We start from the raw sequence: 1,036,826 nt of genomic DNA, 5'->3' as shown, positions 1-1,036,826 counted from the left end.
TCTATTAGTGGTAGTGTGGGTGAGCTGCCCTAGGCCTAACACAGAGTGTAAGACATTTAGTGCACAACAGTGATCAAGAATTGCCACACAACTCAAGAAGTAGATCCAGACCAATTTTAGAAAATTATACTTTGTATTTTTTTTTGAGACCAAGATCTTTGTGATAAGGTAAGTATGTTTTTTTTTAAAACAAATTTCATTTGTCCGAACGCACAAGTAATGCATAGCCCGACACCCAGAGTCTGCTGCAAACATTAGTAGATCAACAATAGCTTTGTCAGACTTTTACAGAGAACGCAAACACCCACCCCCGTCCCTCCCCCCAGTTGCGCTGCTCCCATCACTGAATTACTATAGAATATCCAAAACAATGACATATTAAGTCCACCGAACCACCACATGAGCATAGCCAAAAATCCATCTGTCAGATTGTCGGGAGGGTGGCCCTCTCAGGTGGGGTGGTCCAAGTCCAGCCCACGGTAGTCGGCCCACCTTCTTCCAGATCTTAAAGTGCTTACGGGGGCACCCCCTGGCCATAAATATAGGTTGCTCTAGTCCCATACAAAAGTCCATGCCGTTCCTCCAGGCGGCCAACGGTGGGGCTCGGGGAGTCTTCAAAGCTTTGACAATGTCTCGTTTGGCCAATGTAAGGCCTAGTAGTAACAAGTGGCGCTTATATCAGTTGTCCCCGACCCCCTCCATAACATGCAGCAAAGCCAATTTTGGGTCCCGGGGATGCTCCCAAGCCAACCCCTCAGACAAGCACCCAAAAACCCCGTTCCAGAATCTATGTAGCGCTGAGCACCCCCAGGTAGTGTGTAGAAGTGTACCCCCTCTGATCCGCACCGGAGACAGTCGGGGGAACGAATCATGCCCACCCTCCATAAGCGCTCTCGGGTAAAATAGGTGCGATGTAGGCACTTAAATTGTATCAGTCGCAGGCGCATGGAGATTGCTGCCTCCCTAGGACTCGCCAGAGCCTATGCCCAATCCTCTTCCTCTAAGTCCCCCACATCCCCCTCCCACGCGGACTTAAGTCTTTGCAAGTCAAAGGAACAATGGTGAACCAATGTCTGATATATACGTGAGATTTTCTTATCCGGCAAGTCCCCCATGAACAGCTTGGCCTCCAGCGGACTAAATTCGCGAAGTTGCTCAAGGTCAGTCAGGTATGGCGTCAGTGTATGTCGAAACTGGAGGTATTTAAAAAACTGGGAAAGGGGCATCCCGAATTAGTCTTTTAAGTTCTGCAAGGACTTCAGGGAGCTGCCCGACATCACGTCACCTAGGGAGGAGATTCCTATTGCATCCCACCCCCGAAAGCCCTGAAACGCATCCAGGTGGGGCAAGCGACCATTGCGCCAGAGAGGGGTTTCTTGAGTAAGCACATTCCACCATCCCATTCTACGCAGTGTTTGCCTCCAGAGGTAGAATACTACCTGCGTGGCAGATGGAAGGCACCGCCGAAGCGATGCAGAGTACAGCAGTGTATGGACGGACGCCAAGCCCATAAAGTACCGCTTGACCTTGTAGGCCGGGTCACTCCTATTGCCGTACCACCATTCGTTTAAAACCAACAGGTGTGCCGCTTGGTAATAAGAGAGCACATCTGATGTGGCTAGCCCCCGTTTAGGAAGATAAGAAGCACATCCGCAATGCCACACGAGCAATCCCCCCCCCTCCCACAGAAACCCACCCAGTGCCGAGTTGACTTGTTGGAACCAGAGGGGCGGCATCCGATGCGGGTGATTTTGTAGTTGATACACTAGGCGGGGGAGCGCCATCATCTTAAAGATAGCGGACCTGCCATAGATGGTCAATGGCATACGGGACCACAAGGTAAGTACGTTTTTAATTAAAAAATACTTTGCGCTTTGAAAAATCGACATAATATTTTCAGGAGAGTTCAATGTTATCCAATGGAGAAAACAGTGTTGCGTTTAATCAGGTAAGTACGCAAATTACAGTTCCAGTCTGCGGAACCAAAGGTCAGCACTGGACAAGGAGTAAGTAAGTACCAACACTGCACCGCCAGCGGCACAGGAGTGGCCGGGTGCAGAGGTAAAAATTGGAGTTCAACCCAATGTGTTTCATTGGAGACAGTTGGTCCTTGGAGCCAAGAGGGCTTGCAGGTAAGTGTAACAGTTGCAGGGGCCAAGCTTTGGGTGTTAGGACCAGCACAGGGGGGGACACAAAGTGCCATCTAACATACACCACCAGCGGCACATGGGATACAGGTGCAGGGTGCAAACACAGTGTCTGGAGCCCAATGCAAGCAAATGGAGTTTCTTCTTTTTACAAACAGGAGGTAAACGTTGAACCGGAGGGTCCAGGCAGAACACCAGTGACAGCACAGGTAAGTTGAGGTGTTAGGAGACATAGCGGCACCACTGGTCAAACTCACCAAAGCCCAGGGGTTGCAGGTTCAGGGGTGCCTTTAGATGTCGAGAATCCTCTTACTGGGCCGGTCGCAGTGGGGGGGCCCTTAGATTCACTCTGCAGGTGCCTTCGTGGGGGTCTGAAGAGGTTGGACAATGCTGGATTCTGAGTCCTGGTCACTGGGGAGACTTCGCTGGGCAGTTGAGCCACTCAGACTCAGGCTGTGGGTGTTGGGGGCAGAGTGGGAAAGATTGCGGATCAGCCTGGATCCAGAGTCTTTGTTACTGTTTTTCTTCTGGACAGGTCCGCTGTCCACGGGAGATTGGAGTCTTTGTTGAATGCAGCAATCCTCCCATGGGTTTCAGAGGTCGCTGCCTGCAAGACAAGGTGCAGGTTCGTCTAAGCTGGAGACAGGCTGGTAGGGCTGGGTCCAAGGCAGTCATCGTCTTCAGTCTTCTGTTGCAGAGTGTCTTCTTCCTTTGTAGTTCCTCACAGATCAGGTTTCTAGGTCTGGTGGAGCCATCTAAATACTACATTTAGAAGGCATTTTAGGGAGTAGTAGATAGGGTCAATGAGCACCTTACTTGGGGTGACTAAACCCTCTATTATGCAACCCTGCTGTGGGAGGAGGCATAGACCTAACCCTGATTGGAGGGATCTCCTCATCTTCACGATGGTGGGGATTTGTGCGTCACCTCGCATCCCCCACCTTAGGTGAGCACCCCTCCTATTCTTGTGAGTTTTTTTCCACCAGTTTTGTCACCCAAAGTGGGAGTGTAAACCAGGGGCTGACATCTGCTTTCAGCAGCAGAGGCTGGTGGTTGCATTACAAAGGTGGCAGGCCTTTGAAACTTCCCTCTTCGAGCACAGGCCCATCCTGGGGAAGGAGGTGTGGCACTTACAATATTAGGATATGGACCCCAATATTGTAGGGGTATATCTGTTCATGCAGATATGCCCTCACCTGTGGTATAGTGCACCCTGCCTTAGGGCTGTGAGACCTGCTAGGGGGGTGACTTACCTATACCTTCAGGCAGTGTTAGCTGACATGGCACCTATGCAGGGTGCCATGCCGACTTTTTCTCCCTTACAGGGGTATGCAAGCTTCAAGGGCAGTGGCATAATCCCAGTGAGAGGAGGGGGGGGGTCCCAGGGGACCCTCTTCAGCTCTCAGGCCCTAGGTACTCAGGGTACCATTTACTAGGGACACAACAGGGGTATGAGTACCAATTTAGGATTTGTTTTTTGGGAAAGAAGCAGTGGCACAGAGAATCTGGTTGGCAGGGACCCTGTGCACTACAATCAAAACCACATCAAACCCAAGCAAAAAGTGGGGGCTAACCATGCAAAAAGAGGCTCTTTCTCACACTAAGGATCATAATCCCCAAAGTATTTAGATGTGTGACCCTCTACGTTTTATGCGCTTTTGAAATACATGCTTTAAAACACTATACATACTTTTTTAAAATATATATTTTTGTGCGAAAGGTAAATTTTTTTCTACCATTCAAAAATAGTGCTCATTTACTTTCTTTTATAATGAAAAGGGCACCATAGGTTGTGTGGGGGAGGTAGGCTAGCTGCCATTCCTGAAAAAGAAATGAGAAAAGATATGATGTGAGGCCGGCACAAAGAATACTGTTCATAACTGCTGAGACTAAAATATGCTCAATGGCTCCACATTCAGTTTGTTTAAACTCACAGCACAGTCTTTCCGTGTTCCTTCAGTCCAGGGCCAGACTGGGAACCACAACCTGCCCTGGCAAAGTGCTCGGTCGGCACCCGTCTCCCCACTCGGGGGAGTTGGAGGTGCCGCCGAGCTCTTTGCCGGGGCCAGGTTTTCGGCCGATTTTGGTACAGGGCCGATTCTGCAGCTATGCTGCAAAAATGGCCCCCAGGGGCCCAAAATAAGGCCCCACCAGTGCGGGCGCACTGGGGGATTACCTGGTGCACTCTATGGCCAGCCGTATGTCAGGTGTGTCCTCATTAGTATGCGCATCACTCCTACTAGGAACTGAAAACAGACTCGGGGGTACAGCACAGAAACTTTTTCATTCTTTTTAATTTCTTTTGAAAACAGTAAGCTCATTGCTGAATACCACTATAGTATCAATATGAAAACATTTCAACAGGGATCTGTTTCACATTTGTGCGGGAGGCACTCAATAGCAGACATACTTTCTGTATTTTTCAGCTTTTAACCATAAAAACAAGCAGCGAAGTGCATTGCTTTCTGTCTGCATTTACGTATAATAATCTGTAAAAGCGGAGAACTGTGAACCTTAATTATAATTTAAAATTCAGATGTACTCCTGTACTTGGTGGGAAGCAATGGACTCTGACACGTGGACCAGGATGTCGACTTCCTTCATGCCTTGTATCTAGTTTTTAAAAAATCGCAACCACCTTGCACTATGGTCCATTTGCAACATAGATTCACAGGGGCTATTGTTAAACGGGGTAAGGTTACTCTCTAATGTGCAGTGTTTGGGTGGATGTTGCAGTGGTGCTGTTGTCCTTATACAACTCTATATATAAAATGTTTCAATAGTAGGGCCGTTGTTTAACATGTTCCTAGTCCCTTAATAGATGTTTTGTTTGTATCTCTTGTGGATGCTCTGAAGAACATAACTAAAGGTAGCACATTAGGTGGGATGAAAAAACTTGAGTGATTTTGCACAGCAATGACTAAAACTTTGTGAAAAATGATATTGGCAGAAGAAAAAATGTTCTAGGGCAATGATAAGTGATTTCTCCTTCAAGGATCAAGGTAGGTTTCAGCAGATAATGTGAGGTGTTGTCTTAAAGTGTGATCTCTGACAATGCGACGGATGAGGGTGAAATGGTCGCATCAGAATGGCTTAGTGCAGTTCTACAGGTGCAAATTTTAATGTGTGTTGCATCTGCTAGTGTATTGCTGCCCGGGCAACACATTCTATATGGTTTCATCCTCAGTTATGGCACATTGTTTTCAGTAATGTACTGGCAATAGAGTTATCTTCTTAATGAAGTGGTCCTATCCTGCAGTCAAGGTTGTGGGAATAGCTCCAGCCATGTGTTGGTCACTGAAAATTCAGTAATTTGGTCCTCCTCTGCAGGTAGTGGATGCACTAGTCATCTTAGGGTGCTGTGTTTTTTTTTTTACAATTACCAGCAAGGAGCTGTATGTTAGCTCTCGGTGGCTTGCTCTTACCCTACAGGAAAGACTGAAATACTTACCTTTAGGTCGTGTGTTGCTGACCTACAGGTGAGAGCTGTATGATGATGCCGCGCAGGAATGCACTACTTGGACTGAAGTGGGTAGCTGCAGATAATACAGTGCTGAATTACAGGCAGGACATGTAATGATTATCTCATCAGCTGCTGTGGTTGTGTCCTCAAGATGAGGTCTGGAGTGGTAATCTGTGTCAGTCCTCTGAGGTCTTTCAGGCAAGGGGTGTTGTGGTGTTCTCTTGGGGATGCAGTATTGTCCTAGAGCTGAAGGCTAGATGTTATTTTTCTAGCAAAGAAGGGTTATCTTACTCTAACAGAGGCAATTTTGACAGTGAGGTGTTGTTGTATAGACAAACGCCTGATCTGTTATCTCCAAGTGATAGAGTGGTGCATCAGAAGCTAAGGCTTGAGTGGTTAGGTCCACTGTTCATACTTTGTTGTCTTATAAAGAAGTGCTTACGTTTTTATTTCTTTTAGCAATGCTCTGCTGTCTTGAAGCCAGAGCTGAAGAGGTTACTTCTCGGCTATGGACCTTTGTTCTACAGAAGAGGATTGACTTGTTATTTCCTCTTGACAGATGGTGCTGCCTCACAGAAGACTGAGCCTCAATGAGTACTTTCTGGTGATAAGGTGTGTGCCACGGGCAATTGATGTCTTGCTTCAGAGCATGGTGTTCAAGTGGTACCTCTGGTGAAGCAGTTTCTCTGGTAGAGAAAGGTTGAAGCGGGTGGTATGCAAATAGCTAACCCCCTCAAATCTTTGGTTCTGTATTAAGTATATAAAATATTTGCCTTCTTTGTGAAATAACTCTGCCTGATGTTTGTTCTTACAGACACACATTTGATGGTTTTTCAAGCCTGTTTGGCCTCCCTCAGTGTCTTATTCCTTCATCTCTAGAATCTCTGCAATGAACCTTTTGTTGGCATGCTGATTGAGCATGATATTGGCTCACACCAGCATGCTGATGATGACACATAACTCTACGTCTGTATGCCAGATTTCACCCCTATGCTCAAACCCCACTTCTTTGACACTGAAAAGTGAACCTTCATTCTTTTCTTAAACTGAACTTGCAAATATTCAAGCACTGTCTCATGGTTAGAAGTATGCTTCCCCTGTTCTCAGAAAGGTCCTCCCTGGTAAATCTACTACTCCAGAAAGAACTCATCAACGAAAACTGCCAGCTGAACACTGTAAGGAAAGCAAACACCTACAAACTGCTAGAGTGAGACTAAAGTGTCACCTAAACCTTGAGTTATACAACCTTTCAACTACTTCTGTTCAGATTAAAAATATATATTTGGTACAATACCAAAAGTGAGAGTACACAGGAGCACCTCTTCCCTGATCTTCTCAAATCCTCATCTTATCAATAAATTACTCTATTAAGTCAGATGCTAGACTAGACCTCAGAGCCCAGAAGTTTCAATATTGCATACCTACTCACAGAGGTCTATGCTGGCTCTCAGTTGAAGCGCATGGGGGCATTCCTACTGCTGCAAATTGCTATAGTCAAATCAGAGAAGCCCGCTGTAGGAGAGTAGGGTCTGCTTCCTACGATCACCCCCATTTTTTGCTGTGATTCTCTGGTTTTTCGACTTTAGTGTGGCTGTGGGCCTGCTAATCAGACCCATAGCCCAGCTGTTCTCTCTCTAAATTGATACCATGTACTTTAGACCCAGATTGGTTACTGGGTCACTCTTGTGATCCCCTGTAAAGTGTACCATAAGTACCCAGGGCATAGGTGTACCCTAGCCCTACCAGGGGCTGCAGCATGTATTGTGCCACCCCTGGTTTGCCTTCCAAACTGACACCGCAGGTCTGTTCACACAGCCTGGGTAAGGTGGTGTAATCACTCCTTACTTAGATATAGTATACCTGTATCTACTTTATATATAGACACATATTCACCTATAAGTCACTCCTATGGTAGGCCTCGACAATCCTGGAGGCAAAGTGCTTGGTTTTATGTGAGAGGGTGCCCTAGCATGAGCTGACCCCCTCTGTAGCTTTCGGAACCATCTCCTTATAGCTGTTCTATGATATAGCCATACCATATACTCTTAAGTGCATTATAATCCTCGCGGTTAATGCTAACTTTGGTTTGGCTTTTAACAAAACATGTTGTGTAGGGTGTCAAACACTTTGGAATACTACCCCCCCCTAGCCAATTCTGGTGGCGGGGGTAGCATTCCACCCTTCTAGAGGGAAAAGACATGTATGTTACTGCTTTACCCGGTTAAAGTTAGACAGAGCCCCAGCATCACAAAATGGATGCTGCTGCCACAGACACAATTCTGACCTCCTGCTGCTGGACGAAACTCCAGCAGGGGAGACTTGGACAATAGGTTTCCTGTCCAGGGAGGTACCAGCACTTTCCCAGACAGGCAGATGTGTATTGAGACAGGGAGGGCTGCATCAGCAGATGCTTTTTAAGGCACTGCCTGGGGAACACAAGGTGCTCCATGCATAGCCCGGTTCAAACCAGTTGCCGGGGCACTCCAGCCCCAGCTCTGGTGCAAAACTGGACAAAGGGAAAGGGGTGTAACCACCCCCTTCTCAGGTCCACCCATAGGAGGGACCTAGGCAGGTAATCCAGCTCCTTAGCTTAGTATAAGTATAGGAGCTGTGTCCCCAGGACTTCAGATTATCCTGGAAAGAAACTTTGATACAGAACTCTTGGACCTTCAACTTTCTATTCTGACTAGAAGATGGAAAACATCCCCCTTGTGGTCAAGGAGTGACCACCCTGTGCAAACAGGCCCCACCAGTAACTTTCAATAACAAGAGGAGCTTAGAGGGAATATTACGGGTATTAATGGGAAAGGCCCTCCACTCATCAAAAACAATCAAAAAGATTCCCAAAACCCGGGACTCATGTTAGTAGTTATCTAGCAGGCATGCAACTTTGATCCGCCTAAATTCTCAAAAGTAGAATTTGGGAAAAACACCCGATATTATTTCTATATTAAGGTGTTTGTTGTCTCTAATGCCTTACCGTCCTAAAACAGACATTCTAGTCTGTCATTATCACTGATTGTGGGGGGTTCATAAATTTTCAACTCGGCGCAACCAAAAATGTCAGCCCTGTTTAGGACCATACACAGACCCACACATGTACCAAAATAATAAGTGAAAAAATGTGTGGCGGAGAGGAAGGCACCTCACGGGCGAACACCCTCGGGGCAATCTGGTCAGATGTTTACCAGAGACTTGGCCCCTTTCTCATCATAGGCGGCCGTTCCTATTCCAGAATTTTGGTGAATAAGTGAGAGAAAAGAAAAGAGAGAAGGTGCATATCAAGGAGATTTAGAGCGTGGCTCCTTGGAAAAACAAAACAGAGTGAAGGATAAAATCAACAACCACACCACTTAAACTACTTTTATTTATGAATCGGATGTGCGAAGTTGAAATAAAAAGGAGGGTAGCTTGAAGTTGCATACCACTACCTGTGACCAACATGTTTCACTGCCCAGAAACCTTTATGGCAGATTCATCAGGGTCAATACTCTGTTACTGCACCCCCTTCCAACATTTTTTAAACAGGAAGCCTTATTCAGCTATGCTCCCTCGTACCAGCTGAACACAGGGTACTCCGCCGAACAGTCGGTTGTCACATCAACCGTACAAAAGAGGAACATGGGCGTTGTATGGGATGATACAACGCCCATGTTCCTCTTTTGTACGGTTGATGTGACAACCGACTGTTCGGCGGAGTACCCTGTGTTCAGCTGGTACGAGGGAGCATAGCTGAATAAGGCTTCCTGTTTAAAAAATGTTGGAAGGGGGTGCAGTAACAGAGTATTGACCCTGATGAATCTGCCATAAAGGTTTCTGGGCAGTGAAACATGTTGGTCACAGGTAGTGGTATGCAACTTTAAGCTACCCTCCTTTTTATTTCGACTTTGCACACCCGATTCATAAATAAAAGTAGTTTAAGTGGTGTGGTTGTTGATTTTATCCTTCACTCTGTTTTGTTTTTCCAAGGAGCCACGCTCTAAATCTCCTTGATATGCACCTTCTCTCTTTTCTTTTCTCTCACTTATTCACCAAAATTCTGGAATAGGAACGGCCGCCTATGATGAGAAAGGGGCCAAGTCTCTGGTAAACATCTGACCAGATTGCCCCGAGGGTGTTCGCCCGTGAGGTGCCTTCCTCTCCGCCACACATTTTTTCACTTATTATTTTGGTACATGTGTGGGTCTGTGTATGGTCCTAAACAGGGCTGACATTTTTGGTTGCGCCGAGTTGAAAATTTATGAACCCCCCACAATCAGTGATAATGACAGACTAGAATGTCTGTTTTAGGACGGTAAGGCATTAGAGACAACAAACACCTTAATATAGAAATAATATCGGGTGTTTTTCCCAAATTCTACTTTTGAGAATTTAGGCGGATCAAAGTCGCATGCCTGCTAGATAATTACTAACATGAGTCCCGGGTTTTGGGAACCACCAGTAACTTGCCAGTCTGCTTTGTCGGTGCTCCCGCCGGAACCCGAAGACTCAGTGACACAAGAACTGGATTCTCAGACTTCTCTAACTCTGATCCATATTCACAGTAAAGCTGAGACCCATGGCGGACACAAGAGACGTGGGACGGGACACCCTGGACATCCTGCGTCGACTCCTGAGGTAACTCACAGTTGTGCATTGGGGTACGAGAAGCCCCAGACCCGAGCACCATTTACACCGAAGCTCAGCCCTCCACACTCCATGAGTGCCGCGTGGGGCCCGCTCTTGCTTTTCAGCTTGATGTGTCTTCCCGGTTCCTTGCCCATTGGCTAGTGAGCCTCCTAAAGGCTTTTCTTTTAAACTAATATGCTTTCCTGATTGTTCCAGGCTTGCTCCAGCTTCCCTTCAAAGGAGAAGCACCACAGACCTTGCTGGTTTGCAACAGAGCCAAACTTGTCATCCTGTGTGGGTTGCGTTTTCCAAGGCTTGTTGGGTCCAATCCGGATACCGACGCCGCAGTCTCCAAGATCCTTTGTGGGACAGCTTAAATCCAGCGCCTGGTCATCGTCGATGCCTCCTGGACCTCGTGGCTGAAGAGACAAACTCACCTTCTTCACCTTCAAGCACGCAGCATCGCCTGGTTCCTTCCTGGTTCCTTCCTGGTCACCGGCTAGTGACCCAGACTCTGTCCCCTCTGCTTTCAGGTTCTTCACATCACCAATCCACCCTTGGATCCACCCGGACACTATTTCTCTGGTCGCCTGCAGCACTTCTTTGCAGATCTCCATAGAAAACGATGACGAAACCCGACACTTAAAGACACCTATACACCCGGCTTCCCTGGATTAGGTAACACGAGTACTCCGGTGCTCCCATGGGTCTTGACTCTTGAAGTGTCCTAGTTTAAAAGATTTCCACCCTAGTCCATCCGGAAGTGTCCTTAAACAGTAACTTTGTAACTTCTTCGTTTTCCATTATAAGTCAATGGTAACTTGCGACTGTGTTTAGACACTGCAAACGTGTACCGTAGGCCTCCTACTTCCTAACCTTTGGTTGTTTAGTGTAGTCCCAGCGATTCTACAGGCCCAAGGCCTACTTTCTAACTCTCACGTGTTTCTCATACCACTTTCTTAGTATATGGTTCGTGAGGCCCCTAGGGCATAACTGTATATGTGCAACTTATCGTATGCTAATTGAGTAACTTGTGATGTACTTTGACCTCTGACTTCATAAAGAATGCAGAGGGGTTGTGTTTGAAATAAATTAATATATATTTGATATATACCTTGTGTGGTGTCCTTTCATTTAGTATTCAAGGTATTATAATTGGTAAAACAGCTTGCTTCACATGCTCTCTGAAGTCTTATCCTATGACTGCTGGTCCATGCTACCACTAGGATAGCTTGTCTATAAGGTTGACTTTACAACCACCATCAATAAGGGTCAATTTGACAGGTGCAGGGTGCCCACTAGAATAGTGGACATCATATGCCAAGCTAACTTCTCACATTGGTGTGCAACGGATGGGATAAGAGCTTGCTGTTGTTTTACCATATAATCATAAGATATAATTTGAAAGATCACATTAAGGTACCTGTAGGTACATATAAATCAAGTTCTTATAATACATACGTTCTGCTGAACTTAGCAGTTGTAGGTGTAAAGGGCTTAGCACACCCTGACTACAACTCCTAGAGAGGTTCTAGTAGGAAAACATTTAGTGTAGGTAGGTTCACACACCACACCTCACTAGAAAATGTCCTTGGATGCAGGGCTTAGTGGGCCTCTGCCAGAAGCTGACCCTCCCAGGGTACCTTCTAAATATGACACATTCACTTTTCATGAATTGAGAATCCTGTGTACAGCCAGAAGGCTGGGACAAGGACAGAGTCCAACCTTTAACCACCTGGTAGATATTTTAGTGGAGTATGATGTAGAAAAGGCATCCAACCCAGTTCAAATAGGTAGTAGAGAGGGGGGCCAGCCCTCAACAGAAGATCCCACTGGTGAGAACCCAGAGGATTCTGATGATGATGTGGTTGCTAACCAGGTAGAAGTCATGGGACTGAACCAGGTTAACCTAGGACTACATGGGGCTGGAGAGGGAAGGATCTAAAACAGACCCCCAAGTAGGCCTAATATTGAAAACAGTAGACCCAGATCACTTTCCAGTGCATTTGACCATTCTGATTCATCAGTGGGGTCTGTTCCCTCTGCTCTGAGGAGAATGCCTTCACCTCAGAGAAGGGAGCATAAGGCTAGGATGAGGAAATACAAGCTTAAAATCAAGAGTCAAGAAGTTTCCCTTGCAAAGAGACCCTGGCTTTTGAGAGAGAGATAAAATTGTAAGGATTAGAATCCACTGGTGGCAGCATAATTTCTAGGACTAGGGAAAGGTCTCATGACCATAAAAACCCGAACAAAATTGTCCCTCCATACAAGTGTGGGGATGACATCTACAAGTGGATAACTGCTTTGGAGAGGGCCTGCAAAGTACAGCAGGTACCCCAGAGGCAGCAATTGTGTGGCTCTCCTTTGCAGACAAAGGCAGAGGTAAGCTCCTGACAGTTAGTGAACAGGTTCTGCCAACTACACTGAAGAGTGCTCTTATAGATGGGTTAAGCTTAACCACTGAGCAGTACAGGTTTCTATTCAGAGATACCCTGAAGGTACAGAATCAGGACTGAAATGACTTTGTAGATTGTGCTACTAAGGCTCTAGAAGGATGGTTACTGGGCAGTAAGGTCAATGACTGTACAGGTTTATATAATTTGATTATGAGAGAACAAATTCTTAACAACTGTCAGAACCAGTTATTGCATCAGCACCTGGTTGACTCTGATCTGACCTCTCCCCAAAAATTGGGAAAGAAGGCAGACAAATGGGTCAGAACCAGGGTGAAGCAGAAGGTACAGAACCAAGGTGGTGATCAGAAGAAGCAAGACTAAAAGGGTGGGGAGAAAGCAAAAGACCAGAAGTCTTCTCAAGGTCCCCAAAAAGCTTCTATTGGTGGGGGGCCCCAACAATCAAAAAAGAAAGAAGGTCCTAAGAAACCATGGTGCAAAGTATGTAAAGTAAATACTCACTGGACCAGTGATTGCACCAAGAAGGAGGAAGCTCCAGCCACCATTGCCCCTAAGGCACCGGTTTCCCCTAGTACAGCTAATAGTGGTGGTTCTCAACAGAAGGGTGTAGTAGGGTTAACCATGGGAACTGAGGTGGATTCTGGCCAAGTCAGAATACCAACCCAAGCTGTTCTTGTCTGTGATGTGGACATGGCTATGTCCTCTACTGTGAGCCCCAGTAACTTGGGCAAGTACAGACAGACTCCTTTAATTAATAACAAAGTGGCTCAGGCCTACACTGACACATGTGCTAGTGTCACAATTAAGCATGGGCGGAAAATCCGTTTCGCTCGTGGATTTTGCGGATTTTCGGTAAATTCGCAGTCCGCGAGATTCGCGAATCTCCCGCAAATCCGCGAGCAGCGGATTTTATGGCTTGCTCGCACTGTTCGCGTGAGTTCGCGGCTTCCCAGTACAACTTCGCGCCCCGCGAATAAGCGCAAAATTGCAGAAATACGATCTTAGCAAAACTGAAACTACTTACCAGGTTCAAAAGTTCAGGCTCATCATTAGTAGCCATTTCCTGTAGTGCTTCCTGAGGGGCCCCTCCAGAGTTCAGTTGCCAGTTGCAACTATTATGTGACCCTGCTCTGAACCTCAGAATAGTTACACATATGCCACAAAGGTCCTGAATTACAGCTAAGGGAGACAAGCAGGAGCCAGGCTGGAAGTTCAAATCCATTAATCAGCCCCTAATTCATTATTGTCAGTTGGGGCAGGGCAGGTATTGTAACTAATTTTGCAACAATGAAAGCACTTAGCAAGTGCAAAAGATCACTAATCAGGAAGCACTAAGGAAGCAGGTGCCAGCTAAAAAAATATTCCGTGACACATTAATCAGCCCCAAATTAATTCAGGTCACTTGAGGCAGGGAAGGTGTGCTTGCGTTGCCACAATAATGTACACTGACTGGACAACCAGAGGGTGCTGTGATGAAACAGAGGGTGGCATGGGTGGGCCAGAGGGTGGCATGAGTAGTCAGAGAGTGGCAGTGGTGACAGAGAGTGGCAGTGATGAAGAAGAGTGTCCCAAACACGCTGGACACGTAGAAACAACAAGTTCGCGAAACTTGCGACCCGACAGGTAAGTTCGCGTTTGCGAAATTGTACAAAACCCTCGCGAACTGGCAGAAACCCGCGCGAACACACAAAAAAAAAAAATCCGCAAATTCGCGAGAATTCGCGGATTTTGCGAATTGCGAGTTCGCAAATCCGCAAAATTCGCGAACGCGAGATTCGCAAAATTCGCTTTGTGGACCCCGGACAGATAATACTAGGTGACAATTACCTAGTGACCAATGCAATCAATGTCAGTACCACCCATAGTATGGCAATTGTTAATTTCTCCTGAGGAGGGGTAACTGGCCTCAAAAAAGTGGTTGTTAGTTCAGACCTCCCTGCAGAATGTTTGCTTGGCAATGACCTAGAATCTTCAGCCGGGTCTGAAGTGGAGTATAGGACTCACGCATAAATGTTAGGTATATCAGCACATGTCCTTGCTGTGACCAATTCACAGGTCGAAAATTGCAACACTGAACAGGCCCTGGATCCTGAAATAATGGACCAGTTGCCTACCAGGAGGAGAAGTAGTAGGGTTAAGGCAGTGCCTTCCCCCTTGCCCATGGAAGAGGATCAGCCTTCTCAGGAAGCTGATTGTGAGACCCAGGAGGAAACTGTCCTAGAAGATCTTGAGCCTGATCAGGTTGAGTTTCTTGGGACAGGGGGACCCTCCAGGGCAGATCTGAGGCAGGCGCAGTGGGACTGCCCTTCTCTTGAACCCCCTCAGACAGCAAGCTGCTGCTGAGGCTGCTGGGAATGCTAATGGGACCCACAAAGTCTATTGGGATGGTGGGTTCCTGTATTCAGAGGCTAGAGACCCCAAGCCTGGTGCTTCCAGGAGGTTGGTCATACCTTTGGCATTCAGAGGCTTCCTTCTAACACTAGCCCATGATATTCCCCTTGCAGGACATCTTGGCCAGAACAAGACTTGGGACAGGTTTGTCCCTAACTTTCACTGACCCCACCTGTCAGAAGACACCAAGGTGTTTTGTCGGTCCTGTGTCACCTGCCAAGCCAGTGGCATATCAGGCGGCACCACAAAGGCCCCCCTAATACCACTACCTATGGTGGGGGTTCCCTTTGAAAGAGTAGGGATTGACATTGTTGGACCAATGGATCCCCAAACAGCCTCTGGGCACAGGTTTATTCTGGTGGTAGTGGATCATGCCGCCAGATACCCAGAAGCTATTCCCCTAAGGACCACAACAGCACCTGTTGTGGCAAGAACCCTCCTGGGAGTTTTCTCAAGAGTGGGTTTTCTGAAGGATGTTGTCTCAGACAGAGGTGCAAACGTTATGTCTGGATATTTGACTGCTATGTGGAAGGAATGTGGAGGGAACTACAAGTTCACCACACCCTATCATCCACAGTACAATGGTCTGGTGGAGAGATTCAACAAGACCTTAAAGGGCATGATTAAGGGTCTCCCTGAGAAGCTTAAGCGGAGATGGGACATCCTGCTGCCCTGTATTTTGTTTGCTTACAGAGAGGTCCCACAGAAGGGGGTTGGCTACAGCCCTTTTGAACTTCTGTTTGGGCATCCTTTAAGATGACCCCTTTGTCTAGTGATGGAGGGATGGGAGTTACCTCTCAAACCTCCCAAACAGGACATTGTGGACTATGTACTTGGTCTCCACTCCAGGATGGCTGAGTACATGAAAAAGGCATCCAAAAACCTTGAGGCTGGTCAGGAATTGCAAAAGGCCTGTCATGACCAAAATGCTGTGCTGACTGTTTACCAGCCAGGACAGAAAGTATGGGTGTTGGAGCCAGTGGCCTCAGCAGCTCTCTAAGACAAGTGGAGTGGACCCCACACTATTGTTGAACAGAAAGGAGAAGTCACCTATTTGGTTGACCTTTGAACTCCCAGGAGCCCCCACAGGGTGCATCATGTCAACAGATTGAAACCATATGTTGACAGGGCAGACATGGGCTTGCTCATGGCTACAGATGAGGGACAGGAGGAGGAGAGTGACTCTCTCCCAGACCTGCTTTCCCAGAACCCTGATGATGGTTCAGTTGATGGTGTAGCCTTGGCAGGCAGCCTCACTGACCAACAGCAGCAGGACTGTAGACAAGTTCTACGGTCCTACAGACATATGTTTTCTCTGACTCCAAGTCATACCACCTGGTGCACTCATTAAGTAGACACTGGGGACAGTCTGTTTGTTAAAAGTAAGATTTACAGGCAACCTGATCATGTCAGGGACTGTATCAGGACAGAGGTCCAAAAGATGTTGGAGTTGGGAGTCATTGGGCCCTCAGAGAGCCCTGGGCCCAATCCAGTAATCCTGGTGCCTAAACCTCACGCCCAAGAAGGTAAGAGAGAGATGAGGTTTTGCATGGATTACAGAGGGCTCAATGCTGTCACTAGGACAGCTGCCCACCCAATACCAAGGGCAGATGAACTCATTGACAGATTGGCATCTGCCATGTTTTTGAGTACATTTGACTTGACAGCTGGCTACTGGCAGATCAGACTAGCTGATGATGCAAAAGCCAAGACAGCATTTTCAACCCCAGGAGGACATTATCAATTTGTGGTAATGCCCTTTGGTCTGAAAAATGCTCCTGCCACATTCCAAAGGTTGGTGAACCAAGTCCTCTCAGGTCTGGATGACAACTGTGCAGCTTATCTAGATGATATTGCTGTCTTTAGCTCCACTTGGGAAGATCACCTGATCCACCTGAAGAATGTTTTGGAGGCCCTGCAAAAGGCAGGCCTAACTGTCAAGGCTACCAAGTGCCAGATAGGGCAGAGCAAGGTTGTATACCTGGGCCACCTTGTAGGTGGAGGTCAGGTTCAACCATTGGAGAGCAAGATCCAGAGCATAAAGGACTGGACTTCTCCCACCATCCAGACACAGGTCGGAGCTTTCTTGGGCCTGACTGGGTACTACCGAAAATTTGTCAAGGGGTAGGGTTCCACTGTGACACCCCTTAATGACTTAACTTCTAAGAAAATGCCAAAGAAAGTTCAGTGGACAGTAAGCTGTCAAAAGGCATTTGATGACCTGAAGCAGGCCATGTGCACTGCACCTATTCTGCAAAGTCCAGACTACTCCAAATAATTCATTGTTCATACAGATGCTTCTGAGTTGGGGGTGGGAGCTGTTCTTTCACAACTGAATAAAGATGGTCAAGACCAGCCAGTAGCTTTTATTAGCAGAAGGCTGACCCCTAGAGAGAAACGTTGGTCAGCTATTGAGAGGGAGGCCTTTGCTGTGGTTTGGGCACTGAAGAAGCTGAGGCCATACTTGTTTGGTACTCACTTCAAGATTCAGACAGACCATAAGCCCCTCTTGTGGCTAAATCAGATGAAGGGTGAAAATCCCAAACTGCTTAGGTGGTCCATTTCCCTACAGGGGATGGACTTCACAGTCGAACATTGACCTGAGACTGACCATGCCAATGCAGATGGACTCTCCAGATATTTCCACTTAGAACATGAGGACTCAACTGGTCAAGGTTAGTTTAATGTCCCTACGTTTGGGGGGGGGGGGGGGGGGGGGGGGTTGTGTAGGAGAGTAGGGTCTGCTTCCTATGGTCACCCCCACGTTTTTTGCTGTGATTCTCTGATTTTGCGACTTTACTGTCTCTGTGGGCCTGCTAATCAGACCCACAGCCCAGCTGTGCTCTCTCTAAATTGATTACATGTACTTTAGGTACATACCAGATTGGTTACTGGGTCACTCTTGTGAGCCCCTGTATAGTGTACCATAAGTGCCCAGGGCATAGGTGTACCCTAGGCCTACCAGGGGCTGCAGCATGTATTGTGCCACCCCTGGTTTGCCTTCCAAACTGACACCACAGGTCTGTTCACACAGCCTGGGTAAGGTGGTGTAATCACGCCTTACTTAGATATAGTATACCTATATCTACCTTATATATAGACAAATATGCACCTCCAAGTCACTCCTATGGTAGGCCATGACAATCCTGGAGGCAGAGTGCTTGGTTTTATGTGAGAGGGTGCCCTAGCATGAGCTGAGCCCCTCTGCAGCTTTCGTAACCATCTCCTTATAGCTGTTCTATGATATAGCCATACCATATACTCTTAAGTGCATTATAATCCTCGCAGTTAATGCTAACTTTGGTTTGGATTTATCAAAACATGTTGTGTAGGGTGTCAAACACTTTGAAATACTACCCCCTCCCCGCCAATTCTGGCGGCGGGGGTAGCATTCCACCCTTCTAGAGGGAAAATACATGTATGTTACTGCTTCACCCGGTTAAAGTTAGACAGAGCCCCAGCATCACAAAATGGATGCTGCTGCCACAGACACAAGTCTGACCTCCTGCTGCTGGACGAAACTCCGACAGGGGAGGCCTGGACAATAGGTTTCCTGTCAAGGGAGGTGCCAGCAACTCACCAGACAGGCAGATGTGTATTGGGACAGGGAGGGCTGCATCAGCAGATGCTATTTGAGACACTGCCTGGGGCACACAAGGTGCTCCATGCATAGCCCAGTTCAAACCAGTTGCTGGGGCACTCCAGCCCTAGCTCTGGCGCAAAACTGGACAAAGGGAAAGGGGTGTAACCACCACCTTGTCAGGTCCACCCATAGGAGGGACCAAGGCAGGTAATCCAGCCCCTTAGCTTGGTATAAGTATAAGAGCAGTGTCCCCAGGACTTCAGATTATCCTGGAAAGAAACTTTGATACAGAACTCTTGGACCTTCGACTTTCTATTCTGACTAGAAGACGGAAGACATCTCCCTTGTGGTCAAGGAGTGACTACCCTGTACAAACAGGCACCACCAGTAACATGCCAGTCTGCTTTGTCGATGCTCCCGCCGGAAACTGAAGACTCAGTGACACAGGAACCGGATTCTCAGACTTCTCTATCTCCGACCCACTTCCACAGCAAAGCTGAGACTTGTGGCAGACACAAGAGACGTGGGACTGGACACTCTGGACATCCTGCATTTTGCTAACTGCATCGACTCCTGAGGTAACTCGCAGTTGTGCATTGGGGTACAAGAAGCCCAAGACCCGAGCACCATTGCACTGAAGCTCAGCCCTCCCTGCTCTGCGAGTGCCGCTTGGGGTCCGCTCTTGCATTTCAGCATGACACGTCTTCTCAGTTCCTTACCCATTGGCTAGTGAGCTCCCTGAAGGCTCGTCTTTTGAACTAAACTACTTTCCTGGTTGCTCAAAGATTGCTTCAGCTTCCCTTCAAAGGAGAAGCACCACAGACCTTGCTGGTCTGCAAAAGAGCCAATCTTGGCATCCTGCGTGGGTTGCATTTGCCGAGGCTTGTTGGGTCCAATCCGGATACCGCCACCGCAGTCAACTAGATCCTTTGTGGGAAAACTCAAATCCAGTGCCTGGTCATTGTAAATGCCTCCTGGACTTCGTGGCTGAAGAGACAAACTCACCATCTTCACCTTCAAGCACGCAACATCGCCTGGTTCCTTCCTGGTTCCTTCCTGATCACCGGCTAGTGACCCAGACTCTGTCCCCTCTGCTTTCAGGTTCTTCACATCACCGATCCACCCTTGGATCCACCCGGACACTTTTCCTCTGCACTTCTTTGCAGATCTCCATAGAAATGTGACGATGAAACCCGACACAAAAAGACACCTATGCACCCGGCTTCCCTGGGTGAGGTAACACGAGTACTCCAGTACTCCCATGGGTCTTGACTCTCGAAGTGTCCTAGATTAAAAGGGTTCCATCCTAGTCCATCCGGAAGTGTCCTTAAACAGTAACTCTGTAACTTCTTTGTTTTCCTTTATAAATCAATGGTAACTTGCGACTGTGTTTAGACACTGCACGCATCTCCTGTGGGCCTCCTACTTCCTAACCTTTGATTGTTTAGTGTAGTCCCAGCGATTCTACAGGACCTAGGCCTGCTTTCTAACTCTCACGTGGTTCTCATACCACTTTCTTAGTATATGGTTTGTAAGGCCCCTACGGCATAACTGTGTATGTGCAACTTATCGTATGCTAATTGAGTAACTTGTGATGTGCTTTCACCTCTGACCTCATAAAGAGTGCAGAGAGGTTGTGTTAGAAATAAATACATATATATTTTTGATATATACCTTGTGTGGTGTCCTTTTATTTGTTATTCAAGGAATTATAATTGGTAAAACAGCTTGCTTCACATGCTCTCTGAAGTCTTAGCCTATGACTGCTGGTCCATGCTACCACTAGGATAGCTTGTCTATAAGGTTGACATTACAACCACCATCAATCAGGGTCAATTAGACTGGTGCAAGGTGCCCACTAGAATAGTGGACATCATATGCCAGGCTAACTTCTCACACCTGCTGTCTGTTGTGGACAACGTGGATCACACTCTTATTGGACAGCCTCACAACCACTGACCTGCTCCTATTTCACACTCTATTTAAAAAAAGATACTGTTCCTTTAAATTTGCCAGTTTCTCCCTGCAATCCAAAATCTGGCTGGTAAAGGCAGGACTCGATGTTCAAGCTCCACCTAAACCTATTTACGTTTCGCACCTGCAATAGGATTTGCTGGCAAGGAATTATGTCAGTGTGTGGTCGAATACCAAAGAGAAGGTTAAGCCGCAGATGCACTCCTGTAGCAAAGTACGCTAGAGACTAGTACGGGCATGATGTGAAATTGAGATGACTGTGCCTCGGAGCCCATTCCCATATACTAAATGTCATGGATGCACTCAAAACTGTTTTTTCAGATGTGGGGTGCTCTGGTGCAGGACCTGACAGGAACCCAAACATTTTATAAAATGTTGGGTTTGCAAGGGTAACTCATTGGTGAACTGCGAGCTAAGCCCAGTCCTGGAAAAGAATAAATATCCATATTAGCAGCCCCATACCGTACCGATTAAATGTAGTGAGTCCCACTACTTCCAGGAGAGACAGGAGGTGTGCGGTGGTATGGGGGGTAGGAAAACTTATATTTGTGCAGGAAGTTTGTTTTCCTTCAGGCTTCTTATTGCGTTGGATAGCTGGGGATCCCTCGAGCCATCCATCTCTATTGGCAGCTACCTGTGTTTCAGCCTACCAGGGTTTTTCCTGTGTGATTCATATCACCACTATAGTCTTGGGAGGACCAAGGTGAGATAATAGACCCGGGCCAAAGACACACATCATTAAGATTGGTGAGGGCGTTCAGAGAAAAGATAGAGCCATGCAGAGATAGGGCGAAGGAAGTTATATGGTCAAGTGATCAGAAGAAACTGGCCGAAGAGGAGGTGCATAAGTAAGACCATTGCCTTCATATATGTGCAGTCACAAAAATGCCGAGGGTAATGGTAGTGATATCATGCACACATATGGGCTTCTCTATGACATCATAGAGTTGAGCCCTTGCCCTACTGGCAGGGTCGGACTCGGACAGAAAATAGGCCTGGGCACCAAAATAAAAATGCCCCTCTTTAGCCAATCTGATGTCTAAAAAGTGGTACAGATTTGCAAATCGGCGCAGTTTTAAACTTGTAGGGACACAATGAAGAGGTATTTCCAGTGTAAAGGAGACTGCATGCATTTAAGCTTGCTGCGGGTAATGGCAACAGTAAAAGCCGGCTCACAAGGGGAATAAAATGGGCCCACAAACAGCCCAAAAACTGTGTTGATGATCACTGAGACCTGTGGTAGAAAGCACAGATAGAAGCTACTGTCCCTTGCTTCTATTTGACAAGAATTGAAAAGAAAGAAGGATCTTAGATGACACTGCTCCAGATCAGGGGGCACGTCGACGGTGGACGTGACTCCCTCCAGCATTTACAAACGGCATATCGCTCCTCGTTAGCTAGAAAGAGGAGGGGACATGTTCCTTTCAACGCGACCTTGTGCCCTAGCACAATAGCTGTCCACATGTGTAATAAATTAATATTATTATATTCACTTCAAATTGCCGCTCCGGGTTGCTTTTAAGCCTCTACTCCCCGACACATTGACTATAGCTCTTAGAAGGGTACAGAAGGAACGTGGTGTCTTTTTATCCATAGCCCATTCACACATACATTTCAGTGGTAGATGAAACTGTGTCTCACACCGACGATTTGCTGTAGATTATTAAAGTGTATTAATGGACTGAGAGGGACGATTTGGTTGTAAATTGATTTATGTTAAAATACTACCAATAAACAAAAGTGTCTTTCGTGGGGAAAAGGATGACTCATTCTTCTATAATAATAGAAATGCCCTTTTTGTAGAGTTGTTATACAAAGTACCTTACATAGAACATTTTATATACAGTTATTAACAAATCTAAGTTAGTGCATATTACATTCACCTTGGGAGGAGAAAGGCTGAGTTGACACCATGTTGTAATTGAACAAATAGAAAGAAACAGTGAATAAGATGTACAGAGTTGTAGAGGCATATTCCTATATATTCCATGCAAGTCTATTTAAATGTGGCCTAATGTAAACAAAGTATTTGGAACAAATGTGCTACTAAACATACATTCACACATTTATCACTACAGTGCTAATGTTAAAGTCCATCTTATTAGCATAGTATGCACAAAATAATTTGATAAATATAGTCTAATGCCTCTAATTCCATTATACAACTACCTAATAGAAGAAAATACTGCTGCCCATACTCACAAGGCTTATATAATGAGATTCAATCTCACTGCATAAATGTATTCCTTGTGCTCTGGTTATGATTAAGCATCTTTGATTATAACTTATACACATGAAAAAAATCCAGTGGCATAGACAGATATTCAGATAGGCTGGGATTCATATGTTATTTATTACCATTGTTGAGGCAGCGGAAAGAGTATTATGACTCCCTTGAGGCTTTGCCTCTCATTAGTCAAGGCCCTTCCTCACACTCAACAGCAGTGAAAAATTGCATATTATACTCTGCTCATCTGCATATATACTATCTAATCGACTACATAGTGGGTTTCTTGGGAGACACAAATATTAGACTAAAATACATGTTTCCATTAAAATCAGCCATACATTAATGCTGTGACGTCTCTTCCTAAAATGGTGTAAATTATTTACACAATTCTTTTTTTCTGGTCTTGTACCTTGCTTTAGCCAGTAATAGTGTGTTCTCTAGTCCAGGTCAGACTGGATGACTTGTACATGTAGCGTCCTCCACAGCCCGGGTGCATGTAACAGCCCAAGCCACACACGGAGCTCTGGTTTGCACATCTTTATTCTTAAGCATGCAACCATTAACTGAACATGCTGCGTAACAAACTTTATTGACCACACCCAGCAACACCCACCAGATTATGTAATACTTGTAAGGAGGCTTCCGAGGACCACTAGAGTCTTCATGCACATAAACACAGGGCACAACAGCGCAGCTTGGGGGAAAGGGGAGAACGAAACATCAGGTGCTAAAATTCGAAGATTGGTAATCACCTCTTAGTAATTACTGAACTGCCATGTACAAGAGGGAAGCTGGTTAATGATTATGGAACAATCACTGAGGATCCTACCCATAGTCACATGGTTGTAAGGGCTTGTGGTGCTTGGGTTTCAGCTTCCAACAGTAACTTATGATAAGTGCAGAAGGGTTGGGCCAGGACCTTTCTCTCTGTTTATTGGTTGAACGTGCATGAGTCTCCTGCCTTGCCAGGCACCTTCTCTCCCAAAGACAAGGTGCGGAGGAGAAATCAGTATTTCTAAAGAGGAACGGATTTAAGTGTCAAAGACATAAACTGCAACTCAAGGTAATCTAATTTCTTATACTCTTAGCATCCAGGCATTATAAATATTCAAAGCAGAACATTTACCTTACTTATAGAAAACAACCCTTTTTAAATGCACCAAATAAGTGTATTCTTTAAAATTTTAAATGTCATTTTGACTCATTCATAATACTAACTCCTCAATATGTTGAAAATATGCATGTGATATATATATTATTAAAATAACTTGAATGCGCTTTTCATGTTGCCATTTTTGGAAAATATCTAGTTTATTGTATCTATTTTTTATACTTCTCAAATAGTCAGGAGACCTCTTCACTATACAAAATAAAACAAAACATGATTTATGTTCTTAGATTTCCTTCCTTCTTTCCACTTGTTTTCATCTCTCTCCTATCAGTTCATATTGCTTCAGTTTCAATAACAACTTAGTCTGTTGACACCCTTTGAAGGGGTCTAAGAAACAATTGTATTGTAGCAGTGGTATATGTGGGGTAATGAAGTGCTAATGTGGGGTGCAGAAGGGCATAGGCTCATGTATAGCAAGCGAATAGGCCATGTTATAACGCATGCGTTTAGAACTCATGCCATTACAACAAGGTCATTGCAACAACCACGTTGATACGTCGCATATCATTACAACGCAAGTCATTACAACAACTTGCTATAGGGGGGCTCTGGATGTTGGAAAAGTATAATTTACTATTCCAACTCCAGTCTGTGCAACAGAATGGAAGGTGTTGGATTTAAAATCCAACACCTTCTTCATCCTACAGCAAGTCGTTGTAATGGCTTGCGTTGTAATGGCATGCGATGTAACAATCTAGTCGTTGTAATGACCCCGTTGTAATTGCATGCATTGTTTCACATGCAGGGTAAATGATGTTTCTCATAGCAAGCTATCCCCTGTATGATGTATGGTTAATAGGGTGTTATTTTCATGCAGTGCATGATGACCACGAGGGGCGGTTATTATGTAATGGGACAAAGAGCATAGCAGTGTGACAGATGATGGTATGTAAGAGACAGATACGCAGATTATAATTGTGATAAACATTAACCGTCTTAGCCACAGGGGTAGCGGTATGCTGTGTGCCTGTGCATCAAAAAGGGGTGTTATCAGAAAGTGGCCAGTATTCCATTTTGTGTCATGAGTCAGGCAAAGATACTGTTGAATGGGTAAAAGGGTGACAAAAAATCAAAATCAGTAATTGGTGACATAAGCAGTAGCAGTGCACCATTTGAATTTATATTGATTTATTTAAAGGCTGGATTACCAACTACAGCTGGATAAATACACCACATGAAGGAGGAAGGAAATGGAAAAGCGGTCCAGCAGGCTGGCAACTTGAGCAGGACCTACTTAACCTTTACAAGGACATGATTCCACCTGGTCCTGTCAGGCTGATGAAATTCAAAATGTTGATTTGGGGTCCACATCCTAAGTCCCCCTCAAGTTCCTGAAGGCTCCCAACAGTGGACACGCCACAGTCATGTTGTGGTACAGACTAATTGAGACTACCCCATGCAACTTTACGCCTGGTCTCATTGTCTCGGCCTAGATTCACTAATCCTGGGCAGTTGGCCACATCCTGCTGACCCTTCACAGTGCAAACATATGACCTGCAATCTGGCTTTATTGGCATTAGAAGATGAAAGTACTCTGAGCCTTGTGGGCCAGGAAAGTCAAGCTACCCCCACCACATTATGGCTAGTCACAATGTCTTGGGATTGCCTTACTGAATAGGCAATTAGTCGCATCCTGCTGGCATTTCCCATTGTGAAGATATGACCCTTTCTTGGCATTAGACGATGACAGTATGCTAAGCCCTGACAGCCACAAAAATCACTCTATCGTCTGGCCCTTTAAGGCTGTTTGCAGTTTTTTAGGCTGGGCTTGCTGAATGCTAGGGAATTGGCGTCGCCCTCCTGACCCTTCCCATTGCAAGATATGACCCGCAGTCTCTTTTCATCTGTATTACCAAATGAAAGTATGCCAAGTCTTGCCAGCCAGGAAAATCAATAATGCATTTTACAAGGCTGGTCGCCGTGGCTCTGGCTGGCCTGGCTGATTACAGGGTACTTGATTCCATCCTCCTGCCCTACAAGATTGCAGAGATGTCGCTCACAACCTGCCATTACCAGCATTTGAAGTTGAAGTGCTTTGAGCCCTGTCAACTAGTTACTTACATTCTTCTAACTTTGATCATAGATATCTTGATGACAGAGGTGCCCTTTGGCATAGTTGTTGGGGCTTTGCCCCTCAGGCCTGCCCTTTAGGAGAGGAGCCTTTTGTGTCAGTGAGTCCTGACATGTGATTTGTATGGTTGGGTTTGTGATGCATCAAAAACTACTTTAGCGGTGCCAGTCATGGTGCCGGTCTTTTTCACCTCTCTCCTCTCTCCTCTCTCCTCTTCCCTCACTCCTCTTCCCTCACTCCTTCTACCTTTTCCTTGTCCTCTCATTCTCTTTCCCACTCCTGGTCCATTCCTCCCTTTCTGCAGCTTTGCTGTCTCTACCCACCTCCACCTCCATCTCCCTCTCCTACACTGTCTCTTAATCTTTTTTTAAGATCCCTGCTCTCCTCATTAATCCGCCACAACAACACTAACCTCGGAGAAACATTGGCCAGAATTATAGCTCTTCCCGCGGATGCAGATGATGCAGCGCCCCCCTCCGCCCCCCCTTTCTCCGGCTTCTAATATCTTCATAATCACCAGCGTCTTGTCCTCATGTATTTCTAATAAGGATCATATTTCCCTCAGAGATGCTTCCGTGGAGCACTCCCTCACCGCCTGCGCTTTGTATTCATTTCCTCCGGCTTCGCCGCGGCTCAGACCCAACCACCCGAGTTTTTTTGCCTTTCTTGTGGAAAATTTGGAAACCTCTGTCTTGTTCTGAAAAAATCCCACAGACTGGAGCTCTCAGCCTTTGGAGTGAACACTGCAGAGTGACTCCCAGTATTCTGAGCCAGCGCTGGGCCGGACTGGTAACACAAAGCGGCCCTGACAATTTTGTCACCTCAGCCCCGGTCGGGCGGGGCGCATGTGTGAAGCTCTGCTACTACTTTTGTTACTGGGGGGCGATGTGTCAGCACTGCTGCAAAACCAGCCCTCACCGCTGCAAAGTCGGCCCTGGCCTTACAGCCTCTCTGGGAAAAGCCCGTTGCCCGCTATGACCAGTCCTGCCATGAGGACAAGGCCAGACTGGGAACCGAAACCAAAAGATGTCGGCCAGACCCTGGTGGGGGGTTTGGAGGCTCAGGGAGGGCGGGTAAGGGGGGTGCTGCTAGTGGAAAGCTTTGTCCCACTTTTCGCTTTTGTTGCCTGGCCGATATGCTGCAAAACCGGCCCCCGGTAACAAAGATGGCCCCCACCCTGGTGACCCACCAGGGAAACGCCATTTACCTACTACAGCCGTCCTGCCCTGCCTGAGGACCGTGCACAAGCCTATCATTGTATATTATCCACCCCACTTACCGGTTAACTGTGGAATCTCCCAGACATTTAATTTACGCCTTCATCCAGGGGCGGATTGGCATGGCGGGCATTCAGGAATGGGCCGAAGGGCCGGTGCCTCAGTGCCCTCTGTGGGTCTTTTTTTTCTCCCCTGTCCCAGTTCACAGAGAGTGGACTAGGAAAGGGGAGAAAAAAACCGGCCCACAGAGTGCACGGAGACAGAGACCGAAAAAATGAAAGCAGCCTCGCTGTGCGGCCAGACAGCGATTGTCAGCTTTGGGCTCTCCTTCACCCCTACCCTGCCAAGCAATCAAGCTGAGGCTGGGCTGGGGAGAGGTGATTGTTTGCAATAATCGGCCTCCCTGGGGGCCAGGTGTTTCTCAGGCCTTTGAGCCATTTGCACCTCGGCCCCCTGGCGCCCATGCAGCCCAGAAACGGCGTTAGTCTTAACACCTCGCCCACAGCCCTTCACATTCAGGGCATAGTGGGCGAGGAAGAATGGGTCTTGCTGTGGGGGCCCGGTGATGTTTGGAATTTTTTTGTTTTATTTATTTATGCGATTTTATATAGCGCGGACTTTACCCGAAGGTGTCAGAGCGCTTCACACTAGGAACAGCAATAATGCATGAGGAGAAAATTATAAGTGGACAAATTACAAAAGCAAACGTTAAGTTACATGAATCAAAAGTGACAATAGTGAGCAACCAAAATACAAGAGGAGCAAACGATACATTACAGGAGGAAAAAGAGATATGTGTGCAGGTTACAAAAGCGTACAAAATAAAAGTAGAGGTATAATACTGCAATTAATGGCAGACACTCCAGCACAAGAACAAACGTTACGTAGGCAATGGTGGCACTTGTGCAAGCATCTAAAGCAAACAAAAAGTGAGAGGTAGCAAACAGTGTGTTACAAGAGAAAAGTGACTTGTGCAAGTTACAAAAGGGTACCATACACAGGTACAAGGGTAATACTACAGTAAATGGTAAATACTCAAACTGCCAGAACACACTGGGAAGGCACTTCCCATGCACCAGCTTCACCTCAGCCTCCCCCTGGCTACCTGGCTACCTTGGATGACCCAGAAAGCTGTGTTTTGTGCACCCCTGCCAGGACATTTTCCCAAGGCCTGGAGGGTTGATTAATTTACTAATTGCAGGGGCCTTACCTCTGTTCATGTGCTCCTGAGCTGAAGGTCTGGGGAGGGCTGAGTAGGTTAGTAATAGCAGGGGCTTTGCTGCTTTTCAGGTGCTCCTGTGCTGGAGGGCTGGAATAATTTTGTGACAAAAAGGGGCCTTGCTATTTTTTTTAGTTGCTCAGCATGTAGGCCATTGTCAGTCACCTTGGCCCTGTGTCGTGTGCAAGAACAGTATCCTCCCACTTTCATTCCTTGTCTGTGCAAATGGTGTTTCATGAAAGGGCACGCCCCTTGAATGTGGGCCACGCCCCTTGAATGTGGGCCACGCCCCTTAAATATGGGCCATGCCTCTTGAATGTGGGCCACTTTTTTCGTCAGTGCCCGGGCCGAATTGTGATCCCAATCCGACCCTGCCTTCATCCACTCTTGGCAGAGGACAGTCACTCACAGCAATGCACTCCTAACATTGATAATACCTTTAGGACAGCAGGCTACTCTCCATCACTGCTTAGAAATGGCCTGCTTAAAACGACCAGAAATATTTGTCACTCATCTAATCTCCTCTGCTACCACTCCTCCTCAGCTACAAAATGAAAGTAGTGCGAGAGGTCAGTTGTCTGCGATTTTTGGACATGAACCTAGAGCTGGAAAGTAGGGGGATCGCGCCGGATCCTGTTCACAGCAGCTTTTTCTGGCCAGGTCAGGGATCCGGCTGACCCAGCAAAAAGATGCAGAATTTGTCCAGGTCTCATTTTCTGACACCAGGACACATTTCAGCAAATTCCGCATGTTGTCTGCATTCCATTTGGAGCAGCAATGTGCATGGGGCGCGGGGGCTTTTTTATTTAAACTTCTAGCTGGGTCCAAAACAAAGGCCTGATTTAAAGGGCTACCAGTCCTCTTTTTGTTTGAGTATAACAACTGTACGTGAGCTATCTGGAGCCTACACCTAGACACCAAAGCAATGGAAGAAAACCAATGCGCACAGCATATTATTACTTCACGAGTCGTTAAGAGAAACTATGATTGGGGGCAGGTTGTTAACTGTTCAACTCCGGAAGTGCTTGCTCTGAAAGAATGCAAGATTTATCTATTGGCGTAATTACACGAATATTGATGTGAATGGAACCTACTATTTTTTATTACATTTTTTTATAGTGCCACTCATAACAGCGTAGGGTGACAGAGCACTTTACATCACACACAACAGCACAACAAATCATACACATGTGTAAATCAATATACAGGTAATGTTACAAAAGATAATGAGAGTTATAATTTATATAGTGCAGGAATCACATATCATCCATACTTGTAGACATTACATGTTAAGAGTGATCGTTCGGGAGAAACCGAAAGTCGAGATTATAAAACCTAACACAGTGATTGTGGTTGTCTATACTAATAAGACATTATTACTTCCCTAAATAACACTTCTTTGCAATCTTAGAATAACAGCAGATTGAGAAAATATCAATAGGGATCTTAATCCATGACTTGTACAGTTCGCATGCTGCTTCTTTATGCTGGTGAATAGAACACTGTGCTATATTAGAAGGCTTGCACAAGGCTGCATCTAACAACAATTCACCAGTTGAGCGTCTGCAGTACATATCCTGATGCAGAAAAGCTCCTACATATCTCTTCACTCTGTTATTAGGAAGAGTACTCCCAAGACGTCACCAAAACCAACTGCTAGAGGGAAATCACTGGAGTGCACTTTCTAAATCAGGATATACACTGCAGACGCTCAAGGCACCGGAGATGAGTAACTGGTGAATTGTTTGATACAGCCTTATAGGAACACTAGATTAACTCTGATGAAGTCTGCAGCTTAACTTGCAGCTCAGATGAAACACGTATTGGCAGAGACAGTGAAATGTTTAAACTTCTATTTGAATAGAATAAAGGCTGTTCTGAATCTTCTGTCTTCAAGAAGGCAATGTTGGACATTTTTGGCACACTTCCAGCACCCTCTGGCGCCCCACTGTGGGGTCTACGTTGACTCAGGGGCTGATGCTCATACTGACTTCACACCCAGCGCTGAGACTTGAGCCGGTCCCACACTCGTCGATCCTGGCGCTGACACCACAGATGCCGGAGGAAGAACCGATTGTTCTTTCGGACTCTGAAGCTAATTTAACGCAACCTTGGCCAAGGTCGCAGTCTTCTTTTTTTGGGGGGGTTTTAATTTTTTTGTATTTTACATTGCCCAATGTACACAGCTTGGTCGTGCCTACAACCCTGGGGCCGGCAGCGTGGAATATCAATTATCCAAGAGCAAGTACACAGCTTTCATGCCGACATCCCAGGGGAACGGCAGCGAATTTATCTTAAACAAAAATCTACGTTAGATCATATAAGGCATCAATGATATCAACCTTTACAGTCTCGTGTATAGTATTTGCAAAGAAACAATTAGAACTTATAATACCCCCCCATCCCCGCCCATTTGCCAACACCATACCCGACTGTCTAGCCCTCAATTCCGCGTTGTAGGCTGTGCCTCGTGTAACATCTGTCCCTTACATCCGGTGCCTGCCGTACTGCTCCTCACCCTGCAGCTTGAAGCAGCATCCGAACACACCTATTTGTCCACCATCCTGATATTTCCCGCATCTGGTCTGCAGCCCAATGAGGCAGTTCACTTAGCAGTGTCTCCACAGTGATCAGCACCTCCAGACTCCAACCAATTCATGTAAGGTTCCCATATGTCTAAAGGCCTTGACCTGCTGGACATCAATTCCCAGTATCGGGTCAACTGATCCTTACAATATGTGACAGCATGCAGCCAACCAGCAACCGCCGGGGGCTGTGGTCTCTTCTAGTGTATCGCCATTTGCCGTTTGGCCAGTAGTAACAGCATGTATACCAATTTACAAGAACCTTTTGGGACTTCCAAGACAAATCCCAGTAATGTGACCAACGGTGTGAGTGGTACCTGTACAGTGGTAATGTCCCCAATGTGTCTGACTATCTCCAGCCAAAACTGCGCTATTGGTCTACAGGACCACGCCAGATGTAATAATGTAGTGTTCTGAGAACCACACCTCCAGCATGTGGTGTCTGGGTATAGTCTTATACGGTGTAGTTGCACCGGCATGCGATACACCCTGTGTATGAAGTTAAAGTATATCAGCCGTAGCCTATAGTTCGGTGATAGATGCTCCAATTGTGAGCAACAATATTCCCACTGTTTGTCTGTAATTTACGATTCAGAATCCCGTTCCCAGTCTGCCTTTGCGGTGTACGACATTATGGGAGATGTAGCTTGTGTGATGCTGTATATACGTGTTATCAATTTCTTGGGAGAGGGGTTAGACAATATATTCTCCAATGCCAGAAGAGCTAGTGGTTCCTGAGGATAGTCCATGTACCGTGCTCTTCAAGCCGCACTGAGCTGATAATACAGAAGTATGTCTGAAACCGAAGGCGTCTGCTCTTTGCACATTTGCTGTAGTGATAAGAATGTAGCTTCCGGGTATAAGTCACTGCCCTTTAGCAGGTCATGTGCTTTCGCCCATAAAGTAGTTGCCTTATCCATCAGCGGTGTCAGCAGTGGATTGCCCCTATAGGCATAGCTGGAGCATATAATTCCTGCAAGCCCGCCCTTCTTGCTATTCCCCGCCATGCTCACCATGTCGCCTCGACAGTGTCAATTTTCTGATGAGGTCTTTTGTAGTGTTGGTACAACGCCGCATTTAATGGAAGCAGGGCAACCTTGTCTATTTCTATCACCACAAGCGGCTGATATGGAGTTGGGTGTTGCCAGAAATAGAGATATTGCGCCTGCGCACTGTATGCATAAAGCTCAAAATCAGGGGCACCCACCCCCCTAGACTAAAAGGCATCATCAGCAAGTTCCATGAGACACAAGGTTGCCTGTCCGGTCATACAAGTTCAAGTATGACAGTCCGGAGGCGCCTGAAAAAATGTACGGTGAGCGGCATTGGAATGTTCACAAATAAGTATAATAATTTTGGTAACAGAACCATTTTTGTAATTGCTATACGCTCTAGTAAGGAGAGCGGCAAGTGTTTCCATCTTTGCACTGTGGTTTCCATCCAATCAATAACCCTACCGTAATTTGCTGTCTATAGTTCCTGCAGAGACCTACTTATAATAATGCCCAAATACTGTGTCTCGCTTCCCGCCCACTGTATGGGATATTCCGTGTCACATGGGATAGTCTCATCTGTGAGTGCTAGGATCATATATTTTGCCCAGTTCATTTGGATCCCGTCAGGCCACCATATCTAATCAATTCTCTCATTACAACGTCAAAATTGTCCTTAGGGTTGATTACATAAATTGTCATGTCGTCAGCATACATTGAGATCAAAAGCCCTCTGGACGTGAAGCCTATGCTCCTATGCGTGTGGTGTTGGCGGAGTCTGGCCGCTAAAGGTTCAGTAGCAATATCGAAGAGTAATGGTGACAAAGAGCAGCCCTGTTTCATACCACGCGTGATGACAAAGGAGTCCGACACCTGCCCATTTATCCGCACCCTCACCATCTGGTTCGTATAGAGAAGTTGAATTTGTTTAATGAATACGGGGCTAAGCCCCATGCGGGACAGCAGGGTGAAGAGGAACTTCCATTCCAATGAATCAAAAGCCTTGGTGGCATCCAACAGTGCCGCCACGGCCTGCACATTGGGAGCCAGGTAATGTAGGAGTCCGAACAACGTGAGCAGATTATGAGCAGTCGACCGACCCGGTGTAAACCCGGATTGATCTGGGAGTGCGATCTGTGGTAGCATCGGCTGCAGCCTATTAGCCAGGAGCTTGGCGTATATCTTAGCATCCAGATTTATTAACGACAGCGGTCTGTAGGAATCAGGTGGAGTGGGATCTTTATCAGGCTTGAGCAGAGCGATAATCGTGGCTTCTCTCAGGGTAGGGGGAAGTGTACCTGTGCCCATTGCTTCCGGATACATATGCAATAATCTGGGAGCGAGAATGTCAACGTTTTCCTTATAAAAGGCAGCTGTCAACCCATCTGCTCCGGGGGCCTTATCAGACGGCATGCTACTGATGACTTGTCGTACATCTACCACTGTGATTGGCAATTCCATATACTCACAGGCCTCAGTGTTAAACCACGCCAGCGCTACCGTATCTAGTCAGTTATGTCTGCTAACGACGGGTCCGTGCAGGACGTGTACAGGCGCTGATAGTAGTTGGACATGGTGGCAAGAATGTTCCCTCCCCTCGCCATCTGTGATGGTATGGTGTTTTTTCCACTGGAGTCCTCTACGTATCAGGACTGCCACCCCCCTGGAGTATGTCGAGTAACCTGCCTCCGCTATCTCTCCCCACCTAGTGTTCCTGCCGCCGTAGCCAGTAAGTGTGTTTCTTGGAGTAGACAGATTTATTGGAGTAGACAGATATCAAGTCAGCGTCTCAAGAGATGAGAGTGAACCAGTCTCGTTTTTCTACGATCATTCAGAAACCCTTATGTTCCACCAAATAAATTTGAGTGATGTCATTCGTGCGTCCCGTGTACTAGAGCCCATCGTACCAAGTGCATAACTGTGCGAATATGGCAGTGTTACTCATTCCCATTTTGTTTGTGCTTACCTGTGCAGTGTGTGGCAGATTTAGCAAGCAAAACATAACTTCCGCCCCACACCAACCCCCCAAACAGGTTGTGACATCATCCCCCCCATCCCCCATAAACTGTAACCTAACAGTCCACAGTAGTGAACCCGTGGGATTCATCGCATGGAGGTACATGAGGTCGATGGTAGTACTCCCCTGCACTCATGGCAGGGTGGCCGAACTAACAGCATACCGCCAAGGACGGCAAACCCATTCTCTCAAACAGAACCACTAGTTTCCAGTCCAGTATGTCATTTGTATATGGTGTACATATCATTTGGATCTTTCCAAGCCTTAAAGTGTCCGATTACAGTGAAGTTCCAATAGTGTACAGCCAGAGTGCGGGACGCATGCATTACTTATCTGAACATCCTGAAATCCGGTGTGGGAGTATCAGTCATTATCTCTCAGGTTGTTGTCAGTCTGTGAGGCACTGGTTGCCGCCCACTGTTTTTGCTTCTTCACCAGCTGTTTTGCGTAAGACAATGCTGCTTTCGTGTCCGTAAAAAGATTGGCTTGCTAGGACCTTGAACTCTCAATTTCGCAGGATATATCAAAGCATATTTGGTTCCAATCTGCTGAAAAATCTTTTTCGCAGGAAGAAACTCCCTGCGAGCCGCCTGAACCTGCTGCATATAATCAGGGTACAATGCAATGTTGTTACCTTTATATTGTATCTCACCCCTGTCCCTCGCCAGCCGGAGTATCATGTCACGGTCCCTGTAGTTAAGCACCCTGGCAAGTATAGGTCGTGCCGGTGCACCCGCCTGGGTCTTGGTCCCAAAGTGCGGTTTCGCGTTCTACCAAGAACATCGTGGAGAGTTCTTATCCAAATAGGACCGACATCTTCGTTTCAACGTATCTCTCCATGTTTTGGATGTCCGTTGCCTCTGCAAACCCCGTTATACGTATGTTATTCCTCCTCGACCTGGCCTCCAAATCCTCATTCTTTTGTTTGATAGCGTACAGTACTCCATCCATTTCTCACAGCTTCTTGTCCATATCTGTTTGCCCCTCTTCTGTCTCTGTTACTCTTTTTTCCAGAATGCTAAGGCGGCCCTCCTGCTTCTCTACTCACTGTGTAATTCTATCCATTCGTTCTGCCAGTGAGTCCATTTTCGTGTCGATCCCTTGGAGGCTAGATTTTAGATCTTTAAACATCGCCAGCATATCCTCCTCAGGTGGCTGTGTCGTGACGGGCTCCTCGCTTTGTTCCAGCTGGGTGGCATCGCCTTCCGCCGTCCTCTTACTTTTCTTGTCGAAAGTGATCTTGGGCTGACGTGTGTCTGGCCTCCCCATTGTGTCGCCCCTCGCACGGCGCAGTGGTAGTGACTGTACAGGTCCCTCCACTCTTTTTGTTGTACACATGTACCAGGTATGCCTCCCAAAAGGGTGGTATTCGACTCGTGGTCTTCGACTCGGGGCTACTTCTCATTACCACTCTATTATGCCCTGATAGTACTTCGCTACACACGTGGGCATGCAGGAACTATAGCCCTGCAATCTCGGCAGTAAGTGTGCCCCTCTACAACTACATGATGTAGCTCGCAGGCAGCTCAGCACACTGCATGACAGATCCCAGTCATCGCACCGTGGTGTCAGATACCCCCCGGCGACGCCAGGCAGTACTTCTGTTGCTTGAACACTCACCCTGCAGTCCCACTGCAAATGGCGACAATCACCTCTTCCCCCTGGACCACCGTAAGCCGCAGATCCTCTCCCGTCATACACTTTGTATGTCCAGCCACCAGGGTGCGGGTAAACAGTCAGTCCTCCCCAATTATGTTTCAGAGGTCTCCAATGTTGTGCACACCCATATGATTTTCATCTTAATTTCACCTCTTCTACCTGCTGTGCGGAGGCTCCGCTCTCTCCCAGCAGTCCACTACATGCCCAATGGTGAGAACGCCACCATCTGCCAGCAATCAAGTCTCAACTGTATGTGTGCCTGCAGCCGCCATGTTGGATAGATCGCTCCACATCAGCAGTCGTCTGCACACATGCCACAGTTCCAAGAGGGCCCCTGCTGCCCTGCCAAAGTGGGGGCCTCCACTAAGCACCCAGCACATTCCACAAGTCCAGCGCGTTCTGTCTCTCGCGACGAGGCACAGAGGGGCAGTGCAAGGCAGATCCCTTGCGTCACAGACACCCGGCCTGCACTCTCAAGATGGCGGCTGTGCAATCTCTCTACTCCCCTGCTCGCGTCCCGCTCGGGGTGCTCGGTATCTTAATGTGTCTCCGCAGTCACCGGGGCCGAGTTGAGTACTTTCCTCAGTGTTGGTCGCACAGCGCTGCTTTGTTATGTTATGCACGGTGCCCCAGTATGCTGAGTGTCGACAGTCCCCGAGCTCCGACTCTCTTATCTTCCGCCAGCACCGTCTATGCCGTACTGTGCTCCACATCTCGAGCAATGCTTCGTTCTCCTCCAGAGCCCCTTATGTCCACCCGGTAAGTCTGCCTCCATCTCCGCATCTCATCAGAGCGGTAAGAGAATTGTCCATTTGCCGTACCTCGGCCCCCGTAGAGCACTCTCTCAGGCTGGCTCGTCTACGCAAGGCTGCGGCTTCCTCCTGTGTCTGTGTCTGTGGTGTTGGGCCTCAGTCACCGCCCGGCCGCTGTCCCAGTCTCCGGGCTGCCACAGCTGCCAAAAACACTCTCACTGTTTCACCTCCTCACCAGGCAGCCGACGGTCACAAGTTGGGTCGCTGTTCCTCGGGGTATAAACGGATTAATTAAGGATTTATGGAGTCGGCCGGCAGAGCCGCTCTAATGTGCGGCCATTCCGCAGCTCAGTGAAGCCACGCCCCCAAAAAGTCGCACTCTTCTTAGCCTCAAAAGAGGAAGAAATACTCCATTGTTTGGATCCAAAAGAGCTTTGAGTCTTTACATCAATTGCACCAAGGGCCATTGGGTAGATGATCAGCGCTTTCTGGGGTTCACAGGACCAAAGAAGGGTAAGGCAGTGCAGAAAAGAACAATTTCAAGGTGGATAGTCCTCTGCATCAAAATAGTCTATGCATGGGCCAAGAAGCAGCATTCAAATGGTGTGCATACTCATTCCACTAGTGCCGAGGCTGCTATTACTGCGTTAACATGTCAAGTGCCTGTCCTGGACATTTGTCAGGCTGTAACGTGGGTGTCAGTTCATGGAGCACTACTGCCTTGATAGCCACCTCAACCTGGATGGAGTTTTTGCTCATTCAGTTCAGCAGGACTTTTAGGTTTAATTAATTCCATTGCCCCACCAGCTTTGGAAGTAGTACTCTGGAATTTAATCACAAGATGAGGAATCTGCATTTATCCATCAGAAGAACAAGTTATTCACCATCAGTAATGCTCTTTCTGGTGGTTATTTTATGAAACCGAGGAATCCTTACTGACCCTCCCAATTTTTCGTTCTATGGAATAGACTCTCTTCTTCATCTTTTAAAGGTCCCAGTTTAGTGATATTCACTCCGTAGAACCTGATAAGCCAATGGCTCCCTGTCCAATGGTGCAGACAGCATCCAGAAATAAATTGATGTCAGCATGTAGAGGTGGAGATTATATGGGGCTTTGTTTTCACTTCTGGGACGGGACGGATTCAGCGCAGCTGCACAACACCCCCTACTGATGTGTGAGGGAGATGCTGTAAAAAAAAACTCCAAATCCAACCTGGTGCCTGGGAGTATTTATAAGGTGAGGAACCTGCCGTTAAATAGAATATCTACGAGAAAAAGTTACTTACTTTTGATAACGCTCTTTCTTTGGCAAAGTTTAATGAATCCGTGTAAAACTTCCCAAAACAAAAAGTTCACCCAGCTCTACATCTTCCTGGAAAGTTTCTTTTTTTTTTAATACCTTAATTTCCCATGTCAATTCCCACAGGAAACTTTTCTCTTTGATACAGAAAAAACGACTGAATGTAATTTTACCAAATTTGACTAAAAGCTAGAACTTTACTTGGAAAGTATGTTTTTTGTTATTTGGTGTAGCTCCATTATGCTGCTCTCGAGAATTCTGAGTTTAAAAAAGTTTTCGAACTGGGCTTGAAAGGGTTCAAAACTTTAGTACATCTGGATGTGTAGTCTAGCAGGAGTCCTGTGGTACGAAATTTACTGAATAGGTACCTCACATTGGAGGGAAGAGCCATATATATTTTGTACAAAGCAGTCTGGTTGGCTTGTAGCAACTCGGATGAAAATGTTGCATTCGCCATTACAGGACTCTCTGACTCAATCCATGTGCCCCAAAAATGTTATAAGAGTAGAATATAATGGGGCAGAGCAGGGACCCCCAGATCTCTGGGTATTTGTGAGAGGGACCCAGAGGGACCCACCCACTCCCGCGGCAAAATGTAATTCTTTTTTGTGTCACGGGTACCACAGCCACCCATGAGGTGCTACGGAACTCCTTCAGGAGCCTATCATTAAGCTTCACCCTCATCCTACCGCATTACTGTGGAAGTTTTCCCAGGGAAGTTTGCATGATAACACGGTACCATGGGGACGAAGCTTGAATGCCAGTACCAAGGGTGTACCCTGGTACCTGTGAAAAAATGAAATGTGGGTTAGGTGTTCACTGGGGCTGGACTTCTGCGGGGAGTTGAGCGCAGGTCCCGCCCAGAGACCAGACCCTAGATACAACTTCCGCTATGTCCTGCTAAAAGTGAGGTGTTAGCTGCCTGGAGGGGATTTTGGCACACAACTCTGGTCAGGGCTTGCGGCCTACCCTCTGCTACAGCCAGCTGAAGGCAAAGCACAGAAGGGGTTGCCTGCCCGCAGGTCGGTCGGACACAGGGCTCTGTTGGAGGCCAGACACTGTATCAAACCTCCTGCTGCGAATAGCCAAAGGTTGTCCACAGCGGGTTTGGATGCTTGCAGTTATGCTCAGGTCAGGCCCTGCGACAGACCCCTCCACCCAACCCCCCCCCCCCCCCCCTCCTCCCCAACAAGACTAAATGGGTGTTTGATGCCTGCGAGGGTATTTGGAGTCCGTGAGGGATGTACACAGGCTCTGGCTGTCCTCAGCAGGGGTTGGGTGCTCAGTGGAGATTGGCTACAGTGCCAGGCCCGGGGCAAGGCTCCTGTGTCTACCCCCCTTCTGTGCATGTCCAGAAGCCATGGCAGTAAAAGTAATTATGGCCCAATAATTTCTCCCTTATTGCCAAGATTCTTTTTGCAGGTTTGGCTAAACAGTTCGAGTCTTGCTGTTTTCGGTGAAGGGCAGAAGAAATGAATCTGAGGCTGGAGCCCCAGTTGGCCCAACCCACGTGACACTACTGTTTATAAACAGTGCATACGGCATGTAACTCAATGTGACAATGGCTTGAAGTCCTCATACTTATTTCATTGAAGTAAATATTGCTGTACTAGAGCTCAGCTCACTTTCCAAGATGGCAACCCTTAAATGTTCATGGCTATCACTAAGCATGCTTGTATCGGTGGCCTGCTGGTATGCATGGCCAAAAATCTTTATGGCAAATAGGTGTGTGTGGGGGCGTGACCGGAAGAGATGAAAGAATAGTATAGTAATGTAATTTGCAACCTTACCACAGTCCTTCAATGCCATTGCAGTTAGTTTCCTCCAGTTCGACTTTACGCAAAAAAAAAACCATAATTGAATGAGTAACTCACCATGGCAGCAGTCAACTCAAAAGTCAATGCCGTTCATACCATAACACACTTCACATCACTCCCTCATTCTGCAAAGATGTTGTGTTTTGAATAATCATAGACAAATCATGTCACATATTGATGGGATTCTGCCCTGGCCGACTCAGCTTGGCAGCGCTAAATTTGAAAATAAATTAGTGCAGGGGCCAAATGTTTTTTAAGGTGCCCATGTTGTGGTTGCTGAATAGCAAAACTGCCTTCCCTTGAGTCCTACTCATCGTATATCTGCTACTTCCCTGTACTTCCTGTTTATTTATCTCCGGTTATTTTTCATACTTTTGCTACTTTTTCCTATCTTTCTCTTTCTCTTCCTCCTTCTTTCTCACTGTCATAAACTATATTTAACCCTGTAATGAAATGTCATGATTAACAAAAAAAAAAACCCCACTCCTTCAGAAAGAGAGTCAATGAGCAGCATCTGCAAAGGTAGACATTAAGGGCCATGTGTACATGGCTTTTTCTCAGGCACGAAAAGCCCGATTTGCAGAATCCGCTTGTTTGCGATTGGTAAAAAGCCATTTTCTATGTACCATACACTATTTTGTGATCAGTAACCTATTATCGAATCACAAAATGGGTTAGCGATAAAGTATTAGGATGGTGTGTGCTAGGGGTGTCCCTTCCTAATAGCGACTCACAGTGGAATTGTTGGACTTGGCCCTTTTCTCCCAAAATGTTTTGCTTTTCACTCCCCTGTTTGAGGATGTCTCCCCCATGGTAGAAAGTTGTATAGGCCATGTGTGGTGTGAGATGTCCTAGTAAATGTAATGCAATGGTGTGCGCACTTGTTAAACCCCCATTGTACTAATGTAACATGCTGCTGTTAAAATGGATGCCATGGCTGTGTGTGGTGCCACCTGACTGTGGTAGGTTAGCAGTCTAGATGTTCGGTTCCCAGCCATCCCAGCTTTTGGAGGGAAAGCCTGGCACCCAGGGTGCTCTACTCCTCCAGCTGAGCCAGTTAGAACCAGTTCCCCAGAGGCTTCTAGAAGCTTCTGCCACTGTCTGGGAGGTAGGGTGAGGGGCGCATAAATAGGGGGGCTGTGCCACCATGTGCTAAGAAAGAGCAGGGACATGAACGTGAGGAGACATGCTGCCAGGGGGTACCGCCACTTGGGCCTGTGTGCTGGACCCTGCATCCAACTGAAACCCCTCTGCTGTCCACAGGGCTAGGGAAAGCCCCAATGCAGGAGTCAAGGCTGCTGTACAGGAGGAGTGCCACGCTACAGTGGAGGATGGTTTTTAAAGCCTACTGCCCTGTCCTGATGAGTGCCCACTAACTGCGGACCTTGCCCAATAGTGCCTGCTGCTCTGCTACCTGGCCCCTGAAGAAGGAAGAAGCGCCATTTTAGGTCCTGGCGGCTGCTGGGAGGACCTTGCGCCTCGCAAGCGCCATATCTAAAAGTGCCAGGAGAAGAGGAGTGTCTGTCCTCTGCAGTGCTGGGCTGAGAAAGCGCTCTACCCCCATGGACTGTGCCTTCCAGCACATGGTGAGCGCTGTAACTTACTCCCCTGAGAAGAAGAAGGAGGCGAGGAGCGTGGGCGCTTCGCTATTATGTGGGACCTGGACTGTACTGCAGTGCTGGGCTACAAGAGCGCTATATTTTGAGTGACTGGGCTCTGCTTGTGAGTGCGGCCAGCCCAGCTGCCTGCTGCTCGGCTCCGATCTAGCGCCCTTTTCCATGGCCCCCAGGAGGTGAGTCCTAGGGAGCTGGGGGAGTTGAAGACATCGCGGGAGCCTACCCCGCAGTTTAGTGCCCCTTTCGCGGGTGCCTACTCCGCTTCATGAATAATTTATAAGCGGGTGCCCACCCCGCATAATTGCCACCTGGAATCACCGCCGCAACCCGGGATTAACTCAGGGCCGCCGCGCTGCCCACGGTGACCCGGAAGAAGAAGGAGCTGCCCGGGAGGTCAGGCTGGGCTTCCGTGAGCTGGTGGGAGCCCGCGCCATTGCTGATTCAAGAACCGGAGCAGGAGCCCAACCCGCCGGTTCGTGCCCAGGAGGATGCCGTCTGGAGTTGCCCGAGCCCCGCATCCAAGACCCGGGTCCCAGGAGGGGGCCCGGGCGAAGTTGGGCGAGACGCTGACGCGGGTGGGGCTCTCACGTGATGAGGAGAGCCCCACGGCTGGCAAGCAAGAAAAGCCCGGAGCCGTCCTGACCTTGGAGGGCGGAAGCCTACCCCGCCTCCGCCCGCGGAGGCAAACAGTCAGTGGTTTGCATGGCTCCCAAGGGGAAGGGAGAGCCCCGCGTGCAGGTCGAGGAGTTGGGTGTGGAGGAGCTGCTGCCAGCAGCAAGAGAAGCCCGGAACCCCCGCAGGAATCCCCGTGAGTGGGGCGGAGTTGGGGGACTGCCTGTGGCCCCCGAGGCACAGGAAGAGGCCTTTTGAGGAGCTGGGGGTGGAGAGGGCAATGGCGCACACTGTCAGTGCCCGCCCCCCTTGCGCCAATGTGACTTTATTGCTGCCCCAGCTGACAGTGGGCAGCTGCAACGTGCAGCAATACTTATTGAAGCCCCGGTGGGGCCCCACCACCGACAGGGCCACAGTGCCCCGGGGGCTACACAGCGATGTCGCAGTGGCGGGTCGCTGCAGCGGGTCGCTGCAGCGATTGAGGAATTTTTGAGCCTCGGGTCCCTAAAGGGGACCCCCACAGACCAGAACTTTGTGGACCCCCTAATTTTTTATGGGAGAGGCCCAGAGGGAGAGGGGAATCTAACGTGACCGGAAATGTTGTTACTCCGGCTTTTACCCTAATGATTGGTTTAGCCTGTTGTAATGTCATGCTCTTCGGCTTATGTGTAGGCCCTATGCTAATGGGAGTAGGCCTAAGGCAGGAGGTGATTTTGGCCCCCCTATGCATGATGCCTGTTATGGTTCAAAGTGTTGATTATGCTTTTGGGTCTCGTGAAGACACCCTAGGTTCCCCTGGTTGTGCCCTGCTACGGTGATTAGGCCAGGGCTATGATGAATAGGCCTTAATGCTGTTTGCCCCCCCACTGCTTACTTCGCAGGCGAATGCGCCCTATGTTAATGTGTGTAGCCCCAGGGTGATGCATCTACACTAATGTGTCTAATGGGTTTTTCCTAAGGTTGATGCCCCTGAGCTCCCAGGATTTTGCCTAATGCAGGGTTGGACTTATGATAGGACTCAGTCCCCTGCTCATGATTTGATGCCTAATGCATTCATGCTCGCATGTTTATGCCTACGCCTACTACGGTTCTGAGGCCAGCAATGTTTCCTAAATGTTTACGCACTTGCTAGGTGTGACGCCCTGCTGCTGACATACCTCCAGCCCATCTGAATGCATCATGTGCCTGTAAACACTGCTTTTGGGTTAATGGAAATGTTGCCCCTGTTAACCTGTTCAGGTCTAATGTTACCACTGTTAATGGAGTCCGCCTAATGTTTATGCCTGCTATCTTCATTACAGGATTGAGACTGTTGAATTTACCTTTTTCATTTGTACTTCGCCCTTTCCTTCACCCGAACTGTACCAGCGATGGTTCTGGCAACGGCCCGCTGTGTGCTGCCCTGTAAATAGTCCCCGAGCAACACATTACCCAGTGCCGGCTGGCACCGTTTACATGCCACTGTGATTACGTTTTACTGTGTTGATCTTATAATACACATATTCTTTTTCATCTAATCTGGTGGGTCTCTTTTTGTGGTAAGTCTTGTGTGTCGTCTGTGTGTACTGCGTGGATGCTTCACACATGTCCTCTGGAGTTTGGCCCGCCCGCTCTGCACTATGCTACCCCACTTCTAACATTGTTGGTGAGCGGTGGGATAGGTCTTGTGTTTGCGCAGTACCGCAGAGGCAACGGGTCACACTGCAAACTGAGCAGTTAAAAGTAATCACAGTTTTTTGTGAGGAATATTGTTTTTCTGGTTATTGCTTCCTCCTGAAAAGTGATCTTTGAATTGTGTCCCCCTGTTGCACTGTGGGTGGTGTGTCCCGGGTGTACCTTGCCAGGATGGGGTTAATCTATGATGAGGATTGCCTCATGGAGTACACAGAGCAGGAAGTGATAGACTTCTGCAAAGAGAGTGGGATACCCCCAGAAGGCAACACTCGCAGAAGTTATTTCTCTATGAGGCACTCAAGATGGGGGAACCCTTAGAGCCCTGTGGGGACCTTTCCGATTACCCCTCCGCATATTTAAAGGGTGGATTTAGCGCTGGGATACCTCCGGGTGACTACGCGCTTTATAAAAATAAATAATAATAATAATAATAATAATTTGGTGGAGACCAGGAGGAGGACTCTGAGAGTGAGGGTCCCTGGTCCATAACACTGGAGGGTGGTGACTCTGAGGAGGAGGAAGAAGTTGATTGGGCGGAGACGCCAGTAGCGAATGATGACGCCATAGTCAGGGTGTCCCGTGCTGGGTCCAGTCCCGGGGGCACTGCCCCATCTCTTTCCCTGTCCCTGTCCCCAGAAGAGTAGGTAGATAGGAGGGAGGAAAGGGAACATCAGCTGGCGCTGGAGAAGCTCAGATTGGAGCATGCCAAGGAGTTAGCGCAGCTGAGGGGGGAGTAGAAGAGGCTAGAGACCAAGAAGGTCCTAGCGCAGGAGAGGATGGCGGAGGCAGAGAGGTCCTTCGCTAGGAGAGACTAGCTCAGGTGGGTAGGTTGTCCCCTGAGAGTGGTTTTTGTGGTCTGGATTCACCAGTGAGGGTGGGATCCAGTGGGGGCAGCGAGAGTATGTCCAGGGCAGGAAGTCTCACTCCCAGAGCCCGGGAGATGGAGCCTGATTCCCAGGAAGAGGGGGGAGGTTTGGAATTCAGGGGCAGGGGAAAACTGTAGCACCAGTCCTGGGAGGAGTTTGCGGAGGGGTGTTGGACTGTATTGGAGGATTGGGTGGTGAGTAGCACAGTGGAGGATTGAGAAGGGCTAAGCCAGGTAGTTATCATGGAGCACATGCTAAGGAATTGTTTCCCAAGGTTGCGCCACCACCTGTTGCAGTGTGGGTTCTCAGACCCCAGGGAACTTGCACGGGAGGCAGCCCTTTGGGTGAGTGCCAGAGAGTCTGAGAGGACATTGGAGAGTGATCCTGAAGGGAATGGTGAAGGGATCTCCCGACCCAGGGAGGTGGGAGAGATGCAGAATAGCCCAGCTAGGTCCCAGGGAAGTGAGAGGGTTGTAGGGCCTCACATCCTATCTACAGGAAGGAGGTGTCCCGAGGTGCCCCAACCGCAGTCTCAGGGCCTGGAGAGTTTCAGAAGCAGACCCCAGGTTGGGAGTCTAGGCTGTCCTGATAAGCCATCCATTGAAGGGACGCCCCTTGTGTCAGGAAAACCCGGAGCATCTGTAATCGGAGCTCCAGAGGTTTGAGGGTCTGCTCAGTTGCAGGGTTTAGATCCTGGACTGGGGTGCCAGCATCAGCGGCTGCCTCATCTGGAGGGAGGGGCACTTGTAACCAAGGTCCCTACTGGTTTGACTTCCAGGGGTACTTCTCCAGGTGGGAGGGTGCGGAACTCTAGAAGGGGTGCAGAGGGAGGAAGGTCTCGCCTCTGGCACCGACTCAGCCACAGGGCGTAGATCCTGGGTTGGGAGGCCAGGGACAGGTACTGCCTGACCTGGTAGGTGGGACATCTGTAAGCAGTGTCCCCCCAGAATTGTCTTCCAGGGGTACTACTCCAGTTAGGAGGGTGCGGGACTCTGGGAGGGGGTGCAAGGGGAGGACCTTTCCGATTACCCCTCCGCATATTTAAAGGGTGGATTTAGCGCTGGGATACCTCCGGGTGACTACGCGCTTTATAAAAATAAATAATAATAATAATAATAATAATTTGGTGGAGACCAGGAGGAGGACTCTGAGAGTGAGGGTCCCTGGTCCATAACACTGGAGGGTGGTGACTCTGAGGAGGAGGAAGAAGTTGATTGGGCGGAGACGCCAGTAGCGAATGATGACGCCATAGTCAGGGTGTCCCGTGCTGGGTCCAGTCCCGGGGGCACTGCCCCATCTCTTTCCCTGTCCCTGTCCCCAGAAGAGTAGGTAGATAGGAGGGAGGAAAGGGAACATCAGCTGGCGCGGGAGAAGCTCAGATTGGAGCATGCCAAGGAGTTAGCGCAGCTGAGGGGGGAGTAGAAGAGGCTAGAGACCAAGAAGGTCCTAGCGCAGGAGAGGATGGCGGAGGCAGAGAGGTCCTTCGCTAGGAGAGACTAGCTCAGGTGGGTAGGTTGTCCCCTGAGAGTGGTTTTTGTGGTCTGGATTCACCAGTGAGGGTGGGATCCAGTGGGGGCAGCGAGAGTATGTCCAGGGCAGGAAGTCTCACTCCCAGAGCCCGGGAGATGGAGCCTGATTCCCAGGAAGAGGGGGGAGGTTTGGAATTCAGGGGCAGGGGAAAACTGTAGCACCAGTCCTGGGAGGAGTTTGCGGAGGGGTGTTGGACTGTATTGGAGGATTGGGTGGTGAGTAGCACAGTGGAGGATTGAGAAGGGCTAAGCCAGGTAGTTATCATGGAGCACATGCTAAGGAATTGTTTCCCAAGGTTGCGCCACCACCTGTTGCAGTGTGGGTTCTCAGACCCCAGGGAACTTGCACGGGAGGCAGCCCTTTGGGTGAGTGCCAGAGAGTCTGAGAGGACATTGGAGAGTGATCCTGAAGGGAATGGTGAAGGGATCTTCCGACCCAGGGAGGTGGGAGAGATGCAGAATAGCCCAGCTAGGTCCCAGGGAAGTGAGAGGGTTGTAGGGCCTCACATCCTATCTACAGGAAGGAGGTGTCCCGAGGTGCCCCAACCGCAGTCTCAGGGCCTGGAGAGTTTCAGAAGCAGACCCCAGGTTGGGAGTCTAGGCTGTCCTGATAAGCCATCCATTGAAGGGACGCCCCTTGTGTCAGGAAAACCCGGAGCATCTGTAATCGGAGCTCCAGAGGTTTGAGGGTCTGCTCAGTTGCAGGGTTTAGATCCTGGACTGGGGTGCCAGCATCAGCGGCTGCCTCATCTGGAGGGAGGGGCACTTGTAACCAAGGTCCCTACTGGTTTGACTTCCAGGGGTACTTCTCCAGGTGGGAGGGTGCGGAACTCTAGAAGGGGTGCAGAGGGAGGAAGGTCTCGCCTCTGGCACCGACTCAGCCACAGGGCGTAGATCCTGGGTTGGGAGGCCAGGGACAGGTACTGCCTGACCTGGTGGGTGGGACATCTGTAAGCAGTGTCCCCCCAGAATTGTCTTCCAGGGGTACTACTCCAGTTAGGAGGGTGCGGGACTCTGGGAGGGGGTGCAAGGGGAGGACCTTTCCGATTACCCCTCCGCATATTTAAAGGGTGGATTTAGCGCTGGGATACCTCCGGGTGACTACGCGCTTTATAAAAATAAATAATAATAATAATAATAATAATTTGGTGGAGACCAGGAGGAGGACTCTGAGAGTGAGGGTCCCTGGTCCATAACACTGGAGGGTGGTGACTCTGAGGAGGAGGAAGAAGTTGATTGGGCGGAGACGCCAGTAGCGAATGATGACGCCATAGTCAGGGTGTCCCGTGCTGGGTCCAGTCCCGGGGGCACTGCCCCATCTCTTTCCCTGTCCCTGTCCCCAGAAGAGTAGGTAGATAGGAGGGAGGAAAGGGAACATCAGCTGGCGCGGGAGAAGCTCAGATTGGAGCATGCCAAGGAGTTAGCGCAGCTGAGGGGGGAGTAGAAGAGGCTAGAGACCAAGAAGGTCCTAGCGCAGGAGAGGATGGCGGAGGCAGAGAGGTCCTTCGCTAGGAGAGACTAGCTCAGGTGGGTAGGTTGTCCCCTGAGAGTGGTTTTTGTGGTCTGGATTCACCAGTGAGGGTGGGATCCAGTGGGGGCAGCGAGAGTATGTCCAGGGCAGGAAGTCTCACTCCCAGAGCCCGGGAGATGGAGCCTGATTCCCAGGAAGAGGGGGGAGGTTTGGAATTCAGGGGCAGGGGAAAACTGTAGCACCAGTCCTGGGAGGAGTTTGCGGAGGGGTGTTGGACTGTATTGGAGGATTGGGTGGTGAGTAGCACAGTGGAGGATTGAGAAGGGCTAAGCCAGGTAGTTATCATGGAGCACATGCTAAGGAATTGTTTCCCAAGGTTGCGCCACCACCTGTTGCAGTGTGGGTTCTCAGACCCCAGGGAACTTGCACGGGAGGCAGCCCTTTGGGTGAGTGCCAGAGAGTCTGAGAGGACATTGGAGAGTGATCCTGAAGGGAATGGTGAAGGGATCTTCCGACCCAGGGAGGTGGGAGAGATGCAGAATAGCCCAGCTAGGTCCCAGGGAAGTGAGAGGGTTGTAGGGCCTCACATCCTATCTACAGGAAGGAGGTGTCCCGAGGTGCCCCAACCGCAGTCTCAGGGCCTGGAGAGTTTCAGAAGCAGACCCCAGGTTGGGAGTCTAGGCTGTCCTGATAAGCCATCCATTGAAGGGACGCCCCTTGTGTCAGGAAAACCCGGAGCATCTGTAATCGGAGCTCCAGAGGTTTGAGGGTCTGCTCAGTTGCAGGGTTTAGATCCTGGACTGGGGTGCCAGCATCAGCGGCTGCCTCATCTGGAGGGAGGGGCACTTGTAACCAAGGTCCCTACTGGTTTGACTTCCAGGGGTACTTCTCCAGGTGGGAGGGTGCGGAACTCTAGAAGGGGTGCAGAGGGAGGAAGGTCTCGCCTCTGGCACCGACTCAGCCACAGGGCGTAGATCCTGGGTTGGGAGGCCAGGGACAGGTACTGCCTGACCTGGTGGGTGGGACATCTGTAAGCAGTGTCCCCCCAGAATTGTCTTCCAGGGGTACTACTCCAGTTAGGAGGGTGTGGGACTCTGGGAGGGGGTGCAAGGGGAGGGAGGACTCGCCCCTGTAATCAGTTCAACCTAAGGGTTTAGACTCTAGGTTGGGGAATCAGTTGCTGGGTCAAGGCCCTGGACTGGGGAGAGAGTGGTCTGAGAGTGCCCCACGTAGGAGGAGAGGGTGGAACCCCAGAAGGAGAGGTAGGGGGAGGAGAGCCTTGTCCCTGGTGGCTGGTCAGCCTGAGGGTGCAGACCCCAGTTGGGAGGACCAATGGCAGTTTGGAGCCGCAAGGATGGAGAAGGGAAGTGGTCAACGGGTACTACAGGCCTGGGGCTAAAGCCCCCCACTCTGTGAGAGAGCAAGGGCCAGAGACATCTATATGGCCTAGGGGCTGGTCCTGGCCACAACCAGCTAGAGAACACCTGTGGGGTGGGTTGGTTGGTCAAGGGTGGGGTTGAGGGAGGGAACCATCGGGTTCCGGAATAGCGAAGAACCTGCAGATGCCCCTGCAGTAGAACGTAAGTCAGAGGGTCTGGTGACTCATCAGGCACAGCAATTCAGAACAGCAGGCAAAAAATATATCTAACTCACTTTAAGTATAAATACTGTTATGTTACAATAGAAAGATGGCTGACTCCAAACAAAAACACCTGCAGAGATTGTAGCACACATGTGATTCTACCGTTACTCTTCCCTTCCTTATCTCTTTACAGACAAACTCAAAATATGTGTGTCTATAAAGCATTAGAGCAAAAATGTTAACACCTTGCTAATATTATTTGCGGTCTCTTTGGATTTGGGGTCAGACACAACAAAACAGTAGCAGTTGTGATGATATAGTATTTTCTGGCAAGCAAAGGGACCACACAATTGGGGTCCAAGGGTTGGGTTGTTGAAGCCCCAGCATATGCGTTCGGCACAAGTCTAATGTTATTACCAAACAGGCATCTACAGCCACAGCATCACACACCGTAGCATTTCTGAAAACGTTTTGGGTCAAAGACGACCACTGCAACTTCCAGCCAGAGTGCTGTTGCCCACAGTAGCTGTGGTAGGAACTGTGTTTAACCTATTGAGGGAACGTTTGCCACTATCGACACAGCCAGGAAGTTCTAGTGATGCCAAACACCCATAAGATTCTTAATTCACATTGCTGAAACCAGAATGAGTACGACACTGCCATGCGATCAGGGAGTCCACAAGCAGGTCACTGTCCAGTGTCACTTTCTAGCTACCCCATGCCTGTGCCTTCAAAGTGAGAAGCTGCCACCCTTCAGTTCATTTCCTCAGCATACCGGAATGACCTAAGCGAGATTCACCACAGGGCAGTCCCATTATGTCACGAGAAATATAAGTGGCAGCTTACGAAGGCTACTAATGCTTTGCAGAAAATGATCTGCTAAGAATAGCATGATATTGTCAACACCAAACAAATCTTCAGTAACAGCCATCGGTTTATCATTGATGAATTTCAATATAGTACAATAAATCCGTACCTGCCAAAAAGAACCATGAATGAGCATATAGCTGAGATCACAACATAACCTTTGTTGCAGTGTTGCACATAGGGCTGGATTACGAGTCTGGCATTCCACGTACGGCCAGACTCTCGCGGACCCTACAGTAGTGGTCTTCCGACTGCTATATCACAATTAGAGCAGTCAGACCGCCATTGCCCGGCTGCAGCCATCAGGGAATTGCCATTCCTTGGCAGTGGTGCAGCGGTATAGAGTCTTTAATATGCTTGGTGGGACCGACGTGGTCCCGCCACGCATATTACGAGTTTCCTCTCCACCATGGCTTTCATGGAGGTTCCTCCTCCATAAAAACTGTGGTGGAGACGAAAAAAAGGGCGCCCGACTGGTCCCCCTATTGCCTCAGGGCCATGGGGTGCATTCAGGGGGGCTGCATGCACCCCAGTTCCTGCACGGCATGGACTATACAGGACATACCGTGCAGGAACTGTTTTTGGCGTTCCCATTTATGGTGCCCATTTTCTGAGGCACCGCTGTGGGAACGTATAAAAAAAGCCCACCAGACACGAGAAAAACTCATAATGTGGTGGGCGGCCTGACCACTGGTTTGGGAGTGCAGCGGTGGGGCGGAACCAACGCCACACCACCAAACTCGTAATCAGGCCCCTAATGTATTGTATTTACAGATATTCTGTGGTATTTCTTGTAATGTTTCCGCAGTGTAGTGTTCTTAATTCATGTGTACTGATAATTACGGAAGCAATGGATCCCCGTACATAGCGGTAAAGTAAGCAGCTATTTTAGATCATATGCAGGGACGGATAAAGAATGACTCATGAAATACGGGTGGAGGAGGAGAGTTTCTTCTTTGTTGGGATTAAAGACTGGAGGGGACAAAGTGCTCCTTGTGGAGGTTATCTTCTGAACTGTTTGAGTGGTGAGGCACCTCTGAAATGTGCAGGAATGCTGGCCTAGATCGAAACACAAACAAAATACTTGTCACCTGTTTTTTTTAGGTACGGCTCGGTATTAATAATAAGCCTTTTTTTTATATACAATAATTAGCCACCAGCGTCCACTATACACAATTTCTGCCTTTCATATTGCCTCAGGAATGGGGTGTAGCTCTTTCACCATGGTAATGTTGCTTCTGATGTTTCATTTGTGTAGTGCCAGCCCTTCTTCACTCAGATCATCCGAACCATTCATTACACTGCCTAAGGCTGATATGGTTTAATGATTCTTGTATGTTTTGCACATCCGATAGTGAAGATTTCTATTACGGACCTTTCCCCTTTGCTATCTGCATCGAAATGTAAACATTGTCTTTAAAAATGTCTGAAAGGAACAAAGTAAATCAAAATAAATTACATTGTTACTTGAAAACAAACGTTTTTCCCCAGATATTCATACAGTGAAAATACAGAGAGTGCTTTAAACTAATAAACTAAAACCAGGTCAAATGTTAAAATTGTGAGTAGGATTTTTAATGTTATCGATCCATTTGCATAGCAAGGGCATAGCTATCAATTGTACAGCAGGCGAAATGTCACCAGGGCCAGGTGTAAGATAGAACCACTAGTCAAGTCAAATAAGCTTTATTCGATTTCTTCAGAGGAAACCATAAAAGCAGAATATATATAAATGGAACCATTAATCACCAATTATGTCTGCCTTTCACTACTTCAATGGGGAAGGGCAAGGGTCCATTTCCCTTGCTTGCATTTGGGCCCACGCTACTCTTTCTATGCCACTGTGAATAGCTGTGGCCCATATCACGTTGTACACTTTCACCAACTTTGTAGATTACAGAATGACGCTTCCGAAGTTGGAAGCTTTATATTTACATTATAACACAGCATGTAAAATGCAGCTGCCTTTAACAAATGGACTGGCTGAAGATGCTACACATGACATGGATATCAACCAGAAAGGGAGGGAGCGAGAGCATGCCACTGGCTTTTCCTCCCATACACAAAAGATGCAGAATGGTGACCCTCACCTAGTGTAGGCATTTACATCTCACAAGCTCCTTGAGATCAGAGACTAAGGGCCAGATATAGGTAAATATCATTTACCGATTCTAAAATACCGAATTTTACCGATTCGGTATTTTAGAATCTGTAAATGATATGTAGCTAAGGATTCGATAATTTTACTAAATCGGTAACATTCGGTAAAGACCGATTCGGTGTTTACCGATTCTGTATTCCCCATTCATTCCTATGGGCCTGGAGGCCCATAGGAATGAATGAGAATTACTGATTCGGTAAATACCGAATCAGTAATAGGGGGTAGACTTACAAGGGTGGCAGGGTGTCACATTGACACACAGTTCCACCCCTGTATAGTGCATGGGTGCACATGTGGCACACATACATGCCCTAAGGGCATGTATGTCTGCCACACGGCACTGTTAAAAAAGCACAAAATTGCTTTTTTAACGGTTTTCGTTATTTACCACCAACTTGTAGTTGGTGGTAAATAACGAATCCTTAAATGTGAAAAGCACAGGCCAGATGTAGGTAAAATAGATTTACCGATTTTTAATTACCGAATTTTACCGATTCGGTAATTAAAAATCGGTAAATCTAAGGGGTGGATATGTAGGTATTACCAGATGTGGAAATACCGAATCTGTAACATTCGGTATTTACCGATTCTGTAAATACAGAATCGGTATTTGAAGCCCATAGGAATCAATGGGAAATACAGATTCTGTATTTACAGAACCGGTAAATACCGAATTTTGCAAGGGTGCAGGGGATGCCACTTTGACACCCTCTGGCACCCCACAAATAGGCATGTGCGCCATGTGGCACACAGACATGCCCCTGTCACATGGCTAGGTGTGCATGCACACATGTGCATGCACACCTGAATTCGGTATTTTACCACACAATAGGATTGTGTGGTAAAATACCGATTTTGTAGGGCCTTTGGGACTCAGAAGAGTCCCACCTACATCTGAGATTTACCGAATCGGTAAAAATACCGATTCAGTATTTTACAGAATCAGTAAATTTACCGATTCTGTAAATTTACCGATTCTGTAAAATTGTGCCCCTACATGCCAATTCTTGAATACCGGTCGGTAACGGCCGAAAATACCGATTTTCGGCCGTTACCGACCGACCTACATCTGGCCCTTGGTATGTTAAGAATTCGGTAATTTACCGATTCCTTAAGTTACCGATTCGGTAAAATACCGAATCCTACAATCATGCCACCTACATTCCAAATACCAAATACCGGTCGGTAACGGACGAAATTCGGTCATTTCGGCCGTTACCGACCGGTATTGGGCGACCTACATCTGGCCCTAAATTGGTTAATTGGGTACCAGCCCTTCTGCATTTTCAGTTCTTTATGGTCCCTTAGTTAATACCTTACCAAAAAGAAGGTACATCATTATTTAAGGAATATCCTTCACAAAATCTGTAAGACAGTGGTAAAGTAAAACCAAATCAAAAACATTTAATCCTTTTCAAGAGCTCCTCAGGAAGCCTTCTGTGGGCCTCAGTAATGACAATAGTGATGAGGGACCTGATAATGAGGCATGCCTCTGCAGTGGGTTAGGGTCATTGTCTGTTTCAGGGAGGAACTCAACCAACAGATATAAGAATCATTATATGTAAGTGTAAGGCATATTGGTGTCCTGATTTCTGCTTGATGCCACATACACGTCATGGGCCTCTTGCACTTTGCAGGTGTGCATATGTACCTCGTTGTAAGAGCTGTGCATGTCTATAGGTGTTCCCATGTATGTTATTAATTTTTATGGGTGTCCCTGTAAACAGGCTGCTTCAAAATGTGTATCTACTCAGGAATAGCATCCCATAAAACATCAAAATTCACTTACATATCTTTAAAAATATCTGGCATAGAATATATTTTGTTTGCATTCTGATACTTGCAGTCCAACATCTAGAATGGAACGATAAAAGTGAAAGGATTTAAAATAAAAACTGCCCTTGATGAGTTACTCATTCCATGGTACAGCCGCCTGCTCCTTTCCATCGCTATGTCCCCAACTACCACTCATCGTACACACCTATTGTGCACCACCCAGTTCTGTCTGCTGATGTCACCCTGTTCTCATGTCCTACACAGATATATATGTGCCTCTCAACTTTACAGAAGCCAGTGCTCTTGTGACGCACAACAACCTGGGCGCTCCTCACGCGCCATACCCACTGCCGTCTGCGGCACATCATTCAATGACTGCAGAAGGGATATCACACCCTGTTCATCTAGGGTCCATTACTCAGTGCTCTCTGGCAGTGCACATCATTCTGTGCCTCTCTAGGTAGCATCAGCCCATATCCCTTGTTTCAGAAGACTGCTGGCCTATCTGTTTATATGACAGAATGTCTATTTGTCTGTTAGTATGTGTCTCTCTGCTGGACAATGTGGGAATGGATTTTAGTAGACTTGGTTGTCTGTTGTGCATGTTTATGTGCTCTATGTGTGCAGTGTATCCATATATTGTGTTCTGAATGCATACATTATAAAAAGGCCAAACGTATTGGTTTTTTCAGCTACTTTTTCTTTCTTAAAACTTTTTGATTTTCAGTCAAGCGAGGTCTTGACTATATTACACTTGTTGCTTGAGGTCATGAATATTTTGGCTAGGTAGTCTCACGCTCTGAGCCGAATGGTGCTACTGCTGGTCATTGGTCTTTTAGTCCTGGCCACTAGAACGCCTCCACTCTGTGGCATATCTGAGGGATGGGGTACTGAGGGCCTAATAAGGCTTGGGAAAGGGGGACACATGGTCCCCTCCCTGTTAAAATAAATAAGGTACTGGGGGATGGTGTCCCCAGGGCCTAATGAGGTTTTTGGTGGGAGCCACATGGCCCCCTCCCCTTTATAATATATATATATCCCTGGGGGATGTGGTTTCCAGGGCCATAATAGGTTCGGGAAAGGGGGGGCCACGTGCCCCTGTCCCCTTTAAAAAAAAGGCCCTGGGGGATGGGGTCCCCAGGGCCAGACCCTGTGGCTACCTCCCTGTTGTGCACGGCCGGAAGACATATGCTGTGGGGGTTAGCTGCATGCGGGTGCTTGGCTGATCGGCCTGGCTGCAGGCTCAGGTATGATAATTAAATGTTACTTTACGTTAATAAACCCTAGAAATTCACAGGAAAACCAATTTTTAAAGTAGCAATATAGTTAGGTGTAATGTTCAGTAACAATGTTATATATATATTCACTGAAAAAACCATAGGTTTCACACCAGTTATAGTTAGGAATTAGCATTTAAAAAACCTATTAAATTCACTGAAAAAACCATAGGTTTCACACCAGTTATAGTTAGCTGGAAATTTTACTGATATAAAACCATTGAAATTCCCACGTTATAGTTAGATGGACTCACTATAACTTGCGCGTGCAATGCACTGCTGATGACATCACATATTACATCACTCATGACATGGTCAGTGACATCACTCATGACATCACTGATGACACCATCCAGTGAATGTGTGTCTTTCTGAAAAATAAATATATTTTATATATGTATATGTAAAAGTTGATGGAAGAATAAATGTTTAAATAAGTGTCTAAATGGATGGTTTTTAAAAATTGATTGGTTATAAGACATCATCAGCAGTGCATTGCACGCGCAAGTTATAGTGAGTCCATCTAACTATAACGTGGGAATTTCAATGGTTTTATATCAGTAAAATTTCCAGCTAACTATAACTGGTGTGAAACCTATGGTTTTTTCAGTGAATTTAATAGGTTTTTTAAATGCTAATTCCTAACTATAACTGGTGTGAAACCTATGGTTTTTTCAGTGAATTTCATAGGTTTTTTAAATGCTAATTCCTTTGTATATCGAGTTTCTAACCTTTTTTTTTTTTTTACAATTTGCTGTTTTTTTTAAAGTATTCATTTTTTTTTATATAATTTTTTTCTTTTGCGCTCTGGGTGCGCGCTCCGGGAAGCTTTCAGCTAAGCTCTCCGGTAAGCTTTTCGGTGAGCTCATCTGAAAGCGCACCCAGAGCGCAACTGTCGTTCGTGAAAAAAAATATGAATGAAAAGTTAATAATAATGCAAAACATTTCATACCATACAAATAAAATTAGTTTTTTTTAATAAGGAAAATGATTATGCATTTCTGTAAAAGTTTGATGACGTCACTTCGGCGCGCAACGTAAGTGCCCTCGGAAGCGCCTACGTTCGCGGCGCATAAACGCACGCAAAAGCGCCTAGGATCGCGCCACGTTTGCGCCCCGGAAGCGCCTACGATCGCGCTGCGTAAACGCACCGGAAGTGCTCCGAAGCGCGCAGCGTAAACGCGTCGGGTCATGTGACCCTAAAATAACACTTTTCATTGGTTGCTAACAGTTTTTTTTACAATGAATGAAATCCCCACCCATTTCCTTCACTTCTTCTTTCACTTTTGTGACTGAAAGACCTGCCTTTTTTGCTGTTGCATATTTCTTGGATAATCATGGCTGCCAGACCATCCAGCAGTGAAGATGACTCCAATGATTTCATTGATGAAGAGCCTCCTCAGCCGAAGGTCAAAGAGCATTTCATCTGGAAATTTTTTAAGTTTCCAGCAGACCAGAAAAAGGTGAATGCACCAAAAGTAGAGTGCAGGATCTGCAAACAGGTCCTGTCACGGGGTAACCCCCCAAAAAAGTATTCTTTTGGCAACTTCACCATGATTCGCCATGTGGAGAGGAGGCACCCCCAGAATTTTGCCCGGGAAAGTGTCAGGGCTCTGGCACAAGAGGTTCCCAGATATGGGGCCTCTACATCAACAGGAGGAGCAACTTCTTCTGGGAGAGAGCAATCGCAGGAGCAGGTGGCAAACATACAACCTGCATTTAACCATGGGGTCGTCAAATGCAGATACTGCAATCAACTCCTCACCTATGGGGAGCAAAGTGTCCTGCTCATGGTTCGAGCATTGGAGAACCATCGCTGCCCTTCCCACCCCTAATTTTTTTCTTTTCTTTTTGCTCCTGTTGAGCAGTTTCCATTCCCTGTTTTTGTTCCTGTTCAGTTAAAAGAAGAAAACCAAAAGTTCTTTTCAGAACTACCTCCAATTCTCATCAAAGAGCTATATTCTTAAAAAAATGAAGAGTAAGTGAAATATAGTGCATTGATAATTGAAAGGAGAATGAGTAAGAAAGAACAGAAAGGTATGAGAGGTGAAAGGAAGTGAAGTAGGAGGAATGAAAGAAGGTGAGTGTTAGAAAAGAAAGTTATGACACAGTGAATAAACTGGAGGCCTCATTTCTGAAAAGTGACGCATCGCTACGTGAAAACAGCGATGCGTCACTTTTCTGGACGCATTCCTTATGACATTCCAGATATGTCATATTTAATATATGACTAATCAATTCGCAAGGAGTTACAGATATGTCAGTATTTCTGACGTATCTGTAAACACAAAAGTAACGCATTGCTGGAGTGCGTCACAAAAGTGACGCAACTCCAGTAATGTGTCCTTTCACATGGAAAAAGCACCATGTGAAAGGTTTGCTGTGAAGCAGGCACAAGATTTTGGCGCAACAGCATCCTAAAAGTGACGCACTGCGTCATTATTACCAAGCTTTTTGCAGGGGAACACCCCCTCTGCATGCATTATACCTGACACTATTTTTAAAAAGTGACGAATCTAGGTACATGGGTCACTTTTTAAAACTCTGCTCCACATTATATCTGCATCAGGTATAATGTATGCAGAGGGGACAATCCCTCGCAAAAAGCTTGGTAATAACGACGTACTGAAATCTATGAGATTTCTCTGCGTCACTTTTAGGATGCTGTTGCGTCAAAATCTTGCGCCTGCCTCGCGTCACTTTCATGTTTACAGATATGTGAGAAATACTGACGTATCTGTAACTCCTTGCAACATGATTCGTCATACATTAAATATGACACATCTGGAATGTCATAAGGAGTGCGCACAGAAAAGTGACGCATCACACCAGCAGTGTAATAAAATGTGCCTCGTTGCACTATATTTAAAGGATGCAACAGCATCCTAAAAGTGACGCAGTGAAATCTCAAACATTTCACTGCGTCGCTATTACAAAGCTTTTTGCGGGGGAACACCCCCTCTGCATGCATTATACCTCACGCAGATATAATGTGGCGCTTGATTTTAAGAAGGGACCCATCTACCTAGATACGTCACTTTTTAAATATAACGCAACGAGGCACATTTTTTTACACCACTGGTGCGATGCGTCACTTTTCTGTGCGCACTCCTTATGACATTCCAAGTAACGCATTGCTGGAGTGCGTCACAAAAGTGACGCAACTCCAGTAATGTGTCCTTTCACATGGAAAAAGCACCATGTGAAAGGTCTTGCGTCAGTCTAACACCTGCTGTAAAGCAGGCACAAGATTTTGACGCAACAGTATCCTAAAAGTGACGCAGTGAAATCTCAAAGATTTCACTGCGTCGCTATTACAAAGCTTTTTGCGGGAGAACACCCCCTCTGCATGCATTATACCTGACGCTATTTTTAAAAAGTGACGCATCTAGGTACATGGGTCACTTTTTAAAACTCTGGGCCACATTATATCTGCGTCAGGTATAATGTATGCAAAGGGGGCATTTCCCCGCAAAAAGCTTGGTAATAACGACGTACTGAAATCTATAAGATTTCTCTGCGTCACTTTTAGGATGCTGTTGCGTCAAAATCTTGCACCTGCCTCGCATCACTTTTATGTTTACAGATATGTCAGAAATACTGATGTATCTGTAACTCCTTGCAACATGATTCGTCATACATTAAATATGACACATCTGGAATGTCATAAGGAGTGCGCACAGAAAAGTGACGCATCACAACAGCAGTGTAAAAAAATGTGCCTCGTTGCACTATATTTAAAAGGTGACGCATCTAGATAGATGCGTCACTTTTTAAATATTGCATAACAATGCGCATTTTTTTACACCGCTGGTGCGTCACAAAAATTGACGCACAGGAGGCGCAAAACTAGCAGCGCAAGGCCTTCATAAATATGGTCCTGGATTTTCCCCGTTCTTCGCCGGTGCGCGTACCATGCGCTTCCCCCGCGCAAAACGAAAAAGAAAATAAAAAATTTAATGCCCTGCAGGACCCTATTTTAGCCCCTACATCAAACCTAGGGGGTCAGAGGGGGTCTACTCTTCCCCCTTATGGTCATTTGCCCCTTTTTTTTTCAAACCCCTTGTGTCTCGATTTTACCGAGACACAAGATGGCGGCCGCTCCAGACTGTTTAGAATGTTTACAGACACCCAAGAGCCAATCAGCTTCCTGCGCGCAAGTCGCGTGTCGCGCCAGGAGCGCACTCCGGTGCGCGCACCGGAGAGCGCCTATAGATATATATATTTTTTTGAACCTAAATTACTCAAAATCCACTGCAGCACATATCTTGAGACATAGCAAAGGCACATCGGGCTACCAGTCCCTTCAATTTTGCCAAGTTTGCTGGAAATCCATTCAGCCGTTCGGGCTAAAAGTGAAATCGACCGCCCTATGGAAATTTACATGGGGAAAACGCGTTTTGGGACCCCCCTTTTATCTCGGCCGCCTCTTGACGTATCCCCCCCAAACTTTCAAGGAAGGACCCGAGCTCGACAAGGCCATTTTCAGGAAATTTTCAGGCAGATTCGTCAACCGGTGCCAAAGTTATTCCAAATAGAATTTTGAGATTTAACATTGAAAAAAATCCTAACTATAACTACCTACTGGCGACCGCCAGTAGGTAATATATATATATATATATATATATATATATATATATATATATATATATATATATATATATATATATATATATATATATATATATATATATATATATTATAGTTAGGTGAAATGTTCAATACCAACAAAACATTTTACACTCTAAAAACCACTGAAATTCACCTGTTATAGTTATCTCGAGTAACTATACATGCACTGCTATTTACCCCACATATTATATCACTAATGGCATCGTCAATAACATCATTGATAATATCACTGCAACATTTATAGTGAAATTACTAATGCGAAAATTGTGCATGGCAGAGTCAGGAATTATAGTCACCTTAGGGCACTTGTTATAATTACTTGAGATAACTTTACCTATAACTGTTGAATTTCAGTGTTTTTTTAAAGTTTAAAATGTTTTGTTGTTACTGAACATTTCACCTAACTATATATATAAAATGTTTTGTTGTTACTGAACATTTCACCTAAATATATATATATATATATATATATATATATATATATATATATATATATTCACTGAAAAAACCATAGGTTATAGACCCTATATAGTTAGGAATTAGCATTTACAAAACCTTGAAAATTCACTGAAAAAACCATGGGTTATAGACCCTATATAGTTAGGAATTAGCATTTACAAAACCTTATTTTATTCACACAAAACCATTGAAATTCCATATATAGTTAGTTGCACTAACTATATATCGCGCACCCGCAATCCACTGCTGATGATGTCACATATTACATCATTCATGACATGGTCAGTGACATCACTGATGACATCACTGATGACAACTCAAATGACATCACTGACAACATCACTGATAATATCATTCATGTAATAATACAATGAACCTCTTCAGACTCTAATATAACCTTAGATACAATCAGTGTAAAAAGACACTCACAGATTGTCACTCATCCATGGAGTTACTCATACATCTAGTCAGTCATGCAAAGAATCAATCACACCTCCATTTCCTCAACTATACAGTTATACACACCTTACTAATTCAAACATATTCTAACACATATTTAATCTCCTATACGATCCCTGATACAAGTTCACAATGATCCATACAGCCACTCACACATTCACTGGCTCTTATGCACGGTTATATATGTCAACTCTCACATGTACTGTGTTTTACATATGTACTTACTTTGACATGTTGCACTGAGGTATCCATTCACTCACCAATACACTCATGCACACAGTCAACCGCCCATGCATCTGTTTCCACATGCACTTTTGAACCCATACATCTAGTGAATCAACTGCTCACACATCTATGCACAGAGTCATACACCTCCCAGCCACTCACACACATACTTAGAATCCCATACAAATACTTGGGCAACCAATGAATATCCCATATAGTTACTCATATAGCTACTGATTAACACATTCAGCAGTTTACAGAACAACAGACATAATGATGCACAAATTAAGACAGTTTAGTCACTAACCCATGCACTCAGTGAGACACATTTAATCACTCACTCATACAGTCAGTCATGCACCTGCTAAATTCTTCATCCAGACACTTAGACATCCACTCATTCTTCAATATGTAAAACATATTTTAACTTTACAGAAACATACAGTCATTAGATAATGTCATCAGTGATGTCATTTGAGTTGTCATCAGTGATGTCATCAGTGATGTCACTGACCATGTCATGAATGATGTAATATGTGACATCATCAGCAGTGGATTGCGGGTGCGCGATATATAGTTAGTGCAACTAACTATATATGGAATTTCAATGGTTTTGTGTGAATAAAATAAGGTTTTGTAAATGCTAATTCCTAACTATATAGGGTCTATAACCCATGGTTTTTTCAGTGAATTTTCAAGGTTTTGTAAATGCTAATTCCTAACTATACATGGTCTATAACCTATGGTTTTTTCAGTGAATTTCAATGGTTTTTTAATAGCAAATATCAAAAGCTTTAAAATGTCAAGTACGTGGTAGGTAAAAACATTTTCGTGTCTATGCACGCTGATGTGCTTTGAACGCTGCACCCCCCGCTCCCTCCCCCCCTCTTTTCTTTTAGGAGTATTCTCTCTTTGCAGCTAGTGAAGGGTAGTTAACGCAGGCCTTTGCCCCCGTTGTAATCCGTCGTGCCTGCTTCCCTCTCCATTTGATTTATTGTTATCCAAGCATTTACTGTTTTAGAATTGGTTCTCTTTGGTTCATTCTCTATTTACAAACAAGCACAGAGTCGCAATACTCTGTTTAGTCTTTGCAGATAGTGAAAAATCGTTAGAAACAACAAAAGGAATCAAGCAAAATCAGTAGGCCACTAATGGGATCTCTTTTTGACCTCGCTAAAATAGAAACATTAGGAACAACCCCTCATGAGAAATATGAAACTAGTGAGAGGAACTGAGCTCGACGCCATGATGGCTGCAAGACAGCTCGGCTCCGCCGCCCACCCCGCCCAAAACAACGACAAACCCTTTGCAAATATTATAAATATATACAACACACCAGCAAAGTAACAGGGTAAAACGTTTTATTAAATAACTATTTACATGGCAGCCTGCTGTAACATCGATCCAAATGCATGCTGCCGTTCCCGGGATTTATCCCCGACTGTTCTGCGGCCTACGAGATGGAGAGGCCAGGGTGTTGACTAGGCGGGGCCTCCGGCCGCAACCACAGCGCCAACGATCGCTGCTAACAGCCACTGATCTGAAGAACCGCTGCCTGCGATGCTTCCCTGAGCCGCTTGACGGAGGCCCCCAAGGGGCGGTGTGGTGGCGCGGACTCGGAGGGGGCGCTTGACTCCTGCCCCCTCCCCAAGTCTTGTTGCCCTGGTGTGGCCTGAGATCGCCCCCGACATAGGCGGTCGGCTCCCGGGGTCAGGCGGAACTTGTTGCCTTTTGGTGACTCTTCCATTCTGGACCTTGTCCCACAATCCGTTTGACCTGAAGACACGTCCTGCGGTGCCCTGGTCCAACCATCACATATACCTGCGCCAGGACACGGCGTGGGGTGCACCCGCCATCTGGATGAATTACACCCACTCATGCAGTACAGCGACAGGTGGCTGCCACGGAGCTCAGGAAATGGCGGTCGGCTCCACAGACTTGGGCCTGGCCTGCAAGGATGGCTCTGGGCAACCCTGGAACTCGGACGCTTGACTGCTAGGGCATGGGCCCCATTCCCAAAAGCGTCCCCTCAGCCTTGAAGATTCTACAAGAGTCACCGGGGCCCCCGACTCCCGCAGACTTACGGTGGGGAGCGACTGCCATGATTGCTTGCGGAATGGCCACGACGGAGTCACGAGATGGTGGTGCTCTCATGCTGACGCCAGCTTCAGTCTGAAACATCCAGAAACACTGTAGACTACCAATTCGATCAGTTCCGGTGGAGCCCCAACGTGACCCGGTAGAGAAGAACTTACCCTCCCCTCTTTGACTGATGGTTCTTGTTGCCTGTCCCTTCTGTCATATGACGCGCCGCGTTAGCGCACCCGGAAGTGCTCCGGTGCGCGAGGCGCGAAAAGCAGCTACCCGGAAGCGGTCCGGGGCGCGGCGCGGAGCGCGTAACGTAAGCATAACAGGTCATGTGACTTGTTAATAAAACTTTTCATTGGTTCATTTCACTTTTGGGTTCCTAATGATGTAAGGCTAGGTCATGTGACCTAAAAATAACACTTTTCATTGGTTCGGACTGGGAGGGGGCGCTTAGCTCCTGCCCCCTCCCCAAGTCTCTCTCGGCCAGCTGAGTTGCGCCTGCTCTTGCTATTACAGCATCTCACCCGCCATCCGGCTAAATTTCACCCACTCTTGCGATACAGCGACTCTTCCATTCTGGACCTTGTCCCACAATCCGTTTGACCTGAAGACACGTCCTGCGGTGCCCTCGCAATGCGGCCTGGTCCCTGAATGTGTGCAGGGGGACGGTATTTCTCACTCGGCCAGCAGAGTTGCGCCCACTCTTGCGGCCTACGACATGGAGAGGCCGGGGCGTTGACTAGGTGGGGCCTCCGGCCGGAACCACAGCGCCAACGATCACTGCTAAAGGAGGGGAGCCTTGCCGGTGAGAGCCACTGATCTGAAGAACGGCAGCCTGCGGTGCCTCCCTGAACCGCTTGACGGAGGCCCCCCAGGGGCGGTGTGGTGGCGCGGACTGGGAGGGGGCGCTTAGCTCCTGCTTCCTCCCCAAGTCTCTCTCGGCCAGCTGAGTTGCGATTGCTCTTGCGGCCTACGACATGGAGAGGCCGGGGCGTTGACTAGGCGGAGCCTCCGGCCGCAACCACAGCGCCAACGATCGCTGCTAAAGGAGGGGAGCCTTGCCGGTGAGAGCCACTGATCTGAAGAACGGCTGCCTGCGGTGCCTCCCTGAACCGCTTAACGGAGGCCCCCAAGGGGCGGTGTGGTGGCGCGGACTGGGAGGGGGCGCTTGGCTCCTGCCCCCTCCCCAAGTCTCTCTCGGCCAGCTGAGTTGCGCCTGCTCTTGCTATTACAGCGTCTCACCCGCCATCCGGCTAAATTTCACCCACTCTTGCGATACAGCGACTCTTCCATTCTGGACCTTGTCTCCACAGAGGTACATCACCTTACACAGACATGCACTCTGATCTCCTTGGTCTCAGTCAAGCATCAATAGTAAGATTTTCATAGGTGAGTGTAAGTGGGGGCTGTTTGAGGACCTGACTGACTGCATTGGAAAGCAATGTGATGTGGTGCCTCCCTGAACCGCTTGACGGAGGCCCCCGAGAGGTGGTGTGGTGGCGCGGACTGGGAGGGGGCGCTTGGCTCCTGCCCCCACCCCAAGTCTTGTTGCCCTGGTGTGGCCTGAGATCGCCCCCGACATGGGCGGCCGGCTCCCAGGGTCCGGCGGAACTTTTTGCCTTTTGGTGACTCTTCCATTCTGGACCTTGTTCCACAATCCGTTTGACCTGAAGACACGTCCTGCGGCCTGGTCCCTGAATGTGTGCAAGGGGGCGGTATTGATTGGATCAAGATGGCGGCTTCACACAAAGCTGACTCAAGTGTTGCAGGTGATGCTATGCAAACAAAAACTGGTTTTCAGTTTGTACATTCTTCAGGATTTTTCCATCCAAGGCTGGTTGAGAGTTTGTAGAACGATGGCTTCAGATTTTTAACATACTACTCTTCAACATTCTTCATAAATGTAACAATGTTAGACTCATTAGGAGAACGGCCGTTTATCTTTCCTTTCAAAATGCTGCCAACAATATTTTCTGAATGGAAGACACCATCTTGTAGCATAAAAGGCTGCGTCAAGGGTGGTATTGCCCAGAATGTCTTGTTTTCTAGTGCTCGTAATGACGAAGCCAGAACTGCCGAAAAGGATTCTGGTCCTACCGCTACTTACTGGAGACATTGAACTATACTCTGGACCTGCCTGGCCTCGACCAAAATGGCGCCAGTATGGGAGCGACTTGCAACTCCTTATGACGTTCTAGTTACTTAGCCTTGACATTATGGGGGATGTATGCGGTCTTTGTGCACATGGCGGGCGGGGAAGGGTACTGACTGGGAATACGGACAACCCTATTGGTGTCGATTTTTCATTACTAATTATTGTATTAATAAAGCTTCGAAGTAATGTTACCCATGATACTCGCCCATGGTGTGCGTATAGACGATTTTATTGTAACTGATCCTGTTATACTTTCAATAAAAAAATCAACCTTCACTGATCCTACAACTGTTTGTCACGTTTAGTTTTTTCAAATAAATGGCTCGCTTGTTACATACTCCTATACCCCTGGCTTTTGAAAGACACCATCTTGTACAATAAAGGGCTGCGTCAACGGTGGTATTGCCCAGAATGTCTTGTTTTCTAGTGCTCGTAATGACGAAGCCAGAACTGCCGAAAAGGATTCTGGTCCTGCCGCTACTTACTGGAGACATTGAACTATACTCTGAACCTGCCTGGCCTCGACCAAAATGGCGCCAGTATGGGAGCGACTTGCAACTCCTTATGACGTTCTAGTTACTTAGCCTTGATGTTATGGGGGATGTATGCGGTCTTTGTGCGCAAGGCGGGCGGGGAAGGGTACTGACTGGGAATACGGACAACCCTATTGATGTCGATTTTTCATTATTGATTATTGTATTAATAAAGCTTCGAAGTAATGTTACCCATGATACTCGCCCATGGTGTGCGTATGAAGGATTTTATTGTAACTGATCCTGTTATACTTTCAATTAAAAAATCAACCTTCACTGATCCTACAACTGTTTGTCACGTTTAGTTTTTTCAATTAAATGGCTCGCTTGTTACATACTCCTATACCCCTGGCTTTTGAAAGACACCATCTTGTACAATAAAGGGTTGCGTCAAGGGTGATACTGCCCAGAATGTCTTGTTTTCTAGTGCTCGTAATGACGAAGCGAAAACAGCCGAAAGGGATTCTGGTCTTGCCGCTACTTATTGGAGACATTGAACTATACTCTGAACCTGCCTGACCTCGACCAAAATGGCGCCAGTATGGGAGCGACTTGCAACTCCTTATGACGTTCTAGTTACTTAGCCTTGACGTTATGGGGGATGTATGCGGTCTTTGTGCACATGGCGGGCGGGGAAGGGTACTAACTGGGAATACGGACAACACTATTGATAACGCAAAAAAAACGATTTATTTTTTTATTTTTTTATTTTTTTGCCCCGCGGGGCCCTTTTAAAGCCTCCACATCAAACCTAGGGGGTCAGGGAGGATCTACTATGCCCCCTTATGGTCATTTTCCCCTTCGTTTTGGCCTCCTCTTGTCTCTCGATTCTACCGAGAGACAAGATGGCGGCCGCTCCGGACTGTTTAGAATGTTGACAGACACCGAAGAGCCAATCAGCTTCGCTTCGCAAAGTTCCGTTACGCGAAAAGTACGCGAACCGGAGCGCTACCCGGGACGCTGTTACAGATATATATATTTTTTTGAACGTTCATTTATCAAAATCCACTGGAGCACATATATTGAGACCTAGCAAAGGCACATTGGGCTAACAGTCCCTACAATTTTGCCAAGTTTCATGCAAATCCATTCAGCCGTTCGAGCTAAAAGTGAGGCCAACCGCCCTATGGAAATTTCCATGGGAAAAACGTGTTTTGGGACCCCCCTTTTTTCTCGGCCCCCCCTTGAGGAACACCCCCCAAATGTTCAGGGGCTGCTCAGAAACAAAATGTGCCATTTTCCTGAAAATTTCAGCCAATTCCGTCCACAAACGCCAAAGTTATTAGACATAGAATTTTCAAAAATCCCATAGAGAAAAAATCCTAACTATATATACCTACTGGCGACCGCCAGTAGGTAATATATATATATATATATATATATATATATATATATATACTAAAGAAAAGCGACCCGTCTACTGAAGTCCAGGACCCGTTGACAGATGGCGAGCAAACACCGAGCGGATCACTCGGTAATCAATTCCACACAACACTCCTTCACAGGAAAGCTCGCACTCAGGATAAATTTCACCGCAGTTTATTCAAGCAAAGTAACGCGTTTCAGCAGCAAAAGCTGTCTTGTTCACACCTTTTTTTTTTACGCGTTTCAACAGCAAAAGCTGTCTTGTTCACACACTTGCATATTGGAACAGGAGGTCCATGCATAGGTATACAACATAAAAGAAGGACTAAAAGTTTGCTAACTGGTGTACAAGGCCTAATGTGGCGGCCATCTTTGAATGGTATATATATATATAAGTGGTGATACCAAATTGAATATGTACATAGTCATTGTGTATAAAAAACCATTTCGCATATGTACACACATATATACATATATTTACAGATAAGGATAACAGATTCTTTCGACATAGTGCCTAAGTATTGTTAGGAATCCTATTAGCTGCTTATTGTTATGTATATATATAAGGATACACAATATACATATATACATTATTTACAGGAAATTACTAATATCACGTCTATTCATATACCTGCCAAGATGATCGTGACTAATATTAACTGTATTCGGCATGGTGCCGTAATTCATCTAGAATATCCTTGTGATCTAGACCAGTAAATTAAAGGTGTCCCACAGATTATATAAAAATTATATATTCAATATACAGCCGCCACGTTACATAGACAATACCTAAAAACGCATCCTGTATCAATAAAGAGAAGATAATGTGAGGAGACAATTATAATCCATGCAAAAAATAACCATAAAAGTGCAGATTCTTATCTGTTAGACAGGACCCTCGGAAAGAAAGGAATAGGTTGTCAGGGATGAATACAACAATCCACTATTCAAGTAACCTGTCCTTTCTTCCTATAAGTGAAAAAATAAAATACATTTACAATGAAATTCAGAAAAGCACAAACAAGTTGCAGATTAGATACAGTATATTGGCAATTAACAGATCAAATCAGATGTAGGTGACCAAGACCAAACATTAATCTTTTAGATGGTAGGCAAGTTCTTCATCCAGATTGTGCCCTTTTGGATGTTTGGTCTCAAGATTAATTATCCACTTCGATTCACGTTTACGAAGGGCAAGAGCTCTATTCCCACCCCTTGGACCCAAGTGGACTTGTTCCAAAGCAAAGAAACTTAACAAGTTCCTGTTGGAACCATGACAAAGTTCGAAATGTCTCGCTATGGGGTAATGGGGGTCTTTGTTGTTTATCGCCCGCATATGTTCAAGAACTCTTTTTTTGGTCATAAGGGTAGTACTTCCCACATATTTCATTTTACATGGGCACACCAGTACATATACACAGAAGGTGGAACTGCAAGTTAGAAATTGTTCAATATTTTTGGGGGTATCGAAACCAGGGATGGATTTTTTTTTTACCATACTGCTGGTACGACAGGCTTTACAATGCCCACAGGGGTAGAAGCCTTTGAGTTGATGATCATTTATTGTTCTTCTAGATGTGATATCATTGCGGACAATGATATCTCTTATGCTTCTGTTCTAGAAAGTGTTCCTTCAAAGGTCATATATATCTGTGGACAGTATACATCAGATAATTCTGAGAAAGGTGACAGACTTATATAAACATGTTTATTTTGTCATAGTTTTTATTTTCATTTACTTAGGTTTTTTTTCATTTCAATTTCTCAAATACAAATTACATAATTCATCATAAATACATTTTTACAGACTCAAGAAAATTTTTTTGTTTTTTTTTAAAACACACATTATTCATAACACACCAAAAATACAAAAAGGAATTATTTATACACTGAAGAAATTAGTTAATTTTTAAGAAGGCCACCTGATATTCAAGGACACAACTCAATTCACAAACAAACACACATGCATACCACACTTACACTACCAAAAGGGGAAAAAAGGGAAGAAAACTACATATAAACTGACAAGTTCACAGGTTGTCAGGTTTTTAGGGTCTCAGAAAGACTTAGGACCCCCGCACATGATTGGTCGACGCGCGTTTCGGTGGATAACCACCTTCCTCAGGACCTTTTTTTCTCTTGTGGGTTCAAAGATATCAGGGGACCTACAAGAAGTTTATTTACAAAGAAAAACAAGAGGAAAAATATCTGTCACCAACACTTCTTGTAATTGATTTATAAATACAACAGTTTACAAATACAACATAAAACATTGCCTAGATCCAACATGGCTACAACCCACATGCCCGACAGGTTTTGGAGACATCAGAGTCACTGACTCCGGAAGATGAGGATAATTAATTTATTATAATGAGAAGCCATAAGGGACTTGACAGTTCCAGTTATTTAGGAATAGAGAACAAGAATTGCTCTTTTTGGTTGGGGACCTTCTATATTAGTTTAAAGTACAGAAGTTGCTATCATGTGAACCACGACATAGTACTACTCACAAGAAAGGCTAGGCCAATATGGATTCCTTGCGTGCGCAGTTGATAGATTTTCAGATTCAATATTTGTTAAAAAAACACCTGCATGGAAAGGACGATATTTCATGTTTTATCATTTGATACTCAATGTGCACTATACATAATACCCAATAGGCTATCATTCTTACCACTTTTCAATGTGAAACAGGGTTCAATTACTTCCACCTGTTCAGAGACGATTATTTGTTCTCCAGGGAGTCAGTTAAAAAACTGTAAAGCAAGAAAAGTGTCCATATATAGTATTTGGTTTCTCCTTTCAACGTATACATACACTATTTAAGCGAGATATAATAAGCCTAAATGGCGTAATATGTGGAGATATACCTTTAAATGGCTGATGATGCCCTCAATAGTATAAAATGTAGCAGTAAGATGTGTTCTCAGTGGTTGCGGTCTACATAGGTAGAGAGAGGGCACACAAGAACCACTATTAATCAGATTTATTGCACTTATGGTCTCACAATTTCTGCAAATGGATAGTCATAAAGTGGACTTACGTCTCGTTATTTGCATAGACGCAGGAAACATTCCTTTATATGGCTAATGATCTGTTGCCAGTTACTGGACCGGGAATGGTGAAAAATGCTTTTCTCAGCTCATTACACTGCATCCATCTAATAGCTAGAAAAATTAGAGACATTTGTACAGACTGAAGCGATATGGTGGATTTAAGCCACTTAATTGTTCATAGTCTCTCCTAATTTTGCAAGGGAGAGTCAATGTAGTTTAAATGTTAAGATTGGACAATCAAAGATAGATAACAGGGTTTTTAATTACAGCGCGGTGGAGTCTAAGCATTGGATACTTTACCGTATTTTTTATCAAAAGAGACCCCAGGGAGTGTAAACGCTACGGTAGGACAATTAGAGATAGGTAGCAAGGTTGATGACTCATACTAAGCATTGGATACTTTACCGTATTTTTTATCAAAAGAGACCCCAGGGAGTGTAAACGCTACGGTAGGACAATTAGAGATAGGTAGCAGGGTTGATGACTCATACGTAGTGGAGTCCAAGCGTAGAGATCAGGCAGTCTATTCGCGATAGTCTAAGGACTACTAATGGTATAAAGTTACTGACATCGCAGGCGCAGCAAGGGTTCCGGTCGGACTAGCAACTACAACCGCGTCCCAGACAGTGACATACCTGGACATGTGGGGTCTCGGGATGTATTCGGGTCTTCCTCGGTCCTCGGCGGAAAGCGACTTGCAGTGTTTCTAATCCGGTTTATAATGCCGTCCCATTGTCTCGCGAGAGGACGATCGTTCAGTGCAAGTTGACATAAACGATGGACTCGCATTTCGAAGTGCCACTAACATAAAAAACGGACGTAGAGCTGTTAATCCGGCAAAACAGAAAACAGGAAGAAATACTAATTCTTTTTAGTTTGTTTTGATCGAGCAGAGACGGGGGCTTTGCAGACATTTTTTCTTCTATTATGAAACATTAGACCATCACCAATGTTCTAATGTTTATATGGTCAATTGAGAATGGGTGATAAAGGCCATGCTGGAAACTCTGAAAAAGGGAGTATTCGAACCTTCATTGATTGATCAGTTTCGCCTAAAAGAACATAATGGCTGTGATAGTAACTGATTATTACGTTGGAACCTAAATTCAAACCTAAATAGAAAAAAATCCTTTTAACAATTTTTAATTAAAGGAAATGGACCAGTCGTGTTTATATGATCCATTGAGAGTGTGTGATAGAGATCAAGGAAATTAATAGGAACATACCACTGGGTCCGCCACTGAAATCTTATTATAGGCCTAAGTTGAATGTCACGTTGAAAGGACAATTGGCATGTGATTTAGGCATGATACTACAGGGTAATAATGTGTGCATAGTAACACCAAGGGTCTAGTAAGACCCAGAGCAGCCAGAGGACTTGGTTTATATAAAATAATCAGGAAAAGGTCTCATTGGCTAAGTACTGGATATGAATGAGGTGCGCATGAGTTTATTTTGTAACATACCATGAGATTTCCTCATTCAGTCCATGTTTCACAGTGTCAAGATGGAATATCCAAAATGTTTCTCGCTTCTTGCGAGTCACCTCATTAGGTTGACCTACTTTGGTGATTACTTTCTCTAGTATCGACCATTTAATGTCTTGTTCAGAATGGTTGTTATCCAAACAATGTTGGACTAGGGGTGCCAACAATTTTTTCGTCTTAATGGCAGACTTGTGTTCGCTGAAACGGACGCGAAATTCACGACCCGTTTCTCCCACATAGGCCAAGCCACAACTGCAAAAAAGAATGTAGACAATATTGCTGCTACGGCAGTTTGTCAGATGGCGTAAATTAATCTTTCTGTCATTATAGGTTATGGTATCTGAGGTGATCGCTGTGTTACATGCGTGGCAAGAGCCACATCTGTGATTACCTAGGACTACCGGTAAGCCAGTGATAGAGCGCTGATTATCTGATTGGACATTTTTGGTCTGTCTAGTATGTACTAGCATGTCCCTGAGGTTTCTATTTCTTCTATAGGCTACCAATGGTAATGGTAGAGGGGACTTGTTTTCATCACAGTTTAGGATTCTCCAATTTTTGTTGATGATATTCCTGATTTTGAAATTAAGGGTGGAGTGATTGATTACGCATGTAATCCTATTTTGTTTCATCCTTTTGGTGCCTTGAAGTAATGCTGACCTGTCAAAATATTTGGCTCTTTTATAAGCATGTCGCACAAGGCGATGGGGATATCCTCTTTTGAGAAGTCTATCTTGGAGGGCATCTCCATGTTTATGAAAAGATTTTATGTCTGTACAGTTGCGACGAATGCGCAAGAATTCCCCGAAGGGGATAGATTCCCTTTGACAGTTGGGATGGTAGCTGTCAAATTTTAGAATAGTATTCTTGGCTGTGTCTTTTCTGAACAGGCTTACTGACAGTTGGCCATTGGTGTTCTCAATGCTAATATCTAAGAAATCCACTTTCTGTTTGTTGGAGTTCACTGTGAATTTCAGATTCGTGTCACTGGCATTCAACCAAAGAATAAAAGATTGTAAAAGATCTTCCGGGCCATTCCAGACAAAAAAAATATCGTCTATGAAACGTTTCCAATAGGAAACGTTTTCAAAGAATGGGGCCAGTTCGTTGTAGATGTTCTTAAGCTCCCATTCTCCCATAAAGGTATTAGCTACACTAGGGGCACAAGAAGCCCCCATTGATGTCCCTTTAATCTGTTTGTACAGGCGGCCATTACACTCAAAGAAGTTGTTCAATAAGACGACCTCCAGACATTGTAGGATAAACATGTCTGGGCGGTCCGACGGATATCTCTGTAAGAGGTCTGAGACTGCCTGTAACGCTCGGCATTGAGGGATATTTGTGTATAATGCCTCAATGTCGAGCGTCACTAGGATGTCTGAGTTGGAATTAAATGGTAAGCCCTCTATTTTGTTGATTATGTCCCCAGTATCTCGGATATAAGAGGTATATTTCTGGGTCAGGGGACAGAGGAATCTATCCACATACTTGGACAGTGGTTCCGTACAGGACCCGATGGTCGATATGATAGGTCGCATAGGTGGATTTATTTCTGATTTATGAGTTTTAGGCAGGCCATACAGAGCCGAGGTCACAGGGGAAGATTTATTCAAAAAAACATATTCCTCATCACAGATGAGCCCATCTGCGAGTGCCACACAAGTTAGTTCTTGAATATGTTTGTTTAGTCTTTCTAATTCTTTTCGTTGAGCTGGTCTATAGTGGTCTGTCACTGATAGCATCTCTGACATTTTTTCATCATAGGTGACTCTATCGAATACAGTGATCCCCCCACCTTTATCACAAGGTTTAATAATGATTGAAGGATTAACTTTCAAATCATTAAGGGATGCGATTTCTAGGCTTGATAGATTAGTTTTGGGTTTGTATGGGTTTCTCACAATTTTAGCAATATCTTGAAGAACGGTTTGTTCGAATATACCTACGTCAGCACTGACCATGTCCAATGTTGGGGTAAAGGTCGATGGAGGTTTGCATCCTGAGAGATTATTATCCTCCTCCTGTTGAGGTCGGTCTGAAAAGAATTTATTTAATCTAACCTTCCGGAAGAAGGAAAACAAATCTTGGTGTAATTTAAATTTGTTCAAATAAGTACTTGGGACAAAAGATAGTCCTTTGCTTAGAATTTGTATATCCTCAGGTTTGAGTGGTATGGAGGACAAGTTATAGATGGGTAGATTCTCTTCTGTCATGGAAGTAGGATCATTTGTATTGCCTACCACCAGTACTGCTGATTGCGTGTCCTCACATACTGTTGTGGAGGTTGAGGGCTCATTTGAGCTTGCGCTTGGTCTTGCCATCGTACATTCCTCCCTCTGTACTGGCCCCGGGGTAAAAAACCCCTTCCATTAAATGGGCGTTGGGTGGATCTACCTCTAAATGGTCTGGGGTTGTATTGCCCATTGTTCATTTCCTGATAATTATCTCCATCCGATCCCGAAGAACCAGAGTCTGAGAAGTTGGTGTATCTCCTCCCAGGATGGCTATTAAAGCTAGAATTGTAGTTACTTTGGGCTCCTTCTTGATAGTAATTGGGGGTAAGATAAGGATAGATCTTTTCCTTTGTGAACCACCTAACATCCTTTCTCAGTTTCTCTGTCTTTTTGTTAGTTATGTAAGCTTCAAAGTCCTTCATCTCAGTTTGTATTTTTTCTAGGCTAATCTTAGCCTCATCCACCGCTGTGGATGAGTTTAATTTAGTCTCTAAGTCATTGATTTCCTGTAGGAGTGTGGATGCTATATCTTTAGCTGTTTCTATTATCAGCATCATCCAGTCCCTGGAGCAGCGGTTAGAAATAAGGGACCACCGCTCCAGGAACTTTCTGATGTCGACAAACAGAGCTGGGGCATTCCGTACTCTCAATCCTGTGGGGATCACTCCTGCCTTAAGGTACTCAAACATATAAAATGCATGCGATTCTATCCGTTTTAGTTTTTTCCGCATGTTAAGGAGATTTTGCCAATCGCTATTACCTAATTGGTGCGAGGGGGCAGGTACATTGTCCCCCGTAACCTTACCCATCAGAGCATTAAAGTCATCATCAGAAAATCCAAAGGTTTGGAAATTATCCATTATGAGATACTTTACAGAGATCTATTTCTGTTTAAACAGATACAATATTACAATCTCCTTATGAGTTACCCTGAAATCAATTACCCTGAAATCAATCAATGGAGGTTGTTTTCCAGAACAGTTCTATAGACGGAGGGAAGAAAAGGTAGTTCTTATTAAGTTAGGGGAATGCCAATCAAATGTCTCAAGGTGAGACAACCCCTATCATCAAAAAAGGGCTAATTTGGCGGGCATGTGAGGGAAGCCAGTGGTTAACCAAACAATGTAAAATCTTACACATCGACAACAAAACACAACATAAAATTACTAATGAAAGTTACTTCTATTAACAAAGAAGAAAATCCCACGGTTAAAAAACCGCGAATGCTACAGCATGAAGAATGGGACCCCCTCAAAAAAATAATTTGCGACCAAGGAACAGAGGGGAAAAGAGAAATTTGTTCTAGAAAGTGTTCCTTCAAAGGTCATATATATCTGTGGACAGTATACATCAGATAATTCTGAGAAAGGTGACAGACTTATATAAACATGTTTATTTTGTCATAGTTTTTATTTTCATTTACTTAGGTTTTTTTTCATTTCAATTTCTCAAATACAAATTACATAATTCATCATAAATACATTTTTACAGACTCAAGAAAATTTTTTTTGGTTTTTTTTAAAACACACATTATTCATAACACACCAAAAATACAAAAAGGAATTATTTATACACTGAAGAAATTAGTTAATTTTTAAGAAGGCCACCTGATATTCAAGGACACAACTCAATTCACAAACAAACACACATGCATACCACACTTACACTACCAAAAGGGGAAAAAAGGGAAGAAAACTACATATAAACTGACAAGTTCACAGGTTGTCAGGTTTTTAGGGTCTCAGAAAGACTTAGGACCCCCGCACATGATTGGTCGACGCGCGTTTCGGTGGATAACCACCTTCCTCAGGACCTTTTTTTCTCTTGTGGGTTCAAAGATATCAGGGGACCTACAAGAAGTTTATTTACAAAGAAAAACAAGAGGAAAAATATCTGTCACCAACACTTCTTGTAATTGATTTATAAATACAACAGTTTACAAATACAACATAAAACATTGCCTAGATCCAACATGGCTACAACCCACATGCCCGACAGGTTTTGGAGACATCAGAGTCACTGACTCCGGAAGATGAGGATAATTAATTTATTATAATGAGAAGCCATAAGGGACTTGACAGTTCCAGTTATTTAGGAATAGAGAACAAGAATTGCTCTTTTTGGTTGGGGACCTTCTATATTAGTTTAAAGTACAGAAGTTGCTATCATGTGAACCACGACATAGTACTACTCACAAGAAAGGCTAGGCCAATATGGATTCCTTGCGTGCGCAGTTGATAGATTTTCAGATTCAATATTTGTTAAAAAAACACCTGCATGGAAAGGACGATATTTCATGTTTTATCATTTGATACTCAATGTGCACTATACATAATACCCAATAGGCTATCATTCTTACCACTTTTCAATGTGAAACAGGGTTCAATTACTTCCACCTGTTCAGAGACGATTATTTGTTCTCCAGGGAGTCAGTTAAAAAACTGTAAAGCAAGAAAAGTGTCCATATATAGTATTTGGTTTCTCCTTTCAACGTATACATACACTATTTAAGCGAGATATAATAAGCCTAAATGGCGTAATATGTGGAGATATACCTTTAAATGGCTGATGATGCCCTCAATAGTATAAAATGTAGCAGTAAGATGTGTTCTCAGTGGTTGCGGTCTACATAGGTAGAGAGAGGGCACACAAGAACCACTATTAATCAGATTTATTGCACTTATGGTCTCACAAGTTCTGCAAATGGATAGTCATAAAGTGGACTTACGTCTCGTTATTTGCATAGACGCAGGAAACATTCCTTTATATGGCTAATGATCTGTTGCCAGTTACTGGACCGGGAATGGTGAAAAATGCTTTTCTCAGCTCATTACACTGCATCCATCTAATAGCTAGAAAAATTAGAGACATTTGTACAGACTGAAGCGATATGGTGGATTTAAGCCACTTAATTGTTCATAGTCTCTCCTAATTTTGCAAGGGAGAGTCAATGTAGTTTAAATGTTAAGATTGGACAATCAAAGATAGATAACAGGGTTTTTAATTACAGCGCGGTGGAGTCTAAGCATTGGATACTTTACCGTATTTTTTATCAAAAGAGACCCCAGGGAGTGTAAACGCTACGGTAGGACAATTAGAGATAGGTAGCAAGGTTGATGACTCATACTAAGCATTGGATACTTTACCGTATTTTTTATCAAAAGAGACCCCAGGGAGTGTAAACGCTACGGTAGGACAATTAGAGATAGGTAGCAGGGTTGATGACTCATACGTAGTGGAGTCCAAGCGTAGAGATCAGGCAGTCTATTTGCGATAGTCTAAGGACTACTAATGGTATAAAGTTACTGACATCGCAGGCGCAGCAAGGGTTCCGGTCGGACTAGCAACTACAACCGCGTCCCAGACAGTGACATACCTGGACATGTGGGGTCTCGGGATGTATTCGGGTCTTCCTCGGTCCTCGGCGGAAAGCGACTTGCAGTGTTTCTAATCCGGTTTATAATGCCGTCCCATTGTCTCGCGAGAGGACGATCGTTCAGTGCAAGTTGACATAAACGATGGACTCGCATTTCGAAGTGCCACTAACATAAAAAACGGACGTAGAGCTGTTAATCCGGCAAAACAGAAAACAGGAAGAAATACTAATTCTTTTTAGTTTGTTTTGATCGAGCAGAGACGGGGGCTTTGCAGACATTTTTTCTTCTATTATGAAACATTAGACCATCACCAATGTTCTAATGTTTATATGGTCAATTGAGAATGGGTGATAAAGGCCATGCTGGAAACTCTGAAAAAGGGAGTATTCGAACCTTCATTGATTGATCAGTTTCGCCTAAAAGAACATAATGGCTGTGATAGTAACTGATTATTACGTTGGAACCTAAATTCAAACCTAAATAGAAAAAAATCCTTTTAACAATTTTTAATTAAAGGAAATGGACCAGTCGTGTTTATATGATCCATTGAGAGTGTGTGATAGAGATCAAGGAAATTAATAGGAACATACCACTGGGTCCGCCACTGAAATCTTATTATAGGCCTAAGTTGAATGTCACGTTGAAAGGACAATTGGCATGTGATTTAGGCATGATACTACAGGGTAATAATGTGTGCATAGTAACACCAAGGGTCTAGTAAGACCCAGAGCAGCCAGAGAACTTGGTTTATATAAAATAATCAGGAAAAGGTCTCATTGGCTAAGTACTGGATATGAATGAGGTGCGCATGAGTTTATTTTGTAACATACCATGAGATTTCCTCATTCAGTCCATGTTTCACAGTGTCAAGATGGAATATCCAAAATGTTTCTCGCTTCTTGCGAGTCACCTCATTAGGTTGACCTACTTTGGTGATTACTTTCTCTAGTATCGACCATTTAATGTCTTGTTCAGAATGGTTGTTATCCAAACAATGTTGGACTAGGGGTGCCAACAATTTTTTCGTCTTAATGGCAGACTTGTGTTCGCTGAAACGGACGCGAAATTCACGACCCGTTTCTCCCACATAGGCCAAGCCACAACTGCAAAAAAGAATGTAGACAATATTGCTGCTACGGCAGTTTGTCAGATGGCGTAAATTAATCTTTCTGTCATTATAGGTTATGGTATCTGAGGTGATCGCTGTGTTACATGCGTGGCAAGAGCCACATCTGTGATTACCTAGGACTACCGGTAAGCCAGTGATAGAGCGCTGATTATCTGATTGGACATTTTTGGTCTGTCTAGTATGTACTAGCATGTCCCTGAGGTTTCTATTTCTTCTATAGGCTACCAATGGTAATGGTAGAGGGGACTTGTTTTCATCACAGTTTAGGATTCTCCAATTTTTGTTGATGATATTCCTGATTTTGAAATTAAGGGTGGAGTGATTGATTACGCATGTAATCCTATTTTGTTTCATCCTTTTGGTGCCTTGAAGTAATGCTGACCTGTCAAAATATTTGGCTCTTTTATAAGCATGTCGCACAAGGCGATGGGGATATCCTCTTTTGAGAAGTCTATCTTGGAGGGCATCTCCATGTTTATGAAAAGATTTTATGTCTGTACAGTTGCGACGAATGCGCAAGAATTCCCCGAAGGGGATAGATTCCCTTTGACAGTTGGGATGGTAGCTGTCAAATTTTAGAATAGTATTCTTGGCTGTGTCTTTTCTGAACAGGCTTACTGACAGTTGGCCATTGGTGTTCTCAATGCTAATATCTAAGAAATCCACTTTCTGTTTGTTGGAGTTCACTGTGAATTTCAGATTCGTGTCACTGGCATTCAACCAAAGAATAAAAGATTGTAAAAGATCTTCCGGGCCATTCCAGACAAAAAAAATATCGTCTATGAAACGTTTCCAATAGGAAACGTTTTCAAAGAATGGGGCCAGTTCGTTGTAGATGTTCTTAAGCTCCCATTCTCCCATAAAGGTATTAGCTACACTAGGGGCACAAGAAGCCCCCATTGATGTCCCTTTAATCTGTTTGTACAGGCGGCCATTACACTCAAAGAAGTTGTTCAATAAGACGACCTCCAGACATTGTAGGATAAACATGTCTGGGCGGTCCGACGGATATCTCTGTAAGAGGTCTGAGACTGCCTGTAACGCTCGGCATTGAGGGATATTTGTGTATAATGCCTCAATGTCGAGCGTCACTAGGATGTCTGAGTTGGAATTAAATGGTAAGCCCTCTATTTTGTTGATTATGTCCCCAGTATCTCGGATATAAGAGGTATATTTCTGGGTCAGGGGACAGAGGAATCTATCCACATACTTGGACAGTGGTTCCGTACAGGACCCGATGGTCGATATGATAGGTCGCATAGGTGGATTTATTTCTGATTTATGAGTTTTAGGCAGGCCATACAGAGCCGAGGTCACAGGGGAAGATTTATTCAAAAAAACATATTCCTCATCACAGATGAGCCCATCTGCGAGTGCCACACAAGTTAGTTCTTGAATATGTTTGTTTAGTCTTTCTAATTCTTTTTGTTGAGCTGGTCTATAGTGGTCTGTCACTGATAGCATCTCTGACATTTTTTCATCATAGGTGACTCTATCGAATACAGTGATCCCCCCACCTTTATCACAAGGTTTAATAATGATTGAAGGATTAACTTTCAAATCATTAAGGGATGCGATTTCTAGGCTTGATAGATTAGTTTTGGGTTTGTATGGGTTTCTCACAATTTTAGCAATATCTTGAAGAACGGTTTGTTCGAATATACCTACGTCAGCACTGACCATGTCCAATGTTGGGGTAAAGGTCGATGGAGGTTTGCATCCTGAGAGATTATTATCCTCCTCCTGTTGAGGTCGGTCTGAAAAGAATTTATTTAATCTAACCTTCCGGAAGAAGGAAAACAAATCTTGGTGTAATTTAAATTTGTTCAAATAAGTACTTGGGACAAAAGATAGTCCTTTGCTTAGAATTTGTATATCCTCAGGTTTGAGTGGTATGGAGGACAAGTTATAGATGGGTAGATTCTCTTCTGTCATGGAAGTAGGATCATTTGTATTGCCTACCACCAGTACTGCTGATTGCGTGTCCTCACATACTGTTGTGGAGGTTGAGGGCTCATTTGAGCTTGCGCTTGGTCTTGCCATCGTACATTCCTCCCTCTGTACTGGCCCCGGGGTAAAAAACCCCTTCCATTAAATGGGCGTTGGGTGGATCTACCTCTAAATGGTCTGGGGTTGTATTGCCCATTGTTCATTTCCTGATAATTATCTCCATCCGATCCCGAAGAACCAGAGTCTGAGAAGTTGGTGTATCTCCTCCCAGGATGGCTATTAAAGCTAGAATTGTAGTTACTTTGGGCTCCTTCTTGATAGTAATTGGGGGTAAGATAAGGATAGATCTTTTCCTTTGTGAACCACCTAACATCCTTTCTCAGTTTCTCTGTCTTTTTGTTAGTTATGTAAGCTTCAAAGTCCTTCATCTCAGTTTGTATTTTTTCTAGGCTAATCTTAGCCTCATCCACCGCTGTGGATGAGTTTAATTTAGTCTCTAAGTCATTGATTTCCTGTAGGAGTGTGGATGCTATATCTTTAGCTGTTTCTATTATCAGCATCATCCAGTCCCTGGAGCAGCGGTTAGAAATAAGGGACCACCGCTCCAGGAACTTTCTGATGTCGACAAACAGAGCTGGGGCATTCCGTACTCTCAATCCTGTGGGGATCACTCCTGCCTTAAGGTACTCAAACATATAAAATGCATGCGATTCTATCCGTTTTAGTTTTTTCCGCATGTTAAGGAGATTTTGCCAATCGCTATTACCTAATTGGTGCGAGGGGGCAGGTACATTGTCCCCCGTAACCTTACCCATCAGAGCATTAAAGTCATCATCAGAAAATCCAAAGGTTTGGAAATTATCCATTATGAGATACTTTACAGAGATCTATTTCTGTTTAAACAGATACAATATTACAATCTCCTTATGAGTTACCCTGAAATCAATTACCCTGAAATCAATCAATGGAGGTTGTTTTACAGAACAGTTCTATAGACGGAGGGAAGAAAAGGTAGTTCTTATTAAGTTAGGGGAATGCCAATCAAATGTCTCAAGGTGAGACAACCCCTATCATCAAAAAAGGGCTAATTTGGCGGGCATGTGAGGGAAGCCAGTGGTTAACCAAACAATGTAAAATCTTACACATCGACAACAAAACACAACATAAAATTACTAATGAAAGTTACTTCTATTAACAAAGAAGAAAATCCCACGGTTAAAAAACCGCGAATGCTACAGCATGAAGAATGGGACCCCCTCAAAAAAATAATTTGCGACCAAGGAACAGAGGGGAAAAGAGAAATTTGTTCTAGAAAGTGTTCCTTCAAAGGTCATATATATCTGTGGACAGTATACATCAGATAATTCTGAGAAAGGTGACAGACTTATATAAACATGTTTATTTTGTCATAGTTTTTATTTTCATTTACTTAGGTTTTTTTTCATTTCAATTTCTCAAATACAAATTACATAATTCATCATAAATACATTTTTACAGACTCAAGAAAATTTTTTTGGTTTTTTTTAAAACACACATTATTCATAACACACCAAAAATACAAAAAGGAATTATTTATACACTGAAGAAATTAGTTAATTTTTAAGAAGGCCACCTGATATTCAAGGACACAACTCAATTCACAAACAAACACACATGCATACCACACTTACACTACCAAAAGGGGAAAAAAGGGAAGAAAACTACATATAAACTGACAAGTTCACAGGTTGTCAGGTTTTTAGGGTCTCAGAAAGACTTAGGACCCCCGCACATGATTGGTCGACGCGCGTTTCGGTGGATAACCACCTTCCTCAGGACCTTTTTTTCTCTTGTGGGTTCAAAGATATCAGGGGACCTACAAGAAGTTTATTTACAAAGAAAAACAAGAGGAAAAATATCTGTCACCAACACTTCTTGTAATTGATTTATAAATACAACAGTTTACAAATACAACATAAAACATTGCCTAGATCCAACATGGCTACAACCCACATGCCCGACAGGTTTTGGAGACATCAGAGTCACTGACTCCGGAAGATGAGGATAATTAATTTATTATAATGAGAAGCCATAAGGGACTTGACAGTTCCAGTTATTTAGGAATAGAGAACAAGAATTGCTCTTTTTGGTTGGGGACCTTCTATATTAGTTTAAAGTACAGAAGTTGCTATCATGTGAACCACGACATAGTACTACTCACAAGAAAGGCTAGGCCAATATGGATTCCTTGCGTGCGCAGTTGATAGATTTTCAGATTCAATATTTGTTAAAAAAACACCTGCATGGAAAGGACGATATTTCATGTTTTATCATTTGATACTCAATGTGCACTATACATAATACCCAATAGGCTATCATTCTTACCACTTTTCAATGTGAAACAGGGTTCAATTACTTCCACCTGTTCAGAGACGATTATTTGTTCTCCAGGGAGTCAGTTAAAAAACTGTAAAGCAAGAAAAGTGTCCATATATAGTATTTGGTTTCTCCTTTCAACGTATACATACACTATTTAAGCTTCTGCCTTTTCTATAGGTAATTTGGGGCCTGCGTGGTATACTGGGACCGATGATGGGGTCACTAATCAGTACATCCCATTTGTCAGCTAGTATTTTAGAGATTTCATTCGAATTACTGCTGAAGGTGAATATTGCCCTTAAAGTACCTTCAGAATCCTGGTTCTTCTCTTGAGTGTTAGTGTCATCCTTCGAATTCAATAATGAATCTCGCTCTACACTCAAGACTCTTTCTTTTGCTTTATTGAGTACCCATTCAGGGTAACCCCTCTCTCTAAATCTGGACATCATGATGTCCATCTCATTATTAAAAGCAGGAACGGAACTACAGTTTCTTTTCGCCCTCAGCAACTCCCCGTATGGAATACTCCACTTGAGAGTGTCCGGATTGCTGCTGAGGGCGTGAAGAAGAGTATTACCAGCTGTAGTTTTTCTGTAGAGACTAGTGGTCAGGACATGTTGTTCGGCTGTAAGCATGGGCGAATTTTGCGAATTCGCGATCCGCAAAATTCGCGGATTTGTGCGAATTTGCGGATTTTTGTTTTTTTGCGTGTTCGCGGGGTTTTTTGCGTGTTTGCGGGGATTTTTGCGTCTTCGGGAGCCGCTTGCATAGCGAAGTTACCCATGCAGTCGTTTATGGGAGAGGGAGAGAGAGATAGATAGATAGATAGATAGATAGATAGATAGATAGATAGATAGATAGATGGATAGATAGATAGAAAGAGAGGGAAAGAGAGAGGGAGAGAGAGAACGAGAGAAAGAAAGAGAGGCCGGATCTCTGAAGGGCCAGATTCCTGAGTTGCCCCTACAGAACATACAGCTTTTTATTTTTAGCAAAATGCATATGAAAATTGTGCTGTAAAGGTCTCTTTTAGTTTAACCCCTCCTGACAACTCAAAATGGGTGTATTTGCCATCCTCTCCCTTCTTCCTGTTTTTTATATCTGTAAGTGCTTCCTGATGAGGTTTAATTCCTTGGACAGGTGCCTCGTTGCCTACTTGTAACTATTCTCTGAAATTGCTTCAAGGGTCAGAGCAGGGTCAGAGAATAGTTGCAAGTAGGCAACGAGGTGCCAGGAAGCAATTAGCAGCAGGTGTCCAAGTTGAAGTTAATTTGTTTGTAACCCTTTTGTAAAAGGTTACAAAGAAATTAGGTTCAACTTTTGCACCTGCTGCTGTAACCCTTGCTTGGCTGAAAATTCGTCCCCGCTGATTCGCGGATTTTACCGCGATTTCGCGGGATTCGCGGATCGCGAAATCGCGGAAAATCCGCAAATTCGCCCACGAAACGGATTTTATGCCCACCCTTATTCGGCTGTTATTCAGAGATCTAAAAACTCTATAGTAGTACCACTAATCTGACGCGTCAATCTGATGTTTTGATTATTGGTGTTCAGAATGTTAATGAATTCCTTAGCCATTGTTTCACCACCTGTCCAAATGACAAACAAATCATCGATATGTGAACAAGACAGCTTTTGCTGTTGAAACGCGTTACTTTGCTTGAATAAACTGCGGTGAAATTTATCCTGAGTGCGAGCTTTCCTGTGAAGGATTGTTGTGTGGAATGAATATATATATATATATATATATATATATATATATATGAAAAAAGCAGTCCCTCTTGTGAAAGAAAGGCAGGAACCTCAGCGGGGTAAGGCAAAACAATTTATTCCCAATTTGATGGCGTATATATATTATATATACACACACACACAAACACACATATCTATACATATATGCTACTTACACATTATAATGAAATAAGCCTGAGTAGTGAAGTGCTTTCAGAAGGGTTTCAGGTAAACAGCATGTAGATCCTTGTAGCAATGACTGAGTAGCATGGCCCAGGATCAGACTCAGCTGGAAGCCGAGCCTGCTCCCTGTGGTTAGCAAGTTGCTCCATGGTACCCTTGAATCTTGAATGCATTACTGCTGAATCATTCTCAAAAATGTCCCTTCTGATTGAGTCTTTCAGATAAGTACCATTTAACAATTGAAACCCCACGGAAATGACTTCACTGCTCAGACTCATTTCATTCCCGTTCTGATAACCGCCTTTATTTCATAGCTGGGTCAAAGCGCTGTTGAAGATATCAAATACAAAGACACTTGTAGATTTGTTTTGTTGCGGAACGCAAACAGTAATATGACTGGACAATGAGTGTTTTTCCTCTAAATCAATGCAGTCTATAACCATAATTTTGAGCACTTTTTTTACAGCATTTGTTCACAATCACCTGTGCTGTCTGTCCACTGTTGTACTGAGCACCTACTGGATCCGTTTTCATGATTGTGTTTCTTTTTCTGACCAAGGTATTCCTGAATGAAATAATACTCATACTTAGCTCCTTGCTCCTGTATATCAAGCGTATGTTTAGTGTATTTGATATACCATCTAAATGATTACCAATCTCTTTAATTAGACACCTCTTTGAGGTGGGTTGTTAGTTACATCAGTATGCCTCGGTCTCACTAGGGTTTAGCTCCTTTTGATAACATCCTTAATTACTGTGGACAGAAATTGGCCGTATTCTCCTGATTACTTACCGACAATCTTCAATACTCCAAGCCCTAGTCTTCCTGATCATAGGCTCTGTTAATAATGCCCGACAGCCTGCCTTGCATCCGTTCATTTTGCTTTCTGTGTTGGTGTCTGTCTGGACCCAGTGCTGCATCTTCTCATTCCTGGTTGATGTTGGCAATTGACATCTGATAAATGGGTTGTTAGAATCTTATGGCTGTAGAAAGGCAGGAAGGTCCTTGGATGCTTGTTTCCAGTCCAGAGAGGACCTGGCCTGGCAGTTTGCGCTGGACTGTTCCATGTGACACAGGGTCAGGACTGATTTGCATATGGCTGGGTTCAAACTGGAATGGTGTGGGAAGCAAGAAAACGATGGAGGCCCGATCTCTGTTCTGGGGTGAATGTAAGACATTGTTCTGCATGCTGTCCATCAATTGTTCTTTTTGAAAGGCGGGAAATGCTACATCCTTAAAGTGGATAAAGCAAATAACGTCCTTCCTTGTTAAGGAAGAGTGGTTTGTCTGTATCAGGGTAAGGACTCACATAACCTAGGTACGGTCTGGACGAGGAAGACAGATAAAGGTGCTAATGTCTCGTTGTACACAGACATTATGTAGAGAAACAACAAAGTCATCACTCTAAAACATGTCATGTTTTCATATGTCTCTGAAGGAAGATGAAGGGTGTCAGGACAGTCAGTTTTCCTTGATAAAGTCATAAACGTTTTTGTTGTTCCTAAATCTCTGTTTCAAGGGTAACATTATTTAATGCGCTTCTCTCTAAATATTGTTCGAGTTCCACGATTTCAGAAACTGGCTGGTTAGGTGGGGTCGTGGCTTACTCCTTTATAAACTGACTTTCTTTCTTACAGCGATGACGTTGTAGCCTCTTTCTGACACCTTCAAATCCATGCAGGAATACATATCATGATATCACCAATCAGAGATCAATGAGGGGGTGTCCTGTATTTTGTGGAGGCAGGATTTGGTGTTTTCATATCACATTCTCTGAGAACATGATAATGTAATCTCCTCAATGTGATGCATTAAAAGTCTCTTCATTCTTGTGCGATAGTGACAGACTCCGATTCAAAATGGAAGTATGTTGTCACTGGGGTGGGGCGGTCACACCCCTCTCACTCTCGCTCTCTCTGATCCCCTCTTTCTTATTCTGCCCACAGATAATCGCCTTCGATGAGCTCAGGACTGACTTCAAGAGCCCGATAGACCAGGGAAACCCAGCAAGAGCGGTGAGTGTACCCCAATGTCGATGTGGGGGAGGGGGCAGGGAGTTTCTATCACTGGTTGATGTCTTAAATGAAGGGGTCTGCGTCATGAGGCGAGTCAGTCACACGTCAGGAAGCTAGACACTACATTCTCCGACAAACTAGAATGGCCTTTCCTTTTATGGGACAAGCGGCATGTGGGGAGCTTACACCAAGCCCATGGAGAGGAGCATAACACGAGGGGGGGGGGGGTACGATGGCCCCCAGTTCCAACCCCAACCCCATAAAAGCGGCACAAAGAAGGGCTTCCAACTAAAAACTTTTGAAAAGAATGGTACAATTTGAAGAGATTGCTGAACAGGCATTGCTTTTTTGGTTTCTTTAACTCTTCATGTTCGAAATTTTTTATAGTTCTTTCGTGACAATTTCTGAGGAACAGGGGTGGTAAATGATGAATTTTGAAATACAATTCCAGATATTGAAAACAACTCACTAGAATGTAAATACTATATTCCAGGTGGTTTGAGCTCTCTTTCACTAGGAATGTTGAAGGCACTGACTACCAAATGTAGCGTTAGTCACACTGGTGAAAACTGGATAAACTTTAAGTGCAAATGTACTTTGAATTGAAATATGGAGCTTAATGAACGTGGAAGGGCCAGTGTTGCATTTTAGGCTTGCATGAACATGAGGGCACTCATAGCAGAAGCTGCAGCCTCTGGTCACAGAGGTGAGCATGAAGGGTCTCCTTGATAATTCCGTCTCTGAAACCTTGCGGTCTTTCCTACCTCTGCCTCTCTATGTCATGGCCTAAAACTGTCAACATACTGATTTTGCCTTGCACACCCTTAGTGTTTCGCATCAGTGTGCACCCGAAGGAGATGCTGCGTTCGTATAAGGCAATCTAATTTCCCTCAACTTCGTCATGCCATTGTCCGGTCTGTTATGGCCGCCTGTTTTGCTAGCCTCTTTTACTGTGGCAGATGAAACCCCCCCCCCAGTGTACTCAAAGAAGTGGCAGACACCACACCTAGAACCAATGAGTGTGCTGCTTCCCCATGTGTGACAGGACCAGTGTTTCTTTCCCTTCTTCAGAGCCACACACCGTCAGAACCATAAATGCCTCTGATCCTATGCACGCTCCTCTCTTATTCTACATATTTAAACCACTGCCCCTTGAATCCCATAAAAAGCACCAAACCCCATCCTACCTGCCAGCCTGACCTTCTCGAACTAGAGGTCACGGGTGTCCTCAGTCAAACACCTGCTAGTCAAACACCTGCTGCTCAACCACCTATTTGGTAGGAGAAAAATGCATCACTCGCCTGAGCTGCAGCCAGGTGGGGTGATATATTTTTCTCCTACCAAATAGGTAAGCGAATCTATGGATGTGGGTAATGGGATATTAAACCATACTCATATGGCATATGGTACTAAATGTTTTATGTGGTTTGACAACGTAGTAATGTTTGTCTCTTTCCTTTTCCTGTGGTTCTCTGTGTTTCCTGTTTCGGGCGCAACGTTTTCTTCAGTGTATTGGAGAATACTGAGTATGACTTGAAGCATACCGGTGATATAATTTCCACTATTATTGCAGTAGCTTTTATATACTGGTCCTGATGAAAGCAGTGGCGGATCCTTTTGTCACATATGCTGAAACATTGACCCCTTCTGCAAACAGATATTTAGTTAAATCTGTTGCAGCACTATATTGTTTTTAACGTTGGGAGAACTGAGAGAAACCATTAAAATTAGATATCTTCTACTCACTTCTATCCAATTTTATATTATTTCACTATTGTTCACCAGATCTTCTTGCACTACAATTGAGCTACCCCTGTTCACTAATATTATTTCCGGTATCACCTCCCCAAAAAAATACACATTTGTGTTATTTGTCTGTCACATTAACATCTGGTGACGGACGTCACTCTCCTGGGTTAGGGAGAGCCCAAATGATGACTAGGGCGGTACCGAGCAGGAACTGATGGGTACTTTTTCCTAAACTCATGGAATGTAGTTTTTTTTTGTTACACGTTTTGTGGTACACATTTGCACTACCACTTTTTCTTTGTCATCTCTAGTTGTGCCACATATTTGTATACACGCCTGAACCACTCTTTCTCTTTGACCCTCAGACACTCTTTGTTGTTATGACATCCTCTATTGCTTCCACCATCAAAATTAGGAAATTAATAGGTGCCAGTACTGACCTTACTTACAGAGTATTCATTCACATTTGTGATCACAAAATTAAATTACCGTGCTCACCATCTATTTTCGTCAAATGGAAACAAACACGCTTGTGTAAGTTCTCGTAACAGTAAAACATCAAAATGTATGCTATATTAGCATTTTTACAAAATGGTAACCCACCTCACTTATAACATAACATCAAACATCATGTTGCGTAAGTACTAGGTTTGAAGGTTGAAGGTTTTATTAAATTAGCACAGTTAATTAAAATCATTGCTATAGAGTGTCAACATAGCACAATTATCACGTTAAAAGCAAAAACTAAGAAAATCATCAAGGTTTAAGTTCCTATACATATAACTAAAAACGCAATCTTGTAGTTACCATTGTAATCACATAACAGGATTCCAAAGCCTAAAATAAAATAAATTAGTACAGGAATACTAGGCCAGGGGTCGGATAAAGTCTGCAATAAGTTTTTGGGGGGGAGTAACTGGAAGAGCAGGGGCCAAGGAGGGTAAAAAAAGATTGTCCAGGAGTCTCACATATTTTCCAGTCCTTACAAGCACTTGAGTGTCTAAGGAAGTAAAGCAAAGGGCCGATGCCTCCCAACATGTCCTGATGCCCCATTTTAAATATAAGGGTTTTAAAAGAAGTCTTCTGGGAGCGTCAAGGGTGGGACAACAGCACAGAAGATGCAACCATGATTCGGACCTGTAGTTGCACAGTCTGCAGGCCCCCTCCTCACTTGTTGGAGCCCATCGGTTGAAGGCAGTGGAGCGCAGACCTAGGAGACGCATGAACATTATGTTCTTCCGAGCCACTGCGTTCAGATTTTCCAGGAGGTAAGATTGAGGTACTCCAGGGCGGTATGAGATATTCAGGGGAAGTAAGACAGTTGATGTTTTAAGAGCCTGGGAGTTCGTCCAGTGGGAAATTTTTCTGACCTGCTTATTGATAACCTTCTTCCAGACTGTGTATGGAATAGTGTCTGGGTTAGTAATGAGTTATCAATGTCTAGCGATTTTATGGCTTTTATGATTTGATGATTCCTTGGATTCCCAGGGCTGGCAAGAGTTTCTTTTAACCGGGCTTTTAGGGTGTTGTCTGCGGCTTTTAGTGTTCTTATAAAGTATTTTAGGGTATCAGCCTCACAAAAAATAGATTGTCTTTGAAGGCCCAGCTCCAATCGTAGTCTTGCCCTGTGGATGAAATTGAGAAGATTTTTTTATAAATGGAAACTTGGGCGTGGTCGAGACTGGCAGAGCATGCGCCAGTGAAGGCCTGATGCCCATAGTTTAAGGCGGGAGAAGAGTGGCTTTAATCACCTTCAGAATGGGTTCTGCAGAAGGACTACTCAGGGACTGGTTAAGTCAGATCAGAGAGTATGTTATTGCTCCAGCTCTCTTTTTCAAGGCGGCTAGGTGAGCTGATGGTCAAGAGGACTTGCTAAACCAGACTCCCAGGTAATTATATTTTGATGTTGTTTTGATCTTTGCGGGCCCAATGTTCCACCTTAAATTTTTCTTGTTCTTGCAACAGACGAATATCAAAACCTTTGTCTCTTCCTGGTTGATTTTTTGGCCGTTAGCAATATTATAGTTGTGGAGCGTGCTTAAAGCTCGTTGAAGGCCAGATTTTGCCTGGTCCATTATAACAATATCGTCGGCATATTGCAAAATGTGCAGGTTCATTTTTTCAAGGCCCAGTTTTGGCGGAAGGAGATTGCTTTTCTCCAGGAATGTTCCCAGGTCAGCGTTGTAAAGGTTGAACAGGAGGGGGGCGAGAACGCAACCTTGCTTTAGACCGTCTGAGGTTGGAATTTTTGCATAGACTGTCTTTGGGACAGTTCTAACTCGCACTCATGTGTTCTTATGCAAGGAGATAAGGGCTCCTAACAGACTCTGAGGGATCCCCCACTTGTCTAATTTCCTCCATAAGGTGTTACGAGACACTTTATCAAAGGCAGTGTTGTAGTCTATAAAGCAGCAATAAAGTGGTAGATGATTTTTTTGTGCTGCTAGTTAACTCAGGATAGCTAGAGTGGTGATGTTGTCTATTGTAATGGCCGAATATCGAAACCCAGTTTGAAAATATGGTAGAATGTTGTTTTCTGCTACCCATTTTTCTAGCGACATGAGAAGACACCAGGAATATACCTTGGCCTCAAGATCTAATAGGGCAATGAGTCGATAATTAGCTGGAAGAGAGGGATCTCCTTTCTTAAATATTGGGCATAAGATCGAGCCTGTCCATGAGTCTGGTAACCGATAGGTAATAAACGCATTGTTGTATAAGGGGACCAAAAGCTTGGCCCACTCTTCCAGCGCACATTTGAATACCACAGATGGAAGGCCGTAGGGCCCGGGAGCACCATCGTTTTTCATGGCTTTAAAATACTTGGAGACCTCGGCGGGAGTAGTCAGCTCATGGATTTCTATCTGCGTAGTATCGGCACAGTCTCTAAATTCGCTCACCACAGGGTCCAGTGTGTCACAGCAGTATTGTTGAATCACATGCTGGGCCCAATCTTCTTCACGGACCGCATTCCCTCTGTTCTTATTGGAGGAACGAAGCTTGTTTATATGGTTCCAAAACTGGGACAGGTTTTTTCCCTTTAACAGGGCAAATATTTTTTGCCACTCATTCTGTTCTTTTTGTCTCTTAGCTTACCATGATGATTTTTTAAAGGCTTTGCGCAGTGAGGCCATATTCTTAGCAGAGTGCGCAGTGCCTTTCGATTTGTGCAGGCGCACAGCCCTCCTTAGGTCTCTTCTTTGGATGGCTAACACCGGGTCAAAAGTCTGCTTCGGGCGGGCCCGTGGGGTCTGCGGTGAGCTTCAGGGCCTGTTATGAGGTCTCGTAGTTTGACAATGGTGTTGTCCTACCAGTGATGGAAGTTTGTGGGGGCATTGTGCGTGGAGTTTGGAGTTGCTCCCATAAGCCAGGAGCCCACCTTATCAGAACCCGTGGCGTCCAATTTAATTCGTCTGACTAGAGTGTGGAGTTCGACCTGCATTGAGTGGCCCACTTCAGTTATTTCGGCAGCGACAGGCACTTGCAGGTCCATTGTTACAGTTAAAGGATTATGGTCGCTCTCGGTATGAGTGGGGGTTTCCATCATGATTAATTCATTCACCAGAGATGGTGATAAAAAAAATATAGTCAATGGTCGAAAGATTCTTAAATGTTGGCGGCAGATGAGCACCAGGATTCTGTTCCAATGTGATTTGCTTTGCAGAACTTAAGTTGTAATTGGTTAAAAAAGTAGTCATGGCTTCTTGCTCTTTAGTTTTGGTGACTGAATGGGTGTTGGGAACCAGGTCTCTGATGTTGAAATCCCCTAGTAACAGTACTTCTGCAGAGGCGAATTCCAATAAAAGTTCTTCCAGATGTTTGACCAATAAGGCTGTTGCCATTGATTTTGAAGTTTTAGCTATGTTGTGGTAACAGTTAATTAAGAGCAAGGAAAAGGCCCTGATTAAGGTTGAAAGGCCGGTAATAAATACAGTCTGCCCTGCCGTTAAGTTATGGGAGTAGCTGCGATCTTGCACCTGTGTTTGATGAAAATGGAGAGCCCCCCAGAAGGTCTTCCATAGGAATTGGGCTGGGAGGCTGATTGAAAAAGTTCGCAATAGCCGTGGAGAGGCGATGGAGATAGAGACCAAGTCTCTTGAAAACAAATGATGTCACTTTTATTCAAAAATTCCACAGCTGATTTGGATGAGAAGGTTGACTTTAACCCAGCCACATTCCAAGAAGAAATGGTCAGTTTGGAGTCTGACCATTTAGCTTCCCCATTAGGAGGAGTGCTGCTGGGAGCATGCGGTTGAAGGCTCTCGATCGGAGTACCCATAGCGGCTGTGAGTAGTGTGAGAAACAGGGCAACTGGATTTACAGCTCACCAGACGTTGATTGTTATTACATGAGATGTTTATGAGGTTATCCGCTTTCGAAGCATCTGGAAGCCAAACATGGGTTGCACCCCGAGTCCCCTTCAGTACGCTGATGTACGGCCTCACTAGGTTATCCTGAAGAAGAACGTGGGGATATTTTTGTTGTAGAGGAACCCACAGTTCTATGCCCCAGTTTTAAAAAAGGCTGGCTTCCCCAAGGATTGCATCCCTTAGGGATTCTCGAGACCACGTTGTAACAGTTGCTTCTGAACCCCTTTTTGCCTGGTATTGAGGCAAATTTGACCGATGTAAGATCTGAAGAAGTGACCCCAGAAAGCGCCGGAACGTGGTTGAATAAGCGGATGAGGTTGTTTCTATTGAGGATGTCATGCGGGCCCTTGTGTACATAGTGAGGAAAAAAAACAAGTTCTGCATCTTTTTCCGGACTTTGGTGTTTCTATCTCCCAGCTGTTTCAAGTAGAGGTGCGGGGGCCTTAAGATTTTGGGGTCGAACTTCAGATGGATGATTGTTCCCCACCGGTTGGCTTTGCCCTCCCGAGACGTGTATCAATTGGAACTGAGAAGGCCTCTGCATTTGTATAGGGTGATCCCAAAGAGTTTTGGTTGGGTCACCTGACGAGTGACACAGAGAAGGGCCCGTCGGTACACCTTCTGTTGTAATTTGGAAGTCTACGTTGGTTTTTTTTTGCATTTTCAGGGCCTTTGTTTGCGCTGTTCCATGTGTTTGGGACTTCCCTTTGGGGCTGTGCTATGTTGTCTTGACTGCCCAGGCTTTGGTCTTGAGAGGCTGTGCCTTTAGTTTTTTTTGGCAAAGATTCATGCATCGCGATTGTAGAGTATAGTTCAGTGATACCGGATGCCGGGGGCGTTCCCTTACGATTCAGAAAAGGGGGTGGTGATAAACAGAGTGTCTGAAATAAGCAGACCACTCTTACCCAGTCCAAAGATCAGGGCTTGATCCATCACCGTTATTTATCTCACTGCACAATCCCAGCTCAGAACCTGGCTATATGCAAATCAGTCTGTCCCTGGCCCAGTGCATCATGGGAACAGGGCAGACTAAACTACCAAGCCAATTCTTCACCAGAAAGGAAACAAGCTACCGGGGACCGGTTTCTGGCATTTCAGCCTTCTTCGGCCCGGCTTGCTTGAATCCTGATGGTGCAGTGAGAAAGGGACTCATGTCTGAGTATACCCTGCCACACCTATAGTGGCCAAAAACGATTCAGAAAAGGCGGTGGTGATGAACAGAGTGTCTGAATTAAGCAGACCACTCTTACCCAGTCCAAAGATCAGGGCTTGATCCATCACCGTTATTTATCTCACTGCACCATCCCAGCTCAGAACCTGGCTATATGCAAATCAGTCTGTCTCTGGCCCAGTGCATCATGGGAACAGGGCAGACTAAACTACCAAGCCAATTCTTCACCAGAAAGGAGACAAGCTACCGGGGACCGGTTTCTGGCATTTCAGCCTTCTTCGGCCCGGCTTGCTTGAATCCTGATGGTGCAGTGTACATAGTGAGGAAACAAACAAGTTCTGCATCTTTTTCCGGACTTTGGTGTTTCTATCTCCCAGCTGTTTCAAGTAGAGGTGCGGGGGCCTTAAGATGTTGGGGTCGAACTTCAGATGGATGATTGTTCCCCACCGGTTGGCTTTGCCCTCCCGAGACGTGTATCAATTGGAACTGAGAAGGCCTCTGCATTTGTATAGGGTGATCCCAAAGAGTTTTGGTTGGGTCACCTGACGAGTGACACAGAGAATGGCCCGTCGGTACACCTTCTGTTGTAATTTGGAAGTCTACGTTGTTTTTTTTTTTCATTTTCAGGGCCTTTGTTTGAGCTGTTCCATGTGTTTGGGACTTCCCTTTGGGGCTGTGCTATGTTGTCTTGACTGCCCAGGCTTTGGTCTTGAGAGGCTGTGCCTTTAGTTTTTTTTGGCAAAGATTCATGCATCGCGATTGTAGATTATAGTTCAGTGATACCGGATGCCGGGGGCGTTCCCTTGGGCACTTCCTGTGCTAATGGCTGGAGATTATCAGTGGCGTCATTATTGTCCATGAGAATCATTCTTGTCTCCGGGGTTTTCGTTTTAGGTTTTGAGGCCTGGTTAAAAATGGGGAAATAGGAGAGCCCCCTCGCTTCAGAAGCTGGCATACTAGATGCCCCTGACCCGTCGTGCCCCGCTCTCCTTTTCGCAAAACGTTGTTTTTTTAATTGTTTTTTAAGTTTCTTTCTCTCCCTCCTAGACAGTGGAGGTTTCGTGGGAAGATTAGATGGCAAGTAGGCCATGTTTAAATGGGCTGTGTCAGTGAGATCAGACTGCGTAATCGCTGATGGTATAGGCATTAGACTGCTGATGTTAGTGTACTCCGAGCCAGCTTTGGGATTGCTTGGGCTGGTCGCCAATGACAAGCAAGGCAAAGTTTTTGAGGTCTAATTCCAAGGAAGGGGAGATATTTCTTCTCGCTGATGATGGGCCATCCAATGTTGCAGTATAGAAGGACTCTTCAGAGGAAAAAACGGTTGAGTCTCTTGAGTGGATTTAGGTTTCCCGTTTCTATTGGTGTTGAACTTCGCGCTGTCCAAAAGCGCGCCCAGAATTTCTGGAAGGGATGAGAGTTTGTTGATTAATTGACAGCAGGAACAAGAGTTCGAACTATCGGGAGGCCCTACAGATCTTTCGAGAGAGCATAGCCTGGAGCCCAGGTCAGACAGTGCTGAAGCCAAAGTTTGAATTAAGTCAATCTGTAGTTCCATTTTCTGAGATTGCCATAACAAAGCTCTTGCAATTGAGTCTTGCTTTACGTGAAGGGACGTCAACGAGACTGAGATAGGACTTATAGATCCTGAGGGGGTAGACACAGGTGGGTTCTTGTCTTCTAGCACAGTGCTGAAGGAGTTGTAGTGAGGGTTGAAGCCCGGTGTGTGGGCTAGGAAGTCCTCGATTCGGGCTTCTAGGGATGCCAAAAATCGATCGGATAGGTTTTTAGATGACAGGGGCCTTTCATACTTTGGGCTCTTCCTTCGAGATGAGGAGTCACTGGACTCAATTTGATGTGCACCCGGACTGCATCGTAATGCGTTGCTGCCGGGTCTTTGCAGCTTTCTTGAAGGTTTAAAGGAGCGGGTAGGATGTTGCCATGAACTTGGGCTTGAACTTGTAATTTGGTTACATTAGTTGTTACAATAGTTTTTGTAGAGTCTGAGCCAGGGTCTGATGCCGAAAGGTTTCCAGCGCCAGTGGGATGAACTCTTAATGGGTCAATGAAAGTGTCCTGGATCGTGATGACATCATCCTGGAAAAGCCTATACGGCTGGTGATTCTCATGTGGAACGTGAGCCTCGGGCGAGCATAAGCGAGGACTCTCAGAAAGTGATCTTTTGATATAACCAGGGCTGGGAGAAGAGAGCTTATCATGGTCCTGGGTTTCCATATCACACTGTGGTGTCGGAGTAGGGGCAGAGCCAGTTTGAGGAGCAGGTTTACTGAAAAACTCACTAATCCGTGCTTGTGACAGTTGGCCACCTGGGTATGACACTTTATCTTGGGTTGCCGGCTACTGTTGTAGAGCATCCCCAGGGGAAACGATTCGAAGGGAAGTACCCTTTCTCCGGGGAAGTTTCCTAAGTGGCATAGTGACTTGCCCCTCCATGAAGCTCCCGCAGGGTATTACTTACAAATTAGCGAGTTGGAGCTCGGAGCTTGCACACTCCCTATCAGCAGCCCCACTGCGCGCTGTCCAGTGATTGCTTACGCCAGTGAGGGTGGCAAACTAACAGTAGATTGTAAGTAGCCCGTCTGTATAAAGTGGTAGTGGTAGTGGAAGGCACTTTCCGCCACCGGGGGCTCTAGGGGCAATTATGACGTTTTACAAGGCCTTCCTCTCTCCTCCTCACCTCTTTGCTGATAGGTGAGCAGAGCTAGGTGAGCGAGGCCACTCCTTACTCCTTGTTGCCCAACAGTCTTCACATGGATGGGTTCAGACAATGGAAGATACTCTTTTTCCCCTCGTTGCCACCCAACTGGGCATCTCTTGTGTGCTGAAGGCGGTGTGGAAGCGGTTATCCCCCTCTGATGGTGTCCGGTCCAGTTCAGTCCAGTCCGGGTCTGCCGGGGGTCGTCCGTAGGAGCGTGGCTCTAATCCCTGCTCTGCTACCACTCTACACCACTCAACCTACACGCTACATGGGCGTGAGGGAGGAAGTGGAGAAGGTGGGCGCACCTTCGCTGGGGCAGCTGTGCGCGGTATAAGTAAAAATAACATAACATAACCTGAGGGAATAAGAGCGGGGGAGCAGAAATCTGCGCGGCTTGACCCGGCGCAACCTCCCTCAACTTGACCCCAGCAACCCTGGTGTGGTGGAGAGAGAAACTACAGGGACCACATTCCACCACAAGCGAATCCACAACAGTCCAGAAGAGTCTATCGAGCTCGCTGACTGGAGTGCACTTTAATATTCCCCGATGCCGCACTTCCTTGAGCATGTGTCCCCGAAGACAAAACCGTCCCAGGCGAATATCCACTTTCTGGTACATGCCGTTCAGTGCCTCTGTGCTCACTTTGCGTGTCTGCCCCGTGAGCAGCAGACCATGAGCGGTGGAAACGGGCACTCCGACACCTCGGCACTCCGGGCGGCAGGCAGGCAGGTACTATGAGCAGCCTCAACCACGGGCAGAACAGGCAGCAACTGGCGACAGTCAGACAAGCTGCGAGCCGCAAACAGCAGCGGCGACAGCGCACCTCGGAACTCTGGGCGGCAGACAGGCAGTCCAGGCAGACAGGCAGACAGGCAGGCAGGCAGGCAGTCCAGGTTGCCCTAGCCACGGCAGAACCGCCGAGAGCAGGCAGCCAAACCGCAAGACACGAGCCGCGAACAGCAGCGGCGGCGGGAGCACAGCAATCCGCCCGCATCCAGGTCCGTCGACACCAGGTGCGTTCTGGCAGCAGTGTCCCCAATGGCGGGAAGAACCGCTAAGAAACAGGCAGCCAAACCGCAAGACACAGGCCGTGAACGGCCGCGGCGGCGGGAGCACAGTAGTCTTTTCAGCCTCTGGACTCCAGCGACAGTAGGTACGGGAGGCACCAGGCAAGTTTTTGGAGGGAGTTCATTACTTCCTCACTGCCCCCGGCGTTCCGATCGGCTCGGCTCTGCTCTGTCCTCCCCCTGGGCTCAGTAACCTCTCTCCAGGTAAAGTGGCCACTTGGGTAAGTACTACACAACACAAGACCTGTATACATAAAATAACACAAAACAAAGCAAGAAAACAACAACAAAATGTCCCATTTCTGAAATTCCGAACCCAATTGGGGCTAATGTCTCTTCAATATAAATTAATAGGGCCATGGCCAGAAGGTGCAAGCAGCGGATTGTATTCAAACAGTCTCAAAACGGATCTATCATATACATCATTCAACTCAAATATTCCCTGTAGGTCAGTAGTCTTTTTTAACTGCTCTCCCTGGTCTAGAACACTGTCGACAGCATTTCGAGCCCTACACAACTTTCTGGGTTGTCCCCCGGACTCAGAACTGCTGGCCAATTCACTCTAATTGTGTGTAATCCAATCAGTGCATATCTACATCTTTGTTTCTGCGTGTTGGTTTTCAGGGGATCACAACACACTTTTCGGTTCCGCATATATTATATATTTATCCTTTACACTCAACTTGTTGAAAACAAATTGGTCTGCCGCCTTCGTAGCTTTAAAATGTCCGCAGATGTAGAGTGAATTGCCCGGCTATTCTGGGGAGAATCCAGAAATGTGTGCAGGGTTCGAAACGGTAGAGTCCAGATTGTTTATTTAAATCAATTCCTGTGAAATAAATGAGGCATTTTAACAATACGTATGGAATCATCCTCGAGAAAGAAATATTCTATTCAATAGAAAGCCTTCAATTCTGGATCTCCACGCATGCGCGTACAGAGCGCCCAGATGTATTGAGGCTACACACTAATGAAAACCAATGCGCTTGCTACGTGATGCCTGTCAATATGTACTTGTCCACATCATGATGATCTGTCCCTCGCCGTCCAAATACTTGTCTGGCTCTGTCCCTCGTTAGATAACTGCTTGTCCGACTCTACTTAGCACCGACTCACGTCGAAAGATGTCGGTTCACACACGGCTGGTAAATGGTTCACCGGTGAGCGCGGGTTCCTGTTCTTTGGGGTGGTTCCTCTCTGCTCGTTGCAACGTATAATGAGGCAAGTTGGTGTGAAGGCAAGACTTTGCTGTAAGTATTTACATGCAAAGAACCAACAAAGCTGCTCGCCGGCAACTTGCCTGCAACGTCTCCAGCTCCCCTTCGCATTATAACATTCTATAGAATGTCACCTCATCAAGAACCCTCACAAGGAACATGATCAGCTGGCACAGTGTTCTAGTTGATCACACTGACCAGAACACTATAAACTTCCTTATTCTTCTCGATACAATCAGCCCTGGCAGCGATGAGTCTTACCTAATTCCACTGATACCCAAGAGTTCGCAACCTTCAAGCTTTGATCACGGAACATATGTCATCTTACTGTCTGTTACCATTATTACAACACAATGGAGGCAAGGAAGCAAATGGAAATAGAATATCAGGTGCAGTGGGTGCTGGAGATAGATTATCTCCAAGTGTAGAAGTAGCCAAGCATGGGTGACAAGAGCAAGGCCATACTGGAAACCTAAATCAGCACTGGCAAAGATATTCAAACCAGCTGTCCTACCTTCCCCATCCAGTAAATCAACACTGGCAAAGATATTCAAACCAGCAGTCCTACCTTCCCCATCCAGTAGCAAGCTACGATATGATGGAACGGAAGAGTCATGACATCAAAGGGCACCCTGATAGGAAAATACCAGAGAAAGATTTCCAGTCCAGCCTTGGGTGGGAGAACTCTCCGGTGTCAGACTCCTGTTATACAGTCAGATATTTATGGTTACAATTTGATGAAGATGAAAAGAAAATATGAGAGACATCCATGTAGAGGTAGAAACAAAGCCAAATAAGAGATGCGCTCAGGCACTCTGCACCATGAGATGTGCAGGTGTTAGTTGGCGACAGGACGAGTAGTAGTACTGACGATAACAATTTATTCAACCGCTGCCTTTAAAATGCATAGAGAATTGTAGACAGGAGTACAAATGGCATTCAGCTGGAAAAAATATAATGGCAAACCTGTGTCACCTATGGTAACCTGATTTTTGCAAGGTGAGGTAGTAAACACTGTGAAATGCTACCAAGGTGTCAAGAGGGATTTGGAGGAGAAACAATTATTTGTGATGTACAATTGTACAATTGATACCAGCAAAATATTTGAAAGGGCTTTGTCTGTGGTGTGAAACTCCTGGAAACCAGATTGTGTATGACAAGATACTGAGAGAGACCTTTAAGTACAATATGAGTCGGTGACTTGAATAAAAACTAGATTAGAGAAACTGTGCAGTAGTTAGTGTGGAGTTTAGTGTGTTTGTATTTTATGTATATATATATAGTGGCATATTTAAAGCATTATTGATGGGAAACTGATTAGAGGTGTAGATTAAAAAGTAAGGGCAGGGAGAACAGATCTCTGAATGTGAGAACCAGAGTAATGATAATGTGGGTGCTGAATGGGCTGGAAGAAACTCAGGACAAACTGGCGAACTTCGGTGTAAGACTACCTCTGTTGGGGCATGGAGCAGGAGCGGCTCATATCGGGGAAAATAGGTGGGGCGGGGAGAGAGATGGGGTGAGGAACGGGGTATGATGGGCACAAGCAGAAAAAAAGTTAAACCAATACGTACCTGCTGCCCTGCTGCCTTCCAGCATTGCATGGCGCTCTCGTGCTCCTCTTCACTGCAGGCAGGCACAGGCTCCCAGCCTACCCTGCGGCCAATCCTGAAGCTGCTCTCATGCGAGAGCAGCTTTAGGATTGACCTGAGTGCCGATGATGTGGGCTCCAGGACAGACTGTAAGTCTGTGCCTGCTCTCTCCGGGTTGGAGAGAGCTTTACTGCGCATGTGGGTTTGACCGGCCTGGGATGGCCGGCCAAACCTACATGTGCAGAGAAGGCAGTGCTCAACACTCCCCCTCCAGCCTGTCACCAGCCTGGCCCCACCTTCAAGTCTCAGAATAAGCTGAATAAAATGATACTAAAACGAGTTTTAAACCCGCCTTATTATCGTTGTACTTTTCAAATTTTTGAAAGTGCTAGCGGGGGCGATGCTCCTCCGCCATAGTGGAGGAGCTGGCCCTGGCATGGAGGGCAAGGGGACATCTTGAACCAGAATAGAAGTGGACAGGAGAAGCTCAGTGACGCTAGAACAATATTCTGACTGGAATTGGTGGCTTGGGGATCAACCCACTATAATTAAAAAGGGTTTCGAAAAATCATCGTGTTACTGAACGAACCAGTGCAGAAAATTAACAAAAAACTTAATGGAGTGGCTGTGTTGGTGGGAGAAAAGATGGTGGGAAAGATGGTAATTCAAGACCTTTTTACAAAAATGTGGTTCAGAGGTGCATAATGATTCTTAAATATCGGTATAAGCAGTTTTAATGTTGGAATTTGGAAAGAGAGTGAGACACTGTCATCAAAAGAAGGTGTGGTCATGAGGTCAATTATGTTATGGTGCAAATAAGTGGGGGTATATTAACTATTTGTAAAATAAAAAGTGCTGGAAGAGAAGTTAAGTTTGTCAAGTAGACGGATATTTAATCAGGGGGATGTTGTGTTCACTGAAGATGATGAAGTGGTCGGGAAGGTAGAAAATTAAGGAAATCGTAAAAGGGCTTCAAAGAATTAGCAAATGTCCTTGGGGCATAATAGCATAAAGAACAATCGATGGACAGAATGCTGATCAATGTCAAACATTTACCCCAGTATAGAGATCTGGACCTAAATCCCTAGTTTTTTGCTCCCCATGCCATTCCAGTGGGGCATAATAGAACACAATGGTGTTTACAATGGTTGGAACAGGGATAGTGATAGGTATGTATTCCAGAGAGGCGAAGAGAGAGAGGGAAAAGAGAGAGAGAGTGTATATTTTGAGGTCGTTATAACTGATTAAGTAAGGTTTAGATCGGTTCAGTATGTATATGTTAAGTATGCTAGGAAAGTAGGCACTGCTGCTGCCTGTAGCATGCTTGCTATGTGGGAAATGGGGATTGTTATACAGGCCATGCCTAATGTGTGTGTGAGGTACAATTACCCAGCTTCTACTGGACTGTCAATTACCAGCACGTATGAATGGAGCCTGCATTGTTTCTTTGGCATTTCATCTTCAGTGTCAGCAGGCGCGGTTCGTCCATTGGGGCGTGGGGGTGTAGCCCCCCCTGCCCGGAGCCGCCCGCAGCTCCCTCGACGTTTGTGACAATCATGTCAATGAATCAACATGACGGCAGACCGCCCTGCCTGGCGGTCTGGCATCATGTTGATTGATTGACATGATTGTACAGGCGGCAACACAAGTGCGCATGAGTGGGGACGGAGGGTCAATTTTTACCCGTGCCCACGCATGCGCACTTGTGTTTTTGCGGCGTTGCGCATGCCCATTAGGATCCCTAATGGACGTGCTGCAGGCGAGAAGGTACCTGTGCCCCTGGCGCCAGGATTGGCCAGGGGCGCTGTGAGCCTGTGACGTGTGGGGAGCAGAGCCCAGAGGTGATGCAGACCGGGACCAGCAGCAAGGTAAGAGTGTGTGTTTTTCTTTTATTTTAAAGTGTTTGGTGCGAGCGTGCGTGTATGCATGAATGTTTGGTGGAGAGTGTTGCGAATGGATGTGTTTGTGTGTATGCGTGTGTGAATACATTTCTTTGAGTGTTGTGTACGTGGGTGGGGGGATGGGGGGGGTCGCCGCCGGCCTGAGTGGCCTGGGGCCCGCACTCGCAAATCAGTTTGCGGCCCACCACTTTAAAATGTCACCAGCCGCCCCTGAGTGTCAGGAAAGCTTACATTGTCCATGCGCTTCCTTACATATTTGTGAAACAAGGCATTAGTGCTCTTGCTTTGTTATACCAGTTGAGTGTGAAAACCAAGCTTGTTCCACTACCTCTCCTGTAGCTTTTGTTCCTGTGCATGTGCATTTGGAGTACCAGAATATTGTTGTCTGAATATGTTCAGAGTTAAAAATTGTGTCTTAAATATGGGCTCCAAATATCGCCCCATTAAAATTCATAACAGAAATTTTACACCCAATGGGACGATATTTCCATAAATGATATTTAGCAAACCATGTTTATGTCACACAGCGTTTCTGTATACAATAGCTATACAATAACACACAATCATGGGTTTTGACTGCAAATGTATGGTACTCAAAAAATATTGCAACCCAATGTGGAGTGGCAAAATATTGTGAAGAACATCTACGTAAGTATAGATTTCCTGTAGTTAACACTGAATCAAAGGACTATGTCTCATCAGGGAATATATATGTTAAGTGTTGTAAATCTTGACCCTACTCCAATAGGAGAATTCCAGGCCGATCTGCCAGACCAGGTCCTCCCTGAACCAGAATACAAGCAACCCAGGAACTGTTTTGCACTGATTTTGCTAAGAATATTTTTACGAGTGTCTTCCTGGTTTTGGCTCTGTGTGGCCTCTTACTCTGGGAGGGGTTGAGGAAGATTCATTATTGCAGAGAGTGAAACTGGTTCCAGGAAGGCACTGGTCAAACTCATAACACAGGCTATATTGCAGAACAGAGGTCAAACAGTTATTCAAAGGGTTGGTGCAGGGGCTTGTGATGAGATAGAAAAGAAGACAAGGAGACAGTATGGAAGATGATGGATGGGGGCAAATGCAGAAGAAATTAAGAAAAACAGAAGGGTGTAATGCCAGAGTGGATACAATGGGGTTGGGGGAAGGGCCGCCAAGGAGGCGGGATGTTAAGGAGGGAAAGAATGGCGGAGTGAGACGGGGATATGACGTAGAGAGAATAAAAGAAGAGGGGAGCCATGGTGAGAAAATGAATAAGGAGATAGAAAAGAAAGATTAGAAAGAAATAGAGAAAATGAGAAGAGATAGGAAGAGGGATTGGAAAGGAAGAAAAACAACTGGATAGGAAAGGAGGAAAGTAGGAAGGACAGAAATAATAGGAAGATGGAGAGGAAAGAAGATATGGGAGGTGAGGCAGAGGGTAAATGTGGGGGTAGAGAGAAAAGGGGGCATGTATGGAAAGGATGAGCTATGGAAGTGAGATAGGAAAAGGAAGATGCGAATAAACAATAAAGGGCGGGCCAATTAATAAAAAGAGAGAGAAACATAGAAGGGGCGAAAAGAAAGAAATAAGGAAAGGATGATAAAGCAACCAAAAGGGGATAGGTAGACAAAGAGGTGACAGACAAGGAGATTGGAGACAAGACAACAAATGAGAGAGAAGCATAGCCAAGATATAGATTTGATAGAGCAAGGTTGGAATGAGAGGGAACAGGGGATTATAGAGACTTTGTGGAAGGGAACAGGGGATTATAGAAACTTTGTGGGAGAGAGGAGTAGTACGTAGATTAAAAAGAGGAGAAACAATGAGGGAGAAGTTAAGTAGAACAGAAATTTAGAAAGAAAAGTGGGGAGTGCAAGAAGGAGCAAGGAGATAGTAAAAACTAAAAAAAATGAGTAAGGAGATATGGACAAGCCAGAAGATTGAGTGGAAGAGGATAGGGATAAGAAAAGGTGCGAGGAGGATATAGAGTGGCAAGGAGAGAGCAAATGGAGAGGAATTCTAGGTAGAATGATTAGGGCACCAGATGCAGTGGCACCCATGCCCAGGGGTACAAGGAGTCCTCTGTGCCCCATGAATGGGTGTCTTTTAATACCAACCCAGAGGTTAGGGGAAAATGAGTTCATTTATTTCAGGTTTGGATTAGCACTCATGACACCTTTTGGTAGCTTGCACATTGCATATGCTTGCATATTAAGTTGTTTCTTATCTTGAGTGCACACAGCCTTAGCTGAAATGCACGAAGAACCTTTGTTGTCGCACATAGAGGAAAATAATTAGAGGGACCATTGGAGGTAGGTCCAAAGACCACATTCTGAGTCACTCGTGCCGGTCATCGGCACAATCCCGGACTTCTTTGGGTAAGTACTACAAAAAGAAGTCCAAGAAGTCGACGCACTCTTCAAATTCTCCACGCCAATCTAAGTCATTGGACGAGGCATGAGAAAGATGGCACAAATCAAGGCCCCATTCCCATGGCATCCCCATGAAGCCTGGGCCTGTATCCACACCGTACCTTCACTAGTTTTCCGGCGGTGGGTGTTTGGGTGGCACGAGCCCTCTAGAGCACCTTTGTGCCCCCCAGGTCCAAGAGGGGCCCAAATGCACAATTAGAGGAGCACACCGACTTAGAGTATTAGAACTTTTTTTTGCTATAACAGAAATCCATTAGCAATGAGCCCCCACTACCTTAGTGTGTGTTATACACTTATAGTCAATGTTAATATTGCATGTGAGACAATGTGAACATTATTTTCTCAAAGAAAGAAGGAAGAGCTCTCCATGTTCTTTTTTCTTTTCCATTTTTATTCGTGTGTCACAAAAACATAGTACAAAAGACTTGACACAACTAGAACACTGTCGTGTTTATATCTAGGACCCTAATTCAATATTCCCGATTTATGCCCTTGTGAGGTTATAATCAATAATATCCTGATAAAGGCATAAGAATCAGATCCATATTCAGTAATAGCCCATGCAGTCCAAAGCACAGCACGGCTACTCCCATCGACTCCTAGAAAGCACAACGCGTTCTTTAAACAAACCAAGCCTCCAGCAGCCCGGGAAATCCCCCCTGCTTTTGTTTTGATTTGAACAAGAACTCCTGAAGTCCAGAAAGAACTATTAGTTCTTAGTGACGTCTTATGTCCAACCTTATGTCAAACCTGGCACCTTCCAGGTATAAAATACCAACAGTTGCCTTAAGCAAACACACGGTGGTTTGGAGCAGAGCGGCCATCTGTTTGCCCGAGAGCCCAGCTGATGCAAGAGCCCACGGAAGCCGCCCCTCCCGTTTCACGCACTGAGAGAGACACTGTCTTTTTCTCCAGCCGAGAAAATCCAGCTCCGGAGTTTCCAGCCTACCCTTGCGGGTTGCTGGGATATCGAGTCCTGAGGAAAGAGATACCAGACCTCCCACATTCTATTACCAAGGTACGGAGCTGACTAAACCCTTAAGAGAATTCTTGATGCAGATTCTTGGCAAAATAATCTTAACCAACTTAACTTAAACTGCTACTTACTCATCCCTTCCCAAGTATTAGGCTTAGGTCAGGTACACCGGGGTAGGCTTAGTTAGAAGCACCAGTTGAGTACGTTAGTCAATGTATTTATGTATGTATATATTTTATCCATTTTAAAGAATCATATGGCTAAGAAACCATATCAATGCTTTTACAGTATTATTTCATAATACTACTTTTACTGTACGTACTTTACTTTATGATAAGTATTGCAATTGTGGCAATTAATTTCTCTTGCATGAGAAAGAAGACTGCTCAATAAATACCACCTTTTATTGAAAACGCCCGTCTCTCTATTTCTCTGCATTCTGGTGAAACTAGGTATGCACTGCTGACTGAGTGAAATAGCTGTCTATTGTTTTCACACGACTCTAGAGATACACTCTTATTCTGAGGGAGCAAAGTTGTCATGTTTATGCGGTTGTCAGAAACTGAATCCCTTCTTGTCTGAGCCAGGGAAGCGTATCCCTCCTTATTCATTCAAGAAAGTTTCCAGTGACCTCTGAGCTAGCTGGCGCAAACCTAAATTAAGTTTAACATAGTCAGTAGAGACCTAGATGACCTCAGTCCTACGTCTACACTGCTGTTTATGTTATTCCAATGCGCAGAGCCTATTGGGAAAATAGGAACTACACTACAACACAGCCTACGCGTTTCATCCCTGTTTCACAGTACTTCTTCGGGGAAAACTTATCAGACATATATGGTCCAAACTCACAGCAAAACAATAAGTCACTCACTCCAGGGTTCAACTACTTTCCATTGCAACACAACACAATCTAATTTACCACATATTGAAAACATGTTTTGTCCAAACGAGTTATTTAACCCCTTGGGCGCGGCCGCGATTCTGCGCCTGTGCGGCGTTCGATTTTGCGCCTGTGCAGCATTTTCCGTAGTGGGAGGGTTCATGAAGGCCCCCAGCCGTCATCAGCACACGCCCACCGCGGTGCATGACGGACGGGCCGTCATCAGCACCCAAGGGGTTAAATCAAATGCTCTTCACTGTAGTCGATTAGTGTATTCCCTTTTCCACTTTCAATTTGTCATGTTGGAAAAACCACAATCTTCGTTTTATCAGTAGAAGGGCCACAAATGTACGCCGGTCCTTACTTCGCTACTCCTAATCAGCGTTTCTGTGCTCCCTGTACGAGCAGGAAAAAGACCACCACTGTTTTTCACACCCACTAGAGTGGAGGTCTTTTTTGTGCTTGTACAGGAAGCACTGAACCACTGATTAGGCGTAACGAGGTAAGGACTGGTGAAAATTCGTGGCCCTTCTACTTATAAAACGAAGACTGTGGTTTTTCCAACATGACAAATTGAAAGTGGAAAACAGGATCATACAGTCAATAACTAGTGTTATCACCATATATAATATTGCAAAGTGAACACAATAAAAGATCAGGAGCTAAATGTTTCAATGAAGCTTGTGTTAGAACCCAAAAAAGACAGCCAACACATGTTTCGTCACACAAGTGACTTCTTCAAGGCTAATGCATCGGTCATGTAGTCACGATCCTCTAGATCAACAAGTGATGAGTTGATGAGTGATGAGTTGATGAATATCAATGAATCGATGAATGTCAATAAATATAAAGCCAGAGTAATGTAGAACATCCAAATGTCGTCAAAGGTATCCAACTGTTCCAACCGCAGAGGACCAAATTCCCAAGTGGTCAATAGTCAAAGAACGTTGTCAATGAAAAATATTATCCCATTGCAGTCAAAGTAGGGGAATAAGAGTTTACATCTTGCTGTCATGAGTTTCTATTGGCTAGTACCGCCAAGTAGACCCATGATAAGTCCCCTCTGTCCTGCGTGTTGTGTCCAAGTATTGTTCTCCACATACTAGAAGCAACTCTTGACAGCAAGACGTATACTTCTATTCCCCAGGGTTCCACATTCTCGATAGTGGGAAGGCTCTACTAGAGTTAAGGAGACATCTGGACAGTATCTATTACTGACTTTGCTTTTTGGTTATTGACCGGCTAACACTTGGTCCTCTGCGCTTGAAAACGTATGATACCTTTATTTTTTATTTATTTGGGTTTTATATAGCGCTGGCTAGACCCGGCGATATCAGAGCGCTTTACATAAAGTTCCACAAAAATACAACAGTTACAAGTTACATCCGTTACAAGAAAAAATTTCAAGAGAGTCAGAAGAGGACATAAATGGAGATTAGAAGGATAAGGGGTGAAGGGTAAGGGGTTGAGGTAAGGGGTAGGAGGGAGAAAGGATGGAGATAGGATGAATGGGGAGACGAAGAAGAGTCTGTCCAAAGTCCGGCTGGGTAGATGACGGCCAAGGGGAAAGCCCACAGCCCATCTCCTCTAAAGCTATCAGGTAGCTCCACCGGCCATCAGTCAAGCAGCTAGGTCTCAATCAGAAAACAATTAGAGAGCAAAGAAGAGGGAACAATGGAGCATAAAGGAGAAAGTGGGTGCAGTAAAGAGGTATGAAGGAGAGTACGAAGGAGAGACGAAGTAAGGTCTGCCCAATGTCCGGCTGGGTAGGTGACGGCCGAAGGGGGTAGTCCACAGCCCATCTCCTCTATAGCTATCAAGTAGCTCCACCGGACATCGGCCAGAAAGCTAGATCTCAACGGTCAGAGGCAGGTTCACAGATTCGGTATCCTGAAGGGTAGGCCGGATGGGGGGTGCGTTTGAGGTCTGGATGAAGTCAGTTTTTTTTTCTCAGAGGAGTAGCTTGACGTAATAGGGAACACTGTGGTAGCCATCTTGGATTGAGGCAGTCCCAATGATTTTAACCAAGAGATCCAAGCTCCCACAGAAAGGAGATCTGCTGCGCTACTGCCCATGAGGATAACACCTCATTAGAGACGTGCCCCTGGCCATCAGCCTTTCCGTGCCGTTAGTACAGAAGGATCGGGCGCGTCTCACTCACCGGGTTACTAGAGTCAGGAACGCTGGTCAGCCTTGGCATTTGCACACTCCTCTCATGGCAGTACACACACCTTCCAGGGGACACCACTACTGCATTGCTGGGCACCACCGGGAAACATAATGCACTCCTCCTCTTTATTAGGCCGCCATATTAGGGTCAGGCATTATCCACATCTAAATCACTAAGAAGCTGGACCCCACAATGAAGCGCTTTACATGAGACACTTGCGTCGCAACCACGAGTGAAAGACGCATAGCTGTCCCTTACATCACATCCGAAGTCGGAACTCCGATTCTCGCAATGGATTCATAGCCGCCATTTTAGGGTCCGACATCAACACGAAACAAACACCTCAAAGTGGTAAACTTGGCTGGATCATTTTAAATACCTTAATTGTTTGGTCAAATCCTCCTGAATTGGGTGTCTGAAAGGGCAAACAGAAACCTTGTTGGCTTTTAACTATGTCTGTAAAGTCGTTTCTCGCAATCCGTTATTTTGTCTCTTCCTCAAACCATACTTGGTTAGATTTCTGCCAAAATTTGTGCTGAAAGCTAATCAGGGCCAAAACGGGTCCAAATGACTCTCATTGCGCAAATGCTGTTGTTACAGGGCCAACCAGAGTGTACACCGGGCAAGATCCAGGAAACCCCAGTTGGAGTTGTGCAGGGTGAGTACGCCAGGGGAAGCTCCGCAGTGGGCGATGTGTGCACTTCAACATGTGACCCAGGGAGCCAAGAGCTCCGATGTATCTGATTGCAGGGTCGCAGTGCCTCAGGAACTTGCACCCACCTCAGGTCTAGTGTTCCCTGTCCGGGCCACCACTGCTAGGGCCCTGTCACAGCGCTCCCTCAATGCTGGGCTCACGGGCGACAGCAGGGATCGGAGCACACCGGCGACGCCTCCAGAGATGGAATCTAGGCGGCTGCAACGCAGGCCACAGGATCGCTGTGCAAAGCTCCAGGCCCGCGCCAGAGACCTCCACAACCGGCTTGCACTTTCATCCCCAGAAAACGATCAAAGCTTCCCAATCGAGTCACCGAGGCATGCTGACTGCCTGCCAGTACCAATCCACCCCCTACAAGGACAGTGTAAAGCGGGGAAAGGCCATTCCTAGGTGCTAGAGAGCCAGGCAGGGACAGAGCTCATAGCAGGCACGTCTGCCCATGCCGCCATCTTTGATGACACTTGCATGGTCAACCTACTTTGGCTGCAATGGGATAATATTTTTCACTAACAACGTTCTTTGATTATTGACTATTTGTCGGCTGCCTTTTCCATATTCTAATAGAAGCTTCATTGAAACAGTTGGCTCCAGATCTATTATTGTGTTAACTTTGCAATATTATATATAGTGATAACACCAGTTATTGACTGTATGATGAGTGCTTTGGTGCATCAATTTCTCATTTTTTATGAAATATTAATACGTAAGCATCACAATTCTCAGTTACGTCTCTGAACACACATATAAATTGCAATCGTTGCAGGGATATTTTTAAGTATGCAATACTCCCCTTTTACCCATCTCTGCATTCCTGCAGTTGCCGGGCCAACCCTCCCTGTTCAAGTCACCTGTTGTGACATGCTTCCTGAAAGGGCTGCAACACAAATTTCCTCCCACACCTTTCATTAACCTCCACTGGGACCTTAATTTAGTTTTTACATTTCTGATGAGACCTTGTACACCTGCCCCCTTCGACTGCTCACCTTCAACACAGTCTTTCTCATTGCTCTTATATCTGCCAGAAGGTTAGTGAGTTACAAGCACTCTGTCAACCCTCCACAAACTACCTTCTTCCTGGACATCTTGTCTTGTCCTTAGAACCTGTGCCTCTTTCCTACCCAAGGTTGTGACATTTTTTCACTTTGGACAGAACATCAGGCTGCCAGCTTTCTTTACCCTAGCGCACCCTTCCAAAGAAGAGGAGGGACGCCAACTTCTGGATTCAAAAAGAGCTTTATAGTTCCACATTGATTGTACTAAAGATATCCGGGTAGACTATCAACTCTTAGTGGATTTTCTGGATTGAAGAAAGGCAAAGCAGTCCAAAAGAGAACCATTTCCAGGTGGATTATCCTTTGCATTAAAATCTGCTAAACACTGGCCCAAAAACAACACCCTCAGAGTTTCGAGGGCTCATTCCACTAGAGCTAAGGTTGCGACCACAGCATTAGCTTGCTGCGTACCAGTCCTGGACAGCTGTAAAGCAGCTACATAGGCATCAGTGCACATATTTGCCAAACACTAATGTCTAGACAGTCCGATCCGGAATGATGGGCATTTCACCAGTTTGGTCTTCCAGGACTTTTTAGTATAAACACTCCGCAGACCCACCTCCGGGGAGACATTGCTTTCGTATCTATTCTAAGGTAAAACATCTGCAGCTAGAAATCTCTATCAGAAGAACAAGTTACTTACCTTCTGTAATGCCTTATCTGGTAGAGACTCTATCTAGCCACAGATTCCTTACAACGCAGCCCATCCTCCCCTTACTACAAACAGTGATTTCCATCTTAAGAGGTCTTTGAGGATCTCACCCTGGCACACTGGTTAAATACCAATGTATGACTCAGAGCTTCTGGGGTGGAGCCTGTATAGGTACCGCACACATCACTTCCGCCGTGGACGAATTCGACAACACCATGTGGAGCCAAACAATGCAAGGGGACTGCTAAAAAAAAGTATACAGATCCAGTCTGCCACTTGGGGAATGTTTTTTTATTTTTATTTTTTTTAACTTTATTTTTAAATTTTTACTGTGCATAACAATACACAAAAATAAACATAATTACAAAACAATAAAACAATTGAAATGGATACATACCCATACTATAAGGGTCCTGTAATAACCTAAAGGAAAAACCAGAGAGGGAAGGATGAGAGCAGAAAAAAAAAACACAGGGAGAAAAAGAGAAAGAAAAAAAGACAAAGAAGAAAAGGACATACTCTATCTTTGCTTCCAAATAGACATAGTTCCCAAATTCGTAAGTCCAGTTTCTTCCCCTTTTTGCCCTTCCTTGCATACACTCCCTTTTTTAAGTTATATACAGAAAGCAACCTAGCCAACCACTGGTGGAATGTTGGTGGGACTTTATCGAGCCCTGCTGTTGCAATGCACATACGAAGGACCGACATAGCCCTAAAAATGAAATATCCTGAGGAGGCATACATATTCTCACTATTCACCCCTAGCGATATAATGGACGGTGTCAGAGAAATTTTTATTTCCAAAGATTGGTCTAAAAATGATTCTATAGCATTATGCAACAGCTTTAAATGGGGACAAGTAGCAAAAATATGAACTATTTCAGCATCTTTACTAACACAGCGGGCATTTAATGCCCGTTGACCCTCCACACTATGCAATCCTTGCAGGCATATAATATAGGGAGTAAATTGTCCTGTAATGTTGGGCCTGCAGCGACACAGAGCATAATATAGTTTGTTCTAGCTCCGACGACTATAGGAAGCAGTCTTGTCCTATCTCAAACTTCTCCGCCCACTTATTTTGATATTTAGCTAAGTCATCCTCTCTTAATGCAATCAGCTCCGCATAGAATCTATGGATTGTACAATAACATCCAAGATTTTATTTTTCTGAAGCCTGGCAGACCCCCTTTTTATCTGCGAAAAAGCTCCTAACTTGTAAATATTTTAAAAAGTTCCTTGTGTCAATACCAAAAACCCCCTATATATCTGAAAAAAAAAATCCCACTTGTGCCCATCAGATCCCCTAACTTCCTAACTCCACGTCGCCCCCAATCAGCAAAAACAGCATCCGCAAATATTTCGCCAGGCAAGGTGCGATTTCCCACTAAGCTGGTGTTGGCAGAAAACCTACCCTGTCCAGTCTTTTTCTCAAATGAAGCCCAAATCTTATACACAGCCCACAGAGTCTTAAACTTAGTACGTTTAAAGTAGCTAGGATCTGTATACTTTAAAAAACAGTTCTCCGACTCCCCACCAAGCAATAACAAGTACAAGTCTATAGACCCTAATTCAGCCTCAGGGTCAAACACCGCTTCTCCTAGCATCCCAACTATACCCTGAAGGGCGGCCGCCCAATAATATAGTTTGAAATCAGGGACGGCCCAGCCCCCTCTATCCCTAGGTAATGGTATAAAACATAGAGCCCTTCTAGTTTTTGCATGTGCCCAGATAAACATGTTAATCATCTAATCTAACATCTTAAACCATTTAGCCTCAAATGTAAGTGGAATAGCTCTAAAAGGATAAAGGAGCTTAGGTAGCACAAACATTTTGATTATGTTGCAACATCCTAGTATGGTTAAGTGGAGGTTATGCATTCTATCCAGGTCTTTTTTAGCTTCCGTCAGGATGGGTTCAATATTCTTATTCACAATATTGTCCAAATCCGCCGAGATATTAATTCCGAGATACACCCCAGAGTCCACTACTCATGTATCGCTACACACCGCCCCCTCGTTCTTAATGATCTGCATCTTAGATGCATTTAGAGCATATCCTGACACACGGCTATAGCATCAGAAGGGCTAGGGGTAATAATGGCAACGTCATCGGCGTACACCAGTATTTTGATCTCTATACCATGAGCTTTAATAGGGAGTATCTATTTATTTGCTTCTAGCTTGCGCAGTAAGTGGTATATATAAAGTGCAAAAAGTAACGGCGAGCAAGGGCAACCCTGCCTCGTGCCCCTTTTAATTTGTAAAGATGCCGCATAACCCCCGTTTACACGGATTCGAGCATTAGGTGCTATATACAGCACCCGGATAGCCTTAATAAATCCCTCTCCGATGCCAAACCATGCTAATGTCGACCAGCGATAGTCCCAGGAGACCCGATCAAATGCCTTTTCACCATCCAATAACATTACTGCCATAGGATCTCCTGGGACTTCTGTGGCATCAAACAGAGTGATAACCCTCCTCACATGTTACGTAGTGCCTCTTCCTGGAATAAACCCATGCTAAGTGGGGCTGATAATACTGCTAATAACTTTACAAAGTCTAAGAGCCAATGCCTTCGAGAAATTTTTTACATATAATGGGGTGACCCTGTAACCCTCAGAACCTGGATGGGTAATAAACAAAGTAATAATGGTTCCGTCGGACAGAAATACACACTGTTTTAGTATTTCAATGAAAGCAAATTTTACTCAAATACTTTCACATGTGAAAACAGAATACTTCAGCATGAACGGAAAGTGAAGGAGGCGACCCGCACGAGGTAGAAATACAAAGGAGCAAGTTTACAACTATCTGTATCATTACAGAGGTGAACATCTAGCCGGCCTGATTAAGACGGACCGACAATACGATTCAGGAAGAGACCAGGACTCCAAACGTCGACGCAATCCTCTCTTTTGGCGTGAACAAACTATTCAAAATCCTGTAGGATCCAAGATTTATTTGATGTGTCTACAGGATGATTGTACATGTATAGTTGTTTAACCCAAATGTATATGAAGTAACACATTTTAGTATTACTTTAGCACAAAGTTTTCGTGCCTTATATATTTTAAAATGTTTGTTAGGGACAGAGATTGAAGTATTCTGTTTTCACATGTGAAAGTATTTGAGTAAAATTTGCTTTCATTTTTTCCTTATGGTCAGCGTGTTTTGTTTGTGAATGTATTGGCACACTTGTCTTGATATCCTGGTTAGGTACGAGACTTAAAGGAAGGAAACATTGAAATACTAAAACAGTGTGTATTTCTGTCCGACGGAGCCATTATTACTTTGTTTATTTTCGAGAAAATTTTAGCATCGGAATTCATCAAAGTTATTGGCCTATAAGACCCTGGTTCTCTAGGTGGTTTCACCTTCTTCAGGATCACCACTATGTCTGCGCCAGCCCATGAGTTCGGAACCGAGGCCCCTAATTGAGCCTGCTGCACTGTATGTATTAAATCTGGAGAGATCAGTCTGAAATATTTTATAAAATTCAAGAGGAATCTGATCCGGCCCCGCAGCTTTAGCCGAAGGGAGACTATTCAGAGCTGCCAGGATTTCTTCTGAAGTCAATGGCGCATCCAGCTCCTCCCTATCTTCCTCAGATAGGGACAAAACTGGAACATCCCTAAAGTACTCTTGGATTTCCGAGAGATCCCTCGGTTGATCTTCATTATAAAGTCTTGCATAAAACTGCCTAAAAACCTTGTGGATCCCACAAGAGTCTCAGTATCCCGCCCGTATCGTCCAGAATTTCTTTAACCTCCCCTAAAGCCACTTTCTGCCTTGTTCGGACCGCTAATTTGTGCCCAACTTGCTCACTTAATTCATAGCATTGTTCCCTTTTTGCGGAGTAAATGGAGGCTGCCTTACTAGCTATACTCTCCTCAGCTTCTGCCTTAGCACCTGCAACTTTACGAAGTATCTGTTCCAAGGGTGCCCCTGAGATTGTTGCTTAAACTAATTCCTCTTCAGCGTCCACTACTGCTTTAATCAATTTGTTAACCCTCAGCTGCTCCTGCCTCTGTCTATATAAACTAAAACTCAATGTCTCCCCATGGATACCCACCTGAAAGGCATCCCAAGTTACCCCCGAGGAGGTACTACCTCTATTAATTTCCCAAAACGCCATGTGGAGCCAAACAATGCAAGGGGACTGCTCAGAAAAAAGTATACAGATCCAGCCTGACACCTTGGGAATATTTTAAGGTAAGGAGTCTGTGGCTAGATAGAGTCTCTACCAGATAAGGTGTTACTGAAGATAAGTAACTTGTTCATTACTGCCTGCACCATACCATTTGCATGTTAGACAATCATACACTACTGCTACTTGTGCTCTGCCAATTCTTTGTGAGGAGAGCATGCCCTGCTGCTGTCCATCCTGCACGTTTTTTTTATATATGAAGCATGCTGGCATATTTGCTTTAGGAGCCCACAGACGGTAGGCCAGGTGGCCATTTAGCATCAAGCTAAGATTGCCTCAGATTTAGATGTTCCTTTTCTGGCATCTGAATAAGCGATAATTATGACTAAAAGTTCCAAAAGCTGGAAGTGGTGTAGCCTTCACTAAACTTAGGGGAGTATCTGTCTTTCCATGCTGTTATCTGTGGTGTGTGTGTGTGTGTGTGTGTGTGTGTGTGTGTGTGTGTGTGTGTGTTTGTGTGTGGGTGTGTGTGTGTGTGTTTGTGTGTGTGTGCGTGTGTGTGTGTGTGACATGCATGACAGCTGCACGTGAGGGAAAGCTAGCATCCATTGTATAAAAGAATCTGCTTGCGGGAAGGAAATGTGAAATGTCTCTGTCCACACTGTACCAATGTTGTGTGTGTTCATGTGAAGAAAGCTTGGACAGTGCGTCAATAGAGCTTGCACGGGTGCTGTACATATGGTACCAGATCTGTGTGAGACAGATGTGCCCTGTTGATGCCTGTGTTACACTGAATTCAAATGTGAGGAAAACTTTCAATGAGACTGGCCATAAGGACCTTTTTGTGTGCATTAATGTAGCGCTCTCTACTGTGGTCAGTGCTGTATCTGCAAGAAGCTTTCAATAACACTACCATGCTGTGCCTCCAGTGTATGCAGGGCCAGCTTTAGGGCAGTGTGACTGCTGCGGCTGCACTGGGTGCTGACCTGTATCAGGGGGCAAGGACCTCAGGTGTTTAACAATGACTTATGATTGGAGAGATGAGAGGTACTTTTTCCGGTGGTTGTGAGAGAATACGAGGAGGCGTCATATGGTGTGGGGTCGCCAAAAATCATTGTCGCACAGGGCGCCAGCAGCGCTAACGCCGGTCCTGCGTGTATGTATGAGAAGCCTGCACCAATGCTTCGTATGCAGAACCTGTTCTTTGGTGAGGAAAGGATACACTTTTGCTGCACCTGCTCTGCACGTACCGTGTGCAGGTCTTTCTTGAACTGCTGCTTGTGGTATACAGCACCGTGTGTCTGAGAGAGTGGAGCTTGCTGTGTCCCCACACATGCTGTACTGTTCTTTACAGGCGCGCAACACCCATTGAACTCACCGGGCTTCAGCCCCCCCCCCCCCCCCCCCCCCCCCCCCGTCGTGTGTGGCAGCCCGGGATGAGACAGATCCCGGGCACACACAGAGCCGCACCCGAACGTTTAACCGGTCTTTAAAAGACAATTTGAATGTTAATTAGGCCTTGCTGTTGTTTCACCCCTTATTGGAGGCCCTGCAGCTCCACTCTGCCTACTGATCAAAGGTTCAACCCCCCCCCCCGAAATTTTTTCTTAGCCCCCCCCCCCCCCCCCCCCCCCCCGAAATTTGGCTCTAGTTGCGCCTCTGGTTCTTTATGTGATGGAAGCTTGTGCTGATGCGACCTGTGACTACCAGTTCTCTGTGTGCGGGAAGTTTGCCCTCTTCCTCCATATGCATACCCGTTCAAGGCGCATAAGGAACAAGTGCACATTCTAGTTCCTGTGCCTATTATGTCAGAGTTAAGCCTGTACAGTTGATGCCTGTGCAACACTGTGTGTGTGTGTGTGATGAAGAAAGCCTGCAGTCCTTTGTTTGCCGCGCCCGCTCTCGGTAAGCAAGCTAGCCCGATCCGAGTTGAACGCTCTCCTGGCAGGCGAGCGAATACCAAGATTAGAGACTGCCGCTGCGCTAGATTTGAGAAAAAAATATATGGTAATTGCGCGACCATCTTAGAAATAGAAATTGTTAGTCAGCTCCCTGCCTCCCCGTCCCCCCGCCTGCTCGCACAACAATTGCCGGAGCAGGGAGCCCGCTGTCCGCGGGGGCGAGTTTCGGAGGCCCCGCTGGCACATCTCGCTCTCTGCCACTCGCCCTCCCTCCACAGAGCCCGGCTGCACAATGGCAGCGCCACCAGCTCAACGCCGCCACAAAGGCCGCGGCGCGCGTGGGCGCCGCTCCGACGTCCTTTCCTATAATTTCGTGTTCCCGTTTTGCCTCCGCTGATGATTTGACGCGCACGCCGCCGCCCGCCCCTTTGCGAGCATGCCAGAGGACACCCAACCAGATGTACTCCGTGCTCCCTGCAGCCAGCACCAGCATTGCTTCTCGAGTGATGTCTCAAACACATACATAGGTTACTTGCTAGAGTCACAGCGCGTGAATCCCGAACCGAAGCGACCGGCATTTTAGGCTTCACTATTCTTGCCTTGCACATGTGGCTGCAGCCTATCTTGTCTTTTTGGACAGCAGCATGTTCTACGCTGGGATTTTTATTCCAAACTGGTGGCACCTGTATGAGAGTTTGAAGTGGTGGGTAGCAAAGGCCTGATCAGGGCTTTAAGTGGACCGGGTCCTGCCGGTGCTCAGCACTGGCAGTTCTAAAAAAGTGCTTAGATGGATCTCTATCGGGCTCACCATTTTTGCTCTCAGGGTGAAAAAAAAATCTTAACTCTGCAGTAGTACTACCCTTCACTACCCTTGAGGTAACTTCAAAGAGACTCGTTATGGGCTTTTCACAGTTTCATCATTTCAGAAGGGAAGCATTTGCAATATTATATACAACGAAGCCATAGTTTTTGCTTAGTTATCTTACCCAAATAACAACCATTGGCAAAGCCAATATCCCTGACTTTGGTGTAGGTGTAATGTTACTTGTTGTTGCAATGACAGAAGCAGCAAAATACCAGTTGGGCGTCTCACTATGCTAAGTACAGATTTTTACCTTGTGTGTTTTAAACCATGCCCTAAATTACATCGACCACGCCGCTTTGAGAGACCACTAGGTTTTTTATTAAACTTAAAGCTCTGCTTGCTCTGAAACGTACACTTGATCCATCCTCCTCTCTTCCCCATGATGACTTTCCTGTGGGTCCCCGACAAGTCATTGGGTACAGGACAGTTTCTGTGGTAGTTACTTCGCTTGCACCTCCTATCCCAGGCAGCACTGCACTACAGTCTATATAATTTATTCCAGTATTCAATCTGTGCAGGTGATTGCCTGTGGTTGCTACAGGCACTCATTGTTGGTACCAGGACATTTTTCTCCATCAGAGTTTAACCCAGAGCAAGAGAGAACTGCAGCGAGGTGAGAACATGAAGTAAGTGAAAGATCAGAAAACAATGCCAACGGGAGAAAACGCAGATGAAAAAGAACTTGAAAAAGTGAGTTTGCGACAGAGACAGAGTGGTGGAAGAATGTGGTCTGACTAGACAGGACTAGTCAGCCATAGCATCTGTCAAAAATGATATAAAGGAGCTCCAGTGGAGTGATCTTAAAATAAACCTTCGATCGCAGTTCCAATTTTATTTAATTTGTCAAATTAAGCAGCATGTAACTCTCGAAGGTCAGTTATATCATTCAGCCGTAGCTCGGTAAAAGACATTTACAGTTCAGGAATGGTATGACAGAATACTTTCACACAATGAAGTCAATATCCAGTCATCACAGCAGCTGCTTTTCTGTTTTTTTTTAAACAAATATACCTTTATTCGAAGTAGGTAAAGGAGGACAGATCAACTGATAATCACCATAACAAACCATTACGCTTTAGCTGCTTCTGGTGCCCAGATATGACTCAGAAACAGTATTAAAGTGCATATGCAGTAAGGTGTGATATTATAAGTAACTGAGAATATGGACAGTTACATTCTGTGGTTGTGGATTATGAATTCTTAGCAAGTTCCAGAATTGTTAGGATTGAAGTTCTAATTCCGGTACAATATCTCCGCGAAGTGCCGTCAAACCTAACCTAGATGAACAGACTTGGCGGGAGCATTTTGAAACACTATATGCCAAAGAATCTGGAGATGATTTTCTCTATAGTTGTGATCCATCAGATGTTGGTCCTGTGGTTAATCAGGATTCATTTCCCATTACTGAAAGATTCATGGACTTGAGTATTAGTATAAAAAGAGTACAGGCCGCAATAATAAGAATAGCCCCAGGGAAAGCTCCAGGTCTGGACAAGATCCCTGGAGTTTTCTTTAGGTCTGAACCTGATATCTGGGCCCCTTACTTTTGGATAATTTTTAACTCAATTTTGCAAGGTATGAAGATCCCACCCAGCTGACTGGGTGCGGAAATTATTCCAATTTTTAAAAAGGGCTCCCCACTCCTTCCAACTAACTGTAGACCCATAAGTCTAATAGATATTTCTCAGAAAATATTTTCACGGGTCTTGCTCCTCAGATTGCAGTCTTGGATGGAGGGGGAGGGGGTACTGTCGGTCCTGCAGGCTGGGTTCAGGGAAAAATTGTCGATCCTGGACCAAGTACTGAGGCTACAATTGCTGTACTTGAAGACTGTAAGCCTGCAGGGGGCAGTCTCTTCCTGATCTTTGTAGATCTGAGATCTGCATTTGATCTAGTACCCAGGGAGAAACTATGGTTAGTTTTGGGTGAGATGGGGGTCCCGGCATATTTAATTCAAATTTTTAAGCGCTTACATGAATGCAATTACGCGCAAATTTGGTATGGTAAGGATGGCAATCTTGGAACCAAAAGATGTACAAAGTTCCCCAAGGGGGTAGTATTAGGGTGACTAGATGGTCTCTCTCTCTCTCTGAGTGAATGTGTATCCAAGTGTCAGGGAAAAAGTGTCCCTTGTCGGAACTAGGGATGCCTCACACAACTTACTAGCTTCATGACTGCTGTCATTTTGCCAGGAGGTTGTCTCGTCTCATCATCGGCTTCCTGCTCCAGCGTCAGGCCGGCGCTACAATGCCTGACGGGTAGCACTGAGTGCTACGCTTTTGTGGAGTTCTTTTGTTCCTGGCCGTAGATCGAGTGTGTGTGAGGGGCCTAAGTAGGTGGAGTAGTGAGCGTGAGGGGGTGTGTGTTTAAGAAAGGTTAGTATAGTCCACTAAGACACCTTTATTCGTGTGGCTAACTACCTTATTAAAATTGGTGAAGGGAGGGGTACCGGGACTCAAAAACGAAGGAGATTGGTCTCGTTCAACCCTCGCCTATGATCAGGTCGACATGTTTCATGCCCTATCGGCAATTCTTCAGGACCTTGGTTGTGCTCATAAACTCATATTCAGCCCGGGACGGGCTAGGGAGTGTGTATTATACAACCTGAGGGGTCAAAGACCGAAGCAGGTAGGTGTCCTGCGTAGGAATCCACCCCTCAGTCTCTTAATGCTGGTCCCCACAGTCTGTCTCGTGGGACCTGCGCTGTGAGATAAGTATCTTAGCAGCGCGGTGACTCTGCCTCTCGACACCTAAACCCACATACCGGCGTGTCGCTCGGCGCGTAGAACAGCTGGCGGAGTTCAGCGGTGTCTAAGACTAAGACAGGACACGTACACTGGACCCCCCATAAATATTGTCCTTTTTAAAGTCCCTCCCTGTTGTACAAGGATGGCAATCTCACAGCATAGGTAAACCAAGTGGGTTGCTGAACTGTTCCTTACAAAAAAGGGGAATTAAGTGTATCTGGCGTGACCGGAGGTGTAGATGAAACACCTTTGGGCATCCATTTTGTTGGATGTATTTTCCTCACACACCCATATGGGTGTCATGCTTCATCATAGGCGTTGCTCCTCGTCGGGGAGGCGGTGCAATCCCCGACGGGCTCACCTCTGAGAGGGGCTCTTTGGCGGAGATCTTTTGTATCCAACTGCCTTATGGTGAAGTGCGGGTGTGTGGGTTGATTAGCTAGTTGCCTAGGGGAGTGATTTAAAATGTAGTGGGGGGTACCGGAAACTACTTTATTCTGGGGGTCCCCCACTGCAATTAAAAACGTGAATCTAACTCGCTAGGTGCCAATCAGTTAGGTAAAGTGGCCCTAGATGAGATTAGAGAAGGATTTGGTCGACATGTTTCTCGCGTGTGGCCGTTTGCCCGCGATTCATCAGGACCTATAAGTGATAGAAACTACATTCAATCAACAACATGCTAGTGTCATGTGTGTAGTGTGGGTGTAGTTTACCTCTGTGGCTTTATCCTATGCCTAAACGGGGAATAAACAGCACCCATACCCATTAACCGCAGCGTACGCCAGGGGTGCGTGCTCGCGCCAAATTTATTTAGCCTCTACATTAATGGTCTGATCGATGCCCTGCTTGCGGAAAAAGACTTGGATGCCCCCAACTTAGCCTCCCGTAGTATCTCAGCAATGATGTTTGCTGATGACACTCTATTGGTTTCTAAATCGCCCATGGGAATTCAGAGGGTTTTGGAGTTGTTCTGTAGAGCCGGAGGTTTAGAAATAAATCTACATAAAAAAAATGCATAGCTTTTAATTGCCCAAAAAGCACACGCCCTAACTTGCCCCTAAATGGCAAACCCCTTGAGAGTGTCGTCATTTGTTTATTTAGGCATTACAATCTCTGAGACTATGGAATGGGGGGCACACATTACAAAATTTACGCTAAAACTAGCACAATCTTCAGTGGCATCATGAAGGTTTTTAACAAGTCTAGCAAACAACCATTAGCCCAGCCATTGAAATCTATAGGGCTCAGGCGAGAGGTGGGGTTCTATATGGTGCAGAGCTTTGGGGTGACCTTAATTTGAATAAGCGAACACAGGTGGAGAACCATTACCTAAGACAGCTATTTAGATTGCCACGTAGCACCCCGCTAGTTCAGCTAAATTTTGATACGGGCATAATTCTAATAGCAGAAGTAGCAAGCCTTAAACCCATAATGTACTGGAGACATTTATGGATCACACCCGAACTTACACCCTATCAGGAGGAATTACTAGATGTATCGAGGATACGAGGTGCTGTAAAAATTCCTGTGGTTGGCATATATTAAATCCTTGTTAATTAGTATGAGTCTAGGGGATTGCTGGTCCGAACCCAAATCAGCCTGTCTGTTAATATCTAAGTACCAAATGAAGGCTTGACAAAGAGTATAGACTATCTCAACTCCACACCTCTTCCAGAATCAGGAAATTTACAAACGGGTTTCTGGAATTAAAAGCCAACCCTTGCTTTGAGCCTGCACTGGATCTTATAAATCCACCAGCAGCCAGGAAGCTCTATCTACAATATAGACATGGGGTTCTCCCAATGTGCTGCTTTACATCCAAGTGGAGTGATCACCAAACAATTCAATGTCCTGCATGTGATTACCATGAGGAATCTGAGCTCCATATCTTTTTCAGCTGCCCAGGCAAGGAGACGCTGGCAGTACAGATGTGCAGGAACCTTGGCAATAGGTGCTGTCTCGAAGCTTTCAGGATATTGAAAACAGATACCAGCATCCCAATAGTATATTCGGTTGCTGTTTTTTGTTTTCAATGTGGTGCACTAGAAGGGGTTATCTTAAATCACGAAATGTCCCATTGGATGCCCTATGATGATGCACATATCTAGTATAAGCAATTCCCCTATTGTAAATCATTTCATGTATAGCATAATTATTTTTAATTGTAAAGTTTTTATACTTGTTGTTTCTCTTTCAGCTAATTTATCTACACATTGCACTATGCACTTTCCGAAACTGATTGTGTAAGACTTGCCGTATCCCAAATCTCAAAGTACCTAAACTAATTCCACTATGAGAATATGTGTAAAATTTTAACTGGTTTTAGCTTTTTTATTAATTATGACTTACAGTATGATGTAACAGCATGATGTAGCTTTATCTTTTATGTAAATGTCTGTTTTGGGTTATACTTTTTTGGTCATATTGACCTAAATAAAGTTTCTTTGAACTTGAGCTGTAGCAGAGTTTCTCGATGTCTAAAGGTGCCAGGCAGAATGTTTCAAATGTAACAAGTGTTCTGGGAGATGGCTCTACTTAGGGGTCTCCGGCCTATTCTACATTGAGAGCTGCTTCCAATCAGTGAAAATAGTTCTGAGCTAATAATGACTTTAATAGTTGTCACGCACAACAACAGAAAAAATCACAATGGCGGACCCACCTTGGAGGATTACTAGTAGTGACCACTAAGATGTGTGGCACAATAAAGAGTGATTCCAAAATGCCATATCCAGAAGATAGATTAATGCAATAGGTATATATATACACAACTTGACGAAGCCCCAAGGCGAAACGCGTCGTTGCTGTTGGTTTCCTTATTAAATCTTTTGTGAAACCTCCCCTGAGTGTGCTACCTTCCTTTGGGATTGACTTTCCTGGGATTTTTGGAGCTTATATATATATATATATATATATATATATATATATATATATATATATATATATATATATATATATATATATATATATATATATATACTACTATTATAAAGAGAGAACACGAACCTTTTGGCAAGGTAAACTCGGGAACCACAGTGCCAATCCACACACCCAATACATTGTTGTAATCCTCAGGGTGTGCAGATGGACATAGGCTATAAAAAAAAAAAAAAAAAACGTACATTTAAAAATATAACTTAAAAAGAAAGTAGTGCCCTAAAAGTAGCTCTGGCCGCGACGTTGACGGCCACGACGTAGCGCTGGCCTCAACGTACGTGATGAGGATGAGGAGCGGCGGTGAAGTGAGGAGCTCGGGGAGGAGCGGCGGCTCAGGTAAGGCTCTGGGACACAGGACGGGAGGGAGCCGGAGGTTGGCCCGGAACAACTGCGGTAAGGCTCAGGCTCAGGGTCTGGGGGCAGCATTTCAGGCTTGCGTGCACTCCCGCCCCGGCCCCCACCCGCCACGACATTGTCCGGGACACAGACAATGTCGTGGTGGGCGGGGGCTGGGGCGGGAGTGAACGCAAGCCTGAAATACTGCCCCCAGCCCCCTTCTGCCCCGGGCAACGCTGGGGCGGGCTGCTTATATATATATATATATATATATATATATATATATATATATATATATATATATATATATTCAATGAAAAAACCATAGGTTATAGACCATATATAGTTAGGAATTCGCATTTACAAAACCTTATTTTACTCGCATAAAACCATTGAAATTCCATATATAGTTAGTTGCGCTAACTATATATCGCGCACCCGCAATCCACTGCTGATGATGTCACATATTACATCATTCATGACATGGTCAGTGACATCACTGATGACATCACTGATGACATCTCAAATGACATCACTGATGACATCACTGATGACATCTCATTTGACATTACTGATCACATCACTGATGATATCATTCATGTGATAATACGATGAACCTCTTCAGACTCTAATATAACCTTAGATACAATCAGTGTAAACAGACACTCACAGACTGTCACTCATCCATGGAGTTACTCACACACCTAGTCAGTCATGCAAAGAATCAATCACACCTCCATTTCCTCAACTATACAGTTATACAAACTTTACTTATTCAAACATATACTAACACATATTTACTCTCTTATACAATCCCTGATACAAGTTCACAATGATCCATACAGCCACTCACACATTCACTGGCTCTTATGCACAGTTATTTATATATGTCAACTCTCACATGTACTGTGTTTTACATATGTACTTACTTTGACATGTAGCACTGAGATATCCATTCACTCACCAATACACTCATGCACACAGTCAACCGCCCATACAGCTGTTACCACATGCACTTTTGAAACCATACCTCTAGTGAATCAACTGCTCACACATCTATGCACAGAGTCATACACCTCCCAGCCACCCACACACACACTCAGTCTCCCATACAAATACTAAGGTAACCAATCAATAACCCATATAGTTACTCATATAGCTACTTATCAACACATGCAACAGTTTACAGAACAACAGACATAATGATGCACAAATTAAGACAGTTTAGTCACTAACCCATGCACTCAGTGAGACACATTTAATCACTCACTCATACAGTCAGTCATGCACCTACTAAATCCTTCATCCAGACACTTATACATCCACTCATTCTTCAATATGTAAGACATATTTTAACTTCACAGAAACATACAGTCACTGGATGTTGTCATCAGTGATGTCATTTGAGATGTCATCAGTGATGTCATCAGTGATGTCACTGACCATGTCATGAATGATGTAATATGTGACATCATCAGCAGTGGATTGCGGGTGCGCGATATATAGTTAGCGCAACTAACTATATATGGAATTTCAATGGTTTTATGCGAGTAAAATAAGGTTTTGTAAATGCGAATTCCTAACTATATATGGTCTATAACCTATGGTTTTTTCATTGAATTTCAATGGTTTTTTAAATGCAAATTTCTAACTATATATGGTCTATAACCTATGGTTTTTTCAGTGAATTTCATTGGTTTTTTTTAAAAGCTAACATCTGTAGCTGTAAAATGTATTATTCTTTAAATCCCAAAATATATTTAGATGTTTATTGATAATTTTTTTTTTAATATTTTTTTTCTTCGCTTCTAGTTCGCGAACCGGGAAGCTTTCCGTTAGCTCATCTTGATGCCGCGATCTAGTCCGCGAACCGGTCAACGTTACGTTAGCGGAACAGTGACGCGCCGCGGAAGCGCGACGTATCACGTTATCGCGTAATGCGTCTAATGACGCGCCGCGTTAGCGCTCCCGGAAGTGCTCCGGACCGCGAACCGGAAGCGATCTGGGACGCGGCGCGCGCCGCGTAACGTAAGCGGAACAGGTCATGTGACTTGTTTATCAAACTTCTCATTGGTTCATTTCACTTTTGGTTTCCAAATGATGTATGACTAGGTCATGTGACCTAAAAATAACACTTTTCATTGGCTCAGAACTTTTGTTTTCCCCAAATCAAGTAAACCCCTCCTTATTTCCTCACTCTGACTTTCATCTTGGTGAGAGAAAGACCATTTATCTGAAGATCCACAATGGCTTCCATTGTTGCTGCAGCTGGTGCACCCCCACCACCACCTCCACCTCCCCATAAGAAGAGAGGACCACCCAGTCAAATTATGACTAACAGAGAGGAGGAAGATGAGGAAGAAGAAGAAGAGGAGAGAGAGGGACAACAATTTGTTGATGAGTTGCCCCGGGTTTCTAAACGAAAAACCAGTTTCATCTGGCAGTTTTTCACCATCCCTCCTGGAACCAAGAAAGTGAATGCAAAATATGCCACCTGCCTCATCTGTGACCACAGATTGTCGAGAGGCACAGAAAAGAAGTACAGTATGGGGAACTATACAATGCACCGTCACATGAGCAGGTGGCATCCCTTGAACTACAGCCGGGCTGAGTTGAGGGATCTTGAAGACAATCCGACGGCAACTCCTGTGGCAAGATCTACATCCACATTGTCTTTGACGGGAAGAGAGGCACAAGAGACTGTGCCAAACATCCAACGTAACTTCCAGCACATGAAGGTGTCTTGTATTTACTGTGGTGCTATGCTGTCATATGGCAACATGAGTGTCAACCTCATGAACATTGCATATGAAAATCATAAGTGCCCTAATGCACCCAAAAAGTAATTTTCTTTTTTTTTGCTCCAGTTGAGCCGTTTTGAAAGCCTGTTTTTTGTTGTCTCCCCTCCTTAAAAAACACAAAAAAAACATAAAACAGTTCTAAAAATACAAAAAAATCAAAAAATGTTCAAAAAATTACAAAAAAAACATAAAACAACAAAAACAAAAAAAAACAGTTCTTTTCAGAACTACCTCCCCTTTCAAACAAAATTGCTAGAATGTTTATCACTCTGGCAAGCTCTATTTCTTTTGGTTCGCTTCAAGTTCGCTGACCGGTTCGCGAACTTTAAGCGAACTAAAAAAAATATTTTTTTAAAAAAAAAGAAGAGTTAGTATAAGGGAAGTAAACAGAGAATAATGTAAAAAGAAAGACAGCTAGAGAGAGTAAATGAGAGATACTGTCAATGACATCATCAGCAGTGCATTGCGGGTAAAAAGAGTGGAAAACATTTACCTTATAATTCTTGTTACCTTTTTTAAATATTTTTTCATACTTTCAATCTGTAAAACAAAGAACAAACATTTCAAAAAATATTAAAACATGTATTTAAAAATTAGAAAAGACAAGGGAAAAGGTTCAAAAACAAACAGTTTTTCAACAACTTTGACATTTACAGAAGTCTCTGCTTCTCTACGTTCCCTACACAATCCTAAAGATATATATTCGAAAGAAACTGTATCTTGATATTGCTGAACTGAGGCCTATTTTGAAACATGATGTTTCTTGCACTGCTAATGTCTCACAATAGTGATGCAATAGCAGCGCAAAAAAGATGTAAAGTCATAATAAAATTGTGTCTAACATTGTAAATGATTGTTTTAGGATGCAAATAAGATGTGTGCTTTCAAGAGCTTTCTTTGAGGTGAGGCCTCTTTTTTTTATAAAAAAAAAACACTACCCAGAAGTACAGCACTCTAAGCATTAAAATTGATATTTACAGAACTCACCTTACCCATATGTACCACACATTTCTAAATGTATATCATAAGGACAAAAAGCATAACATTAATTATACATGTTAAATGGTTTATTTTTGCTGTTCTCAGAATGTATCAAATTTCACTTAAATCAGTGACTTGAAGGTATTCATCATGTAACAGCGGGGAAAAAAAAACACAATCAAAATGACTGTGTTTAAAAAACCCATACAACCTAAGAAATCTGATTTCAAAACTTCTTAAAATTAACTTACTTTCAATGACGTCGAAGGATCTCCTATAAACAGCATCCACTCTGTTGTGCTTTAAATATTTTCAGCCCGCCACTTTCTGAAAGAAAACCTCCATCGATACGTGAAATATGTTACATAGAAAAAAAACTTCTCTCATTATATCACATGTTTCCACTAGGCCAAATCATGTTGCCGCGATTCGCAAATCTTGTAATTCTTCCAATCAAATCCCGACATTTTCTATTTTCGCAACTTTCAAAAATAAAATATTTGAGATTATTTTCACAATCCTGGACTACTAATATCTTACTCTTCTTTGTCAGTCATGTTCTCCTTTTCCTATGACACTGATACTGCTTACTATGAAGCAGACTTACTTGCATTAGGTTTATATAGTTGAATTTTTAATCGAGACAGCATTGCAGACTTACATTCCCTCTACTTAAAATTTTGGTTTTAAAAACACCAGGTAAGAATTTTTAAGGTCAAACGGCAATTTTTTTTTGAACGTTACAACAGAATCATTACAGAATGACCAGCCGTTTCCAGACTTTAAGTAAGCTGTATAATGTCCTGATGTTGTTGATGGACCATCGTGATAGATAATTGCTACAGTAACAAAAGTCCTCCCTGATATTGACAGCTGAGAAGCCACAAAATTTTTTATTAAAGTTGACAATTTTGTTCCATCAGGCCTACATCGTTGCATCATTAAAATGACATACTGGCCATATCTACGTATAAATAATGTTGACATCATATCACATTTACATTGGCTACACTCCATGTTGTGATCCGCTGCATTTACTAGCTTATTAAAGGAGACTGATTTACTGTCTGGCAAAGTTAAATATATAAATCTTTCTGAGTCTACACTAGTAGTACTTGATACCATACAGTTCTCGCAGTCATGCTGCCATTGATAAGAAAGCCCAAACAGGTGATCTACATCTACACCCTCAACTTGCAATATATCAAGCATATACATTAAAAACTCCTGACAATCTTGCTGATTATTTTCAGAGAAGTCTGTTTGACCTGAACATTCATCTAACAGATAACGAACTTCAGACACACTTTCTACTTTTGTTCGATCACTGCTACATTTCTCGAAAACAGAATTCAACAAACAGCATAAAATTTGTTCAGAATTCAACAGAATCTGTTCTTTTAAACTCTCTAGTGAAAAGAGAACATTAACCACTACATTTGCATAGCAGTTGACACCAGAACTGTTTTCAAATTGAAAACCGACAACATCTTCAACAGAATCCACTTTCTTTCTGCTAACAATTTTCGGTTCATTGACTTTTAGTCTTTTTGCAACAACCTCCCTACTATTACTGCTATTTCTACGTTTGCGGCCTACCACACGTTTCTCAAACAAAGGATATTGAGGCAAATGTGGCGCATACTCTCTTCTTAACCTATTGTATTCCTTAACACAATCTAGATCCGCACAAATGTTTGTGACATCACAGTCAATCAAGTACAATCCCGATAAAGTTCTAACTCGTGACAATGCCACATATGCCATACCCTCCTTGAACACAGAACTGCCAATATTCACCAATGCACAGTCTACACTTAAACCTTGCGATTTATGGATTGTCACCGCATATGCCAAGCAAACAGGAAACTGTTTACGGCGAACATATAAATCTTTAACAAGCAAAAACCTAGCAGAACAACGACCAATTTGCTGTACTTCCTCAATGCCATCAAATTTAATTTTTAAAAATTCTATTCCATCTCTATTTCTGTATTTCTCAAAATCAACAACATTACCCATTGATCCATTTACCAGACCTCTTTCTACATGTAAATTCCTTCTCAAAATAATTCGGCAATTTAAACACACATTCAAAGTCTTTTCAAAACCCGCTGTTTTAGATATAGTCTTCTCTAATGAATCCAATTTTGATTTCAAATTGTCTGACAAAATAATTGTTGATCCCATATGCTCTAATTTGTCGATAGCTTCAAGTTTCACAATCTCTTGCTTTTCTAAATTCAACATTTTGTTGTTGAAGATGGCACATTCTGCAAGAGTTGGCATGAGACATATCCCGGATTTCTTCTCAGTAATTTTCTGAAAAATATTCTCAGGCACAATATCTTGTTTGGGATACAAATTTGACAGTAACCGTGCATTTAAAGCTTCTTTCCCATGCTCGGTCACTTTTCCAATTCTAATATCTTGTAGAATATTCTTGTAATCTTCATCCTTTGCCTGACGCATATTTTGATGCAGTTCTGCATAATTGAAGTTTAACCATATATTGACGTTGCCAATGCTCCCTAGGCACTTCCTGGTATCTTCATGCGTGAGTATTTTGAACACAGGTTGACCTTTTACTGGTGTCAGCTGTAGAAGATCTCCGAAAACAATAATGTGTTTCCCACCAAATAAGACATCATATTCAGTTTTAAGTACTTCTTGCATTCTCAAATGCACAAAGGCAAGCATGACATTGGAAACCATGCTTACTTCGTCAATGATAAGTAGTTTCATTTTCCTCAAAACTCTTGAAACTTCACAGCAAGCATCTCCAGATAACTTGTTGTATTGTAATTTGTTGTCATGCTCCACCGGCAGCATCAATAGACGATGCAAAGTAATACCTTTAATATTATGTGCTGCCAGTCCAGTAGGAGCGGTGACAACACAAGACAGCGATGACTCAGTCCTTTCCTGCAAATAACAAGAGATTGCTTTAATGAGGAAACTTTTTCCAGTTCCCGCTTCTCCACTCACGTACAGTCGGACAGGCTTCAACGACGTACACGAGCACTCTTTCTTCTCATGACTTAATCCGTGCTCAATTTCCTTGGTAACTTCATCATATATTTTCCTCTGCTCAACGTTGAGTTGTTTTTCCAAGTCTTGTAAGTTAACTGAATCCTCCTGAGCATGTGCCATGGCTCTTTCTACTTCATTCATAGCAGTGGCAGCTTCATTTTCGATAATAGGTCCTCCAAGTGGATCTTGACTCAATGAAACAGAACTCTGACTGTCCTGAGAACTGTCTCTGGCAATCTCGGCTGCAATCGTTGCTTCCTGCTCAATTTCCAAAGTTAGCATTTCTTGATATTTAGAAAAAGCAGGACATTCTATGGACTCCTTGGCTGCATTGAAAGAGTCTTCGTAACAGAGGAAATCTCCAAGCAGTTCCTCTTCTGCACGCCAAGGCTTGAAAAGTTGCAAAAGTGCTAAATAGAAAAACTCCTTTTTTTCTGGAGATTCGCCACTTAATTTTCGATGGTTTACTAATTGGCATTTTCTTTGCTTGACCAGGCATCCCTCACTTCCAATTACAGCATACACTCCTTTCTCAATATCTTCTTTGATGTTCCTCTTGAATATATAATTTTGGAGAACCTCATATAGACAAATATTCTCAAGGTGACTGCTTCGATTTGGATAATATGTATCCAACATGTTGGTCTTCAAAATGTCGGTACTGTTTGGTTCCTTTTCTGCCAAATACTCAATTTCCCGAACAGGTTTTAGAACTCGATTTCGCGTTGCAGCAAGACCAAGACTCGCCCAAACGAGACTCCTGGATTTGGCATAGAGACTTGCTGAAGACAATCGATCAGAACATTCGTAAGCTCCGATTTCTCGATGCGACAACATCTTCAGACTGAAACTGTACAACTTCTTGCTGAGGCTCTTTTCATGGGAAATGTCCTCCCACATATCCTTCAGTTCGGTCTTTTCTTTTTTGGTGATGTAAGATGTCACATACCGAGCCACAGCCATACAGTTGTCAGCCACAAACTGTATATCCATGTTGGCATTCCACATGGACAAAATCACTGGGTTGTAGTCATTGATGTACTTGGACTCTTCGTTCCTTTTCAAATTGTATGTATTCTTGGGTGATTTCCTCGTCACATTATGTCGCAGCGAAGACATCAAACTGTTCACTCTTCCTTTAGAAATCACCGGTCGTGGAAAGTTGAAACGACATTTGGTGTAGAACTTGTCCTTGTTTCTGAATTTACGACGACAGTACTTTCCACAACGATGGCTTTGGAAACGTAGAACTTGTTCTCTTAGACTTTTCTTCTCCGTTGCGTTTGGAACAGCACACGTAGAATACTGTTCGATGAAATTCATCACTAAGTCATCCGGATCTGTTCCAAATTTAGGTGCATCCTTGATCCACAGCAACATATGTATATGAGGGGCACCTCTTGCTTGGTACTCCTTTCTCCAGAAGAAATCCAACACCTCTCCAAGAGGTGGATTCTTTTTATTTGTGATGAAAGACATCATAGCTTCAAATCTATGATTGAAGTACCTGCATACATTCACAGGATCCAAAGAACACAGTTCTCCAGGTGTCTTGAATTCAATGTTTTCAATATTTCCATTTGCCTCTCGTAGAAATTCAAGTAAGTCATCCCAGCCATACTCGGCACAGCTCAGAGTGAGGAACCATGTCGGAGTTCCTAAGTTCCTCAGCATACATTTTAAGTCACCATGACGACGGTACCAGTACTCATTAGTACCACGCTGACACGCCATGAGATTAATTAAGTGAGAATCCAAAATACTGTCTTGGACATTGACTTTATGCATAAAGTCACTTGCCGAGATGTTTCGCATCTGTATACCACTTTTTAAGATGTGGTTCACTGCATATGACAGTCCAGACAGATCGCTTTCAAACAGGAGATGAAACAAATAGGGAATGCATTGCCGAAACCTAGGATCTTCTGCATACAATCGTAAAGTCCGGTATTCAGACGCAGGAATTTCACGAGGTCGCTCATCATATCTTCCTCCTTGACCTGTGGGAAATAGCTGTGGGAAACACCGAGCTTCCAAACTTTCCTCCCAAACACTAATGGGACTCCCTTTGGCTTGTTTCATTTGAAACAACTCAATAGCATTCCCCATCACTTCCTTGGAATGCAAAGGATGAACACTATAATGTTCATATATTTCTTCACTTTTAGAGGCCTCTACTTTCTCAATTTGGCCAGCACACAAATCGCTATCCTCTTCATCACTTACTTCCTCTTCTGCAACATATACATTCTTATAGTACTTATTATTTTTCTTCAAATACACTGTTGCCTTTTTGACTTTCCTAACATCCACTAAATCTTGCCATATTTTCTTATTCTTTGTCGGAACCCCATTAACCAAGATAACCAGAGGTTCCTCTTCCACTTTTTCTATTCCAATTGTGTTAATGTTTTTGTTCAAATCTAGAGGCAAATAAACAACTCTTCCCTTTAATCCTCTCTGTAAATCTGCTGGAGGCAATTTCCCTGTCTTTGGCTCCATTCTTACAATAGCCTGAAAGGGATGGATACTTTGAATCAAAATAGATTCATAAGTATTTAAATCCTTCAATTCAGAAGGAATCTCAACCAATTCCAGATTATTATGAACTGCCCTAGCAGGCATCTGGTTTTGGTTTAATTTATTACAACAATAAGTACACACACGTTGATCCGATCCCAAATCAAAATAATTTTCTACCATCAAGTATGTGGCTAAATCCTTCCATTCACTATTATTTTCCCTTTCACTTTTTGCATATAAATCCACTACCTTAGTCTGATTCTTATAATAAGTGCGTCGACAACATACACAAGTGAAATTAGGCCTCTCACTTGATTTCATCTGAAACGTGGCAATTTCCTTCTGAAAATTATCTGTACTGGAAACCTGTACATTATCTTCCACATTACCCTCTACTTCAGGGTCAATTTGAACATTCTCATCTTTACTACCAAAGTAACAAAACTCAATTTCTTCACAAAGATTCTTCACATCTATTTCAGAACCATGCAAAAGAGCAGCACATAACTGTTTAAGCATAATTGCTGGACTCTTAGCATAATACAACATTCTCACTAATTTTCTCACTTTATTATGATGCACTGCTAGCATCCTGAAATGATGAAAAACACTCTGGCATACTCTCCTGGAAAGACAAGCCAGTGAATGACCACGCAAACCTGTCATTTGTCTCACTCTGCAAGGATCTAAATCTTGCAACAACTTCATTTTCTGCTTCAAACTTTTCTTATTAAATGTCCGTATAAAATCACATAGCAAATTGATGGAAACCTGTCGCACACTGCAAATAGAACTACACTTCCAAATGTACACAGGACCCTTAGGACGTCTTCCTAAAACCTCATCACTTAGCGCCTCTTCTGTCTCTGTTGTCACAAGTAGTTCTTTTTCAACTGGACAACCATCCTTCACTTCATAAGCTCGACCACTGATGTCAACTGCATGCACCAAATCATTATCCTGAAAATAAGTCTCCTCATTAAAAAATGCCTCAGAACTTGAACTATGCATCCATTCTCCAGAAAAAACTTCACAAAAGTTAGTACGATTTACTACTCTCTTCCATCTACTTTTTGTTTTGAAATCAGAAATTACCTTGCTTAGTTTCCTAATTCTATTGATTACCAAAATAAACAACTTTCGCTTGATTTCAAAAGCATGATCAATAATTTTCTCTACATTTTTCTTCTTCCTATAAAATGCCGCTTTCTGTTGGCCTTTCTTTTTAATATTTTTCAATAAATTAACTAATATCCTATTACGGAACATTCGTTGTCGAATGTCCCTAAACTGTTGTTTCCTTCTACTATCATGCACAGAGTTATCTCTTCCTCTACCAGTAACATTTGTGATGGGTCTCTCCTTTCCATTTAAATTACTTCTCTTTTTGTTAAGAGACACATTTTTTTGAGCAAAATTTTTTCTACTACAAATATTTCTTAAGAATGATTTCGTGCTCTTACCCGGACCTTTCTTGGTGTTTTGACAAGTATTTGGGGAAGAGGACTGCTGCAATAAAACATCATCCTGCTGTCTTTGACGTTTTCTAGCCTTTCGTATTCGACTTCTGGAAGGCATTTTCCAAACTATGAAAGAATCTGCAGTTGAATCTGTGAAAAAATATAATATAAAATGTTATTAACCACTATTACCAAACAGTAAATAAATAACAGTCATCTAAAACTTAATGCTGTACTAATTATTTAACATAGCAAATATTTTCCACCAGCACTGCATCACAAAAATGACACTCAATGGTACAAAACAGGCATACAACACTCATAAATCACTCCCTAATATTTTAAATCATTAATTCAGGATGACGATAAGATGTAGCCTATCTAAAGGTTTGTTTAGGCCCAGATCTTTGGACTGGGGTGAATGTGTGTCATTGATCCACATTCAGTCCATCACCTGTTTTGTTTATTTGAGGTGAGGCCAACACATGGTTGCAGATAAGATTTTCACTGAAAAAAAACCAAGGTAAAAAAACATGTGAAGGCCTACCAATGAAGTAAATCATTAAATGAAAACCAATACATTTCTGGAAATATGCACTACTAGTGCTTCATAAGATGTTTTGGATCATATTTATAAGTTATTTGAGTATCTAGTATGCTATTTTACATTCTTCATGGTGCAAATTTATTGTAAATACGCTCCCACCTGCGGTTGGCAAATTTAGATTTTGATTATGGGAGTTAGATAGGCATGTTAATAATTTCCCAAAAATGGTATATAACCCCAAACAACCTTTGAAGCAAATGCTCTTAGCCATGTTATCCACCTCCCATTGGATAACATGGCTAAGAAATGCTTGCAAATGTGATAAAAAAAGGCCTGCAATGCATGAATAACGCAGAAAAATCAGCGATATTCATGCATTTTCCAACAAATGCTCTTAGCCATGTTATCCACTTCCTATTAAATAACATGGCTAAGAACTGCTCAGGGCACCATGAGGAACGCTTTCCATTTAAAAAGGGAAAAATAACATCAAAGACACTAAAATGCCTTCTAAATATGAACCCAAACAACCTATGAAGCAATGTGAAAAAAAACTGCCGCAATGCATGAATATAGCAGAAAAATCAGCGATATTCATGCATTTTCCAGCAAATGCTCTTAGCCATGTTATCCACTTCCAATTAAATAACATGGCTAAGAACTGCTCAGGGCCCCATGAGGAACGCTTTCCATTTAAAAAGGGAAAAATAACATCAAAGACACTAAAATACCTTCTAAATATGAACCCAAACAACCTATGAAGCAATGTGAAAAAAACGGCCACAATGCATGAATATAGCAGAAAAATCAGCGATATTCATGCATTTTCCAGCAAATGCTCTTAGCCATGTGATCCACTTCCTATTAAATAACATGGCTAAGAACTGCTCAGGGCCCCATGAGGAACGCTTTCCATTTAAAAAGGGAAAAATAACATCAAAGACACTAAAATGCCTTCTAAATATGAACCCAAACAACCTATGAAGCAATGTGAAAAAAAACGGCCACAATGCATGAATATAGCAGAAAAATCAGCGATATTCATGCATTTCCCAGCAAATGCTCTTAGCCATGTTATCCACTTCCTATTAAATAACATGGCTAAGAACTGCTCAGGGCCCCATGAGGAACGCTTTCCATTTAAAAAGGGAAAAATAACTTCAAAGACACTAAAATGCCTTCTAAATATGACCCCAAACAACCTATGAAGCTCTAACAGTACATATCCTGAAATTTAATTCATTTCAAAATTCGTTTTTAAACACAGCATATAAATCAATTGTATACCTGCATTCATGAAGAAATGACTAAAAATGTCCTTGAGACACATGAAAGTGTTTTCTGGAATGCCCTAGCACCATTTTTGGGACACTATTAACATGGCTAGGTAACTCCCATAATCAAAATCTAAATTTGCCAAGCACAAGTGGGAGCGTATTTACAAGACACTTGTCCCATGAGGAACACTTTACATTTTAAAAGGCGAACACAACATCTTAGACACTCAAATACCTTATAAATATGGCCCAAAACAACCTATGAAGCTCTAGCAGTACATATCTAGAAATGTAATTGATTTCTTAAATCGTTTTTAAAAGCAACATATCTGTTTCAGCTTACATAACAGACCATGAAATGGCCTCCATGTATTACAATATCTTGTGTAACTGCATGCCAGAATGTTACACCAAATATGCAATTATAATTTCTCTTTGAAACTAATTCTATTAGTATATCACTAGAGACAAAACCACATTTTAAAAACACAGCTTTCTTCATCATTTTCTCCTTAAATCATACTATTCTCTATCTAAATTAAATAAATCTTTTCTCACCTTAGCAAATATTTTTTGAGTTTTGAAAACAGTCTCAGAAATACACCAAATTGTCTTCAGCAGAAGAAAAAGGATGCACTCCAAAGGCTGCAGCTATTGAAAGCACAGAAATACAGATATTCTTTTCACATATCTCTCATATTAGCCAATCATACCTCTTCCCTCACTTTTTTCAAATCAAAACCCTTCCCCCCTCTGCCCTGTCTGCCTTGTTTCCATAGCAACCACCTCCTGGAAGACCTCTCATGTTTGCAAATTCACACAACAATGTTTCAATTGAACTCTGAACTCTCAGTGCACCTGCGTATCCAGTGCAATCTTTCATTAAATGTTTCTTCCTTGACCATTCAAATTACATCTTTCAAAGAACACATCCATGCACCCTAACTTTCTGTTTTCAGAAATGGAAATGCACCAATCACTGCTAATGAATCATTAGCATTGTAAATCCACAGTTTTTTTTCTTTAGAAACTCCTACTGTTTCAACTGCCCTTTCATTACCACACTTCATCTGACTGCAGAACAACCTTCTTCCACCATGTTTAACGTCTGGATTGTTGGACATAGTTACATCCACTGGGCTCAAAGGTATACTGAGAGCAGAAATTTACACAACCTCAATTTACAAGATGTGGAAATTAAGTGGTTGGGCCAAAGAGGATTAAAATGTCACCAATTGATACCATTGGTGAAAACCTTTATGCATTTGCCAAAACCTGACCTGTTAATAGTGCACTGTGGAGGTAATGATTTGGGCACTTTGACAGGGGTAGGTCTGGAAATGCTTTTAAAGGACACCTTGGAGCAATTAATGGCACTTTTTCCTCAAACTGCCTTGGTATATTCCAATATATGCCAAAGACAGAAATGGAGGTGGTCCAACCAATTTTGTCCACAAATTGAGAAAGCAAGGAAGCATGTAAACAAATCTGTTTCAGCTTACATGAGAGACCATGGAATGGGCTCTCTGTACAACAATAACTTGCGTTACTACATGCAAGATATCTACAGAGGAGATGGAGTTCACTTCTCAGATGAGGGCAACAGAATTTTCATTCTGAATTTAAGACTCTGCATTGGTACCTACTTATAAGTACCTAAATGTACCATAAACCCAAAAGCTCTTCTCAGAGCTACCCTACATCTGATCACTCACAATTATTATTTTTCTCTAACTTTTTTCACTAATTTTCCACAAAATTCGCTCCCCGGAGCGCTACCCGGTTCGCTAACCGAAAGCTAACCTCGCGGAATTTTTTTAAAAAAAAATTTTTTTCCGCACATATAAGCCTCCTCAGCCACGCTCAGAAAACCTAGGGGGTCAAGATAAGTCTACCATGACCCCTTCTACCCATTCTAAACATTATTTGCCCTCCATCTTGTATCTTAATGCGAACGAAACACAAAATGGTGGACTCCCGTGACGCTTAAGGTTCGCTAACCGGGCAGCTTCCCGGAAAGCGGTCCTAAAAAAAGGCGGGAAAGTAATTTACAGAATAACGACTAGAAACACTCTCACCAAATATAGATTAGCTCATACTACATAACAATCCCTTCCATTCTCACAAATTTCATTGAAATTCCATTTAGCCATTTAGCCTGTAGACCTCTCCAAGTACCGTGAGGTAAATTACTTCACAAAACACATCTGAATTGTTGGAATTGACAACCAATGAAAATGTTACTTTCATTTTCTACTTTTATTACCTGACATTTGATTGGTTATATACCTGTATATATATAAAGGGAGAGAAGGAAACACAGCCATTTTGACTACTACTTCTTGTTGTACCTCCTATTTCAAAAGCTTCAAAAAACTTCAACTTCTTTGTGAAGGTAAGTTATAATTTAATATATTGTGCACTATGACTTAATATAGTAGACTTTTTCTGCTACATATACACTATCCCTCTGTAGTAGTAGTGTCTTGGTTAAATCACATACACTTTTTTTTAGTCCTATTTCCACTCTCATACTATACACTGCCAAAAGATAAATTCACTGATAAAAACTGCCTATCTAAAATTAATCCCAACAGTGCCCTATCTCTACTAATATATATTTTTTTAATCCAAATTTCAGGCAAAATGGAAGGCGAGCAGCAAGTTTCATTTTCGATTGAACTGAAGGAGAGCAGCCAAGACAAACTTGATGACTTTATGGATGACAGTAGAGACCACGAACTTCTACAATGTGTTGAAGCAGTAGACAACTTGCTTCAAAATGAAAAACAATTACACCCTATAATAAATTATGACATTTCTGACAATGAAATGTTAGAAAATTTAATAAAGTATGAAACACAATCATAATAAAAAAAATAAATAAATAAAGAAAACAAAAAAAAACAAGAAAAACAACAAACAATTAACATACAGTATTAGAAAAGTCTTTCATTCTTTTATCCATAAAGTTCGCTGCCCAGAAAGCTATCCGGTTCGCGAACTTGGCGCTTACCACGCAAAAAAAAATTTTTTTTTTTGGACCCTCCTAGGCCCTTTTAAAACCTCCACATAAAACCTAGGGGGTCAACGAGGATCTACTATGCCCCCTTATGGTAATTTCCCCCTTTGTTTTGGCCTCCTCTTGTCTCTCGATCCTACCGAGAGACAAGATGGCGGCCGCTCCGGACTGTTTAGAATGTTGACAGACACCGGAGGGCCAATCAGCTTCTCATCGCAAAGTTCCGTTACGCGAAAGGTTCGCTAACCGGATAGCTGCCCGGAGCGCTGTTACAGATATATATCTTGATTTAAACGTTAATTTCTCAAAATCCACTGAAGCACATATATTGAGACCTAGCAAAGGCACATCGGGCTAACAGTCCCTACAATTTTGCCAAGTTTCGTGAAAATCCATTCAGCCGTTCGGGCTAAAAGTGAGTCCAACCGCCCTATGGAAATTAACATGGGAAAAAGGCGTTTTGGGACCCCCCTTTTTTCTCGGCCCCCCCTCCACAAAACCCCCCCAAATTTTCAAGGTCTGCTCAGAAACAAAATGTGCCATTTTCCTGAAAATTTCAGCCAATTCCGTCCACGAACGCAAAAGTTATTAGGCATAGAATTTTCAGAAATCCCATAGGGAAAAAATCCTAACTATATATACCTACTGGCGACCGCCAGTAGGTAATATATATATATATATATATATATGTATATATATATATATATATATATATATATATGTATATATGTATATTCACTGAAAAAACCATGGGTTATAGACCATATATAGTTAGGAATTAGCATTTACAAAACCTTATTTTACTCACACAAAACCATTGAAATTCGCATATATAGTTAGTTGCACTAACTATATATCGCACACCCGCAATCCACTGCAGATGATGTCACATATTACATCATTCATGACATGGTCAGTGACATCACTGATGACATCACTGATGACAACTCAAATGACATCACTGATGACATTATCCAATGACTGTATGTTTCTGTAAAGTTAAAATATGTCTTACATATTGAAGAATGAGTGGATGTATAAGTGTCTGGATGAAGAATTTAGTAGGTGCATGACTGACTGTATGAGAGAGTGATTAAATGTGTCTCACTGAGTGCATGGGTTAGTGACTAAACTGTCTTAATTTTTGCATCATTATGTCTGTTGTTCTGTAAACTGCTGAATGTGTTAATCAGTAGCTATATGAGTAACTATATGGGATATTCATTGGTTGCCCAAGTCTTTGTATGGGAGACTGAGTATGTGTGTGAGCGGCTGGGAGGTGTATGACTCTGTGCATAGATGTGTGAGCAGTTGATTCACTAGATGTATGGGTTCAAAAGTGCATGAGGAAACAGCTGCAGGGGCGGTTGACTGTGTGCATGAGTGTATTGGTGAGTGAATGGATATCTCAGTGCAACATGTCAAAGTAAGTACATATGTAAAACACAGTACACGTGAGAGTTGATATATATAACCGTGCATAAGAGCCAATAAATGTGTGAGTGGTTGTATGGATCATTGTGAACTTGTATCAGGGATCGTATAGGAGAGTAAATATGTGTTAGAATATGTTTGAATTAGTAAGGTGTGTATAACTGTATAGTTTAGGAAATGGAGGTGTGATTGATTCTTTGCATGACTGACTAGATGTATGAGTAACTCCATGGATGAGTGACAATCTGTGAGTGTCTGTTTACACTGATTGTATCTAAGGTTATATTAGAGTCTGAAGAGGTTCATCGTATTATCACATGAAGGATATTATCAGTGATGTTGTCAGTGATGTCATTTGAGTTGTCATCAGTGATGTCATCAGTGATGTCACTGACCATGTCATGAATGATGTAATATGTGACATCATCTGCAGTGGATTGCGGGTGCGCAATATATAGTTAGTGCAACTAACTATATATGCGAATTTCAATGGTTTTGTGTGAGTAAAATAAGGTTTTGTAAATGCTAATTCCTAACTATATATGGTCTATAACCCATGGTTTTTTCAGTGAATTTTCAAGGTTTTGTAAATGCTAATTCCTAACTATATATGGTCTATAACCTATGGTTTTTTCAGTGAATTTCAATGGTTTTTTAATAGCAAATATCAAAAGCTTTAAAATGTCAAGTACGTGGTAGGTAAAAACATTTTCGTGTCTATGCACGCTGATGTGCTTTGAACGCTGCCCCCTCCCCCCCTCTTTTCTTTTAGGAGTATTCTCTCTTTGCAGATAGAGAAGGGTAGGTAACGCAGGCCTTTGCCCCCGTTGTAATCCGTTGTGCCTGCTTCCCTCTCCATTTGATTGATTGTTATCCAAGCATTTACTGTTTTAGAATTGGTTCTCTTTGGTTCATTCTCTATTTACAAACAAGCACAGAGTCGCAATACTCTGTTTAATCTTTGCAGATAGTGAAAAATCGTTAGAAACAACAAAAGGAATCAAGCAAAATCAGTAGGCCACTAATGGGATCTCTTTTTGACCTCGCTAAAATAGAAACATTAGGAACAACCCCTCATGAGAAATATGAAACTAGTGAGAGGAACTGAGCTCGACGCCATGATGGCTGCAAGACAGCTCGGCTCCGCCGTCCACCCCGCCCAAAACAACGACAAACCCTATGCAAATATTATAAATATATACAACACACCAGCAAAGTAACAGGGTAAAACATTTTATTAAATAACTATTTACATGGCAGCCTGCTGCAACATCGATCCAAACAAGCCTTTGTATTTGGGGCTCAAAATCAACAAGTAACAGGGTAAAACGTTTTATTAAATAACTATTTACATGGCAGCCTGCTGCAACATCGATCCAAACAAGCCTTTGTATTTGGGGCTCAAAATCAACCATCAATAGTAAGATTTTCATAGGTGAGTGTAGGTTCATGGTTTTCCATCCACAGACTAAAAGCCTGGAGTGGGAGTGAAAGAACAATAACTAGGTAAGAAGGAAGGCAGAGGCTGTGGGAAGGACTCTGGATATGGTATGTTGCTTGGTCCCTGAGATGCTTCGATGTCACTGCCTTGCACAAATGGCATAAGTCCTGGAAGTTGGGTGCCATAGTTGAGGGTTCCGAGCAGCGCTTGTAACACTGTCTGAAGCTTATTTGCACCTGCTGCAGCTTCACTATTCTCAAAGTAAGTGGGGGCTGTTTGTGGACCTGACTGCATTGGAAAACAATGTGATGCGGTGCCTCCCTGAACCGCTTGACGGAGGCCCCAGAGGGGCGGTGTGATGGCGCGGACTCGGAGGGGATGCTTGGCTTCTGCCTCCTCCCCAAGTCTTGTTGCCCTGGTGTGGCCTAAGATCGCCCCCGACATAGGCGGCCGGCTCCCGGGGTCAGGCGGAACTTTTTGCCTTTTAGTGACTCTTCCATTCTGGACCTTGTCCCACAATCCGTTTGACCTGAAGACACGCCCTGCGGTGCCCTGGTCCGACCATCACACATACCTGTGCCAGGAGACGGCGTGGGGTGCACTAGAAGGGAGAGGCGGCGCGAACGAGCCTCCCCCACCTCCCCAGGTGGAGGTTTCTCAGCTACACCCTAGCGCTTCACTCGATAGGCTGACTTGCGCCCGCTCTTGCGACACAGTGCCTCGCTCGGCCAGCGGAATTGCGCCTGCTCTTGCTATTACAACGTCTCACTAGCCATCCAACGGAATTGCACCCAATCTTGCGGTACAGCGACAGACGGCCGCTACGGAGCTCACGAAATGGCGGTCGGCTCCACAGACTTGGGCCTGGCCTGCAAGGATGGCTCTGGGCAACCGTGGAACTCGGACGCTTCACTGCTAGGGCATGGGCCCCATTCCCAAAAGAGTCCCCTCAGCCTTGAAGATTCTACAACAGTCACCGGGACCCCCGACTCCCGCAGACTTCCGGTGGGGAGCGACGGCCATGATTGCTCGCAGAATGGCCACGACGTAGCCACGGGGTGCTCTCATGCTGACGCCAGCTTCAGTCTGAAACATCCAGAAACACTGTAGACTAACAATTTGATCAGTTCCGGGGGAGCCCCAACGTGACCCGGTAGAGAAGAACTTGCCCTGCCCTCTTTGACTGATGGTTCTTGTTGCCTGTCCCTTCTGTTGTCATTTAACAGAACTTTTTGGACTGCTGAAAGGGGTTGTGTTCCGACCGCTGGTTGGTGGAGACATTTTGAATATATTCTGGACCTGCGTTGTCGCGTAATGCGTCATATGACGCGCCGCGTTAGCGCACCCGGAAGTGCTCCGGTACGCGAGGCGCAGCTTCCCGAAAGCGATCCAGGGCGCGGCGCGCAGCGCGTAACGTAAGCATAACAGGTCACGTGACTTGTTAATAAAATTTTTCATTGGTTCATTTTACTTTTGGTTTCCTAATGATGGAAGGCTTGGTCATATGACCTAAAAATAACACTTTTCATTGGTTTAGAGCATTTTTTTTCCCAAATGATGAAAGCCCCACCTTTTCTTTTCTCACTCTGACTTGTAAAGAAAAGGACCCAAATGCATTTACAGTTTATCACTAACAATGTTCCAGGCTAATGTATTTTCCCGGGAAATTTACAACTGTCCTGCAAGTAAAATATTCCTATTTCAAGAAAAAGGGCGTTTCTTCGTCCCATGAGGGAGCCGTTAAACAAAAGAGGCTCGACCTGCTGTCTTAGTCGCTGATAGGCATGAATATCGGATTCTTATCGATCACTTTATGTTGCAGGAGTGGAAAACACAACAGCCCTTGACCATTTATCTTTACTGCTTTCCTGCGTATTTTACCTTTTAACCGTCATGTAATCGGGCTGCTTTATTTCACTTGCCTTTTACTGATTCGAAAACAGTGGCTATTATTCAAAACTTTACCAATCTAGGTACTACTACCATGTTTTGTTTTAAAAACCTTTATTGTGAAAATGTCAGTATACAAATACATGCCTATAACCACGTGGGCCGGCCACGGAGCAAACTGTAATCGTATATGATGAGGGGACATTTACACTGTAGAAGAACGTAACGGGCGGGCCATTAGGTTGCAAGAACTAAGGTGTCTAACAGTTGCGGAATCGGTGGACGTACATTTTATAATTAAAGTACGACGGGGCCAGTTACAATAAAATTATCTAGATATACATTTGCGGGCAAGTACCATGGGTGACGTTAATTCGAACTTTCAATAGTACAGTAATCAATAACACATCAGAACTTAATCTCAATAGGGATGTCCAAATGTTCAATCAGTACTCGTCCCCGCCCGCCATGTGCTTCAAAACTGCATACGTATCTCGTGATATCAAGGCTGGGCAACCAGTACACAACAAGGAGTTACGAGTCCCATTTATACCAGCGCCATTTTGGGCGAGGCCGGGCAGGTCCAGGATATAGTCAAAATGTCTCCACCAACCAGCGGTCGGACCAGAACCCCTTTCGGCAGTCCAAAAATGTTCCGTTAAATGACAACAGAAGAGATAGGCAACAAGAACAATCAGTCAAAAGAGGGGACGCTTTCGGGAATGGGGCCCATGCCCTAGCAGGCAAGCGTCCGAGTTCCAAGGTGTCCCAGGGCCATTTTAGTGGACCAGGCCCAAATCCAAAGAGCCAGCCGCCATTTTGAGAGTCCTGTTGCAGCCGCCTATCGCTGCACCGCAAGAGTGGGCGCAATTCAGCTGGATGGTGGGCGAGACGCTGTAGCCGCAAGAGCGGGCGCAACTCAGCTGGATGGCGGGTGAGGCACTGTGCCGCAAGAGCGGGCGCAATGCAGCTGGATGGCGGGTGAGGCACTGTGCCGCAAGAGCGGGCGGAACTCAGCTGGATGGAGGGTGAGGCACTGTGCCGCAAGACCGGGCGGAACTCAGCTGGATGGAGGGTGAGGCACTGTGCCGCAAGAGCGGGCGCAATTCAGCTTGATGGTGGGTGAGGCACTGTGCCGCAAGAGCGGGCGGAACTCAGCTGGATGGAGGGTGAGGCACTGTGCCGCAAGAGCGGGCGGAACTCAGCTGGATGGCGGGTGAGGCACTGTGCCGCAAGAGCGGGCGAAACTCAGCTGGATGGCGGGTGAGGCACTGTAGCCGCAAGTGCGGGCGCAACTCAGCTGGATAGCGAGTGAAACGCCAAGGGGCGCCCCACTGCAGCTGAGGAGCCTCCACCTGGGGAGGCGGGAGAGGCCCGTTTGCGCCGCCTCCCCCCCCCCGGGGAACCCCACGCCGTCTTTCGGCGCAGCATTGTAGGATGGCCACACCAGTGCAACTTGCTGGACACCACCTCAGTGCCATCTGGATCTCGGCGCGTTGTGCTGCCTTCAGCCTATTAGCACATCGGTCCGCTACTGACGCCGCCTCACAGGCCAACGGATTTTGTAGGCTTTTTATAGCCCAAAGCCGCATAACAGGTCATGTGACTTGTTTATTAAACTTTTCATTGGTTCATTTTACTTTTGGTTTCCTAATGATGAAATGCTTGATCATATGACCTAAAAATAACACTTTTCATTGGATTGGAACATTTTTTTTCCCAAATGATGAAAGCCCCACCTTTTTTTTTCTCACTCGGCAGTCCAAAAAGGTTCCGTTAGATGACAACAGAGGGGGACAGGCAACAAGAACCATCAATCAAAAGAGGGGAGGGCAAGTTCTTCCCTACCGGGTCACGTTGGGGCTCCACCGGAAGTCATCGAATTGGTAGTCTACAGTGTTTCTGGATGTTTCAGACTGAAGCTGGCGTCAGCATGAGAGCACCACCATCTCGTGGCTCCATCGTGGCCATTCCGCAAGCAATCATGACAGCCGCTCCCCACCGGAAGCCTGCGGGAGTCGGGGGCCCCGATGACTTTTGTAGAATCTTCAAGGCTGAGGGGACGCTTTCGGGAATGGGGCCCATGCCCTAGCAGGCAAATTTCCGAGTTCAAATGTGTCCCAGGGCCATTTTAGTGGACCAGGCCCAAATCCGAAGAGCCGGCCGCCATTTTGAGAGTCCTGTGGCAGCCGCCTATCGCTGCACCACAATAGTGGGCGCAACTCAGCTGGATGGCGGGTGAGGCACTGTAATAGCAAGAGCAGGCGCAATTCAGCTGGCCGAGCGAGGCACTGTGTCGCAAGAGCGGGCGCAACTCAGTCGGATGCCAAGGGGCGCCCCACTGCAGCTGAGGAGCCTCCACCTGGGGAGGCGGGGGAGGCCCGTTTGCGCCGCCCCCCCCCCCCCCGGGGCGCCCCACGCCGTTTTTCGGCGCAGCATTGTAGGATGGCCAGACCAGTGCGGCAACTTGCTGGACACCACATCGGTGCCGTCCTGATCTCGGCGCGTTGTGCTTTCTTCGGCCTATTCGCACAACGGTCCGCTACTGACGCCACCTCACAGGCCGACGGATTTTGCCGACTAAAAGACAGACCAAAGCAGCCCATTGTTGCTTTGAGATGGATGTTGCAGCAGGCTGCCATGTAAATAGTTGTTTAAAATGTTTTTTTTTAATGTGTTTACTTTGTTGGAGCGTTGTATATATTTATAAGTTATTAAAGTGTTATAATCCTACTACCTTGTTGGAGTGCTATATATTTTTAATGTGACACATAATTGTGAAGACTTTGATGTACAAAAAGGCATCCCTGGAATCTTCCGCTTCAGGCTCAGTCCCACACACCCTTACAGTGAGAATCCCCTCCCCAATCACAATACAGGATTGTTATCAGATAGTAGGAACGCGTGTGGTGTGACGGATCCCATGGGGTGGGGGCCTTGATCTACTGTAACTCCTTTGAAGAGGGGTGATTCTTTACAGTTAGGGCCATAAACTACATCCGCAGGGCTAGGTGATAGCCTGGGACCGGCCTGTACAATCGGACACAGAGGAAGAGGAGTGTCAGAGGGTGCGGTAGTGAATAGGGTGAAAGGGAGGTGTTGAGCGGGCACAGGGTGTGATTCTCAGGGAAGAGCAGCGCAGATGGGGGAGGTTTATGGCCCATGCATGAGAGAGAGAGCGTGGGTGACCAGTGCGTGGGGGAGATGCTTGCGAGGGTGGGGAGCCATGCTGAGGATCGGCGGCGTGCAGAGAGTGGGTCTGGTCAAGGCATCTAAAATGGCTGCCGTGCACGACAAAAGTGTGGCATTGGAAAAAAGGCAAGACGGCGCAAACAATGTTGATCAATACGGATTAATTTATGACAATTATTTTTAACAATATATTTACTCGCAGTGACAAAATGGCGGTCAACACTTCCTGATTTCCTTCGAATCGAACGTTAACAGATGTCACGCAGCAAAAAAAATTAAAATCCGCTCACGCGCAGCCGCTGGAAGACATGTATCAACATATATGAGCATCCTCAGCCACCCTCAGAAAACATAGGGGGTCAGGATACTTCTCCCGTACCCCCTTATACCCATTTCCCACATTGTTTTTCCTCCATCTTGTAATTTAATTGAAACGAAACACAAAATGGCGAATTCCCGTTCCGCTACCGGTTCGCGACCCGGTTCGCGAACCGGGAAGCACTTCTACCGCGAAAAATCAAATTTTTTTAATTTGCCCCACGGGACCCTTTAATAACCCCAACATCATTCCTAGGGGGTCAAGAGGGGTCTACCTTGCCCCCTTTCATTAAATTCCCCCTTCGTTTTTCTCCTCCTCTTGTCTCTCGATCCTACCGAGAGACAAGATGGCGGCCGGTCCGGACTGTTTAGAATGTTGACAGACACCGGAGAGCCAATCAGCTTCGCTTCGCAAAGTTCCGTTACGCGAAAAGTACGCAAACCGGAGCGCTAACCGGGACGCTGTCACAGATATATCTGTTTTTTAAAACGTTAATTTCTCAAAATCCACTGGAGCACATATATTGAGACCTAGCAAAGGCACATCGGGCTAACAGTCCCTACAATTTTGCCAAGTTTCGTGCAAATCCATTCAGCCGTTCGAGCTAAAAGTGAGGCCAACCACCGTATGGAAATATGAATGGGAAAAACGCGTTTTGGGACCCCCCTTTTTTCTCGGCCCCCCCTTGACGAAACACCCCCAAACGTTCAGGGGCTGCTCAGAAACAAAATGTGCAATTTTCCTGAAAATTTCAGCCGATTCCGTCCACAAACGCCAAAGTTATTAGACATAGAATTTTCAAAAGTCCCATAGAGAAAAAATCCTAACTATATATACCTACTGGCGACCGCCAGTAGGTAATATATGTATATGTATGTATGTAATGTATGTATGTAATGTATGTATGTAATGTATGTATGTGTATATATATATATATATATATATATATAATATATATATATATATATACATATTGCAATGCTCCAAGTTTCTGCCTATACGTCAGAGCACTCGTTAGCAGGTGCTGGAAAATGCGACAGCAGGCTCGCGTATATTGTAATGCTCCAAGGAAAAACACCAGCACGCGCGGGGGTAAATCCGCATTCGGATTTATTCGTCAAAAAAATGACAACACAAACGCGTTTCAGGGGTAAGCCTTCATCAGTGTGAGGCGACTGCCATACACAAACCTCATTATATTCACGTCATGATCACATGCATGGTCACATGGGTGATGTCACACGAGAGCGCCATCTTTAAGTATGGGCGAATTTTGCGAATCTCGCGTTCGCGAATTTTGCGGATTTGCGAACTCGCAATCCGCAAAATCCGCGAATTCCCGCGAATTTGCGGATTTTTTTTTATGTTCGCACGGGTTTCTGCAAGTTCACGAGGGTTTTGTACAATTTCGCAAATTGCGAAATTGTACAAAACGCGTGCGAACTTGCAGAAACCCGTGCGAACACAATGTGCCCAGTAGGGTATGTGCCTCGTCTTGTGTGAATAAAAGGTCAGAGAAAGATCAGTTCAGCAGATGAAGAGAAAGAAGCTCCTGGTCACGGGTATTGCGCTTGTGAAAGTCAAGGATGCAAAGCCTATCCAGCATCACAGCTGATTTTCCACTGTAGATTTGGGAAGAAGGCACACCTGTCCAGCCTCGACGACGCTCACGATTGTTTTTGGGCTAATGAATGAGTCACTGAATTTGAGCATCAACTAGTTCGAGCGTCCATGTGTGTGTTACTATGCAATCATCCCGAAGGGCGCAGGGGTCCCTTGAGTCCTGTGTGAGCTGTAACTATTTTACAATGGCGCCAGCAAGCTGCCAGCGCCGTTGTAAAATAGTTACAAAGTTAGCTTGCACAGGAAGCACTTAGATAAAATAAAGCAGCACCTGCTTCGTTTTATCTAGTGGTTCCTGTGCAAGCTAACTTTGTAACTATTTTACAACGGCGCTGGCAGCTTGCTGGCGCCATTGTAAAATAGTTGCATGAGTGGGGGTTCAACTTTTGAACCCGTTACGTTCGCACATTTTTTTTGCGGATTTTGCGGGAAATCCGCAAAATTCGCGGATTGCGGATTTCCCAAAAATCTGCAAAATCCGCGAGCGTAACGGATTTCCCGCTCACACTTAGCCATCTTACTGTCAGGCAAACCGCTGTGGTCGGCAAGTTGTCAATAAAGCATTGTAAGACAGATAAATATATAATAGTGAATGAATCAGCTTTCATCAAGTAAGTGGAGCCCACAGAAAAGAAAATGGAATGTCGTGTAAATATGCACCTTCACACAAGATGACAGTTAAAGTCATCACTGCCTGCATGCCAATCGGGCAAGGTACCGATCTAAGTATTCAAATTAGCACATTTACATATTTACACAGTCAGGGCAGTTCAATTAATCACTGTCTTTAATTAAATTAGCTGGACAAAAGAGGGAAAATGCATTGGCTCCCATCAGTTAGTTGGTTAACATACAATTGCAATTACGTGGGGCAACTCATGTAAAAAATCAATGTAAAAAAATCAACAGAGTGTATAAGTACATGTACCAGCTAGCTATATTGAGACTAGCTGTCGAAATGTAGCCCTGAATGGGCAAGAGTTGCTAAGTATGAATGTAAAAAAATAATAAGAATAATGTAAAAAAAATTCCAACTAAGGAGCGCATACGCCAGTGCCCAAAGAAAGACGGACACGTATATACTGTTATGTGCAAAAACCAAATTGTGGCTCACCCCTAGTTACACCACCCAAAGTCTGAAGATCCTATATACATATTTACAAGTGTACCCTAAGTTCCTCCCCCACATTCAATCCTGTTGGGACTTTAGTAGCCAGATCTATAATAAACCGAGACTCTAACCTTCTGAGACGTCTTTCCTTGTCACCGCCCCGTGAGTCTCGAGCCACATGGTCCAGGCAGAAATATTTATGCAATTTGCGATTGCTGTTATGGTACATCTGGAAATGTTGTGTAACCGGATAATTGCTGTCGTTATTCTGAATGGCTCTCTGGTGTTCTAATATCTGTATTTTTGCAGCATGTATGTTACTGCCCACGTACCTAAGGCCACATGGGCAGCCTAGACAATACACTACGAAGGTCGTGTTGCAGTTCATGAATTTTGAAATACGTACAGGATCTTTACGTCCTGGGATCATGTAAGATGTAGTTTTACTACTGTCAGCACACGCCTTGCATTTACTGCATGGAAAAAATCCTGATAACCTCTGAATACCTTTTTGGATAGGTGGCAGGGGCTTGTGACCACATGGTCTTTAACCCCTTCCACGCTGATGACGAGCTGGGCTCGTCATGGCGTAGCCTCCTCGCACGCTGATGACGAGCCCAGCTCGTCACATAACATGCGTTTTAAAAAATCTCAGCGTACGAGCGGAATTCCGCTAGCGCACATGAGGTTAAGAGATCTGGTTCTTCTAAAAGTTAGAGAGGGATGTGAGGGGATATCGCGGCCGATAACTACATCAGATTTTAAAATACTCCAATTAGACTGGATGATTTTCTTGATGCTTTTCGCTGCATTAGAGTAGTTGGTGATCAGCCTAAAGTTATTTAAACTTCTGGTTGCTCTCTGTTTTGGGGCGTCTATTAGCAAATCTGTTCTGCTCTTGCATTCAGTTTTCTTCCACGCCTCCCTCAGTATCTTCTCCTGATACCCTCTCTCACGAAACCTCGCTATACTCTTAGTGGCTGCCTGTTGATAGTCTTCTTGTCTGGTACTATTGCGTTTGATACGTAATAGATCCCCATAAGAGATGCTATTTTTCGGATTTTCTGGGTGGCTGCTCCGTGCATGAAGCACTGAATTTCCCGCCGTGGGTTTTCTAAAAAGTGCTGTTTGTATCTTGTCGTCTGCCACAAATGAATGAATGAATGAAGGGAAACTTGTACCGCGCAACTTAGCCCAAGGGCATCAAGACGCCAATGTGGTCATACAGTCTAAAATTCTCCTAGTGCACAATTACGGGTAGGCCTCTACAAAAAAACACGTTTTTAATGCTTTACGGAAAAGCACAAGAGAGGGTTGTCCTGCCAGTTCAGGGGGAAGAGAATTCCAGAGCCTATGCACCAGGGTAGAGAAGGCTCTACCACTCCACCTTGCTTTTTCAAATCTAGGCACTGAAAGACGGTTTTTGTTAGATGAGCGGAGAGCTCTGCTGGGGGAGTAAGAGTGTAGGAGGGACCTGATACCCTCAGGGCCAGAGCCATACACAGCCTCATGGGCAAGACAGAGGATCTTGAAGGAGATCCTAGACTGGATAGGCAGCCAATGCAGGTTCTTCCTGGCCAAAGAAGCTGAAGAAAGTCTAGGAAGATTGAGGACCATCTTGGCCGCCACATTTTGCACTATCTGCAAGCGCTGGATGAGGCTCTTATTAACACCTTGGCTGCTAGGTGTTTTCCCCCCCTGTGCTGGAAATTGCTCTTAGTATGTATTCATGACAAGCTCAGCTCGTCATCAGCACAGCTCAACTGTGCATCATGACGAGCTGAGCTCGTCATCAGCATCGAAAGGGTTAATACCCAAATAGAGCGCATTGCAGTAATCCAGTCTCGAAGAAACGAGTGCCACGGTGACTTGCTTCCGGCCATCAGGGGAGAGGTAGTGGGCGATCTTTCCGAGGATCCTGATGATACTAAACACAAGAGGTATCAGGCTGTTCCTAAATGGGGCAAGGGTTTTGTGTTGGTGACACCCTTGCGTCGTGGATAAACGCGTGGGTATCCAATTTGTTGGATATAATGGCCTCACACACCCTTGCAGGTGTCATGCTTCATCATCGGCAATGCTCCTTGTTGGGTCGGCGGTGCAATACCCAACGGGCAACACCTCAAAGAGGGGCTCTTTGGCGGAGATCTTTTTCCAACTGCCGTATGGGTGAAGTGTGAGTGAGGGGCCAGTATTGTGTAGACGTAGGGAGAGTTAAAATTGGGGTAAAGGGTACCAGGATCAAGTTTATTCTAGCGGTCCCTTATTCCACATTAAAAATGAGAAATAGAATAGGCTCGGAGGGAATTAATGTCCCCTGGTACGAGACTAGACTAATGAGAATATCAATAGGTCGACATGTTTCTCGCTGTTTGTCCTCTGACTAGCGATTCCTCAGGACCAAAATGAACAAAAAGTTTGTGGTTCATTAAAACTATCTACAAAGTGCCTTTACCTTGCTATAGAACATTATTTCAAATAGTATAAAGGGTCAAAAGTACCTGTGTTGTGCTGTATTTGCCTATCTTGGTGGGGGTGAGCTACAACAACAGCACCCGGCAGGTAGAGCTACGGGTTCAACCTCTTAGTTTTCAGGTTGTATTCTCCCGTGCCTCCGCGGGTGGACCTACCCCTCTCTGCCGGGGACCATCTTGGCCGCCTCATTTTGCACTATCTGCAAGCGCTGGATGAGGCTCTTATTAATACCCAAATAGAGCGCATTGCAGTAATCCAGTCTCGAAGAAACAAGTGCCACGGTGACTTGCTTCTGGGCATCAGGGGAGAGGTAGTGGGCGATCTTTCTGAGGATCCTGATGTTACCATAGCAGGTGGAGACAGTCCTGCTAACCTGACGGTCAAAGGAGAGTGAGGTATCTATCAGAACCCCCAGGTTCCTGGCGGAATGAGAGGGAAGGGGACAGTCCCCAAGGGACACAGGCCACCAGTCGCTTGACCAGACGTCCTGGTTGCCCCCAAAGATTAGGACCTCTGTCTTCTCTCCGTTTAACTTCAGGAAGTTCTGAATCATCCATTGGGATACTGCCTCCATGCAGTTCCTGAAGTTCTGGGCAGAGCCATTCAAAGACCCTCACATCTAAATAGGTGACCTCAGTAGCGCTGATATAGCCCTCACATCTAAATAGGTGACCTCAGTAGCGCTGATATAGCTTGTGAACTCTAGATTCAGACTGTTGTTATGAAGATGATCTATGTATTCCATAGCTGATTCTTTGCTGCCTCGCCAGATAATAAAAAGATCATTTATATACCATCTCCAACTGATTGTTCTGTCAACCCAATGGTCACATGAGTCCGCCCATGCGGCCTGCTTCTCCCACCAGGTATCCCTAGTTGCCACTGGTTTCTGCGATTGAGTGTTTCTCAAATTCCTTCTAGGGGCATCGTATTTGGGGTCAAAAGTTAGGATTCGTCCTTGTTCGTAATCCCTGGCATCCCGCTCAAATTTTTGTTGTTTTCGCTGTCTAATCTTATTTTCGTAACCCTCCAATCGTTTCTTCATTTGCATATGCAACTCATCGTGCGTTGATTTGTCACCCTCTTCACTGAGTTTTTTTTCAAGTTCACTTATTTCATCCAGTGTCTTTTTTCTGTCATTACAGGCAAATTAGACTAGGATCCCTAGCATTCCCTTTGATGACACTGCAGTGTATTCATCACATTCATCTAGGAGTGTGGGATCAGGGCTCTTGTACGCTGGAACAGTATATATTCTAAGGCCCCTTGGCACTCGGTTGACGTCAATGTAGTGCTGCAGGGAAGTGGCCTCCCACCACTTTCTAGTTTCCCTCTCGTACAGTTTTTCCATATGCAAATATTTAAATGTTATGCCTTGTTGGGGTTGTCCTAGGGTCACTCCATTTCCTGCGGGACGAGACCCTGGTCTCGTCTTGAAAATGTCTGAGGCCGCATCGCCGCGGTCTGCCTCGCAGTACATTTGATTCTTTGGTTTTAGAAATGTGTTGTGCGCTCTCCCCTCGCGATACTCCTTATTGCCAATCAAGTTCTTGATTAGTGTCCCGTTGTCAGAAAGAGTGTAAAGTTCTTACCGCACGTCTCACGCGGTGTCAGAATCAGTCCTCGAGAATCCGTCTCACTTACTGGACAGCCTTCCTCTGTGCAAGGTGTGGTGCGTGGGCTCCTCCAATATTGCAATGCTCCAAGTTTCTGCCGATACGTCAGTGCACTCGTTAGCAGGTGCTGGAAAACGTGTCAGCAGGCTCGCATATATCGTAATGCTCCAGGGAAAAAGACCAGCACTCACACTCGCGGAGGGGGGGTGGGGTGGGGGTGGGGGGTAAATCCGCATTTGGATTTATTCGGCACAAAAATGACATCACAAACGCGTTTCAGCGGTACGCCTTCATCAGTGTGAGGTGACCGCCATACACAAACCTCATTATCACCATCCCTGCTGATGATATCCTTCTCCTGTGCTGGGTCATAATGAAAACGGGCGGGGTCATGACAAGCTCAGCTTGTCATGAGCACACGAGCAGTGTACCTCATGACGAGCTGAGCTCGTCATGAGCACCGAAGGGGTTAAATTATATGACCACATGCATGGTCACATGGGCGATGTCACAACAGAGCACCATCTTACTGTCAGGCAAGCCGCTGTAGTCAGAAAGTTGTCAATAAAGCATTGAAAAGACTGATAAATATATAAACAGTGAATGAATCAGCTTTCACCAGGTAAGTGGAGCCCACAGAAAATAAAATTGAATATGGTGTAAATATCTACCTTCACACAAGAGGACAGTTAAATTCATCACTGCCTGGTACCGATATAAGTATTCAAATTAGCATATTTACAAATTGTGCCAATGCTACCCACCATAATGCTAAGGACCCCCACATCATATTAGATATGGACATTACTATCCAAAGTTTGGCCTCTCTTATGTGATAAATGGCCGCATTTAGACCAGACTCACATTTTGAAAAATAGCTGCCCATATTCCATATGTAGTCCAAGAATGTCCAAAGTGGGTCAGCATTCACTATTATTATGCCAGCCAACATATGATACAAAGAGACCTTCATCCCTTATTTTTTGGGCTCCAGACACAGTTGGTATTCACTAACACCAGGAGTTGCTTCCAGATAGATACATTGTCTTTCAAAGAGAGACACAATGCCAGGCACATACATAACACATACACAAATCCACACACATGCATATACACAGAAACATTTAAGCAAATACACATACATAGATGCACAGATGAACACAGCCACCCACCTTCTGAAACAAACATGGCCATCAGATGTCTCCTGTCTCAATCCAGCCTTTGCTCTCCTTGGCTACAGGGTTGCTAACTATTATTCCTACATACTTCCACTCTGTCTCTGGCAGTGCAACTCTCCAATGACTCCACGCTGGCTTTGCTGGCACTTCTGTTTTTAACCCACTTGTCACACTAATTGTATAACTGATAAAGTGGCACTTGCAATGTGTTTCAATTTAAAAAAATCAATGTTGTAGTAATATTGTTGAGTGCCGGAGTACATCTGTCCGTCTAAAGTTTAGCACAGCAATCTTTTCGGAGAACCTTGCATCAACACCCAAGGTAGTGGGGTGTTTTTGTTACCCTGATTGTCACCTAAACTAATTCTTTTTCATACTTGGAATTTGCCAACACACTGCCCACCTTTACACTTCTTTGTTCTTCTGATGTGCGGCTGCCTGTGCCCACCACTACTAATTTATAATGTTCCAGATAGGACTCTAAGGTCTAGTACAGCCAGGAATCTGGTGGTACCATCCTACAAATTCTCCTCCTGGCGAGGTAGGAGCTTTGTGATTTACACCACTCGGACTGGAATCTTTTTCCCTGGAAAAATAATCAGCCTCTTCCCTTTTGAGTTTTTGCAAGCTCTTGAAGACATGACTTCTTACAAAATCCTAATTTTGGTATTCATAGTTCCTTGTTCCATAGTGCAGAGATGGCTCAGGGTATGTATTCACGCTTCACAAAACTCAAATCAAATCAAATAAGAACCATATGCCTGCCCCACCATACAAACACCCATAGGCAAAACAGAGGACAGGGTCTCTCATTACCGTCTCACACACTGTTGGGATCAACATCTTGCATCCTTCCTAGTCTTAGAGTCCTAGATGCCCTTCAAGACTGGCAGCATGTTAACAGCTTCAAGCTTTGGGTCACTCAGGCAGCAATGGAGACAGGGAATGAGTGGCACTGAGGTAGATCTCCATTGTCCGTTGTCGCAGGAGCGACATGGACCCATTGACGATGCAGACTCTTCCCATTATCCTGCTCACAACAGGATATTGGGTCCAGTCCATGCCAGGCACAGGATGGAGGCTGGGGTGCATTTACTCTTTTTTTAGTGCCTCTCGGACATTAGGCGGAAGCACTTCTGCTCCCCAGGCACTTGTTGAAATGTGGGGCTTTAACTCATGACTCTCCTACCTCTTTAGCACCTTGATACGCATTATGAATATGTGATTGAAGCAGCTTTGAGGCTATGCGCACACACACACACACATGCACATGTGCCCATGCACACACACTGGCCCCCAGTGGCGCAACAAAACTTGAGGGGTCCACCCGCAGAGAACATGGAGGCCCCTCCTACACCCAGTCAGGAGCTCTCATGCCAGGGGTCTGCCACTCATGCAGAGTTCCAGAGCCCCCCGCTTGGCAGGGGCTAATGTTACACCACTGACACACACACACAGTGGCAGCAATATACTAATTCTGTTTCTGCAGTCAACAAACGAGACAGAGCGAGGTAATCAGTAGTAGCTAGGGTAATCCAGGCAGGGTGTTTCACCTATAACTAGTCAGTATTTTTAGAGCAAATATAACACTTTTTAAAAGTGTCTCCAAGTCTTGGAACATTTGCCAGCTATGGAATACAGATGTCAGGGGCAGTAAGTGTTATATAATTACAATATTTTTAATGCTTAGACCCTCCTGCCTATTCATAAATAGTTTTCTACTTCTGTGACGACATGATGTGTGTTGTTTATGGCTTGCCAGCTGAGCATTAGGGATTTTTATTTGCTGGGGAAATCCAAAAGAGGGTGATAATTCATCTGAAACAGTGATGGGGAATCCCTAGGGTGGTCTACCCTGTGATTTGATACCTTTTTTATTGGCACGACTGTGATGAATATTACATTTGTAGTATACAATTTACCCATCCACTTTTCCTTCACGTTACTGGCATCCATTAGGTCCGTGTATACTGTCCCACGTAGTGTCATTATTTGTTTTACGGTATGTATTTGTAAGGAGCACATTCACCCGTGGGTCTCTTGCCGCTGCATAGAGGATGTTTAATGTTACCCAACTCAATGGTACTACACTTTTAGGAGGTAGCAATAATCAGGAAAAACACAATAATCCCCACAAAAAAACTGTGATTACTTTTAACTGCTCAGTTTGCAGTGTAACCCGTTGACGCTGCGGTACTGCACAAACACAAGTCCTATCCCACCGCTCGCCAACAATGTTAGAAATGGGGTAGCACGGTGCAGAGCGGGCGGGCCAAACTCCAAGGGACATGTGTGAAGCATCCATGCGGCACACTCCAAAAAGAGACACAACACAAGATTAGGTGAAAACAGTGAGTATATTATAAGATAAACACTTTGGAACGTAATCACAGTTCAAATAACCTGCTCCAGCCAGCACTAGGTGGGGACTATTTGCAGGGCAGCGCCAATCAGGCCGCTGTCAGGACCATTATTAGTATAGTTCGGGTGAAGGGAAGGGTGAAGGACAAATGAAAATGGTAAATTCAACAGTTTCAGTGCTGAAAGAAAAACATCATGGTATCATGATACACAGTAGCATAGGGGAATAAAGGTTTCATTCCATCAGCATTAAAGAACCATTACCATGAAACATGAACCTGTGGGCATAACCACAAAATAAGCAGGGCCATCCTGGGGCACCTAGAACACCCTGCCTCAACCTTAGGCACAATCTGGGGTGTGAGTCACCTCTGGCATTTGCCTATGAAAATACAACAACATGAACCCATGGGGCATTTCACGTGGAGCCAAAAGGCTGGGAACACACCTAGCATGGGGCATTGATGTAGAAGCACTAAGCGCTATCAGTAAGCCTAACATGTGAGCACAACATCAGGTCACTACAGGCAGAGTCCTTTGGACATGGGGCCTCAAACATCCCCAGTAGTACGTGCCTGGTAGGCCCCAACTGTGACCACTGCCACTGGCCAGCAGGGCAGTGACTTAAAGTCCAGTCAATGCCAGTGAAGTGGAAGCCCCTCTCCCGGGGCTCTGGGACTAGAAATATGACAAAAGAGTCTGGCCCGTCGGGGTTCCTCTTGGAAACTCAGAAGTTCCAGGAATGGCCAGTCATTGCAGCTGGGATGCCAGAACCGCATGGGCGAGTGGGGAGCCCCGCACTTGGACTCCAAAGGGACAAATGCCCCCACACATGGCAGCGACCGGCATGGCGGCGCCGCTGTGAAAGGGAGCCCAGAACTGGCACTGCTGGCTTCCCCCGGGGCCCTAGGCACTGGCAATATGCCTCGGACGGCCCAGACACTCTCTTACACAGCCCCACTCACCAGAACTCCTGCGGGGGTTGCCTGGACTAAGGGCTGCAGGTGCGGCAACATGCGGGGCTCTCTGCACTACACGAGAGCCCCGCCCACAGCAGCGCTTTGCCGGACTTCACCCGGGCCTCTCCTGGGACCTGGGACTTGGGCAAGGAGCCTGCAAGGCTCCGGACATCTTCGTCAGGCCTCGGGGCTCTCCTCACCCGCAAGAGCCCCGCCTGGACTCCGGCCGCCTATCTCCTGACGACAGGGCCCCCTCGCCTTACTGAGCCCTGCAGGTGGTGCGCTGTTCTTCTATCAGGGCACTGGCCGGTGGGGTGGGCTTCTCCACGGGGCTCCCTCGACACCACGGGAGTCCCGCCACCACTCCCTATACCTCCGGCTTCCTCTTCCCGGTCTGCGGCCATGCCCCCAACCAGGCGCACTTCAGCCTGGCTTCCGGGTTGCTGCGAGCAGCGCAGCGGCCGGGGGATTCCTCTGCAACCACGGGTCGCGGCGGTGACAGCGAGGGGGGGGGGTTCTTGGCTCCTCAATGAGGGGTACTCTCCCTCCAATGTAGTATAAACACCACGGGGTAGGCTCCCGTTAATCAACGCACAAGCGCCGCCATTACACGGGGTAGGCTCCCGTTAACCCAGTATCCAAACCGCAGGGTAGGCTCCCGCTGGTTTCCAAGTATGCAGAGGCAGCGCACACGCGGGGTAGGCACCCACTTTGATTTAAATGGCCACCAGGGTGCCAGAATCTAGCGCTGTAGCGCTTAGAAGGCCCAGCGCAGTGTGGACATGCAGCGCTCAGGAGACAACAGTCCTTCCCTTTACACACAGCACTTTGGACGCAGCAGTCCTGGGCCCAATAGCGTGTAGGGGGCACAGCGCTTCGGGGGCTCAGCACCTCAGGTGGGCAGACAGGTCTTCCAGGCACATATCCGGCAGCAACTCTTTCCCGTCCTGGGCAAGCAGCGCTTAGACCTCAGCTCCTCTTCCGCTGGCACATCAAATGCAGCACTCATCCAGGGCTACCCGGCACAGCGTCGCAGATTGGGGTTGAAGCGCTCCTCACCTCGTTCTGGGTGCAGTCACAGGTGCTCCTTGGCAATCAGTTAAATCGCTCTTCTCTTCCAGGTGCTTTTATGTGTAGTGCTCGCGTGGCGCACGGTTACACCAGCAGGCTCAGAGACCTAAGATGGCGCTCCTTCCTTCTTCAGGGGCCAGGTAACAGAGCAGCAAGCACTACTGGGCAAGGTCGGCAGTCGGTGGGTACTCATCAAGACAGGGCGGTAGGCTGTACAAACCATCCTCCACTGTAGCGTGGCACTCCTCCTGTACAGCAGCCTGTACTCCTGCAGTGGGGCCTCCAATAGCCCTGTGGACAGTGGAGGGGTTTCAGTTGGGTGCAGGGTCCAGCCCACAGGCCCAAGTGGCGGTGCCCCCTGACAGCAGGTTCCCTCATATTCAGTCCAGGCTCTGACTGAGCACATGGTGGCACAGACCCTTATTTATGCGCCCCTCACCCCACCTATCAGGCAGTGCCAGAAGCTTCTAGAAGCCTCTGGGGAACTGGTTCTAACTGGCTCAGGGGGAGGAGTAGAGCACCCTGGGTGCCAGGATTTCCCTCCAAACGCTGGGATGGCTAGGAATCGAACATCTAGACCGCTAACCCACCACAGTCAGATGGCACAACACACAGCCATGGCATCCATTTTAAACACAGCATGTTACCAGGGTACATTCTTACAATGGGGGGTTATCAAGTGCCCACACCATTGCATTACATTTACTAGGGCATCTCACATCACACAGGGCCTATACCACTCTCTACCATGGGGGAGACATTCTCAAACAGGGGGGTGAAAAGCAAAATGTTTTGGGAAAATCGGCCAAGTCCAACAGTACTGCTCTGAGAGATGTGCTCCTGTACACTTTCTCGCGGTGGGTATGAATATAGTAGTCAAACCCATTTGGTATATCCTGGGGGGATTCCAAACTTATTGAGTGTGGCTAACATGTACTTTTCTCCCAGTTTAGGGTACCTGACACAGGTCAAGGGAAATGCATCCCACCGTTTGGAGTTCATTAGGGGTGGCATACAGTATATGGTACATTCTCCTTTTGTTCAAGAACATGCAGCGGCCAGTTATGAAGCCACATTGGTCTGTGTGTATACGTTTTGGTACTAACGGGAGTAGACGACGGGCTAGTATTTTACTTAATATATATTTTTTTTTTAAATAAAATTTTTATTGAAGTACTTGACATTATCCATCATAACAAATAATACACATAATACACAATGGACAAAAAAAGAACATTGACACTATAACAGAACCCATATAATGAAACTAAGCATAATAATACAGGCATCAAAGAAAAAGAAACATACTTAAACTTTTCTTTATGTATTAACAAACATATCCACTAATCAAAATATGATACCCATATTTTTGAAAAATGTTTCAACCCCCCAATCCTTTGTGCGTATACATATTCACTTTTCCTGACTCTTTTAATTTTTTGAAACCACTCATCTACAGTAGGAACTGTTTCTGACCTCCAATACTGAAGTAGCAATGATGTTGCCACTGCAATTACGATATAAACAAGTTTAGCTAGCGATTCAGACAATTTAAGTTCTAGATCAAAAACATATAATATTAAATTAACATAGCAGGGAACGAGAATCTTTAAATAATTTTGAAGCAAATCAAAAATTTCCTGCCAAAATATCCTAATTTTAGGACAGTGGACCATAATATGTGACCAGTTAGCAAGATCCTGTTGCCTACATCTAAAACAGACAGATGGAGTATTGAGATACATTTTCGAAATGACCGCTGGAGTGAGATATAAGAGCAATTTACTAAAGAAAAGCATTCTTCGCCAATTGGCGCCTCTCAAAACAGTAACATTAAATGTATTTATGGTTTTCCAAGTATTCGGAGTCAACTCTGAATTTTCGTGTTTCTGCCATTTCCTCATTGCTTTAGGATTTAAGTCTTCCTCCCTCCTTTGCGCTAAGCAGCGTCTCCACTCTCCGGGGTTCTTAGAGCATGAGTGCAAAAATAGATCTTTAGTCAGGTGAGAAGATTGACTGATCAGTGCTAGATCAATTTGTTCCAGGGATTTGAGAATTAATTTATACGAATTTATGAGTAAAAAATTCCCTGGAATTAAACTTGTCATCTCATTCAAAGATATCCATGATCCATTTTTCACGAAATTTATCAACATTGAAAACCCTGCTCTACCCCAGTTAGCAACAGTTTCAGACCCAATTTTGATACCTAAAAAGGAAAAAGCGCTACTTAGTGAAGTTGTTAAATTCATGAGAGAGAGTGAATATCTTTTAAGCATGGCACCACGTTTTAAAAAGAAACAAATCAGAACCTTATAACGCACAAATTTGGGTGATTTAAGGACCTGCAGTGGAGAGGGGATTTTAATTTCTTGACAAATTAGATCAACATTTTTTTTTATAAATAATGTCTGGTCAATGACTGGTTGTTTAAATCTTGACAGATACTGTGCAAAGTATGCATTATAGTAGTCTTTGAGATTCGGTAAAGCCAGACCTCCTTGTTCCGTATCTGCATACAGTGTATTGATTGCAATTCGGGGGGTCTTTTTTGCCCAAACAAAAGCTGAAAATAAGGACTCTACTTTTGAAAAAAATGAACCAGGCAGAGAACAAGAAATCGTAGAAAACAGAAAATTAAATAGAGGAAGCACTCTGCCCAAAATGGATAGTGGCAGTACGTAGCGTGCAAACATGTTGCGGACCTTTTGAATAAGGGGATCATAATTCAATGAGTACAGATCTATTACTGAGGCAGAAAAAAAGACCCTCAGATAACTCTTTGGTCTATTATTGATACATCTGTGTATATCGGGATGAAGTTCGGGATCTATACCTCCACAGACCAAGATCTCGGTTTTCTTTTAATTGATTCAATATCCCCCCGAGAGCCTCAAATTCTTTGAAAATGAAAAGAGCCTGTGTTTGAGAATGCAGCTCAGGTTTAATCAGTAACATTATATCGTCCGCATATAATTTAATCTTGGCCATGGAGGTTATGGGAGGAGAAATATCTACGCAGTTCCTGATTGCCACAGCTAAAGGCTCAATAAAAAAAGCAAAAAGGGCAGGTGACAATGGGCAACCTTGCTGATGCCTCACTGAACTAAAATCGAGCCCACACTAACTGCATTAACAATAATATTAGCTTTTGCACCCCTATATAAATTCTGAATTAAATTGATAATTTGTGATGGAATCCCAAAACGCTGTAAGATATAAAAAAGTGTCTCCCAAACCACCAAATCAAAAGCTTTTTCCGCGTCCAGAAGTAAAATTAAAGCAGGAATTTCTCGAGTTTAAAAATAACCTAAGGCTTCAATCAAATAATGTGTATTAGTGAAAAGTTGTCGACCTACAATAAATCCATTCTGGTCTGGATGAATCAATTCTGCAGAAACATTATTAAAACTAGTTGAAAGTAATTTTGTAACAATTTTATAATCTGAATTCAGCAATGTGATTGGCCTATAAGAATTAGGATCCTTGGGTTCCTTCCCCTCTTAAGAAAACTGACCACCGTTCCGTCTTGAAAAGAAGCTGGAATTGGACCGCCCTCCAACATAGATTTTAATATTAGCAAAAAAAACTCCAAGAGGGAATTAAAAAAAACAGGAAAAACTCGGCAGGGAGTTCATCCAGACCGCAGGCCTTACCACGAGGAAGACTTTTTACCACCAGCTCTATTTCTTCCCTGGAAAAAGGGGTGATCATTGTCCGTTGATCTACTTGGGAGAGAGTCGGAAGAGGATAATTATTTAAAAAGTAATTTAGCCTTTGTTGATCTATGTTATGTAACGTGTTATAAATATTCTCATAATGGGAAGGCATTATTACCCCTATCTCTCCTGAGTCTGAAGTTTCCTTGTGAGTAATTGGGGATTTTAAGGAGTAAAGTTACTATGTTCATACATTTTTTGTGATTGCCTGCAGAACATTTCCTCACTTTTTGCGAAATAATGCGCACTAAGCTCCCGTTTAGCAGCATTTAATTGGTTCTGAACGCTACCAGATGGATTATAATATCTTTGTTCTATTAACGCCTGTATTTTTTGCTGCAGCAAATTTTTCGTATTCCCAGTAATGGAAGATTCCATTGCATCTTTTCCTATAATGACCCCCCAAATAAAGGCCTTCAAGGAGTCCCAAACAACGTGAAGAGGGGCGGTGTCAATATTACGTGCAATAAATTCTTCTATCTCTAATTTTAGAGATGTTACTCAAGATTCGTCGGAGAGATATATCTTATTAAAAACCCATCGTTTGGAAGTTCTCTTACTTTCCCCCCCAAAAAATTCAATGATTAACATGGCATGGTCGGAAAAAGCATTTTGTAAAATCTTCTGGTGCAAAAAAGGTAATTTTGTAGAGGCAAGAAAAAAATCAATACGAGAAGATGATTTAAATCTTCCCGACCAGCAAATATACTCTTTTTTTAAGGAATTCTGTACCCGCCATGGATCACAGAGATGGAGTATCTTCGATTTATTAACAATAGAACTAAACGACTTAGGTTTAGTCTGTTTTTTTATATCCGTAGTGGAGTCTAATTTTAGATTCATGAGAATATTAAAATCATCCCCGATAACAATATCCCCTCCCACCATTAATAAGGACTGAAACAGACCTTCATAGATAAGAAAATCATTTAGAGGAGCATACAGACTAACAAAAGTCAGAGGTAATTGTCTGTTTTCCAATTTACATGTGGCACAACACCAACGGCCTTGGCCTCCCTCCTCTGTTTGAATTATTTCAGCGTGCAAATTTTTGTTTAAAAAAAGTGCGACACTTCTCTGAGACTCAGAGAATAGGGAGAAACTGCGGTATGAGGCCCAAGCTTTGAACATAGTAAAATCATTAACTTTTGAGACTGGAATATGGATTTCCTGTAACAATATTACTGCAGGATTCTCAGTCATAATCCATGTTTATATTGCACACATTTTCTTCTTATTGTTTAAGCCATTCACATTGAAAGAAACGAGTTTCAACCCAATTCTAGAAGACATTTAACCTTAACAACCAGCTTTTATTCCCTATTAAACCAATCAAAAAGCCCCTGCACTCTGCATCTGCCAAAAATAAAAAACATTCTTTGTCCTCTGTGCCTAGCAAAAGAGAAATGTACAACATCAAGGACTTCATTTTTGTTCTTTCAACCACCCAACACCCGTTAAACCAACCCCTTGACCACTCCCCACTTGTGGCTCTTCTCCTACTCTATTTTCCCTCCCCCACGCCACAAGACTCTAACCCTTAGCATTGAGGTGTTGTGTTATTACACCCCTTCTGCCGTCCCCTTGATTCTCCTCCTCCTCTAGGACAGATAAAAAGAAAAAAAGAACATGATGATGATGATTAACGATAGAGTGATGGAATTTCCCAGCTTATCTAACCATCTTCCATCTCCTTAAGCAGCTCCTCCTGGGCTTCCTCAACATCCGACAGCATATAAAATTTACCCTTAATCACAACTCTTAACTTCGATTGCTGAGCGATCATAGCCTGAGCCCCCTTAGCCTTAAATAGGTGCAAAATCTTTACGAACTCCTTCCTTCGCCTAGCTGCTGTGGCGGACATGTCCGAAAAAATTCAACATTTCACAGTAGCATTTACTGGGAACTGCCTCTGTTTGATAGCTTTTGAGAGGATTTGTTCTTTAACCCTGACATCCGCAAAGTTTAATAAAATAGTGCGAGGAAGAGTGGAGTTTGGGAGTAGATGTGCCGAAACCCGGTGGGCTCTAGTAATGGTTAGATCACCTTTAAATTCGGGAATCACGCCCTGCTGAAGAAATTATACAACCCAGAGAAGCATATCAGATCCCTTGATTCCTTCTGGAACCCCCACTATTCGAAGATTCGATCTTCGATTATAGTTTTCTATATCATCAAGTTTAGCCTCCATTCCCTTAGTTATCTTGAATACACTTTTGGCCTCCTTTTTGGCCTCCGTCATTTGGTCCTCCAAATTAGAGATCCTCTCCTCGACTTCCGATAGACGAGCGGGAAGAGTGGATACTAGTTCTTCAATTTTATCCATTTTATCCAGTCTCTGATGTATAGAGGCCAGTTCCATATTTTGAGACCTCTTCACCTCCCTTATCTCGTCTAAAATTAAGTTTAGCATATCTTTAACGGACATTTTTATTTCGCCCACAGTCTCAGTGTCCATATCTAGAACAGGACTAAGAGAGTCCACATCATTTCCAGACTTAACATCCTGTGTTACCGAAGAGCAGACTGTGCTCACTGGTTCCTCCGTACTTTGATCTTTAGTGGCTGAGCTTTGCATTCCATGTGGAGGGGTGCTTACAGAGATAGTATTAGGTGCTAGTTTCATCTTTGAGTTGTCTACAGGGACAGTACCATCCGGAATATCTAAAGACTGAATCAAAGTATTAGGAGTACTAGGAGGAGACACAGTTAATTTCTTATCAAACAATGGGAATTGCTTTGAGGGCTGGGGAGGCCCGGGTGTCTTAGTCTTAATATCCATATTTACATTGTGGTGAGTGAATTGATTAGGTGACACCTCTCGAATTGTGAGTTTCCCAATTTCAATTATCCCAAAATTAACTCCTGGGCTGGGTTGAACAGGACGTTCTGTCAGTGATTCCTCCAGTTCATCTGAGCTAGCCGAGGAATGTACAGAATTTTCCTTCCTGGAGTCCCCTTTCTCTGCTAATTTTGCAGCTGCTTCTTTAGCCTGCTGTTGCCGAGCCCACGCCTTACAACGAGCAGTTAAAAGCTTGCCCATACAATATAGAACCGAGCCCAGATTCAGATTCAGACGACTTTGCGATAAAAATGTACTTTTTCCACAGCCATGACTCCTGCAGTTATCACTCCTTTGACATGTTCGAATGGAAAGAACCAAGTAAATCCATAAATGTTTTTTCCTGTTCCTTTACTTTTCCTACGGCCGTAACGGCCGTCTGCCCAGTAAGCCGTTGCATCCTGCATGTTTGGATAGTTGGTTTTAATATCGCTTTATGTTCGAAAAGGAACTCGAGCTACAAGCGATACATTTCTTAAAACGCAGGGCGCACGGCCCCGTGAAGCCGTGTAGTCGAAGTTGAGTTAAGTTTGGTAAGCCTGTTATCCGCCGTAATGCAGTTTTCCTCTCTCTGCCATATCAGATGTGAGCAGTAAGAAGCACGCGGAGATAGATCACTGCCAGGATTTTCCTCCCTCGATTGCCGATTGCTGCCGGTATCCTCATTCCGCAGCCCCAAAGCAGACGTGCAGAAAAAACAGCAAGCCGCTCACACGGAGCAAAAGCCAGAGCTGGAGCTGGAGCAGCCAAGATGCCAGCAGCTTTCCGCCATCATCCGCCTCGAGGAAGGGGGAGGAGTTAGGAGCACCGTTCCCAGGTGCTAGGTGGAGGCGTACCTAATATTTTGTACTCAGTATTTAATAGTGATAGAAGGGTCTGTATGTTGTAATATCTGTAGGGCCCCTGCCGGGCTTGAGTAGCGATGTCACGAGTGCTTGTGCTGTGGAGGGGGATAATTTGCCTTTTTGCAGCGCTGTTTGGTACATACGTAGCAATTTGGGGGCCAAGCTGGTTGCGAAAGTGGTGTAAAATTCCACAGGGAGTCCATTGAGGCCCGGTGTTTTAATACGAGGGAGTTCCCTAATAGCCTCCCTGATCTCTGTGTGTGTTATTGGTGCCTCCAGGTCCATCCTGTCCTCAGCCCCTACCTGAGGGATTGTGACACTATCAAGAAAATCAGTTACTCTCTGTGGATGTGGCGAATGGGCGGCTGTACACAAGACCTTATAATAGTTAAGGAGTGTGGTATTGATCTCCCACTGCATGGTAACATGGAGTTCTGTTGGGGAGTTAATTTCTAGTATGGAGTAAATGGCGGAGGTTGTTTGTGTAGACGTGCCAGTAGTGTACCTGGTTTGTCTGCTTCTGTGTGTCACTTCTGTGCATTTGTGCAGTGATCTATCACTCTTAGGGCCAGATGTAGGTGGGCGTTTGAGGCCATTTACCGAGCGGTAAATGGGTGACAGGTATGTAGGGGGCATTATTTTACCGAATCGGTAAAATTACCGATTCGGTAATTTTATCGATTCAGTAAAATAAAAAATCGGTAATTTTACCGATTCTGAGGCAGCCAGTTGTAGGTGGGACTCTTTAGAGTCCCAGAGGCCTTACCGAATCGGTATTTTACCATCAAATCCAATTTGATGGTAAAATACCGATTCCGGTGTGCATGCACATGTGTGCATGCACACCTATGCCATGTGACAGGCAGACCTGCCCTTAGGGCATGTATGCCTGCCACATGGCACCCGAGCCTGTTTTGGGGGTGCCATAGGGTGTCAAAGTGACACCCCCTGCACCCTTGTGAAAATCGGTATTTACCGATTCGGTAAATACCGAATCGGTAATGCCCATTCATTCCTATGGGCTTCAAAGCCCATAGGAATGAATGGGCATTACCGATTCGGTATTTACCGAATCGGTAAATACCGAATTCTTCCGAATCGGTATTCCAGCACATCTGGAATACCTACATATCCACCCCTTAGATTTACCGATTTTTAATTACCGAATCGGTAAAATTCGGTAATTAAAAATCGGTAAATCTATTTTACCTACATCTGGCCCTTAGTCTTTCTAGTAACTCAGCGTACTCAATGCATGCTTCCTGGAGTTTTAGTACCAGCCCTGGGTCTTGTGCTGCCTCCTGCTCTAGTCTACTTAGCCCTTCTTCGACCCCATTTAGGTCGTTGTTTATTGAGTGCCAGACCCCAACTGTCGTGCTAATGGAAGTCTTCCTAATTACTATATGAAATGCTTCCCATTGGGTTAGACTGGAGGATGCAGTGCCCAAATTCTCTTGGAAGTAGTTGTCTATAGTGGTAGCAATAATATCTCGGAACACACTGCCCTCCAAGAGACATGGGTCTAGTCTCCTATTTGGAACTGGTGAGGGGATCCAACCCCATATTAGGGTAAATTCTAGAGGATTATGGTCGGACAGCTTTATCCCCAGGTAGGTGGTGTGTGTTATCTGGGTTAAGAGCATATATGTGCAGGGTATACGATCTATATGTGTATGTAATAAGTGCAGTGGGAATAGAATGAGTATTCCCACATGCACCTATATTTACTACACCAGGCGTCTGACAGCACCATCCCTGGACCCAGGTTCAGAGGGCTTTGGCTTGACAGGCAGATGCTGCGCTTGGCAAGGGAGGGTGTGAGCGGTCAAGTAGGTTATCCAGCACTGCATTGAAATCCCCTCCTATTATCCATGGGTGGGTATATCATTCTGCTAGAGCTAAGTTGAGCTGTGTGAGCAATTTATCTTAGTCAATTGTGGTGCTGTAACTTAAGAACTCCCAATACTCGGTCCGACATCTAAACTTTGTCCGACCATACTATCTCGGTAAAACTTTGTAAAACTGTGCATTTGGTGTTGGGGGGGGGGACAGATAAAAAGAAAAAAAGAACATGATGATGATGATTAACGATAGAGTGATGGAATTTCCCAGCTTATCTAACCATCTTCCATCTCCTTAAGCAGCTCCTCCTGGGCTTCCTCAACATCCGACAGCATATAAAATTTACCCTTAATCACAACTCTTAACTTCGATTGCTGAGCGATCATAGCCTGAGCCCCCTTAGCCTTAAATAGGTGCAAAATCTTTACGAACTCCTTCCTTCGCCTAGCTGCTGTGGCGGACATGTCCGAAAAAATTCAACATTTCACAGTAGCATTTACTGGGAACTGCCTCTGTTTGATAGCTTTTGAGAGGATTTGTTCTTTAACCCTGACATCCGCAAAGTTTAATAAAATAGTGCGTGGAAGAGTGGAGTTTGGGAGTGGATGTGCCGAAACCCGGTGGGCTCTAGTAATGGTTAGATCACCTTTAAATTCGGGAATCACGCCCTGCTGAAGAAATTATACAACCCAGAGAAGCATATCAGATCCCTTGATTCCTTCTGGAACCCCCACTATTCGAAGATTCGATCTTCGATTATAGTTTTCTATATCATCAAGTTTAGCCTCCATTCCCTTAGTTATCTTGAATACACTTTTGGCCTCCTTTTTGCCCCCCGTCATTTGGTCCTCCAAATTAGAGATCCTCTCCTCGACTTCCGATAGACGAGCGGGAAGAGTGGATACTAGTTCTTCAATTTTATCCATTTTATCCAGTCTCTGATGTATAGAGGCCAGTTCCATATTTTGAGACCTCTTCACCTCCCTTATCTCGTCTAAAATTAAGTTTAGCATATCTTTAACGGACATTTTTATTTCGCCCACAGTCTCAGTGTCCATATCTAGAACAGGACTAAGAGAGTCCACATCATTTCCAGACTTAACATCCTGTGTTACCGAAGAGCAGACTGTGCTCACTGGTTCCTCCGCACTTTGATCTTTAGTGGCTGAGCTTTGCATTCCATGTGGAGGGGTGCTTACAGAGATAGTATTAGGTGCTAGTTTCATCTTTGAGTGGTCTACAGGGACAGTACCATCCGGAATATCTAAAGACTGAATCAAAGTATTAGGAGTACTAGGAGGAGACACAGTTAATTTCTTATCAAACAATGGGAATTGCTTTGAGGGCTGGGGAGGCCCGGGTGTCTTAGTCTTAATATCCATATTTACATTGTGGTGAGTGAATTGATTAGGTGACACCTCTCGAATTTTGAGTTTCCCAATTTCAATTATCCCAAAATTAACTCCTGGGCTGGGTTGAACAGGACGTTCTGTCAGTGATTCCTCCAGTTCATCTGAGCTAGCCGAGGAATGTACAGAATTTTCCTTCCTGGAGTCCCCTTTCTCTGCTAATTTTGCAGCTGCTTCTTTAGCCTGCTGTTGCCGAGCCCACGCCTTACAACGAGCAGTTGAAAGCTTGCCCATACAATATAGAACCGAGCCCAGATTCAGATTCAGATGACTTTGCGATAAAAATGTACTTTTTCCACAGCCATGACTCCTGCAGTTATCACTCCTTTGACATGTTCGAATGGAAAGAACCAAGTAAATCCATAAATGTTTTTTCCTGTTCCTTTACTTTTCCTACGGCCGTAACAGCCGTCTGCCCAGTAAGCCGTTGCATCCTGCATGTTTGGATAGTTGGTTTTAATATCGCTTTATGTTCGAAAAGGAACCCGAGCTACAAGCGATACATTTCTTAAAACGCAGGGCGCACGGCCCAGTGAAGCCGTGTAGTCGAAGTTGAGTTAAGTTTGGTAAGCCTGTTATCCGCCGTAATGCAGTTTTCCTCTCTCTGCCATATCAGATGTGAGCAGTAAGAAGCACGCGGAGATAGATCACTGCCAGGATTTTCCTCCCTCGATTGCCGATTGCCGCCGGTATCCTCATTCCGCAGCCCCAAAGCAGACGTGCAGAAAAAACAGCAAGCCGCTCACACGGAGCAAAAGCCAGAGCTGGAGCTGGAGCAGCCAAGATGCCAGCAGCTTTCCGCCATCATCCGCCTCGAGGAAGGGGGAGGAGTTAGGAGCACCGTTCCCAGGTGCTAGGTGGAGGCGTACCTAATATTTTGTACTCAGTATTTAATAGTGATAGAAGGGTCTGTATGTTGTAATATCTGTAGGGCCCCTGCCGGGCTTGAGTAGCGATGTCACGAGTGCTTGTGCTGTGGAGGGGGATAATTTGCCTTTTTGCAGCGCTGTTTGGTACATACGTAGCAATTTGGGGGCCAAGCTGGTTGCGAAAGTGGCGTAAAATTCCACAGGGAGTCCATTGAGGCCCGGTGTTTTAATACGAGGGAGTTCCCTAATAGCCTCCCTGATCTCTGTGTGTGTTATTGGTGCCTCCAGGTCCATCCTGTCCTCAGCCCCTACCTGAGGGATTGTGACACTATCAAGAAAATCAGTTACTGTCTGTGGATGTGGCGAATGGGCGGCTGTACACAAGACCTTATAATAGTTAAGGAGTGTGGTATTGATCTCCCACTGCATGGTAACATGGAGTTCTGTTGGGGAGTTAATTTCTAGTATGGAGTAAATGGCGGAGGTTGTTTGTGTAGACGTGCCAGTAGTGTACCTGGTTTGTCTGCTTCTGTGTGTCACTTCTGTGCATTTGTGCAGTGATCTATCACTCTTAGGGCCAGATGTAGGTGGCCGTTTGAGGCCATTTACCGAGCGGTAAATGGGTGACAGGTATGTAGGGGGCATTATTTTACCGAATCGGTAAAATTACCGATTCGGTAATTTTACCGATTCAGTAAAATAAAAAATCGGTAATTTTACCGATTCTGAGGCACCCAGTTGTAGGTGGGACTCTTTAGAGTCCCAGAGGCCTTACCGAATCGGTATTTTACCATCAAATCCAATTTGATGGTAAAATACCGATTCCGGTGTGCATGCACATGTGTGCATGCACACCTATGCCATGTGACAGGCAGACCTGCCCTTAGGGCATGTATGCCTGCCACATAGCACCCGAGCCTGTTTTGGGGGTGCCATAGGGTGTCAAAGTGACACCCCCTGCACCCTTGTGAAAATCGGTATTTACCGATTCGGTAAATACCGAATCGGTAATGCCCATTCATTCCTATGGGCTTCAAAGCCCATAGGAATGAATGGGCATTACCGATTCGGTATTTACCGAATCGGTAAATACCGAATTCTTCCGAATCGGTATTCCAGCACATCTGGAATACCTACATATCCACCCCTTAGATTTACCGATTTTTAATTACCGAATCGGTAAAATTCGGTAATTAAAAATCGGTAAATCTATTTTACCTACATCTGGCCCTTAGTCTTTCTAGTAACTCAGCGTACTCAATGCATGCTTCCTGGAGTTTTAGTACCAGCCCTGGGTCTTGTGCTGCCTCCTGCTCTAGTCTACTTAGCCCTTCTTCGACCCCATTTAGGTCGTTGTTTATTGAGTGCCAGACCCCAACTGTCGTGCTAATGGAAGTCTTCCTAATTACTATATGAAATGCTTCCCATTGGGTTAGACTGGAGGATGCAGTGCCCAAATTCTCTTGGAAGTAGTTGTCTATAGTGGTAGCAATAATATCTCGGAACACACTGCCCTCCAAGAGACATGGGTCTAGTCTCCTATTTGGAACTGGTGAGGGGATCCAACCCCATATTAGGGTAAATTCTAGAGGATTATGGTTGGACAGCTTTATCCCCAGGTAGGTGGTGTGTGTTATCTGGGTTAAGAGCATATATGTGCAGGGTATACGATCTATATGTGTATGTAATAAGTGCAGTGGGAATAGAATGAGTATTCCCACATGCACCTATATTTACTACACCAGGCGTCTGACAGCACCATCCCTGGACCCAGGTTCAGAGGGCTTTGGCTTGACAGGCAGATGCTGCGCTTGGCAAGGGAGGGTGTGAGCGGTCAAGTAGGTTATCCAGCACTGCATTGAAATCCCCTCCTATTATCCATGGGTGGGTATATCATTCTGCTAGAGCTAAGTTGAGCTGTGTGAGCAATTTATCTTAGTCAATTGTGGTGCTGTAACTTAAGAACTCCCAATACTCGGTCCGACATCTAAACTTTGTCCGACCATACTATCTCGGTAAAACTTTGTAAAACTGTGCATTTGGTGTTGGGGGGGGGGGACAGATAAAAAGAAAAAAAGAACATGATGATGATGATTAACGATAGAGTGATGGAATTTCCCAGCTTATCTAACCATCTTCCATCTCCTTAAGCAGCTCCTCCTGGGCTTCCTCAACATCCGACAGCATATAAAATTTACCCTTAATCACAACTCTTAACTTCGATTGCTGAGCGATCATAGCCTGAGCCCCCTTAGGCTTAAATAGGTGCAAAATCTTTACGAACTCCTTCCTTCGCCTAGCTGCTGTGGCGGACATGTCCGAAAAAATTCAACATTTCACAGTAGCATTTACTGGGAACTGCCTCTGTTTGATAGCTTTTGAGAGGATTTGTTCTTTAACCCTGACATCCGCAAAGTTTAATAAAATAGTGCGTGGAAGAGTGGAGTTTGGGAGTGGATGTGCCGAAACCCGGTGGGCTCTAGTAATGGTTAGATCACCTTTAAATTCGGGAATCACGCCCTGCTGAAGAAATTATACAACCCAGAGAAGCATATCAGATCCCTTGATTCCTTCTGGAACCCCCACTATTCGAAGATTCGATCTTCGATTATAGTTTTCTATATCATCAAGTTTAGCCTCCATTCCCTTAGTTATCTTGAATACACTTTTGGCCTCCTTTTTGCCCCCCGTCATTTGGTCCTCCAAATTAGAGATCCTCTCCTCGACTTCCGATAGACGAGCGGGAAGAGTGGATACTAGTTCTTCAATTTTATCCATTTTATCCAGTCTCTGATGTATAGAGGCCAGTTCCATATTTTGAGACCTCTTCACCTCCCTTATCTCGTCTAAAATTAAGTTTAGCATATCTTTAACGGACATTTTTATTTCGCCCACAGTCTCAGTGTCCATATCTAGAACAGGACTAAGAGAGTCCACATCATTTCCAGACTTAACATCCTGTGTTACCGAAGAGCAGACTGTGCTCACTGGTTCCTCCGTACTTTGATCTTTAGTGGCTGAGCTTTGCATTCCATGTGGAGGGGTGCTTACAGAGATAGTATTAGGTGCTAGTTTCATCTTTGAGTGGTCTACAGGGACAGTACCATCCGGAATATCTAAAGACTGAATCAAAGTATTAGGAGTACTAGGAGGAGACACAGTTAATTTCTTATCAAACAATGGGAATTGCTTTGAGGGCTGGGGAGGCCCGGGTGTCTTAGTCTTAATATCCATATTTACATTGTGGTGAGTGAATTGATTAGGTGACACCTCTCGAATTTTGAGTTTCCCAATTTCAATTATCCCAAAATTAACTCCTGGGCTGGGTTGAACAGGACGTTCTGTCAGTGATTCCTCCAGTTCATCTGAGCTAGCCGAGGAATGTACAGAATTTTCCTTCCTGGAGTCCCCTTTCTCTGCTAATTTTGCAGCTGCTTCTTTAGCCTGCTGTTGCCGAGCCCACGCCTTACAACGAGCAGTTAAAAGCTTGCCCATACAATATAGAACCGAGCCCAGATTCAGATTCAGACGACTTTGCGATAAAAATGTACTTTTTCCACAGCCATGACTCCTGCAGTTATCACTCCTTTGACATGTTCGAATGGAAAGAACCAAGTAAATCCATAAATGTTTTTTCCTGTTCCTTTACTTTTCCTACGGCCGTAACAGCCGTCTGCCCAGTAAGCCGTTGCATCCTGCATGTTTGGATAGTTGGTTTTAATATCGCTTTATGTTCGAAAAGGAACCCGAGCTACAAGCGATACATTTCTTAAAACGCCAGGGCGCACGGCCCAGTGAAGCCGTGTAGTCGAAGTTGAGTTAAGTTTGGTAAGCCTGTTATCCGCCGTAATGCAGTTTTCCTCTCTCTGCCATATCAGATGTGAGCAGTAAGAAGCACGCGGAGATAGATCACTGCCAGGATTTTCCTCCCTCGATTGCCGATTGCCGCCGGTATCCTCATTCCGCAGCCCCAAAGCAGACGTGCAGAAAAAACAGCAAGCCGCTCACACGGAGCAAAAGCCAGAGCTGGAGCTGGAGCAGCCAAGATGCCAGCAGCTTTCCGCCATCATCCGCCTCGAGGAAGGGGGAGGAGTTAGGAGCACCGTTCCCAGGTGCTAGGTGGAGGCGTACCTAATATTTTGTACTCAGTATTTAATAGTGATAGAAGGGTCTGTATGTTGTAATATCTGTAGGGCCCCTGCCGGGCTTGAGTAGCGATGTCACGAGTGCTTGTGCTGTGGAGGGGGATAATTTGCCTTTTTGCAGCGCTGTTTGGTACATACGTAGCAATTTGGGGGCCAAGCTGGTTGCGAAAGTGGCGTAAAATTCCACAGGGAGTCCATTGAGGCCCGGTGTTTTAATACGAGGGAGTTCCCTAATAGCCTCCCTGATCTCTGTGTGTGTTATTGGTGCCTCCAGGTCCATCCTGTCCTCAGCCCCTACCTGAGGGATTGTGACACTATCAAGAAAATCAGTTACTGTCTGTGGATGTGGCGAATGGGCGGCTGTACACAAGACCTTATAATAGTTAAGGAGTGTGGTATTGATCTCCCACTGCATGGTAACATGGAGTTCTGTTGGGGAGTTAATTTCTAGTATGGAGTAAATGGCGGAGGTTGTTTGTGTAGACGTGCCAGTAGTGTACCTGGTTTGTCTGCTTCTGTGTGTCACTTCTGTGCATTTGTGCAGTGATCTATCACTCTTAGGGCCAGATGTAGGTGGCCGTTTGAGGCCATTTACCGAGCGGTAAATGGGTGACAGGTATGTAGGGGGCATTATTTTACCGAATCGGTAAAATTACCGATTCGGTAATTTTACCGATTCAGTAAAATAAAAAATCGGTAATTTTACCGATTCTGAGGCACCCAGTTGTAGGTGGGACTCTTTAGAGTCCCAGAGGCCTTACCGAATCGGTATTTTACCATCAAATCCAATTTGATGGTAAAATACCGATTCCGGTGTGCATGCACATGTGTGCATGCACACCTATGCCATGTGACAGGCAGACCTGCCCTTAGGGCATGTATGCCTGCCACATAGCACCCGAGCCTGTTTTGGGGGTGCCATAGGGTGTCAAAGTGACACCCCCTGCACCCTTGTGAAAATCGGTATTTACCGATTCGGTAAATACCGAATCGGTAATGCCCATTCATTCCTATGGGCTTCAAAGCCCATAGGAATGAATGGGCATTACCGATTCGGTATTTACCGAATCGGTAAATACCGAATTCTTCCGAATCGGTATTCCAGCACATCTGGAATACCTACATATCCACCCCTTAGATTTACCGATTTTTAATTACCGAATCGGTAAAATTCGGTAATTAAAAATCGGTAAATCTATTTTACCTACATCTGGCCCTTAGTCTTTCTAGTAACTCAGCGTACTCAATGCATGCTTCCTGGAGTTTTAGTACCAGCCCTGGGTCTTGTGCTGCCTCCTGCTCTAGTCTACTTAGCCCTTCTTCGACCCCATTTAGGTCGTTGTTTATTGAGTGCCAGACCCCAACTGTCGTGCTAATGGAAGTCTTCCTAATTACTATATGAAATGCTTCCCATTGGGTTAGACTGGAGGATGCAGTGCCCAAATTCTCTTGGAAGTAGTTGTCTATAGTGGTAGCAATAATATCTCGGAACACACTGCCCTCCAAGAGACATGGGTCTAGTCTCCTATTTGGAACTGGTGAGGGGATCCAACCCCATATTAGGGTAAATTCTAGAGGATTATGGTCGGACAGCTTTATCCCCAGGTAGGTGGTGTGTGTTATCTGGGTTAAGAGCATATATGTGCAGGGTATACGATCTATATGTGTATGTAATAAGTGCAGTGGGAATAGAATGAGTATTCCCACATGCACCTATATTTACTACACCAGGCGTCTGACAGCACCATCCCTGGACCCAGGTTCAGAGGGCTTTGGCTTGACAGGCAGATGCTGCGCTTGGCAAGGGAGGGTGTGAGCGGTCAAGTAGGTTATCCAGCACTGCATTGAAATCCCCTCCTATTATCCATGGGTGGGTATATCATTCTGCTAGAGCTAAGTTGAGCTGTGTGAGCAATTTATCTTAGTCAATTGTGGTGCTGTAACTTAAGAACTCCCAATACTCGGTCCGACATCTAAACTTTGTCCGACCATACTATCTCGGTAAAACTTTGTAAAACTGTGCATTTGGTGTTGGGGGGGGGGGACAGATAAAAAGAAAAAAAGAACATGATGATGATGATTAACGATAGAGTGATGGAATTTCCCAGCTTATCTAACCATCTTCCATCTCCTTAAGCAGCTCCTCCTGGGCTTCCTCAACATCCGACAGCATATAAAATTTACCCTTAATCACAACTCTTAACTTCGATTGCTGAGCGATCATAGCCTGAGCCCCCTTAGGCTTAAATAGGTGCAAAATCTTTACGAACTCCTTCCTTCGCCTAGCTGCTGTGGCGGACATGTCCGAAAAAATTCAACATTTCACAGTAGCATTTACTGGGAACTGCCTCTGTTTGATAGCTTTTGAGAGGATTTGTTCTTTAACCCTGACATCCGCAAAGTTTAATAAAATAGTGCGTGGAAGAGTGGAGTTTGGGAGTGGATGTGCCGAAACCCGGTGGGCTCTAGTAATGGTTAGATCACCTTTAAATTCGGGAATCACGCCCTGCTGAAGAAATTATACAACCCAGAGAAGCATATCAGATCCCTTGATTCCTTCTGGAACCCCCACTATTCGAAGATTCGATCTTCGATTATAGTTTTCTATATCATCAAGTTTAGCCTCCATTCCCTTAGTTATCTTGAATACACTTTTGGCCTCCTTTTTGGCCTCCGTCATTTGGTCCTCCAAATTAGAGATCCTCTCCTCGACTTCCGATAGACGAGCGGGAAGAGTGGATACTAGTTCTTCAATTTTATCCATTTTATCCAGTCTCTGATGTATAGAGGCCAGTTCCATATTTTGAGACCTCTTCACCTCCCTTATCTCGTCTAAAATTAAGTTTAGCATATCTTTAACGGACATTTTTATTTCGCCCACAGTCTCAGTGTCCATATCTAGAACAGGACTAAGAGAGTCCACATCATTTCCAGACTTAACATCCTGTGTTACCGAAGAGCAGACTGTGCTCACTGGTTCCTCCGTACTTTGATCTTTAGTGGCTGAGCTTTGCATTCCATGTGGAGGGGTGCTTACAGAGATAGTATTAGGTGCTAGTTTCATCTTTGAGTTGTCTACAGGGACAGTACCATCCGGAATATCTAAAGACTGAATCAAAGTATTAGGAGTACTAGGAGGAGACACAGTTAATTTCTTATCAAACAATGGGAATTGCTTTGAGGGCTGGGGAGGCCCGGGTGTCTTAGTCTTAATATCCATATTTACATTGTGGTGAGTGAATTGATTAGGTGACACCTCTCGAATTTTGAGTTTCCCAATTTCAATTATCCCAAAATTAACTCCTGGGCTGGGTTGAACAGGACGTTCTGTCAGTGATTCCTCCAGTTCATCTGAGCTAGCCGAGGAATGTACAGAATTTTCCTTCCTGGAGTCCCCTTTCTCTGCTAATTTTGCAGCTGCTTCTTTAGCCTGCTGTTGCCGAGCCCACGCCTTACAACGAGCAGTTAAAAGCTTGCCCATACAATATAGAACCAAGCCCAGATTCAGATTCAGACGACTTTGCGATAAAAATGTACTTTTTCCACAGCCATGTCTCCTGCAGTTATCACTCCTTTGACATGTTCGAATGGAAAGAACCAAGTAAATCCATAAATGTTTTTTCCTGTTCCTTTACTTTTCCTACGGCCGTAACAGCCGTCTGCCCAATAAGCTGTTGCATCCTGCATGTTTGGATAGTTGGTTTTAATATCGCTTTATGTTCGAAAAGGAACCCGAGCTACAAGCGATACATTTCTTAAAACGCAGGGCGCACGGCCCCGTGAAGCCGTGTAGTCGAAGTTGAGTTAAGTTTGGTAAGCCTGTTATCCGCCGTAATGCAGTTTTCCTCTCTCTGCCATATCAGATGTGAGCAATAAGAAGCACGCGGAGATAGATCACTGCCAGGATTTTCCTCCCTCGATTGCCGATTGCCGCCGGTATCCTCATTCCGCAGCCCCAAAGCAGACGTGCAGAAAAAACAGCAAGCCGCTCACACGGAGCAAAAGCCAGAGCTGGAGCTGGAGCAGCCAAGATGCCAGCAGCTTTCCGCATTCATCCGCCTCGAGGAAGGGGGAGGAGTTAGGAGCACCGTTCCCAGGTGCTAGGTGGAGGCGTACCTAATATTTTGTACTCAGTATTTAATAGTGATAGAAGGGTCTGTATGTTGTAATATCTGTAGGGCCCCTGCCGGGCTTGAGTAGCGATGTCACGAGTGCTTGTGCTGTGGAGGGGGATAATTTGCCTTTTTGCAGCGCTGTTTGGTACATACGTAGCAATTTGGGGGCCAAGCTGGTTGCGAAAGTGGCGTAAAATTCCACAGGGAGTCCATTGAGGCCCGGTGTTTTAATACGAGGGAGTTCCCTAATAGCCTCCCTGATCTCTGTGTGTGTTATTGGTGCCTCCAGGTCCATCCTGTCCTCAGCCCCTACCTGAGGGATTGTGACACTATCAAGAAAATCAGTTACTCTCTGTGGATGTGGCGAATGGGCGGCTGTACACAAGACCTTATAATAGTTAAGGAGTGTGGTATTGATCTCCCACTGCATGGTAACATGGAGTTCTGTTGGGGAGTTAATTTCTAGTATGGAGTAAATGGCGGAGGTTGTTTGTGTAGACGTGCCAGTAGTGTACCTGGTTTGTCTGCTTCTGTGTGTCACTTCTGTGCATTTGTGCAGTGATCTATCACTCTTAGGGCCAGATGTAGGTGGCCGTTTGAGGCCATTTACCGAGCGGTAAATGGGTGACAGGTATGTAGGGGGCATTATTTTACCGAATCGGTAAAATTACCGATTCGGTAATTTTACCGATTCAGTAAAATAAAAAATCGGTAATTTTACCGATTCTGAGGCACCCAGTTGTAGGTGGGACTCTTTAGAGTCCCAGAGGCCTTACCGAATCGGTATTTTACCATCAAATCCAATTTGATGGTAAAATACCGATTCCGGTGTGCATGCACATGTGTGCATGCACACCTATGCCATGTGACAGGCAGACCTGCCCTTAGGGCATGTATGCCTGCCACATGGCACCCGAGCCTGTTTTGGGGGTGCCATAGGGTGTCAAAGTGACACCCCCTGCACCCTTGTGAAAATCGGTATTTACCGATTCGGTAAATACCGAATCGGTAATGCCCATTCATTCCAATGGGCTTCAAAGCCCATAGGAATGAATGGGCATTACCGATTCGGTATTTACCGAATCGGTAAATACCGAGTTCTTCCGAATCGGTATTCCAGCACATCTGGAATACCTACATATCCACCCCTTAGATTTACCGATTTTTAATTACCGAATCGGTAAAATTCGGTAATTAAAAATCGGTAAATCTATTTTACCTACATCTGGCCCTTAGTCTTTCTAGTAACTCAGCGTACTCAATGCATGCTTCCTGGAGTTTTAGTACCAGCCCTGGGTCTTGTGCTGCCTCCTGCTCTAGTCTACTTAGCCCTTCTTCGACCCCATTTAGGTCGTTGTTTATTGAGTGCCAGACCCCAACTGTCGTGCTAATGGAAGTCTTCCTAATTACTATATGAAATGCTTCCCATTGGGTTAGACTGGAGGATGCAGTGCCCAAATTCTCTTGGAAGTAGTTGTCTATAGTGGTAGCAATAATATCTCGGAACACACTGCCCTCCAAGAGACATGGGTCTAGTCTCCTATTTGGAACTGGTGAGGGGATCCAACCCCATATTAGGGTAAATTCTAGAGGATTATGGTCGGACAGCTTTATCCCCAGGTAGGTGGTGTGTGTTATCTGGGTTAAGAGCATATATGTGCAGGGTATACGATCTATATGTGTATGTAATAAGTGCAGTGGGAATAGAATGAGTATTCCCACATGCACCTATATTTACTACACCAGGCGTCTGACAGCACCATCCCTGGACCCAGGTTCAGAGGGCTTTGGCTTGACAGGCAGATGCTGCGCTTGGCAAGGGAGGGAGTGAGCGGTCAAGTAGGTTATCCAGCACTGCATTGAAATCCCCTCCTATTATCCATGGGTGGGTATATCATTCTGCTAGAGCTAAGTTGAGCTGTGTGAGCAATTTATCTTAGTCAATTGTGGTGCTGTAACTTAAGAACTCCCAATACTCGGTCCGACATCTAAACTTTGTCCGACCATACTATCTCGGTAAAACTTTGTAAAACTGTGCATTTGGTGTTGGGGTGATATCGTGCCAGCCTGTGGCTGCCACTTGCGATGAGTTTAGCAGTGGTATAGTGTACTTAAGGGGGGTGGGGTGGCTGCCGGGGCGGCCATTAAAGCCGCTTGTTTACCTCGGCATACAATATAATAATTGAACATGCTTCATCCATTCATCTGCTGAAACTCAATTGTGTCTGTCATTACCGTGACCTTTGAGGTTATTGTCAGAATTCGGCCTGTCTGTTTGGTTTTAAAAGAGTGTAAACGTATACCCATAGTGATTCTTCCTATTGTTTTTTATGCTGCCATGCACAAGTAGTGTGTGTTTTCCTGGACCTTATCCACTTGCGGCAGAGCTCTTCTCCCCCTGAGTGTTTATAGGCTGGTGGCATGCCTCAGCATTCTTTTGCTCTGCTTTACCTTTGCACAGTAGCGTTGTTGCTGACAGCACACCCTTTCCTTAAAGAGAGACTGAGTGCTAGTTTGCCTGCCTTGAAGCTGTTGGTACAAGTCTGCTGCTGTTGATGGCCATTTTGTAAATATGTGCCCCTCAGTGCAGGTGTTGTTGGCCGACAGCCAGTTGCTTGTCCATATTGCCAGGCACGAGGTATCAATTCGCTAGACTGCTGATGTGTTTTTGAGAAGTCAAGAAGTTGTTCTAAAAGGGATTTGCACATGAACACTTGTGCCCAGTGGAGCTGTCCTACACAGCAATAGAGGAGTCTGGCCTCTTGGCCGTCACCTACCCAGCCGGTCATCTGACATTGTTTTCCTCTTCTCCCCCTTCGTGTCTCCTTCACTCCCCCTACCTCTGTAATTCTTTGATTCAAACGATTGTAACTATGTAACCTGTAACTTGCTGATTCAACTGATATACCTATGTATCCTGTAACTTGCTGATCCTCATGTAAAGCGCTCTGATACCTCCGGGTCTAGCCAGCGCTATATAAAACTTTGCAAATAAATAAAATAAATAAATAATCTAATGTGGAGATATTACCATATGATTTGGGCCTTACTCAAAAAGAGTCAACATCTTGTGCAGAGTTTAAGAGATGTGCCTTAAGAAATTAATTTAAGATGTTGCCAGCAGTATCAGCTAATGAATTAGCCCGCTCTCATTTGCTAAATTATGGGTGTTGAAGTCGCCAACTATTGCTGTTTCACTGTTGGGGTAGTCGTGGAGTAGCTCTTCCAGGGTCCTACCAGTTCCCTCATCTTGCCAATCCTTGGTCTGTCTTTGCAGTTGAAGTACACATTTAGGAGCAAGATCGCTGTCATGTGCCTTTTAGGCCACAGGCCTGCAGTTGAGCAGCCTGTACTATATCTGTGTAAGATTAAGTTTTACTGCTGGTACTGCCAGCGCCAAGTGGACAAAGATTGATAAACCTCCGGATGGCCTTCAAAATATGTTGAACTATTTATCTGGGTGTTGAAATTCTGAGAAACCTGGAATTAACAGTGGTGACAATAACCAGGTTTCTTGTAGAAAAAGCAGTTTGCCAGTCTGCAGAAAATTAAATGCATCCCTGTTGTTTATAGCTCACTGCTATTTAAGATTACTGGGGTTTCTCAGACTGTCGACGGGAAGTGCTTCAAGTATGTGAGTACATGAAAGATACCAATGCTGGGGAACTGGTGTTACAGGTACATAACGAATTTCTTCTTGCACAAGTCATCTATTGTAATTATTCCTACTTCGTCCTAATGCTCCAAATGTTTAATCTTGAAATAACCCCTGCCTTACGGAGACCTTGCAAAGGTATAGCCAGGGCATACTGGACTACTCCCTGTGTCTTATTTTTCAATGCATTCCAGCAGTATAATAGGTCTTGGCTTTGATGCCTCTCTCTTTCTCACCCCTCCTTTACTACTACACTGCCTCAAATATGCCCTGTACTAGAAACACATCTATGTGAGGTACTGATTAAAGTTTTCGTTCCCATTCAGATCTTGTTCTCACTTTTGAAGGCTCTGCCCCATAAGGTGCCCTTCAAAGATTCCCTTTCGTTTTCCCCATTCTTGGCATAGCCTGAATAGTCAAAATCCACGTTTGCTTTGGCACAGTTTTCTTAAAGGGTCAACCCTGTGAAAAGGAAAAAACAACCCTGATCTTCAGACCCAATACCGAATCAGCAACACTCTCCACTAATGTCTATGTCTAAGTGGGGGTATTTATAACGCGTACTGTTACTCGACAGAGTGTCCTGGCGCTAGGCTGAAAAGTAGCAGTGTGGAAATAACCTAGGGGCAGGAGAACAAACATGTTTTCAGTTTTTTGCGAAACAAGGGTGTGGATTCAATGCTTCTCAAATGAAGCAGCATTTTGTTACAGTGAAAGCGTCCCAGGTAGGAGAGGGTCTTACCTCCTAACCTGGATTTTTTGACAAGGGGAACATTAGCCAACAGCAGGTCCGCAGAACACAGATTTCTACGAGGAGAGTAAAAGGAAATCCTACGTTTAGTATAGTTCGGATCTTCCTGGTATAGTGCCTTCTGTGTGACAAGCAAAGTTTTGAAAATTATTCTTTTCCTTACAAGGAGCCAATGCAGGCTCCTCAGAAGTTGTGACACCAGCGCGTTTCGGGGGAGCTCAAAGATGATGCGGGCTGCAGTCTGTCTAACAGAAAGCCAGGCATACCAAGGTAAAGACCATTCCCATAATCCAGCCTTGATAGAATCAAGGCCTGGACCACCTGTTGCCTAGGTGCGATGGATAAAAGGAACAAACATTTCAGTAAAGGCGCAGCAGGGAGAAGCTGGGCCAACCACTGCATTGACCTGGGCACGTAATAGCAGCTGATTATCCAATGTAATAAGGATTTGAGACTATTCCTTTGTTGGATGATTTCTGGTTAGTTTTTGAGACTTTGGGTGACGTCATTCATTTGATGGCTCTTTAATAGCCCTTTAATATTCTAGAAATCTGGTATAGTGTTTCAGGATATTTAAAAAATGGAGAAGTTTCAAGTGAAAAATGAGCTACATTTTCAACACTTTAAAGGTAAGATAAGGGTAAGATCAAGTTTTCCCTGGTCACACACATACATCACCTTTTATTCACATATTCCACCACCTACGCACAAAGGTGTAAAAAATTACAGCTAAGGGAAACCGTGAGAGCGATAATTGACTCGGAGTCCACACAAAAGAATGACGTACATTAGGTGTGAAAATCGGCTTGATCAGGAGTCTTGCTGTAATATTTCACAAGTGCATGCAGGGCTACATGAAGGTGGTCTCATATGGGAAGGTCATACATAGAAATTAAGTGTACTGTATGTACATTTTTTTTGTGCCTGGCAGCTGATTTTAAACATTCACTCAGCACTCAGGAAGATCAATTGATTTGTTCGAACACAGTTTTGGGACAAAGCAGTGTGGAACTTTGGAATTACAAAACATCCAAACATTCACCCATCCCTCGCACAAACCACAAAGATTACAAGCATCGACAAAGCCATCTGCATTGTTTTTTTTTTAATCAGTTAAAGTGTTTTTTCATATATTGTTGCATATTTGTGGTTTTGAGGAAAGGTGAGTCTTCCAATGTGAGAATGAATTATTTGATGGATTAATTAGTAAGCGCCTGATGATTGAATGGGTTGTGACTGAGTGCATAAATTAAGGTTTGGTCGAGGGCAAGGAGGGGGGTATTGAAGAGAGAGTGCACAGATTGTAGCAGTTTAAAACTGTGAAAGTGCCCAGTGTACTTCTGAACTCCAGAAAGGAGGGGGGATCAGTTTCCTTATAATCTAGTTCTATGTGTTCTGATGACACAGATTTGTTCCATCATAAAAAGGGCACAAGTCCTATAAAAAGAAGTAGGGTGACTGACGAAGTTTGGCAGTATGCAAATGACATCATAGGGCTTGCCATCACAGCACATGACATCACCATGCGTGACATTCCACGTGGTATCACAGTAAGTGACCTCACTGGAAGTGACATCACAGGAAGTGACCTCAGATACTAAGATTTCACACATATGTTATCACGTGTATCATGAGTACATTTAAGTGCATTACGATATTTAACAAATGAGATTTGGAGTTGGGGTTGTGCCAAAAAAGTGGTGCAATACTGACTCAAATTCTGGGCCTCAACTAATATATTTTTTTTAACCCTGCCACAAAAAAATTGGCAACAAGGAAACGCATGGTAGTAGATCTGTTCTGCTTAATTGGTTGCAAAGTCTGCATTTTAAAATATTTTATTAGGTTAAGGCATGTGCTGCAAAGTTGCCCAGTAAATCTCACGGAATAATAATAATGGTGAGATAACTCTGGAGCTGAACACATTTGTTGGAGAGATGTGTGTTTTGTGTGGATGTATGACGGTACCACGCGTACTTTTACAACGCGTACCGTTACCACGCTACTTTTACCACGCAAGTCGTTACAACGACTTGCCTGGAGGGGCGCTGGATAGTAAATTATTTAATTTACTATTCCAACTCCAGTCCCCGTGGACTCTAGGGAAAGGAGTTGGATAGTAAATTAAAGTATTTACTATCCTGGAGCGCCCCCCAGCGCATTTCGTTGTAACGACCTGCGTGCTAAAAGTAGCGTGGTAACGGTACCGCGTTGTAAAATATGCGTGGTAACCGTTGTATACCGTTTTGGGTAGTCCCAAATTTGAACCAAAGTAGTATAGACAATGTTGTCTCCTGCTAAACATAATCACCCACTATTCTTGGGACAGGGAGTTGAGACGGGGCATTTAGGGATTTTTGTACCTCTATTTTGTTGCTTCCTTCTTCGGGTTTGTTATTCATGATATCGTAACGCATATGGTGTACAATGTTGTGAGCATAAATGTACCACTCAATCATGCAATAGTACTCTGATCTGTGTATGTTATAACATACGCCAACTGAAAATGCTATACAACATGCTAACACAAAAATAGATGTCTCCTGCTAAGCACATCATGTAGCAGGCAGATCACAGATTTTTATTTTATGTAGGTAGGTAAGTGGATTACTTTTTTGAACAGAGATCCTTTTGTTACTTGTAGTTCATAAAGTGTAACCCTTCTTGTAGATCACAGTAAGCTATGAAAGGCATTTGACTCCTACGCCTTGTAAACCTGATTGTCTCATGTAACACATCTTGTACATTGATTTGCACACTTAAATGATTTATGTTGAATAGATAATGTGTATGTTATGTAAAGCACTCTAACACTCTTCATTGGGATGAGTAGTGCTATAGAAGAAATAAAATAGTGCTATTTAAATTATTTGTGTAAATACTGGGACAGACGAACCCATCGAACATTCTTACAGTGCATGAAAAGTGTATACACGGACTGAACAAAGTAAAAAGCATGCATCTCTTAAGTACCTGTGAAGAGATAACAAGCTGTGTGCTTTAGATTCGTCTCTGTGGAATTGGTATGTAAGTGTGAGGTTGCAGGCCACCTCCAGTTCGATTCTCAATCAAAAGGAGGCCTGATGGCCCCTTAAGTTCTGCCTTTATCTTAGGCACCACTGGACGTGAAAAAGAAGCCCCTCGTTACCTGCACATTGCTGCTGGGAATGGAAAGCAGACAATGTGCAGGAGCTGCTGAACGTGTTCTAGTGTCTGAAATGACACCAGAACAACATATTTCTGTAGGGCCCATATTCTTGGCTGTGAAAATAGTGGGTGGACGCTGTGTACAAGCCTGTACCCCTGACTCGTGCCCTGATCATAAATTAAACTAATATGTTACATTTATTGCACATTTTCCAAACTCTGTATGATGAGAATCCAGCATATGCAATTCTCAAGGGCAGCATTTTTTTGACCATCCTTCAGATTGTTGGAATAAAAAAAAATGTTTTTGTTTATTTTGGTTATTATTGAAGTACTGCCTTTCATTGTATTGCTCTGAGTGTTTGTGTGCACGTTTGCATGTGTTTCTGTTGGTGCTTGTGGGGTGAGTATTGTGGCCTTTAACATACATTTTCTGAGAATGTTAATGTCTGAATGTCTGTGAGACTTTGGTACAGTAAGCCAGAATAGAACAGGGCATTCAGTAGAGTAAATATTGAACAAGCATCTCCCATATACTAAACTTGGAGTACAGAATAAAGATCTGAGAACGCCACTCATTTACCAACATTCCACACTCTACTCAAATTTAGCATGCCGAACAGTGAGTAAAACAATACACTCAAAGGCACGCCTTCTTACTCTGAGTTAATATTCTTAAATGTGATTAATTTTAGTATTCGTCAACTGGTGTCATTAGGTGTGCTTTATAGTCTAAATACTCAATTAGCTTTATATTGTTCATTGCATTAGGTAGCAGCAATTTTATTTATTTATTTAATGAGTTTTATAAAGCGCTGGCTAGACCCGTAGGTATCAGAGCGCTTTACATTTGTGTATATAATGTTACAGAAAAAGATAACCATTACACATTACGTAAAAAATAAGCAACACATTGAAAGAGGAAAGAAAGGTGAGAGAAGTAGGGTGAGGGAAGTGTGAGGGGGAGGATGAGGGAAATACAACAGGAGAGACGAAGTGAAGTCTGCCCAAAGACCGACTGGGTAGGTGATGTCCGAGGAGGGAATACACAGCCCGTCTCCCCTTTAGCTTAGCAAGGTAGCTCCACCGGGCATCAGTCAAATATATAGGTCTCAAACTGGCGAGGGAGAGTTCACGTAAGAAAGTCCAGTGGATAAACAGTGTGGGAGCTGTGAGCAAGGACAGGTGAGGGCAAGGATCAATAGCTGGAAAGAAGAGAAGAGTAGAGCGGTAGGGTGAAGGGGGAGGAGGAAGATAAGGATAGAAGAGACGCAGGAGAGTTTGCCCAAAGACAGGCTTGGTATGTGACGGCCAAGAAGGGAATCCATAGCCCATCTCCCCTTTAGCTCGCAAGGTAGCCCCACCGGGCATCAGTCAAAATGGCTGGGTCTGAGCTGTGGATGGAGAGTTCACAGAGTCAAAGACTGAGGCGACCATCTTGAGGTCAGGCCGGGGGTGATGAGTCCTTGATATACGAATTCAGAGGATCCCCACAATTTTCTTTACTTCGGTCAAAAGGGGGTGCAGTCTAAGCCACAGCTTCTCTGTACAAGAAGATTTTGTGAATACTCTTCTTCCCTCAGAATTTAAAAACCACCAGTGGTAAGATTAGTTTTAATAGGGACATTGAACTCTGTAATTCCAAAAAGAGACTAGAGTTAATTTTAAGGACAAACATACCAAAAACCTCCCAAAAATATGTATACTGGAATTTACAGCATGGAACCAGAAGGCTTCTCACACTTTGTTGCATGAATCTTCTACCTTTAAACGATTTAGCGGCACACTGGTCCCCAAATCTGAGTAATGGAAAAATCTGTAATCTTTGCAATTTGAGTGTTCAGACCCTGGATCACATCTTGTTTGCATGTCCCACATTGACCTTGTGCCAGCGTCGCTGGCTTCGGCCAATGTTCTTACAAAATGGTGTCAAAAAAGTAACTTCTGCACGCGACTTCTTATTGTGTCCAAAAAATAAAGCGGTGTGTTTTAAACTTTTAATTATTTTAAGGAGTTCATGTGTATATTTTAATCCTGTTTTTGCTGCTGTTTGCCCAAAACGGAGTGGCTATGTTCTTGTCCCCTCCTCCTTTCTGCTGCTAGCTTAAAGTCTCAGATATAGCAAGATACTTGATTGCGTCTTTTTGCACATGTACTGATGCTATTGCATTACTCTCTGGCTAAGATAGGATATGCTTTATAAATTACGTTTGCTGCTAAATTCAAATAATCTGCTGAATATGAAATTTGCATTTTACTTAGTATTTTAACTTGTTGACTTATTCCCCCTAGTACATTTTTTGTCCTTTTTAGGATACATTTTGTCATTCTATTCTGTCTTATGTCCGTGGAACGATTGTTGCTATATTTACACTCTAATGTATTCATTTGTATGTATTTTATGTGGACCTCATATGAGTTCCAAATCTTAAAAAATATTTGAATTGAATTGAAATTGCTAAGCAGGGGATCGGCATGATAGCAGCGCCAGGGTCCGCATGTCTTTAGGGGGAGTGTTTGATGTCAAGTGATAACCACCAGAGGGAGAACCAGCTGCCATTGGCAGGACAGGCGGGGCGACTCTAGAGTCTTACTTATTTCTATAGTGCGTAATCCACACAGCCCCTGCATATAGCGTGTTGAGAGAAGCCCCCAACAGCGATTCAAAAATACTTCCCACTTCCTCTAATTTACTGCACCAAAAGGGATGTATGACGGTACAACGTGTGGTATTACCGCGGTACCGTTACAACGCAGGTTTTACAACGCAAGTCGTTACAACGACTTGCGTTGGAGGCGCTGGATAGTGAATAGCTTAATTTACTATTCCAACTCCAGTCCCCGTGGATAGTAGGGAAGGTGTTGGATAATAAATTAAACTATTCCCTATCCTAGAGCGCCCTCCAGCGAGAGTCGTTGTAACAACTTTCATTGTTAAACCTGCGTTGTAATGGTACAGCGCTGTAAGGGTTTCGTTGTAAAGGATGTTCCCCCACCGAAAGGAAGGAGGGAGCACCGGCCGCCTTTGGGCCGTTTGATGTCATGGATGTCCCGCTGTTACTCACTTACTGTCACAAACTCACTCCGCTGCCAGAATGAACTTCACAATCGGGCTACCGCTGTCCACCTGATTGCGCCGTCTTGTCTCGGAGGTACGCGCTCCAGTCTCGATGTTGGATCAAACTTTATGAGTAAGAGAAACTCACTAGGTTGTTTCAAACTGAATGAAAACTTGCTCGCAAGATCAGGCACATACATTTTTCCGCAATGTAAATGTGATCAATATTCTATACAGTGTTCCAAAACAATAGGCAAGCATATAATTTTAATCTCTTATTCAAGTATTTGCTTTACAGATGAAAAAAGGTTTTCTAACTCATTGCATTTTGTGATTTTAAGTCCCTACTTCAGGTAAATTCTTAGCATTATTCATTAATCAATTATAAACAATGAAAAAAATAATGCTTTTTACTTCATCACTTAAAATGACTAACAATATCATCAGTCCCCTGTAGATGGCTGTGATGGTGTTCAGACCTAATTCCATAGTTGCATTATAGCAGTCTCATGAAAAAATGTAGCAACTCTTAATTGGTTACCACCTCTGGGTAAGAGATTAGAAAATCTGAAAAACGTGTAATTAGAGTTGACTGATATTACTGTGTTTTTCTTCGAAATGTTCGTTATCTGTAGTGTTCTGATTTCCAAATCTGTTATTACTCCTAAATTAATCCTGTGTCATTTCACTTTATGCTTTGACATTCAAACCTTTTGTAAGCCACACAGGTCAAATATGGAACATATACCATCTGTTAACTCCCATATTCCATACCAAGAAAATGTGATTTTTCGATCTGCATAGCAGTTATGTAGAAAGTAAAGTTTTACAATATAACTGCATTTGGCACAGTCTAAACAAAGACATGTACTGTAACACTTTGAAGTCAATTTCAAGTTATAACAATACAATTAAATTACAATCAATTCAAAATGGATCGATTACATATTTTGGACATCTGATAAAAGATGAAAATAGAATGTTTAGGTGAAAGAAGCCAAAGTGGAAAGCTCATGAAAAAATCACGTGAAAAAATAATTAAAATGGCTCTGCAGAAAAATAGCCTAAAGTGCTGATACATTTCAATTTTCTACAGGATGATGAATTATGCCACACCTGGTTAGTGGACTGTAAGAACCTATGCTCAGGTGCTCACCAGCAAATGTCTTCTACTTAAAGAGAATAAAATGTGCTATGTTTCCATCAGTGGTAGAAACGAAGCCCTCCAACCATTCTTTTGACCCTATCCCCAGTGCCATTGCCATTGACTTCTATACCCATTCCCTCTCCTATTGGACCACTCTGATCAACCTCTCCCTCTGGCAAGGTTCCCTTCCTGCCTCCTTCAAAACTGGGCAGGTCACCCCTCTTCTTAAAAAACCCACTGCTGATGCGAATGACCTCAACAACCTCCGCCCCATCACTAACCTTCCCTTTCTTGCGAAGATCACAGAAAGATGTGTAGCAAAACAACTCTCCCGTCATATCAAGGACAATGATCTTCTTGACAACTGTCAGTCCGGCTTCATCCAAAACTGCAGCACTGAAACAGCCCTACTGCAAGTGGTTTATGACGCATTGAGGATACTCGATTCAGGGGGGTCCTGTCTTCTAATTCTCCTTGACCTTTCCGCAGCCTTTGACACCGTCAATCACAACACCCTCCTCAATATTCTTCAACAGAGAATGGGCATGGAGGGCACTGTGCTTAAATGGTTTGCGTCCTTCCTTTCTGGCAGATCCCAAATGATCAAAATAGCGAACAGTCTTTCACCTCCTGTGGCGGTAGGTCAAAGTGTTCCCCAAGGCTCAATACTTGCTCCCACATTGTTCAATCTCTATTTAGAACCACTGGGAAATCTCCTAAGTAAATCCGGGATTCACTATCATCTCTATGCTGACGACACTCAACTCTACCTCAAGATTCCCTCTACTCACGATCTCTCCATCCTAAGCTCCACTCTTGACTCCATTCAAAACTGGATGTCAACTCATCAACTGATTCTGAATCCCTCCAAAACCGAATTCCTCCTCATCTCCTCCTCACTATCTCCTCCCCCGGTTCAATCATGGATGGATCAGATGAATCTACTAAACAATAAACCCATCATTGTCGACAGCGCCAAATCCCTTGGTGTCATACTAGACAAAAAACTCAATCTAATTCCCCACATCAATTCCATTGCAAAATCTGCTCGATACCAACTGCACCTTCTTTGGGGAATCCGTCGCTTCTTCCCGGAGCGGGACCTTATAACCCTGGTGCAAGCACTGGTCCTCTCCAGACTCGACTACTGTAGTTCTCTTCTTACTGGCCTCCCCAAATCCCACTTGTCCCCACTTAAGTCTGTTTTCCACTCAGCAGCTCGTTTCATTTATGGGGCCAAAAGAAGCGATCACATCACACCGATGTTATCTACCCTCCGCTGGCTTCCCTTTGAGGCTAGAGCTATCTACAAGACCGCTTGTATCACACACAAAGCCCTGCACTCCTCCTCTCCTCACTACCTGGTGAAAAAACTGAAACTCTCTGGAGGCTCTAGACCTTCACGCAATGCGGAGAATCTACTGCTTGAACCTCCCACTTTCAAGAAGGAAAGAACGATGGCCCAATCCTTTTCAGGCAACGCAGTGAGAATCTGGAACTCATTCCCGCCTCAGCTCTGGACCACCGCCTCCTCCCAGGCCTTTAAAAGGGACCTCAAAGTTCTCCTCCTCCAGAGACACCACCAAAAGTAACTCACGTCCTCTCTTTTTTCTGAAGGAAGACCTCCCACTACTGAAAATTTCTACTTTCCATGACCATGGAAGTGCCTTCCCAGCGTGTTCTTGTGGTTAGAGTGTTTACCTTTTATTGCAGTATTATCCATGTACTTGGGCTTGGTACCCTCTTGCAACTTGCACTCACCACTTTGCCCCTGTAACACTCGGTTTGCTTCCTCTCACATGTTTTTTACCTTTGATACTTGCACAAGTGCCACCTTTGCCTACGTAACGTTTGTTCTTGTGCCTTAGTGTCTAGCATATATTGCAGTATTATTCCTCAAATTATACTTTGTTTTCTCTTGTAGCCTGCACACTTGTCACTTTTTCCTCCTGTGCACTTTTTACTACCTCATGTATTTTTGGTTGATCACAATTTTTACTACCTCATGTATTTTTGTTTGCTCACAATTATCACTTTACCGTATGTAACGTAACGTTTGTTTTTGCAATCTGTTGTTCGTGTAATGTTCTCAGTTTGTATCATTTCTGTTCCTATTGTGAAGCACTCTGACGCCTTCGGGTAAAGTCCGCGCTATATAAAATTGCATAAATAAATGAATAATAAGTAAAATAAATAAAATAACTCCTCCTCCTTCTCCAAGGCTTCTTTACAGGCATGGGTGCTCTTTCATGATGACTATTCCTAATCCTAGTGCCAATTATGGGAACAGTTGACAAAAATGTAGCATTTTGTGCTTCTTTTGGGATAGCAAACCAAGTTAGTGATCTTCCTTCTCTCAATATCTGTTCAAGAAGAAACTGCAGTGCATTAGTCAGGAGAGCTTTATCTCATCTAGTGCTGGTGACAAAGACATGGTCTCTGGTGTGGCCAGGGACGATTCTGCTGCTTTTGTGTCTAATCCCAATAGTCTGTAGCCATGCTTCTGGTTACAGGGTGCAATGGTACATGTTATCTGCTAGTAAGACTAATTAGTTCTCTAGATGCATTGGAGCAGCCCCGTGGTGTCCCGCAGCTTTACTAAGACCCTGGTCTGGGATTCAGCAGTGTTATCCTACCTAAGAGATTAAGGGCCACATATGTACAACCGTATGTAACGTAACGTTTGTTTTTGCAATCTGTTGTTCGTGTAATGTTCTCAGTTTGTATCATTTCTGTTCCTATTGTGAAGCACTCTGACGCCTTCGGGTAAAGTCCGCGCTATATAAAATTGCATAAATAAATGAATAATAAGTAAAATAAATAAAATAACTCCTCCTCCTTCTCCAAGGCTTCTTTACAGGCATGGGTGCTCTTTCATGATGACTATTCCTAATCCTAGTGCCAATTATGGGAACAGTTGACAAAAATGTAGCATTTTGTGCTTCTTTTGGGATAGCAAACCAAGTTAGTGATCTTCCTTCTCTCAATATCTGTTCAAGAAGAAACTGCAGTGCATTAGTCAGGAGAGCTTTATCTCATCTAGTGCTGGTGACAAAGACATGGTCTCTGGTGTGGCCAGGGACGATTCTGCTACTTTTGTGTCTAATCCCAATAGTCTGTAGCCATGCTTCTGGTTACAGGGTGCAATGGTACATGTTATCTGCTAGTAAGACTAATTAGTTCTCTAGATGCATTGGAGCAGCCCCGTGGTGTCCCGCAGCTTTACTAAGACCCTGGTCTGGGATTCAGCAGTGTTATCCTACCTAAGAGATTAAGGGCCACATATGTACAACCGTTTTTAGTGGTTGCAAATGGAGATTTGGGTCGTTTGCGACCACTAAAAAGGGTTGTAGCATGTATCAACCATATTGTGCGAGTCAGTAACCTGTTACCGACTCGCAAAATGGGGTTTGAGAGTTAGTATTAGGAAGGGAATTGCCAAGGGCATCCCTTCCTAACAGTGAGTCACAGGAAGATGTATGATTGATTTGCGACCGGAATGCACTTACTAAGCAATCGCAGGTTACCTTCTATTTCAAGTAGGGGGTAAGCCACTTGCAGATGGGAAGGGGTCACCAGGGATCCCTTCCTGTTTGTGATTGGCAGCGAAAACGTTTTTTAAGAGCAAGCAGTGGTCCCATGGAAAACATTTTTACTGAAACTTTTCATTTTTGCTTTTGAAACGCATCTAATTTTCCTTTAAGTAAAACGGGATGCATACAAAAAAAGTTGTTTTATTTAAAAAGCCGTTACAATTGAAGGGTTGACCCAATGGTACTGGGACCTGGGTGTCAAGTGTTACATAGATAAGGGTCCCAGACTATGTATCTTTTGTATATATAGAGAAATTCACAAAATCTTCATACATATTAGTCGTACCACGACTTTCAGAGAGATGTTATTTATTCACATCCTCGTTTTCATACATTCTATGTATAATGCATACTCAATATTTACACATGTGCCCGTAAAAGAAAGGAAAAAAGGGGGAAGGTGGGAGAAGGTTTGTGAGGATCAAGGTAGTGAATGGACAGTTATAGTAGTTGCATGTGATCAAACAACATTCAATTTGTTTGTATCACATGGGTACAAAGATTGTAACCCCAAACATTGATAGACATCCGTAAGGTCCTATCCCATATGCTCTAACACAGTATTAATACATTGTTGAAAATGGGTAGGTTTCATAGAAGAAAGTCAACGTTTCGACGCCTGTGTGGTGTAGGTTCTGTAGCACCTTACAGTGGGGTCTTCATCAGGACGTGGTGTGTGATAAGGGGGGCACCTAAATTGAAGAAGAATAATCGGTAAGCTAACCGTAAAGCTCACCTAACCTCCAAAAACCTCATGTATGTGATATTTACCATATAACTAAGAAGGTGGGAATTGATGAAAGGGCCGTCAGGCTCCTCTGTGGGTGAGCTAGGGTAACTGCCTATGAAAGGGAAAGAATGGTGTACTATTAACAGGGGTCCTACTACGGACAGGTTACAGACAATGAAACCCTATATATCATACTAACCCAACCAGGTAGCATTGTCACATTCATACATTAAGAGGTATGAGACATTAAAACAAAGAACTGATATGTCAGAATTGATGAGGGAAAACATAAAACATTATACCAAAAACTGGTATGTCAGAATTAAAGAAGGAGATCAGGTTAACCTGTTCGGGTTGAAGGAGGTAAAAATGCGTCAAACAACTAAATTAACAGAGTGCGCTGTTGTGCCATGACCCACCAGGATTAGGAACAGCGTGGGTCACACCCAACAGCGTTGTAAACAAATGTTAGTAAATCAATTGACGTCCAGGAGAAAACCAAATAGTTTGACACATTTGGGTTGACAACATGCTAAGAATCGTAAATGGCACCAATTCGGGTTAAAAACAACATCGCAATTAAGGAGAACAGTAAGTTGAGCCCATCCGGGATCAAAAACCAAAAATCAATTCAACGTGCTTGGACATGGACCAAATCGCGAGCTGAGTGCGTTTGATGTAAAGGAGCATGTAACAATGCCAGATACAAGAATATATAATTAGGAGGGGGCCTACTTCAAGACAATCCACAATTGCCTGTGTCTATGATTTCCGTAAAGCTCTGCGGGGTGGATCACAAGATTACAGCAGCCCGTGTTTAAATCTAGGGGCGAAAATCAAGTATGAGTGCCTTAGTTTGTGACACAGTCAAAAATTGGGTATCTGGGAGTGCTCTCATAGGGGTTCTTACCGCGGATGCTGCTCAACGTTTCCAGCGGCTCAGTCTAGGAACAGCCGCTGTGGTCAGCCGTCACGCTTAAATGGTGTACAAGCGCGCGCGCATGCACCAGCTGTATGCTGGTGCCGCGCAGCCACGGAAAAAAGACTAATGATTCCGGGCCCGAGTTTAGTCGGTGCTTAATACTTGGAGGAAGGATCCCTAAATAATAAGACTATCACGACCTGGTAGGAGTTGGTCTAGAAGGGTTATGGTGGTAACATTATTTAGTACAGATGAACCAGATCACAGAAAGGCTCATTATTACTATTGTAGAATTATACAATACGAGAAACATAGGTTGCACCCAATACATTGACACATAAATTAAAATTACAGTACATTTCTTCTGTGTGTTGATCTGTTGGAGAGATAAAACATGGAATCAGTGCACAGTATCAGAACAGTGTCATTGTACATTGGTGAGTGTAATTTAGCGCAGACAGGCTAACTGTGCGTAGCTCGCGTCATGCTCGTTGAGACCACTGTGGATAGTATCTAGCAGAGCCATCCATTTACTCTCCCTGAGATTAAGAATTGCAGATATATTACCTCCTCTCGGACCCAGGACAACCTTTTCGAGGACCACCCACTTCAGATCATTGGGTGTGTGTCTTTCTGTTTTACAATGGTCAACTAAGGGGGCCTCTGGACCTCACACCTGATCCTACTGTGATGTTGTAAAATGTGTGCCTTTATCTTCTGTTGAGTTTGGCCTATATATGCTAACCCACAGGGACATGTGATGCAATAGATGACACAGCTAGTATTGCAATTTGAGAAGGACTTGAGGTTTATCATGTGTTGTTTGTATGTGTATTGTTTTGTTTTCTGTGGTGGTTTTGCAGGCTTTGCACTGTCCACATCTGAAATGCCCTACCTTTGTAGGTAGGCTCCACATTGTTCTAAGTGTAGGCTGTTCCAGGGTGTCTAAGAAGGAACAAACCACGTGGTCTCTAATACTTTTTGCTCTTTTGAACGCATGCATAGGAGGGTCACGTTGGTTGATCTCATCAGATACTAATGTCCAATGTTTATTCACAATTTTGCGAATCATGTTGCTCTGAGTACAGACGGTGGTTACACATATCATCTTCTCCTGTTTGTCATCATCCTTATCTTGTGTAGTCAGCAGTGTCTCACGGGGACTGTACCAAACCCGCTTCTGTGCTTTCTTGATGAGTCTGCGGAGGTACCCTCTTTCGAGGAGTCTTGTGCTAAGGTCAATGGATTCTTGAAAGTAATCATCTTTTATGGTGCAGTTGCGCCGTATTCTGAAAAACTGTCCCACAGGCAGGTTATCCATCAGGGCACGAGGATGGTGGCTATTATATTGTAAAAGAGAGTTCCGCTCTGCTGGTTTTCGGTATAGTGTGGTCAGAAGTTGGTTATCCTTGTGGAAGATGGTGATTTCCCAAAAATCTACTTTCTCATTGTCAGACTGGAGAGTAAACTATATATCTGGGCTCTGTTTGTTGAGCCAGTGGTGGAATGCATCTAGTTCAACCTTTGTGCCCGTCCACAGCATCAGCACATCGTCAATGTAGCGTCGCCACCACATTATCTGGTCTCGGTATGGGTTACCGGCTTGTAGAACATATTTATGTTCAAAGTCGTCCACGTAAATTATCGCCAGGTCCGTTGCGAAGGCTGTCCCCATCCCGACGCCCTTGGTCTGAAGATAGAAGCTTCCTTGGAAAATTAAGAAATTTTTGGTCATGGCGATTGTCAATAGAGAGAGAATGAATTCCCTGGGTACGGCCATAGGTGCTGGTCGTCTGTCTAAGCCTGTTCTATAACCTTCAAAGCCTCTGTCTGCGGGATACTGGTGTAGAGTGAGACTATATCACAGGTAACCAGTAATTGAGTCATGGGGTCAAACCGTTGACCCTCCAGTAGGTTGATTTTCTAGATGGTGTCTCGTAGATAAGTCGTTGTCCCTTCTGCGATAGGTTTGAGGAAAAATTTGATATATTTGCACAGTGGTTCCAGGATGGACCCACACCCAGTTACTATGGGTCGTCCGGGGGTGCCTGCATGCTTTTGTGAATCTTCGGCAAGGTGTATATGGTTGGTAGACGGGGATCCGTCTGGTTCAGGTACCCAAATTCAAGATCACTCACAAAGCCAAGGTCTCTGCCTTTCTGGGTAACAGTCAGGATTTCTTCCGCCAGTTCTTTAGTAGGGTCCTTGCGCAGTTTCATGTAGCTAGTGCCATCCTCTAGTTGTTTAAAAATCTCAGCTTTGTATTTGTCAATGTCCTGTACCACAATGGCTCCTCCTTTGTCAGCAGGTTTTATCACAATTTGTTTGTTAGAGCATAAGGATGTGAGTGCTTTCCGTTCCTGATTTGTAACATTGATTTTAGTGTGTTTCAGTGTCTCTAATGTTTTATTCACCTCTTTGAGAACAATATGTTCCTAGGCCAAGATTTGATTGGTCATGGTGTTCGATGGTGGGACAAATGTGGAGGGTGTTCTGAGTCCAGTATTGGACGTTTTTGGTGTAGGGGGGGCCTGTTTTTGAAAAGATATTTCAGTCTAATCTTACGAAAAAACTTCATGAGTTCTATTTTGATTGTGAATCCTTCGCGCCGGACCTGGCGATAATTTACATGGACGACTTTGAACATAAATATGTTCTACAAGCCGGTAACCCATACCGAGACCAGATAATGTGGTTGCGACGCTACATCGACGATGTGCTGATGCTGTGGAGAGGCACAAAGGTTGAACTAGATACATTCCACCACTGGCTCAACGAACAGAGTCCAGTTATACAGTTTACTCTTCAGTCTGACAATGAAAAAGTTGATTTTTTGGATATCACCATCTTCCACGGGGATAACTAACTTGTGACCACACTATACCGAAAACCAGCAGAGCGGAACTCTCTCTTACCAATATATTAGCCACCATCCTCGTGCCCTGAGGGATAACCTGTCGGTGGGACTATTTTTCAGAAAACAGCGCAACTGCACCATAAAAGATGATTACTTTCAAGAATCCACTGACCTTAGCAAAAGACTACTCGAAAGAGGGTACCCCCGCAGACTCATCAAGAAAGCACAGAAGCGGTCTTGGTACAGTCCCCGTGAGACACTGCTGACTATACAAGACAAGGATGATGACAAACAGGAGAAGATGATGTGTAACCACCCTCTGTACTCAGAGCAACATGATTCGCAAAATTGTGAATAAACATTGGGCATTAGTATCTGATGAGATCAACCAACGTGACCCTCCCATGCATGCATTCAAAAGAGCAAAAAGTATTAGAGACCACGTGGTTTGTTCCTTCTTAGACACCCTGGAACAGCCTACACTTAGAAGAATGTGGAGCCTACCTACAATGGTAGGGCATTTCAGATGTGGACAGTGCAAAGCCTGCGAAACCACCACCCAAACAAAACAATACACATACAAACAACACATGATAAACCTCAAGTCCTTCTTAATTGCAATACTAGCTGCGTCATCTATTGCATCACATGTCCCTGTGGGTTAGCATATATAGGCCAAACTCAACAGAAGATAAAGGCACGCATTTTACAACATCACAGTAGGATCAGGTGTGAGGTCCAGGGGGCTCCCTTAGTTGACCATTGTAAAACTGAAAGACACACACCCAAATGATCTGAAGTGGGTGGTCCTCGAAAAGGTTGTCCTGGGTCCGAGAGGAGGTAATATATCTGCAATTCTTAATCTCAGGGAGAGTAAATGGATGGCTCTGCTAGATACTATCCACAGTGGCTCAACGAGCATGACGCGAGCTACGCACAGTTGGCCTGTCTGCGCTAAATGACACTCACCAATGTACAATGACACTGTTCTGATACTGTGCACTGTTTCCATGTTTTATCTCTCCAACAGATCAACACACAGAAGGAATGTACTGTAATTTAATTTATGTGTCAATGTATTGGGTGCCACCTATGTTTCTCGTATTGTATAATTCTACAATAGTAATAATGATCCTTTCTGTGATCTGGCTCATCTGTACTAAATAATGTTACCACCATAACCCTTCTGGACCAACTCCTACCAGGTCGTGATAGCCTTATTATTTAGGAATCCTTCCTCCAAGTATTAAGCACCGACTAAACTCAGGCCCGGAATCATTTGTCTTTTTTTCGTGGCTGCGGGGCACCAGATACCAGCTGCTGCATGCGCGCGCACTTGTACACCATTTAAGCGTGATGGCTGACCACAGCGAATGTTCCTAGACTGAGCCGCTGGAACCGTTGAGCAGCATCTGTGGTAAGATCCTCTATGAGAGCACTCCCAGATACCCAATTTCTGACTGTGTCACGAACTAAGGCACTCATACTTGATTTTCGCCCTTAGATTTAAACACGGGCTGCTGCAATCTTGTGATCCACCCCACAGAGCTTTACGGAAATCATAGACACAGGCAATTGCGGATTGTCTTGAGGTAGGCCCCCTCCTAATTATATATTCTTGTATCTGGCATTGTTACATGCTCCTTTAGATCAAACACACTCACCTCGTGATTTGGTCCATGTCCAAGCAGGTTGAATTAATTTTTGTTTTTCGATCCCGGATGGGCTCAACTTACTGTTCTCCTTAATTGCGATGTTGTTTTTAACCCGAATTGGTGCCATTTACGATTCTTAGCATGTTTTCAACCCAAATGTGTCAAACTATTCGGTTTTCTCCTGGACGTCAATTGATTTACTAACATTTGTTTACAACCCGGTTGGGTGTGACCCACGCTGTTCCTAACCCTGGTGGGTCATGGCACGACAGCGCACTCTGTTACTTAAGTTGTTTGACGCATTTTTACCTCCTTCAACCCGGACAGGTTGACCTGATCTCCTTCATTAATTCTGACATACCAGTTTTTGGTATAATGTTTTATGTTTTTCCTCATCAATTCTGACATATCAGTTCTTTGGTTTAATGTCTCATGCCTCTTAATGTATGAATTTGACAATGCTTCCCGGTTGGGTTAGTATGATGTATAGGGTTTCATTGTCTATAACCTGTCCGTAGTAGGACCCCTGTTAATAGTATACCATTCTTTCCCTTTCATAGGCACTTACCCTCGCTCACCCACACCCTGATGGCCCTTTCATCAATTCTCACCTTCTTAGTTATATGGTAAATATCACATACATGAGGTTTTTGGAGTTTAGGTGAGCTTTACGGTTAGCTTACCGATTCTTCTTCAATTTAGGTGCCCCCCATGTCACACACCACGTCCTGATGAAGACCCCTCTGTAAGGTGCTACCGAACCTACACCACACAGGGGTCGAAAGGTTGACTTTCTTCTATGAAACCTACCCATTTTTAACAATGTATTAATACTGTGTTAGAGCATATGGGATAGGACCTTACGGATGTTTATCAATGTTTGGGGTTACAATATTTGTACCCATGTGATACCAACCAATTGAATGTTGTTTGATCAATTGCAACTACTATAACTGTCCAATCACTACCTTGATCCTCACAAACCTTCTCCCACCTTCCCCCTTTTTTCCTTTCTTTTACGGGCACATGTGTAAATATTGAGTATACATTATACATAGAATGTATGAAAATGAGGATGTGAATAAATAACATCTCTCTGAAAGTCGTGGTACAAGTAATATGTATGAAGATTTTGTGAATTTCTCTGTATATACAAAATATACATAGTCTGGGACCCTTATCTATGTAAAAATTATTTTAAAAGTCAGCACAGACATGGGGGTCTGCTGTCCCCAGAAGGCCACCATCCCTCTGTTATTGCCTATTCCCATTTGGTTGTAAATTGCGACCAGCCTCATGAATGGTGATGAGGCAGGTCATTTGTGACCCCAATGGGAGTTGCAAAATGTGCTTTAGTACATTACTTTTTGCGGCTCGCAAATTGTGATTTCGCTAAAATTCACAAATTGCGAGTCACAAATGGAAATGGTCATACAGGTGGCCCTAAATTCCTCTGGTTTTACTATTTACTGACCACTTATCAGAACTGAAAGTGGGATTGTGCAAAGAGGATGTCTTTTTAAATAAGGTACTTGTACTATGTTGAAATTAACTCCGTGCTGCCAAAGTTCAGATAAGGGGTGCAGGGTTGACTGGCGGTCCAGCAAAAGTGAGCTGGTTTCCTCTGTCATAAACATACGAGTCCCATGACAAAGACCTGTTTAGCAGAGTCCCACAATTTTCTGTGAGTCATATAAGGTCTCTAAAGTATCAGATCTCACAGTTAAAGCAGGCACTCTCTCTAGTCGCACACAATAAGCAGCATGTACATATATTTGTGGGGAATCTTATGCCCACTATAGCAGATCTACAAGTTGGCAATCTCTGTAGTTTCATTTGGATTGTGCAGCCTATAATGGTGTCCTCTACACTGCAGAGAGAAAATTGGCCAGGCAGTTGTCCTCTGCTTTAGCCATTAACTCTCTCAAGGTAATTAGGCACAGCAATACAAGGCTTATTCAAGGCAACTCTTCGGACAGTACTTACTGTGTAAAAAACAGAAAAGTACTTTAATACTCATGAAGGAACTACATTAAATAGTGATTGACAAAGAAAACTATAAACCTAACCTCTTTTATAGCCAGTGTGTTTATTTGATTCTATGATGAATGTAATACCATGGGGATGTTTGTGATAACCAACCTGACTTCCTAGGACAGAGCCCTAGCTTACTGCAAAATGACTGGTTACATCAAAAGTGGGGAAGGTCCCTGCATCACTGAGAGTGCAGGTCTTTAGAGTCGGCACATGTCCTACTCTAGAACACACAACCCAAACAGTATCCGGCTTCACAATCTTATAAAAGTTATTGTTGAAACGGTTTAAGGTGCATCTTTCTGCATTTCAAATTAAAATGTATCTTTCTGTTTGCACCTCACTAATTGGAGTTTCATGCTCGGTGTACACATTTTTACAAGATTTTTTTCAAGATTTCAGTGCACATGCCATAATACTGCTCAGCTCAAAAGTAATGCCCACAACCCTTCCCAGAAGGGTTTGAAGAACCCATCCAAGCGAGGTCATCTTTAATGGTCACTTTAAGTGTATCAAGGGCAATGTCTGGTGCCTGCTGAATGGTGCCTGGGTACAATCTGCAAGCCTATTGGAAACATTCTGGAGCACGACAGATGGTTCTGGTGCCAGTACATCAAATCCCTGCTAAAGGACACAAGGATTTTAAAAAGCCTATATCTTGGAAACCACTGATCGCAGTTCAAATTTTAGAGTGCCTGGGGTGTTCACAAGTCCTCCTTCCAATCCAGTGTTGGAGACAACAGATTAGGAGTACAAATGTAAATATCAGCAGAAGTGTTTAAGGAATGTCTATGTGATTAGTGGTTCTGTACTTTGAGACATTTTTTCCAGCTAGCTCTGACTCCCCAGGCAAGAGTTTTGAGCCAAAGTGTTCTTAAGGGCTCCTTGAGGGTACTGGGTGGCACCAACTGCATTTTCTGCAGCCAAGACCATGCAATCTCACCAACAGATACAACAGGTTCTAACACTCCAAGGCCGTTCAGTGATGTTAATGAAGAAGTGGTGTGTATCCCCCCTAACAGTAGCTCAGCTAGGCATACTTGTGTCCTGCAGTGTCCTTAACCTCATTAGATTCCTTAGAGGTCTGCATATGCATTTAGTCTTCATAACCTGATGCAGGCGCGCAACATCCATTGGAATCAAAGGGCTTCAGCCCCCCCCCCCCCCCCCAAAGTCGTGAGTGGCAGCCTAGGCTCGGACAGCTCCCGGGCAAACACACAGCCGCACCCGAGCACTTCACTGGTCTTTAAAAGACCATGTGCATGTTAATGAGGCTTTGTTGTTGTTTTACCTCTTCCAAGAGCCCCTGCCTCTCCACTCAGTCTATTGCTTAAAGTTTCAGCCCCCCTGAAATTTTTTCTTAGCCCCACCCCGAAATAGCACTCTAGTTGCGCCTCTGACCTGATGAGTAGGTGTGCCTTCTTCAGAAGAGTGTTTTGCAGTGTTTTCTTGTGTAGCATGCTGTGCTCTTCTCATAGTCATCCAGCATCACCTCAATCGAGATGCAGGCCTGACTTGCCCTACTCTGATAGAGAGACAGCAACCAGGCAAGACTCTATCCCTAGATCATAGCCCTTCCCAACTATACTGGTGTGCAGCTGCGTCCTTGTTTGATGAGAGATATTGGTTCTAGTTAGTGGTTGAGATGGGTAATATTTATGGCAAGACATGGTCTATCAGCTTTTTTTTGGAACATTGGAATGTTGAGCGCTCCATTGAAGACAATGGAGTGCTTGGGCCTTTAACGCAGGAGCGGGCTTTAAATGACTGGTATAGCCCGCTACCTCGGGCTCTGGGCTATATTGCACTATTTGAATCTGTAGGATTCCTCCAATCAGTGAACGCCTGGACACTGCTTGACCAATGCATGTTATGTTATTTTTTGTTATGTTAAATGTTTTATAGAGCGCACTGCTACTCAAAAAGGGTCTCCTGGAGCTGATAGGGCAAGTAGGATAATGCCCTGAGTTATTTAAAAAGATGAGTTTTTATTTGCTTCCTAAAACGTATCAGATTTTTGTTTGATCTGAGCTGCACAGGGAGAGATCATGGGCAACAGGAGCTTCTCGTAGGCGGGTTTTAATGGTCCATATAGAGCCGGCAATGGGTTACAGACAGCAGGCAATATCTCATAGGGATGTAGAGGATGCAGGAAGAGATGGTGTAGCTGTGAGCACGTGGGCAGAGGCACTGCTTGTACATCAGAGTCTAAAGACCCCACTGAAGCATTGTAAACGGAGCCGGATTTAAGTGAATACAAAGGTGCAGGCTCCAAGATCTGTAGAGACTTTAGCAGCCTTTCACAGAGCTCTTCACTATGTTAGGTTGCCACACACATATGCACATTAGGAGTCAAAATGGACACCACCCTTCACTCTGGCAAACACTCATACTGCCTTCACACCCAACCACACATACCAAGATGTAAATATACTCCTTTCGGACATGTCACCCACTTACAAGTTAATGGCACACAGATAAGAACAATGCAATTTTACAATGAGGGAGAGACAATAGGCGTCCCTAATAACGGCAACAGGGAGAAAAACCTGTTCCTCCACAAATGATCATGAAGCCACCATTTCTAGTCCCATCAAATGCTATTAGAGAGGGCTGTTGCCATTCTCTAAAGGTGGAGTATATAAACATTGGGTGCTCCCTCCACCCCAAATCACAGCTCTGGTGTCTTAATTCATTAAACATCTGACACCTTCAGTGGACTCGCATTATTGCTAGAATGACTGAGTTAAAAAAAGAAAAGTCAGCAGAGCAACACAGGGCAGGGGAACACAGCTCTCTAGACCGATGGCGGGAATTTTCTAGTGCACCAGCTAGTCAACTTACTAGCATGCCACAAGAATTGCACAAGCTGCCCGAGAAACTGGGCACTGATTTTAGAGATCACCGCATCTATAAAGAGCGCTCTGAAAAGAATTTCCTGAGCCATACTGCACAGTGTGCCAATGCGCACAGATTTCACATAGCAAGATACTGTACTTCCCACTAGGACATAGGAGTTGGATTGGGTCCATCAGACCCAGCCTTCCTTTATCAAAATATGTCCCCATCACCAATAGAAGTGACAATGGTCTTTTCCTTAGACTTCACGCTAGCTGTCACTCCGGCAAGTTGGCTGTACACTTTCATATTTGGGTGGAGAATTTCAAGGGATTGAACTAGTTGCTGGAAAGTGATCCTATATGCCCTTAAGTGGTCTTCTAATAGCACCTCAACTCTGTCAAAGCCTCAGTATGACGTGCCCCTGGCAAGAGATCAATTGAAGGGCTGATGGACTTTCAGTACATCCCAGAAGATCCAGAAGAAGAAGGGGAATTTGTAATCTACTCACAGAACCAAGGCTTGTGATTGAGCTTTGGCACTAGGGACCTGAATGGAAGGTCTCAGCTTCATAGTCCTTATGAATGCTGCCTGATGCAGAACGCCAACAGAAACGCCACCAATGTTTAACTGGTCGTGAAAATAATGAAATTAAACTGTGCCAAGCTAGAAAATAGGCATACTTGAGATATAGACATGACTAGAACAGAAAGTAGGCGTTCTCCATTTTTGCACCCATGCTCTGAAAAACATTCCTATCAAGGGGAAAGCTGAATCGTTGCACTCTCTATGTAATTCATTACTATAGAAAACAACAATGAAAAACTCATAGGTAGTCCATCGCAGTAGATTTATTCTATTTTACCTTGTGGTGCAATGAACAGCGGACATATGTTTCCCTCTGGCAATTTGTTTTGCCTAGCAGCTTTCTCAAAGCTTTAAAAGTAGAAAAAAGAAATATATACTCTGAAAATGTGCCTTACCTTCTTTATTGTACAAGTGTCTTTCCTAATTACAAAGACTGCAGTGTGAGAAATCCCTCTGTTCAATTAATAGTCCTTACATCCCAGACTGCTGTTGTACAATGCCTCTCACCAAAGTGCGTTTCATTTGGTGGATTCTTAATTACGAAGACTTGAGTGAGAGAAACCTCTCAGTTTAATTACTAGCTCATATACCCCAGCTGGCAGCAGCAGTAAGCTGTAGTTGTGCAAAAGAAAGCGCTGTTTTACCTCACATTTATTGCAAATGAATGCCTTTTCAGCGAAACTGAGACCTGGCATGTGTCTCTCACCCCTTTCCCCACTCAGTTAAGGCTGAGTAAAAAGGTGTGTTTAGAGTCTGACAAACCTGTCAGAGAGCGTCTTATTAACGGGTGGTTTGTATAAGGCCCTGCCCTTCATCCCCTAAATCAGTACACACACACACGCACACACGCACGCGCACACACTCGCAGGCACACGCACACACACATACACTCCACACACACAGGCACGCATAGTGATTGGTATTTGACTATATAAAAAATTATTTTACACTAGCTATAAATCAGATGTGTTAGAATGATGGTAACTAGTATAACAGTTCGGCGACGTTTAAGCATTTCAGGGCAAATATGGCCCAGTTATATCTATACAATGAGCTGAGTGAAATATAAAATAGCAGCTTCGGTGAACACGCGCCTCGGCACGCTGGGGAAGAGAAATGAGAGGTCATTGACTTTAAACAGGACAAATGTATTTTGGCATCGTTTATAGAGGTTCTAAGATGTATTAGCATGGCATGGTAAGCGTTTAGAAGCTGAAAAAAGTTTCCTGCTTTTTAAACAAGTAGCACTGTCACAATTAGGATAAGGGGTGGACTTACTTAAACCCTTGGGGTGATCCGGTTATGTGGAACATGTGTGAATAATGAGGCACAATCTGTAAGAAGACATTTCTTCATACACAAGTTAGATGGATTTTCAGCGCTTTATAGAGAGGCCTATCGTCAACATTTTTATGTGTTGTTTCATGTTTATATTTAATGCACTGTTCAAATATTAGTGAAATGCTGGGTTGGCAATAATGGTTAAAAGAATATATATGTGCTTATATTTTTAGATGCCCCTGACGAAGGGAATCCATTCCCAAAATGCATTCGGTTTGTCAAAACATAATAAATCATGACATGGAACCCACCTCATGCTTCTGAGCCTTCTTGCGGTACAAAAGGGGGTGGTGATGGGCGGAGCATCTGAACCAATCAAACACTCACACCCAGTCAACAGATCTGGTTTTAATCCATCACCGTTCTTTAGCCCACTCTGACACCCCAGTTCAGACATGGCCATATGCAAATCAGTCTGACCCTGTGCCTCATGGGAACAGTCCAGCCCGAACTGCCAAGCCATGCTTTCCCTGGACTGGATTCAAGTTTCCTAGGACCGGTTTCTGGGATTACAGACGTCTTCAGCCAGGCTTGCTTGAATCCAGTGGCAAAGTGAGCAAGGGACTCACGTCTGAGCATACCCTGCCAACTTATGGCAAACAAAGGGGTACAAAAGGGGGTGGTGATGGACGGAGCATCTGAACCAATCAAACACTCACACCCAGTCAACAGATCTGGGTTTAATCCATCACCGTTCTTTAGCCCACTCTGCCACCCCAGTTCAGACATGGCCATAAGCAAATCAGTCTGACCCTGTGCCTCATGGGAACAGTCCAGCCCGAACTGCCAAGCCATGCCTTCCCTGGACCGGATTCAAGCTTCCTAGGACCGGTTTCTGGCATTACAGCCGTCTTCAGCCATGCTTGCTTGAATCCAGTGGCAAAGTGAGCAAGGGACTCACGTCTGGGCATACCCTGCCAACTTATGGAGAACAAAGTGGTACAAAAGGGGGTGGTGATGGGCGGAGCATCTGAACCAATCAAACACTCACACCCAGTCAACAGATCTGGGTTTAATCCATCACCGTTCTTTAGCCCACTGTGCCACCCCAGTTAAGACATTGCCATATGCAAATCAGTCCGACCCTGTGCCTCATGGGAACAGTCCAGCCCGAACTGCCAAGCCATGCCTTCCCTGGACCGGAAACAAGCTTCCGAGGACCGGTTTCTGGCATTACAGCCGTCTTCAGCCAGGCTGAGCCTTCTTGAACATTAACGTTTAACATGAATTGAATAAAATGAATTGAATGCAAGAAAGAAGGATGAAAATTAATGGTGAAAAAAAGGGAAAAAGTGGATTTAAACATATGAATTTAATTCAATTGCATTCAGGCAGTGATGTGGCTGTTCAGCTTGGTGGAACATATGAAGGTTCCTTCGTTTTCCAGTTATATTTATCACACATTCCTGCACTGCTAGCTTTACCTAAATTGGTTGTAAACAACCTACTAATTGAGCTTGTAAATGAGTTCTGATGACTTATTCATAAGAAAAGTCTTGCAATACTTCCCTGCATACCATATGACATCTTTAGGCACTCCATTGTTCACCCCCCTCCATCAACCAGCCTGTCTAGCCACATCCCTATACCAATAGCCTGTAGGCCTTTTCTAGGCATAGTGTTCAACGGAGCGCAGATTGGTGAGCTCATGCTCGCCCCCTGTATCATTATGCAGAATATTGAAACAATACATTTTGTTCCAAAGTGTGTGCAGAAGCTTACAGCGACTTTCCATCCTTCTTCCTAGAGGGCGGGACACACAAGGTCAGCCTTCTGCTATCTCTTCATCTGCCAGGCTCAAAAGCAACGCATGCACAAGCGAATGGACAGTTTCCTCTAGGTCTTGCTAGCCTGAATACAAAATTTTCTAGCTATTGCGTCAAGAATTTTAGATTCTATTAAGGACACGGAGGCGAGGATTATGCTTTCTCATTTTTTTACTGCACAAAACAGCAGCCAATGAAAAGTAAACTACAATAAGTAAAAACAACATTTCCCATGAGGCTTTGAACCACGCCTCCAGTAACAGTAACCAATCACAGTAGTCACAAGCATATAAGGAATAGAGACACTAATCTGGCCTCCTCTTTCTTTGCGCGAACAGTCTTGTCACAGTGAAACATAGTCTTTAACTCTCAACGGAGAGAACAGTTGCTTAGGAATTCTCAACGGAGAAAAGATCCAGAACCGCGAGGTCTCCTCTTCCACCAGGAAGGCAAAACAGCACCATCCACAAAGGGCAATTAACTCTTGTTGGAGTCATTTCCTGAAACAGAAAAGAAAGTTTTAAGAAAAGAAACCCCCGAACTATATTTCTCAGAGGGCGGGTACAAAGTTGTTATATACTACCATCTCAAACAACTTACAGTTATCAAACTGTCCCAACGGGTGGGATAATCCTCGCCTCCGTGTCCTTAATAGAATCTAAAATTCTTGTGGCGATAGCTAGAAAATTTTGTATTCTATGGCAGGACCGAAGGCTTCTGATTATGCTGGTTCAAAGCTCATCAATTAAGCTCATCAATCACAGCATCAGAAACATGAGGAATAGGATTATAGTAAAATACTTTAAACATTGAATCCGAAGACCAATCAGCTGCTTTTAGGATATCCTCCAAGCGAGAACCCAATAAATAGGCTTTAGAAGCCATCGCACCTCTAGCTGAGTGAGCACCATATGCAGATATATCAATGCCCGCCTCAGACATGATCCATCGAACCCATCTGGCTAAAGTAGCAGCAGCGACTGGCTTGAAGGGTTTTTGAAAACTGATCAACAGTTGACCTAAAGGATCTACCCTGTGTGCCATAGTACGTTCTTCATAACATTTGAGACACTGCAACACACATAATTTATTGTTATGAGGAAAAGCAGGGTACTCAACTGAGCGTGACATGGTCTTAGTCCGTCGTGTGATAACAAAGGAGACACCCTGAGGAGAAAACATCCTACCAGCTAAATCCAAAGCTCTAACATCCGAAACTCTGTGACATGAAATGAGGCACAATAGCATAGTGAGCTTGGCAGATAGCTGTTTCAACGACAAATCACCATTATTAGGCCAGGTTTCCAACAAATTAAGCACCTTTGTAACATCCCACATTGTGGAATACCTGGGCCGAGGAGGATTGGCCACACGCACACCTTTAAGCAACTTACACACCAAGGGATGCATCCCCACAGGCTTACCGTCGAAAAATTGCAGACCTGAAGTTATTAACCGAACTGTAAGCCAGGCCTGAGGCCGCACGTTCGGATAAAAAATTCAGTATTTCAGTTACATTTGATCCCACGGGATCCACCTGTTTTGAAAGGCACCAACCACCTACTTCTTCCAAGATGCAGAGTATTGTTTCCGGGTGGAAGGAGCCCACGCTTGCTGCATAAAGCCGAAAGCTTCTTGTGAAAGGCCTGCAAGGCATTCATGTCGCCTGAGAGCGTCCACACCATTAAAGTCAACTAGTTCTGCAGGGTTAAGGGATGGCACGCTCCCACTGGGTCCTGCAGAAGCGTCGGGAAGACTGGGAGCCGGAAGGGGAGATCCACAGATAACTCCAACGGTGTGGGAAACCACGACTGAGTCGACCAGAACGGAGTCACCAACACTATTGACGTCCTCTGCCGGCGCACTAACGCCGCTACTCTCGGAATCATCACAAACGGTGGAAACGCATAATTCCTCTGATGCCCCCAATGGTGAAGGAACGCATCCGTCCCCATCGCCATTGGGTCCGGTCTCCAGCTGTAGAATAGAGGAAGATGGGTGTTGAGGCGAGAGGCAAAAAGGTCTACCTGACAGGGGCCTCGCATAGTCATGATCTGAGAGAACAGTGATGGATGGAGTCTCCAATCGCTGAAGTCTCGGAGAAAACGGGAATTCCAGTCTGCCACCTGATTGAACTTGCCCGGAAGGTATTCCGCCACCACAGAGATCTTGCGATCCAGGCAGAAGTGCCAGAATTCCTTCGCAATGTGGACTAGCATTCGGGACTTTGTCCCCCCCAATCTGTTGATGTATCTCACCGCTGAGACATTGTCCATCCGAAGGAGAATACAGCAATTGCTCTTCAGCGGTGAGATAGACCTGATGGCAAAAGACCCTGCCAACAACTCTAGACAATTTATGTGTAAAGATAGCTCGTCTGCTGACCATCGTCCTCCTGTGGTAAATTCCCCACAGCGAGCGCCCCAGCCCCATCGGCTGGCGTCCGATTCGACGACCACATCCGGGGCTGCGCCGAAGATGGCTCGGCCATTCCAGGCCTACATGTGCTCCAGCCACCACTGGAGTTCCTCCCGTGCCTTGTCAAGTCAAGTCAAGTCAGAGTATTTATATAGCGCGCTACATACCCAGAGGGTCTCAAGGCGCTTGAAGGGTGGGGAATTACTTGTCGAATATCCAAGTTTTATTTTGTTTTCTGAATGCTAGGTGATTCTGAGTGAGACGAAGGTGAGTGGGAAGTGAGTTCCAGGTCTTAGCTGCCAGGTAGGAGAAGGATCTGCCTCCCATGGTGGTTTTGTTGATGCGAGGTACGGTAGCAAGGGCTTGGTTGGAGGATCGTAGCTGGCGGGGGGGGGGTGTAGAAGGAAAGTCGTGTGCTGAGGCAATCAGGTCCAAGTTCGTAGAGTGCTTTGTGTGCGTGGGTTAGGAGGCGGAAAGTAATCCTCTTATTGACGGGGAGCCAGTGAAGGTTTTTCAGGTGACTGGAGATGTGGTCTTTACGCGGGATGTCTAGTATGAGTCTTGCTGATGCGTTCTGGATGCGTTGAAGTTTTTTCAGGAGTTTTGCGGTGGTACCGGCGTATAGGGTGTTTCCATAGTCCAGGCGGCTTGTAACCAGTGCATGGGTGACCGTTTTTCTGGTTTCGGTGGGGATCCAGCGAAATGTTTTTTTGAGCATGCGAAGAATGTTGAAGCAGGATGATGAGACGGCGCTGACCTGTCTGTTCATAGAGAGTGAGGAGTCCAGGATGACGCCCAGGTTTCATGCGTGGTTGGTCGGGATGGGTGCTTTTCCAAGGGCCTCTGGCCACCAAGAGTCATCCCAGGCGGAGGGGGAGGTACCTAAGATAAGGACTTCTGTTTTGTCTGAGTTAAGTTTCAGACGGCTGTGCTTCATCCACTCGGCTACTTCTTTCATTCCTTCATGTAGGTTGGTTTTGGCGGTGTTAGGGTCTTTGGTGAGTGAGAGGATCAGTTGAGTGTCGTCAGCATAGGAGATGATGTTGAGGTTGTGTTGGCGGGCGATGGCCGCGAGGGGGCTCATGTATACGTTGAAGAGGGTGGGGCTGAGTGAGGATCCTTGTGGTACGCCGCAAATGACTTCAGTGGCCTCTGACTTGAATGGTGGGAGGCGGACTCTCTGGGTTCTTCTGGTGAGGAACGAGGTAATCCATTCCAGTGCTTTTCCTTGGATTCCGATGTTTCTCAGGCGCTGTAGAAGGGTGCTATGGCAGACTGTGTCGAAGGCTGCGGAGAGGTCAAGGAGGATGAGGGCGACTGTGTCTCCATTGTCCAGTAGAGTTCGAATGTCGTCTGTGGCTGCGATGAAGTCATGCTTGCGTTTTTTTAGAGCGCTTGCGAGGAGCAGCATCAGAGGAATCTGTGTCTGTATCAGTGTCAGTGGTGGTGTCTTTAAGGGAGGGGGGGACGGGACGGTAAGGATTTGTCACCAGTGGAGGATTCCTTGGATTTATAAATTTTCTCATAGGACTGGGCGTGGGGCCAGGACGGGTCAAGGGCCACCTTCTTAGGAGGGGGGACGTGAATGATCCTGTCCAGGAATGGAAACTGGCTTACCAGGGACCAACATCTCCAATTTTTTGGCTAGCGGAAGCAGGGCTGAGGAGAGAGCTTTATCAAGCTTAGCGTCCAGCTTCTTCTCAATGATATCCTCCATTGACTCCTCCTCGTAATACTCATCATTGCCCTGGTAATCGCACGCAGCACCCTCCTCTTCGCAGTACTCAGTATCTGCCATCTTCACCAAGGATTTGTAAAATCCCACTCCAAATCCCCAGAGGGAAGCAGAATTGCCAGCCCAAGCAAGGGCGTCAATCAGGGGAAGTGCCAGGCGCAGGAGCCGGAAATACCAAGATAAGTATCGAATAAAGTCCAAATCTAGGACTAATGGAGGGAGAGAACAACCCAAATCACAAATGAAAAGGGTTTTCAAAAATTACCCTGCTTCCCTGTCACTGGGAAGCTAGGGGTTAATGCACCAGACCTCCGGTAGTGAAATGGGTTGAAAAACGCTGCCCTTTCAGATCAAAAGACGGCCCTCGGCTCCTGGCCAAACTGCGTGTAGTGCCCTTTCAGCCGGGGCTAAAGCGTCATGCACGGCACAATCGAGGCTGCGCGCGCACACTGCTTGCGTGAGCCCCTGCAGACGCACGCCGGGCCTCGGCCGGGCTCCCGCATGCGTCGCCTTCCCCGAGGGGAGGGCCAAGTCCCTCTAGATCGCGACTGCCATCGAGCAGCGGCAGGCGCTGCGAGCAGCAAACCGGGACGGGAAGCCTACGAGCGCAACACACGTTCCATCGATAACTCTAGGGGCATGGAGCAGGCCGGAACAGCCGCGCTCCGAGATTGGAGGTGAGGGGGGGGGCAGGAAAGAGGAGCGGGCCAGACAGCACCGCACCGGGGACTCGGGAGAAGGGACGCCTGACAGCGGCGTGAACACTTGTCAAACCGGGCGCCACAGCGCGTTACAATTAGACAGTCAAAATGCAAAAGCAAGCAAAATCACATAAAGCAATGCCTAGCAATCACAAATAGAGTATATAAAGCATACGCCAGAGGCGAAATAGTTACTTTCAGTCATAAAAGCATATAAGAATAAGGAGCACTTATCTGGGCTGCGGAGCAGCAAAGAAAGAGGAGGCCAGATTAGTGTCTCTATTCCTTATATGCTTGTGACTACTGCGATTGGTTACTGTTACTGGAGGCGTGGTTCAAAGCCTCATGGGAAATGTTGTTTTTACTTATTGTAGTTTACTTTTCATTGGCTGCTGTTTTGTGCAGTAAAGAAATGAGAAAGCATAATCAGAAGCCTCCGGTCCTGCCATAGAATTAGAGAAAACACTGCAAACCAAGCACACGTTTTAACTGCAACAAATAAAAATCATAGTGAAAAGGACAGCTGTGGTGCAGATATTGCTTGTTCTCCCTACAATAGGCGAAGTTGTGTGGTCTTTTTTAACTGTGTTTACCAGCATAAACATTGCTGTGTACACCTGGATAATTCTCGTAGACAGTGAAACATACAGTAATAATGCAGTGTACAGTCAACATGTAAGGTTTGCCGAGTGCTGTTCCTGATGTGTGATGTTTGTAGCAAATGTTCACGAAAGGGCAAAAAATATAAGTATACCTCTAAATACCTCAGCATCCTGTTGCAGTACACTTCAGCATTTGGTGGCTCGTCAACTAATGCACCCAGGTTTATGGCTATGACCTTGCATCTTAGAGTTTCTGTAAAATACAACTCTATACACATTTTATTCCATAAGCAGAATATTAAAATGCCATCCTAAACGATAATTGCTCATCTATAGTCAATTATCCACCCATGTCGACATTAAACCTTACTGGTCCCATTCAATGCCGCTCTTTTGTGATATGTATCGCAAGTGTTTCAGTACCTGTACATGACAGAGTGAAGTTGTTGAGTATTAGCTGGCCGCCATGTTGGGTTGGGAGGATGGTATGTTGATATGGTGGGCATACAGCATTCACATATATTTGTATGTCATGAGAGTGGCCTGAAGCTATGTTGGTTTTGTGGATGAAATAATAGATTGACAGTGTTTTAGACATAAATGAAGGAATACTGAATTTACTTAGCATTTAAACTGTTTTCAAATTAGCTGTCCTACTTTTGTATGCTTTAAGTTGATTTCGTGGAGATGAATATTGTGTAAAGGTTTGTTAACAAAAGTAAAGAACAGATCATGATAGCTGTCATGAGCGGGGTCTGATGACAGAAAATTTAGGGCCCGATTCACAAAAGTAACCTGAGACAAAATCCTAACTTTAAGACTTTCGGTATTCACAAAGGGCATTTAGGAGTAGTAAAGTTAGGATTTTGTCACAGTTAAACTTAAGTTTTACTTAAATTAAACTTAAGACCAAAACTTAAGTTTAAATGAGACAAAATCCTAACTTTACTACTCCTAAATGCCATTTGTGAATACCGAAAGTCGTAAAGGTAGGATTTTGTCTCATATTACTTTTGTGAATTGGGCCCCTAGTGTCTGTAGCTGTATGTATGTATCACACAACCTAAGACAGCTCCTTAAGGAAAAGACCGTCTTCACAGGTCAGATGCAGCCCAAGGCGAGCTTCAACAACTCAAAGAGGACATTTGCGAAGCAGTGCCATTACATGGTTTTGATCAACAAGCATTGTCGATCCTCACGACGGATGCGAGCGACAGGGGATTAGGGGCAGTCTTCATGTGAAGAACAGAGGAAGGAACAACAACAACAGTTAGTTTTGCGTCAAGGTCCCTGACCCCGAAAGAAGAGAAGTTCAGTGTGGTGGAGAAAGAGATGCTAGAGGCAGCATGAACCATGGAGAAGTTCCGCCAATTCCTCTGGGGCTCTAGATTCCTACTCCAAACAGACCACAAGCTGTTAGTGAGGGTTGCTTACTCCCAGTGGGCATGCGAGCGCCACGCTCAGAATAGCCAAGGTGACACTAAAACTTCTGCACCACGTGTACGATGTGGAATACATCCTGAGATCAAAGAACAAAGTAGCGGACTACCTTAGTAGAGCGGCAGCTATGGAGGAAGCCCCCACAGAAGACGAAGATGAGTCCTACACAGTGGCCTTTACAGAGGATCATGAAAAGGTAATCAGCGCACAGGAGTGGAAAGCAGCATATGACATGGATGCCTGCCTCAAAGCTCTCAAACACCACACAGTCATGCGACAGCCAGAGAAGAGATACTTGGACGTTGATCCAAAGGAAATTCTATGAAGTTAGGGAAGAGCTATCTGTAGGGGACAAAGACACATTTATACTAAGGGGGGACAAAATCATTCCCCCAGCCAACGGACACAACGTCTACTCGCAATACTACCCGAAGGACATCTGTATATAGTAAAAACTAAACTGCGAGCCAAGCAGGCGTACTGGTGGCCAGCAATGGACAGTTGTGGGGAGAGGCATGTCAAAGAGTGCTCACAGTGCAGCAAGGCAGACAAGACGCAGAGCAGGCTACGACCTCCGCTGGGAAAGTTTACCACTCCTGCTAACCCGTGGGATGAGCTGTTGGTGGACATTTTGGGTCCCACCATCCTAGATGAGCAGAGCATACCTAAATACATCATCGTGCTAGTGGACCGGTATTCGAAATGGCCTAAACTCGAGATATGCGAAACAGTGGACACCGACGCAGTACTGGCATTCCTCACCAAGTCAAAGGGAAATCCCTGGGGTGCTCTCGTTACACTTCCATACCTTTATGGATACACACACAAACTTAAACAAGGAGGAATAGTCTATTGTACTACAGGGAATATATATTAATGTCCACAACCAAATAGAATCGTTCACAATCTATTTTTAATAAAAACCATATACATAAACATAAGCGCTTAGACAACACAGTTAAAATTTCAAAGAAACTAAAGCAAAGTAGACAACGAGATACTACAACAGGGTAATCACTAAAACATATCTCAATGTCCATTTTTTCCCAACTGAACAAATCCAGTTCTGAGAAGGAAACCCACTATCCTATGCCCGTTCGAGGAGAGTTTTATAATATTTTAAGGTAAGATGTCCAAAAGGGAAGTTAGATAAAACAGCCCTTACCTTGAATGAGGGAAATCATAAAGCAAATGTACTGTTTTCTGTTCATGTAGATATACAGTCAAGCTGTTCAAAAGATTGGAACAACAAGTAAAGACATCCCAATATAAGGAGCTCTTCTTGAAAAAGAGAGGTAAACAGAATGCTTAGCCACTATCTATGAGCATAGGCCCCGATAATAGATCAGTATGACTAATATACATTAATATCTCCTGATATACCTCACTAGGATTAAGAAGTATAAGACTGAAGAATTTTACTGAACGCCACACATGTCCCATCTTGAACCTTTTCCCACAGATATAAGGGGTAAGAATGTGCTCTGATTGTATCGCTTCCAGTGTGAACGTTGTATATAAGCTATTTGACTCATCCGTAGCAATTTCCACAATGAAATGGACTCGGAGGGAAGACAGAGTCTCATACAAATATCCGTAATGAGAAGCCTAGAATACAAGGCGAACTGATCATAATGCATATGTATAAGAAATTAGACAGTGTTGCCTAAGAGGCGGATATATACGTACCTGAAAATTGTAACATATATGTATAAGACAGACCATAGTAAGACATCACTGTAGAGTCTGTAAATGGAAATGCTTAAAACCATGAGAGGTAGACAATCCTTTCACAAAGCAAGTGAAGCCTTACCTTTCTTTCCATACTCTGCAGAGAAGGTGTAAGCCACCACTCTTTGAAGCGAGAAACCCCAGTTTAAGAAGTCCTGAAGAAGGTGCCACAGAATCACTTGTACCGCACCGAAACGCGTCGACGCATTTTGTAAACGCAGAGAATCCAACCAGGGCCCAGTAAACAATTGATGTACATGTATTGTTGTCACTGTTGTTTATATTGACAAAAGAAATAGAGGCCTTTGGATCCAAAGATAAACATTGGCAAAAACATCAAGAAGCCACAGTTAAACTAGGGGTTTATTTACTAATAGGTCCTTGTTCATTGCCTTTGCGTATGATGTATTGAGATGTCATATACATGTTTTCCTTTGTTTTTAAATTGTAAATTTTTGAGTTGTCATTTGCTATGAAATACTGTGATTAATTGTTTTTACTTCTTCTTTTCAAAGAATACTTCTTTGAAATTTTAACTGTGTTGTCTAAGCGCTTATGTTTATGTATATGGTTTTTATTAAAAATAGATTGTGAACGATTCTATTTGGTTGTGGACATTAATATATATTCCCTGTAGTACAATAGACTATTCCTCCTTGTTTAAGTTTGTGTGTGTATCCATGAAGGTATGGAAGTGTAACGAGCGCACCCCAGGGATTTCCCTTTGACTTGTTGTCTCTGTACCCTGTTCCCTGGTGAAAGCGGGGTACCCTCTCTTTAGATACCTGGCATTCCTCACCTCCACGTTCCTTTGAGAAGCAATTCCAGGAATCATCACCTGCGACAACGAACCGCAGTTCACATCTGACAAGTGGAATGCGTTACTGAACAGGAATGGTATACAGATAAAACACACCCCGGTATACCACCCAGACGGAAATGGTCTGGCCGAAATGTTTAATAGGGTGATTATGGGATCAGTGCAAGCAGCCATACGTGTAGGAAAAAACTGGAAGACAGAACTCAAAATCACGCATGGGCCTACCGCATCACCCCATCCAAGACGGGATACCGCCCCTTCAAGATACTGAGAGGACGATATCCCTTCACTCGGGATAATATAGCTTGAAAACAACGTACAGTGCAGAGCAAGTGGTCCCTGGTGGTAGTACGTCGGAACTTAGAGGAAGCACAGAAGATCTACACGGACCACTACAATGCCAGACATAATGTCAAAAAAACATCGCTGGAGAAGCGGGAGTGGGTCAGGGTCAAACTGTCCCAACAGAGGAAGAAAGACTACAGCAAATACAGTGGCCCCTTGCAAGTACGGAAAGTGTACAACTGTTCAGCTAAGCTGAGTGATGGAAAAATATGGTCACAAGACAGAATGACCAAGTGTAATAAAGTCATGAACTGGGGCAAAGAAGCGGACAAGACATCAGCAAGGAACCAAGGGTCAAATTACCTAACTCTCAGCACAAGCAGCTCTTTATAATTTTGTGCCACCCTGGAATACCACGACCTGCATGTTTGAGTATGATTACAGCAGCGGCTGCTACTGGATGGGGGTGGTGGGGTGCTGTGGGGGACAGGAGGGGGGAGGAATGTCATTTTAAAAAAAGGACTTACCTTTGACGGCTGGCAGGAAGCACCCGGGCAGAGAGGTTCCCCTGAGCCAATCACAACTCTGCAGCATTGTGATTGGTCTGAGCAGCATAGTGGATCGGCGCTCAGACTAGAACAGGGAGCCTGTGATGGTTCCTGACCAGGCTGTGTAATGCAGCCTGGTAGGAGCCTGCAAAGTGCGCGTGAACTGTTTGGTCGGAACAAGAGAGCCGGCCAAACAGTTCATGCGCACATAGGGAGTGAACACCATTCCTCCCCTGCTCTGGCAAGTCCCGCCCCACCACTGACTCCAATAGGGAAAATAAAATGATAATAACTGTACGCTATTATCATTTTATTTTTCCGTTTGAGCAGTGGGGCGACGTTCCTCCACCTTAGCGGAGGAGCCACCACTATATGATTACCATAAAAGGGGCCTTTCTCCAGGTGCCACTGCCGAACGTGCCCAGCGCCATTGTTTTCCAACCCACATCCACAGAATTACTCCGAATTTTTCTATTGACTGACATGAAATAAAAGATTCAAGGACTACATCGATCATAATGCTCAGGGGGCTCTCTGAGTGCAGCATTACTGAGGGTAAACCTGTGAAAGGCTCTGTGCTCCTTTTTCCGAGCACATCCACAATCTGGGATTTTCAAACTTGCAGCTTCCAGGACTGGCGGTGTGCAGTGAGGAGTTGCTTCCTTGCTGGAAGAGATATCTTTGTAATTTACAAATTATATTGTTCTACAGCACACAAAGTCAACACAACCTAGCAAGGTTGAGGTCATCTGAAGAGCTTTAATGGAAGCAAGAAATCATAATGTCAGTGGAAAGAGAACAGTTTAAATAAAGATATTACCTCGGAAAAGTGATCTGTATTTTACTGTAATAATGATGGTTGAAAATAAAATTAAAGATCCAATGGCAACATCTACTATAATGCTATGGGGTTCTACTGAAGTCAGCCTTGCTCCAGGCAAACACCAGTGAAAATATCTATGCTGCTTTGTCTGAGCAGAATCACAATCGGTGTTTGTGTATGCTAATATTTTTGCCCTTTGCCTAAGACTCCTCTATAGTTTAACAGCAGTCCATACTGAGAACAGTTACCACCTTGCTCGTTGTATTCACCATGTTACCAGTAGAGGGCTTTTGTGATAAAAATCACAGTTATGAGTTGTGTTAGTCCAATTGAAGTAAGCTAAACCTTCAATTCCCAGAATGCATTGTGCTGTCAAATGAAAGTTAGGAAATGGAAGCATAGTGTAGCTGGTGACATGGAAAGAGGAGGGAACTACAGTCATGAGGTTGGGCCAGCAGTACCTCTGTTGCCCCACTCTATTCTGGTTTCTCTGGTTGATGATGATGCCCTTGCGTGCAGTCCATTTGTAATAATAGCGCTGCTGCATCTCTCTTTGCTGACTCAAGGTGCTTCTTCTGCTTCTGAATGAGCTGTGTGGTCACAACTCATTCTTCACATTAGAACGTAAAGAGCTGTCTCGCCCATGTGGATTATAATGCAAGTTTTTTCAGACACTAGTCCCACTGTGTATGGTCCTTTTCTACTCTCTCCCTGTGGGCACTTTTGAGTCCCCTCCGTGCATAGCCAGCTAATGGTGTTTGAAATTGAGATTCTCATATTACCATGACTAGAGAATCTGGATTTCATTAAAGACTCGGAGGCTGACATTATGCAGTATACCTTTAATGCAGACCTCAAGCAGCCGCATACATCACAATAAACGGTTCTAAATAGAATAAAGGCAACAGATAGTGTTCATGACGCAACAACAATCAGCCTCTTTTAAATGCACAACAGATAAGCTCTATTGAAGAAACTTGAGATGTCCAACTTCGTAACAACTTCCATAAGAAGAAAACGATAACAAGATGAAGGAGATGAGAGGAATCCGTGGAAAGAGGTGTAACCAAGATGATCTGCCAAAAGGACCGCAACAGTCAGGCATTATCTGAAAAGATAAAGCAATTAGCCCAAAGGAAAAAACACAAAAGTACTTATAAACAAGATAAAAGACATAGCATAAAGAGCATTACAATAGAAAGTATTACACAATGCATTTCAAATTGAATGCCACCAGAGGTGGGAAGGGAGGGATAATGTCAGCCTCCGAGTCTTTAATGAAATCCAGATTCTCTAGTCATGGTAATATGAGAATCACAATTTCATCACAAGACCGGAGGCTACATTATTCATGTTGGAAGCTATCTAGAACAACATCAGACATGTGTTTTATATTGGTTTACAATAATGACTAGCAAAAGTACTAGCATTAGACCAATCTGCAGCTTTCAAGATGTCGTCTAACTTACCTCCAGACCAGAGGGATTTACTGGCCATAGCACCTCTAAGGGAGTGAGCTTGAAAGACATTCAAATCAATACCAGCCATGTTCATAGCAATCTTAATCCATCTAGCAATAGAAGAGGAGCTAATACCCTTGTGGGGTTTAACAAAGGAAATAAGTAACTGATTAACTCCTTGAGGACGGAGATCAGACATTCTGAGATCATATTCATTCATGCATCTAACAACGCAAAGATTGGGAAAGAGATCAAATCGAGGATAAAATATAGAGTCGGACATTGTCTTTTTCCTTCTATGGATGTCAAATTTGACGCCAAACATAGAGTAGGAATGATTGGTAATATCTAGAGCCTTGATGTCGGAAGCTCTTCTCCAAGAGACGAGGCATAAGAGCGTAGCTAGTTTAATAGAGCGATTCTTCCTGTTAAGAAAAGAATTGGCAGGCCAACTATTGAAGAGTTTGAGAATCAAATTAACTTCCCAAAGCGTTTCGTATCTGGCCTTAGGAGGTCTCCTTAGGCGAATGCTTTTCATAACTCTACAGATATGGAGTTTTTACCAATAGTCTTACCATTGACAAGGGTATGACCGGCAGAGATAGCAGATCTAAAACAGTTGATAGAACTGTAACTAAGTCCCCTTTCAAACTGTTCAACAAAGAAGTTGGTTATATCAACAATAGGGGCCTCCAAGGAATCCAGGTCCCTTTCCAAGCACCAACGTACCCAGAGTTTCCAGATTCTATTGTATCGGTAATGAGTACCTGGTGCCCAAGATTCCTTGAGGAGAGTCTAAGCCGTTTCCGAAAGGCCTGAGATTTCGTTAGATCTCCTGACACTCTCCAAGCAAGAAGGGATAAACTCTTGTTCTGGATTAGAGGATGAATCTGACCGTCTGCGTCTGTAAGGAGGTTCTCTATGGGAGGAATTAAGAAGGGAAGACTGCAAGTCAGTTCCAAAACGGTTGGAAACCACGCCTGGGAAGGCCAAAAGGGGTTTACTAGGAGAAGGAGACATTGTTCAAGACTCACTTTTTGAAGGACCCTCTGAATCATTGCAAAGGGTGGAAAAGCATATCCTCGGATTTCTTTCCAGGACTGAAGGAAGGCATTGACTGGCAGGACACCCGGTCGGGCATCCAGCTGAAATAATTGTGAAGCTGGGAGGTCAGCCTGCTTGCGAAGAGATCTACCTCCAGAGGACCCCAAATGTTGTTGACGGTGTTGAAAACAGAAAGATTAATTTTCCAATTGCTGAAGTCCACGAGGAACCTTGAGTTCCAATCCGCAGAGGAGTTCACGACTCCTGGAAGGTACTCCGCTTTGAGTGCAATTTTGTGTTCCAAACTGAACATCCAGAGTTTCTTTGCTAGATCTGAGAGGTCTGCAGATCTGGTACCTACTAAACGGTTGATATAAGCCACTGCCGACATATTGTCCATCTTTAAAAGGACTGATCTCCCTTGAAGCGAATGTCTGAAGCTCATCAAAGCGTAAAGACCGGCAGTTAGTTCTAGATAGTTTATATGGTAGAGAGATTCCTTTTGAGACCAGGATCCTATGGTGTTTTGATCTAGGTTACATGCCCCCCAGCCATGAAGGCTGGCATCTGATTCCAAGACATATTCTGGGGTTGATCCAAAAATAGCCTTGCCATTCCATGCCTCCAGGTTGTTCAGCCACCAAGGCAATTCTGAACGAGAATCTTGGTCTAGATTTCCTACTCAGGGGACTTGAAACCGTTGTCGGCTGAGGGAGAAGCCTCCCTCTTTTAGACACTTGACTGGGGATGAAGGAACATTGTGGTTTCCCATTGGACTAGGAGAGATATTCTGAAAGGGTGCATTGTAGGAGGACTCAGCTACATTTTTGGGGATCTCCTGAGGGATCACTTTCCTTCACAATGGATGTGCACCATTTGAATCCCCTCAGGACTACTGAGAAGGCTGGCAGCATGTATGGGTGGAATATCCAGAAACCATGAGCTTAGCTCTTGGAAGCCACTAGGTGCAAGTGCTCAAGTTTATATGGTGGAGAGATTCCTGTTGAGACCAGAATCCTCCGGTGTTTTGATCTAGGAGGCATGCCCCCCAGCCATGAAGGCTGGCATCTGATTCCAAGACATATTCTAGGGTTGATCCAAAAATAGCCTTGCCATTCCATGCCTCCAGGTTGTTCAGCCACCAAGGAAATTCTGAACAAGAATCTTGGTCTAGGGAGATATGATCTCCGTACCAAAGCCCCGATCTCAGGGCCTTCGCTTTGCTTCTTTGAAGAGCACGATAATTTAGTGGGACTGGGAAATATGGCCTGAATAGAGGAAGTGAGAAGACCTAGGAGTCTGGCCAAATCCCTGAGGGATAGGTCTTGACGACTGAGAACATATCTTATCTCCTTCTTTATCTTCGAAATTTTCTTTGAGGGAAGAAGGAGGAGACAGCGAACTGTGTCAACCGTGAAACCTAGAAATTCTAGAGATCTCGAGGGAGTCAGGGACGATTTTTCCTTGTGTATGATAAAACACAGACTCTCTATGAGATTCATTGTAAAGGTGAGATCTTTTTCCAGTTGAGAGCGATCTTGCGCCATAATGAGGATATCGTCCAGATAAATAATAAGACGAACGCCCCTTGATCTCAGATGAGCGACGACGGCTCTAATGACCTTGGTAAAACACCAAGGGGCGGAAGAGAGACCAAAAGAAAGAGCTTGGTATTGGTACAAATGACCTTTCCAGAGAAATTGAAGGAAGTGTTGATGGATTTCTGTCATCGGAATGGTAAAATAGGCCTTCTTCAGGTCTAGCTTGACTAGCCAGTCTCCTTCCAGTAGTAGGTCTCTAATAAGATGGATACCTTCCATTTTGAAGTGTCTGTATGTGAGAAATTTGTTCAGGTCCCGAAGGTTTATAACCGGTCTCCAACCTTTGTCTTTTTTCTCGACCAAGAAAAGATGGCTTATAAACCCCAGTTGTTCCAAGGGGACTTCTAGTATTGCACGTTTCTGGATCATTGATGAAATCTCTTCCTCTATGACACATTGTTGTTCTGGAGATAGAGGAATTTCCTTGGGAAAGGATTCCTGGGTAGGTGTATGAAAAAAATCTATTGTGAAACCCCTTATGGTATATAGGACCCAGCTGTCCTGAGTAATTAATTTCCAGTTTTCCAGAGAAAACTTGAGTCTCCCGCCCACCTTTAAGGAGGAAGAAGGTGAAGGAGGGAGGGTAACACTCACCTGAGGGATTGCTTTGATTATTGGATCCGCGTGATCTGAAGCCTCTGCTACGTTGACCTCTACCTCTCTGCGGGTAGAACTGTGGGTTGTTAAACTGTTGGTAGGCTCTGTTAAACCCACGTCCTCTAAAATTGGCCCTCTGATTATAACGGCCGGAAGGTTGGCCCCGTCTTTCGGCCCTTCCAAAAAGGTTATTGCCAAAGGTTGGCCCCGTCTTCCGGCCTTCCAAAAAGGTTATTGCCGGTGTTAAAAACCTTGCGCATATTCTGTTGCGCTTTGTCAAGGGCAGTGAATGTGGAAACATATTTCCCCAGAGACTTAATTCATTCTTCTCCAAAGAGAAGTCTGTGGTGGTTTTTCGAGAGTTCCTTATCAGCGATGTCACTGAGTTTGGGGTTGATCCTAGTGAGCACAACCCTGCGCCTTTCAGCATTAATGCTTGCATTCGCATTGCCCAAAAGTATAATGGCCCTCTGGCTCCATCCTCTTATCATCTCCGTATCAAGATGAGTGCCCTGGGCATGGCTCTCTTCAGCCGATTCAAAAATCCTAGTGAGGGGACCAAGGACGTCAAGGAGACGATCCTGGCACCCCTTAAATTATTTTTCCATTCCTTTTCTAGGGTTGCGCCCTAGTTTAAAAAGAAACTTTATCAAGTCGGGGTCTAGGTTTTGGGTGTAGCAAGCCTTGTCCCCAATGGCAGGTCTTGGGCATTCCGCTCTCAAAATATTTCGGTTTTCCCTTTCTAAAGGGATTCTGATCCATTTTTTTTATAAATCTTGCAAAATGCTCCTGAGGAGTCCATTCTGAACTCCGTGGGTGTTTGAGATTTTGAGGTGAGAGCATTTCTTCACCTAATGGGCCGAGGATTACGTCTTTTGAGGAGGTTGGAGCGTCCCAAATGAATCCGTGAAGTCTTGATCATCCTCGTTGAGGTCGAGGACATATTCATCAATAAAATCAGAATTATCTGAATTATCATTTCCATTGCTGTGGTGAGCATTTCCTTCAAGTGTGTCGCTTAGGACACCTGAATCTTTTGTGCTGCCAAGGACACACATAAATTTTGAGGTGCGAAGACCTCCGTCAGACCATGAGGTGCTCGGACCTCCTCTATTTCTTGAGGTGCTAAGACCTCCCATGCCCCCATTACTATGTTTGCTCTTCTTTAGTCTCTTTACCTCCCAAACCACTCTCATAATCTAGGGATTGTTGAGTGTTTTCATTTGGGCGTTTTGTAGACATAAATTGAGAGAGACTCTCTAACCTACAGGATTTCATCTCCATATGGAGCATCTTCTTGAATGAATCATTTTCCAGATTTGCTGTGGGGGCAGAAGCCTCATCTGATTCACTGGTTGACATTATAGTGAAGGAGGAGGAACCAGAGTGGACTAGGCAATGTCAGATATAAATAGATCCCCTTTTTTTGTAATAAACAATATATAGGAGAATCTGAGGGGGAGAAGAGCAAACTGTGTTAAAATATGCTCAAAACAAGGTGAAGCGTATGTAAAACGCAGGAGCCAAAAAATAACTGTTGATAATTTTCAAGTGCCGTGCTCGTGAATGCAGGGTCGCTATAGAAACGCTGATTGTGACCGGCGTAATGACAGCAGAAGGGAAAGAAAGAACCTAAGCAACGAGCACGCGTTGCGCTGTTCCCGCTAATGGCCATTCCACAAATGGCGCGTCGCGGACAAAAAGGTGCCGAGGCTCGAGCACCGAGGAGGCTGTAAGTAGGTTTTTCTCTGAAAACCTCCGTTTTGATCAAAAAACAAATATGGGCAGAGTGAAGAATAATTCCCCAGCGCGTACATCGCGCAACGAGGAGGAATGGAGGGGTATTAATACAAAGCTCGACATTTGTCGAGTACGCGTTGTTCCTTAACAAGGGGGATTAATGGATGAACACAAATACCTTGTGATCGCAAACAAAGTTAGTTGTAAAGTTTATGGACAAACGGATATACAAGGGATAAATCTCAGGAATAAATCTCCATAAATTGAAGACAAGTAAGGGAAAGGGTGTTGGAAGGGAGGGAGGTGAGAGATAAAACCGCACCAAAAGCACACCCTGTGGAGAAAAAAGTTTAAAACAGCATAATACATTAAAATTGAGAGAGAGAGAAAAAGATCAACTTATCTGCTCGGGAGCCGCATTTAAAAGAGGCTGATTGTTGTTACCTCATGAACACTATCTGTTGCCTTTATTCTATTTAGAACCTTTTATTGTGATGTATGCGGCTGCTTGGGGTCTGCATTAAAGGTATACTGCATAATGTAGCCTCCGGTCTTGTAATGAAATTGCTTCAGGCCCAGCAGTCTGGCAGTAGTGTTGCTGGACCTTTTCTTTTCTTTGTTGCTGGATTCTCTAGGCCAGGGATGTCCAGCCGGTATCTCCGGAGCTACTAGTGGCTTGCTATTACTCTGGAACCAGTTCAATAAAACGCAGCCCAGAACAGAATGTAAGTTACTGGATCTATAGGCCATTCTCAGTGGCCATTCCTTTTTGATTTCCTACTCAGGGAACTTGAAATCGTTGTCGGCTGAGGGAGAAGCCTCCCTCTTTTAGACACTTGACTGGGGATGAAGGGGCATTGTGGTTTCCCATTGGACTAGGAGAGATATTCTGAAAGTGTGCATTGTAGGAGGACTCAGCTACACTTTTGGGTATCTCCTGAGGGATCACTTTCCTTCACAATGGATGTGCACCATTTGAATCCCCTCAGGACTACTGAGAAGGCTGGCAGCATGTATGGGTGGAATATCCAGAAACCATGAGCTTAGCTCTTGGAAGCCACTAGGTGCAAGTGCTCAAGTTCTCACCTTCACTAGAGATGGCGGCACAGTTGGTCAGGATTATCTGATTATCTTCATAGGACCTTCGCTCAGCATCTCAGTGACTATCTTCTTCCTGCGTTGACACTATCAAGTCTGCTCATATTTTCTTTATCATGAGACTGTAGAGTCAGCACTGCTTATACTGGAGAGTAGTGTTTTTCATCCTGGCCCTGACTTATCATTCTATTTGCATTTCATATTCCATCCTATGGCCTGAACTTGTAGATGTTTTGTATGTGATTCAATATGTTCCCAATGACAACTCTACTGAAGTGGAAGTATTCTGGAACTTAAGATCACCGCACAACCATGTCCACGTTACTGGGTAGATGACTTGTCCACAGAGGTTTGAACATTGCTCAGTTATAAACAATGGTTACTGCCTTTAATAATTACCGGTGATGGATCCCTGTATAAAGGTGTTAGATTCAATCATCTAAGAAGAGCAAAGCAAAAGCTGATGGGTGTAACACTTGCAAAGATTCTGAGCAGCTGGCAGTCTCTCGGGCCACATTGCAGTCCATATTTATTCACCAGCTGTGCCACTTCGGACAGGGATCAACCATATGAAATCAATCTTGGCTGGAACAATTCAGACCAAACTTCCAGGCCAACCCCCAGGGGAATGGGGAGTTAAACAACCCCAGACTACATTTGGCCAAGTTAGGCCTCATCAGTGAGTTACAGTATAAACCCTGTAGCACATGTAGGTAAGCATAAATAATACAGTATAGATCTACATAATGACTGACAAACACAATGGGAGCGGCTTGTCTTATTCTAGGCCTGGTCAGAGGTAAGATATCTTGGTTGCAGAACCTATGATCGGTATAGGCCAGCATGCCCCTTGCGTGAGGGGAAATTGGTAGAAAGTACCACACAATACCTAGCTTGATAGGTTAAAGAGAGTTTCTGAAGCGCTCCCTCTGACTCATCTGGAAGCAGCCCTGTTGCTAGGAGCGCAGGATGGGATGGCTCACTTCTTCTTGAGAGAGGTTGAAGATCGGAGGGGTTGTCGTGCAATTGGCTAAGTCATCTGACATGTAAGCAGATTTTCCTTTCAGGTTGTTACTCCAGCCCTAGTTACTCATAATGTTGAGCTGGGTTTAGTACTCGAGGATTGTCCTGTCTTTAGGAATACAGAAATAGCTTAAAGGCAATTGAATGGGTATCTTCTCCTACACATTTAGACGTTATAATTTCCACGGCAACTTCTGGTCATCAGCTGTTAGGCTCGTGTGGAATGAAAAACAAGCATGGCGGACAAAATGAAGGGGTATATGTATGTGCTGTATTGTACTGCGATTTATACTGCTGACGAGGTAATGAAGCACTTTTCGGAGGATGTTGTTACTCTGCTGGGCCCAATATTAGTGGGTTAGTTTGACATCACAAAACTGGAAGTGGAGTTGATAGTGATGTTGGTTAAAGCCATAACATGATTGTAAGGCTTCACATGTATGTATATGGCATTTCTACAGTACTAAACTAGCTGAAAGGCAGTGAAGTGTTGTAAATTGATTCCACCAAGTAAGTGATGGGAGGATGGATGGGTCCTAAAAGCCTAAGTGGACTGTTATTTATTTGTGATGTAGTATATCTGCAGCTCTATCCTTCATTTACAGCAGTGCCAGAGACTCTTATTCCAGTGGTTACGGTTACTGGAGGAGGACAACTATGGCTGCCCCTCGTCCAGACACTAGTATCCATGCGACTCTTGAGGTCAGAATGACATGCTAGGAGGCAGACTGGCCACCCTGCATAATATGCATCAGAGAAAGCCTGCCGACTACCAGCGGGGTGGAGCGATGGCGGACAATTATGAGATGAAAACTAAATTGAAGGTTCTTTATTAGGAATACAAAAAACTGCCAATGAGCTTCTCCCCAGAACAAAAGAGGTGGAGGTTTGGATGAAAGAGGACTGCTCTAAATATGTTCCGTTAGGAATAGAAAATGGCTGCGAGAGATATGCTGTGTTTATGGTCTTCAAGAGCACAGGTGGTATGGACCAATTAGATTTTTGTGCCAAAGAGCCAGGTCTTCATGTCTTCATCTACCTTCCCGTCTATTAACCCATTTGTACCAAGGATATTACGGTAGATGTTGCCATTTAATTGCCCATTGAGTAGCCCTGTATCACTTATTGCTCATATACTCTACAAAAAGTGAAAGACAATGAATCCTTATACCAATCCTGGAGTCATCTCACTGTAGCTGTGAAAATGACTGTATCTTTGTACCAATGACTGAGCCCATCCAGTCCTACAGGTGAAACGTTCAGTAATACCAAAAAAGAATAGAACCAAGTGATTTTTTTCCGGTCATGACTCATTCTCCTAAAAGTATTAACTTGGGTCAAAAGCTCTGACGTTTCGTAAATGGTGCTTATGGAGATTCTACCTTTGAGTCACCGAATTACAGGTCCAAGGACCATCCTTTTCAGAATGCACTGGTCCTCACTCATCATGGTGGCATGCCTCATCATCAGATGGTGTCCATGTTGGGGGCAGGGGTACACATTACTCCATGGGCTTCAAGTGCAGTTCTTATTGGAGATCTTTTTGTTATAAAGAAGAAGGGACCTCAAGAGTGAGGTGTCTTAAGACCTCTTGCTTTTTAGACACAGTGAGTATGAATGGTTTAAAATGACCTCGAATTGTTATGTAAGCCTTGACTAACATCTGTTGTATCTCGCCTACAGTTGAAATTGCCTGTTTACCTGAATAGAAGCGAAGGTACTACAGCACTATAGGTGAAATTATATGAATCTCTCCACCAACAGCTACGTCTTAGGAGATCTAAAGGTTCATGGCTCTGTATTCCTCTACCAATACCTGATATAATCCAGGCTCTCAAGCGAAAGGTTTTGTGCCCCTAACCAATCAATTTCTAAAGGTGAAACACTCTGTATCTCTCTGCCAATCCATTGGTCCTCCCAAACTTACAAGTGAATGGGCCTGTAATCCTATACCAATTTATGTGCCTATATGACCCTAGAGCAGCGAATCCGATAATGAGGGTCGCAACCCACTGGTGGGTTGCCTGTCGATTTCTGTTGGCTAGCAAAAGATCAATAAAGACGCCTTTACATTTTGTATTTCAGTGACAGAGGTCAAATGTCAAGCTACATGATATGACAAATTGCAACTTATTTTTTAACATTGGAATTGGTGTTTACTTATCTTCTTCTGACTGCAAAGTGAGGCAACATTTTAAAGTAAATTATGTGGCAATCCTGCTTGGGTTCAGGGAGAGTGAAAGGAAACGCTGTAATATGTTGTTTTTTGTAACACACAACAACATTTAAATACCTGTAAAGGAACAGAACACATATTTCAGAATCTATCAGCATTTGGGGAAGAAAAAACGAAGCACCTTTGTTTGTAAATCTGAAATGTGATGAAACAAAGATTTTAATAGGACCAAAACAAATCAAGGCACTTTTACTTGGTGATGTCCAAATGATAAATGTCCACTGAAATCAGATTTCCACAAATTTTCATTTGTGTGCTGTATAACTTTATCAGTAAATCTAAATGTCTGTGCAAATTTAGTGGCCATTTCAATAGAAAATGTCCTGTCTGTAAATGATAGTTTGCTACCACACCATTATTTAGTAGTGTATTTGTGACAGTATGCTCCCGAATGCATCACCAGCTAAATACTACGTCCTTACCACTATCCTCCTGAATACATCTGATAAACTTTGTGTGAAGCTAGCATTCTCCTGTGATGTAACATTGATGTAAGCACCCCACTCTGAAAATTGCTCTAGCACCCCTGGTGCAAAGGTACTAAACTATGGGGAATATTCTCAAGAATATGTGATAATTAACGCAAAATTAGCTTAACGCAACTTTGCACATCGCAGTCTATCGCAACAAAATAACACTGTATTAATGTTGTATTCTCAACCCGGCAGCACCATGCTATAGTCTCACGATAACGTGCCAAATGACAGCGATAAAATTAACGCGACGCTGAAAAAACGTGAAACACGAATGCGAAAAATGTCACAATGTGGCTAACCCCAATACAAAAATCAGTGATAACCAGCGACAGACCTGATTAGTTTCTGGGGCGTGGCTTAGCAAAATGGCCGGCTAGACGCGTTTTCGTCCTGCTCCTGCCCTAATGTCCCCATAATCTTACAAAATCCTTGCACATTGATGTTTTCGCCGTAGCTCCTGAGGTGGGAAGCCCCCCTGGACCTCTGAGGTACCAAAGCTGAGTACGGGTTGTCCCCCGTGACTGAGGGGGACCCGGCGGCCCGCGGCAGACTTGCTACAACCCGCGGCCTGCAAATGGCGGCCGCCGCGCTGTGAAGCTGTTGAGCCGCACCGCTGATAGACGGGAGGCCTTGGGGGTCGGCGGTGTCACCGCGAGAGGAGACGAGGTGGCATGCGGTCCCCGGAGGGGACGTGAGGGCAATTGGCGGCAGCGAGGTGCGGCCGACGAGCGGGTCGCCGCGGACCTCGGCGTCAGCGTCTACGCAAGGCCGGTGAGGAGCGGCCTTCTCGCATACGAGCTGCCCTGGAACGCCGGAGGATCCGCAGAAGGTCAAGTGCCCGCTGAGACCGGGCTGCCTGGGTTCCGCTTTCTTTCCCCTCCGTGGGGACGGTTTGCCCTGGTGACGCTCCAGAAGTGGGGGTAATCGTATGGCGGCCTGCTGGCACACAGAGGGGGACGAGTGATGGAGCTGGGCCTACGAGCGGCTGGTGTGGCGAGATAACCCGTCGCCGCGGCTGCTGGTGCCTGAGGGCGGTGCCGAGACCCATAAGCTGCACTGGTATTGCTGTGGCTTGACCCCTCTATCCCTCCTTTGCAGTGCGATGCCCTAGAAGTCCCTACTTTGGTGACGGAGGGGACCGGCAGTCACCAGGTGCACAGCTGATCAGTGGCCTACATTACAGGAACCCTGTGGCTAGAACTGTTGGAACTTGCGTTGATACCACTGGAGCCGGCCTGAGAATCGTGCGGGGGCTACTCAGGAACCCGCAGTGCCCCCTTGGAGGAGTCCGGTAGATCACCCTCGAGCGTCCGCACTATTATGGGAAAAGACCGGCCGACAAGGGGAGCCCTTGCGAATAAGATCGTGCAGTACACGGTCCCGGGCCCTACAGCGGCGGAGCGCCCCAGGGCGGATCGGGGGATGGAGGCCCACCCAGATACAGCGGCCCGGGAAAAAGCTGATATCCTAGCAGCAATTCACGACTCCAGAGTGGCGTTGGAAACCAAGATGGACGGGATGGCCATGGACATCAACCATCTGCGCCTCGACCTCAGGAAGGTTGCGGACAGGGTCACCACCACGGACAGAGAAACCGAGGTCCGGCAGCTGAGGGAGACGGTCGCAGCTCTCCAAGTTCATACGGCCCAGTTGGAGGATCGGGCAGAAGATGCAGAAGGGCGGTCCCGGAGGAACAATCCCCGCTTCCTGGGATTTCCGGAGCAAACGGAGGGGCCGGAGGCGGACCTCTTCCTTGAAGACTGGATCGGCAAGGTCTTTCCGAATCTGCAACTGTCCAACCTGTTTGCAGTGGAGAAGGCTCACAGAACCCTGGGGCCACCGCCAAAGCCAGGACCTCCACCTAGGGCCATAATAGCCCGGTTCTTTAATTTTAGAGACCGGGACTAGATCCTTCAACACATTTGCAAGACAGGCCTGCCCAGATAAGACAACCATGACATCCATATTTTCCCAGATTATACGAGGAAGGTACAGGATCTCCGGAACGACTTCCTGCAGGTTAAGTGACGGATGCGAAGCCAGAACATCAAATATAGTTTACTCTTCCCGGCCAGGCTCCGAGTACAACACGGTGACAGGACACATTTCTTCGACCGTCCATCGGACGCGGAAGATTGGATGGACTCGCTGCGCCTGGCGGGCCACGACGACACACAGGGCTGGCAGGAGAAGAGACGTCGGAGTGGGCGACTGCGGATTCAATGACATGAAGAGGGAGATCAACCGCTGGGAGGACGCGCCATCGTAGAGAGTGGACGTATCACGGTGGGCCCGGATGGCACCCTCCAAGCGGAACTGGAGGCGATCCTGACCCAGAACGAGTTCTCCCCACTCTTTAGTACAAGGAAACACAGCAAGATTCAGGGGTGCCACCAGCCCGGCTGCGGGACCTGCACAAGACAATTGACTGGTAAACCCGGTGGTCCGAATGAAACACATGGGGTCTTTGACACTGTGAGTATCTTTACGCTCTGACCCGGGGGATCTGTACAGGCCCAAAGGTTTAGAGATGGGGCCGTTTCCCGGGGGGCTGGGGGGGACAGGGAGGGGGGGCTGGAAACCTGTTTCTTACAGTGGCTATACTGTTGTGCCAAGTTTAAAATTAAGTGGCCGCTGTAGGCTGCTGAGGCGGCCGGCTAGGCCATTGGCCGGGCAGGGCTGCGGGGTACCAGTCAGTTGGCTGAACATCCAATTACGGGGAGAAGGGACTCTTCTGGACTACTACACATTCAATTGCTGCGTTTACCTTTCTATTCACTAATTGCAAGTTGAGGGGAGGGGTCTGAGGGGGGAGTAGCTTTGGGGTGGGGTTCGAAGTCTCCTGACCAGGTTCGGATTAGGAGATGTGGTACTACCGCCTGTGGGTGGGGGGTGGGGGGTGTTGGGTTTCCTTGATTTGGTTGTGTAAGGGATGCTGCCGGGTCAAATTGCAACCTTGTTTTGGGATGTATAAGTTGTTCGCTTTTTGAAGGGTCACATCACACTGTGTGCCAGTTTGGCGCTACATTATCGAGAATTGCTAACTCATGACAGGTGATACACAAAGATACAAATTAATAACGTGGAATGTTAGGGGGCTCAATAATATGATTAAGCGAATCAGGGTGGCCACCTACCTCCGGCACTATGGGGTCAGCTTTGCATTGCTCCAGGAGACACACCTTTGGGGAGATTGTCTTAAGTATGTCCAGCGTAGATGGCGTGGGCAGTTTTTTGCCACATCTTACTCTGGGTTTGCCATAGGGACTTTGGTGTGGGTGGCTCCGGGGGTCCCCTTTAAGGCCATACACACCAAACTGGATCATGAGAGCAGGTTTGTGATAGTGGTGGGCACACTAGAAGGGCGTAGTGTATGCTTGGTGAATGCCTATGCTCCGAACAATGACGATGGGGAGTTTCAGGGTCGAGTCGACAGGTGGCCCCGAGTGGGCTGGGTATGCTCAGACGTGAGTCCCAGGCTCTCCACATCACTGGAGTCAAGCTATCCAGGCTGAAGAAGGCTGATAGCCAGAAACCGGTCCTTGGATGCTTGATTCCGGTCTAGGAAAGACATGGCTTTGTAGTTCTGGCTGGACTGTTCCCATAAGGCACAGGGTCAAGGCTGATTTGCATATAGCCATTGTCTGACCTAGGGTGGTGTGGAGTGCAAAAAACGATGGATTTAGGCCCAGATCTTTGTACTGGGGTGAATGTAAGACATTGTTCTCCATTCTGTCCATCAACTGTGTTTTTTACAGTTAGACTTAGACCCAGACACGGAGCTCCTTGTAGCAGGGGACTTCAACTGTGCATTTAATGGGGAACTAGATAGATGCCCCCCAAAGTCAGATGCCAAACCTAAGATGAGTGAAGCGATGAACCAGATGCTCCAGAGTTATGGCCTGATAGATGTATGGAGGCACCGAAACCCGGCCCATTGGATGTACTCGTGCTACATGCCTGCTGCCAACACCCATAGCAGATTGGACTACTTCTTTCTCCAGGGCACGGTAATTAATCGGGTAGAAGAGATCCAATATTTGGCACGCTACTTGTCCGACCACTCTCCGCTCCTGCTGACATATTTGGTGGGCGGACCACGGCCCAAGAACCCGCTTTAGAGACTCAACACGGAGGCTTTAGGTGATCCTACTTACAAAGAGGCTATTTTTCAGGGGCTCGAGACGTATCTGGAGGTGAACTGGGGCTCGGCTAGCACCAGGGCGACTGAATGGGACGCCATGAAAGTGGTAATTCGAGGGACTTGTCTGTCCACGGAGGTAGGGGATAAACGGGTGTTGGAACGGGAGCTCCGACAATATGAGAACCGTCTGGCGGTGATGGAGAAAGACTTTCCCACAGATAAGGAGAGAAGGCCTGAATGGACGGCCACACGACAGCAGCTGGGGGACACTTGGGCCTCGCTCAGTAAATTTAATAGAACGGCCAGCAGGCGGAGATGGTACTCAGAGGGCGACAAAGCTGGGAGGCTGCTGGCGCGTTTGAGAAGGGCGGAAACTCAACCCCACCCGATTCTGGCACTGAAGAATGAGCTGGGCCAGATGGTGTATACTCAACAGGCGATTAATTATGTATTCCGGTCCCATCTATGCAAAATACACTCAGAGTCTCAGCCTTCAGCGGGCCCAAGGACATGGAAATGTACCTTGAGGGGATACAACTGCCCGGTATTGATGCAGACAGCCAGGAGGAATTGGGGAGGCCACTCCGGGAGGAGGAACTGCGAGCCGCGATAGCCCATCTGCAGACAGCAAAATCCCCAGGGATGGACGGATTTGCGGCCGAACTCTATAAAGAGTTCAAGGGGGTTCTGGTCCCAAAACTCCTTGAAATTGCAATGGAGGCCTACGACCGGGGCTCGCTCCCAGACTCCATGCGTGCAGCGACGATAGTCATGATCCCCAAGCTGGGTAAAGATCCTCTTCTTCCCGGATCCTATAGGCCCATATCCATGCTAAATGTGAATTTAAAAATTATCAGCCAGGTGCTGGCCAGTAGACTCTTTCCCTACCTTAGGTGACTGGTCCATGACGACCAATCAGGGTTTATTCCGGGCTGGAATACGTTATGGAACATTCGTCACCTGGCCCACGTCATGCAAACCTTGGGGGGACATGCCAAACAAAACACACTGGTATTCCTTGATATCGAACAAGCATTCTACTCGATCCGCTGGGCCTACCTCTGGAAGGTGCTTGTAAAACTAGGACTAGGGGAAGGGTTTGTAAAGTGGATACAGCTGCTTTATACCCGGCGGCCTGTGCCCAGAGTCCGCACGGTTCGATGTGTGTCGGATGAAATACCCATATCGAGGGGAACGCGTCAGGGGTGCCCTCTCTCTCCCCTACTCTTTGCCCTGGCAATGGAACCACTGGCATGCCACCTCCGCACGGTGCTTGAGGGCCGGGGCATTGGAGTGGGGGATGTGGAGCATATGGTTTCCTTGTATGCGGACAACGCCTTGATGTATTTGAGTCAGCCGACGCAGTCGTTGCCGACCTTGATGGCCGCTCTATCGCAATTTACAGCTGCCTCTGGTCTTGCGGTGAATAAGGTAAAATCTCAGCTCTACGCGGTTGGAGAGCAGTCTGACTGGGAGGTGGTCCCGCGTCCGGAGATGGGACTCCCATGGGTGGACGATACACTTCGTTATCTGGGGATCTGGATTGGATGGAACTTGGCCACCTTCTTCCATCACAAAATGGGAAGGATAATCCGGGGCCTACGAGGGAGTATCACCTTCTGGAACACCCTTAAGCTCTTCTTAATGGGGAATATCACCCTAATCAAAATGGTGGTCCTCCCACGCTGTCTGTACACTATGCAAGGGTCCTTTTACGAGTTGCCGCACCGGGTCTTCCGGGAACTGGATTCCCTCCTAGTCCTCCTATTGTGGAACGGGAAGCGGTGCAGGGTGAGTCTGGAGGTCCTGACGCGTAGATGGGGCGCAGGGGGTTTAGAAGTCCCAGATCTGGAGCTTTATTACTTTGCATCACGACTGCAACATGCTATTGCATAGTTGGATGCGGACCCCTCTTGGGAGAGGTCCTTGCTGGCAGGAACCTACTGGAGTGGGCAGTTGGGAGCGCTGCTATGGCAGGTGGGGGGGCGGGGAGATCACAGCCCCCCGCTGGTGCGGTTGGCGGCCACGATATGGGATCGAGTGGTACGGCGCCTCATCTGCAACAAGCCGTTCGCCCCTGACGTGGATCTTTGGCTGATGCCATCCTTTGCCCGGATAGCACAGGTCATGTCAACAGACAAATGGACGGAGAGAAGTTGCCTGATGCTGGCTGATCTGTATCCAAATGATAAATGTATCACTTATCAGGAGGCGGTGACCTCCTTCGAGCTAGGTCCGGGGCAATTTCTCCAATACGCTAAACTAGCAGCGACTGCGCGGCAACTATGGCCCTCGTTTCCGGAGGCTTCAGTGCACACCCGTACTTTGGTCTCCAATTTGGCGATGGCGGCAGCCGTAAGCTTGTGACTCACCTCTACAGGGCACTACCGGAGGATAAAAGATTACGGCCCTTGACGATAGAAGATAAATGGCAGCGGGCGTGTCCGCAGGAGATTACCCACTGTGAGTGGGAAAAAATACATGAAAGTGTGCAGAAGGTGTCAGTGAGCAACCGCTTTAAACAAATTCAATATAATATTATACACATGACCTACCTCTCACCTAAACGGCGCCAGGCCATTGATAGTACCAGAGATTCCCACTGCCCGAGATGTCGCAGTCCAAGGGCAGATTTTATACACATGGTCTGGGCCTGCCCCGTACTCCAGTCATACTGGGTGTCGGTTCTGGAGGTTTTGGCGAAGGTGTCGGGGTTTATAGTAGACCTAGACCCACGTCCTTGCCTCCGGGGCTTAATCCCCCAGGATCCCAAATGGAGAGTAAGTAGGCGGTTCCTAATGTTAGGCCTGGTCACAGCCTGGCATCATATTGCAATCCATTGGTTGTCCCCACAGGGCCCAACGCTGCGGAAATGGAGAGCAGATCTGCAGGAATGGGCACTGGCAGAGGAAGAGCGCATGCAGCATACAAGAAGGGATGGAAAGCTACCTGAGTTCTTACAGGCTTGGGGGGTAATGTTTCAGGAGTTGGTAGGACAGGATACCCAATTGACACAGAGTGGTTCGGAATCAGTACCCATGGGACAGGGGGAGGCTCTAACTCAGGAAGAAGTGACAAACGGTGACCCACCATAGGGAGCACGTGACTAGGACCCTATTTTTATTATTTCTATGGACCCGGCAGCAGGGGAGAAAGTGTTGGTGGGGGTTGGGGAGGGACACGGTTGGGGGGTGAGGGGGGTTATTGTATAGTTCAGAAATGTTTAAATGAAAGTGTAACTACAAAAGTGGCAGACAAAGGAACCTTCGCCATCTTTGTTATTGTTATACAGCCTGCCGATTGCTGATATTGACATGCGAACTTTCTCGAAACATGAGGCGAATATGCTGTATGCTTGTACCTTACTTGATCTATTTTGTTGGAGATGTAAACCTGAAAATACCAAATAAATAAAAAAAAAAATTTTTAAACCAGCGACAGACCGACAATTCCCAGGCGTCATATGGGAAAATGCACAATGAAAGCAGAACAAAAAAAGGCAAAAAAAATAAACTGTGTGCACCATGGATGCACCCGGACCAAGTGCGGAGGACAACGCGAATCCCACAAGCCCAACAGACGACCAGCAAGGAACATCAGCGTCGGGGAAGGCCAAGGAGAAGAGGAAGAGGAAGACGTGGTTGAGTCCACAGGAAAAGAGGATCATCATCAGGGAGGTGATAGAACACTACCAGCAACTCTTCGTCACCTCCAACGTTTCATTGGCAATAAAGACGCAAATATGGCAGACTATCTTGGACCATGTGAATGCAGTTGCAGTGTTGAGGAGGACAATGGAAGAGGTCAAGAGGTGCTCGAATGATGTGAAGGGCAAAAAGAAACTTGATACCAACATGAAAGCAGCAACACTGATTGGAGGTGGGGGTCAGGGGCACACCAGGAGCTGGATGACATGGAGAAAATGGTGGCCAAAGTCGGGATACGGTGCCAGGAGTTGTGGATCCGGATACTGCTCAACATGACCCAACACAACATCAACAGGGTGAGTACTGACCGTGGACTGAGGGGACTGGTGGGACGGGGGGAGGTGGGTACAATGGCACACATGTACAATTAAGTAGAGCACACTGCACACCCACAATGACTCTGGATCATGTCCCTGCTTCCTGTGGCACACTGTAGCACACATACAAACACCAAGTAGGCCCCGTACCCCATGTCTCCAAGGGGGTGCCACCCCACACATCACCACTCTCATCACCAACACATGCACACGTGCGAAACTCAGCAAAGATGCGTATTAGTGAGCCACACTGACAATGCAAGTGACACTACATGACAATTCAGCCTGTGTGCAATGATGGTCAGGATGCGGAGGATGGTTGTCCTTTTGAGCTTGTAGTGGGTAAAGACACCCTCTGGTGTTAAGTCTGTGAGCCTGGCACGTTTTCTGAAGGTCCGCTGTCTTTGTCTGCGCTACCTCTGTGGTAGTCTTGGGGAGCAGGGGGGTCGGGCGGGCCTTGGGGTGATGGCGGTGGGTGTTGTGGCCCTCTTGGGTGTCCGAGCTGCATGATCAGTAGCACCATGGCATCCGTTGTTCTTCAGGTGTGGCTCAGGGCTGGGCTCCATTTTATGGTGCAGGTTGTCATCTGACTTAACACCAGGTAAGAGCAGGTGTTAAATCCCTGCTGCTAACGCGCCTTATCACATGCTTTGGGATCATATTGCCGATCTGGCTGGTCATTGAGAAAGTGGCAAAGTGGTGTTGTCACGACTTTTTGCACGGGAACGTCTACTCTGCATATCATTGGCGTTAGTTGCCGGTGTCATCTGTGGGGATGTTTTTTGCGGCTGCTATCGCAGGAAAACTGTTGATATCGGCTGTTGGCACCAGCTTGTGAATAGGGCGATAAATTTATCGCCACTTTGGCTGTGATAAAGTGCCGCTTACTCGGTGATAAGTCCATGAGAATGTCTCTAAATCCAGTTTTTCATGTTAGCTAATATAACTTGTATTAACACCATGATTGTTCAAGAGCATTGTGATTTTACTGAAAAGATGCCACAGGCCAGCACACCACTCTGAAAAGTTTTCTGCTCCAAGACAGTTCACCGTCTGTGACTTTTATGGGCAGATCAGTATCTATGACATAGTCCAATAAAAACACATTGAGGCGCATGGTCACTGATGTAACATTTACAAAAAAATGCTGTTAGAGAGGAACACCAAAAATTGCAAATAAGTATTGTTTTGGCAAATCACAGACATTTGAAAGCTTGTATACTATTACATTAAAGCATTTCCCCACCCCTACGTCAGTCGGTGAGTCGCAAAAGTTTGTTGTTCTACAGATTGGTCCCATACATGCAAAAATCCACCAGACAAAACTTAGAAATATCGGATATATCTGAATTCACAGAAAGTCATATGTGGTGAGCAATTCAACTCAGTCAAACACCCAAATCTTAAGAGTAAAAATACAAAGGATTGTAATAGAAATAGTTCTATTTTATGTGGACTGATTTGCAGAAATTGTCGATTCTTCGGTCTCTCAAAAGTAAACATCCATGAGATCATCTCCAGACTATATGCGTTTAGAAGGACCTTCTAGTCTAGTGAATAGGGGCCTCAATGTAGACATTACCTACAAGTCCAATGCAACGTATTTTAAAGCTGTAACCTTAATTTTGTAGTGTTGAATTTGTTTAGAGATAGTTCTGTTGATATATGAATTAAACAAGTGGGCTATCCATAACTTCATGAACGATTGATGGCAACAAACAGAACCTACAGCAGCAGCATTAGAATCCACCCTCTACAATGGGGACAATCGAACCCCGGTGCAGGAAGAGACGTAATGACCTATCTGTCATTTCGTCTGCATACCTTTCAGATATCCAAGCTGCGAAAACCGGCTTCGGCTTTGTGTATACAGGCATTGGTGAGGTATTGGTGAGACATCGCTCTAGCACTCCTAGGCACCAGCTGCCACTGCCCCTGAGGATGGAATTGAGTAAGTGAGTTAAAATAGAAGGTGGTCTGTATACCTGTGAAAAGGAGTAATTGGATATTTGGAACAACTCCTTGGGACTGTGGTGTATGTTGAAAAGAACTTACGTTGTTTTACAGAGATTTAGAGGAAGTGGATAAAAGTTTAGTCTTACAAGTCCCTACTGCCTAAGTCGACCTCCCAAAATGTCTTGAATGTCACGTTGTGCGCACATTTTTATAAACGAGTGCACACCTTGCATATAAAAAGCCTTGCGAGGTAACAGCGGGAAACTGGTTTGCAAAGAAGAGGTCTCGATGAGAGACCTTTTAGGGTTGAACCAGTCTCCTGGTGGTATTTCCTGAGACATTTTTATGTGAGATGTGTGCTCGCTAAAATAGTCACATGAGATACCTGTAAAGAACATTTTGCTATAAAGGCGTAATTTCACATCATATTGCATTTTTTTTGTTTTTAATTTTATTTAAATTGCAAAGTCATTACAGCCAGTCAAGCAATACATATGACAGAATAACATCTGTGCAAATGTTGTTTCTTATATCCAACAGTCATTCACATTATAAGCAATTTTGTAGTTACAACTTTATGTCTGCCATCTTTATGTTCCCTTTATGGATGCGATACCGACATTTGAGTGTTTGCCCCCCCTCCTGCTACCTACATCTCTGTACATGTGTTAGATGTCCATCCAGGGTGGCGTATTGATTACCCCTCCTTTCGCCAATTACATCAATCAATTCCTGTGCTGTTTTGGCCCTCTGGCTCTTCGTCTTCAACGGACTTCATCACCAGATATGTCTGATATGGCCCCCATACATTCTTGGGTCTACAATGGAACGGAATTAGTGGATTATAGTTGTCCGATAGTGTGGAACAGCAAGCTAGGTCTGTGTGCCAATCTGATAGCTTAGGTAGTGAACCACGCATCCACCGCATTACAATCTACGATTCGCTAATATTAGGCCAATAGCCGCCAGTTTGCGGTCTGACTTGGGTATCTCCTTATCATATCCTAGGAGAACAACCAGGTGGTCTCTGGTATTGGCATCTCCGGCATCTTTGCTAGAGCCATGAACACTTTCCTCCAGAAAGCACGAACTCCAGGGGACTCCCTTGCCAGGTGGGTGAAATTTGCGTCACCAGCCTTGCAACTCATGCAACTGTCGTCCTCCCTCAAACCGTATTTGTACAGACGAGCTGGTATATAGAATACCCTGTGAAGGTATTTATAGTGTACTAGCAGCCCGTCCCGACGTTGTCCGGGTATGAATTACTGCCGGCCAATAGTATATTGTTTTGTAGGATTTCGTTTTGATAGCATTTCTTTTCTGTGACAGGCCTCTGAAACGCTCCGATTCACAGTGCACTGCTGATGCACTGAAGAGTGCGCGTTCAGTAGTGTGTGAACTCGAGTTTCCCTACTTTATTTTTCCTTGCAATATTATATAGCGCAAAATCAACAACATGGCATGAGCACAATTTATATTACAGAACAACACATTAATTTGTGGTAGGCACGGGGAGACAAAGCGATTTGCCTGGAATCACAGGATGTTGAGCTGATGCCGAGATTCGAACATAGCTCCCCAGCTCTAAAGTTCTTAATTCTAAAACTTGTGGCGGGAGGTGTGTCTAAAAGTGTATGTCAGTGCTGGCCATTAATGAGACCTGTGCATTTTTCAAATGGGTGGTGAAAAAATATGAGTATCTTGCTGGAGATGTGGACCGCCGTGCCACCAATGTACTTGCCGGGGGAGGGTAAACACCCATTATTCCGCAACTTTCTTTCTTCATACCATCACTCCGCATATTTTCATTACAAAAGTGCCATGACTCCACAATGCCATTGTAACGCATGGCATTACATTTTATATGCTTTTACCACGCATACATTTACAACGAAATTAGTTGTAAATGCATGAATGGTAAAAACATGTTTTTTATGTAAAGTTTGGATAAGGTAGGTATGGATATAGGGGTATATGTTTTGGGGTACTGAGGTATATGTTTTGGGGTGTTTGGCTATTTTAAGGGTTCAGATATAGTTTTGGGTTATGGGGTACAGGGGTAGTTTTAGGGTTTAGGGATAGGTATGGGTTTTGGGGTACAGGGGTATTTTTATGGTTCAGGGCTAGGTTTGGGGTATATGGATATTTTTAGGGTTCAGGGCTAGGTTTGGGTTTTGGGGTACAGGGGTATTTTTAGGGTTCAGGCCTAGGTTTGGGTTTTGAGGTACAGGGGTATTTTAGGGTTCAAGGGTAGGTTTGTGTTTTGGGGTACAGGGTTATTTTTAGGGTTCAAGGGTAGGTTTGGGTTTTGGGGTACAGTGGTATTTTTAGGGTTCAGAGCTAGGTTTGGGGGTACAGGGGTATTTTTAGGGTTCAGGGGCAGGTTTGTGTTTTGAGGTACAGGGTATTTATAGGGTTCAAGGCTAAGTTTGGGTTTTGGGGTACAGGGGTATTTTTAGGGTTTAGGGATAGGTTTGGGTTTTGGGGTACAGGGTATATATATAGTGTTAAGATGGGTTAGTGTTTAAGGGTGTTGGGGTATTTTAAGGAGTAAGGGTGGGTTATCATTATGGGGTGCAGGGGTATTTAAAGGGAGCAGGGTGGGATTAGCACACAATATGAGACATGGCATGAAGGGCGGAACATACTACACGCCCCCAGCGTTTGACACGCCCCAAGCACACGCCCACAGCACAGCGCGGACACGCCCACAAGGGACTTCTTTTCTGGCACAGTTCTTTTACCTTTTATATGTATATGGTGGGCATCTGCATAGCCTATGTCCTTCTGCTGCAAATGCCCTTTCCAACGCTGTATTGGGTGTTGTGATTGGTGCTGTGTTCCTGAGATTACCCGCCTCAAAGGTTTAGGCTCTCTCTTTATTATATTAGTATAGATAGATTTACATGTGTCGCCCATTCTATGAGATAGACTTTCTGTCTGCAAAACAATGCGCCCACTGTGCCTCAGTGGTTTCTATGTCCAGCTCTTCATGCCACTTCTGCTGGGTTCATTTTTCAAATTTTTAGTGGAATTTTGGGAGCAAAAATGAAACTATTTCACCCACTACCTAAAATGTTTTAAAACGGTTGAAACTGTAAAAGTTTTAAACAAGGGGAATAATGGTTGTTTATCAGATTAAAAATATAATGGTTGTGAGGATTAATGCACTTTTAATGTGACAAATGTAATTGTTTTAAGTAAATGTAATGTAAAGTTTTCTTTTCAAACTATACTGTAAACAATATTTAAAAAGCTAGTGGCTTTCCCTCAGCCAATCCCCAAAGTCCATCCATTTGTAAAGGTGAAAAGCACGTTAACCCATGCCATTTCCTTAGTCCATCTTTCCCTTAATATAAAACGTACATTGTCTCGCTGCCAGCCCTCTGAGCTCATACGGGGTTTGGAACAGAAAGGGTCTGTGTACCTGTGTCAGTCCTCTGAACCCATTCAGCAAAAGAGGTGGGAGACTATGCATGTTATACTAACCTCGAGACCATTTAGTTATAGAGGTGGCAGTCTGCATGCACATGTATCCCTAGCCATAGGTGCATGAAGCCATGGAGGGGAGTCTATGGATCCCTGGACCAAGCTATTTTGCCTATCCAATCCCAATAGTCCACCCTGTTCAGAAGGTGGCAGGCTGTGTATCCCTGTGTCGGTCCTTTGATGCCATTCAGTTCTGTAGGTGACAAACTCTGTAGCAACATCCACCCAATTCAGAATAAGATGTTGTATATTGTTTCTTCCAGTTGTCTAAGCCCATCCTGTTTTAGAGGTGAGCAGTTCTGCATCTAATAATCTTTTACCAACGCTCAGTCCTAAAGGTGACAGACGCTGTACCAATATGTCAGTTATTTGTTGTCATCAAGACCTAGAGATATCAGGCCTAATGCCATTGCTCTGATGTCATCCAGCCCTACAGGCAAAGGGCTAAGTATTGTTGTACCAATCCATTGACGTCATGTAGTCCTAGAGTTGAAAGGTTTGGTGCACTTTTGCCAACCCTTTAACTTTATGTAGCCTTCAATGTGACAGTCTGTGTATACCTGCATCAGCAACACTCCTGTCTGTCCAGTTTAAGAACAGGCAGTTTCACCCTAATCCTCTTACCATCCGAGATCAACGAGGTCAAGAAAGTCCAACTCCTTGAAGGTGGATCTAGGAATGTAGCTCACTGTATTCTATAGGTTTTACAAACAACGGTGTAGGAGCACAATTTTTGGGAGTTCTTTGTGGCCCACAATCGAAAGGGTAGTGTGTTCCAGAATTTGATAGAGCCCAGAAGTCCCTCCATGGCTCCGCTAAAATTATTTGAGAGTTGAATAGTGTGTTCTAGCGCAATTTGTTCGCCCAGATACCTGAATGTATTTAGCTCCCACCGCAGACCCACATCGGGCAGTCCATCTCATGGACTTCTCGCCAGTCTGCCCAGTGGAATTGTCACTGTATTATATCAGTTAATTCTTACGCCACAAGTCGGCACAAAGCATTCCAGCTCCAGTGACAGGATCTGATGGGAGACACGGAGAGCCCTAAGGTAGATTAGTGTATGTCTACATACATAGAAACTATATGCATGACATAGCCGACCCTGACTTCCCAGCGTGCAGTACTTCGGGGAGGTGAATTTCTAAAACCAGACTGAGGCTCCAAAGCCAGACTGAACAGAAGTGGGGACATGGTACCTCTCTCTATCTTCCACCTAGCAGACACCACTTCACCCACACGTACCCTGGACACCGGTTTGGTGTATAGGAGTGTTAGCAAACTCCAGAAAAGGGCCCCAAAGCCCATTGCTCGTAGAACCTGACTCATATTTGACCATCTGACTGTGTCAAATGTTTTTTTTCTATGTTAAGCGCTATCAGGGCACGTCAATGTCCCTTGTTGAGTTCAGAACGCGTGTTAGTCGTTGAAGAGTTCATTGCTGTTGTACGACCAGAGATAAAACCGCACTGATCTTCATGTACCAGGACCACACAACCATCTTAAGTCTATTTACCAGTATATTAGGCAGCAATTTGGTATCCATATTTACCATGGAGAAGGGTCTATAGGAGCCCATCTCATCTGTGGGTCTATCTGGTTTAGGCAACATCACAATAACCACCTAATGCATTGATTCAGGAAGTTTCCCAACCTGCCCTGTTTCCTTAAAAACCTTTTAATAGTCTCTCTGCCAGGTGCTGGGAAAATGTCTGGTAGAATTCTGGAAAAACCCATCCAATCGTAGTCGTATCGTGCGGAATGTTCTTAGGTGCAACCATCACTTCTGATCATATTATTTCCACCTCAAACCCCTCCAGCTGCTCCTTTGTAAGGGCCACATATGCAGAAGAAACAATTGATGGACGGAATGCAGGACAATACAAACATTCAGCCCCAGTCACAAGAATCTGGGTTTAATCCATCATTCTAGGGAGGACCTGGCCTGGAAGTTCGGGCTGGACTGTTCCCATTGGGGCGCAGGGTCAAGACTGATTTGCATATGACTGGGTCCAAACTGGAATGACATGGTGAGCAAAAAAACTATGGTTTTAGGCCCAGATCTCTGTACTGGGGTGAATGTATGACATTGTTCTGCATTCTGTCCATCAATTGTTCTTTTTGCATTTGTCACCCCGAGTGGGACAGGTATGCCCAGACGTGAGTCTGGTCCTCTCCATGCCACTGGAGTCAAGCTATCCTAGCTGATATTGGCTAAAAGCCTGAAACCGGTCCTAGGATGCTTGTTTCCATTCCAGGGAAAACCTGGCCTGGCAGTTCGGGCTGGACTGTTCCTATTGAAACGCAGGGTCAAGACTGATTTGAATATGCCTGGTTCCAAACTGGAATGGCATGTTGAGAAAAGAAACAATGGTTTTAGGCACAGATCTCTGTACTGGGGTGAATGTATGACATTGTTCTGTATTATGTCCATTAATTGTTCTTTTGCCTTTGTAAGGGCCGGTAACTATCCTCCCTCCCCCCCAAGAGTTATCACTCAGAGAGCCAGGGCCTACCACCACCATGTCAAATGTCAAATGCTTTTATATAGCGCACTTATCACCAGAAAGGTCTCAAGGCGCTCTGCAAAAGAGAGGCATTAACCAACCAGAGTGAGGCACATACAAAGAAACTTTATTGGGGAAAGAGCCACGTTTTTAATCCCCTTCGAAACTCTAAGTGATTAGAGAGGGACAGAAGGTATGTAGGTAACTTGTTCCAGAGCTGGGGAGCCATATATGAAAAGGATCGACGTCCATTCCTGGACGTCCGTAACTCTAGGTTGGGACAGCAGAAACTTAGAGCTAGAGCGAAGCGCTCTGGACGGGGTATACCAGGCTAATTTTTTTGTTAGATAGGAGGGGCCGATGCCATGAAGGAGTTTATGAGTTAAACTCAAAATTTTAAAAAGGCATCTTTGGAGCACAGGGAGCCAATGTCATTTTTTACGAATAGGTTTGGAAGCAGACCTGGGAGGCAGACCCATGCACTAGCCTTGCTGCTGCATTCTGAATAGTTTGTAATTTAGTTAGTAGATTCTCGTTGATCGAGGCAAACATGGCATTTCCATAATCAAGCCTACTAATAATCCGTCCCTGAACCAGGGGCTTTCTGGCTTCGATTTGGAGCAAATGAAAAATTTTGCGCAGTTGTCGAAGAATGCCAAAACAAGTCCCGGCAACCTGGTTGATGTGAACCTTCATAGAGAGGTCCCGGTATAGCATGATCCCTAGGTCTCTTACAGCTTCTTTGGGCTCCGGGCAAGGCCCTAGATCAATCACCCAGGATCTGTGCATGTACCTCAAGAAGCCCGGAAGGCCTCCACCATTCCGACCCTAGTTGACACCTCCATACCATCCAACCTCGTAATGGACAGGACCTGTGCATGCAGTGTTCCCCTGCGGATCCACCACGCAAGAAGTCTCCCCAAATTATCTCCCTTCATATGGAGTAATTGCCTATACTTCCGGAGCATGAGCTTGGCTAAATCATCCCACACTTCCCACAGAGTTTTCTCAGCATCATATCATGCAATTGCAATGCAGAACAATGCTTGCATTAGAACTCACCCTCTTCTGTAGCTGCAATACTTGCTTTTCCCGCAGTAGTAGATAAAGTTTAATTTGTGTTTCATCCCAACCACCTTTTTCAGGCACACACCACTTTTTGCAAGTTTCCTATTCAATGGCTCTGGTGGCAGTAGAGCCCCAGTTGTTATCAAAATATATTATTACTTCTGTAATTTCAGCATAGATCGTATTACTGAGGACCTCTGGGCGGAGCCTCCACAGCAGAACTGGAGGTCAGGGAGGAACTCCAGGGTGCTCAACTATTAGCGGGACATGGTCCAAAACAAACCAATATTGATACTGGGCTAATTCGATTTGCCCTGGCAGAGGCATTTCAAACTGCTTTGTATCACGCACACGCAATACATGGACAGGATCATTTTCATCAGGAATAAAATTACCAAACACATTCAACAAAGGACCCTCCGCTCTAGATTGGGACCTCACCTCAAAATCCCACCATACAAGAAAAAAACATGGGTGGCACATCCTCCTCCGTTCAAGCAGTCAAACTATGGAACTCATTACCTCCAAACATAAGATTCACAGTAACTATCTTTTCTTCAGAAGACTACTCCAGAGTTGGCTCTTCCTTACATAACCACCATACTCAAACACAAATGTACAGCATATCCTTGTGTATATAAGCATTTAATTTAATTATATGTATGTATCCATATATGTGCATTTCTTTGCATAAATATGTATAACAATTAATCAGTGCAGTAGTCATTGTTTTTGTGTTTATATTGCGCAGCGTCATGGCGGCCACCTGAAACTGACGAAGGCGTACCGCCGAAACGCGTCTTGTTCTTGATTTTTGTGCGAAATAAATCCTACTTGGATTTAAACCCCCCTCGAGTGCGAATCAATTTCTTTCTGGTGTTTAGCATAAATATATATATATGTATATATATATATATTACCTACTGGCAGTCGCCAGTAGGTATATATAGTTAGGATTTTTTTCCTATAGGATTTCTGAAAATTCTATGTCGAATAACTTTGGCGTTTGTGGACGGAATTGGCTGAAATTGTCAGGAAAATGGCACATTTTGTTTCTGAGCAGCCCCTGAAAATTTGGGGGGGTTTCGTCAAGGGGGGGCCGAGAGAAAAGGGGGGTCCCAAAACACGTTTTTCCCATTCATTTTTTCATAGGGCGGTTGGACTCACTTTTAGCTCGAACGGCTGAATGGATTTACATGAAACTTGGCAAAATTGTAGATATGGTTTGCCCGACGTGCCTTTGCTATGTCTCAATATATGTGCTCCAGTGGATTTTGAGAAATTAACGTTTTAAAAAATATATATATCTGTGACAGCGTCCCGGTTAGCGCCCCGGTTCGCGTACCTGACGCGTAACGGAACTTCTCGAAGCGAAGCTGATTGGCTCTCTGGTGTCTGTCAACATTCTAAACAGTCCGGAGCGGCCGCCATCTTGTCTCGCGGTAGGATCGAGAGACAAGATGTGGTGAAAAGCGAAGGAGGAAATTAAGGAAAGGGGGCAAGGTAGACCCCTCCTGACCCCCTAGGATTGATGAGGGAGATATTAAAGTGCCCCGAGGGGCAAAAAATAAAAAGAAAAAAATTTTACAATTTTTTCGCGGTAGAGGCGCTTCCCGGTACGCGAACCGGGCAGCTAACCGGCAGTGTAACGGGAGTCCGCCATCTTGTGTTTTTGGAGCGTCCGGTTCGCGTACCGGGTAGCGTCTCGGTAAGCGTAACAAGGGGAAAACCAAGAGAAACACAAAAAATACATTTAAGGGAATAGATTTCCACTAAACTTGGCAAAATTGTAGGGACTGTTTGTTTGATGTGCCTTTGCAAGGCCTCAAGATATGTGCACGTATGGATTTTGTCTAATAAAGTTTTAAAAAAATATATATATCTGTAAGCGTGCTCCGGCGCGCTTATGTTACGGGTTTGTTTGCGCTGCAGAGCCGATACGTCACGGTTATGAGACGCGTCATGAGGCGTCTCACGTGGCTACGTGAAACGTCACGTAATAAAGAATATATTTTACAGCTATAGATATTAGCTTTTAAAAAACCAATGAAATTCACTGAAAAAACCATAGGTTATAGACCATATATAGTTAGGAATTTGCATTTACAAAACCTTGAAAATTCAATGAAAAAACCATAGGTTAGAGACCATATATAGTTAGCTGGACATTTTATTGATATAAAACCAATGAAATTCCATATATAGTTAGTTGCACTAACTATATATCGCGCACCCGCAATCCACTGCTGATGATGTCACATATTACATCATTCATGACATGGTCAGTGACATCACTGATGACATCACTGATGACATCTCAAATGACATCACTGATGACATTATCCAGTGACTGTTTTTAATGTAAAGTTTAAATATGTTTTACATATTGATGAATGAGTGGATGTATAAGTGTCTGGATGAAGGATTTAGTTGGTGCGTGACTGACTGAGTGAGTGAATAAATGTGTCTTACTGAATGCATGGGTTAGTGACTAAACTGTCTGAAAGTGTGCATCAGTATGTCTGTTGTTGTGCAAGCTGCTGCATGTGTTGATCAGTAGGTATATGAGTGGCTATATGGGTTATTGATGTGTTGCCCAAGTATTTGTATGGAAGACTGAGTGTGTGTGTGGCTGGCTGGGAGGTGTGTGACTCTGTGCAGATCAATGTGTACTTGTATCAGTGATTGCATAAGAGAGTAAGTATGTGTTAGTATATGTTTGAAAAAGTAAGGTGTTCTGTGTTTAACTGTATAGATGAGGAGATTAACGTGTGATCGATTCTTTACAGGACTGACTAGGTGTGTGAGTAACTCCATGGATCAGTGGCAGTGTGTGAGTGTCTGCATAGGTGTATGAGTGCATATGATAGTGTTGTAATGATGAGTGACTGTATGTATGAGTGATTGTATGGGTGAATGAGTGAATGTGTGTGTAGACGTAGGAATCAGTGAGTGCGTATGTAGTAACTGGTATTGGTGTGTCATGATGTCATCAGTGATGTCATTTGAGATGTCATCAGTGATGTCATCAGTGATGTCATTTGAGATGTCATCAGTGATGTCATCAGTGATGTCACTGACCATGTCATGAATGATGTAATATGTGACATCATCAGCAGTGGATTGCGGGTGCGCGATATATAGTTAGTGCAACTAACTATATATGGAATTTCATTGGTTTTATATCAATAAAATGTCCAGCTAACTATATATGGTCTCTAACCTATGGTTTTTTCAGTGAATTTTCAAGGTTTTGTAAATGCAAATTCCTAACTATATATGGTCTATAACCTATGGTTTTTTCAGTGAATATATATATATATATATATAAAGAACTTCGCCACCAATACAAGACTTTTCCAAAGCCAAATGACGATGAAGGGACCCAAAGTTTCTGGTGCCAATTTAAAATACTTTTATTGTGCTTTCCTTATGCCCAGCAAAATCCGCCATGACGCATTTTGCTTCCCAAACGAAGCTTGATATATATTTTCTATTGCGGACAAGGTTCCTCCTGGGAGATCCGCCCATTGTATGTTGGCGCGTTAAGGCCGGTAAAGCCACAGCCGGCAGTAAGTAACAGCGTTGATTCAAAAATCACAGCGCGCTCTCAGTTGCAGTTTAAACAGCAGAAGTTTTATTCCAATGTTACGCGTTTCGAGAGTAAACTCTCTTGATCACACATTGGGCGTTTGTGACTTGGTACTATTTATATGTGTCGGTACTTAGCATAGAAAGAGGACTTGCATACATAAGTCTCTCACGTACTGCAACTCAATGGCAGACATATTTGAATATGTACTACTGTCTGTGCAATACAGCAATGTTATCTTCACATATCACTGTAATTTAACACTGTCTAATCAATATACATAGACATTATCCATAATATCTAAAGTGAATGTAACGTAAAGGGAAAGGAGGAAAAAAGAAATGGAAGAAATGTTAATTTCTAACTCCTGTGAAAATTGTATATGTCAACCTCCCAATATATAAGCCTTCTCTGTGTTCCATTTAGTTCGGGTAATCACACAGAACTGACTGCAGTAATGAGGAATGTTACGCCAAATGTCTTCTAACTAGATAAGTCTCATGCGCTGCGATTGCTAGTACTCGTGCCAAAGTGGCATGATGAGAGACATGACGCATTACCTATTATCTGGATGAGTCTGTTACCCTGTCACATCCAATACTTGCGCCAAGTGGCATACCCTCTTCTTTCACAGCGTCCTTCGGTTGTCTGTAAGTATAATCTTACCAGCATACCTCGACATATGTAAAATTACAGATACCTTGTACCTAATCCAAGTTACTGGGTATCCCCATGCCATTGCAAGAGATGCGTACGGAAATATATGTACTTTCACCAAGTTACATCATACATGTTGCAAAGTACCTCACAAATAAGTGATTAACATAGTGAAAGTAGGTGAAAATAAGTGAAATATAGTGAAAAAAGTTCATATCTACTCTTCCTAAGATGCTTGCCCTGTGGTAGTGAAGAAAAGGGTAGGCGGCCCGTGAGGTGCTCGTGGAACTACAGTGGGCCCCTTCCTTCCCTCCTGCGAAAAAAGAAGATAAGAAAATAAATTCGATTAAAATAGAGTAGAGCATACACATACCCTATTGGAGATTTTAAAAAAAACAGGTTTATGCAGTTACAGTACATTCTTAAGCACCATGGATGTCAACACAGGTAGTGGATAGACCTCATGTATCTGGTTATTCTTCTATCAAGTGTGTTGCCATCTCCTCATCCTGATTGTGTCCCTTAGGCTGCTTTGTTTCAAGATCAAGAATCCATTTACATTCTTTCTTTCTGAGGGTGAGTTCTCTGTTGCCTCCCCTCTGACCCACGTGTACCTGTTCTATAGCAAAATACCTTAATAGACTGCTATTAGATAGATGAAACTCAGCAAAATGTCGAGCTACAGGATATTGGGGGTCTTCGTTAGTGATAGCTCTGAGATGTTCAAGAACCCTCTTTTTTGCCATCAAAGATGTACTCCCCACATATCTTTTGTTGCAGCGACACTCCAAGATGCAAATGACATATGTTGTGCTACACGCAAGGAACTGGGTTATTTTTCTTTTATTCTTGTTGTAGGGTATACTGAATTCCTGTACCATCCTACTGTTCTTACATGCCTTGCAATGGCCGCGCGGGTAAAACCCTTTATAGTTGTGATGGTTGCGGTCAGTGTTTTCAGTCACGTCACCATGCACTAGTATGTCCCTGAGACTTCTACTCTTGCAGTATGTGATTCTCGGTCTATCACTGATGCGAGAGCCTATGATCGAATCACTTTTTTTAAGGATGTTCCAATTATCATTAAGGATCTTCTGTATTTTCTGGGACCCCCTATTAAAAATAAGAAGAATTACTCTAGTATTCGGAGTCTCCATGCTGTTTTCCCTTGCTTTGACTTCTAGTGTTTTCTCATGTCATTTCCTTCATTTTGGACATAGCCCTATTTAAGACCCACTCTGGGTAACCTCTTTCCCTGAATCTTGTTATGTTTTTTTCTTCTTCTTGGTACCCGCTGTTGTCACTGCAGTTTCTTCTTGCTCTCAGCAGCTTCCCATACGGTATGCTCCATTTGAGCGTGTCTGGGTGGCTGCTGATAGCATGAAGAAGGCTGGTACCTGCTGTGTCTTTTCTGAAGAGTTTGGTCTGTAAGGTATTAGCAATAGCTTTTACCTTGACATCAAGGAATTCTATTTCTTACTTGTGACATTATTGGTCAGGATGATGTTGCAGTTGTTCTCATTACGAAGATTTATGAACTTGTGAGCTTCATGTTCACTGCCTTTCCATATTATAAAAAGGTTGTCAATGTAACATAACCATCTGACTAACTTTTTGAAGTGGGCTTTATATTTCACATCTTTCGGTATTTCTTCCTCCCACAGTCCCAGGAACAGATTGGCAAAACTAGGCGCGAAACTTGTCCCCATAGATGTTCCAATGGTTTGTTTGTACAGGTCCCCGTTAAACATAAAGATGTTATTCTGGAGGCACATGCCCATCATGTCAGTTAGCATTTTCGTGTGTTACAGTTACATTATGTTTCTTTCTCCTAGATAGTGAGTACCAGTTTGATCCCTTGTTTGTGTTCAATGATTGTGTATAATGAACACGCATCCAACGTTAAGAACATATAACTTTCTTCCCATACGATATTGTCAATTTTGCATACAAAGTCTTTAGTATCTTTATGTGGGACGGAAGCCGTGGCATATAGTCCTGTAAAAATTGGTCCACATATTTTGATATGTTTTCAAAAACACTTCCTATGGATGATACAATTGGCCTTCCCGGGGGTGCTAGTGGATTTTTGTGTACCTTCGGGAGAAAGTATATTATTGGGAGTTTCGGGTAATCCCTTTTGAGAAATAGATATTCCTCCCATGAAATAACTCCTTGTTGTTGCCACTCAGAGAGTTTCCCCCAAGTGGTCAAAATACTGTCATTGTAGGTTTTCGTATTGCTTTTACAATAGAATTTCTCATTGTTCAATTGTCTATTTTCTTTTTTGAGATACAATTCTTTGTCCTGTAACACAACATTCCCCCCTTTGTCTGCTGGAAGAATTATTATGTTTTTGTCATTAGCTAGGGATGAAATAATAGTTTTTTGTTTCATGATAAGGTTGAATGACTTGCACCTTCCTTTGGCATGTTGGTGTTTGCAATCTAACAATGATTTTGTAACCACTTCCTGACACTTGTCTATATTGTTGTGAGGGGGGAGGGATAAAAGACAGATTTAGGCCTGTAAGAAGTGCTGGCAGCTATATCAGTGGTAATATCGCGGATAATAGTGGTATCGTCTATGTCCTTATTATTAGTGCTTTCAGTATTAAGAACTAGATCTTGCATTGTTCTGAGAATATTCGCGTCTCCCACTATAAGTTTGGGTTGACCGATTGTGTTGCTAATCATGGTGTTCTGTCTCATGTTACTATTTTTAAGGGATGTATGTCATTACATCGCATTCTAATACCACGCATACCATTATAACGCGGGTATTACAACGTGATGTCAATGATATTGCATGCCATTACATCGCATACTTTTACCATGAGTATGCTTTCACCACGCATGCCATTACAACGCAAAGGCATGCGTGGTAAAGCTATACTTATGGTAAAAGTATGCAAGGTAAGTTACATCCCTATCCCTACACAGCAGACTACTCCCACCCTTACACTACCCCAAGCCAAAATCACTGCCACACTACTACACTACCCACACTACTCCCACCCTTACACTTCCCAAAACCACTACTACACTACCCACACTACTCCCACCCTTACACTACCCTAAACCCCAAAACACCACTACGCTACCCACACTACTCCCACCCTTAAACTACCCTAAACCCTAAAACACTGCTACGCTACCCACACTACTCCCACCCTTACACTACCCTAAACCCCAAAACACTACTACACTACCCACACTACTCCCACCCTTACACTACCCTAAACCCCAAAACACTACTACGCTACCCACACTACTAACACCCTTACACTACCCTAATCCCTAAAACACAACTACGCTACCCACACTACTCCCACCCCTACACTATCCTAAACCCTGAAACACTACTACCCTACCCACACTAATCCCACCCCTACACTACCCTAAACCCTAAAACACTACTATACTACCCAGACTACTCCCACCCCTACACTACCCTAAACCCTAAAACACTACTACGCTACCCACACTACTCCCACCCTTACACTACCCTAATCCCTAAAACACAACTACGCTACCCACACTACTCCCACCCCTACACTATCCTAAACCCTGAAACACTACTACGCTACCCACACTACTCCCACCCCTACACTATCCTAAACCCTAAAACACTACTATACTACCCAGACTACTCCCACCCCTACACTACCCTAAACCCTAAAACACTACTACGCTACCCACACTACTCCCACCACTACACTACCCTAAACCCTAAAACACTACTACGCTACCCATACTACTCCCACCCCTACACTACCCTAAACCCTAAAACACTACTACGCTACCCACACTACTCCCAACCCTACACTACCCTAAACCCCAAAACACTACTAGGCTACCCACACTACTCCCACCCTTACACTACCCTAAACCCCAAAACACTACTACGCTACCCACACTACTCCCACCCTCACACTACCCTAAACTCTAAAACACAACTACGCTACCCACACTACTCCCACCCTTACACTACCCTAAACCCTAAAACACTACTACGCTACCCACACTACTCCCACCCCTACCCTAAACCCTAAAACACTACTACGCTACCTACACTACTCCCACCCCTACATTACCCTAAACCCTAAAACACTACTACACTACCCACACTACTCCCACCCCTACATTACCCTAAACCCTAATACACTACAGTAAACAAACACTACAACACTACACTACCCTAAAACCAAAATCACTACACTACATAAACACTACACTACCCTCCCTAATAACCTACACTAAATAAACACAAAACCCCAACACACACTAAATCGTTTAAAAAAAAACACACGCAACACAAACATTACCACACTACTTGAGGTTAGAACATCTTAGAACACAGCCCAGCAGGCGGATTCATACAATGAGCGAACATAGCGTCTGGGTCTACATCCCGGAGGTCAACCCAGCGTAAGTGAGAAATCACCACCACCCCACCGGAACCATAGTGTCCGCTTTTAGAAGAGAGGAGTAAAAAGAACAGAAAAAACAAAACCCTCCCACCTACCCTAACCCCCAACCCGCCCAGTGTACCCCTACCCCCCTCCCACACCCTCCCCTCTCCGCATATGCGTATTCAAGTAACACTTGTCCCCATGGTTCAGTCTCCCTCTGCGTGACTGCATCTAGTGGATCCTCAGGTGCGCGTCGAAGCGCCTACAGGTTCCAAGGGAATAAGTTGTAGTATTTGCAAGTACTTCGGGCATGTCACTTCCCAAAGGTCCTTAGACAAGAGCTGGAAAAACGGTGCCCAAAGATTAGCGTATTCAGAACCTTTCCCATCCATACCCAGTGAAAGGAGCTCCATAGCAAGGGTGTGCCACAGCCGTTGAAACCAGTCCCGTATGTCAGGTATCGCCGGTGAGCCCCAGTGTGCCGCGCCACCAATAGAGCCAGGGCGATTTGTTTAGCCCTGAGGGAGCACAGAGGAAACAATTTAGGGTGCGGTAGCCCTAGCAGAGTATGTTCAGGAAGTCGGGCAGTGTGATCTGAAAAGCAGCATCCAGCTCATCGACAACTATTGCCCAATAGCGTTCCAGTTTCGGGCAGCGCCATAACAGATGAACTAGATTCCCAGACATCCCGCATCCCCTCCAACAAAGGCCAGTCTTAGCTTTGTCCCACATCATAACGCGCACTGGAGTGTATAACCAATAGGTCGCTGTTTTGCAGGCCAATTCAGTCCCTGTAGTGTTAGAGGTCGTGTGGTGCGCTCGGTAGAACACTTGCTCCCATTCCTTGGGTGACAGGGGACGACCTAGTTCCGTCTCCCACCGCACTTGCGCCTTCGTACGTTGCTTTCGATGGCCACACACAATCATCGCATAGAGTTCCGAAATAAGGCTGCGGTCATCTTTTTTACAAACCAGCCAACGTTCAAAAGCCGTTAGCAGCCTCGACATGAGGGCTATATTAGCCGGATGAGTCACCCAATGCGCCACTTGCGCATGATAGAACGCGTCCTCCGGGCCCAGCGGAAAGTAATCCGATCGCAGCGTCGGGAACGGAATCAGCCCTTCCAGATCAAAAAGCATGCCCACCCGTTTGCAACCCTTCTCCCGCCATCGGTGGAAAACTGGAGATGAACAGCCGGGGGGAAGGCAGGGTTATCTACTATTGGTGTCATTGGGGAGGGGAAGGAGGTCCAACCCTTGCGGAGAGCCAGCTGATCCCATGCTTTTAGTGTCGGAGACGTCACCGGGGAGGAGTACAGTCTCCACTCTCTGCTTTTATGTGGTAGCCAAAGCTCTCTCCAGATCTTACACCCAGCCACCGTGTGATCCATAAATAGCCAATGTTTACTGGACATGGGCCTATTCCATTCCACTATATATCTAAGACAGGATGCTTGGAAATAGGCAGATAGCAGAGGGAAACCCAAGCCACCCGCCGCTTTCGGGGAAGTGGTCACTGTGACCGCAAAGCGAGGTCTTTTGTTGTTCCATAAGAATTTGTTAAAGAGACTCAGCAGTCGTCTCAGCATGCCCGTTGGAGGGGTATATGGCAACATCTTAAAGAGGTAGAGTATGCGGGGGAGCACTGTCATTTTAATTGCGGCCAACCTGCCAAACCATGCCAACTTAAGGCGGGACCAATTGGATAGTCTTAGTAATCTGCTCAGCCAGCACAGAATAGTTGAGGGAAAGAGTTTTGGAGAGGGTCGGGGCTAATCGTATACCCAAATAAGTAATGTCCGAGTGTACCCATTGGAAGGCAATGTCTCTCTGTAAATCCACTACGTCATTATCCGGGATCGAGACATTGAGGATTTGCGATTTAGCGAAATTAACTTTAAACCCCGCCGCCAAGTGGAAGGCAAGAAGCTCAGTGGATAAGTACTGCAGGGAAGAGTGAGGGTCAGTCAGCGCTAGAATGACATTGTCCTCGTAGAGACTGATTTTATGGACATCAGCTCCAAAGTGAATACCCGAGATATTAGCGTGGGAACGAACGCGCTGGGCGAAGGGTTCCATATATAGCACGAACAGTAGCGTGGAGAGGGGACACCCATGTCGCGTTCCTCTAGTGATGAGAAATGGGGCAGATCCACACACATTCACCCTCACAACCGCTTTGGGCGCTGTGTAGAGGCACTGGACCCAACGTAAAAAGTTAGCACCAATGCCAAAGGCTTTCAGTACCTCAAACATGTAACCCTGGTCCACGAGGTCGAAGGCTTTCTCCGCGTCGATAGACAATAGGAAAGCCTGAGTCTTAGAGAGGTGGACCAGGTCCAACAGATGGAGCAGCCTCTTGGTGTTATCCCCCCATTGACTGGTCGGTATAAATCCTGCCTGATCAGGTTCAATCACTCCATCCATTAAAGGGCTAAGCCGCGCAGCCAAAACTCCTGCGAATAGCTTGGCATCAATGTTAAGGAGCGAGATCGGCCTGTAAGAGCCGCAGTCCGTCGGGTCCTTCCCAGGTTTGAGAATGACAGTTATGGCCACCTCAGTCATGGAGGGAGTGACCACCCCAGTGTCAAGGAAGGAATTGAAGAGACGGGTCAAAAAAGGAGCCAGCTCCCTACAGTAAGTCTTGTAGAATATAGCCGAGAACCTGTCTGGCCCTGGTGGCTTAGCTAGTTTGAGCCGGGAGATGGCCGATATAACCTCTTCTATGCGGATCTCCGAGTCCAACGCTTTGACCGACTCGGGATACAAGGGAGTGATGCTGGATGATGCTAGGTATTCCGTTATGTGTTCCTGCCTTGCCCCCTCTCTCGTATACAATGACTGATAAAAGTGGCAGAAGGTGTCGAGAATGGCAGCTTCATTGTTGTGGATCGTCGCTTAGCTATCTTTGATCTCAGTGATGGCATGGGACTGCGTTGGCGCGCGGAGCCTATGTGCAAGCATCTTACCCCCTTTAACTCCACAAAGATAGAATGTGTGACGCAGGCGCAGTAATGCATATGCCGCTCTATTCAAATCTAGATGTTTGAGCATTCGCTTCTTTGTCTCTAATTCTCTCCACACCCTTGGGGCCTGCGTCCTCTTATGAATTGCCTCTAAGCTGCGGACATCCCCCTCCAGCTCCTCGCATTTTTCCCTGTGCAACTTAGTATATGTGGCCGCAAGCGCTATGAAGTACCCCCTAACCACCAACTTCAGGGCCTCCCAGATTGACGCCAGTGAAGTGTCCCCCACCTGATTTTCGGCGAGGTAGTGAGTGATAGTGTCCCGGATCTTGGCTACCACATCATCCAAATGTAACATGGAGTCCCTAAGTCTCCAACTGGCCGACGGCGGTCGGGCGCCACCGAATGAGAACCTTTACTGATATAAGTGCATGGTCGGAGAGAGAGCATGGTGTAATGTCCGCATCATATAAGTGCGGTAGGAAAGCTGATGTGTCTAAGAAGTGGTCAAGGCGTGCAAACGTCTTATGTGCTGCTGAATAATAAGTGAAATCACGTTCCTGAGGGTGCTGAACGTGCCTCATATCGTGCAGCCCCCCCTCGGCCAGCCACAGGTTCCCGTCCTGCGACCAGGCGCCGGCTTGGTTCGAGCGCTGTTCGATCTGTCCACCCCCCCCTCCATTACAAGATTAAAGTCCCCCCACTAATATCAATGTATCCGGGGACGCCAGGACCTGCGCAAGGGCAGCACGTAAGAAGGGTTCCTGCTGGACATTCGGAGCATATAGAGACCCTATTGTGAAGGTCGCCTCACCCCACTGCACCCGCACCACCAAAAACCTCCCTCTAATATCTTCCACCTGGAACAGCACTTTAAAGTGCATATGACTACTGAACAACAACGCCACTCCATGCTTCTTGTTTGGGCCCAAGGACCAGAGCTGCAAGGGGTAGCGCTTGTCCTGCATGCGGCGGACGTCTTTAGCAAGCAGGTGAGTTTCTTGCAGGAGGCACACATCACTATCTGCATTTTCTAGAAGAGACAGGATTGCAGCACGCTTCACCAGACTATTTAACACCCGGACATTCAGGCTCACCACTCTCAATTCTCTAGTCATAGCATTTCATTCAGAGAAAGCAAGCTAGTATGCATGCGGTTTCCAGACCCATTGTGCATGATTGAAGCCGCACGGGTCATCGGAAGTCGCCCTCCCCACAACCAGACTGTGGGCTCATCGTCTCCAGGTTCCCAAGCATCCCATATGAGGAAGATGAATATGACCAACACCACACCGATTACTGACAAAACACCAACAAGAGACGACAAGCCAACCATGACCACTCCGGCCACCCTGGGAGACAAGACCAAACCTCAGGTACTATTGAGTTCCCCCCAGCTGATGCGGAGCCCCCCATTTCCCCCCCCCCCCACCCCACCTAGCCCCCCTCCCCCCTTCTCCCCAAAACAAGAAAAACCCCAGAGTGACTAAACACAACATAACTAGAGCAAGGAATTAGACAGAAGTCCGTTAAACAGGCCCCAAAGGCAGGGGAACAAGGCACCCACCAACCCCTTACCCAGTTCCTGATACAGGACATTTCCCTCAGCAAGGACACTCACAGGTGACACAGGTGATCCTCATCCGGTCCCTTACGGCGCCAAATCTAGTCCCTGAAACGCCCAGTTAGTGGCTTGAGGTTTCAGGTGTCCCCGAGAGCTTCTGATACCAACGCCACTGAAGCCACTGCGTCCCCCCTCTCTTTCAAGCTTGACGACCGGTCTGGTTTCAATGCTGGTGCCTGTTTGCCAACTATCTGCCATTCTGCAGAGCGGCGTATGGGTCTATTGGGAGAGCCGCCATCCTCCGTTGGGGTAGCTGGTCTGTCCAAACCCGGAATGGTATGGGCCACCTCCAGTGACCGAACGTGGACCAATTTAGACTTCCATTTAAACATAAGCCTGAACGGGTGCCCCCATTAGTAGGGGACCCCCTGCTCCCTCAGATAGTTTGTGACAGGCTTAAAGTCTCTCCGTTTGACCAAAGTAGAGGCCGCTAAGTCCTGGAACAGCATTGGGCGGTGCTCCCTAAATTGGAGGGGGACGAGATCACGTGCCCGCCTCAGGATCCTCTCTTTAAGTTGGAAATTATGAACACATATGAGGATGTCTGGAGGGGGGCCTTGGGTCCCTGCGATAGGCCCAGTCGGTGCACTCGGTCCATTTTAATCTCCTGCAGGTCCTCCTTATTCAAGATGTGCTTAAAAAGGGCCTCCACATATTCTCGCAGGTCTGTACCTTCGCTTTTCCACGGGACCGCCCTGATCCGGATGTTATTGCGCCGGGATCTCTAAATCCTCGGTGTGGGCCTGTAGGTCCAGATTCTGCTCCGTGATGCGGATCACATCCTGTTGCAGCTGAAGAATATCCTCCACTGTACCCAAATTGTGTTCCTCTAGAGTTGCGACTCGCTCCCCCACTCCGTCTACATCTCGCTGCAGTTCTCTCATGTCCGATGCAAGCTGGGAGCGTAGTTCTGTGATGTCCTCTTTAATGGCTGCAAACAGCTCCAGCATGAATGCTTTTGTCGCTGGAGCATCGTTGTCATCATGGCGCGGGGATTTGTCAGTGACCGGCGAGGCTGGGTGGAAAGGGATCTTCTGATTATTGTCCTTCGCCGGTTTATCTTTCTTTAGCCTGGCGGTCGCCATTTTGTCTCTTTAGATGGCACAGCAGGTATGCTCCGCAAATGGTGGGGGGGTGGAGGGAGCAGGCCCTCTGCAAGCTGGCAGCGCACCACCCGCCGAAATGCCGGTCGAGTAGGCTCTGGGGCCCAGTTATTAGTAGGGGTTGGGGGGCGCCAAAGTGCGCGTTAGCCGCGCAAGTCTGACTTCCGCTCTAATGGCCGCCTCCACCCGAATCTGAGGAAGAGTGTGTCACTGCCCAAGGCCTTCGGATCCCTACACCCTCCTCCAGGTCACACCGTCTGCCGACTCGCGGACCGAGGCCCTCTGTCTCCCCAGGGGGCCACCCTCGCCTCTCACCTTCCTCTTTGTAGCCAGTCCTGCGGCGCCACAAGGGAGCACTGACCCATAAAGGAGGGATCTCTACCTCCGTGGCCACTCAAAATCGCCAGCTCACTGTCCAAGGCACACCCAGCCAAGCCCTGCTGCCCCCTGCGCCTTCACTGCCTTCCACTCGGGTAGCCTGCAGACCGAGCCTGCCGCAGGGAGTCGCGCAGCTGGGCCGTCTTACTCGCCACCGTAGAGGACCGGGGCGATGCTTCTCACTCCCGTCCTGAGTTCCACTCCTCACTCGCACACCAGTCCGCGGCAGGCTGCAGACCCGCAGCGGCGGTCACCGGCCTGTAGATGACTCCCGAAGGCCCCACACTCTCTGCTCGCTCACCACTCCCGGATGCAGCAGTCTGGGGCGGGCACACGGAAGCTCTAAGGACGCAACGAGTCCCCGCCGGGCCCAGTCACCTCCAGCACCCCCGTCGCATGAGTCCAGCCGGTCCTCCGCTGCGGGCCGGGCGAGATTGCTTGCGGTCGCCTGGCTCGGGGACACCCGATGGCAGCCACTTGTGTTTCTATGGCAGCTGCTCCAGGACCACTGGGCCGCTCGAACTCCTCCGGGATCGCTCATTACTGGGGCCCGGTGGTACCCCCGGCGCGCCTCTTGTCTAGGCCGCACCACGCCGGACCTTCGCAATCAGGTCAACCACCAAAAGGAAGGTACCGGGCACTGCCGAGCAGCTCCCGGGGCCACAATACTGCAATTTCGGATGCGGATGGGCACTTAACAGGGCGCTAAACAAGGCTGAGAAATATGTGGCGCCGGAGGGACCGAAAACTGCGTCCTACTCCGCCGCCATCTTGGCCATGCCCCACCAGACTACTTTTAAACTACCCTAAACCCTACATAAGTAACCTCCACCCCATGCACAAACCCCCTTACCTCTCTCCTCTCCAGCGTCACCTACGGATCCTGCTTCCTCCTTCCTGCTTTCTTCACGTCAGTGTGAGGAAACAGCCTAAGTTTCCTCACAACGACGTGAGTAGCCGCCCCCGCCATTACACATTACATTGCATGCGTTGTAAAAGCACATGCGATGTAATGGTATACGTGGTTTTACCACGCTTTGTAACATCGCATGCGTTGTAATGCATGCAATGTTAAAGCAATGCGTGGTAAAACCCGCGTTGTAATGGCTGTTCCCCATTTTAAGTGTATGCCACTTAGTCAGTTTGAGTTTCCTAACAAATTTGAACATGTCAATTTAAGTGTTGAATAATTAAACAGTTCCGTAGGGTAAAAGGATAGGCCTAGGCATAACGTTTTCATTTCCAAAGAGGGGAGCTGGTGATTGGAAAGATTAACAATGGTCTTATTTACCATGATATTTTCATTCCTTGTTGTTGTCTCTTCCTGTAGCCACCACGTCTGGTTCCAATCTGCTCTGTTTTTTTTTCTTTTCTTGATTCTTTGTTTGCATCTTGCTCTTCTTTGTTTGCTGCGCCCCTCCCTCTTCCTCGGCCCCTTCCTCTTTCATGGTTTCCTCTCTCCTGCTGGGGTGGTGCTGGTGGAGGGGTTATTATTCTCCCCTATTGCCGCCCCATGTTCAGCACCCAGAACTTGTCTAAGAAAGTGGCACATTTAGTGATGACCTCCACTTCTGATGATGTGCTTGTGGTTTTAACAGAGGTGTCTGTATCCGAGTCACTGGCCACTGTGGATGGTATGGCAGCTGCTTCTATGTTCTTTGTATGTCGTGTTCCTTTTTCAGGGAGTTGAATATTATACAGGTGGTCGTATTTCCTGCTTTACGTCAGTATCCGATCCTTTTCATAGTCTATACAGTATCTGTGAAGCTTTCTTTGCTTTCTCAGTTTGAAATCATCCTCATGTTGAAGTAGTCTTATCTTTATCTTCATCCTCAATTTCCGTTATCTCCTTCAGTATTGTCTCCCTGTCTTCCCAGGCATATTTCACTAGTATGCACAGCATAGTACTTGAACTGTTGGAAGAATTTTTCAGACCATTCCTCCAACATCTGTGGATTCGACGATTCGTAGGATGGTGTAGTGTATATTCTCAGTCCTCGCTGCACCATATCTTGTCTACATAGTCTTGGAGGGAGATGGCCTCCAACCACTTTGATGTTTCAAATTTTTTCAATTTCTCATATTTCCTTAGTTTCATTATCAATGTTGTGTCTGTGCTTTATTTATTTTGAAAGTTTTATATAGCGCTAGCTTAACCCGTATTTATCAGAGCGCTTTACATACATCCTGTAAACAGAACAGACAGAAATTGCATTACGTAGAAGGCCGGCAGTAAGGAAGCAAACCAACGATCAAAAAAATATACAGCATGAAAAATTAGGTGGTTAACACAGTCCGGTCATCAACTATCCTTGAATGTCAGGAGAGAGGAGTAAACTCGGATATTGAAGACTAGGTTTGTTTACGTTGGCCAGGAAAGTATTTGTTAAGGAGATGGAGTTTCAGGTCCCTTTTGAAACAGGAGAAGGAGGGGTTGCATCTGAGGGCTCTAGGGAGAGCGTTCCATATCCTGGGAGCGTTACCAGAAAACAAACGGTATGGTGTGGTTTTCTCTTTCAGTTTCGGAGGAATAAGAAGGAGTGAGTTGGAGCTTCTCAGAGTTCTGGATTGACCTTCACTTACCAGTTTTTTGTTCAGGTAGTTAGGGGCCGGAGAATGAAGGGTTTTGTGTGTGATGCAGGCCAGCTTGTAAATATACCTCCCTTCCATGGGAAGCCAGTTGAGGGAGTTGAGAGCTGGAGTGATGTGTTCAAATCTTTTACTCCAGCTACGAGTCGAGCGGCCATGTTCAACACTGCCCTTAGTGGGGCTAGGTGAGCTTTAGGAGTCCCTGTTAGGTTGGCGTTCCTGTAGTCGATTTTAGAGGGAACTAGGGGTTGGACTACTGTCTTGAGGTCATCATGGGGAATAAAAGGTTTCAATTTCTTGAGGTGTTTTAGAGAGAAAAGAGCCTTTTTTGCACAGTTTTTGATGTGGGCCTCCATAGATAAGTTCTTGTCAAGGGTGATGCCTAGAGACTTAACTGAGTCGGATAGGACGATAGGGCAGTTTAGGGCGACCAGATTCTTAAGCCACCCTTGGATTGGGCGATGGTTGCTTTTTGGCGAGAATAGGATTAGTTCAGTTTTATCTGGGTTGAGCTTTAAGTGATTAGCGTTGAACCAAGATTGGATCTCGGTTAGAGTGGCATTGAGGTGTCGGATCTCGCTGGGAGATTTGATTTTGAAATAGATTTGGGTGTCGTCAGCGTAAAGTTGGTAATTCACTCCAGCTTTTTTCAAGATGATTCTGAGGTACTTCATGAAGAGATTGAACAGGAACGGGGAGAGGATCTAGCCTTGCGGGACCCCAAGTGTGACTTTTGTTGGCTTCAAAAGACAGGAGTTGGTTTTAATTTGTTGCGAGCGGTGTGGAAAGGAAGGAGGTGAACCATTTAATTACTGTGCCATTGAAGCCGGAGCGCTTCGACAAGGTCTCCAGAAGCGCTGGATGATTTACTGTGTCAAATGCTGCAGATAGGTCAATAAGGATGAGTAGGCAGGTATCACCTTCATCCAAAGCCTTGTGAATATCGTCAGAGACATTGAGCATAGTTTTTTCCGTGCAACAACCTTTCCTGAATCCTGATTGAAAGGTGTCGAGGAGGTTGAACTCAGCAATGTGTTTGTTGAGTTGGTGGAGAACGCATTTCTCCAATGTTTTTGCAAGGAATGGGAGGCTGGAGATAGGTCTGAGGTTGTTAAGATCATTAGGACCGGCCCCTGGTGTCTTGAGAATTGGTGTGCTTTGTCCAAGTTGAAGGGAGTCTGGGACATAGCCTGAGGTGAGAGAGGCGTTGATGATTTGTGTCCAGAAAGGGGAAATGGTGTGGTTGAGTTCCTTTATAATTGTGGATGGGATGGGGTTCATAGTGTGGGAGGAACGTTTTAGGTTAGAATATACTGAAGACCTCATTTTCCGACATTATCTCAGAGTAGGAACAAGGCGCATTGTTTTTTAGCTGGAGGCAGGTCTGATTGTCCTTGTTAAGAACTCTTTTTGAATGGTCAATGGTGGTTAAGGGGGGGCAGGTTAAGAGGAAAGGAGGGTTAGTGGTTTGGACGAAGGATTGATCAATTTTTGAGACTTTATTAGTGAAGAAGGTGGCAATTTCTTCACATCGCTCATTGGTGGCTTTGATTTCTTGAGAGGGAGTGCAGTTTGTTTGGCTTTTAACAATGTTGAAGAGTTGTCTCGGTCTGTTTTTTGCCAGATCTAGTTGGCTGCGGAAGAAAGACGCCTTTTCAGTGAAAATGTGTTTTTTGTATGCCTTTCTAGCAGATCTAATTTGCGCTAGGTGTAAGGTCAAGGGGATTAGTCTCCAAGACCTTTCAGTTTGTCTGAGTCGACACCTTTGCTCATTCATATCCACATTAAACCAGGGTTTCGATTTGGTTCGCCTCAATTGTTTGAGTTTGAGTGGAGCTAATAGGTCTAAAACCTCTGTCATTTTTGCATTAAAGTGTGTAGTGTGGTCATCGTCCATCCATGATGAGGTTTGGAGTTGAAGATGGGCATGAATCCTGGATTCAAGTTCAGAGAAAGGGACTTCTTTGATGTTTCTGGTCCATTGTTTAGTTTTGTCATCATGAATAGGTAGGTGGCTGACAAGTGCATCAATCTTGAACAGAATGAGGTGGTGGTCAGACCAGTCAATGGGAGAGATTGCTCTCAGAGAGACCGGTTCATTGTTGGTAATGATCGCATCCAGTGTTGCACCTTTGATGTGAGTTGGTTTATTGCAGAGTTGTTTGAGGTTATATAGTTCAAGTAGGATGGATAGGTTTTGGACAGTGGAGCCTACTGGGTCGTTCCAGTGGATATTGAGGTCACCCAGAAACACGTCTTTAGTGTCTGTGATGGAGAACCGTGATATTAGGTCTGTTCGTTCTTCGGGGAAAAGAGTGCTCTATCCAGGAGGATGATAGATGGTGTGGAATTTGATGGGTGAGGTGCCCTTGGCAGTGAGTTCGACATCCAGGTATTCAAACAATAGGTATTCTGCAGGTTTAAGTTTGGTAATCTGTATTCCAACTTTGTGAATGATGGCTAGTCCTCCCCCAGTTTTTATTGGTCTGTCTTGTCTGATGATGGTGTGCCCTGGAGGGGTGAGAATGTCAAGAATGGGGGTGGAGTGGACATTGAGACAGGATTTGGATGAGGAAAGCTATGTCAATTGCTTCAGTGAGAAGAGCTTCAGCAATGTCTGTTGTGTGTTGTACTGCTGATCTGCAGTTGAGGAGCATGCAAGAGAGAGGACGGGGAGCCTCAATGATGGGGGAGTTAGGTAGATAGAGGAGTATTAAGCAGGAGGTCTAGGCGATTGGACAGTTTTAGGGATTCTGTTAGTGCCAATAATAACAGGCATGGGGAGAGGGGCTGACTTCTGGCTCAAAGCGATGTAAGGGTGATTGATCTCGTCAGGATTCGGTAACGAAAAGGGTTGGCGATCTGGTTGGGTCGACGTGCCTGATTCGTTGAAGGTCTGGAGGGTCGAGGGGTGCTCTGTGGGGCCAAAGGAGAGGAATTGAGTGGGGTGGGAGCAAGTCTACCCGGGAAGAAGGAGCACTGTGGCTTGGTCCTGTTGAGAAGGTCTTGTTGTAAGTATAGGAAATCAGCCGCATGGTAGTTAATTTTCAGCTCCATTCTGTTCAGTTGCTGTGCTAAAGAGCTGAAAAAGTTTAAGATTTTAGGTAGGGGCTGAGAATGACTTGGGTCCATGGAGGGAGAGTGCGCAGGGGTCAGGGATTGGACGGAATCAGTGGGATTAGGAGAGGGGAGAGGTTGGACGCGGGCCGGATTAGTAGTGCTCCCATTCAAGGAGTTCAGAGGAGGAGTAGAGGGTCTGTTGTCCAAGTGAGGGGTGAGAGAGCTTCTAGGTAGGACGTCAGAGTTCCGGGGAAAGTCAATGAGCTTGGTGGTGGAGGCAGGTTGTGTATGTGAATGTGCAACGGCGGAAGGGGAGTGTGCAGTGATAATAGGGGGGAATGTGTCTGCTGGATTGGTGACGACGTTGGACATGGGGATGTCACGGGGGTTGTCAGTGAGGAAAGCGGTGGAGACCGGTTGTGCCTGTGGATGTGGGACATCAGAAGGGGAGTGTGCAGTGGTAGTAGGGGGGGAGTGACCACTGGATTGAAGATGACGTTGGACAAGGGGGAAGTAAGGGTTGGGAAAAAAGGGTCTGTGTTGGAGGAAGAGGTAGGCTGTGAGGAAGGGTTCAGATAATCAAGGGTCGAGCGGAGATTTCAGTTGCGGGAGGGCAGAGGCTAGAGTCTGAGCTGTCAGGATCTAGATCGGTCTTGTGGTGTTTGTTAATTGTGAGATTGTTGTTCCTGGTGTGATCAGTTGATGTAATAATGGTGGGTGTTTGGCAACGTAGAATAATGATAGGGGTAGTGTGATTGTAGTGAGTGAGGGTGAAAGTCCATGAGTTTAAGAGAGAATCTTTAGGGCAGGGAGATTGGATCAGTTTGACGTAATTAGCGGGGGGATGGCCAGTCCCCACCTACCATGAAAAGTTGCCCAGTCTTAACTGATCCGCAATCCTGTGTTAATGGATTAACCAAATTAAATTAAGTTATGTTAAGACGGACAGTATTCAGTAAGGTCTCATTCAGCAGTTAGATTGAAAAAGACTAGTGAAAAACTTCCCTTGCCAAGATGGCCACTACTCAAGGTTTGATTGGTCCTCTTTCTATTTCTATGAGGAAGGAACTGGTAAGGCCTCTTCTATGTCTCTGATTCGTCCAAAGAGGGAGCTTTAAAATGGCTGAGCAAGGAACAGACAGGGAAAAATGGTGCCTATCCAGAAGCCACCTATAGTGACAAAAATTCAGAACATCAAACAACAAACTACCACCTTCCTCCTCAAATATCCAAGGATCGGCTATTTATGTTGGCTAATGTTTCATGAAATGGCGGGATCCTGCAATCGGTCGAGTTAACCCCAAAGTTGGAGAGCAGGGCGAGGCTGTCATGACATGCAAGGGGTGTTAATCATGTGCCCATAGCCAAGGATAGATATTGTCAGCAAACCCAGAGACCAACAAAGATGTCTTGTCTCACTATGACCTGCTGCCTTTTCCCTGGAGCGCGTGCTAGCAGTGTTTGTGCTGCGATATGTTGTTGCACCTCCTCCTCCATGATGCCCTAATTAACAACCTGTGACCAAAAGCAGGCAATCCTTTCGTAAGTCTTTGCTTTGGCAGAGCTTTTTAGGATTGTGCAGTTGTAAGATTAAGCACCTTTTTGTCACTCTTACCGTTAGTTCTGTTTATTTATACACTGCAACCCCTCCAATAATGGAGGTTCCAGATGCCGCACATTTGTTGAGTGATGCACTTCTGTAAAAAGCCGGGGACTCTTCCAGTTCTCCGGATTGAGACCCGTAGTGTTTAGCTACAATAAGCACTATTGTGACAATTGCCCCAGTCCCAGTGGCGATCTCACATGCAGCTCCTGCCCATCCACAGTCAACCAAGACCCCCCCCCCCCCAGAAAAATTGCACCCCGGTGAGTCAGCGCGTGTAACCACGCCAGCCCCAGAATACACCCTCGGGTTGGGCTTACCTCTGGGACGATTCTCCGTGTTCGTGCACCAGAATGTCTCCGATGCGTCTCTGATTCTCGTAGTGAAGTTCGGCAGCCGGCAGAAATCCCTCTGTAAACTTTTTATTGCGGACAAGGCTCCTCCTGGGAGATCCGCCCGTTGTCTGTTGGCGCGTTAAGGCCAGTAGAGCCACAGCCGGCAGTAAGTAACAACGTTGATTCAAAAATCACAGCGCGCTCTCAGTTGCAGTTTAAACAGCAAAAGTTGTATGCCAATGTTACGCGTTTCGAGAGTAAACTCTCTTGATCACACATTGCGCGTTTGTGACTTGGTGCTATACATACGTGCCGGTACTTAGTATAGAAAGGAGACTAGCATACATAAGTCTTTCACATTCTGCAACTCAATGGCAGCCATATTTGAATATGTACTACTGTGTAATACAGCAATATTATCTTAACATATCACTGTAATTTAACACTGTCTAATCAATATACATGGACATTCTCCATAATATCAAAAGTGAATGTAACGTAAATATATATATATATATATATATATATATATATATATATATATATATATATATATATATATATATATATATATATATATATATATATTACCTACTGGCGGTCGCCAGTAGGTAGTTATAGTTAGGATTTTTTTCAATGTTAAATCTCAACATTCTATTTGGAATAACTTTGGCGCCGGTTGACGAATCTGCCTGAAAATTTCCTCAAAATGGCCTCGCGGCGTTCCGGTCCTTCCCTGAAAGTTTGGGGGGGATTCGTCAAGCGGGGGCCGAGATAAAAGGGGGGTCCCAAAACGCGTTTTCCCCATGTTAATTTCCATAGGGCGGTCGATTTCACTTTTAGCCCGAACGGCTGAATGGATTTCCACCAAACTTGGCAAAATTGTAGGGACTGGTAGCCCGATGTGCCTTTGCTATGTCTCAAGATATGTGCTCCAGTGGATTTTGAGTAATTAAGGTTCAAAAAAATATATATATCTATAGCAGCGCTCCGGTACGCGCACCGGTACGCGCACCGGGCGCGCCACGCGACTTGCGCAGAAAGCTGATTGGCTCTGGGGTGTCTGTAAACATTCTAAACAGTCCGGAGCGGCCGCCATCTTGTGTCTCGGTAGGATCGAGACACGAGAGGTGGCCAAAACAAAGAGGGAAATGACCATAAGGGGGAAGAGTAGACCCCCCCTTGACCCCCTAGGTTTGATGTGGGGGCCATAAAAGGGCCCCGCGGGGCAAAAAAAAAAAATTTTTTTTTTGATTTTCGCGGGGGGAGCGCCCGGTACGCGCACCGGGGAGCGTACCGGGGAGCTTACCATGGGGAAAAAGAATGACAGTTTTAAAAGTAGCTGTTTAGAAAAAAAATGTTTAGTTGTTTTTTTTATACATACACATACATATATATAAATGCATATGCACATATATATATGCATATATGTCTATATGTGTGCGTGTAGAGAGAGGTAGAGAGGTAGAGGTGTAGAGGTAGAGAGGTAGAGAGGTAGCGGTAGAGAGGTAGAGATTAGTAGAGAGAGAAGAAGAGAGAGGTAGAGAGGTAGAGAGTAGAGAGTGAGTAATAGAGAGTAGAGAGTGAGTAGTAGAGAGTAGTAGAGAGCAGTAGAGAGAGTAGCAGAGTGAGTAGTAGAGAGTAGTAGAGTGAATAGTAGAGTGAGTAGTAGAGAGTAGCAGAGAGTGAGTAGTAGAGAGTGAGTAGTAGAGAGTAGTAGAGAGTAAGTAGTAGAGTGAGTAGTAGAGAGCAGTAGAGAGTGAGTAGTAGAGAGTAGGAGAGAGTAAGTAGTAGAGAGTAGTGGAGAATATTCCAAAGTTTGGCACAGCACCACTTTCACAATGAGTCCAATCAAATCATATCACTTAGAGTACTTATTGAAGCGCTGAATCTTGGTGTATATTCAAATGCTTTTATTTTCCTTAAGTTTATGTACCACAGCCAGCCGAAACGTTTCGTTCTGTACAACAGAACTTCTTCAGGGCGTTCTTATTTCCTTCAAGTTATGTCGGTATCCCGTTGTCATATAACTAGATATTTCTTCCAAATGTTAGACAAGACATAAGTATATTCTTATTAAAAGTGACTAGGTATCAATTTTACCCACACAATTCGGGCAGACTTGAGTAATTTATAGCATCCTCAAAGTCAGTCTTTCAAAAATTCCAAAGTATAGGACATGATAATCCAAATCCAAATGTTTCTCAAGAAAAGTCATTTACAATCGTTCGGAATATCGGTGTTTGGGCAGATATGATCCAGGGACCCCCAGTATGCAAGGGGAATTAGTCCCCCCTCTGCAAACGCGCCAGTGGCCTGCATTGCAGAGAGGTGTAACAAGGGTGTGGCCTCATTATACTTCTCTGCAATGCAGCTCCCTCGCGCATACTGGAGGCTCCTGGTGGACTAGTTGACCCCAGGGACCCCCAGTATGCAAGGGGAATTAGTTCCCCCTCTGCAAACGCGGCAGTGGGCTTCGTTGCAGAGAGGTGTAACAAGGGGCATAGTCTCATTACACCTCTGCAATGCAGCCCCAGGCGCATACTGGAGGTTCCAGGTGGGCTAATTGGCCCCCAGGGCCCCCAGTATGCAAGGGGAATTAGTTTCCCCTCTTCAAACATGCACGGGGGCTGCGTTGCAGAGAGGTGTAAAAAGGGTTGTGGCTTCATTACACCTCTCTGCAATGCAGTCCCCTGGTGCATACTGGAGATTCCTGGTGGGCTTTCAGGTCTTATATAGTTAGGAATTAGCATTAAAAAAACCTTTGAAATTCACTGAAAAAACCATAGGTTTCACACCAGTTATAGTTAGGAATTAGCATTTAAAAAACCTTTGAAATTCACTGAAAAAACCATAGGTTTCACACCAGTTATAGTTAGGAATTAGCATTTAAAAAACCTATTAAATTCACTGACAAAACCAGTTATAGTTAGCTGGAAATTTTACTGACATAAAACCATTGAAATTCCCACGTTATAGTTAGTTGGACTCACTATAACTTGCGCGCCTGCAATGCACTGCTGATGACGTCACATATTACATCACTCATGACATGGTCAGTGACATCACTCATGACATCACTGATGACACCATCCTTGTGACAGAGTGACAGACCTAATTTCAGTGTAATGTAACGCTTGAAACACATATTCAAAAATAGAAACAAACATTTTCAAAAAAATGGAGATACCCAAACCAGTAACAACAACCAATTCAGTAATTCCACCATCTATATACTCATCCACTCATTCACCAACAGTTCTATATAGTCACTCATATATATACTCACTCATCATATGTAGTGATACACCTATACATACTGTTACACATCAGCAGTCATCCAAAAGTTACTCACACACATACTCACACATGCACATAAACTATTGAACATCCATTTATTTGCATATACATTTATACACACACTACCACCTTACTTCTAAGGAAACTTACACATACTTACTCTCTTAAACAATCACTTATAGAAACACATACTTATTTAAACAGGAACTCCTACAATCTCACACTATATATACTATACTCACTTATATACATCAATACTCACATATACTAGATTAAAACATATGTCGTTACTAATGAAGACACTAGTGAGACAGTCATTCACTCACTAACACACACATATACACACTCGTCCACCCATACAGTCCTGCACATATGCTGTCTTCAAAACACATACAAACAGTGAGTCAGTCACCAACCCCTGCAGCCACTTATACACAAAGAGAAACACTGATACAAACATTTAACTATTTAAACAATACTCGCTAATATATGTATTCACTAAGATTCACTTAATAAGCCAGTTAACCAACCAATTTTTTTTTTAAAAAACATCCATTTACACACTTTTTCAAACATTTATTCTTCCATCGACCTTTACAAATACATATATAAAACAAATTTATTTTTCAGAAAGACACACATTCACTGGATGGTGTCATCAGTGATGTCATGAGTGATGTCACTGACCATGTCATGAGTGATGTAATATGTGACGTCATCAGCAGTGCATTGCAGGCGCGCAAGTTATAGTGAGTCCAACTAACTATAACGTGGGAATTTCAATGGTTTTATGTCAGTAAAATTTCCAGCTAACTATAACTGGTTTTGTCAGTGAATTTAATAGGTTTTTTAAATGCTAATTCCTAACTATAACTGGTGTGAAACCTATGGTTTTTTCAGTGAATTTCAAAGGTTTTTTAAATGCTAATTCCTAACTATAACTGGTGTGAAACCTATGGTTTTTTCAGTGAATATATATATATATATATATTTATATATATATATATATATATGATGTAGTTCTGTCAGTCCTACATCTCCCAGAAAGCATCTTCTCTGGGTAAGTAATGCGTGGGGAATTATGGAAATATAAAGTCCATGTGGCTTCAGTGTGTTGCAGATCCCGGCGTGCTGAATTCAGTGTAATTGCAATCCTCAGACCTCCCTGTGTCCCCGCAAACGTTCCACCCTCCCAGGCACAAATCCGCCGGGTCGTGAGCTGATTTAATAGACCAAACTCCTCATGCAGTCATGAGCTGCCTGCTGACAGCGTCCCTTGGGACGCTGTCAGCAGGCAGCTCATGACTGCATGAGGAGTTCGGTCTATTAAACCAGCTCACGACCCGGCGGATTTGTGCCTGGGAGGGTGGAACGTTTGCGGGGATCCAGGGAGGTCTGAGGATTGCAATTACACTGAATTCAGCACGCCGGGATCTGCAATACACTGAAGCCTCATGTACTTTATATTTCCATAATTCCCCACGCATTACTTACCCAGAGAAGATGCTTACTGGGAGATGTAGGACTGACAGAACTACATCAGGTGAGCGATCACATGGTTGGGGAGGTGTGCCTTTCCAATTAAGGGAGGACTGCAGAGACATTTGAAAACGGCAGCGTGAATCAGTTTCAGTGTAGCAGCGGCATCTGAAGAAGACATTGAAGTCGAAATGCATTATGCCAAACTGCTTTCCAATTAAAGATCTTTGCCTGGATTCCCTGCGTGTGGCCCCTTCCTTCTGCTTGCTGGAGGTTTTGTGTGGAGATATATATATATATATATATATATATATATATATATATATATATATATATATATATATATATATATATATATATATATATATATATTCTTTAGGTCTGCTTTACAAATGTACATATTACTTATGGTTATATTATTCTATGTGTAACATCTATATAGATCACTGCATCGTTTTCATATAAGTTATTTGATTATATGCTTATGGTTCTCTGCTTATTTATCTATCGCAATATATAAATGTTATTATAAATACTTAGCTACAATTGCTTCACTATTAAATCATTGAAAAAAACACACACAAATAAATCATCTTAAAGTTCAGTGACACTTGAAAGTCTGGGTTTATTAAATACAACTTAAATCTTTTTATAGTAATTATATATTGATTACTTTACTCCTACTGTAAAAACAAAAAAATACATTTTAGTCTGTTCAATGCACTACCCTATGCTTTACCCTATACTTCTCTCAATATGCACTACCCTATGCTTTACCCTATACTTCTCTCAATATATCCTCTATCTCCACACTCTGACTCATCCCAAACCTCGTTCTACTACTGTGGTTTCCAGAATAACCCTTTCTAGAATCTTCCCTCCTCTATCCCTCGTTTCATCATTCCAAACATCATTTTACTACTATTGTCCCAAACAACCCTTTCTAAATGTCCTCCCTCATGCATCCCTTTATACTCATCTGAGACTTCATTTTACTGCTATCATCTCCTAATTCATTTCTAAAGACTCTTTCCTCCTCCTCTTTCCTTTACTCATCCCAGACTTCTTCCTACTACTATGATATCCCAATAAATATGTTCTAGACTTTTCCCTCTTCTATGCCTCCAATAACCTTTTCCATCCAGCTAACAGACTTACATGTCCACTGCTCAAATTAATTCATATTTCCCTATATTAATTCACCACTATTCCTTTCTGGGTATTGGAGTGGAGTGCTACTGGCTGAAAAGTGCTACGATGCCTCGTCTGGGGTAATAGGCGCTATATAAATACAATTACAATTTGACCTTATCTAGTCCTGGACTGGATGACCAGATTTGTGCCCCATGCCAACCCGCTGATACAGTCCAGTCCTGTAGGTTACATATGTCCTGTATTTCATGCCAGAGCCCAGCCTGTCTGAAGTTGAATGTCTGTCCCTCTACTGGACCCACAAGCCCATCCAGATGTAGAGTTGAAAGGCCCTGTCCTGGTCCCCTGAGCCATTCTAAGTGCTGAGGTGAATGGTTCTGTTCCTATGTCAGTCCCCAGAGCGCATCCTGTTCTGGAGGTGAATGGCCTTGTCTAGCACTGGTCCCCTCAACCACCATGTTCTTATGCCAGTCACTCATCCTATCCAGCTGTATTGGTAGCCGTGGCCTGTGTAGGTAAGAGCGGTGGGGCTGGTTGGGGAGGGTGGTATTTGACAGACGACCATGAGGGAAAATTCAATAAATAATTAATTTTCCCTTGCCGTCGCCTGTCGACATCTCTCACCACCCGGACCCACCTCTCATACATGCACGGTATGAGTGAATGGTCTAGTCCCAGTCCATTGAGCCCATGGCCCTGTTCTGTACCAGTCTCCTGGCCGAGGCTGTCTTCCTGTTTCACACATATCAGAGCTGTGAATGCTTAGCCTCGGTGCCTCTAAGGCAGAGCATGTCCTCTCAGTGCCATTTACTTCTCTGAGCAAGAGTCGCTTTGCATTTGAACCTCACACCACGGGTCTCGAGAACCAGAGCTGCATGTGAGAGAGCAGAGAACAGGCGCAGCGCCTTCCCGATGAGCTCCAGGCAGGCCGAGAACAGAGCTCGTGCCCCTGGCCCTCACTGCATTAAGCACATACTGGTTACAAGGCTGCACGACGTGCCTTCAAAATAGCAAGGCAGCAACCTTGAGCTGTCGCTGGTAGAGTCGGAAGAAAGAAATACGCTCCTAATATGCCACTCTCTTGGCAGAGCAAACGAAGTCCGACACAATAAATTCTGGGAGCTTTGTAGAATATCTTTTGGTGGCAAATCTTGGGTGTGTTCAACATTGTGCGATGCGAGGCTATGACTTTTGTTAGATTTCCCTTTTTCCTTTCCTCTCTTTCTCTCTCATATGCATGCATAATAACCTACACTTGAGGGTGACCGAACGTAATCTTCAATGAGGACTGTATTTGCTATTGTAAATCGAGGTCAACATAGATACTGATTTGTTTGTACAGACATCACAACAAATAGTTCCATGCTAATGCGCTTTTTTAAAGCACCCCTGGAGTATATTTACAAGTGAAGTGGTGGAGCGTGATGTTAGCCTTGTTGGCTCAACGCCATGCTCCACCGCTTCTGAAACGCAGGGATGTGCGATATTTACAAGAATACGGTGCAGCCCTGTGTTTCCCTCTGCCTGGCACGAATTACAGCTGCTTAGCTCCAGCGGAGACACTCTGGCACCATATTGTTGAAGGGAAGAATTGTTTATGTGTAGGAAGGCGTTACTTCCTGCACATAAACAATCTGAAATGGCGATGTGTAACTTTTGTGTGCTGCTTTGTGCAACACACATAAAAGTTGCAATTCATAAATTTTTTTTAAATCATTGTTTATGTGCAGGAACGGACACCTTCCTGCACATATACAATCAATGGACTTTTGTTGTTTCCAAGTGTGCTGCACAGTGAAGCACACATAGAAGCAGCAAAAACGAGGAGAAATAACATTTTTCTCCTCGTTTCGCCAGGGTAAGACCAGGTTTTTCCTGGTCTTAATTTTGGCACAGCACCATATTTACACCACCCTTGTAAATATGGGGCAGCATAAAATCAATGGTTGAGGCGGTAAAACGCCCACTATAACATCCATTGCCCGCCACTTTCACGCTGAGTATAGCTTGAAAGGGTGCCTTATTCACAAAGAAAGGGTGCCTTATTCACAAAGTGGCGTTAAGCCATGCTAAGTGACTTAATGCCGCCTTGTGAATATGGCGAAGCCCCTATCCTCACAAGTATATCCCTGAAAATGACGTTCCTGTGGCGATAGGGGCTTGTAAATATGCCCCTCATGTTATGCACCCAAACCCGATACAGGGATTTCCTTTGTAGTTGCATCTAGTCTAATAGGGACCACTTGTGAGTTGTAGGGTGCATGGGTACTGGAATTTCTGGTTTTGGAATCACTGATTCCAGTGGCGTTGCGAAACTTGAGCCCCCCTGCAAACTACATGTCGGGGCTCCCCACAGTCCAGACCCAGTAAGAACTGTAGGCCGCAGCCTGTGCACAGTGCCGTAGGGTCCCCCTGGAGCTCCAACGCCATCCCCCTGCACCACGGGGATGGGGGGCTATTGTTACACCACTGACTGATTCCAGACAGTGGTGAGACCCCTGCACTGGACAGTTAGTTATACCTTATTGTCTTCAGAATATTAAATAATCACAGAGTACGAATTACTGTGACCTCAGCTTGTTCTAAGTACACATCCCACCCATTTAAGCTCTAATTTTCGCATGAGGTAAATTGGAAAGTTGGGACCTAGACGGAAGGTGAGGAGGATGTCAGTGGGGAATGAAGACTGCGAGCCAGCAAAAAAGGAACCATAGGCAGGGGTGGGTTCCCAATCCGCATGACATTTTACTCGGCAGCTTTTCCAGGCGGGGAAATTGCGCCCAGTGATCCTGACGGGCAACCACCCCATCCTCACCCCTCAACCTACGCTTTTTTTGCTTCCTGGTCTTTCAAATTTGGTAAAACTATGTTTTATGTTATCGACACATGTTTCAGAATGCAAAATGCAGTCAGCTAAAAAGAGGGGTCTCTTGGAAGCTGCACGCACACCACCTCACCTACCTACTCAGCACGGTAAAAGTAAACACATCACTTCCGCACTGCATATACCGCGACTACAGGCAGGCGCCCGTTGTTGCCTTATGTGTCAGCCTTCTCTGTGGCCCAGTGACAGCCTCGCGCCTACAGTGCTGAAGACATTGCAGGCTGCCTGTAGCGAGCGGCGCGTGCAAAGAGCTGGGCAGCACCAAGGCGCGTGGCACGCGGCCGTACGTTCAGCACCTTTAAAGCACAGGACGGGGGGAGGCCCGGGATGTGTGCGAACAAGCTGTATGTTTAGCTCTCTGATTACCTCCAATTAGTGCAATTAAACTGTCAAATTATTTCAGGCAAGAGGAAAGAACAACTGAACTGAAGCGTGGGTCCCTGATCTCTTTCCTCTCTTTTTTTTTCCCTAGAGGGAGAGGTTGAAAAATGTGGAGCGGATCTGCTGCCTGCTGCGGAAGGTTAGTCTGACTGCGTTTGTCTCGCAGTCCGCGTCTCCTTCACTTCTTTGTTTATCTGTCGGAGCGCACTCTCCCCCCCCCCCCCCCCTTCTTCGTCTCAACCGTCTCACTTCTCTCTTATCTACGACCTTTCCATTGCTTCCTTTCTCTTCTACCTTGGCCCTATCTTCATAATTCCCCGCCTTTCCCTCGGCCGCTCTCTTTTCCTGGATAACCAGCTTTTTTTCTTTCTGTTTTAGAATTGTCCCTCACCCTCTCCTCCTTCTTTGCTTCACCTCTGCTTCTCTCCCTTCCTGTCTGTCCAATCTCTATTTCTCCCCCGCACATTACCCCGTTCTAGCTCTCCTCCACCCTCGACAGTAGGGTTTAACAAAATATTGGTGGAGGCCAGGTCACATGAGCAAACACATGTCGGGTATTATGGGGGTCGGGGTGGATGTGAGCAATCATGTTCCCAAAGGAGGCATTTAGACAAAAGATTTGAACCAATAATAGATTTGTGGAGGAACACCAATTTAGAAATTACAGACTGATGGTTGATGAATAATTCATTACAAATGGGGAGTGAGTGTGGCTAATCATCCGATTCTTTTACAGCGGACTAAAATAGCGCAGCGATTGAAGTGCAAACTGGTGGTGTAGAAGTAAAAGCATGCGCAAAAATATTATGCTTGAGACAATATGACTGCTATAAAATTAATGTATAATTTAGTAACAATCTGTAAAGCTCACTGTTCTGCTTCATATTTGTCCGCTCAGATGTAAATGCCTCCATTTTCTTAGACAGCCTCCTGCTCCATTTCTTACCCCTTCCGATTATTTCACCTATCTCTACTTCCTAAACCCCCCGCCCCCCAGATATTCATCCTATGTTATGCTTCCCTCCCGACCTCTCTCGTTTTGCTGACCTCTCTCACTTTCTTATATTTTCTCTCCATTGTTTATGATTCTGCTCTCCCGCCAAGAACAAGTGGCGCACTCTTGACATGATTGCATGTGATGGCAACCCTCGAGTTGCCCCCAGAGAGTAGTCCAGTGGGTTTCAAGGACAAAGAGGTGACGTTGAGCCATAGGGTTCGTGAAGTGGGTATAGCTGAGATGGGAGTTACCAATAGGCACGTGGAGGGCAGTATAGTAGAAAACAAAGCCCTCCAGTTCTAAATCCTTGTGTTCATGCACAAGTGCATCGTGTTAATACTCCAGTGGTGTTCCTGACGTGAGACTGCAGTGCCACTAGAAACTATTGCCAGTCCATACAGCCTTAGTTCTCGGCATCCTTGTAATTTCCAATCTGTTAAATACGTTCATTGGGTTTTGGTGCCATAACAAGGCCATTTGAGTAGGGTGCTGCTGCTGTCGCCGGTAAAGTGCTCACTTCATCCAGGGACTCTTCCAGTGCACTGACTGTCCACTAGGTGTGCAGCTCCCAAGGCCATGTGAGGCAGATCCAGTCTCATAGGATTTTTTGTTCATGCAATACCCAAGCACTAGAGTTAGGTGTCGCTACTCCACTGGGTTTTCTGTGCTCCTTCAACCATGGCCAGGACTTCTAAAAGCTGCAGACATCCTTCACTCACCCTTTGTAGGGTGACCAACCGTCCGTAAATTTCACGGACAGTCCGTAAATTGAACCTCACATCCGTGAGGATCCTTTTAACGGACCCCGTTAGTCCGTAATTTTGGCCATTACAGGGAGCAGCACTGCTCCCCTGTGAGAGGCCTCACCCCCCCCCGCCCTTGATGGGGGCGCCTCGCACTCCTCCTGGAGCACAAGAGCAGCCCCACCAGCCCATTGTATTGTATTGTATTGTAATTGCATTTATATAGCGCTTACTACCCCTGACGAGGCGTCAAAGCGCATTTTCGGCAGGAAGCACGCTACTCCGGGACCCATAGAGGATTAGTGTTGAATTAGTATATTGAAACATGCAAGTACTTTTTAAGTGGTGGATAAGGTTAGTCAGTTATTTGGATTTGGAATGATAGCAGAAGGATAGAGGAGGACAAAGGTTTGTATTAATTTATCACTTGATGACGCATTCAGGAAGCCTATAAAGGATTAGTGGTGAATTATTATGGTGAAATATGAGGTAATTTCAGTCTGTTACTTGGAGTGAGAAGGATAGCGGAGGGATAAAAGGGGAAGAATGATTTGCATTCATATAGCACCAAATGGGTGCTATATAATGGGTGCGATGGGTGTTGAATCGCTTTTCTGGCGAGTAGCACGCCACTCCGGAACCCATAAAGGATTAGTGTTGAAAATAGTATCGTATAAATATGAAGTAATTTGAGTAGAAGATATGTTATTCAGTTATTTGGGCAGTATGTTAGTATAGTTGAATATGGAATTTGAGAAGTGAACATGTTAGTCTGTTAATTTTGATTGAAAAGGATAGTGGAGGGATAAAAGAGTGAAGGATTTTTTTTGTAGGTCTTAGCAGTAGGAAGAGGCTTTTGATGAGTAAAAAGGAGTTTTGGATGGGAGGAGTCAGAGGGGAGAGTTTAGAAAGGTTTGTTTTAGGGGATCGGTGTAGTAAAAGGGTGTCATATGATGCAAGGAGGGATAGAGCAGGAGAGAGTCTAGAAAGGGTTATTTTGGCGATCATAGTAGTGGTATGGGGTTTGGGATAAATGAGAGAGTGAATGTAGAGGATATATTGATAGATGTATAGGATGAGAGATAGGGTAGTGCATTGGAAGGAGTAGAAGAAATAAGTTTGAGATGAGTCAGAAGGTTGGGCTAGAAGATAGATTTAGCGAGGTATAGGCTGAGAAATAGGCTAGTGCATTGGATATGCTAAATTAGAAGAAAGTGATAAATATATAGATCCAAAAGTACATTGAAAGTATATAACTACATAAAGGGAGTAAGTATATTTAGATTAAATATATTGATAGAGGCACAGGATGAGAAATAGGGTTTGTGAACACAAAAATGGTGGCTGGAGGTGCACTGTTTTAACACACAAGTCTTAGCACAGAGCAAAGGAGAAATTTGGAGGGAAAACAGATTTGTCACCAAGGAATGAGAGGGACAAACTACAGGGGTTGGACTGCAAATCCCACAATTCAACATGTTGAATGCAAGCAATCATGGGCAGGGAAAACCACACGTTTAAAACACAAAACAGGTGATAACATATGCAACCACAGGTAGGTAAAAACTGCAATTTTAAACTGTAACAACCACATGCAAAGACAGTAATCACAGAAAGGGATAATCGTTTTTTAAACAACTTTTGTTTTGGGAAGAGACAGCACTAGTCTGTCTCCTTACCACTTCCTGGACTCTGCTCACTGCCACCTGGGGCACAGGTATGCTGTCTGGGGTGTTACTGCATGCATTGGGCCTATTCCTGCCTCGTTCTAGGGCAGCGCATTTTGTTAGATGAAAGGAATGTGCAAACAAGCAAATGCTGCTACAGAATCCAGTTCATTCAAAGAAGCTGCGAAAAAAGTTGAAAAGAAGGGGCCCGGGCTAGAGTTCTTTCAGTCTCATCATTTTAGCAAAGTGCAGTTTCAGTATTATATTGAACAAAGCCATGATTGCTGCATTTTTATTTTATGAATCTAACAACCACTGACAAAGCCAATACTTCTGGCTTGTTGTAGGTGTAACGTTACTTGTTATTTATCTGGATACAATGACAGAAGAGGCAAAATACAAGTCCGGTGGCACACTATGCTAAACACATATTTTTAGCTTAGTTGTTTTAAGCCCCGCCCTTAATTACATCGAACACTCCCTTTTGAGAGGCGCCCCCCCCTTTTTTTCATCCCGCTTAAAGCCCTGGAAACAACACCATATCGCAGTCGCCTCACGTCCAGGCACTGTGCATCATGCATGACTCATGCCTTCCACTTTTTCAGATTGCCTATGTGCAGGGGCATAGTGAACCCTCCGCCACCCCACCCCTTGCTTTAGGAACTACAGCAAGGGTGACATTTTTGATGGGTCTCTTCTGTCTGGAACTCTGCAGGCGAAGGCTCAGCTCATTATTAATATGAAAAGGTTGGCGAGTGAGTAAGTGAACGGATTGGTGAATGGATGATTGAAAAGGTGAATAGATGGATAATGGGCCAAAGGATGGATGGTGAGTGAAAGGGTGGATGATCAGTGAGTGAAGGGGTGGATGCATGAGTGAAACGATGGATGAGTGATAGGGTCAATGGATGGATTCATGAGTGGATGAGTAGAAGGATGGGTGGATGGATGGAAGGAAGGATGGCTAAGTGAAAGAGTCAAAGGAGAGAAAAAGGGAGGATGGGTGGATGACTGAAAAGGTGAATTGGTGGAAGGATGAGTGACTGCATGGATGAGTAAGTGAAAGGATAGCTGGATGGGTGAAAGGGTAAATGGCTGGATGGAAGAGTAGATGGATTAGTGTACGGATGGATAGGGTGAAAAGGTGGATGGATGGATGAGTGAAAGTGTGGATGGAGGGATGGATGAGTGAAATGATGGCTGGAAGGATACACAATGGATAGGTTTGCAAATGGATGAATATATTTGGATATAAATGGGATTACTTATATACTATTGCACGACCTACTTTGATGTGTCTGTAAAACCTACCTTTTGTCCCGAATATTTGTCCTGAATTTTGACCCCCTGTCCTGAATTTTTGTCCTGAATTTTGACCCTTTGTCCTGAATTTTTACACTCACCATCCTGAATTTGCACCCATGACAGTTGGTCACCCTAACCCTTTGGTGTCTTTTTGGATCAAACACTAAAACCCTAGCAGGTCAAAAGACACAATTGTAACCATTTGTATCTTTTACATAACATTTGTTCTTACTTATGTCATTTCACTGGCTTGTTGTTTTTAGCCCTTTCGATGCTGATGACGAGCTGGGCTCGTCATGGTGCACAGTGGTCGTGTGCTGATGACGAGCCCAGCTCGTCATAAAACAATGAAATAGAACAATCTCCAGCACAGGAGGGGAATTGCCTTAGCAGCGAAGGTGTTAAAACCCAACCTAATGGTACTGAATGCAGACTGGATTGATTTTACAGTCAAGCACTGGACACTGTGAAGTTCAATCAAGTTTCTTTCTTGATTACCAGAGTAAAGGGTGCCTTCTCTCATTAACCATAGTACCTACCTTCTCTTAACATACTCATGAAAGGCAACAAAATGTCTTCTTAATAGGGTCCTAGTCAGGAGGAAAAAGCCACAATCTTGATAGCTTTTGATTGAAGATGATGAATTGACATTTGCATTGGAAAGCAAGGCAACACACCTACCCTGATATAGAATTAAAAAAGAGCCCATTAGATCTTTCAAGAGTGGAATCCAGGCAGCAATCCACCTAGAAAGTAGAGTAAACATCAAGAGAAAAAACAATTGTTGCAAAGCGGGCGATGAAAGTCAAAGGAACAAATGTGATGTGACACATCCACATTTTATCAACAGCGCCTTATATGGTCTGGAGAAGAATTTACATAACAAGAAACAGATAAACGCCATCTGGGATAGGGAACTTCAGGAGCCAATCTGGAAAAGCCTCCATCTCGGAAAGAATGATCATTTTGGGAGGGGGTACACTGCCGGCGGCGCGATCAGCGCTCTAGTTTATTGACGCTGGGCGAGCATAAAGACAGGCTCTTCCCAGGTGAGCGCCCTTAACATCTTGATTCATAGCGCTCTAGGAAGGACTTTGTGCTCACAGCATATTACTGCAACTCTGCTCTGTTTAATTCTTTTTTAATTGTCCCGTTTTTGCCTATTTTGTTTTGGTTCTTAGTTTACCTTTTTCCCCTGCTTTTACTTGAGGCCATCCGCAGACTTGCACGGCTGTCACGCTTACCTCCACTCTAATTGTGAGAACACCGCGTTATCGCGGGTCCCTTGCCCACTGTCTCGTTTGTGGTGGCCATTTTGGGAGGGGGTACACTGCCGGCGACGCGGTCAGCGCTCTAGTTTATTGACGCTGGGCGAACATAAAGCCAGCCATGCTGACGCGCAGCGTCATCACGCAGCGTCATCGCCGGAACGTCGCCGGAGTCTCGCCAGAGTTAAGCCCTTCTGTGCCCGTCCGGGCCCAGACGGGCATAGGGCGCATTACTCTGCCCAGCTCGACCGGACTCACGGATCCTACTCGCAGGTACTCCAGTAACACTTTACTTTCGCTACGCGTTCCTAGAGACCCTAGTTGCGGCTACCAATGGCAGACGGTGTCCCCTTTAAGAACGGCTCCTCAAGTTGCTCCGGTAGTTCGTCAAAAGATCGCATTCAAATTTCTATGGCTCTGCTTAATTGCAGGTCATTGCCCTGTCACGCCACGGAAATTAATTCGTTGATTCTGGACCACAGCTTAGACGCCTTGTTTCTTACTGAAACTTGGCTGACCTCTTGCTCAGGACCTGATATTGTCCAAGCCCTTCCTCCTGGATATCTTATGTTTCATTTAGATAGGCCGGTCGGGAGAGGGGGAGGAGTGGCCATTTTGTACAGAGATAAATTTACGTGTAAAGCCTTAGATAGCGGTATTGATAACTGTGAAGGCTGTCAATTCTCGCTACTTATCTCTCCCACCATTTCTATTGCGGGCCTTCTCGTCTATCGGCCTCCTGCAGCGATAGGGAATTTCACTGATTCTTTTCTCGAGTCGGTTATACAATTAGCCGCCGCGTCTTCCAACTTTATAGTCCTTGGGGACCTCAACCTGCATTTTGAAGATCAGAGCGATGCAGTGGCGAGAGACCTACGAGGCATGTTGGGAGCACTTGATCTGCAGCTCGTTAACATCGGAGCTACCCACAACAAGGGTCACCAGTTGGATGTGGCTTTCTCTAATTCAGAGAACCTACAGGCCCTGCCGCCCCTGGCGCTTCCTTGGACAGACCATTGCCTAGTCCCCCTTAGGTGGCAGTTGGAGAAGGGGAGAGATCCTGTACCCAGACGGTATACATTTGAGCGGCTATGGTCTAGGCTGCCAGTGGACAGCTGGGCGGTTGAGTTGGCGAGAACCTGTCCCCCCCCTGTCTCTGACCCAATTACAGCCGACCAGCACGTGGAAAATTGGCTGACTAGTTCCCTTGATCTAATAATACCGAAAAAGAAAAGGCCCACCAGGGAAAGAAGAACTGGTTCTGCTCCCTGGTACACTCCTGAACTTAGGTGTCTGAGAACAATCTGTAAAAGATTGGAACGGGCATGGAGGAGAGAGTGGAATGAAGAGAGCCGGCAAGACTATAAGGTAGCCATGAAGAAATACAAAGTCGCTTTGAAGGACGCTAAAATTAGCTACTTCAGTGACAGGATTGATAGGGCGAGTAACTCCTCAGGGGAATCCTTTAAAATCTTTAAGGATCTCCTGAAGGCTCCGGTCTCTCCAGTCGTGCATGGTAACCCTCAGGAAAAATGTGAGGAGTTGGCAGACTTCTTTCACTCTAAAATAGAGAAGATCTTGTCCTCTTTGCCGGTGACGTCACAGAATTTGGAGGTGGGTTTTGGCTCAGTAACATGCCCTTTTGAGCTGTCCTCCTTTGGCCCTTTTACGGAGGAAGAGTTGTAAAAGTCCTGAAAGTGATGAAGAGTGGGTCGCCTAGTGACCCGGTGTCTATGAAATGGCTCAAACAAGTGGCCAACATTCTTTCCACCCCGCTTACGGACCTTATCATTCTTTCCCTCTCTCAGGGTACGGTGCCCCAGAGTTGGAAAAAAGCAGTTGTTAAAGCACTGCTGAAAAAACCGGGCTTAGATCCTTCCAATTTGGCCAATTTAAGGCCCATTTCACTTTTGCTCGGGTTTTCCAAAATTGCAGAAAAATTGGTCAATCGCCAGCTCTCACACCATCTTGAATCCCATCGTTTGTTGGGAGACTCCCAGACTGGCTTTCGCCCTGGTCAGGGGACGGACACGGCCTTATTGGCAGTGGTGGAGGAAGCAAGGAGCATTCTTGATTCAGGGGGGTCAGTGGCAGTGATCCTCCTGGACTTGAGTGCTGCCTTTGACACCGTTAGTCATCAGGTGCTCCTCCAACGTCTGTCAGAGGTGGGCATTACGGGAATGGCCCTGAAGTGGCTTGAGTCCTTCCTCTCAGACCGTTTCTATCAAGTCTGGGAAGGGGCAGAGCAGTCAACCTCGTTCCCTCTTCAAGGTGGAGTCCCCCAGGGCTCATCTTTGAGCCCTACTTTATTTAATGTTTATATGACTCCACTTGAAAGAGTGGTCTCCCCTTCAGGTGTGAAGATCATCAGCTACGCTGATGATACTCAGCTGGTAGTAGGTCTCACCCAGTTGGCAGAACGACCTGAGGTTCTCCACGACTGTCTTGCCAATGTACATCGGTGGATGTCCCACTCTGCTTTGAAGCTCAATGGAGAAAAAACTGAGCTGATGTTGCTTGGCAAATCCAGGCCTTCACTCATAGCCAGTTGTTGGCCCTGGTCCTTGGGCGTTCCACCATCTCCTAAGAAGGAGATCAAGAGCTTAGGAGTATGGTTGGAAGAAGATCTGTCCTTGAGGACACACGCCAGGAAGACAGCGGGGATTTGTTTTGGCCTGCCGCGGTCAGCTCGCAAGGTGTTACCGTTGCTCCCTGATTCATCAAGGAAACTTCTGATCCATGGTCTTATTTTGTCTAGACTCAATTATGGGAACGCATTGTTCCTCGGTGCCCCGGAGTCGACTTTTAAGACCCTCCAACAGGTTCAGAATGCAGCCGCTAGACTGCTGATGATGGTCCCTAGGAGACAATCAGCTGCTCCGGCCTTGAGAGCTCTTCACTGGCTCCCTGTTAAGGAGCGGGTGAAATTCAAGTCCTTATGCACTGCACACAAAATCCTGCATGGTAGGGGCCCCTCCATTTTGATTAATATGGCACGCCCATATAAGTCCACACGGGCTCTTCACTCTGACCAAAAACACCTGCTTCAGTCAGCCAGAGTTAAAAGAGCTCGTTCGGGTGGCCGGCGTTTCTCGGTGCAAGTGGCGGCAGTGTGGAACTCTCTGCCCCTTAAGATACGCTTAGAGCCTAACATCCTGCACTTTAGGAAACTCCTTAAGACCCATCTGTTTCCGGTGTAGTGGCTGAGTTTGAGTCTTTTTCCTTCGCTGTGTCCAGCGCCGGGATGCCCCTGGGTAACTGAGCGCTTTATAAATTTCACAATAATAATAATAATAATTACATATAAGGTTAGCCACGCCTACATCTCCAGAGATATGGCATGTTGCAGGCATGAGAAAAAGACCCCCACATCTGCCATCCTTCTTCCTATGCAAGCTTCACTATCCAAATTCCGCCCTTCATGACTGGTACTTCAGGGAAGCCGCAGAACACTCCTCATGGCAACTGTGGCAGCGGATATACCAGTGCAGTCTGAGCGGTGAAGGCAGAGCCACCTCCAGTGCACTGAGAACAGGGATCAAAGATGGCTGCCTTACCAGCCACTAAGCAGCAAGCAGGAATGCACTGCATTCTCATAACTGTAGGTCGCTGCCTCTGATAAACTCCTGGCACTGATAAAACGCTTTGATGTTTAAGATATTGGTTATACTTGTATGAAGATCTGGGTTAGTATAAGTATGTTTTTGCATCATTATGCCACTCTCATATTATTTGCTGTATGTTTCTATCTTTAAAAACCCTGACTTGTCAAGTATAGAGAGATATACCCTCATCTTTCCCTCATGTATGTAGAAAACTGTTGCAATACTTTTTTATCATTTTATTTCTGTACAACAATCTTTGATGCTAAGCACCCCAGTGCCCCTTACTGGGCGTGGACCATGCTATTTTAAAAACTGGTGCACAGACAGAATATCAAGTTTAAAATGTCGACATCGAGTTTTAAATATTGTGATAGAGAAATATCGACAGGAAGAATATCGTGGTCAAGAATATCGACTTGCAGGTAAGAAATATTGTTTTTGGAAATATCAAAGTTGTTAATATCGTTTGCAAAAATATAGTTGTTTAAAATATCGACGTTTTAATGAATGTTATGTATTTAGTATTCATTTTAAAAGTATGCGATCCATTTTTTTGTATGAGAATTTGTTTTGTTTTTTAATATATGCGTTACATTTTTAGTCATTATTAATTTTATCTTGATTACATTTTGCGATTTTAAGTTCTGTAGCGGGTTGTGGGTTTAAAGGGGAAAAGGGTAGGAAGTAATTTAATTATAATAAATTAATCATTATTTTTTATGTATGTGTTTATTTAATTTAGACATAGGGGCCCATTAGGATGTCGGGCGGATCGCCACCGCCATGCAGGTGGTGGCGATCCGCCCGACATCCGTCACCGGCCGCCACCCATTTCCCCCGCCATATTACAATGGTGGGGGGACCGCGGCGGACGTAAACACTATCCGCCGCTTTTCCGCCCCGGTCGCCTTGCGGCCGGGCGGAAAAGGGTTCATATGGCTGGCGGTGTCTTTCAGAGACCACCAGCCATATTAGGATGGCCAGGATCAGGTGCCTTTCCATGGCGGCAATGCCGCCACGGAAAGTCATGCAGTCTTCACTTTGGGGGCCCTGTGGACCCCCATGGTGAAGGCGAAGGTGGCGGTGCACATGGGAGTTACCTGTGGTACCCCCCTGCATTTGCATACGCAATGCGGCAGGCACCGCGCGGTGCCTGCCGCTTTGTGTATGCAAATGAAACAAAAGCATTTATAGCATTGCGGCGCGTGCTGGTGGGAAAACCGCCCGCCGCAATGTTATAAATGCATGATGCACCCGTCACTGTGGTGGGCGCATCATAATATGCTAGGCGGGACCGCTCCACAGCTCGGGGGCGGTCTCGTTTTCCGCGAGGATGGCGGGTGGGCAAAGTCCGCCCGCCATCCTAATGGGGGCTATAGTGTTAATTGTGGGGATTAATTTATTATTAATTACTAATATTAATTAATTGGCAATTGTGTTAATTTTGTCATTTTTTAGGAGCGGTTTTTGGGTTTATAGGGGAATAGGGTGGGAAGTAATTTAATTATAATACACACATTAATATTTTTATTTATTAATATTTATTAATATTTATTAAATGTATATTTTTATAGTGTTAACTGTGGGAGTTACTGTATTATAAATATTAATTGGTTATTAATTATTATGAATTAATTAATTTGTAAATAATGTTGTTAATTGTGAATTTATTTTCTTAGGAGTGGGTGGTGGGGTTTATAGCCGAATAGGCTGTGAAGTAATTTATTTATGTGCGGGACTTATAGTGGTAAAGGGTGGGAAGTACATTCTTTTAAATTAATAAGTTGTTAATTGATATTAATTTATTATTGTAAAATTAGTTATGGAAATTGTGTAATGTTTTTAGGTGTGAGTTGTGGTGTTTATTGGAGTATAAGCTGGTGAGTAATTTTTGTTTGATTAATTAATAATTAGTTATGTTAATTTATCAATTGATAAATATTTATGGTGAGGGTTTATTGTTAATTTATGTGTGTTTTGTTTTTATAGGAGTAACGTTTGGGGAGTAAAATAATTTTTGTTTTACATTTTTTAAAATGAATAACATTTTTTTAATTGAAAATTAATTATGTTAATTATGAAGGTAGAGAAGAAAAAAATGTGATTTGTTAATTTTGTGGTGCTATAGGGTAGGAGATACAAAATATTATATTTATGGAATAAATAATGTTTTTGTTTATAAAAGCTTTCTATTAAAAATAGTTTTTTGTTTTTAAATTATTTCTGAAATGTATAATAATCTTTTTAATTATTTGTTAGATCTTATTAAAATTTTAATCTGTTTCTATCTTTTGTAATATTTAAAACTTTTATATGTTTTATTTTTTTGTTTTTAAAAACCTTTTGTGTTTTTGTTGTTAATTTGTTTTGAATTTTGAACTGATTTCGGTGCAAATATTAATTTTAACCCCTCTGCTATACAACACTTTCCCTACTGTTGTACAAACTGGAGTGGGAATAGTCATGTTTACCTCTACGCTATCCAGCACTTTCCATACTGTTGCACTCACTGGAGTGGGAATAGTACGCTTTACTCCTCCGCTATGCAACACTTTACCTACTGATGCACTCAATGGAGTGCAAAATGTAACTTTAAAGACTATTAAATATTTACATTTTAAATTTATAATATAATGGTTTTGTATTAGATTTTATTTATTTTATTTTATAAGTGTGTGTAAATATATATATGTATTTGTACATTTTTATATATCTATAACATTATAAAATAAATTAAAACTAATAGTTCATTGTTTTGTTTTAAAGGAAATATATATATTTTATATATGTATGTTTAAATATTTGTTAAATTACATTTATTTTTATTATATTTGTTAAAATGTATATTAAATCTAACTAATTTTTCAAGCTAATTTTAATATTTAATATATTTAACATTCATTTTTATTACATTTAAAAAATCGATATATTGCACATCTCTATTATTTACATCAATATTTTTGTTTGAATATTTTTGACTGATATTTTTGCATCAATATTTGTGTATGGGGGTATTTGGGGAATCGATATTCTATCAGTGAACCTTAAAAACGAATAAATGAATGCTAAATAAAAACGACCTTTAGTTGTGGAAACCTTTTCGAAACCTATCTGATGGTCCGACCACTCTCAGGACCTTCAGAAATGCATGCACCAGCTATCAGATGTTAAATTATTTTTGTTACTAGATCTCTTTTCCGTCTTTATTGTATTTTCTTGTTGCATTTGCAGTGTTCTGCTGCCTATGGATTATATCCATGCTGTATAAATACGTATATACACTGTATAAAGTACAGCGTGCCACAATAATCCACTCATTGAAAATAAGTGAAACAAATTTCCAAACAAAACATCACTATAAATTCCCATATGATTGAAAAGAAGGCTCCAGAACAATCCCACCACCTATCTTCAGTGGGATAAGAGGCAATTTTACTCCTGATTCCCTTAGCATTTCCTAATTTTCCGCTGGAAGTTGACCTGCAAGCTCCAATTCCTTCATGCAGATGAATCTCAACCGATCCGCTCAGTTAACACATATCTTGTAATTTCGCTGGGGCCAGTGGTATTTCGTCTATACCCTGCTCTTGTTTCCCTGCATGATCTTTACCCATCCACACAGGTAAGAACTACACAGGTAAGTATATCCAATGGGTATTCACATTTATCACACACCCGTAACCATAGAGTACTTTACATTAAAAAATAATATATTTTAAGTAATAGAAAAAAAAGGTTAACAAATTGGGTAAAGATATATGGCAGCAAGGGCAATTTTAGGGTATAGGGATAGGTAGAGATGACGTTAGGTAAGGATGATATTAGGGTTAAGGGTTTGGTAGAGGAAAAGAGGAGTAAGGGTGATTTCAGGGTGAATGGGGGGGGTGGAAGTAAATGGAGGTAACTGATTTTAGAGTTAAGGGGTGGGTAGTGGTAAAGAAGGTAACATTAATTTTAGGGCTAAGAGGTTGGTAGTGGAAAGGGAAAGTAGGGGTGATTTTAGGGTTAAGCAATGGATAGAGGTGATTTTAGAGATTAGGGTGGGTAGAGGTAAAGAGGTTAATGATTTTTTAGGGTTCAGGAGTGGGTAGAGGTAAAGGAAGTAAGGCTTTTGATTGGTTATGGGGCAGGGAGAAGTAAAGGGAGGTAAGCGTGATTATAAGGTGTTGGAGAGTAGAGGTAAATGGACGTAAGGGCAATTTGAGGGTTTAGGGGTGGGTAGAAGTAAAGAGAAGTATGATTATGGGGTTAAGGAGTGGGTAAATGTAAAGAGGAAATACCTATTTTAGGTTTCAGGGGTGAGCATTGGCAAAGGGTGGTAAGGGGGCTTTAGAGAAAAAGGGAATGTTTAGCCCTAGAACAGGGAAAAAAGTGTGTGTAGTGTGTGTATATATATATATATATATATATATATATATATATATATATATATATATATATATATATATATATTCAACAAGAACAGCGTTTCCACTCCTTCCTTTTTTATTTTTATTTTTTTATTTTTATTGAAGGTTCATTGCAATATACATCTTAAGCAATTGAGTAAACACAAATAGAGCATTAAAACCAGATATGTACATAAGACGACATAAATAGATAAATTATTCCAAATAGATAAAAGTTCAATTCATAATAATAATGATAAGTGGCTGGAATACAATTAGGGCAATTAAATACAGATACAATGTTAACATTTAGTCAAGCTCTGTTCATAAAATGGTTCTGTCTTCCCTCCAATTCAGAATAGGCGCCCATATACGTCTTCCCATCTCGCGTTTTTTAGCTCCTTTAAATTCATATAGACAGGACTCAATATTATGAATGCCAAGAAGTCTCGATAGCCACATTTGAAAGGAGGGGGCGTTTTCATCTTTCCAATTTGCAGTGATCAGTATTCGCATAACCGCTACTGACAGAAAGACAAGGGCTTCCTCATCTTTTTCAAGACCCAGTTTTGAATCCGTGCCTATTAATACCAATGTCGGGGATAGATCGATCTTATGACCTAGCAGCCCCTCCCAAAATTTGGTTATCTCCTCCTTAAGAGGGGCCAATCTAACACATGTGACAAACATATGAATTATGTCCGCTTGATGTTAGCCACATCTAGGGCAGCAATCGTCCTGCCTGACACCCCACTCAAATAATTTTGTCGGGGTATGATACAGCTTAAATATTGTCTTAAAGTGCTGAGCCCGTAGATTTGAGGTCCGAAAGAGCTTTTTATTCAGTTCTATAGAGAGATCAAGATCGACATCGGGGTTGTTCAATTTCCTGGCCCAACCGCTCTCCGTTTTCTCGATGTCATCTTGAATCTTATCTATTAGTAAATTATATATTGTTTTAACCTTTCTGCAGTCTCTGTCCAATACCTCCAGTACAGTAATATCTATTTTGGGCTTTAATTTAGGTCTTAGGCCTCGTAAAGTGCGGGCTATTTGTTCATATAAAAGCCAATGAGTACGTGGAATGTTATATAACTTTTGCAGGTCCTCAAACCCTCTGATCTTATCTCCCTCCATTACATCTTCAATACTCTTAACCCCCATTCGCTTCCATTCCTGGAGACTCCTATCTGACCTTAATTGTGGAAAAAGACATGAATTTGCCAGGAGGAGATATGAGTTTACTTTAGGGGCTTTAAAATGTTTCAAGATGGTTTTCCACAGAGACCAGGCCCCTAATAAGGTCTTAAAGCGTGCCTTTTTATAAAACCTGTGCTCAACTTCGCGGAGCAAAAGTCCCGTGGCGTTTTTTCCTAGCAACATTTCATAAAATGGGGATGGACCTTGAGTCCCAAGATTGAGGTTCCCCTCGACAGAGTTATTAATTTGGAGTAATATAGGCATTTGAATTAAAAGGCAAGACCAGTGGTATAGTCTAAGATTTGGAAGTGTCATACCACCCCTTTCCCTTGGCAATGACATGAGATTAGTAGAACGTCTGATCTTGCCATAATGCCATATGAATTTTATAAAGACGGATTCCAATTTGTTCAATATTTTATCCTCTATCAGAAGGGGAGTCGCCCTAAATAGGTACACGATTCAGAAAAGGGGGGTGGTGATGAACAGAGTGTCTGAATTGAGCAGACCACTCTTACCCAGTCCAAAGATCAGGGCTTGATCCATCACCGTTATTTATCTCACTGCCCCATCCCAGCTCAGAACCTGGCTATATGCAAATCAGTCTGTCCCTGGCCCAGTGCATCATGGGAACAGGGCAGACTAAACTACCAAGCCAATTCTTTACCAGAAAGGAGACAAGCTACCGGGGACCGGTTTCCTGCATTTCAGCCGTCTTCGGCCCGGCTTGCTTGAATCCTGATGGAGCAGTGAGAAAGGGACTCATGTCTGAGTATACCCTGCCACACCTATAGTGGCCAAAAACGATTCAGAAAAGGGGGTGGTGATGAACAGAGTGTCTGAATTGAGCAGACCACTCTTACCCAGTCCAAAGATCAGGGCTTGATCCATCACCGTTATTTATCTCACTGCCCCATCCCAGCTCAGAACCTGGCTATATGCAAATCAGTCTGTCCCTGGCCCAGTGCATCATGGGAACAGGGCAGACTAAACTACCAAGCCAATTCTTTACCAGAAAGGAGACAAGCTACCGGGGACCGGTTTCTGGCATTTCAGCCGTCTTCGGCCCGGCTTGCTTGAATCCTGATGGAGCAGTGAGAAAGGGACTCATGTCTGAGTATACCCTGCCACACCTATAGTGGCCAAAAACGATTCAGAAAAGGGGGTGGTGATGAACAGAGTGTCTGAATTGAGCAGACCACTCTTACCCAGTCCAAAGATCAGGGCTTGATCCATCACCGTTATTTATCTCACTGCCCCATCCCAGCTCAGAACCTGGCTATATGCAAATCAGTCTGTCCCTGGCCCAGTGCATCATGGGAACAGGGCAGACTAAACTACCGAGCCAATTCTTTACCAGAAAGGAGACAAGCTACCGGGGACCGGTTTCTGGCATTTCAGCCGTCTTCGGCCCGGCTTGCTTGAATCCTGATGGAGCAGTGAGAAAGGGACTCATGTCTGAGTATACCCTGCCACACCTATAGTGGCCAAAAACGATTCAGAAAAGGGGGTGGTGATGAACAGAGTGTCTGAATTGAGCAGACCACTCTTACCCAGTCCAAAGATCAGGGCTTGATCCATCACCGTTATTTATCTCACTGCCCCATCCCAGCTCAGAACCTGGCTATATGCAAATCAGTCTGTCCCTGGCCCAGTGCATCATGGGAACAGGGCAGACTAAACTACCAAGCCAATTCTTTACCAGAAAGGAGACAAGCTACCGGGGACTGGTTTCTGGCATTTCAGCCGTCTTCGGCCCGGCTTGCTTGAATCCTGATGGAGCAGTGAGAAAGGGACTCATGTCTGAGTATACCCTGCCACACCTATAGTGGCCAAAAACGATTCAGAAAAGGGGGTGGTGATGAACAGAGTGTCTGAATTGAGCAGACCACTCTTACCCAGTCCAAAGATCAGGGCTTGATCCATCACCGTTATTTATCTCACTGCCCCATCCCAGCTCAGAACCTGGCTATATGCAAATCAGTCTGTCCCTGGCCCAGTGCATCATGGGAACAGGGCAGACTAAACTACCAAGCCAATTCTTTACCAGAAAGAAGACAAGCTACCGGGGACCGGTTTCTGGCATTTCAGCCATCTTCGGCCTGGCTTGCTTGAATCCTGATGGAGCAGTGAGAAAGGGACTCATGTCGGAGTATACCCTGCCACACCTATAGTGGCCAAAAACGATTCAGAAAAGGGGGTGGTGATGAACAGAGTGTCTGAATTGAGCAGACCACTCTTACCCAGTCCAAAGATCAGGGCTTGATCCATCACCGTTATTTATCTCACTGCCCCATCCCAGCTCAGAACCTGGCTATATGCAAATCAGTCTGTCCCTGGCCCAGTGCATCATGGGAACAGGGCAGACTAAACTACCAAGCCAATTCTTTACCAGAAAGGAGACAAGCTACCGGGGACCGGTTTCTGGCATTTCAGCCGTCTTCGGCCCGGCTTGCTTGAATCCTGATGGAGCAGTGAGAAAGGGACTCATGTCTGAGTATACCCTGCCACACCTATAGTGGCCAAAAACGATTCAGAAAAGGGGTGGTGATGAACAGAGTGTCTGAATTGAGCAGACCACTCTTACCCAGTCCAAAGATCAGGGCTTGATCCATCACCGTTATTTATCTCACTGCCCCATCCCAGCTCAGAACCTGGCTATATGCAAATCAGTCTGTCCCTGGCCCAGTGCATCATGGGAACAGGGCAGACTAAACTACCAAGCCAATTCTTTACCAGAAAGGAGACAAGCTACCGGGGACCGGTTTCTGGCATTTCAGCCGTCTTCGGCCCGGCTTGCTTGAATCCTGATGGAGCAGTGAGAAAGGGACTCATGTCTGAGTATACCCTGCCACACCTATAGTGGCCAAAAACGATTCAGAAAAGGGGGTGGTGATGAACAGAGTGTCTGAATTGAGCAGACCACTCTTACCCAGTCCAAAGATCAGGGCTTGATCCATCACCGTTATTTATCTCACCACCCCTTGTTGTAAATATCTAAATAGGTACAGGACTTTTGGAAACATTGCCATCTTTATAGCGTTTACCCTACCGACCAGAGAGAGATGCAAAACATCAATTCTTCTCAGTTCTGTCTCTATGTTTTTAATTAATGGGAGATCATTTTCTTCTACTATTTTTTCCACCGATGCATTAATTTTTACCCCTAGATAGACCGCAAAATCCACAAAACGGGACTCAGACTTTACAATATTTTTTTAACAGATTATTTGAGTCTTGGATTCGTTTAGGAGGTACCCAGAGCTCAGTCCAAAGGTCTTTGCAATTTCTACCAAAATGGGTAAAGTCTGTTGGGGGTCCGTTGTAATTATGGCTAGGTCATCGGCATATGCTAAAAATTTATTTGTATATCCGTTAAAAATCACAGGGGGAATATTTGGGTTCTCTAGTGTTTTCTGGATGAGGGGATCGATATATTTAGAGAACAAAATAGGGGAGCAGGGACAGCCCTGACGTCTCCCTCTCTTTATAGAGAATATATTTGACTTTTCCCCATAGCCACGACTCTCGCGATCTGGTCCATATACATGGCTCTAAGTGCCCTGATGACTTTCGCCCCAAATCCTCTACCTGCCAATATCCCCCAGAGAAAGCCCCAATCAACACGATCAAAAGCTTTCTCTGCATCCAGCAGGATCATGACAATCTCCCCCCCCCCGTGGCAGTCTGGGCGTCAAACAGACTTATAGCTCTACAAGTATTGTCGGTTGTCCCCCGGCCAGGGACAAACCCGTGCTGCCACGGGGAGACGAGGTCGCCAATGATCCTGCCCAGCCGCTTAGCCCAGATCTTTGAGTAGAGCTTAGTGTCGGCATTAATCAGGGATATCGGCCGATATGAGCCAGGCTTCTCTGCCGGCTTGCCTTTCTTATGAAAAATTACAATGTTCGTTTCCTTCCATGAATCAGGCACAACACCGGAGTACAGGATACCATTAAATAGTACATGTAGTAAATGGTACAATCTCACGCTCTATGGCCTTGTACATTTCCAGGGGTATCTCGTCTGGGCCAGCAGCTTTGCCTCGAGCTAATTCCCGCAGGGCAGACAACACTTCAGCATAGGATATATCTTTATCGAGGTCCATTCTAGTTAACTCTTTCAAACACGGGCCGTTATCTGGGTAATTTTGCCCTTGCTTTTTCCCATTATTTCCCACATCATATAGTTCTTTATAAAAATTATGAAATACTTTTAAAACATCCTTGGTTTCTGTGTATGTGTTACCATTTTCGTCAATACGTGCAATGTGGTTTTTTGACTTTTCTTGTCTTAACCGAAGTGCGAGGGCTCTACCCGCTTGCTCTCCTGTTTCATACCTCTTTACTCTAGATGTTTGAAAGTCCCTTACTGCCCTTTGTGTTACTTCCTTCTGTATATTCGCTTTAATGGTCAGCAAGACATTATGGCTTTCATCACCATCTCCTCCAGTGGCGATAACTGCGATATGTTGTGCTTCCGCAATGGAGAGTTTACCCATAAGTTTCTCTACCTCCATCCTATCCTCCCTTCTGAGTCTTGAAGAGCAGCTAATCGTCTCACCTCTCAGCGCAGCTTTCAAAGCCTCCCAGACCCCATTCCGTGATGCACTGTACCTGTTTGCTGCAAAGTATTCTTCCGCCCACTTATTCATATGATCGACAAACCTATCATCTGCTAACAATCGTCTTTCAAAAGACCAAGAGGTTTTAGTTCTCTCCCCTCTTCCCAAGTCATAAATAAGCAGCAGGGGGTTGTGGTCAGAAAGCACTCTTGGGAGTTTGATGATCTCAACCTTCTCTATTTCTGTGTTAGATATCAGGATATAGTCTAATTTTGAATATTTCTGAGCCGGATTTGAGAAATATGTATATCCTGGGTTCTGGGGTTCTTTTGTTTGCCATACATCTAACAACCCGTGTGATCTAATGAGAACCTTGACAGATCTAAAAACTCTGGGTTTTCGTCCTTCATATGATGTACTATTACCCCAGTCTATGGAAATATTGAGGTCTCCTGTAACCACCAGGGGAGTAGGCCAGCCGGCCAACTCTGTTTCCAAATAGTCAAAGATTTCAGGATCATCATCATTTGACCCATAGATTACACAGATTGAGAAACCTAACTCCATTTCAACAATTGCCTATCTACCATTGCAGTCGGTTCTCACTTTTTTTGGCCTTGCCCAAGGTGGTTTTTGCTAGTATGGCAACTCCTCTAACCATTGACGATTGGGTTGAGCAAGCGACTAATTCAAAACCCCTTAAAAATAGTAGATTCCTCTTAGCCCACGGAAGGTGAGTTTCCTGGAGGCATAAAATATCTATTCTATGATATTTCACCAAGTATTCTAGTCGCTGTCTTTTCTTCAAGTCATTTAGACCAGCCACATTCAGTGTACAAATTCTAATGCTCGTCATCTATTTGGACACAATTACCTGCGATGAAAAACATACTGGATATTTCTTTTAACCTTATTTGCTCTCTTTGATCTATTTCCATATTGCAATATTTCCTTCTTTTCTTGATTTCCACCCCCCCACACCTCCTCCCCTCCACCCTCTCCCCTCCTAGCAACCTCCCCCCATCATCCCTCCGTCCTCCGTCCCCACCCCAAGCCCTTCACCCCCCGACCTCCCTACTCTGTGAGGCGCTCAGATCTGTCTGAGCGTGTGATGGAATGCGGTGCTTTCAATGAAAGTCTGCCATGACATACCAGCAAACCGTGACAAAACAATAGAGCTCAAAATAAGTGCTAATTAACACAAAACAAAAGTGACTATCAGTGACAACCAATATTCCCAGCACACAGCTAACCAGCTAGTCGGCCCATCGTCTTTAAACCAGTAAGACAAAGAGTATATTTCAGTCAAAATCAATGTCTTCTGTTAATTTCCGATAGAATCTAGATACTCCTTTGCCTTGATCTCAGAGGAGAAAAACAATGCTCTCCCTTCATTAATGATTTTTAATTGATTGCGCAGGGTTTATTAAGAATGCTTGCATCTTTTTGTCCTGAAAAGGTTTAATCAAGTTCCTTAAGCGCCAGTGTCTTTCTACCGTCGTATGGCAGAAATCAGGTCTCACGAAGAAAGAGAACCCCTCGCCATCACGTTTTGTGTTTGGTTTTGCCAAATCGGATATTGCTTGTCTTAGGTAAAAATTTCCCAAGAATATCAAAATCGCCCTGGGTTTATCCCCTGCTTTCATGCCCCTTTTGACTCTGAAGGGGGTGCGATGAACTCTCTGTACTTCTCTTGACCAGTCCCAATCCTTAAGTTCTGGAAAAGCCTGCTCGAGGAGTTTTAACACGAATAACCTTATGTCCGACCCTTCTGACCCCTCTGGAATTCCCAGGACTCTCAGGTTGTTTCTACGGAGCCTGTTCTCCATTGAATATCAACAACCTGAGAGCTTTGAGCATTAACTTTCGCCACAGCGACCTCGACCTCTGCTTCTGTAGAGACAATCCTGTCCTTCAAATTTGATACTCTATCTCCTGTGTTGGTGCAGGCCTTAGATAGTTTCCTGACAACCCCCCTCATTTTTCTCATAGCTGCCTGCGATTTGCGGCTTTCTTGGCGTGTCTCCTCTCTATGAGCTAGGATCTCTTGATGGATTGTCTCTTATAAAGATATCTGTGTTCTCTCAATGCTCGGGCTGTCCTGAGATGTTTTATGATCCCAACTAAGTTCACACCGTGGGTCTTTCTGGCCCTTAGTTGAATCTACTGCTGTCTTCCTTGCCGTTGCAGGGTGTTCTGATTCGAGATCACTGTCTGAATCCCCCAGGGAGCTGCAATCGCCCTCCTCGTCCTCCTCCTCCGACCATTCCAAGCCATCAGAGTCTGAGAAGAAAGCCTCATTTTGAGCTGCGTCCGTACCTGTCGCACCAATTTCAAACATCTCTCCCCCATCTGATGACCCCTGCTCCTTATCGCTGACTATCAGGCTGTCTTTATTATTTTGTATCAGTACCTGTAGTTTAGCCTGTTTTATCTCTTGTCTAGGGTGCTCAGATGTAGTCCCGTTGGACACAGCTTGATCCTTACTGAGGTTGCAGTGGTCTTCCCCTTCTTAGAGCCTCTCAGGAGCCACAGCTTCATTATCAGCTTCATTATCTAATTTCGAATTAGTGCTCTCACAGCTCATTTTTTGTGGTGTTTCAGATAGTTCTAAGGCAACATCTGTTTTTTTTTCAGGTAATTCAGGAGCCCCGCCTGCTGTCTCGAGCCCCTTCTCCTTACCAGCTTTTCTTAGCATTTCAGCTATTGAGACAGCAACTTGGCGGGTCCGGGTTTGCGGTTGCTTCTCCTTTGGGCTCTCCGGTGTTTGGTCTCCATTCACCTTGCTTGTGCCACCTTCCCAGGGGAGATTTTTCCTTTTTGCATTCGCTTTAGAACTTGCATTGATTTTCGGAGCCATACTTGCCTCGTAAACAGCCCTGGACCTCCGTCGTCTAAACAGTCCTTCAGACGCTGACCGCTTCGGGCGTTCCAAGCCTCTCTCCAACCTCGGCAGTGTTCTCCGAGTCGGGCTCCTCCCTCCCAGGAAGCCGCGGCGGCGTCTAGCACCGAGAGAGCCAAGAGAGAGAGCCAGCAGGGTATCCACCAGTTCCCGCAACACATGAATCGCCGAGCTGCGACACGACAGCGCGGCTAACATCCCCTCTGAAACACACCTCCAATTCACCAGATCCACGGGAATCGGCAGGAAAGGTGAGGGGCTGGTCGGGATTTCTCGGTTGTCATCTGGGGTCCCTTTCGCTCAATTCAGCCGGCAGCTTCATCTAAGCACCGCTTCAGCTCCGTCTAGGCAGCCACCATCTTGCCTCAGGCCAATACAGTGGAAGCTCATGTTAGGGGTGTGGAAAATCCTGTAAAACGTATAAACAGACATTGCATTCCAAATATGTATAACATCAAATATAGCACATGTGGATGCTGCAGGTGATTTAATTCACTACAGCCAAGATGCCCCACAGGCTTGTGTATTTGGAGTTCTATGTATATGGAATGCAATGTCTGTTATATTCCATTTGCAATTGTTCGCAATTAGAAGACGCCACATGCCACACATGACGTTTGCTTCACCCTTTTAATTCGGGAAACAACAGCCAACTGGAAGTGAGTCTTTCAGTTAAAACTTGCGCCAAATCGTGCCATACGCGTTTTGAGATTCCTTCTCTTCTTCATTGGCTTAGCATCTTGGGGGAAAGGAACAGTGAACACAGTTCTTACAGGTGTGGTTTATTCCGCTATTGCCTCAGTGGGCGTGTCTTACTGAGAATGCTGGATCTCGTAGTCCCGGTAAATCTCACTATATATATATATATATATATATATATATATATATATATATATTCACTGAAAAAACCATAGGTTATAGACCATATATAGTTGGGAATTAGCTTTTACAAAACCTTGAAAATTCACTGAAAAAACCACAGGTTATAGACCATATATAGTTAGGGATTAGCATTTACAAAACCTTAATTTACTCGCACAAAACCATTGAAATTCGCATATATAGTTAGTTGCACTAACTATATATCGCGCACCCGCAATCCACTGCTGATGATGTCACATATTACATAATTCATGACATGGTCAGTGACATCATTGATGACATCTCAAATGACATCACTGATGACATCACTGATGACATTATCCAGTGACTGTATGTTTCTGTAGAGTTAAAATATGTCTTACATATTGAAGAATGAGTGGATGTATAAGTGTCTGGATGAAGGATTTAGTAGGTGCATGACTGACTGTATGAGTGAGTGATTAGATGTGTCTCACTGAGTGCATGGGTTAGTGACTAAACTGTCTTAATTTGTACATCATTATGTCTGTTGTTCTGTAAACTGCTGCATGTGTTGATCAGTAGCTATATGAGTAACTATATGGGTTATTGATTGGTTGCCCAAGTATTTGTATGGGAGACTGAGTGTGTGTGTATGGGTGGCTGGGAGGTGTGTGACTCTGTGCATAGATGTGTGAACAGTTGATTCACTAGATGTATGTGTTCAAAAGTGCATGTGGAATTAGCTGTATGGGCGGTTGACTGTGTGCATGAGTGTATTGGTGAGTGAATTGATATCTCAGTGCTACATGTCAAAGTAAGTACATATGTAAAACACAGTACATGTGAGAGTTCATAAATAACTGTGCATAAGAGCCAGTGAATGTGTGAGTGGCTGTTTGGATCATTGTAAACTTGTATCAAGGATTGTATAAGAGAGTAAATATGTGTTAGTATATGTTTGAATAAGTAAGGTGTGTATAACTGTATAGTTGAGGAAATGGATGTGTGATTGATTTTTTGCATGACTGACTAGGTGTGTGAGTAACTCCATGGATGAGTGACAGTCTGTGAGTGTCGGTTTACACTGATTGTATCTAAGGTTATATTAGAGTCTGAAGAGGTTCATCGTATTATCACATGAATGATGTCATCAGTGATGTGATAAGTAATGTCAAATGAGATGTCATCAGTGATGTCATTTGAGATGTCATCAGTGATGTCATCAGTGATATCATCAGTGATGTCACTGACCATGTCATGAATGATGTAATATGTGACATCAGCAGTGGATTGCGGGTGCGCGATATATAGTTAGTGCAACTAACTATATATGCGAATTTCAATGGTTTTGTGCGAATAAATTAAGGTTTTGTAAATGCTAATCCCTAACTATATATGGTCTATAACCTATGGTTTTTTCAGTGAATTTTCAAGGTTTTGTAAATGCTAATTCCTAACTATATATGGTCTATAACCTATGGTTTTTTCAGTGAATTTCAATGGTTTTTTAATAGCAAATATCAAAAGCTGTAAAATGTGCTGCAATTTGCTCCGCGACCCGGTCTGCGAACCGCTAAACGTTCCGTTAGCGCAAGTACCGCGTTAGAAAGCAACATCGTGACGCGTCGCATAAGCGCGACGTATCACATTACTGCGTAATGCATCTTATGACGCTTCGCGTTAGCGCACCCGGAAGCGCTCTGGAACGCGAACCAAGGTGCGAAACGCAGAGCCCCGGAAACGATCCGAGGCGCGGCGCGGAGCGCGTAACGTAAGCATAACAGGTCATGTGACTAGTTTATAAAACTTTTCATTGGTTCATTTTACTTTTAGTTTCCTAATGATGGAAGGCTTGATCATATGACTTAAAATTAACACTTTTCATTGGTTTAGAACATTTTTTTTTCTCAAATGATGAAAGTCCCACCTTTTTTCCTCACTTTGACTTTCATTTTTATGAGAGAAAGACCTTTTTCTGCTTGTTCAGTCATGGCATCTGTAGTAGCTGCAGCTGGTGGACCCCCAGCACCACCACCACCTCCAAGGAAGAGAGGACCACCTCCTCAGGTCATCCTCCAACAAGCGGAGGAAGAAGAGGAAGAAGAGGAACAGGAGCAAGGGACAAGGGTTTTTTTAAAAGAACAGCCAAGGAGGTCCCATATAAAAGAAAGTTTTATTTGGCAATTTTTTTCATTTCCTCCACATGATAAAAAGGTAAATGCCCGGTACGTTACCTGCCTCATCTGCCACGATGTACTGTCCAGAGGAACCGAAAAAAATATAGTTATGGTAATTATACCATGCATCGCCATATGGAGAGGTGGCACCCGATAAATTACAGTGCTGCCCAAATACGAGATTTGGTGGATAACCCCCGACCTGCCAGTACATCCACCAATGAAGTGGCAGTGACGGAATCAGAGGCAAGGGAAACGGTCCCAAATCTTCAGAAGAACTTTGGCCAAATGAAAATAACATGTTTAACTTGCGGCAAATTAATTTCCTGTGGAGAGAGGAGTGTAACTCTAATCAATAGAGCTTATGAACATCATCAATGTACAAAACGTCCCAGAAACTAAATTTTCTTTTTTTTCTGTTGCTCCTGTTGAGCCCTTTCTAATGAATCATTTTTATCCCCCCCCCCAAAAAAACAAAAAAAAAATATAAAACAACAAAAAGAATAAAAAAAAGTTCTTTTCAGAACTACCTTCCCTTTATGAAAAATTGCTAGAATGTTTAGCAACCTCTATTTCTTTTGATTCGCTTCCCGGTTCGCGCGCCGGTACGCGAACCGGAAGCAAACTAAAAAATTTTTTTTTTTAAAAAAAAGAAGAGTAAGTAAGCAGAGAGTAATATTAAAAGAAAGACAAATAGAGGGAGTAACACACAGTTACTGTTGAAAGAGGGACTGAGAAAAGGAGTGGAAAGAGTAGTATAAGTAAGTAATAGAAAAAGAAATGAGGGAAGTAGCAAAGGCAGGAAACTGAAGGTTAAAGAAATGAAGCAGTGGAACTAATAAAAGTTAAATTCGATAGAGATGTAACGTAAAGAGTACTAAACACTTACCTTATAATTATTATTAATTTAGTCAATTGTAATTTTTATACTTTTAATCTGTGTAAGAAAGAACAAAATTTTTTAAATTAATAGAAGGTAGTAAAAAAAGAGTGAGCATGAGACAAGATGAATACATATTATAAATCACAATTCAAATTACAAAATTAATTATACATATTTAATGGTTTATTTTTGCTGTTCTCAGAATATATCAAATTTCACTGAAAACAGTGAGTTGAAGGTATTCATCATATAACAGCGGGGGAAAAAAACACAATCAAAATGATTGTGTTTAAAAAACCCAAATAATATAACTAATCAGAAATTAGAACTCCTCAAAAGTAACTTACTTTCTATGACGTCAAAGGATGTCCTATGAACAGCTTATACTCTGTTGTGCTGTTACTATTTTCTGCCCGCCACTTTCTGAAAGATAAACTCCATCGATTTAAGAAAAATGAGACATACAAAGCAATTTAAAACAGCACACTAAATTACAGCAACACCTAGAATCATTATAGTCCAGTTACCTACCCTAAATTCTCACTTCAGAAAACAAGTCAAAAGGCAACATTGCTTCATACTCAATTGGTAATGTTTGCTGAAAGACTAGCCTTTTTTATTTCAAATAAGCAGTGTAATATCCTGATGTTGTCAAAGGACCATATTAATATATAATAGCTGCAGTTGCAAATGTTCTTCCTGAAATCGATGACTGTGTAGCCAAAACATTTTTAATTAGACTTAACAACTTTTTTTCATCCAGTTTATGTAGTTGAAATTGTAAAATGACATTTCACTCATAAGTTTCCATAAATAATATGGACAGCATTGCAGACTTACATTTCCTCTACTCCTTGTTTTGATCTGCTGCTTGAATGAGCTTATAAACACAAACAGTTTTCGCTCTGTACTACACTTATCCACAAGGCCATATAGAGTAGGAGCCATTAGAACCTCTTGAAATTCCTCAGAACAAATCCCAAGATTCCTTTCCTAAAATTCTGGTTGTAAGAACACCAGGTAAGAATTTTCAAGGTGGAAAGGCAATCTTTTTTTGAAAGTTAAAACAGAATCATTGCAGAATGACCAGCCGTTTCCAGATTTTAAATAAGCTGTGTAATGTCCTGAAGTAGTTGAAGGACCGTCATGATATATAATTGCTGTAGTTACAAAAGTCCTTCCTGATATTGACAACTGCGAAGCCACAACATTATTAATTAAAGTTGTCAATTTAGTTCCATCAGGCCTACATCGTTGGAACATTAAAATGACATACTGGCCATAACTTCGTAAAATTAACGTGGACAGCATTGCAGACTTACATTGGCTACACTCCATGTTTTGATCGGCTGCCTTTACTAGCTTATTGAAGGATACTGATTTACTGTCAGGCAAAGTTAAATATATAAATCTTTCTGAGTCTACACTAGTAGTACTTGATAGCCTACAGTTCTCGCAATCATGCTGCCATTGATAAGAAAGGCCAAACAGATAATCTACATCTACACCTTCATCTTGCAATACATCAAGCATATACATTAAAAACTCCTGACAATCCTGCTGAATATTTTGAGAGAATTGTGTTTGACCTGAACATTCATCTAACTGATAACGAATTTCAGACACACTTTCTACTCTTGTTCTATCAGCGCTACATTTCTCTAACACAGAATTCAACAAACAGCATAAACTTTGTTCCGAATTGATCACAATCTGTTCTTTTAAAGTCTCTAGTGAAAAGAGAACATTAACCACTACATTAGCATAGCTGTTGACACCAGAACTATTTTCAAATTGAAAACCAACAACATCTTCAACAGAATTCATTTTCTTTCTGCTTACAATTTTTGGTTCATCGACTTTTGGTCTTTTTGCTACAACCTCCCTACTATTACTGATATCTCTTCGTTTCCGGCCTACCACACGTTTATCAAACAAAGGATATTGAGGCAAATGTGGTGCATACTCTCTTCTTATCCTATTGTATTCCTTAACACAATCTAGATCCGCACAAATGTTTGTGACATCACAGTCAATCAAGTACAATCCCGATAAAGTTCTGACTCGTGACAATGCTACATAAGCCATACCCTCTTTGAACACAGAACTGCCAATATTCACCAAAGCACTGTCTACACTTAAACCTTGCGATTTATGAATTGTCAACGCATATGCCAAGCAAACAGGAAACTGCTTATGGCGAACATATAAGTCTTTTACAAGCAAAAACCTAGCTGTGCAGCGACCAATTAGCTGTACTTCCTCAATGCCATCAAATTTAATTTTTAAAAATTCAATTCCATCTCTACTTCTGTATTTCTCAAAATCAACAACATTACCCATTGATCCATTTACCAGACCTCTTTCAACATGTAAATTTCTTCTCAAAATGATACGGCAATTTAAGCACACATTCAGAGTCTTTTCAAAACCCGCAGTTTTAGATATAGTCTTCTCTAATGAATCCAATTTAGATTTCAAATTCTCAGACAAAACAATTGTTGCACCCATATGCTCTATTCTGTCAATAGCTTCCAGTTTCACAATCTCTTGGTTCTCTAAATTCAACATTTTGTTGTTGAAGATGGAACATTCTGCAAGAGTTGGCATCAAACATATTCCAGATTTTTTCTCAGTAATTTTCTGAAAAATATCCTCTGGCAAAACGTCTTCTTCTGGATACAAATTTGACAGTAATCGTGCATGTAAAGCTTCTTTCCCACGCTCAGTCACTTTCCCGATTCTAACATCTTGTAGAATATTCTTGTAATCTTCATCCTTCGCCTGACGCATATTTTCACGCAGCTCAGCATAATTGAAGTTTAACCATATGTTAACGTTGCCAATGCTCCCTAGGCACTTCCTGGTATCTTCATGCGTAAGCAGTTTAAACACTGGTTGTCCTTTCACTGGTGTCAGCTGCAGAAGATCACCGAAAACAATGATGTGTTTGCCACCGAATAACACATCATACTCTGTTTTAAGAACTTCCTGCATTCTAAAATGCACAAAGGCAAGCATGACATTGGAAACCATGCTTACTTCGTCAATGATAAGAAATGTCATCTTCTTCAGAACTCTAGATACTTCACAACGAGCATCCCCAGATAACTTGTGGTATTGTAATTTGTTATCATGCTCCACTGGCAGCATCAGTAGCCGATGCAAAGTAATCCCTTTAATGTTATGTGCTGCCAGTCCAGTTGGAGCGGTGACAACACAAGATAGCGATGACTCAGTCCTTTTCTGCAGATAACATGAAATTGCTTTAATGAGAAAACTTTTTCCAGTTCCTGCTTCTCCACTCACGTACAGTCGGACAGGCTTCAATGACGTACATGAGCACTCTTTCTTCTCATGACTTAATCCATGATCAATTTGTTTAGTAACTTCGTCATATATTTTCCTCTGCTCAACGTTGAGTTGTCTTTCTAAATCTTCTAAGTTAACCGCATCCTTCTGAGCATGTGCCATGGCTCTTTCCACTTCAATCATAGCAGTGGCAGCTTCATTTTCGATAACTGGTTCTCCTAGTGGATCCTGACTCAATGAAACAGAACTCTGACTGTCCTGAGAACTGTCTCTAGCAATCTTAGCTGCAATTGTTGCTTCCTGCTCGATTTCTGCATTCAACATTTCTAGATATTTTAGAAAAACAGGATATTCTATGGACTCCTTGGCTGCATTAAAAGAGTCTTCGTAACAGAGGAAATCTCCAAGCAGTTCCTCTTCTGCACGCCAAGGCTTAAAAAGTTGCAAAAGAGCTAAATAGAAAAACTCTTTTCTTTCTGGAGATTCGCAATTCAATTTTCGATGATTTACCAAATGACATTTTCTTTGCTTGACCAGACATCCCTCACTTCCAATTACAGCATACACTCCTTTATCAATATCTTCTTTGATGTTCCTCTTGAAAATGTAATTTTGTAGAACATCATACAGACAAACATTCTCCAGGTGACTGCTTCTATTTGGATAATATGTATCCAACGTGTTGGTCTTCAGAATATCTGTACTGCCTGGCTCCTTCTCCGCCAAATACTCAATTACCCGTACAGGTTTCAGAACTCGATTACGCGTTGCAGCAAGACCAAGACTCGCCCAAATGATACTCCTAGATTTGGCATAGAGACTTGCTGAAGATAACCGGTCAGAACATTCGTAAGCTCCGATTTCTCGATGCGACAACATCTTCAGACTGAAACTGTACAACTTCTTACTGAGGCTCTTTTCATGGGAAATATCCTCCCACATATTCTTCAGTTCTGTCTTTTCTTTTTTGGTGATGTAAGACGTCACATACCGAGCCACAGCCATACAGTTGTCAGCCACAAACTGTATATCCATGTTAGCATTCCACATGGACAAAATCACTGGGTTGTAGTCGTTAATGTACTTGGACTCTTCGTTTCTTTTCAAATTGTATGTGTTTTTGGGTGATTTCTAAGCATGGGCGAATTTTGCGAATCTGGCGTTCGCGAATTTTGCGCATTTGCGAACTCGCAATCCGCAAAATCCGCAAAATCTCGCAAATTTCCGGATTTTTTTTTGTGTTCGCAAGGATTTCTGACAGTTCGCAAGGATTTCTGACAGTTCGCAAGGGTTTTGTAACAGTTCGCAATTGCGAACTTACATGTCAGCTCGCAACGGTCACGATTATGTTGTTTCTACGTCTGGTTCATCATCATAGGTTCCCAGCACCCTCTGTTTCACCCCTGCCACCCTCTGTTTTACCCATGCCACCCTCTGGTACATCAATGCCTTATGCCACCCTCTGGTTCATCATCACTGTAGATTATGGGGGGGGAAAAGCAAGCACACCTGCCTGCTTCAACTGACATGAATTAATTTGGGGTTGATTTATTAATGTGTCACTGTTTTAAAATTCCAGTCTGGCACCTGCTTCCTTATCTGTAATTTGCTTTCTGTTGCAGTGCAATTTTTTTTTCCAGGACCTTTGTGGCCTACTTGTAGCTATTCTATGAGCCTGCTGTGAGGGTCAGAGCAGGGTCATTCAATTGTTGCAACTAGCAACTGAATTCTGGAGGGGCCCTTGTCAGGAAGCACTACAGGGAACGGTTACTAATGATGAGTTTGAACTTTTGAACCTGCTTTCACTTTTGCAAAACTCGTTTTTCTGCAGAGCAGCATTACAGCAACTTTAATGCCCCACCAAGCTTATATGAGAAAGTTGATTTCTAATCCAAAAGTGATCCAAAGAAAATCAAAAGGCCTCAAAACTAAAAAAGTGCAGGCAAATGTCAACCTGAGGAGTTATTCTGATAAAAATAATCATTTTCAGAAGGTCTATGCTGCTTGCTAGTAGATTTCTTGTGCAGAATTGCAATTTTTGTAATTTCGCGTGTGCGAGATTGTTGCTGTCCGCCGCACCTACATGTTCGCAATTGCGAACTTACACCGCAAAGAAAAAAAATCCGCTGCGTGCGAATTTGCGGATTTTGCGGGAAATTCGCGAATCTCGCGGATTGCGAATTTACCGAAAATCCGCAAAATCCGCGAGCGTAACGGATTTTCCGCCCATGCTTAGTGATTTCCTCGTCACATTATGTCGCAGCGAAGACATCAAATTGTTCACTCTTCCTTTAGATATCCTGAGATGTTTTATGATCCCAACTAAGATCACACCGTGGGTCTTTCTGGCCCTTAGTTGAATCTACTGCTGTCTTCCTTGCCGTTGCAGGGTGTTCTGATTCGAGATCACTGTCTGAATCCCCCAGGGAGCTGCAATCGCCCTCCTCATCCTCCTCCTCCGACCATTCCAAGCCATCAGAGTCTGAGAAGAAAGCCTCATTTTGAGCTGCGTCCGTACCTGTCGCACCAATTTCAAACATCTCTCCCCCATCTGATGACCCCTGCTCCTTATCGCTGACTATCAGGCTGTCTTTATTATTTTGTATCAGTACCTGTAGTTTAGCCTGTTTTATCTCTTGTCTAGGGTGCTCAGATGTAGTCCCGTTGGACACAGCTTGATCCTTACTGAGGTTGCAGTGGTCTTCCCCTTCTTAGAGCCTCTCAGGAGCCACAGCTTCATTATCAGCTTCATTATCTAATTTCGAATTAGTGCTCTCACAGCTCATTTGTGGTGTTTCAGATAGTTCTAAGGCAACATCTGTTTTTTTTCAGGTAATTCAGGAGCCCCGCCTGCTGTCTCGAGCCCCTTCTCCTTACCAGCCTTTCTTAGCATTTCAGCTATTGAGACAGCAACTTGGCAGGTCCGGGTTACTGGTTGCTTCTCCTTTGGGCTCTCCGGTGTTTGGTCTCCATTCACCTTGCTTGTGCCACCTTCCCAGGGGAGATTTTTCCTTTTTGCATTAGCTTTAGAACTTGCATTGATTTTCGGAGCCATACTTGCCTCGTAAACAACCCTGGACCTCCGTCGTCTAAACAGTCCTTCAGACGCTGACCGCTTCGGGCGTTCCAAGCCTCTCTCCAACCTCGGCAGTGTTCTCCGATTTGGGCTCCTCCCTCCCAGGAAGCCGCGGCGGCGTCTAGCACCCAGAGAGCCAAGAGAGAGAGCCAGCAGGGTATCCACCAGTTACCGCAACACATGAATCGCCGAGCTGCGACACGACAGCGCGGCTAACATCCCCTCTGAAACACACCTCCAATTCACCAGATCCACGGGAATCGGCAGGAAAGGTGAGGGGCTGGTCGGGATTTCTCGGTTGTCATCTGGGGTCCCTTTCGCTCAATTCAGCCGGCAGCTTCATCTAAGCACCGCTTCAGCTCCGTCTAGGCAGCCACCATCTTGCCTCAGGCCAATACAGTGGAAGCTCATGTTAGGGGTGTGGAAAATCCTGTAAAACGTATAAACAGACATTGCATTCCAAATATGTATAACATCAAATATAGCACATGTGGATGCTGCAGGTGATTTAATTCACTACAGCCAAGATGCCCCACAGGCTTGTGTATTTGGAGTTCTATGTATATGGAATGCAATGTCTGTTATATTCCATTTGCAATTGTTCGCAATTAGAAGACGCCACATGCCACACATGACGTTTGCTTCACCCTTTTAATTCGGGAAACAACAGCCAACTGGAAGTGAGTCTTTCAGTTAAAACTTGCGCCAACTCGTGCCATACGCGTTTCGAGATTCCTTCTCTTCTTCATTGGCTTAGCATCTTGGGGGAAAGGAACAGTGAACACAGTTCTTACAGGTGTGGTTTATTCCGCTATTGCCTCAGTGGGCGTGTCTTACTGAGAATGCTGGATCTCGTAGTCCCGGTAAATCTCACTATATATTCACTGAAAAAACCATAGGTTATAGACCATATATAGTTGGGAATTAGCTTTTACAAAACCTTGAAAATTCACTGAAAAAACCATAGGTTATAGACCATATATAGTTAGGGATTAGCATTTACAAAACCTTAATTTACTCGCACAAAACCATTGAAATTCGCATATATAGTTAGTTGCACTAACTATATATCGCGCACCCGCAATCCATTGCTGATGATGTCACATATTACATCATTCATGACATGGTCAGTGACATCATTGATGACATCTCAAATGACATCACTGATGACATCACTGATGACATTATCCAGTGACTGTATGTTTCTGTAGAGTTAAAATATGTCTTACATATTGAAGAATGAGTGGATGTATAAGTGTCTGGATGAAGGATTTAGTAGGTGCATGACTGACTGTATGAGTGAGTGATTAGATGTGTCTCACTGAGTGCATGGGTTAGTGACTAAACTGTCTTAATTTGTACATCATTATGTCTGTTGTTCTGTAAACTGCTGCATGTGTTGATCAGTAGCTATATGAGTAACTATATGGGTTATTGATTGGTTGCCCAAGTATTTGTATGGGAGACTGAGTGTGTGTGTATGGGTGGCTGGGAGGTGTGTGACTCTGTGCATAGATGTGTGAACAGTTGACTCACTAGATGTATGTGTTCAAAAGTGCATGTGGAATTAGCTGTATGGGCGGTTGACTGTGTGCATGAGTGTATTGGTGAGTGAATTGATATCTCAGTGCTACATGTCAAAGTAAGTACATATGTAAAACACAGTACATGTGAGAGTTCATAAATAACTGTGCATAAGAGCCAGTGAATGTGTGAGTGGCTGTTTGGATCATTGTAAACTTGTATCAAGGATTGTATAAGAGAGTAAATATGTGTTAGTATATGTTTGAATAAGTAAGGTGTGTATAACTGTATAGTTGAGGAAATGGATGTGTGATTGATTTTTTGCATGACTGACTAGGTGTTTGAGTAACTCCATGGATGAGTGACAGTCTGTGAGTGTCGGTTTACACTGATTGTATCTAAGGTTATATTAGAGTCTGAAGAGGTTCATCGTATTATCACATGAATGATGTCATCAGTGATGTGATAAGTAATGTCAAATGAGATGTCATCAGTGATGTCATTTGAGATGTCCTCAGTGATGTAATCAGTGATATCATCAGTGATGTCACTGACCATGTCATGAATGATGTAATATGTGACATCAGCAGTGGATTGCGGGTGCGCGATATATAGTTAGTGCAACTAACTATATATGTGAATTTCAATGGTTTTGTGCGAATAAATTAAGGTTTTGTAAATGCTAATCCCTAACTATATATGGTCTATAACCTATGGTTTTTTCAGTGAATTTTCAAGGTTTTGTAAATGCTAATTCCTAACTATATATGGTCTATAACCTATGGTTTTTTCAGTGAATTTCAATGGTTTTTTAATAGCAAATATCAAAAGCTGTAAAATGTGCTGCAATTTGCTCCGCGACCCGGTCCGCGAACCGGTAAACGTTCCGTTAGCGCAAGTACCGCGTTAGAAAGCAACATCGTGACGCGTCGCATAAGCGCGACGTATCACATTACTGCGTAATGCATCTTATGACGCTTCGCGTTAGCGCACCCGGAAGCGCTCTGGAACGCGAACCAAGGTGCGAAACGCAGAGCCCCGGAAACGATCCGAGGCGCGGCGCGGAGCGCGTAACGTAAGCATAACAGGTCATGTGACTAGTTTATAAAACTTTTCATTGGTTCATTTTACTTTTAGTTTCCTAATGATGGAAGGCTTGATCATATGACTTAAAATTAACACTTTTCATTGGTTTAGAACTTTTTTTTTCTCAAATGATGAAAGTCCCACCTTTTTTCCTCACTCTGACTTTCATTTTTATGAGAGAAAGACCTTTTTCTGCTTGTTCAGTCATGGCATCTGTAGTAGCTGCAGCTGGTGGACCCCCAGCACCACCACCACCTCCAAGGAAGAGAGGACCACCTCCTCAGGTCATCCTCCAACAAGCGGAGGAAGAAGAGGAAGAAGAGGAACAGGAGCAAGGGACAAGGGTTTTTTTAAAAGAACAGCCAAGGAGGTCCCATATAAAAGAAAATTTTATTTGGCAATTTTTTTCATTTCCTCCACATGATAAAAAGGTAAATGCCCGGTACGTTACCTGCCTCATCTGCCACGATGTACTGTCCAGAGGAACCGAAAAAAAATATAGTTATGGTAATTATACCATGCATCGCCATATGGAGAGGTGGCACCCGATAAATTACAGTGCTGCCCAAATACGAGATTTGGTGGATAACCCCCGACCTGCCAGTACATCCACCAATGAAGTGGCAGTGACGGAATCAGAGGCAAGGGAAACGGTCCCAAATCTTCAGAAGAACTTTGGCCAAATGAAAATAACATGTTTAACTTGCGGCAAATTAATTTCCTGTGGAGAGAGGAGTGTAACTCTAATCAGTAGAGCTTATGAACATCATCAATGTACAAAACGTCCCAGAAACTAAATTTTCTTTTTTTTCTGTTGCTCCTGTTGAGCCCTTTCTAATGAATCATTTTTATTCCCCCCCCCAAAAAAACAAAAAAAATATAAAACAACAAAAAGAATAAAAAAAAGTTCTTTTCAGAACTACCTTCCCTTTATGAAAAATTGCTAGAATGTTTAGCAACCTCTATTTCTTTTGATTCGCTTCCCGGTTCGCGCGCCGGTACGCGAACCGGAAGCAAACAAAAAAATTTTTTTTTTTAAAAAAAAGAAGAGTAAGTAAGCAGAGAGTAATATTAAAAGAAAGACAAATAGAGGGAGTAACACACAGTTACTGTTGAAAGAGGGACCGAGAAAAGGAGTGGAAAGAGTAGTATAAGTAAGTAATAGAAAAAGAAATGAGGGAAGTAGCAAAGGCAGGAAACTGAAGGTTAAAGAAATGAAGCAGTGGAACTAATAAAAGTTAAATTTGATAGAGATGTAACGTAAAGAGTACTAAACACTTACCTTATAATTATTATTAATTTAGTCAATTGTAATTTTTATACTTTTAATCTGTGTAAGAAAGAACAACATTTTTTAAATTAATAGAAGGTAGTAAAAAAAGAGTGAGCATGAGACAAGATGAATACATATTATAAATCACAATTCAAATTACAAAATTAATTATACATATTTAATGGTTTATTTTTGCTGTTCTCAGAATATATCAAATTTCACTGAAAACAGTGAGTTGAAGGTATTCATCATATAACAGCGGGGGAAAAAAAAACACAATCAAAATGATTGTGTTTAAAAAACCCAAATAATATAACTAATCAGAAATTAGAACTCCTCAAAAGTAACTTACTTTCTATGACGTCAAAGGATGTCCTATGAACAGCTTATACTCTGTTGTGCTGTTACTATTTTCTGCCCGCCACTTTCTGAAAGATAAACTCCATCGATTTAAGAAAAATGAGACATACAAAGCAATTTAAAACAGCACACTAAATTACAGCAACACCTAGAATCATTATAGTCCAGTTACCTACCCTAAATTCTCACTTCAGAAAACAAGTCAAAAGGCAACATTGCTTCATACTCAATTGGTAATGTTTGCTGAAAGACTAGCCTTTTTTATTTCAAATAAGCAGTGTAATATCCTGATGTTGTCAAAGGACCATATTAATATATAATAGCTGCAGTTGCAAATGTTCTTCCTGAAATCGATGACTGTGTAGCCAAAACATTTTTAATTAGACTTAACAACTTTTTTTCATCCAGTTTATGTAGTTGAAATTGTAAAATGACATTTCACTCATAAGTTTCCATAAATAATATGGACAGCATTGCAGACTTACATTTCCTCTACTCCTTGTTTTGATCTGCTGCTTGAATGAGCTTATAAACACAAACAGTTTTCGCTCTGTACTACACTTATCCACAAGGCCATATGGAGTAGGAGCCATTAGAACCTCTTGAAATTCCTCAGAACAAATCCCAAGATTCCTTTCCTAAAATTCTGGTTGTAAGAACACCAGGTAAGAATTTTCAAGGTGGAAAGGCAATCTTTTTTTGAAAGTTAAAACAGAATCATTGCAGAATGACCAGCCGTTTCCAGATTTTAAATAAGCTGTGTAATGTCCTGAAGTAGTTGAAGGACCGTCATGATATATAATTGCTGTAGTTACAAAAGTCCTTCCTGATATTGACAACTGCGAAGCCACAACATTATTAATTAAAGTTGTCAATTTAGTTCCATCAGGCCTACATCGTTGGAACATTAAAATGACATACTGGCCATAACTTCGTAAAATTAACGTGGACAGCATTGCAGACTTACATTGGCTACACTCCATGTTTTGATCGGCTGCCTTTACTAGCTTATTGAAGGATACTGATTTACTGTCAGGCAAAGTTAAATATATAAATCTTTCTGAGTCTACACTAGTAGTACTTGATAGCCTACAGTTTTCGCAATCATGCTGCCATTGATAAGAAAGGCCAAACAGATAATCTACATCTACACCTTCATCTTGCAATACATCAAGCATATACATTAAAAACTCCTGACAATCCTGCTGAATATTTTGAGAGAATTGTGTTTGACCTGAACATTCATCTAACTGATAACGAATTTCAGACACACTTTCTACTCTTGTTCTATCAGAGCTACATTTCTCTAACACAGAATTCAACAAACAGCATAAACTTTGTTCCGAATTGATCACAATCTGTTCTTTTAAAGTCTCTAGTGAAAAGAGAACATTAACCACTACATTAGCATAGCTGTTGACACCAGAACTATTTTCAAATTGTAAACCAACAACATCTTCAACAGAATTCATTTTCTTTCTGCTTACAATTTTTGGTTCATCGACTTTTGGTCTTTTTGCTACAACCTCCCTACTATTACTGATATCTCTTCGTTTCCGGCCTACCACACGTTTATCAAACAAAGGATATTGAGGCAAATGTGGTGCATACTCTCTTCTTATCCTATTGTATTCCTTAACACAATCTAGATCCGCACAAATGTTTGTGACATCACAGTCAATCAAGTACAATCCCGATAAAGTTCTGACTCGTGACAATGCTACATAAGCCATACCCTCTTTGAACACAGAACTGCCAATATTCACCAAAGCAATGTCTACACTTAAACCTTGCGATTTATGAATTGTCAACGCATATGCCAAGCAAACAGGAAACTGCTTATGGCGAACATATAAGTCTTTTACAAGCAAAAACCTAGCTGTGCAACGACCAATTAGCTGTACTTCCTCAATGCCATCAAATTTAATTTTTAAAAATTCAATTCCATCTCTACTTCTGTATTTCTCAAAATCAACAACATTACCCATTGATCCATTTACCAGACCTCTTTCAACATGTAAATTTCTTCTCAAAATGATACGGCAATTTAAGCACACATTCAGAGTCTTTTCAAAACCCGCAGTTTTAGATATAGTCTTCTCTAATGAATCCAATTTAGATTTCAAATTCTCAGACAAAACAATTGTTGCACCCATATGCTCTATTCTGTCAATAGCTTCCAGTTTCACAATCTCTTGGTTCTCTAAATTCAACATTTTGTTGTTGAAGATGGAACATTCTGCAAGAGTTGGCATCAAACATATTCCAGATTTTTTCTCAGTTATTTTCTGAAAAATATCCTCTGGCAAAACGTCTTCTTCTGGATACAAATTTGACAGTAATCGTGCATGTAAAGCTTCTTTCCCACGCTCAGTCACTTTCCCGATTCTAACATCTTGTAGAATATTCTTGTAATCTTCATCCTTCGCCTGACGCATATTTTCACGCAGCTCAGCATAATTGAAGTTTAACCATATGTTAACGTTGCCAATGCTCCCTAGGCACTTCCTGGTATCTTCATGCGTAAGCAGTTTAAACACTGGTTGTCCTTTCACTGGTGTCAGCTGCAGAAGATCACCGAAAACAATGATGTGTTTGCCACCGAATAACACATCATACTCTGTTTTAAGAACTTCCTGCATTCTCAAATGCACAAAGGCAAGCATGACATTGGAAACCATGCTTACTTCGTCAATGATAATATGGCTGAGATACCCGCCACCCCCTCTCAACACAAATCCCCAAGGATGGGAAACCGGAAACAGTTCTGAAGTTTTTGGAAGTCGGGAGGGAGTGACCCTCCCGGGCCGTATTTTATTAAAATATGAAACAAAATTAAAACATTAAATCAACAGTTTCATATTATGTACAATTTCATTACCACATTGCGATGTCTGGCTAACCTTAACATATCCTCTAATACAAAGGTTCTCCTAGCCGAACTAGCATCGTACCAACATTTACTTAATTTTTGAAATTGTACATCCTAACGTTTAAGGGCCAACGTCAAGGTCGTAACCGGTGTCAAGATCCCTAACCCAGACATATCCCACTCACTTGTGAGGGGCGGCACGGAGGCATACCTCAAGTGCAACTACCAATTTCCCTTGACTTGACGGGGGCCCCAATAAAACTCGACGCCACTTAAAGGTCGTACGAGGACTCGTGTGAGGTATCTAGAAGGTAGCGTAGACCCCCTCCCAAACCCCACACAACTTACCACATCTGCCGTCGCAGACGACCTGGCCCCGGGAAATTCCCCAGGAGGGGGCTGTAACCCCTCCTACACATGAAGGGGCCTTGACCGCCTTCCCTTTCCTTTCGGCGACCCATCCTTAGAAGGGACCGCCTCCCCGTAGAGGGGCCAATGGCCACCTCCCCCGAGCGCCCCCATCCGTAATGGGTGACGCCCACTCATAGGGATCTTCCAATTAGTGCTCACCGATCATGACCTTACCGCCACAGGTCCGGATAGTTGACCGGCTATCCGGACCCCCCACCACACTCCTACCTAAAGGTCATGTTTTAACGTCTTCAACCAAGCTATGAAGTCTCCTATGAGTAACTCACTCATTCCCCATTCGAGACAAATGCACACCATCCCTCAAGTACATACTGTCATCATTAATACACCCATGGGAGATAGAATGCAGTGTATTGGACCGGAACAACCTACTCACTTTATTATTAATTTTTCTCACAGAATGATTCAATGCGGAAACAGAAAAAGCCCCCCGCCACACTTTTCGCGGGATGATATGGGACCATGCAATTATGCACCCTGGAACTCTCCTTGCTAACCAACTTACAGTGGAAAGCATCGCCTCCAGGAGAAGTCGTCTACCAGTGGTGACCAAATCATTGCCCCCAAGATGTACTATGACTACAGACGGCGGTGACCTCATCCGCCCTAGCAAACCCTCGAAGAATGATTGAAACTGGTCAATACAGAGACCGCCCTTTCCGTAGAAGGACACACTGTACCCGCATTCCCCGGCTACGTGCACCATGTCACCTGCCTTGAATACGTCCGCGGCACGCCTCACATATGAGTGGCCCACGACCCACACCTCCTTTTTCACAGTCGGTGATGTCTGACCGCTGGCCCAGTGTTGGGTCGACCGCATAGTCCGCCCCGCCTCGTAGGCTTGCGTAACTGAAAACCAAACATAAACAAGAAGCGTGAGTACATCATTACAGCTTCACCACATGTGCAAACGCACATACCATTTATACCAATTGGAGGACCAATGCCCCACCGTTTAACTTGTTCCACTTCAGAACCCTGGCTGTAGCCAACAAAAACAAGAAGCGTGAGTTCATCATTACCGCTTCACAACATGTGCAAACGCACATACCTTTTATAACAATTGGAGGACCAACGCCCCACCCGTTTAACTTGTTCCACACTCAGACCCCCGGCTGTAGCCTCTGTAGCAGCCCCTATCCGAAAGGAATGGGTCCCAAACTCGCCCGGGTTCAAGCCCGCAGCCGTAATCGACATCGCAAGCACCCGCTGAAACTGAAACCTTGTCAGTGGGGTGGCGTCAGCATGTCTCAACAAGGTCCCCCCCCATGATGCCACCCTTTGTGTTAAATAATCCTCTAAACACTTCACTGGGCATATGGACGACCCGGGAATCCTGCGTATAATTATGCAGTCACCCATCCCACTCTGATCGGTCTTGGACCTCACAAACGAGACAGTCATTGCCTCTCCCCTGATCTGAACGTGCTCTGCGCACAGTCCTCCCGTTACATCCTGCTTGTTCCTCGCCACTAATTCGCTTACTCGCATAGCCCCATGAAATGCCAGCGTAAAAGCGTCTCGGAATAACACTGTCTCAAACTGAGATGAACATGTTGTAGGGAGTCTGAATAGTAACTGGGCCAACCTATCCAAACCTATCGGGCGCCTCTCATCTACTCTGCGACCCTCAAGGCGTTGCCACCCACGTAGCGCTTTTTGTACAACGAAAGACGCTGTCGGGTCCTGGATCCCATGAGCCCTAGCAACAAAGGAAATGGCAGCCCGATGCCTCTGGGCCGTGGCCACCGATTTTCCTGCCAGATGTAATGACATCAGAAAGTTCACTACCCATTCCTCCTGGCCCCAAAGTTCCTCCCTAGCAGTCCCCAAAAAGGCTAAATAGGACCGGAACGCCCCTTCATATGCCTTTCTCGTCCTGGGTGCTAAACTCTCTCCCACGAGGTTACGAAGTTCGGGGCACCGAGAGACCAAAGAGCTTCGGGAAAGGGTGCTGGCTCCGGGTCCGCTGTGGGAAGACAACCCCAGAAAGCCTGCATACGAAAACGAGAAAGGGCATCAGCCGCCTGGTTCAATACCCCCGGGACATGTCTCGCTTTAAATAGCACATTCAATTGCATACACAGTAATACAATTTCCTTGAGCAGTCTCAAAATCCATTTACATCGTGCTGCCTGGCTATTGATACACTCTACCACGGTCATATTGTCTGACCAAAATACCACCGAGTGATCTCTGAACCCTTCGGGCCACGTTCTCAGGGCCACCAAAATGGGGAAAAGTTCCAGGAAGGCAATGTTACTTGTCAGTCCACTGTCATGCCACCATGCCGGCCATTTTTGTGCAGACCATCGAGTGCCGAAAATGGCACCAAAACCTATGCTCCCTGCCGAATCTGTCCACAGCCCCAGCTCCTCAGAGGACACAGCCGGCTTGTTCCAGACGACTCGACCATTGAAATCCGCCAGAAATGCCAACCAAATGCGCATGTCCTGGCGGACCTCTTCCGAGAGCCTTGTGCGATGATGGCCCTCCTTCAGTCCGACCATGGCTTGAGCGATCGAACGTGAAAAAGGGCGGGCCATCGGTATAACTCTTAGGGCAAAATTCAACTGCCCCACTAACTGCTGTAATTGATGCAGCGTAACCTTGGATCCCCTCAGACACATTTGCAGGGATGCCCTGAACTTTAACACTTTATCACTTGGTAAACGGAAACAACCTTCTCCGGAGTCTAACTCGATCCCCAGAAACTCGAGGCAAGTCGAAGGACCCACCGTCTTACCTGGTGCCAGTGGCACGCCAAACTGATTCATTAAAAGACAAAATGCAGCCAAAGCTTGCCCACATTCCGGATCCCCGGCTGCCCCCAAGAACAAAAAATCATCGAGATAATGCATCACATGTTGAAAACCCGTCTTCCTAGTGAAGACCCATTGTAGGAAACTACTGAATTGTTCGAAATAAGCACAAGAAATAGAGCATCCCATCGGCATACACCTATCCATGTAATACTGACCCTGAAACATGAAACCAAGTAGACGCTGATCGTCTGGATGTACCGGGAGCAACCGGAACGCTGACTCGATATCAGATTTTGCCATCAGCGCACCGGGCCCCAGGCGATTCAAAATGGCTACGGCCTCATCGAAGGATGCGTACCGCACCGAACACATTTCCGGGTCTATCGCTTCATTTACGGAAAGACCACGTGGGGCTGACAAATTATGTATCAGCCGAAACTCACCCGGGTCCTTCTTGGGGACCACTCCCAAAGGCGAACAGACAAAGTTAGCAACCGGGGGTACACTAAACGGACCGGCGACTCGACCTCGAGTAACCTCCTTCCGTATCTTTTCCTGTACCACGGTCGTATGCTGCAAGACCGATATCTGATTTTTGCATTTTTCCACACCCTGAAAGTCCCCCACTGGGATGCGGAAACCATATGAAAAACCGTTCCGCACCACCCCAGCGGAAGCACGATCCGGGTATTCGCTGAGCCAGGGAATCATTGCCAAGGTATCAATCGGGGTAGGTAAAGGCGCCCCTCGGACTATGCTAGACCTGTTTGGCACCTCCTCTACCCCCGTTATCACCCGTTTTGGCTCTGCACGTGGACTCAGGATGGGATGATTGCCCACACCCACTACATTCGTGTCTAAATTTGAACGACCCCTGGGGCCTAGTACATTTACCCCTGTTAAAGTTCCAACAAACCCCCTTTTTACCTGCATTACCATTACCGGTAGGCCTCGAGTGGTTGTCGGTACCCGTACCTGATCGAAAGGGCGTCCCCGCATACTGACGGGAGGATTCGCCCACGTTACTCCCCACTAATGGCAATTTCAACATACCGGACTCCTTCATGTTGGACCAGGACACAGAATCATAACAATCCCAAGTTAAATTCTTATCATGTTCTTTTGCTTTCCTGAAAAGATTATCATAGCAGAACCAATGATTACCTTCGTGTGATACAGAGTACCCCATGATCCGTGACTGATAAATCGGCAATTCGGGTAGCAATTCGGGCCTTCGATCTCCCAAGATCGACGTGAAAAACCCCCCACGCCTTGCCCCAATTGCCAATGTTTTCATTTACTTTAAAGGCGGCCATCTTTGCACGCCAAACACTCGGATGCATTAGGTCCTTCTGACTTTTAACATGCTCCATCTCATAATGATCGGTAAGCAACGAGAAGATGTTTACATATTCACCTGCCCATATCTTTTCTTTAATAGCTAAAGGGACATGAGAGGGTGCAGACTCTTCCCTTGCAATCGGCAATGGCCGCTTACCTGAACCGGACGCTGTCTCTGCGACTAAGACCGTCCCCTGTGGCTTCTCTACGGCCGCAGCCGGCGTGGATACCCTCGCTGCTTCTCGTGTTTCACGCAGTTGTTTCATCAACACCTGCGCCTCGACAGCCGTGGCGCCCTCGCTACCTTTACCCAACCACGCTGCTAATTGTGCTGCCAGTTCGGGCGGCATATCCTCCCCGGACACGGGGGTGACTACAACGGGAATCGGATTCCCTTCCACCGGCACGGGAGTGGGTGCTCCGAGCGGGACACTGGGACCCGGAATATCGCCCCCAGCTGCTCCTCTCCTAGGCCTCTTGCCTTATTCCTCCCGGGGCTGTTCCCTCCAAAGGACGTTTCGGCCCCCCTTCCTCGCTCTTATCCATTCGCCTCTTTAGGTCGGTCATCTCTTTCATGAGAACACGCAGCATCTGTTCGGTAGTCATTCGCTTTCCCGCCTTCTTCGGCATTCTCCAGCAGAGTATCTAGAAAACAAACAAGAGGATTACAACGCTCAAAATTGGCTCTTCGTTCCGTCTCGAGCTCACGTGCAGCGAGGAGGTGCAGCTTCAGAGCACAGGAACAAGAGGATTCTTTCCGGTCCTGATCCTCCTTTTATCCGTCTTCAGGGCGGGAGTAAACCCGCCCCTGCCTGCCCCGAGGGCGTGGCCAGCCGCGTCAGTGTCTAGGCCAACCCACTCTAGGGCGGGACAAGGCGCGCCCCGGCTACGCCGCTTTGGGCATACCAGCCGAGACTCGCCTCCCGCCCAAGATGGCTTCCCGGGGGGATCGTGGTACTCTGCCATACGTGCGGGGGGACCGATTGGTCGCCCCTTTCCAGAAATGTCATCTTCTTCAGAACTCTAGATACTTCACAACGAGCATCCCCAGATAACTTGTGGTATTGTAATTTGTTATCATGCTCCACTGGCAGCATCAGTAGCCGATGCAAAGTAATCCCTTTAATGTTATGTGCTGCCAGTCCAGTTGGAGCGGTGACAACACAAGATAGCGATGACTCAGTCCTTTTCTGCAGATAACATGAAATTGCTTTAATGAGAAAACTTTTTCCAGTTCCTGCTTCTCCACTCACGTACAGTCGGACAGGCTTCAATGACGTACATGAGCACTCTTTCTTCTCATGACTTAATCCATGATCAATTTGTTTGGTAACTTCGTCATATATTTTCCTCTGCTCAACGTTGAGTTGTCTTTCTAAATCTTCTAAGTTAACCGCATCCTTCTGAGCATGTGCCATGGCTCTTTCCACTTCAATCATAGCAGTGGCAGCTTCATTTTCGATAACTGGTTCTCCTAGTGGATCCTGACTCAATGAAACAGAACTCTGACTGTCCTGAGAACTGTCTCTAGCAATCTCAGCTGCAATTGTTGCTTCCTGCTCGATTTCTGCATTCAACATTTCTAGATATTTTAGAAAAACAGGATATTCTATGGACTCCTTGGCTGCATTAAAAGAGTCTTCATAACAGAGGAAATCTCCAAGCAGTTCCTCTTCTGCACGCCAAGGCTTAAAAAGTTGCAAAAGAGCTAAATAGAAAAACTCTTTTCTTTCTGGAGATTCGCAATTCAATTTTCGATGATTTACCAAATGACATTTTCTTTGCTTGACCAGACATCCCTCACTTCCAATTACAGCATACACTCCTTTATCAATATCTTCTTTGATGTTCCTCTTGAAAATGTAATTTTGTAGAACATCATACAGACAAACATTCTCCAGGTGACTGCTTCTATTTGGATAATATGTATCCAACGTGTTGGTCTTCAGAATATCTGTACTGCCTGGCTCCTTCTCCGCCAAATACTCAATTACCCGTACAGGTTTCAGAACTCGATTACGCGTTGCAGCAAGACCAAGACTCGCCCAAATGATACTCCTAGATTTGGCATAGAGACGTGCTGAAGATAACCGGTCAGAACATTCGTAAGCTCCGATTTCTCGATGCGACAACATCTTCAGACTGAAACTGTACAACTTCTTACTGAGGCTCTTTTCATGGGAAATATCCTCCCACATATTCTTCAGTTCTGTCTTTTCTTTTTTGGTGATGTAAGACGTCACATACCGAGCCACAGCCATACAGTTGTCAGCCACAAACTGTATATCCATGTTAGCATTCCACATGGACAAAATCACTGGGTTGTAGTCGTTAATGTACTTGGACTCTTCGTTTCTTTTCAAATTGTATGTGTTTTTGGGTGATTTCTAAGCATGGGCGAATTTTGCGAATCTGGCGTTCGCGAATTTTGCGCATTTGCGAACTCGCAATCCGCAAAATCCGCGAATTCTCGCAAATTTCTGGATTTTTTTTGTGTTCGCAAGGATTTCTGACAGTTCGCAAGGATTTCTGACAGTTCGCGAGGGTTTTGTAACAGTTCGCAATTGCGAACTTACATGTCAGCTCGCAACGGTCACGATTATGTTGTTTCTACGTCTGGTTCATCATCATAGGTTCCCAGCACCCTCTGTTTCACCCCTGCCACCCTCTGTTTTACCCATGCCACCCTCTGGTACATCAATGCCTTATGCCACCCTCTGGTTCATCATCACTGTAGATTATGGGGGGAAAAAGCAAGCACACCTGCCTGCTTCAACTGACATGAATTAATTTGGGGTTGATTTATTAATGTGTCACTGTTTTAAAATTCCAGTCTGGCACCTGCTTCCTTATCTGTAATTTGCTTTCTGTTGCAGTGCAATTTTTTTTTCCAGGACCTTTGTGGCCTACTTGTAGCTATTCTATGAGCCTGCTGTGAGGGTCAGAGCAGGGTCATACAATTGTTGCAACTAGCAACTGAACTGGGAATTTGCAGATTTTTTTTTTTGGTGTTCGCAAGGATTTCTGCCAGTTCGCAAGGATTTCTGACAGTTCGCGAGGGTTTTGTAACAGTTCGCAATTGCAAACTTACATGTCAGCTCGCAACGGTCACGATTATGTTGTTTCTACGTCTGGTTCATCATCACAGGTTCCCAGCACCCTCTGTTTCACCCCTGCCTCCTCTGTTTCACCCATGCCACCCTCTGGTACATCAATGCCTTATGCCACCCTCTGGTTCATCATCACTGTAGATTATGGGGGGGAAAAGCAAGCACCCCTGCCTGCTTCAACTGACATGAATTAATTTGGGGTTGATTTATTAATGTGTCACTGTTTTAAAATTCCAGTCTGGCACCTGCTTCCTTATCTGTAATTTGCTTTCTGTTGCAGTGCAATTTTTTTCCAGGACCTTTGTGGCCTACTTGTAGCTATTCTATGAGCCTGCTGTGAGGGTCAGAGCAGGGTCATTCAATTGTTGCAACTAGCAACTGAATTCTGGAGGGGCCCTTGTCAGGAAGCACTACAGGGAACGGTTACTAATGATGAGTTTGAACTTTTGAACCTGCTTTCACTTTTGCAAAACTCGTTTTTCTGCAGAGCAGCATTACAGCAACTTTAATGCCCCACCAAGCTTATATGAGAAAGTTGATTTCTAATCCAAAAGTGATCCAAAGAAAATCAAAAGGCCTCAAAACTAAAAAAGTGCAGGCAAATGTCAACCTGAGGAGTTCTTCTGATAAAAATAATCATTTTCAGAAGGTCTATGCTGCTTGCTAGTAGATTTCTTGTGCAGAATTGCAATTTTTGTAATTTCGCGAGTGCGAGATTGTTGCTGCCCGCCGCACCTACATGTTCGCAATTGCGAACTTACACCGCAAAGAAAAAAAATCCGCTGCGTGCGAATTTGCGGATTTTGCGGGAAATTCGCGAATCTCGCGGATTGCGAATTTACCGAAAATCCGCAAAATCCGCGAGCGTAACGGATTTTCCGCCCATGCTTAGTGATTTCCTCGTCACATTATGTCGCAGCGAAGACATCAAATTGTACACTCTTCCTTTAGATATCACCGACCGTGGAAATGCAAACTGACATTTGGTGTAGTACTTGTCCTTGTTTCTGAATTTACGACGACAGTACTTTCCACAACGATGGCTTTGAAACCGTAAAACTTGTTCTCTTAGACTTTTATCTTCGTTTGTCTTTGGAACAGCACATGTAGCATACTGTTCTATGAAACTCATCACTAAGTCATCCGGATCTGTTCCAAATTTGGGTGCATCTTTGATCCATAGCAGCATATGTATATGAGGAGCACCTCTTGCTTGATACTCCTTTCTCCAGAAGAAATCCAACACCTCTCCAAGAGGTGGATTTTTCTTGTTCGTGATGAAAGACATCATAGCTTCAAATCTATGATTGAAGTATCTGCATACATTCACTGGATCCAAAGAGCACAGTTCTCCGGGTGTCTTGAATTCGATATTTTCAATGTTTCCATTTGCCTCTCGTAGAAATTCAAGTAAGTCTTCCCAGCCATACTCAGCACAGCTGAGAGTGAGGAACCATGTGGGAGTTCCTCAGCATACATTTTAAGTCACCATGACGGCGGTACCAATACTCATTAGTACCACGCTGACAAGCCATGAGATTAATCAGGTGAGAATCCAAAATACTGTCTTGCACATTGACTTTATCTATAAAGTCCCTTGCCGAGATATTTCGCAGTTGTACACCACTTTTCAAGATGTGGTTCACTGCATAAGACAATCCAGAGAGATCACTTTCAAACAGTAGATGAAATAAATAGGGAATGCATTGACGAAACCTAGGATCTTCTGCATACAATCGTAAAGTCCGGTATTCTGAAGCAGGAATTTGAACAGGTCGCTCATCATATCGTCCTCCTCGACCTGTGGGAAATAACTGTGGGAAACACCGAGCTTCCAAACTTTCCTCCCAAACACTAATGGGACTCCCTTTGGCTTGTTTCATTTGAAACAACTCAATAGCATTCCCCATGACTTCCTTGGAATGCAAAGGATGAACACTATAATGTTCATATATTTCTTCATTTTTAGATGCTTCTACTTTCTCAATTTGTCCAGCACACAAATTGCTGTCCTCTTCTTCACTTACTTCCTCTTCTGCAACACATACATTCTTGTAGTACTCATTGTTTTTTTATCAAATACAATGTTGCCTTTTTGACTTTCCTAACATCCACTAAATCTTGCCAGATTTTCTTACTCTTTGTCGGAACCCCATTAACTATGATAACCAGAGGTTCCTCTTCCACTTTCTCTACTCCAATTGTATTAATGTTTTTCTTCAAATCTAAAGGCAAATAAACAACTCTTCCCTTTAATCCTCTCTGTAAATCTGATGGAGGCAATTTCACTGTTTTTGGCTCCATTCGTACAATAGCCTGGTAGGGATGGACACTTTGAATCAAAATAGATTCATAAGTATTTAAATCCTTCAATTCAGAAGGAATGTCAACTAATTCCAGATTATTATAAACCGCTCTAGCAGGCATCTGGTTTTAGTTTAATTTGTTATAACAATAAGTACACATATGTTGCTCAGCTCCCAAATCAAAACAATTTTCTACCATCAAGTATGTGGCAAAATCCTTCCATTCACTATTGTTTTCCATATCACTTTTTGCATATAAATCCACTAACTTAGTCTGATTCTTATAATAAGTCCGTCGACAACACACACAAGTGAAATTAGGCCTCTCACTTGATTTCACCATAAACGTGGAAATTTCCTTGTGAAAGTTATGTTTACTGAAAATCTGTACACTCTCTTCCACATTACCTTCTTCTAGTGGGTCAATTTCAACATTGTTCTCTTTACCAGCAAAGTAACAGAACTCAATTTCTTGACAAATAGTCTTCACATCTACTTCAGAACCATGCAAAAGAGCACTGCTTAATTGTTTACGCATAATTGCTGGACTCTTAGCATAATACAACATTCTAACTAATTTCCTCATTTTATTATGATGCACTGCTAGCATCCTGAAATGATGAAAACACTCTGGCATACTCTCCTGGAAAGACAAGCCAGTGAATGACCATGCAAACCTGTCACTTGTCTCACTCTACAAGGATCTAATTCTTGCAACAACTTTATTTTTTGTTTTAAACTTTTCTTATTAAATGTCCGTACAAATTCACAAAGCAAATCGATGGAATCCTGTCGCACACTGCAAATAGAACTACACTTCCAGGTGTACACTGGTCCCTTAGGATGTCTCCCTAAAACCTCATCACTTAACACCTCTTCTGCATCTGCAGACACGAGTTTTTCTTTTTCAACCGGACGACCATCTTTTACCTCATATGCTCGACCATTGCTGTCAACTGCATGCACCAAATCATTGTCCTGAAAATAACTCTCCTCATTAAAAAATGCCTCACTATTTGAACTATGCATCCATTCTCCTGAGAAAACTTCACAAAAATTACTTCGATTAACTACTCTCTTCCATCTACTATTTGATTTGAAAACATAAATTACCTTGTTTAGTTTCCTAATTCTATTAATTACCAAAATAAATAACTTTCGCTTAATTTCGAAAGCCTGATCAATAATTTTCTCTACATTTTTCTTTTTCTTAAAAAATGCCACTTTCTGTTCGCCTTTCTTAAATTGTTTTAGCAAATTGACAATTACCCTGTTGCGGAACATTCGCCTACGAATGTCCCTGAATGTATTTTCCCTTCTACTGCCATGCACAGAGTTATCTCCTGCTCTAGCAGAAACTTTTTTGACGGGCCTTTCCTTTCCATTTAAATTGGCTCTCTTTTTCTGGACTAAAACTTGTTCTGTAGTTATACTTTTGTTTCTACAAATGTTTCTAAGGAATGATTTCGTTCTCTTACCCGGAGCTTTCTTCGTGCGTTGACGTGATTTTAATGTAGAGGACTGCTGCAAGCATTTAGTAATCTGCTGTCTTTGACGTGTCGTAGCCTTTCGGATTCTATCCTTAGACGGCATTGTCTAATTTCTAAATAATCTGCAGTTGAATCTGTGGTAAAATATAATAAAAAATGTTATTAACCACTATTACCAAACAGTAAATCAATAACAGTAAGGATTTGATTCAGCAATGCCATAAAGATGATTCAGTGAAATCTTCTTAATTTTACTGTGATAGTTTTACAGGGCTTTCATGCAAATGACTGCCCACCCTGCAACAAAAAGCCCACATGAAACTTGACGCACATTAAATTGTGTACTTACCTGCAATAATCCATATGCCAGTGTTTAGGTCCCTCCACCCTGCCCCTCCCCCTCCCCACCTCCCTGCCCCACCGTAACTCCCTCCACGACCCGCGGCTGCTATCTTCCAACATGGTGCATCTTGAAAATCTCTCCTGCATTATAAAAGTGACGCAACAGCAGCACAAAATAGGCGCACAGCCATCATAAATCTGCCCCTAACACTTTAAATGATTGATTCAGGATGAAGATAAGGTGTGGACTATCTAGAAGTTTGTTTGAGGTGAGGCCTACTCAGGGTTGCAGATGAAATTTAGGCTTGTTGAAGAGTACAGAGGTGATAATACATGTACAGGCCTACCAATGAAGTGAATCATGTCCACTGCACTCTTGAACAAAGGCCAGACCTCCTCTATCTCCCTGTACACGCCTAAACCTCATCTGCACAATGTGATTCGTAATGTTAGGAAACACAAGTGATATAATTGAAAAACGTGCAAATATTTTTGCACATTTAACAATCACATCACCTGTATTTCTTCAGCTTACTTATCTCATTGTGCAGATGTACTCTACATCCTATGTAGAAGCACACCCTATCAATACTTAAATTACCCAAGCACACATGGGAGCGTATTTACAAGGACCTTGCTCCAGGGGAAATGTCTTAAATTAAAATTGGAAAAATTACATCAAAGGGACTCAAAGTCCTTGTAAATATGCCCCAAACAACCTATTAAACACTAGCAGTACATATCAAGAAACCTAATTGATTTCAAAAAACGTTTTTAAACCTTTTATGTAAAACAATTATATACCTACATTCATGGGGAACTGACTTAAAATGCCCTAATACACATGAAAACGTTTTTTTAAAGTCCTTGCACCTTTTTTTCAATCACTTTTAACATGGATATGTAACTCAAACAATCAAAATCAAAATTTACCAAGCACACATGGGGGCGTATTTACAAGGACCTTGCACCACGGGGAAAGTGACTACAAATGACCAAACACACATAGGGACGTATTTACAAGGCCCTTGAACCAGGGGGAAGGGACTTGATATGGCTAAGCACACATAGGGGTGTATTTACAAGGCCCTTGCACCACTTATGCATCACTTTTAACATGTACACTGTAGAGCAGCATGGGGCAATAACAACACAGATGCATCATGCATCTGTTCCGCAAAAGCGACGCATTGCAGGAGTCACATCGCAAGTAAATACATTCTCATAATTTTTAAAAGCATTCCTTTTCCTTAAAAATGATTTTCTGATCATAATTTGAAAACACAGCACAGCTCCTATGTACAACCACACCTTGTCAGTACTAATACTTTACATTATCTGCAATTACAATTGGTAAAAGAATGCAAAATCTTCTTTGAAAAAATAATGCAAACACTTGACACAAAACATCATTTTAAATGCACAGCTGGCTTTCTTATTTTCTCAAAAAAGCATACTAGTCTCTATCTAAAATAAAGAAACGATAACTCACCTTAACAAATGCTTTTTGAATTTCAAAACAGTCTCAGAAACACACCAATTTTTCTTTAGCAGAACAAAAGGTATGCACTCCAGAGGCTGGATCCAACAAAGGCACTGAAATGCTGATATTCATCACACATATCTCTCATGTCAGCCAATCAAAACTCTTCCCTCACTATTTTCAAATCAACACCCTTCCCCCCTCTGCCCTTTCTGCCCTTTTTCCATAGCAACTACCGCCTGCCAGACCTCTCATGTTTACAAGTTCACACAACAATGTTTCAAATGAACTCTGAACTCTCAGTACACCTGCTAATCCACTGCAATCTTTCATAACATCATTTTTTATTAACCATTCAAATTACATCTTTCAAAGAACACATCCATGCACCCTAACTTTCTGTTTTCAGCAATGGAAATCCACCAATCACTGCTAATGAATCATTAGCACTCAAACTCCACAGTTTTTTTCTTTACAAACTCCACTGTTTCAACTGCCATTTCATTCCCATACTTCATCTGACTGCAGCAGGACCTCCTCTCGCCATGTTTTCTGTCTGGATTCTAGGACATAGCTACATCCACTGGGCTCACAGGTATGCTGATAACAGAAATTTACAGAACCTCAATTTACAAAATGTGGAAATCAAATGGATTGGCCAAAGAGAATTGCAATGTCACCAATTGATACCATTGGTGAAAACCTTTTTACATTTGCCAAACCCTGACCTCATAATAGTGCACTGTGGAGGAAATGATTTGGGCACTTTGACTGGGGTAGGTCTGGAAATGCTCTTAAAAGACACCTTTGAGCAATTGATGGCACTTTTTCCTCAAACTGCCTTGGTATATTCCAATATATGCCAAAGACAAAAATGGAGGTGGTCCAATCAATTTTGTCCACAAATTGAGAAATCGAGGAAGCATGTAAATAAGTCTGTTTCAGCTTACATGAGAGACCATGGAAGGGGCTCCATCTACAACAATAACTTGCGTTATTACATGCAAGATATCTACAGAGGAGATGGTGTGCACTTCTCAGATGAGGGGAACAGAGTTTTCATACAAAATTTAAGACTGTGTATTGGTACCTACTTATAAGTACCTAGAACTTACACAGAACCCAAAAGCTCTTTTCAGAGCTACCTTAACTTTAATTACTCTTTTGAAATTTCGAATGTACCTTTTTTCACTAATTTTCACTTATGTTCGCTTCCCGGTTCGCTACCCGGTTCGCGTACCGGCCGCTAACAGCGCGAAAAATTCAAAAAATGTTTTCGACATATATGAGCCTCCTCAGCCACCCTCAGAAAACCTAGGGGGTCAGGATACGTCTACCGTGCCCCCTTCTACCCATTCTGAACATTATTTACCCTCCATCTTGTATCTCAATTCTACCAAAACACAAAATGGAGGACTCCCGTAACGCTGCAGGTTCGCGTACCGGGACACGCACTAACAAGCACTCGCTCAAAAAAGGTGGGAAAGTAATTTACAGAAAAACCACTGGAGACACTTTCACCAATTATACATTAGCTCATACTACATTCCAATCCCTACCATTTTCACAAATTTGGTTGAACCTCTCTAAATTCCCTGAGGTAAATTACTTCACAAAACACATATGAAGTGTTGGAATTGACAACCAATTAAAATGTTACTTTCATTTTCTACTATTATATCATGACATTTGATTGGTTATGTACCTGAATATATATAAAGAAAGAGAGAGAAACACAGCCATTTTGACTACTACTTCCTGAAGTACATTTCAAGAGCATTTTCACTGACAAATTAAACTTCTTTTTGAAAGGTAAGAAGTTATTTTAAAAATTTGAAATGAGAACTATGTTATGGTAATTTGTGAAAACGTTTTCAGATAGTTATATACTGTCCCTCTGTAAGAGTTAGAGATTGAGATAGGCTTCTCTGTTATAATTATGGATTGAGTTAGGCTTCTATGGTATAATTATGAATTTACTTAGTCTTCATCACAGGCACTTTGTAATAGTTCTACTTCCTGCCTGAATCCATACAGTGCCCAAAGATAACTTCACTGTTAAAAATTCACAAGTACCTGCCTAAACTTTAACCCAACAGTAACCTATCTCTACTGATATATTTTTATTTTTTATGCAATTTACAGCAAGAAAATGGAAGCACAACAGAAAGAAAATAATATTTCCTTTCAAATAAATATTGAAAGCAATCCAAATGAAGAAAAGGATGAAAATGACTTTTTGGATGACACATTAGACGAAGAATTAATTGAATGTGTAGAAGAATATGAATCATGGAATGAAAAGGAGGACATACCTGATGAATTGATGTTACAAATTCTTTTAGATTTGGAAAAATCTGAACAATAAATTAAAATTTTAAAATTAAAAATTGTTTGAGACATTATTCTTTTTTTTATATGTAAATTATGAAATAGTACCAAAAATAGATATAATATAAAGTGAGACTTAAAATATACTGTACAACTTTTTTGTGTTACATAGTAAGTTTGCTCATAGTTACTTCCTTTCTCCAACTATATTATCTCCAATGTGTATTTAACATCTCTTTATCATCTCCTGCCTCCATATTGTTTCGGCTTTCCAGACAGACTATGGTATGAATTCCATATACCACAATAACTTCTGAAACAACTTGCAAGATATCTACAAAGGAGACAGCGTTTATTTATTTTTAGACTCTGCATTGGTACCTACATGTTGCTACGTAAATAACAAAAAAAAAAAAAAACCCAACAAAACGAACAATCAATAAACATACAATATTTAAAAAGTCTATCATTCTTGTTTCCTTATAGTACGCTCCCCGGACCGCTTTCCGGTGCGCGTACCGGGCGCACCCCACGCAAAAAAAACTACATTTTTTTTTTTTGCCCCGCAGGGCCCTTTTAAAGCCTCCACATCAAACCTAGGGGGTCAGGGAGGATCTACTATGCCCCCTTATGGTCATTTGCCCCTTCATTTTGGCCTCCTCTTTTCTCTCGATCCTACCGAGAGACAAGATGGCGGCCGCTCCGGACTGTTTAGAATGTTGACAGACACCGGAGAGCCAATCAGCTTCGCTCCGCAAAGTTCCGTTACGCGAAAAGTACGCGAACCGGAGCGCTACCCGGGACGCTGTCACAGATATATCTGTTTTTTAAAACGTTAATTTCTCAAAATCCTTTGGAGCACATATATTGAGACCCAGCAAAGGCACATCGGGCTAACAGTCCCTACAATTTTGCCAAGTTTCGTGCAAATCCATTCAGCCGTTCGAGCTAAAAGTGAGGCCAAACGCCCTATGGAAAAATGAATGGGAAAAACGCGTTTTGGGACCCCCCTTTTTTCTTGGCCCCCCTTGATGAAACCCCCCCAAATTTTCAGGGGCTGCTCAGAAACAAAATGTGCCATTTTCCTGAAAATTTCAGCCGATTCCGTCCACAAACTTTATTAGACATAGAATTTTCAAAAGTCCCATAGAGAAAAAATCCTAACTATATATACCTACTGGCGACCGCCAGTAGGTAATATATATATATATATATATATATATGTATATATATATATATATATATATATATATATATATATATATATATATATATATATATATGGTTGAAAGGGCTCCCGACCAGAGTTGTTTCCTCCCAGGAACCACACAGACGACTCGCACACCAGGGTCAGTGTTCAAATTGCGTTTATTGGCGACGCGTTTCGACCAAACTGTCTTCTTCGAAAGCCAACCACATGTAAACACAATCACCATTTTATACACCTAACAGTGCTCCAGGAGATAGAGGAAACTGATGTAGGACTACATTGTAAGTCAAGACTACATTTTTAGGTGAACTACAAATGAGGTAAAAGACAGACTGTGTTGAAAAAAGGTCTCAAATAACAAGTATGGCCATGATTTCAGGTGAACAATAAAACACGAGGGAGGCATGGGTGGGACATGTTTACTGACCTAGCATTGTTACAGTCCCTACAACTACTGAAAAAACAAAGTGTAACAATGGGTCAACAGAAAAGTAAAGCAGCTATCTAGACAACTGTAAGTGTGTTTTTTAGAGAACACAATCCCAGAATCCAAAGTATTCTTAGTGAAAAGTTGTTCCCATCAGATACCCGTCCTGTACCGCCCTACATCACTTGGGATCCTTCACCAGAAGGAAGTGGAACGAACCACTTAGGATTAGGTGGATTGTGACCTAATCGAGGTGTGAAGGAATGTATGGTGTGTGAGTAGACTATTATGATGGTATCAGGGGGCATAAACAGAACAAAAAGCAGTGCATTAAGTGCTCGCTGTGGCGTGTGAAAGTGAGGAAGTTAATATTGGGTTGAAGGAGTGGAAAAAAAGTTTATTATGTTCCTACCCTCACCCAAGGTTAAAAGACAGTGCAAGTAGTGGTAACAAATAACTACTGAGATTTTAATTGGTCGACATGTTTCTGCAGTATTAGGTTCAAAGGATACCAGTCTGCTTCATCAGGACCTAGTTGTTAAGGAAGTGCTACTGCTCATCTTGAAGTGAATGTTGTGTTTAAAAAATCATGTCACCTGAAAAACACCGATGGAAAAGATCCAGTCAGTCAACAGTAGACAGACACACATGTAAATACAAAAAACATACAGTTAGTGGCGAAGGCTGCAAATGCACAGAGATAGTCTCGTGATATTTAAATAAATGCCAAACATGTCAAGGTCATGGGTTGTACCAATAATCAACTCGTTCAACCAGGTACCTAAATCCTGGGTTTATGCAAAGTTATGAACACTCACCCATGTTCTGGGGAATGGACTCTCCACCTCACCCGGCAACAGCTCAGGTACAAAAATGGAGCACCGCTCTAATGGATGTGAACAAAAAAGAAATGAAAGAGGAAGAGCTCGCTAGAACTCTGTCTGAAAAACACATTCCCTCTGCCATTGAGGGTTTATAGCTATGAATCCCAGTACATATTGTAATGTTTGTAGTAACTTGTATATATTCAACCATGGGCCAAAAGAAGTTCTTTTACATACTCTTAGTGTAGTTAGGTCAGAGTTGCTAAGCGCGAAGTAAGCGCGATCTTGTGCAGGGGTTTCTCAGTCGGGTGCATTATTATAGCGGTCTCAATCTCACCTGTTATGTAACGCACACTCCCAACATAGCCCCTGTGTCTATCCTGCCTCTGATGTTTCTTGCTGATACCCCCACCTTTAAGTATTCAGTATCGATAGCCAAGCGTGGTCACTCATAGGGTCAACACTCTCGCGATCTCACACATCAAGTGCCAAACATTGCCGACTTGTATTCGTGCCTGAAAAGAGTCCGAGCGTGATCTCTAATAAGCCCGGCTCCTTCACGTATAGCTACCGCCCTGCCCGCTTACCTGTCCGTCGGTACCCCGCGCCTTCCTCTAGGCTGACTGTGGGAGGTCATGACCAATGTGGGCATGACCACTAGAAAGGTGAAGACACGGATATCAGAGCATAAGAGCTCAATACGCTGTGGGAAACAAGCAACCCGCATGACAAAACATTTCTTGGAGGCACATCATGCACCCACAGATTTACAATGGACCGTGCTGGAACAGCCCTTGATCCCCAAACACATTACAGATGTCAGCGCATTTCTACATCGTAGAGAACAGAGATGGGTGCACAAACTCCAAACCGACATCACGGGTTTAAATGAAGATATCCCGTGGATGTCTCTATGAGTTATGGTACACAGAGTACAAATCCCATATTTATTATATATTGTGCAAAGCACTATTGGTGTATTCAGTCCACCCTTCGTTCCTACCAATTTTCCACCTAGGGGCTGAAACATACTCTGAATATTTCCAATAATTCTCTACCCAGGGGTTCGAGTGGAGCAAAACTGTAGGTCCCTATAAGCCATGCTGCACATAATACTAGTATCATGCACACCAGGTTCACTGTTCTACAAACACTTTGTGTGTACAACCAACATTCTGACCATCCGTACATTTTTCTATCACCTCTGTACCTAGGGGCTGCATTAGGTTAAAATTGGAGGTCTGTACCTAGGGGCTGTATAGTATGTAACACAGGAGGTCTGTTGTATTATTAATATTAAATCATATACCATCATCCTGCTAGTGCCAAGGCGCATTCTACATCAAACACAATAATATTTAATCAGGGTGGATAAATACACACTATTACCCTGCTACATATTGCAGTGCCTGGATATGTGCTCAAACTGTATCAAACGTGTACATTCTAGTATACAAAAGACGGCAAATCGCCGTAATACATTTCCGGACCACAGTTCCAATGGTGCCGATCGGCAGACTACATTTCCCATGGATCACAAGGACTGGAACGCGTTCAGAGACGCGCGTGCTTACGTTGCACGCAAATTGCCCTGCGGACCTATCAGAGCCATTTCAAATATCCCGCTTCCTGTTCAGTCGGTACCTCCCACAGTCAGCCTAGAGGAAGGCGCGGGGTACCGACGGACAGGTAAGCGGGCAGGGCGGTAGCTATACGTGAAGGAGCCGGGCTTATTAGAGATCACGCTCGGACTCTTTTCAGGCACGAATACAAGTCGGCAATGTTTGGCACTTGATGTGTGAGATCGCGAGAGTGTTGACCCTATGAGTGACCACGCTTGGCTATCGATACTGAATACTTAAAGGTGGGGGTATCAGCAAGAAACATCAGAGGCAGGATAGACACAGGGGCTATGTTGGGAGTGTGCGTTACATAACAGGTGAGATTGAGACCGCTATAATAATGCACCCGACTGAGAAACCCCTGCACAAGATCGCGCTTACTTCGCGCTTAGCAACTCTGACCTAACTACACTAAGAGTATGTAAAAGAACTTCTTTTGGCCCATGGTTGAATATATACAAGTTACTACAAACATTACAATATGTACTGGGATTCATAGCTATAAACCCTCAATGGCAGAGGGAATGTGTTTTTCAGACAGAGTTCTAGCGAGCTCTTCCTCTTTCATTTCTTTTTTGTTCACATCCATTAGAGCGGTGCTCCATTTTTGTACCTGAGCTGCTGCCGGGTGAGGTGGAGAGTCCATTCCCCAGAACATGGGTGAGTGTTCATAACTTTGCATAAACCCAGGATTTAGGTACCTGGTTGAACGAGTTGATTATTGGTACAACCCATGACCTTGACATGTTTGGCATTTATTTAAATATCACGAGACTATCTCTGTGCATTTGCAGCCTTCGCCACTAACTGTATGTTTTTTGTATTTACATGTGTGTCTGTCTACTGTTGACTGACTGGATCTTTTCCATCGGTGTTTTTCAGGTGACATGATTTTTTAAACACAACATTCACTTCAAGATGAGCAGTAGCACTTCCTTAACAACTAGGTCCTGATGAAGCAGACTGGTATCCTTTGAACCTAATACTGCAGAAACATGTCGACCAATTAAAATCTCAGTAGTTATTTGTTACCACTACTTGCACTGTCTTTTAACCTTGGGTGAGGGTAGGAACATAATAAACTTTTTTTCCACTCCTTCAACCCAATATTAACTTCCTCACTTTCACACGCCACAGCGAGCACTTAATGCACTGCTTTTTGTTCTGTTTATGCCCCCTGATACCATCATAATAGTCTACTCACACACCCTACATTCCTTCACACCTCGATTAGGTCACAATCCACCTAATCCTAAGTGGTTCGTTCCACTTCCTTCTGGTGAAGGATCCCAAGTGATGTAGGGCGGTACAGGACGGGTATCTGATGGGAACAACTTTTCACTAAGAATACTTTGGATTCTGGGATTGTGTTCTCTAAAAAACACACTTACAGTTGTCTAGATAGCTGCTTTACTTTTCTGTTGAGCCATTGTTACACTTTGTTTTTTCATGATTTCAGGTGCACATTTAAACAAGAATGAAATACTTTCAGCTTGAGATAAAATTAAAGTTTAAAATTAAACAGAAGCATGGACAATTATACAATTGTTCGATTTGTCATATTAAACAATGCACAGTTCATGTACATTTCAAATTCATGCCTGAAATTAAATAACACACGTGCACAGGAACATATATTTTTTAACAAGTTTTTAGAGACCAATTGTTACTATCACAGATGTCTGTCTAGTTTGTGCCAGCCCCAATTCAGGTAGAATAGTACTGAAATGGGAAATTGGGTGCGCGCGTCACGGCCAAGTGGCCAATTCTAGTTACTGCAGACCAATTTTATAAATGGTAGTCTAGGAAAGGGTTGAGATTTAAACAATTACAGTTCACAGTCCTCTAAGGAGGGGAGGGGGTTTTTCCACAATTAGTGACGGATTTCTCCAATGCCATGTAGGAGCCGTACTATAAGAAAACTAAAATCAATTTAAAGAAAATAAAAGGTGAGAGGGTGCCGAAATTCTTCTTTCAGCCCCGTGAACTATACAAAAAGTGAACCCTGTGCTGCCTGAGATTTGCCTAGCCAGACAAGCCATAATCAGACACATAGGTGTGATTGTGAAAAATAAAAGTTTGGGAATTTAAAGGAAGTGCCCATAAAGGAACAGGAAAGGTCATTTATCATGTTATCAGTGCATAATTGATCCCGTGTCTACCACAGGATGGATTCGGCAATGGTATTAGTTGAGATCTAATATTCAAAGTTGGAATGTGATGATGAAGTTAGCTCACCTACATCAGAGAGAGCCCTCTCTGCACAGGATTCATATGAGTGAGGGGAAAATGCAAACACAGAAAGCCCAGGTTGAGGGATCTGGGCAAAAGCACTGACTAGGACATGGGTTGAACTGGTGCAGTATAAAGGCAGATCTTCCGGCTTAACATAAGGTTTTTAGCCAATGTGCACGTACAGTTCCTCATCCTCGTTCAAACCAAAGGGGTTTCTCGAATCCAGGCGAATAATATATCGAGATTCCAGGACACGCAGTTGTTTGAGACGGTTACCCCCTCTGGGGTTCGCTGGGACCCTGTCAATACCAAAAAATGAAAATTGGTTAACATCGCTGTTGTGGACACGCAACCAATGTCGAGCAGTAGCATAGGACATATCAACATTCTTGATTGCTCTCATATGTTCAAGAATTCGCTTTTTTATCGGGAAAATGGTACTCCCAATGTAGAACTTTGAGCATGGACATACAATTACATATACACAATGATCAGTGTTACAGTTCATGAATTTACCTATATTCTCACTTTTTCCCGTGGGGAGAGGATAGGACTTAACATTCTTACTGGTAGCACAGGCCTTACACTTGCCACATTTGTAGAAACCTTTTTGTTCTTTTAACCAGTTCTTCTTCTTCACTGGGCCCTCAAAATAACTCTTAACCAGCATGTCTTTAAGAGATCGTGCCTTTCTGTAAGTAACCTGAGGTGAGCTGTTGACCAATTTTCCTATAGTGGGATCACTTTTGACAATGTGCCAATGCCTCTTCAAGATTTCTCGTACTCTTCCTGCTTCCACACTATATGTTGTTATCATCCTGACGTTACTCGATCCCGGGCTATTGGGATGTTTAGTTATTCTCTTGCTAAGAAGTGACTCCCTATTCCTGGCTTTCACTTTCTCCCTGGCTGTCAGTAATGCCTGGTCTGAGTATCCCCTGACTCTGAATCTCTGAATCATTGTGTCCTGTGCTCTCTCATAGTTATTATTGGAGCTGCAGTTTCTTTTGGCTCTTAAAAATTCTCCGTACGGAATGCTGTCCTTCAGGCTGCTAGGGTGGTGGCTTTTGGCATGTAAGATGCTGTTCCCGGAGGTGGGTTTCCTATACAAGTCTGTTTCAATCATCCCTTCCACTACTCTGACTGTGACATCCAAAAAGTCCATTTCTAGGGGATCTACCTTACTTGTGAATCTAAGATTCACATAATTTTTGTTGTTGTTCAGAAGGAATTTGTTTAAATCAGATCTTGTTCCATCCCATATCAAAAAGATGTCATCTATGTGCCTGGTGTAAAATACAATATGGCGGGTAACATCAACATTGTCCTCAGACCAAAAAATTTGTTCCTCCCACCATCCCATTAGCATACAGGCAACACTTGGAGCAAAACAACTCCCCATAGCAGTCCCAACTTCTTGCTTGTACCAGTTGTTTTCAAACAAGAAGAAATTATTTGTGAGGCAGAATTCCAGCATTTCAAGTAGCATTTCCGCTTGGTTAAGGTAGAATATTGATCGGTCTCTCATAAAGTGTCTGCAAGCTCTCAGACCATCAATGTGTTTAATGCATGTGTACAGAGAGACCACGTCAATCGTAACCATACAGAAACTGTCTTCCCATCTGATACCCTCAATCTTAGAAATAAAATCAGTGCTGTCTCTACAGTATGAGGGAAGGTTTAAAACATACGGGAAAAGGAAGGTGTCCAGAAAAATGGAAGTACTTTCAAGGAGACTGTCATTGGCTGATACAATTGGTCTCCCAGGTGGGTTAGTCTTGTCCTTGTGGACTTTAGGCAACATATAGAAACAGGGGGAGACAGGGTGTTGTACACGTAAGAATCTGAACTCTGATTCAGCTAGCAGGTCTCTACTTCTCCAGTCTTTTAGTTTCTCATGATAAGTAGAAATACTAGTCACATATTCTTCCCTGTTCGCTCTTCTATAGTTGCCTGATAGCTCCAGTTGTTTCCTAGCTTCCTGTTTATACAGATTAACATCCCATAAGACAACGTTGCCACCCTTGTCTGAGGGTTTGATTATGAAGCTATGGTCAGCATTGAGAGTTTTTAGAGCCTCCCTTTCTTCCGGTGTCAAATTGTGGGCATGTTTGTTCTTACTCTTTTCCCACAAACCAAGGAGATCCCTATTGACTATCTCATGAAAGGTCTCTAGGTTGTCATGGGGAGTGGTGGGGTGAAATGTGGATTTCGGTCTGTGGCCCGTTACACTACGTCCTCCTAGTGTTAGTCCCATCCTATCCAATACTTCCACATCATCCAAACCACTCACATCTTCTCCACATAACTCAAATGCACTTGCCAAGCTGTCAACATCCTGTATCTGTAAGACTTTAGACACCTGTGTGCTCCAAACAGTATCATTGCTCCTATGTTCTAAAGCACGTTTTTTCTTTAATGCAAACATTTTCATCAGTTTCAATTTTCGGACAAATAGAAAAACATCAATCCTGGTTTGGCTGTAATCGAAGTTGGCTATTGGGCAGAAAGTCAAGCCCAACTCCAAAACCGATTTTTCAGCCTCAGTCAATACGTGGGAGGAAATGCTAACAATAGTCAAATTGGGCTCACCCATCATTGGTGCTTGTTCTGTCGTTGCGTCTTCCCATACGACATTGCTCCTCTTGTGTTGCCCCCCGCGCCTTGTGGTTTTCCTCTTGCGTTTCCTCCTCTTCCTCTTCCGTACGTTCGATTTGGTGGTCTTGCTCTTAATGTCAGTGTTGACTGTAAAAAATCATACTCTTCCAAGGGTTTAAAGGAAAGAGCACTCCTTCCACTTGTGTCCAAAATCTCTTCAAGGTCCGAATAGGTTTCTGAACCATATTCAGATACAGTAACATTTCGTTGTTGCCCTGCCAGTTGTTTAAATTGTTTAATTGCCGCATCATATTTCTTTCCAAATGTAAGAATCCGCCCACTGGCATAATCTTGTATGTCTCTTAAGAACTTGGTCTTCTTCTTTTGTTTGATCTCATTTTCGTATTTCTCGAGCCTCTTCTCCATTTGTTCGATGGCTTTGGTTATTTCTTCTTTGGCATCATGTTTATCCAACTCAGCTTTCAATTTGGCAATGTCTGCAATGACCTGTTCCAGCTCCATAGCCGCATAATTTGACAGCAGGCCAAGCATGTTCTTGCAGGTCCCTGCCATTAATTCAGACCAGTCCGAAATCAGTTTAGGGTGGGGGTTCTGGTATGTGGGGGTAATCATGATTCTAAGGCCCCTTGGCACCCTCCCCACTTCTATATAATTGTTCAACGAGGTTAACTCCCACCATCTGTTGACTTCTTTTTTCAAGAGTTTCTCATACTGAAACAGCATCTGTTTTAATGTCTTATCCGGTGTTGTTGTTACTGTCTCATTGATGTTAGCTGGCCCCGTGTTCGCCGTTTCATCTTCACAGAATAGAGATCGTGCCTCATCCATCCTGCCTGCACGGCGATTCAATGTTATTGCACTCGCGTTTGTGCTCGTGTTCGTGCTATTCATGTCAGCATTTGTGTTCATTTCATTCCCCGTGGTGTTCTTGAGGGTCGCAGCTGCCGAAGCGGCCGCCGCCGCTTTCTGTGAGCCTCTCGTCATGGTGTCATTTCGAGGCGTCCCGTTCCTTTGCAGGCACCAATGCTTGTTACCGAACACAGATTAAAGCCCTGCCGCGCCGCCTTCCTCGAATGGTAGCGCGGTACCTCTGCCCGATTAATCCTTTTTAGAACTCCTCCGGTATCACGCGTGCAGTCCAGGTTCACAACCAGGAAGCGCTCGGCGCGTTAACCAGCCACTCCCGTAGCTCGTCTTCGCAGCCGCACCCCCGGTAACGGTCTCCGGTAGCAACAGTCGATTACCTAAGTCCAGATCAGGCGGTCGGAGCAAGTTTCGTGGCCAAAGGCCGGTTTGCCAGAAAGGGTTTCCGACTCTACTCGCTCTCGTCCTCTCGAGGTTGGTGCAAGTCCCGGGTGTCCGAAAACCCGGAAGTATGGTTGAAAGGGCTCCCGACCAGAGTTGTTTCCTCCCAGGAACCACACAGACGACTCGCACACCAGGGTCAGTGTTCAAATTGCGTTTATTGGCGATGCGTTTCGACCAAACGGTCTTCTTCGAAAGCCAACCACATGTAAACACAATCACCATTTTATACACCTAACAGTGCTCCAGGAGATAGAGGAAACTGAGGTAGGACTACATTGTAAGTCAAGACTACATTTTTAGGTGAACTACAAATGAGGTAAAAGACAGACTGTGTTGAAAAAAGGTCTCAAATAACAAGTATAGCCATGATTTCAGGTGCACATTTAAACACAAATGAAATACTTTCAGCTTGAGATAAAATTAAAGTTTAAAATTAAACAGAAGCATGGACAGTTATAGAATCGTTCGATTTGTCATATTAAACAATGCACAGTTCATGTACATTTCAAATTCATGCCTGAAATTAAATAACACATGTGCACAGGAACATATATTTTTTTACAAGTTTTTAGAGACCAATTGTTACTATCACAGATGTCTGTCTAGTTTGTGCCAGCCCCAATTCAGGTAGAATAGAACTGAAATGGGAAATTGGGTGCGCGCGTCACGGCCAAGTGGCCAATTCTAGTTACTGCAGACCAATTTTATAAATGGTAGTCTAGGAAAGGGTTGAGATTTAAACAATTACAGTTCACAGTCCTCTAAGGAGGGGAGGGGGTTTTTCCACAATTAGTGACGGATTTCTCCAATGCCATGTAGGAGCCGTACTATAAGAAAACTAAAATCAATTTAAAGAAAATAAAAGGTGAGAGGGTGCCGAAATTCTTCTTTCAGCCCCGTGAACTATACAAAAAGTGAACCCTGTGCTGCCTGAGATTTGCCTAGCCAGACAAGCCATAATCAGACACATAGGTGTGATTTTGAAAGTTTGTGGAATTTAAAGGAAGTGCCCATAAAGGAACAGGAAAGGTCATTTATCATGTTATTAGTGCATAATTGATCCCGTGTCTACCACAGGATGGATTCGGCAATGGTATTAGTTGAGATCTAATATTCAAAGCTGGAATGTGATGATGAAGTTAGCTCACCTACATCAGAGAGAGCCCTCTCTGCGCAGGATTCATATGAGTGAGGGGAAAATGCAAACACAGAAAGCCCAGGTTGAGGGATCTGGGCAAAAGCACTGACTAGGACATGGGTTGAACTGGTGCAGTATAAAGGCAGATCTTCCGGCTTAACATAAGGTTTTTAGCCAATGTGCACGTACAGTTCCTCATCCTCGTTCAAACCAAAGGGGTTTCTCGAATCCAGGCGAATAATATATCGAGATTCCAGGACACGCAGTTGTTTGAGAGGGTTACCCCCTCTGGGGTTCGCTGGGACCCTGCCAATACCAAAAAATGAAAATTGGTTAACATCGCTGTTGTGGACACGCAACCAATGTCGAGCAGTAGCATAGGACATATCAACATTCTTGATTGCTCTCATATGTTCAAGAATTCGCTTTTTTATCGGGAAAATGGTACTCCCAATGTAGAACTTTGAGCATGGACATACAATTACATATACACAATGATCAGTGTTACAGTTCATGAATTTACCTATATTCTCACTTTTTCCCGTGGGGAGAGGATAGGACTTAACATTCTTACTGGTAGCATAGGCCTTACACTTGCCACATTTGTAGAAACCTTTTTGTTCTTTTAACCAGTTCTTCTTCTTCACTGGGCCCTCAAAATAACTCTTAACCAGCATGTCTTTAAGAGATCGTGCCTTTCTGTAAGTAACCTGAGGTGAGCAGTTGACCAATTTTCCTATAGTGGGATCACTTTTGACAATGTGCCAATGCCTCTTCAAGATTTCTCGTACTCTTCCTGCTTCCACACTATATGTTGTTATCATCCTGACATTACTCGATCCCGGGCTATTGGGATGTTTAGTTATTCTCTTGCTAAGAAGTGACTCCCTATTCCTGGCTTTCACTTTCTGCCTGGCTGTCAGTAATGCCTGGTCTGAGTATCCCCTGACTCTGAATCTCTGAATCATTGTGTCCTGTGCTCTCTCATAGTTATCATTGGAGCTGCAGTTTCTTTTGGCTCTTAAAAATTCTCCGTACGGAATGCTGTCCTTCAGGCTGCTAGGGTGGTGGCTTTTGGCATGTAAGATGCTGTTCCCGGAGGTGGGTTTCCTATACAAGTCTGTTTCAATCATCCCTTCCACTACTCTGACTGTGACATCCAAAAAGTCCATTTCTAGGGGTTCTACCTTACTTGTGAATCTAAGATTCACATCATTTTTGTAGTTGTTCAGAAGGAATTTGTTTAAATCAGATCTTGTTCCATCCCATATCAAAAAGATGTCATCTATTTCCCTGGTGTAAAATACAATATGGCGGGTTCAGAACCCTATTCGGACCTTGAAGAGATTTTGGACACAAGTGGAAGGAGTGCTCTTTCCTTTAAACCCTTGGAAGAGTATGATTTTTTACAGTCAACACTGACATTAAGAGCAAGACCACCAAATCGAACGTACGGAAGAGGAAGAGGAGGAAACGCAAGAGGAAAACAACAAGGCGCGGGGGGCAGCAACACAAGAGGAGCAATGTCGTATGGGAAGACGCAACGACTGAACAAGCAACAATGATGGGTGAGCCCAATTTGACTATTAACATTTCCTCCCACGTATTGACTGAGGCTGAAAAATCGGTTTTGGAGTTGGGCTTGACTTTCTGCCCAACTGCCAACTTCGATTACAGCCAAACCAGGATTGATGTTTTTCTATTTGTCCGACAATTGAAACTGATGAAAATGTTTGCACTAAAGAAAAAACGTGCTTTAGAACATAGGAGCAATGATACTGTTTGGAGCACACAGGTGTCTAAAGTCTTACAGATACAGGATGTTGACAGCTTGGCGAGTGCATTTGAGTTATGTGGAGAAGATGTGAGTGGTTTGGATGATGTGGAAGTATTGGATAGGATGGGACTAACACTAGGAGGATGTAGTGTAACGGGCCACAGACCGAAATCCACATTTAACCCCACCACTCCCCATGACAACCTAGAGACCTTTCATGAGATAGTCAATAGGGATCTCCTTGGTTTGTGGGAAAAGAGTAAGAACAAACATGCCCACAATTTGACACCGGAACAAAGGGAGGCTCTAAAAACTCTCAATGCTGACCAAAGCTTCATAAACAAACCCTCAGACAAGGGTGGCAACGTTGTCTTATGGGATGTTAATCTGTATAAACAGGAAGCTAGGAAACAACTGGAGCTATCAGGCAACTATAGACGAGCGAACAGGGAAGAATATGTGACTAGTATTTCTACTTATCATGAGAAACAAAAAGACTGGAGAAGTAGAGACCTGCTAGCTGAATCAAAGTTCAGATTCTTACGTGTACAACACCCTGTCTCCCCCTGTTTCTATATGTTGCCTAAAGTCCACAAGGACAAGACTAACCCACCTGGGAGACCAATTGTATCGGCCAATGACAGTCTCCTTGAAAGTACTTCCATTTTTCTGGACACCTTCCTTTTCCCGTATGTTTTAAACCTTCCCTCATACTGTAGAGACAGCACTGATTTTATTTCTAAGATTGAGGGTATCAGATGGGAGGACAGTTTCTCCAGTATTAGGGGTGTCTTTCATAGATTCACATGCTTGAATATTCCCCGTCGTCGAAGTGGGAGTCCCACGGCACATAAATAGCAGTAATATATATGCATGTATACATGAGAAATATCATAAATAAAAAATACATACATATAATGCAATCGAAATGTAAACCTGAAAAAGTACCATGGAACAGAATAGGCCCATTGAAAAGCCCAAGGGAGAATTCACTTTAGTAACATATTAGAGTCATTATGTGTTGGTCCACATTCCAGCCAATCAGGCTGTAGCCTCCTCTAGAACCTTCTCCTCAGAAGCCCCAGTCCTCAGATTTTCTACCGCACGTCGTGTGAAGGGAGTCTCCCTGAGCTCTGCTCAGTTTTTTCCAGTTTCTACCTATTTTTCTTCAGGAATGTCTTCTACTAAGAAAACTTTGTTCAAGGCTTGTCCATCCTGTGGTAAATTGCGCCTTTTTCATGAGGACCCACACAGTAAGTGCATTTACTGTCTTTATCCGGACCACATTGCCTCTACCTGCAAGTTCTGTCGCACTTTTCCCCCTAAGACATTGAGGGATAGAGAGGCCCGTCTGCTTCTGTGGCTACGGAAGTTAAAAACATCTGAGAATGTGGTTTCCGATGCTGAGAGTATGTCATCTGGATTTTCAAAATCCTCTCAGAAGCGTGGGTCTGAGACTGAAGTTCCCTCTCCTTTTCTTAAAAAGAGTAAAAAGTTGGGTTCTTTCAAGGATGTCTCCCCACAAGACTTGCTTCAGGGCTCGCCTACGGGACCTGGCTCTCTGGCGTCTAGACCCAAGACTATGCCCTCCTCTTCAAAAATGGGCATTGGCTCGTCGACGGGCTCGTCGACGCGTCCGTCGACGTCTTCAGCGTCTACGAAGTCCGTTTTGGCAGTTTCAACGTCGACGACTACTTCTTCCATGTCGACCAGCTCTGCAACGACGACGACCATCTCGTCGACGAGCAGCCAAGAGGTGAGACCCATCTCGTCTATTATTATGATCTCGTCGATCAAACCGTCGATGAAGAAATCATCGTCGACGCGCCTCCCGTCGACGGTTCCTCCGTCGGCGAAGAGCAAGCCATTGTCGTCGACGCCTGCCCCGACGACCGGATCTTCCTCGTCGACGATTGTCCCGTCGACGATTACACCTCCGTCGACGGTGACCACCCCGTCGACGACTGCTCCGGCGCCACCTACTTCTCCGGCCTGTTAGGTTGTGAAACCAAAGGCAGATTCTGTTATCACTCAGGCGGCACAAAAAAGATCTTGGAATCCAGCCATACCCCTGACATCTCCGCCTGATCAGGATGGCCGTAAATTAGACTCAATTGGAAAGAAATTTACCACTATGGCAGCGACAACAGTGAGAGCATCCAACGCCTTAGCCATTCTAGGTCGCTACGACCATCAAATGTGGTCTGAGATCGCTGGTCTGATCCCTCAAATGCCCGACTCCATCCGGGATGAAGCGCAGGCCATCATTCTCGAAGGAGAAAAAATTTCAGCATAAATAATCGACTGTGCCCTCGATATATCCTCCACTGGTTTCCGACAACTAGCGGGTGCTGCAGTCTTGCGCCGTCAAGGCTGGCTGAAATCAACCACCTTCCGTCCAGAAGTCCAATCCAGAGTGTTAGATTTACCTTACGACGGTGAATCTTTGTTCGGTAAGCATGTTGATGATGCTTTGGAACTTATAAAAAAGGACACAGATACAGCAAAGTCCTTGACAACTCTTCAATATCGGAAAAGGCCATTTCGTGGAGCACGCGGTAGAGGAGGAGGAACCTCTACTTTTCGTGGAACAGGCCAATATCGAGGATACAATTACAACGACAACAGACAAAGAGGATCCTATCAGTCCCAAAATCGATCATCCACCTCCAGACCTTACCAGCGTAAGTCCAATTACAGAGGTGGTGCGAACACCAACAAAAAACAGTGAGACGACTGTGCATCTTGGAGGTCGAATCTCGAAGTTCTCCTGCAATTGGTCGCACATTACCAACAACCAGTGGGTCTTGGACGTTGTTTTAAAAGGACATACCCTGGAATTTACGAAATTCCCCCCCGCTCGCCCGCCTTCGGGTCCACCTTCTCCCCATTTCAAGGAACTGTTGGCCCAGGTGCAGCTTATGATCAGGAAAGGAGCCATAGAATTGGTACCGCAAGGTCAACGCGGCAGGGGGTTTTACTCCCGTTTCTTTCTAGTGAAGAAAAAATCAGGAGAGTGGCGCCCCATCTTAGATTTGAGAGCTCTAAACAAGTTAATCGCATCAAAGACTTTTCAGATGCTTACCCTACTTCAAATCTTGAATTTCCTCATTCCGGGAGAGTACTTTTCAACAATAGACCTTCAAGATGCATATTTCCATGTGCCTATTCATCCCAGGCACAGGAAATACCTCAGTTTTACAGTCGGCCAATTTCATTATCAATTCAAGGTCCTACCATTCGGCCTTCGATCAGCACCGAGGGTATTTACCAAGATCCTAGCCCCGGTGGCTGCCTACCTGCGTTTACAGGGCATCCAGTTCTATCCGTATCTGGACGACTGCCTGATAAAGGCCAGGACTTTTCAATTAACAAAACAGCACACACAAGTCTGCATATCCCTGTTCGAAATGTTAGGCTTCTCCATCAATTGCCTAAAGTCACACTTTCAACTATCTCAACAGCGAGATTTTCTAGGAGCCTCGCTCGATTCTCGGCTAGGGCAAGTGTTCGTTTCACAGGAGCGACAGAGCTGAATGTTACAGAAAGTTCAGTTCCTGCAGTCAAGGCAGTACGTTTCTGTCCGGACGTACAAATCATTCCTCGGCATGGCTTCTTCGTGCATTCAACTGATTCCCAACTGCAGATTGCACATGAGAGTCCTTCAAGAAGAACTAGACAGCCAGTGGAAGCAGGTATCGGGGTCGTTCGAAGACAAGATCCATCCAACGCCCCGCATTCAAAAAGCTTTGGAGTGGTGGGCTCATCCTCCAAGCATAGCGACAGGTCGTTCATTCAGGGACGAACCACCAGCACTTACACTAACGACAGACGCTTCCCTAGAAGGTTGGGGGGCTCATCTCGACGGGATGTCCGTGAAGGGAAAATGGACGGCGTCTCAGCGCACTTGGCACATAAATCGCTAAGAACTACTGGCGATTTTCTTGGCCTTGAAGTCCTTTCAGAGAGTAGTGCAGGGACAAACATTGCTGGTGAGGACGGACAATACCACCAGCATGCACTACATCAACAAACAGGGCGGCACAAGATCTCTCGGGCTGTCACAACTGGCACAGGAAATATTGGATTGGGCTCTCCAACGGCAAATACATCTCCAAGCTATCCATGTACCAGGTGTGGCCAATGTGCTGGCGGACTCGCTCAGCAGAGCCCTCTCGGACAACCACGAATGGGAACTCAACCAACCAACGTTGGATTTCATCTTCCGACAGTGGGGCCGACTACAGTTGGATCTCTTTGCAACTGTTCTCAACAGGAAGTGTCAACGGTTTGCGAGCCGGCATCCACACAAGGAGTCGAGCGGGAATGCCTTTTCAATAGACTGGTCGAACGACTTCATCTATGCATTCCCTCCACTGCCGCTCATTCCTCGTCTGTTACACAGAATGAGATTCCAACCGTGTCGAATAATCCTGATCGCACCCAAATGGCCGAGACGTCCTTGGTTCTCAGATCTTCTTCTGTTCTCTCTGACACATCCGATACAATTGCATCCTCTGCCACATCTTCTCACTATGCAACAAGGTCAAATATGCAATCCGGATCCAGCATATCTCCAACTTCATGCTTGGAACCTGAGTACAATGAATTTGCACACATGAATATCGACAAAGATTGTAGGGCAGTGCTAGCAAGTGCTCGCGCCCCATCTACCATCAAAACTTACCAGTTGAAGTGGAAGCGTTTCTGTGCTTGGTGCTCCACTAAAACACTGGATCCTATGTGTGCTCAGCCAGAACAAATCTTGCCGTTCTTTTTGTCACTAGCAAAATCAGGACTATCACACTCCACTCTAAAGGTTTTTCTAGCTGCAATCTCTTGTTTTCGCCATGATGGTGTAACATCTTTGTACTCCTCCAGGATAATAAGACAATTCTTCAAGGGCCTTTTTCGGATGTTCCCACCAATCCGCCGGCCCCCACCTTCTTGGCGACTAAACTTAGTCTTGTCTCAATTACTCTTGCCTCCATTCGAGCCCATCCATTCTTCCAATCTAAAATTCCTCACTTGGAAAGTGGCTCTGTTGCTTGCTCTGACCTCATCCAGGCGCGTCAGCGACATCCAAGCCTTTACTATACAGCCACCGTTTCTACAATTCTCCAACGAGGCTGTTACTTTGAGAACAAATCCCAGTTTTATTCCTAAGGTTCCCAGTGACTTCCATCTCAATGAACCTATTGTTCTTAAGACTTTCTTCCCTGCACCTCAATCTGCAGCGGAACGCTCTTTGCACACTCTGGATGTGAAGCGCTGCCTTAAATTTTACATTCAACGCACAGCTACTTTTAGAAAGACTGATCAATTGTTTGTAGCATATGGCCCAGTGTGCAAAGGACAACCTGTAACTAAACAGACTATAACCAGATGGATATCGTCTGCCATATCCTACTGTCATCAACGGGCTGGCAAGCCCCTTCCTGCTCCGGCTCGAGCGCATTCCACGAGGGCTGTGTCGACTTCTGCTGCCCTCTTTGCGGGGGTACCTCTGAGACACATCTGCAGAGCTGCTACTTGGTCTAGCAGCCATACTTTTACGAAGCACTACTGCCTGCAATCAACAGATGCCGCGGATGCGGCAGTAGGTCAAGCGGTGCTGCGGAATCTTTTCCGATAAAGGTGAGCCTCTGTTGCTACCCGCCTCCAGTCATAAAGGTTTTGTCATGTTTTGGTTTTTTTAAATTGCTTATTGAGTGATGTAATTTATCAAGACTTAATTGTTATATTCCTTTATGACTAATGTATGATTTACTGCTTTCTATTCTTATTAAAGCATGTGAATCTATGAAAGACACCCCTAATACTGGAGAAGAACAAAAGTTACTTACCTGTAAACTGTGGTTCTCCAGTATTGGTGTCTTTCATAGATTCACATGCGACCCTCCCATCCTCCCCTCAGAGGCTCTCTCTCTTCTCCTCAAGCATTTGTACTTACTTGTGCTACGAAAATCTGAGGCCTGGGGCTTCTGAGGAGAAGGTTCTAGAGGAGGCTACAGCCTGATTGGCTGGAATGTGGACCAACACATAATGACTCTAATATGTTACTAAAGTGAATTCTCCCTTGGGCTTTTCAATGGGCCTATTCTGTTCTATGGTACTTTTTCAGGTTTACATTTCTATTGCATTATATGTATGTATTTTTTATTTATGATATTTCTCATGTATACATGCATATATATTACTGCTATTTATGTACCGTGGGACTCCCACTTCGACGACGGGGAATATTCAAGCATGTGAATCTATGAAAGACACCAATACTGGAGAACCACAGTTTACAGGTAAGTAACTTTTGTTCTTCTGTATGGTTACGATTGACGTGGTCTCTCTGTACACGTGCATTAAACACATCGATGGTCTGAGAGCTTGCAGACACTTTATGAGAGACCGATCAATATTCTACCTTAACCAAACGGAAATGCTACTTGAAATGCTGGAATTCTGCCTCACAAATAATTTCTTCTTGTTTGAAAACAACTGGTACAAGCAAGAAGTTGGGACTGCTATGGGGAGTTGTTTTGCTCCAAGTTTTGCCTGTATGCTAATGGGATGGTGGGAGGAACAAATTCTTTGGTCTGAGGACAATGTTGATGTTACCCGCCATATTGTATTTTACACCAGATACATAGATGACATCTTTTTGATATGGGATGGAACAAGATCTGATTTAAACAAATTCCTTCTGAACAACAACAAAAAATGATGTGAATATTAGATTCACAAGTAAGGTAGATCCCCTAGAAATGGACTTTTTGGATGTCACAGTCAGAGTAGTGGAAGGGATGATTGAAACAGACTTGTATAGGAAACCCACCTCCGGGAACAGCATCTTACATGCCAAAAGCCACCACCCTAGCAGCCTGAAGGACAGCATTCCGCACGGAGAATTTTTAAGAGCCAAAAGAAACTGCAGCTCCAATGATAACTATGAGAGAGCACAGGACACAATGATTCAGAGATTCAGAGTCAGGGGATACTCAGACCAGGCATTACTGACAGCCAGGGAGAAAGTGAAAGCCAGGAATAGGGAGTCACTTCTTAGCAAGAGAATAACTAAACATCCCAATAGCCCGGGATCGAGTAACGTCAGGATGATAACAACATATAGTGTGGAAGCAGGAAGAGTACGAGAAATCTTGAAGAGGCATTGGCACATTGTCAAAAGTGATCCCACTATAGGAAAATTGGTCAACAGCTCACCTCAGGTTACTTACAGAAAGGCACGATCTCTTAAAGACATGCTGGTTAAGAGTTATTTTGAGGGCCCAGTGAAGAAGAAGAACTGGTTAAAAGAACAAAAAGGTTTCTACAAATGTGGCAAGTGTAAGGCCTGTGCTACCAGTAAGAATGTTAAGTCCTATCCTCTCCCCACGGGAAAAAGTGAGAATATAGGTAAATTCATGAACTGTAACACTGATCATTGTGTATATGTAATTGTATGTCCATGCTCAAAGTTCTACATTGGGAGTACCATTTTCCCGATAAAAAAGCGAATTCTTGAACATATGAGAGCAATCAAGAATGTTGATATGTCCTATGCTACTGCTCGACATTGGTTGCGTGTCCACATCAGCGATGTTAACCAATTTTAATTTTTTGGTATTGACAGGGTCCCAGCGAACCCCAGAGGGGGTAACCGTCACAAACAACTGCGTGTCCTGGAATCTCGATATATTATTCGCCTGGATTCGAGAAACCCCTTTGGTTTGAACGAGGATGAGGAACTGTACGTGCACATTGGCTAAAAACCTTATGTTAAGCCGGATGATCTGCCTTTATACTGCACCAGTTCAACCCATGTCCTAGTCAGTGCTTTTGCCCAGATCCCTCAACCTGGGCTTTCTGTGTTTGCATTTTCCCCTCACTCATATGAATCCTGCGAAGAGAGGGCTCTCTCTGATGTAGGTGAGCTAACTTCATCATCACATTCCAGCTTTGAATATTAGATCTCAACTAATACCATTGCCGAATCCATCCTGTGGTAGACACAGGATCAATTATGCACTAATAACATGATAAATGACCTTTCCTGTTCCTTTATGGGCACTTCCTTTAAATTCCACAAACTTTTATTTTTCACAATCACACCTATGTGTCTGATTATGGCTTGTCTGGCTACGCAAATCTCAGGCAGCACAGGGTTCACTTTTTGTATAGTTCACGGGGCTGAAAGAAGACTTTCGGCACCCTCTCACCTTTTATTTTCTTTAAATTGATTTTAGTTTTCTTATAGTACGGCTCCTACATGGCATTGGAGAAATCCGTCACTAATTGTGGAAAAACCCCCTCCCCTCCTTAGAGGACTGTGAACTGTAATTGTTTAAATCTCAACCCTTTCCTAGACTACCATTTATAAAATTGGTCTGCAGTAACTAGAATTGGCCACTTGGCCGTGACGCGCGCACCCAATTTCCCATTTCAGTTCTATGCTACCTGAATTGGGGCTGGCACAAACTAGACAGACATCTGTGATAGTAACAATTGGTCTCTAAAAACTTGTTAAAAAATATATGTTCCTGTGCACATGTGTTATTTAATTTCAGGCATGAATTTGAAATGTACATGAACTGTGCATTGTTTAATATGACAAATCGAACGATTGTATAATTGTCCATGCTTCTGTTTAATTTTCAACTTTAATTTTATCTCAAGCTGAAAGTATTTCATTTGTCTTTAAATGTGCACCTGAAATCATGGCTATACGTGTTATTTGAGACCTTTTTTCAACACAGTCTGTCTTTTACCTCATTTGTAGTTCACCTAAAAAATGTAGTCTTGACTTACAATGTAGTCCTACCTCAGTTTCCTCTATCTCCTGGAGCACTGTTAGGTGTATAAAATGGTGATTGTGTTTACATGTGGTTGGCTTTCGAAGAAGACCGTTTGGTCGAAACGCGTCGCCAATAAACGCAATTTGAACTCTGACCCTGGTGTGCGAGTCGTCTGTGTGGTTCCTGGGAGGAAACAACTCTGGTCGGGAGCCCTTTCAACCATACTTCCGGGTTTTCCGACACCCGGGACTTGCACCAACCTCGAGAGGACGAGAGCGAGTAGAGTCGGAAACCCTTTTTGGTATATATATATATATATATATATATATATATATATTACCTACTGGCGATAGCCAGTAGGTATATATAGTTAGGATTTTTTTCCTATGGGATTTTTGAAAATTCTATGTCGAATAACTTTGGCTTATGAGGACAGAATTGGCTGAAATTTTCAGGAAAATGGAACATTTTGTTTCTGAGCAGCCCCTGAAAATTTGGGGGGTTTTCGTCAAGGGGGGGCCGAGAAAAAAGGGGGGTCCCAAAACGTGTTTTTCCCATGCAATTTTCCATAGGGCGGTTGGCCTCACTTTTAGCCTGAACGGCTGAATGGATTTACACCAAACTTGGCAAAATTGTAGGGACTGGTAGCCCGATGTGCCTTTGCTATGTCTCAAGATATAGGCTCCAGTGGTTTTTACGAAAATTAACTTTGAAAAATATAAATTGGGCTACATTGGGCTATATATATGTTGGAGCCCAAATGTAGCCCAATGTAGCCCAATGTAGCCCAAAGATGGCCACCAGAGACAAAAAACCAAATGTAGCCCAAATATCAGCCAGATGTAGCCCAACTATAGCCCAATGACAGATTGTCCCAGAGTGTTCTAAAGAACAACTAGAGTGCTAACAGTCCCACTTATTACAAAGGTATGGCACACCTGAAGCCATCTTGATTGGAATAAAGTGGTAACTCTTAAAACATTTAATTTAAAAAGGAACAAAATGAGGGGGTTCATTTTGCCATAGAAAATATGATTAGCGAATATATGACGAAATCCCGCATACCATCAGTCCGCAAAAAAAATCCCGCATGTACTATTAGGCCGCAAATTAAAATAACGAAAACTTTTAGAACGAATATGCCTTTAGCATACACTAAACAACTAAACTACCCTAAACCCTAAAACACTACCCCCAGCATGACCCTACACTACACAAACAGTACAACACTACCCTAAACCCTAAAACACTACCCCCAGCATGACCCTACACTACACAAACACTACAACACTACCCTAAACCCTAAAACACTACCCCCAGCATGACCCTACACTACACAAACAATACAACACTACCCTAAACCCTAAAACGCTACCCCCAGCATGACCCTACACTACACAAACACTACAACACTACCCTAAACCCTAAAACACTACCCCCAGCATGACCCTACACTACGCAAACACTACAACACTACCCAAAACCCTAAAACACTACACCCCAGCATGACCCTACACTACGCAAACACTACAACACTACCCTAAACCCTAAAACACTACCCCCAGCATGACCCTACACTACACAAACACTACAACACAACCCTAAACCCTAAAACACTACCCCCAGCATGACCCTACACTACGCAAACACTACAACACAACCCTAAACCCTAAAACACTACCCCCAGCATGACCCTACACTACGCAAACACTACAACACTAACCTAAATCCTAAAACACTACCCCCAGCATGACCCTACACTACGCAAACACTACAACACTACCCTAAACCCTACAACACTACACCCCAGCATGACCCTACACTACGCAAACACTACAACACTACCCTAAACCCTAAAACACTACCCCCAGCAGGACCCTACACTACGCAAACACTACAACACTACCCAAAACCCTAAAACACTACACCCCAGCATGACCCTACACTACGCAAACACTACAACACTACCCTAAACCCTAAAACACTACCCCCAGCATGATCCTACACTACGCAAACACTACAACACTACCCTAAACCCTAAAACACTACCCCCAGCATGACCCTACACTACGCAAACACTACAACACTACCCTAAACCCTAAAACACTACCCCCAGCATGACCCTACACTACGCAAACACTACAACACTACCCTAAACCCTAAAACACTACCCCCAGCATGACCCTACACTACGCAAACACTACAACACTACCCTAAACCCTAAAACACTACCCTCAGCATGACCCTACACTACGCAAACACTACAACCATACCCATAACCCTAAAACACTACCCCCCAGCATGACCCTACACTACGCAAACACTACAACACTACCCAAAACCCTAAAACACTACCCCCAGCATGACCCTACACTACGCAAACACTACAACACTACCCTAAATCCTAAAACACTACCCCCAGCATGACCCTACACTACGCAAACACTACAACACTACCCAAAACCCTAAAACACTACACCCCAGCATGACCCTACACTACGCAAACACTACAACACTACCCTAAACCCTAAAACACTACCCCCAGCATGACCCTACACTACGCAAACACTACAACACTACCCAAAACCCTAAAACACTACACCCCAGCATGACCCTACACTACGCAAACACTACAACACTACCCTAAACCCTAAAACACTACCCCCAGCATGACCCTACACTACGCAAACACTACAACACTACCCTAAACCCTAAAACACTACCCCCAGCATGACCCTACACTACGCAAACACTACAACACTACCCTAAACCCTAAAACACTACCCCCAGCATGACCCTACACTACGCAAACACTACAACACTACCCTAAACCCTAAAACACTACCCCCAGCATGACCCTACACTACACAAACACTACAACACTACCCTAAACCCTAAAACACTACCCTCAGCATGACCCTACACTACCCAAAACCCTAAAACACTACCCAAAACCCTAAAACACTACCCCCAGCATGACCGTACACTACGCAAACACTACAACACTACCCAAAACCCTAAGACACTACCCCCCAGCATGACCCTACACTACGCAAACACTACAACACTACCCAAAACCCTAAAACACTACCCCCAGCATGACCCTACACTACGCAAACACTACAACACTACCCAAAACCCTAAAACACTACCCCCAGCATGACCCTACACTACGCAAACACTACAACACTACCCAAAACCCTAAAACACTACACCCCAGCATGACCCTACACTACACAAACACTACAACACTACCCAAAACCCTAAAACACTACACCCCAGCATGACCCTACACTACGCAAACACTACAACACTACCCAAAACCCTTAAACACTACCCCCAGCATGACCCTACACTACGCAAACACTACAACACTACCCAAAACCCTAAAACACTACACCCAGCATGACCCTACACTACGCAAACACTACAACACTACCCTAAACCCTAAAATACTACACCCCAGCATGACCCTACACTACGCAAACACTACAACACTACCCAAAACCCTAAAACACTACCCCCAGCATGACCCTACACTACGCAAACACTACAACACTATCCTAAACCCTAAAACACTACACCCAGCATGACCCTACACTACGCAAACACTACAACACTACCCTAAACCCTAAAACACTAGCCCCAGCATGACCCTACACTACGCAAACACTACAACACAACCCTAAACCCTAAAACACTACCCCCAGCATGACCCTACACTACGCAAACACTACAACACTACCCTGAACCCTAAAACACTACCCCCAGCATGACCCTACACTACGCAAACACTACAACACAACCCTAAACCCTAAAACACTACCCCCAGCATGACCCTACACTAAACAACCACCACAACTCTACACTACACTAACACAACACTACACTACACAACACTACACTACACTACACAATCACTAACCCACGAAAAAATTAACACAAACCCACTTACCTCTCTCGTCATCGTGGTTTTCACAACGCAAATGCATTTACCATACATGCCTTTAAAACGTAATTCTTTGTAAAGGCATGCGCGATAAATGCACATGCGTTTTGAAAAAATGCGGGATAATGGTATGCGAGCTCAATGACCTTGCGGGATAATGGTATGCGGACTGAAAGTCTGCGGGATAAAAAATGCGGGAAAATGGCTGCAAACCATGATTAGCAGCAGACTTCCCTGGTGAGCACTAGCTTTACTACAGTGATCTAATGAGCAACTAGAGTGCTAACATTCAGAATTTATGACACATGTGTGACACATCTGAATGCCTTCTTGATAGAACCAAAGTAAACAAGCATTGAAAATGCAATAGATCTCGCCCTCGTTTAAGTTAAAGCCATTCTGTTTGTAATGAGGTGGCTTTTTAGCTTTGCTTTTATTAGTGTTTTTAAAACTTTCATGTAAATAACATGCATATGTATGCATATATGTATATGTATGCATGCATTTATATTTATATAGATATGCAGATTACATATGTTTATATATGTATATTACCTACTGGCGATAGCCAGTGGGTATATATAGTTAGGATTTTTTCTCTATGGGATTTCTGAAAATTCTATGTCTAATAACTTTGGCGTTTGTGGACGGAATTGGCTGAAATTTTCAGGAAAATGGCACATTTTTTTTCTGAGCAGCCCCTGAAAATTTGGTGGGGTTCGTCAAGGGGGGGGCGAGAACAAAGGGGGGTCCCAAAACGCGTTTTTCCCATTCATTTTTCCATAGGGCGGTTGGACTCACTTTTAGCTCGAACGGCTGAATAGATTTACATGAAACTTGGCAAAATTGTAGATATGGTTTGCCCGACGTGCCTTTGCTATGTCTCAATATATGTGCTCCAGTGGATTTTGAGAAATTAACGTTTAAAAAAATATATATATCTGTGACAGCGCTCCGGTTAGCGCCCCGGTTCGCGTACCTGACGCGTAACGGAACTTCGCGAAGCGAATCTGATTGGCTCTCCGCTGTCTGTCAACATTCTAAACAAACCGGAGCGGCCGCCATCTTGTCTCTCGGTTCGATCGAGAGACAAGATGTGGTGAAAAACGAAGGGGGAAATGAAGGAAAGGGGGCAAGGTAGACCACTCCTGACCCCCTAGGATTGATGAGGGGGATATTAAAGTGCCCCGCGGGGCAAAAAATTTTGCGATTTTACGCCGTAGAGGCGCGTCCCGGTACGCGAACCGGGCAGCTCACCGGGCAGCTAACCGGGCAGCTAACCGGCAGCGTAGCTGTCAACATTGTAAACAGTCCGGAGCGGCCGCCATCTTGTCTCTCGGTAGGTTCGAGAGACAAGATGTGGTGAAAAAAGAAGGGGGAAATGAAGGAAAGGGGGCAAGGTAAACCCCTCCTGACCCCCTAGGATTTATGAGGGGGATATTAAAGTCCCCCGCGATTTTTCGCGGTAGAGGCGCTTCCCGGTACGCGAACCGGGCAGCTAACCGGCAGCGTAACGGGAGTCCGCCATCTTGTGTTTTTGGAGCGTCCGGTTCGCGTACCGGGTAGCGTCCCGGTAAGCGTAACAAGGGGAAAACCAAGAGAAACAGTAAAAAAAAAATTAAGGGAATAGATTTCCAGCAAACTTGGCAAAATTGTAGGGACTGTTTGTTTGATGTGCCTTTGCAAGGCCTCAAGATATGTGCACGTGTGGATTTTGTCTAATTAAGGTTAAAAAAAATATATATATCTGTAAGCGTGCTCCGGCACGCTTACGTTACGGGTTTTGTTTGCGCTGCAGAACCAATACGTCACGGTTATGCGACGCGTCATGAGGCGTCTCACGTGGCTACGTGATACGTCACGTAATAAAGAATATATTTTACAGCTATAGATATTAGCTTTTAAAAAACCAATGAAATTCACTGAAAAAACCATAGGTTATAGACCATATATAGTTAGGAATTTGCATTTACAAAACCTTGAAAATTCACTGAAAAAACCATAGGTTAGAGACCATATATAGTTAGCTGGACATTTTATTGACAAAAAACCAATGAAATTCCATATATAGTTAGTTGCACTAACTATATATCGCGCACCCGCAATCCACTGCTGATGATGTCACATATTACATCATTCATGACATGGTCAGTGACATCACTGATGACATCACTGATGACATCTCAAATGACATCACTGATGACATCACTGATGACATCTCAAATGACATCAGTGATGACATCATGACACACCAATACCAGTTACTACATACGCACTCACTGATTCCTACGTCTACACACACATTCACTCATTCACCCATACAATCACTCATACATACAGTCACTCATTATTACACTATCATATGCACTCATACACCTATGCAGACACTCACACACTGCCACTCATCCATGGAGTTACTCACACACCTAGTCAGTCCTGTAAAGAATCAATCACACTTCCATTTCCTCATCTATACAGTTAAACACAGAACACCATACTTCAGTGACATCACTGATGACATCACTGATGACATCTCAAATGACATCACTGATGACATCTCAAATGACATCACTGATGACATCATGACACACCAATACCAGTTACTACATACGCACTCACTGATTCCTACGTCTACACACACATTCACTCATTCACCCATACAATCACTCATACATACAGTCACTCATTATTACAACACTATCATATGCACTCATACACCTAGTCAGTCCTGTGAAGAATCAATCACACTTCGATTTCCTCATCTATACAGCTAAACACAGAACACCATACTTTTCACACATATACTAACACATACTTACTCTCTTATACAATCACTGATACAAGTACACATTGATATGCACAGAGTCACACACCTCCCAGCCAGCCACACACACACTCAGTCTTCCATACATCCACTCATTCTTCAATATGTAAAACATATTTAAACTTTACAAAAACACACAGACACTAGATGATGTCATCAGTGATGTCATTTGAGATGTCATCAGTGATGTCATCAGTGATGTCATTTGAGATGTCATCAGTGATGTCATCAGTGATGTCACTGACCATGTCATGAATGATGTAATATGTGACATCATCAGCAGTGGATTGCGGGTGCGCGATATATAGTTAGTGCAACTAACTATATATGGAATTTCATTGGTTTTTTGTCAATAAAATGTCCAGCTAACTATATATGGTCTCTAACCTATGGTTTTTTCAGTGAATTTTCAAGGTTTTGTAAATGCAAATTCCTAACTATATATGGTCTATAACCTATGGTTTTTTCAGTGAATATATATATATATATATATATATATATATATATATATATATATATATATATATATATATATATATATATATATATATATATATATATATATATATATATACCGAAAGCCTCTGGAACCCGCCCTGCTTTGCAAAACTGTGTATTCCAGGATGAAACAGAAAGATGGCACACAGGAATCTTTAGAAGAGCAGTTTATTAGGCTTGAACTGCTCCCTCTGTTTTCTCAAGCAATCATCATGCAAGGTGCATGTGTACCCCAAGTCAGACCTATGCGTTTCGGCCGTAGCCTTCTACTGGGTCATAGAGTTCAGTGACCAGAGTGTCTTTTAAAAGGACAGCTGCTCCCTTTCCCATCAACAGTCGAAAAAAACGTTGTATATGTCTAAAAGGGGAAAGACGCATTAACAATAATTCAAGAGTAGAATATAGCATGACTTCATTCATTGTTGGACAAAATAGCTGTGAAGTAAACAATTAAAACACACAATTTGAAGGTTTTAAACATCAAACAAGCAGATCACATGTGAGGGATACACACTGTTTCTATTCGTAGTTTCCTATAGCACATTGTGCAATATGGTTATATCACTTAGGCTTCTCACAGGATATGAGTCGAAGTTTTGATTGATTGGTAAGTCGACAAAAAGGGGCATCTATGTCTAAACGTCACCTCAAATTAAAGGTACAAGAACATAAAATTCTATATGACATATGGGTAAGACAATCACAGTGGATTACGGGATATATGATTATGCAATTACTGCTGATCTGACAATACGCTTCAAGAGTGACATTTACTTATAATGTATAAGGAGAAATGCTTTGTTAGAAATGTATAGGAAGAGATAAAGTGCAATGTGCGTCCTCTATATTGCACACAGAAAGTAAAACTGCTATGTGTTATTGCTATATTGCCCACACATGTGCAAGGTGCAATGTACTTCCCTTATGTGCATGTAAAGGTACAGTGTGCTCAGTCATCTTAAAATGCAAACAACGCCTCATATAATGATGGTAAATATTTGGCGAGAAGTTGTATCAATTCAAATATACGGGATGTAAAGCACAACATGATTACACATGGATATATAAAGTGCACCATATTACTTTTAAAGTGAGCATGTAGATCTAAACATAAAGTGCAATGTGCTTCTCCTGTAAAGTAAAAGCAGTACAAGGAGTATGAGGTGCTACATGCTACTCCTATGTTAAAACATATTGACTTCTATACTGCACTTAATTTATTTATTTATTTATAGTGTTTTGTATAGCGCGAACAAGACCCGTGGGTATCAGAGCGCTTAACAAGGAAAGAATTACATATAGACATTATAAAAGCAGTACTGCCAACAAGAGAATAATGAGCTGGAAAGCAATATACTGTATGGACGAGATTAAATATATATATTCAATGACTGTGCAATTAGCATTAAATGGCGAGCAAGGCTTGGCTTGTGTCATAGTAACCAACCATGCTCGTTGAGGTAGGGTTATGAGGCGTCCCAGTGCATATCAAGGATAGTAAGTATAAATAAATCAGGTGCGGTAGAGGATATATAGTATGATTGTGACATATAGTAAGAGGTTCCACATATATGGATAAATAAATCAAGTGAGAAAGAAGTTCTATAGTATGACTGTGAGATATAGTTAAAGTTCACACATATATGAGGTAGCAGCAATGTGTCAAGTCTCGGCTTGCGCACGGCATCATTTCAATATCCGATGATGATCTTCCAATTTTCCATGAAGAGGGCGGCCCTTAGGTAGCTAAATTGATCATCCCAGTGATCGGTAGGTTTCTCTAAGTAGGGTATTTACTCATCAAGTGGCTCTTCAGTTCTCGTTTGAATGTTGCTGTATTTTGAATCTTCCTGATGTTTGGAGGGAGTGAATTCCAGATTCTGGGGGCAGCTCCGGAGAATGCTCAGTTGTAGGTCTTTCTCTTGTGGAAAAAGGCTGGTCGTAAAAGCAAATCTTTTGCGCTTCTAGTTGTTCTGTTACCTCCTGAGAGCTTAAGTTTCTTGGCTAGGTATCTAGGCGTGTTGTAGTGTACCGCTTTATGCGTAATACAGGCCATCTTCATTTGAATTCTAGCCTCGTAAGGTAGCCAGTTTAGTGCTTTCAGGTGAGGAGATATGTGATTGAATTTCTTCGTTCCCGTAATGAGTCTCACCGCTGCGTTGAGGCAGGCTTTTAGTGGTGCTGTGGATGATTTTGGCAGGCCCGCTAATGTGGTGCAGCCGTATTCGATCCTCGAGATGACTAGTGATTGGATAGCCAGTTTTAGATCTGTCTCAGAGATAAAGGGTTTCAGTTTTCTTAAGTAATTCAAGTGGAAGCGGGCGCTCTTGGCCGACGAGTTAATATGGGTTTTCATGTCGAGGTTCTTATCTAGTGTAATTCCTAGTGATTTGGCTGAGTTAACTAGGGTCGGGGTGCAGTTTAGCGCTGTCACCAATTTAGTCCACTCTTTAACTTCAGATTGGCTCCTTGTTGGTGAGATTAGTAGGAATTCTGTTTTCTGGGCGTTTAGTTTCAGATGGTTCATTGTTAGCCATCGCAAAGCACTCTTTAGTGTCTTGTTCATTAAGCCAATGTCCTCAAGGGAGGCGATCTTTATGTATAATTGCGTGTCGTCCGCATACATATGATAGGATACCTGAGATTTTTGAAGGATCTCCGTGAGAGGTTCTACATATAAGTTGAATAGATCTGGTGATAGTGTTGAGCCTTGAGGGACCCCGACTGCGTTGGGGCTCGGGGAAGAGATTGCTTGGTTAACCAGGAATCGCTGAGACCTGTTCTGTAGGAATGAATTGAACCATTTCAGCACGTTTCCAGACAGACCCATCCTGTCATGTAGTCTAGTCATTAGCACTTCGTGCTTTACTGTATCAAATGCTGATGATAGGTCTAGGAGGATCAGTAGGCAAGATTGATTTCGGTCTAGGGCTTGTAGGGCGTCATCGACAATGTGCAGGATCGCAGTTTCAGTACTGTGCCCTGTTCTGAAACCTGATTGGCAATCATCCAGAAGCGAGAATTTAGCGATGTGTTGACTTAGTTGGCCCTGCATGCATTTCTCAATGAGTTTAGCCAGTAGAGGGATGTTGGTCACTGGTCGATAGTTGTTCGGGTCTGTAGCATCAGCTGTCGGTTTTTTGAGGATGGGCATCACCTGCCCTGTTTTTAGACAGTCCGGGAGGGTTCCTTGTGCCAGTGAGGTGTTTATTATCTCGGTCCAGATTGGAACTAGAGTGTGGCTGATTTCTCTTACACACTTTCCTGGTAAAGGGTCTTGAAAGTGGTTATTCGGTTTAAGTTCCGCCAGCGTTCTGGCGATCTTTTCCTGGTCGTATAGATCAAATGTGTCCCATTTTGCCTTATTTTTAGTTTGGAGCCTCTCTGGGGAGATATTGGTCTCGTTACTAGGTGGAGGCAATGTCTTAAGGTTAGTTGCTGCAATTGTGAGATCATCTTCAAGCAATTTAGATTTTTCCGTGAAAAATGAGGAGAATTCCTCGCAGCTTATGGGAGTTTTTGTATTCTCTAAAACCGTTTTGGCCAGTTTATTTGACTGTTGTTTTAAAATCTCGAAGAGTTTTCGTGGTCTGTTTATGGCACTGTCCAATTCATCTCTGATAAATTCTTTTTTGGAGTTGATTATTTTTTTGTTGTATTCTTTTCTTGTTTTTCTGAGTGCTTTCAGCTCGGGGGAGGAGGGATGTTGTCTCCACCTCCTTTCGGCCATTCTCAGTTTGCGCCTGTCCTCATTCAATGATTCATTAAACCAAGCATTTTTTGGTTTCTCTGATACCTTTTTCAGTTTTTGGGGCATGGTGTCATTGACGATATTACCGATCGAGGTTATGTAGTGATCCGTCAACTCATTGACATTTTGCTTATTGTTGGGTGGCTTCAGGTCTTTCTCACACCTTTTCACCAGTAGATCAATGTTAGCCTCTTTTGTGTCTCGGATCAGTTTCTTGAGCTTGCGTGGTTGCACGGTCCTGCCCTTTGTCATTGTAGGTATCGTGAATGTTATGATGTGATGGTCAGACCAGTCACATGGGTCTATAGCAAGGATAGATGTCTCATCCTTTCTTGAGATAATCCAGTCTAAGGTCGCTCCTTGTGAATGAGTGGGTTGGTTGCAAGCTTGTACAAGTTTTAGCTCATTGAGGAAGTCTTTAAGCGAGTTGACCAGTTTATCACCGCCGTCATTCCAATGGAGGTTAAAGTCACCTAGGAATATGTTATTGGCGTCCGAGTTAGAGTTGGTCGTTATGATCTCCATCAGTTGTTCTGTGAACTTTGTGTTCTCTCCTGGTGGGTGGTAGAATATATGCAGTTTGCAGCTTTGATTCTTTGGTGTTCTCACATTAATACCAAGGTATTCACAGGATTCTAAGGGGTCAGATTGGAAATGGCAGACCTCGATCTCCGACCGGTGAATGCAAGCTATGCCTCCTCCCACATTCCTTGGTCTGTCTAGCCTGACGATGTTATATTGTGGCGGTATTAAGAGATCCATGGTAGGAGATGATGATTCATTGAGCCATGTTTCCGTGAGGATGGCCAGATCAATTTCCTTATTGATGATGAGGGAGGCTATATCTGCTGCATGTTTAGTTGCCGAACGACAATTAAGTAGAAGGCAGTTCAGGGGTTTCTGTGATTTAACTAGTTTTCCATTATCCGATTCAGATGCAATAAGCTGAATATGTTGTAGATTTTGGTGAATTGCTTTCCTGTCATTCTTTCTGGCCCTTCTACTAGAGTCAATAGGTACTGTTTTGATATTCTCCTTACTACGGGCAGGTTGTTCATAAGACCTGAGTAAGGCCCGAGTTTCTTCATTCGACAAGGGCTTGGTCCTGTTAGGTCTATTGTTTCTAAGTACCAGATTCTGGATGTGTGAAACCTTGGTGTGTGTGCTAATCATCTTCTCCCAGATTTTTCCAATTGTCTGTGAGAATTTCAACGAGTTTTGCGCCAGATTACCAACGAGTTTCTGGAGCTCCTTGATTTCATTCCGTGTTCGGGATGAGTTCTTGTGTGAGGTAGACCTGGCCGGATGAGCATTGCAGTTTGCTCTTCTCTGCAACTGATCTGATCTCATTCCCACAAATCTTTTCTTGGTGAGGGATGTTTTTGTGTGTAGGGATCTGTGGGATTCCGGTCTCGTATTCGAGGGAGGATAGGGAAGGTCGATATCATCTACCTTGCTCATATCATTGGCTTCATAGAGAGATTCGCTTGGAGCTGGGGTACACTCTTCCAGCACGGTGGAGCTGTGCGATAGCGGCAACTGCTCTTTCCTTGGGACTTGATTATTCATTTTGTTTCCAAGGTTGGTGGCCATCGCTATCCTTTCTCTCTCAGTGTCTGGTGTTACCCTCGCATTTCCGGTTAAATCTTCGGTATTAACGGTTTGGTTGTTCTGGCCACCTGATTGATTGGTGTCTCTAGTATTGGAGTCGATGTTTTCAAGTGTGATATCTGGTAGTGTCAGGTTTTGTTGTAGGTTTGGTCCTTTTGAGTATTCCTTTAAGTTTTGGATAGTTAGCTCAAAGTTCTCGAGTTCTCTGTTGGTAGCTTGAATCAGCTCTTCCTTGTGGGTCAGGCTCTGCTCTTCATTAGCCGGATTGGAAGACCTCCCTGTTCTTTCAGTCTTATTCTCTAAGGTTACCATCTCAGTTTCCGTTATATCTCCAAAGCTGGGAGTTTGAGAGTTATGGCCCCCTGGTTGGATGATGTCTCTAGTTGTATTGACACTGTTGTCCCGCGTGACTTCATGCTGGGTCATGGGTAGTTGGTATCCTGGTCTCTCCAGGGTATCTTTTACTATTAGGAAAGTCTTCTCAAATTCCTCAAGGTCCCTATTGGCTGCTTGTATCAACACTATTCCCGTTTTATATAAAGTGATGCATAGTTCAGCATTGCAACTTCTTGATGGGGAAGTCATTATTTTTGTGCCATGAGGGATGTTTTTCATTTCTGTTATGACCAGCATTTCTGTGAGGGCATTGCGCCATTTCGCTGTTTTATTAGTGTGGAAAATCAAGTCATTCATTATGGTGCCTTTAACCATATCAAAGTATGGGTCGGCGAACAATATGTCCGGGTTTTTTCTCAATGTGTTATGTTTGAACTTTTTGGCAGCATTTTTGGATAGATTAGAAGGATATTTTATATTCTGTGTTTTAGGGCCTATCGTCACTCGGCCTCTTTCATCCATTTTCACTTTCCTGTAGTCAAATTATGTTGATTTGATCTGAGTTGATCCCTTGTCAGTGAACAGTGGTAATCACCATATTATTCCCAGTATTGGCAGATAGATCACGTATCAGAATTTCAAAATGTCGAAATTTCCCCTTTCAGTATTATTGTTGTTCTGTGGGGGAGGGCATTATCTTAGTTTCCACTTCTGTAGTAGGTCCACTTTCATTTTGTAATATATCCAGCCCCCTTTCAGTGATGGATTGATCTATCACAAGTTCTATTATATAAGATCTATCACAAGTAGCACCTGTTGATGCTTTGCTGGCGATGGGTACACAGCCCACTTTCTGTTTCTATGCTCCTGTGTTGATGTTTTGGTGGCGATGGGTACACAGTCCCCTTTCAATGTCTATGCCCTGTGTTGTTGATCATAGCTGGCGACGTGTTGATAATGTTGGACCATTTCCTTCTTCTATTTTGCCCGTGTTCTATGTTTGCTCCTCACAAAAGTCCTATTGTCAGACCCTCTCCGCTGTACCATCTGGGCTGAATCTCTTGTCATTGATTATGGGCAGTGACGAGAGGATCGTGTGAGAATGTCTTAAGCGGCCGCCATTTTAGAGTCAGGCATGCCGCTTTCTCACTCTTCTCTTGGTTCCCCCGGGTTATTTTCCTCGTCTGTATTAAGGGGAGTGGGGGGCCGCGCGATCGGACGGGGCTGTTCGTACCTTGTCTGTCGTTTGCCGAGTGTTGCTCCGCTCCTTCTCCGTGCCGTGACCAGATTGTGCTCGCAGTCCTCAGAGGTGCAGTCACATATACCTCTATTGCCCAGCGTCGGAGGTATGGTCGCAGAAGCCTCTTCTATACCAGCACCGGGCAGCTCAGGTTGACGTCGGATGGCTCCCAGTAATGATATGAAGTGCAGGGTGCTATTCCTGTAAAGTATAAGGAACATAAGTTGCCATGTGCTTCTCCTATGTATGAGTATCTAAACTTCTCTATTCCACTTATTGATGTAAAGTGCAATGTGCTATTCCTGTGAGGTACAAAGAAAGTGCCTCGTGCTTATCCTATATTCCATAAAAACTACTTAATTAAGACTTCATCCTACAGCTAAAAACAATGTCATCATATCAAGTATTGTCTAAAAGTTATGTGACAATCCTCTCCATATGTGTCTACAAATATGCAATTCTACTTCCTAAAGGGTACAGAGACAATATAGTGCAAAACCACAGTTTGCTAAACTTCATATCACAAAAGAAAGATGCTTCCTATCGATAGAATTGGTGTACCGCTTCCTTTAGCTTGAGACTGGATATCATGGATATATATATTTTGGCCCCCGGTACAATTGGTCTTCCACTCCGGTGGATTTGCCACTTTTTGCAGGTGACTGGATGACCTGGGTCCACCTCCTCACACTGGAAAAGACTGCTGCGGTGTTGCAGCTATCAGCTGCATGTCGGGCGAGGCACACTGTCGTCGAACCCCCGCAAAAGATGGACCCCTGTGTTTTTGGAGGTTGGTGCGGGCCTGAGGACTTGGGGGACTTTGCTTCGCGGCGCTGGACTGGAGTTCTTATCCAGCACGCTCGTTTAGCCCCATTTCAAGAATGCTGTGAGAATATTGCATCTTGGGACATGTAGGCGCCATAACACCAGGGGCGCCACACATACCGCAGGTGTTGGACTTTTTCACCTGGGGGCGGAGCGGCATACCAGTAATGAGAGGGGGCGGGATATTTATATCCGGACATACTCCCCTCTGCTCATTTGCACTACGGGCGCTGAAGAGGCAGGAGCCGAAATGCATATGCCTGGATATCTGTGCAGTTTTCCTTTGCCTACGCTGAGAATAAAGACCCCCTTGTATCCTCATTTGGGCCTCATCTCTTTTCTTAGGGAGGAGCTGTCTTGGATATATATATATCTGCAATACCTCGCAGCGCTCCACCTCACAAGCAAAAAAACAAGGCATGGACCACTTCTTTGTAGCTTACAATTTATTCACCCCAACAGCTAATCATGACGCGTTTCGGCCGTCCCTGCGGCCTTGGTCACATGATGATGCCAGAAACTCAGCCTCTTTTTAAAGTGCAAGTGCTCACATGTGCAAGTGGAAATAAAATATATATATATAGCAGCTCAACACAGTGCGAGGAGCCGGGAATCATTGTATCCCGACTCGCGGTCCGCCAAGCCTATGCAAGAGTGGGGGCCTGAGGGTGTCACAGGACACCATTCCCACACTGGACCAGCCACCGTTACAGCAATCATCTTTTCTCCCCGAGTAACTTAACATCAACCAGTTACCCCCGTGCACTGCCTTCCAACCCTGGTGAACTGTGGGTGATGTAGTCAGGATTCCAAGACTACAGAAGGTGTGCATAAAAACAACAGGGGGCGGAGCTCTCCGACCAATGAGGGAGCAGGAGGAGACACTTTAGGTGGAGATGGAATGGTGGCTCGTGTGTGGAGGCATCTGACGAGGCGAAGGGTCACCAAAATGCATAATGCCCAGTGTCCACATTAAAGGCTCCCAAAAGGATTTCTCTGTGTGGCTTCTTACTTCTTGGAAGTGAAGGGGTGTTTTTGGATGTTTTACACGCTGGCCAGTAGCATGTGGAAGAGGCCCTGTTCCGCTTAAGAGTCCGGAGCATTGCTGGTAACAGTTGTGGACTTAACCAAGGTTTTGGTAGCTCCGGCCCGCCTCGGACTGCGTGAGCTTGGAATAGGGCTGATTGCCAAGAGCAGCTCGACACGGTGAGAGGATCCGGGAATCATTGTATCCCGACTCGCGGTCCGCCAAGCCTATGCAAGAGAGGCTGGAACGACAGTGGGGGCCTGAGGGAGTCACAGGACACCATTCCTACATGGGACCAGCCATCGTTACAGCAACCATCTTTTCTCCCCGAGTAACTTAACATCAACCAGTTGCCGCCGTGCACTGCCTTCCACTCCTGGTGAACTGTGGTTGATGTAGTCAGGATTCCAAGACTACAGAAGGTGTGCATAAAAACAACAGGGGGCGGAGCTCGCCGACCAATGAGGGAGCAGGAGGAGACACTTTAGGTGGAGACGGAATGGTGGCTCGTGTGTGGAGGCATCTGACGAGGCGAAGGGTCGCCGAAATGCATAATGCCCAGTGTCCACATTAAAGGCTCCCTAAAGGATTCCTACGTGTGGCCTCTTACTTCTTGGAAGTGAAGGGGTGTTTTTGGGGAGATATATATATATATATATATATATATATATATATATATATGTATGTATGTGTGTTCTTATATAGCGCTCGACTTACCCTAGGGCATCTCGGCGCTTGCCTTGGGAACCCGTCCTGGCTTTTCCCTGTGAGATAACCCAAACTGGGCATCCCCAAGGTGAAAGCCAGGCATCCCGCCGCGGGGGGCCGTTGTGGAGATTAAGCAAGCTAATACCCAGAGTTGCAGAGTGTGAACCCGTGATTAGAGTAGGCACCGAAGCGAGAATAATCGAGTCCGTGGACAATTGGGCTCAAGACCCTGCCGCATCGGGAATCGAACCCTGGTCCGGGGTTTGACCTCTGCTTCAGGGTATGCAGCCTCTAACCAGTGAGCCACACTTCTCCACAATAAAATACAATGAAAGAGGTGGAAATAGACAACAGTGCTCACGTAGACTGGAGTCGAAATTTATAATCAGATATAAGACCATGACGCCTCTTGGACACAACAATGATGAAGAAATGGAAGTACACTTAGGATGACTTTACACTTAATATGAATTTAATCTGATTTGTGTTTGTTGTACCTGAGTGCCCTAGAGTTTGTCCCGAGATAATCTCATATGTTGATATAGATATATATGTGCCCGTATACAGAACTCTTTTTAGACTTTGTATAAATATCATGTTAGTGTGTTTTATAATTTAGTTTATGTTTATTATTTTTCAGGGAATGTGGAATCCTTGAGAAGGAAAACTTAATGCAGCTTACCACACGCTAATGGTTAAACAATGATACATGAACTTATGCCCACTTGGGCTGAATTGTATTGGCATGGAATTCGCTGAGAACTTGAAATGTATGGCGCAATGAAACAATTGAACATATGCCCACAGGGGCTGTACTGTAATTGCACAAAATTATTTTAGATTTTGGAAGTCATAGCGCGATGGAAATTGCGATTGCCCACATGGGCTTTATTCTTATCCAATGATGTTTTACCTTGAGTGAGCCGAAAGACACTGATATTTTGAAGAACTAAGTATAAATGAGAAATAGGATTGCCCACAGGGGCTTTATTTGCAAATCATGAATATTTAGGTAAATGCCATGAATATTAATCCTATCGAGTTCTTGGTTCCTTCCTTTTGTTGATTTGAACTCACATGGTACACATCAGCAGATTGTAAAACAAGTTGTTCCTCTAAAAGGTTAAGCGTCTATACAGCAATCGTACAATGAAATGCCAGTCTAAAGTTTATTTGATTTATGATTATTAGCCATGTGTAGTAAATGTGATTTGCATTGCACAAAACATTCCCTCACTACCGCTTTGTTTACTTAAATCGCGGTAGTCTTTTGTTTATGTTATTTTGTCACATGATCTTTAAATTAACCCAATGAAATTCACACAACTTGACTCGTGATCAAGGGAGACCTTCCCGAAACGCGTTGAGTTAATTCTGTTGTCAACTTTGCTTAAATAAATCCTTGGATGCTTATTTGGGCTCGTGTTTTTCATACTGGAGGAAAGAAGTGTGTGGAATCACGACTAGATTGAAGGGCTCCCCACCCAGCACGAGCCCCCATCGCAAATGAGGTTGGGTCAAGGCGGCTTTTCAGCGCTTGCGGAACCAAAATGGATTAATATAAATATATATATATATATATAAATATCAGCAACCAAAGAGATCCCATAGCCATGGGAGCGCGCTCCACAGTGTGTGCTCTGCCCAGGGGTCGGATCCTGACCCAGGTAATTTTTTGAAACAAAGGAGGCGGCACAGTCAGAGATCGATTTCAAGCCTTATTTATTGCAAGACTTCACCCCACCAACGCGTTTCGGCCTCACTCGGCCTTGCTCACGGTTGGCCAACCAAATAAGGCTTGAAATCGATCTCTGACTGTGCCGCCTCCTTTGTTTCAAAAAATATATATAAATATATATATATATATATTCACTGAAAAAAACCCATAGGTTATAGACCATATATAGTTAGGAATTAGCATTTACAAAACCTTATTTTACTCACACAAAACCATTGAAATTCGCATATATAGTTAGCTACACTAACTATATATCGCGCACCCGCAATCCACTGCTGATCATGTCACATATTACATCATTCATGACATGGTCAGTGACATCACTGATGACATCACTGATGACATCTCAAATGACATCACTGATGACATCACTGATGACAACATCCAGTGACTGTATGTTTCTGTAAAGTTAAAATATGTCTTACATATTGAAGAATGAGTGGATGTATAAGTGTCTGGATGAAGGATTCAGTAGGTGCATGACTGACTGTATGAGTGAGTGATTAAATGAGTCTCACTGAGTGCATGGGTTAGTGACTAAACTGTCTTAATTTGTGCATCATTATGTCTGTTGTTCTGTAAACTGCTGCATGTGTTGATCAGTAGCTATATGAGTAACTATATGGGTTATTGATTGGTTGCCCAAGTATTTGTATGGGAGACTGAGTGTGTGTGTGGGTGGCTGGGAGGTGTATGACTCTGTGCATAGATGTGTGAGCAGTTGATTCACTAGATGTATGGGTTCAAAAGTGCATGTGGAAACAACTGTATGGGCGGTTGACTGTGTGCATGAGTGTATTGGTGAGTGAATGGATATCTCAGTGCTACATGTCAAAGTAAGTACATATGTAAAACACAGTACATGTGAGAGTTGACATATATAAATAACTGTGCATAAGAGCCAGTGAATGTGTGAGTGGCTGTATGGATCATTGTGAACTTGTATCAGGGATTGTATAAGAGAATAAATATGTGTTAGTATATGTTTGAATAAGTAAGGTGTGTATAACTGTATAGTTGAGGAAATGGAGGTGTGATTGATTCTTTGCATGACTGACTAGGTGTGTGAGTAACTCCATGGATGAGTGACAGTCTGTGAGTGTCGGTTTACACTGAGTGTATCTAAGGTTATATTAGAGTCTGAAGAGGTTCATCGTATTATCACATGAATGATGTCATCAGTGATGTGATCAGTAATGTCAAATGAGATGTCATCAGTGATGTCATAAGTGATGTCATTTGAGATGTCATCAGTGATGTCATCAGTGATGTCACTGACCATGTCATGAATGATGTAATATGTGACATGATCAGCAGTGGATTGCGAGTGCGCAATATATAGTTAGTGCAACTAACTAAATATGCGGATTTCAATGGTTTTGTGTGAGCAAAATAAGGTTTTGTAAATGCTAATTCCTAACTATATATGGTCTATAACCTATGGTTTTTTTCAGTGAATTTTCAAGGTTTTGTAAATGCTAATTCCTAACTATATATGGTCTATAACCTATGGTTTTTTCAGTGATATATATATATATATATAACATTTCTATGGCAAAATGAAACCCCTCATTTTGTTGCTTTGCAAATTAAATGTTTTAAGTGTTAACACTTTATTCCAATCAAGATCACTTCAGGTGTGCCATACTTTTGTCATAAGTAAGACTGTTAACGCTCTAGTTGTTCTTTAGAACACTCTGGGACATTCTGTCACTGGGCTATAGTTGGGCTACATCTGGCTGATATTTGGGCTACATTTGGTTTTTTTGTCTCTGGTGGCCATCTTTTGGCTACATTGGGCTACATTTGGGCTCTAACATATATATAGCCCAATGTAGCCCAATATATATTTTTCAAAGTTAATTTTCGTAAAAACCACTGGAGCATATATCTTGAGACATAGCAAAGGCACATCGGGCTACCAGTCCCTACAATTTTGCCAAGTTTTGTGGAAATCCATTCAGCCGTTCGAGCTAAAATTGAGTCCAACCGCCCTATGGAAAACTCAATGTTAAAAACACGTTTTGGGACCCCCCTTTTTTCTCGGCCCCCGCTTGACGAAACCCCCCCAAACTTTCAGGGGACGCTCAGAAACAAAATGTGCCATTTTCCTGAAAATTTCAGCCAATTCCGTCCATCAACGCCAAAGTTATTCAACCTAGAATTTTCAGAAATCCCTATTCAAAAAAATCCTAACTATATATACCTACTGGCAACCGCCAGTAGGTAATATATATATATATATATATATATATGTATATTGAAAGAAAGAGTTGCCCCTAGGTGGACTCGCACTCGCAAAGAGGGATCTGCTCATCAATGTAGGCAGTTTCACAAAACACACAGCCCTTTACTTCTCCTGCCGCTCGACGCGTTTTTGGCTTGGACGCCCTTCCTCATGAGCAGGCTGTGTTCCATTGAAGGCAACCGAAGCACTGCCAGTAAATCCCCTCTTTTATTTCCATCATACGGCATCTCATAGCCACACAAAGCATTATGGGACTGGTAGTGTAAAGTACAACCCACGAGGGTCGCCGCCCCCACTGAAACAAACACAGTTTTTTCAAAGGGAAATTCAAGTGTCCTTTCTCAGCGCCTGCATAATTTTAAAAGCGCCTCCTGCTCCGTTCGTACTGTTCATGTAAACAGCACTAGCCCCGCTGCAAGTTCTGCAGTGGTGCTCGTCCATGACCGGGCAGGCCACATTAAATTGAAAGAAAGAGTTGCCCCAGGTGGACTCGCACTCGCAAAGAGGTATCTGCTCATCAATGCAGGCAGTTTGGCAAAACACACAGCCCTTTACTTCTCTTGCCGCTCAACGCGTTTCGGGCTTGGACACCCTTCCTCATGAGCATGCTGTGTTCCAATGAAAGCATACGAAGCACTGCCAGTAAATCCCATCTTTTATTTCCATCATACGGCATCTCATAGCCACACTAAGCATTATGGGACTGGTAGTGTAAAGTACAACCCATGTGGGTCGCCAACCCCACTGAAACAAACACAGTATTTTTCAAAGGGAAATTCAAGTGTCCTTTCTCACCGTCTGCATATTATGAAAAGCGCCTCCTGCTCCGTTCGTACTGTTCATGTAAACAGCACCAGCCCTGCTGCAAGTTCTGCAGTGGTGCTCGTCCGTGACCGGGCAGGCCACATTAAATTGAAAGAAAGAGTTGCCCCTAGGTGGACTCTCACTCGCAAAGAGGTATCCGCTCATCAATGCAGGCAGTTTCGCAAAACACACAGCCCTTTACTTCTCCTGCCGCTCGACGCCTTTCGGGCTTGGACGCCCTTTCTCATGAGAAGGCTGTGTTCCAATGAATTGCCAGTAAATCCCCTCTTTTATTTCCATCATGCGGCATCTCATAGCCACACAAAACATTATGGGACTGGTAGTGTAAAGTACAACCCACGTGGGTCGCCGCCCCCACTGAAACAAACACAGTTTTTTTCAAAGGTAAATTCAAGTGTCCTTTCTCACCGCCTGCATAATATTAAAAGCGCCTCCTGCTCCGTTCGTACAGTTCATGTAAACAGCACCAGCCCCACTGCTAGTTCTGTGGTGGTGCTCGTCGAAGCCCGAAACGCGTCGAGCGGCAGGAGAAGTAAAGGGCTTTGTGTTTTGCGTTTTGCGAAACTGCCTGCATTGATGAGCGGATACCTCTTTGCGAGTGCGAGCCCACCTAGGGGCAACTCTTTCTTTCAATATATATATATATATATAAATATATATATATATATATATATATTCACTGAAAAAACCATAGGTTTCACACCAGTTATAGTTAGGAATTAGCATTTAAAAAACCTATTAAATTCACTGAAAAAACCATAGGTTTCACACCAGTTATAGTTAGCTGGAAATTTTACTGATATAAAACCATTGAAATTCCCACGTTATAGTTAGATGGACTCACTATAACTTGCGCGTGCAATGCACTGCTGATGACATCACATATTACATCACTCATGACATGGTCAGTGACATCACTCATGACATCACTGATGACACCATCCAGTGAATGTGTGTCTTTCTGAAAAATAAATATATTTTATATATGTATATGTAAAAGTTGATGGAAGAATAAATGTTTAAATAAGTGTCTAAATGGATGGTTTTTAAAAATTGATTGGTTAACTGGCTTAATAAGACATCATCAGCAGTGCATTGCACGCGCAAGTTATAGTGAGTCCATCTAACTATAACGTGGGAATTTCAATGGTTTTATATCAGTAAAATTTCCAGCTAACTATAACTGGTGTGAAACCTATGGTTTTTTCAGTGAATTTAATAGGTTTTTTAAATGCTAATTCCTAACTATAACTGGTGTGAAACCTATGGTTTTTTCAGTGAATTTCATAGGTTTTTTAAATGCTAATTCCTAACTATAACTGGTGTGAAACCTATGGTTTTTTCAGTGAATTTCATAGGTTTTTTAAATGCTAATTCCTAACTATAACTGGTGTGAAACCTATGGTTTTTTCAGTGAATTTCAAAGTTATTTAAATGCTAATTCCTTTGTATATCGAGTTTCTAACCTTTTTTTTTTTTACAATTTGCTGTTTTTTTTTAAGTATTCATTTTTTTTATAATTTTTTTCTTTTGCGCTCTGGGTGCGCGCTCGGGGAAGCTTTCAGCTAAGCTCTCCTGTAAGCTTTTCCGTGCGCTCATCTGAAAGCGCACCCAGAGCGCAACTGTCGTTCGTGAAAAAAAAATATGAATGAAAAGTTAATAATAATGCAAAACATTTCGTACCATACAAATAAAATTTGTTTTTTTTAATATGGAAAATGATTATGCATTTCTATTAAAGATTGATGACGTCACTTCGGCGCGCAACGTACGTGCCCTCGGAAGCGCCTCCGTGCGCGGCGCCTAAACGCACGCAAAAGCGCCTACGATCGCGCCACGTTTGCGCCCCGGAAGCGCCTACGATCGCGCTGCGTAAACGCACCCGGAAGTGCACCTGAGCGCGCAACGTAAGCGCGTCGGGTCATGTGACCCTAAAATAACACTTTTCATTGGTTGCTAACAGTTTTTTTTTACAATGAATGAAATCCCCACCCATTTCCTTCACTTCTTCTTTCACTTTTGTGACTGAAAGACCTGCCTTTTTTGCTGCTCCATATTCCTGGATTCATCATGGCTGCCAGACCATCCAGCAGTGAAGATGACTCCAATGATTTCATTGATGAAGAGCCTCCTACCCCAAAGGTGAAGGAACATTTCATCTGGAAATTTTTTAAGTTTCCAGAAGGCCAGAAGAAGGTGAATGCACCAAAAGTAGAGTGCAGGATCTGCAAACATATCCTGTCACGGGGTAACCCCCTAAAAAAATACTCTTTTGGCAACTTCACCATGATTCGCCATGTGAAGAGCAGGCACCCCCAGAATTTTGCCCGGGAAAGTGTCAGGGCTCTGGCACAGGAGGTTCCCAGAGATGGGGCCTCTACATCAACAGGAGGAGCAACTTCTTCTGGAAGAGAACAATCTCAGGGGCAGGTAGCAAACATTCAACCTGCATTCAACCATGGGGTCGTCAGATGCAGATACTGCAATCAACTCCTCACCTATGGGGAGCAAAGTGTCCTGCTCATGGTTCGGGCATTAGAGAACCATCACTGCCCTTCCCACCCCTAATTTTTTTCTTTTCTTTTTGCTCCTGTTGAGCAGTTTCTATTCCCTGTTTTTGTTCCTCTTCAGTTAAAAGAAGAAAACCAAAAGTTCTTTTCAGAACTACCTCCAATTCTCATCAAAGAGCTATAATCTTAAAAAATGAAGAGTAAGTGAAATATAGTGCATTGATAATTGAAAGGAGAATGAGTAAGAAAGAACAGAAAGGTATGAGAGGTGAAAGGAAGTGAAGTAGGAGGACTGAAAGAAGGTGAGTGTTAGAAAAGAAAGTTATGACACAGTGAATAAACTGGAGGCCTCATTTCTGAAAAGTGACGCATCGCTACGTGAAAATAGCGATGCGTCACTTATCTGGACGCACTCCTTATGACATTCCAGATGTGTCATATTTAATGTATAACGAATCATATCGCAAGGAGTTACAGATACGTCAGTATTTCTGACATATCTGTAAACACAAAAGTAACGCATTGCAGGAGTGCGTCACAAAAGTGACGCAACTCCAGTAATGTGTCCTTTCACATGGAAAAAGCACCATGTGAAAGGTTTGCTGTGAAGCAGGCGCAAGATTTTGGCACAACTGCATCCTAAAAGTGACGCACTGCGTCATTATTACCACGCTTTTTGCAAGGAACACCCCCTCTGCATGCATTATACCTGACACTATTTTTTAAAAAGTGACGCATCTAGGTACATGGGTCACTTTTTAAAACTCTGCACCATATTGTATCTGCATCAGGTATAATGTATGCAGAGGGGGCAATCCCTCGCAAAAAGCTTGGTAATAACAACGTACTGAAATCTATGAGATTTCCCTGCGTCACTTTTAGGATGCTATTGCGTCAAAATTTTGCGCCGGCCTCGCATCACTTTTATGTTTACACATATGTCAGAAATACTGACGTATCTGTAACTCCTTGCAACATGATTCGTCATACATTAAATATGACACATCTGGAATGTCATAAGGACTGTGTACAGAAAAGTGACGCATCACACCAGCAGTGTAATAAAATGTGCCTCGTTGCACTATATTTAAAGGATGCAACAGCATCCTAAAAGTGACGCAGTGAAATCTCAAACATTTCACTGCGTCGCTATTACAAAGCTTTTTGTGGGGGAACACCCCCTCTGCATGCATTATACCTCACGCAGATATAATGTGGCGCTTGATTTTAAAAAGTGACCCATCTACCTAGATACCTCACTTTTTAAATATAACGCAACGCAACACATTTTTTTACACTACTGGTGCAATGCGTCACTTTTCTGTGCGCACTCCTTATGACATTCCAAGTAACGCATTGCTGGAGTGCGTCACAAAAGTGACGCAACTCCAGTAATGTGTCCTTTCAAATGGGGAAAGCAGCATATGAAAGGTCTTGCCTCAGTCTAACACCTGCTGTAAAGCAGGCACAAGATTTTGACGCAACAGCATCCTAAAACTGACGCAGTGAAATCTCAAAGATTTCACTGCGTCGCTATTACAAAGCTTTTTGCGGGAGAACACCCCCTCTGCATACATTATACCTGACGCTATTTTTAAAAAGTGACGCATCTAGGTACATGGGTCACTTTTTAAAACTCTGCGCCATATTGTATCTGCAACATGATTCGTCATACATTAAATATGACACATCTGGAATGTCATAAGGAGTGCGCACAGAAAAGTGACGCATAACACCAGCAGTGTAATAAAATGTACCTCGTTGCACTATATTTAAAAAGTGACGCATCTAGATAGATGCGTCACTTTTTAAATATTGCATAACAATGCGCATTTTTTTACACCGCTGGTGCGTCACAAAAATTGACGCACAGGAAGCGCAAAACTAACAGCGCAGGGCCTTCATAAATATGGTCCTGAATTTTCCCCGTGCTTCCGGTGCGCGTACCATGCGCTTCCCCCGCGCAAAACGAAAAAAATTTTTTAATGCCCTGCAGGACCCTATTTTAGTCCCTACATCAAACCTAGGGGGTCAGAGGGGGTCTACTCTTCCCCCTTATGGTCATTTGCCCCTTTTTTTTTCAAACCCCTTGTGTCTCGATTTTACCGAGACACAAGATGGCGGCCGCTCCGCACTGTTTAGAATGTTTACAGACAACTGAGATCCAATCAGCTTCCTGCGCGCAAGTCGCGTGTCGCGCCTGGAGCGCACTCCCGTGCGCGCACGGGAGAGCGCCTATAGATATATATATTTTTTTGAACCTAAATTACTCAAAATCCACTGGAGCACATATCTTGAGACATAGCAAAGGCACATCGGGCTACCAGTCCCTACAATTTTGCCAAGTTTGGTGGAAATCCATTCAGCCGTTCGGGCTAAAAGTGAAATCGACCGCCCTATGGAAATTAACATGGGGAAAACGCGTTTTGGGACCCCCCTTTTATCTCGGCCCCCGCTTGACGAATCCCCCCCAAACTTTCAGGGAAGGACCGGACCGCCATGAGACCATTTTCCTGAAAATTTCAGGCAGATTCGTCAACCGGCGCCAAAGTTATTCAAAATAGAATGTTGAGATTTAACATTGAAAATTATCCTAACTATAACTACCTACTGGCGACCGCCAGTAGGTAATATATATATATATATATATATATATATATATATATATACTAGCAGCCCGTCCCGACGTTGTCCGGGTATGAATTGCTGCCAACCGGTAGTATATTGTTTTGTAGGATTTCGTTTTGATAGCATTTCTTATCTGTGACAGGCCTGTGAAACGCTCCGATTCACAGTGCACTGCTGATGCACTTAAGAAGGCGCGTTCAGTAGTGTGTGAACTCGAGTTTCCCTACTTTATTTTTCCTTGCAATATTATGTAGCGCGAACTCGACAACATGGCATGAGCACAATTTACATTACAGAAGAACACATTCATTTGTGGTAGGCACGGGGAGACAAAGCGATTTGCCTGGAATCACAGGATGTTGAGCTGATGAAGTTCGCAATTCTAGAACTTGTGGCGGGAGGTGTGTCTAAAAGTGTATGTCGGTGCTGGCCATCAATGCGAGAGACCTATGCATTTTTCAAATGGGTGGTGAAAAAATATGAGTATGTTGCTGGAGATGTGGGCCGCCGTGCCACCAATGTACTTACCGGGGGAGGATAAACACCCATTATTCCGCATACCATCACTCCGCATACTTTCATTACGAAAGAACCATGACTCCGCAATGCCATTATAACGCATGGCATTACATTTTACCACGCATACATTTACAACGAAATTCGTTGTAAATGCATGAATGTTAAAAGCATGTTTTTTTAATGTTTGGATAAGGTAAGTATGGGTATAGGGGTATATGTTTTGGGGTACTGAGGTATATGTTTTCGGGTGTTTGGGTATTTTAAGGGTTCAGATATAGTTTTGGGTTATGGGGTACAGGGGTAGTTTTAGGGTTTAGGGATAGGTATGGGTTTTGGGGTACAGGGGTATTTTTAGGGTTCAGGGCTAGGTTTGTTTTTGGGGTATGGGGTATTTTTAGGGTTCAGGGGTAGGTTTGGGTTTTGGGGTACAAGGGTATTTAAAGGGTTCAGGGCTAGGTTTGTGATTTGGGGTACAGTGGTATTTTTAGGGTTCAGGGCTAGGTTTAGGTTTTGGGGTACAGGGGTATTTTAGGGTTCAGTGGTAGGTTTGGGTTTTGGGGTACATGGTTATTTTTAGGGTTCAGGGCTAGGTTTGGGTTTTGGGGTACAGGGGTATTTTTAGGGTTCAGGGGTAGGTTTGGGTTTTGGGGTACATGGGTATTTTAAGGGTTCAAGGCTAGGTTTGGGTTTTGGGATACAGGGGTATTTTAAGGTTCAGGGGTAGGTTTGGATTTTGGGGTACAGTGGTATTTTTAGGGTTCAGGGCTAGGTTTGGGTTTTGGGGTACAGGGATATTTTTAGGGTTCAGGGGTAGGTTTGGGTTTTGAGGTGCAGGGGTACTCTGTTTTAGGACTTTTGGAGATCAGTGGCAGCCAGCATGGCTCATGGGAGGCAGGCGGGGAGAGGGTGAGTTGGGGTGTGCGATGGTGTCAGGGGGATGGGGGCAAGGGGGGATTGAATAAAATAAAAACGTACCTTGAGGCCGGGTCCCGTGTCTCTGCTCCTGCTCTCCTGCCTCCAACTCCAGGAAGCTGGCTGCCAAGCTCTCTCCCCTAAGCCAATCACAATGCTGCAATACAGCAATGTAATGTGTCTGAGCACCGTGACACAGCCCTAAGCCACGGGCTGGAGGGGTGGGCATGTTCTCCATGCAGGCTGCATTACGGGGAAAGTGTGCATGACTGGTTTGGGCTAGAGGGTCGACCAAACAGTCATTGCTCACTTAGGAGTGGGAAAACCACTCCTCCCCTGCTCCAAGTGCAAAGTGGCCCCACCCAACTGCCCACCCGGCCGCAAAGCAGCAGGACACACAAAGCATAAGATGATAATAATTCTAAGTTATTATCATTTTATGTTTCTATTTCGCACTGCTTAAAAGCAGTGAGGCGGCGCTCCTCCGCCACAGTGGAGGAGCCGCCACTGTTAGAGATACTGCTGAGAGTAACATACTGTCATCTGTCGTATTGGGGTCCTTGAGTGCACTTTTTCAGATGCTGTAAATAAGACCCAGGTCAATATTATCCCAAAGGGATTTCTGTGATTGGTGGATGCTACTTCACATTCTCATCCTTGCAAGGACAGTAACTTCCTCCATCTGGGTAGATGGTGATGGATTGTATTAACTTTGGGAGTTTGCGTCCTGTTGCTAACTGGCTTCTGCAGAGCCGTACTTCTGTCGTGCAGTCCCATTTGGGAAACAAAGCTTCCAAAGGTGTTTTCACACATTGTGATGAGTCCAAATTAGTATCCCCCTCCTGCCACACAATCGCCATTGTCCTTTCTTCTTCTAAGTTATCTTCAAACAGTCCAACACGGAAACTCCACCAGCTGGGATTATTACTGAAGGGATTACACTTTCATAAGGCTCGTGCACTTTATCTGTCTATATGTAAATTAAAGCTGTGGCATATCTCTTAAATTCAATATTATCTGCTTCTACCTTCTGCTTTATGATTAGGTAATTCTTTGACAGGTTAGAGTGTCAGTGTCCCGAGCAGTTGTACAAGCTTGCACCAGCTGTGTTTGGACAAAAGTTCAACCGATGTGAACATTTTAGCCTCTTAAAGCAATAAAACAAATCCTGAGACATATCAAAGCTACGGTTGCCACCACCAGTATTTTGGTGGCCCGGCCATTACAAAAATAAGCAAAATCACAAAAAGCGTTTTTTTTTAGCCTTTATCTGTACTTAGGTCAAAAATCAAATATAAATATAAAGCGCTTTTAAATGTGTCTAGCCGCTCTGATGCGGTGCACATTTTGCCGCTGTACGGGCGAATTCTACGCATGCACAAATCGGATGGCCCCCAGCCCACCGTGACGTCAGACGGTCGGGTCGTCCAATGCACGAAAAAGGTTAAAGTTGCGATAATTGTTCATGACTAATAATTTCATTGAACAAAGACAGATAAATACCATTACAAATGGATACATGCAATTTTGTTTAAAGTCGTATTTAGTATCACGTCCTGCTATTACAGATCCTTAAAACAACAACACATTGGTGGTATTTTTTTCTTGGAAAGGTGGCAACCCTAATCATAGCTTGTATTTAAGACATCATAAATCAACTCAGAGACAACAAAAGGGCCAACATTCACAGAAGAGTACAAATGCGCCAATATCTATGCACGCTTAGCAGCCGAGTAATGTTTCAGGCAAAAAGTCAAACAAAAATGCAGAGATTCCTGCTCAGGAGCAGATATATCTGTCCCGGAACCCTTGAACTCATACAAAAGAGGTAGAGGATAGACATAATCTTCAAAAGACATCTGTAATGTCACTACTAGTCATAAGGTCGTGTCACCTAGTGTCATGTGGCTAGGTTAGTCCTGGGAAGAAACACTGCCATTTTACATGTACAAGTTTCTTAAATTTTCTTCTTTTCGACACAATGACTTTTGACGCACATTTTCTTGTGTGACAGTGCAAGATTAGTTTCTCTGAAACAACATTGCTTACAAATCCACTTCTTAAGTACACTATCATGAAACCTTGAACATTTAGTGCAAGGCCTAGACACACAATGTGCAATTGTTGTTTTTTGTTATTCATCCATACAGCGACGTAACTATCACAAAGACAATAAACAATGTCAGCCCAGCGGAAGCCTCAACATGGAAGCATGGATGATGTTATTATAAATACAAGCATTTCAGTTCCCAAGTTAGAGGAGCACGCTGCTATCATTGCTAGGTCATTGCTGTGTCAGAGTCTAAGCCCTGCTGATTCCGCTTTATCCTCCACGAGGAGGGATGTTCAACCTGTGAACAACACGGGGATCTACATACCTTACCTTCAGGTAACAAGGACTTAGATCATTCAGTAGGGGATTCTTGGCAGAATCATCAAAGGCAATTAGGTTAGGGAGGAGTGCACTATACCCAGTAATTATATGCCAGTATATGCACACTGTTTTAGCATGATAGTGGAATCATTCATTCTTTTTACTGTCCTCATATTGCTAATCACTTTTACCAGCTTCTGTCTGTTGAGTATTTCAGCACATATCTTCTATACAAGAATCACAATGGCTCCATAAATTTTGAAAACGCCACTTTGTGTATTTTTTGTGTACCTTTTTTGAGTGAGCACGAGTGATTGGGCGAAGAGGTTCTAGATCTGTTGCAAGATTCCTTGGGGAGTCAGGATTGTCATCTTCTGAGGTTGCCCAAACCATTTGTTACCTTAACAAGTTTAGGGGTACTTATTTTGGCTCTTGAACTAGCAGGTCTATCGGCCAACATATCCTGAGGGGGTACATGAAATCATCATATTTTTATTTCGGCAGCTTGCCATAAGAGCACATATACAAACAACAGGATTTTAAAGAAATCACATTTAAAAATTCAATTCTAATTGATAAAATACATACACAGCTAATAATGAAATGAGCAAATTCATAGTTTATTCAATAAAAAAGTTGGTCAATCTACACACAACGCTGGAGGGAGGGAGCGGCCAAGCACCAATCATAAGTGCAAATTGCTTCGCTGACTCCGCCACATGGTTAATAAAAACCGGGAGACTCAAAAAACAACAGATTGTTATGTGTCAGTTCTTAATACCCTAACGGCAGTCTTATAGTCTCTGGCCCCAAAGTTCTGACAAAAAGGAAAAATCCACTTTCTGATATATACATGATATTTAGGGCAAACAATAAGATCATGCTCATAGATTCTGGCACTTCAGTGCAAAAGGGGCAGGACAGATTGAAATAAGAACCTGGTTGTTGCCAATTGAAAGTTGCTGTATGTAGAGGCAGAGACCCAAACTGAAATTTCAAACAGTGTCTTTGCCAAAGGTGACTTGATCTAATCCAAATAACCTTTGCATTTGTAATCATCTTTAAATTCCAGGAAGGCAGCATTCATTGATCCCCCCCTCCCATGCCTAAGAAATCTACCATGTGCCACCAATAAGCTCCCTTGAGCACAGATTTTTGGAGTACACAAGCGCTCTGTGGGGCTGTCCATCGCTCATCATGGTCAGTTTCAATAAGGTGGCTTTTTAATGAACTGGAACCAGGATATCTTAGTAACACCTGGTAACCTCACCATTTCCTCAAAACCCAACTGGTATGTCGACGATTCAGAAGAGGCCCAAGTCTGACTCTAATACAGTAAGGGTCTAAGACCAATTTTTAGACCCAAAGATCGATGCCCCAACTCTAACCTCAATGGAGCAAGTGGAGTGTTAGTTGGGAGGTTAAATAAGAAGCAAAGGAACGTATTCTCCATAAGTTCCAATTCACCAACTTTAGCATGACCCCATAGTTCCCCCCCATATAAAGATGCACCAAGGGGGTTGCATGTCATAAATTTGTAGGACAGACGAGATTTGGCGAAAAGTGGAGCCTATTAAAGCTTCTAGAAACCCTCCTGTGTGTTGCTCCAATTGTAATCTGTTCTTTTGAATTTGCAATGTCCAACCACATTTTACTGTAAACAGAAAGCCCAAATACTCAAATATATGCACTCTCTCCAAAGGGGTTGCTTCTAACACAGGATTGGAACAAGATAACGGACAAGGGTTAAACACCATGAACTTCGTTTTTGTAATGTTAATTTCCATTCCTCTTTGCTTCCAGAAGACCTATAGCTGATGTAATAGGTTTTGTATACCCATTGGTGATTTGGAAACCAGCAGGGTGTCGGCAGCACACAAGCAGGGTGTCGGCAGCAAACCTCCCTGCTAACCAGTGTCAGGGTAGCATGACTGAAAGGCTCTAACTGGGCCACCAAATCATTGATCTACAATTTGAATAAGGTTGTAGCAAGGACACATTACTGCCTGACACCTCGGGTAACCGGGATAGATGGGCTTAGCTCCCCGAAAGACCCACACCTGAACTGTGCATAGTTGTTATCGTGAAGCTTGCAAATAACATCAGTAAGATACCTAGGGGCCCCAAGGTCAACCATAACCCTCCAAGGGGCTTCTCTTGGCACCAGATAAAAAGCGGATCTGACATCCACAAAAATCACACACAGGTGACCCCTCCCCAGTGTTTCGTATTTCCAATAAAGCAATTGCAATCAAAATACTTGATCAATGATTCTTGTTCCCGCTTTAAACCCAGTCTGCAAGTGAGTCAAGAGCCCCACATCATTCATCCAAGAATAATCTATCAAGTGCATAGAATGAGTCTGGCACCATCCCAAAGCTTATATTGTCCAAAAAACAAACAGTTCCTTTTTTTAATGAATAATTTTAATTGCCATTTAAAAAAAAAACAACAGTACAGTAACCTCTGAATATATATCCCATCAGGTATTGTTGAGCAGGATCTCATTATTCTAGAATGGTAGGTCAGGCTAGATTTGAGTCCATGCATGGTCGTCAATAGGCCATACCTTCGGTAAGGCAATCGCCCTGTAATTCAGCTCTATATTGTAAATGTTTCTATATGCCAGCCAATACTTTAAACTGGAGAACTGGGGTGTTATAATTGGGGGTACACCGTGTCTAATGTGTAATCATCTAAGAAGGGCTGTCTAATTACTATTGTCTGGCTAGGTCTCAGCTCGCGCCTACGCGGAGTGCAAAACATCTGAAACATCCTAGGGAGAATGTTGCCCCTGCCGTTCGGCCCCGGTCCCCAGGTCGGGCACGAATAAAAAACGAACTGTTCCTACTGAGAAAGTGTAAACTGTACGACATGACGCTGCCAACATTGGTAGAGTGGGTTCTTATTTAATGGATCACCTGAGTAGTTCTCTTGTGCATATTCAGAGACCCCTTCACACCTCCTAACTGGAGACATATTTGGTGGTCTGGCTATCCCCCTCAGATGTGTAGGTAACCGCTATGTATTAGCGGTAGGTTATTCAAAATTGAACTTTTTCAAAGGACTTTTCTCAGTGTGTTACCCTCTCTGATTACTTTTCAGAAATATGTCTGACGCAGAAGACCTAGCAGCACTTAACATTACTGAGAACTTCAGACATGCGGATACTCAGAAACTATTATAACATGGTCTCACACTTACAGGTTGAGATGAGATCTTTGTGGTTGAGGCTCAGGAAACACATAAGACAGAGATGTTCTGTTCATGGGTTATATTCCCAACAGCAGACAACAACAGCAAGGCTATTTCACATATACAAATAACATGAATTTCCAAACAACTACACACCATATGACGAAAGAGAAATACCTTTAACATACTAAGAAATTGGTTTGAGACTCCCTACCTCACCCAACAGAAAATGTTAGAATAGGTCCCCTTAGCAATCAGGGAGCAAGCAACCTGGCCAATCTTCTTCAGATACACATTGCATCCTGATGTTTATCATTTTTCAGCAATACAATTGTGTAGAGTCAACAAACATTTAGTGACAGCATATAGATGTTTGACACAGTTTGTTATGCGAACATTGACAATCCTGCGCAGACTGCTCAAGCTGCACAACCACAGACGGCTATACCGGGCATCAGCCCACAAATACTAAATGCAGTCAGGGGTAAGGTCCCCATCAGATTGGTGGAGATCCCATTCTGGAGAGCTAAAAAAACTAGTCAGCTTGAAGCGGTGTTTCCCCATACGGAATCACAGGAAAAACAGAAGATATTAAAAAATTGCTTGCTGATGAGTATGACTTCCCCTGTGGAAGATTGCATCACTTGGGGTACAGTTTTTGCTGCAGTATATACCAGAACACATGGTAACCCTTCAATAGCTGCTTTGCCAGAATGAGATCCAGAATGAGTAGAGCACCTGCCTAGGATTTAGGTATGAAACTGATAACCAATTTTGCCGCAGTATCCGTCATTATGTTAAGTAACATAAAAGGAGAAGCAGCAGCCTAGGCTATACACCAGCAGCTAAGAGATTTGGCTCCAGGACAACAGGAGTGTGAATTGGCTAAAAGTATTGAAGAAACCCATGCTAAGCTGGGTAGAGATAATTTGGGAGCCAGGTCCGGTAAACCACAACTAAAGAGTAATTCTGAAAAGAATAACTCTAAGCAAGCATCCAAGTCTTTCACAAAGAAAAAAGGACAAAACTAAGTTGCGGGTCAGTCTGCTCAACAGGAAGCCACTAAGAAATGCGCTAACCTGCGTAACCCTGTTAATATTAGACCGCCTGGCAGGTATCAGGATACTCATACATATTCATATTGTTACTTTCAAGAGTCATCTGATAAACATTTGGAGTGAGGTAGATGGTCAAAGCATTGATTAAAGGAGTACTTGAAACTAAAGAAGGACTCATACCACTCCTATTTGAATACAGCATTAAACAGGAAGATAAACCTAAAACGACAATGCTTCAATTTAAAAAGAAGAAGGTAGCTGGACTCAAAGTCAGGCATGCTGAGACTATTGCGGACACTGCTTCTGAGCGGGGAGTGTACTATGATCATGCTGGATAGCGTGTCAGAAGTCACAATAGTTCTCCAGAACCTAATGGATTGTCTGGCGGCAGTAGCGCTGAATTACATATCCAAGTGAAAACACCTGATACAAGCGTGAGTTTCCCACATAGCCTATGAGAGATGCTAATTCATCTAGAGGGGGGCATAGAAATACCCATCAGTGTTCTCTTTTGGGAGACCCTGTCATGCAGCTATGACCTTCTAGTGGCTGAAAAGGATTGGCCTCCAGAACTCGTCATGGTCTGGCCAAATGGAGGGCGACACAACAACCTCATAGGCAATTTCCCATAAAAAATTTAGGGTAAACAACAATTTTGGGAAAGTCTATAACAACTTAAATACCAGGGTGTAACAGAAAGTTGCACATCTTCAAGGAGTAATCCCTTGTTTCCCGTAATGACACTGATATCATCTAGTATTAGATTACAGACCTCTAAACCCAATTACTTGCACATTTGCAGTACAAACCACACACAGCGTGGCACTGATGAACAACATAGTGCACAAAAAACAAAACCACACTAGATATTTCGAATGTATTTTTTCCCCAAAATATAACACCTGAGAGCAGATATTTTACCACATTCGGCGTGCTGGGATCTTGAAAAACAGGTCTGTTGATTGCCACAGGGGTATAACAATAGCCACAGACCAGGGTGACAGAACTTCTACAAAATGTTGATAACCTGGGGCCAGACAATATCTTATATCGATGACATATATTTAACGGAGGATGAATGCTCTGTACACTTGAAAAGAGTAGATTGCATAATTGTGGGATTTTCTCATATGGGCAAACAATTTAATTTAAAAAACTCAAAGATTGCCCATCTCAGTGCCCTGTTTCTGGGATATGAGTTGTCAAGTGAAGGCAAAAGCTTGGCAACACACTTCTTAGAGAGTGTACAGCTGTATCTCCAACTACATTGAAGAAGTTACGATCCATATTCAGATTCCTACATTTTAGCAGAATTTACATTCCAGATTACGTAGAACAGGTTAAACCATTCTACAGCCTGATACATCCAGATTTCTCAAGCACACTCTGGACCACTGAACACACACAAATATTGTGTTCAGTACAAGCTGACAGGCTAGCTTTAAAACACATACACACACGTGTAAACAGAACAAACCTGGCGATCCGCATAGTTGCAGGGACATCAGGGTACACCTACATTACATTCAACGAGGGTTACACTGTAATGATTGCATATCAATCACATTTAGATACCAATGTTGAAATGCATTTTGCATTGACATAAACAAATACTGACAGCGGTATAGACTGCTGTGGTGAGGTAGAGTTCACAGGCTCAGGGAAGACTAATTATGGGCGTGACTCTGGTGCCGACCTTAGAGGCCATCACAAGAGCAAGCATACTAAACGCAAAAGCATTCCATCCACGCTGGCGAAAATGGACTAACCTACTCACTGCAACAGATGTAGACTCTACTCTACAAACACAAGCCTTTCTGCAGTACGAACAAGAATATCCACTTCTTAATTAAATAATGCTTCTAGATCCTTACGATTATAACATGGTTCTGCCCAGTCTGCCATAGGAATAAAGCCCAATATTCAGCAGCATGTGCTGCTGTGAAGAGGCACATGCAGGATGGAGAATTACTTTCCTGAAAAAGCTACATGCAGTCACTTGGTAACTGCACTGCGCAGTTGACTGAACTTTAGGCTCTAATACTGGCACTGGAGAATACAGAACCCAGATTCTCCAAACTCATAGTGTGTGATTCATATTCCTGTGTCCAGTCCTATAATGAATATTTACACTACTGGAGCCAGAATGGATACAGAGATTCAAAAGAGTGCACAATAAAGCCCAAGGGCCTAGATGTAGGTAATTTTATTTTATCACTTCTTAAATACCGAATTTTACCGATTCGGTATTTAAGAAGTGGTAAAATAGAGGGGGGGGATGTAGGTATTACAGAAATGCTTTAAAATCCTTTTTTGAAGGAAAAGCATTTTTGTTCGGGTCTGTCCACAGGTTGCTCAGGCCCATATTTTCTAAGAGCAATCTTACTTGTCTAAACCATGAGATTTTACCCAAGCCCAATGCAGATCTAACGTCCATAATTTCATTGGCAAAGAGTGCCAATTCAGGGGTTGTTCAAATTATCCTCCACAGGGCCACTGTTTTAAAACGTGCCACATCATCAATAGAGTGACAGCCTAGATCAATTAATAAGGGCTTCAAGGGACTAGATTGGGGAAGGCCTACAAGGTTTCTAAAAAATTTGTTTTGGACTCTGACTAGCGGTGATAAGTCCGCGGAAGCCCATAAGTCCACGCCGTACAAAATCGCTGAACTAATTTTAGCATTGTAGATTTTTATAGCTGGGCCTATCCTTTTTGTCAATGAAGATCTCTACTCCTTGATCAGGCACCCTGTTAACTGAGCAAACTTGAGGGCGTGTATATCAAGCTGCGGTTTCCAGCTGAGCCTGTTTTACAACACAACCCCTAGGTATGTCATGACTTTTAATTGCTCTAGATCACAGCAATTCATACTAACATGGCCCTGCTGCAGCCTATTTTTAGTTAGAACCAGAAATTTAGTTTTTGTAACGTTGACCTGCATGTCGTTGGATTGGCAGAAATCCTCAAACTTATCTAGGGCAGACTGGAGACCCATCTGAGTTTTTGATAAAATTAAGGTGTCATCCGCAAAAATAAGTAGCGGGAACTTGGTGCCACCTAAGGTGGGGGCATCGGTTGGAAATGCTGCAAAGTACTGCACGACCCTTTTGATGAATAACAAGAACAGGGTTGGTGAAAGTACGCACCCTTGGCGTACACCGCGGGACACCGGGAATCTCTCTGTAACCTGCCCTTGTTTGCCCCATCTGACCTGTGCAAAATTTGCTTCATAAAGTCTAATTACCATATCAAGAAGTTCTCGTGGCATTCCCATGTTTCCTAGAGCAACCCATAACTTAGCTCTCGGAACTAAGTCAAAGGCAGACTTTAGGTCTACGAACGCTGCATAAATAGTGCCACCACCCAAAATAACAACCTTCCAATAAATTAATATAAACCTAAACACCTGTTCGATCGTGCTGACACTGGATCTAAAGCCTGCTTGTAATTGGGATAAAACATTCTCTAGATACATCCAGGACTGGATCCTACCAAGCACCATCCTGGCGAGGATTTTCTGAATAGCATCTATTAAACTTATGGGGCGATAGTTCCCCGGAACAGAACGATCCCCCTTTTTAAATATGGGCAGGATTTCGGCACTCTGCCAAGAATCCGGGATCGAGGACCCCTTCACGATAGCATTGGTTAGAAAGGTGATATAGGGCACCCAGTTGGTTAAGTCAGATTTAAAAAGATCTGCCGGAATGCAGTCCATCCCTGAGGCTCTTCCACCTTGGACGATCCTAAGTGCATTCTCTACATCTTTTCTGTCAAACACCAGGGGGTGGCTGGGGGTCAATAACTTTGAAAAAAATTCATCACGGGCAAAAACTATTTCTGCTTCCGGACCCCTGAACTGGGCTTCAAAATATTCGACCCAATCTCCGACAGACATATAGTTTGCTGGGACTTGCGATTCCGCAGACTTTCCCCATTTGACTATCTGCCAAAACTTTGTCTGGTTTTTCAACCTGCTAGCCTCGAGTAGTTCCTGCCAGTGCTGGTCATCCCAATCCTTTTTAGCCTGTCTTTGGGTTTTCCTATAAGCAAGCCTTGCTCTCCTGATGTCCTCTGTGATTCGTGATTTTATGGCTATCACCAGACAGCCATAGGCCATGCGGCATGATTTGTTGTACCATGAGTTACCTGGTTTTTTGGATGGTAGCTCACTGGGTTTGCAGCGTTTAGAGAAATGGGATTTCAATTCCCTGAAAAGCTGCTCGTGAAGTGCAGTAGATTTTGCAATGATTTCATCTTGGTTTTTCTGTGCATGTAGGGCACACAGGGTGCTAGAAACCTCATAAGAAATCTTAACTAAGGTAGAAGGGTCATCAATTACCCTATCCCACCGAACCCTGCGCATATCGTTTGTAAGCAAGGCCTCCGCTGTGGCAATCTCGGTAGCTTTAACCCTCTCCGGGCCGTCATCAATTCTTAGGCTAAGTATAAGCGGGTTATGGTCACTCTCAGGACGAGCAGATATTATCATATCCTTAAGAAAGGACCAGTGCTCGACCTTTAATAAGATATAATCTATTCAACTTTTCTTAGTGCCATTATCGAACGTTACGCTACCAATTTTATCAGAGATAGAACATCCGTTTACAGCTCTTAGACCCCGCTCGAGGCAGAGACCCAACCACTGTAGGGCAGCCTCTGTCCACTTCTTTATTGGGTTTAGGTCAAGGTGGGGGATATTCCATTGTGCATCCTCCTCTGCTAAAATATCTTCCCCCTCAAGGTTTAAGGGTTCAAATGTGGAGTTGAAGTCCCCTGCCACAATCACAAGGCCTTCCAGCCCAACAGAATTAAAGAAGAAGAGATCCAGCTCATTTGTGATTCCCGAGATCCGCCCTCCCGGCTGACCTCTATCATAGATGTTAACAATGGTAATCTCCATTTGGTTGGGCCGAATCAGCTTTACCACAAGGATGTCAGGGTTATCCACCGTTATTTCGAAGGGATTATAACTAAGAGATTGCCGCACCCAGATTGTTAAGCCACCTGAGGTTCTACCTTTTTTGCCTTTAATGGCAGGTTTATAGAAATTTAGATACCCCTGACGGTAAATAGGGTCCAGAGCCCAACTTTCTTGAAAGATCAGGATATTGTGATCATCCACGAAATCCAACCCCTCTGCTATAGAGGTTTTACTCTTCAACCCTGCAATGTTCCAGGAGACAATTTTAAGCAGATGGGGATTATCCGATTTATACAGCTTTTTTTGTACAATCTCCATCGGATTTGGCCCTGTTACCCTGCTTCCCACAGTGGGCGCCCCACTGTCTGGGGGACCTGCAATCAACCTCTCCAAGCCTTGGCCATACCTCCAACCTCCCCTACTCATCTCCAATGCAGTTTCCCCAGAAAGCGCTGGGACTACCCCGGCGGAAAGACAGAAGCCTATACCACTACTAGCGCGTTCACCAACCAAAGTCGTACCTCCATCAAAGTGGGCCACCTCCCTGCTATGTCATCCATCTTCATGATCCCTGCCCAATAGCTGGGCCGCACTATTGCCAGTGGAGATTTTCTCGTGTCAATCCACCCCCTCTAGACCTATAAATGGCTCAAAACGATTTGCCAGAGAGAGAAAAGGCTCAACCCTGTCGAACGGATTGATATCATGGGGTCTCTTTGTCTGATTGTTATAAGTGTGGTTGGTTGGGCCTCGAGAAGGACGAGCATAGAAATAGTTGAGGCCCAGGGATTGGATATCTCCCATTCTACCAGTCCCAGCCTCATAACATATGCACTCAACCACCCATGGATCTCTAAAATTTCCGATTACGCAGTCACCCTCAATGTCCTTTACCCTGCAGCCGAGCCAACTCACCCTTCTGACGTTTAAAATCTCAGCGTTAGAGAAGGCTGGGCGTGTTCTGTTCCTAATAAGCCAGTGGGTGACCTTATTTTTCAGCTCCCTGTGTGATTCCTGTTTATCTACACTAATCCCGGGAACTTCTGCCAATATGACCGTATACGGTATGAACTCTGGGGGGAGGTTTATACAGGGCAGGCGCTGCTTTAAACCCTCGTTTCCCAAAGATGTTATCCTGTTTGACATCCTCTCTGCTACGTGCACATATTTTGCAGGCTGGTTTCCTGCTACCCTTCCTGCCCCTGAATCCCCCTCCCTAATTGTACACAATGATTCACTCTCTGCCGGCCACATCTCCGCACAAGGCAGGGATTTCTGGTTATCGGCCCTATCAGTTTGAACTGGCTGGGAAACCTTATCACTATCTCTAGGCCCTTGGGACTTGACCTCCGGGGGCTTTAAGATTAAAACCCTCCATACCCTTCACTGCTTTATTTAGTGTGATGGAATTCGCTAGAACTAACTTTTCAAGTTGCTCCAATTTTGTGTTTCAGTTTAGTTCTTTCCAGAAGGGGAAACATTAGCGATTTCACTCATTTTTCCTAGAAACCCCTCGTTTACAGTACATTGAGTAGATGAATGATTTAATTGGGGGATAGTCGTGGTCGGACTGGGGGGCTGTACTGGATGTGGTGGCGCAGGGTTTAAACTGTTTATTTTAAATATTTTTGCAGAGCCACCCTTTTGGGGACCACTTCCTCTTTTCCTTTTGCCTGATAAATGAGTGACCTTAGAATCTTTGCTTGCTAGTATAACAGGGTTTTGATTATTGTTTAGGAGGCTAGGTGGAGATGGCAATTTGGAATCCCTTCTCCGGGATCCTCTAGAGACAGTACTGTCAGAGGTTAAGTTTAGAGAAGTACATGCCACAGGGCTATCAAGCCCTACCAGCAGTAAGCTGGAACTAGGACTCAAGACACCTGGGGGATCTTTAGGTCTTGCTTGTTCCGGAGTGACCGCGGACCCAATGGTACCCAATGACGAACGCTTCCCCGTTAAGAGGTCTAGGGACAGGCGTTTCTCTGTTAGGGCTATTTCCTTTTCCAATACCGCAGCAGCCTTCGTAATAAATTGATCAATCGTCCCAGTTACCGCTCCCCCAGTGGTGAAGAGTGTAACTTTTCTTCCCTTCCCAGAATGTGACGCCATTTGGGATTACTACTTGATAAACACAGGGAGGAATACAAGCAATATACACAAGGTATTGACAAAAGAATGGATAAATGTGAACTACAGTGCAAAAAAACTCACTGAACGACCCACAACTTAAGGGGGGTAGCCCTGCCCGGCCTCAATCGTCCTCGGACAGCCTCAGACGGTCCCGCCCTTGTCCCGGGCTTCTCCCGCGCGCGTCCCGCGATGCGTGTCCCGCGATGCGTGTCAGTGGGCGTTCCTAAATACAAGCGGGAGTGGGCGGGAAGAGTCCAGCTGTATTTAATGATCTCTCACGCTGCGGCTGCTGGTCCTCGCAGTCCCGCACCCAGAGCAGGAGTACGCCTATGCCTCCAATTGACCCCGGCGAACTTCAAAGCAGATAGGAGAAATGACGTGATAGTTCCAACAGGTCGCCCACACACTACTGCTGTGAGCGGCTTCCGTGGAGCGGGGGACGCGAGCAGTTTTCAAGGGAAGCAGGTGGAAGCGGGCGGGAAGAGTCCAGCTGTGCCCAATGATCTCTCACGCTGAGGCTGCTGGTCCTCGCAGATCCGCACCCAGAGCAGGAGTACGCCTATGCCTCCAATTGACCCCGGCAAACTTCAAAGCAGATAGGAGAAATGCCGTGATAGTTCCAACAGGTCGCCCACACACTACTGCTGCGAGCGGCTCCCGCGGAGCGGGGGCCGCAAGCAGTTTTCAAGGGAAGCAGGCGGGAAGAGTCCAGCTGTGCCCAATGATCTCTCACGCTGCGGCTGCTGGTCCTCGCAGTCCCGCACCCAGAGCAGGAGTACGCCTATGCCTCCAATTGACCCCGACGAACTTCAAAGCAGGTAAGAGAAATGACGTGATAGTTCCAACAGGTCGCCCACACACTACTGCTGCGAGCGGCACCTCTTTAAATGACTTTGACACCCATAGTACTATCTCTGATGATTGGGATGTAGACACAGGGCATGAAAAAGAATCTAGGTCATGGTACTGTTTTTTCATCTGTTGAACTGTATGAAGGCACATCGAATTATGATGAAATGTTCTGTTTTCAACTTTACGGTCATCATTTTTTGCATACAGTAAGTACTCCAGGTGCTGTTTTAAATTACACACAATAGGAAAATTGTCCTACACTGCCACGGAGTAGTTCAAAAACATTTGCTCAGAATTTTGCTTACTTCTCTGGTTATGATACATTAGACCCAGTGTCTTATAATTATAAACTTACACAATCACCTGCAAAGAAAAATATGCTAGCAAACACCAAGCTGATTTATTCTGCTTCTTTTCTTTCCCAGCTGTCCACACAAGGGTTCGAAATTTAGTGGGTCACTTTTGATGTCAATTCAATTTGGGAGTCAAAAGGTTGGCAAGTTCAGGGGAACAAGGCTTTGCTTAGAGCAGAGGTCTTCAAACTTTTGTAGGTTGAGCCCCTCCAGCTGATTTTTCTAAGACGTTGCCCCCCTCCACCTGACAGAAATTTCTGGTTTTGACCGCCACGAGCACATTCCGGGCATATTGAACGAATAACATTCAATACAATAAGAGTGTTTAGTAAACTGCGGGTTTGTGAGTGGGTGGGTGTGGTGAAGTGACAGAGGCTTATTACACAGCTCAAAACACCACTTTCCAAGATAAAATGTGTGCAAATTGTTGCATGTTTTTCATACAAATAGCAATACACTTTGCAGAGTAGAGGACTAATGTGTTTATTTTGCATATTTAAATCGTCCTGCATTTCTTGAAGTATATAAAACAGAAGAGCTTTTCAAAATAAGGGGTATTTCATGCTATACAAAATACTACAGAAAATAACAAACAAAGGAGTTCTTTATTTGATTAAGGTGGAAAGAGCATATTTATTACATATGTAAAAAACATTGCCATTTACAATGCCAATTGCTCCAACTCCAACAAATGCAAGACATATTGCATTTCCAATGCTTGTTCTGTCTTCTCCCCCTTCCATTTCTGATCATTTCTTGATCTCCTTTTCCGTGCCTGCCACCGCCCTCACTCGGGTGAGAGAATCAATAGAGGCTACGCGGACTTCGCGCCCTTTCCATCTGCTTTCGGTGGATATGCTATCTGAGGCTCTCACCACTTTTCCATGTCCTCTTTTGGGCAATTTAGAAGAGAATCTTGCTCTCTTCCATAAATGGCTTATAGCCAGATTTGAGACCTTAATCCCCGAAAAAAAGCCTAAATCAGGTGAGCGAATTGCGTCGGCTCCGTGGTTCACTCCCCAGTTGAGGACGCAACGGCAGGGCTGTAAAAGGGCCGAGAGAGTCTGGAGGCGGGCTTATGATCCGACTGAAAAACTGACATTTCGAGCGATAACTAAAGCCTACCATCAGTCGATCTGGGAAGAAAAAAAGGCCTATTTTGAGCGCCGAATTGATGAGGCTGAAAATGTTTGCAAAGAAATTTTTAAAGTTGTTCAGGATTTTACTTCTCCAGCCATTTGTACTCCCTCTCACAATCACTCAGAACTATGGATAAAACAACTAGCCACCTTCTTTGTTAGTAAAGTCGCAACCATTCAAGCCTCTCTTTCTTATTCCTGCCCACAGTTGGTTTCGAGTCCCTCATCTTCTTCATCTCTTGTGGAGGGTCAAGGCCCTTTTCTTTCTGAATTTCCCCATCTGTGTCTTAATACTTCTCTCGATCTTTTGTCAGGTCTGAAATCTGGCTCTCCACTTGATCCGTGCCCGCCTAAACATCTGGGGAAAGTGGCACCTGCCTTAAATGCCTTGCTGAACCCCCTTTTGAACTCCTCCCTGTCTACAGGTGTGGTACCGCAGGCATGGAAGCGTGCCATGATCCTACCACTGCTCAAGAAACCTACCCTAGACCCCCTTATCCATGCCAACTACAGGCCTATCTCCCTTCTCCCCGCTCTGGCGAAAGTGGCCGAGAGATTCGTGCATCGGATGATTTCCAGTTTCATCAAAGGAAACGACCTGCTGCACGCAACGCAATCTGGTTTCCGTGCTAATTTTAGCACGGAGTCGGCTCTACTCGAGGTCACTGATGCCATCAGGGAAGTACTCGACTCTGGGGGAAGAGCCATGTTGGTTATGCTTGATTTGTCGGCGGCCTTCGACACCGTTCCTCATGATGGCCTCCTTGCAAGACTCTGGGAATGCGGCCTTCGAGGAACGGTGTGGAATTGGTTCAAATCTTTTCTGGCCGACCGCCGGCAAACAATCTGGGCGCCCCCTTTCTCCGCTGATATGGCTCCGCTAGAGGTGGGGGTCCCTCAGGGATCCATTCTCAGCCCCATGCTTTTTAACATCTTCATGGCCCCTCTGGCAGCAGTCGCGGAGTCCTTTGGCGCCCAGATCGTATCCTACGCCGATGACACCCAGCTCCTATTCACATGTGATAGGGGCGGGTCATTTGACGGCATACAGATCAGGGATTGCCTGGGTGCGGTCTTTGAGTGGTTTAGGTGCAATGGCTTAAAGTGCAATTCCGATAAGTCGGAACTGCTCTTTTTTGGATGCGCCCCTGAACCTAATTGGAAATCTTGGTGGCCACAAGATATGTTTCCCCCTGACAATGTGTCTTTCAAGGTCAAGAACTTGGGAGTGATTGTGGACAGTGAACTGTCCTTTGGGCCGCATATTTCATGCCTCTCAGGTAAATGCTTTGTCATTCTACGGATGCTGAGGAAATTTCTTCCTTCAGTGTCTTTTCAGCATAGGAAGATAATTGTCCAGGCCTTGATCGGATCTCGACTGGACTACGGAAACGTTCTTTTCTGGGGTCTACCGAAATATCTTTTGACCCGTTTGCAAGTAGTCCAGAACTCGGAGCCCGTGCCATCTATGGACTCCCGAGAAGAGCAGGTGCCACTGTCCTACTGAACACCCTACACTGGTTACCGATCGCAAAGAGAATTCTTTTCAAAAGCCTGACATTTGCTTTCAAAGCTCTACATCGCACAGGCCCCAAGTACATAGGGAAACGTCTTTCCCGGTATGTACCTAGCAGGACCTTGAGGTCATCCTGCTTGTCCAAGATGACAGTCCCGGCCATTAGGCGTGCAAGAATGGGAGGTCGGTCGTTCCGTTACCTAGCCCCGAAGGCTTGGAACGAACTACCACTTTCCCTAAGACAGGCTCCCAGTCTTCTTGCTTTTAGGAAAGACCTTAAAACGTGGCTTTTTACCAAATAATTATTTTCCTTTTTTCTGTCTGCATTTTAGTTGTTATGTTGTTGTTTTACCTGCCGATATTCTTCGCCAAAGCGCCGGGATGCTCCTCGGAGTCGCCGAGCGCTATAGAAGAAATAAATTAACATAACATAACATAACATTTCTTTCACACTTTCACCTCCCAGAATTTGGTACTGGCTTGAATGAACTGAGTTGAGGGTGAATCAGGTGATGGAGGCGGTGTGTGTATTCAGCCAGGCCTGCAGAATGAATATGAAAGCCCCCAAAAGTACCTCTGTTGTCACGTTTTACTCAGCAGCAGGGAAGATGATGAGGTAGGACATGACAGTAGGGAGCCAGGCAGGAAGATCTGAATTTAGAGCAGCTGAAGCTCATTATTTTCTAAACTTAAAAAGTTTTTCTCTTTCTGTTCAAATAATTTTAGCAAACTTACAGCCAGATTCATCATTGAAAAATCGGCTCGCAAAGGGCCAGATTCTCAAGGTTCTGAGAATCTGGCCCTTTGCGAGCGCAATTTTTGCATTTGGGATTCATCATCCCAAATGCAAAAATTGCAAAATTCGAAATCGCTAAATTGCGAGGAATTGCAATTAAGGAATCTCTATTTGAGATTCCTTAAATGCAATTCATGAACCATTTCTGAATTGCGAAATCGCTATTTTTGGCCGCTATTTACCGCGAAGTCTGACTTCATGGTAAATAGCGAAAACATTGAAAAAAGCACTTTAGTGCATTTTTCAAAGTTGTATGTTACACACACACATGTCCTTTGGACATGTGTGTGCGCAACATCAGTCTACATTTACATTTCAGGGGTGCTACAGGGTGTCCTTTGGACACCCCTGCACCCTCGAAATCGCAAACTCAAAAAGCGATTTGCTAATAGCGATTCGCACATTGATATGTCTACCCATTCATTCCTATGGGCCTTTAGGCCCATAGGAATGAATGGGGAGTTATTCCTTATTTGCGATTAGCAATTAGCTAATCGCAAATAAGGAAGCAGTAGGAATGACAAAATAATTTGCGATTTGTACATGAATCCTGTTTTGCGAGTCTGTAATAGCGATTCCTTAATAATCACTATTACTGACTCGCAAAACGGGACTTTGATGAATCTAGCTGTTAGTGTTACATATTTAGTGGTATTCATTTAAGTTTTAGTGATTTACTTTGCTTTCTGGTATTTGCATTTTTGTTTGTGCTCGCTATAAATGAGGTGTCTAGAGCAACATGATGCAAAAAGAACATGTTTTTAAAAAGTCAAAGTTGTAAATTGTTTGTAGTTTGTTCATCTTTTATATGAAGTTGTAGGCTACAGCTAGGACAAAGTCAGGGTGGGTTGGCGGGGTTCGGAGGGGGGGTTGAAATGTGATTCCGCCCAGTGATAGGACTGAGCAAAGGCCAGCCCTGTTTGGGGGTGATGTACCCTTCAGCAGGTGACAGTTGTGTGAGTCTGTGTTGCCTCCCCTCCCAACATGCCCCCTCCGGTTTGAATTACCGGTTGCCAGAGCTGTATCCCCTACTACAGAGCAGAGGGGCACTGGCCCTCTTGTGAGAGAACAAGCCTTACCAGTGATGTAGGAAATCCAGGCAATCCACCAGTTCAGCAGCCATAGTGGAAAAGCCACTGGGCCTGACACTGGCAACACAGAAGGCTGGGCTACAATGAAAGTATAATTAATGAATTAGGTCATCCCCTTCTGTCAGTTATTTATGCAGAACCACATATATAATATTTTACACTAATGCCATGAATAAACTTGGTGGGGGGGAGGGGGAGGGTTGCAATGAACCTACAGAGATGGGTACACGGAAATTATGAAAACTGTGAAGAAAGTAAGGAGAAAGACAAAGAGCGTGGGGCATACATGAAAGGAAACAGAAAGCAAGAAGGTGAGAAAAAGAAATAAGAGGGCAGAAAGCAAAAAGGAAAGGTAGAAAAGTGGAGAGTGAAGTAACCCTCTAACATACGCAGTGTAGGTAAACCTCCGCACAGTATGTAGTGTTTTTAGGTCTCCGTTCTGGGAAGAGCTAACTCTCCCAGGAGGGGGTTAATTCATAGAGCTGAAATGCTTCAGCTGCAGTGGGAGGCGAGGGGTCTCCTCTGCTAAAACTGAAAGCGTGGCTGTTTGTTTGCTTTCGGTTTTAGCAGAGGAGGCTCGTGCCTCCCACTGCAGCTGAAGCTGTCAGCTCTGTGAATTAACCCCTCCTTGGAGAGTTAACATGACAAAAGAACGGGCACCTCCTGCCCCATCGATTTCCCCTCCCTCCCCCTTCCACATACCAGAATCCTACAAGACGTCTTGTACGGACGGAGGGACTCAGGAACAAAGGTCAGATTGAAGTGGAGTGCGTGCCCCCCCTGGGAAGGTGTCGCGCCCCCCCGGGGGGGGGGGCGCCTCACAGATTGAAGAACACTGGCTTAGAGCATGCTGTATACCACAAAAAATGAATTTCCTGAACAAAACTGTGCCACAAGCCTTGGTTTAAGATAAAAGATTTGAACACACCTCGTATTCCAACATTCACACGTTTTGAAAACTGGCAGCAGTTTACAAAATACAAGAAGGAAATACGGGATATCATTCTGTGCAAAGGCATGTGCAGTTCATCAGACATCAATTGAAGTGAATGGTTAGTTTCGTTGTTAGGTACTAACAGATCTCAAGCTAGGTAACACTGAGGGCTTCAAGATCAGCAGGCCTGACCTGCATTACTTGCAGGCAGAACATTTAGGGGTGATGACAATTTACGATGTTGGGAAGTAGTGTCTTGATTGGCTAAAAACCTCAACATTGTCCCAGGTGAAACAATACTTGTCAATTATTTCTGATGACCTGGAACTGTGGGACGTCTTGCTAGTCACTTGAAAACCATGTCAAAAACGCTTCTTCTATGCAAAATACAATGAAATATGGAACGTTTATCAGAAGTAAGCTGCGGAAAGACTGTGCACGATTGACTGGGCTAATTTAGAAAAGACTATATTGTAGTTGAAAATTGCATAACAACCTTTTCCTCAAGAATGTACTCCCTGGGTAACATAGTGTCATCAGCAATAGACATTATCCAACATGACATGTCCGCATTTCAACATGGGCAATCACAACTTGGATCCATCCTGCTATCGAGTTGGACACCACAGACACTTTGTTCTGGTCGCGTAGCATGGTGACATATTAATGCCGCAAAACATTCTAAAAATTCCTTTTTAAATTTGATTTTGTTCATATTTACATTTTGTATTGTTTGACTTTCTGTATGCTTTGGTTTTCAATCTGTATGATTGCCTTTTTATTAATGTTATCAGCTTTTACATGAACATATGCTGTAGCATTGTTCTTTATAGCTTTCTTATTATTAGATATTTTTAATCGACTCATGTCTGAGGAATGGGTGTCACATGACTAGGTTAGGCCCGGGAAAAAACAAGGCTATTTTACATTTATTTTTTATCTTACATTTACACCTTTACACGTTTCTTAAGTTGCCTCCTTTTCAAAGCAATGATTTTTGACACACATTTGCTTGCATGACAGTGCAGGATTAGTTTCTTTGAAACAACATTGCTTACAATTCCACTTCGTTAGTACACTGTAATGATACCTTGAACATTTAGTAAAAAGCCTAGACACACATTGTGCGTTTGTTATTCGTCCATGAGGCGGCATGGCTATCACAAAGACAACAATGTCAGCCAGGTTGTAGCCGCGACGCGGTTCCATGTATTGTATTGTATTGTATTGTAATTGCATTTATATAGCGCTTACTACCCCATACGAGGCGTCAAAGCGCTTTTTCGGCGGGTAGCACGCTATTCCGGGATCCACAGGGGATTAGTGTTGAATTAGTGTAGTGAAACATGCAAGTACATTTTAAGTGGTGGATAGGTTAGTCAGTTATTTGGATTTGGAATGATAGCAGAAGGATAGAGTAGGACAAAGGTTAGTATTTATTTATTGCTCGCTTGTTGACGCATGCTATTCAGGGAGCCTATAAAGGATCAGTGGTGAATTAATATGGTGAAGTATGAGGTAATTTCAGTGGTGGATTTTAGTCTGTTACTTAGAGTGAGAAGGATAGCGGATGGATTAAAGGGGAAGAAAGATTTGCATTCATATAGCACTTGTTATCCCTGATGGGTGTTGAAGCTCTTTTTTGGCGAGTAGCACGCCACTCCGGAACGCATAAAGGATTAGTGTTGAAAATTAGTATAGTATAAATATGAAGTAATTTGAGTAGTAGATATGTTATTCAGTTATTTGATCAGTATATTAGTATAGTTGAAATATGGAATATGGAATTTGTGAAGTGAACATGTTAGTCTGTTAATTTTGATAGAAAAAGGATAGTGGAGAGATAAAAGAGTGAAGGATTATTATTTTATTTTTTTAAATGAGAAAAAGGGCAGCATTTCTGGCCCTAGTCCCGACCAGTCTCGAACAGGCCCAAACAGGCAACTACCCTTGTCCTCTCCACCCTTAACAGGCTCAAACAGGCAACTACCCTTGTCCTCTCCACCCTTAGCCTCGAAGCCCGGGCTGAGACGCCCTAAGCCTGGCATTTTATAACCCTAGTAATCAGGTGACCTCTTCAGCCAATGGGAACCCTAGCCCTAACACTATCCAATCACAACATTAGCCCTAACATCTGGATTCAATAGGAGACCAGGACCTTGCAGCCAATCTTAACCCTAGTCCAAGCACCCAATCAGTTCAAAAACCCTGATCTCTACGTCCAATAACGGCCTTAGCCCTACCACTAGTCCCAACCCAAGTCCAAGCAGCCAATGGTACAGGTAGCCCTAGTCCCTACTTCCAATAGAAAGCCTAACCTTACTCTTAGTCCCACAACTGGCCCAACAACCAATCACACCAGAAGCACTAAATAGCTACTTCCAATTAAAGGTCTAACCCTAGCCCTAGTCCCACCCTACTCCCAACAACCAATAAAATAGGAAGCCCTAGTCCCTACTTCCTATAGAAATCCGAACCCTAGCCCTAGTCCCAACCCTGCAATGATTGAATCTCAGACCGAGAAACCAATCAGAACCCTCAAATACCCAACCAATGAGGACATTAACCCTAATCCAATAGAAACACCAGATACAACCACCAATCAGTGTACACATGTGCCAACCACCAGCACACCATATAAGGTCCGAGCAACCTCAGACAAGGTTTGCTGGCCAGGGAGTTGGAAGCTGCTTGCTCCTGTTCAGAATCTCCTAGGAGACAGACAGGCTCAATCCATAACTTTGGACTTCAGCAGGTAAAGGCTTCACTAACTCGAAATCTAACAGTACTGTTTGAATAAAGTTTTACTCCCCCTGCTGGCCAAAAAACGAAGTGCACACGCCCCAGTAAATACAGTTTAAACAGCTCACAGAAGCACCCTCTGATGTAGAAAATCCCTGTTTTGCTGGGGGGTGGGGGGGGGGGGCGGCCGGGGGGGCTAGCCTCACTGGCTTGTGAACACAAAATGGTGGCTGGGGGTGCACTGTTTGAGCACACAGGCCTAAGCACAGAGAAAAGGAGAAATTTGAGGGAAAACAGATTTGTCACCAAGGAATGAGAGGGACAAACTACAGAGGTTGGACTGCAAATCCCACAATTCAACACACTAAATGAAGGCAATCATGGGCAGGGAAAACCACACATTTAAAACACAGCACAGGTGATAAAATATGAAATTACAGGCAGTCTAAAACTACAATTTTTAACTGTAACAACCACAGGCATAGACAGTAAACACAGAAAGTGAAAATCGTTTTTTAAACAACTTTTGTCTTGGGAGGAGACAGCACTAGTCTGTCTCCTTACCACTTCCTGGACTCTGCTCACTGCAATCTGGGGCACATGTGGGCTGCAACTCACAAGATGGAGGAGAATGATTTGGGGAGCACCCAGCAAGGCCTTCAGGGGCCTGGGCAGGTGTGAGAGGAGGGCTCAGACTTGCCTGGTAGCTGAATAGCCAATGGTCTGCTGGCCTGGGGGTGGGGTTTGGGCAGCTGCTTGCTCCTGTTCAGAATCTCCTAGGAGACAGACAGGCTCAATCCACACTTTGGACTTCAGCAGGTAAATGCGTCACTAACTCGAAATCTAACAGTACTGTTTGAATAAAGTTTTACTCCCCCTGCTGGCCAAAAAACGAAGTGCACAGCCCCCAGTAAATACAGTTTAAACAGCTCATAGAAGTACCCTCTGATGTAGAAAATCCCGGTTGCTGGGGGGGCAGGGGGGCTGGCCTCACTGGCTTGTGAACACAAAATGGTGGCTGGGGTTTGCACTGTTTGAGCACACATGCCTAAGCACAGAGAAAAGGAGAAATTTGGAGGGAAAACAGATTTGTCACCAAGGAATGAGAGGGACAAACTACAGAGGTTGGACTGCAAATCCCACAATTCAACACACTAATTGAAGGCAATCATGGGCAGGGAAAACCACACATTTAAAACACAACACAGGTGATAAAATATTCAATTACAGGCAGGCTAAAACTACAATTTTTAACTGTAACAACCACAAGCATAGGCAGTAAACACAGAAAGTGAAAATCTTTTTTTAAACAACTTTTTGTCTTGGGAAGAGACAGCACTAGTCTGTCTCCTTACCACTTCCTGGACTCTGCTCACTGCAATCTGCATTTCCATGCACAATTTAGAGGAGTACTCTGCTGTCATCGCGAGGTTGTCACTGTGTTGGAGTCTTAGTCCTGCTGATTCAGTTTTATTTTCCACAAGGAGGGATGTCCTACTTGAGACCATGTCGGGCCTATATACCTTGCCTTCAGGCAATGTGGACTTTGATCATCCAGTAGGGGATTCTTGGCAGAACACCCGCCCTAGGCAACTAGGTTAGGGAGCGCATAGTAGGAGTACACTATATACAGTACGTATATGCCAGCATATACTCACTTTTTAGCACAATGGTGGAATCATTCATTTATTCCACTGTTCTTATATTGCTTATCATTTCTATATGCTTCTGTCTATTAAATATTGCCATACATATATTTTATACAAGAATCACAAAGGCTCAATAAAAGCCCACTCTGCCACTAGTCAGCCGTTGTTAATGCCAGGACCAAAGGAGCCAGCAGCCACCGCGCACATCATCTGCGAGCGCCAGGAGGTGCTGTAAAAACCAATGTAGGCTCCCGCAGTGCGGAAAGCCCATTTTGCCACCAGCCAGCCGTTGTTGAGGCCAGGACCACAGGAGCCAGCAGCCACATCGCACCGCACACACCACGTGCAAGAGCCAGGAGGCACTGTAAAAATTAACGCGGGCTCCCGCAGCGCGGGAAGCCCACTCTGCCACCTGCCAGCTGTTGTTGAGGCCAGGACCACAAGAGCCAGCAGCCACTGCGCACCGTGCACGTCACTTGTAAGCGTCAGGAGGCGCTGTAAAAACTAGCATGGGCCCCCGCAGCGTGGGAAGCCCACTCTGCCACCAGCCAGCTGTTGTTGAGGCCAGGACAACATAAGCCAGCAGCCACCGTGCACATTACCTGCAAGCGCCAGGAGGCACTGTAAAAACCAACCCATGCTTCCGCAGCTCGGGACGGGCGGGGGCAGGGCAAGGCCACCCCCTTGGTTGTGGATTTCAGTGATTCCTGTGACAAAAAACTGTGAGTTGGTTTTCTCCTACTGCTCTTATCCGTTCCTGGAAACAAACTGGAATTAGCATTTTACTGAATTTGTGATAAAGGCTGGTCATACTAAATTAGTAATACCATCTATACGTTCATCTTAATTCAGCCCTTGAGTGTTATCAAAGCTGTTCTCTGTTCAAGCTGGTCCCACTGATTTGAGGAACATCTATAATAAGACGTGCTAGCTTCATCGTTTAGTACACAGGTGAGGGGTCAGTAGCAGACCCAGTGTGCTCGTTTAATACGATCCAGTTATTGAGTGGGTGGCACTAAATCATACTTTGCGTACAAAACTCAGTCTTACTTCACGCCTCTTACGCCCCTCTGTTCCTGCGAAGGAAGAGACTGGCTGAGACTCCCCTTTTTGTTTCCTTTGGCTTGGTTTGGTTTGCTTTCACTGGACTGTGCTCAAACTGGACTAGTCCTCTTTTTAATGACGAACTGTATGTTTATTGAGTATATATAGCGAGCCTATTGGAACAAAGGCTTCGGCTATTGCAATTGACATTTACGGATTACCTGTTCTTGATGCTAGTCTTTGCTTAATCTTTGCTTTGTCCTCTGGATCTACTGTTATCTATTGTTATCATGGGCAAAAGGAAATCCTGCGATGGCGATATGGGTGAGGGAAGAAAAAAATAGCTGAAAAGGGGTAAAAGGAAAAGTTTGGTTGTAACAAAAGAAGCAGTAAAGGGGGTGATGGATAGAATAAATAATCTATTGACTGAAAGTGAGGTCTTATTAGACCCCACCCAACATGATGCCACAACCGATAGCAGCGTTGAGCAGTGTGGAGGAGGTAGGCCCATCAGCAGGAGAATTCCTGATAAGTTTAAAAAGTAATCTAAAAGCCTTGATATCCAGGACTCCCCTAGCCTACTTCTTGCGAGTCCAACTGTAGTTAGATCACCCACTCACCCTGTATCAGATGTTATGGCCGCCTTTCCATGTTCAAATAGATTTGACATCTTGAAAGGGCAGCCAGAGACAGTGACTACTCCCCCAATTGTTCTCTCCCAAGATTGTAGGGAGGCCCTAGTGAGCATTTCGACCTATACCACTGATGATATAGTAGAACTAGGCGAGGTAAATTGCACAGTAAGAAGGCAAGGTACTAAAACCTGGCAATTTGACAGGCTCCCTTTGGAGCCATTACAAGGTCCGTCACAAAGTTCTGTTGTCACACAGCTAACTGTTAGTATGAATGAGATTCAGTCCCTTAGGGCCTCTGTTTGAAACTAAGCGGATTTCCTAAGCAAGGCCCATTCAGTTATCCAGCAGGTTAAAACCACGCTGAGAGAACAACCCCGAAATAATTTAAGCATAGCTGGGACACGAGTAGTAATAGCCAGCCAGACACCGAATGTCATGCTAAAGCTACGATTGGTATTATCAACCATGAAAAGAATGCCTCAACAAGCTACACTAACACTGGACCCATTCAACTAGATAGGGGTTCCAAAGCAAGACCCACAGACGAAAAGTTTAGACCTCAAGCTCCAGCACCTTCGTTCCCATCCAACTATGATCACCTAGGATCTACCAGTCTGTGGCTGCCTAAAGAACCCCCTATTAAAACAGGAAAGAAACATATAGTATACATGACTAATGTCCCTAAATGCACTGGTAACATACGCAGGGAAGATGTGGACTCTTTGCAACAAATATACACAGTGGATACGACATGTCAGGGGTTGTCATTCAGTAATTAGAGAAGACATTTTATGGCTATACGACACACGACACCCGAATTACCATTAGACTCTATTGCATTTACACTCCCCCATCGCTATTTGGTGGAAAACCTTGTCATTTTTTACATTTGTACTCAAAATCGTACTTGTTCCAGCATTCGCATTAAGCTTAATCCCCCAGAATCAGCCACACACCAGAGTTTGTCACCGCTTAGGGAGATAGATTGAAGGTATCTTTGTCTCGCTGACACTCCAATTTTACATGCTAGATTATCACCAGTCAGCGAGACTATTGTTATCTCTCCCATATTAGTTCAATCAAACCCAGCCTTGTATTACTTATCCCCTAAATACACAGTTTTCGAAGGAGGGAAGGAGGATGTAGTAATGCAAGTCCCAGTGCATAATGAGAAAATTGAGAAATCTCATACCTCTACTAGTATAAGCCTTCTGTCATGGAATATAGATGGATTAAAGTCAAGGGGCATACATTTGTAGACCAATATGATATATGTCTCTTTCAGGAAACAAGGCTAGTGGAGCCCCTTTTTCAGCTCGGGTACTTAAATAATCATATCATGGCAAGACGTGGAGATAAATGAAGGCCCTCAGGGGGCTCACAATTTGGGTCAGGCAGACCCTAAATCTGAAGATAACTGTGCTCCCAACTATATGTAATGATATTCTTGCTATTAGACTGACAGCGGGCCCCCATGGGAACATCGACATCTACAATATCTATGCCAGAGGGCTCAGTGAGGTAAAGAGATCAGAGACCATAACAATCCTTGATGAGCACGCAGACAATCTTTCTAAAGACTCCCAGGTGAAAGTGGTGGTGGACCTTATTTCAACTTTTGAGCCACTTGGTATTGAGGACCATGATTTGACAAAGGCGCAAGACGCACAATGGGGAAGCCCAAGCCTTGTGATGACACCTATAAAGAGGTGGACAGATATGGCAATTCAAATCAAAGCAACCTGCTTGGGAAGAGGTCTACGGGCTGCAAACGGAAGAACTCCCTCTGGTAGGCATGGGGCTAACACCTTTAACAATGGTCGACATACGAGTCTCATTGATTATATGTTAATTAACCTAAAGATGTGGCATACACTCTTTGACATGGAGGTGTGACCTCCTGGAGAGTAATCACAACCCACTGTGCTCAACTTTTAAATTATTGGTCCCTCAGGAAGATAGCTCCCATGATATCCAGCTCACTACCCGCGACCTGATGCCCACCAATGATATGAGGCGACTCAAGTGGGAAATGGTCCTGGAGAAGCCACATATCCTGGATGCTGTTGCCATGGAAGCGGAAGATGCAATATCTGATTTGGTGTATCTTTTATTCCACCACGCTCCCCTTGCGGCCGTAACCATATCCCACAACAAAATATTTTCCAATTTGCGACCTCTTTTTATTAAAGAGGGTAGAGCTACAAGTACATCCCAAATAAACTTGTGCCACTAGTTTAACAATGAATTTAAAAAGGCCAGGAGTAATCTTGTGGATGCGATTTAATCTAAAGAGCCCTTTAGCATGCAGATAGCAAGGGCAAAGTACAGGAAGGCCCAAGCCACAAAAAAAAGTAATGGGCTGAAAATAGGTGGCAGGACCTCAGAATGGAATGTGTTTAACAGCAATGCCCGTACGTTTAGGTCAGGGGTGAAATGGGGTAGGGATGATTCTCGACCACAGCCACAAAACCACGTAGCACAAGATCAATGGGTTAGCCATTTCCAATCACAATATGCTGCTGATCCTGCAGAGGCAAGCGTTCCAGCTTTTCCTCATACTTATTATACTTGTAAGCCTTTTACTGCTGTTGGCGTTAATGCAGCCTTTTGTGCAATCATGGAGGGCAAAGCACCAGGATCGATGGCCTCCAGGCTGACATCTTTCTCCACGATAGGACAAAATGGAATAGATATATTTTGCTACTTGCAAATGCTATTGCTTTTGGAGCGCCTATACCAGATTCCTAGAAGGGGGCTGAGATCATTCCTGTGTAGAAAAAAGGCGACAAAACCCTTCCAGGAAATTACAGGCCCATAAGTTTAATTGACTCCATACAAAAAAGTTATTGCACAACTGGTGTTAGGAAAGGTTCGGAAATGGATCAAGGACCAGGACATTCTTAATCCCTTATAGGCGGGCTTTTGAGAGCATGTTAGCGCGATAGACCAGGTATTTAGATTTAGATTAATACACTGCCGGACTATGGTCCTAGGCAAGTGCAGCATGTGTGCAGCCTTTGTTGACCGTAACACCTTAGCTGCTTGAGATGATCTTCTGCTGTGCTGGGGCATAATAGAAATGGGTGTGGTGATGACGAGCTCAGCTCGTCATGAGCACACGAGCACCGTGCCTCATGACAAGCTCAGCTCGTCATGAGCACAGAAGGGGTTAAGTCATCATTTGATCCGGTCTCTAGGAGCAAACTCTGGGCCGTACTCCAGGAGTTAGGGATGCCGCCTGAACTCCTATCCCTCATAGCTTGACTTCAGGAGGACAACTTTGCCCAAAAACATTGGGGAATGCAGGGAAATGTTCCCACACCCTTCCCTGTTGCGAAGGGTGTGCGCCAAGGTTGTGTCCTGCTACATATATAATTTTCGCTTTTTATAAATGGCATTGTTAAGTGTCTAACATCCATCCGCACTGACGCCCCAGTCTTTGCAGGCATTATAATTCCCATTTTGATGTTTGCCGATGATACGTTAATAATGTCTAAAACCCCGAGAGGTTTACAGTAAGCATTGCACCTTTTTGAAAAGTTCTGCATCATTCGGGGCTTGGAAACTAACTAACTAAAACTAAGTTCATGGCGTTCAATTCACATAGAGCCTTTAAAGGAGGTATACTTTTAGACAACCGACCATTGGAACAAGTCAAAGCCTTTACATACTTGGGAGAGACGATGCAAAAAGATATGCGATGGGGTTGCCAGATAGACGCTGCCACCCTGAAGCATCGACAGCTGTCAGGTATACTACAAAAAGAGTTCAATGCTTCCCTAACTAAGCCAATTATACCTGTTTTACAAATATACGATGTGAAAGTGGTGAGCTCAGTGTTATATGGGGCAGAACTCTGGGGTCTTGAGAATATGCCCCAGCTCACTATTGTTGAAAATTGCTTTTTACGTAATATCACTGCTCTCCCACAAAGCACCCCGATATTGCCATTGCTGCTTGACCTTGGCCATAAAGCTTTGGTTAATTTTGCCAGGTTGCATCCTATTCTGTATTGGGGCAGATTCTGGAGTACACCAGAACTGTTACCATACACTGAAGGCCTCAGGTATATAATTGAAGCAGATTCTTTCCACAAGATTAGATGGTTATGTGAAATAAAAGCATTGTTGACAAAAACGGGTATGCTAAATTTATGGGAAAACCCAACAAACATCCCATTCCCATCAAAGGAGAATGTAAAAGAAAGATACTGGGATTTGGTGTATCACAAAAGTCTCAACAAATGTGATAGCTCATCCCTAACAGGGACTTACTTGGCAGTGAAACCCCGGCCTAATTTAGAGAAGTACTGAGACATTATATCCAAACCCCATGAGCGGAAGCTGTACTTCCAATTTAGAGTGGGGGCACTGCTCATGACTTCTTTTATGGGGTAAATGGCCAAGACAGAGCGATAGTAAATGCCCATTTTGTGAGACGTGTGAAGAGTCCTATGCACATGTTCTTTTTGTGTGCCCAGCATACTTCACCACGCAAAGCGTGGCTAGCTCCAATTTGAAGATTGCTGGGCACTGGAATATGCAGTATTGCGTTGAGAATATTGCGTAATTACACTCTTCCTTGCATTGCAATAGCTGTAGCTAAGTACTTGAGTTGGAAGAGGGACATAAGATCATGCTCTCTCCCCACTATTTGATTTACAAATGGCTGGCATATATATATATATATATATATTTTTAACCAGCCATCAATTTTTTAATGCACTATTTAGGACGATCAAATATTTTACCCAATGTATTGTTCTTGTTGTTTAATCCGATTTTAACTGAGCATATGTTTGTTGTACATACATTACTCATTTTATAATATTTTTAAAATTGTATCTAAGTTTTGTGATAAAATGAGTTTCTATTTGATGTAACTTGCTTTTATGACATTAATTTGTCGAATAATGCTTATTGGATTGGAAAAGGCCCTTTGTGTATTTCTTGTGTACCTTTCTAAGTGATCATGAGTGACTGGGCAAAAAGGTTCTAGATCTGTTACCACGGTTCCTTGGGGAGTCAGGATTGTCATGTTCTGAGGTTGCCCAACCATTTGATACTTTGACAAGTATAGGGGTACTTATGGTGGATTCTGTGAGCTAACAGGTCTGTAGGCCCACATATCCTGAGGGGTGCATAGAATCAGTCTGGCACACTCCAAAGTTTATGCTGTCTAACAAACAAACAGTTCCTACTGAGAAAGTGTAAACCATATTGTCATGTCGTGTGGTGTAGTCTAGTGTTTGAGGATGGACCGGTGGGAGGAGCAGGAAAGGGAGGAGCAGGAACAGGAAAGGGGAAGTTCAGTTAAGAGTAGGATAGCTACGAATAAAGATGCATTGAAGACTACTCCTGGCTCCTGTCCTGTTTGGGGGGCATGACAATGGCGACGAGGGTGGGATTATTCTGAAACCCAAATCTGCCCAAAACCCCTGCCGTCCGTGAACGGCCCGAGACCTGAGAGCCTGCAGCCTGTGTCAGCGCCGAGTGCAAGAAGCGCGAAAACGAAACGCGCTACATGTCGAGCCTGAATGCTGCCTCAGAATTCAACGACCGATAACTAAAAGGAAAGGAGCTGCCTGCACTGTCGGAGGGCCGCCGAAGTGCCCCTAATTCGGGAGAAACGGCCAGCGAACACGGTGAGCCTGCAGCCTGTGTCAGCGTAGCGCGCGGGGGGCTCGGAACCAGGATCACCCCTTGCAGCGCGTGCGTATGCTGCCCAAAGCGCGAGGATCAGCGCTACTTCAAAGAAACCGTGCTCACCTGCAGCCTGTGTCGGCGTAGCGTGCGGGGGTCCGAAACCAGGATCACCCTGTGCAGCGCGCGCGTATGCTGCCCAAAGCGCGAATATCAGCGCTGCTTCGAAGAAACGGTGCCCGCCCTGAAAACCGGCGCGAATCAGCGCCACAGGCGAGGAGAACGCGTGAGGACAGCCAGGCATGAGCAGCAATGAGAGGGTGAGTCCTCGAACGCCTGAATGTCCGCGCAAAAATACACAAATTCCTGTCTAAACTTCAAGGGAGCACAATAAATGACATTTGAGAATGAAGCTTGCGATTAAGAAAGGAACTATTTGTGTCTCAAACGGCGGCCATATTAGAGTCAGGCGCCACCCATAGGACTCCATCAGAGTTATGGAGTCGGCCATCTTTAAGTCAGGCGAGCAGAGTCTGAGAAAGGAACACTGAAAAGAAAATAACTTGGAAACAAGCATTGATACACAGGATAAACAAGTACTAACAAATGCAATAAATAAGGTGAACAAACAACAAGCACCAGCCAATACAAGAGGCTGAACAAGCGAACAAACACATGCAAAGTATGAGGTATCGAAGCGAGTTTAACGGCAAGCAGAAGCCAACACAAATCGCGACCACAACAAACACAAGCAAATACGGACCCCGAACACAACAAGCACGAGCTAAGGCAAACTGCGAAGTAACCAACACAAGCAAATGCAAGCCGTAAATGCAACGAACACGAGCTGATGCAAATTCTGAGCATAGCAAGCACAACAATCACGAACAAAGAAGCATACCGCCAACGGGCGAGTGCCGACCAAGCTGATCTCAAGAAACCAAATCCGTCCAACTGAAGCTTGCGCATTCCACCATCATGCCAGTGAGGAAAGACACGCACAAACCCAACCCCTGCATCGGAATACCTCCCCCAGTGGCACAAACCAGCGACCACTGTTTAGGTCCCAAATGGTCAAGGTAGCTGGAGTCGTTGGACGAATTCCTCGTAATAACCGGTGAGCGGAGGGATAGCAGACGTCGACTACTATTGCTTCAGCTGGTGGGTCACGAAGGCCGACGCCTAATCAAAACATTTTCAGCAAAGGACACGGAGACATATAGAGGACTCAGAGAGACGCTGCTCGCTCATTTCTACACAAAGGAAGACGTGGATCATGAACGCATTGCTTTCAACGCAGCGCGGCAGGAACCATCAGAATCCTTACCAAGTTTCATTACCCGGCTGCAACGTCTAGTGAAATGCTGCCACTTCAACACTTTCACAAATGAAGATGCAATCCGACTGCGGGTGATTGAAGGCTGTTCAAAGCCCCACACCAAGCGCAAGATCATTCAAGGGCGGTTCTCGCTAAAAGAGATCATCAGGAGAGCCGGAGTTGGAGAGCGGGTCACAGCGAGAGAAGCATCCAAGGAATTCCACCAGAACGCAGGAAACAACAAGAGAAGAAAGGAGACATTCCCCATGCCCGTGAGGAACATCCAGGAGACAAACAAAACCCGAGAGAGGGAGGGCGAAAGCAGACAAGAAGCAAGATACCATGAGAGACAAAGTGACAGGGAAGCAGGAAACGAAAAGAGAAGAAAGGAGACATCCCCATTCCCCATGTCCGCGAGGAAAGCCCGGGAGACAAACAAAACCCGAGAGAGGGAGGGCGAAAGCAGACTAGTGGCAAGATATCATGAAAGACGAAGTGACAGCAGACCAGAAACAAGATACCATGAGAGACAAAGGGTCAAGGAACTCCCTGAGCCACCAACACAAAGGACAATGGATAAGGATGTACGAAAGACTAGGGCAACCAGGAACTATGACTCCGGAGACATACCAAGCAGTGACACAGACCACACAGAGGAGGCCGAAGACAATTTACTCAACGGTCGTGACGAAAATATCAAACACCGGCGAGGGGACAAGTCACGTTATATCCAGAAACTAACATACTACTCTGGAGAACCATCATGCAGAGACACAGACCACACAGAGGAGACCGACGACAGTCAACTCAACGGCTATGAGGAAAGGACCAAACACAGGCGAGGGGACAAGCCACGTCGCCTCCAGAAACCGAGATACACACACACTCGAACAACTCAAGACCAAACTAAGGAAGTAAATAAGTGGCTAGCAAACAACCCCGTCACGACAACAACACAAAAGACATTTCAAGAGATACACCCAAAGGAGTGTCTCCTCGACAGCATCAACTCCAAGAGCGTGTCATCGTCACTTCAAGAGATGCACCCAGAAAAGTGTCTCTTTGATAGCATTGACTCCAGGAGTGCGTCATCGAGCGATTCAGAGAGCATGTCTGGACGATCACCTAGATCAACGGAACCCTGGCGCCGACAACAGTCACGGTGTCCACCACCTGAAATCACAGTGGAAGCAAAGACCGTCTTGCCTATCCAAAGCAACGCACCTCAGGCCAACAACCCGCAATGCCTGAACTCCCCACAAAACAACATACCATGTCAACCCCAGGAACATCATGACGTGAAGAATATACTGTCACCACTGAAAGGGTCAGCAAGGCTTACGCAAAAGGGACACAGAAGAAACACGGATGCAGGCGATTGTACCCGCTGGGCGGGGAAAGACCACCCAGTCGGTCATCATCATCAGTCAGAAGGGAAACATGCACCTATGTTGTCGGATATGCCTGTCCATGGACAGGAGGACAGTGTTGCCCTTGACCGGAGAAGACAACGAGAAATAGAAGTGCATGCAGACGCTCGGAAGAAAACCAAAATAACGGACACGCAGGTAAGAGACCAATTGTCACTCAAGCAAGAATTACAAAAGAATACGGACAGCCGACATCTAGCGGAACCATGGACAGCCACATCACAAGAAGCGATACTCCTGTCAAGAATGCCGGAAAGACACAACGAAGTATCTCCAGCAGACTGCGCCCTGCTGATTGATATGCACGACTCGGAACAAGAGGACACCGGGCCAACAAATGAGTCCCGAGACCAAACCGGGTCAACCATGTCAGCCAGTGCCCTGCTGACCGGTATGCACGACTCGAAACAAGAGGACAGCACTGCCCCCGACTCAAAGAGACAGAAGTTAGCAAGATTTCGCACTGATGCTTGGAAGAAAACCAGAACATCGTCCACTCCTGAAGGAGACCGAGCGTCAGTCGAACGAGAACTACCAAGAAAGACAGATTGCCGCTATCGAGCTGAGTCACCAACTGTCGTCGCACACAAAACAGCCACGTTCGCGTCAGAATCTGCAAATGGGTGGATAACCCGGAAGACTACTGAAGCCCGCAACGAATCAGAGAACCAGAAGACCATACACAATACTCTGCACTTTCAAAAGCACACTCCCGCAGTCAAGGATACCCTTATCGAGGCAGCTGACAGCAGTTTAAACAAAACAGTGCCTCAATAGACTATACCTTGCTAGCGCCTGAGAAGCCTGGAACGGCAATGTGTCTACGACCCCTGCGGACTCCCGCAGATCTGTATGGGGACAGTCAAGAAACTATGAACAAGTTGAAGATGACTATTTTGTTAAGAAAGGGGGAGGTGTCATGTCGTGTGGTGTAGTCTAGTGTTTGAGGATGGACCGGTGGGAGGAGCAGGAAAGGGAGGAGCAGGAACAGGAAAGGGGAAGTTCAGTTAAGAGTAGGATAGCTACGAATAAAGATGCATTGAAGACTACTCCTGGCTCCTGTCCTGTTTGGGGGGCATGACACATATGACACTAGGTTTCTTCTAGCATGTGCAGGAAAAATTTTATGCACAGTAAACCTACACTACGCATCACCCCAAAAGGAGTCAAATAAATAACTAGTTATACCTGACTATATTCACACACACTATGCACCAATCTGATCTGTTGAACACACCATAAATGCCACTAACACCAAGATCCCTAACCCATTTTTGTTCCCTTGTAGTTCATGTCTTCTTGAAACCAGAGCCTTAGACTTTCTAAAACATGCACACAAGATGCAGACCATGCCACTCAAGTGGAAGAAGATACTCACTTAGGAATAGAAAAAACTGGTAGCTTAATGGATATTATACCACTATGGTCTACTTATCAGAAGTACAAGCAAGGCAGATGGTGGCCTCCCAATCTTTTTTTTTGTATTCTGTTTTTATTAACGAGCAAGGTTCAGGTCACCACAATACATCAAAGATTCATTGCAACATCACCGTTCTGATAATGAACTCGAAGCATGTCATATTACAGTACAGACAGTCGAAATTAGTTCATTAATAGCATTAGGGTCAAGGTGATAATGGTTCATCACCGGGGGAGAGGAGGCTCTCAAATATTACCATGATATACATTCCATTTATCACAGACCGCCAACCATTTTTGGGGGCAGCCACGTGCAACATAAACAGTTTTCTCCCTAAGCATATTCCAGTCCATGTCTGCTTTCCAGGCTCCTAGTGTAGGTGGCAGTGTTGCTCCCCATAACCTTTTTGCCACCATTTGTCCCAAAGCTGCCCATAGCTTGCCCCTGCTGTTAAGGTCTGTGGTCTCCCACACATTTAAAAGGCACCCCTTGGCTTCCGGCTGAATCACTACACACCATACAGTATTCATGCACTTGTGTACCTTTCTCCAGTACTCCTGAATCAACTTGTATTCCCATATGATATGCATGAAGGAGCCCTCAAGTCTGCACTGTCTCCTACATAGCCCCTCGTTAGCCCTGCCCATTTGCACCAGTCGGGAAACCAGAGATATATGTTCTGCGTAGAATGCTTAGTTGGACCAGACGCAGTCTAGATGAAATAGCCACTTCCCTGGGGGATGAAACTACCTCCTGTCCATTCCTCATCATCTAGTTCTAGCCCATCCCTTCCCCATTGTTCCCTCAATGAGACGAGGGGGTCCTGTGTATTGTTTATGACTTTTTTATACATGAGTGAGATTGGCCTCCCATTCTTGATTTATGGAGGCTGGATGGCCTTGTAGCTCTAATCATTGAATGTCAACCATGAGCCTTTTTTGAGAACAGAACATTTCAGTTGTCTATTTTGTCAACCGATTGTCAACTCATAGCTCTGAAAATTATGCCTGAAAATATGACGATCTAAACACACACCCTGTTGACATTACCATTCAAAATGTTAGCTTGCTAGGACCTAAGCCTGTTACACACACACTCTAAAAGTGCTCTCACTTTGGATTTTAGTCAGGGCTAGTTTGTATGTAACTTCTATGCAATACAAGGAAAATCCTGCCACACACACACAAAATCACAATTGAGCTATCACAAGTCAAGTGTCTTTGTGATGTTGTACATATATCCACCCTACTGCAACTTCATGGATCAAAACTGTCTAGATCTCATTCATCGCATGTGGGGTGGGAATAAGCCATATTCTTCTAATATCTCTACATCTGAGGCAGAACTGCAATACTTGGAGAGAATACCTTGCTCCTGATGCTATTACAGTGGCACACAACACTGCACACAGCATTGTATAGGATGAGGAGACTGGCATGTGTGGTAGGCCTTTTGTGTGAAGATAATAAATGTTAACTGCAAGACAGGCCTGAGTGTATTTAAACAAGACTTCAGTTAATATTAGAGAATGCATTACACAGGTATAGGGCCTAAAGAAGCATACTGTTTGAGAGGAAGAACTAATACATTTGTGCTCAATCACTGTCTTTTAATTTAGAAACCCCATGCTTTTTGATGCCATTCAAACTAGCAAGGCAGAGAAAGCAAAGATTTATTTGGTGCACGTGTGGTATACGTGGCTGCAATGGAAGATGATTTGGTAGAAATCCATCTTGGAAGGAAAAAGGCAACAGTAGGATTAGGTTCTGCAGAGGTGCTGTTATGTTTCATATAGGTACCTCAATATAGGCTCAGGTATTCACCTAACATTTCGCCTATATTCTCCCCTACCATTGCACTACATAACAGTTCTTGGGATTGACCTTTTACTAGTTACGGTACTGCTTAAAGGACATAGGGTTTTCCCTAAAAACTAGCCTCATCCATTATGGATGAGGATTCTTTGAAACTCAGCAGGACTACCATCTCCTGCATAAAAACTATGTATAAAGGTCATTCCTTCCGTCATCCTCAGTCTGGCATGACACAGTAAGGTAGAACCCCTGAGGGTAACACTTTGAGTATATAAAACCATATCTTGCTGGGATAGGCAGAGGAGAAAAGGACTTCCATGCTGACACACTGACGCGAGACGCTGAGGTTCCTGCATGCAGACATTCCAGGTTGCAGTGGTCTGACATCCCTCCTGGAGTGTCCACCTCGAGACCAAGACGGGTCCCACAGTCTCTTACTTCAGGTAACAGGGTTGACTTTATACTAGAGGGATTCTTAGCTGTACACCTGCATCGTAGGAGTACGCATTTAACTGTCATGTACTTTTATACCTGCCTGTATTCATCATTTTATCACTATGGTGGAAATCTACCATCCTTTTACTCTGTTGGTGCTTATAATCATTTATATCTGTTTCTGTCTAATGGTTGTTTCAGTACACCTATTTTACACTAGAATAACAATGGTTCAATAAATGTTTATTGAAAATGTACCCACCGCTTAGTCTGTGTAGCTCTCTTAGACAAAGTGAGCACGATTGACAGAGCGAAACGTACTGCACTGTTTCCAAGATCCCTGATGGGACAGAGTTGTCAAGTTCGATAGTTGCCAAGAACTATTCTCTCATTGGTAAGAGGGGTTTCTATTGGCACCAATCCCACAGTCTATATTGTCTGAACGTGCAGATCCTGTATAGGTTTATAAGAACTACACAACAGTGCATTGTTTAGTAACAAAGCAGGCGGAAAGTGTGAGTGTCTCCTTCTCACTCATATGACATCATTGGCTGTAAACGTGTATAAGGTACTGATGGAGAGGTGGGGTTAGACACAGGACCGGCTCCTGAGGTCGGATGCTGAAGGGCGGAATTCCTACTGCTGACTGACCCAATGACAGCATAATATATGTTGTAAAAATATACAAGACGTAGCACTATTTAGGCTTAATAAACTAATCCAACCATATATGCTGGACAGATAAAAAATTTAGGGCTTGATTTATAGTGCATTTTTACCTCAGGGTGGCAGAAAACATTATGGGGCACATTTACAAGGGAATGGCAGAGCGAGGTGTTAAGCACAAAATACTAACACCACTCTCTTCCATTCTGAAAACGAAGGGATTCGCTGTATTTACAAAAATAAGGCACAGCCCTGCGTTTTCCCTAGTGCTGGCGCTAAATTAAGCCTCATAGGAGCATCGCAGGCACTCTGGCAACATAGTGCAAGGGTGCCTGCTTTGTGAGGATGGTGGTTCATGTGCAGGGCGGTGTCCTTTCCTGCACATAAACAATCATAAATGGTGATTTGTAACTTCTATGTGTGCTGCACAATTGAGCGGGCAGACAAAGTGTTTGCAGGAGAGGGTACTCTGTCATATTTGGGCGGGGTACCCTGTCCGTATAGCTCTAAATCGGTCCCTTAGACACTTTAAACAGGGATTAGATTAACATTACAGTGCACTCACTGCAACTAAGGCCCACTGCAGATCCTCTACAACAAAACAAGTACTGCTAAAACGAGGATATTACAACCAGCTAGGTTGTAAAACCTTACTATTACAATGCATTTAGGGGTTTAAATCGTCATTGGTGGTGTTTAGGGGTAGTTAGAGGGTTAGGGATAAGTTTAGCTTTGGGGTAAGAAGGTTTTTTTTAGGGTTCAGGGATAAATAGTGTTTTGGATTAAAAGGGGTTTTCTAAGGTCCAGGGTAGAGTAATGTATACAATTATCAAGGAGATTTTAAGAATTAGGGATAGGGTAGCTAAAGGTTTTAGGTTAAAGAGATGGGTGGGGTTTAGGGGTTATAGGTCTTTTAGGGTAGTGATGGGTTTTTAGGTTTAATGGATGGGTGGGGTATAGTGGTATTAGGGGATTTTTGGTTTCTGGTATAGGTAGGCTATAGGGGTTATAAGGTTTTTTAGGCTTCAGGGACGGGTAGGTGATAGGTAGTAAGGGTTTGAACCTGTACGGTACCCTAACCCAAGACTTGTATTGTGTGGCCAGAGACATGGACAACAGGCCAATGGACACCAACTTTCATTATTTGAAACACGCCATTCACCACTCGCAAGCAATTCCTTTACAAACACACCTTCTTTTGATGTATGTGCACATTTCACCATCCATAATATGACCTCCAAGGTCTCAGTGCCACATTCAAATATGTTTGGTATAACCATTATGCTGTCTTTTGTCTCTTGTGCATTACTGTAACTTCATACACCAATATGTAATATGGGCGGTGATGCGTTGTAAAATCTATGGGTGGTACAAAAGAGGGTGGTGATGGACGGAGCATCTGAATCAATCAAACACTCGCACCCAGTCAAAAGATCTGGGTTTAATCCATCACCGTTCTTTAGCCCACTCTGCCATCCCAGTTCAGACATGGCTATATGCAAATCAGTCTGACCCTGTGCCTCATGGGAACAGTCCAGCCCGAACTGCCAAGCCATGTCTTCCCTGGACCGGAAACAAGCTTCCGAGGACCGGTTTCTGGCATTCCAGCCTTCATCAGCCCGGCTTGCTTGAATCCAGTGGCAAAGTGGGCAAGGGACTCACGTCTGAGCATGCCCTGCCACACTTATGGCAGCCAAAAGCGGTACAAAAGAGGGTGGTGATGGACGGATCATCTGAATCAATCAAACACTCACTCCCAGTCAAAAGATCTGGGTTTAATCCATCACCGTTCTTTAGCCCACTTTGCCACCCCAGTTCAGACTTGGCTATATGCAAATCAGTCTGACCCTGTGCCTCATGGGAACAGTCTAGCCTGAACTGCCAAGCCATGTCTTCCCTGGACCGGAAACAAGCTTCCGAGGACTGGTTTCTGGCATTCCAGCCGTCTTCAGCCCGGCTTGCTTGAAGCCAGTGGCATATGTTTGGTCTAACCATTATGCTGTCTTTTGTCTCTTTTGCATTACTGTAACTTCATACACCAATATGTAGTATGGGCGGTGATGTGTTGCAAAATCTATGGGTAGCACTGTCATGCCAATATCAACAGGTTTATTCATGCAGGTTGCATACAATGAGCACCAAATTTATTTTATTTATTTTTGTTAAAAAATAATCATCCATTATTAATAAGGTGTACAGTTCCATGCCACTGTAAACATAACCTATAGGAGGGGGTGGCAAATACTTGTTTTCCCTTTCCACACTGAAATTTACATATATTGAAATTCTGAGTCCAATGAGAATTTTGAAACTTGAATGGGTGAATGTAGCACACAAAAAGCCCAAAGAAAACAAAACCCAACAACGCCAAAGTGTGAGCCAAAATGTCCAAAAGGAAACACATTAGTCCTACAAACATGTCTCCAAACCAGATATTGTGGCTTCTAGGCTCTCCTGAATGGATGAGTTCGGTTTAAGGCCATCTTCTGGTCTGCCAGGGTAGTAACCAGAACCATCTCCTCATGATGGGGGTGGTAAAGTGGTTAGAACTCACAAACATAACTGGTGGATACGTATGAGGGGTCTGGTGGACAACATGAAAGCAGTCCAAGTGAACAGTAGAGAGCTCAACTCTCTGTGGTGTGCACCCTACCTATCAGGCAGGGCACTAAAGCCCTTTTTTAAGTGGCAGCCAGTTTGCTATAGACATTTTGGAGTCATTCAGAAAGTTGATCTAGGAATGTATTCCACCCATTGTTTATCATTGGCTTTGTGGTTTTTAACTCACATTTTCCGGCATTCTATCTGCTGGCTTTATTTGCTTTACACTGTCCAGCTCCAGTTCATCTCTCCAATTGGCCAAACCATGTTTATTGTACTCTTCTACACATTCGTTTTCTGTATGCAGGCCTTTAAATCTTCTCCTTTTCTTGTCACATTTAGTGTGCATTCAAAGATGGATGTCAAATGTCAGGCTGTGTCTTCCTGGGAGCTTGGTGTTTATTTTTGTATTTCTCTGACTTCAAAGTGAAAAGTTCTTTGAGATAATCATGCTGGCTACTGGAGGACGTCTGAGGAAGGTTGTACGATGTTATTTGTTTTTCTAGCTCACATCTAAATTTCAATGTCTGTGAATGAACTGCGATGATCAAATCCATACATTGGGTGATGTAATTTCCACACATTATCGTTTGTGCGCTGTATACTTTTATCAGTCACTCCATATGTATTTGCAAATGTAATTTTCATTTCAAATAAAGATGTGTTGTCTTTAATGGCAGTACACTGCCATACCATGCATACTTGACGTTACTCCACTCCATTCTGCTCTGCTCCACTCTACGCCATTCCACTCTACTCTGCAGCACTCCACACTTTGCCACTGCACTCCACACTGCGTCACTGCACTCTTAACTGCAACACTTCACTGTACACCTCTCTACTCTACACCACTCCACTGTACTCTACTCCACACTACTCTATTATGCTCCAGCCTGGATTCCGAGCTTCGTATAGCACGGAGTCAGCGCTTTTGGAGGTGTCAGAGGTTATCCGGGAATGTTTGGATGCCGGCGGGAGGGTGGCTCTGGTTATGCTGGACCTCTTAGCGGCATTCAATATGGTGCCCCACTCCTTGCTTCTTGACCGTCTCTCAGAGATTGATATAGTGGGGTCAGCCTTGGGCTGGATCAGGTCTTTCCTGATGGCCGTTCGCAGCAGGTCTGGCTTCCACCTTGTGCTCTGCTTCCCAGCCTATGGCCACTGGTGTCCTGCAGAGGTCATCCCTTAGCCCCCTCTTGTTTAACATCTATGTCACCCCACAGGTTTATTTAGCGGAGACATTAAGGGCTGAGTGATGGCCTACGCTGATGACACCCAGCTCCTATTCACCTGGGGAAAGGATGATGACTCAGCCTCCTCTGCTCAATATTGTCTTTCTCCTGATTTCCATTGGCTTGCTCATGGACAGCTTAAATGTAACAAGGAGAAATCTGAGATCCTTCTGTATGGCAAATTCCGGGCAAACTTTAGAGAGAAACTTTGGCCCACAGGCACCCCCATGCCTAGTACGAAGGTAGGCTGTGCTAAGAATCTGGGGGTATGGTTTGAGGAGAACCTGACCTTTTCAATATAGGTCAAGAAGCTGGCAGGGACCTGTTTTGGCATCCTAAAAACATTGAGGAAGTTTCTTCCTCTTCTCCCTAAGTCTCCTAAGGATCCTGTTGTCCGCGCTTTGATCCTCTCCTGCCTGGATTATGCTAATGCATTGTACGATGGCATCCCAAGCTATCTTTTGAATAAACTTCAGATAGTGCAAAACTCAGCTGCCAGGCTCCTGCTGGGCCTGTCCAGCAGGAGCAGTGTGCGCTCTCATTTGCGTGCTTTCCATTGGCTTCCGGTGGAGGCTCGATTAAAATTCTAAATTTTGACTATCGCCCACAGTGCTCTCTACTGCCAGGGGCCCACATATCTACAGAGGAGGTTTTCCTTTTATGTCCCAGGGAGACAGTTGCACTCCTCCTCACAACTGCTTGGTCAGACCTCCCGGTTCAATCGTAAAAGGCTTGACGGAAGCTCCATTGTTCGGAAAGCTGCTTTGGCATGGAACACCCTCCGACTGGCCCTACGTAGCATTCAAGATCATGTGACTTTTGAGAAAAAGCTCAAAACCTTTCTCTTTTAGTTATGTCTTTTGATGTTCGACCTCTTCTCTGACTCGCGCCGGGACACTCCTCTGAGTAGCTGTGCGCGTTATAAATTTAATAAGAATAATAATTGCACTCTTTGCCACTCTACTCTATTCCATTTCACTCTGCCACTTTACTGTGCATCACTCTACACCACTTCACTCTACACCAATGCACTCTACTCCACTGTACTATACACCACTGCACTCTATGACACTCTACTTTACAGCACTGCACTCTGTTCCACTGTACTCTATGCCACTGAACTCTATGCCACTCTACCACTCTACTGCACTCTATACCAACACACTCAATGCCACTACACTCCACACCACTCTATTCTACTGTACACCACTATACTCTGACACTGCACAATACGCCACTACACTCTATGCCTCTCTACTCTGCCCACTCTAGTCTATGCCATTGGGATGTATCCCACTATACTGTGCATCACTCTACTCTACAACACTTCAATCTAGGCCACTCTGAACCACTCTACCCCACTCCAATCTGCAAAACTGCACTCTATGCCACTAATCTATACCACTTCATTCTACCCTGCACCACTCCACCCTATGCCACTTTACTCTACTCTATGTCACTGGACTCTACACCACTCTACTCCACTCTGCAATACTCCACTCCATATTGTGTCTTTCTAAGCCACTTAATTCTGCACTAAATCACTCTATGGCACTGCACTCTACAGCACTGCACGTGACATTACTCTGCACCATTGCACTCTGTCACTGCACTTTATGCCACTCTATCCTACTCTGCATCACTGTATTTCATGCATCTGCCCTCTGCACCATTTTCTTCTGCACCACTATACACCAGTGCACTCTGTCACTGTACTCTATGCCACTGCACTCTACGACACTGATACACGCTATGCCAGTGCTACACTCTATGCCACTGCACGCTTCAACACACCACTCAATGACACTGCACTATGTCACTTTACTCTACATGACTAGACACTATGCTGCTACACTCTACAACACTGCACTCTGACACTCTACTCTTCTGAATTGCGCTCTATGCCACTGCACTCTACTTTACAGTAAAGTGCAGTAAACGCTACACCATTGCACCCTATGCCACTGCACTCTAAGCCATTCCACTCAACTCTGCAACTCTGTACTGTACCCCAATGCACTCTATGCCACTCAACTCTGTTTCACTCCGCTCTAGCCACTGCACTCTACCCTGCACCACTCCACTCTACTCTGCACCACTACACTCTATGCCTCTTAACTCTATGTCACTCTATTCTGTAGCACTGGTGTCTCTGCCACTGACCTCTACACTACTCTACTCTGCTTCATTCCACTCTACACCACTGTACTCACTGCCAATCTGCTCTAAGCCACTTTAATCTACTCTGCACCACAGCATTGTACGCCACTCTACTCTATACCACTGTACTCTACACCAATGCACACTACACTTTAATCAAAACCAATACTTTACTTTGTCACTGCACTCTATGCCAGTCTACTCTGTATCACGGCACTATACACCACTATACTCTCATCTACACCATTGCACTCTTTACCACTCCACTCTACGCCATTGCACTCTACGTCACTTTACGGTGCACCACTCTATGCCACTTCACTCCACACCAATGCACTCTACACCACTCTGCTATACTCCACTGCACTCTGTGACACTCTACTTTGCAGCACTGCACCCTCTGACACCAAACTGTATGCTGCAGTACTCTATGCCACACTTTTCTGTGCCACTGCACCAATCTACTGCATTTGACAGCTGTGCACACTACAGCAGTGCACTCTACACCACTCTAATCTACTGTACTCTGACACTGCATAATACGCCACTTCACTCTACGACTCTCTACTCTGCACCCCTCTAATCTATACAGTGTACTCTACCGCACTCTACTATGCACCACTGCACTCTTCACCACTGCACTCTACACCACTTCAGTCTCGGCCACTCCACTCAACTTTGCAGCACTGCACTGTACGCCAGTGCACTCTACGCCACTACTATATACCACTTCACTCTAACCTGCACCACCCACTCTACCCAACTTCACTCCACTCTAAGCCACTGAAATGTTATGCCACTGCACTGTACACCACTCCACTCTACACCGCTGAACTCTACACTGTGCCAATATACACCAATGCACTCTATGCTAATTCACTCTACACCACTTTACTCGAAATGAATGCACCCTACGCCACTGCACCTGCACCAACTACTTTGCACCACTGCAATTTACGCCACTATACTCTACAATATTTTACTCTATGCCACTGCACTCTACGACACTGCACACTACATCACTCTGCACTATTGTGCTCTACTTCACTGCACTCTATGCCACTCAGTCCTACTCTGCACCACTGTACTCTGTCGCTGTTCTCTACACCACTCTATGCCTCTGCACTCTACTCCCCTGCATTCTACTCTGTACGAATCCACTCTACTGTAGTCTACACCACTCCACTGTAGGCCATTACACTCTACGCAACTGCACCCTACACCACTCTACTCTATGCCACTGCACTCTTTGGCACTGCACGCTCCATCACTCTGCACCAATGAGCTCTATATCACTGCACTCTACGCCACTCTATCCTTCTCTGCACCACTGCACTCCATGTCACTGCTCTCTACACCACCCTACTCTGCCCCACTATACACCAGTGCACTCTGTCACTGCACTCTATACCACTGCAGTCTATGACAGTGCACTCTACGACACTGCTACACTCTGTGCCACTGCTACACTGTATGCCACTACACACTACACCACTACACTCAATGACACTGCACTCTAACACTCTACTCTACATGACTGCACTCTATGCTACTGCACTGTACGACACTTCACTCTGACACTCTACTCTTCAGGGTTGCCCTCTGTGCTACTGCACTCTAAGCCACTGCACTCTATTGTACAGTAGAGTGCAGTGCACTCTATGCCACTGTGCTCAACTCTGCACCTCTCTATTCAACGCCAATGTCCTCTATGCCACTCTACTCTGTTTCACTCTACTCTATGCCACGGTACTCTAAGCCAATCCACTCTAATCTACTCTTCACCATTGCATTCTAAACCACTCTGCTATATACCACTGCACTCTATACCACTTCGCTCTAGTCTGAAATAGCCTTCTCAATGCCATTACAGTCTATGCTGCTCTATTCCACTCTGCAGCACTCCCCTCTGTGCCTTTCCACACCACTCTGTTCTACACCGCTACAATCTATGCCATTCTGCATGATGCCAATCTACTTTGCACCACTGCACTGTTACCACTATATCATACTCTACGCTAAACCATTGCGCTCTGTCAATTTACTCCGCACCACTCTACACCACTGCACTCTATGCCATTCTACTCTACACCACTGAACCCTATGGCACCCTATTCTGCAGCACTGCACTCTCTCTCACTCAACTCCATGTCGATCTACTCAATGCTACTCTACTCTACACTACTTTACTCTATACCACTGCTCTCTACTCTGCACCTTTCTACTGCACTCTAAGACAATACACTCTGTCACTACACTCTATGTCACTTTAATCTACAGTGCACCACTGCATTCTATGACACTGTACTCTATGCCACTTCACTCTGAGCCTTTCTACTCTGAACACCACACTACTCTATGCCAGGGCACTCTACCCCATTCTACTATGCACACTGCACTCTTCACCACTCCAGTCTACACCACTCCGCTCAGCACCACTCTACTCTGTGCCACTACACTTTGAAACACAGCACTCTACGACAGTGCACTCTATGGCATTACTCTATACCATGGGTACTAACAAACTTTCTCTTGGGGGCCAAATTTCCAGTGTGGTTTGTGGCCAAGGGCCGCACCGGTGGGGCGGGGTCAGTGGGGCAGGGGGCCGGGCTAGAGCAAAAAAAAACCTGTGAACATGAGGTTGAACACAGGCCACTGCAGTGGATGCCTTCGTTCACTGAGCCACTAGACTCGGCATACACACACATCTTTCTCTCTCTCTCTGTCTCCCTCCCTCTCTCTATCTCTCCCTCCCTCTCTCTATCCCTCTCTCTCTCTCTCCCTCTCTCTCCGTCTCCCTCTGTCTTTCTCTGTCTCACTCACTCTGTCTGTCTCCCTCTCTCTCTCTCTGTCTATATCCCTCTGTCTCCCTCCCTCTCTCTCTCCCTCTGTCTCCCTCTGTCTGTCTCCATCTGTCTCCCTCTGTCTGTCTCCATCTGTTTCCCTCTGTCTGTCTGTCTCCCTCTGTCTGTCTACCTCCCTCTGTCTCCCTCTATCTGTCTTGCTCCCTCTGTCACCCTCCCCTTCCTCTGTATGTCTCCCTCTGTCTCCCTCTGTCTGTCGCCCTCTGTCTCCCTCTCTCTGTCTCCCTGTCTCCCTCCCTCTGTCTCCCGCTCTCTTACTTTCTGTCTGTCTCCCTCTGTATGTCTCCCTCTATCTCCGACCCTCTGTCTGTCTCCCACTGTCTGTCTCCCTCTGTATCTTTCCCTCTGTCACCCTCCCTCTGGCTCCCTCTCTCTCTGTCTTCCTCTCACTCTTCTCCCTCTGTCTCCCTCCCACTGTCTCCCTCCCTCTGTCTCCTTCTGTCTGTCTCTGTCTCGCTCCCTCTGTCTCCCTCCCTCTGTCTCCCTCTGCCTTCCTCTGTCTCCCTCTCTCTGCCTCCCTCTCTCTCTGCCTCCCTCTCTCTGTCTCCCTCTGTTTCCCTCTCCCTCTGTCTCCCGCCCTCTATCTGTCTCCCTCCCTCTGTCTCCCTCTATCTGTCTCCCTCCCTCTGTCTGTCTCCCTCCCTCTGTCGCCCTCCTCCCTCTATCTCCCAGTCTCCCTCCCTCTATCTCCCTCTGTCTGTCACCCTCTGTCTCTGTCCCTCTGTCTCCCTCCCTCTCTTTCTCCCTCTGTCTGTCTCCCTCTCTGTCTCTCTCCCTCTGTCTCCCTCTCTGTCTCCCTCTCTCTCCTTCTCCCTCTCACTCTGTCTCCCTCTCTCTCTGTCTCTGTCTGTCTCTGTCTCCCTCCCTCTGTCTCCCTACCTCTGTCTCCCTCCTTCTGTCTTCCTCCCTCTGTCTCCCTCTGTCTGTCACCCTCTGTCACCTCACCCCAGCTTCCCGGGCACACACACACACGAATACTTCACAGGTCTTTAAAAGACCATTTACTTGTTAATGAAGCTTTGTTGTGAATCGCCCGGCCCCCGTAGAGCAGAGTGTCTCGGTGGCACCACTGCGGTGTATGCTGACACTCTACATTTGTTTTTTAAAACACAGGTATAATGTCTGCAAGGTCCACGGACCCCCATGGATGGCTTGACCGGCTGCTGGCGGCCCGCGGGCTGTACTATGAGTCCCAGTTCTCTATACCATTCCACTCTGCCCCACTTCATTCTAATCTAATATAATTTCCACTCTGCAACACTGCACTCCATGACAGTCCACTCTGCAACAATGCAGTCTATGCCACGCTACTCTTCTCTGCCCCACTCCACTCTATGCCACTGAATTCAGTGCTGGACCACTCTGCTCTATGCCGCAGCGCATTACTAAAAAAAAATGCACCCTATGCCACTGCACCTATGCCAGCTACTTTGCACCATTGCACTTTATGCCACTATACAACATTCTACTCTATGCCACTGCATTCTACACCACTGCATGCTACGTCACTCTACACCATTGCAGTCTACAGTACTACATTCTACACCACTCTATTCTACTCTGCACCACTGTACTCCATGTCACTGCTCTCTACACTACTCTATGCCCCTGCACTCTACTCTGCACCACTCCACTCTGCACCACTCTATTCTACTGCAGTCTATGCCAGCCACTACACTGTAATGGGTGGAAAGTAAGGGCTGGGGAAGCAATGGTTTTCAATGAGCTTTTAGTTGTTTAAGCATACACATAAGGGGATTCAGTTGGGGGGTTTAGGGATGATAAGTTGATGTGGTTTTCAGTTGCTGTGATTTAATATCAAAGGCATGACACTGTTTGTTCATGTAGCTTTTTCTGATTTACTTTCAGTACCCCTGACGAAGAACTTTGTTCGAAATGCATTGGGTTGGTTTGACAACACCGGATTATGAAATGTTACAAGCACATGTCTGTGTTTAAGCTTGGATGGCAGCAAATGAAATTTGAAAATGCGAAATAAAACGAAAACATTCTAAATCACTATTGCTGTTTCCGGAGTGATTACAATAAGGATGGATGAATTATCGACTAATGTTGTGGATTAAAATAGACTACTGTGGATTACTTGGTTTAAAGTGGTGAATCATGTTTATTTTGAGAGGTCAGTATCCTCATTTTCATCAGTACAACAGCACGGTGGGCGGAGGACACCCGTTTTTGGCTTTATCTTTTATATGCTGTGTAGGACGTTCACAGCGCTGTGATGCACGCATACAATTGTCATTCTAGCAAATAATTAAATCTAAAGAAGAAAAGGTGTTGTTAGAACCGGCTGTCTCCAGTTGGCAGAGGTATGCACTTCTGACAAATAGGGACACTCCTTTTCAAGTCAGGGCAAGGGGATCACACCCTTCGATAACCCCTGCTCACCCCCTTGGTAGCTTGGCAGAGCAGAACAGGCTTATCTCAGAGGCTGTGCGTTAAGCAATTATGACCACATACAGTAACACAGTGAATACACTACAAATGGACACGACACCCTAGTATTATAAAAATAAGTATTTTTATATAAGGCTTAGCACAAGACCAACTAACGGCAAACACTGTACACAATCGGAATAAATACGTTGGGAAGGAAAAAGGATAGTTCAAAGGTAGTTTCTTCTTTAGCACAAAAAGTCTTTTAGTATCAAGCAAATCTTCTTCTTGGAAACACAGTTCTTAGCAACAGGGTAACTCACACGGGAGCTACACAACGTCGAGGCAAAGATAATCCACAGGTTCGGCGTCGACCGCGAGGAGCGCTACGTCGGGCCTGGAGTCACACGGACCCCCAACAACACAGTACCTTTAGGAAAACGAAGCACACGATGATCAGCGGCGTCGAGCAATCCGGCGTCACATCTTCGGTGTCGATCAGGCCTCAGCAGGCGTCGTCGATGATGCGGTTGCACAGAGTGAGCAGCGCTCACGGCGTCGAAGGGCACACGGTTGATGCGATCAGCAGCGGGGCAGACACGAGGTCCTCTGGAGTTAGAGCCGTACTCCCACTCACTGGCGTTGCTGCTGGCGTCGGTCGGGCCCAGCGTCCGGTCGTCGTGATTGCTGGTCCTTTCAGAGGTGCTGGATTCACACTTCCAGCAAATAGCACTTTTAGCAGATGAAGTCCTTTAGCCCTGTGACTTCAGCAGGAGACTGGCACTCTTCCAGTCCTTGGAGATTTTCTTAGCAAGCGTGAGAGTACACACACAGTTCCTCTCTCCTGGTTCCTTGGCAAAAATAAAGAAGCACTGCAGGATTCCCCCAACAACAGCACACTGGCAGAAGGGGTAGGCAGTCCTTTAGATCAGCAGGCCTCTTGTCCTTGGTTACAGGGTTCCTTGTCAGAAGTGATCTGATTTCCTAGTTCAGGGGTCCTTCTCTTATACCCCTTTTCGTCTTTGATCCCTTTGTCTATGCCGGGGATTTCCCAACATCCTGGGTCTGTGGTGGGTGGAGCTAGGCAGTAGCACCTGGCCTATTCATTGAGCCGGGCTGAGTCCTCAGACGCCCCGCAGGAGGTGGAGCCAGCATTGATACTGGCAGGGGCAGAGCGATCGCCCTCCTGGCAGGAGGTGGGGCTAGGATCGTCCATGCCAGGCACAGAGCCATCAGTCGCTTAGCAGGAGGTGGAGCCAGCATTGTATCAGGCAAGGCAGGCTATCAACAACTACTCTCCCCCTACTCTCAACTCAAATGTCCCACTCATCCCACACTGACTCATCCAGACCTGTGGAGCCACCCAGCTCCTGTCACACACACGCAAGACCAGCAGAAACCAGATATGGTTAGGCAAGAAAATAGACACTTTCTAAAAGTGCTATTTTCGAACCCAGAGTCCAAAAACCATCCACACCAACGGATGCGTAATTAAACCCCGAGTTCAGGGATACCAAACTCGACATTGCACCGTGCTCTCCGAGCCAGCTAGGATCATAGCATTAATAATCCTGGCGGCCCATTCTGAGCAATGGAGAGCAGGCTACCTCGCAATAGTGAAGCACGAAGATGGCGGTACTTCACTATCAGGACATGCCAACTTGGTCAGGCGTGTCCTACCTTACACTTACAATGCACCCTGCCCGCAGGCCTACCATAGGGGTGACTAACATGAAGTTAAGGGAAGGTTGGAGGGGCTGGCAAGTAGGTATACTTGCGCAGCCTGCGTGACAGTACAAGACTGCACGTGGGTCTCGCAATGACCGACCCGTAGACATTCTTTTACGAGGCCGCTCCTGTGGGTGGCACAACACGTGCTGCAAGCCCACGAGCGGCATTTGTATTTTCAAGCCCCGGCACTCCTTGTGCACCAGACTAGGGACTGACAGTAAACCAAATAAGCCAAACATGGATACAATAGATACATCAATTGAACATCGGGAGCACTTGCGCTATGGCACTGATCAGCAGTGACACGGCGCCCAAAGCATATACCAGCAAAACATCGAAAAACAGTAGAGGCAAACAGAAAAAAATGGAGGAGAGACTCAAGCCAATGATGTCAGGTCTAACACGTGTCCCCTCCAGCTGAAATGTGGGGAGAACTACCCTTAACCTAGGGAGTCCTCATCACTAAGGCGTAAAAATCTGGACAGACCATCAGCATTGGCGTGATCTGTACCAGGGCGGTGTTCCACCGTAAAGTCCATCCCCTGTAGAGAAATAGACCACCTCAACAGTTTTGTATTCTCACCCCTCATTTGCATCAACCATCTGAGGGGCCTGTGGTCTGTCTGAACCCGCAAGTGAGTCCCAAACAGGTAGGGTCTTAGCTTCTTCAGCGCCCAGACCACAGCAAATGCTTCTCTCTCTATCGCACTCCACCTTGTTTCCCTGGGAAGTAACCTCCTACTGATGAAGGCTACAGGCAAGTCTCGGCCCTCTTCATTCACCTGAGCTAGAACAGCCCCCACGCCATGCTCTGAAGCGTCCGTCTGAACAATGAATTCTTTCGAAAAGTCGGGTGCCTGGAGTATGGGTGCTGTACACATTGCAGTTTTCAGGGGGTCAAAGGCCGTTTGACAGGCATCAGTCCAGATCACGTTTCGTGGCTGCTTCCTGGAAGTCAGCGAAGTCAAGGGGTGCACAATGTTGCCGTAATCCTTGACAAACCTCCTGTAATAACCCGTGAGTCCTAAGAAGGCTCTCACCTGCGTTTGGGTTTTGGGCGGTGCCCAAGCCAGGATGGTATCAATCTTGGGTTGCAGGGGGGCCACCTTACCGCTCCCTACTTGGTGCCCCAAGTACACCACCGAACCCTGCCCAATCTGGCACTTACTGGCTTTGATTGTGAGGCCTGCTCCGCGCAGGGCCAACAACACTTCCTGGAGGTGGCGCAAGTGTTCCTCCCAGCTGGCGCTGAACACTGCGATGTCGTCCAGGTAGGCGGCACTGAATTCCTCCAGTCCAGCCAAGACCTGGTTGACCAACCTCTGGAAGGTGGCAGGGGCATTCTTCATCCCAAAGGGCATTACCCGGAACTGGTATAGCCCATCTGGTGTGGAGAATGCTGACCTCTCCTTTGCCCCATCAGTCAAGGCGATCTGCCAGTACCCCGACGTTAAATCAAACGTACTAAGGTACCGGGCAGCCCCCAACCGATCGATGAGCTCATCAGCTCTGGGGATGGGGTGCGCGTCAGTCTTCGTGACTGAATTGAGCCCTCGGTAGTCCACGCAGAACCGGAGTTCTGGTGAAGCACCAGGCGCTGCAGCCTTCGGGACCAAGACCACTGGGCTGGCCCAAGGACTGCTAGAGGACTCAATCACCCCTAACGCGAACATTTTGGAGACCTCCTCTTTAATGTACGCTCTGACCTTGTCAGTCACCCTGTAAGCCTTGTGCTTCACAGGAGGGCTGTCTCAGGTGTCAACGTCATGGACACACCAATGCGTGACACCCGGAACCAAGGAAAACAGATCCGGGAATTGTCCCAACAGGTGGCGACAATCCTGTTTCTGTTCAAGAGTCAGTGTGTCAGAGAGGACCACACCATCCACTGACCCGTCTTGCTCTTTAGCACACAGGAGGTCAGGAAGAGGCTCACTCTCCTCCTCCATTCCATCATCTGTAGCTAGGAGCATGCCCACTTCGGACCTTTCAAAGTGGGGCTTCAAACGGTTGACATGCAGGACCCGTAAGGGGTTCCTGGGAGATTTCAAGTCCACCAAGTAGGTGACATCGCTCTTCTTCTCCACAACCTTAAACGGTCCAGTCCACCTGTCCTTGAGCACACAAGGTTCCACAGGGGACATGACCCACACTTCCTGACCAGGCTGAAGCTCTACCAGAGTGGCATTCCGGTCGTACCATCGCTTCATCTCCTCCTGGCTGGCCTCCAGATTTGCCTGAGCAAGTTCTCTGAAGCGCCGAGTCTGGTTCCGAAAGGCCAGCATGTAGCTGTATACATCCTGGGGAGGTTTCCTGGGAGATTGCTCCCAGCCTTCCTTGACCAGACTCAAAGGTCCTCTTACCGGGAGACCGTATAAGAGCTCAAAGGGGCTGAACCCTAGAGACTTCTGCGGCACCTCACGGTAAGCAAACAACAGGCATGGCAAGAGGACGTCCCATTTCCGCCTCATTGGTTCTTCAAGACCAATAATCATGCCTTTCAGGGTCCGGTTGAATCTCTCGACCAGCCCATTTCCTTGAGGGTGGTAAGGAGTGGTGAACTTGTAGGTTACCCCACACTCCTTCCACAGAGACTTCATATAGTTCGAAATGAAGTTGGTGCCTCGGTCGGACACCACCTCTCTGGGGAACCCCATCCGGGAGAAAACACCCATCAGTGCCCGTCCCACCACGGGGGCCGTCACGGTTCTGAGAGGGATGGCTTCCGGGTACCTCGTGGCATGGTCCACCAAGACCAGGATGAACCTGTTGCCCAGGGCTGTCTTGGGGTCCAGGGGCCCAACAATGTCAATACCCACCCAGTCAAAGGGGGTGCTGACTACTGGAAAAGGTTGGAGGGGAGCCTTCTGCTTCCTTCCGCTTTTCCCACTTGCCTGGCAAGTGCGACAAGTCTTGCAATGGATGTCTACATCCCTACGCATCTGAGGCCAATAAAAATGGGTGACAAGCCTATCATAGGTCTTGTCCTGCCCCAGATGTCCAGCTAACGGAACGTCATGAGCCAAACCCAGTAGGAAGGCTCTGAAGCGCTGGGGTACCACCAGCACACGGGCTGACCCAGGCTCAGCAGCCTTAGGCTCGCTATACAGGAGGTCGTTCTCCCAGTACACAAAATGTGACCCTGACTGATCACCTGAGGATTGGGCTGAGGCCTGCTGCCTCATGCCCACAAGAGAAGGGCACACCTTCTGTTCCGCACAGAATTCCTCCCTGGAGGGACCACCATCCTGCTGCCAGTGGGTCAGCTCGGGCAGATCTCCCAGTTCGGCAATTTGTTCCCCTGTGGGCTCCAGGGCATCCCCCTCAGGGTCTACCTCCTCCTGGACCACGGGAACTACGGGGGCCGGTTTCCCGCGCCTCCTGCCTCTTCTCTTCACAGCTGGGGCCTGGGCCGTACTTTCAGGCTCCGGGACCCCATCAACACCCTTACTCGCTGTCATCGAACGAGTGGTTGCACACACCCACTCTGGCACACCCAACATTTTCAAGTGCGCCGCTCTCTCCACCTTAGCCCAAGGGGAGTCTTCTAAATCATTGCCCAGGAGACAATCGACAGGCATGGCGGGCCTCACAGCAACCTGAAGAGTACCTGAAACTCCCCCCCATTCAAAGGAAACCTAAGCTACCTCACACTCTTTCTGGGAGTTGTCGGCAGCTATCACGGGGTAGAATGCGTGGGGAACCACCTGCTCTCTGGACACTAAGTGACACTTGACAGCTGTAACACTCGCTCCGGTGTCTCTGAGAGCTTCCACTCTATGGCCATTAATGGTCACCCACTGCCTATATTTACTAGTGTTACTAGGCAGAGGGGGTGGAGGGACCATTTGCATGTCTCCTAGCGAGACCAGAGACATCTCTGCGGGACCCCTCCCACCATGGACAACCATCTCCTCCCCTCCCAAGGCTACACTCGCCAACTGACGAGGGGGTGCACGCGGCGGTGCATTCGAATCCTTTTTGGGACACTGGGGGTCATAAAACCGGTGGCCCACCTGCCCACAACCGTAGCAGGTTAGGGGGCCCCTATGAACAGGTTTACCCGTCGGGGCCCCTGGCTTCTTCTCAGGGGGAGGCTGGGAACCTTTCCCTTGGTTCCCTTGGGGATTACTTTGGGGCCCTTTCTGAGACTCCTTCTGTTTACCCTTGTCCCCCCCACTCTTCTGCTGGGGACCCTGCCCACCTTTGGCTGAGTCTCCCACTGGACCCTTGTGGACCCTGGTACTGACCCAGCGGTCCGCCTCCTCAGCAAGTTTTCTAGGGTTAGATATCTTGCTATCAATCAGGTGCTGGCGCAGCTCTGGAAAACAGTTATTAGACAAGTGCTCCCAAGCAAACAAATCATAAAGAGCTTCATAACTTTCCACTTTGCTGCCCTTTACCCAACCATCCATGGCTCTGCAAAAATAAGACACATATTCAACCCACGTCGTACCAGGCAACTTCTTACATTCTCTAAAAGCTTGTCTGTACTTCTCGGGGATTAAGCCATATCGTGACATTAAAGCATCTTTCATATGAGCATACGACATCCTATCCGCAACAGGCATGTCTAACAGGGTATCTCTTCCCTCATTCACAAAGCGACCCCACAACCCCGCTCCCCAATTCTTCTCAGGGACCTGGTGGGCCAACAATGCTAACTCATATGCTTTAAACCATTGACCAATATCTTCATTCTTATTGTAATCTTTGATCACATCTTTCGGGAAGTAAAACGTACTTTCTGCAGGCTCGGATGGAATGCTGCCACCAGAGGGATTCAACTCTAACTTTTTAGCTTGGATATCCAGTTCCCTCAACCTGGCTTCACGCTCCAAAGCTAACTTCTCTCGTTCAAACTCCAGCTTTTTGATCTCTAAATCAGCTTCCCTTCTACCTCTTGCATTTTCTAACTCCAACTGCCCATTTATTTTTAGCCTTGCCATCTCCATGTTGTAAGCTCGCTCTTTCGCCCTTTCTTCTCTTTCTTCAGGGGAAAGACCTTTGGAGGAAACACTGCTTCCGGGAGAGGGCATAGGTCCATTCACTGGCACCTCCTCATCCCCTTCCTCTGTGGGTACCACCACCGCATCAGAGGGATTTCTGGACTCCCACCAGGCCTGTAATGCTTTACGAAAATCCTCTTTTCTTGAGAGGCCGGTGGTAGGAACTTTAAACTGGTCGCAAAAGTGTTTCAGCTCATCTTTCTTGTATTTCTTTAGCTTACTCCTCTCGAACTCCTCCACAACAACAATAGCAGGGGCAGTGACTCCGTTGTCACTCATGGCTAAACTGGCAGTGTTAAAAAAATCAAGTTTCAGGAAAGCGGAGAACAAAAATAGGATTCTTCCGAATCAGATTGTGACTGCGCTATGGTCTGCTTTCACTATGTAGCGCACACTAATCACTGTACATGGGTCATAAATGCAAGGTCCAAATCCCACCGCTGCCACCAATGTTAGAACCGGCTGTCTCCAGTTGGCAGAGGTATGCACTTCTGACAAATAGGGACACTCCTTTTCTAGTCAGGGCAAGGGGATCACACCCTTCGATAACCCCTGCTCACCCCCTTGGTAGCTTGGCAGAGCAGAACAGGCTTATCTCAGAGGCTGTGCGTTAAGCAATTATGACCACATACAGTAACACAGTGAATACACTACAAATGGACACGACACCGTAGTATTATAAAAATAAGTATTTTTATATAAGGCTTAGCACAAGACCAACTAACGGCAACAACTGTACACAATCGGAATAAATACGTTGGGAAGGAAAAAGGATAGTTCAAAGGTAGTTTCTTCTTTAGCACAAAAAGTCTTTTAGTATCAAGCAAATCTTCTTCTTGGAAACACAGTTCTTAGCAACAGGGTAACTCACACAGGAGCTACACAACGTCGAGGCAAAGATAATCCACAGGTTCGGCGTCGACCGCGAGGAGCGCTACGTCGGGCCTGGAGTCACACGGACCCCCAACAACACAGTACCTTTAGGAAAACGAAGCACACGATGATCAGCGGCGTCGAGCAATCCGGCGTCGCGTCTTCGGTGTCGATCAGGCCTCAGCAGGCGTCGTCGATGATGCGGTTGCACAGAGTGGGCAGCGCTCACGGCGTCGAAGGGCACACGGTTGATGCGATCAGCAGCGGGGCAGACACGAGGTCCTCTGGAGTTAGAGCCGTACTCCCACTCACTGGCGTTGCTGCTGGCGTCGGTCGGGCCCAGCGTCCGGTCGTCGTGATTGCTGGTCCTTTCAGAGGTGCTGGATTCACACTTCCAGCAAATAGCACTTTTAGCAGATGAAGTCCTTTAGCCCTGTGACTTCAGCAGGAGACTGGCACTCTTCCAGTCCTTGGAGATTTTCTTAGCAAGCGTGAGAGTACACACACAGTTCCTCTCTCCTGGTTCCTTGGCAAAAATAAAGAAGCACTGCAGGATTCCCCCAACAACAGCACACTGGCAGAAGGGGTAGGCAGTCCTTTAGATCAGCAGGCCTCTTGTCCTTGGTTACAGGGTTCCTTGTCAGAAGTGATCTGATTTCCTAGTTCAGGGGTCCTTCTCTTATACCCCTTTTCGTCTTTGATCCCTTTGTCTATGCCGGGGATTTCCCAACATCCTGGGTCTGTGGTGGGTGGAGCTAGGCAGTAGCACCTAGCCTATTCATTGAGCCGGGCTGAGTCCTCAGACGCCCCGCAGGAGGTGGAGCCAGCATTGATACTGGCAGGGGCAGAGCTATCGCCCTCCTGGCAGGAGGTGGGGCTAGGATCGTCCATGGCAGGCACAGAGCCATCAGTCGCTTAGCAGGAGGTGGAGCCAGCATTGTATCAGGCAAGGCAGGCTATCAACAACTACTCTCCCCCTACTCTCAACTCAAATGTCCCACTCATCCCACACTGACTCATCCAGACCTGTGGAGCCACCCAGCTCCTGTCACACACACGCAAGACCAGCAGAAACCAGATATGGTTAGGCAAGAAAATAGACACTTTCTAAAAGTGCTATTTTCGAACCCAGAGTCCAGAAACCATCCACACCAACGGATGCGTAATTAAACCCCGAGTTCAGGGATACCAAACTCGACATTGCACCGTGCTCTCCGAGCCAGCTAGGATCATAGCATTAATAATCCCGGCGGCCCATTCTGAGCAATGGAGAGCAGGCTACCTCGCAATAGTGAAGCACGAAGATGGCGGTACTTCACTATCAGGACATGCCAACTTGGTCAGGCGTGTCCTACCTTACACTTACAATGCACCCTGCCCGCAGGCCTACCATAGGGGTGACTAACATGAAGTTAAGGGAAGGTTGGAGGGGCTGGCAAGTAGGTATACTTGCGCAGCCTGCGTGACAGTACAAGACTGCACGTGGGTCTTGCAATGACCGACCCGTAGACATTCTTTTACGAGGCCGCTCCTGTGGGTGGCACAACACGTGCTGCAAGCCCACGAGCGGCATTTGTATTTACAAGCCCCGGCACTCCTTGTGCACCAGACTAGGGACTGACAGTAAACCAAATAAGCCAAACATGGATACAATAGATACATCAATTGAACATCGGGAGCACTTGCGCTATGGCACTGATCAGCAGTGACACGGCGCCCAAAGCATATACCAGCAAAACATCGTAAAACAGTAGAGGCAAACAGAAAAAAATGGAGGAGAGACTCAAGCCAATGATGTCAGGTCTAACAGGTGTGCACTCACTACTCCACATTTACTTACAACTAAACACAAACAAAACGGAAGTACTCATCATGGGCCAAACCCAGACACCTGGAACGACACCTGGTGGGTCCCCGCCCTCGGAAGCCCGCCGACCCCCACGGACCACGCATGCAACATTGGAATCATCCTGGACTCAGAGCTCAAATGGACCGCCGGATCAACTCCGTCTCGTCCTCCTGCTTCCACACCCTCTGCCTCACCCTCTGCCTCCTACGTAAGACCTTCAAATGGATCCCCCTTGAACACAGAAAGACTGTCATTCACGCCCTGGTCACCAGCAGGCTCGACTACGGCAACGCACTCTATGCCGGAATAAATAAAAACCTCTCCCGCATACTACAGAACATCCAAAACGCCGCCGCAAGACTGGTCCTCAACCTGCCAAGCCACTGCCACATCTCCCAGCACCTGCGCACACTCCACTGCCTCCCCATCGAAGCTAGAGTCACCTTTGAGATGCTAACCCACGCTCACAAGGCCCCCCATGACACCGGACCAGCATACCTGAATAGCCGACTCAAATTCCACACACCCCAAAGGACCCTACGATCAGCCCAGCTCTCCTACACCGTGGTCCCCCGCACCAGAAAGACCAGATCAGGAGGCTGCTCCTTCTCCTTCCTCATGGCCAGTGCCTGGAACGACCTTCCGCTCCACCTCAGACAGATAACATCGGTCCCCATCTTCGCAAGAAACCTCAAAATCTGGCTCTTCGACAGACCCCCTTCTTGATGGACTGGAACCTGTAAACACCCCACACCCCCAGCGCCTTGAGACCCTTACGGGTCAGTAGTCGTGCTTAACAAACACAACCGATTGGATTTTGATTTGGTTGCTGAAGGACCCTGCTTTTGTCCTACCAGATTTCTGTCTCTATATTTGTTGTGGTTACACTACCTGCTTTAAACTTGATTTTACTGTTAGGTATGGGAGGATACTGGTATTACCATAGTATTCTCACACACCAGCCCTCAGAGCCTAAGTTTAGTGAGGGAGAAGACGTTAACCATCTTGAAAAGGCCCGAATAAAGACATTTTGGGCTTGATTAGAATAAGAAAAGCTGGAACTACTGAAAATGTGGGCAAGGTTGGCCCTGGTAACCTTTACCCTATTGGTTAGGGAGTGCCCAGGAGTTACCTTCATCCACTAGCTGGTGCTATGCATAAATGTGGCACTTCCACACACCAACTTCTGAACACTTTCTGGACCTGCGGAAGATCAGAAGGGGACTGGACCTGCTGTCTGTGACCTTAGAAGAGCCTTGAAAGATGAGACCTGCACCCTGTTGTGCTCAGGGCAAACAAGTGGACTCCGAGAATCAGTTGGCCGACCTCCTGTATGGCTACAGGGAGATGAGAAGCGGCAAGAGGCCTATCCAGAAATATACCCAGTGGTGACTGGACGGGACCCTACGGTTGTCCCTTGCTTGCACCCTGTGAGTCTCTATGTGGCTTCCATTAGGTCTTGGGGACTTTAGAAGTGTACTTCTTTGGTGGTTCTGGACTTAAAGGTCTAAGTCAGAAGGTAACATTTTTTACCAGGGCGAGCTTGGTTAATGTATCCAATCTGTAATCCATCGCAGTCAGCCTCAAACTGTCCCCTGGTCTAGGGCGACCATTGCCAATCATTATATACACACAAATGCCCCCTGATGGAGTAAACTCTTTAAATTTAGTCATTCACTTACAGGGCCAGCACAAATTCCCCCTGAAGGAGGAAAACTCTTTTAATGTAGTCTTTCACTTACAGGGCTTACTTATTGGCTGTAGCAGGCACTGGCCATTTTCCTGGTGGGCGGTTTTTATTAATCGGCCCGGTTTTGAGGCAGTGATGCAATATCCGCCCCCTGGAACACAAAAGCAGCCACAGTGCTTCTCACTAGCAATCCCCCTACCCCTCTCCACCGGGGCCGGTCCAACTGAATTGCCAGACCTCCACCATTTCTACAGAGTTTAGACAGGAAGTGCGTAATTGAACAGTTTCTCTCCTCTACTTAAGTTCAGTAACCCATCCATGTTTCTGTTCATGCTCATCTCGGGAAGAATATTCCATTGTACTACCACAGTTGTAAAGGGAAGAATCAAACTGCTACCATTTTGTTGCATATTGTCTTTGTGTTATAAATTCACTATTGTAAATCACTGCGTTGCACTCTCTCACTCCAGGCAGCCTCACTGGGTGAACCCCAAAGTGATATTTTGCCTTTCTTTCTTTAGCCTGGCTGTCCACTCAACAGCAATAGCACAGTGCCTCAAGCCTATCCATGAGGACTGCTTTTCAATACTAAACCTTCCTCAAAGGTCTGTGCTCTGCAAAAATTATTGTCAACAATGTTTCACCCACATACTGCAGCATCTAGATATCATAGTGGAGAAGTGTGGCTCACTGGTTAGAGCAGGCAGACCCTGAAGCAGAGGTCAGACCCGGGACCAGGGTTCGATTCCCGACGCGGGAGGGTGTTGAGCTCAAATGTCCACGGACTCGATAATTCTCGCTTCGGTGCCTGACCTAATCATGGGTTCACACTCTGCAACTCTGGGCATTAAGCTTGCTTAATCTCCACAACGGCCCCCCGCGGCGGGATGCCTGGCTTTCACCTTGGGGATGCCCTGTAGGGGCTATCTCACAGGGAAAAACCAGGACGGGTTCCCAAGGCAAGCGCGGAGATACCCCTTCGGGGGTCGATTCTGGCGCTATATAAGTAATGTAATAATAATGATAATAATAATAGTGTTAACTGGAACATAATGAGTAGGGATTCACACTGACATTCTCTTTGATCATAAAGAAGTGAGATACCACACAACCTCCTAGTTTTGAAGTTTCTAAATCCTCCTGTATTCAACTAAAGTGCAGGTCACTAACTAGTTATCTTCTTGCCTTCACTCCCCACTCAATGTCATTGTTGTCTGGTTTAGTCTGTTGAGAGGCTGTAGGTTGCCTGGCAATTGTCTGTAGGGGTGCGGAATACCCTATAGAATTAGCCCTACATTGATCGACAGAAGTCTGAGCTTTTACGGCACAGGTCTCCCTCAAACAAGGATAATTTCGTTTTCAGAGCTTTAGAAAGGATTACCTCCTTTACCTGAAAGGAATGACAATTCACCAGGATTTTGCTAGACTTATCCCTTTTCTGCCTAATTTTGAACAAGTCCATGTGCACCCTTATCCATGTGGTTTGGCTTTGCCCAGTAATACAAAGAGTTTGGGTGGAATCCTAGAACAGCTGAACAGAATAACAGGCTGGACCACAGCCCTAGATATACATACTTGCCTCCTTGGTCTGATCCCTAGGAACCCCAAACGCAACACCACCAGACGGTTCCTGATATTAGGCCTCACAATCGCCAAAAGGAGAATAGCGATTCACTGATTATCCCGACAGGGCCACAGGTGGATAAATGAAAAAGGACCTTAAAGGATGGACAATGGTTGAAGAAAACCGTATGAGGAAGACTAGACGAGATGCTAAGCTCCCAAAGGTACTGCTGGCATGGGGGGGCAATGATACGAGAGATAGACGACCTAGGACAGGGATTGTGACAGGCTCCTACTTAACTGGAGGAGGGAGAACCCCAAAATGAAATGGGTGACCACAACCAGAACACTTACGTAACAATATTAGAATACGGTATGATCGAGTTGGGGTTGCGATAGTACCTGGTGACACCGGTTACGTTAAGGGGGGGGTTTAAAGAGTTCTTTAGTTTATAAACGACGTAAATGTGATTTAAAACTGGGGCTGTCATGTCTTCCTCGTAATAACGACAGACTACTTCTTTATGTATCTAAGAGCTGTTTTCAACAGGTGCTCTCAGGTCCCCGTCCCTACTCTAACTGACTAGCCCATCCCCTGGATCCTCCTCTTCCCCCAGCCCACTAACTCCGCCCACCCAACTACTAGACCGCTCACAATACCACATCTCCCCCTTTCTTAACTAACAAAATGGAGTAACCAGTTAATTTTTTTTTTTTTTTTTTTTTTTGGCGTTTAAAACTGCTTTATTGATATGAGCACATAAGGATACACAGCTTGATGTGCCTACAACCCAGAGGCCGGCAGCGATAGGGGAGCAACATGACACAGCCTGTGAGCCGGCATCCCGGGGGCCCGGCGGCACATTACAAGGAAAAGGCTTCGTACAGCGCTGTCCGGCGGGGCAGGCCAAGGAAGGATGTACTGCAGCCAAACAGGTTTTGCGTGAGCAGGATGAGAATCTCGCTCCTAATGTTTTGTAACTAGTAGAACAAGAAAAAGAAAAAAAAAAAAAAAAAAGAAAACAAAAAAAAAAAAAACCCCAACTTTTTAACAAGGTTACGTGTGCGAAGTGATGCAGTACAGTGTGATTACAATGTATGATAGTGGTGTGGTGTGGTGGTGTCGCCAGGCGCTGGTGCGTATGGTGGTGAATGTCCAGAAGTCAGTGACCTAAGGCTTTGGCTGTCCATGGGGCGAAAGTGCAAAGCTGTTAGTGGAATGTAGGATAGCACCCTCCAGAGGAGGGGGGGGGACGTCCGGTGGCGCGCCGGAAGGGAAGATCGGTCAGAGGAGGGGGGAGGCGAGGGGGGCTGTACCGTGGAGACCAGTGCTATGCCTTCCACGGGGAGACTGCAGGGGCATAGGGATCCCATAGATGGAAGAAAAAACGTGTGTCATGTATCGCCGGGCAGCAATAAGACGGATAATAATGCTAATGGGATTGGGAGGTAGTGGGCCCATCGTCTGACGCCGTGTTATCATCCGAGCGCTGCAGCAGGTAGTGTACTAGTGGGTCCCAGATATTTCTAGGTCTGCTCGTGAGAGGCAATAATTCCGAAAAAGTGTTATGCTGATCTTGGCAATATGTCAAGTCAGTTAGCCAATCTTTGAACTTAGGCGCCCTGCCTCTGCCCCATCGGCAGGCGACACGGCGCTTGGCTAGAAGGAATGCTATATCGACGAATTTTCTGCTTCCCTTGGATATGTGTGTCGTGTATCCAAGGATGGCCACCAAGGGATCCGCGGGGATCTCCTCATCCACCATCTGCACAACGGCCTCGATGACTTGTCGCCAGTAGTCAGCAATTTGGGGGCAGGACCATGCTAAGTGGAGAAAGTCAGCGTGTTCTGCGCGACAGCGTTCACAGCGGTCATTATCGGCCAGCCCGAATCTGTGCTTCCGGGCCGGGGTGTAGTAGACCCTCTGCAAGTATTTATAGTGTATTATTTTCAATCTGCAACTGGCAGAGATGCGGGAGGTCAATGCGCAGCAGTATTGCCACTGATCATCCGAGATCTCTGTGTCCAGTTCCTCTGACCAGCGCAATCTGGCAGCAGAGTCCGATAGGGGGGCAGCTCCTCGACATTTGCGGTAGAGCCCAGAGACCAGATGGGCCCCATCTGGAGATTCTAGAAGATGGTGTAGCGGTGGCAAGGGCGCAGGTTCAGTAGGGTATTCCGGAAGGATGTCTCGCATCCCCGCACGCAACCGTATATAGTAAAACAGCTCGAGGGGCGAGTGGGCATGTGATTGGAAGAAGAGGTCCGCTGTTTTGAACATCCCGTTGTGGAACAAGTCACCCCAAGAGGAAATGTGCAGTTTGTTACAGAGCTGGCGAAACCCAACTTCCGACAGCAATGTAAGGTTTGGGTGGTAGGTCAGAGGAAGCTTAGGAGAATAGGGCATCGCACAGAGGAGTCGCTGGGCGATTCGTCGCCACGCGTCCAGGGTGCAGGAGACCGAGGTGTTCGCTGTAGAGATGGAAGTCTCGGGACAGTGCATCAGACCGTTCAACGGGAGGGGGTGTGCTATCCAATCCTCCACTGCTACGTGAGGCGTGAAGGGGGTGGGAGCCATCCAATGGTAGGCAAAATGCGCTTGCGCGCACAGGTAATATGTTTCGAAATCTGGTATGTCGAAGCCACCCTGGTCGTAGGGAAGGGTCAACGTGGTCCACTTCAGCCGGGGAGATTTGCCCCCCCAAAAAAGTCTGCGTAATTCGGCGCGAAGTGTCCTGAAGAAGAAGGCCCCCGGATAATATGGGATGTTTAGGAAAAAGTACAAAAAACGGGGTAATATCACCATTTTAATAAGGGAGGCCCTGCCAGCCATGGAGAGTGGCATCGTGATCCACCTGTCGACAGAAGCGGTCAATTTGGTTATAGCCACCCCATAGTTGGAGCGAAGCGTCTCATCTTTGTCCCGTGCGATGCGGATCCCCAAATAGCGAAGATCGTCTTTGCACCACACCAATGGATAATCTAACGAAAAATCAGCCACCGCGTCAGTTAGGGGAAAAAATTGTGACTTGGCCCAATTAATATGAACGCCTGATAGCCCCCCGAACAGGACGAATTCGCGGAGCAGGGGGTTGAGGTGTAGTTCCGGGAATTTGACATACAGTGTGATGTCATCCGCGTAGAGGGACAAAGTAACCAGTTAATTCATAGTTCCTCAATTAGTCATTTAGACCGTCGAACATCTCGTCGAGGCCGTTGGGAGCCTCCATCATAGGCAGTCTCACTCTCAGGCTGAGCGTCCACATTTGGAGGGTCTCTTATTTGGTCACAACTCTCACTGCATTCACCACTGGTTGGTTCAACTGTTCTAGTGAGAGCATCTCTCAGAGCTGGAGTACATCTTTGGAAATGGGATATATTCCTGGTAATTCTCCGGCTGTCTGATTCTGCAGTCACCAAGGTGCCCTTCTGGGGCGTAATGGTCAAAGGATCATCTCGGAATCGACAGTCCGTTTTCTTTTGTTGCTCTTGTTTTACCACAACAGTATCTCCTTCCTGCAGGGAGGAGGGTCTGGCTCGCCGGCGTCGATCAGCATATGATTTCATGATCTCTTTGTTCGCACCATCGGCAGCTCGGACTTCGGCATCAATGCGGGCAGGGGACACGGGTCTCAGCGCGCCTTCCCGTGTGGGAATTCTGGTCCGGATGGGTCGACCCAGCATTAATGCCGCTGGGCACTTGCACTTGGTGGCATGTGGGGTGGTTCTATAGGCGCTCAGCACTTCATTGAGAGCCACTTGGAGATCTCGCTTATTCAAAGTTGCTTGTTGAAAAGTCTTCTTGAGAGTGGCCATGAATCGTTCCACAGTACCGTTAGCCTGTGGCCACAACGGGGTGACTTTCCGGTGGTGGAAATTTAAATGCTTTGCAAAGTCCTCGAACTCCTGACTAGTGAATGGGGGACCATTGTCTGTTTTCAGTTCTTTAGGAACACCCCAGGCAGCAAACACCTCATCTAGCATTGCAATTGTGCTGGACGCACTGGTGGACGATACAAATTTAGAAATTGGGAATTGTGAATATTCGTCAATCACTACAAGGACATATTTGCCAGATTGCAGCGGGCCATAAAAGTCCATGGCCATTTCCTGCCACACTCCTTGAGGCAATTTATTCATTTGCAATGGCGGCGGCAGATCTCCAGACTTGACCAATTGACATTGAGGGCAATCCCTTAATGTGACAGAAATATATCAATGCTATTAAAACATTATATGTTAAACCAATTGCAAAAATATCTGCATTGGGAGGGCTCTCTGATCCTGTTAACATTCTCGTCAGGGCTGTCCCTGTTCTCCGTTATTGTTTGCTTTATACATTAACCCGTTTATCGAACAATTAAGCCAGAACCCTTTAATTCCTCCCTTTACTGTGTCTGATTTTTCTTTTTCTGTGTTCGCTTATGCGGATGATATAGCATTAGTAACTGATACACCAGAAACTGCCAGTTTAGAGATTGAAAGGATGGCGAAAGAATTTGGAACCATAACGGGGTACAAACTTAATGTATCTAAGACTCAGATTTTATGTTCAGAAGCTATAACTTGGGAGGATGAGAGAGTGGTGGGAGAGGCTATGTACTTGGGGATACGGATTAAAACAAATATGTCTGAATTGGTTGATGTAAATTGGAGCAATGTATACGATAAAGTTAAGGCTTCTTTGGAGAGATGGGATTGCTTATATCTGACTATTATTGGAAGGACTAACGTTATAAAAATGAATGTTTTGCCTAAAGTGCTTTATCTATTCCGCTCAATTCCTTTGGAATTTCCAAAACCCACGTTACAGGCCCTACAATCACTATGTGGCAAATTTATTTGGAGCCCCGGAAAACCTAGACGAGCTATGAAATATTTGACCCTATCTCCTGAAAGGGGAGGGTTAGGAGTACCTGATTTGTTTCTTTATTACACAGTATGTTTTTTGTTAAGAATGAAAGTGTTAAAAATAGGGGGATCTTTGGAATGTATATACAATCACCTTTCTATATTTGAGGTTTTGATGGGAGTACATGCGAGACAATTTTTTTTCAATGAAATTGATGGTAACTATTACAAAAGGACCCGATTTAAGGTACTGATTGGAGCTCATAAGACCTGGAAATGGTTGATTCGTACTATAGGTATGGGAAAGTTGTCGCATTATACTCCCTTTATTACATCAAGATTATTGCCTATAATATTTTCAGATGGTATAGCTTTGAAATGGCAAAAAAAGGGGGTGACATGTTTGGGGGATTTTTTCTCGATCAATGGTAAATGTAAATCATTTGTTGAAATGAGCGAAGAGTTTGGCCTACCCAGAAGTTACTTTTTTTAAATTTTTACAAATAAGGGATTACCTCACAAGACATAAACTAAGTTTGAAAAAGCACCAAGTAGTAGAGGAAATTGCACGACAGGTGAAGATTGGAATTCTCTATCGAATGCTTATGGAGGAGAAATCTGATGACTTGGAGAGAATAAGGGTAACATGGGTGGATTTATTGGGAGATAACTAGGATGATGTGGAAAATTTGATCTCGCTTTCTAAAGAAGTTTTGATGTCAGCTAATTTAAAAGCTACATTTTTCAAAACCTTATTTGATTTATATTATACACCATTACAAATGTCAAAATGAGGAGGAGGTTTTGATGGAAAATGTTTTTGATGCAAAGCTGATAATGCAGACAGTTTACATATTTTTTTTCCTGCCCTGTTCTAAGAGTGTTCATACAAGACAGTGAAAAGTTTTTGTCCTTAGTGCTTAATGTTTGTGTAATGATTACTCACTCTATGCTGGTGCTGGGGAAGATTCCCAATGATAATCGGTTTAATGGACTTTATCGTTTTCGTTACTTTATTTTTTTTACTACAACTGTAGCACGGTTATGTATTGCTACAGAGTGGCTTCAGGAAAAACCGCCACTATTTCAGCAGTGGCAAGCACGATTGTATAAACTGTATAAATTAGAGTGGGGTCTTTTTTCGGTTTCTGGGTCTAGGAGAAGGGAAAAAATGGGACGGAGAAATTGGGGGGCCTTTTCTGATTTTTATGAAGATTGAAAATGTTTATTTAATTTTATTGTTATTTTTTTAATTTAATTTAATTTTTAATTTAATAACGATTTCTAAAGCGCCTGGTGACCCAAGGGCATCCCCGCGCTGTAAATTTTGTAATCCTGTTGAGGGGGAGGGCGGGGAGGAGAGATACTTGTATGGGAACTCTATTTAGGAAATAGGTGGATCTTTAGTTTCTTGCGAAAGGCAAGGTAGTTGGGTTCAAGTCTGAGGGAGCGTGGAAGGGCGTTCCAACCAGCAGCCGCTTGAACGGAGAATTGTCGTCCTCCTGTGCGGGTCTTTTTAAATCTCGGTATACTGGCCAGGTTCTCATTCTGGGATCGTAGAGATCTGGTTGTAGTGTAGGGGGTGATCATTTTGCTGAGAATCGCGGGGCCAAGACCGTTGATCAGCTTATGTGTTGTGCACATCGCCTTAAATTGCACCCTGTGGCGCACAGGTTGCCAGTGCAGGGATTTGAGGGCCGGCTTGGCGGAAACTCTGGAGGGTAGGTTGGTAAGAAGGTGTGCCGCCGCGTTCTGTATCCGCTGAAGTTTTGTCAGGGTGGCCTCTGGGGCTCCTAAGTAGACCATATTACTGTAATCTAAGCGAGACAGTACTAGTCCCTGTACGAGTAGTTTCCTGGAAGTAGGTGGCAGTAAGGGGAGGATCTTGCGGGTTGTGCGTAGCAGCCCGAAACAGGTGCCCAAAGGTTTTGCTGCTTGCGTCTTCATAGACAGCTCTGGTTCGAGCCACACACCGAGTGTTTTGATTTCACGCTTCGGGGTCGGGATTTCCCCGAATACGTCGGGCCAGAGTGCTGGGGGAATGGTTGACCATTGCTTCCCTAGGAGCATCACCTCCGTCTTTGATCCATTAAGTTTTAATGATGAGTTATTCATCCAGTTGTGGCTTCCTATAAGACAGTTGGTCAGATTTTCTGGGTGGTCGATCAGTTGGGACAGGGAGACGACCAGCTGGGTGTCGTCGGCATAACTTACCATTTTTATATTAAATGGTGTCACCACGTCCTCAAGGGGGGCCATGTATGCGTTGAAAAGTGTCGGACTCAGGGAGGAGCCCTGAGGGACACCGTTTGTGAGTGGAAGGATGGATGATTTGTGATTGTTGTCCCACACTTGGAATGTGCGCCCTGTCAGAAATGATTCAATCCAACTGAGTGCCGTCCCGGTGAGTCCTGCATCCGCCAGTCTCCGAAGAAGGACACGATGATTGACTGTGTCGAAGGCTGCGCTTAGATCCAGGAGGATCACTGCCACTGATCCTCCTGAATCTAGTATGCGCCTTGCTTCTTCAATGACGGCAAGGAGTGCGGTGTCTGTACCATGGCATGGCCGAAATCCAGTTTGGGATTCCTTGAGTATTTTGTTGGTCTCAAAGAACTGAGATAATTGTGCGTTTACCAATTTCTCTGCTACTTTGCTGATACCCGGGAGGAGTGATATTGGTCGGTAATTCGACAAGTCTGCTGGGTCTAGCTGGTTTTTTTTTTTAAGTGCTTTCACCACAGCACTCTTCCAGCTATCGGGGACAGATCCGTGGGCGAGCGAACTGTTGATAAGTTCTGTGACGGTGGGCACTATGACTGAGGTTACGGTTTTAAGGAACCTGATCGGTGCTGGGTCCCGAGGTGATCCGCTTTTCATTTTTGTCAAAGTTCTTTCTACCTCTAGGCAAGTTACTGGTCGAAATGTCTGTAGCGCGGGGCGCAGCTTGCTTTTGGCCTGATCGAGGGATGAATGGCTTTCCATGTGACTGGGGGGGTGGGAGGGTGGAAGGGAAGCCAGGATTCGTGTGATTTTATCGTTAAAATAGTTGGCAAGTTCATTGCTTCGGTCAACTTTAGGGGTGGTGGAGGTGGTGGAGTTGGGGACCTTAAGCAGTTCCTTTACAATTAAGAAGGATTCCCTGGCTGAATTGGATGATTCCTGTATTCTTGTGTCATAGTGTGAGGCTTTGGCTTGTCTGATGGCCTCTTTATATTGTCTTACTGTGATCTGATAGGCTTCTTTATTGGCGTGCTGCCAGTTTTTTCTCCAGAGTCTATTTTAGAGAGTAAATTCGATTATGTGGGGTCTGTATTTATAGGATATATATTTGAATCATGTTATTCCCTTTCGTATTATGATGTATTTATGATTTATGAAATAGTTGTTTGATGCATTTTGTCGTGAACCAATAAAAAAATATAAAAAAAAAAAAAAAAGTCTTCTTGAGAGTGGCCATGAATCTTTCCACAGTGCCGTTAGCCTGTGGCCACAACGGGGTGACTTTCCGGTGGTGGAAATGTAAATGCTTTGCAAAGTCCTCGAACTCCTGACTAGTGAATGGGGGGCCATTGTCTGTTTTCAGTTCTTTAGGAACTCCCCAGGCAGCAAACACCTCATCTAGCATTGCAATTGTGCTGGACGCACTGGTGGACGATACAAATGTAGCAATTGGTAATCGTGAATATTCGTCAATCACTACAAGGACATATGTGCCAGATTGCAGCGGGCCGTAAAAGTCCATGGCCAATTCCTGCCACACTCCTTGAGGCAATTTAGTCATTTGCAGTGGCGGCGGCAGATCTCCAGACTTGACCAATTGACATTGAGGGCAATCCCTTAATGTGAGTTCGACCATGTGACCTAATAGAGGGAACCAGACTCTTTCTCTCAACGCCCTTTTAGTTGCTGCAATGCCACGGTGACCCTCATGCGCCAGATTGATGACTCCCTGGCGTAGTTTCTTGGGAATGACAATTCTCTGATTCCTTAACAGGAGTCCCTCGGAGGTGGATGCCAATTCCTCTTTGATGTGCTGAAATGCCTGCAGTTCTTGCCGAAGCTGTGGCTCACTCTCCTCTTCCTTATCAATGTCTCTCCACCGGTTGTTTCGCAGACAGCTCATAACGTTTTGCAGCGCTGCATCATCTCTAGTGGCTTTCAGAATGACCTCGAGGGGAACTGCCGGTGGCCTGGCCTGATCCACCACAAAATAAAGATACTCCTCAGCCATAGATGGCCCAGTGATCTAAGACCGCTGCGGATGGCGTGACATATAGTCAGCAGGATTGGAAGACTTCCCAGGCTTATGCACAATGGTATAGATGTAGTCTTGTAGTCTCAAACCCCACCATTCAATGCGAGGCGGCATCTTCGCTCGAGGGTTTCCAAATATCGTCACAAGGGCCTGGTGATCAGTCACCATCATGAAATGTTTGCCATATATGAAGACATGAAAATGTTCACATGCCCACACCACCACCAGGCTTTCTTTCTCTGGTTGTGAGTATGCCTTTTCTGGGTCTGTCAAACTGCGACTCGCATAAGCCACAATGTGTCTTTGATCAGTGTCGTTATCATATTGTGCAAGTATGGCACCTAGTCCCACCGGACTGGCATCCACAGTGATTTCTGTCTTGCGCTTGGGGTCAAAATATGCTAGGTTGGAGGCAGATTCTACTGCCTTTTTGATCTCACAGAAGGCTCGCTCACATTGGGGGGGTCCATTCAAACGGCTGACCCTGCTTGGTGAGGGTTCTAAGAGGATGTCTGATGGTAGCATAGTCTTTGATATACCTGGCACAATAACTGGCCATGCCCAGGAATGACCTGATGTCTCCAACGTCCTGTGGACTCTTGGCGTCATTCATGGCAGCTACTTTGTCGGGGTCAGGCTTCATCCCGGCTGCTGAAAAAATGTGCCTGAAGAACTTGAGTGTGGACAGGTGAAACTCACATTTCAATCGATTCAAGGTCAGGTTGGCTTCCAACAATGCATGGCAAACTCAATCTAGTGCCTTGTCATGTCTTGAGTGGTAGACCCATACACCAGTATATCATCATTGTAGTTCAGGGTGTTGGGTATATGGTGAATGGTTTGACGAATGGCCTCCTGAAATATTTCCGCTGCTGAGGATATGCCAAAACTCAATTGCTTGTAACGAAATAACCCCAGGTGTGTGACAAAGGTCGTGATATATCGCGACTTGTCATGCAATTCTAACTGCTGATAGCCTTTATTTAGATCAAGTTTGGAGAACACTTTTGCGCCGTTTAAGGCAGATATCATGTCACTCATATGGGGCCCTGGATGGTGCTCCCGTTCTTTGGCACTGTTAGGCACTCGCATGTCCACGCACAAGCACACTCTCTCGGGTGTCCCTTTCTTGGGAACTATCACTACCGGTGACACCCAGGGCGTGGGACCATGCATACGTTCAATGATGTCAGCTTTCAGTAACTCTTGCAGTTCATCTTCGACGGCCTGCTGGAGATGGAATGGCACCCTGCGAGGGTGTTGAGCAACAGGACGGACTTGTTCATTTATGTGAAGTTTAATCTGACACTTATTCATCTTCCCCAGGGCGGAGAACAACTTTGGAAATGTATGAATTATATCAGGATCATTGTTGACTTGATACAGAACTTCTACTAGGCGAAGGCGTTCAGCGGTCGGCAAGCTGAGAAGGCAGTCCACCTCTGGACCCTCAATAACATGTATGACAGCTGATATGGACTTAGTCTTATATTTAAGAGTCGTGGAGAATTGCCCAAGACAGTTCAATGGCTCTTTAGCCATCCATGTGCACACCCGGACATGTGCTGGGTTCACGGTGGGCATCGGTTTCATCTTTCTATACTGGAGATAATTTAGCGATGCTCCGCTGTCTAGCACAAACTTAGTGCTATGGTTTCCTACGAGGATATTGAGTCTGGGGTACTTTTTCAACTGGTCCGGGTTAGCCACCATGCTTGCATATTCATTGGTGTAATTAGGTTCCCAAGATGCTGACCGAAATTCTCGGGACGACGATCTGCAGACCCACTGAGATCGTCTTGACTCTCTACTAGAGTTTGGGGACTCAGGCAATGATTGAGTGTGATCTTTTGAGGTTCGCACGTGGTGACGCCTAGCGACCAGCCTGGACGTTCGAGCTGCACCATTCCTCATTTCACCTCGATGATCTCCACGCATAGCTTCAACTGGTCCTTGTGCTTGCACTTCCGACACTGCTGGTCCATCACAGGACAGGCGTCTGTATGTGGGAGCTCATAACCACAACGATAGCATTTCTTGGTATGATCCGCCCTTTTGTCTAGCCGACGGGTTTCCTGCTCTCTTTTCTCCGCACGCCCTGACTCCATCTTCTTGGCGTGCTCCTCGCCCTGATCGTGCACCCATGTCATCTCCTCAATTTCATCAAGTTTGTGACTTTTCTTTAACAGCTTCCTTCTTAGTGCTTCGGATTGACACAACTTTCAATGATTTAAAGCCGTACGGCATCTTCAGTGGAAAATGTGTAAAAATTGCAAAATTCTGATCGTCGGCGCAGTCGTGTTAAGTAAGTGCTCATCAGCTCTTCTTTGTCCTGTCGAGCCTGGTGAAACATGTATCTCTCGTAATCAACATTACGCTTGTGCAGGAACCTTTTGTTTAAGGCTTCAGGAACTTTGGCATACGTCCCGGTTTCAGCCGGGGCAGTTCTTTTATCACTTTGCTAATGTCTTTTCCAACTAAATTGCGCAATGCAATCAACTGGTCTTCATCCACCGTCACCTTGGACCCTTTGATGTAGTCCTCGAAGTCTTCAACCCACTCCTGCCACCGTGGACCCATGCTTCCACCAGCTATCAGAGTCAATGGCTCTGGGGGCCGCAGGTGGGTCATGCCCACCAGGATTGGCTTGGCTTCTCTTTGTGGTGAATTGTGCATTGACATGATGAATGATTTATCTAATGTTCCTGTTTCCTGTAACACTCTAGCTCTCTTGACCGCGTGTGGTCATTTGGATTGTCTTGTGCTTGTTCAAGAACTCTGTCGCTGCCTCTGGGCAGTCGTGTGATTCACTGTTCACAGTTTCAAGGGATGCCCTTATTCACGCTGAGCAATCATCTCATGTTATTCATGTTTTCATCAGTTCATTACCGTGTGACTTGGAATGTCTCGGGCTTGTCTTCATGCAACAGGGTCGCCTCATTCATGTGACTCGTCGGTACACTGTACTTGTGGCACTTTATGTCTGCAATTCTGTGCAACACTACAAACGCTCATGTCCTTCTTTATCTTGCCTCTTGGGGTGATGCGCTCTTGGTACAGTCCGTTATTCGATCACTACTGTGCTCGAATTTCTTTAACTGAATGGCGCACACTAATGCCTGACTCTAAGATGGCCGCTTCACTATTGACCAGGGAGGTCCTTCCCGTCTTACGTGACTTCAAAATGGCCGCTTGACTGAAAGTTTTCACTCTGCGATGTCCGACGACATGCACTCTTCACTCGCACGATGCGTTGCAACAGGGACTCACCGGTCGCCACCACAGTGCTGGCACAACGATCTCTCCAATCATCTGCTTGTCTCTCGCCGGCCACTCCGCTTCACCAGGTATGCTTGGGCCGCAATTCAAACTTTGGCTTTTCGCGCGCATGCCACTTCGCACGCTTTTGGGGTGAGGTTCTCTCGTGGCAGGCTATCTCATCTGTTCAGTACTTTTCCACGCATTCATCCTGATCTCACACTTCTTACGATTTCGTATCACGGTGGTACTGGGTGACTTCAGAGCTTGTCAGTAGGCCTCACACCATGCCGGGCCTCTTAGCTTCTCACCGCTTCAGGCGCGGACCTGCGCCAAATTCAAAACTTCACCAATGCTCGACTGCGCTTCTTCGCTGGGGCTCTACGCGAACTCCCGATCACGGAACAGATACGAAATGCTGGCCTCTCTTCTCTGTGCGGCAATTCTTCTTGGGGCACTTGCGTCGCAACAGCGATTTCCTTCCCAATTTCTAGGAACGAGACCGAATGTCATTTGTGGGTTCAGGGACAGCAAGCTGTGCATCCCACCCTCGTCGCCAGTTGTCGTGTCTTCCTCTTATAACACAGACTACATCTTTATGTATCTAAGAGCTTTATTCAACAGGTGCTCTCAGGTCCCCGTCCCTACTCTAACTGACTAGCCCATCCCCTGGATCCTCTTCTTCCCCCGAGCCCACTAACTCCGCCCACCCAACTACTAGACCGCTCACAATCCCACAGGGGCCGCTCAGGATGGTAAGCAGAAATCGACAAACAGAATGAGAACAGCTCATACAGGTTATCTCATTGTGAACCAGTGGACCCACCTTTCCTTCCTCAAGCGCCTTGAGACCCTCTGGGTATGTAGCGCGCTATATAAATCTTTTGACTTGACTTGACTATATGATGATGCAGTGCAAAATTGATGTACCATGTATACTCTTTGTTAAAATGATCAATAAAAAAATTACAAAAAAAGTCCCTGTGCACCCTTTAAACTTCCGCATCCAAATCTTCCTGACATGTTCCCCCAAATAACTTTTCCTTTATCAGCTTGATGACAGAAGCTTTAATGTCAGACCCTTCCACCCGTTTCGGAACACAATCTTAATGTTATTGCGATTTGCTTGGTTTTCAATCTCTCCATGGATGCTTGTGTTAATTTGTTCTGCCTTTTTAACTCCTTCAGTTCCTGAGAATTTGTACTCACATCTGCTGTCAGCTCTGCACTTGCGCCCTCTAGCACTATCGGTCTTGAGGTCAGCTCGTCTATCTTATTTGAGAGCTTTTGGCAAGTTTCACAAATCTCTCTCTGGTTCTTCTTTGAGGTTTCAAACTCTTTCCTGACCTCCTTGACAAGCTCTAATAGTATCTTTTCGGTCTCATTTTTGTACTCTGTGGATTGACCTGACTCTGGCTTTTCATTTTGGGATGATTTTGACAAGATAGGTGTTTGAATGTCTGCGCGCTCGGGACTGGGCTCAACTAATGGCGTGGGCACTCCCAGGTCAGTACCTTCGCCTCAGCATCTGCTTCTGCCTCTGGACTTCCGAGAACACTCTAGTCTGGCCCATCTAACCCGTCTGCTTGTTTTAGCAGCGCTAATCTATTAGTCACTCTCAATTAATACATTTTCTTATGCCCATGGTGCGCCAATGCAGTTGGTGCTTCAGAAGGGGTAGCAATATCCTTAGGGTAGTCCTTATGGTTGACCCCAGCAGTTGACTCCATACCACTACTCAGAAAAAGGAGCAGACGGAGGGAGTCGGTTTCTGGGGTATATTAAGCTTAAGGGGTTTGCTAGGGCGAAGCACTTCCAACCGCTATTTTTTGTACGCCGGCCTATATCACTTGTCCCCTTATTCAGGACGGGACCCCCTATTTCTCTTTCCTGCTCTTTTTATTAGAGGTTTGTGAGATCATCTGCGCAATGCTGCCTTGATTTTTGTTTAGGTTGCCAGAATATAGACATGGACGAGACCCTGTTCTAAGCTGGTATTTACCTTCAACTCTGTTTGCCTCCAGAGCCACTTCTGTCTTTTTGCTCCCCCAGCAGGACATATACCCTTCCTTGTTTTTGTACTTCAATTGATCCAATACTGTTTTTGCCCAAAACTCTTTAAGTTTCCCCCTCCTGTAGAACTGGGACTCACTGGTACACCAGAGCTCCTGCTACAACCAAAGTTCACTGGCAATGCTGTTCTGAAAAGACCCTCAGTCATGTCTGAGGTCGCACCACGCTGCTCAGCCAGCCTCTCTATGTCCCCAGATCGGGGTGCGAATATGCTGCTTCATGCTATAGCATTACAGGCACTGGTGCTAGTGCTGCTACTCTTCCCCCTGAAGGAGATCCTCTATGTTGTCGACACAGAATGAGGTCAGGCGCCAGGACCGTGTTCATCTGAACCCATTTTCAGTGATTCACAGAAGAAGAAAAGAGGTAAGTACTCCTCATTTTAACAATAGCTGGGTGAGAGGGGTTTCTATGAGGTATCTAGGTTTGTGGGTTTGAGCAGTGAGAGATGGGAGAGGCGGTGTTAGAAATAGGGGTCTCTAGTTGGCAGTAGCTGGCCACAGTCCAAGTAGGGACCCTTCTTCCTAAGTCAGAGTAAGGGGGCTACACCCTTTCATAACCCCTGCTTAACCCTGTGGTAACGTAGCACGAGCAGTTAGGCTTATCTCAGAGGCAGTGTGTAAAGCATTTATGATCATACACAGTAACACAGTGAAGGACACTACAAAGGGACACCACACAAGTAGTTATAAAAAATAAGTATATTTATATATAGACTTAACACAAGACCAATAACTGTCAAAAGCCACAATACTGGAAAAGGGGGTACTCTTGAAAAGTTGGAAAAAGAGTTCAAAGTGTTCAAACAGGGGATCAGTTCAAAGCAGCGGTCTCTGCGACCCTTTTACTTACAACGTACCTGGATTTTGTAGCAAAACCAACAAAATGTCGCAAAGGAGTTGTAGCAATAAATTTCCCCACACTAGGCCGGCGATGCGTTGAATCCTTGCCGCAAGGGAGGATGATGCGCTGCGCTGCAGGTGCGTGCGGGACAAAGCGACAGATTTCCTCACGCTAGGACAGCAATGCATTGAATCCTTGCCGCGAGGGAGGATGATGCGCTGATCCTGTTGCGTCTGCGATTTTTTTGCGATTAAAGAAAATGGCGCTCCGCGAGGGAGCGATGATCCTGGTGCAATGCGAGGAAAATGGCAGACGCTCGACGTCCGCGCTGCGATGATCTCGATGCGATGATCCGAGGTCAGCGAGCCTTCGAAAAGCCCGCAAACGTGCGATGCGATGATCTCTGGGGTTAGCGAGCACTTTGGGGCCCGCAAGCGTGCGATGCGATGATCTTTGGTTTGCGAGCGCTCGGCGGCAGTAGCGCGTGGATTTTTCTTTCGCTCTTCAGCTGCAGCGGCTCGCTAATGGCGTTTGCGTCGATTTCCAGCTCTCTCTTCTCTGTAGTAGAACTAGAGGCCCTGGAACTCACAGGGGCCTCACCTGCAGTAAGAAATCCTCGCTGGAAGGAATCAGGGGGCTGGTAGGGAGTCAGATGTGCCTGTGACTCCAGCAGGAGGCTAGCTCTCTTCTAGCCCTTGGGTGATTGCTTAGCAAAAATAAAAGTCTCTGAAAAGTCCTTTTCCCTCTTCTTCCAAGTCCAAGGGGAATTACTGCAGGCCAATCCAAGAAACAGCATACAAGCACAAGGAAAGACCTCTCCTGCAGATTCCTTCAGTAACACGGACAGAAGTTCCTCTTGACATCCAGGAGCAATACAAAAAATCAGGGGTTTGGGCATAGATATTTATACCCCAAAAGTCTTTGTTCTCAAATGTCTCTAGTCACTGAACCCAGCCAGAACCAGTTCTGCTCTGGCCTGGAGCACTTTGTTTACCAGGCTGCATCCTTCCTTTCAGAAAGAGGGGGTCTGCCATCAGACGCACAGTGGGAGGTGGAGCCAGCATTCACCTTGCCAGGCACAGCCCTATTCAGGACAAGGAGCTACCCCTCCCCAGTACTCAATGCAGATCTCTCTATTCAACCCAGGTCTGACTCAGCCTGCCTTGCCCCTCTAAACGCAGACAGCCAATACACATAACAGCAGAGCATACTGGTGGCTTAGGCGAGAAAATACCACTTTCTAAAAGTGGTATTTCAAACACAGAATATTAAAACCAACTTCCCTAAAAGATGCATTTTATTATTCTGAGCTCAGGCATACTAAATTCGAATTTCTACCATGTTCCCTGAGTCAGATAGGAATATAAGATGTAATAGCCAGTCTGCCCATTCTAGCCTAGGGAGAACAGGTAGCCTTGCAGCAGTGAAAAACAAAATGGAGGGGGATTCACTACCAGGACATGCTACACATATCAAGCCATATCCTACCTTACGCACACAAGGCGCCTACCATAGGGGTGACTGACATGAGGCTAAGGGAAGGGTCAGGGGCTGGGTAGTGTGGGCACTTCACAGCCAAGATGGCAGTTATGGACTGCGCGCAGACACTGCAGTGGCAGGTCTGAGGTACACTTTACAAGCTACTTCTGTGGTTGGCGCAAACCAGCGCTGCAGGCCCACCAGCAGCATTTGGGTTACCAGCCCTGGGCACGCACAGGCCACACTACTAGGGACTAACAGGTAAACCAAATAAGCCAATCAGGGATATACCAATTCACAGTCATATTTACACAGTGAGCATTTGCGCTGTGGCACTGAAGGGCAGTGACACAGCGCCCAGAGCATCTAATACCAGCAAAAACAGAGGAGACAAAAGCGAAAAATGGAAGGGAGACCCACGCCAATGGTGCCAGGTCTAACTAGCGGGAGACTCTTCTCCACGCCTACGGTGGAGGGTCAGTGTGCAGCCATGTTGCTCCCTAAAGTAAATGAGCCTTGAGATTTTAAAGCAGGCATTAGCATTCGTGGTTAAACTAATCACCACTGTGTAGTTATAGTAGGAAGAGATTGTGGTGGGAAATTGATTTTTAATGTTTTCTAATAACTGTGGCACTGTTTGACAAATCTACAGGAAGTTTTCCCCGAAAAAGTTTCTCCTCCTAAGCTCCTTCCTGGAAAGTTTTGGGGTGATCTGTTGAGCAGGTGCCGTGAATAAGAGGGGTGTCAAAGTGCGTTTCCCCATAGAAAATTGAGACACAACTACACCCAAAACGGCTAAATGAAATTACACCAAATTTGGCAGAAAGCCCGATCTTCACCCAGAACGGGTGCTTTTGTGATTTGATGTAAATCCCTTTAGTAGATTTTAAGTAGTTAAGGTTCAAAATGTATAGGTATCTAGAGATGCAGGATTTCCGCAGGGTTGGCAGATCAAAATATAAGATGTGATTGGCTTCCTCACATCTACAAAAATGTTTGGTTGATGAAGTCTTTCTTGAAGAAGTCTATGTAAAATGCAGGGGGGGGGGTTGCATTTCGGGACCCCCCCCTTTTTTTTCTGTCTCCACTTCATGGATCACCCCAAAACTTTACAAGAAGAGGCTGAGCTGAATAAAAATTTTTTGTGGGGGGGGAAAGTTTGTTGGAGAATCATCAAATGGGGCAAAATTGATTAGCAAACCAAAATTGTTTCTTTCTATGGAAAAACAGACTGACTTAGCTATAACTACCTAACGCTGACCACCGCTACCCCACTGGAAATATATATATATATATATATATATATATATATATATATATATATATATATATATATATATATATATATATATATATATATATTACCTACTGGCAGTCGCCAGTAGGTATATATAGTTAGGATTTTTTTCCTATGGGATTTCTGAAAATTCTATGTTGAATAACTTTGGCGTTTGTGGACGGAATTGTCTGAAATTTTCAGGAAAATGGCACATTTTGTTTCTGAGCAGCCCCTGAAAATTTGGGGGGGGGGTTTGTCAAGGGGGGGCCGAGAAAAAAGTGGGGTCCCAAAACGCGTTTTTTCCCATTCATTTTTCCATAGGGCGGTTGGAATCACTTTTAGCTCGAACGGCTGAATGGATTTACACGAAACTTGGCAAAATTGTAGATATGGTTTGCCCGACGTGCCTTTGCTATGTCTCAATATATGTGCTCCAGTGGATTTTGAGAAATTAACGTTTCAAAAAACAGATATATCTGTAACAGCGCTCCGGTTAGCGCTCCGGTTCGCGTACCTGGCGCGTAACGGAACTTCGCTAGGAGAAGCGGATTGGCTCCCCGGTGACTGTGAACATTCTAAACAGTCCGGAGCGGCCGCCATCTTGTGTCTCGGTAGGATCGAGACACAAGATGTGGCAAAAACAAAGGGGGAAATGAGCATAAGGGGGCGGAGTACATCCTCCCTGACCCCCTAGGTTTGATGAGGGGGCTTTAAAAGGGCCCGGCGGGGAAAAAAAATAAATTATTTTTGTTTTTTTGCGGGGGGAGCGCTCGGTACGCGCACCGGGAAGCGGTACGGGAAGCGTAATATTGGGAAAATAGGATGAAAGAATGTTCAAATATTGTATGTTTATTGATTGTTCTTTTTTTCATTTAAGCACCAACATGTAGGTACCAATGCAGAGTCTAAAAATAAAAATACACCGTTTTCTTTGTAAATATCTTGCATGTTGTTTCAGAAGTTATTGTGGTATATGGAATTCATAGCGTAGTCTGTCAGGAAAGCAGAAACACCATGGAGGCAGGAGATGATAAAGAGATGTTAAATACACATTGGAGATAATATAGTGGAAGAAAGGAAGTAACTATGAGCAAACTTACTATGTAACACAAAAAAGTTGCACAGTATATTTAAAGTCTGATTTTACATTATAATCAATTTGCTACTAGTTTACAAAATACATATAAAAATGAATAATGTCTCAAACAATTTTTGAATTATTAAATATAAATTTATTTTTCTGATTCGTTTTCAAAATTAAAAAGAACTTCTAATAATTCATTGTCAGAAATTTTCTCATTTCCAATTAGGAAATCTACTGTTTCTACACATTGCAGAAGTTCAAAGTCCTGTGATTCATCATAGAATTCAGAGTCAATTTCTGTATCTGTGTTGCTTTCTGCAATAATTTTGAAGTTATTTTTTTTCTCTCCTTCCATTTTTGTGCTGTAAAATGAATTTAAAAAATATATATCAGTACAGATAGGGCACTGTTGGGTTTAAGTACAGACAGGTAGTTTGGTTTTTTAAACAGTGATTTTATCTTTCGGCAGTGTATGGTATCAGACTGGAAGTAGAAATATAAAAAAATGTATGTGATAAAGCCTAAGTTAATTCTTAATTATACAAGACAAGCCTAACTCCATCCATAACTAAAACAGAGAAGTCTATCTTATTCTATAACTATTACAGAGGGATAATATATAACTATCAGAAAATGTTTTCCAAATTAACTTAAAGTGCAGAACATACTTCAGTTTTTAAAATAACATCTTACCTTTCAAAAAGAAGTTTAAGTTCTCAGTTGAAAGGCACTTGATATGTACTTCAGGAAGTAGTAGTCAAAATGGCTGTGTTTCTCTCTCTTTCTTTATATATATTCAGGTACATAACCAATCAAATGTCATGAAATAATAGAAGATATTGAAAGTAGCATTTTGATTGGTTGTCAATTCTAACACTTCATAAGTGTTTTTGTTAGGTAATTTACCTCAGGATATTTAGTCAGGCGTACAGCATAATTTTCTCAATGGAATTCCATCAAATTTGGGTAAATGGTAGGGACTGCTATGTAGTAGGGCCTATTCTATATTTGATGAAAGTGTCTGTAGTGGTTTTTCTGTAAATTACTTTCCTACCTTTTTTTATCGAGCGCTTACCGGTGCGCTACCCGGTACGCGAACCGGCAGCGTTACGGGAGTCCTCCATTTTGCGTATCGGTAGAATTGAGACATAAGATGGAGGACAAACAATGTTTGGAATGGGTAGAAGGGGGCACGGTAGACACTTTGTGACCCTCTAGGTTTTCTGAGGCGGGATTAGGACGCTGATATAAGCAAAAATAAAAAACATAAAATTTTGGAAAATTTCGCGGTGGGAGCGCCCGGTACGCGCACCGGTAAGCGAACCAGGGAGCGTACTTTGGTGGAAAAAAAAAATTAGAAAAAGATAAACGTTTTGAAAGATCAGAGGTAGGGTAGCTCTGAAAAGAGCTATTGGGTTCTGTGGCTAATTTAGGTACCTACAAGTAGGTTCCAATGCACACTTTTAAATAAAGGACGAATATTCTATTACCGTCATCGGAGAAGTGCACACCATCTCTTCTGCAGATGTCTTGAATGTTGGAACGCAAGTTATTGTTGTATATTAAACCCATTCCATAGTCTCTCATGTAAGCAGAAACAGATTTATTCACATGTTTCCGCGCTTTCTCAAATTGTGCTATATGAGTAACTATATCAGTTATTGATTGGTTGCCCAAGTATTTGTATGGGAGACTGGTGTGTGGGTGGCTGGGAGGTGTATGACTCTGTGCATAGATGTGTGAGCAGTTGATTCACTAGATGTATGGGTTCAAAAGTGCAGGTGGAAACAGCTGTATGGGCAGTTGACTGTGTGCATGAGTGTATTGGTGAGTGAATGGATATCTCAGTGCTACATGTCAAAGTAAGTACATATGTAAAACACAATACATGTGAGAGTTGACATATATAAATAACTGTGCATAAGAGCCAGTGAATGTGTGAGTGGCTGTATGGATCATTGTGAACTTCAATCAAGGATTGTATAAAAGAGTAAATATGTGTTAGTATATGTTTGAATAAGTAAGGTGTGTATAACTGTATAGTTGAGGAAATGGAGGTGTGATTGATTCTTTGCATGACTGACTAGGTGTGTGAGTAACTCCATGGATGAGTGACAGTCTGTGAGTGTCTGTTTACACTGAGTGTATGTAAGGTTATATTAGAGTCTGACGAGGTTCAACGTATTATCACATGAATGATATCATCAGTGATATGATTAGTAATGTCAAATGAGATGTCAAAAGTGATGTCATCAGTGATGTCATTTGAGATGTCATCAGTGATGTCATCAGTGATGTCACTGACCATGTCATGAATGATGTAATATGTGACATCATTAGCAGTGGATTGCGGGTGCGCGATATATAGTTAGTGGAACTAACTATATATGCGAATTTCAAGGGTTTTGTGTGAGTAAAATAAGGTTTTGTAAATGCTAATTCCTAACTATATATGGTCTATAACCTATGGTTTTTTTCAGTGAATATATATATATATATATATATATATACACATCACTGATGACATCATCCACTTAATATCTGATGCACCTCCTCACACCCTAATATAACCTTTCATACACCCACTCTAAAATACAGACTACCATTCTCGCAATCATAGGCACATCAATACCAGTTAGTACATACCCACTCCCTGATTCGTAGTCTACACAGATCCATTCACTCACCGACACAGTCACTCAGATATGCAGTCACTCATTAATACAGCCTCTGATATATGCACTCATACACCCATACAGACACTCACATACTGCCACTCATCCACAGAGATACTCACACGCCTAGTCAGTCACCCAAAAACTCAATCACACTGCCATTTACTCCCCAATACAGTTATACACACACCACCTCACTTACTCATACAGATATTAACACACATATACTCTCTTATACAATCACTGACACAAGCACACACTCATCCATACAGCCACTCTCACAATCACTCACTCTCATATAAAGTCACTTATATACTCCAACATTCACATATACTGACTTTCACATATGTAATTACACACACATTACCACTGAGACATCCCTTCACTCACCAACACAGCCTTACGCACACTCACTCACCCATACAGCCCCTCGCAGATGCACTCATGAACCCATACAACCACTGAATCACCCACTCACACATCCATGGAGGGAGTCACACATTCTCCACCCACCCACACAGACACTCAGGCACCCATACAGGTAATCAGACAACCAATCATTAACCCGTATAGACACCATGTAGATACTCACCAACCCATGGAGCCACTTACACACCAACTGACAGACTGATACAGACATTCACACAGATTAATCATTCACCCATGCATTCACTAAGACATGTTTAATCTAATTTAAACACTCAGTCACGCATCTACTAAATCATCCATTCAGACACTCATACACCCACTCATTCTTCAATATATCTTTGCGTATCTATAATTAACATTCTTAAACTTTAAAAAATCACTAAGTCTCTGAATGAAGACATCAGCGATGTCATCAGTGGTGTCACTGACTATGTCATAGGTGATGTAATATGTGCGTCATCAGCAGTGCATTGCGGGGGCGCAGGTTATAGTTAGCTGAACTAACTATAATGGCCGAATTTCTCTGGTTTTGTACGAGTGAAATGTCCAACTAACTCTAACGTCCCTGAAACCTGTGGCTTTTTCAGTGAATATATATATATATATATATATATATATATATATATATATATATATATATATATATTACCTACTGGCGGTCGCCAGTAGGTAGTTATAGTTAGGATTTTTTTCAATGTTAAATCTCAAAATTCTATTTGGAATAACTTTGGCACTGGTTGACGAATCTGCCTGAAAATTTCCTGAAAATGGCCTCGTCGAGCTCCGGTCCTTCCTTGAAAGTTTGGGGGGGATACGTCAAGCGGGGGCCGAGATAAAAGGGGGGTCCCAAAACGCGTTTTCCCCATGTTAATTTCCATAGGGCGGTCGATTTCACTTTTAACCCGAACGGCTGAATGGATTTCCACCAAATTTGGCAAAATTGTAGGGATTGGTAGCCTGATGTGCCTTTGCTATGTCTCAAGATATGTGCTGCAGTGGATTTTGAGTAATTTAGGTTCCCAAAAATATATATATCTATAGCAGCGCACCGGTGCGCGCACCAGGGAGCGCTCCGGGCACGTGACGCGAGGTGCGCATGGAAAGCTGATTGGCTCTCGGGTGTCTGTAAACATTCGTAACAGTCCAGAGCGGCCGCCATCTTGTGTCTCGGTAAAATCGAGACATAAGAGGTGGCTAAAACAAAGGGGGAACTGACCATAAGGCGTCAGGGATAGACCCCTTTGACCCCCTAGGTTTGATGTGGGGGCTATAAAAGGGCCCCGTGGGGCATTTAAAATATTTTTTTTTTTTCGTTTTGCGCGGGGGAAGCACCCGGTGCGCGCACCGGGGAGCGGCCCTGGGAGCGTACTATGATGAAAAAAGGTGACAGAGTTTTAAAAAAATGAAGTTTTTATTTAGAAATTGGAGGTAGTTCTAAAAAGAACTTTTTTTTTTCTTCTTTTTGTTGTTTTATATTTTTTTTGTGTTTTTTGAACTTTTTGAACTTTTTTTGGGTTTTCAAAACAGTTTTATATTTTTTTTGTATTTTTTTAGGGGGAGAAACAAAAAAAGGGAATTGAAACTGGCTCAACTGGAGCAAAAAAACAAAAAACCCAAAAAATTACTTCTTTTTGGGGCACTTGTGATTATCACCTGCAAGGACGATGAGCTTAACGCTTTTTTCGCCATAGGCGATAAGCTTGCCACATGCAGAACAAGTGATTTTAAAATCAGCAAATCTCGGCTGAATGCAAGGCATCACCTCGGATGTTTCTGGTTCCGAGGAAGTGGGTTGGTTTCTTTGGGAGGGGGTCCTTGATGACTGGGGGAGGTTACTGGCCAGTTCCCGGAACTCTGCACGAGAGTAGTTGATTGGGTGCTTTCTGGTCATGTGCCGAATCATGGTATAGTTACCAAATGAATATTTCTTGTTTGGGTTGCCCCGTGAAAGTTCATCATTGCAGATGAGGCAAGTCACCTTGGGCGCATTCACCTTTTTTTTCCCCTCTGGAATTGAAAAAAACTCCCATACAATGTGTGGTTTGGGTTTGTATGGGGTATTTTCTTCTGGCAGCCATCTTCTTCTCCCCTCCTCCTCTTCCTCTTCCTCCTCCTCCTGTTCTTGACCACCAATATAATTTGGAGCTGGTCCTCTTGGTGGTTGTGGTGGTGGTGGTGGGGCAGATGCACCAGCTGATGCTACTAATGAAGCCATTATTTGGAGCAAAAAAGTAGAGAGAGCAACAAACAGGTCTTCCTCAGTCAAAGGACAAAGTCAGAATAAGGAAAAAAGGTGGGGTCTTTCATCATTTAGAAAAAAAAACTGTCCTGAACCAATGAGAAGTGTTATTTTCAGGTCACAAGACCAGGGGCTTCATCATTATGAAACTAAAACTGTTATGAACCAATGAAAAAAAAGTGTTATTTTCTGGTCACATGACCCGACGCGCTTACGCTACGCGCCCCGGGGCGCGCCCCGGGTCGCGCCCCGGGTCGCGTTGCGTAAGCGCGTCGGATGTTTACGTTGCGCGATCGTATTCGCTCGAGTACTTCCGGGTGCACTTACGCCGTGCGTATCACGCGGTCGCGGCTACGCGATACGTCACGATCATGTTTTCGTTTGCGATATTGGCGCTCACGGGACGCTCCCCGGAGCGCGCCCCGGGGCGCTTTTCAGAAATACGCTTTTCGGGGCGCTCCCCGGGGCGCGCTCCGGGAGCGCCCCCCCCCCAAAAAAAAAAAAAAATGGGATAATTGTAGGGACAGGTAGCCCTATTCTGAAGTGGTTTGTAAAAAAATTAACTTTAGAAAAATATGTATTGTGCTACATTGGGCTTAATATATGATTGAGCCAAAATGTAGCCCAAATGTAGCCCAAAGTAGCCCAATGTAGCCCAAAGATGGCCACCAGAGACCAAAAATTGTAAATGTAGCCCAAATTTCAACTAGATGTAGCCCAACTGTAGCCCAATGACAGAATGTACCAGAGTGTTAAAAAGAACAACTAGAGTGCTAACAGTCTTATTTATAAAGTGAAACTTATAGTTAGGAATTAGCATTAAAAAAACCTATGAAATTCACTGAAAAAACCATAGGTTTCACACCAGTTATAGTTAGGAATTAGCATTTAAAAAACCTTTGAAATTCACTGAAAAAACCATAGGTTTCACACCGGTTATAGTTAGGAATTAGCATTTAAAAAACCTATTAAATTCACTGAAAAAACCATAGGTTTCACACCAGTTATAGTTAGCTGGAAATTTTACTGATATAAAACCATTGAAATTCCCACGTTATAGTTAGTCGGACTCACTATAACTTGCGCGTGCAATGCACTGCTGATGACATCACATATTACATCACTCATGACATGGTCAGTGACATCACTCATGACATCACTGATGACACCATCCAGTGAATATGTGTCTTTCTGATAAATAAATATTAGTGAGTTATGTTTAAATATTTAAATACATATATTAGTGTTTCACTTTGTGTATAAGTGGCTACATGTGTTGATAAGTAGCTACATGCGTATGTATATGGGTTATTTGATATTTTTATTAGTATCAGTATGAGTGTCTATATGGTTTGGTGGGGGTATTACTTAGCACATAGATGCATGAGTGACTGACTCTTTGTTTGTATGTGTTTTGAAGACAGCATATGTACAGGACTGTATGGGTGGATGAGTGTCTATATGTGTTTGTTAGTGAGTGAATGACTGTCTCACTAGTGTCTTTATCAGTAACTACATATGTTTTAATCTAGTATATATGAATATTGATGTATATAAGTGAGTATATGTGAGAGTAAGAGATTGTAAGATTTCCTGTTTAAATAAGTATGTGTTTCTATAAGTGATTGTTTAAGAGAATAAATATGTGTAATTTTCAATAGAAGTAAGGTGGAAGTGTGTGTATAACTCTATATTCAAATAAATGGTTGTTCAATAGTTTATTTGCACGTGTGAATATGTGTGTGAGTAACTTTTGGATGAATGTCGGCGTGTAACAGGATGTATAGGTGTATCTCTTCATATGATGAGTGAGTATATGTATGAGTGACTATATAGAACTGTTGGTGAATGAGTGGATGTGTATATAGATAGTGGAAGTACAGAATTGCTTGTTGTAACTGATATAGGTATGTCCATTTTTTAAAAATTTCAGTTTCTATTTTTGAATATGTGTCTCAAGGGTTACATTATAGTGAAAGGAGGTCTGTCACTATGTCACAAGGATGGTGTCATGAGTGATGTCACTGACCATGTCATGAGTGATGTAATATGTGATGTCATCAGCAGTGCATTGCACGCGCAAGTTATAGTGAGTCCGACTAACTATAACGTGGGAATTTCAATGGTTTTATATCAGTAAAATTTCCAGCTAACTATAACTGGTGTGAAACCTATGGTTTTTTCAGTGAATATATATATATATATATATCAAACCAAACAAGAGTATCCCCTTGAAAAGAGCCTCACACAGGTAGGTATTTTTTCAGCGTTTAATTGTTGGAAGCTGCAACATCCTGCTCGAAACAAACATCACAGATTGAAGTCCTTATGCCGACGCGTTTCGTGCGCTGTACGCACTTCTGCATGGGCAGACTGTGTGAAAGCGTTCAGCAGGCAACAGCAGCTCAAATACACTTGCTTCTTTCCCAAGTGGGTGGAGACAGTCGCGCTGCCTCCTGGAACACTGAGTGCTGTCGCATCAAACAACTGTGTATTGCTGAGTCGCTGACACTGATGACACAAGTATACAATCCCCAGTGGGTTGATGTGAGTTCCAAAACATGGAGGTTCCACCATCTGACTCCCAACACGCACCTCCTGCGCCTTACTGCTAGCGTCGGGTGGCGCCAGCAAGGACCGTACAAACGGCAGGGCTCCTTTCACGGCCGGACCAGCCGCAAATATCAAACCAAACAAGAGTGTCCCCTTGAAAAGAGCCTCACACAGGTAGGTATTTTTTCAGCGTTTAATTGTTGGAAGCTGCAACATCCTGCTCAAAACAAACATCACAGATTGAAGTCCTTAAGCCGACGAGTTTTGTGCGCTGTGCGCACTTCTTCATGGGCAGACTGTGTGTGAAAGCGTTTAGCAGGCAACAGCAGCTCAAATACACGTGCTTCTTTCCCAAGTGGGTGGAGACAGTCGCACTGCCTCTGGAACACTGAGTGCTGTCGCATCAAACAACGGTGTATTGCTGAGTCGCTGACACTGATGACACAAGTATACAATCCCCAGTGGGGACACTCTTGTTTTGTTTGATATATATATATATATATATATATATATATATATATATATATATATATATATATATATATATATATATATATATATATATATATATATATATATATATATATTCACCCAAAAATGCCTCTGATTCAAGGACGCTCACCATAGGAAGGAGATTTGCAAAACCTTTATTTTCTGAAGCTGCAAATCACGGCTGGCTTTTCAGTTCCCCAACGCGTTTCGGAGTCTCAAACTCCTTCCTCATGGGGCAGCAAATGACAAAGAAAACGGAAATGGCCACACCTTTATTTGTCCCATGCTGCATGTCTTCTCCAATGAAGCATGCTGGGAGATGTGGTCCCAATTCACCCCGAAGGTCGGGTCCGTCTTTGCCAAAATAAAGTTAATTTCTGCATGTTTTTTTTACAGCCCTCCAGTGGGCCCCAGGCGTGATGTGCAGCTTGCCAGTGTTAAATCCTTCCTGCGCCGCTTTAGCGATTGTGAGATCACAACCATGCAGTCCTACCACCACATTTCAAGTAGGTGGTGCATCCTCCGCGGCTGAGGCCGCCGCGATTGTATTCACCCAAAAATGCCTCTGATTCAAGGACGCTCACCATAGGAAGGAGATTTGCAAAACCTTTATTTTCTGAAGCTGCAAATCACGGCTGGCTTTTCAGTTCCCCAACGCGTTTCGGAGTCTCAAACTCCTTCCTCATGGGGCAGCAAATGACAAAGAAAACGGAAATGGCCACACCTTTATTTGTCCCATGCTGCATGTCTTCTCCAATGAAGCATGCTGGGAGATGTGGTCCCAATTCACCCCGAAGGTCGGGTCCGTCTTTGCCAAAATAAAGTTAATTTCTGCATGTTTTTTTTACAGCCCTCCAGTGGGCCCCAGGCGTGATGTGCAGCTTGCCAGTGTTAAATCCTTCCTGCGCCGCTTTAGCGATTGTGAGATCACAACCATGCAGTCCTACCACCACATTTCAAGTAGGTGGTGCATCCTCCGCGGCTGAGGCCGCCGCGATTGTATTCACCCAAAAATGCCTCTGATTCAAGGACGCTCACCATAGGAAGGAGATTTGCAAAACCTTTATTTTCTGAAGCTGCAAATCACGGCTGGCTTTTCAGTTCCCCAACGCGTTTCGGAGTCTCAAACTCCTTCCTCATGGGGCAGCAAATGACAAAGAAAACGGAAATGGCCACACCTTTATTTGTCCCATGCTGCATGTCTTCTCCAATGAAGCATGCTGGGAGATGTGGTCCCAATTCACCCCGAAGGTCGGGTCCGTCTTTGCCAAAATAAAGTTAATTTCTGCATGTTTTTTTTACAGCCCTCCAGTGGGCCCCAGGCGTGATGTGCAGCTTGCCAGTGTTAAATCCTTCCTGCGCCGCTTTAGCGATTGTGAGATCACAACCATGCAGTCCTACCACCACATTTCAAGTAGGTGGTGCATCCTCCGCGGCTGAGGCCGCCGCGATTGTATTCACCCAAAAATGCCTCTGATTCAAGGACGCTCACCATAGGAAGGAGATTTGCAAAACCTTTATTTTCTGAAGCTGCAAATCACGGCTGGCTTTTCAGTTCCCCAACGCGTTTCGGAGTCTCAAACTCCTTCCTCATGGGGCAGCAAATGACAAAGAAAACGGAAATGGCCACACCTTTATTTGTCCCATGCTGCATGTCTTCTCCAATGAAGCATGCTGGGAGATGTGGTCCCAATTCACCCCGAAGGTCGGGTCCGTCTTTGCCAAAATAAAGTTAATTTCTGCATGTTTTTTTTACAGCCCTCCAGTGGGCCCCAGGCGTGATGTGCAGCTTGCCAGTGTTAAATCCTTCCTGCGCCGCTTTAGCGATTGTGAGATCACAACCATGCAGTCCTACCACCACATTTCAAGTAGGTGGTGCATCCTCCGCGGCTGAGGCCGCCGCGATTGTATTCACCCAAAAATGCCTCTGATTCAAGGACGCTCACCATAGGAAGGAGATTTGCAAAACCTTTATTTTCTGAAGCTGCAAATCACGGCTGGCTTTTCAGTTCCCCAACGCGTTTCGGAGTCTCAAACTCCTTCCTCATGGGGCAGCAAATGACAAAGAAAACGGAAATGGCCACACCTTTATTTGTCCCATGCTGCATGTCTTCTCCAATGAAGCATGCTGGGAGATGTGGTCCCAATTCACCCCGAAGGTCGGGTCCGTCTTTGCCAAAATAAAGTTGTGGTGGTAGGACTGCATGGTTGTGATCTCACAATCGCTAAAGCGGCGCAGGAAGGATTTAACACTGGCAAGCTGCACATCACGCCTGGGGCCCACTGGAGGGCTGTAAAAAAAACATGCAGAAATTAACTTTATTTTGGCAAAGACGGACCCGACCTTCGGGGTGAATTGGGACCACATCTCCCAGCATGCTTCATTGGAGAAGACATGCAGCATGGGACAAATAAAGGTGTGGCCATTTCCGTTTTCTTTGTCATTTGCTGCCCCATGAGGAAGGAGTTTGAGACTCCGAAACGCGTTGGGGAACTGAAAAGCCAGCCGTGATTTGCAGCTTCAGAAAATAAAGGTTTTGCAAATCTCCTTCCTATGGTGAGCGTCCTTGAATCAGAGGCATTTTTGGGTGAATACAATCGCGGCGGCCTCAGCCGCGGAGGATGCACCACCTACTTGAAATGTGGTGGTAGGACTGCATGGTTGTGATCTCACAATCGCTAAAGCGGCGCAGGAAGGATTTAACACTGGCAAGCTGCACATCACGCCTGGGGCCCACTGGAGGGCTGTAAAAAAAACATGCAGAAATTAACTTTATTTTGGCAAAGACGGACCCGACCTTCGGGGTGAATTGGGACCACATCTCCCAGCATGCTTCATTGGAGAAGACATGCAGCATGGGACAAATAAAGGTGTGGCCATTTCCGTTTTCTTTGTCATTTGCTGCCCCATGAGGAAGGAGTTTGAGACTCCGAAACGCGTTGGGGAACTGAAAAGCCAGCCGTGATTTGCAGCTTCAGAAAATAAAGGTTTTGCAAATCTCCTTCCTATGGTGAGCGTCCTTGAATCAGAGGCATTTTTGGGTGAATACAATCGCGGCGGCCTCAGCCGCGGAGGATGCACCACCTACTTGAAATGTGGTGGTAGGACTGCATGGTTGTGATCTCACAATCGCTAAAGCGGCGCAGGAAGGATTTAACACTGGCAAGCTGCACATCACGCCTGGGGCCCACTGGAGGGCTGTAAAAAAAACATGCAGAAATTAACTTTATTTTGGCAAAGACGGACCCGACCTTCGGGGTGAATTGGGACCACATCTCCCAGCATGCTTCATTGGAGAAGACATGCAGCATGGGACAAATAAAGGTGTGGCCATTTCCGTTTTCTTTGTCATTTGCTGCCCCATGAGGAAGGAGTTTGAGACTCCGAAACGCGTTGGGGAACTGAAAAGCCAGCCGTGATTTGCAGCTTCAGAAAATAAAGGTTTTGCAAATCTCCTTCCTATGGTGAGCGTCCTTGAATCAGAGGCATTTTTGGGTGAATACAATCGCGGCGGCCTCAGCCGCGGAGGATGCACCACCTACTTGAAATGTGGTGGTAGGACTGCATGGTTGTGATCTCACAATCGCTAAAGCGGCGCAGGAAGGATTTAACACTGGCAAGCTGCACATCACGCCTGGGGCCCACTGGAGGGCTGTAAAAAAAACATGCAGAAATTAACTTTATTTTGGCAAAGACGGACCCGACCTTCGGGGTGAATTGGGACCACATCTCCCAGCATGCTTCATTGGAGAAGACATGCAGCATGGGACAAATAAAGGTGTGGCCATTTCCGTTTTCTTTGTCATTTGCTGCCCCATGAGGAAGGAGTTTGAGACTCCGAAACGCGTTGGGGAACTGAAAAGCCAGCCGTGATTTGCAGCTTCAGAAAATAAAGGTTTTGCAAATCTCCTTCCTATGGTGAGCGTCCTTGAATCAGAGGCATTTTTGGGTGAATACAATCGCGGCGGCCTCAGCCGCGGAGGATGCACCACCTACTTGAAATGTGGTGGTAGGACTGCATGGTTGTGATCTCACAATCGCTAAAGCGGCGCAGGAAGGATTTAACACTGGCAAGCTGCACATCACGCCTGGGGCCCACTGGAGGGCTGTAAAAAAAACATGCAGAAATTAACTTTATTTTGGCAAAGACGGACCCGACCTTCGGGGTGAATTGGGACCACATCTCCCAGCATGCTTCATTGGAGAAGACATGCAGCATGGGACAAATAAAGGTGTGGCCATTTCCGTTTTCTTTGTCATTTGCTGCCCCATGAGGAAGGAGTTTGAGACTCCGAAACGCGTTGGGGAACTGAAAAGCCAGCCGTGATTTGCAGCTTCAGAAAATAAAGGTTTTGCAAATCTCCTTCCTATGGTGAGCGTCCTTGAATCAGAGGCATTTTTGGGTGAATATATATATATATATATATATATATATATATATATATATATATATATAACCTACTGGCAGTCGCCAGTAGGTATATATAGTCAGGATTTTTTCTCTATGGGACTTTTGAAAATTCTATGTCTAATAACTTTGGCGTTTGTGGAAAGAATCGGCTGATATTTTCAGGGAAATGGCACATTCTGTTTCTGAGCAGCTCCTGAAAATTTGGGGGGGTTTCGTCAAGGGGGGGCGGAGAAAAAAGGGGGGTCCCAAAACGCATTTTTCCCATTTATTTTTCCATAGGGCATTTGGCCTCACTTTTAGCTCGAACGGCTGAATGGATTTGCACGAAACTTGGCAAAATTGTAGGGACTGTTAGCCCGATGTGCCTTTGCTGGGTCTCAATATATGTGCTCCAGTGGATTTTGAGAAATTAACGTTTTAAAAAACAGATATATCTGTGACAGCGTCCCGGGTAGCGCTCCGGTTCGCGAACTTTTCGCGTAACGGAACTTTGCGAAGCGAAGCTGATTGGCTCTCCGGTGTCTGTCAACATTCTAAACAGTCCGGAACGGCCGCCATCTTGTCTCTCGGTAGGATCGAGAGACAAGAGGAGGAGAAAAACGAAGGGGGAATTTAATGAAAGGGGGCAAGGTAGACCCTTCTTGACCCCCTAGGAATGATGTTGGGGTTATTAAAGGGTCCCATGGGGCAAATTAAAAAAAAATAGATTTTTTAGCGGTAGAAGCGTTTTTCGGTTCGCGAACCGGGTAGCGAACCGGGTCGCGAAACGGGAATTCGCCATTTTGTGTTTTGTTTTAATAAAATTACAAGATGGAGGAAAAACAATGTGAGAAATGGGTATAAGGGGGTACGGGAGACGTATCCTGACCCCCTATGTTTTCTGAGGGTGGCTGAGGATGCTCATATATGTTGATACATGTCTTCCAGCGGCTGCGTGTGATCGTTTTTTTTTTTTTTTTGCTGCGTGACGTCTGTTAACGTTCGATTCGAAGGAAATCAGGAAGTGTTGACCGCCATTTTGTCACTGCGAGTAAATATATTGTTAAAAATAATTGTTAAAAATTAATCCGTATTGACAAACATTGTCTGCGCCATCTTGCCTTTTTTCCAATGCCACACTTTTGTCGTGCACGGCAGCCATTTTAGATGCCTTGACCAGACCCACTCTCTGCACGCCGCCGATCCTCAGCATGGCTCCCCACCCTCGCAAGCATCTCCCCCACGCACTGGTCACCCCCGCTCACTCTCTCATGCATGGGCCATAAACCTCCCCCCATCTGCGCTGTTCTTCCCTGAGAATCACACCCTGTGCCCGCCCGACCCCTCCCTTTCACCCTATTCACTACCGCACCCTCTGACACTCCTCTTCCTCTGTGCCTGATTGTCCAGGCCGGTCCCAGGCTATCACCTAGCCCTGTGGATGTAGTTTATGGCCCCAACTGTAAAGAATCACCCCTCTTCAAAGGAGTTACAGTAGATCAAGGCCCCCACCCCATGAGATCCGTCACACCACACGCGTTCCTACTATCTGATAATGATCCTGTATTGTGATTGGGGAGGGGATTCTCACTGTGAGGGTGTGTGGGACCGAGCCTGAAGCGGAAGATTCCAGGAATGCCTTTTTGTACATCAAAGTCTTCACAATTATGTGTCACATTAAAAATATATAGCACTCCAACAAAGTAGTAGGATTATAACACTTTAATAACTTATAAATATATACAACGCTCCAACAAAGTAAACACGTTAAAAAATTTTTTTTAAACAAAGCAACAATGGGCTGCTGTGAGGTGGCGTCAGGAGCGGTCCGTTGTGCGAATAGGCCGAAGGCAGCACAACGCGCTGAGATCCGGACAGCACCCAGGTGATGTCCAGTAAGTTGCCGCACTGGTCTTGGCATCCTACAATGCTGCGCCGAAAAACGGCGTGGGGCGCCCCGGGGGGGGGGGAGGCGGCGCGAACGGGCCTCCCCAGGTGGAGGCTCCTCTGCTGCAGTGGGGCGCCCCTTTAGTGTTTCAGTTGCCATTCAGCTGTTTACCGCCCGCTTTTGCTGCACTGTGCCTCATCCGCCATTCAGCTGTTTACCGCCCGCTCTTGCGTCTACAGCGTCTCGCCCACCATCCAGTTGAGTTGCGCCCGCTCTTGCGGCTACAGCGTCTTGCCCACCATCCAGTTGAATTGCGCCCACTCTTGCGGTGCAGCGATAGGCGGCTGCCACAGGACTCTTAAAATGGCGGCCGGCTCTTCGGATTTGGGCCTGGTCCACTAAAATGGCCCTGGGACACATTTGAACTCGGACATTTGCCTGCTAGGGCTTGGCCCCCATTCTCGAAAGCGTCCCCTCAGCCTTGAAGATTCTACAAAAGTCATCGGGCCCCCCAACTCCCGCAGGCTTCCGGTGGGGAGCGGCTGCCATGATTGCTTGCGGAATGGCCTCGACGGAGCTACGAGATGGTGGTGCTCTCATGCTGACGCCAGCTTCAGTCTGAAACATCCAGAAACACTGTAGACTACCAATTCGATGACTTCCGGTGGAGCCCCAACGTGACCCGGTAAGGAAGAACTTGCCCTCTCCTCTTTTGACTGATGGTTCTTGTTGCCTGTCCCCTCTGTTGTCATCTAACGGAACCTTTTTGGATTGCCGAGTGAGAAAAAAAAAGGTGGGGCTTTCATCGTTTGGGAAAAAAAAATGTTTCAATCCAATGAAAAGTGTTATTTTTAGGTCATATGATCAAGCATTTCATCATTAGGAAACCAAAAGTAAAATGAACCAATGAAAAGTTTTATAAACAAGTCACATGACCTGTTATGCGGCTTTGGGCTATAAAAAGCCTACAAAATCGGTTGGCCTGTGAGGCGGCGTCAGTAGCGGACCGATGTGCGAATAGGCCGAAGGCAGCACAACGCGCCGAGATCCGGATGGCACCGAGGTGGTGTCCAGCAAGTTGCCGCACTGGTGTGGCCATCCTACAATGCTGCGCCGAAAGACGGCGTGGGGTGCCCGGGGGGGGGGGGGAGGCGGCGCGAACTGGCCTCTCCCGCCTCCCCAGGTGGAGGCACCTCATCTGCAGTGCGGCGCCCCTTACCGTTTCACTCGCCGTCCAGCAGAGTTGCGCCCGCACATGCTGCTACAGTAGGCTGAAGGCAGCACAACGCGCCGAAATCCGGATGGCACCGAGGTGGTGTCCAGCAAGTTTCACTGGTGTGGCCATCCTACAATGCTGCGCCAAAAGACGGCGTGGGGTGCCCGGGGGGGGGGGAGGCGGTGCAAACGGGCCTCTCCCGCCTCCCCAGGTGGAGGCACCTCATCTGCAGTGGGGCTCCCCTTAGCGTTTCCCTCGCCGTCCAGCAGAGTTCCGCCTGCTCTTGCGGCACAGTGCCTCATCCCCCATTCAGCTGAGTTCCGCCCGCTCTTGCGGTACAGTGTCTCGCCCGCCATCCAGCTGAGTTCCGCCCGCTCTTGCGGTACAGTGACTCACCCGCCATCCAGCTGAATTGCGCCCACTCTTGCGGTGCAGCGATAGCCGGCTGCAACAGGACTCTCAAAATGGTGTCCGGTTCTTTGGATTTGGGCCTGGTCCACTAAAATGGCCCTGGGACACCTAGGAACTCGGACGCTTGCCTGCTAGGGCATGGGCCCCATTCACGAAAGCGTCCCCTCTTTTGACTGATTGTTCTTGTTGCCTATCTCTTCTGTTGTCATTTAACGGAACCTTTTTGGACTGCCAAAAGGGGTTCTGGTCCGACCGCTGGTTGGTGGAGACATTTTGACTATATCCTGGACCTGCCCGGCCTCGCCCAAAATGGCGCCGGTATAAATGGGACTCGTAACTCCTTGTTGTGTACTGGTTGCCCAACCTTGATATCACGAGATACGTATGCAGTTTTGAAGCACATGGCGGGCGGGGACGAGTACTGATTGAACATTTGGACATCCCTTTTGATATTAAGTTCTGATGTGTTATTGATTACTGTACTATTGAAAGTTCGAATTAACGTCACCCATGGTACTTGCCCGCAAATGTATATCTAGATAATTTTATTGTAACTGGCCCTGTCGTACTTTAATTATAAAATGTACGTCCACCGATTCCGCAACTGTTAGACACCTTAGTTCTTGCAACCTAATGGGTCGCCCGTTACGCTCTTCTACAGTGTAAATGTCCCCTCATCATATACGATTCCAGTTTGCTCCATGGCCGGCCCACGTGGTTATAGGCCCGTATTTGCATACTGACATTTTCACAATAAAGGTTTTTAAAACAAAACATGGTAGTAGTACCTAGATTGGTAAAGTTTTGAATAATAGCCAATGTTTTTGAATCAGTAAAAGGCAAGTAAAATAAAGCAGCCCGATTACATGACGGTTAAAAGGTATAATACGCAGGAACGCAGTAAAGATAAATGGTCAAGGGCTGTTGTGTTTTCCACTCCTGCAACATAAAGTGATCGATAAGAATCCGATATTCATGCCTATCAGCGACTAAGACAGCAGGCCGAGCCTATTTTGTTCAACGGCTCCCTCATGGGACGAAGAAACGCCCTTTTTCTCGAAATAGGAATATTTTACTTGCAGGACAGTTGTAAATTTCCCGGGAAAATACATTAGCCTGGAACATTGTTAGTGATAAACTGTAAATGCATCTGGGTCCTTTGCTTTACAAGTCAGAGTGAGAAAAAAAAAGGTGGGGCTTTCATCATTTGGGAAAAAAAAATGTTCGAAAGCAATGAAAAGTGTTATTTTTAGGTCATATGACCAAGCCTTTCATCATTAGAATAACAAAAGTAAAATGAACCAATGAAAAGTTTTATTAACAAGTCACATGACCTGTTATGCTTACGTTATGCGCTGCGCGCCGCGCTCTGGATCGTTTCCGGGAAGCTGTGCCTCGCGCACCAGAGCACTTCCGGGTGCGCTAACGCGGCGCGTCATATGACGCATTACGCGACAACGCAGGTCCAGAATATAGTCAAAATGTCTCCACCAGCTAGCGGTCGGGACACAACCCCTTTCAGCAGTCCAAAAAGTTCTGTTAAATGACAACAGAAGGGACAGGCAACAAGAACCATCAGTCAAAGAGGGGAGGGCAAGTTCTTCTCTACCGGGTCACGTTGGGGCTCCACCGGAACTGATCGAATTGTCATTCTACAGTGTTTCTGGATGTTTCAGACTGAAGCTGGCGTCAGCATGAGAGCACCACCATCTCGTGGCTACGTCGTGGCCATTCCGCGAGCAATGATGGCAGTCGCTCCCCACCGGAAGTCTACGGGAGTCGGGGGTCCCGGTGACTGTTGTAGAATCTTCAAGGCTGAGGGGACTCTTTTGGGAATGGGGCCCATGCCCTAGCAGTCAAGTGTCCGAGTTCCACGGTTGCCCAGAGCCATCTTTGCAGGCCAGGCTCAAGTCTGTGGTGCCGACCGCCATTTCGTGAGCTCCGTAGCAGCCGCCTGTCACTGTACCACAAGATTGGGTGCAATTCCGTTGGATGGCAGGTGAGACGTTGTAATAGCAAAAGCAGGCGCAATTCAGCTGGCCGAGCGAGGCACTGTGTCGCAAGAGCGGGCGCAAGTCAGCTGGTCGAGTGAAGCGCTGGGGTGTAGCTGAGAAACCTCCACCTGGGGAGGTGGGGGAGGCTCGTTCGCGCCGCCTCTCCCTTCTACTGCACCCCACGCCGTCTCCTGGTGCAGGTATATGTGATGGTCGGACCAGGGCACGGCAGGACGTGTCTTCAGGTCAAACGGATTGTGGGACAAGGTGTGGAGCAGGCGCAATTATCTCGGGGGCCTCCGTCAAGCGGTTCAGGGAGGCACCGCATCACATTGTTTTCCAATGCAGTCATCTCCACAAACAGCCCCCATTTACTTTGAGAATAGTGAAGCTGCAGCAGGTGCAAATAAGCTTCAGACAGTGTTACAAGCGCTTCTCGGAACCCTCAACTATGGCACCCAACATCCAGGACTTATGCCATTTGTGCAAGGCAGTGACATCGAAGCATCTCAGGGACCAAGCAACATACCATATCCAGAGTCCTTCCCACAACCTCTGCCTTCCTTCTTACCTAGTTATTGTTCTTTCACTCCCACTCCAGGCTTTTAGTCTGTGGATGGAAAACCATGAACCTACACTCACCTATGAAATCTTACTATTGATGGTTGATTTTGAGCCCAAAATACAAAGGCTTGTTTGGATCGATGTTGCAGCAGGCTGCCATGTAAATAGATATTTAATAAAACGTTTTACCCTGTTACTTGTTGATTTTGAGCCCCAAATACAAAGGCTTGTTTGGATCGATGTTGCAGCAGGCTGCCATGTAAATAGTTATTTAATAAAACGTTTTACCCTGTTACTTTGCTGGTGTGTTCTATATATTTATAATATTTGCATAGTGTTTGTCGTTATTTTGGGTGGGGTGGGCGGCGGAGACGAGCTGTCTTGCAGCTATCATGGTGTAGAGCTCAGTTCCTCTCACTAGTTTCGTATTTGTCATGAGGAGTTGTTCATAATGTTTCTATTTTAGCGAGGTCAAAAAGAGATCCCATAAGTGGCCTACTGATTTTGCTTGATTCCTTTTTTTTTTTTTAACGATTTTTCACTATCTGCAAAGACTAAACAGTGTATTGCGACTCTGTGCTTGTTTGTAAATAGAGAATGAACCAAAGAGAACCAATTCCAAAACAATAAATGCTAGGATAACAGTCAATCAAATGGAGAGGGAAGCAGGCACGACGGATTACAACAGGGGCAAAGGCCTGTGATACCTACCCTTCACTATCTGCAAAGAGAGAATACTCCTAAAAGAAAAGAGGAGGGGGGGGGCAGCGTTCAAAGCACATCAGCGTGCATAAATACGAAAATGTTTTTACCTACCACGTACTTGACATTTTACAGCTTTTAATATTTGCTATTAAAAAACCATTGAAATTCACTGAAAAAACCATAGGGTATAGACCATATATAGTTAGGAATTAGCATTTACAAAACCTTGAAAATTCACTGAAAAAACCATGGGTTATAGACCATATATAGTTAGGAATTAGCATTTACAAAACCTTATTTTACTCACACAAAACCATTGAAATTTCATATATAGTTACTTGCACTAACTATATATCGCGCACCCGCAATCCACTGCTGATCATGTCACATATTACATCATTCATGACATGATCAGTGACATCACTGATGACATCACTGATGACATCACTGATGACATCACTGATGACATCTCAAATGACATCACTGATGACATCACTGATGACATCTCATTTGACTTTACTGATCACATCACTGATGACATCAATAATGTGATAATACGGTGAACCTCTTCAGACTCTAATATAATCTTAGAAACACTCAGAGTAAATAGACACTCACAGACTGTCACTCATCCATGGAGTTACTCACACACCTAGTCAGTCATGCAAAGAATCAATCACACTTCCATTTCCTCAACTATACAGTTATACACACCTTACTTATTCAAACATATACTAACACATATTTTACTCTCTTATACAATCCCTGATACAAGTTCACAATGATCCATACAGCCACTCACAAATTCACTGGCTCTTATGCACAGTTATTTATATATGTCAACTCTCACATGTACTGTGTTTTACATATGTACTTACTTTGACATGTAGCACTGAGATATCCATTCACTCACCAATACACTCATGCACACAGTCAACCGCCCATACAGCTGTTTCCACATGGACTTTTGAACCCATACATCTAGTGAATCAACTGCTCACACATCTATGCATAGTCATACACCTCCCAGCCACCCACACACACACACTCAGTCTCCCATACAAATACTTGGGCAACCAATCAATAACCCATATACTTAATCATAAAGCTACTGATCAACACATGTAGCAGTTTACAGAACAACAGATATAATGATGCACAAATTAAGACAGTTTAGTCACTAACCCATGCACTCAGTGAGACACATTTAATCACTCACTCATACAGTCAGTCATGCACCTACTAAATCCTTCATCCAGACACTTATACATCCACTCATTCTTCAATATGCAAGACATATTTTGACTTTTCAGAAACATACAGTCACTGAATGTTGTCATCAGTGATGTCATCAGTGATGTCATTTGAGATGTCATCAGTGATGTCATCAGTGATGTCATCAGTGATGTCACTGATCATGTCATGAATGATGTAATATGTGACATGATCAGCAGTGGATTGCGGGTGTGCGATATATAGTTAGTGCAACTAACTATATATGAAATATATATATATATATATATTCACTGAAAAAACCATAGGTTATAGTCCATATATAGTTAGGAATTAGCATTTACAAAACCTTGAAAATTCACTGAAAAAACCATGGGTTATAGTCCATATATAGTTAGGAATTAGCATTTACAAAACCTTATTTTACTCACACAAAACCATTGAAATTTCATATATAGTTAGTTGTAAAATTCTATGTCTAATAACTTTGGTGTTTGTGGACGGAATCGGCTGAAATTTTCAGGAAAATGGCACATTTTGTTTCTGAGCAGCCCCTGAAAATGTTTCCTCAAGGGGGGGCCGAGAAAAAAGGGGGGTCCCAAAACGCATTTTTAACATTGAGTTTTCCATAGGGCGGTTGGCTTCACTTTTAGCTCGAACGGCTGAATGGATTTGCACGAAACTTGGCAAAATTGTAGGGACTGTTAGCCCGATGTGCCTTTGCTGGGTCTCAAGATATGTGCTCCAGTGGATTTTGAGAAATTAACGTTTTAAAAAACAGATATATCTGTGACAGCGTCCCGGGTAGCGCTCCGGTTCGCGAACTTTTCGAGTAACGGAACTTTGTGAAGCGAAGCTGATTGGCTCTCCGGTGTCTGTCAACATTCTAAACAATCCGGAACGGCCGCCATCTTGTCTCTCGGTAGGATCGAGAGACAAGAGGAGGAGAAAAGCGAAGGGGGAATTTAATGAAAGGGGGCAAGGTAGACCCTTCTTGACCCCCTAGGAATGATGTTGGGGTTATTAGAGGGTCCCGTGGGGTCAATAAAAAAAATTAGATTTTTTGCGGTAGAATCGCTTCCCGGTTCGCGATCCGGGTAGCGAACCGGGTCGCGAAACAGGAATTCGCCATTTTGTGTTTCGTTTTAATTAAATTACAAGATGGAGGAAAAACAATGTGTGAAGTGGGTATAAGGGGGTATGGGAGACATATCCTGACCCCGGTATGTTTTCTGAGGGTGGCTGAGGATGCTCATATATGTTGATAGTTGTCTTCCAGCGGCTGCGCGTGAGCGTTTTTTTTGTTTGTTGTTGCTGCGTGACGTCTGTTAACGTTCGATTCGAAGGAAATCAGGAAGTGTTGACCGCCATTTTGACACTGCGAGTAAATATATTGTTAAAAAAAATTGTTATAAATTAATCCGGATTGATAAACATTGTCTGCGCCATCTTGCTTTTTTTCCAATGCCACACTTTTGTCGTGCACGGCAGCCATTTTAGATGCCTTGACCAGACCCACTCTCTGCACGCCGCCGATCCTCAGCATGGCTCCCCACCCTCGCAAGCATCTCCCCCACGCACTGGTCACCCCCGCTCTCTCTCTCATGCATGGGTCATAACCCTCCCCCCATCTGCGCTGCTCTTCCCTGAGAATCACACCCCGTGCCCGCCCGACACCTCCCTTTCACCCTATTCACTACCGCACCCTCTGACACTCCTCTTCCTCTGTGTCCGATCGTCCAGGACGGTGCCAGGCTAATACCTAGCCCTGCGGAAGTAGTTTATGGCCCCAACTGTAAAGAATCACCCCTCCTCAAAGGAATTACAGTAGATCAAGGCCCACCCCAATGAGATCCGTCACACCACACGCGTTCCTACTATCTGATAACGATCCTGTATTGTGATTGGGGAGGGGATTCTCACTGTGAGGGTGTGTGGGACCGAGCCTGAAGCGGAAGATTCCAGGGATGCCTTTTTGTACATCAAAGTCTTCACAATTATGTGTCACATTAAAAATATATAGCACTCCAACAAAGTAGTAGGATTATAACACTTTAATAACTTATAAATATATACAACGCTCCAACAAAGTAAACACGTAAAAAAAATTTTTTTAAACAAAGCAACAATGGGCTGCTGTGTGGTGGCGTCAGTAGCGGTCTGTTGTGCAAATAGTCCGAAGGCAGCACAACGCGCTGAGATCTGGACGGCACCCAGGTGATGTCCTTTACTTGCCGCACTGGTCTTGGCATCCTACAATGCTGCGCCGAAAAACGGCGTGGGGCGCCCGGGTGGGGGGGGGGGGGAAGGCGGCGTGAACGGGCCTCCCCAGGTCGAGGCTCCTCTGCTGCAATGGGGCACCCCTTTAGCGTTTCAGTTGCCATTCAGCGTTTTTCCGCCCGCTTTTGCTGCACTGTGCCTCATCCGCCATTCAGCTGTTTACCGCCCGCTCTTGCGGCTACAGCGTCTCGCCCACCATCCAGTTGAGTTGCACCCGCTCTTGCGGCTACAGAGTCTCGCCCACCATCTAGTTGAATTGCGCCCACTCTTGCGGTGCAGCGATAGGCGGCTGCCACAGGACTCTTAAAATGGCGACCGGCTCTTCGGATTTGGGCCTGGTCCACTAAAATGGCCCTGGGACACCTTGGAACTCGGACGCTTGTCTGCTAGGGTTTGGGCCCCATTCTCGAAAGTGTCCCCTCAGCTTTGAAGATTCTACAAAAGTCATGGGGGCCCCCGACTCCCGCAGGCTTCTGGTGGGGAGCGGCTGCCATGATTGCTTGCGGAATGGCCATGACGGAGCTACGAGATGGTGGTGCTCTCATGCTGACGCCAGCTTCAGTCTGAAACATCCAGAAACACTGTAGACTATCAATTCAATGACTTCCGGTGGAGCCTCAACGTGACCGGGTAGGGAAGAACTTGCCCTCCCCTCTTTTGACTGATGGTTCTTGTTGCCTGTCCCCTCTGTTGTCATCTAACGGAACCTTTTTGGATTGCCGAGTGAGAAAAAAAAAGGTGGGGCTTTCATCGTTTGGGAAAAAAAAATGTTTTAATCCAATGAAAAGTGTTATTTTTAGGTCATATGCTCAAGCATTTCATCATTAGGAAACCAAAAGTAAAATGAGCCAATGAAAAGTTTTATAAACAAGTCACATGACCTGTTATGCGGCTTTGGGCTATAAAAAGCCTACAAAATCCGTTGGCCTGTGAGGCGGCGTCAGTAGCGGACCGATGTGCGAATAGGCCGAAGGCAGCACAACGCTCCGAGATCCGGAGGTCACCGAGGTGGTGTCCAGCAAGTTGCTGCACTGGTGTGGCCATCCTACAATGCTGCGCTGAAAGACGGCATGGGGTGCCCGGGGGGGGGGGGGGGGAGGCGGCACGAACTGGCCTCTCTCGCCTCCCCAGGTGGAGGCACCTGATGTGCAGTGCGGTGCCCCTTACCGTTTCACTCGCCGTTCAGCAGTGTTGCACCCGCACTTGCTGCTACAGTAGGCCAAAGGCAGCACAACGCGCCGAGATCCGGATGGCACCGAGGTGGTGTCCAGCAAGTTTTACTGGTGTGGCCATCCTACAATGCTGTGCCGAAAGACGGCGTGGGGTGCCCGGCGGGGGGGGGGGAGGGGGCGTAAACGGGCCTCTCCCGCCTCCCCAGGTGAAGGCACCTCATCTGCAGTGGGGCGCCTCTTAGCGTTTCACTCGCCTTCCAGCTGAGTTCTGCCCGCTCTTGCGGCACAGTGCCTCGCCCTCCATCCAGCTGAGTTCCGCCCGCTCTTGCCGTACAGCGTCTCGCCCGCCATCCAGCTGAGTTTCGCCCGCTCTTGCGGTACAGTGACTCGAACGCGCCGAGATCCGGATGGCACCGAGGTGGTGTCCAGCAAGTTTCACTGGTGTGGCCATCCTACAATGCTGCGCCGAAAGACAGCGTGGGGTGCCCGGGGGGGGGGGGGGGGGGGGGAGGCGGCGCAAATGGGCCTCTCCCTCCTCCCCAGGTGGAGGCACCTCATCTGCAGTGGGGCGCCTCTTAGCGTTTCACTCGCCTTCCAGCTGAGTTCCGCCCGCTCTTGCGGTACAGTGACTCACCCGCCATCTAGCTGAATTGCGGCTACTCTTGTGGTGCAGCGATATCCGGCTGCAACAGGACTCTCAAAATGGTGGCCAGCTCTTTGGATTTGGGCCTGGTCCACTAAAATGGCCCTGGGACACCTTGGAACTCGGACGCTTGCCTGCTAGGGCATGGGCCCCATTCACGAAAGCGTCCCCTCTTTTGACTCATTGTTCTTGTTGCCTATTTCTTCTGTTGTCATTTAACTGAACCTTTTTGGACTGCCGAAAGGGGTTCTGGTCCGACCGCTGGTTGGTGGAGACATTTTGACTATATCCTGGACCTGCCCGGCCTCGCCCAAAATGGCGCCGGTATAAATGGGACTCGTAACTCCTTGTTGTGTACTGGTTGCCCAACCTTGATATCACGAGATACGTATGCAGTTTTGAAGCACATGGCGGGCGGGGACGAGAATTGATTGAACATTTGGACATCCCTATTGATATTAAGTTCTGATGTGTTATTGATTACTGTACTATTGAAAGTTCGAATTAACGTCACCCATGGTACTTGCCCGCAAATGTATATCTAGATAATTTTATTGTAACTGGCCCTGTCGTACTTTAATTATAAAATGTACGTCCACCGATTCCGCTACTGTTAGACACCTTAGTTCTTGCAACCTAATGGGTCGCCCGTTACGCTCTTCTACAGTGTAAATGTCCCTTTGTACTTTGCTGGTGTGTTGTATATATTTATAATATTTGCATAGTGTTTGTCGTTATTTTGGGTGGGGTGGGCGGCGGAGCCGAGCTGTCTTGCAGCCATCATGGTGTCGAGCTCAATTCCTCTCACTAGTTTCGTATTTGTCATGAGGGGTTGTTCATAATGTTTCTGTTTTAGCGAGGTCAAAAAGAGATCCCATTAGTGGCCTACTGATTTTGCTTGATTCCTTTTGTTTTTTAACGATTTTTCACTATCTGCAAAGACTAAACAGAGTATTGCGACTCTGTGCTTGTTTGTAAATAGAGAATGAACCAAAGAGAACCAATTCCAAAACAATAAATGCTAGGATAACAATCAATCAAATGGAGAGGGAAGCAGGCACAACGGATTACAACGGGGGCAAAGGCCTGTGTTACCTACCCTTCACTATCTGCAAAGAGAGAATACTCCTAAAAGAAAAGAGGAGGGGGGGGGGCAGCGTTCAAAGCACATCAGCGTGCATAAACACGAAAATGTTTTTACCTACCACGTACTTGACATTTTACAGCTTTTGATATTTGCTATTAAAAAACCATTGAAATTCACAGAAAAAACCATAGGTTATAGACCATATATAGTTAGGGATTAGCATTTACAAAACCTTGAAAATTCACTGAAAAAACCATAGGTTATAGACCGTATATAGTTAGGGATTAGCATTTACAAAACCTTAATTTACTCGCACAAAACCATTGAAATTCGCATATATAGTTAGTTGCACTAACTATATATCGCGCACCCGCAATCCACTGCTGATGATGTCACATATTACATCATTCATGACATGGTCAGTGACATCACTGATGACATCACTGATGACATCTCAAATGACATCACTGATGACATCACTGATGACATTATCCAGTGACTGTATGTTTCTGTAAAGTTAAAATATGTCTTACATATTGAAGAATGAGTGGATGTATAAGTGTCTGGATGAAGGATTTAGTAGGTGCATGACTCACTGTATGAGTGAGTGATTTAATGTGTCTCACTGAGTGCATGGGTTAGTGACTAAACTGTCTTAATTTGTGCATCATTATGTATGTTGTTCTGTAAACTGCTGCATGTGCTGATCAGTAGCTATATGAGTAACTATATGGGTTATTGATTGGTTGCCCAAGTATTTGTATGGGAGACTGAGTGTGTGTGTGTGTGTGGGTGGCTGGGAGGTGTGTGACTCTGTGCATAGATGTGTGAGTAGTTGATTCACTATATGTATGGGTTCAAAAGTGTATGTGGAAACAGCTGTATGGGCGGTTGACTGTCTGCATGAGTGTATTGGTGAGTGAATGGATTTCTCAGTGCTACATGTCAAAGTAAGTACATATGTAAAACACAGTACATGTGAGAGTTGACATATATGAATAACTGTGCATAAGAGCCAGTAAATGTGTGAGTGGCTGTATGGATCATTGTGAACATGTATCAGGGATTGTATAAGAGAGTAAATATGTGTTAGTATATGTTTGAATAAGTAAGGTGTGTATAACTGTATAGTTGAGAAAATGGAGGTGTGATTGATTCTTTTCATGACTGACTAGGTGTGTGAGTAACTCCATGGATAAGTGACAGTCTGTGAGTGTCTGTTTACACTGATTGTATCTAAGGTTATATTAGAGTCGGAAGAGGTTCATCGTATTATCACATGAATGATATCATCAGTGATGTGATCAGTAATGTCAAATGAGATGTCATCAGTGATGTCATTTGAGATGTCATCAGTGATGTCATCAGTGATGTCATTTGAGATGTCATCAGTGATGTCATCAGTGATGTCACTGACCATGTCATGAATGATGTAATATGTGACATCATCAGCAGTGGATTGCGGGTGCGCGATATATAGTTAGTGCAACTAACTATATATGCGAATTTCAATGGTTTTGTGCTAGTAAATTAAGGTTTTGTAAATGCTAATCCCTAACTATATATGGTCTATAACCTATGGTTTTTTCAGTGAATTTTCAAGGTTTTGTAAATGCTAATTCCTAACTATATATGGTCTATAACCTATGGTTTTTTCAGTGAATATATATATACATATCGACAAACCTGTCACTCCAATCTCTGAAAGAACCTGCACAGACTCCACTTGTATTTTTTGCTTTTACTGGGTAGGCCCCTCCTTGTGGAAACTACCATTATGTGCCTCTCCAGTTATATATCACAAAAATAGACGAGCATGCTGTTGTGATATATCAGTACAGTTAGCAATGACATTCCACTACCCCTAAAAGAGCGGGCCTCGTTCAAGCAACACTGGCTACTCTCCCATTGTGGCAGCCCTGAGCACCCCACACAGCTTGGAATTGCTCCCAAGGGGAAGATACTAAGAATACCTGACATTTACTCCTGGTATTAAGTGCCTGTGTTTTTTAAGATGAGCTAACACTGAAACTGGCCTTTGTTGTTGATGCTATGGTATTAATTTCAATTTCAATGAGTTTATCACCATTTGATGACTCAGTAGCCACATTTTTTTCAAATGCTGGATTTCTTTAACTATATTTTTTAACTTCCCTCCATTTTTGTGTGCTGCTTTGTGATATCTTTGTAGACCTCTTCTGGTGGAAAGGCTCATCAGATAAACACAAATACAAAATGTGCTTGTATTAGTTATATCCACACGGCCGTTTGCTTCATTACACGGTTGCATGAAAGTATGATCAGTTTTCGGTAGCCTTCTCCTCGTGACTTTAGATGGAAATAAAACTCGGAGCCAAATAGCGGTCCTTAGATTTAGTCGAGTGGCGACTAGGTTGTCCCAGAAACAAGCTTTAATTAGCCATTTGATGCAGTTGTGAAATTGAAAACTCACGAGTGGTGAAAATGGGCGTTTTTGGGAAATGAAGACGAAAGTGCGTGCCATTTGTCATTACGAGAGAATGGGCGAGCAAAAAAGGAAAGGTGCCAGAGGATGCGTGAGGGATTGCAGAGAGAGAAGAAATTGAGGGGGAAAGAGAGAGTGTTAAATAGAGTGCGTGCTCACTGGCTATGCACATATGAGAAGAATTGAAGCTGGGCTGATGGAGTTGTGTGACAGGTGGGTAAAGGGGGCAGTAACTGACAAATTTGGAGGAAAACTGCTGAAGAAAGGTGATGGTAGAAAATAGAGGAAGAGAGAGGGCAGCCGAGCAGTGATTGGCACCTGTACAGGGAGCCGCCAGCACCAACGCAGCTGCCTACGTATCATGCATAAGTGACTGCAGGCCAATGGGAGGGAAATCTGAATAAAACTCGCTTATCTGCTTCTTATTCCGCCTGTCTGAGTTCAGCACGCGCCAAATCTCTCTCCACCAACTCGTGCAACCCCTCCCTCGCTTGATTCTTTACATCGCCTTCTCTCGTTTCCTCATGCCTCCGCTATCTCCATTTTCTAAGTATTTATCTCTCCCATTTTTGTCTGTCTTTGTTTCTACTCTCTCTCTCTCATTGGCTGTTTGATGTTTTCCTCCCACCTCCTTTGCTTATCCCACCCCACTGTCTTCTTTCTTTCATGTCCTTTTCTCATCCTTTTTTCTCTCTTGACCTTTCCACTCTCCCTGAATTCAGCACTCTTTCTGTCTCTTAGCAGAGTGGAATACTGCAGTCTCAGCCACTAATGCCAGCTTCCTCCTCCGACCTACACTTTAGTATTCCGTGTTTTTAAATCTCATTTGCCTCGTCCGCGTATAACATTTTTGTTATAGTACCTATCTGTTATAGATGACCAGAAGCACAAACTTCCAATTCTCAATTTTCTTAAAAATACAATCCTCCTTCTTGACAATCTATGCAATTAAATTGAAGAGAGTAGTGGTAGTGGCCCAGTTGGATTATTGCTTTATTTATACAGTAGGCTTCCAAAAAAGCTAGTGCCTAGACTTCAACTAGACCACAATCTAGCATTAGGATTTTGGCTCAATCTTCAAAAAATGGAACAGCATATCACTTGCTATAAAACCTGTTTGCAGGCTTCCATTTAAGACATCAATAATCAAAAAAGAGTGTCTTAATGAGTAGGCTTGACCACAGTAGGGAGCAACAAACTTAAGGTACAGGAAAGACCTCACTGGGACGTTAAAGAAAGCCCTCACTCACCACCTAGTTCATGACATGCTTCATCATCAGGCTCCACCAAAGAGACAGAGTGTCTCTTTGGTGTGCTACAACGCCAGATCTACTGCGGAGCGGGATAGTGAGTTCAGGACGTGTTGTGCAAAAATAAACTAACGAGTGGTGAGGGTATTAAAATAGTCAGTAGTGTATCAAAAGTAAATTTTTATTCTATGATCACTAAAGACAGTATTTAAAATTTTATGTGTATGGAAGCAGTCCACATTAAGTTGAGTGGAAGATTCCTATGTATCAGTCGACATGTTTCTTGCCATAGAACGGTGTAATTTTACCCGGCAATTCTTCAGGACTATAAGTGTTCTATACCCTGGCGGTATGGACGCATTAAGGCCCACACTTACCTAGGGGCGTGTAAGTGAAAATGAACAAAAAAAGTTGTGAAAAAGTGCAAAAAATTAGGAAGAATAAATGTCTTCCTAATAACTCCTGGTTTAGGAGGCTTCAACTTTGCGGTTTCTGCACCTGGAATAGAAAAGATACAGACATACATATAGGACAGAACAGACATTTAGTACTGATACTGATTGCTACTGTAGGTCTATGGTGCTCCATTTAGTGGCATAGAGACGAATCTGGTTGAATAGCGCTATTGTTATCACCACCTTTTGTCCCTGGGTTCATAGCTGCTAATACGTGGGAAGTGCTGTGCACTATGCGTGATATGAGCTAAGTGTGACTGTGGATTTTAAAAGCAAGAAGTAAATCTTTAGATTAGCGATCAAGTTAATGGTCAGAGTTCGATCGCAAAAAGTAAATTAAAATGTGTCACTTTTCTGGTATTTAAATAAATCACCATGGGTCTCAGGAGGGGGGTGGGAGCGTATTCGGCACACCCTGCTCAATGTCGGAACAAAGGAATAGAGAAAACATGACATAACTGTAAATACAAGCAGTCATTAGTAGCAGGATCGGTACTTAGCTTAGCGGTCTATATATACTCACTGATGAAAACAAACGTTAAAGTAACATGATAATTAGGTGAAACCTTCAGTAACAAGTTAACGTTTTCATCTCTAAAAACCACAGAACTTAATCAGTTATGGTTACCTCAAGTAACTATAACTTGTGCCCTAAGGTAACTATAACTCGCGCCCCCGCCATGCACAGTTTTCTCATCAATAATATTACAGCAAATATTGCAGTGATATTATCAATGATGTGATAGATTATGTCATGGGTGATGTAACATAAGGAAATTAGCAGTGCATGGCAAGGTGTGAGTTATACCTACTTTAGGGCACGAGTTATAGTTACTTGAGATAACTATACCTATAACTGGTGTATTTCGGTAGTTTTTAGAGTTAAAATGTTACTTTGTTACTGAACATTTCACCTAACTATAATGTTATTTTAACATGTGTGGTTTGTCAGTGACTTACTAGGGTTTTTATAATGTAAAGTAGATCATATTTAATTACAATACGTTAATCAAACTCCCCACCACACACAGCCAGAAGCAATGTGCGGCAGGGAGTTGGCTGCGGCCATACCCCCCGCAAGCAGCAAACCCCATGCGGTGCACTCCCTTCACCCTTGCACAGTGGGGGGTTGCTTTTAAGGCCAGGCCTGCAGCCAACCCCGTAATGGCACCCAACATCACACTGCCCAGGTCCTTCTGTCATGCATGTGGGTAGTTGGACAAAGGTCCTGACCATGCCTACCTCCACATGCAGCTAACCCCACGCTACGCACAACCTTGGCGGTTGGGCCACAAGTCCTTGTCTGTGGCCTGGCCCTGTGGCCAACCCTGCTAAAGGCAGCCATCCCACACTTCACACAGCCTTTGGCTATAGGCTATAAAACCACAGGACCTGGCCCTGGGGACCCCATCCCCCGGCGCCCATCGTGATATTGAGGGGGAGGTGGCATGCGGCCCCTCTGACCAGGTCAATTTCAGCTTCGGAGACCCTATCCCTGGGGCCCGGCAACATTTTCAAAGGGAGGGCGACATGTAACTCCACCTCCCTGGGCTGATTTCGGCCCTTTAGGGACCCCACCACCTGGGGTTCAGCATTATTGTTGGGGGAGGGGCACGTGGCCCCCCTCCTCTGACTGATTTTGTCGCCTGGTACCCATATCCTGTGGGGCCCTGCATTAATATTAGTGTTTGGGGGGCACACAGCCCCTCTCCCCAGATGATTTTGGCCTCGGGCCCCATTCACCGTGGCCCAGCATTAATATTAGGGGGGTGGACAGGAGGCTCCCCAGGCCAGAGTACCCCATCATGTGAAGCCCGGCACAAGAAAAAGTAACTGCCTGGTGTCCACCCAGGGCACCCACCATAGTGTTGTTTGAGTGCGCGGGGGGAGCCCCACAGCCCATGTGGCCCCATCTGGCTCCCCACATCCAGCCGCGAGCCAGCATTGCTCCCGCCTGCAGGCAGGGAAACAGATGAAAAGTCTGCTCCCAGAGGGTTGGAACATTTTAAAATCTCCCGTCTCCAGGGAGTGGATTTCTTGTTTGCTTCTGCTTGGCAGGTGATTTGAAAATGTGTGCAGAGAAACAGCTATGTCCTGGGGGTGGACTCCTAGGGACATAGCATTTGAGCCTGCCCCACAAGATGGGGTCCCCGTGGCCTCTACAGCTCGGGGAGGGAAACGTGCGCTCTCCTTCCCCTTAAGACATACAACGCGGCCCAGGGATGTGGTCCCCAGGGCCCAAAGCAGACTAGGAAGGGGTGCCACGTGCCTCTTTCACCTTAAAACATGGCAGACCCCTGGGGATGGGGTTGCCTTGAGTAAACTTCGACCCAGGGAGGGAACCGCCTGCCTGCCTGTCCCTGGGCCCCGGGGAATGTGGTCTCGGGGGCCAAAATCGTTCAGAGGAGATAAGCCATATGCCCCCCTTTACAAATCAGGCCAGGCTTTGGGGGATGGGCTCCCGTGCTGAAAGCCACCCGGGAAGGGGGCCACATGCCCTCCCCTTTCACAATTGTTGCCTGGCCCTAGGCGATGGGTCCCTGGACCAAAAGTGGTCCGGGAGAGGGGCCTGGTGCCCCATTCCTCCAAAAGATGGAGCCAGGCCCCTGGGGATTTGGTCCCATGGGGTTTAAATTGGCCTAGGGAAGGGGGTCAGGCTCCCCTCCCAAAATTAAACATCTCTTCCTCCGGGACCTAACCCAACCCGGGGGCATAAAAAAGAAGTTCAGGAGGCAGCACTTGTTTTGTTTTTTGTAAATTTTGATGTATATTTGAGGATCCTCCGTAAATTTGCACCTACATTAAAAAGAAAATGTTTTTGGGGCCAGGTAGGGTCTTTTTTGACCCCACCACCAGGCCGAGGGGGCAGGGTATTCATACCCTGCTCCCTTGTGTCTTTTTAAGTGTTTGTTTTTATGACTCCCAAGTCCTTAGATGGCTGCCACAACTTCTTGGCAAATATTGTAATATTAGCAGGGTTTCTATCAGGGAGACATTTAATTGTTAGCTCTCTTTTGGTGCTAATGGCATTGTCTACTTCAATGTATTCAGGGTTGTCAGAACATTTATTGTAACAAATGAATTCAGGTAGAATCTCAGATAGGGTCAGGTGGGGTCATAGGCTGTTTGCATAGTCCGCTTGTATCCCACCCAAAAACATTTGTCCTTTCTCAAATACTATAATTGTTGAAAGCTTCCAAAACCTATGGAAACAGTTAAAAATCAAGAACCCAAAACCAATATGTCACTGTTACCGAGATGGCATTATCATATGTGTATTTTTATAGCTTGCTATTACCCATGAGGGTATCCAGGTGCTTCCAAGTGTGTGAGGCTAGCTCGCAGAGACTTACTTGAAAAGTGAGGACTTCAGCTTCTTGTGGTATTCAAGAAGAGATGGGGAGGCTCAAGTGTCGTGTGGAAGGTATTCTGTTTTAGGAGTGATGTTTGAAAGGCATGACCTCCTGATCTGCTTTAGTTTATGCATGCGTCTTATACTAGTGAAAGTCTGGGTGGGTGGATGAATCTGCAGGAGCAGCCAATGCAGGTAAGAGCAGTGGGACGGGGTGAGGGGGAACTTAACACACGAAGATGAGGGAACTACGCTTGAGGACTATTCTGGCTGGTGCGTTCTGGATAGTGTGTAGTCTTTTTTTGCATTGGTTGGTGATTGGTGTATAGAGGACGTTTCTGTAGTCCAGTTTGCTGGTGTTTAGGGTTTGGGTGATGGTCTTCCTAGTGTTTTTGGTATCCAATTGTATATCTTTTTCAGCATCCACAGGGTGTGAAGGCAGCATGGGGCAAAGGCATAAAATGATGCTGAGGTTTCTTTCTTCTGGGATGGGGGTGGGAGTGGGACCAAGATCTGTGGGTCACCAGGTGGAGTTCCACAGTGAGGCATCTTTTCCAAAAATCATCATTTCGGTCTTGTTTGTGTTCAGCTTGAGGCAGCTCGACTTCATCCAGGGGACCACATCTGTCATGCAGGAGTTTAAGTTGTTCCATGAGTTGGGTGTTTTGTCCGAAAGGGACAGTACCAGGTGTGGGTCATTTGAATAGGTCAGTATGCTGATGCTTTATGTACAGATGACGTCTACAAGTGAGTCATGGGTATACCTCAGACCGTTAGATGGCTCTGTACAGCAGCTATGGAAGATTGTTGATTAAAAAATATATATAAAAAAAATCTGCCATTGGAGTCATGTAGTTGTCGAAGGGGGTTGGACTGACCAAGGAGCCCAAGGGAACTCTGCAAATGAGCCTCCGGGCTTCTGAAGAGTGTTGAGCATGTTGACTGTTTGAGTTCTGCCCGTGAGAAAAGTAGAGATCCAATTGATGGCAGGTCTTTTGATGCCAGTTGTGTGAAATCTTCCTATTAAGGTTGGGGTTGAAGACTGTGTTGAAGTAGGATGAGAGCTGCGGTTCCTCCTCTGTCGAGAATGATCTAGATGCCATCTGTTGCTACACTGAGGGCCAACACTGTACTGTAGTTTGCTCTGGATCCTGATTCATGGTGTCAAGGAGCTGGTGGTTAGCGAGGTGGTTGGTGAGGCATCTGTTGATGGCTTATTCTAGGCCCTTGCTTACTCTGGTAGGAGGGATGGAGATCAATCAGTAGTTCTCAAGCTTGGCTGAAGGATTCTGTGGTAGAGCGTTGACTGCTGCATGCTTCCAGGCCTCAAGGAAGGTGACCGTATCGATAGAGGTATTAAAAATGGGGCAAAGAACTTTGCTGATAGGGGGTTTAACCTTTGTTCAGTGTGGTGTGGGCACACAGGGGAGAGTGGATAGTCTTCATGATTGTTCTGGTTTCATGTGTGGTAATGGCATTCCCTATGGACAGGATGTCACCTGTTTCTGATACTGGTAGACTTGTTGCAAGGTTGCTGGGGTCTGGTTGTGGTTCGAAGTTCCTGTATATGGCTGTGATTTTGCTGCAGAAAGTCATTGCACAGTTCTTGGGTTGGGGTGATTTTCTGGCAGTTGCTGCAGGTGTGGTGAAGTCCTTGATGATGGCAAGCTTTTCTTGCTGCTGTTGGTGCTGTCGTTGATGCGTTTGGCTAGTGCCTTCCTCTTGGTTTCCCAAATTTGCCAGTGGTAGCATCTCTGGGCAGATTTGAACACATCCTTGTCTGATTCTTGCTAGCTCTTCCTTCTCCACCTCCGTTCTAGTTGCATGCAGTGCAGTTTGGTCACCCTAAGGTCTTCCGTGTAACATCTGGTCTGCATTCCCGTTCTTGCTGATTGGCTTATTTTCTGAGGAGCTGGAGGATTGGCACAGGCGGTGATCCAGTTAAAGTTGTTGATGTTGCCCGATAGGCAGCCTGTGTGCTCTGATTTAATCCTGTAGAGGGCGGAAGTACAATTCACTTCAGGTAGGTTGTTCCAGCGTATGGGGCCAGGGACTCGTGTGGTAGTTGGTTGGGGATGTTGATTGTGAAACTGGCAATGGCATGGTCGGTCCAGGTAATCGATGTGGGTGAGCTCATTGTGATGTTGTTGAATGAGCTAAAAACGGGGTCCAGAATCTGTCTGGTGACATGAGAGGGGGTTGAGATTTGTTGGGTGAGTACAAGGTCCCCCCTAAAAAGAAGCTAACTGTTGGGGAAATGGGAGACAGCAATTTGCATTAATAGCTTTGGATGGTGTATGAGATACATAGCTTGTTCTTTGGGCTTGGTCACAGATTTTCTGTTGGTGCTGGCTCTCCCTGTCTTAATGGTGTTAGACCTGTAATATTTAGTGCACTTCTGATAGTGACTTGTCCTTTAATCGCTTTTACTTTCAGCCAGCAGGTCTGCTTTGGGTCTGCCCCATGGGCCATGCAGGGATTGACCAAGTCAGATATATAGTGAGGGTTTTAGTGTGCTGGATTATGGGTCTCCCCTGGGGTTGTGTTCTTCATGCAAAGATCATTACGATCTTTTGGTCAGAACTGTTTGAGTGGGAAGTGTTTTTGGTTGTCGCTGTGGGGAGTATAACTGTGGGGACAAGGTACATTTTACCCTTTGCCATGCTTCTGCCAGTTAATCTATTTGATTGGGTCTTAATGAGAACCCTCAACCCTATCATCCACAAATATTTTATGCACATCTGAACAAATTCCGCCTTTAAAAAACAGAAGTATTGGCAAAGTCAATAGGTCTGGCGTTTGCTGCCAACCTTTTGGCTTTGTCAATGCTTATTTTGTTTTCTGTAAACATTTATTTTTGAGTTGCCAGGGACTCACCAATCTGAAAAATAAACTTTGGCTAAAAGTAGTATTTGGCATCACAAAGCACACTGTAGTTGAGCAGCCCCTTGTAGTAAAGGGAACTACATTGTACACATTTGTGCTTTGTGAACGAGCAGAATGCCATCACTCACAGCGAGCCTAGGTAAAGACTGAAGGAGACTGTCTCAATATCCCATGCCGTACACTGTGATGGGCAACAAAAAAATGTGAGTGACACAACAACCCACCAATAGACGAAGAGGTCTGTCCGAAAGCCCCTATAAGTAATTATATTTTACATATAGGTTTAGTAAGATCAAAACGTCTTAGCGAACGACGGACCGAAAAAAGAAGGTCAGCGCCGAGCTGTTCAAGTGAAGTAGCACTACAGTGGGATTTCATGTCTCTGCTCCTCTAAAAGACAGAACATTATTTGATGTACCTGAAAAAAAAAAAGTAAAAACACTGGATTTCGTTGGATATTTAAGATATTGTATCCGGGCTTGATTTTTAATGCCGTGGTGAAAATAGTTTCTATAAAAATACTGTAATTTGGCATATCATTTCTTCTGCCAGTCTGAAGCCAGGTTTACAGCATGGCGCCTGAACTCACGAGTCTTTGAGTGAGCCTATTCTCCGGTCCTCACAAGATTTTTGTCATTTATTTGTAAGTCTTTGCTCCACGAAAGTGAACAGAATAAAGGATTTTTGAATGTCGAGGTGCCTTCTTTACAGCAGCCTGGCAGCTTTTTCTCATTTGACAGGTGTCACACTCAAAGAACAATGCTCCTTTTTTAGTCTTTGCCTGTTCAGCTCTCTGACAATCAGGCATGTCAAAGTTCCGTTTAGTTGCCAGTTTCATTTTTCAGAATATCTGGATATTTAAATGTACTTGTGGCACCAGCTTCAATTCTTCGATCACATGACTTCAGTTGATGAGATGTAAATATGTCAGATGTCCTATCAGCTCAATCATCTGATCTCAATGTAGGTACCCGACATGATACAAATCCTCGCCTCTGGATTAAATTAAAGCTGGTCAAATCGACAGAAATTTAATGGGGATAAAAGGACTGGTAAATACCAGAACATGCAGATTTTGGTGTGGAAAGTACCAAAATAAACTTGTTATTCTTAATTTTAAAGTGAAAAACCTTTAACTGGCGTTAATTATTGTATCAATAAATTCTCTGCCACTTTTCGTTTGAATTGGTATGCGTGGATATTTAAATATCACTATTGAATGATGCCCTGAAGTGACCTTGAAGTCACAGTGGTAGAACTTTTTCCCTTCATTGAAATATGTAACATTCACCAAGTCTTAAATGAAATGCCCTTGACTGGTAGTTATCACTGAGGGCCCGATTCTGATGCAGTTAGGAAAGCATTCCCACCTAGCGTCTGATTACGATGCAGTTAGGAAGGCCACCTAACAGCATTTGCTCCTTCCGAATCGGATTGGGAACGTGTCTTCCCGACCGAGGGCCAGATCACGATGCGGTTAGGGACATAGGCTCCCATAGAAGTCAATGGGAGTCCAATAAAATCGTATCTGGAAGCATCCGGATGCATCATACTCGGTTAGTCGGACTCTCCCAATCCGGGTCGGTCAGAAACCATTTCCAACCCGATTCAATCAGGAATATTTCCTAACCGCATCAGAATTGAGCCCTGAATGTACAAAAGTCATAGAATTTACAGTTGGTGAAAAAAAGCAATAAAATGCCTTATGGTAGTGTCACAGATTAATTTGTGCAAGACATTTTCTACTCAAGCCAGTCCCTTGTATGGGAAAATTACAGAAAAAAGCTTAATTGCTAAAACAATTACCTGAGAAAAGCAACATTAAGCTTGCATCAGCTAAAATTTTCGCAGGCCATCCTGAAATATCAAATACTCTAATTATGAGTATTTTGACAACACTGAAGTGCGCCTTTTTGATAGGCCCAAAAAAACTTTTAATATGAAGAATAAAGGAATAGTCTTCATAGCCATATGGTACATCAGTGGAATCTTGACAAGTACAGGTCAGCAAGTAAAGGTGAAGGGAGATCAGTTGCAGACTCTTTCTGCAGGTCTTTTGATCACTCCTTAGAAGACCTAGTGTCCACAGGGCAGTCCATTGCTCCAGGAGTTCCCTTTTACGTCTGCCTCTGGCACAGAATATTAGTCTCTTTCTGGCTGTTTGCTAGTAGATTCTCTTGTGCTTTGATTTTCTCAATATTGATCTGTGAGCAGTGATCTCCTATGTCTGTAGTGGTTCATTTCTTCTTTTTAAAAGAATCTGCTTTTCTTAAGCCATTTTTGTATTCTCAGGTTTTCTAGCTACGGCCAATTAAGGGTAGATTTAGAGTTTAGCAGAGAGGGTCCTCCATTGCAATAGAAGTGGAGTACCCTCTTTGACACACTTAAGGTCCTCCTGCCCACTTTAGAGGCAGGCAGACCTTCAATATGTTGATGACTGAGCCATCCTTAGGAGCTAATTTTTGAGTTTGGCTGGTGTAACGTATTCTGTCAGAATGAATGGGGATATTGTCCTTGCCATCCCAGAGGGACCTCCACCCGCCAATTGTAGAGCTGTCTGCCAGCCCAGCAGCAACTCTAAACATTGACACGAACCACTGACAGGGTGGTTTGTGCCAGTGTTTTAAATGTTTCACAGCAGAGCCGCGTATGGGGCAAAAAGGAGCATTCCTCCCCTGAGAACAGTAGCAGTACGGCACGATATTCCCCTACGTTGAGAGGCTCATGAGGCCCGTCAGATGGAGTAGACAAGTTTTGCAATTAGCAGAAACCATCGGCATCCGGATTGTAGGTACATTTTAGCCTGCACAACACTTCACTTTTCTGTAAATATTACAGTTTTTTTAGTAGATACATGTGAGTAAGGAGGGGATTTGTGCACCCCGTCCTCAAGAAGGAGGTCCTACTCCGAAACATGTTGACGCACACGGGAGGTGATGCACATTGTATTGCATAAACACCTCCATCTCACCTTTTTTAATAGTACGGGGGCCCATTAAATCTTTTGTGTCTACCCCACGAGCCAGGTTCTTTTTAAATCATCACTCACTTTATAACCCCACCACTCACACACATTTCCAATACCCTCACTCGCACCACACATAGTCATTGAAGTAAGTGCTCCCGCGTAGTCGTAGGTAGTAGCACACCGCATCCCGTAGAGGGGTGAGAAGACCCCAATGATGAAGCATGACACCAAGAGTCCTTTTGGTGTGAGAGGGGTATTTTACAAACACTGTGTGCTCCCCACGATTGTAGGGAACACCCTCCATTCACAGTTGGATTCCTATTGTTTTTTCATATCTAACTAGGGAGAACGAATCCATACGATAACTCTCTCTCTCCCCTTTTGTTATTTTCATGACGGATGGTTCTGTCAAACATGACGGTCGCCGATCAAGCATATAAAACATTTTTCCTTTTACAAACAAAATCTCCAAAAGCAGGAATTTGCTTTTGAAAAATGAATGTCGTTATTTTTTTCCCGCTCCATCACTATCAGGTTTTACCTGGCAATGACGGACAGCAAAAAACCCAAAACATAATGCCATCCACTCTAACTGAGTCAGATGGTGTTATGTGTTAACCACTGAAGGCCTGTACTACACCAGGCCATCGGAGGATTATGCCAGTGGTGAATCCAGAGTAGGTTGCTTAGTTGACACACTTAAATCTGCAGACTTTTAATCTGGCATTCAGACCTTGAGTTTGGCAGAGAGGGTACTCTGTTGCCTTTGCGACGGAGCACCCTTTGCACCAAACTCTGAATCAGCCCCTTAGTTTTCTGGTTTAGGCTGTATTCTCAGGTTCAGGTTTGCACTGTCCGTTCAGTGTTAGACACTGGCTGGTAAATTTACTATTTGTTACTTAACACAGTGCAGCAACCAACGTTGCTGCTTTGGCTGAAACAGAGAGAAGGACAGCACCATATCTACAAAGATATTGTGCTGCTGCTCTCCTCCCACGAGCTAGCACATTTTCTGGCTACCTAGTGCCAGGAACAAACCTCTGCACCATAGAGCAAAGGTGTCTGTCTGAATTTAGCATAGATTACTTGTTATCACGTAGGGACGGCATCTTCTCTGGGGATCCAGCTGAGCTTAGTGCCATCAGCCTGGTGTCTTAGGAGCGCTGCCAAAGTGGTTGTCTGTTGCAGGGAAACTTAAGATAAAGAAACAAGCACTGGCGTTGCCAATAGGTCTCGCAGTAGGAAAGTTGGAGCTATTGGTTTTGTAAATGACAAAGCCCTTTATGTTTTTAAAATGAAAACAAAAATAAAAGGCATTGTTATTTGCAATTGTCATAGCTCCAACTTTCCTACTGCGAGACCTATTGGCAACGCCAGTGCTTGTTTTATCTGGCACCCCTCACTATGGAATTCACTCACCACGCCACTTCAGCCTGAAACCATCTATAAAAACTTTCGCAAAGGTCTTAAAACGTGGTTATTTAACCAATAATGTTTTCTCTCTTTTTCTGCGTTGGTCCGAGGGCACCGGGAAACCTCCGGGTAGCTGTAATAATAATAATAATAATATGTTGTTTCAGTCTATGAGTAACCACGTCCTGACCTCTAGAATGCACTTATAAGGAAAAATTTCAGTTTTTACAGGCCTAATAAAGCTGTAAAGTACACGAAAGCAGAGAAACATGTTGGCCATTCATTGAACTGAGCACATCACTGCCACTAATTTTTAACTCTGTGCACAATTTAGAAGCCGTATAAGGCACCATGCTTGAAACGTTCTGAGTTGGTTTTCATTTTAGCTACAGAACAAACGTAAACCTCTTTCACAGGCTTACACATGGTTTACCAATACTGTCCTCTGACCAATCAGGGTAAGCTGTAGACAGAATGAACTTCTCTAGGGTGGAATATGAACTGAGTTGTTATAGGCAGGGACAACATTAGGAGCCAGTCGTAGGAATATACCTACCTTCCTTAGGAAAAGGAGGAAGCTGATGAAGGGATAAAGGGGCTTAGGATTAAAAGGTACCCACTTTATGAACTGCTGGGGTGTTTCTTCCATTCCATGCACCTAAAAACACTCAATCAAGTGGATACTCCAACCTGTGAAATTTAAGGTACAGGCGGCATCACTAGAACCGTCAAACAACGGAGAGCTTGCATGGTGATTGAGGCCCAGATACTCAAGAGTTTTGGATTTTATAATAGTTGGGGTGACCTCAAGCTCCCTCCCCACCACTAGGCGTTAACACATTTGCTTTAGACAGTGGCATGCCTGTGGTTCGACTGCATGTCTCCTGGTGCACAAATTACTAGCCCTGTTGCATAGTCTGCACGACCACTGAAAATAAAGAGAGGAAAGGAGAGAGAGAGAGAGAGAGAGAGAGAGAAAGAATGAGAGCGAAAGAATGAGATAGAGAGAAAGAGAGGTAGAGAGAGAGAAAGAGGTAGAGAGAAAGAGAGGGAGAGAAAGAGAGGGAGAGAGAAAGAGAGAGAGAAAGAAAGAGAGAGAGAAAAAGAAAGAGAGAGAAAAAGAAAGAAAGAGAGAGAAAGAAAGAGAGAGAAAGAGAGAGAGAGAGAGAAAGAAAGAGAGAGAAAGAGAAAGAGAGAAAGAAAGAGAGAAAGTGAAAGAAAGAAGGAAACAAAGAGAAAGTGAAAGAAAGAAGGAAGCAAAGAGAAAGAGAAAGAGAGAAAGAGAAAGAGAGAAAGAGAAATAGAAAGAGAAAGAGAAAGAGAGAGACTAGCCCTCTGCAGGTACATAAACAGCCCAGGCCTGCAAAGAGCAGTAACAGGCAAATGGCCAGCCATCACCCATGGGTTATTAAGGCAGACAGCAGCAATCTATCAGGACAACACTAGGGCATACATCTTGTGTCTAGCATGGAAACGATGCATTGCAAGGGGACAGGCTTAAGGTGCTGCAGAGACCTCCATGGCTAACGTGTTGAGAAATGGTTGTGCACGAGCTCACTAGAAAACACTTCGGGATGCTTCATTGAATCAAGCGGAAAACGAAAGCCGCCGGGAGAGCCTGGGTCGGGAATGCGAGCGAGGGGAGGCAGGCAGATTACGAGGGAAGCCGGATGGGGGCGGGAGAGCCTGGTGGGGGAGCGTGAGGGGGGAGGAGAGAGTGCGATGCGAGCAGCAGCAGGGAAGGCAATCAAGCGGAAAACGAAAGCCGCCGGGAGAGCCTGGGTCGGGAATGCGAGCGAGGGGAGGCAGGCAGATTACGAGGGAAGCCGGAAGAGAAAGAGAAAGAGAAAGAGAGAGACTAGCCCTCTGCAGGTACATAAACAGCCCAGGCCTGCAAAGAGCAGTAACAGGCAAATGGCCAGCCATCACCCATGGGTTATTAAGGCAGACAGCAGCAATCTATCAGGACAACACTAGGGCATACATCTTGTGTCTAGCATGGAAACGATGCATTGCAAGGGCACAGGCTTAAGGTGCTGCAGAGACCTCCATGGCTAACGTGTTGAGAAATGGTTGTGCACGAGCTCACTAGAAAACATTTCTGGATGCTTCATTGAATCAAGCGGAAAACGAAAGCCGCCGGGAGAGCCTGGGTCGGGAATGCGAGCGAGGGGAGGCAGGCAGATTACGAGGGAAGCCGGATGGGGGCGGGAGAGCCTGGTGGGGGAGCGTGAGGGGGGAGGAGAGAGTGCGATGCGAGCAGCAGCAGGGAAGGCAATCAAGCGGAAAACGAAAGCCGCCGGGAGAGCCTGGGTCGGGAATGCGAGCGAGGGGAGGCAGGCAGATTACGAGGGAAGCCGGATGGGGGCGGGAGAGCCTGGTGGGGGAGCGTGAATGCGCGAGGGGAGGCAGGCGGATTGGGAGGGAAGCCTGATGGGGGCGGGAGAGCCTGGTGGGTGGGCGTGAATGCGAGAGAGGGGAGGTGCTGGTGTGGGAGGGGGGAGATGCTGGTGTGGGAGGATTGCTGCTAGGAGAGGAGAAGCCGGTTGGCGTGAATGCGAGAGAGGGGAGGTGCTGGTGTGGGAGGGGGGAGTTGCTGGCGTGGGTGCAGTGCTGCTAGGGGAGGACTGGGCTGGGCTTGGATGCGATGCGCGTGCATGTACACGGGCACTGCATGAAAACCGCGGGGCTGAAAGCCCTTTGGTTTGAAGATGTTTTCGCCACATGAATTCTCGCTACGCTCGATGCTCTTGCGTGCATCGATAGGTCGCGAGACCTAAAAAGGCAAGGCTCCTCTTTGCACAGCAAACACAACTTTACTGTTGTGGAAGGTAGAGTAGTTATCTCCACACAGATAAACAGCTGGTTTCAATTTGCTTCTTCACAGGCAGCAACTTAAATACGCGACATGAACAATGCTTATTATAAAAGGTCAAATAATGAGTTACTTAGCAATTACATAGTGTTTGCAGAAAACATTGCGTCACCTGTGTCCCTAACCTATTTCCAACACATTCTCCACTGTAATTCTAACAACACTTAACAAACTGCTTATTACTTCTTTTGAATGCATGTGTGTTTGTGTGTCTGTTTTACCATTCTGCTCCTAAGACTTCCTATCAGATTCAGTGTACCCTTGGCTAATTCAATCTACAATTTATATTCTTCAATTATGTTTTCAGTTTACCAGGACAAGAGAATACGTGCCTTGTGTCGGGTGGCCATGAATTCCTCCAGGCTTACAAACAGAGGTTTTCCTTTAACTAAGACCTTGCCGGTCATGCACTCTATTTTCTAGTGAAGTCTTCACCTCTCTTGCATCAGCATGGGATTTGGGCTTGCACTGCTCTTTCACCATGTATCATTTTATATCACTTTCTGCTTCTGTAGCATAATTTCTTCATATTTCATTTCCTTTCTCAACATGTCTTACAATCAGCTCAGATGCAAGGATTTTGGAGACATTTCACTATTCAAGCTTTCCCTCTCCCTTAGTATTAAAGCCTTTTTTTGTGGTAATTTGTTGCAATATGGTGAGTTATTGAGGACATTTGTGGAAAGCATTGTTAAGAAGCTGCCTACTGCGGCCTTGACATAGCACATCATCAACATGTAAATAGTACAGCAAAGTCTTCATTATTGGTTCTAGGTCTCCTTGAGGTTCTTTGCCTCTTTTTGAGATACCTGGAAGGAAAGATTTGTAGTCTACACTGTACAGGGCCAGCGCTGTCCTGACCCTCTCATGATGATTGAATGGGCAGAGTGGAAGGGCCTTCCTTAGCATCATCAGTTGAATGTATGGATCTTTGACAACTCTGCCATCTTTAACTTGTGTCCACAGGGCCCTATATTCTGTGAATTTGGTTTTTCTGTGGCTGCAGAGTTTTTTGTGTAATTGTGAATTTACCACACTTGCCAGATAATCCACATAAAATGCGTAAATTGCAGATTACAATACAAAACAAAATCTAGCAACAATTCAAATATATCTAAAAAAAGAAACACCACTTATACTGCTGCAAAATGGCGGACCCTTTTCAAAAGTTACTATATGTTGGACTTTGCCGTCTCTGCAGCATCACCCCATCCCTTTTGGCTTCACCCTTCCTGTTTTCTGAACACGCTTCTGTTGGCTTTTAGGGCTCTGAGCACTTTAGTACTCCTAACAAGAGCTAAAGGGCTTATGATCTCCTCCTAAAACATGGTACAATTGGCTTACACCGGATTGGTATATTTAATTTACTTGAATATTCCTCGTATATGGTATCGCGGGTACCCAGGGCCAGTAAATTAAATGCTACTAGTTTGCAGCAGCACTTATAGTGCCACCCACTAAAAGTAGCCTTTTAAAACATGTCTCAGTATTGCCACTGCAGTTTTAAACTGCCAATTCGACCTAGCAAAATAAAAATGTTGCCAGGACTAAATCTTCCTTTTTAATGCATATAAGCTACTCCTTGGTTAGGCCCTAAACACCTCACAAGGCAGGGTCCATTTTATTTTAAGTTTGGGGTTTTAAGTTTTACATTTCCTGGAAGTGAAATCTTCCTAAACACATTTTCACTACTGTAAGGCCTATCTCCCATGGGATAATATTAGGTTACCTTATTAGCTGTAATAAGTGCTTTCTTTTGATTGTGGGCAGGTAGAAATGTAATGTTTGGACTTAAATGAATTGTAATTAAAAATACTCAATAATGCTAAAGTTGTATTTTAGATTACAATTTTGAAAATGGCACTTTTAGAAAGTTTGCAATTTCCTGCCCTAAACATTCTGAGACCTTACAGTAGTTTCCAGCTTCCTAGGCCTGTTAATTACTCCCCCATGAGGTATGCATGCACATTGGACCTAGACAGTGCACAATAGGACCTGGGAGTACCTGGGAGCGGCCAGCCTGCCAGGATGAGAGGAGCAGAGCGGTTCCATGCCCCATTTACATTTCAGTGCTGCATCCCGTACACTCATAAAGGAACTTGACACCAGCCTTTTGTCACCGTAGACCTCTTGGAGCCTGGGCAGGGGAAGAAAGGAGAAGAAAGGAACTTTCTGGAACCAGATGTGAGAGTGGACTAGAACTTAAACGAGTGGCATTCAGTATAAATATTGGACCTACTGAGCTACTTATCAGTACACTCCTGGACCTCTGCACATTACAGAAGAAGGACTGCCTTGTTCCCAAGAGAACCTTCCTGCTGCTTGAGGCCTGCCTTGTCCCCTAGAAGACTGTACTGCTGCTTGATGCCTGACTTGTTCCCCAGAGGACAGCCCTGCTGCTTGAAGCCTGCCTTTCTCTAGGAGAAGGAAGACAGGACCTGTTCTTTTCATCCCAGGCTAACCTGAGTGACTCCAAGGGTCAGTTGGCTAACCTCCTGTTTCGAGCTACAGGGACACAACAAGGTCCAGAGGTCTCCCTGAAACCGGCCAGCTGACCTGCTCCACCTGGCCTTGCCTGGCCCTGCAAATGGGCATACCTGGACCTGCAACTGGACCTGCCTGACCCCTCTAGCCTCTGCAGGAGTGAGTTCACGATCCCAAGAGGTGCCTCCTCAGGCCCGCTTGGCTGGCATCAGTTGAGCTCCTCCTGTAAAATCCTGAAGTTTTGAACTCTGTGCACCGGCCTTTGATAAGGTAACTTTTCTGCAGGACTAAACTGGTCTCTGTATCTGGCCCGCACTCCATTGTGGTCGGTCTGAGCTTGTAACTTTGTCCCAGTCTAGTGCGACCAGATACCCCCAGTTGGCACTTTCTGCTTCTTGGCGCTATTTTTTCTTAAACATTTAAAATGGCGTTTCTCTAGTTCTCCTGATTTCACTTTTCTGGTTTTGGTCTCATTTTATTTATTACATTTTACTCTGCTTTTCCAAATCTGTATGGATGTATTGTGTGTTGTGTTTTCACTTTATTACTGTTCATGTGCTGCATAAATACTTAACACAGTGACACTAAGTTAAGCATGACTGCTCTTGTGTGAAGCTACCAGAGAGTTAGCACAGGTTAATTCAGTGACTTTTGTGACTCACCATGACATGGATTGTTGTTGCTTGAAACGGATTTAATCCACCCTCAATCAAAAACTCAATTTCTTACTTCTTACTTCTCGTTTTAATCACTGTATTCAAACTGATACTGATAGGGTGAAACTTTTGCCAAAACAATATGAATGTTTGTTAAAATGATAAATAACAAAATAATTCTACCACAGAATACTGCATTATGCCACATATTTTGCCTTTTTTGCTTCATGTTTACTCAAACCTGCTGAATTATTTGGACCTCCATTGACACTGCCTTTATTGCGGTGTAATATATTGAATGTTTTAGATAGTGCTTCACATCTTATATAAGCTCACGAAGGCTTTTGTGACTAGGAATTGTCTTTAGGTCTTGCCTAATATAGGACTATTGTGAGACACAGTGTTAGTTTACAGTGGGCTTAAAGCCCGCCCATTGCTTACCATTGGTTGTCTTCATTGTCGCTCTCCTTTGCTTACTTCTTATTTGGCAGCTCCCATTTGCTTTCCTTTCTCATTTTGTGTTTGTTCCTCCACTGGAGTGTGGACATATTCATTGTTTAAGCAGTTTACAAGAGCTTGTGTTTTGCACTTGTAGAGGTACTTGTATAGCGCACGACTACCCGGAGGCCTCTCGGCGCTTGTACGAATACCACTGAGGAACCCTTCCTGGCCTTTCCCTGTGAAGTGCCCACTCCTGGGCACCCCCAAGGTGAAGCCAGGCATCCTAGTGTTGTTGGGGCCGTTGTGGAGATTAAGCAAGCTATTGCCCAGAGTTGCAGAGTGGGACTCATGATTAGAATAGGCACCGAGGCGAGAATTATCAGGTCCGAGGAAATTGAGCCCAAGATCCGCCAAGGCGGGAATTGAACCCTGCTCCCGGGCCAGACTTCTGCATCAGGGTCTGCCGCTCTAACCATGGAGCCCCACTTCTCCACTTATCTCTCTCATGTACGTCCCTCTCCATTGTCAGCTTGCTCTTCCAGCCCTTCCAGCCACCATCCGTGTTTAGCTTGCTGCCCTTTCCCCTCCCTCCTCCCTGTAGTGAACTTGCTTTCCCATTTCCTTCCAACAACACACCATATCTGATCTCCCTCTCTCTGTGTTGTCTTGTCACCCAAACCTCTCCACCATTGTTTTACATTGTTTAAAAAACATATGCGTTTAAAAACAATTATATTTGTTGCTAAGTTGCACAGGTCATTTCCAAAGCCAATAACTTTTGTAGGAAAGATTTATTGGTTTTGCCAATCCATGTTGTAAAAAGCTGTTTTTTATTCTGATGGTGGCAGTCTGCCCGTGAAAGTGGGCACCAAATCTTAACATACTGCTGTGTTGGAGCCACTGGGTGGTAGCTTGCCCGTAGGGTTCAGTTCAACTCAATAGTATTGTGTGAGATAGCGAGCATCACTAACATTTAGTGGCGTGTCGAATTTTAATATTGGCATAGTTTTACATTATTATGCGTTACTGCAAGTGTCCAAGTTGAGAATGTTACAGCTTTTTTGAAAGGCGACTAATTGCAGCTAGATTCTCTGGGCAAGAGTGAAAATAGATTAAAAAATAAGCATCGGCAAAGCCAATAGGTCTTGCCTATGTAAGAGCTACTTCCTTTGCTAATGTGTTTTAGCCATGGTGTACACCAGTGTGGCTACGGTTCAGCATGGCTAAAGGTTAGTGATGTAGAGGAGAGTGGTGTGGAGTGTTGCAGAGTAGAATGACCAAGAGTGGAGCGGATAGAGTGTTGTAGAGTGGAGTGGCATCGAGTGTTGTATTGGAATGGCATAGAGTGAAGTTGTGTACAGTGGTGTATAGTGGAGGCGAGTGGACTGGTGTAGAGTGCATTGGCATAGAGTGGTACAGAGTATAGGGGTGTAGGGTGCAGCAGCATAGAATTCAGCGGCATACAATGCATTGTTGTAGATTAGTATGTTACATAGAAGAAGGCAGTGGCGTAGAGTGCAGTGGTGAAGAGTGGATGGTGCAGAGTAGAGTAAAGTGGCATAGAGTTCAGTAAAATAGAGTGCAGTGGTGCAGAGTAGAGTGGCATAGAATGGCGCAGAATAGAATACAGTGCCATAGAGTGCAGTGGTATAGAGTAGAGTGCTGCTGAGTGCAGTGGCGTAGTGTGGAGTGATGCAGAGTAGAGTGGCATAGTGTGCAATGGGATAGAGTGCTTTGGCATAGAATGTATTAGTGCAGAGTAGAGTGGTGTAGAGTTCAGCTGCATAGAGTGCAGTGTTGAAGAGTACAGTGTTGAAGAGTGCAGTGGCGTTGAGTAGAGTGGTGTTGACTACAGTGCCACATAGTGCATTGGCATGGATTAGAGTGGTGCAGATTAGAGTGCAGTGCAGTGGCATAGAGTAGAATACAGTAGCATAGGGTGGACTGGTGTAGAGTGCATTGGAGTAGAGTATAGTGATGAAGAGTGCAGTGATGTTAGAGTGCAGCATCACAGAATACAGCTCCATACAATGCAGTGTCATTGAATGCTGTTGCAAAGATTAGAGTGGTGCATAGAAGAGTGCAGTGGTGCAGAGTGCAGTGGAGCAGAGTAGAGTGACGTACAGTGCAGTGGTGTGGAGTAGTGCATTGTAGAGTTGCAGATAATGCAGTGGCATAGAGTGGTGCAGTGGAGTGGCATGAGTGCAGCATCATAGAGTCGAGTGAGGCAGAGTACAGTGCATTGACACAGAGTGCAGAGTAGAGAGGCATAGAGCTTAGTGGCAGAGAGAGGCATAGAGTACAGTAGTCCAAAGTAGAGTGTATTGGCATAGAATGCGATGACATAGAGTGTATTGGCATGGAGTGCAATAGGGTAGAGTGCAGTGGTTTAGAGTGCAGTAGTTTAGAATAGAGTGGCGCAGAGTGGAGTAGAGTGGTGTAAATTGCAGTGGTGTAGAGTGGAGTAAAGTGCAGTGATGCAGAATGAAGTAGCGTGGCGTGGTGCAGAGTAGAGTGCAGTGGCATAGAGTGGTGCAGAGTAGAGTGGAGAATACATGGTGTGGTTGTACACTGCTATTCCAGACAATACATTTTCATTTGAAATGATCATTACATTTACACAGATATAGTTTTACTAATAAAACTATACAGCGCACAAACATATGTATGGAAATGGCATCACCTAGTGTATTGATTTTTTTATTGAAAAATAATTGTCGAACGAAAACATATGACATTGACATTATGCAGTGCATGCGCATTGATTTGTTTTGATCATAATAAAGAATTTGGTTCCAACGCAGTTCAGAATTAACAAAAAATTTGCTTAATTTTGTGTTCATTATTCTTATATATTCTGAAATTCATGCACAGTTCATTCAAATGTTTTTGTGTGCTAGAAAATAAAAACATTTCCTACCCCCAGTATTCAGCAAGATTGGCGCATACATATGCTCATGTTGATGTCCGAGAAAGAAAAGTAAACATCAAGCTTCCTCAGAAGACAGAGCCTGACATTTGACCCCTGTCTTTGAATGCACAGCAAATGTGAAACGATAAGCACAAGATTTACTGACCTGTTTATCGAAAGGCCACTCGTGGAAGATTACAAAGGAAGTTGGTGTGAAAAGGCTTAGCTCCATGGGAGGGATGAAGTAACCCTGGATAGGGCAAAGCAAATAAAGCCAGTAAATAGAAAGTCAGAAAATGTGAGCTGCAAACCACAAAGCCAATGGTAAGCAACGGGCTGTATGCATTCCCAGGAAAGCTTTCTGAATGTTTCCAAGATGTCTTTAGCAAACCAGACAGCTGTGCTTTCTGGTAAGCTTCGACCTAAAAAACAGTATGTGGTCAGTCTCGACACGGCTAGCGCTGGGCGAAAAAGCCATTCGGACTCACCCGTGCATGGCTCATCTGTTGCTAGCAACCATTCCACCTTCAGATAAGCCCAGACAGCTCCCTGTTTGTTAACAAATTATTTTTTCTTTCATCTGTCGCGCGACATGAAAATGAATGTGGTGTGCGCGGGAACCAGTCAGAGACTCATGTTTATTCATCGCTCCAACGACTGTGTCTTCCAAACACACTTGTCGCTTCTCGATCCTCTTTTTTTCTTCGTTTGCCTATTCTCTTTCTAGCTTTCTTCAGTTTTCTTTTCAGTGTTGCAGTTATTTCTGATTTTGTCTTTCTTTCTTTTTCACTAATTCATTCTACCGTTTTTTCTTCTCTTTCTCTTTTTCGTTGTCTTTTACTATTTCTCTTGATTTCTCTTCCTTGTCCCTTTTCCATCATGCCATTTTACATTCTTCCTTCAACTTTTGCTATTCACCTTCTTTAACATTTATATTTTCTTTCTTTTTCATTCTTTCTCTATAGTATCTTATTTCATTCACTGTGTACCACATGTTCTTGCTTTTTCACCTGTTCAAACTAATTTGGCTTTTCCACTGCCAGGGCTAAGACCCAGTACTAAGACCATGTACCAGTAGAGGGCAAGAGGAGGCAGGTATACTGGCTAGTAGGGCAAGGGGAGGGGTGGCAATGTCACGCTTGGAAAGCATTTTCAGACCAAATGTAGAGAAGCAAGACATTTTGAGGAACTTCTGAAATGCTACTGAACCATAAAGAACCAGACTCAGCAAGGAGAAAAACGAAATAATTCACCAGAAATGGAAGACTGGCCAATGGACTAGTTCAGTGCAACAGTCATAGAGAGGGACATCCTGCTAGAGAGAGCCTGTCCAGTCTAGGTAGAGCAGACAAACACAAAATGAACAAAAGGGTTGGGGGACTATTAGGACATTTTTTTGTAAACTAGGGCCCTACATGAGTTTGGTGGACGGGATCTCCTTCAAAATATGACGGATATCCTGCCCGCCTTTTTAGAAGTGCCTTAATTTATAATGCACTCGTAATACTGCAGTTGGAACATCTACCACGTTTGTGGCAGAGCATCCTGTAGTTTATTTTAGTTTAAATCAATTTTATTTGGCTATGAAATAGCCATAAAAGCGCACAATTTATACATACGACGCTGTGCAAATAGGTAAAAGCACCAAAATGCATAAACCAGTAGTAAGTATTAAAAGACCTAAAACCTGATAAGATTAACAGCAGATAATATCATAAATAATTCATCCAGATGTTGCATAGAAAATTAAGTCAACAAAACATAGGCGATCAGTAATTAGTAAGATCAGTCCTCTAACACTGTTTTCCTGGAGAATACCGCAGCTTGAAGAAACATAGCTACAACACAACAGGATTTATCATCAGTCAAGGTACGTTATACACAGTAAACCTGCGTACAGGACCGTATGTTTATTGATCTCATAAAAGGCATAGGAAATCTTTTTATATATGACACAGAAAACCACAGAAAAAGAAAGTGCATCATAGTTTGTTCGGACTTATTGTTACAAAGACATATCCTCCGAACAAGCTCATGCTAATGCCCATTGGGAAAACATAAAGGAAATTTTATTGTACCGGCCCTATAGCTGAACAATAAATACCGTACCCAATTCCTATCTGTGTTCCACAAATAGTCAGAGGGGATTCCCCTAAATAAAAAATGCAAGTATACTTTGACACTCATTTTCTTACTTTCTGCCCTCACTCGGTCTGTTGTGGCTGTCTCCATTAAAAGAACAGCACGGACCAGAGACTCAAAGAATAGGTGCGATAAAGGCCGCTTTATTGGATGCAGGTGCACCTTACACAATGAAAACCCTTGGCCTGTGCCGTTCAAAACTAGACCTCACTAAATATGTTATCTCCTGACAAACCCCCACCCCCTCCCCTAAACTGGTTCCCCCAATCCGCAAACAGTAAACAATTAGCAAAAGCGTAAATTTGCCTCTCCACCTGGCTAAATACTTTATTGTGCTTGACCTACCCCCGCTAATCCAAAACAGACCTCCTACACTTCCCCCATATATTAGGAAAAACCGCCACTCGAAAGACGTGCTAACAGCTTTCGACCCCCCCCCGGACCCTGGACATTCGGGTATCTGCGCACACCAATGGCCTGATCCAGAGCTTCCTTCAAATGTACCACCTACAACTCCATTCCGTACCAGCAGGTGTACCCCCATCCTCCCTGAAAAACTCCACTGCCCCGTACTAAGCTCCGGGCGCTCCATCCCTTTAAAAACCTTCTATCTTCCCAAAATCCTTAATTTCATTGTAGATTTTCTCTGGGTCCAATCTATGGCCACTTGCCTCTCAGCCCCCTTCCAAACCCGCCTGGGACCGAAACTCTGACCAATTGACATGACACCCCACCTACCTGTGCCGTATCTCTAACAGGTCCACCTTCACTTGTTTCACCAACGCTAACCCCTTGCACGGTACCAAGGCCGACACACTCTACCCTTTACCACTGCACACAAAACCGGCCATAACACATGCCAGCACCTGCCCCCTTCCTGAGCCACTGACAATGAAACAACCTGTCGTCCCATTCCAACTTCCGATTCTGGTGTTTGCCCCGGTCCCCCCTTTCTACTCGCTTTATAAATGAGGGTCTACCATTATAAACCTCCAGCACCGCCGCAGGTGGCTCAGCCCCTGCACCTGAAAAGACACGCATGTGAGAGGCGAGAAATGTCCTTCAAGTCATTGGTTCACCCCCCACAGCCTGACAGACGCCCGTCAACAGTCCAACCTCCAGGGCCCGAGGAATTCCTCAAACCTGATGCGCAGCCTCCATTGCTGCCCCACTCCGGAATAATGCCTTTGTAACGCCTTCGGGTCCTTACCCATACACCATAGGGCGTGCCGCAGGACCCCCAAACCTGTGTTTTTTCAATCGATATTTCCCCAGCTGGGGTTTGAACCTTTCCCAAAAAGCACTCATAGACCCTTTGAAACTGCACCTGTACCATCTGTTCTGCCGCATACACTCTGTCACCTCTTCCTCGATCAACCCCCCCGCCCAGCCTTCCAACAGCCGTGTCCCCCATTCCACCACCGACGGCGAATCGTCACCCCCGAAAGCCCCCTTCCATCAAATTCAACTTGAACCGCACCACCTGCTCCTGCTGAAGCCACCGATCCCCTGCCTCACTGCTCCCGACCGCCGCAATTCCACCCATGTCCGCTCATAGGCACCATGTAAATGCCCCAAGAACGCCTGCCCCAAGCAAATCCCCCTTTAGCCCTGCCGACAACCGTACTCGATGATAACGCAGCGTCAAACCGGACAGCGTCAGACCCAAAACGATGAGGTTGCCATCCTCTTATCCCCCCGGCAGGCGTGTTTCCATGGCCACGGAGTAGAGCTCTACACCAAGGAATGACAGCACCGAAACTGGGACCGTGCCCGGGGCGCCCCCAGGCAAGCCACAAGGCCCGTAAAACCGTCCAGCTCCGCTGGCAGCCTGTCGAAACCCAGTCGTCCCACCAGAAAGAAGTCATCCAATTAGTGCATCACTAACCAGAGCCTGTCCGCCAGGAAAAAGCCCACTGCAAAAGAACTGAATGGCTCCACACACACCCGAAATCGAACATCCCATGGGCAGTGCTGTCATCCCCCCATGCCAACATTGCTGCCCTCCGTCCTCTGGCAGGCGTGCTTCCATGACCCGGAGTCGAGCTATATACCAAGCAAGAACAGCACCGTACTGGGACAGTACGTCTTCTCTGCCGCCAGGGGCACCCCCAGGCAGCCACGAGGCCCGTAAAAAACTGACCAGCTGCCGCTGGCAGTCCGTCAAACCCGGCCGTCCCACCAGAAAGAAGTCATCCAGATCGTGTGTCACCGTCTCAGAGCCTGTCCGCCAGGAAGAAGCCCACTGCAACCAGGAACTGAATCATTCAAACAGCGCACGCGAGATCGAACGACCCATGGGCAATGCTTTGTCCCCCAAAATTGCCCCCCATCAAACCGGTTCCCCACCAACCGGTGATCCTCCGGATGACCCGGAAGCAGCCAGAATGCGACTGAACATTACACTTTGACATGAAAGCGCCTTCACCCACCGCTGCCGCGATATGCCGCGCCACGTCCATGTCTGCATGCGACCTCCCGATAGCTCTGCCGCAACAAAGTCCGCGACCGACTTACCCCCCGGCCCCTGACCGCTGCCGGCTCAACCGAGACTGACCGGGCTCCATATTGAGCACCACCCCGATGGGGGAAACAAGGAAACCAGGCAGAGGCGCCTCCAAAAAAGGTGTGGGCGCCCATCCAGACCCCGCTCTCCTCCTTAACTACTACCCCGCACGATCCCCGTGTTCGCATTGACGGCTTCAAATACTCCATCCCAAACGGCGACGAGCCTATGCCCAGAACTCTTGACCCCTTTTTTCCCCTCCCCGCACCCCACCCGGCACCCCTTCACATACCTTGCCATTCCCAGGTGCACCCCAGGACCCCCGGTATCCGCACCAACCAACAGCCGAGGCGTACACAAACCACTCCCCGCTCCACCATATCCTTACCTGGCGTCAAGGCCGTCGTCGTCACTGGATCCCGCCGCCTAACCAATGGAGCCGGGGGGGGGCATCACACTCTGCGCTCCTTGCCGTGGGCATACCTGAAACACACTACCAACACCGTTACTCTGCTCCCCCGCCACCCCGTCCCGCATCACCCCCCCACCTCAGTATCCACCACATGGTCCAATTGCACCAGGTCCTCCTGCCCAACATTGGGCTCATCCTTTCACTCGTCCCCCATTCCCCCCCTTTGGGGCTCCGTCATACCCAACCTCATCTGCTGCCGACAAAACCACATGGCGTCCCCCCGATCAAAGCTCTCTCTCCTCTCACAACCTCCTCCACTCCCCACACCTTTTCCATCCCCGGTACAATCAGATATGGACCAGAGAATCCATTAAACCATAAACCCATCATTGTCGACCGCGCAAAATCCCTTGGAGTCATACCCGACACAAAACTCAATCAACCCTCCCCCCAGTGCAAGACCTCGACAACCCTGGCCCCCTCGCTGGTCCTCTCCAGCTGGACTACAGCATTTTCCTCCATACTAGCCTCCCCAATCCCCCAGACACCCCTCAAGTCTTTTCCCCCTTCAGCATCTCGCCTCATTTATGGGGCCAAATGAAGGGACCACAGCACACCCATGTTATCCACCCCTCGCTGGCCCCTCTTCATCCGCGAAGGAACTGAAACTCTCCGGAGGCACTAGCCATCACGTTATGCAAACAATCCACAGCTTTGGCCTCCCACCTTCAAAAGGAAAGATTGCTGGCCTAATCCCTTCCAGACAACACAGTGAGGATCCAGACTAACTTTTGCCTCAGCTCCAAAAAGCCCACGCCTCCCAGACCTTCACTTCCTTCAAGACACCTCCAAAGCAATTCGCGCCCTCACCCTCACCTGCAGGCCCTTTAGTACAGAAACTTTTCGCACCCTCACCTGCAGGAGGACTCTTTAGTACAGAAAATGTTTGTATCCTCCACACCTATGGGAGTGCCCTCCCAGTGTGCGTGTCATGTGATACTGCCATTAAAGCAGTAATATCCTTTTACCTGCGATTGGTGCTCTAATACCTGTACACGGCACTGTTCCCTTGTAACACACTGTTGGCTACCTCTTCCAGTTGGGTGCTTTCGATACCTTCACCAGTGCCACCATGGCCGACGTAACTCCTGCCCTTGTGTTCGATCATCCTCCATTTATCGCAGTATTATACCTCAACTCGCACCTTGCCCATTTTCATAACCTGCGCACGTATTCCTTTAACGCCACCTCCTGCATTTTGTTTGCACACAATTGTCACTTTCAACATGTAATGTAACTTCGCTCTTGCCATTTGTACCCGTAATGCTCCTGTCTCACATCTGTTCCTATTGTGAAGTGCGCTGATACCCTCGGGCAAAGCCCGCGCTACAACAAAACGCATAACTAACTAAATCAATAAATAGTACTGTGCATCTGATCAACATTCTCTCGTCTCCGTCCCCGACCCCCCGGCAGCCGTCACAACACTTCAGGGGTGGGAGTGGCGGGGGCGCACCGCCCCGCTTCCCCTCGCGCTGCCAGGAATGGTCCCTCGTTGGAGCGTGTACGCCCGTACCAGGCAGAGCCAGCCCATCCCCTCGGTCGAGTGGAGCCGCATGCTGCTCTCCCGGGCGCCTATACCAGCCTCCCTGCAGCGCACAAGAGGTGGGTCCAGCATGCCGGGGAAAAACACCCTGCCCCCCAAAAACCCCTGCCCCCACCCGCCAAAAGCCCGCGCCGGTCGTGCTTCCAGCCCTCCCCCACACCTGCCCAGCCCCCGCTCCTCATTGCAGTGAGCCATCTATTTTGTCCCCAACACGGGCCTCCCCCCCCCCAAGCCACACCCTCCCCCGCAGGCTCTCGACATCCGACCCCCCCTGGTGCTGCACCCCCACCGGTCATTCCCTAATCCTAAATAAAATGCACAAGCAGGATCCGTCTTTGAAAGCCATGTCCTATTTGGCTGAATGACATATGGAGCTCCGAACACTGTCACTCCACTCCATCTATAATCATGGACCCCACCCCCTTTCTCCAAGCCGATCCCAAACCTCCCCACACCCTCTGCATCCCTACCTGGCCTCTCCACATGCAACCTCCCACGGTACCCCACCCCATCCGTGAGCCCCCCCCAATGCGGGGCCCCCTCCTGCTCACAGGAATGCCCATTGTAATCCGCCGCCGCCACCCATGCGGATCTCGCCCCGTCCCTCCCTCGCCCCGCAACCTGACCGCGGCGCGACTGCGCCGCCCTCCAAACCAGGACCTATGGTGCCCCCCCCCACCCACCTCATACCTGGGGCGTGCACGCTGCGGCACCACCGCCATGCCGGCCGTCGTGGCATTGCCCGCAGCATGCTGCAGCGGCCTCACTGCACCAGCGGGCCACACCAGTCCCAGCGGCCCGCCTCCTCCATACCCGCGGTCCGCCGATATGCGCCGACCGCCTCCACTCCTCACTCTATCGACACCACGACTCCCAGCCCCAAAACAGGCCTCCCCTGGACCACCTAAAACGACCGAACATGAAAATAATTAAAAATAATTATATCCGCCACACCCCCGCCCGGCTGCTGTTTCACAAGCCACCAAAATGGTGGCCTGTGACACAAAATGTCCGATTTTAATTAAACCCAGCCCAAAAGAAGCCCAAAATTAGCCCACCCCATCCCAAGGCTACCAACCAGCCCAAAACCAGCCCACGTACGGTGCTGGACTCTACCCCCCTACCCCCGGCCTCAAAACACCCGGGAGTGTGGTAGGCTTCCCGCTGGTCGGCCGCCCCCCCCAAAGCCCTATTATTATATTCTTTGTTAGTATGGCATCTTCCGAGCTCCAGGTGAATAGCCACGGGATGACCGGACGACTGTGAATATGGTTGCTCAAATAATCTATGCCCAATTCGCTGTGGCTGACACAATGGGAGGTAGACACAGGGGCTGATAATAACCTCCTACAGAAAAGATTCTCCTCCCTCTGGAGCCCCAAACACCCACTCCATAAATTGTTATGGGAACGCACTGTGCAGAGTATATTTGCAATAACGATTTCAAATGTTTTGCACCCTTTAGTGACGGCAAGCTGAGTAATGACCCGATTATTCTTGAAAAATTTGCTCTACACTGTGCAATATGAGTGGATCATGAGCGCGAATAGCTGAAGTTAATCCCGAAATAAGAAAAAGTGCCAGTGCTGTGCTAGTTAAAATGTTTGTGGTAAAAGTGATGGAGTGCAGTTTCGTACGCTTCTGCCCACATGTTATTAAAAGACTTGGTCAAATTTGTTGACAGATTAAGATTTGCCATAAAATGAACAAAGGAATGTGTTTAATGACACAAGGCTTTAGGAGTACGGGAAATTACAACTGCATCATCCGCATAGAGTAACGGAGGAAGGGGGTACCATAGACTAGAAGTAGATCAGGGGTACTTTCAGTAAGTACTACTCTAAGCTCATTATGTATACGATAAAATGTAATGGAGCTAATACGCACCCCTGACGGAACCTCCGTCCAATACTAAAGTCATCAGAAACCTCCCCCTTGCTCCCAAACTTCACCTGTGCCTTAGTGCCTGTATGAAGGGAAATTAGGAGTTATACTATAGATGGATCCATTTTAATTTAATAAGCAGAATAAGCAGATGCTATAGTTCTGCCCGGTTGACGCATTCAAAAGCCATTGACAGGTCCATGAAGGCAAGATGCAATGATGGCTGTTTGGCCACAATATACTCTCGCATCTCTTACTCCCTCACCGAACTCATGGATTTGTGCCCTTCCTATGCTCCGCTATGTACCAAATTTGATGTATCGCTCATAGGCTCGGCATCACACACACGGTGTTTACATTGCAATTCCCCGTCCATGCTTGTTAACCCCACGCTGCACATCAAAATCCGAGCTACTGAGGCTGACACGCATATTTCCATGGCACTGGTCAATGCGCGTTCCCTGAGTAAGCACTGCCAGGACATAGCCGACCTTATTAGTGATTTTAACTTAGATATCCTTTACATTACAGAGACTTGGTCCGACGAAGCATCTGCCCCTGACTATGTTACGGCAGTTCCCCCAGGTTACAGTGCCTATCGGCAGGACAGGCCCATAGGGAAAGGAGGTGGAATAGCCATCATAGCAAGAGACCAATACAAAACCCGCTGCTCGCCTATCCCTATTAATGCATGCGAAGCCATGCACTTTGATATTAATCTGGCCCCCACGTATAATTTCAAGGGAACACTGATATATAGACCCCCTGGTACTAGATCTGCGTTCCTCGCAAATCTTACCAATATCACCGAATCTATAGCGGCAGAAGAATTCACCACGATATTGGGTGATTTCAATTTTCATTTAGAGCTTCATAGTGATAGGGACACCACAACCCTCGTATCAGATCTAGACACGATGGGCCTCAGACAGTTGGTCACGACCCCTACCCACCAGGCACAGGCCACACGCTGGATGGAATCTTCACAAATGTCGAAGGACTGTCCATTACTTCTGTTCTCCCTATGACCTGGACAGACCATTCGGTCATCTTTAGCAAACTTACTATCAAAGGTCCGCAGAGGAAAAAAGTGATCCCTGCGATAAAGGGCACGTTCAAAGCTTGGAAGGACATTAACCCCAATGATTTAATGCTGCTTCTCAACACCTCAACCCCGGAACTATCCACTGACCCAACGATTGCCACTAATCAATTCCAAAAATGGTTGAGTGAAGCTTCAACTCAGTTGGCACCCACCAAATCAATTTCTAAAAACAGAAATACGCCCAAAGCTCAGTGGTACACGAAAGAATTAAAAGACCAAAAACAACTCACTAGGAACAAGGAACGACAATGGCGAAGAACCTATGACACCGAAAACAAGGACAATTATAAGAAAGCCCTGGCTACTTATAAATCAATGATAATAACAGCAAAAAAAGATTATTACACTCGCCACATAGAAGCTGCAAAAATTTCTAGCAAAAAGCTTTATCACGTCGCAAAAACTCTCGCGGGAAATGCCCCGGATCTCAATCCAGCCCCATCACAAACATTATGTGATGCCTTGTCAGACTTTTTCTTTACTAAAGTCAATGATATTTATCAAGCATTCAATCTTGACCAGGTCCATAGTAGTGCTTCCACTTCTTTGACCACTTCTTTGACTACTCCGACTAGTACCACTATGACCTCCTTCAATGCCCTCACCACTGATCAAGTTAAGAGCATTTTCAATACGATTAAAGCTGGATCAGCTCTGGATCCCTGCCCCGCCTCTGTACTTGCTACAGTACCAGACACAGTCATCCCCATCATAACCACCCTCTGTAACACTATTCTGGCATCCGGATCCTACCCCGACGCTCTGAAAAATACACTGATCAAACCTTTGCTTAAAAAACCTGGGCTAGATAAAAGCGAATTGAAGAATTACCGTCCCATTGCAAGTCTCCCTTTTCTAGCGAAGGTCATAGAAAAGGCTATGAACCAGCAGTTATCAGCCTATATAGAGAACAATCATCTGCTGGATGAAACACAGTTCGGCTTCCGCAAACACCATGGCACGGAAACCGCTCTCATCAAAGCAGCCGACGATATAAGAGTCATCCGTGACCAAGGAGGTACTGCTGTATTAGTCCTCCTTGACTTGTCAGCTGCTTTCGACACGGTCGACCACAAGATCTTGGTCGACCGTGTCGAGAGGATGGGCATTCAGCACACTGCTAGAGATCTTCTGGCCTCCTTCCTGGCCAACAGAACCCAGGCGGTTACACTGGGCCCCTTCCAGTCGGCCGACTTGTCGTTACCGTGTGGGGTCCCACAAGGCTCATCCCTGAGTCCGACACTATTTAATATATACGTGTCAGACCTCGCTAGTGTCATCAAAGCCTACGGGATGGGCCTGACCTCATACGCCGACGACACCCAGCTGGTCCTGGCCATAAAGGGCGATGGACAGAAGATGGCGGAGAGATTCCAAGATGGGATGACTGCTATTAGTGAGTGGATGGCAAGAAATTGCCTGAAACTCAACTCCGATAAAACGGAGGTGGTTATCTTCGGTAATCTCTCCCCAACCTGGTCGGCAACTTGGTGGCCAGCGGCCATGGGTACTCCTCCCTGCCCCACGGTCAAGGTTAGAAACTTAGGTGTCACCTTTGATAATCAACTCAACTTTATGGCCCATGCGAACAAGGTGGCTGCCAATGCTCATTATAAGCTACGAATGGTAAAGAAAATCACACCTTACCTTCCAGATTCAGCAGCAAAAACACTAGTTTCCTCGCTAGTGCTGTCTTCATTAGACTACTGCAACGGTCTGTTGCTCAATGCCCAGAGCAGAGTCATCAAAAAATTACAGACCGTGCAGAATGCCGCCGCTCGCGTACTTTCAAAAAAACCTAGATTTGCACCCATCTCGGACACGCTTAAACAATACCACTGGCTGTCCATTCACAACAGGGTCAAATTCAAATCTCTGTGTACGGTTTTTAAATCACTTCAGGATCTAGGACCCCGATTCCTCAAAACGCAACTGATTCCTTACAACCCCCCGAGAATGCTCAGATCCACCTCTCTTAACCAACTAGTGGTTCAACGCAGCCGTACAACTTCCTGGGGCGACCGCCGCTTCTCAATCGCAGCCCCTAGACTCTGGAACACCCTACCTATTCACATTAGAACCAGTCCCACTCTTCTTCAGTTCAGAAAAAAACTGAAGACATGGCTTTTCAATCAGTAACCCACATCTCCGTACTTCCTGTCTAGGGTGAGACTCTAATGCAATTTCAGCGCCGAGACGCCTAAGGGTAATTGTACGCGCTCTATAAATGGCATTAAATAAAATAAATAAATAAATAAATACTTCCCCGTAATCATCTCTACCTGTGTTGCGATAAATGTAAATTAACCTGGGAACTTTTGATTAGGGACATGCATAACATCATTATTCTAGAAATTCATAAACAGTATAGTCAGAGCCGCCTTATGTATAACTGCTTGAGTATCACAGTGCTTAATTAGTAAAAAAAATTAACAATTCTGGTGCTTAAAACTCTGCTCCGGTGCTGCTATTAAAAATTGGCTCGCCGAATACAAAGGCTGCATAGTCTTGATTTTACCTCAGGCCTCTTTAATTCACTACCTAACACTGTTGTCCCTTTACCTCTTTCGTGGGCCCAGCTTTCGTCCCTTGTGCTTGTTTCCCGTCTCTGGCTTACCCTTTCTTTCTCGTTTGTGTGTTTTTCACTCTCTTGCACTCTGTCAACATCTGAAAAGGAAAAAAAAGTCCTGGTGGGCCGCATAGGCAACCACCAGCTCAAATTAAGTGCTGCCTGTATGTCAAACTCTATTAAGTCCACAGTATCTCAGAGCCTTGAATAACCTTCTTACCTTCTAGATCTTTCCTTGTTTCTGAACAGGGGGGTGGGCAGATCTCATAAATCGCCCCATTGTTGGCCTCTTTTCACAATTAATGGGAGTGTTACACTAATGCGTGCACTTTTACAGCATTCTGAAACTGGCATTTACCAACCCAAATGGTATCAAATATAATTTTGGCTCTTTGTCAAATAATATAAATGTAGTTTTTGCACTGGTTTATGGTGCAAATTTCATTCAAATCAGTACTCGAAGTGGGGAAACAAAAATAGGGGAACTGTGGGCGGAGAATCAGAAAGCGGCAATAACCCGTGGATTGGGTCAGTGGGCGGAGTCAGACGTGTGGTCAGACAGAGCAAAACATCCCAATTTTTAATATTTGTTTGGCATTAAACTGACCAGTTGCAGCTTATGTTATTAATTCTACCAATGGATACACATGTTTAATTAAGGTTTAATAAGAGTTATTGACTTTAAAATACATTTGTAAAGTGGGATACATTTCCAATCACAGAATGTCCCAGATGCATTTAAAAATGGACTCACATGCGATTTGTCTCTGAGCCATGCAGTTTCTGTCATCAGCATGTGTCCTCCCTTTTTCTATAACAACCGTTCAAACATGAATGGCAAAATATCCTAGTTTGCAAATGTTTTCCACATAATTATGACTCAGCCATATTTGCCACATAATACATCATCTGCTGCATAATCTGACAAATTTAACAAAAAAATTATTTGTAGCTCAAACGGATTAAAAGTTACTAGGAAATGGGACTTGTGTTGCTGCGAAGTGGAGTGCTCTTTGCAAAGGTTGACTGGTCACCTTTCTCACTGCTGCATTTGTATGTCACTCTGGTACTAATGATGCAACATATTTGCAGAGGCTGTTAGTATGTGTAAAAATATAGTATCAGAAGATGTATAACATTACACTGCAGCCTTTTTTTTGCTGCATAATTTAGTCAACACTGCAACATAATTTTGCCCTCCGTTGCTGCATAATTCCAGTGCCCCCAAAGCGAGCAGCACATGTTTAAAGTGCTTGTGCATGAAGCAGAGAGACCATGAAGTGTGAGAACTTAGTATGGTTTTTGTGCAAATCCTGTATTGCCTATCAGTGGTGAGTTGCACTACTACTGCTAAAACAATGCCAATGGAGGTACCAATGGGTGAAGCGGGCTGGTCTCAAGGGTCCTGTGACCTCATTGACAGAGTCACAGTTTCTAGGGTGTGCTGCTTCGTAGGCCTGCCCGCAAGACTGGAGGTGAACTTCAGGATGGATTGTGGGCGATAGGCCTTTAAGGTTAATTCACACTTGACACCACTAGGGTGCACCTGCTGGTGCTAAGACACCAGGGCTTCTAAGGTCAAGTGGGGCCTTCTAAGGTGTAGCATGGGGTCAGTATTATAGGTAAGGGAAAAACAGATGAGGATTTGGATACATCCCAAATACAACCCAAATAGATTAAACTGTGAGTTTTTAATATACACCCTCAAAAGAGGAGAGAGGGTAGATATGTTACAATATCTACATAGAGATCCTCATGATTGTGACTTGCAAAAACTAAAAATGATTATAGTTTCTTGTGCTCAGAAACAGAAGGGAAGAAGGCATAGGGTATCTCATGCAAGGTAGTTTACAGATTAAGAGTGTACCCATGTACATCTAAGGCTCCTCAGAGCCTCTGGTGTAAATGTTGCTTACCTTCTAATATCAAACTACTAGATGTCAGTCAGTCAGTCAGTCAAAACAAACTTTATTTGGTTTGTTATAACCATAAAAGTACAATTTACCTCTTCTCTTACTAAAACAGGGAAAAATAAAAGCAACAGTAAATACATAGCACGGCGGTATCGATAAACATATTACATCTTAATATACGTATACTTTAACTATCATTTTTAAAATCGGAATGTTATAACAATTAATTTAAATAAAAACACTTAATTCATATCTATACAACATCTTCTTAATCATGCAGCACTATTTTAAACACTAATTGTTTCACATTTATTTGATGTCAAGGACTTATATTATTAGGTCTTACTCTGTGCAGCTGAGGAATACCTTAACTTTTTTCATATATTTCCCCAAAGCACAGGCTATATCTAAATTCTCAATTTCCATCAACAATTTAGCGGCTTGCATCCTATTTGTAATATTATAATTTAAAAAAATTGGACATAAAATCTTCTTTTGTAAATCTAAAAATCACATACAATCTAATAAAATGTGTATAATATTACAGGTAGTGCCTAAAGTGCAAGTGCAGATCCCGTTACAACTTATCATTTGATTTCGGGCTCCATTATTAGCGTAACATGGGTTTATTCCGATTCTCATTTTTAGGACTTCCCGCCTTAAGTTATGACTTGGTAGCCGGTCCACATACGGAAAGTGTTGGTCGAGCTCCCAGGCAGAAGTCATGTGGGCTACCGAGCTTTTTTGTGAAAGGTACTCCCGGTCATAAGTGCGGGACATACCGGTACCTTGGAGCCTTAGTTCTCTCGTACCTATTATTATATGATCTTGTAGCGGGCAGACCATCAGATCGAGCACCCTGTATGCATTCCTTATTGATGCTCTAGCCTCTTTTGCCCAGGGTAGGTCGCTCTTTGTAATTTCCTCTTTGGCCCACTGAGAGATTTTGAGGAGCTCATCTGTTCCCAATCGCTGCCAGAATCGTACAAGGGCCATACAGGCGATTATCGCCCACGAGGTAATTCCCAACTCAAGTGTGGCCACCTGTACCATAGAAGATTTGGGCAGTACAAATAGGCTTTTTAATATATTTCCCTCCTCTCTATCCCAGGAGGTCTTACTGCTTAAGTAAATAACTTTGGCTCCATACAAGAATTGAGGGGGCACCATTGCTTGATAGGCTTTCAGGACCGGTCTGTCCGACATTTCTCCGTAAGTATTGTTAAATCTTTTTAAACCTTTCACGGAAGTCAATGCCCTCATTTTTAGTGCTTGTAAATGAGTATGCCATTTCAGGGTACCAGAAAACCACATTCCTGGATATCTATAATCAGCTACCCTCTCAAGCAATACTGTGCCCAGGTACCAAGAGAACTTTGTTTTTCTCCTACCAAAACAAACAATTTTTGTTTTCTCCATATTTACTACTAGTTTTTTGGTAGTACAGTATTCTTTGAATCGATTTAATTTTCTTTGGAGCCCAATCTCCGTCTGATCCATGATTATCAGATCATCAGCATAGAGGACGCATGATATCTGGTTTCCTCCCAGTTTTGGGTTTGCCCCTCTAACCTCTCTCAACTTTAGAGGCAAGTCTGCTAAGAACAGAGAGAATAGTAGGGGGGCAAGTACACAACCCTGCCTTAAAACGTTCCCAATTTGGATTCTCCTCGTCAATCCTCCCTCCTTATCCAGGATTATCTGTGCCCAGTTTTCTGTATGCAGTTCTTGGATTAGAGCTAGCAGGTCACCCTGTATTTCATAGCCAACCAGTGATGACCACAGCTACTCCCGGTCCACCAGATCGAAACTGCACGGAAGTCCACGAAACAAGTGAATAATTTTCCCCCCTGATCGATCGACTTCCGTGCAATGGACCAAAGAGCGAAACAGTGGTCAACAGTTGAGTGGCCTTCTTTGAACCCTCCCTGTTCTGGTGGTACTATCTGTTTGTTGTCCACCCAGTCCTTTAGTGTACCCAAAATTACTTTAGAAAAGACCTTTTCGCCTATATCCAATAGGTTTATTAGGCGATAGTTTTTTGGGGAGTTTACATCACCTTTCTTATGTATTGGCCTGACAATTGCCCCTTTCCAATTATCTGGTAACTTGCCCGTGTTTAGGGTATTCCACTTCTACTGAAAGCACTTTTTGTCTATGTGGGGAACTGAGTACCTGGAGTTCTACCTGTAGAGGGTAATGATCACTACCCTCAAGCCTAAGAATTTCAAATTGTTTAATCAGATAAAAGTTCCAGGCCTGAATGAATGCATAATCTATTGGACACATTTGTTGTCCTATCTTGAAGGTACGATTCGCGGGCCGGTCTGCATCCTTCCTTCCATTTACGCAGACCATACCTATAGCCCCCAGCAGTTGCCCAAGCTCATTGTCTTGAGTTGAAATCTCACAACGGGGAAAATGTGCGATCTCTATCTACTAGATGTTGTGTAGAGACAGCCGCAATCATAAACCTAGTCGGCAGAAAAAAACAACACAGAGGACCAAGTGGAATAAATATAATTTGTGTTGGCTCTTTAGATATCATGTGTCAAAAGATACATAAACAGACCAATTTAGAACCGCTCTCTTATATATTACCTCTGTATCAAAGTATCCAGCTAAATTGGTATATGATATGTGATTAATAATAAGTCCATGTGCCAGAAAAGCTCACAATGCCATTTAGGACAGATATACTGAAGATAGAGCTGAAATTAAACTGAAAAATAAAAATGTGTTTAGGCGAAGGCCATGAACTCTGTGTAATGAACTGACTGTCACAGTGGTAGAAAAATTAGCTTGCTATATCTACCCGGGCAAGTGGAAAGATTGAAAAAAGAGGGATACAGACATCTCGAATAATCTTAACCAATAGGTGATAAAATAAGGGGCTCTTTATTGCATTGCTGATTTGTTCCCTGCCCTTGGAACCCTGATCTATCTGTTACCAGGGGGTCCTTATTTCTTTACACTGCCTAAAGGACTACTCTCATGGTGGTGAAAGGCTACTGCCTTTTCCATGAGCACAAGCGCAGTGGTAGCAGCATAATGTTTAGTGATCAGTAGTAGTGAAAAGGCCATTTTAGCTGTGTCACTGGAGTGAGGCCTAAAGCCCCACTCATCTAAAGTTCAGCAGCTGTGTGCTTAACTCATCCTTGGCCTACATTAAGTTAGTGTGTAGCGCTGTGCAGTGCATGTGTTTAGTTTGCATGTGCTGGATGTATGTGTGCCTATGAATGGTACAATACCTATAATATTGTGGTTCCTTTGTATGAGTCCCTGGGCAGACTGTAGGAGCATGGTGAGGTAGAGGAATACCTCAGACAGATTTGTGGATTGCTACAGTCCCATGAGCTGGTTGGTACATACACACTGGAGGAAGGAGAGTCATGTATTAAGTGCTGCTCAACGGGTGCTCTTTGATTCAGAGAGAGGTCACTGGAACGGAGATGAGGCTGATAAGAGATTCCTAAAGAGTAAGGCTGACATTCTGGGGTGACCTTTTGATACACATATCACTGTGGCTGACATCCAAGTATGAACTTTTTGTCACCCCCATGACCTCTGTTTTGGGGCTGACAGCTCTAGAGTCACTCCTGCTGTGTAGAGTTTGACATGCAAGCAATGATTAATTTGAGCTGGTGGTTGCCCATGCAGCCCACCAGGATGTATTTTTCCTCATGTTATGTTATGTTATGGTCATTTATTACGCGCACAGCTGCTCCAGCAAAGGAGCGTCCTGGCGCTCAGATATTGACAGCGAGCAAGAGAGAGAAAAACCTTCAAATGAGAAAGAAAGGGGAAGAGAAACATGGGAAAAGGGGCACAAGGGGTGACAGCAAAGACCGCAAGAGATAAAGTGGCAGCAGTGACAGGTAGAGGAAGAGCAGGTCAGAGGAGAAGGCACTTCAAATGGAAGCAGACACCCAACACAAACTTCAAAGACTCAGGCTTCAAATCACATTTGAAATGTACTATAACAAGGGGAGATCACGGCCCCCAAAATGATCAGCTGTCAAGCAGCCAGTCGGGCTGTGCGATGCGAAGAACGCTGCATTACTTCTGCCTGTGACCACGACTAGTGGTTAAGACCTGCTAGTCTCCCAGCTGCATGAGGGGCATCACCCAGCAAAAATCCAAGACCACCTGCCCCTAGAACGTGGAACGCCAGTGCCTGTCTGCTTGCTAACCCCAGTGTGCCCTGTGAGGAAGAGAAGATTGCTGGTGGGAGCGAGGTTCAGTGGGGGATCTTGGCAGGTGGATCCATGTAGCATGGTGTTTGGAGAGGACTGCTGTGCGGCTTGTGCCGTCGCCTCTCTGCGTCATGTAAGTCGAGGATCCGTAAGTCAGTGTGGGCTACCATGAAGTTGACCAAGACAATTGGGCTGTCCCCTAAATGCGGTAGGGAATCCGCAACCTTGTATGCCAGAGGGGGCCACTTTGAAGAGGACCTTGCCCTTTGACAAGGCAGACTCAGTGATTTAGGAAAAGCAATGCAACAGCGCGCTCGAGAGAGAGAGAACTAGCACCGCTCGCATGGCAGTTTCCTCTACAGCACTGCACATTTCAAGGCTTTGTAAGGGCTTACACCAGAGGCTACAACAAACACTGCCTCAGCAACAACTTATCTCCAGGCCAGCAGAGTATAGAGATCCATCCAGCAGATTCCAGTCCTCAGTAGCAGCAAACTACCTAGTCTCCTGCACCGCTGCCACTGCAAAACTCCTTTACTTCTCCCCTAGCTGTGCACTATCACCCTTTTGGTGGATTGATAAGTTATTAACTCCACAGGTGTCAAAGCATCACATTGGACCTATAAGTTCCTCAAATCATCCAATATGGTTACGTCTTACCCTTCCTTTCCTCCCTGTCAAACATACAACCTATACCACAATGGCTTCCGGGTGCCCACTTGTCTATTTTGCGAAGGGAAGTTTAAGCTCTCTTGGAGAAGGAAGCCATAGAGGGGTACCAGCATCACAGGTCAGGACTTGCAGCCATGCCTACTACTTTCTGGTGTTAAAGAAAGATGGAGGACTTTGTTCTCTTTTGAACCTTCACTCTCTGAACTTCTTCCACAAAAAGGACAAAGCCCAAGTTCTGTCTGCCCTGGAACCAAGTGACTGGACAGTGGCTTTGGATTTGCAGGATGCTTATTTCCACATTCACATCTAGCATTCTACAGGTGTTACCTGTCGTTTCAGGCAGGCCAGGAGCATTTCAGCTTGTAGTGCTTCCTTTTTTGCTTTGCAAGCACCCCTCAAGTGTCCATGAAAGTGACGGTGGTCTTTCTGTCCGTCTTGGGAGGATGGGAACACCATTGTTCCCAAACCTTGACGACTTGTTGATGAAGATGGGCTCACCTCAAACAGTTGTCAACCACCTCCAGATGATGGACAACCTATTCACATCGCTGGGAATTTCCATTAACTTGCTGTAATCACAACTGACTCCTTCACAGAAGCTTCCTCTTATTGGAGCCATTCTGTACACAGTGCTATTTCAGACCTTTCTTCCACCTCAACAAGTCCAAGATATCCGGGCTATGATCCTGATTTTTCAACCTTTGACCTGGGTGTCAGTGAGAGCTGCTCTGAGGCTTCTTGACCTCTTGACCTCCTGCATCTTGCTAGTGGACCACAACAGGTGACATGTGGGATCTACAGTGTGATCTGAAGGGACTGCACCAATGGAACCACTCAGATTCCATCCATGTGTTTGAGGAAAGTGCAGCAATTCTGCAGTGGACGCTGCTGAAGCACTGGTGGAACAGTGGTAGACCCTCTCCATACCCCACACAGCGATGACAGCTGTGACCGATGCATCTCTGCTAGATTGTGGAGGTCATCTGGGAGAGGTGGAGATCAGAGGACTCTAGTCTCTGATGGATATCCACATCAGCTTGGAGTTGCTGGCAATTCACATGACATTGAAATACTTCCTCCAGTCCATAAAGGGAGAACAGGTGAAAGTTCTCATGGGCGCCATGTGCAACTGGAACAAGCTGGGCAGAGGAGCGTCTCCTTGGTCTTTCAGAATCTGGCAGGATTTGTAAAAACCAGGGCACATGAGCTCAGCTGGTGTTGCCTAGGAGATAATGAATGGTGGTTGCACTCAGAGTGGCACAGGCCATCTTCAAGCTATGAGGGATCCCAAAAAGTTCTGACTCGTATGTTCACGCCAAAAAACCCTTATTGATGCCCCAGTAGGAGCTCAGTCTGGTTCTCACATTCATGATGTACACCTCATTCAAGTCTATCAACAGTTGCTGATGAACCTGCTCACATTGAAGATAATGTACCTCATTTTGATCACAGCTGTTCTTCATGTGGGTGTGCTGCAAGCACTCTCTGTCCAGCAGCTGTACACCACCACCTTCTTGGACAATCTAGTGTTAAGGGCTAAGGCAGCACTCCTCTTCAAGGTTTCATAACCTTTCCACATTGGGCAGTCTATCACCCTGCTAGTGGTTTTCACTTCACCTCATCCATTCAAGGAGGAAGAGAGTCAACATTGCCTAGATCGAAGAGAGCTCTGAGCTTTTTAATCAATCGCACCAAAAACCATCAGGTGGACTATCAACTCTGTGGGTTTTTCTGGGACTAAGAAGGGAAGAGCTGTACAGAAACAGGCCATCTTTAGATGGATGACCTGTTACAGGTCTCTGGAAGACTGGTGGGCTCATTCCACCAAAGCTGCTACCATTGTGTTGGTGCATGGAGTGCCTGTTCTGGACATTTGCTAGGCTGCAACATGGGCGTCAGTTCACATGTTCACAAAGCACCTCTGCCCGGATAGCACGGTCCGGAGGGAGGGACACTTTTCCCATTAGGTCCTACCGGAAATCCTGGTGTGGGTCATTTCACAGACCCACCATCTGGGGCTATACTGCTTTCATATCTATTCACAGGGTAAGAAATCTGCAGTTAGAAGTATCCATCAGAAGAGCAAGTTACTTGAGTTAATGCTCATTCTGGTGGATACGCGATCTGACTGTAGGTTCTGCACCGACTCGCCCTTCTCTCTGTTCTGTGGTATGGACTTTTTTGGTCCATACTAAAAAGGTTCCACATTGGAGATCTGTACACTGGCACAATTTAATCGCTAAAGGTTCTGCATCTTACAGCGTGGAGAGATATCAGCAAGAAACTGACATCAACATCACTTCCGGGGAGGGACAGAGCTGACTTGGGGTCACACAACGCCGCCTACTGGCACACAAGGGAGTTGCTGAGAAAAATCTGTAGATCCAGTCTAGCGCCTTGGGAAATTTCACAAGGTGAGGCATCAGCCAGTAGGTAAAATATCCACCAGAAAGTATCATGTTTGGTGAGTATAAATTAACAACTGATATTGGCACCTACAGACTAGACAAATGAGAGAGTGTGCTATATAGGTGTAATTCTTAATTATCTGAAAATACAGTATATCATCATACAACCATTGTTGAATATCTTTTGTGATGTTTTTAATCAAGTCCAGGCCCTGGGTGCACTCGACCTTATTTGTATGTGTCCTCATATTTATCACCATTGAGGAGAGAGATCTGAGTCTGTACCTGCCACATTAAGAAGCCTGACTCAGGATTAAGTAGCAGTCTAGCCAGGAGTAAACCTAAAGTGAGTGGCATAATCACAGGACTTAGCCAGGCATTTCGTATGTTTTTGTGAGGCTGGTCCTACAAAGTGAAGCAGGGCTGTTTATAGGTGTTGGATCTGCTTCCAAGTTTAAAAATGTACTATAGGGAAAAAGAAAACAGATCAACATATGGCACCAGCTAGTGGAATTAGTTGTCTGGCTATTAATAATGTTACATCATCGTTACTTAAAATTCTATAAATATGTTGCAGGATAGTTGTAGGAAAGTGCCCTTTGTTATGGGAACCCCCACACTTGTATCTCCAGTGCTGATGGTTATAACTCTAAAAGTGCACTGGAGACTCCTACCCAGGCTCCAATGCCTTTGCTCTCTTCCTAAAAATGATGTATGTGGATTGATAACTCCAACCGGCAAGTAATTTAACGCCTGTATAAGTCTCTGGTAAGTGGTAACAGTGGTACCCAGGGCATGGGAGTTAAAGGGGTCACCAGGCCCAGCTTCAGTGTATCATATTGTGGCTTGACAGGACAAATCAGGAGGAGCTGGGACCGTTGGTACAGTCGGTCCACGTGGGAACCTTACTGGCAAAACTGCTCTGTCCAGCGGTGATAATCCTAAGCCCGGGAGTGCTGTTGTCGTTGGCACTAAATGCTGGCACCTAAATGTATAGAGAACTGAAGGAGTACCCCTATATGCACCGAAGCATCCATTAGTGGTTCTTCATATGGGGAGCCCCTTCCCTTTTTTAGAGTCAGTCAATTGTCAGCCTGGTCGGATGCTTGGTTAGTGGCAGTTTGTGATTGTTAGCTGCAGGGCGTATTACTATCACTAGAGGACATGATTGATCATTACGACATGCCACCGGGCCAATTCCTTCTGTATGAGGCACTGACTCTAGCATTTTGGGTCCCGTGGGCTGTGGAGCCCGATGAACCCATGACTCATGCAGTCCTACAGTTGTTCGTCTCGTTGGGCGACACCAGACCACAAATAACATGGTTTTACCGATCTCGCTCGGCAATGGTTCATTTCGCCTTGCCCATTCTGCATGCTGTGTGAGAAAGGATCCTACAGCGCATTATAACGGACTCTGAACATTGAAAGTTATAGGCTTCTCCTAAAAAAATTATAGGAACATGAAGTTAAAATATACCCAATTTAATTTTGTCCACATAATATATATGACCCCACACAAAATTCAGGTGGTTTATGGAGGTAAGCTTCGCCCTTGTCCAAGATGGAGACACTTGGATGATGGATTTGTCCATATGGTTTGGTGTTATCCTCATTTTCATGCTTTTTGGGATGCAGTGATTGCCGCACTGAATTCTACACTTGGACGCTCACTTCTCTGCTTGCTAAAGACTTGTATTTTAGGGCTGCTTCTGAGACCAAGCACACGTAAAATGGACACGAGGTTTGTCGATATGGCCCTCGTGTTGGCTAAAAGGCGTGTAGCAATGGCTTGGAAATTGGTGATTGGCCCGTGGCTGAAACCTGGAGATCGGATGTGACCCATTGGGCAAGAGTGGAGGAGAGGGCTCTGTTTAGGGAGGAGGCCAGAGGGGTGCAGAGGTACACTATAGTTGACTTATGGACCGAGGTGCTGGTGGCTTGTGAGCACCCAAACTGTGACTTGGGAGGAGACCCATAGGCCAACTATAGTTCAACTGAGGAAGAGGAAGCGGATACACTGGGGGAACTTGACTGGAGAGATAGATGAGCACTGAATCGTTGGGGGGGTGGGCTGCTATCACTGTAGCTCTTCATCCTAATAGCCTGGTTGGGTGAGAGCGGATCCTACTGCCTTTTGTGTGGGACTGGAGATGGGATTCTGGCAAGTGCGGTCCCCTATTAATGTGCCGTTGGGGGCAACCTGGGAGATTGCCCCCACCCCTCCTCCCATCCACCCTCCCAGTTATCTGTGTTTTTCATAACCCTGTGCTGATGACTAGTAGCACTGACCCAGTTGGGTTATTTACTCGTGCTTGTTAGGTTCGTTTCTCCTTCTCTCTGCTTTTCTTTATTTGTTATAATATTGGCCACTTTTATGATCATTGCTGTTACCCTTTTCACTACACTACACAATGACACACTAGTCATAAAATCAAGGGGACAACTCCTGTAAATCTGGACATGAATGTTACTGATAGTTTATTGATGGAGGTTTATCTTTATTGCCAGTTGGACAATGTACTGATCTACCAAAGGTTGCTGTACTCTGTAACTGTTTGTACACTTGTGATGTATTTTCTAAAATGCAAATAGACAGAAGTTTAAAAAAATAGGGGTCACCAGGGCCTTGAAGCACTGATTCTGCCACTGTGAGTGACCCAAGTAAACAGATGACAACAGGCCTGCCATTGCAGACGGAGGGAACACTGTAGATTGCTCAAGCTTGACTTTGCCCTCACCATGAGTGGCAAGGTCACAGCACTATTTTTAATATATGTCAGTCACCCCTAAAGTAGGTTGCCTGAGTAGGCAGGGAGCATTATATTAAAGGTGTGGACATATAAGTGCAAGCTTGCATGTTCCCGTAGTAGCCTCCTTACTTAGGGGCTACTATAAGTGTTCAGGAGCCCTTAGGCTAACATGGGCTGGCACCCGGGTACTGAAATATGTCATGTTTGGTATGACGCAACTTGTGTCATGCACCCTGGTGGCTACCTTAGAAAATACCCACTTGGTTGCCCCAGTCTTTCCTGTGCCCTGGTTGACAGCCCCAACTTTTACCACTAAGACAGGATTCTGACCCCCTACCAAGAGGTGTGAACTCTCTCAGGAGGCAGAAACAAAGGCCTGTCTGGGCGGGAGGTGTCACCTCCCTCCCTGAAAAGATAGCTAGTGAAATGGCATATCATGGCAGTGAACTTCAAAGCACCTACCGCCTCTGATATGCAATCAGGATTCCTCCTAGAGGAGGATAAAGCCAACCCCCTCCCTCAGGCAAATTTGCTATCCTGGAAGGCTGGAAAATGAGATAGTCAGGAGGCATACACCCCCAGAAGGCTAGCCACACCGCCAGGGTCTGTACAGCCGAAGAAGGGTTCTGCCATTTTAAAAGTGGCAGACTAGAGGATTCTGCCTAGAAAAGATGCTACCTTCCACAGAAAGTGGTCACCTCAGGACCAGATTAGCCACTGGTGCTAGTAGCATATTGGCTACCAGCACCCACAGCCCTAATAACCTTAAATCTTGGATTTAAGGGGTTACCTGGCACCAGAACATCAGATCTGATTGACTTGCAATGAAAGAAAAAGAAGAGAACAGAGTCTGCGACTTGAGGACCTGCACAAAGCAAAGACGTGGTAATCTGCACCTGTGGCAACCACCCTCCAACTGCATTACTGCGACTCGCCCCGGACAAGAAACTAGTTCCAAAGGAAAGGTGAATCTCTCTGAGTGCCAAAAGCAACACCTGAACTCCATTACTAGTCCCTTGCAGCCCGCAGGTAAAGCATGCTCCCAGGACCAAAGAATCACAGGCCATTAAGCCCGTTGAGGGATCGCCCAAAAGTAAATAGCCTATCACATTGTGGGAAATGTAGTCCTGACCTCCAGCAAGTTTCAGGCAGCTACTTTTCCCCCCCGGACTCCAGGACATCGTAGTAACCCAAGGCAGAACTTGCGGCTACCAAGGCTTGCTGGTAGCCAGTCCGACTTCCAATACCTTTGTTTGACGTTGTGCCTTGGGGGAACCATGTAACACCTTTTAAGAAGAAGAGGGAGGAAGATTTCTACTCAGGTCTGACAAGTTCTAAGGGGTCAGTACTCCTTAGGAACAATTGCCCTCACATAACTAGGTAGGTATCATGCTTCATCATTGGGCTTTAGCTGAACATCGGGTCAGCGCAGCAATGCCCAACGGGCACCCTCACGTGTTACCGAAATAGGATGAGTTAACCTGCAATCAACACAGTGTTTGGAACTTTGTGTTTTATGTTTCATGTACTGTGTGTGGTACTTGTTTATTTGTTCCACCTTGTACCAATGGTAGTCACCTTAGAATTTGCATGCTTTGCAGTGCAATGCATGCATCTGGTTTCAACATTACGGGGATATAATAAGCATATATGTGCCTGATGAATGTTTAATGTAGATTTCTACACTACAGGTCATTTTTTAAGAACATTTTTTAATAACCCAGACAGAGGAACGTGTGACTGGGAGGCTACAGAGTATTTATTTACAGATACTACAATCACTGTGTAGATTAGGTTACATAGGTCCAGATGAATAGCTACTAGGTCATTAATATGACTACTTAAACCTTGAAACATGTTGTCCCAATAGCTATCTTAGATAAATAATTTTGGGAGATAGTGCCACTAATTCTAATATAGGCAGGAGGACTTGCTCATTAAATGTTTTTGGGAGAGTACCCCTTGCCCTATTTTTTATCTTGCACTTACACTTCTACACTAATCACTCCAATCTACACGAATACCCACTCACCTTGCCTTCACTGACGGCATTGAAAAGATCTCCAGTAAAGTGCCATTGGGCATTGCAGCGCCAGCCCAACAGGGGCAAAAGCCTGATGATGAAGCATGACACCTACCTTTGTATGTGAGGGACATTGTTCCTAGGAAGTCACGCTCCCTGTTGACCTCTTAAGACATGTCTGACCTGAGTAGAAATCTTCCCTCTGCTTCCTCTTAAAAGAAACTGCTCTTCCCACTCCTGCTTAAAAGGAACCCTTCGTCTGCATGATTGTTTTGGAGCATGTATGGTGGACCTCAATGTGCTCCTAGTCCCCTGTTTTGATGAAACCAAGCAGCATGTTCAACTCGCAACAACAGTGGCCCAGTGGTCGAGCTTTTGCATCTGTTTCCTCCCAAGCACTGTCTAAGTGGTAAAACCAGCAAACCAGTGGCTCCTACTTCAGCCCCAGACACAGCCAGGACAACTCTGTACCCAGGCCCTATGAGCTTTGTGAGTATGTCTCAGGGACCTCTGTCTCCTTTAAAAAATGAAAATAAAAGTTTCATTTTTCTGTTTTTAAATGCGTCCTATTTTCCTTTAAGGAAAACGTGCTGCATTTTTTAAACTTTAATACTGCTTTATTTAAAAAACTCTTCCCAGACATGGCGGTCTACTGACCCCAGCAGGACATCATCCCTGGGAGTGCTAGCCACTCCCAATGGGGATGCAAATTGCGCTTGCCTCATGAGTATTGATGAGGCATTCAATTTGCGACCCCCATTGGGAATCGCTAACAGAGTCTGTGACACAATTTGAGAGTACAAAATGTACGGGTCGGACATCTGGCCCTTAGTGTATTATGTAACCTTCACTAATCCTGAAATGGTGCCCACACCTTAGTTTACGCTTATGCGAAATGCCAGGTCAAATAATTATGATGCATTCCCAACAAAATTATAGTGCATGACAATGTAAACAACCAAGATGCAAGCAGCTGCTTTTTGCTGCACTTGTGTTTTTGGTGCATTCTTGCAGCGTGAAATGCATCGAAATTGGAAGCAAGAAGTCATTCAGCACTAAATGCTGGATTTTTACATGGAATTTCACACAATTTTCCCAAAATTTCAAGCAATTACTTTTGGCCATGGCCTTTTTTGCAGTGTTATCCCCAAACGTTTAGCTTCTTCCGCCTAGATTTTCCTGACCTGTTGTTGTTGGCTTTAGGACTCTGGGCACTTTACCACTGCTAATCAGTGCTAAAGGCATATGCTATCTGTGTAAATTGTGAACACGATTGGTTATCCATGATTGGCATATTTGATTTATAGGTAAGTCCCAAGTAAAGTGTATTGAGTGTGCCAGGGCCTGTAAATCAAATGCTACTATTGCACCTGCAGCACTGATTGTGCCACCAACATGAGTAGCCCTGAAGAGATATCTCAGACCTGCAATGCAGTGTCTGTGTGCAGTCGTGAACTGCCATATCGACCTGGCAAGTACTCCCACTTGCCGGGCCCTAACCTTCCCTTTTCTTACATGTAAAGCACTCCTATGGTAGGCCCAAGGTACACCCATGGGCAGGGTGCAGGGTATGTAAAAGATATGACTTGTACTGCTGTGAGTGACATGTCCTGATAGTGAAATACTGCCAATTTCGTTTTTCACTATTGAAAGGCTATATGCTAATAGGATAGAATCGGAGATATTTTGCAACATCTTATAAGTACTTTTCTCATAATCTTATAAGTATAACTTCCCATTGGGACAAGATAGAGGAATAGGGTTTAGGCTCTCTGAACTCAGATTTTAATAAGAAATATTTAAGTAAAGATGTTTTTTTAACTGTGTGTTTGACAATGTCACTTTTAGAAAGTTGGAATTTTCTTATTTAACCATTCTTTGTGCCTCTGCCTGTTTGTGTATTGGCTGTCTGGTTTTGGAGTGACGAGCAGGGGGTGTGCAGTCACTGTAGATAGCCACTGGGGAGTGAGGTGTGCCTGGCCCTTCCTGGATGACTATGAGCTGAGCTGAATGGGGCTTGGCTGCCTTTAGAGTAGTGGGAGGAGATTTCCTTGCACCTGAATAGAGGCTGTCTCCATTGCACAATCCTGCCTCCACCCCCTGTGGTCATACTGCACCAGTGAAGACAGACCTGGTTTTGAATAGGCTCGGATACCCTTGCACAAAGAGAACAAATACATTTTGTGGTATAAGTATTAGACCTAAACCCCCAGAACTTTAGATTACTTCTGGACTCAAGAGGAACCTTTGTTTCTGCCAAAGAAAGTACAGACTGGAACTTTGCTTTGAACCTGCTTGAAGAAGATCTCCAAGGGCTTCTGTGTACTGGCCTCCTGTTTTGAAGTCTCAGGAACACAAATACTTCACCCCGGCTCCCCTGAACTCTGCTGCTGATAGTTCTGACCTGCCAGGAGGTGCCTCTTCCAGTTCTGGGCCTCTGGGGGTTGTTCCTGCTGTTATGAGCTGGAAGATAGGAAGAACTGCAGAAGTTGACGCATTGCTCTTCTTGCAGCTGTTTATCCTGACGCAGCACCGCAGAGCGAGAAGAATCTTCACGCATTGCTGCGTCAATGCCAAACTGGCATAGCGCCTGTCGCTGCTGCAAGAACTGATGCATCTTGAGGGTCACGGCTGAAGAAACCGAAGCAGCGCCACTTCTCGCTGCCACATAGTTCACCGACGCATCCGGGATTTCCACACATTGTACCTGTGCTGCAGTTTTCCAGAAGCATCACCCATGGACCAGAACCATCTTGGAGTCAACGCATAACTTCCCCCTACAGACAGGATTCGAAGCATCACGTCTCCTGCGTGCAGCAATACTGTTGCATCACCTCCCCAAGGTCTCAGGAACCGACGCATCTCTTTGTTTCTCGGAGGCTGTTTGGCCTTGTGAACTTTGACGCATCTACAGGTACTTTGTGAGAAATCATGCTAGTTTTCTATGGACCCAGTTGCTTGAAACCTTTGAAAAGTCGTATTCTTAATAAATGTATGTTGGATTGTTGTTGTTTTGGTCTGTTGAGACTAGGTAAAGATACTTTATTTTTCTAAACTGGTGCGGTGTCCATTTGTGGTGCCATTGCTGTATTACTGTGTGTTTTGAGTACAAATACTTTGCACATTGCCTTTGGGATAAGTATGTCTGCTCGTGCCAAGCTACCCAGGAGGTCAGCAAGGGTTATCTAAAGTTTTTATCCCCCTTACCCTAACTAGAAGCAAGGGTCCCTATTTAGACAAAGGTACCTACCTCTACCAACTAGAGACCCCCATTTCTAATAATTACACAACAGCAAACTGCGCACACTTCAAACACCCTTAATTTAAGCTCCCTTGCATTTGTTTTGGGACAAGGCCAAAAGCATACACCAACCACTGTCCATGTGAAGGGGAGACTAACCTAAAGATGTGAATTAGCAAAATTCATCTGACAGAAATTAAACATATGTTCCCACACCTCACTTTGTGGCCAGTAATATAAAATACCAAACAGCACCACAAGGGGATTGACTTTCACCCCATCACCAATAATCTCCTTCAACAAGTAAAGTATATGTCAGAATTCAGTCTTGAAACCACTCTTTAAAAGGGGGTAATTACTAGATTATTCTGGCTGCAAGAAGCACCCACATATTTTAGAAAACGTATTCGTAATGCAGGAACAGGAATTGAAGAGTTAATGCATTGTCAGACAGCCTTCCACTTCCTGCATGGCCTTGTGGAAAATGTGGAAAATCATGCTGCAGTCTACGTTATTGACCTTTGAGAGGCAACCTCATTTAAAGTTAGGCATAATCTTTCGCTCATTGGTATCAAAGCTGGTTTTAATGTGCTAATAATTTTATTTTGTGCATTGCAACATTTATATACTTTTTATTTTATTGTATTGCAAAAAGTAAATAGAGCTCATTACCGCTATGTGGGACACTGTAGTACTAGCGAACTTGGGTAGCATGTTACGTCTTATAAAATGAGTGAATGGGGGGTGCTTTTATTCTTTTCGATCCTATATGGGGAGTGTTTCCATGTTGTGTGTGATGACCACCGTGATGCAGTTACATTGTCATGGGACGAAGCACTTAGCAGTATGATGAATAAACAGGTGTGAGACATAGGTATGTAGTTTGTGGTTTTTAGTAAGCTAGGAGCGTTGACCTGCTCTTCAGGGCCCTTTGCGTTATTTCTTATGATCATAGTCCACTAAGCTACTTCTTGCATGGGTTATACAATCTGAGATATTGGGTTTAAAGATTTATGGTTGGGAGCAAGCATGGTTGGAGAGAGAAATGGTGAGAAGATATGCTGGAACGGACTTTGATAGTATCATTCAATATCTGACTGTCATTGTGAGATGTAACAAAGCACTTATTTTATGTAGCTAATTGGGACTAAGCATGGGCGAATTTTGCGAATCTCGCGTTCGCGAATTTTGCGGATTTGCGAACTCGCAATCCGCAAAATCCGCGAATTCCCGCAAATTTGGGGATTTTTTTTTTTTTGTGTTCGCCCGTGTTTCTGCCAGTTCGCGAGGGTTTTTACAATTTCGCAATTTGCGAACTTACCTGTCGGGTCGCAAGTTTTGCGAACTTGTTGTTTCTACGTGTCCAGCCTGTTTGGGACACTCTTCTTCATCACTGCCACTCTCTGTCACCACTGCCACTCTCTGACTACTCATGCCACCCTCTGGCCCACCCATGCCACCCTCTGTTTCATCACCACACCCTCTGGTTGTCCAGTGTACATTATTTTCGGCAAAGCAAAGCACACCTTCCCTGCCTCAAGTGACCTGAATTAATTTGGGGCTGATTAATGTGTCACAGAATATTTTTTTAGCCAGCACCTGCTTCCTTAGTGCGCCCTGATTAGTGATCTTTTGCACTTGCTAAGTGCTTTCATTGTTGCAAAATTAGTTACAACACCTGCCCTGCCCCAACTGACAATAATGAATTAGGGGCTGATTAATGGATTTTAACTTTCAGCCTGGCTCCTGCTTGTCTCCCTTAGCTGTAATTCAGGACCTTTGTGGCATATGTGTAACTATTCTGAGGTTCAGAGCAGGGTCACATAATAGTTGCAACTGGCAACTGAACTCTGGAGGGCCCCCTCAGGAAGCACTACAGGAAATGGCTACTAATGATGAGCCTGAACTTTTGAACCTGGTAAGTAGTTTCAGTTTTGCTAAGATCGTATTTCTGCAATTTAGCACTTATTCGCGGGGCGCGAAGTTGTACTGGGAAGCCGCGAACTCACGCGAACAGTGCGAGCAGTGCGAGCAAAATCCGCTGCTCGCGGATTTGCGGATTTTGCGGGAGATTCGCGAATCTCGCGGATTGCGAATTTCCCGAAAATCCGCAAAATCCGCGAGCGAAACGGATTTTCCGCCCATGCTTAATTGGGACCTGCAGTGGTGGACTGGAAGAGAGCACTCCAATTGGCTTTTCTCTAGGCCATGTCTGTTCAGTTCGTAATGACTGGTTAATGGGCAGGTACAATATTGGTTGATGGACAAGCTGTGTAACAGATCTGGTGTATGAATGTAAGAAGATTAAGATGTATAAGGGAGTAATTATACAGTCTGTATGAACTACAATTGACTGTTATGATATTAATATTAGTGCTAACCAGCAGGGTCTTATACAGGGCCAGTGTAATTAGCCGATTCTGCTGTCAAAACTATTTTCACTTAATTATGCTTACATACTTATGCCTATTACATCTCCTGGGGTATAGGCCATCAACAACGACTCTCCAGCCACCTGTGCCCTGGCGTTTCTTTCAATCTGACTCCAAATGTAACCCATCTCCTTGTAGTTGGCTTCAAGGCCTCAGTGCCAGGTGTTTCTTGGCCTTCCTCTTCGTTTTCCCTTGAGGGTTCCTGGTCAGGACTTACCTGCTGGTGTTTGATGGGGGATTGTGGAGGTTGTGACCTATACAGCCCCAGTGTCTTTACATGATATCTTCATGAGCAGGTAGTTGGAAAGTCTGCTGCCATATGGTGTTGTTGCTGATGGTGTTTGGCCTGCAGAATTGGAGAATTTTCCTTGGATATTTGTTGATGAAGGTCTGGACTTTGTTGGCGGTGGTCACTGTTATACTCCAAATTTCTACTCCATACAGAAGTACCGATTTTACGTTGGTGTGAAAAAGGCTGAAAAATATGATCTTGCTTTGCAGTGTTAGGTCCTTGGAGCTCCTGAGCTTCTTTAGATGAATGAAGACAGCCCTTGCTTTGCCGGTTCTTGCCATGACGTCAGTGTTTGTGCTGCCCTGCTTGTTTAGGACACTGCCCAGGCAGGTGCAGGTCTCAACTTCTTCTAGTTCAGCGCCTGCAAGAGTGACTGTAGTTGTGCTGACAGTGTTAGTCTTCACTCAGGATCTAAGCATTTCTCCTGTGAATGTGGAGGCCAAGTTGTGCTGATGTGAATTCCACCTTGTCGGTCTTCTCTTGCATCTACAGATGGGTATGGGAGAGTAGGACCAGGTAATATGCAAAGTACAGGTAGTCGAGCTGCGTCCAAGATGTCCACTGGATCCCAGTTTTTCTTCTTCATCTGAATGTCTTCATGATCTAGTCTACGGCCAGCATGAAGAGAAAAGGTGAGCACAAACAAACCTGGCAGATTCCGGCCCTCACCTGGAACGCTTGCATAAGCTTTCCTCCACGGACTGTCTTGCAGGTCATTTCCTTGTAAGAGTTCCTGATGATTCTTATGAGTTTATGTGGCACACTGTCGTGGCAAAGGAGTTTCCAAAGGGTATCTCTGTCCAACACTGTCAAATACCTTCTCATAGTCGTTGAAGTTGACAACGAAGAAGGGTTTTCATTTCAAGAACTACTCAATGATCATGAAAAGTGTTGCAATCTTTTCTGTACAAGAGCTATCTTTGCGGAAGCTAGCTTTCTGATCTCACAACTGAGCATTGACTTGTTCTTTCATTCTGTTCAGGATGACTCTGTTGAACACTTCGCCTGGGGTTCATAGAAGGGTTATCTCTCTAGTTTGTGCAGTTACTCAGGTCACCTTTCTTGTGAATCTTGATGAGATATCTCTCCTTCCAGTCTGATGGCACCTTTTCCTTTTTCCAGATCCTTTCAAACATGGAGTAGAGCATGTCTACTGATGTTCCAATGTCTACCTTCAGTGTCTCTGCAGGAATGGTGTTGGGTACTGCTACCTTCCTATATCTCAGATGTTTCTTTGCTTGCCATATTTCTTCCTTGGTTGGTCTGCTGCAGTCGACTGGCAAGTCCTTGTCAGCTGGCTGTATGTCTGTTGGAGACTGAGGCACAGGATTTTTCAGCAGTTCTTCAAAGTGCTCCACTTATCTTCCTTGTTGGCTGTCACTACCGAAGATTGCGGTACATGTTGGCGGCATTGAGAGGAGGCAGCAGCAACATCCCTTTGAGTGCTTTGCATGAGTCAACGTGTACTGTGGTGTGCCCCAAATGGTCCTTCCTTGATTGTGGCCAGACTGGTGGGATGGCTGCCCTGATGAGCGCGAGGCCTATGCCAGACCTTGTTGAAGACATTGGGGGCAGGGCCCTCAAGCAGCAATGAATGGGTGAGCGGAGCTTAAGCATGAGAAACTGGCTGCAATGGGCGGTGAAAGGCCCCAACCTGACACAGGAACAGATACTGCGGTGAATAGGGGGCATTGTGGTTGAGGGGGGCATGGCAGCAGGGGTGGCAGCTGTAATTCTTGCCTTATGACTTTAGTGGGGGTCCTCGAGTGGACCCAGTGAATGGCTACTGGCAGACTGTGGCTTGGAACTTGTTAGGGCGGATATGGCTACACATGCTACCCCTTCTGGTATTTGCCATGTGGCAAGCAGACTGGGCCTCTCTGCATCACTGCTGTACACTGGATCACTGCATTTGCACTGCCGTGTGCATGAGGGTCGCATTGATGCAGAGGCGGCGAGGCATTGGGAAATGTTGTGGTGTTCCTGTGCTTAGACTTAACAAGGGTTGAGGTGCTTGGGACCGCTGTGCCACTGGTGGGACTGCTCCCCTCATCCGTAGGCCCCGTCCTCTTGTGGGGCCATGTTGTGGCTGATGTGAGGGTAGACTGAGGAATGGTATGGTATCCCAGCACAGACTTGATGAGAGGAGAAACAACTTCTGGTAGGCACACTAGTGGTTTAGTGGAAGCCTCCCCTGTCCCTCGACCCTAAATGACAAGGCAGTCAGTGAAATGTCTGCTCAGTATGGACTGCAGAGGACCAGAGCACTGAAAGACTGTTAGCCTAGACAGATCCATTCTACCTAAACAGCTGAGGCATAAAGGCTCAAGACAAGCTTGGGGTTTCCATAAACAAACATGTTGGACAAATTCACCACAGTACTCCTGCCACTGCTGAGCTTGACTGAATGGTAGTAAAGGGGGCTGCTGCCTCCACTGGCTTGATAATATAAGCAGTCCATGCCTCTGTGTGGGTGCTGGAGACAAAGACTGGGTAGGTGTGCCAAGATGTGACCCTCCTACGGCAGGACCGTAGGAATTTGTAGGCTGGGTGACGGAGACAGAAGACTACATTTTGGTGGTGTAAGATACAGTGAAAGACCTTAGGGCTATGGTTGCAAACGCTTCTGCCTCTACGGAAGAACTACAGTAGCAGATGGCAGAAGAAGTAGAAGTCTTTTCACGTAGAAACAACCTGTGTTTCTGGGGCTTCCCTGAAAGAGAGGAGGGAAGGGAGCCTGAGAGTTTCATGAAGTGGGCCCATGAGCCCCCCCTGCTGTTAGAGAAGCATGATTGTTTGCAGTGTGGGGTCTTATCTAGGGCTGAGGGGGTGGAATTGTTTGGGCATTGTGCCACATTGGTGTTTGGGGGTTGCTGGGGTGGCTGTTCAACTATGCTTCTTTCTGACAAGTTCTTTGCTTGCTGTAAGATGCAATACTCCTTGGGCAGGGATGATATTGTTGTGAAATACCATTGTGGCGGTTATGCAAAAGAGCCCTAAATGGGGATGAAGCAGATGGAGCTGACTGAATTTACGGTAAAGAGTTACTTAATTGTGGGTGGTTGGGGTTCTGGGAGTAGCCAACATCTTGGTTCAATGACTAATGGGTAGGTTGAACCCCTATTCCTATGACAGATGCTTCAGGTTTCGAAGTGTAAGGTTGAGTGAAGAGGGAAATATTGGGAGGAGGAGTTCTGTCTTATGTGCATGCTTACTCTATGCTGGCAGTGAGCTACTGGTACTAAAGGGTTCCAAAGATTTAATGGTAGAGATTTATCAAGCCAATGGTACTGCTATAGGAATTTGCCAATAGTTATAAAACCTACTGCTGTAGGGATTCGTACACTTTTATAAAAACCCTATATAGTAAGAAGACCTTTGCACGGCCTGTACAATTTGTGATGTCCTTTTCTAAACAACCTCTATCTGATTCAGAGACGGACTTGTTAAATGGCGAGATTGCATGTGAAGAGATTGCAATCAATGAAACCTGCCTGGCACTACTGAATCGCCAGTAGAATTATATAAAACGAACTTCTCTTTGTTGACTAAACATCTTCAAGAACTTTGCAGGTCTTCGTGGAGTATCAAATACTGTCTTAGAATGTTCAGTAGGCAATGTTAGTGGTGATACCCAAGGCAGGCTAAACAGGCAAAAACTGTGGTTTCTATAAGCAGATCTTGCTTAAATATTGAAGTTATAATTTTAGCAAAGATCTCTGCCGCCTGCCTTGCCAAAGTGGTCAGCTCTCTGGTAGAGAAAAGGTGCATTATGCCCAAACATGTGACAAGACATAGCATACATAGTCTGGACAATGCACTCTCACAGATTAAACATTTTGGGTTTCCAGCTTTCGTACTCCAGAGCGACTTTGAGAAGGACTTCGACCACTGTTATCGGACATATATGTTGGCCCTGCTAGAAAACTTGAGGGTGAGGCCCACATGCCATGCCATACACTAAGGTACTCTACATTGGCACGATTATTCATGTACAGGTCTGCTCCTTTTCCTGGTCTATTCCAACACTTAATAAAATATATTATAATATGGAAGGACACACTACAAGCTACAGGAATTGGTGTGTGGATGACTCAGGAAACCCTCTGTGGGTTGGCTCATTTTGCCAAGAGTTAATGGGTTGGAAGGCTACACTGGAAGGGACACACTGGGAGTCATGCTCTTACTGGACATCACACTCGAGACAAAGCTTAAGACATTTCTGCTATTGCAAGATGACATTGGCCTACTTACGACCTATCTACTTTTTGCTGTTTAAAATTTGGTAGCTCTAGAGGAGGTACCAGAGTTCTGCCTCTTGGAAGCCAAACTGACTTTGGCCCCATATCAGTTAGGAAATTATTGTGCATAGATATATATAACTAGCAGCCCGTCCCAACGTTGTCCAGGTATGAATTGCTGCCGGCCAGTAGTATATTGTTTTGTTGGATTTCGTTTTGATAGCATTTCTTATCTGTGACAGGCCTGTGAAACGCTCCGATTCACAGTGCACTGCTGATGCACTTAAGAGTGCGCGTTCAGTAGTGTGTGAACTTGAGTTTCCCTACTTTATTTTTCCTTGCAATATTATATAGCGCGAACTCAACAACATGGCATGAGCACAATTTACATTACAGAAGAACACATTCATTTGCAGTAGGCACGGGGAGACAAATCGATTTGCCTGGAATAACAGGATGTTGAGCTGATGCCGAGATTCGAACGTTGCTCCCCAGATCTAAAGTTCGCAATTCTAGAACTTGTGGCAGGAGGTGTGTCTCAAAGTGTATGTCGGTGCTGGCCATCAATGAGAGAGACCTGTGCATTTTTCAAATCGGTGGTGAAAAAATATGAGTCTGTTGCTGGAGATGTGGGCCGCCGTGCCACCAATGTACTTACCGGGGAGGGTAAACACCCATTATTCCGCAACTTTCTTTCCGCAAACCATCACTCCGCATACTTTCATTACGAAAGTACCTTGACTCTGCAATGCCATTAAAACGCATGGCATTACATTTTATATGCTTTTACAACGCATACGTTTACAACGAAATTTGTGGTAAATGCATGAATGGTAAAAGCATGTTTTTTTTAATGTTTGTATAAGGTAAGTATGGGTATAGGGGTATATGTTTTGGGGTACTGAGGTATATGTTTTGGGGTGTTTGGCTATTTTAAGGGTTCAGATATAGTTTTGGGTTATGGAGTAAAGGGGTAGTTTTAGGGTTTAGGGATAGGTATGGGTTTTGGGGTACAGGGGTATTTTTAGGGTTCAGGGCTAGGCTTGGGTTTTGGGGTATAGGGGTGTTTTTAGGGTTCAGGGGTAGGTTTGGGTTTTGGGGTACAGGGGTATTTTAAGGGTTCAGGGCTAGGTTTGGGGTACAGGGGTATTTTAAGGGTTCAGGGCTAGATTTGGGTTTTGGGGTACAGGGGTATTTTAGGGTTCAGGGGTAGGTTTGGGTTTTGGGATACAGGGTTATTTTTATGGTTCAGGGCTAGGTTTTGGATTTGGGGTACAGGGGTATTTTTAGGGTTCAGGGGTACATTTGGGTTTTGGGGTACAGGGGTATTTTAAGGGTTCAGGGCTAGGTTTGGGTTTTGGGGTAAATGGGTATTTTAGGGTTCAGGGGTGGGTTTTGGGTTTTGAGGTACAGGGGTATTTATAGGGTTCAGGGCTAGGTTTGGGTTTTGGGGTAAAGGGGTATTTTTAGGGTTTAGGGATAGGTTTGGGTTTTGGGGTACAGGGTATATTTATAGGGTTAAGATGGGTTAGTGTTTAAGGGTGTTGTGGTATTTTAAGGAGTAAGGGTGGGTTATGATTATGGGGTGCAGGGGTATTTAAAGGGAGCAGGGTGGACACCAGGAGCTGGAATGTACAGAACCAGGCAAGAAAAAAGAATGAAATATTGGGCACAACACTCGCTTTTTTTCCGTAATACCGCGCCCGCACAAACCCACGCCCCCAGCACACGCCCACAGCACACGATATGAGACATGGCATGAAGGGTGGAACGTACCACACGCCCCCAGCGTTTGTCACGCCCCCAGCACACACCCACAGCACAATGAAGACACGCCCACAAGAGACTACTTTGCTGGCACGGTTCTTTTACCTTTTAAATGTATATGGTGGGTGTCTGCATAGCCTATATCCTTCTGCTGCAACTGCCCTTTTCCAACGCTGTATTGGGTGTTGTGATTGGTGCTGTGGTTCCTGAGATTACCCGTCTCAAAGGTTTGGGCTCTCTCTTTATTATATTAGTATAGATTAGCCGTACACACTAGGCACCTTTTCTGCTCTAAGAGGGCAGTGGGAGGCGAATCTGGGTTCTTTAGAGGACTCTGACTACAAAAAGTGCTGATGACACTGAGAGAGAGATAGCAGTCTCTGCAAAGTAAAGACTGATAAAATGTTAATATTAACTTCCGGTGTATTACACTCTGGGGAAAGTATGGCGCATGGCAGGGGCTCATCCCCACATGTCTCAGATGTCAGGCTGGAACTGGTGATTTCCTACACTCAGTATGGGGGTGATGGGTGTTGCAGCAGTTTTGGTCCAAGGTTGCAAGACTTTTATCAGCAGTTATACATCAGGTCTTCACTCTCACTCCCAGACTTGCCCTATTGAACATCATAGACAAATCCAAATAAATAGATATACAAAAATGATGGTGGATTTGGTCTGTTTTTGGTGAAGCAAATCATTGATCAGACCAGGAGGGCTGCAGTGTCCCCCCAACCTAGGCAAAAAGAAAGAAGGAATGAACCACTGCTAGGCCCTTGAACTGCAGAATCTGATAGAGAATTCTTGCTGCAGATTGCTAACCTTAGAATTATCTTCAGGCGTCAGGCAGGGTCTGGAAATTTTTCATAAGTAGTACCCCTACTTGCTGGTAGGTGGCTTAGTTCTTCTCAAAGTGCCATTGTCCACAGCGGAAGTGATCCCAGCATGTTGCCATCCACTCTTTCCGCGCCAGTCAGCGCAGATCTGAAGAGAAGTACCCTCATTCATTTTTGCACTGCCTTTTTGCACAACCCAATCATCTTTCTTTTCGCGGAGCTCTAATAACTTTACTGTTCCCTTAAATTTGGCCTGACACTTCTTTTACCGTTACTGCAAGCTCTGGGATGCCCCCGGGTAGCCATGTGCTATATAAATACTACTCAGTTTCAATTTCAGTTTTTTCAACTTTGTTAACGTTTTTGGAGACATGCTTCTTGATGTGGGAGGGATGTCAACAAGGAAGGCTGTATTCAAGCCCTGCACTGACAAATGTCGGTGACAATAGGCATCCTGTCACAGGGGGTGTGACCACCTCCCAGATACGATTTAGTGTAATAGGGCTGAGTGGGTGTGCTTGCCAGCGCCTGAGAGTCTGCAAGAGGGACACATTTGGTGTCCCTGTGCATAGTCCAATTAAAACCAGTCATAGGAGCCATTGGCTCCTGCTCTGGTGCAAAACTGGACAAAGGTCATGGGAGTAACCTCCCCCTTGTCCAGACCCTCCCCTGGGAGGGTCCTCCGAATCTTTCCAACCCTTTCCTTAACGTATTTAATAACTTACATGGCCATAGGCCTCTAGATTCGTCATGGACAAGATTAAGAACTAAAACCAATTCATTTTGACCGTCTGGGCACTGTAGACTTCCATGGACTTCGTTTGGGCCTGACTTCATCTCCCTCTAAGTCTGCTGCCTCATCTGTGCCTGTGCACCATACAGGATCCTGGTAGGGCCTGTGAAGCATCCAAGACACCTGAAGATAATCTCCCATGGGTTCAAGGAGTTACTCCCTTGCAATCGCAGGCACCGTAACACTACTGACCGGTCTGCTGACCCCAAGCTCCTATAGACTCTGAAGGGTTCAACAAGACAGGTGGTGAGTTTCTATGTCCCTTGAGGCCTTTCTGCCCTCTCACCCAGTTTGAGGCCAGAATCCCTTGTGAGGCTGCAATATCGGAACCGCTGTGCACCGCGTACCATTGCAAGTGCAAATGCTTGTTGGCAATTCTGCAGCAAGTGCATTGTGGGTCCTGCGGAGGGTCAACTACATCTTCTTTGGGCTCCCCTGATTGCTCTGGGCTTGCCCTGACTCTCTGCTTGTGGTGAGTCTCCTGGACCTTGCTGGTCCTCTTCATGCAACTTCTTGACTTCCTGCGTGGGTTACTTTTGCCAAGGTTTGTTGATGCTCCCACCGAACAATGAGCCCTCAGCACTCAACATCCTTCATTGGACACCTCATATGCGTCTCCTGGTCTTCTACAGCATTGCCTTGTCCCCACAGCTGCAGAGTCAAGGTCCTCGACATTTATCCTGAAGCACTCGACATTGCTGTGCATTCAAGTGACCCAGACTCAGTCCCCTCTGCTTTCATGTATTCTTCATCAAGAATCCATGTTTGGATTCCCATGGACACTTTCTCCTCTTCCAGCAGCAGCACTTTCCTGAAGTCCTTCACTGGGTTCGACAGCGGTTTCCGACACCTCTTCACACCTTTGCACCCGGCTTCCCTTTGATAGGTAACTTGGATACCACGGTATCCATGGGTGGGGTGGCTCTCCAACCTTCTGTCTTCAACAGGGTTTCTTCAGGGTCCACTGAGAAGGGTCCTTAAACTTGAAAAATCCAACTGTGACTTACACGTAGAGTTGTACGGAGCCCACGGTTGTGTTCTCATACTGCACGTGCCCTACGTGGGGTCCCGATCTACTTACCTTGGGTGGTTCCTTGGGTACCCAGCGATTCTACAACCTCTCGACATTGCCCTGACTCGAGTCGTGGTTATTATACCACTTTTTAGGTTTCGACTGCAAAAAGCTGCGCAAGCAGCTTTTGCGCAGGAGAAATCTAATGATAACAGTATGTGGCTCGGGAATCCGCCATCTGTTCCATTGGCTATCTCCATAAATGGAGGCTAGCCATTGGAACAGAGAGGCGTCCGTAATGGCCGGACCAGATTCGGGGGCGTTCCCGAGAATTTTTGGCTTTTGGCTACGTCATGCTACGTCAGCCAAAAGCCGGGAAACGCCCCCGAATCTGGTCCGGCCGGGCCGCAAGCAAGCCGGGTAGTCCCGCTGCCGCTTGTTCTTTGCCAGGGGAAAAGTGCCCGGGAGAAAGGAGTGCGGCCGCCAGCGAGGCCCCGGTGCAGGAGAGCCCCGCCCGCGGCACCCGAGAAGAGAGCCCAGGCCCCGGCAGAGGAAGGACACCGCAAGCGCCCCCGCCACCTCCTGGGAGCAGTCCGGTGAGTTTTGAAGTTGATGAGCGTTAGGTATTGTATTGGGCTACTTTTAGTAGAAAGTCTGTTTGTTGTGGGCTTCTCTTGACGGGTGATTGGGCTTGTCACAGGTTTCACATCTGAAGCTCCAAAGCTCCAGGTAGGATGGCGCTGGCTCAAGCAAGGGAACCCGACCTTGTGTTGCGTTTCCTGCAGGAGGTGGAGGAGCGAGCCGAGGAGGTGCTGGCGGACAAACAGCAGGTGAAGAAGGGAGGGCGTGTGCATTTGGAGGAGAATGCAACTGTTTTATGGAAAGGGCATATCAAGCAAGACCCAGGATCTTGTTTTAATCACTGAGACAGTGCTTTGAATGGAAATAGAGAGTTCTGACAAGACCGGTGGAAAAAGCATCAAAGTCAGCCAATTGGGGATATTAAACAACAAAACAAGCAGAAGTTGCCAGTGGCGTTTTAATCCAGCCATAGTGACATGCGATCGAAATAAACAGCAGAGTTAAACGTAGCGGTTTTGGAAACTGTAAAGTATCACGAGAGCCGCGGCGGTGGGCGTTGTGGGCGTGTCCGCCGGCCGGAAGAAGTCATCCTTGGTGAGTGCATTCAGGATTAGGTGGTGGCAATGGATCGACGGGAGGGGGCGGGGTGGATGCTGCAGCTTGCGCGCTGCGTGATGGCAGTCTCGAGATCCGCCTGTTCTGTCACACTTTCCAGTAGTTGAATTAAGCCAAGGCCCTGCACTGGGAGGCTTCCTGCTCGACTTCGTACTTCGAAGGCAGGACGGGAACAGACTCCGCGAAAAGAGAAACTCTTCACTAGTGGGGCTTTCTTTGTGATCAAAGAGAGCACCCGGGGGTTCTGGGGCTTCCTGCGCAGCACTTACCTCTGTGCCGCGCGCCTGGACCGGCCTTTGTGCTTGTGGCTGCAGGGCCCAGCCGGAGGGTTTCCTGCTCAGCACTTCCCTCTGCCTCGCGGCACAAAGAGCCACGCTACTGCTGGAGGCCTCGGGCAAAGCCCAACTGGAAACATGTGTTAAACTCGTGCATCCCGCCTTCGCCCAGCCTGCTGCTCACCCCGCCGCCTCCATGGTCCAGCTGCGCTGTGTTTACTTCCGCCTCTTTTCCTCCCCCCTCGCCTATTTGTTTGTTGCTTTCCTATGGCCCGTTCTGCCACTTCCCGCCGCCTGCTTTCGTCATTTTCTTTTTACCCTACTGCATTTTCTAGAAACCCCCCTCCCTTTCTCCACCCTGCCCATCCATTTCTCTGCCACTCGCACCCGTTCTCTGTCGCAGTCCCTCATTTTCTTTGCTCTGCCCCTCTCGGCTCACCAGCCCTCCTTTACCTCCCCTTCTCTTTCTTGGTTTGTGTGGTCCTTTTCCTCTTATGCTCTAAAATCCTCGCCACCTTTCTATACCCATCTGCCCGTTACGTCACCAAGTTCTGTTTTGCTTGTTTTCTCTCCTCCTCATGTTAGTCCCATTTTCTTTCTCTCATGCCTCTCACTGCCTTCCCTTTTTCGCCCAGTTTCTCTCTCATCATTTCTAGCTTCTCTTGGTCCCTTCGCTCTCTGCCCCCACAGCCTCATCTCTCTCCTCTCGCCCGTGATAGCCCCTGGCCTTGAATAAAGACTTCACACCTGTTCGGAGCTGTGAAGCAAACATTTCTCTGGGGTTTGTGTTGTGGGAGGCATGTCAGACAGCACGGGTGCTGGGCCTCTCTCCCGAGAGCGACGCTTTGTGCCAAGCCGCACTAGGTCTGTGCCACGAGAGCAGGGGAAGCCGCAGAATAGCGAGCCAGCCTGCCCCAGACAGACCCGAGCAGCATGAGTGATGTGCCCTCCTTCCCACAGCTAGGCCAAGCTGCACGGAGCTGTACCCACGTGGCTGGGAGCTGTGCTTGGCTGAATAAGACGTGTCTGTTTCACAAGCACCATGACTCAGACGAAGAATTGAGCCTTGATAGGGGGTACCAGAACGGCGCCAACTTCCTGAGAGTTTTACCAAAATAGTTAAAAGTGTAGCCATGATATCCCAAAGGCAGGCTCGGATTGGGATCACAATTAGTCCCCGGATTTGCCCCAAAAACTTTGCCACCATCTGGTTAGTCTAATTAGCTTTATACAGTGTGAACACATCACAAAGGCACTGACTAGAGCAATGCCCTTAAGCACCAGTCACATTGAACATTTCAAATGTATTTTTACTTTAGGGAAGATAAAATGATTTATCCATAATCGCAGGATGTTGAGCTGATGCCAGGACTTGATCATAGTTCCAACGTTTGCAGCTCTGACCATAACGTGGAGTATGAGATTTTGTATGACTTTCAACATTCTCAGTTGATTTTAAAATGTTCTTTGGTAGGTCAATTGCCATCTGAAATGTGTTGACAGTGGTGAGGTTTCTTGGATTTTTCATACTTCATTTATACATTTCGTACTGTTGCTGCTTGCCTACCAGATAGCTTTTAGCTGTCTGTAGGCCAAAGACTTGTGTACCATGCCAGAAACCTACAGTGGGCTTACAGCTTTGCTATTGCGTACCATAGTTTGGCTTTGTTATTACTCTTGCTTGCTTCTTGATGGATGGCTTGTCTTCTTGTGTTTGTCCCTTCTCTGAAGCATTGCCTCTTTGCTCTTTTTACCACTCTTTTGATTGGCTACTGCTATTCTTCCGCTGCACACATGTAGGTAGCTAAATTGTTTCTTTAGCCCCTCCATGCTCTCTCCCTTATGTGCTTCTCCCCCCAAAGGCCTGCCACACATGCTTCGTGTTGCTCTCTACTCCCCCATCTTCTCTTTCCCTCATGTGCAACTGTTTCCATAATTCCAGCTTCATCATCTCTCTACTTGCTTTCACTCTGGTGTGCTATTCTTCGTGTCTATATATCACTACGTGTTCCTCTCTTCTTTCCAGCCCCACCATTTTATTTATTTTTTATTCAAACACCCGCCCCCTGGCTGCGCTTGCTTCCCTGCCCCCTCGCTGTGCTTGCTCTCCTAGGTGTGTGTGTGTCTCTGGGTGTGTGTGTGTGCGTTAGTAATTGCTGTCTGCTGAGCTCGTCCAGTAGGGTACAATATGTCTTACATTTGCGAGAGATTAAGCTGTTGGCAATGTAAATGACAATGCCATTTATTTATCTGTTTTCAAAACCAACACATAAATAAAATTTTTGACATTTACAATGCCAATAGCTCTAACTTTGGCAAAGGCGAAACCGTTGCATTGTAAATGCTTGTTTAGTATATAGTTCGGTCCCCCCCTGGGGCCAGTGTGTATTAGGCTATTTACTGTGATTTATTTGCTATAGTATTGTGTGCTTTATGTATATCTCCGTGTGGGAGATACTGGAACATACTAGAGAGTATTATATAATAAATACATATTTTTATAAATACCTAGTGTGGTTCTCTTTCATTTAGTCTATACTATAAGATTTCATTCTGGTAAAACAAGCTGCTTTATTCTGCTTCAAGTCTAAGCCTGAAGGCTGCTCTCCACAGCTACCACTTGGATAGCTTTCTAAGGTTGTCTGAGACCTCTTAAATCACCATAAGGGTTGGCTTGACAGGTGTAAGGTGCCCAATAACATTAGTGGACATCATATACCAGGGCAGCTTCTCTCAGTGATGCAGGACATTTTGGTGTGAAATTGTTTTGCAAACCCACCTCCGGTGAGGTAATGCTTGAATATCTATTCTGAATTAAGGAATCTGCAGCTGGAAGTCTCGATCAGATGAGCAAGATACTTACCTTCTCTAATGCCTTACCTGGTAGAGGTTCTATCTAGCAGCAAATTCCTTATCGACCTATCCATCCTCCCCGCTCTGCGAATGGATTTCTAGGAACAGGGCTGTTCCTATTTCAAGGCCCTAGTTTTAACCACCAGTGGTCAGTGTTCCTCATGGCCTTGCACTACAGGTGTGGAAAGTTGTGAAAAGAAACTGATGCCAGCTTGCTGGGGTGGCGCCTATATAGGCACCATGCTCGTCACTTCTGGCGCCGATGACGCCACGTGGTGCTGAGCAACACCACCTACCGGAGTGCACAGGTACTGCTCATGAAAAAGTTCCGGATCCAGTCTGATACCTGAGGATAATTCTAAGGTAAGGAATCTGCAGCTAGATAGTCTCTACCAGATAAGATGTTGCCAAAGGTAAGTAACTTGTTCTTTATGAGTTATGGGTATGCCCAAAGACATATGAGCGTGTTTGGGGATTTGCATGGAGTAATATGAAACATTGGACATGGATTGGAAGGGGGTGGGCCTAATATGAGGGGTCGCCCGTATGAATTTGCATGCTATCCTGAATCATGGGATTCACTCTCTGATTACATTTAGAAGTCTTAAAGGAAGATTGGTGATGGTTTTGATTTCAAACATGTAAACAAAAATAATTCCAACGTAAAAAACATTTTGCTAAAATGTTGCACAAGTTTGATACTGTTTGTCTGAGCAATACTTTAGTAAAATGTGTTTAATGCAATGTAAAACCATAGTGGTCAACTTGAAAAAAGATAAGTGCCCCAATTCCTAATGAAAGACACAAGTGCACAATCAGATATGTCAATGAATTCGTTCAGATTTAAAACTTTCAGGAATTCAAAACAGTTTACGTAAGTATGGGAACCATACTGCTAGCAAACTGTTGCGTATTCTATTTTCGCACTAGCAAATATACATGGTCACAGGTGATATCTCAGCAAGTACATTCAGCCTTTCATTCTTTCAAGGTCAATTACATGAGCACCATTCAGTTGGGAAACAAACATCTGTTATTTTAGCGCCGAGAGACCTTAGTTTGAATGTTTTCTTTACAAATTCATGTTATATTTTTGCTTATATGAAAATATACCGAGAAGTTGCAAAATCCCTTTTTGTTCACCCCCTTTTCTTTGCCATCCTCGAAAATATTCTCCTTCTACCCTTCTCGGGAGTAAACATTCAACATTGTTTAGTGTGGGAAGATAGTGGAAACGAATTTGTGAATGCCCTTCAACATTTAAGTTAGTGGATGTGCACACACAAACATGTTATTCCAGGCTTGGAAACACCACTTCCGACATACATTCCTGACCCTGCATAAGAGGACAGATGCTCCTGTAGTTAAGTTAGTCCAGAGTGAGTGCCTACCTTATCTTCAAGCATCATTTACAGTTTTATTGTCTAAGATATGCTGGCTTTTATTGAGTTATCTCTTCTTCCATTGAGCTTTGAAAGCCATAGCCTCCCTTTTATGGGTGCTACCTATATCCTATATCTTTCCTCTTCATGTATGATTTTATTATTGTCACTATGCTGCTCTATGTAAACTTGTAAAGCGCTCAGATACATGCAAGGGTCACGTTTGCGCTATATAAAACTAGAAATAAATAAATGTACTAAGAGGAGAAGAGTAGCTATGCAGTGCATAACCATGCAAAACTATGCACCAGTTTCAGACAGATGGGCCCCAACTTCTCAAGTCTACACACCACTCACAAGTCTGGGCAGCCTGCCAGACAACACTCCTGCTACATCTCACATAAAAGCAGTGACTCTACCCTGTTTGGAAGATGCTCTCACATATTTAATGCCGCCTTCCAAGAGGGTTGCTCTGAGCACAAGTGACTTGAAACACTTCCCTTCTGTTGCATGTTCACAGAGGGAGTCCCAGCCCATTTCAGCGAATGCCACACCTCGGGCAACAGAGACTCGGGCACAAAGTATGGAGAAAGGGACATGTAGCTTAGGTTGGAAAGGCGGTATACAATGCCCACACATTTTCATGAAGCAGAATGTAATGATAAATACCTTGGGTTCATGCACACAATGATTGCCATTTCTAAGTGCTGTAATTAACTGTTTCTGTTGATGTCCAATATAATGATACTCGGGTATTGCACTCAAAAGTATAGATTGAATCGCATCAGACGTGATCACCAATCGCTGAACTGACTGAACCACATTGACTAATTCACATTCCACGTCAGCCGCAGCGACTTCTCTTGCTTGCCTCAATGCGCAGTCATAACTCGCACACATACATTTTAGGAATGTAGCAAATGCATCCACAGTCCAGGGGTGTTTCAAACATAAATCAATACTACCTCGGGCATCAACAGACCAGGACCCCTCTCTCTCTCTCACTCTCTCTCTCTCTTACACAGACGAGTTAGACCCTGGGGGGAGGAGGCAAGTACTTCAGATTTCCCGTCAGTTGTCTTTTGTGATGTAAATGTCTTCTAAATCGTGATTTTGAAGCCTCCTGGGAAAGGATGGAAGTGTGAACAAAGGATTTAATAAAAATAATCAGCAATCCATTTACTGGAACATATTTTCAGAGCAGGAGCTCCTTGTGAGGTCAGCCGGGGTTGGAAGTGGTGCGTATCCTACAGCTACTCCTGAGGGAGCTTGGGAAGTGGGGCGGAGGATATAGGTCATCCTCTACTCCCTGATAGGGGGGCACTTAGGACAATGACTGCTCTCCTCGTGAAAGAGCCATGTTCCGCTCACTGGTCATCAGAATCACTGTGCCCATGTCCTGGGTATTTGGCCATGACTTTGCTCCTGCCGTTCTCTCTGCATGTTGAGTCGGTTTTCGGAGTAATTTCCTCCTACAGTTGTTTCCTACAGAATTTCCTACAGTTTTGAGGAGCACTTTCTGGGAGACTGCAGACTTTCATATCAGATTCCAGGGACCTGCCCAAGGTACGACAGGGCTATTACTGTGTATGATAATGTAGTCAGCAAGAGAGTCAAAGTTCATACAAGATCACATGGCCAGGTCCTCAGTGTGGGGAAACTCTGGCCTCCCGGGACAAGCTACATTGAAGAGATGATGGGTCTGATTTAGATATGAATAGTAACAGAATAGCATCTGATTGGTCGAGAAAGCTATACAACAAGTGGAGAATCTTCTGGTGGAATTTCCTCCAAAAGTCTGCTGAGACACTTGCTTCACCCTTTAGGCGACAGGATCCAGATCTACTTTCTCTGTGAGGAACCAGGCTCCACCATTTACAGCACCCTTGCTTTTTTCATACCATGTGCCCAGTGGCTGCGGCCTGTGCTCTGATGTCACAACAAGGTGACACTAACCTCTGTACAGAACACCAAAACTAAGTGACTGAATGAGAACAGAAGACTCTGCAGCTGGCAAACGTTGTTCTGGTCTCTGATGTCATAGCAGGGGGACACGTACCTCATTTCAAAACACGAAAAGTAAGTCCGTAAAGGAGAACATGAGACTCTGCAGCTGACATAGGCTGGCGTGCGCTCTGTGACAGAAAGGTGACTCTTGCCTCTTTACAGAGCTCCAAACGTAAATGCATACATGAGAATAAAAGACTCTGCAGCTAACAGACTAGGAAAGAGTCCCTGGAGCCGTCTCTCAAGTCCTGCTCCTTCTGCAGCCAGAAAATGCCTGTGTTCCTCTCTTTCACGCAGTTCTAATTCACAGTTTTTTCATCAGATGTGATGCTCTCTGCTCCCAACTTCCCCGTCTCTTCCCATTCTTCTTACTACATTATACTCTTGCTTACCCTGATGTTACATACTCTGTATTTCCCTAATTCCATTTTGGGGGTGTGTTTTGACAGCACAGACATGTTGCTAACAATATACATGGAGTGGTCTCTGAGTCAGCCCCTTTCAACCACTGGCGTTTGTCGACCTGGCTCGCTTCTTGATTGACTGAAGGCTTTGCCCAACATCTCTTGGCTAAGCCCATCGAGTAAACATCTCTCACCTAATGCTATTGGCTGTGCCCTTCTGTATTCACTCCAACACATGGGTACTCACAAGAATGTTCCCAGAGGCCAAAAAAGTTTAATCAGAGGTGTGACCAAAGGCAGCACTGATGCCAGAAGGGTAGTGGTTGAGGGACAGGTGTATGTGGGGGTGGTAAAAGGGGTGTAGAGTAAGTGAAGCATGTAGGTCTAGTGGCTGGATTGAAATCCACAATGTGGAACCAGACAATCTGGGCTCAATCCTAGCTGCCCACTTGACTACATTGTGTGATCCTAAGCAATTGGTTTATTTTCCTCTCCCTCCATTTACTTCATTATCACATAAAGGAAGACCTCGAAAATACATGACTTCAGGATCTGTGCTGTAAAAAAAACTCTCCTCTGCTTGATTTAATAAATTATTTATAATGTTCTTCATGTATAATAACCACTCCGGCCACCCAAGGGATGCACATAACATTTGCATGCCCCTTATTTTATTATTGGCATTGTTGTCAGGTGGCGGGGAAGTATCAATGTTTCTAAATCAATGTCTGTAAATTATCACTTTAAAGAATAATACTTCTAAATGTACTGATATAATCTGATTTACTAACGTGAAATGATTTGGCATCTTAATGAAATGCGCGTTTTGAATTTTGAGGAGACTTAATCATATTTTTACATGTTCGACGCAACATGTCTCCATAAATGAAGGTGTTCCTAAAGTTAAGCTGTGGAGGACACCCTAGTTACTTCCGTTGTTTAACTTCAATTAACCTTTAAATAAATGGTTGCCCGTTTATTGGACATAATGTTAATGCTGAGTCAGTAGACATTAGCCCAGCGCTGTTGTTAACCAGGGGTTGCAAAAACAACAGGTGATGGACCGAATGTGGATCAATGTCACACATTCAACCCAGTCAAAAGATCTGGGTCCTAATCCATCGTTTTTTTGCACTCCACACCACCCCGGGTTAGACAATGGCGATATGCAAATCAGCTCTGACCCTGTGCCCCATGGGAACAGTCCAGTCCGAACTACAAAAGCCATGTCCTTCCCAGAACGGAATCAAGCATCCGAGGACCGGACCGGTTTCGAGGTAACACCTCTCATCAGCCCGGCTAGCTTGACTCCAGTGGTGTGGAGTGCCTGGGACCCACGTCTGGGCATCCCCAGTACACTTATAGCAGCAATTGCAAAAACAACAGGTGATGGACCGAATGTGGATCAATGTCACACATTCAACCCAGTCAAAAGATCTGGGTCCTAATCCATCGTTTTTTTGCACTCCACACCACCCCGGGTTAGACAATGGCGATATGCAAATCAGCTCTGACCCTGTGCCCCATGGGAACAGTCCAGTCCAAACTACAAAAGCCATGTCCTTCCCAGAACGGAATCAAGCATCCGAGGACCGGACCGGTTTCGAGGTAACACCTCTCATCAGCCCGGCTAGCTTGACTCCAGTGGTGTGGAGTGCCTGGGACCCACGTCTGGGCATCCCCAGTACACTTATAGCAGCAATTGCAAAAAGTGTACTGGGGATGCCCAGACGTGGGTCCCAGGCACTCCACACCACTGGAGTCAAGCTAGCCGGGCTGATGAGAGGTGTTACCTCGAAACCGGTCCGGTCCTCGGATGCTTGATTCCGTTCTGGGAAGGACATGGCTTTTGTAGTTCGGACTGGACTGTTCCCATGGGGCACAGGGTCAGAGCTGATTTGCATATCGCCATTGTCTAACCCAGGGTGGTGTGGAGTGCAAAAAAACGATGGATTAGGACCCAGATCTTTTGACTGGGTTGAATGTGTGACATTGATCCTCATTCGGTCCATCACCTGTTGTTTTTGCAAACTCGCTATAATTGTTGTTAACCAGGGGGGCATGCGGCCCCCTGGATGTACATTGGGTATCACTGCTCCAGTGCTTGCACTGACTTGCAGAAAAGACTATTTTATAACTATAGTCCTCTCTGTCTGCTCCTGCCGGCTCCCTCTTACATTTTTAGGTCTCGCCTGTCAATGCGCATGCGCATTGAGCTTGCGAGACTATGGGGGCTTAAACAGACTTTAACCAACTTGCGATTCCTTGCAGTGCCCGTCAAATTGAAGCTCAATGCGCAAGCGCATTGACTTTAAAAGCGCGTGCACATGAAAGCGATAAGGCTCCCTCCCACGGCAATCCCCACCCGCAGCCGCCAGCACCTCCCCTCTCTCTCCGCACACAGCCAGGCTTGCATTTCTCCTCCCCCTCCCCAGCCGCCAGCCCCTCCCCTCTCTCTCCCAGCACACAGCCAGGCTCGCATTTCTCCACAGCCAGGCTGGCATTTCTCCTCCCCCTCCCCAGCCACCAGCTCCTCCCCTCTCTCTTTCCCTGCAGTTTCATGGCCGTGTCTCGTCTTAAACCCTTAAACCTGCACAACTCATTTTTTACACACTGAAACAGACTATTTTTTAAACAAAATTCGGCAGCCTTCGACATCTGTTCCCCAGCCCCCAGCCGCCAGCACCTCCCCTCTCTCTCCCCGGACACAGACAGGCTCGCAATTCTCCTCCCCCTCCCCAGACGCCAGCACCTCCCCTCTCCAGCACCTCACCTCTCTCTCCCTGCACACAGTCAGCTCGCATTTCTCCTCCCCCTCCATAGCCGCCAGCACCTCCCCTCTCTCTCCCTGCAGTTTCACGGCTGTGTCTCGTCTTAAACACTTAAACCTTGTCTCGTCTTAAACCTTTAAACCTGCACAACTCATTTTTTGCCCACTGAAACAGACTATTTTTTAAACAAAATTCACCAGCCTTCGACATCTGTTCACCAGCCCCCAAACGCCAGCACCTCACCTCTCTCTCCCCGGACACAGCCAGGCTTGCAATTCTCCTCCCCCTCCCCAGACGCCAGCACCTCCCCTCTCTCTCCCTGCACACAGCCAGGCTCACATTTCTCCTCCCCCTCCACAGCCGCCAGCACCTCCCCTCTCTCTCCCTGCAGTTTCACGGCCGTGTCTCGTCTTAATCCGCATTTGACATCTTCGCATTGAATACTAAAACATGTTGGAAGCATCATGTTCTTAAAAGAATTTGTATTAACGAACACACATTAATTAGCCTTGTACCGAAAACAAAAAATACACTACCCTAGATGTGTGGTAGTGAACGGCAGCGTTCAAATGCTGGTGAGCCCAACAAAATCAAAATACAATGGCAGCCCTCTATCTGTTTCGTGTGCCTTGATGGGGTGGGGGGCTGAGGGGGCTTTCAATGCGGCTTCCCTTTGCAGGCTCAGTTTGAAGCCCTGGTCTTAACTATGCAGCCTCGGCACTCAATACAAACGGAGTAGCAGCAGAAAGGAACAGGCTGCAACTTGCAAAAATCAACGACTCCAAGCGAGCATGCACAACTCAATTCGCCAGCCTTCGCCATCTGTTCACCAGCCCCCAGCCGCAAGCAACTCCCCCCTCTCTCCACGCACACAGCCAGGCTCCTATTTCTCCTCCCCCTCCCCAGACGCCTTCACACACTCAACACCCTCACACACCCTCAATCACCCTCACACCATCACTCAACATCACCCCCTCACCTTCACACCCCCTCACGCCCCCTCACCCTCACCCACAGTCACACACTCAACATTCAAACTCGCACACCCTCACTCACATTCACACCCTCACACCCTCACAACACTCACCCTCACTCACCCTCAAACTCTCACCCACACCTGTCACACTCTCACACCCCATTAGCCTCACCCTCTCATGTTCACACACCCTCACCCCTTCACCCTCACACACCCTTACCCCTTCACCCTCACAACCCTCACACCCTCACTCATACTCACTCCGTCACCCTCTCACCCTCTCACCCTCACACACCATCACATACCCTCACACCCCCTGACCCTAACATCCACTCACACTTACACCGTCCAAGTCCACCCCCCATTAGCCTCACCCCCTCATGTTCACACACCCTCACCCCTTCACCCTCACACACCCTCACCCCTTCACCCTCACAACCCTCACACCCTCACTCTTACTCACACCGTCACCCTCACTCACCCTCACACACCATCACACACCCTCACACCCCCTGACCCTCACATCCACTCACCCTCACACTCACACCGTCCAACTCCACCCTCACACCCTCACTCATACTCGCACCGTCACCCTCACTCACCCTCACACACCATCACACACCCTCACACCTCCTGACCCTCACATCCACTCAAATTCACACCGTCCAACTCCACCCTCCAACTCCACCCTCCAATATGACTGCGCATCACAACAACTCACACTCACACCCACTCACACCCTCACCCACCCTCACCCTCAGCCTCACACACCCTCACTCATCCTCACCCTCCCTCACACACCATCACTCAACAACACACCCTTCAACACCCTCACCCTCACACACTCAATCACCCTCACCCACTCACCATCATTCAACAACACCCCCTCACCCTCCCACCCCCTCACACCCCCTCACCCTCACACAGCCTCACCCTCACCCACAGTCACACACTCAACCTTCAAACTCGCACACCCTCACTCACCTTCACACCCTCACACCCTCACAACACTCACCCTCACTCACCCTCAAACTCTCACCCTCACTCACCCACACCTGTCACACTCTCACACCCCATTAGCCTCACCCCCTCATGTTCACACACCCTCACACACCCTCACCCCTTCACCCTCACAACCCTCACACCCTCATTCATACTCACTCCATCACCCTCACTCACCCTCACACACCATCACACACCCACACACCCCCTGACCCTCACATCCACTCACACTTACACCGTCCAAGTCCACCCCCCATTAGCCTCACCCCCTCATGTTCACACACCCTCACCCCTTCACCCTCACACACCCTCACCCCTTCACCCTCACAACCCTCACACCCTCACTCTTACTCACACCGTCACCCTCACTCACCCTCAAACTCTCACCCTCACTCACCCACACCTGTCACACTCTCACACCCCATTAGCCTCACCCCCTCATGTTCACACACCCTCACACACCCTCACCCCTTCACCCTCACAACCCTCACACCCTCATTCATACTCACTCCATCACCCTCACTCACCCTCACACACCATCACACACCCACACACCCCCTGACCCTCACATCCACTCACACTTACACCGTCCAAGTCCACCCCCCATTAGCCTCACCCCCTCATGTTCACACACCCTCACCCCTTCACCCTCACACACCCTCACCCCTTCACCCTCACAACCCTCACACCCTCACTCTTACTCACACCGTCACCCTCACTCACCCTCACACACCATCACACACCCTCACACCCCCTGACCCTCACATCCACTCACACCGTCCAACTCCACCCTCACAACCCTCACACCCTCATTCATACTCGCACCGTCACCCTCACTCACCCTCACACACCATCACACACCCTCACACCCCCTGACCCTCACATCCACTCACAATCACACCGTCCAACTCCACCCTCCAACTCCACCCTCCAATATGACTGCGCATCACAACAACTCACACTCACACCCACTCACACCCTCACCCACCCTCAGCCTCACACACCATCACTCATCCTCACCCTCCCTCACACACCATCACTCACCAACACACCCTCACCCACGACCCCTACACCCTCACCCTCACATACACTCAATCACCCTCACCCACTCACCATCACACACCATCACTCAACAACACCCCTCACCCTCCCACCCCCTCACACCCCCTCACCCTCACACACCCTCACCCTCACCCACAGTCACTCACTCAACCTTCAAACTCGCACACCCTCACTCACCTTCACACCCTCACAACACTCACCCTCACTCACCCTCAAACTCTCACTTTCACTCACCCACACCTATCATCACACACTCTCACATCCCATTACCCTCACCCCCTCATCTTCACACACCCTCACCCCATCACCCTCACACCCACACTCATACTCACACCGTCATCCTCACTCACCCTCACACACCATCACACACCCTCAAACCCCTGAACCTCACATCCAATCACCCTCACACCGTCCAAGTCCACCCTCACAACCCTCACACCCTCACTCATACTCACACCGTCACCTTCACTCACCCTCACACACCATCACACACCCTCACACCCCTGACCCTCACAACCACTCACCCTCACACTCACACCGTCCAAGTCCACCCTCCAAATCCACCCTACAACACCACCCTACAACTCCACCCTCCAAAATGACTGCGCATCTATGTTAATGCAAGCAAAGCTTTTGCAGTGCGGCTTTAATGTGTACCTTACCAAAAAAATGAAAACATTTTACATGTATAATATAAAAAACATTACTGATGTCTTTGTTTTTGTATTCAGCGCTAACAACAGCATCAATCAACATTACATAGGTCTCTTAGCTTCAAAAACAACGCTTCACAACATTAATACATTTGAAGTGTACAATATTCACGGAGAAAAAATAAACACTTATAGCCATCATCACAACAACTCTCACTCACACCCACTCACACCCTCACCCACCCTCACCCTCAGCCTCACACACCCTCACTCATCCTCAAACTCCCTCACACCCTCACACACCATCACTCACCAACACACCCTCACCCTCAACACCCTCACCCTCACACACCCTCACTCACCCTCACCCCCTCACCCACTCACCCTCACACACCATCACTCAACATCACCCCCTCACCCTCACACCCCCTCACACACCCTCACCCACCCTCACCCACAGTCACACACTCAACCTTAAAACTCGCACACACCCTCACTCACCTTCACACACTCACACATTCACAACACTCACCCTCACTCACCCACACCTAGCATCACACACACTCACACCCCATTACCTTCATCCCCTCATCTTCAGACACCCTCACTCCCTCACCCTCACAACCCTCACACCCTCACTCATACTCACACAGTCACCCTCACTCAGCCTTACACACCATCACACATCCTCACACCCCTTGACCCTCACATCCACTCACCCTCACACTCACACCGTCCAAGTCCACCCTCCAACTCCACCCTACAACACCACCCTACAACTCCACCCTACAACTACTACTCCACCCTCCAACTACTAATCCACCCTCCAACTCCAAACGTAAATAGCAGTAGGCAACATTTAATTCAATAACAAAACATCGGATTACACACTTGTAGGTATTCAAAAATGAAAACTTAATGCATCGCGAGGACAGTGCACCAATTAATACATAAAAACGCAGAAAAGGATTGTTAAATATAACATTTTTTACGAAGAAAAAAAACCCAAAGAAAATAGGGAAACATCTGAATACACAGCGAGTAATACACCAATTTAAAAGGGGACAAAGACATCTAAAGGACACAAATTCACAACATAAAGCAGTTACTAAAGTAAGGGGAAATAAATAAACCATTAAACAATGGTGGAAAGAATCCACAAAACAAACAAAGTGCGTAATCACAAGAGCACGAGACCTCACATCCTAATTGCAATTCTTCCATAAGTACAATAAAGTATTCCACTCAAAGTACACAACAAAAACAATACAATTTTTAAAGGTGGCTTCATACTTATACTTTGCCACAATTAATGCGCATCTGAAGTCGGAAATTTAAAAGGAGGTAAACATTGTCTCTAATGAGCAAACACAGACAAAATCACTTCACATCTATGTTAATGCAAGCCAAGCTTTTGCAGTGCGAATTGATGTGTACCTTACAAAAAAATGATACATTTTTACATGCATTATATAATAACCAATACTGATGTGTTTGTTTTTTGATTCAGCATTAACAGCATCAATCAACATTACACAGGTCTTGATTAGCTTCTAAAACAACGCTTCACAACATTAATACATTTGAAGTGTACAATAATCACGGAGAAAAAATGATCACTTATAGGCATCATCACAACCACTCACACCCTCACCCTCAGCCTCACACACCCTCACTCATCCTCACCCTACATCACACCCTCACACTCTCACAACCTCACACCCTCAATCACACTCATACCCTCACACACCATCACTCACCAACACACGCTCAGCCTCACTCACAACCTCAAACCCCCACACACTCACATCCACTCACCCTCACACTCACACCGTCCAAGTCCACCCTCCAACTACACCCTAAAACTACAATACCACACTACAACTCTACCCTCCAAATACAACTCCAGCCTCCAACTGTACACATAAATAGCGTTAAGCAACTATTTGATATATACGTAAAACGCGGATTACACACTTGCAGCTATTCCAAAATGCAAACTTAAAGCAACGCAAGGAGAGTGCAGCTATTAATACACAAATATGCAAACAGGGATTGGAAAATAAAACATTTCTTTCACAAAACGCATAAAATGCACACATTACATCACTGTGCATCCTATTAATACATTGATAGGGAAAATAAATTCAGCAAATACAAAAAGTTTCCTTTAATACATCGATTAGCTCAATAACATATAACCCGGCTACTTCAGCATCACAGGAAAAAAACAATGCAAACAAAACATACATAAATATAATAGAAACTAAATAGCACTTCAAAGTTCAAACAACAGCTCTTGTACATCAAATAACAAACACCAGCTAAAAATACATTACATTACAGTTTTCGAAAGCATATACATTACATATCGACGATTAAAAACAAGACTTTAATTTACATTACATAATAAACATTTACAAATATTACGATCGAAAACAAACAATGTCAACAGTTATAAAAATACACTCCTATTCATTCGTTAAGTTAAACATACTATAGATACTACATTACATTACATAAAAAAACACTTTGGAATAAATTCTTACCTGTCAAACGACGCAGCAACAGCACAGGAACTAGAACACGCCTTCCGCGCACCAACATTCTCGATCTTCTGGGGAATTCCACCGTTGACGTAAGCAAATCGGAACGCAACGTCAAAAACGTCACGCTCCGATTGGCTACAAATAAACGTCAAGGAAACGTAAACACTCACAACACAAAAAAAAACTAGAACGCTAACGTAGGGAACGTCAAAGTGACGCATTGTGTCGGCCATTTTAAAATTAATACAATTAATACGGGACTCCACAGACACCAAAAACACACAGAACACCACACATTACTTAAAACACACACACAGTTAAATTACATAAAAAAATACACATAAGGCAGGACAATTACAAAGGGAAGCTCTATCACGTTTTTTTTACACGACACATATTAAAAAAATATATATATTATTAACATACACACACTCATAACATCACCCTCACACCCCGAAACTCTCTCACACCTTCACACACCCTCAATCACCCTCACACAACATCACCCTCACACACCTTCAGCCTCACACCCACTCACTCACCCTCACCCTCACACACACTCACACACACTCACACACCCTCGCTCACCTCAAAGACTCACACCCCTCACAACAATCTCAGACTCACTACACCGGACAGCCTCACCCTCACACACTCACCCCCCCTCACACTCTCTCACCATCAACACCCCTCAGCCTCACACACCCTTACCCTCATCCCCTCACCCTCACACACCCTCAATCACCCTCACACCATCACCCTCACACACCCTAACTCTCACCCTCAACCACTCACACACTCACACTCCCTCGCTCACCCTCACCCTCACACACACTCACACCCCCTCACCCTCACACCCCATCACCCTCACACACCCTCACTCCCCTCACACACTCACACCCCTCACAACACTCTCACACTCACTACACCTCACACACTCACCCTCAAACACCCTCACACACACTCACCCACCCTCAGCCTTGCAAAATCTCAACATCAACACCCCTCACCCTCACACATCCTTACCCTCATCCCCTCGACCACATTCACCCTCAGTCACCCTCAAACACCCTAACTCTCAAACTCACCCACTCACACACCCTCACACTCCGTAACTCACCCTCACACACCCTCACCCTCACACCATCACACACCCACACACTCACACTCAATCATTCACCATCAAACACACACACTCACCCTCACACACCGTCACACAACCTCATCCTCACACCACCTCACTCACCCTCACCCACACTCATACCCCCTCACCCTCACAGCCCCTCACACACCCTCGCTACACTCACAACCTCACACCCCTCACAACACTCTCACACTCACTACACCGCACACCCTCACCCTCACAGACTCACCCTCTCTCAACATCAACCCCCTCAGGCTCACACACCCTTACACTCATTCGGTCACCCTCACACACCCTCAGTCACCCTCACCCTCACACACCCTCACTCCCACCCTCACCCACTCACACAACCTCACACTCCCTCACTCAGCCTCAGACACACTCACACTCACATGTCACACAACCACACCCTCACACCCTCTCACTCACACTCACTCACACTCACTCACACTCACTCACAATGACTCACACTCACCCTCACACACCCTCACCCTCACTCACCGTCACACACCCTCTGCCTAACAACACCTCTCTCACCCTCACTCACCCTCACACACACTCACACTCACACACCGTCACTCACCCAAAGCCTCACACCCCCTCACTCACCCTCACACTCACACACACACCCCCTCACCCTCAAACACCTTACACTCACACACCCACGCTCCCCTCACACCCATCAAAAGACTCTCACACTCACTACACCTCACACACTCTCAGCCGCAAACAACCTCACTCACCCTCACACGCTCACACACCCTCACCCTCACACCCCATCACCCTCACACACGCTCACTCCCCTCACACCCTCACACGCCTCACAACACTCTCACACTCACTACACCTCACACCCTCACCATCAAGCACCCTCCCACACACTCACCCACCCTCAGCTTTGCAACTTGTCACAATCAACACGCCTCACCCTCACACACCCTTACCATCATCCCCTCACCCTCATTCACACTCAATCAACATCACAACACCTAACTCTCAGACTCACCCACTCACACACAATCACACTCCCAAACTCACCCTCACACACCCTCACCCCGTCACACACCCACACACTCACACTCCCTCAATCAACATCAAACACCCTCACTCACCCTCACACACCAACACACACCGTCACACACACTCAGCCTCACAAACACTCACTCAACTTCACCATCACACACACTCACACCCCCTCACACTCACACTCCCTCACACTCACAACGCTCACGCTCACATCCCTCACCCTCACATCCCTCACCCTCACACCCCTCACCCTCACACCACTCAAGCCACAGATGGGTGTGCGATGGGGGGACGTTCAGCTTGCAGGGTTGTGCTTCTATCCCCTGCTGCACTCTCCTGCTCTCTAGAAATGTGGCATAACAACAAAAGCTGCCATCAAAGTCACGTCAATACAAATTATGTGGCATTCCAAATTCTATAGGTGTCACATTCACACAAATTAAAACTATTGGCATTGTAAATGACAAATCTATCAATGTAGCTATTTGGAAAAACTACACTAAAAAAAAAAAATCATTTACAAGACCAATAGCTCCTACTTTTCTAATGCGAGACCAATTGCATTTCCAATGCTTGTTTGCTTTAATAGACTAACACTCATGTGGTAGCTCATCAAACCAAGGTCTATTGCATTTGTGATGTAATTCAAAAGAAGTCCAAAGGTAGCCATGAAGTAAGTTTTAGGTAAGAGGTTTATTAAGCTTAGTTACAAGATAATAAGGAGGATGATGAGTTCAGCCCCACCAGGAGCAGCATCCTTGCTGCTCTGACAAACACTCCAACTGTCTCTCTCTCTACCACACCAGGCACTCCAGCATTCCACCACCTCATCATGCAGTCTAAAATTCAACACACATCACATTCATACTGGCTGAGCAGCAGGGAACAGTTAGCTAAGGGAAAGGATGCAGAGCAACAACACACATTACAACAGTTTGCCAGTGCTTGGTCTTGTTACTGCTCACCTTCTCCCTCTCATTTTGTTACTTGGGTGGTTTCCAGATTCCCTACTGGTTTCCATGGTGGGCATGGACGACACAGCCAAACATCTAAGACATCACAGATATACCATACAGGCAGGCATCACCATGCCAACAACAGTACACGTCTCAGATCACCCGCTAACACATATTAGACAGGGACATTGCAACCTTGTGTACAACACACCATAGATGAAATATGCAGACTAAGACACTGTGTCCACGCCATTACTCTCCGCTAGGACACATCCTGCACTAGCATAAAAGACAACACATTGAGACCGAGTTCCCAAAATATATCTAGCACAGCCAAAACACACCTTTAATTTGCAATAACATACCCCAATAAAACGCATTGTTACAAATTACCTAATACACTTCTGCTTTGCACCTGGGATGGCAGCCATTCTAAAAGATGCGCAGGTGATTTGGTATTACTGATAGTACATTGTCACACACAAAATTAGACTTGAATTATAGTTCTGCCTGCAAGGGTATGTTGACGCTCTAGTTAATAAATCAAGAGCATCATTTGCAGGAACAGGACTATCAGAGCCTCTCTTAGACTTAGTCCAAGGCTATTAATAAACTGCACATGACAAGAGTCCTAAAGTTATCACCTCCTGTGCTTATTTTAAAAATAAATTGTTACATTACTGAAAGCAAAATAGTTAATAAATCAAATAGATTATCAAGCTGACTGTAAGGTCAATCTCCAAAGAAAAGCTCAAACAGCTCTCAAGGCGTAGCAATAAATCTCAAGTTAAAGGTATTAGACACATTAAATATCTTTGCTGACAAAGTCTCAGAGATGATCTGCAGCGAGAAGTCTAAGCAAAAAAGTCTAAGATCTCAAAGCAAAGATTCGAAAGCAAAAAAGTCTGGCTCGTCTCCAAATAGCACATGCTTTTATAGTGGTTTATGTACAAGGCGCATGCATTTCATAAGGTGATATTTTGTAGAAGCAATATTTCACTTACAATAGCCAACCAAACTATTAGTTTGTATGACATTCCTGCAACACCTACTTCTTATAACTGCCTATTGGTTAGGGCAGTGCATAATTAATTGAGAATGGGAGCTCACGCATTATGAAACGTAGAAACACAATAGCTTGCTTTAACTACAGAGGGAAGCTTTGGGTAAGAAGCATTGACATTGTTACATTAATAAATCCGTTCTCCTTCCTTCCAGAACAAAACAGATTAGATTTATATACAGCGACCTGGCAGGGCCCGTATTTCTGTTGAATTTCTGAAAAGAAAGTAAGACCCCTGCACATAGAACGCTGCACATATAAAATAAACTGACAGTGGCGGCTCCTCCGCTAAAGTGGAGGAGAGTCACTCCTCCGCTCTTTGAGCAGGAAAAATAAAATGATAATAACGTAGTTATTATCATTTTATTTTTTGCAAGTTCGGGCTGGGTTAGGGCGTGGCAAGGCTGGAGGCACAGGGTGAGGAGTTGTTTGCACACTCCAAGTGGGCATGACTACTTGGCTGACCATCCTGGCTGGCCAAACAGTCATGTGCACTTTGCATGTTCCTCACCAGGCTGCATTACACAGCCTGATGGGAAAAGGCCCAGGCCCCAAGTCCCCATCTGAGCACAGATCCATGGTGCTCAGACCAATCACAATGCTGCATTGCAGCATTTTGATTGGCTTTGGGGAGCCAGTCACAATGTTGCATTGCAGCGTTGTAATTGGCAGTGGGGAACCTGGATGTTTCCTGGTACCGAAGAAGCAGGGGAGAGACATGGCCGGCGAACGAGGCAAGCAGTATTTAAAATAAATATTTTGGCCCTCCACCCTCATTCCCTGCCAGCCGCTACTGTAAACAGACACTTTTTTCGTTAGTAAATGTAAATGCTTTTAAGGCAGCAGTCTGCAGCCTAGACATGCTAAAAAGATGCATCTAGATTAATCATTCATTTCTAATAAATTGAAACTTTCACAGTTAACTTACACTTTGGTAATAAGTTTAAACTTGAAGTTTATGAATATCAAAAGCAGTAAATTTACTCTGATGTAATTACTATAAAGTGTAAGTTACATTTGTGAATCAGGCCTATCATTTCACATAACGCAGATCAGAGGATTTCCGTTACCCACCCAGCTATAGTTTTTGCATTTGGTCTCTCCCAGGCCAACATTGCTCTTGATCTCACTGGAATGAATTTCTGAACAACCTATGACCCACAAAGGCCTGCGGGAAGACATTCTGAGATAAACCTAACTACTGCCAATTGCCACTGCAGCATATCCCATCTCTTTTGGGAACGCGGACCTCAGGCAAACATACTTTGACCCAGTGTCCACTCATGACCATCTATATGTCTGAATTACACTTGTTAATTTTAAGAAGGTTAGGCCAGATAAACGTTTGTGACCAGGTGATCTAAGCCTTGATTGGGCCAAAACAAACCCTGGGCGTAGTACTATGCCACACTTGCGGAGCGTGCGTAGTTTGCGCTATTATCCACTACGCAAATTGCATGTAGCACAGTGTATAAACGCGTAGCATAGCGGGCATTTTTTGTTTGCTCTTGGTCCTCAACATCAAGTTGGCGACCGCGAGTGAGCAAAATCAACATCCCCGCGAGACTTTGTCCTCGTTCGCGATAGCAACATCAAATTGCCGATTGCGAACGTAGAAAACAAATCACCCAGCGAGATTCTCAACGCGGGGAGGTCAGGTTTCTCATTGCGAGTGGTCGTGTATGCTCGCGATTGCTCGTGATGAGAAACTACCAGTCTACGTTGAGAAAACTGCTGCTCGAGTACAAATCTACTCAAGCTTCAGAAAACGACTGCTTGCACTGTGCAAGATGCCGATTCAATGATTGCACAGTGTGGACAAGCATCAGGCTCTGTGCAATCAGTGCGAACAGCATTTCCCTACTGCACTACGCAGTTCACGTAGCTACGCGTAGCGTGCAAAGTGCACTTCGCGTAGCTACGCATAGTGCTACTACGCAAACTACGCCCAGGGTTAGCCAAAACCATGTTATGCTGCCAGCATTCTGTGCTTTGTGATCTGTTACCATAAGCTGGGAGTCAAAGAGAAAAGGCAACAAGTAAATAATCCAACCGGCAGAACCAGGCCCCAGCTGCTTGTTTTTTTCAATCTGGCATTACCAGTGTGTGCAGAAACCTTTAGGGGCTGGTTTTTAGGACAGTGGCCACTGCTCACACCTCTTTCTCTAGCTTATCCAGGTAACTACAGTGGACTTCAGGAGAGAGATGGGAAGAGAGATGAAAGATCAAAGAGGAAGGGTGCATGGCTGATTTTAATATTTTTGCCATTGCTGCCTTTGGTTCTTAGTCCCGCCCTGTGTAGAACCACCACTGCTCTTCAGCAGGTGAGAATGGCTAAAATCTGTAATCACTTTCTTGCAACTCAGACTCACTTCTTGTATGTGGGTACTGTCATATTTGAAATGGAGGAGTGAAATATATGCCTGGGATGTGTAGTGCGATAGAGCATGAAGATCTTGTTGTGGGAATTTGTATAGGCCTTTGCAAAGGAGAAGTGCTCTGTATCCAGCATATACCAGACTTTCTTAAACTACTCAGTTGTTGTTTCTTGCACTAACAAAAGGTACCACTGAATGCCCATACATTGATATTTGAGAGGAGCAGAGGAAGTGTCTTATTTAGAGTTTGGATGGAATTGGACTAAATACCCTCAAATAGCAGGATCAAACTTTAAATGTATATACGTACAATCCACTTGCTACATTCTCTCTGCTTACTGTGGAGCAAACTCAGCTGGTGAATTCTACTCTGGATTTAGAGTATCCTCCAGAAGGTTTGATTTCTCTTTGAACTCTATATGAGACTGTAAGGCTATAGTTACTCTACTGGTAAGCCCTTAATCTGTTGCAGTGGAATTTAACTACCACATAACAGCCATCTTGTAAAGTGCATTAAGAACATATTTAATGCTTTGTGCCTAGTTTAGAGTTGGGCAGTGATGGACAAATCCTCCGATTTCTGAAGAAACAAGTGGAATTGCCTCCAGAATACTATGCTTATAATTGAGGAATTCCACTGCTGGAATCTCCTCTGAATTTAGCACTTCCCATACAAAATCAAATAATTTTCAATTGGAAAGTGGACTGATAATTCTAGAGACCATAAGCATAATAAATGGCCTGCAGAACCAGCAGTGAGTGCCATCAAATTTGTAACCATAACTTACCTGTCTTTCAAACTTGTACCCTCCATCACAACGCTAAGTGCTGTATCCAAAGCCAAGATACGAAATCATTTCTGGTCAATCATACAGGACAGAAAAACACTTCCAACATAGGCTCATAAAGCAGACATCACCTTTCCATTAACTCACTATCCTACGGTGTAGCTTGCCACCTGTTCCAGAAGTAATCTTCAGCACCTAACACTAGGATATGAAGAGCAATATAAATAGTATAACAATATACTATTTAAAATTCAACGGCGATAAATCCGAGGTAATGCTATTTGGGATAAAACCCAACATCTGGTCACAGAAGTGGTGGCCGGACAGCCTGGGCGATTGCCCATTACCAGTGGATAAAGTTAAGAATCTGGGCTTCGTGCTTGACGATAACCTTACATTCCAAGCCCAGACAAACAAGCTGACTTCCTTGGTGTGTACACCTTGAAGCTGATAAAAAAGCTACTGCTGTTCATTCCCGTAGATACCCGCAAAACCTTGGCAACCATGCTGGCTCTTTCGAGGCTGGATTATGGGAACGCCTTGTATGCAGGGATGCAGAAGCAACTGATGCTAAAACGACAACGACTACAAAATGCGTCTGCTAGGCTGATTCTGGACATTTCTAAGTACGAACCAGTAGCCCACAGACTCAGGAGTCTGCATTGGCTTACAATGGAGAAAAGGGTGCGTTTCAAGTCAGCTTGCCTGGCCTACAAGGACCTTCCTGGGATTGGTTCCCACTTTCGAAAACAGAACCTAAAACAATATGAACCAACAAGGAACCTCAGATCTAGCAATGCGAAACTGATCAAAACCCCCAGCTTTAAACAACTGAGATGGGGGGGGGGGGGGGGGGAGAAGCTTCCTGTTGCAAGCAGTCAAGGCCTGGAACCAGCTGCCACTTTCAATAAAAAACAGTCCTTCACTTCTAGCTTTCAGGAAAGCCGTAAAAACCTGGCTCTTTTCGGCTTAGCCCTTTTCCATCATGGCAGGCCTAGACTTCATGCATCTGAGCCAGCGCCAAGATGCCCCAGGGCATTTGCGTGCTCTACAAGTCCTTAAATCAAATTAAATCAAATCATATACCATCCAATTCTAGATCTTGCTCTTAATCCTTTCCTCCAGTCGGCTGGTCTCCGCAGCACACCTAAAGAACTGATCCAAGGCCTCATAGTCTCTGGCAAATCTCTCCTCAGTCCCATGTAGCGGCTATTTCAAGGCGCACGTGCTAGCCACCAAAGTCCATGAATTCTACTCTACTTACGAAGGAGAGGAGGAGGACGTGGGCGTAAGAAGTGTTAGGTACATGGGGGATTTACCCCCCCCATAGTTTTGAGAGTGAGGGAGACAGAGGTGGAGGAACGAGGAGAAAAAGGAATTTTCCCGCTCATCCCCACCGTTCCTAGGGCCATTGGTATATGAAAGCTCTGCCTATAAATGTCCTGCTTTTGACTTGCTGATCTGCCGCCGCCTACACATCATCTTCAAAGCGTCCTGTTAAAGCTGCTTGTAGCCTGCACCTGTGTTAACAAAGGGAAAAGGGAGATAAACCTACATTTGTGGTCTCCGTCATGCCCAGGTTATTGAAGGTACCGGGATCTTCAATCACCACCCACTGGCTGGCTACCCATGATCATCTATCGCCCAGTTCCTTTTCAGCACTACCCTTCCTGGGACTTGAATTTGAGCCTGCAGGAGAAGATAGGAGTGCATGAGCCATAACAATTGGTGAGGTGATGCGGGAGCTTTTTGAATAACTCTAGTCTTCCTTTATTGAAAAGGAGCCCTGCAAAAAGAGGAGGAGGAACATCAGGCCGATTAATTAGAGAATTTGGCATCAACCTTCTGCAGTGCAAAGATCAAGCACCCATCTCTGACAAGATGTGACCGCAAGATCAGCACTCCTTACGAACATCTATGATGTATCTGAAGGACATTGTTAGTTACCATCTCAGCATGGACACTGCTGTTCTTCTTATCCGTTTTTTTTCTTCCTTTGTTTTTGGGGTAGAGTAACCCATAAAACCCTTTACCTCCTTTTACTACTATCCACCCTGAACCCTAAAACAACCCCTTACCCCCTTTATTCCTACACAACTCTGAACCCTAAAATCTCTTACCTACCTTTTCCTCTAGCCACCAATGAAACCTAAAACCCCCTTAACTTCCTTTACCTCTACACATCCCAAACCCTGAAAAATCCTAACCTGTCTTTACCTCTACCTCTCCCTGAATGCTAAAAACTTGAACCTCCCTTAATCTCTACCACCCCTGAACCCAAAAGCTCTTTGTCACTCTTTACCTTTTTCTTCCCCTGAACCTTAAAAACCCCTTACCTCTACGTACCCCTGAACCTTAAAAAGTCCTTTCCTCCCTTTACCTGCCACTAAACCTAACATCCCCTTGCCTCCCTTTACCATCCCCTCAATCCAAAACCCCCATACCTCCCTTTACCTGTAACCATCTCTGAACCCATGAACCTCCTTGGAACCATTTTATCTCTTTTCTACCCAGAACCTTAAAAACCCTTACCTCTCTTGACATCTACCTACACCTGAACCATAAAGATCGTTTACCTCTATCCACCTCTGAACCCTAGCAACCCTTTATCTCCCTTTACATCTGCCAATTCCTGAACCTTGAAATCCCTTACCTGTTTTACCTCTAGTTGCCTCTGAACAGTAGACACCCCTCACCTCCCTTTACCTGCCCAAGAACCCTAAAAATTTCTGATCTCCTATTTCTTTACCTACTCCTGAACCCTAAAATTGCCTTGGCACCCTTTACGCCTTTCCTCCCCTGAACCGTACAAACCTCTTACCTCCTTTTACCTCTACCCACCCCTGAACCTTAATAACCCCTTACCTCTACCCACCTTGAACCCTGAAAACGACTTACCTTCCTTTACCTCTACCCACCGTTAAAGCTGAAAACCGCCTTACTGCCCTTTCTCTCTACCCACCCCCAACCCTAAAAATCCATTCCCTCTATTTACCTCAACAAGCCCTAAACCATAAACACCCCTTACCTCCCTTTACCTCTTGCCACCCCTGAGCCTTTAAAAACCCTTACCTCTCTTTCCCTCTACCTGCCCCTGAATCCTAAAAAAAAAACTTACTTCCCTTGACCACCATCTGCCTGTAATCTCCAAAAGTCCTCAGTAAAAGATAGAGTTAATTGCTAAGGGGGAATAAGCACCCACCTCAAGTAATAATCACAGTTCTTGTCAGGATAAACGACTAAAGTCACTAACAAAACCTGAGCTTACCCCCTGGTATCTATGGCATAAAGCAGATGGACTTAACTTAAAGGCAATATTAAAGTATGTATGCAGTATTCAAATAATCATGAAGTTGACATGCAAAACAATAAAAGTCAAAAAATGTATTTGGAAAATATTGTACAATTTGATAAACATAAACATGACAAAAATCCTCCAAGGGGAACCAGTGATATTAATTTTTTAAGTTTTAAGTAGAAATAGCGCCAAGAAGCACAAAGTGCAAGTTATAGTCCATGATTGTGGTTGCCTGGGACCTAGGAGCAATTAGACGCTGACCATAACGGAGAACAGGTGGGAGCAGCAACCAGGTTTGTCCTGGTCAAAGATTTTACCTTCAAAAGTTTTTCAAGTCCAAATCTACACAGGACTATACTTCTAAATCCCCCAGGACCTCAGGGAAGGCACTTAGAGACCTACAGGTTAGCAAGCACAGACCAGTCCAGTTAGAGTTTTCACTGATAAGCTGGGCAGTTGCATGAAAGGCCTCGTGGAGCTTGTTGAATCCCTGTACCTTTAACAGGAGGTCAACCTCATGACTCTTGGAGTCTCCTTCTTTATTTTGGGTACAAGAGGGAGCAGGTCCACTCCTTTAGGTCTCTTCTCAGGTCTCAGACAGCAGGTTCAGTCTTCTTCTGATCGTCCACAGGTCAAGGAGTGTTCTGAACTGGGTGCTTGGAGATGCCACATTTATGCCTAGTTCAAGCTTGTGGGTGAGAATAACCCTTGGGGATGCACTAACCAACAGGGTAAAGTTTCCGGGATAACTTTGGGCATTTTCAAGACAGCTGTATGGTTCAGCCTCACTAAACTTGGGCTCTAAGGTCTAGGAGTGTTTCTCGGGCAGCTCTCCATCCCACTGGGGTTGGTGTCTGGCTGACCAGAAAGAATGTATGACCTTACAACGCATGCCTTTACAATGCAGTTTTTACATCGCAACATCCTTTACAACACATACATTTACATCGCATGCCACTACAACTCATTTTTTTAACTACATTTAGAACGCATTCCATTACATTGCATTATACCTTTACAATGCATACCATTACAACACATACTATTACATTGCAATTAAGGTAAGTGTTGGATAGTGTAGGGGTAAAAATTGCTTTTCTAACTCCAGGGGGTGCAACAGTAGGGTATGTGTTGGATAGTGTAGGGGTAAAAATTACTATTCTAACTCCAGTGGGTGCAACAGTAGGGTAAGTGTTAGATAGTGTAGGGGTACTATGGGTTGTAATGGTATGCGTTGTAATGACATGCGATGTAATGCCTGCATGTTAGTAACATGCGTTGTAGTGTCATGCGTTGTAGTGGCATGCAATGTAATGGCTGCGTTGTAGTGACATATGTTGTAAAGGATGTTGCGATGTAATGACTGCGTTGTAAATGTAGTGTGATGTAATGACTGCGTTGTAAAGGTTGTTTCCAGACCAAGAAAGACAAAAGGAGAGGTAGGCCCAGTTGTGAACAGCATCAGCCTATGACAGTGGAGACCCCTTTGAAGTGCACCACGGGTCTCTGACCCCAGGCCACCCTGTCATGGGGAGGGCCTCCTCACACCCAAGTCTCATTGTTCTTGTTCTGGGAGCAGTTCAAACCTCACCACAGGAGAACCATTGAGGTACCAGGTGACAGCTAAATACTTCCAGAAAGACATCTAGAGGCCAGAAGGCAGGCAAAAGGTAATTTTTCCATAATAGACAAAATCTGACTTTACCATTAAATTGGATTTTGCTTAACTATTACAAAAATTCTTTAAAATATTTATCTAGCTAGTACCAGTCTGATATTAGCATTATAAGGTGTTATAATGTAATCCTGTGTTTCCCTATGGAAGCAGCCAGCCTTGCTACAATGAAAATAGTTTTAGTCCTTTTTTATTGTAAGGACATGTGTAATATTAAACATCTACATGTCCTACTTTTAAATATCACACACCATACCCTTTGGGAAATGGGGCCTGCCTTTCGGGCAACTTATTAATGTTTCAAATGAAGGGTTTAATTTGACAGGCCAAATTGGCAGTTTAAAACCAAACGCCTGGGCTTCAATGGCAGGCATGGAGACATGCTTTACTCTGTCTCTGTAGTGGTTGGCACAATGAGTGCTGCAGCCGACTGATAACGTTTAAATTTCAGGCCTTAGGTACAATGTGGGTATCATATACTAGGGACTTGTAGTTACGTTAAATATGCCAATCAGGAGTATACTAATTTTACCATGCTGAAAGAATCAGCACAAGCACTTTACCTCTGGTTAGCAGGAGTTCTATAGTAAGTAAAAATAGGGCTCTGCAAAAAGGTTCAAAACAATTGGGGTGATCCTGCAGAAAGGGCAAATTGTCAACACCCCTACCTTCTTTTACCTCTATCATCCCTTTGACGCCTACAAAAACTTTTCCAACATTTATGACTACCCACCACTGAACCCTAAAAACCCATTTAAAACCATTACTATTGTGTGCCCTTACCCACCACTGAATTCTAAAAACAATTTTACTGCCCTTACTACCCTCTTCCTAAACCCACACCTGAACCCTAAGACCCCTTTACAACTAATAACACCCAAAACCCTTATAAACAGAAACAATTTTTTTTCACTTTTGATATCATTACTTTGCAGAATGTAAATAATTTGCAAATCACAATAAAACATATTTGCACCCTATGATTGATTACATGCCTGCATCTTTATTTTACTTCAAAATTATGTGAGTCTTCATCTTTAACAGAATATTTGGTTAACAGACGATATGCAATTCGCTTAGCATCAATCGAAAGTCCACAAGGCTGTCCCTATCATTGCCAGAATTTAAGGGCCATTTTTACAACTGAATGGAGAAGCGTGACATTAAGCAAACATTGCTAACACCACGCTTCTCCATTCTGAAAACTCTGGGATGTACTGTATTCATAAGAATGCGTCAAACCCCTGCATTTCCCCTAGCACTGGCGCTGAGTTTAGCTGCCTAGCGCCAATGCATGCACCCTTTCACCATAGTGCAAGGGTGTCTGCATTGGGGGAAATGATTGTTTGTGCTGGAAGGTTTCCCATTCAAGGCGTTCTGAAACATCCATGTGTGCTGCTTAATGCAACACACATAGAAGTTGCAAAACATAATTTTTTGTTTTGATGGTATTTTTGGGCAGATTTATATAGCGAAAACTCGACCCCAAGGTATTGGAGCGCTTTAAATGAGCACCAGTTATGTAACACAAGGAAGCATTCCTTTTTTTTAGGTCGAGGACCTAAAGGCTGCGCTTGCGCAGTCTTTGGTCGGAGATTTAATGTTTTTGAGTACAGGGCTTGAACCCGCCTCTCTCCTCCATCTCTCCTCTATTGGCTGGCTTCCTAAACGGAGGCCAGCCATTGGAGGAGAGGGACTTCACTCCAATCAAGCCCCGTCTCTTTCGGATTCGGGGGCGTGTTTTTGGCGTTCTTTCCACCTGTGACGTCATCCGTCACTCAGAAGCCAAGAACACGCCCCCGAATCCGAAAATTTTCGGAGCTTTGCGACCGCCATTTTTAAAAAAAATTTTTGGCAGGAACAGCCTCGCTGGCCCTGACTAATATCCAGCCGAAATCCTGCTCCTCCTCGCCGCTACGCTGAGCCTTTGGTGACTGCTGGGCTCTGGACAACGTTGGTGTCCTCCAAACACAGCGCTAAGGCTTCTTGGCCCGCAATCGGAGACTTTTCTGGCACGACGATCGGTGCGCGGTCTCCCAAAAAATGGCATCTCCTCACTCCTGATCCCTATCGGAGCCTAGACCAGCGACGCTCCTCTGAGTCCTGGGGCCGAAAAAGACGGCGGAGCCAACGGCCGCACACAGACTTGATGCCCGACTGTGCCATCAGTGGTCAATCCTGTTTTTTTTATCGTTGCGATTTTACAATAATGAATATCGCTGCCTGAGCCCATTGCTCCGTGGGGTTGTCTCCCGTGTTGGGAAGCACAATCCCTCACTGTAGGGTGAAGAGCAGCTCCACCCTGCTCCACTCTGCCCCTCCCTCAGGCTTGAGTGCTTACCGGCAGCAGGTTCTCCTCTGGCGAGAGGTATTTGAGGATGTTGCGGTGCAGCTCTCCCCTGCTCCCCCCTGCACCGCCTCCCTCGGGCTCGCGTGGTTACCGGCAGCAGGTTCTCCTCCGGCGAGAGGTATTTGAGGATGTTGCAGTACAGCGCCTCCAGGGATCGCTTCACCCCCTTCCTATCCAGGGGCAGCCGGGACCGCATCCGGCCCCGCAAAACGGGGACACCCGAGCCAACGCTGTGGACTCTGGGAAGGAGAGGTAAGTTTGTTTTTATCGCTGCCTGAGCCCATTGCTCCGTGGGGTTGTCTCCCTTGTTGGGAAGCAGAATCCCTCGCCGTAGGAGGGGTGCGTGTGGGGGTCATGTGGGGGAGGCAGAGGATTTCCTATCTCTCCATCCCAGAAACTGCCCTCAGGAAATGCAGCGCTATGGAAAGAGATCTGCCTGGAATCTGGCTGCTGGCGTGTGCCAACCATCCTGAAAACGTCTCTTTCCAAGTGGCATGCTGCGCGTCTCTGACAGGCAGCTGCAGCCCTGGCACGGAAGCCTCGAATTCATCCTCCGACCGCAGTCCTTTTCATATTTCTACTTGTGAAAATCCAATGTTGTTAGGTTCTGCTGTTTGTTGTAATCAGATGTTTAAATGTGCTAAGGGCTTGCGGTGTGACTCTGTCACCAGGCAACACCTTGGATATTCACCTCCTTTCTCCTGATAATGTCAGCCGAAGGGACTTTGTTTGCACATATTGGTTTATTAGGTGAATTAACATGATTTAACAAGTGCAATTCAACTGACTGAACAACCCCCGAGCAAGACATAAAGACACATTTTCATCCTTGCAGAGATTACATGTAGAGCTCTCCTGCAGGTGCAGAATGGATTTTGTAAATAATGAAAGAAAAACAACCTCACATAGCAGTGCGAAATACCGAATGAAATCGGCCAAATTAAAACACAGCAGCAGACCGTCACAAGCAGAAAGTAACACCTAGGTGTTTCACTTTGGCCAGGGTTTGGTTTCACACTGTTTATTTACAGAGGCAGAGCGCTGTCGCTCTTGTTTGATTTCCAGTACATTTGTTTTCAGTGTTTACTATGACTTATGACCGAATACAGTAGCACAGGGTGTCTAAATATTTGCCAACCCTGAACTGTTGAACTCCCTTCAGTTGGTGAAATGCCACTGACTGACTCGATCCCCCGTCTCACTCTCGCTGTCTCACTCTCTCAATGCTGGTTAATTCCATGTTTTACATTTAGAGTCCCCTTCATTGGGAAGGGTTTAGGTCTTAGGCTGTAAGTGTGAGGAATGCATTCTTTAGGTGTCTCTAACATTCTTATGTGATTTCAGATCAGAAATTGAAAGCGATTTCTGCTTAAAATCTCTGCAGACACAGGTAAATATTATTGAAAACAATTGAGTGGATGGACATTGACCCGAGAGGCGTGGACGGACCGTTGAGGCTAACTTGTAATTATTTTGAATCATCCGAAAGTGGAAATATATAACAAGCACGGGATGGGGTAATTAAAGTCAATTTGTTCATTGCTCGAGTTTCCAAAATAGCTGCTTCCTCTTGGAAATCCATCCTGCCGCCTCCCACGGGACACCGAGTCCACGGACCCGTGGAAGAGAGTGACGCGCCTGATGATGTCATCTTTGTTTTCGCCTTTCGTTTCTATATCTACGTGGCTAAAGCCTAGCCCCGCCATACATAGCACCGTTTTCTGCATCCAGATCTGGTGTTAAAGTTCCTATATAGTGAAAGACGTCACCCACGTCCTAGCAAAGGAAGAAAGTGCCCTATGTAAACCTGTATAACATAACATACTAAAATATAGCATAATATATGGGATAAAGTAGCCCCTGGCTGTGCTTGCTTCCCCTGCCCCCTCGCTGTGCTTTCTTCCCTGCCTCCTGGCTGTGCTTGCTTCCCTGGCTGTGCTTGCTCCCCTGGCTGTGCTTGCTTCCCTGCCCCCTCGCTGTGCTTGCTTCCCTGCCCCCTCGTTGTGCTTGATTCCCTGCCCCCTCGCTGTGTTTGCTCCCCTGCCCCCTTTGCTGTGCTTGCTCCCTTCCCCCATGGATATGCTTGCTCCCCTGGCTGTGCTTGCTCCCCTGCCCCCTGGTTCTCCTGCCCCCTCGCTGTGCTTGTTCTCCTGCCCCCTGGCTGTGCTTGCTCTCCTGCCCCCTCGCTGTGCTTGCTCTCCTGCCCCCTCGCTGTGCTTGCTCTCCTGTGTGTGTGTGTGGCTCTGGGTGTGTGTGTGGCTCTGGGTGTGTGTGTGGCTCTGGGTGTGTGTGTGGCTCTGTGTGGCTGTGTGTGTGGGTGTGGCTGTGTGTGTGTGTGGCTGTCTGTGTGTGTGGCTGTGTGTGTGTGGCTGTGTGTGGCTGTGTGTGTGTGTGTAGCTGTGTGTGTGTGGCTGTGTGTGTGTGGCTCTGTGTGGCTGTGTGTGGCTCTGTGTGTGTGTGGCTATGTGTGTGTGTGGCTATTTGTGTGTGTGGCTCTGTGTGTGTGTGGCTCTGTGTGTGTGGCTCTGTGTGTGTGTGTGGCTCTCTGTGTGTGTGGCTCGGTGTGTGTGTGTGGGTTGTGTGTGTGTGTGTGTGTGGGCGCTGTGTGTGTGTGTGTGGGCGCTGTGTGTGTGTGGGCTCTGTGTGAGTGTGGGCTCTGTGTGAGTGTGGGCTCTGTGTGTGTGGGCTCTGTGTGTGTGGGGGGCTCTGTGTGTGTGTTGGGGGCTCTGTGTGTGTAGGGGGCTCTGTGTGTGTGGGGGGGGCTCTGTTTGTGTGTGTAGGGCTCTGTGTGGGTGTAAATACAATAGGTCATGCATTTGCAAGCGATTAAGCTATTGGCATTGTAAATGACAATTCCATTTATTTAACGATTAAGCTATTGGCAATGTAAATGACAATGCCATTTATTTATGATTTTTTTTTAAAAAAAGTCATGAGCAATGCCAATAGCTCTACCTTTAATAATGCCGAGACCAGTGCATTGTAAATGCTTGGTTTTTTTTGGTAGGCACGGGGAGATTAAGTGATTTGCCCAGAATCACAGGACGCGGAGTCAACCCCGAGGCTCGAACCTTGGTTTCCCAGCTCCAAAGTCGCCAGCTCTAGCCATGAGACCACATCCTCTCTCTTGCACATACACAATCAATAGCAATTTGATGTTTCTATGTGTGCAGCACATGTGAAAACAGCAAAAACAAGGAGAAATAAAGCATTTCTCCTCATTGCGCCAGGGTAAAACCAAGTTTTCCCTGGTCGTAATTTTGGCGCTGCCTCCTATTTACGCCACCCTTGTACATAGGGAGCAGCGTCAAAATCAATGGGTGTTGCAGTGGAACGCCCACCGCGACACCCACCGCCCTCCCCTTTCAGGCTTACAGCGTCAAAGGGTGCCTTGTTTACAAGGCTGCGTTAAGCCACGTTATTTGACTTAACGCTGCCTTGTAAATAAGGCAAAGCCCCTATCGCTACCACAACGTCATACCACATGTGATGGCGATAAGGGCCTGTAAGGATTCTCCTGCACCTCTGGTCGTAGAGGAGGATTGCGAATGTTTCCGGGCGGTTTAGAGGGGGAGGTGGGGGAGTCTGGTCTGTCTTCATCGACAGCCTGCAGCCAGTTCTGGCACCATTAATGCCGGGTGACAGCTTGCTGGTTGGCTGAGCACTGAGCCGTCCCGATCCTGATGGCGACACCGACACCCCGCCAAAGTAATGAACGGGCTCGAGCTCCGACGGCAGATGGTGGTGCTAACGAGGGAGGCAGGGCCTTCCGCCACCCAAGAACGTGCGGAGGACACCACGTGATGACACAGAGGCCGGCTGTCAGTCATCCCATGAACCTGTTATATTCGAGGGTTTGAGGCGACTGTAGAGTCGCCACAACAGATAATTATTTGAAAATGTGTGCATTTAGATGGTCGGCAGAGCTTGTATCACAAGTGCACGACTGGAAACGCGGTCTGCTCTAAGTGATGGCGTTTGTAACGTGTATTGCTTGTATATCAGAAATAGAGCCTTGCTGGGGCCGAGGTTAGATGCTTGAGGCAGTTTTCTGCACAGGGTCTCTCTGCCTGGGTGTTTAAAAAAATGAGAGCATTATGCTGCGTATTAAACTGTAACTGTGCGCCTCTTGTTCCCAAATTGTGAATTAAATGTTAGGGTCCTTAATTATCAGTAAGTGTTATAAAAATATAGTTTTTTTGTATTTTCAAGCTTAATGTAAGCAACCGAACATAGAGTGCGAACTTTCAGCTCTGGTAGAATGGATGAATTGTTCAGTTCGAGCTGTTTGTTTTGCGTTAAGACAGAGTAGGGCTGGGGGCTCTCTGTTCTGACGGGGGACGAAAAGATAAAGGTTACCTGGCGTATACCCTGGTGTTGCGATCACGACGGAGTGGAATGGGAACCGCATGGTCATGGTAGCCCCTCGCACTTATTTCCTGGAGTTTGCAACTTGCGGGAGTGGTCTTTCACCGGTATCAAGGCTCTGTTCTCTTTGATTTCCACAGGCCTCTCCAACACATTCCACAAGGCCGCCAAAAAGCGTGGGTTTCATTTGGTCCTCTATTTTTTTTCTCACCTTTTTCTTATTTCTTCACGTGCCTCTTCGACGCCTCCTCAAGTCCTTTTTTTTAAGTAGTAAAAATTAGGAGGATAATGTAAAGGATTATGAGTGGATAAAGAAACCGCTTTAAGTGTAAGGACTGGAAGGCGGAGCCCAGGTCTAGAGAGTACACTTTGTTTCCTTAACACTGCTGAGTGCAGCGTACAAGTGTTACACCCACGCTTCCAAGCTATTTAGGTAGTTACAAAACAAAATGCCATTTTCAGTGCTCTCGGTGTAGTGTTTATTATCCTGCTGTTTGCCTTTCCTCTACCTTTACTTAACACATTAATCTGAATTAGGGTTCCTGTCTGCTGCTTTACCATATCTCTCGCATTTGCTTTGCTGCTGCTGTACTGCGTCCATTCTACCTCTTCCCCTCTTCTGTCTTCTCTTTCCACACGTCTTCCTTCCATTTATCCTCTTTTGCTTTGCACTGTATATTTCTCCTGTCGCTCAAATATTTCCCAACTGCTTATTTTCACAAACTTCCTCTCAACAGCCATGTTTCCAAACATGTTCCCGCTTCATTATCACCACTCAGTGGATGTCATTTAAGTGCCACCCTGGCCAAGGGTTAACATTTTGGTGAATAAACGTCTCCCTTTCACTGCTCCTCATGTATTTCTTCCCTCTACTTTCTGCTGCCTGTCTTAGTAACATTGATTTCCCTTCGCCTGTCCTGCCCTCCCCTCTTTTCACCCATTCTCTCTCTTTCACCCGCAGCTTGTGGTCCCTGAATATTCCATACATGGACTATTTTGCCTGATGTTCATGTGTGCAGCGGAATGGGTGACGTTAGGACTTAATATTCCCCTGCTCTTCTACCACCTCTGGAGGTAAGCTTAGCATGGCCTTTACTCGTGCTTGCATGTCCACCTTTACCTCTGCTTGCTGGAGGGACCTGTTTTCATTTTCAACTGTCACACATATCCCTGCGTCCTTCCACTTCCTTCACAGAACATGCATCTCACTAGGGTTGGTGTCCATTCTACACATTTTCACCGGATGCAAATGCAGCTGTCCTTACAAAACAGTCAAAGTACTGGGGACAGGGTTAGAACTAGACACTGACCCAATCTTCCTCCCCTGATCCCAAAACTCCTACTGAGTGCATGCTCTTGTTGTCAGCCTTGGTTTGCGTGGTCCGGTCCTGGAGTGCTTCTGTTCCTGAATCTTGTGCATTATGCAGACGAGGATGTGTTCATGTTCCTGATTATTTACTTTCACTGCTTGATGCTGGCTGCCATTTATTTGTTTGCACTATCACTGTTTCCATTGAGGGGTGAGAGGTGCCTTTCATTAACCTATGCATGTCAGAGTGTGAATGCCGGGTGCAGGGTCTGGGACAGAAAATAGGCCCAGGCACCAAAATAAAAGTGTCCCCTATTAACGAACCAGATAGGTAAAAAAGTGGCCCACATTTGCAAACCGGGCTAGTTTTAAACTTGTAACGTGGTCCGCTATGAGTATTTTGCACGGTATGGGAGACTGCATGCTATTGTCCTTGCTACAGGCAATGCTTGTGGTAATATCAGGGAAATCAACAGTAAAAACCCGACACAACTGAATATAAATCCGGCCCACAAACTGCCAAAAACAGGCCCACACGCTGATCTGTCAGACCAGCCCAACGGGCCCTGCCTGACTGCCCGATAGGCCAGACTGACCCTGGTTGGGTGTGGGTGTCTGCGCTGCTGGGAACATGGTTGGTGTACATGTTGTTATCTCTATGTAGCTATCCACCACTTGACTCCTCTCACATGAATGCCTACTAACTGCGACCTGTGTTGGCACACATAAACGTGCTCTTTGGAGACTATATCAACATATTTGAACCCTTCTATGCATTCTGAATGTACACTTGCCTACTGGTGGGGGTATACGTTTATAAATTTGCAATTCGGTCCTTTCCGCGTTTCCACGTTGGTGTCTGTTGCCATAAATGCCTTTGCCCCTTCCTCACACTGTGCCCAAATTCCCCTTTGGCTCAGAGAACCACAATGTGCATACTCCTGCATCCTCTTCCAGCCTGTGCATGTGATCCTAACCAGTCCCAGTATCCGTACATGGCTCAGCTTCTCTATTGCCCTGTGCTTCTACATCTGCTTTTCTAGGTCTGACCTGACCGCCCTACCCAAGGATTTCTCGCTGATGGATTGGTCACAGGCGTGTGGCTGGGTTCAGATATGGAATCCCGAGCAAGGATGGTGCCTTGAGAGGTTCCGTGCTTGCATTTGATTGTAAATATTTGAATCTGATATGTTGTATAATTGTGATCTGTTTAAAGAATTTTAAAGAACTGTACAAGGGAAAAAACAAACTGATGTTGGCTGCATGAGTTTCTCTTGAGGGAATGTAAATGCAAATCTGATGTAATCCATAAAAATAATTTGTCTTAAAGAATTATGCGGACAAGTCATGGGAAATCTTGAACAATGTTTGTGTTTGGCTTGAAAGTAAAGTAGCCACCCTCTATTTTGAATACGATCAACCTGTGAGCTGTTTCATCTTCATCTAATTGTTATGGAGATGGCCGAAAGTAACTGTGGTACAGGAGTGACCGCACTATAAGTCTAGCACACAAACATGCACCTCTTCGTCCTTCCATCTCCATTTCCACTCTAGATATAAGACTAATGACAGACATCTATACCCACTGTACCATCCTCCGTCTTAGTCACCGCTGGATATTTCTGCTCCTCTGCACCTCTCCAGACAAAGGCTCCCATCCTTCCATCCTAACTGAGCTCTGCATACTAGGCACTAGTCCCTGCATCTGCTATTATGCCCCCTCTTCGAGCACAGTGCTTCTGTTAACAAATACCTTCACCCCTCTACGTCTCACTGCATACGTCCTCTCACTAGGACCAATATTCACACATCCTGCTTCGATTAATTTAAACACGCACACCATATCTTCTTCCCTTGTATCTGTCCTAGAGCCAAACCTACCCACTAGGTCTATATCTATGTAGGCCTCAGTAGTTTAATTTCCTAAACAATCATGGTTACATTCATACCAACCTTTTCACATCTGGAGGTATGAGTATGTAGTGTCTTGATCTGTGTATTGCATGAGGGGGTGGTGTGTTGCGGTTGGGACTGAATGCTTGATTCCATCTTCATTTTGATGCTCGGAAAGTGGCTAGCATTGTCTGCGTGAGTGTGCACATATGAGCATGTATGGAGTATTGTCTGATGGAGTATTCTTGCAAAAGGTGATGAGCTGACTCTTTGAGGGTTGGGAAACTAGCCTCTTGTTACATACAATTTGTTTCTAATGGGCAAAATAGTTGATATCTTACATGAAGCATAATTGCAACCTGTAAAGAAAGAAGACATAAGTCTCATGTTTGGATGATTATGAGAGAGGGGTGCTGCATGCTGTTCTGTTTTTTTTAGTTGTGGTGTGTATTCATGCATTCCTCGACCCTTGCATCCATTCTTTAATCTTCTAGGTGTCCTGCCCATTCCCAAAATCCCATCTGTCCCCTCACCAGTAGGTACACATTCCCCTTAAAGGATTGTATTGAAGCAATGCTCTGTCCCTCCAGCCCATGAAAAGGTAAACCTGCTCCACCAAGCCTCTAACCACATAACCCACATGCCTCTCTGGAATTAGACCACCTCAATGGTGGAATGTATTCAAGCATCCTTCAGCCCTTCTGATTCCCTAAAGCTTGTATCCACACATACACCTACAGTCTTGTCTGTCTGTCTATGGCATTTTCAAACTGTGCTATCGAAAAAGCCACAATCTCCATTTTACAAATGCAACCTGACTCCTTCCTAGCCCAGTCAGATCTCTACTAGTCTTTGGAGTCATCAGCCTACCGGAAGTCTTCCTATAGAAAAGCATATTACTGACAGTAAAGGTGATGCTTATATGTCCAAAGACACTGATATCAAATTCAATAATGTAAAGGTGGTTCAGTTGGTGCTTAAATTTTCCTTCCATTTGTCTTTTTCTTTCTCCACTCTGTGCGTCTTTACCCATCTCTGGCCGCGTCTGCCTTGCACTTTTGGGCTATCCATTGAGATATTTCCACCGTCCGGCTGACGGCTCGGAGGTGATGTATGATCCTGTCTCCATCATGAATGCCGACATCCTCAACTACTGCCAGAAGGAGTCATGGTGCAAGCTAGCCTTTTATCTGCTCTCCTTCTTCTACTATCTGTACAGGTGAGTGTCCCACCACAACCCCAGCTTTGGAATCAGTGTCTTCTAATCCCTGTGTTCTCCAAACCTCAGGGTTCTCCCTTAGATGAGCTGCTACTGCCTGCATCTTGATTCCCAGACGACTAGAGTCTTCCCTTCCTACAATCCGTAACACTCTATTCCCCAGTAATTGTACTCACTGCGTATCCTAACACCAACTTCTCCTGCAGTCCTTGCAAGCCTCCCTCATTCCACCTGGAATCATCCCCATTAACTTATTTAAAAATAAGGATCTTTTTATATTATTATTGAAACATAAGTGAAATTTCGCGATCATTCACATCCATCTATTCCATTTAAGCCCAAGAAGCGGTTTTGGCACTATATCTCAGTGGTATTACAGATCTCATTCTTAGAGAATTTGCCTGTTTTTGATGCAGGATGATGTCCTTGCTGGTGTCATCTGTCCTGATTATTCAATGGTTTCTTTCCTTAATAATTACGTTTTCATCACTTCATCAGATCTTTGAAGACTAACAAACAGCAAATTTGAATCATATGACAAAAGAGACCTGATATAAACTGGAATCATATAAAGGATAAAGTACCCCCTGCTGTACATTATACGTACCCCCAGGCGTACAATATAAGGGTATTACAAGTCACAGAAGAGTTCCATAAGCATATAGAGGAATGAGGCCAAAAGGCTGAGTTCCGTCATAAGGTTGTGGAACTCCAAGGTGACTTACAGTATCCTTATCAACAAGGAGTACTTTATCCCATTGTCACACCATCACCTTTCCCAAAAAACACTTGAAACTTGGTGCACTGCTCTTTCATATGAAAGAGCAAGCATGCTTGCAAACATGTAGAATAAAAATAAAACCTGTAGTGCAAAGTTAAACACATCAACAAGCATTTGCAATGCAATAGGTCTCGCATTAGGAAAGTTTGAGCTATTGGTATTGTAAATGACACATTTTTTATTTATGTTTTGTTTTTGAAAATAGCGAAATTAATAGCTTTGTCATTTACAATGCCAATAGTTATAATTTTTGCAAATGTGACACCTATGGCATTTGTAATGCAATATGTGTTGTATTTACGTGACTTGCATGTATTGATATTACAAATAACAATGGCTTCTAATTTTTAAAAAATAATTAATACTTAAATAAAAGTTACTGTAATTTATAATGGCAATAGCTTAAACTTTTGAAATAACTTTGGTGAAGATTATGTTCAGTGTATTTTATTGTGATGAAAATCCAAGAACAGAAGTGAAATATTAAACTCCAGTGCCAACTTTAATCAGAGCCACTAGCTTTAAATCGTGGAAAAGGTGCACAACTTAAACTTGCATTCTTCTAAGTAAAAACGTGAGTACCACTGGTACCTGTTGGTAAAATTAGGTCAGACCTAAATGTGGGCCTCTCAGTTACTACCTATTTCCTTCCTCAGAACATCTCTTCTGTGCCAACACTTGGCCTGGAGGTGCAGGTGGCTGTTTAAGGGCCTCTTGTAATCAGTTCACCTCCGTCTATAGTACGACAGCTCGAAGGAAGGTTCCAGAAGTAGGTTGAAAGAGTAGATTATCGAGCAGAAGAGTGAAATAAAAGAGAGACCAAAATGATGGGCAGAAGATGAAATTAAGATAATGTTATAGAAAAGAGAGTGGAGATTGGGGGCGAGAGAGAAAAAGAGAAAAATCAGTATCAAATCACTGCCACCCGAAATGAGCAGGACGGATGAATCACAGAACCTGAACTGCCCCAGTAGCTTCCAGAATAGGTGTGATGCTGATTTGAGGGCAGGATGATGAGCAGGCACTGGTGAGTACTGTGAGGGGCTAATACAGAAGCTCAGTGAGAAGAGTTGAAAGATATGGGCATTATGAGCGAATGGGTCTGATATACAGCTTGGGAAGTGGACAGAAATGTGCAGCTTGAGGAGCCGGTGAGTATTATGGCGAGAGGAACTGTGGGCACAAGAAGGATCCTTCACTTGGAAGTAGTAACAATCTGGCACTTGTAGGTAGCATCAGCAGCCGGTACATGTGAGTAGTGAGAGGAACAGGCGCCGGTGGGTTGTGTGGCAGATGGCTCTGGAGGGACTGTGGGAAGTCCGGTCTGGTCAGTAGTGCTAGGCATGTGCAACGGTGAGCAGTATGAAGAGACTGCACCAGAGGCTAGCATGAAGAGCTGACCTTGGTGAACAGTGTGACGAGCTGTCGCAGGTGGGCAGTTAAAAATGCACAAGCACAGTGTTAGGAACCGGCAGTGGTTAGTATTGCGAGTAGTAGATTTTGGTCAGTTGCGAACGAAACTGACATTAGAGGGTAGTGTACGGCTCTGTCACTTGTGGGTAGCATCAGTCTCTGCACTGGTAGGCACTGGAAGTAGCACACAATAGTGAGCAGCTTGCTGAGCCGTCACCAGGTTGCAGGCTACAGAGCTGTCACAGGTGGACGGAAGGACTGGCACTAATGGGAAGTTAAAGAACTGGTGGTCAAGTGAGGAGCTCACACAGGTGGGCAGAGGGAGGGCCTAGCAGTGGCTGGAAGTATGAGGAGCAGGAAACGGACAGCAGTGTGAGGAGCTGGATCAAAAAGAAGAATGAGGTGAGGGTACTGGTAAGAAGAGTGAGTGGGTAGCACTGGCGAGCAGAGTGAGGAGCTGGCACTGGTGCAAAGTGTAAGAAGCTGGCAGTGATGTGCACACAGCAATACCACAGATAAACACTGAGGAGCTGACAGAGCTGGACGCAATGCTTCGCATTGCTTTTCTCCAGCTCGACCTAACAAAGACATTACCTAAAAAAATCATGCATCTGCAAAATCTGCATACATTTTGGACGGTGGGAATGGAACATGGTAAAAATGCATCGAGAGGAAAGACAAACCTGTGTCGGATAAAAAAAGACTACCAGGGGGCACTGTGAGAAAGAGCATAATTTGCATCCCGAAATGCAGCGTTGTGGCTCTCTGCATTTTCACAGATCGTCTTGTCCCGTGTTAGCCTGGTCTTAAAACCTATTTACGCTGACGTCTGGCTGTGAGATTGTTCTTTGAAGCACTCGCAGGGATTTTGAACGCACGTCTTGTCCCACCGTGGAATTATTTGCAGGTAGTTCGATAAAGGGGAAAAGGGCCTGCATGTGTTATGGCTGTCTCTCTAAAATAAAAATGCTTGCATTGCAAATCTTAGTTTTTATCATACAAATAATTTTAAATAATTCTGTCATGGAAAGATAAAATGCTACAACTCTCCATCCCACAAAAACAGGGGGTGCAGGAGGGATGGAGAGTTGTAGGATAATGGACTACCTGGGAAGCAGCCTCTTATGCTCAATAGGACAGTTGTATGCAGAGCTACAAGTTTACAAAATAGATGACAGAGAGAAATATAGTAATAAATGGAGAGAACAGGTAAAGGCACGACCGGAAGACCTACAAATTTCCTTAGATTTTGGTCGAACTATCTTATGCTCAGCTACACTCCAAACCCAACACTATAAAACAGTTTATTCACTATATTTCACACCGGCCAGAATAGCCAGCTGGGGAGGCTCTACTGGAATAACGTGTCCAAGGTGCAATTCAACACAGGCTAATATAACACATATGTTTGCAAACTGTCCGCAATTATACACTTTAAAATTGGCTATAGAAGAGTTTCTGGAGAAATCACTGGGAATAAAAACTAAATTAACTGAGGAGCTGATAATTCTGGGGGTAAGCTTAGTGGAAAATACAACTTATCCAGAATTCCTATTCATGGTTACAGCAGTATACAGGATAGTTGTCGCAAAGCGTGGAAGGAGAAATCAGCACCGTCGTTCCAGACTTGGGTAGCAAGACTACTATCTACATACAACTTAGAGAGGGCCATATATGACAGAAAAGGAAGGAAGGCAAAAGTTCTGGGGGGTAAGATATGGTCTCCCATTGAGCAATGGAAATGTAGGAAAATTATCTGTGGTAGTAATTGAGAAATTTGTTAGATCTATAAGATTAATAGATAAGATGTAGGATGTACTATACTTATATTTAGTGTTCTTTGTGTTTTAATTTTGCATTTTTTTCTTTTTTCATTTATTAATACAAATCTGTATTTGTTGTAAAAGATTGTGTAATGCTGTAAATACACCGGATATAAAAGAAAAAAGTGGGGGGGAAAAAAAAAACTTTTGAATAAAGATATTAAAAAAAAAAAAAAAAAGGAAAGATAAAATGCATAGCGGTAGAAAATAACAGGCCCCAATAAATTACCAGAGCAACTTCACACATCGAGGCCCGAAATCTAAGCTCTCTAGACCCCATGTGCATTTTTGTAAGGCGCCGTATTAGCATAGTTCACTTCAGGCAGTTTTACGCCCCCTCCCACGTGCCTCCAGCCAGCTGCCCTGTGAGGAGCGGCAGCGCCGCTTCCCACCTGCTCCGAGTCGCGACCTCCCTGTACAGTGGGGTATTCCCAGAAGCCCCCGGGACGGCATATGGCACATTGACCGGGTAGAAGGAACCATGGGATTTTGCATATATTGACCTACCTGCCAAAATAACATAAAATATTCCAAAAAGGCCTTGTGCACGAGTCCCTTGCTATTTGGGAAGCATATGTTTGCTGCAGACACTGCAATACGATTGAATTTGCCTCAGATTCATGATTTTAAAAAAATCGCCGCAAAACGAGACTACAAAAACAGAGCTAGCAGCATCCTTGGTGTATATTCCAGTTAGCCAGTTACACGTGGTTTTAAAGCAAACACGGGCACCAATTAGTGTTTGAATAATGGATTGAGTGTGCACTGCAGAAAAAACACAAGGAAAGTTCTACTGGTAAAAAATCAACAGCTAAAATAAAAACAAGTTTAATACACTGGGAGGGGGGAGGAGAAATGCGAGACACGGCCTGGCGGCCGTGAAAGTGAAAGTACCGCCGGCCGTGGGCAGTGAATAATTAGGGGAGGAGAAATGCCTGAGGCCGAGTGCACGCTGGGGGAAGCTTCAGGGGAAGCAACAGATGGCTGGCTTTGATGTGGTGATGCCAGGCAGGCAGGCGGATAGAAGCGCATGCAGGGGACACATGCACTTCTGGAAATCCGTATTTTTTGAGAGCTTAGTTTACCTCTTAGTTTAGCCCCAATAGGTTTCGAGTTATAAATAACTCGACCTAAAAACCTGTAAGATATTTGTTGAAAACAGATAATAGAAACAGTTCAATAAAAGTGAGTTTGAAAAAGAAAAGCCGCAGGAGCTTGGAATGTGTAAAAGCATGTAGAACAATTATAGCTTTTCTCCTAATGAGTGAAAAAATAAACCTATTCTCTGTTCTTTTCATTGTTATTAAAAAAGAGCAGAAGGAAGAAAAGCAACTTTCCATTTTCGTTGCTTTAAACAGCTGCTTCAGTAATTCTCTGTGACCTGACTGACCTGCCTTTCACCTCGGCTGCCGGCTCTGGCAGCAGGCATTGTGACATCACAATTTTGCTGTAGTAACTTATAATAGTTCTGACGTCTTTTGTTTATAATTGGCGACTGGTTGCATCACAAGTCACCGATTATAAAGAAATTAGAGACTACTGTTTATACAGGGATTACAGAATCCCATGTATTTTAATATAATTTTGTCGTGGATGGCTGTAATTCTACGTCAGGACTGGAGGCGAGGATTATGCTCTCTTCTTTCGCTTTAATACACCATTTCAAAACACAGCACCCATTTTAAACATGACAAAAACTACTTTCCCCATGAAGACAAGGGAAAACAAAACCGTTCACAAGTCCTTCTTTAGTCTTTGCAGCGTGGTCCCAACATAGTTCTCTGTTGCTGCTTGAACTCCCGCTTTCTTTGATGCTCAGCAGCCAGTTAAGAGGTATTTTCTATTTCTCTCAATTCTGAGGCTGTTAGAATGTTTATTCTGCAGTTTTAAAGGGGTTTGAAATGTATTGTTTGTTGCAGGTTGGCGCGCTCACATGTGCTTTCCTTTCAGATTCCCCCTCAGTCGCAGTAGTGCTTGGGACTCGGGTCCAATTGTGGATTGCAATGTGGTTATCTACCCACTAGATGGCGCTGCGGCCAGACCGTCTCTCTGTTTCCGTGCATCTCTCTCCCATTTCAGGAGCTGGATGTGTAGCGCCGGAGCATTTACATACATTTACATACAGCCTGCGACTTGCAGAGCCTTGTCCCTCTGATGCTCCAGGTAACGCCCAGCTGTGCGGTCGATCTGTATTCCTTAAATTTGCCTTTCTGACGCCATCCTGGGGGGTCCGTATTTTGTGTTGATCTTGCTGACGCCCAATGGGGTCTGTAATTGGTTCAGGCCACTGAAGGCCAGTGTTGGGACACAGTCCCGAGTAAGAAAGCCCTCCAGACAAATAAGGATATGTGTGCCCCTGCGACTCACGCCCTTTCGATAGTGTGCTTCTGTCCCACCCATAATAGTGCCTGGCCTCCCTCTCGGCATCTAATTTCACATGCTTGCGCGTACCTTAAAAGGGCTTCCTTAATCCTAGCCATCTTGGCTTTAGGCCCCTATCTTTAGCTCTGATGTTTCCATAGCATTGAGCAAAGCGCTCTTTAATGGTTTAGGTGCATGATGGACATGCATTGCTCTCAAGCAACCTATGAGGAGGAGGACTCGTCCTTTTTCCAATAGTCTTTTCATGAGGCAGTTGATACATCGATTAAGAGAGCAGTAAATGGGCTCATGGGTCCTATGTAACAGTGTCTCTCTGATAGGATTGCATAGGAGTGCACAAAACTTGCAGAAAATACCATGCTCGCCCCATAAAACCTCCCTTAGATGCCCCAAAGGAAGGGTCCCCACCCCCAAAGAAGAAATATGAGTAAGGTTTTTACTGAGAAGCATTTGAGCTTCTAAAATAAGTCTTTTTGGCTAAAAATGCCCCTCAGGAAGGTCCCGGCGAACCTTACTCCGTATACTTTGGATCAGCAGGATGGAGACTCTCCAAGGGACTCAGATGATGAGGTGAGCTCCTCAAGGTCTTGACGCCCTGCATCGGAACCCGCTCCTATGCTGGGGGATGATATTGATATGCTAGATCTAGATTATGTCATCTATTTGAGGTCGGCATTGTGGGCACCAGGAGTCAAGGTGACGAGGTTCGTGGCGGGGTATCTTGACAAGCCTTTAGAGAAGGATGCCCGCAATTTATTTGGACCCTAGAGGGAAAAGTGGCCCTCATCCCCCAACATTGACTCTAGGATGACCACCTTTTTGCTAAGTATATTATAGACCTTAAGAAGAGCCTACACAGGTCTTGGTGCTTGTGCCATGACCAACTATTGGACGATATAGGTCCTATGAGCAAAATCCTGGACATGGCGGAAGAGGCCAAAGTATCAGGAGAACTCATATCCCAATGTCCTCTCACACTGGGCACAGCGTGCTATCATGTTTATGGGAAAAGCAAACTGTGCATTATCTACAGAGCACCACCGCTCCTTGCTTATCAAAGTAGATCCCAAGCTGGGGGATCTTGCATCCTCGGAGGCAGATGCCATAGCCCAAGGGGGTTATTTGGGGATCCTTTTGTGAATGAGCTTGGTAATTTTGTTGACAAACGCAGTCCAACATAAAGTGTATAATAACCCCATGGACCACCCCTCCTACCCAACCCCTCTCAGGGGACAAGGCCCTGGCCATTACCAGAATAACGCACATTTTACCAACGTCCACCTGAGAAGAGGGCAACGCTTCTATGGTCATGGCGGATACAAGGGACAAGCCAGTGGCAACTCTGCAAACGGTAAGTGTCCTCCCTTCTGCTCAGACAAGAGTAGGCAGGGTGCTCGGCAGGTTTTCTCTGGGCCTTGGCTTTTATCACCTCTGATGCATGGGTCTTGCAGACAGTGCAGGGTTTCCACATAGAGATTTACTGTTGCCCTTAATAGGCTTCCTGCCCAGGGCCTATATACTTCTCTACCCGTGATTCAGTGCTTATAGATGAGGAGGTCCTAGCCCTCCTGCAAAAAGGGGCCATCTCTCAGGAAGTGGTCAACTCCAATGGGTTTCTGAGGTACATCTTTCTGGTCGACAAGACTGACAGGGACCATAGACTGGTTAACAATCTCAGGGACTTCAACGAGTGGCTGGTCTACCGTCATTTCAAAATGGAGGGTATTCATTTCCTCAGGGATGTGCTGCTCCCATCAGACTGGATGGTGCGCCTGGACCTGAAGGGCATATACATGTCTGTCCCTGTGTTTTCCGCCCCATTCTGCCTGTCGTTCGCACCTTGGTGCTTTACGAAGGTCCTCAAACTTGCGGTAGAGTTCCAAAGAGCTCAAGGAGTCTGGCTAAATGTTTACCTGGGCAACATGCTACTTCTGGCCCAATTCCCCAAGAAACCTGTCTCCTATCTTCAGAAAGTGATCAATCTCTTGCAAGGCCTGGGGTTTGAAATCAATGAAAAGTAGTTGCTTCTTTCCCCCACCCAAAGAGCGATCTTCGTAGGTTTCATCTTAGACTCCACTACGTCCTCTCTGAGCCTTCCTTCTCAGAAGATGGCAAAGATGAGACAGAACATTGCCAAATGCTAGCCAAGCCTCAAACGTTGCTCAGACAGAATGCCCACCTGGTGGGCTTTCTCTCTTCCTCGAGCCAGGCTATTTTTCTGGGACCTTTCCACTATCAGGTCCTACTGCGCCTAAACGTGCATCACATGAGAAAGGGTTATGTTATGTTAATAACTTTTATAAAGTGCAGCAATTACCCAAGGGCATCCGGGCGCTAGATTGTTTATCCTGAAGGCAAAGAGCAAGGAGGAAAGGATTTATTCAGTAAAAAGCCAGGTATTCAAACCCTTCCTGAAGTTCAAGAGATCAGTGGCGTTTCTAAAGTAAAACAGAAGGTCATTCCCGGCTTTCGCCGCGCAGGCAGCAAAGCTTCTGCCCCCCACAAAACTTTTTTCGTGTGCTGTACTTTGACCAGCTTAGCCCCCAGCGAAGCAAACTGTTATTTTCTGAATGTACCACTGGAACAGCCGGTGTAAGAAATCTGTGCCTGTGGCATGAAGAGCTTTGAAAACCATACAAAGTGATTTTTGGAACGCACTCGACTCCTTACCGGGAGCCAGTGCAATTTCCTTATTTCTTTGGACATGGGGGAGAATTTGGAAGTACCCATCAGAAGTCTCGCCACTGCAGTTTGCAGTAGCTCAAGTTTGTTCATACTTTTTTATTGAATATTCAGATACAGGCTGTTACAATAGTCCAGCCTCGAAAGTACCAGAGCTGTGACCATTGTTTGGCGACTACCCAGGGGTAGATATGGAAGTACTTTTCTAAGCGTTCTGAGCACATAAGCAGTTTTTGATGAAACTGCATTAACCTGATCCCCAAAGGGGAGTCTCTCATCCACGATTACTCCCAATTTCTTTACATTTTTTGAAGGCAATGGGAGAGAGCCCATCGAGTCAGGCTACTAGCTTGGTGTCCAAAAGTTGGTATCATTTCTAAACAGTAAAACTTCAGTTTTGCCTTAATTACGTTTCAGACAATTCTCTGGCATCCATCTCCCAACTGATTGCATGCAAGCTTGGACGCATTTATCTGTACCTGTTTTCTGGCCCGGTCACAGACACACCATAATTTGGGTATCATCTGCATAGGAATTGAGACCAAACACAGATGCTCTAATAATGGGGGCCAAGGATGAAACATAAACATTGAAAAGGATAGGGCTCAGGGAGGACTCCTGTGGGACTCCACAGGGTAATGAAAAGGGTTTGGAGTGGTATCCACCCAGCGCAATAGTTTGTCCTCTGCTGGATAAAAAGGAGCTCAACTAAGCCCAGTCTTTAGATTGGATCCCACATTCCTTTAACCGATCCATCAGTATACCATGATGGACTGTATCAAAGGCTGCAAACAGATCCAACAGGATCAGGGCTGCCCTCCCTCCCCGATCCATGGCCTCTCTAATCTCCTCTGTGGTCTTAATGAGAGCAGACTCAGTGCTGTGTCCCTCTCTGAAGCCATACTGGGAGGGGTCCAAGGCTTGTGTTGCAGCCAAGAAGGAGCTGAGTTGTGTATTCAAACATTTTTCAACCAACTTGGCTTGAAGCAGAAGACGCGTGATCGGGCGGAAATTGTTAGGGTCCTTAGGATCCAAGCTCGGTTTCTTTAAAAGGGGTAATATAGATGCCAATTTCCAGCAGGTAGGGAAATGCCTTGTTTTACAAATGCTCTTAAAAATAGAAGACAATGATAGAGCAATAGGACCCGGAGCCAATGTGGCCACTGCCACCGGGCAAAGATCATGGGGAGAACCTGATTTAGCTGCCAAGAGCAGTTTCTCAAAATTGTCCGGGGATACTGGTGAGAATGTGTCTAATGTATCAGAGGGGATTATGAAATTCGGTTTCTCGCTTGCCGAAGACAGCATGGCGGTCTTTTTGCCGCAAAAATGCTGAGAAGATAGTTTCCACTTTAGTCAGGAAGAACTTGGCTATCTACTCACACAGATCTTGACTTGATTCAACTATAGCTGGCATGGAGTGGCCAGGCTAGAAACAGTTCTAAATGATTCCTTTGCCAAATTTTTTGCTAGATCAATACAGGCCACATAGAACTCTTGTTTAGCTAAAAAGAGAAGCTGTTTATACTTCTGCAAACTTATTTTGTAGAGTTTTTTCTTCATCTTGATAGCCCTTCTTCCAACTTCCCCTAAACGTTCGCAAATGAGTGTGATTTCTCCAGCCTTCTGTGTACAATGGGGCGGACAGTTGTACTCTTTTAGGTAAGAGAGATTTTTTGGGGGCCAATTTATCACAAGCTTTCTCCAGCCATTTTGTATATGCCATGGCGGCCTCTTCCACTCCCCCTGGCACCTGTTTGGCCGTGGAAGTGAGAAGCTCCTGCAAATTAGTCCCCTCAATTTTATTCCAGGCTCTAGTTATTATTTGACCTTTCGGGTGAAGTCCATTTACAAGCCCAGTCCTAAATGTTAACTCAAATTGGACGGCAGCATAATCTGACCACACGAGAGGCAGGAGGTCTGTAAACTGTAGGCCAGGATGGTTAGAGAAAATACCATCCAAGGTATGCCATGCCACATGCGTTGGACCTAGAACCTGCCGCTTCAGGTCTGCGCTATTCATCATATCTGTTAGTCACTGTATCTGGATCAGAGGAGGTCTCAAGATGGAAGTTAAAGTCTCCCATGAATGTGTAGGCGTCTGTGCAAAGGCCTTCTTCCTACAGGTCACCAAATTAAGCTAAAAAGGTATTACTGGCTCCCGGTGGCATGTATAGGAGAGTGCCCTTAAAGGTATAATGGTTGGAGAGATTAAGATTGAAGGATAAGGCCTCACATGATGCAGATGGAACAGACTGAAATGTTGCCCTGGTTGAATTGTGATAGACCTCAGCCACTCCCCCCCTTTCCTGAGAGGCCTATTTAGCGTATAGCATGAGAATATGTTGGGACCAGAGGAGTCATCAATCCATGCCTCTGTGATAAAAGCCAACTTTATGTCCCACTCTTCAGTGTGCCTTGCGTATTTCATACTGTGCTCAAATAATGATCTCGTATTAAGTAGGAGACATTTAATTGGTTGGGTATCATACCCACGCCACCCTGACCTTTGATCCTTCAAAGATAAAGAGGGCTGATAAAGGCAAACACACTCTCGACCCCTTTCTGCCCCTCTAATTTCTAATAAATCCTTGTGGGGCAGGATTGGGGCTCACGCTTACTCAGTATTGTGGAGTCAGGCAGGGCTGTCATCTTGGGGGTAGACTAGATTCTTTCCTGACCTGGAGTTAAATTCGGGTGCAGACGCGAGCGCGTACCATTATGTCTCCTGAGGCTTGACCCGGGAGGTACTAAGGATTTTGCACAGTTTCGAATTTAAATTGCATGTTCCGATTTAATAGCACTTTGTTTTAACTGGTTTTAAAGTTACTGATTTTTACCTGATTTTTGCCTCATTTCAACAGCGCTTTACTCTTAATTAGTTCTGTACCTGGTCTGACATACTCTCAGATATGCCAGCTGACAGAGGAGGTCAGAGAAGAAATAGGAAGGAGTCTTACCCATATGGAGGCATGGAATAGGAGGGCAATCTTTGGTACCACTCCTGACTTGGTGATCGAATCGGATGCTAGCAGATCAGGCTGGGGCACCCGGTGTGGGGATTTCTCCACAGGAGGAAGTTATTCACCACAAGAGGACAGCTTACATATAATTTGTTTAGAACTCCTAGCAAGGTAATTCGCAGTTCAGTGTTGGATCAAGGATCGGGTGCATTCCTGTGTCCTTTTGAAAATGGACGTCTCAGAGGTGAGATATATCAATCATTTGGGAGGCATCATGTCCCGAGCCCTGGCGGACATGGCGAAGGATTACTGGGATTTTTATCTACAGAATCAGGTCTCTGTCACTGCAGAGTATTTCCCAGGCCAAGCAAACCAGATGATGGACTGGCACTCCCGACACCTCTAAAACTTGAGTCTATGGAAGTTGGACCCTCAGGTCTTCTGAGTGCTAGCACACAACTTGTCACCTTTTGTCAATTGACCTGTTTGCATCTCCCCTCGATCACCAGCTGCCACGGTTCTTCAGCTGGAGACCAGATCTGCAGGTGGCGGCGACAGACATTTTTCTCCAGGATTGGAGTTAGGAGCAGGGCTATGCTTTCCCCTCCTTTTCGATGATCACTCGGGTGTAGGCTCAGGTGTAATGGGTGGAGCTGGTCATGATAACGCCCATATGGAGGTCTCAAGTGTGGTTCCCAGTACTTCTGGAACTTTCCTGGTATTCCCTAATCCAACTCCCCCTGTTTCCTCACAGTCTATTGAGTCCGGATCTAGTCCTGCATCAACTGGTAATGGAGGGATCCTTGCAACTAAAGGCGTGGCAGATTACAGGCAATACTGGACGCTTTCTGGCCTTTTGCAACATGCTGAGTTCTTCCTTTACAGGGCTTAGGTGGACAGTACTGCCAAAGGATACCGCTCTCGCTGGACGAGATGGGTACGTTGGTGTGGGTGACGGGGTGTGATCCTGTGGGCACAGATGTGGTGCAGGTGCTAAATTTTCTGTCAAGCCTAGTGGAAGATGGGTTGGCATACCATTCAATTAATGCTTTCCGGTCTGCTTTTTCAGCGGGACATGCTTCCAACGACGGTGCCCCGGTGGGAGAACATCCTTTTGTTTGCTGGTTGCTTAGATGGATTTGCTACCCTCTCCCAACGGAACCACATCATTCAGTGCTTTAGGACATAAACTTAGCTCTGAACCTTTTCCTGTCATGGCAGCCAAATAGGTTTCTATCCCAGAAAGAACTCTCAGCTAAATTGGCAATGCTCCTTTGCCTTGTCTCTTGCAGGTGGGTTTCAGATGTGCAAACTTAGGTCATAATGGCCAGGGTATTTCCCCGCATGGGGTAGTTTTAACCACAAATAGATGTACCAAGTCAAACAGTCATACAATTTCTCATCCAACTTTCAGTGAATTTCCCAAGCTGTGTGAGGTTCAGTGTCACAAGGCATATGAGGAAGCGACTGATGAAGTACGCCCTTGGGCAAAAGACAACTTCTCATTGCATTAAGAAAGCCATACAAAATAGGGTCTTCCTGTCCACAAAACCCGATGGGTCCGTTGGGGGATGCAAGAGACTGTTAAAGATACCAAAGAGTACATTCTACAAGAGGAGAAATGGCTTTGAAGTATTTTTGTCTGGGGGCATGTGTAGAGGATGTAATGCGTGCAGCAGACTGGTCCTAGGACTCTACTTATAAGAGATTCTACTTGAATTTAAATTTAGTAGCTTTTAAATAGCATGCAGCTGCTCAGTGAGTGTCCCGGCACTTGACATGAAAATACAGTTGAGATGGGGCAGAATCCCATATGTGACCAAGTATCCCTAAAGTTTAAAAAGATATGTTTTTAGCGACTTTAAGCCGGTAGTGGAAGTGGCTCAATTTTTGGTGAGTAAGCTTAGAACTAGCATAATCCTCTCTTCCGGTCCTGACATAGAATGAAAATTTGCCTATTTCTTAAAGGTAAATTTCAATTCTGTTAAGGACATGGAGATGAGGAGTATCCCACCCGGTGATCAAGTCAGGCGCGGGCTCTCCCTGTTAGGAAGTAAGTTACTTGGTTTCATGCCAAAGGTAGCAATTGTAAAACCAAGAATTATTAAGGTTGATAAATTCTTCCTGTATCTGTATGCAGTAATTGTTATATTGCATTATTTGCAGCTATCCATGGATGGTTTGGAATGGTCACTGATGAGGACTATATTTTCACAGAGCGACGCATCTAAACAGGATGCGTGAGAATAAACGCATTGCATTATTCGCACAAAGAAATAGGGAGTACAAGCAGCGACATAGGACTGTGTTGGGACCACGCTGCAGAGACTAAAGACGGACTTATGAACTGTTATGTTTTCCCTGGTGTTCATGGGAAAAGTCATTTTTGTAATGCTTAATATGACTGGTGTGTTTTTAAATGGTGTACTAAAGTGAAGGAATAGAGCATAATCCTTGCCTCCTTGTCCTTAACAGAATTGAAACTTACCATCACAAAGTTAGGCAAATTGTCATTTAATTTCAACAGGCTCAAAGCTAATAACAAAACATGAATATTTTTCTGAATTATTTAATATTTTGAATATCTTGAATTGTCCTCAGTGCATGAAAATCCGCCCAAGTGGGCCAATAGTGCCAATAACTATACATCACTATATGCATACTTCTACTGGTACTATTGACCCACTTCTAATAGTACTATTGGACCACATGGGTGGAATTTAAAACACTGAGGAGAACATACATACATACACATACATACTTAAATATATGCAACCTAAAAATCTGGTAATGGGTTTTTCCACCAAGTGTTTTTGAAGATAAGGAGCTGAAACAACATTTCTTTTAGAATATGCAGACCACAAGTGGGTGCTTTCAAATAGACCCAGAACACTAATTATTAAAAAACAAAATCACAAGATATTTACCTATGAAAAAATGAATAACTTAGGCGTGCTTCAATTCTCATAATTGAACGGAAAAACATGTAAATAAGCAATATCTCAACCCTACATCAATGCAACCCACAACCATAAACTTCAACAGTCGTCGGACCAGAGGCAGCTCCTTCATTTGAGCGAAGTAGCGTTTCCCCACAAGCCCCAGAGCTGAAAAATAAAACGGTAAAAAAGTTAATTTATTACCGTTTTATTTTTCTGCAATCCGTCCTGAACTAAGTGTCAGGACGGGGTGAGGTCAGTGCTGCCGAGTGGCAGCAGTATGGAGCTGTGCGTTTTAAAATGCGTGTGTCTGTTTGGTCGACTGTCTTGCAATGGCGAGCCAGACATGCACATTTTAAAGTTCTCTAACCTTGCTGTCTTAGACAGCTAGGTTAGAGAAAGTGCAGGCCTTCAGTGCTCTTAGGAGCGCTGAGAGAGTCCACTCTATCTAATCCTGGTGCTGCTCTCATGCTGTGAAAGCCGTGCCAGCATTGGGTAGTGCAGTTTTCTGCATTGGGAGCTTCCTGAAAGACACCAGAGGGAGGAGGACGTCACGCTATAAAGGATGGTAAGTGATTTTATTTTTGATTTTTTTTTTGTGCCACCCCCTCCATTTGCCTTGCCCTACCACCCTAAGTACAAGCCAGCTACCACTCTTTGGACAAAGCATTTTCAGTTATACTCATAACAAAACATCATTGTCTACCCTTCAAAAACTCATACCACTCTAAATGTTGTAGAGCACCTAATAATGTTTCATTTTACATACATGAGGATCCTTGCAACAATAGTGCCTTGAAACAATAGAGTTTTTCTTTCTACAGTCCACATCCCGCATTCACATATTTGATGAAGCTCTCTTATGTGACAAATAAGAAAAATGAGGCTCTGAGAAAAAAGTATTTGTCTAAGATCACATAGTTTGGTCAAACAGGGAAGCCAGGATTGATCTTAGATATTCCAGTTTCACATTGTGCAGTTCTGCCACTAGACCAGCATCTCTTTCTAACATCAAATGTTAATGCTTACCCCTGATTCTTCCAGGGTGAGATTAGAACATGAATGACAGGCTTAATCCACATTTTATTTTTGGCATTTTACATAGTGTGAACCTTGTCCAAGGACATAAACTATATTACATGTTTGTTTTTCAGCTCAGGGAGATTTGATGGGGTAAATAGGATTCTGAACTGAGGTTGGGATTCTAACCTGGTTTCTCATGTTACTTGATCAGCAGCTGTAACCACTAGGGAACATCACCACCCATAAAAGCTCAGCTCGTTTTGAACTCGGGGCTCCAAGAAGACCTTAAGCCAAAGGTCTTCAAACTTTTTTACTCTGAACCCCCCTGAGCAAATTGTTTTGGGGTTGAGCCCCCCTCCAAAACTTGATGGTAAGGATTGGGGGAGCGGGAGGGACATGGCTGCGTGCAGGGAGCGTGGCTTATGGGATGATTTCAGGAATACTTTTTCTATAGCTTATGAACCGCACCAAATACGAGACTTATAAAACAGCAAATGCATCGAACAAAAAGAGATAACCCAAACAAACTTCACCCCATAATTGTGGTGTTGTGAACTCCTCACACTCTTTGATCTCAATGCAACTATACCTGCTGCACTAATGATAATTGCAGGCCTGAGTAGCAGGCTATCTCCTCTGACTCTTTTACCCGGGTGCCTGCATGCTGCACAAGGTCCGGCTCAGCCCCTACTTCGGTGGCCTCGACCCCTTCGGATGGCCGCAGCCCACGAGCCTGAAGTGTAAGTGGCACCGGACTTTGGGTTGTGTATCTGCTGAGGGTGGTGGGCGGGCGGATGTTTGTGAAGCATGGGTCTCTGAGAGAGAGTGTGGGCTGGCAAAAGATGAGGTCTGATATTGCCACCTGTGAGATGTGGGCAGGCATTAACACCCCTCTGCCTGAGGCACTTCTAGGGACTTAAGATTGGCTCCCTCCGATTCAGTGTGCATTGGCGACCAACACTACGCCCCCTACCGAGTGACATATATGGACTTGGATATATCTCTTTTGGACACTGAATCAAAGTGTGGGGCATGCTCCCATTCTAGGGTAACACAAAAGGACTGGGAATACTTCCTTTGGGAGCAGAATTTATATTCCAGGATGTTGCCCCTTCCACCCCATGCTTGCCGATATGGCCTACTACCTACTATGCCTTTGGGACATTGGAAAACATAAGCTGTAGTATTGCCCCCTGCTGCTCCCAGGTGACAAGATATGGACTCAGGCTACTCCCTATGTAAGGTGGGGTCATGCACTGCGCTCTTGTCGCCTCTCCAACCCGCGGCTAAGGATTTGAAGTGGGGTGACTCTATCTGGGAAGCTGGAGGTATGAGCTGGGGTATTGTACTGTATTCGGGCGAGGGTGTGGGCTGGCTCTATCTACCACAGTGTGCTCTGGTCACTTGACCCATGCTCGTTTAAAAGTAGCGCCCTTTAACTACTAGGTGTGCCCCATGCTCACTTTGAATGAAGTGGGATCAAAACAGATGGATTAATTCTTATTACTAGGACTATCTAGCCAGCCCTAGTACTACCCTGTTTGGTCTCCAGCTTTGACTTGGCTGGTGCATCCTGATTTCTATGCGGTGCATGTGGAATGTATTGTTTTGGCTTACCCTTTCTGCTGCCCGTGCATTCCCTTCCCTTGCTCTCGTTCTGCTATGAGCAGTGCGTCTGCCAGGCTGTAGGAGAGTAGGGTCTGCTTCCTATGGTCACCCCCACTTTTTGCTGTGATACTCTGGTTTTTCGACTTTAGTGTGGCTGTGGGCCTGCTAATCAGACCCAGAGCCCAGTTGTTCTCTCTCTAAATTGATGCCATGTACTTTAGGTACATACCTAATTGGGAATTGGGTCACCTTTGTGAGCCCTTATACAGTGTACCATAGGTACCCAGGGCATAGGCGCATCCAAGGCCTACCAGGGGCTGCAGCATGAATTAAGTCACCCCTGGCTGGCCATCTAAACTGATACCACAGGCTGATCACTCAGTTTGGGAAAAGTGGTGTAATCACCCCTTGCTTAGATATAGTATTCCTATATCTACCTTTATATATAGACACATATATACCTATAAGTCACTCCTTTGGCAGGCCTTGACAATCCTGAAGGCAGAGGGCTTGGATTTATGTGAGATGGTGCTCTAGCATGAGCTGAGCCCATCTGCAGCTTTCGAAATCATGTCCTTATAGTTGTTCTATGATATAGCCATACCATATACTCTTAAGTGCATTATAACCCTCACGGTTAATGCTAACTTTGGTTTGACTTTATCAAAACATGTTGTGTAAGGTGTCAAACACTTTGGAATACTACCCCCCCACCCAAGCCAGTCTTGGCGGCGGGGGTAGCATTCCACCCTTCTAGAGGGAGAAGACATGTAGATACTGCTTTACCCGGTTAAAGTTAAACAGAGCCTTCAGAATCACAAAATGGATGCTGCTGCCACAGACACGAGTCTGACCTCCTGCAGCTGGGCGAAACTCCGGCAAGGGAGGCCTGGACAATAGGTTTCCTGTCGAGGGAGGTGCTGCCACCTCCCCAGACAGCCTGTAGTGGATTGGGGCAGGGTGGCTTCAATGGAAAGATGCTTTTCCAGACACTGCCTGGGGCACACAAGGTGCTCCATGCATAGCCCAGTTCAAACCAGTTGCTGGGGCACTCCAGCCCCAGCTCTGGAGCGAAACTGGACAAAGAGAAAGGGGTGTAACCACCCCCTTCTCAGGTTCTACCCATAGGAGGGACCAAGCAGGTAATCCAGCCCCTTAGTTTAGTATAAAGATAGGAGCTATGTCTAGAGACATTAGATTATCCTGTAAAGAAACTCTGAAATGAAACTCTTGGACCTTCGACGTTCCATATCAACTGGAAGACTGAAGACATCTACCTTGTGGTCAAGGAGTGACCACCCTGTGCAAACAGGCACCACCAGTAACTTGCCGATTTGCTTTGTCGATGCTCCTGCTGGAACCTGAAGACTTAGCGACTCAGGAACTGGACTTCCAGACTTCTCCGACTCCGATCCACATCCACAGCAAAGCTGAGACCAGTGGCGGACACGAGAGACGTGGGACCGGACATCCTGGACTACTTGCTTTTTGTTAACCGTGCAGCTTCAGATGTACCCTCGAAGTTGTGCATTTGGGTTTGAGAAGCCGCAGACCCGAGCAGCATTTGCACCAAAGCTCAGCCCTCCACACTCCACGAGTGCCGCGTGGGGCCCGCTCCTGCATTTCAGCTTGACGCGTCTACCTGGTTGCTAGCCTGTTGGCTAGTGAGCCCTAAGAAGACAAACCTTTGAATCAACAATTCTTGCCTGGTTGCTCCAGTCTTTCTCCAGCTTCCCTGTGAAGGAGAAGCGCCCCAGACCTTGCTGGTCTGAATAGAAGCCCATCTTCACTTCCTGTGTGGGTTGCGGTTACCAAGGCTTGTTGGGTCCAATCCGGATACCGACACCGCAATCACCTAGATCCTTTATGGGACAGCTTGTATCCAGCGCCTGGTTGTCGTCTACACCTCCTGGTCCACGTGGCTGCAGAGACGAGCTTCACCTCTTCTTCTTGCATCTCAACATCGCCTGGTTCCTTCCTGGTTCCTTCCTGGTCACTGGCTAGTGACCCAGACTCTGTCTCCTCTGCTTTCAGGTTCTTCTCGACTCCGATCGACCCTTAGATCCACCCGGACACTTTCCTCCTGGTCGTCGGGAGCACTTTCTTGCAGCTCTCCATAGGATTCAGCGACGAAACCCGACACGAAAGAACATCTATGCACCCGACTTCCCTGGGTGAGGTAACTCGAGTACTCCGGTGCTCCTGTGGGTATTAACTATCCAAGTGTCCTAGTTTAACAGGGTTTTCCCGTAGTCCATCCGGAAGTGTCAGAAATCTACTACTTTGTAACTTTTACGTTCCCATTCTAACTCTCTGGTAACTCGCGTGTGTGTTTAGACACTGCACACGCATCCTGTGGGACTCCTACTTCCTAACCTTTGGTTCTCCAGTGTAACCACAGTGATTCCCTAGGCCCTAGACCTATTCACCTTTCCTGAAGTGGTTCTTATACCACTTACTTAGTATATGGTTCGTGAGGCCCCTAGGACAGAATTGTATTTGTGCAACTTATAGTATGCTTAATGAGTAACTTGTAACGTATCTCAAACTCTGACCTCATAAAGAGTGCAGCGGGGTTGTGTTTGTAATAAATACATATATATTTGATATATATATCTTGTGTAGTGTCCTTTCATTTGATATTCAAGGGATTATTAAAACAGCTGGCTTCACATCCTCTCTGAAGTTTTAGCCTAAGACTGCATTGTCCATGCTACCACTAGGATAGCTGGTCTATAAGGTTGACTTTACAACCATCACCATAAGGGTTGTTTGGACTGATACAGGGTGCCCACTAGAATAATGGACATCATATACCAGGCCATCTTCTCACATTGGTGTGCAGCGGTTGGGATAAGAGCTTGATGTTTGTTTTACCATATAATCTTAAGATATAATTTGAAAGATCACATTAAGGTACCTAGAGGTGTATATAAATCAAGTCTTAAATACTTAAGTTCTACTGAACTTAGTTGTTGTAGAGAAAAGGGCCTAGAACACCCTGACTACAACTCCAAGAGAGGTTTAGTAGGTAACACTTAGTGTAGGTAGGTGCACACTCCACACCTCACTAGAACATGTCTCTGAGAGGAGAACTGAGTGGATCCCTCCCAGCAGAAGTTGACCCTCCCAGGGCACCTTCTAGATATGACACCCTTATCTTTCATGAGCTGAGAAGCTTATGTACAACTAGAAAGTTGAGACAAGGGTCAAACCCTTCCCTCAAGCACCTGATGGAAATCCTAGAGGAGTATGATGCTAAGAAAGCAGCAAACCCAGGTCCTTCAGATAGTACAGGGGATGGTCATCCATCAACAGAAGATTTCCCCGATGAAAATCTAGGGGATGATGATAATGATGATGATGATGACACTGATCAGGTCCAAATAGCAGAACTTAACCAGTTCAACCTAAGCCTACATGGGAATGGAGAGGGCAGATACGCAGCCAGACCCCCAAGCAGGCTTAACAATGAACCCAGAAGAAGGAGATCCTTTTCCAGGGAATCTCACCACTCTGGTGACTCAATAGGGTCAAATGCCTCTGCTCTCAGGAGCATGACTTCCCCTCAGAGAAGAGAGCATGAAGCTAGGATGGAAGAAGTCAATCTTAGGATCTAAAGGCAAGAACTTGCCCTGGCTAAAGAGCCCCAGGCTTTCGCAAGAGAACAACAGTTAAGTGGGGTAGAACCCACTGGTGGCAGCAATATCCCTAGACCTAGGGAATTGGCAAAGTACCATAGAAACCTAAGTAAGATTGTCCCTCCCTAACAAAGTTAGGATGACATCCACAAATGGATAACTGCTTTGGAGAGGGCTTGCAAAGTACAGCAGGTACCCCAAAGTCAGTGGGCAGCAATCTTATGGCTCTCCTTTTCAGAAAAAGGTAGAGACAAGTTTCTCACAGTTAGTGATGAGGATGCTAACAACTACACTGTCCTGAAGAGTGCTCTGATAGATGGGTTTGGCTTAACCACTGAGCAATATAGGTTGTTGTTCAGAGACACCCAGAAGACACAGACTCAGGACTGGACTGACTTTGTATATTGTGCCACTAAGGCTCTGGAAGGCTGGTTACTGGGCAGTAAGGTCAACGACTATACAGGATTGTATGTGACCCTTTCACAGCCTATTGAGACGCCGTGGGTGCCTGCTCGCCCCCTTTGACTTGCCTTTAACTGCTTACCGCTCCCGCTGCGCGGGAGCCCCTTCGCTTCGTGGGAGGTCCATCAAACCCACCAACGCTGTTTGCCCTCGCCTGGTTGCCGAGCCTGTACTGCGTATATTAGCCATCTCTATAATGCCTGGAAAAAAAAGCAAACCCCAGTTAATAACACCATGGAGAATTATCTTGTCCAAATCGTGGCAAAAATTAATAGCGACAGGAGGTCTTCACTGGGACTAGATATATCCAACCATTCCCCTCCGGCAGATAAAGTGGCAGAGGACTCTTTTGTGCTATTAAATGGCAGCATCTCTGGTGTGGTACATGACTCTTTCCGGGATACAATCACCATCCAGCCCAGTGGTATAGTTGCTAACACTGAAGCAGATAGCGACAGTGAAGCAGTGACTGTGACACCTACTAATAATGAATTCACAATCCCTACTGCCGTCCCTATTCCAGCCCCGAGGGTTACCGGGGGCAAAAGAAAAGCCATACAAAAACGGGGGGGTTTAAGGTCTGCTAAGAACAAAGTTGCAACTCCACCAAGGAAAACATCTGAGGATGAGGAGGATGATCTGACTGGGGAAGCATATGTGACCCTTTCCAACGCTCAATTTAATAAACTTTGGAGCATGATGGACACAAAAATTAAAGGTATAGTTAAACCCCTGATTAGTAAAATCGACAAACTAACTGCTGAGGTCAGCAAGCTGGAAGGTTTACTTGAAAAAACCCTGGGGGAGGTAGGAAATCTCCCTGAAGTTATTATGTCCAGTGTACAGCCTTTGGTGAGTGAAATTCAATCATGTAAAATCAACGGAACTATTCCTATCGCTGTACCAAATCCTCCAATAGCACCTCTGATCAATCCTCCTGGAGGTACTTTTGGTGTTGCACCCACGGTCTTATTTAATGATGATTCTAATACTTTGAAAGAGTCTTTCGAGCTAGTAGTGGAAGCCTCACCACTAGTTCTCGTACTTGCAAATGTACCTCCACTAGCAACTCGTGAGGTCGAACCAACATCATCACTACTAAATAAATCTCTATCATGGCTCACTAACAATATGGCAATTTCTCCCTGGGGAAAGCAGCAACTATCTGAAGAACTTGTAAATGCAAGAAGGGTAGAGTGGATTGGGAACAGGGTAAAAAAATTCAAGGGGGATTGTGTTGTGCTCAATTTTTCCGACCCCGAGGTCTTGCCAAAGATCTTGCCTCATATCTTCCCTCCGTAGCGAAGATCCACCTCAATTGTGCCATTGACTTTGGACTTTTTCTATCCTCGGAAAGGTAGAGGCCCGAATTCTAGCACCTTAAGAACAAAATGGAATGTTGTGACCAAAAAGGGTAGCAAGAATGTCGGTTCTAATGAATGGGGTCTAGGTTTGGAAAACAGATTCTCTGCCCTTTCAAACTTAGACGCTTGTGATTGACAACCATTTAATCCCATGCCTATGTTGCAAATTCCTTTCAACGCATGTACAATTATGGAGTCCAGTCATTTAACAGTTGCTCAAAATGTGACAATCTACCCTGTGGCCATAGCAGGGCCAATTACTGTAAATACAAATGATAAAGGTACTGACGTTGTGAAGTTGAACGAGCCAGTTCCCAGTTCTAAACCAGCCACGACAAATTCTATGGGGAATATTTTGTCTTGGAATGTGGCAGGGCTTAGCTCCAAACTGGATTGTGGAGAATGGTTTGGGTTTGTCAGCCAGTACGACGTTTGTATTTTTCAAGAGACATGGGCTTGTGATCCTGTTTTTGGATTGGGGTATTTGAATTTTAACGTTCCAGCCACTAAGGGCCCTAAAGGGCGTCCGATGGGGGGACTCACCATATGGGTCCGACAGTCTCTTAAGGTTGTAGTAAAAACTGTGGAGCTCCACCAAAAAGATATACAGCTCATCAGACTTACGAGCGGCTCATCCATCTCTATTGACATTTATAATATATACGCCAGAGGTGGTTGTGCAGGAAAGTCAGAAGTCCTCCTGAATTTGCTCAATTTATTAGAGTCACATTCTTCTGGGAAGAACACAATAATTGCAGGTGACTTAAACCGCACATTTGAACCGCTAGATACTGGTGAGGCTTTCTTGGGTGCGGAGGAAGACAAACATTGGGATATTCCCGCACTTGATACAACTCCAGTAACTCGCTGGACCGAGGATATTTTATGTTTAAATGCAGTGTGCCTTGAACATGGTTTAAGAGCTCTGAATGGTCGGACAAAGTCAGATAGAGTACCAGCCATGACTTTTAATAACGGGAGAAACAAAAGTCGTATTGATTATGTCATTTGTAGCATGTCTCTTTGGTCATCTGTTATCGATATGGGTGTAAAGGAAAGGCTTGAGAGCGATCACAACCCTCTATGTGTCCTCCACAAATGGTGGTTGTCTGATGATATTGTTCCTAGTCTCTGTGTCGAACTCTCACCTCCGATGACCGTACCAACTAATGACATGCGTAGGCTGAGGTGGGCAAGTGTTAGGACAGATCAGCTGGTTTTAGAAAAAATAGGAGTGGCGACTGATAAGGCTATCATGGCCCTAGAGGGAGTGACTGGCTACTCCCCGAGCCAAGTTAATACTACTAAGGTTCACGAGGATCTCTTTTATGAAATCAAATGCCATTTCTTAAAACCGGTAAACAGAAAGAGGGTTTATGCTAATAGAGCTGCTAAATGGTACAACCATGACTGCAAGGTGGCACGAACTTCACTGGGAGCCGCAATTAAGAATAAAAATCTGGGGGTTATTAGATCAGCCAGGAAACATTATAAAAACTGTATAGCTAAAGCAAAAAGAGACTGGGATGAAGCCCATTGGAATAAGCTGAAATGTGCAAGTGATCGACACCATTCTAGATTATTTTGGCACATTGTTAAATGGGGTCATGAAAGGATTGAAGAGGCAAGTACCAACAATGTCCCCCAGGACGCCTGGGTCCAATTCTTTAGCGAGCAGTATGCTCCCAGGGACCAGACTGCAAATAGTAGGTGTCCGAACATTTTATTGGCAGAAGACAATATTTTCAAACAGAGTCAAATACTGTCTGCCCTTAAAACTGTCCAAAGTGGCCGCGCTCCTGGCATTGACGGGGTTCCAGCGGACGTTTTTCTAAACGACTCTGGAAGGTGGTGTAAATACATTTACCTGTTAATAAATAATATTGCCAGAGGTGCAGATATCCCGGCAACATGGAGGGGTGCTGTTATTATCCCGGTATATAAAAAGGGAGATCGTGCCCAGCCTTGTAACTACCGCCCAATCAGTTTAATAGATACTATTCAAAAAATTGTGGGGCGTGTGGTTGTCAACAGGTTGCTCGATTGGGCGGAGGACCACAACATTTTATCTCCCTTTCAGGCTGGATTTCGCAGGGCAACCAGCACTGTGGATCAAGTCTTTTGATTTCAACTGATCCAGTGGAGGACCGTGGTGCTAGGCGGAGGCAGCCTTTACGCGGCATTTGTTGATCTGCGGGCTGCCTTCGACCTGGTACCAAGGGCAAAACTGTGGGAAGTGCTCGAGGCTTTAGGGGTCCCAGGGGACTTGCTGTCTCTGATCATGCGATTGCACAATGGTAACTATGCCAAAATCCGATGGGGCGGATATGGTAATGACACAGCCGAATTTCCTGTTGAGCGCGGGGTTCGGCAGGGGTGCTCAATGGCCCCAACTTTGTTCACCCTTTTTATTAATGGTATTGTTCCCCGCATGCAATCTCAGGTAGTGGATGCTCCCTTTCTTGCAGGTGTAAAAGTTCCTATTTTAATGTTTGCCGATGATACGTTAATTTTATCCAAAACCCCAAGTGGTCTGCAGAAAGCTTTGGCAATATTTGATGAGTTCTGTGTAGACCACGGACTCGAGGTGAATGCTTCCAAAACAAAACTCATGGCTTTTAATCCGCATAGAAATTTTAAACCCAAAATTTCCATGAGTGGACGCATTCTTGAGGTCGTAAAATCATTTACCTACCTGGGGATCCTCATTTCTAATGATAATAGGTGGCACCAATACCTTAACATTGCTACCTTAAGGCACAAACAACTTGCTGGCACCATTATAAAGGAACATCGGAAATCACTGACTAAACCGATTAAACCACCCCTGATAATATATGAGGCTAAAGCAGTCGGGTCAGCTTTATATGGTGCTGAGCTATGGGGGCATGAAAATCTGCAGGAACTCCAAATATCAGAAAACACATTTTTAAGGACACTCACAGGTACCCCCCAGAGTAGTCCGTTATTGCCCCTACGTTATGAGCTTGGTAGGAGAGAAATTTCGGAAATGGCCAAACTACGCCCGATTTTATACTGGCGTAGGCTCTGGACCACGCCAGAGCTCTCCCACTAGGCGGATGGGTTCATTGACGTCATTAAAGCTGGGAAAAGGTTGCTCAAAGGAGTTTGCTTAGTACCAACAGCGGGCCCATGACCACCAGTTTCCTTGAAGTTAAAATGTACCCTATTTATGAAATGTATTGGGACTATATACTGAAGCCTATGGATAGGAAATTGCTTTTTCAACTAAGGGTTGGTTCCCTCCCTCTCCGTAATTTAACATCTAAATGGAAATCAGGAGGTGTAGCTACTTGCCCGGTCTGCGGGGAAGGAAATGAAACCCCTGGTCACTTTTTGTTCTCCTGTCCAGTATATTCCACCCCAAGGCGAGCCTGGTTGGCACCTATGTGCAGGAACCTAGGCACAAAAAGTAGCATGGTAGCGCTGCGTATTGTTCGATCTACTTCTGTGTCCTGGATCACAATTGCCACTGCAAAGTATCTGGGGTGGGCATGGGTAATAAGGCAGAGAATGCTAGTAGGGTAACTACTCTCTGCCGAGTTGTCCAGAGACTGCTAGGCTATTAACTATTCTCTGTAATTGTTTATTTAACTACTCAGAGATTGCTAGACTATTGTCTATTCTCTGTAATTGTTTATTTGGTCGCCCAGAGACTGCTAGACTGTTGTCTATTCTCTGTAACGGATTATCTAATGTATCATCGGTATGAAATTTTAATGAATTTTAGTTCAACGTTACTGCAGTCTTTTTTGTATTTCTTAATAGTAATGAACTTTACACCTGATTATGATGTGCAATAACTTTTTATATGTGTTATGTGCTTATGACTTTTTGCAATTTAATTGACTTTTTATGATATGTTTGTATGTCTGCTTTTATGAGTAACACTCGAATAAAGCACTTTTTGAATTGAAAATTGATTGATTGTATAATTTGAATATGAGAGAACAACTTCTTAATAATTGTCAGAACCAGTTATTGCAACAATACCTGATTGACTCTGATCTGACCTCTCCCCGAGAATTGGGAAAGAAGGCAGACAAATGGGTCAGAACTAGGGTGAGGCAGAAGGTCCAGAACAAGGTGGTGATCAGAAGAAGCAAGACCAAAAGGGTTGGGATCAGAAAGCAAAAGATCAGAAGTCTTGAACAGGTCCCCAAAAAGCTTCTAATGAGGGGGGTTCCAAGAAATCCAAGAAGAAAGAAGGTCCAAAGAAACCCTGGTGCAATTTTTGTAAAAGTAATACTCACTGGACCAGTGATTGCACCAAAAAGGAGACAGCTCCAGCCACCATTGCCCCTTAGGAAACTGTTCCCCCTAGTACAGATAATAGTGGTGGTTCTCAACAGAAGTGTGTAATAGGGTTAACCCTGGGAACTGAGATGAACTCTGGCCTAGTCAGAGTGCCAACTCAAGATGTCCTTGTCTGTGATGTGGACATGGCTCTACTGTGAGCCCCAGTAACCTGGGCAAGTACAGACAGACCCCTTTAATCAGTAATAAAGTGGCTCAGTCATACAGGGACACGTGTTCCAGTGTCACCACGGTGACGCCTAACTTTGTGGACCCTGGACAGATCATACTAGGTGATAATTACCTAGTGACCAATGCTAGCAATGTCACTACCACCCATAGTATGGCAATTGTTAATTTCTCCTGGGGAGGGGTAACTGTCCTCAGAAGAGTTGTTGTAAGTTCAGACCTCCCTGTAGAATGTCTGTTGGGCAATGATCTAGAATCTTTAGTCTGGTCTGAAGTGGAGTATAGGACTCATGCAGAGATGCTGGGCATATCAGCACATGTCCTTGCTGTGACCAGGCCACAGGCCAAAAAGTGCCAAACTGAACAGGCACTGGATCCTGAAACTATGGACCGGTTGCCTTTCAAGAAAAAAGAGCAGAAGGGTTAAGGTAGTGCCTTCCCCCTTGCCTCAGGATGATTATCAGTCTTCCCAGGAAGCTGAGTGTGAGACCCAAGAGGGAACTGTCCTAGAAGAGCTTGAGCCTGATCAAGTTGAGTTTCTTGGGACAAGGGGACCCTCAAGGGCAGACCTGAGGCAGGCACAATTGAACTGCTCCTCTCTTGAACCCCTCAGACAGCAAGCTGCTGTTGAGGCTGCTGGGAATGCTACAGGTACCCATAGAGTGTATTGGGATGAAGGGGTCCTTTATTCAGAGGCTAGAGACCCCAAGCCTGGTGCTTCCAGGAGGTTGGTCATACCTTTGGCATTCAGGGGCTTCCTTCTTATCTTAGCCCATGATATTCCCTTAGCAGGACATCTTGGCCAGAACAAGACTTGGGACAGGCTTGTCCCTCACTTTCACTGGCCCACATGTCAGAAGATACCAAGGAGTTTTATCGCTCCTGGGTCACCTGCCAAGCCAGTGGCAAATCAGGTAGCACCACAAAGGCACCCCTTATACCACTACCTGTGGTGGGGGTTCCCTTTGAAAGAGTTGGGATAGACATTGTTGGACCAATGGATCCCCAAACAGCATCTGGGCACAGGTTTATTCTGGTGGTAGTGGATCATGCCACCAGATACCCAGAAGCTATTCCCCTAAGGACCACAACAGCCCCTATTGTGGCAAGAGCCCTCCTGGGAGTTTTCTCAAGAGTGGGCTTTCCGAAGAAGGTTGTCTCAGACAGAGGTGCAAACTTTGTCTGGGTACCTAACTGCTATTTGGAAAGAGTGTGGAGTAAACTATAAGTTCACCACACCATACCATCCACAGTACAATGGTCTTGTTGAAAGATTTAACAAGACCTTAAAGGGCATGATCAAGGGTTTACCTGAAAAGCTTAGGCGAAGATGGGACATCCTTCTGCCCTGCCTTTTGTTTGCTTACAGAGAGGTCCCACAGAAGGGGGTTGGCTACAGCCCTTTGAACTTCTGTTTGGACATCCTGTAAGGGGACCCCTATATCTGATGAAGGAAGGTTGGTTGGTTGATATGCTTTATTTCGATACATAAAAATATCTTAAAAGCAATACATAGAATAGAAATTAAAAAAGATATACAACAAATATACATAGGTATACATCCTTGGGCTAAAAAGACAATAAAACATTGGAATATTTACAATTAAAAAGAATTGGTTTGAGTATATACAGTTAAAAAGGAATTAAATGGATACAGAAAGCCTATTTAATCGGATCAACCAAGATCATTTAAAAAATTTTGAAACGCCACATACTACAAGGGGGTTGGTATCTGTAAGTAAAATGCGAAGGGCCACTGAATGTTGGCGGGTGCCAAATGATCTGCAAACAGGTTTAAGCCAGCGCTTTCTTGGGTTACAGTAATCTGGACATTCAAAAAAGATATGAGCAACCGTCTCCACCCTCGTGGAACATATGGCACAATAGGGGGAGTGCTGGGAGGTAGATTTCCATCTCGATGTCAAATAGCCTACTGGTAGAGTACCCACCTTGAGCTTAAAGTACAGAGCCCTATCAAATGCGATGGAAATCAAATCAAGATAGGGTTCGTAAGCCATCCCGTCTTTAATTCGTAAGAAGGCTGCGGTGGAATTACAGTGGCGTGGGTTGCTAATAAGTTTGGAGGAGACCCAGTCCCAGTACAATTTCTTTAAGGTGGCTTTGGGAGGGGCGAGTAACCCATGCTTCGCCCAATCCCAACTCCCCCAAAAGACTTTTGATATCCCTCAACCACTTTATCTTATGCCAACCCCCCATAGCCATCACATCGGACAGGCCCTCAGCATATGAGGCAAGTTCTGGGACCCTCCACAAACGAGCCCATAACAACAGGGGCCGTAATTGTGCCTGATCTTCAATCGGTCTACATCCCAAGTCTAGTAACACAGGGACTGTGGGTGTGCTGAGCGGGAGAGCCATTAGATCTTTCAAAAATTTGCTCTCCGCTTTGGCTAATATCTCCAGATTATAAGTACCCCACAGCTCAGCCCCATATAGTGCAGCGGTGACCCCTCTAGCTTTATATATATCAATAACAGGGGCCATACAATGTTTAGGGGAAGAACAGTGTTCCCTAAGTAACACACCACCCACTCTTTTATGGCTAAGTAGCATTTTGTTAATGTGCGGGGACCAACTCATGGAGTCGCTAAGACGGATTCCCAGGTAGTCAAACTCTGCCACTTTCTCCAGTGGGCAGTTATTCAGCACCGGTGGACGCCCTAGTTTCCTGGGGGGATTCATGACCAAATATTTGGTTTTATCGATATTGATCACCAATCCCCTCAGGGAACAGAACTCCTGAAAGCGGTCGAGAAGCTTTTGCAGGCCTTGGGGGGGTCTTAGAAATGAGGAGGGTGTCGTCCGCAAAAAGCAGAGTAGCGATTCGGATGCCCGCCAGGGAGGGTGCATCAGCCGGTTCTTGTTGTAGATACTCCACCACCCCGTTCACATACAAGGAGAATAGAGTGGGGGCTAAAACACATCCCTGGCGGACTCCCCTGAATACCGGGATCCTATCTGTCTTCCCCCCCCCCTATGCCCCACCACACCTGTGCATAATTCCCTGAGTGTAGTTTGGTTAGGAGCATCAGTAAGTAGGGGGGCAACCCCATGTTTTGCAGGACCCTCCACAATTCCTCCCTAGGTACCAGGTCAAAGGCAGTCTTCAGGTCTATGAAGGCCAGATAAAGACTGCCCTTGTCCAGCACCACCACCTTCCAATGCAGGAGCATTAGTCTAAAGGCCTGTTCTATAGTTCCAGTTCCCGACCGGAAACCTGCCTGAAAGTCTGACAAGATCTTATTATCATCTACCCATTGGAGAAGCCTCCCCAGGATCGCCTTCCCTGCCACCTTCTGGGAGGAGTCTAAGAGGCTTATGGGCCTGTAGTTGGCAGGGCTGTCCCGACATCCCTTTTTGAAAATCGGGACAGTCTCCGCCCCTTTCCAGGAATCGGGTACATGACCTCCCCCCAGGATTGCGTTCAGTAGGGAGGCGATCAACTTACCCCATTCCTTGGGGAAGGCCCGTATCAAGTCGCCCGGGATCCCATCTGGTCCTGCAGCTTTTAGTGGGACCAGGGTCTTTATTAAAGTTTCGACCTCCCTAGCGGTGAAGGCATCGGGGAGGTCAACCATTGCTTCGACCACCGTGGAAGGAATGTCGCTGTTGCCCCCGCTAGGTAAGGAGTACAAGGCCTCGAAGTGGTTGTACCAACTCAAGGCTGGAATGTTACATGTAACCAACGTGGCTACCGGCCTATCCCTATTCCTGACCATGCTCCAGAAACCCCTAGCATCCCTTCCTATACTGGCTGCCAAAAGGTCCAACCAGAACTTTTCCTCCCACTCCTTCTTCGCTGCCTTCAATGTTTGATTATAATCCTTTCTTGCAAGCCTGGTAGCTACTTGGGATTTAGATTTAACTGCACCCACCAAGGCTTTTTTCATAGTCCTACATTTCTTTGTATACCAGCCCTGTTTGATGGGTGGTCGCTCCCTATTATTAGCTCCCATGCGCCCACCAGGAAGAGTAAATAAATTACTTAATTCTCTAGTTAGATTGCAGAAAGTCAACAACACCTCTTCAAAGACTTGGGAGGACAGGTCTAGTTTATTCGAAGCTGCAAGCAGGAGACACCCTACGGCTGCAACTTTCTCTGGGGATAGAGTAAATTTAGCCCACTTCAACCATCGACCACAGTTAGAGATATCGACTGCCTGGGGATTGGGGGCCATATGGGGGAGGGATTTCTTCCTTCCCGTAAGCCACAGGGGAGAAAGAACAAGCGAGAGGATATTGTGATCACTCTGAATGGCCGGAATAATCTCCATATCCCTCAGGTCACCCCATAAACGTACATCAAGCAGGATGTAATCTATTCTTGATGTGTGATTTGGCCTGTTGTAGGTGTGGGCCCCTTTTAAATCTGATTTAGACCTCCCATTGACTGCCCTCAAGTCAAATTCCATATTGAGGGAATTGATCTGTAAGGCCACTTGAGTCCACCTCTTAATGGGGGGCAAGGTCAGAGCTGGAATCCCCCGCCTTGAGTCCTCCTCTTCTGTGCCTAATACATCATCCGAGTCGAGGGGCTCAAACGTGCAGTTAAGGTCACCCACCACCATGATATGGGACCCAGGGGCGCACTGCCTAAGGAGATCCTCTAGAAGAGCAATGGTGGCCGATTGTGTACCACCCTTAGTTCCTCTGGCGTAGATGTTAAAGATGTCCAAAAGCAGGACACCCCTAGAGTCACTTAGGGTGATGTTGAGGAGGTCGGGAGAGTTAGTAGGATGCTCCTCCACCTTGCACTCTAGGGAAGTCTCAACCCAGATAAGGAGACCACCTGAAGGGCGTCCCTTCCCTGCCACCGGGGGAACAGCTGGGACAAAGTGGGTTGAGTAACCCACCTTGTGACAAGGCTCCCTGCACCAGGTTTCCAGGAAAATACAGATGGAATAACCCTCCACGAGGGTATTCCAATCCGGCAGGCCCAACTTCCTGTCAATACCCACGACGTTCCAGCTGCAAATCCTTAAAACTGGATCCGCCACAGCTCTCTCTGCGCGGGATACGGTGCCATCTCTACCCTCCAACTGAACCTGGCTTTCTATTTCACTGCCCCTGTTTGATCTCCCATGGGACGCGTTATCTCCAAGTACAGTAATAGGTGGCATTGGGCTGTCGACCAGGATGTTACCCACTGCTGGTACTTTTGGGGCTGTGCCAACTTTACCCATACTCTGTACCCGGGTAGCCACCCTATTGTGAATGTCGGTTCAATATCCAGGAGGGCTCCATTCCAAACCAGGCCATATAGCGCAGGGATGGAACTGAGGGCCCACTTGTTTACCAGAGTGAGATGAACCACTACTCCATCCCCTATCAGGATACGAACAAAGGAGATTGCAGCAGGCCTTGAATAGAAATAGGTCAGGTCTACTACGCCAATACTGGGACCGCCATTTGTGCCCCCGTGGTTGCAAATAACTTGTGCTACTCTACTGTCTTGGAAATTAACTATCACACAATCCCCTTCAAATTGCTTTTTGCCATACCCCACCCACCCTACTCTTCTTACTCCCAGGATCAGCCCATCAACACCCCTGGGAAGTGGTCTGTTGTTTTTTAACCAGTGTAGGGTTTTATTTTTAAGTGTTTAGTGGGATTCGTATTGTCCATCCTTCAGAATTGGAACATTTGTAAGGATGGCAACATAGGGATGACAATCAGGGGGCAGATTAACCGGGGGCCACTTTGGGGAGATTTTTAGCACAGGACCTTCCGGTTTGGTGGTCCCAGATGTACTAGTGGAAGCTGGGACCCCAGATATACTACTGGAAGTTTGGACGGGACGTACCCGACCAGGACCCTTACCAGAACCCTTACCTTCGATGTGCTCGTGTTATTGCTGGAGCCCTTTACTACCGTCGGCTTGGTCTTACTAGGCTTCGTCCCCTGGGCTACTGAAGGTGGGGGGATACTCGTGGGTGCATGGGCAGTCAGGGTAGTGCTCACAGGGCTCTCCACCACACAAACTGCAGGAGCATTTTCAGACGCCTGTAGAATTACTGTGTTTGCTGTGAGTGTTGTTGTGGCGGGAGTTGACTGCGGAGGGTCCGGGGTCACCCAGTTACCAGCTACCCCTCCCTGACCATGCTCCCTCATCCTAGAATGCAATTTTATAAGGGATTTCAGCGAGAAGAAGTTATCTAGGGTTGTCTGTTCAAACCTGTCCACCCTTTCCCCTAGCCCCCTTATTCTATCAACTATCGGAGACAGTAACGTGTTCATCATGTTTTCAATTTGCACCAGTGTTATCAGGTCATGGCTGGCACCTAGTTGGCAATTAGGAGGGGGGCTACACATGCTTCGTTGACTTTAGGACCGGGATGGTTGCCCCTTTTATCAGTATCGTTATTGCCCTCAACTAAACCCTCCACCATTGCATTCCCTGTACCCCTACATCCAAGCTTCTTCGATCTCTTATATACTTTGAAGAAACTACCTTTACGCGGACTAGCAATCCTTTTCCTTTTGATGCGAGAATGGTTCTTGGTTTCCAACACCGGTATGGCCAGTGGATAACCAGAACCACTAGGAGAGGATGCCGGGCGTGGTGAGGGTGCTGGAGCTTCCTGGGAACACAAGTCTAATCCACTACCATCTACTGGAGCGGGGATGGGTTGCGCTACCAGGTTCTCCAGCCTATCAAGAGGCAATTCGTAACTGGTCAGATGTAGGGGGGGTGGGGTAGAGGGGACCAGAGCTGCATACTGGTGACTTGACCTGGGCTAATAAGCCCAGAGAAGAGCGCTTTGGTGGAAGCTGTTCTTGGGAAAGGCGGCGCTCTGTCATTACAATCTCTTTCTCGATAACTGCAGCTACCCGTGTGATGAACTGGTCCATAGTTCCTATAATAGTACTAGGCCCCGCCTCTCCCCCTCCCCTCAGGATTTTCCCCGAGCGTGTGGACATTGGTAGTGACAATGGGGGTATAGCAACACACTAAGCCTGACAAAGTCCAACCCTTACAGCCGGGAGTAGCCTGCTACACGGGGGTGTACCAGCCCAGCCTTGGCCAGCCCCGGACTGCCACAGACTGCCCGCCCTTTGCTCGGGCTTCGCTCGGCGTCCCGCGAGTCATTGGACGAGCTGTTTCAAAAAGGGGCGTTGCAGGCAGGGGACGTGGCTATCAGGGGGCGCGTCCGCGATGTTCCTGGGTGTGCAGGGACTCCTGGGAAACAGAGTCCCTGCCGCGCACCACCCCTGTGGCTACTGCCGCGCTCCCACTCTCTCCACAGGGTCCACAAACACAGCCTGCCGCCTCCGACCTCGGTCCTCAGCGCGAAGCTCCAGGATGGCCGAATACATGAAAAAGGCTTCTAAAAACCTTGAGGCTAGCCAGGAACTACAAAAAGCCTGGCATGACCAAAAGGCTGTGCTGACTGTGTACCAGCCAGGAAAGAAAGTGTGGGTGTTGGAGCCAGTGGCCCCAGCAGCACTCCAAGACAAATGGTCTGGACCCCACACTGTTGTTGAGCAAAAGGGAGAGGTAACCTACTTGGTTGACCTAGGAACTCCCAGGAGCCCCCACAGGGTGCTTCATGTCAACAGACTGAAGGCATATGTTGACAGGGCTGACATGGGCTTGCTCATGGCTACAGATGAGGGAAAGGAGGAGGAGAGTGACCATCTCCCAGACCTGCTTTCTCAGAACCCAGATGATGGTTCAGTTGATGGTGTAGCCTTGGCAGGCAGCCTCACTGACCAGCAGCAACAGGACTGCAGACAAGTTCTCCAGTCCTATAGACATATGTTTTCACTGTCTCCAAGTCAGACAAACTGGTGCACCCATGAGGTGGACACTGGTGACAGTCTGCCTGTGAAGAGTAAAATCTACAGGCAACCTGACCATGTCAGGGACTTTATCAGGATAGAGGTCCAAAAGATGTTGGAGTTGGGAGTTATTGAGCCCTCAGAGAGCCCTTGGGCCAGTCCAGTAGTCCTTGTGCCTAAACCTCACACCCAAGATGGTAAGAGAGAGATGAGGTTTTGTGTGGACTACAGAGGTCTTAATGCTGTCACTAGGACAGATGCCCACCCAATACTCAGGGCAGATGAGCTCATTGACAGATTGTCTTCTGCCAAGTTTTTGAGCACATTTGACCTGACAGCAGGCTACTGGCAGATCAGGCTAGCTGATGATGCAAATGCCAAAACAGCATTTTCGACCCCAGGAGGTCATTAACAATTTGTGGTGATGCCCTTTGGCTGGAAGAATGCACCTGCCACTTTCCAAAGGTTGGTGAAGCAAGTCCTCTCAGGCCTTGATGACTATTGTGCAGCTTATCTTGATGATATTGCTGTCTTTAGCTCCACTTGGGAGGATCACCTAATCCACCTGAAGAATGTTTTGGAGGCCCTGCAGAAGGCAGGCCTACCTATCAAGGCTACTAAGTGCCAGATATGGCATAGTAAGGTTGTGTACCTAGGCCGCCTTGTAGGTGGAGGTCATGTTCAACCACTGGAGAGCAAGATCCAGACCATAAAGGACTGGACTCCTCCAACCACCCAGACACAGGTCAGAGCTTTCTCGGGCCTGTCTGGTTATTACAGAAAATTTGTTAATAACTATGGGTCCATTGTGACACCACTTAATGACTTAGCCTCAAAGAAAATGCCAAAAAAAGTTCAGTGGACAGTAAGCTGTCAAAAGGCATTTGATGACCTGAAGCAGGCCATGTGCTCTGCACCTATTCTGAAAAGTCCAGATTACTCCAAAGACTTCATTGTCCAAATCGATGCTTCTGAGTTGGGTGTGGGAGCTGTTCTTTCACAACTGAATAAAGATGGTCAAGACCAGCCCATTGCTTTTATTAGCAGAAGGCTGACCCCTAGAGAGAAACGTTGATCAGCTATTGAGAGGGAGGCCTTTGCTGTGGTTTGGGCCCTAAGAAGCTGAGGCCATACTTGTTTGGTACTCACTTCAAGATTCAGACAGACCATAAGCCCCTCTTGTGGCTAAATCAGATGAAGGGTGAAAATCCCAAACTACTCAGGTGGTCCATTTCCCTACAGGGTATGGACTTTACAGTGGAACATAGACCTGGAATTGACCATGGCAATGCAGATGGACACTCCAGATATTTCCACTTAGAACATGCAGACTCAACTGGTCAAGGTTAGTTTAATGTCCCTGCGTTTGGGGGGGGGGGGAGTTGTGTAGGAGAGAAGGGCTGCTTCCTCTGGTCACCCCCACTTTTTGCTATAATACTCTGTTTTTTTTATTTTAGTGTGGCTGTGGGCCTGCTAATCAGACTCACAGCCCAGCTCTTCTCTCTCTAAATTGATACCATGTACTTTAGGTACATACCTAATTGGGAATTGGGTCACCTTTGTGAGCACCTGTATAGTGTACCATAGGTACCCAGGGCATAGGTGCATCCAAGGCCGACCAGGGGCTGCAGCATGAATTATGCCACCACCCCTGACTGGCCATCCAAACTGACACCACAGGCTGATCACTCAGCTTGGGCAAGGTGGTGTAATCACCCCTTGCTTAGATATAGTATTCCTATATCTACCCTTATATGAAGACACATATATACCTATAAGTCACTCCTATGGCAGGCTCTGACAATCCTGAAGACAGAGTGCTTGGTTTTATGTGAGATGGTGCTCTAGCATGAGCTGAGCCCATCTGCAGCTTTCGGAACCATGTCCTTATAGCTGTTCTATGATATAGCCATATCATATACTCTTAAGTGCATTATAATCTTCGCGGTTAATACTAACTTTGGTTTGGCTTTATCCAAACATGTTGTGTAAGGTGTCAAACACTTTGGAATACTACCCCCCCCCGCCAGTCCTGGCAGCGGTGGTAGCATTTCACCCTTCTAGAGGGAGAAGACATGTAGTTACTGCTTTACCCGGTTAAAGTTAAACAGAGCCTCAGCATCACAAAATGGATGCTGCTGCCAAAGACCTCCTGCAGCTGGACAAAACTCCAGCAAGGGAGGCCTGGACAATAGGTTTCCTGTCGAGGGAGGTGCTGGCACCTCCCCAGACAGCCTGTACTGGATTGGGGCAGGGTGGGTTCAATGGAAAGATGCTTTTCCAGACACTGCCTGGGGCACACAAGGTGCTACATGCATAGCCCGGTTTAAACCAGTTGCTGGGGCACTCCAGCCCCAGCTCTGGTGCGAAACTGGAGAAAGAGAAAGGGGTGTAACCACCCCCTTCTCAGGTTCAATCCATAAAAGGGACCTAGCAGGTAATCCAGCCTCTTAGTTTAGTATAAAGATAGGAGCTGTGTCTAGAGACATTAGATTATCCTGGAAAGAAACTCTGAAGCAAAACTCTTGGACCTTCGACATTCCATATCGACTGGAAGACTGAAGACATCTCCCTTGTGGTCAAGGAGTGACCACCCTGTGCAAACAGGCACCACCAGTAACTTGTTGGTTTGCTTTGTTGACGCTCCCGTCGGAACCCGAAGACTTAGCGACTCAGGAACTGGACATCCAGACTTCTCCGACTCCGATCCGTATCCACAGCAAAGCTGAGACCCGTGGCGGACACGAGAGACGTGGGACCGGACATCCTGGAGTACTTGCTGTTTGCTAACCGTGCAGCTTCAGATGTACCCTCAAAGTTGTGCATTTGGGTTTGAGAAGCCCCAGACCCGAGCAGCATTTGCACCAAAGCTCAGCCCTTCACACTCCACGAGTGGCGCGTGGGGCCCGCTCCTGCATTTCAGCTCGACGCGTCTTCCTGGTTGCTAGCCTGTTGGCTAGTGAGCCCTACGAAGACGAACCTTTGAATCAACAATGCTTGCCTTGTTGCTCCAGTCTTGCTCCAGCTTCCCTGTGAAGGAGAAGCGCCCCAGAACTTGCTGGTTTGAACAGAAGCCCATCTTCACTTCCTGCGTGGGTTGCGGTTACCAAGGCTTGTTGGGTCCAATCTGGATACCAACACCGCAGTCACCTAGATCCTTCGTGGGACAGCTCGTATCCAGCGCCTGATTGTCGTTGACGCCTCTTGGTCCATGTGGCTGCAGAGACAAGCTTCATCTCTTCACCTGATTGCATCTCAACATCTCCTGGTTCCTTCCTGGTTCCTTCCTGGTCACTGGTACATGACCCAGCATCTGTCCCCTCTGCTTTCAGGTTCTTCTCGACTCCGATCCACCCTTGGATCCACCCAGACACTTTCCTCCTGGTCGCCTGCAGCACTTACATGCAGCTCTCCATTGGATTCAGCGACGAAACCGACATGAAAGAACACCTATGCACCCGGCTTCCCTGGGTGAGGTAACTCGAGTACTCCGGTGCTCCCGTGGGTATTAACTATCCAAGTGTCCTAGTTTAACAGGGTTTTCCCGTAGTCCATCCGGAAGTGTCCGAAATCTACTACTTTGTAACTTTTACGTTCCCATTCTAACTCTATGGTAACTCGCGTGTGTGTTTAGACCCTGCACACGCATCCTGTGGGACTCCTACTTCCTAACCTTTGATTGTCCAGTGTAGCCCCAGCGATTCCCTAGGCCCTAGGCCTAGTCACCTTTCCTGAAGTGGTTCTTATACCACTTACTTAGTATATGGTCCGTGAGGCCCCTAGGGCAGAATTGTATGTGTGCAACTTATAGTATGCTTAATGAGTAACTTGTCACGTATCTCAAACTCTGACCTCATTAAGAGTGCAGGGGGTTGTGTTAGTAATAAATACATATATATTTGACATACACCTTGTGTGGTGTCCTTTCATTTGATATTCAATGGATTATTATTGGTAAAACAGCTGGCTTCACTTGCTCTCTGAAGTTTTAGCCTAAGACTGCTTAGTCCATGCTACCACTGGGATAGCTGGTCTATAAGGTTATGTTATGTTATATTAATTTATTATGCACACAGATACTCCAGCCAAGGAGCGTCCCGGCGCAGAGACAAGGTTGACTTTACAACCATCACCATAAGGCTGGTTTGTACTGATACAGGGTGCCCACTAGAATAGTGGACATCATACACCAGGCCAACTTCTCACACAGACCTCCTTGGAGTCAGTGACTATTTACTTCTTAATTGTGTCCCAGTACCTCTGCTCAAGCTAGCTCATTGCACTGCCTTAGTGTGCGGGTTTCACAGTGTTGCCAATCATCGGCAGTGAGTGTTCTTTGACATTCTTACTTAAAAGCTTTGGGCTTTTGTCGGTTAGTGATTGTTCTGGCATGGAGGAGGAGATATGCAAAGCTTTCTGCGTCTTTTCTTTCTCTGCCTGCTTGCTTGCAGGGGTTGATGGCTATTAACATGGAGATTTGACCCTGAATAGAACCGAGGGGATGCAGCTTTTGAAAGAAGTCACTGCAGGGAAAATCTCGGTTCTGGGGGAGAGGGGCACCTCTGCAGTGATGCTGTTTTGTGTACCTTTGCCAGTCAGGGTTGTGAGTCTAGAGGAAGGGGACCCTGGCCAACAACATGAATGAATAATGCAGCGCTGCATCATATTTAGTTAGAATGTCTGCAGACCTGCGTCTCGCATAGTGTGAATGTGCAGCTTTATTGCCAGTGCTTATATGATATGTAAGGAATAGGCAGGGGGTACTGGAAAAAGAAAAAAACGAAGGCTCGATAAACAGTTTCTAATGGTATGCAAATAATCTTTAAAGACCCATGAAAAACGTGGGCGTGCTGGAGTCTTAATAAGACTTCAGACACTGCCCAGCCAGCCCCTAGCAGCACACCCATTGACCTCTGGCCCCACAGCACTCTGAGGGCTTCGGAGTTAATTAAGACAGCCTGGAAATGCAGCAAATAAACATTGCTGCACTTCCAGGCGTCTTCATTTACATGTACTTCCAGAGGCCTTTGCGCCCCCCTGGGAACCCATCCACGCCCCCCCCGCCCCCCAGGAGGGCGCGCCCAACAGTTTGAAGACCTGTGCCTTAAGCTGAGCCAGATACAGGCCTCTGGCTCAAGCCAGGCTTGAGCTTTTAATTGCTCTCCCACCTCTACACTTCACATCTCCTGCAAGTCTTAACCCTGAGGTTTTGTTTAAGAGAAAGGAAAGCTCAAGGTCCTTTGCTTGATTCGTAATACTTCCATGTCCAAACTGTGACTTACTCTTTCATGGTTTTGAGCTTTACTGTCTAGTCTGCAATCCGAGGTCTACTCTGCAGAACTTTCTGATCATTTGACCAGATACTGAGGGTTAAGCAGCAATCCTCTCCATTCTCCAAGAATCCCTACTCTGAATCACTGTACCAAAATATGTTAGATTAGAAGGAGACATACACAAATGTTGTGGCATTCTAAAGGCACATCTCTATAGCTCAGGTTATGAATAGACAAGAGAACAATCCAGCTTCATGCAACTTGCTCCTGTGACTCTTTCTGTTCTGTAGGCTCCAAGACTCTCGGCTCTCCTTATTCGTCTTGTCAAAAGTTGAAGACTGCCAAGTGAGCATCTTGAACTCTAGCCACACCATATATTTTCAAGGTCTCTTCATAGTGTCATCACATGAAGGCTCTTGTAATAAACATTGACCTGAACACATCAGTTTGACGTCTCTCATATTAGCGCATCTTCTTTGCTATCCACCAATGCCAAGTGCTCTGAGACACTCCCTCGGTTGAGGTGGAAGGGGTCAGGCATAAGTGACTGTAGTACATTATCGATCACCTCCACATTCACATGTGCACATTACGGTGGCTCGGTTCGCATGTGGCTTGTCCCTCTATCTAATTTTTAGGATCATTCTACAAGACTTCTAGAAGCAGGTTTCAGGAGGGCACTGGGTGGGGGTAAGGGCAAGAAATCTAAAAGCATGGTTGTAGGCACAATGTGAGGTTTGCATTTTGTGTCTGTGGCATCTGATGACAGCATTAAATCAATCTGTCCTAGCCTAGTTGCCCATAGGTGAGAGGATGAAATATATATGGGTATGCTGGTGTGTTGATGCAGGGCCGTTAAATCTAGCTCAACTGCAATTTTAACCAGTTTCATTGCTGAGCTGTCATGCCATATCTATTCTTGTAACCCAGGTAAACTGTCCAATAACCTGACTCCTGTCTCCTTTTATTAGGTAATCAAAAAGAAGAATGGACACTTGTTACCACTTTAACCATTGGTTAAAATTGGACACTCTCATAAACGCGGAGTTATTCATGCGGTGTATGTTTTTCTTCCGCCCCTCACACGCGTTATGGCATTTATCATCGAGTGCACCAATAACGTGCTGTATGCCTAGCCTCAACCCGAGGCAACCTCTGGCATTAGTGGCAGTGTCCAGAGATAAGGGAGGTAGGGCACCCAAAAAAATGTGAAGGAAGTTAAGAAACTAATACTACACCGGTGAAAGTTTTATTAAAAAAGGGAGGTGAAGTATTGCTAATAAAAATAGATTGCGGTATAATGGGAGACCGAGTTATTGGATCTCTTTATACCTTTTTGATAGCGTCAACATGTTTCTGCTCCATATCGCCCAGCCGGGTCTACGGAGCATTCGTCAGGACAAGTACACAGTACAAACAACAATTAAAAGAGGGTTTACTTGCACTATTTGTGTAGTAACGTTATATATCGAATTCTCGCTTTTTCAGGGATTTCTATGGAAAAAGAAATAATTCTGCATTTAGAAATTAATTCTCGTGGGTGCATCTATTGCATACAAACAAATCTCTCACCAATTTGTGAAAAAATGGCTTGAATTAAACTGAAAGCCACATTTTTAAAGAAAGAAGAAAAGGGTGAACTGGTATAGTGCTTGGAGGCAGAACGTAGTGTTTTTGGCTTTTTAGGAGAATCTATAGTTAATCGCTGCATGGTGCCTCGTATGTTTGCAAAGAACTGGCAATGTGGTTAGCTCAGTTTTACACACTCAAGGATGATGAAATAGGTGCAGCGTTCAATTTTAAAAGTATCACACGGAAGGTGTGGGTTTTACAAAACATGGCGTGCGCATATTAGAAAACGCAGCGGTCTTACCTAATGTGTTTGCTGAATAAAGCTCCAGTCAGGTGGCAACGGGACTCTCTGGTCCCAGACTGAAACGTAAAGATAGAAGGGGCCTTCAGGTGGAGTTCTTACCTCACGGTCATTACAAGTTTGCCTGGAAGCGGCCGCCATTCTTACCAGCGTGTGGGGAGTTCCCGGCGCTTGTGCTGTCTCTGCCCCCGGATGTTAGATGCCGGTTTCCTGTTCCAATTGTAGTTTGGGGATGTAATAGAGCAAGAGGACAGACTACCCATATGTTAGAGCAATCGGCAAGTTCAAATTAGAGAACCCCCATCGAATAATACAAATCTTAATGTTGGAAGGCAATATTCGTAAATAAATGAACATACCGCAGTTTACAATGTAAATTTGTAATTATTGATGTTTATTGCCAAAAGCAAGGAAAAAATCAAGGAAAGAGCGGCTTATCTGATTTTTTGGGGAGAGGTTATGACAACATCACAAATTAATGATTCATCAAGTATGGATGTTCTAGGTTATTTTACGAGAACTGGCACCAGGGAATATTATCATTGAGCCCAAAGAGGTGGGTTTTCAATCGATCTACCCATCGTTGCTCTTTTTCGAATAGGATCCGTGTGGCATTCCACGGTTTATCTGTTAACTTCTCAAGGACTGTCCACCTCATTTCTTCGCAATCATGGTTTTGGTCAACGAAGTGGGAACACAGTTTCGTGTTGTTCTTTTTTAATCGGATATTACTTTTGTGTTCCCCTATGCGGGTCTTGACTTTTCTACAAGTCATACCAATATATTTCTTTGCACATGGGCACTGGATCATATAGACCACATGGGTCGAGTTACAATTTGTATGTTGTTTTTGTGTCCAGGTGATGGAATCGGTAAGTTGTAGTGATTGTGTGATGGTTGTTAATTTGCACACTTGACAGGAGCCGCAAGGATAGTGTCCTGTGACTGGTGACATTTCTAGACTTCTTAGATCGGTGGGTTTGGTTTTGGGTGCGATTGGGCGGGTGTGGACAAGTAGGTCTTTTAAATTCTTTGTCCGTTTGTTTGCAAAGCGGGGCTTTGGCCAAGTTTGTTTTCCCGTACACAGAATAGACCAGTTTTTATTGATGAGTTTTTGCACATCATATGTCGCAGGACAGAAAGTTGTCACACATGTTAATAGATTTTGGTTGGGTTCTTTGTTGTTGATTTGAAGGAGGCAGTCCCTTGGCTGGTTTTTAGCTCTTTTGCAGCACTTTGTGATGGTTGCTGGGGTATAATCTCTTGATTGTAGTTTTCTGCACAGCTCCTTTGATTGTGTTTCGTAGTCCGTTTTTTTGCTACAATTTCTTTTGAGTCTCAAAAATTGGCTGTAAGGTAGATTGTCCCTGAGGGCTTTTGGGTGATAGCTTTTGTAGGATAAGAGGCTGTTTTTTGCTGTGGGTTTCGTGTATGTTTTGGTTTCCAGCTTTCCGTTTTCTACAAAGATCGTGAGATCTAGGAAATCCAAATGGGTTTTGCTCACGGTGTAGGTGAAGTTCAACCATTTATCCTTCTCGTTAAGCCAATTCATAAAGAGTTTTAGGTCTTGGTTGGTGTGCCAGATTAATAGAATGTCATCTATATAACGTTTCCAGTATAAAATACTGGAAACGTATGGGTTAGTCTCATTGAGGACAAAGTTGTTCTCAAACTGGCTCACGTAAAGACCCGCCACCGAGGGGGCAAAGGAACTGCCCATAGAAGTTCCATGGGATTGGAGGTATAAGTCACCGTTATATTCAAAAAAAATTTCCGTCAGTGCTAAACGACAGCACTCCAAGACAAAGTGTCTGGGTGTCTTGTGGGTCCACTCCTCCATATATAGTTGGTCTTCTAACATTTGGAGGGTTTCCTTCTGTGGGAGGCTGGTGTATAGTTGTTCCACATCCAGTCCTACCAGTACCATAGTGTCTGGGTCAAAAGTTTTGTTGGATAATTGGATGAGTAAGTCCCGGGTGTCTTTAAGGTAGGTGGGTGTCTTTTGTACCATGGGTTTTAAGTACTCATCAGCGAATTTAGATAGCGGTTCTAGTAGAGAACCAATCCCCGAAACTATGGGGCGTCCTGGAGGAGGGACTCTGTTTTTATGAGTCTTGGGAAGGGAGTAGAAGAACGGTATTTTTGGTTCTTTGGTTATCAAGTATTCTGCTTCTTTTTTGGATATCCAAGAGTTGATTTCAGCCTCATAGACCATTATTGAAATTGTATTCTGGAGTCTTGGGGTAGGGTCCGATAGTATACGTTGGTAGAATTTTGTATCTGCCAAGAGGTTTAGACATTGTTCGTCATATCCTTGTTTGCTTAGGATAACGATTCCTCCCCCTTTATCTGCAGGTTTCAAGATAATTTCTGTATTCTGTTGCAGTTCTGCTAAGGCTAGACGTTCTTTCTTAGACAAGTTTTGAAAGGTGTGTTTTTTGTTTTTGTCAAGGTCGTCTATGCCTTTTAGCAACGCTTGTTCAAAGGTCTGTATTTCTACAGGTATTGCACTATTAGGTGGATTGAATTTGGATTTGTTCCTTAAGGATGTGTCTCCCTCATTCTGGTATTCTGTGCCCATGAAATATGATTTCAGTTTTAGGGTTCTACAGAACTCAGAGAGTTCGCACTTAAGTTTGAAAGTGTCTAATGGGGGGGTAGGGACAAATCCAAGGCCTTTGTTCAAGACTCTGGTTTGGTCATCTGTTAAGACTACATTGGTCAAGTTGACGATCAGTTGTTCTTGCTCGTACTCGGTTTGGCCGTTGCCATGCTCCTCGTTTGTATGTTGCGTTGCTGGTCTTGCCAGTTTATGTTCTTTTTTCTTCCGCGGGATTGATTCTGGCCTCTCCCTAAAAAAGGCTGTTGAGGATGAGGGTTTTCATTTCCGGCAGGATGTTGATTTCCCATTTGTTGAGGCAATGGTTGCATGCTGTGATTATAGGGGTTCATCCAGCCTCCATATGGGGGGATGAACGGTTGAAAGTATGGCATTTGGTTCCCCTGATAGTAAGGTCTCTGCCATCTATTGCTTCTCCTGGGTCTCTGATTCCGGTAATTGTAACGCCCTCTTCTGGGTATGGAATCTTCGGATCCTGATTCTGAACCTTCTGAGGTGTTTCTATCTGAAGATTCGTTATCTGATCCTGTATTAGGGCCTGTGTATTCCTCTTTTGTGTATGGATGCATGCGTTCTTGGCTGAACTTTTTAAGATCTTTAGCGAGTTTTTGAAGTTTATTTTGCATGAGGTATTCGTGGGTGTCATTCATTTCTTTCGTTATCTCCTCCAACCTCTTTTGGTATATCGCTGGGTTGATTGCTTTTTTCAGTTCATCCTCGCATGCTTGTATCTGAATCAATAGAGCATCCGACAGTCTCTTTGCCGTTTTTACTATTAAAACCAGGTAATCTAAAGTACATTTCCAAGAAATTGATGACCAATCACGACGAAATGCTAAGTCGTGCAGGAAAATTCTCGGGGCATTATTAACCCATGTCTCCTTTTGTCTATCACAAAAATGCTCATTTTAAATTCTAGAGTCTCACCTGCGACTTTGATGTCCTTTATTGTCTCTGCTTACCTCTCAGGGGCTAACTTTAAGCATTGCGGCTGTGGCCTTGGTAGCAATGTAAACATGAACTCCCCAATTCACAATAATTCCTTATCCTCTTTATTTTAAATAATGGAGGAGCCCAGAACATGTCTGGCCTGTTGAATCTCGGACTTGCTGTTACAGTTGTCTGATGTGCCAGAGTACAAAAGAATTGCAAAAAATCATGAAAAGTCTAGAACCTGTAGAAGGGACAACCCACGAAATATGATCATATAGTTATTTCCAGGTCTTTTCATGTGCCAAGGTCACATATCTTTATCACCTCTTGTATACCACTTTATTGATTTATTAATAACGACCTACAACCAGTAGCTGTTGCTACTGGGTAGTAGTGGTGGGGTGGGTAGGGGTTGAAAAAAAAGAAAAAGGGAAAAGAAAAACACTTACAATCCCGGGGGCCGCCTCTCCTCCGTCCTCCTCATCGATGAAGCAGGAAGCACCCAGGCTCCCAACTCCCATAGCCAATCATGATGCTGCCTTACAGCAGTGTTGTGATTAGTCTGAGCCCCGTGGTTGGGTGCTCAGAGAGGGACTGGGAGGCTGGGCATGTTCTCCACCCAGGCTGTATAACACAGCCCCGGGGAGAACATGCCAAGTGCACATGACGGTTTGGCCGGCCGAAGACAGCCCGTTAAACTGTCATGCATACTTAAGAGAGTGCCACCACTCCTCCCTTAGGTTAATATATATTTACTATTCCTAACTCCACGTCTATATACACTATACTTATGATAGAGTATTAGGGTGATGTTGTAAATGCAATATTTTTTTAATTGGGATGTAACACCCAGATTGTAGTAAGGGAGTACCTTGTTACCATCCGAAACAGTTCTGGAAATTCAGAAGTAATGTTTTTAATAGATGCCAAAGATGCAAACAATCTGCATGGTGTACCATGCTTGTTTGTATTACTCAGTGTAACACCCCAAGTATGGCGGGTGTTCCCAGCCGTGGGTCCCATACTCACTGTGCCACTGAGACCAAGCTGCACCTGCCTGAAGAGGCCAAAGTATGCCAAAACTAGTCTTGGGTTGCTTGTGTTCTAGTTTTGAACTGATCTGGCTTTGTGTTATGGGCTGGTCTGTTTCTGTTGGAGTAGGACAATGGCTTATTGGCATATGGCTGGGTCTAATCAAAGGTGGCATGGTGGGCGAAAAAAGGAGATGGACTGGTGTTAGACTTGGCATCTTTTGGCATGTTTCCCCTGAGTTTTTGATTTCTGACCTCCTGGTTTTTACTCTGTTCTTGCTGGCGTAGTGTTTCTGAGCACTTTTCTCACTGCTGATCAGTGGTAAAGTGCAAGTGCACCTGTGGTAAATGATGTTATGGATTTTTGTTTCCATGATTGGATATTTGATTTACTTGTTAGTCCCTGGTAAAGTGCACTGAGTGTTTCAGGGCCCGTGAATCAAATGCTACTAGTGGGCCTGCAGCACTGACTGAGTCACCCACGTGAGTAGCCCTGAATAGTTAACTCAGACCCGCCATTGCGGAGTCTGCGCTCAATTTGTAACTGCCATGTCGACTTGGCCAATGCTTACACTTGCCAGACCCTCACCTTCCCTTTCCTAACATGTCACCCACCTCTAAGGTAGGAAAAGGTTCAAAAGGGGAGAGGGTGCATTGTATGTCAAAGGTAGGACATGCCTTGGTGTGTGTGGCATGTCCTGATAGCGATTTACAGCCAATTTTGTTTTTCGCTATTGCAAGGCTACCTGTTCTTCATAGGACAGAATGGGGAGTTTGTTTATAACATCTTACAAACATAACTGGCCCGGGGAATTAGGTAGGAAAATAAAGTTTAGTATGCCTGAACTCAGAATCTAAAGATTCATCTTTTAGTGAAGGTGATTTTTACCACTTTTAAAAAATAGGTATTTTCTTGCTTAGTCATCCTGTGTGCCTCTGCTGGAATGTAGATTGCCTGTCTGGGTTTTAGATGACAGAAGGCTGAGCAGCAGGAGTCGCTCCAGATAGTCTAGGTGGGTCAGGAAAGGGCTGAATAAACCTGGGCTACAATTGGAGAAGGGGGAGGAGATATCCTTACACCTCAAAGGTCCTGGTCTGCCTCTGACCATGCCATCTCCACCTCCTGCCAGTAAGTCACACCAGAGAAGGCAGAACTAGTTCTGGCTGGGCACAGACACTCTCTGCCTAAGAGATCAAAGGATTTTGGGATATAAATACTGTGGCCCGGACCCCTGAACTTTAGAACTCTTTTGGATCAAGAAGACTGCCAAGAAGAAGAGCTGGAGAAGCTGTGAGGAGGAACTACCGCTTTGCTGTGTGCTTTACTGTGTTGGCCTGCAGTGGCTGCTTCTGTCTTGGGCAGTGAAAGGACTGGACTGAACTTTCTGCAATCTACTTTTGTGAGTTTCTCCAAGGGCTTGAGGTAGAACTTGCCCCCTGTTCAAGAAGTCTCAGGAACAGCAAAGACTTCAAACTATTCTGCCCTCAGCACTGGGGACAGTGTGTTTTGTGCTGCAACAGAGGAAAAAGCAACCCAACGCCGTCTACGATGCTGCTGCTGACTCCGTGTCCTGGAGGCGCTGCAGAGGGCACCGCAGAAACGCCGCAATGCGACCCTGGTCTCACCGACGGCGCCTGCTAATGCTGGCACCGAGCCGCTGCTCGCACCCTGACCTGTGGACACGGCACTCTGCACCGCCTCCCTTCACGATGCCGCCATGGTATCCCCGACTATGCCGCTCCACGCCATAATCTACGCCGCTGCTTGCACCATGGTTCGAGGGCACTGCTCGTAAAGTTACACGACACACCGCCCTCATCCTGCATGTCACCAAATAAACATGGAACAGCAGTTATGTCAGTCAGTTTTGAAAATGAGTTGCTGACACTGGAAGCTGGGATTAGTTTGTCTCCAAAGGCATCTTACAAAAGCTTGAAGAGCAGATGCTGAAAAGTATAATAATGGAACGTGTACTCTCTTTTTGATGACTATAGCAGAACCTAAGAAAAATGCACAATAAACCATAACAGTTTGTTTTGATTTCAAAATCAGAATTTATAACTCTCAATTTAGGCCATTGAGCGCTCAGATGCTTGGTCTGCAATCTCTCATCTGATGGATCTATTTATGTTGACTGAAAGGTCAAGGGAGTTAGGAATAATAAAACAATTCATCTTTTGTGAAGCTCATTTGGCCACACAATAAGGACCAGGTGTCAGTGATTGAAGTTAAGTAGTTTTATTACCAACTAATAATCAGTCCGGTATACATGCATGTCAAGAGAATATTAAAAAGATACATGATTACTGCCTGCAAGTTGAAATATCACAATAGGTTCAGTCTCAGTAGGATAAGATATAAAATAATCACAGCAGTACAGAAACTGAGAATTAGAAATAGGTGACTGGGTGAAAAGAAACTCTGATTCTCTTTCCTAAACATGAATAAGTTCTAAGTCATCTAGTCAAGGTTCTAAGTTTAGTATAAGAATGGCTCACAGACTGGGGACTCAAGGAAATGCGGGACGGTGTCAGCTTAGTAAAGACTCCAGTAGCAGTCTTTCAGAAATAGAATAAGTGTTTAGCATGAATCTTCACACTTGTAGGAATAAAGGAAGCACAGAGGAATGTTGCCCTCTAAATCTAAAGGAATCTGCTCTAACTTCTAACCAAGTGAACATTTATTAACCCCTTTGATGCTCATGACGAGCTCAGCTCGTCATGAGGTACACCTCTCGTGTGCTCATGACGAGCTGAGCTCGTCATGCAAAAGGGCATTCTGAAAATTTCAGCGCAGGAGGGAAATCTGCTTAGCAGCCAAAGTTTAAAACCAATAAAATGTCAGAGACATGTTCCCCTTCACACTAAAGGAATCTGCTCTAACCTCTAACCAAGTGAACATTAATTAAAACCAATGGCATTTCAACAACAATTATATCTATTACCTCCCTACCAAGAACCAATCATTTAACTTTTCATGGTATGCATTTGCAACATCACCTGACTTTTCCATCCTACAGAACTTGAACAGTTATTGCGACCTTGAGCATTCCCCGTTCCTGATTCGTGATGAATGCGTTGGTTTCATCTGCTCATTAGGTCTTCACATTACTTGCCAAGATTTCTCTTCTCAGGCCTTACTATTAATAAACTAAAACATACAAAAATTCACCAGTCCTCCACCATTCATACCTCTGAAATCATCCAGTTTCCAACTCCCACTGTTACTTGTGTAGGTCAATAACATCTTACAAAAGCTGGTGGTGGAGCCTGTTCTTCTCTAATAATGAGGTACAGGTATTTATTCCAGGGACTTTTTTGCCAAGAAGAAAGACAAGAACGAATTCAGGCTCAATCTCAACCTCAAAACAGTCAACACAAGGATTCTGCGAGAAAAGTTCAGAATACTGGCATTACACCAAATTTATTCCCAATTACACCAGGGGGATTGGCTCTGTTCCATCAACCTTCAAGACGCTTACTTTCATGTACCAATAGCCAGAAAGCATTAAAAGTTCTTGAAGTTCGTATTGGAGAAACACAATTACCAGTACCTAGTACTTCCATTTGGCCTGAAGTCAGCACCCAGGACATTCTCCAAGTGCATGGAAGTAGTGGCTGCCCATCTCAGGAGACACACAATATCTGTCTACCCATACCTAGATGATTGGCGAATCAAGGTGCCCATGTATCAGGGAGCTCCGCATCATTACACTTGATCTTACGATCTCTTACAAAGGTTAGACCATCACATCAAGCACAAGTCAACCTCTGTCCAAGTTTAAACCTTACACTACATAGGAACCTCCATCTACACAATATGGACAAAAGTATGTCCTTCGGAAGAGAGATGCGTATCAATTCTTCAGAAGTGTTAGGGTCTCATGAAAGCTTCTCATCCAATGGTGAGAACAGCATCCTCCCTCCTCTGCTTGATCGCTCCACATGCGACTTCTACAGGAATATCTTCGATGGCTCCACATGCGACTTCTACAGGAATATCTTAAGGACCAGTGGGACCAACTGACGGACAATTGGGAAGACAGACTACAGCTATCCCTTCATGAGAAGCTGTCCCTGAAATGGTGGTATTCTTTAACCAATCTTCCTCGAGGTACCGCATTTTGTCATGAGATTCCTCCACAAACCATAGTCACGGATGCCTCACTACTGGGATGGGGTGCCCATTGGATCACCTCCAAATCCAGGGCAAGTGGTCGTAGAGGAAATTGACATACCATATCAATCTCCTTGAGTGAATCCAGTGCTGAAAGCGTTTCATCCATTTTTCAGATCCCGCTCCCTGCTTGTTCCAACAGACAATACCACAGCCATATACTACCTTAACATGCAGGGAGGAACGAGGTCCAGGACCTTGTCACAGGAGGCACAGTTAATCTGGAAATGGCTTTTAGCCAGAGACCTTACGAGCACGGCAACTCACCTTCCAGCAGTCCAAAATGCTCAAGCAGACTCCCTCAACTGACTCCTGCAAGAAAACCACGAGTGGGTCTTAAACAACGAGGTCCTCCAAAACAGCTTCCAAAAGTAGGGAACTCCAGCCATCAACTTGTTTGCCACTGCAGACAACAGCAACTCCCAAAGCTTCATATCGCGGATCTGCCATCCAGGGACTGAGGAATGCCCTATGGAATAACTGATCTGGCAAGTTTCTGTATCTTTTCCGCCAATTCCCCTGATCCCGGCAGTCCTCATCGAGTTGTCCCAATCCACAACCAAGGTGATACTCATAGCTCGGGAGCAGCCACGTCAATGATGGTTCATGGACCTCCTACACCGGTCCGTCAGTCCACTTCTAAAGTTGCCATGCAGACCAGACCTACTGATGAAATTCGGAGGCCAGATGGTACACCCCAATCTCTCCTCTTTGAATTAGCCAGCATGGCTCCTGAACTAGAACACTATGGATATTTGAATCTCCTGCAAAACTTCATGGAGATCCTCAAAGAAGCTAAGAGCCTTCCACACGTTCTGCATATGCCTTCAAATAGAAGAGATTTTGCATATGGTGTTCATCTAAGAACGAGGACCCTACCATTTGCCAGGAAGACGTCATTCTTCCATACTTACTCCATTTGTCAAAATCTGGCTTGCAATACTAGTCTATAAAGGTTCACCTGGCAGCTCTTACTGCCTACAGAATATGTCATTCACAAACCTCTTTTTTCATAATCCCCCTATTCCTGGATATCCTAGAGAGTTTAAAGAAGGTTTCTCCTCCGATCAGGTGCCCTTCCCCTCCATGGGAGCTTAATGTAGTCCTTTCAAGCTTTATGCAGAACCCCTTCAAACCTATGCACAAGGCATCTCTCCATCACTTATCTTGGAAAGCCGCTTTCCTTGTGGTGATAACATCTTCCCGAGAGGTTAGCAAGATCCAAGCAATCTGCTCTCATGAACCATACACTGTATTTAATTCTAGCAAAGTGGTCTTGAATACTCACCCAAAGCTCCTCCCTAAGGTTGTTTCGGACTTACATGTCAACCAGACAATCTCATTACCAACATTCTTTTGGAATCCCTCTACTTTTGCAGAAAGAACTCTCTGCTCCCTTGATGTTTTGAGAGTTCTAAAATTTCTGTCAAGACAAGACACAAGACAGTCAGGTCCGTACAGGGTTAGCTACCTACAAGCAATCCATTTCATTATGCATAGTTTCGTGTATTTTGTTGTGCTATCAAAAGGCTAACAAAACACTCTCAGCTAAACCTAAAGCACACTCTGCCAGGGGAAAAGCGGCTACGGCTGCTTTACTGTGCAATTTTCCTATTCCGGAAATTTGCAAGCAGCTATCGGGAAATCAGTACATTCATTCCCAAAGCCCTTCTGCCTATACTCTGCTCGAGAGCAGATGCTCATGTAGGGCAGGCTTTCCTCAAAAAACAATTTGTTTACATTTTCTGGTTGATACTCTGTCTCCTCAACCACACTATATGGGGATGGGATGGCTGCTCTATTCAGTTATTATGACTATACATGGAAATCCCTTAAAAGAGAAGGAATAGTTTCTTACCTGTAACTCCTGTTCTCTCATAGGGGAATTTCCATGAAAGTCATAAGCAACCCTCCCTCCTCCCCAGTGGAGGGGACAGAGGTATCCACATGATTTACATCTGATCACACATCGCCTTCAAAAAGAACTGAAGTAACTGCCACCTGCTGAACATGGTGGGATACTGGTGGTCTCCAGGTTCGTAAAGGCACAGTCTCTTTTTAGCCATATAATGGCAGCCTATGAGGCTACTCAGTCCTTCATCTCTATCATAACAAAGGCATTGTGAGGGAGATTTATGCTGTTTGCAAAAACATCTTGAAATTGTACACAAATACTTTGTGCTGACCCTTTTTTTCATCTTCATGGCAAAGATGTCGGCCATGATAGCCTATGTATATAGGCTACATTATCTATCTTTTTTAAGTGTCTTTGCAGGTCTTCATGAAGAAAGGTAAAATTCCACACTTTAGTAGATATATATTGAAAAAGTACTCCGGGTTCCCCTCATGTGGGCGGGACTAGTCAGTGATTGTGATTATCATGGAAATTCATATATTTAAACAACAGGAGAGAGAGGGTAAGTTTTACTCCACTCTTAGTCCCCCAGCGAAGTATTAAATAAACAACAAAAGAGTGCGATTGATAAACAAAGAGCCGGAAGGAAAATGAAAATCCCTCTAAGTTTTAAAAGAACCCTCACTCACCAACCTAGTTGGTGACATGGTTCATCATCGGGTTCCCACCAGAGAGGCTGAGTGCCTCCCTGGTGTGCTACTACAACTTTTTACAGCGGTTATTTTTCATTGATGTGAATGTGCAGAAAGTGTGTGCAACAAAGTGATTTAAAAAATGCCTGGGTTTGATCCAAAGAACTTTATTGGCGGAAAACCTGGCATTAATAAAAACAAATGTGGAGGATAATTAACTGGCTCTTTTTACCAGGCAATCTTAATCTCTCTTTTTCTTGCCTTCTCGGCCAACGGTGATCCGTCTCTAACGGCGTGACACAACGCTAGGTCCTTCATCAGGATCTGAGTCTGGCTCAGGTAACAGTTCAGGCCAAAACTTCTCAACTGTCAATTCATCAAGGCCCCCCTGAGGCTGAGGATGTTCTGTCACATGCTCTTGCCAAGTCTTAGCACTCTGTACACCTTCTTCTTCTTGTCTCTAAGTTGTGGGTTAGACTTCAGGCAGAGGTACTGCCACATCATCAAGAGGACACTCCAGTCGACTAGCGTAACGACTAGCGTAACTTTATTGGCGGAAAACCTGGCATTAATAAAAACAAATGTGGAGGATAATTAACTGGCTCTTTTTACCAGGCAATCTAAATCTCTCTTTTTCTTGCCTTCTCGGCCAACGGTCATCCGTCTCTACTCGGCGTGACACAACGCTAGGCCCTTCATCAGGATCTGAGTCTGGCTCAGGTAACAGTTCAGGCCAAAACTTCTCAACTGTCAATTCATCAAGGCCCCCCTAAGGCTGAGGATGTTCTATTACAGGCTCTTGCCAAGTCTTAGCACTCTGTACACCTTCTTCTTCTTGTCTCTAAGTTGTGGGTTAGACTTCAGGCAGAGGTACTGCCACATCATCAAGAGGACACTCCAGTCGACTAGCAAAACGTGCATGAATCTAGTTGGGACGACCCCCACACTTAACAGCAGTATTCGTCACTAGGAGTAACTGGAATGGCCCACAGCATCTGGGCACCAGCTACATTTTCCAAATGTGTTACTTCACCAGGACCCAGTCGCCAGGACTTCAGACATGGAGAAGCAGCAACAACTTAAACCTGTCAGACAAAGAATGGAAAACATCAAATAGTCCCTTGCAATAGTCGAGACCCGTTAATCTATAATGTTCACAAGCACATTTACATGCACTGCAGGCAGTCTCCTTGCTCTCCCCATGATTAACTCATGTGGGGATACTCTTGTTATTATGTCAGAAACACTACGAAGGCTCATGAGTACAATAGGCAAAGCGTCTTGCCACTTCAAAGATGTTGATGAACACCTCGGCCAGTCTGGCTTTCAATGTGTCATTCACCTGCTCCACTATGCCAGAAGCCTCTGGCCGATAACTGCAATGCAATCTCTGTTCCACTGTAATGTTGCACACAACATTTTTAGGACATCATTATTAAAATGAGTCCCTCAGTCTGACTCAAGCCAAAGATGCACACAGTCACTAGGACATATCTAAGCTTGTTGCACACAGACAGTTCGATAAAATCTCTCTTCATGCTGTTGAATAGTCTACTTGATCTTCCTATATGACTCAGTGCCACTGTTGTTCTTTTTCTTACATTAATCTTTTGACACACCGCACATCTGTGGCACAATTCTTCAGTCAAAGAGTTTTTGGTCTCTGTGCACACTTGCGAAGGATTTTTCTTAATTGTTAGTGATTCTTAGTTTAGCGCTACACGTTGTAACACGATGCCTATTCGTGTCTTTAATGTAGACGGATTATGCGGAGGTTGATCAACTTCCACTAACTGTGCGCTGAAGTTCAACTTGAAACTTTAATTGTTTCTTCTCCTGTTTTGGTTGATTATTGACAAAAGTTCATGACTCCATTTTTTTCTTGACTTTGAATTTTATTAATTAGATAATTTTCTTAATTCATTGTAGAACATTTAGCATTCAATGTCCTTGAGTAATCAAAATATATCCTTTATAACTCTGCCCAATGCATTTCGGGTCAGGTCATGTGACACTTCGTCAGGGGCCTGTGAAAAGACGAATACAGGACCATAACCTTCATGATAATATGAAAATAAACAGTTCTTGCATATACATACAATAAAGTGAATATTCAAATAACATTCCTGAAATTATGCTGATTAGGTCGTGAGTACACTGATGTAACTGATAAATGAGACAGAACATAGTTAAATAAGACAATGATATGGCGGTCCATAGTTAAAAAAGACAGTAAATGTAATGATAGTTGAAAAGTAAAGGGTAAAGGGTAAACTGGACTACAGGGCGGGAATTGCAAAAATAGGTACACGGGATGCAGAAATAGTACGCTTAAGTTTGAGGGACACTTACGCGAGTCGAGGGTCAAATTAAAACCAAGGCGGGGATTACAGAAATAGGTGCGCGGGATGCCGAAATAGTGCACATGGAGTTGGGCAGCACTTACGCGAGTCAGAAGAATATCAGCGATCACGCTCGTAACAGGCGGGTAAACCAAGTATGCTCTCATGGATACCGGACGGGTAAAGGAGGATTACTCGCGGTCATGTTTTAAAGGGCGAGCTAAGTTCCGATCACGTGATCGTGTTTTGACAATGGAAGTCGAAGAAAGACTTCTCAACAATATTATGTGCGGAATATCGAACATATGGGGAAAGGTATCGGACATGTAAAATAGATCTCAAATTAGACGGATGAACAGTGTGTACGCGAAAAGGATAAAATGAATTCCATGGGAAATGGGAAATAATCCCGGCGAGGAGTTACAAGAGAACATGTGAAAACTAAAAAAGGACTAAATAGGGAATAGAAATGAAAAGAGGCGAGAAGCAAAGTACTCGATATGTGGCTAGACAAGATTGAGTGCAAGGAAATACTATTGCTGTTCAAAACATAATAACTATAGACTCCATTGGGATCATGCAGATAACAGTATAAATAATGATGAAAATCAACAATAATATACATATGATCACAATTGTAAATGCCAGGGAGGCATCTGCCTCATAGGTCATTAAGTGTCAAGAGTTCCAGAGCGGGGGTTAGAATGGTCCTTAATGATGCCATTTATAGGAAACATGAATATTCTATCCGGTCATTCATCCCGGATGGCTGAAGACTGTTCAATTTCTTGATCCAAAAAAATTCGGCTCTTAGCCTTTGTTTTGTGGGGTCCATGTCACTGCGTTGTGGTATAGTCTCCAGTACCGTGAATCTCAGTTGAGAGATTTGGTGATTTGCTTCAGACCAGTGGTTGGCTATAGTTGATTTTTGGTTATGTAGTCGGATGTTTGATTTGTGTTCTGTTATCCGTACTTTAATTTTCCTTTCCGTTTGGCCTACATATATCTTGCCACATGGGCATTTGATAGCATAGACGGTATTAGTAGTGTCACAGGTACTGTTGTGTTTTAAGTCAATTTCATAGCCTTGAGTGGGATGTCTCAGTTTGTTGCCCACTATAACATTGTTACAGTGGGTGCAGTTGAAGCATTTACACATTCCTTTGAATTTTGATTTTTTCATTTTGTTAGGTATGGTTGTTAAAATTTCTTTTAGATTTTTTGATCTTTGAAATGCAAATGTGATGTTTTCATTGTACAAGTCTTTTAAGTCTGGTTCCATTTTAATTAGATTCCAGTGACTTTTGATGATCTTTTTGATTTTCATAGCTTCTGTAGAATATTTAAGCACACATACTGTTTTTTGTTCTGTTGTGTTCGACTTGGGTATAAAGAGTTTTTCTCTTGGGATAGCTTTGATTCTTTTCATAGATTCATGAAGAACAGTGGTGGGATATCCTCTTTCAAGGTATTTGTTAATTTGATCTTTCATAGAGATTTCCAATTGTTGTGAATCTGATGTGATACGTTTCAATCTGATTAGTTGTGATATAGGTAAATGTTTTTTCAGAGTGATAGGATGAAAACTTTGGAAATGTAGACTTGAATTCCTGTCAGTAGGCTTAATGTGGACTTGAGTGAAGAAGTTGAAGTCGGTCATGTTGACTTTTACATCCAAGAAAACAATGGATTCCTGATGAATGTTATGTGTGAATTTGATTCTTTCATATCTGGTGTTGATTATACTGATGTTGTTTTCAAGTGCCATTTTGTCACCTTGCCATAGGAGAAAAATATCATCTATGTATCTTCTAAATACTACTAGATTGTTCCTCCAGTCTGGATTGTTGAGAATGAAGTCTGTCTCGAATTTAGACATGAAGATACATGCGTATGCTGGGGCTCCCCCAAAGCCCATAGATGTTCCGTTACTTTGGTTGTAAAAACACTGTTGCCATTCAAAATAACTGTGGAATAGGGCGAATTGCATTAATTCCAAGAGGAATATTTTATGGCTTTCATCCATCTCATTTCTTTTGAGTAGGCTCCATTCCAGGGCTTCCATTCCTTTGTTGTGGGGGATCGAGGTATAGAGCGAGGTCACATCTATTGTACATAGCCAATATTCTTTTCCAGGTAGAAGAATCACTTCGTTGAGTATTTTTAGAAAATCGGTCATGTCTTTTATGTATGTGTTACCTTCTTGAACAATTGGTTGAAGAAACCAGTCAATGTATTGTCCTAACGGTTCGGAGATTGAGCCACAAGCAGAGACTATTGGTCTGAATGGTGGATTTTTCTTATCCTTGTGGATTTTAGGTAACATGTACAGTTTAGGTCTTCTAGGGTATTTTGTCTCCAGAAATTGATGGGTCTTTTTACTGATTATTTTCATGTCAAGTGCTTTGTCTGTTATCTGTTTCAATATGCTCTTGTATTCATCAGTTGGATCAGTATCAAGTGGCATGTATGTGTTGATGTCTTTCACGTGAGTGTTGACGCTTTCAATGTAAAAGTTGGTGTCCATTACTATTAGAGCTCCCCCTTTGTCGGCTCTTTGGAAGGTCAGTTCTTCCTTTTGACTCAAGTTTTTTAAGATGTTCCATTCACGAGGTGATAGATTCGTTCTCTTAGGTTTGGCAAATTTGATTTTTTGTAGATCAGTTAGTATTGATCGTTCAAAGGCTTCAATGGTTTTGTGGGTGATTGGTGCGCAAAATGTACTTTTTGGCTTAAATTCCTTGATTTGACTGTCAGGCTCTTGAAGTGGTATATTTTCATGATTTTTGAAGAAATAGCGTAATTTTAAATTCCTGAAAAATTTGAAGAGAGCTATTTCTGTTTCAGCTGAGTTAGATTGGTAGGTAGGAACAAATGACGTACCTTTGTTGAGAATTTTAGTTTCAGTTTCATTGAGTTGTATTTTAGAAATGTTAATGACTAAGTCACTTTCGTTTGGCTCCTGGTGACTCTTTTCATTCTTTCCTCTTCCGTTTCTTTTGCCTCTCCTTGTTTTGTGGCTTGTGGTGTTTCGTTTGCTGCTGGGCTTATATCTAAAAAAGCCGGTTTTTGAACTTGAGTTTGAGGTTTTTGTAGTTCTGCTGATTTTGAAGTGGATGGGATTGGTGTTTTTGATATTGGCTCTCTTGTTTTTGTGATGTCTGATTCTGACACTACGCTTTCTTGGGATGAGCCCACATTTGATTTTAGTTGTCCTTGTGGTTGCTGCCATTTGCGCTGATTATAAATTTCGGCCCACGTATATACCTCTTCTAATTTATAATCGATCGTGTCACGTCGATATTTTCGAATCTTTCTATCATTAACCTCTTTGGTGTATCTTTCAAGTTTTTTATTGATATCTTCCAGTAGTTGTTGTAAATCTTCCTGTTTGTTCAGTTCTCTTTTTATGCCTTCCAATTCCTCCTCTAGCTCTTTTAGGACTTTTGATAATTCTTCAATTATTAATAAGATTAGATCTAGGGAGCATTTATTTAGAATTTGATACCATCTTTCGATGAACTTTTTATTATTTTTACATAGCATCGGTTTAAGGGCTATTCGTAGTCCCCGAGGAATTCTTTGGTGCTTGTGATAGTGAATCAATGTTGTGGCGTGAAGCCTTTGGTTAATCTCCTTTTTGGATATGTATTCAAATTGGCGTAGTAATTGTGTTACCGTTGAAATTTGCGGTGAGAAGGCTCTGGTCTCCTGTATCAGTCCATAAATATCTTTTGCGGCTTCAGGCGTGAAAGCCAATGTTTCTGCTTTATTAGTAGTTATTTGGGCTATGTCATCAAGTTGCATTTTCAAATTTAAATGTCGGTGCTACAGAGAAAGGTTTAGGCAGTGGGTTCAAAATACAAAGAGTTTTTGGTCTCTGTGCACACTTGCGAAGGATTTTTCTTAATTGTTAGTGATTCTTAGTTTAGCGCTACACGTTGTAACGCGATGCCTATTCGTGTCTTTAATGTAGACGGATTATGCGGAGGTTGATCAACTTCCACTAACTGTGCGCTGAAGTTCAACTTGAAACTTTAATTGTTTCTTCTCCTGTTTTGGTTGATTACTGACAAAAGTTCATGACTCCATTTTTTTCTTGACTTTGAATTTTATTAATTAGATAATTTTCTTAATTCATTGTAGAACATTTAGCATTCAATGTCCTTGAGTAATCAAAATATATCCTTTATAACTCTGCCCAATGCATTTCGGGTCAGGTCATGTGACCCTTCGTCAGGGGCCTGTGAAAAGACGAATACAGGACCATAACCTTCATGATAATATGAAAATAAACAGTTCTTGCATATACATACAATAAAGTGAATATTCAAATAACATTCCTGAAATTATGCTGATTAGGTCGTGAGTACACTGATGTAACTGATAAATGAGACAGAACATAGTTAAATAAGACAATGATATGGCGATCCATAGTTAAAAAAGACAGTAAATGTAATGATAGTTGAAAAGTAAAGGGTAAAGGGTAAACTGGAATACAGGGCGGGAATTGCAAAAATAGGTACACGGGATGCAGAAATAGTACGCTTAAGTTTAAGGGACACTTACGCGAGTCGAGGGTCAAATTAAAACCAAGGTGGGGATTACAGAAATAGGTGCGCGGGATGCCGAAATAGTGCACATGGAGTTGGGCAGCACTTACGCGAGTCAGAAGAATATCAGCGATCACGCTCGTAACAGGCGGGTAAACCAAGTATGCTCTCATGGATACCGGACGGGTAAAGGAGGATTACTCGCGGTCATGTTTTAAAGGGCGAGCTAAGTTCCGATCACGTGATCGTGTTTTGACAATGGAAGTCGAAGAAAGACTTCTCACCAATATTATGTGCGGAATATCGAACATATGGGGAAAGGTATCGGACATGTAAAATAGATCTCAAATTAGACGGATGAACAGTGTGTACGCGAAAAGGATAAAATGAATTCCATGGGAAATGGGAAATGATCCCGGCGAGGAGTTACAAGAGAACATGTGAAAACTAAAAAAGGACTAAATAGGGAATAGAAATGAAAAGAGGCGAGAAGCAAAGTACTCGATATGTGGCTAGACAAGATTGAGTGCAAGGAAATACTATTGCTGTTCAAAACATAATAACTATAGACTCCATTGGGATCATGCAGATAACAGTATAAATAATGATGAAAATCAACAATAATATACATATGATCACAATTGTAAATGCCAGGGAGGCATCACCAAATCTCTCAACTGAGATTCACGGTACTGGAGACTATACCACAACGCAGTGACATGGACCCCACAAAACAAAGGCTAAGAGCCGAATTTTTTTGGATCAAGAAATTGAACAGTCTTCAGCCATCCGGGATGAATGACCGGATAGAATATTCATGTTTCCTATAAATGGCATCATTAAGGACCATTCTAACCCCCGCTCTGGAACTCTTGACACTTAATGACCTATGAGGCAGATGCCTCCCTGGCATTTACAATTGTGATCATATGTATATTATTGTTGATTTTCATCATTATTTATACTGTTATCTGCATGATCCCAATGGAGTCTATAGTTATTATGTTTTGAACAGCAATAGTATTTCCTTGCACTCAATCTTGTCTAGCCACATATCGAGTACTTTGCTTCTCGCCTCTTTTCATTTCTATTCCCTATTTAGTCCTTTTTTAGTTTTCACATGTTCTCTTGTAACTCCTCGCCGGGATCATTTCCCATTTCCCATGGAATTCATTTTATCCTTTTCGCGTACACACTGTTCATCCGTCTAATTTGAGATCTATTTTACATGTCCGATACCTTTCCCCATATGTTCGATATTCCGCACATAATATTGTTGAGAAGTCTTTCTTCGACTTCCATTGTCAAAACACGATCACGTGATCGGAACTTAGCTCGCCCTTTAAAACATGACCGCGAGTAATCCTCCTTTACCCGTCCGGTATCCATGAGAGCATACTTGGTTTACCCGCCTGTTACGAGCGTGATCGCTGATATTCTTCTGACTCGCGTAAGTGCTGCCCAACTCCATGTGCACTATTTCGGCATCCCGCGCACCTATTTCTGTAATCCCCGCCTTGGTTTTAATTTGACCCTCGACTCGCGTAAGTGTCCCTTAAACTTAAGCGTACTATTTCTGCATCCCGTGTACCTATTTTTGCAATTCCCGCCCTGTAGTCCAGTTTACCCTTTACCCTTTACTTTTCAACTATCATTACATTTACTGTCTTTTTTAACTATGGACCGCCATATCATTGTCTTATTTAACTATGTTCTGTCTCATTTATCAGTTACATCAGTGTACTCACGACCTAATCAGCATAATTTCAGGAATGTTATTTGAATATTCACTTTATTGTATGTATATGCAAGAACTGTTTATTTTCATATTATCATGAAGGTTATGGTCCTGTATTCGTCTTTTCACAGGCCCCTGACGAAGGGTCACATGACCTGACCCGAAATGCATTGGGCAGAGTTATAAAGGATATATTTTGATTACTCAAGGACATTGAATGCTAAATGTTCTACAATGAATTAAGAAAATTATCTAATTAATAAAATTCAAAGTCAAGAAAAAAATGGAGTCATGAACTTTTGTCAATAATCAACCAAAACAGGAGAAGAAACAATTAAAGTTTCAAGTTGAACTTCAGCGCACAGTTAGTGGAAGTTGATCAACCTCCGCATAATCCGTCTACATTAAAGACACGAATAGGCATCGCGTTACAACGTGTAGCGCTAAACTAAGAATCACTAACAATTAAGAAAAATCCTTCGCAAGTGTGCACAGAGACCAAAAACTCTTTGTATTTTGAACCCACTGCCTAAACCTTTCTCTGTAGCACCGACATTTAAATTTGAAAATGCAACTTGATGACATAGCCCAAATAACTACTAATAAAGCAGAAACATTGGCTTTCACGCCTGAAGCCGCAAAAGATATTTATGGACTGATACAGGAGACCAGAGCCTTCTCACCGCAAATTTCAACGGTAACACAATTACTACGCCAATTTGAATACATATCCAAAAAGGAGATTAACCAAAGGCTTCACGCCACAACATTGATTCACTATCACAAGCACCAAAGAATTCCTCGGGGACTACGAATAGCCCTTAAACCGATGCTATGTAAAAATAATAAAAAGTTCATCGAAAGATGGTATCAAATTCTAAATAAATGCTCCCTAGATCTAATCTTATTAATAATTGAAGAATTATCAAAAGTCCTAAAAGAGCTAGAGGAGGAATTGGAAGGCATAAAAAGAGAACTGAACAAACAGGAAGATTTACAACAACTACTGGAAGATATCAATAAAAAACTTGAAAGATACACCAAAGAGGTTAATGATAGAAAGATTCGAAAATATCGACGTGACACGATCGATTATAAATTAGAAGAGGTATATACGTGGGCCGAAATTTATAATCAGCGCAAATGGCAGCAACCACAAGGACAACTAAAATCAAATGTGGGCTCATCCCAAGAAAGCGTAGTGTCAGAATCAGACATCGCAAAAACAAGAGAGCCAATATCAAAAACACCAATCCCATCCACTTCAAAATCAGCAGAACTACAAAAACCTCAAACTCAAGTTCAAAAACCGGCTTTTTTAGATATAAGCCCAGCAGCAAACGAAACACCACAAGCCACAAAACAAGGAGAGGCAAAAGAAACGGAAGAGGAAAGAATGAAAAGAGTCACCAGGAGCCAAACGAAAGTGACTTAGTCATTAACATTTCTAAAATACAACTCAATGAAACTGAAACTAAAATTCTCAACAAAGGTACGTCATTTGTTCCTACCTACCAATCTAACTCAGCTGAAACAGAAATAGCTCTCTTCAAATTTTTCAGGAATTTAAAATTACGCTATTTCTTCAAAAATCATGAAAATATACCACTTCAAGAGCCTGACAGTCAAATCAAGGAATTTAAGCCAAAAAGTACATTTTGCGCACCAATCACCCACAAAACCATTGAAGCCTTTGAACGATCAATACTAACTGATCTACAAAAAATCAAATTTGCCAAACCTAAGAGAACGAATCTATCACCTCGTGAATGGAACATCTTAAAAAACTTGAGTCAAAAGGAAGAACTGACCTTCCAAAGAGCCGACAAAGGGGGAGCTCTAATAGTAATGGACACCAACTTTTACATTGAAAGCGTCAACACTCACGTGAAAGACATCAACACATACATGCCACTTGATACTGATCCAACTGATGAATACAAGAGCATATTGAAACAGATAACAGACAAAGCACTTGACATGAAAATAATCAGTAAAAAGACCCATCAATTTCTGGAGACAAAATACCCTAGAAGACCTAAACTGTACATGTTACCTAAAATCCACAAGGATAAGAAAAATCCACCATTCAGACCAATAGTCTCTGCTTGTGGCTCAATCTCCGAACCGTTAGGACAATACATTGACTGGTTTCTTCAACCAATTGTTCAAGAAGGTAACACATACATAAAAGACATGACCGATTTTCTAAAAATACTCAACGAAGTGATTCTTCTACCTGGAAAAGAATATTGGCTATGTACAATAGATGTGACCTCGCTCTATACCTCGATCCCCCACAACAAAGGAATGGAAGCCCTGGAATGGAGCCTACTCAAAAGAAATGAGATGGATGAAAGCCATAAAATATTCCTCTTGGAATTAATGCAATTCGCCCTATTCCACAGTTATTTTGAATGGCAACAGTGTTTTTACAACCAAAGTAACGGAACATCTATGGGCTTTGGGGGAGCCCCAGCATACGCATGTATCTTCATGTCTAAATTCGAGACAGACTTCATTCTCAACAATCCAGACTGGAGGAACAATCTAGTAGTATTTAGAAGATACATAGATGATATTTTTCTCCTATGGCAAGGTGACAAAATGGCACTTGAAAACAACATCAGTATAATCAACACCAGATATGAAAGAATCAAATTCACACATAACATTCATCAGGAATCCATTGTTTTCTTGGATGTAAAAGTCAACATGACCGACTTCAACTTCTTCACTCAAGTCCACATTAAGCCTACTGACAGGAATTCAAGTCTACATTTCCAAAGTTTTCATCCTATCACTCTGAAAAAACATTTACCTATATCACAACTAATCAGATTGAAACGTATCACATCAGATTCACAACAATTGGAAATCTCTATGAAAGATCAAATTAACAAATACCTTGAAAGAGGATATCCCACCACTGTTCTTGATGAATCTATGAAAAGAATCAAAGCTATCCCAAGAGAAAAACTCTTTATACCCAAGTCGAACACAACAGAACAAAAAACAGTATGTGTGCTTAAATATTCTACAGAAGCTATGAAAATCAAAAAGATCATCAAAAGTCACTGGAATCTAATTAAAATGGAACCAGACTTAAAAGACTTGTACAATGAAAACATCACATTTGCATTTCAAAGATCAAAAAATCTAAAAGAAATTTTAACAACCATACCTAACAAAATGAAAAAATCAAAATTCAAAGGAATGTGTAAATGCTTCAACTGCACCCACTGTAACAATGTTATAGTGGGCAACAAACTGAGACATCCCACTCAAGGCTATGAAATTGACTTAAAACACAACAGTACCTGTGACACTACTAATACCGTCTATGCTATCAAATGCCCATGTGGTAAGATATATGTAGGCCAAACGGAAAGGAAAATTAAAGTACGGATAACAGAACACAAATCAAACATCCGACTACATAACCAAAAATCAACTATAGCCAACCACTGGTCTGAAGCAAATCACCAAATCTCTCAACTGAGATTCACGGTACTGGAGACTATACCACAACGCAGTGACATGGACCCCACAAAACAAAGGCTAAGAGCCGAATTTTTTTGGATCAAGAAATTGAACAGTCTTCAGCCATCCGGGATGAATGACCGGATAGAATATTCATGTTTCCTATAAATGGCATCATTAAGGACCATTCTAACCCCCGCTCTGGAACTCTTGACACTTAATGACCTATGAGGCAGATGCCTCCCTGGCATTTACAATTGTGATCATATGTATATTATTGTTGATTTTCATCATTATTTATACTGTTATCTGCATGATCCCAATGGAGTCTATAGTTATTATGTTTTGAACAGCAATAGTATTTCCTTGCACTCAATCTTGTCTAGCCACATATCGAGTACTTTGCTTCTCGCCTCTTTTCACTTCTATTCCCTATTTAGTCCTTTTTTAGTTTTCACATGTTCTCTTGTAACTCCTCGCCGGGATCATTTCCCATTTCCCATGGAATTCATTTTATCCTTTTCGCGTACACACTGTTCATCCGTCTAATTTGAGATCTATTTTACATGTCCGATACCTTTCCCCATATGTTCGATATTCCGCACATAATATTGTTGAGAAGTCTTTCTTCGACTTCCATTGTCAAAACACGATCACGTGATCGGAACTTAGCTCGCCCTTTAAAACATGACCGCGAGTAATCCTCCTTTACCCGTCCGGTATCCATGAGAGCATACTTGGTTTACCCGCCTGTTACGAGCGTGATCGCTGATATTCTTCTGACTCGCGTAAGTGCTGCCCAACTCCATGTGCACTATTTCGGCATCCCGCGCAACTATTTCTGTAATCCCCGCCTTGGTTTTAATTTGACCCTCGACTCGCGTAAGTGTCCCTTAAACTTAAGCGTACTATTTCTGCATCCCGTGTACCTATTTTTGCAATTCCCGCCCTGTAGTCCAGTTTACCCTTTACCCTTTACTTTTCAACTATCATTACATTTACTGTCTTTTTTAACTATGGACCGCCGTATCATTGTCTTATTTAACTATGTTCTGTCTCATTTATCAGTTACATCAGTGTACTCACGACCTAATCAGCATAATTTCAGGAATGTTATTTGAATATTCACTTTATTGTATGTATATGCAAGAACTGTTTATTTTCATATTATCATGAAGGTTATGGTCCTGTATTCGTCTTTTCACAGGCCCCTGACGAAGGGTCACATGAACTGACCCGAAATGCATTGGGCAGAGTTATAAAGGATATATTTTGATTACTCAAGGACATTGAATGCTAAATGTTCTACAATGAATTAAGAAAATTATCTAATTAATAAAATTCAAAGTCAAGAAAAAAATGGAGTCATGAACTTTTGTCAATAATCAACCAAAACAGGAGAAGAAACAATTAAAGTTTCAAGTTGAACTTCAGCGCACAGTTAGTGGAAGTTGATCAACCTCCGCATAATCCGTCTACAATTCTTCAGTCACCCATCTAAATCGTTGGTTAAACCAGTGTTGTTTAAAAAAAACCTTAAATTGCATCCCTCCCACTATGCTTTGGTCCATGGAAATGTCTTGTCATTGGGGATAGCATGTTATCTGGCAACGCTGGCCTGCCATCTACAGGAACCTATATATCATCATCTTCACACATCCTGCTCTGATCCAACCCTGCTGTTCTGACACTTCCCCCTACAAACTCTTCACTTCCTCTCAGGTATCAGTTGTTGATGGCAAAAGGTTATAGTTGGTCTCACCTTCGGATTCATTTACATATTCATCATTGAATGTTCATGACCCATGAGCACAGTATCGTGAAATTACATCAGCGTACCGGTCGCCCACTGTCACATAATCATCACAACAGGGAGCATCATGGCACTTCACAACGGCACTTTGAGTAAGCAGCTGTAATGCCTCTAACAATCTCTTGACATGCTCTCCATTGTGAATGGGGGATCCTAAAGATGTCATAAATCCCCTCTGTGACCATAAATGACGGAAGTCATGAATGACACCAAAGCCATACTTGACTATCTGTAAATATAGTCACTCCCAGCTGTTCAGAGACACAGCAAGCTCTAGTAAGAACTATTAGTTCAGCCACTTTTGAAGAGAACACCCCTCGAAGCCAAAAGGCTTTGGCTACCCCTGAGACTGTGCAGCCAGCATTTGCAGCTATCAAATTTCCTTCATTATCTCTTAAACATGACCCATCCACAGACAGTATGTAATCAGATTCCATAAGTGGCTAACGTCATATATGTGGTCTCGGCTTGGTGCATAGTTCAGTGACATCAATACAATAATGCTGGCCCTCCCCCTCATCCTTTTTATTTTCCGGGAGAGGCATTAAGGTGGCAGGATTCAAAGTAGAACATCTATTAAGTGTCACGTTTCCTGCAGTCAATATGATCTGTTCGTACTTAATTAAGTGAATGTTGGTTAAGTTCTGTGTGCAAGTACAAGTCATCAAATTCTCAACCGAATGTGGCACAAGAACAGTTAGAGGATGTTCCATCACAATACTTTGACACCGTTCCATGCTGACACCAACTGCTGGCACTGCTTTATGGCACCCAGGCAGCCCTACAGCTACAGGATCAAGAGTAGCAGAAAAGTAAGCCATAGGTCATCTCGCATTTCCACGCATTTGTGTAAGCACTGAGAGAGCGTAGCCTTCTCTCTCACTGCAGAAAAGAGTAAAAGCTTTATGTGTAATTAGGCATTCCCAGTGCCAGGGCATGACAGAGACTGTCTCTCAGCTCTAAGAAGGCAATCAAGCAGTCATCATCCCATGGTATCGGATCAGATAGATCCTTGTCGGTCAGTCTATGTAAAGCCTTGATCACTAGGGAAAGGTTGGGTATCTACTGATGACAGTAGACCACCATTCCCAAAACCAGCTCTCTGGGTAGTTGGCGAGATTCTTTCCTATGACAACTTCCTTGCTCCCTCCTCAATGTGATGACAGATACAAAACTTCCTTCTGCAACTTACTCTATATACTTTGTCCCTTCTCACCTAAGTGGGTCAGCAATACAATGGTATCTTGTTTGCAAGCTTCCTGGGTATCTGACACAGCGTGTTGGTCATCTATGTACTGCACTAGGATTGAGTTACAGGGCATGGCTAGGGCCTCAAGATTCTTTTTTTAGGATCTGATTAAAAATTGAGGGAATCTCTGTATACCGTTGTGGGACTCAGCACCATTCCAAAGCACGGTTCTGGAACCGGAAGGTGAAGAGGTTCTGGCCGTCCTCATGCAAGGGAACAGAGAAGAAGGCCTGACACAAATGTTCACAGTGAACCACTCCCCCTCACAAGGAATTTGAAAGAAAATTACAGCTGGATTTGATACCACAGGACAGCAGGGAAAAATGATACTTTTAATCTTTCTTAGGTCCTGCATTATTTGGAATCCGCTAGGATTCTGCAAGCCCATAATGGATGAATTTCATAAACTCCCCATTATCTCCTTCAGAATGCCTTGTGGTATCATTGACTTAATCACTGGAGTAAGCCCAGCATTTTTTTTCAGGGGTCAGATTACACTGCAGGGTTCTTGGATACTCAACATTGTATTTTACTTTTATGCAAACAGGCTCAGCTCCCTTTATGAGACTAATATCTTTTCCAATCCAATCCAATCCAAAAATTCTTTATTTCGGCCATCAAGGCCATAAAAGATACAATAAAAAGATTAAATAGAAGCATTCAATCATTTCATTATTACAGGGGAGTATTTACAAGCCATAAAATCAGTAGATTGCATTATTTAAGTGATATCCGTAATAACAGTCTCATAATAATTACTGCCACATTCTCCAATTTTAGCGTTAACATTAGCTAGACATTAATTTGCGCCTATTCGTCCACATGGCTAGCAGATACTTAGAAACAGCAAATACGATAGAACTTAAGATACTGGTCTTCAAAATTCTAAAAGAATCTAAACAATTTTTAAAACCTAAATTTCTACATAATGGTACCAGCCAGTACTTCCTAGATTTGCTGTAAGTGGGACAAAAAAAAGCACATGGATTTCATCCTCAACACTACAGCTACATCCTGGACAGGACTTATCATCTAAGGCGGACCATTTACTTGTAAAAACTTTAAGAGGCAAAGTACCATACCTCCACTGAATAAAGAGCTTCCTTGCTGAAATGGGAAAGATAATGTCCATAAAATCCTCAACCCTATAGGAACTTTTGGAAGTTCGGTAAGGATGCCAACATTAGGAGCGCACACGGTTGAGTTCAGGCTGTTGACCTTAAACATCCTAGTCAGGGTTTTGCGCGATCGCTCAGAGAAGCCCCTCTCAGGGTCATCCCACATATCAACCAAACCCAGGCGCAGAAATTCACGTTTGACAAAACCCAACCAGGGTATTTTATCAGCGTTGTTAAGGCTCAATACATGCTTCAGCTCTTGCCTATAATTTAACAGTTCCGCGGTTGACCATAGCCTATGCCAAAACCTGAGTGGTTTCAGTGCTAGCTCGTCTTCTATAGGTAAAAGTCCCAGATCTCGTCTTAGGGGAAGAAGTGGGGTGCTTTGTGGGAGTATCAACAGCCGTCTGATAAAGTTTGTTTCCAATTTGATGATTTCAGAACTAGCTGAATGTCCCCACAGCTCTCCGCCATAAAGTGCTGCAGCTCTGGCTTGGGTTTTGTAAATCTCCAGAACTGGACTCACTGGCTTAAATGTTGATGAGTTTGAAACCTTCAGGATTCCACCCACCAATTGTGATAACTTAAGACAGGATTTTACTTGCTGTGGTCCCCAGGAAAGGTTCTCATGCAGTGTTACCCCAAGATATTGGAACGTCGTGACCCTTTCCAACCTTACCGACCTAGAGTCGGGTTTGGTTGCGTGGATGCCGTGGGATTAAATATCATGTACTTTGTTTTGGCGGCATTTATCTCAAGACCATGGTTTCTGCAGAAGTCCCTAAACCCATCCAGTATCCGTTGAATCCCCATAGGGGATTTGGAAAGCAGGAGGGTATCATCGGCAAACATAATTGCCGGGACCCACCTGCCTGCCATCCTTGGGGCATCATTGTTATGGACACTGTCAAGATGCGAGATTACACTGTTGACATAGAGGCAAAACAGGGTTGGTGCTAAGACACAACCCTGTCTCACTAATATCTTTTCCTGAAATGTCCCAGACCTCAGACTTCACCATATCCTTAAGGTCCGGTGGTAAGTCATCAGATGTCATTATGGGATACAACCCAACTTCTGGCCCTTGACTCGTCAATTTAAATTGTACATCTTCATTCTGGGTCTGGAATGCTTCTCCTTTTGCACAATAAATCACGTCCTAGTAAGCTCCCAGGACTCGATTAACACACTACAAACTTGTGATTATCCTCAAAGAAACCTATTTTAACAGGTACTTCTTCTGTTATGGGGTTTGTCATTTGCATATTTGCGAGCCTTACAACTTGGATTCTTTTTCCTGAGAGAGGTAAGTTTGGAATGCCCACTGTTCTTATAGTAGAGTGGGTAGCACCAGTATCTATCAAGAATGATGCGGGTGGCCATTCACCTCACCTTCTACAAATGGGCAACTCTGGTCTACCTCTAAGACTGCTCTAAGTATGCAGCCTTCCTCTCCCCTCAGGCACCGTCATTGTGACTGATCAAAGTCGTAGCCCTCAAGTGCATCAAACACAGGAAATTGTTAAAAAGCATTCTGATTTTGGAAGGAATTCTGATTAAAATTTGGGACTTGATTTGAGTTAAATCCGGGACCATATGCATTTTGCTGTGTCATCTGGCCTTATGGAACCTGCATCACTGGAGCTTGAGGTACATTATAACTTTACATTCCCAGTCTCGATACACCCTGTGACTGTATGATCTTATTACTCTGGGGATGTGTAACCCCTGAATTCTTAGCCTGGTTGTTCATCACCACTCTGTTGGGATTGAGATGACATTCCCACTTCCCATGTCCTAATTTATTGCAATAATGACAAAGATTCAATTTCTTCAGAGTTGCCACATCAATCCCAGTACTTGTGTCAATTGGAATATCTCAGCCTCAATGTTGTTGCGGGAACCCATTTCCACCTTGCACCATAGGGGCTCCCTGGTGATACACCACTTCCATAGTGCCAACATTCCCCAAAAAAGGTTCACTCCGACTTCCTCTATGTGCTGCTTTCATCCGTGCCACCACCAATTTGTTCTTCCATCTCATTTGTTTTATTTCCAATTCATCCTTACAATATTTTGTATATCATAAATTCTCATCAACCAGTTTTTTCTGTCAACAGATCAAATGATGTTGAATCATCTATCTGGTCTTAATTCACTCACAGAATGAGACACAAAATTTCCCATGTCTTTAGCTTCGAGAGTCTCAATTCCACTGTGCTGCTTAAACACCTGCAACAATTTCTCATAATAGGCATGCACTGACTGTTTGGACTCTTTGGTTGTCCTGTCAATCTTAACCCAATTAATGTCTTTAGCTGGTATTTTCCCTTTAAAACATTTTTTATCACTTTTTGATACTTTTTGATCACTAACAGAGATGGGGCATTTGATATCAGATGTCTCTGAGGTTCATTCCCCTGCCACTCTACAGCCACTTTACATTCTGCCCACAAATCACCTGGTACCACAATGTTGAAGAAGGTATTCAAATCCACCCACAAGACTTGTGAAATATTCACAAATTGGTAAACTAGTGTATACCATTCCACTGGCTTTTCTCTTGACCTTGGCAAACCATTTAGGAACGACACAAGATCACTACTACCCCAAGACACATGGACATAACCTCCACCAGGCATTTCCCTGAATGGCAAATTTGAAGCACCATCTCTATCCACTAAAGACGGGGTTGGCACTCCCTTTGTTTTCTTTTCATCTTTCTTCTTCGCCTATCTGCCTACCCACTTGACTAGCTCCCTCCATTTTCAGATACTACTATTTAATTCCTTAATTTGCATTTTCATTCCTGATGTTCTCTCACTGCAAATGTCATTCTCACCAATACATACACAATAACTTATCTGCAATGACTTAGGTCGGCTTAAATCTATATCATGAATTTGGGCCTATACATATAATTTATCATGAGCTTGTCCTGAGCATTTAGTGAGGTTTTTACACATGAATACAAATTTGTTCTCTTGGTAAGTGTCTAATCGAAGAAGATCAAGAGCTCCATGTATCATCTCATCCAGTTCTAACTTTTGTCTGACCACATTCACTGTATTTTCCCTCACCGGGGACTGAATTATTTTTGTCCCTAATCCTGAACTTTCACTTTCTCTTGAGAACCCATTGAAAAATCTAATCAAATCCAGTGGCGGTCGGTGACCCTCAACGGTGGAGGGGTGTGGAACGGATGGAGAGCCAAATGCAGTGACAGGCATTGTATTTAGGCTCAAAGGCTAAAGCTCTCCATCATGGCTTGTTAACAGATTTAAAACAAGCCATGACTGAGAGCTCGGGGCTTGAGGCTCAAGGCAATGTGGGTTTTTCACAGTGTCTGTCAGTGGACTAAAAAAAGATAAGAAAAGAAAAAGGCATTTACCTACGATTCTTTCTCCTTCTGTTTTCTTCTTGAATGCTATCAGTGTGATGGCACCTCATGGAGCCTCAGCCATCACCCTTCTACCAATTCTGCCAATGCTCTCATGCTGCAGAAGAGCAGCATGAGAACAGCACCAGGGTTGGCTGGAGTGGGCTGCCTCAACGCTCCTGCAGGCACTAAGTGCCTGTGACTGCTCTCCACCAGGCTGTCTAGGACAGCTAGTTGGAGAGGTTTTCACAGCGCAAGTCAGGCTGGCTTTCGCAAGACGGCCGGCCAACAAAACTTGCGCAGTGTAAACTGGTGGAGTGAGCACCACTCCATTGCTGCCAGTCAGCAGCAATGACCCGCTCACAAACACTGCTCGGGCTGAGAGCAGTGAAAAATAAAATGGTGCTTCATTATATTACCATTTAATTTTTCACCTTTGCTGCACTGGTAGCAGGGGGGGGGGGCTCTCCTTTGCCCTAATGAGGGGTGGGGCGAGGGGGGGGCTCAGTTGATGTAATTATCTAGTTTTCAGGAACCAATACCATTCTGTACAACAGAGGTATTAGAGACTATAATTTCCATAGGACTACCATTGATAACACGCTGAAGTGAATTCCAAATAGACATGTCAGAATTTAACGATCTTTGCATGGAATCTCCTATTGTAGTAAATCCTCCCTGATTCATGGTTGATGTTGTAGAGGTAACATAAGGGGTATTCACCTTAGTCAGGGCCTAAAGGGGGTACCGTTCCTGGGACCACTGAACCATTAGCTGATATATCTACTCCATTAGTGACTGTCAAAGTATGGGTCATAGTTCCTGTTGTCTCGGGTTTGTACAAAATAGGCCTGGGCTGAGCTTAGCGAAGAATAACTCAAAAACTCTGTGATATTCCATGAAGTTCTGCGTGCGAGCGGAGTATGATGACCTCAAGCAATTCACAGCAAAAGCATGCCTCTGTGCACCCCCTTCCTAACAGCCTGCAGCAGTGTAACACAATGACACCCCCACATACGCCACCCATTCCTAACAGCCTGCATCAGGATCGCTTGGTGACTAACTTTTGCATGCAAGGCCCATCTGCAACAAGCACTCCACCGCGCAAATATACTTTTAGTGAGCACTCCAGCTCCATGTGCAATACCCTGTTTCAGCAGATTCACACACTGCAAGACCAGTTACCCCCTCACCTTGCAGAGATATGCAGTGCCAGGACCAGCTCCCCCTGCCCCCCATACCTCTGAGTCAGAACTGGAAAGGCTTTTCTGGTTCCTTTCAGACTCGTGCACTAGCGAGGACATCACGTCAGCCAGGTCCTGCTTGACTGATGAGTCCTCGAGGTCTTCTCTTTTCCTCCTGCTTGCCCTCATCGTTGAGCGAGATCATCATCGTTGGCTCTCAGGTCTTCTCCCCCGCCACCATTCAGCTGCCCCCAGCAGCCATCCGAAAAGCAAAGAACCCTCCAAACAGAAAACAAACAGGGCAAATTTTCCCCCTTGACGTTACCCTGGCTTATTTTTGCAACAAACCCCCCTCTATAAGGAGCAGGCACTGGGAGGGGAGGTGGATAAAGCTTGATTGGATTCAGAAGGGAAAGGGAGGGGCTTGTACATCCTGACGCCTCCATAAAAATTGGAAGAGGGAGAGAGAGAATAGCGAAAATGATTGGGAAACTTAAAAATATTGAAATACAGTAGATGATTCAGAAAATCGCGTCTCTAAAAAATTTAACCGTTAGAATATGGCTGCAGCAGTTAAAAACATCAACATTAAAAGCAGTTCTGATGTGCTGACACATTTAGTCCTTGGTCATAGCTGTAAAGCCCAGCCTCCTCCAGAAGGCTGTGCTCACTAGTTTGACTCTGTCCACTTCTAATGTAGGGCCATCCATCATGCCGCTTACTTCCTCAGCACGGATTCCACGTTTTCATGATACGGCCCCAGGTGTTTGAAAAGGGTAGTAAAAGGACACCTCTCAAACTCATACCAGTATGCCCTGCAGGAATGGGTGGACTGGAAGGTGGACACAAAGAGGCACCAGCACGCTGCATGCACTTGTCCATGCTGCCCCACAGTTGTGCAATGGCACATTTAATCAGGCTAGCCTTAGCAATGTACTTTGACAAATCACATGGGCAGTATCTGCTAATTTATACCCTAGATAGAGGTCATAGTGATCGAACCATGGAAACATTGGTGCTCATTGAATTTAATCTGCCACTGCTGGAAGATACTGACAAACTCGTTTTAGTCACTATTAAATTTGGGGTGTGCACCTGAGCGGCGTGCCAGTAAACTTCGCCACGCCGTGTAGGCGGAGTTTTGACTGAACTTGAGTGTGGAATTGCAAAAAACACATGAACTCTCCCACAGAGTGGAGTTTACCACCCAGGCCTACAAATGAACTGCAGGACCAATAGTGACCAGAACCATATTGCATCTGGGGCATTGGCGTCCACAGAGGAAATAATCCCTGAACTCTCTTCTGTCAGGAGAGACTGACACGTATTTACTGGTGCAGTGGCTATTCCACAGTTCCAACTGGGACCTGCTTTATTCATTTCCTTGGGTTGGGGCACATTTTAACGGGAGGGTGGCATTTATAAAAACACATCTAGGAAGTCATTGCTAGAATATTTGTGACTGTGTTCACCTGCACTCCCTGGTTGCCTGTCTTTTCCTCCTTCTCCTTCCCTTTCTTTTCCCTTTTCTCAAGTTCTTCAACCGTTAATGCAGGGTACAGTCTAGTTCCCTCTACCATATCAGTTCTCCATCACAGTTGTTCTGCACCCCATCTAGCATCTGCACAGCTATGCACTGCTTTTCAGACTCTTCCCTGATATTTTCTCCCTTTTCCTAAAATGAGCTACGTGCTCACAGGCATTAAGTTCTTCAAACTGTTCTGGCCTAGAAAGCAGCCTAATTTCATACAATACCCATCTCAAGTTTACAATGATACTCAAGTTAAATGTGCCATAGCATGGAAATATCAATGCACCTTTTTTCTGTGTCTTCTTGTGCCATTGACTCAGCCAAATACATGTAAGAAGGCCCACATTTATGGCTTGGGGCACCTCCTACCCCTCTTGAACAGGTATTCTCACATCCCCCTAATCAGATTTCATATCACCTTAAAGAATTCCATTTTTCAACAGTAATGTCAACAATCTCAAGTAGATTTTTGTTTCAAACAATAAAATAATTTCACCTTCAATTCTCGTTTGGCGTCAACAACCAATAACAGCGTGGCACTAAGAACCACCGTTCAGTCTCAGCGCAGAACATTGTGACGTCCTTCTCACTCCTCGCAGCGGCTCACCCTCCTTTACAATTCCTAGTAAATGTTGCAATACAAGCACAACAACAGGCTCACCCTCCTTTACAATTCCCAGTGAATGTTGCAATACAAGCACAACAACAATGCCAAACAAATTCAAGAAACTTTGCTCCACTAAAGAATCAATAGTATACATTCACACAAGAAATGGTCCAGAGTGACACTTTCAGGCCTACTCAGACACACACTTGAGTGAAATCTCCACCAGCTAGGAATCACTCACATTAGTATAGTTTCACCCCTGCACAATGGGATCCACCACACCAACCACACCTTGCTCTTACACAGACATAAATGTCCCTATCCCAATTGTGCCATCGACGGTATCTAACAACTAGCATCACAAACACTTGACAATTAAAACACAGTGTTTTCTATACTGATAACTTGGTACTATCCCAAGCTCCTAGGCTACATCGAGCCTGATAACCCAGTCCACTTCTTTGCATGAAGCGCTTCCACATCCGCACAGCAACTTAAAACATCACCACATCACACCGCGCAGTCTCCTAAAAAAAATCCAAGCTAGTCAGAAACAATTGCAATGTGCGACCCTATTGATACTCACTCCTCTGCTCTTACAACTTTCTTCCAAACTGCTGGAACCCAGCAGATCCTCCAAATCTAGACATGGCTTTATGGTCTTGGACTGGGTTTGGCAAGTCCAGAATAGGATGCACTAACTCACTTTGCTTCAGTAACTAACCATCCAACAAGCTACCATCTGAGAGTGCATAGGTCGTTGGCTCACAATCTCTTTTCTGATTAATCTTTTTAAGTTGACTGAAAGGCCAAGGGAGTTATCAATAATAAAACAATTCAACTTTCATCAAACCCATTTGGCTACACAAAAAGAACCAGGAATTGGTGATTGAAGTTAAGTAGTTGTATTACAAATTAATAATCAGTCCAGTATATATGCATGTAAGAGAATAGTTAGGTTGAGTTAGGTTCAGCACCACGCGATAAACGTAAAACAATGTTTTAATTTGTTTTTAACTGCTTTTAGGATTGATGAACTGCATGAATACTGCAAAAACGTGATTGCATTGCACTAAAATCAAGGGCGGAGCAAGTTAAAAATGGCACTTGCACTTTACCATAGAGTGCGCTGGGGACTAAGAACCAGGATGTTTAGCGCTCTAGTTGCTCAGACACCGATCTCATTAAATGTCAGCAGGGCAGTGGGCGCGCAGTTGATTTAGGCGCTGCACTGCGACTAGATGTAAAATGCCATTTTAATTTGTTTTTAACTGCTTATAAAATTGGTGAACTGTATGAATACATTGAAAACGTGAGTGATTTGCACTGAAATCAAGGGGGGGGAACATGTGTAAAATTGCACTTGCATTTTACCATAGAGTACACTGGGAATTAAGAACCATAGACTTTTTTGGAAGGTCTCCATTGTAGTGGTTCAGACACCAATTCATTAAGTGCCAGCACAGCAGCGATCAACCTTTCCAAGGGAAATTCAATGTGGGGTTTATGACACAGGAGAAAATACCCAGCATGAGCCACAATGGACATCAGAGGGGATTTTTTAGGAAGCCCTCACTCACCACCCTGGGTGGTGACATGCTTCATCATCGGGCCCACCAGGAGAAGCCGAATGCCTCCCTGGTGTGCTACAACACCAGATTACTGCAGAGCTGGTTCTTTGTGGCAAGAGTGTCAAAAAGAAATGTGAGTTAAAAATGTCAGTGACTGTACCATATAAATAAAATGTATTCAATGGTCAGTTTGGCATGGATAAAATATATGTGGGAAAACTACCAGTTTATGACTTGGTTGTTTCCACTTAAAGTGGGGTCAACATGTTTCTGCTCTTATGTGTATGATTTACTGGGCTTTCGTCAGGACCATCAGTTTGTGTACTTCGGTGGTATGGGCACGCTAAGGCCCACCCTTACCTGAGGACGTGAAAGTTAAAAACAGGTGTAGATCCACGGGGTCCGGTAGCAGGAGACGGTAGGTGCACAACGGGTGACAGGCGTTGCGGGCGGTGTGCCATTGTCGCCTCCACCCCCTCCCGAGACCCATGGGGTGTGGATCTTGTAATTTACAAACTATACTGATACCTCTAACTTGAAGGTACCCCATCACTTATAGTTTGTTTTTTGCACTTATTTTTCTACACCTGTTTTTAACTTTCACGTCCTCAGTTAAGAGTGGGCCTTAGCGTCATACACATAAGGGCAGAAACATGTTGACCCCAATTTAAGTGGAAACAACCAAGTCATAAACTGGTAGTTTTCCCACATATATGACCATTGAATAAAATTTTTTTATATGGTACAGTCACTGAAATTTTTAACTCACATTTCTTTTTGACACTCTTGCCACAAAGAATCAGCTCTGCAGTAATCTGGTGTGGTAGCACACCAGGGAGGCATTCAGCTTCTCCTGGTGGGCCCGATGATGAAGCATGTCACCACCCAGGGTGGTGAGTCAGGGCTTCCTAAAAAATCCCCTCTGATGTCCATTGTGGCTCATGCTGGGTATGCTGGGTATTTTCTCCTTTTTCTCTGTGTTCTGTGTGCACTGAAAATATATTCTCCACAACACTCTTTAGTTGTTTAACAATATTGACCAGGGGGACCGGGAGTGCCCTTGACCCTCTCTCTCTTTTTGTTATTACGGGTTTTATGACACAGGCACGTATGCAGCCCGAACCACAAATGCATCTTAACCATGCATTCCTTTACAACGCATGCCTTTACCACGTATTTTCATTTTAAAGGCATGACTGATAAGGGGGTATGCATGGCTAAGGTCCCCACTACTCCAACCTCCCCCCAACCTAAGCCCTAAAATTCGAACCCCCACCTAACCACCCCTGTCCTGAGGCCTAAAACCTGCCTTGCCTTTAAAATTCATCTTCCCCCCTGCACTGAGGCCTAAAACCATGCCCCTTACCATATACTACCCTGACCCCTAAAAGTACCCTAACCCTTCAACTCCCCTGATTCCTAAAACCCTGCCTGAGTTAAATTACCTATCCCGATCACCTCCATCCTGAGCCTTAAAACTGCCACTCACTCCTAAAAACTCCCCTAACCCAGCCCTGAAAAGTACCCTGACCCCATCCCCCCGCCCTGAGTCCTAAAATCCTCCCCCTTTCCAAATCTACCCCAACCCCTTCCACTGCCCTGAGACCTAAAACATTGCCCCCAGTAAAAAGAAAAGTCCCTGATCACTTAAACCGAGGCCTCCTAAAAACACCCCAACTCACTCCTAAAAACTACCTCCCCAAAACCGGCCCAAGCCCCACTTACCTGTCCCCGTCCGGAGTTTACTGTTCTGACGCTTCGCCGCCCATCCTGAACACTAGAGTGCTATCTGCTTAAACCACGCATATGCGTGGTTAAGGCAGATGCGTTGTTGAGGCAAGCGTGGTTACGCTTGCGGTTTTCTAGCACGCCAGGGTCTGTCGCCATTGTTCTGGCCATTCCCCCTCAATGTGTATGATCTGTTCCTACATGCCTCCTAGAGCCCCTCCAACAGAGAACACCAGCTCCTCCAAGCCCTGCTGGAAAATGATCCTTCTACATTGTAGATTCCTGCCATGCCTTAAGTTGGAAATGTGTTCATTACTGTAAGAACAAAATCCTAACACTATCTTCTTGACCGAAACCTGGCTGTACGATGAGTCCGGACTAGATATTGTCCAGGCCCTACGCTCCAAGTACTATATTGCATGTGAAGACAGAGAAGATAGGAAGGGAGAAGGACACACAATCATATTAAAGGCAACTTGTATATGTATAACCAAGCCCCTCTCACTTCCCAATTGCAAAAGTATGACTTCTCCAGTATTAGGGTGTCTTTCATAGATTCACATGCTTGAATAATTCCCCGTCGTCTAAGTGGGAGTCCCACGGTAGATAAAATAGTAGTAGTATATATATATATATATATAAAACATCATAATTATACATATACATATAAATAAAATATATATAAATAGACATAAAGAAGAAATTTAAAAGTACCATAGAACAACATAGGCCCATAGAGGTCTAAAGGGAGAATTCACTTTAGTAACATATCCATGTCATTATAATGGTCCACATTCCAGCCAATCAGGCTGCAGCACCCTCTATAACCTTCTCCTCAGAAGCTCAAGCCTTCAGATTTTTTACTGCACGTTGTGTGAAGGGAGTCTCCCTGAGCTCTGCTCAGTTTCTTCAATCTTCAAACCTTTCATCTTCTTCAACAAAGAAATCTTTATTCAGGCCTTGTTCTAGTTGTGGAAAACTTTGCCTGTTCCATGAGGACCCTCATAAAAAGTGCATCTATTGTCTGTACCGGACCATGAGGAGAGGAACTGCAAGTTTTGCAGTACTTTTTCTTCTAAGACCCTAAAGGATAGAGAGGCCCGTCTCCTCCTTTGGCTACAGAGGTTAAAGACTTCAGACAATCCTATGTCTGATGTGGAGAGTGTTTCTTCCTACCATTCCAAGACCTCTCTTAAACGTGGGTCGGAGACTGAGATGCCTTCTCCTTTTCTAAAAAGGAAGAACTTTATGGATGCTCCAAAGTCTGTCTCCCCACGGGATCTGTCGGCCTCTACGCCTACGGGACCTGGTTCTCTGGCGTCGCAGTCCCAAGCTGTGCCCTCGTCGTCAAAAACGAGTGCCAGCTCGTGACGAGCTCATCGACGCGCCCGTCGACGATAAGATCCGTCGACGTTGTGACTACGATGATGACGACATGCTCTGTGTCGACGAAGACAACGACGACGACGACAACGTCCGCATCGTCGACGACGGACCAAGAGGTTAGGCCCATAACCTCCATTGTTAAGATCTCGTCTGCGGCGAAGAAATCTGTCTCGTCGACGACCTTGCCAAAGAAGCATTCGTCGACGAAGGCTTCGTCGACGCGTCACTCGCCGACGATACCATCTTCGTCGATGGTACCACCTTTGTCAACGGTACCACCTTTGTCGACGGTACCACCTTCGTCGATGGTCGCCTCATCCACGTCGAGTTCATCGTCGACGACCACCTCCTCGCCGACAGCTCCGTCGACGGAGAAGAAGACCTCGTCGACGACAGCCGCACCATCGACGGGAAAAGTCCAGGCTCCGTCGACGGCTTCCGGTTCTTCGTCGACGCCTTGTTCTACATCGGCGAATCCATCGACGACTGTTTCGACCACTAGCCCGTCGACGGGACCGTCGACGGGACACTATTCTCTGGCAACTGCAACTACCTTTACTGTTGTGACAGCTTCTATTGTAAAACTTCCCCCTCCGCTGGTTTTGAGTCCTCTTCAAGGTGGTTCTGGCTCCTCTGCTCAACTCTTTGCGTCTGCAGAGGAGGAATTTTTCAGATGGGTCTTATGTTGACGACACCTTTTGCCCTGCAGCAAGCCCTTCGGAGCTCAATATAAAATATCAGGACTATGAGGATGAGGACAATGATGACAGGGGTTCACTCTTCCCAGTTCATGATGACCAGTTGGATGTTGACCACAAGGTTCCTATGGCACAAATACCGGTGTCTTTGATATCAAACCTTCAGCACATGTTAGATGATTATAATCGTTGATTTCCTCCTTCTGCGCAGAATTCGCCTACTCCGCCTCCTCCACCACAAGAGCCACTTCCTGTTGCTCAGCCAAGAGCCCCAATTCTTCCTGATCCTGGTACTGATGAGGATGACGTCCGCAATGATACAGACCAGGACGACAACGCTGTCCTTACAGATTGGGACAACTATCGGGCCCAGACCCCGTCTCCTCCTCCTTCTGCTTCTCCCCTGGTTTCTCCCCCAGTGGACATTGGGGGTTTCCACAACTTAATGGTGAGAACCGCGAAGCGTTTTCATCTGCCCATGGACGTCAACAGCAAGACTGTTTCCTTTATGACTTCAAGGATCAACCTTTGAAGCAAGTGCATACCATCCCAATAATTGACTTTATATGGCAGGAGGGACTTAAACTTATGGAAAGGCCTAACTCCATCCCGGCCGTGCTTCCGCGCCTTGACAAAAAGTACAAGGCGCCTGCGGATTCACCTGCATGCCTTGTGTCACAACCGAAGGCTGACTCGGTCATTACGCAAGCCGCCCAAAAGAGGTCACGTAACCCGGCAACTCCGTTAACTTCGCCACCGGATCAGGAGGGTCGCCGCCTGGATGCAATTGGAAAGAAATTCACCACTATGGCTGCCACGACGGTCAGGGCGGCAAACTCCTTGGCTATCCTCGGACGATATGACCGTCAGATGTGGTCAGAGATCGCTGCTTTGGTTGACTTACTTCCGGAATCCTCCACGGCAGAAGCCCATAAGATCGTGCAAGAGGTAGAGAAAATCTCCTCTGAAATTATAGACTGTGCAATTGATATTTCCTCTACGTGTTTCAGACAGATCGCAGGTGCTGTAGTCTTAAGGAGGCAGGGCCGGCTTAAGGCTACGACTTTTCGGCCTGAAGTGCAGGCAAGAGTGCTCGACTTACCTTTTGATGGAGAGTCCCTCTTCGGCAAGCATGTGGACGACGCCTTAGAGTCCATAAAGAAAGACACGGACACTGCTCGTGCCCTGGGATCTCTCCAGTACCGGCAGCGGCCCTTTCGTGGAGCACGTGGCAGGGGTACTTCCTCCAATTTTCGTGGCTCCTCCCAGTACCGCTCCTATGGTGAAAACAAGCAGAGCTACTCCTATCACACCCAGAATAGGCAATTCGATTCCAGGCCTTATCGAAGGAAAAGCACCTACAGAGGAGGTGCTACCTCTAAAAAACAGTGACTTTCCACGGGTCAAGTGTTCTCCTGCTCTGAAAATTGGAGGTCGAATTTCCCAACACTTCTGCAATTGGTCAAAAATAACTTCAGATCGTTGGGTCTTGGATGTCATCTTAAAGGGCCACGCTCTCAAATTTCAAAAATTTCCTCTCATCCGCCCACCCTCTGGCCCTCCCCTTAGCACATTTGAAGGAACTGTTTGCGCAGGTCGCAATTATGATAAAGAAAGGGGCTGTTGAAGTGGTTCCTCGATAACAACAAGGCAAGGGCTTTTATTCCCGCTTTTTCCTTATCAGGAAAAAATCAGGAGAGTGGCACCCTATCCTAGACCTCCGAGCCCTCAACAAGTTCATCAAAACCTAAACATTTTGGATGCTGATCCCCAATTGCAGGCTACACATGCGAGTCCTCCAAGAGGAGTTGGACAAACAATGGCGGCAAGTCTCAGGGTCGTTCAACAACAAAGTTTGCCTGACCCCCGCATTCAGGGCACATTGGAATGGTGGGCTCACCTTCCAAACATCACCATCGGGCGGCCGTTCCAGGACACAGACCCCACGCTTACCCTTACGACGGACGCTTCCTTAGAGGGTTGGGGTGCACACCTCGAAGGGTTGTCAGTCAAGGGCAAATTGACGGCAGATCAATGCACATGGCACATAAATTGCCTGGAACTCTTGGCTATCTTCCTGCCCTAAAATCTTTCTGGCTGCTGGTGGAAGGGAAGTTGCTGCTGGTGCGTACGGACAACACCAAGCAAGGGGGTACGAGGTCTCTTCTGTTATCCAGACAGGCACAACAGATCTGGGTATGGGCGATTCATCATCAAGTCCAGCTAACAGCAGTTCACGTACCGGGTGCCTCCAACGCCCTTGCCGACTCTCTCAGCAGATCGGCTACGGACAATCACGAGTGGGAACTCCATCAACCGACTCTGGAGTATGTGTTTCTCTTGTGGGGCCAGCCGGAGCTGGATCTGTTTGCGTCTCCACTCAACCACAAATGGCTACTCTTCGCAAGTTGGCATCCCCACAGCGGATCGAGCGGGAATGCATTTTCAATCAACTGGTCGAGAGAATTTGCTTACGCTTTTCCGCCGATCCCTCTGATTCCACGCCTATTGCACAAGATGAGACGTCAGCCATGTCACATCCTGTTGATTGCGCCCAGGTGGCTGCGTCGCCCGTGGTTCACGGATCTTCTTCTGTTGTCCCAGTGCGATCTGATTCTTCTTCGTTCCCTGCCTCATCTTCTCACCATGAGCCAGGGTCAGATTTGCCATCCGGATCCGGCCTCTCTCCAGCTTCACGCTTGGAACCTGAGCACAATGAGTTTGCACATCTGAATATTGCTCCTGAGTGCAGAGAAGTGCTTGCTCATGCATGCGCTCCTTCCACAGTCAAGACCTATAAACTGAAATGGAAACGGTTTTGTGACTGGTGCCACAAGGAGAAGGTTGATCCTCTGCTCGCCACACCTGAGCAAATCCTGCCTTTTTTCCTCCTTTTGGCAAAGTCTGGACTTGCGCATTCCACTCTTAAAGTCTTCCTGGCCCCGATTTCCCGCTTTCGTCACGATGGTTCCACGTCACTGTACTCCTCTCGGATCATTCGTCAGTTCTTTAAGGGATTGTTCTGGATGTTTCCACCTATCCCGTGTCCACCACCTGCTTGGCGTTTGAATCTAGTCTTATCACAGCTCCTCCGACCTCCTTTCGAGCCTATTCAATCAGCGGAATTGAAATTCCTTACTAGGAAAGTTGCCCTCCTCATCGCACTTACATCCTCCAGGCGAGTGAGCGACATCCAAGCTTTCACCATTCAGCCTCCTTTTCTTCAATTCTCCAGGGACGCTGTTACACTTCGTACAAATCCTACATTTATTCCTAAGGTTCCTTCAGACCTCCACCTTAATGAACCTGTCATTCTCAAGACTTTTTTCCCAGACCCTCAGTTTCCTGCTGAGCGCTCTCTTCATTCTTTGGACTTGAAGCGCTGTCTCAAATTCTATATTTAACGCACTGCTGCTTTTCGTAAATCAGACCAGCTCTTTGTGGCCTTTGGACGGATGCGCAAGGGACATCCGGACACTAAACAATCTATTACTCGATGGATTTCTTCTGCCATCTCCTCCTGCCATCAATGGGCTGGCAAGCCTCTTTCTGCTCTGGTGCGAGCACACTCGACGAGGGCAGTTGCATCCTCTACCGCCCATTTTGCTGTAGTGCCTCTACATCAGATCTGCAGGGCGTGCAACGTGGTCCAGCAGGCACACGCTGAAGAGGCACTACAGTCTGGAGACAGCTAATGCTGCAGACACTTCTGTGGGTCAAGCGGTGCTAATAAATCTCTTCAGATGAAGGTGAGCCTCTGTTGCTTCCCGCCTCCTGTCATAAAAGGTTTTTTCATTGATATATATATATATGCAGTGTTCATATGTGCATTTATTTGCTTGCATTTGTTCTTATTGCCTTTTATGACTCTCATGTGTTGGCGTACTGCTTTCTATTCTTATTCAAGCATGTGAATCTATGAAAGACACCCTAATACTGGAGAAGAACAAAAGTTACTTACCTGTAAACTGTGGTTCTCCAGTATTGGATGCTTTCCATAGATTCATATGCGACCCACCCTTCCTCCCCTCAGAGGCTCTCTTCTCCTCATGCACTCTTGGCCACTTTGGTGCTACGAAAATCTGAGGGCTTGAGCTTCTGTGGAGAAGGTTCTAGAGGGTGCTGCTGCCTGATTGGCTGGAATGTGCACCATTAAAATGACATGGATATGTTACTAAAGTGAATTCTCCCTTTAGACCTCTATGGGCCTATGTTGTTCTATGGTACTTTTACATTTCTTCTTTATGTCTATTTATATATATTATATTTATATGTATATGTATATTTATGATGTTATATATATATATATATATATATATATATATATATATATATATATATATATATATATATATATATATATATATATATATTCACTGAAAAAACCATAGGTTATAGACCATATATAGTTAGGGATTAGCATTTAAAAAACCTTATTTTATTTGCACAAAACCATTGAAATTCCATATATAGTTAGTTGCACTAACTATATATCGCGGACCCGCAATCCACTGCTAATGATGTCACATATTACATCATTCATGACATGGTCAGTGACATCACTGATGACATCACTGATGACATCTCAAATGACATCACTGATGACATCACTGATGACATCTCAAATGACATCACTGATGACATCACTGACATCTCATTTGACATTACTGATTACATCACTGATGATATCATTTATGTGATAATACATCTTCAGACTCTAATATAACCTTAGATACACTCAGTGTAAACAGGCATTCACAGACTGTCACACATCCATGGAGTTACTCACACACCTAGTCAGTCATGCAAAGAATCAATCACATCTCCATTTCCTTAACTATACAGTTATACACACCTTACTTATTCAAACATATACTAACACATATTTACTCTCGTATACAATCCTTGATACAAGTTCACAATGATTCATACAGCCACTCTCACATTCACTGGCTCTTATGTTCAGTTATTTATATATGTCAACTCTCACATGGAGTGTGTTTTACATATGTACTTACTTTGACATGTAGAACTGAGATATCCATTCACTCACCAATATACTCATGCACACAGTCAACTGTCCATACAGCTGTTTCTACATGCACTTTTGAACCCATACACCTAGGGAATCAACTGCTCACACATCTATGCACAGAGTTATACACCTCCCAGCCACCCACACACATACTCAGTCTCCCATACAAATACTTGGGCAACCATTCAATAACCCATATAGTTACTGATATAGCTACTGATTTAAACATGCAGCAGTTTACAGAAGAACATAAATAATGATTGCCAAATTAAGACACTTTAATCACTAACCCATGCACTCAGTGAGACACATTTAATCATTCTCTCATACAGTCAGTCATGCACCTACTAAATCCTTCATCCAGACACTTATACATCCACTCATTCTTCAATATGTAAGACATATTTTAACTTTACAGAAACATACAGTCACTGGGTGTTGTCATCAGTGATGTCATCAGTGATGTCATTTGAGATGTCATCAGTGATGTCATCAGTGATGTCACTGACCATGTCATGAATGATGTAATATGTGACATCATTAGCAGTGGATTGCGGGTCCGCGATATATAGTTAGTGCAACTAACTATATATGGAATTTCAATGGTTTTGTGCAAATAAAATAAGGTTTTTTAAATGCTAATCCCTAACTATATATGGTCTATAACCTATGGTTTTTTCAGTGAATTTTCAAGGTTTTGTAAATGCAAATTCCTAACTATATATGGTCTATAACCTATGGTTTTTTCTGTGAATTTCATTGGTTTTTTAAAAGCTAATATCTATAGCTGTAAAATATATTCTTTATTAAGTGACGTATCACGTAGCCCGTGAGACGCCTCATGATGCATCGCATAACCGTGACGTATCGTCTCTGCAGCGCAAACCAAACCCAAAACGTAAGCGCGCCAGAACACGCTTAAAGATATATATATATTTTTTTAACCTTAATTAGACAAAATCCACACGTGCACATATCACAAACGTTCAAAAAACACAATATGTCGGACTCCCGTTACGCTGCCGGTTAGCTGCCTGGTTAACGTACCAGGAAGCACCTTTACCGCGAAAAATCGCAAATTTTTTTTTTTTCACCCCCCAGGGAACTTTAATAGCCCCCTCATCAATCCTAGGGGTTCAGGAGGGGTCTGCCTTACCCCTTTCATTCATTTACACCTTTTTTTTTCCACCTCTTGTCTCTCGATCCCACAGAGAGACAAGATGGCGGCCGCTCCAGACTGTTTACAATGATAACAGCCAATCAGCTTCTCCTCAGACTCCCGTTACACTGCCGGTTAGCTTCCCGGTTAGCTGCCCGGTTAGCTGCCCAGTTTGCGTACCAAGACGCGTCTCTACGGCGAAAAAATCAGATTTTTTTTTTGTTTTTTTTTTGGCCCCGCGTGGCTTTATAATATCCCCCTCATCAATCCTAGGGGGTCAGAAGGAGTCTACCTTGCCCTCTTTCCTTCATTTCCCCCTTTGTTTTGGCCTCCTCTTGTCTCTCGATCCTACCGAGAGACAAGATGGCGGCCGCTCCGGACTGTTTACAATATTGACAGCCAATCAGCTACTCCTCAGACTCCCGTTACACTGCCGGTTAGCTTCCCGGTTAGCTGCCCGGTTAGCTGCCCGGTTCGCGTACCAAGACGCGTCTCTACGGCGAAAAAATCGGATTTTTTTTTTTTTTTTTTTGGGTTACACTGCCGGTTAGCTTCCTGGTTAGCTGCCCGGTTAGCTGCCCGGTTCGCGAACCAAGACGCGTCTCTATGGCGAAAAAAATCGGAATTTTTTTTTTTTTTGGGGCCCGGCGTGGCTCTATAATATCTCCCTCATCAATCCTAGGGGGTCAGAAGGGGTCTACCTTGCCCCCTTTCCTTCATTTCCCCCTTTGTTTTGGCCTCCTCTTGTCTCTCGATCCTACCGAGAGACAAGATGGCGGCCGCTCCGGACTGTTTAGAATGTTGACAGACACCGGAGAGCCAATCAGCTTCGCTTCGCAAAGTTCCGATACGCGAAAAGTTCGCGAACCGGAGCGCTGCCCGGAGCGCTGTTACAGATATATATCTTGTTTTAAACGTTAATTTCTCAAAATCCACTGAAGCACATATATTGAGACCTAGCAAAGGCACATCGGGCTAACAGTCCCTACAATTTTGCCAAGTTTCGTGGAAATCCATTCAGCCGTTCGGGCTAAAAGTGAGGCCAACCGCCCTATGGAAATTAACATGGGAAAAACGTGTTTTGGGACCCCCCTTTTTTCTCAGCCCCCCCTTGACGAACCCCCCCCAAATTTCCAGGAGCTGCTCAGAAACAAAATGTGCCATTTTCCTGAAAATTTCAGCCAATTCCGTCCACAAACGCCAAAGTTATTAGGCATAGAATTTTCAAAAGTTCCATAGAGAAAAAATCCTAACTATATATACCTACTGGCTATCGCCAGTAGGTAATATATATATATATATATATATATATATATATATATATATATATATATTGCCAAAAGGTGTCCTGTGCTTAAAAGACGCCACTCCGCAAAGATAAGTTTCTTCGAACCTTTATTTTCAAACAGGCAGCTTCCTACAGAGTTCTTTAATGACGCCCTGACGCGTTTCGAGGCAGCAGCCTCTTCCTCAAAGGGCAAAGCAGTAAGTGTTCAGCTGCACGTTCCAACTTTTAATTCCCTTCTCTGCATGCCGCTCCCACAGGGTACTCTCACAGCATGCTGGGTGTTGTAGTGCTTTGTATGCTGAGCACTCACCTTCGTGTTGCTATTTCCAGTCTGTTTGTTGCTCTGTCTACTTTTTTGCTCTAAATAATGGCTTCATTAGTAGCATCAGCTGGTGCATCTGCCCCACCACCACCACCACAACAACCAAGAGGACCAGCTCCAAATTATATTGGTGGTCAAGAACAGGAGGAGGAAGAGGAAGAGGAAGAGGAGGAGGGGAGAAGAAGATGGCTGCCTGAAGAAAACACACCTTATAAACCCAAACCACACTTCATTTGGCAGTTTTTCTCAATTCCAGAGGGGAAAAAAAAGGTGAATGCGCCCAAAGTCACTTGCCTCATCTGCAATGATGAACTTTCACGGGGCAACCCAAATAAGAAATATTCTTTTGGTAACTATACCATGATTCGGCACATGACAAGAAAGCATCCAAACAACTACTCTCGTGCAGAGTTCCGGGAACTGGCCAGTAACCTCCCCCATTCATCAAGGACCCCCTCCCAAAGAAACCAACCCACTTCCTCGGAACCAGAAACATCCGAGGTGATGCCTTGCATTCAGCCGAGATTTGCTGATTTTAAAATTACTTGCACTGCTTGTGGCAAGCTTATCTCCTATGGGGAACAAAGTGTGAAACTCATCGTCCTTGCAGGTGATAATCACAAGTGCCCCAAAAAGAAGTAATTTTTGGGGTTTTTTGTTTTTTTGCTCCAGTTGAGCCAGTTTCAATTCCCTTTTTTTGTTTCTCCCCCCCAAAAAATACAAAAAAATATATAAAACTGTTTTGAAAAGCCAAAAAAAGTTCAAAAAGTTCAAAAAACACAAAAAAAATATAAAACAACAAAAAGAAGAAAAAAAAAAGTTCTTTTTAGAACTACCTCCAATTTCTAAATCAAAACTTCATTTTTTAAACACTCTGTCACCTTTTTTCATCATAGTGCGCTCCCAGGGCCGCTCCCCGGTGCGCGCACCGTGCGCTTCCCCCGCGCAAAACGAAAAAAAAAAAAATATTTTAAATGCCCCGCGGGGCCCTTTTATAGCCCCCACATCAAACCTAGGGGGTCAAAGGGGTCTATCCCTGACGCCTTATGGTCAGTTCCCACTTTGTTTTAGCCACCTCTTATGTCTCGATTTTACCGAGACACAAGATGGCGACCGCTCTGGACTGTTTCGAATGTTTACAGACACCCGAGAGCCAATCAGCTTTCCATGCGCACCTCGCGTGGCGCGCCTGGAGCGCTCTCCGGTGCGCGCACCGGTGCGCTGCTATAGATATATATATTTTTTTGAACCTAAATTACTCAAAATCCACTGGAGCACATATCTTGAGACATAGCAAAGGCACATCGGGCTACCAGTCCCTACAATTTTGCCAAGTTTGGTGTAAATCCATTCAGCCGTTCGGGCTAAAAGTGAAATCGACCGCCCTATGGAAATTAACATGGGGAAAACGCGTTTTGGGACCCCCCTTTTATCTCGGCCCCCGCTTGACGAATCCCCCCCAAACTTTCAAGGAAGGACCGGAGCTCGACGAGGCCATTTTCAGGAAATTTTCAGGCAGATTCGTCAACCGGTGCCAAAGTTATTCCAAATAGAATTTTGAGATTTAACATTGAAAAAAATCCTAACTATAACTACCTACTGGCGACCGCCAGTAGGTAATATATAATATATATATATATATACTACTACAATTTTATGTACCGTGGGACTCCCACTTCGACAACGGGGAATTATTCAAGCATGTGAATCTATGAAAGACACCAATACTGGAGAACCACATTTTGCAGGTAAGTAACTTTTGTTCATTCGTCATCTCCCTCTCTCACATATGCAATTCTCCGGAGACTTCATTTACAGATCTCCCGACCCCATCAACCAGTTCATCCAAATTTCACTGGATACCATTTCTAGCCTGTGAGTCAGGAAATCCCATACCACGGTTCTGGGAGATCCTAATTTACATCTTGATAAACCCACTGACACCCAGGCGACCAGTTTCCTGCAAGACCTAGCTGCTATTGAACTCACCCAAAGTACAGGGCCCCATGCATGCAAAGGGTTGTCTGCTGATACCATTTTCACTAACAACCACCAGTTACAGGTCTTGCAATGTACGCACTATCTGGTCCTACCACTTTCTTATCCCAATGGACCTCCCTATCCCCTGCCCAGTAAGGGGTATAAGGTTTGCCAGGCATCGTCTAATTGATGAATATGCATTAAATCAAGCATACTGGCCCTATTCATTAATGCATCTAAGCGTTCACACACGTTAATATTATTTAAGGCACACAGTAAATATAATGTCAAAATAAATGCAAAATTGGACAACAATAACGTGTAAAGGATGGAGCCAAAATTGCTCTATTCCACCATGTTGCTAAAAGTGTATTTCTGATCAACACAGGCCCTTCGGCAAATGCTAGGATCACTGTAGATGATGGAAAAGGGAACCCAGTTTAAACACTGTTATTAGTAATAACATTATTTTCCTCATCCTATTTCATGAAGGCTGAGCAGGCCCTGGGCCCACAATATGATAATCATGTTAATGTGGGCAGAGACAAAATAATTGCTTTTCAGTTTTGGATAGCATGTAACCAGAATATCGCCTGAAGTGTGCATTGTGTGCTGATATGGCGTGATACTGTAAAGTTATATGGGGAACAGTAAGTTTCTGATGCTACATTATTGTCTGTTGTGACAAGTACCAAGAAAAAGCAATTACAAGTTATTTAAAAAATGTGGATACCAAAATGTGCATGTCTAAATTTCATAAAAGTAAAAAAGTAGGGCATGAGGGAAGGCTAATGTGTGTCTGTGTGTTTTTGTTTCAAGCGCAGGCCAAGAAAAAGGGGGGTCCCAACCTTTGATTTCCCATTTAAATTTCCATAGGTAACTTTGCACGACATTACAGAAGAAAAGGCAGAACGGACTTAGACCAAATTTGACATAAAGTCTGCCTTATAGGCCACTCCAAGCCTGATTCAGTCATTACTCATGCAGCTCAACGGAGGTCAAAAAACACTTTTGCCCCACTTTCAGCTCCAGATAAAGAGGCCAGATGCTTAGACAATATTGGAAAACGTTTTTCTCCCATGTCAGCTTTAACGGTGTGGGCGTTTAACTCACTGGCGATATTTGGGCGCTACAACAGGCAGATGTGGTCAGACATTGCACCCTACCTAGAGACCCTGCCACAAGAATCTAAAGAGGAGGCGCGGAAAGTACTATTAGAAGGCGAAAGATCAGCTTCAGAAAATATTGATTGTGCAATAGACATCACTTCTACTGGTTTTCACCAACTGGCTGGGGCGGCGGTCCTAGGACGCCAGGGTCGGCTTAAGGCAACAACATTCCGGCCTCAGATCCAGACAAAAATTCTGGACATGCCCTATGATAGTCAACTCCTCTTTGGCACTCATATTGACGAAGCCCTTCAAGGAATAACGAAGGATACAGACACAGCCAGAGCTTTGGGGACCATTCAATATAAAAGTACCCCTTTTCGAGGCTCAAGAGGTAGAGGGCAATATTCCAACAGAGGAGGCTACCAACAGTATAGATCTTCCTACTCCTCCTCAAACCAACACTACAGGCCACAATTTCAGCAGAGGCAACAGGCACAGACTTCATACAACAAGTCTTCCTTTCGTGGAAGGGCCGGACGACAGAAAGATTCCGCCCAACGCCAATGACTTCTCTCTACCGCCAATCTCCATTTCCTCTCCGCCTTCCAAAATAGGGGGAAAAATATCCCACTATCTACAAAATTGGAAACAAATAACAACAGACCATTGGGTTCTCCAACTAGTGCAATTCGGACATTCGCTGGAGTTTGTGCAAACCTCTCCTCAAACACCTCCTCAACCTATGGTTCACAAGCATTTAACCCTTTTACTCCTGGAAATATCATCAATGCTCCAGAAGGGAGCGATAAAACGGGTTCCTGTTCGTCAAAGAGGACAGGGTTTTTACTCCGGATTCTTCTTGGTACGCAAAAAGGAAAAGAAATGGAGACCGATACTAGATTTGAGAAGTCTAAACAAATTCTTAAAGAAACAATCATTTCGCATGGTCACCATTCAGGAAGTCTTGCAACTTCTCAATGCAAATGACTACATGGTATCCTTGGATCTTCAAGATTTCTATTTTCATGTTCCTATCCACAGAAGGCACAAAAAGTTTCTGAGGTTCGCTGTGGCTGGCAGACATTATCAGTTCCGGGTCCTGCCATTCGGACTCAAGTCAGCCCAACCATATCCACAAAATGTCTCTCTCCAGTGGCTGCATACCTCAGACAGCAACATCACCAAGGGCCCGATGTAGGTAGCCAAATACCGGTCGGTAACGGCTGAAATTCGGCAATTTTGGCCCTTACCGACCGGTATAAAAGAATCGAGATGTATGTGACCAAAAATGTTCCGAATCGGTATTTCACGATTCGGAAAATACAGAATTCCCATTTCCCGAATCGGTAAATAAGAAATGGTAATTTCCCGAATCGGAACTTACCGATTCCTTATTTATCAAATCGGTAAATAAGAAATGGTAAAAATGGCATATCGAGATGTAGAAGACACAAAAAATACCGAATTTCATGAAAATCGGTATTTAAGAGTCGGTAATTACCATGGATTGAAAGCAGGTGGAAACCAGGTACAGGTTACAAAAGAAGGCCCCAAAATGCAACACTGCAACCACAATGGCGGCTTTCTATGTCATTATAAGGCGGCTACGGATACAGGCAGCAGGAGAGAGGGTCTGGCTAAGGGAGGAGCAGGTGTATAGGCAGAGGATCACCCTCTTCCAACTAACTGAACCTGAAATCCATTTACAAAAGGGGGTGGTGATGAACAGAGTGTCTGAATTGAGCAGACCACTCTTACCCAGTCCAAAGATCAGGGCTTGATCCATCACCGTTATTTATCTCACTGCCCCATCCCAGCTCAGAACCTGGCTATATGCAAATCAGTCTGTCCCTGGCCCAGTGCATCATGGGAACAGGGCAGACTAAACTACCAAGCCAATTCTTTACCAGAAAGGAGACAAGCTACCGGGGACCGGTTTCTGGCATTTCAGCCTCTTCGGCCCGGCTTGCTTGAATCCTGATGGAGCAGTGAGAAAGGGACTCATGTCTGAGTATACCCTGCCACACCTATAGTGGCCAAAATCGATTTACAAAAGGGGGTGGTGATGAACAGAGTGTCTGAATTGAGCAGACCACTCTTACCCAGTCCAAAGATCAGGGCTTGATCCATCACCGTTATTTATCTCACTGCCCCATCCCAGCTCAGAACCTGGCTATATGCAAATCAGTCTGTCCCTGGCCCAGTGCATCATGGGATCAGGATTCAAGCAAACCGGGCCGAAGACGGCTGTAATGCCAGAAACCGGTCCCCGGGAGCTTGTTTCCTTCCCAGTGTAAGAATTGGCTTTTGTAGTTTGGTTTGCCCTGTTCCCATCATGCACTGGGACAGGAACAGACTAATTTGCATACAGCCAGGTTCTGAAACTGGGATGGTGCAGTGAGCTAAAAAACGGTGTTGGATCTAGCCCTGATCTCTTGACTGGGTGAGAGCTTTCTGCTTAATTCAGAGACTCTGTCCCTCACCACCCCTTGTTGTAAATATTTTTGTCCACCCTAAGCGTGGAAGGGTATTCTCAGATGTGAGACCCTTGCTCATTGCACCATCAGGATTCAAGCAAACCGGGCCGAAGACGGCTGTAATGCCAGAAACCGGTCCCCGGGAGCTTGTTTCCTTCCCAGTGTAAGAATTGGCTTTTGTAGTTTGGTTTGCCCTGTTCCCATCATGCACTGGGACAGGAACAGACTAATTTGCATACAGCCAGGTTCTGAAACTGGGATGGTGCAGTGAGCTAAAAAACGGTGTTGGATCTAGCCCTGATCTCTTGACTGGGTGAGAGCTTTCTGCTTAATTCAGAGACTCTGTCCCTCACCACCCCTTGTTGTAAATATGAACCTGAAATCCTGCAAAGGTACAGACTCCACCCCAGAACCATCCTGGCCTTGATCAGGGACCTCCACCCATATCTGGAACACCCAACCCCAAGGCGACACGCCATCCCACCCCACGTGCAGGTGTTGTGCTGCCTACATCTTCTTGCTTCTGGGAGCTACCAGCATGTGATTGCTGCGATAGGTGGGGTGTCCCAGAGCTGCCTGTCACGTTTCTTTAGAAAATTCCTTGACGCCATGATGCAGAGGATACAACACTACATAGAGTTCCCTGACACACCTGCTGAACTAGCAAAGACAAAACCGATTTCTATCACCTTGCACAGTTCCTGCACATCATAGGCTGTATCGATGGGACGCACATCCCACTATGCCCACCTGTAACAACTGAACACATATATAGAAACCGGAAGTCTACGCATTCAATCAATGTGCAGGTGATCTGCAATGCTGCCAACATGATTACGGACATTGTAGCAAAATTTCCAGGGAGTACCCACGACTCCTACATATTCCAGAATAGTGGGATATACAGACGCCCGGTGGCTGGTGATTTTGGGGATGGATATCTGCTAGGTGAGTAAGTGTGATACACCCTGATAGTCAATGCAGAAGGATCAATCATGAGTATGTGACTAAACAAAATTTCATTTTCCACCCAGGTGACAATGCATATGCCCTGCGTTCATTTGTTCTCACACCCTACCTGAATCCATCCACCAGGAGCGAAAGGCGTTACAACGTGGCACACTGAACAACACGTTGCGTTGTGGAACGCACTTTTGGACTGCTGAAAAGCAGATTTAGGTGCCTCCATAAGAGTGGAGGTGCACGGCAGTACACGCCACTGATCTGTTGTAAAATAATTGCTACCTGCGCAATGCTGCATAATCTTGCCACCAAGGAGGGCACAGAGGTAGAACTCACATATCATGAGGACATGGATGATGGGACAGAACAAGCCGATGACAATGCAGCAGGTGCAGCACCAGCAACAGATGGCAGACTGAGATGCGCAGAAATCACAAACAGATATTTCTAATAGATTGGTGAAACACAGGCAGGTTTACTTCTTGGAGCACTCTGTTTAATTTACACTACCGGACTCCACATATTCAAGACCACATGAACAAAATAAAATCCACTTTTCACACTGGGTGGCCAAAGTTCACTTCACTGTGACCTATACTGTGTCATGGATGAAATGTTAATGTTTGCATTTACGCATGATGTTGTGGGAGCCAGGGGGCAGGGGGCCAACTTGCGCAGTGTTGCCAGGGTCATCAGCATGTAGCCTGGTGCTCCGGTGAACCTCATGGACAGGCGTGCTGGATCCACTCCTGCTTGTGGACTCCTCCGTGTCCACGACACCCGTGTCACCAGCAGTGGCTGTCTGCTGTGTCAGCAGTACCTCCATAGCAGAGGTCACCCTCCCCATCCCCCGGGACAAGTCAGTGCAGCAGTGCACAATAGCAGGGTGGTTGCAGTTGCCAGGCGGTTGATGGATTTATTCAGCTGTTTAAGTTCGTGCCTGTTCCTGCGCCTTTCCGTCTGGTCACTCTCCAGCCTGTCACAGAGGGAACCCATGCGCACACCCATGTCCCTCACCCCCTCTGCCATGGACTCCATTCCTTTGGCCATGGACTCCATTCCTAGGCCCATGGAGCATATCTCCCTATCAATGTTAGACATCCTGCTATTGAGGATGCGCACCTGTCTGTGCACTGCCATGATCCCTTTGGCCTGCATGCCCTGGAACCTTACCATGGTGCTTTCCAACCCGGCAAAGACCCCCTGCATTTCATGTCCCTCCTCTTGCTCACGTGCCCTACGACCACGGGCACTTGCACGCCCAGATCCTAATGATCCATGTTGCCCTGCGTTCCCAGGCAGTGCTGGAGTGCTAGGTGTCTGATCCCCACCTCTTCCTCATCAGAGCTCTCCAGGATCCTGAGTGGTGGAACGTCCTGCCTCCTTGGCCTCAATTGCACAGAGGACCCTGAGCTTGGTGTTGTGGCACCTGCAGGTACTGCCGTAGTCTGTATCTCAAACAGCAGGGGTGACTGTGGCTGTGCTGTGGTGTCTTCCTCCTTTGCTGGGGGTGCCTGCGTAGTGGAAGTGTCCTCAGGGACAGTGCTGGGTCCTGCTTTGTCTGTGGGCTTCTTCCTCGCAGCTGTCGCTGGTGCACTTGCCTCCCCTCCCTGCGCTGCGCGATGACTCTCCTGTGGGAAGACATGGACAATGATCATCTGTGTGTTTCCATTGGACAAATTCCTGTCGCACAGTTTCCTGAGCTGCAACTGCTTGTGTATGGGGAGTGTGGCATGGCATAAAGTATTCTGTATTGGCTGCTTTAATGAATGTTCCTATGACTACGACTACCATGATGCATTGCTGGTGAGTACTGACATGTGTTCTGGATTGTGCATGTGTAACCCACATTGGGGAAGGGCCCAGGGAATGGGTGGGGATTCATGTCCATGCATCTTACCTTTCTTTCTTGCAGCTCTGGCTGAGCTGTCAGCATCCCCAATCCTGTGTAAGCTTTCAGGCTCCATTGTGGATTCCACCATCTGCTCCAGTTCTGTGAGGCTTGGGGCACGGCTCTTCCCTCCACCTGTGGCTGCAGATTCTTTCCTCAGGTTTGCTATCTTCTTTTTCGCTGTGATCCTCAGATCATACCACCTTTTTTTAATGTCTTCTATTTCACGATGTGTGATCCCAAGGGCATTTACTTTGCTCTGGATGGCCAGCCAGGTGGTTCTTTTGACAGACTCTGCCACTTGCAGAGACTGTCTCCCAATAAGCTGGCTGTAATGCTGCACTACCTCCTCCACCAGCACCTGGAGCTCAGTTGTGCTGAATTTGATCTTCCTTTTTCGGTCAACACCATCCTTCTGGGCTTCCTGGGACTCCATGGTGATGCTCTGCTGGGCTCAGTGCAGCCTGCTCCTCTGTCTCCCCTCCAGCTCTCCAAACAGTTCTGTGGCTCTGCACCTGCATGAGTGTGGCCAACTCCAGGTACTGGGTGTGGTACTTGCATCTGATTGGTTGATTTCACATTGGCTTTGTTGTGGGGTGTGGTGGGTGTCCCTGATTGGTTGAGTGGCTCACATGTCTTCCATTCGAATTTTCGAGATCGGCTTTTACCGATTCGGTAAATACCGATTCGGTAATGTCCGATTCGGTAATTACCGATTCGGTATCTCCCATTCATTCCTATGGGCATGGAGGCCCATAGGGTTGAATGGGTGATACCGAATCGGTAAATACAGATTCGGACATTACCGATTCGGTATTTACCGAGTCAGGATTCCGACTGTTACCGAATCGGTAATTTTTTACCATTTTTTACCTACATACTGATTTCCAATTCATAAATACCGATTCGGTATCAATCGGTATTTATGAACCGCTAAAATGAAATTACCTACATCGGGCCCTAAGTCTTTCCTTATCTCGACGACTGGCTCGTCAAAGCACCCTCTCTCGACAGCTCAAGGAGATCTTCCAGAGCCTGTTGACGGCTTTTCAAACAATTGGGTCTCACCCTCAACCCAGACAAATCAGTCCTACATCCTTCTCAACCAATAACATTTCTGTGAGCTGTCCTGGACACGGTCCTGAAAAAAGCTTTCCCATCACAGGAGCGATAACATAAACTTCTACATTTGGCAGAATTCATAAGGAAAAGAAAATCTCTTTCAGTGCGCCTGTTCAAATCCCTTCTTGCAATGATGTCATCCTGCATTCTTCTAGTTCCCTACTGTCACCTCCGTATGCATCCTCTCCAGGAGTCTCTTTCCACTCAGTGGATTCAAGTCGACGGATCCTTCGACGACATCATACAAGTGACCCCTCAGATGGTCGTTGCTCTACCCTGGTGGACTCTTCCGTAAAATCTCTCTTGAGGCCTATCTTTCCTAACTCAAGCCTCTCCCCAAGTGATAACCACGGACGCATCTCTAGAAGGTTGGGGAGCCTTCCTTCAATAGCTTTAGATCAGTGGAAGGTGGTCATCTTCAGAACGAAAACTGCACATAAACCTCCTGCAGCTGAGAGCAGTTTATCTAGCCCTCCTGGCGTTCCTTCCCAGGATCAAAGGTTCTCTAGTGCTCATCAGAACAGACAATACTACGACGATGCACTACCTGAACAAACAGGGAGGAACTCTTTCACTATCACTCTCTTGAGAATCTAAAAAAATCCGGAACTGGTCGCTTCAGCACAAAATTTCCCTGAGAGTGAAGTACGTTCCAGGAAAAGACAATACACTGGCAGATTCGCTAAGCAGGCTACAGACAACCTACCACAAGTGGGAATTGAACCAGCATACTCTCAACAGCATCTTCTCTCAATGGGGCAAACCACTGTTGGATCTGTTTGCCACCCAGCACAATGCCAAATGCCGGCACTTCACAAGCTGGCATCCCCAACGGGGATCTCTGGGGAATGCATTTTCAATAACATGGTTCGACGTATTTGCCTACGCCTTTCCACTGATTCCCCTGATTCCCAGAGTCCTCAGGAAGATGAAGGCAGAGCCCTGCACGCTAATCCTAATAGCTCCAGCAGGCCTCGCCAGCATTGGTTCACGGTGCTCCATCTTTTCTCCCTGCAACCGCCAATCCCGTTGATGCCGTTTCCATCTCTCCTCACAATGGATCAGGAAGAAGTCCAGTACCCGGATCCAGCATCTCTCAAATTATCAGCCTGGCTACTGAGTTCCAAGAATTTCATGGTCTAAACCTTCCTCCAGACTGCAGAGCAGCTCTAGCTTGGGCTCGAGCTGACAGTACAAATAGGACCTATTCCTTCAAATGGAAGCAATTCTGTGTATGGTGTAGATCTGCTAAGGTGCATCCCCTCACTTCCTCTCCAGAAGAGATATTACCATACCTTTTCCATCTAGCAACTTCAGGTCTTGCTCCCTCTTCCATTAAAGTTCACCTGGCAGCAATATCCCATTTTAGGAGATCTTCTACGGGATCTTCTCTTTGGTCACATAGACTAATAAAACAATTTCTCAAAGGCCTATTCAGGACTTTCCCTCCTGTAAAATCCCCACCTCTAACTTTGGCAGCTCAATACAGTCCTTGCTCAACTTATGAGACATCCTTTTGAGCCGATACATAGAGCTGACCTCAAGTTTCTCTCCTGGAAGACTGCACTTCTTCTAGCCCTTGCATCCGCAAGACGAGTAAGTCAGGAACAATAGGGTAATTGGACTAATCCAAAATTTGTATCCAAAGTCCCGTCGGAATTTCACCCTAATGAACGTATTGTCTTAAAGACCTTCTTTCCAAATCCTCAAACAGCAGCCGAAAGATCTCTACAATCATTCTAAAATTCTACTTTGACAGGACAAAAGCGTTCCGCAAGTCCAACCAACTCTTGGTGGCATACAGTTTACCTAGAAAGGGTTTTCCACTTACTAAACAAAGTATTTCTAGATGGATCTCTGGTGCTATTGTCTTCTGTCACCAACAAGCAGGCCAACCTTTACAATCAAGAATTCGTGCCCATTCCACTAGGGCAGTTTCTACTTCTATGGCACTTTTTGCTAGTGTGCCTATTACAGACATTTGCAGAGTGGCAACATGGAAGATGCTGCATACATTTACCAAGCATTACTGCCTGGATATGACACTAATGAAGGATGCTGCAGTGGGACAGGCGGTGTTACATCATCTATTTCGATAGAGGTGAGCCTTCCTTCCTTCCCACCAACCTTTCTTATCTTTTTAGACACACAATTCCCTGTTATTTCTATGTTTTTTGCCATGCTTGCAATTTATTGCTTTCCATTTTCACATTGATATGTCTATTATATGGTGAATTTATGCATTCTGTACTAATAGAAATGTGCTTATCATTGATTTCTATTCTGATTCAGGCATGTGGATCTATGAAAGATACCCTAATACTGGATAGGAAATGCGTTACTTACCTGCAACTGCAGTTATCCATTATTGGTATCTTTCATAGATTCACATGCAACCCACCCGCCTCCCCTGGAAGGGCTCACCTAGGACTCTCAGTTGCACCTCTTCATAGCACTGTGCTAACGAAAATCTGAGGGACTAGAGCCCCTTCCAGGAAGGTTCCAGAGGGTGGTGATAGCTGATTGGCTGTTCTCTAAGAGTTTGGTCCTTATTACAAAAGGACCTGGATATGTTACTAATGTAAGGCCTTAGACCTATTACTCTCTATGTCTAATGGGACATTACTTTACTTATGTACCGGGGACTCCCATCCCGACTACAAGGAATGATTCAGGCATGTGAATCTATGAAAGATACCAATACTGGATAACTGTACAGGTAAGTAACGCATTTTGTATCGGTCAGTTTGTCTCGCAGGAGTTCTCCAGGATGCCTTGGTACCATAAAATTAAAAAGTAGGGTCTTCTGATTGTCCTGTGGAGTTATTTTGTTCTGTCATTATTTCTGATACACTGGTACCGAGTGATTTGATTGGCTGACTGCAACTGTGAGAAAAGCGTTGAGTCTGCCATTACAGGACTAGGGAGATTTGGTCCCTGATTATTGAAAACAAATTGAAAAGCCCCATAAAGGGAGCAGGGTGGGCACACCGTGACTGCCAGCAATTCTCAAAGAGACCCCCACACCCTTAATTCAAATAAGCAAAATATATGTCCACCAGTACCCAGCGCAACACTCGCTCTGATACTGTGGTAACCAAAAATATAAAAAAAAAATAAAAGCATCTGGTCAAAGACCAGACCCTTTGGCCAACTGCTATTGTGCAGACCATTGACTGTCTGCAACAGAGGTAGCCCGCCTGCAGTGGGTTGGGCACAGGGTCGATCCACCGCTGCACCCTGCTAAAGGCTGTACAAAATAGGGGGTTGAGCCCCCATGGGACGGGGGGGGGGGTGATTTGAGTGCAGCTCACAACGCATCATTGTGCATGGCCAAAAAACACGGTAGGCGTTGAGTACAGAGCCTGGCCTAAGGTGCAGAGAAGGATTGTCCACTCATGCAGGGGTTGGCTGCCTAGGCAGGGTTGTGCATAGCGCCTGATCAGATAGCATTTAGCAGTTACTTTACACATGGAAAGAATTCCTAATAGTCGGGATATTTCTTGAGTGTGACTTTATCTGCTGTACAAATTTTAGCCCTTGCATCTTGATTTTCATTAACTCCTTGCACCCTGGTTTTCTTTAACTATAGTTGTTAAACCAAATATAAGCCATATATGCATGCGCACAGAGTAGAACATGCCATTTATTACCAATGTTGAGGGAGGAGAAGAGCGCAGTGGATCGCTCAGGACTGCGCGTCTCATGAGGCTTTGCCTCTCGTGCTTCATGGCTCTCTCCACAATCGAAAGCGGCAATAAGTAGCATATTAACCTCTGCATATCTCCATGCGCACTATATATGTATACCTAATACTAATTAAAGTACATATTTTACTTAATAAAAGTAAATGATTAAGAAAAGGAATCAAAAATGTAAAAGAAATAATATAAACTTTGGCAAAATAAATATATGGGCATTTACCACATTGATATAATGGTAAACTGAAATAAATGAGCCAAACCGTAGCAATCTGAAACTATGGAGGTGGAAAAAATAACATAAAAGTAATAGCAATCTAATTGCCATTTAGAATACAAGAAATCCCGTCCACTATGCCACACTTCCCAATTGTATTTTAGAAACAGCTCTCAAAATGGATGTCCTTAAAAAATAATACATTTGGGACGAGCAACAGAATAAAATCGGAAGATTTACACATATATAATGTATTTCAAAAAATTTAACACACTGCATTTTTTCTGTTTACAGCAACCTACCTACACCAAACCTAAAATGTTACATTTTTATTCTTAGGGTGGGGGCTTCCGCCCGCTATGGGAGTGTTTGACGAGCTACACTGGTAATGGTGAGTGAACTCTGAGTTATTCTGAATTATCAGTTGATCATTATTTTGCATCATTGAGTCTCCTCTAACATTCCTTCACTTGATGCTAGACCCTATGCCTTATTTTCCCTTGTTGTGGGATATGGGGGTGAAGGTATTGTCTGAAGGCAAGGTTCTCTGTTTGAGGGCTCAACAGTCACTTTTGGAAAATGGTGCTTTGCTGCTCTCGGTGTGTGAGAGTGTTAGAGGTGTGGTAGGTACGTAAGAAATGAGATTCTGTGGTCAAACTTGGCGATACTGGTTGCTGGCTGGAAGAGGGGCATTTAATTGTAAGTTAGCAAAAGATAGTCTGTTCTATTTGAGAGGAAACTGTTTGGAAGGTTGGGGAGGAGGTGAAAGTTGTTTGGTGTGGAGAAAGCGATGATCCATTTAGTGTTTGAAAGAGAAGCTGCTGTGGTTGGGTATTGTGACTTAAGAGACTCTCTGATTGCATTGGGGCAGTAAATGCTGTGATTGGCCATTAGGAGAAGACACAGGATGTTCTGCTTGGTCATTAGGCCAGAGAATGCTCTGCTCGATTACTAGCAGAAGTAACACTCTGATTGGTTGTTAGGGCAAGGACCAGTATGTTTCGCCATTAGGATAGGGGTGTCTTGACCTGACCACTAGGACTGGAAATACCCTCCACTGAGAAGACTCTTATTGATCATTCGAACTGAGAGTGTTCTGATCCTCTAACTGGTCATTAGTACAGGAACCCCTCTGTTTAGGCATTAGGACTGGGAATTCTATGCTTTGGTATCAAGACTTGGAATGATCTGCTTGGTCATTGGGACTGGGAATCTTCTCCCTGGTCATCTAGGGTTGGAATGCTTTTGATGGTCATTAGAACTGAGAACGTGCTGATTGTGCATTAGGACTGAAAATGCTGTGCTTTATCATTGTGAAGGAAAATCCTCTGCTTCTTAAATAAGACATGGAGTACTCTGTGTGCTCATTAAGACTGGGAATGTACCGCTCAGTTATAAGGAACGAGAACCCTGAGCTATGTTGTTTAGAAGGGCAATTTTAGTTGGTCATCCTTAGGGGACTTAATTTAAGGATTCATAGTTAGACTTCTGTACTTGCGGAATAGTGAGAGAGCACTGGTGGGTAGGTAACTCACAAGGGGAAGAGAAATTGGGATAGGGATTCAGCAGTGCAGATCCTTTTAACATCGTAGTACTGGTGGACCGAAGTAGAAGGACTTTCAAGTTTGTTATAACCACAGAGGGCACTCAGCAGGTGCTACTTCATGATCAGAATTTTAGGCAAGCTGCTTAGATTGACTTACTGGGGAAATGTTGTATTAGATGTCTAAATGCTTTTCTATTCTGTTGTATTTTTTCCTTTATGCTCAATGACTACCTCTAATGATTATCTCTGTCTCTCTCCTTTCTTTCTGTTGAACAGTATGGTTTCCACACTGGTCCCTTTCTAAGAAACGCTGTGACCCGAACAAATGCCATACACCTCATTGCCACCCACCCAACCCCCAGCGAGACATCAGGAACTCAGCGTCCTTTGTCCCCTAATCAGAAAGGCAGGAGACATCGTTCAGCTCTTGATCAAGGAGGAGAAAGGATAAATGGTGTGAGATCTCCAATACCTGCTCCCTTCCTTGATGCTGTGGGTGCTGCTGGCTGCACACAACCCCTCCACCTTCTGAGCTCTGGGGTGTGGATCTGAACATTGAATCATTGGATGTGAGACACTTGCTGCCTTTCCCTGCCGCCGGCTTGCTGTGCTGTCCTCGGTGGTTGGGTTTCCCTTTTGCAAGATTTGTCCCTCAGGTGGTGAACTGATCCCTGCCTGGGATGATCACACTCCCTGTGGAGTGGGATAGAAATGAGCCAAGTCCAGCCTGCTCACCCCAACCGACATCCGTTCCTCCTCATCCATTGTTTTTCTACAGGAGGAAGAAGGAAGTGGACATTTTGCTTGACATGACCCACAGGAACTTGCCAGCATTTCATTGTGTTATCCATTGTTACCAAATCATGTTCCTTCTGTGAATAGTGCCAAATAGATCGCCGGTTTCAGAGGCAGAGCCATCATTTACCCCCATCAGGATTCTGACAACGAGAGCATCCACATTTCTGGGAGGGGATGTTACGGTTGGGCTTATCTTGGATAGGGCTAGGACTGCAATACTATGGCAAGAAGCTGATATTTCTTTTATAGCTTTTGGCAAAAATGGACATCTGTGAAAAGCTTCATGCTCAAGTTAGAGAAAGAGAATGACCTCCACCATATAAAAACACACATCTCAATATTGTATTAATCCCTGCCTCTTTACAATACCTGGTCAAAAAAACACAGATACACGATGAGCACTGGATTACCTCGAAGCAATACTTGGTTCTCTCATCCTTAGTTTTCAAAGAGAGAGATTGATGACCGAAGAGCAGAGTAAAAAAGTTAAAGGGGGAGAAACTGAAAAAGTGGAGGAAGAAAGAAAAGTGGAATGATATTGAACAAGGGAAGACAAATAGGGTTGTAAAGTGGTGAGTAAAACACAAGAATGGGTATTTGAGCAACAAAAACAGAAAAGTGGCAAGGAGAGAGGAAGAAGGAGGGCAACATATAGGAAGCAAAAGAAAGAGAAAAATACGAGGGAATGTGAGAGTGAGAAATTGGGAAAGATGAACGAAAAGTGTGAAGGAAAATAGTGGAGAAAGGGGCCTGAATGGGGGGCGCAAATAGATAAATGGACCAAATATATCAAACAAGGACTAAAAAAATAGAAAGAGAAATTGGAGAAGAAGCGACTGAGAGGGAATAAAACATTGGGCAGGAGAATTAGGAGTGGGATAGGTGAGAAAATGAGAAGGGAGATGGGGAAGGAGAACAAAGGCAATAAATAGTGAGATGACTGGAAACTAAGGGGTCCATTAGGATGGCGGACGGTTCACCACCGCCATGCAGGCGGTGGCGATTCGTCCGCCATCCTTGCCCGTCCGCCACCTTTCTTCCCCGCCATATTACAATGGCGGGGGACCGTTGTGGAGGGGAAGACCGTCCGCCGCTTTTCCACCTCGGTCGCAAAGGCCTGATATGATGGCGGTGTCTATCAGACACCGCCAGCCATATTAGGATGGCCTAGGAGGAATGCCTTTCCGTGGCGGCAATGCCGCCACGGAAAGGCATACGGTTCCTGCTTTGGGGGCCCCTTGTGGGCCCCCAGGGTGAAGGGGGGGGTGCACATGGGGGGGTACCTATGGTACCCCCCCTGCATTTTACAGCACAACATAGCACGCACAGCGCGGTGCCTGTCATGTTGTGCTGTGAAACGCACAAAAAGCATTTTTCACATTGCGGTGGCCGGTGCTTTAAGCATCGCCCGCCGCAATGTTAAAAATGCGGGATGCACCCTCCACTGTGGCGGGTGCATCCTAATTGGGGGCACGGTTCCTCCGCCCTTGTGGCGGACGGTACCGGCCCGGACAGGATGGCGGAATGACTTTGTCCGTCCGCCATCCTAATGGACCCCTAAATTCGCTAGGAAGAGAAAGAACCACGGGAATTAGAAAAGTAATGACGCAGTAGATGTGGATTTAGAGGAAAAGAAACGGAGGATTAGTGAACCAAAGAAAGGAAGGAGATCAGGGTGTGGACCTCGAGGATCAGAAAAGAAAGAAAAACAGGATGGTAGCGAGTGACGCCCGGATATGAAGTGCACACTGAAAATGAAGTAAATGGAGAAAAAGCAGAAGAAAAAAAACTCTGTCATATCTTTCAGAATGAGTTTGGATGGACTTTGAGAGACTTTAAATGATTGCTGAAGGAAGAATAACCCCGAAACAACATGGCCTGTTTGAGAGGGAGTGGCTTTCCTTCCCCCATCTACAGTATATCAGAATTCTGGCAAATACCCCATTCATTCTTTTAAAACCTGTTCACTACAGCATCCTAATTTTGGAGCACTTTCCCTGAATGTTTGGAATGGTCTTGTGTGTGACTTGTCAAGCTTTGTAGTACTCTCTAGCTCTTGCCACTAAAGGTTTACCAAATTGTTGCGCCTCAAAAAGGTTCATTATTTAGTTCGAGCAGGAACACATTGTATCAAGCGAGACTAGGACTGAAAGACAGCAGGCATATTATAACATAGAGCTATCATGATTCGTACGAACAGTAATGTCAAATTAGAATACAAACGAGTAGGAGGACTGCAACCAGAAAGGTATGCAAATAAAATCATTTTTAGAATAAATAACTCAAATATGTTTCTGAGGCCTAACTTTTCTTAGAGATAGGCTCTTAAAAACAGTATGTATGATTATACGTCAGCTCAGTGAGATACAAACTTGCTACTCTGTTCTTTCTATAATCTAAAGGTTTCATGTTCGAATCTCTGCAGAACCAATTTATTCTTTCTCAGTTAACAAATTGTGTGCCAGTGAATTTGGCACTCAGAATTCCTCTTTTTTAGCTTGTGACAAAACTGCTAGGAGCAGCAGCTGGGTAAGCAATCCTTCTGGTTAGGTAACGGGTTTAATCCAATTCCTACTATGCAGATGATTGCTCAAAATGGCGGCCGTTGGACAAGGCACCTTGCAATGGCAGTGCTCACTGTCCTAGGTTCGGGTAAAATTAGGTGAAGCATCTTCTTGTTTGGGAGGAGAATTCTTTTCCAGGGAGTGTCAGGGGCCAGTGGACACTCCTAGCTGCAAGATGCCTTGGTCATATGCTCGGCTTGATCATTTCTCCCTCCCCCCTGTAAGTAGCTGAACAATAATAATCTGTCCACTCCTGTAAGAGGAAAATATCACAATCGATCATCTGGGGTGCACGGCAACTGACACAATGAAGCCGAGCGGATGTTCAGTGCCCCTGCTTGGACTGTCCCACTTGGTTGGCACACACTACAGAATGTAGGTGTAGTTTACCATGGTACTCCTTCAGCTCACCTTTCATAGTCTGCATCCTTTTCCAACTATGCTCTGACAGACTGAGACAGTTGTGTATTTGTTTTATTTATTGGGTTTTATTGATCACAAAATAGGCCCTACTAGAAGTCCGAGCAGTAGGCAGACAACGAAGAAACAGATGATATATAAGCAGAGGTTTAGGCAGCATAGTGACAAGGGGCATTTTGTAAAATCATTAAGTAGTGACAAAAACACAACAATACTACTGTCTTGGATTCTAAACAATAAAGACATTGACAACTGTAGGGGAGGCATGTGGCCTGCGGTGGTTCACAGCCAGGGGACCATAACTAAAGGTTTCCAGTGTAATTATTTTGAGAAATTAAGATTTAATATCTCTGCTTCTATTTTCATTTAAGTTTAGGGTTTAGCTAATTGTGTTTTTTGTTAATATACTTTCGATTTACTATAATGCTATGAAAGAGTAAACACTGTCATTGTTAGAGTTTCTGTTTCAAACTAGTAACAATGAAACATTCCCAATGAGATTTGGGATAGTCGATTTCAGATTTTCAAAAATTCAAGAACTAATGGAGTGTGGATTAATCTGGATTAAGGATGTACCTCCTTTCCTACAACTCAACCCATTCCAGCCAGAAAATGAAAAAAAAACAAATGAAAAGGAAAGTGTTCTAAAAATGTGTTTTATCAGAGTGTCAGGTTCCTTCTAAGCGAAGAAATAGAGTATTGCTAATTTGGCAGAAGAAAGGCACATATGAATTCTGCAGTTGCTGCAGAAATTCCTTGTTTCTTTCTAAGGAGCTCTCGTATCTGCCCGTCATTAAATGCCTAGCACGTTTGAGGAGAAAGTGAGGTGGACTCCCCCTCAAACTTCAGTCTGCAGAGCTAGCCTGGGCACATACACTATAACTGTAGCATTGTTTTAGAAATGGCTGTGCCGGTATACGGTGGGGTGAAGCATTGATGGCCACCAATACCCAATGCTGCACATGCGTATTTGTGGTGGAAGTTTTAAATCTCTGTCAGTGGATTCACTACTGATGACAGTCCTAAAGTGGGATTACTTATGCCATAAGGGTGGTATGACTACACTAGAGCACTCTACGCGTATGGGGTATTGTACGACATAATGCACAAAGTAAAAGATGTTCCTCTGTCGCCCAATTCCAGATCAGGCAATAAATGTGCAGCACACATTGGCACTTGGAAGTTCTTTATCCAAAATGGTGGCACGATGTTTGAATCGAGAGGGAAAAGTCCATGCTGCATCTCTTCCATCCATCCAGTGAAAAAAAAAGTTACATTCAGTTCCCTTCTCCCAGGTCTGTATCACTGACAATCCTGGGTGAAGAGGGGTCCAGAATGTCCCTTTGTTTGATTAACTCTAGTCTAGTATTGAGACCTACTTTGGCCTCAATCATAAGGTGGTCCCTTTTAAATGTTGCTGTCCAAGCATAGCTGTAATGCACCAAGCAGTCTGTGTTGCATTTCTCTGCCACCCATTGTCGGTGGGAGAGGCTTGTGCCACAGCTATCAAGCTATCACCACAGAGATGATGCAACCACACACACACACACACACACATATATATATATATATATATATATATATATATATATATATATATATATATATATATATATATATATATATATATATATATATATATATATATATATATATATATATATATATTCGTTTTTTGAAACACAAAAGCCCTGAAATCATGTCAGCCTCTCCAGTTGGGAGTTGGTGTGGCCTATGGAGAGAGTAGTTGGTGGCCTAACACACTGGAACATTTCAAGCCCACCTGCCAGGCCGCCCCTGAAGTTATCCCTTGTTCTCTCCAGTCAGCAATGGGCAAGGAAGAAGACTAACTCCTTCATCCTCCCCCCTCTGCTTCCTCATGCCAGATCTTTGTTACTTTACATTCTGAGCCCTACACTATAATTCTTTCTGAACTTCAACTGAATGTAGGAAACTACCTTATTTATATATTTATAGAGTTCTTGATTGAGTTAAGGGAGCCTCCAGAAGCCATCGTGTTGGTACCCGTACAAAGAGGGCTGTATTTGGTCTTTGCATAATGCTCTTTTCCATACTCACAAGAAGATAAACAATTCCCATTGAGGGCATGGGATTACAGACCACTGTCTCCTAGAGCTGTGGCCTGAGCTTGAGGAAGAAGGGCAGACAGTCTTTGCTTCTATTGTTGCAAAGGCTGCTAGGGGCCAGGCTTGGTATGGTGCACACTCGAGCCACGAAGAAGCGCCTCCATTTGGTCTCTTCCCCTGCATGATCATTACTGTGTTGTGCTTCTATGATTGTATTGTGGGTCATCACAAAACTGCACTGGTGAACCTTTGAAAAAGATCTATATCCCTCCTTAAGGCACCAGGGGTTCATTTGTTGGGTCAGTTCCATCTTGGCAATATATCGAAAGCTAAAAATGTAGTGGCTAAAGATCTAACCTTAAACTGAAGAACCAAACTTTGACAGTACAACCTGCACTGTAAGTGGCAGAGTGAGCAATAAGTGTGCAAAACCATGTAGAAAGAGGGGACGATTAAACTGTGAGGGCAATACATTCTCACATAAGCTGCTAGATAAGGGTAGACACACAATCGTGCTACGCCATTACAGCAGCTGAAAACTTTTAAGGAACTTGTGAAATTTAAGAAAGGTACTTTTTGTTAGCATTTTTGCCCCCACATTGGAGTTTCCTTCACCTCCATTGATCACTGCACTCAGGTCTCATGCAGCATTGCCTTTGCCGTTGTGCCATCACCCTTGGGAGTTAAGTGGACCCAAGTTGGAAATAGTGGAGGAAGTGTTCCTTCTGGACACACTTCTTCCCACTTGAGCTTGAGCACCTTTTTTTTGCCAAAATGAATAGCAAGGTCCTGGGCAAACAAACACACTTTTTCTTCTCTCCTACATGTGGTGGCACCATTAATTGGATGTCTTGTTCAAACCGGAGACACAGAGACATTGCCTGTGGTGATTTCTCTTAATACAGGAAGATATATCACGACCAAGCCTTGAGAAACCTTTTTTTAGGTAGAGAGTAGGGAATAGAGAGCGGCTGGCCTGTTTGAGCATTCTGGCAGTACTGCAATATGTGTGAGTTGTACCATAACCAAAATTACAATTCCCATGAAGCCTTGTTTTTATTGCGTCTTTAGTACTCCTTCGCTCAGAGAGTCCTGTGTTTGGCCCACCAGACTGAAAGGACCTATACATGGTTGAGAAAGAAATGTTTTGTTTGCAAGGATCAGTCCATCCCTACAAGGACCAATATACTGTGCTGACGATCTGGCGGTAACCCTTCGAGTATGAGATACATTTCGCCTCATTGTGACCTATAGTGTGTTATTTGGTCGGAGTGTCAAAGTTTTTACTACCTGAGTGAAGTGACTTATAGCTTGTTTCCTACCTAGAATGTGTGGTATTGCCACATTTAACTCTGTTCACATTCTTGCCTTGTTCTCTACGGAAACTGGCAATAATACGGTAGTATTCGTAGTATTCAGAAGAATTTCCTGAAGATCACGAGAGAAAAACTTTGCAACCCTCTAGGTAGGATGCTTGTCAGTATGAGAAGCAGAAATGACAAGTTAAAAAAGAATACACCTCATCGCCTCACTTGTCTTAAAATGTATTCCATTCTATCGAAGCAAAAGGTCTTGGACACCTCTCTCAGCTAAAATGGTGGTAGCTGCTAGCTTCCCACACACTTCGATAATATACATTAAAGAAGCTTCCCCCAAATGGAGGAAGCCATGAGGAAATTATAGACATCATAGCTGGGATCTATAATTCTGGCCAATAATCTCACTTGGGGCCGCATTTACACTACTGTGCAATTTTCCCAGTGGCCGGCGGGCAAATTAGCTGCTTCCTTGGTCGGAAGTGCGTTCATGACCCTACTCTGCCCCAGTGGCCAAGTTCTACTCAGGAGGTCGTGTACAGTGGGGCTGGTTCAAACATTTTTGACAGTTCTCAATGGGAGCTCCCATTTCATAAAAGACATTTGCATAACCCTGACATAGTATACACCCACATGGGTCTTCTGTTAGCTTTCTCCAGAACAAAGTCAAACTGAACTTGATTGATGCGAACAAGAAGGTGCAGAAGCTATAACATATAGCGTCAGACGTTTGCTTTGACCCTCAGATATTAATCTGTGCTTTGTCTATTATTATTGATTTAATTGTCATTTTACTGTTATAAGACACAGAAATGTTCTTTCTTCTTTTTATCTTCTGCAAGAACATCTTGGAACGCTGGCTTTGTGTTTCTTACATCTTCCTTTTTGACCAACTCCACTCCTTGGCCATAACCAAGTTCTTTCTCCAGTCCAATAACAAGCTGTGAAGCAGCAGACAAACAAAACCTGGGAGGTAATTCAGGAAATTACAGCACTGCATCGTCATCACTGTGATAGTCTTCCCCAAGTTTTCCACAGTAGGACATTGACGTGTTTGGATCCGCTCCAGAATAAGCCATTCGGAAATATTGCCATGCCTGGAAGGAAGCAGCTTGTTGAGTGCCCATGAGAAGTCCTTTCAAAATGGATGCGTGACGCATGGCCCAGAGATGAAGGTTTATTATCTTTTCAAGGAAATAACAAAAACCTTTAAAAAATAAAGTCCAGATGGGTGAGACAATGAAGATAAAAAAATTGACTTGGAACAAACTCAGAAGAGTTTTGTGAGCAGGGGGTATTTGATGAAGACATTCTCAGGTGTGGACGGAACACACCATCCGTGCATTCTCTGGTGCTGTATACGCCTTTCCAGGATTCTGGCTACTGTAGAGTGACAGCATCACCGTCGCTTAAACGAGGCTGGAACTCTGAGGGTCTATCTGTGTTATTACATGTTATAAACACTGGAAGATGTGACAAGTCTGTAGGAGGAACTGATGTGGGTAGCCCACCGCATGGGGAACAGATCCTTACTGACTCCCACACCTACATGTCTGCTGTCCCTGGCAGGCAGAGAGCCGGGATTACTGTTGTGGTATATTAGGTTGAAAAGGGGCAGGGTCTTCAGTTAGCTGGTATTGCTACTTGCTAGAATTGTCACCAGGTGATAGCTTTTGGTAAGCGTAAGGTATGTCTTCTCTTTCAAACTTTTCCTCCTTTGCTTCAGCAGAACTTCCTTTCATTGCTTTCCTTCAGTTTTTCTCTCTTCCGTACTTTCATTCCTATTTTCCCCATCCTTCTTTATCTTATTCTTACTCCGTTTATACTTCTTGCTGGCTTTGTTGCTCATTTGTTATTCTGTGTTCTCATTTGCGTTCTCCCGCCCTTTTGTCCCAAGCTCTTAATTCCTATAATCTATAAATCCAGCCATTCTCTTCCCTCGTTTCGTTGTAATCCTTCTTTCTTTTTATCTATCCTCTCTTCCCGTCTCCATCTCTCTGTTCTGCTATCCTTACTCTGATCATTTTCTATTTTCCTTCTCCCGTCTTTTTTCCCCATTCCTTGTCCACCATTCCATCCTATCTCAAAATTCCACACTCTCACGCCCTTAGTCTTTTCATCAGTTCGCCTGTACTGTCTCTCTTTCTCCTCCAATGCTTCTCTTCTTTTGAGCTGTGATGGTATCTGTCCTATTTTGAAATGTTCTTCTTTTAAGTCTGTGACTTTCCATAACTTGCAGTAGGAAGAATTTTGTGCATAAACGTGTCTGATTTGTAATTCAATAAATAATTGCAATTATCTTGCCACCTGTCAGCATATTCTTTATAGCAGTGGTCGAAGTTGGGGAAAAAAAGTAGGGGAACTGTGGGCGGAACATAAGGAGGTGGGAATAACAGAGGATTGGGTCAGTGGGCGGAGTCAGAGGTGTGGCTAAAAAGAGCAAAACATACCAATTGTTTTTATTTTTGATTTCAAAGATTTTTTTTAAGAAATTTTTTTATCAGTACAAAAATAAAGTATTGCAAGGGTACTGACATTGTGATTGGCGCCTTTGTGGTTACATTAGGCTTACTTTGCATAGGCTTTGTTGAGATTTACATTTGTGCTCCTCATTGGAATGAGTAGGGCAAAGAGACAGGTAAAGAAGAGAGAGAAAAGTAAGAGAGGGGGGGCTTGGGGGGATCTAGTTGACCTCCTTTAGCCCAACTTGTTTCGTGTTCTTCTTGTTATGGTTGTGTGCCTATGGGGGTTTGTGTGACTCTAGATGTCTGTCTAAGGCTGCCCATATCTCCTTCTTCGCTGTGTGGTTTGGTGAAAGCTTTGCTGTGATGTTATCGGCTCTTCTAAGGAAGCTGACCCAGTTAATCCAGCTCCTGAATGTGGCTTTGGCTGTGTTCTTCCAATTTGCTAGAATGGTTTTAACTGCAGCTGTAAGTAGGAGGTCTACCAGGTCTCTATCCTCCCTGATGTGTAGATCTGGTGCCATGAAGGCTGTTACTACTCCGATAAGCCCTGGCTGTATGTCCTTGCCTACCACTGTGCTTATAAGGTCCCACTCACGGCAAACAAACACCCGGTAGGGAGCAACCCCATCTTAAAACACACCAAACAAGCACTACTGAGAGTAGACAGGTAGATGGGACAGACGACAGAGCATCAAAGGCACCAAGTGGGAATCAATTTGGTTCAACACCAGGGTACAATATAGAGGGAGAACGCTGAGCGAATCGCTCTGGAGCAAGAAAGGAATTACTCACCCCGCACAACTTGAAAAGAACGCCACTCCACTTCCATTCCTTACCCTCAAACAAACACACGACTTCCCAGACATAGAACTGTACAGGTTTCTCAAAATCAAAGCAGCCATAACGAAAGCGAACCTAGCGCATGCAACACCCACCATCATACAATACATGAGCAACCTCAATAGGGTTGGTCACCAGACAGCGCACATATACGGGCTGCTCCTCCCTAAAACGTCTAACCTAAACACCAAAGCAATGGTATTCTGGGAAACTTACCAATTTTTAATATGTTTAGTATGTTTGGCATTTCACTGACCAGTTACATCTTATAACGAACAATATTTAATACAACCAATAGATACACGTTTATTTGTGGTGTAATATATGTGTTAATGACATTAAGACAGCTCCAGCTGCCATGCATGGAGAGTGACAGAAATTAGAGATTGTCCCAAGCCACTTGTTCCTCCTGTTGAGACCTCAGAAGAAATCAGAGATAGCAGAACAGAAAAACAGTGAAGCTGCAAGGCAATGCAGGTAAGCAAAGACCTGCACACTGAACATGGGAGACCTTGTGTTGCTGCTGCACACCAATCAAAGTGGAGGGAAGTTCAAACCACATTTTGAACCCCAACCATGGAATATTTCAGATCAAAGGTACCATAGTAACGGCAACTCAAGGGGATGCCAATATACTTGCAGTATCTCCCACATCAAAAGAATCTTAGTACAAGCAGCACAGAATCATTTGCCTGCCACTATGCATAGAGAAATAACACCACAGTAGCTGAACAAGAAGGGTGAGGCCTATGTTTCCTTCTTTCTCTCGAGCTAAGAAAAGAGTTGGGGCAGTGGGGTTGAGAGAAACAGGGGTGATGAGAGATGGGTTAGAGATGAGGAAAAGAAAAAGTCAATTTAGAGAAGGGGACTTGAGGGATCGGAACAAGGAGGTAGTAAAGGCTGGAAACAAAGAAGGAGCCAGAGGAGAATGTGAGATTACTTTAGGGGGGTGGCACGAGAGATTGAAAAGCAAAGGAACCTGCAGGGTGGAATAAAAAGACTAAGAAATTGGGGATTAAATAGAAGAATGATGGGAGGGGGAGAACGAAGATAAAGCGGAAAAGTATAGAGAAGAGGTGATATACAAAGGGGAAAGGAAGTTGGAAGAAGGTGAGACAGTCTGGAAGAAAAGGGAAGAGAAAGTTGGCGAGACTAGAGGACAGACAAGGAGCTGGAAACAGAGACCAGGAAAGGAGAGATACAAGAGCGCAGGCAGCGCAATGGTTTTGCCTTTGTTAAAGTTAGAGCTATTGGCATTGCTCTTGACATTATTTTTATTTATGTTTTTTTTGTAACATAAATAAATGGCATTGTCATTTACAATAGCAGGGCACAGGGAAGGGGGGCGAGGAGAGACGAAGGAGAGCTGCGGGCTCAGGGAAGGGGGGGCGAGGAGAGACGGGGAGCTGCGGGCTCTTGTTGTAATGCTTGCATGGATGAGTTGGTGGATGCATGGATGGGTGCATGCATGGATGGGTGTATGGATGGGTGTATGGATAGATGCATGGATGGGTGGATGGATAGATGCATATATACAGCCAATCCCTCAACAATGTATGCAATCCACCAACCCATCCAACCAACAACCCATCCACCGATACATCATGCATACATTCATCCATCATGCATCTATCCACCCACTGTGTCCCACTCCGACCCCTCTAAATATAACTCATTTTTTCTGTATTTAGAGAGGACTGTATTCACTAGTATATGCAGTAGACCTTTCTATTCTAACATTCGTTTGTGACTCTTGCAGTACATCTATTCATATCCCTTCCATATATATATGGAAACATAACGAGTCTCTTCTTTGTGTGACTACATCTAGTACATTTCAATTGTTTTCCTGTTTGTATCTTTTACTTAACGCATGTAAATCAAAGTCCTTAGGTTTGGCAACTGGTTCTTATGTAAAGCGCTCTGACACCTTCGGGTAAAGTTTGCGCTACATAAAATCACATTAAATAAAACTTTACCCCACAAATCCAACCATCCATTTGTGCCTAGGCTTACATTGTATGGCCTCGAAGCACACAGAGAAGGGACAGTTTACTAAGTCGAGGCTTTGTAGGGTGCATGGCAGGGGACAGTTTTAGGCGCCAAGGGAGGGTAGGGAGCAGAGTCAGAGTACTTCACAGAGGTAGGGGGCAGTTTTTTCTGACATAAAAATGTCCAACTTGCTGCTTCGATTATATAAGCTGCTTTTAACCTCTGACCTTTAAAACAATTCATGTCCTACATTTCTGATCAAAACACATAGCCAGTGGTGACACTGCGATCAATTCACAACTTTATGTCAGTCTTCAAGAAAGTTTCATATAATACCAGTCTGGAATGTCAAACAACATCATTCTGATTGCAGGCTAGTCTTCAACACCTGGCTTGCCCTTGGCGGGCATAAGTCCACGATACAGGACAGAAAAAACTCAACCATCAGTCCCTTGGATCTTAAAAATACCTCTGTTTCACCTCCACCTCAGGCGAGGAAAGGGGGTATTCTGTGAAGTCCAGGACCCCTAGAATACTTCTAATGGACCATAGGAAAGAAGGCAGTAGTCTCCCTTCCCTGAAAGGGATTTTTTGAACTGACCATCCAGATTCATAAGTACTGTGCCAGAAAACCTAGGTGGCGGCCGATGGAGTAAAAACACAGTCCATCCTTTATAAAACACCACAGGCACACTCGTCTGATAGTGGTGCTCAACCAAAGCGTGGCATTCTCCTGAACTTCCAGTACTGGTACTCTGCCCGTGTACCCACTTCATACATACAGCACTTTGCGGGGTTCTTTGTGCTGGAAACAGCTCTCTGCTGGTGCACCACCATACCAAACCACAGAGCAGTCGTGCACTCTGTTGGGAAACAAGAACATCAATCTTGACCGGCACAACAACCTGCTTCAGCTGTAGTTAGACAGGCAATCCCAAGGTGTATAATCTTAGCCAGCAATTAATGCTTCAAGCTGCGCAAATCCCATTTCCAACATAGAGCAACACCCTTCAACATTCCATGTCATTCCAGTACTTACATCCACACAGCACCATACATACATCTTAAAACTACACAATCCGTTGTGTGTCGGGGTCGGATGCCCCGCACACAGCCCTACTCTACACACACTAACATGAGCTGCATCAATACCCACAGAAGATTGCCACAGCGCAGCCACCGCCCTGCATCTCTGGCGCTGCACAGATAAACAACTGTCGATATATGTGATACCAGTGCAGCAATCCCGGCTGCCGTATCATTAAAGACAGGCACGCATAATTTTATCATCTTCCTGCTACTATAATGCTTCCTATAATTGACAGATGTACCATTGCCGTTGCCACGTTTCACGTCTCTACCAGGACTGGTCCCACCAACAGGGTTTGGACCCCAAAAGCTTTACTGTCATCTTTCTGTCCACGAAATGGGTACCAAAGAGAAGGTGGGTGGCATTAATCTATGTAAGCATTTGGAGACAACTCAGCCTGCACTAGGAGTCATTGTGCGCTCGTAGCTCGCTGCATGCTTAACACCAACACCCAGCACTGCCAGTGCCCTCCCGTGGCTTCGATTATAGCTGAGGGTGAGACAGTTATACAGACTCCGGTTTCACCAGAGGGCCGGCAAATGTTTGTAAAGCAGCCCTGGACAACACAAACATGTGCAGACGCTCCCGATGTACCTGCTGCAAAGTGATACTGAATACATAGCAGCCTGTCCTGCGTTGCGGCCCAGGAGCAAGCCATGGGCTGAGCCCTGCTGAGGGCCGTCCTCCGGGTGACTGGCGGGAAGGAGTCCCCTTCGAAGCCACAAGCACCGGCACTTTAACGAGTGGAGTGTAAAAGCAGTGCGGCAGGCCACTCCATCCACCTGAGAGCCGGGCCTCCACTGGAAGCTGGCCTGAGTCGGGGCGAGGCTGCAGACGACGACAGCCGAGCTACGCCAGCCTGCAGCAATGAGGCGTGGGCACGGAGGGCTGCGAGCAGAGCGAGGAATGAGGGAGCAGCGTCTGGCAGGCAGGGTGACCGGGGCAATGCTTCTGTGTGTAACACATGGTTTTACCTGCAATGTGGCACAGAAAATGCAAAGTGTTCCGTTATTTTTAAAGGGCAATCGATCCTTTCATTCACAACTATAAGCTTTCCAAGTTAGCCATTGGGTGCCAGTGCCGGCAATGCCGGACCAGATTCGGGGGCGTTCCCGGCTTTTGGCGGACGTAGCGTGACGTCGCCAAAAGCCAAAAATTCCCAGGAACGCCCCCAAATCTGGTCCGGCATTGACGGACAGAGCCCTCTCCCAATGGCTAGCCTCCATTTATGGAGCTAGCCAATGGGAGAGTGGGGACGGACCATGCCCCACAGAGAGAAATCATCACGTTTTTCCTAACGCATGCGCACTTCGTACGCATCGGCTAGGCAAAACCTAAAAAGTGCCGGACCATTTACTTGCCTTAGGTCACATCTGAGCCTTTCCGCATATGAGGATATTGGGCACCCCATGGCATTTCGAGCACTCTTTGACCAGCAGTGCACTGGCCTTCTCTGTTGAAGATGGGGCAGGTTGGGGCTGGTGTGTTTCCCGCCTTTTCCAAAGATGCTGAATCCTAGGGTTGAACGTGAGTGACTGTACACATGATATGTGAGCCAGACTATGCGTTGTGTGGGCTGTCTCTCTATAGATACTGGAGACAGGCCTTGAAACTGGCTGAACAGCCAGAGCTGCTGACTCTGGATTTGGAGAACCAGGTTCGAGTCTCGGCGTCATCTCAATATCCTGTGATTCTGAGCAAATCGCGTAATCTCCCCGTGCCTACCAAAAATGAACGTGTCCTTGTGTAATGTAACTGATGCTCATGTAAAGCGCTCCAATACCTTCGGGTCGAGTTGGCGCTATATAAAACTGCAACAACAACAAGCATATCACTGTATACCACAGAGTTCTTTGGCCTTGCCACCAGAAGACGTGAAAGGCAACTTCAGTGGCACTTTCGGTCGACCTGGTATAAATAGTTTCCAGTGGAAACATCTGCAGCATCAGGACTTTCTAGGAGCCCCTGGGGGAGTACGGCCCATCTGTTCAGCGGAATGAAGACAAGACATGTTACCCTTTCAAGGAAAGGACCAAGCAAGGCCAATGTGTATCGCTGAATCTCTCATCCACCAAAGAAAGAATGACGTCAGAAACCGGCGACCTGTAATCCACAATAGAAAGGGACAGACACACAGACACACACCACCGCCCACCACTGACCCCGCACAGGGCTACCAGCGACGAGGTGAGAAGTGCAGAGATGAAGGAAACACACAATGGGAAGGGGCAGGGGGAGGGCAGGGGGGAGGGCCACGTCACTTCCCGAGGCCCCCGTAGACCTGCCACTCACAGGACCAGCACCCGGGGGTGGACTCGGGAACAGGCTGACTCGGAAAATGAGCCCACCTGGCACTGGGAAGTGAGCTCCAGGCACCATCTGTGCTCCAACCTAAAAGGTGGTGGATGGGAGCACATAGAGGGTAATCTGTGTGGGTATGGTCCTACAAAGCAATCTCGTGGGTGTAGGGGCGTCGCAAGCCACGAGGCCCTCGGCTTCATGGCTTATTGTCACAGGAGGCCTCGGTGACATTATAAGACCTTTGAAAAGATACACGTATGTATGTATACATATCTACATATATATTTATGCGCATGTGCAATGTACAGGCACATAGATACATGCACATCTGTGAACACATATCACGAACCTAAACCCACATATACGTGTACATTGATAACACACATTTAAAACAGCCAGATGTGCAGACAGATTGTATGTGCACGGCCTCCCGGCCCCCACTCACCCGCGTGTAGATGTGCTTCTTGGTCAGAGCCATCCTGCCGGCCCCCTGGGGGCTGTCCCACCCTCTCCGTGTGTCAGCCGCTCCCTTTGTGGGGCTGCTCCCGGCGCATCCCCTGACACCCCGGCAGGATGTGGCTGCGGGTACGAGCGGCCGGCCCGGCTGCGGTGCCTGGTGTCAGCGGGGGTGGGAGTGACCCCCGGAGCTCCCTCTACCTCTGCACGCTGGAGGGCTCCCCGATGCTGGGCCTAGCTGCCAATGTTTCAGATTGCTTTTGTGTGACATTTTCATAATCTCAGTGTAATTATGAGTGACATTCAACGACTATGAGTGACACTTTCTCACAAGCAAAATCAAGCAATAAATACGAGAGGAACATATACATATCAGAAAATACACCCATTTGAGCAACCAGAAACTCTAAAATATTTAAACTGCTGCAAAGCACCAGAGCCAGGTGTAGTGGCGACAGGTGTTCCAGGCTGCATTGGCCATGGAAGCAGTCAGAGCGAACCCCCAATCTGTGTACTCAGATGATTACAACAGGCACCCCAACCACCATGCTATCTTTCTCGGTTCAATCTCTTGTCCTGCGGGATAAATACACAGATCTTCACAGATGGCACATGAAGCCACTCCATTAACAGCAAGTAATCAAACCTGTAACTTGTAGTTTACACATAGGTTTTTCCAGCAAGCTCACTAAGTGTCTGTGCTCTGTCACCATGGTCGCACCCCTTCGGTCCCTGCAAGATGTATACACATTAAAGCAAATACCCTAAGGCTGCAGTATCTAAAACACTATAATTTGCAGTTTACACATAGATCACACCTCCTAAAACATACACAGTCCTTTACAGCAGGCACTCTGGTCACTTGAAACACATAACCTGCACACACATCTGCAGCTAGCACATGAACCACATGGGCTGTTTTATCGTGCAGATACCTTTCCCAGCGTTTGCCCCTCCTGTTGAGTTTGCTACTGTCCACTGGGGGCACTTGTTGGCTTCTCAATGCATGCCCACTGGGAGCCCCACAGAGAGTCCACATGTACAGATACCTTTATGGCAGGCCTCTGTAACTCAAAACCCAAGATTGGACAGATTTTGTTTTGATTTTTATAGCAACTATTTACAGGTTCAAAATCAGGCAGGAGGATGGGAAATTAATGAAATCCAAAGGCGCACCTGGGATGGACTTTGTTTCTGACCACCCACCTCCCAAAACCATTCCCTTCCATCTTCCAACCACCTCAAGTCCCTCCTCACCCAGTAACAGGACACAGACCTCTGTTCAAATATTGGTCTTGTATATATGCGTACAGTTACAAGCCACAGCATCAAGTTATTGCACAGCAGAGTTATTAAAGTGGGCCTTCAGCACTAATAACAGATTCTATGTTTGCATCAAATGTTGCGGTTTGATCGACCTCATGAAGATGAAAGGCTGCGCTCGGCTGCGAGAGAAATCTATGAGGAAAGGATAAACTCGTGCGCGCACCTCAGTCCACTGAGCCCCCGGCTGACTTCAACGTAAAGGTAGGTGAAAAGTGCTGTGAGCAGAAGGAACCACACAAACCCTCCTCAAAATACACAATATAGCAAGGCGTGAATAATGTGTGTAGATGAGATCAACCTCACCTTTTTTCTGCGTGTTAAAAACGTTTTCTAACTGCAAGTGCAGCCATACGTCTCCCTAAAATCGATTTGTCTGTGCACGAAGAAAGATAGCAAAATACACCAGAGCCTCTGAAATGCTGGGGACAGCGCTGCGCTAGAGCTGCTGAGCCCGGGCCGATGACAGGGAGGGAGAGCCGCGGGGTCCTAGCGCCTGGTACTTCCGTCCGAGGGACGGGGCATTCCAAAAAAGAGCAAGCACTTTGTGAGCTGGACTAAGAAGCGGAGAGAGACTAGGCTCCAGCAGTCGCCGCTATCATTTACAGTGCACCCCGTATGAGCAGCGCATGAGTAATGGAATCCCAGTGAATGAAAGGAAGAGCAGCTCGGCACCTCCTACACACAGGCACCCACAGTTTGACATCTGGCCATCTCTCAGCAGCTGCCTTGTCCCAGCTAGCGAAGTTTCATCACTGGTGTGTAAGCCTGTTGTGTGCTTGTTGATTCGTCATATTTTAGAATAGGTTATTGATTTGCAACGCACTTTGGAGTACGACAGCACTCCGTGCAGCGGTATGCACCACTTTGTGTGTGCGGTTTACCTTCCAGAGCGCTGCCCCATCCAGCTTTATTCACAGATATGGAGGGGACTATCTATATGAAGACAGTGTGGAGAGGACTATGTATATGGAGAATGGTATGGAGGGGACTGTATATGGAGATGGTATGGAGGGGACTATGTATGGAGATGGTGGGAGTCTGAGCGAAAGCACTGCATGCACTGGAGACAGCACAAAGGGCTGCGTGCTCTTCCCACGTTCCCCTTTAGCTTGCATGAATCTGCCTTCCTCCTCCCAGCCCCACTCTGGCAGAGATCCATGACCTCCAAACCCAGACCAGCACAAGAAGGTGAAGATCCCCCCCTCTTACTCTCCCCCTCACCCCACCCATCTGTCCCAACCCACCCCCATCTACCTACCCCCACCTCCCTGTCTCGCACATGATCTTCCCCTTTTGGTGCAGTTACCGACTGTGCTATGTGCATCCAGCACCACAAGGCATTCTGGAACTTGTAGATTTTGTTGTTTAAATTGTTGGGGTCAACAATAGCTGGCACTTGTGGCTGGGGGAGCAAGGGTGACGACAAGCAGTGGGAAGGATGGTCATTGTGGTGGGGGGTAGAACGTGCTTGCCAGTGATGAATAAAACAGTTAAGAAGATAGTAGAGTAACACATGTTGGATCATAATGTTTTTTTTCGAACTCGCCGCCGTCAATGCCAATAGAATAAGTGCACCAGAGAGCCGGGCCTCCACTGGAAGCTGGCCTGAGTCGGGGCGAGGCTGCAGACGACGACAGCCGAGCTACGCCAGCCTGCAGCAATGAGGCGTGGGCACGGAGGGCTGCGAGCAGAGTGAGGAATGAGGGAGCAGCGTCTGGCAGGCAGGGTGACCATGCCGGACCAGATTCGGGGGCGTTCCTGGCTTTTGGCTGACGTAGCGTGACGTCGCCAAAAGCCAAAAATTCTCGGGAGCGCCCCCGAATCTGGTCCGGCATTGATGGACAGAGGCCTCTCCCAATGGCTAGCCTCCATTTATGGAGCTAGCCAATGGGAGACTAGGGACGTTCCATGCCCCACATACTGTAATCAATAGGTTTTCGCCTAGCGAAACGATGCTTTCGCATCGTTTTCGCCAGTCAAAACCTAAAAAGAGGCACGATTCGAGTGACAGAAAGAGCAAGTTTCGGAGGGACAGAAAGCGAAAGTAAACTCAAGAGACAGGCTTGTAAAATAAACAGATTTTGTTTTTTAAATGAGGAGCCAGTGTTACAAAACTCAACTTTTCCTTCCCTGCTCACCACAGATTGCTGCAATCTCTGCCGCACAGACTCTGCTGGGCAAGAAGAGGGTCGGATATGTCTTTCAGTTTATGTTCTCAAACACGTTTATTGCTAATTTCTTCAAAATGTTTGAGTGCCATTAGTTAATGCATTGATGATCTTTACTGTACACAAATCCGTGACCTCTCTGGCACCGTATCTATGCCCTCCACATACGCGAGTTATACAGTTAGAGGGGGGGGGCTTGAAGAGAGATATGCGCATGCCACGCCTCTTGAAGACCCATGCTGAAGTGAAATCGCCCAATGCCTCACTTCGTGATCAGAGCCCAGGGCGGGGGTGGGAGGGTGTTTAGGAGGCCTGGTACTTCTCACTCACTTCACAGGCAGGGGGCCTCGTCACTAAATGAGGTGTAAATCACTGTAGCACCAAAGGAAGCCGTTTTTGCTGCTGATTGATTACTCCTACTGTGAAACGCTTCTCCTACAGTGTGGCCTCAGATACAGAGGGGAAGGGAGAGGAGGTCGTGGCGACTTCAGAGGCCTTCCTTAATCTGCATCACACAGGGCTGAACCATCACGCAATACTTTTTACATTTAGACCATCCCTGCCATCCTGGGACGCATTTTTAAAATAAAGAAGTAGGGGAACGGAATGAGTTACATTTAAAAAGTAGGGGCACGCCGTGCCCTTCCGATCTCGCCCACTTCCACCACTGCTTTATAGGGATATGAATGGGAACAGGGCGGAAGAAGTAGCTGTGAAGTTACTTCAGCTAATTAAAAATAATTTGATCACGCGTGGATGTTTCAGTTTGTGGGTTCTCTGAAACAAACCTTGTCAAAATCAATGCGCCTGTCTTTCACTGGGATTTACAAGCTGCACACATTTGCTTTGACAGTACTTGTGTGTAGCTGTTGTAAGCCCTCTAGTGTGCTAATGACCAGCTGTGGCTTGGCAGCAGACGAGGAAAAGAGCTGAAAGGCATGAAGGGTTGCCGGACGTGCACATGGCGTGAGCAGGATCTTGGTAGCATGGCAGAAAAGGCGTTAGACATGTTACTGTGTGAGCAGTGTCCTAGTGACAAGAGAGAGCAGTCACTGGGTGGACAGAAAGGATTCTGGTCTGGACTGATCCAGGATGTGACTGACATAAACCCATGGCTGCAGCATCCTGAGCCAAATAAGTCAGTGAATGATGGAGGCCGACACAAAGCCCACTTATGAGTACATTGTATTTCCGTTTAAAAATAAAAGGCCTTGGATTGTGCAGACCTAACAAGCATTGGCAATAGGTCTGCTAGAACTAAAAGTGACTCTTCAGTCAATGGCCAGTTTAGGCACTCAGTAAGTCGAAATACCTGCACTCTGTCAATCATCTTTGCACTCATGTATCTTCATCCCCCACTGCCTCATTATTGAATTTGCCCACTTACACATCTACAGTCAAATACACACACAAACTCAACAGGCATTCATGAGATTAACCGAAAAAAATAAAAGTAATTCAAGAAAACATGTTAATGCATATGTTAGCAAGAAAAAAAAGTATTGCATTGCTACTGCATAAAGTATATTGTTGTTTTAAAGTTCAAATGTGGCTTTCATGATTAGAAGCAACATGTTGGCTAGTTTGGAATGGCTAAGCAATGATACAGTATGTGCAATACTATTTCGAGTTGTTCATTCAGTAAACATCACACTGGGCAGCCATCTTGAAATGATATTTTGCTCATGGTACCATTCCAAGTGCACAAATCCAAGATGGTTCACTGATAGAAAATCGATGTAACAAACTGATGTTCTAAATATCGAAGAAAAAAAATATCGACTCCAAAAATATCAACTCAAATACTTTAACAGTTAAGTACAAAAATATCAAATCAAAAATATTGGGGTATAAAAAATATAGATGTAAAAAATATCGTTTTAAATATATTTATAAAATAAAAGAATATATAGTAAATATATTAATTATTATTATTATTTTGAACAAAAAAATTACATTTAATATTAATTTAAAAAATAAGCTCAATAAAAAATATAAACACAAAAATATAAAGATATACATATACATATATGTACTTAAAAATAATTTATTAAATATAATCTTTATTTAATTATTTAACTTTAAATTGTATGACAATAATATAAATATAAATATATCAATGATTTAAAAATATTAAAAAAATCTATAATAAATTAAAACATTAAACTATTAAAAAAAAGAAACTTACATTTCCCAATACAATAAGTGCCACAGTAGGTAAGGTGTTGGATAGCGGAATAATTAAATTTCCTATTTCAACTCCAGTGACTGCAACAGGAGGGAAAGTGTTGGATAGCTTAGGGGTAAAAATTACTATTCCCACTCAAGTGATAGCAACAGTAGGTAAAGTGTTGGATAGCAGAGGGGAAAAAATGACTATTCCCACTCCAAAGAGTGCAACAGTAGGAAAAGTGTTGGTTAGCGCAGGGGTAAGAATTACTATTGCCACTTCAAAGAGTGCAACAGTAGGGAAAGTGTTGGATAGTGGAGGGGTAAAAATTACTATTCCCACTCCAGTGAGTGCCAAAGTATGGTAAGTGTTGGATAACGGAGGAATTACATTTACTATTCCAGCTCCTGTGAGTGCAACAGTAGGGAAAATGTTGGATAGCGGAGGGGCAAAAAATACTGTTCTAACTCCAAAGAGTGCAACAGTAGGGAAAGTGTTGGATAGTGGAGGGGCAGAAATCACTGTTACCACTCCAGTGAGTGCAACAGTAGGGAAAGTGTTGGACAGCGGAAGAGTAAAAATTACTATTCCCTCTCCAGTGAGTGCAGATGTAGGAAAGTGTTGGATAGCAGAGAAACAAAAATTACTAATAACACTTAATCAATAAAATAACATAAATTACAGAATATTAATCATAAAAATAAACAATATTTTAAATATGTAAAATGTTATATTTTAAACATATAAAAGTAAAACATATTATAATATTAATTACATAGAACAAAAACCTACAAATAATATTTAAAATAAAATAATAAATACATTTATAAACAATAATGATTTAAAAGCAGCAAATAATACCAAACACAAAAGATTATTTAAAACAAATGTATTTTTTTATTTCCTACCCTATAACACCACACCAATAACAAAACACTTCAACATTTTGAAATAAAATATTTAACATAATTATTAATGAATTAAAAAATTTTTTTTAATAAAAAACATTAGAGTACACATTCTTTAACACTATAACACTATAAAATCCACAACACACACCTAAATTAAACTATAAAATAATAAAAAACAATTAAATATTATTTTAAAAAGAAAAACTAATACTATTAAAAACTAATAATTAAATATTTAAAAACGTATTTAATACCCTCCTTTTACCAATTTAAAGCTAAAAACAACACGCAAAAAAAACAATTAAACAAAATTAATATCAAATAATTGACATTAATTAACAACTATATAATAATTAATTAAACACAAAATACTTATTACCCTTTACTCCTATAAACACCACAACACACACCTAAAATTCATTACACAATGACCATAATTAATTACCAATTAACTAATTAAAATTAATTTACAACCAATTATTAATTAATGATAAATTACATTACCCATTTAATACTAAAACAACTCAATTGAACAAACAATATTAAATAAAAATATTCAATAAATTTACTATACTTAAATCCTCTATAAACCCACAACACGCTACGGAACTAAAAAGGCAAAATTCAAATAAAAAAATATTCTTAACTACTAAAAATAATCAATCAATTGTATATAATTAAATTACTTCCCACCCTATTCCCCTATAAACCCACAACCCCTAAGGAACAAAAAACGCAAAAATCAAATAATTTATTTTTCATGACTACTAAAAATTTTACACATATATTAAAAGTACAAACAATTCTTATACAAAAAATATACATCAAATGCATGTAAAATATATACTAAAACACATAACATTAATAAAAAAACCGATATTTTTGATAATTACGCTTTTAAACATCGATGTTACTTACCTAAATTCGATATTTTTGACCATGTGGATTTGTCAATCGATATTTCTGACCCACTATATTTTTTACACAATATTTGTGTACATTTATATTTTTGATTCAATATTCTGTCTCTACACCCTTCTAAACATGATGGCAATCTTTGCAGGCTGACACAAATAATGCACCGTGTACAATATCATTCAAAGATGGCTGCCCGTTTTGGAAGCAGAGACTGCTAGGATGCAGTGCACTACATATGAAATGAATGATAAGCATGTGAGATGGTAGCACTGTATGGGCATCTGCAGAATGCCCTAAAACCCGCCAAAATATAGAAAGGGGGGGAGGGAGAGATGAAAGTGGTCATAGGAAAGAGAAAATGGAAAACCTAAGACTGGTCCACACACTCTGACACTGAGGCACATTGATTTTCAGGTAGATAAGCATGTGTGATGAGGCAAAATGTTCCTCCATGTTGTATGCTGTTATCAAAATTGAAAGTGATTAACACTTGAAAAGACCAAGGGCAGAAGAAGGCTGACCCAGTGCTTAATTTGAGCCAGTGGTTTCAGGTGCCCGGCACCGGCCCTTAATTGCCAGAACCTGCACCTATGGCAGTCTGCCACGTGGTGGCGCTGTCTGCCTAATTTAGGTATGAGCACAACAACAGCTGTTTATTAATTCGATTTACATTTATAATGACTAATAACTGCTTGCCAAGCTATTCTTATACCTTGGATGCCTGGAATACTATGAATTGTCGCACATGTAAGATTGTGATAGTTGTTGTGTTGGCACTGTCATTGGGAGTGCTGGCAGGGGCAACTGATGATGCAAACTGTAGCGTCCTTCTGACAAGAGCCCTGGCACTTATTGTTTAAGAAATTAACCACTGGGCTGACCCGAACTCCCTCAATATAAGTGCACATCTGTATTGCAGAGACAGCAATAGTGCTTCCGTAATTATGATTAAGTCAGAGTTTCAATTCAAAAGGCATTTTTTGTTTTCTTAATAACGTTGGTGCCATTTGACAGATTATTACAAAACTTTCCAAAACAAAGTACATCCACTTTCTTCACAATAAGTTTCTTCATAGCAAGTTTTGTGCAGATCTGTTAGGAGGGGTCCTAAAAAGGTAGGAGTAATCAAAAGTGAAATTTCCAGTTTACTCAGGATTCTTTTCTCCCTCCTTGATATATAAAAAAATAGGTGGACCGAATTGCTACAACCCTGGCATGTAAGTTTAACTTTACCCAAATAAGTTCCTTTCCTTGGTTTGAAGAAGTTTCAGATAAATTAGCTTTGAAAAAGGGTTCTGTTCATCCGCTGAGGATTAGTGCATCCCATTAGAAAAAAAACAGACATACCATTGGGCAAGAGAGCTTTTTCTCTTCTGTTATGCATTGGGGAATCGTGAATCTGACTGCAGATTCCAAATTGCTGCATCCTAATTGGCTCCCCATCAAAGGAAATTTCTGTTGGGACTAACATTAGCCAATACCTGCGCGGGAAGCACCAACAAAAAGAAGGCATATGGGGTTAGGGTGAAGTTATCCCTACCCCCTAGTCCAATGTGGCGAAGCCCAAAAGGACCACCAGCAATACAGAAAATATACAAAAAAATACTTCCAGCATAGTATTCACAAATCCAGTTAAAATGGGAAAAAGTATTCAATTCACTGCTACTGTACTTGGCCATTGACTACATGTGATGGTTTGGGAGCAGTCCCTTCTGGTAATCCAGCTGTGCATGGACAAAAACAAAGAACAGCTGGGGTTGGCCGCTGTTGTTGCATTTTGGCCCTGTCTAATGTAGTGTAGTTCCTATATTCCCAATAGGCTCTGCGCATTGGAATAATATATCATATAGAATTGACGTAGGACTTAGGTCGACTAGGTCTCTATCGAATATATTAAACTTATTTGTGAGTGCCAGCTAGCTCAGAGGTCACTAGAAATTTTCTCAAATAAACAAGAAGGGATTCGTTTCTGACAACCGCATAAACATGACAACTTTGTTTCCCCAAGATAAAAACGTATTTTTCAGAGTTTTGGACACAATAGATAAATATTTCACTCAGTCAATTGCGCATTCTTCGTTTCACCAGAGGTGCAGAGAAATAGAGAGACGGGCGTTTTCAATAAAAGGTATTTATTGAACAATCTTCTTTCTCATGCAGAAGAAATGAACTGCTACAATCGTAATACTGGCTGTAAAGTATAATGCGTACAGCAAGAAGAGTATTATGAAATAATATTGTAAAAGCATGGTATGGTTTCTAAGCCATAAAATACATACATAAATAACAATGACTAAAAGTACTCAACTGGTGCTTCTAAAATACGCCTACCCCGGTGTACCTAACCTAAGTCTAGTACAAGGGAAGAAGTAAGTGATGTGTAGCATAGGTTTAGTAATTTTTGCCAAGAATCTATCCAAGATTTCTCTTATGGTCTAATCAGCCCCGTACCTTGGTTTAGAATGAAGGAGGTCTGGTATCTCTCTCTCTCAGGACTCGATTTCCCAACACCCTGCAAGGGGAGCTTGGAAACACTGGAGCTGGATTTCTCGGCAAGAGAAAAGACAGCGTCTCTCAGTGCGTCTGCTGGAGGGTCGGCTTCCTTCGGCACTTGCTACAGCGAGCTGTGCGGGGCAAGTAGATAGTCGAACTGCTCCAAACCACAGTGTGTTTGCTAGGGCAAGTGTGGGCATATTTATACCTTGAAGGTGCCGAGTTTGACGTAAAGTTGGACATAAAAACGTCATCAAAGGCTCGCAGTTCTTTGAAAACTCCATGAGTTCTTGGACAAATCAATATTCAAGCAAAGGGAAGTCCTTAACTGCTGAAGGCAAGTTTTTCAAGAAATCGTTGTGGATTTTCGGAACTAGTGGAAGTATCCATGCCGTATTTGGACTGCATGGGCTCTGTCTAAATATGGTTATGGTTTCTATGTCTATATAAGGACAAGGTTATTTATACCTATATGAGGGCATGAATCGGGAAAATTACACTAGGCTCTTAAAATGCTATACAACGCCCACTCCACTTTATTATGTTCGACATTACTAAATTATAAGCATTTAAAACATATCTAAAGCATGTGTTTACAATCCCATCCAAAATGCATTTTAAAAAGAGGTTGTACACGAAAATGAGCATTTGTACTGTACGCATTTGAAAGGAATGATTTCATTCCAAGCATATAGTATGATGTTGGAAACGCTATCCGAATGAATCACGAAATTACATTCATGAAATGGCTCTTAATCCAGAAGAAAGGTCGAGACCATTCCATGACAGAATATATGAACTATTTTGGTTTGTGGACAAGGTCAAATATTGTCTCTAGGAAGTATTCAAAGTATTCTTGTTCTCTAAGAATAGTTCTACTTTAAGCAGAGTACTTTGTGCCAAAAAAGGTCCGACTTTGGAAAAAAAATCTAATCAAATCGTAGAAAAATAGAGTTCCAAAGTTAGAAGTTTTGTTTTGAAAAGCGTAGGTCGATTTCAGAGTTGATACAACGCTGTGTGCTAACTTCAAAAGTTATTCTCGTTGTCGGGAGAAAACATTAAGGGCCAGATGTAGGTAGCCAAATACCGGTCGGTAACGGCCGAAAATACCGAATTTCGGCCGTTACCAACCGGTATTGGGCTATTGAGATGTAGGAGCCCATTAAAGACCGATTCGGTAAATACGAGTCGGTAATTTACCGAATCGGAGGATACCGAATCAGAATTTACCGAATCTGTATTTTCAGAAACGGAATTTACCAAATCAGTATTTTTCAAATCGGTATTTTCCAAATCGGTAAATAAGAAAGGCCAAAAAATGACTATTGAGATGTAGGTAAGTTCTAAAATACAGAATTTCATGAAATTCGGTATTTAAGAGTCTGTAATTACCATGAATTGAAAGCAGGTGGTAACCAGGGACAGGCCTCAAAATGCAAGTGTGTGACCAGAATGGCGGGATTCTACGCGATAGCAAGGCGACTACGGCTACAGGCAGCAGGAGAGAGGGTCTAGAGACGGGAGGAGCAAGTCTACAGACAGCGGATAACGCTCTTTCAACTCACTGAGCCAGATATCTTGCAAAGGTACAGGCTAGACCCCCAAACCATCCTGGACTTGATCAGGGACCTGCACCCACTCCTGGAGCACCCAACACCAAGGGCGCATGCCATCCCACCCCATGTGCAGGTGCTCTGCAGCCTACACCTGCTTGCTTCTGGGAGTTACCAGGGGTTGTTTGCTGCGGTAGGTGGGGTGTCCCAGAGCTGCCTGTCCCGTTTCTTCAGCAAGTTCCTAGAGGCCATGATTCAGAGAATGCATCATTATATTAGCTTCCCTGACACACATGTGGAACTGTTAAAGACAAAGACAGACTTTTACCAACTGACACACTTCCCACACATCATCGGCTGTATTGATGGCACCCACATCTCAATCTGCCCACCTGCTGCCACAGAGTTCATTTACCGCAACAGGAAGTCAACACACACCATCAATGTGAAGGTAATCTGTGATGCCAACAACATCATCACACACATTGTGGCCAAATTCCCGGGAAGCACCCACGACTCCTACATCTTTCAGAACAGTGGGATCTACACATGCCTGACAGCAGGGGAATTCGGAGAAGGTAACCTGCTAGGTAAAACACTGTGACACACCCTGATAGATATTGCAGATGTATGTGTTGTTGTGCATTTGATCAATGGCCCTATTATGTTCCAAAAGGTGACAGCGCATATGCCGTCTGCTCGTTTATCCTGACACCCTATCTGAACCCATCGACGCCAAGCCAGAGACGATACAACGTGGCACACAAATCCACTAGGAACGTTGTTGAGCGCACCTTTGAGCTCCTAAAATGCAGGTTCTGCTGCCTCCACAAAAGCGGAGGCACACGGCAGTACTCACCACTCATCTGCTGTAAGATCATTGCAACTTGCGCAATGTTGCACAACCTTGCTACTAAGAAGGGCACAGAGGTGCAATTGTGCGAATACCAGGACCATGATGATGAACATGCACTGCCGGACCCCAACACAGTAGGAGTTGCGTCAGCTACAGATGGCAGACAGAGACTGGCAGAGATCACACGCAACTATTTTTGAGTAAGTAATGAGACACAGACAGGTGGACTATGTATCCAACGTAGTTTAATTGTTGGCACTACGCAGGTACTCAAAGGCACAAATGTGCAACACAAATGTTATCCATTTGTAATGGAAGTCCTGGCTCACTTCCCCATTAAAAGTCATGGAGTGTGGGCAGCATAAGTCATTTTTGGGTAGGCCTACCGGTGCCAGATATAATTGGCTGGCTGTCCTCGCTGGGTGTGTGGGAAGCTTGTGCACCATGGAGCCTGCTACTCCTCCATGTCTCAGCAACAGGGGGGCTTGTCATGCTGCTCCTACTGGTGCTTTCAGGAACATCCAGTGCAGCAATATGTGCTGATTGTGCATACAACAGCACCTCTACAGCACTCGTCACCCTTGCAAGGCCCCTGGAAACCTCATTGCTGCTGTGTGCTAAGCCCGCTTGCATGTTGACACTTTGCCTGCACAGAAGGGAAGTTGCTGTGGCCAGGCAGTTAACAGCTTTGGTGTGTCGCTGTGCCTCCTGCCTGTCCTTCCTCCTTGTTGCTCTGTCCTGATCTAGTTTTGTGCACAAGAGAAGCACGGATTGCGACATGTCCTGCATCCCTGCAGCCATCTCCCTCATACCTGATGCCATCTCTTTGTTCTCATCAACCAGTGCAGTGATGCCCTTCCCAATGTATTCCATGTTTGCATTCAGGTGCCTCATCTGCCATTGCACCGACTGGATGGCCTTCCCCTGCATTCTTTGGATCTTGACCATGCTACTCTCCAGCCCACGGAAGACACTGGGACCCTCCACATGTTGTTCATCACTGCTGTGTCAGTTGGAATCCAAAGATGGATTCTGGTCAAAGAGTACCTGAAAGCAGAGGGAACAGAGTCTGGTTCACTCAGGACTGACCAGGGGCACTGTAGACAAATGTTCACCTATGTCGGATGCTTCAGGTGCATCGAGGGGTACTCTGCATCCACAGGGACCAAGAGAAGTCGAGGATGAACAGGAGCCAGGTACGTGCTGTCCAATGAAGGATGTCGAGTGCTAAGGGGTTGGAGTCCGGCAGGAGCACCAACAATCCTTGGCAACGGCAACCCACACAGAAGGTCAAAGAAGATTACGGTTCGGACCAAAGCAAGGGGAGTCAGGGCAGGCCTGGAGCAATGAGGGTAGTCCAAGAAAAGCAAAGTTGACCTTCAAGTGTACTCACAGGCCAGAGGCACAGGAGTGGACTGTACAACATGAAAAAGATGTCCCCAACTATCAATAAGAATAGGACATTAGAAGCAAAGTATCAAAAAATTCCACCCACAGAACAGCTCAACTGAATTTTTTATTTATTTTTCATTATTCAATGTTGAACCATTTTCCTTTAAAAAAAAAAAGAATCTTAGACAAAGCATATAAATAAATTCATTCAATGACAATACAACAAATACATCACGGTGAACCAACATTAGATGAATAATGCATAAGTATTCATAAAACAAGGAAAAAACAGCCCATAATTTGCAGTAAAGAAAGTAGAGGTCGACGTTCACACTATAAGTCCAACAACCAAGAAAACAAATTTAATAAATCCGAAACACATTCAATTACAAAAAAAGGAGAAAAACATCAGACATTACAAAGCACAAAAGAATAAGCAATTCACAACTATACCATACACAAAACACAGAAAAGAAGCTTGCTTCTGAGGGGTGGAATCATACCTCCCTCACCGGTTACTGGTGTGGGGGTATGATTCCACAATGTTTGACACAAAGACAATAGGGTTACTTTCAGCCGTTTTAGAGTTGGTCATCACGCGGTCGCATAATACCACTCTATATGTCTTAAATGGTTGCTTCACTAACAACCTGGGAGAATGGACTCCGTAGGCTGCAGGGGTGTCCTGCTCATGCAATGGCACCCTATCACTTAAAACCAAGCACCCTGCCTTCATGGATTGTCCAGACCTGCTATAGGAGCGACTTGTGGGTTTTAAGTGCAGTGACCCTTAGATATAGTAAACCTATATCTTAAGTAAGTGGTGCATGCACCATCTTACACAGGCTGCAATGGCAGGCCTGTAGTTCCATGTTGCATGAGTGGCATACTCCATGCTTCAGCCCATGGGAGCCCTCTGGGTGCCTATACACTAAATACATGGGTACCATATACTAGGGACTGACAAGGGTACACCAGTATCTATTCTGGAGTGCACCTAAGTACATAACATTACAGTTTAAGGAGAAAGCAGATAGACTGGGGTCCTGATTAGCAGGATCCCAGACTAGTCAAAAACCTGCTTAGCACCAGGCAAAAAGTGGGGGTGCACATGCAGAAGGATCCTACAATTCTACATTGAGGTAATGAGCATTGCATTTGGTGGACAAGTTATGGTTTGCATGGTTTCCATAGGCAAATCAAGCATTTGCTTAGAGTTCAAGCATTCACACAAAACAACCATCAGTCAGACAGTTTCTAAATGATTTCTGATGGATACTTTTAACCGCAAATTCCTGACCTATAAAATATTCCCCAGGCGCTAGAATGTATCCCAAACAATTTACAGCAGGCATTTATGCACCACTCTGTGCACTAACCTAAGTTCCTTTCTTTCCATGCCATCAAAAGTGGCTCCTGAACTCTGCTCCCTTTTCGTTAGTTGACGAACTTCAGTGTTCACAGTAATGATGCTCTCCCCAAAGACTGCAGAGTTTTCACTGCTCCATGACTGCCAGAAACAGATTTCAGCAATGGACCTGTAGTGCCTCTGTTGTTTGGACTCCCAAGTTGCGTGAAGAATGTGCCTTCGTCCACACAAAGGCAATCTGGGGCTGTGAAATGAAGGCACATGTTGCTAAATACCCAAAGAAGTCATGGACCTCGCGTAAGTTCCACTCTCACTCCAAGCTGAGGATGCGCACATGTTCCTGCTTCCGAGGCCGCTCCTACGACATGGTCCTCTTCACGGTCGAGATCACTCAAAAAGTCCACTCTCCAAAGAGAAATCAGGAGATCCTCAAAGTACTAAGCGATCTTACTCCTTATATCCGATCGTGTAGCCAATTCCTCAACCAGTCCCACCTTGACTCCAGTCCAACGTACCCAGTTTCCATACGCTGTGATTTAGACATAACTCTTTCTCTTCGGCAAAGCCTTACACAGAGGTCTCATTACATATTTGGCTTGGGCTTTGATCAGCCTGATAATGATGACCGTGATGATGGGGGAATGACCCCACACTGTGATGATGATAATATCTATTCGTGCTTGCAAAAGACCTTTGGGCTGGATACCTGCCCTGACACAGTGTTGGTTTTGCCACTCACTCTCCCAAAGGAGGAGAGTGCATTGTATGTCATTGTATTTAGGCCAAGAACGTGGGGTGCGTGAGGAGCACTCGCTTTTAGGAAAGTTAAACCTTCTTATTGGTTGGTGCTATGATTGTGAGGGTTGTCACTCCCGGATTCAACTGTGGTTAAGACTAGCCTGAGGGTTAGTCCAATCATGCACTGTTCACTCGGTGTTTTCCCACACCTATTCTATTTATAATTTCAAATTAATTCATAATACCATCAGTATTCATACTTTTTAATTTTCTTAATTTTCACCAAAATTCATTTTATGTACTGTGAGTCATTAATTCTTCATGATCATCTCAACACTGTAAATTATATATACATTAACATTTGTACATAACATTATTTTCCTTAATTCATATCAAAATCAATCAGCATTGACATTTAACAAGCCCGATTCATTTTGGTACCCTCCTGGTACCTTCCTTAGGGACAGTACTTATTTGGGATAATATGTGCGAAGTCTCCTTAGAGGTGCTTTGAGGTGGGTCTAAATGCTGTATGTAACGTTTGCTTGTGCGGGAACCTGAAAAGATGATGATCTACGTGTATCGTATATGTATATTCTCTCGACTTTTCTCACGAACGCCAAAGATCCCGGGATCTTTGGCGTTCATGAGAAAAGTCGAGAGAATATACATATACGATACACGTAGATCATCATCTTTTCAGGTTCCCGCACAAGCAAACGTTACATACAGCATTTCGACCCACCTCAAAGCACCTCTAGGGAGACTTCGCAGATATTATCCCAAATAAGTACTTCCCCTGAGGAAGGTACCATGAGGGTACCGAAATGCATCGAGCTTGTTAAATGTCAATGCTGATTGATTTTGACATGAATTAAGGAAAATAATGTTATGTACAAAATGTAAATGTATATGTAATTTACAGTGTTGAGATGATCATGAAGAATTAATGACTCACAGTAGATAAAATTAATTTTGGTGAAAATTAAGACAATTAAAAAGTATGAATACTGATGGTATTATGAATTAATTTGAAATTATAAATAGAATAGGCGTGGGAAAACACCGAGTGAACAGTACATGATTGGACTAACCCTCAGGATTGTATTTAGGCCTGCAGCTGAGGCCTTGCACCTGGAGTAGTCTTCAGTTGAAGTCAAAACACATTTCCTCAATGAGGATTTGCACCCTGGGCCAGCCTCATATGAGCCTTTGCTTCCCTCTAATGAAACCCTGGCTGACACCTTATTGCTACTTGGGAGAAGCCTTGGTCTAGCCCACCAATGAACAGGCAGATGGCCTGGTGCCACAGACCGGTACCGGGAAATCTGGACTTTCTTATGCAGCGCCTAACTTTCAGGAGTTTGGTTGTTCAGCTTCGACTAGCAAAGTCAACCCTAACTCACTACCCACAACCCCTTCAGACATGGAGTTGGAAAAGATTGAGGCCCTTGGGAAGCAGATTTTCTCTTTTGCCACCTTGCGTTAAGGTCAGTCAATGCAATATGTCTCCTAGGCAGTTATATGCACACCCTTCAGGACTTGGCCTGCAAGATCTTGGCGGCAATCCCAAAGGAGGATGCAGCTAAAATGTCATCAGGGAAGGCCTTGATACTACTGACTGCTTGGGGTGCGCAGTTGACACTGGTGTGGTACTCGATCGCCAAACACAGATATGATCCACTGGCTTTTTGGGGCATGCAAGTGTCTCTAATGGATGTTTCATTTGATGGGTGTCACCTTTTTGATGAAAAGGGTGATACTGCTCTTGAATGCTTTAGTGCAAGCAGAACCACAGCATATTCCTTGGACCATTCAACCCATGTCCATTATTTTTCTTAGCATCCTGACCCTTTCATAGCTATGCCATATTGCTGTCACATAGACACCACCAGGCCCTGCCACCACCTCAGCAGTCATCCAACAACGTTTGTGGCGGGGGACCTTGCTTGAGCAAACATCATATAGGTCACCAGGACCACCGTTCCACCCAATCCTCTGCCCCTGCAGCATCAACCTTCAAGCAGCTTTAGTTTGCCCATAGTGGCGCAAAGTCACCCTGCTGAAGGCAGATCATGTTGTGTTTTATCTAGGACCCTAATTCGATATTCCCGATTCTTGCCCTTATGTGGTTATAATCAATAATATCCTGATAAAGGCATAAGAATCATATCCATATTCAGTAATAGCCCATGCAGTCCACAGCACGGCTACTCCCATCGACTCCTAGAAAGCACAACGCGTTCTTTAAACAAACCAAGCCTCCAGCAGCCCGGGAAATCCCCCCCTGCTTTTATTTTGATTTTAACAAGAACTCCTGGAGTCTAGAAAGAACTGTTAGTTCTTAGTGACGTCTTATGTCCAACCTTACGTCAAACTCGGCACCTTTCAGGTATAAATATACCAACAGTTGCCTTAAGAAAACACACAGTGGTTTGGAGCAGAGCGGCCATCTACTTGCCCGAGAGCCCAGCTGATGCGAGAGCCCAGGGAAGCCGCCCCTCCCGTTTGACGCACTGAGAGAGACGCTGTCTTTTTCTCCAGCCGAGAAAATCCAGCTTCGGTGTTTCCAGCCTACCCTTGCAGGTTGCTGGGAGATTGAATCCTGAGGAAAGAGATACCAGACCTCCCACATTCTATTACCAAGGTACGGAGCTGACTAAACCCTTAAGAGAATTCTTGATGCAGATTCTTGGCAAAACAATCTTAACCAACTTAACTTAAACTGCTACTTACTTACTCCTTCCCAAGTATTAGGCTTAGGTCAGGTACACCGGGGTAGGCGTAGTTAGAAGCACCAGTTGAGTACGTTAGTCAATGTTTTTATGTATGTATATATTTTATCCATTTTAAAGTATCATATGGCTAAGAAACCATATCAATGCTTTTACAGTATTATTTCATAATACTACTTTTACTGTGCGCACTTTACTTTATGATAAGTATTGCAATTGTGGCAATTCATTTCTCTTGCATGAGAAAGAAGACTGCTCAATAAATAACACCTTTTATTGAAAACGCCTGTCTCTCTATTTCTCTGCACTCTGGTGAAACTAAGTATTCACAGTTGACTGAGTGAAATAACTGCCTATTGTTTTCACACAACTCTAGAGATACACTCTTATTCTGAGGGAGCAAAGTTGTCATGTTTATGCGGTTGTCAGAAACTGAAACCCTTCTTGTCTGAGTCAGGGAAGTTCATCCCTCCCTATTCATTCAAGAAAGTTTCTAGTGACCTCTGAGCTAGCTGGCGCAAACCTAAATTAAGTTTAACATAGTCAGTAGAGACCTAGATGACCTCAGTCCTACGTCTACACTGCTGTTTATGTTATTCAAATGCGCAGAGCCTATTGGGAAAATAGGAACTACACTACAATCAGACATTCTCTTTTAGGGTGGAAGGCCCTTATATCTGCACGATGGATCCTCCAGATCGCCCAGCAGGGCTATGCCCTTCCATTCTTTTCTGAATAACCTCATCTTCCTCCCACATTAGACTGACTTTTACAGGAGCACCTATCCATCGCTCACCAAGAGATGCTGGTTCTACTAGCCAAAGGGGCCATCAAGATGGTGCTGGCCCTGGAAGCCGTGACAGGTTGTTACTCCCTCAATATTGTTGTGCTGAAGAAGGACTGAGGCTTTTGCCCTATTTTGGATGTTTGCCCTCTGAATGTCTTCCTAAGGAAGAACAATTTCAAAATGCTCACTCTAGTCCACGTTCTGTCTGCCCTGGATCAGGGCAACCGTACGGTTGCTTTAAACCTACAGAACGCATATTTTCTTTATTTTTTTCATCTTTATTTTAGTAATCAGGATGATAGAAATGCATTCGTACAAGCAGGATTAGTTCTTCAATGCATGATAGATCGAAAAGAATACAAATACAAACACAACAATCTAAAAACCTGGAATTTTTATGCTATCGCTACCTTATTAGTTGCCATCCTTAGATTCAAGTCCCCCTAAAATGGGGCCCGAATTCCTACAGCTTTTTTGGTTGCGCCATTCCTTTGAGCATAAAGTTCCTCATGTTTCTTAAGCCGTTTAATTGTAACCACCCAGAGCTCAAATCCTGGAATAAGCATTGATTTCCGTCTCTGCAAGATCAATGATTTGGCTATTAATGACCCACTATAAAAAAAGTTGTTGTTGATGTAATGTTAATGAGCACTCAACGGGAGGAATCCCGAATAGTGCCCCTTGTAGATTTAGGTTGACTAATAATTGTAGTTTATGACTTAACCCCTCCTTAACCTTGCTCCAAAAAGTAAATATTTTTGGACACAGAAATATTCTATGGGCCCAAAGCCCACAGACTTGAACGCATCTAAAGCAGTTAGCCGACGCAGACGAGTACATTAAGTGGGTACGATGCGGGGTGTAATATAGAGCCCATTTCGAAGTAAAGCCATACGTTTATAATTGGCTCCAAGTATGACTTTATAAGCCATGAGATTGTACAGCTGCCAGCTTGGATAATACATCCTTCCTTCAAGAAGTGATGACAATGAGAAAAAGGCTACCCTGGCTGTAGACCCATGCATGTGTGAATATAACAGTTGATACCAATTCCCGACGCCTGCAAGCTTCATTCGGAAATGTGCTCTGCTAATATGATCTTTGGCGGTGTCAGCTACCTGAACATATATATGATAGAAGATGCTTATAATTTTGAAGGTAGGAGAATGACCACTCGACCATAACCTTGTCCCTCTTCTCAAATATCAATGCTCATGTTTTATTTTGCCCTCCCAAAAGAAAATGGCCCAAAACCCAGTATCCAGCCTTTTTCCATTTCCTGATGATCAATTTCGGAATGGATAGGCCTAATTTTTTTATTTCTGATAAAGGTACAGATTATTAGTCAGTAGAAAACAGCATTCAACCTGTAAATGTCGAAATCTCCTTACCAGCATATGTGGAGTTTTGTACCGCTTGGATAGTCTAGGGATTTTCAACAGGGACGGTGCAAGTCCACCCTGTTCATTCATTATATAATGGAGGTAGAAACAACTCACCAGGGGACCCCCTGACGCACAATTCAGCCAATCAAAAAAAGCTGCTTTGTAGTGATTCAGAATTCAGGGGAGTGCCAACACTCCGTGGACAACTGACATCTGTAGTGTCTGTACCTTTGTACAACGTTTTTTCCCCTTCCAGAAAAACCTGTGAAGAAGTTGATCTATTTCAAGAACAAATGCCTGCTTAACCAAAATAATATTATTGGAAAAAATAAAAATAAATAATGAGAGAATTGACATTTTAATAATGGCCACACGCCCAATAATGGATAGCAGCCAGTTCTACTACTTATTTAAAAGTCTGCAAACTTTACCAAGAGTGGTAGAATAGTTAAGTTTGAACAGATCAGCAGTGTCATTATGTATATAGATACCTAGATACTTTACGAGGCGAGATGCTGAAAAGTTTTGCTTTATTTCCAAAGGAAGAATCATGTGGGGCAATGGAACAGAAGCACCTCGGACTTGGCCTGATTAATCTTATAGCCCCCAGTTTCCGAGAACAGTTTGATTCTAAGAAAAGCGTTGTCAAATGTGGCATTTCCAGCCAAGTGCAAAATTATATTGTCGGCAAACAGCTTGAGCTTGGGAGCGTCGGGCAATGGAAGCCACATCTCAGGATCTTGCCTCAGGGCAGCAGCTATACGTTCGACAAACAGAACGAATAGTGCTAGTGACATTGGACACCCTTGCCTTGTGCCCCAAGAGATGGAAATAACTTCAGCTGACTGTGAAGTTACATTTTTTGTAGCTTTGGTGTAGAGATTCCGCACTAGTTTAACCATTTTAGGGGAGATACCAAACTGATGAATGAATCATAAAAAGGACGTCCCATTGTACACAGTCGAACACCTTTCCGGCTTATCTTTCTTTAAAAAAAACAATAACCAGCGCCTCTGTAAATTCCGCAGGAATCTCACCCCATTTAAAAAATCATTGAACAATATTGCTAAAACATTGACGATCTGCTGGGCAAAAGGTTTATAAAACTCAGATGGTATGCCATCGTTGTCTCAAGCTTTTGCATTCGGAAGCAGCTTTATAGCTTCTAGAATGCATACTTTCATGTGTTCATCCTGCAATTCCAAAGATGTTAACTGTGATACAAGGTCAGCCAGGAGCATTTTCAGTTCTATGTGCTTCTCTTCAGCCTTACAAGCACCCCTAGGGTGTTTACGAAAGTGATGGCAGTGGTTGTCGCCTGTCTTTTAAGGTTGGAAATACCAGTTTTACCCCACCCCGATCTTATGACAGGCTGTTGAAGGCAGGCTCATCATAGTCAGTCCTAGATCACCTACAAAATGACAGCCAACCTCCCGACATCATTGGAGTTCTCGATCAACAAGCCAAAGACACACCTGACTCCTTTACAGAGGCTTCCTTTTATAGGAGTAGTCCTAAATATGATGCAGTTCAGAGCCTTTCCTCCATCACAACAAGTCCAGGACATTCAGGCTGTAATCCCAATGTTTCTGTCTTGTTCTTGAATTTAGTTGGGAGCATTTCAGAGGCTTTTTAGCCTGCTGGCCTCATTCATCTTGCTTGTCCTTTCTACCAGGTGGCATATGCAGGTTTTTTATTGGAACCTGAAGTCCCAGTGGCCCCTCCAATGAAAGCTGTCAGATGTCATTCAGGTTTCAGAGAAGACTGCAAGAGATCTTCAGTGGTGGCTGCTATACTGCAAATTGACCACTCCCTCACTCGTCTCCAAAATTAGCTGACAATGATGATGGCTGTGTCTCTGCTGGGTTGGGGAAGTCATCTGGGAGAGATGGAGGCCAGAAGTCTCTAGTCTCTGGTGGATACCCAGCTCCACATAAATCAGTTGGAGTTGTGGAATTTGTACCTGCCATGGGAGGCCTTTCTGCCATCCATCAAGGGAAGGTTGGGACAGGTTGTCACAGAAAAAGCCATTGCCATGTAGTACTGCAACAGGTAGGGCAAAGTTGGGTCCTGGGTTCTTTGCAAAGAGCTGCTGTGCCTCTGGAGATGGCTGGATCATCAGAGCATCTCCCAGATCATAAATAACCTGATGGTTTTTTTAAAATTGTAAGTGTGTTTCGACCTGCACACCTTATTTATCAGGTTCAAAGTCAAAGTGTAATATGTGTAGAAATGAATTTTTTTCTTTTGGCGTGCAACTGCGTGTTGGGGTATAGCCCTGACCCCAGTGTAAGAATTGCCGAAGTGTGGACACGGAAAAAATCCGAACCTGCGCAGTGCACTGCATGTGTCCCTAAGGATTCAATTGTTTAATCTTCTTTTCTCACATTTTATGCATGCAGTCAATATTTTTGATAGGGATACATTTCAAAAATAGGTTTATATATCATTTTTGAATGTCACAAAGTATTTAAAACGAAAAGGTATTAGTAACAAACAAAATAAGTACAATCTCTGTATTCAAGATACTAATTATTTTGTTCGTTTCCAATACATTTTTGTTTTAAATACTTTGTGACATTCAAAGATGAAATATAAACCAACTTTTGAAATGTGGGAAAAGAAGATAAAACAATTGAAACCTTAGGGACACTTGCAGTGCACTGCACAGGTTTGGATTTTTCCGTGTCCTCACATAGGGTTTTTTAAAATGCCAGCGTGGACAAGTTTTGCCAGTGATGCCTAGCAGATCACAAATGGCAGTTGCATCCTGAGGTGGCACAGGACATCTGACCGCGGAGAGAGCCCTGGATACATCTATTAGTCACCGCCGAGAACGTGCAGTGTTAAATCTTCAGCACATTGGAGTTCGCAAGAGTGCTCCCCCTAGGAGACACATTCAGGCTAGAGTGGAGCACGGGACTCCTGTACTCCTTCCTGCCACTGCCTTTCCTGACCCAAGTTTTAAAGAAGATCGTGAATAACTGGATCCAAATCATCCCAGTGGCTCCGGATTGGGCATGAATATTTGTCCTTTGATCAGTGTACCAGAGGAGAGGGGCTTTTGTCAGAGTAGAAGGACTCCGTTCTGCACCTAAGCCTGCAAAATCGACACAGCTATGCATGGAGATTGAGCAGCAGAAGCTGACTATGTTCGACCTACCTCCTGCGGGTGTAGCTGTCATCCTTGCAGTTGGTAAACATCGTTTACACCGCATGCAATTACAACGCGGTTCTCACAACGACCGCATTGTAACAACACATGCCATTACTCTGCAAGTTGGAACAACAACTTGTGGAGGGGTCAGAAGGTGTTGGATTTAAAATCCAGAGACACAAACGGGCATTGGGTGAACAAACTACCCTGAGGGTAAGAGAGGTAACCGGAGTATATCCTCCCAGAAAAGTACAACACGAAAAAATACTCCAGTAGACCACGGATTGGTCGGTTGAGTGAGGTTTCAGAAACTATACCTGCGGTCTAAAAGGTAGGGAAGTAGGAGCTACTTGATGGTTAAAATATAAGGTTGTGTCTAACGCAACCGTGTGTGTTAGGGAAATAAACTCACTTATTTATATTACCCTCACACACCCTAGTGGTGACATGCTTCATCATCGGGTCACCCCGACCTCTACAAGTCGGGCTGGGCTCAACCACAGTATTGGGAAGCTCTTCTGATATATTCGAGGAGGGGGCTTAACATAAGATAAATTGAAATCACCTAAACAGATCCCCGGTGTCCCTTTATTTTGGGGTCTATCTAGGAAGTTAAAAAACTGTATAACAATTATTTATACAAGTGGGTCGTATCAGGATATTATGGTCCTATGACCCTAGTGCCAACATGTTTCAGTCCTCTGTGGCCGTAAAGGTCCTGGACTTTCTTCAGGGCAAGGAGGCCCCCTATGGGAGGTAAAGAAGGATGGGGTTCCCTATCATAACAATATAGTGAGGGCAGAGTAGCTGCTCCTCAAGTGTAAAATGTACTGTTTTGTGTGAGCTGCCAGGCTGCGTCCAGTTAGGGAAGTCGGCTTGCTTCACACAGGACCGGACAGCATGAGGGTGGTCTTGAATTGAAGATCTCACCCTTCAGTGTGCCTACATCGGTTCCGGTCCTCGGCTTGAGCAGATAGTTTCTTAAACCTCACTCAACCGACCAATCCGTGGTCTACTGGAGTATTTTTTCGTGTTCGATTTAAAATCCAACACCTTCTCTACTATTGCACAGACTGGAGTTGGAATAGTAAATTATACTATTCCAACAGCCAGGGCCCCACTAAAGCAAGTCGTTGTTCTGACTTGTGGAGTAATGGCATGCGTTGTTGCATGCGGAAAAAAAGCTTGCGTGGTAATTTAGCATATTCCTTGCAGGTAGGCATCTTTCTACAAAATCTATGTGTACAGGGTGCTGGGACACATTTGTGGCCTGGTGTGTAGTCTATAATACAAACCACCTACAAACCAAACTGTTGGATGTTTTGTGGCTTGTTTTATCTTTGGCCCAGCAAGGTCAGGCAGTGGGCAACAATGAAGGTTAGTTGTTGGTTCTTTTTGCCTATGTACATCTGCAGGACCAATCATCCTTGCTGAAATCACCTGTTGTGATGTGGTTCTTTAAAGGTTTGATGCACATATTCCCACTCAAACTGTTTGTTCTGCTTGTGTACCCCCTTTGATCCAATGCACAGCTGCATGTTGTATATTCTGACTCTCTAAACCATCTTCTTCTCTGCGATCAATTCAACTTGTCACATGAGATCCTTGTGCTTTCTGTGCAACTTCTCGAAACCGCCTTTTTTCCAGGGAAACTGATATGGAGGACCATGTTGGGCTTTTTGACTAAATGTGTGATGGTTTTTTATGGTGGTAAATCCATCACCCTCCAACGATTTTTGTTCTGCTTCACCCCTCGAAAGAGTAGGACACACTCCATTGGCTGACCCAAAGGAGCTCTAAGCTTTTTACATGGATCATACCAAAGACCATCAGGTTAACAATCTGCTTTTTCTGTGGTTCTCTGGGGCAAAGAAATGTAAGGTAATACATAAAAGGACTTTCTAAAGTAATGCTCCTATGCATTGGCTGTCTATTGGTCAAGTCTTTGGTAGGATTGAGGGCTCATACCAAGGCAAAGGCTTCCACCTCCGCTTTGGCATACAGAGTGCCTGTTCTTGATATTTATCAGGCTGCAACATGGGCATCAGTGCACATGTTCATGAAGCACTACAGCCTTGACAGTCAGCTTACTGACAGGATGGGCATTTCGCCCATTCAGTCCTGCAAGATTTTTTTGTCTGAGCCCACTTCGCAGACCCTCTATCTTGGAAGGTACTGCTTTGGTATCTATTCTTAATATGTGGAATCTGCAGTTAGGAGTATTGTTGTAAATAAATTAGGTAGGCAGCCGGACACATCTTCAGGTTAGTAAGATATATTTATTAAGTTACTCAGCAGAGCAGTACACCTCACAGCTGACCAGACCATCAATTGCCAAGGCTGGAATCTTCATATCACAGATAGAACACTCTTAGGTAATATGGGAGACTGGTAAGATAAGAAGACTAAGAAAGGACTACAGACACCAAGTAGTCATATTGAAGTTAGTATAAATATACAACAAGTAACCATCAGAAGAACAAGTTACTTACCATCAGTAACACTCTTTCTGGTGAGTACTGTAGAGTGCCTCATTTTGCCATCTCAAAAGTTCCTAAGTTTGAAATATGCACACTGGTACTGAAAGTTGTTTGCACTACACATCAGAGGACATGGAAAAAGTTAATTCAGATGTGGGCATTATTGGTTGGTGCCTATATGCGGCTCCATTTTGTCACTTCCGAGGCAGAACGAAGTTGACGTGGAGCTGCACAACGCCACCTAGTGGCGCATGGGAGCACAACTGTAAAAAACACTGGATCCTGTCTGGCGCCTGTGGAATATTCTACAGGTGAAGAATCTGTGATTGGATAGAATTTTTACAGGAAAGAGTGGCAAAATGTAAGCAACTTGTTCAATGTGTATACATTTACAAACAATATACATCTGCTTTTATTAGCCTAAAAAAGATTAATTAAAGGCAAATCTTCTGCTCCCTGGGTGTGTCAGAGCAACATTAAAACCATGGTAAACTCATGGTTCCACCACAGGAATGCCTAGACCTCAATGCTGCTCAATCTCACCCACCTTGCACTCACTCCAAAGAGGCTAAAAGTCACACCTGAGTACACAGGGGGAAAGGGAAATTGGGATAAAATACACATTACTGCGTAGCATTCTTCCTTGGACCTATCATGTATTTGTCTTATGTGTTCTAGTTCTGAAGAGAGTAAACAAACAAATGTACTACTTATTTTCCTGAACTGAGTCATATAATGCAATATTATGATTTATTTTTTAAATCTATGTAACACTGCAGATACATGTGCTAATCAATTCAAAATAGTTTACCTGAAATATATAATGGCAAATGGCTGTCTAAGATGTAATTCCTGTTAGTGTAATACTATATGTCTGCAACCTAATCCTTCAGCTACCTTAAATAATATTGAATACAGTTCATAGTATGTTCAAAAAGCCAAATCAATTATGTAGTTCAAAGTTTACCAAAGGAATGAGAGATTATCTCTCCAAGTCGAGAACGTTACTTTAGTTCATCTAAGTGTATGATGAACTATACCTCCTTTAAAGAAAAATTCCAAGTCCATTCGAAGCTCATAGTGGTACTCCAACAATATGAGATTCAGCAAGATAGTCGAAGTATGAATCAGTCTTTCAATTGAGGGAGGCGTGAGCAAACAACACATTCTTAATTAGTAAGCAAGATGCTTCCAGGTAGGTGCATTCATAGACTATAGTTCAAAGATGGCCGCCACACTCCAGTTCATGTTTGTTTTCATTTTACATAAAACATTCATTATGTGAGAGTCATATTGGTTTGGGAAGCTATATCAGAAGCTCACAATTTTGGCTTTCATCTGAAAGTAAAGTATGTTACTGAGACTGCATTAATTGGTAATTAAATGAAATTACATGAAAATAAGATTTTTAGAGCGCTCTAATACCCAGAGATGTCTAGGTGCTAGTGCTCAGAAATAGGAGCTGCCCTCAGTATAAAAAGAAGAGCTTAGCAGAATACCTAGTGATTGAAAAACATGTTGTTATGGCTTTCCTAAAGGCAAGCAAATCAACCTTTATCTTCAGATCCAGTGGCCTAGAATTCCACAGTTTGGAAGTGTAGGTCACAAAGCTCCTGCGACCCATTTGGATCTTTTAAAATTTGAGACAACTACATTAGGAGCAGAAAATGAGCGCAACATTTTAGTGGGAGAATAATGCTGAAAACGCTTCCTGAGGAATTCAAGGTTTGAGCCATGCAATGCTTTAAGGGGAAATGCAGAGAGCTTTAAAATCAATATGTTTCTTGGCAGGGAGCCAGTGAAGGTAGAACAAAGCCTGTGCAGCCGACTTACATTTGGGAATACCGAACAACAGGCGAGCTGCCGCATTTTGTAAAATATGTAATTTATTTAGGAATCTTTTCTGCACATTAGTGAATAGTGCATTGCGGTAATCCAATTTTCGAGATGATAAGGACAGAGACAAGCAATTTCTGCAATTCCTTAGAAATTAAAGGAAGAACTTTCCTTAACAGTTTCATCATACAGAAGGAGGGGGATGTAGTGGAATTAATGTGGTCTTCAAAAGACAACTTGTGTCAAGAAGCACCCCTAGATTTTTCACCTTCGTGGCAGGAGTGGCATGTGTACCAAGTTTGTGAGGCCACCATAACGGAGACCACAAGGGAGTATTTCTGCCAAATAGTGGAACCTCGGTTTTAGAGGCGTTCAACTTGAAACAGTCGTCATCAAACCACCTCCCGATTTGAGACATAAAGTTCTGGAATCTGGAGGCAGTTGTTTAGGGTTTACTGGCTACTGACACCACATTATGGGTGTCGTCGGTGTATAAGACCAATGAGAGAAGCCAAACGATTTTTATCAGTCTAGCCAGGGGAGATACATATAAATTAAAAAGCATCGGACTCAGTGATGAGCCTTGTGGGACCCCACATGACAGTGAAAAGGAAGAGATGAAAATCCTCTATGAAAACGAATAGATCTCTGTAAGTAAGAAAAGATTTTAGCAGAGACAGAACCCTGTCCCTGATACCTAGAGAGAAAATATGCTCAATACCTAAGGCATGGTTGAAAGAATCAAATGCCGCTGTAAGGTCTAATAAGATCAGGGTAGTATTTCCACTATCCTCAAGGGTCTATCTTAATTCTGCTAAAGCCATGAATTCTGTGTTATGTTGACTTCTGAAGCCAAATTGAGTTGAGTCTAAAAGATGGTTGTCATTGATAAATAGTGTTAATTCCAAATGAATGGCTTTCTCAAAAACATTTTCAGGGAAAGTAAGACGCACAATTGACTGATAGTTGTTGGGATCTGCAGCATCTAAGTTTGGTTTTTTTAGGAGAGAAAGAATGGAAGCTTTTTTCCACGCTTTTGGAAATTATCCAGTGCAAAACTTTCTATTGAAGATGCCCATAAGATGCATAGCTGTAATCTCCGGTACTGCATGCATGATCTTGGGCATGCCGGTATCCATGGGGGGACCCAGCTTCATTTTCCTTTGTAAGTCCTGAGTTTGTGCCAGCGTTAGTGGTGAAAACATGGAAAAAGTAGCTATGGTTAACCGTGGATTGAGAGGCAGCAGTATAGTTGGGATAGATATCTACACTACCATCCAAAAGAGTATCTCCACCGGGAGAGATATCCCGCGTTTCTCCTGCATCAATTTTACTGGTCAAGGCATCATTAGCCAGGGAGAGAGATGGTTCATTGTTGGCTGAAAATATGTTGTATACTGCTTTGACCTTGTCTTGAAAAAAAAAGCAAATGCATTACAAAAAGATTGGTTAACCGGTAGGCAAGATGGCCGACGCTGGATTGCTGTGAGCAGTCGCACTTTTTCCCTTCTCCAGCCTAAGGAAGAGTAGCAGAATGTATAGCTGGAATCCATGGTCTTCCTAGCCTCTTCTGAATGGCACTGATATGGCTGGTATATGATGAGCCAGAGCTTTTAAAGTTAAGCTACTCAGGGTTAATAGCTAAGCAAGTTTATTACTGCTATCGTGTTTTCAACTGTCTGAAGAAAAGCGCCAAAATCCTGATGAGTACAATCGCGCTAAGGATTAAAAGGAAAACCCTGTTACAGCAGGCTGAAGCTCAAGTGCAGGAGTCTTCGATGTCCACGATGCCCACAAAAATGACGAAAAGTGAAAGGCAAGAAAAACAAGAAATGCAGAGAGAAAAAGATAAGAAGGACAAGAAGACGCCGAGTGGACCGAGTGATTTAACAGTGAATACAACTGGGATGAGTAAAGCCTTGCGCAATCCCGGCGCTAATCTGGGTGCTATCCCCAAAACAGGGGTCGTGGTTGGAGGAAAAAAGAAATCCGATCTGAAATGCAGCAGCTCAGATGAGCACACTCTTCGCGCAAGCAATGTTACTAAAACCGGCAGACAACAAGACAAATGGAAAGGTAAAGATACATTGTTGCGGCAGCCTACCGTGACTGAAGCTTTCTCCCCGAGGCCTCTCCAGCGCATGGACGGTCTACAGGGCCCAAAAGAAAGACGGGGAAGTGCTAGCAGCAGCGGAATCAGCGGACTCATGGGACCCGAGGGAAACAGTGGAAAACCAGCTCAGGAGAGCGTCCTCGAGGACGCTGTCGACGCTACTGCAGAGGTTGCTAGGCAACGCCTGAATCACGGTCTCGGCGGCAAGACAGAGCTCGGTGAGGAGACCAGCGCTAATGACACACTCGTGATAGTGGCAGAGGGGCAAACACGACCAGAGAAGCTGCAGCAACCCGAAGGAAAAATGCAGCCAGAAGGTAATAATGTTGTTACTGTTGCTGAGACTGAGACTGAGACTGGGGAAAGAAAGATGCAGCCAGAGGGGAATAACGCTCTTACTGTTACTGTTACTGAGACTGAGACTGAGGCTGAGGCTGGAGAATCTATGGGAAATCAAGAAAGCCAAGGCACTCCCACGGCTGAATTTGGTAATGCAGACATGTTAGGTGCTCTGCTGGTGGTTGAAAATGAAATGAAGTTAGCGAGTTTGGAGCCCTTGAAAACATGGGGAAGCTCCCTCAGCCTGGCAAGCAAAAATGGTGCTGGTGATGGAGATGGTAAGCTCGAAGGTGGCTCGGCAGAGGGAGATTGTTTTTTCTCTTTGAATGAGGAGACAGATCCTGAACAAACAAGCACTGGTAGCTCAGAGGAGGGTGAACAATCAGATTCAGACTCAGACTTAAGTATTGACAAAGATACCACCCTTAGAAGGAAGTCCTTGCAGCTATCTAGACAGCTGGCAGGGGGGTTTGAGGAGGCCCAGAAAAAGTTATTATGGGATTACTCAGCGACATCGCATTCGTACCAGGAGGTGGATGATAATAACCTAGGTCCTGCCCCAGCAGGCTCAGACACAGTGCATCAGTTCCCAGTCGAACTTCTGTTTAATACTCTCAAGCAGATGCAAACGGAGGCAAGGGCAGAAAGCCGTAGAGCAAGACAGGACGCTAAAAAAATTCAAAATACAATGAGGAAAATGAACAAGCTCTATGATGAACTAGCCGAAAGAGTAACAGAGGCTGAAGAGCGGACAGGCAAGCTGGAAGATGAGATGGGCGATCTCAAATCCTTTAAGTCTGATCAAGAAAAACTTTCGGAGGACTTCCAATGGAAGTTGGAAGATTTTGAAAATCGCCAAAGAAGAAATAACATTAGACTTTTGGGTGTGGCAGAAGGGATTGAGGGGCAGGATACAAGGCGGTTTGTTGTGAACATGTTAAAAGGGGCTTTTCCAGAGTCAGATTGGCAGTGGGATAAAGAGGTACAGCGTGCCCATAGATATCCCTTTACACTGAAACAGGGGGCCAGGAAAGATGGACAGGGCTCCTATCCCAGAGCAATCCTGGTAAATGTAGGTAACTTCCTGTTGAGGGAAGAGATTATTGCCAAAGCTAGACCAGATAGCAAGAGGGTATTTGAGGGTACCGCATTCTTTGCAAGGCCCGATTTTTGTCATGTCACGGTGGAGAGGAGGTGGAGGCTCAGACAGCTGATCGCACCATTTCAGGCATTAGGGTCAGAGGCATACCTCCTTTTTCCTGCTAAATTGAAAGTTGTAACAAAGGGGAAAATAAGAGTGTTCACTTCCGAAATTAAAGCACAACAGTTCATTGAAGAGCTGAAGAATAGGAAGGGGGCTTAAGCTGATGACTAGGATATGATAGCTGGGGTTTCACTATAAGTACAGATTGGGTAAATGATAAGGGGAACCATGGACTCAGCTAGTGATGAGATTAGGCTGAGAGGGGAAGCGACTGACGCAATTCAAAAGCGGCCACACATAGGTCTGTTGACCTATTTGCCTGTGGAGGGGGGGGAGGGAGACCGGGGTGGGAACTGTGGAGAGAGGGGGGCGGGAGGGGGAGGGGGGGAAAAAGAAGTACAGTCGCACGATACACAATGTTTGACTCAGCACGATTACACATCCTACATATTCCAGAGTATGTGGTATATAAAAATTTCAGTTTTTCATATAAGGAAATTGTGGAAGTATGATGACGTGTAGAATCGCCTCAATTAATGTTTGTGGTCTTAACTGTGTTAATAAGAGGTTAAGGGTGGCAGCGCTGCTAAAATCTTTGAGATTGGACTTGGTGTGTTTACAAGAGACACATATTGAAGGTACAAGAGGCTATCTAATGGAACAGCTTGGCTATAGGTTATTGGCTAACACTAAACAAGGGACAAAAACAAGAGGAGTAGCAGTTTTGGGAAAGACTAGGGAGTTAACAGTTAAAAGAAAGAAAGAAGATCAGTGGGGAAGATGGGTCATACTTGAAATCTGTTTTAAAGGAAAGGTTTTTACACTGACATCAATCTATGGTTCTACTGAGGATGATCCGGATGTTTTACAATACTTGGATATTGAATTAGCTCAATGGCCAGAGCCAATAGTATGTTGCGGAGACTTAAACATACATGTTCCAGATGGCTCTTGCTTGCAGACGGGTGGACATTATGGGGGCAGGAAGAAGAAAGTATATAAGGCTCTAGTAGATTTGGTCACACATAATTCCCTGGTAGATCCTTGGATTAATTCACAACAACAGGTAGATGGTAGCACATTCTTCTCGGCCCCGCATAGGACTTTGGTTAGGTTGGATTACTTTTTAATTTCTAGGATAATACTCCAGGATGTCCATATTGAGAAACAACCTAGGATAATATCAGATCATAGTCCGTTGATTTTAACTCTTAAACTAGGACAGGGTCACAAAATTAGTTCACAATGGACATTCGAAAGATCATTACTAACAGATGACGCATACAGAGGTCACATGGAAAAATGGATAAAATTCTATTGGGAAATTAATAGAGGATCTGCCAGCTCAGGTATCGTCTGGGACGCTTTCAAGGCAGGAGTAAGGGGGGAGACAGTTAGTTTTGTCCTAGCAAGACAGAAGAAGGAGAGAGCGAGATTGGAGGAGGTAAGACTGAGATTGATAAAAGAGGAAGAAGGTCTTGCTTTGGCTTTAATACAGAATGTTCCAGTAGAATCACATTTGTATAGGATTATAGCTGTGAAAGCAGAAGCAGTAGAATGTATTGCAGAGAAAGAGGCAATTAATTATTTGTCCAAAAAGGAGAGCGTATATGAATTAAGCGAAAAGGTAGGACATATCTTGGCGGTCCGCACGAGACAGAGACTTGCTACTTCGGATATTAAAGAAATTAAGGATAGACAGGGTAACTTGGTAAGCGAGACAGAACAAGTGAGAGAGGTTTTTAGGGAGTACTACGCATCCCTCTATACCCCAGAGAAGGAAGAGAGCTTCACAGATATTGAGAGGTACTTAAGGGGAGTTGAGACCTGTAAATTATCTGAAAATGGAAGAGAAGAACTTGAGACAGCAATACAATTAGATGAGTTTAATACAGCATTGAATAGCCTACCATCAGGCAAAGCTGCAGGGCCGGACTTGATTCCGGTGGAATTTTATAAAGTATTTAAGGATGTATTGCTTAATGATATGTTCAATATTATGATTACAGCACAAAAAGGTGACGGGTCTCCCCCATCCTGGGGAGGGGCAGATATTATTGTAATCCTTAAAAAAGGGAAAGACCCAAAAAATATTTATTTATGATTCTTGTAGAGCGCACAGCTACCCCCGTCGGGGGTGTCCCGGCGCTAAGATACTGGATCTTATAGACCAATCACATTGATGAATGCTGACGTCAAGGTCTACTCTAAAATATTAGCCGCAAGGCTTTCAGGGGTTATTGAGAGTTTGGTAAGTCCCGTCCAACACGGCTTTATACCTGGTAAAGGGACAACGCAGCATACCAGGACGGTTCTAACTATGTTCGACGCTGCAGGTGGCCTGGGAGACCCTATGGCAGCACTCTTCTTAGACGCCGAGAAGGCATTCGATAGGGTCTCTTGGAAGTATTTATGGCAAACTATGAGGTGGTCGGGGATAGGCGAGGGTTTTATTAGGGCTATACAGGGGTTATATATTGATCCTATAGCCAGAATCAGAGTTAATCGAGGATATTCAGCAGATGTCATTATAGGAAGGGGGACAAGACAGGGGTGCCCATCATCCCCATTGTTATTTGCCCTGTATTTAGAACCATTGCTCCACAGACTAGAAGGCAATCCTTTGATCACGCCAATTAGATTGAATGGGTGCGTTGTCAAATCCCTAGCCTACGCAGACGATGTGGCAATTCTCACCTCTGACCCTCATATGTCAATTGGTCAAGTTGAACGGGAAGCGGAGTTATTTGGGCAAATCTCTGGGTATAGTCTTAATAAAGCAAAGACGCAGATTGTAGAAAATGGATATTCTAATTGTAATGATCCGCGTGTGGTTACTTCGGCAGTTTATTTAGGGGTGGCTATTTCGGCAGACATTGATAATGTTGTGGGAATTAATATCGCCCCCCTATTGGCAAAAGTTAAAAATGACCTGGAAAGGCTCAACAATTTACATTTGTCTCTTGTAGGAACTACAAATGTTATTAAAATGCTAATCCTTCCTAAGTTCCTTTATTTTTTCAGAGCCATCCCCCTTTTTTTTGAGAATAAGTGGTTTAACTCACTAGAGATTATTTTGAATAAATTTATATGGGCGCAAGGTAAGACGAGAAGGGCTTATAGATTTATGGCTTTGCCGAGAGAAAAAGGGGGGTGGGGAGTGCCTGACTTCAGGATGTATTATTTGGCTGCTGCCCTGCAGTATATGCAGGGGTTAATTGGGGGAGGCGGCAAGACACAAAAAGTTACAAGTATGTCGACAGAAATTTATAAGGCTGTTCTGAGTGAAGAAGCTGAAAATTGTTTTTTTAAATTGTACGGAGTATGGGTACTACAAAAGGACCAGGTTTAAAACACTAAATGCTGCTCTTAGAATCTGGAATGTTTTTTTAAAGAAATCAGGCCTTGGTAGGTTTAACAGATATGTCAGATTGTATAAGAATAGGTCATTACCCGCAGCAATTTTTGCTGATAGTACAATGGCTGGCTGGGCTGAAAGGGGAATTGGTCAGATTGGGGACCTCAGAGGGAGTGAAGCGATGTTACAGTTTTCAGATCTAGTGACGAAATTCGCCATTGATAGGAGATCCTTTTTTAAATATCTCCAGGTTAGGAGCTTTTTGGGTAATAAACAGGGAGGACCTGCAGGATTTCAGAGTAATGAAATTTTAGAGAAAATACAAATCTCTGCAGATTGTACAATTAGGAGCCTGTATGCATGCCTGGTGAAAGGAAAAGTAGATGATATGGAGAAATTTAGTAACAAATGGGCATCTAAACTGAGTATTCCAAAAGAATTGTTTCAAGAGTCACTTGAGCTTGCGCGTACGGTTCTATGTTCAGCACCTTTACAATCGCAGCATTATAAGACTTTGTACTTCTTATACTTTACCCCAGCTAGAATAGCTAAATGGGGAGGAACTACGGGCATCACTTGTTCAAGGTGCAATCATCCAGAGGCGGATATAATACATGTTTTTGCTACTTGTCCACAGCTGTACACACTGATTGAAAATGTTGAACGATTTTTAATTAGGTCACTGAAGCTACGTATAACCCTCACACCATCAATATTATTGTTGGGGATGGATCACGTTGGAGATATAATACATAAAGAATTTATCTTTGTGGCTGCTGCAGTTTATAGACTGACTATAGCTAGAGCATGGTTAGATAAAAACCCACCTATCATGCAAACCTGGTTGGCTAATTTGTTGGCAGCCTATAATTTGGAGAAGCCTATTTATTCCAGAAAAGGGATCAGAGGTAAAATGAGAGGATTAAGAATATGGGAACCCATAACTAGATGGAAAGAGAATATTGGGCCTCAGTAGGTCTATGGGTTATTCCTTTGTGTTTTTTTTTTGGCTTTTCGCTGTCGTGTTCCTATGTTTTACTTTACAGGCAAACAATATGAAATGTAATATACGAAATGTATAAATGTATAAATGTATGATGTGTAAATTGTGCAAATTATGGAAATAAAAATTTAAAAAAAAAAAAAAAAAAAAAAAAAAAAAAGATTGGTTAACCAAATTGTTTTATTCTCAGTTAGTTTTGAGAAGTTTCTTTACTGTTGCAAAATAATCATTGGGAGAATTCTTTGAGGATGCAATTTTAGCTGTAAAATAACAGAATTTGTCTTTGTGAATCGGTTCTTTGTATAATTGAATATTATGTTTGTACATTTATTTTTCCTTAGGATTAAAGTTAGTTTTCCACTTTATTTCATGTCTACGGCACTGCTGTTTTGGAGCCTAAGCTGTTCTGTAAACCAGGGTTCAGAAAGGGTCACTCAGAAACCGGTCCTAGGATGCTTGATTGCGGTCCAGGAAAGACATGGCTTGGAAGTTCGGGCTGGACTGTTCCCATGAGGCACAGGGTCAAGGCTGATTTGCATATGGTCATGTCTGAACTGGGGTGGTGTGGAGTGCAAAAAAACAATGGATTTAGGCCCAGATCTCTGTACTGGGGTGAATGTATGACATTGTTCTGCTTTCTGTCCATCAATTGTTGTTTTTGCATTTGTCACCCGAGTGGGATGGGTATGCTCAGACGTGAGTCCCATGCTCTCCACACCACTGGAGTCAAGCTATCCTGGCTGAAGAAGGCTGATAGCCAGAAACCGGTCCTAGGATGCTTGATTCCAGTCCAGGAAAGACATGGCTTGGCAGTTCGGGCAGGACTGTTCCCATGAGGCACAGGGTCAAGGCTGATTTGCATATGGCCATGTCTGAACTGGGGTGGTGAGGAGTGCAAAAAAACGATGGATTTAGGCCCAGATCTCTGTACTGGGGTGAATGTATGATATTGCTCTGCATTCTGCCCATCAATTGTTGTTTTTGCTCTCTGTGACTTTGGCATACTTTAAAGAAGTAAATTGAGAGTAGAGTCTAACCAGAGATGGTTGTTACTGGCCACATAGTCCAATTCATTGGAAACCACAGGCAGATTCTGGGCTACGACAGAGGTTTTTAGCATATAGGCACTAAGCTTGTGCCAGAGACAGCAGGTTCTACTACTTTGAGGCCTATTGATGTTTAAATCTCCTAACGGCCAGATAAGCTGAAACATAACCGCTAAGTGGTCTGACCAACCAAGTGCAAGAGAGGACTGTGTTTAGAGTTGGGGGTTATCCGAAAAAATACAATTGAGGAGATGGCTGGACACATGAGTAGGTCCCATAACCAGTTGAGCTAGGCACAGAATGGCCATTAAATCAAAAAGGTGAGCCGATTCCTTCTCTTGGGGATTTTCTAATTCGAAATTAAAATCCTCAAGAACCGTAAAGTCTGAGGAATTAAAATTCAGTTCCATTGATTGACCAATATTTTTAATAAAAGCAGCTCTGGGACCAGGAGGATGATAAATCAGTATTCCACTAAAAGAATGGTATTTATTTAATTCAGTTTTGAAAGACAGTGCTTCACAATCCTGAGTGACTGGGAGCACCGGAAATTTGATTTTTAGATGTTCTCAGTAAATGATGGCCAAGACACTACCCCTTTTTCCTTCATGGTCCAGCCTAAAGATAGAAAAACCAGCTAGGAACGCTGAGTTCAGGTCTAGGCCTGAAGCAGCGTCAGCCCAGGTCTTGGTAACAAAAGCAAGATCAAGAGATTGGAAATCCAGGAAATCAGCAAATTCTACACCTTTTTAACCAGAGATCTAACATTAATAAGAGTGCAATGCCAGCTGAGCACGCGTTTACCACGCGCCGCAGTTAGAGTGCTAGGAAAATGAAAAGCCTTGATTTTGGTAATAGTGAGACAGGACATGCAGGTTGGACAAGTTAGTACCTCATTGCACTCAAACAGATTCAAAATAGGGACCAAGCATTTCTTACCTAAATGACTTATGTCGAGCAGCTCATGTCTAGAGTGGTGAAGCCCACCATTCCCTTGGGTGCTAAAACTGTCAGGGAGGTTGGCACCGAACGGGGTCTGAGCGCAGACAGGCTTGCCTTAGGCGTGCCTTTTGCACGCGGATGTACTATCGTGCCGGCTTTGAAGCCTGGTGTCAATGGCGTGTGTCAGTGGGCATGGGTGGGAGCACTGTGCAGCGTGATAATTATAAAAATAGTGTGGTTAAAGAAAACAGGAAACAAATGGTCCAGCAACCCCCATTGTGCTCCTCAGGCTTCCTCGTGGAGTGCAGCTACTGATAAAGTAAGGAATAATAAAAATAAAAATGGGAAAGACTAAAAACACATTAAATTAATAAATAAGGTTCAGCCACTCTGTGCAAAATGGAGGCTATAGGAGAAAATGAGAGCCAGGCTTCTCTCACACAATGCAGCCTAGTGCTACATGGAAATTAAAATATACTTGATGTCCAATTAATAAAGCTTCCTACCTGAAGCTGCACAGACACACTACTGAGCCAGCTTTGAAGCAGGGCATCAAGGGGGTGTGTCAGGGAGCGTAGTCGGGAGCGCTGCGCAGCGCAACAATTTTAAAATAGTGCAGGGAAGGTAAAACAACAAACAAAGGGTCCAGGAACACCCCTCCCCTGTACTCCACAGGCTCCCCAGCGCAGTTCAGCTACTGGTAAAGTAAGGAAAAATAAAAATAAAAACATGAAACACTAAAACACATACAATGGTCAAATAAGGTGCAGCTACTCAGTGCAAGATGGCAACTATAGCATCAGAAGTAGGTCATGGTTGCTATTCCTGCTACTTCATGGTGCTTAAGAAGGATGGAGGCCTTTGGCCTATCCTAGACCTGCGCCCTCTCAATTCCTGAAAAAGGGGAAATTCAAAATACTCACACTTGATCAAGTCCTGTCTACCTTGGATCTGGGAGACTGGATGGTAGCGCTGGACTTGCAGGATGCATACTTCCACATACTGACCTGCCTGTTCGCAGGCGTTACCTGCGCTTCATGGTAGGACATGAGCACTTTCAGTTCACTGTGCTCTACTTTGGCCTTACCAGCACCCCTCGGGTGTTCACAAAAGTGATGGCCTTATCTACAGAGATCAGGGGTGCTAGTATTCCCTTATCTCGAGGACTGACTGTTGAAAGCAAGCTCACACCAGGCATTTGTCTCCCAACTGCAGACTACGATGAACATCATTCATTCACTGGTGTTCACAATAAACATGCCGAAGTGACACCTTACCCCTTCTCTTTCATCAGAGCTGTTCAGGACACGGTGTAGTTTCAGGCCTATCCTCCGTAAAGGCGAATCCAGGATATTCAGGCTATAATACTGATGTTTCAGCCTCTATCCTGGATTTCAGTGAGACTGACTCTGGGGTTACTGGGCCCCTTGGCCTCCCGCATGTAACACATGCCCGCTGGCATATGTGGGCTCTGCAGTTGGACCTGAAGTTCCAGTGGGCACAGCATCAGGGGAATCTCTCCAACATGGTCCAGATCTGGCACCAGTTGAGCCACCTCAACCTTCTCAGGTGCCGACCCACTGCTAACATCCTTGGCACCACCAGCGCTTACCGGTGGCGCCAACTCCATTCTCATGTTTTACTCTGACACAGAGTTGGACAGTCATCGTCTGATGCCAACTCCGGTGCCGACTGGCAGCATTCCATCCAAACTGGAGATTGTGCCCTATTCCTATGGACTAGAATTTGGGGAGTACTGGGAGGGGGCACTAGACCCTGATGCATACCAGCCCCTAGAGATCACTGAGAACAGCAAGTGAGGATTAGGCGGATGCCAGTTAGTGGACTGGATACGTCCCCAGATACTGGTTTGGTCTCTCCTCCTACCTTGGCAATTAAGGAGGGTGCCTGTTTCACAATGGTGGTGTGAAGGGTGCCTCAGGTCCTAGACCTTACACTGTCCTCAGTAGCAGACAGACAGTTTGACACAGATGCTTCAACCTGGAGTTTCCCCCACAAAACCGTTACTCCGATTTAATGAAGTCCTAACAGAAGTCCTACTCAGGCCTGGCCCAAGCCCTGACAGGGCCTCCTGTGAATAGGACATTTGCCTGCTGTCATCGCCCTTCCCTAGGGGACCCCAACTTCCTCACTCAGCCCCCCACTCCAGAGACTTGGTGGTCCAAACCACCTCCTCCATAGTAAATCTTGGCATATTCCCAACCACTCCACCGGATAGGGAACCGAAGATGCTGGATAACATGGGAATTAGGATGCTTTCTTCCACTAGCCTGCCAATGCAGTCGGTGAACACTGTGTGCCTTTTGGGCCATTACTCCCATTCACTTTGGGACTCGAATGCGCAGCAGGTGCAGCCTATGGTCTGAGAGAGCCATATTCTCCCAAGCTTTTGCTGATGGGAGAGACTCAGCTAAGTTCACCAAACACTGTGAGCTAGACACAACTGACTCCCTGGGCAGATCAGTTTCATTGTTGGTGGGCATTCGGCACCACTCGTGGTTGAGAATCACTTGCTTTTGGGGGGATTTCCCGGCCTTGCTCATGGACATGCTCTTTGATGTCTCCCGTCTCTTCAGAGACAAGGCAGATTCCACAGTAGCACACTTCCAGGACAGCAGAGCTACGGTCAGATCCCTAGGCCTTTCCATGGCCCCATGCCAACCCCAGTCCACCTTTCGCTCCTTTTGTAGTCACAGAAAGGGCTTCCAGACGCGTCTCTTCTCGCCAAGCCACCATGACACACAAACTTTCCAGCTCTTGCATGGCTGAGGACATGCTACCCACAAACATTGTAGGTCAGGTAGCCGGAGGTTGGGCCAGTCCACCACCACCCCCGGCAGCCGCAGCCTTCAAACCTCTTTAGTTTGCCCTACAGCCATCATGGGCATCCAGTGGGCAGCAGGGCACCTCATCACCTGCACCACTGGAGACCTATCACATCCTGCCACTGGGTTTTCCAGATTGTCCAAAGGAGCTACTCCCTTCTCTTTGTGACTATCACACTACTCGTTCTACCCACTTGCAAAAAGCTAACGGAGGACCACATCCCTATACTCCACCAGGAAGTGGTGGTTCTTTTGGCCAAGGAAGCCATAGAGAGGGCGCTGGCATAAGAAGTAGGCCGTGGTTCTATACCCGCTAATTCATGATGCCCAAGAAGGATGGAGGCCTTCGGCCTATCCTCCTCAACCATAGCCTCACATTCCACATACCTACCAGAGATCTCTGCTCCACCCAACTGGCCCTGACCACCATCCCACGTATCTGCAAGACCACAGCCAGAGGAAGATCCTTCTCCTACCTTGCAGCAAAGACCTGGAACATCCTGCCTCTCCACCTCAGGCAATCACAATCTGCCTCAATTCAGGAAAGAACTCAAGACCTGGATCTTCGACTAAACCACAATGCCTCGACAAACCAGCATATCCCCTCCCCCAGCGCCTTTAGACCGTTACGGATGAATGGCCCCACTTTACAAGCAAATGCTTGATCCTAGACCTTGCTCTCTCAATTCCTGAAAAGGAGAAATTTTACATGCTCACACTTGCTCAAGCCCTATCTGAATTGGACCCAGGAAACTATATGGCAGTGTTGGACTTGGAGGACGCATACTTTTACATCCCTGTCCAGCCTGCTCACAGGCATTACCTGCGGGTCATGGTAGGCCATGAGCACTTTCAGTTCACTGTGCTCCCTTTCGCCTTACCAGCACCGCTCGGGTGTTCAACAAGGCAATGGCTTTCATCTGCAAAGATCAGGGGTGCTATTCTTCCCTTATCTCAAGTTGTGACTGTTGAAGGCGAGTTCACCCCAGGCGGTTGTATCCCACCTTCAGACTATGATGGACCTCCTGCATTCACTGGTGTTCACTATAAACGTGCCAAAGTCACACCATTACCCCTTCTCAGATGCTCCCTTTCATTGGCGCTGTTCTGGACACAGTGCAGTTTCAGGCCTATCCTCCTGAATGCCAAATCCAGGATATCCATGCTATGATACTGATGTTTCAGCCTCCATCCTGTATTTCGGTGAGACTGACTCTGAGGATACTGGGCCCCTTGCCCTCCTGCTCCCTGTATCCTGCTTGAGACACAGGCCCTCTGGCATATGCATGGTCGGCAGTGAGATCTGAAGTTCCGGTGGGCACAGCATCAGGGAAATCTCTTTAACATGGTCCATATCTTGGAGGGCACTGCAAAAGAACTGCAGTGGTGGTTAATGAACTATGATTGGGTCAGCGGCAGACCCCTCTTCCTTCTCCAACCAGATCTGACAGTATTGACAGATGTGTCACTCCTAGGCTGTGGAGGCTATCTGGGAAAGGTAGAGATCAGAGGCCTCTGATCTCCTTTGGAATCCAAACTCCTCATCGACCTGTTGGAGCACCGGATGATCCAGCTATCATTAAAAGCCTTTCTACCCACTATCAAGGGAAGGCTAGAGCTGGTGTTCACGGTCAATACCACCGCCATGTGGTACTGCAAAAAAAAGGGCAGGGAGGGATTGTGGACCCTTTGTCAAGAGGCCTGTATCTCCTGACATGGTTAGAATGTCAGGGCATTTTCCTGGTGGTTCAACACATGGCGGGCTCTCTGAGCGCCAGGGTGTACAAACTCAGCCAATAATTCCTAGCAGATCATGAATGGCATCTTCTTCCAGAGGTGGTGCAAAGTCTCTTTCAGATGTTGGGGAGCCTTTGTTAGATCTGTTCGCCACCACCGAGAACACTTAATGTCAGCACTTCTAAGTGCTGGAGTTTCCAAGCTTGCTCTTGCTTGGAGACACTTTACATCTTGAGAGGAGCTCAGGCCTACTGTTCACCTTTCTGCCCATACCACTTCTCAAGAAGCTCAGAAATGACCGGGTCCAAGTCATCCCCGTGGCTCCGGACGGGGTTTAGAGAGTTTGGTATCTTGAGCTGTTGAGCATGGCCATCGGTCCTCCAATCAGATTGCCCCTTCGGAAGGATCTTCTGTCAAAGCAGCAGGTTTAATTCTCCACCCGAACATGTCAACGCTCCACCTTCACATGTGGAGATTGAGTGGCGGCAGTTTACAGCTTTCGACCTTCTACACAAAATCTGCAATATTATCTTAGCAGCCTGGCATCCCTTCACCAAGACGGCATACACCTGCTGTTGGAACAAGTTTGTGGCATGGTGTACAGCCAAACAGATTCATCCTTTACTGCACCCTTTTCCCAAGTTCTTCTGTTTATCCATACCCTGGCTAGCAGGGCTCTGCTTTGGGCACGTTAAAGGTTTTTTTCTGCCATTTCCACCTTCCTGCTGTAGCCAGATCAGCCTACCCTCTTCAAGTCCCCTTTTGTAAATAGGTTCATTAAAGGTTTCCAACATTTGTTAGCTCCAGCTCCCTTTGTTTTACATCAGTGGGACCTTAACTTAGTTCTTATCTTGCTAATGTGTGCTCCCTGTGAGATGGTTCATACCTACGCTCTTAGGCTTCTTAGGATCGGATTACATCTGCCTGGAGGATCAGTGAACTACAGGTATCATCTCAGCCTCCATACGTCTCCTTCTTCACAGACAAACTGGTCCATTGGACCCAAGCATCCTTCTTGCTGAAGATTATAACTCTGATCCATGTAGGCCAATTCATCACAATGCCTACTTTGTATACTCCGCCCTATCCCTCTAAGGAAGAAACGCGTGCAAGTCATAGGTCCATCCGGATCGGTGTCTTAATGGTTTTTTTAAAATCAGAAATCTCCTTGCGAGGATAATTCTAATAAACATTAATTGGGTCATTTTGGTTGATGATCTTTTGTAGGTTTGGGGCTAATTTGATCTTCCCTGGATCTTTTAGGGTCACAAGTTGGCTTCTTGCTTGGCTTGGATGTGTGCTCTCTAGGATCGGCTTGGCACTGTTGTTGGGCTGTGGCCTGCTCCTGAGTTGTGTGTCATAAGAGCAGTAGAATTAGGAGAGACTTCCTCTGACGCTGGTTTCCATTAATCTTCCCACTTATTTGCATCTAAATTGATTCTTTGTGTAAACTGTAGAAACTGAGATAGTTAGTTTGTTTGCTGCCTGATTTGGGAGAGTTGCTGTATACATGTAAAACATCTTGGCAAAGCCATAGGCAATACCTTTTGGCTATGCCAATGCTTGTTTCCTGTGGAGGAAAAGTAGAGAGCGTCAGATGATCCCAACCATCACACTCCACTTGTGTAGCAGTGGGCACTGCTACACAAGTGGAGTGTGGGGGGGAGGCAACGCAGCCTTGCCATGCACTCAGTATAAATACGGAGAATGTGATGATAATGGCGAGGTGGTGATGAAGCATTGGAGGCACAGAGAGGGAGTGATGCCCAGGACAAGCGTGATGTAATAGGTAGGGAATGGCAGCTGATAACTGCCACGCACACACTATGAGGGTTGGCAATCAGCAGTAGGTGGAGCGGAAAGGGAGGTTCGTGACAGGCTCCTGCTGGATAGAGCGAATGGAGCAGGGCTTCAGGTTTACAGGCTGCTGCATTCCAAGTAAGGGAAGGCTGCTTGAAACAGAGGGAGGCGTCAGAGCGTGAAAACTATAGCCAGGGTCAAGTTTGAGCCTTCCCAAGGCACTGAACTCTGCTCAGCACCAGCCTTACACTGAAATCCCCGTCAGAGAGCGGTTAATATGGCGTGGCCGATGCAATGCCAGTTGTTCTTCCCTTGGGCCAGTTGCTAGGGTGAAGGACGCCCCCTCTTAGCCCATATATTCTGACATCACCTATTAAGCCCCCGCACCCAGTACAAAAGGTTCCCATCAATCCTGCTCCCGCCTAAGGAATGCATAATGGGCGCAAACTACTAAGGACCATCTTCCCTATCAAATGATGCCTTCCTTATGGCTCAATTTAAGAGCAAGTTCACTGGGGACCTACTGAACAACATCACTGCACCTTGCTTGCTCTTCCCTCCACTCCATACTTTGACTTACCTGTGCTGCAGTTTACTCACATTTCAACAAAACTTGTGACAGATGGACAGTCGGCTAAGCAAAAACAAATAAGTTCCCACAGAGCCGACATCTGTTTCCCATGGTGGTGGAACACACGCATGTGCTCAGACTAAGGTACCACTGAGTGAGACCCAGTTCCAAGAGATGTGGATGACCCTCAGCCAAAGCTTAAAAGTAAAAAAAGTGAAGGATCACAGAATTTGTTCTAGGTGCCTTCTGATAATGCTGCTGAATGCCAGGGTTGCCGAACACCATGCTGCCTAGTCTTGGCACCGACACATGCCTCTTTTTTTGCGTTGTTTAAAAAAAATATTGCACAAAAAATATTGTTTGGACAAAATTTTGTGTCAAGAATATCATGAAAGCAAGTTTCTATAGGTAAGCAACGTTTTACTGTGTATAACTCGACATCTATGTACCTTGATAAAATACACATATATATATATATATATATTCACTGAAAAAACCATAGGTTAGAGACCATATATAGTTAGCTGGACATTTTATTGACATAAAACCAATGAAATTCCATATATAGTTAGTTGCACTAACTATATATCGCGCACCCGCAATCCACTGCTGATGATGTCACATATTACATCATTCATGACATGGTCAGTGACATCACTGATGACATCACTGATGACATCTCAAATGACATCACTGATGACATCACTGATGACATCTCAAATGACATCACTGATGACATCATCTAGTGTCTGTGTGTTTTTGTAAAGTTTAAATATGTTTTACATATTGAAGAATGAGTGGATGTATGGAAGACTGAGTGTGTGTGTGGCTGGCTGGGAGGTGTGTGACTCTGTGCATATCAATGTGTACTTGTATCAGTGATTGTATAAGAGAGTAAGTATGTGTTAGTATATGTGTGAAAAGTATGGTGTTCTGTGTTTAACTGTATAGATGAGGAAATCGAAGTGTGATTGATTCTTCACAGGACTGACTAGGTGTATGAGTGCATATGATAGTCTTGTAATAATGAGTGACTGTATGTATGAGTGATTGTATGGGTGAATGAGTGAATGTGTGTGTAGACGTAGGAATCAGTGAGTGCGTATGTAGTAACTGGTATTGGTGTGTCATGATGTCATCAGTGATGTCATTTGAGATGTCATCAGTGATGTCATTTGAGATGTCATCAGTGATGTCATCAGTGATGTCACTGAAGTATGGTGTTCTGTGTTTAACTGTATAGATGAGGAAATGGAAGTGTGATTGATTATTTACAGGACTGACTAGATGTGTGAGTAACTCTATGGATGAGTGGCAGTGTGTGAGTGTCTGCATAGGTGTATGAGTGCATATGATAGTGTTGTAATAATGAGTGACTGTATGTATGAGTGATTGTATGGGTGAATGAGTGAATGTGTGTGTAGACGTAGGAATCAGTGAGTGCGTATGTAGTAACTGGTATTGGTGTGTCATGATGTCATCAGTGATGTCATTTGAGATGTCATCAGTGATGTCATCAGTGATGTCATTTGAGATGTCATCAGTGATGTCATCAGTGATGTCACTGACCATGTCATGAATGATGTAATATGTGACATCATCAGCAGTGGATTGCGGGTGCGCGATATATAGTTAGTGCAACTAACTATATATGGAATTTCATTGGTTTTATGTCAATAAAATGTCCAGCTAACTATATATGGTCTCTAACCTATGGTTTTTTCAGTGAATTTTCAAGGTTTTGTAAATGCAAATTCCTAACTATATATGGTCTATAACCTATGGTTTTTTCAGTGAATTTCATTGGTTTTTTAAAAGCTAATATCTATAGCTGTAAAATATATTCTTTATTACGTGACGTATCACGTAGCCACGTGAGACGCCTCATGACGCGTCGCATAACCGTGACGTATCGGCTCTGCAGCGCAAACAAAACCCGTAACGTAAGCGTGCCGGAGCACGCTTACAGATATATATATTTTTTTTAACCTTAATTAGACAAAATCCACACGTGCACATATCTTGAGGCCTTGCAAAGGCACATCAAACAAACAGTCCCTACAATTTTGTCAAGTTTGCTGGAAATCTCTTCCCTTAATTTTTTTTTTACTGTTTCTCTTGGTTTTCCCCTTGTTACGCTTACCGGGACGCTACCCGGTACGCGAACCGGACGCTCCAAAAACACAAGATGGCGGACTCCCGTTACGCTGCCGGTTAGCTGCCCGGTTCGCGTACCGGGAAGCGCCTCTACCGCGAAAAATCGCGGGGGACTTTAATATCCCCCTCATCAATCCTAGGGGGTCAGGAGGGGTTTACCTTGCCCCCTTTCCTTCATTTCCCCCTTCTTTTTTCACCACATCTTGTCTCTCGAACCTACCGAGAGACAAGATGGCGGCCGCTCCGGACTGTTTACAATGTTGACAGCTACGCTGCCGGTTAGCTGCCCGGTTAGCTGCCCGGTGAGCTGCCCGGTTCGCGTACCGGGACGCGCCTCTACGGCGTAAAATCGCAAAAAAATTATAATTTTTTTTGTTGCCCCGCGGGGCACTTTAATATCCCCCTCATCAATCCTAGGGGGTCAGGAGTGGTCTACCTTGCCCCCTTTCCTTCATTTCCCCCTTCGTTTTTCACCACATCTTGTCTCTCGATCGTACCGAGAGACAAGATAGCGGCCGCTCCGGACTGTTTAGAATGTTGACAGACACCGGAGAGCCAATCAGCTTCGCTTCGCGAAGTTCCGTTACGCGTCAGGTACGCAAACCGGGGCGCTAACCGGAGCGCTGTCACAGATATATATTTTTATTTAAACGTTAATTTCTCAAAATCCACTGGAGCACATATATTGAGACATAGCAAAGGCACGTCGGGCAAACCATATCTACAATTTTGCCAAGTTTCATGTAAATCTTTTCAGCCGTTCGAGCTAAAAGTGAGTCCAACCGCCCTATGGAAAAATGAATGGGAAAAACGTGTTTTGGGACCCCCCTTGTTTCTCGGCCCCCCCCTTGACGAAACCCCCCCAAATTTCCAGGGGCTGCTCAGAAACGAAACGTGCCTTTTTCCTGAAAATTTCAGCCAATTCCGTCCACAAACGCCAAAGTTATTAGACATAGAATTTTCAGAAATCCCATAGAGAAAAAATCCTAACTATATATACCCACTGGCTATCGCCAGTAGGTAATATACATATATAAACATATATAATCTGCATATCTATATAAATATAAATGCATGCATACATATACATATATGCATACATATGCATGTTATGTACATGAAAGTTTTAAAACCACTAATAAAAGCAAAGCTAAAAAGCCACCTCATTACAAACAGAATGGCTTTAACTTAAACGAGGGCGAGATCTATTGCATTTTCAATGCTTGTTTACTTTGGTTCTATCAAGAAGGCATTCAGATGTTTCACACATTTGCCATAAATTCTGAATGTTAGCACTCAAGTTGCTCATTAGATCACTGTAGTAAAGCTAGTGCTCACCAGGGAAGTCTGCTGCTAATCATGGTTTGCAGCCATTTTCCCGCATTTTTTATCCCGCAGACTTTCAGTCCGCATACCATTATCCCGCAAGGTCATTGACTTCGCATACCATTATCCCGCATTTTTTCAAAACGCATGTGCATTTATCGCGCATGCCTTTACAAAGATTTACGTTTTAAAGGCATGTATGGTAAATGCATTTGCGTTGTGAAAACCACGATGACGAGAGAGGTAAGTGGGTTTGTGTTAATTTTTTCGTGGGTTAGTGATTGTGTAGTGTAGTGTAGTGTTGTGTAGTGTAGTGTTGTGTTAGTGTAGTGTAGAGTTGTGGTGAATGTTTAGTGTAGGGTCATGCTGGGGGTAGTGTTTTAGGGTTTAGGGTTGTGTTGTAGTGTTTGCGTAGTGTAGGGTCATGCTGGGGGTAGAATTTTAGGGTTTAGGGTAGTGTTGTAGTGTTTGCGTAGTGTAGGGTCATGCTGGGGGTAGTGTTTTAGGGTTTAGGGTTGTGTTGTAGTGTTTGCGTAGTGTAGGGTCATGCTGGGGCTAGTGTTTTAGGGTTTAGGGTAGTGTTGTAGTGTTTGCGTAGTGTAGGGTCATGCTAGGCGTAGTGTTTTAGGGTTTAGGATAGTGTTGTAGTGTTTGCGTAGTGTAGGGTCATGCTGGGGGTAGTGTTTTAGGGTTTTGGGTAGTGTTGTAGTGTTTGCGTAGTGTAGGGTCATGCTGGGGTGTAGTATTTTAGGGTTTAGGGTAGTGTTGTAGTGTTTGCGTAGTGTAGGGTCATGCTGGGGGTAGTGTTTTAGGGTTTTGGGTAGTGTTGTAGTGTTTGCGTAGTGCAGGGTCATGCTGGGGGTAGTGTTTTAGGGTTTTGGGTAGTGTTGTAGTGTTTGCATAGTGAAGGGTCATGCTGGGGGTAGTGTTTTAGGGTTTTGGGTAGTGTTGTAGTGTTTGCGTAGTGTAGGGTCATGCTGGGGGTAGTGTTTTAGGGTTTTGGGTAGTGTTGTAGTGTTTGCGTAGTGTAGGGTCATGCTGGGGGGTAGTGTTTTAGGGTTTTGGGTAGTGTTGTAGTGTTTGCGTAGTGTAGGGTCATGCTGGGGGTAGTGTTTTAGGGTTTTGGGTAGTGTTGTAGTGTTTGCGTAGTGTAGGGTCATGCTGGGGGTAGTGTTTTAGGGTTTAGGGTAGTGTTGTAGTGTTTGCGTAGTGTAGGGTCATGCTGGGGGTAGTGTTTTAGGGTTTAGGGTAGTGTTGTAGTGTTTGCGTAGTGTAGGGTCATGCTGGGGGTAGTGTTTTAGGGTTTAGGGTAGTGTTGTAGTGTTTGCGTAGTGTAGGGTCATGCTGGGGGTAGTGTTTTAGGGTTTAGGGTAGTGTTGTAGTGTTTGCGTAGTGTAGGGTCATGCTGGGGGTAGTGTTTTAGGGTTTAGGGTAGTGTTGCAGTGTTTGCGTAGTGTAGGATCATGCTGGGGTGTAGTGTTTTAGGGTTTTGGGTAGTGTTGTAGTGTTTGCGTAGTGTAGGGTCATGCTGGGGGTAGTGTTTTAGGGTTTAGGGTAGTGTTGTAGTGTTTGCGTAGTGTAGGGTCATGCTGGGGTGTAGTGTTTTAGGGTTTTGGGTAGTGTTGTAGTGTTTGCGTAGTGTAGGGTCATGCTGGGGGTAGTGTTTTAGGGTTTAGGGTAGTGTTGTAGTGTTTGCGTAGTGTAGGGTCATGCTGGGGGTAGTGTTTTAGGGTTTAGGGTTGTGTTGTAGTGTTTGCGTAGTGTAGGGTCATGCTGGGGGTAGTGTTTTAGGGTTTAGGGTTGTGTTGTAGTGTTTGCGTAGTGTAGGGTCATGCTGGGGGTAGTGTTTTAGGGTTTAGGGTAGTGTTGTAGTGTTTGCGTAGTGTAGGGTCATGCTGGGGTGTAGTGTTTTAGGGTTTTGGGTAGTGTTGTAGTGTTTGCGTAGTGTAGGGTCATGCTGGGGGTAGTGTTTTAGGGTTTAGGGTAGTGTTGTACTGTTTGTGTAGTGTAGGGTCATGCTGGGGGTAGTGTTTTAGGGTTTTCGTCATATATTCGCTAATCATACTTTCTATGGCAAAATGAACCCCCTCATTTTGTTCCTTTTTAAATTAAATGTTTTAAGAGTTACCACTTTATTCCAATCAAGATGGCTTCAGGTGTGCCATACCTTTGTAATAAGTAGGACTGTTAGCACTCTAGTTGTTCTTTAGAACACTCTGGGACATTCTGTCATTGGGCTATAGTTGGGCTACATCTGGCTGATATTTGGGCTACATTTGTTTTTTTTGTCTCTGGTGGCCATCTTTGGGCTACATTGGGCTACATTGGGCTACATTGGGCTACATTTGGGCTCCAACATATATATAGCCCAATGTAGCCTAATATATATTTTTCAAAGTTAATTTTAATAAAAACCACTGGAGCCTATATCTTGAGACATAGCAAAGGCACATCGGGCTACCAGTCCCTACAATTTTGCCAAGTTTGGTGTAAATCCATTCAGCCGTTCAGGCTAAAAGTGAGGCCAACCGCCCTATGGAAAATTGCATGGGAAAAACACGTTTTGGGACCCCCCTTTTTTCTCGGCCCCCCCTTGACGAAACCCCCCCAAATTTTCAGGGGCTGCTCAGAAACAAAATGTTCCATTTTCCTGAAAATTTCAGCCAATTCTGTCCTCAAACGCCAAAGTTATTCGACATAAAATTTTCAAAAATCCCATAGGAAAAAAATCCTAACTATATATACCTACTGGCTATCGCCAGTAGGTAATATATTCCCACGTTATAGTTAGTCGGACTCACTATAACTTGCGCGTGCAATGCACTGCTGATGACATCACATATTACATCACTCATGACATGGTCAGTGACATCACTCATGACATCACTGATGACATCACTCATGACATCACTGATGACATCGTCCAGTGAATGTGTGTCTTTCTGAAAAATAAATATATTTTATATATGTATATGTTAAGGTCGATGGAAGAATAAATGTTTAAATAAGTGTCTAAATGGATGTTTTTTTTAAAAAAATTGATTGGTTAACTGGCTTATTAAGTGTATCTTAGTGAATACATATATTAGCGAGTAATGTTTAAATATTTAAATATATGTATCAGTGTTTTACTTTGTGTATAAGTGGCTGCATGGGTTGGTGAGTAGCTACATGTGTGTGTATATGGGTTATTAGATGTTTTTTTAGTATCAGTATGAGTGTCTGTATGGTTTGGTGGGGCTGTTACTTAGCACATAGATGCATCAATGACTGACTCACTGTTTGTATGTGTTTTGAAGACAGCATTTGTGTAGGATTGTATGGGTGGATGAGTGTGTATATGTGTGTGTTAGAGAGTGAATGCCTCTCTCACTAGTGTCTTTATGAGTAACTACATATGTTTTAATCTTGTATATATGAGAATTGATGTATGTAAGTAAGTATATGTGAGAGTGAGAGATTGAAAGAGTTCCTGTTTAAATAAGTATGTGTTTCTATAAGTGATTGTTTAAGAGAGTAAGTATGTGTAAGTTTCCTTAGAAGTAATGTGCTAATGTGTGTATAGTTGTATATGCAAATAAATGGATGTTTATTAGTTTATTTGCATGTGTGAGTATATGTGTGAGCAACTTTTTGATGACTGTCGGTGTGTAACAGGATGAATAGGGGTATCACTACATATGATTGAGTGAGTATATGTATGAGTGAATACATAAAACTGTTGGTGAATGTGTGAATTTGTATATAGATGGCGAAATTACTGAATTGGTTGTTGTAACTGGTATGGGTATATCCACTTTTTTGTTAATGTTAGTTTCTATTTTTGAATATGTGTTTCAAAGGTTACTTTACAGTGAAAGGAGGTCTGTCACTGTGTCACAAGGATGGTGTCATCAGTGATGTCATGAGTGATGTCACTGACCATGTCATGAGTGATGTAATATGTGATGTCATCAGCAGTGCATTGCACGCGCAAGTTATAGTGAGTCCGACTAACTATAACGTGGGAATTTCAATGGTTTTATATCAGTAAAATTTCCAGCTAAATATAACTGGTGTGAAACCTATGGTTTTTTCAGTGAATTTAATAGGTTTTTTAAATGCTAATTCCTAACTATAACTGGTGTGAAACCTATGGTTTTTTCAGTGAATTTCATAGGTTTTTTAAATGCTAATTCCTTTCTATATCGAGTTTCTAACCCTTTTTTTTTTTTTTACAATTTGCTGTTTTTTTGTAAGTATTCATTTTTTTTTTATATATTTTTTTTTTTTTGCGCTGTGGGTGCGCGCTCAGGGAAGCTTTCAGCAAAGCTCTCCGGTAAGCTTTCCGGTGAGCTCACCTGAAAGCGCACCCAGAGCGCTACTGTCGTTCGTGAAAAAAAATATGAATGAAAAGTTAATAATAATGCAAAACATTTCGTACCATACAAATAAAATCAGTTTTTTTTATAAGGAAAATGATTATGCATTTCTGTAAAAGTTTGATGACGTCACTTCGGCGCGCAGCGTAAGTGCCCTCGGAAGCGCCTACGTTCGCGCCGCGTAAAAGCACCCAGAAGAGCCTTCGATCGCGCCACGTTTGCGCCCCGGAAGCGCCTACGATCGCGCTGCGTAAACGCACCCGGAAGTGCTCCGGAGCGCGCAGCGTAAACGCGTCGGGTCATGTGACCCTAAAATAACACTTTTCATTGGTTGCTAACAGTTTTTTTTACAATGAATGAAATCCCCACCCATTTCCTTCACTTCTTCTTTCACTTTTGTGACTGAAAGACCTGTTTTTTGCACCTGGATCTTTCGTGATTTACCATGGCTGCCAGAGAATCCAGCAGTGAGGATGAACCTGAGTTCATCAATGAAGAGCCTCCTACCCCAAAGGTGAAGGAACATTTCATATGGAAATTTTTTAAGATTCCAGCTGACCAGAAGAAGGTGAATGCACCAAAAGTGGAGTGCAGGATCTGCAAACAGGTCCTGTCACGGGGTGACACCCCAAAAAAGTACTCTTTTGGGAACTTTACGATGATCCGACATGTGGAGAGGAGGCACCCCCAGAATTTTGCCCGGGAAAGTGTCAGGGCTCTGGCACAAGAGGTTCCCAGAGATGGGGCCTCTACATCAACCGGAGGAGCAACTTCTTCTGGGAGAGGGCAATCGCAGGAGCAGGTGCCAAACATACAACCTGCTTTTAACCATGGTGTCCTCAGATGCAGATACTGCAATCAACTACTTACCTTTGGAGAACAAAGTGTCCAGCTCATGGTTCGAGCATTAGAAAACCATCGCTGCCCTTTCCACCCCTAATTTTTTTTGTTCTTTTTGCTCCTGTTGAGCAGTTTCCATTCCCTGTTTTTGTTCCTGTTCAGTTAAAAGAAGAAAACCAAAAGTTCTTTTCAGAACTACCTCCAATTCTCATCAAAGAGCTATATTCTTAAAAAAATAAAGAGTAAGTGAAATATAGTGCATTGATAATTGAAAGGAGAATGAGTAAGAAAGAACAGAAAGGTATGAGAGGAAAAAAGAAGTGAAGTAGGAGGACTGAAAGAAGGTGAGTGTTAGAAAAGAAAGTTATGAGAAGAAGAATGAATATGGGGAATGTTGATATTCAAAGAAAATGTTGAAAAGGAGGGGTGTGGAAGGGTAAGAAAAGATGCATTGCTGGAGTTGAAAGTAGAAGGCCTCATTTATGAAGCCAAGCGTCACTTTAACGCCACCAAAGCATCACTTTTTGTGACACAACATTCCAATAAAAAAATGCACCTTATTTATTCATATTTACAAAGTGGTGTTCCTTGGTAAATACATCACTTTGTAAACCCCTGTGCCACATTATTCCTACGTCAGGTGTAATGTATGCAAAAGGGACGTATTGACGCAAGAAAGGGTCGTAGAGGTGACACAGTGAATAAACTGGAGGCCTCATTTCTGAAAAGTGACGCATCGCTACGTGAAAACAGCGATGCGTCACTTTTCTGGACGCACTCCTTATTACATTCCAGATATGTCATATTTAATATATGACTAATCAATTCGCAAGGATTTACAGATATGTCAGTATTTCTGACGTATCTGTAAACACAAAAGTAACGCATTGCTGGAGTGCGTCACAAAAGTGACGCAACTCCAGTAATGTGTCCTTTCACATGGAAAAAGCAAGATGTTGACGCAACAGCATCCTAAAAGTGACGCACTGAAATCTCAAAGATTTCACTGCGTCGCTATTACAAAGCTTTTTGCGGGGGAACACCCCCTCTGCATGCATTATACCTGACGCAGATATAATGTGGCGCAGGATTTTAAAAAGTGACCCATCTACCTAGATGCGTCACTTTTTAAATATAGCGCAACGAGGCGCATTTTTTTACACCACTGGTACGATGCGTCACTTTTCTGTGCGCACTCCTTATGACATTCCAGATATGTCATATTTAATGTATGAGGAATCATGTCGCAAGGAGTTACAGATATGTCAGTATTTCTGACGTATCTGTAAACACAAAAGTAACGCATTGCTGGAGTGCGTCACAAAAGTGACGCAACTCCAGTAATGTGTCCTTTCACATGGAAAAAGCACCATGTGAAAGGTCTGCTGTGAAGCAGGAGCAAGATTTTGACGCAACAGCATCCAAAAAGTGACGCAGTGAAATCTCAAAGATTTCACTGCGTCGTTATTACCAAGCTTTTTGCGGGGGAACACCCCCTCTGCATGCATTATACCTGACGCTATTTTTAAAAATTGACGCATCTAGGTACATGGGTCACTTTTTAAAACTCTGCGCCACATTATATCTGCGTCAGGTATAATGTATGCAGAGGGGGCATTCCCCCGCAAAAAGCTTGGTAATAACGACGTACTGAAATCTATGAGATTTCTCTGCATCCCTTTTAGGATGCTGTTGCGTCAAAATCTTGCGCCTGCCTCGCGTCACTTTTATGTTTACAGATATGTCAGAAATACTGACGTATCTGTAACTCCTTGCAACATGATTCGTTATACATTAAATATGACACATCTGGAATGTCATAAGGAGTGCGCACAGAAAAGTGACGCATCGCACCAGCAGTGTAAAAAAATGTGCCTCGTTGCACTATATTTAAAAAGTGACGCATCTAGATAGATGCGTCACTTTTTAAATATAGCGTAACAATGCGCATTTTTTTACACCGCTGGTGCGTCACAAAAATTGACGCACAGGTGGCGCAAAACTGGCAGCGCAAGGCCTTCATAAATATGGTCCTGGATTTTCCCCGTGCTTCGCTCCCCGGTGCGCGTACCATGCGCTTCCCCCGCGCAAAACGAAAAAAAAAATAAAAAATGTAATGCCCCGCAGGACCCTATTTTAGCCCCCACATCAAACCTAGGGGGTCAGAGGGGGTCTACTCTTCCCCCTTATGGTCATTTGCCCCTTTTTTTTCAAACCCCTTGTGTCTCGATTTTACCGAGACACAAGATGGCGGCCGCTCCAGACTGTTTAGAATGTTTACAGACACCCAAGAGCCAATCAGCTTTCTGCGCGCAAGTCGCGTGTCGCGCCAGGAGCGCACTCCGGTGCGCGTACCGGAGAGCGCCTATAGATATATATATTTTTTTGAACCTAAATTACTCAAAATCCACTGGAGCACATATCTTGAGACATAGCAAAGGCACATCGGGCTACCAGTCCCTACAATTTTGCCAAGTTTGATGGAAATCCATTCAGCCGTTCGAGCTAAAAGTGAAATCGACCGCCCTATGGAAATTAACATGGAGAAAACGCGTTTTGGGACCCCCCTTTTATCTCGGCCCCCGCTTGACGTATCCCCCCCAAACTTTCAAGGAAGAACCGGAGCTCGACGAGGCCATTTTCAGGAAATTTTCAGGCAGATTCGTCAACCGGTGCCAAAGTTATTCCAAATAGAATTTTGAGATTTAACATTGAAAAAAATCCTAACTATAACTACCTACTGGCGACCGCCAGTAGGTAATATATATATATATATTTACTGAAAAACCATAGGTTTCAGGTCATATATAGTTAGGAATTAGCATTTAAAAAACCATTGAAATTACTCCTATATAGTTAGTTGTACTAACTATATTTCGCACACCCGCGATCCACTGATGATGGTGTCACATATTACATCATTCATGACATGGTCAGTAACATCACTGATGACATCTCAAATGACATCACTGATGACATCATCCAGTGACTGTGTGTTTCTGTAAAGTTTAAATATGTCTTATATATTGAAGAATGAGTGGATGTATAAGTATCTGGATGAAAGATTTAGTAGGTACATGACTGAATGAGTGAATGATTAAATGTGTCTTACTGAATGCATGGGCTAGTGACTAAACTATCTGAATGTGTGCATCAGTATGTCTGTTGTTGTGTTAGCTACTGCATGTGTTGATCAGTAGCTATATGAGTGGCTATATGTGTTATTGATTGGTTGCCCGAGTATTTGTATGGGAGACTGAGTGTGTGCGGGGGTAGCTGGCATATATAAATGACTATACATAAGAACCACTGATTGTGCAAGTGGCTGTATGGATCATTGTGTACTTGTATCAGTAATTGTGTAACAAAGTAAGTTTTTGTTAGTATATGTTTGAATAAGTAAGGTGTTGTGTGTATAACTGTATAGTTGAGGAAATGAAAGTGTGATTGGTTCTTTGCATGACTGACTAGATGTGTGAGTAACTCCATGGATCAGTGGCAGAGTGTGAGTGTCTGTATAGGTGTTTGAGTGCAGGTGATAGTGTTGTATTAATGAGTGACTGTATGTATGAGTGATTCTATGGGTAAATGATTGGATGTGTGTATAGACATAGCAATCAGTGTGTGCATATGTAGTAACTGGTATTGGTGTGTCAATGGTTTCAAGAATGGTAGTCTGTGTTTAACACTGGGTGTATCAAAGGTTATATTAGAGTGTGAAGAGGTGCATCGTATTATCACATGAATTATATCATCAGTGATGTGATCAGTGATGTCAATTGAGATGTCATCAGTGATGTCATCAGTGATGTCATTTGAGATGTCATCAGTGATGTCATCAGAGATGTCACTGACCATGTCATGAATGATGTAATATGTGACATCATCAGCAGTGGATTGCGGGTGCGCGAAATATAGTTAGTACAACTAACTATGTAGGAGCATTTTCAATGGTTTGTTAAATGCTAATTCCTAACTATATATGACCTGAAACCTATGGTTTTTTTTCAGTGGATTTGCAAGGTTTTTAAAATGCTAATTCCTAACTATATATGACCTGAAACCTATGTTTTTTTCAGTGAATTTGCAAGGTTTTTTAAATGCTAATTCCTAACTATATATGACCTGAAGCCTATGGTTTTTTCTGTGAATTTACAAGGTTTATTAAATGCTAATACCTAACTATATATGACCTGAAACCTATGTTTTTTTTTGTGAATTTGCAAGGTTTTTTAAATGCTAATACCTAACTATGTAAGGCTTGAAACCTATAGTTTTTTCAGTGAATATATATATTTAATATAATATATATATAATTTTTATTTGCAAGTTTTTTTTGTATATGACAGCGTCAGCGCACCGTGAACGCTCTGAGCTCTTACCCCGACAAATTTTTTAAGTTTCTAAAACATAATATCTACGTTTTTAACATAGATTTTAAAGGTAGACAATATCTGCTTTAATGTAGAAAATGTTTTTTTTTAACTTTTAACAACAGTATATTACTTTTTGAAGTAGTAACAAATCTCGCGAAGGTACGTCTCACGTGCATGCAACATAAGAGCTTCATCAGCGCACCGTAAAAGCTTCGAGCTCTTACCCTAGAAAGTTTTATAAACTTTAAATCGTTATATCTACGTATTCATTGCACAATGTAAAGGTACACATTATCTGGGATAAAAAAGAACATGTTAATTTAAACTTTCAGAGACCATATATAACTTTATTTAAGCAATTATAAATCTCGCGAGGGTGCGTACTATGTAAACGCATCGTAAGATGACGTTAGCGCTCCGTAAATAGAGCGTAAACGCCACGTAATCTTACGTAAGCGCTCTGTAAACGCAACGTAAGCGCTCCGTAAGCTTACGTTCAACCATGTGACCTAAAAACAAAAGATTTAATTGGTTTATAATACTTCCTACTCCAATTGTTGAAAGACCCCTCCAATGTTCATCATTCTTCTTTGGCTTTCGAGGAAGAAACAACTTTTTTCATCAGCACTTTGCTCCAGAAAAATCTATTGAAATGTCTGAACAGCAGGAACCTGAGCATTCAGAACATGAGGAACCTGAGCATTCAGAACATGAGGAATCTGAGCATTCTGAACATGAGGAACCTGAGTTTGTTCCTGAAACCCCTAGATCACCAAAAGAGTCCATAGTTTGGAAATTTTTTTAATTCCCAGAAGGACAGAAAAAGGTAAATGCGCCTTTTGTCACATGCAAAATCTGTGACACAGTACTTTCCAGAGGGGATCCACAGAAGAAGTACAGCTTTGGCACTTTTAGCATGGAACGCCATGTCAAGAATATACACCCAAACAATTGGAGTAAAGCTGTAATGAAAAGATCATCAGAGGAGCAGGGCTCTGCTCAGGGGCGTAACACAGGCCCCTGCAGCCCCCGCGGTGCAGGGGGGCCCTAAGCTCCAGGGGGCCCCCTCGACACTAAACTGTGGACAGAGAGCTCCTGATAGAGCCCGGAGGGGGGCCCCTCTTCACACCGTGCAGGGAGGCCCCCTCAATCTTCATTACGCCAGTGGCTCTGCTCCCAGCACTTCTTCTCATCCAACAGCACCACCAATGCAAGCATCAATGGTTGCAAATATCCAACCAGAACTTAAGAATTTGATGATACAATGCATTTGTTGCCAGAAACTAATAGCCTTTGGACAAGTGCCAATTCAAGTTATCCTGCAAAAAAACAGGAAGCACAGGTGCACCCCATAATTTTTTTCTTTATTTTTTATAGTTTGTTCCGGTTGAACAATTATCTACCTTAAAAAGTTTATTTTTTTACATCGTTTTTCAAGCAAAACAAAAATGAACAAAAAAAGCAGTTCTTTTTAGAACTACCTCTACTGGTTAAAGAAAGAACTACATTTCTATGTTTGTATGTAAAAGTTTGTCATGGTGAATGTCAAAGTGCAAAACTATAAGGATGTGGTACAGCATAAACCTATAAAGTGTTTACCTATAGAATACTGTACTACTTCCAATGGGCCTCAATGGGCCAGATGTACGTAATCTCGATTTACCTACTCATAAATACCGAGGGCCCGTTGTAGGTAAGCCCAGATTACCACTTCTTAAATGCAGAATCATACCGATTCGGTATTTAAGAACTGGCAATGGGGATGTAGGTATTTTTACCGAATTAATTACCGATTCGGTAAAATTCGGTAATTACCGATTCGGTAATTACCGAATCTGTATTTGCCACTAATCCTATGGGCTTTGAAGCCCATTGGAATCAATGGCAAATACCGATTCGGTAATTACCGAATCAGTAAATACCGAATCCTGCCAGGGGGAACAGGGTGTCACTTTGACACCCTGTAGCACCCCTGTTTTTGGCTTGTGTGCAATGTGACAAACATACCTGCCCTTAGGGCATGTATGTGTGCCACATGGCACAGGTGTGCATGCACAGATGTGCATGTACACAGGAATTCCTTATTTACCACCCAATTGTATTGGGTGGTAAATAACGAATTCTTAGACGCCTCTAGCACTGTCAACAGTGCTACCTACATTAGAATTTACATATTTGATATTTTTACCGAGTCTGTATTTACCAATTTGGTAATTTTACCGATTCGGTAAATACAGAATCGGTAAAAATACCAAATCTGTAAATAAATGCCTCCTACATAGGAAAAGGCATTTACCGGTCGGTAACGGCCAAATTCGTCCGTTACCGACCGGTAAATGCCTACCTACATCGGGCCCCAAATTATACTACTTCAATATTTAAGAGTAGGTAAATGGGATGTATGTAATTTCTCTTTTGAAATTACCGAATCTGTATAATTCAGTCATTTTACCGAATCAGTATTTACCGATTCGGTAATTGCCATTGATTCCTATGGGCCTGGAGGCCGCATAGTATTCGGTGGTAACTAACAAATATTTAAGGGCCTGTGGCACTGTTTTCAAAACAAAGAAGTGTAAACAAAAGTGAACACAAAAGGGAAGAGGTGTGAGAAACAGAGAGAAGGAAGTGCACTGGAGGAAGTGGAGTGCCAGTAAATGAAGGTTTACTAACCGGTAAGAAATGGATAACAGAGTGAAGGAAGGAGAATAAGATCAAACCTAACAAAATAAAGAAAGAGGGAAACTGACTGTGGTAAAGAAGAGGAGTGGTAGAAAGAGAGAGCAAAGAAGATTAAATGTAAGGGAGAGACATGTAGAGAGAGAGGGAGCAAGGGACTGAGAAAGAGTGAGGCAGTTATTCTGTCACAATAAGAGAGTGATAACAAACTTATTTTTGATTCTCATACTTACCTCATAAATAATGAAAACTTAGACACTGGTGCGAAACAAGTTTTTTATTTCTTATACTTACCAAGATATAAAAAAACTTAAAGAAATTATTTAAAAAAATATAATATCTGTAAAACACAAGAAACAAATAAGTTATAATGCATACAATGTATATTTCACAATACAAAAGAGAAGGAAGGAGATTAAGAGTCAAGAAAGATAGATGGCACATGCAGAGGGACACATGCCACAGGTAGAGAGTAAGATGGTACAGACAGAGAATGAGATAGAACAGGTAGAGGGTGAGATGGTGCAAGCAGAAGGTAAGATGACACACGCACATGCATATATTGTGCAGACAGAGGGTAAGATGGCACACACACAGAGAAACATGGAACAGACAAAGGAAGATATAGCACAGTCAAAAGAGAGATGGCGAATGAGCGTGAGACAAGGGGAGTGAGGACACAGAGGGAGTGAAGGAAAGAGTGAGAAAAGGGGACTGAGTGAAGGAGCAAAGAAAGACAAGTGATGGAGTGTGGGTGAGTTAAAGAGAGTGAGTGTAAGGGAAGGGCAGTGAGACAGTGAAGGGACAGAGGAAGTAGAGCTAACAGAGAGACAGTGAAGAAAGAGAAGTGAGGATGTCAGAGCTCAAAGGGAGTGACAGAAGGAGTAAGTGAAGTGAAGTAAGGTGAGTGAGGGAAGGTTAATGAGTAAGGGAGCAAAAGAAGGAAAGAGAGGTGAAGGGGAGTAAATCAGATGAACTGAGAAAAGGTAAGTGAGGGAAACAAGAAAGGAGAAGGGGAGTGAAAGATAGGAATAAAGGGTACTGAGGGAAGCAGCCTTACAAAACAAGGGTGACGTGAGTGAGAGAAGGACAGTGAAGTTGAAGAAAGACAAATGATAGAGGGTGGATAAAGTCGAGTGAGCGTGAGACAATGGGAGTGAGTGATTGACTACACACAGGGAGTGCAGGAAGGAGTGATAGAAGGAGACTCAGTGAGGGATCAAAGAACGGAAAATAAGGTAGTGTAGGTGAGGGAACAGAGTGACAGAATGAGGTGATGGAGAGAGTCAGGCTAAGAGACAGGGAGCGATGGAAGGATAGACAAAAATAAAAATAAAAAAGTTTTTGGGGTCAGTCATACTTACCTTATAAATGAAATATCTGTGGAAACGAAAAAACAAATCAGTTATAATACATTATTCACAATACAGGAGACAAAGCAGGAGAACAAGGAAAGAGGAGTTAGGGAAGGGAAATGAGGGAGAGGGAAGGGCGAATTAGTGCAGATGCGTTAACAACAGTGAGTCTAAGAGAGAGGGAGTGATGGAAGAGTACCGAGAAAGTAAGAGGACACAGGGAGTTTTGTAAAGGTGTGTTTGAAGTACAGTTAGGTGAGTGACAGAAGGGGAATTAGTGAGTGGGCAAAGGAAGGAAAGAGAGGTGAAGGGGAGTGAAACAGAGGGACTGACTTAACATGAGTGGGTGAGAAGACTAAGAAGAAGGGGAGTGAAGTATAGGGAATGAGGATAAGTGAGGGTAGCACAGTAAAGGGACAGGGGTGATGCAGGGTAAAAGAATATTTACAACAAGGGGTGGTGAGGGACAGAGTCTCTGAATTAAACAGAATACTCTCACCCAGTCAAGAGATCAGGGCTAGATCCAACACCGTTTTTTAGCTCACTGCACCATCCCAGTTTCAGAACCTGACTGTATGCAAATTAGTCTGTTCCTGTCCCAGTGCATGATGGGAACAGGGCAAACCAAACTACAAAAGCCAATTCTTACACTGGGAAGGAAACAAGCTACCGGGGACCGGTTTCTGGCATTTCAGCCTCTTCGGCCCGGCTTGCTTGAATCCTGATGGTGCAATGAGCAAGGGACTCACATCTGAGTATACCCTTCCACGCTTAGGGTGGACAAAAATATTTACAACAAGGGGTGGTGAGGGACAGAGTCTCTGAATTAAACAGAATACTCTCACCCAGTCAAGAGATCAGGGCTAGATCCAACACCGTTTTTTAGCTCACTGCACCATCCCAGTTTCAGAACCTGACTGTATGCAAATTAGTCTGTTCCTGTCCCAGTGCATGATGGGAACAGGGCAAACCAAACTACAAAAGCCAATTCTTACACTGGGAAGGAAACAAGCTACCGGGGACCGGTTTCTGGCATTTCAGCCTCTTCGGCCCGGCTTGCTTGAATCCTGATGGTGCAATGAGCAAGGGACTCACATCTGAGTATACCCTTCCACGCTTAGGGTGGACAAAAATATTTACAACAAGGGGTGGTGAGGGACAGAGTCTCTGAATTAAACAGAATACTCTCACCCAGTCAAGAGATCAGGGCTAGATCCAACACCGTTTTTTAGCTCACTGCACCATCCCAGTTTCAGAACCTGACTGTATGCAAATTAGTCTGTTCCTGTCCCAGTGCATGATGGGAACAGGGCAAACCAAACTACAAAAGCCAATTCTTACACTGGGAAGGAAACAAGCTACCGGGGACCGGTTTCTGGCATTTCAGCCTCTTCGGCCCGGCTTGCTTGAATCCTGATGGTGCAATGAGCAAGGGACTCACATCTGAGTATACCCTTCCACGCTTAGGGTGGACAAAAATATTTACAACAAGGGGTGGTGAGGGACAGAGTCTCTGAATTAAACAGAATACTCTCACCCAGTCAAGAGATCAGGGCTAGATCCAACACCGTTTTTTAGCTCACTGCACCATCCCAGTTTCAGAACCTGACTGTATGCAAATTAGTCTGTTCCTGTCCCAGTGCATGATGGGAACAGGGCAAACCAAACTACAAAAGCCAATTCTTACACTGGGAAGGAAACAAGCTACCGGGGACCGGTTTCTGGCATTTCAGCCTCTTCGGCCCGGCTTGCTTGAATCCTGATGGTGCAATGAGCAAGGGACTCACATCTGAGTATACCCTTCCACGCTTAGGGTGGACAAAAATATTTACAACAAGGGGTGGTGAGGGACAGAGTCTCTGAATTAAACAGAATACTCTCACCCAGTCAAGAGATCAGGGCTAGATCCAACACCGTTTTTTAGCTCACTGCACCATCCCAGTTTCAGAACCTGACTGTATGCAAATTAGTCTGTTCCTGTCCCAGTGCATGATGGGAACAGGGCAAACCAAACTACAAAAGCCAATTCTTACACTGGGAAGGAAACAAGCTACCGGGGACCGGTTTCTGGCATTTCAGCCTCTTCGGCCCGGCTTGCTTGAATCCTGATGGTGCAATGAGCAAGGGACTCACATCTGAGTATACCCTTCCACGCTTAGGGTGGACAAAAATATTTACAACAAGGGGTGGTGAGGGACAGAGTCTCTGAATTAAACAGAATACTCTCACCCAGTCAAGAGATCAGGGCTAGATCCAACACCGTTTTTTAGCTCACTGCACCATCCCAGTTTCAGAACCTGACTATATGCAAATTAGTCTGTTCCTGACACTCTGTTCATCACCACCCCCTTTTGTAAATCGATTTTGGCCACTATAGGTGTGGCAGGGTATACTCAGACATGAGTCCCTTTCTCACTGCTCCATCAGGATTCAAGCAAGCCGGGCCGAAGAGGCTGAAATGCCAGAAACCGGTCCCCGGTAGCTTGTCTCCTTTCTGGTAAAGAATTGGCTTGGTAGTTTAGTCTGCCCTGTTCCCATGATGCACTGGGCCAGGGACAGACTGATTTGCATATAGCCAGGTTCTGAGCTGGGATGGGGCAGTGAGATAAATAACGGTGATGGATCAAGCCCTGATCTTTGGACTGGGTAAGAGTGGTCTGCTCAATTCAGACACTCTGTTCATCACCACCCCCTTTTGTAAATCGATTTTGGCCACTATAGGTGTGGCAGGGTATACTCAGACATGAGTCCCTTTCTCACTGCTCCATCAGGATTCAAGCAAGCCGGGCCGAAGAGGCTGAAATGCCAGAAACCGGTCCCCGGTAGCTTGTCTCCTTTCTGGTAAAGAATTGGCTTGGTAGTTTAGTCTGCCCTGTTCCCATGATGCACTGGGCCAGGGACAGACTGATTTGCATATAGCCAGGTTCTGAGCTGGGATGGGGCAGTGAGATAAATAACGGTGATGGATCAAGCCCTGATCTTTGGACTGGGTAAGAGTGGTCTGCTCAATTCAGACACTCTGTTCATCACCACCCCCTTTTGTAAATCGATTTTGGCCACTATAGGTGTGGCAGGGTATACTCAGACATGAGTCCCTTTCTCACTGCTCCATCAGGATTCAAGCAAGCCGGGCCGAAGAGGCTGAAATGCCAGAAACCGGTCCCCGGTAGCTTGTCTCCTTTCTGGTAAAGAATTGGCTTGGTAGTTTAGTCTGCCCTGTTCCCATGATGCACTGGGCCAGGGACAGACTGATTTGCATATAGCCAGGTTCTGAGCTGGGATGGGGCAGTGAGATAAATAACGGTGATGGATCAAGCCCTGATCTTTGGACTGGGTAAGAGTGGTCTGCTCAATTCAGACACTCTGTTCATCACCACCCCCTTTTGTAAATCGATTTTGGCCACTATAGGTGTGGCAGGGTATACTCAGACATGAGTCCCTTTCTCACTGCTCCATCAGGATTCAAGCAAGCCGGGCCGAAGAGGCTGAAATGCCAGAAACCGGTCCCCGGTAGCTTGTCTCCTTTCTGGTAAAGAATTGGCTTGGTAGTTTAGTCTGCCCTGTTCCCATGATGCACTGGGCCAGGGACAGACTGATTTGCATATAGCCAGGTTCTGAGCTGGGATGGGGCAGTGAGATAAATAACGGTGATGGATCAAGCCCTGATCTTTGGACTGGGTAAGAGTGGTCTGCTCAATTCAGACACTCTGTTCATCACCACCCCCTTTTGTAAATCGATTTTGGCCACTATAGGTGTGGCAGGGTATACTCAGACATGAGTCCCTTTCTCACTGCTCCATCAGGATTCAAGCAAGCCGGGCCGAAGAGGCTGAAATGCCAGAAACCGGTCCCCGGTAGCTTGTCTCCTTTCTGGTAAAGAATTGGCTTGGTAGTTTAGTCTGCCCTGTTCCCATGATGCACTGGGCCAGGGACAGACTGATTTGCATATAGCCAGGTTCTGAGCTGGGATGGGGCAGTGAGATAAATAACGGTGATGGATCAAGCCCTGATCTTTGGACTGGGTAAGAGTGGTCTGCTCAATTCAGACACTCTGTTCATCACCACCCCCTTTTGTAAATCGATTTTGGCCACTATAGGTGTGGCAGGGTATACTCAGACATGAGTCCCTTTCTCACTGCTCCATCAGGATTCAAGCAAGCCGGGCCGAAGAGGCTGAAATGCCAGAAACCGGTCCCCGGTAGCTTGTCTCCTTTCTGGTAAAGAATTGGCTTGGTAGTTTAGTCTGCCCTGTTCCCATGATGCACTGGGCCAGGGACAGACTGATTTGCATATAGCCAGGTTCTGAGCTGGGATGGGGCAGTGAGATAAATAACGGTGATGGATCAAGCCCTGATCTTTGGACTGGGTAAGAGTGGTCTGCTCAATTCAGACACTCTGTTCATCACCACCCCCTTTTGTAAATCGCAGGGTAAAAGAATGACAGTAAGTTTGATGAAACAGAGGTGATAGAGGATGAATAAAGGCAAATGAGCATGAGACAAGAAGAGTAAAAGAGTGAGGAAATAGAGGGAGTGAAGGAAAGAGTGAGAGAAGGGGACTGCGTGAAGCAGCAAAAGAAAACTCAGGGACAAAATGTGGATGAGTTAAAGGGAGAGAACATAAGAGAAAGGGAGTGAGAAACTGAAGGGATGAAAGCAGTGAGGTTAAGAGAGAGGCAGTAAAGGAAGGATAGAGAGAAACAGAAATAAAAAAGTAATGAAAATTTATTTTTTATTAGTCGAACTTACCTTATAAATGTAATATCTGTGGAAGAGAGTAAACAAATCAGTTATAATATATATTTCACAATACAAAATGCAAATTAACTTGTACAACATGTTATATGGTTTATTTTTGCTGTTCTCAGAATATATTGATTTTCACTAAAAACAGTGAGTTCAATACTATTCATCATATCACAGCGGGCAAAAAAACCACAATCAAAATGATTGTGTTTAAAAAAAACACAAAACTTGAAAAAAACATATCTTAAATGTTTTCTTCCAAACAGCAATTTCCAAGATACAGTATCTCATTATTATACTCTCAAACTAAAGTGATATTAGAAACATATATTAACAACATTTACCCGAAATACATATTCTTCATTTGCATACCTTTCCACATGGCCAAATGGTATACAGAAAGTCCTCTTTTTGGAAATTACTTAATAGTAGTTTTAAACTTCCATTTACCCGACTTTCTGAATGAAAAGTCCAACAGCTATTTCATCATCTAACAATAATTATATTTGCACCTCTGACTTACTCTTGATTAACATTTCCTATAATACTGATATCACTCACTATGGGATACACTTACACTACCTCTATGACAATTGCCAGTTTACTAATTATCTTGATCACTTTCACTCACAAACTAATTTTGAACAACACACTTACTTTTATTAACTGCTCCAATCTTCATTGTCCAATTACATTCACTAAAATTTCGGTTCTAAAAACACTAGGTAAAAATTTGTTAAGTCAAAAGGCAAACGTTGTTTGAAAATCAATTGAGTATCATTACAAACTTATGTAAAAACATATATTATCAACATTTACCCGAGAACCTCATTTTTCATTGATATACTTTCCCACATGGCCAAATAGTACGTAAAAATTCCTTGGTTTGGAAAATACTTAATAATACTCTTGATCTTCCATTTCCCAACCTTCTGCAAGAAAAGCTCCAACGTCTTTCGTAACACCTAACAATATTTATATCTCCACCCAAGGATGTGTATCATGTCCATAAAACCTTAAATAACCAGTAAACTATTAGAATCTGAACATCATATAGTATCCTGATGACTAACTTTTATTAATTGCTTCAATCTTTCTAGGCCAATTACTTTTCCTATAATTTAGGTTGTAAAAACACTAGGTAAGAATTTTTTAAGTCAAAAGGCAAACGTTTTTGGAAAGTCAAAACAGTATCATTACAATAAGTCCAGCCTTTTTGACATTTTAAATAAGCTGTATAATGTCCAGATGTTGTTGAAGGACTATCATGGAAAATAATTGCTACTGTTACAAAGGTTCTTCCTGAAATTGATAATTGAGAAGCCACAACATTTTTAATTAAAGTTGTTAATTTAGTTCCATCAGGTCTACATCGTTGGAACATTAAAATTACGTACTGTCCATAACTTTGTATAAATAATGTTGATAGCATTGCAGAGTTACATTGGGTACAAACCATGTTTTGATCAGCTGCTCTAACTAGATTATTAAAAGACACTGATTTGCAGTCTGCTAAAGTCAAATATATAAATCTTTCAGTATCTACTGTTGTACTACTTGAAAAGGAACAATTATCGCAGACATGTTGCCATTCATAAGAAAGGCCAAAAAGATTTTCAACATCTATACCTTCCTCTTGCAATACAACAAGCATGTACACTAGAAATTCCTGACAATCTTGCTGAATATCCTGAGAAAATTGAGTTATACCAGAACATATGTCTAAATCATTTCGAATATCAGAAACACTTTCTATATTTGTTCTATCACTGCTACATTTCTCAAACAAAGTATTCAACAAACAAAAAAAACTTTGATCCCGATTTTCAACAATCTGTTTGTTGGACCTGCGATGGGCAAGCCCAGCACAAAGGGGGTAGCTTGGCTCAAGTGTCAAGGCAAGTGAAGGCTATCGTGTTAAGCCGGCTTTGACCCAATAATATCTCCTTGAACAACCACCAAAAAGAAGGACACCACACCACTGTTGTAGAAAAATACGATTCCTTTATGTAAAAATTCTCTGTTGTGAATGGGGATCAATTAGGAAAGCACAATTACATTTCTTTTGGGTCACAATTTGCTGGGTTTCGATTTTGGAATAGATTCAATAAATAAGCTTAGGAGTACAGTTCATCAATAAATAGATTAAATATCAGGAGAAAATATTGTCAATAAATAGAATAAATATCGGGAATAAATATCTTCAATAAATAGCATAAATATCACTGTCTGTGTAGCAGAGTAAATACTGGTTCAGTTCAAGAACATCTACAGATTCATTCTGGTATCGCTGCCACCAATTAAATACTTCAGGAACACTACATTTGCAAATACATTTCAGGTTGGAAAGATTACTCTTACAGTTTATGACGATTTCACCATTAGTGTACACAGGCTTCTCTGGGCTTAACAGGGAGTGCTGGGACTCTTTAAGAATCACACGGGGGTTATGCGCGTATATCTAAAAGGCAAGGAAAGACAGTGAACACTTCATTTACACTCGGCTGCCACCGGGTTGAGATCTCTGTTTGCCGGTGGGGGTCTAAGCGCGCCTAGGGGTTTCTGTCCCTGCTAGCACTCAGGCGGCACCAGTTCCAAGTCTTTAGACTGCCGAACGGGGCTGCCGAAGAGGTCACACAATCTTCGCGCTCAGTCAAATAAATGCCGGTTCACAGTTCCTTTATAACAGCGCTTCCCACCTGAAGAAACGGGCCCACCTCACATCGGCTGCAATCGAAAAGCGATTCAGTCGGGTTCAGCACTTCTCTCGCCAGCGACGGGTTCTCAGTGGCTCCACGGACCTCCCTCCGACTTCCTCAAACAGGGATGGTTCCTGCCCACAGCTACAGCCGCCGATCCACTGGGGAGGGGCAGAGACAGTAGTCCAGCCCAACGGAGGCCGGCCTTTCCCTGCCCCGGCGCACCACCTCACCTCAGTCTGCGCAGAAAGCACTCTACGCCGGTGGAGCTCGGAGACGTCCGAGCTCCTCGCTGGAGGCGCCTGTCACACAAGGGCCACAGAAGACGCTCGTGGTCGCGGCGAACTTGCTCTCGCCTCGCGACCCGAGTCAGTCGTAATTCGCCACCGGGGGTGGGGGAGCGGGGAGGCACACGAAAAATCGGCCACAGTCTCTTGGGGGTGACGAGGCACTCGCTGGGCAGGCGCTGTAGGCGCGAGGTCACCGCACACACAGCTGACTGGAACGCCAGTCAGGATCCACGCCAGTGACTCTTGCTTGCTCTACTGCCACACTACCAGCCGCCTCAGGGGTCAACAGGGCAGGTGTCAATCTGGTGTCAAGTCTGGAATCTCCTTCTTCACCTAGATCTGGAATATCATTATCCTATCTAGTCTTTTGGTCATCTAAAATGGCCGCCAGGGACTGGACCTTATATAGCCAGTGCCCTGAGGTGCTGGCTCGTGCCAGTAGGTTCTAGAACCTTCTTTGGGTTAGGCCAATGACATGGCACTACTGGGGTATTTGGGTCTCTAACAGCCACCATACTGGGGTTCTAGAGCAGCCATTTTGTGTACCTGAGGGAAATAAAGTAATTCCTGTCAGGAATGCGCACCAAGTAAAAGGGTGCCAAAACCTTGAAAGGTCAGGGTTCATGGAGGCTCCACAGGGAGTCACTCTCATGAGGAAAATAGATGGCCACCATTTTGAGGTCATTCATACAGGTTGCCAATCCCAGTCTATAATGTCACAGGTTTCGCCAGGTGTCTTGTGAATAGGTGCCAAAAACCTTGTGAACAACTGGGCGTCAAGGAACATCTAGCCCCATTGAAACAGCACACAAAAAGGTCCTGGTAGACAAATAAAAGCGACAAATTTTGGGAGGTACAGGGGAACAAAAGAAATCATAGTGGTGAGGGGACTCTCAGAAGCAGACGGGTCTAACACTGTTCTTGCAAACTTTAGAGAAAAAAAACAACATTAACCACTACATTAGCATAGCAGTTGACACCAGAACTGTTCCCAAACTGAAATCCAACAATATCTTCAACAGAATCCTCTTTGTTTCTGCTTACAATTACAGGTTCATCTACTTTTCTTTTTTTTGCTACAGCCTTGCTACAATTTTTCTAATTTCTTCTTTTTCGGCCTACCACACGCTTTTCAAATAGAGGATATTGAGGTAAATTTGGAGCATACTCTATTCTTAACCTATTATATTCCTTTACACAATTTAGATCTGCACTAATCTTTGTCTCATCAAAATCAATCAAGTACAATCCAGATAAAGTTCTGACTAGAGATAAAGCAACATATGCCATACCCTCCTTGAAGACAGAACATCCAATATTCATCAAAGCACTATCTACACTTTAACATTGAGATTTATGAATAGTTACTGAATATGACAAAGAAACAGGAAATTGTTTTCGGCGGACATATAAATCTTTCACAAGCAAAAATCGAACAGAACAACGACTAAACTGTTGTACTTCTTCAATTCCATCAAATTTAATTTTCAAAAATTCAATCCCATCTCTATTTTGGTAATTCACAAAATCAACCACATGACCGATTGCTCCATTTACTAAACCTCTTTCCACATTTAAATTCCGTCGTAAAATTATACGATAATTTTAACATACATATAGAGTCTTTTCAAAACCAGCAGTTTTAGAAATTGTCTTCTCTAAAGAAACCAACTTTGATTTAAACTTTTCTGACAAAACAATAGTAACTATTTCGTGCTCTATTTTATCAATAGCTTCCAGTTTCACAATCTCTTGATTTTCTAACTCTAACATTTTGTTGTTGAAGACTGAACATTCTCAAAGAGTTGGCATCAAGCATATTACAGTTTTGTTTTCAGCAATTTTCTGATAAATAATCTCTGGGAGACTATTTTCCTTTGGAAACAAATTTGAAATTAATTGTGACTGTAAAGCTTCTTTGCCATATTCAGTTACTTTTCCAATTCTTACATCTTGTAGAATATTTTTATAATCTTCATCCTTTACCTGTCGCATGTTTTGAAGCAGTTCTGCATATTTAAAATATAACCAAACACCGTATCTCACCTGACAGAGGCATCACAGACCAGGCGTTGTTTGACAAGGCAAACCGACCCACTTCTCGCCGCACCCGCTTCGCGGGTGCCGCTTCGCACAGGAGTGCGTGGGGCTACGTTATCCAAGGAAGAGGAACAGTAAGGCGGTGGCGGTGGCGGCTTGGGCGTGAGGCTCGGTGGGGCTGCGAGCGTGCGGGGACTCCAGCAACCAGGAGTCCCTGTGAGACCGGTGAGCCAGCATCCGGTCCGCTCTCCCTGCTGGCCCGCCCCCCGCCCACCTGAGGTCTGTAAAGGCGCCCTCCACCTTCCCTTGTTGGGACACCGTATCTCACCTGACAGAGGCATCACAGACCAGGCGTTGTTTGACAAGGCAAACCGACCCACTTCTCGCCGCATTTACTAAACCTCTTTCCACATTTAAATTCCGTCGTAAAATTATACGATAATTTTAACATACATATAGAGTCTTTGCAAAACCAGCAGTTTTAGAAATTGTCTTCTCTAAAGAAACCAACTTTGATTTAAACTTTTCTGACAAAACAATAGTAACTATTTGTGCTCTATTTTATCAATAGCTTCCAGTTTCACAATCTCTTGATTTTCTAACTCTAACATTTTGTTGTTGAAGACTGAACATTCTCAAAGAGTTGGCATCAAGCATATTACAGTTTTGTTTTCAGCAATTTTCTGATAAATAATCTCTGGGAGACTATTTTCCTTTGGAAACAAATTTGAAATTAATCGTGACTGTAAAGCTTCTTTGCCATATTCAGTTACTTTTCCAATTCTTACATCTTGTAGAATATTTTTATAATCTTCATCCTTTACCTGTCGCATGTTTTGAAGGAGTTCTGCATATTTAAAATATAACCAAACACCGTATCTCACCTGACAGAGGCATCACAGACCAGGCGTTGTTTGACAAGGCAAACCGACCCACTTCTCGCCGCACCCGCTTCGCGGGTGCCGCTTCACACAGGAGTGCGTGGGGCTACGTTATCCAAGGAAGAGGAACAGTAAGGCGGCGGCGGCTTGGGCATGAGGCTCGGCGGGGCTGCGAGCGTGCGGGGACTCCAGCAACCAGGAGTCCCTGCGAGACCGGTGAGCCAGCATCCGGTCCACTCTCCCTGCTGGCCCGCCCCCGCCCACCTGAGGTCTGTAAAGGCGCCCTCCACCTTCCCTTGTTGGGACACCGTATCTCACCTGACAGAGGCATCACAGACCAGGCGTTGTTTGACAAGGCAAACCGACCCACTTCTCGCCGCACCCGCTTCGCGGGTGCCGCTTCGCACAGGAGTGCGTGGGGCTACGTTATCCAAGGAAGAGGAACAGGAAGGCGGCGGCAGCTTGGGCGTGAGGCTCTGTGGGGCTGCGAGCGTGCGGGGACTCCAGCAACCAGGAGTCCCTGCGAGACCGGTGAGCCAGCATCCAGTCCGCTCTCCCTGCTGGCCCGCCCCCCGCCCAACACGCCCCTTATTTCACAGCCCCAACTCCCGCAGCGCGGGACGCAGCTCGGGGCGAAGACCGGGCAAAGAGCGGGCCGTTTGAGGCCGTTCGAGGACTGGGAGGACTGGACTGGGCCACCCCCTATCACTCTTTGCTCAGCTACCTGGATTACTTGGGTTATTATTGTATTCCCCTTACTGTATTGCCGGTTTCGGTGGTGCGCCTATCTTGTCAAGCCATGTGCTCTCGGACAACCCGGAGTAGGGCCGCCAAGGGTGGGCCACCAACAAACGGCCCCTGGACGATTTTATTACTTGCACTAATCTAGCCATAGACAAAGAAATTTCCAAACTACAGACTCGTGTCTCCCTGGATTTGGCTGCTGCCAGAAGGCTGTCCCAGGATATTGCCAGGTCAAAAAAATCCTCCTTGGGACATATAGCATCTGCTGTTACTCCGGAGCGTCTGGCCATTCCCCGCTGCGTAATTACACAGGCAGACGTCCATCAGACCCCGATCCCACCCACTTCTCCCCCATCCTTGTGTCCAGCAACCCAGTCAGACAAACAGAACCTATCCGTGGCCATTTCCAATCAGCAAGTTACCCCTAATTCCCCTCCTCTGGTAATCCCAAACATACCTGTATGTAACAACACTAAAGGTAAACTACCCAAAAGGAAACGCAATTCTAGGTCTGCTTACTCTCGTAAGAAGGCCAAAATTGCTGTGGCACACCAGCTGAATGTGGGAAGTGCACCTGTGTCTAATGCAATAGGAGGGTGTGCCTCTCTGGCACAGGCACAACGAGAGGGGGGCAAAGAGGGAACAGCCTCTGCATCTATCTTCACAATTGCAGAGGATGAGGGCTTACACTTAGAGGGCCAGGAAGGGAAGGACGGGGAATTCATAGGTATAGTTTGGGAAACTTTAAAGAAACTTCTCTCTCCCCTAGACCTTAGACTTTCACGCATTGAAAATAATCTGCTAGAGATGGAAAAGAGCATTATTGCCCTGGCCACTCTTGGCTTGAGAAGTCTAGAAAATCAAGGCCTCCTAGTAGAAGACCCAGCCCCACAAGCCCTACAACTTCCCCCTCCAGCACCCGCTATAACACGGCCGGTTACTAAACCTCGGACTGTGGGTGTGGACCAAAATATTGCTGCTCTTCCAACTAGGACTCCTAAGCTCCCCACTTCTCAAACTCCTGTATATCCCAATGCTGGCGTTCCCCTAAGGTCATCTGCCAGCGAAGCTGTTCACCAACCGACCCAGGGCCCACGCATCAAGAATAATTTTAGAGGGGGCTATATTGATCTTCCTCCGGAGGCCAATGATTACGTGGTTGTATTGACGGGCGCCCCCAGATTGAAAATGATCACCACGAGAACCATTGGTCTCTGAAAAATAAGATAATGCACTGGCTCAATGTGAACAGACCAATTCCAAATGGTCGGAGAAGCAGAGTCCTAATGGTTCATCGAGTTCCCTGGGAGGGTCCCTCAAGGAAATCCAGTCCCGGGGACTGTATAGTGGTGACATTCGAGGACCCATATACGGCCCACCACATTTGCTCATGGCCCACTGGTGAAGGCTCTCCCATTATACCCATTACAAGAAGAAGGGTTTAACCCAAGCAGTCACGGGGACCTGGGCGGTAAGGTAGTACATGTAAAGGGGGGTCCCCGTCTGAAAGAAAGGTTTTGTTACACAAACAACCAACAGTTTGTAATTCAAACTATTTTAGAAAGAAAGACTAAAAAAGCATTCTTCACTTTAAATATGTATTGTCATTAGTTCACAATACAATAATGAGTACTACAAAAGAATTTCATACAATACCATTATACCCAGGCCGTTGTCCTTCTTTTATCCGCCACGCCCCATGCATAACCAGGAAGGTGACTGGTCATTGGTACGTCATCAGACATGGAGGGGGCACTCAAACAAATACCAAGATTTCCCTAGACGCTGGCATGGGCCACCAACTACGAACAGGTTTGGTTGTCTCGAAGATGTAGACTGACTCCCAAGGCAATCTGTTTTTCGATCAGCGGAAAAGGCTCCATCCCCTCTAGCCTTAGGGACCTCAGAATCCCTATTCCCGACGACAGAAGCTGTTGACATTAACCCCACATCTCTTGAAGAAACGCTACATGATCTGTCAACAGAGGGGGCATTGAACACCTTAAGCACTCTAGAAACCCAAGAAGTAGCGCAGGAGCTGTATGATTCCCTTGTCACGTTTTCGGATGGCTCCAGCAGATGGGAAGCGGAACACTGCAGCCAGGGCTCTTACCCAATCACAGAACGAGCCCTCCCAAAGGTATAATATAGCTGTTGCAGTGGAGGCAGGATTGGAGCCTAATCCGGCTATACCTGTCATTTCGCCCAGGCGGGTTACCCCAGGTAAAACTCCGTTAAAGATCTTAAGTTGGAATGTGGCAGGGCTTGCACGCAATTTCGACATCCCAGAGTGGAACGCCTTTGTGGATCCTTTTAACATCTGTCTATTGCAAGAAACCTGGTGCCTAGAACCTAGGCACAGAGTAGGTTTTACTACTTACTTCGTTCCAGCTTCCCAACAATATGGTAGTAAAGGTCGCCCGTCTGGCGGTCTTCTCATATGGGTCAGCATCGCACTGGGTTTAAGTGTAAGCCATAAAACCACTCAATCTCCTGATCTCCAGAGAATAACCATACACTGTCAGGGAGGTAGGAAGCTAGAAGTGTTTAACCTCTATTTAAGGGGGGCCAGGGGAGGGGTATCATCGCTATCTTCTACAGGACTAAACAGTGAACTAGAAGCCTGCAGCATTGACTCCTATGTTCTCCTCGCAGGTGATTTTAATTGTTGCTTCGAGCCACTGGCTAGGGAGGACATTTTGGACACTTGGGAAGATGATACAAGGAGAGGTATTCCCACGCTGACCCTAGAACCGATTCAAAAATGGACGCAGAGTGCAATAGACATCAACGCACTCTGTATGGAATACGACCTGAGAGCAACTAATGGTCGTTCCAAATCAGACCACAGGGGAGCGCACACCTACAACAGGGTGGGACACACCTCCAGAATAGATTATTTTATGTTAAACCACAACCTATGGCCGTTTCATCAAGACATGGAAGTCTTATTGTCTTGCGACAGCGATCACAATCCTCTATCTTTGACCCTCACCCCGCCGTGGCACGACAGAAACCAAGCCAAAGCCGCCTACACGTGGAAAACATCCAATGAACTTGTTCCTTCAAACTGTGGTAGGCGGTTAAAATGGGCTAAAGTAGCAGCGGATGAGGGAAGGATGGCGCAAGCAAGGACTATAATGTCAGCCGTGGGGTCGCGTCTTGACGCCTTGGGAAACACCGAACAAGTTGTCCTAACGACCTTCACAGAAACCATTGCGGCCCTAAGTGAACTGTTTATCATTCCTCAAAATAGGGTGAGGGCCGCAACGAGAGGTGCCTCCAAAGCAAGAGACAAGTGGTATTCCTCAAAATGCCGGGTTGCTAAAGGGGAGCTCATTTTTGCAGTGAAATCCAAGGACCCAGGCAAAATCAGACTTGCCAGGAAATCATATAAAAAAACTATAGCCATGGCTAAGGAGGCTCATGAATACAACTTCTGGAGTGAGTTAATGGAGGAGAGTACTAAAAGAGACTCCAAGGGGTTTGGGGATCTGATGAGAGCCAGGGATAAGCCCTTTGATGTACAACTAACCTGTAACATCCCAGGTGAGGCCTGGTTTGCCCGTTTCTCCAAGCTATACTCCGTCCCACCAGGTGTATTACAACCAAACATGGGTTTTCTATCCAGATTCCCAGATGCCACCACAATCAATGATTGCCCCTTCAGTATTAAGGAAGCAGAAGGGGCAATCAGGTGCCTTGTTGCCAACAAGGCTGCTGGCCCAGACGGAATCCCAGGCGATCTGTTGAGGGAAAATCCATACGTGTGGAGTAGACTAATTGCCTCGCTCCTGAACGAGGCTGTGTTGGGAGGTTCTCTTCCTGATTCTTGGAGGGGTGCTGAGGTCGTCCCGATTTTTAAGAAAGGCTGTCGGGACGACCCAGCGAACTATCGCCCAATTAGCCTGCTTGACTCGACACAAAAGGTTGCGGGCAAAGTAGTACTAGGTAGGATCCTGCAATGGGCCGAAGAAAACCAGGTTTTGTCAGATTTCCAGGCTGGATTTAGAACAGGGACAGGCACTATCGAGCAGACATTTCGCCTTCTAATGCTGTATTGGAAAGTGGTCGTACTGGACAAGGGCAGTTTGTATTTAGTCTTTATAGACTTACGGACTGCCTTTGACCTGGTCCCACGAGCCCAACTGTGGAATGTCTTAGATGGGTTGGGTATCCCCCCTTATTTGTTGGGATTGCTTACCAAGTTCCATGATAGCAACTTTGCCCAGATTAGGTGGGGTGACCAGGGGCAAAAAACATCCCGCATCCCTGTAGATAGGGGCGTCCGCCAGGGTTGTGTGCTAGCCCCCACTCTGTTTTCACTTTATGTTAACGGAGTGGTGGAGCATCTTCTTCAACAACCTACAGACGCACCGTCCCTGGCTGGCAGAAAAATACCTACGCTCCTATTTGCCGATGACACCCTCCTAATCTCAAAATTTCCAGCAGGCATTCAAAAGTTGCTTTCTAGCTTTAAGACCTTCTGTGACACCAAGGGCCTAACTATAAATGTAAGCAAAACCAAATTCCTTGTTCTAAACCCCCCTAGGAAATCTGTTATTCCTCCTGTTCTAGACTCTGTCCCACTTGAAAGAGTCAAGGAGTTCGACTATTTGGGCATTCGACTCTGTGACACCATGAATTGGAAGGCCCATCACCAAAAGTTTTTTTTGACTCATAAGAGGGTCACAGGGGCCCTGCTAAAAGAACAACGTGCCTCATCTCTCAAACCCATTGGGGCACTATTAGACATCTACAGGGCAAGGGTGGTGAGTGCGGCACTGTATGGTGCGGAACTGTGGGGTGTACAGAGAGTCGACACCTTAACCTACCTCGAAAACAACTTCCATAAGGACCTTATGAAGTTACCACACAGTACCCCTACACCCCCTCTCTTACTTGACGCAGGTACACGCCCAATATGTGAACAAGCTAGGCTACGCCCCCTCTTATTATGGGCCCGGTTATGGAATGTACCAGAACTGTGTAGTTATGCTGATGCCCTAAGAGAACTCCTATCCTTACCGGGCTGGCATAAGGTCGGTTGGCTCAGGGAAGTCAAGCGGCTTCTCAACTAATTGGGTCTAGGAGACGCTTGGGCCAATAGAACAGCTCCACCTAAACAGATACTCAAGAAGATCTACTGGTCATGGGTGGCTAATGAGAGAATGTGCAACTCTAAGCTATGCAAATCTGTTGTTGAGTTTCTTTTAATCAAGGAGCTCCCTTATAGAGAACCATACCTGGACTTGATTTGTAACCCGGGTGACAGATCGTTGTACTTCAAATTTAGGGTGGGAGTACTTCCCTTAGGGCTGTTAACTTCCACTTGGAAGCCACCATTACAAACCATTCCATACTGCCCCTTCTGTGATTCAAGGGTTGAGTCTATTGCCCACCTGTTGTTTGAGTGTCCCGCATATGCAGCGCCCAGGTCGAGATGGTTGAAGCCACTATGCAGGAGCCTGGGCACCAGATCGCACCTGGAAGCATTACGCATATTACGATCGGATGCTCGTCCCTTCTTCGCCTGTTGCATGGCAACATTTTTGGGCTGGGTTTGGCGTATAAGATCTGCAAAGAAATTGCTGCTCCAGTAATGTGTTTTTTTGCTTGAACCTGCTTTAACTTGTTCTTATGCCTGGGCAAATAATCCACTTTTATGATATTTTTTGTCGATCTTGTAGATTTTATATAATGTGCACTGTTATACGGTTACACTGTTATTGTTTTTATCTACTTTTGTAATGTAATGCTTTTATGATATGCTAATATATCGAAATAAAGCTATTCAAACAAACAAACAATATAACCAGATATTCACATTTCCAATGCTTCCTAGGCACTTTCTTGTATTTTCATGCGTAAGCATCTTAAACACTGGTTGTCCTTTCAGTGGAGTTAGCTGCACTAGATCTCCAAACACAATGATGTGTTTGCCTCCAAATAACACAACATGCTCTGTTTTAAGATTTTTTTGCATTCTTAAATGCACAAAAGCAAGCATCACATTTGAAACCATGCTTACCTCATCAATGATAAGAAGTTTCATTTTCTTCAGGACTCTACCAACTTCACAACAAGCTTCTCCAGATAGCTTGTGGTATTGTAATTTATTATCATGCTCTACTGGCAGCATCAATAAACGATGTAAAGTAATCCCTTTAATGTTATGTGCAGCCAACCCAGTTGGAGCAGTAACAACACAAGACAGTGATGACTCTGTTCTTTTCTGCAGATAAGTTGCAATTGATTTAATCAGAAAACTTTTCCCAGTTCCGGCTTCTCCACTCACATACAGTCGGACAGGTTCAAATGACGTACATGAGCACTCTTTTTTATCATGACGTAAACCATGCTCAATCTGTTCTGTGACTTCATCATATATTTTTTTCTGCTCCATGTTTAGTTGATTTTCCAAATCTTCTAAATTAACTACATCCTCCTGAGCTTGTTCCATGGCCCTTTCCACCTCTTCCATGGCAGTGCAGCTTCATTTTGGATAATTGGTCCTCCTAGTGGATCCTGACTCAACGAAACAGAACTTTGACTGTCTTGAGAACTGCCTCTAGCAATCTCTGCTGCAATGGTAGCTCCTTGCTGTATTTCATCGTTCAACATTTGCAGATAATTTGAAAAAACAGGACATTCTATGGTATCCTTGGTTGCATTGAAAGAATCTTCAAAACTGAGAAAATCTCCAAGTAGTTCCTTTTCTGAACGCCATGGCTTAAAGAGTTGCAAAAGAGCTAAATAGTAAAATTCCCTTTTATCAGGAGATTCGCAACTCAATTTACGATGATTAATCAAATGTCCTTTTCTTTGTTTCACCAGACATCCTTCACATCCAATTACAGCATATACTCCTTTATTGATATCTTCTGTCATATTTCTCTTAAAAGTATAGCTTTGCAGTACTTCATAGAGACAAACGTTCTCAAGATGACTACTTCTATTTGGACAATATGTATCTAAAATGTTTGTCTTCAAAATATCTGTACTGTTTGGTTGAAACTCCGCCAAATACTCAATTTCTTGTGCAGACTTCAAAACTCAGTTTCGTGTTGCAGCAAGACCTAGACTCACCCAAATGATGGATCTCGATTTGGCATACAGACTTGCTGATGATAATCGATCTGAGGATTCATATGCTCCAATTTCTCAATGTGACAACATCTTCAAACTGTAACTGTATAATTTCTTACTTAGGCTCTTTTCATGCAAAATATCCTCCCACATTTCCTTCAGTTCCGTCTTTCTGATTTTGTGATGTAAGACGCTACATATCGAGCCACAGCAATAGAGTTGTCAGCAACATATTGAATATCCATGTTAGCATTCCAAATAGACAAAGTGACTGGGTTGTAGCCATTTATGTATTCAGACTCTTCATTTCTTTTCAAGTTGTATGTATTTTTCGGTGATTTTCTTGTCACAGTATGTCGCAGTGAAGACATAAAATTGTTCACTCTTCCTTTAGATATTACTGGTTGTGGAAATCCAAAATGACATTTTGTGTAGAACTTCTCCTTGGATTTGAACTTTCAACGACAGTACTTTCCACAGCGATGGGTTTTAAAGCGTAAGACTTGATGTCGTAAATTGTCTTCTTCAATACTTTTTGGAGCAACACATGTGGAATATTGTTCAATGAAACTCATCACTGTGTCATCCGAATCTGTTCCAAATTTGGGAGCATCTTTGATCCATAGTAGCATATGTATGTGAGGAGCACCTCTTGCTTGATACTCCTTTCTCCAAAAGAAATCCAAAACCTCGCCAAGTGGAGGATTTATTTTGTTTGTGATGAAAGACATCATAGCATCAAATCGATGATTAAAATACCTACCATCATTAACTGGATCCAAAGAGCACAGTCCTCCAGGTGCTTTGAATTCTATATTTTCTATGTTTCCATTTGCCTCTCGAAGAAATTCAAGTAAGTCTTCCCAGGCATACTCAGCACAGCTAAGAGTGAGGAACCATGTAGGAGTTCCTAAGTTTCTTAGCATACATTTCAATTCCCCATGACGACGGAACCAATACTCATTCGTACCACGCTGACATGCCATGAGATTGATTAGCTGAGATTCCAAAATACTGTCTTCCACTTGGACTTTATCCATAAAGTCCCTTGCCGAAACATTTTGAAGATGTACTCCAGATTTCAGTATTTGGTTCACAGCATAAGATAGTCCAGAGAAGTCACTCTCAAACAGAAGATGAAACAAATATGGAATGCATTGACGAAATCTTGGATCTTCTGCATATAATCTTAAAGTCCGGTATTCCGACGCAGGAATTTGAACAGGTCGGTCATCATATCTTCCACCTTGACCTGTTGGAAACAATTGAGGAAAACAACGAGCTTCCAAGCTTTCTTCCCATACACTTATGGGACTTCCTTTGGCTTCTTTCATTTGGAACAACTCAATAGCATTCCCCATTACTTCTTTGGAATGCAATGGATGAACCCTATAATGCTCATAAATCTGTTCACTTCTAGACACATCTACTTTTTCAATCTGTCCAGCTGATGAATCACTGTCCTCTTCTACAGTTGTTTCCTCTTCTCCTACATATACATCATTTTTACTAAATACAACGTTGCCTTTTTCACTTTCCTAACATCCACTAATTCTTGCCAGATTTTCTTACTCTTTGTAGGAACGCCATTAACTAGAAAACCTTTATGTTCCTCTTCCACTTTTTCTACGCCAATGGTGTCAATAATTGTCTTTAAATCTAAAGGCAAATAAACAACTCTTCCCTTTAATCCTGTCTGTAAATCTGAAAGAGGCAAGTTCCCTGTCTAAGGCTCCATGTGAACAATAGCCTGAAAAGGATGCACACATTGAATCAGAATACACTCATAGGTATTTAAACCCATCATTTCAGACGGAATCTTTACCAACTCAAGATTATTATGTACAGCTCTAGCAGGCATTCTGTTTTCATTTAATTTATTATAACAATATTTACAAATACATAGATCAGAACCCAAATCAAAACAATTCTCAACCAACAAATATGTTGCAAAATCCTTCCATTCATTATTATTTTCCATTTCACTTTTAACATATAAATCAACTAACCGAGTCTGATTCTTATAATGAGTTCGTCAACAACACACACAAGAAAAATTTGGCCTTTCACTTGAAATTACCTTAAACTTTGTAATTTCATGATCAAAATTTTGAGTACTTACAATCTGTACATTCTCTTCCACATTACTTTCTATTACTGTATCATTTTCGGCAGTGTCCTCTTTTTCACCAAAGTAACAAAACTCTATTTCTTCACAAATCTTCTTCACATCTAAATCAGATCCATGCAAAAGAGCACTGTTTAACTGTTTTAGCTTAGGTGCTGGACTTTTTGCATAATACAACCTTCTCACTATTTTTCTCACTTTAGTCTGATGCACTCCTAACATCCTAAAATGGTGAAACGTACTCTAACATACTTTTCTAGAAAGACAAGCCAGTGAATGACCATGTTCCCTCACTCTGCAAGGATCTAAGTCTTGCAATATCTTAAACTTTTTTTTTAGACTTTTCTTACTATATGTACGTAAGAAATTGCAAAACAAATTAATAGAATCCTGTTGCACACTACAAATACTACTACAATTCCAAGTATACACCGGAGCCTTAGGCCATCTCCCTAAAACCTCATCAGCTAACACCTCATCTGCATTTCTAGGCACAATTTTTTATTTTTCAACTGGACACCCATCCTTCACCTCATATGCTCGACCACTGGTGTCAACAGCATGCACCAAAACATTACCTTGAAAGTAACTCTCTTCATTAAACAATGGCTCACAACTTGAACTATGCTTCCATTCTCCCGAAAAAACATCACAAAAATTAGTCAGACTAATTACTCTTTTCCACTTACATTTTGATTTCAAATCATTGATTGCCTTATCTAGTGTATGAACTCTATTGATTACTAAAATATACAGCTTTCTCTTCACTTCAAAAGCCTGATCAACAAACTTTTCTATTCTTTTCTTTAACTTGTAAAAAGCTGTTTTCCTATTGTATTTCTTAAGATTTTTTAATAGATTCAAAACTACTCTGTAACGAAACATTCGTCTACGAATGTCAATAAACTGATTTGTCCTACGATTACCAGACACACTATAATCTCCTCGTACCGTTATACCATTTTTTGGTGACCTCTGCTTTTTCTTTATATTTAGACTTTGTTTTTTTTTCGTAGAAACACTTTCTTGACTTTTTCTGAATTTTAACAATTTCCTTAAAAAAGTCTTGGTTTGCTTACCAGGAGCATTTTTTCTTTTCTCTGAAGATTGTCATTTGCATGAATCTTCTAGTTGAGTCCTCTTGGTCGATAAAGCTTTCTTATAAAGTCTTTTTTGGCGGTCTTTTGTAGGCATAATCTATTATGACTCTGTAGATATTTACAATCTGTTGAAAAGAAGAATGTGATATATTATAGACCACTACTAACATAGCACATAGCAATTACATTAACTAAACATTATAAACACTAGTTCACATCTCTCTTTGTGTGTCTCATATCACTCTCTGCCTGCACCATCTCCCTCTATGCATACCTCATCTCACTCTCTCCTTCCACCATTTCTCTGTTTGTATGTGTGTGTCATCTCAATCTCTGCCTACACGATCTGTCTGTTTGTGTGTATGTGTCATCTCACTCTCTGTGCCTAAAACGATTTACCATGCTAAACGATTTTTGCTGAAATGACTGGCTTTAAGATTTTTGACAAGCAGCACACAAAGGGGCAGATTTATGTTAACTGGCGCATCCCAAGGGATGCGCCAGTTAACATGCGCCACAGTGCGCCACAGCTACGCCACCCATGGTGCGCCGCATTTATGATGCGGCGCACCATGGGGCAAAAACGTCACAGATGTGTGACGCATCTGTGCCGGAAATGTGGCGCATTGCTGGAGTTGCGTCGCAAGCGCGACGCAGCTCCAGCAATACTCTGGGGGGCCTATTCTTTCAATGCTGCCTCAAGCCTTACGCCTGCTTCAGGCGCAGGGTTTTGACGCAGCATTGCCCTGAAAGTGACTGAGTGAAATCTCATAGATTTCACTCAGCCACTTTCAAGAGGCGTTCCTGCGCAGGAACGCCCCCCCCCCTGCGCGGAAACGCCTCCTCATGGCGCAGTGCTGTACAACGTGACGCATCTCCTAGATGCGTCACGTTGTAAATAGGGCACAGGGATGCGCCGAGTTTCCGCGCCATTGCGTCACGCAGCGGCGGCGTAAACGTGGCGCAAGCCCTTCATAAATCTGCCCCTGAGTGTGTATGTGAATTAAGGAATTATATTTTCATCTTTTTTCAAAATGTTAGCTGTGTGTGCTCACAGTTTGTAGCTTTTACCTTATAGAGTAGACTTCTTTTTAAAGTGTTTCTCATGCTTGGATTCAATGCTGGTACAGAGATAGTGCTAATGGTTTCATTTGGCTTGTAAATATGCTCCTTTTTTACAAGCGCTTTGCGCTTCCTTAAACATGGATGCAAGTAGTGAATGTATGGAGAGGGATAGGAATAGCAGATAGAAAACAATATGAAATGCTGTGAGAGATGTGTAAAGGATTTTTCTAATGGCATCAATTGAGATACAATATACAAAAAAGAGGGGCATATTTACAAGCCCCTTGGCAAAATTTAATATGGATGCAAGCAGAAAATGCATGCAGAGTAATAAAATTGGCACACAGAAAAGAATATGCATTGCGCAAGGGGTTTGTAAATATGCCAATGAAACCATTACACTATCTCTATACCAGCATTAATGTTAAACATTGCGCAAGGGGCTTGTAAATATGCCAATGAAACCATTACACTATCTCTATACCAGCATTAATGTTAAACATTGAGCAAGGGGCTTGTAGATATGCCTCTCTTTTTTGTGTATTCTATCTCAATTTATGCCATTAGTAAAATCCTTTATGCATCTCTCAAAGCATTTCATATTCTTGTCTGTGTGCCAATTTTATTACTCTGCATGCATTTTCTGCTTGCACCCATGTGAAAGATTGCGCAAGGGGCTTGTAAATATGCCTCTCTTTTTTGTATATTATATCTCAATTTATACCTTTAGAAAAATCCTTTACTCATCTCTCACAGCATTTCATATTCTTGTCTGTGTGCCAATTTTATTACTCTGCATGCATTTTCTGCTTGCACCCATGCAAACATTGCACAAGGGGCTGGTAAATATGCCTCTCTTTTTTGTATATTCTGTCTCAATGTATGCCATTAGTAAAATCCTTTGCGCATCTCTCACAACATTTCATATTCTTGTCTGTGTGCCAATTTTATTACTCTGCATGCATTTTCTGCTTGCATCCATGTTAAATTTTGCGCAAGGGGCTTGTAAATATGCCTCTCTTTTTTGTATATTCTATCTCAATTTATGCCATTAGTAAAATCCTTTACGCATCTCTCAAGGCATTTCATATTCTTGTCTGTGTGCCAATTTTATTACTCTGCATGCATTTTCTGCTTGCACCCATGTGAAACATTGCGCAAGGGGCTTGTAAATATGCCTCTCTTTTTTGTATATTCTATCTCAATTCATACCATTAGAAAAATCCTTTACGCATCTCTCACAGCATTTCATATTCTTGTCTGTGTGACAATTTTATTACTCTGCATGAATTTTCTGCTTGCACCCATGCAAACATTGCGCAAGGGGCTTGTAAATATGCCTCTCTTTTTTGTATATTCTCTCTCAATTTATGCCATTAGTAAAATCCTGTACGCATCTCTCAGTACATTTCATATTCTTGTCTGTGTGCCAATTTTATTACTCTGCATGCATTTTCTGCTTGCATCCATGTTAAATATTGTGCAAGGGGCTTGTAAATATGCCTCTCTTTTTTGTATATTGTATCTCGATTTATGCTATTAGTAAAATCCTTTATGCATCTCTCACAGGCATTTCATATTCTTGTCTGTGTGGCAATTTTATTACTCTGCATGCATTTTCTGCTTGCACCCATGTGAAACATTGCGCAAGGGGCTTGTAAATATGCCTCTCTTTTTTGTATATTCTATCTCAATTTATGCCATTAGTAAAATCCTTTACGCATCTCTCAAGGCATTTCATATTCTTGTCTGTGTTCCAATTTTATTACTCTGCATGCATTTTCTGCTTGCACCCATGTGAAAGATTGCTCAAAGGGCTTGTAAATTTGCCTCTCTTTTTTGTATATTCTATCTCAATTTATACCATTAGAAAAATCCTTTACGCATCTCTCACAGCATTTCATATTCTTGTCTGTGTGCCAATTTTATTACTCTGCATGCATTTTCTGCTTGCACCCATGCAAACATTGCACAAGGGGCTGGTAAATATGCCTCTCATTTTTGTATATTCTGTCTCAATGTATGCCATTAGTAAAATCCTTTATGCATCTCTCACAACATTTCATATTCTTGTCTGTGTGCCAATTTTATTACTCTGCATGCATTTTCTGCTTGCACCCATGTCAAACATTGCGCAAGGGGCTTGTAAATATGCCTCTCTTTTTTGTATATTCTATCTCAATTTATGCCATTAGTAAAATCTTTTACGCATCTCTCACAGCATTTCATATTCTTATCAGTGTGCCAATTTTATTACTCTGCATGCATTTTCTGCTTGCACCCATGTCAAACATTGCGCAAGGGGCTTGTAAATATGCCTCTCTTTTTTGTATATTCTATCTCAATTTATGCCATTAGTAAAATCCTTTAAGCATCTCTCACAGCATTTCATATTCTTATCAGTGTTCCAATTTTATTACTTTGCATGCATTTTCTGCTTGCATCCATGTCAAACATTGCGCAAAGGGCTTGTAAATATGCCTCTGTTTTTTTGTATATTCTATCTCAATTTATACCATTAGTAAAATCCTTTGTGCATCTCTCACAGCATTTCATATTCTTGTCCGTGTGCTAATTTTATTACTCTGCATGTATTTTCTGCTTGTACCCATGTCAAACATTGCACAAAGTGCTTGTAAATATGCCTCTCTTTTTTGTATATTCTATCTCAATTTATACCATTAGTAAAATCATTTACGCATCTCTCACAGCATTTCATATTCTTGTCTGTGTGCCAATTTTATTACTCTGCATGCATTTTCTGCTTGCACCCATGTCAAACATTGCACAAGGGGGTTGTAAATATGCCTCTCTTTTTTGTATATTCTATCTCAATTGATGCCATTAGTAAAATCTTTTACGCATCTATCACAGCATTTCATATTCTTGTCTGTGTGCCAATTTTATTACTCTGCATGCATTTTCTGCTTGCACCCATGTCAAACATTGCGCAAGGGGCTTGTAATTATGCCTCTCTCTTTTGTATATTCTATCTCAATGTATGCCATTAGTAAAATCTTTTACGCATCTATCACAGCATTTCATATTCTTGTCTGTGTGCCAATTTTTATTACTCTGCATGCATTTTCTGCTTGCACCCATGTCAAACATTGTGCAAGGGGCTTGTAAATATACCTCTCTTTTTTGTATATTCTATCTCAATTTATGCCATTAGTAAAATCTTTTACGCATCTCTCACAGCATTTCATATTCTTATCAGTGTGCCAATTTTATTACTCTGCATGCATTTTCAGCTTGCACCCATGTCAAAGATTGCGCAAGGGGCTTGTAAATATGCCTCTCTTTTTTGTATATTCTATCTCAATTGATGCCATTAGTAAAATCCTTTACGCATCTCTCACAGCATTTCATATTCTTGTCTGTGTGCCAATTTTATTACTCTGCATGCATTTTCTGCTTGCACCCATGCAAACATTGAGCAAGGGGCTTGTAAATAAGCCTCTCTTTTTTGTATATTCTATCTCAATTTATGCCATTAGTAAAATCCTTTAAGCATCTCTCACAGCATTTCATATTCTTGTCTGTGTGGCAATTTTATTACTCTGCATGCATTTTCTGCTTGCACCCATGCAAACATTGAGCAAGGGGCTTGTAAATAAGCCTCTCTTTTTTGTATATTCTATCTCAATTTATGCCATTAGTAAAATCCTTTATGCATCTCTCACAGGCATTTCATCTTCTTGTCTGTGTGGCAATTTTATTACTCTGCATGCATTTTCTGCTTGCACCCATGTGAAACATTGCGCAAGGGGCTTGTAAATATGCCTCTCTTTTTTGTATATTCTGTCTCAATGTATGCCATTAGTAAAATCCTTTACGCATCTCTCACAACATTTCATATTCTTGTCTGTGTGCCAATTTTATTACTCTGCATGCATTTTCTGCTTGCACCCATGTCAAACATTGCGCAAGGGGCTTGTAAATATGCCTCTCTTTTTTGTATATTCTATCTCAATTTATGCCATTAGTAAAATCTTTTACGCATCTATCACAGCATTTCATATTCTTATCAGTGTGCCAATTTTATTACTCTGCATGCATTTTCTGCTTGCACCCATGTCAAACATTGCGCAAGGGGCTTGTAAATATGCCTCTCTTTTTTGTATATTCTATCTCAATTTATGCCATTAGTAAAATCCTTTACGCATCTCTCAAGGCATTTCATATTCTTGTCTGTGTTCCAATTTTATTACTCTGCATGCATTTTCTGCTTGCACCCATGCAAACATTGCGCAAGGGGCTTGTAAATATGCCTCTCTTTTTTGTATATTCTATCTCAATTTATGCCATTAGTAAAATCCTTTAAGCATCTCTCACAGCATTTCATATTCTTATTAGTGTGCCAATTTTATTACTCTGCATGCATTTTCTGCTTGCATCCATGTCAAACATTGCGCAAAGGGCTTGTAAATATGCCTCTCTTTTTTTGTATATTCTATCTCAATTTATACCATTAGTAAAATCCTTTGCGCATCTCTCACAGCATTCCATATTCTTGTCTGTGTGCTAATTTTATTACTCTGCATGCATTTTCTGCTTGTACCCATGTCAAACATTGCACAAAGTGCTTGTAAATATGCCTCTCTTTTTTGTATATTCTATCTCAATTTATACCATTAGTAAAATCATTTAAGCATCTCTCACAGCATTTCATATTCTTGTCTGTGTGCCAATTTTATTACTCTGCATGCATTTTCTGCTTGCACCCATGTCAAACATTGCGCAAGGGGCTTGTAAATATGCCCCTCTTTATCTTATATTCCATCTCAAATGATGCTATTAATAAAACCCTTTACACATCTCTCACAGCATTTCATATTCTTGTCTGTGTGCCAATTTTATTACTCTGCATGCATTTTCTGCTTGCACCCATGTCAAACATTGCGCAAGGGGCTTGTAATTATGCCTCTCTTTTTTGTATATTCTATCTCAATGTATGCCATTAGTAAAATCTTTTACGCATCTATCACAGCATTTCATATTCTTGTCTGTGTGCCATTTTTATTACTCTGCATGCATTTTCTGCTTGCACCCATGTCAAACATTGCACAAGGGGCTTGTAAATATACCTCTCTTTTTTGTATATTCTATCTCAATTTATGCCATTAGTAAAATCTTTTACGCATCTCTCACAGCATTTCATATTCTTATCAGTGTGCCAATTTTATTACTCTGCATGCATTTTCAGCTTGCACCCATGTCAAAGATTGCGCAAGGGGCTTGTAAATATGCCTCTCTTTTTTGTATATTCTATCTCAATTGATGCCATTAGTAAAATCCTTTACGCATCTCTCACAGCATTTCATATTCTTGTCTGTGTGCCAATTTTATTACTCTGCATGCATTTTCTGCTTGCACCCATGCAAACATTGAGCAAGGGGCTTGTAAATAAGCCTCTCTTTTTTGTATATTCTATCTCAATTTATGCCATTAGTAAAACGCTTTACACAGCTCTCACAGCATTTCATATTCTTGTCTGTGTGCCAATTTTATTACTCTGCATGCATTTTCTGCTGGCACCCATGTCAAACATTGCGCAAGGGGCTTGTAAATGTGCCCCTCTTTTTGGTATATTTTATCTCAATTTATACCATTAGTAAAATCCTTTACGCATCTCTCACAGCATTTCATATTCTTGTCTGTGTGCCAATTTTATTACTCTGCATGCATTTTCTGCTTGCACTCATGTCAAACATTGCACAAGGGGCTTCTAAATATGCCTCTCTCTTTTGTATATTCTATCTCAATTTATGCCATTAGTAAAATCCTTTACGCATCTCTCACACCATTTCATATTCTTGTCTGTGTGCCAATTTTAATACTCTACATGCATTTTCTGCTTGCACCCATGTCAAACATTGCGCAAGGGGCTTGTAAATATGCCCCTCTTTATCTTATATTCCATCTCAATTGATGCTATTAGTAAAACCCTTTACACATCTCTCACAGCATTCCATATTCTTGTCTGTATGCCAATTTTATTACTCTGCATGCATTTTCTGCTTGCACCCATGTCAAACATTGCGCAAGGGGCTTGTAAATATGCTTCTCTTTTTTGTATATTCTATCTCAATGTATGCCATTAGTAAAATCCTTTACGCATCTCTCACAGCATTTCATATTCTTGTCTGAGTGCCAATTTTATTACTCTGCATGCATTTTTGCTTGCACCCATGTCAAACATTTCGCAAGGGGCTTGTAAATATGCCCCTCTTGATCTTATATTCCATCTCAAATGATGCTATTAATAAAACCCTTTACACATCTCTCACAGCATTTCATATTCTTGTCTGTGTGCCAATTTTATTACTCTGCGTGCATTTTCTGCTTGCACCCATGTCAAACATTGCGCAAGGGGCTTGTAATTATGCCTCTCTTTTTTGTATATTCTATCTCAATGTATGCCATTAGTAAAATCTTTTACGCATCTATCACAGCATTTCATATTCTTGTCTGTGTGCCAATTTTATTACTCTGCATGCATTTTCTCCTTGCACCCATGTCAAACATTGCACAAGGGACTTGTAAATATACCTCTCTTTTTTGGATATTCTATCTCAATTTATGCCATTAGTAAAATCTTTTACGCATCTCTCACAGCATTTCATATTCTTGTCTGTGTGCCAATTTTATTACTCTGCATGCATTTTCAGCTTGCACCCATGCAAACATTGAGCAAGGGGCTTGTAAATATGCCTCTCTTTTTTGTATATTCTATCTCAATTTATGCCATTAGTAAAATCCTTTACGCATCTCTCACACCATTTCATATTCTTGTCTGTGTGCCAATTTTAATACTCTACATGCATTTTCTGCTTGCACCCATGTCAAACATTACGCAAGGGGCTTGTAAATATGCCCCTCTTTATCTTATATTCCATCTCAATTGATGCTATTAGTAAAACCCTTTACACATCTCTCACAGCATTCCATATTCTTGTCTGTATGCCAATTTTATTACTCTGCATGCATTTTCTGCTTGCACCCATGTCAAACATTGCGCAAGGGGCTTGTAAATATGCTTCTCTTTTTTTGTATATTCTATCTCAATGTATGCCATTAGTAAAATCCTTTACGCATCTCTCACAGCATTTCATATTCTTGTCTGAGTGCCAATTTTATTACTCTGCATGCATTTTCTGCTTGCACCCATGTCAAACATTTCGCATGGGGCTTGTAAATATGCCTCTCCTTTTTGTATATTCTATCTCAATTTATACCATTAGAAAAATCCTTTACGCATCTCTCACAGTATTTTTTATTCTTGTCTGTGTGTCAATTTTATTACTCTGCATGCATTTTCTGCTTGCACCCATGCAAACACTGCGCAAGGGGCTTGTAAATATGCCTCTCTTTTTTGTATATTCTATCTCAATTTATGCCATTAGTAAAACCCTTTACGCATCTCTCACAGCATTTCATATTCTTGTCTGTGTGCCAATTTTATTACTCTGCATGCATTTTCTGCTGGCACCCATGTCAAACATTGCGCAAGGGGCTTGTAAATATGCCCCTCTTTTTGGTATATTTTATCTCAATTTATACCATTAGTAAAATCCTTTACGCATCTCTCACAGCATTTCATATTCTTGTCTGTGTGCCAATTTTATTACTCTGCATGCATTTTCTGCTTGCACTCATGTCAAACATTGCACAAGGGGCTTCTAAATATGCCTCTCTCTTTTGTATATTCTATCTCAATTTATGCCATTAGTAAAATCCTTTACGCATCTCCCACACCATTTCATATTCTTGTCTGTGTGCCAATTTTAATACTCTACATGCATTTTCTGCTTGCACCCATGTCAAACATTGCACAAGGGGCTTGTAAATATGCCCCTCTTTATCTTATATTCCATCTCAATTGATGCTATTAGTAAAACCCTTTACACATCTCTCACAGCATTCCATATTCTTGTCTGTATGCCAATTTTATTACTCTGCATGCATTTTCTGCTTACACCCATGTCAAACATTGCTCAAGGGGCTTGTAAATATGCCTTTCTTTTTTGTATATTCTATCTCAATTTATGCCATTAGTAAAATCCTTTACGCATCTCTCACACCATTTCATATTCTTGTCTGTGTGCCAATTTCATTACTCTGCATGCATTTTCTGCTTGCACCCACGTCAAACATTGCACAAGGGGCTTGTAAATATGCCCCTCTTTATCTTATATTCCATCTCAATTGATGCCATTAGTGAAATCCTTTATACATCTCCCACACCATTTCATATTGTTTTCTATCTGCTATTCCTATCCCTCTCCATACATTCACTGCTTGCACCCATGTTAAAGGTTGCGCTAGGCGCTTCTAAAAAAGGAGCATATTTACAAGTCCAATGAAACCATTACACTATCTCTATACCAGCATTGAATCCAAGCATGAAAAACAATTTAAAAAGAAGTCTACCCTATAAACTAAAAGATACAAACTGTAAGCACACACAGCTAACATTATGGAAAAAAGATGAAAATATAATTCCTTAATTCGCATACACACACAGTGTGACCCTTGTGAAAAATATTATAGCCACACATTTCAGCAAAAATCATTTAGCATGGTAAATCGATTTAGACACAGAACACTGCCCATTTCAATATGCACTACATTACATTGCTGAAACCTAACTCATTTCAAAATGTCATTTCTAATATGCATCATTCAGTTAACATTATGGAAAAAGGTGAAAATATAATTCCTTAATTTACACAGACACTCACTGTGATCCTTGTCAAAAGTCTTTAAGCCACATATTTTTTCAAAAAACATTTAGCATGGTAAATCATTTTACACACAAGCACAACCCATTTAAATGAGCACTACACTACAATGCAGAAACCTGACTCATTTTCAAAATACAACAGTAATGAAGCCCAATATGCTCGTTATGCTTCCTAATACTGCAAACAGCACTCTCTCTATATTACTCACCTTTAAAATCGCTTTTGAAAATATAGAACAGTGTCAAACACACAGCAGATTTTCTTAAGCAGATTCTCTGAAATGCAGCTCAGACACTGGAACCAGAAATGGCACACTTTCCCACTCATTCTTCACACATATCTCAGGTCTTAACCAATGAAATGTCTTCCCACACTATTTCAAAACGAAACTAACATTTCAATTGGTTCTACATTCCCACACTTTCAAACTCACATAATATTCACCCATCCCCCTAGTGCTCATTCAACCTGTTACCATGGTAACTCCCACCTAAGAAGGACACAGGTAAAAAGTTCATCATACTATGTTGCAAATAAATCCAGCAAGATTATTTGACCTTTCAATATAACAGCTAATCATGTGCAATGTTCCTTTCAATAACCTTTTCTGAACCATCAGAATTGCTTCTTTTAAAAAACAAAACTATGCACCCTAATATGCTGTGCTGCATTTTCAAAAAGCACCAATCATTTCTTAAATTTCAAGTGCAGTGAATGCCATCCTCTTTTTTTCTAAACTGCAAGCTTTACAAATGCCATTTCATTTACAGCCCTCATCTGAGTACAACCAGATCTACCTTAGTACTCCTTACAAATTAACAACTCACCTTCTAGAAAACTGTTGAACAGTAAATTCTGTGTCAATCTCACACCTCAGAAGTATACCTCAAACACTAAGGGCCCCATTAGGATGGCAGGCGGGCTTTGCCCGTCCACCATCCTGTCGGAAACCGGGACTGCCCGCCCTAAGGGCGGGGGTCCCGCACACACCATTAGGATGTGCCCGCCACAGTGGCGGGCACTTCCTGTATTTATAGTATTGTGGCGGGCGAAGCTCTCTGCTCCGCCTGCCACAATACTAAAAATGCTTAGCAGCATTTACGTAATCAAAGCGGCAAGCACCGCGCGGTGCCTGCCGCTTTGATTATGCAAATGCAGGGGGGTGCCACCCCCCTTTGGCCTTCACTCCGGGGGCCCACAGGGGGCCCCCAGAGTGAACACCGCCTGCCTTTCCGTGGCGGCATTGCCGCCGCGGAAAGGCATTGCACACTTGCCATTGTAATATGGCTGGCGGTGTCTCATAGACACCTCCACCATATTAATCATTTTCCGCCCCGGCCGCAATGCGACCGGGGGGAAAAGTGGCGGGCGGTGTTTTGCTCCGCCGTGGTCCCCCCCGCCATTCTAATATGGCAGGGGGAATACAGGGAAGGATGGTGGGTGGATTTCCCCCGCCAGGCTGGTGGTGGCTACCGGCAGCCTGGTGGGGGCAATCCGCCCGCCATCCTAATGGAGCCCTAAAATCTCAAAATGTCTCTCATTTCTCATACATATTCACATACCAAGACAATCACATTTTATCACACACAAAATTAACACCAAAGTAACATTTCAATTGGTTCAAATTATCAAAACTTTCAAACTCACATAATGTTCAACCTACCCCCAATGCTCTCTACCAATTACCATACTAACTCTCCACAAAACACCTACCTAAACCCAAAGGTGAAAGAGTCATCACTCAATGTTGCACTCAACCAACATCTGAACACTGAAACTTGTTATTTTAATGTTTTTCTTTTTTGTCTTTTTGAGCCGAAGTCTGCGCACAGTGCGCAGCCCCAGCGATTTTTAAACCTTCCGGGTCCTTTAAAGACCCCATAACAAAACCTAGGGAGCTCAGGAATCTCTACCCTGCCTCCTTCTCAACTATTACACTTCTGTTTACAACCACTATCATCTGCCACAAAAACAAGATGGCGGACAACACTTCCTCATTTCGACTGACTGGAATGTTGACAGGCGTCCAATAGCCAATCAGAATTTCGTGCACGCTAAGGTCCGCGCACCTGCAAGGACAGTGCAAGGACGGAGCAAGCCCGTGCGCGCACCATGTCCCGCCCATAGATATATAATTGAAAAAAGTCGATTTTCTCAACAATTACTGAAGGGATTTTCACCAAATATACAAAAGGCACTTCTGCATACCAGGATCTACCATTTTGCCAAGTTTGCAGTAATTCCATTCAGCCATTTGGTGTGTCTAAAGGTCCTATGGAAAATTGCATTGGACTCAATTTCACATTCAATTTTCTCAAAAACTACTGGAGGGATTTATACCAAACATACAAAAGGCACTGCTGCATACCAGTCCCTACCATTTTGCCAAATCTAGTGTAATTCCATTCAGCCGTTCGAGCTGTAGCCTTGTCAGAATGTCCCTATGGAAATTAACATGGGGAAAACACGTTTTGGGACCCCCCTTTTTTCTTGGCCCCCGCTTGACGAATCCCCCCAAAACTTTCAGGGAAGGAGCGGAGCGCAGCGAGGCAAATTTAAGGAAAATTACAGGCAGATCCCTCAATCGGCGCCAAAGTTATTCCCAATAGAATGTTCGGAATTTCCTATGGTAACTAGGTCCTAAATATCTATAACTACTGGCGACCGCCAGTAGGTAATATATATATATATATATATATATATATATATATATATATATATATATATATATATATATATTACCTACTGGCGGTCGCCAGTAGGTATATATAGTTAGGATTTTTTCCCTATGGGATTTCTGAAAATTCTATGCCTAATAACTTTGGCGTTTGTGGACGGAATTGGCTGAAATTTTCAGGAAAATGGCACATTTTGTTTCTGAGCAGCCCTTGAAAATTAGGGGGGGTTTTGTGGAGGGGGGGCCGAGAAAAAAGGGGGGTCCCAAAACGCGTTTTTTCCATGTTAATTTCCGTAGGGCGGTTGGACTCACTTTTAGGCCGAACGGCTGAATGGATTTGCACGAAACTTGGCAAAATTGTAGGGACTGTTAGCCCGATGTGCCTTTGCTAGGTCTCAATATATGTGCTTCAGTGGATTTTGAGAAATTAACGTTTAAATCAAGATATATATCTGTAACAGCGCTCCGGGCAGCCATCCGGTTAGCGAACCTTTCGCGTATCGGAACTTTGCGATGCGAAGCTGATTGGCCCTCCGGTGTCTGTCAACATTCTAAACAGTCCGGAGCGGCCGCCATCTTGTCTCTCGGTAGGATCGAGAGACAAGAGGAGGCCAAAACAAAGGGGGAAATTACCATAAGGGGGCATAGTAGATCCTCGTTGACCCCCTAGGTTTTATGTGGAGGTTTTAAAAGGGCCTAGGAGGGTCCAAAAAAAAAAAAATTTTTTTTTTGCGTGGTAAGCGCCAAGTTCGCGAACCGGAAAGCGTTCTGGGCAGCGAACTTTAAGGATAAAAGAATGATAGACTTTTCTAATACTGTATGTTAATTATTTGTTGTTTTTGTTCGTTTTTTTTTGTTTTCTTTTTTTTAAAGTTTTTTTTTATTTTGATTGTTTTTCATAATTTATTAAACTTTCTAACATTTCAGTGTCTGAAATGTCATTATTTTCTTGAAATATTCTTTGCAATCTGTGAGGTTGTAAAATGTCCTCATTTGCAAGGAGGGCATCTACTGCTTGGACACATTGCAGCAGTTCATTATCCAAGCTTTCATCCATAAATTCCATGTCAATTTGTTCAATCAATTCCTGGCTGCTCTCTTGCAGGTCCATCTCAAAAGAAACTTGCTGCTCGCCTTCCATTTTGCCTGAAATTTGGATTAAAAAAATATATATTAGTAGAGATAGGGCAATGTTGGGATTAATTTTAGATAGTCAGTTTTTATCAGTGAATTTATCTTTTGGCAGTGTATAGTATCAGAGTGGAAATAGGACTATAAAAAAGTGTATGTGATGTAACCAAGACAAGCCTAACTCCATTCATAACTATAACAGAGAAGTCTATCTAAATACATTACTACTACAGAGGGATAGTGTATATCTAGCAGAAAAAGTCTACTATATTAAGTTATAGTGCACAATATATTTCATTTTTAGAAATTATAACTTACCTTCACAAAGAAGTTGAAGTTTTTGGAAGCTATTGAAATGTGAGGTACAACAAGAAGTAGTAGTCAAAATGGCTGTGTTTCCTTCTCTTCCTTTATATATATACGGGTATATAACCAATCAAATGTCAGGTAATAAAAGTAGAAAATGAAAGTAACATTTTCATTGGTTGTCAATTCCAACACTTCAGATGTGTTTTGTGAAGTAATTTACCTCACGGTACTTAGAGAGGTCTACAGGCTTAATGGCTAAATGGAATTTCAATCAAATTTGTGAAAATGAAAGGGATTGTTATGTAGTATGAGCTAATCTATATTTGGTGAGAGTGTCTCTAGTCGTTTTTCTGTAAATTACTTTCCCACCTTTTTTTTAGGACCGCTTTCCGGGAAGCGGCCCGGTTCGCGAACCTTAAGCGTCACGGGAGTCCACCATTTTGTGTTTCGGTCGCATTAAGATACAAGATGGAGGGCAAATAATGTTTAGAATGGGTAGAAGGGGTCATGGTAGACTTATCTTGACCCTCTAGGTTTTCTGAGGGTGGCTGAGGAGGCTTATATGTGCGGAAAAAAACATTTTTTTTTAAAATTCCGCGAGGTTAGCTTTCGGTTCGCGAACCGGGTAGCGCCCCGGGGAGCGTATTTTGTGGAAAATTAGTGAAAAAAGTTAGAAAAAAATAATAATTGTGAGTGATCAGATGAAGGGTAGCTCTGAGAAGAGCTTTTGGGTTTATGGTACATTTAGGTACTTATAAGTAGGTACCAATGCACAGTCTTAAATTCAGAATGAAAATTCTGTTGCCCTCATCTGAGAAGTGAACTCCATCTCCTCTGTAGATATCTTGCATGTAGTAACGCAAGTTATTGTTGTACAGAGAGCCCATTCCATGGTCTCTCATGAAAGCTGAAACAGATTTGTTTACATGCTTCCTCGCTTTCTCAATTTGTGGACAAAATTGGTTGGACCACCTCCATTTCTGTCTTTGGCATATATTGGAATATACCAAGGCAGTTAGAGGAAAAAGTGCCATTAATTGCTCAAAGGTGTCCTTTAAAAGCATTTCCAGACCTACCCCTGTCAAAGTGCCCAAATCATTACCTCCACAGTGCACTATTAACAGGTCAGGTTTTGGCAAATGCATAAAGGTTTTCACCAATGGTATCAATTGGTGACATTTTAATCCTCTTTGGCCCAACCACTTAATTTCCACATCTTGTAAATTGAGGTTAGGTAAATTTCTGTTCTCAGCATACCTTTGAGCCCAGTGGATGTAACTATGTCCAACAATCCAGACCTTAAACATGGTGGGAGAAGGTTGTTCTGCAGTCAGATGAAGTGTGGTAATGAAAGGGCAGTTGAAACAGTAGGAGTTTCTAAAGAAAAAAAACTGTGGATTTCCAATGCTAATGATTCATTAGCAGTGATTGGTGCATTTCCATTTCTGGAAACAGAAAGTTAGGGTGCATGGATGTGTTCTTTGAAACATGTAATTTGAATGGTCAAGGAAGAAACATTTAATGAAAGATTGCACTGGATACGCAGGTGCACTGAGAGTTCAGAGTTCAATTGAAACATTGTTGTGTGAATTTGCAAACATGAGAGGTCTTCCAGGAGGTGGTTGCTATGGAAACAAGGCAGAGAGGGCAGAGGGGGGAAGGGTTTTGATTTGAAAAAAGTGAGGGAAGAGGTATGATTGGCTAATATGAGAGATATGTGAAATGAATATCTGTATTTCTGTGCTTTCAATAGCTGCAGCCTTTGGAGTGCATCCTTTTTCTTCTGCTGAAGACAATTTGGTGTATTTCTGAGACTGTTTTCAAAACTCAAAAAATATTTGCTAAGGTGAGAAAAGATTTATTTAATTTAGATAGAGAATAGTATGATTTAAGGAGAAAATGATGAAGAAAGCTGTGTTTTTAAAATGTGGTTTTGTCTCTAGTGATATACTAATAGAATTAGTTTCATAGAGAAATTGTAATTGCATATTTGGTGTAGCATTCTGGCATGCAGTAACACAAGTTATTGTGGTACATGGAGCCCATTCCATGGTCTGTTATGTAAGCTGAAACAGATATGTTGTTTTTAAAAACGATTTAAGAAATCAATTACATTTCTGGATATGTACTGCTAGAGCTTCATAGGTTGTTTTGAGCCATATTTATAAGGCATTTGAGTGTCTAAGATGTTATGTTTTCCTTTTAAAATGTAAAGTGTTCCTCATGGGGCAAGTGTCTTGTAAATACGCTCCCACTTGTGCTTTGCAAATTTAGATTTTGATTATGGGAGTTACATAGCCATGTTAATAATGTCCAAACAATGGTGATAGGGCATTCAAGAAAACGTTTTTCTGTGTCTCTAGGACATTTTCAGTCCTTTCCTCTTGAATGCAGGTATACAATTGATTTATATGCTGTGTTTAAAAACGAATTTTCAAATCAATTACATTTCTTGATATGTACTGTTAGAGCTTCATAGGTTGTTTGGGGTCATATTTAGAAGGCATTTTAGTGTCTTTGATGTTATGTTTCCCTTTTTAAATGGAAAGCGTTCCTCATGGGGCCCTGAGCAGTTCTTAGCCATGTTATTTAATAGGAAGTGGATAACATGGCTAAGAGCATTTGCTGGAAAAAGCATGAATATCGCTGACTTTTCTGCGATATTCATGCATTGCGGCCGTTTTTTTTCGCATTTGCGAGCAGTTCTTAGCCATGTTATCCAATGGGAGGTGGATAACATGGCTAAGAGCATTTGCTGGATAATGCATGAATATCGTTGACTTTTCAGCGATATTCATGCATTGCGGACGTTTTTAATCGCATTTGTGATAAACAATTACATTTCTTGATATGTACTTTTAGAGCTTCATAGGTTGTTTGGGGTCATATTTAGAAGGCATTTTAGTGTCTTTGATGTTATGTTTACCTTTTTAAATGGAAAGCGTTCCTCTTGGGGCAAGTGTCTTGTAAATACGCTCCCACTTGCGCTTGGCAAATTTAGATTTTGATTATGGGAGTTACCTAGCCATGTTAATAGTGTCCCAAAAATGGTGCTAGGGCATTCCAGAAAACACTTTCATGTGTCTCAAGGACATTTTTAGTCATTTCATCATGAATGCAGGTATACAATTGATTTATATGCTGTGTTTAAAAACGAATTTTGAAATCAATTAAATTTCAGGATATGTACTGTTAGAGCTTCATAGGTTGTTTGGGGTCATATTTAGAAGGCATTTTAGTGTCTTTGATGTTATTTTTCCCTTTTTAAATGGAAAGCGTTCCTCATGGGGCCCTGAGCAGTTCTTAGCCATGTTATTTAATAGGAAGTGGATAACATGGCTAAGAGCATTTGCTGGAAAATGCATGAATATCGCTGACTTTTCTGCGATATTCATGCATTGCGGCCGTTTTTTTTCCCATTTGCAAGCACTTCTTAGCCATGTTATCCAATGGGAGGTGGATAACATGGCTAAGAGCATTTGCTTCAAAGGTTGTTTGGGGTCATACACCATTTTTGGGAAATTATTAACATGCCTATGTAACTCCCATAATCAAAATCTAAATTTGCCAACCGCAGGTGGGAGCGTATTTACAATAAATTTGCACCATGAAGAACGTAAAATAGCATAATAGACACTCAAATGCCTTATAAATATGACCCAAAACATCTTATGAAGCACTAGTAGTGCATATTTCCAGAAATGTATTGGTTTTCATTTAATGATTTACTTCATTGGTAGGCCTTCACATGTTTTTTTACCTTGGTTTTTTTCATTGAAAATCTTATCTGCAACCATGTGTTGGCCTCACCTCAAATAAACAAAACAGGTGATGGACTGAATGTGGATCAATGACACACATTCACCCCAGTCTAAAGATCTGGGCCTAAACAAATCTTTAGATAGGCTACATCTTATCGTCATCCTGAATTAATCATTTAAAATATTAGGGAGTGATTTATAATTGTTGTATGCCTGTTTTGTACCATTGAGTGTCATTTTTGTGATGCAGTGCTGGTGGAAAACATTTGCTATGTAAAATAATTAGTACGGCATTAAGTTTTAGATGACTGTTATTTATTTACTGTTTGGTAATAGTGGTTAATAACATTTTATATTATATTTTTCCACAGATTCAACTGCAGATTCTTTCATAGTTTGGAAAATGCCTACAAAAAGTAGAATAAGAAAGGCTAGAAAACGTCAAAGACAGCAGGATGATGTTTTATTGCAGCAGTCCTCTTCCCCAAATACTTGTCAAAACAGCAAGAAAGGTCCGGGTAAGAGCACGAAATCATTCTTAAGAAATATTTGTAGTAAAAAAACTTTTGCTCAAAAAAATGTTTCAGTCCACAAAAAGAAAAGTAATTTAAATGGAAAGGAGAGACCCATCACAAATGTTACTGGTAGAGGAAGAGATAACTCTGTGCATGATAGTAGAAGGAAACAACAGTTTAGGGACATTCGAAATCGAATGTTCCGTAATAGGATATTAGTTAATTTATTGAAAAATATTAAAAAGAAAGGCCAACAGAAAGCGGCATTTTATAAGAAGAAGAAAAATGTAGAGAAAATTATTGATCATGCTTTTGAAATTAAGCGAAAGTTGTTTATTTTGGTAATCAATAGAATTAGGAAACTAAGCAAGGTAATTTCTGATTTCAAAACAAAAAGTAGATGGAAGAGAGTAGTAAATCGTACTAACTTTTGTGAAGTTTTTTCCGGAGAATGGATGCATAGTTCAAGTTGTGAGGCATTTTTTAATGAGGAGAGTTATTTTCAGGATAATGATTTGGTGTTTGCAGTTGACACCAGTGGTCGAGCTTAAGAAGTGAAGGATGGTTGTCCAGTTGAAAAAGAACAACTTGTGACAACAGAGACAGAAGAGGCGCTAAGTGATGAGGTTTTAGGAAGACGTCCTAAGGGTCCTGTGTACATTTGGAAGTGTAGTTCTATTTGCAGTGTGCGACAGGTTTCCATCAATTTGCTTTGTGATTTTATACGGACATTTAATAAGAAAAGTTTGAAGCAGAAAATGAAGTTGTTGCAAGATTTAGATCCTTGCAGAGTGAGACAAATGACAGGTTTGCGTGGTCATTCACTGGCTTGTCTTTCCAGGAGAGTATGCCAGAGTGTTTTTCATCATTTCAGGATGCTAGCAGTGCATCATAATAAAGTGAGAAAATTAGTGAGAATGTTGTATTATGCTAAGAGTCCAGCAATTATGCTTAAACAATTATGTGCTGCTCTTTTGCATGGTTCTGAAATAGATGTGAAGAATATTTGTGAAGAAATTGAGTTTTGTTACTTTGATAGTAAAGATGAGAATGTTCAAATTGACCCTGAAGTAGAGGGTAATGTGGAAGATAATGTACAGGTTTCCAGTACAGATAATTTTCAGAAGGAAATTGCCTCGTTTCAGATGAAATCAAGTGAGAGGCCTAATTTCACTTGTGTATGTTGTCGACGCACTTATTATAAGAATCAGACTAAGGTAGTGGATTTATATGCAAAAAGTGAAAGGGAAAATAATAGTGAATGGAAGAATTTTGCCACATACTTGATGGTAGAAAATTATTTTGATTTGGGATCGGATCAACGTGTGTGTACTTATTGTTGTAATAAATTAAACCAAAACCAGATGCCTGCTAGGGCAGTTCATAATAATCTGGAATTGGTTGAGATTCCTTCTGAATTGAAGGATTTAAATACTTATGAATCTATTTTGATTCAAAGTATCCATCCCTTTCAGGCTATTGTAAGAATGGAGCCAAAGACAGGGAAGTTGCCTCCAGCAGATTTACAGAGAGGATTAAAGGGAAGAGTTGTTTATTTGCCTCTAGATTTGAACAAAAACATTAACACAATTGGAATAGAAAAAGTGGAAGAGGAACCTCTGGTTATCTTGGTTAATGGGGTTCCGACAAAGAATAAGAAAATATGGCAAGATTTAGTGGATGTTAGGAAAGTCAAAAAGGCAACAGTGTATTTGAAGAAAAATAATAAGTACTATAAGAATGTATATGTTGCAGAAGAGGAAGTAAGTGATGAAGAGGATAGCGATTTGTGTGCTGGCCAAATTGAGAAAGTAGAGGCCTCTAAAAGTGAAGAAATATATGAACATTATAGTGTTCATCCTTTGCATTCCAAGGAAGTCATGGGGAATGCTATTGAGTTGTTTCAAATGAAACAAGCCAAAGGGAGTCCCATTAGTGTTTGGGAGGAAAGTTTGGAAGCTCGGTGTTTCCCACAGCTATTTCCCACAGGTCAAGGAGGAAGATATGATGAGCGACCTCATCAAATTCCTGCGTCTGAATACCGGACTTTACGATTGTATGCAGAAGATCCTAGGTTTCGGCAATGCATTCCCTATTTGTTTCATCTCCTGTTTGAAAGCGATCTGTCTGGACTGTCATATGCAGTGAACCACATCTTAAAAAGTGGTATGCAGATGCGAAACATCTCGGCAAGTGACTTTATGCATAAAGTCAATGTCCAAGACAGTATTTTGGATTCTCACTTAATTAATCTCATGGCGTGTCAGCGTGGTACTAATGAGTACTGGTACCGTCGTCATGGTGATTTAAAATGTATGCTGAGGAACTTAGGAACTCCAACATGGTTCCTCACTCTGAGCTGTGCCGAGTATGGCTGGGAAGACTTACTTGAATTTCTACGAGAGGCAAATGGAAATATTGAAAACATTGAATTCAAGACACCTGGAGAACTGTGTTCTTTGGATCCAGTGAATGTATGCAGGTACTTCAATCATAGATTTGAAGCTATGATGTCTTTCATCACAAATAAAAAGAATCCACCTCTTGGAGAGGTGTTGGATTTCTTCTGGAGAAAGGAGTACCAAGCAAGAGGTGCCCCTCATATACATATGTTGTTGTGGATCAAGGATGCACCTAAATTTGGAACAGATCCGGATGACTTAGTGATGAATTTCATCGAACAGTATTCTACGTGTGCTGTTCCAAACGCAACGGAGAAGAAAAGTCTAAGAGAACAAGTTCTACGTTTCCAAAGCCATCGTTGTGGAAAGTACTGTCGTCGTAAATTCAGAAACAAGGAGAAGTTCTACACCAAATGTCGTTTCAACTTTCCACGACCGGTGATTTCTAAAGGAAGAGTGAACAGTTTGATGTCTTCGCTGCGACATAATGTGACGAGGAAATCACCCAAGAATACATACAATTTGAAAAGGAACGAAGAGTCCAAGTACATCAATGACTACAACCCAGTGATTTTGTCCATGTGGAATGCTAACATGGATATACAGTTTGTGGCTGACAACTGTATGGCTGTGGCTCGGTATGTGACATCTTACATCACCAAAAAAGAAAAGACCGAACTGAAGGATATGTGGGAGGACATTTCCCATGAAAAGAGCCTCAGCAAGAAGTTGTACAGTTTCAGTCTGAAGATGTTGTCGCATCGAGAAATCGGAGCTTACGAATGTTCTGATCGATTGTCTTCAGCAAGTCTCTATGCCAAATCCAGGAGTCTCGTTTGGGCGAGTCTTGGTCTTGCTGCAACGCGAAATCGAGTTCTAAAACCTGTCCGGGAAATTGAGTATTTGGCAGAAAAGGAACCAAACAGTACCGACATTTTGAAGACCAACATGTTGGATACATATTATCCAAATCGAAGCAGTCACCTTGAGAATGTTTGTCTATATGAGGTTCTCCAAAATTATATATTCAAGAGGAACATCAAAGAAGATATTGAGAAAGGAGTGTATGCTGTAATTGGAAGTGAGGGATGCCTGGTCAAGCAAAGAAAATGCCAATTAGTAAACCATCGAAAATTGAGTGGTGAATCTCCAGAAAAAAAGGAGTTTTTTTATTTAGCACTTTTGCAACTTTTCAAGCCTTGGCGTGCAGAAGAGGAACTGCTTGGAGATTTCCTCTGTTACGAAGACTCTTTCAATGCAGCCAAGGAGTCCATAGAATGTCCTGCTTTTTCTAAATATCAAGAAATGCTAACTTTGGAAATTGAGCAGGAAGCAACGATTGCAGCCGAGATTGCCAGAGACAGTTCTCAGGACAGTCAGAGTTCTGTTTCATTGAGTCAAGATCCACTTGGAGGACCTATTATCGAAAATGAAGCTGCCACTGCTATGAATGAAGTAGAAAGAGCCATGGCACATGCTCAGGAGGATTCAGTTAACTTAGAAGACTTGGAAAAACAACTCAACGTTGAGCAGAGGAAAATATATGATGAAGTTACCAAGGAAATTGAGCACGGATTAAGTCATGAGAAGAACAAGTGCTCATGTACATCGTTGAAGCCTGTCCGACTGTACGTGAGTGGAGAAGCGGGAACTGGAAAAAGTTTCCTCATTAAAGCAATCTCTTGTTATTTGCAGGAAAGGACTGAGTCATCGCTGTCTTGTGTTGTCACCGCTCCTACTGGACTGGCAGCACATAACATTAAAGGTATTACTTTGCATCGTCTACTGATGCTGCCGGTGGAGCATGACAACAAATTACAATACAACAAGTTATCTGGGGATGCTTGCTGTGAAGTTTCAAGAGTCTTGAGGAAAATGAAACTACTTATCATTGACGAAGTAAGCATGGTTTCCAATGTCATGCTTGCCTTTGTGCATTTGAGAATGCAAGAAGTACTTAAAACTGAATATGATGTGTTATTTGGTGGCAAACACATCATTGTTTTCGGAGATCTTCTGCAGCTGACACCAGTAAAAGGTCAACCTGTGTTCAAAATACTCACGCATGAAGATACCAGGAAGTGCCTAGGGAGCATTGGCAACGTCAATATATGGTTAAACTTCAATTATGCTGAACTGCATGAAAATATGCGTCAAGCAAAGGATGAAGATTACAAGAATATTCTACAAGATATTAGAATTGGAAAAGTGACCGAGCATGGGAAAGAAGCTTTAAATGCACGATTACTGTCCAATTTATATCCCAAACAAGAGATTGTGCCTGAGAATATTTTTAAGAAAATTACTGAGAAGAAATCCGGGATATGTTTGATGCCAACTCTTGCAGAATGTGCCATCTTCAACAACAAAATGTTGAATTTAGAAAAGCAAGAGATTGTGAAACTTGAAGCTATCGACAAATTAGAGCATATGGGATCAACAATTATTTTGTCAGACAATTTGAAATCAAAATTGGATTCATTAGAGAAGACTATATCTAAAACAGCGGGTTTTGAAAAGACTTTGAATGTGTGTTTAAATTGCCGAATCATTTTGAGAAGGAATTTACATGTAGAAAGAGGTCTGGTAAATGGATCAATGGGTAATGTTGTTGATTTTGAGAAATACAGAAATAGAGATGGAATAGAATTTTTAAGAATTAAATTTGATGGCATTGAGGAAGTACAGCAAATTGGTCGTTGTTCTGCTAGGTTTTTGCTTGTTAAAGACTTATATGTTCGCCGTAAACAGTTTCCTGTTTGCTTGGCATATGCGGTGACAATCCATAAATCGCAAGGTTTAAGTGTAGACTGTGCATTGGTGAATATTGGCAGTTCTGTGTTCAAGGAGGGTATGGCATATGTGGCATTGTCACGAGTTAGAACTTTATCGGGATTGTACTTAATTGACTGTGATGTCACAAACATTTGTGCGGATCTAGATTGTGTTAAGGAATACAATAGGTTAAGAAGAGAGTATGCGCCACATTTGCCTCAATATCCTTTGTTTGAGAAACGTGTGGTAGGCCGGAAACGTAGAAATAGCAGTAATAGTAGGGAGGTTGTTGCAAAAAGACTAAAAGTCAATGAACCGAAAATTGTTAGCAGAAAGAAAGTGGATTCTGTTGAAGATGTTGTCGGTTTTCAATTTGAAAACAGTTCTGGTGTCAACTGCTATGCAAATGTAGTGGTTAATGTTCTCTTTTCACTAGAGAGTTTAAAAGAACAGATTCTGTTGAATTCAGAACAAATTTTATGCTGTTTGTTGAATTCTGTTTTCGAGAAATGTAGCACTGATCGAACAAAAGTAGAAAGTGTGTCTGAAGTTCGTTATCTGTTAGATGAATGTTCAGGTCAAACAGACTTCTCTGAAAATAATCAGCAAGATTGTCAGGAGTTTTTAATGTATATGCTTGATATATTGCAAGATGAGGGTGTAGATGTAGATCAACTGTTTGGGCTTTCTTATCAATGGCAGCATGACTGCGAGAATTGTAGGGTATCAAGTACTACTAGTGTAGACTCAGAAAGATTTATATATTTAACTTTGCCAGACAGTAAATCAGTCTCCTTTAATAAGCTAGTAAATGCAGCGGATCACAACATGGAGTGTAGCCAATGTAAATCTGAAATGATGTCAACATTACTTATACGTAGATATGGACAGTATGTCATTTTAATGATGCAACGATGTAGGCCTGATGGATCAAAATTGTCAACTTTAATAACAAATTTTGTGGCTTCTCAGCTTTCAATATCAGGAAGGACTTTTGTAACTGTAGCAATTATCTATCACGATGGTCCTTCAACAACTTCAGGACATTATACAGCTTACTTAAAGTCTCGAAACGGCTGGTCATTCTGCAATGATTCCGTTGTAACTTTCAAAAAAAAATTGCCGTTTGACCTTAAAAATTCTTACCTGGTGTTTTTAAAACCAAAATTTTAAAGAAAGAATCTCGGGATTTCCTGTGAAGAATTGGAAAAGGTTCATCAAGTTGAGGGAATGTAAGTCTGCAATGCTGTCTAGATTATTGGTCCAAAACTTTTAATTATAATGTTATTTTGTAAAATCCGACTATATAAACCTGATGCAAGTAAGTCTGCTTCATAGTAAGCAGTATCAGTGTCATAGGAAAAGGAGAACATGAGTGACAAAGAAGGGTAAGATATTAGTAGTCCAGGATTGTGAAAATTATCTTAAATGTTTTCTTTTTGAAAGTTGCGAAAATAGAAAATGACGGGATTTGATTGGAAGAATTACAAGACTTGTGAATAGCTGCAACATGATTTGGCCAAGTGGAAACATGTGGTAGAATGTGAGAAGTCTTTTCTTGTATGTAACATATTTTTCGAATCGTTGGAGGTTTTCTTTCAGAAAGTGGCGGGCTGACAATATTTATAGCACAACACAGTGGACGCTGTTCATAGGACATCCTTCGACGTCATTGAAAGTAAGTTAATTTTAAGGAGTTTTGAATTCAGATTTCTTATGTTGAATGGGTTTTTTAAACACAATCATTTTGATTGTGTTTTTTTTTCCCCGCTGTTACATGATGAATACCTTCAAGTCACTGATTTAAGTGAAATTTGATACATTCTGAGAACAGCAAAAATAAACCATTTAATATGTATAATTAATGTTCTGCTTTTTGTACTTATGATATACATTTAGAAATGTGAGGTAGATATGGAGAAACTGAGTCTTCTGTAAGTGTCAATTTTAATGCTTACAGTGCTGTACTTCTGGGTACTGTTTTTTTAAAAAAAAAATGAATAGGCCTCACCTCAAAGAAAGCTCTTGAAAGCACACATCTTATTTGCATCCTGAAACAATCATTTAAAATGTTAGACCCAATTTTATGATGGCTTTACATCTTTTTTGCGCTGCTATTGCATCACTATTGTGAGACATTAGCAGTGCAAAAAAAGCATCATGTTCCAAAATAGGCCTCAGTTCATCAACATCAAGATACAGTTTCTTTAAAATATATATCTTTAGGATTGTGTAGGGGACGTAGAGAAGCAGAGACTTCTGTAAATGTCAAAGTTGTTGAAAAACTGTTTGTTCTTGAACCTTTTCCCTTGTCTTTTCTAATTTTTGAATACATGTTTTAATATTTTTGGAAATGTTTGTTCTCTCTTTTACAGATTGAAAGTATGAAAAAATATTTTAAAAAGGTAACAAGAATTATAAGGTAAATGTTTTCTACTCTTTTTACCCGCAATGCACTGCTGATGATGTCACTGACAGTATCTCTGATTTACTCTCTATAGCTGTCTTTCTTTTTACATTATTCTCTGTTTACTTCCCTTATACTAACTCTTCTTTTTTTTTAAAAAATATTTTTTTGGGTCGCTTCAAGTTTGCGAACCGGTCAGCGAACTTGAAGCGAACCAAAAGAAATAGAGCTTGCCAGAGTGATAAACATTCTAGCAATTTTATTTGAAAGGGGAGGTAGTTCTGAAAAGAACTTTTTTTTTTGTTTTTGTTGTTTTATTTATTTATTTTTTTTTCTGAACATTTTTTGATTTTTTTGTATTTTTACAACAGTTTTATGTTTTTTTTGTGTTTTTTATGGAGGGGAAACAACAAAAAAACAGGAATTGAAAAGGGCTCAACAGGAGCAAAAAAAAAATTACTGCTTGGGTGCATTAGGGCACTTATGGTTTTCGAACACCATATTGATCAAGTTCACGCTCATGTTCCCATACGAGAGCATAGCACCACAATATATACAGGTAAACTTCATATGTTTAAAGTTTGGTTGAATGTTTGGCACAGTTTCCTGTGCCTCTCTTCCTGTCAAAGACATTGTTGACGTAGATCTGGCCACAGGAGTTGTCGGGGGATTATCTTGTAGGTCCCTTAACTCAGCCCGGCTGTAGTTTAAGGGATGCCACCTGGCCATATGGCGATGCATAGTATAGTTGCCCATACTATATTTTTTCTCTGTGCCTCTAGACAATCTGTATTTACAGATGAGGCAGGTGGCATATTTAGCATTGACCTTCTTCTGCCCTGGAGGGATGGAAAAAAACTGCCAGATGAAACTTGTTTTCCTCTTAGAAACACGGGGCAACTCTGGGATAAATTCTGGTTGATCTCTATCCTCTTCTTCTTCTTCCTCCTCTTCCTCCTCTCTGTTGGAGATAAATTGACTTGGTGGTCCTCTCTTCTTATGAGGAGGTGGAGGTGGTGGTGGGGGTGCACCAGCTGCAGCAAGTATAGAAGCCATTGCTGAACTCCAGGAAAATGGTCTTTCTCTCACCAAGATGAAAGTCAGAGTGAGGAAAGAAGGAGGGGTTTACATGATTTGGGAAAAGCAAAAGTTCTGAACCAATGAAAAGTGTTATTTTTAGGTCACATGACCTAGTCATACATCATTTGGAAACCAAAAGTGAAATGAACCAATGAAAACTTTGATAAACAAGTCACATGACCTGTTCCGCTTACGTTACGCGGTGCGCGCCGCGTCCCGGATCACTTCCGGTTCGCGGTCCGGAGCACTTCCGGGAGCGCTAACGCGGCGCGTCATTAGACGCATTACGCGACAACGTGATACGTCGCGCTTCCGCGACGCGTCACAGTTCCGCTAACGTAACGTTGACCGGTTCGCGGACTAGGTCGCGGCATCAAGATGAGCTAACGGAAAGCTTCCCGGTTCGCGAACTGGAAGCGAAGAAAAAAAATATTAAAAAAAAAATTATTAATAAACATCTAAAATATATTTTAAGATTTAAAGAAGAATACATTTTACAGTTACCGATGTTAGCTTTTAAAAAACCAATGAAATTCACAGAAAAAAACATAGGTTATAGACCATATATAGTTAGGAATTTGCATTTACAAAACCTTGAAAATTCACTGAAAAAACCATAGGTTATAGACCATATATAGTTAGGGATTTGCATTTACAAAACCTTATTTTACTCGCATAAAACCATTGAAATTCCATATATAGTTAGTTGCGCTAACTATATATCGCGCACCCGCAATCCACTGCTGATGATGTCACATATTACATCATTCATGACATGGTCAGTGACATCACTGATGACATCACTGATGACAACATCCAGTGACTGTATGTTTCTGTAAAGTGTAAATATGTCTTACATATTGAAGAATGAGTGGATGTATAAGTGTCTGGATGAAGGATTTAGTAGGTGCATGACTGACTGTATGAGTGAGTGATTAAATATGTCTCACTGAGTGCATGGGTTAGTGACTAAACTGTCTTAATTTGTGCATCATTATGTCTGTTGTTCTGTAAACTGCTGCATGTGTTGATAAGTAGCTATATGAGTAACTATATGGGTTATTGATTGGTAGCCCAGGTATTTGTATGGGAGACTGAGTGTGTGTGTGGGTGGCTGGAAGGTGTATGACTCTGTGCATAGATGTGTGAGCAGTTGATTCACTAGATGTATGGTTTCAAAAGTGCATGTGGAAACAGCTGTATGGGCGGTTGACTGTGTGCATGAGTGTATTGGTGAGTGAATGGATATCTCAGTGCTACATGTCAAAGTAAGTACATATGTAAAACACAGTACATGTGAGAGTTGACATATATAAATAACTGTGCATAAGAGCCAGTGAATGTGTGAGTGGCTGTATGGATCATTGTGAACTTGTATCAGGGATTGTATAAGAGAGTAAATATGTGTTAGTATATGTTTGAATAAGTAAAGTTTGTATAACTGTATAGTTGAGGAAATGGAGGTGTGATTGATTCTTTGCATGACTGACTAGGTGTGTGAGTAACTCCATGGATGAGTGACAGTCTGTGAGTGTCTGTTTACACTGATTGTATCTAAGGTTATATTAGAGTCTGAAGAGGTTCATCGTAGTATCACATGAATGATATCATCAGTGATGTGATCAGTAATGTCAAATGAGATGTCATCAGTGATGTCATCAGTGATGTCATTTGAGATGTCATCAGTGATGTCATTTGAGATGTCATCAGTGATGTCATCAGTGATGTCACTGACCATGTCATGAATGATGTAATATGTGACATCATCAGCAGTGGATTGCGGGTGCGCGATATATAGTTAGCGCAACTAACTATATATGGAATTTCAATGGTTTTATGCGAGTAAAATAAGGTTTTGTAAATGCAAATCCCTAACTATATATGGTCTATAACCTATGGTTTTTTCAGTGAATTTTCAAGGTTTTGTAAATGCAAATTCCTAACTATATATGGTCTATAACCTATGGTTTTTTCTGTGAATATATATATATATATATATATATATATATATATATATATATATATATATATATATATATATATATATATATATATATATCTTCAAGGGACGTAGATGTGGAGTTAAGAATAGTAAATCTATACTTACCTATTTGCACTTAATTTCTCAAAATTTCGGTCCTCAATATTTTTGATGGGATATTCGTCCACACGATATCTTTGTTTCCGATATTCTGTCAGTGATCCCTTCTCCACCACCTAACACATTCTGACTCTTAATCTCACTATCGTAGATATTTTATCATTCCTTCTTTTTCCCTTGTCTGCCTTTCTGTCTCCTGCTTGAAAAAAGAATTTCTCGTTCCCCAAAAACGAATGCCAGTGCCCACCACCCGCAACCGCCAGCAAATACTAGACACTTTTTACTGTGTAGTTACGCACAAGCGCTGTACATATGCCAATGCTGCTACACCTCCTTGGTTTCCTCTGTCTTTGAGTATCTCACATCCCACATTTGCTGCCATCTGGGTGGTCCACCTTGGGTTCTGTGGTGTTGCAGACTCACCCTGCTCCTGAAAGAAAAGCCTTTTGTAGTTTGGGGCAGAGACATCTTAAAGATTGTTGGGGTCCTCGCCAAACGTATTTTGGGGACCCCTGTTTGGGACAGCTTTGAATTTATTATACAATTTTAGCTCTTTTCGGCCCTCTGTGGTCAGGACACTGAGAATGCGCAGGCACCCTCGTCCAAAGTCTAGATGTATTTACATCTCAGTTCAGTTTTTAACGTCTTTATTTCTAATTTTCTTCATAAAAGACAAGCATAATAATACAAGACATACATCAAAAATATGAAAATTTTAAACAGACAAAAAGGAATTTGTTTAAAAAGCTCAATTAAATGTACATATGAAGTCGTCATAAAAAGATTAAAACAAGTATGTATAAAAAACAAACAATACATTAGTACTGCCCAAGTATGATAGATAGGCTATGGCAGGTTATTTTAGTTTTTCAACTTAAAGTGCTACGAACATACCTTGATCTAATTATCCAGGCCCACCCAAGGAATTTTGCCAGCCCTATGGATAGCCATTCGGCTGTGTTGTATCTCAGGGCCATCAGCGCTTCCCTGCTCACCCGAGTGTTTAATCTTTTACAGATTGGCTTCAGCCACTTATGGCGTGGTTCGTGGTAAGCAGTACATACAAATAGAAAATGACCTATTGATTCTTTGCTTTCAGAACAACACGGACAAGATGCAGACTCTGAGTTCTGCCATCCACTAGTAAAATCCCTTAGTGGCAAAGTACCTATACGAAACTGATGATAAAGTTTCCTGTCTAAACTTTTTAGGATAATGTCCCAGTAGGTCTCTGTATGCGGAACTACTTTGTGAATCAAAAACAAGCCTGTCAGGTTGGTTTTCTCCGAGAGCACAACATGTTCTTCTTTAACCATGGACCAGAAGAGAAGTTTAAAATCTTTCTTTGATGGGAAGATGTGAGCACCCGGCTCGGACCAGAGCGAATAAAGACCCATTCTAGTAAGAGTGATCTTAATAGATTTAAACCAGGGTATATCCCCTGCCCCCTGTTGTTCTCTTACGTCCTGTATCTCTTGGGCAAACATGGCAAGTTCCGGGGTAGACCATATGCGTCTCCACAACGCCACCATCCTATATTGGGCTTGATGTTTAATAGAATAAAAGCCCATATCCAGCATGAGTGGTAGTGCTGGCGTGGAAGGGGGGAGACTGACTAGGTTGCGAAAGAATTTGTTCTGGATCCTATCTAGAACAGCCAGATCCACACTCCCCCATATGTCAGCCCCGTAGAGTATGGCAGTACTGATTTTGGCGCTATAAATTTTAAGCGCTGGTAAAACTCTTTTGGTCAAGGAACAACGTTGCTCTTTCACTAAACAACCAGATAAACGAGCACATTTTAGACTAAGTGCCGCTATTTGTTCTTTCCAGCGTAACCTATAGTCTATTGCAACACCTAAATATGTCATAACCTCAACCTGTTCTAGGCTAGACCCATTCATCGTTACATGACCCCTCAATGGTTTATTTTTTGTCAGGACCATGAACTTGGTTTTAGAAACATTAATTTCGAGGTCATTTTCATTGCAAAAGTCCACAAATTTATTAATAGCCACCTGAAGACCCGTCTGAGTTTTAGCCAGAATTAGGGTGTCGTCAGCGAAGATTAAAAGGGGAAATTTGGTCCCACCCAGTGTTGGTGCATCTGTCGGGGTAGCTGAGAGGAACTTGACCACCTGGTTGATGAAAAGTATGAATAGGGTGGGGGCCAAGACACAGCCCTGTCTCACTCCACGGGTCACGGGGAAGGAGTCTGTTACCTGACCCTGACTACCCCATCTAACTCTGGCGAAATTTTCCTCATGCATCCTGATTGTAAGTTCTAGAAGGGCAGTAGGAACACCCATTCTCCTTAAAGCTGCCCACATCTTTCCTCTGGGGACCAAATCAAACGCAGATTTGAGATCCACAAATGCTGCGAATATAGTGCCTCCTCTTAAGAACACAGTCTTCCAGTAAATCATAGCAAATCTAAGTATTTGGTCAACTGTGCTAATATTAGCCCTAAAGCCAGCCTGCAGTGGCGACAGGATGTCAACTTCTGTCATCCAGAGCTGGATTCTGCCTAGCAGCATTCTGGCGATTACCTTTTGTAGGGCGTCGATAAGGCTGATGGGTCGATAGTTTCCCGCATCAGTCCTATCCCCTTTTTTATACACGGGTAACATCTCCGCCCCTTTCCACGAGTCTGGTATTCTGACCCCTCTAGCTATGGCATTCGCTAAGATGGTTATATAAGGGACCCAGTGTACTTGAGCATGCTTAAAAAGGTCCGCAGGGACACAGTCCATTCCAGGAGCTTTACCATTCTGCACTTGTTTTAAAGCTTTAATAGCTTCCATTTCTGTGAAGACAATCTGATCATGTGAGGGTACCACAGTCGGAACACTGGTATCTTCCCTAGTGTTAAGGGAGATCCGTTCCGTGTTACTAAACTGTGCCGAGTAATGCTTGACCCATTTCTCAGCAGGGACATAATTGACAGGTACTTGCTGGTCCCCAGTCCCTCCCCATTTCACAACCTCCCAGAATTTTTGTTTGTTAGTGGAAGTACTAGCATTATATAAGTCTAACCAACGTTGTTCATCCCAGTTCATTTTTGCCTGTTTAAGCACCTTCTTGTAATTAACCCTTTCTTGTTTGATATCAATAGCTGACTTAGATTTAATAGCAGCTATCAGGGAGCTATGGGCAAGGCGGCAAGTCTTATTATACCATTTCGCTCCTGTTTGAGCCGAGCCATTTTCCCTTCTTTTTACTGGTTCAATAAAAAAAGTTTTGATTTTGTTAAAAAGGGACTCATGAATCATCCCAATTTGTTCCAGTGATGTACCTTCGTTTAATATGGGCGCTATCAGATTCGTAGCTGCTAAAACCTCTTTTGACACCTTATCAATAATGGTGGGATTATCCAGAAACCTAGCCCAACGTACCCTTCTACAATCGTTCGTAAGAACAACCTCGGCAGTTGCAAAATTGGTTACAGTATCTGTATGTGGATCACCATTTAATAATAGGTTTATTACTAGAGGATTATGATCACTTTCTGGCCTTGAGACTATTTCCATATCCTCTAGTAGGTTCCAGAACTCCATCCTAATTAGGAAGTAATCAATGCGGCTAGAATAATGGGAGTTGTCAAATGTAGCATTTCCCTTCTGGTCTGATTTTGTCCTCCCATTCGCTGCTCGTAGATCCCATTCAAGACAAAGACCTAACCACTGCATAACAGCCTCTGTTACTTTTTTGACAGGTGGAATAGTTAAATGGGGAATGTTCCAAATTTGATCAACTTCCTCGTATCCCCCATTTTCCAAATTGGGAATCGGTTCAAATGAACAATTGAAATCCCCTGCCACCATTACGCATTTGTCTCTGTCGATGTTATTCAGTAGGGAATCTAAGTCATCTGCCGTTCTCATTGACTTCCCCCCAGGTCGCCCTCTTGCGTATATATTAATCAGGATGAGGTCTTGGTTATTTTTGCTGGTTAATTTCAGGACTAATATATCATTACTAGGAGTAGGAAGGTCTATGATTTTAAAGCCTAAGGATTGTCTAATCCAAATAACAAGGCCTCCAGAGGGGCGACCTTTTAAACCTTTACAGGCTGGTTTGTAATAATTGAGGTAACCAACCCGATAAATGGCATCAGTTGACCAACTTTCCTGTAGTATGATTACATCGTGTAGATCCACAAAAGACCCCCAGTCAGCCTCTGACAATTTCCCCTTTAACCCTGCAATGTTCCAGGATAAGACCGTAAGGGTATGTGTTGATGTCTTTGGCAAAATATCAACTGGATCCACATTCTCCCCAAGGGTCAAGGGTCTAGGAGTGTAGTTTGAGGTTTCACCCCTTCCTATACTCCCCTGGGTACTTTCTCTATACTCTGGTACGATCCTGTCCATTTTAGATATATGATTGGTGGGGGAACAATTCACTATGACACCAGTCAACTCAGTTACCGAAGGCTCATTATCAAGTCAGTCCACACCATCCAGACCAGATAAGGGGGCAAACCGGTTCGAGAGGTGGGGCTGAAACAATGGGTAGATAGGTGTTTCAAAATGAAATCTGTCTCTTGGTCTTTCCCTTCTATAGTGATGGTACGGTGTTTGGGCTCTATTAGAATATAGTGCGGGATAAAAATAATGCAGAGATAGAGTCTGTACATCCCCAAGTCTGCCATATCTAGGTTCCCTACTAATGTATTCAGCAACCCATGGCTCTCTAAAGCTGATTACCACACAATCCCCCTCAAGATCTTTTTTACTGTAACCTACCCAGTCCACCCTCCTAACATTAAGGATTTCAATATTCGAGTTTGGAGGGAGTGGGCGATTTTTGTTTAACCAGAATGTTACCTTATTGTAAAGGTCTTTGTGTGTTTCTCTCTTACCATCCCCTAGGGGAGCCACGCCAGTTAAGATGATGTTATAAGGTAGTGACTCAGGGGGAAGGTTCACACATTGTTTTCTTGGAACAGATTTAATCCTGGGCCGTGTATTTTGGTCATGATGACTGGTAGGGATAGGATGTTTCCTAGCAGGGGAATGTGTTGTAGAGCCTTCCGTGACTTTTTGCTGGGGTATATTCTCAGTAGTAGGTTTTTTCTTTATGACAGGAACGGGTTTTTGCTGTGGAACTTTTGTGATAGGTGGTCCCGTTTTCAATCTATTACCCCCATCTTTATTATTTACAATGTTAGTCTTCGGAAAGGTTGGGGCTATTGGGGCTGTACCCTTAGAGGCTATAGTGGCGTGAATTCTATTGGTTGCCGCTTTATTGTCTTTTACCAGTGTCTCTAAAGAATCCATTTTTGTATTTAATAATCTGGTCCGTTCGAATAACGGTAAGAGTAAAGATTTAATCAATAACTCTATTTTAGCCAGAAGTATTCCTTCTACGATGTTAACTGTGGTGTTATGTTCCTCAGGATGAACCACTGCAATGGAAGTGGGTATCTGTGTGGGGGATATAAAGGTAGTTCTCAAACCCTCAGTATGTTCCCCTAAATCATGCGAATCTACCCTTTTGCGTTTCCCAGGATTGTGAGTGGGTGGGTGTTGGGAGTGGATAGATGAATTTGCTCGCTCATTGCTTAAGGCAAGATTGGGGGAGTCTGAAAGACCTGTTTCTTCACCAGACAGGTCATGGTAAATAGTCCCTCCGTTCACCATGTTATCGTGGGCCGTGACAGATACATTATCCTTACTAGCCCCCTCTAAATCCAGTGTTTAACTTGTGGAGGCAGTCACTACCACTAAGTGCACATTAACATCGGAGCTATCTTCATTCAGTAGGGAAAGTGGGACAGGAGAGACAGCCTCATTAATTTTACCAAGTGAGGATCGCTTGCCTGTGATTAGGTCAAGCGATAGACGTTTTTCGGCAAGAGCTATTTCCTTCTCCAATATAGTTGTGGTGCGTTTAAAAAACTGGTCAATCGTACCTGTAAAAGTACCATTGGAGGTGGAAACCTGGACTTGCCTTTCTTTACCTGACCGTAAGGTCATTTTTGAGCCGTACACTAACAGATCTGACACTAATCACAATATGCAAACAAACAATCAATTCAACATCCCACAGTCAAATGAAATGAGTTCTACCAACAGTGTAGCAGCTACTGTGACAATGGCCTGGTAATACACTTTAAAAAACACCAGCTAGTGGATACCAGGTGCTACAGTAAAGATGGGAAGATGATGTTAGGGGGGTAGCCCGACCCGACCTCTACCGGCCCCGGACGGCCACAGACGGTCCCGCCCTTGCCCCGGGCTTCTCCCGGTCGCTCCCGCGCAGCGGGTCTGCCCTGGGTGTTTATAGGTAGCTAACGTAAAGGGGGAGGAGCCTGCAGGGAGAGCTTGCCAGGTGGTGTGAGTTAGGGCGGGCGGGCGCTCCTGGGACAGGTAGTCCTGCGCCTCCCCGCCTGCTCGCAGCCCTGCAGAGTCCAGGAGCCTCGGATCGCTCCACGTCCAAAGGAGCAACAGGACGCTTGATGTCACCTCCCTCGCGACGTGGGACCCGCGCAGCGGGTACCGCTAGCTGTAGATGGGTGCCGAGTAATGAAGCAGAAACCAGGCTGCTTCCAGTGCAATTCCTGCCGCCTCAGAGGTAAGGGTAGTGGTGGTGGTCCGCCAAGAGTCCCACCAGTAGTCCGGTGCAGCTCTCTTTTCAATCGGCAAAAAGGGGGAGGAGCCTGCAGGGAGAGCTTGCCAGGTGGTGTGATTTAGGGCGGGCGGGCGCTCCTGGGACAGGTAGTCCTGCGCCTCCCCGCCTGCTCGCAGCCCTGCAGAGTCCAGGAGCCTCGGATCGCTCCACGTCCAAAGGAGCAACAGGACGCTTGATGTCACCTCCCTCGCGACGCGGGACCCGCGCAGCGGGTACCGCTAGCTGTAGATGGGTGCCGAGTAATGAAGCAGAAACCAGGCTGCTTCCAGTGCAATTCCTGCCGCCTCAGAGGTAAGGGTAGTGGTGGTGGTCCGCCAAGAGTCCCACCAGTAGTCCGGTGCAGCTCTCTTTTCAATCTGCAAAAAGGGGGAGGAGCCTGCAGGGAGAGCTTGCCAGGTGGTGTGAGTTAGGGCGGGCGGACGCTCCTGGGACAGGTAGTCCTGCGCCTCCCCGCCTGCTCGCAGCCCTGCAGAGTCCAGGAGCCTCGGATCGCTCCACGTCCAAAGGAGCAACAGGACGCATGATGTCACCTCCCTCGCGACGCGGGACCCGCGCAGCGGGTACCGCTAGCTGTAGATGGGTGCCGAGTAATGAAGCAGAAACCAGGCTGCTTCCAGTGCAATTCCTGCCGCCTCAGAGGTAAGGGTAGTGGTGGTGGTCCGCCAAGAGTCCCACCAGTAGTCCGGTGCAGCTCTCTTTTCAATCGGCAAAAAGGGGGAGGGGCCTGCAGGGAGAGCTTGCCAGGTGGTGTGAGTTAGGGCGGGCGGGCGCTCCTGGGACAGGTAGTCCTGCGCCTCCCCGCCTGCTCGCAGCCCTGCAGAGTCCAGGAGCCTCGGATCGCTCCACGTCCAAAGGAGCAACAGGACGCTTGATGTCACCTCCCTCGCGACGCGGGACCCGCGCAGCGGGTACCGCTAGCTGTAGATGGGTGCCGAGTAATGAAGCAGAAACCAGGCTGCTTCCAGTGCAATTCCTGCCGCCTCAGAGGTAAGGGTAGTGGTGGTGGTCCGCCAAGAGTGAGTCCGCCAAGAGTGAGAAGAGAGAATTACATCTAATATTCGGGGATAGTGAAGTGTGTTTTCAATATTATAACACAGCAGCAGCCCGCTACTATTCCTGCAAATAATCTCTGCGGCACCCTCCCATTTCTCATATGTGAGGTTCTGTTTTGATCTAAAAACATTTTTTATGGATGTTGCATGAGATATAAACACAACTTTTCTCTGCAAAATGTCCTCAATAGGCTCACACACATTCCCCACATTAAAAATAAATTACAGGAAAATGGCATTAAAAACAATCCATTTGAAAATTATTCGGTGTCATCAGGAAGGATTCTCTGCAGAACAGAGCTGGCTCTATCAGAGGGCCTTCTGAAAGGTAGCCCTGTGGGGCCCCTGGGCCAGGGCCCACTTTGCCCATGCTTTGAAACGGTTCTGGTTTGTAACTGACAATTGTTCTAGGCGCTTCACATGACTGGCGCCACTCCAGGAATGTTTCAGGTGTATACACGGTTCATGCAACAAGTCTGCGCTGTGCCATAGCCTCAGCTGACTGTACACACAATATACTGGGCATTGGCTGCAAGATTGTTGGGCCTGATACATCCTTGCTGAAGCTTCACTCAGGGTCATTTGTATTTGAGAGCAGTGATTGAACTTTGAACTATCCCTTGGTAACTTGACCGATCATACCTCAGGCTCAGTGAATGCAGCATCATTAAGCTGGCTGCATTTCCAAGATACCTCTTGTTACAGTAGAGAGGCCCCAGACATGATCAAATGACAGCCCTGGAAAAATGTGCAATGCGAGTCCCTGCTGTCACTAGGAGAGTTTAAGAGGTATATACAGGGCATCCAGCTCTGGACATTTGCGGGCAAAACTACAGCTCATCCTTCAGTGAGCAGACGCAAATGAATGATAGAAAACACATGTATATTCTCTTTCTGGTCAATGGAGTATATTCCACTTTTGGGCAAAGCACTGAGAGAAGTAAAGGATACTTGTTTGGGAAGCCACCATGATCCTATTCATATGCCAGCCAAGTCAGCTAAGTCATGGGAATCCCTTTTCTTAGCAGTGGGTGTCAAACACAACTGACTCACGTGATATCCGTTCCTCTAAGAGGCATGCGAGTAACTGATCTACATATGCTGAGGCTTAGTCTGAAAAGTGCTACACAAAGAAATGATGGACGGAATGCTGAATAAATCATACATTCACCCCAGTCAAGAGATCTGGGTTAAATCCATCATTCTTTTGCTCACCATGCCACCCCAGTTGAGACCCAGCCATATGCAAATCAGTCTTGACCCTGTGCCTCATGGGAACAGTCCAGACCGAACTGCCAAGCCAGGTCCTCCCTGGACCGGAAACAATCATCCTGGGACCGGTTTCTGGGTATTACCCTTCATCAGCCAGGCTAGCTTGAATCCAGTGGGACAGTGAGAAAGGGACCCACGTCTGATCATACCCATCCCACTCAGGGTGAAAAGCGCTACGTAAACAAATGATGGACAGAATGCAGAATAAATCATACATTCACCCCCAGTCAAGAGATCTAGGTTAAATCCATCATTCTTTTGCTCACCATGCCGCCCCAATTTAGATTCAGCCATATGCAAATCAATCATGATCCTGTGAACAGTCCAGACCGAACTGCCAAGCCAGGTCCTCCCTGGACCGGAAACAAGCATCCTGAGACCGGTTTCTGGGTATTACCCTTCACCAGCCAGACCAGCTTGAATTCAGTGGCACAGTAAGCAAGGGACCCACATCTGGGCATACCCATCCCACTTAGGGTTAAAAGTGCTATGCAAAAAAATGACGGACGGAATGCAGAATAAATCATACATTCACCCCCAGTCAAGAGATCTAGGTTAAATCCATCATTCTTTTGCTCACCATGCCACCCCAGTTTAGACCCAGCCATATGCAAATAAGTCTTAACCCTGTGCCTCATGGGAACAGTCCAGACTGAACTGCCAAGCCAGGTCCTCCCTGGATAATTACTTGTGGGTTTTGTGAACGCGTACACATCCCCAGGAAAGGTGGCTGCTGGCATGCAAGGTGTGGGCAACCACTGGGTACATTATTGAACTAACAGTGTGGCGAGGACATACCCCTAGCCCTGAAGAAATAGACGGAAATTTGTTACAAGGCAATGAAACATGTTGGCTTTCCATAAGAATTGATGGTCTTGATTTTAAATTGAGCAAACACATGGCAGTGATTAAAATTGATGGTTGTGCCAGTGATTGTTTAGCTCGTGATTAGTGTGTGAAAGCAAAAAGAGTGGGAATTTTTAGCTTTGACAGTAGGGGGTCAGGATTGGTGGGCACACGAATACTATTTGTGGTGCGTGTTTTACCTTTTCACACTTTCATTTCATTTGTGCACATTTTTTCACACTTTCTTTTTGGTTGTGGAGGCTGCCAATGATGAAAATCGGAGCACACTGATGAGAACCTATCAGTAGCTCCCATGGTGGTGTTTCCATGAGGTGCCTCCACTACCTTTACACATTTTTTGTTGAGTATGGTGTGCAAAAATCTTTGAGTGTGAGAAACATACAAGTTCATCCATGTACTGGGGTCAGACACATATGAGATTTTTTTTTAAATTAGAGAAAGGAGCAACCAGTGCGTACAGGATTGAATAGCTGGTACTTAAGGATTAGAACCAAGATGTGGTTTGGGGTATGCTCATGATGTTTGTCCCAGTTTAGAGCGGGTTCTGTGTTTGTGTTTATCCAGTCCAGGGAGGACCTGGCCTGGCAGTTCGGGCTGGACTGTTCCCATTGGGCGCAGGGTCAAGACTGATTTGTATATGGCTTGGTTCAAACTGAAATGGCATGGTGAGGAAAAAACGATGGATTTAGGCCCAGATCTCTGTAAAGGGGTGAATGTATGACATTGTTCTGCATTCGGTCCATCAATTGTTGTTTTTGCATGAGGCTTAGTCAAGCAGCAGTGGACACTGGAGGAATGGGGCCTAGCACAGGAGGGAGGGAGCCCACCGAGGAGGCCAGTTAAAAGCTCATTGTCTTTTATTGCATGGTAATCACAGCCTGTGTACCCATTTCACTCCTCAGTGTCTGTATGTTGAGTGTATGTGCGTGAGTGCATGATGCAGTTGTGTGCACTGTTCAACTTCAGTTGTCTTTGGTTTAGAGGAAAATTTTCGTAAACTGTTAGTATTGCCACTGTTTCAGAAACAGGAAGAAACAGAGGCAGAGGGAGAAAGTAGATAGGTAGGAAGGGGTATTATTGTTTAAATGCCACGAGGTATTTTGCATTCTCGATAAATATGGGTAACTAGCTGTGCGAGCAGTCTGTGATACACACCGCAATAGGTAACCAATGGCGACCGATGAACACGAGGCTATTGTGCCATTTGTTTCTAATGTACCATCAGGCTGACAGACACTCCTGCTAACTGCTTATTAAACAGAAGGAGAACACATCCCTCTCCGAGATGTCAGCACGCAAAGAGCACGTATACATCCAGACTCTGGCCTGAACCAAGCACCTATGGGGCTCAGAGTCAGGTCAGGGCACCCAGGAACGGAATTGAACCCATCGCTCATCGTTATGGCATTGGAGCGGCTCCATTCTAATAACACAGCCACATAATGGATTGGTCGTTTCTTCAGCGGAACAAACGCCCATAATTCCTGTCGCGCATCCTGTGACAATTTGCCTCTCGCCCATCACGTTCCACTGTCTGTAACATTTTTCACCTGGTACCAACACAGCCATGATATTCTCTACACTTTAAGATGTTCCGGTCGGTCTCCTCGGGTGTGCCCTCCCACCCCAACCTCAACATGCATGTTTTGGAAATTAAGTTGAAATCAAGTTGTGGTCACGTTGAATTATTCCAACGCAAACAATGATTATTTTGTTAGATTCGAATTCGAGACAACTGTAGTATGTAAACAACCAGCTGCATGTAAAAAGCCAACAAGAATGTATTTATTGTCGTTGTCAGGAGATCATTGTTCTCTCTGGAATGGAACTCGCCTAGAGTTACTCACTGTTGCAACAGGTTCGGGAGCCACACGGCAAACAGGATTTACTTGGCCCTAAATGTGGGGATTGGGGCCCTTACACAATGACCTATTTCGCAATAAAAAAAAAACTGAGTAACAGGCACAGCCCTTTAGCATTCGACAGTCAGGTTAGCGAAAGCGAGCAGTCCAGCGCCCCCTCAGGAGGTGGTGGGGAATTAAAGTATTTGTATTACTGACTTACCTGCCTGACTATGCTCCCTCATGTACCTACCCTACCACTCATTTATTACTCACAATTACGCTATGCCCAAATGCCTGTTATGCACTCTCCTGTTCTTACCCCTTGCCTTTGTAAAGCGGTCTGATATCTGCAAAGATCTTGTTCGCGCTATATAAAACTTTCAAAATAAAAAATAACTAAAATTAACAGTGTGACTCTTATTAGAACATTGGAGTGTTGGGAGCTCCATTGAAAACAATGGAGTGGTAGACGCCCGGAGCTCGAACATTCCAAAGTTGTCGTTCACAACTGTTGCTGTTTACAAAATTTAAAGCCGTGTTGCACAGCAGCTCAATTGCTGTGCTACATGTAAAAAAACCATTGACAAAGCCAATAGATTTTACAGAGATTCTTCACTGAGATACCGCTCATAAGTAATGTTATCAATGTGACATGTGGATGTCATTGCTCATAGAACCGTTTCATATTGGTGCATAGTTTCATCCTCTTCGTACCTCATCGAATAGAAATTACACATTTCCATCATGGTATTTATTTTATCCAGTACCAGTCCTCTATTTTCCTAATGACATATTTAAGCACATCCAGCTCTTCTGCGTTATCCCATTCTATCAGCTGCTTAAACTCCTAAACCTTCACCACCCAAATGTTTCAAGAGGCAAGACATCCTTTGTGCTGTACAATTGACCCCATGGTAAGCATGCCATAGTTTACAGCACACCCTATAGGCACTTCTTGTGTTGGCTGGCCACTCAACATTCTATGCTATGAGAAACACGGATTTAAGAATGGTATCCAAGAACCAGAATAAACAATCTCGGAGGAAGAATGGACACTGACGTTTGATGGCCTCTCAAAAATAATAAAATAATGCAGGTGTTCATCGTGGTCACTCGTACAAAAAAAAGATTACATTAAAATAACTACACTAGTTATTAGGATATTCAATAAGCACCATAACAAGTTCAAATAGCTAAAGTAGCTATCATTGTCCACTGCTTACCATGCACCAAAAAGATGACAGTTGCAGTGTTGAATAAACGTCATGAAAGTTTTTCAACCCTGAAACAAAGATGGGGTCTGTGGGAAAAAGCGAACCCTCGGCCAAAGTTTGCTATGCACCTCCTCAGCAAAGTTGTTAATGTAATGCTATCACAACTTTGGCTGCTTCCATTTAATGCAACAGTGGCTCTGCTTCTATGGTGAATGAAGAGTTATTTGGCTGATTCAGCCACTTCATCAAAAGATCTCATTGGGGATCACAATAAAAAATGACCACCAATCACCTGTTAAAGAACGTCTTTGATTGATCCTATCGCGCCCCAAAATGGTTGACAAGAGCACAGTAATGTCAAATGCACTCTTTTTCCAGAAAATAAGCACTGCGCCATGCCGTGATTTATAGACCTACTCTACTGCATCCAGACACAACGTGTCATAGGACTTCGCTGCCAAGTGGTCCACGGGTCCACAAACTGAGTGTGTGTACCCGCAGAGTAACAGGCTTGAAAGGCAAGTTCGACTCTTCACTCTGGCGAGAATGTTTCCAGTTTCTAATGAGCCAACTACTTGCTACTCCACAGCTGTTCCCTGTGTTTGTCATCATCTATAACTGTCCTTTCTCCGCAGCTCCCGCTTGGCACCAGTGTGAAAATAAAACATGTTGCACCACACCTTCTCAGTAAAAAATAATGAACTATTGACCTAGGAATATACCAAAAACTGGAGAGACAGGAACCTTGATGGCACGCTGGCACACAATTCCAATTTTCATGTGACAGACCTGTGTGGTTGGCGGAGGAAAAAGAGAGTTAGCATTCAGAAAAACAGTTCAAATTTGTTTAACCCATTTTCCAACACAATAAGGACCAGAAATCAGTAACTAAAGTCAAAAGGTTTATTACAAGTTAGTGATCAAATCAAATCAGTGCAAATTAAGCACAGATACAGAATTCAAAAGAAAGCATTAGTCAACAAAGTAAATCAAGTTCAATAGAATGAAATGTGACAAGCACAGCCACATAAATACCTATAGCAAAAGTTTAAAGTCATCTAATTTGGGTTCTAAGTTTAGAATGAGGGTGGTGAAGAATGTGAAATCTCTCGGAATTCAAAGAATAAGACTGTTTAATAGGAAGGTGTTGGCATAGCAAGGATTTCAGTAGAAAATCTCTAAGAGACGACAAGGGCCCGATTCACAGAATGAACTTAAGTCTCAATCCTAAATTTACTACTATTTTGGTATTCACAGAATGCACTTACTACTTTTGGCATTCACAGAATGCACTTACTACTTTTGGTATTCACAGAAGTTAGGATTTTGTCTTAAGTTTGTCTTAAGGCAAACTTAAGACACACTTAAGACAGACTTAAGGCAGACTTAAGACAGACTTAAGACAAACTTAAGACAGACTTAAGACAGACTCAAGACAGACTTAAGACAGACTTAAGACAAACTTAAGACAGACTTAAGACAGACTGAAGACAAAATCCTAACTTAAGTCTGTCTTAAGTTTGTATTAAGTTTGTTTTAAGACAAACTTAAGACAAAATCATAACTTCTGTGAATACCAAAAGTAGTAAGTTCATTCTGTGAATACCAAAAGTAGTAAGTGCATTCTGTGAATGCCAAAAGTTGTAAGTGCATTCTGTGAATACCAAAATAGTAGTAAGTTTAGGATTGAGTCTTAAGTACATTCTGTGAATCGGGCCCCAAGTGTTTAGCATATAGATTTACACTCTCAAGAATAGGGCAAGCAGAGACGTCTGTACCTCTCTAGGTCTAAAAGGGATCTGTTCTAAACTCTAACAGTGCATGCATTACTTAAAACATACAGATACAGTCTCATTGTATGATCTTCATACTACACTTCTAGGAACCAATAGAATAATTATTATTCATGTGCCCATTGGCAACATCATAGAATGTGCCCATCTTGTGAAACCTGGACATTCACACGGCCTTGAAGGAAACACCATTACTGATATACGATGAATAGACACCTTTTCCCCGTTCATTAGCTCGGCACGTCTTTTGCCGAGATTTTCTCCTCGGCTTCGTAATCACTGATACACAGTACTCCTTTCTCTAACTAACAAAGCCTTTAAACCGCATCTGCAGGGGAGAGAACATGCAAGTAACAACAAAAGGAGAGAGTAAGGGAATTTTTCACCAAAAGTGAATGGGGATTACTCCTGTTCCCCTGGGTAGGTATGTAGCAAACAAAGAAGGAGTATCACCATAGAGATTCATAGACTCTTAAACGGATGTGTGTTTGAAGAAAAGGAAGGAATTTTTCCTTATATAAAAACCCCTCACTCACCAGCCTAGTGGTGACATGCTTCATCATTGGGGTCCACCCTGATGACCGAGTGCCATCAGGGTGTGCTACAACGCCTGAATTACAGTGGAACTGGTTTGTGAATGTTTGAGTGCAAAAAACTTAAAAAATAAATTTTATTAGTGAGTAACTGGACAATGTTAAAAGAGTTGTGGAGATACTTTGAGGGTAGTTATGACCAAGAGTATCTACAGAGTTGGTCATACCTACCCTCAAAGTATCTCCACACCTCTTTTAACATTGTCCAGTTACTCACTAATATAATTTATTTTTTGAGTTTATACCAGGACAATGTTTAACATTCTTTTTTGCACTCAAACATTCACAAATCAGCTCCACTGTAATTCAGGTGTTGTAGCACACCCTGATGGCACTCGGTCATCAGGGTGGACCCCAATGATGAAGCATGTCACCACTAGGCTGGTGAGTAAGGGGTTTTTATAAAAGGAAAAATTCCTTCCTTTTCTTCAAACACACATCCCATTAAGAGTCTATGAATATCTATGGTGATACTCCTTCTTTGTTTACGAGAGAACATGCAAGCCAAACAAAAATGCATTTTGAAATTCAAGCCTACTTGAATTGGCATGGTTAAACACTAAATTGTGCAAATGTGTGCACGTATAACTTTAAAATAAATGCAGCAGTATAACTGTAAATAAGTTTGTGATTACAGTAAGTAAAACACTTTCAAATATATGCAACATAAAATAAAACACAAGTGTCAATATGTATAAGAACTACATTTCTTCCTCCTGGTTAGGCTAAACATTAATGTGCACAAGTTTATGAAACTTTAGTTTCTACAGTGAATGCAATTCAGTAATACCTTGAATACTTCACTTGTCTATATCTATACTAATATAATAAAGAGAGAGCCCAAACCTTTGAGGCGGGTAATATCAGGAACCACAGCACCAATCACAACACCCAATACAGCATTGGAAAGGACAGTTGCAGCAGATGGACATAGGCTATACAGCTGCCCCCCATATACATTAGAAACGTAAAAGAACCTTACCGGCAAAGTAGTCCCTTGTGGGCGTGGCGTGGCATGACAACAAAAAAAGCGTTCCTTAAACGTGTGCGTTGTGTTGGGGGCGTGTGCTGGGGGCAGGAACAAGGCCAATGGGCGCAGCAATTGCAATTGCGCTGCACCAAGGGGTGTGGCCAATGGGCGCGACAAACGGCAAAAATCGCGTGGCACATCCCCCCAAAATAAAACGTGCCTTGAGGGCGTGTGGAAAACAAACGTCGGCGTTGGGCCGGGGGCGCGGCCAAGGCCAATTGGTGCGGCAATTGCCGGGGCTTAGGCAGGGGCAGACGCGACTGATCGTGCCTGCGGGGACAATAACTGCACAGTATCCTGCGCACTGTCAGCCAGTCAACTCTCTGCATAAAGGACCGTGCCTGCGGGGACACTAACTGCAGCGTCTCCTGCGCGCTGTCACACGCTCAACTCTCTGCATAAACGAATTGACACCAGGCATACAACATCAACCAGGGCTGGAGCCGGGCTCAGGCGGCGGATGACGGGACTAAGCTCGCCTGCTGGGACACGACCTTAAAACTGACTGAACTTTCCCACACGCGCAGCAACTCCAGCGCACGCTGTCACCCACTCAACTCTCTGCATCAACAACTTTACACCACAAGCACAACATCAAACAAAACTGGAGCCGGGCCTCAAGCGGGGGATGACGCGATTCAGCGTGCCTGCGGGGACACGAAATTTACAACTGAATGCACTTTCACACACGCTTACCTACGGAAGTGGAGTACCTACGCACTAGAGACATCTGCTAATACTTCTTACTCCGAGGTACACATAGTATCTGCACACACATGCCTAACTATTGTGACACTTCATGCTAAAAATGTTGTCTACTGCGAGATTTCAAAATAAATTTCCCTTTCCTATTACACACATTGCACACATTCTATTTCATACCCGGACAACGTCGGGACGGGCTGCTAGTCATTAATAAATTTAGACACTCAGCATATATATAGTGGTAAGTACATGTAACGCTTGCACTTCTGTGACATGTAAGGGTGGAGCTAAAATTACGCTGCTCCAATCCCCCCTCTGATGGCGAATCAAGCCATCACAATCAAGATACAGATCTTATCTGATGGACCAATCTGAATCTCATGGGCTTCATAACATTTTGTCTGTACTCTTCCAGATGTTTCATGTCATCATAGTATCTACTCTTACTCTCTAACTCTACATCTGCTCCCTTTCTTTTCACTTCCCCCTTTACTTGCATTCTCTTATGTCCCTTAAAGATCAAAACCAGTAATATTGCACAAAGAGCAATTATCACAAGGGATTTCAAGATGAATCCCACTAATTCCCTTCCCAAATCTCCAAACCATTTACCTATTGGAGAAAATCAATTTCCAACTGCTTCCCAAGAGCTTGCTACTTCTAACTCCATCAAATCTCCCTTCAGATCAGTGATGTTTTTGATAAACGTCTTTGAAATCGTTATGTTTGTCTGGATGTAAGTATAACATTGTTTAACCTTTAACATCCAACAGACTTTACTCTCTTTCGCAAAGAGGATGTCTAAAGCAAGACGGTTCTGCAAAACCATGTTTCTTATAGCAACCATTTCAGTATCCATAGATAATAAGGCTCCAACTGTACCAGTACACAGTTTATCCACTATAGTGAACAGCTTTCTAATCTTGATGTCATTCAAAATCAGACCTACAGATGGAATCAGTACACCAAAAATATCTCCCACTACTTCTCCAGCACCAGTTCCTCTTTTGAGTCTGGACTTCTGTTCCCACACATGATGATTAAAATATTCCACATGATACATTTTTAGGAAAAGCATGCCTAAATCACATGCACCGCACCATCCTTTGGGCAACATTAAATATGTATATGCTCCACAAACATAATAAACTCAAGGAATAACATAATATTTACCAGCAAGTAATTATTCCTAATGCCCTTTAGCTTCAAAGGTGTATTCACATTCAGTCTTTACCACTATTTTTGTGTCTGTTGTAGCCTTTTATCTAAATATGGATCATTTCCCTTTGTGCTTTCAATCTAAACTTAATGCAGCTTGATTTCCTTCCACTTGATGCTCAATTTCTTATTTGCCCACTGATATCAAATTTGAATTTACTTTCATTTAGATTCCATCTCTCTCCTTATGTTTTCAACTGAATTTATAAAGCTCTTTTCCACAGTTGTCAAATTGATTCAATATGCATAAACAGTGTATAGTTTCATGGTAAGGGTTAAGGAATCCTTCTGCTCTCTAAATTTTTTGTCTCAGGGTGGCGATTTAAGTGCTTAAGTACGGTAACTTCTGAAAAGATGAAAACATAATCTGAAAAATAATACTGAATATGACCCTGTCATGCAAAAGACTCATTAACAGGCTACAGGTAACACCATAAGTCAAAGGAATATGATGGTACGTGGTACCCTCTTCAGCTGATGCAGGTAATTGCATGCAGATGTCATAATCCATGGTGTCAATTTCCTCATATAGCAATTTATAATTCACATTTGAAGAAAGATCTCCTTTAGGTAAATCTACGTGTAATTCCCTCTTATTCAGTGAATTAAAACTGCTATCAGTAGAACTCGGGGTACTAGGAATGATTCTAGATCTCATCTTGGTTAAACTCAGAGACATGGGTGAGTATAATCCTATCAGCAACAAAATCAGTACTATGACTGCAGTTATTACTACACCTGCTATTGAATTGAATTTAAAATTTATATAGCACTCGAATGCCTAAGGGTGTCTAGGCGCTGCTGCGGAGAAGTCTGCTGGAAATGAGTAATAAGGTAAGATTTAGTTTGAGAAAAGCCAGGTTTTCAGTGCTTTTCTAAAGGAGAGTAAGGTTGGGCAGTTTATTATGGCTAAAAGAAGTGAGTTCTACAATTTTACGGTGTTGAGGAGAAAACTGCTTCCTCCCCAAAAACTTTCCTAAATTTGGGTATCTGGAGAAGTTTGCTCTGAGCAGAGCGAAGCATTCTGCCTGGATGGTACCATAGTAAATGTTGTTTCAGGTACGCAGGTCCTGATCCCTGTAAAGGTCTACAGTTATCCCAAATGCCCATACTCCAGGACCCCTTAGCTGCAGCACTGTTAATGGCGGCAAAGGATATGGGCGAATTATTTTCACAGCACCATGAACAGTTTTGACAATAGAGCAAGAAATGCAGTCACATGTTCAGTCTTTTCAGTGTCTCGCTTTTTAGAGTTATACGGGAGCCACACAGTAATGGACGGATCCCATAGCAACCGAACTCCCCACCCTAAACATATGTAGATTCAATCTGCATGAGAAACCCAGCAGAACTCTCCTAAACCAGTGAGGATAGCTGAGAGGACCATGAGACCCAGTTTAGGGTACACATTCAGAGAGCAGGTGTACAGTGGCTCACTACAGGGCTTTGCAGTGCTGATCTTCCCTTAAGATTCGTAGTTCAGGTGTCCCTCATTAGTTGTTCAGTCCTTCCTCTAGCCATCTCCTCTTTATCCAGGCAGCTAGTCTAGACTCTACCTGAGTCAGACCTCTACAAAAATACCTCCAGTGCTCTTTTCAGCAGCAAGGGCAGCCTCCTCTTCTCAGGGCAGATCCTCTGTACTTCTAACAGCAATGCTAGGTAGGAAGCCAGGCGATGTCCCCTTTCCCAGTGTGGAGGCTGACTGTTAGAGACACCCGCTCTTGATCACAGACTTTTCTCCAACTCAGTTCAGGAGAAGACCTGAAACACTGACTTGCAGTTTCAGCTCCATTTTTATACAGTATTTCTTGATGGAATTGGTGTATTCTTCAGGCACAATTCTGGTGCGGGTTTCAGGCAATTGTGCTTCTGTTGCTTATTTCTTTCATGGAGACCAGCCACTGTCTTTGTCTTCGAGTGTCAGTAGGTAGGAGTGGGAGGTTAGGAATCTCTAGCTCAAAGAAACCCCAGTGACCACCACAAAACAGTGAGCGGCCTTTGCACACTACTCCTACAAATCTGATGAGCTAACTTCTTAAAGAGAACAAAAGTACAGGACATGGGCAAAGACTATCTCTGCTCAATCGAGGGAATGCCTGTCTCCTGTCCGCCCACACTTGGTAGTCTGGCTATTTACAAAGGATTTAGAAATACACTGAAGGAGCCCAATACTAGTCTGGGAGGCTGCCTTAGCTTTGCACGTCATACCCACACAGAAAATCAAAAATGGTTTAGGCTGTGTCCAGAGTCAACTATGACACACACACTCTTTACTCATTCTTCAGTTCTCACACACTATTTCAACGCACATATCAACTTCCACTCTCAACTTTGGTGATGACGCATTGCTACCTCAGGGACAACTCAGCTGTCTAGTGCCTGACCTATGGGTAGACTGAGACATCGTTCAGCTATTTGACACATGAAAATGCAATTTATCTCTAACCAGAGGCAAACCTCTGCCACCTAAAGTAAACACCTCTATGATCAGTTTCTCAGACTGCATTGTAGGACAGATGTAGAATGTAGAATTTGCTTTAAAGTATGCCTTATGTGGTTATTGTTCCGGTTGATGTTTATGCAGAGGAGGTATACCAACACTATGCAACCGTATTTTGCTGTCAAACTAAGCCTTAGTCTGTCAAAAGCAGCACCGGTCTGCCAAAAGTAGCATGCCTGACATTGGGTATAATATGTTATCAATGCAACAGCACTGTACAATGAAAACTTTGTGCCCAACTTGCTCCAGTGTTACAATGATAAACTGTTAACCAAGTCATCTGCCTGGTGTCAGTCTTGTGCCCTATTCAAGACGAACCACTTCTCTACCCAGGTAATGTTGGACAAGAGCAACCCTGTATGCTCACAAAGACCAGAGTCAACATCCCATATATCCACAATGCCCTGTGGGACTCATTCAGAGTGTGGGACACCCCTGAAAACATTTTGAGGAATCCACCATTCAATGTCATATCACTTTGTCACAATAATTTCTTATTACTTGAAGCTAAAGAGGAAAGGTTACTGTCACTAGGCTGCAACATAATAATGAGAATGGAGTATTTATACAATAATACAAAAGTTTGTATTTCTTCAACATGACTTTTCTTTCTTTTTTTTTTTAGTTTTAACCATCAGTCATGTGTCATTAAAGCAGTTATACAACACATTTTAAACTGCTTTCACCTTATGTTTATTGCTTAAACTTGAACATGCGTATCGCTCAGAGGAGAAATTACCAGCTTTAGGTGATTTTCTTCGTTTGGATACTGGCAAGGACATTCGAATACTGGTAACATCCAGGTGTGAAACATAGCCAGATCAGAAGTTGTGGCCTGTGGACCACTTTATTTCACCTTGCCTGCCTGACTAAAATGTAGCGTTTCTATTTTTCACTGATTTTTCTGGTTCTATGAGCTTTAAAATACATAATTTATCAAACCTGTGTTTAAAAATTATCCCAATGAGATTTGCTGTTTTAGGAACAGGCGTAATCCAGGGATGTGGGCCACTTTTTTTTGTTGGGGCGCGGCGCAAATTGTGATCTCAATCCGACCCTGCCACTACCATATATTGGGCGATTATTATTCAGCTGGGCAGTCCATTGTAGGGCAGGCAGGCAACCCAACAGCATCCACACTACTGTCTCTACCCGTCCCAGCCTACCTGTGTCCATTTGACAAGTTTCACGTACTCATCCAAATTGCAGTATTACTCTGGTAAAGTGAAATGCAAGCTCCAATTTTTCCATTGACTTTTCTAGGGGAAGATGCGCTAAAGCAAAAAAACAAACTGGGAATCCACTACATATGTCTATAACAGAACTTTGGGATGGAGTAATTTAGACAGACTTGAGGTTCAGAGGAAAAACTGATTCTAACGCTGTGGGTTTAATCCTTTTTATTATCAAAAGGTTTGAAATTACCAAAAGGCCCCTTTGGGCAGCAAGTACTCTACAAACATCAGTGATATCCACCTACCAACAATTAACTAAATTACCCTGCACTCAAGATCAGGGTTGAATGTCTGTAGGTTAGTTGCCCATTAAAAAATGAACTCCATCATCAGTTTTGTAATCTGCAACCTCGTCTCATGTTTGCATGCCTTTTATTGTGTGCATGAATATGACTTTTTCTGAATTTTAAGAGATTATTTTGGATAAGGGGTGTCCCCCATAGATCCAGAAGGGCCAGTTTGAGTCTAGGTTTTCTGGCTAATAACATGTGGTAAATGTGCTAGCTAATTATCTGAGTCAAACTGTGTGTGAGTGGTTGTGAACGTGTGTGAGTTTTTTCATGTGATGGGTGAGCATGTGTGAATAAGCGTGTTTAGTGTGGGAAGACAAACTCACAGCCACCTAATGGAGTCCAGCCAGGTCTGTGTGAACCAGAGATAGCATAATTCCATATTAAAGGGTTTGCCAGACTGAGGGTGAGTGGCAGATGACCCGCAAAACACAATATAAAGATCCCCCAGTCATAGGAGAGAAGGCAGTCAATGAATACTGCAGGTGTGAAAGCAAGAAGTTGGCGGCTTGTTCAAGCATGGATGCTAGGGTTCAACAGACTGTGGATAATAAACAGGTTTCCTTGGCACTGAAAAAGAGGTGTTGAATAAAATCTCATGGATTTTGAGACGCAGAAGGAGATGGGCAAGAAAAACAAATGGAAATGAGTGGCTTGAAAAAGAATGGTCTTCAAAATAACGCACACTGTCATGATACTTACTGACTGATCTTTATGACTAGTGTGATTGTTTTCAGGTGTAGCCTCCTCACATTCTGTCTTCTTGTTCAGGCACTTCCTCAAACCCTTCTTTTAAAAAATGTTGGCTTTACTGAGCCTCTCACACCATAGGTGATCTTGAACAGTTGTGATTATGCATTAAGCAGGTGTTGTCCTATTATTGAAAAACTGATGAACTCATACCCCTTAAAGGACTCTCCAGTCTAAGAAAAAACACAATTCTATTAGACCAGGCCAGCATCTCTCTAAAAGAAAATACTATATAATGTTTAATGATGTCAGACGGCGTTTTGAGATCTAGTGTGACAGGATTCAATAGATGGCATATTTAATTTGTTTGTGTGTTTTTCAATGCGGGGTATCAAGACACAGAGGTGAGTTTGCCAGTGTTTCATATTGCAGTAAAGCAAAGCTTTAATTACATTTAGTAAAAAGCAACACAGCCTTTGCATTCCGGGCCAGTACTACAGCCAGGGTCTCTGTTGTTTGAGGTAGTCAGGCCGTGCATAAAGTCCAGACTGTGCATAAAGTCCAGCCCGCACATAAAGTCTTTTGTTGGTGATCCAATATTTTGGAAAGAAGAGAAGCAGGGATGGAACCTTTTTTGTCTTTTGCAACTTCCAAATGAAGCTCTTTTCTGAAACCAAAATGGTTCTTCCTAATGTCTACGCTTGTACTATCAGGAGAGTATTTGTAGGAAACATCCAAATGCTAGAAAATTGTACTAACATCTCTTTTGCACCTCTCAAATGCCCAGGAGGCCTTGTCCATGCTACAAAAACTACTTTAAAATCCCATGGTCTTCTGACCTTCAGGGACCCACTGTACCTACAATGTGCTAAATTTTTCCAGCCTTTAAATGCCTTGCCTATCTTGTGTTTGTTTTATGCAAGCTTTACTTGTCTCTCCCACATACACAGATTTCTTGCTTTACTGAACCGGTCATCATCTAGACCACCATGTGCTCACCTGTGCATGACTCACCCATCTTGTATTTTTCTTGCCAACCCTTGCTTACATCATGCAAGATGTGCTTGACTCTTCCACTTTGTACTGGCTCACCATGTTTGATTTACTCAACCTGCCTTAACAGACCCATCCTTTCTCACCTCACAATTCTCACCTGACCCAGCAGTTCAAGGCACATATGCCCTGTGCTTGCTTTGCTTACGCTGGTACCTCTTGTTGTTCATTTCATTCATTTTACGTTGGCATATGCTAGTTCAACTCATCCCATTGCGTTCATCTCAGCCATTTATATATGAGGCCATTCATCATATGTATCACCACTTTAGTTCCTGTAATCAATTCACTTGCCCACTGCTCACATTAGGTACCTCATGCTCCCACTGAAGGAGCTGTGGATGGTTTTGATTGACCATAGTGGGTGCCTGCTGTATAATAGATGATGGTTGAGACAGTAGTGTAGTCTGCATTGTGTTGAATACCAGATTGGAAATGTTCCCTATCCTTTGGGTTGGTTCTGTGCCTTCAGTTTTGATGTTTACTGTGTGAAAAGTGGAGGATGCACCAGAGATGAAAATGATGTAGAGATGCAAGGTGTACCCTAAAGAATGGAGGCTAAAAGGAATAGGTTTATTGTTATCCAGGTTTCTTAGTGAATTTGCCTACAATAGCTGTTGTGCACAATGAGAAAATTAAGGACTTTTATGTCCCATATGTGCATAGGCTCAAAGACAATCTGCATTGGTATGACATTCCCAAAATAATAAACGTAACCTTTTGCACATGGGAGGAAAAACCAAATACTCTACAGACAGCAGAAATATTTCTGTATTATCAAGCACAATTGGCACCAAGAAAATGTGGCTCCCGTTAAATGTCTGCCTCCAGGCCCAGTCCCCAGCCTTGCCTACAATTGCCCCTTCTCCATTGATGAGTACCTGCACTTATTTTTTCCCATTTAAAACACTGATTGTGGTAACTTATTATTTCAGTTGGTAATTTTAACTTGCTGTACTTATAAATTATTTTGAGGATCCAAATTGACTATTCGTGCAAGCAATGGCAGCAGGAAGAATGGCTCCGCCTCCGCAATTTCTCTCGGAAGCAGGTGATCCGATTCTACAGTGGAAGAAATATCAAAAACTTTTTTACCCCTATTTAATTACGATTGGAGGAGAAAAATTCTCACCAGCAAGGAAACAAGAAGCTTTATAGCTCAATCTAGGAACTGAGGACCATAACATTTATGAGAGACTGATTGAGATCATCATAGGAAATGCAAAAGGGGACCACGGAGATATTTTGGTGATGTCTATGTTGTTGTTGGAGAAACAGTTTGGTCCTAGGATTAATGCAATTATGGAGAGACAACTTTTTTATGACGGTTCATAAAAAGACAGAGAAAGTGGGCCATTATATACCTTCACTCAAGAGTTTAGTGTGCACAAATTTGGTGATTTTATAGAGTTTTTGGTAAGAGATCAATTGGTATGCTGTACTAATAAACTCAGGGTACAGGAGAAGTTGCTTATGAAAAACCCCACTTTGCGATATGCAATGTCTATGGTGGAAAGTATGGAAATATGACGGGTGGGTCAATGAGATGCGGGATAGACCTGCCACTTCTGGTGAAAGTGTAGCCCACCTTACCTTGGGCACTGAGGAAGATAATGAGTATCATGCTTTGGTGCACAAAGTGAGAACCACTATTGTCAAGGTAAATAGTACTAGTGCTAAAAGCAGAGGTAGTACCATAAAGACATGAAGGATGTAGTGAAAACGATTGAATTGAAAATAATTAAATATTTTAGGTGTGGTAATACCAATCACTTATCCAACAGCCCAAATTGCTATGCTAGAAATGTATCCTCCAGGGTGTGTGGCAAAAGAGGACACCTGGCAAGAGTGTGTCAGAATACTATAGTACACTACATTGATGACCAGCCAGAAGTACATCAACATGCCATACTATATGCTTCATTGGATCAAATTAGAGGTGTATATCAGATGAGTGAAGATGTGGATGTTGGCTGTGTTGTAATTCCGGAGTGTTAAATACTTGTGGATGGCTAGGAGATCACGGTGTTAGCAGACACTGGCTCCCCATTCACTCTCAGTTAAGCAGTCAAATTACTTTATTCGAAAATTATAATATAAGAACATAAAAGTACAGATGAATACAATTTAATATATCAATCAATCAGTGCAGAATCGAAAATTATGTACATGTCAGTATAAAGAAAATGAAACAAAGTTATAACAACCACTATTAAAAAACAATTAATAAGAACTGTTTAAAATTTATTCGCTAGTATTATAGCCGCCTGATCTTTCATGATTGCGTTAAAAAGGATGTCACTGAGAAGCAAACCATAGAATTAGGCAGGGATTGTAAAAAGAACATTGCTACACAGCACTGTTTAAAGTGAAAATTGTGCATCAGGGGCAGAATAAATATGTTGCGAGGTTCCCTGTAAAATTTGCAGAAGAAAAAAATATGTAGATTTGATTGTGCAGAGGTACTGTCGCTGGGACTAAAGGGTGATTCATTTATAGAATAGATTCCTGCAGGGTGTGTCAACGCACAAGGGATAAAATCCAATCGGAATCTGATTAAAAAGAATCTATGGCATGAGTTTGTCACAGTAAATAACACAGACATTGTCCCTTCCGGAGCCTTCGGACCTTGAAGGTATACTTTTACCGATACCTTTGCACAATTTCTTTGCAGTCTGGCATCTGCCCTTTGTTTAAGGAAACAGGATTTAATCTCCCGTTTTAAAATGTTCAAACAGTCTCTAGGGGTAACAAATAAGCGCTCTAAACCTAAGGAGGAGAGATTAGATTTGATATAGGAAATCCATGGGATCCTATGGACATTTTCCATGGATAAACAGTCTTCAATTAGTTTTTGGGTAATGTGAATAGACTCCCTTCTCCAGATAGAGTGCCATAGGATAATTGGTGCTAAAGAGATTGTATCGGTCAAATATGGGACCTCCAATTCTGTGTGGATAATAAGGTTGCAGCAGCTTATGGGGAGGCCGACCAAGTGATGAAGGACATCTTTTGGGAAACACTAGAGTGCAGACGGGTTGATATAACACCATATGCCTGCCCCGTAGGTTGCTACCGAGCATATGGGACCATGTAAGTTACCTATCAAATGTTACACCTAGGTAAGAAAAGGTATCGGTAGGGGCTATTTTTTTCCAGAGATATAAAAGCTCGGAACCTTCCAGTCCTTCCAGCCAGAGATTAGGATGAAAGACTTTGCCTCGTTAGTTTTAAACCCTAATTTTTGCATGTAAGTTATATAAATGTTTAGTAACTTTTGTAGGGCTGGGCCCATGCGGGCAAATAGCAGTGTGTTGCCAGCATACAGGAGAATTGGGATGCAAACGTTGTTCATTTTAGGAACATCTGGTGTTGAGTCCGACAGGGGTGCCTCTACCCCATTAGTGTAGATAGAGAAAGGAAATGGGGTGAGTACTCTATTGATTAGACATACCCTAGTGCACTCCCCTTCTCTCCCGCATCTGACGCAGGCTGTGACTGATGTATAAAGCTGCCTGAGAAAAAGTATGATAGCCCCATCTATGCCCATTTCCTCAACTATCTTCCATAGGTGTTCATGTGCCACGCCTTCAAACGCTGCAGACATGTCCATAAATGCCAAGCATAACCTGATAGATTTTGCTTGTGAATACTTGGCAATTAATAGTCTTAGGTTGAGGCACAGATCTTGGGTACCCATTCCCTTTTTAAAATCATATTGGACCGGGATTTAAACCTTGTTTTTGGCGGCCCCTTCCTCTAAGCGAATCACTAGAACCCTACCCATGAGTATAGCCGTGCTGTCCAACAATGATATTGGCCTATAATATTTGGCTTTGGATTTGCCTCCCTTCTTATAAATTGGTATTAGAAGGAATTTCTTCCATGAATCAGGTGGGCCCACTTTTGCAACTGCGGTAAAAAAAATTGTCAGCATAGGACCCTACAAATCTGGATGATCAATGAAGAAATCTATAGGGGTACAATCCGGTCCTGGTGTTTTGTTGATGGAGCACTGGGTAAGGGCTTCTCTGATATCGTAATAATCAAAGATCAGTGGTGGTTCAATGAAAGGGATCGTGGGTACATTCTGCAATGTCACCCCCTCCGGAATAGGATCAAATATGCAAGAGAAATATACGACCCATGATACCTCATCCACATGGCAATCCAGTGTAGGTGCTGATGGTGGTTTTAGGAAGGGAGCGTTAATAATACTTCAAAAATCCTTAGAGCTTTTTTAGATCACCGCTAAGTGGAGTTGTTCCCAGGCTTCTTCCTTTAGGATTTTAATTATTTTCTTCCTGGCCTCATCATATTGGGAGTGAAGTTGCTTCCCTAGGGTCGAATCTTTAGGGATTGCCCCTAGGGCCTGATGCAGGGATGTTAGGGACTTGGTACATGATTGATCAAACTAACTAGACCCTGATGTTTTGGTAATCGGTTTTTCCTGGATAGATGGTGCCTGACCTCAGTTAATATAGACTCAAATGCCCTGGTTACTTGTGTTGGATTGGATGCAGATTCTAGGCAATGTTAAAATGTCCCTCTAACTCTTTGTGATTATTTTTGGAACAAGGGATGATTTGTCTGCTAAAGCCCATTTTAGGTTTTTGTTATCGTAGGTTTGATGTGCCATATCTGTTCCAAATGAGTGCCTGCCCAATTCAGTTTACCAGTGATTGCAGCGTGATCACTACAATTTAAATAATTGATCTCCCAACTAGAGATACTTTTTGAGGGGTTCCGCTATGATTATATAATCAATTGTGGTGCCCTGAGAGGGTATGCCGAACATTTTTTACAACATACCAGAGGAGATGTCAATCGGATTACAGATCTCTAAGTTGTTGATCACTAGAAGTCTGTTCAGGGCTTTACTATACTGATTATGGTTACAATAATATAGGGGATCCCCTTCATCATTGTTAAAACCACAAGCTGCTGAATTTGGCAGCTGTAAGCAATGTGCATTAAAATCACCAAGCCACAATATTTTTGTGGTGAATTTTAAAGTGCTGGAGCAATTGTTAATATACCAGTGTGACCGGCCCAATACAGGTCGCCTCCACCATTAAGTGAGGCCTTCCCCCGAGCCTCTGCACTCTCGAGTGTTGGTGTTCGAGGCCCTCCTCCACCCACAGGTTTCACCTGCGCCTCATCCCTGGTGGTCCAGTGGAAATCTGTCTCCATTCGCTTGCTCCGCTTTTTCTCTCCCTTTTCACTCATTTTTTCCCCTCACTTCTATCTTCCCCCTTCATTCTCCTTCTGGGTCTTTCCTCCATTTTCGGTCATTTTCCCCTTATTTCAAGCTCCCCCTCACTCTCCTTCTGCGTCTTTTCTCAGTTTTTCACTCGTTTTTACCCTCATCTCAATCTCCTTCTTTCACTCTCCTTCTTTGTCCTCTGTGTCTTTCCTCCACTCTTTCTTGCACGTTTGCTGCCTTATTGGCACTTTCTCTCTTTTTTTACCTTTTTCCTTTTGCCTTTTTCAGCCTGTTTTTCCCCGCCGCTGCTGCCCCCGTGGCCCCTCCCCCAGCACGATCAGTGCGACCGGCCCAATCCAGCTCCCCTCCCCGCTCCCGCCTCCCAGCTGTCCAGCCCTCCCCAACCCGTACATAATGGAGGCAGGAGCGGACGCCCCCCCAATGCGCCAAAGGCAAGCCCGTCTGCACCCGTCCACGACCCGACTGCGAGCAGCGCTAGCAACCCTAGATCACTGCAACGCAACGCTACGACCCAGCGGCCCTCCACGCTCTCAACTCAGGCTGCAACAACAAATGCAAGCTAGCATCACCAGCCGACACCCACGGACCCTTCAGTTGTCACTGCTGCAGGCACACCTGCAGCACCGCCAAGACCATGGACCCAGCGCAACCCGCCCGCAAGAACACAACCCAACCGAAGTCCCTGCAATACATCCTCCTCAACGTCCGATCCTTCCACACACATGCTACCGAAATCTGGGACATCCTCGACAGCATCACCCCAGACGTAGAGTTCTTTAGCGAAACCTGGGCCAACACCACCTCGGGACCGGACATCGCCATCGCCATTCCCCAAGGATATATGATCTCCAGGAAGGACCACCCCACCCGCCTGGGAGGAGGAATCGCCATCGTCCACAAATCCACCCTCCACCTGAGCACAGTCCCTGACGAGCCCACAGAACTGATAAAACACCTTCACTTCAAGATACTGGCCAGCCCTACCTCCACCCTCCGAGGAACCCTCATCTTCCGACCCCCTGGACCCCGCTGACTTTTTGCCAATTCCATCACGGACATCATCTCCCTGCATGCAATTGCCTCCACCAACTACACCCTACTGGGAGACCTCAATGTCCACCTCGACACCCAACTGGATGCCAACACCACATCCCTCCTGGACAACCTCCACAACATTGGACTCTGCCAAATCATGACCAAATCCATGCACTCAGCAGGACACACCCTTGACCCCCTCTTCACAACAGGAAACTCCATCATATTTAGCCACACCACTGAACTCCCATGGACTTCGGAGTGTCTACTTCACTTTCAGAACACACACAATCCACAGTCACCAGCACTTGCTCCCACGAAGAAACTGGACCAGAATCACCGCCGACCAGCTTACCTCATTACTCAGGAACTCCACCCGCAACCATCATGGAAAACGACGACCCCAACACTGCAGCCCGAACCCTGCACAGATGGATCTCCGACAGCGCCAACACCATAGCCCCCCTCAAGAAAAACAACAACACCCATGCCAAGAAAGCTAGATGGTTCACCACCGAACTTTGAGAGTCCAGACGCACTTGCCGCCGCCTTGAAATGGAGGAACATCAAATCCCCAGAAGCCCAAAACAACTTCAGAGCTGCCATCAATGCCCACCACCAACTCATCAGAAGAACGAGGAAAACAGCTATTGAAGACAGAATCTCCACTCATGCACACAACAGCAAAGAACTCTTCAACATCATCAAAGAGTTCGCCCACCTCACCAGCGAGTCCACCAACATTCCTCCCTCACGGGACCTCTGCGACAAACCTCGTACCTTTTTCCACCACAAAATCAAGAGCATCTACGACAACTTCGACGAAGACAACCAACACACTGTACCCTCACCAACCACCCCCAACACCCTGAATCCAGCGATCCACAACTGGACAGCCCTCACCACCAAAGACACACTGAATACGATGAAGTCAATCCAGTCCGGGGCCCCCACGGACCCCTGCCCCCACCACATTTTTAACAGAGCCGCTGACACCATCGCACCCATGCTCTGTCACATCATCAACTGCTCCCTGGCAACCACCTCATTCCCTGACGACTGGAAACATGCTGAGATCAACCCCCTCCTGAAGAAATCCTCGGCGGACCCCACCGACCTCAAAAACTACAGACCCATCTCCCTGATCCTGTTCCCAGTGAAAGTCATAGAGAAAGCCATCAACAGCCAACTCGCCACATTTTTCGAAGAGCACAACATCCTCGACTCCTCCCAATCCGGCTTCAGAAGAAACCACATTATGGAAACCGCCCTCCTCGCCGCAACAGACAACATTCGTACCTTACTGGACAAAAGAAAAACAGCAGCCCTCATCTTCCTTGACCTCTCAGTGGCGTTCGACATAGTCTCTCACCGCACCCTAATACGCAGACTCCACGACGCAGAGATCCAAGACAAGGCCCTCAACTGAATCCGCTCCTTCCTCTCCGGCAGAACGCAGCAGGTCAGACTCTCCCCTTTCCTCTTGGGCCCCAAACCTTCCACCTGCGGAGTCCCCCAGGGGTCCTTCCTCAGCCCTACGCTCTTCAACGTCTACATGGGTTGCTCACACCAATCATCAGAACCTACGAACTCAACATTGTGTCATACGCAGACGACGCCCAACTCATCCTGTCCCTATCCAACAAACTCAACACCGCCAGACACAACTTTCGAGAAGACATAAAAAACATTGCCAAATGGATGAAAAACAGCTGCCTACAACAAAAAAACAACAAAACGGAAGTACTCATCATGGGTCCAAACCCCACACATAGAGCGTCACCTGGTGGCCCCCCGCCCTCGGAAGCCTGCGAACCCCCACGGACCACGCATGCTATCTGGCTATCATCCTGTACTCAGAGCTCAAAATGGACTGCCAGATCAACTCCATCTCATTCTTCTGCTTCCACTCCCTCTGCCTCCTACGTAAGACCTTCAAATGGATCCCTCTCGAACACAGAAAGGCCGTCAATCATGCCCTGGTCACCAGTAGGCTTGACTACGGCTACGCACTCTATGCCAGAATAAACAAAAACCTCACCCGCAAGCTACAGAACATCCAAAACGCCGCCACAAGACTGATCCTCAACCTGCCAAGACACTGCCTCATCTCCAAGCACCTGCGCACACTCCACTGGTTCCCCTTCAAAACTAGAGTACCCTTCAAGATGCTAACCCACGCTCACAAGGCCCTCCACGACACCGGACCAGCATACCTGAACAGCCAACTCAAATTCCACGCACCCCAAAGGACCCTACGATCAGCCCAGCTCTCCTACGCCGTGGTCCCCCGTACCAGAAAGACCAGATCAGGAGGCTGCTCCTTCGCCTTCCGCGCGGCCAGAGCCTGGAACGATCTTCTGCTCCACCTCAGACAGATAACATCGCTCCCAATCTTCGCAAGAACCCTCAAAACATGGCTCTTTGACAGACACCCTCCTTGATCGACTGGAGCCTGCAACCCCCCCCCCCCCAGCACCTTGAGAACCTTACGGATGAGTAGTCGCGATTAACAAACATCTGATTGATTGATTGATTATCTACAACTGGTCTACAATCATTTTCATGTCTCCAGTAAAATTATTGTTATAAAAATTAACTAAAACAATAATGTCTTCATCTGGACCTTTTAAAAATAAGTGATAAAAGGGGGAAACATTATGATATAAAATAACTTCCACCCGTAGATTATTTTGTAATAAAGTTATGATTCCTCCCCTAGCTCTGCCTGATCTTAATGGAAGGCAGCGGTATGAAATGAATGAATGATAACCATCCCAGTTGTCCTGCTCGACCTCCCATGTTTCCTGGAAATAAATCGGGTCGTACATGGTTACAATGTTTATCCAATCTGGGTCCAAAACGTTACTACTCAGACTGGTCATTTTCAATGACAAGAATGTAATTTGTTTGGACTGATCAAATATTTCAATTACAGGCTTAGGAGTCTCAGGAACCCTTATAGGGGGATATTGAACAGACGTGGAGACACTCCCATTCACTCTCATTGGTGACAAAAACTGGAAGCGCATTTAAGGCAATGAAAATATACAATTGTGTGCTCCAGATATATCCCCTGGTGGCTGTAGTGGTGTGGAAATGTATCTCATTGGGTACACCATAATGAAAATAAATGTAGATGGTTGTTAAACGGAAGGAAAGTATATGTGGCTAAACTAGGATACAACCTTTTTGGTTGGCTAAACCAAAAGAATTTAGGGATTACTCTAAATCCTAATGCCAGGGCCCAAGTCACTCTTATAGCCAATGCCAGTGAGGCTGGAGATGTGGTTGAAGACTTTCCTTAACTTTTCAGGGAAGGTTTAGTTTCTCTGCTGGGATTTGAAAGCAAGATGATCCGCAAAACTGGTGCTAAACCTGTAGTTCCCAATGTTATGATGGGCCTCTTGAAAGAAGAATTGGACATGCTGAAAGAAAGGGTTTTAGTGGAAGAAATTGAATCATCTCAGTGGTTGGCCCCTGTGGTTCTCGCACCCAAAGAAATTGGGTCCAAGTTGAGAATGTGTGCGGAATTCAGGGACCTCAATCAGTGTATTTGGGTGGACCATCAGTCCCTTCTCAATATCGCAGAGACGTTGTCTCTGTTCAGCAAAGCCCAGGGATGTAGTGTGATTGATCTTTCTGCAGCTTACCATGATGTTGCATAGAGACTTACGCCATCTAACATCATTTGTTACACCTTTGGAGCTTTCACGGTCAAAAGAATGCCGTTTGGTTTGGCTTCAGCGGCTGAACGTTTTCAGAGATTAATGAAGGGAGTCCTGGAGGGAGTCATCAATGTTTACCCTTTCCAGGATTTCATTGCGGTCTATGGCAAGGACACAGCAATCCATGGTGTTATATTGAAACCAGTTTTAAACAAAGTAATGGACAGTGGACTCACATCAAAGCATTAGAAAGGCAGATTTAGGGTGGACATTGTATCTTACCTTGGGCACACCATTTCAGAAGAAGGTATCAGGCCCAAAGTGAACTTAACAGAGTCCATCACTAGAGCTCCTTCTGACAAAGATGGTGTTCAGACATTCCTTGGATTTACTCTAAATTTGTTCAGGGGTTTGCTGCTATAGTGTTGCCATTGAGAGTCATGCTGAAGAAGGGTACCAGGTTTGAATGGTCAGCTGAATGTGAAGTGGCTTTCTCGAAGGTCAAGAAAATGATTGGGAGCATGCCCAGTCTAGGACATTTTTAGGTAACTAAGAAAACCATCTTCACAACTCACGCCAGCCTCAGAGGGTTTGGAGTTGTTTTGGCCCAAATTAAAGATAGAGAAGAAAAAGTTATTGCATTTGCATCATGATATCTCAAGGGAGCTGAGAGCGGAGAGGAGAGATATTCTGTAATTGAGCATGATGCACTTACATGTGTTTGGGCAAATCACCAATTTAAATTCTTTCTCTTGGGTCTGCCTTTCACCTTGAGGTCTGATCACACACCTTTGGTACAGGTTTTTACATGTAAAGGTTCAGAGGAGCAGCCCCCAGGAACAAGAAATGGGTTGAGGGAATACTCGATTTTAATTTTAAAGTGCAGTATTAACATAGGCTTCAGGAAGCTGCAGCAGACTGTCTCTCCAGACTACCATTGGTGGAGTAAAGCATTTTAGGAGACTGATATTCCAGTGATGTGGGTGATGGAGTCAGACTTAAGTGAAATGGAATGGAGTGAAGAGTGTGAAATGGATGAAACTTGGGTGCTGGTGAAAAAACATAATGTTGAAGAATGGCTTGATCGTAGGTTTTTGTCAGAGGAGGTAAAAATGTTCATCGGGAGGGAAGAAGGATTTAAGTATTCTGGATGGTAAACTGCTCAGGGGTGACAGCCTGATCCCACCTGACGGTTTGAGAAATAAGATAATGAACTTAGCACATGAGGGGCATCTAGGCCGCAATCTTACCAAGGCAAGTATAAGGGAGAGCTATTGGTGGGCTGGCCTTGACAGACAGACGGAAAGACTAACAACAGACTGATGGTGGTGTGCAGGAAGTGACACAACCACCACGGTGAGAGCAGCACTTCTGTCACCCTGTCTAGGTGCCACATGAGCCTTGGTACAAACTGAGATTGGACATTGTTGGGCCTTTTTATTTGCTGGCTCCAGGGGAAAGGTTTGTTTTTGTGTTGGCGAATTATATGTCCAAGTGGGTATCTGCTTGTTGTACTAATGCTATCACTATCACAAGTGTAATGGGATTTCTAAAAGACGTGTTTACCTTTGAATGGACCCTGAAAATAATTCTTACTGATAATAGGGTTCAGTTTGTGTCTCAGTAGATAAAGAGTTTCCTTCAAGATGTGCCTATTGAGCATCAACGCACTGCACTGTATTCTCTTCGGGTGAAAGGGGTTAGTTGGAACAATGAATAGTTTAGTGAGAGAGTGTGCCCAGGTTGCTGTGGCAGAGTATTTCTCCGCATACTATTAAGAGAGAAACTCTGGGCACACCACACAACTCCCAACTTTTTGACAAACAAATACTATTTTCATAGTTTGAAAGGTCACATGGCTGGTTCCAAACTCACTCCTAAATGGTTGAATTGGGATAGAGAAACAGTGTATCCCAATAGGGAAAGATTGGTGAAGCATCAAAGAAAGTACAAACATTTCTTTGATGCTAAACCTGGTGCTGTTCATAGAACATGGCAAGTAGGAGAGTATGTATATGTCAAATGAACCAAGTGGTCTGTAAATGGAGGGTCCATGTTCATGGGACCATTCCGGGTTGAGGAATTCAGGAAAAATGTGGTGTTATTGGAAAATGGTGAGATTGGAGCATGTCTCGCCTGGCGAGGTGCGCCTCATGCATAGGGGGAATTGTGGGTGTTTCTTTGCGTAATGGGAGCGAACAAGTTATCAGCCCTGAACACTATACAGTTGTTGAGCAGGGGTTATCCACAAAGTTACCATCTGTAGGACCATGTACCAGCAGGAGACCCTCCTATTTTAAGGATTAGGGGCATATTATCAAGTGGGTTTATCTCCGCTTTTTTGGCTTTAAAAGCCAAGAAAGCGGAGATAAAATTATCTCCCTATTACCTAGCTGTCGCTAACACCAGTTAGCGACAGCTAGTAGGAGATAGCGACCATCTTGGGCCCCGCTTTGCATGTCAGTGATATTTATCACTAATGACATGCAAAGTGGGCGTGCCAAGATGTTAGCGACTGGAAACAGTTGCTAACATTGCTATCTCCTATTACCAACTTTTGGAGATATTCGCTCCAAGCGCGAATATCTCCAAAAGCTAACACCTGCCCTGAGCAAAGGGGGAACGCTTAGCACTCTCCACCCTCAGTAACAATCCTGATATCATTATCAGGGAGGCAGACAAAGGGGGCAATGTTGTTGTTATGGATCTCGTTGACTACAACAACGAGGTATTAAAATAAACTTAATGACAGCACATGCTATGAACAACTGACCCATAATCCTATGGGTCCGTTGACGATTCAAATAAACAAACTACTACTCAATTGGAAGCAATCTGGTCTTTTGGATGACGACGAGTACTTTATCTAAAAGTGTCCAAACCCACCTTTCCATGGTTGTATACACTACCTAAAATACATAAGAACCTTCCATTTCCCCCTGGCAGACTAATAGTCTTGGGAATAGGGGGTCCTACTGAGAAATTATCTGAATATGTGGACCTTTTTTTAGGACCTTTAGTCAAGAATCTACCGTCACATATCCAGGACTCCAAGCACATATTGAGCATAATGGCTGACATTGAGTGGCAACCAGGCACGTTACTAGTGACGATGGATGTGGTGTCTCTTTACACCAGTATCAATCCTAAACTAGGAATGCAAGCTATGGAGAAAATACTTTCGAACAGGCCAGCTTCGTTGTGGGCTCACACGAAGATGCTGTTACAAATGATGGAACTTATCCTAGAGAACAATTACTTCATCTTTGACCGAAAATGGTTTTGACAAAAGAGGTGGGTAGCCATTGGCTCCAAGTTTTCGCCCTCTTTTGCTAATTTATTTATGGGAGCTCTCGAAACTGATCTAATTTGGGGAACCAAAGGAGCCAGATATATCGACTCCATTGTTTTCTGGGGTCATTATATCGATGACTGTTTTCTTTTGTTGTCCGGTACGGAGGACCTACTTTCATCCTTTTTCGAATATCTTAATAACAACACATGGGATATCAAATTCACCATGCAACACAGCAAAGATAAGATGGAATTCTTAGATCTTGAATTTTATGTAAAAGACAATGTCCCACAAAGCAAGCTCTACAGAAAACCGACCTCATGTAATTCCATCCTCCATGCTTGCAGCTCTCACCCTAAACACCAGATTCAGGCAATTCCTTATGGGGAATATCTCAGGGCGAGACGTAACTGTAGTGAACCGATCGAGTTAGAGAACTGTATAACCAACATGAGGAATAGATTCCTTAAGAGAGGTTATTCCCTGAAGTCACTGGAAACTGCAGAGAAAAGGGCTAGACGCACCTCAAGATCAGATTGCTTGAAGAAACGCACAGAGCCTGCTTCCTCCACCCAGAAGATTAGACTAATCACCGAATTTAATGCTTTGAATCAAATTGTCAAGAAAAGTTTCAACAAACATTGGAACTTACTAACTGGTGATACTGCTCTCAAAGAATGTATTTCTGAGAGACCAGCTATCACATACAGAAAAGGCTTCACACTTAAAAACAAACTCAGTCCTACAGTTCCACACAAAACTGCTGCACTTGACTGGCTAACTACAAGAAGTATTGGCTTTTACAAATGTGGTTTTTGTTCCATGTGCATATGGGGCAAACATGGGACTAAGACATTCAATGGTTTTTATGGAACTAAATACGACATCAAGCATAACATTACATGTTTAACTAGATTCGTGGTCTATATCATTGAATGTCAATGTGGTAAAATCTATGTAGGCAGTACCATCAGACCCCTGAAAGAGAGAATGGCTGAACACATGAGAGCCATTCAGAAAAGAGATCCGAAATACCCAGTGGCTTTACACATTGCAGAATGTCAACCACGAGAGGATGAAGTCAATGTGCGTTTCTTCGGAATAGACACAATCCCTCTGAACATTAGGGGGGGTAATCGAGAACTCATACTGAGGCGTAGGGAAGCTACGTGGATCATGCGTTTGCAATGCGTGGAACACAGGCTTAACTATGACCAAGAACTTCAATTTTTTCTGGGCAGCTAAATACCCAACATGTTGTAAGATGTAAAACAGTATAGCAATTATAAATGTTCAACACAAGTATACTCAATAGGTTAGATACAAACCATTTCTAACTGGATTGTAGAACTTTTTGGACAATGCCTTTTGAACACCAGATTAACATTTATCACCCATAACATACATTTATTGTATGAGTCAAGGATGTTTACAATATCATCTGTTAAACCGATATCATTACGTGACTTCTCGTTGTAATACATTAACAGTTTGTATTGTATATATAATTGTCATGTCACCAATGAGAACACTTATCAGGCACCGCTTTCACTCATGGTGTGCACTCGCCACTATACCACCTTATAACCAACCAGGTTTTACGTATTATTCCAATGATACCATTCTTCCAACATGGAGGACTAGGAGTCGTCACACACGCTCTAGTCTTTCAGGCTAATATCGTATAAAAGCACTTCCTGCTTCCGGTCACATGTCCGTCTTTCGAAACACGGCGACCGGGAACACACAGAGGAGGGATACCACAACTTTGGTGAGTCTTGATACTACTTGATCTGCCTACACACGGGCAGACTCAAAACCTGACCTAAGCGATATTTTATCCGCTCTTATCGCTTACCGTCTTACACTGTCTCATTGTCCATATAGTTCGCAATCCACAGAGGGATCGAACCTAATCCACTTCTATGAAACTTTAATTGGATCCCCTCCCTCTACGGCTAGATACACACACGTATCCAGTTACGTTCCTTTTTGTTTATTTGTGACTAAATCACAACTGAATCTATTTACCTTTACAAGATATATTTTAAATCCATCACAATCTCCTTTGTTATACAGTATATCTTTGCTTTCGTCCACCATACTTGGTTTGGAGATCTTTTAAACGGATGAAAATTCGATTGCTCTAAACTCAGAGCAGAAAATCTTTGTTTATTTTCTGAGTGTCATTAACTTTACATACTGGTAAGCAAGACCAATGGTAAATTCTTTAAGCACCCTACCATATGCAATTGCTTGCCTCACTCTTATGCCTCCCTCCTTTCTCGACACACAGAACTATCCACCTGAAGTTAAAGTGTCCATTAAGTCCGACCTACTGACCAGTGGGTCACACCACTAGGTATGCATTTTCGGATTTTATAAGGCATAGGAATTTTAAGCACAATTTTCACTAGTAATCAATGCACCTTGATCTATTGATCGTCACGGACTCACTCACACCGTCCAGCAATCAATAGTAACACATGTCCGCCCTGAGTCTTTCCAAATGTAGGATCGTCGAGAGCACGGCAAGTTAGAGAGCACTACAGTTTCTATTTCACATCTTTGAATGTGTCGTCACCAATCCACTATGCGCCGTAATTGTTTTTATTAAGAGTTTTGAAGAAGCATGTTTGAACCTTCTAGAGGATTGACGCTAGACACCAAAGCAACTCGTGGGTAAATAAGGCTTCACATTCATGCACTTCAAGACCTATCTTCGTCACTTATCGCACAATTTTTAACATGTTAAACATGTGAGATATGCTATATCTACGTTGTTTTCTGTTTTATCAGCCCTGAAGAGTCGTGTTGACTCAACTTTAAACACGACGAAACACGTGTCGGCTGAATGTGGATCAAATAAACAACCTTCCTAAGGATAAAGATACAAGGATCTGCTGTTGCTTATTACAGAACTGCTAAAGACTTTGTTGAAACGTTTTCTTTCCCTGATTATACTGATTTGTGGTTGCGAGAGCTTTGCTTCTTTAACCTGCCCTGAGCAGTTCTTAGCCATGTTATCCAATGGGAGGTGGATAACATAGCTAAGAGCATTAGCTCGGTAATGCATGAATATCGCTGACTTTTCAGCGATATTCATGCATTGCGGCTGTTTTTATCGCATCTGCGATAAACCTTGGTAATACCAAGGTTTATTTGCGATAAAAATCGCCGCAGGTCTGCGGTAATTTTTTGTCTCTAACCAAGCAATAGCGATAATTATCGCTATTGCTTGGTAATATGCCCCTATGTGTAATCTACTCTTATTTCCTGTGAATGGGTTTATCTCCTGTGGGTTTAATATTGTTCCCATCTTTACTTTCCCTAATTTACTGTAACCTTCTTGCCTATGATACTGAAATGTTTTTCCTTCCAGGTTTTCGGTGGTATTCACCACACTGTTATTTAATTTTTTTTTCAGAGTTCATTAAGTTGTTTACCTTGTTTTATTGTTGGAGGGGGGTGTGTGGTGGCCTACTATTTAACAGTATGTTCCTGGCCTGTACTTTAATTTAGGGTTTGTATTCTTTTTTTTAAACTTATTTTATTAACATTGCTCAAAAGCAGGGTTTGGATTTTTATATACATTACATGGAATGGGCTGGCTGTTAGTGGGAGAAGAGCTGGCGTAATGAGCTGTGCTTTTACATGGTGGCTGAAATTAAGAGAACTGAACATTTCTTCTGCCTAAGTGCTCTCTTAGCAGAAACCCTTGGTGCTCTCAGTGGCTACTTTATCAGTGTACCTGAGATGTCATGTATGGACGGCTACTATTGCATCTGCAAATACCTCTGGTGCACTTGGAAAACAAACAGGCTCTTGGCCTTCTTCCTCATTTTAAAGGCACTGCTGTAACTTGATCAAATAATACTCTGCCTTAGCAGGGAAGAAAGAATTTAGGGCAAATCTATCTGAAATTAACTGATGCTGAAGCTCAGGTGGTGGGTGCAAACTGAATTTTCTGGTAAGCTCTCTAATCAACGTTTCCAGTCTGAGCTGTTCTGTCTTGAGGCACCTCATAATTCAGGCTGAATCTCCAATACTGAAGTCCGTACGCCACCTTACTAGCAGCCCACAGATCCTGTTCCAATGAGACAGAAGCCTCATTCTCTTCCTCATATACTTTGATAGATGGATGGAGTGTCCTTCTGTCTTCAGGGTTGTCTATATTTCATGGCCTGCATGAGCCATAGGTAAGGGTGGGAGGGGGTTACTCATTAAGTGGCACCCAGCAGCCATGGCCAGTGCAGGTAGGAGCAGTGGAGCGGGTGGGGGGTATTCCGACGGACGAATTTGAGGGGAAATTAAATAATTCATTCATTTTCCCTCGTCTTCTGTCGAAATTCCAACCCACCCAGCCCCACTGCTCTTACATGCACGTACCGCTGCTGACACCCAGTCTGTATCAAGTGGTATGAAATTCTATCCTCTGGGTTACATCAATGCATCACAGGAGTCAATACTCAACGACGTGCAATGTACATTAGAGAGGCACATGAAGTCACAGCCCCTGGGGGGAGGTGCCAAATCTCCATGAGGCTGTGGCTGTCATTCAATCTCGCATATCCGCCTTATCACCATCGTTGCACATGTTAAAACTGGCATATGCTGTCTAGGAGAAGGTTAAAATTAGTTTACTGTCCCCAGTCATGAGCAGCTTGAAAGAGCTAAACAGCATATAAACATGGGACAACAAGAAAGAAGACACTTCTTACAGGCATTGGGGTTTACAAAGAGCAGGGGGCCTCATTTATGAAAAGTGACGCATCGCTGCGTGAAAACAGCGATGCGTCACTTTTCACTGCGCACTCCTTACGACATTCCTGATGCGTCATATTTAATGTATGACGCATCATGTCGCAAGGAGTTACAGATACGTCAGTATTTCTGACGTATCTGTAAGCGCAAAAGTGACGCATTGCTGGAGTGTGTCACAAAAGTGACGCAACTCCAGCAATGCGTCCTTTCACATGGGGAAAGCCCCATGTGAAAGGGCTTGCGTCAGTCTTACGCCTGCTGTGAGGCAGGCGCAAGATTTTGACGCAACAGCGTCCTAAAAGTGACGCAGTGAAATCTCATAGATTTCACTGCGTCACTATTACGAGGTTTTTTGTGGTGGAACGCCACCTCTGCATACATTATACCTGATGCAGGTATAATGTGGCGCAGGGGTTTAAAAAGTGACGCATCTACCTAGATGCGTCACTTTTTAAATATGGCGCAACAAGGTGCATTTCTTACACCACTGGTGCGTCACAAAAATTGACGCACCGGCGGCGCAAAACTGACGCAAGGCCATCATAAATAAGCCCAGGGTGCTGTGTCCATTAATTTAAGCCCCGCAGACATGCCTGCATTCCAGGTTAGACCAAGAGCAGAGCAGTTTGTGGGGCAGAGATTTACATAAAAAATCACTACTCCGCTGCGTCTGGAACTAGGTGTGATGTAATTGCTTTTGGAATCATTGTCTAATATGTGACTGCTGCCGGAGACAGTGCTTGCAAAGTAGTTAGTATGCTTGTTCCAGCTTCAGATAACATAAGTGGTTTTGCAGAAGCAAGGGGATATCTGTGACCTTCGTGTTTCAATAGCTTAATGAAATGAGACAATCTGCGAACATTCAGGGAGGACCTTATCAGTGTTACAAGGCGGGGTGTGCAGTGCTGAATCATGGACGCGAGAAGGAATGAGATAGAGTGTATCAGCCCTGGCGGGGATACTCGCCCAGTCAGAAAAAGAGCCGTAAAGAGATAATAAGTAAGTGGCGGGTATGTCCGAGTAGATCATAATGCCAAACTGTGGGTCAGGATGATGAAGATTACTGGACAAGGGCAGGAGAAGATGGAATATACCCAAAGAAGTATGAGGTCAAGGGGAAATATAGTGATTGATAGAGAAAGGGGAGTCCCAATTTTTTCCCCTGGTTCATCCGTCCAGCATAACCTGGTTCTCCACTCACTGACCAGATCAAAGCAAAAGTGGCTGCTTGGAAGATGTACGCATGCAGTGGTCTAACTGCACTCAGTTTGTGGACTGGTGGGGCCATGATTGTGTCTCGGCATCTGTGGTGAGAATAGGTACCTTGATGTTGTTATTTTATGTTTGGTTATTTGAGGATGTAGAGCATTGCTAATCACCTCTGAGGGTATCCAGGCACTGAGTAGCGCAGGCCTGAGGGGGGAGGAGGAGATCATGCCTGTTCTGTCTGGAAGAGTCATGCCTTGAGAATACTTTGGAGGTCCGTGAGGGTTAAGGATGTACTTAGGTATTTCGGGAGGTTGTTCCAGGTTTTGGCTGTGAGGTATGCGACAGAAGGAGCATCCTTCACTTCTGGTCTTCTTGATGTGAGGGAGGTGTTCTTTTTCCGGGACACAGGTTGAAGGTGTCTGGTGGGTTGGTAGAAGTTGAGGCGGTGGATGAGGTAAGCTGGACTGGTGTTGTGGACAATGTTGTAGGCGCGGGTGCAGTGGCAGCTGTCATGTTCCTATGGGGGTAATACTTACCTTGAGGTGCAAAGCAATGTCCTTCTTCGCTGGATATCTCCCTTCCAGGAATGCTCCAACACAGGCCCAAGAAACTGCACTAACCAATACTGGCGCTGCTCTCACAGCATGAGAACACAGCCAGGATTGGTTGAAGCTACCTCTCTCAGCGCTCCAATAGTGCTGGAGGCCTGCGCTTTATCTAACCTAGCTGTCTAATACAGCTAGAGGGGAGCAAAGAAGTCTGCAATGTGGTTGCAGAATTCCACTTAGGGCCCGGGGGACGGTAGGCAATGGTTCCCTGAAGGGTGGCATTTCAGTTCCTTCGTATTATGTAGTGGAGGTGTTCCATGAGGTTGGTGTCTGAGTCAGTGGAGGAGGTGCAGGTGTTTTTGTAGATAATCACAAGCCCTCTGCCTGGGCTGTGGGTTCGGTCCTGGCTTTTGATTTTGTAGGCAGGCTGGACAGCTGTGGAGATGTCCGTCTTGGAAACTGGGTTGAGCCATATTTCGGTCAGAAAGAGAAGTTCAGGTGTGTTGCTGTTGAGGAGGTCCCAGATTTTGGTGGAGTGTTACCCGAGGGATCAGACTTTGAGGAGCAAGGCAGACAGTTGGTGTTGGGTGGTGATGACTTGCATCAGTTGGTTGGAGCTGGTGGTGTTGACGTCTGAGGTGTCACAGTTGAAATCGCGATGGGTTCAGGCGTAAGGTCATACCATGGTGCTCGGAGATGCGTGGCAGCAGCATGTTTGCTAGTGTGTGCTGTTGAGGTTGTGAGGATGGCGGAGGATTAGTGGTGCCATTCGTTGGCTACCGTGGTGGCTGTGTTAGTTGTGTTGCGTTAGATGGCCGTGGGACCAGGGTTCTTTCTGCAGGGCACGGTCTATGCAAGAGCAGGCACCGATGGGCTTACTTATAGCATAATTGCACTGCACCCTGCAATAAGTAGGCCCAGGGGTGGGCGGGGCTTCTGTTGGCAGGAAGAACGGTGAGCAGGAAAAACCTGGGCGGGAAAACCTGGGCAGTGACAGTGACACTTGGTCAGAAGGTGGCAACTGGATCAGGATGGAACAAGCAGGAACTGGAATCCACTGGCAAGTGGCAGCTAGGTGCTCAGGTGCCTACACAAGTGCCCTCAGAAACAACCAGGAACCTTACAAGTTCTTCAGGCTCATCTTATTAGATGGTTCTGGTGCCTATGTTGCCGAGTCAAGGAGGCCATATTTAATATCCCATGTTTCAGGTGTGGAGGCAATACCAAAACTGGTTGCATTAGTATCAAGAGAAAAGGCCATTAATATGCATTATCTCAGAGTCCTTGAGAAAGAAAGGGCCCTTTTTCTTTCCTGCATACTTCAATATGGCCCTTGTATGTTTTTATTTTTTGTCAAGAAACTTTGGGGCATATTTACAAACCTCTATCGCCACAGGATCATCACTTTTAACGACGTTCCTGTGGCGATAGGGGCTTAGACTTCTATACAAGGCTGCATTAAGCCACTTAACGTGGATTAATGCCACCTTGTAAATAAGGCCCCCTTTCACGCTACACTTAGCGTGAAAGGGGTGGGCAATAGGTGTTGGGGTGGACATTCCGCCGCAGCCCCCATTGATTTTGACGCTGCCCCCTATTTACAAGGGTTGTACAAACAGGATACAGAACCAAAATTAAGACCAGGAAAATTCTGGTCTTAACATGAAACAAGAGGAAAAACCTGGTCTTAACATGAAACAATGAGAAATGCTTTATTTCTCCTCGCTTTTGCTGCTTCTATGTGTCCTGCATTGTGCAGCACACATAGAGACAGCACAATGCCATGAATGATTGTATATGTACAGGAAGGTGTTCCTTCCAGCACATAAACAATCATTGGAAAAATCACGATTTGCAACTTCTAAGTGTGCTACACAATGCAGCACACATAGGAGTTACAAATCGCCTTTCTAGATTGTTTATGTGAAGGAAGGGACAACTTCCTGCACATTAACAATCATTCTCTCAATGCAGGCACCCTTGCATTATGGTGCAAGCGTCCCTGTGTTGGTACTAGGCAGCTGATTTTAGCGTTAGTACAGGTAGAAATGCAGGGTTGCACCATATTATTGTAAATACCGCGCTTCCCTGAGTTTCTAAAGTGACAGAGTTCATTAGCAATTTTGGAGCTAAACCGCTCCCTGCCACTTGCTTTTAAATATGCTCCCATATTTATTGACATTTATGTATATTTCCCGACAGTTGTCCAGTACAGCAAAGCTTGATAAGACAGTGTCAGGGTTACAAACTCCACAGTTTACAGGCTGATTTATATGTATTGTAAATGCACACAGTGACACACACATGACAGTACTGTTAGCCAGTTCGGCCTTTGTAATACACATATGGAATTTAGAGGATCATAGGACCTGAGAACTAGAGTAGAATAACTGGAAATAAATGGGTAGCACAAAAACGTTAGGGAACAATTAATGCAACGGTGATGTGTCAACAAGCAGTTTGTAAAAGAAAGGTAACTACAATGTTATATTCGGTGAACATCACATGTTCGGTCTGTAGTCATGTGTGCGACCAGGCATCGGCGGGGTGGGCAAACAAGTGCTACGGTAAAATCAATCTTGTCATTAGCTATTTCTCCTGCAAGATTCTGGTCAATCATCCTATGGCCCTTGCATGTTGCTCCTGAAGTAATAGTACACTCACTGGGTGGAGTACCTTTTGCGGTACTAATTTCCTAGGAGGAATGAAACAAACTATGGACCAAGTGTATAGATTTTACCTCTTTTTACAGTTCCGTGATCGTTGATTCCTTTTTTTCCTACTTCAGAGTGGCTGTTTGAAAGTTCTTTTCTTGATGTGTTGAGTGTGGTGTCAATAGTCATTGACATGGTGAACGACACAGGGTGCCTTCTGCACATCAGTGCCTCTGAAAATAGTTGTTGTTTTGCTGTCTGCGAGATATGTGCCTGGTACTAAGGAAGAGTAAAAAAGTGCACCAGAGTAGTCAATGAGTAGTGAGGATGAGTCCCAAAAATGTGCAAAAGACACAGGACATCCATAGTGCCCAGAGCTTGCATGGCCCAAGGTAGACTCCATTGGTAAACCAGGCAGACAGGGTCCCTATGAATGAACCGCCAGACAATAGGACAGCATATGTGTTCCAAGCAGATGGGCTAGACTGTAGAGTTAGTGCCAACTGTACACCGGAGTGCTGGATGGTCAGTTGCTGATCATGCACTCCTCAAGACACACCATGGTAAGCCAGGAAGTAATGCTAATATTCCAACAGACCCCCTTCATATTGCTAGATCACATGACTCTTAGTGTCACTGGAATGTCTGAGTCGTTGCAAGATGATGCTCACCAGAAGCTAAACAGCCTGAAAAGACACATGCATTGTAATGGGGATTTTCCTAGCTTCAGTGAAGAGGAAATCTCATATTTTATAAAAGGCAATGAGGTGAATGTAATTTGCAAATCCCTTCATTGACTACTCCTTCAAACATCAATAAGGCATGATGCCATAAAAGCTTATGATGTCACCATGCCAGTATGATAGCCTGTCCAGCACCACATGCCTTCTTATTGCTGACTGCAAGAGAAGAACCAGGAATGCATCCAACAGCAATGAGAAACACTTGTACAACTTGAGGTCATCATTCAAGCGGAATTCAGGTAGACAAGTAGGAGCAAGCCTATAGAGTGACCTTCCTCCGGGGCTTCAGGAAAAGCTCTGACAACCTGAGGGTGACATTAAACAGGGATCCAGGAAAACAACAAAAGGAAAGCCATAGCGAGGAGCTTTCTCATGCCAGAAGATAAATACAACCTTAAATCCCATGGTTGTAGGAACACCTCCTTGGTCCAGAAGGGACGTTGAAAGAAGGGAGAAGTTGTGGGACATCTGTGGTAAACTCCAGAAGATGAGGAAACCAGGTTGAGAAAGCTCATGAGGTGTAATGAGAACCTTCTGGCAGGTGAATCACTAAGGGAGGGAAAGCATAAGAGTGAAGAGGGGACAATCCTGAAGAAAGGCATCCATAGTTTCGACATTCAGGTTCAGACGCCAGCTCACAGACACCTGAAGATGACAGTTCAGATGTGATGCAAAAAGGTCCAAATCTAGAGGTCCCAGGAGAGAGAGAGAAACTTGAAGCAAGACCTCCTTGTCTGACATCCAATCACTGGAGTCCTAAACCGATCCACCATGGAGTTGGAGAGGTCTGAGAGGTTGTTGCAAATGCAGTGCTCACAGATGTTCTTGAACAGATCAGCAATGGGTTTGGGTCTCATGCGCCCAGCCTATTCACCTATCTGACTGCTGAAAAGTTGGTTATTTTTAGCAGGATACAACAATTAGACTAGGGCTTTGTGAAACTCTGAATGGCAAAGGTGCTTACAAGAAGTTTCAGCTTTGATATATGGATACTTTTAGGAAGACCACAAGCCCACTGTTGACAGGTCACTGCATTTTGCACTCCAACCTGACCTATTTGCATATGACCTGATGACTGTGTCCAAGTTGGAGCCACAAACAGTTTTGCAATTCCTGACCTCCGTCCAACAGGATAGGATCTGAACCATTGAAGCCTGAAGTAAGACATGCACCTTTTAGCGCCCCAGAGCTTGTTAATGAAGAGAGGCCGTAAAGATTCCTGAAATGAGGCTGTCAGAATGCTGATTAGGTGGGAAAGGGATATTAGAAACAATGAAGGTGCCATTAGGTGAGTCCCCACTTCTTATTTGATGCAAGAAATCTTCATGGGGGAAGTTTCAGAGTGTAGATGATGGTGTCCACTGTAAATCCCGTAGAGTATGTTGTCTGGGTCAGAGAGCAGGACAACATTTTGAAGTTTATAGAAACCTTAGATTGTAAACAAGATATATTATTCAATCGAGATAATTTGAGATGGTTGTCCTGAATGGTTGCATTAGTAAAAGGTTGTCTAAATATACGATGAGAAATACAACTCAAAAGTTCAGTCATGTATGGAGCAGAGCTCTGGGACCATTTGAGGGTTGATGCCCTTTTGTATCATGGAAAATAGAATCGTTAGGAGTCTTGGTAAACTCCCACAAAGTGCTCCATGGCTTAGACAATTTCTGGATATATGTGTTTACCCAATCAATTCTAGCCTGATGCTTGGACTTATCATGTACTGGCTCAGGCTTTGGACTTTAGGTGAGCTGGAATCATTTAGAATAACAACAAAGGTGCTCCTAAGATTCATTGGCTGTGAGAGGATCTCTTGGTTTGCATACATTAAAACAATGCTTTATGAGACTGGTTTGCCATCCCCCAGGTGTGGTGAAAACAGTCTCTCGCTCCTTGGTCAAAGAGTCCATCAGGGAACATTTGTGGTTGGAACTGAAGTGTGTAAAGGCAAAGAGTATGACGGACACATTTTTAGACCTCAAGATTTCCCCGGTGTATGAGTCGTTCCTTGACATTGTACCGGGATGTACTCCGCTGCAACTTTTTTAAAATCAAAGTATGGGGTTCTGCCTGTGAACAGCTTTTGTGCCAATTGGGGTGAGAAATATTGAACCTCCAGTAGGTATCCTTTCTTCACTACAGTTGATGAAACTCTTCATCATTTTGCCTTTTTATGCTCTCCGTATGCCCGTCCACAGGATCAATATCAAACCTGTGTGTAAGCTTTTGGGATTTAGTTAATATGCACCAGCTTTATGCATTTTAAGCTTTGATACCAGGGAGGTTATTGTTATTGCAATGGCAAAAAATGTACATACTGCTTGGTTTATTTGTAGTCGCACTGTTCATTATTGAAATTCTGATCCGATTCTGACAGCATCTACTAATCAACACAATCTTTTAAAATGTAGCTCTATGTTTTTGCACTTGCACTTTACTGTTTTTATCTGATCTTTGTCACTGAACTATTGCATTTTATGCTTTATTTTGGATTTTATGAATCCTTTCGGGTTTTTGCCATGCCAGTGGGTTTAATATCCTCGCAGATAACACTACTGCAATGTGTTGTCGTTTGACATAGCAAACATGCCTCTCCTAAGAGCTTCGACGCCTGCAGGTTCTATGTGATTCTTGGCATTTTATATTTTATGTACTATGAATTATGTATTGTACAGTTTTTTATCCTGTTTGTCTGATGAAAAGTATGTATTGTGGATTGTTAAATTCAAAATAAAAAGTTTTCGATTGATGTAATGAGACAAATACCCCTGGCAGGGAGGCATACCACAACCACACTAATGAATTTGGTGAAAAGCCAAGGGGCAGAGGATAGCCCAAAGTGAAGGCAACAACCTCCACTTAAAGTTTAGAAGGGGTTGGTGTTCGGGGCGGATTGCTATTGAAAAATGGGGTCTGCCAGGTTGAGCCTTCCAGGAAAGGATAGTTTGGCATAGATGTTGGATGCCTTCTAACTTGAAGTGATGATAAACTGCCAACAGGCTAACAGAGCACAGGTTTATGACAGGCCTAATGCCTTTTTTTCTTTTTTGAAGATAATGAAGCTAGAACGTTCAAACCATCCTCGGCGGCATCAAGTATGATGACCCTTTTCTGAACCATGTCCGCAATTTCCTTGTCAACCGGGGTTGCCTCCTCTAGTGGAAAAATGTATGGGTAGGGAGCGAGGGGATTTAGGGTGGTGAGGGAGGCAGAATTCTATGTCATAGTCAACGACCATCTCTGGGACTCAAAGGTCTGAAATAATTTTGCGCCATTTTGAAAGTAAGTGGCCAATGTTAGAAATGGGATCCCCGGCTGGCCAGGGCTTGCGCCAAGGTCAGTCAGAGACCACCACTCCTAATTTAGGGCAAGGGAGTTACACGCCAAGATAACCCCTGCTCACCCTCTATGTAACGTGGCGCGAGCAGCCAGGCTAAACTTGGAGGCGATATGAGTTAAGTATTTGCGCACGCACCCCAGCAACAACACCCAAGGCCCACTACAAAGGAAACTCCACACAAGGTTATATCTACAAATAGCCTTTGTATTACACCAAAACACATTAGATAAAAACACACACTTTACAATGTGCCAACAGGCACGGGCAGAATTTACAAGGGATATGTACAAGACAGGGCCACCTGGACCACTGTCAGGAATCAGCACTTTTAGAACTCAGCACTAGGTAGAATTAGCACTTAGGACATGGAATAATAATCACTGTAGCACAAAATAGCACACAACTAGTCACTACTGGTAACCAGGACCTCACTATCTTAGGAGATCACACAAGGAACCTGGGCCTTGCTAGTACCACCTGTACTAGCAAGAAGGAAACCACCTAAGTATCGCTATACCTGTAGGGGTCCAAGGAAGGAAACACATGATGCATCACAATACATTCAGAGGTGTAAAAGCCACAACACACATGATGAATAAACTACCCATTCAGAGGTGTAAGGAAAGGAGACACATGATGCAGAACCTACATTCAGAGGTGCAAGGAAAGAAGACACAATAGCGCAAAATCCACATTAGCCACCACCTGTGGCAGTCCCTGTGTCCCAATGTCAGGGCCTAAATGTGGCAGCTGCCAACAAAGTGCTGGGCAGCTGTAATGAAGGTGTTGGGGGCCACACACGTGGGAACCTCGCAGGTTCTGTGCCCTAGAACAAAGATGTGCCCCCTAGAGCCTCTCTGGGCTCTCAAACAACAATGGGCCCCTAAATAAAAATGCCCCCGGGGAGCCTCTCTAGGCTCTTGAGAAAGGACTGTGGCACTGAGTCTCTCAAGACTCTCAAGCAACATATGGGCAGGAGCCTCGGGGCTCTGGATCACAAAGATGCAGTTTGTGGGAGTCCCACCTGGGGACTGGTGATGCCAAAATGCCGCCGTTATGAGCCTCTCTGGGCTCTGGAACAATGGGGGCGCTGTAAGCGGGAGTCCCCCTCCTGGGGACTCCCAAGGCAATGGTGCGCCCTGAGCCTCTCGGGCTCTTGAGGAAAGACGAAGGCCCCCGTGAGCCTCCTCTGGGCTCAAAACACAAAGTGCGAGGTCGCGCTACCGAGGGGGGCGGACACCGACAATGTGTCCCGGCGCCCCTCCCTTGTCTGGTGCACTCACCGGCTTCCGGTGAAGGTCCGGGGCTCCTCTCCAGCTCGGGGAGCCTCGGGCGGCCCCCGCAGGCAGCTCCTTCCTCCAGTCGGCCAATCGGAGCACAGGTCACCCGGCGAGCCTCCCGCAGCCACAGCCAATGGCAGCGCGGCTCCCGGGTGACGCCAGCAGCTGCTCCTTGGCTTCTCCTCGGCTCGGCAAAGGCGGTGCTGCTTCCTCCGGGCTGCGGCGGTGACTCCACGGGCAAATGCGGCGTGGGCAGCCGCTCGAATGGCGAAGTCCACAATACCTCGAGGTGGGCATAACGCGCTGCCAGCGCTAAAGGCACCAATAAAGCGCTCTCGAGCGCGGGACCAAAATAAAGCGCTCCTCAGCGCTGGAGGCAGAGAAAAGTGCTCCGAGGTGCTAGAAGGCCAAATAAGCCCAGCAAAAGTCCTTAGGGCAGGCAGGGGGCAAGGCTGGGCCCAGAGCCAGCACACTGGGTCTCCAGGCAGGGAGACACTCCAAGTGGCGGTCCTCTGGCCCAGCAACAGCAGCAACAGCCCCCTCAGGATCCTGGAAGAGAACAGTTTCAGTGGGGACACAGCCCCATTTTTATACACTGAAATCCTTTGTCTGTAGGTGCAGGGTGGGGGAGAAACCAGTCGCAGCTGGTTGGTGAGCACTCTTGATATGCTCAATCACCCTTTTCATTCACTGGCAGGGCTAGGGTCATCAGTCGCACCACAGGGGGCGAAGCCAGCATTGTGTGGGGAAAGTCCAGGCCCATCAGGGACCAGGTACACTCCTCCCCAGCCATCAGCATGCCAATCTCCCACTCACCACCGGGCAGACCCATCCAGCCTTCCTGGAGCCAGGCTCACCATTACAAGCAAAAAGTCTAGGGGTGAACCTGCCAGAAGGGCCAAGTCCAACAGTGGACAAGAGGGAAAGAATAATCAGAATCATCAGAGTGAAAATCTTCTACTCCCAGGGTTTGCCAGAGTAGATGACCAGCACTGAAACCCTTGTCCGATATGGTAATCTGTCAGATTACATGTAACACAGTACTTCTCCAAAGCTTGTAACATAGAGAGATAACAATTCACTGTTAGAGGCCTATTGGTTTTTACAAATGCTTTTCATAAAAAAGGCCTCCCCTACTGCCTTTACAATAACCTTTTATAATAAACAAACCAGGCCTAAGGTATTTGGCATAACGCTTTCCTGTGCACCAATCATATTTATTGATGTTATCAATGGTTTGCCGCCATAACCAACCCAGTCCTACTGTACTGAGTGTAAACTTTCCCACAAACAAGCATCAGGTGTACAGTCAACACATTACAATTGTATACACAATTACAGCTGGCAAAGCAAAATACTCTCTCTCCCAAGAGAGCCTAATAAGGATTAGCATAGTCCACCTAGTATATCCCCACAGTTTGTTTTGTGGGTCACTAAATCCTAAACCATCGTCTACTATGGTATTCTGTGAGATCCTGTGTAACAAAATACCTCCTTCCTGGCTTTAGTATAGTGAATTTAAAAGTTGTGTCCTTAAACGCCCATTGCAGTTAATCTATTGTTTTCACAATAAGTAGGTCAGGCTTACGGTCTCTTACATAACATTTCATAATAAACAGATCAACCACATATAATCTACCATACCTTTTTTCAGTGAACTGATCAGGCCTATGCCCTTTACTGCTGGGGTTGCATCTTACCCAACACAGGCTTATTTCAAGTGAACATAAATGGGCAACCATCAAGCATACAGTTATAAAATTACAAATATCTAAAAAAGTATAGATGGCTATCACCATAACCAGCTCTGGCCTACTGTTCTGAGTGTAAACGTTTCCACAAAGCACTCGCCAAGCACACATACAATTAGAAAGATATATAAAAGTATAGTTGTATAAGCAAATTAATTTCTTTTCCCAGAGGGCCTAATAAGGATTCTCATAGTGCAAATCTTTCATATCCACAATTTGGCGCAATATGGAGAAGTACCAAATCCATCCTTAAATGTCTCTTGACTAGAATATATCTTTTCAAAATGAATATATCAGGCCTAATGCTTTTTCGTAACATTTCACAATAATGATTGGCTGCCTCAATAACCAACCAAGTCCTGCTATATTGATTACACACTTTGCCCCAAGCCAAAAAGTGCAATACAACCACTTTTTTGTAGTGGAAACACTTACATTTGGCCCTATAATATCCTGTACTCTGGGTACAGCCTAAGCCCCTTTATCAGCAGGCAGTACTCCGAAAGCTCTTTGTTTATCACATACAATCAGGTAACTGCTATGCTGCCAATCCAGACATAAAAATCCATGTAAATTGGTGTAGCCCTGGGCAATCCATACCTGCTCTCAAATACACAACTGTACTTTGATGTCTAATGGTGGAAGGGTGCCTGGATTAGAAAACAGCAATTCATTGCTCATGAGAGCCCTCCTTCCATCGGTGCTACTTCCAGGGAAAATAAACCCTGTGAATTATATACTTATCTAAGACACTTTTACAATATTACAGTGAGTGTTCCAAAAGGTCAAAGTCGTACTGCTGCTGGCTCAGGCATCTAGATAAACAAACAAAATAATCACAGCTGGTGGGGAGGAAGCACTTTTTTTCCTGAAAGCGAACAACTTCTACCCAATCAACAGTTGAGTGAAGCCAGAACCCCTCACTGTCTAGTCCTGAAGCTCTTTTTTATGTTGATCACATAGGGTCCAAAGCCATCTGCACTTTCAAGTCAGACCTAAAAATGAACAGGGGACAAAGAGCTGGAAAATAGCAAAAGGGCCAACTCAACAACAGAAAATAAGAACAGATTTATCATACAAAATATGTTAAAAAATGTAATAACGGATATAATATGATTTAGTATTATTATATGTAACACATACTTTAAATATTATTATAACTGAAATGTGTCAAAAGGCCTGAAACTCGGACATATGTAACATCATGGAAAGGAAAATCTCTGATAAATTGTAGGAGATACACCAAACAGCAAGGAGAGTACCAGTAAGAAGAGAACGTTTTCGAAATGCTCTAAATATTATTTCAATTCATATGCTACAGTGGAGCTACAACAAAAGATGACAGGAAACTGTAAGATCACACTACCACCCCCCCAACACAACTGAAAAACAGGTAATAAATGTCCTATAGGACTTAAGAGAAGCAAACACTAGTTTACGAACATCCTCAGAACCTGTACCTAAAGACACTACACCCTAAGTCCCTTAGGCCAATTGCCAATTGCCAGCAATATCACATGCCAAAAGACTGATTGCAAGAACAAGGTGAGTAGCAAGGCAAACCGAAAGAGCCCCAAAAACATCAGAAGAAATAAAAATCCCAATAAACCTTAAACTAACACATACTAATGAAGAATTCCTGACATGCATCAAACAAACCAGTGAAAGGAGAATGATGATTCTCCAATGAACATGCAGAGAGTGTGAGAAGTTGGCCTGGCATATGATATCCACTATTCTAGTGGGCACCTTGCACCAGTCCAAACGACCCATATTGATGGTAGGTTTAAGACAACCTTTATGGAAAGCTATCCTAGTGGTAGCTGTGGAGATCAGCCTTCAGGCTAAGTTTTGAAGGAATGTAAACCAGCTTGTTTTACCAATCTATAATCTCTTGAATGATCAAACGAAAGTACACCACACAAGGTATATTTCAAATATATATGTATTTATTCTAAACACAAACACTCTAGTCTCTTTATGAGGCTAGAGGCGAAAGTACACACAAGAACTTTAAATAGCACACAGTAAATAGCACATTATACGTTATGCCCTAGGGGCCTCACAAACCATATACCAAAATAGTGGTATACGAACCACGGGAGGGATAGAAGTGAGGCCTAGGGCCTGTAGAACCGCTGGGGAAACCAGGAACCACCCAAGGTAGGGACGCAGGAGACCCACGGGGGATGTGTGCAGTGTTTAAACACAGCCGCAAATCACCATTGACTTCTATGGAGGAAAAGCAAGTTACAATTTTAAAGATTAAGGACACTTCGGAGTGAACTACGATGGAACCCCTTTAGACTAAGACACTTCGAGAGCCAAGACACACGGGAGCACCGGAGTACTCGTGTTACCTCACCCAGGGAAGCCGGGTGCATAGGTGTCTTTTGGTGACGGGTTTCGACGTCAATTCCAATTGAGAGCTGCGAAGAAGTGCTGCAGGCGACCAGAGGAAAAGTGTCTGGGTGGATCCAAGGGTGGATCGGAGATCTGAAGAACCTGAAAGCAGAGGGGACAGAGTCTGGGTCACTAGCCAGTGACCAGGATGGCGACAGGAAGATGCCAGTCGATGTCAGGTGCTTTAAGGTGAAGTAGGCGAAGCTTGATGCTTCAGCCACGAGGGCCAGGAGGCGTTGAAAATGACCAGGAGCTGGATTCGAGCTGTCCCACAAAGGATGTCGAGTGCTGCAGCGTCAGTGTCCAATTGGACCCAACAAGCCTTGGCAACAGCAACCCATGCAAGATGACAAGATTGGCTTCGGTGCAGACCAGCAAGGTCTGAGGGACTCACCCTTTGGAGGGGAGTCAGAGCACCTCGGAAGCAACCAGGAAAGTTCAAGAAACAAAGGATTGTCCTTCATGGGGACCCACTAGCCAACAGACTAGGGATCGCAAAGGAGCCTGGAGCTGGGGTGAAAAAAGTGGACTCACGGAACACTCATGGAGTGTAGGCCTCTCAGCTTTGGTGCAAAAGGTGATCAGGCCAGGGCAACAAATAGCCCAATGCACAACTTCGGGAAACTTCGGGAAGTAGGTGCAGTTGCAATATTGCAAGATGTCCAGGAGTTCGGGTCCCACATCTCTATACTAAGTTTAGGGGATGGACTAACTCTAGGGTCACACCTATGGGAGGACCTGGGGAGGGGGTGGTTACACCCCTTCCCCTTTGTCCAGTTTCACGCCAGAGCTGGGGCTGAGTGCCCCAGCAACCGGTTTGAACTGGGAAATGCATGGAGCACCTTGTGTCCCCCAGGCAGTGTCTCAAAAGCATTCACTGAATGCAACCCACCCTGCCCCAATACACTAAAGCCTGTCTGGAAGGGTGGAATGCTACCCCCGCTGCCAGACTGGCGGGGGGGGGTAGTATTCGAAAGTGATTGACACCAAACACTACATGTTTTGATTATAATGCACTTAAGAGTATATGGTATGGCCTCATCGCAGAACAGCTATAAGGAAGGGATTCCAAAAGCTGCAGAGGGGCTCAGCTCATGCTAGGGCACCCTCTCGCACAAAACCAAGCACTCTGCCTTCAGGATTGTCAAGGCCTGCCATACGAGTGACTTATAATTTAATATGTGTCTGTTTTAAATGGTGGATATAGGTATACAATATCCCAGTAAGGGGTGCTTGCACCACCTTACCCAGGCTGCAAGTGCAGGCCTGTGGTGCCATTTTGGAAGGCTTCCCAGGGGTGGCATAATACATGCTTCAGCCCCTGGTAGGCCTCTGGGGTACCTATGTCCATGGTACCTAAGGTACCAGATACTAGGGGCTCACAAGGTAACTGAGTAACCAATCTGGTATATACCTAATGCACATGGAATCAATTTAAAGAGAGAACAGATAGGCTGTGGTCCTGATTAGTAGTGCCACAGCCAGACTAAAGTCGAAGAACCAGTGAAACACAGCAAAAATTGGGGGCAACCATAGGAAGCGGACCCTACTCTCCTACAGAGAGAATCTTGGTTCCATTAAAGACAACGGAGGCTATCAGTCTGCAATAAACCTTTACTGTTGCCCCACATGCAGCCCTTCAAAGAACTTAAAAGTGTCAAAAAGTAAAATTATCCATTCTGGAATTAAAATACAGTATATATGACCATGATGCACAGCTATCTTCCTCTTTTTGGGTTGCAACATTAAGATAACTTGAAGTAACTTGAAACATCTCACATGATGTACTAGTCAGGAAAGAATTTCATCTTCTCCTCTTGGTCCAGTCCGGTCAAGAACTGCTTACTACGGCAAACAAGACAAGTTAATAATATTCTCCCCACAAAGGTGGATATAAAGACCAATACTTTTTTTTTTATTAAACAGACAGTACTTCATATTTTTTCTCTTCATGCATTTTTTCACCCTACCCGTACAAGTAATACAGGCTGCGGGTGCAGTGGCTGGGATAATGATAGCCTCCATTGCCTTTAATGAAATCAAGATTCTCTGTGCATGTTAATTGGGAAATTGCCATTTCATTACAAGACCGTAGGCTATCATTATGCATGTTCAAAGTTTTCCATAACTATGTTGCTTACAAGCTTCACTGGTCTCAAATAGAAATTTGCTGGCATTGGACAAGTCTGCTGCTCTCATGATTTTGGAAAGAAAGCCGCCAGCCCAGAATACTTTACTGGCCATTGTGCCTCTGGCTGAATGTACACCAAATTTTAATAGATCTATGCCTGCCTCTCTCATTATTGCTCTATCCCACCTAGCTATTGTGGCAGTAGATACTGTTTGATGTGGTTTCACATAGGATGTTAGTAGTTGAGTATCACCATGTGACGGGGTGGGACTCGTGTCCGACAGTACTGGAAAATGCAGTCCAGATAACCTAAAAGCCTGGTGGTCAGCTGTTCCCCTTTCTGTTTCCGACAAGCAGCCGGACTCAGCCTGGTTGGAGGAATGGGCTCGCGCAGGCTCAGAAGCAACCTGGGGACACGAAGCTGAAGACGAATACGGCTCCTTTAACTCTGCCGACGAGGGAGACGAGGCTCCACCCACCGGCAACGTCACACGCTCAAAAGAAGGCGGAATCAGGAAAGCACCGTACAGCGTTTCCCAAGGAGAAGACGGACGAGCCTGGAGACGGAGTGCGGAACCGGAACCTTGTAGAGAAGAAGCCCTGACAAGCCCAGCAGTGGACAACAAGCCAGGAGGCCAACGGTCCTGCGAATCGCCCCGCCACACTCTCGCGGGAGGAGTGTGGCTTGCTAAGGTAAGGGGCAAAGTTGCGGGCTGGGTGAATCGGAATAGTACAGTAAATGAGTGAAACTGCTAAAAAGCGTAGCCTCACTGTCCCTTTTCCTTCACAAGCACTAATAGGCACTAGAGCTTACGTTTCGTTGCACTCCTTCACTCGGTGTCCCTCACCCCCTAGTCCACTATCATCCTGCGAGGTCGTCAGCCTGTCTCCTTGTTGTTTCTTTTCTTCCCACGCACGATTGGAGTTGAGGACCTTGGCCCCCGACGACCACTTACACTTCCGGTCTGGAGAACTATCGGCACCTGCGTGGAAGAAACGCCCTGGAACTCTCATCTTTTCCCAAAGGAGTCAGGACGGAACCCGACGAGTTTGCTCGTATTATACAAACTAGTAGACGGAGAAAAGCATACTTAAAAATAAAACCCTCTTTGAAAACTTTATTCAACGTGTCAGAGTCGCTCCCTCCCACCTCTCCTGGTCCTGATCCCGTACACACTATCATGCCTAAATCCTAGCATTATTTGCTCATATACCTTATTGCAACTTACCACACACAGTTGAACAATCCTTGAATGAATGATAGAAATTATGACCAGACATATTTTTTGTTTTCTTCCAAATATCAAAATGGACACCATCTAATGAATAAATTCTGTTGCAATTCTCTAGAACTTTAACATCTGAAACCTTCCTTAAAGATACTAAGCAGAGAAGTTTTGCTAATTTCTGGCAAATCTGTTTCAGAGAAAGTTAACTTTTTCCTGGCCATGAAACAAAGAGTTTGAATACCAAATTTACATCCCATAAGGAAGCGTAATAAGCCCTAGGTGGTCTCTTAAGTCTGATTCCTTCATCATTCTACATATTAGTGGGTCGCATCTAACTGCGATGTCACCTACTAGGGTATGGCAAGCTGAGATGCCTGACCTACAGCAATTAATGGTCTTGTAAGATAAACCTGCCTGAAATAGTTCAGCTAGGTAAATTGCTAAATCTGTCACAGAAGCCTCCACAGGATCCAGACTCCTTTCCACGCACCAACTACTTCAGCTACACCAAACCCCTTATATTTTTTCCTAGTACCTGGTGCCCATGACTTGTCCAGTAAGTCCTTAGCCTTTCCTGATAAGCCAGAGAATCTTCCAGAACTCCTGATATCCTCCAAAAAAGAAGGTTCAACTTTCGTTCTACTACCAAAGGGTGCTCCTCTCCATCTGGACTCACCAGTAAACCCTGATGTACCGGATTAAAGTGAAGTTCCTCTACTGCCAGCTCCGTTACCCCTGGGGACCAAACTTGAGAAGCCCAAAAGGGGATCACAAGAATTAACTTGCACCACTCCTTACAGACTTTGTATAATACTCGCTGGATAATTGCAAATGGCGGAAAAGCTTAAGCCCCCTCTGCTAATCAATCCTGTCCAAAGGCATGGGCTGCTATGGCTCCTGGGTCTGGTCTCCAACTGAAATACCTTGCCACTTGACATGTGAGTCTGCTTGTAAACAAATCAATTTCTACGGGGCCCTTCAGAGCGTTCACTCTCATGAAACTCACTGGGTTCAGTTGCCAATCACTAAAATCTCTGAGATGACGTGAATTCCAATTTGCCCTCTGATTTTGTTCGCCTGGAATGCCAACAAATCATTTTGGTGTTCCCAACAGAGATATCATATGCACTTTGCTAGATCTGTTAATTATTTTGATTTACAACCTTCCAGGTGATTGATATGAGAAACCTCTGAAAATTCAACACTGTTACGTAAGTAGGTTTTGAAGCTCCTCAAATCACTCAGTCCTGCCATAAACTCCAATCAATTTATGTGCAAAAGTTTCTCTTCTCTTGCCCAACTCCCTCCTGTCTCTAGGCTGTTCAGGCGAGCCCCCCCAGCCCAAAGTACTGGCATCTGTCTCTAAAATAAACTCAGGCAAATTTCTAAAAGTAGCTTTGCTATTCCAGATCTCTAGGCTGTTCAGTCACCTCTCCAGATCTGTTCGAGCTTTCTGAGACAAATTCCTTGAATCCACATACCATAGACCTTTCTTCAAACCTACTGCCTTTAACCTCTGGAGAACCCTGTAAGGCAGGGTTCCTGGAGAAACTGCCTGAATAGAAGAGGACAGGAGGTCATTACTCCTTGCCAAGTCCCGCGTGTTACTACCTCCTTTCCTAGGATGTATCATCCTTCGTTCCTTATTTTGTTTATCTTTTCTAAGGGCAAAGTAACTGGGTTCATAGAATATTAACCTGAAAACCTAGAAATCCAATGACTGACTTGGTACCAATACTAACTACTCCACATTCACAATGGGTTCCAGGTCTTCTAGAAGTTCAGTTGTCAAACATGAATGCTCCATTAACTCTGCTTTTACCTGACTCATCAGCATGATGTTGTCTAAATATATTATTAGTGGATTTCCTCTCTCAGAAAGGTCACCATATTGCACTTACAAATATTACGTTTGAGTCTACAATTTTTATTATTGCGCCCTTTTACAACATTTGAGCAATGCCAACATCCACCAAATCCCTTCTCTCTTGTCGAAGACAATCTCACGGGGTTGAGAGCTCTGAAAAGGAGTTTCCTAAACATCTATCTTGAAACCTATTATAGTTTGCAGAACCCAGGGGCCATTTGTCACTTCTCCCCATTTGTGTAAAAATACTTTTAGCCTTCCATCTACCTTTATTTGGGAAGAACCAGTATAAATCGTGGCACTTACCTTCATGTCATGAACCTTGAGCTCTATCTCTTCCCCCTTCGGCTCTCGATCTGGCGAATACTTATGAGATTTGGAAACCTCTGCCATATCCCTTTGAATTCTGGGAGTACTGGCTTTGAGTGTAATGTTGTACCTTGTTCCTCCTGAGCCAACAGCAGTTCCCTCCCATCAGCCTTTTCAAAAACGTGTTTCCCAAACACATGCCTTATGTTATATTGAGCCCTACTCAAAGAAGTAAAAGTGGACACGTACTTGCCCTAAGCCTTAATGAAGTTGCGCCCGAATAGGAGCCCCAAAGGTAAGGATGTCCTTTTTGCTATCAGATATCAGGCCTGCATTGGCGATGCTCAACATCCAGACCGCCCTTTGGCTCCAGCCCCTTAAGAACTCCACGTCTTTTTCTGTGTTATTTATGTGTGCTTCTTCAGCCATGTCTAATATACGTGCCAAACGGTCCAAGACGTCCAAAAGTCGGTCCTGACATTGTTTTAGAAATCAATGTAGGCCCTTTCTGGGGTCTTTACCTGATTTGAACAGGAATGTTCTTAGCTCTGGATCATGGTTGGGTGTATGACATGCCTTATTATCTGTCAGTGGCCTGGGGCATTCAGCCCATATCAAATTCCAATACTGCCTCTCAATGTTTTATAAATGTTGCCACTTGTGTCAGTGGCCACCACTCAGAGCTACGTGGGTGCCTTATGATATATGGGCAGCCGTGGCCTGTCCAGGTAAGAGCGGTAGGGTGCGGTGGGGCCATGTGGGGGGTATTTCGATGGACGATGACATGGGAAAAATAAATACATAATTAATTTTTCCTTGTCATTGTCTGTTAAAATAACCCCCACACGGCCCCACCGCCCCACCACTCTTACCTGCACTAGCGCCGCTGTATCTGGGCTGAACATATCCTTCCCCAAAGGATCCTTAACTAGCTTAGTGATTGAAGTGCCCTGTAAGTCATTGTCTAGGCTCTCAAAGGTATTTAGTTTAAAGTATTTTATTGCAGTAAGAAAAGAAAAAGGACAACATTACAGACAAATAACCACAGGTGCATCCCGCAAATCAGTGTGTACAAGTCAGCATATACGTGAAGGCAGTTCTTGCAGTGCGATGGGCACATTTGTACCAGAGTCATATGGCTAGCGCACCTGTGGGCGGGAACGAAACAAAAGGAAGGAGAAAGACAAAAAAAAACCCTCCCCCCCAACCAACTACCCCCCACCCCCAACCCCCCAACTCCCTCCCCCACCCCCTGTACTGTGCTATCAACCTTCCGCCTTCACACTGTGGCAGCGTAGTATCCATCCCTCCTTCTAACTGACTACTCAGCCAGCTCAGACTGGGGGATCTGGCGGCGGCGTCAGCCGTAGCATCTGAGATATCTAGGGCAAGTGATTTCCTTGAATTCCGACCTTAACAATGTGTGAAATGGTGCCCACAGCTCCTCAAAGGTGTCCACCTCCCCCGCCACCACCAGGGACATCTTTTCCATGCCTAGGACATGCCACAGTCTATGTAGCCAGCCAACAACAGTAGGAGGTGTGGTAGTGCGCCAATGAATGAGTATATTCTGTACTGCCGATCCCAGGGCGATCGCTATCTGCCTACCTTTCTTAGACCTTAGTGGATACATTAAACCATTTGGCAAGCCCAGTAGAACATAGGCGGGAAAGCGGGGTAAGTCAATCTCAAAGCACTGGTCAACCTCATTCAGCACCTCCTCCCAGTAATGAGTCAGCAGGGGACAGTCCCATAGTATATGAGTGAGTGTGCCAGTCTGACCGCAGTTGTGCCAGCAAGTCTTGGGTATTGAGTGGTTCATTTCATGTAGTTTCTCGGGGGTGCGATACCAATAAGTCATAATTTTTGTGAAAGTCTCCGTGAGCCCAGTGTGGTAGGCAGAGTGCCGTGCCCGGTAGGAAATGTGGTCCCAATCAGTGTGGCTCAACGCTCGCCCCAGCTCCCGTTCCCACCGCTCTCTCCCGGGATTGTAGATGTGAAAGGGGGGAGGTTGCAACAACTTATAAAGGTCAGATATAAGCTTGGCGTCCGATGAGCGAGTTACCAGCCAACGCTCATAGGCCGTTAGCTTCCGGTCCGCCGATGCTCGCACCTGCGGCTGTAGCGCCCAGTGGCGCACCTGCATATATCGCATGCGCTCCATCTCGGGTAGACCGTAGTCCCGCCGTAGATCCTGGATGGAGACCGCACCCTCCGGGCCATACATATGAAATAAGGCGGAGCAACGGGCCGCCCGCCAGAGTTCATAGGCTCCCGGATCCATACCCGGGCCAAAGTCCGGGTTACCAACTATTGGCATGAAAGGAGAGGGAAAAGTGGTAAGGTCATGCCCGGTGGACACAGAGTCCCATACTCGGAGCGGGACCCGCGTTACGAAGGACGCATAGAGGTTGGGGGGGCGGTGGGCCCTCCGCAGGAAGGGCACCTCCTGCAGCGTCCTGCCCGCCACCGCCTGGTCCTGAAACAACCAAACAACCAATGTTTGTCCGATTCCCACCGGCTCCACTCCACTAAGTAGCGCAGTTGAGCAGCTTGAAAATACTTGTGCAGGTCCGGTATACCAAGGCCACCAGACTCAGGCGCTAGCGTGGCTATGGTTCTCTTGAGCCTTGGCTTACGACCCTACCACACAAAGCGTGTGATATCAGACTGAGTCCGTCCAAGCCATCCCTTGGGGGGTTGCAACGGGAGAGCCCGAAAGAGGTACAGGACCTGCGGCAGGAGGGTCATTTTTACCGCGGCCACTCTACCCAGCAACGACAACGTGCCCTTGTCCCAATGGGCAAGTTCCTCTTTGATCTTTTTACTCAAAGCCGTATAGTTGGCCTCAACCATAGCAGGAAGAGAGGGTGCTAGGAGAATCCCCAAATAGGGTACCTGATCCCTAGACCAGCTCAGCGGAAAGAGCCTCTGTAAGTCAGCCCTGGTGGCGCCGGACAGCGAAATGTCAAGGGCCGCCGACTTCCCAAGGTTTACCTTGAAACCCGCTGCAGTCGCAAAGGTTTCCAATTCAGCAATACAAGCAGGCAATGACCTCCTAGGGTCGTCGAGCGTCAATATCACGTCGTCTGCGTAGAGACTAAGGGTGTGATGGAACTCCCCCATACGGATACCCGTGACGTTGGGATTCTGGCGAACTCTTTGTGCGAACGGCTCCATATAAAGAGCGAAAAGCAATGGCGACAGTGGGCACCCTTGTCTGGTGCCTCTCTCTATTGGAAAGTGCCGAGAGCTGCATCCGTTCACCCTCACTACCGCGGATGGGAATCGGTAGCAATTGAATACCAGGTGCCTGAACTTCTCACCTATGCCAAATTTGCCCAATACCTTCTCCAAATAAGGCCAATGCACTCTATCGAACGCCTTCTCCGCGTCAATGGAAAGGAGCAGGCGTTCCCCGGGTATCCGTCAGGCCTTCTCCAGTATATGGGTCACCCTTTTAGTGTTATCGACAGTCTGCCGGCCCGGTACAAATCCGGCCTGATCCGGGTCAACCATACCCGGGAGATGGAGTGCCAGACGTGCCGCTAGAATACTGGTGAAAATCTTCAGGTCTGTATTCAGAAGTGAAATCGGTCAGTAGGACCTGCATGCAGTCCGGTCCTTGCCCGGTTTAGGGATCACCGATACCGTAGCCTGGAGGAACTCCGGGGGATAGCGCTCGGCTCATAGAACGAGTTAAACAGGCGCGTCAAAAGTGGTGCGAGGTCCTGACAAAAGGTCTTATAAAAGAGAGGGATAAAACCGTCGGGCCCCGGGGCTTTCCCGTTTTTGAGTCGGGAGATAGCCGTGACCACCTCCTCAATCCGAATCTCCCGCTCAAGATATTGGGCCTGGTCCGGCGTTAGGGACGGGAGCGACACCGACTCCAGATAGTCTGCCTCGGCTCACGCTGAGGGGGGAACACCGGCGTAGAGGTCAGCATAGTAACCACGGGAAAACGTCCGCGATCTGTCCATCCTCCGTGACCGTCCCTCCAGTGGGGACCGCTAGTTCCCTCACCCGGTGCTGCTGGTGCTGCACACGGAGTTTGTGCGCCGGAAGCCGGCCACACCTGTCGCCGCCGGTGTAGTACTTATGTTTCAGGCGAAGTACTGCGTACTCCGCTCTGTCCATATCAAGCGCGGACAGAAGTTTCCTGGCGGCCTTAAGTTGCCTCCAGACACGAGGGGCTCCCGTCCGTTGATGCACCTGTTCTAGCTCCCGCACCTGGTGGGTAAGTTCGTCCTTCTTAAGCTGGCGATCTTTGTTCTCCGCCGAGGAGATGGCAATAAACTCGCCACGGAGCACAGCCTTCAAGGCGGCCCATTGCGTCGCGCGGGTGGTGTCGTCGTTGTCGTTAACACATTTATATTCCTCTATGGACTCTCGGATCTGTTTCACCACCGATTGCTTGTGCAGCAGAGTGTCCCTGAGGCGCCAGACCCCTCTCGAGGGAGACACCGGAGGCAGTCGGAAAGTGCCCTCCACCGGAGCATGATCTGAGAGAGACAGGACCCCCATGTCGGCGCCCGAGGCCAGTTCGTACATTGGGCCCGTCACCAAGAGATGATCCAACCTTGCATAGGATTTGTGGGCGTGGGAATAATAGGAATACGCGCGGGTCGCGGGGTGAAGGCGGCGCCACATGTCGTGCATATCAAGCTCCTCCAAACGGGTACGAACCGAGCCCGAGAGCTCTCCCGATTGTAGGCGCCTTTGCACCGACCTGTCCAGGGATGCATCAAAGACCACATTCAAGTCCCCCCCAATCACGATGTGTCTATCAGGAGTGGACGTCACGTCTTCCAGTGCCCTGTGTAGAAACTGATCCTGGTGATCATTGGGGCTATATATGGAGCCTATAGTGAACACCAGACCCCCTGCCTTGATTCTATACACCAAGAGCCTCCCCTTCTGTTCCGCTACCTTTTGCATGACCTCCCCCTTGAACCTCCTAGATATCAAAAGCGCTACCCCTGCCGTCTTGGAAGCGCAGGAAGAGAAAAGCTGCGTGGGGAACTTTGGGGTCCGCAGCCTGTGACAGTCTTTAGCTAGCAGATGGGTCTCCTGCAGAAGACAAATGTCTGCCTGTGAGTCCTCCAGGAGGGACAGTACAGCCCTCCGTTTAACCGGGTTATTCAGCCCCTTCACATTCAAGGTAACAATCTTAAGGGCCATCAGTGAGGGGACACCAGAAAACGCTCATCAAGGCGGGCAAGGCCCACCGGACGAAAATCAGAGGCAGCAGCGAGTGGCCCCAGCACACAGTGAAAGCAAACCACCCCGTAGCACAGTACAGTCCCCGAACCCCCAAACCCCCAACTGTGTGAACCCCCCCTCCCTGGATCCCCACACTCCCCCCTCTTCCCCAGCCTCCCAGTGAACCCCCAAACTCCAAACTTGCCCGTTCAACTCCCCTGCCCACCCCCCTCTCCCCAAACCAGTCAAAATACGTCATTGTCCCAGTCCGGTCCTCAGCGGACAAGGCCGTGGAAAGTCGCTCAAGTGGACGTCCAGCCACCACCTCCAACACCGTCAAGGCCACATCGCCATTCGCCGTAGTCCTAGAGGCCTCCTGTATGGCGCTAGACATTTCTGCCCGAATTGTAGGCGAGTCAGGCCTCGCGGGCGGCAGGGATCGCCGTTCCCCCACCAGTTGCAAGCCATCTCGCGTGCTCCGTCTGCGACGAGGCGCCGGGGTGTCCGTGTCCGATGCAGTGATTCCCAGCACCCCGCATACATCTTGGAGGGACCGGAGCTGATGCAAAGTTCCATTCCAGCGAAAGATGAGGCGGAAGGGATGCCCCCACGAGTACTGCGTGCCATGTTCCCTCAAGAAGTCTGTAGCAATTTTAAAGGCCTTCCGTTTTTGCAGTGTTATTGCGCACAGGTCCTGGTAGAGAGCCACTGGGTGATCTCTAAAGCGGAAAGGCTGTTGCCGCCGTGCCTCACGGAGAATCCGCTCCTTCAAGGGGAAATCTGGTAAGAAGGCTAAAATGTCCGGAGGAGGCACCGAGGTCCTGCGAGGCCGGCCAACCCTGTGCGCTCTGTCGATCCGAATTGGGAAGTCTTCGGACTCTCCCAGAATTTCCCGAAACAGGACTCCCAAGTAGGTGGCCGCGTCTTCACCCTCCTCGTTGGATGGAACTCCACGGACCCTAATGTTGTTCCGTCTGGACCTGTTTTCAAGGTCTCCAGCATGGGCTTGTAGATCGATCTGTTGGTCCCTCAGCCTCAGGACCTCCTGTTGCAGGTGGGTGATTTCCTCATCCCTGGAGTGGCCAGCCGCCTCCACCGTGTTCACTCGCTCTCCCAGGGAGTCCACCTCTCTCCGGACCTCCCGTACCTCCCCGGCCACCTCTTGCTTCAAGGCCTGAAAGTCCTCCCTCAAGGAGCTGAACAGGGACTCCAGGAACGATCTAGTCACCGGGGGTTCCCCGCCTTCAGCACCCCGTGAACTAGTCGGGGGGCTCGGAGCGGGTTGGTTCCTGTCTTGCCTCGGGGCGCCTCATCCCAGCATGTCCGGCAAAGTCCGTTCGCCCTTCTTCTGCCCCCTGGCATTCGACATCCCGGAGGGGTGGGGAGCACGAAAGCCCGCGTGCCGTGGTGAGGAAGCGCTACTGGCCGGGGCAGCAGTCCATCAGTGTGTGGCAGTCCACATTGCTCGTGCCGATGAGGAATCACTCCCAGGGAGGTGCCCCCGCACGCCTTGGATGAGGGTCGATGCAGCCGCTCCGCTCCCGTCCAAAATGGCCGTCCGTTCCGGCCCGGGGTACCAGCGCCAGAGTGGCGTAGTCTCAACTCCCAGACTATGTGTTGCGCCGCCCAAAGCGGAGGTCAGGGCCTACCGGTACACCGAGGGCCCCACCGAACAGTCCCTCCAGCAATCGCCCCCGAACCAACATCCGATGATTCGGGCTAGGCCCGTTTTCGGGGATCGCAGCAGTCCTTCCCCACTGGTCCACTCGAGTAACACACAGGGGGCTAGTCTTGCAGAGTGTGCGGCAGTCGGAGCCGGAGGTCGCGAAGGCGACCGTGGGTGCCGGAGGGCCTGGCAGCGCCCAGCAGCGGTCAGAGGAGGGGCCCCGGGCCGCGCCACGTGGTGCAGGCCCCGCGGCCTACCTGATCCCCGGGCTTGCGTAGCTACTTCCTGTCGGCTCCGCCTCCACTCCCACCGCCAATGCAGCTCCGCCGAGGAAGGTCGTCCCAGATCTCAACAGGGACGGTCGCGGTGTCGAGTCGCTCGCAATCTGTTGGTCCACTCCGTGCTACAGGCTCCCCTCGTAGGGTTACCAAGGCCTCGTGATCGAGGGGTCCTCGGGTCTCCCGGTGAGTCCTCCGGCGGCCCCCGCCTCGGCTGGTTCTCAAGCGGCTCCGCCGCCGCAGCTGGTAACTGAGGGCTGCGGACTGCTCCACGCCACCACGGGGAGTACTGGGTGTGTTTTCCGCTCGATCCGGGGGAGATCAGCGGTGTAGAAAGGTGCAGGTTTTCCAGGGGCTCGGGAGCTCACGGCAAGAGCGTCCTCTCAGCCCGCCATCTTGGCCACACCCACTCTCAAAGGTATTTAAACCTTCATCAGGGTCAAAGACAAACTCCTCAAACTCTTTTTCATTGTAATTGGCATCGAACACATATTTATCCCGGCTGAGTGAGTCCTGGTTCTCTTTTGTGCCACTGAGGACATCACTCCTTCTTGTGCTGCAGAAGACAATCATCATCTCCTGCAGCAAGAAGGTTACCCCAGTCTTTTGTAGTGTTAAGGCTACCATTGGTGAAGGACAGGGGTTCATCCCTCCTTGCCCATAACCTGGTGTTCAGGGGTCTATTCAGATGCTTGGTCTTTCTTAGGGTCTTTCTGCCCTTTTTTGGGGTTTGCTGGTCTGTCTTCGTCAGAGTCAAAGAAGTACTCCTTTTCTGAAGGAGTGCGCCTCTTCCTCTTAGACATAGTGTCCTCCAATGCTTCTTTGATAGAGGTCTGTAACCCCTTATTTATTTATTTTAAAGGTTTTATATAGCGCTGGCTGGACCCAGGAGTATCAGAGCGCTTTACAAGTTATTGATAATACAAAGTTGAAGTATAGGTTTGGTAGATTGAAATAATAAGATAAACAATTTGTACACCTGGCGCATCTTTTAAGTGGTGCAGAACAGGGAAGAGCAAGGTCAAACAACAGATCGAAGACAGTAGAGCAGGAATGAGTGGATGGGATCAATACTGATAAAGCAGAGTAGGAATTGATAGCCAGCTGCTGTGTATTAAGAGCCCCAGTATTTGTTGAGAAGGAGCAGCTTGAGGTCTTTTTTGAAGTGGGGGTAGGAGGGGTTACAGCATAGCTCTTTAGGGACATTTCCAGAGAAAGATCTAGATTGTGTTGAGGAGGGACAAGGATAAGAGCGTTAGTGCTCCTCGTTGTTCTGGTGCAGCCCGCTTTGTGGAGTTTGTCGGTGAGGTAAGGTGGGCTATTTTGATGTAGGGCTTTGTGGGTGATGCAAGCAGTCTTGTAGGTGGTTCTGCCTTCAATCGGGAGCCATTTGAGGTCTTTGAGAACAGGGGAGATGCAGTGAAATCGTTTGCAGCCAGTAAGAAGCCTGGCAGCAAGGTTGATAATGGATTTGATAGGGGTAAGGCGGACTTTAGGAGTTCCTGCGAGAGTGGCATTATAATAATAATAATAATCCACATTTGTACAGCGTGAACAATCACCCGTAAGGGTCTCTAGGTGCTGGGGCCGTCGGCAGGATTAAGAAAGCTATTGCCCAGAGTCACATGGTGCTAGGCTAACCTGCCGCTGGCACTGGGGATCGAACCGTGAGCCCCAGATTCCAGCGTCAGTCGCCCTGGCCGCGGCACCACACCTCTGTAGTCAATTCTCGAGAGGACCAACGATATAAAGTCACCGGCTGGAATGAAGGGTTTGAATTTTTTTGAGATGCTGGAGTATAGAGAGAGCACCTTTGGCCGAGTTTTTTTATGTGGGGGGTAAGACTGAGGTTCTGGTCAATGCTGATGCAGAGGGATTTGACTGAGTTAGAGATGGAGAGAGAGCAGTTGAGGGTTTTGATGTCAGAGATCCAGTGATGAATGTGATAAATGGGCAGAGGGTTATTTTTAGGAGAGAATGAAACTATTTCAGGTTTTTTTGGGTTGAGTTTGAGGTGGTTGCGATGGAACCATAGTTTGATCTTAGTCATGGCATCGTTGAGATGTAGAACATTGCTCCTACAGTAAAGTTGGGTGTTGTCAGCATAGAAGTCGTAACCGATTTTCGCTTGTTTGAGGATGAGGGTGAGGGGTTTCATGAAGATGTTGAATAAGGTGGGAGAGAGAATGGAGCCCTGGGGTACGCCCATGGTGACTGGTAGAACCTTGGAAAGGAAATTGCTGATTTTAATTTGTTGGGTTCTATGTTGGAAAAAGGACCACTTGAGAACAGTTCTGTCAAAGCCAACATGGTATTTGAGTATGTTGAGTAGGGCAGCATGGTTAACAGTATCAAAGGCAGCGGAGAGGTCAAGAAGAACGCGAAGAGAGGATTCACCTTTGTCTAGGGAGCGATGGATATCGTCAGTGATGTTGAGCATGGCTGTTTCAGTGCTACAGCCCTTTTAAAAACCTGATTGGGAGGCATCTAAGAGGGTTGAATGAGTCAATGTGTTTGCCCAGCAGGCGCAGGGCGCATTTTTCCAGGGTCTTATATAAGAAAGGAAGGTTAGAAATAGGGCGCAGGTTATTTAAGTCATTGGGGTCAGCTGTAGGGTTTTTGATGATGGGGGTAATTTGGCCTAGTTGGAGGGATGCAGGGACAATACTGGTGGCAAGGGAGGAGTTGATGATTGAGGTCCACTATGGGGCGATGATGTGTTTTAGTTCTTGAACTAGATGGGCCGGGATAGGATCTCTGGTATGTGAGGATGGTTTCAGATTGGAGATGATGCTAAGGATATCACTTTCTGAGACAGGACAAAAGTTATTCCAGGAAGCATTGTTCTTTCGCTGGGGGACAGTGTATTGAGGTACCGAGGGGGTGACAGCGATGGTGAGTTGAGCAGCGTCCGAGGGAGGGATAGGAATGGAAGGAGACACAGGGAGAATGTTAAGGAGGGGAGGAGGGGAGGTTGGTTATGTGGGGGTGTTACGGCGAAGGATAGGTCAATCTTGGTGATTTTGTCTAAGAAGAAGCTAGGGATTTCTTCACATCTTTCAACCGTAGCCGGAAGTTTTGGGGGGGCTGAGGTAGTTTGGTTTTTAACAATGTTAAATAATTCCCTAGGTCGATTTTCTGCCTGGTCAAGTTGTGACCGAAAGAAGGATACTTTTTCATTAAAGATATGTTTTTTGTAGTTGGCCCTTGCGGCTCTGAGGAGGGCAAGATTTGAGGGGGAGGGCTGTTGCCTCCAAGTGCGTTCCGGCTGTCTGAGAACTCGCCTCTCATTGTTAAGGTCGGTATTGAACCAGGATTTGGATGGTTTGCTTTTTTGTAGTTTTAGTTTGGCTGGGGTGATTTGGGCAAGGACCCCAACAATGGATTTGTTATAATGCTCAGTGAGGTCACTAGTACTATGAGAGAGAAGAGTATGTCGTAGGTGGTCTTTTGTTTTAGTCTCCAGCTCACCCGGAGGGATAAGGTGAATATTTCTGGTTAGTTTCATTTACTTAGTTGTATTAGAGGAGGGGGGGCACAGAGCTGTTGATCGTGAACAGAATGAGGTGGTGGTCGGGGACCAGTCAATGGGGATAATGTGGGAAAGAACAGCAAGGTCCTTGTTGGTGATAACAGCACCAAGGGTGGCACCATTGGCGTGTGTTGGAGATTTGCAAAGTTGCTTCAAGTTGCTGATATCGAGTAGGTCATTTATTAGATTGATCAAGTGGTTGTCAATTTTGTTCCAGTGGAGGTTGAAGTCCCCAAGGAAGAGGTTACTAGAGTTGTTAATCTCTGATTGGATAAGGAGATCAGACAATTCTTTGACAAAGGACAGAGGATCACCAGGGGTATGGTAAATATTATGTAGACGAATCGGGGGGAGCCATGAACAGTGAGTTCAGAACCAAGATATTCAAAACTAGCAAGGTCAGGGTACATACAGGTGTGAGTTGGAGTTCACCTTCGTAAATTATGGCGAGGCCCCCACCAATTTTAATAAGCCTGTCTTTTCTGAGGATGGAATAACCAGGGGGAGAGAGCAGGTCAAGGATTGATGAGGAGTGGTCATTGAGCCATGTTTCCGTCAAAAAAGTGAATTCAATGCTTTCACTGAGGATGGTCTCAGCAATTTCAGTTGCATGGCAGGAAGCTGAACGGCAGTTGACCAGCATGCAGTTGAGGGGTTTGGGGTCATTCAGTTTTTGTGGGGGAACAGGAGGGGAAAGAGGTGAGTTGTTGCGGAGGTCTGAGCGATGCAGGGAAGGACGGGGTCCTACTTCTTCCTAGGATCACAGGGATAGATGAATGTGATGGGAGAGAATTTGTGGTCGGGTGGTGGAGGGGCAATTTTATTGAGGGCAAAAAGAACAGGGGGGGAGATGGTTTGGGAAGTGGGGTGGTATGGGTGGCATTTACCGCATGGCGGCTTGGGTGAGGAGTTGTCGTTGGGGAAAGCAGTCCCTTGGATGTGGGGTGCAGGGTTCGTAGGTATGATGTCTAGGGGATAGGTGTGACTGGCAGGGTTCTTTGTGGAGAGGGAGTTTAAATCGTTTCCCCCTCAAATCTTTTTTTAAATATATAATTGAACGATTACCCGCCATGGCCGGGCTCACTGTAGTCACGCAATTGCTCCCTTTAAAAACTCACCACCGCAACCAGGCTCGCCACCTGTTAAACAGTTACCACCTCAGCTGTGGCTTAATCAAATGGGAGAGGCAGCACACACGCATGCGTCTGCCTTGATTTCACGCTCCCAGACGAGTTTCTGCGCACCTCTAGTGCATCGGGAGAGGATGGCCGGGCATGGGAGGTTTGGGGGGCCGCCAAGCACCGCGAGGTCTGCCCCTGGGCAGATTGTGAGGGGGAGGGACTGGGCCCATTTTGGGGCCTTGGGCTACATTGGGAGTAGCCCAATTGTAGGCCAAATCATCAGTTAGGAGCCCAAGGGAGGTAAGGGGTTTTCGCGCCCTCCCAGCCACCATTTTAGGTTTGTTGACCTGGTGGCTGGGAGTGCTGCCTAGATAGGTTTTTTGTCAGGGCCTTAGTGTCTAGGATAGTTTGCGGAGTGTCATTGTTAGGAGTGAATTGCTGTGTAGATTATGGCTGGTGAGTACTACAGAGTGCTGGAGGCAATCCGCCTCCTCAACAAGGCTGTCCGCATGGAACTGTTGCTGCCTGGTCCAGCGGGCGGGTCGCCCCGGTGCGGTGCGCGTCAGCTGGGGTGGCAGCCGCCATGGTGGCCTGCTCCACCACCCCCGCAAGGCTGTGCGGAAGACGGTGAGTGACCAGGGCTGCGCGGATACTAGGAGCACAGCCCTGGGGGCTCGTAATGCGGAGCAGGAGTCCAGGGTTGAGGAGGAGGCGCGGGTAGTGTGCCGTAAGAAGGCCCGGCGGGGGAGTGCGTCCCGGGTATGCAGCTGCATCTACAGGGGGCAAGAAGGCAGCCTGGCGAGGAAGCACAGCGCGCACCTCCCCGGCTCGCACACAGGAAGAAATGAGCCGCCCGCAGGGGAAGAGAACGGTCCCTACTATGAGCGGCAGCGCAGGTATGTCCCACAGGGCCCCGTCTGGCAGTGGGGTGAGGGGACAATGAAGGGGTGGTACGCAGGGCCTGTGACTGCTGCCCTGGGTCCCAGGCAGGGCCTAGAGCTGGCGTATGGAGCGGGTGCAGCAGGGGGTGCAGGGGTCCTAGAGCAGGCGGCAGGGGGCCCCCTGGGGGGACCAGGAAGTAGGGCTTCTGCAGTGGGTAGAGAGGGCTGGTGGGATTGGGGGCCTGGCATGTGGGTGTGGGGGACATGTCGCCCTTGCTGTTGAAGTCAGAGGGGAGTGAGAAAGACTGTGAGGGGTTGGACATATTTGATTCTTGGGCGGAGGAGGTGAGGGTTCCCAGGGAACGGGTAGGTTGGCAGGGAGCCAGGGGTGGATTGCGCCCCTTTCCCCAGGGTTTAGGGGGGTAGGGGGCGCATCAGAGGTTGAGGAGGTGGGTGGGGTAGGGGGGAAGGTAAGGGGGGGTTTGGGGGGAGCCCGCCGGGAGGGAGGTTCTGGAATGGGGGTGATGGTCTGGAGCGAGGAGGAGGAAGGGGATGGGGCGATGCGGAGAAGGTGGATGATCTTAGCGTGGTGGGTTGGGTGTGGGCGGCTAGCACCTTAGGCGTAGGTGGGAAGCGGAGCTGGGTTGGTCAAGGGAAGAGAGTGGGGCCCAGCACACCAGATCATACTTTTCTCTTGCAGGAGGTGTATCGACGCGGGGCACCAGACTTGGTAGGGCTGGGAACGGCCCAATGGAGCCAAGGAGAAGGGAGGTTTGAGCCTCGGGCAGCCTACCCGGTACCGGCGGTGGATCCCTTCGAGGCCCCAGAAGTAGGCCCACAGCGGGCTCGCCGGCCCCAACAACAACGGGACCACAATGGCTCGGGGAGCACCATTGGAGGAGGACCACCGAGAAAATTAATTTAAATGTTTGTAAAAGGATACAGTATGTACCGCCTGCTGTGAGGGCTGGTTTCTCTAGGGATGAGGAATTGATTTATGATGAGGATAGTATGGAGGAGGGAGAGTTGAGAGACAGAGAGGGAGAGGGGGGCCGAATAATGGTGTACATAGTATTTTGCAGATGTCACAACGCCAGGTGGAGCCCACCGGTCGCCCCCCCCCCCCGGTGGGAAGGACAAGAGAGCGTTGAATGGAATCTCTAGCTCCAGGTAAACGGGCGGCTGGAGCAGCCACTTTTATGGTATCGGTGGGAGTGGGGGGAGGGGTGGGGACGTCGGGGTAGGTTGAGAAAGGGTACGTGTGATGGATGTGGGGGTGGGGACAGGCCCAAATGATGAAGCATGACACCTGAAAGGGTGTGTGAGGGCATTAAATCCAACAAAATGGATTCCCAGGGAAACCACCAGGCTACCCTGTTCTAATCCACTTGCACTACAGACTGTACCAACACCTTTCTCTGTCATTAGGAACAACGCGACAATCTTTGCATTTTATGGGGACAGTGGACACAGCAAAGGGGTTACTGGAGGGCGCAGGTAAGGATACCAGGGAAAATGATGGCCCAGGTAAAGGGCCGGCTGACACTGAGACTAAGAGGTCAGGGGTGGACAAGACGGGGTCGGGAGACGAGCTGACAGGGGAGGCAGAGAGCAAATTGGAAAGTAAGGAGTTGAAGATAAAACTTTTACCGTATATGGGTGTCACGAAACCGTTGGGGGCTCATTTATTGTTGTCCACCAAGGAGCAGATATGGAAGGGAGAGTATGTGGAGATACTGAAGTTCCTTCACAGGGAAGTTAGAGCAAAGGAAGGGTCAGAAGAGGAGGAAAACGAGTTACAGAAATGGACGAAGGTGCCACTTACGATAGAGAACTGGACGGCGGCATTTCTTATCTATGCCAGCGTGTACTGTGAAAAATTCCCTGAGAGGTCGAATCCATATTTAAGTACATGAACGTGATTAGAAAGGCCCAGGTTACTGGGGGGATATGCCTGGGCCCAATATGACGTAGAGTTTTGGGCTCGCATTGGGTGGGATCCTGAGGCGAGATGGGGAGAGGTGGACACGGACCTGTGGCAGCAAACGATGGGGCTAGGTAGGTCAGGGAAGACAATTTTTACGGCCAGTGGGCCACCCATAATGTATCAGCCCATTCAGGGCCGCCCCACCCGAGGAGTGGTGGGGGCAGCAGGGAGGGGACAGTCAGAATCCAAGGGGGCATGTTGGGACTATAATAATGGCTTGTGCACATGGGAAAATTGCAGGTTTCACCATGAGTGCTCTGGTTGTGGATGGAGCGGGCATGCCTTGGTTAAATGTTGGGGGGTCAGAATCAGCAGGAAGGGAACCAGCAGGGTCAGGCCGTGGGTTTAAGTCAGGGACTCCACAACAGCTCGCGGGTGAGCGAGCGGCCAAGGGGCCTAGGCCAAAGGGCTTGTGCGCCAGTTAGAACGGACAATTTGGTCTCAGCCCTGCAGGGTTATCCGGACGCGGGGGTTGCAGAACGATTGCGGTTGGGGTTTCTAGAGGGGTTTCGACTTGGGTACGATGGACCAAGGACAAAATGGTGGGCTGACAATTTGAGGTTGGCAAAGAGCACCCTGAGGTGGTGCAGGACAAATTGGATAAGGAAGTGTGTGAGGGCCGCATGGCCGGACCATTTGAGGATTGGCCTCTAAAAAATTTGATTGTGTCACCAATTGGAGTGGTGCCGAAGAAAGAGGAAGACAGTTTTGCCTCACACAGCATCTGTCATGGCCCGAAGGCGTCTTGGTAAATGATTTCATTGATGAGCAGGAGGCCATGGGATCATATTCATCAGTTGACGCAGCCATGTCACTCGTAGTGAGCGCGGGCGCAACGGCGATGATGGCAAAGTGTGAGATTAAGTCGGCATTACGGCTGCTTCCAGTCCACCCAGACGATTGGGGCCTACTGGGGATCCATTTTAACGGGCGCTGGTACGTGGACAAGCCATTGCCGATGGGCTGTCCTATGTCCTGCACACTGTTCGAATGTTTCAGTACGTTCCTGCAATGGTTGTTCTTGGAACGGATGGGTCACCAAGGAGTAACGCACTACCTGGATGACTTTTTCTTTGTGGGCACCTCAGGCTCTGCGGATTGTCAGGAGGCGCTGGACAGGTTCCAGGAGATCATGGAGGAATATGGTGTGCCGCTGGCACCGGAGAAAATGATGGGGCCTTGTACGGCACTGTCCTTTTTAGGAATTGAATTGGAGTCTGAGGCCATGGAGGCACACCTCCTGGCCGACAAAAAGCAGCAAATGTTGGGACTGCTGGCAGCTATGTTGGCACAACAGAAAGTCACAGTGACAGACCTTCAGGTGCTATTGGGACACCTTAACTTTGCATATAGGGTAGTGAGAGTAGGGCATACTTTTTGTAGGCGACTGAGCAGGGCACTGGCAGGACGGAAACCTCCTCATCATCATGTGCGACTGTTAGCAGGGGTGAGGGAAGACCTGCGTATGTGGCAGTTCTTTCTACAGAACTTGCATGGGGTCCCAATGATGCGAGAGGGTGAAAGGGTCTGGGATGTGCAAATCTTTTCGGATGCGGCAGGTAGTGAGGGATTTGGACTGTACTGGCAAGGGAAATGGTGCGCAGAACAGTGGCCCCCTGAGTGGGCAGAAGGGGGACGAATCATAGCCTTTCTGGATTTTTCCCCGCTGGTGGTAGTCACGCTGTCGGGGGGAGCAGCTGGCTCACAAAAGGGTGACGTTCAGAATAGATAGCATGGAAGTGGTAGAAGTTGTGAACCTTCAGTCTGCTAGGGATCCACAAGTTTTGAAGCTGCTGAGGGTGTTTGTGCTGGGCTGCTTGTGGCATGATATTGCCTTTCGCGCAGTGCATTTGCCAGGAGTGGACAATGACATAGCAGATGCTTTGTCTCGTTCACAGTGGGGGAGATTCTGTGGGCTAGCCAAGAACGTGGACAGGACCCCGACCAGCATGCCGCAGCATTTGTGGTATATAGGCAACACAAGATGTTGCAGCTGGTTTTAGGTTCGCTGGCGCAATCTACGAAGGTGGCATACAGTACATCATGGGCGGAGTTTTTGTGCTCTGGAGCAAAGCGGCGGTATTCGCCTGCGGGTTGGCAGGAAGATGTGATACAGTTTATTCTGTCTTTGATCGAGAAGGGGCTCACAAGGGTGACAATAGTGGGTAAACTGGCAGGGATAGCTTTCATGGGAAAGTTGTTGTGGGGCTACGCGCCGTCCACGGGGGAGCTAGGGTCATGCATGTTGGAAGGTTGGGCCCGAGAATGTGGTAGGGTGGCCAGGGTCAGGAATCCCCTGTCATGGGAACTTCTGGAGCGGGATTTGCAGACTTTGCTGGGGATATGCGAGGACGGGACAGAGCTTTGCATTTTTTCTACATTGATTTTGTGGATGTCTTTTGGGGCTTTTCTGGTTTCGGAGTTGTTGGGTTCCAAATGGAAGGAGGGGTTGTTATGGACCGAGGTTTCCCTCAGTGGGAACAGGGTTTGCCTGTGGCTCAAGAAATCAAAAATGGACCAGAGGGGCGGGGGACGATGGGTCTCTTTACAAGTAGCCGATTGAGGCATGACTTGCGAGTATAGGTGGGGATGAGATGGAGGTCCTTGGCCTCGGATACGCTGGGGTTGGTTTTCAGGAATTCTGATGGACGGGCGGTGAAAGGTTCTCAGCTCCTGGCAGTATTGAGAAAAGGGTTGGCTCGGCTGGGGATAGACGGCAAATGTTTCGGGACACATTCCTTTTGGATTGGAGCAGCGTCGGAAGCAAACAATCGGGGTTGGGGGCGTGGTGACACCATGAGCTTGGGCAGGTGGTTGTCAGACTGTTACCAGCATTATGTGCACAGCGCTCCAGACCTGTTGTAGCGTGCTTATGTGTTTTCCCTGTGTTTATTCATGTTTCTCGTTTCAGGTTTGTGATGGGTCCCCTCGCCAGGGAGATGTCCATTTGGATTGTGGGTCATTCATTTGTGAAGTGGACACAGGTCCGGGCTCGCGCCAGCTATTTCGGGAGAATCTTGGCTTTAATAAAGAACTGTTCAATGTTTGTTGGAAAGGGAAAGGGGGAAGGCTCTAGAAAGAACTTTTACAGATTTTGGTGGCTGGTAGGTGCCCCGACGTATTGGTCATTCATCTAGGTGAAAATGATATGGTGAGGGAGACAGGCTTGGCATTGATGAGGTGCATGAAACGGGATTTGGTCGTGATCAAGCGGCAGTCGTCGGGGTGCGCTGTATTGTGGATGGAGTTTGTATCGCGTAGGGTTTGGAAGGGTGCCGTAAATGCAGGGGCTGTGGACAAGGCCAGAAGAAAGGTAAATGTAGAGATGGTGCATTTTTGCCACCTGTTGGGATATGCCAGGATTCTGCACAGAGATATCAGATAAGACACACCAGAATTTTTCAGGGGGGATGGGGTCCATTTATCTAGGCTGGGCATGGACTTGTATTTGTTGGAACTGAGGTAAGTACTGGCCAGGTTGCTGGGAGTGCCCAGAGGCTGAACAGGGGGTTTCTGTTGGACCTAAGGGGGGTGCAGGCCTAGGAGGCAGGTGGGGCAGGAAAACGGGGATGCAGTGTTTCCGCCTACGCTACTGCCTTTTCCTGGGTGGGGGGGTTGTTTGAAAGTTGGCCAAGTTTGGCTAAAGTTTTGTAGTTACTTGGTAAGTATGGGGAGTTTGTGAACAGGAGCAGGGTAAGGGTAAACAGCTAGCATATGTTTATATTAGAGGTTCGTTAGTTACAATTGCATAAAGGCAGGTAGGGGTTTAGGTCACGGGAGGTTAGGATTTATAAATGCTATATCGTAAGATTGTGTAATATCATTGTTATGGAAAGTTATTTATTGTATTTTGCAGGGTGGGGTTATGATATGGGGATCGTAGGAGTGGGGGGGGGAACAACGGGTCAGGTATTTTATGTATAGAGAGGTTTGAGCACTGTAAGGCAAGTGCCAGTGTTAATAAAATTGTGATATGCACCTGTTTCAATAAAGCAGCCTTTTACACCCACAAAAATGGTTTCGGTGTGGCTTGCCCCCTCTCTCCCAAGGGTGCATTAGGTCATGAGTGTGAGTCAGAGAGACTCCTCGGAGCGCTCTACTGTCGCTGCGCCTGCTGACTAGCGATGGTGCGGTTAAACAAAAACAAGCCACTGGTAATTGCCTGTTATTTGCAGTTGAATTGTAACCCTAAATCAACAACTAGGTCATTATTAGCTCATGGACCCGTATTGACTTAACAACAGTTTGTTACACAGATTAACAAATTCAGGTTAAAAGAACAGTTCATTTAAATGCAAGAAATGAAAGCCTAAGAAGAAATGAAAGCCTCAGAGTTACTGCATATATTGGAATAGCTCAACAAAAAATCTAAGCATTTATACACTGCCAGTATATAAATGTTACATACAGCAATATTAGGGATGCAGCACATTATGTGTGTGCATTATATTCTAATTTCAAGGCGATATAAAAATGAGATTAAGTATTTAAAAATTATACAAAATGTAATTGAAATGTTGAATTAAACAGTTCACAAAATAATTCTGAATTAATCTTCAATAGCTAATGTAAAAAAAAAAGAACTACATTTCCAAACTGTACAAAAATGTTTAAGTCAATTATGTCAAAGAAATAATCAGCATTATTTAATTTATTATATATATATATATAAAACTATTTATAATTTTAAACAGTAATATCAGTTAACTGGTAACTATTTAATAACAAATATTTTAAAAGAAAAGAAAATATGTTGCACACATCCACTACAAACCCTAAAAATCAGCTACAAAATAAGTCAATAACAATTAACAAATCACACATTACTAGTTACTTTATTATCAATATAACCCTTTTTATATCTCTATAAAAATAAACATAGAAACATGTGAAATTAATAAGTAAAGGCATTTAAAAAAACTATTAATTAGGCATTTTAAATTATAATTTATACAACAATTTTATTACATATCATTGAAAAAACTTTTCACCTAAAACTCTAATAAAGATAACAACCTACCACTTAAATAACGTGTAAAAATACATTTTAAATGATTAAGGGCCATATGTAGGTGGCCAAATACCGGTTGGTAACACCGAAAATGGGTCGATTTCGGCGTTACCGACCGGTATTTAGCCATGTGAGATGTACGTAATAATGAATCAAATCGATAATAACGAATCAGTAAACAAATACCGATTCCTTATTTACCGATCTGAGAATACCGAAACAATGAATACCGAATCCGAAATAACGATTCGGTAAAAACCCCTAAAACGTGATGTAGCAAACCTCGTAATTACCGAATATGACCAAAATCGGTAATAACGATTTGGTATTGACCACTTTTCCAGAGCAGGTGGTAACCAGGTGCAGTGCATAAAAACAGGCCCAAAAATCATCTGTGTGAACACAATGGCGGCCCTCTACCTCATAGCCAGGCGGCTATGCTTGAGAGCAGCAGGAGTGAGGATCTGGAGACGGGAAGAGCGGGTGTACAGACTACGCATCACATTGTTCCAATTGACAACCTGAAATCTATGAAAGGTACAGACTGCACCCAGATACCATCCTTGACCTAATACGGGACCTAAAACCCTATCTGGAGCATCAGACACCAAGGGCCCACGCAATCTCAACCCATGTCCAGGTACTCTGTTGCCTGCACCTCCTTGCATCAGGAAGTTTCCAGGGTGTGATAGCCGCAGTGGGTGGTGTGTCACATAGCTGTCTATCCCGTTTCTTCAACACCTTCCTGGATGCCATGATGGACAGAATGGAACATTACATTACCTTCCTCAGTACACAGGCGGAGCTGCAGAGGACCAAGCTGGAGTACTACCAACTTGCGCAGTTCCCACACGTAATTGGCTGCATCGATGGGACACACATCTGCCCACCTGCAGCAAGTGAATACATCTACAGAAACCTCAAGTCCACCCACTCCATCAATGTGCAGGTGATATGTAATTCCAAGTGCATTATAACTGACATCGTGGCCAAATTCCCCGGGAGTAGCCACGACTCGTACATCTTCCGGTACAGTGGCATCCATACACGTCTGCTTGCTGGTGAATTTGGAGACGGATACCTACTAGGTAAGTAAATGTGACACAACCTGATGTACACCCTGGCTCAAGCTATTGGTCACACAAATTCATGGCACTTACTTCTGTACATAGGTGACAGCGCATATCCCCTCCGGCCTTATCTACTCACACCATATCTCAACCCAACCACCCCAAGGGAGAGGAGATACAATGTGGCACATAGGAGCACACGCAACGTGGTGGAGCGCACATTTGGATTGCTCAAAAGCAGATTCCGTTGCCTCCACAAAACTGGAGGTGCACGTCTGTACAGCCCCATCAAATGTTGCAAGATAATTGCTACATGTGCAATGCTACACAATCTGGCCACAAACAAAGGAACATCAGTGGAACTAACTGACTCAGAGGACGAGGACGAGGACAACCCTCAGCCAGAGCCCGACGCAGCTGGTGTTGCAAATGAACATGATGGGAGACAGAGACGGGCAGAGATTACGTCAAACTATTTCTGAGTGAGTAACGAGACAGAGCCAGTATTAGTTACATGTGAAGGTGTTTATTAAGCACACCTCCAGTATTGTGATCAATGCACAATCGGACATGGGTTACATCACCCATCTCATGTATGGCAACAGGCATAGGTCTCTACTTCCTGCGTCCACGCGCTGCACGTGCACGTTCACTAGCTACACTGTCTGGTGTGTTGGACTGTCCCTGTGCAGCCCCGTGACGTTCACTGCGCCTCCTGCACTCGGTGGGTGAGGACGTAATGCTACCACGGCTGGTAGCCTCCTCACTGTCGTCCCCCCCCTTCCATTGTGGCCTCCTTAGCATTCTGCAGGATCTCTAAAGCTGAGGTCATAGACACCATCCCACTGGCCACATCCCTGCTGCAATGCGCCATCTCCTCCTGCATGGTGATGGACCTGCGACACATCAGTGATGTAGTAGTGGCCAGCCGGTTCACAGACTTGGTAAAGGCCTGTAGCCTCTGCCTCTCCCTGCGCCTGCAAAGACGGTCCTGCTCAAGCTGGCTGCAGAGGTTGTCCACAGAGGTTGCTACTCTCTCCATTCCCGCACACAAATTGTCTCCCATTGCACTGATGCCCTTTTCCATCCTGTGCATGTGCTTGTTGATGTGTGCCACCTCCCTGTGCATTAATTTCATCTCCCTCCATTGCAGGCGCTGGACCTTCAACATGTTGCCTTCCAGTCCAGCAAACTCACTTTTACCCTGCTCGGATGCTTCTGGACTGTCCGGCCTTGCCCTGCGGCGGTGGGATGAACTGTGGGCACCCTTGGATGGAGTACCAGCCCTCTCCCTGTTGGATCCCACAAGTATTGGACTTTGTTCACCCACTGTGCCCTCCTCTGACGACTCCTCCATCTGCTGAAGGGTGGCCACGGCATGCCTCCTGCCTGACTGTGGTGGTGGTGGTGTTGGTGATCGTCGCAGTGGGGACTGGGTGAGAGGGGATTGCGGCCTTCCCTGGCGCTGTGGGGATGGCTGTGGTGGAGGATTTGATGGCTGTGATGGCGCCGAGCTTGTGGTCTCTGCAGGCATGCTGTCATCCATGTTGTCTCCCCTCTGGCCTGGCTGACTTTGCTCTGCTGCCCTCTGCTGCACTGCGAGATGACTCGCCTGTAATGACACAAATGTAGATGTACTCACTGCTCTGTCTGCAATGGAATTACATTAAACATCATGCCTACAGAGCACAGTGATTGTCCTGAGGTAGCCAATTACTTTACCATGCTATTGTGTTTGCTAGCCTGACTGTCCTATACATAGGTTCCCTCTGACTACATCACCCATAATGCATTGCAGGTAATCAGTAAGACATGGAGTGGAGTGGGAGCCCCAATGCCACTATGGGGATTGGGGTTGTGAAGGGGATAGCACAGCATGCTGGCATGCTTCTTACCTTGTTTTCTTGCTGCTCTGGTGGAGCTGTCTGCGTCTCCCACGCCACTCACACTCTCCGGCTGGATGGTGGACTCCACCATCAGTTCCAGTGGTGTTGGTGCTGGGGCTCGGTTCTTTCCTCCACCTGTTTTTGCAGCCTCCCTCTGTCTCTCTGCCATCCTTTGTTTAGCTGTCTTCCTGAGGTCGGACCACCTCTTCCTGATGTCCTCTATGGTGCGCTGGGTTATACCTATGGCATTGATTTCGTCCCGGTTGCCTCTTCTGTGACTCTGGCACTTGGTGGGACTGGGCTCCAAAAAGCTTGTGATGGTCTTGGCTGACATCCTGGATCAGAACCTCCAGCTCCTTGTCACTGAAATTCAGTTTTCTTTTCCTGTCACCTCCCTCCTTCTCCCTGTCCTGGCTTGCCATTTCTTTGCTTGTTTTCTTGTATTAGTTTTCTTGCTTGTAGCTGTGAGGCTCTGTTGCTGCTGGCTCCTCAGCTCACCTGCCTGCCTGCCTCACAGTGAGCTCCAGGTCCTGTGCAGCTGCCTGTGTGTGGCCACTTCCTGTTTGGGAGGTAATTGGGTGATGCAGGATTGGCTGATTCAACAAATTGCGATTTTTTGAATTACCCATTCGGTATTTACCGAATCGGTAATGTATTCTGTAACTCCGATTCGGTATTCCTCTTTCGGTACTTTTTTTTTACCGATTCGTTCACATTCGGTATTTATTACCGAATTTTAACAAATCGGTAAAGTTTACTGATTTTTTTATCTACATTGCGTTTACCGAATACTTAATACCGATTCGGTAAAATTCGGTATTAACCCCTTCCATGCTCATGACGAGCTCAGCTCGTAATGCAGTACACTGGTCGTGTGCTCATGACGAGCTGAGCTCGTCATGAACAACGGGATTCATAGATCATCAGCGTGGGAGGAGGAATTGCTGTAGCACTGATAGTGTTAAGGATTCGGTATTCTTGATTTACCTACATATGGCCCTAAAATTGTAAAATATATTTTATTTAATAATTAACTCAAAATTAGTGAATTAATAATTAAAAAGAAATGTTCTTAATATATACATCATTAACACACACCCTACTCCTTAGCATACCCAACAACCCAGTATTAAAAATATGGTACATTAATATGTAACTTATTAAAAATGAAATGCATTTTTTAAAGTTACAACCTTTAAAAGTTTAAAAAATATACTTTTAATAAACCAAAAACAGGTTAAAATTTTTAATGCATTTTTTACTGTTAGATTATGTTATGTGTATTTGTAAAGTGTACTATCACCTGCGAGAGTATCCTGACACTGAGCAGGTGTATGTGCCTAGCCCTGCATATGGTAGGTTGCAAAACTGAAAAGCCTGGTCTTCAGGTTATTGCGGAAGAGGAGGAGGCTCTGATGTGGAGTCTAAGGCCATTCCACGCTTTAGGAGCGATGTAAGAGAATGTCTGTTTGACATTGGTTTTACCGGAAGGGGACTCCACGTCCCAAACTACACCACGCCAGGAGACACTGTACAGCACCTGTGGCCAAAGAGGAGGAGCCTGAATAACGCGCTTATAGTGCTTCCTATAATCCTGCAGTGCAGGAATGATTTGGCATTGTTTTTACCAGTGAGGACTCCACGTCCCAAACACCACCACGCCAGGAGGCACTGAACAGCACCTGTGGCCGGGGGAGGAGCCTGAATAGCGTGCTTATAGTGCTACCGGTACTCCCTCAGCGCGGGCCGTGCTTGGTCAAAGCTCGCGGCTGGGCGAAGTTTGTGCCTGTCCAGGTCCCATGCACGCCATGAAGAGCAAGGGCAGGGCCACCCTCGTTGGCTTTTCCTGTCTGGGACATCTACAATCAAACAATCAATCAATCATGGCATTTATAAAGCGCCCTACTCACCCAGGAGGGTCTCAAGGTGCTGGGGGGGTATGTTACTGCTCGAACAGCCAGGTCTTGAGCTGCTTTCTGAAGGAGAGGTGGTCCTGGGTTCGCCGGAGGTGGATGGGGAGGGTGTTCCAGGTCTTGGCTGCCAGGTAGGAGAAGGATCTACCTCCGGCGGTGGCTCTGCGGATGCGTGGTACAGTGGCGAGGGCGTTGCTGGTCGATCGTAGCTGGCGGGTGGGCGTGTAGAAGGTCATGCGGTCGTTGAGGTACTTGGGGCCCAGGTCATGGAGAGCCTTGTGTGCGTGGGTGAGGAGTCTGAACGTGATTCTCTTGCTGACGGGGAGCCAGTGCAGGTCTCTCAGGTGTCCGGTGATGTGGCTGTGTCGGGGTATGTCCAGGATGAGTCGTGCGGAGGCGTTCTGGATGCGCTGGAGTCTTTTTTGAAGTTTGGCTGTGGTTACAGCGTAGAGGGTGTTCCCGTAGTCCAGTCGGCTGGTGACGAGTGCCTGGGTGACGGTCTTCCTGGTTTCAGTGGGGATCCATCTGAAGATCTTGCGGAGCATGCACAGGGTGTTGAAGCATGAAGATGAGACGGCATTGACTTGTCTGGTCATCGACAGGGAGGAGTCCAGGATGAAGCCCAGGTTGCGTGCGTGGTCCGTTGGCTTGGGAGCGGTGCCCAGGGCCGGCGGCCACCAGGAGTCGTCCCAGGCAGAGGGTGATGATCCCAGGATGAGGACTTCCGTCTTGTCTGAGTTCAGTTTAAGGCGGCTGTTCCTCATCCAGCCGGCGACATCTTTCATCCCTTCGTGTAGGTTGGCTCTGGCGGTGGTGGAGTCGTTGGTGAGGGAGAGGATCAGCTGGGTGTCATCGGCGTAGGAAATGATGTTGAGGTTGTGCTGGCGTGCGATGGCTGCGAGGGGGCTCATGTAAACGTTGAAGAGGGTTGGACTGAGAGAGGATCCTTCGGGTACGCCGCAGATGACTTCAGTGGCCTCGGATCTGAACAGGGGGAGGCGGACTCTCTGGGTTCTTCCGGCGAGGAACGAGATGATCCACTCCAGTGCTTTCTCTCGGATTCCGATGTTGCTGAGGCGCTTCACTAGGGTGCGGTGGCAGACAGTGTTGAACGCCGTAGAGAGGTCCAAGAGGATGAGGGCCGCTGTTTCTCCGTTGTCGATCAGGGTTCTGATGTCGTCGGTGGCTGCGATTAGGGCGGTCTCGGTGCTGTGGTTGGCCCGAAACCCGGACTGCGAGGGGTCGAGGGATCCATTCGTCTCGAGGAAGGTGGCAAGCTGTCTGTTGACGGTCTTCTCGATGACTTTGGCCGGAAAGGGAAGGAGCGAGATGGGACGGTAGTTCTTGAGGTCGGTGGGGTCCGCCGTTGGCTTTTTCAGGAGGGCGGTCAGCTCGGCGTGCTTCCAGCTCTCCGGGAAGGTGGCGGTGTGGAATGAGGAGTTGATGATCTCCCGGAGATGGGGTGCGATGATGGTGTCAGCTTTGTTGAAGACATGGTGTGGGCAGGGGTCGGTTGGTGATCCGGAGTGGATGGAGTTCATCGTGCGGGTGGTGTCTTCGGTGCTGAACGGCGTCCAGTTGCAGAGGGTGGTGGTGGCGGGCGTTGGTTCGGTGATAGGGTGCCTGGTCTGAGCGTCGAAGCTGTTGTGTATGTCGGCGATCTTGCGGTGGAAGAACGCGGCGAGAGAGTCGCAGAGGTCTTGCGAGGGAGTGATGTCGTTGGTTCCGGCGCTGGGGTTGGAGAACTCTTTGATGATGCTGAAGAGTTCCTTGCTGTCGTGGGCGTTGTTGTCCAGTCGTTCTTTGAGTGCCGATTTCTTGGTGGCGGGGATCAGTTGATGGTGTTTGCGGGTGGGGTGCTTGAGGGCTGTCCTGTTGTCTGTGGTCTGGTCGAGCCGCCAGGCCTTCTCGAGGGTGCGGCAGTTCTTCTTGGATTCCTTGAGTTCGTCGGTGAACCAGGGGGTTTTCTTGCTGCCGGGTCTGCTGGGAGGGTTCTTTAGTGGTGCGAGGTCGTCGGCGCAGGCGGTCAGCCACTTGGTGAGGTTGCTGGCTGCTTCGTTGGGGTCCATTGTGTTGGTGGGAGTGTTCTGGCTGAGGGAGGCGGTGAGCTGCTCGGCGGTGATCTTGCTCCAACTTCAGCGGGGGACCTGTTGCGGGTGGTGGGTCGCAGTTTTTCTGAAGCTGAAGTGGACGCAGCTGTGGTCGGTCCAGTGGAGTCCGGTGGCGTGGCTGAAGGCGATGTGCTTGCTGGATGAGAAGACGGGGTCAAGCGTGTGGCCGGCGTAGTGGGTGGGCGTGTTCACCAGTTGCTTGAGTCCGAGGTTGGAGAGGTTGTCCAGCAGGGTGGTGGTGTTTCTGTCGTTGTTGTTCTCCAGGTGGAAGTTGAGGTCCCCTAGGAGTATGTAGTCGGCGGAGGGCAGGGCATGCAGGCTGACGAAGTCTGCGATGTCTTCGCTAAATTGTGTGCGTGGTCCCGGGGTCTGTAGATGAGGGTGCCTCGGAGGGTGGTCTTGGGGTCAGTGTGTATCTGGAAGTGCAGGTGTTCGGTGGCCGTGAAGGTTTCGTCGGAGTTAGTCGAGATGCGGATGGTGTTCTTGTGTATGATGGCGATGTCTCCTCCAGTCTGGTTGACGCGGTCCTTCCGGGTGATCTTGTATCCGTCCGGGATGGCTATGGCGATGTTGGGCGCTGATGATGCGTTCATCCAGGTTTCGGTGAGGAAGGCAACGTCCGGTGCTGTCGCATCAAGCAGGTCCCAGAGTTCCACGGCGTGCCTGTGAACGGAGCGGGTGTTCAGCAGGATGCACTTCAGGTGGTTGCTGCTGGTGCTCGATTTGGCGGGGGTGGTGCAGGTCCGGAGGCAGGTGAATCGGCAGGCTTGGCAGGCGAAGGGTCCGTGTGTGCGTCTCGGGGTGACTCAGTAGCAGGCAGGGTTCCGTCCTGCATTGAGTGCGTTGAGGGTGGCGGCGTCGTAGGTCTGTCGGGTAGTTTTGCATCGGCGGGGGCTAGGGGTCCCGGCACTGGGAGCAGTCCAGTCGCGGACGGGCGCAGACGGGCTTGCCTTTGGCGTGCCTTCGGCGCACAATCGGCGCGCCCGCTGCGCCTCAATGCTGCGCGTGTGCGAGGGCATCATAAATAGGGAGCCGGGTGGGTGGATCAGCTGGTTGGCGGGAGCGGGCGGCGAAAGGGCAGGCGGGGCGGGGCCTCAGGGAGGCAGAGGAGGGAAGATGCAGATGCAGGCGGGCGGCTCAGCGGCGGCTGGGTCGCCTGAGCAGGATCGAGATGTAGAAGGCAGCAAAAAAGGCAGAAAAGCAGTGGGAGCAGTACAGGAGCGTGGGGGCGACCAGGCTTCAGATAGGCTCGGCAGTCGCTCCCGATCTGGTGGGCACGGTCGCCTTAAATAGGGAGCCGGGTGGGCGGATCAGCTGGTTGGCGGGAGCGGGCGGCGAATGGGCAGGCGGGGCCGCAGGGAGGCAGGGGCGGGAAGATGCAGATGCGGGCGGGCGGCTCAGCGGCGGCTGGATCGCCCGAGCAGGATCGAGATGTAGAAGGCAGCAAAAAAGGCAGCAAAGCAGTGGGAGCATTACAGGAGCGTGGGGGCGACCAGGCCTTAGATAGGCTCGGCAGTCGCTCTACACATTGAGGCGTGCAAGATTTCCAACTAACCGTGAGTACTTTGAGCTCCTAATATGGAGAAGAGACAGGCTACAGAGCCCATAAGGGGACCAGGGCCAAAATCCAAGACCGCGTAAAAAGATGCAGCAGAAAACTGCGCACTAACTGATATTGATAATCTAATTGAAGAGGTGGAGGATATGCTTAACAAGGGGCAAGGGAGAGTTTAGAGTAAGGATAAAAGATCTAAAATAAACCACTTACTAAAAAAAAGGAGATAAGACCAGTGTACTCACTAACAATCTTGGCACTAACGTGATAGCCTTGGAAGCAGCAGAGCATAATTTTCAAGTAAATCCAATAACAATTCAGTCATTCATTAACAATGACTCGCCATTCCCACAGGAAATATCAAATAATCAAACAGCCTTACGCCCTAATATCGTGTGCAGTAATCACGTTTTGCTCCATTAGCAGATTTAATAAATTATCAACCTCCACCACTTTCTACAGATTTGCAACCACGATCAATAAGCCCGGAGAGTACAAACGTGCTTATTGATAATCTAAGGAGGGGAAACATTGATCCTAAGGCTACCTTACATTTAACCAAAGGATATCTGATCTGTGTAAGCTGATAAGCGTGGCTCCAATCCACCCGAGTGACTTACCGCACTCACCTATAGTAATTCTGTAGGAAGTCAGCCGGACAGTGGAGAAGAATAAACAATAGTTTTATTAGGCCAAACACACTCATATGAGAGGGCCCTGTCCGACCTCACTCCAAGGAGTGCGAACGAGAGGACTGACTCTCTGCATCACAGCAATACATTATAATGCAACACAGTTCATTAGGGTACGCCCCTTCTGGAAAATTACTGAAACCCAGACCAGTGAACAATGTCCTCATACAGTAGGCATCTGCACCTGCAAAGGATACATCGCTATCTTTACTCAAGGCCATGGAGCTAGGCTTCAGCGTCTCTGGGGCATGAGAACATTACTGATAAAGAGACTTGTTAGTTTCGGCCACAGTAAGCTGAGAAACGAAAACTGCTGTCTTAGTGAAATTCTCTATTCCTACGGGAGGGGCAGATGAGCGAGTGCGACTCGCAGACACAGAGGGCTACACAAAATGGCGGCACACAAGCTAAGCTAAGGAACTAATATCGTCACACATACATTTGAATAATCAGGTAACAAACGGGAATAATTCAAAACGTGCATATATACGTACTCCATCAGTTAGCCATATGATGCTAACTCACATATGAGGATAGGGATGGTTGGGGCGTCGAAAAGTGAATTCTATCAGACCCTCCTTTTAGCATCATTGGCTAACTGTAGCCATATTTATTTGCCAAAAGGTAGCGCCGTCACATCCATTCTAAGGGCAGAGCATCATTATTATTCAAAAACATCATCTGCAATATACATCAACCAATTTGCATCTGGAATGTCAGTAATGATAGAGGCAATATATTGACCTGACGCCTTCTTTCGTGGTCGCAAATTCGTAGCACACATTGAGCAACATGGGGGAAGGCAGTATACACAAAGGCAACATGTCAGTATTACGCTCACCACACCAACTAAACCCATCAATATTTTCCAACCCCAAGAGGAGAAAGCGCCCCAGAGCCACCCTTGTAAGGACCATGTCCCGTTATCCTGATGGAGTTCAGTCGCTAATCTATGAAGTTTCTGTACTGCCAAGTTAACAGTCGGAGCTGAGTCTGGAATATAAACACAACAAGACGTCCCGATGACGCGACAGGCCCCGCCCCTATCTGCCAGGATGACGTCGAGCACCATCCTATTCTGAATCGTAAATAATCTCATAGCCTGAATCTCAACGGACATGTTAGTTGCAATGTCAGCTTCAGTAAGGACTACCTTTTCCATTACCCTAGACAGTCGTCGAATGGCCCTACTATTAAATATCGGACCCCAGAAAGGCAGAAGGCCCTTAGAAAAATCAGTCCATTGCTGTAGAGAGGTGTCTGTCTGGTCAACGTCATCTACCTGAAGTTCCCTCCTTTTACGCTGCTCTTGTGGACTGGGAAACCTACGATGAGTCTTGTGATAGTCGGAGGCTGCCACATATACAGGAGGAATCATATAGGCTAAGTAGCATACCCCACCCCAACCTTCAGGCAACCATAAGTATCCATTATCTCCACACACAAAATAGATGCTGGGGGGAGTAACCAAAGACGGGCTGAGAGGCAAACGTATTAATGCCGTCACGTTACAAGAACTATTACCAACCTTGATGGGGCCCCTACCCTCTATACAGAAGAATGGCGACGGACCCACTACAGCCAGGGGTATCAGAGACTTAACACTGTCATTACCCTTCGGTGGGTGTCTGTAAGACAAGGAGGAATTTAGTTGTAGAAAGCTTTCCCTAACTTTGTCAGTGTCATTTGGAATTAAAAACCGGCCCACCTTTTTCTCACACGTCTCTATAAATGTCTGATCAAAACGTCCGTCAGTATATATCCGTCCAAGGGAAGAGGGGGGCAGAGGACGTACTCGCATTGTCATTGTCGATCCCCTATTCTGCAGTCGAGGAGTCAGAAAATCTGGCTGCTGAAAATATTTGACAAGACCTATGAGAGTATACCACCCCACACAACTATTCACAGGTGTCAAAGGAAGCGCTAGAAATCTATCTTTCTTGTAGGCAGCAGAAGGTAGGAGCCCACAAACCCAACAATCTGTAATGTTTATGGTGGCATGAGCATGGTGCAAAGTCTTTATAAAAACATTTTCTTTGTAACCTCGTCTAAGCATTCGTTCACCATAATCCACAGTAACCATGTTATGTTCAGGAACAGCAGTAGGTGTTGGTGCAAACACATGAACGGGGTAGGCTTTATCCAGAAAGAACAATATACCAAGAGTCACTATAAAAGCAAGGAGCACTATAATAAGGAGCACTATTTTTCCCTTCCGGGAAAGGGCCAACCAGGGAGAATCAGGCAAGGGTCTTGGAGGAGCCGCAAAGGGCTGCTCCTCATCAGGGATGGAGCGACCAAAAGGGTACATTTTTAAAATTGTTCAAAAATATGATCCACCGAAACCGGCCAGAGGGGTTCTTCAACCCTAAAAAGGGATCTTCTCCCTGTGTCCTTCAAAGCCTCACAGGCAGGCTTTTACCGTCCATACCTTATTCCCACGTCGCTCGACACACAGCAATTGAGACAGAGGAGCACTTAATCTGGGCCCCACACCACTCTATAGTCTCATAGAACACAATCTTCGGCTAAACACCAGGGCTCTTACAAGTCCATCCCTACCACTAAATCTTCGTTATATCAGAATGTCCACTAAGCCCTTCTTACAGTGTTTAGTCCATTACACTTGTCACCTTTTTTATTTTTTTCGGGGCCGCAGATTATAGCGAGTGCTCCCTCGCACTTCGGGGTCAGTGAACAAAACAGGTGTATCTATGGCAGGTACTGAACTCTCTGACGCCTCTTCACTAGTAGCAACGGGAGTAACAGAGCTCACTGAAGCACTTGGTTCTGCACGTGACTTTGAATTCTCCTTGCCACTTTGCTCCTCTCCCCTCAGTGAAGCATCCGAGAAGGGACCATATCTGGGTATTTGCTCATGTTCCTCATCAGCAATGCCTTCTCTTACCCATTGATCATAGGGTAACGGCAGCAGGACTTTCTTCATGTGTGATGCGTGCATCCACGCCTTCCTGCCTTCCACTCGAAGTGCTGTACGTGTGGTGAGGAGCACCTGTCGTGGCTCCGACCACCTTGGCTCCAGACAGGACTTCCGTTGATATTTTTGTACGACGACCCAGTCCCCTGGGTTAATGGAATGTCCAGGCCCCTCCGGCAACTGCTTCAGGGTGTCTGCTACCTGCTGATGAATAGAACGAAAATCTTTAGTCAAAGCATACAAGTAGTCTGTCAACAAAGGGTATTGAATTTCAGAAAAACACTTAGGCCTGGGTACTCCCCAAACGTTGGGCGGACGGCCAAATATTACCTCATGGGGGGAGATACCCGTTTTGGAATTAACAGTTACTCTCGTGGAAAGCAAGGCTAAAGGAAGGGCATCTGGCCAACGGAGTCCTGTACTCTCCTGTATTTTGGCCATCTTTAATTAGAGCGTTCCGTTAAATCGTTCCACAAGTCCTGCGGCCTGAGGATGTTGGGCCGCGTGGAACTTTTGGGAAATCTGTAAGCCTTTACATATCTGCTTCATTAATTCCGCATTAAAGGACGTGCCATTATCACTCCAGATCACCCTAGGTAATCCAAAGCGAGAAAAGTATTCCTTTATTAACATTTTTGCAGTAGAAATGGCTGTACAGTCCTTTGTTGGAAATGCCTCCACCCATCTGCTGAAAGCGCATACAACCACCAAGACGTATTTGAGATTGTTGACCCTTTCCATCTCAATATAATCCATCTGAATCACCTCAAAAGGGAAAGAGGGAGGTGCAAAATTTCCCACCGGGACAGGGGTACCCTTTCCAGGATTGTGCCTCAAACATACCATGCACTGTCGGACCAAGTGAGTCGCCACTTTGGAGATATTTTTATTGCTCCACACTGGGTCCAACAGCTTGCATATACCCTTGGCGCTAATATGTGCAGGCCCATGAGCTATCGTCACCACTGGAAGAACATATGCATTCGGAAGTAACCATCGTCTCTTATCGGTCACATCTGTCCAACATTCATCAGCATCCAATCACCCCCCACCATCCTTCCAAGTCCTCAATTTGTCTTCAGTCGCTTTCTCTTGTATATTTTTCACACTCTGTACAGTATCTGCAAACATGTTAACATCTGGCACCCATCTAGCTGGACCTGCCACAAACATCCGTGGTAATTTTGTCCGAGCAGTCTCTTTTGCCGTTTCATCTGCAAAGGCATTGCCTCGTCCCACATCATCCACTATTGTCTTGTGTGCGCTACACTTTATCACAGCCAATCGCTTGGGTAACGTCAGTGCTGCTAACAGTCGTAATATCAGTGGACCATGCTGTATGCGTTGTCCATGTGAAGTCAGAAATCCCCGTTCTGCCCACAGTCGCCCATAATTATGAGCCACGCCAAAGGTGTATTGGCTGTCAGTATAAATGTTCACGTCCAGTCCTTCACTCAATTCACATGCTCTCAGTAAGGCTATAATTTCTGCAGCTTGGGCCGAATTGTAAGGTATCCTAGAGGTCTCCACTACCGTCTGTAATGTTGTTATTGCATATGCTGCCGTCGATGTACCATCTGCCAGTTTGAAACAAGACCCATCCACATACAACTCCCCGTCCGGTTCGTCTAAGGGCTTGTCCGTTAGATCCACCCTCCCCTTTGTCTCTTCTTCTGTCCGAAACAAACAGTCGTGTATGTCATTGTCCTTTGCATCTGTGGGGACAGGTAACAATGTGGCTGGATTCAGTGTAGCACACCTTTTTATCGTTACATGGGGTGCAAAAAGGGTCATTTCATAGCCGGTAAGACGAGCACTCGTTAAATGCTGCGTCTGTGTTCTGTTCAGTAAAATGTCCACAGCATGCGGTACCATTACTGTGAGGTCTGAACCCAATACAAGCCCTGCCGATTGTCTTATAGAGACCGCAGCAGCCGCCGTGGCTCTCAGACAACTCGGCAGCGCTCTTGCCACATTGTCAAGCATTGCAGAAAAGTAAGCGCAGGGTCTCTGTTTCCCTCCGAAACATTGTGTTAAGACAGACAACGCGCAACCTTCCGCCTCGTGTACATAAAGAACAAAAGGCTTCTGGTAATCAGGTGTTCCCAGAACGGGTGCAGAACATAAAGCAGTTTTTAGTGACTCAAACGCTTCTTGACAATCAGGGGTCCAGGGTAGGGGTTCGCGCACTTCTTTGGTAGTCAGATACAATAGGGGTTTTGTTAGTAGCGCATAATTAGGTATCCACTGGCGACAATACGATGTTATGCCCAAGAATGCGCGCACCTCTCGCTGCGTGTTAGGTACCTTCATATTAGTTATCGCTTTTATGCGTTCTGGCGTCAATCTCCTCCCCACTTTCGAAAGGAGGTGACCTAGGTAGGTAACCTCCGTTCGACAGTATTGAAACTTTGGAAGGGACACCTTATGCCCCCTTTTTGCCAAATGATGCAGTAATTTAATCGTAGCATCCCGACAACCCTTCTCGTCGTCCGATGCTATCAGGATATCATCCACATACTGCAACATGACGTTGCCAGGTGGAAGTTCCAGTTCATCCAATTGCGCCTTCAGTGCTTGACTATATATGCTCGGACTTTCTGTGTAACCTTGGGGAATTCTCTTAAACCTAAAGCTTCGGCCAGCCAATGAGAATCCGAAGAGATAACGGCTGTCTTCATGTACTGGGATGCTGAAGAAAGCATTCTTCAGATCCAGAATAGAGAAATATTTAGCAGATGGGGGAATCATTGTCAATATCGTAGTGATGTCCGAGACCACCGGGTATTGTGGCTCCACTACTCTATTCACATGGCGCAGATCAATCACAAACCTATATACATCAGGAGTATTATCTGTAGCTTCAGGCGACCGTCTTTTAAGGATCGGTAGTATGGGGCTGTTACATATGTTCGAATCCGTCTCTTCCACTACACCTGACCGAATCAAATCTTGTATTATTTGTAACAGGGCTTTCTCACCCTCCCTAGGAATTCTGTACTGTGGTACCCTGGGTAGCTTCGCTCCCACCTTTACCCTTATTGTTACCGGGGCGATATCCATTTTACCCACATCTGTATCATTGACCGACCACAAACTGTCGGGTATGCCTGCAAATTCAGGTGGTAGTGGGTCATCTTTAGAGAAACATTGCAGTGGGCGAGCAACAGTCGGGCCTAACGTGAGGTACACGCCGTCCGGAGAACAATAAATGGTGGCGTGCAACCTCTTCAATAAGTCTAAGCCCAGTAAATTTTCTCCACAATTCGATGTCAATAGGAACGGTGAATCAACAGTGAAAGGACCAATCGTTAATGTAAGGGGTTTGGAAATGGGGGTAATCACCGGGGTACCTGAAAAACCCACAGAGATATTGTTCTTTCCAGACAGAGCCGCCCCTGGGACCCGAGAAAGAGCCACTGAACTTTTCGTTGCACCCGTATCCACTAGAAATTTTTGCTGAGACCCCAATAAGTCTGCCTCGACATAGGGTCCCCTCTGATCAACTTCCACAGGCACTGGTCCCTCGCTCTGTCCTACGCTGTCCTAGTTATGGGAGAACCCTGTCAGATCATCTACTGAGTAATCATCATTATAGTACTGACCACCGCCCCTTTGCAGCTGTTGCCTGTCTGCGCCATTGTCGAAGTAATTTCCTCCTGGCCTCCCCCCTCCATTCGACCGTGCATTCTGTCTCCCAGAGTCACCACTACCTCTTCCTCGTCCTCGGCCTGAACCGGCATTCGACTGAAACAGAGGGCAATCCCTCCACCAATGTCCCTCTTGCTTACACTTCGCACACTGATTCGGTCCTAATCTTTCTCTACTTTCACCTCTCCCATAGCCGCCACCACCACGTCCTGGCGCCGCGCCTCTTCCTCGACCCCTCGACACTTGCTGTAACAAAACCCTAGTCTTCAAATCCTTAGCCTTCTTTTCCTGCTTGTCCTTACTCTCATTTTCTCTGTGTTCATAATACTGTGCCATACTGAGGATACCAGAGGGAGAGGATGTTGTCCATGTACTCTCCGACGCTTGCAATCTTGCTGAAATCTCGGGCAATAAGTTCATGACAAACCTATTAACAAAGAGTCGCAACCCTCCATCCTGTGACACATCCTGCCCACTAAAATCCATAAACGTCTCTTCAAACCTCGTGAAGAAGTCCGAGACTGCCTCATCCTTTTTCTGCTTACAAGCCGTCAACTTGTCCCAGTCTACCTTCTTCGGGGGTATGAGAGCGTGCATGTATTTTATTATGCGCCCCGGCAACGCCAAAATCTCGGCTTTCGGCTTTTCTCCTGGCTTACGTTCCTTATCCCAATCCTGCAACTCCTGCCAAGTACCCCCCAATTCTTCCGAATGATCTGTTCCCTTCACCTGCCGCCATACATCGACTGGGACCAGAAGCCCAAAAAACAATTCAACATCAGCCAAAGTCATTACAGTGGAAGACGCGGCTTCCGTTAACTCCTTGTAGTATGCAGTAGGGTTCTTTCTAGAATCTGGCAACTGAGCCTTTAAGGCTAATACCTCACTTCTCTTCCATGGTGTATACACCCATTGCTCCTGAAAATGTGCATCTACCCTATTCCTGGTGACAGCCCTCGTGACTGGGTCTACCATCTCGGGTATCTCGGGATGAAAGATAGGGTGCACCTCACGCATTGGATGTATACCTGGAAAATGGGGCGTACCTGCAGAGGGCAATTCATTCCTATAATGCAATAAGGTGCGTAGACTGCGCATCACCTCCTTCACCCCAGTATTCGTTCTGTAGGCTCCGCTCTGTATATCTCGCAAAGTCGCCGGAGCCACACCTCCATACCCCTGCTCCCATAGCGGTATTAATACATTTGACATGTGCCATAAAGCGTGCTGTTGCATCAAAGGCTCAAAATCTTTCATTGTGGACCAAATGTCTTCAAACGAATAAATGTTATTCCTAGCCCACTGGCATGCCTGGTTGGCCACTATACTTTTCTCATCTAAACCAAATGTAGAACGCGTAAGCAACTTCCGTACCTGTGAGAGCAGTCCACTACCTGCGCCTCGACTCGGCGTCAACATCTCCTGACTAGGGGTGGTGCTAGCTGAAACAGTAGGGAGTGCTAGAGAAAATTGGGAGGGCGCGGGTGAAGTGGTCTGGAGCAAAGAAACGAGGGGTGTCGAGGGCGGGGAAGCAGAAATCGCTGCGCCATGTTGGTGTGGGGCACTTGCCGATGGACCCGGAACCCCACTAGTGGAGGCCGAAGCTGGCAGAGAGGGGTACAATGACTGCGGGGCATAAGGAGGAGGGGGTCGAGTACTCAAAATGTCCTCCATCTCATCTTGTTCCTCCTCTCGCACTACATAACTTTTATTTTCTTTCAACCTGCAAAGCCTATCTGCGCGCTCCAAACGCTGCTCGTTCTCATTCTTAGTATGTTCTCTCGCTTTCTGCGCCATTGTCTGCGCGGACTTTTTAAAAGCCTCTTTCTCTTCTCTCATCTTACGTTTCCTGGCTTCTTTCTGCCACACTCTTAAAGAATCAAACATACTTTGACGGCTACGCCTAGCAAACAATTTGTCCTGCAAATAGTCCAATTTAGCTTCTTCAAAAGAACCCGTCAAGGGCCATTGTAAATCCACATTGTCAGCGGTGTACCGGTGCCATAAAGTGCCAAACAAAATCGGGGGCAATCCATGCTTGATATACATATCAAAGCTTGGAGTGCCCTCAGGGGGTGCATGTTGGCTCTCAGCCAGTCTAGAATCTGAAACACGACAGCAACATCCAAAACATCGCAACTTACTAAAACACGGCATCTCTACTTTGGTGTAAAATAAAGCACTTCTCAAATTCGTCACCTTAAATCACTAGCTCGAGCTCATTCATACACACATATAATTATACGTTAGGAAATCACACACACACACATATAAAATACCTCCAAACACGTGTTACCAAATGGGACAAGGCCCGTCGACCAAGTCCTGGGGAACCTGGACCCTACCGCAGACCGAACAGTACGCTAACTGTTCTGAGGATGGAGAACACATCCGCTCCCGTGCGGCACTACGGATCACTGCGCACTTTACCACGGGAGACCCAGGACTCACCTCCACTGAACCGCCACTCTAGGAGTTCAGGGTAAGTTCCGAAATCCACCCGCAATGACCCACGCCTTCACCGCAGTACCACCCGGTCAGATTACTACAAACAATATATCCAGATATTCTCCCAACCTCGTCAAGTCTGTCAGAGCGCCTGCTCGCACTCTGAGTTCCCCGGAGCACACTAGCCCCAGGAGCACACCGGCTCCTCAAACCACCGGAGACACCCTAGTCTCCCGGAACACTCCAGTTCCTTAAACAATCACAGGCGGACCACTCACCTTCCATAGGCGGCACCGACCTCTACCGTTCTCCACCTCCGGCTGCCAGGACCAACACGGTCAGCTCCAGGTTCCGCCTTCTGGACCCCGGCGTAAGATCCGAACCGGGACCTCTCCTGATCAGCAGGGTGGGGCAGCGCTACGAGAACCAAGCTCGGCATCAGATGGGTACCCGGGAACCCACCATGCCGACCAGCGGGTCCCCGGTCTTCTGCTACCCACCTACGGGTGAGAAAGATCTTTATCGCGGGGTCCCTGTTCGGGCGCCATCTGATAAGCGTGGCTCAAATCCACCTGAGTGACTTACCGCACTTACCTATAGTAATTCTGTCGGAAGTCAGCCGGACAGTGGAGAAGAATAAACAATAGTCTTTATTAGGCCAAACACACTCATATGAGAGGGCCCTGTCCGACCTCACTCCAAGGAGTGCGAACGAGAGGACTGACTCTCTGCATCACAGCAATACATTATAATGCAACACAGTTCATTAGGGTACGCCCCTTCTGGAAAATTACTGAAACCCAGACCAGTGAACAATGTCCTCATACAGTAGGCATCTGCACCTACAAAGGATACATCGCTATCTTTACTCAAGGCCATGGAGCTAGGCTTCAGCGTCTCTGGGGCATGAGAACATTACTGATAAAGAGACTTGTTAGTTTCGGCCACAGTAAGCTGAGAAACGAAAACTGCTGTCTTAGTGAAATTCTCTATTCCTACGGGAGGGGCAGATGAGCGAGTGCGACTCGCAGACACAGAGGGCTACACAAAATGGCGGCACACAAGCTAAGCTAAGGAACTAATATCGTCACACATACATTTGAATAATCAGGTAACAAACGGGAATAATTCAAAACGTGCATATATACGTACTCCATCAGTTAGCCATATGATGCTAACTCACATATGAGGATAGGGATGGTTGGGGCGTCGAAAAGTGAATTCTATCAAAGCTGAACTTAGACCTTTCGAGAGAGTTTAAAAAACACCTAACTGCACCATTCGAAGCGTGACAAAGCTGTCAGGGCTGCTGGCTTTCCAATAGGCTAACCACAGGGAAGAGTCTAATTCCATCATACAAGAAGTACCCCAAGCTGATAATGTATCTGATTATGCAATCAACATAGCGTCTCGCAATAACAGGGAAGAGTCAAAAGCATCCAAGCTGCCTTTTGCTACTCGAGGGTATGAAAGTGATCAAAGGACTTACCGTCCCTCGTCAGGCACACGATACATTTTATTCCAAAGAGCTACATCTAATATTCCCTATGGTACTCATAAACGTTAGCATAAAAAGAACCAGGACAACCCATTCCTAGCCTTCAATCGGTTGGCTTCAACTCCTCGTGGGTACAAAAGCCAATGCCTAGTCTATATGACCAATGTTCCAAGGCTCAAATGAATCCAAAGGAAGCCTACAGATTCCTTAGTGAATAAGGTGACACATTGGATTTGAGCTCAGACAGTGTCCTTCAATTGTGCACTTTTCGCTCAGCATCTGACGAGCCCTAATAACTCTTGGGATACAATCAAGTTATCACTGAGGGAAATAACATTAGCTAATGGCCTACTAGCTGCCTTGAATGCCCATCTTATTCACCCGAAGATACCAAGGACCTCATTTATGAAAAGTGAAGCATCGCTGCGTGAAAACAGCGATGCATCACTTTTCATTGCGCCCTCCTTGCGACACCAATGATGCGTCATATTTACAGTATGACGCATCATGTCGCAAGGAGTTACAGATACGTCAGTATTTCTAACGTATCTGTAGGCGCAAAAGTGACGCATTGCTGGAGTGTGTCACAAAAGTGACGCAACTCCAGCAATGCATCCTGTCACATGGGGCAAGCCCCATGTGAAAGGGCCTGCATCAGTCTTACGCCTGCTGTGAGGCAGGCGCAAGATTTTGACGCAATGACGTCCTAAAAGTGACGCAGTGAAATCTCATAGATTTCACTGCGTCACTTCTACGACCCTTCCTTGCGTCAATACGCCCCCCTTGCATACATTATACCTGGCGCAGGTATAATGTGGCGCAGGGGTTTACAAAGTGACGCATCTACTTAGATGCCTTACTTTGTAAATATGGTGCAACAAGGCACATTTTTTACGCTGCTGGTGCGTCACAAAAAGTGACGCACCGGCGGCGTAAAAGTGATGCATGGCCTCATAAATGTGGCCCTATGATTCAAATTAAGAGCTGTTTGGGTTACCAAACTAATAGAACTCCTCACGCCTCTCCCCAGCATGTTTCAGAACCCCAAGTTCGAGGTGGGCAGGGAAGCGCAAGCAAGTTTGTTCAAAGGAGGGTAACTAATCCAAGGGGGCCAGAGATGTCCCCATCGAGTGAAGTGGATCGATTGAAAAGCTTTTCACTTACCATCAGCTCCACCTGCTTGAGTATCCCCTCACATACACCTGAATATGCTCACACACTATGCTTATGCACACGCAGAGGTGCTTATGTTCCATCTCCAAGCGCGCATACTGAGACAACGTGGTCGAGTCTGCCAATTTTAACACCTCAACTTTTTTCCATCAAACTAATGTTGATGCTTACATACCAAAACCTGTTATGATAAGCTCTGATTATGTCACTATGAAGACATCTTGCTCTGATGAAAGGAGCACTGTACCATTTACAGTACTGTCATGGTACGAAGCAGGTCTACACTTGCAGGTGTGGATTGGGGCGCTTTTATTAGCCCCTTTGATGTGGTCTTATTACAAGAAACATGGCCCTGAAAAGTAATTTCATGCAGGGTTCACTAATCATAGTCTTGAGGCAGTACTATCCGGGGTAGGTCACTTTTCAGCCGGGATATTGGTCTGGGTTAAGAATATGCCCCGTGTGACAATAAAAGAATAGAGCTTGAAAGTAAAGACCAACAAGGCCTGTGCATAAACGGACAAAATGGGTGCAGGGTAAAAGTGTACAGTATCTACAATCGCACAACATCTAGGAATACCGACTCTCCTACATTAAAATTGTTGGCACATCACTTCTCAGAAATTGTAATACCACCTTTGAGTCGATGGAAGGGTTATCATCTATTACTGAAGGGGAGGATGAGGCAAGAGGGGTCCAGAGGATAGAGGTAACATCACTTTGAAACTAGGCGGCCACTGCCCTACAGTTGCCTCTCACTATGATCTTTGGCTTGCGTGCCTGTAATGTCAGGTTTAGGTCAGGCTATCAACTTGCCCCGGCATCTATAAGAAGTCATAGCCAGAGTCTTACAGATTACATCATTTTAGATACCGATCTCTGGCACCATGTGTTAGACTTGGAACAGACAGCGATGATAATGCCCTTAAGATGACAACGAAAGACAATTTGCTTGTAACTAACACAATTTCGGTACTTCATTCTGAAGTAAGTTTGTCGATTTCCAATAACAAACAGGCTGTCAAAAGGGCCAAGGTAAGTCTTCCTCTTAATGGGCCAGATGTAGGTAGCGTAATACCGGTCGGTAACGGCCGCAATTACCGAATTTCGGCCGTTACAGACAGGTATTAGGCTTTTGAGATGTAGATGGCCAATTTACAGATTCGGTAATTTACCAAATCGGTATTTTAAGGAATCAGTAAATTACCGATTCCTTAAAATACGGAATCTGTAAATTACCAAATCTGCAATGTAGGGAGCACTCAAATGAGTTAATTGCATAGTTTCGGTATTCGGTATTCGGTATTTACCACCAACTAAAAGTTGGTGGTAAATATCGAAAACCTTTGGAAAAGCATTTTTGTGCATGTCCAAAAGTGCCATGTGGCATGTATGTGTGCCACATGTGCATACATGCACGATTCAGGGGTGCAACAGGGTGTCAATGTGACACCCTGCCACCCTGAATGTGTTCCCCCATTACCGAATTGGTATTTACCGTTTCGGTAAATCCCATTCATTCCTATGGGCCTCCAGGCCCATAGGAATGAATGGGAATTACCGGATCGGTAAATACCGATTCGGTAAATACCGAACCGTACTGTTTCGGAAATACTTAACCAAAATATTTCCTACATAGCATTTACCGATTCTAAAATACGGTATTTTAGAATCGCTAAATACCTACATCTGGCCCATCATACCAATACAAATATACGTTGCACTTAACTGTATTGTGGGGGCATTCCAAACATTCCCATTTAAAGAGATCACTCTTGGCTTGTTACAACATGATCTATTCAAGGCCATACACGCCCTTTGCACCAAAGAAATGACCACAAGGAAGAAAAAAAGTGAGGGGCGTGGCTTGGGCGCCGATGGCGATGGTCGCCTGAGAGCTCGGCTCCGGGACTAAGCCCGAGATTATCCTGAAAATCGGAGGCTGCGGGGCACCCCAGACCCCGCATTCGGCTGAGCGAGGCGACGACACCCTGCCGGGGGCCTTGGTGGAGTTTGGACGAGGGTTGCTCCGAAGAAATGCCGAAGTTTGCGGAGTTGCGGAGTGCGACCCAACATGGCGCCCGGACTCCTTTGTCCCCTTGATCGAAACTACTGAGTTGAAGAGGTGTCGCGGGTGTCGACTGGCGCCCGGCTTCACCATCCTCGGTTGTTCCAGACATTGGACATTCACAGGATTGGACCTTTTGCATTGGGTTCATACTTGGTTGGACGGCCGGACGGGTGCCCACGCACTGGAGGGCACCGGGTGCGGGTGCCCTCTGATCCAGGCGGTGGACCACATCGCGACTCCGCAACTAGCTACGATTTTCAGGCCAGTCCAACTACATGGGAGGCGCGACACTCTGGCGCCACAGATCAACCGAGGGAGTTGGTGGCCCTCACCCCGGAGCTATAGTGGGTGAACGGGTCTGCCCGACCCGGCGACGGTTGTCTCCGCCCCCTCATCGGTGCCCTCGGACGCCGTGGCGGTGGCGTGAGCCGAAGCGGCGGAGTCTCCAAAGGCTCTGGAGAAGGAGATCGCCCATACCCGACGTGAGAACGAACACCTGGGAAGGTCGTGATCGACACCTGTACACGGAGACGCCTACTCCGGGACCCTCGCGGAGAGCCCCTGGCAGCATGGGGAAACCTAAAGGAGCCAAGGGATCCAACCAGACCACCTCGGACTCTGAAGCCCAGGACAAGGAAGAGCATGGGGACCCGAAAAGATCTGGTAGCGCACCACTGCAGCAACAGTTCGACCGTGTACTGGAGGCGATAGAGGCTACGCGGTCGGCCCTCCAACAGGACATTGCTCAGGTGGCGACGGGCCTGGGCCTCCTTAGGGCGGACCACGGCAAACTCTCAGACCGGGTCAAGGAGGTGGAGGGCACGGTGAAAACTTTGGAACCGGCGCAGAGAACCTTGGCTGCGACGATAAAGGACGCCTTATCCCGAATCGAGACCCTCGAACGGAGGGCGGAGGATGCGGAAGGCCGCAACAGGAGGAATAACATCCGAGTGGTGGGCCTGCCGGAAAAAATCGAGGATGGCGATATGGTGCGATACTTGGAGACCTGGCTCCGAGACACGGTGGTCCCGGAGGGTCTGTCCTCCTTCTACACTCTAGAACGGGCCCACAGAGTCCCAGCACGGCCCCTACAGCAGGGACGTACCCCGAGGCCGGTGGTGGCGCGGTTGCTACATTTTCGGGACAGGGACTTGATCCTCAATGCCGCCAGGCACAATGGCCCGTTCCACGTTGCGAACAGTCAGGTGAACATCTTCCCTGACTACACCTACGAGACGCAGCGCAAGCGGTTCTCCTTCCTAGCGGTTAAGCGCGAACTCAGGAGTGAGGGCATTCAATATTCACTCCTATATCCTGCAAAGCTCCGCGTCATTGTCGACGACAAAACCCAGTTCTTCGACGCCCCGGAGGAGGTCTGTGACTGGCTCGAACTGTACCGGACAGGGAAAGATGGCTTTGGCTCCTCGACCCAACAGGCGGATGAGCCGGAACAACGGAGGCGATCCAAGAGGGTCAGGAATCGCCGCGGCCGCACCGGAGGGCCCTCGACTGCGGAGACATCATCGGAACGGAGGGGAGTGTTGGAAGTTCTGTCGGAACTGTCGGGAGCAAGAGACGAAGCCATCGGGGAGGAAGAAAACCCGGGTGCTCAGGGGGCACCATCGAACTCGGAGGATTCAGTGGCAGACAGTACCCATACACCGGTGATCACACCGAAATCGGTGGAGGACCTTCTGGATGGACAAGGGTAACGGGGTATGCTGCCTTGTTTTGGGTGGGGGCCCGGCAGGGGGGAGGCGGTTGCCGTCCTTTATTGCTGACAATGAAGGAGAGAGGGTTGGGGGGCCTCTGCTCTTGCCCCGGAAGGTTTTGACACTGGGGGGGGCTTGCTATAGTCCTGGTAGCCTGGGCGACGAGGGCCCGCTGCCTCCGCCCAGCCCGCACCTGGCCCATAAGGCCTTCCTACGGTGGCGACCGTAGGACTAGTGGGGGTTCTGGGGTTGATATACGTCGAGGTTTGGATGGGATCTAGATGGTGCAGTTTGGGTCCTGTTCTGGGGTGGTTGGGGGGGGGCTTTGTTGGTTTTTGGGTGGTTTGGTTTTGGTTGGGGAAAATGGCCGCCATCAGCGCTGGGAGGATTGATGTTTCTTCTTTGTGGGGACCCGAACGGGGAGACTGTGCAAGAACACTATGGGACAATGGCTGATGTTGCTAACTTGAAATGTGTTACTTGGAACGTGAGGGGGCTGCACACTATGTCCAGGCGTCACAAGGTCCATGCTTATTTAGTGCGTAGGGGAGTGCAAATGGCGCTGCTGCAGGAAACGCATCTGAACAAGGCGGAAGGGGCGGCGCTTCAGCGTAGATGGCGAGGGCAGGTCTTTTCCACGGCGTACTCTGCTTATGCCAGGGGGGCGCTAATATGGATCAGGGCAGGGGTTCCCTTCCAGGTCACGAGGACAGTGTTGGACCCAGAGGGGCGTTTCGTGGCCATCTCAGGCACTCTAGGAGGGAGGGACCTGAACGTTTGCTGTGTGTACGCTCCTAATGTAGACCAGACTGCCTTCCTTTCCAGGTTATCGGGCTCGTTGGCCCACTTTCTCGCCGGGCCCCTCCTGCTGGGGGGAGACTTTAACTCCGTAGTGGATGTGGACTTGGACCGCTCGCATCCCCCGCTCCCCGATTCCCCGGTCCGTCGCACGGCTAAGGGTCGTCAAGATTGGCAGACCCGCTGGGGTTTGACGGACGTTTGGAGGGCGCATCACCCCGCGTCTAGGGATTATTCATACTTCTCGAGCCTCCATGAGCTGCATGTCAGGCTAGATGGCTTTCTTGGTTCGCCCGAACTAGTTTCGGCAGCGGTCCGTTCAGAGTACTTATCGAGGACCATCTCGGACCATAACCCCCTCCTGCTGGACATTCGCTGGTTTCCTGGGACGCCGGCGGTACCCACCTGGAAGATGCGCCCCGAGATCCTCGAGGACAGTGTCTTCAAGGCGGACCTAGGGGAGAGAATCTCGGATTATATTGCGTCCAACGGAGGTTCCGCGAGTACTAGGGCGTTCGAATGGGACGCTTTTAAGGTAGTGGTGAGGGGCTACTGTATCTCTAAGAAGGTGGGCATGAGGCGTGTTAACCTGGCTGATTTAGACACAGCGGACCGGGCACTCCGCGAGCTTGAAGTTAGCCGCCCCGGACACCCGGAATTGCAAACACAAACGGTAGAGGCGAGGGAGAGGGTAGCAGTGGAGGTCGAGCGGCTCCGCTGTTTTGATTATAAGGCCTATACGGTCCGGTCTATTGCGGAGGGAGACAGGTCGAGTGCGTTGCTGGCGTGGTTGGCCAACCCTACGCGCCAGTCCCAGACGACGACAAATATGCGTAGGGCAGATGGGACCGAGGTATGCACCCAACCGGAGATTCTTAGATGCTTCCGGCATTACTACGAAAGTTTATACCGCAGTCGCTCCGCACGTGACCCAGACCGGCTTGATAACTATCTTCGCCCACTGGAACTCCGCACAGTAGGACAGGAAGTAGCGGAAACCCTGGGCTCTGATATCAACTTGGGGGAGATCCGCGGGGCCATCAAACGGATGGCGAGGAACAAGACCCCGGGCCTAGATGGCCTTCCGGTGGAGTTCTATGCAGCTTACGCTGACCTCTTGGCCCCTCGGTTACTGGTGGTCTACAGGGAGGCGAAGAGGTTGGGTCGACTCCCTGGCTCGATGTGTGAAGCGTTGGTGGTTCCTCTCCTCAAACCGGGCCGAGACTCATCTGACCCGGGATCCTACCGTCCCCTATCAATGCTGTCGGTAGACTACAAAATATTGAGCAGCATCTTGGCCTCGAGGCTGCTGGGACATATGAGTTCCCTAGTACATGAGGACCAGGCCGGCTTCATCCCACGGCGGAATACGACTATGAACATCCGAAGGTTGTTCCGATTGCTTGGGGAACCACTTGTGGATGCCCCGTCCCCGGTAGTCTTGTCGGTGGACCTGGAGAAGGCTTTTGATAGCCTAGAGTGGGACTACCTATGCACGGTGTTACGGAGATTCGGCCTCGGGGAGGGATTTGTCAAATGGACTGCGGTCCTCTATGCTTCCGCTTCGGCCAGGGTTAGATCGGGCCCTTTGATTTCATCGCGATATCCGGTGGAACGTGGCACGCGGCAGGGGTGCTCCTTATCCCCGCTTCTTTTTGCACTAGCGGTGGAGCCACTGGCGATGCACCTTCGCTCGGGAACCCACTATACGGGCTTCTGGACGGCAGCGGGCCCGCATTATGTTTCGCTATATGCGGACGACCTGTTGCTCTTCCTGGAGGATCCAGTCGACGCTTTGCGGGGAGCGGAATTGGCGCTAACGGAGTTCGGAGCGGTTTCAGGCCTCCGAGTGAATTGGTCTAAGACCTGTCTCTTTCCGATGCGCAGGGGTACCCCCGCCCCTGCGCTAAGTAGGGAGATCAGATGGGAGCCCGACTGCTTTAAATACCTTGGGGTATTTGTTTACCACGACCAACCCGACCTCCTAGATGGGAACATTGCCCGTTGTATTCGAGCACTTCGAGGTTGCATGGACTTTTGGGCCACGCTGCCGCTCTCAGTGGCGGGACGTATCGCCCTGCTCAAAATGGTGGCGCTCCCCCGGCTATTGTATTACTTCCGAACTTTGCCGATCTGGGTCCCACCGGCCACGTTTCGTCGCTTACGTTCTATGGTGGTCGGGTTCCTCTGGGGAACGGGCCGGCGGCGGGTGGCCCTCAATACCCTGATGAGGCCGAAGGACGAGGGGGGGCTTGCTGTGCCGGACTTCGAGAAGTACTATCTGGCGGCGCAACTCCAGACCTTCGCCCAGGAGATAGCTAGGGAATTCAGAGGCCCGGAAGACGGTAGAGGGACGGGTATGGCCAGGCACGTCCTCTCCTTTATCGCGCTGCGACAACGCTTGGTCCTACGGGACTTGTCGATGGAGGAGCGGACTATCCAACTATGTTGGAATCGGGCTCACGCCAGAGGCCGCCTACGGACGCCATATGCGCCTGAAATACCGTTGGGGATGCTGACGGCCCTCCCCCACGGAGGGGATTGGTCACGATTGGCGGACTGGGAGGATTCTGGTTTACAGCTCGTCGGGGATCTGTACGAGGACGGAGCGCTCCTGTCCTTTCAGGATCTCATTGACCGCTTTGGGATCCCCGGGGCGACTTTCTGCTGCACTCGGCCATTGTGCGAGCGATCCAGGCGCACTGGCAGAACGTGCTGGAGGAACCCCAATTGTCTCAGGTGTGCCAGTACGTGATGATGTCGGCGGGCACGGTGAAGGCGGTCACTTGCCTCTACGGCAGGTTGATTACCGAGGGGTTGGTTCCTCTCACCACATTGAAGTCCCGCTGGGAAGAGGACATTGGTAGGGAGATCCCGGAGACGACCTGGGCCCAATTGGTGAGACGTGCCTGGAGGGGTACACGTAGCGCCCGTTTCCAACTGGTCCACTATTATGTTCTCCATAGAGCGTACCTGACCCCGGTAAAGATCAGGCGTTATTTTGCCACGGCTTCAGCGGAATGTCCTAGGTGCCCGGCTCAGGAGGCGGACCTCCTACACATGTTATGGGCCTGTCCGGGACTGACGTCCTACTGGCAGGAGGTAGCGACGACTCTGGAGGAGGTGACGGGGAGGCACTTATCATTCGATGTGGCGGTAGGGCTCTTGCACTGGTTCCCCCACATCCCCCGGAATAAAATCTCCAGTAAATTTATCGACCTGGGGCTCCTACTTGCTAAGCGAGAGGTGACCAGGAACTGGAAGGCACGAGCTGGTCCAGCAGGTAGCAGATGGCACAGTGAGCTTTTGAAATGGGCGGCGGGTGAGAGCGCGCTGAGATACCAGCTGGCTTGGAGGCAGGGTAATGAGAAGGCGCAGGAGGCCGCGTTGGAGTGGGAAACGCTGGTGCAGGCCCTCAGGGATTATTGTGCCCCCAGCGACTCCGAAAGTGAAGAAGCGACTCGCCCCGAGTCCCGATGAACGTCAGCATTGACAGTACTATTACCTTCCCCGTGGGTCAAGTAGTGGATCCTATGATGATAAGCTCCCTGGCGCTGATGGTGGGGGGGGGGGGGGGGAGGGGGGGTTTCACAGTTAAACGGGTATTTCGAGGGGGGGGTTATTTTGGGGGTTTTGGGTTTGTTTAGAAAAGCGGATGACGGACAGTGTGTTATCCGGACCAGCTCCAGCATTCTACTGACCCCTGTTGCATTTCGCCGCCCAACCCTAGGGTTATGGGCTAGTTGGCTGTGTACAGACTTTACGGAGGGGGGTCGGTGGGCTTTATTCTGTATATGTTGCTTATGATACAATGCTGGTCGCTACTGTATTGATTTACTGATTCCTGCAATAAAAATATATTTAAAAAAAAGGAAGAAAAAAAGTAAACCACAACCCAACCCCATTCCTGGTATTCAGGTGAATGCTGAAAAGCTAAAGCGCAATTAATTAGGGCCATCACAGGGCGATCGTATTCAGATTAAGACATCCAGTGCAAATTATAAATCAATTATTGCCAAACAGAAGCAGGACTGGATTAACTTTAACTGGCTTTTTCCGAAGCTTCTAAAATTAAAGACAAGAAATCTTTCCGGCAGATTTTCTCACACGGTGACCTTTCACCTCAACGTACAGTTGAATATAAAGTCCAACCCCAGCAATGAGTGGAATACTTTTCGAATATGTATGCTACTATTCCCCAGATGGCATCCCCCATAGCTGAAAGTTCCCACTCTAAGGACTTTACTGATCTCATGACCAGTCTCAATTTCACATCCCACATTCACAGTCCCACTCATACCCACGGTCACATGTTGGACCAGATCTGGGCTTTAAATGTCCCCACGTCACCTCCCATCGTTTCCCCCTGCCCCTGGTCCGACCACTCCCTTATTTCATTTTCCCTTGCCCTAGCCCCTGATGCCAAGCCTCTACTCCGTAAGAATATCTGGTTCAGGAAATGGGGCAAAGCTGATATGCCGTCCTTCTGCTCGTCCTTGGCTGAGACCAGCCCTGACCTCTCAGGCCTCACAGCCCCAGCTCAGCTGGCAACCATCAACAACTGGCTGACCCAATCGGGCGATGAATTCACCCCCCTGAGACGGATTACGGTCAAAAGGGCTCACGCAGCTAATAGATGGTTCAACTCTGACCTCAAGGCAAAAAAGCTAGCTGCGCAGAGAGCTGAGCGAGCTTGGAGGAGAGCTTATTGCCCTGTACTGAAAACTGCATACCTCTCTGTCCTCCAGGCCTATAAAAAAGCTATTCTTGAGGCCAAGACTGATTTTTACTCTAATAGGATATTAGCGGCAGAGTCCCAGTCCAAAGACATTTTTGCCACGGTACATGAATTAGCTTCATCTGATAGAGCCACAGCAACGATCCCCCCTTCCCAACATTTATGCAACTTGCTCAACGAATTCTTCATTGAGAAGGTTGCAAAGATCAAAATCAATATACCCCTTCCCTCACCAACATTTGTTAACCCCTCTCCCCAACCCACTGCCTCTAAACTGACCATCATTCCTCCATTGACTATGGACTCACTTCCCCCGTTGCTCCAAAGGGTAAAATCGGGCTCTCCTCTGGACTTCGGGCCCGCCCACGTCCTCAGAGAAATTTTCCTGGCCTGCCCTGCCCCCCCCCTCACACTCCTTAACGACTCGCTCAGTAACGGTGTCATCCCCAATTTTCACAAAGCAGCGGTTGTTATTCCAATCCTGAAAAAAACTGTCGCCGATCCCTCATCCCCTTCCAATTACCGCCCCATTTCCCTGCTGCCCTATTTGGGAAAGGTTTTGGAAACCCACGTTACCACCACCCTGAGCGCTCATGTGGAGACAAATCATTGCCTCTCCCCCCGCCAGGCGGGCTTCCGGCCTCTACACTCCACGGAGAAGGTAGTGATTTCGGTAATGGATGGACTTCACGAGGGCATCGACACCAACCTCCCACAGACCCTTATCCTCCTGGACCTGTCCGCCGCCTTTTACACGGTGGACCATTCCATCCTTCTCACCCGTGTCAGGGCGGCGGGCATAGAGGGCTCAGCCCTCTCATGGCTTGAGTCCTTCCTGTGTGATAGGGTTCAAGCGGTCCACCTTGCTGGCTTCACTGCCGCCTCCCGAAAGGTGGAGTGTGGCGTCCCCCAGGGCTTATCACTCTGCCCCCTTTTGTTTAAATTATACATCTACCCCCTCATTTTTATGTTACAGCAGCTGGAGGTCACGGTCTTCAATTACGCCGACGACCTCCAGCTAATCTTCAATCTTTCCCATTCCCCCTCGTCCGCTCAGAATGTTCAAACTGTTATGTTATTTGTTCAGGACTGGATGAACTGCAACCACCTCAAGCTCAATCCAGACAAGACTGAGCTGGTCTTGACTGGAGGTGGTTGCAGTCCATGGTCCCCATCATTTTGGCCCTCACCACTTGGTGCCCCCCCACTCCCGGTCCCTAAAGTTAAAACCCTTGGGATTCTGCTTAATTCTCAACTTTCCGTGCACTCCCAAGTTAGTTCGGTGTTATCCTCCTGCTTCTTCTCTCTCAGGATAATCAGCAAAATATCCCGCTTTTTCTCCCTTCCGGCGCTAAAGGTCATCGTAATGGCTATGGTGCTCTCGCGCCTTGATTATGGAAACATAATCTACAACGGCGCGCCGGCCTACGCCATACACCGCTTACAGTTAGTGCAGAATCAGGCTGCCCGCCTGATTCATGGACTGCCCAAATCCCATAGAGCCACTCCATTGCTGAAGGCCCTGCACTGGCTGCCCGTGAGAGAACGGTCCCTATTCAAACTAGGCTGCCTCACTTTCCAGGCCAGGATGGGCACTGCTCCTGAGTTCATTTGCTCAGCTGTCAGTCCCTACCTTCCGGGCAGAGAACTCCGCTCTACCCACATGGCACTCCTGGCCATACCCCGCTTTAAGAAAAAGAAAGCTGGCAGGGCGAAATTTGCGGCCCTTGCACCAGTGTTCTGGAACTCCCTCCCCCTGGCGCTCCGAACTTCATCCTCTTATTTAGAGTTCCGGAAAAACTTGAAAACTTTTCTTTTTTCTAGTGCCTTTGCCACTTAGTATGCCCTCTCCTGCTGCTGTTTGCTGGTCGTAATCTTCAAAGCGCCATGAAACTGCTTGGTATAAGCGCGCTCAACACATGTTTTTAAATTCAAATTAAATTCAAATCCATAGCTGAGCAAGAAATTGCCTTACATGTTTGGGCTAGAGCAGTAAAAGATGACTTTACCCCTTTTACAATTGAGAAAACGTATAGGGTCATTCAATATCTTCGCCCTGGCAAGGCACCAGACCCGGGCAAGGTTCCTGGGGACCTTTAATATTCGGAGTCTGAGGTATGGGGCCCCGTATATAAATGCACTTTGCAATATAATTTTGGCAGGAGGCAACATATCTATGTCCTGGATTGGTGCTGAAATAATACCCATTCACAAACGGGTGATAGAACACTTCCTTGTAATTAAAGGGCAGTCAATTTGACTGATAATCTTCAGAAAGTTTTTGGTCGCCAAGTTCTTGATCGTTCACAAGACTGGCTAGAAGTGCACATGGTTCTATCCCCGCTTCAAGCAGGGTTACACCCCAAAATAGGCAAAATTGACCAGGCCTTTCGTTTAACTCTCAAAGCTTGGAAATACTCTCTGCTCTCTTCAGATCATCTACACATGACTTTTATAATACTGAGGGCTGCTTTTGACATGGTCCTTGGAAATTAAACTGTTACCAACCTTGGAAGGAATAGGTCTAGATACCATCCTATTAGATGTCCTTATAGGGCTCCATGAAGGAAATGTTACCCAAGTAAGATGTGGGGTTGGGGGAACTCACAGACCATATATCTATCACCTGCGGAGTGCGACAGGGATGTGTGCTCGCTCCCACCCTTTTCTCCTTTATATAAATGACGTGATACATTTCCTATCATCTTGCATTCATGATTGTCCTAAATTGGAGGTTTGTCAGTTTCTGCATTGCTATTTGCAGATGAATCTGTGCTTTTGTCTAGTACCCCACTTGGGTTGCCGAATCTTTTAAATAGTTTAGCTGATTATTGCAACTCTTGTGGACTGGAAGTAAATTCCTCTAAAACAAAGATAATGGTCCTAAAAGCACATACATCCTTTAAAGGGGGTTTGATATGAGAGGGACCAGACTCCAACAGGTAGACCAATTTGACTTTTAATCACAATGAGAGAACAGGAGAAAAGGAATCCTAATTGAGTTCTCCGAACTATAATCCCAAACACAAAAGGGAAGATAGAATAGAGTTGTCAGAAGGGACAGTCATGGGAGAAATATATAGATGTTGGAGTAGAAGCCTCACCCACTTAATAGTTACATGCTTCAACATCGGTCCTGATCCACATCCTGGTATGATAGTACAACCAGGGTGGACTCAACCAATAGAGGATGGTAGTTCTTATATAAAACATAGCTGGATATATGGCAGGGATTTAGAAGGTAAGTGGTAAAAATGTCTCAGGGTACATCCAGGGAAATTTCCTTTAATAAGTGGGTATCCTAGACATAACTAAGAACGGAGTTTGGGTCTTGTAGTTGATTTGCAATGTCTCAAAAAGACCGTAGTTAAGCCAACATGTTTTGGCCTGCCTTAAAAGCTCACATGGGTCTAGGGCCTTTGTTAGAGCTAAGGGTGTCACTGCCCATGTTATCAGTCATGTCATGCAGAAATGTGGCCTAAGGCTCTCACCTTAAATCAAGGAGACTTTCCTTCAGAAGCCTAAAAAACATAATGAGTGCACCATAGAGTTCAGGACTGTAACTAGCATAACAATATAGTACAAACAGTAATGACATAAAAAAGCCATTTAACCAATGGGAGGAGTCAGTGGGAACCTGAAACTGGTAAAACAGCCCCTGTACGCTACCAGACTCATGTTCTTTTTTTAGAAAAAGGGCAATATGTTGCATATACAGTCATGCTACTTGCAAATGTATCACCGCAGGCTCACGAAGGGACACAAGAACAGCGCAGAGGTATCAATTGGCGAGCAAGACCTGCAGCTACACCTTCATAACTCCTAATTGACTTCCAGAGCATTCAAGCCAATGCATCTAAATTCTGTCCCCCTGCAATTTTTAATTCATAGATTCCAACCGGATGGTGGACTCATGCCCAGAACATTTTCACAAAATAAAATATATCTGTGGTAAGTCGACCACCGCTTTTTTGGAAGAGCAATTTCCATAGAGTCATTCTATTAGTCCCTCACTGATTCCAATTTTTCCAGAATATATATGAAAATTGGATTTACGCGTTTTTTGAATTGACCATCACAGGCTTCCTTTGTAGATACTGGATGCGTGGTAAGTTTACCACAACCGTCTTTACTTTCAAATGAATATCCCGCATTTTGATGACAGAACAAGGCTGAATTAACCCTGTACCTTGCTCTACTTGATTCCGCAGCATTTTGACGCAAGCCACTTCTTAATAAAAACAACACTTGTCTTGTGTGAATTCTTACCACACCTGGATTTGGTGAGTTCACCACTAATTGTGTCCAACTTGTTATTTTTATAACTATGGAACACACCTAACTCATGCGTAAATTGTTTTGCCCCATATAGGCTGTCTACTCCCCTTTTCTGTCATGAGCGAGACCCGCTGTGACGCTTGTCAATTTGCGCATACCCCTGGGTCGAAACGTCAATGCTCTTTATCCAGGTTATGTACATAGGTTTCCTCAACCACAAAAAATATGAATTACATAGGGGTGTTTGATAACGTGTTATAAATCATGAAAGGACATACCCATATGAATTGTTATGTTGTACATATGTATGTTACCTCTATCTCCTGTATATCCTACTCACAATACCACCTTGTCACTTTATTTCCACTTGGCTCATGAAAGTCACCCTATTTTATGCTATGTGTTGTTGAATTTGTATATGTGACAGCCATATACTAAAAGAGTAAATACTACATTTGAACAAATGAGTAGTTTTGTTGGTGTGTTCCGTTGGATGTCGAAAAAGTAATTTATCAGAGTATGCTCTTGTAAATTATCTCTTTCATTCCATATTAATTATTGAATACTAAGCAATTGGTCTAGCCAACAAACCCGACTGTACTACATTATTTAAAAAAAAACAGTCTGAGACATGGTGGTCTGCTGACCTCAGCAGGCCACCATCACTGTGAGTGCTAAGTATTCCTAATGGGGTTGGACATTGCACCTGCCTCATGAATATTAATGAGGCAGGCAATTTGCAACTCCATCAGGAATCGCAAACAGTGTCTCAGACACTGTTGGACAACAGAGCTAGTCCCTATACTTCCATGAAGGAAAAGACAGTATTATACTTCCACTATTGACTCAAGAACCTACTAGTGCCACGTTAACATATTCATAAACAAATATAAAAAAATGTAAATAAAATGTTTTTGTGTTCTTAAGAAAATATGCACAGTTTATTCAATACATTACAACATTATGCACAAGAGTGCCATACAATCAAGTTAAAAAGTGTGAATACACATAAAAAACATTAAAAACAGAGATACAGGTTGTCGACGCAGCGTTTTGGCATTTGTATTTACACCTTCATCAGGACAAAAATCTTATATAGTTTGTTGTTGCAGTGTCCTCCATAATCAATTTGAGGCTCGTCTCTTTATGATTAGCGAGTTCCTTCTTCTTAGAATTAGAAACTGGAAGTCCTTCATTCTGACAGGGTGATCTCTTCTGAATTGGATAACCTTAAAATCCTTTGGTATGTTCTTTGTCATTGAGTGCAAGGGAGCCACCGAGATTTGTTGGTCTTCACATTCAAGACCTATTTTGGGATGGAAAAGCCAAGGAAGCGCACATGACTGGATGTCTTGATATTCGTGCTTAATTCAGATTTTGTCCTTTTGGGGTGATATCGCATTTGACCATCTGGTTTTTGAGAACCGGCCTCCCTGCTCCGCTTGTCACTCTATCGTTGAAAGTTGCAAATGGTCAGACACTGTTGTACATTCCTATTTGCTAGTCGCAAATTGAGGGACGCAAAACTACGCAATTTGTGACTTGCAAATTAGTACGGTCGTACATCTGGCCCCATGTGTTTTATTAGGGAGGGGCCCTATGATTCATATATGAGCCAAGAGGCTGTAGTCATTTTACCAACCTTAATTAGTAGCTTCCAGTTTTAAAAGCTTTTGAAGGTCCCGTCTTGAAGACATCTCTGATCTGAATAAAGTTTTTTTTCCCATGATTGATTTTCAGTCACTGTACTGCATTCGGCCGGCAGTAGTGACTTAGGAGGAAATTTGAAAAAACATTCAGCAACTGGGCAAAATACCTTGGAGTAATGAGACATGCTGCATTTGACTGTAAATTTGTAAATCTAAGATTCTAATAATACGCATTGATGTATCTGGAGGTAAGTATCTGTTATGTATCTCATAGGAGGACGGGGAAAAAAATGGTCTAGTATACACTCTCCTCATATATATCAAAACTAAATCTCAGTACACTGTTCCAGAAGCTCAGTAAAAGAGAAACTATCTCTAGCTGTTAGCAGATGTCTTGGAAAGCAGGTGCTTTTAGAAACAGTTGCCTTCACTCACCCAAAGGTGACATGCTTTATCACTGGGCTATGCTCCACGCCAGACCGGCATTGCAATGGCTGAAGGACCCCGTGAGAGGGCACTTTAATGGACATTTTTAATCAGAATATGCCAGATGAGCACAGTAAGACAAAAGATGTTGTGTCCAAATGTGTGAGAAGATTGGCAAAAAGTGTGAATATGAAATCAACTGTCAACCAGATGTCGCAATGTATTTAATGTGATCTTACTGGTTGATGTTGAGATTAAAAGAAATTATAGAGAAATTAGGAAGTAATGATCCCTCTCTCTCTGTAAGTGAAAAGGTGTTGGTCACCTGTAGACCCGCTAGTATGCTAAGATCTATATTTAAGGTGAACATGTTTCAGATCATATGTAGTGGCAGATTGATCTGTTGGCATTTTGTCAGGACTGAAAAAACAAGTAGATGTGACCTAATCTTCTCCTCAGAGTGTAGGGCTCAATATTACCTCAAAACCCCACACAATACAAATGGTGCTAAGGTGCCAACTGACATCTTACTACCATTACAATGCACCGTTTAGCAGAGTGCTCTGAATGCGGTAACCTGGGTTAAAAGTAGAAAACATTAATGTTTAAACAAACATAGAAAAACCAATATGATTAAAGAATATTATAAAAACAATGGTGAAGGCACACACACCCTTTCATGTTGTACTGCCCCCGGGTTGAGGCCGCCGCCCAGAGCTCCTGCCGCTGACTCCCTGCGGCCCTGCCCACCTCCATCCCATTCGCCGAACCCGCCACCCAGCTGACCCGCCCTCCCAGGCTCCTCACTTATGACGCCCCCTCAGCGACCGCGCAGCGGACGCGCGCAGCGGGAGCACCGAATGAGCGCCGAAGGTGCGCCAAAGGTAAGCCCGTCTGCACCCGTCCGCGCCTGGACCGCGCCCAGCGCAAGACCCCCTGGCCCCCGCAGACGCCCGCCCTCCCGCCGGACCTACGACGCCGCCGCCCTCAACGCACTCAACACCAGCCGAATCCCGGGATGCTACCGAGCCACCCCGAGACGCACCCACGGACCCTTCAGCTGCCACGCCTGTAAGTTCACCTGCATCCGGACCTGCCCTGCACCAGCACCCGCCAAACCGAACACCAGCAGCAACCACCTCAAGTGCATCCTGCTCAACACCCGCTCCGTCCACAGACACGCCATCGAACTCTGGAACCTTCTCGACACCACAGCTCCTGAAGTTGCCTTCCTCACAGAAACCTGGATGAACGCCTCCTCAGCGTCCGCCATCGCCATCCCAGAGGGATACAAGATCATCCGGAGGGACCACGCCAACCAGACCAGAGGAGGAGGCATCGCCATCATCCACAGGAACACCATTCGCATCACGACCAACACCGACGACACCCTGACAACCGCCGAACACCTACACTTCCAGATCCACACCGACCCCAAGACCACCCTCAGAGGCACCCTGATCTACCGACCACCGGGACCACGCACACCATTCAGCGAAGACATCGCAGACTTCATCAGCCCGCACGCCCTCCCCTCCGATGACTACATCCTCCTCGGGGACCTCAACTTCCACCTGGAGAACAACAACGACCGCAACACCACCACCCTGCTTGACAACCTCGCCAACCTCAGACTCAAGCAGCTGGTGTCCACCCCCACCCACCTCGCCGGACACACACTCGACGCCGTCTTCTCATCCAGCAAAGACATCGCCTTCAGCCACGCCACTGGACTCCACTGGACGGACCACAGCTGCGTTCACTTCAGCTTCAAAAAGAACACGACCCACCTCCACCAGCAACAGGTCGCTCGAAGAAGCTGGAACAAGATCACAGCCGACCAGCTCGCCGCTTCCCTGAGCCAGCACCCTCCCGCCAGCTCAGCGAACCCCAGCCAGGCCGCGGACAACCTCACGAAGTGGATCAACAACTGCGCGGACGAACTTGCCCCACTGAGGACCCCGCCCAGCAGACCCAGCAGCAAGAAGGCCCCATGATTCACCGACGAACTCAAGAGCTCCAAGAAGAACTGCTGAGCCCTCGAGAAAGCCTGGAGAAGGGAGCCAACACTGGACAACATGACCACCCTCAAGCTCGCCACCCGGAAGCACCATCAACTGATCCACGCCACCAAGAAAACAGCATTCAAGGACCGGCTGGACAACAACGCACACAACTGCAAGGAACTCTTCAACATCGTGAAAGAGCTCTCCAACCCCAACGCCGGAAACAACGAATATCATCCCATCGCAAGACCTCTGCAACTCCCTCGCCTCCTACTTCCACAACAAGATCGCTGACATACACAACAGCTTCAGCACACACACAACGCTCCCCACGACCGCACCAACGCCTCCCACCACCACCCTCAGCGCCTGGACCCCGATCAACACAGAAGACACCATCCGCACTATGAACTCTATCCACTCCGGATCTCCGACCGACCCCTGCTCTCACAACGTCTTCAACAAGGCCGACGCTGTCATCGCACCCCACCTGCGGGACATCATCAACACCTCCTTCGACACCGCCACCTTCCCTGAGAGCTGGAAGCACGCCGAACTCAGCGCTCTACTAAAGAAACCAACATCGGACCCAACCGAACTCAAGAATTACCGCCCCATCTCGCTCCTCCCGTTTCCAGCCAAAGTCATCGAGAAGACCGCCAACAAACAGCTGGCCGCCTTCCTCGAGACGAATGGATCCCTCGACCCCTCACAGTCTGGCTTCCGAGCCAACCACAGCACCGAGACCACCCTCATCGCTGCCACCGATGACATCCGAGCCCTGCTGGACAACGGAGAAACAGCGGCCCTCATCCTCCTAGACCTCTCCGCGGCATTCGACACTGTCTGCCACCGCACCCTAGTGCAGCGCCTCAGCATCGTCGGAGTCCAGGAGAAGGCACTGGAATAGATCATCTCCTTCCTCGACGGAAGAACACAGAGAGTCCGCCTACCACCGTACAAGTCAGAGGCCACCGAAGTCATCTGCGGCGTCCCTCAAGGATCCTCACTCAGCCCCACCCTTTTCAACGTCTACATGAGCCCCCTTGCGGCCATCGCATGCCAACACAACCTCAACATCATCTCCTACGCTGACGACACCCAGCTGATCCTCTCCCTGACCAACGACCCCGCCGCCGCCAGAGCCAACCTTCACGAAGGGATGAAAGACGTAGCCGAGTGGATGACGACCAGCCGCCTGAAACTGAACTCTGACAAGACGGAAGTCCTCATCCTGGGCTCCTCGCCCTCCGCCTGGGACGACTCCTGGTGGCCCCCCGCCCTGGGCACCGCACCCAAACCAACAGACCACGCACGCAACCTAGGCTTCATCCTGGACTCCTCCCTCTCCATGACCAGACAAGTCAACGCCGTCTCCTCGTCGTGCTTCAACATCCTGCGCATGCTACGGAAGATCTTCCGGTGGATCCCCACCGAGACCAGGAAGACGGTCACCCAGGCCCTCGTCACCAGCCGTCTGGACTACGGCAACGCCCTCTACGCCGGAACCACCGCCAAGCTCCAGAAGAGACTCCAGCGGATCCAGAACGCCTCAGCCAGACTCATCCTCGACATCCCCCGACGCAGCCACATCTCCGGACATCTGAGAGACCTGCACTGGCTCCCCGTCAACAAGAGAATCACCTTCCGTCTCCTCACCCACGCACACAAAGCCCTACACGACCAAGGCCCGAGCTACCTCAACAACCGCCTCAACTTCTATGCTCCCAAACGCCATCTCCGATCAACCAGCCACGCCCTCGCCGCCGTCCCCCGCATCCGAAGAGCGACAACAGGAGGAAGGTCCTTCTCCTACCTGGCCTCCAAGACCTGGAACTCCCTCCCTCCCGACCTGCGCCTGACCCAAGACCACCTCTCCTTCAGGAAGAAGCTCAAGACCTGGCTGTTCGAGCAGCAGCGGCACCCCCCCCCCCATGCGCTTTGAGACCCTCCGGGTGAGTAGTGCGCTTTATAAATGTCTTTGATTGATTGATTGATTGATTACATTGAAAGTGATGTGCTGCCCCTTGTGGGACCAATACTGCCAATGTATGGAGTCTACATGCCCCCATAAAAACATGCTAACGCATGCCCGCTCAGTAAGTTGCAGTGAGAAGTGTTTAAAAAAGGGTTGCAGCATAAAACCTTCAGATACTCCCCTTCCTTAAAGTCAGGGCAACTTGCCTTATAGGATAGCATGGATGACACATCAGAGAGCGACCTGTATTGTAAAAATACAAGTGGTCAACATAACGCTGTAAGTCTTTCCAAACTGTGTACTGGGCAGGGGGACAACGTTGTAGCATAACCGGGCTCCCAGAGCGCCCGTGCCTGCTTACAGGAGAACACTTAAGACAGCCCACAGCTCCAACGAGTGCGACTAGCCTACCCCGTCCTTGCTTCTCCAGGTATTGGAAGCTGATGCACCGGGGTTTAAAAGTATCTGGGTCAAGTAAACAAGGCCAATGATAGCCATCCACTACGATCTGTCTCATGTCATTTGTATGGATCCAGATGATATGGACCTACATAGGGCAGGGTGGGCCTAACGTGGGTGCGTCTGACATGGGTGGGTCAAAGGTGCTGATTGGTTGAAGCCCGATAGCTAATACAGCGAGGTCAGGAACAGTACCGGGCAAAATTCGGTATGTGAATCAATCAGAGATTTAGGGCATGTACCCAGGGCACAAGTCCTAAAAAAAGAAGATGGGGGACTAACCTCATTAATCAATATGCAAGAGGCATCACTGCGCGTGACATCGCGGTGCGTGCCATCACAGCGCATGACATCACAGGAAGTGGCATCACATGAAGTGACATCAGATCTTAAGCCCTCACATATATGTTTAGCAGGTCTATCATGAGTACATTTGAGTACATTTCGAGTATACTTGCAAACTCTTCTGATTTAGGCAGAAGATTCACACTATTGTAAGCTTCACACAAACCAATGTTGCCTTTTGTAAGTGTAAAGCGTCCTCTACCCATAGTGCTTTAAAAGAAAAAATAGTTCTATTTAAATTATTACAACAACTCCTCAGGGGTAGTAAGCGCTATATAAATGCTATTTATTTTGTGCAAATACTGGGAAAGATCAACATACCTGACTTCTTACAGTGCATGCATATCTCCTAAATAGAGCCTGAACAAAGTGAAAAGCTGCGTCTCCTAAGTATGTTTGAAGTGCTACCAAGGTGTGAGCCTTTGTTTTCCCTCTGCTGCATTTGCTTCTAGGTGTGAGGCTCCTGACTGCTGCCAGCCAGGAGACTCAAACAAAAGGAGGCCTTATGACCCCTCAAATTCAGCCTTTGTTATGGGCCCAGCAGGAGTCAGAAAAAACTACAGCCCCATCCCCTCCCCACCTGCACGTTGTGGTGGATCGAAAGCAGATAACAACATGCACGCGCTGCTGAAAGTGTCCCGGTGTTTGGAAATTACACCGGGACGAATTCAGCATCTATTTTAGTGTGGCCCAACTTCTTGCCAGGGTGGGCAGCGTCCACCTTTTGAAGAAGTGGGGTGGACACCATCCACCCGCGTGTACCCCCGACTTGTGCCCTGCATATATGCATGTTCAAGGTGAAACCTTGCATTGCAGCACCGGCTTGGCGAGGAGCATAGCCCAATGATGACGTATGTCACCTTTGGGTGAGTAAGGGCAACTGTTCTTAAAAGCACATGCTTCCCACGACACCTGCTAAGAGCTAGAGCTAGTTTCTCTTTTACTGAGCTTCCGAAACAGTATACTGAGATTAAGTTTTGAAAAGTATCTGTTGCCATTATATCCTCTTGCATCCCACGGTGAGTGACCAAGTCAGTAGAGTATTGTGCCAATCTAACATTTCTTTGGGTTTCCTTTTCCGTTTACAATGCATGAGGGCACTAGTGGTGTGCAGAATTTTCTTTGGTGTAACTACGCAAATATATGATGAGAAACTACGCAAAATGAAAACCCAGCATTTGGCACTATATTTTAATGAGCAGTGCATCTTTTCAACAGGGCCAGACTGGGAACTGAAAGCAGCCCTGGCAAATTTAGCCAGACCAGCCCCCGTCCGGCATATTGCGTGCGAGCGCAGCGAGCGAGCCTGAACGATACTAGGGGTGTTTGGGGGGGTTCTCCCCCCAAGAAAATTTTGGAAAACAACAGACAAAAATAGTGAATTTTACAGCACATTTTTCATTACATATTCAAATTGTATCAACTTTCAAAGCACAGTAAATAGTAGATGATGAACTTAAAGAACATCAGGTTACCCACCCAGTTATATGTACCCATAGACATTCTATCAGAGCGCACCAAAAATAGATACAAGTAGTGAATCAGAGAGAACAAAGTAAAAGTGAGACCAGCCCCAAGCACAGTGAGCAATCACTACTAGGGGGAGTTTAGGGGGTTGAACTTGTCAATTCGGTGTAAGCCAATTTTACCATGTTTGAAAGGAAAGAGTGCAAGCGCTTTAGCACTGGTAAGTGGTGGTAAAGTGCACTGAGCCAGTAGAGACCAACAAAAATTTCATTTTTTGATGTAATAAAGCACATCAAACTGGATTTTAATTTGGAGGAATCTGAGGCCGACGAGGACTTATCTAACTAGGTCTCAGAATTCAGTATGAACAATATATATCTAAAAACATTTTCAATGTGCTAATGGCGCTGGGAATTTTTCTGAGTTAGCTTCCTTCTATATCTCCTTGGGTGCCTGAAGAAAAAGATGCAGTTTAGAATGCAGGTATTTATCATCAGTTACTGTCCTTTCCAAGTTCAATCATGGGATTAATTACTTACATTGTTTTTCAGTCCACAAAGAAAATAGGGCAGTGTCTTAATTTATGGGTTTTTTTTTTAACCAGAAAGTGGCAGCCCGAGTCCAACATATATTTTGGTGCACAGAAGAACTACTCCCTTCTAAAGCAGATATTTCTGGATCTATGTGTTAAATCTAATGCAAATTACTCATGCCACCCTTGTTAGATCATTATACATCGTTAATACAGTAGTCAGGGTAGAAACAAAGCACCCAACATATCTTGAGCATATAATCAGTTCTATCCTCTTACTTCAACTATACAGAAACCTGACCTACTCCCCTTTGTAATATTAGATGTAGTGTTTTTGATGGTTAAAGTAAAGCTTCCTTCTCCATACAACTTCAAATTGGCAGCTGGAAAGAATATGTACAACATTGGCAACATTCTCAGTTTGAATATTAAGTCTATTAAACCATAAGACATGTTTTAAAAATCATATCCATGTGCCATTGTAGTCCAGAACCATCCATTATTCTTAAGTGATGGTGCCTTGTCACTGCAGCACAATTTGTTCCTCGTCTGGCTCCCAATTGTTTTTCTTCTATGCTCTGTGTGCTACAATGCCTTAGTACCCAAAGGCTGTGCGAAAAAGGCTCTGACAATGTTCACTTGCAATTCCACACCTTCCTGCCTTTATTTTAACAGAGAGCCTTATCTATTGTTTATAATACATCTCCTTTCACCTCTTCAATTGCATTTTTGTCAGATGAGCCAACCAAGTAACTTTATGAAATTTACATGCAGAATATATGCTTCAGGCTCAAGTCACTTAATTACGATTTATGCCAATTAACTTTGAAAGCACAGTATTATTAAATCTTAAATTTAGTGGTGGTAATTAAACACTATTCAGTACTCTAGTTCATTTGCTGCATGGCAGCCACTGGCAGATTTGATGTTATGAGCTTGGTATTTTAGCACAAAACACAATGATTTGAATGGTGTCATTGCTTGTTATATAGCAAATGCTGATCGCCACCATACATTTTGTAGGTGAATTAATATAAGTACTTTATCCCAGAGACTCGGGCTGGTAAGAATGAAAATCAGTTAGGGGTGCCCACTGGCTAGGAGTAGCAGCTCCCACCTCTGGACTGCCCTTGGGTACTCATGGTGTGGCACTGCCCTTGTTGGTTTCTACCCCTGTACCAGGTGTAATGAAGAAGGCAGGAGCAGAAATAGAAACTAAGGAGGGTTTTAAAGGGCCTATTAGTGTGGAAAGTGCCCCCTACCTGATGCCTTTTAAAACTTTTGACTATAAGAGAGAGGAGGAGGAGGGGGCATAAACAAGGACTCGCCCAATTCAGACTGCTTTAAGATGTTGATTATGTAAACTCATGTATGAATTTGTGCTCTGATGAATTACTATATATTTATGCTTGTTTCTTTTATGATTTTTAATAATCGAATAAAGATAAATTGACTGACTGACTGCTTTAGTTCAGGCGTTCTTTAATGATAACAGGGCTATCTGGTCATCCGGGACTCTCAGATGGGCCAGTTTGAAAGAGCCAGTGAATGGCCCTTTTTTTGCCCTGTGGGCCGTGACAGGACAAGCAACACATACACGACCCACACACAGACCCTTTTAAGGCAGTGGCAGAGTGCCAGACAAACAAGTTCAAACACCATAAGCTTCACACTACTTTTTAGGAATAGATTTTATGCACATTTTCTCTCTGATGGGTACATTCTTTGTCATGTGTATTTATTTTCTTATTAACAAAAGTGTTGACACCTGTGTGAGTACAAATGCTTTCGAGCAGATTTTAAATTCGTATAATTAATGAAACCTCAGGAGGACACCTCCACTGTCCTACTCGGTCTTTAATTCTTTTATCGTGCCTTCTACTTATACTTCTTTCCCTCCTTCTTTCAGTTCTTTACAGCCTTCTCCTGCTTTTTTTGCCTTCAGTGACATGGGCCACCTGGCATTTAAAAGGCAGTACATTTTACAAAACTGTTTTGTTGTAAAAATACCAGAGATGCTGGCTGAAGTTACCTCTTGTAATACACAAGGATGTGTTTGGTAATTATGTTGGGGTACATACAAGTCCCATCCTGTTTTTTATTTGGGGTGTTCTGTTTGCGGATGGATTTCATTACTGTACCATATATCATGTGACTGGGACTCAGTGGAGGGGGATGGGAGTTAACTGTCTTTGCTTGAATGAATATTGCTACTGTCGTTATAGAAATTAATAAGAACATAATTTTTTAAAAATAACAAGCAAAAACACATAGCAACAGAAATAACGAATGAGTGGCCGTACTATGAATTTAAGGCTGTTACCGAGAAAAAACGATGTACAAGTACACAGAAATAGGTAAGCAAAGTTAAAAATACAAAGCTACACCTTTGTGCTCATAACTTGAATTGTATTCAATTTAAACCCCCAAAAAGACAAAACAATCAAAATGTGAGACCAGCAGGGCTTTAAGTGGGCTGGGTCTGAACACCAGCAGTTTTTTTAAGGGGGCTTTGAAACGGGTCTCTGTCGAGCTCTGTTTTGTGCCCTGGCACAGGCGATCAGTTTTTTTCCGGACTGCTGTGACAGATGCAATCGGGCCACAGTGACGGTATGGTAGCTGCAGTTCCCAGTGTGCAATCTGACAGAAGTTTTAGAAAGAGACTTGCTGTTTCATAATACCCAATTCTTGTGTATTCTATGATGTTTCGTTTTTAATGTCCAAGGAACTGATTATCCAGCTGAATAGTATCCGTGTTTTTTGGCCTCAGAAAGCTGAAAAGGCTGGGTCTGCCTTGCATTAATTCCAATCTGTAACGAATTAGCTGCACAGAGTTCTCTACAGAAGGCGCAGTGTTAGGCAAATTACATCACCAATCCTCTGATGAAATCACAGAGTTGATCTCTGATCCCAGCCCAAGCCCTTCAACAGCCTCCTAGTCCCACTTGCTCCTAAGGGCCCAAGGGCAGCGAGGGCAAGATGTGGAAGCTAGAAGTGCTACCTCACATGGTGTGAGTGTGTGTCGCACTATTGGCTCCCTTTGCATGGTCACCTGGGGAAGAGCTGTTATCATAGTGCTAGACAAGGTGAGCTGGAAACCCTTGCACAGAGCAGCCTTCCAGCTTGTGTGTGGAGGCTTTGGATTGCTGACGTCCATAAAGTGGGTTGCAAGCAGCCTCCCTAGGAAATTAGTGGTAGCCTCTGAAGCTTCTGCTAGAGTTTTAGAGGAGAGAGAGGTGTGGCTCTCAGGCTACTCGCTAGCCATACCTCTCCTTGTTTATGCCCCCTCCTCCTCCTCTCTCTTATAGTCAAAAGTTTTAAAAGTCGTCAGGTATGGGGCACTTCACACACTAATAGGCCATTTAAAACCCTCTTTAGTTTCTATTTCTGCTCATGCCTTCTTCATTACACCTGGTGCAGGGGTAGAAACCAACAAGGGCAGTGCCACACCATGAGTACCCAAGGGCAATCCAGGGGTGGGAGCTGCTACTCCTAGCCAGTGGACTCCCCTAACTGAGTTTCATTCTTACCAGCCAGAGTCTCTGAGATAAGGTACTTATATTAATTCACCTAAAAATGTATGGTGGAGATCTGCATTAGTATTGTAACAAGCAATGACACCATTCAAATCATTGTGTTTTTTGCTAAAATGCCAAGCTCATAACAGCAAATCTGCCAGTGGCTGCCATGCAGCAAATGAACTCGAGTACTGAATAGTGTTTAATTACCACCACTAAATTTAAGATTTAATAATACTGTGCTTTCAAAGTTAATTCGCATAAATCGTAATTAAGTGACTTGAGCCTTAAGCATACATTCTGCATGTAAATTTCATAAAGTTACTTGGTTGGCTCATCTGACAAAATGCAATTGAAGAGGTGAAAGGAGATGTATTATAAACAATAGTTAAGTCTCTCTGTTGAAATAAAGGCAGGAAGGCGTGGAATTGCAAGTGAACTTTGTTAGAGCCTTTCTTGCACAGCCTTTGGGTACTAAGGCACACAGAGCATAGAAGAAAAACAATTGGGAGCCAGACGAGGAACAAATTGTGCTGCAGTGACAAGGCACTGTGACTTAAGAATAATGGGTGGTTCTGGAGTACAATGGCACATGGATATGATTTTTAAAACATGGCATATTGTTTAATAGACTTAATATTCAAACTGAGAATGTTGCCAATGTTGTACATATTCTTTCCAGCTGCCAATTTGAAGTTGTATGGAGAAGGAAGCTTTACATTAACCATCAAAAACACTACATCTATTATTACAAAGGGGAGTAGGTCAGGTTTCTGTATGGTTCAAGTAAGAGCGTAGAACTGGTTATATGCTCAAGGTATGTTGGGTGCTTTGTTTCTAGCCTGATTACTGTTTTAACGACTAGCAGCCCGTCCCGACGTTGTCCGGGTATGAATTGCTGTCGGCCAGTAGTACATGGTTTTGTAGGATTTCGTTTTGATAGCATTTCTTATCTGTGACAGGCCTGTGAAACGCTCCGATTCACAGTGCACTGCTGATGCACTTAAGAGTGCGCGTTCAGTAGTGTGTGAACTCGAGTTTCCCTACTTTATTTTTCCTTGCAATATTATATAGCGCGAACTCGATAACATGGCATGAGCACAATTTAGATTACAGAAGAACACATTCATTTGTGGTAGGCACGGGGAGACAAAGCGATTTGACTGGAATCACAGGATGTTGAGCTGATGCCGAGATTCGAACGTAGCTCCCCAGCTCTAAAGTTCGCAATTCTAGAACTTGTGGCGGGAGTTGTGTCTAAAAGTGTATGTCAGTGCTGGCCATCAATGAGAGAGACCTGTTCATTTTTCAAATCGGTGGTGAAAAAATATGAGTATGTTGCTGGAGATGTGGGCCGCCGTGCCACCAATGTACATACCGGGAAAGGGTAAACACCCATTATTCCGCAACTTTCTTTCCACATACCATCACTCCGCATACTTTCATTACACAAGTACCATGACTCCGCAATGCCATTATAACGCATGGCATTACATTTTATATGCTTTTACCACGCATACATTTACAACGAAATTCGTTGTAAATGCATGAATGGTAAAAGTATGTTTTTTTATGTTTGGATAAGGTAAGTAGGGGTATAGGGGTATATGTTTTGGGGTACTGAGGTATATGTTTTGGGGTGTTTGGGTATTTAAAGGGTTCAGATATAGTTTTGGGTTATGGAGTACAGGGGTAGTTTTAGGGTTTAGGGATAGGTATGGGTTCTGGGGTACAGGGGTATTTTTAGGGTTCAGGGCTAGGTTTGGGTTTTGGGGTATAGGGGTATTTTTAGGGTTTAGGGCTAGGTTTCGGTTTAGGTGTACAGGGATATTTTAAGTGTTCAGGGCTAGGTTTGGGTTTTGGGGTACAGGGGTATTTTTAGGGTTCAGGGCTAGGTTTGGGTTTTGGGGTACAGGGGTATTTTAGGGTTCAGGTAGGTTTGGGTTTTGGGGTACAGGGTTATTTTAATGGTTCAGGGCTAGGTTTGATTTTTGGGGTACAGGAGTATTTTTAGAGTTCAGGGCTAGGTTTGGGTTTTGGGGTACAGGGGTATTTTAGGGTTCAGTGGTAGGTTTGGGTGTTGGGGTAGAGAGGTATTTTTAGGGTTTAGGGCTAGGTTTGAGTTTTGGGGTACAGGGTTATTTTTAGGGTTCAGGGGTAGGTTTGGGTTTTAAGGTATAGGGGTGTTTATAGGGTTCAGAGCTACTTTTTGGTTTTGGGGTACAGGGGTATTTTAGGGTTTAGGGATAGGTTTGTGTTTTGGGGTACAGGGTATAATTATAGGGTTAAGATGGGTTAGTGTTTAAGAGTGTTGGGGTACTTTAAGGAGTAAGGGTGGGTTATGATTATGGGGTACAGGGGTATTTAACGGGAGCAGTGTGGACACCCGGAGCTGGAATGTACAGAACCTGGGAAGAAAAAACAATGAAATATTGGGCACAACGCTCTCTTTTTTTCCGTAATCCCACGCCCTGCACACGCCCACGCCCCCAGCACACGCCCACAGCGCATGATATGAGACATGGCATGAAGGGCGGAATGTACCACATGCCCCCATCATTTGTCCCGCCCCAGCACAGGCCCACAGCACAACGCAGACACACCCACACCCACAAGGGACTACTTTGCTGGCACGGTTCTTTTACCTTTTAAATGTGTGGGCATCGGCATAGCCTATGTCGTTCTGCTGCAACTGCCCTTTCCAACGCTGTATTGGGTGTTGTGATTGGTGCTGTGGTTCCTAGGATTACTCGCCTCAAAGGTTTGGGCTCTCTCTTTTTTTATATTGGTATAGATAGATGTATAATGATCTAACAAGGGTGGCATGAGTAATTTGCATTAGATTTAACACATAGATGCAGAAATATCTGCTTTAGAAGGGAGTAGTTCTTCTGTGCACCAAAATATATGTTGGACTCGGGCTGCCACTTTCTGGTAAAAAAAACCCATAAATTAAGACACACTGTCCTAGCTTCTTTGCAGACTGAAAAACAATGTACGTAATTAATCTCATGATTGAACTTGGAAAGGACACTAACTGATGATAAATGCCTGCATTCTAAACTGCATCCTTTTCTTCAGGCACCCAAGGAGATATAGAAGGAAGCTCAGAAAAATTCCCAGCGCCATTAGCACATGTAAAATGTTTTTTAGATACATATTGTTCATACTGAATGCTGAGACCTAGATAGATAAGTCCTCGTCGCCCTCAGATTCCTCCAAATTAAAATCCGGTTTGATCTGCTTAATTACAACAAAAAATTACATTTTTGTTGGCTCTTTGGGCTCAGTGCACTTTACCACCACTTACCAGTGCTAAAGTGCTTGCGCTCTTTCAATTCAAACATGGCAAAATTGGCTTACACCGAATTGGCAAGTTCAACCCCCAAACTCCCCCTAGTAGTGGTTGCTCACTGTGCTTGCTCGCTACACACCATGTGGGGGCTGGTCTCACTTTTACTTTGATCTCTCTGATTCACTACTTGTATCTATTTTTGGTGCTCTCTGAAAGAATGTCTATGGGTACATATAACTGGGTGGGAAACCTGATATTCTTTAAGGTCATCATCTACTATTTACTGTGCTTTGAAAGTTGATACAATTTGAATATGTAATGAAAAATGTGCTGTAAAATTAACTTTTTTGGTCTGTTTTTCCAAAATTTTCTTGGGGGGGAGAACCCCCGCAAACCCCCCTAGTAGCGTTCAGGTATGCTCGCTTCGCTCGCTCGCAATGTGCGGGACGGGGGCTGGTCTGGCAAAATTTGCCAGGGCTGCTTTCAGTTCCCAGTCCGGCTCTGTTCACTATTCTAAATGGAGCCTCTATTTAATTGTATCACAATTTCCTTTTCACACTTTTTGAACTTCCTCGCTTGCGTCCCACACACCCTTGGCATTTGTATTGCTTGTCACAGTGATAGTGGAGTTTTAAGTCACTGGATACCATAGAAAAAAACTAGACCCCCTCTTGTGCAATGGTTTCGCCTCCGAGCATGACGTTGCTTAATTGTTAGTAGAGAATGACGTGTGCCAATGTCTGAGCAGTTATTTTTTATCGCAGATGTAAATGACCCCTCATACTCACCCTGGAGCCTCAAATGGAATTCACCAGCAATATCCATCACTTGCTCTCCTCCTGACTTTTCAGACAGCACCAGTGCGTTGATATGGGCTCCGTCAGGCCACAAAAGATTACAATCACTTGTGGAGTCAAGCGGCTTCATAGTATGATGTGCAGGGGAAGTCGTGTCAGCAGTTCTCAGAGTCAGTGCTTTGTCTTCTGGCGAGAGTCGAGAGATAGTAGTTCAAAGTACTACTGTCACACACGGCAGCACCACAGCGAAATTACGGAGCAGGTCAGTGTCGCTGCCCATGCTGCCTACTGCCATCCTGCCACCAAGGCCGCTCACGCTCACCACTCTCATTCGATGGTGACACAGCACTGCAACCCTGGAACTCAGGATCAAGGCTTCTGTAAAACTGCAGTGCCCTGGTCGGCCACCTTCAAGTTCACCACGGCTCACTCACTCCTCTCTCTGGCTTCCTCCATGGGCACTGCAGGATTGAAATTGCAGTCCAACCGGCGGGCGGCAACAGGGGGGACTATCAGGCAGTGGCTACAAATAATTGAATTATGGGGTGCCTATCTGCGACTTATAAAAAATAAATAAAAAGACTTGTCTTAGACAGTTTGGAATGCTCCTCCCGACCTGTGCTCACGGGTCACGCACGCGCACGTTTTATTATCGAACTACCATGCGCATGTCACCACCAGTGCGGCAGTAGAGACCCTCCCCCTATTGAATGGTGCGCAGCACAGTTCCATTATTTATGGATTTTTGCACAAGATAATCCACTCCACGATAGTTGTGCTTTATTTACCCCCCACACGGAGCAAGGAAAGACGCAGAGTAGTGACTGACTATTCTTAGTGAATTCTGATTTTTAATTCTTACGTGATGCTGCGGCCGGACCATAAATCGGCCCCCAGCAAGAAAACCGGCCCCAGCCAAAAAAACGGCCCCCACCCCTGGCAGCCTACTGGGGATTGCCTGTTGCCCGGCATTGTCAGTCTGGCCCTGCTTTTCAACTTGGAGGACAGAAAGAAATGATTGATCTTCATGGCAGGATATTCACCCACACTGTCTGACTGGATGCCTTCTCAAGAGACACCTATGGAGGTTGCTGACGAAAGCATGAGAGATGGACACAGTGGGATTATATGATGCATTTGCAACTGACAATACCCAGAGGCCCACAAGATACCCACATCCAAGCTGCTAAGTACAAGCCCATATCCAGCGTAAAGACTTCATGTTCATTTGTGGTACCACTGGACTGTGGAATGAATATCGACAGAATATCGTCTGGTATAAATACTGTGCCCTAAATCTAATTTAAAAACGGTTAATAATTGAAAATCTACAACCAGTGGGGTAGTATTTTTGTAAACAATATTTAAGACACAACATTTATGTCGGACAATATCTACATAAATGATACTCTGATGTACAGCCTTTTTGGGGACTCTATTTATCTCTCGCTCTCCTTTCCCTTTGAGACAGACCCTCTTCCTTTAGTTTTAATTGATACCATCCCTTGCACAAAAGTTTAAGTTTGCCTTTGTAAATCAGGACCGATATGTTCTGTTTATATTATAAAGAATCCCGAGCCTGTATGCTCTGTGTTTGTCCCGCTTTTGCCAGTGACCGGAGGAGCCTCCTTCCACTGATTTTTAGTGAAATAAATGTAAGGAACTGTTCAGCCAATGCGATCATAGGGACGGTGGTTCAGTTTCTAGATTTACCAAAGTCTCTACCTACACGGACAAATTATACCAACATATGCAGGCCACCGTGGGCATTTGATCTAGAGGGAGGTACTTTTTTGCACTATTGACTCACCTTCTGTTTCTACGCCTAGCCTGATTTGTACACTCATTTCCTTCTTGGCATTAACTTTAATGATTATGATGATGATAAGTGGAAATTTTAGGGCAAATCACCAGGACGATATTTCTTCATCCATGTTTTGAAATAGTCAACTTTTTAACTGTAATTTGCAACTGTTCAACTGTGGGGCAAGTGTCAAAAACGAGATTTTAAATGTGCCCTTGAAGAATGTGCACGAATGTGGCCAATACTAGTCTCTTCTAAATTGCCTAGTTATAATTAGACAATAAAGATGTAGATCACTCCTTTGGCTGTTCTCGTGCGATCGTTTGGATTTTAATTTTGTGTCCTACGTGACTACACCAAATCATTGTCCCGAGTTCAGACAATTTCTCTGCCACTTAAAATCATTTCGTGCATGCATGTCATGAGTAACTAACTGAATGGAGGGAAACTACTTGAAGCAAAACAATGACTAAAGTGAAGTTCTTAAATTCGTAAAACAGCCTTCACGTTGGTCCACTTCCTGGTGGCCTCAGACCTAGACTCCAAACCCTGTTTTACATGCCAGATTTGAGAATTGATCATTGATCTTGAACTCTATTCCAACGCAGTCAATCGAGTTGCGATCATCTGCTTTTCTGTGCACAGAACATTGAAAAAGATCTTTCTGTTTCTTCCTCAGTCCATAAACATTTTATGTTCATATCTCTTGATTTTGTTCATAGAGAGTTCAAAAAAGCTGGTCTTGTATACCTCAAGCGCCGATTTGCCCCTTATTCCCCCCTGTAGTCTCTGATCAACATGGTATGTTAGGCAACGTTATAGTTATTTGTATCACATTATCACCTGGCGGGTATCCTGGTGCTGCAGCAAGGAGTGGCAACCTCTGGTCTAAGGCTGGAAAGTTGAAGCTACTCGTAGAGCCACATCTTCAGTTTCTTGTGAAATGCAAGAATTGAGTAGTCGGCTAAGATGCGTAATAGCAGGTCGGGCCAAGCTTTAGGAATGATGTATGAGAAGGCCTGACCTCCAGCTGGTATTCATGGAGAGTGTGTGAGAAGGAATATGGCAGAGTGGAGGTGTCATGTTGGGCTTGTGGAAAGAGATGTGGTTATTGGCCCTTGTTACATAAGGCTTTGAAGGTGTGTGTATGGAGTTTGAACTGGGCTTGTTCTTGTATTGGGAGCCAGTCGAGCTCCCTAAGGCATGGAGTGAAGTGCATGCAGCCTGGTAGGTTGAGTGTGATCCTGCCGTACATGCATACCGACACTTGTATTCCATTCATATAAACGCGACGGTGCACACACTCCTTACACAATAAGAGGCCAATTCCATAAAGTGCATGGGGTGATTTATTCCAAGGTACAAAGACGAAAACCCAACGCGTTTCGGCGCTTGTGTGCCTTGATCAAGGGTAAAAACACAGGGGCATATTACTGAGGCGTGCGTTGGAAAACGCACAACGCACATTCCGGTATCGCCGGCTATCGCCGGATTTCATCGCCTTTTTAGCGCGCAATTATCAATACGCATCAGGCTGGCGAATAGAAATCTGGCGATAGTCGGCGATATGGCACATTAGCACATGAAAACAAACGTTGTTTTCATGCGCTAATGTGGTCCTTGATAATATGGGGGGTGGATTCAGCTTTATGATCCACAACCCACTTCAACAATGCCTAACGCCTGGTCAGAGCAGGCGTTGGGACACCTGCGATAAACTCATTTATCGCAGGTCTTTTCCTCCCATCGCCTTCCTTGGTAATAGGGTGTTCCCACCTCCAACCAAATTTTTCATGTGGTTGGACGTGGGAATGCCCACTTTGCATGTCATTAGCGATGTTTATCGCCGACATGCAAAGTGGGCTTGAGCCAGGCTTTGAAGTGCCCTTGTTAATAGGGCTCTAGCAGTATCGCCGCTTTCTCGGCACAATTTGCCGAGAAAGCGGCGATACTAGCCCTTGGTAATATGCCCCACAGTTTTTTGGGCATACTTAGACATAATATTACGTACAGCGTGCTGATAGTGACATTAAAAGGGGACTTATTGGAATGACAAAACATGTCGCCCATTTTGTGGAGGCCAAATTTTACAATACTTACATTGGAGATATTAGTACACACAGTGAAAATACGTTGTATACATGGGCAGAGTTATGTCTTTTTACAATTCCATCAATATACATTGTACCAATCTTCCATGTACATTGTATTAATATTCAATGTAACAATATAATGATGTGATTGTGAGATAGTCAAAATGACCAAATAAAACGATCAAATAAAAAAAAAATCAGCTCTAGTGCATGATATCAATTAGTTCCAGTATTCAATTAAATACCAAATAGTACTGCCCTGTCTGTAATACTCGGATATTCATGAAACTAATATTCATTGATCGGACCACCCGCATATAGCAAGATGGTTACAGGGTAATGCATAAAAGCGTAATGCTATATAATAGGCGACTATCTCATACATAATTCACAGCAAAACATGAATATTCTCGAATATTTAACCCATTGGGAAGACACACTGCCAGCATGTTAAGATAATAGGTAGCTGAAGCAATTCTGCCCTAATGGGCTAATATGTCTTTGTACCAATCTGCAACTATACGTCTTCAAATGTCAAAAAACTCCTGTGTGGTCTCAGTACGAGTATTTGTACAATTTCACGGATGAATCTATGAAAAAACATAAAAAAATAACGAACCGTAATTGAAACCATCAGTCCACATAAGATTTATAAACAAATACAATACAAATTAAAAATCGAAATCAGAATTGTAGTGCTCAAAACACGACTACAGAAGACTACAATTTCATTAAACCAGAAAGTTCCATGAGAAAATTTGGAATGCAAATCATTGTGCAACTAGCGATGGGACCAACAACTAGTCAACAGTCATTGTGTGCAAGAAGTAATAGGGCAGGATGGAGGTGTCATGTTGGGTTTGTGGAAAGAGATGTGGTTATTGGCCCTTGTTAAGTAAGGCTTTGAAGGTGTGTGTATGGAGTTTGAACTGGGCTTGTGGAAAGAGATGTGGTTATTGGCCCTTGGCATGTAAGGCTTTGAAGGTGTGTGTATGGAGTTTGAACTGGGCTTGTGGAAAGAGATGTGGTTATTGGCCCTTGGCATGTAAGGCTTTGAAGGTGTGTGCATGGAGTTTGAACTGGGCTTGTGGAAAGAGATGTGGTTATTGGCCCTTGTTAAGTAGGGCTTTGAAGGTGTGTGTATGGAGTTTGAACTGGGCTTGTGGAAAGAGATGTGGTTATTGGCCCTTGTTCAGTAGGGCTTTGAAGGTGTGTGTATGGAGTTTGAACTGGGCTTGTGGAAAGAGATGTGGTTATTGGCCCTTGTTATGTAAGGCTTTGAAGGTGTGTGTATGGAGTTTGAACTGGGCTTGTGGAAGGAGATGTGGTTATTGGCCCTTGTTATGTAAGGCTTTGAAGGTGTGTGTATGGAGTTTGAACTGGGCTTGTGGAAAGAGATGTGGTTATTGGCCCTTGTTATGTAAGGCTTTGAAGGTGTGTGTATGGAGTTTGAACTGGGCTTGTGGAAAGAGATGTGGTTATTGGCCCTTGTTATGTAAGGCTTTGAAGGTGTGTGTATGGAGTTTGAACTGGGCTTGTGGAAAGAGATGTGGTTATTGGCCCTTGTTATATGAGGCTTTGAAGGTGTGTGTATGGAGTTTGAACTGGGCTTGTGGAAAGAGATGTGGTTATTGGCCCTTGTTATGTGAGGCTTTGAAGGTGTGGGTATGGAGTTTGAACTGGGCTTGTTGAAAGAGATGTGGTTATTGGCCCTTGTTATGTGAGGCTTTGAAGGTGTGTGTATGGAGTTTGAACTGGGCTTGTGGAAAGAGATGTGGTTATTGGCCCTTGTTATGTGAGGCTTTGAAGGTGTGTGTATGGAGTTTGAACTGGGCTTGTGGAAAGAGATGTGGTTATTGGCCCTTGTTATGTAAGGCTTTGAAGGTGTGTGTATGGAGTTTGAACTGGGCTTGTTCGTGTATTGGGAGCCAGTCGAGCTCCCTAAGGCATGAAGTGATGTGCATGCAGTCTGTTAGGTTGAGTGTGATCCTGCTGCCCACGCATACAGACACTCGTATTCCATTTATCTATATATCTTCCCCTCTCTTCAGGAGTCCTATGAGATATAGCTGAAGGGGCAAATTTTTATAGTTTTGGCCAGTACCCTTCATTTCAGCAGGTATCACTTGAAGCATGAAGCCACTGGTTTTGCTTCTCTTGGGTTCCACACGCCATTACATGATCATTAATTACGCCTGAGCTTATTGCCTCACAAAGGAGGGACTAACACATCATTAACATGACATGTAACAGACGGTGGGTGAACAAAAAGCAATATATTTTGAATAATTTGAAAACTCACAAAATTCTACCGATCCTTAAGTGTGTGATGTCCGATGGCGTTTCATCAACACCATTGTCTTAGCAACATCTGCTCCTGATAAGTTAGCTAGTTGGTAAGTCAGTTTCTCTTCATGCTACTACTGTTAAAACATAGTCATCCGTGGTTGAACAGGGATAATCCAGGGATAACTATCTCTCATCTCTAGTTCAAAAGTCATCCATGTGTGATGGTATGGAAAGCTTTACTAAATCATAAGTAGAATACATCAATCACTCTGCCTTGAATGATGTCTGTAGTGAGTGTTATAATGTGAACTTCCCTCTAGACCCTTTGCTAAATTCCTCCACTCACCCTACTTTCAGACTGTGGTCCAACCCTGCCACCTGTTGCTCACACTTCTTATATGGTAAGATTCTGTGCTCCTCAGTAGGCTTCAGCCTGGACCCTAGAGGTTGGTTATGGTTGTTGACAGATATAGAGCTAACCCGAATTTACTTATACATGTCTTTTTAACTCACCTAGTCTAAAAACCCAGGTTTTCCTGATATGACTGTCACATTGCAAAACCATTATGCAGCGGGTTTGATTTTTATACATTCTCTTCAATGTCTCGACTGTTCTTGCTTTTATAAGTGATTTAATTAATTTAATCTCTATTGATTCCGGATGGCCCGCTGTTGCGTTCTTGTAAGAACTGTAATTTGTTTTAGAATATTCGCTTCCCTGCAACTATGTTTTTTCAAATTTCTCTGTTGTTTTCTATTGCTAGTTTTCCATGGTAAAATGTAATTTTTCTGAATATGCTCTTAAGTGTCAAACCCTGACTCATTGCCCCTTTAGGCCTTTGTTCGGCTCGGTTTGCCAACACTTCTGTATTCTCTGCATGCTGATATTACTGAGGGGGATGTGTTCTTACAGTTTATTAAAAAAAAGGCAGCGTTGGTAGTTGTCAGGAGAATCATAAATTAGTCACACAGTGCACAATTTTCTAAAATCCATCAGGTGGATACATTTCTTTTTCTTATGACGCATGTTATGGTTATTATGGGGCTTGAATAATCACATTTCTCCAACTCGAAATAGTTACCAGTGATACTAGTTTATAAGTCTCTACATATCTCATGATACCCCACTGTACAAATGCACTCTCTTTTGTAGCCATTCAATCTCATTATTGGGCAATTATTGAGCTGGTCACTGGTGTTAAGAGAGACTCCCCAGACTGCTTCACCTTATTGTATTATTTTATATGACTTAAGTTTACCCCCAAAAACCTTCTGTCCTTTTTGGAGGTCTTCCTCTGTCTCACGTTGCTTCTTACCTCAAAGCAAAGAGAGAAACTCCTCACAACGTCAGGGGACAGGGTTAAATCAACCACAAATTACCAAATGGTTCCCCTTTATAACAAATAAACACATTTGTGGGGTAAAATACCAAGGCACTCTGATGATATATAAGGTGCCTGGAATTGAGTGATGCTGCACAGTTAATCTGATAGAGACTACTAGCCGCAGAATCCTTCACGTAGAATTATCTATTCGGTAACTTTTTGCCACAGCATACCTGAGCACCGAGGGCGGGGCGACATGACGAGACTCCGCCCAGGCGTCATCCGCGCACATGACGTCAGCGAGGTCACAAAAGCCCCGCCCCAGCGCGCCTACGTCAGTTTTTTCCTTATGCAACCCTGATCCGGTCTCGATGCGGGCCTGTTTATGGCCTTTTTTCTTCACCAGTTGTCTTTTATCTGGTGGAACAGTGTGCGAATGCCTTCGGGCTTCAAAACTTGCACGTCGTGTGGGCGTCTTATGTCGGTGACGGACCCTCATCTTTTTTGTATGTGGTGTTTTGGGGAGGATCACGGCACCACTGATTGTGATGCGTGTCAACAAATGAAGCCAAAGTCGCAGCGGGAGCACCGCATGAAACTTCTATCAGCGGGTCTCTCCAGGTCGACCTCCTCCCCTCGATCAGCTTCGGCAGATGGCTTCAGATACGGCTGTGGTCGTCGTCCTTGTCCTTCTGTGATGTTGCGAGAGCGTCGCTCCCGGTGGGTAAGTGTCACAGTTTGTCTCCCGGGGCTGGTGTTTGGCCTTCCAGGGGTGTGGACTCTCCGTGGGTGATGCGGCTGCATGTGTCATCCTCCTATCCACCGTTTCCCGGTGTGGGGGCGTCGAGAGTCTAGATGGAGTCATACGCGGGGGCTTTGTGGGCCTCGCTGGCGTCTCCTCCTCATTCTCCTCCTGGGGCGCCGACGGATCCCTCGCCTCGTGCAGGGCCCTCCGCTTGGAGGATGTAGTGCTGTTGGGGTGCGGCCACTACGGTGTCCCTCCTTCGCGCCATGGTGCCTCTGCCTCGCTGCAAACTCCCGCGGGAGTCCCTGTGGTGTTGAGGGTGGTCGCCTGGTCTCGTCCCCGAGCCCCGCTCGGCCCTCTGGGCAGGCAAAGCCCTCATCCACGGCTGAGCTGACACCGTCCAGGTGCTGGTGCAAACTTTGGGTAGCGCCACAAGGGTCGGTGACCTCTTCTTGTCCTGCTCTGGGCAGGGGTGGGGTGGGGGCTCCTCGTTCCCCTCTGGGCCTTTCACATTCCTCCCTGCCGGCGGCTGCCTTGTCGGAGGGCGAGTGGGAGGTCGAGTCATCTCTGGTGCCACCACGTAGGTCACCGGACCACCTACGCAACATTCTGGGCCGAGGCTGCCGGAGAACTTCGGGTCACTCCCCCGGTCCCTCTTGTTCCTCCACACAGGCGGCTGCCTCGGCGGAGGTAGAGTCGGCGCCGTTCCGGTGCAGCCCTTTGGCCACTTCGGCTCCAGCCCACTCCTGTCCATGGTGCGGTGAGACTTGGAAGAGCCCTATCAGGTCTCTGCTTCGGCGCTCGATGGTGCAGGTTCCTACCTCAGGGTGCAGACTCCACGGCTCTACGCAGAGGTCGTGCAGCTGATTCGTCTTCAGACGCTCCCTCTTCTCTGGAGGCTGGCTGCATTTTGGTGTCCTCTTCCCCGGAGACTGGCCACCTGGTGGTGTCTTTTTCACCGGCGTCGAAGGGTGGCTCCCCACCCTTTCTGAGGCCTAGGTGTTCGTCTGAGGAGCGGCAGGTCCCTCATTCCTCTGTCCCTTCTGGCTTTCAGGTCTGGCCCTTGCCCATCCCGCTTGGCCTCGGGGACGGCCGTCTTATTCTACAGCCGTCACCCATGGAGGGGTTGATTTCTTCTTCGCAGGGCCCTTCAGAGGCAGGTGCAGGTTTCGCGCACGTGGTTTCCACATTCTGCACATGGGGGATCTGATTGCTCATTTTCCGGAGGACCACCTCTTGGAGGTTCTCCACCAGGGCTCTGGTGGGAGGGAGATCTTCCTCCCCTTTGAAGGTTTGCTCCTTTCTTCTCTGGAGGGAGCTTGGAGGCGTCCTGTCTCAGGGGATCCGGTGCCTCAACACCTTCTGCAGCGACGCCTTCCGGCGCCACATGACCCAGCGTGCCTCTCCCTCCACCACTCTGCTGCCAGTCCTCTCTTGAGGACCGCTTTTCCCTCCCTGCCGCCACTGTTGACTCTGCCGTCCCGGGAGGCCCGCTGGCTTGACTCTTGGTGGCGTATGTGAAACAACGCTCCCAGGCATATGCTTATTTACACAATAGATTAAACAACCAAACTAGTGCAGTTTAGAAAAAATACATTTTTAATATATTTAAAAGAAAATGATAAAATTCAGTGCATTAATCAGATTTGATAAAATTGCCATGAAGTGATACATATGTATTCACAAAAAATTAAAAAGATTAGATGGTATCCAGTCGACGCGTTTCGACATGTAAGAGTATGCCTTCATCAGGACTTTACCATCAATTTCTAAAGAAGTACTAATGTACAGAAGCAGTACTGTTCTCTTGTAGTATTGGGTTTTTTTCCTCTAAGAGACCAGAGAGGTGACAATTCCCTACCCTAGAGAGTTAATGTATATTCTTCATCTGGGGTCTGTTTCTCATTGCGTCACCATGACTAATGTACTGTTATACAGTTAAGAACCAAGATTAGTTTAGGCGCTGCCTTATAGCGGTGTCACTCATTCCTTATGGTTAGCAGATGTTAGGCATTTTTTATCAGTATATATCTGGGCGTCAGGTCTGTCTCTCCGACGAATTGCCGATTTAATTTGGTTTCTGCAGCAGTTGTAGCGCTGATAAACCCTAATGCCGGTTTACCCTCGTGGTTCCCTCTCGTGGTTCGATTCCTGAAATACGGAGGTGGCGAAACACGCGCTGTCTTCAAGTTATGAAGCACGTCCGCTACTCCGGGACAGACGAAGGGTCTTGCCGATAGGGCTTCCGCTCCCAGCAGGTCAGCTTTTTGAAAAGGCAGCCTCTGACTCTTGGTGGCGCAACATGTTCGCATCGCCTAGCGAGGCCCTGCGGGCCCTTAGCACCTTCTGTGTATTGGTCAGGGCCTCCTCTTGTTTGTGGGCTCGGCTGAGTTTCTGGGTTCCGCGGCTTCCCAGGAGAATGTTCAGGTGGACTTATGACATCATGCTTTGGATGGCCGGGGTCTAGCGGCGTTTATTCTCCGCTCCGCTCTGGACATCTCAGAGGTGTTGGGCCGGGCTATGGCTTCCTCAGTTGCCCTCCGTCACCATGCTTTGCTTCGGGACGGCGTGTTCTCTAAGAACATTCAGGAGCAACTCATTGATCTTACGTTTGATGGCAGCCTGTTGTTCCATGCTCCGGCTGACTCTGCCTTCCAGAGGTTTTTGGCGGGGCTCTGTCGTCCTCCTCCTCCTTCTACTCCTCCTCCTCCACCTTATTCTCCTCCTCTTCCTCCGCCTTCCCCTTCTCAGTGACTGCTGACCTGAGCTGGGTTTGGGCCTTTGGATGCCCTTGCTGTAGGTGGTTTTTGCTGGCCATTGAGTCCTCCTTGCTGGGACTTTGGCATTGTTGGCTGCTGGATGGCCCTTGTCGCCTGGGTGTATGTTTTTACTCGACTTGTTAAACAGACTTGGCCCTGAGATTAGGCCTTCTGTTTTTCTTTTGGCTGATGTCAAGCCTTCCGCAGGGCTGTTTTTTCCTGTGGTGCTTTTGCTTTTGCTTTCTCCTCTTCTGCAAAAGTTCTTCTAAAGAGGGTTCCTTTGTTTTGGGACTTACCGTACCCTATGTGGGGTAGTGGTAGCTGTTATATAGATCTGCTCTGCTGGTTACCTTTTGGTGCCCGTACTCTATGGCGTTTTGGTATGTTGCTATTGCTTCATGAGTTGGTGTGTGCAGCCCTTGTAGTGGTAGGTCCAGCTATTCCTCTCCTTCCTACTCTCGTCTTGAGAGCTGGGATGCTTCAGTGTCATTCATGCTTCTAGCCGCTTATAGTTATAGCTGCCTTTCTGGCTGACCTATTGCCTTCCCTTTAGGTGGGCACGGCTCTTCCTTGGTTCCTCAGACCTTCTGGGCTTCTTCTTGTCTTCTGCCTCTCCTGGCATTGGGTGGAAGCTCGGTTGTCCTGTGGGCGGAGTGGGGTGTCTCGGCCTCTCCGGCCTGGTCCTTGGTTCCTCTGTTGTGAGTGTATGGGCCTCCACTCTTCCTTCTTCCTCCTACATCCCTCTGGGGCTGCTGGCGTTTGACTTGTGGGGGTCCTCTTGCCTGGTAGGGACAAGGTTGCATCCCTGGTCTACGGGCAGGTCCCCTGTGGGCCTTCTGTCCTGTCCAGACTGGTTGGGTCCTTTCGCAGACCTTCTTTCCCCATGGGTATTGCTAGGGTATCTATTCTGTGTGAAGGAATCTGCGGCTAGTAGTCTCTATCAGATGTACAAGTTACTTACCTTTGGTAACGATGTATCTGGTAGAGACAATTCTAGCCGCAGATTCCTTCACGGTCCGCCCTTCCTCCCCGTTCTGCGAGGACCCCTGGGCTGGTCTTTGGTACTCGCCTCCCGGTGGGGGCCTTGTCCTCTGTGAGTGCCTTCTTTAGCTATCTGTCTGGTTCCTGTCTGGTTCCTGTTCTTCCCTCCTCTTTGGTTCTGGGAAGGTGGGGCTTCTGGTGCTCCTATGCCCCGCTGCTGTGGCGGCTCCAGGTCAGGGGATGTTTCCTTCCATCTTTCCTTACTCCCTTCCTCTTGCTGTTCTGCGCCTGGCCCCCTCTACCACCTCTGGGTTGGGGCTCTCTGGTCGCGCCTTGCCCTTGTTTTGTGGGGGGTGATTGCCCTCTAGGCTGGGGTGGGTGGAGGTTGGTCACTCCTACCTGTTGGGACTGTATCCCCTTCCTTGTTTCAGGGAGTGGTTGTAGGCCTGCTACGTGTGACATGCCTTTTACGCAGGTTCCTTGTCTCCTGGGGAGAGTTGGGGGATTGCTGTCTATGTGTTGGTTGGGTAGCTGCTCAGGGCTCTGCTCTGTTCTTCATCTCTTTCTCTATCCTTGAACACTGCAGTGTTGCCCTGTTTCTTTGGGGTTTCTGTTTTGTATGCTCTTTTGCACACTGTTCCCATGCTCCCACAGTTTTTAGGTCTCGCCTGCCAATGCGCATGCGCATTGAGCTTGCGAGACTATGGGGGCTTAAACAGACTTCAACCAACTTGCGATTCCATGGCGATTCCTTGCAGTGCCCGTCAAATTGAAGCTCAATGCGCAAGCGCATTGACATTAAAAGCATGTGCACATGAAAGCGACAAGGCTCCCTCCCACGGCTATCCCCACCCCCAGCCGCCAGCACCTCCCCTCTCTCTCACCGCACACAGCCAGGCTCGCATTTCTCCTCCCCGCTCCCCAGCCGCCAGCACCTCCCCTCTCTCTCCCAGCACACAGCCAGGCTCGCATTTCTCCTCCCCCTCCCCAGCCGCCAGCACCTCCCCTCTCTCTCCCTGCACACAGCCAAGCTCGCATTTATCCTGCCCCTCCCCAGCCGCCAGCACCTCCCCTCTCTCTCCCTGCAGTTTCACGGCCGTGTCTCGTCTTAAACCCTTAAACCTGCACAACTCATTTTTTGCCCACTGAAACAGACTATTTCTTAAACAAAATTCGCCAGCCTTCGCCATCTGTTCCCCAGCCGCCAGCACCTCCCCTCTCTCTCCCCGGACACAGCCAGGCTCGCAATTCTCCTCCCCCTCCCCAGATGCCAGCACCTCCCCTCTCAAGCACCTCCCCTCTCTCTCCCTGCACACAGCCAGGCTCGCATTTCTACTCCCCCTCCCCAGCCGCCAGCACCTCCCCTCTCTCTCCCAGCAGTTTCACGGCCGTGTCTCGTCTTAAACCCGCATTTGACATCTTCGCATTGAATACTAAAAGATGTTGGAAGCCTCATTTTCTTAAAAGAATTTGGAATAACTAACACACATTAATTAGCCTTGTACCGAAAACAATAAATACACTACCCTAGATGTGTGGTAGTGAACGGCAGCGTTCCAATGCTGGTGAGCCCAACAAAATCAAAATAAAATGGCAGCCCTCTATCTGTTTTGTGTGCCTTGATGGGGTGGGGGGCTGAGGGGGCTTTCAATGCGGCTTCCCTTTGCAGGCTCAGTTTGAAGCCCTGGTCTTAACTATGCAGCCTGCAACTTGCAAAACTCCACGACTCCAAGCGAGCATGCACAACTCAATTCGCCAGCCTTCACCATCTGTTCCCCAGCCCCCAGCCGCAAGCACCTCCCCTCTCTCTCCACGCACACAGCCAGGATCATATTTCTCCTCCCCCTCCCCAGACGCCTTCACACACTCTCACAACCTCACACACCCTTACACCCTCAATCACACTCACACCCTCACACACCATCACTCACCAACACACCCTCACCCACAACCTCAACACCCTCACCCTCAATCACCCTCACACCATCACTCAACATCACCCCCTCACCCTCACACACCCTCACCCTCACCCACAGTCACACACTCAACCTTCAAACTCGCACACCCTCACTCACCTTCACACCCTCACACCCTCACAACACTCACCCTCACTCACCCTCAAACTCTCACCCTCACTCACCCACACCTGTCACACACTCTCATACCCCATTAGCCTCACCACCTCATGTTCACACACCCTCACCCCTTCACCCTTACACACCCTCACCCCTTCACCCTCACAACCCTCACACCCTCACTCATACTCACCCCTTCACCCTCACACACCCTCACCCCATCACCCTCACAACCCTCACACCCTCACTCATACTCACACCATCACCCTCACTCACCCTCACACACCATCACACCCCCTCACACCCCCTGACCCTCACATCCACTCACCCTCACACTCACACCGTCCAAGTCCACCCTCACACCCTCACTCATACTCACACTGTCACACTCACTCACCCTCACACACCATCACACACCCTCACACCCCCTGACCCTCACATCCACTCACCCTCACACTCACACCATCCAAGTCCACCCTCACAACCCTCACACCCTCACTCATACTCACACCGTCACCCTCACACACCATCACACACCCTCACACCCCCTGACCCTCACATCCACTCATACTCACACCGTCCAACTCCACCCTACAACACCACCCTACAACTCCACCCGCCAACATGACTGCACATCTATGTTAATGCAAGCGAAGCTTTTGCTGTGCAAATTGATGTGTACCTTACAAAAAAAAAGAAAACTTTTTACATGGATAATATAAAAAAAGTTAATGATGTGTTTGTTTTTGGATTCAGCGCTAACAACAGCATCAATCAACATTACATAGGTCTCTATTAGCTTCTGAAACAACGCTTCACAACATTAATACATTTGAAGTGTACAATATTCACGGAGAAAAAAAGAACACTTATAGGCATCATCGCAACAACTCACACTCACACCCACACCCACCCTCACCCTCACTCATCCTCACCCTCCCTCACACCCTCACACACCATCAATCACCAACACACCCTCACCCACAACCTCAACACCCTCACCCTCACACACCCTCAATCACCCTCACCAACTCACCATCTCACACCATCACCCCATCACCCCCTCACCCTCACACCCCCTCACACCCCCTCACACTCACACCCCCTCACCCTCACCCACAGTCACACACTCAACCTTCAAACTCGCACACCCTCACTCACCTTCACAACATCACAACACTTACCCTCACTCACCCTCAAACTCTCACCTTCACTCACCCACACCTATCATCACACACTCTCACATCCCATTACCCTCACCCCCTCATCTTCACACACCCTCACCCCCTCACCCTCACACCCACACTCATACTCACACCGTCACCCTCACTCACCCTCACACACCATCACACACCCTCACACCCCCTGAACCTCACATCCACTCACCCTCACACCGTCCAAGTACACCCTCACAACCCTCACACCCTCACTCATACTCACACCGTCACCCTCACTCACCCTCACACACCATCACACACCCTCACACCACCTGACCCTCACATCCACTCACCCTCACACTCACACCGTCCAAGTCCACCCTCCAACTCCACCCTACAACACCACCCTACAACTCCACCCTCCAAAATGACTGTGCATCTATGTTAATGCAAGCAAAGCTTTTGCAGTGCGGATTGATGTGTACCTTACAAAAAAAATGAAAACTTTTTGCATGGATAATATAAAAAAAGTTACTGATGTGTTTTTTTTTTGATTCAGCGCTAACAACAGCATCAATCAACATTACATAGGTCTCTTAGCTTCTGAAACAACGCTTCACAACATTAATACATTTGAAGTGTACAATATTCACGGAGAAAAAATTAACACTTATAGGCATCATCACAACAACTCTCACTCACACCCACTCACACCCTCACCCACCCTCACCCTCAGCCTCACACACCCTCACTCATCCTCACCCTCCCTTACACCCTCACACACCATCACTCACCAACACACCCTCACCCTCAACACCCTCACCCTCACACACCCTCACTCACCCTCACAACCCTCACCCACAGTCACACACTCAACCTTCATACTCGCACACCCTCACTCACCTTCACACACTCACACCCTCACAACACTCACCCTCACTCACCCTCAAACTATCACCCTCACTCACCCACACCTATCATCAAACACACTCACACCCCATTACCCTCACCCCCTCATCTTCAGACACCCTCACCCCCTCACCCTCACAACCCTCACACCCTCACTCATACTCACACAGTCAACCTCACTCACCCTTACACACCATCACACACCTTCACACCCCCTGACCCTCACATCCACTCACCCTCACACTCACACCGTCCAAGTCCACCCTCCAACTCCACCCTACAACACCACCCTACTACTCCACCCTCCAACTACTACTCCACCCTCCAACTACTAATCCACCCTCCAACTACTAATCCACCCTCCAACCCCAAACATAAATAGCATTAGGCAACATTTAATTCAATAACTAAACATCGGATTACACACTTGTAGGTATTCAAAAATGAAAACTTAATGCATCGCGAGGACAGTGCACCAATTCATACATAAAAATGCAGAAAAGGATTGTAAAATATAACATTTTTTTAAGAAAAACAATAAATCCAAACAAAATAGGGAAACATCAGAATACACAGCGAGTAATAGACCAATTTAAAAGGGGACAAAGACATCTAAAGGACACAAATTCACAACATAACGCAGTTACTAAAGTAAGGGAAAATAAATAAACCATTAAACAATGGCGGGAAGAATCCAGAAAACAAAGAAAGTGCGTAATCACAAGAGCACGAGACCTCACATCCTAATTGCAATTCTTACAGAAATACAATAAAGTATTCCACTCAAACTACACAACAAAAACAATACAATTTTTAAAGGTGGCTTCATACTTATACTTTGCCACAATTAATACGCATCTGTAGTCGAAAATTTAAAAGGAGGTAAACATTGTCTCTAATGAGCAAACACAGACAAAATGACTGCGCATCTATGTTAATGCAAGCCAAGCTTTTGCAGTGCGAATTGATGTGTACCTTACAAAAAAATTATAACTTTTTGCATGCATAATATAAAAAAAGTTACTGATGTGTTTGTTTTTTGATTCAGCGTTAACAACAGCATCAATCAACATTACATAGGTCTCGATTAGCTTCTGAAACAACGATTCACAACATTAATACATTTGAAGTGTACAATATTCACAGAGTAAAAATGATCACTAAGTCCACCCTCCAACTACATCCTATAAGTACAATACCACCCTACAACTCTACCCTCCAACTACAACTCCACCCTCCAACTCCACACATAAAGAGCGTTAGGCAACATTTACCCTCACCTCCTCATCCTCACACACACACTCACAACACTCACACCCTCACTCGTACTAAAACAGTCACCCTCAATCACTCTCACACACCATCACACACCCTCAAACCCCCAAACCCTCACATCCACTCACCCTCACACTCACACCGTCCAAGTCCACCCTCCAACTACACCCTACAACTACAATACCACCCTACAACTCTACCCTCCAACTACAACTCCACCCTCCAACTCCACACATAAATAGCGTTAGGCAACATTTATTTTAATACGTAAAAATCGGATTACACACTTGTAGCTATTCAAAAATTAAAACTTAATGCAACGCAAGGACAGTGCAGCAATTAATACACAAAAATGAAGAAAGGGATTGTAAAATAAAACATTTCTTTCACAAAGATCATAAATGCACACAAAATAGGCAAACATCTAAATACACAGCAAATAATACAACAATTTAAAAGTGGACAAAGCGAACTAAAGGAAACAAATTCACAACATAAAGCACTTACTAAAGTAAGGGAAAATAAACCATTAAACAATGCCAGAAAAAATCAAAAACACAAACAAAGTGCGTAATCACAAAAGCACGAGACTTCACAGCCTAATTGCAATTCTTCCAAAAATACAACAAAGTATTCCACTCAAAGTAACAAAAGAAATCTAAACAATGCATTTAAGTATTAAAAAAAAAAAGAAAATAAACCGCATACATAAATATACTCGAAACGAAATAGCCCTTCGAAGTTCAAAAAACAGTTCATGTACGTCAAATAACAAACATCAGCTAAAAAAACATGAAATTAGAGTGGTCGCTAACATATACATTGCATATCAACGTTAAAAAATGATTAAAATTTTCTTTAAATAAAAAAGTAACAAATAGTACAATCGCTAACAAAAAATTTCACTATTTCGATGAATACACTCATAAACATTAATTATTTTATACATACTGTAGATACTACAATAAATTAGATAAAAAATAACTTAGAAATTAAATCTTACCTGTCAAACGACGCAGCAACAGCACACGAACAAGCACACGCCTTCCGCGCACCACGATTCTCGATCTTCTGGGGAATCCCACCGTCGACATAAGCAAATCGGGGCGCTACGTAAAAAACGTAGCGCTCCGATTGGCTACAAATAAACGTCAATCAAAAGTAATCAGTCACAACACACAAAAAAAACTAGAACGCTGACGTAGGTAGCGTCAAGGTGACGCATTGCGTCGGCCATTTTAACAATATTACATTTAATACGGGAGTCCACAGACACAAAACACACACATAACACTACACATATTACAAAACACACACACGCAGTTTAATTACATAAAAACATACACATAAGGCAGGACAATTCAAAAGGGAAGCTCTATCACATTTTAATTAATACAACACATATTAAAAAGAAACACACATTTAAATTACTTATAAACATACACACCCTCATACCCTCACCCTCACACCCTCTAACTCTCACACACCTTCACACACCCTCAATCACCCTCACACAACATCACCCTCACACACCGTCACACACTCACAACCTCACACCCCCTCACTCACCCTCACACACCCTCACCCTCACACAACATCACACGCCCTCAGCCTCAAATCCACTCACTCACCCTCACACACACTCACACCCCCTCACCCTCACACCCCCTCACCCTCACACACCCTCGCTCCACTCACACCCATCACAACCCTCTCACACTCACTACACCTCACCCTCACACACCCTCACACACACTCAACCCCCTCACCCTCGCACCCTCTCACCATCAACACCCCTCACCCTCACACACCCTTACACTCATACCCTCACCCTCACACACCCTCAGTCACACTCACACCCTCACCCTCACACACCCTAACTCTCACCCTCACCCACTCACACACACTCAGACTCCCTCACTCACACTCACACACCCTCACACACCGTCACACACCCACACCCTCACACACCGTCAAACACCCTCAGCCTAACATGCCCTCACTCAACCTCACTCACCCTCACACACCGTCACACACCCTCAGCCTCACACACCCTCACTCACCCTCACCCTCACACACACTCACACCCCCTCACCCTCACACCCCCTCACACACCCTAGCTCCCCTCACACCCTCACACCCCTCACAACAATCTCACACTCACTACACCTCACACCCTCATCCTCACACACCCTCACACACACTCACCCCCCTCACCCTCGCACCCTCTCACCATCAACACCCCTCACCCTCACACACCCTTACACTCATACCCTCACGCTCACACACCCTCAGTCACCCTCACACCCTCACCCTCACACACCCTAACTCTCACCCTCACCCACTCACACACCCTCAGACTCCCTCACTCACACTCACACACCCTCACCCTCACTCACCCTCACACACCCTCACCCTCACACACCGTCACACACCCTCAGCCTAACACGCCCTGACTCAACCTCACTCACCCTCACACACCGTCACCCACCCTCAGCCTCACACACCCTCACTCACCCTCACCCTCATACACACTCACACCCCCTCACCCTCACACCCCCTCACCCTCACACACCCTAGCTCCCCTCACACCCTCACACCCCTCACAACAATCTCACACTCACTACACCTCACACCCTCATCCTCACACACACTCACCCCCCTCACCCTCGCACCCTCTCACCATCAACACCCCTCGCCCTCACACACCCTTACCCTCATCCCCTCACCCTCACACACCCTCAGTCACCCTCACACCCTCACCCTCACACACCCTTACTCTCACCCTCACCCACTCACACACCCTCAGACTCCATCAGTCACCCTCACACACCCTCACACACCCTTGCTCCCCTCACACCCTCACAACACTCTAACCCTCACTACACCTCACACCCTCACACACCCTCACACACACTCACCCACCCTCAGCCTCGCAACCTTTCACCATCAACACCCCTCACCCTCACACACCCTCACCCTCACCCTCACACCGGCACACACCCACACACTCACACTCCCTCACTCACCATCAAACACCCTCACTCACCCTCACACACCCTCACACACCGTCACAAACCCTCAGCCTCACACACCCTCACTCACCCTCACACACACTCACACCCCCTCAACCTCACACCCCCTCACACACCCTCGCTCCCCTCACACCCTCACACCCCTCACAACACTCTCACACTCACTACACCGCACACCCTCACCCTCACACACTCACCCCCTCACCCCCTCATCCTCTCTCACCATCAACACCCCTCAGCCTCACACACCCTTACCCTCATCCCCTCACCCTCACACGCCCTCAGTCACCCTCACACCCTCACCCTTACACACCCTAACTCTCACCCTCACCCACTCACACACCCTCACACTCCCTCACTCACCCTCACACACCCTCACCCTCACACACCGTCACCCACCCAAACCCTCACACCCCCTCACTCACCCTCACTCACACTCACTCACACTCACTCACCCTCACACACCCTCACACACCCTCACCCTCACACACCGTCACACACCCTCTGCCTAACACCCCCTCTCTCACCCTCACTCACCCTCACACACCCTCACCCTCACACACCATCACACACCCTAAGCCTCACACCCCCTCACTCACCCTCACCCTCACACACACACCCCTTCACCCTCACACCCCCTCACCCTCACACACCCTCGCTCCCCTCACACCCCTAACAACACTCTCACCCTCACTACACCTCACACACTCTCAGCCTCACACCCCATCACTCACCCTCACCCTCACACACACTCACACCCCCTCACCCTCACACCCCCTCACACACCCTTGCTCCCCTCACACCCTCACACCCCTCACAACACTCTCACCCTCACTACACCTCACACCCTCACCCTCACACACCCTCTCACACACTCACCCACCCTCAGCCTCGCAACCTCTCACCATCAACACCCCTCACCCTCACACACCCTTACCCTCATCCCCTCACCCTCATTCACCCTCAGTCACCCTCACACCCCCTAACTCTGACTCACCCACTCACACACCCTCACACTCCCTAACTCACCCTCACACACCCTCACACCGTCACACACCCACACACTCACACTCCCTCACTCACCATCAAACACCCTCACTCACCCTCACACACCCTCACCCTCACACACCGTCACACACACTCAGCCTCACACCCCCTCACTCACCCTCACCATCACACACACTCACACCCCCTCACCCTCACACCCCCTCACCCTCACACCCTCATGCTCACACCCCTCACCCTCACACCCCTCACCCTCACACCCCTCACCCTCACACCACTCAAGCCACAGATGGGTGTGCGATTGGAGGATGCTCAGCTTGCAGGGCTGTGCTTCTCTCCCCTGCTGCACTCTCCTGCTCTCTAGAGATGTGGCATAACAACAAGAGCTGCCATCAAAGTCACGTAAATACAAAACATGTTGCATTCCAAATGCTATAGGTGTCACGTTCACAAAAGTTAAAACTATTGGCGTTGTGAATGACAAAGCTATCAATTTAGCTATTTCAAAAATCAACACAAAAAAAAATCATTTACAAGACCAATAGCTCCTACTTTTCTAATGCGAGACCTATTGCATTTCCATTGCTTGTTTATTTTGTGGTACCCCGTTGTGGTGTGGAAAAGTTCTCCGAAGAAAACTGACGTAGGCACTCTGGGGTGTGGCTTATGTGACCTCGCTGATGTCACGTGCGCGGACAACATCTGGGCGGAGTCGCGTGATGTTGCCCCGCCCCCGGCACAAAGGGATGCTGTGGCAAAAAGTTTCCGAATCCAGTCTCACGCCTGGGGCTAATTCTACGGGAAGGAATGTGCGTCTAAAATCCTCTCTACCAGATACATCGTTACCGAAGGTAAGTAACTCGTACTTTTGAACCTGTGCATGTATTATCGGGTAATATTTACCAGTGAGGTTATTGTCTGTATATTCAATATGGGATCAGTATGGAGAGTGATGCGATGCCAATATACACAAATATATGGTTAAAAAACAGGAATCAATCAGTTTAACCCGTTGCATGCTTGTGACGGAACCGCTCCGTCACAAGCCACTGGTGAGCTGTGCTTGTGACGGAACGGTTCCGTCACGGCCCGCTCACCGCACCTGCGCGGCGCTGATTTCGCGCCTGCGCTGACACTTTAATGGGCGGGCGGGTTCGTGACAGAACTGTTCCGTCACAAGCACAGCTCACCCGCGAGCCGTGACGGAGCGGTTCCGTCACTAGTATGGAGCCGCCGCGCGGCCGCCCCACCCCCTTAGCGCTACGGCGGAATAGCCGCCGCAGCGAAGGGGTTAATAAAGGTGCATTCACTGGTGCTGACATAGAGTAGGATTCGTTACTGTATGGCAGATTGAGTTTTTCCTTATTTTTCCAATATAGGGCTTTTACAAATTCGTAGTGGGAAGGAGTTGAGAGACCCAGCTGCCCTGCCATTTGGTGTGGATATACATCGCCAAGGAGAAGGCCTTTTAGTCCTCCTCTATGGTAAGACCAATTATGAATTGGTTATTTAAGAGATTGGACCCTGAGTGGGTGCCATGTGACGAATTGAGGCAGATTAACCATTTAGGGTGAGGATTATTTATCCACTGAAACCCACAATTCCTTTACTTGATGTTCATAGGTTCCCCTTTTATGGTGAAGACACTCTTTTTTATATATCTATGATGGGAACATTCTTCAAGTCCCAACAGCTCAAAATTTGATCCGTAACTACGAACACTTCGTATAACATAACATGTGCATTTTTGTAAAGCACACGTTCACCACTACGGGTATTTTGGCGCTGAATAACAGATGTTTTTTGTTACCCAACTCAACAGTACTCATTTTATCGACCTCAGATGGATGGAAGACTGAGTGGACCCGCTGGGATTTAAGCCTATGACCATGAGGTCGAACACAGGTCCCTGCAATAGACGCATTAGTCCACTGAGCCACCAGACCCAGAGACTGTTTTGAGGTGTGTACCCCCGTGAAGATTAGATTTGGTTTATTATTGCGCCAACAATATATGTGGCTTATCACACTAAAAGGTATGTTTGGTTTTCCTGTTGCTTTAGGTATAAAAAAAGCATTTCTTTTAGGAGGTTGAGACATTGTTGTCCTGTCTACCAATACGTCTATTTGTGATTGGTTTAGTAATAAAAGGTATGATTAGATCATTTGTGGTGACAGATTTGGTTGCATGAAGTTTTGGTTCGGTCGCGAAAGAATGGATGGGAAATGTTTCAACATAATACTTGTTGGTCAAGGTTGTGATGATGTATTAGTGGGAATATTGGTGTCACAGCCATAGTTTTATGCCATGGGACATTAGGTGTGCACATATGTATTTTTTATTGAAAAATGTAAAGGGTGTCTTTTTGTCTCTTTGTATCGTTTATGAATTTCTGCACAGATGTATATTTAAATGGGGTGTTCACATTTTTATAGATATTCATTTGGGAGGAGTGAATTAAAAAATTGGTCCTGCAGAAGATGGTATATTTCAACTAAGACCACTAAAACGTTGCAACTGATTTTATTAACACGACCCACAGTGCTGGACAAGTAGTGTAATATGTCATTGAACATACTCAGCGATATCCAATGACAGACCTTTTTGTAATAATGTATTGGTGTTAATTTGCCTCCTTGTGGGTTTTTGACTATTCCTGGATTTATTGCCTCTGTTTATATGTATCGTTGTTCATTTGTATGTACATGTGATGTATTGCGAATTATATTTTGTTGAATTTTTCGATTTTTATAAATTATGGTTTTATTAAATGATTTGACCACATTTTGTATATGATTTTTCATAAGGTCCTGTGGTAGCAAACTTGGCTGAGTGTGTGAAACTAGATGCAAGAGGTGTTTTTTAAAGTATTGTAAGGGGAACCCTTTGGTAATTAATGTTGCTTCTTAGCCACAGTTTTGATTTTCAAAACTTTGTAAATAACTTTCAGATAAATTAGTCTACTTCCTTATTTAGTTCTCCACCTACCAGACAGCACAGCTGTCTGGCTATGCGAAAGACATCATGAGAACTTTAAGAAAGTTGACCTGGCAATGCATTTCGCCATTGTCTTGCTATTGGCTTTGTGGTTTGTACCTCACGTGTTTCTATTTGCTGGCTTTATTTGCGTTAGGCTGTGCAGCTTGAATTTGTACCTCCCCATGCGCAAGCCGTGTTTACAGTATTCTTCCACTAATGCGTTTTCTGTAATAACGAGGCTTTCAAATGTTGTTCTTATCTCCTCACATTTGATGCCCATTCAAAGATCGAGGTCAAATGTCAAGATGTGTTTTTGTGGGAGCATGGTGTTTGTTTTTCTTTCAGTTGACTTTAAAGTGAGAGTGCCTGTAGGAAAGACGAACGAAGCATGCTTTCTACAAGGAGCCTGCTTGTACCATTTAAAAAAACACAACATTTTACACATAGCCAACTCATAAAGAATCTTGTTCTTCAGCTGCACAAAACCTTTGCTTGTTTTTGGCAAAATTCCCCTTCTTTGGTGAGTCTATTTCATTTGTGAAACTTCTTTTTTAGGAGCAAAGTAGAAAACCTAATTTCATTCTCAGCGTCAGCCTAACATATGGTGATCTTGGGCAATTCACACTGTTTATGGCCCATTCACTATCAAGCACCGGATAGGAGTCAGCCACATTGTAACACAATTTCTTAATGCTTGATTTTTACTTTGATATGTAAAGCATGTGTTTTATTTATGACATCTGTGGCAACTCTTTTTGGAGGGTTGGATACATTTAAAGGCACTTTTTATGACAGCTTTTATGTTTATGTTTAGTAGCACAATAATTATATATTCCGTCTGCAACTGTGTGTTTTTCAGAACACATATATTACTTGATATAAACAGTTTCCTCATTTACCCTTGCAGGCGCTAGGGTCATGATTCAAATGGTGGAGCAGGTGCAGTGGCACAGGGGCCAAATGGTTTATAAAACCCACTGAGCACTGATTATTGTGGTTTATTACTGCTAAATAAGTAGTCACATTGGCAGTTTCCTTGATGGCACTAGGGTCATGATTTGAAAGGTGCAGCAGGTGCAGTGCACCAGGAATAAGAACACCTTTTTCAATTTTCAATAGAAAGTCAAAAAGAAACAATATCAATGTCTGTGCACCAAGTCTTTCTTTTCTGGAACAAAATGACTGCCGATGATGAGAAAAGGGGCCCTATCTGGTGAGTACCTGCTAGTTACCCCGAAGGTGGTACGCCCGTAAGGGGTCATTTTGTCCTTACACATTTTTTCACTATTTGATGTACTGTCGACTTGGTGCACAGACGTTGATGTTGTTTCTTTTTGACTGTCAATCGAAAATTGAAAAAGGTGTTCTTATTTCGATTTTTTTAAAATAGAGGGCGATAAACTGTAAATACCCTAAAACCTAGTAATGAGAGGGGTATTGTAGCGGAAGAAATTGATGGATGACGTACTTTTCGCAGTAACAAAAAGTAAAATATATTGGTCGTCCAAGAGACTGGGTTCTGGTGTATTGCTGATTGTTGAGTGGAGGGCAACCCTGTCGCTTCTTTTCCCTCTTGGCTCCTTTTTGAAATAGCAGTGGAACAGGAGCCAAAAGGTCTAGGAAACCGACTGAACAGCGATTATCGCTATATTTTACTACTAAACAAGCAGTCAGAAGTGCAGTTACCTTGCAGGCACAAGTGCCATGATTTGAATGGTAAAGCAGGTGCAGTGGCACATGGGTCAAAAACTCTGGGAAAACTACTGAACACAGATTATTGCTATATTTTACTACTAAACTTAAGTCTAGCATAACTGAACAAAGCTGACTGTGTCTTTCTAACATTACTTTCAGCCTTTTGCAACGTTAGCAAAGCCAATAAATCTCAGATAGGCAACACCTATTGTTTTTGCCAATGCTTGTTAAAATGTTAGTGCTGAAAAATGGAGTATTGCGATATGCTACAAGAATGTCTGAAGTAGTTGCTATCTGTTAATGAGATTAATAGGTTTCTGAGAATTAGTACCAGTAGTTAATCATGATTACATCATTATGCGTTTTACATTTTAAATCATTTTATCATTTTACACTTAGGAGAATATTTATAACTAAATGTCGGAGCGTGGAGTTACGCCAAAATTGGTAACGCTGCACTCCAAAATCTTTAAAATGCAGCAGGGCGCCGTATTTACAAAAATACGGTGCACCCCTGTGTCTCCCTTAGCGCTAATGAAGCTGCCTGGCGCCAGCGCAGGATCCCTTGCGCCATATTGCAAGGGTCCTTGGGCTTCAGGGCCGATTGTTTATGTGCAGGAAGGGACATGTTCCTGCACATATACAATCTTGAAAGACGATTTGCTCTCTCTATGTGTGCTGCACAATGCAGCACACATGGAAAAAGTAAAAATCGAGGGACAAATTAATAGCTTCTCCTCGTAATGCCATTCTAAAAGCAAGTATTCCCTGGTCTTCGTTTTTAGCACTGCCTCAGCCTTGTAAATATGCGGCAGTGTCAAAAAGTAATGGGTGTTGCAGCGGAACACCCACTACAACACTCATTGCATGCCCCTTTCACGCTAAGTGTAGCGTGAAAAGGGGCCTTATTTACAAGTTGGTGTTAAGCCATGTAGAGTGGTTTAACGCTGCCTTGTAAATAAGGATAAGGAGATATTGCCACCAGAACCTCGCTAAAAGTGACAGTCTGGTGACGATTTCCCCTTGTAAATATGCCCCTTGGTCTGCAAAGTATGTAATGCTGAAGGTTGTTGTCCAGTCGTTAGCCATATTCTCCCTCCTGCTCTGTCACCATCAAGACTTTTCTCAATGCTGTGGCCATTTCTTGCCTCGATGAAACTACCAGAAAGCAGGGGCTTCCTTTCATGTCTTTTCTCGTACTAAACCCTATAGTGCTTACAATACAGTTCCCCTTGTCGCCACTGTTATAACAAAGGATGGCCTTTGATAAGCAAGAATCGACAACATTTCATGTAGAAAGTGGGTAGTAGATTTCACTCAGTCAGTCAGAACATCTTTATTCGGGTAATCAAATAGCTATTAAAAAAAGTAGTTTTATTATTATATACAACCAGTTACTTGTTTTGCCCCAGTGACCACTCTCTCATTCTCATAACTTACAAGGATGTCACGACACAAGGCATTCTTTATCCAACTCAGATGAGGGAAAGAATGCGGACCCTTAAATATTTCCTCTACAGATGGGTTACCAGTGACCTGGCCACGTTTATATAAGGCAAAGAGGAGGGATTCGTCCACCAAGATGCTTCAGACGTGTGAGTAAAACAGAAACTGGTCGGCGATAATTTTTTGTCTCTAACCAAGCAATAGCGATAATTATCGCTATTGCTTGGTAATATGCCCCCTGGTTCATCCACTGACCTTTCACCAGCCCATCTAACCGAAGCCTACTCTTGCATTCTGATTCGACTCCTCTTGACGTTTGGTATTCTTTGCTCAGTTTGGAAAGTACCCCAAGTTTATGCTCTCTGGAAAAATACCCACCTTTGACTTTCAGCCTTTCCTTACTCTAAGATCCTTGAAATAGTAGTACTGGTTAGGCTGGATTGGAAATAAGGGCCTATTGGACATTTTTCAGACTGGTTTTAGACCTGGAGAAAGCACATAAAGGATGTCTGTCAATGACATTCCTTGGAAGGTGGGTGGAGGCAAAGACAGAGGCCTGTTTCTTTCACAATTGTCAGCTACTATTGGAAACTTCAAAAAACAGCTGACAGGCTCATCTAACCAAAAAGCTTCATGAATATCGAATTTGTGGCCTGGCATCAGACTGGATCTCCTCTTTTCTCGTTGTTAGTACACATGTGGTTGCATTACACCAATTTGCCTCATTTTCACTGGTACTACAGAATCAAATTATATTCCCATATTGTTTGATAACTATTTCCAGCCACTGACATATCCTTTTCACACTCTTAGAGGCAGATTTTTGTGTGCTCTGATGAAGCTCAGTTGTTGTTCAGTCTCTCCCACAAAGGGTTAGGTAAATCCCCCACGAATCAAGTCGCTCATTTTATGTACTGCATGGAATAGTGAGATAGCAAATGTTTGTCAACTCACTCAAGAACGATCCACGCAAAATGGAGGCTTGAATAACTAACCTACCCTTCTTCCCACTTTGATAACCTTTTAATTGGCCGTCAGTACTTTCAGAATTTGGGAATACCAGCCCAATATGCAAACTTATCCCAAAATGGGAATAACAGCCAGGAATTTGTGTGTTCAGCTCAAATTCCAGCGTTTGGTTCCATACTAACGACCATGCTTTCACTCAAACATTTTGCCTACTTTGAGCAGATGCCACATCCGAAGCCCGGAGCTGCAGCACCCTTGAAGTTCTCAATGGGCGAATTCGGATTTGCTCACCCTTCAGAGTGAGGGTCTCCCACATCAAAAGAGCAATCGACCTTGCTGTGATGTAGACAGCATTGTTTTTCAGGGATTTAGGCAAGGCAGAAGTGCATGCATAGCGTTGATAATGCTCCTGTAGACAGGGGTGTTGGTATTAATCTATATTAGCAGCAATGGCAAGCAAGGATGGCCAGCCCTTGGACAAGAGAAAGTAGAGAATTGTCCGGATTACAGAGTAGCAAGCAGGGGCTGCGATTGCAGGTACCTGGTTCCTCTGCCTTGGATAAGTCCTCGGCACACATGACTAGCGTTCATTGGTGCTGGTACTACGCAAGGACACCTTTGGAACTAAGGGCCCGATTCACAGAACAAACTTAAGACTTTGGGCCATATCTATCAAGCTAATTAGCAGTCGCAAAGGCCGAAATTCGCAGAATTTCGGCCTTTGCGAATGCTAATTTGCTAAATGGTATGTATGACACATTTTGGCAGCAAAATAAGGAATCGCAAAATTTGCTATTCCTTATTTTGCGATTGCACTTAAGGAATCGCAAATTGTGCGATTCCTTAAATGCAATGTATCAACGGAAAATGAATGCAAAAATTCCCATAAGGATTCGCAAATTACCACCAACTTCTAGTTGGTGGTAAGTTGCGAATTCTTTTAATAAAGCTATTTATTTAAAATCCAAAGGTGCCATGTGACGCTCATACATGCCCTAAGGGCATGTCTGGGCGCCATATGCCAACACATGTCATTTTCAGGGGTGCAGCAGGGTGTTCTTGTGACACCCCTGCACCCTTGAAAATATTCCTAAATTGCGATTAGCAAATTGCTAATCGCTAATTTCCCCTTCATTCCTATGGGCCTCCTGGCCCATAGAAATGAATGGGAAATTTGCGATTAGCAATTTGCTAATCGCAATTTAGGAATGTTAAGGAATTGCTAAAAAGAAGCAATTTCCAACATACCTACCATTTTGCGATTTCCAAATAGCGATTCCTTAAAAATCGCTATTTAGAAATCGCAAATGGTCAGGATGATACATATGGCCCAAAATCCTTAACTTACTACTTTTGGTATTCACAGAAGTTAGGATTTTGTCTTAAGATTGTCTTAAGAAAAACTTAAGATAGACTTAAGACAGACTTAAGACAAAATCCTAACTTCTGTGAATACCAAAAGTAGTAAGTTTAGGATTTTGTCTTAAGTTAGTTCTGTGAATCAGCCCCTAATTGTCCAGTGTGACATGCAGAAAATGAAACTTATGCTGGCAGGCACAAGTTGCTTCTTGTTTCTCACCTTAAATGGAGCACGTGGTACTGTGATACTACAAAAGGAGGTCTCTGCAACCTTCCACTGGTTCCTGCTGGTTAAGTATCTGCATGTTCATGTTTCTGCAACGAGGTTTGCAGTTGCAGACACCTAACACTTTGCTCGCAGTATTGTCTTTCTATGTCACTCAAGAAAGAGACCATAACCAAACGCTGGTCCTTGCTAAAATAATTAGGCCTTTTCAACTAAGGGACATCCACGTGCCCTGCAAAAAGGACGTTCTCTCCGGCTCCAGCGAACCGTAGAATGTTTAAATGACTCCCAGACATTCCAACCCAAACAATGCCAGCAGGTCACACAATATCAAATCTCTTCACGTGGCCTCTCAGTGGAGAACCAATATCACAAGGTGAAAGGCAGTGTAAGCTGGAGACTCCTACACAGCGTGTGTTTCCAGCTTGTGCAGAGAGACTCAGACGGCTGGTGGCCATCAGTGGGTTTGATACCTCCCTGGGACATCTGCGGCAACCCAGAATCTTTTATAAATGTTTTGGGGAGAGTAGGAGAATCTAGTCAAGCCGCTCCGGGCTCTAAAACCCACCCACTCTATTGCTAGAGGGGCAGTAATATGCCGAAAGCCCCAAACCCTCTCCAGACTCCAAGCCCCTCGTCCTCCACCTCCTCCTCCTCTAACAGTGAAACTATTTTTAAGTCTGTAAAGCTGAAAAATGGTACAGTGTGACAGGCCTGCCCAGAAACCCGGGCTTTTCGTCAGGTGGGGGGCATTCCTTTACATTTTGCTATGAAAAATATTTTGGAGGCTTCTAATACCAAGTTGGGAAGGCGACTGAACCATATTGCCTGACCAAAATATGGCTGATACAAAGAATGGCAGGCCCTTCAGTCTACTTACTGCCTTCCCAAAGACTGTGTGACAACCCTTGACCAAATGGCTCTCCATTTTCACTGACACTTCTAATTTATAAGTCTGGTAGCAAGCAGGATATCTGTGCGTGCACAGCAAGGATGCTGTGTTTTTGTCCACATTGGCTAACTTGTGTGTTATTAAAGTTGTGGGTGACCAAAGGTCTGTTATTGTTGATCTCTCTGCATTATTCGACATAGTTAACTAAAAAAAATGTATTTGACACCTCCGCACAGCCGGATTTGCTGGCACTGTGTTGTACTGGTTTAAATCTTTCCTCATGGGCCAGATGGTTTCTTAGAGGCCCTTTTTAAATGCACAATTTCCAGTGCCATGACCGAGAAGGGCAGAGGGGTCCCACAGGGGTTAGCTCTCTCTCCCATCATATTTCACCTATATGTCCAACCACTGGAGGAGTTGACCCACTTCTTCTGCATTGAGGCGATTTCTTACAGCGGCATCGCCTATGATGCACGGTTTTATGACAGAACAATGCCTTCTGTGGCTACGCAAGCCTTTACCAAGCATGCGTTATAACGCAAATGCCTTTACAACGCATAACCTTCACCACGCATTTCTTTACGGATATGCCTATACCATTCATGCCTTTAGAACACGTTTCGTTGTAAAGGCATGTATGGATTGTTGGTAAGGATAATATCTGTTTTTGTATCTCCATCCTACTATCAAAGAGGCCCCAGTGCTTTGAGTGGTTCAGAGTCCTTTACCCTTCCCCTCCCTACTTGCCTTGCATTTGCGTGGTAAAGGTTTTCTTTTCCATGACCCCTGACCTTTGCCTTCGAACCGGTCCCTGGCGCCCCTCCCCCCAGTACCCCAGTCCTTTTTTAAAAATACCTGACCCCTGCCTTAGCCCTAAAACTAGACACCAGTGTGACCCGTCCCTGGCACCCAGCCCTTGCTAAAAATACCCATTCCCTGCCCGAGTCCTAAAACTAGACCCCAGCGGACAGACCATTTTTTTTTACATTTACACACCCTTTAACAACCTTTTCCCAACCTCGTCTGGAAATGGGTGGAGATTGTCTCTAACAAAAGAAGGACAATGGGAAACCCACGAGGTTTTCTCAAAGGAAAGCACGTGTAGACAAAACAAAATAGTGAAAAAACGTGCATTTGCACAGAGGGCTGCTTTTCTCCAGTGTGAAGGGTGCATACAATTCCACAGTAGGGAAACAGTAAATGCCATTTGACGTTCCCATTAGTGGGCCTGGGAGGCTGGTGCATCTTTCCACACACACTACTGGAAATGTACATGAATTACTAAAACTCGTAAATCTACACGCAGGCAAAGGAGGAATTATATGGGTGTAGACTTACAAGTTATTTTTGGGAATCGACCCTATAGTGGTCCCTCTAACCACAACTCTATGTGGTTCCAAGTAATGCACGGATATTACCATTTGCCCGGCAGAATATTCAGGTTTTCACGGGTTAGGGCTGATCTGTGTTGCAAATGAATTGGGCGGGTTGGTATCAACTACCATTAGAGATGGAGCTGCCCTAGGATACACATGTATCATGGGAAGGATTGGGTTGGGTGAAAAAGTGTGGTGGAGTGTTGCTGCCATTGGGAGAATTGTTGATACTATTTACGATGCCTACAAATGAGATGAATGCTCATAATATAGGATGTTTCAGTGAAAGCCACTGGCAATTATGTGTCTGGGAGATCTGATAGGATAAACAAAGCATGGAAGATATTGACCCAAAGGGCAGAGGTTATCTACAAAATGAGCACTAGGTCTCTGAAAAGGTCGAAATCCACAGCTATTCTAACACAGCATGTTTCACAAGATGCCATTAGCAATCAGCCTATGCTTAGCAAATTATTGGAAAACTGACTGAGTCTGGCAGGCCAAACAAAGCTTGGTAGATATTGACCATTGACAAGATGACAGCAATAATGAACTACAAAGATAAATCGTGTGCTTTACCTTTCTTCCAAAAATACACAAATTGATCTATGGAAGCTTGAAACTGGAATTGATCCTGAAAGCCGAAACATAAAGGAAATGAAACAGAATAGATTCTGAATTTGCTAATTTTATGTCCTTTGCATCCATACATTTTGTGAAGTACCACATACTATTTTGAATAATAAAGCTTCACCTACAGAGTTTACACATGAATATTCTGAGCAATATTTAGGGTTCCTTCTCCACATTTAAAAAAAATGAATGTACCCATACACTATAATAGGACAATGTTAGTCAACTTGAAATCATCCGCAGGTTTCTGAAGATGCACATTTGTTGGTTTATTTTAATACTTGCATAAAACAATGTTAGCCTGTGTAGGTGGTGAGCACAGACACTCATTTTGGGAGATTGGGACTTACTTTATCATCAGACAATGACCTAAAGGAAGAGACAGACAAACAAAAAAGGAAGAAAGATAAAGGAGAAGGAAGAAAGAAAGGAAAAATATGACAAAATGAGAAAACTGACATTAAAAAAGTATCTGCAAGAGTGGTTTAAAGAGACACGAAGTGGAAGAAAGAGGTATGAGATGGAATAAAAACTAGACAGTCTTGATGTTAGGCAACTCAGTGTGGGAACTGTCAACACTCCTAAGACAATCTTTAGGCCTCTGCGCTTACGCGCTTACTCAAAACAATTACTACTAGAAATAACACTCATAAAGGCATATGTAAAATCACATGCATACCAAGTAGTGATGCCAGGCATTGCCTGGACTGAAGTTCAAGACCATTCACCAGTATATTGAGAGTATGCCACAACTCAACAAAAAGAGGCCAATCAATTGGGATGCAACAAAATGACATGCAAAGGAAGTAACAAACGTGAAAAAGAAGTTGAACTTTTACAACGCACTACCATTACAACGCAGGCATTACAACGCAAACCATTACAACGCATTGCGCTGGGGGGCGCTCTAGGATAGGGAATAAGTTTAATTTTCTATCCAACACCTTCCCTAGTGTCCACGGGGACTGGAGTTGGAATAGAAAATTAAACTTTTCACTATCCAGCACCTTTAAGCGCTATGCGTTGTAATGGATTGCAAAGTAAAAACCGCGTTGTAAAGGCATGCGTGGTAAAAGCATGCGTTGTAACGTCATACATCCAGAGAAGGTACATCCGAAAAAGAAAAGCATTGTCAGTAGCAAATTACAGTGAGACACACTGGAGTGAGCAAGCATAAGGGAGGCGAGAGGACCATAGTTGTAAAGTAGTCCATTATGCAGTTCACTGCAATTACTCGAGTACAGGCAGATGGATACACCGCAAAAACCAATTGCCTTAGAATCAATGTTTGAGCCTAATTTGATTAAATAATTGCTAAATTACATAAAACCGTTGTTAGAAAAAGTTACTGGATATACATTATTCCATGTTGTACGTAAACATTAACAAGTTGAAAATTGAGTCTGTACATTCACATTTAAAAAGTATTGCATTATAAAAGGGAAAAGGAAAAGTTGAATGCATTAGTGACATGGCACAGCAGCACTATAGATTGTTAAATTTATACGTAGCTCGATGTCGCAAGGGATACCAGGTTTATAATTTGAGTCTCTACATTCATACATATTTACAAATATCAGTTTTATAAAGGGGAAATGAGGTTTATGGTGGCCAGGGACTGCTGCTGTGTTGGCTGATAGAGGGGTGTACTATTCTTGAATAATAACGTGTCCTTCATGTTGCAGTCTGGGTCCGTTGGGCTGGGCGAACAGCATTGTGGTGCAGACTTTTCTTGACCTTTAGCAGAAATTTGACAAAGCAGCAGTTCAGCTGGAGTCCCCTGGGTCAAAGCAGGCCAGAATAGCCTGCCTTCTCGTATGAATTCCCCTTTGATTGAAAGCCCTTTTTAGGTCGAGGGACCGTTGCACTGAGAAGCAGTGAGGGCGGAGTCCCGAAGAAATTATGTTTTCAGGTTAGGGGGCTTGGAACCCGCTCCTCTCCTCCAGTGGCTGGCTTCCTAAACAGAGGCCAGCCATTGGAGGAGAAGGGCATCACTCCATGCAAGCCCTGTCTCTTTCGGATTCAGGGGTGTGTTTTTGGCTTTCTTTCGCCCTGTGACGTCATCTTTCACTCAGAACGCCAAAACACGCGCCCGAATCTGAAAATGGTGGCGCTTTTCTTTATGCCAATTCGCGACGACCGCCGCCCCAAATAGTTGCCAAGTCCTCGCCCCTGCTGCTGAATTTACTGCAACAGAGCTCGCAAGGGCCGGGGAGTTAGGCGGAGGCAGCCCGGCCCAGACAGGAGACACGCACAGGATCACAGGTACGGAGCGGGAGCCAGAGTGCACAAGCAGCAGCCCCACCACACCCCGTCCTGCAGCGCGCACAGCCTGCACTCCCCATGGCCACCAGCGCCGTGCTGAACATGTCCTCCCGGCTGGGCCCGCAGCGTCTCTACCCGGGAATGCACCAGGAGGAGCCTCCTGTTTTAGCCCAGCTCAAGCCAGTGCAGCCGGGGGCCCGCGGGGGCGGCCCGGGTCTCTATGGAGAGGACTCTCTAAAGACCCCCTCCGGAGGCGACCGGCTGCTGCCGGAGGACATGGTGCAGGTATGTGGCTTGCAGCTTTAGTGTGGAGGCTCGGGCAGGGCTGATTAATTTCTTTAGCACTTACAACTGGATCTGTTCACTTCATACTAATAGGATTAGTACTCAGGGGACTCCGTCATTTTCTTGTATGTTATTTTCAGACCTCATGAACGCAGGCTCATTCAGCTTCTGAATGTGTGAGGCTTTAACAAGAGTAGATCGGGTCTAGTTGTTCAGATGCCTCTTTGGACCGGGAAACCTGGGTTGAACCCCAGCTTACTCCACGTGACAAAACCGTGTGATCTTTGGCTTATCACTCTCTCTCCTTGTACCTTAGTTTGCTTAGTAGATACAAATGCGGGCCCAGATACAGTGGGTTCGTTTTGCAGGATGCAGGGTAAAATTATAAATTCACATGATTTTCCTTAAATCCTTCTGGTTTTACAGCCACAGCCGTGTAAAGATGCATTGTGTCCATAAAACGACCTAGCACTTTCTTGTGCATCCCCACCCTCATTAATCGGTAATATTTTAGGAAATCTCAGCCTGAAGGGGAGGCCACATCATGCTGTACGCACACCTTGCCTCTTTTGAGGGTAGGGGGTTGAGAGTTTGTGTATAGGTGGACGTCTTGACAAATGATAAATCGTCCTTTACTAAACATCTTGCAAACTTTTAACAATTGTGTTTACCTGCGAAAATCTTCATACATTTAAGCCACATCGCGCTACACTTGAGAACCACACTGAACCCTAGTCTTGTGGGGCACACAACTAATCCAGTGCCCTTTCTTTTTCTTGGGCGATGCATTTTAAATGCTGTGCCATTTTAAATGGCACAAGTAACTACATGTACCAGAATGCAGTGTGCGGTTGCTACATGTACCAGAATGCAGTGTGCGGTTGTTGGCGCTGCCGCTGCTATGCCACGTGCATCCACACTCTTTAGTCCTTACCCCAGCGAGAAGCCAGCATGCCTGCTAGTTAGATATCCATAGAATTAAGCATTTCGCCTGATGTTATTCGCAAATTCTAATTTAATCATCAAGGGTTTCAGGTGAAGGGCTCCGGTGGCTAAATCTGGCATGGATCTGCCACCCAGGCTGGCGTTGGACACCCTGATTTAAGGCAAAGGATAGAAACGGAAATGAATACTGTGTCCCATCTACCGCTAACCTCTGTCTATACCACCGACCCTCCTGCACTTGAACCCTCGCCCCTCATAAACAGTCCCCTCGCGTGTCATTATGCAGATGATCCCATTTCAGGCTACCTCCAATGGTTCCCAGGGCCATATTGCACGCGAGACTCGCCCGCACCCATGGCCGCTCGAGGGGTAGGTGGTCAGCTGCTACTGACAGCCTTTGTCCCATAAAACTTCCCAGAGCCCTGGCTGCTACGGAATGCCCCCGCCCTGACCTGCCGCAGATGTCCAGCCGTCTGCACTGTCACAGACTTACTAACACTTGTCGCCCCACCACCCCCACGTTCCCTCTGCTCGTGTCTTTTCTACAAAAGACCATGCCCCACACTGCTATTTCTGAACCAGGATTAACATTTTGTTCGAAGGGGTCTCTGGCAGCGCCCTGCTGAGCATTACAAGCCAATAAAGGGTTATAATGGTCCTGAAGGAATGATTTAGTATTGGCACGGTTCACTCCGACATCATGCATTCTTTTTTACACATTCACAAGGCAATGTAGATATATATGTGTGTATATAAGGTGCAACCGGCCTCCTCGCATATGCTCTGTTATAATACCTTCTGTTTCTATAGGGTGTCATGCTGATCTAAAGACGGTTTATTTAGCTCTGTAAACAAGAGATGCTGCTCTTATCTCTTGTATTGGTATATTATTGGCCAATCTTAGAAACATGAAGGCTGAGTCAGGCATTGCCTCAATTCAAACACAAGGACCTCCATATCTCGGTGGTGAATGTTTAGCTCGCTGAGCAATCCTTCTGGCTGTACAGAGCATCGGTGTTCAATCTAGGTCCGGGAGGGCAGCTGTGAGGCTAAAAACAAAATGTGAAAATTAGTCATTTTTATTAATATACTAACTGCATGGCAGTTTGTCGTATGGATAGCCCCAAGATCTGGACATAAATTGGAGGCACCTGTAATAGTTGGCCATGCTGTGTTGGCGGTCATGCGCCCTCATAGGAATGTGCACTTTTGGGCATCTTGGTGACCAGTATTCTGCTATATTTATTGCTGTATCACCATCTGCAGGGCTTTGTTTTCCCTCGCTGTGCTTGCTTCCCTGCCCCCTGGCTGTGCTTGCTCCCCTGCCCCCTGGCTGTGCTTGCTCCCCTGGCTGTGCTTGCTTCCCTGCCCCCCGGCTGTGCTCCCTTCCCTGCCCCCTGGCTGTGCTTGCTCCCCTGCCCCCTGGCTGTGCTTGCTCCCCTGCCCCCTGGCTGTGCTTGCTCACTTGCCCCCTGGCTGGGCTTGCTCCCCTGCACCCTGGCTGTGCTTGCTTCCCTGCACCCTGGCTGTGCTTGCTTCCCTGCACACTGGCTGTGCTCGCGTCCCTGCACCCTGGCTGTGTTTGCTTCCCTGCACCCTGGCTGGGCTTGCTGCCCTGCTCCCTGGCTGTGCTTGCTTCCCCGCCCCCTGGCTGTGCTTGCTTCCCTGCCCCCTGGCAGTGCTTGCTTCCCTGACCCCTGGCTGTGATTGCTCCCCTTCCCCCTGGTTCACCTACCCCCTGGCAGTGCTCGCTCCCCTGGTTCCCCTGCCCCCTTGCTGTGCTTGCTTCCCTGCCCCCTGGCTGTGCTTGCTCTCCTGTGTGTGTGTGTGTGGCTCTGAGTGTATGTGTGGCCCTGGGTGTGTGTGTGTGTGGCTCTGGGTGTGTGTGTGTGTGTGTGGCTCTGGGTGTGTGTGTGTGTGGCTCTGGGTGTGTGTGTGTGTGTGGCTCTGGGTGTGTGTGGCTCTGTGTGTGTGTGTGGCTCTGGGTGTGTGTGGCTCTGTGTGTGTGTGTGTGTGTGGCTCTGGGTGTGTGTGTGTGTGGCTCTGGGTGTGTGTGTGTGGCTCTGGGTGTGTGTGTGTGTGTGGCTCTGGGTGTGTGTGTGGTTGGGGCTCTGTGTGTGTGCGGGGGGGCTCTGTGTGTGTGAGGGCTCTGTGTGTGGGGGGGGCTCTGTGTGTGTGTGGGGGGGGCTCTGTGTGTGTGGGGGGGGCTCTGGGTGTGTGTGTGGGGGGCTCTGTGTGTGTGGCTTTGTGTGGGTGGCTCTCTGTGGGTGTAAATGCAATAGGTCATGCAATTGCGAGCGATTAACCTTTTGGCATTGTAAATGACAATGTAATTTATTTAAGATTTAAAAAAACAATGTTTAAATGTCATGAGCAATGCCAATAGCTCTACCTTTAATAATGCTGAGACCATTGCTTTGTAAATGCTTGTTAGTAGCTGGCTCCTCTTTGTGCATAAACTATTGCAGGAGCAGACTAAATGCAACAGGTCTTCCTTACCAGTCCCACAGAGATGGCAGGCGACAGAGAGATTGCCATGCAACCAGGGTGCCAAATGATCTTTAACTGGTAGTAGCCCCAGATGATATTTTAAAAATTGCAGCTTGATAAAGGCTGGGTAGCCAGCTGAGAAATAGTTTTGGTGGGCAATAGTTTTGTAATTTTTAAGCGTCATTGATCCGTGTACTCTTTCGGATAGTGTGGTCTTGTCCTTAGTGACAGACTGAATTTTGAGTGACTTTGTAATCAGACGCTGGAAGGTCTGAGAGCTGGTAGGTGTATCCTAAAGTTCTGTCAGTCCTGTAAAGTCGACGGACTCTTGTAAGTAGACTCTTGCCTGTGACGTATTCCGGAACTGTAGTTTTTCCATAGCATGTGGTTCAGGACGTTTGGTTCGACTTTCTGAATATTGTTCCTACATGTTATGTATGCTCCACGCCTGGCTAGCGACGGTTTAAGCAGCCCAAATTCTAGTCTTATTTGCGCAGGTGAGGTGTACCTTGGCAGAGAGAAAATGATTTATAGACTCAGGTGATTGTGGTGTTTAGGGTGCTGGCATCTCGCCCTCTTAGCAATTCGCTTCTGTATGAGATTGTTGGCAGAAGCTTCACTCTAGCGACTTCAAGCAGTGGCTTCAGGGGAGGGCCAGCGAGTTTTTCTTCAGGTGTTTGAGTGCTATTGCCAGACCCAGGCATTTCCTTTGTATCGCCTCCTTCTGGTCTGTTAAGGTGCCTTTCTTGTTGATGATGACCCCAAGGTATTTGTACTCCTCAGTGCTGTCCAGCCGAGTGTCACCCCAAAAATAGGCCTGCGATTGAGTTTTCTTGGTGTTGTAGCCCATAGTTTTTGTTTTGCCAAGACTGATTGTTAAGCCATTGGCAAGTGAGTAGGCCTTCATGATGGTTAGCAGCCATTGAAGCCCCCCTTGAGTGTGACTGACCAGCACCACTTCATCGGCATACAGAAAGCTTGATATTCCTTTGCTGCCTAGTTTAGGAGCGTGGGAATTGCAGGTTTGTAGTTGTTCAGTCAGGTCAGCAAGTAAGAGGTTAAATAAAGTGACTGTCAGGAAACATCCTTGTTTTAGACCACAAGTGGTTTTGATTTTTATGGAGAAGTGAGTTCCTGCACCTATCTTAGCTTGCATCCATGTGTCACTGTGCAGCATTATCAGCATGTTTCGCAGGTTTGCGGTATGCTCCAGCTTGCTAGCTTCTGCTACAGCCTCCCTCGGTCCGTGCAGTCAAAGGCTGCTTTAAAATAGATGTAACAAAAAAAAAGCGGTATGCCGGATGCACAGGCAGCATCTATTAGTAGAGATTGCTAGTATGTTTGTGATCATGACGGGTGATTTTAGGAACCCAGTCTGATTGTATGGTATGATGGCATTGTTGGAGGCCCACGCTGTTAGCTCACCAAGCATGGTTCTGCAAAGTATTTGGCATCGTTATCGATCAGGGCTATTAGGCCATAATTTGCTGGAGCAGCCCTTGAAAATTGGAGATATGATCGAGCCTTTTCATGACCCTGGCAGGTTACATGTGCTTCTGACCTGTCTGAACACGCTAATATTTCTGCCCAGAAATCTGGGTCTTATTGAACACTGCAAGGAGTGATGCTGTTAGGGTCCAGAGCTCCTTGTTTTCGCTCTTTGTCTATTTGTTTTTTGATGCTCTCTGCATCCACATCGGTCTGCCCTTAATCTTGTGCTATAATTGAAGTTTCTCAGATATCCATCTCCTGGTTGATTACTTCGCGACTAAAAGGTTTTTTCTAAGTATTGGGGCCATGAAGCTTCAGTGATGTACGAGTCAATGCCTCAATGGTCTGGTTTGAGAAGTTGATCCATAGTAGCCCAAAATCTACCACTGTTATTGCGTTTCAGATCGGTGTGTAACTTAGCACAGAGTTCATTTTCTTTTTATTGACCATCTTAACTTCTTGGTCTGTTTTTTGTGTAATCTTAGGACAAGGGTGGCGGTCAAATCACCGATCTTTTCCATAGAATTCGAAGAGCTTTGTTTCTTCCAGTTTTGTGCTCCCGGAATCTGGGCTTGTGTACTGCTCAGGTGGCTTCCTTGTGCGCTTTGTTACGAAGGTTAGGTTTGTTTGTTTTTGCATATATTTCCTAAAGTGTTTCTATCAGGGTTTACAACATGTTTACCATGGAAGTAACTTTGCCTATCATGTTTTGAAGTAGGTCCCACATGGTTGTGTGCAGTTGCGCAAGAACAACGCGTTTAGTCCTAATGCGTCTGTAGTTTGTAGTGTAGGTTTTGTCGATTGTCTCACTGATATTTTTTGGTACTAAAGTTTGGAGAAAATTAAACTTCTTGCAGGAGGTGGTCACTGCCAGGTCTGTCTGAGATTTGGAACAAATGAACATATTGAAATGTAGACAGAGATACAAAGATGTAGTCCAGACAGGTGCTGGTTCTGTTGTAGTAAAATGTGGCAGGCGAAGGGTTGGCTTCTTAGAACCTGCCATTCAGAGCCCTGAAGCTTAGATGTTCGAGGTCTACGCTTTATTAGGGACTTACAAGTAAATTACATTTGCCAATTGGGTGTAAGGACATTTTACCATATTTAAAGGGGAAATCACAGGCCCCTTAGTACTGGTTAGCATTTGTAAAGTGTGCAGAGTCCTAAGACCAGCAAAAACAAATTCTGAAAAATAAGATGGGTGAAGGCATCCCGTTTGGTGGTGACCCTGCAGAGAGGACCAAGTCCAACAGTTACCTTTTGACCTCCAGCATATTTGTGCTGGGCCCTAAATATGCCAGAGCATATGCCCAGCGAATCTAAAGTTCTGCCATCAGTGCTTCAAATGGGTCAACACTGACAGCCTCTCAATGCCGCCCCTTCTTTTTGCACACATTTGGAGTATCATAACTGCATGCCACATTTGAGTACCAATGCTGAGAGTACAAATCAAAAGCTCCTACAGTCATCTTTCACTCAGGGCTGAAGCATCTCATGCAAAATTAGGCTCACAGATGTTGTGTGCCACTTCTGGGTCTTTAATCATGTGAATCTTTGAAGTGTCCCATATATTCAGTGTTGTTCCATTTGACTAATGCCCATCACACACATTTTTGACCAATGGTGACAAATGAAAAAAATGATTAAACATATTACACATTTGTTGGTTGTGCTACTAATTGATGCTACACTTACGTGCTATCCCTGTGATGTGTTAGATTTTTCCCTTAAATTATGTGGGTTCTGGAAAATGTGCCTCTTTTGAGGTCCTGGGCCAGTGGTAGTAAAATAGCTGTGCGTTGTGGGAGTGTCAAGGCGTCAGAAACTCAAGTCGAGCCTCTGAAGACGAGCGTAGGCTCAGAAACGCGTCAGGCTTTTAACCGAGACATGAGAAGCTGCAGACTGGGATGCAGTGATGTCTTTTACCCACTCTAAATAAGGGCTGCTGGATGAGTGCATTCCTTACCTGTGGGTACCTTGGAGCTTTCATTTACACGCAGCAGCCCAGCCGCGAAGGTGTGCACCCCCCCGCTCAAAAACCACAGGGGGCCATGGGCCGGAAGTCGCCGAGCCCACTGTGAAGCAGCAGCCGAGGGATCTATGGACATCTGCATCCCGGGGCCCATCCAGGGCTGTGAAATGGCAGAACACGCACCCATACAGGGAAGAGAAACGGACTATAAGTCCCACAAAGCTGTGCGTTGTGGGAGTGTCAAGGCGTCAGAAACTCAAGTAGAGCCTCTGAAGACGAGCGTAGGCTCAGAAACGCGTCAGGCTTTTAACCGAGACATGAGAAGCTGCAGACTGGGATGCGGTGATGTCTTTTACCCGCTCTAAATAAGGGCTGCTGGATGAGTGCATTCCTTACCTGTGGGTACCTTGGAGCTTTCATTTACACGCGGCAGCCCAGCCGCGAAGGTGTGCACCCCCCGCTCAAAAACCACAGGGGGTCATGGGCCGGAAGTCGCCGAGCCCACTGTGAAGCAGCAGCCGAGGGATCTATGGACATCTGCATCCCGGGGTCCATCCAGGGCTGTGAAATGGCAGAACTCGCACCCATACAGGGAAGAGACACAGACTATAAGTCCCACAAAGCTGTGCGTTGTGGGAGTGTCAAGGCGTCAGAAACTCAAGTCGAGCCTCTGAAGACGCGTAGGCTCAGAAACGCATCAGGCTTTTAACCGAGACATGAGAAGCTGCAGACTGGGATGCGGTGATGTCTTTTACCCGCTCTAAATAAGGGCTGCTGGATGAGTGCATTCCTTACCTGTGGGTACCTTGGAGCTTTCATTTACACGCGGCAGCCCAGCCGCGAAGGTGTGCACCTTTCCAACATAGGGCAAAGTCTTTCTGTGCAGCCTGTGATGGACTGCTGTAAGCTTGCTGTGTTGTAGAGATTCTGCGAATAACTAGGTTGGATGCAAGTGTTGAAAAAGACAATTAACTCCTCCTTCCTCTTCCTCATCACATTCCTTACAGGATCGCCAGCTCAACAAGTCATCATATACCATGACCTAGAATCTAATTGCCTTCTGTGCCTCCTTCAGTGCAGTGCAGCTGCACAGATTGTTGTACAGTTTACTGAATGTTTACCTTATTGTTTTGGCCCCTCTTGGCCAACTTTGTTGATGCTCATATACAAACCTTCGCTTCGGTGGTTAGTTTCTGTAAAATAAAAAATCCTTTGGGCTTGACAGCTGGAGTTTACTCCTAGTAAATTGATGTGGGAGGCATTTCTATAGACTTCTCTATGGGCTCACTAAGTTGTCTGAACATGCAGGAAAAATGCATGTCAGAAGGACCTTCCTCAATAGGTTGGATCTTCTCATGCAAACTGATCAATGACCAATGGGGAACGAGCTGGGGGGGGGGGGTGGGGTCAAAGGTTTCCACGGGTAAAACCAGCTGAACTTCTGCTAGCAAAAATGGGTGCATCGTCTGCTTCTTAATGAAGCATGAAGCTGGCAAACCAGAAGTTTGACTGACAGGACACCTGTTTTTTTATTGGATACCTTTCATATACTAAACTCTAGATAACTCTCTTGGTCTTTTAATGGTAGCAAATTGTATGTTATGTCATGGTGGAGCACATTTTTACTAACATTTCACTGTGTGGTTTCTGTTTTGTCTTTTTTACCTGCATGGCTTAGGATATACATGTGAGTCATAAGTGTTTGTATGTTCCGTACATTGTGATTCTCACATGCACTAAGTGAAGTGTGGGTGACTGGAGATTTCCAAAAGTCATGATAAAGGTTATGAGACTAGTGATCCATGTGGATAGAGGGAAGTAGGGGTTTCTATCAGTCCTCTCGTTGTCAAAGTGACCATCGCTCCAGATTCAGCAATATTTTTAATATTGCCATTGCTCCCCCAGAAGGAGTGGGATTTGCAAGGAAATAGTAGTTGAGCTTGTTTTCCAATCTCTTCCTGGTATCCAAGGCAGGCAGTGTTTTCCGTCTAATAATCAAATCACAAGTGGCAGGCTCTTTCTTCTGGAATATTTAATTTCAACTCATCTCATTTCAGGAGATTTATTCTGAAGGTGGCAAGACTGCACTTTCTGTTGTCCATAGACCTAGAGTGTTCCTACTTTCAGGTGGCAGGAGCTTCTCACCACCAGACCTTCCTACATTTGCAGTCCCTTTAGGAAAGCATGAATTCAAAACACTGTCTTTTTTATTATAGTCAGCTTGAGGGTCATATCATAGGGCTGAACCAACTTTGTTATGTCTTCATCCTTATCTTGATGCTTGGATCATAATTGGTCTATTGCTCCACGTGGCTGAGGCTGACTTGACTCAGGTATGCTCCACACTGAAATCCTTTGGATGGATCCTCAATCTTGAAGAACTCCAGTCTTGTTTCCTATCTGGAGAAGGATTCAGGGGTGCCTTGTTTAACTCATCAGTTGATCGTGTGTGCCTCTCTCTTGCCAGTATCGTGAATCTGCATTCTAATTTTAGGGATCTTCAGAGTCAGGAGATGATTCTGACACACCTGTGGCTAATATCTATGAGGGACATGACCTCTTGTGTGTTTAGCCAGCTTGGGCCAGGCTCCATTTGAAACCAATGATTTAACATATTCTGGCTCATTAGAAATCAAAACTCATTTCGCCCCATCCTTATTTAGTGGTTTTTCTTCAGTGGGGCTAGTGCAGGAGCAAGTCAATGGAATATCAAGACTCGCCCCACTGAGCCTGTGGTTATGACTACAGATGCCAGCAGGGGCTGAGGTGTCACTTGATACATATCTTCAGCCTAAAGTCTGAGGTCAAGCCTAAAAATTGGTATGATTTTGAACTGGAGGGAGTTATGAGCTGTAGCTTTGGCGATATACTACTGCGTTACTGAAGGAAGTTTCTAATGGGCAGTATGGACAACCAGGTGACCCAGGCCTATATAAACAGAGAGAGGAGAACCAGGTCTCCGTCCATAGTACTGTTGGTTCATGCTCTGATGCATTGAGCGACATTCATGTGCATTCAGAGCCATGTACATTCAAGACATGGAGAACATTCAGGCAAATGCTTTAAGATAGGTGTTCCACTTTTCAATAAACGTCTTTCTGAGACCCAATTTCTTCAAGGAGATTGTGGAGCATGTGGGCCTCCTATCCCTGGACTTTTTTGCCTGCAGCTAGATTCCTTTACTCCGTGCATATTGCCTTAGTAGGAGGGCAACAGGGATTGTTGGTGGATTACATTTGTCTCCTACCTGTAGCCACAAGGGCTTATGTTTTTCCATCCCTTCCTCCTTTCCTCTCATTCTGAGGATGCTTGAACATTTCAGAAAGAAGGCCTTTGTCATATTGATGATTCCCTAGTGATGTTGCTGGTATTGATTACCTCTCATGCTTCTTAATAGGACTTTCTCTCTCTCTCCACTGCCACCTTCGGTAACAGGTACTCTACACTCTCCAAGCCTCATTTGTCCACTTCGATGACCTGAAGCTCATGATAGGAATAAAGCTTTTGGGAGTTTCTCTGGACATAACGGGGACCATGCAGCAATCTAGGCCCCATTTAATCCTTTAAGCTTAATTTGAACATTAGCGGTCATTTTGTGAAAGATGTGAATCTTACAACTCGCTTCCTTGATATTTGTCCAATTAATATTCTTGATTTTCTATTTAATGGGTTCAAGTTTGGTTTGCCCGCTTCCTCTTTGCATTGCCAGGTGGATGCTGTTGGATTTTTTTCAGCCTCCGGGCTGTGTGGCTTCTGTGGCTGGCTATGTTTCAACTCACGCCATTACTTTGCCCTGATGTTTGCGAGGGCTGTCCTCTGCAGAGAACCCAACCTTAGGTATGCAAGAATATAGATGACAAAAGTATTTTCTGGCCTAAATATCATGTCCTCAATATTGTTAGCAAAAATATCATCCCAACTTTTGTATGTCATAGGGACCACAACATCATGCCATTTCCATGTAATGCAAATATGTGTTAATGTATGTATGTGACCTAAGCATGGACTTTCCGCCCATCCCCATCCTGCTCCATCTGTTTGGTGATCTTTCTGGTTTCCATATTAATCATGCCAAGTTCTACACCTCTTAATTTCAGGAGCGTGGGTGCACATAACATTCCAATAGTTTCACATACATTTTGTTACCTCGGTTTACAGATTTATAGGTCTACCGCAGATCTTTTGCATGGGAACTTAAATGAAGCGATCAATTCACTCCGCAAACATGATACAATTTTGGGTTACATTGCCCCTCTGAGTAGCGGGACAACTATACTTTCCAAAATGGTTATACTAACCTGTCTATTATATTTCTCTGTTAATCTGCCTGTGGTAGTCCCTGCAGTTCATTTTAGAGTGCTTCTCTCGTTACTCATAGATTTAGTATGGGGCATGGGGAAACATAGAGTGAGCCTACCCAAGCTGCAGATGCCAACTAAGGAGGTGGAATGGGGCACCCCGGACTTCACAGCTTCTTGTCATGCAGGCCAATTGCAATGGTTGTCCTCTTGGTTAGTTGGCTTTCACTTAACTGAGTCTGGGCAAACTACACACATTATTACCAGGTGCCACACACCCACCTGCCTATCATTACAACTAAGCCATGCAAGTAGATGCTGAAAAGATGCTCTTGAATACGCAGCTTTCCCCACACACTACGACCCTAACATACCACTACAAGGACTGCCAACACCTGTAGGTCTACTCAGGGCAATTTGTTTGGAACCCTGTGAATCTGCAAGATTCACTCCCTGGGAGCCATATTTGTGGACAGAGTACTCATGTCGCATCTCAAGTTTATTCAGACTCACGGATTATCCTGCTCCATCTTTCTGACCCATGACAACATCTCCCGCTATTTTTGTACACATTGGGCACCAAGGGGGACAGAACCTGTGACACACTCCTCTATCCAGGAGGTATGTGAAATGGGCAGTGGAAGGCACTTAGTAAAATGGCTGAATAAACATACACACCTACACATCTCATTGGCACCCCTTTGGGCTCGGTGGGAAGAGGACCTCAGTCGTGCCCTGCATGATAAAGAGCAGCACTTCGTCATAGAATATCCAAGTATGATTCCCCGTAACTCCTGGTTCAACTTTATTAATTTCTCACTTCAGCACACAGCTTATTTTACACCTCAAAAACTACACAAAATATTTCTCACAGTAACCCTGAACTGCCCCAGATGCCATACCCCGCAGGCTTGTTACACGTTCTTTGGATGTGTCTCTCCCTGAAGTCTTATTGGGCATAGGTCCACACCGCCCTATCTGAGCTGGCGTGGGTTCTCCACTGAAATTTTAGGCCAGTACCCAAGTCTCAAGACCTCTAAAACTATGTCATGCTTCGTAGACTTAGCGCTCCTACTTGCCAAATGACAGATTACCAGATGCTGGAAATCCTCCATAGCCCCCGTTGTAGCCAGTTGGCAAGAAGAGGTCTTTCACTGGGGCACGGCCGAGGGACATGCACTACGTAGGAAGGAGTATCATGGACTCTGTAAACAGCCCTTAGCTTCAGTATGGGATGGTTTACTCAAAACTTTCAAGTCTTAAACAGACGATAATTAAATAGATGTTGGTAGAAGGATGATCCCACCTTGTAGATATTGAGGATGCCCCCTGGCCTTTCACATGGCTATCCCCAAGTGTCAGTGCAAGCCAATTACCTTTGTGTTAGTGTGCGCCTTAAGCTAACTTCGCCTTATTAGTCTAGCCTCGTCCCTCCCCAAGACACACTGACCAATAATATCCCTCAAAAGTTATGTACAACAGAAGACTAGTTGGGGTTAGGGTTGGGGGTATAAGGAATAGATATTACGTTTGAATTGTATTTCCTCAGCAATATTGGGTTACACAGCCTATGTGTACCACCTGTATCATTTGCTAGTATTTATTGTGTAGTGTGTCACCTCAATCATTTGCTGTTGCTAGAGCACTGAGCCGAATATCCAAATTTCCCTGCAAAGGACCTTTTTAGATGCCTGAAATATAAAGAGGTGTTAACATCATCCAAAAGTTCAATTTACAGTGTAACCCATTTAGCTACACAATGAGGACTCAAAAGTCAATAAATGGGATTAAATGTTGGTTTATTACAAATTCAAATCCAAACTGATATATACAAGTCTCAAAAATATATTGTAAAAATACAGAATCACTACTGGTCTTTCAAATCATCTGACAAAGTTTAACCTCAATTGCATATGAATTCAGTAATAGCAGTACAGACAATAAGGAATAAAATCTGATGATCAATATATGATTTCCGGTCCTCTTACCTATGCAAGATTAAATTGACATTTTCCTAAACTAAGTAGCTCTAATTGTGGAAACTCTAATTAGATCCAGTAAAGCAGAAAGGTATGAGCATTGCAGAGACTTCTGTGGAATTCTCCAAAATCTGTAGTATTGTATAGCGGTAGGGTGTCGTAAATTGAAAGCAATGGATTAGCGTTAGCAGAAGCCATTTTGTATTTCTGGCAGCCATCTTGTCTGCCATGTGATGCAATGTGCTCACAATGTGGAGGTGGAGAAGTGTGGCTCACTGGTTAGAGGAAGCAGACCCTGATGCAGAGGTCAGACCTGGGACCAGGGTTCAATTCCCGAGGCGGCAGGGTCTTGTGCTCAAAATGTCCACGGACTCGATAATTCTCGCCTTGGTGCCTACTCGAATCATGGGTTCACACTCTGCAACTCTAGGCAATAGTTTGATTAATCTCCACTACGGCCCTACCGCGATAGGATGCCTGGTCTTCACCTTGGGGATGCCCAGTAGGGGTTATCTCGCAGGGAAAGCCAGGACGGGTTCCCAAAGCAAGCGCTAAGAGACCTGTCGGTGATTTGGCGCTATATAAATCGAAATTAACATAACATAACATAACAATGTGCTTTGTCCTACCTTCCTGTTAACTGCACCTGAAGTCTGCCCAGTAACAGGATATATTTAGCCTCCTCCAACTTAACGCATGCCCAGACATGCCCGGTAGGGTCTGCAGCTGTTACTGATTAGTTTCAGATTGGAATGTGTTTACTACTTTCTGAAAACTGTTAGCTCCTCCCACTTGGTTGAGCAAGTAGAACTTGCATGTCCATATTAGGCATTTTTGTATGCTCACATGAGCCAGGACTGCCCCTTGCATTTATGCTTACTAAGTAACTCTAAAACATATATAAAGCCCCAGGTTTCTGCATATTTCAGACTGCCTCATTCAGTTGCTAAGGCTTCTGTGTGACGTAGTCTCACTCATTTGAGTTTAATAAATATGTCTTTTGATATTTCAGCTTCTGTGCCAAATTCTTTATCAGCTTTTAAAGGACTAAGTATCAGTGAGACCCCTGAGAAGGAGTTTTGATTACTACAAATGGAACGCCAACGTGGGACTCATCAGAGAGGTGGCTATCTGAAGGAGTGATCTTGTCAGGAGACAGAAATCTACGGAGGAAGACAAGACAAGTTTCTACTAAGGAGGTACTCTTGCACGGTGATTCTGGGGATTCTTTGTCTCTGCATCCCAGTATGTTTCTGATCTTCCTGATTTTGATCCTGCACATGATGTCACCCCTGACCGAGAATATTTTTGGCGTGAGTATTCTAAAAAAGACCGTTAGGTCATTCAGAACTTGGCAGTTAGAACCTGGACGCTCTGGGAGTGGTAAGAACCGTTGTACGGTACTTGCTGTGAGCTTTTGTAGCCTTTGAGTGGCAAGGCAGTTTTAGAATACGCTTGCTGTGGCAATTTGGAATGTGATGACTAGTCATATGTGTATGTGTATGTGTAAGATATGCAAATTGCAATTTGTGTAGGCAGGTAAAGAGGAGACTTTTCTCTACTTTGTATGAAATTTGAACGGTGCATGTACGAAGAGTACTTTAAGCACTACTTTGGGTATAATATTGTATATTCTGCAATATTTTTGGCATGCCTGTTTTCAATCTCACATCAAAGAATGTGTTGCTTTTTGGAAGGTACCATAGTGAGATGTGAATTAAATTAGCCAGCTCCCCTAGAGGGAATACCTAAATAGGTTTAGGTATAACAACATATTTCTTCCTTGGTGATTTTGTATCCCCAGGGAATTAAAATATGGACATAATACATATAAGGATCCTTTGTTCTGTACAATTTTATGAATGGAGATATGCAGAGCGATTTTTTGGTGTTCTGCCAGCCAAAACTAGTGAATTGAGTGTATTTTGGCTTCTTGGACATACAGCAGTCTGTTGGACTGTTTTTTTGCAGTCTTTTGGAACACTATTGAGAAGCGTTTCTTGTAAATATGACTTACAACTAGTATTTACAAATGGTTTGGTTTAAGTACAGTCTGTGGGCTGTTCTTTGTTTCAGTCCTATGTGTTGATATGTGGATTAAATGTGTTTTTAAATGTCTATGTGGTTTTTCCCATTAATGTAACTTCTGTAAGTAAATAGCGATGGCGCTATTTATGAAACAAATAGCTAAAGCGCTGTATTGTGTGTCCTGAGTGTTTGAACCCTTTCTGTTTATGTCTGAAATGAGCTCAATGTGTGTTTGTGGGTTTTTTGATGTTTTCAGACTGTTAAGTAAAATGTCAGATTAATAAATATTAAGTAGAAATTAAATAAAAATGTAGCAATTTACCATGTCATATGCCAAAATAGCTATATGTTGCTATTTCATTTATAGACTAAGTAAAAACGCATATGTACAAACTGTTAAATGCTTAAAAAAGATAAAATAAAAATTCACATTCACTAGGAATATGAAAGGCTTCAAAAATAAATTGTGTGTTTTGTAGAAAAACAAACGTATAGCCTTTTTTTACTTACACACATTGTATTGCATGTAAACAGGCAATCGCTTCAGCTAAAGTGAATTTTTGCTAAATTCATATGCATATTATGGCACACGCATTTTAAAACTTGAAATGTCTGTTTTAAGTAAGACTGCCAGCGTGCTCAGGTTTCAACACTGTGCAGCGCTCTTACTGCCGTTAAGGAAGCAGATGTTGTTTTTTGAAGGCCACGAATAACATCGGAATGTTTATTTACCCAGGACTTCGCCGTTAGTTAATTACAGTTGGAACTTTGCATTTCGGGACAGTGTTTTAAAGGGTTACAAAAATAACGTTCGTTATTTTGTATGACAGGAAGTCATTTCAATTGCGGTTTTCCTCTCTTTAAGCATTTTTGTAAGCATGGTTCTGTTGCTAAATAATGATTGTCCTTTTAAAAAAAAAAGTGGCGTGAAAATCTGTCATGTTTTAAGTTAGGCTTCTGTGTTTAGGCTCATAAATGAATGCGTCTAAAAATGATAGGCAAGAGATGCAGCTTCCTTTTATATGTGGAATTATCAAAAATGATTGGGTTTATTAAAAATAAATATTAATTATGAAAAATAAATATTAAAAATAAGTGCTTCTCAATTCGTTTTTTAATATTTATAAAGCTTAATACTCATACTATGACCTCCTAGCATTAACATTTAATTTAAGTTGTGTTTTACTGCATAATGATGACATTTGCATGCGGATTTCACTTGGCGCAGGTGTAAAAACTCATTTTTCTAAGGAATTACATGAGATATGTCTAATGTCCAATCTCTGCAATCCGTAAAGAACATTCTGAGGATGATTAATAAGTAATGCAATTGTAAGATCTTTATTTTTAAGTGCCCCAGATATCAAAGTCGATATTGAGTTAAATAGACTATTTAAACAGCATTCTTGCCGTTTACAATAGCTTTAAAGTGTCTCAGGCTTCATTAAATGCATACATTTGTGTATAATACAAACTTGCAGGTTGTTACCATTTGAAGTTGCTTTTCATAGCTCAGTGAGCCAATGTGCCCAGTGCAGAGGTTTGTGTTTAATATCAGGGTTGAAGGTTCTAACTCTAGCTGGACCTACTGAGACGTTCATCCATTTGAGGTTGATGAAATGAGTACCATTGCATGGGTGGTAGCAAACATTTGATCTAAAGCTGGTATGTTATGTTATTATGTTTTGCCAATTATTCACAGTAAATGTTTTAATAATCTAAGAATAAATACATTTTAGCCCTTAAAAGAAGTAATTTATATAACATGTGTTTTTTTTTTAATAGGGTTGATTATTGCAGGGTAGAAAGAGTTAGGAAGGCTTTTTGTCTTTGTCAGCTTCAGAGTGAGGAAGAGAGAGGGGGGCTGAGGAGCGCGGAGCGCGCGAGGCAGATTTTGACCTTAAGGTCAGCGAGGTGGGGTTTAGAAGTAAGTGAAAACAGATGGAGAAATCACTGCTTTGAAAAGCTTCTCTGACAAACAGAAATTAAAGCTTGCACATTGCGAGGCTTTCACGTCGACATCTGCAGCCTATTAAATTAGGGCTTTGTCTCCGAGAAGTGCATTCCTGACCGGCCTTGAAGAAAAAAAAATAGCAGGGCCTTAAAGGGGGTTGGCGCACGGGACACGCAGAGTGTCTGTCAAAGAGTTTTATTTTTGGACAGTCAAAATTAAGGTGGTTTAGCATGTTTACAAAAGATGGTTGGTTACAGTTGATATTTTGTGTGTTATGTGCAGTGTCAACAGTATGTTGAAAAAAAAAGTGTTTTTATTATGACTTCTTTGAAAAGAAATGTTCGTGCATTTTTCATGTTTTTGCATTTTATCCTTTTATGAATTGTTCCTGCTGGTCATGTGTGTCAGAAGCGACACAGTAAGTTGTATTTGACAGCCGATCTCCACTAACTGGTGATCTGCTGTCAAAAGGAGGGTGAGGAAAGTAAAAGAAAGTAATTTTGGTGTAATTTCTATTTTAAGCCTGACAAATTAAGCAGATATTTACAACAAGGGGTGGTGAGGGACAGAGTCTCTAAATTAAGCAGAAAGCTCTCACCCAGTCAAGAGATCAGGGCTAGATCCAACACCGTTTTTTAGCTCACTGCACCATCCCAGTTTCAGAACCTGGCTGTATGCAAATTAGTCTGTTCCTGTCCCAGTGCATGATGGGAACAGGGCAAACCAAACTACAAAAGCCAATTCTTACACTGGGAAGGAAACAAGCTCCCGGGGACCGGTTTCTGGCATTACAGCCGTCTTCGGCCCGGTTTGCTTGAATCCTGATGGTGCAATGAGCAAGGGTCTCACATCTGAGAATACCCTTCCACGCTTAGGGTGGACTGGGTAAGAGTGGTCTGCTCAATTCAGACACTCTGTTCATCACCACCCCCTTTTCTGAATCGATTTTGGCCACTATAGGTGTGGCAGGGTATACTCAGACATGAGTCCCTTTCTCACTGCTCCATCAGGATTCAAGCAAGCCGGGCCGAAGACGGCTGAAATGCCAGAAACCGGTCCCCGGTAGCTTGTTTCCTTTCTGGTGAAGAATTGGCTTGGTAGTTTAGTCTGCCCTGTTCCCATGATGCACTGGGCCAGGGACAGACTGATTTGCATATAGCCAGGTTCTGAGCTGGGATGGGGCAGTGAGATAAATAACGGTGATGGATCAAGCCCTGATCTTTGGACTGGGTAAGAGTGGTCTGCTCAATTCAGACACTCTGTTCATCACCACCCCCTTTTCTGAATCGATTTTGGCCACTATAGGTGTGGCAGGGTATACTCAGACATGAGTCCCTTTCTCACTGCTCCATCAGGATTCAAGCAAGCCGGGCCGAAGACGGCTGAAATGCCAGAAACCGGTCCCCGGTAGCTTGTTTCCTTTCTGGTGAAGAATTGGCTTGGTAGTTTAGTCTGCCCTGTTCCCATGATGCACTGGACCAGGGACAGACTGATTTGCATATAGCCAGGTTCTGAGCTGGGATGGGGCAGTGAGATAAATAACGGTGATGGATCAAGCCCTGATCTTTGGACTGGGTAAGAGTGGTCTGCTCAATTCAGACACTCTGTTCATCACCACCCCCTTTTCTGAATTGAAAAATTAAGCAGGCCAGAATATTGGGTTTTGGGCTGCAGGTTCACAGTGCATAAAGTGCATGCAATGGTGTTGTGTGTCACCGCTTATTTACATATGCTATTGCACTTTGTCTATGCTTTTTGTGCTTGATATACAGCGCGTATATCTGATGGCTTGGCATGTGCGTGTTTTTTATCTTGTGCATGTTTTTGTTTTATGTTGTTGCTTCTTATACTATTACAAGTTCCCCTGTGTTGTGAAGGGATCTTCATGACGATGCATATCGCTGCACAACAGTTGGGTGAATTTTCTCTGATACTAAATTTCACAGATATGATATTTTCATGCTGTGAACAAGACAGACAACACTTCACCAATGTATGTCAATTTGGCTATAATAGTATTGAAGAAAAATAAAAAGAGATATACAGGATCAAATTGTGTCACCTGCCCTTTCCCTTAGGAACAGGCAGCCCTAGATTTATGTTTCCTTGATTGGACCTAAGGATGAAATTATAGATTTGTGGCTCTTGCTAAAGGTGACCTAAACATTTGATTTTTTCCCTTGAAGAAGGAACTGGAACATTAGCTGATATTACCGCTTCTGGTGTAGGTGCCAGCGCTAGAGTTAAAATTTGTGTACTATTTTGACTTTTGTGTATTATGTCACAAACTTGACTATCACCCGAGTAATTTCTTTTTCATCCTATAGATTTTTCTTCTGCCGCTTCTCCCCTGATCGATGTCGCATTGTGCCTAGTTATTGGGGATTTTAGCTGTGTCCTATTCCCATTTCCCTTTTCCGTATTCCTTTCACCAGTCAGCCCATTTATTAATATTGGTGTATTGTTCAGGTTCCCACTTCTAGACTGTAGTGATGTACCAGGGACCCCCATCCCCATATTAGTTATAATTCCCTTTGGTATGACCAGACTGGTTTTCAAGAATTTTCTTTAGGCTACTTCGATGTTTTCCAGTCTGACTGTCAGGGTAGTGATATAGACTGGTTAACTGACTCAACACTATAGTAAGACAAGTTTTCCATCTCAATAGGAGATACCTTATGTTTATTTTTTGAATATGACAAATTCAATGCCTATTCTAATTTGGTTTTCAGTTCCTTTTTTCTGTTGCTTTAATTTTTGATGGGCCAGATGTGTTTTACTAATGGAAATACCAACACTCTCTAGTTCTTGTCTTTTTGTTTCCACATTTTGATCATTAGCCTTTGTATTGCATAGTGCGCCTGATGCACAATTATTAAAAGGGAGGTATATTTACGTCCCTGATAATCTATATTATGTGATTTTTCATTTGAGGTGTTCTAGATAAGGAATTTGGAAACACTTAGACTTAATCATTGAGAGAAAAAAATGTTTACCCCATTAGACGATGTCACTAGGTGTGAGGACATCCATTCATATAGAATTCCCATGTAGCTATCTACCCTTAAATGGTAGAGGATATGCTCTCATATGGAAACCCAATTGAAGAGGCTGGAGGCACTGTTTTTCCTACTGCCTTTGTCTTGGCATTCTATGAGAATGACAGTGTATTTTAGATCACAGTAGTCCCATGGCGTATGGCCACTCCTTTGAAGATTGCAGGTCACCTGCTTCCAGTCCCTTTGTTAAATACATTGAACTGTTTTTGTACTAAATTGAAGGAAACTACCAACTGTGTCACATTTCCTATGTCATTAGGTTCTGCGGTATCAAGTCATAATAACCTGCAGAACGCTGATTTAAGCCTAATTCCCATCAGTGACAGCTAGAGATGAGGGCCGGAGGTCTTGGCCCTAGAGTCCCAGCACCCAGAAAGTAGCAAGGCTGGACAGCGATCGCCAGCACGCCATCAATGGTATCTTCAAAGTATTGTGCTTGCTTCATCAGAAGGCGTTGAACATCAGAGAAGAAGGAGGATCTGGTTGTGCCACAGAACCAGAGTTTCAGTGCAAAAGAACAAAGGAGTTGAGGCTTTAGTTTTCTACCTGTCATGTGCTGGTAACCTCTGACAGTGTGCAGTCCCTTGAGCCCCTTGGCCTGAGTTTTGACCACACACCCCCCTTTTTTCCTTTGCTCCAACGGAAGGGCAGTGCACCGGAGGATCCAAGAATAGCAAACGGCACTACATTATGGTGCCCAAGAAAGAGCAGCCTGAGCGTCCTCTGACACTGAATAATGAGTGTTTGTAGCTTGAGAATGTAGACCCGGGTCTGCACGAGATGATCTGTGCCCATGATCAATGAAGAGCACACTATCTGTAGTGTCTGCCACAGAGGAGAGATACTGGTGCACTGCATTGCGACATTGAGACTTTCGAGTGAGCTGTGAGGGTTTGCCAGGAGGGCACTCCAACGGATACTGAGAAGCACTATTTTCATGGAAGGCCTGATTCAAGAGGCTCAATGCAACAATGGAAGCAGATTTGATGGACAATAGAAGCCTACCAGAGAGGCTTTGAACGGACTCTAGGCATTGTTGTGGTTGCACAAGTGGTTTTCGTGCGATTGCATAAAATGGTTGTTAGGAGACTGATTCTTATTGTTTTACTGGGATTTTTCTTAGATTAGTATTCTGTTCAGTAAAGGCAGAATAAAGTTCATTCTCTGTGGAAGAGTATCCCTATTCAACCTGAGAGCATTGAAGGATCGCCACTGTTTCACCTGAGTATATAGTGGCTACTGAAAGGCATGGGAACTATGAGGGTGTTTACTGGATGATTTTAGGATTTGCTTTTGCTTAGGGTTGTGAAAGAGGATAATTTTGTTTGTAATAGTGGTCATTATTTTCTCCTACTGTCTGTATGTTAATTATGACCCAATGTCCCGTTCTCTTTGTATTCCTGCTCATACCCTTAATGAAATGTTTAGAATGGAAAATGCTCACCTAGCAATGAATTAGAAAATTGATAAAATTATGAAAATTAATGAGCACATGTTTTCTATGTTCCTACTGGATCATAGGAATGTCTTCAGCTAACGCTAAAACGGCCGTCTGTCGTAAATTGGCAGCAATGGGTTAGCGTTAGCAGAAGCCATTTTGTATTTCCGGCAGCCATCTTGTCTGCCATGTGCTGCAATGTGCTCACCATGTGCTTTGTCCTACCTTCCTGTTAACTGCGCCTGAAGTCTGCCCAGTAACAGGATATATTTAGCCTCCTTCAACTTAACGCATGCCCAGACATTCCCGGTAGGGTCTGCAGCTGTTACTGATTAGTTTCAGATAGGAATGTGTTTACTACTTTCTAAAAACTGTTAGCTCCTCCCACTTGGTTGAGCAAGGAGAACTTGAATGTCCATATTAAGCATTTTTGTATGTTCACATGAGCCAGGACTGCCCCTTGCATTTATGCTTACTATGTAACTCTAAAACATATATAAAGCCCCAGGTTTCTGCATTTTTCAGACTGCCTCATTCAGTTGCTAAGGCTTCTGTGTAACGTAGTCTCACTCATTTGAGTTTAACCCCTTCACTGCGGCTGCTATTCCGCCGCAGTGCTAAGGGGGCGGGGCGGCCGCGCGGCGGCCCATGCTGGTGACGGAACCGCTCCGTCACCAGCCTCGGTTGAGCTGTGCTCATGACGGAGCGGTTCCGTCATGGCCCGCTCCGCTCAATGGAACGTCCAGCGCAGGCACGGAATTCGCGCCGCACAGGCGTTCCGAGCGGGCCATGATGGAACCGCTCCATCATCAGCACAGCGCACCCGCAGCTGATGACGGAGCGGTTCCGTCATCAGCATCGAACCGGTTAATAAATATGTCTTTTGATATTTCAGCTTTTGTGCCAAATTCTTTATCAGCTTTTAAAGGACTAAGTATCAGTGAGAGCCCTGAGAAGGAGTTTTGATTTCTACAGGCAGTCAAAATATCGAATTGTTAATATCGAAGTACAATAATATCGAAGTAGTATTATCGAAGGTAAGTAATATCGAATGTAAGTAATATCGAAGGTAAGTAACATCGATTTTGTTAATATCTATGTAAGTAATATCGATGTTAGTAAGATCTATGTTAGTAATATCGATGTTACTTTTATCTATGTTAGTAATATCGATGTTACTAATATCGATTTTTACACGATTTTTATGTATATTATTAGGTATTTAATATGTATTCTTTTTTTTAAAGTATTTTAAGTAGATTTTGTATTTTAGTACTGTAGCGGGTTGTGGGTTTATATGGGAATAGGGTGGGAAGTAATTTAATTATACTAAATTAATTTTTAATTTATTAGGAATTATAAATTAATTAGTAATTAATAAGAAATTATTTTTGATTAATTAGTAATTGATAATAATTTATTAATTGATAATTATGTTCTGTAGTGGGTTATGGGTTTACAGGGGAATAGGGAGGGAAGTAATTTAATTATAGTAAATTAACTAGTAATTAGTAATTATAAATTAATTATTAATTAAAAGGTAATTAATTTTTATTAATTAGTAATTTATTTTAATTAATTGATTAATTGATAATTATGTTCTGTAGCGGGTTATGGGTTTATGGGGGAATAGGGTGGGAAGTAATTTAAATGTAATTGAGTAATAATGTTTTTATTAATTGTTTTTGGTAAATATATTATTGTTAATTAATAATTAATTGGTAAATAATATTTATTATTGGTAATTAATTTTTATTAATGTATTAATTGATAATTATGTTAAGTGTATTATCTTATTATTGGTGTTTGTTGTGTGCTCATAGAGGAATAGTGTGTAAAGTAATTGATATGTAATTAAGTAGGTATTACATTTATATTTGTGTATTGGTAATTCATTTATTGGATATGAATTAATCATTGGTAATTATTTTTTAAATACGTATTCATTGGTATTTGTAAATAGTTTGGATTTATTTAATAAATAATATTTTTAATATAAATTTATTTATAAGTATGTTATTTTTAATGTCTACGCTATCCAACACTTTCCCAACTGTTGCGCTCTCTGAAGTTGGAGTAGTAAATTTTACCCCTACGCTATCCAACACTTTCCCTACTGTTGCACTCTCTGGAGTTGGAATAGTAATATTCACCCTCCCGCTATCCAACGCTTTCCCTACTGTTGCACTCTCTGGAGTGTGAATAGTAATTTTTACTCTACGCTATCCAACACTTTCCCTACTGTTGCACTCTCTAGAGTTGGAATAGTAATTTTTACTTCTATTGTATCCAACACTTTCCCCACTGTTGCGTTCTCTGGAGCTGAATAGTAATTTTTACCCCTACGCTATCCAACGCTTTCTCTACTGTTGCACTCTCTGGAGTTGGAATAGTAATATTCACCCTCCCGCTATCCAACGCTTTTCCTACTGTTGCACTCTCTGGAGTGGGAATAGTAATTTTTACTTTATGCTATCCAACACTTCCCCTACTATTGCACTCTCTGGAGTTGGAATAGTAATTTTTACTTCTACGCTATCCAACACTTTCCCTACTGTTGCACTCTCTGGAGTTGGAATAGTAATTTTTACCCCTACGCTATCCAACGTTTTCCCTACTGTTGCAATTTCTGGAGTGGGAATAGTAATTTTTACCCCTATGCTATCCAACGCTTTCCCTACTGTTGCATTCTCTGGAGTTTCAATAGTAATTTTTACCCCTACGCTATCCAACGCTTGCTCTACTGTTGCACTCTCTGGAGTTGGAATAGTAATTTTTACCCTCCCACTATCCAAAACTTTCCCTACTGTTGCACTCTCTGGAGTGGGAATAGTAATTTTTACCCCTACGCAATCCAACACTTTCCCTACTGTTGCACTCTCTGGAGTGGGAGTAGTAATTTTTACTTCTATGCTATCCAACGCTTTCCCTACTGTTGCACTCTCTGAAGTGGGAATAGTAAATTTTACGTCTACGCTATCAAACGCTTTACCTACTGTTGCATTCTCTGGAGTTCGAATTGTAATTTTTACCCCTACGCTATCCAACGCTTTCCCTACTGTTGCACTCTCTGGAGTGGGAATAGTAATTTTTACCCCCACGCTATCCAACGTTTTCCCTACTGTTGCACTCTCTGGAGTGGGAATTGTAAGTTTTTACCCCTACGCTATCCAACATTTTCTTGACAGTTTTTTTCTTTGGAGTTGGAATAGTATTTTATTTCCTCTGTTATTTAATATTTTTTGTTTTGTTTTACTTAATGTAGTATATAATTAATTTCACAAATATTAAAAGTAAATAATTTTTTTATTTGTTTTGTATAATTATTACATTTTTATTTATGTTATTATTTTATGTTTGTAGTTGAATTTGTAATTTATAATATTTTTAATTATTTATAAGTTATTACAATAGTTATTAAAACTGATTATTAAGTAAGTATATATACTATCTTTTATATGTATTTGTTAATTTTTTTAATTACATTATGTACCTATTAATTTTAAATAATATAAAATATGTTTAACTATATTTATTATATTTTTAAGCATTTTTTAATTAATTTTACATATTGTTTTTAATTTAAAAAAACAATATATTTTTCAAAACGATATTTTTGACATCTATATTTTTTTCCGCTACTTTTTTTACTTACCTTGTTGTAGATAGGATGTTGATATTGTTGACATCGATATTTTTGTTGCAATATTTTGGTATCTCTATATTTTGACTTTCGATATTCTGTCATAGATCCATGTGACCACTAATTAAAACTTCACAGAACATTTAAGAATCCCACATCATGTTTCTCAATACTTTTCCATCTTCTGACAGTAGAAATTGGCTGTTTCATTTAATAATCCCATCTCTTTGTCTGAACATCAGAGCTTCCTTGTGTTCCTCCCGTCTCCTGATATTAACATTTTTTTATTTTTTTTTATTTTATTTATTTAAGCTTGTATCGCGCACAGCTACCCACAGTGGGTTTCCCGGCGCAAGAATTGAGGACCTCCCTTTGTTCGATACTGCCTCTCATCTTTGCCAAACATTCTCCTCCCAAACCTCACTATCTCCTATACACAATTTGACTTTCATTAACTACGAGATCATTATGAATGCACCTACAAAGACGAAGAAAACATTGCAACCTAGCAAACCTTAACGTTGACGGTTAAATCTTAGAGTTCAAATGCCTTTTTTTAATATAGCAAAACACTTCAAAACTCATTTTAAATGTATGGTTATGGAGACATAAACAGTTATAAAATAAATGCAGGATAATAATAAAGTGAATATGCAACTATATTTAGCGTCAAGAAAATTACTCAAACTACACAATGGCAGATATATATGAAAACTTTCATTTGATATCGCTTTAGGAAAACATTAGTATGCACACTCATGTAAATGTCTGAATTATACAGCCAATGCGCCTTCAGTATTTCAGTCAAGTGCACCACTTTACATTAATGGTATTAAAGTACACAAATAAACCACTACATGCATAGATATACAGCATAGTTGTGATGTAAAAGGGTGGCATTAAATCTACACTCTACACTGTAAAGATTATGATGCACACTCTCTCAACAAAACCCTAGATCTACTTCCTTTGGAGGCTCGGCGTACTATGACCCAGGCACCGATTACGCCACGCCTTGACTATGGGAATGTCCTTTTCCTGGGAGCTTCTAGTAAAAGCATAGGACGACTCCAGATATTGCAAAATGCTGCAGCCCGCCTAGTGCTTAGACTCCCACGAAAAGCCAACTCTAAAACCACCCTGGATGCCCTCCACTGGCTCCCAGTGAAAAAAAGAATAAAGTACAAAGCCCTCCTAATATGTCATCAGATCGTATGGCATAAAGCCCCGGCTATCTGGCAGATCTGGTTACCAGGTATGAACCACGCAGATCACTTAGATCAGGTGGCATGGGCACGCTTGTGACCCACCGCTACAGGAGAGAAAAAATGGGAGGTCGGTCCTTCAGAGTGGCGGCTGCCATTGCATGGAACAAACTTCCCATCAATCTCCGCCTGGAGCCTTCAGAAACTATTTTCCGACGGCAACTTAAAACTTATCTGTTTTCCTTATAGCTTACTTAATGCCCTATGCCTCACACTGTCCTCTCCCCTAATTAGTTTCTCCTCTCTCTTAGCGCGGGGACACGCCGAGATGGCGTACTTTTCCATGCGCTCTATAAATGTCTTTATTATTATTATTACACATCCTCTAATACTTATAATGTACAAGGTAGCTATAGATAAATTATGTGACATGTTTCTTTTTGTTTGATAAAAACTCTTTAAAGTTCTTTTTTGTTTTTTAAAAATAAGGAAAAATATCTTTTTGGATCTACATTTTCTATTAACTCCATTGAGGCTACATGTTTGTTAATAATATTTAGGACGTAATACTTTTGTCAGATTATATTTAGTCTAAGTTATTCTGGTCTTCGAAGTTCAAGCCTAAAGTACTTTTAACTTCTCTGCATAAAGGCATATTTAATTTCTCACAATTCATCATGAGTATCATGATCCAGCTGTATCAGATTTTTAATCCCTATCATGTGAGCAGAGCAGCTCAGCCATACTGAGACTTTCCCTAGATCCTTTTGTACTACTCAGTAGGTTCAATAGGTGGGTGGCTAACTCCAGGGCAGAGTTGCTGAGCTGCTACTTGAGTTTCACAATTAAACTTTTGCTGCCAATTATAATGTAAATGTTTCTGCTGCTTTATTTCAACTGCTGTGCAGCAGCATCTTCCTCTCCTCCCTCTTGGGTACATACATTTAGAGAGCTCTGTGGATATCTCACTATTGAGCTAGAAATGCAAGCTGCAGTACACGATGGATGTTTGCCGAAAGACATCGGGAAGCCTCAACACCAAGGCCCTTATTGTAAGTGGGCTGATAAATTCTGTTATCTGCAGTTATTCCTGTTTCTGCCCATGTCGTAATTAGGGACGTTGTGGTCATTACTACACCACTCACAATTCTCCACAAGGATATTTCAGCATCTCAACATCTGGCGGTGGAAAACCCCCATTAAATATCAATACATGCAGAATTTAGTATTGCAAGTACCAAGTTCCAAATGTGAGCACCTGTTAACTATCTGTATTGCATACCTGCCAACAGGGCCCGACTGGCAATAGTGGGCACCTGCATTTCCCTGGTGGGCCGCCGGGGTTGGGGCTGGTTTTAGATTTCTGGGGGCTGTTTTTAGGTCTCACCTAGGCAGCCCGCACGGGCTGCTCTAGGAGATGACCTGTAGAAATCGGTCTGCTCCTTTTCAAGCACACTTTTCAAGAATTTCGTTCCGTTCCCTGCATCGCAAATTGCGATGCAGGGCACGCTACGAAATTCATTTGATTAATTTAATTGTTTACTTACCTCCAATCATCCATATTACAGTGTTTATCAGCGCTCACCCTGCCCCTCCCCCGCCCCGCCTGTCTGCCCCACCGGAACTCCCTCCACTGGCCACGCCTGCTGCCAATCTACAAATTAATGCCACTGTGTAAGAAGGGGGCGGGCCTCATGCAGGGAGCTACCTAAGAGGCACTCTGCCCCCCCCCACCCCACGCCTCTCCCAGAAAAATCACAGCTAAGGGTCCTTGAGGCTGTCATTGATGTCCTAGGTGTTTTCACACCTCTTAATGGATATCAGCTGCTTACAGCCTCCGAAAATGAGCTGAAAATCCACTGATTACAGTGGTTTTCGTCTGTTGTTTCCTGCCACTGTGCGGTTCCTGCTCCTCACTGGTTGACCATGTGAAGGGAGTTGAAATCGTGTGACACACGGTAGTACCGTGTGAGTTGGCAGTATGTATATTGCACCTGGTAAATGTCTCGCAATGCGGTGTTAGTATTTATCAGGTATGGTAAATACCTCTCCTAATTCCGATGCAATAATAATATGGCAATTACATAATTGTGAATAATTTCAATGAAAATGGGAGTTCTGGGAATACTGTAGAAATCTCATGTACTTTTCCTGGGTCACCGAGAATGAATGTCTATATATATTTGTAAAGCATGCGGCTACTCAAGAGTGTCCCGGGGCTGAAGCAAATGCTTTTCTGGTACAGTACATCATGCTATCGGCTAAACAAGTACCTTTTTAGCAGCTTCTGGAAATAAGTCCCATCAGGCATATTATTGAGTTGTAATTGTAAAGAGAGCTCAAGGCCACTCGAACGGAGCAGCAGGAGGCGCCTTGCCTCTTTCCTTTCAAGGTGAGACAACTAACAGAGAGTGAGAAGCTGAAACAGAGAGAAAGCTTGCATACCTCATCTGGTCTTGAATTCCCTATTGCATTCTAGAACTTTTAGGTTTGTTTATCAGTGATAAATGTCGGATTGCAGGTACCAGAAAGTTAAGAAAAACAAGGGGGCATATTATCAAGCAATAGCGATAATTATCGCTATTGCTTGGTTAGCGTGAAAAATTTACTGCTGAGCTGCCGCGATTTTTACCGCAAATAAACCTTGGTATTACCAAGGTTTATTGCAAATGCGATAAAAATCGCCGCAATGCATGAATATCGCTGAAAAGTTAGCGATATTCATGCATTACCAAGCTAATGCTCTTAGCCATGTTATCCACCTCCCATTGGATAACATGGCTAAGAACTGCTCAGGGCAGGTGTTAGCTTTTGGAGATATTCGCGCTTAGCGCGAATATCTCCAAAAGTTGGTAATAGGAGATAGCGATGTTAGCGCCTGTTTTCAGTCGCTAACATCTTGGCACGCCCACTTTGCATGTCATTAGTGATAAATATCACTGAAATACAAAGTGGGGCCCAAGATGGTCGCTATCTCCTACTAGCTGTCGCTAACTGGTGTTAGCGACAGCTAGGTAATAGGGAGATAATTTTATCTCCGCTTTCTTGGCTTTTAAAGCCAAAAAAGCAGAGATAAACCCCCTTGATAATATGCCCCAAGGTTTTGCGAAATTGGTTGTCACACCTCCCCCGAGAGAAAAACTTAGCAGTGGAGCTAATCTGTCGGGAGAGCTTTTGCAACCACTGCAGATGTCTGTACGTGACGAGTCATAGAACTGAGTCCTGGTTGGCGTAGTGGGGAATAATGACTTGTGTATTTATAGTGCTGTGAGGTCCCAGCCTGTGGTAAAACGCACTGTGCATATGTAAATCATTATTTATAGCTATGTATTTTAGTCATATGTAATCAGACTATGCCTAGATGCATTTTTATAAGTATCCATTAAAAGAACGCACTCCAGAGCTCAAGTTATTGCACCCTTATATTACGGCTCAAGAAGAATAAACTTTTGTCCCAGTGGAGTTTCAAGTGACTCCAACAGTTAAAGTATATACTAGCTCCCAAGCAGCCTTTGTTTGGTACTTAAGCAATTGCATAGTATTGAGAAGTATGATGGGCCAACTTAACTCAGGATTACTCAAATCATGTGGCACGGGAGGACCAATGTGGCATGGGTGACTACATTATGTGGTACAAAAAGGCAAAGTGTGCAACATAATGCAGCAAATTTTTTGATAGTATTACTTCATTATTTTAGAATTTTTACATTTATTAACCCTGTCTGGGCATAGTTTTCACCTAATTCATTCCGATTTGACACCCAAATATAGCAATAGGAAACAAAAAAATGACAAGTGAACCTTTGCAAAGGACCTTTTACTGGGTGGCAACACATGTAACCATCTTTTTAGTAACTTTTGATCAGTTTGAGCTACAAACAGTTTTTTGGGTTAAAATCTAGAGATTATGCAGCAGATGATGTATTATGTGACTAATACCGCAAATCCATAACTATACAAAAAAAACACTGTGGCCACAAAATTGCGAATTTTCAGTTGCCCAGACCGAACCCCAATTATGACTTGCTGTGCCAGTGTTGTATTGAAGGAAGGGTCCACAGGAGAGGAAACCTGAAGCAGAGGAGCCACCTAGCTTGGACGTTAGAGAGATGACAGGGTGATGGTGCAAGATTACAGCCCATGTTTTTAAAAAAGGGCAGAGGAAACAGTCAATCAATCAATCAATCAATCAATCATAGGTTTGTTAAAGCGCAACTACTCACCCGAAAGGGTCTCAAGGCACTGGGGGTGAGATGCGCATATCCTGGAAGTTTAGGTCGATCCGTCGAAGAGCCAGGTTTTGAGGTCCTTCATGATATTGGAGAGTGTTGGTGTCAGTCTGAGTTTGAGTGGGAGTGTGTTCTATGCCTTAGCCGTGAGTAAGGTGAACGAGCGACCTCCTGTTCTGGTCTTCCTGATGCGAGACACTGTAGCGAGGGAGAGCTGGGCTGATTGGAGGGATCTTTGGGATGCATGGAACGAGAGGCGGTGGTTCAAGCAGGCAGATCTGTTGTTGTGGAGGGCTATGTGGGTGTGGGTGAGATGATTCTCTTATCAATGGGAGGCCAATGCAGTGTCCACAGATGTTGGGTGATGTGGCAGGTGGAGGACTAGTCTGGCGGAGCCTTCTGGACACTCTGGAGTTTTCTGGGTGAGGTTCTTGTTGATTCCGGCTTAGAGAGCTTTGCCGTAGTCGAGTCTGCTGCTGATTAAGGCATGGGTGATGGTTTTCCTGTGTTCAAGGGGGATCAATTGAAGGTCTTTTGTAGGAGTTGAAGGGTGTGGAAACAGGAGGATGAGACAGGGTTGACTTGGCAGTCCATTTTGAGTTCGGAGTCCAGGATGAATCCAAGGTTGAGTGCATGGTCCGTGTGCAAGGGCTGCTTCCCAAGGGTGGAGGGCCACCAGGAGTTTTGCCAGGTGTCGGGTGTGGGCCCATGATTAGTATTTCGTTTTGTTCATGTTGAGCTGTAGGCAGCAGTTCTTCATCCACGTGGCGACCGCTTCCATTCCTTCTTGAAAGTTGTGTTTAAAGACGTTGGGTTTGTTGGATACGGAGAGGATGAGTTGGGTGTCGTCTGCGTAGGATACAATGTTGAGGCTGTGGGATCTAACAATGGGTGCGTGCGGGCCATGTAAATGTTGAACATGGCAGGGCTGACAGAGGATCCTTGGGGAACTCTGCAGGTGGTTGGTGTGGGGTCCTAGAGGAAGGATGGGAGTCTGACCCGCTGCGCTCTGCCGGACAGGAATGAGTGGATCCAGTCGAGGGTCTTGTTCCGGATCTCTGCGTTGTGGAGTCTGTGGGCTAGGGAGCAGTGAGAGACTGTGTCGAAGGCTGCAGAGAGGTCAAGGAAGATGAGGGACACAGTCTCCCCTCTGTCGAGGAGGGAGCGGAAATCATCTGTTGTGGTGAGTAGGGCGGTTTCAGTGCTCTGGTTTTCCTGAAGCCGAATTGGGAGATGTTGAGGATGTTGTTTTCTTCAATGAAGGCGGCAAGCTGCCTGTTGATGGCTTTTTCGATGACTTTCGCCGGGTATTGGAGTAAGGACACCATACAAGGCAGTAGCTATCATTAGTGAAGCAGGTGTAGGAGCACTGGTGTCTGGGAGTCTGAGGAACCCACTTAATAAATATTATTACTACCATCCTATAAAAAAAGGGGGTATGGGTTACATTTCCTTGGTAGCTTGGAGCTGAAAGCACCTTTGCTGCAAAAAGGTGGGGGCAATGTGTTGGAGCTCATTTTTGTTCTAAAAGGAAGAAGATGCGGCCTGATGGCGAGAGCTACTGACTTTGGAACAGGGTTCAAGTCCTGATGTCAGCTCAACAACTGGGCAAATCACTTAATCTCCCCAAGCATAAAAAATGAAATCTGACCTTGTGTAATGTAACTGGTTCTTATGTACACTGTTTGAGTGGCCTTGTGCGGAGTCTGCATTGCATAACCCCACCCACCCACAATAACAAAAATGGGGACAGAGAGACTGTTTCAAGGTAGGAGTAATAGCCATGCTTGGTGCATCCAAACGGGCAAGTAACAACAACCGGGATAGTCTACTGGACCCCAAAATCAGTAAAGAACCTACATCTAGACTGACGTTTGTCAACACGTTCAGTACGGCGTCTAACGACATCAAGAAAATCATACGCCGCCATTGGAAGATACTGAATGTGGAAGGAGACCATCTTCCGGTCCCTCTGTTTGCGTTCAAGCGGAACAGCAATTTGCGTGATAAACTGGTTCACACTAGGCCACGAACTGAAGCCCAACCATCAGACACAATATGGGGTTTACCTCCTGTCCAGGGCCACTTCCCCTGCGGCATATGTAAGGTTTGTCCACTAACCACTAAATCCAAATCAGTAGACATTGGGACTGACATCACCATGCGAGCACTACTGCATTGCAATATACATGTGGCAGATTATATATTCATTAACAATTACGAATATATAATTGAACAGCATTTGGAGATTTATATCAATATATTTCAGGACATCCTGGCGCTTTGTCATACCAGTACCATGACAACCCATGTAGTATACAGATTTATCTGTTTCAGACCATGTGAATTCCAACCAGTAAATAGGTGACTATAAATGCCTGTCAAGGAGCAACTTGTCACTGTTTGACAGTATCGCTTTACCGTGAATGACACATGGCCATATTATGTTTAGTGGTCGATGCATTGTTTCAAGAATGAGAGGCTTTTTGTTAAAGAAAGGGCAGGGTTTCACTTTGCAATTGGGCACTGGGTTTGTGTTTTTAACGTGTAGAAGAGTCTATACACCAGACTGAAGTAGGATTGTTTGTTTTGTCTCTTTTAGAGCGGTGCCTCCTTCTGTCCTGAGCTGTTGCCCAGTGGGGTGAGGTTTTTACTCTAATCTCTTGAGGTAAGACTCATTGGAGTGGGTTGCAGATTTTTCTGCATACATACAATGGCTATTTTACGCTACATTTATTGGTTTAAGACAATTATAGACTGTGCTCCTAGACTGTTTATATGCACCTCTTATAATTCTTTTAGATTTGTCCAAGAGGCGCGAGGAACGGAATCTGTGAGAAATCAAGCTCGCAGTGTATCCTTTCACTTATTATTTTGATCACATCACTTTATTGCAGTAGCATTTTATATCCAAGAGGTCCTGATGAAAGCACTAGGTTAATTCTTTACCTGTAGGTGCTGAAACATGTCGACCTATTCTTGTTAATGGACGATTATTTGTTGAAATCCGTCCCTGCACTGTTTTTATTATTTGTTCAGGGTCAGACAAGAATAAAATCACAGTCTGATTCTGCTTCAATGTTAAACTCACACCACGTATTTTTTGCACTGCACTCATTTCCCATACCTGTTGTTTACTATACTCGCTCACATCTGTA

At 44.8% G+C, this 1,036,826-nt stretch overlaps 1 protein-coding gene across 1 annotated transcript; it reads left to right on the top strand.

Moving 5' to 3' along the window:
• The first annotated feature begins 86,408 nt into the window (after positions 1–86,408).
• On the top strand, positions 86,409–711,207 carry LOC147668745 (protein cornichon homolog 2). Its single transcript, XM_086948463.1, has 6 exons — positions 86,409–86,478; positions 281,414–281,461; positions 597,392–597,504; positions 600,708–600,851; positions 704,682–704,733; positions 706,165–711,207. The coding sequence occupies exons 3-5, from the start codon at positions 597,434–597,436 to the stop codon at positions 704,713–704,715; spliced, it is 249 nt and encodes an 82-aa protein (XP_086804589.1). The 5' UTR covers positions 86,409–86,478; positions 281,414–281,461; positions 597,392–597,433; the 3' UTR covers positions 704,716–704,733; positions 706,165–711,207.
• Positions 711,208–1,036,826: the final 325,619 nt, after the last annotated feature.

Source organism: Lissotriton vulgaris, unplaced genomic scaffold (genome assembly GCF_964263255.1).
Source record: "Lissotriton vulgaris unplaced genomic scaffold, aLisVul1.2 SCAFFOLD_221, whole genome shotgun sequence".
Lineage (NCBI taxonomy): Eukaryota > Metazoa > Chordata > Amphibia > Caudata > Salamandridae > Lissotriton > Lissotriton vulgaris.
This window is presented reverse-complemented; position numbering and strand designations above follow the sequence as displayed.

Coding starts and splice junctions, on each gene's coding strand:
- LOC147668745 (XM_086948463.1), top strand. CDS start 597,434: ATGTTCATGTGTGCAGCGGAATGGGTGACGTTAGGACTTAATATTCCC. Junction 597,505..600,707: donor CTCTTCTACCACCTCTGGAG/GTAAGCTTAGCA, acceptor CTATCCATTGAG/ATATTTCCACCGTCCGGCTG. Junction 600,852..704,681: donor TTCTTCTACTATCTGTACAG/GTGAGTGTCCCA, acceptor TTTTATTCTTAG/GGTGGGGGCTTCCGCCCGCT.